At 45.6% G+C, this 1,011,337-nt stretch overlaps 2 protein-coding genes and 2 long non-coding RNA genes across 6 annotated transcripts; 2 read left to right on the plus strand and 2 right to left on the minus strand.

Moving 5' to 3' along the window:
- Nucleotides 1–57,511: 57,511 nt before the first annotated feature.
- Nucleotides 57,512–58,726, minus strand: LOC135058040 (uncharacterized). The gene is made up of 4 exons (XR_010244556.1): nt 58,641–58,726; nt 58,365–58,557; nt 57,943–58,075; nt 57,512–57,653 (listed from the first exon to the last, which is right to left on the minus strand). It is a non-coding gene; the product is annotated as an uncharacterized LOC135058040 (long non-coding RNA).
- A 12,442-nt stretch (nt 58,727–71,168) lies between these two features.
- On the minus strand, nt 71,169–819,080 carry PSD (pleckstrin and Sec7 domain containing). Of its 3 annotated transcripts, none has more exons than XM_063961403.1 (18): nt 818,914–819,080; nt 807,363–807,445; nt 591,798–592,848; nt 591,587–591,689; nt 565,320–565,797; nt 553,302–553,745; nt 498,271–498,465; nt 497,389–497,469; nt 458,858–458,970; nt 437,681–437,739; nt 420,843–420,932; nt 285,163–285,206; nt 138,693–138,871; nt 127,671–127,741; nt 126,542–126,699; nt 117,465–117,609; nt 84,696–84,839; nt 71,169–81,682 (listed from the first exon to the last, which is right to left on the minus strand). In XM_063961403.1, exons 3-18 carry the CDS (start codon nt 592,743–592,745, stop codon nt 81,437–81,439), a joined length of 3,498 nt encoding a protein of 1,165 aa, XP_063817473.1. In that variant the 5' UTR covers nt 592,746–592,848; nt 807,363–807,445; nt 818,914–819,080; the 3' UTR covers nt 71,169–81,436. The 3 variants fall into 3 exon arrangements, with proteins under 3 accessions (XP_063817473.1, XP_063817471.1, XP_063817472.1); XM_063961401.1 differs by having other exon boundaries at nt 498,265–498,465; XM_063961402.1 differs by lacking the exons at nt 807,363–807,445; nt 818,914–819,080 and adding an exon at nt 692,102–692,271 and having other exon boundaries at nt 498,265–498,465.
- LOC135056353 (uncharacterized) lies at nt 774,140–819,241 on the plus strand. Its single transcript, XR_010243959.1, has 4 exons — nt 774,140–774,250; nt 804,133–804,188; nt 805,843–805,998; nt 818,923–819,241. It is a non-coding gene; the product is annotated as an uncharacterized LOC135056353 (long non-coding RNA).
- A 150,926-nt stretch (nt 819,242–970,167) lies between these two features.
- LOC135058041 (uncharacterized) lies at nt 970,168–971,522 on the plus strand. The gene is made up of 2 exons (XM_063963685.1): nt 970,168–970,679; nt 970,762–971,522. The coding sequence occupies exons 1-2, from the start codon at nt 970,278–970,280 to the stop codon at nt 971,335–971,337; spliced, it is 978 nt and encodes a 325-aa protein (XP_063819755.1). The 5' UTR covers nt 970,168–970,277; the 3' UTR covers nt 971,338–971,522.
- The last annotated feature ends 39,815 nt before the right edge of the window (nt 971,523–1,011,337 follow it).

Genomic DNA, 1,011,337 nt, shown 5'->3' on the forward strand with positions numbered 1-1,011,337 from the left:
AGTTTCTCTAAAAAAGACTTTTGTTAGGTTTATTATTTTCAGGGAGCACTGCTGCAACAGGCTCCCTGCTTCGTGGGACTGAGGGGAGAGAAGCAGACCTACTTCTGTGAGTTCAAAGGCTCTGCTTCTTAGGCTACTGGACACCATTAGCTCCAGAGGGTCTGATCACTTGGTGCGCCTAGCTGCTCGTTACCAGAGCCGAGCCGCCGTCCCCCTCACAGAGCCAGAAGAGAGAAGCCGGGTGAGTAGTAGAAGCAAGAAGACTTCAAAGGCGGCAGAAGACTTCAGATCTTCCTGAGTTACCGCGCAGCGGTCGCGCTGCGCGCCATTGTTCCATCACACAAGCGGCTCTATATGGGTGCGGGGGGGAGGGGCGCCCTGGGCGGCAATATATCCTCATTTGAGACTGGCATGAAGGTATACATTGCATAGGCAATGTATACAGACCCCGCCAGTATAAATAAAAGCGGGAACGAAGCGCGCCGGGTAGGAGGCGGGGCTTCCTCCTTCAGCTCTAACCAGCGCCATTTTCTCCACAGCTTGCTGCAGAGACGCTGCTCCTCGCCCTACACTGCTGTACACAAGTAACAGGGTGCACAAAAAGAAGGGGGGGGGCACAAAATTTTGGTGTTGATTATTTGGTATAAAAGCGCTTACAGGTCTGGGGCGTTATTTAATTCTTTCAGACCGGTGAGGCGCTGGGTGTGAGTTGGCAAACTCCTTTTCTGTCTCTCTGAAGGACCTTACTGTGGGTCTGTCCCCTATAGCCCAGTGTGTTTGGGGGTGTCGGTGCACGTGTGTCGACATGTCTGAGGTTGGAGACTCTTCCCAGGAGGAGGCTGGTGTGGGGACTGAACAGAATGTGGGAGTGACTCAGTCGGCACCGCCGCCTGCTGATTGGGTAGATATGTGGAATGTTTTAAATGCAAGTGTGGCTTTATTGCATAAGAGGTTAGACAAATCTGAGTCTCAGAACCAAGCATGGAGACAATGCATGGGAGATGGTTTGTCACAATCTCTGGCCCCCTCAGGGTCGCAGAAACGTTCATTTACCTAGATAGCAGACACTGATACCGACACGGATTCCGACTCCAGTGTCGATTATGATGAGGCCAAGTTACATCCTAAGGTGGCCAAGAGTATTCAGTGCATGATTGTGGCAATTAAAGAGGTGTTACATATCACAGAAGACCCCACTGTCCCTGACACAAGGGTCTGTATGTTTAAGGGAAAGAAACCTGAGGTAATGTTTCCTCCCTCTCATGAACTGAACGCTCTTTTTGAAAAAGCTTGAGAATCCCCTGACAAGAGACTGCAGATTCCCAGGAGGATTGCTATGGCGTATCCTTTTCCCTCGCAGGATAGGTTACGGTGGGAATCCTCACCCACGGTGGACAAAGCTCTGGCGCGTTTGTCCAAAAAGGTGGCGCTACCGTCCCCTGACACGGCGGCCCTAAAGGATCCTGCGGATCGTAAGCAGGAAACGACCTTAAAATCTATTTTTGTTACTACGGGTACGGCTGTGGTGTCGGCATGGGTGAGTAGCGCTATTGAAAGGTGGGCAGATAACTTGTCATCTGACATAGACACCCTGGATAAGGATAACGTACTTTTGATGCTGGGTCATATCAGAGACGCAGCAATATATCTAAGGGAGGCGGCGAGAGATATTGGCCTCTTGGGACCAAGGGCCAATGCCATGGCAGTCTCGGCTAGGAGGGCGTTGTGGACTCATCAGTGGAATGGTGATGCTGACTCTGAAAAGGCTATGGAGGCCCTGCCCTTCAAAGGTGAAGTTTTATTTGGTGAGGGCCTCGCGGACCTGGTTTCTACAGCTACCGCGGGTAAGTCTTCTTTTTTGCCTTTTGTCCCTCCACAGCAAAAGAAAACGCCTCAATACCAGGTGCAGTCCTTTCGGTCTCATAAATTCAGAAAAGGACGTGGATTTTCCTTCCCTCGCGGCCAGATGTAAGGGAAGAGGAAAAAGATCGCCGGCTGTGGCAAGCTTCCAGGAGCAGAAGTCCTCCCCGGCTTCTACCAAATCCACCGCATGACGCTGGGGCTCCTCTGCGGGAGTCCGCAGTGGTGGGGGCACGTCTTAAGCTCTTCGGTCAAGTCTGGGTTCGCTCGGGCCTGGATCCTTGGGTGCTGGAAATTGTGACCCAAGGATACAAACTGGAGTTCCAAGACGTGCCTCCACACCGATTTTTCAAACCGGCCTTATCAGTTTCTCACCCAGAGAGAGAGGTAGTATGTGCTGCGATACAAAAGCTGTGTCACCAACAAGTCATTGTCACGGTTCCCCCGTTACAACAGGGAAAAGGGTTTTATTCAACCCTGTTCGTGGTCCCGAAGCCAGATGGCTCGGTCAGACCGATTCTGAACTTAAAATCCCTCAACCTGTATTTAAAAAGAATTCAAGATGGAATCTCTCCGAGCTGTGATCTCCAGTCTGGAGGGGGGGGGGGGGATTTTATGGTGTCAGTCGACATAAAGGATGCATGTCCCCATATATCCTCCTCATCAGGCGTTCCTGAGGTTCGCTGTTCAGGATTGTCACTACCAATTTTAGACGTTGCCGTTTGGTCTTTCCACGGCTCCGAGGATTTTCACCAAAGTAATGGCGGAAATGATGGTGCTCCTGTGCAAGCAAGGGGTCACAATTATCCCATACTTGGATGATCTCCTGATAAAGGCGAGATCAAGGGAGCAGTTACTAAAAAGCGGTGCGCTCTTCCTGAAGGTGCTGCAACTACATGGCTGGCTTCTAAATTTACCAAAGTCGCAGTTGATTCCGACAACTCGGCTGTCGTTTTTGGGCATGATTCTGGACATGGAACTGCAGAGGATCTTTCTCTCGTTGGAAAAAGCTCAGGAACTCCAGAACATGGTCAAGGAACTTCTGAAACCGCCAAGAGTGTCGATTCATTACTGCACTCGAGTACTGGGGAAAATGGTTGCGGCCTACGAGGCCATTCCGTTTGGCAGATTCCATGCAAGAACTTTTCAGTGGGACCTGCTGAACAAGTGGTCCGGGTCCCATCTGCACATGCAACGGAAGATAAGCCTGTCACCCAGGGCCAGGGTTTCTCTCCTGTGGTGGCTCCAAAGTTCTCACCTTCTAGAGGGTTGCAGGTTTGGGATCCAGGATGGGGTTCTGATGACCACGGATGCAAGCCAGGAAGCTTGTCTGCACATAAACGTGCTGGAGTTAAGGGCCATCTACAACGGCCTTCGGCAAGCGGAACATCTTCTTCGCAACCTGCCCGTCCTGATTCAGTCGGACAACATTACAGCCGTGGCGCACGTAAACCGCCAGGGCGGAACAAAGAGCAGAGCGGCGATGGCGGAGGCCACCAAGATTCTTCGCTGGGCGGAAAAACATGCAAGCGCTCTGTCAGTGGTCTTCATACCCGGAGTGGACAACTGGGAAGCAGACTTCCTCAGCAGACACGATCTCCATCCAGGAGAGTGGGGTCTTCATCAAGAGGTCTTTGCAGAAGTGACAAGTCGTTGGGGACTTCCTCAAATAGACATGATGGCGTCTCGCCTCAACAAGAAGCTTCAGACATATTGTTCCAGGTCGAGGGACACTCAAGCAATAGCAGTGGACGCACTGGTGACACCGTGGGTGTTTCAGTCGGTCTATGTGTTCCCTCCACTTCTACTCATCCCAAAGGTGATAAGGATCATAAGAAGAACAAGGGTCCAGGAGATACTCGTTGTTCCAGATTGGCCACGGAGGGCCTGGTATCCGGATCTTCAGGAATTACTCACAGGAGATCCCTGGCCTCTTCCTCTAAGAGAGGACCTGTTACAGCAAGGACCGTGCGTGTTCCAGGACTTATCGCGGTTTGCGTTTGACGGCATGGCGGTTGAACGCCAAATCCTAGCTAGAAAGGGCATTACCGGGGAAGTCATCCCCACTCTACTTAAAGCTAGAAAGGAGGTAACGGCGAAGCATTATCACCGTGTTTGGAGAAAATATGTGTCTTGGTGCGAATCCAAGAAGGCTCCTACGGAAGAATTTCAGCTGGGTCGTTTTCTCCACTTTTCGCAAGCAGGTGTGGATGCGGGCCTGAAGTTAGGCTCCATTAAAGTGCAGGTTTCGGCCTTATGAATTTTCTTTCAAAGGGAATTGGCCTCACTTCCAGAAGTACAGACTTTTGTGAAGGGTGTGCTGCACATCTAACCTCCCTTTGTGCCCCAAGTGGCACCGTGGGACCTTAACGTGGTGTTACAGTTCCTTACGTCACATTGGTTTGAACCTTTACAAAAGGTTGAGTTGAAATTTCTCACTTGGAAAGTGGTCATGCTATTGGCCTTGGCGTCCGCAAGGCGGGTGTCCGAATTGGCGGCTTTGTCTCACAAAAGCCCCTATCTGATTTTCCATGTGGATAGAGCGGAATTGAGAACTCGTCAACAATTTCTACCTAAGGTGATTTCGTCGTTTCACATGAACCAACCTATTGTGGTGCCTGTGGCTACTGAAGCCTTGGCGGATTCCAAGTCTCTTGATGTGGTCAGAGCTTTGAAAATTTATGTAGCCAGAATGGGTCGTGTTAGGAAAACAGAGGCGCTGTTTGTCCTGTATGCTGCCAACAAGGCTGGCGCTCCTGCTTCTAAGCAGACTATTGCACGCTGGATCTGTAATACGATTCAGCAGGCTCATTCTACGGCTGGATTACTGTTACCGAAATCGGTGAAAGCCCATTCCACTAGGAAGGTGGGCTCATCTTGGGCGGCTGCCGAGGCGTCTCTGCATTACAGCTTTGCTGAGCAGCTACTTGGTCGGGTTCAAACACTTTTGCAAAATTCTACAAGTTTGATACCCTGGCTGATGAGGACCTCATGTTTGCTCAATCAGTGCTGCAGAGTCATCCTCACTCTCCCGCCCGGTCTGGAGCTTTGGTATAAACCCCATGGTCCTTATGGAGTCCCCAGCATCCTCTAGGATGAAGGAGAAAATAGGATTTTATTACCTACCGGTAAATCCTTTTCTCTTAGTCCGTAGAGGATGCTGGGCGCCCGTCCCAGTGCGGACTCTATCTGCAGTAATTGTAAATAGTTATTGCTTATGTTGCACAAAGGATGTGTTTTGCTAAAGGTCAGCCTGTTGCTGATCTCTTTGGTTCACGCTGTTAACTGGTTTTAGTTGTATACCATGTTGTACGGAGTGTTGAGGTGTGAGCTGGTATGTATCTCACCCTTAGTTTAACAAAATCCTTTTCCTCGAAATGTCCGTCTCCTCTGGGCACAGTTCCTATAACTGAGGTCTGGAGGAGGGGCATAGAGGGAGGAGCCAGTTCACGCCCATTAAAGTCTTAAAGTGCCCATGTCTCCTGCGGATCCCGTCTATACCCCATGGTCCTTTTGGAGTCCCCAGCATCCTCTACGGACTAAGAGAAAAGGAATTACCGGTAGGTATTAAAATCCTATTTTTTTTTACTAAGCTTTAGATGGAGATAAAGTGGACGGAGATAAAGTACCAGACAACCAGCTCTTAACTGTCATTTTTAAAACCCATCCTGTGACATGGCAGTTAGGAGCTGATTGGCTGGTACTTTATCTCCATCAAAGGCTTAGTAAATAGACCCCTTAGTTAATACCTCAGTTATTTTATTTAACATCTGTGCACAAGCATGGATTGTCTTAAAACATGGACTATTATGCTGGGTACACACTAGACAATTTTTTTTAACCGTGTGGCCTATTCCAACTGATCGGAACAACACAGTGTTATAATCTTCCAGTGTGTATGCACTATGCCGCTGACGATGCACGGTCCCACGCGTTGTCAGCAACATCGCCATCAAGGGCCCCCCTGCCATAGCTACGGGCATCGGCAAATGTGTATGCACTTGCCGATGCTGGCACCCCCACTGGGTACCGTCGCCGCCAGTGTCGCGCTGGGTACACATCGTCTAATGTGTACCCAGCTTTAGTATACCTTCAGGATTGAGGTTGAGAAACACTGTCTTAACTAGTTAGTCTTCGTTCTGGTCAAATGATATTTAAAGTGTGTTTAACAGGGGTCTGAGCACCTTAATTCATTCAAAATTCATCTCCAGCTAGCCTGTGATATCTCCTTTTTTATAGTGTGTCACGCTAGAACAACCTGCAGGCAATTCCATCGACCCTAGACATAGGGCTGGATGTAATTGCTTGCGAGACAGCCGGAGTTCCGAGATTCCGGCCGAACTCGTACAATTTTTTAAAGCCGAAAACATTTCCAAGGCAAAACCAACCAGATTTTGCATTGTAAATGTTTGCTGCTTTAAAAAAAAGTACAAGTTTGACCGGAGTTTCAGAGCAACGGCCGTCTCGCAAGCCAATACATCCAGCTCTTAGTCTGCATTGTGTTATGATTTATCAAAGATGAAACCGTATTTGATTTTTTTTTTTTTTTGTGCCGGCAAATACAAAAAGCACAGATTATCTTATTTAAAAGGGATTTTTCTTACGTCCTAGAGGATACTGGGGTTTCATTTAGTACCATAGGGTATAGACGGGTTCACTAGGAGCCATAGGCACTTTAAGAATTTGATAGTGTGGGCTGGCTCCTCCCTCTATGCCCCTCCTACCAGACTCAGTTTAGAAGATGTGCCTGGAGGAGCCGGTCACGCTTATGGAAGCTCCTGAAGAGCTTTCTGCATTTATTTTATATGTTTGTTATTTTCAGGTTGGGCTGGATGGCACCAGTCTGCCTGCTTCGTGGGACTTAGGGGGGGTAACGGCCCAACCTCTTGAAGGGTTAATGTTCCCATTCCCCGCTGAAAGGACACTGAGCTCCTGAGGGAACTATTTGCAAGCCCCACCATGGCGAGCATACATTCCCACAGCACGCCGCCACCCCTAACCGAGCCAGAAGAATAAAGAGTGGTAAGTACTGAGCCAGCGTCCCGGTTAGTGGGGCACCAGCCATTATGGTGGCAAGAGGGTATGGAGATGCACAGCTTCTAACCAGGGCGCAATGTGTCTCCAGACACAGTACACAGCTTCGTCTCAGTACACTGTACACAGTACCCACACTGGCAAAAACAAAAACAGCCTTAAAACGTGTTTCTCTCCATTTTAAGCACCAGATTACCTCAGCCAGTATAAGGGGCGGGGCCATCACTATGAGAGGATCCAGCAGCTCACCAGCGCCATTTTCCCTCTGCAGTGGACACAGACACTGACTGACAGGGACGCGCAGCTCCTCCGAAGTGACTCCAATTTACCTCAGCTGTACCAGGGGGTCATAGCACGGGGGGAGCGATTATTAGTATACTAAGTCCCCTATCAGGGTACTTAGTATGTGACACAAGGGTTGGATATCTGCACACTCGATGTATGTAATATTCTAATGCTACGGGTGTAGGGGAATCATCACCCTACAACCCCATAAATAGTCCCCTTTCTTATATCTCAGACAATGCTGATTATGTTCAGGGGGTGCTGTCAATTACAGTATATGTACATCAAAATTGGGAGGAGAAAAGAGAAGGAAACTGTATAGTTGATGTACTAAGGAAAAGTTAATTATTCATAAAATTTAACCTTTATTAATATACTTATACATTAAAATATATTGTGTTTAATCGACCCAAACTACAGTGAAACATAAGAGTTAAAATCAAACAAACTAACATGTATGTGAATCCTAATAGGTTGAGAAGGTGAATAAAGAATTAAAAGGCGTATCCGCGTGTATTTCTTATATTTAGCACTTATAGGGTTACTATGTCTATCCCAGTGCTATCAAAGAATGATCACTTCCGATATTCACAATTAATTAAATATCAGCTATCACAATTGGTACATTAATTCACTATTGTCACTGTAATTCCCTAGAATGTATAATCCTAGATAGGATCACTTGGGATGTAGACTTCTATATGACACAGATATCTTGCATCCACTATCCACATTGATGCACACTTCACAGTGGAAAATGTAATCATGCATGTGGGGGGAAAAACACTAACACTAATACATAGCACCAATCTATATCATCTGTTGAACTACACAGTGGTAATTTCACACCTTGAAAGATTAAGATGCACGGGGGTCATTCTATATTTATAGTGGGATTGCTATTTCCCCAAATTCTCTATATTTTGGGGGGCGTGGCCTGGAGGCTGAACTGAGAGGCAGCAAGTGCTGAGAGCTCCTCAAAAACGGGGGGGAAAATCACCCTAAAACCACATACCTCGCCTCAAGAGACCCCTCCAAACTTGTATCCCTGTCTGAGGGTACATATCTGTACGGAGAGGTAGCGCTGCGGAATCGGGGAGCCGGTATACTGGCTCCCGCGGGTTGCGGCCTACCCTCCACTACGAAGCCGGGGCCTAAATTTCGGCCTCTCTCTTGCGGTGGACCGTCCGGAGCTCCGGTCTCGGGCCCCCTCCTGACGTGCCTCTTCCTGGTCTCCTCCCCCCCCGGGGATCGGTCACCCCCGCCTGCCTTCACTACTGTGACGCTGTACACTGCGCGGGTGAGGAGATACGGCCGAGACGCGGACACCGCCACCCCGACGCCTCAGGGACGGCGGCCATCTTCTGCATCTGGGCCCGTGGTGGAGTGACGGCTGCGGGACCCGGCGACGCACGCTACACACGGAGGTGAGCCGCTTCCCCCCCTTGCTCTCCCCCACCAACGCTCACCTACACCCGCTTCCGTCACATCCGGCGGACGACCGCGGCTTGCTTCCCCTCGGCCGACCGTCAGGTGGTGCACGGCTCCACGGCGGCTCTGTCGGGGGTCTCATCCTGGGGCTGTCTCCCGGTCCCGGCTCGGCTATCATCTGACTCTTGCCAAGGTCGTCGATCATCAGCCCTGCACCCGGCGCGGTGTGGGTGGAACAGCCCGGCGGGATGTGCGGCCTGATGTGACCGGTTCTAAGGCCCTCGACATACGAGCCCCATCTGATTGCTGAGACCCGCTCCCCCTCCCTTCTCGACCCGCAGCATTGGGTCCGCAGAGTACACCTGGGGGACCTGGACTGTGGTCAGTTTGACCCCCACTCATGCTGGCACACCATCTCTCTCCCCTGCATTTGTTCTGAGCCTGACCTAAGGAGGTGCCCCCCGTCCCTTTCTGTGGGATCTCTATTTGCTTGGTCCCCCCTCACTCTCCCCCCAAGTATTGTCTATAACTACATATAGCTGGGGCTACTTGATTTTACTTCACGGCACTGGACTTTTCCTATATCCCAACCTACAGCCCGGGGGCGCCACCCCCCTGGCCAATGCCTGTGACTACACCTACACTATACCCCAGTCCTCTATGATATCACCGAGCAGGGGAATGTCCTGCTGAGTACCTGCGGGTGCGACCCTGGGGGTCTTCCTATGTTTTATCTCTATGCACACTCCGTGATGGATCACTAACTACTTACGTTATAACTCAGCTCTGACCTATGACCCTCACTAGCTTCGGGACTGTTTTACACCATGCCTAAATCTAAATCCAAGTCTAAGAAAGCCACAGCTTCGGCGGAAATTTCGTCCTTTATTTCTAAGATGAAGTCTAGTGCAGCCAAACTACCAGTTGTCCCCCCCTCTGACCTGGTTTCGGAATCTGAGGAAGACTCGTCTACCCCTGAACCCTCCATGAAAGATTGCTTCTCCTCAATTTTAACGGAAATGAAATCGCTGAAGCAGGCTTTCCACTCGGAGATCCACAAAGCCATCTCCGGCCTTAAGGCGGAGATATCTGATCTTGGGGCCCGCACTAATGATGTTGAACAGAAAATCGATGAAGTTATCACTTTCCAGCAGGAGCTGGAGCACTCGGTTCAAGTTATGCAGGAGGATATATACCTACTCCAGGACCACCAGGAGGACGCTGATAACCGCGCGCGACGTAATAACCTGCGCATTAAATATATTCCAGAGTCAGTGGAATCAGCTCAACTGGAGGATTTCCTCCTCCGGTTTTTCCAGCACCTCCTGCCGGATATTCCTTGTGAACAGTTCCTCCTGGACAGGGCCCATCGCTCTCTACGTCAAAAGCCCTCAACTTCGTCTCCTCCGCGAGACGTAGTTTTACGCTGTCATTATTTCAAAACTAAAGAGAGAATTTTGTCGGCTGCCCGGAATAAAGACGTGTGTCTATTCGAATCACATAAACTCTTGGTGTTTCAGGACTTATCCCCTACTACTCTCAAGAGGCGCTTCGATCTGAGGGAATACACCCAAATCCTCAGGGATAATCAAATCCGTTACAGATGGGGCTTTCCTTTTGCTTTAATCGTACAGCTTGATGGGAAGAGACTGTTGGCGCGATCCAAGGAAGAGGCTCACAGGCTTCTTTTGAGACTGAACTTGCCCCCCCCGGAGACCAATAAATCTTCCTCCCCGCGGGATGCACCAGATCTCCGACACTCACCAAAATCACCCCTCCCCCAGCGAGCACCTCGACGTCTTTGGTCGACAGTCCCGGAGAAAACCTCTACAAGTCATGACCCTCCGTGAAAGTTCCTTCACAGATGCGCTGTTGGGTTACTATACGTCAATTGTTACTGTTATGCAAACTAGTTTAGAGGTTTAAGAGTTCCTCTCCGAGCTGAGATTATATAATTATATAATTAAGCATATGCTCCTTCTTTTTAGTTTCCAACAGTAGTCCATTATGGCAGGTTGTTGCAACGACCCCCTCGGTCGCCCCCCCTATGTTTAGTTGGTGGGCGCCTTGGTGGCCGGAGCCGCGCCCTCCACCGAGCCTTTATAGTCAGTTTTGAGCATAGGGGAGTTCTTTTCTCCTTTAAATTCCCCATACGGGTGCTCAAACATACGGACCCGTACGCAGCGTACAATGGGTCGTTGGCTCGGTCAACTCTACACGTTCATTTTACAGTCTTTTAGATATCTTTTTGTGACTCTTTTGATTCTTCTTCTTCTTCCTCCACTTCCCGCTCTCCCTCTCCCCCTTGTTCCCCTTGTTCCCCAGGGAGACCACCTATGGGTCGTTAGGACCACTCATGCTATGCTTATACTTGTAACATTGTGTCTGTCAATGTAATATCCTACAATGTGAAGGGCCTCAATAGTCCCCAAAAGAGGACCAAGTTATTTCTTTTTCTGAAACAGGTGAGGGGAGATCTGGTATTCCTCCAGGAGACGCATTTCAGAGGTACTTCCCACCCTGAACTACGCTCTAGACGCCAACCCGTCGCTATACACGCCTGCGATCGCACCCAAAAGAAAAGAGGGGTCGCCATACTGATCCCCGCTCATTTACATTTGGAATCAGACCGAATCATTAAGGACAAGCGCGGTAGGTTTCTTATTATAGTAGGCAAACTTAATAATGTTCCTATCACCATGGTCAATGTCTACGCTCCCAATGTTAAGCAGGCCTCGTTCTTTGCTTCCTTAGACTCCAAAATCGCCCAATGTAGGAAAGGTGACATCTTAATTGCAGGTGACTTTAACACCATACTACACCATAGTCTTGATCGCTCCCACCCCCTCCCACTGTCCCAGTCCCATATAAGCGCCCGCAACTCCAGAGCCTTGCAGTCGCTGCTCAAAAATCATCTACTATTTGACTCCTGGAGGGTTGTCGATCCCTTAATTAAAGATTACACGTTCTTTTCCCCAGTCCATAATCTATATACTAGAATTGATATGATTATGGTCGGAAGGGATCTAACATCTAGAATCCAGAACTGCTGTATTTATCCAATTACGTGGTCCGATCACGCCCCGATTTCTCTGACTCTGACTGGGCTGGCTCGCACTCCTGGTCCCTTAATGACGCCCTTCTCCAACAACCTGAAGTGTTACAGCAAACTACTCAGGCATTAACTGATTACTTCAATGAGAACCAAAATCCCGGTATATCCGATATGACCCTGTGGGAGGCACACAAAGCGGTCCTCCGGGGCCACTTCTTCCTTTTCTCTTAGTCCGTAGAGGATGCTGGGCGCCTGTCCCAGTGCGGACTCTATCTGCAGTAATTGTAAATAGTTATTGCTTATGTTGCACAAAGGATGTGTTTTGCTAAAGGTCAGCCTGTTGCTGATCTCTTTGGTTCACGCTGTTAACTGGTTTTAGTTGTATACCATGTTGTACGGACTGTTGAGGTGTGAGCTGGTATGTATCTCACCCTTAGTTTAACAAAATCCTTTTCCTCGAAATGTCCGTCTCCTCTGGGCACAGTTCCTATACTGAGGTCTGGAGGAGGGGCATAGAGGGAGAAGCCAGTTCACGCCCATTAAAGTCTTAAAGTGCCCATGTCTCCTGCGGATCCCGTCTATACCCCATGGTCCTTTTGGAGTCCCCAGCATCCTCTACGGACTAAGAGAAAAGGAATTACCGGTAGGTATTAAAATCCTATTTTTTTTTTACTAAGCTTTAGATGGAGATAAAGTGGACGGAGATAAAGTACCAGACAACCAGCTCTTAACTGTCATTTTTAAAACCCATCCTGTGACATGGCAGTTAGGAGCTGATTGGCTGGTACTTTATCTCCATCAAAGGCTTAGTAAATAGACCCCTTAGTTAATACCTCAGTTATTTTATTTAACATCTGTGCACAAGCATGGATTGTCTTAAAACATGGACTATTATGCTGGGTACACACTAGACAAAATTTTTTAACCCTGTGGCCTATTCCAACTGATCGGAACAACACAGTGTTAAAATCTTCCAGTGTGTATGCACTATGCCGCTGACGATGCACGGTCCCACGCGTTGTCAGCAACATCGCCATCAAGGGCCCCCCTGCCATAGCTGCGGGCATCGGCAAATGTGTATGCACTTGCCGATGCTGGCACCCCCACTGGGTACCGTCGCCGCCAGTGTCGCGCTGGGTACACATCGTCTAATGTGTACCCAGCTTTAGTATACCTTCAGGATTGAGGTTGAGAAACACTGTCTTAACTAGTTAGTCTTCGTTCTGGTCAAATGATATTTAAAGTGTGTTTAACAGGGGTCTGAGCACCTTAATTCATTCAAAATTCATCTCCAGCTAGCCTGTGATATCTCCTTTTTTATAGTGTGTCACGCTAGAACAACCTGCAGGCAATTCCATCGACCCTAGACATAGGGCTGGATGTAATGGCTTGCGAGACAGCCGGAGTTCCGAGATTCCGGCCGAACTCGTACAATTTTTTAAAGCCGAAAACATTTCCAAGGCAAAACCAACCAGATTTTGCATTGTAAATGTTTGCTGCTTTAAAAAAAAGTACAAGTTTGACCGGAGTTTCAGAGCAACGGCCGTCTCGCAAGCCAATACATCCAGCTCTTAGTCTGCATTGTGTTATGATTTATCAAAGATGAAACCGTATTTGATTTTTTTTTTTTTGTGCCGGCAAATACAAAAAGCACAGATTATCTTATTTAAAAGGGATTTTTCTTACGTCCTAGAGGATACTGGGGTTTCATTTAGTACCATAGGGTATAGACGGGTTCACTAGGAGCCATAGGCACTTTAAGAATTTGATAGTGTGGGCTGGCTCCTCCCTCTATGCCCATCCTACCAGACTCAGTTTAGAAACTGTGCCTGGAGGAGCCGGTCACGCTTATGGAAGCTCCTGAAGAGCTTTCTGCATTTATTTTATATGTTTGTTATTTTCAGGTTGGGCTGGATGGCACCAGTCTGCCTGCTTCGTGGGACTTAGGGGGGGTAACGGCCCAACCTCTTGAAGGGTTAATGTTCCCATTCCCCGCTGAAAGGACACTGAGCTCCTGAGGGAACTATTTGCAAGCCCCACCATGGCGAGCATACATTCCCACAGCACGCCGCCACCCCTAACAGAGCCAGAAGAATAAAGAGTGGTAAGTACTGAGCCAGCGTCCCGGTTAGTGGGGCGCCAGCCATTATGGTGGCAAGAGGGTATGGAGATGCACAGCTTCTAACCAGGGCGCAATGTGTCTCCAGACACAGTACACAGCTTCGTCTCAGTACACTGTACACAGTACCCACACTGGCAAAAACAAAAACAGCCTTAAAACGTGTTTCTCTCCATTTTAAGCACCAGATTACCTCAGCCAGTATAAGGGGCGGGGCCATCACTATGAGAGGATCCAGCAGCTCACCAGCGCCATTTTCCCTCTGCAGTGGACACAGACACTGACTGACAGGGACGCGCAGCTCCTCCGAAGTGACTCCAATTTACCTCAGCGGTACCAGGGGGTCATAGCAGGGGGGGAGCGATTATTAGTATACTAAGTCCCCTATCAGGGTACTTAGTATGTGACACAAGGGTTGGATATCTGCACACTCGATGTATGTAATATTCTAATGCTACGGGTGTAGGGTAATCATCACCCTACAACCCCATAAATAGTCCCCTTTCTTATATCTCAGACAATGCTGATTATGTTCAGGGGGTGCTGTCAATTACAGTATATGTACATCAAAATTGGGAGGAGAAAAGAGAAGGAAACTGTATAGTTGATGTACTAAGGAAAAAGTTAATTATTCATAAAATTTAACCTTTATTAATATACTTATACATTAAAATATATTGTGTTTAATCGACCCAAACTACAGTGAAACATAAGAGTTAAAATCAAACAAACTAACATGTATGTGAATCCTAATAGGTTGAGAAGGTGAATAAAGAATTAAAAGGCGTATCCGCGTGTATTTCTTATATTTAGCACTTATAGGGTTACTATGTCTATCCCAGTGCTATCAAAGAATGATCACTTCCGATATTCACAATTAATTAAATATCAGCTATCACAATTGGTACATTAATTCACTATTGTCACTGTAATTCCCTAGAATGTATAATCCTAGATAGGATCACTTGGGAAGTAGACTTCTATATGACACAGATATCTTGCATCCACTATCCACATTGATGCACACTTCACAGTGGAAAATGTAATCATGCATGTGGGGGGGAAAACACTAACACTAATACATAGCACCAATCTATATCATCTGTTGAACTACACAATGGTAATTTCACACCTTGAAAGATTAGGATGCACGGGGGTCATTCTATATTTATAGTGGGATTGCTATATCCCCAAATTCTCTATATTTTCTAATGAATTTAACATCAGACAGTAAGATCAATCTGTTTTGATGTATTGAAGTGTACATTCTAGCAGAACGTGATCTTGATCTATACAGACGAACACCATACTACAAGTGGGGTTGGTACACCCCTAAGGGAAATTATATTCTCTATACTCTCAGTCTGTTATAATAGGACCAAGAAAAGGTCTGATATATGTGGGCTGATAGATAATAAAATTAGGATTGCCATATCCTTTAAAAGTCCCACACTAGTACTGTAATGTACATGCTTCCTGGATAAATCCCCCCCCCCCCCCCACACACACACATGCATGATTACATTTTCCACTGTGAAGTGTGCATCAATGTGGATAGTGGATGCAAGATATCTGTGTCATATAGAAGTCTACTTCCCAGGTGATCCTATCTAGGATTATACATTCTAGGGAATTACAGTGGCAATAGTGAATTAATGTACCAATTGTGATAGCTGATATTTAATTAATTGTGAATATCGGAAGTGATCATTCTTTGATAGCACTGGGATAGACATAGTAACCCTATAAGTGCTAAATATAAGAAACACACGCGGTCGCGGATACGCCTTTTAATTCTTTATTCACCTTCTCAACCTATTTTAGTTTGTTTGATTTTAACTCTTATGTTTCACTGTAGTTTGGGTCGATTAAACACAATATATTTTAATGTATACTTAATAAAGGTTACATTTTATGAATAATTAACTTTTCCTTAGTGCGTCAACTATACAGTTTCCGTCTCTTTTCTCCTCCCAATTTTACTTAGTATGTTACCCGGCTAAGCTTGGCATTGGCGATAAGGGCGCAATGGGGGCTGGATCCAAATAACTCTGTGTCTCCCTGAAGGGCTCTTTGTGGGTTAATTGTGCTTAACCTTTTCCTGTGTGTGTGTGCTGTCACATTTACATGTCAGGCAAAGAGTGTGTTTCTTGTACAGCGGAGTGTTCCTCTTCACCAGGGGGTTCACTACTGGGTACTCAGGGCAGTCCACCTTCCCAGAATAGTGGGGCTGAACTGGAGTGGGTTAATTCCATTAAAGGAATGATCTCAAATATTTCTACGAAATTATCCCACAATGAGAAAGAGACGCAATACTTAAGACAGACTGTGGATGAGTTTATGAATAAAGACTCAGGGGTAAATTTACTAAGATGGGAGATCTATTTAAGATGGGATGTTTCTACTTCTCATTTATTTAGAGCCTTCTAGAACATAATACCTGGAATCTGATTGGTTGCTATGGGCAACATCCCATCTTAAATAGAACTCCCATCTTAGTAAATTTACCCATCAGTCCCCAAACCAGCACCTCAATCCCCTCCCATTTGTCCGCAAAAACGATCTCTAGCCCATATCCTGCAGTCTGACTCTGACGCTGAAAGGTCAGACATGGAGGAGGGTGAGGTGGATTTGGAGGGGGGGATGCTACTCTGTCACAGGGAATAGAGGCTCTAATAGAGGCTATCAGAGATGTTCTGCAAATTCCTGATAAGGTCAGAGGAGTGTGAGGAATCTTATTTTAATGTAAAAAAAGAAGTCCTCAGTCATTTTCCCTGTGTCAAAGGAATTGAATACCCTGTTTGAAGAACCGCGGGTTAATCCTGAATCCCTTTTCCTCTGGGGGATAGGAAAAACTGGGAAAATCCACTGATAGTGGACGGATCAGTCCAGGCTGTCACGACAAATTGTATTGCCTGCCCCTGGTGCAGCCTCCCTAAAAGACACAGCTGATCGTAATATTGGTGGTCATTCCGAGTTGTTCGCTCGCTGCTATTTTTAGCAGAATTGCTAATAGGCTAAAATCCGGCAGTTCTGCGCATGCGTATGCACAGCAGGGCGCACGCGCTAAGCAATTTTACACAAAACTATGCTATTTTACTCACGGGCTAACAAAGCTTTTCAATCGCTCTGCTGATCGTAGTGTGACTGACAGGAAGTGGGTGTTTCTGGGCGGAAACTGGCCGTTTCCAGGGAGTGTGCTAAAAAACGCAGGCGTGCCAGCAGGAAAAGCAGGAGTGGCTGGAGAAACGGGGGACTGGCTGGCGTGTTTGTGACGTCAAACCAGGAACTAAACGGACTGAGGTGATCGCAATCTAGGAGTAGGTCTGGAGCTATTCAGAAACTGCAAGGAATTATTTAGTAGAAGAATTGCTAATCTTTCGTTAGCAATTCTGCTATGCTAAGATACACTCCCAGAGGGCGGCTGCTTTGTGTTTGCATTTCTGCTAAAAGTAGCTAGCGAGCGAACAACTCGTAATGAGGGCCATTGAGACTACACTCAAATCATTGTACACAGCTGCTGGGGTGGCCCAGAGACCCACTATTGCATGTGCGTGGATCACAAATGCCATTGCTAAATGGTCAGGTAACCTAATTGAGGGGTTAGATTCCTTGTCTAGGGGGGATGTTGTTTTACTCCTGCAGCATATACAGGACTCTGCAAACTTTATGGTGGAAGCCATAAAAGAGATAGGCTTGCTTAATGCACGCACCACCGTTATGGCAGTGTGAGCACACAGGGGCTTGTGGCTACGCTAGTGGACTGCTGATGAGGACTCCAGGAAAGGCGTGGAAGACCTACCATTCACAGGAGAGACCTTGTTTGGAGATGAACTAGACAAATGGATCTCCAAAGCTACTGTGGATAAGTCTACGTATCTTCCTTCCACAGGTCCCCCAGCCAGGAAAGCTTATTCAGGTTCTACGGCCTCCAGAGGCTTAAGAGGTAAACCGTGCAAACCAGCAACTGCAGGTGCTCAAGAACAGAGCTCAGGCTCTGCTTCCTCAAAGCCTTCAGAATGACGGTGGACCGCGATGCCTGGAAGGCTGTCAGGTGGGGCCCGACTAAAATTCTACAGTCACATCTGGTCAAGTTCGTGTCGGGATCCCTGGGTCACAGATCTTATTTCCCAGGGCTACAGACTGAAGTTCCTAGAGCTCCCACCTCACAGATTCTTCGAATCAGGCTTACCAGTTTCACAAGAGGCAAGTATAACTTTACAGCAGGCCATCCAAAAACTAGGACAGACTCACGTCATTGGGGGTCATTCCGAGCTGTTCGCTCGTTATTTTTTTTTGCAACGGAGCGATTAGTCGCTAATGCGCATGCGCAATGTCCACAGTGCGACTGCGCCAAGTAAATTTGCTATGCAGTTAGGAATTTTACTTACGGCATTACGTGGTTTTTTCTTCGTTCTGGTGATCGGAGTGTGATTGACAGGAAGTGGGTGTTTCTGGGCGGAAACAGGCCTTTTTATGGGTGTGTGCGAAAAAACGCTACCGTTTCTGGGAAAAACGCGGGAGTGGCTGGAGAAACGGAGGAGTGTCTGGGCGAACGCTGTGTGTGTTTGTGACGTCAAACCAGGAACGACAAGCACTGAACTGATCGCAGATGCCGAGTAAGTGTGGAGCTACTCAGAAACTGCTAAGAGGTGTCTATTCGCTATTTTGCTAATCTTTCGTTCGCAATTTTGATAAGCTAAGATTCACTCCCAGTAGGCGGCGGCTTAGCGTGTGCAAAGCTGCTAAAAGCAGCTTGCGAGCGAACAACTCGGAATGACCCCCATTGTTCCAGTTCCACCTCAGCTACAAAACAAGGGGTACTATTCCAACTTGTTTGGGGCATGTATCTGGCACCAAATGGGGCATGTAACTGGCACTGAGTGGGGCCTGGCACTGTGGGGCATGTAACTGGCACCAAATTGGGCATATAGCTGGCACTGAGTGGGGCCTGGCACTGTGGGGCATGTAACTGGCACTGTGGGGCATGTAACTGGCACTGTGGGGCATGTAACTAGCACTGTGGGGCAATGTATCTGGCACTGTGGGGCATGTAACTAGCACTGTGGGGCATATATCTGGCACTGTGGGGCAATGTAACTGGCACTGTGTGGCATGTCTCTGGCACTGTGGGGCAATGTAACTGGCACTGTGGGGCATGTATCTGGCACAGTGGGGCAATGTAACTGGCACTGTGGGGCATGTATCTGGCACAGTGGGGCAATGTAACTGGCACTGTGGGGCAATGTAACTGGCACTGTGGGGCAATGTAACTGGCACTGTGGGGCAATGTAACTGGCACTGTGGGGCATGTATCTGGCACTGTGGGGCAATGTATCTGGCACTGTGGGGCAATGTATCCGGCACTGTGGGGCATGTATCCGGCACTGTGGGGCATGTATCCGGCACTGTGGGGCATTGTAACTGGCACTGTGGGACAATGTAACTGGCACTGTGGGCCATTTTCAGTGGCCACACCCCTTCTGGAGCGTGGTCACACCCCTTCTGGTGTGTGGCCATGCCCATTTTTTCGACGCGCGCGCCTTAGGCGCGCAAATGCTTCTTTTTGTGTGTGTTTTTTTTTGGGGGGGCGCCATTTTCCATCTTGCCCTGGGCTCCGAAAACCCTAGCTACGCCTCTGACTCCATGAGTCTATCAGATGGTGTACCTGTTTCCTCCACTTCCTCTGATCCCAAGAATTCTAAAAAGAATAAAAAGGGAAAAGGTTCAAGCAATACTCATTGCTCCGGACTGGCCAAGAAGAGCCGGGTACGCAGACCTTCTGGAGATGCTCCTCGAAGATCCGTGACCTCTACCTCTTGGCAAGGAGGTAACGTCTAAACATTACCACCGTATTTGGAAGAAATACGTCTCTTGGTGTGAGAGCAGAAATTATTCTGCGTGGAACTTTATCTGGGACGTTTCCTGCTTTCTCTGCAGGCAGGTGTGGATGTGAGCCTACGTCTGGGCTCCATAAAAGTCCAGATTTCGGCCTTGTCCATTTTCTTTAAAAAACAAATGGCTTGTCTCCCTGAGGTCCAGACCTTTTTGAAAAGTGTTCTGCGCATCCAACCTCCCTTTGTGCCTCCCACGGCACCTTGGGATCTCAATTTGGTGCTACAGTTCCTCCAATTGGACTGGTTTGAACCATTGCAGGAGGTTGACGTAAAGTACCTTACATGGAAGACCATCACACTGTTGGCCTTGGCTTCAGCAAGATGTGTGTCAGAACTGGGGGTTTGGTCTCACAAAAGTCCCTATTTAATTTTCCATTAGGACAAAGCTGAACTCAGAACTCGTCCGCAATTTCTTCCTAAAGTGGTGAATGCGTTTCATATCAACCAACCTATTGTGTTTCTGGTTGTCACCGACACCTCTGCTACTTCAAAGTCTTTGGATGTTGTGAGGGCTTTGAAGGTGTTTTGTAAAGAGAACAGCTCGTCACAGAAAATCGGACTCGCTGTTCGTTCTTTGTGATCCCAATAAAACTGGGTGTCCTGCTTCAAAGCAGTCCATTGCACGCAGGATCAGGCTCACTATCCAACATGCTTATTCCACGGCAGGTTTGCCGGATCCAAAATCTGTTCAGGCCCACTCTACTCGGTCGGTGGATTCTTCCTGGGCAGCTGCCCGGGGTGTTCCCACTTTACAGCTCTGACAAGCAGCGACTTGGTTAGGTTCGAACACGTTTGCTAAGTTCTACAAGTTCGATAATTTGGCCTCTGAGGACCTTCAGTTTGGTCAATCAGTTCTGCAGGAACCTCAGCACTCTCCTACCCGGTTTGGGAGCTTTGGTACATCCCCATGGTACTAAATGGATCCACAGTATCCTCTAGGACGTAAGAGAAAATAGGATTTTACTTACCTACCAGTAAATCCTTTTCTCGTAGTCCGTAGAGGATACTGGGCGCCCGCCCGGTGCTTCGTTTTTCCTGCACTGTTACTTGGTTAAATATTGTTGGTTCAGCTGTTGCTGTTCCTGTTTAAAGTTGGGTTAGCATAGCTTTCTTCTGTTTTGTGTGTGCTGGTTCGGAATCTCACCACTATCTTTATCTATCCTTCTCTCAAAGTATGTCTATCTCCTCGGGCACAGTTTCCTAGACTGAGTCTGGTAGGAGGGGCATAGAGGGAGGAGCCAGCCCACAATATCAAATTCTAAAAGTGCCCATGGCTCCTAGTGGACCCGTCTATAACCCATGGTACTCTATGGAACCCGAGTATCCTCTATGGACTGTGAGAAAAGGATTTACTGGTAGGTAATTAAATTTTTGTGCCGGCAAATACAAAAAGCACAGATTATCTTATTTAAAAGGGATTTTTCTTACGTCCTAGAGGATACTGGGGTTTCATTTAGTACCATAGGGTATAGACGGGTTCACTAGGAGCCATAGGCACTTTAAGAATTTGATAGTGTGGGCTGGCTCCTCCCTCTATGCCCATCCTACCAGACTCAGTTTAGAAGATGTGCCTGGAGGAGCCGGTCACGCTTATGGAAGCTCCTGAAGAGCTTTCTGCATTTATTTTATATGTTTGTTATTTTCAGGTTGGGCTGGATGGCACCAGTCTGCCTGCTTCGTGGGACTTAGGGGGGGTAACGGCCCAACCTCTTGAAGGGTTAATGTTCCCATTCCCCGCTGAAAGGACACTGAGCTCCTGAGGGAACTATTTACATTCCCACAGCACGCCGCCACCCCTAACAGAGCCAGAAGAATAAAGAGTGGTAAGTACTGAGCCAGCGTCCCGGTTAGTGGGGCGCCAGCCATTATGGTGGCAAGAGGGTATGGAGATGCACAGCTTCTAACCAGGGCGCAATGTGTCTCCAGACACAGTACACAGCTTCGTCTCAGTACACTGTACACAGTACCCACACTGGCAAAAACAAAAACAGCCTTAAAACGTGTTTCTCTCCATTTTAAGCACCAGATTACCTCAGCCAGTATAAGGGGCGGGGCCATCACTATGAGAGGATCCAGCAGCTCACCAGCGCCATTTTCCCTCTGCAGTGGACACAGACACTGACTGACAGGGACGCGCAGCTCCTCCGAAGTGACTCCAATTTACCTCAGCGGTACCAGGGGGTCATAGCAGGGGGGGAGCGATTATTAGTATACTAAGTCCCCTATCAGGGTACTTAGTATGTGACACAAGGGTTGGATATCTGCACACTCGATGTATGTAATATTCTAATGCTACGGGTGTAGGGGAATCATCACCCTACAACCCCATAAATAGTCCCCTTTCTTATATCTCAGACAATGCTGATTATGTTCAGGGGGTGCTGTCAATTACAGTATATGTACATCAAAATTGGGAGGAGAAAAGAGAAGGAAACTGTATAGTTGATGTACTAAGGAAAAGTTAATTATTCATAAAATTTAACCTTTATTAATATACTTATACATTAAAATATATTGTGTTTAATCGACCCAAACTACAGTGAAACATAAGAGTTAAAATCAAACAAACTAACATGTATGTGAATCCTAATAGGTTGAGAAGGTGAATAAAGAATTAAAAGGCGTATCCGCGTGTGTTTCTTATATTTAGCACTTATAGGGTTACTATGTCTATCCCAGTGCTATCAAAGAATGATCACTTCCGATATTCACAATTAATTAAATATCAGCTATCACAATTGGTACATTAATTCACTATTGTCACTGTAATTCCCTAGAATGTATAATCCTAGATAGGATCACCTGGGATGTAGACTTCTATATGACACAGATATCTTGCATCCACTATCCACATTGATGCACACTTCACAGTGGAAAATGTAATCAAGCATGTGGGGGGAAAAACACTAACACTAATACATAGCACCAATCTATATCATCTGTTGAACTACACAGTGGTAATTTCACACCTTGAAAGATTAAGATGCACGGGGGTCATTCTATATTTATAGTGGGATTGCTATATCCCCAAATTCTCTATATTTTGGGGGGCGTGGCCTGGAGGCTGAACTGAGAGGCAGCAAGTGCTGAGAGCTCCTCAAAAACGGGGGGGGGGGGAAATCGCCCTAAAACCACATCCCTCGCCTCAAGAGACCCCTCCAAACTTGTCTCCCTGTCTGAGGGTACATATCTGTACGGAGAGGTAGCGCTGCGGAATCGGGGAGCCGGTATACTGGCTCCCGCGGGTTGCGGCCTACCCTCCACTACGAAGCCGGGGCCTAAATTTCGGCCTCTCTCTTGCGGTGGACCGTCCGGAGCTCTGGTCTCGGGCCCCCTCCTGACGTGCCTCTTCCTGGTCTCCTCCCCCCCCGGGGATCGGTCCCCCCCGCCTGCCTTCACTACTGTGACGCTGTACACTGCGCGGGTGAGGAGATACGGCCGAGACGCGGACACCGCCACCCCGACGCCTCAGGGACGGCGGCCATCTTCTGCATCTGGGCCCGTGGTGGAGTGACGGCTGCGGGACCCGGCGACGCACGCTACACACGGAGGTGAGCCGCTTCCCCCCCTTGCTCTCCCCCACCAACGCTCACCTACACCAGCTTCCGTCACATCCGGCGGACGACCGCGGCTTGCTTCCCCTCGGCCGACCGTCAGGTGGTGCACGGCTCCACGGCGGCTCTGTCGGGGGTCTCATCCTGGGGCTGTCTCCCGGTCCCGGCTCGGCTATCATCTGACTCTTGCCAAGGTCGTCGATCATCAGCCCTGCACCCGGCGCGGTGTGGGTGGAACAGCCCGGCGGGATGTGCGGCCTGATGTGACCGGTTCTAAGGCCCTCGACATACGAGCCCCATCTGATTGCTGAGACCCGCTCCCCCTCCCTTCTCGACCCGCAGCATTGGGTCCGCAGAGTACACCTGGGGGACCTGGACTGTGGTCAGTTTGACCCCCACTCATGCTGGCACACCATCTCTCTCCCCTGCATTTGTTCTGAGCCTGACCTAAGGAGGTGCCCCCCGTCCCTTTCTGTGGGATCTCTATTTGCTTGGTCCCCCCTCACTCTCCCCCCAAGTATTGTCTATAACTACATATAGCTGGGGCTACTTGATTTTACTCCACGGCACTGGACTTTTCCTATATCCCAACCTACAGCCCGGGGGCGCCACCCCCCTGGCCAATGCCTGTGACTACACCTACACTATACCCCAGTCCTCTATGATATCACCGAGCAGGGGAATGTCCTGCTGAGTACCTGCGGGTGCGACCCTGGGGGTCTTCCTATGTTTTATCTCTATGCACACTCCGTGATGGATCACTAACTACTTACGTTATAACTCAGCTCTGACCTATGACCCTCACTAGCTTCGGGACTGTCTTACACCATGCCTAAATCTAAATCCAAGTCTAAGAAAGCCACAGCTTCGGCGGAAATTTCGTCCTTTATTTCTAAGATGAAGTCTAGTGCAGCCAAACTACCAGTTGTCCCCCCCTCTGACCTGGTTTCGGAATCTGAGGAAGACTCGTCTACCCCTGAACCCTCCATGAAAGATTGCTTCTCCTCAATTTTAACGGAAATGAAATCGCTGAAGCAGGCTTTCCACTCGGAGATCCACAAAGCCATCTCCGGCCTTAAGGCGGAGATATCTGATCTTGGGGCCTGCACTAATGATGTTGAACAGAAAATCGATGAAGTTATCACTTTCCAGCAGGAGCTGGAGCACTCGGTTCAAGTTATGCAGGAGGATATATACCTACTCCAGGACCACCAGGAGGACGCTGATAACCGCGCGCGACGTAATAACCTGCGCATTAAATATATTCCAGAGTCAGTGGAATCAGCTCAACTGGAGGATTTCCTCCTCCGGTTTTTCCAGCACCTCCTGCCGGATATTCCTTGTGAACAGTTCCTCCTGGACAGGGCCCATCGCTCTCTACGTCAAAAGCCCTCAACTTCGTCTCCTCCGCGAGACGTAGTTTTACGCTGTCATTATTTCAAAACTAAAGAGAGAATTTTGTCGGCTGCCCGGAATAAAGACGTGTGTCTATTCGAATCACATAAACTCTTGGTGTTTCAGGACTTATCCCCTACTACTCTCAAGAGGCGCTTCGATCTGAGGGAATACACCCAAATCCTCAGGGATAATCAAATCCGTTACAGATGGGGCTTTCCTTTTGCTTTAATCGTACAGCTTGATGGGAAGAGACTGTTGGCGCGATCCAAGGAAGAGGCTCACAGGCTTCTTTTGAGACTGAACTTGCCCCCCCCGGAGACCAATAAATCTTCCTCCCCGCGGGATGCACCAGATCTCCGACACTCACCAAAATCACCCCTCCCCCAGCGAGCACCTCGACGTCTTTGGTCGACAGTCCCGGAGAAAACCTCTACAAGTCATGACCCTCCGTGAAAGTTCCTTCACAGATGCGCTGTTGGGTTACTATACGTCAATTGTTACTGTTATGCAAACTAGTTTAGAGGTTTAAGAGTTCCTCTCCGAGCTGAGATTATATAATTATATAATTAAGCATATGCTCCTTCTTTTTAGTTTCCAACAGTGGTCCATTATGGCAGGTTGTTGCAACGACCCCCTCGGTCGCCCCCCCTATGTTTAGTTGGTGGGCGCCTTGGTGGCCGGAGCCGCGCCCTCCACCGAGCCTTTATAGTCAGTTTTGAGCATAGGGGAGTTCTTTTCTCCTTTAAATTCCCCATACGGGTGCTCAAACATACGGACCCGTACGCAGCGTACAATGGGTCGTTGGCTCGGTCAACTCTACACGTTCATTTTACAGTCTTTTAGATATCTTTTTGTGACTCTTTTGATTCTTCTTCTTCTTCTTCTTCCTCCACTTCCCGCTCTCCCTCTCCCCCTTGTTCCCCTTGTTCCCCAGGGAGACCACATATGGGTCGTTAGGACCACTCATGCTATGCTTATACTTGTAACATTATGTCTGTCAATGTAATATCCTACAATGTGAAGGGCCTCAATAGTCCCCAAAAGAGGACCAAGTTATTTCTTTTTCTAAAACAGGTGAGGGGAGATCTGGTATGCCTCCAGGAGACGCATTTCAGAGGTACTTCCCACCCTGAACTACGCTCTAGACGCCACCCCGTCGCTATACACGCCTGCGATCGCACCCAAAAGAAAAGAGGGGTCGCCATACTGATCCCCGCTCATTTACATTTGGAATCAGACCGAATCATTAAGGACAAGCGCGGTAGGTTTCTTATTATAGTAGGCAAACTTAATAATGTTCCTATCACCATGGTCAATGTCTACGCTCCCAATGTTAAGCAGGCCTCGTTCTTTGCTTCCTTAGACTCCAAAATCGCCCAATGTAGGAAAGGTGACATCTTAATTGCAGGTGACTTTAACACCATACTACACCATAGTCTTGATCGCTCCCACCCCCTCCCACTGTCCCAGTCCCATATAAGCGCCCGCAACTCCAGAGCCTTGCAGTCGCTGCTCAAAAATCATCTACTATTTGACTCCTGGAGGGTTGTCGATCCCTTAATTAAAGATTACACGTTCTTTTCCCCAGTCCATAATCTATATACTAGAATTGATATGATTATGGTCGGAAGGGATCTAACATCTAGAATCCAGAACTGCTGTATTTATCCAATTACGTGGTCCGATCACGCCCCGATTTCTCTGACTCTGACTGGGCTGGCTCGCACTCCTGGTCCCTTAATGACGCCCTTCTCCAACAACCTGAAGTGTTACAGCAAACTACTCAGGCATTAACTGATTACTTCAATGAGAACCAAAATCCCGGTATATCCGATATGACCCTGTGGGAGGCACACAAAGCGGTCCTCCGGGGCCACTTCATCCTTTTCTCTTAGTCCGTAGAGGATGCTGGGCGCCTGTCCCAGTGGGGACTCTATCTGCAGTAATTGTAAATAGTTATTGCTTATGTTGCACAAAGGATGTGTTTTGCTAAAGGTCAGCCTGTTGCTGATCTCTTTGGTTCACGCTGTTAACTGGTTTTAGTTGTATACCATGTTGTACGGAGTGTTGAGGTGTGAGCTGGTATGTATCTCACCCTTAGTTTAACAAAATCCTTTTCCTCGAAATGTCCGTCTCCTCTGGGCACAGTTCCTATACTGAGGTCTGGAGGAGGGGCATAGAGGGAGAAGCCAGTTCACGCCCATTAAAGTCTTAAAGTGCCCATGTCTCCTGCGGATCCCGTCTATACCCCATGGTCCTTTTGGAGTCCCCAGCATCCTCTACGGACTAAGAGAAAAGGAATTACCGGTAGGTATTAAAATCCTATTTTTTTTTTACTAAGCTTTAGATGGAGATAAAGTGGACGGAGATAAAGTACCAGACAACCAGCTCTTAACTGTCATTTTTAAAACCCATCCTGTGACATGGCAGTTAGGAGCTGATTGGCTGGTACTTTATCTCCATCAAAGGCTTAGTAAATAGACCCCTTAGTTAATACCTCAGTTATTTTATTTAACATCTGTGCACAAGCATGGATTGTCTTAAAACATGGACTATTATGCTGGGTACACACTAGACAAATTTTTTTAACCCTGTGGCCTATTCCAACTGATCGGAACAACACAGTGTTAAAATCTTCCAGTGTGTATGCACTATGCCGCTGACGATGCACGGTCCCACGCGTTGTCAGCAACATCGCCATCAAGGGCCCCCCTGCCATAGCTACGGGCATCAGCAAATGTGTATGCACTTGCCGATGCTGGCACCCCCACTGGGTACCGTCGCCGCCAGTGTCGCGCTGGGTACACATCGTCTAATGTGTACCCAGCTTTAGTATACCTTCAGGATTGAGGTTGAGAAACACTGTTTTATCTAGTTAGTCTTCGTTCTGGTCAAATGATATTTAAAGTGTGTTTAACAGGGGTCTGAGCACCTTAATTCATTCAAAATTCATCTCCAGCTAGCCTGTGATATCTCCTTTTTTATAGTGTGTCACGCTAGAACAACCTGCAGGCAATTCCATCGACCCTAGACATAGGGCTGGATGTAATGGCTTGCGAGACAGCCGGAGTTCCGAGATTCCGGCCGAACTCGTACAATTTTTTAAAGCCGAAAACATTTCCAAGGCAAAACCAACCAGATTTTGCATTGTAAATGTTTGCTGCTTTAAAAAAAAGTACAAGTTTGACCGGAGTTTCAGAGCAACGGCCGTCTCGCAAGCCAATACATCCAGCTCTTAGTCTGCATTGTGTTATGATTTATCAAAGATGAAACCGTATTTGATTTTTTTTTTTTTGTGCCGGCAAATACAAAAAGCACAGATTATCTTATTTAAAAGGGATTTTTCTTACGTCCTAGAGGATACTGGGGTTTCATTTAGTACCATAGGGTATAGACGGGTTCACTAGGAGCCATAGGCACTTTAAGAATTTGATAGTGTGGGCTGGCTCCTCCCTCTATGCCCATCCTACCAGACTCAGTTTAGAAGATGTGCCTGGAGGAGCCGGTCACGCTTATGGAAGCTCCTGAAGAGCTTTCTGCATTTATTTTATATGTTTGTTATTTTCAGGTTGGGCTGGATGGCACCAGTCTGCCTGCTTCGTGGGACTTAGGGGGGGTAACGGCCCAACCTCTTGAAGGGTTAATGTTCCCATTCCCCGCTGAAAGGACACTGAGCTCCTGAGGGAACTATTTGCAAGCCCCACCATGGCGAGCATACATTCCCACAGCACACCGCCACCCCTAACAGAGCCAGAAGAATAAAGAGTGGTAAGTACTGAGCCAGCGTCCCGGTTAGTGGGGCGCCAGCCATTATGGTGGCAAGAGGGTATGGAGATGCACAGCTTCTAACCAGGGCGCAATGTGTCTCCAGACACAGTACACAGCTTCGTCTCAGTACTCTGTACACAGTACCCACACTGGCAAAAACAAAAACAGCCTTAAAACGTGTTTCTCTCCATTTTAAGCACCAGATTACCTCAGCCAGTATAAGGGGCGGGGCCATCACTATGAGAGGATCCAGCAGCTCACCAGCGCCATTTTCCCTCTGCAGTGGACACAGAGACTGACTGACAGGGACGCGCAGCTCCTCCGAAGTGACTCCAATTTACCTCAGCGGTACCAGGGGGTCATAGCAGGGGGGGAGCGATTATTAGTATACTAAGTCCCCTATCAGGGTACTTAGTATGTGACACAAGGGTTGGATATCTGCACACTCGATGTATGTAATATTCTAATGCTACGGGTGTAGGGTAATCATCACCCTACAACCCCATAAATAGTCCCCTTTCTTATATCTCAGACAATGCTGATTATGTTCAGGGGGTGCTGTCAATTACAGTATATGTACATCAAAATTGGGAGGAGAAAAGAGAAGGAAACTGTATAGTTGATGTACTAAGGAAAAGTTAATTATTCATAAAATTTAACCTTTATTAATATACTTATACATTAAAATATATTGTGTTTAATCGACCCAAACTACAGTGAAACATAAGAGTTAAAATCAAACAAACTAACATGTATGTGAATCCTAATAGGTTGAGAAGGTGAATAAAGAATTAAAAGGCGTATCCGCGTGTATTTCTTATATTTAGCACTTATAGGGTTACTATGTCTATCCCAGTGCTATCAAAGAATGATCACTTCCGATATTCACAATTAATTAAATATCAGCTATCACAATTGGTACATTAATTCACTATTGTCACTGTAATTCCCTAGAATGTATAATCCTAGATAGGATCACTTGGGAAGTAGACTTCTATATGACACAGATATCTTGCATCCACTATCCACATTGATGCACACTTCACAGTGGAAAATGTAATCATGCATGTGGGGGAAAAAACACTAACACTAATACATAGCACCAATCTATATCATCTGTTGAACTACACAATGGTAATTTCACACCTTGAAAGATTAGGATGCACGGGGGTCATTCTATATTTATAGTGGGATTGCTATATCCCCAAATTCTCTATATTTTCTAATGAATTTAACATCAGACAGTAAGATCAATCTGTTTTGATGTATTGAAGTGTACATTCTAGCAGAACGTGATCTTGATCTATACAGACGAACACCATACTACAAGTGGGGTTGCTACACCCCTAAGGGAAATTATATTCTCTATACTCTCAGTCTGTTATAATAGGACCAAGAAAAGGTCTGATATATGTGGGCTGATAGATAATAAAATTAGGATTGCCATATCCTTTAAAAGTCCCACACTAGTACTGTAATGTACATGCTTCCTGGATAAATCCCCCCCCCCCCCCCCCCACACACACACACATGCATGATTACATTTTCCACTGTGAAGTGTGCATCAATGTGGATAGTGGATGCAAGATATCTGTGTCATATAGAAGTCTACTTCCCAGGTGATCCTATCTAGGATTATACATTCTAGGGAATTACAGTGGCAATAGTGAATTAATGTACCAATTGTGATAGCTGATATTTAATTAATTGTGAATATCGGAAGTGATCATTCTTTGATAGCACTGGGATAGACATAGTAACCCTATAAGTGCTAAATATAAGAAACACACGCGGTCGCGGATACGCCTTTTAATTCTTTATTCACCTTCTCAACCTATTTTAGTTTGTTTGATTTTAACTCTTATGTTTCACTGTAGTTTGGGTCGATTAAACACAATATATTTTAATGTATACTTAATAAAGGTTACATTTTATGAATAATTAACTTTTCCTTAGTGCGTCAACTATACAGTTTCCTTCTCTTTTCTCCTCCCAATTTTACTTAGTATGTGACCCGGCTAAGCTTGGCATTGGCGATAAGGGCGCAATGGGGGCTGGATCCAAATAACTCTGTGTCTCCCTGAAGGGCTCTTTGTGGGTTAATTGTGCTTAACCTTTTCCTGTGTGTGTGTGCTGTCACATTTACATGTCAGGCAAAGAGTGTGTTTCTTGTACAGCGGAGTGTTCCTCTTCACCAGGGGGTTCACTACTGGGTACTCAGGGCAGTCCACCTTCCCAGAATAGTGGGGCTGAACTGGAGTGGGTTAATTCCATTAAAGGAATGATCTCAAATATTTCTACGAAATTATCCCACAATGAGAAAGAGACGCAATACTTAAGACAGACTGTGGATGAGTTTATGAATAAAGACTCAGGGGTAAATTTACTAAGATGGGAGTTCTATTTAAGATGGGATGTTTCTACTTCTCATTTATTTAGAGCCTTCTAGAACATAATACCTGGAATCTGATTGGTTGCTATGGGCAACATCCCATCTTAAATAGAACTCCCATCTTAGTAAATTTACCCATCAGTCCCCAAACCAGCACCTCAATCCCCTCCCATTTGTCCGCAAAAACGATCTCTAGCCCATATCCTGCAGTCTGACTCTGACGCTGAAAGGTCAGACATGGAGGAGGGTGAGGTGGATTTGGAGGGGGGGATGCTACTCTGTCACAGGGAATAGAGGCTCTAATAGAGGCTATCAGAGATGTTCTGCAAATTCCTGATAAGGTGTCAGAGGAGTGTGAGGAATCTTATTTTAATGTAAAAAAAGAAGTCCTCAGTCATTTTCCCTGTGTCAAAGGAATTGAATACCCTGTTTGAAGAACCGCGGGTTAATCCTGAATCCCTTTTCCTCTGGGGGATAGGAAAAACTGGGAAAATCCACTGATAGTGGACGGATCAGTCCAGGCTGTCACGACAAATTGTATTGCCTGCCCCTGGTGCAGCCTCCCTAAAAGACACAGCTGATCGTAATATTGGTGGTCATTCCGAGTTGTTCGCTCGCTGCTATTTTTAGCAGAATTGCTAATAGGCTAAAATCCGGCAGTTCTGCGCATGCGTATGCACAGCAGGGCGCACGCGCTAAGCAATTTTACACAAAACTATGCTATTTTACTCACGGGCTAACAAAGCTTTTCAATCGCTCTGCTGATCGTAGTGTGACTGACAGGAAGTGGGTGTTTCTGGGCGGAAACTGGCCGTTTCCAGGGAGTGTGCTAAAAAACGCAGGCGTGCCAGCAGGAAAAGCAGGAGTGGCTGGAGAAACGGGGGACTGGCTGGCGTGTTTGTGACGTCAAACCAGGAACTAAACGGACTGAGGTGATCGCAATCTAGGAGTAGGTCTGGAGCTATTCAGAAACTGCAAGGAATTATTTAGTAGCAGAATTGCTAATCTTTCGTTAGCAATTCTGCTATGCTAAGATACACTCCCAGAGGGCGGCTGCTTTGTGTTTGCATTTCTGCTAAAAGTAGCTAGCGAGCGAACAACTCGTAATGAGGGCCATTGAGACTACACTCAAATCATTGTACACAGCTGCTGGGGTGGCCCAGAGACCCACTATTGCATGTGCGTGGATCACAAATGCCATTGCTAAATGGTCAGGTAACCTAATTGAGGGGTTAGATTCCTTGTCTAGGGGGGATGTTGTTTTACTCCTGCAGCATATACAGGACTCTGCAAACTTTATGGTGGAAGCCATAAAAGAGATAGGCTTGCTTAATGCACGCACCACCGTTATGGCAGTGTGAGCACACAGGGGCTTGTGGCTACGCTAGTGGACTGCTGATGAGGACTCCAGGAAAGGCGTGGAAGACCTACCATTCACAGGAGAGACCTTGTTTGGAGATGAACTAGACAAATGGATCTCCAAAGCTACTGTGGATAAGTCTACGTATCTTCCTTCCACAGGTCCCCCAGCCAGGAAAGCTTATTCAGGTTCTACGGCCTCCAGAGGCTTAAGAGGTAAACCGTGCAAACCAGCAACTGCAGGTGCTCAAGAACAGAGCTCAGGCTCTGCTTCCTCAAAGCCTTCAGAATGACGGTGGACCGCGATGCCTGGAAGGCTGTCAGGTGGGGCCCGACTAAAATTCTACAGTCACATCTGGTCAAGTTCGTGTCGGGATCCCTGGGTCACAGATCTTATTTCCCAGGGCTACAGACTGAAGTTCCTAGAGCTCCCACCTCACAGATTCTTCGAATCAGGCTTACCAGTTTCACAAGAGGCAAGTATAACTTTACAGCAGGCCATCCAAAAACTAGGACAGACTCACGTCATTGGGGGTCATTCCGAGCTGTTCGCTCGTTATTTTTTTTTGCAACGGAGCGATTAGTCGCTAATGCGCATGCGCAATGTCCACAGTGCGACTGCGCCAAGTAAATTTGCTATGCAGTTAGGAATTTTACTTACGGCATTACGTGGTTTTTTCTTCGTTCTGGTGATCGGAGTGTGATTGACAGGAAGTGGGTGTTTCTGGGCGGAAACAGGCCTTTTTATGGGTGTGTGCGAAAAAACGCTACCGTTTCTGGGAAAAACGCGGGAGTGGCTGGAGAAACGGAGGAGTGTCTGGGCGAACGCTGTGTGTGTTTGTGACGTCAAACCAGGAACGACAAGCACTGAACTGATCGCAGATGCCGAGTAAGTGTGGAGCTACTCAGAAACTGCTAAGAGGTGTCTATTCGCTATTTTGCTAATCTTTCGTTCGCAATTTTGATAAGCTAAGATTCACTCCCAGTAGGCGGCGGCTTAGCGTGTGCAAAGCTGCTAAAAGCAGCTTGCGAGCGAACAACTCGGAATGACCCCCATTGTTCCAGTTCCACCTCAGCTACAAAACAAGGGGTACTATTCCAACTTGTTTGGGGCATGTATCTGGCACCAAATGGGGCATGTAACTGGCACTGAGTGGGGCCTGGCACTGTGGGGCATGTAACTGGCACCAAATTGGGCATATAGCTGGCACTGAGTGGGGCCTGGCACTGTGGGGCATGTAACTGGCACTGTGGGGCATGTAACTGACACTGTGGGGCATGTAACTAGCACTGTGGGGCAATGTATCTGGCACTGTGGGGCATGTAACTAGCACTGTGGGGCATATATCTGGCACTGTGGGGCAATGTAACTGGCACTGTGTGGCATGTCTCTGGCACTGTGGGGCAATGTAACTGGCACTGTGGGGCATGTATCTGGCACAGTGGGGCAATGTAACTGGCACTGTGGGGCAATGTAACTGGCACTATGGGGCATGTATCTGGCACTGTGGGGCAATGTATCTGGCACTGTGGGGCAATGTAACTGGCACTGTGGGGCAATGTAACTGGCACTGTGGGGCAATGTATCTGGCACTGTGGGGCAATGTATCTGGCACTGTGGGGCAATGTATCTGGCACTGTGGGGCAATGTATCTGGCACTGTGGGGCAATGTATCTGGCACTGTGGGGCAATGTATCCGGCACTGTGGGGCAATGTATCCGGCACTGTGGGGCAATGTATCCGGCACTGTGGGGCATGTATCCGGCACTGTGGGGCATGTATCCGGCACTGTGGGGCATGTATCCGGCACTGTGGGGCATTGTAACTGGCACTGTGGGACAATGTAACTGGCACTGTGGGCCATTTTCAGTGGCCACACCCCTTCTGGAGCGTGGTCACACCCCTTCTGGTGTGTGGCCATGCCCATTTTTTCGACGCGCGCGCCTTAGGCGCGCAAATGCTTCTTTTTGTGTGTGTGTTTTTTTTTTGGGGTGGGGGGGCGCCATTTTCCATCTTGCCCTGGGCTCCGAAAACCCTAGCTACGCCTCTGACTCCATGAGTCTATCAGATGGTGTACCTGTTTCCTCCACTTCCTCTGATCCCAAGAATTCTAACAAGAATAAAAAGGGAAAAGGTTCAAGCAATACTCATTGCTCCGGACTGGCCAAGAAGAGCCGGGTACGCAGACCTTCTGGAGATGCTCCTCGAAGATCCGTGACCTCTACCTCTTGGCAAGGAGGTAACGTCTAAACATTACCACCGTATTTGGAAGAAATACGTCTCTTGGTGTGAGAGCAGAAATTATTCTGCGTGGAACTTTATCTGGGACGTTTCCTGCTTTCTCTGCAGGCAGGTGTGGATGTTAGCCTACGTCTGGGCTCCATAAAAGTCCAGATTTCGGCCTTGTCCATTTTCTTTAAAAAACAAATGGCTTGTCTCCCTGAGGTCCAGACCTTTTTGAAAAGTGTTCTGCGCATCCAACCTCCCTTTGTGCCTCCCACGGCACCTTGGGATCTCAATTTGGTGCTACAGTTCCTCCAATTGGACTGGTTTGAACCATTGCAGGAGGTTGACGTAAAGTACCTTACATGGAAGACCATCACACTGTTGGCCTTGGCTTCAGCAAGATGTGTGTCAGAACTGGGGGTTTGGTCTCACAAAAGTCCCTATTTAATTTTCCATTAGGACAAAGCTGAACTCAGAACTCGTCCGCAATTTCTTCCTAAAGTGGTGAATGCGTTTCATATCAACCAACCTATTGTGTTTCTGGTTGTCACCGACACCTCTGCTACTTCAAAGTCTTTGGATGTTGTGAGGGCTTTGAAGGTGTTTTGTAAAGAGAACAGCTCGTCACAGAAAATCGGACTCGCTGTTCGTTCTTTGTGATCCCAATAAAACTGGGTGTCCTGCTTCAAAGCAGTCCATTGCACGCAGGATCAGGCTCACTATCCAACATGCTTATTCCACGGCAGGTTTGCCGGATCCAAAATCTGTTCAGGCCCACTCTACTCGGTCGGTGGATTCTTCCTGGGCAGCTGCCCGGGGTGTTCCCACTTTACAGCTCTGCCAAGCAGCGACTTGGTTAGGTTCGAACACGTTTGCTAAGTTCTACAAGTTCGATAATTTGGCCTCTGAGGACCTTCAGTTTGGTCAATCAGTTCTGCAGGAACCTCAGCACTCTCCTACCCGGTTTGGGAGCTTTGGTACATCCCCATGGTACTAAATGGATCCACAGTATCCTCTAGGACGTAAGAGAAAATAGGATTTTACTTACCTACCAGTAAATCCTTTTCTCGTAGTCCGTAGAGGATACTGGGCGCCCGCCCGGTGCTTCGTTTTTCCTGCACTGTTACTTGGTTAAATATTGTTGGTTCAGCTGTTGCTGTTCCTGTTTAAAGTTGGGTTAGCATAGCTTTCTTCTGTTTTGTGTGTGCTGGTTCGGAATCTCACCACTATCTTTATCTATCCTTCTCTCAAAGTATGTCTATCTCCTCGGGCACAGTTTCCTAGACTGAGTCTGGTAGGAGGGGCATAGAGGGAGGACCCAGCCCACAATATCAAATTCTAAAAGTGCCCATGGCTCCTAGTGGACCCGTCTATAACCCATGGTACTCTATGGAACCCGAGTATCCTCTATGGACTGCGAGAAAAGGATTTACTGGTAGGTAATTAAAATCCTATTTTTTTCTCTTTTGGCAACCCCTTAATCATTACTCAAACCTGATAACTTGGTTCCTGAGGGCTCATATTTGTTCAAAGCATTCTAATATTGTTCTATGGACACATTTCTATAGAGATACATTGAAGTGTTGGCTTGTTGTGTATTAGTTTGCCCTACCATGTGAAAGTATTATATGTGAACCTGGGCCCTCATTCCGAGTTGTTCGCTCGCAAGGCGATTATAGCAGAGTTACACACGCTAAGCCGCCGCCTACTGGGAGTGAATCTAAACATCTTAAATGTGCGACCGATGTATTCGCAATATTGCGATCAAAACCGAGTTAGCAGTTTCTGAGTAACTCCAGACTTACTCTGCCTGTGCGATCAATTCAGTGCTTTTCGGTCCCGGCTGACGTCATAAACACACCCAGCGTTCGCCCAAGCACTCCCACCGTTTCTCCAGACACGCCTGCGTTTTTTCCGGAAACGGTAGCGTTTCCTGCCACACGCCCCTAAAACGCCGTACATCCGCCCAGTAACACCCATTTCCTGTCAATCACAATGCGTTCTCCGGAGCGACGAAAAAGCCGTGAGTAAAATTACTTTCTTCTTAGTAAAGTTACTTGACGCATGCGCAGTGCGAACATTACGCATGCGCACTAAGAGAATTCTCACTGCGATGCGATGAAAAATACCGAGCGAACAACTCGGAATGACCACCCTGATGTGTACCTTTGATATAAAGTCTTTTCATACCATTATTAACAACGACATAGGAAAACTGCTATTGAATAGTATATGGAAAACTTTCTTGCCATTCATGTTTTCCAGAGGTCTTTCTTGTTGATATACGTGGAGTGTATCCTCAACAGCAATTACAGTATGTTCTATGCAACATTCTTTCCTACAAGCAGCAGGTCTACATACAGCTACGTCTTCAAGGTCGGTTGGGGGAGCACATGCCCCCTTGTTTTTTAATTCACGTCCCTGTTGAACCACAGCTTCTCTAAAGTGAGTAAAAGCAGTCTCTTCTGTGTGGGGAGGTAAGGGAAGAGTAATCACACTGATCATGCCCCCCTCTGGATTTCCACCTGGCTGAGGTGCACGATAGTGTCCCCCAAAATCGCGATCAGTGCCGCAAATATATACGTTATGGTAAGAAATTACCGTTGATAACGGCATTTCTCCTATGTCCACAGGTTTCGACAGGATAACATTGGGATATGATGGAGCGACACAAGCTTTCTGGCCTCCCAGGATGCAACGGGCTCGTCCATATAATCCCGCCCACCGACTCAGTAAAATCAGTTGTTTCCAAAGCATGTAGGCAAAGCACTTAGGCAGGAGCCTATTCAGGCGAGAAGAACACACATGCACACCCTTCCATGCAAGAGGGAAGAGGTTAGTGAGTATAAAGATTCTAAAATCAGGTGCGTCAGCTTGGGATCCCTGTGGACATACCGTTATCAACGGTAAGTTCTTACCATAACGTATATTTCTCAGGCAGGGTCCACAAGTTATCCACAGGATAACATTGGGACTTCCCAAAGCAATTTTAAGTGGTGGGGACGCTCCTGATTAGACAGGAGAACCTTTCGCCCGAATTCAGCGTCATGAGAGGCAAAGGTATCCAAGGCATAATGTCTAATGAATGTGTTAATGGAAGACCATGTGGCTGCCTTACATATCTGTTCTGCTGAAGCACCATGTTGTGCTGCCCATGAAAGACCTACCTTACGTGTAGAGTGAGCAGAGACATTAGCCGGAACAGGGAGATCAGCTCGAGAGTATGCTTCTGAAATCGTCATTCAAAGCCATCTTGCTAGCGTCTATTTAGTAGCAGGCCATCCCCTCTTGTGAAATCCGTAGAGAATGAAGAGAGAATCTGTCTTTCTGATGGCACTGGTATGATCTACGTAGATTCTTAATGCACGGACTAGGTCCAGCGACGCTTCTCCCGCAGATAGTCCCGATACCTGAAAAGCCGGGACTACAATTTCTTCGTTAAGGTGAAACTTAGATACCACCTTAGGAAGATAACCAGACCTAGTTCTGAGAACTGCTTTATCTGGGTAAAAAATCAGAAAAGGAGATTTACATGACAGCGCTCCTAAATCTGATACTCTTCTAGCTGATGTCAGTAGAAAAAGTACTTTAGCTGTCAACCATTTAAGATCCATTTTCTCAAGTGGTTCAAACGGAGCCCCTTGAAGGGCTTTGAGGACCACACTTAAATCCCAAGGTACTGCAGGAGGAACAAAAGGTGGTTGAATGCGCAGCATTCCCTGGAAAAAAGTATGCACATTCTGTAAAGTGGCAATTTTCTTTTGAAACCATACAGTCAATGCTGAAACTTGAACTCTCAAGGAACCCTTGTCTCTCAAACCCTTATCCATTCCTGCCTGAAGGAAATCTAAGATTCTGGATACTCTGAAAGAAATATGAATCCAACATTTTTCAATGAATGTAGGCTTGCCATATTCGGTGATAAATGCGAGCAGAGGAGGGTTTCCTTGCTCTGAGCATTGTTTGAATTACCTGCTGTGAAAAACCTCTTGACTTCAGGATAGAGGTTTCAACAGCCACGCCGTCAAAGACAGCCGATCCAGATGCTTGTGATAACAAGGACCCTGCATTAGTAGATCTGGACGTTGAGGGAGCAGAATTGGAGCATCCATCGACATTCTCTGCAGATCTATGTACCAATGCCTTCTGGGCCAAGCTGGAGCTATTAGAATTACAGCACCCTTTGCTTGCTTTATTTTCCTCACCACCCTGGGTATCAGGGAGATTGGAGGAAACAGATATGACAGATGAAATTCCCATTTCACTGACAGTGCGTCCACAAGGATCTGGGTGGCCCAGCAGCACAGACTATTTCACAGACTATTTCAGGACATGCATGATATGTCAGTGATGACAGGGCTGCAGGTGACATGGCCATTGACATGATGTGAGGAGGGGAATGCAGGTAGCACAAACCCACACACTGAGAGTTATATAGTGGAAGTAGCAAGGTCCCATAGCAGCACAGAGTATATCAGGATATACATAATGTGCTGCACTATATAAGAAACTGTAAAAAAAAAATCGATAATTTCACAGTGGCACTGACATGATTTGAGGAGTGGAATGGAGGCAGCAGGAAGCCACAGACTGAGAGTTGTATAGTGGGAAGAGCAGGGTCCCTTGGGGGACTAAAAGAGGTCCGGCCACTACACAAAGTGCGTCAGGGAAGCAAGATATGCCTATATACTAGATCTTCCACCAACGTAAATTAACAAACAACGATCATTCTCATTTACCATCCTCATCCCGTAGCAAAGCACGGGTATTCAGCTATCTACAATGTTATTTATACTGTGTGTTTAATTTCCATTTATTTTTGTAAACAGACATTCTTAAAATCCTGGGCAGCGCCGGGTACTCCAGCTAGTGTATGTGAATTCTCATTGATGAATCCTGCAAACTACAACTCTTAATCTGAATTCACACTAATATATAATTTAGCAGTGTATGTAAATGTATTTGTAGAATATTAGTACTTTCTTGTAGGTGATATTATTTCTTCTGAAGATGTTCACTGGAGTGTAGTTTATTAGCATACATGGACTGGTGTTTACTTAACACAGGGTCATTTAAGCCCTTTGATTAGCTGTCCAATTGGCTTTAGCTATAGCCACTGTTTTTTAGACTTAGTATATGTTTGCTATCAGTTATGGGGCAGTTGTCTGAGTTAGGAAATATATGAAGTCTGGAAATTACAAAGTTAGGAAATTTTTAATGGACAATTAAACCAACAGTTGAACAAACATTGAAAAACATTGGAAACCAGGTAATTTCACCATTTAACTTGCATTTTCCTTAAGCACTTACCTATCCATACTTTTTTTTTTTTAAACACCATGTTCCACAAACTGTTTTTTTTTAATAGCACTTCATGGTACCCTCTCTAAATTGGCAACATCCTTCACTATTCCTGTTATTCATTGCTCTGTACACATGGCAGCCTCATTAATCCACTCTCCTCTTATTAACACTCATGAGCTTTTAACCTATGTACACTAACTGTAACATCCTCAACCTGTCACCAGAAGAAACTATCACACACCTGCCACAGCTATACCTACCTCTCTCTTCTTCTGCTTCTACTAGCTGGTGACATATCCCCAAATCCAGGTCCCATCCACATACCATGCTCACATTCAGCTGATTCACAACGGAATATAAATCCAACAAACCTTATCAACATCAGATGTCCCCATCTCCCTCCAAGTCACTAAAATGTGCTTTATGGAATGCACGCTCTGTTTGCAACAAATTAACATCTATTCATGACCTTTTCATTGCAAAAAAACTCAATATGCTAGCTATAACAGAAACATGGCTCACACAATCAGACAGTGCCTCCCCTGCAGCACGGTCACATGGTGGCCTCCACTTCACACACACACCCAGGCCTGGTAACATTAAAGGAGGTGGGGTTGAAATATTACTGTCCAAATCTTACACACACATCGTTTTACCACCTGTTCTCTCACTCGCGTTTACATCATTTGAAGTACACTGTATTAGGATTTTCACCCCTTTCTCTCTGTGTGTTGCAGCTATCTATCGCCCACCTGGGCAACCCAAAAAGATTCGGGAAGATTTTTCTCCTTGGCTCCCTCACTTTTTATCCTCTTACATCAACACCATCATTATGGGCAATTTCAATATCTCTATTGACAGTCCACAATCTCCCCATCATGCCTCTAAACTACTCTCTCTAACCTCCTCACTTGGCCTCTCCCAATGAACTGACACCCCTACTCATCAGGAGGGCCACTGCCTTGATCTTGTATTCACCAGACTATGCTCTGTTTCTGAACTTACTAACACTCCTTTCCCTCTCTCAGATCACAACCTTATCACCTGCATGCTCTCCACCATTACTTCAAACTCAATGTCCCTGAAGTCTACCAAGCCACCTCTAACCCGCAGAAATATTAACGCTATTAATTTTCAACAACTATCTACCTCACTGCAACCACTGCTCTCACCAATTTCTACATTCACCTCTCCTGAGACTGCTGCATCACACCTCAACCAAACTGTAGAAACAGCACTTGATGAAGTGGCTCCAGCTACCCATCACACTCCTCGTAGACTTAGATGTCAACCATGGCACTCTAAATACACAAGACACCTATAAAAACTCTCACATAAAGTAGAACGCCAGTGGCGTAAATCTCGTAGTTCAAGTGACTTTCACACATATAAGACCATGTACCACTCTTATCGTGACGCTCTGGACACTGCCAAACAAACATATTTCCAATCTCTCATCTCTGCTTTTTTTTTTTTTTTTAATTCTTTATTTTGCGCGGCAAATTACAATAGGTAAACAAACATTGACAATGGGGACAAGCGGTCAGGAGGACCAACGTCCAACAGAAGCCACAATTTTTAGAATAAACAGTAAAAGTAATCAAAAATAACATATCAGAAATCAAGTATCCAATTTAGGGGGGGAGGGGAAGAGGGGAGAGGGTGGTGGGGGAAAGGGGGGACCACGACATAATAACCCAATCACGGAATATATGCTGAGAATAATGAGTTCAGAACAAAAGATAGAGGAGGAGGGCAAGTGAAAGACGAGAGAAGATAGGAAGGAGGAGAAAAAGAGGAGGAAAGAGAGAGGAGAGGAAAAGGACGAAAAGGAGATGGAGAAAGATCAGTAGGCAATGCCCATGGGTCTACGGGTGGGGCTAGGGACAAGAGGGGGGAGACGGCGGTTGACGTTCAGCGGCGAGCCAGGGGGCCCAAACCTGCTCAAAAACATGACCTCGGTCATGAAGGTAATACGTAATCTTCTCCATTGATGCAATATGCCAAATTTTGGTTTTAAGGGTTAAGAGAGAAGGAGGAGAGGGGTTTTTCCAATTGAGGGCTATCAGTGATTTTGCCGCGGTTAGGATATGTGTAGTCAGTTTACGGGAGAATTTATCAGGCATCGGGGGAGGGTAGCACAGCAGAAAGATCCAGGGATCTCTCAGCACGGGGGAATCTAGAAGAGAGACAAGGAGGGAGTGGACTAAATTCCAAAAGGGAATGATGGACGGGCAGGACCACCATATATGTATCATATCGCCTCTAGATCTGCAGTTTCTCCAGCAAGCAGGGGAAGCAGACGGAAAGAGTTTGTTTAGTCTATCCGGGGTGTAGTACCATCGATAATAAATTTTGTAAGCCGTCTCTTTGAAGGCGGTGGCAATGGAGCATTTAGCAATCCCCAGTCTCATGTCCTCCCAGTCTCCACTCTCCGGAGGGGGCCCAAGATCACGCTCCCATGCGAGCTCGTGGGGCCAAGAGGGGGGAAGGGAAGAATCCAGTAAAAGGGAGTAAAGTTGAGAGATTAAGCCTTTGGAGAGGTGAGAGTGTACGCATAAACTTTCCAAGGGAGTGAGGGCTCGGAGCAGGGCAGAAGAGAGCAGAGAGCCCAAGAAGTGCCGGATTTGTAGGAATTGAAAGGGGTTAAGTGAGTGCGAGGGGGTCTTCTGTTGTAAGTCAGGGAGGGACAGCCACTGACCCCGACCAGCAAAATCAGATGGGAATTTAAAGCCCAGCGTTATCCATGTACGGAATCTCGTAGCCGAGTATCCAGGAGGAAACATAGGGTTCTGCCAGATAGGGGTCAAGGGTGAAGGGGTAGTGGTGAGACCCATCTTCAGATGGTGGGAGTCCCAAATTTTAAGGTTGAATTTGATCGTGGGGAGGAGTTTGGAGGCTGGGGGTCGGGAGGCCGAGGGCAGGCCCCACAGGGGAGTCAGGTCCGATAGGTTGATATAGGCTGCTTCGATATCTAACCAGGATACGGATCCCGGAGGGGCATAAGAGGCGACAACATGGGAGAGGTGAGAGGCCAGGTAGTAGAGTTTGATATTCGGAAGGCCTCTGCCGCCCGCGGAGGTTGGCCGTTTCAGGGTATTGGCAGCAATGCGGGGAGGTCTGTGGTTCCAGATAAAACGCACGAGTGCACGCTGGATAGTACGAAGAAAGGAGGCCGGGACTGCCACAGGGAGGGTCTGGAAAAGGTAGAGCCATTTGGGGATTATGGTCATTTTAACCGCTATGATCCTGCCCAGCCACAAAATAAAAAGACTCTTCCAGGACGTCAGGTCAGCGAGCGTTTTGGTGATGAGGGGTGGGAAGTTTTCCCTAAAGAGAGAGTCGTAGCGGGAGGTCAAGTAGATCCCCAGGTATTTGATCTTTGTAGGCTGCCATTTAAAATTGAAATTAGTGCGAAGGGCTTCAGCTTCACGGGGGGAGACGTGGAGCAGCATGGCCTCGGATTTGGAATAATTGATCTTGTAGCCTGATACAAGGCTATAAGAATGGAGGACTGAAAATAAATTCGGGAGCGAGATAAGGGGCTGGGTCAAGGAAAGTAGAACGTCATCTGCGAAGAGGGAGATTTTGGGATCGGTACGGCCCACTGGTATACCGTGTATACCCTGGTGAGCTCTAATTTGGGAGGCGAGCGGCTCAATAACAAGGGCGAATATCAATGGCGACAGGGGGCAGCCCTGACGTGTATCATTCGATATGCGGACCGGGGCAGATGGGACACCATTGATTAGGACTGTGGCGGAGGGGGTGGAGTATAGTGCCAGAACACCAGTGAGGAAGACACCCGACAGGCCATAGGCCTACAGGGCGGCTCTTAAAAAACTCCAGGAGATCCGGTCGAAAGCTTTTTCAGCATCCAAGGAGAGCATGATAGTGGAGGATCCCCTGGAGTTCGAGATATGTATAAGATCAATAGCGCGTCTGGTGTTATCCCTCGCTTGGCGGCCCGGAATAAACCCCACTTGGTCGTAGTGGACAAGGGAAGGGGAGATACGGGTTAAGGCGGTTAGCTAGGATTTTAGCAAAGATTTTAAGGTCCAGGTTCAGGAGAGATCTAGGGCGGTAGCTAGCGCAGTTGAGGGCGTCCTTGCCATTCTTGGGAATCACCACAATTCTAGCCTCCAGCATCTCAGGAGGAAAGGAGTCGCCATGGATGATCTTATTAAACAGGGATTGAAGGTGGGGGGAAAGGAGATCGGAGAATTGTTTGTAGTAGAGAGCTGTGAACCCATCCGGGCTAGGAGATTTACCGATCTTTTGCGAGAGAATAGTCTGGGCAATTTCTTCCACCGAGATCTCGCTGTTAAGATGGTCCATGGCGTCTGGAGACAATGTAGGCAGGTTAGAGGCTGAAAGAAAGTGAGAGACCAGGTCAGAGTGGGACTGGGAGGGGGGACCAGACTGGGAGGGTGGAAGATTGTATAGGTCATTGTAATAGGATTGGAAAGCCGCCCTAACGGCGGTAGGGTCATGGACTAACCGATTAAGAGGGTCTCTAATAGAAATTATATTAGTTTTGGCTCTAGCGGAGCGGAGTCGTGCCGCCAGGATCTTGTCCGCCTTATCCCCCTTCTCATAAAAAGACTGGCGAAGCCATTTGAGACGTTTAGCCACCCGTCTGGAGAGTAGGAGATCAAGTTCCGCCTTAACGGTACGGAGTTCAGACAAGATGGCCTGGTCAGAGGACGCCTTGAGCTGGGTCTCAAGGGTGTGGAGTTTAATAGAAAGTCTGTTAAACTGGGTGAGGGATAGTTTTTTGGCTTGTGAGGCTAGGCTGATGATGTGCCCTCGAAGGACCGCCTTGTGTGCCAGCCAGAGAGTGGACCTGGAAGTGTCGGGGGAGTCGTTCCGGGTAAAATAGTCAGAAAGCTTATCCCGAAGATGGGAGCGTATCTCCGGGTTGTGAAGGAGGGAGTCGTTAAGGCGCCAGTTCATGGGGCGGGGGCGAGAGAGCAGACCCGAAAGGTCGCAGGAGATAGGGGCATGGTCGGACCAAATCAGTGGGTGTATATAGGCAGCGTGGAGATTCAAGGCAAGTTCGTGGCTGAGCAGGATCATATCGATGCGGTAGTAAGAATTATGAGGAGCAGAATAGAAGGTGTAGTCATGCGCTGAGGGATCTTTTATCCTCCAGGAGTCGTAGAGAAGCTGGGATCGCATGAGACGGAGGAGGGATCTAGAGCGGAGAGAGTCCGACGGGGAGGCAGAGGGCAGAGAGGGAGAGCGGTCTATGTTTGGATTTAACACAGAGTTGAAATCTCCAGCTAGTATAAGGTCGCCCTGTCGGACTTGAGTAAGAAGCGTGTCTAGTTTCGCAAAGAACAACTCTTGTCTCTGGTTAGGGGCATAAATGTTGGCTAGGGTGCATAGTTTGTTATTGAGTTTCCCCACCAACACAAGAAACCGGCCTTCCTTATCAGCGTGGGAGTCGAGGAGTTCAAAGGTGAAGTGACGGGCAAATAGGATCGCGACTCCGCGCTTTTTGGCCGAATGGTCACAGGCATGAAACGCGTCAGAGTACGGTTTACATTGTAGGGTAGGGTGGGCATCATGTAGAAAATGAGTCTCCTGAAGGAAGACCAGGTCACCTCTATGAAGTTTAAGGGTGGCAAAGAGCTTACCTCTCTTTTGAGGGTTATTCAGGCCCTTCACATTAAAAGAAAGTACCCGGAGACCCATGGGCAAGCAGCAAAGAGGTAGGCAAAATAGGGGGAGCGCCGAGTTCCAGAGGTAGGGTGGGAGGGAAAAATAGTAGATGACAGAGAAGCAAAACAGAGGATAGCGTGGTCAGAAAGGAGGGGGGAGGGAAAAGAAACCGGGAGTGGGGGGAGGGTAGGTGGTCGTCTGGCGGTAGAGGCCAGGACCGGTGGTGCTGACAGGGGGAAGGGGTGCTAGGTGTCGGGAGGGCACTTAGGTCAGCAGGAGGGCTCAAAGCCCTTAGGAGGCGCAGCCTGGTATCCAGACGATGCATCACTAACCGCTTAGCAATGACCAAGAGGTAGGCCCCCCCTGGAAGGACCTTCAAGGAAAGGCTGGAGAGAAGACAGGAGTGAAGAACGGGTGGAGCGCCAGCTCCAGAGAGATATTGAAGAAGAGAGAGAAAGAGCAGGAGAAAGAAGAAAAAGGAAAATGAAAACAAGAAACAGAGTATCACACGGTAACAAGAGGTAACATCATAACAATTGAGAACCGACTAAGGGATCTGGGAGTGAGAACATGGTAGACCTAAAGGTAAACAGCTCCCCAAGTAGGGAGTACGACCAGGAAGGCCGCCACAAACATAGGTAAGGTATATCAACTCAGAGAGCTACAAGTCCATCAGGGAACTGGTGGAGGAGCCCGAGAGGCCGAAGATGCTGGAACCGTGAACCACTCCGAACTGGGGGGCGGAGGCGGGATTCGCTGTGTCCGGGGAGGCAGAGAGGATGCAGAGGGGTCCCGTTCGTCGGTGTGGATACCCAGCTTGGAGAGCAGCGATTGAGCCTCGGATAGGTTTCTGGCTGTTAGTAGCTTTCCCTGATGCCAAACCAGGATACGGAACGGGAAACCCCAGCGGTACTTGACATTGTGCTTGGAGAGCAGGGAAGTAATGGGCTTAAAGTCTCTACGTTTGGCCAGGGTGAGGGGGGATAAGTCCTGGAAGATCTGCAGGGAGACATTTTGGAAGGACACAGACCCCAGACGCCATGCTTCTCTCATAACGGACTCTTTCGCGGTGAAGTAGTGCATTCGGGGAATGACGTTTCTAGGCTGGGAAGAGTCTTGGGAGCGGGGCCGGAGGGCTCGGTGTGCTTGGTCCAGGAGAACATGGTCTTCGGGGGTATCAGGTGACAGGAAGGTGAAGAGGCGTTTAAGGTAAAGTTCAAGGTGGGCCGCTTCAACGTCTTCAGGAATACCCCGCATCCTGAGATTATTTCTCCGCGCCCTATTATCCTGGTCCTCATGCTCCTCCCGCAATTGGGCGATATCTTGGCGGAGTTGATGGAAGTCGGTCTCAACCGTTTGCTGGAACGTCACCACCTCTTCCACTCGTCGCTCGAGTTGATCCGTTCTGGAGCCAATTTCGGCGATGTCAGACTTCAGGGAGTGGAGAGCCTGAACAGAGGTCTTGACATCCCGCACCTCTTTGAGGAGGGAGAGGAAGTCCCCTGCGGATGAGGGGTGTGAGATCGTCGTCATCAGGGTCGGAGTCAGAGGGACCCTGGGCGTGTTCAGGAGCATCGGGCCGAGTCTTGGCGGGGGTACCCTTTTTAGTAAGGAATGGTGTGAGTTCAGAGCCCTGTGATTTTTTGCCACCTCTGGGCATCTTGTATGGTTGAGAAGTGGGGTAGACGGCAGGAAGAGGGGGGTAGAGAAGGCGCTCCAGCAGTAAGGCTCAGGCCCAGGGGGGGTAATGCGGGGGTATTAGAGAGATATCATGGCGCAGCCAGCAAGGTAGCGCGGGTGGGACAGGGCCGAAGAGTTCCGGCAGTTAGAAGGGCCCACGTGGTCCCGAAGGGGAGACCGCCAATTAGAAATCGCAGAAGATGGGCTGGTGCAATCCGTATGTTTGCCCGTGTGCAAGGTCTGCGAGGGTGAGGCCTGGACACGGACCAGCCAGTGACCGGGATGATGCCAAATTTCGGTAAACGAGCAGGAATGACAGGCCCCAGCAGTGGAAGATGTCGTCACAGGCGCCGGAAGAAGCAGGGACCCGCAGGGGCTGCAGAAGCCTGGAAGGCCAGAGGTCTGATGGGATGCGGACTCCAAAGTGCCTCAGGAGGGAGGCCAGTGCAGGGGTCCAAGGTTAGGTAAGGTGCGGGCTTTGGGGGGCCACTGCGGGGGGGCTCTCAGCGCGGGGTCCCAGGTCGCTGGGTTGCCGGGGAGACTCAGGCCGCCGGGGGGACGGGGACAGCAGCGCTCCGAGGGCTCACAGAGAAGGGCCAGGGAAGGGGGACAGAGGGGCACAGGCCACGGGCAGGCTGGCGCAGCCCGCAGAGATCCACAGCAGTGCGGGTGCTTGGCCGTCCACAGCTCTCCCCCCAGCCGCACGGCACCCCCGGCTCTCACCTCTGATCGTGCGGCGTCGGGTCCCGGCTTCCGGAAGCGAAGGAGGATGGAGACCTGGTGCGCTGTAGATGCTGCACTCCGAGCGGGTGAAGATGCAGGGGAGGTCCGGGGCAGCCCGGAGGAGCTGGACAGAAGACGGGGATCCGGCCGGCGAGGCACGGACCGCCGCACCGGACCCGGAAGTAGCACGCGTCCCGGCGTCTGTCGGCAGGAGAGGCCCCGGCTTCACCGTGACCCGCAGGCTGCAACCCACACAGACACAGAATGTGTCTGCCGGCTCCGCAGTCCACATAGGTCAGGCCGGGGGGACCCCAGCAGGAAGGATGGCGGGTCATGAGGGGCCGTAGTGGTGCAGGAAGGGCAGGAATTGAAGGCCCGTGTAGGAGCTCCAGCTCCACACGTCCTGCTTGCTCAGAAGACAGGCCACGCCCCCCTCCCCAAGCGACTTTTTAATACATTTAAATTGCTAAAAGAATACAAGGGAATAAACAGAGCAGGACACCTGTCCTTAACTGTTATTCTTCCGGCGCTGATAACAATTAGTAATTAATTACTTAAAGTGCATCAATAGCAGCTGAGTAGGACAACTAGCTAGGTTGCCAATTAATTGAAAAACAAGGAAAAAAATGTATACTCTGCGCTAAATATACACTGTATCGGATTAAACTATAGTGTGCAGTCTGTCATATAGAATAATTGACTCAGTAGAACTGTGAAAGTATAACAATAAATTCTTTATCTAATATTTAAAAAGAGGTGTACATTTCATACAAGATAAGCAGCATGTATTAGGCAACAGTTAATTTATAATCACAATTAGTATAGCATACAATGAGATTAAATATCTTTGTTATATTGCTAGATAAAAATAGAAATACACTGGCGTCCCAGTGTTTAATAATTGTCTCGTAAAAATAATCACAGCCTTATTTAATGATGAACTTTTGTGTATATTGATGTATAATTACCCATGTGCAGATTCCTGAGAATATGAATAAACAGGGTCCGTAAATGTATCTGTGCACATAAAGGGGTATGCAGTTAATTAAGCTGATTGAAGCTGGTTTGGAAAAGGCCGTATATTTATCACGGCTATACTCCGGATAGATAATAGTTCTTAAAAACCTGTGTGAAGATCTCCAAAGAACCCACCTCCTCAAACCGGGTGTTAGACCTCACTGCGGAGGCCAGTAGCAGTCACTCGGTACGGGTGAGCGGAGAACCGGACGTCTGCAGTAATAACAATCTCCTCAAACCGGGTGTTAGACCTCACTGCGGCGGCCAGTAGCAGTCACTCGGTACGGGTAGGCAGAGAACCGGACGTCTGCAGTACGGCACCTAGACGGATGTCAGTGCTCTCGCCGAGAGCCGCTGGCTGGAGCGCCCGGCGTGTATCCAAGCCGTGGTAAGATGTAGCTGTGAAGGTCGTTAGCTGTGAGGCCGTTGGCAAGATCGATCAGCAGGTATTGCCGAGCAGCTGAACTTTGAAAAGTGGGCGTCAACGCGTTTCGTCTCCTTGGCAACCGGAGACTTCCTCAGGACGAATACCTCCCCTCTATTCAGTCACACATTTATACTCTTTCTAATGAGATTACTTGCAACAGCTGGATCTGTTTAATAGGCTGAAATGTTTAAATTATATGCTGCACATAATAGAAAGTTATTCTTTGTAGTTAAAAATTGATCATACAACACAATTAATACTATATTGAACATCTACTGAGTCAATCTAACAATATACCACATACAAAAGGGATCGAATCTGTTAAATATTATTTGGATAAGGATCCCGACTTGAATTCAGGCCGACGTGATTTTGTTCTGGAAGCTATTCTTTATATTTTGACACACAATTATTTTTCAAAGTTCAGCTGCTCGGCAATACCTGCTGATCGATCTTGCCAACGGCCTCACAGCCAACGACCTTCACAGCTACATCTTACCACGGCTTGGATACACGCCGGGCGCTCCAGCCAGCGGCTCTCGGCGAGAGCACTGACATCCGTCTAGGTGCCGTACTGCAGACGTCCGGTTCTCTGCCTACCCGTACCGAGTGACTGCTACTGGCCGCCGCAGTGAGGTCTAACACCCGGTTTGAGGAGATTGTTATTACTGCAGACGTCCGGTTCTCCGCTCACCCGTACCGAGTGACTGCTACTGGCCTCCGCAGTGAGGTCTAACACCCGGTTTGAGGAGGTGGGTTCTTTGGAGATCTTCACACAGGTTTTTAAGAACTATTATCTATCCGGAGTATAGCCGTGATAAATATACGGCCTTTTCCAAACCAGCTTAAATCAGCTTAATTAACTGCATACCCCTTTATGTGCACAGATACATTTACGGACCCTGTTTATTCATATTCTCAGGAATCTGCACATGGGTAATTATACATCAATATACACAAAAGTTCATCATTAAATAAGGCTGTGATTATTTTTACGAGACATTTATTAAACACTGGGACGCCAGTGTATTTCTATTTTTATCTAGCAATATAACAAAGATATTTCATCTCATTGTATGCTATACTAATTGTGATTATAAATTAACTGTTGCCTAATACATGCTGCTTATCTTGTATGAAATGTACACCTCTTTTTAAATATTAGATAAAGAATTTATTGTTCTACTTTCACAGTTCTACTGAGTCAATTATTCTATATGACAGACTGCACACTATAGTTTAATCCGATACAGTGTATATTTAGCGCAGAGTATACATTTTTTTCCACATTTAAATTGCTACTTGTCCCTCCCTCACCCAACTCACCAGCCACTGTCAGTGCGCAAGATCTTGCTTCCTATTTCAAGGACAATATTGATAAGATCCAAAATGAAATGGCATGCTCTTCCACAGCCAATGACCTGCTCAGATCCCTTCCTGAACCCTCTAACACCTTCTCTTCATATGATCCTACAAATGAAGATGAAGTATCTGCGCTCTTTTCATCTGTCTACTCTACTACCTCTCCCCTTGACACTATGCCCTCACAAATTAGTAAAGCTGTCTGCTGTGCTCATCCCAACCTTAATTAAAATCTATAATATTTCTCTGTCTACTGGTATCTTTCCTTCTCTGTACAAGCATGCAGTTATTAGTCCCATTCTGAAAAAAAAACCTCTGACCCTAACTCTCTCTCAAACTACCGTCCCATCTCTCAGCTCCCATGGCCCTCCATGCTACTTGGGAGACATGCCTACACTCGCCTCACACACTTTCTTAACTCACACAGCCTACTGGACTCACTTCAGTCAGGATTTCGTGCCCAACACTCCACAGAGACAGCACTGACTAAGGTAGTGAATGATTTGGTCACTGTTAAATCTAAAGGCCATTACTCACCTCTTATTCATCTTGATCTCTCTGCTGCTTTTGGCACTGTTGACCACTCTCTTCTCATATAAACACTACAATCCCTAGGTATTCAAGACACAGGCCTTTCTTGGTTCTAATCGCTCCTTCTGTGTTCGTTTCTACGATTCCACCTCCTCTTCGCTACCTCTCTCAGTTGGAATACTGCAAGGCTCAGTCTTAGGTCCTCTGCTTTTCTCTAGCTATACCACATCTCTTAAACTAATCAGCTCTTTCGTATTTCAGTGCCATCTGTATGCGGATGATACTCAGATCTACCTATCCTCCCCTGATTTGTCACCATCTGTATTGGGCCGTGTCACTGCATGCCTTTCTGCCATTTCATCTTGGATGACATCTCGCCAAACTCAAACTTAATATTTCCAAAACAGAATTAATTATATTTACACCAGCCAATAGTAGTTACCAACCTGATATCTCTATCACTGTTGATAACTCAGCAATCACCCCTACCCCACAAGCTCGCTGCCTAGGTGTCATTCTTGACTCTGAACTGTCCTTTGTTTCCCATATTCAATCTGTTTGAAGATCATGTTACATACATCTAAGAAACATATCCAAAATACGACCATATCTTACACAAGACACAGCAAAAACTCTAATCCACGCTCTCATTATCTCCCGCATTGATTATTGTAATAGTCTCCTGACCGGTCTTCCCAATCATAGGCTCTCACCACTACAATCCATTTTGAATGCAGCTGCGAGGCTAATCTTCCTTGCTAGACGTTTATCGTCTGCAGATCCACTCTGTCAGTCCCTCCATTGGTTACCGGTATTCTACCGTATTAACTATAAAATACTTTTACTTACATACAAGGCCATTAATCAAACTGCACCAACATACATCTCTTCATTCATCTCAAAATATCTCCCTACCCGACTTCTCCACTCTGCACAAGATCTGCGACTCTCATCCACACGCATTACTTGTTCACGCCCAAAATTACAGGACTTTATCCGGGCTTCACCCACTCTGTGGAATGCCCTCCCATGCACAATAGGGGGTATATGCAATTCTGGCCGAATTGCGTCTTTTTTTCGTCCGTTTTAGGATTCTACCGTACTCGACAGCCGAAAACCCTCCGCCCGGGACCATGAATTCGACATATGCAATACAAAACGCATTCGACACTCCCCTTGTCGAATAACGACGGACCAATCGTCGAGTAGTGGGCGTCCTGGATTCGACTTCCCGCCGTTTTAATCCCTTTATAGGGCTTGTTTGCTGCGTGCTCAGCAGCCATTTTGTGAACCTGCAGAGTGGAGTAGAGGAGCTGCAGAGCTAGCAAATTGGTGTTGTTTGCTGTGGTATCGTTTGGACACCCCGGAGGAGAGTCGTTTTTGGAGCGATTTCTACATTTGTAGGTAAGTACCACATGTGGCCTGGCGCTGCATGTATGTGTTTGGGTAGTGGGGGGGGGGGGGGTGCCATGAGGTGTACATGTGACTTTGCTTTGGGGTGTTTGGGGTATGTATATGTGTGCAGGTATGTGTATATAGCTCCTGCTTGTATTGCTGCATGTTTTTTTGGGAGTTGTTTGTTTGTTGGTAGTTTTTCACGTTTTTTTTTTCATAAAGTGTTTTTTTGGGTCATGCTTTTGCATTGGTGTACCTCCAGCATGTGCAGGGATGCTTTTTGGCTTGTTTGGGGTGATTTTAGAGTGTGTAGGTATCCGACATGTGGTCGACATGTGATGTCGTTTGTCCCCAAAACATGTTTTTTTGCTCATATTTTAGCACTGGTACATGCCTGCACATGCTGGAGGTACTTTTTGGCTTGTTTGGGCTGACTTTGACCGTGTCGGTATCTGCCATGTGGCCGACATGTGGTGTAGTTTGTTTCCAAAACATGTTTTTTGCTCCTTTTGTAGCACTGGTTGACCACCAGCATGTGCAGGGATGCTTTTTGGCTTGTTTGGGGTGATTTTAGAGTGTGTCGGTATCCAACATGTGGTCGACATGTGATGTCGTTTGTTCCCAAAACATGTTTTTTTGCTCATATTTTAGCACTGGTGCATGCCTGCACATGCTGGAGGTACTTTTTGGCTTGTTTGGGCTGACTTTGACCGTGTTGGTATCTGCCATGTGGCCGACATGTTGTGTTGTTTGTTTCCAAAACATGTTTTTTGCTCCTAGTGTAGCACTGGTTTACCTCCAGCATGTGCAGGGATGCTTTTTGGCTTCTTTGGGGTGATTTTAGAGTGTGTCGGTATCCAACATGTGGTCGACATGTGATTTCGTTTGTTCCCAAAACATGTATTTTTGCTCATATTTTAGCACTGGTGCATGCCTGCACATGCTGGAGGTACTTTTTGACTTGTTTGGGCTGACTTTGACCGTGTCGGTATCTGCCATGTGGCCGACATGTGGTGTAGTTTGTTTCCAAAACATGTTTCTTGCTCCTTTTGTAGCACTGGTTGACCACCAGCATGTGCAGGGATGCTTGTACGGGGGTTTTGGCTTGTTTGGCTGTGGTTTTTTTTTCAAATTTTCAATTTTTGTTGTTGTTTGGTCCTGCTTGAGCACTGGGGTCCCAGCAGCATGGCGTGTGGTTGCATGTAATTTTGTAATGTGTGTTAAATTTGTAAAAATATTTTTTTTCTTTTTACAACAGAGATGTCCAGGGACAAGTGGCCCCGATCCCCCCCTTCCCCCCACCCCTCAGAAGAACTTTCCCTGCACAGCAATGAGGAGTGGGAGCCGACCCAGGAGGAGGATACGACCGAACAGGCATCCAGTGACCAGCTGCGGTCGTCAAGGGACCAAAGGGAGAAGCAAAAGAAAAAGAAAAGGCCTAGAAAGGTAAATACTGACAACACCTGCAGACACAAATAGCATCCAACTTGACACACCCTAGTTTGCGCACTGCCATGCACACCTACAGGTATCTTTGCGCACTGCCAGGGATACTGACACTCACAGGTACATACCGATCTTATTAATTGCATGTTTGTTTTTTTTAATCCCTAAAGGCAAGAAGCCAGCCAGAGGATCAGTCGGAGGAGGAAGCCTCTGGGGAAGACGCAGGACAGAAGAAGCCGCGTGGACCCAGATACACTGAGGCGGAAAACTGTGCCCTAGTGGATGGCGTTGACAGGTCCTATGACGTTCTGTATGGACCAAGGGCACAGACCACAGCAGCTAAGACCAAGCGAAACATCTGGGATGCCATCGCGAGACAAGTCACTGCAGTATCTGGGAACCGCCGGAGCACCAGAAACTGCATGAAGCGGTACAGTGATTGCCGCAGACAGACCAAGAAGAAGATGGGGATTCAGCGCCGACATGAGACAGCTACGGGAGGTGGTCCGGCTCTCAATCTGAAGTGGCTACCCTGGGAGGAAGTTATTAAAAGGCGCATGAACCCTGCCATGGTCCAAGGAGTTCGCGGAGGTGTGGACTCTAGCCGTCCTGCTGGCTTTCCCGAGGAGGAAGTACCGCCCAGAAGACGGCGGGAGACAAGCAGTCCAAAAGGAGGCCTGATGGTAAGAATACATTCATATGAGCTGCACTAATCTTTTTTTTTTATTTTTTTTTAAATTTGCCTGTGTGTTTGTTCTTTTTCCCCAGACACGCCTGCCCAGAGGACATCTCCTGCGAGCAGGACATCGCCAGCGCGCGGACCCTCACCTGCGCAGCAGGAATCGGCAGCAGCGTGCGGACCATCACCTGCGCAGCAAGCATCAGCAGCGCGCAGATCACCTCCGTGCCACACTTCGTCAGCGCGCAGAAAGTCACCTGCGCGCCAGACATCGTCAGCACGCAGACCATCACCTGCGCGCCAGACATCAGTGCACAGAACGTCACCTGTGCGCCAGACACCGTCGGCGACCACACCACCAGCTGGGCGCCAAAGTACATCTCCTGCGCGCAGGCCATCACCAGCTCGTCATCTCTCCAGGAGCTCTGGGACTGTGACCGAAGAGCCTCAACAAGACACTACCCTTGTGGACCCATCACCCGAACTGTTTGAGTCTACAGGGTTAACGGACGAGACTTTTCTTGGGTTTGAAGACAGCCGTGCAGAAGTATCCAGCCAGACCCTTGAAAAGTCTCCAGAATTGAGGACAAGTGAAGCTCCTGGAGCAGCGGCACCACCGGATGGAGAAGGTTTTTATTTATTTTTGGGGGGGATGGGAGGGGGGGGGGGGGGGGCAACCTTTTTGTATAGTTTATTAACTTTAATTTTTAGTTTTCTTTTGCAAACAGAGGTGCCACGGACCAGCAGCGGACTTGCGTCGGGGATTGGTTCCTTCTTCAGGCCGGATCTCCTACAGGATTCGTCGGACGACGAGGTGGAAGTGCAGCAGCCCGCTGTTTCTACATCCCTGTGTGAGTAAATATCAAATTGTGAGCCTTCAAACAAATGTATGAATGTGTATACTAATTTCTAATTTTCTTTTCAGCTGCACAAATGCAATTGGTGGCAGACGTACAGGAAGGGCAGGATCCCTCAAATGTTCAGAGAGTACACACCCTGGCAGCAGAGATGACTCCCCGCCAGGATACCTACACGAATGTCGTTGAAACCAGACTGGACGCCATTGAGAAGATAATGGAGAAGATGGCAAACGGTCTGGTTGAAATGCAAAAGGCTCATGCCGACAGCACGGCAGAAATGCAAAAGACCAGACGAGAAGATCACAAGGAGACTATGGACATCCTTCATGTTCTGGCCACATCCATCAACCGGCTGGTGGAGAACACATCATGCCTGGCACACAGCGTTGACAACATGTCGGAGAGCCAACGACATTCGGCATCCAGCCAACAGATCATCGCAACCACACTGCAGATGATGTACGATAAGCTCCCAGAGCCAGCTCATCAACACGCTGGTGAACCACCACTTCCGCCATCACAAGCCACACGGATGCCTCCTTCCCTTCCTCCACCACAATCCTGGTATAGACGGTCACAGCTTTACCAAGGATATACAGGGATGTACCCCACCCACCAGATGCCTCCACCACCAACACCGGCCGCATCATCTACACCCGCACGGCCACCGAGGCCAAGTCAACACATTCACCAGCCGCCCAGGGCATCGACGCCCCATCAGGAGGAAGAAGAGGATACGGACGGACAACCACCATAAGCCCGTTCGTATTGCTTTATTATTTACTCTTATGTTTTTCATGTTTCCCTTTCTCCCCCTCTCATTAGTTTTTTTTTTTTCTTAAAAATGTTATGTTTGTGTTGGGCTCCCCCACTCTCGACCGGATACTACCAAGGAGCTTTATGTCTAGGCATACATGCGCGGGCATGTATGGTAACGGATGAAAGCTCCTTGTGGCTACATGTATGATGGGCCAAAGAGCTAATCTGATACCACTTTTTTTTTTTTTTACCAAAAAACTCCTTTTTGTATTGGTGTACAATAGGCTTTCACTGTTGTGTGAATTTACTATTCACTAGTGTTTATTTTTGGCTTATTCATAGGATTGGGTGGAAAATTGAAGTGGACGGCGTAATTCGTGTTGTGCGTACCAAGGTGAGTAAAGCCATGTTTCAATGTATATATTCAAGAAACTTTGGACCGCCTGCCCTTGTGGAACCACACAGCCCAGCAATGGGTCATGCTGGGCTGTGTGGTTCCACAAGTGCAGGCGTGTCAAAGTGCTGACCACTGACACCACTCTGCCACTTTGGAACGCCTGCCCTTGTGGAACCACACAGCCCAGCAATGGGTCATGCTGGGCTGTGTGGTTCCACAAGTGCAGGCGTGTCAAAGTGCTGACCACTGACACCACTCTGCCACTTTGGAACGCCTGCCCTTGTGGAACCACACAGCCCAGCAATGGGTCATGCTGGGCTGTGTGGTTCCACAAGTGCAGGCGTGTCAAAGTGCTGACCACTGACACCACTATTCCACTTTGGACCGCCTGCCCTTGTGGAACCACACAGCACAGCAATGGGTCATGCTGAGCTGTGTGGTTCCACAAGTCCAGGTGTGTCAAAGTGCTGACCACTGACACCACCATTCCACTTTGGACCGCCTGCCCTTGTGTAACCACACAGCACAGCAATGGGTCATGCTGGACTGTGTGGTTCCACAAGTGCAGGTGTGTCAAAGTGCTGACCACTGACACCACTATTCCACTTTGGACCGCCTGCCCTTGTGGAACCACACAGCCCAGCAATGGGTCATGCTGGATTGTGTGGTTCCACAAATGTTCTTGGGAAAGGAATGAACATGACATCATTAGTGTCTTTACCTTAATATGGATTTTTTCCCCCACAGATATCTACACAAGAAAAGAATGTAAAGAAGAACAAACACTACTTTTTTTGTTTTATTGCATTTTATTTTTTATTCCAAAATAAAATACAAATATATTTCTTCAATAAATTTTTAAAATGAGAAGTTTTGTGTTGTTTTTCTTTAAATTATTAGTAAATAAAATGTAATATATGAGATGCAGTGGTATTGTGTTAGGTCGCCCATGGTACAGCAGGGGAACTGTCGTGTCCCTTTTCATCCATGATGATTCAAGCAACTTGGGAAGGATACTCCGCAAGACCTGTGGAAGAGAATAGTATGAGGTTCCAGGTATTGGTAATAGTGTCACCCTTCTATGGAAAAGAAAAGGTACAAGCAACACTTTGAAACAAGCAGGTTACAGCGGCCTTTGTCCCAAATGCAGCCCTCCGGCACTTGAGTAACTACACATCCAAACATTCCCTGACACAGTGTAGGCATTGGTGTATCAGGGCATGATTGGATGTGCAGTTTTGCAAATGCCGGAGGGCTGCACTTTGGACATGCCGGGGTGACTTGGGCAGGAGGGAGTTTTGGGCAATACATCTCACCTGAGGGGGGTTGTCTGCTACATGGCGGAGGTTCCGGTCCACATCACAAGTAGGTCACCCATGCCATGGTACATCAGTGGAACGGTCGTGTCTCTTCACATCCACACCACTTGGGAAGGATACTCCGCAAGACCTGTGGAAGAGAATAGTATGAGGTTCCAGCTATTGGTAATAGTGTCACCCTTCGATGGAAAAGAAAAGGTACAAGCAACACTTTGACACCAGCAGGTTACAGCGGCCTTTGTCCCAAATGCAGCCCTCCGGCACTTGAGTAACTACACATCCAAACATTCCCTGACACAGTGTAGGCATTGGTGTATCAGGGCATGATTGGATGTGCAGTTTTGCAAATGTCGGAGGGCTGCACTTTGGACATGCCGGGGTGACTTGTACAGGAGGGAGTTTTGGGCAATACATCTCACCTGTGGGGGGTTCTCTGCTACATTGCGGAGTTTCCGGTCCACATCACAAGTAGGTTGCCCATGGTAGAGTTGGATAAACGGGTCCAATATTTGCGGCAACCCAACAACAGGAAAAAACAGGGGGTAACAGGTCGTCAACAGGACGAAACTTTGAAAACAGGCCTGGGAAGGTGCGTCAACAGGACGTAAAACTCTGAAATACATAAATAAAGATTTTTTTTTAGAATATTACAATCTCAGTTTACACGATAATACAAATGTTACAAGTATACTCACAGGCAGTGAAAAAAAAGCTTTGGATCAATGTCCGTCGGGAATCATCTCCTTCGTCCATACCCACCGGTAGAGCAGAAGAACGGTTCCCACGTCGGAAAGCACTACGACGAAGAGTCACAGGCAAACGGTTTGCGACACATATGTTGTGTAAAATACAACATGCATTTACCATGCCGCAAACCTTCGCCGGTGAGTACAAAAGAGCACCACCGGAAGTGTCAAAACATCTAAACCGGCTTTTAAGTACACCAAAGGCACGCTCAATTATTTGCCTCGATGCTTTGTGTGTCTCTTGGTAACGTTTTTCTGCTCTACCAACAGGATTAGACAATGGGGTCAAGAGCCACGATTTGTTGGGATAACCCGCATCGCCTATGGAAATGAAAAAAATGGTGGGTAATATAAAAAATAAAAATAAAAAATAAAATAAAATAAAAACAATTAAAATAAATACCTAACAGCCAGCCACCCGGCATGTTTCCTGTTTTGAAATTGTCAAACAGCGATGACTGACTTAGGATGAAGGAGTCGTGAGACGATCCAGGAAATCCCACAAAAATATAAAAAAATTTCATGTTGACATCACAGACCACCTGTATATTCATGGATTGGAAATGTTTTCGGTTCCGAAAACATTCTTCCGAATTCCGTGGCGGTCTGATCTGCACGTGGGTACAGTCAATCGCGCCCAGAACATTGGGAAAATTGTATTTGGTAAAAAAGTCTAATTTGATCTCACGACATCCGCTGTCCGTATATGGAAATGTGATGAACTGAATCGTCAATTTGCGGAAAGCCCTAATGACATGGGTTATACAGCGCGACAGTGTCGACTGTGAAAAACCGCATGTTTGAGACAAAGTAGGCTGGAATGTGCCTGACGCCAAAAAATGTAACGTAGCGAGCAGTTTCTGGAAACCGCTGACTGCGCGATTGGTCCGTGCCCGAGGTTCCAGGTCGGCCTCCAACAGAGTGTACAGTGAATATATGTCACGAGTCGATAAGCGATAATTTTGAATCACCTCGAACTCGCTGAGATCCTCCAGTTCACGCCTAGTGCGATACTGGCGTGGATGTGGAAATGAAACACGCAATACTGACTCACCCAATGCAGACATTTGCTGACCTTGATCCTGATGTTCAGAAGCCCTTTCTTCCTCCATGCTTGCAGCCAGCATGAACATCACAATCTGTTCAGAAAAAGGCTCCATTATTGTAGTCAGTACAAAAATAGGATATAAATGTGTTAAAACGCAGGGATTGTCCTAAAAAAACAATTCCACAAGAGAGCTGACTGTAATGGCTCCTTCTCCCTGAAGTCTCAAACCCGGGAGTGAGGTTAGAGGAGGGGCTTTGCAGAAGTGTATCCTGGGTAAAACTGTGGAATCATGGGTACATTTCCCTCAGCAGAGTGAAGACAAAAATATTATTTTAAAAAATCAATGAAATAATACTTGTGAGTCAGAAAAAGACAAACCAAATAGATAATCCCTTCAAATATAAATAGATATGCTATTAGCAATCCAAAAAGCAAAAAAAAAAATACATTTAAAATTTTTTTTTTATTAGATCCCGCCAGCAAAGTGAGGCGGAATGAAATTGACGAAATTGCTGTCGAAAAGCACTTTTGTCGAATCGACATTCTTCAATTGAATATACTTTTGTCGAAAAGCCGCATTTTGACCATTGCAGACATGTCGAATTTTGAAAATGTCGATTTGCAAAAAGTCGAATCTGAAACGGCAGGTATTTTGACGAAAAGTACTGTATTGCATTGATGAATTCAATTCGACATGTTTTTTTTTGTCGAAAATGTCCCGTTATTCGACTTTTGCGTCAATTCGACCGCAATTGCATATACCCCTAAACTCACATCTAGTCATTAAACGTTCCCTGAAAACTCACCTCATCAGACAAGCCTATCAAATTCCAGACCCACGCACATAACCTTCAGTGCGTCCCTATCTAATTACATCCTCTCGGTACAGTTCACATAACATCACATATCTTGTCTTTCTTTACTCTCACACCCTCCTGACACTTGGCCAACATTGCTGGGTGATCATATCATAGAACTCATTAAGAGCCTAGCAATCTGGTGGACAATTATACAACAGGTAGCATCTATCCTTGTGTATCAATGCCTATTTCCCTATAGATTGTAAGCTTGAGAGCAGGGCCATCCTACCTCTATGTCTGTCTGTTGTTACCCAGTTTTGTCCTATTACTGTTGTTCCCCAGTTTTGTACTATTACTGTTGTTCTAATTGTAAGGTGCAACGGAATATGCTGCGCTATATAAGAAACTGTTGATAAATAAATAAGTCTTACCTCGTATCAGGGTTGGCCCCAGGCCTACTAGCACCCTGAGCGAGAAAATTTCGAAGGCTCCCCACCGCGCGCGTGCTTCTGGAAAACTGGGCATGGCATCGCAACTTTATATTATCAAACTATAAATAAATATATTTTCACACCCCCTCTACACACACAATTAGCAGCCTTACACATAACAGCCACTGTAGTGTTCCTTACACATTATGGGGTGTATTCAATTATTGTCAGAAACTACAGTCTTGTCAGAAAGACGGCAGTTTCCGACAGGAATAGGTTGGAAGGGGTCCCGACCTGTTCAATTCCGGCTGGTTTTTCTGACAATTCGGGAATTCCCGACTTGTCAGAAACCTGTCGGAAAGCAAACCTGTCGGGTTTGGCCGGCCATTGCATACACACATCGGATCTTTTCCGTCGGAAAGGATCCAACATGATTTGAATATACCCCAATGTCTCCAGTATAGTGCCAGATACACATAATGATCCCAGTAGTGCAGTGCCAGATACACGATATGCCTCCCAACAGTGCCAGATACTCATGATATGTCCCCCAGCAGTGCCAGATACTCATGATATGCCCCCCAGCAGTGACAGATACACATATGCCAACCCAGTAGTGTCAGATGCACATGATATGTCCCCCAGCAGTGACAGATACACATGATATGCCCCCAGCAGTGCAAAACACACATGATATGCCAACCCAGCAGTGCCAGATACACATGATATGCCCCCCAGCAGTGCCAGATGCACATGATATGCCCACAAGGATACATCAGAAGTCTCCCTAACCCCCGCATACTGTACAAATTACACATACACATTGGACACACATACACATTGCACACATGTACATAGCATACCATACACACATAACCATTGCACACACATACATAGCACACTGTGCACACATACACATTGCACACACATATATAGTGCACCATACAAACATACATATTGCATACACATACATACACATTGCACACATATATACACATTGCCAGGGGCAAACGCAGGATTTATTGTGTGTGTGTGTCCCCACGCACACACAGTAAATCCTGCGTTTGCCCCAGGCAATGTGTATGTATGTGTGCAAATTGTATGTATGTGTGTGCATGGTGTGCTATTTATCTGTGTGCAATGTGTATTGTATGCTACAGTATGTATAGGTTTTAATATGGACACCCCCACCCCAGGGTGTCCATATTGAAACTTTTACATACTGCAGTATACAACACACATACACATACATACACAATGCACACACATAAATAGCACACCATACACACATACACTTGCATGCACATACTCAGCACACCATACACACATACACTTGCATGCACATACACACTGCACACCATCGCACGTCACTGGTACACTTGCATGCACATACTGTACATAACATATCATACACACATAGCACATCATACACAAATACATAGTATACTGTACTGCACACCACACATCTTTCACTTAAAAACACATATGTAGGGAGATAGATACAGCTGATACCCCCTTTGACCCCCGCCCCCACAACACCCCCCCCCCCCCACACACACACACACACACACACAAACCACACACTTGCGGCTCTGGTACACAGCGCTGCGGAACCAGTGAGCCACCCAGCGGGAACTGCCAGTAGGAGGAACAGCGCGCTGCCACTGTGCAGCTCTTACATTCAGCCAGCCTGCCTCTGTGTCAGTCAGCCAGCCGCGATATTGACAATGCGCTCCACTCAGCTCCGCTCCATCTCCCACAAGAAAAATGCTGCTTCCACCTGGCGCTGAGCCGGGAGACGGGGAGGAGGAGCGCCACCTGGCAGGGGGAGGAGTAAACTGTTCTGAATCGGAGCCAGGAGATAGACCACAAACCGGCACCACATTAAAAAATGACCCGGTGCCCTTAGTAGCCCGGTGCCCTGTGCGGCCGCTCTATTCGAACGTGCCTGGAGCCGACACTACCTTGTATTCTCCCTCTTATTCACTCATTAATTCCTCTTTCTCTAACGTCCTAGTGGATGCTGGGGACTCCGTCAGGACCATGGGGATTAGCGGGCTCCGCAGGAGACAGGGCACATCTAAAAAAGCTTTTTAGGTCACATGGTGTGTACTGGCTCCTCCCCCTATGACCCTCCTCCAAGCCTCAGTTAGGTTTTTGTGCCCGTCCGAGAGGGTGCAATCTAGGTGGCTCTCTTAAAGAGCTGTTTAGAAAAGTTTTTTTTTAGGTTTCTAATCAGTGATTCCTGCTGGCGACAGGATCACTGCAACGAGGGACTTAGGGGAGAGACTTGCAACTCACCTGCGTGCAGGAGGATTGAAGTTTTAGGCTACTGGACACTGAGCTCCAGAGGGAGTCGGAACACAGGTCAGCCTGGGGTTCGTCCCGGAGCCGCGCCGCCGATCCCCCTTACAGACGATGAAGAACGGCAGAACGGAGGTCCGGAAACAGGCGGCAGAAGACTCCTCAGTCTTCATGAAGGTAGCGCACAGCACTGCAGCTGTGCGCCATTGTTGCTACACGGCTCACTGATCTCGGTCACGGAGGGTGCAGGGCGCTGCTGGGGGCGCCCTGGGCAGCAATATAGATTACCTTAGAGGCAAATAAATACATCACATATAGCCATTAAGGCTATATGTATGTATTTAACCCAGGCCAGTTTTCCTAATAACCGGGAGAAAAGCCCGCCGTGAAAGGGGCGGAGCTTATTCTCCTCAGCACTCAGCGCCATTTTCCTGACCAGCTCCGCTGGTGAGGAAGGCTCCCCTGCACTACAGAAACAGGGTTAAAGAGAAGGGGGCCATAAATTGGCGATATAATTATATATTAAGAGCCCATATATAGAAACAACACCTTCTAGGGTTGTTATATACATTATGGCGCTTTTGGTGTGTGCTGGCAAACTCTCCCTCTGTCTCCCCAAAGGGCTAGTGGGTCCTGTCCTCTATCAGAGCATTCCCTGTATGTGTGTGCTGTAGGTCGGTACGTGTGTGTCGACATGTATGAGGAAAATGTTGGTGAGGAGACGGAGAAAAATTGCCTGTAATGGTGATGTCACTCTCTAGGGAGTCGACACCAGAATGGATGGCTTACTTATGGAATTACGTGATAATGTCAACACGCTGCAAGCCGGTTGACGACATGAGACAGCCGGCGGACAAATTAGTATCGGTCCAGGCGTCTCAGACACCGTCAGGGGCTTGTAAAAACGCCCATTTACCTCAGTCGGTCGACAGACACTGACACGGACACTGACCCCAGTGTCGACGGTGAAGAAACAAACGTATTTTTCCTTTAGGGCCACAAGTTACATGTTAAGGGCAATGAAGGAGGTGTTACGTATTTCTGATACCACAAGTACCACAAATAAGGGTATTTTGTAGGGTGGGAATAAACTACTTGTAGTTTTGCCTGAATCAGATAAATTAAATGAAGTGTGTGATGATACGTGGGGTTCCTCCGACAGAAAGTTATGGGCGGTATACCCTTTTTCCCGCCAGTAGTAAGGGCGAGTTGGAAAACACACCTTAGGGTGGACAAGGCGCTCACACGCTTATAAAAAACATGGCGTTACCGTTTCCAGATACGGCCGCCCTCAAGGAGCCAGCTGATAGGAAGCTGAAAAATATCATAACAGTATATACACACATACTGGTGTTATACTACGACCAGCAATCGCCTCAGCCTGGATGTGCAGCGCTGAGGGGGCTTGGTCGGATTTCCTGACTGAAAATTTTGATACCCTTGACAGGGACAGGATTTTATTGTCTATAGAGCATTTTAAGGATGCATTTCTATATATGTGTGATGCGCAGAGGCATATTTGCATTCTGGCATCAAGAGTAAATGTGATGTACATATCTGCCAGACGAAGACACGACAGTGGTCAGGTGAGGCAGATTCCAGACGGCATATGGAAGTATTGCCGTATAAAGGGGCGGTCCATTGGACCTGGTGGCCATGGCAACAGCTGAAAAATCCACCTTTTGTTACCCCGAGTCACATATTGGCAGAAAAGGACACAGTCTTTTCAGTCTCAGTCCTTTCGTCCCCATACGGGCAGGCGGGCGAAGGCCAGTCATATCTGCCCAGGGGGAGAGGAAAGGGAAGAAGACTGCAGCAAGCAGCTCATTCCCAGGAACAGAAGCTCCTCACGGCTTCTGCCAAGTCCGCAGCATAACGCTGGGGCCGTACAAGCGGACTCAGGTGCGGTAGGGGGTCATCTCAAGAGTTTCAGCAACACTCGCAAGGGAACTCCGGGATCCTACATGTAATATCCCAGGTGTACATTGGAAATTCGAGACGTCTCCCCCTCACACAATTCACAGGCTGTATTCCCAGCAGGTGATAATCAAAGTACCCTTCTTACAACAAGGAAGGGGGTAGTATTCCACACTATATTGTGGTACTGAAGCCAACCGGCTCGGTGAGATCTGAAATATTTGAACACTTACATACAAGCGTTCAAATCAAGATGGAGTCACTCGGAGCAGTGATAGCGAACCAGGAAGAAGGGGACGATATGATGTCACTGGATATCAGGGACGTTTACCTACAGGTCCAAATTTGCCCTTCTCACCAAGGGTACTTCAGGTTCCTGGTACAGAACTGTCACTATCAGTTCAGACGCTGCCGTTTGGATTGTCCACGGCGCCCCGGGTCTTTACCAAGGTAATGGCCGGAATGATGATTTTTCTTAAAAGAAACATGGACGCTTTCCTGATAAGGGCAAGGTCCAGAGAACAGTTGGAGGTCGGAGTAGCACTATCTTAAGTAGTTCTACGACAGCACGAGTGGATTCTAAATATTCCAAAATCGCAGCTTTTTCCGACGACACGTCTACTGTTCCTAGGGAAGATTCTGGACACAGTCCAGAAAAACGTGTTTCTCCCAGTGGAGAAAACCAGGGAGTTATCCGAGCTAATCGGGATCCTCCTAAAACCAGGAAAAGTGTCAGTGCATCATTGCACAAGAGTCCTGGTAAAAATGGTGGCTTATTACGAAGCAATTCCATTCGGCAGATTTCCCGCAAGAACTCTTCAGTGGGATCTGCTGGACAAATGGTCCGGATCGCATCCTCAGATGCATCAGCGGATAACCCTATATCCAAGGAAAAGGGTGTCTCTCCTGTGGTGATTACAGAGTGCTCATCTTCTAGAGGGCCGCAGATTCGGCATTCAGGATTGGATGCCGGTGACCACGGAGGCCAGCCTGAGAGGCTGGGGAACAGTCACACAGGGAAAAAATTTCCAGGGAAGTGTGATTAAGTCTGGAGAATTCTCTCCGCATAAATAAGCTTAGAGCAAATTTATAATGCTCTAAACTTAGCTAGACCTCTGCTTCAAGGTCAGCCGGTATTGATCCAGTGGGATAACATCACGGCAGTCGCCCACGTAAACAGAAGGGCGGCACAAGAAGCAGGAGGGCAGTGAAAACTGCAAGGATTTTTCGCTAGGCGGAAAATCATGTGATAGCACTGTCAGCAGTGTTCTTTCCGGGAGTGGACGACTGGGAAGCAGACTTCCTCAGCAGGCATGACCTCCACCCGGGAGAGTGGAAACTTCATAGGGAGGTTTTTTCAACATGATTGTGGACCGTTGGCAAAGACCAAAGGTGGACATGATGGCGTCCCGCCCGAACAAAAAACGGGACAGGTATTCCGCCAGGTCATGAGACCTTCAGGCGATAGCTGTGGATGTTCTGGTAACACCGTGGGTGTACCAGTCTGTGTATGTGTTCCCTCCTCTGTTTCTCATAACCAGGGTATTGAGAATTATAAGACATAGAGGAGTATGAACTATACTAGTGGCTCCGGATTGGCCAAGAGGGACTTGGTACCCGGAACTTCAAGAAATGCTCACAGAGGACTAAGGGCCTGGGGAGCTAAGAAGGGACTTGATTCAGCAAGTACCATGTCTATTCCAAGACTTACCGCGGCTGCGTTTGACGGCATGGCGGTTGAATGCCGGATCCTGAGGGGAAAAGGCATTCCATAAGAGGTCATACCTACCCTGGTCAAAGCCAGGAAGGAGGTGACCGCACAACGTCATCACCACATGTGGTGAAAATATGTTGCGTGGGTGAGGCCAGGAAGGCTCCACGACGGAAATTCAACTAGGTCGATTTCTACACTTCCTGAAAATAGGAGTGTTTTGGACCTCAAATTGGGGTTCATTAACATTTAAATTTCGGCCCTGTAGATTTTCTTCCAGAAAGAATTGACTTTAGTTCCTGAAGTCCAGATTGTAAAGGATGTATTGCATATACAGCTTTTTTGTGCCCCTAGGGGCACCGTGAGATCTCAACATAGTGTTGGGATTTCTTAAAATCATATTGGTTTGAACCGCTCAAATCTGTGGATTTGAAATATCTCACATGGAAAGTGACCATGCTGTTGACAAATATCTCACATGGGAAGTGACCATGTTGTTAGCCCTGGCCTCGGCCAGGCGATTGTCAGAATGGGCGGCTTTGTCTTACAAAAGCCCATATTAAAATTTTCCATTTGAACAGGACAGAACTGGGACTCGTCTCCAGTTTCTTCATAAAGGGGTGTCAGCGTTTTCACCTGAAACAACCTCTTGTGGTGCCTGCGGCTACTAGGGACTTGGAGGACTCCAAGTTACTAGACGTGGTCAGGGCCCTAAAAATATATATATATATATATATATATAGTTAGGACGGCTGGAGTCAGAAAGTCTGACTTGCTGTTTATACTGTATACACCCAACAAGCTGGGTGCTCATGCTTCTAAGCAGTCTATTGCACGCTGGATTTGTAGTACAATTCAGCTTGCACATTCTGTGGCAGGCCTGCCACAGACGAAATATGTAGATGCCCATTCCACAAGGAAGGTGGGCTCATCCTGGGCGGCTGCCCGAGGAGTCTCGGCATTACAACTTTGCCGAGCAGCTACGTGGTCAGGGGAGAACACGTTTGTAAAATTTTACAAATTTTGATACTCTGGCTAAGGAGGACCTGGAGTTCTCTCATTCGCTGCTGCAGAGTCATCCGCACTCTCCCGCCCGTTTGGGAGCTTTGGTATAATCCCCATGGTCCTGACGGAGTCCCCAGCATCCACTAGGACGTTAGAGAAAATAAGAATTTACTTACCGATAATTCTATTTCTCGTAGTCCGTAGTGGATGCTGGGCGCCCATCCCAAGTGCGGATTGTCTGCAATGCTTGTACATAGTTATTGTTACAAAAATCGGGTTATTACTATTGTTGTGAGCCATCTTTTCGGAGGCTACTTCGTTTTGTTATCATACTGTTAACTGGGTTCAGATCACAAGTTGTACGGTGTGATTGGTGGGGCTGGTATGAGTCTTACCCGGGATTCAAGATCCTTCCTTATTGTGTACGCTCGTCCGGGCACAGTACCTAACTGAGGCTTGGAGGAGGGTCATAGGGGGAGGAGCCAGTACACACCATGTGACCTAAAAAGCTTTTTTAGATGTGCCCTGTCTCCTGCGGAGCCCGCTAATCCCCATGGTCCTGACGGAGTCCCCAGCATCCACTACGGACTACGAGAAATAGAATTATCGGTAAGTAAATTCTTATTATCTTTGAAACAGGCTACAACCTATTTCACCTGTCCCCTGTCAATGATGGAACAATTTCTATAAATATGGTGATAGCTGCATTAAAATGTGCTACGATACACTGCTGTATGTTTCAAAGACAAAACAAAAAAAAAGACCCCATAATCTCTACTTAAATCCCAACCGGACCGAATAATCAAGGTCTAAGATTTGTGTGGGCCACAAGACAAAATGTATTATAAGTAATGCTGGTTGGGGTTAGGCTGCGGAAGGGGATGTTAGAGTTAGGCTCTAGAACAAAAGGTTAGGGTTAGGCACTGGAAGAAAGGGCAGCTAGGGTTAGGCTGCAGAAGGGGAGGTTAGGAGTAGGCATCCAGAGGGATGGTTAGTCTGGGGGAGGTGATTTTAGGGTTAATCTGCTGGAGGGGAGGTTAGGGTTAGGCACCCAGGGGGGCAGTTAGAGGTGGTCATTCCGAGTTGTTCGCTCGTTGCCGATTTTCGCTATATTGCGATTAGTCGCTTAATGCGCATGCGCAAGGTTCGCAGAGCGCATGCGGTTAGTTATTTTACTCAAAAGTTAGGTATTTTACTCACGGCATAACGAGGAATCGTTCTGGTGATCGTACTGTGATTGACAGGAAGTGGGTGTTTCTGGGCGGAAACTGGCCGTTTTCTGGGAGTGTGTGAAAAAACGCTGGCGTTTCTGGGAAAAGCGGGAGTGTCTGAAGAAACGGGGGAGTGTCTGGGCGAACACTGGGTGTGTTTGTGACGTCAAACCAGGAACGAAACTGACTGAACTGATCGCAATGTCTGAGTAAGTCTGGAGCTACTCAGAAACTGCTAAGAAATTTCTATTTGCAATTGTGCTAATCTTTCGTTCGCAATTCTGCTATGCTAAGATACACTCCCAGAGGGCAGCGGCTTAGCGTGTGCAATGCTGCTAAAAGCAGCTAGCGAGCGAACAACTCGGAATGAGGGCCAGAGTTAAGCTAAGGAAAGGGAGGTTAGATCCTTTGGGACCCACTCATTTTTCAAACACTGGGTCCCTCGCTGCCTGTAATGCGTATTTTGCGATCACTGGGAGGAGAAGTGAGGACGAAGGAGGTAAGGTGGAATGAGTAAATGAGGAGAGCTACAGGTGAGAGTAGAGATTATGGGGTCTTTTTTTTTGTTTTGTCTTTGAAACATACAGCAGTGTATCGTAGCACATTTTAATGCAGCTATCACCATATTTATAGAAATTGTTCCTAATGCACTCCTCTGAAGTCAGCCTACAAACCACCATCCCCATTTATTAACTGTACAGTACACAGTAACTGAGACCTCTATTACACCTAGAACACATCTTCTATAAGCAGTACATTCATATAGATTCTTTTCATTTACCACCATCCGATACTAGAAGAATCATCTAACAATAGACCCATAATCGTCATAAATATACTATGGGGGAAATGTTTCAAAACTTGGAGAGAGATTATGACAGGAGCTGATTGGTTGGTAGTTTAACCACTTGCCTGGTACTACCATATGTGATGCGACTGCAGCCAGAAGTGCGTTACCTGGCCAGGCCGCATTATATACGGGCAGCAAGCTCCGCTGTGTCCCCCCTCTGTATGGAAAAGAACTGCACAATGTGCAGAACAGGCTTCCTCCTGCTGCTGCAGACCACAGGAAGTGATTGTGGTCCGTGACTGCCGACATCACTTTTCGAAATTGCGCCCCAGAATGCCTTGCGAGCGGAATTCCAGGGTGCATGCACCAGAATTAAACGTGCTGGGAGGAAAATCTAGTTTCCTACCCCAGCATATCTATGCTGATCACGGCTTGTGCAGAGATCAGCTGCAGTGGGGGGGACTGATGATCATCTCCCCTGTGTACGCACCGCTGTGCTATCTGCAAAAAAGTTGAGGGGCTGGTCTATAACATCGGGAGCGTAATGTGGACTAGGGGGTTAATATGCCCCATAAACATTTTTGGGGGGAGGGGAGGAGGTATATATTAGTAATAATAATAATAATAATAGAAAAGAAAACAAGAAGGGTGGGAACAGAGTTGGGGCCCATTGACACTGGGGGTGGGGGTTCTCCCAGGGGATCTGTTACCACCAGGGGGTGTGGTGGATGTCAATTCAGGGGATCTTATGCCACAAGAGGGAGTGTTTGTCATGGGGGGTAAGACGTAAAATTACAATGGGGGTTTTTGTTCACACGGTTGGTGGCTGCCATGTTACAGGCTGTGTTTGAAAAATGACAGGAGCTTATTGGCTGGTACTTTATCACCATGCAATTTATCACTCTCCAAGGCTTGATAAATCTGTCCCATTGCCTGTAAAATGATGGTTAGGAGCTGATTGACTGGTACTTTATCTCTTTCCACACTATATTTTTCCAAGCTTTGATAAATCTCCCCCACAGTCTGTAAAATGACAGAAACTGATTGGTTGGTACTTTATCTCTCTCAAAGGCTTGAAACATTTCCCCCTATATCCATTCCCGTCTAGTCGGCAGTTCTTACTTTAGTAACATGGTAGTTGTAAACCATACCTTGCTGTGGGAAGTGCGCAAAGAATAATTGCTTGTCAACGGTCTTGTTCGCCACCATGCCACATAAACCTCTAAATGGGCATAAAAGGAAAATAAACACTACAACACATCCATGTGAAAAGTAATTTTAATTTAATAAATGTATGGAAAATAAAACTTAACACAGATCTTTTATGCAGAAAACAGTTTGGCATTTCTCGGGTGCATGACTTGCAATTAACCAGAATTACAGACGGGAAATAGGAAACAATATATTAGGCATTTTCAGAATTAGAGATACATAAAGTATAATTTTAAAGCAAAACAGAAACAGCCAACGGCCTATCTCTAGAAATACTGTATAAGCCAGCTGCTGACAAGGTGACAATAAGTCACTGCAATGCTTAAGGGATAGAGGAAAGAAGAAAGGTGTTTGACCCCCTAGGTACAGTAGGACAGGCCTAGACTGCGAGTGTCTCCCAGTACAAAAAGGAGAGGCCACATCATGCTTATAAATTGCTCACAAAATGCAAAGCACTCAGCTTAAGGTTACAAAAAAAATAATAATAATAATAATAATAATAATAATAATAATAATAATCTGCGATGTGTCACAATATACATGGAAAAGTGTGTTTTCTAATCTGCTTTGTATCGTTATTACCGGTGTGACTGAAGTGCTAAAAGCATGCAGAACTCATGGAGGCTTGTTGCACCTGTAATGCGTCACCCATAAAACAGATGGAGATTATGACCAATTTTCAAGGCAAGAATTATCTGGTAGAAAAAGGACGTTTCTGGCTCATGTTATTCTATAAAATGTTTAATGTCTCACATAGCCTGATCTCAGGAGGGTCCACCATTACATGTATACGGCATTAGGAATGATTAGAATTGAGCACCAGTTCTTAAACTGTTTTAATATGCAAGTAATGTTGCAGAAGAATGTATAAATATGCAGTAGAAAATCCTTGTTTATACAACAATGTATGTGGCAGGGCTTGAAAGAGGCAATCTGTGGGATAACCCATCCCTGTACCTAGCAGGGACGTGCGGTGAGATAAATGGCTGAGGAGGCACTGGCTCTGGTACCTGGTTCCAGAGCCAGATTTATTCACAATATATGAGCCCGAGGGTGCATGTGGGCATTATACACAGGTGCAGCACAGTATATACATGTGGGCATTATACACCGATCCAGCCCAGTATATACATGTGGGCATTATACACAGGTGCAGCCAGGGTTTAAAGTGGTCCTGGAGAGGTGGTGGAACTCATTTAACTCGTCACCTACAGATGGGTCCACCGTTACCTTGACTAGTTTTCTGCGCTAGCCCTATGCACAACATGACTTATTAGCATAAACCCTTCATCTATTGCTTTCAGCTGCAATACAATACAGAGAACAATACAGTAGGGGATTAAGTCATTACAGCAGGGGATTAAGTCCGACTGGCCAGTCTCAGTTAATCCTATTAAAGGTTAAGATAAATGTGGACCCATCTGTACCTCCCCCCACCCATCCTCACATAAAGCGGAACCAGGGCCAGTACTAGTGCTTTTGGAACCCCCCTGCAAACTATAAATTAGTGCCCTATTTCCCTTACTTTATAAAGGGACACTGATCTCACAAAGAAGCAGCGTGGTAACATAATAGTACGCCAATTCAAATTACACCACACAGTAGCACAATCTTATTCACATTACACCGTGTGTAGTGCCCCTGATTCATATTACACCACATAGTAATGCCCCTTATTCAGGTTACGTCACTCAGTGGTGCCCTTTATTCACAATGCACTTGACGATGGTAACCTCTATACATGTTATGCCACACAGTAGTGCCCCTTATATATAATGCCCACAGTAGTGCCCCTTATACACAATTCCCACAGTAGTAGTGCCCCTTACACATAAGACCACAATAGTGCCACTTATACACAAAATGTCCACAGTAGTAGTGCCGCTTATATACAGAATGCCCACAGAAGTAGGGCCTCTTACACATAGTGCCCACAATAGTAGTGCCCTTTACACATACTGGCCACAGTAGTGATGCTTATACACATAATGCCCATCTATTGATACTCAGTTACACCTCATTTCCCCCCACTTTAACCCCTGGGAGCAGCACAGTATATACATGTGGGCATTATACACAGGTGTAGTAGAGTATATACATGTGGGTATTATACACAGGTGTAGCAGTTTATACTGCTTGAAATTTGGTGAGGTTTGATCAGAGATGTGTGGAAAAGATAGACACTCATCTGTCACAGACGTTTTACTCCAGAGTTTTGATGATAAAAATTATTCGAATAATACAAAGAAGATATTTCTAATATATTCTTTGTACTTTTCATATACTTTATAATTTATAGTCAAAACTCTGCCTTATACTGGAGTAAGGCAGGAAAAGCTCTGCCTCACCACACTGCACGTCACTGGTATCTAGGTAACAACACCAGAAACTGTCCATACATAGCCTCTTCCTGTTACATCCACTCTGGTGGGAGAGATAAAGACTCCATAAGACTTAATTATACTGTATTACCCTCTTCTTAAATATAGTTCCTTTCTGTATGCATCCTGCTTTTTATACATAATCATATGCAGTAATGAATTTGGAAACATTTATTTTCTAGACCTCTGCTAAAGCCATTTATTTCACTTCTGAGAATACATTAATATAATTATCTTAAATACATAATAGCTTACTGAAGCAGTAACCTGGAAAATTGAACTGTGGTTCTACATAGCAGTCTTCTCTTTATATAAATGCTGAATATTGCAGTGAGCTGACGATGCTTGGCAACCTGAAAGTTTATGGGTCCAGCTGTATCATGTTCTCCTCCTCCATTGCTGACCATGTAACAATCCATTACAAAAACTTTTACATTTGTCTATAAATCAAGCAAATTATTGTTACTGTACTAAAATACAAGGGTGAAAGGCGGCATTTATCTAATTTTGGAGAGATAAAGTGGAAAAGCAGCACAGAGCAACCAGATTCAAACTGTTGTTCTAGCACAGCCTGTAAAATGACAGTTAAAAGCTGCTTAGTTGCTATGGACAACTTCTCCACTTTCTCTCCAAGACTTGATAAATCTCCCCCTAAAATATTACAGATATGTGCAATATACAAAGAATGATAACTTATTAGTTGGGCATGTTAGTTATACAACAAATCATACATTACAAAAACAGCAAAAAATTAACAGCAGATATGTCCAAGCAGTATGGTAACCCTTTTTTGATATGTAACCAATTGGTCAACACCCAGGCTTGCTCATTCTCAGAGTGGTCAATTACCAAACTTGGGCCCAGATTTATCAAGTCTATAGGGCCCTACACACTGGCCGATTTTCGGAAAGATATGAACGATCTCGTTCATAAATGAACGAGAACTCGTTCATATCTTTCAGTGTGGAGACTCCAGCGATGAACGATGCGCGTCCCCGCGCTCGTTCATCGCTGGTCTCCCGTCGGCTGTGCATGCAGGCCAATATGGACGATCTCGTCCATATTTGCCTGCACTTCAATGCAGCCGCGTGACGGGGGGAGTGAAGAAACTTCACTCCCCCCGTCACTGCCCCCCCGCCGCCGGGTCGCTCGTCGGCCGTATCCGCCGTCGGGCAGCTCGGCGGCGGGTCGGCCAGTGAGTAGGGCCCTTTAGAGAGTGATAAATTGCCCATTGATAAAGTACCAACCAATCAGCTCCTAACTGCCATGTCACAGGCTGTGTTTGAAAAATGACAGTTAGGAGCAGATTGGTTGGTACTTTGTCTCCATGCAATTTTATCACTCTCCAAGGCTTGATAAATCTGGGACAGAATGATATGGGATCAACACCAAAATAGAAGGTGAAAACACCCTTCTACTGTAGGTTATAGGGCGTGATTCAGACCTGATCGCTGCTGTGCGTTTTCGCACAGCGGGCGATCAGGTCCTAACTACGCATGCGTATGCACCGCAATGCGCATGCGCGCCAGACAACAACAACGGGCATCGCCAGGATGGTGCAAAAACTCCAAACGCACGGGCGTTTGCAAGGTGATTCACAGGATGAGGCCGTTTGTGGGTGGCAACTGACCATTTACAAGGAGTGTCCAGAAAAACGCAGGCGTGCCCAAGCGTTTTCAGGGAAGGTGTCCGACATAAGCTCCAGCCCAGATCACCCTCTTCACATCGCAGCTCTGTGTAGTACACATGTGATTGCACACTTGCACGGCAAATTTACACTCTCCCTAGAGGCGGCGACTATCCGAACGCAGGACAGCAAACTTTGCATCCCAGTGATTAGGTCTGAATCAGCCCCATAATGCACTACTTTATTTAAATGTATTATATTTTTGTTTTTTTCGTAATTCTTTAATACAGACATGATTTGGTTAATGTTCACAAAGAATATGTCATTAGTAAATACACTTTTCACCATAAAATACAACTTCTACAGATAAAAATGTATTTATTTTGGTGTCATTTTTCATCAGATTTACACTGCAGAAGAACAATGCAGCCTAGCCTATTAGCATACCCTCAGCTATCATTACACTGTGTATATTTTAGTATACTCCCACATTCTATTTTGCACATAAACGTCAGTGGAGAGGTCATCATAAATTCAGCCCTTTAAGTGCCATAATAAACGAAACACAATTTAACTAAAGCTGACTTTAGGGGCAAATGGGACTGCTTTTACCATAGGACAGAAGACCAATATAATCATACTAAATAAATTTCAGGAAATTATTGGTCACATTATACTCTACGTATTGTATATAAATCAAGTAATTACAGTCATTTGTCATTCTTTATGTCACAATCTCACAGTAATAAAACACTTTTTGCCTTTATTTGAGGTTTTCTTTTTTTTACAGACCACATAGTGTACAAACATGATACTATATATTAATTATATATTTGTAAACCACAAAAAAATAAATAAAAATATTATATTAAAGATCAACCATGAGGTGATTATGTGGATTTTGCGTAATGCTGGTGGCATACTTGGGGTGGTATGTACCTTTCATACATCCCAATATCCTATTATTCTTCCTTAGGTTACTCTATGCCTAGTCAGTAATACACTGGTTAATGAGGGCATTCATCTCCCCTGTATAACCTTCCCTGTGCTAATCTGCTATGTGTACAAGTAGTACACTGCAGACTGTCCTCTGACCACCCTGGTTATAACCACTACCTTGATTTACTATAGTAGCAGACAGAGTGATTTTGTGTACCTGTTGCCCCACAGTTTGAGCAGATGACATTTTGTTTGAAAAAACAAATATGGAGTCTATCGATTTACTACAGGTTAGTCACTGAGGCATGAGTTATGTCATTGGTCCTGATTCAAAGGCGGACGAAATGTCGATGTCGGACTCAGCACAGTGATTTTTTTTGTCACTGCACACTAAATCGAAACTGCACATGCAACAGTATGCACCTTCTAAATCAGGCTCATTGGGGCAGATTTATTAACATGGAGAAGGCATAAGGTAATGTGATAAACCAGTGATAAGTGTAAGTTGATAAAGGAACCAGCCAATCAGATCCTAACTGTTAATTTACATATTGGAGCTGATTGGCTGGTGTCTTTCACCTTGCACTTATCACTGGTTCCTTATGCCTTCCCCAGGTTAATACATCTGCCCCCTTGTCCTTAGTAAATAGATAGGCTGCACTCTAATGAATATTTAGCCCAGACAATGACTGCTTCCTGTGTACATAGGCATCAGGTACTTTAAATACCACTCAGCCTCCACGATCTGCTCTACTGATATAGCACTTTGGCATCATCAACAAAATATTGTTTCACTCATCTAAAAAATTAAAATAATACAAAAAGAGACAAACACAACTTACATTTACCATTAATACTTTGCAGCTCCTATGGGAATTTTTATTTGACAGTGATTTGATATGCATCGCTTGCTGGTTATAAACTGATCACAGCTTTACTTTTATACTTTACAAATTTCACATTAACCACAGAATAATCTCAAAATTATGATACTCAGGCGTGAGCCTAAGACATACTGTAGGACTGGTTAGTCCAAGTGGTCACTTGTGCAAGAATAGTAAAATAACCATTCCCTGCTATGAGAATCATTTGTCATCACTTAGAAAAACGCACTCAGGAAATGGGTTGATTTTTTCCCTTCAAATAGCTATGTAATATAAATGAGACTGAAGGAAATAAATGCTTGTACCTGTACTGTATTGTTCACAAAATCAGCAGTGGTCGTATTGTCACTCATCCCTAACAGCAAGCCCTCACAGAGATCTCACGGTGGGTGGAAGATGCAGGAAGCTTGTTCAGTCACTGGTAGGTGCCTATGATATTACAGCGCATAATGCAAGTAATAGGAATTGCATTGTTTCAAAATCAAACTGGTGAAAATCTAAAATAATATAATGATAGTGCCAGGCATTCACCAGACCTGACCGCTGAATAGAACTTGTCACATGAAAAGTTCATGTGAAATTTCAGCCAATCCAGAGTATCACATTGCTTGATAACCCATACTAAATACAATTGCTGGTGTCCAGGGTATGCATAGCAGCCATAACCAACAAATCACTGATCAGGCAGCAGCTACTAATCCTGATTTTGGAATGTATGCCCAATCTCAGGATTTATATGATTTTGTTCATTAGTGTAACTAATGTTTTCTCTTCCATAAATCTCTTGCTCATACTTTCATTTATATGTCCTACAAGTTTTGCTGAAATCTGTCTTATAAAACATTGATCTATGCTTGAAAGAAGATACTCCCCTACTGTAGGGATTCTAGTATTCCTGTATTAACCTAGGTCCCAATTATTAATGGAGCCCCTTTATAAAGTGATGTACATCTACAGAGCAGGCTCAGGCAATCCATGAATCTCCAACATTTATAGAACCAACTTCCAATATGTCCTACAAGATAGAACACATAAAGATTGTCTATCTATGCTCTAGTCCAGGCATTCCCAACCTCGGTCCTCAAGGCACACTAACAGACTAGGTTTTAGTGATATCCAGGCTTCAGCACAGGTGACTTAATTAGTACCTCAGTTAATTTTATTTAACCATTTGTGCTGAAGCCTGGCTATCACTAAAACCTGCACTGTTAGTGTGCCTTGAGGTGCGAGATTCGGAATGCCTGCTCTAGACTCTAGAGACTTGCTCAATTTATTCCTGATGTTTAGCCCTTAGTTAAACTCTCATACTACTTCCAACAAAACAGAAATCCACTGAGAAACTACTTATAAATAGAGCAGTACAGTATCACACAATAAAATGACTGATCACACAATAGTTCCAAACAAAACAATCATATCTAGTATTTTAAGAAAAAAAACTATACAGGTTGAGTATCCCTTATCCAAAATGCTTGGGACCGGAGGTATTTTGGATATGGGATTTTTCCATATTTTGGAATAATTGCATACCATAATGAGATATCATGGTGATGGGACCTAAATCTAAGCACAGAATGCATTTATGTTTCATATACACCTTATACACACAGCCAGAAGGTAATTTTAGCCAATATTTTTTGTAACTTTGTGCATTGAACATAGTGTATCTACATTCACACAATTCATTTATGTTTCATATACACCTTATACACACAGGCTGGAGGTCATTTAATACAATATTTTGAATAACTTTGTGTATTAAACAAAGTTTGTGGACATTGAGCCATCAAAAAACAAAGGTTTCACTATCTCACTCTCATTCAAAAAAGTCCGTATTTCGGAATATTCTGTATTTCGGAATATTTGGATATGGGATACTCAACCTGTATTCTATTTTGGTACGGGGACACTTGCCAATATTATAAAACACCATATCAACTTCTGTAGCTTTTGCTGTATTTTAAACTACATTCTTATGGCACAATTTTGGCATTAGTTCAAGATTATAAGGGTCAATTTTATTAGTGAATGAAATTTGTGAAATTGACCTCTGTATTTTGGGCAATAATGCTCAATGACAATACATCTCTACATTTACTGTAGATACCCCAATTCACTAACAATGCAGCTAAACAACATAAACATAAAGTATTTACCCAGCAGAACAGTAATATGTTTATAAGTTTAAAAAGAATTATTGTAGATTTCACTTAAATTGGTCAATTTTATTTATCTAGCCTTAATTAAATATTGTGCCCTTTACAGCTGACTACGGGAAATGGAACATCATATGTACTGCGGAAATATTACAAGGCAAAAAAAAATTGTGGTTAACTGATAAATTACAAATTACATAGCACGGTTGAAAAACACAGAGGAATAAGTACATGAAGTTCAACTTTCTTCATTTTAATTGCACTGTAGACCTGCTTCTAACGAATGGCATCACAAAATGAATAGTCTGATTTGCCTGGGGTACTCCGATTCCAATATATCTCTACCGTTAATGAGCAGTTTGCAGATCACCACATTAAATTATGTACTTTGATATCTGCATAAATGCAGCAAAAAGAAAATCTTTTCTGCGGTGGAAAATAGTTCATTTTCTGTAGAGAATAACTGAAATAGTTTTTGGAAAATAAAAATAAAATAATATGCTTACAAACAATAAAAAGAATACACAAATATGGGGACGTTAAAGATACTAAGGAAATAGCCGTGGCTTCCACAAAGGTCTGGGTTGTGTTGGCGGAGGCAGATGATACCCTCTAGATATATAGACAATTGTAACAATCTGTACATTAGGAAGCTTTGTTCACCGAGGTTCTGGTAAGTTCACCCAAATATCGCCCTTTCTAGAGTCACAGAATCTAGCATCCTTGACAACCAAATAGCCCAGAAGATAATCTGGCATGTGTATAAAAGGACATAGTGTCTACTAAATGACATACACATAGGTGCGATCTTATCTGTCTCCAAATCTACTTCAGGTGTTCTAAAAACAGCAATAAAAAGGCCATTGATGTATCAGTAGATGCTGAGGCAATTGGTACTACATACATGCAATGTTACGTACACAAGTTGTATAAACAAATTGTATGTTGAATTTGACACCAACCAAACAAAATACTCTTATGCGGTTTCTTCTGCTAATGATCGGTAATCAGATTGGTATGGAATTTCTGGTGATGCGTGGCTACAGCACTGGCCAGATAGGTCACTAGCTAGTGTTAAGTAGAAAAATGAAGATACAGTAAAGGTTGTGTTTGGCTTCAGTGTGTGGAAGGCTAATGTAAAACAAGTGGCATTCTAGCCCACCTAACAAACTGTTTAGATTGTAAATATGGCTTAAATGCTTGGCATATAATTTTAACTGCATCTGATCATACGATTTTATGTTGTCCCAATTTCCCAGCTATTCTCCCTTGTAACAAAGTCACTCCCAAAAACTGTGATTGACATTTTTTGCTGGTATTCTTCCGGTGCTAGACATCCAAAGTTGTCTGGTCAGGTTCAATGTCTGATGAGAAAGAAGTCACTGACGTTTCTGACACATGCAGAGAATGTTGCGTTGTTGTTGCCTTTTTTTACGTTAAGTGTAAACTTCCCTTAAGAATTTTTCTGAAAATCGACATTCAATTTTGTTTCTTGTTTTTTTTTTTGTTTGTTTTTTTAGCATGAAAGAAAACAATTCCCAGACCTCAAAAGGAGCATTAATACTACAAAATATCAGCATGACAATCAAATTTCGTAAAGTAGTAAAAGTGCAAAAATATGTCACAAAAACGGAGTAGTCCAGTTAAGTAATGGCACCATTCTGCAATGAAGAAGCCATTTTGCCCTCAGAAAATCCAAGTTCCATTTTCGTTTCTGCGTCGTTCCACCCTGCTTACTCCTCTCAATCGCTCGAGTAGCCGAAACATATACAAAACGAGAGTAGAAATTCTGTACATTGCCCTTGTGTGTTTAGAACAGGAGGCTTTCATCTCTTCATTGTCGCCATAAAAAAGGATTGGATTGTAGCAAAGTTTATGTGCTGTACGTGTTTCCATAATGAAGTCCACTTGGGTATGCAAGGAAACTTTTTAGAATTATTTTTTGGTAGTTTCCCCATAACAAAATTTAAAAATATGGTCCCGCTGGATTTGAATGGCTTACATATACAGTACAAGAAAGGTTTAACATCTTTATCCTGACATACAGATACGGACTTCACTCACATGCGGGCCTCTCCTCTGGCACAATCCATGTTGTATCCTACACGGGCAGTGCGTACAGTGATTCTGCAGCTTGTCATCCATGATAGGAATCTCACTGCTGGTTTCAAAAGCCCTTTAAAGGTCTGAGCTCATCAAAGCATGTATCTGCAAAAAGTATTAAATCATGCAATACTTATTGGTACCAGCTTGCAACCCAACACATCAGATACAGAGGAAAGCGGGGTCTCAAATTCTTCTTTCACCGAGATTTGTCCTGGCAGACCGTTCACGATTTCTGCCTGTTGCTGCTGTGCGTTGGTCTGCAGCTGCTTCTTGAAGACACGTGACACTTTGCTTTGGTGGATGCGACCGGTGGATCCAAATTTAGAGAAGGGCTAGAGCGTGATTTTTTAAGTCCATCCTCATCATTTTCTGCCGAGTCGAACAAACTGGTTTCAAAAGCTTCCAAATCTTCTGTACCCGCAGTCAGTTTGGCTCTTAAGAGCATGGCGTATGTGCCATAGCGGGATTTCTGTAAAAGGTAAGAAAAATACGGAATAAATACATTACATTGTCTGTTCTGTATTACATGTGGGTAGTGTATTCTCTATCAGCATAACCACCCTTATAGCCCTGCTGATGTTGAAACCTTCCTTCATACATTCACAATATGGGACTCATAGTCCTCAGTATGGTATGGTGCATAGTATGAAAAGTTTATCTGACAATTACTGGTATGTGTCTTGCCTATATTTACATATACTAATTACAGTAGGTTAAACCCCTTTTAAAAACCCTTTTGTTTAAAGTAAACAACCCTAATTTTTATAACTGCTTTCACTTTATAACCCTTTAATTTTCTTCATTATATGATGGTTTCCGACTTGAGACTTGTATCAAACATTGTAAAGAGCACAGACACTGGCTGGCGCTGTGTGCTGCTACTTAGCATTTTATCAACTAGCATTCCTAAATTCATCTTCATCTCCATATCCCCCAACTGTATTCTATTTAATGTATAAATGGACTTTGTAAAATAAAAAATTAATCTGCAATTTCATGACCCTATTTCTTATATTGTCTAAAATATTTTTGTACTATCCTGCTACATATTAATAACCCTACACAGGCAATGGCATATCTACAATGGGTGCAGGGTGTGTGGTGCACATAGGGGGCCCACACCGCACACATATAATTAGACTTATGTCTCTAGAGTCCTATGCTGGCTGGTGCTGAAAGCATGTGCAGTAGAGAGGTCACTGGGTACAAGGTGCGGGCACTATGTTCCTGTATACCTGAGCATGTGTAGTAGACTCTGACACAAAGCCACTAAGGGCGTTATCCCATTACCCACAGTCATTGACCATGGGTAATTGGTTCGCCAGGAGCTATCCAGTTAGCCATGATAAACTGGTGCGAGACGCGGCTTATCAGGGATTTCGTTTCACCTGCCTCAGGCAGGCAAAAACAGATCCCCGAAAACAGCCACGTTTACATTGGAAAACAGGGTCTGTTTCTAAAAAAAAAACACAAAGATTTCACAGAACCTGTGTTTTTTTGGGAGATTTTTTTTTAATTTTTTTACGGGTGATCTAATTGGATAGCCTGTAAAAAAATATTGGTGAAAGTCTGTTGTGCAGCCAGAGAGGAAGGCCCCGCATAGAACCTGCACATGGGCCCTCTTATCTCTCAAAACCCTGTACACAGAATAGAACTTGAAAAGTTCATGTGAAATTGAAGCCAATCCAGAGTGTCTGATTGCTTGATAACACATACTAAATCCAATTGCTAGTGTTCAGGGTATGCATAGCAGCCACAACCAACAAATCACTGATAATCAGGCAGCAGCTACTAATCCTGATTTTAAAATATATCTCAGAATGTATATGATTTTGTTCATTAGTGTTATTATGGAAAAATGTAGCAAATGTTTTTTCTTCCATAAATCTCTTGGGCATAATTTCATTTATATGTCCTGCACGTTTTGCTGAAATCTGTCTTACAGATCATTGATATACTGTATGCTTGAAGGAAGACACACCCCTACTGTAAAGATTCCTGTATTCCTGTATTGATCTGGGTCCCAGTTACTACTGGAGCCCATGACTTGTGGTGTACGCCTACAGAGTAGGCTCAGGTAATCCATAAATCTCCAACATTTATAGAAGCAACTTCCAATGTGTCATGCAAGCAGAGGCGCTGACAGCTATGCCGGCCCCGGTAATGGGAGGGCCATGGCTAATGGGGGAGGTGTGGCCAGGCCCCCTCCTTACAAACTAAAAGAAAACTATTAATAACCGATGGTCATTATCACAGTATCTAATTAGAGGCCGTTTTCATTGGCGAAAACGGACCCACGATCATGCAATAACATATGGGATCGAGGATAAGTGCCCCATCCCATGTGTTATCGTGGCTCTAGCAACTTGCTTATCGTGGATTATACACCCAGAGCATAATCCCCGATAAGTGTTGGCATCGGGGGGGGAGGAAACGGGACAGGGACTTTGGAAGAGCCCTCTGCATCAGGGCTCATAGGATAGCCCCCTGCAATCCAATTACCCGTGGTCATTGACAGCATATAATTGGATACCCCCCTATAAGGAATATTTGTCAAAGCTTTACGAGAGATAAAGTGGAGAGAGATAAAGTACTAAACTATCAGCTCATTTGCATTCTCTTAATGCTCCATCTATATTTACAGCGTTCTTTTTAATCAGAGTTGTAGTGGCACAGTTAGAGCACCAATACATTTGAAACCGAGAGCTAGAACCCCCAAAGTCACCTCATGCTTCCATTTGGGTGTAAAATGGACACTTTGGTAGGGATTTTGATTAGAAATATCCAGAGGAAGAAAACATATTCCTGTGAATACCCGAAACACTGGGAAATACTGGATCATAGTGAGGAAATGACGGTTCATCAGATAGGTCACAGTTAAAATGAATGAGTTGTTGGAGAACCCAAAGATTATTAATGACTGTATAATAATAAGCAATTCAAGCTTTTCTTGTGATTTTAAACCAAAATAACTTTACGTGGATAAGTACTTGCGGTATTTTAAAAAATCTAAATGTATAAGACAAATAAATGCACTGAGGAAAGAAACATTCCTATAAGTATTTAAAACCTCTGGGAGCGATCATCTAGATTTATTTCTTATATAGGAGTATCATTTCAGTTGATATACTCGTTTTGCCAGTTAACTGTCATAATAAGGGTTACTATAGAACTCAGCTGTAAAAAATGATCAATACAAGCTTCTGCGCCGCTTAGTGGTGTGAATCACTTAATTGGCTTGACCTGGATTTGTCCCTTGCTTGGCTTAAGTATAGGCTATTTAGAAATGATGTAAACGTTCACATTATGTTTCTACAGAAATCTGTGCATATGTATCTTGTCCGCTGTCATGTTTACCTAAAACTATTGTTAATATTTTGGTCACCCTTTAAGAACTCGTACTTCTGTTACTCTTCCTTTCAAGATGATTCTAAGAGAAACTGAAAACTTAAATAAACAAAACCTGACTTCATCAGATATACCTCAAATTCGAGGTAGTCCTCCTTTTGCTTAAATTCATCCACCTCTTTTCCTTTCACCTTCTTATCCGGAGGAGATGTGCGGTGTTCTATTAAGCTTGATGACATGCTCTTGAATTTAGATTCATGTGTTTTCACCTGTTCTTCCTAAATATCAAAATACATTTGTTATTTTTTTTTATTTTTATTTTATTTGGGCCAAATTTTCTTCACCATACATCAAAATGTACTTAAATTCTCTGTTCAGCTGTTTTAAATAAAAACGAATATTCCATTTGTGGCAAAATGAATAAGTACAAATATCTTCTACTTTTACATCAGTGCTGCACACTTAGGGCTTTATTCAGGTTTGTTAGCATTAGCAAAGCAAAAAAAAAAAAAAAACAGACACTAATTGGCAAAACTATGTGCACTGCAGGTGGGCAGATATAACATGTGCAGAGAGAGTTAGATTTGGGTGGGGTGCATTCTAACTGAAATCTAAATTGCAGTGTAAAAATAAATCAGCCAGTATATGCCATGCCCGGAAACAACATAACCCACCCAAATCTAACTCTCTCCCATTAGTGTGCTTTTTGGGTTTGCTAACAAACCTGAGTATCCCCATAGTTCAACACTACTGTAATTATCTAACAGCATGTTATAAGGAATATCCATGTGCTCTAACAGAGGGCAACCAATCACATACCAGCATTTAGCAGCTGAATAGGTACAAGTGAATAAGGAGTCATGGAAGGGCTTGTAACATGAAATTTCCCTGCACTGGCACTACCCCATCCTGCTTCTTACTTTATGCGAAAAGGATGGAGGTAGTACTGGAGGGCACTGTGTGTTACTCCTATCAGACTGCGAGGGTAGTGCTGGCTGGGCTTTGACATCACAGTCCAGAGGCACACTCCCACCCCACACCTGCTGTGCTTATTTGCAGCGCTTGACATTTGCATGGATAATGAGACTATTATTAGACATATAGAGGTACTAGTAGGTATTATTCACTTCTAATTCTCCTGGACCTCTCTGCTGCATTTTACACGTTGACCACTTTCTTCTCATACTACAGGACACTCAGTGGCGGAAGTACCGGAGTCAATGGAGTCAGTTGCCGCTGGGCTCCAGCAGCGAAGGGGGCACCTCCTCTATTGTCTCTGGAGCATTTCCATCACTGTGGGCTCCAGAGTCCAGACACTTGCAGCAGACTATCAGAGCGTTGTGAATGGGGAGGCGGGGGTGTGCCCTCCCCCATGACTCCCCGGCTCCCGCATGCTAACATCAGCAGAGAAGGGGAGATGGAGCAACTGGTGAGTAGAGGGACTGACGGTAGGGAGAGTGCTGAGAAAGGGGCAAAACTTTGTGTGTGTATGAGGTTATGTTTTTTTTATATGTTGCTGTGTGTGTGTGTGTGTGTGTGTGTGTGCGCATATGTGGCTATGTGTGTAAATATATGTGTGTATATGTGGGTATATCTGGTAATGTGTGCATACTGTGGGGGGAATTCAATTGTTATCACGGGACCCCGCACCCACACGCGTCTGCTGGCAACTATTAAAATGTTTCTGCCGGCGGGCATAGACCTTTTTTTTAGCTCGTTTCCCCTGTATGTGTGAATATATGTGTGTATAACAGCTGTAGGTTTTATACCTCAATAATCAGTACACAATCACAAAGCAATGTCTGTAGCTCCCTCGATTGTCACGATGGGCCCTTTATCACTGTCTGTCCCAGGCCCATGTGACACTTAATCCGACCCTGGATGCCGGGGTATTGGTGGTGATAGTAGGGGGGGCACCATCACCTATCTCACCTCCGGGCATATGGTATAAACTTACGCCCCTGTGGACACTGTCCTATCCTGGTTCTCATTAAACCTTTCAAATCTCTCTTTCAGTGTTCATTTCTTTGGATCCATCTCCTCTATACTTACTTTATTAGTAAGACCACTATATTGCTTCTCTGGGAAAACTGAGAAGCTCTTTTGGATTTCAGTTGTCTCTATGTGGATGGTGCTGAAAATTATAACCCCTCTCTGGCAATGGCATATCCAGGGGTTTCCACACCGCACACGTTGCACACACTTCAATACTCACCTCTCTGGATTAAGTGCTGCACAGTCACTGGCAAAATGGCCACAGCGCCTTTTCCCCAGAGAGCTGAGCATGTGCAGTAGACACTGGAAGAGCGGCAGAGTGTACTACACTGCCAGCCAGAGAAGAGGGGGCCCTGATGGAGACTGCACACATGCCTCATTGTCTCTTAATACACCCCTGATCTCTGGATACAACTGCAACTGGATCTGTCTCTACAATTTCATCTTGGATGAAACTATGAAGATTCCCACCAACCAAAATAAAATACCTAATTTGTGCTATCTTTGATTGAAAACCATCCTTTGTCCCCACATCAAATAAGTAATCACATCCTGTTATATGATGAACTTCCATAATAGAACTTCTATAATATAATATAATATATAATATAATATAATAATATAATATAACATAATAGAACTTCCATAATTTGCATGCATCTCACACAAGACAGTGCAAGTACTTATAACTCATGCATGCATAATCTACTCCATTGACTACTGCAATTCCTTCTTTCTTTGTTACTTCTCTACACCTACAATCTATTTTCAATGCAGAGGTTACTGTAGAATGATTTTTCTTGCAAAAAAAGGTTTTCCGCAGGCCATGCATTGGCAGTCTGTATTTTCCTAATCAAATGTAAAATATACTACTTTGAGTTTTTGGAATTAACTGGTGCTTAGAGATATTATCCTTTGTGCTGAGCTGTAATACTGTAAATAGATCCACTTATCTGGGTACACTATGAACACCCCAATACATTATAGAGCAGGCATTCTCAACCTCGCCACAAGGCACACCAACAGTCCAGGTTTTAGTGATAGCCAACCCATGCTTGAGCACAGGTGACTTAATTAGTACCTCAGTTATTTTGACTAACCATCTGTGCTGAAGCCTGGATATCACTATGACCTGCACTGTTAGTGTGCCTTGAGGACCGAGGTTGGGAATGCCTGAAATTGACTGTGACTATTGCAACTCACCCGCAGTTAACGTCAAGACACATTACTGTTATTTACAGGGTACATTTTATTAGACTGAAAGGTGATCTATTGGCGAAAGCCAGACGCTAAGCCAGGCCTGGCCAAACTATGGCTCTCCAGCTGTTGTGAAACTACATATCCCAACATGCCCTGCACCAGTTTTAGTGTTCCCTAATAGCAAACCTGTGGCAGGGCCTGCTGGGACTTGTAGTTTCACAGTAGCTAGAGAGGCACAGGTTAGCCAGGCCTGCTCCAAGCCAACAGACTGGTGGGTTCTATGCAGGGGCGTCAGGACGTTTTTAGGTTGGGGGGGGCAAGATATAATCTCATTTCGGCGTCCCTAAATTGCTGAATCGCTTATGAAATGCATTGAAAAGGCTGAATCCACACTGAATTCCCACACCCAGAAAAGCCGGATACAGGGCCCGATTCAGACCTGATTGCTGTGCTGCAAATTACACTGTCCTGCAATCAGATTGTCTCCGCCCAGGGGGAGTGAAAACTCATCCCGTGCAAGTGTGTGATTGCATGTGTACGCTGTGCGAAAATTCCCCTCAGGCAGCGGACAGCTGCAAATCCGTTCTCATCACACTCACCATCGAATGTTGTTCCCATTTTGTGCAGTGTGTGCAGTCTGTGCATAGCTCAATACTTACTCCTCCAGTGCGAAGGAATCAGGGCGATCGGGTCTGGAGCGTTTTCCCTGACATTCCCAGAAAACGGTCAGTTACCACCCACAAATGCCCTCTTCCTGTCAATCAGCTTGCGAACGCTCGTGCAATTTAAATTTTTGCACTATCCTCTCGCTGTATGGTGATGCGCATGCGCATTGTGGTACATACGCATGCATAGTAGTTTGATAATGATCAGGCCTGAATCGGGCCCACAGTACTTTTTTTTTTTGGGGGGGGGGGGGCGGGCTCATGTACAAATTTAGCCACGCTCATCAGCATGACATGGATGGCGTGACTAGTATTCCTGCATCTATGGCGTGCACATCATAGACTTCAATGGTGCAATCACTAGCTGAATGTCTGATTGTTTGATGTCAAACTAGTTTCCCACCATGTGCCCCACGTAGCAGGGAAACACTTGAATTGGCTACCGGTCACTTTAGATGGGGGCTAATTATCTCAAACTGCCACATGAGGTAGGGTCAGCTAGAGCTAGTGTCACCACCTGCTTCTGCTGGTATGACTGGTGGGGAAAACGAGCGGCACTGAACAACTAAGTTGCCGCACTTTTTTCCTTTCCTGCAGGTGCCATCACAGTATATACATAAACATATATTTATTTTACACTATATTTTTTTTAAAGAACCTTGGCACTCATTACCCTACACATGTAGCCAAGCTCATTGTTGCCATGATGCGTGGTGCGACTAGTGTGCCCACATCTATGGCGCATGTATGCGTACGCACGCACATGCCATTGACTGCTATGGTGTCATCGCTGACTGCACTTAGTCACAGTGCAGTGCATATGCGCACTGCCGCGATGCATACGCCGTGCGTACGCATTGCGGCAACAATGAGCGTGGCTATATCTGTATATCCTTATGGGATGGTAATGATCTCCTGGCGGACAGGATGCCGGCTGTCAATATACTGAAAGCGGCATCCCGGCTGCCAGAACACCGGCAGCGGGGTGAGTGCAAAGAGTCCCCTTGCGGGCTTGCTGTTCTCGTCATGCGCCAGGTTTTATTCACACTCTATGGGTGTTGAGGACATCCACAAGTGGGAATAGCCTTGGCGAGTGCTGTCGGCATTCCTGGCTGTCGAAATCCTGAACGCCGGGATCCCGACAGCCGGAATATTAACTAGATGAAGATGAAATACTTATTTTGATTGTAGTGAGGGAGGTAATGAGGGGGTTAATATATTAATTCAATTAACGGATTAGGGAGGGCTAATGGTTAACCCCCTCATTACCTCCCTCACTACAATCAAAATAAGTATTTCATCTTCTTTAACTCCAATTAAAGCAACAGCTCTTGATCTTAACCCTTTCACCCCCCATAATGACTACCCCCCCATAATAATAATAATAATAATAACCCCCATATATTTATTAACCTTATATTTATTAATTTTTATTATAAGTCCTTTACACACCATTTCAACACACCTGTTTTAACTTGGGGCAGAATGGGACAAAATATCTTCTTTCTGTGGTGCTCCGGCTGCATCCAGAGCACCGCGGGAAATCAGTGCCACTGCCTTGTGAGAAGACCTCAGACCTGGGGGCGGAGCCACCGAGGAAGGGGAGGCGTAGAAGGATGCCCTGTGAAAAGATCCCGGGACTTCCAGGGATGGAGGCGCTGCTCTGGCCAGGGGAGGAGCTTGGGATCTGTCACGTTGATGAGGCTGCCGCTGGCCGCCGGCCGGGACCACCATGGGCTAAGCTGACCAATGCATTATGGACTCCTATGGGCGACTATATTCACTGCATGGAGCGGAGGTGCGGTCTTTCTCCTGACCGCACATTGCTCCACCGCTCCTCCTGTACATAATGTACAGGAAGAGGCACGGTGGAGCAATGTGCGGTCAGGGGAAAGACCGCACCTCCGCTCCGTGCAGTGAATGTAGGCGCCTGCAGGAGCATTGTTCACACCTGATCGGCGCCTCTCTATGTTTGGGGGGGGCGAGCTGCCCCCTTGCCCCCCCAGTTCCGACGCCCCTGGTTCTATGTGCAGCTCTATCTGGATGTTTCCATACACTCTCCCAGAGGAGAGCAGTACTTTGCCCTCTTCTACAGGTGCTGTCTGTAAATTGCATATCATAATTTCTGGGGATACCATTTACAGCATATGTTAATTGGGATTAGAAAGACCATTCTATAATCCTTTGTATTATAAGAACTGAATCTCTCTCCTGTCACTATCGCAAAGACACAATAAAAAAAAAAAACCTCTCATCGAGAATGATAGACCATTAATAAACTATAGATGAGACTGCTATATGGATTACCAATTTATTTATTATTTATTTATTAACAGTTTCTTATATAGCGCAAATTCCGTTGCACTTTACACCTGGACACAATGATAAGACAAAACTAGGTAATAACAAACAGTCAGAGGTAGGAAGGCCCTGCTCGCAAGCTTACAATCTATGGGGAAATAGGCATTGATACACAAGGATATGTGCTATCTATTGCATTGTTGTCCACCAGATTGCAAAGGTTCTTGGTGGGCTGCATGATATCAAAACACAGCAATGATGAGCAGGGGTCAGGAGGAAGGGAAAGTGAAAGAAGAGAAAATATGTGGAGGATATGTGTGGACTGTACAGTGGTGATATAATTGGATAGGAAAGCTTATGAAGGTAATATGAATTTGATAAGCTTGTCTGAATAGGTGAGTTTTCAGGGAACGCTTGAAGGACTGGAGACTAGAGGAGAGTCTTATTGTAGGTGGTAGGGCATTCCACAGAGTGGGTGCAGCCCGGAGAAAGTCCTGCAATCGTGCATGGGAGCACGATTGTGTGGATGACAGACGTAGATCTTGTGAAGAGCGAAGGGGACGGGTTGGGAGATATTTTGAGATAAGAGAAGAGATGTATGTTGGTGTAGTATGGTTAATAGACTTGTGTTTAAGTAAAAGTATTTTATATTGAATACAGTGCATCCGGAAAGTATTCACAGTGCTTCATTTTTTCCACATTTTGTTATGTTACAGCCTTATTGCAAATAAATTCATTTTTCCCTCAAAATTTTACACACAATACCCCATAATGACAATGTGAAAAAAGTGTTTTTGAGATTTTTGCTAATTTATTAAAAATAAAAAAAACTAAGAAATCACATGTGCATAAGTATTCACAGCCTTTGCTCAATACTTTGTTGATGCACCTTTGGCAGCAATTACAGCCTCAAGTCTTTTTGAATATGATGCCACAAGCTTGGCACACCTATCTTTGGGCAGTTTCACCCATTCCTCTTTGCAGCACCTCTCAAGCTCCATCAGGTTGGATGGGAAGCGTCGGTGCACAGCCATTTTCAGATCTCCAGAGATGTGCAATCGTTTTCAAATCTGGGCTCTGGCTAGGCCACTCAAGGAAATTCACAGAGTTGTCCTGAAGCCACTCCTTTGATATCTTTTCTGCGTGCTTAGGGTCGTTGTCCTGCTGAAAGATGAACCATCGCCCCAGTCTGAGGTCAAGAGTGCTCTGGAGCAGGTTTTCATCCAGGATGTCTCTGTACATTGCTGCATTCATCTTTTCTCTATCCTGACTAGTCTCCCAGTTCATGACGCAGAAAAACATTCCCACAGCATGATGCTGCCACCACCATGCTTCACTGTAGGGATGGTATTGGCCTGATGATGAGCGGGTCAGTGGCATAACCAGGGCTCCACAGCCACTGTGGTCGCTTGGAGGCACAGGGCTGCGGGGGTGCAGCCGCCACTGCCGGCAATGATTGCTGCTGTTTTGGGAAGGACACGGAGGGCACAGTGCGCACCTCTCCTGTGTGTCCCACCTGGGACTCCGGCGACAGCGGCGTGTCTGTTAAATGAAGTGCCGGTTCATGAGCTCTGATTGGCTCATGAACCGGCACTTCATTTGACAGACACGCCGAAGGACACAGAAGGGACACACAGGAGAGGTGCGCACTGTGCCTTCTGTGTCCTTCCCAAAACGCACAGCAGTGGGGGAGCCCGGAGACTTGGGAGGGTGTGTACCTGGCACTGGGGGGGCATATTTGGCACTGGGGGGGCATATGTGTACCTGGCACTGGGGGGGGGGGCATATTTGGCACTGGGGGTATATGTGTACGTGGCACTGGGTGACAAATTTGGCACTGGGGGGGTATATGTGTACCTGGCAATGGGGGGGGGGGCATATTTGGCACTGGGGGTATATGTGTACCTGGCACTGGGGGGGGGGGGCATATTTGGCACTGGGGGTATATGTGTACCTGGCACTGGGGGGGCATATATGGCACTGGGGGTAGATGTGTACCTGGCACTGGGGGTATGTGTGTAGCTGGCACTGGGGGGGCATATGAGGCACTGGGGTAATATGTGTATCTGGCACTGTGGGGGAATATCTGGCACTGGGGGCATATGTGGCACTGGGAGCACAGCCCTAGCAACAAGCATTACCCCTTGGTTACAAGCACAACGCCCAGCTCATGAAATCCCTGGCAACAAGCATTACCCCCTAGCAATGAGCATGACACCCAGTGCATGAAACCCCAGGCAACGAATATTACCCCCTGGCAACAAGCTTGAAACCCAGCACATGATACCTCTGGCAATAAGCATAACACCTACCGAATGAAACCCCTGGCAACGAGCATGACACCCTGAGCATGAAAACCCATGGAACCAAGAGCATGAAACCCCTGGCAATGAGCAGGTAATTTAAAAGTAATTAGAAGCCTTACTGTAAGACTTAATGTGTAATAGGCATTGCGGTGTGTCATAATGTGTCACAGGCATTACGGTGTGTGACATAATATATTACGGGCATTGTGGAATGTGGTATAATGTCTCGGGGTATTGCAGTGTGTGGCATAATGTATAACAGGCATTGCGGTGTGTGGCATAGGGTATAACGGGGATTGCGGTATGTGTCCGAGGCATTACGGTGTGTGGTATACTATATCACGGGCATTGTGGTATGTGCGGTGTGTGTCATAATGTGTCACAGGCATTGTATGTGCTATAATGTATCAGGGGCGTTGCAGTGTGTAGCATAATGTATAACCGGCATTGTGATGCGTGTCATAATGTGTCACAGGCATTACGGTGTGTGGCATAATGTGTCGGGGGCATTATAGTGTGTGGCATATTGTGTCATGGGCATTATTGTGTGTGGCATAATTTCTAAGGGCCATTGCAGTATGTGGCATAATGTATACTGGGCATTACTATAAGGAGGAAAAATGACAAATAATGTAAGGGGCATGAATCAGGATTATTTTTTTTCCTGTGGTGGCCAACGTCTGGGACGATTCATCACTTTACTAGTGGCAATTATGGGAGGGGGCGCCAGAGAATGTTTTAGCTTGGGGGAGAAAAGTTTCTAGTTACGCCACTGTGAGCGGTGCCTGGTTTCTTCCAAACATGACGCCCGGCATTCACACCAAAGAGTTTAATCTTTGTCTCGGTTTCTCATGGTCTGAGAATCCTTCAGGTGCATTTTGGCAAACTCCAGGCGGGCTGCCATGTGCTTTTTACTAAGGAGTGGTTTCCTTCTGGCCACTCTACCATACAGGCCTGATTGATGGATTGTTGCAGAGATGGTTGTCCTTGTGGAAGGTTCTCCTCTCTCCACAGAGGAATGCTGTAACTCTGACAGAGTGACCATCGGGTTCTTGGTCACCTCCCTGACTAGGGCCCTTCTCCCCAGATCGCTGAGTTTAGACGGCCGGACAGCTCTATGAAGAATCCTGGTGGTTCTGAACTTCTTCCATTTACGGATGATGGAGGCCACTGTGCTCATTGGGACCTTCAAAGCAGCAGATATGTTTCTGTACCCTTCCCCAGATTTGTGCCTTGATACAATCCTGTGTTGGAGGTCTACAGACAATAACTTTGACTTCATGCTTGGTTTGTGCTCAGACATGCACTGTCAAGTGTGGGACCTTATATAGACAGGTGTGTGCCTTTCCAAATTATGTCCAATCAACTGAATTTACCACTGGTGGACTCCAATTAAGCTGTAGGAATACCTCAAGGATGATCAGTGGATAAAGGATGCGCCTGAGCTCAATTTTGAGCTTCATGGCAAAGGCTGTGAATACTTATGTACATGTGATTTCTTATTTTTTATTTTTAATAAATTTGCAAAAATCTCAAAAACACTTATTTCACGTTGTCATTATGGGGTATTGTGTGTAGAATTTGGAGAGAAAAAGGAATTTATTCCATTTTGGAATAAGGCTCTAACATAAAAAATGTGGAACAAGTGAAGTGCTGTGAATACTTTCTGGATGCACTGTACGTTAGAATACAGGTAACCAATGGAGGGACTGACATAGTGGGTCTGCAGACGATGAACGTCTAGTGATAAAGATTAGCCTTGCAGCTGCATTCAGTATGGATTGTAATGGTGAGAGCCTCTTCTTGTTAAGACCATTAAGAAGACTATTGCAATAATCAAAGCAGGAGATAATGAGAGCATGGATTAGAGTTTTAGGGGGATATCCAATTAACCCCGGTAATTTACCGGGGCTAATTGTCCCGCCGGGGGCTAGCTAATTAGCCCCGATAAGCCGCAGCACGCGCCGGCTTGTCTGGGATTTTGTTTCGCCTGCCAGCTTCCGAAAACGGGGCTGTTTCACATGAAAACACACAGGTTTCACTGAACCTGTGTGTTTTCGGGAGAAGGGTTTTTTTTTTTTTTTTTACAGGCGATTCATCTGGATAGCCTGTAAAAAAAAAATTGGTGAAACATCGATGTTTTACCGGGGATAATTGGATATCCCCCTTAGTAGTGTCTTGTGTAAGGTATGATCATATTTCGGATATGTTTTTTAGATGCACAAAACATGATTTTGACACAGATTGAATGTGGGGAACAAAGGAAAGTTCAGAGTCAAGAATGACACCTAGGCAGCGAGCTTGTGGTGTAGGGTTGATTGCTGAGTTATCAACAGTGATAGAGATATCAGGTTGGTAACTGCTAATGGTCATTGGAAATATAATCAACTCTCTTTTGGAAATATTAAGTTTGAGGTGGCGAGATGACATCCAAGATTAAACAGCAGAGAGGCATTCAGTGACATGGCCCAATACAGATAGAGACAAATCAGGGGAGGATAGATAGAAAAGAGTAGCATCTGCGTACAGATGATACTAAAATCCAAAAGAGCTGAGTAGTTTACCAAGAGATGAGGTATAGACTGAGAAAAGCAGAGGACCCAAGACTGAGCCTTGCGGTACTCCAACTGATAGAGGTAGCGAAGAGGAGGTGGATTCAGAGAAGTGAACACTGAAGGAGCGATTAGATAGGTAGGATAGGAACCAAGAGAGGGCCTTTAGACTTCGCAGTGACCAGATTATTCACTAATTTAATCAGTGCTGTCTCTGTGGAGTGTTGGGAACGAAAGCCTGATTGATGTGGGTCCAATAAGTTGTATGATTTAAGAAAGTGTGGGAGGCAAGTGTAGGCAAGTTTCTCAAGTTGCTTGGAGAGGCAAGGGAGCTGAGACATGGGGCGGTAGTTTGAGAGAGTGTTAGGGTCAGGATTTTGGTTTTTTTCAGAATGGGAGTAATCACTGCATGCTTAAATAGTGAAGGGAAGATACCAGTAGAGAGTGAGAGATTACAGATGTTAGTGAAGGTTGGGAGGAGCACAGGATACCAATGCTGTAGCCCGTCACTCATTTCCAGTTGAAAAGCTTACTCTAAAGATCATAAACCTACCTACTTTAAATTTGACCACAGCTTTAACAGCTACCAAATATTAGACGTAATATGTAAACCTACAGCTGTTGCCCAAAATCCACAGAAAATGTTGGCACTTTACTCTTGCAGAGCCTGAAATGGATGATACTGCAAAGCATATTCTTTACAAATTTTGGGTTGTCTGAAATCTATAAATCAGAAATTTTTGGAGAGATACTTTAGTTCTGATTGCCTAATGCGCAGAGTTGAACATTCAAATATAACTAGGCCCCCTGAGACCGTGTTTATTAAAAGAGCTTTTTCTGTTTATTTACTCCCAGAGGTCCTATTAAACCTACAGCTGCCTGCCGGAGTGGTTCCTTGGAGATTACGATGTGTTTTACACAGGCTGAGACAACGCCAGTGGAGATAGGGTTTAAATTGACACCAGTATGCTTTGAGGTCTATTTACAATACATGTAGTGACAAGGACAACCTAATGACTTTAGTCTTCCCTGCCTGCAATTATTTCTAAACACTCAAGAAAAATAAGAATTTACTCACCGGTAATTCTATTTCTCGTAGTCCGTAGTGGATGCTGGGAACTCCATAAGGACCATGGGGAATAGACGGGCTCCGCAGGAGACTGGGCACTCTAAAAGAAAGATTAGGTACTATCTGGTGTGCACTGGCTCCTCCCTCTATGCCCCTCCTCCAGACCTCAGTTAGGGAAACTGTGCCCGGAAGAGCTGACACAACAGGGAAAGGATTTGGAATCCAGGGTAAGACTCATACCAGCCACACCAATCACACCGTACAACTTGTGATAACCATACCCAGTTAACAGTATGAACAACAACTGAGCCTCATTTAACGGATGGCTCATAACAATAACCCTTTAGTTAAGCAATAACTATATACATGTATTGCAGAGAGTCCGCTCTTGGGACGGGCGCCCAGCATCCACTACGGACTACGAGAAATAGAATTACCGGTGAGTAAATTCTTATTTTCTCTGACGTCCTAGTGGATGCTGGGTACTCCGTAAGGACCATGGGGATTATACCAAAGCTCCCAAACGGACGGGAGAGTGCGGATGACACTGCAGCACCGCATGAGCAAACTGAAGGTCCTCCTCAGCCAGGGTATAAAACTTGTAGAACTTAGCAAACGTGTTTGACCCCGACCAAGTAGCAGCTCGGCAAAGCTGTAAAGCCGAGACCCCTCGGGTAGCCGCCCAAGAAGAGCCCACCTTCCTTGTGGAATGGGCTTTCACCATTTTGGATGCGGCAATCCAGCCGCAGAGTGAACCAGCTGAATCGTGCTATAGATCCAGCGAACAATAGTCTGCTTCGAAGCAGGAGCGCCAACCTTGTTGGCTGCATACAGAATAAACAGCGAGTCAGACTTTCTGACTCCCGCCGTTTTGGAAACATAAATCTTCAAAGCCCGGACTACGTCCAGCAACTTGGAATCCTCCAAGTCCCTAGTAGCCGCAGGCACCACAATAGGCTGGTTCAAATGAAACGATGATACCACCCTAGGAATACATTGGGGACGAGTCCTCAATTCTGCCCTGTCCATATGGAAGATCAGATAAGGGTTTTTACATGACAAAACCGCCAATACTGATACACGCCTAGCCGAAGCTAAGGCCAATAGCATGACCACTTTCCACGTGAGATATTTTAGCTCCATGGTCTTAAGTGGCTCAAACCAGTGGGATTTCAGGAAATCCAACACAACGTTAAGATCCCAAGGTGCCACCGGTGGCACAAAAGGAGGCTGAATATGCAGCACCCCCGACACAACGTCTGAACTTCAGGCAGTGAAGCCAGTTCATTTTTAGAGAAAATGTATAGGGCCGAAATCTTGACCTTTATGGATCCTAATTTTAGGCCCATAGTCACTCCTGACTGTAGGAAGTGCAGGAATCGACCCTGCTGGAATTCCTCTGTAGGGCCTTCCCGGCCTCACACCAAGCAACCTATTTTCGCCATATACAGTGAAAAAGTCTTGCTGTCACGTCTTTCCTAGCCTTTATCAGCGTAGGAATAACTGCATCCGGAATGCCCTTTTCCGCTAGGATCCGGCGTTCAACCGCCATGCCGTCAAATGCAGCCGCGGTAAATTTTGGAACAGACAGGGCCCCTGTTGCAACATGTCCTGTCTGAGAGGCAGAAGCCCTGAGTCCTCTGAGAGCATTTCCTGCAGCTCCGGGTACCGAGTCCTTCTTGGCCAATTCGGAGCAACGAATATTGTTTTCACTCCTCCTTTTATTACAAATCTCAGCCCTTGGGTATGAGAGGAAGAGGAGGGAATACAGAGACCGACTGGAACACCCACGGTGTTACTAGTGCGACCACAGCTATCACCTGAGGGTCCCTTGACCCGGCGTAAAACCTTTGTTAGCTTTTTATTGAGGTGGGACGCCATCTAGTCCACCTTAGGCAGTTCCCATCAATTTGCAAACTGCGTGAAGACTTCCTGATGAAGTCCCCACTTTCCCGGGTGGAAGTCGTGCCTGCTGAGGAAGTCTGCTTCCTAGATGTCCACTCCCGGAACGAACACTGCTGACAGTGCGCTTACTTGATTCTCCGCCCAGCGAAGAATTCTGGTGGCTTCTACCCTCGCCACCCTGCTCCTTGTGCCGCCTTGGCGGTTTACATGAACCCTTGCGGTCTGACTGGATCAGAACCGGTTGGTCGCGAAGCAGGATCTTCGCTTGACTTAGGGCATTGTATATGGCCCTTAGTTCCAGGATATTGATGTGAAAGCAAGTCAATTGACTTGACCACAGACCTTGGAAATTTCTTCCCTGTGTAACTGCCCCCCACCCTCGGAGGCTTGCATCCGTGGTCACCATGATCCAGTCCTGAATGCCGAATCTGCGGCCCTCGAGAAGGTGAGCACTCTGCAGCCACCACAGGAGAGACACCCTGGCCCTGGGGTATAGGGTGATTAACCGATGCATCTGAAGAGGTGATCCAGACCACTTGTCCAGTAAGTCCCATTGGAAGGTCCTCGCATGGAACCTGTCTAAGGGGATGGCCTCGTATGATGCCACCATCCTTCCCAGGACTCGAGTGCAGTGATGCACTGACACCTGTTTTGGTTTTAATAAATTCCTGACCAGTGTCATGAGCTCCTGAGCTCTCTCTATCGGGAGATAACCCTTTTCTGGTCTGTGTCTAGGATCGTGCCTAGGAGAGGCAGATGAGCTGTAGGAACCAACTGCAACTTTGGAATATATAGAATCCAGCCGTGTTGCCGTTACACTTCCAGAGAAAGTGATACGCTGTTCAGCAACTGCTCTCTTGATCTCGCTTTTATGAGGAGATCGTCCAAGTACGTGATAATAGTGACACCTTGCTTCCGCAGGAGCACAATCATATCCGCCATTACCATGGTGAATATTCTCGGGGCCGTGGAGAGACCAAACGGCAACATCTGAAATTGGTAATGACAATCCCGTACCGCAATTCTGAGGTACGCCTAATGAGGTGGATAAATGGGGACCTGAAGGTATGCATCCCTTATGTCCTGATTCACAATAAAGTCTCCCCCTTTTTAGGCTTGCACTGACTGCTCTTAGCGATTCCATCTTGAACTTGAACCTTCTCAGGTATATGTTCAGGGATTTTTAATTCAATATGGGTCTGACCGAACCGTCTGGTTTCGGGATTACAACATGGTCAAATAATAACACCCTCTTGTTGAAGGAGGGGACCCTTGACCACCACCTGTTAAAGATACAATTTGTGAATTGCAGTTAACACTGGCTCCCTCTCTTGGGGGGAAGCCTGCAGGGCCGTCGGTGAGGGGGCATCTTCTCACAGTCCAGCTTGTATCCCTGAGACACAATATCTATTGCCCAGGGATCGAACAGGGAGTGAACCCACTTGTGGCTGAACTTACGAAGGCGTGTCCCCACCGGGCCTAGCTCCGCCTGTGGAGCCCCAGCGACATTGGTGGATTTTTGTAGGGGCCGGGAAGGACTTCTGTTCCTGGGAACTAGCTGCCCGGCTCTGACAAGAAAGGACGCACCTCAGACTTTCTTGTTTCTTTATACGAAAGGCTGCATTTAATAATGTCGTGCTTTCTTAGGCTGTGCAGGAATATAAGGCAAACTAGCAGAATTACCAGCTATAGCTGTGGAGACCAGGCCCGAGAACCCTTCTCCACACAATCCTCAGCCTTCCATATGCCTCTTAAGTCAGCATCATCTGTCCAATGCATATTCTACAGGACACGTCAAGCAGAGGTCGACATAGCTTTGACTCTACGACCCAGTATACTCATGTCTCTTTGGGCATGCTTTATAACTATATATCTATCACTTAAGACAGCATCTTTAATATATTTATATTGCATACTAGGGTCTCATCTCTGCTGATAAGGTACCTGTCCACGCTGCCACAGCGCTATAAACCCATGCCGACACAATCGCCGGTCTGGGTAGTATACTAGAATGTGCACGCTATCTGCAGGATCCCTGAGAATAGCAAGTGCTACCGTCTGTGCAAACAGGACACCCCAGGGGAAGATTCTCAACATATCCTGGCCCTAGTGGGGAAAGGATACAGCCTGAGAATTCTCTTGTGGGAAGCTGCCGTCTCTTGTCTGGAGATTCCCGCTCTTTTTCCTCATGAGAGGAGGGAAATCTACCTCAGCATTCTTCCCCTTAAACATGTGTACTCTCGTGTCAGGGACAGATGAGTCATCAGTGATATGCAAATCATCTTTTATTTCAATAATCATATATTGAATACCTTCTAGCCATCTTGGCTGTAACTTTGCATTATCGTAGTCGACAGTGAAGTTAAACTCCATGTCGATACCAGTGTTTGTTATTATGGATAGTGAGCATTGAGAGACTCTGAAAATCTCTGTGACATAGGGACAGACCTAGGTAGATTTCCTGTCTGTTCCCTAACCTTTTGTGCAATAAATTCACCTTAGCACTTACACATATCCAAACAGGTGTCGGCGTTGTCGACGGGGACACCCTCTCACACACATATCCGCTGTATCACCTCCTTAGAGGAGCTTTTTACCTCAGACATGTCGACACACACGTACCGACACACCACACACACAGGGGATGCTCTATTTGAGGACAGTTCCCCCACAAGGCCCTTTGGAGAGACAGAGAGTATGCCAGCACACACCCCAGCGCTATATAACCCAGGGATTACACTACAACTCAGTGTTTACCCAGTAGCTGCTGTATATACAAATTTTGCGCCTAGATTTATGTGCCCCCCCCCCCCTCTCTTTTCACCCTTTGTGTACCAGGATACTGCCAGGGAGAGCCTGGGGAGCTTCCTTCCAGCGGAGCTGAGAAGAGAAAATGGCGCTGGTGTGCTGAGGACGAAGGCCCGGCCCCCTCAGCGGCAGGCTTCTGTCCTGTTTCTGACTAAAAATGGCGGGGGTTTTACACATATACAGTCACAGACTGTATTATGTGTATTTATTGCCAAAAGGTATTCTTATTGCTGCCCAGGGCGCCCCCCCCCCCAGCGCCCTGCACCCTACAGTGACCGGAGTGTGTGGTGTGCAGTGGGAGCAATGGAGCACAGCTGCAGTGCTGTGCGCTACCTTAATGAAGACCAGAGTCTTCTGCCGCCGATTTTATCTCCTTCTTCTGTGTTCTGGCTCTGCAAGGGGGACGGCGGCGCGGCTCCGGGAACGGACGATCGAGGTCAGGCCCTGTGTTCGAACCCTCTGGAGCTAATGGTGTACAGTAGCCTAAGAAGCACAAGCTAGCTGCACGCAGGTAGGTTTGCTTCTCTCCCCTCAGTCCCACGTAGCAGTGAGTCTGTTGCCAGCAGATCTCACTGAAAATAAAAAACCTAACAAATACTTTCTTTCTAGCAAGCTCAGGAGAGCCCACTAGGTGCATCCAGCTCTGGCCGGGCACAGATTCTAACTGAGGTCTGGAGGAGGGGCATAGAGGGAGGAGCCAGTGCACACCAGATAGTACCTAACCTTTCTTTTAGAGTGCCCAGTCTCCTGCGGAGCCCGTCTATTCCCCATGGTCCTTACGGAGTTCCCAGCATCCACTAGGAAGTCAGAGAAAAACAGCTATTACTTCTAGACAAGAACTTTTCAGCAGAGCACCAAAGAAAAAGACAAAAATGTCACCCCCTTTATTACCACTTTTAGTAATCAAGAGCACCAAATCAGGCAATCCATTAAAAAACATTGGGATCTCCTTCTGCTTGATCCTATCCTTAAAGAAATACTTCCTTCCAGACCAGATATAGTCTTTCGGAAAACAAGTAATTTAAAGGATATTCTGGCTCCTAGTCACTTGCCAACCAAAACCACTAATACAAGAAATACCATTGGAACCTGCAAGGGCTGCTACAAATGCGGCAACTGTAATATTTGCAAATTTCTTCATCCCAATAGAAAAATTTTTTTCAACCATAATAACACAAAATAAGATTTTACTCACCGGTAAATCTATTTCTCGTAGTCCGTAGTGGATGCTGGGAACTCCGTAAGGACCATGGGGAATAGCGGCTCCGCAGGAGACTGGGCACAACTAAGAAAGATTTAGGACTACCTGGTGTGCACTGGCTCCTCCCTCTATGCCCCTCCTCCAGACCTCAGTTAGGATACTGTGCCCAGAAGAGCTGACACAATAAGGAAAGGATTTTGGAATCCCGGGTAAGACTCTTACCAGCCACACCAATCACACCGTATAACTCGTGATACTATACCCAGTTATTAACAGTATGAAAAATAACTGAGCCTCTCAACAGATGGCTCTAAACAATAACCCTTTAGTTAGGCAATAACTATATACAAGTATTGCAGACAATCCGCACTTGGGATGGGCGTCCAGCATCCACTACGGACTACGAGAAATAGATTTACCGGTGAGTAAAATCTTATTTTCTCTGACGTCCTAGTGGATGCTGGGAACTCCGTAAGGACCATGGGGATTATACCAAAGCTCCCAAACGGGCGGGAGAGTGCGGATGACTCTGCAGCACCGAATGAGCAAACTCAAGGTCCTCCTCAGCCAGGGTATCAAACTTGTAGAATCTTCAAAAGTGTTTGAACCCGACCAAGTAGCAGCTCGGCAAAGTTGTAAAGCCGAGACCCCTCGGGCAGCCGCCCAAGAAGAGCCCACTTTCCTCGTGGAATGGGCTTTTACCGATTTAGGATGCGGCAGTCCAGCCGCAGAATGTGCAAGTTGAATCGTGCTACAGATCCAGCGAGCAATAGTCTGCTTAGAAGCAGGAGCACCCAGCTTGTTGGGTGCATACAGGATAAACAGCGAGTCAGTTTTCCTGACTCCAGCCGTCCTGGAAACATATATTTTCAGGGCCCTGACTACGTCCAGCAACTTGGAGTCCTCCAAGTCCCAAGTAGCCGCAGGCACCACAATAGGTTGGTTCACATGAAACGCTGATACCACCTTAGGAAGGAATTGGGAACGAGTCCTCAATTCCGCCCTATCCGTATGAAAAATCAGATAAGGGCTTTTACATGACAAAGCCGCCAATTCTGATACATGCCTGGCCTACGCCAGGGCCAACAGCATGACCACTTTCCACGTGAGGTATTTTAGCTCCACGGTCTTAAGTGGCTCAAACCAATGCGACTTTAGGAAATCCAACACCACGTTGAGATCCCACGGTGCCACTGGAGGCACAAACGGGGGCTGAATATGCAGCACTCCTTTAACAAAAGTCTGAACTTCAGGCAGTGAAGCCAGTTTTTTTTGGAAGAAATTGGACAGAGCCGAAATCTGGACCTTAATGGAGCCCAATTTGAAGTTCCGGGTACCAGGCTCTTCTTGGCCAATCCGGAACCACTAGTATAGTTCTTACTCCTCTTCTTCTTATTATTCTCAGTACCTTGGGTATGAGAGGTAGAGGAGGGAACACATAAACCAACAGTTAGTCTACATAGATCTCACTGAATATGGACTGATCAGCTTTCTATATATCTTTTCATCTCACAGGTATGTTGATTTCTGCCTGCTGATCCCTACACCTCTGCAATAACCCACAGACATCTCCATGCTATATTTTCAAAAGTATGTTGATTTCTGCCTGCTGATCCCTGCGAACTATAACTCTTGATCTCTATTCACACCAATGTATATTTTAGCAGTGTATGTAATTGTATTTGTAGAATATTAGTACTTGCTTATAGCTGATATTCTCTCTTGTATTGATGTTGGTCAGTGGAGTGGAGTTTATTAGCATACATGGCCTGGTGTTTACTTAACACAGGGTAATATAATTCCTTTGATTAGATGTCCAATTAGCTTCAGCTGAAGCCTTTGTAAATTAGAACTAGTATATGTTTGCATTCAGTTATGGGGCAGTTGTCTGCGGGGGCAGTTGTCTGAAGTTTAGAAATATACGAAGTTTGGAAATTACAAAGTTAGGAAATTTTAAAAAGAACAGTTAAACCAACAGTTGAACAAACATTGAAAAGCAGGTAAATCTACCATTTAACTAACAATTTCCATAAGCATTTTCCTATCTATACTTTTCACTTTAAAAATACCATGCTCCACAAACTGATTTTCCTCATAGCACTTCATGGTATCCTCTATAAAATGACATCGTCCTTCACTATTCCTGTTATTTATCGCTCTGTACACATTGCAGCCTCATTAATCCACTCCCCTCTTATTAACACTCATGAGCTTTTAACCTATCTATGTAAACTAACTGTCACATCCTCTACCTGTCACCATAAACTATCACACACCTCCCCCAACTATACCTATCTCTCTCTTCTTCTGCTTCTACTAGCTGGTGATATATCCCCAAATCCAGGTCCCATCCACATACCACGCTCACATTCAGCTGATTCACAACAGAATATAAAATCAACAAACCTTATCAACATCACTTGTCTCCCATCTACCTCCAAGTCACTAAAATGTGCTTTATGGAATGCACGCTCTGTTTGCAACAAATTAACAGCTATTCATGACCTTTTCATAGCAAAAAAATTCAATATGCTCGCTATAACAGAAACCTGGCTCACACAATCAGACACTGCCTCCCCTGCAGCACTATCACGTGGTGGCCTCCACTTCGCACACACCCCCAGGCCTGGTAACCTCAAAGGAGGGGGTGTTGGAATATTACTATCCAAATGTTACACGCACATTGTTTTACCACCTGTTCCCTCACTCACATTTACATCCTTTGAGGTACACTCTATTAGGATTTTCACGCCTTTCTCTCTGCGTGTTGCAGCTATCTATCGCCCACCTGGGCAACCCAAAAAGTTTCTGGAAGAATTTTCTGCATGGCTCCCTCACTTTCTTTCCTCTGACATCTCCACCATCATTATGGGTGATTTCAATCTCTCTATTGACAGTCCACAATCTCCCCATGCCTCTAAACTACTCTCTCTAACCTCCTCTCTTGGCCTCTCCCAATGGACTGACTCCCCTACTCATCAGGAGGGCCACTGCCTTGATCTTGTATTCACCAGACTATGCTCTGTTTCTGAACTCACTAACACTCCTTTCCCTCTCTCAGATCACAACCTTATCACATGCATGCTCTCCTCCATTACTTCAAACTCAATGTCCATAAAGTCTACAAGGACACCTCTTACCCGCAGAAATATTAACGCTATTAATTTTCAACAACTATCTACCTCTCTGCAACCACTGCTTTCACCAATTTCTACATGCACCTCTCCAGAGACCGCTGTGTCACACCTTAACCAAACTCTAGTAACAGCACTTGATGAAGTGGCTCCAGCTACCCATCACACTCCATGTAGACTTAGATGTCAACCGTGGCACTCTAAATACACTAGACACTTACAAAAACTCTCACGAAAAGTTGAACGCCAGTGGCGTAAATCTCGTAGTTCAAGTGACTTTCTCACATATAAGACCACCTACCACTCTTATCGTACTGCTCTGGACACTGCCAAACAAACATATTTTCAATCTCTCATCTCTGCTCAAGCCTCTAACCCCAAGCGACTTTTTAATACATTTAAATTACTTCTTGTCCCTCCCTCACCTAACCCACCAGCCACTGTCAGTGCGCAAGATCTTGCTTCAAGGACAAGATTGACAAGATCCGAAATGAAATGGTATGCTCTTCCACAGCAAGTGACCTGCTCAATTCCCTGCCTGAACCCTCTAACACCTTCTCTTCCTTTGATCCTACAAATGAAGATGAAGTATCTGCACTCTTTTCATCTGCCTACTCTAATACCTCTCCCCTTGACTCTATACCCTCACAAATTAGTAAAGCTCTGTCTACTGTGCTCATCCCAACCTTAACAAAAATCTGTAATCTCTCCCTGTCTACTGGTATCTTTCCTTCTCTATACAAGCATGCAGTGATTACTCCCATTCTGAAAAAACACAACTCTGACCCGAACGCTCTCTCTAACTACCGTCCCATCTCTCAGCTCCCATGCCCCTCCAAGCTACTGGAGAGACTTGCCTACACTCGCCTCACACACTTTCTTAACTCACACAGCCTACTGGACCCACTTCAGTCAGGATTTCGTGCCCAACACTCCACAGAGACAGCACTGACTAAGGTAGTGAATGATTTGGTCACTGCTAAATCTAAAGGACATTTCTCTCTACTTATTCTCCTTGATCTCTCTGCTGCTTTTGACACTGTTGACCACTCTCTTCTCATACAAACACTACAATCCCTAGGTATTCAGGACACAGCCCTTTCTTGGTTCTCATCCTACCTATCTAATCGCTCCTTCAGTGTTCGTTTCTCTGATTCCACCTCTCCTTCGCTACCTCTCTCAGTTGGAGTACCGCAAGGCTCAGTCCTAGGTCCTCTGCTTTTCTCTATCTATACCACATCTCTTGGCAAACTAATCAACTCTTTCGGATTTCAGTACCATCTGTATGCGGATGATACTCAAATCTACCTATCCTCCCCTGATTTGTCACCATCTGTATTGGGCCGTGTCACTGCATGCCTTTCTGCCATTTCATCTTGGATGACATCTCGCCACCTCAAACTTAATATTTCCAAAACAGAATTAATTATATTTCCACCAGCCAATAGTAGTTTCCAACCTGATATCTCTATCACTGTTGAGAACTCTGCAATCACCCCTACCCCACAAGCTCGCTGCCTAGGTGTCATTCTTGACTCTGAACTGTCCTTTGTTACCCACATTCAATCTGTCTCAAGATCATGTTACATACATCTAAGAAACATATCCAAAATACGCCCTTATCTTACACAAGACACAGCAAAAACTCTAATCCATGCTCTCATTATCTCCCGCATTGATTATTGTAATAGTCTCCTGACCGGTCTTCCCAAACATAGGCTCTCACCACTACAATCCATTTTGAATGCAGCTGCGAGACTAATCTTCCTTGCCAGACGTTCATCGTCTGCAGATCCGCTCTGTCAGTCCCTCCATTGGTTACCGGTATTCTACCCTATTAAATATAAAATACTTTTACTCACATACAAGGCTATTAACCAAACTGCACCAACATACATCTCTTCACTCATCTCAAAATATCTCCCTACCCGACCTCTCCGCTCTGCACAAGATCTACGTCTCTCATCCACACGCATTACTTGTTCACACTCAAAATTACAGGACTTTATCCGGGCTTCACCCACTCTGTGGAATGCCCTCCCACGCACAGTAAGACTCGCCTCTAGTCTCCAAACCTTTAAATGTTCCCTGAAAACTCACCTCTTCAGACAAGCCTATCAAATTCCAGACCCACCGACATAACCTTCGGTGCTTCCCTATCTAATTACATCCTCTGTAGAATATTCATAACATCACATATCTTATCTTTCTTTAGTCTCACACCCTCCTGACACTTGGATAACTTTGTGGGGTATCATCATACAACCCATTAAGAACCTAGCAATCTGGTGGACCATTATGCAATAGGTAGCATCTATCCTTGTGTATCTATGCCTATTTCCCTATAGATTGTAAGCTTGCGAGCAGGGCCTTCCTACCTCTGTCTGTCTGTTTTTACCCAGTTTTGTTCTATTACTGTTGTTCTAATTGTAAAGCGCAACGGAATATGCTGCGCTATATAAGAAACTGTTAATAAATAAATAATAAATAAATAAATAAACCGACTGGTACACCCACGGTGTCACTAGAGCGTCCACAGCTATCGCCTGAGGGTCCCTTGACCTGGCGCAATATCTTTTCAACTTTTTGTTGAGGCGGGACGCCATCATGTCCACCTGTGGTCTTTCCCAACGGTTTACCAGCATTTTGAAGACTTCTGGATGAAGTCCCCACTCTCCCGGGTGGAGGTCGTGTCTGCTGAGGAAGTCTGCTTCCCAGTTGTCCACTCCCGGAATGAACACTGCTGACAGTGCTAACACGTGATTTTCCGCCCATCGGAGAATCCTTGTGGCTTCTTACATCGCCATCCTGCTTCTTGTGCCGCCCTGTCGGTTTACATGGGCGACCGCCGTGATGTTGTCTGACTGGATCAGCAGTGGCTGGTGTTGAAGCAGGGGTCTTGCCTGACTTAGGGCATTGTAAATGGCCCTTAGTTCCAGAATATTTATGTGTAGGGAAGTCTCCTGACTTGACCATTGTCCTTGGAAGTTTCTTCCCTGCGTGACTGCCCCCCAACCTCGAAGGCTGGCATCCGTGGTCACCAGGACCCAGTCCTGTATGCCGAATCTGTGGCCCTCTAGAAGATGAGCACTCTGCAGCCACCACAGCAGCGACACCCTGGCCCTTGAAGACAGGGTTATCAGCCGATGTATCTGAAGATGCGATCCTGACCACTTGTCCAACAGATCCCACTGAAAGATCCTTGCATGGAACCTTCCGAATGGAATTGCTTCGTAAGAAGCCACCATTTTTCCCAGGGCTCGCGTGCAGTGGTGCACCGACACCTGTTTTGGTTTTAGGAGGTCTCTGACTAGAGATGACAACTCCTTGGCCTTCTCCTCCGGGAGAAACACTTTTTTCTGTTCTGTGTCGAAAACCATCCCCAGGAACAGTAGACGCGTTGTAGGAACCAGCTGTGACTTCGGAATGTTCAGGATCCAGCCGTGCTGTTGTAGCACTGCCCGAGGCAGTGCTACTCCGATCAACAACTGTTCCCTGGACCTCGCCTTTATAAGGAGATCGTTCAAGTACGGGATAATTATAACTCCCTTTTTTCGAAGGAGTATCATCATCTCTGCCATTACCTTGGTAAATACCCTCGGTGCCGTGGATAGACCAAACGGCAACGTCTGGGATCGGTAATGACAGTCCTGTACCACAAATCTGAGGTACTCCTGGTGAGGGGGGTAAATGGGGACATGCAGGTAAGCATCCTTGATGTCCAGTGATACCATGTAATCCCTTTCATCCAGGCTTGCAATAACCGCCCTGAGCGATTCCATTTTGAACTTGAACCTTCGTATATAAGTGTTCAAGGATTTCAAATTTAGGATGGGTCTCACCGAACCGTCCGGTTTCGGTACCACAACCATTGTGGAATAGTAACCCCGTCCTTGTTGAAGGAGGGGTACCTTGACTATCACCTGCTGCGAATACAGCTTGTGAATTGCCTCCAGCACTGCCTCCCTGTCCGAGGGAGCTGTCGGCAAGGCAGATTTGAGGAAACGGCGAGGGGGAGACGTCTCGAACTCCAGCTTGTACCCCTGAGATACTACCTGTAGAATCCAGGGATCCACCCGTGAGCGAGCCCACTGGTCGCTGAAGTACTTGAGACGGGCCCCCACCGTACCTGGCTCCGCCTGTGGAGCCACAGCGTCATGCGGTGGATTTAGAGGAAGCGGGGGAGGACTTTTGTTCCTGGGAACTGGCTGTATGCTGCAGCTTTTTCCCTCTACCTCTGCCTCTGGGCAGAAAGGACGCGCCTTTAACCCACTTGCCTTTCTGGGACCGAAAGGACTGTACCTGATAATACGGTGCTTTCTTCGGCTGTGAGGGAACATGGGGTAAAAATGTTGATTTCCCAGCTGTAGCTGTGGAAACGAGGTCCAAGAGACCATCCCCAAACAACTCCTCACCCTTGTAAGGCAAAACTTCCATGTGCCTTTTAGAATCAGCATCACCTGTCCACTGCCGAGTCCACAATCCTCTCCTGGCAGAAATGGACATTGCGTTTATTTTAGATGCCAGCCGGCAAATACCACTCTGTGCATCTCTCATGTATAAGACTGCGTCTTTAATATGCTCTATGGTTAGCAATATAGTGTCCCTGTCTAAGGTATCAATGTTATCTGACAGGGAATCTGACCACGCAGCTGCAGCACTGCACATCCATGCTGAAGCAATAGCTGGTCTCAGTATAATACCTGAGTGTGTATATACAGACTTCAGGATAGCCTCCTGCTTTCTATCTGCAGGCTCCTTTAGGGCGGCCGTGTCCGGAGACGGTAGTGCCACCTTTTTTGACAGACGTGTGAGCGCTTTATCCACCCTAGGGGATGTCTCCCAACGTGACCTATCCTCTGGCGGGAAAGGGTACGCCATTAGTAACCTTTTAGAAATTACCAGTTTCTTATCGGGGGAAACCCACGCTTCTTCACACACTTCATTTAATTCATCAGATGGGGGATAAACCACTGGAAGCTTTTTCTCCCCAAACATAATACCCTTTTTTGTGGTACCTGGGGTAATATCTGAAATGTGCAACACATTTTTCATTGCCGTAATCATGTAACGGGTGGCTCTATTGGAATGTACACTAGTCTCATCGTCGTCGACACTGGAGTCAGTATCCGTGTCGACATCTGTGTCTGCCATCTGAGGTAGTGGGCGTTTTAGGGCCCCTGATGGCTTTTGAGACGCCTGGGCAGGCACGGGCTGAGAAGCCGGCTGTCCCACATCTGCTATGTCGTCAAACCTTTTATGTAAGGAGTTGACACTGTCGCGTAATTCCTTCCACATGTCCATCCACTCAGGTGTCGACCCCGCAGGGGGTGACATCACATTTATCGGCATCTGCTCCGCCTCCACATAAGCCTCCTCATCAAACATGTCGACACAGCCGTACCGACACACCGCACACACACAGGGAATGCTCTGACTGAGGATAGGACCCCACAAAGTCCTTTGGGGAGACAGAGAGAGAGTATGCCAGCACACACCAGAGCGCTATATATACAGGGATTCACACTACCCACAGTGATTTTTCCCCTATAGCTGCTGATATTACACAGATTGCGCCTAAATTTAGTGCCCCCCCTCTCTTTTTTACCCTACGTAGTCTGGAAACTGCAGGGGAGAGCCTGGGGAGTGTCCTTCCAGCGGAGCTGTGATTGAAAATGGCGCCAGTGTGCTGAGGGAGATAGCCCCGCCCCTTTTCCGGCGGACTTCTCCCGCTTTTTTATATGTATATCTGGCAGGGGATTTTACACATATATAGTCTTAATGACTATATTATGTGTTTATTTTGCCAGCAAGGTACTATTATTGCAGCCCAGGGCGCCCCCCCCCCCCCCCAGCGCCCTGCACCCATCAGTGACCGGAGTGTGTGGTGTGCATGGGGAGCAATGGCGCACAGCTGCAGTGCTGTGCGCTACCTTGATGAAGACCGAAGTCTTCTGCCGCCGATTTCCAGGAACGTCTTCTTGCTTCTGGCTCTGTAAGGGGGACGGCGGCGCGGCTCCGGGACCGGACGACCAAGGCTGGGCCTGTGTTCGATCCCTCTGGAGCTAATGGTGTCCAGTAGCCTAGAAGCCCAAGCTAGCTGCAAGCAGGTAGGTTCGCTTCTCTCCCCTTAGTCCCTCGTAGCAGTGAGTCTGTTGCCAGCAGATCTCACTGAAAATAAAAAACCTAAATTATACTTTCTTTTCTAGGAGCTCAGGAGAGCCCCTAGTGTGCATCCAGCTCGGCCGGGCACAAAATTCTAACTGAGGTCTGGAGGAGGGGCATAGAGGAAGGAGCCAGTGCACACCAGGTAGTCCTAAATCTTTCTTAGTTGTGCCCAGTCTCCTGCGGAGCCACTATTCCCCATGGTCCTTACGGAGTTCCCAGCATCCACTAGGACGTCAGAGAAAGGAATATTCCATCAAAGATTTCCTTAATTGTAACTCTACAATGATCATATACCTATTGGAATGTACTTGCGGACTAAAATATGTGGGCAAAACTAAGAGGATTCTAAAATTGCGGATACAGGAACACATTAGAAATATCAAAAATAAAGTTGATAATCATACAGTATCCAAACATTTTATAGATAAACACAGATCGAACCCAGAGGAAATCACATTTAAAGCTATTGAATGGGTCAAACTTGGAGACAGAGGAGGAGATATATTGAACAAACTCTCCAAACGTGAAATGTTTTGGATTTATGAGCTCTAAACATTATCACCACAAGGATTAAATGAAGCCTTTGAAATTGCCCCTTTTCTTTAACTAGCGATCTGTATTTTACACTCATTCTTTCACTTATGGTACTGTTTTCTTCTTTTTATGATAATTTATGCTACAAATACGAAAGTTCCTTTCGCCCATTTTTTGTTCTTGTGTGTTCCCATTTCAGCTATTTTCTCCCACCAAAAATGTAAATAAGAATCATCTCTTCAAAAAACGGGATTTTCCGGATATATCTAAGGATATTTGGATGCTTTTATGCGGCACAAAGAGAATTCGTTTTTTAATAATTTTTTAATTATTTCAATCCCCTTCACTCGAGTCCTAAAACTCATCACTATTTATATAAGCGTTCACAACACGTTTTCCACTGCCTCACGTAATTCTAGTTGGATCTCTATATATATTTATTTTAGGTTAGATACATTCACTCTCCATATTCACTAATTTTATGCATCAGTTTATTGAAGCTGTCACTCAATTTAATGGTGGTGCGTTCCACTGCCCGTTTTTCCAAATAGCGATGCGTTCCACAGCATTATGGCGTCACTCGCACTAAAAATAGGAAGCACAAACCACAATCTTCCTTACAATCACCATATGACGTTTTCTTTAACTATTATGTTTTATATTTTTCAATACGCCGTTCCCCGTGGTTATAAGCCGTCCCCCCGCCAGATACGGCGCCCAAAATGGCGGTGCGCTCCATATTTTGGAAGTAACGCACCTAAAATGGCGGTGCGTTCCACCTAGTCATTGCACCAGCGGCGGAAGTGACGCACCTAAGATGGCGGTGCGTTCCACAGGTATTTTGGGCGACGGTGCGTTCCATAATGCGTTCCACCGCCGTCTGCATTGGCGGAAGTGACGTACGTAAGATGGCGGTGCGTTCCACCGGTATTTTAGACGGCGATGCGTTCCACAATGCGCTCCACCGCCGTCTACATCATTTAATCACTTTCCTAATCACTTCTATATTCCTATCACGATTGGCCTGGTAATATTAGTTATCCCACTTCATGTTTCTAACAAATTAGGTATTTTTTAAGTCCTTTTTTTGTCTCTAAATAAATTTGACATCAATAACACAGGAAGTGATGTCACTAAGAACTGACATGTGCAGCTTCCTATTGGATGGTATAAATGGAGCTGTTTGAGCTCACTGTCTTGATCCCCTTGAAGAAGTCCACACCTTGACGGACGAAACGCGTTGGGACTGTTTGCTGCTGAACTCCCCTTGATGGACAGATAAGCGTTTGAACTTTTTTATCCTGTACGCATAATCTTTGGCTATCTTGTGTCCTTGGGATAGTTTGTTGCTGACCTCCCTATTCCTATGATGGACAGATAAGCTTTTATAATTTTAAATCTTGTACGTGTGTTGTCTAGCCGTTTTTATGTTATTGTTCATTAAGTCTGTATTTTATGTTGTGAAGCTACAGATTACATATTGGGAATAAGCAAGTTCCCTAAGTTCCTGCCCTATATTGCGAATGACATCATTTTAATCCATGAACGATACACACTATGTTTGCTGTTTTTTTCTTTTTACATGTTAATCTTAAAATGATGAACATCGGCTGGAAGTTCTCACTTACCAGATAAGTGTCCAAGGCCATAATTTTTACCCACCTGAGTATTTCCGTTATAATTGTTACTACACTCATTAGCGCTTATTTTCTCTACTACCTATTTATACTCATATATACCTAGTTTAGTTTGATGTAATTAACTAACAAGGTTGTTCTACAGCTACATTTAGTTATACAGTATGTGGATCTATATCAGAGGGTGATTTAGACACTTTTATCTGTTAGGGTGTAACTACTCTATATTGCAGAAGCAAATTTGACATACAAACTGAAAGGACATACTACCTGTCGAAGGTATGCCGTTGTATCATGTACAGTATCGTATGCACAATGCAAAGATGCTTCGTTATCGATACTTCTACTATATAAGCTCACATATAAGCAGCTATGATATTCAAGACTGTAAATGTGTGCCCAATGTTACTCAGAATTTTGCATATTCGTGGACAGAAATCTCCATCCTCTTACACATCTCCAACTGCATGTGTGTCATCTACTTCTCAATGTTTCAGTGCTTCCTGTAGCTTAACACAGCCAAGACCAAACTTGTTTATCTACCTTCCTGGGTCTCTCCAGGGGTTCACTATGTTTGACCGATGGCCGGGATACCGGCGGTCACAATACCGACAGTAGCATCCCGATCTTTTAAATCCTGACAGGGGTGAGGTAAGTATGTTACCGTCTCTCCCCTATCTCCTAACCCTCCCTTCTTGCAGCTTAACCCTTACCTCCTCCCTTAGTACCTAACTGAAACCCCCCACCGATAGTGCCTACACCTAACCCCCGCATCCCCGCAGCCTAACACTAACCCTCCCCCCCTTAGTGCCTAAACCTAACCTCCCCCAATGGTGCCCAACCCCCCTCCCCGCAGCCTAACCCTAAACCCCCTCCCCACAGCCTAACCCTAACCCACCTCCCCGCAGCCTAACACTAACCCCCTTGGGTGGTGCCTAAACCTACCCCCTCAGCCCTAACCTGCCACTATACTTACCGTTGGGATGCCGGATGTCGGGATTCCGGTGTCAGTCTCCTGACCCTGCTGAGATTCCGGCGTGGACATCCTGCAGATGTCAGATTCTGGCGTCAACATTCTGATGGCTGTCAGGGTTCCAACAGATGACATCTTAACCACATCCCCTTGTCCAGACCCCCCCCCCCACCTCTATTGAGAACATCATCCTCTTTACTATCCTTCAAGTCTGCTCCCTCTGTGTTATCCTCAACTCCGCTCTCTCCTTAACACCAAACATTAAAGCTATCTCTCAATTTTGCCTCGTCCAGCTCCAGAACATCACCAGAATCCGGCCCTTCCTTAGTCACATTGCTACCAAAATTCTCATTGATGCTCTCATCATTTCCCACTTAGCCTAATGTAACTCCCTTCTTTCTGGTCTATCTCTCGCACTTCTCACCACTTCCATCTATTCGTAAAGCTGCTGCTTTTCTCATTTTTCTCTCCTACCATACAGAATCTGCCTCCCCCCTCTGCAACCTGTTTCATAGGCTTCCTATCCTGCTCAAAATCTAGTTCAAGCTACTCACCCTCACTTACAAAGCCTTAAGCTAGTGCGTGCTTTCCTACAACTCTAACTTCATCCTTAACAAGACATCTCTGGAATCACTAAAGACAAGGATAACAAAAGTAATAGGTGTGATAATCAGGTAGTACATTATCATCATATGCCATATCACCTGCTAACAATCCATAGACGCAGAAAAGGCCAGTCTCTTTAGTCTGTGTCTAATGGCTAACATCCAATGGGTGGTAGCCTCTGAGAGGGAAGGCAGCCACAATAATTTCTTCCATAGAGACCCTGACCAGTTTAACAGCTAGCTTTCACTATAGCAGAGGTACCCTATGATCATGGTCTTGTAATAGTTGTAACCAACCCAAGCTACCTAGAGATGGTTTTGGATGGAGACTTAGAAGGGGCGCCTTGCCCACTCTATTACTTTCTATACAGTACATATTGTGTCTCCTTAAAAGCATAAGCTTTGATCTGGTATAGACATCACATATTTTTTCATAGTACAATGATGTGTACCTCCCCAATCTGTGATAAACAGTGAAATATAATGATAGTCAATGCACTGATGGCAAGTAGATCTCTTAATTATGTTTTTTTCTATATGTTAGTGAACGTCTGTTTTTCTATAAATTGGTGGATGGCTGCTGTGTTTTTAATCCAGCCAGGAGCTCATACAAACAAAGTTGAACATACTACTTTTTGGTTTGCTTGTGGCCAATTGTGGTCAGCGAGATGAATATTCTATTTTTTTAATAGTGCACCATCTCTAAATCATAAGTCTACAAGATTAGTGTTATACTGTGAACAATGCATATTTTCTTTCATTCTTATTTTATAGTGTCAAATTGATTGTTAAAGTATTTATCAAGACAAATACTTATCTTCTAGATGTGTATGCCTATTTTATATCCCTTCTATAGGGTGAGTAATGATCACCTAACAGTCGTGATCCACTAAAGAAGATTACACAAATCTCAGCACTTGGCTAAAAATCATCCAATTTCTCCCTCCCCTTCCCACTCCCACACATGCACTACCTTAACCAACCCAGGGCTAGATTTCACTACAGCAAGAAAAACTTGGTATGGGGTGGTAGTTGAGGATTTGGGGGAGGGCATTTAAATACTTTTTCCAGTGTAGCATCTCTTGGTGAATGGAAGTCTCACTGTCACTCACAGTACTCCAAATCTTCAGGCTATAAACATACTGTATTACAAGGATTCACAAGCCTCGCATGACATATCCTGTGTACTTTTTCATCTGACATGGGTGCAATTCTGTCAAGGTGTTATTTTGAGCAGATAAAGGTTTTACAGGAAATTTTCATTTTATGCGTTTCCTTAGAAATGAATGAAGATGGATTAATGCTTGCTACATCTGCAGATGATATGTAGTAATTCAGGTAACCTCCAATATTGCCACCACTCAATAGACTGCTGACCCATTAAGAGTTTTATTTAATATACTCTCCAGAAGCGAGATGATCTATTTTTTTTCTTCCTGGTTTAGTAAAGTCAAAATAATTAAAACTATCATACTGCCAAGGATACTTGGTAACACTGATGGGTATCTTCTCTGAGTCATCTAAAGCTTATTGGGCTGGTAAGATTATTAACTGACAGCTAAGTATAATAGATATAATATGAAGCTAATAATAATAGAATATCTACCGGTATATCATAGTATATAAATGCAGTGCCACATTCTTGTGTCATGTGTCTTAGAAAACATAACATAATCACCTTTACAATGTTACTAGTGCATTGGTCATACGTGTTTACATATACTTATCTATGATTACAGGACAAATACTGGTTTTTTTTTTCCACATAGACTAGTTCTGTAGGAATAATAATACATACAATTTAATAGGATTACATAACCAACAAATAAGGGGTCATGAAGAACTAATACCTGCGGTAGGCGGGTGATAGCACTTGGGAGAAGAGGTCGACTAAACTTCTTATGAGATCCAATTGCAGCTGGGAATGGAGGAGCAGAAAACATGGCTGCCACTACATTGATGCGAGTAATCCATGAATGCATCTGTTCTGTATTCCTGAGAAAAGGAAAACGTATTATAAAAACAGATTTCATACAAGCCCTACTTCTTCTCCCAATCTAATACAGGTAATGGCATTAGCTTCGCATACAGAAACTCAGTGTTTTTGGTCATGATTACAGTGAGATTTAAATGTTTTAAATGTAACAACAGAAACGGCTAACAGACTCACACACATATACATATGAATAGCATGCAATTGGCTGATATGATATTTATCTCTATATTTATTGAAACACGTCCAAGAAGGTTCTATATAAAGCCAGAGGTTTCCCTTTCACTATGAAAGTGCATATAAAGAAGCTGAGATCTGTGCTGAAAGCCGCAGAAAGGATTTCCCACAGACTGACACCCGCTGAGTACATGCACGTGAGTTGCCTGTGAAATCTGCTGGTGTCTTTAGAGCTGACAAAAGTACTTAGGCAGATGGACATTCTACGTTAGCTGGCCACTTACACGCTACAAAGTAAAGCTTTCTGCATGTTCCTACAAATTGCTGCTGTTACACAATACTGCTAATGTCTGGGTTTCAGCTACAAAGTAGCATAATGACTATAGAGCAGACTCAATAGCCAACTAAACACCTAATTACCGAATAATTTAATATTTCCACCTTACCATATAGAAAAACTACTAAGCACCTTCTGATACAAAATGATACCCCAAAAAAAGGGAAAAAAATAAATATCTTGTGTCAACTTTTTTGTCGACATTTTTACCCTGTCGACCTTTTGTACTTGTCAACCTTTTCTACTGTCTACTTTTTGTATGTCGACCTATTGACCATATGTGGTAGACCTAATGACTATCTAATTACTGTAGATCTTCCATACCACATCCATTTTTTCCCTAGCTCGTAGGCAAACGTGTGTGTGCGCATGCGTGCGTGCGTGCATGTCTGGAAACCTCCCTCAGCCAACACCATGACCAAAATAGCAATACAGGTTGAGTATCCCATATCCAAATATTCAGAAATACGGAATATTCCGAAATACGGAAGTTTTTGAGTGAGAGTGAGATAATGAAACCTTGGTTTTCTGATGGCTCAATGTATACAAACTTTGTTTAATACAATATTTTTTAATAACTTTGTGTATTAAATGACCTTCAGGCTGTGTGTATACGGTGTATATGAAACATACATGAATTGTGTGGATGTATACACACTTCGTTTAATGCACAAAGTTATTAAAAATATTGGCTAAAATAACCTTCAGGCTGTGTGTATAAGGTGTATATGAAACATAAATGAATTGTGTGAATGTAGACACACTTCGTTTAATGCACAAAGTTATTAAAAATATTGGCTAAAATAACCTTCAGGCTGTATATATATAAGGTGTATAATAAGAATTTACTTACCGATAATTCTATTTCTCGGAGTCCGTAGTGGATGCTGGGGTTCCTGAAAGGACCATGGGGAATAGCGGCTCCGCAGGAGACAGGGCACAAAAAAGTAAAGCTTTTACCAGATCAGGTGGTGTGCACTGGCTCCTCCCCCTATGACCCTCCTCCAGACTCCAGTTAGGTACTGTGCCCGGACGAGCGTACACAATAAGGGAGGCAATTTGAATCCCGGGTAAGACTCATACCAGCCACACCAATCACACCGTACAACTTGTGATCTAAACCCAGTTAACAGTATGATAACAGAAAGAGCCTCTTAAAGATGGCTCCTTAACAATATAACCCGAATTTGTTAACAATAACTATGTACAGTATTGCAGATAATCCGCACTTGGGATGGGCGCCCAGCATCCACTACGGACTCCGAGAAATAGAATTATCGGTAAGTAAATTCTTATTTTCTCTATCGTCCTAAGTGGATGCTGGGGTTCCTGAAAGGACCATGGGGATTATACCAAAGCTCCCAAACGGGCGGGAGAGTGCGGATGACTCTGCAGCACCGAATGAGAGAATTCCAAGTCCTCTTTTGCCAGGGTATCAAATTTGTAGAATTTTACAAACGTGTTTTCCCCCGACCACGTAGCTGCTCGGCAGAATTGTAATGCCGAGACCCCTCGGGCAGCCGCCCAAGATGAGCCCACCTTCCTTGTGGAATGGGCCTTAACAGATTTAGGCTGTGGCAGGCCTGCCACAGAATGAGCAAGTTGAATTGTGTTACAAATCCAACGAGCAATCGTCTGCTTAGAAGCAGGGGCACCCAACTTGTTGGGTGCATATAGTATCAACAGCGAGTCAGATTTTCTGACTTCAGCCGTCCTTGAAATGTATATTTTTAAGGCTCTGACAACGTCCAACAACTTGGAGTCCTCCAAGTCGCCAGTGGCCGCAGGCACCACAATAGGTTGGTTCAGGTGAAACGCTGATACCACCTTAGGGAGAAAATGCGGACGAGTCCTCAGTTCTGCCCTATCCGAATGGAAGATTAGATAAGGGCTTTTATAAGATAAAGCCGCCAATTCAGATACTCTCCTGGCGGAAGCCAGGGCCAGTAACATAGTCACTTTCCATGTGAGATATTTAAAATCCACCTTTTTCAATGGTTCAAACCAATGGGATTTGAGGAAATCTAAAACTACATTTAGATCCCACGGTGCCACCGGAGGCACCACAGGAGGCTGTATATGCAGTACTCCTTTAACAAAAGTCTGTACCTCAGGAACTGAGGCCAATTCTTTTTGGAAGAATATTGACAGGGCCGAAATTTGAACCTTAATAGATCTCAATTTGAGACCCCTAGACAATCCTGATTGTAGGAAATGTAGGAAACGACCCAGTTGAAATTCCTCCGTCGGAACACTCCGATCCTCGCACCACGCGACATATTTTCGCCAAATGCGGTGATAATGTTTCGCGGTGACTTCCTTCCTTGCCTTAATCAAGGTAGGAATGACTTCTTCTGGAATGCCTTTCCCTTTTAGGATCTGGCGTTCAACCGCCATGCCGTCAAACGCAGCCGCGGTAAGTCTTGAAAGAGACAGGGACCCTGTTGTAGCAGGTCCCTTCTCAGAAGTAGAGGGCACGGGTCGTCCGTGACCAACTCTTGAAGTTCCGGGTACCAAGTCCTTCTTGGCCAATCCGGAGCCACTAGTATTTCTTACTCCTCCTCACCGTATAATCTTCAATACCTTTGGTATGAGAGGCAGAGGAGGAAACACATATACTGATTTGTACACCCAAGGTGTTACCAGTGCGTCCACAGCTATTGCCTGTGGATCTCTTGACCTGGTGCAATACTTGTCCAGTTTCTTGTTGAGGCGAGACGCCATCATGTCTACCATTGGTCTTTCCCAACAGTTTATTAGCATGTGGAAGACTTCTGGATGAAGACCCCCCTCTCCCGGGTGTATATCGTGTCTGCTGAGGAAGTCTGCTTCCCAGTTGTCCACGCCCGGGAAGAACACTGCTGACAGTGCTATTACGTGATTCTCCGCCCAGCGAAGAATCTTGGCAGCTTCTGCCATTGCACTCCTGCTTCTTGTGCCGCCCTGTCTGTTTACATGGGCGACCGCCGTGATGTTGTCCGACTGAATCAACACCGGTTTTTGCAGGAGTGGTTCCGCCTGGCTTAGAGCATTTTAGATTGCTCTTAGTACCAGAATGTTTATGTGAATAGACTTTTCCAGGTTCGTCCATACCCCCTGGAAGTTTCTTCCTTGTGTGACTGCTCCCCAACCCCTCAGGCTGGCGTCCGTGGTCACCAGGATCAAATCCTGTATGCCGAATCTGCGGCCCTCCAATAGATGAGCCTTTTGCAACCACCACAGAAGATATACCCTTGTCCTTGGCGACAGGGTTATTCGCAGGTGCATCTGAGGATGCGACCCTGACCATTTGTCCAACAGATCCCTTTGGAAAATTCTTGCATGGAATCTGCCGAATGGAATTGCTTCGTAAAAAGCCACCATTTTTCCCAGGACTCTTGTGCATTGATGTACAGACACCTTTCCTGGTTTTAGGAGGTTCCTGACAGGTCGGATAACTCCTTGGCTTTTTCCTCGGGAAGAAAAACCTTTTTCTGAACCGTGTCCAGAATCATCCCTAGGAACAGCAGACGTATCGTCGGAAAACAGCTGCGATTCTTGGAATATTTAGAATCCAGTCGTGCCGTCGAAGAACTACTTTAGATAGTGCTCTTCCGACCTCCAACTGTTCTCTGGAACTTGCCCTTTTTAGGTCGTGCAAGTAAGGGATAATTTAGATGCCTTTTTTCTTTGAAGAAACATCTTTTCGGCCATTACCTTGGTAAAAAGGCCCGGGGTGCCGTGGATAATTCAAACGGCATCGTCTGAAACTGATATTGACAGTTCTGTACCACGAACCAGAGGTACCCTTGATGAGAAGGACAAATTTTGGACATGGAGGTAATCCTTGATGTCCAGGGACACCATATAGTCCCCTTTTTTCCGGTTCGCTATCACTGCTCTGAGTGACTTTATCTCGATTTGAACCTTTTATGTAAGTGTTCAAAACATTTTAGATTTAGACTATGTGTCACCAAGCCGTCTGGCTTCAGTACCACAATATAGTGTGGAAAAATAATACCCTTTTCCTTGTCGTAGGAGGGGTACTTTGATTATCACCTGCTGGATATACAGCTTGTGAATTGTTTCCAATGCTGCCTCCCTGTCGGAGGGAGCCGTTGGTAAAGCAGACTTCAGGAAGCTGCGAGGAGAAGATGTCTCGACTCTCCAATCTTTACCCCTGGGATAATACTCGTACGATCTAGGGGTCAACTTGCGAGTGATCCCACTGCGCCCTGAGACTCTTGAGACTACCCCCCCACCTTGAGTCCGCTTGTACGGCCCCAGCGTCATGCTGAGGACTTGGCAGACGCGGTGGAGGGCTTCTTTTCCTGGGAAAGGGCTGCCTGCTGCAGTCTACTTCCCTTACCTCTATGTCTGGGCAGATATGACTGGCCTTTTGCCTGCATGCCCTCATGGGAAAGGAAAGATTGAGGCTGAAAAGACGGTGTCTTTTTTAGCTGAGATGTAACTTGGGGTAAAAAAGGTTGGATTTCCCAGCTGTTGCTGTGGTCCCCAGGTCCGATGGACCGACCCCCAAATAACTCCTTCCCTTTATACAGCAATACTTCCATCTGCCGTATGGGATCTGTATCACCTGACCACTGTCGTGTCCCTGACATCTTCTGGGAGATATGGACAACGCACTTATCTTGATGCCAGAGAGCAAATATCCCTCTGTGCATCTCACATACATATATATAGAATGCATCCTATTAAATGCTCTACATGAATAAAATATTTTCAGTCAGGGAATCCGACCAAGCCAACCCAGCACTGCATCTCCAGGCTGATGGCGATCGCTGGTCGCAGTATAACCACCGTATGTGTGTATATACTTTTTAGGATATTTTTCCAGCTTCCTATCAGCTGGCTCCTTGAGGGCGGCCGTATCTGGAGACGGTAACGCCACTTGATAAGCGTGTGAGCGCCTTATCACCCTAAGGGGTGTTTCCCAACGTACCCTAATTTCTGGCGGGAAAGGGTATAACGCCAATATTTGCTATCGGGGTAACCCTACGCATCATCACACACTTCATTTTATTTTATCTGATTCAGGAAAAACTACAGGTAGTTTTTTCACTCCCACATAATACCCTTTCTTGTGGTACTTGTAGTATCAGAAACACGTAACACCTCCTTCATTGCCCTTAACGTGTGGCCCTAATGAGAAATACGTTTGTTTATTCACCGTCGACACTGTATTCAGTGTCCGTGTCTGTGTCTGTGTCGACCGACTGAGGTAAATGGGCGTTTTTAAAACCCCTGACGGTGTTTCTGAGACGCCTGGACCGGTCCTAATAGATTGTCGGCCGTCTCATGTCGTCAACCGACCTTGCAGCGTGTTGACATTCTCACGTAATTCTCTAAATAAGCCATCCATTCCGGTGTCGACTCCCTAGAGAGTGACATCACCATTACAGGCAATTTCTCCGCCTCCTCACCAACATCGTCCTCATACATGTCGACACACACGTACCGACACACAGCACACACACCGGGAATGCTCTGACAGAGGACAGGACCCACTAGCCCTTTGGGGAGACAGAGGGAGAGTCTGCCAGCACACACCAAAAACGCTATAATTATATAGGGACAACCTTATATAAGTGTTTCTCCCTTATAGCATCTTTTATATATATACAATATCGCCAAAATCAGTGCCCCCCCTCTCTGTTTTAACCCTGTTTCTGTAGTGCAGTGCAGGGGAGAGCCTGGGAGCCTTCTCTCCAGCTTTTCTGTGAGAGAAAATGGCGCTGTGTGCTGAGGAGATAGGCCCCGCCCCTTTTTCGGCGGCCTCGTCTCCCGCTATTTTTGAAGTTAGGCAGGGGTTAAATATCTCCATATAGCCTCTGTGGGCTATATGTGAGGTATTTTTTGCCTCTAATAAGGTTTTTATTTGCCTCTCAGAGCGCCCCCCCCAGCGCTCTGCACCCTCAGTGACTGTTGTGTGAAGTGTGCTGAGAGGAAAATGGCGCACAGCTGCAGTGCTGTGCGCTACCTTTATGAAGACTCAGGAGTCTTCAGCCGCCGATTTTGGACCTCTTCTCTCTTCAGCGTCTGCAAGGGGGCCGGCGGCGCGGCTCCGGTGACCATCCAGGCTGTACCTGTGATCGTCCCTCTGGAGCTAGTGTCCAGTAGCCAAGCAGCAAATCCACTCTGCACGCAGGTGAGTTCACTACTTCTCCCCTAAGTCCCTCGTTGCAGTGATCCTGTTGCCAGCAGGACTCACTGTAAAGTAAAAAACCTAAGCTAAACTTTCTCTAAGCAGCTCTTTAGGAGAGCCACCTAGATTGCACCCTTCTCGTTCGGGCACAAAATCTAACTGGAGTCTGGAGGAGGGTCATAGGGGGAGGAGCCAGTGCACACCACCTGATCTGGTAAAAGCTTTACTTTTTTGTGCCCTGTCTCCTGCGGAGCCGCTATTCCCCATGGTCCTTTCAGGAACCCCAGCATCCACTTAGGACGATAGAGAAATAAAACATAAATGCATTCTGTGCTTAGATTTACATCCCATCACCATGATATCTCATCATGGTATGCAATTATTCCAAAATACGGAAAAATCCAATATCCAAAATACTTCTGGTCCCAAGCATTTTGGGATAGGGGATACTCAACCTGTAGTATATGATAGAATTTTACTAGATCTGCATATTTGAAAGATCTCCTCAGTATCACAAATTAAATAATTAGCACACCTGTGGCTCTTTTAAAATGTGTCAGCCAGTAATGAATACACCTTAGCACCAACTACGAGATCTTGAAAACATGCGCTGTTAGGGATGCACTGCTATAGGGTTAATTAATGCTGCATACCATACTCTATCCAGTGCATAAGGAGACCAATGTATACATATATGTCTAGGGCAGTGTTACTGTGATCACTGGCCCTGGAAACTGTATGTCAGAATTCTGACATACACTGCACTTTATATGAAGCGTATAATAGCTGGGTAAGTGCTAATTATTGACTGGCTGCACTCTAAAATCAAGCATTTGGAAACCCCCCTCTGGAAATCCTACGTTTGCCTCTGTAGCTGTTGGCACAGCAGCTTATTAAATATCTGAGCCTTGCGGATTTTGAAACTCATTTGTTACTGCAACTAGGTTCTTATGTTGTTTTTTTATTACTATATTGTATGTATATATGAAGCATGGGGTGTAACGTTGCAGCTACAGGAGCTACCATGAAATCAATACCCAGTATTAAAACATAGCACCATTTTGTGGTGGCACACCAGAGTAAGGGGCATCATCGGCTTTCATAGTGATGGGTGGAGGGCCTCTGGGTGAACAGCTAGCACCGCCAGCTTCCACTGCATAAAAAGCAAACAGCTAGTAAATGCTTGGACTTTGACACCAGGGTTTAGGGTCCTCAGTGGAGAGTTTCCTAGAAAAAGCTATAAGTGTGTTCTCCTGTCATCACCCGGCATGGTGTGACCACACTCTTAATCCTGATTTATAAAATACAGGTTGAGTATCCCATATCCAAATATTTTGAAATACGGATTTTTTTGAGTGAGAGTGAGATAGTGAAACCTTAACATAACTGCATTCTGTGTTTAGACTAGGTACCATCGCCATGATAACTCATTATGGTATGCGATTATTCCACAATACGGAAAAATCCGATATCCAAAATACTTTTGGTCCCAAGCATTTTGGATAAGGGATACTCAACCTGTACAAAATTGGAAGGTGTACAAAGGAGATGTAGTTATGTGACCACAGGTTACTATACTGACGCCGGGATCCTGAGCGACTGAAAGCCCAACAGTCCGCATGCCGACTAACAGGGACTAAACCCAACCCGTATAAAGGGTCTACTGATGTGCAACTTTGATATATGCTCCTTCAGATATGAACACAATAAAACTGGCTCTTAGATTTGCCTGGCTAAATCAAATTATAGGGACAGTTCCACGTGCTCCTAATAATCCTGGTCCAATATGTCCTTATTAATATTACCTTCTGCAGCACCATGACAGTAGCAGAAATTCACCATGTAAAAAATCCCATTAGTAATGTTATCAAATCAGTTTGGTAGCGAATGACCTTACAGTCAGCCATGATAAAGTGCCGTACAGGAGCGAAGCAGCTGTAGACTCTCTCTGCAATTCCCCAATGCTGTAACTGCTACATTGTGTGCAAGTTCAGAAGCACACACTTTATGCTTTGATATTATGATGACTGATTTTAAAGCAGGCAAACAGAAAACCAAAAGAAAAGAATTTGGCATCACAGTGTAGAGATTGTAAAGTATATAGTGGCGAAATAAAAAGGCAGGCTTATTAACATTTGAGTTAAACATTTAAAAAAAAAATAAGTCAGTAGCTGCAGTTTGGGGAAAGCACATTCATTGATCTATGAGCAGTAAATTGGAAACATGCATTTAAAGAACTGAACAGACATTTATTGTAAGTGTTATTATGACTCACTGGGCTTGAAAAAGGAATACTCTCCAGTCTGCTGTTCTCAGGTAGAAGACATTTGGCCTTTTGTTATAGTCGGATGCTCTAGTAGCCAAAGAATGATGTATGCTGATTGCGTTTTTCAAGTCTTCTTCAGAAATAGGCTTTCCTGGTTTATATTCCTCCTAAAATGCAGACAGCAGGAATATTACTGTACCCAACGGTCACACAGAAACTAGATGCCATGCTGTGTCAGATTTATGCCTTGAAGCTTTATGCTGAGCTGATATTTTATCTTAGTTGTCAAATGTTAAGTTCACAATGATAAAGGAGGCAATTCATTTGTTACCATGTGCTGCTAAATGTGCCAAAGAGATTGAGGGCAGGAGTGAAGAAATGGAGTAGCCATAGAAAAGGGAAGTGAGGGTACCAACATTGTACACAGTACACGGAGGACTTAGGAACAGATTTGCAATACTTTTATACTGCTGACTCTCACACATTTTGCATGACAGTGAGAAAACTGATTCACTGTCTCTACTTTATAAATGTTATGTACTGACAATGTGAAACTACAATAAAAAAGGTTCAGGAATTATATTTCACAGCTTGTATAGTTGTGACATTGGGGCACATAAAAAAGGGTCAATCCAATTAGCCATGAATAAAGCCACCAACAACACCACAACTCGCCACCCTCGTGGCCTGATTTTACCCCGGACTCGCAAACTGTTGTACAGAACCCTACGGACCATGGTGGTACCATAGGTGCGGCACATAGCCACACTTACTCGCACCATGAGTGAATGCGCAGCCAATTTGACTGAGTCCTAAATACACTATTTCATCTTAATTTGAGTCTCTATTTTAGATATACTATTATTCAACAGGTATTTCTCCTGCTTAATACCTTGTAATGTCTTACTGTTAACTATATATCACTATTAATGCCTCATTCAGCATATTCCTATTTATAGACAGAGACTAACGATGGTCCGAGCAAGAGAAAGTTAGTATGTCATATATGCTGAGTACAGTAACTGACTAGCTCCAATTGGGGAGACCCTACTACATTTGGCAATACTAGCATTCCTACACCTTCATGTAACATTTTTGTAATGGTAGTTTTGCATGAATTACAGAAATCGCTCTTTACCTTTTGTAGGTAGAGAATCATCCCTTTCAATATCCCATGGAAGGTTTTCCAGCCCCTCTTTCCTCTGGGAGCTGTGAGGAAAGAAATGGACACAAATGGAGTCAGCACCCCGACAGTTAAATACAGTACGTTATCTATAACAGTTCATTACTTGAGAACAAGTTTCAACTTCCATAGAAAAGCTATTTTCCCATACTGTAATCTTTTATAACACAAAATATAGAATATTATAAGCAAAATAATTTATTCATATGTACAAATACTACAGGGATTTGTCTGTATGTATATTCAATAACTCTTGACAACGGTTTTTAAAAAAGTAGAAACGGGTCAGGTTCACGTTGCAGAGTCACACAGGAACGTCTATTGGCGGTCACTCGTCTACCTGCTACAGGCTTTTTCCCTTGTGTAGACCTGTGCAAGAACAGAAATGTCCCCACACAAGAATGTCTACTGGCGGTCACCCTTCTGTGAGCTACATGCTCCTTCCCTTGTGTGCAGCCGCATGTGCAAAGACAGAGACACCCACTTCTAGACCTATGCACAGTGTATCCTGCACACCACCATAAGTTGCACTAGTGACAATGCACAGCCCTATGGCAGGTACAATGTATCCATGTGACCACAGCCTCCTATGCCTGAAGCTGGCAATGCAGCTGCTTTCACTGACACTCCCATAATACGCCCATTGAGTAGACCATTGTTCCGTGCACTACTAGCTACCGCAAAGTCATCGCCCAGGAATTCCCATCACTTTTCAGCAGCATTTCAGATATCGTGTGTCCCGGTACAAGACAATGTAGGATAATGTAGACTTCCAGTACAAGACAATGTAGAACAAGTACATAGTATATAAACATTTCTGCATCAGCAGACATGACACTAAAATAAGCATCAGGGAGGTAGAAACTAAGGGTTAGGTGCAGTTGTAGGGAGCATGGCAGGGCTGCACTGGTTACATGGCACTTCTGGCCAATGCCAGAAAGCCTGATAGGCCTATCCAGCATAATGGCTACCAGACATACAGAAAGATGGGGACGTGCGGCTAGTTGGTGCTGATCATGGGGTCAGGCTGCCTCTAGGCATAATATACCCTCCCCCATCACATCACTGCTCTCTTCATTTCAGGGCCAAAACAGGCCCAACCCTTCTACCACTCTTGGACCACAATTTGTTGCCCATTGTCACACTCCCATCAGTTGCAAACTAAAATATTTTTTAAAAAGTCACAATGACTCATCTGTCTGGTGTGCCACCTCCCAGCAAGTGCCGTCCCTAGGCAAGTGCCTACTGGGCAAACCCACCATTTGCCGCTAGGCCACCCCCATGCAAGCCATGACCGGGCCCCTTGTCGTGCAGTGTGAGCACTTTAATGCTGAGGCCGCTTTAGCCTCCAGTCCGTCACTGGAGTATGGAGAAGATTATAGTCTATGTAAGAGAAGGAAAAGCACATGAACGGAGAGGGCCTTGCTTATGAGAGCTTACATTCTAAAGGGAGAATTCCAGACATAGGGGTATATTTACTAAGGTCCCGATTTTGACCGAGATGCCGTTTTTTCTTCAAAGTGTCATCTCGGTAATTTACTAAGCAAAAATCTCGGCAGTGATGAGGGCATTCGTAATATTTTGGAAGTCCTTGGAAAAAATCACGAATCAATACACCATCGGTCAAATACGCCTGCAATTTGGTAGAAATCGGTCATTTACTAAAAAGTGCAAAACACAAACACTGCAGACAATAGCCAAACACTGCCATGCTTAAATACAAATCGTGAAAAAGTGCTAAAAAAAAACAGACCTGCTTTTTTATCCCGTGTTTGTATAGGCATGCACGGATCCATGAGATCCGTGCATGTTTATCAGTGGGAAGGGGTGGGAAATGTTATAATTTTTTTTTTTTTAAATGCGTGGGGTCCCCCCTCCTAAACCAAACCAGCCTCGGGCTCTTTGAGCCGGCCCTGGTTGCAAAAATATGGGAAAAATTTGACAGGGGTTCCCCCATATTTAAGCAACCAGCACCGGGCTCTGCGCCTGGTCCTGGTTCCAAAAATATGGGGGACAAAAAGCGTAGGGGTCCCCCGTATTTTTGAAACCAGCACCGGGCTCCACTAGCTGGACAGATAATGCCACAGCCGGGGGTCACTTTTATACAGTGCCTTGCGGAAGGCATCCAATATCCAACTAGTCACCCCTGGCCGGGGTACCCTGGGGGAGTGGGGACCCCTTCAATCAAGGGGTCCCCCCCCCAGCCACCCAAGGGCCAGGGGTGAAGCCCGAGGCTGTCCCCCCCCCATCCAATGGGCTGCGGATGGGGGGCTGATAGCCGTTGTGAAAAGTGTTTGATATTGTTTTTAGTAGCAGTACTACAAGGCCCAGCAAGCCTCCCCGCAAGCTGGTACTTGGAGAACCACAAGTACCAGCATGCGGCGGAAAAACGGGCCCGCTGGTACCTGTAGTACTACTACTAAAAAAATACCCCAATAAAGACATCACACACACACCTTGAAAGTATAACTTTAATACATACATGCACACCAACATACATACATACTTACCTATGTTCCCACGCAGGTCGGTCCTCTTCTCCAGTAGAATCCATGGTGTACCTGTAGAAAAAATTATACTCACATAATCCATGGTTGAAGGCTCCTCTGCTTGTAATCCTTTTGTAATCCACGTACTTGAAAAAATAAAAAAACGGATACCCAACCACGAACTGAAAGGGGCCCCATGTTTTCACATGGGACCCCTTTCCCCGAATGCCAGAAACCCCCTCTGACTGATGTCTAAGTGGGTTTCTTCAGCCAATCAGGGAGCGCCACGTTGTGGCACCCTCCTGATCGGCTGTGTGCTCCTGTACTGTCTGACAGGCGGCACACGGCAGTGTTACAATGTAGCGCCTATGCGCTCCATTGTAACCAATGGTGGGAACTTTCAGGTCAGCGGTTGACCGAAAGTGACCTCACCGCTGACCTGAAAGTTCCCACCATTGGTTACAATGGAGCGCATAGGCGCTACATTGTAACACTGCCGTGTGCCGCCTGTCAGACAGTACAGGAGTACACAGCCGATCAGGAGGGTGCCACAACGTGGCGCTCCCTGATTGGCTGAAGAAACCCACTTAGACATCAGTCAGAGGGGGTTTCTGGCATTCGGGGAAAGGGGTCCCATGTGAAAACATGGGGCCCCTTTCAGTTCGTGGTCGGGTATCCGTTTTTTTATTTTTTCAAGTACGTGGATTACAAAAGGATTACAAGCAGAGGAGCCTTCAACCATGGATTATGTGAGTATAATTTTTTCTACAGGTACACCATGGATTCTACTGGAGAAGAGGACCGACCTGCGTGGGAACATAGGTAAGTATGTATGTATGTTGGTGTGCATGTATGTATTAAAGTTATACTTTCAAGGTGTGTGTGTGATGTCTTTATTGGGGTATTTTTTTAGTAGTAGTACTACAGGTACCAGCGGGCCCGTTTTTCCGCCGCATGCTGGTACTTGTGGTTCTCCAAGTACCAGCTTGCGGGGGAGGCTTGCTGGGCCTTGTAGTACTGCTACTAAAAACAATATCAAACACTTTTCACAAAGGCTATCAGCCCCCCATCCGCAGCCCATTGGATGGGGGGGGACAGCCTCGGGCTTCACCCCTGGCCCTTGGGTGGCTGGGGGACCCCTTGATTGAAGGGGTCCCCACTCCCCCAGGGTACCCCGGCCAGGGGTGACTAGTTGGATATTTGATGCCACGGCTGCAAGGCACTGTATAAAAGGGACACCCGGCTGTGGCATTATCTGTCCAGCTAGTGGAGCCCGGTGCTGGTTTCAAAAATACGGGGGACCCCTACGCTTTTTGTCCCCCGTATTTTTGGAACCAGGACCAGGCGCAGAGCCCGGTGCTGGTTGCTTAAATATGGGGGATCCCTGTCAATTTTTTCCCCATATTTTTGCAACCAGGGCCGGCTCAAAGAGCCCGAGGCTGGTTTGGCTTAGGAGGGGGGACCCCACGCAATTTTTTTTTTAAGTTTAAACATTTTTTTTTTTTTTTTACAAGGTGCACAATGAAGCCCTGCACGGATCTCTCAGATCCGGCCGAGATTCATTGTATTAAAGTCGGCAGTGTTTTACAAGTCACTCACGTAAAATACTGCCTAAAAAAACGAATGACATCGACATCGGAAAAACCGAAAATGCAGAATACGGCAGCTTAGTAAATTAGTCGTAATCAATTCAAAAAGTTGCAAATTTACACTTTCGATGTCATTCGTGATTGAACTTTGACCTCAAACGGGAAAATACGAATCTTAGTAAATTTACCCCACAGAGTGCACCACAAGCAAAATCTTGGAGATGGGCGTTGGAACATCTGCATTGTGTGCAGCTCAGAATCAGCTTCAAGACCTCTAGCTACTAAAAAAAACTGATTAATGCTAAAACATGCTGCAGGATTGTGAAACATTGCACATTAAGGGGTATCATTATCACAGAGCAGTGTCACAGGGGATAACGGGTACTGACACTGGCAAAGACCTCTTTCCACCTTGTACAATATAGTTATGGCAATAACCCCATTAGTGATAAGTACTGCTGACATTGGCTGGTGACAATGGGGTATATGCAATTGCGGTCGAATTGCTGCAAATGTAAAAAAAAAACGGGACATTTTCGACACAAAAAAAAAAATCGACAATGCAATACGGTACTTTCTGACAAAAAAAACGCCGTTTCAGATTCGACTTTTTGAAATTCTACAGTTGTCAAATTCGACATGTCTGCAATGGTAAAAATGCGGCTTTTCAACAAAAGTATATTCAATTGAAGAATGTCGATTCGACAACAGTGCTTTTCGACAGTCATTTCATCAATTTCAGTCCGCCTCATTTTGCTGGCGGAATCTAATAAAAATTTTTAAAAACATGTTTTTTTGTGGGTTTTTTTGTTGCTAATAGCATATCTATTTATATTAGAAGGGATTATCTACTTGGTTTGTCTATTAGAAGCCACAAGTATTATTTATATATTTTTTTAAAGAATTTTTTTTTTTTTTTTTACTGACTAAAATAATATGGAGAGATCAGAGCATGTTTTTCAGTGGGAAGGGGTGGGAATGGGTTAAAAATCAAGAAAAAAATGCGTGGGGTCCCCCTTCCTAAGCATAACCAGCCTCGGGCTCTTTGAGCCGGTCCTGGTTGTAAAAATACGGGAAGAAAATTGACAGGGGATCCCCCGTATTTTTACAACCAGCACCGGGCTCTGCGTCCGGTCCTGGTGCAAAAAATACGGGGGACAAAAAGCGTAGGGGTCCCCCGTATTTTTAACACCAGCACCGGGCTCCACTAGTCAGAGAGATAATGCCACAGCCGGGGGACACTTTTATATCGGTCCCTGCGGCCGTGGCATTAAATCACTAACTAGTCACCCCTGGCCGGGGTACCCTGGAGGAGTGGGGACCCCTTAAATCAAGGCCCCCCCTCCCCTACAGCCACCCAAGGGCCAGGGGTGAAGCCTGAGGCTGTCCCCCCCATCCAAGGGCTGCAGATGGGGGGGCTGATAGCCTTGTGTCAAATAAAAGACTATTGTTTTTTGTAGCAGAACTACAAGTCCCAGCAAGCCTCCCCTGCAAGCTGGTACTTGGAGAACCACAAGTACCAGCATGCGGGGGGAAACGGGCCCGCTGGTACCTGTAGTTCTACTGCAAAAAAAAATACCCAAATAAAAACAGTACATGCACACCGTGAAAGTAAAACTTTATTACATACATGCATACCGACACATACATACTTACCTATGTTCACACGCCGACTCTGTCCACTTCTCCAAGTAGAATCCACGCTGTACCTGAAAATAAAATTATACTCACCAAAATCCAGTGTAGATCTGTCCTCTTCTTTTTTGTAATCCACGTACTTGGCAAAAAAATAAAACGCATTTACCCAGACCACGCACTGAAAGGGGTCCCATGTTTACACATGGGACCCCTTTCCCCGACTGCTGAGACCCCCCGTAACTCCTGTCACAGAGGGTCCCTTCAGCCAATCAGGCACTCTCCTGATTGGCTGTGCGCGTCTGAGCTGTCAGACGGCACATAGCACTGCCGCTCCATTATCTTCAATGGGTGCGTGGTCCGGGTAAATGCGTTTTATTTTTTTGCCAAGTACGTGATTTAAGGGGTCCCCACTCCTCCAGGGTACCCCGACCAGGGGTGACTAGTTAGTGATTTAATGCCACGGCCGCAGGGACAGATATAAAAGTGTCCCCCGGCTGTGGCATTATCTCTCTGACTAGTGGAGCCCGGTGCTGGTGTTAAAAATATGGGGGACCCCTACGCTTTTTGTCCCCCGTATTTTTTGCACCAGGACCGGACGCAGAGCCCGGTGCTGGTTGTAAAAATACGGGGGATCCCCTGTCAATTTCCCCCCCGTATTTTTACAACCAGGACCGGCTCAAAGAGCCCGAGGCTGGTTATGCTTAGGAGGGGGGACCCCACGCAATTTTTTTCTGGGTTTTTTAAACACTTTTGTGCCGTCCAAAAAGTCGAATCCAGGACGCGCACTATCCGTCAATTGGTCCGTTTTTTGACAGCGGGACTGTCGAATGCGTTTTTTATTGAATATGTCGAATTCGGGTTCCGGCGGGAGGGTATGTGACTGTCGAAATGTGTCGAATTTAAAAACGGTCGAATTCCAGCCGGAATTCGAACGCAATTGCATATACCCCAATGTCTTTGCATGGGGGAGACTACTTATCAAGTATCGTGGTGGTATATTTTCAGGATGACAATAACAAAGAATAACCTACCGATAAATATATTTTGTAATTATTTTTTCCTTTCTTCATTAAAACTGTGGAATTGAAAGCTCCAATTCTAGTTCCATGCATGCCCCTGAACATGCTCAACAGAACAGGGGTCTCCAGAGCAATAAGCAACCAGCTGTAATGAAGGAAGAATGGCTGGCAGACTCAGCAGGCAGTGTTACGCTAAACTACACCGCAGGAGAGCTGGGTTTTCACGCACGCTCTCCAATGAGTGTTAAAATTGCTGCAGTACAACAGTCTGTATTGCTGCAAAATGTAGTAATAATAGACCCTTACGTAGTAAAGGTTACAGCTCCACACGAGATGCTTTCCATACAGATGGGTCCACCTTTATCTTGTTCTTTAATAGGATTAACTAAACCAGGGCAGTCAGACTTAATCCCCTGCTGTATTGTTCTCTGTATTGTATTGCATCTGAGAACAATAGATGAAGGGCTTATGCTAATAAACCATGGTGTGCCTAGGCGCAGCAGAGAGGCCAAGATGAGCATGGACCCATCTGTATTCCTTTAGTGAAAGCTTTCCCATGCGAAGTATGAGGAAATGTATTTATTTAACCAAAAGACTGGAGATAGAGCAGACTAATAATAATAATAATAATAATAATAATAATAAAATGTATTATTCATTTTTTTTTAACAGTTTTTTTTATATATACTTTGAAGCTCATACCAGGATCACACATGTGAACATTCATCAACACTGTCCGGAATACTCTCACCAATGCCAGCCAGTATCACCAGGCGATATTCTGACCATAAATCGCGGTGGGTGCGTGACCTATTACATCCTGAACTATACACTGTTCTAGAAGTCAGTTTATAAAGCAAGCAGTTATTTTCACTATTTGTTATCTCTGTACTATAGGTTAACACAGCAGTACAGAGTCGGAACTACCATTGGTACAGCAGGTGCATTGCACCGGGGCCCCTGAGGACTAAGGGGCCCACTGCTGCCAAGACCAGCAATGAGATATCCCCTGCGCCTCCCCCTCCCCCAAAGGCCCCCGCAGACCATATGAGCAATGTCAGATGAATGGCCCAGTGCAGAGAGCGGGATGGGCACCACTGCCTGAGGGATCTGCCTCTTCCCTTAGGGAGGCATTTAGCTTGTACCCCTGTTATCCAATGAGTCCCCATCACCCTCTGCCTCCCCCTGCCTTATGCTGTCACCCTCTGCCTCTTCCTGTCACCCACTGCCGTGTGGCATATTGTGAACTTAGGTTGGGATGGATGAGGGGGGCCTAAATTATATTTTTGCACCTGGGACCACCACTCACAAGTTCCGCCACTGCAGCAGTAGATGGTGAAATAACAGTGTGCAGTCTGTGTAAGTATAAACCTAATAATTATATATATTTTAGGGAATGCGTGAAGATGCAGAGTAGGGAGACCTAGATAACATTCTGAATACCAGCTCTCTGCTTCGGACATTGAGCAATTTTATCAGCAAAGATTATAACAGACTTGAAACTATGGAGGAATTACATCAGAGATATAGGTTTTATGGTTTGCTTCACAATGTTCCCTTGTACATACAGTATTCTATTTTTTTATCCCCATATAGAAAATTTTTATTATAAGGCCCAATATTACATACAAACATTTTTTATATTCACACACATATTGGGTTTAAGCAGTGTAGCACTTTTATTAAATCCATAACTCCTTCAGTCAATGGGCATGTACACAATGCCAGAAATAGTAAAAACAAATCTAAATGTGACTCTCCAGGCAATAGCTGCAGCTCCAGGTCAGACCTCTGACCAGCATGCTCTAGAGAAAGTCCAGACGGGGCATCCTCAAGTCAGACTTCAGACCAGGAAGCATTCCATTTGGCTGTATGGATTTAATTCAAGTGCCACAAACGGGTTCACTACGATATGCCGGTGGTCGGGCTCCCGGCGACCAGCATACCGGCGCCGGGGACCCGACCGCCGGCTTACCGACAGTGTGGCGAGCGCAAATGAGCCCCTTGTGGGCTCGCTGCGCTCGCCACGCTACGGGCTACGCGCGCCACACTATTTTATTCTCCCTCCAGGGGGGTCGTGGATGCCCACGAGGGAGAATAAGTGTCGGTATGCCGGCTGTCGGGATCCCGGCGCCGGTATACTGTGCGCCGGGATCCCGTCAGTCGGCATACTGAAGACCACCCTCACAAACATATGCTATATAATTATATATATATATATATATATATTTATATTTATTTATATTTATATTTATATATATATACCACATCTACCACTCGTGTGTATATATATATATATATATATATATATATATATATAAAATAGGAAAATGCTCTTATCTTGCACTATTATTCCAATTAGCAGCACCTCTTAATGGACCGCCTGTTAGTTATCCACACTACAGTACCTGCACTAGCCACACTGCAACACCCACTCTAGCCACACAACAACACCAGCACTAGCCACACTACAATACCCACACTAGCCATTATACAACATCTATCCTGCACTAGTCACACTACAACACCCACTCTAGCCACACAACAACACCAGCACTAGCCACACTACAATACCCACACTAGCCATTATACAACATCTATCCTGCACTAGCCACACTACAACACCCACTCTAGCCACATTATAGCAGCTGCACTAGCCGCACTACAACAGCTGCACTAGCCATAATACAACTACAGTATCCACACTACAACACCTACACTAGGCACACTACTACACCCGCTCAATCCACACTACAACACCTACATTAGGCACACTACTACACCCGCTCTACCCACACTACAGCACCTGCACTAGTCACACTACAACACCCACTCTAGCCACACTACAACACCAGCACTAGCCGCACTACAACACCCACACTAGTCATTATACAACATCTATACTGCACTAGCCACACTACAACACCCACTCTATCCACACTACAACAGCTGCACTTGCCGCACTACAACACCTGTCCTGCACTAGCCATACTTGCCCTAGCTCTGCTGATTAGGCTTAGTCCAACACCACAGTCCAGAGGATCTTAAAGGCGGTCTTCAAGGCACCCCAACGGTCCAGGCTCAGCAGATAGTTAAATCAATTGACTGAGGTGCTAATTAAGCACCTGTGGCCAAGCATGAATAAACTCAAAACCTGCACCATTGGGGTGCCTTGAGGACCATGTTTGAGAACCTTTGCCATATCCTTTATCTCCTGTTTTATACTTATCTCACTAAAATAGTATTTTAATAAAGAAGTGATCATAACGTAATGTATTGACAATGATATGCCTAATGGATGAGCATTTCTTGCTTCTTTGTCTCTCTATAGGGGCAGTAGACGTTTCTGTGCAATTAAAGCTTCATGGAAGATTGATTAATGACATAACAGAGTGAACATAATGTGGCAGCAATACACTGCCCATGGGAGTGTTTATAATAATGAGCAGAGAGGAGAGACATTAGTTATGATGCATAGAGTTTTGTATTTTGGGTGGGAGTTTTTTTTACACAAATACTGAAATGCATCTTGATGGTATTACTATGTAACTGTCAAGAAATATCAGGACATTTAAACAGAAACATGACTGCAGTGGATTTTGAGTGGTTTATACTATGTCACATAACAATTGCATTATGGACCCTATTCAGCATCACTCGCAGTTTCTGCAATCTTAGCAGAAACTACGACTGAAACAAATCTCAGCCCAACACAGGGCAAGGAAGCCGAGCGCGAGAAGGTCCAACCTGCCATGAGATAGCAATCTTAACTGCAAACGTGCAGAAATTAGATTGGGATCGCATGAAACTATGGACGACCCCTGCCTGTGCAGCCTAGCTGTGAAGGCAGGTGCACAGCCGCCATTTTGTTTATTGGGGCGGCTGTGTGTGACATCATGCAGCTGCCCCAAAAATGGCGCTGACCCGCCCCCATTTTAACCGCCCCATAATGCCGTGCTGCCACCCCGCGAACGTCTCTGCCTGTCAGCATTGGGCGGCCCACGCTGATCGGGCCCTGTGCATGCGCACTGGATGGAAAACCAGCATAAAACGATCGCATAGCGATTGCGATGCGACCTGAAAGAGGGCCTACACTAACTAAGTGGACCTAAACAAGGATGTAAATAGTGAAAAGCAGAGAGAGAAGAGAATACATGTAGCAGGCTATGTAATGTAATTGTGAGGACAGTAAAATGCAATGGATGTAACCAGTGGGCCAAGCTATCTGCCATTTATACTCACTTTTTTTGCAGTCAGGATCTGCATGGATTTTGCGTACCAGAACTCCATACTTGTATGTAGTGATATTAGGATCTTGGGAGAAGTCAAGGAATGGTTTCCCGCAGCTATTAATACGTTTTATGGATTTAGGGTTAGGGTCCGCGAGTTCTGAAAGCGATCTCCTGAGCTCTTCTTCATCTCTGATGGTAAAAAACCCAAACTCTTAATTACATAATAAAAAAAATACAATTAAAACCCATACAGCAATAGTAACCTTGTGTTCTAGTGGGTTTCAGGTACAAAAAACAATTATATAAATAACTACTTTAAATGGTTAATAACTTGCCACCTCTTAGGTTTTAATTATTTACTCAAATCAGGAAATTCAATGATTAGAATACAAAATGAAAAAATAAACACATTGCAACAAATTATTTATACAGTCTAATAAACTCTAATAACTTCAACTTTTTCCGTAGGAATCAAATAAACTAAGCAAGAGGGAAGGAAAAAAAAAAGAGAGCAGTGAATAGATGCATACAGTACCTTTGTAATATTTGTTAATATATATATATATATATATATATATATATATACACATACATACATGCAGGTATACAGGTTTACACACACACAATGGGCCAAATGTAATAGGGTGAGAGTTTCAGAAATTGAGAGATTTGGTAAGGTTTTGCAGTTTTTCTTAAAGTGGCAATCATTTACACTGCAAGATCAACCTGGTTTTGCAGTGTAAATAATTGATACTTTAAAAAAAACTGAGAAACCTCACCAAATTATCACACTTTCTGAAACTCTCACTCTATTACATTTGGCCCCATATCTCTATGCACTAGTACTGTATATATAAAACTGCAAATTCAGTTCATTGCTATTGTATACATGAAATATAACATGCAATATGACATGAGATTTGAAGATGCTGCTTTTGACTGCTAATGTTTATCACTGGTTGGTGGCAATAAATGAATGCACTTTTTGCTGCTAACACTGCAGTGTGCCCTATTTCTAGGCTGTGTTATGGATGGCCACAGTTGTCATGCTAGGGAATTTTAGGAAGTACCCCACAAGATTGATCTCTTTATAAGAGAGTGCTTATTGCTTTTACAAGGTTTATATATGGAAAACAGCATTGGCCCTCCTATTTATCTTTGCATAACTGTCAGCTTACTGGACTACCAACCCCAAACCATGCAGCCTGTGCTAACAGTGTCTGTTGATTTTCTCAGTAATTAGCTGACAAAAGCGAGCGAGCATGGTTTGCCAAGAAGTATGAAGCATGTAATAACACCATCTGACGAGTTACATGTATAGGAGGAAATCAACAACTCTTAGCAAGCTGATATAGTGGAGAAGATGGTTTAAAGCTACAAATATCACCATAATTACCCAATTACTCAGCTGCTGAATATAGAATATCCCTTGTTACGGTGGGGAATGTGGAGCCAAAATCCACTTTGTTTGCACTGATTTTTTAGCTCTATTGGCAGATTGCTGTACTTTGTCATAGCCACATAAGATAGAATGTTAGACGCACATGTATTCCCCTCAATGAAAGATCCAATCTGTATAACAGCGTGCACGGGTGCTAAAGGCGGGCGTCTTGGTCCTTGTACATGTGGCCACATGGATGTACACAAGGGAATGTACCATATGGACAACTGTCAGTTCACACTGCTGCGTTCGCTTCTGCTGTGTGTGTATATATAGCATGTAGGTACAGAAGAATTTTATCCTCGAAAATAAATATTAATGGCAAACATTCTAGGCCCTATGCATAGAACCTTATACCCCAATATCCTTTCAAAACAGTGCTTACTTGCAGTACAGGATTTTTGTAAACAAATATTCTTGGATTTATTTTTTTCTGTAAGATATCTATTAACCCATTCTCATTACAAAAGAACTGCTAGTGTAATAACAGATTGTGTCCAAACAGGGTTTAATTGAAGCAGTACATCTCTCCGCTCCATATAAAGCTGCGTCTACAGCACAAATGTTAAAGCCAGCCTGGGGGCAATGAAGAAAAGGTAATAAAGCAATGTGTATTAAAAAAACAGAAGCATTTGAGAATTTTATTGTCGCGACCATCGCTTTCTTAATGTACTTTTCTTTCTTTGAATTCAACTTTCAGATAACCACTTGTCAGTACTCAAGTTTAGGAGAGGGTGAGAGTCCCTGTTGCTGTTATGGAGAAGAAACCATAGTGGAGTCTAAGAGCTATGCTACACTGTCCTGCTGTCCGTCACTTGGCTCTATAAGTACAGTTTAGCTGAGCATCTTGTACATGCAGAATAATGTTAAGAAAGGAATGTTACAATGCAAAATACACCAGCGTACATGTTTAATTCATTTATCCACATCTGGATATGTATCAGATATAATCTGCACTGGCAGAAGGATGTCTTGCTTTCCCTGACAGCCCCCAAAGCCTGGTACATTGTTTCTTCCGCCAGCTATAATCAGTTTTGCCCTGGTTTGCTCAGTAATTAAATATTGAAAGCTGCTACAACCTTTGTCCAAAGCAGACAGACGGGAGGGGTCCAAGGCTCGCCAAAGACAGTGCTTATCCCTCTCATGACTTACCAACTGAGACTAAAGGGCCCTACACACTCGGAGATCCGCTGCCAAGCTGCCCGAGGGCAGTTACGGACCACGGGCGACCTGGTAGGTTTTAGGGACTCATTCCTGGAAATGTTTGACCCTGGAAATGAGCCTATTTCTCAATATTTGCTAAATGTACTGCACAATTCCTCTTTCATTTTTTTGTTTATACTATAGTATTCAGCTGTCACCGCCTGTCCTTATTCTCTGCGGTTTGTCAACCAATACTTAGAGGTACCAGTGCAGAAAGAAAATAGAAAAATGATTGCATGTGAAAAGGAACCAAAACAAACACATCTTCATATCTATGTCAGGCACAATAAAAAGGACCACCTGATTGCTTCATAAAACATGTACTGTATATACTGTATTTCTGATCTTTTCTACTGCATTAGACATGTACTAATCTAGCATCAGCGACAAATATATCATAGGGCATAGGTTCTCAAACTTGGTCCTCAGGACCCCAAACAATTAATATTTTCCAGGTCTCACAGAATTACAAGTGCAATAATTATCTCGACCTGTGGATCTTTTAAAATGTGTCAGTGAGTAATAAATACACCTGTGCACCTGCTAGGTGACCTGAAAAATGTGAGCCGTTTGGTGTCCTGAGGACCAAGTTTGAGAACATCTGTCATAGGGAAATAATACATTGGAATAAGCATAGAGAGCCTTATTCAGAGATGAACAAAAAAAAAAAATGTTTCTGAAGAAAAAGTTATTACTGCATAAATAATAATAATAATAATAATAATGACCTCTAAATGTACACGATTTATGCAGCATTTACAAACTGACAGTTTTCCAGGTATTCCTGTTACTCAAGGAGACACTATTGTGCATTAATCATACAGTACTAAACACTTGGAAAGAACATAGGCTTAATTCCTGGAAGGCTTCTCAAAGACTGAACAGTGATCAATTCTTTCTCCCACATAAAAATGTTTAATGAATTTCACAATATTTAAAAAAGACGAATGTGCTCCCCAGGCCAATCTTTTTGCAAAACACTGACCACAGCAATGTTTTTTCTCCAAACTGTGTTTATTAAACTAAAAATATATAAAAAAAGGTTACAGCAGATAGGTCGCAACCAATAACAATCCCCGAAAAGCAACATCCATCTAAAGAGACAAACATAAGTACCTACAGTACAGGGCAAATGTTATCATTAAAAAGGAAGGGGAAGGGGGAACAGTAGCCAGTAGGCGAGGAAGTGTGAGAGAAGTGTCAAAGTCAGAAAAATATCTCTATGCACACTACCATATTTGCACCTCACACAGGTCCGTGCTGCGCATGCGTACGCTCTCCCGTACGTGCGCATACTCACAGTCGCGGGCACCCGCAGGCGCATGGTATGCGTATTTACGGTAGAGTTTATGTGGTTGTAGCATGCGACTCAATCGTAACATATTTTCAGTAATAATGTATTTTGTAGATCATGGTCCCTTTGATAGATTCTGAAAGTTTGGTTAATATAGAATGTTTATGAACAGAGGAATCCCTCTTTGTTTGATACGAAGGGTCAGACAGGAGTAATACAGTGGTGTTTAGTATCCATCGGAAGAATATTTAATTAGAAATATTCCGGTGTTGGTTTGAAGCAGATCAATCGCTCGTGCGAATAGTTATGGACATAAGAAGTTTATGAACATTTACTTTATTTGCACTTTATTACCCATGCGGCGGGAAACCCAGTTTCCCTCCCACCTGAGCAGTTGGAAATAGTCACAGCCCACCTGTATGAATCAACCTATGACCTTTTGTTATAATGCGAAGCCGAATTCCTGTGTCCAATGAACAATGAGATTGTAGGGACCATTGAATTGTATTGTGTGTGGGGCATAAATAGCAGGCCGACCATATCCAACTTCACTCTCTTCAACGGTTCTCATTGCTGATAATCGGGAGCTGGATATCGAGGCGCATGCGATCGTTCCCCTTGTGCGTAAGTTCTCTCCGTAATCATATTGTCTTACTGTGAGCCATTTCTCTCTCTCCCTCTCTTCTCTTTCTCTCGTATTTTTCCTTGATTAGACTTGAATTGTATTGTATTGTATTTCCCGTGTAGTTATCTGGTTAGTTGGTTTATGTTATATTGTAGTGTATGCTTTGTACTGTGATTCCTTTTGCAAGTATAATAGTCATAATACACATAATAGGTTTCGGACCCTAAGCCCAGGTATCTGTGTTTTCTTTATAGTGTTAAGTACTCCCTGAGCATCGGTGACACTCAAGCAGCTTTGTAGTTAATCAGGTTACACAAGGTTGCACTTACACTTTGTCTCTACATTAAGGTTTGCTGTGTATTTCATTGCTAAAGGTATAGATATAAAGGTTTAACGTTGTGAGCGTCTGCATCGCTGGTGATCTCCTCGTGGTCCCGAGCGCTGCTACGCTATAGCGAATCATTACGATAAGTCAACAGCCAATAGTCTGCCTGCCTGCGATCACTTGGCCGTGAGTGAACGTGACGCCTGAGCGTCTCGATCACGGCTAAGCGATCGATACGCAACTTGCGTACCCTTACGGTACTTCTTACGTAGATAGCGTACATTATTCTTAGACCTCATAAAGGGTTATATACACGATAAATATTTAGCTTTATCAATTGGCGGCTCGTCCTGTCCTTCACATATCTGCACTAGGTAGATCAGCAGACATTATCCCTCAGCAAAGGGCGGGAGGTTGTCTCGTAGTGCTGACGGGATAAGCGTCTGCTTCGCTTAGATAAAAGAGTGCTGAAGGAATCCGGGAACCGGAGGTAAGAACAAAACGCTAGTGTCTTTTAAAACTGTTTATTTTTCTGTCTTGCGTACATACGCACGCACACATATATATCTGCATTTCCGTTTCATTTTCGTATATCATTCTCCTGTCTGCCAGTTTTATAGTTGATAAAAAAAAAGTGCCAAAAGAGATTTGCTGTTATTTCAGAGTTTAAGAGTAAAGGTAATATAGTTAAAAGATAGACAAACACACAGTTTTGCCTGGGAGATAAGGCGAAGTCAGTGTGTTGTGTGGTAGATGACCAGGGATCATCTACATTGATAAAAAAATATAAATTGTGTTACGGTGGATCTTTGCTTTGCGTACACGTGTCCCTAACAAAAGACTTGTGTACGCAATCCAAAGGCGGACGCACGCAGCGTACATTACGCAACGGAGCGTCCGGTTACGCCCACGTAGCTCAAGTCACGATAAGTTGATTTTTAACGCAACGCGGTAAGTAACGCAAAGCGGTAAAGAGCGCCACAGGCGATAAATAACGCAAGTCTATTTTTGGAAATCCAAAATTTAAATTAACAGATCCTGCTCCTAATTGGTAACACAGCTGGGCTAAAGAAAAAATTTCTGCGCAGAAATAGAAATAGAAGCAAAAGTGTACATGTGATGAGTGAGTGTTTTTGTATTACATAAGTTTATATAACTTAAAGGTTGAACCACAAGAAAAGTCGAGTACTCGTGAGGTACACGCGTGTAAGTGACGTGCACGGTGGCTAGGGAGGCATCCTTGGTTAAACATAATATTTGAGCATTAGAGTATAGCGGACCAGTATAGAACAAGACCAGGAGGTCAGACCAGGAGGTCGTACAGAACAAGACCAGGAGGTCATAGTAGACCAGCAGGTCCAGGTACAGTAAACAGGGAAGTCCGCTATACAGTTCAGAGGCACAACACCAAGAGAAGGGTTGGTGCAAGACCCATATAGGCCGTACAAGCTCTGGCTGAAGGAATTCGCAGTCGTAAGTTTCGATTCCATTGGTCTTTCCGTACACAAGCTTAGTTGTTTGTGTACTGAACGACTGGACCGCACGTAATTGTGTACAGTAGTTAGTAATCTGACCTAGTACCATTAGAGTAAAGGGGTCACAAACGCTATTTGTACATTCTGACGTGATTTGTGTAATTTTTTATTTTTCAAGAAGGGAAGTTCGCTGGTCACTCAGGAACTATCTGACAAACCTCACCTTTACTGGAAAGAGTAAGTGTTCTGCGGATAACCCTCGCATGTTCCAGTAAACAACGGTTTTTATAGGTGCCCTGGGTCGAGTGCGCCAGCACCATATCGGTGTGATCAGGTCGCATTGGTCGGCGTGGGCGAGTGAGTGGGGTACTCGGTAAACCGCCACCGTCAGCCTATTGTGAACAATCTGGTTTTCTGTAAGGGTTCGCTGAAGACCTTGATATAGAGATCAGAGGTAGAGCAAGCAACGCCTGCAGAGTTATGGGGGCCAGTTGTTCAGGTAGGGGGCGATCAACCTCGGTTCGGGTTGATTCAGTGGTCCGACCAATTGGGTCGGCCAGGTATATCATGTGTGAGAAATATGGAAGTCACACAGAGGTTTTATGTGATGAATGGGAGAGAATGACGGTACAAGACCGGGAGAAATTCCCAAGAATAGGTAGCTTCAGCACAGAGGTGTTACAAAATTTAAGGAGGAGGATATGTCTCATAAAATCAACAAAGAGACGAGTTCAGCATTATGATTATTTACAGTTGTGGCAACAGGAAGGTGAGATACAGAGAGGTTTGGCTCAGGCGGCGGGATCTGGCTCTAACAGAAAACTGATTGCCACGGCCCCGCCGCCACCATATATATCAGGAGAGAAGTTGATTACGGAGAAAGACGCACTAAAGTGTAACACAAAATCACTTAGTAACTGTGTAAATGTTAATGATAATGTTAACCCATTAACCCATGCAAGTATTAACCCGTGCAAGTTGTACCCTGTTTTGAACTTTCCTCAGGAGTGTGATCAAGAGGACGAAGCGACAACGATTTCAGCGCTCTCTCTAGCAGCCACCATAGCAGAGACCACAGTAGGCACAGCAACACCCACGAGATTAGTAAAGGCCCCTAGCGGAGGGATAGGTGAGGTCGTATCAACTGGTAAGTACGGCACCATGCATTATGCTGAGACTATTTCACCACAAGCTGTAGAATCTACACAGAATGAGGTTGTTAGAATTACTCCTGTTAGGGTAATAGCAGTTCCCAATGGGAAAACAGATGTATCAGGAGCCACTCCCATAAGGAACATTGCCATGTACAGCCCATTTTCCCGAATGGAATTAAGGACCATAGTGTCTGAATTCCCTGACCCTAGAAAAGATTTAGTTGCCAGCCAAAAATACATCACAGACTTAGGAAACACTTTAGAGCCCAATAATAAAGATTGGCAGATATTGCTAAAAGCTTGTTTACCCTCCAATGTCGACTCAGCTCAATTTTTAGCTGATTGTGGACTAGATCTGGATGTACCTCTTACAGATGTGTACAACAAAGATAACGTAAGAAGGATAAACTTACAGTTAAAGGAGCATTTCCCAGCAGTTGTTAAATGGAACAAAATATTTTCCATTAAACAAAAAGAGTCAGAAACAGCTGCAGAATATTTTCACCGGGCACTATTAGAAATGGCAAAGTACACTGGTATAGAGGACATTAGGACAAATCCAAACCATCGAGAAGTAGCAGTATCTGTACTAATGGATGGTTTGAAGGAAACATTAAAGGCAAGGGTACAGACCACGCAACCATGTTGGCGAGGTCTGTTAGTGTCCACTTTGAGAGAGGCTGCTATTGATCACGACCGAAACATCACCAGACACAGGGAGTCGCAGAGTGATAAGCTAATGTCAGTAAGTATACAGGCTCTGACCACAAAGCAGCCTGCGTATGTACCATCCAACCCTGTGGGTAAGTCAACTATGATAACATGTTCTTCTTGTCAAAGACAGGGACACTATGCACGAGACTGTAGAGCGAAAAATTCGCAAAGATCATACCAACCCCCTAGACAACGACACGACACACGACATTGGGAGCAAGGTCCGCAGAAACGGAGTTATGAGCCACATACAGGGGAAACAAAAAGATATCCCCCAAACAGAGACTGGCATGCCTTTGGTAGTTCCCAACTATCTCCCTCACAAATAGTTGCTGCCAGCGGGATTCAGGGAGGTCACCATACCCAATAGGGGTGTGGCCATACCTGTAATCTGCAGCCAGTGAAATTGATTGCCAACCTTGAAAGTGAACCCGAGGTCGCAATTAATGTAGCTGGTAAAACTTTAAACTTTCTTGTAGACACAGGGGCGGCCAAGTCAGTGATAAATTCGACAGTGGGCATGAGAACCACTGGTAGGACAATTCCAGCCATGGGAGTAACAGGAGTAGTCCAGCACTACCCTGTTAGCAAACCAGCCGAGATTACAATAGGGCCTTTGCATACCAAGCATTCCTTTTTGCTGGCTGCATCGGCACCAACCAATCTCCTGGGAAGAGACTTACTGTGTAAAATGGGGTGCGTCATTTATTGTACTCCTGAAGGTGTATTCTTGGACATACCTGAGAAACACGCTCAGGAAGTGCGAGACATGTTAGACTCCCCATCAAAATTAATGTCACATACCATTATGACAAATAGGAATCCATCCCAAGTAGAAGAGATGACATCTCAGATACCAGAGTCACTTTGGACAAAAGACGGACAGGACACTGGATTAATGGCAAACGTAGCTCCAGTAGTTGTACAAGTAAAAGATGGTAGGATAGCTCCAAAAATCCCACAGTATCCTCTGAAGCCAGAGGTGGAGTTAGGAGTTTACCCAGTAATAGAGCGCTTGCTACAACAGGGCATTCTGGTAAGAACGTCCAGCACTGCTAATAGTCCCATCTTCCCTGTTAAGAAGAGTGGGGGGAGGGGTTACAGGCTAGTGCAGGATCTAAGGGGGATTAACAAAATAGTTGAGAGTCAGTTCCCCGTAGTGCCAAATCCAGCTGTCATCCTAATGCAAATCCCTCCCACTGCCAAATTTTTCACTGTTATTGACCTCTGCTCCGCTTTCTTTTCGGTACCTCTGCACCCTGACAGCCAATATTTGTTTGCATTCACATACAGAGGAGTCCAATACACGTGGACTCGATTGCCCCAAGGTTTCATAGATAGTCCAAGTATATTTTCTCAGGCTTTGCATGATTGTTTACAGTCTTTCCAACCAGACAGTGGATCAGTATTGATACAGTATGTGGACGATTTATTACTGTGTTCAGATTCACTGGAAGCATCTCTGAAGGATACGAAACAGCTCCTGTTTCATCTTTCAGACACCGGACACAAGGTGTCCAAAGACAAGTTGCAATTATGCCAAACTAAGGTAAAATATTTGGGACACTGTCTAACACAAGGACTGAGACACCTGACCGCTGATAGAATCCAAGCAATTAGAGACATGACCCTGCCACAAACCCAGCAACAGATCAGAACGTTTTTAGGAATGTGTGGGTATTGCCGTAATTGGATCCCAGGGTTTTCCATTTTAGCGTTACCTTTGCAGGAAATGGTCTCCTCGAACAAACCTGATAGGATTTCGCATACAGACGAGTCCGAAACAGCATTTGAGAGACTCAAACAGTGCCTAACGCAGGCACTAGAGATGAGCGGGTTCGGTTTCTTTGAATCCGAACCCGCACGAACTTCACTTTTTTTTGCACGGGTCCGAGCGACTCGGATCTTCCCGCCTTGCTCGGTTAACCCGAGCGCGCCCGAACGTCATCATGACGCTGTCGGATTCTCGCGAGACTCGGATTCTATATAAGGAGCCGCGCGTCGCCGCCATTTTCACACGTGCATTGAGATTGATAGGGAGAGGACGTGGCTGGCGTCCTCTCCATTTAGATTAGATTTAGAAGAGAGAGAGAGAGAGAGATTGCTGTGATACTGTAGATTAGAAGAGAGTGCAGAGTGCAGACAGAGTTTAGTGACTGACGACCACAGTGACCAGTGACCACCAGAGACAGTGCAGTTGTTTGTTTTATTTAATATATCCGTTCTCTGCCTGAAAAAAACGATACACAGTCACACAGTGACTCAGTCTGTGTGCACTGCTCAGCCCAGTGTGCTGCACATCAATGTATTGTATATAAAGCTTATAATTGTGGGGGAGACTGGGGAGCACTGCAGGTTGTTATAGCAGGAGCCAGGAGTACATGATAAATAATATTATATTAAAATTAAACAGTGCACACTTTTGCTGCAGGAGTGCCACTGCCAGTGTGACTAGTGGTGACCAGTGCCTGACCACCAGTATATTAGTAGTATTGTATACTATCTCTTTATCAACCAGTCTATATTAGCAGCAGACACAGTACAGTGCGGTAGTTCACGGCTGTGGCTACCTCTGTGTCGGCACTCGGCAGGCAGTCCGTCCATCCATAATTGTATTATAATATATACCACCTAACCGTGGTTTTTTTTTCGTTCTTTATACCGTCGTCATACTAGTTGTTACGAGTATACTACTATCTCTTTATCAACCAGTGTACAGTGCGGTAGTTCACGGCTGTGGCTACCTCTGTGTCGGAACTCGGCAGGCAGTCCGTCCATCCATAATTGTATTATAATATATACCACCTAACCGTGTTTTTTTTTTCGTTCTTTATACCGTCGTCATACTAGTTGTTACGAGTATACTACTATCTCTTTATCAACCAGTGTACAGTGCGGTAGTTCACGGCTGTGGCTACCTCTGTGTCGGCACTCGGCAGGCAGTCCGTCCAACCATAATTGTATTATATACCACCTAACCGTGGTTTTTTTTTCATTCTTTATACCGTCGTCATACTAGTTGTTACGAGTATACTACTATCTCTTTATCAACCAGTGTACAGTGCGGTAGTTCACGGCTGTGGCTACCTCTGTGTCGGCACTCGGCAGGCAGTCCGTCCAACCATAATTGTATTATATACCACCTAACCGTGGTTTTTTTTTCATTCTTTATACCGTCGTCATACTAGTTGTTACGAGTATACTACTATCTCTTTAATCAACCAGTGTACAGTGCGGTAGTTCACGGCTGTGGCTACCTCTGTGTCGGCACTCGGCAGCCCGTCCATAATTGTATATACCAGTGACCTAACCGTGGTTTTTTTTTCTTTCTTTATACATACATACTAGTTACGAGTATACTATCTCTTTATCAACCAGTCTATATATTAGCAGCAGACACAGTACAGTGCGGTAGTTCACGGCTGTGGCTACCTCTGTGTCGGCACTCGGCAGCCCGTCCATAATTGTATATACCACCTAACCGTGGTTTTTTTTTCTTTCTTTATACATACATACTAGTTACGAGTATACTATCTCTTTATCAACCAGTCTATATATTAGCAGCAGACACAGTACAGTGCGGTAGTTCACGGCTGTGGCTACCTCTGTGTCGGCACTCCGCAGCCCGTCCATAATTGTATATACCAGTGACCTAACCGTGGTTTTTTTTTCTTTCTTTATACATACATACTAGTTACGAGTATACTATCTCTTTATCAACCAGTCTATATATTAGCAGCAGACACAGTACAGTGCGGTAGTTCACGGCTGTGGCTACCTCTGTGTCGGCACTCGGCAGCCCGTCCATAATTGTATATACCAGTGACCTAACCGTGGTTTTTTTTTTCTTTCTTTATACATACATACTAGTTACGAGTATACTATCTCTTTATCAACCAGTCTATATATTAGCAGCAGACACAGTACAGTGCGGTAGTTCACGGCTGTGGCTACCTCTGTGTCGGCACTCGGCAGCCCGTCCATAATTGTATATACCAGTGACCTAACCGTGGTTTTTTTTTCTTTCTTTATACATACATACTAGTTACGAGTATACTATCTCTTTATCAACCAGTCTATATATTAGCAGCAGACACAGTACAGTGCGGTAGTTCACGGCTGTGGCTACCTCTGTGTCGGCACTCGGCAGCCCGTCCATAATTGTATATACCACCTAACCGTGGTTTTTTTTTCTTTCTTTATACATACATACTAGTTACGAGTATACTATCTCTTTATCAACCAGTCTATATATTAGCAGCAGACACAGTACAGTGCGGTAGTTCACGGCTGTGGCTACCTCTGTGTCGGCACTCGGCAGCCCGTCCATAATTGTATATACCAGTGACCTAACCGTGGTTTTTTTTTCTTTCTTTATACATACATACTAGTTACGAGTATACTATCTCTTTATCAACCAGTCTATATATTAGCAGCAGACACAGTACAGTGCGGTAGTTCACGGCTGTGGCTACCTCTGTGTCGGCACTCGGCAGCCCGTCCATAATTGTATACTAGTATCCAATCCATCCATCTGCATTGTTTACCTGAGGTGCCTTTTAGTTGTGCCTATTAAAATATGGAGAACAAAAATGTTGAGGTTCCAAAATTAGGGAAAGATCAAGATCCACTTCCACCTCGTGCTGAAGCTGCTGCCACTAGTCATGGCCGAGACGATGAAATGCCAGCAACGTCGTCTGCCAAGGCCGATGCCCAATGGCATAGTACAGAGCATGTCAAAACCAAAACACCAAATATCAGTAAAAAAAGGACTCCAAAACCTAAAATAAAATTGTCGGAGGAGAAGCGTAAACTTGCCAATATGCCATTTACCACACGGAGTGGCAAGGAACGGCTGAGGCCCTGGCCTATGTTCATGGCTAGTGGTTCAGCTTCACATGAGGATGGAAGCACTCAGCCTCTCGCTAGAAAACTGAAAAGACTCAAGCTGGCAAAAGCACCGCAAAGAACTGTGCGTTCTTTGAAATCCCAAATCCACAAGGAGAGTCCAATTGTGTCGGTTGCGATGCCTGACCTTCCCAACACTGGACGTGAAGAGCATGCGCCTTCCACCATTTGCATGCCCCCTGCAAGTGCTGGAAGGAGCACCCGCAGTCCAGTTCCTGATAGTCAGATTGAAGATGTCAGTGTTGAAGTACACCAGGATGAGGAGGATATGGGTGTTGCTGGCGCTGGGGAGGAAATTGACCAGGAGGATTCTGATGGTGAGGTGGTTTGTTTAAGTCAGGCACCCGGGGAGACACCTGTTGTCCGTGGGAGGAATATGGCCGTTGACATGCCAGGTGAAAATACCAAAAAAATCAGCTCTTCGGTGTGGAGGTATTTCACCAGAAATGCGGACAACAGGTGTCAAGCCGTGTGTTCCCTTTGTCAAGCTGTAATAAGTAGGGGTAAGGACGTTAACCACCTCGGAACATCCTCCCTTATACGTCACCTGCAGCGCATTCATAATAAGTCAGTGACAAGTTCAAAAACTTTGGGTGACAGCGGAAGCAGTCCACTGACCAGTAAATCCCTTCCTCTTGTAACCAAGCTCACGCAAACCACCCCACCAACTCCCTCAGTGTCAATTTCCTCCTTCCCCAGGAATGCCAATAGTCCTGCAGGCCATGTCACTGGCAAGTCTGACGAGTCCTCTCCTGCCTGGGATTCCTCCGATGCATCCTTGCGTGTAACGCCTACTGCTGCTGGCGCTGCTGTTGTTGCCGCTGGGAGTCGATGGTCATCCCAGAGGGGAAGTCGTAAGCCCACTTGTACTACTTCCAGTAAGCAATTGACTGTTCAACAGTCCTTTGCGAGGAAGATGAAATATCACAGCAGTCATCCTACTGCAAAGCGGATAACTGAGTCCTTGACAACTATGTTGGTGTAAGACGTGCGTCCGGTATCCGCCGTTAGTTCACAGGGAACTAGACAATTTATTGAGGCAGTGTGCCCCCGTTACCAAATACCATCTAGGTTCCACTTCTCTAGGCAGGCGATACCGAGAATGTACACGGACGTCAGAAAAAGACTCACCAGTCTCCTAAAAAATGCAGTTGTACCCAATGTCCACTTAACCACGGACATGTGGACAAGTGGAGCAGGGCAGGGTCAGGACTATATGACTGTGACAGCCCACTGGGTAGATGTATGGACTCCCGCCGCAAGAACAGCAGCGGCGGCACCAGTAGCAGCATCTCGCAAACGCCAACTCTTTCCTAGGCAGGCTACGCTTTGTATCACCGCTTTCCAGAATACGCACACAGCTGAAAACCTCTTACGGCAACTGAGGAAGATCATCGCGGAATGGCTTACCCCAATTGGACTCTCCTGTGGATTTGTGGCATCGGACAACGCCAGCAATATTGTGTGTGCATTAAATATGGGCAAATTCCAGCACGTCCCATGTTTTGCACATACCTTGAATTTGGTGGTGCAGAATTTTTTTAAAAACGACAGGGGCGTGCAAGAGATGCTGTCGGTGGCCAGAAAAATTGCGGGACACTTTCGGCGTACAGGCACCACGTACAGAAGACTGGAGCACCACCAAAAACTACTGAACCTGCCCTGCCATCATCTGAAGCAAGAAGTGGTAACGAGGTGGAATTCAACCCTCTATATGCTTCAGAGGTTGGAGGAGCAGCAAAAGGCCATTCAAGCCTATACAATTGAGCACGATATAGGAGATGGAATGCACCTGTCTCAAGTGCAATGGAGAATGATTTCAACGTTGTGCAAGGTTCTGATGCCCTTTGAACTTGCCACACGTGAAGTCAGTTCAGACACTGCCAGCCTGAGTCAGGTCATTCCCCTCATCAGGCTTTTGCAGAAGAAGCTGGAGGCATTGAAGAAGGAGCTAAAAGGGAGCGATTCCGCTAGGCATGTGGGACTTGTGGATGCAGCCCTTAATTCGCTTAACAAGGATTCACGGGTGGTCAATCTGTTGAAATCAGAGCACTACATTTTGGCCACCGTGCTCGATCCTAGATTTAAAGCCTACCTTGGATCTCTCTTTCCGGCAGACACAGGTCTGCTGGGGTTGAAAGACCTGCTGGTGACAAAATTGTCAAGTCAAGCGGAACGCGACCTGTCAACATCTCCTCCTTCACATTCTCCAGCAACTGGGGGTGCGAGGAAAAGGCTCAGAATTCCGAGCCCACCCGCTGGCGGTGATGCAGGGCAGTCTGGAGCGACTGCTGATGCTGACATCTGGTCCGGACTGAAGGACCTGACAACGATTACGGACATGTCGTCTACTGTCACTGCATATGATTCTCTCAACATTGATAGAATGGTGGAGGATTATATGAGTGACCGCATCCAAGTAGGCACGTCACACAGTCCGTACTTATACTGGCAGGAAAAAGAGGCAATTTGGAGGCCCTTGCACAAACTGGCTTTATTCTACCTAAGTTGACCTCCCACAAGTGTGTACTCCGAAAGAGTGTTTAGTGCCGCCGCTCACCTTGTCAGCAATCGGCGTACGAGGTTACATCCAGAAAATGTGGAGAAGATGATGTTCATTAAAATGAATTATAATCAATTCCTCCGCGGAGACATTGACCAGCAGCAATTGCCTCCACAAAGTACACAGGGAGCTGAGATGGTGGATTCCAGTGGGGACGAATTGATAATCTGTGAGGAGGGGGATGTACACGGTGATATATCGGAGGGTGAAGATGAGGTGGACATCTTGCCTCTGTAGAGCCAGTTTGTGCAAGGAGAGATTAATTGCTTCTTTTTTGGGGGGGGTCCAAACCAACCCGTCATATCAGTCACAGTCGTGTGGCAGACCCTGTCACTGAAATGATGGGTTGGTTAAAGTGTGCATGTCCTGTTTTGTTTATACAACATAAGGGTGGGTGGGAGGGCCCAAGGATAATTCCATCTTGCACCTCTTTTTTCTTTTCTTTTTCTTTGCATCATGTGCTGATTGGGGAGGGTTTTTTGGAAGGGACATCCTGCGTGACACTGCAGTGCCACTCCTAAATGGGCCCGGTGTTTGTGTCGGCCACTAGGGTCGCTAATCTTACTCACACAGTCAGCTACCTCATTGCGCCTCTTTTTTTCTTTGCGTCATGTGCTGTTTGGGGAGGGTTTTTTGGAAGGGACATCCTGCGTGACACTGCAGTGCCACTCCTAGATGGGCCCGGTGTTTGTGTCGGCCACTAGGGTCGCTAATCTTACTCACACAGCTACCTCATTGCGCCTCTTTTTTTCTTTGCGTCATGTGCTGTTTGGGGAGGGTTTTTTGGAAGGGACATCCTGCGTGACACTGCAGTGCCACTCCTAGATGGGCCCGGTGTTTGTGTCGGCCACTAGGGTCGCTAATCTTACTCACACAGCTACCTCATTGCGCCTCTTTTTTTCTTTGCGTCATGTGCTGTTTGGGGAGGGTTTTTTAGAAGGGACATCCTGCGTGACACTGCAGTGCCACTCCTAGATGGGCCCGGTGTTTGTGTCGGCCACTAGGGTCGCTAATCTTACTCACACAGTCAGCTACCTCATTGCGCCTCTTTTTTTCTTTGCGTCATGTGCTGTTTGGGGAGGGTTTTTTGGAAGGGCCATCCTGCGTGACACTGCAGTGCCACTCCTAGATGGGCCCGGTGTTTGTGTCGGCCACTAGGGTCGCTAATCTTACTCACACAGTCAGCTACCTCATTGCGCCTCTTTTTTTCTTTGCGTCATGTGCTGTTTGGGGAGGGTTTTTTGGAAGGGACATCCTGCGTGACACTGCAGTGCCACTCCTAGATGGGCCCGGTGTTTGTGTCGGCCACTAGGGTCGCTAATCTTACTCACACAGCTACCTCATTGCGCCTCTTTTTTTCTTTGCGTCATGTGCTGTTTGGGGAGGGTTTTTTGGAAGGGACATCCTGCGTGACACTGCAGTGCCACTCCTAGATGGGCCCGGTGTTTGTGTCGGCCACTAGGGTCGCTTATCTTACTCACACAGCGACCTCGGTGCAAATTTTAGGACTAAAAATAATATTGTGAGGTGTGAGGTATTCAGAATAGACTGAAAATGAGTGTAAATTATGGTTTTTGAGGTTAATAATACTTTGGGATCAAAATGACCCCCAAATTCTATGATTTAAGCTGTTTTTTAGTGTTTTTGGAAAAAAACACCCGAATCCAAAACACACCCGAATCCGACAAAAATAATTCGGTGAGGTTTTGCCAAAACGCGTTCGAACCCAAAACACGGCCGCGGAACCGAACCCAAAACCAAAACACAAAACCCGAAAAATTTCAGGCGCTCATCTCTAGCAGGCACCAGCACTAGGTTGCCTTATTGACAGATGGGAAGGACCATACCAGGTCTTATTGACTAGCACTACAGCATTGAAGGTTGCTGAGAGAGAGACTTGGGTCCATTCATCCCACTGCAAGAAGGTTGCTGATCCAGAGAAGTCCCGTGATAAGGAACAGACGGTAGAGGTTGTATCACTGGAGTGTCTGTTCCAGGAGGACTGAGGCGGCACCTGAGCCTTGAAGACCGAGAGCTGTTGTCGACTCCCCACTCCCTTTTATTGTTTTTTTTCCACTTCCCATCCCCTCTCCCTCAAATGTATTTTTCCTCCTTCTCATTCTTCTTCGTCTCCTCCTCAAAGATGGACTTGCCCCAAGAGACTGTGATCCGGATTTTCCTGTTGACCATGATGTTGACCAGAGCAGTCTGTTCCGGCGAGAGTACCATGGAGGTCGATAGAGGTTCTGGAATGAGTTCTGATGATAAAGATGGAGGCGTAGTTTTCCAAGATCAACCTAACCAACTAGCAAAGGCGAGTATCAGAAAACGATCCGATAGCATTGACCATAGAAGAAATTGTGACGGATTGTTAGCTGAAGAAAATTGTATCTGTAGGCTCTGTAACAATGTCATTGAAGATGGGTGCATTAAGAAATGCCAATCCAGTTTTAATATCCATATGGACCGGCATCCATTGAGTGATTATCACTCCTTAGTGGGTAATGTATTAAACAAAACAGATTGTTGGGTATGCTCTCAAGTACCTCAGGGTCATAGCAAATCAGGGCTAGTACCATTTCCTTTAACGATAGGGGAGGTACTTGAGTTAAATGGTGGGAGACCGGTGGACCGGAGGTTTAATATCTCCAGCCCTCCTAGTTTGAAGCTCCACCAATACCACGTGGATAGGTCCCTATTATGTTTTAACATCTCCAATCCCAGAAAGCCGGGAAATTGGGAAGTATCATGGAGTAACCACACCATGACCTTTTCACATAGAGCAGATAGAATGCCTACAGATACAGAGCTTGTACGCCACATAGCCAGTAGAGGAAAATCTTTCCGGTATAGATACACCTTAGGAAATAGGATTACTAGAGTTGGAGAAGTATCACCAGGATACTGCGCACATATCGTACAACCTGATACGTGCATTAAGCAGATGGAAGAATTAGGGCTAGGAGATTTCACCTGGAAGGTGTGTAATATGGTAATGTCTTTCTCCGTCCCATATGTTCTCCCCGATGATGCATATTTCATATGCGGGAGAAAGGCGTACAAGTGGCTTGCCCCAAACTCTGAAGGATTGTGTTATATTGGAAGAGTATTGCCTGAAGTAATGACTGTAACCCATGATAAAATGAAAGACATACACCGTGGTGCCCAAGCTCCTTATACTCACACTCATTACGAGCACCTCGTTAAAAGACAACTGTCAGAAAGGTTAGAGCATCCGGCCTCTGATCTGATCCATGAATCCACCGGGATTCAGGTTCTGGTGGCGTTAGATTTCACTCGCACCGCTCGAGGAGTGATGAATTATAGATACATTTCCGCACTCGCCAATTTGTTAGATAATATCACTGAAATGTATGATGACACGTTTAGATACACTGGAAGAGAACTTCAAGCTTATAAAACAGAACTGGTACAGCATAGAATGGTTCTTAATTACCTCACAGCAGTGACAGGCGGATATTGTGTTACATTGGCAACACAGTACGGCGTGAAGTGTTGCACGTATATCACAAATAGCACCGAGGATCCGGTAGAGGTCATAGACCAAAAGATGGACGATATTCTCCAATTAAAGTGGGAATTTCGCCGAAAACACAATCTCACTCTTGCTGCTGTAGGTAATGAGCTGACTGGTTGGGTGTCATGGTTGAACCCGCGAAATTGGTTCTCGGGTTTAGGAGACTGGGCTCAAGGAGTCATAATGGATGTTGGGAAGTTTCTACTATGTATCTTAGGTGTCGTTATATCGATTGGATTGATATTTAGATGCGGGCAGGCTTTAATGAGGTGCAAACAAAGTACCAGAGTGATGAGTTTGAGGAGCGAGGAAACTGTAATTAACCTGGATTTGATTTACGACCCAACGATAGAAACAATGATGTGATGAAAATGCGATTTCTACGGTCCGTTTCTTTCACCTGTTTTTCTGTTTTTTCTCCAAGATAACAAGACCCCCTTGGACGAGGAAGTTGATGAGACGCTATACAGACAACGGATAGACCAAAGAAGAAGTTTTGACCACTTGAGATATGGACACTTGATGAACTTTGCCATGGATCCCCAGTTTCCCTAGAATTCTTAAAATTACGCAAGCCCAACATTTTTTGTAAATCTAATGGCATTGACAAAGCTTATTGCTCACGCTTAATGAGCAAAACAGCGCAAAGAAGACGACTTTCAACTGATACCGAACAAAACTTCAACCGACAGATGTACATTAACCCGACATAGAATACCACCGCATTTACCGTAATTATGTCTTTTCTTCATTTCTACAACCCTCAGGTAATGACACACATAGTATAGGGAATACAGGCACAGATATCAGCAATCACATATTCCCCCATTCATGTATCATCAACTAAAATGTGCTCCCCATTTTGTTCAAAATCCGAAAAGAGCTCGGTAAAGTTTGACAGCCCATCCACAGACCTGTACCACGGGGTAAGAAGGAATTCAAATGTATACTTCGCAATACCTCGAAGCTTGATTTACAACACGTACGGCACGATGATACATGACCCCCCCAAACACGGATTCATACACACATGCTTCTGCTATCTCACTAGGTCATACCCTCTTCACACCTACTCCTCTCTCCTCCCTTACCCAACCATGGAAATGAATTAACCCCTAACATATATTTTTCTCCTTTTGAAATGTTTTCAGGAAGTGGCAGTTATTATTGACTGCCAAAGGGTGGACTGTCAAAGTCAGAAAAATATCTCTATGCACACTACCATATTTGCACCTCACACAGGTCCGTGCTGCGCATGCGTACGCTCTCCCGTACGTGCGCATACTCACAGTCGCGGGCACCCGCAGGCACATGGTATGCGTATTTACGGTAGAGTTAATGTGGTTGTAGCATGCGACTCAATCGTAACATATTTTCAGTAATAATGTATTTTGTAGATCATGGTCCCTTTGATAGATTCTGAAAGTTTGGTTAATATAGAATGTTTATGAACAGAGGAATCCCTCTTTGTTTGATACGAAGGGTCAGACAGGAGTAATACAGTGGTGTTTAGTATCCATCGGAAGAATATTTAATTAGAAATATTCCGGTGTTGGTTTGAAGCAGATCAATCGCTCGTGCGAATAGTTATGGACATAAGAAGTTTATGAACATTTACTTTATTTGCACTTTATTACCCATGCGGCGGGAAACCCAGTTTCCCTCCCACCTGAGCAGTTGGAAATAGTCACAGCCCACCTGTATGAATCAACCTATGACCTTTTGTTATAATGCGAAGCCGAATTCCTGTGTCCAATGAACAATGAGATTGTAGGGACCATTGAATTGTATTGTGTGTGGGGCATAAATAGCAGGCCGACCATATCCAACTTCACTCTCTTCAACGGTTCTCATTGCTGATAATCGGGAGCTGGATATCGAGGCGCATGCGATCGTTCCCCTTGTGCGTAAGTTCTCTCCGTAATCATATTGTCTTACTGTGAGCCATTTCTCTCTCTCCCTCTCTTCTCTTTCTCTCGTATTTTTCCTTGATTAGACTTGAATTGTATTGTATTGTATTTCCCGTGTAGTTATCTGGTTAGTTGGTTTATGTTATATTGTAGTGTATGCTTTGTACTGTGATTCCTTTTGCAAGTATAATAGTCATAATACACATAATAGGTTTCGGACCCTAAGCCCAGGTATCTGTGTATTCTTTATAGTGTTAAGTACTCCCTGAGCATCGGTGACACTCAAGCAGCTTTGTAGTTAATCAGGTTACACAAGGTTGCACTTACACTTTGTCTCTACATTAAGGTTTGCTGTGTATTTCATTGCTAAAGGTATAGATATAAAGGTTTAACGTTGTGAGCGTCTGCATCGCTGGTGATCTCCTCGTGGTCCCGAGCGCTGCTACGCTATAGCGAATCATTACGATAAGTCAACAGCCAATAGTCTGCCTGCCTGCGATCACTTGGCCGTGAGTGAACGTGACGCCTGAGCGTCTCGATCACGGCTAAGCGATCGATACGCAACTTGCGTACCCTTACGGTACTTCTTACGTAGATAGCGTACATTATTCTTAGACCTCATAAAGGGTTATATACACGATAAATATTTAGCTTTATCAGAAGGAATGTGCAGAGGGAGTATGTTCCAAACAAAGGCAAGCCAGCTACTGGAGCTTAGTCCAGGGGACCAAAATGAAGGTCACCTTAAAATGTGAGATAATGGAAAGTGCAGAGTCAAACGTTAAGGACAGGCTGGCTATGCCATGAGGGCCAGAGAGCTCATACTTTGTGGAAAGATGTTGATTCGTTTCTCAGGGTGCTTGCAATGTGTGCGAGTTGATGGCAGAGGGAAGTAGGAGCTTCCAAAAGCAGTTATTTTACAGGTTGCTGCACTCACAATTTTCTGTAATGCAAACGCTGAGCAAAGACTTAGCGACACTTTCTTATGGTGCCCATACACTGTTGAGATAATCGGTGCCAACCTTCGATTTCGACCTCATCTGTGAGAGAAGTCGAAAGATTGTATGCACATTTTAGGAACCTTGAGACGCGATGCGCGGGCATGCCGCTCGAATATCGCGTCTCAAGATATTATGTGCTTCACTTAATATCTCTTGCATCGCAGTGCGATCACATGTGGTTTTAGAACCACATGAGATATATCGCACTGCGATGTGCGATGGGCACCCGTCCAACTCGGCGGTGACGTACTGATCACGTGATTACCATGCAATCTATTGCATGATCGCATGGTAATCACTTTGGCAGTTCAGGTGCGATTTCATTGCACCTGAACTGCCGGTGCGGTGCCCCACGATGTCACGTCACGGGGCATCGCACAAGTGTATGGGCAGCATAAGTTGTTAGCACAGTGCCCTAAGTCAAGCCGTTCCTCCAAAGTTGGCCTTAAGTTTAGGCACCACCAGGGGGAGTTAGAGTTAGGCTGTGAGCATGTGGGTTAGGGTTAGGCTGCAGGAAGATGTAGTGGGAGGGGAGGGGGGGTGTAGGTTTGGGCACCACTGGGGGGAGGTTAGGGTCAGGCACTAAGGGGGGAGCAGTCTTACCTCTCCCTGTCAGGATTTTAAGTAGGACTGCTCTGTTCTGCTCATCAGGAGCGTTATCAGCAGGGAATTGTATATGTGTGTTCCCAGCCTAAGGCTGGTTAGGCTGCGCAATTAACCATTTTGTTACCACAAATGGCGTCTTTACATATGATTAGCAGAAGAAAGTATGGAGGTAACTGATCCAGGGTATTTATCAAACTTACTTTTGGAGGCAGAAAAGAATCTTTAGGGTCTATGGGGGTAATTCTGAGTTGATCGCAGCAGCAAGTTTGTTAGCAATTGGGCAAAAAAACCATGTGCACTGCAGGGGTGGCAGATATAACATTTGCAGAGAGAGTTAGATTTGGGTGGGTTATTTTGTTTCTGTGCAGGGTAAATACTGGCTGCTTTATTTTTACACTGCAATTTAGATTTCAGTTTGAACACACCCCACCCAAATCTAACTCTCTCTGCCTACCTGACCCTCTCCATGAGGGAGAAAATGCTCTGTTCCTGGACTTTCCTGGTAATGTATGATTGCCATCACCTGTGGTGAAACACCTTTCTTATCAATTAACTAGCTCACCACAGGTGATGGTAATCATACATTACCAGGAAAGTCCAGGAACAGAGCATTTTCTCCCTCATGGAGAGGGTCAGGTAGGCAAGTATGCTCTGCACATGTTATATCTGCCCCCCTGCAGTGCACATGGTTTTGCCCATTAGCTAACACATTTGCTGCTGCGATCAGATCTGAATTAGGCCCATTATCTCCGTCCACTTTATCTCTCTCCAAAGCTTAGTACATAAGGATCCTAGTTTGAGCTGTTAATGTAATGTGTCACTATCACACGTGACAAACGATGAGTTTTGTTTTGAATCCTGATTAAATCATTTACTGACAGGAATTTTCTTTTTTTCTCTTTATCTTATCATGTATGTACTATTATACTCAATTATGGGTCATACTTGCCCACTCTCCCGGAAAGGACGGGAGGCTCCCGAAATTAGGGTGGCACTCCCGGCCCCCCGGGGAAGGGGGCAAGTCTCCCGCATCCCGCTTGCCCCCCCGCCGCACCACGCTCTCCTCCCGCTGCTCCCCACGCCCCCCACCACTTTCAGCCCGTTAAACAGAAAAAAGGGGCGGGGCGATGATGCGATCGCGCTAATTCGCGTCATCGTAGCCCCAGCCCAGCAAAACCGATATTGTGGGCATTACAGAGGAGGGGCGTGGCTATGATGATGCAAACTCATCACCACGCCCCCCATACCGCCTCCTCCACGCCCCCTCTTGTGTGACCTGGCTGCTCCCTCCCGGAGGGAGCAGCCACAAAGTAGGTAAGTATGTTATGGGTGTAGTAAGGGTTGCCGGCGGTCGGGGTCCCGGCGACCAGCATACCGGCGCCAGAATCCCGACCGCCGGCATACCGACAGCTGGGCGAGCGCAAATGAGCCACTTGCGGGCTCGCTGCACTCGCCATGCTGCGGGCATGGTGGTGCTATCTATTCTCCCTCCAGGGGGGTCGTGGACACCCAAGAGGGAGAAAAGATGTCGGTATGCCGGCGGTCAGGATTCCGGCACCGGTATAAAGACCACCCCTCAATTACATTATCATTTATTTATACAGTATTTCATACAATGCAGAGTACATAAGCAATATTTGTTAACCACAGTGCCCACATATATATATATATATATACACACACATACACACATGAATCATACCTCCCAACATGACCCTCTCCAGGAGGGACAGAATGCTTGACTTCTCTCTTACTGTATGATTGCCATCACCTGTGTTGAACAAGTTAATGGACAAGAAAGGTATTGCAGCACAGGTGATGGCAATCATAAATTAAGAGGGAAGTCCAGGAGCAGATCATTCTGTCCCTCCTGGAGAGGGTCATGTTGGGAGATTATATATATATATATATATATATATATATATATATTAGATCTATCTATCTATCTATCTATCTATCTATCTATCTATCTATCTATCGGTTTCAAATTTCAAATATCTCGGGACCTGTAAATATAGTGGAAATCCTTCGAAGAATGAAAATATTGAGGAGGTATATGGTCTATTTTTCTACCTTATTTATTTTTCCTCACAAACACACTTGAAATGGATGCTTATTAAAAAAGCGCTCAGCATCTGTTCTGTGTCACCATAGCAACAATGAGTAGGGCAGCTGAGCGCATAGATTACATGGTAGTTTCACTAATTCCCTTGAAATAACACAGCAGCTCACAATGGGCCCAATTCAGACCTGATCGTAGAGCAAATTTGTTAGCAGATGGGCAAAACCATGTGCACTGGGGGGGGGGGGGGGGGGGCAGATATAACATGTGCAGAGAGAGTTACATTTGGGCGGGTTATTTTTATTTCTGTGCGGGGTAAATACTGGCTGCTTTATTTTTAAACACCCAAATCTAACTCTCTCTGCACATGTTATATCTGCCCCCCCCCCCCCCTGCAGTGCACATGGGGGGTAATTCCAAGTTGATCGCAGCAGGATATTTTTTAGCAGTTGGGCAAAACCATGTGCACTGCAGGCATACTTGCCTACTTTTGAAAAAGCATTTCAGGGAGATTGTGAAAGTAACACCTATCAGCGCTGACGTGTACTGCTACATCGGAGAGGCGTGTCATGAAAATGACTTAAATGTAAAATGATCCCCAAAGTTTGTAAGATCTACTTGTTGAACAAAAAAATACACCAATATTTTTCAGGACTTGTTTGTGTATTGTGTTTTAGAAGAACTTCCATATACTGTGAGTGGCCAAGAGAATCCTTAAAATGCATGTAGCCATAGCGAACATTGTGCCTTATAACAATGCAGGAAAAGGGCACAGATGAACTCATTTGAATGTATGTAACTCTGATTTAGTTTTTTACCCAAGAATGTAAAGTAAAATCAGGGAGATTGCTGGTCTATTCAGGGAGTGAGGGAGATTGCTACTATTTCAGGGAGTCTCCTGCAGAATGAGGGAGGGTAGGCAACTCTGACTGCAGGGGAGGCAGATATAACATGTGCAGAGAGAGTTAGATTTGGGTGGGCTATTTAATTTCTGTGCAGGGTAAATACTGGCTGCTTTATTTCTCTGACGTCCTAGTGGATGCTGGGAACTCCGTAAGGACCATGGGAATAGACGGGCTCCGCAGGAGACTGGGGACTCTAAGAAAGAATTAGGACTACTGGTGTGCACTGGCTCCTCCCTCTATGCCCCTCCTCCAGACCTCAGTTAGAATCTGTGCCCGGCTCGAGCTGGTTGCACACTAGGGGCTCTCCTGAGCTCCTAGTAAAGAAAGTATTTATTAGGTTTTTTATTTTCAGTGAGATCTGCTGGCAACAGACTCACTGCTACGAGGGACTTAGGGGAGAGAAGCGAACCTACCTGCTTGCAGCTAGCTTGGGCTTCTAGGCTACTGGACACCATTAGCTCCAGAGGGATCGAACACAGGCCCAGCCTCGGTCGTCCGGTCCCGGAGCCGCGCCGCCGTCCCCCTTGCAGAGCCAGAAGCAAGAAGAACGTCCTGGAAATCGGCGGTCTTCATTAAGGTAGCGCACAGCACTGCAGCTGTGCGCCATTGCTCCCCATGCACACCACATACTCCGGTCACTGATGGGTGCAGGGCGCTGGGGGGGGGGGCGCCCTGGGCTGCTATTAGATTACCTTAAAATGGCTAAAAACACATAATATAGTCTAATAAACTATATATGTGTAAAAATCCCCTGCCATAATATTGATATAAAGAGCGGGAGAAGCCTGCCGAAAAAGGGGCGGGCCTATCTCCCTCAGCACACTGGCGCCATTTCCTCTTCACAGCTCCGCTGGAAGGACGCTCCCCAGGCTCTCCCCTGCAGTTTCCAGGCTCAATAGGGTAAAAAAGAGAGGGGGGCACTAAATTTAGGCGCAATACTGTGTATTATAGCTGCTATAGGGAAAATCACTTTGTGTAGTGTAAATCCCTGTTTATATAGCGCTGTGGTGTGTGCTGGCACTCTCTCTCTCTGTCTCCCCAAAGGACTTTGTGGGGTCCTGTCCTCAGTCAGAGCATTCCCTGTGTGTGTGCGGTGTGTCGGTACGGCTGTGTCGACATGTTTGATGAGGAGGCTTATGTGGAGGCGGAGCAGGTGCCGATAAATGTGATGTCACCCCCTGCGGGGTCGACACCAGAGTGGATGGATATGTGGAAGGTATTAACCGACAGTGTCAACTCCTTACATAAAAGGTTCGATGACATAACAGCTGTGGGACAGCCGACTTCTCAGCCAGTGCCTGCCCTGGCGTCTCAAAGGCCATCAGGGGCTCAAAAACGCCCGCTACCTCAGATGGCAGACACAGATGTCGACACGGAGTCTGACTCCAGTGTCGACGACGACGAGACTAATGTACATTCCACTAGGGCTATCCGTTGCATGATTACGGCAATGAAAAATGTGTTGCACATTTCTGACATTAACCCAGGTACCACTAAAAAGGGTATTGTGTTTGGGGAGAAAAAGCAACCAGTGGTTTTTCCCCCTTCAGATGAGTTAAATGAAGTGTGTGAAGAAGCTTGGGCTTCCCCTGATAAAAAACTAGTGATTTCTAAAAAGTTACTAATGGCGTACCCTTTCCCGCCAGAGGACAGGGTACGTTGGGAGACATCCCCGAGGGTGGATAAAGCGCTCACACGCTTGTCAAAAAAAGGTGGCACTACCGTCTCAGGATACGGCCGCCTTAAAGGAGCCTGCGGATAGAAAGCAGGAGGCTATCCTGAAGTCTGTATATACACACTCAGGTACTATACTGAGACCTGCTATTGCTTCAGCATGGATGTGCAGTGCTGCAGCAGCGTGGTCTGATTCCCTGTCTGATAATATTGATTCCCTTGACAGGGACACTATATTGCTAACCATAGAGCATATTAAGGACGTAGTCTTACACACGAGAGATGCACAGAGGGATATTTGCCGGCTGGCATCTATAATAAATGCAATGTCCATTTCTGCCAGGAGAGTATTATGGACTCGGCAGTGGACAGGTGATGCGGATTCTAAAAGGCACATGGAGGTTTTGCCTTACAAGGGTGAGGAATTGTTTGGGAATGGTCTCTCGGACCTCGTTTCCACAGCGACAGCTGGGAAGTCGACATTTTTACCCCAGGTTCACTCACAGCCAAAGAAAGCACCGTATTATCAGGTACAGTCCTTTCGGCCCCAGAAAGGCAAGCGGGTTAAAGGCGCATCCTTTCTGCCCAGAGGCAGGGGTAGAGGGAAAAAGCTGCACCATACAGCCAGTTCCCAAGAACAGAAATCCTCCCCTGCTTCCACTAAATCCACCGCATGACGCTGGGGCTCCACTGGTGGAGCCAGGTGCGGTGGGGGCCCGTCTCCGGAACTTCAGCGACCGGTGCGTTCGCTCACAGGTGGATCCCTGGGTTCTACAAGTGGTATCTCAGGGATACAAGCTGGAATTCGAGACATCTCCCCCTCGCAGTTACCTCAAATCAGCCTTGCCAGCTTCTCCCCCAGACACGGAGGTAGTGCTGGCGGCAATTCACAAGCTGTACCTCCAGCAGGTGATAATAAAAGTTCCCCTCCTTCAACAGGGACGGGGTTACTATTCCACAATGTTTGTGGTACCGAAACCAAACGGTTCGGTGAGACCCATTCTAAATTTGAAATCCTTGAACACTTATATAAGAAGGTTCAAGTTCAAAATGGAATCGCTTATTGCAAGCCTGGAAGAAGGGGATTACATGGTATCACTGGACATCAAGGATGCTTACCTGCATGTCCCCATTTACCCACCTCACCAGGCGTACCTCCGTTTTGTGGTACAAGACTGCCATTACCAATTCCAGACGTTGCCTTTTGGTCTGTCCACGGCACCGAGGGTATTTACCAAGGTAATGGCCGAAATGATGATACTCCTTCGAAAGAAGGGAGTTATAATTATCCCATACTTGGACGATCTCCTTATAAAGGCGAGGTCCAGGGAGCAGTTGTTGGTCGGAGTAGCACTATCTCAGGAAGTGCTACAACAGCACGGCTGGATTCTGAATATTCCAAAGTCGCAGCTGGTTCCCACGACGCGTCTGCTGTTCCTGGGTATGATTCTGGACACAGAACAGAAGAAGGTGTTTCTCCCGGAGGAGAAGGCCAAGGAGTTGTCATCTCTGGTCAGAGACCTCCTGAAACCAAAACAGGTGTCGGTGCATCACTGCACGCGAGTCCTGGGAAAGATGGTAGCTTCTTACGAAGCGGTTCCATGCAAGGATCTTTCAGTGGGATCTGTTAGACAAGTGGTCCGGATCGCATCTTCAGATGCATCGGCTGATCACCCTGTCCCCGAGGGCCAGGGTGTCTCTGCTGTGGTGGCTGCAGAGTGCTCATCTTCTAGAGGGCCGCAGATTCGGCATACAGGACTGGGTCCTGGTGACCACGGATGCAAGCCTCCGAGGTTGGGGGGCAGTCACGCAGGGAAGAAACTTCCAAGGACAATGGTCGAGTCAGGAGGCTTCCCTACACATAAATATTCTGGAACTAAGGGCCATTTACAATGCCCTAAGTCAGGCAAGACCCCTGCTTCAAAACCAGCCGGTGCTGATTCAGTCAGACAACATCACGGCGGTCGCCCATGTAAACCGACAGGGCGGCACAAGAAGCAGGATGGCGATGGCAGAAGCCACAAGGATTCTCCGATGGGCGGAAAATCACGTGTTAGCATTGTCAGCAGTGTTCATTCCGGGAGTGGACAACTGGGAAGCAGACTTCCTCAGCAGGCACGACCTCCACCCGGGAGAGTGGGGACTTCATCAAGAAGTCTTCCAACTGATTGTAAACCGTTGGGAAAGGCCACAGGTGGACATGATGGCGTCCCGCCTAAACAAAAAGCTAAAAAGATATTGCGCCAGGTCAAGGGACCCTCAGGCGATAGGTGTGGACGCTCTAGTGACACCGTGGGTGTACCAGTCGGTTTATGTGTTCCCTCCTCTTCCTCTCATACCAAAGGTGCTGAGGATAATAAGAAAGAGAGGAGTAAGAACTATACTCATCGTTCCGGATTGGCCAAGAAGGACTTGGTACCCGGAACTACAAGAAATGATCTCAGAGGACCCTTGGCCTCTGCCTCTCAGACGGGACCTGCTACAGCAGGGGCCCTGTCTGTTCCAAGACTTACCGCGGCTGCGTTTGATGGCATGGCGGTTGAACGCCGGATCCTGATGGAAAAAGGCATTCCGGTTGAAGTCATTCCTACGCTGATAAAAGCAAGGAAAGATGTGACAGCAAAGCATTATCACCGCATATGGCGAAAATATGTTACTTGGTGTGAGGCTATGAAGGCCCCCACAGAAGAATTTCAGCTGGGTCGATTTCTGCACTTCCTACAGTCAGGAGTGACTATGGGCCTAAAATTGGGATCCATTAAAGTCCAGATTTCGGCCCTGTCTATTTTCTTTCAAAAAGAACTGGCTTCACTGCCTGAAGTTCAGACGTTTATTAAGGGAGTGCTGCATATTCAGCCCCCGTTTGTGCCCCCAGTGGCACCTTGGGATCTCAACGTTGTGTTGGATTTCCTAAAAATCACATTGGTTTGAGCCACTTCAGACCGTGGAATTAAAATATCTCACGTGGAAAGTGGTCATGCTTTTGGCCTTGGCTTTGGCCAGGCGGGTGTCAGAATTGGCGGCTTTGTCCTGTAAAAGCCCCTATCTGATCTTCCATATGGACAGAGCAGAATTGAGGACTCGTCCCCAATTCCTCCCTAAGGTGGTTTCAGCGTTTCATTTGAACCAACCTATTGTGGTGCCTGCGGCTACTCGGGACTTGGAGGCTTCCAAGTTGCTGGACGTAGTCCGGGCCCTGAAAATCTATGTTTCCAGGACGGCTAGAGTCAGAAAGACTGACTCGCTGTTTATCCTGCATGCACCCAACAAGTTGGGTGCTCCTGCTTCTAAGCAGACTATTGCTCGCTGGATCTGCTCCACGATTCAACTTGCACATTCTGCGGCTGGACTGCCGCATCCTAAATCAGTAAAAGCCCATTCCACGAGGAAGGTGGGCTCTTCTTGGGCGGCTGCCCGAGGGGTCTCGGCTTTACAACTTTGCCGAGCTGCTACCTGGTCGGGATCAAACACGTTTGCAAAATTCTACAAGTTTAATACCCTGGCTGAGGAGGACCTTGAGTTTGCTCATTCGGTGCTGCAGAGTCATCCGCACTCTCCCGCCCGTATGGGAGCTTTGGTATAATCCCCATGGTCCTTACGGAGTTCCCAGCATCCACTAGGACATCAGAGAAAATAAGAATTTACCCACCGGTAATTCTATTTCTCGTAGTCCGTAGTGGATGCTGGGCGCCCATCCCAAGTGCGGATTGTCTGCAATACTTGTATATAGTTATTGCCTAACTAAAGGGTTATTGTTATGAGCCATCTGTTCGTGAGGCTCATTTGTTATTCATACTGTTAACTGGGTATAGTATCTAGTGATGAGCGGGTTCGGTTTCTCGGAAACCGAACCCCCCCGAACTTCACGCTTTTTACACGGGTCCGAGGCAGACTCGGATCTTCCCGCCTTGCTCGGCTAACCCGAGCGCGCCCGAACGTCATCATCCCGCTGTCGGATTCTCGCGAGGCTCGTATTCTATCGCGAGACTCGGATTCTATATAAGGAGCCGCGCGTCGCCGCCATTTTCACACGTGCATTGAGATTGATAGGGAGAGGACGTGGCTGGCGTCCTCTCCGTTTAGATAGAGAGTGAGACACTTGATTTACTGGAGCATTAGGAGTACTCAGAGAGTGCAGAGTTTTGCTGATAGTTATACTAGTGACCACCAGTTTTATTTATTATTTAATATAATCCGTTCTCTGCCTGAAAAAAAAAACGATACACAGTCACATACCATATCTGTGCTCAGCCTCAGTGTGCTGCATGATAATATCATCTATGTATATCTGACTGTGCCGAGTAGTGCTCACTGCTCACACAGCTTAATTGTGGGGGAGACTGGGGAGCAGTTATAGCAGGAGTACATATTTAACAGTGCACACTTTTGCTGCCAGAGTGCCAGTGTGACTGACCAGCAGTGACCACCAGTATATTGTCTGCCTGAAAAAGTTAAACACTCGTGTGGTGTTTTTTTTTAAATTCTATAAACGCATTCTGCTGACAGTGTCCAGCAGGTCCGTCATTCATTATATTTCTATCTTCTTCATACTAGTAGTTTAGGAGTCTGCAGTGCTGACAGTGTCCAGCAGGTCCGTCATTATATTATATATACCTGTCCTGCAGTAGTGATATATATATATTTTTTATATCATTATCATCCAGTCTATACTAGCAGACGCAGTACGGTAGTCCACGGCTGTAGCTACCTCTGTGTCGGCAGTCGCTCGTCCATAATTGTATACCTACCTGTGGTGGTTTTTTTTTTTCTATCTTTCTTCATACTAGTAGTTTAGGAGTCTGCAGTGCTGACAGTGTCCAGCAGGTCCGTCATTATATAATATATACCTGTCCTGCAGTAGTGATATATATATATTTTTTATATCATTATCATCCAGTCTATACTAGCAGCAGACGCAGTACGGTAGTCCACGGCTGTAGCTACCTCTGTGTCGGCAGTCGCTCGTCCATAATTGTATACCTACCTGTGGTGGGTTTTTTTTTTTTATCTTCTTCATACTAGTAGTTTAGGAGTCTGCAGTGCTGACAGTGTCCAGCAGGTCCGTCATTATACAATATATACCTGTCCTGCAGTAGTGATATATATATATTTTTTTTTATATCATTATCATCCAGTCTATACTAGCAGACGCAGTACGGTAGTCCATGGCTGTAGCTACCTCTGTGTCGGCAGTCGCTCGTCCATAATTGTATACCTACCTGTGGTGGTTTTTTTTTTCTATCTTCTTCATACTAGTAGTTTAGGAGTCTGCAGTGCTGACAGTGTCCAGCAGGTCCGTCATTATACAATATATACCTGTCCTGCAGTAGTGATATATATATATATATATATATTTTATATAATTATCATCCAGTCTATACTAGCAGACGCAGTACGGTAGTCCACGGCTGTAGCTACCTCTGTGTCGGCAGTCGCTCGTCCATAATTGTATACCTACCTGTGGTGGGTTTTTTTTTTCTATCTTCTTCATACTAGTAGTTTAGGAGTCTGCAGTGCTGACAGTGTCCAGCAGGTCCGTCATTATATAATATATAACTGTCCTGTAGTAGTGATATATATATATTTTTTATATCATTATCATCCAGTCTATACTAGCAGACGCAGTACGGTAGTCCACGGCTGTAGCTACCTCTGTGTCGGCACTGGCAGTCGCTCGTCCATAATTGTATACCTACCTGTGGTGGTTTTTTTTTTCTATCTTCTTCATACTAGTAGTTTAGGAGTCTGCAGTGCTGACAGTGTCCAGCAGGTCCGTCATTATACAATATATACCTGTCCTGCAGTAGTGATATATATATATATTATATCATTATCATCCAGTCTATACTAGCAGACGCAGTACGGTAGTCCACGGCTGTAGCTACCTCTGTGTCGGCAGTCGCTCGTCATCCATAAGTATACTAGTATCCATCCATCTCCATTGTTTACCTGAGGTGCCTTTTAGTTGTGCCTATTAAAATATGGAGAACAAAAATGTTGAGGTTCCAAAAATAGGGAAAGATCAAGATCCACTTCCACCTCGTGCTGAAGCTGCTGCCACTAGTCATGGCCGAGACGATGAAATGCCATCAACGTCGTCTGCCAAGGCCGATGCCCAATGTCATAGTACAGAGCATGTAAAATCCAAAACACCAAATATCAGTAAAAAAAAGGACTCAAAAATCTAAAATAAAATCGTCGGAGGAGAAGCGTAAACTTGCCAATATGCCATTTACCACACGGAGTGGCAAGGAACGGCTGAGGCCCTGGCCTATGTTCATGGCTAGTGGTTCAGCTTCACATGAGGATGGAAGCACTCAGCCTCTCGCTAGAAAAATGAAAAGACTTAAGCTGGCAAAAGCACAGCAAAGAACTGTGCGTTCTTCGAAATCACAAATCCACAAGGATAGTCCAATTGTGTCGGTTGCGATGCCTGACCTTCCCAACACTGGACGTGAAGAGCATGCGCCTTCCACCATTTGCACACCCCCTGCAAGTGCTGGAAGGAGCACCCGCAGTCCAGTTCCTGATAGTCAGATTGAAGATGTCAGTGTTGAAGTACACCAGGATGAGGAGGATATGGGTGTTGCTGGCACTGGGGAGGAAATTGACCAGGAGGATTCTGATGGTGAGGTGGTTTGTTTAAGTCAGGCACCCGGGGAGACACCTGTTGTCCGTGGGAGGAATATGGCCATTGACATGCCTGGTGAAAATACCAAAAAAATCAGCTCTTCAGTGTGGAAGTATTTCAACAGAAATGCGGACAACATTTGTCAAGCCGTGTGTTGCCTTTGTCAAGCTGTAATAAGTAGGGGTAAGGACGTTAACCACCTCGGAACATCCTCCCTTATACGTCACCTGCAGCGCATTCATCATAAGTCAGTGACAAGTTCAAAAACTTTGGGCGACAGCGGAAGCAGTCCACTGACCAGTAAATCCCTTCCTCTTGTAACCAAGCTCACGCAAACCACCCCACCAACTCCCTCAGTGTCAATTTCCTCCTTCCCCAGGAATGCCAATAGTCCTGCAGGCCATGTCACTGGCAATTCTGACGAGTCCTCTCCTGCCTGGGATTCCTCCGATGCATCCTTGCGTGTAACGCCTACTGCTGCTGGCGCTGCTGTTGTTGCTGCTGGGAGTCGATGGTCATCCCAGAGGGGAAGTCGTAAGACCACTTTTACTACTTCCACCAAGCAATTGACTGTCCAACAGTCCTTTGCGAGGAAGATGAAATATCACAGCAGTCATCCTGCTGCAAAGCGGATAACTGAGGCCTTGGCATCCTGGGCGGTGAGAAACGTGGTTCCGGTATCCATCATTACTGCAGAGCCAACTAGAGACTTGTTGGAGGTACTGTGTCCCCGGTACCAAATACCATCTAGGTTCCATTTCTCTAGGCAGGCGATACCGAAAATGTACACAGACCTCAGAAAAAGACTCACCAGTGTCCTAAAAAATGCAGTTGTACCCAATGTCCACTTAACCACGGACATGTGGACAAGTGGAGCAGGGCAGACTCAGGACTATATGACTGTGACAGCCCACTGGGTAGATGTATTGACTCCCGCCGCAAGAACAGCAGCGGCGGCACCAGTAGCAGCATCTCGCAAACGCCAACTCTTTCCTAGGCAGGCTACGCTTTGTATCACCGCTTTCCAGAATACGCACACATCTGAAAACCTCTTACGGCAACTGAGGAAGATCATCGCAGAATGGCTTACCCCAATTGGACTCTCCTGTGGATTTGTGGCATCGGACAACGCCAGCAATATTGTGTGTGCATTAAATCTGGGCAAATTCCAGCACGTCCCATGTTTTGCACATACCTTGAATTTGGTGGTGCAGAATTATTTAAAAAACGAGAGGGGCGTGCAAGAGATGCTGTCGGTGGCCAGAAGAATTGCGGCACACTTTCGGCGTACAGGCACCACGTACAGAAGACTGGAGCACCACCAAAAACGCCTGAACCTGCCCTGCCATCATCTGAAGCAAGAAGTGGTAACGAGGTGGAATTCAACCCTCTATATGCTTCAGAGGTTGGAGGAGCAGCAAAAGGCCATTCAAGCCTATACAACTGAGCACGATATAGGAGGTGGAATGCACCTGTCTCAAGCGCAGTGGAGAATGATTTCAACGTTGTGCAAGGTTCTGCAACCTTTTGAACTTGCCACACGTGAAGTCAGTTCAGACACTGCCAGCCTGAGTCAGGTCATTCCCCTCATCAAGCTTTTGCAGAAGAAGCTGGAGACATTGAAGGAGGAGCTAACACAGAGCGATTCCGCTAGGCATGTGGGACTTGTGGATGGAGCCTGTCACACCCCGCGGGCAGCGGCGGCCGCGCTTGCCTCTGCGGGTGTCCTGGATGGCCTGGCGTCTCTCCCCTCCGGCGGCCTCGGGGGTCCGGCGTCGGGTCGGCGGGTCTCAGTGCGGCAAGTCTTGAACCCGGTCATTTGCAAATTGGAGTTGCCTTCCCACCTTCGAATTCCAAACTCCTTCCACGTCTCTCTCCTCCGCCCCCTCATTCTAAATCGGTTCCACTCAGCATCTCCTAGGCCAACTACTACAGTGTCTGAAGCTGGGACAGAATTTGAAATCAAAGCTATTCTTGACTCTCGTTATTTTCATAAAAAATTACGGTACTTGGTAGAGTGGAAAGGTTATGGTCCTGAAGAGAGAAGTTGGATCAATGCTACTGAGGTAATGGCTCCCCGACTGGTTCGAATCTTCCATTCCAGACATCCAACTAAACCCGGAAAGTGTCCAGGGGCCACTCCTGGAGGAGGGGGTACTGTCACACCCCGCGGGCAGCGGCGGCCGCGCTTGCCTCTGCGGGTGTCCTGGATGGCCTGGCGTCTCTCCCCTCCGGCGGCCTCGGGGGTCCGGCGTCGGGTCGGCGGGTCTCTCCGGCGGCTCCCGGAGCGAGGGCGCCGCCATGCTGCTCTAGATTAGGTAGGCGGAGCGGGGCTGACGTCATCTGTCCGCTCCGCCAATCAGACTAAGGCGGGAGGTTCAAAGCCAGACGCCGAGCAGGGAGCCGGCGCCTGTGTATCATCATTCTGCTTGTCAGAAGCAGTGATCTCCAGAGCTCCCTTGTTCCTGTTTCCGCTGTGCTTTCCAGTATACCAGTGTCTTCAGTGTCTCCAGTGTCTCCAGTGTCCCCAGTGTCTCAGTGTTTCCTCACGCCTCCAAGCGCCCGAGCGCCATCACGCACCTCCGTGCCTCCAAGCGCCCGAGCGCCATCACGCACCTCCGTGCCTCCAAGCGCCCGAGCGCCATCACGCACCTCCGTGCCTCCAAGCGCCCGAGCGCCATCACGCACCTCCGTGCCTCCAAGGTGCCCGAGCGCCATCAAGCACCTCCGTGCCTCCAAGCGCCCGAGCGCCATCACGCACCTCCGTGCCACCAAGGCGCCCGAGCGCCATCAAGCACCTCCGTGCCTCCAAGTGCCCGAGCGCCATCTCGCACCTTCGTGCCTCCAAGCGCCCGAGCGCTATCACGCACCTCCGTGCCACCAAGGCGCCTGAGCGCCATCAGCACCTCAGTGCCTCGGCACCTCAGTACCTCAGTGCCTCAGAACCTCAGCACTCCGGTGCCTCAGCACCACAGAACCTCAGCACCTCGGTGCCTTCGCACCTTAGTACCACAGAACCTCAGCACCTCAGTACCTCGGTGTCTCAGCACCTCAGTGCCTTCAGTACCTCAATAATACCAGCACCTCTGTACCTCAGCACTTAGCACTTTTACTAGTCTTGTTTTTCAGGAGACCTTCATCATTCCTCCGTGCTTCCTGCTTACCGTCTTCATCCTGTATGAGGAAGACCTACATCCGGCCATCTCTATTGCGACCCAGTAGCGGTTCCTCTTCCCAGTCACCGGAAGAAGCCCCGAGTCCACAACACCCTTCGACCAGGTCAGTGATAGTATACACAGGCCTCATGGACCCGGGGAATCGGAACCCAGAAGCAAGTGCCATCCAAGATCTGGTTTCCTGTGTTCAGAGTCAGGAAGCGGCGCAAAACCAGGTGATGCGGTATCTCCAAGAACTATACGGCAGGTTGGATCAAATTCAGGTTTCCCTGGCTTCAGTAGTTCCAGTTCCAGCTCCAGTACCCACTCCGGTAGTCGTTCCTGTTAATGCTCACGCAGTGTCCGGTACCAGGTCACGCCTTCAGCTTCCCACTCCCTCTCGCTACAACGGCAACCCGAAGAATTGCCGTGGTTTTCTTAACCAGTGCGAGGTGCAGTTTGAACTGCACACAATTTTCCCATGGATCGATCCAAAGTAGCATACATTATTTCCTTGCTTGAGGGTTCAGCGTTGGAATGGGTGTCTCCTTTATGGGAGCGATCTGATCCTTTGGTTTCCAACTACACTAATTTCATCTCATCTTTCCGCAGGATCTTTGATGAGCCTGGCAGAACGGCCGCTGCCTCTTCAGATCTTCTCAGAGTTCGACAAGGCTCTCGTTCAGTGGGTCAGTATGTGATTCATTTTCAGACCATAGCTTCCGAATTGCGCTGGGATAATGATGCCTTACGGGCCACTTTCTGGAACGGGCTGTCCGACCGTCTTAAAGACGAATTGATTACAAGAGATTTGCCAGATTCTTTGGAACAGTTGATCTCGCTCTGTGTGAAAGTGGATCTCCGCATGCAGGAACGAGTTGGCGAACGTTCTCGGTCTGATCGGTGCAGATTCCGGGCTCCTCCGTCTAAACCATCGGTTACGACAGCTCCAGACGAACCCATGCAGATTAATCGGTCTCGACTGTCTCCAGAGGAGCGACAGCGTCGGCGTGAGAACAAACTTTGCCTCTACTGTGGAGCCGCGGATCACTTCCTCAAGTCTTGCAAAGCTCGCCCGGGAAACGGGCAATCCTAGCCTGTTCCGGGGAAGTCAAGCTGGGTGTGGTTTCTCAATCTTCTCCAGAAGTGGACTGTTTACTCTCAGTATCTTTGTCTACTAAAACAAGAGTCAAGACCATTATGGCTCTTTTGGATTCAGGTGCTGCGGGGAATTTTATTTCTCTTTCCTGCGCCCAGAGTTTGGGTTTGAAATTACAGTTGGTCGAGCGACCTATTACTATTACAGCCATTAACGGGGTTCAAATTCCTAACGCCTTGATTACGAGTCAGTCTGAGTCAATTCAGCTACAAGTGGGAGCTTTACATCATGAACAACTGAAGTTTCTAGTTATTCAGGAAATGTCTCATGATCTCGTTTTGGGTCTTCCCTGGCTCAGGCTACACAACCCTCATGTCGACTGGGGGTCGACACAAATAATTTCTTGGAGTCCTTTCTGCCGATTGAATTGTCTTACTCCTGTCGTTCCACTCCGTGCATCGGCCAAGTTGGACGTGGAGTTAGTTCCTGAGGCTTATCGAGAGTTTTTGGATGTCTTCTCGGAACAGGCGGCTGATAAATTACCTCCGCATAGGGCTTGGGACTGTCCCATTGAGCTCATTCCTGGGAAAATACCGCCCCGAGGTCGCACTTATCCTTTGTCGGTTCCAGAGACACAAGCTATGTCTGAGTACATCAAGTCGAATTTGCAGAAGGGCTTCATCCGTCCCTCCACTTCTCCAGCGGGAGCTGGCTTCTTCTTTGTAAAGAAAAAAGATGGAGGGCTGAGACCATGCATTGACTATCGTGGTTTAAATGAAGTCACCATTAAAAACAAGTATCCTCTGCCGCTCATCACAGAGCTTTTCGATAGAGTGCGTGGAGCTCGAGTATTTACTAAGCTTGACTTAAGAGGAGCATACAACTTGATACGTATTCGTCAAGGAGATGAGTGGAAGACGGCTTTCAATACGAGAGACGGGCATTATGAGTACCTGGTAATGCCATTTGGCCTCAGCAACGCCCCCGCTGTCTTTCAAGGATTCATTCATGAAGTCTTTCGGGATATGTTGTATCTGAATGTAGTAGTCTATTTGGATGACATTTTGATTTTTTCAAAGAATCTTTCTGAGCACCGACTACAGGTTAAGGAAGTACTCCTTCGGTTGCGCAAGAATCATCTTTATGGCAAGATCTCCAAGTGCACCTTTGAGGTTCCTTCTATTTCATTTTTGGGCTACATTATTTCTGGAACTGAATTGCGTATGGATCCGGAGAAACTTTCGGCCATCCGGGATTGGACTCAACCTCTTTCCTTAAAAGCAGTGCAACGATTTCTAGGATTCGCAAATTATTATCGGAAATTTATAAGAGGTTTCTCTACCATCGTGGCACCTATTACGGCTCTGACTAAAAAAGGGGCTGACCCAAGCAATTGGCCTTCTGAAGCAATAGCAGCGTTCAAACAGTTGAAGACCGCCTTTATATCTGCTCCCGTACTTCAGCAGCCAGATTTCCTAAAACCATTCTTTTTGGAGGTTGATGCTTCCACGGTAGGCATAGGTGCTGTACTCTCGCAGTACGCCTCAGATGGGAAGTTGCATCCGTGTGGGTTTCATTCTCGCAAGTTCTCCCCTGCTGAACTAAATTACACCATCGGAGACAAAGAGCTACTGGCAATTAAATCTGCGTTGGAAGAATGGAGGTATCTTCTGGAGGGTGCTAAACACTTAATTACAATTTTTACGGACCACAAGAATTTACTGTATCTAAAGACGGCCCAATGTTTGAACCCCCGTCAGGCAAGATGGGCGCTCTTCTTTACCAGATTTTCCTTTATCATCAAGTATCGGGCTGGAACTCTAAATACCAAGGCGGATGCCCTATCCCGTTCAGTGATGGCTTCCGATGAGGAGAATACAATGGGGAAGGCATTAATCCTCAGTCCCATCTCTATTTCTGCAGCTCCCACTAGGTTGGGTCCTCCTCCTGGAAGAATGTCGGTACCAGTTAAATTTCGACCGAAACTGTTGTAGTGGGCACACACTTCTAAGTTTTCTGGTCATCCGGGAGTTCAGAAAATGTGGGAATTTCTGCGAAGATCATACTGGTGGGACCCTATGAAAAAAGATGTTCAAGAGTATGTCAATTCGTGTCCTCAATGTGCTCAGCACAAAACTCCACGTCTGCCGCCTGCGGGTTTGTTGCATCCTTTATCCATTCCTAAAAGGCCTTGGACCCATATCTCGATGGACTTTGTTACTGAATTACCGCTCTCTAAGGGTCATAACACCATTTGGGTGATCATTGACCGATTCTCTAAGATGGCACATTTTATTCCGTTGACCGGATTACCCTCCGCTTCCAAGTTGGCCCTGTTATTTATCCAAGAGCATTTCCGCCTGCACGGGTTACCTCTGGAAATAGTCTCAGATCGGGGAGTACAGTTTACAGCGAGATTCTGGAGAGCCCTCTGTTCAACTCTACAAATTAAGCTCAAATTCTCTTCTGCTTACCATCCACAGACTAATGGGCAAACTGAACGCGTCAATCAGGATCTAGAGACTTTTCTCCGTATTTACCTCTCCCCTTCTCAAGATAACTGGGTGGAGTTGTTGCCGTGGGCTGAGTTTGCCCACAACCATCTTTATCATTCTTCTACTGGTGAGTATCCATTCTTTATTAATTATGGATTTCATCCCCAAGTTCCGGAGTTGCCCATTTGTCCTCCAGAAGAAGTTCCTGCTGCAGCCTCAACTCTCCGACATTTCACTCAAATTTGGAGCCGAGTTCATGCCAATCTTAAGAAGGTTTCCGGTCGCTATAAATTCTTTGCGGATAGGAAACGACGAGCAGCTCCTCAATATAAGGTTGGTGACAAGGTATGGCTCTCTACCCGCAATCTTCGTTTGAAAGTACCCACCATGAAATTTGCCCCAAGGTTCATTGGTCCTTTCTCAGTGCGGCAAGTCTTGAACCCGGTCGTTTGCAAATTGGAGTTGCCTTCCCACCTTCGAATTCCAAACTCCTTCCACGTCTCTCTCCTCCGCCCCCTCATTCTAAATCGGTTCCACTCAGCATCTCCTAGGCCAACTACTACAGTGTCTGAAGCTGGGACAGAATTTGAAATCAAAGCTATTCTTGACTCTCGTTATTTTCATAAAAAATTACGGTACTTGGTAGAGTGGAAAGGTTATGGTCCTGAAGAGAGAAGTTGGATCAATGCTACTGAGGTAATGGCTCCCCGACTGGTTCGAATCTTCCATTCCAGACATCCAACTAAACCCGGAAAGTGTCCAGGGGCCACTCCTGGAGGAGGGGGTACTGTCACACCCCGCGGGCAGCGGCGGCCGCGCTTGCCTCTGCGGGTGTCCTGGATGGCCTGGCGTCTCTCCCCTCCGGCGGCCTCGGGGGTCCGGCGTCGGGTCGGCGGGTCTCTCCGGCGGCTCCCGGAGCGAGGGCGCCGCCATGCTGCTCTAGATTAGGTAGGCGGAGCGGGGCTGACGTCATCTGTCCGCTCCGCCAATCAGACTAAGGCGGGAGGTTCAAAGCCAGACGCCGAGCAGGGAGCCGGCGCCTGTGTATCATCATTCTGCTTGTCAGAAGCAGTGATCTCCAGAGCTCCCTTGTTCCTGTTTCCGCTGTGCTTTCCAGTATACCAGTGTCTTCAGTGTCTTCAGTGTCTCCAGTGTCCCCAGTGTCTCAGTGTTTCCTCACGCCTCCAAGCGCCCGAGCGCCATCACGCACCTCCGTGCCTCCAAGCGCCCGAGCGCCATCACGCACCTCCGTGCCTCCAAGCGCCCGAGCGCCATCACGCACCTCCGTGCCTCCAAGCGCCCGAGCGCCATCACGCACCTCCGTGCCTCCAAGGCGCCCGAGCGCCATCAAGCACCTCCGTGCCTCCAAGCGCCCGAGCGCCATCACGCACCTCCGTGCCTCCAAGCGCCCGAGCGCCATCACGCACCTCCGTGCCTCCAAGCGCCCGAGCGCCATCAAGCACCTCCATGCCACCAAGGCGCCCGAGCGCCATCAAGCACCTCCGTGCCTCCAAGCGCCCGAGCGCCATCTCGCACCTTCGTGCCTCCAAGCGCCCGAGCGCTATCACGCACCTCCGTGCCACCAAGGCGCCTGAGCGCCATCAGCACCTCAGTGCCTCAGAACCTCAGCACTCCGGTGCCTCAGCACCACAGAACCTCAGCACCTCGGTGCCTCCGCACCTTAGTACCACAGAACCTCAGCACCTCAGTACCTCGGTGTCTCAGCACCTCAGTGCCTTCAGTACCTCAATAATACCAGCACCTCTGTACCTCAGCACTTAGCACTTTTACTAGTCTTGTTTTTCAGGAGACCTTCATCATTCCTCCGTGCTTCCTGCTTACCGTCTTCATCCTGTATGAAGAAGACCTACATCCGGCCATCTCTATTGCGACCCAGTAGCGGTTCCTCTTCCCAGTCACCGGAAGAAGCCCCGAGTCCACAACACCCTTCGACCAGGTCAGTGATAGAGCCCTTAATTCGCTTAACAAGGATTCACGGGTGGTCAATCTGTTGAAATCAGAGCACTACATTTTGGCCACCGTGCTCGATCCTAGATTTAAAACCTACCTTGGATCTCTCTTTCCGGCAGACACAAGTCTGCTGGGGTTCAAAGAACTGCTGGTGAGAAAATTGTCAAGTCAAGCGGAACGCGACCTGTCAACATCTCCTCCTTCACATTCTCCCGCAACTGGGGGTGCGAGGAAAAGGCTCAGAATTCCGAGCCCACCCGCTGGCGGTGATGCAGGGCAGTCTGGAGCGACTGCTGATGCTGACATCTGGTCCGGACTGAAGGACCTGACAACGATTACGGACATGTCGTCTACTGTCACTGCATATGATTCTCTCCCCATTGAAAGAATGGTGGAGGATTATATGAGTGACCGCATCCAAGTAGGCACGTCAGACAGTCCGTACTTATACTGGCAGGAAAAAGAGGCAATTTGGAGGCCCTTGCACAAACTGGCTTTATTCTACCTAAGTTGCCCTCCCACAAGTGTGTACTCCGAAAGAGTGTTTAGTGCCGCCGCTCACCTTGTCAGCAATCGGCGTACGAGGTTACATCCAGAAAATGTGGAGAAGATGATGTTCATTAAAATTAATTATAATCAATTCCTCCGTGGAGACATTCACCAGCAGCAATTGCCTCCACAAAGTACACAGGGAGCTGAGATGGTGGATTCCAGTGGGGACGAATTGATAATCTGTGAGGAGGGGGATGTACACGGTGATATATCGGAGGATGATGATGAGGTGGACATCTTGCCTCTGTAGAGCCAGTTTGTGCAAGGAGAGATTAATTGCTTCTTTTTTGGTGGGGGTCCAAACCAACCCGTCATTTCAGTCACAGTCCTGTGGCAGACCCTGTCACTGAAATGATGGGTTGGTTAAAGTGTGCATGTCCTGTTTATACAACATAAAGGTGGGTGGGAGGGCCCAAGGACAATTCCATCTTGCACCTCTTTTTTCTTTAATTTTTCTTTGCGTCATGTGCTGTTTGGGGAGTAGTTTTTGGAAGGGCCATCCTGCGTGACACTGCAGTGCCACTCCTAGATGGGCCAGGTGTTTGTGTCGGCCACTTGGGTCGCTTATCTTAGTCACACAGCTACCTCATTGCGCCTCTTTTTTTCTTTGCGTCATGTGCTGTTTGGGGGGTGTTTTTTGGAAGGGCCATCCTGCGTGACACTGCAGTGCCACTCCTAGATGGGCCAGGTGTTTGTGTCGGCCACTAGGGTCGCTTAGCTTACTCACACAGCTACCTCATTGCGCCTCTTTTTTTTCTTCTTTGCGTCATGTGCTGTTTGGGGGGTGTTTTTTGGAAGGGCCATCCTGCGTGACACTGCAGTGCCACTCCTAGATGGGCCAGGTGTTTGTGTCGGCCACTTGGGTCGCTGAGCTTAGTCATCCAGCGACCTCGGTGCAAATTTTAGGACTAAAAATAATATTGTGAGGTGTGAGGTGTTCAGAATAGACTGAAAATGAGTGGAAATTATGGTTATTGAGGTTAATAATACTTTGGGATCAAAATGACCCCCAAATTCTATGATTTAAGCTGTTTTTTAGGGTTTTTTGAAAAAAACACCCGAATCCAAAACACACCCGAATCCGACAAAAAAAATTCGGTGAGGTTTTGCCAAAACGCGTTCGAACCCAAAACACGGCCGCGGAACCGAACCCAAAACCCGAAAAATTTCCGGTGCTCATCACTAATAGTATCACGAGTTGTACGGTGTGATTGGTGTGGCTGGTATGAGTCTTACCCGGGATTCCAAATCCTTTCCTTATTGTGTCAGCTCTTCCGGGCACAGTTTCCCTAACTGAGGTCTGGAGGAGGGGCATAGAGGGAGGAGCCAGTGCACACCAGTAGTCCTAATTCTTTCTTAGAGTGCCCAGTCTCCTGCGGAGCCCGTCTATTCCCATGGTCCTTACGGAGTTCCCAGCATCCACTACGGACTACGAGAAATAGAATTACCGGTGAGTAAATTCTTATTTTTTACACTGCAAATTAGATTGCAGATTGAACACACCACACCCAAATCTACCTCTCTCTGCACATGTTAAATCTGCCTCCGCTGCAGTGCACATGGGGGGTCATTCCGAGTTGTTCGCTTGTTGCCGATTTTCGCTATACTGCGATTAGTCGCTTACTGCGCATGCGCAAGGTTCGCATAGCGCATGCGCTTAGTTATTTTACACAAAAGTTAGGTATTTTACTCACGGCATAACAAAGCTTTTTCGTCGTTCTGGTGATCGGAGTGTGATTGACAGGAAGTGGGTGTTTCTGGGCGGAAACTGGACGTTTTATGGGTGTGTGCGGAAAAACGCTGGCGTTTCTGGGAAAAATGCGGGAGTGTCTGAAGAAACGGGGGAGTGTCTGGACGAACGCTGGGTGTGTTTGTGACGTCAAACCAGGAACGAAACTGACTGAGCTGATCGCAGTGTAGGAGTAAGTGTCGAGCTACTCAGAAACTGCTAAGAAATTTCTATTCGCAATTCTGCTAATCTTTCGTTCGTAATTCTGCTAAGCTAAGATACACTCCCAGTAGGCGGCAGTTTAGCGTGTGCAATGCTGCTAAAAGCAGCTGGTGAGCGAACAACTCGGAATCACCCCCATGGTTTTGCCCAATTGCTATCAAAAATCCTGCTGCGATCAACTTGGAATTACCCCCCTAATTCAGACCTGATCGTAGCTGCAAATTTGTTCACAGATGGGCAAAACCATGGGGGTAATTCCAAGTTGATCGCAGCATGATTTTTGACAGCAATTGGGCAAAACCATGTGCACTGCAGGGGAGGTAGATATAACATGTGCAGAAAGAGTTAGATTTGGGTGGGTTATTTTATTTCTGTGCAGGGTAAATACTGGCTGCTTTATTTTTACACTGCAAATTAGATTGCAGATTGAACACACCACACCCAAATCTAACTCTCTCTGCACAAGTTATATCTGCCTCCCCTGCAGTGCACATGGGCCCTCATTCCGAGTTGTTCGCTCGTTGCCGATTTTCTCTATATTGCGATTAGTCGCTTACTGCGCATGCGCATGGTTCGCAGAGCGCATGCGCTTAGTTATTTTACTCAAAAGTTAGGTATTTTACTCACGGCATTACGAGGATTTTTCTTCGTTCTGGTGATCGGAGTGTGATTGACAGGAAGTGGGTGTTTCTGGGCGGAAACTGGACGTTTTATGGGTGTGTGTGAAAAAACGCTGCCGTTTCTGGGAAAAACGCGGGAGTGGCTGGAGAAACGGGGGAGTGCCTGGGCGAATGCTGGGTGTGTTTGTGACGTCAAACCAGGAACGAAACTGACTGAACTGATCGCAGTGGCAGAGTAAGTGTCGAGCTACTCAGAAACTGCTAAGAAATTTCTATTCGCAATTTTGCGAATCTTTCGTTCGCAATTCTGCTAATCTAAGATACACTCCCAGAAGGCGGCGGCTTAGCGTGTGCAATGCTGCTAAAAGCAGCTAGCGAGCGAACAACTCGGAATGAGGGCCATGGTTTTGCCCAATTGCTAACAAAAATCCTGCTGCGATCAACTTGGAATTACCCCCTAGGCCCAATGATAGTAAGTAAAACAGGGATTGTAGCCATCCTAACTTTTATATATATATATATATATATATATATATATATATATATATATATATATATTAGTGATGTGCACCGGAAATTTTTCGGGTTTTGTGTTTTGGTTTCGGACGCGTTTTGGCAAAACCTCCCTGAAAATTTTTTGTCGGATTCGGGTGTTTTTTTACAAAAACCCTCAAAAACAGCTTAAATCATAGAATTTGGGGGTCATTTTGATCCCATAGTATTATTAACCTCAATAACCATAATTTCCACTCATTTCCAGTCTATTCTGAACACCTCACAATATTATTTTTAGGCCTAAAATTTGCACCGAGGTCGCTGGATGACTAAGCTAAGCGACCCAAGTGGCCGACACAAACACCTGGCCCATCTAGGAGTGGTACTGCAGTGTCAGACAGGATGGCACTTCAAAAAAATAGTCCCCAAACAGCACATGATGCAAAGAAAAAAAGAGGCGCAATGAGGTAGCTGTGTGACTAAGCTAAGTGACCCAAGTGGCTGACACAAACACCTGGCCCATCTAGGAGTGGCACTGCAGTGTCAGACAGGATGGCAGTTTTAAAAAATAGTCCCCAAACAGCACATGATGCAAAGAAAAAAAAAAGAGGTGCACCAAGGTCGCTGGATTGCTAAGCTAAGCGACACAAGTGGCCGACACAAACACCTGGCCCATCTAGGAGTGGCACTGCAGTGTCAGACAGGATGGCAGATTTAAAAAATAGTCCCCAAACAGCACATGATGCAAAGAAAAAAAAGAGGTGCACCAAGGTCGCTGGATGGCTAAGCTAAGCGACACAAGTGGCCGACACAAACACCTGGCCCATCTAGGAGTGTCACTGCAGTGTCAGACAGGATGGCAGATTTAAAAAATAGTCCCCAAACAGCACATGATGCAAAGATAAAAAGAGGTGCACCAAGGTCGCTGGATGGCTAAGCTAAGCGACACAAGTGGCCGACACAAACACCTGGCCCATCTAGGAGTGGCACTGCAGTGTCAGACAGGATGGCACTTCAAAAAAATAGTCCCCAAACAGCACATGATGCAAAGAAAAATGAAAGAAAAAAGAGGTGCAAGATGGAATTGTCCATGGGCCCTCCCACCCACCCTTTTGTTGTATAAACAGGACATGCACACTTTAACAAACCCATCATTTCAGCGACAGGGTCTGCCACACGACTGTGACTGAAATGACAGGTTGGTTTGGGCCCCCACCAAAAAAGAAGCAATCAATCTCTCCTTGCACAAACTGGCTCTACAGCGGCAAGATGCCCACCTCCTCCTCTTCCTCCGATTCCTCACCCCTTTCACTGTGTACATCCCCCTCCTCACAGATTATTAATTCGTCCCCACTGGAATCCACCATCTCAGGTCCCTGTGTACTTTCAGGAGGCAATTGCTGGTGAATGTCTCCACTGAGGAATTGATTATAATTCATTTTGATGAACATCATCTTCTCCACATTTTCTGGAAGTAACCTCGTACGCCGATTGCTGACAAGGTGAGCGGCTGCACTAAACACTCTTTCGGAGTACACACTGGAGGGGGGGCAACTTAGGTAAAATAAAGCCAGTTTGTGCAAGGGCCTCCAAATTGCCTCTTTTTCCTGCCAGTATACGTACGGACTGTCTGACGTGCCTACTTGGATGCGATCACTCATATAATCCTCCACCATTCTTTCAATGGTGACAGAATCATATGCAGTGACAGTAGACGACATGTCAGTAATCGTTGGCAGGTCCTTCAGTCCGGACCAGATGTCAGCACTCGCTCCAGACTGCCCTGCATCACCGCCAGCGGGTGGGCTCGGAATTCTGAGCCTTTTCCTCGCACCCCCAGTTGCGGGAGAATGTGAAGGAGGAGATGTTGACGGGTCACGTTCCGCTTGACTTGACAATTTTCTCACCAGCAGGTCTTTGAACCTCTGCAGACTTGTGTCTGCCGGAAAGAGAGATACAACATAGGTTTTAAATCTAGGATCGAGCACGGTGGCCAAAATGTAGTGCTCTGATTTCAACAGATTGACCACCCATGAATCCTGGTTAAGCGAATTAAGGGCTCCATCCACAAGTCCCACATGCCTAGCGGAATCGCTCTGTTTTAGCTCCTCCTTCAATGTCTCCAGCTTCTTCTGCAAAAGCCTGATGAGGGGAATGACCTGACTCAGGCTGGCAGTGTCTGAACTGACTTCACGTGTGGCAAGTTCAAAGGGTTGCAGAACCTTGCACAACGTTGAAATCATTCTCCACTGCGCTTGAGTCAGGTGCATTCCCCCTCCTTTGCCTACATCGTAGGCAGATGTATAGGCTTGAATGGCCTTTTGCTGCTCCTTCATCCTCTGAAGCATATAGAGGGTTGAATTCCACCTCGTTACCACCTCTTGTTTCAGATGATGGCAGGGCAGGTTCAGGACCGTTTGCTGGTGCTCCAGTCTTCGGCGCACGGTGGCTGAATGCCGAAATGGCCCGCAATTCTTCGGGCCACCGACAGCATCTCTTGCACGCCCTTGTTGTTTTTTAAATAATTCTGCACCACCAAATTCAATGTATGTGCAAAACATGGGACGTGCTGGAATTTGCCCACATGTAATGCACGCACAATATTGGTGGCGTTGTCCGATGTCACAAATCCCCAGGAGAGTCCAATTGGGGTAAGCCATTCTGCGATGATGTTCCTCAGTTTCCGTAAGAGGTTGTCAGCTGTGTGCCTCTCATGGAAAGCGGTGATACAAAGCGTAGCCTGCCTAGGAACGAGTTGGCGTTTGCGAGATGCTGCTACTGGTCCCGTCGCTGCTGTTCTTGCTGCGGGAGGCAATACATCTACCCAGTGGCCTGTCATAGTCATATAGTCCTGAGTCTGCCCTGCTCCACTTGTCCACATGTCCGTGGTTAAGTGGACATTGGGTACAACTGCATTTTTTAGGACACTGGTGACTCTTATTCTGACGTCTGTGTACATTTTCGGTATCGCCTGCCTAGAGAAATGGAACCTAGATGGTATTTGGTACCGGGGACACAGTACCTCAATCAATTCTCTAGTTCTCTGTGAACTAACGGTGGATACCGGAAACACGTTTCTCACCACCCAGGCTGCCAAGGCCTGAGTTATCCGCTTTGCAGCAGGATGACTGCTGTGATATTTAATCTTCCTCGCAAAGGACTGTTGGACAGTCAATTGCTTACTGGAAGTAGTACAAGTGGTCTTCAGACTTCCCCTCTGGGATGACAATCGACTCCCAGCAACAACAACAGCAGCGCCAGCAGCAGTAGGCGTTACACTCAAGGATGCATCAGAGGAATCCCAGGCAGGAGAGGACTCGTCAGACTTGACAGTGACATGGCCTGCAGGACTATTTGCTTTCCTGTCTAAGGATGAAATTGACACTGAGGGAGTTGGTGGTGTGGTTTGCATGAGCTTGGTTACAAGAGGAAGGGATTTAGTGGTCAGTGGACTGCTTCCGCTGTCACCCAAAGTTTTTGAACTTGTCACTGACTTCTGATGAATGCGCTCCAGGTGACATATAAGGGAGGATGTTCCGAGGTGGTTAACGTCCTTACCCCTACTTATTACAGCTTGACAAAGGCAACACACGGCTTGACACCAGTTGTCCACATTTCTGTTGAAATAATTCCACACCGAAGAGGTGATTTTTTTTGTATTTTGACCAGGCATGTCAATGGCCAAATTCGTCCCACGGACAACAGGTGTCTCCCTGGGCGCCTGACTTAAACAAACCACCTCACCATCAGAATCCTCCTTGTCAATTTGAACCCCAGCGCCAGCAACACCCATATCCTCATCCTGGTGTACTTCAACAGTGACATCTTCAATTTGACTATCAGGAACTGGACTGCGGGTGCTCCTTCCAGCACTTGCAGGGTGCGTGCAAATGGTGGAAGGTGCCACCTCTTACCGTCCAGTGTTGGGAAGGTCAGGCATCGCAACCGACACAATTGGACTCTCCTTGGGGATTTGTGATTTTGAAGACCGCACAGTTCTTTGCTGTGCTTTTGCCATCTTAACTCTTTTAAGTTTTCTAGCAGGAGGATGAGTACTTCAATCCTCATGTGAATCTGAACCACTAGCCATGTACATAGGCCAGGCCCTCAGCCGTTCCTTGCCACTCCGTGTCGTAAATGGTACATTGGCAAGTTTACGCTTCTCCTCAGACGATTTTGATTTAGATTTTTGGGTCATTTTACTGAGCTTTATTTTTTTGGATTTTACATGCTCTCTACTATGACATTGGGCATTGGCCTTGGCAAACGACGTTGATGGCATTTCATTGTCTCGGCCATGACTAGTGGCAGCAGGTTCAGCACGAGGTGGAAGTGGATCTTGATCTTTCCCTATTTTAACCTCCACATTTTTGTTCTCCATTTTTTAATGTGTGGAATTATATGCCAGTTATATATCAAAAGCAATGGCCTACTACTATATATACTGCGCACAACTGAAATGCACCACACGTATGCATGGGATAGTATACTTGACGACACAGAGGTAGGTAGAGCAGTGGCCCACTGTACCGTACTGCTATATATTATATACTGGTGGTCAGCAAACTGTGCAAAACTGAAATGCACCACAGGTATGGATGGATAGTATACTTGACGACACAGAGGTAGGTAGAGCAGTGGCCTACTGTACAGTACTGCTATATATTATATACTGGTGGACAGCAAACTGCAAAACTGAAATGCACCACAGGTATGGATGGATAGTATACTTGACGACACAGAGGTAGGTAGAGCAGTGGCCTACTGTACCGTACTGCCATATATTATATACTGGTGGTCAGCAAACTGTGCAAAACTGAAATGCACCACAGGTATGGATGGATAGTATACTTGACGACACAGAGGTAGGTAGAGCAGTGGCCTACTGTACCATAATGCTATATATTATATACTGGTGGTCAGCAAACTGTGCAAAACTGAAATGCACCACAGGTATGGATGGATAGTATACTTGACGACACAGAGGTAGGTAGAGCAGTGGCCTACTGTACCGTACTGCTATATATTATATACTGGTGGTCAGCAAACTGTGCAAAACTGAAATGCACCACAGGTATGGATGGATAGTATACTTGACGACACAGAGGTAGGTAGAGCAGTGGCCTACTGTACCGTACTGCTATATATTATATACTGGTGGTCAGCAAACTGTGCAAAACTGAAATGCACCACAGGTATGGAGGGATAGTATACTTGACGACACAGAGGTAGGTAGAGCAGTGGCCTACTGTACAGTACTGCTATATATTATATACTGGTGGTCAGCAAACTGTGCAAAACTGAAATGCACCACAGGTATGGAGGGATAGTATACTTGACGACACAGAGGTAGGTAGAGCAGTGGCCTACTGTACTGTACTGCTATATATTATATACTGGTGGTCAGCAAACTGTGCAAAACTGAAATGCACCACAGGTATGGATGGATAGTATACTTGACGACACAGAGGTAGGTAGAGCAGTGGCCTACTGTACCGTACTGCTAAATATTAGATACTGGTGGTCAGCTAACTGTGCAAAACTGAAATGCACCACAGGTTTGGATGGATAGTACACTTGATGACACAGAGGTAGGTAGAGCAGTGGCCTACTGTACCGTACTGCTATATATTATATACTGGTGGTCAGCAAACTGTGCAAAACTGAAATGCACCACAGGTTTGGATGGATAGTATACTTGACGACACAGAGGTAGGTAGAGCAGTGGCCTACTGTACCGTACTGCTATATATTATATACTGGTGGTCAGCAAACTGTGCAAAGCTGAAATGCACCACAGGTATGGATGGATAGTATACTTGACGACACAGAGGTAGGTAGAGCAGCGGCCTACTGTACCGTACTGCTATATATTATATACTGGTGGTCAGCTAACTGTGCAAAACTGAAATGCACCACAGGTATGGATGGATAGTATACTTGACGACACAGAGGTAGGTAGAGCAGTGGCCTACTGTACCGTACTGCTATATATTATATACTGGTGGTCAGCAAACTGTGCAAACTGAAATGCACCACAGGTATGGATGGATCGTATACTTGACGACACAGAGGTAGGTAGAGCAGTGGCCTACTGTACCGTACTGCTATATATTATATAATGGTGGTCAGCAAACTGTGCAAAACTGAAATGCACCACAGGTATGGATGGGATAGTATACTTGACGACACAGAGGTAGAGCAGTGGACTACTGTACCGTACTGCTATATATATATAGTTATACTGGTGGTCAGCAAAATGCTGCACTGTCCTTCTACTATATACTACAATGCAGCACAGATATGGAGCGTTTTTCAGGCAGAGAACGTATAATACTGGTGGTCACTGGTCAGCAAAACTCTGCACTGTCCTCCTACTATATAATACTGCTGGTCCCCAGTCCCCACAATAAAGCAATTAGCACACTGAGCACAGATATTTGCAGCACACTGAGCACAGATATGGAGCGTTTTTCAGGCAGAGAATGTAGATATTTGCACTTGCAGCACACTGAGCACAGATATTTGCAGCATACTGAGCAGAGATATTTGCAGCACACTGAACATAGAAACTGAGAGGATGCCAGCCACGTCCTCTCGCGATCATCTCCAATGCACGAGTGAAAAATGGCGGCGACGCGCGGCTCCTTATATAGAATACGAATCTCGCGAGAATCCGACCGCGGGATGATGACGTTCGGGCGCGCTCGGGTTAACCGAGCAAGGCAGGAGGATCCGAGTCTGCTCGGAACCGTGTAAAAAAAGGTGAAGTTCGGGGGGGTTCGGATCCCGACGAACCGAACCCGCTCATCACTAATATATATATATATTTTTTTATTTTTATTTTTTTCAGTATTTGGGCGTTTACATATAGATATTCCATAATACATTTGCAATTCCACCGGAGCAGAATTAACTAAGGGGGTCATTCCAAGTTGATCGCTTCCTGAAAATGTTCGCTGTGCAGCGATGATGCAAAAAAAACCGGCACATCTGCGCATGCGTATGCGGCGCAATGCGCACGCGCGACGTACTTTCACATCGGCCAATGTAGTTTCACAAACGTTCTAGCGATGCTTTTCAGCCGTAATGGCCGCCGCAGAGTGATTGACATGAAGTGGGCGTTTCTGGGTGGCAACTGACCGTTTTCAGGGAGTGTTCGGAAAAACGCAGGCGTGCCAGGAAAAACACAGGTGTGGCTGGGTGAACGTTTGTGACGTCAAATCTGGAACTGAATGGTCTGAAGTGATCGCAAACGCTGAGTAGGTCTGGAGCTACTCTAAAACTGCACAATTTTTTTTTGTAGCCGTTCTGCGATGGAAGCGATCGCACTATTGCAAAGCTAAAATACACTCCCAGAGGGCGGTGGCATAATGTTTGCACGGCAGCAAAAAACTGCTAGCGAGCGACCAACTCGGAATGACCCCCTAAGTGCACATGGGACCTATCCAATATGCTGATACTTCCACAACGATAATCAGATTCTCATCTGAACAGCCGTCATAAGATTGTCTCAGCTTTCAGGAATATTTGTATTCTATAACACACGTTTTCCACAGGATATGGATTGCATGCATGAACGCCGGCTAAATATGGACAGCTTGTGAAAATATCCTAGCGACTCAGACACCATCTTGTGCATAGAGACGCCCACTCCTGGCGTTTCACATCTACCACTTACATCCTGTAAGTGGAAACACTGGCGTACATCAGTCGGACCATCAGACCTCTGGGCAACCCTATGCTGTCTCAGACTGAGCAGCTCTTCTAAGACACCAGGGCCTCTCCAGCTGGAAATTAATATGCAGTGACCGACTGAGCAACACCCAGAAACTGCCCCGAAACTACTGCGATTTTCTAGCCAACTCCCGTTACGTCCCCAAAATGGTCACATACCTGTCACTCACTTTGCAGAGAAATCAGCACTGCGTTCTCCCATCGCTAATCAATTGCCGCACGTGCGCAGTGAGGCTGTGACTTTGCACAGCGGCAAAAAAAACAAAAAACGTTCCACTATGTCCGACACTGCATCCATCTCTACATCACACCCATACATTGCCAGATTAAGGGGGGATGCAGGGCATACTGTACCCCAGGCCCACCTTTGTCAAGGCCCCCCCCTGACCGGTGCACACTGACATCACTAGCTTTCCCTCTTAAGCAGCAGCAGAACCAACAGCCAGAATGCGAGCAGGACAGCATGCAGTGAAGGCAGAGACACAGGAGTATCATGTTTCATGAGCTACCGACAGAGTTTTCCGACTAGAGGAGAGATAGGAAGGTGGAGAGAGCTGTAAGTGACAAAGGGATCCCAGCTTCTTCTCTTCCTTGCTTGGGCGTCTGGGTCTTGTCTAAACTGTTATGCAACTAGACCATTTGGGTCTAGAGATAGAGACACACACAGAGAGTCCTACTGAGTCCAGTCCCAGTGTGTAAGTAGTACAGGGGCTGCTGCTATTCTTACATGTGACAAGATAAATTATTTTATTTTTCTTTGTGTATTTTAAGGTTAAGTTGTCTTTGTTACACTACAAGAAAATTTTCTAAAATAGTTGTCTTTCAATTAGGTGGAGCTATAAACAGTAGCCATTATTAAACTATTAATTTAAAACGGATATACACCATTGGTTTAAATTTAATATACTGTACACAATCCATCCCTCCCACCATGACCCATTCCAGGAGGGACAACATGCTCTCTACCTGGACTTCCTTCTTAATTTATGATTGCAATCATTTGTGTTGAAATTCCTCTCTTATCAATTAAATAGTTCAACACAGGTGACGCCAATCATATATTAAGTGGAAAGTCCAGATAGAGAGCAATTTGTCCCCCCTGGAATGGGACATGTTGGGAGGTATGTACAATCTAATATACACCACCCATCTTCCACCGGGGCCTCCCAGTCTTAAATGCCCCGGGCACCCCCAAGGCTTAATCCGGCCCTGCGCCCATTGCATACATACAGACTGTCCTGCATTCAGCTGGACAGTCCCATTTTCCTAGGACTGTTCCGATGTTCCACCCTGTGTGTGTGTGGACATTAGTTGGGGGTAGCACACACCGCTGTAAGTAGTGGGTGAACAGATGCCATGAATCTAATTACAGTGTAGGTGGAGCATGGGGGCTGCTCAGCATCTTGGAGAGTGCTGGGCACGCCCCCACACAGTGATGGGAACGAGAGTGAAGTGAGTCTCTGCAACTTCTAATTTAATCTAAATTTATTTGGATATTGGTCTTTTAAGGAACACTGAGTCTCCAACTACAGTTGGACAACAAACTAGCCTGTACGATCATAGCTCTGCACCTCAGCAGTTAAGATGAGACCTTATCAAGTAGTCAGTGCTTGGTGATTCAGGTAAACCTTCCCTTATGCACATCCTGCAAACTTTGAATGAGAAATCCACTTATGATTACTCAGCACTGACATGCTACCTTCCCATGCTATGCTTAAACAGTTGGCTGCTATAAAACGCTGCTGTGTACTGTGGTGAGAGGGCTTGTGTCTTTCCATTAGTCCCCACCCCTTTTCAGATGCGCTCAGGGTCCGGCTCCACTGACCACTAATGTTGGGACTCAGGAGATATGCCCATAGTGAGGTGGGGCAGGGTGCTATATATCATATAATATATGATAAAGCACTTGCACTCCAACTCAGGGTTCTCATAGATAAGATTGTGAAAAACAAATACCAGATAAGATTCTGATACAAATATGTGAAAACTGGTTCACTGGAGGATATTCATAACGTGTAATAAGTCTGTCCAGCAAATGCTCAATATACAGAAAATATATTTTCTTAATTAAAGTGCCAATTAATTTAAAGTGATGTTGTGTTTTAGTCATTAACTTGGGGGCTAATTCAGACTTGATCATAGCAGCAAATTTGTTAGAAGATGGGCAAAACCATGTGCACTGCAGGTGTGGCAGATATAACATGTGCAGAGAGAGTTAGATTTGGGTGGGTTATTTTGTTTCTGTGCAGGGCAAATACTGGCTGCTTTATTTTTACACTGTAATTTAGATTTCACTTTGAACACACCCCAGGCAAATCTAACTCTCTCTGCACATGTTACTTCTGTCAAAGTCAGAAAAATATCTCTATGCACGCTACCATATTTGCACCGCACACAGGTCCGTGCTGCGCATGCGTACGCTCTCCCGTACGTGCGCATACTCACAGTCGCGGGCACCCGCAGGCGCATGGTATGCGTATTTACGGTAGAGTTTATGCGATCGTAGCGTGCGACTCAATCATTACATATTTTCACTAATAATGTATTTTGTAGATCATGGTCCCTTTGATAGATTCTGAAAGTTTGGTTAATATAGAATGTTCATGAACAGAGGAATCCCTCTTTGTTTGATACGAAGGGTCAGATAGGAGTAATACAGTGGTGTTTAGTATCCATCGGAAGAATATTTAATTAGAAATATTCCGGTGTTGGTTTGAAGCAGATCAATCGCTCGTGCGAATAGTTATGGACATAAGAAGTTTATGAACATTTACTTTATTTGCACTTTATTACCCATGCGGCGGGAAACTCAGTTTCCCTCCCACCTGAGCAGTTGGAAATAGTCACAGCCCACCTGTATGAATCAACCTATGACCTTTTGTTATAATGCGAAGCCGAATTCCTGTGTCCAATGAACAATGAGATTGTAGGGACCATTGAATTGTATTGTGTGTGGAGCATAAATAGCAGGCCGACCATATCCAACTTCTCTCTCTTCAACGGTTCTCATTGCTGATAATCGGGAGCTGGATATCGAGGCGCATGCGATCGTTCCCCTTGTGCGTAAGTTCTCTCCGTAATCATATTGTCTTACTGTGAGCCATTTCTCTCTCTCTCTCTCCCTCTCTTCTCTTTCTCTCGTATTTTCCCTTGATTAGAATTGAATTGTATTGTATTGTATTTCCTGTGTAGTTATCTGGTTAGTTGGTTTATGTTATACTGTAGTGTATGCTTTGTACTGTGATTCTTTTTGCAAGTAATAGTCATAATACATATAATAGGTTTCGGACCCTAAGCCAGGTATCTGTGTATTCTTTATAGTGTTAAGTATTCTCTGAGCGTCGGTGACGCTCAAGCAGCTTTGTAGGTAATCAGGTTACACAAGGTTGCACTTACACATTGTCTCCACACTAAGGTTTACTGTGTATTTCATTGTTAAGGGTATAGATATAAAGGTTCAACGTTGTGAGCGTCTGCATCGCTGGTGATCTCCTCGTGGTCCCGAGCGCCGCTACGCTATAGCGAATCATTACGATAAGTCAACAGCCAATAGTCTGCCTGCCTGCGATCACTCGGCCGTGAGTGAACGTGACGCCTGAGCGTCTCGATCACGGCTAAGCGATCGATACGCAACTTGCGTACCCTTACGGTACTTCTCACGTAGATAGCGTACAGTGTTCTTAGACCTCATAAAGGGTTATATATACGATAAATATTTAGCTTTATCAATTGGCGGCTCGTCCTGTCCTTCACATATCTGCACTAGGTAGATCAGCAGACATTATCCCTCAGCAAAGGGCGGGAGGTTGTCTCGTAGTGCTGACGGGATAAGCGTCTGCTTCGCTTAGATAAAAGAGTGCTGAAGGAATCCGGGAACCGGAGGTAAGAACAAAACGCTAGTGTCTTTTAAAACTGTATTTTTCTGTCTTGCGTACACACGCACGCACACATATATCTGCATTTCTTTTCTTTTTTCATTTTCGTATATCACTCTCCTGTCTGCCAGTTTTATAGTCGATAGAAGTGCTAAAAAAAGATTTGCCGTTATTTCATAGTTTAAGAGTAAAGGTAATATAGTTAAAAGATAGACAAACACACAGTTTTGCCTGGGAGATAAGGCGAAGTCAGTGTGTTGTGTGGTAGATGACCAGGGATCATCTACATTGATAAAAGTATAAATTGTGTTACGGTGGATCTTTGCTTTGCGTACACGTGTCCCTAACAAAAGACTTGTGTACGCAATCCAAAGGCGGACGCACGCAGCGTACATTACGCAACGGAGCGTCCGGTTACGCCCACGTAGCTCAAGTCACGATAAGTTGATTTTTAACGCAACGCGGTAAGTAACGCAAAGCGGTAAAGAGCGCCACAGGCGATAAATAACGCAAGTCTATTTTTGGAAATCCAAAATTTAAATTAACAGATCCTGCTCCTAATTGGTAACACAGCTGGGCTAAAGAAAAAAATTTCTGCGCAGAAATAGAAATAGAAGCAAAAGTGTACATGTGATGAGTGAGTGTTTTTGTATTACATAAGTTTATATAACTTAAAGGTTGAACCACAAGAAAAGTCGAGTACTCGTGAGGTACACGCGTGTAAGTGACGTGCACGGTGGCTAGGGAGGCATCCTTGGTTAAACATAATATTTGAGCATTAGAGTATAGCGGACCAGTATAGAACAAGACCAGGAGGTCAGACCAGGAGGTCGTACAGAACAAGACCAGGAGGTCATAACAGACCAGGAGGTCCAGGTACAGTAAACAGGGAAGTCCGCTATACAGTTCAGAGGCACAACACCGAGAAGGGTTGGTGCAAGACCCATATAGGCCGTACAAGCTCTGGCTGAAGGAATTCGCAGTCGTAAGTTTCGATTCCATTGGTCTTTCTGTACACAAGCTTAGTTGTTTGTGTACTGAACGACTGGACCGCACGTAATTGTGTACAGTAGTTAGTAATCTGACCTAGTACCATTAGAGTAAAGGGGTCACAAACGCTATTTGTACATTCTGACGTGATTTGTGTAATTTTTTATTTTTCAAGAAGGGAAGTTCGCTGGTCACTCAGGAACTATCTGACAAACCTCACCTTTACTGGAAAGAGTAAGTGTTCTGCGGATAACCCTCACATGTTCCAGTAAACAACGGTTTTTATAGGTGCCCTGGGTCGAGTACGCCAGCACCATATCGGTGTGATCAGGTCGTATTGGTCGGCGTGGGCGAGTGAGTGGGGTACTCGGTAAACCGCCACCGTCGGCCTATTGTGAACAATCTGGTTTTCTGTAAGGGTTCGCTGAAGACCTTGATATAGAGATCAGAGGTAGAGCAAGCAACGCCTGCAGAGTTATGGGGGCCAGTTGTTCAGGTAGGGGGCGATCAACCTCGGTTCGGGTTGATTCAGTGGTCCGACCAATTGGGTCGGCCAGGTATATCATGTGTGAGAAATATGGAAGTCACACAGAGGTTTTATGTGATGAATGGGAGAGAATGACTGTACATGACGGGGAGAAATTCCCAAGAATAGGGAGCTTCAGCTCAGAGGTGTTACAAAATTTAAGGAGGAGGATATGTCTCATAAAATCAACAAAGAGACGAGTTCAGCATTATGATTATTTACAGTTGTGGCAACAGGAAGGTGAGATACAGAGAGGTTTGGCTCAGGCGGCAGGATCTGGCTCTAACAGAAAACTAATTGCCACGGCCCCGCCGCCACCATATATATCAGGAGAGAAGTTGATTACGGAGAAAGATGCACTAAGGTGTAACACAAAATCACTTAGTAACTGTGTAAATGTTAATGATAATGTTAACCCATTAACCCATGCAAGTATTAACCCGTGCAAGTTGTACCCTGTTTTGAACTTTCCTCAGGAGTGTGATCAAGAGGACGAAGCGACAACGATTTCAGCGCTCTCTCTAGCAGCCACCATAGCAGAGACCACAGTAGGCACAGCAACACCCACGAGATTAGTAAAGGCCCCTAGCGGAGGGATAGGTGAGGTCGTATCAACTGGTAAGTACGGCACCATACATTATACTGAGACTATTTCACCACAAGCTGTAGAATCTACACAGAATGAGGTTGTTAGAATTACTCCTGTTAGGGTAATAGCAGTTCCCAATGGGAAAACAGATGTATCAGGAGCCACTCCCATAAAGAACATTGCCATGTACAGCCCATTTTCCCGAATGGAATTAAGGACCATAGTGTCTGAATTCCCTGACCCTAGAAAAGATTTAGTTGCCAGCCAAAAATACATCACAGACTTAGGAAACACTTTAGAGCCCAATAATAAAGATTGGCAGATATTGCTAAAAGCTTGTTTACCCTCCAATGTCGACTCAGCTCAATTTTTAGCTGATTGTGGACTAGATCTGGATGTACCTCTTACTGATGTGTACAACAAAGATAACGTAAGAAGGATAAACTTACAGTTAAAGGAGCAATTCCCAGCAGTTGTTAAATGGAACAAAATATTTTCCATTAAACAAAAAGAGTCAGAGACAGCTGCAGAGTATTTTCACAGAGCATTATCAGAAATGGCAAAATACACAGGTATAGAGGACATTAAAACAGACACAAACCATCGGGAAGTAGCAGTATCGGTACTGATGGATGGTTTAAAAGAGTCATTGAAGACTAGGGTACAGACCACGCAACCATGTTGGCGAGGTCTGTCTGTGGCTACTTTGAGAGAGGCTGCTATTGATCACGACAGAAACATCACCAGACACAGGGAACAACAAGGTGACAAATTAATGTCAGTAAGTATACAGGCTCTGACCACAAAGCAGCCTGCGTATGTACCATCCAACCCTGTGGGTAAGTCAACTATGATAACATGTTATTCTTGTCAAAGACAGGGGCACTATGCACGAGACTGTAGAGCGAAAAATTCGCAAAGATCATACCAACCCCCTAGACAACGACACGACACACGACATTGGGAGCAAGGTCCGCAGAAACGGAGTTATGAGCCACATACAGGGGAAACAAAAAGATATCCCCCAAACAGAGACTGGCATGCCTCTGGTAGTTCCCAACTATCTCCCTCACAAATAGTTGCTGCCAGCGGGATTCAGGGAGGTCACCATACCCAATAGGGGTGTGGCCATACCTGTAATCTGCAGCCAGTGAAATTGATTGCCAACCTTGAAAGTGAACCCGAGGTCGCAATTAATGTAGCTGGTAAAACTTTAAACTTTCTTGTAGACACAGGGGCGGCCAAGTCAGTGATAAATTCGACAGTGGGCATGAGGACCACTGGTAGGACAATTCCAGCCATGGGAGTAACAGGAGTAGTCCAGCACTACCCTGTTAGCAAACCAGCCGAGATTACAATAGGGCCTTTGCATACCAAGCATTCCTTTTTGCTGGCTGCATCGGCACCAACCAATCTCCTGGGAAGAGATTTACTGTGTAAAATGGGGTGCGTCATTTATTGTACTCCTGAAGGTGTATTCTTGGACATACCTGAGAAACACGCTCAGGAAGTGCGAGACATGTTAGACTCCCCATCAAAATTAATGTCACATACCATTATGACAAATAGGAATCCATCCCAGATAGAAGAGATGACATCTCAGATACCAGAGTCACTTTGGACAAAAGACGGACAGGACACTGGATTAATGGCAAACGTAGCTCCAGTAGTTGTACAAGTAAAAGATGGTAGGATAGCTCCAAAAATCCCACAGTATCCTCTGAAGCCAGAGGTGGAGTTAGGAGTTTACCCAGTAATAGAGCGCTTGCTACAACAGGGCATTCTGGTAAGAACGTCCAGCACTGCCAATAGTCCCATCTTCCCTGTTAAGAAGAGTGGGGGGAGGGGTTACAGGCTAGTGCAGGATCTAAGGGGGATTAACAAAATAGTTGAGAGTCAGTTCCCCGTAGTGCCAAATCCAGCTGTCATCCTAATGCAAATCCCTCCCACTGCCAAATTTTTCACTGTTATTGACCTCTGCTCCGCTTTCTTTTCGGTACCTCTGCACCCTGACAGCCAATATTTGTTTGCATTCACATACAGAGGAGTCCAATACACGTGGACTCGATTACCCCAAGGTTTCATAGATAGTCCAAGTATATTTTCTCAGGCTTTGCATGATTGTTTACAGTCTTTTCAACCAGACAGTGGATCAGTATTGATACAGTATGTGGACGATTTATTACTGTGTTCAGATTCACTGGAAGCATCTCTGAAGGATACGAAACAGCTCCTGTTTCATCTTTCAGACACCGGACACAAGGTGTCCAAAGACAAGTTGCAATTATGCCAAACTAAGGTAAAATATTTGGGACACTGTCTAACACAAGGACTGAGACACCTGACCGCTGATAGAATCCAAGCAATTAGAGACATGACCCTACCACAAACCCAGCAACAGATCAGAACGTTTTTAGGAATGTGTGGGTATTGCCGTAATTGGATCCCAGGGTTTTCCATTTTAGCGTTACCTTTGCAGGAAATGGTCTCCTCAAACAAACCTGATAGGATCTCGCATACAGACGAGTCCGAAACAGCATTTGAGAGACTTAAACAGTGCCTAACACAGGCACCAGCACTAGGTATGCCAGACTATGGGAAACCCTTTGAACTATACGGAACAGAAAGTGCTGGTTGCGCGGCAGGCGTACTAACCCAAAAACACGGTGATGCCAGCAGGCCAGTTGCATACTACAGCGCTCAGCTAGACACGGTAGCGCGATCCCTCCCCACATGCTTGCGAAGCGTTGCTGCGATAGCATTGCTAGTGACAAAAAGCGAAGATGTCGTGCTAGGCCACAACCTCACAATCCATACGCCACATGCGGTATCAGCCTTATTGAATTCTGCCCAAACCAGACACGTCTCATCAGCGAGGTTTACAAGATGGGAATTGGCACTAATGGCCCCCGTAAACATCACCATAAGGAGATGCAGTGCATTAAATCCTGCAACATATCTCCCAGGTGTGCCTGGTCAGGCACAAAGGGTGGAAGGTGAGAGTGCTGGGGAAGGAGGATTTAATACAAAGGAAGATACACATGATTGTATGGAATATTTGACCCAAAATTTTACCGCAAGGCCTGACATCAGTGACAACCCACTGGAAGATGCAGAACTCACGTTCTACACGGACGGTAGTTGTCACAGACAGTCAGACTCGGGAGACTTGTGTATTGGATACGCAGTCGTAGATGACCAAGACACCATAGAAGCGGAACCGCTAGGCCCACCTCACTCAGCCCAGGTTGCTGAACTGGTCGCCCTAACCAGAGCATGTGAATTGGCTAAGGGTAAGTCAGCCAATATCTACACCGATTCTAGATACGCATTCGGGGTAGTCCATGATTTCGGAGCCCTATAGCGCCTCAGAAATTTCATGACGGCAGCTGGTACACCGGTAGCGCATGCAGCTCACATAAAAAGGCTTCTAACAGCGATACAGGAACCCGACAGAGTGGCTGTTATCAAATGTAAGGCACACACATATAGCCAAGACCCGGTATCACTTGGTAACAGCCGAGCAGACGAAGCTGCTAAGTTAGCAGCTGCTACCCCCATACAGACAGACACCACACAACTGATGGTATTCAATACCATCAACACACAGAAGTTGTGTAAAATGCAAAATTTGTGTTCCACACAGGAAAAGGCAGTCTGGAAGGCAAAGGGATGTGGCCAAGAGTCCTCAGGACTCTGGACGGATGGACATGGTAAACCAGTGGCCCCCAGAGCATATCTTCCATGTCTGGCTGAAGCAGCTCACGGGCTGACTCATCTAGGCAAGGAGGGAATGTGCAAATTGGTAAGAGCCTATTGGTGCGCCCCAGGATTCTCCTCTCATGCGAGTAAAAGAGCAATGTCATGCCTTACCTGTTTGAGAAAGAATATTGGAAAGGCAATACCTACAGAACCATCCCATATCCCACCTGCCGGTGGCCCTTTCCAGGTAATACAAATGGACTTCATTCAATTACCCCCTTGTCGGAATTTGAAATATGTACTTGTTTGTATAGATGTTTTCTCGAATTGGGTCGAAGCATTTCCTGCAGCTACAAATACCGCTATGTTTACAGCTAAGAAAATTGTGCAGGAATTTGTATGTAGATATGGTATCCCTAGAATAATCGAAAGCGATAGGGGTACCCATTTTACAGGTGATGTCTTTCAAGGAATGTGTAAGTTGATGGGAATTGATAGCAAGCTGCACACTCCGTACCGTCCACAGGCGAGTGCGAAGGTCGAAAGAGTGAACAGCACTATTAAAAATAAATTGAGTAAAGTGATGGCAGAGACAGGATTGACATGGCCAGAAGCTTTACCCATTGTATTGTACAGTATCAGAACCACTCCCAGGTCCCCTCTTAATCTGTCCCCCTTTGAAATCTTATTTGGTCGACAACCGCATGTCATGATTAACCCTCAGGATGATTTGAAATGTAACAATGAAGTAACTGTAAAGTACTTGATTAACATGAGTAAACAGTTAAGGAATCAAAATGATAATCTAAAGTTGGTGATTCCTGATCTACCTGATAGTAGTTGTCATGACATTGAACCTGGGGATTATGTAATGATACGAAATTTTCTACGCTCAGGTTGCCTTATTGACAGATGGGAAGGACCATACCAGGTCTTATTGACTAGCACGACAGCATTGAAGGTTGCTGAGAGAGAGACTTGGGTCCATTCATCCCACTGCAAGAAGGTTGCTGATCCAGAGAAGTCCCGTGATAAGGAACAGACGGTAGAGGTTGTATCACTGGAGTGTCTGTTCCAGGAGGACTGAGGCGGCACCTGAGCCTTGAAGACCGAGAGCTGTTGTCGACTCCCCACTCCCTTTTATTGTTTTTCGCCACTTCCCATCCCCTCTCCCTCAAATGTATTTTTCCTCCTTCTCACTCTTCTTCGTCTCCTCCTCAAAGATGGACTTGCCCCAAGAGACTGTGATCCGGATTTTCCTGTTGACCATGATGTTGACCAGAGCAGTCTGTTCCGGCGAGAGTACCATGGAGGTCGATAGAGGTTCTGGAATGGGTTCTGATGATAAAGATGGAGGCGTAGTTTTCCAAGATCAACCTAACCAACAAGCAAAGGCGAGTATCAGAAAACGATCCGATAGCATTGACCATAGAAGAAATTGTGACGGATTGTTAGCTGAAGAAAACTGTATCTGTAGGCTCTGTAACAATGTCATTGAAGATGGGTGCATTAAGAAATGCCAATCCAGTTTTAATATCCATATGGACCGGCATCCATTGAGTGATTATCACTCCTTAGTGGGTAATGTATTAAACAAAACAGATTGTTGGGTATGCTCTCAAGTACCTCAGGGTCATAGCAAATCAGGGCTAGTACCATTTCCTTTAACGATAGGGGAGGTACTTGAGTTAAATGGTGGGAGACCGGTGGACCGGAGGTTTAATATCTCCAGCCCTCCTAGTTTGAAGCTCCACCAATACCACGTGGATAGGTCCCTATTATGTTTTAACATCTCCAATTCCAGAAAGCCGGGAAATTGGGAAGTATCATGGAGCGACCACACCATGACCTTTTCACACAGAGCAGATAGAATGCCTACAGATACAGAGCTTGTACGCCACATAGCCAGTAGAGGAAAATCTTTCCGGTATAGATACACCTTAGGAAATAGGATTACTAGAGTTGGAGAAGTATCACCAGGATACTGTGCACATATCGTACAACCTGATACGTGCATTAAGCAGATGGAAGAGTTAGGGCTAGGAGATTTCACCTGGAAGGTGTGTAATATGGTAATGTCTTTCTCCGTCCCATATGTTCTCCCCGATGATGCATATTTCATATGCGGGAGAAAGGCGTACAAGTGGCTTGCCCCAAACTCTGAAGGATTGTGTTATATTGGAAGAGTATTGCCTGAAGTAATGACTGTAACTCATGATAAAATGAAAGACATACACCGCGGTGCCCAAGCTCCTTATACTCACACTCATTACGAGCACCTCGTTAAAAGACAACTGTCAGAAAGGTTAGAGCATCCGGCCTCTGATCTGATCCATGAATCCACCGGGATTCAGGTTCTGGTGGCGTTAGATTTCACTCGCACCGCTCGAGGAGTGATGAATTATAGATACATTTCCGCACTCGCCAATTTGTTAGATAATATCACTGAAATGTATGATGACACGTTTAGATATACTGGAAGAGAACTCCAGGCTTATAAAACAGAACTGGTACAGCATAGAATGGTTCTTAATTACCTCACAGCAGTGACAGGCGGATATTGTGTTACATTAGCAACACAGTACGGCGTGAAGTGTTGCACGTATATCACGAATAGCACCGAGGATCCGGTAGAGGTCATAGACCAAAAGATGGACGATATTCTCCAATTAAAGTGGGAATTTCGTAGAAAACACAATCTCACTCTTGCTGCTGTAGGTAATGAGCTGACTGGTTGGGTGTCATGGTTGAACCCGCGAAATTGGTTCTCTGGTTTAGGAGACTGGGCTCAAGGAGTCATAATGGATGTTGGGAAGTTTCTACTATGTATCTTAGGTGTCGTTATATCGATTGGATTGATATTTAGATGCGGGCAGGCTTTAATGAGGTGCAAACAAAGTACCAGAGTGATGAGTTTGAGGAGTGAGGAAACTGTAATTAACCTGGATTTGATTTACGACCCAACGATAGAAACAATGATGTGATGAAAATGCGATTTCTACGGTCCGTTTCTTTCACCTGTTTTTCTGGTTTTTCTCCAAGATAACAAGACCCCCTTGGACGAGGAACTTGATGAGACGCTATACAGACAACGGATAGACCAAAGAAAAAGTTTTGACCACTTGAGATATGGACACTTGATGAACTTTGCCATGGATCCCCAGTTTCCCTAGAATTCTTAAAATTACGCTAGCCCAACATTTTTTTGTAAATCTAATGGCATTGACAAAGCTTATTGCTCACGCTTAATGAGCAAAACAGCGCAAAGAAGACGACTTTCAACTGATACCGAACAAAACTTCAACCGACAGATGTACATTAACCTGACATAGAATACCACCGCATTTACCGTAATTATGTCTTTTCTTCATTTCTACTACCCTCAGGTAATGACACACATAGTATAGGGAATACAGGCACAGATATCAGCAATCACATATTCCCCCATTCATGTATCAACTAAAATGTGCTCCCCATTTTGTTCAAAATCCGAAAAGAGCTCGGTAAAGTTTGACAGCCCATCCACAGACCTGTACCACGGGATAAGAAGGAATTCAAATGTATACTTCGCAATACCTCGAAGCTTGATTTACAACACGTACGGCACGATGATACATGACCCCCCAAACATGGACTCATACACACATGCTTCTGCTATCTCACTAGGTCATACCCTCTTCCCACCTACTCCTCTCTCCTCCTTTACCCAACCATGGAAATGAATTAACCCCTGACATATATTTTTCTCCTTTTGAAATGTTTTCAGGAAGTGGCAGTTATTATTGACTGCCAAAGGGTGGACTGTCAAAGCCAGAAAAATATCTCTATGCACGCTACCATATTTGCACCGCACACAGGTCCGTGCTGCGCATGCGTACGCTCTCCCGTACGTGCGCATACTCACAGTCGCGGGCACCCGCAGGCGCATGGTATGCGTATTTACAGTAGAGTTTATGCGATCGTAGCGTGCGACTCAATCATTACATATTTTCACTAATAATGTATTTTGTAGATCATGGTCCCTTTGATAGATTCTGAAAGTTTGGTTAATATAGAATGTTCATGAACAGAGGAATCCCTCTTTGTTTGATACGAAGGGTCAGATAGGAGTAATACAGTGGTGTTTAGTATCCATCGGAAGAATATTTAATTAGAAATATTCCGGTGTTGGTTTGAAGCAGATCAATCGCTCGTGCGAATAGTTATGGACATAAGAAGTTTATGAACATTTACTTTATTTGCACTTTATTACCCATGCGGCGGGAAACTCAGTTTCCCTCCCACCTGAGCAGTTGGAAATAGTCACAGCCCACCTGTATGAATCAACCTATGACCTTTTGTTATAATGCGAAGCCGAATTCCTGTGTCCAATGAACAATGAGATTGTAGGGACCATTGAATTGTATTGTGTGTGGAGCATAAATAGCAGGCCGACCATATCCAACTTCTCTCTCTTCAACGGTTCTCATTGCTGATAATCGGGAGCTGGATATCGAGGCGCATGCGATCGTTCCCCTTGTGCGTAAGTTCTCTCCGTAATCATATTGTCTTACTGTGAGCCATTTCTCTCTCTCTCTCTCCCTCTCTTCTCTTTCTCTCGTATTTTCCCTTGATTAGAATTGAATTGTATTGTATTGTATTTCCTGTGTAGTTATCTGGTTAGTTGGTTTATGTTATACTGTAGTGTATGCTTTGTACTGTGATTCTTTTTGCAAGTAATAGTCATAATACATATAATAGGTTTCGGACCCTAAGCCAGGTATCTGTGTATTCTTTATAGTGTTAAGTATTCTCTGAGCGTCGGTGACGCTCAAGCAGCTTTGTAGGTAATCAGGTTACACAAGGTTGCACTTACACATTGTCTCCACACTAAGGTTTACTGTGTATTTCATTGTTAAGGGTATAGATATAAAGGTTCAACGTTGTGAGCGTCTGCATCGCTGGTGATCTCCTCGTGGTCCCGAGCGCCGCTACGCTATAGCGAATCATTACGATAAGTCAACAGCCAATAGTCTGCCTGCCTGCGATCACTCGGCCGTGAGTGAACGTGACGCCTGAGCGTCTCGATCACGGCTAAGCGATCGATACGCAACTTGCGTACCCTTACGGTACTTCTCACGTAGATAGCGTACAGTGTTCTTAGACCTCATAAAGGGTTATATATACGATAAATATTTAGCTTTATCACTTCTGCCCACCTGCAGTGCACATGGTTTTTCCCAACTGCTAACAAATTTGCTGCTGCGATCAGGTCTGAATTACCCCCTTGATCCTTAAAGCTAGTCACTATTAAGCTAATTTCTTTTATGGCAAACAGTTTCTGTTTTGCTGCTGTAGCTGAGCTGCTTTAGTCACAGGCTATGAGGATGTAAGTTGCTTTGTGTTGCACAGATAACAGAAGTAATACGATAGAAGACAGGAAATATTTCTTGCATTTGAAAGTGTATTGGAAGTCTTTTCAGGTCAAGTACAGTGCAAGTGCATGTATACAAATAGCAGAGGGAATAAATAATGACAATAATACTAAATAATATTAGCAGATGGGTTTGTGCCTACGGTTACTATGTGTACTATGCTGCTAGTGTCATCCCCGTAAAATTAACATAATGGACCTGCATAGGAGCTTTCCCTGTATAAGGCAAAAGAGAACGTAATATAACCTGATGGAGGCAGTGAGCCTGCCAGGAGCACACTGAGAGCCCATCCTGGCAAGCAGGGAGCTCCTGTAGGATTCACAATGAGGGACACAGAAGGAAAGCAGAGCATTGTAGATACCGCCCCAGATGGATTTCTCAGATGAACAATCCTTCAACCGTTTTTACATGTACTGTACCTTTGTGCCAGAATCAGAGCAGCGTGTCATGGTCTCAATTGTGAAGTGTCTTCTTTCACCTTCAGGGCTTTAGAGCAACATGTATTACATTTTTTTCACACTCTGAGCCTGAGTGACAGTACACAAACCTAACAGTTTGTGTGTTACGCCGGTGTTACAGATCAGTGTATGACTGTATGTGCAGCATATGTACTGGATATGCGCTGTTCTTCTACTGCAACATCACTTGCAGTACGCCAAAGCCGAAGCCTGATTGCCAGCAGCTGTTTGGAGGCTGTCCGGATGGCCAGCGTGTCCCATTTTCTGGGAGTGCCAAGCCAAGGTCAGGGACTGTATATTGCAGTTGCGACAGTCAGTCTGAGTAGCCTCAGGCACACTCAGATGGCCGATGCTTTTGCAGAGTGGGCATCATTCATAGATGGTTCCATCAACGTTTTCTTTACGACTAACGTTCTGTGCATGGATAACTACTTTTAATATATCAACCTGCAGTGATCTAGAACTGTTGCGAGACAGCACTGGTTTTATTAAAGCGATATTATATATATTGTTTTATTAATATACCGGCAATATGTGGTTTATCATTATTTTGTAAAAAATATATATGTTCTGACAACCAGTGCTCTTTTTCTATATCTTGTTTGGCAAATAGGGGTAAGGTGATCCCCCAATTATAAGGTGTAGGCCAGTGGTTCTCAAACTCGGTCCTCAGGACCCCACACAGTGCATGTTTTGCAGGTAACCCAGCAAGTGCACAGGTGTATTAATTACTCACTGACACATTTTAAAAGGTCCACAGGTGGAGCTAATTATTTCACTTGTGATTCTGTGAGGAGACCTGCAAAACATGCACTGTGTGGGGTCCTGAGGACCGAGTTTGAGAACCTGTGGTGTAGGCTATCAGAGTTGCACACACACACACACACACACACACACACACTTATATATATACACACACACACACACACACACACACTGCTCAAAAAAAGTAGAGGGAACACTTAAACAACACAATGTAACTCCAAGTCAATCACACTTCTGTGAAATCAAACTGTCCACTTAGGAAGCAACACTGATTGACAATCAATTTCACATGCTGTTGTGCAAATGGAATAGACAACAGGTGGAAATTATAGGCAATTAGCAAGACACCCCCAATAAAGGAGTTGTTCTGCAGGTGGTGACCACAGACCACTTCTCAGCTCCTATGCTTTCTGGCTGATGTTTTGGTCACTTTTGAAAGCTGGCGGTGCTTTCACTCTAGTGGTAGCATGAGACGGAGTCTACAACCCACACAAGTGGCTCAGGTAGTGCAGCTCATCCAGGATGGCACATCAATGCGAGCTGTGCCAAGAAGGTTTGCTGTGTTTGTCAGCGTAGTGTCCAGAGCATGGAGGCGCTACCATGAGACAGGCCAGTACATCAGGAGACGTGGAGGAGGCCGTAGGAGGGCAACAACCCAGCAGCAGGACCGCTACCTCCGCCTTTGTGCAAGGAGGAACAGGAGGAGCACTGCCAGAACCCTGCAAAATGATCTCCAGCAAGCCGCAAATGTGGCTACTCAAACGATCAGAAACAGACTCCATGAGGGTGGTATGAGGGCCCGACGTCCACAGGTGGGGGTTGTGCTTACAGCCCAACACCGTGCAGGACGTTTGGCATTTGCCAGAGAACACCAAGATTGGCAAATTCGCCACTGGCGCCCTGTGCTCTTTACAGATGAAAGCAGGTTCTCACTGAGCACATGTGACAGACGTGACAGACTCTGGAGACGCCAAGGAGAACGTTCTGCTGCCTGCAACATCCTCCAGCATGACCGGTTTGGCAGTGGGTCAGTAATGGTGTGGGGTGGCATTTCTTTGGGGGGCCGCACAGCCCTCCATGTGCTCGCCAGAGGTAGCCTGACTGCACTTTCCTCACAGCCTAAGAAACGCACTGTATTATCAGGTACAGTCCTTTCGGCTTCAAAAAAGCAGGCGGGTCAAACGAGGGGAGAGGGAAAAAACCAAGCCAAAACCAAAACACGAAAGTGGAATTAGAATCATAACCAAAACACAAAACACGAAAAGTGTCAGCCGCAAATCTCTAGAATTAAGCAATGTTATTCCCGGGTTGAATACCGGGTCAATGGCAGCGTAAACGGGCTCGTTCACTACAACAGGGAGAGGCGGCGCGGAGATGATCTCATCTCCCAGCGCTGCATCCGTCCCCGCTGCCGGCTCCGCCCCCGCTTCTATGGCAACCCGCCCGGTATGTTGCCGGGTCGGGGAAGCCTGCAGCAGCGTACAATGCCGGATCCCACCCGGGAAGGACCCGTTTCCAATTCCCACGTGGGATCCGGCATTGGCGGTGTGAAAGGGGTATAAATGACCAATTATCAAAAATTCTAAGCTAATTACTTGACTCCTTGTTCCAATTTGACAGGTCTAGTTACGAACAGGAGGACAATAACATTTGATGACTTTTCATGTTCATGACATACAGATGTTAATTTGATTTCCTAGCACCATAGTGTGTTCTTTTAGATTGATTAGCATTCCGTTAACTCCTGAGTTGCTGGAAGATGGCAAAACACATCATTGTGGGATAATAATCTATCTGATGGAAACAAATTCTTTCAGGACATATTTTAATATTATTTAATTGGACTTCTTGTCACAGCAAAGTATTTAGAGTCTATCCCAGGCCACTCTATATAATCTGTCATTTTACTGGGGTGGTAGTCATGTGACCGCCGGTCGGCTGACCGACAGTCACATGACCTCCTCCGTGAGCCCGACGGCTCACTATCCCGATGGTCGGCATGCCGACCAACAGGGACTATTTCCACTCGTGGGTGTCCACGACACCCATAGAGTGGGAATAGAACCCGTGGCGACCGCAGGTCACCACCGAGCCCGCAGCGTGGCGAGCACAGCGAGCCCGCAAGGGGCTTGCTGCACTCGACCCTCCCCGCCGGGATCCCGGCGTCGGTATGCTGCCGGGATCCCGGCGTCGGTAAGGTGACCGGCGGTCAGGAGACCGCCGGTCACCCGTACTACACCCATTTTACTGTATCTATTTTCAGTGACTAGGGGTCTATCTCTCTCCAAGCCTTAGTACTTAGAGGGTTATTCAGTACGGTTTGCAAAATCTGCTAAAAAGCAGAATTTGGAATCCGTTCTTTTTCATGCTGTGGGCCGCCCATCGCAGTGCAAGGTCGCCCAGTATGCTAAATGGCAGCCACCAGCTGCGACCGCAATTTACATTGTGGTTGCAGCAATTGTGGATGACCCTCTGCAGCGACAGCTAGGCTGCATATGCAGTCGGTCAGCCGTAATTTTTCCCGTCTGAGAGGCTGCGTATGACATCATGTAGCTGCCCTGATAACACCCCCAACCTGCCCCCGGTTTCCCCACGCCACCCCTATAACTCTCCATTGCTGTCCACCTCCCGCCACGCAAATGCCTCTGCCTGTCAATCAGGCAGAGGCGTTCGCACCTGCTGCAATCTGAATGCATTCGGCTTCCGCACTGCCGCTGAGGACTGGGTTATTGCAATCGCAACATGAATAACCCCCTAAGACCCCTAAATTTGCTCATCTATGCAGCAGAATAGCATAGTTGTATACAATACATGGAATTTACTTGTGTCCGATAGCTACTGTACCGAAATGAGGAACACACTTGTTTTGTGTAATACTCCTTTCTGAGAAATACTCTAGGTGTTCCTGTAACCTGTAATTTGCATTTGAAAGTCACAGACAACACCAAGACTAATTTGGACCAGTACAGTGCATTCAAATGCAGTGTGCTCTAGAGTAGATTATTGCCATGCATAAAATACAATATATGCAACACATGACTTAAAGGGGGAAATGTAATAGGGTGTGAGAATCAGAAGTGAGAGATTTTGGGAGATTTCTCCTGTTTTTTTTTTAAAGTGGCAATCATTTACATGGCAAAATCATCCTGGTTTTGCCATGATTGCCACTTTAAAAAAAACATGAGAAATCTCCCAAAATCTCTCACTCTCTGATTCTCACACCCTATTACACTCACCCCAATTTGTCTATACTTATTTCTCCTTATTCGTAACATACTCTTTCCTTCTTCATTTTATTTTTGTCAACGTTTTTTTAAAGAATGTGTATATTTAAAAAACTAAAAATCTCAGTGTTGTAAGAGATAATGTATTCTGTACTCTTTAGATTGTAAGATATTTGAGATCCCTTTCCAATGTTTTAAGAGCAAATGGTTGATTTATCATTTGTCCCCATACAGGGCCAGATTTTTATTCCAGCCAGCCAATTAGTTGGATGGTTAAACAGATAATCTTAAAGTGTAGGTCAGGGGCTGGCTGGTACATATTAGCATGGGGGACATGGGCAAAGCACTGGCCCATGAGTGGCAGCACATCCTTTAAGTAACAACAACAATCAAGGTGATTCTGGTAACGGGTCTACTATGCCTGGCCGACTGTCAGGATCCCGGTGCCCAGCATATTGGCGCCGGGATACCTACCGGCGGAATGCTGGCAGCGGGGCAAGCGCAAAAGAGCCCCTTGTGGGCACGCTATTTATTCTCCCTCCAGGGGTGTCATGGACACCCCAAGATCGAAAATAGTTGTCGGTATTCCGGCAGCCAGGATATCGAGTGCCACCCTCTGATAACACTGTCCCCAGATATAGTATGTTACCAGAACAGAATAATAAATAAAAAGATTCCTTCTTAAAAAAGCACGTTATGACCAGCACTTCAGACATGCTTGACCACCACCCATCCTATTCTTTACGTTTTCAATAATGCACACCTACTGTATTAATCCTATAAAATATTTAGCTCCCCGGTTTTTAACATACTGTAATTAGCTCTGCTACGCACTAAATGTAACTCACAGGGACGTTGGTAGCAATAACCGTTGCCCCTGTGAGTTACTTTCCCAGCATATCGGAGGAGGCTTCCACATTTGTGAAAGAATCCTCCTGAGAATCTGACACTGCATATGCGCACACTGTCACTTTACGGAACCGGATGGAGGCCTGCAAGAATGCCTCCATAGGTATAAAGCAGTTTACGCCATCATAGTAATGGGGACTGCGGTCTGATGCGGTCTAATGCGGGAATTAGCCTTTTGAAGGAGATCTCTGTAAAAATCTCCTGGTTTAGGCTGTTCTTACACAGTGGTAATGTGTACAGGCTGAGCAAGAAATCCCGACGGTCAGAGTCATCTCGACGCTCAGAATACTGAAAGATCCTGATGAGTATTTTTACACTAACCATCCCCTACTTCAGCCTAACACTAATTGTCCCCTCACAAAACCTTCCCCTAGTGCCTAACCCTAAGCAGCATTGTGAGCATTGGAATACTGACCCCCCAGGATCCCAGCTACATCCCATACATACAATTATTCAGAAACTCTAGTTTCTGCTTAATTTTATTTAAAAAAACTGCTTTGATAAATAGGGGCCCAAATACATTTAAAAAATATACCTAAAAGATTATGGCCAAAGTAGTATTACCTTTATGCCCACCTGGGCAGTGCCTGCCCGGAGACAATGGAAGGCGGTCATCTCTGGGCATCAGCCCTGAAGTGGGCACCCAGACTTCATCCGTTGTTCTAGGTTCTGCTTTATGTACCCCAAAGCAAGAATTAACCTGTGCCTCGGTCCTCCCTCTCACAGGATCCCCACCATGGAGTCCAGCCTCTGCTTAGGGACGGATTTCCAGAAGGCACACAGCACCGATGTACATAAAAGAGGCAAGGCATAGGAGTACATGGCCCATCCCTCCTTTGTTGGCTCTCTACCCTCACTTACTCAGGACCTGCTGTCTTTGTTGTTGCTGTGGGAGCAGCAAATAGCAAGAACAGAAGACCCTAATCAGCAATAAGTAGTGTTTGTATGCTGGGATGTTGGTAATTAATTGGGGGAGAAGCGAGTGCCTTGGTGCTGCTGGAGTACTGGAAGTGAAAGCAGGAAGAGGAGAGTGTCTGATTGCCAGAGGTGAATTAAGGGGGGCACAGGGGGCAAGTGTCAGGGGTGCTACTGGTGTTTTGGTAGAGAATGTGGGTAAGGGGGATGGTGTGTCTGAGTGCTGTTGGGATTTAGGTGAATTGTTAAGGACATTATTGTAAACAGGGCCGGCCAAATTTTTGGTAAGTGAATATATATGCTTTGGCGCCACCTGGAGTACTTTTGCGCGTGCCTGAAAAAAAATAGGGAACTGAGCTGCAGGTGCCATATTTTCTGCATGCTAGTTTGTAGATGTAGGCAGAGGTACACTGTGAAAATGGTTGCAACATGCCTGCATTTTAGCTGCCACTCCCTGTTACCGCCCCCTAACAGTCCCTTCCTGTCAATCACTCTGCAAATAAATCCTCACTGTTAAGGGCTTCGCTAAGGTCCCTTAGCGCTTGCGCAGTGTGGCCGCAGCACATGCGCAGTCTTCAGACAATTGTTTAGTTGCCTGATCATCAGTATTGCGTACAAATCAGAACCAGGCCCTCAATATGCAAGCAGTGAAGAATTACGGACATACAGTATGACACTTGTGGCACGGTAAGTCAGAGACACTTGTGGACAACAGCAGGGTAAGTCAGGGACTGAACTAATGCTGGACCTCATACCACTACAGCTGATATGATTGTAGCCGGTCTGTGGTGAGATTAGAAAACAATGGCATATTCTTTCAATTTAAAATATGTGGACACAAGTAAAAGTTGGCAATATTTAAAGATATAGTGGAACCAGTGGCAGGACTACAAGGGATACAGGCATGGTGTCCACAATATCTTCTGGAGGTAAATTGGGCTTTGGGTTTCATCTCTCTCGTACCCAGGGGTGGATTTAGGGGTAAGGACACCCCTAGGCACAACAGTAACGCGCCCCATCCCTTGCCTAAAATTATTATTTTCATTGATTGGTTATAAGTCTATTTGATGATAGACAATTTTATAGACTAATAAAAAAGCCACTATGAGATTTTTTTCTTTGTAATTACGGTATACAGGTTGAGTATCCCTTATCCAAAATGCTTGGGACCAGAAGTATTTTGGATATCGTATTTTTCCGTATTTTGGAATAATTTCAAACCATAATGAGATATCTTGGCGACGGGACCTAAGTCTAAGCACAGAATGCATTTATGTTTCATATACACCTTATACACACAGCCTGAAGGTCATTTTAGCCAATATGTTTAATTAAAAAAAACAAAAAAAACCACTGCTTTCTCTCCCTCTCTCATCATCATATGCAGCTTATACTTATAGTAATCTGTCATTGATGACCAAATGTATACGTATTCCTCCAGCTTCATTCTTTCACTCCGCCCACCTCGTTCTGCAGTTCCTATCACACCATCACAGGCTTCTATTCTCCAATCCCTTGGCATTTTAAAAAGAAAACACAGGCACATTCGTGGGAAGCGAGCAGGCTGGAAATGTATTTCCCCCGGTAACCACCTAAGTCCTTTGCCCACCTGCTCACCCCCATATTCAAAGAACAATCAAATAGAAGTGATACCCAAAAGACAGCCCTGTGTTTGGAAGGACAGAACTGTCAACTCTCACTTTGTGACCCCCATACCCAGAGCTCCTGCACTTAACAAAGAAAACTGAAGGCCCTCTGGTATGCCCAATCAGGTCAGTCCTTTGTAATGCCAGATCTATAAGAAACAAGACTGCAACAATTGCTGACCTTATTGAATCTGCAGATATAGCCTGTATTACAGAGACCTGGCTAGATGAAAATGCAGCACCTATACTGGAGGCTGCAGTACCAACAAACTACTCTGTCATCCACAACCCAAGACTGGACCGCAGGGGTGGCGGGGTGGCTATCTGCTTCGAAAAAGAACTTAAACTTAGGGTCCACCCTATTGAAATGACTCGCTCATTCGAGTGCATTGCTGCCCGGAGTTCGACAGGATTAGGTTTCAGAGTACTTCTCATTTACCGGCCACCTGGAGATGGAAAGATATTTCTACAAGAAATTGCAGACACTGTTGCTGGCCTGGTTCTGGAACATCAAAGATGGCTCATCCTCGGGGATTTCAATGCATGGGTGGATGATGAGCTCTCACGCCTTGGCCAAGACCTCCTGTGCACAATGAATGGTCTGGGTTTCACACAGGTCATTCCTTCTGCCACACATAAAAGTGGTCACACTCTCGATCTTGTATTTCAGATTGGATTAGAAGTCATCTGGTCAGACCACTACTCCCTTTGGTTCTCAGTTGCAACCCTTCAAATAAGATCTCTGCCTGTGGAGTTGACCAGGTATCGTCCAAGGAGGGGTATGACTCCCCAGGCTCTTGCAGCAAATCTGGATCTCTATGCTATACTGGGTGCCTGCGAAGATCCCTGTTCCCTAGTCCGTTATTATAATAGGGACGTTATGGCTGCAATTGATGTTATCGCCCCTGTGCGTATAAGACCTCGTAAACCACAACGTCAAGCTCCATGGTTCGACAACAGTGTTAGTGAGCTCAAGAAAAGGGGGCGTAGACTGGAAAGACGATGGAGGAAGACTAACCTAGTGGATGACAAAATAAAACTAATAAAGCATAACGAAGAATATCAATCGACAATCACTCGTAAGAAATCACAGTTCCTGTCAAATGAGTATCACAATCCTGACTGTAGTTTTCATATTTGGTGACTTACCCCTGCCATCTGTCCCGGATCCTGTGCCTTTTTGCTCACTGAGTTAAACAGCTTCTCAGCACCATGAGTTTCCTGAGTTCTCTGCCTGAAAGGTAATAGTTAACTAGCTCCACCTGTGGTGATCTCCTGTGTGAGTCTGAATTCAGTAATCTGAAGTTTAGGCCTAAAAGCCAGCATCCTATGTTTTGCAGAAGTTCAGGCTTCAGTGTTCTCTCGGCCTGCTAGGCCTCACTCTACACCACAGCCTAGTCTAGAGTACTCACATGACAGTGACTGTTCACCTGACCCAGAGCTGTCCAATCCTCAGCCAGCCTGAGACTCTCTGCATCACCTAACACTGCTCACCAATCACCAAGGACCAGGAAGTATAAGTCGGGAGACTGAATTGGAACTGGGCCAGTTCCTCGTGTCACACACAGCTCTGTGTGAGCTTTGAAGCTGAGCTCCCTAAAGGTAACCTTTGTACTTTAGTTCCTGTGAAAACTCTGTTCCTTTGTTACCCAGTTTGGTTTACTTTTGTGTTGCCACTGATATTCACTATTTCCACGAGTCTCAACGTAAAGGCACAGCTGCAGTGGTTCATCTTAAAGGCACAGTACAGTATTCCATAGTCTTAACTGAAAACCACAGCTGCCGTGTTTCATCTTTACTGCTGTTGTAGTTGTGATCTCCAGAGCTCCCGTATCCCTGTGGCTTCAGTGCCTCCAAGCACTTCTGCTCCTACAAGCACTTCAGTGCCTCCGAGCACCTCCGTGCCTCCAAGAACCTCCGTGCCTCTGAGCACCTCCGTGCCTCCAAGAACCTCCGTGCCTCCAAGAACCTCCATGCCTCTGAGCACCTCCGTGCCTCCAAGAACCTCCGTGCCTCCAAGCACCTCCGTGCCTCCAAGCACTTCTGCACCTCCAAGCACCTCAGTGCCTCCAAGCACTTCTGCACCTACAAGCACTTCAGTGCCTCCAAGCACTTCTGCACCTCCAAGCACCTCAGTGCCTCCAAGCACTTCTGCACCTCCAAGCACCTCAGTGCCTCCAAGCACCTCAGTGTCTCCAAGCACTTCTGCACCTACAAGCACTTCAGTGCCTCCAAGCACCTCCGTGTCTCCTAGCACTTCTGCACCTCCAAACACCCAGTGCTCACAAGCGTAATTGGTGTCTCCAGCATCCGGTACTCCTTCATTCATTCCTCAGCACCTTTTCAAGTTCTGTCTTTCAGGAGACCTCCAGCATCCATACGTGCCTCCTGTCTGCCGACCAAATCCTGCATGAGGAAAACCTAGATTCGGTCATCTTAGCTGCGGTTCCTCTTCCCGGTCACTGGAAGAAACCCCGAGTCCACAACACTCCCAAACCAGGTCAAAATAGTATTCACATTGTCCTCCAGTCGCCCGCACAGACTTCACTAACACCGGGTCCACAAAACCACAGTCATGACAATGAGATAACAGCAGCAAACAATAGGCCAGCTCAACTTTTCCGCACAGTGGAGATGCTTTGCAAGCCAGCATGCCTGCAGACTGATGAAACTCTCTCCCAGGCAAGATGCAACGAGTTTGCAAACTTCTTTGCAGATAAAATATCCACCATCCGGGCTGGAATCTCCACAGTGCCATCTAAGGAGTGTCAAACTACAAAGCCTGCCAAAATAAGCTACCTGCCTTCATGGACCAGCTTTGACCCAGTGGATGTAAAGGACACTGCTGAAATTGCTCGGATTTTGCGTCCCACCACCTGTGATCTGGACCCGGCCTCAACCAAGCTTCTAATAGGTTGTATGGATATAATTGGTCCTGTCTTTGCAAAAATTGTTCAATGCTCTTTGCAGACATGCATTTTTCCTGTACCCCTAAAGGAAGCAATTGTTAGACCGCTTCTTAAAAAACCTAATTTAGATCCCGACTGCATGACCAACTACAGACCGGTATCAAACCTTCCTTTCCTAGGAAAGGTTATTGAGAAAGTGCTTGCAAATCAACTGGAAACCCGTCTGACAACCCATGATATTTATGATCCATTTCAATCAGGATTCAGGAGAAGACATAGCACTGAAACAGCCCTGGTGTGTGTGTTAAATGATCTTCTGATGGCAAGAGACAGAGGTGACTGTTCAATATTAATCCTTCTGGATCTCTCGGCAGCATTTGATACCGTGGACCATGGGCATCTGATTGAGCGACTGATACATTTCTGTGGTCTGGATGGCACAGTCCTAAGCTGGTTCAAATAATTTCTCACAGGCAGGTCACAGAGAGTATCGTCTGGATTATACTCATCACCACCAGTGCCATTGCCATGTGATGTCCCACAAGGTTCTATACTATCCCCCATGCTTTTTGCAGTATACATGCTCCCATTGGGCAAAATAATCAGGCGCCATGGCCTGGTCTGCCACTGCTATGCAGATGATACACAACTGTACTTGTCCTTTGCTCCGGGCACTGATAACCCAATAGCAACCCTAAATGGCTGTCTAGCTGAGCTACAGGTGTGGATGAGCGCCAGTTGGCTGCGACTGAACCCGGATAAAACAGAGGTCCTTATGATACGACCGCAACATCAAAGGACAAGACTGCAGCATAGTCAACCAACTGGACTTACACTCGGGGATTCAGAATTACAGACCAGTGATCGTGTGCGGAATCTTGGCGTTGTCCTGGATGGTGGCTTGACACTTAAAAATAGCCAGAATCAAGCACTTAATTCCCTCAGATTATATGGCAAAAGTCATACATGCATTTGTATCATCTCGATTAGACTACTGTAATGCCCTCTACCTTAGTCTCCCACCAAAAGAATTGCACCGCTTACAGCTGGTGCAAAACACAGCTGCCAGGCTGTTAACCAACCAGCCCCGTTCTAGCCACATAACACCCATCCTCTACTTCCTTAACTGGCTGCCTGTAAGATGGTGAATCATCTTCAAGATTGGCTTACTGAGTTTCAAAGCATTACAAGACCAGGGCCCAAGGTACCTGAAACAGCTTCTGACCCCATACTGCCCCACTCGATTACTGCGATCTGTAGATGAAGGACTTTTAGCATTACCTAGAATCTACCGTAATTCATCTGGGGGTCGAGCTTTTAGTCATGCGGCTTAGACTCTATGGAACTCACTTCCTCGCACAGTGCGAGAGGCCCCAACTATAGAATCCTTCAAAAGTAGACTCAAGACTTTCCTGTTTACTCAAGCATTTCCATAATGTCCCTTTTAGTATCTTCATGCTTCTGTATTTTATGAAAATGTACTTCATTATTTTCTGTACTATATTATGCAATGTATCTGTTAAGCGCCTTGAGTCCTATTGGAGAAAGAGCGCTATATAAATAAAATTATTATTATTATTATTATTATTATTATAACTTTGTTTATTAAACAAACTGTGTGTACATTCATTCAATTCATTTAGGTTTCATATACACCTTATACACACAGCCTGAAGGTCATTTAGTACAATATTTTCAATAACTTTTTGTATTAACCAAAGTTTGTGTACATTGAGCCATCAGAAAACAAAGGTTTCACTATCTCAGTCTCACTTAAAAAATTCCGTATTTCGGAATATTCCATAATTCAGAATATTTGGATATGGGATACTCAACCTGTATATACATAGTTACTAAGTAGGACAGCTTAGAGGGGCAGTATGTACATGTCCTACCTTTTACACTCAATTCAAGATGGCATATGGTACAGTGGGAATATTTTGCAGTTACTGGTACATTTTCAGCTGACAGTACCAACAAATGCATCCAAGTGCCGCTCCCAAACAAGTGCTACGCTAGGCATGTACCTCACATGCCTAATTGGAAATTTGCCACTGCTCATACCCCTTTCACACCAATAACCTGTGTTCAACTGGGATATTGAACACTGTTTCAAGCCATGTACAGTACAGCTGCTGTAGGCTGGACAGGCTTATTCCCACACATTCTTTTGCTGGTGCTCGGAGGTGACATCTACGCCCCTGCATTTGTTCCAGTTCAGTAGCAGAGGAGAGATCTGCCGGTATGTACAGGCCCAAACCCAGGGCATTCTCATAGAGAAGCTGCAAAAATAGCAATCATTATATTTCTGTGACACTATGCATACCCTCCAACATGACCCATTCCATTAGGTACAAAATGCTCTATTCTTGGACTTCCTTTCCAGTGGCAGTTGCAGAGGTGGGGCTGCAGCACAGTCCACAATTCAGATAGCGGAGCCACACCAACTGCCACCCCAAACTGCCAAACATTGCCTGCCGGGACTTATTGGTTGTTGGTGCGGCTTCCTTATTTGAATTTTGCTCTGTGCTGCAGCCCTACCTCTGCAACTGTCACTGGAAAGGAAATCCAGGAACAGAGCATTTTGTACCTAATGGAATGGGTCATGTTGGAGGGTATGCACTAGAACAGTGGTTCTCAAACTTGGTCCTCAGGACCCCACATGGTTCATGTTTTCCATGTCACCCAGCAGCTGCACTGTGTACCACCAACTGTCACATTTTAAAATCTACAGATGACCTGCAAAACATGAACCGTGTGGGATCCTGAGGACCGAGTTTGAGAACCTGTGTACTAGAATACATCTCTATCGATACAGTTTGTGCCTGTGGCAAATGCTATATTTCATAAAAGCTGGACCTAGCCCATCGGCATATGTTAATATTTATATCGGGCAAGGCCATTCACATTATCGCTAATCATTTATACACTGCTCAAAAAAATAAAGGGAACACTTAAACAACACAATGTAACTCCAAGTCAATCACACTTCTGTGAAATCAAACTGTCCACTTAGGAAGCAACACTGATTGACAATCAATTTCACATGCTGCAAGACACCCCTAATAAAGGAGTTGTTCTGCAGGTGGTGACCACAGACCACTTCTCAGCTCCTATGCGTTCTGGCTGATGTTTTGGTCACTTTTGAAAGCTGGCGGTGCTTTCACTCTAGTGGTAGCATGAGACGGAGTCTACAACCCACACAAGTGGCTCAGGTAGTGCAGCTCATCCAGGATGGCACATCAATGCGAGCTGTGGCAAGAAGGTTTGCTGTGTCTGTCAGCATAGTGTCCAGAGCATGGAGGCGCTACCAGGAGACAGGCCAGTACATCAGGAGACGTGGAGGAGGCCGTAGGAGGGCAACAACCCAGCAGCAGGACCTCTACCTCCGCCTTTGTGCAAGGAGGAACAGGAGGAGCACTGCCAGAGCCCTACAAAATGACCTCCAGCAAGCTACAAATGTGCATGTGTCTACTCAAACGATCAGAAACAGACTCCACGAGGGTGCTATGAGGGCCCGACGTCCACAGGTGGGGGTTGTACTTACAGCCAAACACCGTGCAGGACATTTGGCATTTGCCAGAGAACACCAAGATTGGCAAATTCGCCACTGGCGCCCTGTGCTCTTCACAGATAAAAGCAGGTTCTCACTGAGCACACGTGACAGACGTGACAGAGTCTGGAGATGCCAAGGAGAACGTTCTGCTGCCTGCAACATCCTCCAGCATGACCGGTTTGGCAGTGGGTCAGTAATGGTGTGGGGTGGCATTTCTTTGGGGGGCCGCACAGCCCTCCATGTGCTTGCCAGAGGTAGCCTGACTGCCATTAGGTACCGAGATGAGATCCTCAGACCCCTTGTGAGACCATATGCTGGTGCGGTTGGCCCTGGGTTCCTCCTAATGCAAGACAATGCTAAACCTCATGTAGCTGGAGTGTGTCAGCAGTTCCTGCAAGACGAAGGCATTGATGCTATGGACTGGCCCGCCCATTCCCCAGACCTGAATCCAATTGAGCACATCTGGGACATCATGTCTCGCTCGATCCACCAACGCCACGTTGCACCACAGACTGTCCAGAAGTTGGTGGATGCTTTAGTCCAGGTCTGGGAGGAGATCCCTCAGGAGACCATCCGCCACCTCATCAGGAGCATGCCCAGGCATTGTAGGGAGGTCATACAGGCACGTGGAGGCCACACACACTACTGAGCCTCATTTTGACTTGTTTTAAGGACATCACATCAAAGTTGGATGAGCCTGTAGTGTGTTTTTCCACTTTAATTTTGAGTGTGACTCCAAATCCAGACCTCCATGGGTTAATAAATTTGATTTCCATTGATAATTTTTGTGTGATTTTGTTGTCAGCACATTCAACTATGTAAACAACAAAGTATTTAATAAGAATATTTCATTCATTCAGATCTAGGATGTGTTATTTTAGTGTTCCCTTTATTTTTTTGAGCAGTGTATATATATATATATATATATATATATATATATATATATATATATATATAGAGAGAGAGAGAGAGAGAGAGAGAGATTAGTGCCTGGTTTATATCTATATTTGCTCATTTTAAAAACATAGAAAAAATGTTACAACTTTGGCCAGTATTATTTACACAGGAGATAATATGATCTATTGCAGAGCTATTTAATTGTGCATTACACCCAGTAGCGGATTTTTGCATTGTGGGAGCGGCACATAGACGCTAGGGGTCATAATTGACCTCTAGTGTCTATACTGTACTATGGTAGAGACGTCATGATGTCTCTCCCATAGATCCGAAGAGCGGCGCCAGCGGAGGTCAGCAGCGGTCGGGAATCAGGAGTGGGGATAGTAAGTATTAATTTTTTTTTTTGTTTTTGTATTTTATTTCTGTAAGCGGTGCTACTCTACAGGGGCCACAAATGGGGGCACAACTCTACAGGGGGCACAAATGGGGGCACAACTCTACAGGGGGCGTAACTGACCATGCCCTGTATGAAGCCATGCCCCTATTTTCGCCCGGGGCGCCACAAGGGCTAGAACTGGCCCTGATTGCACCACCCATTATCCTCATTTAGGCTAATATCTGATCAATGATTACAAGTCATGCAGAACATTTTATAAACATGAATATATTTAATCTTTTCCTCTTCAGATTTGTATTAATTTAAGTTTGCCTCATTTTAATGAAGGTTTAACAAGGCTGAGTTCGACATATAGCCATATACTGTATGTATTACCATTTTTTTCTAATGGACCAGGATAACGCCTATGTTGTTTATTTTGGAACCCCTGTGGTTGTCTCGTAATATCATGTTTAGTGTCATTTTCTTCATCACTAGGACACATTTTTTACTGACCTGTTTCCAGGAGATGAATAGTAAATGAAAAATCTGCATTAGAACATTCTACACCAACATTCTTAGTGACATGATTTACCGGTTATGGGTGATGCAGGTAAAAGGCAAACAGTAAGTATACCAGTGGTCTTATCAGAAAATACAAACAGATGTATGGGGGCCTTACTATATAATTGAACATGTCAGCATTGTTCATCTTTAGAGAACTGCAAAATACTCTGACAATAGAGATTAGCAGCGCTGCACACAATAATTTCATGTGAAAGTATGTTTGCTGTGGATCAGGCCACTCCGTAGATGCAATCTTGTCTAGTGCTGATTATTGACGGAATCATGACATGAAACAGAAGGTGAATTTTCCATGTAGCAGATTGGAAAATTATTAGAAACTAGTTACCAGCCCGCCAACATGATGGAACAACAAAACTTATGATTACTCAGCACTGACATGCTACCTTCCCATGCTATGCTTAAATAGTTGGCTGCTATAATGCTGCTGTGTACTGTGGTGAGAGGGCTTGTGTCTTTCCATTAGGCCCCACCCCTTTTTTAGATGCACTCCACTGACCACTAATGTTGGGACTCAGGAGATATGCCCATAGTGAGGTGGGGCGGGGTGCTATATATCATATAATATATGATAAAGCACTTGCACTCCAACTCAGGGTCCTCATATATAAGTTTGGGAAAACAAATACAAGATAAGATTCTGATGCGAATATGTGAAAACTGGTTCACTGGAGGATATTCATAACGTGTAATAAGTCTGTCCAGCAAATGCTCAATATACAGAAGCAGAACAAAAACAGAAATGTCAGAGTCGGCGCCTGAACGGAGCAACACTTGAATTGCTCCGTCAGACGCCCAACACTTGAATTCCTTCCATAGAGGTGAGGAGCACCGTTAGACTTTTATTATATAGGATTAAGTGCCTCAAGGATTTCCTTGGTTCCTAGAGAATACATTGTCACGTTGCACAAATTGGTGCAGGCAACAGATACTGTTTGATCACTTGTCTTCCATTCCCATCTACATGTCTTCCAGTTTGTACATTATTTTTCTCTTGTTCACTTTTATTCTGTCTGCTCATGCTATTTCTCACATAGGGGCCTATTTATCACCATCCGCATCCAGGATGCGGATGACAGGTGATAAAATTGCCCAAACTCGCACTGCGATAATTGTTTACATTGCAGGGATGTATCAATTATCGCATGCAGGAACAGAGCTTGCGGTCATGCTCTGTCCCTGCGATGCCTCTTCCCAGCATCAAATTTTGGCCACATCACATTTCCCATTGTAAGTATGGGGAATGCGATGTGGGTTACTAAAAAAAAGTTAATTAAAAGGTTTGGAGCAGTTTTTCATGAAAACTGCTCCAAATGCCCTTTATTACATTCAGGTGATACTAAAATAATGTGAAAAGCATGTGACTGAAAACACCCTTTTTCACATTATTTTAGTAAAAATAATGTTAATAAATAGGCCCATTAACCACCAAAACACTCCTTAAGACATGTCCGGGTTTCGTTAATATATTATCAGATATTTCTGTAGAGGTAGAGGTAAAGTTTACATAGTTGCAAGTAATTGTAAATGTAATTAATGCAATAACTTTTTGACAGAACTAACTAACTAACTAAATAAATAAATAAATAAATAATAATAATAACAACAGATGATTTCAGGCCATCCTCCTTACAGTACATAAAACACTGGATGCTATGTCGAGACACAAGAAAACAGAATTAGTGTTTCACCGTTGCTAGGCAACAGAGACCCTAGCCTTTCATTTTCCGTAATGCCCAATATAAATGTGATCGAGGATGTTCCTCAAAGCACTTACTGTGCATAATAAAATTAACTAGAGCAAAATCAAAGGCTCTTGGGGAAAGGTTGGTAAACAGGAGCAGAGAGTGAACATAAGGCATCTGCTGCTACCAGAAAAAAAAAACTATTTAAAATCTGGAAGTGACATAGCATTCACATCACAGGCAAATGTAAGGTTCCAGCCTTAATGTGACAAGTGTCATAGTAATGCACAGACTGATCTCAGTTGCTTGAAGCAATACTGGCTCTTTTACGGCTGGTTTACTTTACACATGATGGATAAGAACAGTGCATCTACAATGTGCCAGTTTGAAAAACAAGACAGGAAGTGCATGTACTGTATGACTAGCATATGAAGAGGGAACATCGGGGCAGATGTATTAACCTGGAGGAGGCATAAGGAAGTGATAAACCAGTGATATGTGCAAGGTGTTAAAGGCACCAGCCAATCAGTTCCAATATGTAAATTAACAGTTAGGATCTGATTGGCTGGTGCCTTTAGCACCTTACACATATCACTGGTTTATCACTTCCTTATGCCTTCTCCAGGTTAATACATCTGCCCCATCATCTCTTATATGATACCATGCTGCCTGTAGCTGATGTGAATAACAAAACGAGTTTATTTTTTTCTGCCTATTTGTCTTCTAATATATTGCAAGGTTAATATTCACAAAGCAGTACTTAAGCTTGGTACATGCAGTGGTTCCCAAACTTTGTTGAGTCACGGCACCCAAGAGTATCAGAATTTTTCTCACGGCACCCCTAGGCCAAAATTTTCTTATTGAGAAATTTAGAAAGAAATATTACATTAAATTAATTGTGTTTATGTCATTTTTATGTTCAACTGTGTGGTGAGTACAAATATTTGCTTCTGTTTGTCCACATATTTTATGACTGACAGCCACCAGCACTGGTTTTGCCTATTACCATTGACCATAAATAATTTGAATCGGTCCTGGACCACCAATCCAAGGCACCCCTGCCCCAGGGTGCCACGGCACAGTTTGAGAACCACTGGACTATGTAATAACCAGGCCGGTGAGCAGATTTTCAGCTGCTTCGTGTGTATGCAGCTCCCAGGGCTGATTATAGTCTGAAAAGCAATCGGATCAGATGACTGGAACTGACCTGCTGATTGGGGAGTTTATTACGGGACCTCAGTAGGTTAAAAAAAGAAATCCCTGATAAGTGCCGTCGTTGGGGCTAACTGGATAGCCTCCGGGGGATCAATTAGACGTGGCTTATTGAATTCCCCCCTGTGTATAGCTAACAACTTTCAGGATATCTCTCCATGCAATATATTAAATCAATGATGGCCAACAGCCTGCCATGGGGCCCCCATTTCCTTCCTGCTGTATCATCAGATATATTTGTTATACTGTAACCTTTAAAACTTGTTTAAATGCCTACTGATATGTTATTATGGAGCATATTTATTGACATATATTTGCGAGATACATGTTTTTGGGGGTACACACATACATTAAGTAACCTGTAGATTTATCTACAAAGGGCCTTAGATATGAGATGATATCTATACCTGCAAACTGTCCTATTTTTCTGGGACTGTTCTGCTGTACATAAAGCAGTAGTTCTGACAATATATATATATGGAAACCGCTGTTTCTGCATGTTTCAGTGTAGAATTAAGTAAGGCATTATACACTTTCTGCTGACACTTTAAGGAAAATTACAGACGGTTACAAGTTCCAAACAAGGGAAAAATAATGAGATTGTTGACTCAACTTCAGTTATGGACTCAAGTTGTGTTAAAGGTTTTAAATTTCATGGTTTCTTGTGTTAATTATGTATGCGGTACAACCAGAGCCGGCCTTAGGCATAGGCAAACTAGACAAATGCCTAGGGCATTTGGTATGCCTATGGGCACAAGCAGCTTCTGCTGATTAAAATATGTGGCATGCCTATATTCTGTGTGTGACTGCCGCTGTATCTGCATACAAAATGTTATGTTACAGTGTATTCCTGGAAATCACTGTAACATAGCATTGCGTATGCAGATACAGTCACAGTGGCACACAGAATATAGGCATGCCACATATCATTTTAAACAGCAGAAGCTGCTTGTGCATTCTAACCACATAGTAATGCAAATAAGATGCATTTTCATAAAAAAGCTGCCCAACGTTAGCAGAGCTGCCAGCTGACTCATGCCAGGCATCTCCTGCTGCATTGCATATTGAGACAAGATGTATGAGGACACATCTGTATCCAAGCAGAGGTCACAGTCTTAGTGGCCATATGAGTGATGTGTGCGGGTGGGTTGGTTGCGCAGTAGTGTTCGGCATATGTGTATGGGACATTATGTGTGCGAATAAAGTTGCACTAGTGTGTGGCATAATTTGAATTGGGGGTACTATTGTGTGCCCATGCCCCTTCCCAGCAAGAACACAGCCCTTTTGAGCTGTGCGCCAAATGCGCAATGTTCCTATTTAAAATATAGGGGGTAGGAACACCAAAATGAGGACTGCTATGGGTGAGGGGTGATGGTGCTGGGAAAGGGGTGCAGGGGCAGGGGCAGAACTAGCAGCAGTGCTAGGGGGCACCAGCCAAATCTTGCCTAGGGCATCATATTGGTTAGGGCCGGCTCTGGGTACAACAGTAATAGAACATCAACGTCATTATTTTTTTTCTCCACTATTAAACAGAGTACATTGCTCCACACACAGAATGCATACCTCTTGCAGCAACACTAACACCAGGGCCAAAATTTACAAAAAATCAGAGTTTGTCCGATTTGTGCTTTTTTTTCTAAGTCCCAACACGGGAATTCACGAAGCACAAATGTCGGCAGTGTTTGGACTATTCGTAATGGTTTGAATGACAAAGGTCAGAAATACGAATGAATAGACCATCGGTCAAACGCGGCTGTTATTTCATACAATACGGGTATTCACTATTCATTCGTATTTGGGTGTTAGTCTCTGAGTGCTCAACTGCGGGTGTATTTTTTTGCGATTCGTTAAAAAAAGCAGCAAAAAAATAGACCTGCTTTTTCCAGGGGAGTTTGGATAATCATGCACGGATCAGTGAGATCTGTGCATGTTTATCTATGGGAAAGGGTCTGTTTACTGTAAAAACATGAAAAAAAAATGCGTGGAGTCCCCCTCCTAAGCCAAACCAGCCTCGGGCTCTTTGAGCCGGTCCTGGTTGAAAAAATATGGGGGAAAAATTGACTGGGGTTCCCCCATATTTGATCAACCAGCACCGGGCTCTGCGCCTGGTCCTGGTGCAAAAAATATGGGGGACAAAAAGCGTAGGGGTCCCCCGTATTTTTTGAACCAGCACCGGGCTCCACTAGTCAGAGAGATAATGCCACAGCCGGGGGACACTTTTATATAGGTCCCTGCGGCCCTGGCATTAAATCACTAACTAGTCACCCCTGGCCGGGGTACACTGGAGGAGTGGGGACCCCTTAAATCAAGGGGACCCCCCCTCCAGCCACCCAAGGGCCAGGGGTGAAGCCCGAGGCTGTCCCCCCCCCATCCATGGGCTACCGATGGGGGGCTGATAGCCAAGTGTAAAATAAAAGAATATTGTTTTTTGTACAAGAACTACAAGTCCCTGCAAGCCTCCCACGCAAGCTGGTACTTGGAGAACCACAAGTACCAGCATGCGGGGGGTTAAACGGGCCCACTGGTACCTATAGTTCTTCTGCAAAAAAAATACCCAAATAAAAACAGGACACACACACCTTGAAAGTACAACTTTATTACATACATTCCGACACACACATACTTACCTATGTTCAGATGCCGACTCGGCCCACGTCTCGACGTCGATTCCAGGGTACCTGAAAATAAAATTATACTCGCCTAAATCCAGTGTGTCGTGTCCTTTTTTAATAATCCATGTACTCGGCAAAAAAACAAACCGCATACCCGATCCACGCACTGAAAGGGGTCCCATGTTTACACATGGGACCCCTTTCCCCGTCTGCCGGGACCCCCCCTGACTCCTGTCAAAGAGGGTCCCTTCAGCCAATCAGGGAGCATCACGTCGTGGCACCCTCCTGATTGGCTGTGACCTCCTGTAGTGTCAGTGAGGCTGTGCAGTGAAGATACAATGTAGCGCATAGGCGCACCATTGTATCCAATGATGGGAACTTTGCGGTCAGCAGTTGACCGCGAGTAACCTCAACCGCTGACCGCAAAGTTCCCATCATTGGATACAATGGTGCACCTATGCGCTACATTGTATCTTCACTGCACAGCCTCACTGACACTACAGGAGGTCACAGCCAATCAGGACGGTGCCACGACGTGGCGCTCCCTGATTGGCTGAAGGGACCCTCTTTGACAGGAGTCAGGGGGGATCCCGGCAGATGGGGAAAGGGGTCCCATGTTTCAGTGCGTGGATCGGGTATGCGGTTTGTTTTTTTGGCAAGTACGTGGATTATTACAAAAGGACACGACACACTGGATTTAGGCGAGTATAATTTTATTTTCAGGTACCCTGGAATCGACGTCGAGACGTGGGCCGAGTCGGCATCTGAACATAGGTAAGTATGTGTGTGTCGGAATGTATGTAATAAAGTTGTACTTTCAAGATGTGTGTGTCTTGTTTTTATTTGGGTATTTTTTTTGCAGAAGAACTATAGGTACCAGCGGGCCCGTTTAACCCCGCATGCTGGTACTTGTGGTTCTCCAAGTACCAGCTTGCGGGGGAGGCTTGCAGGGATTTGTAGTTCTTGTGCAAAAAACAATATTCTTTTATTTTACACTTGGCTATCAGCCCCCCATCCGCAGCCCATGGATGGGCGGGACAGCCTCGGGCTTCACCCCTGGCCCTTGGGTGGCTGGAGGGGGGGACCCCTTGATTTAAGGGGTCCCCACTCCTCCAGGGTACCCCGGCCAGGGGTGACTAGTTAGTGATTTAATGCCAGGGCCGCAGGGACCTATATAAAAGTGTCCCCCGGCTGTGGCATTATCTTTCTGACTAGTGGAGCCCGGTGCTGGTTCAAAAAATACGGGGGACCCCTACGCTTATTGTCCCCCGTATTTTTTGCACCAGGACCAGGCGCAGAGCCCGGTGCTGGTTGATCAAATATGGGGGAACCCCTGTCAATTTTCCCTCCATATTTTTTCAACCAGGACCGGCTCAAAGAGCCCGAGGCTGGTTTGGCTTAGGAGGGGGGACCCCACGCAATTTTTTTCAGAATTAAAAACAATTAAAACACCTTTTTAAGGTACACAATGAAGCCCAGCACGGATCTCACAGATCCGGCCGGGATTCCTTGTGTTTTGTCAGGCAGTGTTTTACTCATCACTCCCGTAAAACACTGCCTGACATTACGAATCACATCGACATCGGAAAAAACGAATGTGCAAAACTCGGCAGCTTAGTGAATGATCGTATCAGGATTCAAAAAGTTGCAGTAAAATGCACCCGATACCATTCGAGTTCAAACACCCTTAAAAACGGCAAAAACACGAATATTAGTAAATAAACCCCCAGGTCGTAAGGAACAAAACTTAGACAATCCAACTTGAATGTCTGGAAAAAGGTTTTAAAGTTCATGGTTTCTTGTGTAAATTATGCATGTAGTACACCAGTAATCAAGCATCAACGTGATGATTTTTTTTTTTTGTGGTAGTAATGTATACCCTTTATAAGCACCCCCCAAAAAAATGGGATCCCTAATATCAATTGAACCTAGCGGTTTCAACTATTTTTGAGATACGTGCTCTTTTGCCGTAACACAAAAATTGAGGCAGATAAAGTAATTTGGTTTGGATTTTTGGATTCGGGAGGAAAAGTTACCTTAGGGTTTCAAATATTGTGGTGATTCCTTAATAAACACCCGTGATACTTCAAATAAACTGGATAAAGAAGCCATGATTAGTAAATAGGATTTTGGTTAACTACCGGTAAATCCTTTTCTCGTAGTCCGTAGAGGATGTTGGGGTCCACATTAGTACCATGGGGTATAGACGGGTCCACCAGGAGCCATTGGCACTTTAAGAGCTTGAGAGTGTGGGCTGGCTCCTCCCTCTATGCCCCTCCTACCAGACTCAGTCTAGAAATTGTGCCCGAGGAGACGGACATCTTCGAGAGAAGGATTTAAGACAGATAGTAGTGAGATTCATACCAGGTCACACATACAAGGCACATCAACCTTACATTGCTTGAAACTCTCAGCAACTGCTGAAACATTACTTACCAAGTAACAATGCAGTACTTAACTAAAACGAAGTTGTACTGAACCAAATAACATTTGCAGGAAAATGAAGCGCTGGGCGGGCGCCCAGCATCCTCTACGGACTGCGAGAAAAGGATTTACCAGTAGGTAACCAAAATCCTATTTTCTCTTACGTCCTAGAGGATGCTGGGGTCCACATTAGTACCATGGGGATGTACCAAACCTCCCAGAATGGGAGGGGGAGCGCGGAGGCTCCTGCAGAACTGATTGACTGAATTTCAGATCATCAGAGGCCAAAGTATCGAACAAGTAAAACTTTGCAAACGTGTTCGACCCAGACCAAGTTGCCGCTCGGCAAAGTTGCAATGCCGAGTCACCTCGGGCAGCCGCCCAGGAAGACCCCACCTTACGAGTAGAGTGGGCCTTAACAGATTTTGGACACGGCAGTCCTGCCGTAGAATAAGCGTGCTGGATAGTGAACCTAATCCAGCGAAAAAATAGTCTGCTTAGAAGCAGGACTCCCAATTTTCTTGGGGTCATATAGGACAAACAGAGAGTCCGACTTTCTGTGACGAGAAGTTCCCTTTTTATTTTCAGTGAAAAAGGCCTCCTCAGCCTGCTCAGGTGTGGTATCATTAACATTCAACACATCCCTGATAGCCTCTATCAACAATTGCACCCCCTTTGCAAGAGATGCGGACCCCCGCAACACATTCCCATCACCGTCTGTGGTTTCAGAATCGGTATCCGTGTCGTCTTGTGTGACATGCACAAGCGCACGTTTGTGGGGGTATATAACGGGGCGTCCTGAGGTACCAGCAGGGACGTGCAGTCAGGGGAGGCAGGGGAGGCAGTGCCTCCCCTGTCATTAATTACTAACATAATACAAAGAAGATACATATGACGCATATCCTGTGTCATATGTATCTTCTTTATATTATTCTAATCATTTTAGTGTATTAAACTAGTTTGGGAGGCACTGACAGCAGTGCCTCCCGTAGACAGTGGGAACGGGGTTAAAGCGGGGGGCGGGGCCAAGCACTGGACTGTAAAAGCTCGTTAAAACAAGAGGGGAAAGCGGCACTTCTACAAGTGCCTCGCTGGCAGGGAAAGCACGCCCCTGCCAGCGAGGAACATGTGATTGGACAGCGGATCCAGTGCTGGATCCGCTGGCCCAATCACAAGTACACAGCGGCAGGACAAGGAAGGGACTCTGAAGCTCCCCTTCCTTCATTCCCCCTGACTCCTCTCCTGCCGAAGGGACAGCATCCGCCAGCACCAGCAGTCAGATCCTGGCGCAACACAGTTGCTGAGGTACGGAAAAAGTATTGATTTGTAAGGTGCACCCCCCTCATTGTCCGGTCCCCGTGCTGCCTACGCCCACTCACCCATCCATGTACCGCGGCCGCGCTTCCTCCCCTCCCTCTCACTGCGGAGGTGCCGTCGTGTACCGCTGATCGCAGTGGCTCTCTCCTCCCCCGCAGCAGCCGGCAACCCCTATCTCTCCTCGTGCATTGGCTCTCTCCCCCGGCGGCCAGTAAACCCCGTTATCTCCCCCTGCGGATGCAGTCTTCATCTGCAGCGCCAGCTGCTTTCAACCCCCCAGCCGCCGATGGGTCGTAGTGTCCGCTGGCTGCCTCGGAGCAGGAGGTAGGACTGGGGCACATATGAATAGATCCGGCCTGGTGGAAGGGGGGAGTGCCTCCCCAGTCATTTTTCTCACCGCTCGTCACTGAGAAACCAGCCATACTGCCATAGAGCTCTGTAATACCTGGGTTGCAGATTCATTACTTGCAACCCTGTCAGAAATCTGAGAAATCCAAGATTTGATAGAAGAAAACAACTCAGGGTCCCTTGCTGATATCTGTGTTAAACCAGTGCTACACACACACACACACACACACACACACACACACACACACACACACACACACACACACACACACACACACACACACACACACACACACGTGAGGGCAGACAGAGTTTCCCCCAAGAATGGCAAGAGAGACACAGAGATTGGAGCCAACCCACACACAGAGCTTTTAGCAAAGGGAGACCCCTTGTCAGCGCTGACTGTGCACCTTAATAGGACACACAGTCGTATTACAGCCTCCCATCCCTTCTACAACCCCCTGGTACCATGTACAGATAGCTGGAGTTGCTGTGGAGGAACCTGTTCTTCCTCTTAGCACTGTGCAGGCAGCAATATGGCGCTGAAATGCTGCTGGGTCCGTTCTGAGGAGTAGCTCCGCCCCCTTAATGGCGCTGTCTTCCCGCTCTTCATGGATTATCCTGGCCTGAGGAAATTGTGCTGGCTGAGATCTGAGGATCCCGACAGGCTTCTGGACCAGTGTGGGGGGTAAGCGCTGGCCTAGGGCGCCCCTCACAGCGCCGCACCATGTGCCGCTGAGCCTTCCCAGGAGCACAATTAATACTGCGCTCCCTCCCCATTGCCGCCATCTTCACACCAGACCCCCGCTTGCTAGGGGGGTCGGTATCTCACTCACCACTTCTTCAGCTCTGTAAGGGGTTGGTGTCATGCTGCTGGGGCGAGCGGTCCCCTCTAGCGGAGAACGATCAGACCCCTCTGGAGCTCAGTGTCCAGTCAGCGGAGACAGTGGCTCAGACCCCGCAGGGCGGACACTGCTCCCCACCTTAGTCCCACGCTGCAGGGAGGCTGTTGCCAGCAGCCTCCCTGTAAAATAATAAACTCTAAAAATAAACTTTTCTAGAAAAGCTCTGTAGAGCTCCCCTAGCTGTGAACGGCTCCTCTGGGCACATTTTCTAAACTAAGTCTGGTATAGAGGGAGGAGCCAGCCCACACTCTCAAACTCTTAAAGTGCCAATGGCTCCTGGTGGACCCGTCTATACCCCATGGTACTAATGTGGACCCCAGCTTCCTCTATGACGTAAGAGAAAACTATTTAATACATTGAAAAATCAATATTTAATCAACTAATTGTCAGACAGTCGAGATATTTGGCAGAAATAGATGTTTTTACATCCTCTCTTAACTAAAAAAAAAAATCATAAAAATCTGAGATGGGTGATGGACATTTAATTATTATTATTTTTTTTGGGTGATCTGATGTGGAATGACCCTGTATGTTCCTGTATGACCAGGCCCAAGCCTGAGTATGCTGTGCTACAGTGTCTGATGGTTGGAGTGTGTCAGCACTTCCTACAAGACAAAGGCATTGATGCTATGGACTGGCCCGCCCGTTCCCCAGACCTGAATCCAATTGAGCACATCTGGGACATCATGTCTCGCTCCATCCACCAACGCCACATTGCACCACAGACTGTCCAGGAGTTGGCGGATGCTTTAGTCCAGGTCTGGGAGGAGATCCCTCAGGAGACCATCTGCCACCTCATCAGGAGCATGCCCAGGCGTTGTAAGGAGGTCATACAGGCACGTGGAGGCCACACACACTACTGAGCCTCAATTTGACTTGTTTTAAGGACATTACATCAAAGTTGGATCAGCCTGGAGTGTGTTTTTCCACTTTAATGTGTGACTCCAAATCCAGACCTCCATGGGTTAATAAATTTGATTTCTATTGATAAATTTTGTGTGATTTTGTTGTCAGCACATTCAACTATATAAAGAACAAAGTATTTAATAAGAATATTAATTTTTTTTCAGATCTAGGTTGTGTTATTTTAGTGTTCCCTTTAATTTTTTGAGCAGTATATATATATATATATATATATATATATATATATATATACACACTGCAAAAAAATAATAATATATATATATATAGAAATCCAGAATGGTGTAGGCGGCACTGAGAGACTGATAACCACAGGTAAACGTGAAAAAAGCCCCTTGGGGCCTGCTTTAATGTGACGTTTCGGGGATGCTACCCCTTCTTCAGACAAAGTGCAAGTGAACAGTGAAACAATTTAAATACCTACAGAGGACTTACCCCTCCCCGTCCGTCACGGTGTGTACCGGGTATCCACGGCCGCCTTCTCCCAGCGAGCGCTTCCGGACGCGGCTGCCTCGGACGCACCGGAAGTCGCGTCACTTGTCCGGCGCCGGTAACCATGGCAACTAGCCGCATACGGACGAACAGATTCAGTTAAAGTCCCCACAGTGCTAAACACAAAACACAATCAGAATTAAGAGTGAGACACATCGGCCCCACATTGCAGTGCCAAGTACATTCCGTGATAATCAATATAATACTAAAAACAGAATAGCTAAACTTACATGTGCTCATATAGCATGTTAGACATAGTGATAATCATAAAAAAGTTTTTTGCTCTAAGAGTTTAAAAAAAAAAATTTAAAACAATTTTTAAACATTTTTATAGCAGCAATTAGCCTGCACATTGGTGACCTAATCTGACCCACCTAATGTATTAATTACATGTGCTACCCCCCTAGCGTAGATATCTGTAAAAAATAAGTGAAAAATAAGTAAAAAATAGGTGAAGAAGATAGGTAAAACAGAGGGGGTGGAGCTTTTTAGATTATACCCTCTATTGGCTTATATCTCTATGTAGTGTACCTGCACCTCTCTGATCATGGACCTTATCATTTATGACTCTTTAAGTATTCATGTATTTATCTCGAGAAACAGGGAATGATAAAAGTGAGAATAAAAATGAAAATGAAAACGAATACTCTGAAAAGTGGGCCCGAACTTGACCCTATTTACTAAGACCTGCTCGTTATGCAATCAATTATAAAAAATAATTATAAAAAATAGCTCAAATTCAGGGATTCGTTGAGGCCCTTGGGGGCCACACAGTCTAGACGAAAAATCCATCTGGATTCAAGTTGTAACAGTGCTTTCCCCCTATCGCCCCCTCTTCTGGGGGCTGGCACATGGTCTATTGCTTTATAGCGCAAACTAGATAAATTATGTTTGTGCAAAAGAAAGTGCCGGGCTACCGGTTGGTCACTTTTCCCTGTTGCCAAAGCTGCCCTAATGGCTGACCTATGTTGGGTAAGACGTACCTTTAGTTGGCACTCTGTCTTCCCAACATAGTACAGCCCACACGGGCAAATGATGACATAAATGACGTGTTTACTGGTGCACGTTAATGGCCACTTGATACTAAATCTCTTGTTGGTATGGGGATGAGGAATAGAGTCGCCTGTGACCAAAAAGGAGCATGTGGTGCAACCTAGACATCGGAAACAGCCATTCTTTCTGCTAAGAAAGTGCCCAGGGGTCTCACCCTCCTCAAAGCCGGTGATATCTGTTTTTACCAATAAATCTTTGAGGTTCTTCCCTCGCGTATAGCTAGGTCTAAGACGACTTCTATGGAAGCAGCCCAAGTCTGGGTCTGTGGCCACTATTTGCCACATCTCCTTAGCCTTCTTGGTAGTATGTGTACTTAACGTGTTAAATTCGTTAACCCAGGTAACTGTATTTACTGTACGTTTGGGACTACTACTCCTGTCCTCTTGAAAGCTGGCTAGCGCTCTTGTACGTGCGTGCAACAACTCACTTCTGGGGTATCCTCTTTCCTCAAATTTCTTTATCATAATGTTGAGTTGTTCCTCCCTAATCTCGGGGTTGCTATTATTCCTGCATACACGTACTAACTGTGAGTAGGGCAGCCCCCGGATTGTTGGTTTTGGATGAAAGCTATCAGCATGAAGGACCGTATTCCGGTCTGTGGGCTTGGTATAAAGAGAGGTTTGGATTTGCCCATCCTTTAATTCTATCAAGATATCCAAAAAGCAAATGCGCTGCTTATCATGTGAAATTGTGAATTTAATCGGACTTTCTGACAGATTATGTTGATCTATGATTTCTTGCAATCTGCCAATGTCTTGTTGCCAAAAAATCAGCAGATCGTCTATGTACCTGTAATATAGACCCAGGGCATTGGCAATAGTCCTATCCTCAAAAAAGAGATTTCTCTCCACCTCCCACATGTAACTATTGGCGAACGAGGGTGCGACGGAAGAACCCATCGCACACCCCGTTAGCTGTAAATAATAGCTGCCATTGAACATGAAAAAGTTATGCTCCAGCGTGAAAGTTAATAGCGTAAGAAACAGATCGATGTCCGGACCCTGGTATAAACCATTCCCAGTGATCAGACGTCTCACCGCTTCTACGCCTGCTGTGTGAGGGATGGATGTATACAAACTGGCCACATCTAGTGTGACCAGTGTAGTATCTCCCGTCACCGACTGCAGGGTACGTAGTTTATCAAGAAGTGCACCTGTATCTTTAAGGTGTGTAAATGTATTCTGTATACACGGTTGCAAGAACGTGTCAAGGTACACCGCAATTGGCTCGCACAGCGAGCCCCGGGCAGAGATGATGGGTCTGCCCGGGGGATTCTGTGCGTCCTTGTGCACCTTTGGTAGCGTGTAAAAAATGGGCATGACTGGAAAATTTGTTGTCAATTTTTCCCAAATGGTTTGAGATAGCAGGCCTGCATCTTTGGCCTGTTTAAGAATAGCATCCAATTTAAGTTTACACGCCTGTGTGGGATCACCTTCCAGCTTACGGTATGTGGCTGAGTCACCTAATAACCGGGTGCATTCAGCAACATACTTGTTAGTGTCCTGGATAACTATGGAGCCCCCCTTGTCGGCTGATCTTACAACTATATCATGCCGACTTTTTAATTTGATCAGGGCTTCACGTTCATCCTTGGATAAGTTGTGCCTAATAGGTTTGGGCTTGACGTCCGTGCTTCTCTCTAATAGTCTATGAAATGTTCGCAACGAAGCATTGGATGACTGTGGGTCAAATCTTGATCTTTGGCCCAGTTTTAGGATCCTGGCTGGTGTCTTGTCCACTGTTGCAACTGGATGTTTGAAAAAATGTTCTTCGAGTTTAAGAGAATGATGAAATCTGAATGTGTCGACCTTCCATTTAAAGGGGTCTGGCCAATTGGTCGGTACGAAGGACAGTCCTTTCTGTAGTAGCTGTTCTTCATGTAAATTCAAAGTACATGAAGACAGATTGAAGATGGTACTTAGTTGTTTTTTCTGGACTTTTTGCCTTTGCCTCCACGATTGGCCCCCCCTGCGCGTTGGCCTTTGCCTCGGGCCCCTGCCCGGGTGTTGACCCCTAAAGGGGTGCCTGTGATTGTAGAACTGGCACCTCGTTTACCTTGATCTTCAGACTCGCTTGCTGATGTACTGGAGAATCTCACTCTTTGTGGCTGTCTCCGAGGTTGAACGAATTGCTTATTGCCAGAGAAATTCTTAGTGTGATGTAGCCATTGATAGACCCGATGTTGCGAGTAATCGGCCACTACTTTTTTGTACTTTTCTCTTTTATATTTGAGGAGATCATTCTTATATGTGTCCACTTGAAGCTGGAGCTTAGCAAGCCAATCTGTGGAGGTGTCAGTAGTGAGGGTCGACAAATGTTCCTTTTCAAACACGCTGATATTATGTTTGGTGACGTTCCACTCCCGTGTCAACTCTTCGATCACCAGGAGCATCAGGTCCATGGAACATTTATTTAAAATGGAAATCCATCGTTTACAGAAATTTACATTGTAACGCCCTATTGTAGGGGTGTTATGAATACGGAAGCCCCGCGGGATCTGTTTTGCACGATGATAATCAGAGAGTGTCCTGCTATGATATAGGAAATCCAGTTCCCTTTTCTTGAGCTTATATAACTCTCTGAAAACTTCATCATGTGACTCTGCCGGGATGTCGGTAAAAGCTGAGTCCTTATGCAGTATACTTTCTGCATCTATATCAGAAAAACTCAGAGTTTCATAGTTGTCACACTCGATGAGAAAAGAGGTAAAGTCACCCTCACCCTCGGAGGTGGCCATATGTGTTGTCGGCTCTATTGCAATAGAGGGAAACTTGCAAAATATTGCTGCCAAACAGGTAAGTGCTTGCCAAGAAAAGGCTAATGCTTGCCAAAAAAACAAAAAGTGCTATAAGTGTCCTGATCAATAATGTGAAGCAAAGTGCCAGTGCAGTGAGGAACTGTAGAAGGATAATAGTACCACGTCGGGTGCCTTGAAGTGGTCTCACAACGAACTTACCCACCGCAGCAGAGCGTTGGCCCGTTATAACATAACAACCTTGGAATCTTCCGGCACTCCAGACAAACTGACTTGCTCCGGTGCCCTCCTGTGGGGCTGTGAACCCAAGTATGTAGAAATCACTAGAGATGAGCGCCGGAAATTTTTCGGGTTTTGTGTTTTGGTTTTGGGTTCGGTTCCGCGGCCGTGTTTTGGGTTCGACCGCGTTTTGGCAAAACCTCACCGAATTTTTTTTGTCGGATTCGGGTGTGTTTTGGATTCGGGTGTTTTTTTCAAAAAACCCTAAAAAACAGCTTAAATCATAGAATTTGGGGGTAATTTTGATCCCAAAGTATTATTAACCTCAAAAAACATAATTTACACTCATTTTCAGCCTATTCTGAACACATCACACCTCACAATATTATTTTTAGTCCTAAAATTTGCACCGAGGTCGCTGTGTGAGTAAGATAAGCGACCCTAGTGGCCGACACAAACACCGGGCCCATCTAGGAGTGGCACTGCAGTGTCACGCAGGATGGCCCTTCCAAAAAACCCTCCCCAAACAGCACATGACGCAAAGAAAAAAAGAGGCGCAATGAGGTAGCTGTGTGAGTAAGATTAGCGACCCTAGTGGCCGACACAAACACCGGGCACATCTAGGAGTGGCACTGCAGTGTCACGCAGGATGTCCCTTCCAAAAAACCCTCCCCAAACAGCACATGACGCAAAGAAAAAAAGAGGCGCAATGAGGTAGCTGACTGTGTGAGTAAGATTAGCGACCCTAGTGGCCGACACAAACACCGGGCCCATCTAGGAGTGGCACTGCAGTGTCACGCAGGATGTCCCTTCCAAAAAACCCTCCCCAAACAGCACATGACGCAAAGAAAAAAAGAGGCGCAATGAGGTAGCTGACTGTGTGAGTAAGATTAGCGACCCTAGTGGCCGACACAAACACCGGGCCCATCTAGGAGTGGCACTGCAGTGTCACGCAGGATGTCCCTTCCAAAAAACCCTCCCCAATCAGCACATGATGCAAAGAAAAAGAAAAGAAAAAAGAGGTGCAAGATGGAATTATCCTTGGGCCCTCCCACCCACCCTTATGTTGTATAAACAAAACAGGACATGCACACTTTAACCAACCCATCATTTCAGTGACAGGGTCTGCCACACGACTGTGACTGATATGACGGGTTGGTTTGGACCCCCCCCAAAAAAGAAGCAATTAATCTCTCCTTGCACAAACTGGCTCTACAGAGGCAAGATGTCCACCTCATCTTCACCCTCCGATATATCACCGTGTACATCCCCCTCCTCACAGATTATCAATTCGTCCCCACTGGAATCCACCATCTCAGCTCCCTGTGTACTTTGTGGAGGCAATTGCTGCTGGTCAATGTCTCCGCGGAGGAATTGATTATAATTCATTTTAATGAACATCATCTTCTCCACATTTTCTGGATGTAACCTCGTACGCCGATTGCTGACAAGGTGAGCGGCGGCACTAAACACTCTTTCGGAGTACACACTTGTGGGAGGGCAACTTAGGTAGAATAAAGCCAGTTTGTGCAAGGGCCTCCAAATTGCCTCTTTTTCCTGCCAGTATAAGTACGGACTGTGTGACGTGCCTACTTGGATGCGGTCACTCATATAATCCTCCACCATTCTATCAATGTTGAGAGAATCATATGCAGTGACAGTAGACGACATGTCCGTAATCGTTGTCAGGTCCTTCAGTCCGGACCAGATGTCAGCATCAGCAGTCGCTCCAGACTGCCCTGCATCACCGCCAGCGGGTGGGCTCGGAATTCTGAGCCTTTTCCTCGCACCCCCAGTTGCGGGAGAATGTGAAGGAGGAGATGTTGACAGGTCGCGTTCCGCTTGACTTGACAATTTTGTCACCAGCAGGTCTTTCAACCCCAGCAGACCTGTGTCTGCCGGAAAGAGAGATCCAAGGTAGGCTTTAAATCTAGGATCGAGCACGGTGGCCAAAATGTAGTGCTCTGATTTCAACAGATTGACCACCCGTGAATCCTTGTTAAGCGAATTAAGGGCTGCATCCACAAGTCCCACATGCCTAGCGGAATCGCTCCGTGTTAGCTCCTTCTTCAATGCCTCCAGCTTCTTCTGCAAAAGCCTGATGAGGGGAATGACCTGACTCAGGCTGGCAGTGTCTGAACTGACTTCACGTGTGGCAAGTTCAAAGGGCATCAGAACCTTGCACAACGTTGAAATCATTCTCCACTGCACTTGAGACAGGTGCATTCCATCTCCTATATCGTGCTCAATTGTATAGGCTTGAATGGCCTTTTGCTGCTCCTCCAACCTCTGAAGCATATAGAGGGTTGAATTCCACCTCGTTACCACTTCTTGCTTCAGATGATGGCAGGGCAGGTTCAGTAGTTTTTGGTGGTGCTCCAGTCTTCTGTACGTGGTGCCTGTACGCCGAAAGTGTCCCGCAATTTTTCTGGCCACCGACAGCATCTCTTGCACGCCCCTGTCGTTTTTTAAAAAATTCTGCACCACCAAATTCAAGGTATGTGCAAAACATGGGACGTGCTGGAATTTGCCCATATTTAATGCACACACAATATTGCTGGCGTTGTCCGATGCCACAAATCCACAGGAGAGTCCAATTGGGGTAAGCCATTCCGCGATGATCTTCCTCAGTTGCCGTAAGAGGTTTTCAGCTGTGTGCGTATTCTGGAAAGCGGTGATACAAAGCGTAGCCTGCCTAGGAAAGAGTTGGCGTTTGCGAGATGCTGCTACTGGTGCCGCCGCTGCTGTTCTTGCGGCGGGAGTCCATACATCTACCCAGTGGGCTGTCACAGTCATATAGTCCTGACCCTGCCCTGCTCCACTTGTCCACATGTCCGTGGTTAAGTGGACATTGGGTACAACTGCATTTTTTAGGACACTGGTGAGTCTTTTTCTGACGTCCGTGTACATTCTCGGTATCGCCTGCCTAGAGAAGTGGAACCTAGATGGTATTTGGTAACGGGGGCACACTGCCTCAATAAATTGTCTAGTTCCCTGTGAACTAACGGCGGATACCGGACGCACGTCTAACACCAACATAGTTGTCAAGGACTCAGTTATCCGCTTTGCAGTAGGATGACTGCTGTGATATTTCATCTTCCTCGCAAAGGACTGTTGAACAGTCAATTGCTTACTGGAAGTAGTACAAGTGGGCTTACGACTTCCCCTCTGGGATGACCATCGACTCCCAGCGGCAACAACAGCAGCGCCAGCAGCAGTAGGCGTTACACGCAAGGATGCATCGGAGGAATCCCAGGCAGGAAAGGACTCGTCAGACTTGCCAGTGACATGGCCTGCAGGACTATTGGCATTCCTGGGGAAGGAGGAAATTGACACTGAGGGAGTTGGTGGGGTGGTTTGCGTGAGCTTGGTTACAAGAGGAAGGGATTTACTGGTCAGTGGACTGCTTCCGCTGTCACCCAAAGTTTTTGAACTTGTCACTGACTTATTATGAATGCGCTGCAGGTGACGTATAAGGGAGGATGTTCCGAGGTGGTTAACGTCCTTACCCCTACTTATTACAGCTTGACAAAGGGAACACACGGCTTGACACCTGTTGTCCGCATTTCTGGTGAAATACCTCCACACCGAAGAGCTGATTTTTTTGGTATTTTCACCTGGCATGTCAACGGCCATATTCCTCCCACGGACAACAGGTGTCTCCCCGGGTGCCTGACTTAAACAAACCACCTCACCATCAGAATCCTCCTGGTCAATTTCCTCCCCAGCGCCAGCAACACCCATATCCTCCTCATCCTGGTGTACTTCAACACTGACATCTTCAATCTGACTATCAGGAACTGGACTGCGGGTGCTCCTTCCAGCACTTGCAGGGGGCATGCAAATAGTGGAAGGCGCATGCTCTTCACGTCCAGTGTTGGGAAGGTCAGGCATCGCAAACGACACAATTGGACTCTCCTTGTGGATTTGGGATTTCAAAGAACGCACAGTTCTTTGCGGTGCTTTTGCCAGCTTGAGTCTTTTCAGTTTTCTAGCGAGAGGCTGAGTGCTTCCATCCTCATGTGAAGCTGAACCACTAGCCATGAACATAGGCCAGGGCCTCAGCCGTTCCTTGCCACTCCGTGTGGTAAATGGCATATTGGCAAGTTTACGCTTCTCCTCCGACAATTTTATTTTAGGTTTTGGAGTCCTTTTTTTTCTGATATTTGGTGTTTTGGATTTGACATGCTCTGTACTATGACATTGGGCATCGGCCTTGGCAGACGACGTTGCTGGCATTTCATCGTCTCGGCCATGACTAGTGGCAGCAGCTTCAGCACGAGGTGGAAGTGGATCTTGATCTTTCCCTAATTTTGGAACCTCAACTTTTTTGTTCTCCATATTTTATAGGCAGAACTAAAAGGCACCTCAGGTAAACAATGGAGATGGATGGATTGGATACTAGTATACAATTATGGACGGACTGCCACGGTTAGGTGGTATAAAAAAACCACGGTTAGGTGGTATATATTATAATAATAATACAATTATGGATGGACGGACTGCCTGCCGACTGCCGACACAGAGGTAGCCACAGCCGTGAACTACCGCACTGTACACTGGTTGATAAAGAGATAGTAGTATACTCGTAACAACTAGTATGACACTATGACGACGGTATAAAGAATGGAAAAAAAACCACGGTTAGGTGGTATATATTATAATAATAATACAATTATGGATGGACGGACTGCCTGCCGACTGCCGACACAGAGGTAGCCACAGCCGTGAACTACCGCACTGTACACTGGTTGATAAAGAGATAGTAGTATACTCGTAACAATTAGGATGACACTATGACGGTATAAAGAATGAAAAAAAAAACCACGGTTAGGTGGTAGGTATATAATAATAAATAATACAATTCTGGTCGGACGGACTGCCTGCCGTGTGCCGACACAGAGGTAGCCACAGCCGTGAACTACCGCACTGTACACTGGTTGATAAAGAGATAGTAGTATACTCGTAACAATTAGGATGACACTATGACGGTATAAAGAATGAAAAAAAAAACCACGGTTAGGTGGTAGGTATATAATAATAAATAATACAATTCTGGTCGGACGGACTGCCTGCCGTGTGCCGACACAGAGGTAGCCACAGCCGTGAACTACCGCACTGTACACTGGTTGATAAAGAGATAGTAGTATACTCGTAACAATTAGGATGACACTATGACGGTATAAAGAATGAAAAAAAAAACCACGGTTAGGTGGTAGGTATATAATAATAAATAATACAATTCTGGTCGGACGGACTGCCTGCCGTGTGCCGACACAGAGGTAGCCACAGCCGTGAACTACCGCACTGTACACTGGTTGATAAAGAGATAGTAGTATACTCGTAACAATTAGGATGACACTATGACGGTATAAAGAATGAAAAAAAAAACCACGGTTAGGTGGTAGGTATATAATAATAAATAATACAATTCTGGTCGGACGGACTGCCTGCCGTGTGCCGACACAGAGGTAGCCACAGCCGTGAACTACCGCACTGTACACTGGTTGATAAAGAGATAGTAGTATACTCGTAACAATTAGGATGACACTATGACGGTATAAAGAATGAAAAAAAAACCACGGTTAGGTGGTAGGTATATAATAATAAATAATACAATTCTGGTCGGACGGACTGCCTGCCGTGTGCCGACACAGAGGTAGCCACAGCCGTGAACTACCGCACTGTACACTGGTTGATAAAGAGATAGTAGTATACTCGTAACAATTAGGATGACACTATGACGGTATAAAGAATGAAAAAAAAACCACGGTTAGGTGGTAGGTATATAATAATAAATAATACAATTCTGGTCGGACGGACTGCCTGCCGTGTGCCGACACAGAGGTAGCCACAGCCGTGAACTACCGCACTGTACACTGGTTGATAAAGAGATAGTAGTATACTCGTAACAATTAGGATGACACTATGACGGTATAAAGAATGAAAAAAAAAACCACGGTTAGGTGGTAGGTATATAATAATAAATAATACAATTCTGGTCGGACGGACTGCCTGCCGTGTGCCGACACAGAGGTAGCCACAGCCGTGAACTACCGCACTGTACACTGGTTGATAAAGAGATAGTAGTATACTCGTAACAATTAGGATGACACTATGACGGTATAAAGAATGAAAAAAAAAACCACGGTTAGGTGGTAGGTATATAATAATAAATAATACAATTCTGGTCGGACGGACTGCCTGCCGTGTGCCGACACAGAGGTAGCCACAGCCGTGAACTACCGCACTGTACACTGGTTGATAAAGAGATAGTAGTATACTCGTAACAATTAGGATGACACTATGACGGTATAAAGAATGAAAAAAAAACCACGGTTAGGTGGTAGGTATATAATAATAAATAATACAATTCTGGTCGGACGGACTGCCTGCCGTGTGCCGACACAGAGGTAGCCACAGCCGTGAACTACCGCACTGTACTGTGTCTGCTGCTAATATAGACTGGTTGATATTTAAAGAGATATTAGTAGTATACAACAATACTATACTGGTGGTCAGGCACTGGTCACCACTCCTGCAGCAAAAGTGTGCACTGTTAATTAATATAATTGTACTCCTGGCTCCTGCTAACAACCTGCAGTGCTCCCCAGTCTCCCCCACAATTAATTATAAGCTTTTAAATTTATACATTGATGACTGTGCAGCACACTGGGCTGAGCTGAGTGCACACAGACTGAGTCACACTGTGTGACTGACTGTGCTGTGTATCGTTTTTTTTTTCAGGCAGAGAACGGATATAGCAGAGAGAAGTGAACGGATATATTATATTAAATAAAAGTTAACTAGCAACTGCACTGGTCACTGACTGTGGTAAACTAACCATGTCTGCGACTCTGCACAATCTCTCTCTCTCTATCTAATCTATCTCTATTCTAATGGAGAGGACGCCAGACACGTCCTCTCCCTATCAATCTCAATGCACGAGTGAAAATGGCGGCGACGCGCGGCTCCTTATATAGAATCCGAGTCTCGCGATAGAATCCGAGCCTCGCGAGAATCCGACAGCGTCATGATGACGTTCGGGCGCGCTCGGGTTAACCGAGCAAGGCGGGAAGATCCGAGTCGCTCGGACCCGTGAAAAAAACCATGAAGTTCGGGCGGGTTCGGATTCCGAGGAACCGAACCCGCTCATCTCTAGAAATCACTTTAACTGAATCTGTTCGTCCGTATGCGGCTAGTTGCCATGGTTACCGGCGCCGGACAAGTGACGCGACTTCCGGTGCGTCCGAGGCAGCCGCGTCCGGAAGCGCTCGCTGGGAGAAGGCGGCCGTGGATACCCGGTACACACCGTGACGGACGGGGAGGGGTAAGTCCTCTGTAGGTATTTAAATTGTTTCACTGTTCACTTGCACTTTGTCTGAAGAAGGGGTAGCATCCCCGAAACGTCACATTAAAGCAGGCCCCAAGGGGCTTTTTTCACGTTTACCTGTGGTTATCAGTCTCTGAGTGCCGCCTACACCATTCTGGATTTCTACATACTTGGGTTCACAGCCCCACAGGAGGGCACCGGAGCAAGTCAGTTTGTCTGGAGTGCCGGAAGATTCCAAGGTTGTTATGTTATAACGGGCCAACGCTCTGCTGCGGTGGGTAAGTTCGTTGTGAGACCACTTCAAGGCACCCGACGTGGTACTATTATCCTTCTACAGTTCCTCACTGCACTGGCACTTTGCTTCACATTATTGATCAGGACACTTATAGCACTTTTTGTTTTTTTGGCAAGCATTAGCCTTTTCTTGGCAAGCACTTACCTGTTTGGCAGCAATATTTTGCAAGTTTCCCTCTATTGCAATAGAGCCGACAACACATATGGCCACCTCCGAGGGTGAGGGTGACTTTACCTCTTTTCTCATCGAGTGTGACAACTATGAAACTCTGAGTTTTTCTGATATAGATGCAGAAAGTATACTGCATAAGGACTCAGCTTTTACCGACATCCCGGCAGAGTCACATGATGAAGTTTTCAGAGAGTTATATAAGCTCAAGAAAAGGGAACTGGATTTCCTATATCATAGCAGGACACTCTCTGATTATCATCGTGCAAAACAGATCCCGCGGGGCTTCCGTATTCATAACACCCCTACAATAGGGCGTTACAATGTAAATTTCTGTAAACGATGGATTTCCATTTTAAATAAATGTTCCATGGACCTGATGCTCCTGGTGATCGAAGAGTTGACACGGGAGTGGAACGTCACCAAACATAATATCAGCGTGTTTGAAAAGGAACATTTGTCGACCCTCACTACTGACACCTCCACAGATTGGCTTGCTAAGCTCCAGCTTCAAGTGGACACATATAAGAATGATCTCCTCAAATATAAAAGAGAAAAGTACAAAAAAGTAGTGGCCGATTACTCGCAACATCGGGTCTATCAATGGCTACATCACACTAAGAATTTCTCTGGCAATAAGCAATTCGTTCAACCTCGGAGACAGCCACAAAGAGTGAGATTCTCCAGTACATCAGCAAGCGAGTCTGAAGATCAAGGTAAGCGAGGTGCCAGTTCTACAATCACAGGCACCCCTTTAGGGGTCAACACCCGGGCAGGGGCCCGAGGCAAAGGCCAACGCGCAGGGGGGGCCAATCGTGGAGGCAAAGGCAAAAAGTCCAGAAAAAACAACTAAGTACCATCTTCAATCTGTCTTCATGTACTTTGAATTTACATGAAGAACAGCTACTACAGAAAGGACTGTCCTTCGTACCGACCAATTGGCCAGACCCCTTTAAATGGAAGGTCGACACATTCAGATTTCATCGTTCTCTTAAACTCAAAGAACATTTTTTCAAACATCCAGTTGCAACAGTGGACAAGACACCAGCCAGGATCCTAAAACTGGGCCAAAGATCAAGATTTGACCCACAGTCATCCAATGCTTCGTTGCGAACATTTCATAGACTATTAGAGAGAAGCACGGACGTCAAGCCCAAACCTATTAGGCACAACTTATCCAAGGATGAACGTGAAGCCCTGATCAAATTAAAAAGTCGGCATGATATAGTTGTAAGATCAGCCGACAAGGGGGGCTCCATAGTTATCCAGGACACTAACAAGTATGTTGCTGAATGCACCCGGTTATTAGGTGACTCAGCCACATACCGTAAGCTGGAAGGTGATCCCACACAGGCGTGTAAACTTAAATTGGATGCTATTCTTAAACAGGCCAAAGATGCAGGCCTGCTATCTCAAACCATTTGGGAAAAATTGACAACAAATTTTCCAGTCATGCCCATTTTTTACACGCTACCAAAGGTGCACAAGGACGCACAGAATCCCCCGGGCAGACCCATCATCTCTGCCCGGGGCTCGCTGTGCGAGCCAATTGCGGTGTACCTTGACACGTTCTTGCAACCGTGTATACAGAATACATTTACACACCTTAAAGATACAGGTGCACTTCTTGATAAACTACGTACCCTGCAGTCGGTGACGGGAGATACTACACTGGTCACACTAGATGTGGCCAGTTTGTATACATCCATCCCTCACACAGCAGGCGTAGAAGCGGTGAGACGTCTGATCACTGGGAATGGTTTATACCAGGGTCCGGACATCGATCTGTTTCTTACGCTATTAACTTTCACGCTGGAGCATAACTTTTTCATGTTCAATGGCAGCTATTATTTACAGCTAACGGGGTGTGCGATGGGTTCTTCCGTCGCACCCTCGTTCGCCAATAGTTACATGTGGGAGGTGGAGAGGAATCTCTTTTTTGAGGATAGGACTATTGCCAATGCCCTGGGTCTATATTACAGGTACATAGAAGATCTGCTGATTTTTTGGCAACAAGACATTGGCAGATTGCAAGAAATCATAGATCAACATAATCTGTCAGAAAGTCCGATTAAATTCACAATTTCACATGATAAGCAGCGCATTTGCTTTTTGGATATCTTGATAGAATTAAAGGATGGGCAAATCCAAACCTCTCTTTATACCAAGCCCACAGACCGGAATACGGTCCTTCATGCTGATAGCTTTCATCCAAAACCAACAATCCGGGGGCTGCCCTTCTCACAGTTAGTACGGGTATGCAGGAATAATAGCAACACCGAGATTAGGGAGGAACAACTCAACATTATGATAAAGAAATTTGAGGAAAGAGGATACCCCAGAAGTGAGTTGTTGCACGCACGTACAAGAGCGCTAGCCAGCTTTCAAGAGGACAGGAGTAGTAGTCCCAAACGTACAGTAAATACAGTTACCTGGGTTAACGAATTTAACACGTTAAGTACACATACTACCAAGAAGGCTAAGGAGATGTGGCAAATAGTGGCCACAGACCCAGACTTGGGCTGCTTCCATAGAAGTCGTCTTAGACCTAGCTATACGCGAGGGAAGAACCTCAAAGATTTATTGGTAAAAACAGATATCACCGGCTTTGAGGAGGGTGAGACCCCTGGGCACTTTCTTAGCAGAAAGAATGGCTGTTTCCGATGTCTAGGTTGCACCACATGCTCCTTTTTGGTCACGGGCGACTCTATTCCTCATCCCCATACCAACAAGAGATTTAGTATCAAGTGGCCATTAACGTGCACCAGTAAACACGTCATTTATGTCATCATTTGCCCGTGTGGGCTGTACTATGTTGGGAAGACAGAGTGCCAACTAAAGGTACGTCTTACCCAACATAGGTCAGCCATTAGGGCAGCTTTGGCAACAGGGAAAAGTGACCAACCGGTAGCCCGGCACTTTCTTTTGCACAAACATAATTTATCTAGTTTGCGCTATAAAGCAATAGACCATGTGCCAGCACCCAGAAGAGGGGGCGATAGGGGGAAAGCACTGTTACAACTTGAATCCAGATGGATTTTTCGTCTAGACTGTGTGGCCCCCAAGGGCCTCAACGAATCCCTGAATTTGAGCTATTTTTTTATAATTATTTTTTATAATTGATTGCATAACGAGCAGGTCTTAGTAAATAGGGTCAAGTTCGGGCCCACTTTTCAGAGTATTCGTTTTCATTTTCATTTTTATTCTCACTTTTTTTTTTTTTTTTAATTGTTTATTTTAATTTACAGGTTATAAACTTTACAGGTTACAAACATTACAGCAGCCTCCCCCTATTCTTGGGGTGGGCTGTTCCGTCTAACATTATAGTACCAAAAGCAGAGATATAACCTTAAAATAAGGAACATATGGTTCCCATGATGCACAGATACAGCAAGGAGTTATGCATCGGGGTAAGCAGATACTGTTCAATTGGATGGGAACCAAAAAAACAAGCTCATGATTATATCAATAAGAGGATAAAGACTAAAGAAAGAGAACATGAAGGGCGAGAAGAAGAGACAGGGAAGACTGAGAGGGAATAGAGTAGAGGGGGAGAGGGGACAAGGTTGGAGAGAGGCCGCTGGTACGCCCCCGTGTTGCGCTGGCTACGCACAGGGCGCCAGTACAAGATGGAAAGTGCTATTCGGGGAACACGGAAAGGATATGTTGAGGATATCCCACGGGCTACTTATCAGGTTAGGAGAGTACAGGGATCATAATAGGAGGGCCGTCGAGCTCCCGGAGGGTCGTACTCCATGTGCGGGAGCCTGTGAGTCGAACCATAGTTCCCAGTTTTGAAGGAACTGGAAAGATCTGTTATGGAGGTATGCAGTGATTTTTTTCCATACTTGCGAAGTACCATACTTTGTTGATGATCTGTTGTATAGGGGGGGGCTCCTTCTTTTTCCAATGGAGGGCAATTGCGCATCTAGCCGCGTTCAAGATCTGTGTCAGTAATTTACCCGAGTTCGGAGGTGCATTGGCAATGGGGAGACCTAGCAGGAATGACCAAGGGTCTTTGTATATCCGGGTCTGGAGTACTGTACTCAGCAAGTGTGCGACTGAATCCCAGTATAGCTTAATTTTGGGGCACGTCCACCATATGTGGAGGAAAGAGCCATGTCCTCCGCACCCTCTCCAGCACAAAGGCTGAGAGGAGGGAAACATTTTGTGGAGTCTAGAGGGGACTAGATACCACCTATATAATATTTTATATGCGTTTTCCTTAACTAAGGTTGAGATAGAGGATTTCGCGGCCGCCGTAAAGATATCTGACCAATCATAGTCATCCGGTATCGGGCCAAGGTCCTGTTCCCACTTGAGTATAAAAGCCGGGGTCACCGATTTATCCTCTGCCTGGAGAAGGGAATACAGTAGGGTGATGATTCCTCGAGCAAGCGGTTTGTGATAACAATAGGACTCCAGAGTGGAGAGAGGTTGGAATGGGGATGAGCTCATTAAGGACGAGACAAAATGTTTCACCTGGAGATAGGTAAAAGGATTCGCTTCCGGGAAGTCATGTTTTGATATGATATCCGGTAAGGGTGCACAAGACCCCTCGGACAACACATCTAGAACAAAGCGAATGTTATGTGTCGACCATGGGCGCGAGCGGGTTATGGATTGGCCTGGGACGAAAGCAGGGTTGTCCCATAAGGGGGTAAGCGCCGAGGGGAATGACAGCATGTGGAAATGACGTGTGCAATAGTCCCAGATCTGGCATGTGAATTCCAGAACCGGGTGGAGTTGCAAATGGGGAGATCTAGTTTTAGGAGGGGATAAGAGTATAGATGATAGAGATGGAGTGTGGCTAAGCGTCCTCTCTAACTGAAGCCAACGTATGGGCTGCGTAGGGGCGAACCATGCCACTGCTTGGCTGAGATGGGTAGCCAGATAGTAAAGACGGATGTCTGGGAATCCTCTCCCCCCTTCTTGCACTGGTTTGCGGAGGGTAGAAAACCCTATCCTAGGGGTTTTATTTCTCCACACAAAACGAAGCAACCACGAATGGATTTGTGCCAGTACCGAATCCGGGACTTTCACTGGCAGCGTCTGAAACAAATAGAGGAGACGGGGGATAATATTCATTTTCAGAGCAATAATACGACCCAGCCAAGAGATGATTAGTGATTGCCATTTATGGAGATCGGCCTTAAGGTTTTTAAGCAATGGCGAGAAGTTTTCCTTAAACAAGTCTCCATAGCGACTCGTAATATAGACCCCCAGATATCGAATTTTAGAAGTGCACCAGGAGAATTTAAAGTTGTTTTGCATGTTGGCTATTTGGGAAGGGGAGATGTGGAAGGGAAGAGCTTCTGTCTTGGACCAATTGACTTTGTAGCCCGATATATTTCCGTAATCAGACAGGAGAGTAAAAAGGTTCGGCAGAGAGGTGTGAGGTGAGGAAAGTGATAGGAGGACGTCGTCTGCGAACAAGGAGATCTTGTAAACAGAGTCCCCCACTTCCAGTCCTCCGATATCAGGCGAGGCTCGTATGCGGGCTGCTAATGGCTCTATCACTAAGGCAAAAATCAGGGGTGAGAGTGGGCAGCCCTGTCTGGTACCATTGGAAATGTTCAAAGGGTCTGATTGTACTCCGTTCACAGATACCCTAGCGGAAGGGGTCGAGTATAAAGCTTGTATCCCTGCAAGGAATTCCCCCTGAAAACCCAAATGAGCAAGGGTTTCAAACATAAAGGGCCATCCTATTCTGTCAAATGCTTTCTCCGCGTCCAGAGAAAGCAAGAGAGCAGGAGTGTGTGTAAGGTTGATATAATGAGTCAGGCTAATAACTCGTCTCGTGTTGTCTCGGGCTTGGCGGCCGGGAATAAATCCTACCTGGTCGTTATGGATAAGGTGGGGCAAGACACTATTTAGACGGAGGGCTAATATTTTGGCATAGATCTTGATATCTGAGTTAAGTAGTGATATAGGCCTATAATTAGCGCAATTAGATGTGTCCTTACCCTCCTTAGGAATGACTATAATCTTAGCCTCCAGTGCCGATTTGGAGAAAGAAGCTCCCTGCAAGACAGCATTGAAAAGGGCTGAGAGGTGAGGTGTAAGCTGGGGGAGAAAGGTCTTGTAATATGCGGCCGTAAAGCCGTCTGGGCCAGGGGCTTTGTTAAGTTTTAGGGTTTTGACAACAGTGGCAATTTCTTCGTCGGATATCTCTGAATTCAATTCGGCAGAAACCGATGAGCTCAGACGAGGGAGATGGCAGTGGGATAGGAAGGTACGGATAGCCCCAATAAAGTCTGGTTTCGTCTGAGTGGTCTCATGGGCGTTGTATAGCTTCTCGTAGAAGCGAGAGAAAGTTTCAGTGATACGTTTAGGATCCCTAGTCTTCTCACCAGAGAGAGGCTGGATGGACATAACGTTGTTCCTTGCAAGTTTAGCCCGGAGCCTAGAGGCTAATAGCCGATCGGCTTTATCCCCTTTTTCGTAGAAAGATTGGTTGAGCCACTTCAGGCTGGTCTCCACCTTCGTCGTCAGGAGCATATTTAATTCACCTCTGACCGCAGATAGGGAGGAGAGATCCGTTTCGGACCCTGTTTTTTTGTGTTTCAGTGAGAGGGAACTAAGCATGTCTGAGAGTTCCCGGATGTGTTTAGATCTGGTCTTCTTGTTATAAGAGGAGGCGCTGATCAGGCATCCACGTATAACCGCTTTATAAGCGTCCCATAGTAACATAGGGGGAACAGATGGGGATGCGTTTGTCTCAAAGTAGTGGGAGATTTCGGCGGCTATGTGGGCTTTCGTTTGGGGGTTAAGAAGGAGTCTGTCATTCAATCTCCACACAGGATGGCGAGCGGGTGGATGTGAGCCCTGGACATCTACAGTGACCGGGCCGTGGTCTGACCACGTGTTGGGGTGAATGGAGGTGTCTATGATACATTGCGCAGGCTCCGAACTCAGGAAAATCATGTCCAGTCTTGTGTAAACATCGTATATGGGGGAATAGTATGTGTAATCTTTAGCAGTCGGCTCTTTCACTCTCCATGTATCGAAGAGAAGGTGGCGTGACAGCAGGAGGTTCAAAGCAGCTGTATTACGCGTATGTGAGGGGCGCATAGATCTGGGCAGAGGTTTAGATCTGTCCAGAACGCTGTCCAAAGTCACATTAAAATCCCCCCCTAATACCACACTACCGCATCTGTGTAGGGCTAAGAGGCTATTTAGGGAGTGGAAAAAGGGGGCCTGGTTCTGGTTTGGAGCATAGACATTTAAGAATGTATAGGGGGACCCGTTTAACAACCCCATCAGCAACAGGTATCTACCTTCAGGGTCGCTCAGTATTTCAGAGGGGATGAAATCTAAATGATTAGCAAAGAGTACAGAGACCCCTTTCTTCTTGCGTATGGGGTCGCAAGCATGGAAAGTGAGCGGGAAGTGTTTGGACTTAAGTTCTGGATGAGATTTACCCAAGAAATGAGTCTCCTGTAGGAAAACAATGTCGCCTTTAAGTTGCTTAAGGGATTGGAATAAGAGAGAGCGTTTACGCGGGCTATTCAGACCTTTCGTGTTCAATGTGATTATTCTATGAACCATGGTATGAGAACAGAGCACTCTTCATGTGGGAGCGCACCAGCTGGGCTCCGAAAGAGATAGGGGAAGGGAAAGGAAAGAGGATCAGAGAGAGAAGAAAAGAGAGGGTAGGAGAACAGATGAAGGACAAGCATATATTAGTATCAGTGGCTAGAGGGCGGAGAAAATCCATTCTCGTTAGTCGGACCCAAGGAAGAAGTCGACCCGCAGGTCCAGGTCGTCCGACGTCGACCTTAAAGGTCGAATGGGGGGTGGGTGGACCTAGCTGCTCGGAGAGGAGACCAGGTCCCGTGTGCAATCAGACTAAAATTAAGTGTACATATTGCGAACAATAAACTAGGGGAGCTTAAAGGGGAGGGAGAAGGGGAGGGAGGAGGGGGGGAGGAGGGAGGGAAACAGCATTAATGGAACTGGGGGTAAACATGTCATGTCGACCACATAGCAACAATAATAACATTACAACCTGCATGAGGTAAAGAGAGAAGGTTCGGCCCAGACGGGCCTCCCGGGGCCGGAGCCCCCGCGGCCAGCCACGACGAACCCCGGCCCCGAGGGCCCGGACAGGCCCCCCCACAACAGGATCACCAAGGCAATAAATGGTAAACATTAGCTTAACCAAAGTCTCTACATCCTATGGGGATCTTGGCATAGTGCGGAAAGACCCCCTGCAGTCCGTTAGGGGCTCGTATGCGCATCGAGACCCATCATGGACATCTATACATGGCGATTCATGTGTCTGGGGAGGTGTGGGAAGCAGATCCGACGGTGGTCCAGTTTGAGGCTGGGGCTGTGAGAGAAGGGGAGGTGTTGACTGGAAGAGAGCGTTGAGGAGTGGTCGGGGGGCCGGAGATGTTCAGTTGATGGAGTAGTTGGAGGGCCTCATCTGGGGACCTAGCAGAGAGGGTTTTACCATCCGCTCTGACTTGGAGGGCAAAAGGGAAGCCCCATCTGTATCTGACATTATGATCTCTTAGGGCTTTGGTTATGTCTTTTAGCTCCCTCCTTCTGTTCAGCGTGACCGGCGACAGGTCCTGGAAGATCAAGAGATCGGAGCCCTCGAACGGGATAGTCGACATCCTCCTGGTTTTGGCGTAGACTCGATCTTTGACCGCGAAATAGTGAAAGCGGAGAATTACGTCTCTTGGTGTTTTGGCGTCTTGGGATCTAGGACGTAGAGCCCTGTGGGCCCTATCTAGAAGAAGCATATCATCTGGGACGGAGGGAGCAAGTGAGCGGAAGAGGCGGAGTAGATAATCCGTGAGGTGATTTTGTTCCACCGTCTCGGGAACGTTGCGTATTCTAAGATTGTTCCGACGGCCTCTGTTGTCCAAATCTTCCTGTTTATCCGCTAAGAGCATAACATCCGTACGCATTTGAGATATCTCCTGTTCTGATTCTTGTTGGAAGGCGATAAGCTCTTCTTGTTTTCTTTCGATGGCATCCACCCTGGTGCCCAGGCTATCCACGTCCGATTTTAGACCCGAGATAGCCTTCTGTACTTCTGCACGAATTGATTTTTTGATATTACGCATCTCGGATAGGAGAAGGGCGACATCAGCCTTTGTGGCGGGAGTGGAGGAAGAGTCATCGTCCGAGTCTTTGTCAGAGGTTGCTGAAGTGGGTGGGGGTGAGGTTGCTCTCCGGGCGGAAGATGGAGCCGAATTCTTGAAGTAGCCCACCAGGTTATGGGCATTCGTCTTTTTCCCCCCTTTAGGCATATTGGCGGAAAGAGGTGAGGTAGGTTGGTTGTCAACACCTGGGAAGGACGAGGGAGGCTCCTATATCATTAGGATCACACACGGAACCAGGTGTAGTACATATCGAGGTCACATGCTAGGCACTTTGAAGAAGATGGTCAAAAGGGTCCAGCTGGGCATGCCACGGCATGTAGGTAATGAGTGACGCTTCTAAGCTCCGGCAGGATTGGGATCCTCCGGAGGCCGGGGCTTCTTTTAGAGATACTCAAGGCCCTGCAGGCGTCACGTGTGTGGGTGTCAGGGGGGGGGGGGGGGGGGAGGGCCCTGCAGGGTGCTTAAAGAGTACCGTTGTACCGGTAATAGTGGCCTGAACCCTCTGAGGTGCTATCTGGTCCAGTAGTTCTAGCCCGTAGGAGCACCTATAGGGTGTGATAGGGTGTTCAGGAGGTGAGGGTGAGAGCAGGGTAAGGAATTCTGATGAGGTCACTAAGCGAGGCTCAGAGGGTGAAGTGGAGCCGCAGTGGGCCGGTCTGATGGAGTGTGTTCTGCTCCCAAGATGGCCGCCGGACTTCTTCTAGCTCCGCCGGGCTGCCCCGTTTTCGTCCTGGTCCCTGACCTACGGAGCTGGTAAAAGCAACAGGGAGCCCTCTAGAATGTGCAGCGGCTTACTGAGGGGTCAGGAGCGAGGAGAGAGGCCACATCTCCAGATCTAGGGTGACGATGTGTAGATGTATAGGAAAAATTCAAAAACTGTGAAGCGGATGGGGTATTGTCCAGTGCCGTGCAGCGAAAGGAAGGTGAATTACATATACATCACGGGTGCTTTTTTCAATATGTAAAAGACGGCATAGGTGGGAGTGACAGCCACAGGTGTCTGTTCAGACAGGTGTCCAGACCACGGCTGTAGGGGTGCTTTTAATAGATGCCAGGTGTCCCCAGGATCGGTGCGTATGATAGTGGGTGAGAACTCCGAGTTCCTTCATCCAGGGCTGCCTAAGAATCCAAGATGGCCGCCGTGGTACATGCAGGTCTGGAAAACCTCAGATTAAATGCTGACCCAGTGCCTTTTGGGCGGTGTGTCCCCGTCTGGTAGGTGTCTGAGGGATTGAAGTAGGTTGTGGGGCAACGTGGGGTAAGAGTGGGTACGCTGGGCACCGCTGTGGGTCCCGTTTCAGTCTCCGTCTGGGCCTGGAGCTCGCGGTCGGGGGAAGGCGAAAATCGAGGCCCTGGTCTCTTCTGTCAGCGTAGGCCTCGATTCCGCCTGTGGTGTAAGGGCCTCTCGGGCTAGCCCCGTGCTCGGAGGGGTGTCCGCAGCTGTGTGCAGAGTCGAGTGAGAGGGTAGGAGACCGCAGGGGAGCCGTCAGGCTGTGGAGGGACTCACGTGTATGGAGGCCGCCGGGCGTCCGTCCGGTCCGTTCCCGGCCTTCTATCTCCGGATCCCCGGGCAGCTGGAGCTCTTGGAGCACTTGGCCGGCAGTGGAGGGTCCTTCTTAACTGCTGGCAGCAGTTGATGAGCGTTTTGGGCTCCGGAACGAGTCCGCACCGCGGTCCGCCAGGTCCCGGAGCCGTCGTCGGTGGTGCGTGAAACTTGAGGCCCCGGCTTCGTCTGGTCCGTAGGCCGCAATCCGCAGGAGCAGTTAAAACTGCTCCCCGATTCTGCGGCACCTTTAGGGGCTCGGTAGGGGGACCAGGGGAAACAGTGAGGGTAATTGTGTACCCAGGAAGGCTTGTAAGGGGGGTAAAACTGTGTTTAATCTCCCGTAGTTTGAGGAGCTCTGCAAAGTTGCTTCTGACTCCATTCACAGCCAGGCCACGCCCCCCTTTTATTCTCACTTTTATCATTCCCTGTTTCTCGAGATAAATACATGAATACTTAAAGAGTCATAAATGATAAGGTCCATGATCAGAGAGGTGCAGGTACACTACATAGAGATATAAGCCAATAGAGGGTATAATCTAAAAAGCTCCACCCCCTCTGTTTTACCTATCTTCTTCACCTATTTTTTACTTATTTTTCACTTATTTTTTACAGATATCTACGCTAGGGGGGTAGCACATGTAATTAATACATTAGGTGGGTCAGATTAGGTCACCAATGTGCAGGCTAATTGCTGCTATAAAAATGTTTAAAAATTGTTTTAAATTTTTTTTTTTAAACTCTTAGAGCAAAAAACTTTTTTATGATTATCACTATGTCTAACATGCTATATGAGCACATGTAAGTTTAGCTATTCTGTTTTTAGTATTATATTGATTATCACGGAATGTACTTGGCACTGCAATGTGGGGCCGATGTGTCTCACTCTTAATTCTGATTGTGTTTTGTGTTTAGCACTGTGGGGACTTTAACTGAATCTGTTCGTCCGTATGCGGCTAGTTGCCATGGTTACCGGCGCCGGACAAGTGACGCGACTTCCGGTGCGTCCGAGGCAGCCGCGTCCGGAAGCGCTCGCTGGGAGAAGGCGGCCGTGGATACCCGGTACACACCGTGACGGACGGGGAGGGGTAAGTCCTCTGTAGGTATTTAAATTGTTTCACTGTTCACTTGCACTTTGTCTGAAGAAGGGGTAGCATCCCCGAAACGTCACATTAAAGCAGGCCCCAAGGGGCTTTTTTCACGTTTACCTGTGGTTATCAGTCTCTGAGTGCCGCCTACACCATTCTGGATTTCTACATACTTGGGTTCACAGCCCCACAGGAGGGCACCGGAGCAAGTCAGTTTGTCTGGAGTGCCGGAAGATTCCAAGGTTGTTATATATATATATATATATATATATATATTATATATATATATATATATATATATATATATATATATATTAAAAAAGTGTACTGTATACAATACATAGAACTGCTAGGGCAAAATACTGGAGCGTATCTATTTTATTAGCTACCTCAATCTGTTTCAATAACCTGAAAGAAAATTAAGTATACAGTAGTGATTAAGGCCAAATATACTGCTTAAAAGTTTACATTTTGTATTAAGTAAGCAAAACATTGGAAAAACATTCTAATGATAAAGAATCTGAGTTAGTGGTGGCTTCCTTATTTGTTCAAACTACAGGACACTGACTTCTATATATATTCCATTTCCAACAAAAACAAATAGATACATAAATCCAGTTATAGCAATAAGATCTTAACAGAGGTGTAGCTAGGTGCTATGGTGCCCGGAGCAAGGGTATGTTTTGGCGCCCCCTCCCCTGTACTGAATTGGGTGCATGTTACATTTAAAAAAAAAAAAAAAAAAAGGTTTAAAAATCCTAAATTGGTGACAGGGCTGGTTCTAGACCTTGTGGCCCTCAGGGCGAAAGTTTCCTTTGGGCAACCCCCATGTTTAAAATAGGGGTATGACCACAGAGTAGTAACAATTCAAATAACACCACTCAGTATTGTACATTATTCATGCTATACCACAGGAAAGCCGCTTATACACATTACACCACAGTAGAGCCGCTTATAAACATTACACCATAGTAGAGCCACTAATACATGTTATGCCACAGTAGAGCCACTTATACAAGTTACACCACAGTAGAGCCGCTTATACACGTTACACCACAGTAGAGTCGCTTATACACGATACACCACAGTAGAGTTGCTTATACACGTTACACCACAGTAGTCACTTATACACGTTACACCACAGTAGAGTCACTTATACACGTTACACCACAGTAGAGTCACTTATACACGTTGCACCACAGTAGAGCAGCTTATACACATTACACCACAGTAGAGCTGCTTATACACGTTACGCTACAGTAGAACCGCTTATACACGTTACACCACAGTAGAGCCGCTTATACATGTTACACCACAGTAAAGCTGCTTATACATGTTACACCACAGTAGAGTCACTTATACACGTTACACCACAGTAGAGCCGCTTATACACGTTATGCCACAGTAGAGCCGCTTATACACATTACACCACAGTAGAGCCGCTTATACACATTACACCACAGTAGAGCCGCTTATACACGTTATGCCACAGTAAAGCCGCTTATACATGTTATGCCACAGTAAAGCCGCTTATACATATTACTTTGCAGCTTCTAATGCAGAGAGAGGTGCTGCAACAGCAGCTGGGACAGAGAGAGGTGCTGCAGCATCAATGTAGAGAGAGAGGTGCTGCAGTAGCCGGGGCAGAGGGGGTGCTGCAACAGCCGAAGCAGAGAAAGGTGCTGCAGCAACCAAAGCAGAAAGTGGTGTTGCAGCAGCCGTGGCAGAGAAAGGTGTTGCAGCAGCCAAGGCAGAGAGAGGTGATGCAGCAGCTGGGGCAGAAAGAGGTGCTGCAGCAGCTGAGACAGAGAGAGGTGCTGCAGTAGCTGGGTCAGAGAGAGGTGCGGCAGCAGCCGGAGCAGAAAGAGGTGTGGCAGGACAGAAGTAACCCTGCTGCTGCTCAGCTACAAGCAGACAGTGAGACATAAAGAAGGTGGCTGTCCTGCTGGCTGTCAGTGTCTTCTGCTCACACCTCTGACCTGCCCTGTTCCCTACCTAGTCTCAGAGTCTGAGTCAGTGTGCCCGTACAGCGGCCCGCGGCATAGTGAGTGGAAGAGGGGGGGGGGAGAGGCACCTGGAGATCGCGCTCCACTGGAGCCACTTTCGCTACACCCCTGGATCTTAAGAACAAAATAAATACCCGTATAGGTGTTTGTTATATGCTTTGGGTTTGCTTTCTAAGGGTATTTCTTCCAACTGCAACACGCATGCAGTACAGATACCCTGTGGATCCTCAATGAATGTATTTGAAAACAAAATGAAAAATTCTTTGTATCTTACATGTATAACAAAATCTTTCATATGTCCCATTAATATGGCTGGGCTACGGGGCCAGCTGGTAAACAGTCTGTGAAGAACATACGGATAACCCCAGGTGGCTTGTTTCTGCATTATATGTTTAGAGTGTATGTGTTATTTAGGTAATTTTTCAGTGTCCATTCCTTCCATTTAGAAGATTATTGCAGTAAATAGCAAACAACATGATGTGCCTACAACGCTCACAGCGATCCAATGTGACAACTGCCTACTGGCTGCCAGATGGGACACGTGAAGGTTTAGCGGAGCGCTGTTACACTGAAGTCCGAAGATAGCAAATGTACATAGCAGTCACATATTGCACAGCCTAGAATACACATCAGCCTTAATGAAGCACTACTATCCCAATTATTACATCATGGATACCTTCACAGCCCCTTTGGTAATCACTCTGGAATCATACTGGCAAGTTCCGCTGCAGAATCTCTCCTTATCAATCTAGCAATACACTATAGCCAATATGCAGCAACAGCAGCATTATTGCACCAAACAAAACTTTCAAGCAAAAACCACAGAACATCCGGCTGGCTATCAAAGGCTCTGCATAGTGGCATAGACAGAGCTGGATTAAGGGGGGGGGCCCGGGGGATACGTACCCCGGGCCCCCCTTTCCAAAAGGGCCCCCTGCCACACCGCAGATCGGATCTCTCTTCCGATCCGATCTGCGGTGCTGTGTTCCCCGGCTCCCGTCCTCACTGCAGCAGCAGCTGCGCACAGACAGGACAGCTGAGCTGAGCGACGGCTCAGCTGTCCAATAATGTATCAATGAAACAGCCTGCGTGCCCAGCCAATGACTAAGCGGCAGGCTGCTTTATTCATACTTTATTGGACAGCTGAGCCGTCGCTCAGCTCAGCTGTCGTGTCTGTGCGCAGCTGCTGCTGCAGTGAGGACGGGAGCCGGGGAGCACAGCACCGCAGATCGGATCGGAAGAGAGATCCGATCTGCGGCGTGGCAGGGGGGACGGGAGTGCAGGGCACATACATCCCATAGCGCTCTATCTCCCAACATACCCTACTCCAGTCCCCCAATACAATACACCCCATAACCCTCTACCCCTGCCACACACCCTATTCCCCCACATACACCCCATAATCCTCTACACCCCACAGCCTAGTCCCCGTGTTCACCCCACATACACCCAAATTCTCTAACCCCACCACACATCCTACTCCCACTGTCTCTCACATTCACACCCCAATAAACTCCCTCCTAACCCCCGCACCCGCGAAGGGACCTCCTCTGGGATATACAGTGGAGGGACGGGGACCAAAGGGGTGTCAGGTACAGGAGGCACAGGGGAGTGGGTATGTGAGGCTGACAAGGGGCATGGTATACAGCCGGCTCTAGGCTTGTGTTGTACCCCACTAGTCCCTGCGAGGCCCTGGGTGTGTGTGTGTGTATATATATATATATATATATATATATATATATATACATATATATATATATATATATATATATATATATATATATATATATAACATGTATATTCCTGCACTCGCATTAATGGAACTAACAACGGTGGGGTGCTCCTAGTGGGATTCTCCAGAATTTGGTAGGCCCACAATATTCAGACAAGAGTCCAGCAGTTTGGAGGTGCACTCATCCAGTCAATAAATATCAGCAACTTTTCTTTATTCACAATGACTTTATTGGTAGAAATTACGGCTTATTCAGTGGTCTATATATATGCTTTTATGTTTTTTTGTTTTGAGTCTTTGTAATGTATTGTGTGGATTTTATTTATTTGTTGTTTGTTGTTTTGTAGAAATCAATATATGACGCTTTTAAAGCATTATTTATAACTGGAAGCTTGTCTTGATAAAGATCCTAAAACTGAGGATCGAAACGTCGACTGAATAAGCCGTAATTTCTACCAATAAAGTCATTGTGAATAAAGAAAAGTTGCTGATATTTATTGACTGGTTGAGTGCACCTCCAAACTGCTGGACTCTTGTCTGTCTATGTCTATATATATATATATATATATATATATATATATATATATATATATATATATATATTCTGCCTTCTCTATTAGGGGCCCCACTCTCTTAAGTGCCCCGGGCCCCCCATGGTCTTAATCCGGCTCTGGGCATAGAGAGAGGTCACTGAGACAAAATCAGAGCCAATTCACCTTCATGTTCCCCCTGGAAAAGGTCTGGGCTGTAATACCATGCTTGCCTACTTCTGAAAAAGCATGTCAGGGAGAATGTATAAGCAACATTTATGAGCGTGTTAACAATGCTTAATACTCTGCTTAAGCATTGTTCATCAGTAGGACCTAATTATTGACAAAAACACATTAATACCTTTAAGGGCTTGTTCATGTATTGTGTTCCACTCACAAGTGGTTCCATATAAGGGGCCATGAGTAACCTTTTTTTAAATTGAATGTAGCCATAGGGATCATTTGGCCTTAAAACCAATGCAGGAAAATGGTGCAGATGATATCTTTTGAGTGTATATCTCTCTGATTTCTTTTTTCCCCAAGTACATAACAGCTACATACAGTGGCGTAAGTTCGTCACTGTTGCCTGGAGGCAAAATAAATATTGGTGCCCCCCTATTTCCTATATTAATATAAATGTGTGTGTGTGTGTGTGTGTGTGTGTGTGTGTGTGTGTGTGTGTGTGTGTGTGTATTTATGGAGTGTTCTGAAAAAAAATGTATATACTGTATTTATACATTTAATTGTCTTTTATTTAAAATCACACATTTCTTAGCAGTCATACCCAGGATTAGAACACATGACCTGTTACACTGACAGCAGACACTTTACTGATGGAGTTATTTGCTCCTGTAGAGGAAGCATGAGAATTCAAACTATATGAAGTTATGTGTAATTGTCAGAGAAGTATCTTCATATAGTTAAAATTCTCATTTCCTATACAGGAACAAACAGCTTCATCAGTAAGGTGTCTGCTTCCAGTGTAATAGGTTGTGGTTTCTAATCCTGGGTGTGATACTTGTAAAATGTGTATATTCAGTATAATAAAGAGGGTGTGATTTGTATGGTGCAGGGACCAGTGAGGAAGTCGGCCACTGAAAAGACAGCGGCATCTATCAATTAACTTTATTCAATGGTGTCACAGAGTAGGAGCCCGGCGGCAGATGACTCCGTTGCCTCACAGAGTTCTGCTTCTGGCTACATACTGTAATGTGGGTAAAGTACAATCAGGGAGATTGCTAGACTCATCAAGGAGATTGCTACTATTTCAGGGAGTCTCCCCGACATTCACGGTCAGTTGGCAAGTACAGTATGTGTAATACACACTGGACAATTAAAGCTGTATTGCACAAAGACACCATTGTATAGACATAGCCACCTGCAGAGATACATCCTTTTGCAGATACACAAGTATGTCCAAAGATATTGCTTAATTGCACACTCCCCCATGTGTACAGTCATTACTGTTCACACCACTACTGCTGATAATTCTTTTGCTAATGGTACAGTGCCACTCCTTCCACCTGGAACATCCTTAAATGTGTGGAGGTTCCAAAACCCTGCAGAGCAAAAATCAAAAGAGCACACTAATTAAATGTCATGCTAATGGCCGCTCAACATCATTCTAAAATGTCAGATTTCATGAACAGGGCCTGCCACCCTCTTGTTCCCTCCCTGCACTGTCCTTGTCTCTAGTGCGCTCACAGAAAGCGACTCTGATCCTTCTGTCCGCCCTTTCCCAGGGCACTGGGTCATGCAGTGCTACTGCTAATTACTGTCACTTATACCGCATTCAGACCGCAATTGCCGGATCCTACCCGGTAAGACAAACGTGTACTTACCGGGTGGGATCCGGCATTTGCGCTCCGCTGCTGGCTTTCCGACCCGGCAATATACCGGGTTGGTTGCCATAGCAGCGGAGGGAGCAGCAGCAGCAGGGGCGGGGGTGGAGGCGGCACCGGGAGATGAGCTCATCTCCTGCGCCGCCTCTCCCTATGCTGTGAATGGGAACCGTGTCGCATCGACACGGCTCCCATTCACACCGCACCTGACCCGGTAATCAACCCGGGTAAGACCCTTCTTTTTTACCGGGTTGAATTACCGGGTCAGGCGACCCGCTAAATCGTCAAAGGACCTTTCACATCGCACACTGACCCGGTTCGACACGGCAATATGCCGTGCGATGTGAAAGGGGTATTACTTAGTTTTCTATATAGCTTACTGTTTGATGTTTCCCCTTGTGCTGCCTGTTTGATTATATTAAATTGTTTATATATATATTATTGTAATTTTCCTTGTACAATCCTAGGGCAATAAACACAAATATAATTATATACATTTTCATATGCTAATTCACTTTAATACACAGATTATGAAGTTCCGTGGTATAATATACTGCTGCATTGAAGCCTATAAGTATTTAAATACCACCATCATTTGAAAATGTTTACGATGACATTTGAAGTGGTAGACTGTATTATGTAGATTGGTTTGTACATATGGTGGATTAATAGCTATTTTTTGGATTAAAAGTTTATACAGGTTGAGTATCCCTTATCCAAAATGCTTGGGACCAGAGGTATTTTGGATATCGGATTTTTCCGTATTTTGGAATAATTGCATACTATAATGAGATATCATGGCGATGGGACCTAAGTCTAAGCACAGAATGCATTTATGTTTCATATACACCTTATATACACAGCCTGAAGGTCATTTTAGCCAATATTTTTTATAACTTTGTGCATTAAACAAAGTGTGTCTACATTCACACAATTCATTTATGTTTCATATACACCTTATACACACAGCCTGAAGGTCCTTTAATACAATATTTTTAATAACTTTGTGTATTAAACAAAGTTTGTGTACATTGAGCCATCAAAAAACAAAGGTTTCACTATCACACTCTCACTCAAAAAAGTCCGTATTTCGGAATATTCCGTATTTCGGAATATTTGGATATGGGATACTCAACCTGTATATACACACAAACAACAGAGTAAATATGGGCATTATAGTGCAAATAGCTTGCTCTTCATAAAATGACAAAAATTTCCCCAAAAAAGTTGACAATTGCAATGCAATAGCCTTTTCTCAAACAATAGTTATAGTCTAAATCATTCTCTCTATCTCCCTATCAGGGCCGAAACTAGGATTTTCGTCACCCGGGGCAAGGCAGTAATTTGGCACGCCCACCCCATAAAAATATAAATAAATAAATAAATAAATAAATAAATAAATAGAAATAATAATAAAAAACCCACAAAAAAACAAAACAAACAAGCCCTATCAGACTAAAATAATCAGATTATCTAAAAAAAATGTAAAAAGTGGATACTACTGGACAATATTCCCCTTTGTGCCTCAAATGCCGAATGCGTCACATGCGCCGCCAGCGTGTTCAACTACAGGACACGCTCCTCTGTGTGTCCCCATACATTGCACTATGGGGGTCATTCCGAGTTGTTCGCTCGTTGCCGATTTTCGCTATACTGCAATTAGTCGCTTACTGCGCATGCGCAAGGTTCGCAGAGCGCATGCGCGTAGTTATTTTACACAAAAGTTAGGTATTTTACTTACAGCATAACAAAGCTTTTTCATCGTTCTGGTGATCGGAGTGTGATTGACAGGAAGTGGGTGTTTCTGGGTGGAAACTGGACGTTTTATGGGAGTGTGCGGAAAAACGCTGGCGTTTCTGGGAAAAACTCGGGAGTGTCTGAAGAAACGGGGGAGTGTCTGGGCGAACGCTGGGTGTGTTTATGACGTCAAACCAGGAACAAAACTGACTGAACTGATCGCAGTGTAGGAGTAAGTCTCGAGCTACTCAGAAACTGCTAAGAAATTTCTATTCGCAATTCTGCTAATCTTTCGTTCGCAATTCTGCTAAGCTAAAATACACTCCCAGAGGGCGGCGGCTTAGCGTGTGCAATGCTGCTAAAAGCAGCTAGCGAGCGAACAACTCGGAATCACCCCCTATGTTATAACACTTCATCACTGCACTACTTTCCCCTATCCACTGCCCTACATCACTATACTACATACCCTACATGCTGAACTACATCACTACACCACATGCCCCTATCCACTGCACTACATACCTTATATGCTACATTACGTCCCCTTATATGTTACACCACATCAGTGCACTACATGCCCCTATATACTGCAATACATTACTACACTACATACCCTATATGGTACACTACATCACTGCACTACACCCCATTATAAGCTACACCTATTTCCCCCATCTGGGAAGCAAAGCGGAGGTTGATACTGCCAACTGGGAGCACAGTGCACTTCTATAGTTTGTACGGTGCACCACACGCTAGTCGCAGCACTGCATGGCAAATAAGAGAGTTTAAGACAGTAGCCAACATAGGAGAGATCCTAGGTACTCGAGATCACCCGCACAGTGTTGGAGCCAGCTGCGGGCAGACAGATGGGTCAGATACATTGCCCTGGAAGCTGTCTGCTGTCTCACTGGAGCAGCACAGCACAGCCGGTTTAAAAAAAACAAACCCTTGCTCCTCTAACTCTTTGGCACCCCCTGAAATCCTGCACCCGGGGCGCATGCCCCCTTAGGGCCCCCCCTAGTTACGGCCCTGTCCCTATCAACATTTAAACCAGTATTCAATTAGCCCCTTTAATTCCCCCCCTCCCCAAAAAAATATCGGGCGATGGTCATTATTGGGCTATTCAATAACCGATGGTCACTACCAGGCTATTCAATTAAAGCCCCTTTTATTTTTTCTAGAGAAAAATGTCCAGTTTTCATGCGATACCACATAGGATCCAGGATAAGTATCATTCGGAACCCATGTGTTATCGCCGTCTCTGAGCTCTTCCTATCGGGGATTATGCTTCTGGTGCCTCATTCTGAGAAAAAAAGCACTGATGAGCTCGACAACACAAACATGGACATCCATGGAAGACAACAGTGGTGGATGATTGCAGGATACTTTCCATGGTAAAGAAAAACCTATTCTCAACATCCAGCCAAGTGAAGAACATTCTCTAGGAGGTAGGCATATCATTAATCAAGTCTACCATAAAGCAGAGACTTCACGAGAACAACTGCAGAGGGTTCACCACAAGATTAAAATCATTTATAAGTCTCAAGAATAAGATCAGATTAGACTTCGCCACAAAGCTATGCAATCAATATACCGGCTGTTGGGATCCTGGCGTTCAGGAGACCAACGCTGGAAGCCCGACAGCCGCTGAAATACCGATGCCCCGGAATCCCGACAAACACTGGGTATTCCCACTCGGTTGGTTGGTCCACGCCACCAGCCGAGTAGAACCTGTGGCGAGTGAAGTGAGCCACCAGGCCTGATGCGTGGTAAGCGCAGCAAGCTCATGAGGGGACTCTCTGCTGGAACTCCGGGCAGATGGCATGCCACTGTCGGTATAGTTACAGCCGGAATCTCATCTGCTGGGATATCATATGTATTCCATTAAAAACATCTAAACAGAGCAAGCCCAGTTCTTCAGCAGCAATCTTTGGACATATGAAACTAAGAACAACCTGTACCAGAATGATGGGAAGAAAAAAAGGTTTTGCTGCACTCACTCTGCAGCTTTTTCAAAAGACCTTTGAAAAAGCTGCAGTCTAAGTGCAGCGAAACTAGAGATGAGCGGGTTCGGTTCATCGAGATCCGAACCCCCCGAACTTCACTTGGTTTTCACGGGTCCGAGGCAGCCTCAGTTCTTTCCGCCTTGCTCGGTTAACCCGAACGAGGCCGAACGTCATAATCCCGCTGTCGGATTCTCGCGAGATTCGAATTCCATATAAAGAACCGCGTGTCACCGCCATTTTCACTCGTGCATTGTAGATTGAGCGGAGAGGACGTGGCTACGTTCTCTGCCTGAAAAGCTCAATATCTGTGCTCAGTGTGCTGCATTGTGGTGACCACCAGTATATAGTAGTACAGTACAGTAGGCCATTGCTGTATCTTGCAGCTCCGTGTCAGACTCAGTTCTAGTATCCTGATCAGTGCTGAATATCTGTGCTGCATTGTGGTGACCAGTATATAGTAGTACAGTGCTGCATTGTGGTGACCAGTATATAGTAGTACAGTACAGTAGGCCATATCTGTATCTTGCTGCACCGTGTCACTTCTAGTATCCTGAACAGTGCTTAATATCTGTGCTCAGTGTCAGTGCTGCATTGTGGTGACTAAAAGTCCAGTGTCTTGTGCTGTATCTTGCTGCTGTAGGGTGCTGTGGTAGTGTCCTGTCACTGTGCATAGGTCATCATCATTCCAGTCACAGTGGTATCTGGTATCTATATAGTGGTATCGAATTCCAGACATTACTGCCGTCTAATTCCAGATATATTACTGGCATATAATTCCACACATTAAAAAAATGGAGAACAAAAATGTGGAGGGTAAAATAGGGAAAGATCAAGATCCACTTCCACCTAGTGCTGAAGCTGCCGCCACTAGTCATGGCAGAGACGATGAAATGCCATCAACGTCGTCTGCCAAGGCCGATGCCCAATGTCATAGTAGAGAGCATGTAAAATCCAAAAAGTAAAAGTTCACTAAAATGATGACCCAAAAATCTAAATTAAAATCGTCTGAGGAGAAGCGTAAACTTGCCAATATGCCATTTACGACACGGAGTGGCAAGGAACGGCTGAGGCCCTGGCCTATGTTCATGGCTAGTGGTCCAGCTTCACATGAGGATGGAAGCACTCATCCTCCCGCTAGAAAAATGAAAAGAGTTAAGCTGGCAAAAGCACAGCAAAGAACTGTGCGTTCTTCTAAATCACAAATCCCCAAGGAGAGTCCAATTGTGTCGGTTGCGATGCCTGACCTTCCCAACACTGGAAGGGAAGAGGTGGCTCCTTCCACCATTTGCATGCCCCCTGCAAGTGCTGGAAGGAGCACCCACTGTCCAGTTCCTGATCTTCAAATTGAAGATGTCACTGTTGAAGTACACCAGGATGAGGATATGGGTGTTGCTGGCGCTGAGGAGGAAATTGACAAGGAGGATTCTGATGGTGAGGTGGTTTGTTTAAGTCAGGCACCCAGGGAGACACCTGTTGTCCGTGGGATGAATATGGCCATTGACATGCCTGGTCAAAATACCAAAAAAAAAATCACCTCTTCGGTGTGGAATTATTTCAACAGAAATGCGGACAACAGGTGTCAAGCCGTTAGTTGCCTTTGTCAAGCTGTAATAAGTAGGGGTAAGGACGTTAACCACCTAGGAACATCCTCCCTTATATGTCACCTGGAGCGCATTCATCAGAAGTCATTGACAAGTTCAAAAACTTTGGGTGACAGCGGAAGTAGTCCACTGACAACTAAATCCCTTCTTCCTCTTGTACCCAAGCTCCTGCAAACCACACCACCAACTCCCTCAATGTCAATTTCCTCCTTAGACAGGAACGCCAATAGTCCTGCAGGCCATGTCACTGGCAAGTCTGACAAGTCCTCTCCTAACTGGGATTTCTCCGATGGATCCTTGAGTGTAACGCCTACTGCTGCTGGCGCTGCTGCTGTTGTTGCTGCTGCTGGGAATCGATCGTCATCCCAGAGGGGAAGTCGGAAGACCACTTGTACTACTTCCAGTAAGCAATTGACTGTCCAACAGTCCTTTGCGAGGAAGATGAAATATCACAGCAGTCATTCTGTTGCAAAGCGGATAACTCAGGCCTTGTAAACTATGTTGGTGTTAGACGTGCGTCCGGTATCCGCCGTTAGTTCACAGGGACTTAGAGAATTTCTTGAGGTAGTGTGCCCCCGGTACCAAATACCATCTAGGTTCCACTTCTCTAGGCAGGCGATACCGAGAATGTACACAGACATCAGAAAAAGAGTCACCAGTGTCCTAAAAAATGCAGTTGTACCCCATGTCCACTTAACCACGGACATGTGGACAAGTGGAGCAGGGCAGACTATGGAATATATGACTGTGACAGCCCACTGGGTAGAAGTATTGCCTCCCGCAGCAACAACAGCAGCAGCGGCACCAGTAGCAGCATCTCGCAAACGCCAACTCGTTCCTAGGCAGGCTACGCTTTGTATCACCGCTTTCCATAAGAGGCACACAGCTTACGGAAACTGAGGCACATCATCGCAGAATGGCTTACCCCAATTGGACTCTTCTGGGGATTTGTGACATCGGACAACGCCACCAATATTGTGCCTGCATTACATGTGGACATTCCAGCACGTCCCATGTTTTGCACATACAATGAATTTGGTGGTGCAGAATTTTATAAAAAATTACAGGGGCGTAATGGAGATGCTGTCGGTGGCCCGAAGAATTGCGGGCCACTTTCGGCATTCAGCCACCGCGTGCTGAAGACTGGAGCACCAGCAAACAGTCCTGAACCTGCCCTGCCATCAGCTGAAGCAAGAGGTGGTAACGAGGTGGAATTCAACCCTCTATATGCTTCAGAGGATGGAGGAGCAGCAAAAGGCCATTCAAGCCTATACATCTGCCTACGATATAGGCAAAGGAGGGGAAATGCACCTGACTCAAGCGCAGTGGAGAATGATTTCAACGTTGTGCAAAGTTCTCCAACCCTTTGAACTTGCCACACGTGAAGTCAGTTCAGACACTGCCAGCCTAAGTCAGGTCATTCCCCTCATCAGGCTTTTGCAGAAGCAGCTGGAGAGATTGAAGGAGGAGCTAAAACAGAGCGATTCCGCTAGGCATGTGGGACTTGTGGATGAGCCCTTCATTCGCTTAACCAGGATTCACGGGTGGTCAATCTGTTGAAATCAGAGCACTACATTTTGGCCACCGTGCTCGATCCTAGGTTTAAAGCCTATGTTGTATCTCTCTTTCCGGCAGACACAAGTCTGCAGAGGTTCAAAGACCTGCTGGTGAGAAAATTGTCAAGTCAAGCGGAACGTGACCTGTCAACAGCTCCTCCTTCACATTCTCCCGCAACTGGGGGTGCGAGGAAAAGGCTAAGAATTCCGAGCCCACCCGCTGGCGGTGATGCAGGGCAGTCTGGAGCGAGTGCTGACATCTGGTCCGGACTGAAGGACCTGCCAACGATTACTGACATGTCGTCTACTGTCACCATTTAAAGAATGGTGGAGGATTATATGAGTGACAGCATCACTGTAGGCATGTCAGACAGTCCGTATGTATACTGGCAGGAAAAAGAGGCAATTTGGAGGCCCTTGCACAAACTGGCTTTATTTTACCTAAGTTGCCCTCCCTCCAGTGTGTACTCCGAAAGAGTGTTTAATGCAGCCGGTCACCTTGTCAGCGATCGGCGTAGGAGGTTACTTACAGAAAATGTGGAGAAGATGATGTTCAAAATTAATTATAATACATTCCTCTGTGGAGACATTTAACAGCAATTGCCTCCAGAAATGACACAGGGACCTGTGATGGTGGATTCCAGTGGGGACGAATTAATACTCTGTGAGGAGAGGGATGTACACAGTGAAAGGGGTGAGGAATCGGACGATGAGGAGGAGGTGGACATCTTGCCTCTGTAGAGCCAGTTTGTGCAAGGAGAGATTGATTGCTTCTTTTTTGGTGGGGGCCCAAACCAACCAATAATTTCAGCCACAGTCTTGTGGCAGACCCTGTCGCTGAAATTATGGGTTTGTTAAAGTGTGCATGTCCTGTTTATACAACAACATAAGGGTGGGTGGGAGGGCCCAAGGACAATTCCATCTTGCATCTCTTTTTTATGTATTATTTGCATCATGTACTGTTTGGGGACTATTTTTTTTTTAAGTGGCATCCTGTCTGACACTGCAGTGCCACTCCTAGATGGGCCAGGTGTTTGTGCCGGCCACTTGGGTCGCTTAGCTTAGTCATCCAGCGACCTCGGTGCAAATTTTAGGACTAAAAATAATATTGTGAGGTGTTCAGAATAGATTGGAAATGAGTGGAAATTATGGTTATTGAGGTTAATAATACTATAGGCTCAAAATTGCCCCCAAATTCTATGATTTAAGCTGTTTTTGAGGGTTTAAAAAAAAACAAAACACCCAAATCCAAAACGCACCCGAATCCGACAAAAATTCTTAAGGGAGGTTTTGCCAAAACGCGTCCGAATCCAAAACACGACCGCGGAACCGAATCCAAAACCAAAACCCGAAAAGTGGCCGGTGCACATCTCTAAGCGAAACCGGTCAGTTGCTGTTTACCACATCCTCTGGACACTGGAGCAGAGGAGCCGAACCATCCCCTGGTAACTGTGGTATATACCAAACCTTGGGGGTAATTCAGAGTTGATGGCAGCAGCAAATTTGTTAGCAGGTGGGCAAAACCATGTGCACTGCAGGTGTGGCAGATATAACATTTGCAGAGAGAGAGAGAGTTAGATTTGGGTGGGTTATATTGTTTCTGTGCAGGGTAAATACTGGCTGCTTTATTTTTACACTGCACTTTAGATTTCAGTTTGAACACACCCCACCCAAATCTAACTCTCTCTGCACATGTTATATATGACCCCCCTGCAGTGCACATGGTTTTGCCCAACTGCTAACAAATTTGCTGCTGCGATCGACTCTGAATTACCCCCCTTGAGAGGAATCCAGCCACTATATATATGAGGAGGATTTATCACACCGTAGAGCATGAGGAATTTTCCCAAACGGGACTTGCTCAAGTCACACTTACCTCTAACGGTGAATTGGCCATTACACCTCTCTCTGGACCTCCATCCTCACAAAAAGAACTCTTTTCATTTGGACATTCATCCCAATACAGGGGTAATTATAGGAACGGACTCCTCCAGTGAAAGACTTTACATTTCCTGACCTTGCCAATTGGGTAATGTTCTTTTAATCTCATGTGTATTAATTCATGTTTTTTAATTCTTGTTCTTTGTATGCTTTTATGTTTATATTTTTTATCAAATAAAATTGTAAACATTTACCAGTATACTCACTCTCTAATATTATTCAGTATATTATTACATTAAAGCGCAGCCTTCCCCCTTTGTTGTTTGCATTTGTATATTGTGGGAGTGACTTCCCCCATTTTAAAAGCAGCTGCTCAGTAAAGCACCTCATGCCATAAGTGTCTGGGTATACCTTGGTATATCAATCCTTGCGATCAGACAGTCACTGCCTACAAAGGATTCTTGAAATATTTTTAAAATTAACATTTTATTTATGCTTATGTTAATTTGTCCAATTACATTTGAGCCCCTGAAAATAGGGGACTGTGTATAAAAATGGTCGCAATTTTGAAATGTTTTGTACAATGTTTTTGTTCAACTCTTTGAATTATAATTTGCATCATTTGCATCAGTATGCAGCCAGTGGTGAGACATGATGCAAGTCCCATAATTATTAATCAGGCCCCACAGGCCATTACACAATGTCACATACAGGGTTGGACTGGCCCACAGGGGAACCCCCTGGTGGGCCCCACTGTTTGGGGCCCACCTCCTTCTCTAGGAATCAGGTTCCAGACTGTGTCCTGCTTTCACATTGCAAACCCGGGTCCAACCCAGGATTTTGAACCTGGGTCAGACCCGTTCATGCTGCACTTTCGACTCTAGTTATTTCCGGTTTTGTCCCTTTCATACTAAACCTGGGTCACCCATGTAAACACTATGGATGTCATTTAAAATTTACTTTTTCTGGCTCACAAAGATGAGGCGTCAAAAGGAAACAAAAGGAGAGGGTGGGGCGGCTCACAGAATTGACCTGTTGCTGTGTCCTGTGGAAGCCACAGGATCCAAGCATCTTGGTGATGTTTTTGTACACTATGCCGTCTTTGACAGTACCTGTAATTTTCCTGCATATCTCAGCCTACCTCCTGATCCTCAACAGCTCCCTCACCTCCTCATTACTCCAATTGGTCATGGCAATTAGCCTTCACACTGCTGAACTTCTAAAATGCTGCTCTCCTGATGTCTGCAGTGTGCTGCCTTTGGGTCCAGGGTTGTGACTGTTGACATCCTTAAGGGAGACACATCCAATCTGTGCCTTTTTTTTTTTTTTAAATCTTGGGTTGAATAACCCGGGTCGACTCTTTCACACTGCACATTGACCATTTAATCCTGGGGTTGAAATACCGGTTGCTCGACCTGGGTTATTTCACTTTGGTGCTTTCACACTGCTCCTCGACCCGGGTCGACCAGGCAATAACTCGGGTTATTTTGGCGATGCAACTGGGTGGGGGTGGGGAGTGGCGGGGGCTTGCGCCCCCGGATGCTGTGCGGGTGAGCTCCAGTACCTGGGATCTCTCCTATGCTGTCTACGGTCTTTAACTCTCTTCTTTGGCATGCAGTGCTGCGACTAGCGTGTGGTGCATCATGCAAACTATGGAAGAAAGCTGTTGGTGATGTTTTTTTCAGCAGGCTATGATTCCGGCTGCCTGCCCAACACCAACCGATAACAAGCTGCTGGCTACATTGAGAGGACACCCTGCCCTAGGCTTTTGCTTGTTAACAGGTGCAGTCACCGATGTTACAAAATCAAAGGCTCACTTTGCTAGCTATCTACTTAACAGTGGAAACTAAGAGCCCGGACAACCTCCAAATCTCACCGAGTATCACTACAGCAGCTTTGTGGTGAGTTTAAAACAGACTTTGTTATCGGCACTGTGCTCCCAGTTAGCAATATCAACCTTCACTTTGCCTCCCAGATGGGGGGATTTGGTGTAGCTTATAGGGGGATGTAGTGTAGTGATGTATTGCAAAATATAGGGGCATGTAGTGCACTGATGTGGTGTAGCATATAAGGGGATGTAGTGTAGTGATGTCGTTCAGCATGTAGGGGATGTAGTATAGTGATGTAGTGCAGTGGATAGGGGAATGTAGTGCAGTGATGACGTGTTATGATATAGTGCAGTGATATAGTGCAATGTATGGGGACACACAGGGGGGCATGTAGTGGAACACGCTGCTGGGGAGGCATGTGATGCTTAGGGCATTTGGGGCAAATAGGGTAATATTGTCCAATAATATCCCCTTTTTCGAAAAGTATTTCCATAGGCAGTGTCCAAGATTAATATATATTTTTGTTAGACTGTGCTTTAACAACCCCAAAATAATACACGTATTCTTTGAAACCGTGTCATATGACTGCAGCTTGCACTCCATTGTCAGTGTCTGGCCTGGTTCCTCTCTAGCATGCTGTAAACTTTGTGACAGTGTATATTTGGTCTGACAATAACCTGCTTCTCTCCACTTACATGCAATGTATTCAGCACATTCTTTCTGAATTGCCGGATAAAGTACACGGCCATATGGTGGATTCTTTTACTAGCTACGGCCAGTCTGCTATGCTGCAGTGACCTTATATCTTTTTTTGGAAGGATTTCTACATTTATGTTAAAAATAAATGAAAGCTTGTCGCAAAAGCCGTCCAACGGTTGAGTGCACTGACATTACTGCTGAAAAAGGACACCCATCTCTCCTGGACCTTACTGCAGCTTTGCTTTTTCAGCACTGCTGAAATACACAAACTGCTGCACAGTGATCATTAGAGCGAGGGCCTGCCAAAATGTCATCCTGGATCTCTTCTCTGCTCAGCCAACTGTTAACGTGCTATTTTTATATTGCACATAATGCTGTACATAACTCCATACAGTCTATGCATAATGACTACAGGGGACACATTATATATTAACCACTTGATTGCTATGGGGTTAAGAGGCCAGTGAGCCAGAAAACTGATTACTCCTCAGAATACATCAGAAACATGTCACTCCCAGAAGCATGGGCTGTTATGCAGCATCTTGGTAGTGCTGGGTCATCCTGAATAATTTTTTAAACCACAATATTTTCAAAAAGTGAAAAATGCAGACACTTATTGTGAGGCTAATTAATTAGTACCTAGTTCTGCTGGCTATAGGCTGCACGCTTCTCATCACTTTAAAAAGCAAAGTACACCCAAACTATACCCAGATTCGCCAACCCCACTCACTTTGTCATGAGGCCTTGCTGCTGAGTCCAAGAATCGGGACAAAATACAGACACAATAGGACTGCTGAAAGTATGCAGGTCTTAAGATGAGGTGGTGTGTGTGTGTGTGTGTGTGTGTGTGTGTGGTTGCTGCATAATATATATATATATATATATATATATATATATATATATATATATATATTCATGAATATTAAAATTAGTCAATTTCTAAACGACTGTCTCACCAGGGTCTGTTTATTATCAGTTATTTATACAGCATATACATATGCCGGGTTCACTACGATATGCCGGCGGTCGGGCTCCCGGCGACCAGCATACCGGTGCCGAGAGCCCGACCGCCGGCTTACCGACAGTGTGGCGAGCGCAAATGAGCCCCTTGCGGGCTCGCTGCGCTCGCCATGCTACGGGCACGGTGGCGCGCTACGCGCGCCACGCTATTTTATTCTCCCTCCAGGGGGGTCATAGACCCCCACGAGGGAGAATAAGTGTCGGTATGCCGGCTGTCGGGATCCCGGCGTCGGTACACTGTGCGCCAGGATCCCGTCAGTCGGCATACTGAAGACCACCCCATATGCCACAGAGACTATTTGGCCATTCAAATCAGCCCCTGACCCAGTGGAGCTTACAATCTATAGGGGCAGGTGTATTAAGTACCTGGAGAAAGGATATAGAAGTGATAAAGCAGTGATAAGCGCAAGGTGATAATGCACCAGCCAATCATTACGGATCTGAAAAGTGACAGTTAGGAGCTGACTGGTTGGTGCGTTATCACCTTGCACTTATCACTGGTTTATTACTTCCTTATCCCTTCTCTAGGCTTAATACATCTGCCCAGATGTATTAACCGGTAGAAGGCATAAGGAAGTAATAAACCAGTGATAAGTGCAAGGTGATAAACGCACCAGTCAGCTCCTAACTGTCAATTTGTATATTGGAGCTGACTGGCTGGTACGTTTATCACCTTGCTCTTATCACCGCTTTATCACTTCCTTATGCCTTCTCCAGGTTACTACATCTGCCTAATATTCCCTATCACACGTACACTACACACTAGGCTTTGTGTATTTAGTGGAAGCCAGTTTATGTACCAGTATATGTTTGGGGTGTGGGAGGAAACCGGAGAACCCGGAGCTAACCCACGTAAGCACTGGGAGAATATACAAACGCCACCGAATTTTATGTCCAAGGTGGGAATCAAATCAAAGGCCTCAGTGCTGTGAGGCAGTAATGCTAACCATTACACCATCCGTGCTGTCCATATAAACAATACTTCCTTTTACAAACATGTAAAGTAATGCTGTTCACGTGTACGAAAACATATTTAATTAACTATTATTCCATTATATATTAGTCTACATTCAGTGATGATCTCTCTCAGAACATAATTGTAAATAAACTATGTGCATTCAAGTGTATTTGCAATTCATTCAACCCTAAAATGTGCTATTGCAAATGTACCCTGAGGACGAGAATGAAATTATCATGCTATAGTGCATACATTAGTGTTTAACAGGACATTTCAAATAGCATGTTCCTATTTGCACGCACTGTAAAAGACTGCATGCTCACATTATCATTTCCATTTCACTACAGTTGTATATTAAACTAATGAGCCTTCGGGCATTTTTAATTCTCTCTGATCAACTCTAATTAATAGAGTACGTGCAAAAAAATCTTCCATCTGACCTGTTCATTTTAAAGAGAAATTAGGCAGCAGAGATAGGAGTATAATACAATGGACTGTTTAGGGGCAGCATCCCAGGCTGTCATACAGTCACTAGTGCAGTGGTTCTCAAACTTTTTGGAGTTGCGGCGCCCTAGAGTATCAGAATTTTTTTCACAGCAACCCTAGGCCAAAAGTTTCTTATTGAGAAATGTAGAAAGAAATATTAAATATTTCATTGTGTAGTGACGGACAAGATTTGCTTCTCTTTGTCCACATATTTTATGACTGGCAGCCACCAGCACTGGTTTTGCTTATTACATTGACCATAAATAATTTTAATTGGTCCTGGACCAACAACCCAGGGCACCCCAGGGTGCCACGGCACACAGTTTGAGAACCACTGCACTAGAGGCATTATTGGATTCAAGTGGCCGAAATTCAGCAAATAACAGCACAGACAGCTCAGAGTCTGTAAGGAGCACTTAACAGCTATTAATCAGATTATCTGCGGATTTTCTGGTATAGACCATGTGCTGGATGAATCCTGTTACTTTGTAACCTTCTATATGTCAGAGGAGTATTCAGGGTGACTGAGCTAGTGGTCCCTCTTGTACTGATAGTCATTATTGTGCACCTATTATTGTCTACATATTAGCCACATTAATTAACATCTGTTGCCACCACTATTCGCACAGAGAACATACGGTAATTATTACAGCCCCAGTATACTGTATATCACTGAAGTCATGGAAGGAAAGCGGTTCCAGTACAAGACTCTACCGGGGACGACTTTCCCTGCTTAGTCATACTGAGCATGTGCACAAATCAGGCTTCAAAAATCACTCCCCAGTGAAAAAAAATGTGAGAGTGTAGAGTGTAGGCTACAATGGCAATCAGTAGATAGCGCTAATAAACAGGGCTGAAAACATTTTGGTAAAAACAATATATATTTCTCTTAATAAAAAAAGGGCAAAAAATAAACATTTTACTCCTCATTACTCATTAAAGTAGTTTTGTTAAAACGGAAGGCATATAAATCCAGTTGATTGACTCACAAACCAAACCACACAATCAGTAGTTAGAGGACATGCTGGTTCTTGTAGTGTCATTTGGAGGATCTTGGTGTGCCTCCAGGTGAGTTAGCTCTCAATTTAGAAATCTATAAGTGTACAGTATGTGCTATTATTATTTAGCAGTACACAAATGTATGCCCCGAAGTGGATACTATTATCATGCAGTGTCAGGACCACCATATCAGAGACGCAGTGAAGTGGCTGCTGGCTTAACCATATCTTTGTAAATGTACGTAACTGAGATCTCTGCATTTCTGTTATAATACAGGATGTAATTCTCATTTACTGCTCTATTATAGTGTGCTGGGGGAATTCTGTGTTGTTGTTTTTTCTTAAATCACACACCTTCCAAGTGTAAGTTCTAAATGCCCTTGTCCTTCTTTTCTTTTGATCCTCTTTTGGGTCTATGATATTGATACATTCATTGGTATAGAAATCATAGATGCAGGGTGTGCAGTGCACACAGACCAATTATTCAATGAGGGTTCTATGACTAATGTGCCCACCCAAAGTTCACAGTCGGTCAGCTACCAATTTGTTTTACTGGTCTGGCATGGACTGACCCTGTCCTACAGGGGGCCTCTTCTATGCATTAAAGTCTTAATGGTGTAGGGGATCTATGTTTTAATATAATCACTTTTACAAAAAGCAAGGTGCAAAATATGTATGTACACACAATACATACTGTACATCACCCTTCTCTATGTAGGACAGCCCTGCAGTTTTGAGACTGTTGTCTTCCTCACTGCAGGCAGTGGCTACTGAGCACACCAACCCCTCACGCATACTGCAATGTATGTAGTTGTGTTCCCAGAGGCTAGGACTTTAGAAACACCCATAAACAGACGCATGGGATATGAGACACACCAACGTTATGACACCATTCCTGATTTTTAATACTGTCCCAATGTTTCAATGTTGAGAAGTATGCATACATCGAGGTGGAGGACCTTTGTGCTTATATAGTGCAACTCTGATATAACCAGTACGCAGTTTACAGTGTTATTTCCTTGGCTAGCAGTTGAAACATACAATACCCATTAATTCAAATTCAACAGAGTATGCTAAGCATAGCCTTTTACACATGTAGAGGTCCATATCTGGTGCCAGGTATCCAAAGTTTAGCAAATCTGCTGCTAATTAACACATGCTGAGCCATATCAAGAGTCAACATTAAGTTGAAGGTATCCTTCCCAACAAACGCTGGTAAACATTTACAGTAGCTATAATATTCTACTTAATTACACGTTTCTAGTGGGAAATAGTCAGGATCCCGGCAACTGGGATCCCGGCAGTCGAAATACTGACACTGGAATACTGACATTGCTAGGAATGCCAGCATCCTGACAAGGATCATAATCCCAGCGTCGAAATCTCGACTGCTGGGATCCCTAAAGAAGGGATGGTCGGTGCAGCGGACAGGTAAGCTGCACAGGGTTTAGGTTAGGTTTAGGCTGCGGGGAAGAGGGTTAGGACTAGGCTCCGGGAAATGGGGGTTAGAGTTAGGCTGCAGGGAGGAAAAGGGGGGGTTAGGTTTAGGCACTACCAGGGAGGGTTAGGGTTAGCTTGTAGGGGAAGAGGGAGGGAGGTTAGGTTTAGGCTGCCGATATGGAGGGTTAGGGGAGCTTCGGGAAAGGTATGTATACTTACCTATCCAGTCGGGATTCTAAACATTGAGACACCGCGTTCGGTCTTGTGACCACCAGCATCCCGAGCGCCGGTATTTTATACCTAACCTGTTTCTAGTTATGCCACCAGAGCTAGCTTTCTTTTTTAGCAGACATTGCGATGACTTATTTGGCAAACCTTGGTGAAGTTCAACAGACAGAACTTGTTAAACTTAACTTCTGTACTTTTATGTATCTCACATGGACATGGGTGCATATTTAAAATAGGTGTTTGGTAAAAACCGTGTGTATACACAAGCACATCACAGGGTGGGAAACTATTAATCTCTATTATAAACAACTGCTTTCACTATTATATTTCATTTTTGGTCAGAGAAAGAATTGTGCTCAAGTGAGGGTTTACAGAATGGGTGAGGCAAGGGCGTGTTTGACGAAGAGGGAACAAAAGTGGAAGGGAGAGACAGGCTGAAAAATGGGCAATATGAGACCAGCCATCAGTAGAAAAGGAACAGTGAAGGTGGGAGGGGATTGGGTTAAGGGGGCAGGTAAAGGGAGCAGATGAAGAGAGAATGATGTGGACCTCACCCTTGGTAGTGTGGGGTAGAAGGTATAGTGTAAATACTGGCAGATTAGGGTATTGGTGGATAGGAGGTAACTGGTGGGAGCAGATATTGGGGTGGCTTCCATTTTGGTAGTAAAGTGGATGGTAAAGTCAAGGGCCTATGGGGAGGAGGGAGTTGAATGAAATACATAGCTGTCGCTTCACCTACAAGATTACACAGAGTATATCCATTCAGTTTAGTAGGGTTATGTGCAATATTTAATTTTTGATGGTAGGAGCTTGGCAAATTAATACAGACATTAGGTGAGAGACCTAATGTCTGTATTAACCATTCTCTGCTACCACAGTGTACAGCTATTAACCCCTGCATTACAACTGTGTTCCTGTATTACCTGCTGTTTACCAATAAAACTAGCATCCTGGGTAAGGGCTCTCTTTCACATCCATGTGCTCTTATTGTGACCACTATCCCAATAGGCTATATCACTGTACATAAGATGATTTGCCTGTAGTAGCATTAAGATGTATAGAAAGCGCTAAGTAATATTTAAAGGGCCACTTACACACAGAAAATATACAACAATATTGTGGCTTAACCAATTTGATTAAAATGCCTAATTATTTTATATCTGTCATTCTCATGGATAATGATATAACTGATATATTACAGTAATTTATTAATAACATATTATAGACAACCTTGATCGTTGGATTTATAGTAGGATTTGTAGGATTCTTTATTTCATAGTTGAAACATATATGTACTGATTGTCACAAGCATGAAATAATACTAGCATGCCTTAATTACCCATCCTTAGCTACTGAAGTCATTTTCCCCTCTGAAAAATGCTATGTTAAACTTTACTGAAGCAATTTTACTTCTTACAAAGAACGCTAATCCCAATATTATATTCCTAATAATGTTAATATATTTTTATATTTTATTTTTTACTATTTCAGTCTCCAAAAGGATTCTAATCCAAATGTTACATACAACTAAATAATATAAAATGATTATTGTTATAGGATATTATATGATATGCCAATGATTTAGCTAATTAATGTAATGTGGGTTACAGAGATAAACAGTCAGAGAAGATGCCCTAAATTGTCTTCTCCGTAATCCCTTTATGTTTTCCTAGAGCACTCCTGTCAGTCTTACTGAAGTGTGGTAATCCTCTCTCACAACACTTGGGATAGATGCACCATCGCTTGGAATGTGATAAAATGGAGAGAGAAAAGTACCAGCCAATCAGCTCCTACCTGCCATGTCACAGGCCCTGTTTGAAAAATGACAGTTAGGAGCTGGTTGGCTGGTAGTTTATCACTTTCCATGCGATAATGCATCATATCTTGGGGGGCTATCATAGTGTTAAAGGTTTTGTGGAATCACTGGGATGAGTTTAACACATCTGGGTTTGGCCATATGCAGAAACAATCAAAATAAAGTAGCAAACCCAGATCCTTGAGTTTGCTTCTAAATTGCACAGAGGGTAAAATCTAGAACAACGTCTAATATAAATACATACACAATAGTCACAATTAAACAGAAAGTTTTTTGACAGTCCAGTTACTTATGATGCTTACCAATTTGTAGAATGTTAAAACCACATATTATGTCAATGAGAGAGAACAAGAAACAAAAATGGGCCTGATATAGAGATGTACCCAAACCATACTTGCCTATTCTCCCGGAACTGCTGGGAGGTCCAGAAAAAATGGGTAGTGCTCCTGGTCCACCAGAAGAATGGGCAAGTCTTACGATTCCAGCTGCACCCCCACGATCCGACCGCCCACTTAACAAGTGAAGTGGGCATTATGGGCAGCCGATTACAAGATTCTCGCTGAGTCGCAAAATTATAGCCACGCCGCCTGCTGTATAATGCCGGTAATCTTGTCACTGTATAGTAGGAGGATGATCATGATGACACAACGTGGCTACAACACCCCCGTACCAACTCCTTTGCAGTGCACGCCTGCACCCTGCACCCCGTGATGCGTAACACACCCCAAGGTCTTCCTCCGCTGTGGCTGCCTTCTCTTGGAGGAGTTGGCGACTATGACGCAAACCCAATGGTTTTTACAAAATGGGGTGGTCAGCCATTTTTGTATGTATGCTGAAGCCAGTGTCTGCATCTTTCAGGCACAGATTTCTTGGCCTCTGCTGCGTAATTGCACTGCTCATCCTGAGTAACCTGAGGCTCTCATGGATCTCCAGTGTTCTCACAGATACAATGCTGCAAATTTGGACACAGCAGCAGATCACAGAAGGAGATGTCTTTTTACACAAGACACCTCCTGCAGCATTGGCATATCACAAATTAACTGTGGCCAAAAAAGACGCAAGTAGTGTCTGATCAGTGAGCATCTCTGAATCTGGCCTCATGTACATCTTCTAGAGGATCAGCGCAGAAAGCACTAGCAACCACAGTGGTAAAATGTCAACATTTGCTTTACAAATAGTGCACTTACATTGTCCACTGTAACTTTTCATTCTTAATCGAGCTGTACAGGGCCTTGGAGAAAAAGAAAATACAAATAAATAAATAAATTCAATGTTTCAATGTTTAATTAATATCTTAAACAAGATCTATACAATATGACTTGACTTTCTAAATCTGGCTATAGACTGCACTATAATCGTGCAAACTATCGTAGATGACCAAACAACTGGTTAACGATTATCGCTCAATGTGTGATACTTGTAAAAATGGCTGAAAAACAATCTTTTGTGGCTATTAATCTCCTCAGATCCATGCATACTTCAGGCTGTGAATGGGGATTACCCACCTACATCTTGTAGTGTATGGAGGTCAGGGGCGTATCATGAGAGGAGGGGGCCCATGTACTGTCTCCATCTGGGCCCCCTCCTCTCTAGCTGGCAGCTCTCTGCTGATCAGTGCACTGACAACTAGTAGACTCTAACAGTGTGCCATATTCTACAGCGCATGCGCAGATCTCCGGGAAAATGGCGCGTTGCCATTTTCCCAGTGATTTCCCTCATGCACAAAACACAGGGAAAATGTCCACAGAAGTAATTTTCACAGTGATTTTGCAGTGCTGCGGCTGCCAATGTTGGATTCTAGAAAGCCAAGTATAGAAGAAATGAGTGCGGGGTGTGTGGTGTGGGTGAGTGCAGGGTGTGTGGTGTGGGGCCCACCCGGACCACACATACTGCACCCATTATAGATACGCCAGTGATGGAGGCACTCCGATTATTGGCATATCGCTCTGTTTGTCGTGTGTATTGGTTGCACTACTGTGCAGTCTATGGCCAGCTTTACAAGGGTTACTCATAGGAGAAGCAATGATAATGTAAGTTTGCAGTTAGAGAAATCAGATACAGAGATGGTGCTCCAGCATTTCTTTACTGGTCCTCACATACTACTTACTATCAATAATCCAACCTTAGTAAGATCACTAGGCTCAGTCCTAATCATGGTGCATGTACAGATATCCTTGTATTCCCTTCAAGACTAGAACAGTGCAAGAGACATTGGGGTAAATTTACTAAGCTCCCGATTTTGACCGAGATGCCGTTTTTTCAGCAAAGTGTCATCTCGGTAATTTACTAAACACTAATCACGGCAGAGATGAGGGCATTCGTAATTTTTTGCAAGTCCAAGTAAAAAATTACGAATGAATACACCATCGGTCAAAACGCGGCTGTTTAAGTATGAATCTCGGTCATCTACTAAGAAGTGCAAAGCAAAAAACAAACAAACACTGCCGTGAAAAATTACAACTCGTAAAAAAGTGCTAAAAAAAAAACAGACCTTTTTTTTTTATTCGTGATTGGATAGGCATGCACGGATCCATGAGATCCGTGCATGTATATCAGTGGGAAGGGGTGGGAAAGTGCTTATTTTTTCAAAAAAAATTGCGTGGGGTCCCCCCTCCTAAGCATAACCAGCCTCGGGCTCTTTGAGCCGATCCTGGTTGCAGAAATATGGGGAAAAAAAATGACAGGGGTTCCCCCATATTTAAGCAACCAGCATCGGGCTCTGCGCCTGGTCCTGGTCCCAAAAATACGGGGGACAAAAAGAGTAGGGGTCCCCCGTATTTTTAAAACCAGCACCGGGCTCCACTAGCTGGACAGATAATGCCACAGCCGGGGGTCACTTTTATATAGTGCCCTGCGGCCGTGGCATCAAAAATCCAACTAGTCACTCCTGGCCGGGGTACCCTGGGGGAGTGGGGACCCCTTCAATCAAGGGGTCCCCCCCCCCAGCCACCCAAGGGCCAGGGGTGAAGCCCGAGGCTGTCCCCCCCCATCCAATGGGCTGCGGATGGGGAGGCTGATAGCCTTTGTTGTAAAAGAAAAGATATTGTTTTTAGTAGCAGTACTACAAGGCCCAGCAAGCCTCCCCCGCATGCTGGTACTTGGAGAACCACAAGTACCAGCATGCGGCGGAAAAACGGGCCCGCTGGTACCTGTAGTACTACTACTAAAAAAATACCCAAAAAAAGACAAGACACACACACCGTGAAAGTATAATTTTATTACATACATACACACATACATACATACATACATACTTACCTTAAGTTCCCACGCAGGTCGGTCCTCTTCTCCAGTAGAATCCAAGGGGTACCTGTTGAAGAAATTATACTCACGAGATCCAGGGGTCCAGGCTCCTCGGGAAATCCAGGGGTAATCCACGTACTTGAAAAAAATAACAAAACGGTGTCCCGACCACGAACTGAAAGGGGACCCATGTTTGCACATGGGTCACCTTTCCACGAATGCCAGAAACCCACTTTGACTTCTGTCTAAGTGGGTTTCTTCAGCCAATCAGGGAGCGCCACGTTGTAGCACTCTCCTGATCAGCTGTGTGCTCCTGTCCTCACTGACAGGCAGCACACGGCAGTGTTACAATGTAGCGCCTATGCGCTACATTGTAACCAATGATGGGAACTTTCTGCCCTGCGGTTGACCTAAAGTGACGTCACCGCTGAGCAAGAAAGTTCCCAGCATTGGTTACAATGGAGCGCATAGGCGCTACATTGTAACACTGCCGTGTGCTGCCTGTCAGTTAGGACAGGAGCACACAGCTGATCCATCAGTCAGAGTGGGTTTCTGGCAGTCGGGAAAAGGGGATCCATGTGCAAACATGGGTCCCCTTTTAGTGCGTGGCTCGAGTGTCCGTTTTGTTATTTTTTTCAAGTACGTGGATTACACCTGGATTCCCCGAGGACCCTGGACCCCTGGATCTCGTGAGTATAATTTCTTCAACAGGTACCCCTTGGATTCTACTGGAGAAGAGGACCGACCTGCGTGGGAACATAAGGTAAGTATGTATGTATGTGTGTATGTATGTAATAAAATTATACTTTCACGGTGTGTGTGTCTTGTGTTTTTTTGGGTATTTTTTTAGTAGTAGTACTACAGGTACCAGCGGGCCCGTTTTTCCGCCGCATGCTGGTACTTGTGGTTCTCCAAGTACCAGCATGCGGGGGAGGCTTGCTGGGACTTGTAGTACTGCTACTAAAAACAATATCTTTTCTTTTACAACAAAGGCTATCAGCCCCCCCATCCGCAGCCCATTGGATGGGGGGGGACAGCCTCGGGCTTCACCCCTGGCCCTTGGGTGGCTGGGGGGGGGGACCCCTTGATTGAAGGGGTCCCCACTCCCCCAGGGTACCCCGGCCAGGGGTGACTAGTTGGATTTTTGATGCCACGGCCACAGGGCACTATATAAAAGTGACCCCCGGCTGTGGCATTATCTGTCCAGCTAGTGGAGCCCGGTGCTGGTTTTAAAAATACGGGGGACCCCTACTCTTTTTGTCCCCCGTATTTTTGGAACCAGGACCAGGCGCAGAGCCCGATGCTGGTTGCTTAAATATGGGGGAACCCCTGTCAATTTTTTTCCCATATTTCGGCAACCAGGATCGGCTCAAAGAGCCCGAGGCTGGTTATGCTTAGGAGGGGGGACCCCACGCAATTTTTTAAAAATTTTTTTACAGTGTTTAATTAAAAAATAAAATAAAATAGAACCCCAGCACGGATCACACAGATCCGGCCGAGATTAATTGTAAAAAAGTCGGCAGTGTTTTGCTAATCACTGCCGTAAAAAACACAAAAAAAACACGAATGACATCGACATCGGAAGAAAAGAAAAACCCGAATACGACAGCTTAGTAAATCCATCGTAACAAATTCAAAAAGTTGCAGTTTTACACTTTCGATGTCATTCGTGATTGAACTTTGACCTGAAACGGGAAAATACGAATCTTAGTAAATTTACCCCATTGGGTCTAATTCAGACCTGATCGTAGCCGTGCAAAATTTTGCACGGCTTCGATCAGCCACCCTGACATGCGGGAGCACAGGGCTAGTCCGCCCCACATGTCTGGCCCTCCCCCCACCGCACCGGTACAAAAGCATTGCACGGCGGTGATACTTTTCTACCTGAAGAGTAGCTCCCTGTCAGCACAGCTCCTGCGCGCTGGCAGGGAGGTACCTGTCGCTCTCCAGGTCGCAGCGGCTGCCTGTGACATCACGCAGCCTGCCTCCAAAACGGCGGCCCAATGCCGCGTTGCCCAGACCATGCCCCCAAAATGGCGGACCAACACCGCCAGCCCGCCCCCTCCTGTCCAGCTAACGCCTCTGCCTGTCAATCAGGCAGAGGCGTTCGCTGGGCAGAGATGCCGACCGCAAAACGCACAGCAGCGATTAGGTCTGAATTAGGCCCCTTGATGGGTTAAACTGATTTTTGGAGAGAATATAAGCAAAATCGATTCCTGACTCAGACTGGCACATTTATCAAATCCAAACACAGGAAAGGTTACTATAACCCTAGAAGCCTGCAGATATGTGCTTTCATTTTCCAAATTGTATTAGAAAAAAACTTTATCTGATTGGGTACTGTGGGTTACAGAACATTTTTTTTCCGAGAAACCAGGATTCCAGATAGCTTAGACAGTGCCCAGAGGCTACAGAAGGACAATTAAGCTAGAGAGAGATGAAAGAGGAACAAACTGTTTCCTGGACAGATATAATCCATTGGAACATATAGCTAGCACTTGTATATCTGCCCTTTCATATACAGTATACATTTTTAGTAGCAGGCCCAATTTAATAATAAATATTTCACTGCTTTCAGATAGACATTTCACATTGATATTTGTACTTGTGATTCAATTCTTTTCTTAACGCTTGGTTCTGTTTTCTCCACATATATAACCAGTTCAGTGAAGAATTTGGCTACCTCTGTAAATCTGGGAAGCCCATACATGTAGTCAAATTATAAATGCTGTAGGACCTGTAGCACAGTACTTGGGATAAATGAGAAAATCAGTCCATGCCACTGGCGTATTTATAATGGGTGCAGTGTGTGCGGTGCACACAGGCCCCCGGGGGTCCAGGGGGGGGGTCCAGCAGGGCTCACACCGCACACCCTGCACCCATTAATAGAAATACTTACCCTCCAGAGTAATCACCGAAATCACTGGGAGAATGGCACTACGCCATTTGCACTGTGTTTTGCGCATGCGCAGTAGGTAAATCACTGAGACAATGGCCGCCGAGCCATTTTCCCAGAGATCTGCGCATGCGCTGTAGGCTCTGGGACAGCGCTAGTGCCCAGAGTCCCGACAGCGCTACCGGCTAGAGAGGAGGGGGCCTAGTCTCTCTCAAATCTTTCTCATTGCATTTTACCAGTAGTTCAGTATATTGCAGGTAGATGCATAAACCCCATACCCCCACCCCTCCCCTATGAAATACCATGTGACTAATATGCATCATTGTCATTATGACCAAGACAAAGTGACTCAGAAATGCATCATGTTTAATTCTCAGTGTGTTTCTGCTTGACCTGTATTCATTTGAGAAGAGGTAGGAATAATTTCAGATGCTGTCCAGAAGGACCAGTCATCCCTATGCTTAAGCATTTCCCAAGAAATGTTCATGCAGTTTCCAGCCCGGAAGTGAATCATAAGTAAATTACAATGTGTATCAGCCCATAGAGCGTGTTAATGCTAGGCTTACAAATCAGCGAAGGAGAAGTGAAGGGTAGTGAAAGCAGCCCTGGATACTCTCGCATAAGGAATGTCCCTGTCAAATCTGCTCTCATATTGTCACTATTACTAATGACCTTACACTACACCTATCTGCAGCTACTGTGAACCTGCACAACACTCTGCTTATATTGTTTACAAGAACCATATGTGTACTGTACATCACACCTCATTTCCCCATGTCTTCTAGTAGTTAACCTTGAATATCAGAAACAAGTAAAAGGTAGTAAGTAGCACCTTGCTGTGACTTACGGTATGTTGCTAACATATACAAACTGTACTTGAAATATAATTATGATGTTCAGTAACAATTAGCTAACGACATTTTACCCTCAACAAACACTGCTTTTCTTAATACTGCATAAACAAAGTTTCACTAAGGAGGAGCACAGTCACAACTCAAAAATATCCCTCACTGCATTAGTAAAACCAAAACCAAATAGGATTATGGGTAAACTGTCTGTTTAGTTCTGATTTCATTTTATTTAACAAAAAACAAACAAAACTACAGGTATAATAAAACAGTGACAACTAACATCTTTTTACTAACATGTTTCCTATGTTGAAATATAAAAATATATATACACAACTGTAAATGTAGAGCCACAGACATATTAACAGAGGAGGGGAACCGCGTGGAGTCTCCGTCCGGGCCTCCTTCTCTCTAGCAGGCAATGGCAGTGACTCTGAGAACTAGGTGGCGCGCAAGTCTCAGGGAAAATGGCGCGGTGGCCATTTTCCGTACTATGCATGCTCAAAATGCAGGTAAAATGGCCGCAGCACCATTTTCCCAGAAACATGCTGTCGTGGGACTCCAGAGAGGTAACTATTTAAAAAATGGTGCAGGTTGTGCGGTGTTGGCCTCTCTGGACCCAGGGGCATGTGTGCACTGCATACACTGCAGATATGCAACACCCACCAAATTCCTTGCTGGCCAGTGTATATTACAGTACTCATTGTGCACAAGGAAGAATCATATTGTAACAATTACAAACTGCTACACAAAATTGGAACAGTCATGCACATGCAGCATCACCTCCCACTGCTCAGCATTCTGGTCACCATGCTGTTTCAGCCACAGGAAGGAATCTTGTCCAACTCATATATATCACAGCTGGTTACTATTTAGGCCAACATTCAGTACACATATATATTAATGAATAATAACTGCAGCATACAATAGTGGCTACAGTGATATTGCATGACCATAATGTGTCCTATTATATAGACGTAGACAGAAATGCTATACAATATTGCTTTATTACATTAGTACTTGGTGCTAATTGAACATTTAGGTTTCTTTTTTTGTCTTTAAGTTAATCAAATGTTATTAATTCTACGCTTCTCAAATCAGTTACGTCAGATTTCAGCAGGTCTACTACTGCACATGGGTGGTTCAGTAATAATATCAGACCATCACATTTCTTTACCTCCACACAGAAAATGGTCAGCTTGTAAAGGCTTGTGTGGCTGTTGTAAGGGAAACTATTTCATGATCCAACGTATTCAGGAAAGATACACAGCTAATAATTTCTGTTATTTCCAGAGGCCTGTCATCTTGCACTGACACTCACTGAACAATGAAGAAGTCAGGTCTGTTTGTGTGGCCCACGTGACTAAGACCTACCTGCTGCATTATAATGCAACTCGTGAGAGAAAGTGCTCAGCTTGATGAAACACGAGGTACAAGCAAGGCTCAGTGGGCTCTCATCTACAGCGTCGCTAGGCAACTTCCTCCAATCTGACGCACTACATAATGGACTGATATTTTTATCATTTACTTATAATGCATGTATGCCCACAGCAGCCTTCACAAACAGTCCCACTTTCTCTATATTGCAGGAGTAGGTGAAAAAATACTCCATGAGACCATGCCTACAGTAGAAATGGAATAATGCAGTAACGTTCTAACATGGAATCCAATAGCGCATTGTTGTTTAAAGGTACAATATACAGATGTGGCCTCCCTCAGCTTGGCCATTAGCCGCGACAGTCGACTAGCATGCCTGCAGCCAGCGTGCTGGTGCACTGCGTACGCATCTGCTATCCATAGGATGGATGGGCCGCATGTGAGTGCGGTAAGTTGCAATTGCGATGTGGCCAGACCTGTGACCCGTTTGCAGGATGAATGACCATGGACATAACTAAAAAAAAAAACTAGTGCCAAACTTCCCTGTTTTCAAAGTATATTAAACAATCTCTTGCTATTTTGTATACAGATAGGTCCACGGTTATCTTGACTAGTTTTCTGCGCCTAGGCACAACATGACTTATTAGCATAAACCCTTCATCTATTGTTCTCAGCTGCAATACAATACAGAGAACAATACAGCAGGGGATTAAGTAATTACAGCAGGGGATTAAAGGCCCATATTCACAGGCAGATGTGGGAGAAATGTGTGCTGAGCGAACCGCTCAGCACACATCTCTCCCACCACTCAGCACAGCGCGATGTGTGCTGAGCATGCGGGGGGAGACTGGGGGCCGCTCATTTCACCCAGTCGGTGAAATGAGCGACCTGCTAGATTAGCCTGCATGGCAGGCCAATCTAGCACCAGCGATAGCAATGCGTGGGGCTGCGCATCGCTATCGCTGTGGGGGGTACACACGGAGCGATCATGCTTAAAATCTAAGCAATCTAGTCAGATTGCTTAGATTATCGCTCCGTGAGTACCCCCCTTAAATCCGACTGGCCAGTCTCAGTTAATCCTATTATAGGTCAAGATAAACGTGGACCCATCTGTATTATGGCTCTGCTCAGTACCACTTCTCTTATACTGTCTACAACGCTCAGTAATTATTTTCATTTGATGTGCTATGTAAATGAACATTTATTGTAATACTATAATTATGTAATACATGGCAGAGGCATCACTGGGGTCAGTGACACCCGATTCACAGAAAAGGGGGCGTCACCTCGCGAGAAGAGTCATGGCCTTGTGGGCTGAACCCTGTTTTCATCACGCTGGGGGCATGCCCAGGATTGCCAGAGATGCTAGGCTGCCCCAAGAGACTCCTCTGGCTGCACTGCCAGCACCTACACTGTGACAGGAGCTGAGTGCTGCATATATTGCCATAGTGCAGAACTCGTCTCCTGTCGCAGTGCAGCCAGAGGAGTCTCCTCGGGCAGTCGGCATTTTAGTGTCACCCCCCCCTTCCCCCAGTGACTCCACTGATACATAGCCTTGTGTTGGATAGTGATCTACGGATGTTTGGTACGTTCTCCTCCTCAGGGCGGTTTAAAAGAGGAGAGGGGCCCATGTGCAGACTCCATGCGGGCTCCCTCTTCTCTGCTGCACAGTAGACAGAGTCTATTGTGCATGCACAAATCAATGGCAAACTGGACGCTGCACCATTTTGCTGTAGCACCAACGCAGGACTCCAGAGAGTTAAGTAATAAAATATGGGTATAGAGTGCGTGTCAAACTAATAACGACAGAGAGGTGTATCTTGCCAGACAGAGGGAGGCTAAGAAGGCGATCAGACATGCAAAGGCAGAAGCTGACGAGAAAATGTCCCAGTCAGTAGATAAAGGGGGCACAACATTTTTCAAGTATATAAGTGAAAGGAGAAAATCAAATGCAGGAATAATAAAACTTAAACAGAGAGTGAGAATTTGGTGGAGAGATACAAGGAAATAGCAGATCATCTAAATAATTATTTTTACTCCGTATTCACTACAGGAGAGGGGAAGGGTTACAGTTATGTTGTAAAGACATTCATAAAAATAAGGTACAATAGATAAAGGTCTCAAATGAACTTTCAAAACTGAAAGTGGATAAATCAATTGGAGGAGATGGGATACATTCAAGGATACTAAAAGAGCTAAAGGATGTGCTGGTAGCACGCTTAACAGAATTATTTAACCAGTCACTAGCTAAAAGTGCAAATTCAGAGTACTGAAAAAGAGAAAATGTAATACCACTGCACAAAAGTGGAAACAAGGAAAAAAGAAGCAACTACAGACCAGTAAGCCTTACATTAGTAGTAGGGAAAGTATGGAACACTATTAAAAGCATACAACAAATAATAATTCTAAAAATATATAATTATTGGAATCAGGCGCTCTGTAGTTAAACCAATTAGTATCGAACAATATTACCTGTATGGCTCTAAATGTGATATAATATTATATAGCAACTCCCATAGGAGTAATAGGAGTATTTGCAGTACTCCAATTGGTATAGAAGATAATATAAAATATCAAAAAGGAATGCTCAGATAAAATTAAATTTGCCCAAGGCAATTTATTAATTACATATAAGATACGAATATAAAATGTAATAAACAATGTTTCGGCACTTAAAAATAACCCTGCACAATATCACACAATAATTATCAGCATACAAGAAGCAATATTTCAGTCCACAATGGGTATGAAGTGCATGTAGTGCTCCCCTTGTTTGTTGGCAGCCAATATTGAAAATTCCACTATATATTCCAAAACGTTATTAATAATTAACAGCAGTGGATAGGAGTGCTGTCCTGCTTGGCATAGCCACACAGAGCGTGCGCTATGCTGCCAACTCCCAGACCGCTAAAGATGGATGCTCACCGCTGTATCCGTGTGTCTGGCCAAGACCGGCAATTCATGAGAGCAGCGGTATCAAGACAGTTCGCGGGGAGGGAGGGCGCAGCTCTCGGCTGAAGGCTGTGGCAGATCACGCTTGTTGGAATTTCTCTGGTTAAGAGGAATGCTCACCGCTGGATCTATAGATCTGGTTGAGACCAGCAATAAGTGTGCTGTGTCCGTAATTTGAGAGGGATCAGAGATGTGGGAACAGTGCTCGGAAGGAAAGGGCACAGCTGTCAGCTGATGGCTGGAGCGGGTTGCACTGGCTGGAGTTCTCCAATTTGTGAAGGCTGTTGGTAGGTGTGCAGGGTGGCTGGCAGGCTATAAAATGGGTCCTTTACGCGTTTCTCCATTACCCAAGAACAACGATTTCATCAGAAGGTGATTCAGTGACCGCTAGAAACCATATTTAAATCCAAAGGCAGCCAATGGGTGTGAAGAGGTAATTAATCATCTCGTAATCACAAGTTTTATATACAAAAATGTCTGGTTTCTCAAAATATATTTGTGTTTAAGCATATATAGTAATTATATATATCGATAAATATATAAGACATAATAATGGCAACATTGATATTTTCTTATACACAAGTAGCGAAGGATAGACACATATTAGCAACAATTTGGATACATTTTAATCACACTTAAGAGAGACGTTGGAAATTCTTTGCTCCTCTGCAAGACATGATAAGGAAGATAAAGTTAACAACCCAATAGTGGGAGCTTCGTGGCTTTGGGGGCTAATCCCCTGTACTATAAAATAGGCAGACCCATGTTCAAGTCTCATTGTGGACTTAAATTACTTTTAGTGGTGTTATTACTACTACTATTATTTTGTTTTTTTATTATTATTATTATTATTATTATTATTATTATTATTTTAGTGGTTATAATTGTCAGAGCACCGCTTGATGGGTGTCTCAAAAACAGTCTGACAATATAGGGACAATAATGGTTACATAACCAGTTAGGGAGTATACATCACCATGAGAGAAACACATACTATGCAAGATATCACAGATGGATGTTCAGGTGTTTCTCACGTGGTTTTTAAAGATGAATTGTCATTTGAGCACGCCTGAACATAGGTGTGCCAATTGGTGTATGTAAGCACATTACAATTGTGTGCTTGTTTTTTTTTTGTACATTATAATGTTAATTGTAGATCTTTGTTAAAATAGAGCAATTTGCAACATTATAATAAGGTGTATCTTGAGTTTCTTCTTATGTTAATTCCCCACATATTTATAGCAACTATTATATAACTAGACATTTGAATGCATACCGTACAGCAGATCCCCAATCTGCACAGTTGGGGTATAGGTTTGATCTGAAATAAGTTTCAATTTGGAGAATAATAAAATAATATAGATGGTATTTAGAGGTTCTCATGATACCACATCAATTATAAACTCTACCTACGAATGAAAGATGGAATATATTCATCAAACACTCTTAAGAATGGTCATGAGACATTTAAGTGTTCAAACATTGTTTATTACATTTTATATTCATACTATTAAAAGTATGATTTGTGGAATTTTCTAAATCAAACTATTTACAGGGTCCCAAACAGCATGGATTTACTGGTGGGAGATCATGCCAAACAAATCTTACTGACTTTTTTTTGACTCTGTGTAAAATAATAGATCAAGGAGGGACAGTAAATATAGCATAGTTAGACTTTAGTAAGGCATTTGGCATATTCACACATCATAGACTGCTAAATAAACTCGAAAGCATGGGATTGGATTATTAAACAGTTAAATAGATAAGAACCTGGTTGTAGGATAGGAAACAGACAGTTGTAGTAAAAGGAATGCATTCTATGGAAGGAAATGTTACCAGTGGAGTACCCTAGGGATCTGTACTTAGACCAGTACTCTTTGATACCTCTGTTGGTGACATTGCAAATGGTACTGAAGACAAAGTATGCCTTTCTGCAAATGATACAACGACATGCAAAAGCGTAGACACACTGGTATCCGGACTCCAGGTCGACAACAAAAAGGTCGACACACCCTAGGTCAACACCAATTGGTCGACACACCTTAGGTCGACGTGGACAAAATGTCAACATGGACAAAAGGATCGACAGGAACAAGGTCGACATGGAAAAAGGTCGACATGAGTTTTTCACAATTTTTTTCTTTTTTGGAACCTTTTCATACTTAACGATCCACGTGGACTACGATTGGAACGGTAATCTGTGCCGAGCGAAGCGGAGTGGAGTGAAGGCACCATGCGAGGGGACGCGGTGCACTAATTGGGGTTCCTGGTCACTCTACGAAGAAAACGACACGGAAAAAACATAAAAAACTCATGTCGACCTTTTCCCATGTTGACCTTGTTCCTGTCGACCTTTTGTCCATGTCGACCTTTTGTCCATGTCGACCTAAGGTGTGTCGACCAATTGTCGTCGACCTAAGGTGTGTCGACCTTTTTGTTGTCGACCTGGAGTCCCAGACCTGACACACTGGCAGGGACAAAACAAATGATTGAGGAGCTAGGTAGACTTTAAAAACTGTCAAGAACATGGCAACTACTTTCACGCACTGGCCCCCTAACTCTCCATCCCTGCAGCCTACACCTGATTGATCCCCCCCCCCCCCCCTCCCGCACAGCCTACCCCTAACCCTCTCCGGGGCTGCCTGAATTTAACGCTCCCCCCACTGTGTAAACCTATCCCATGCCCTGTCCAGCAGCCTAAGCCTAACCCAGGGTGCCTAAATCTAACCCACCCCCTGTGTTTTACCTGTCAGAGGTGCCAGCATGTGCTTGTTCGGGATCCTGACTGTCAGCATTTCAATCCCAACACTGTGGGTTCACAGTAACAGCTTTCAAATGCAAATGACACACTTTGATTCAACTCCAGACCTTTTGCCTGCTTAATTGCTAAAAAAACAACAACCCACAAGAATAGCCCAGACCTGTCCATTAAACAGCCTATAAGTCAATTGTCCACTTACTTTTAGGCCCTCTGAAAAGAGGAGGCTACATATTAAACAGCTGTAATTCCTAAACCCTTCATCCAAATTTAATGTGTATCCCCTCAAATTATTGGGCTGGTTTATCAACGAGTTTTATCATATGCAACAAGTTTTAAAACACGTTGTGTATTATAAATGGTGCTCCAGCCAATAAGCTCCTGTCACGTGTTTGAAAAAATGACAGTTGGGAGCTGAATAGCTGGAGTACCAGTTATCAAGGGGGTCATTCCGAGTTGATCGCTAGCTGCAGTTGTTCGCAGCACAGCGATCAGGCAAAAATTCGGCTTTTCTGGCCATGTGTATGGGCCGCCGTGCGCATGCGCGAAGTACTTTCACACAAAACTATGCAGTTTTACACAAGGTCGAGCAACTCATTTCAGTTGCACGGCTGATCTGTGAGTGATTGACAGGAAAGGGGCTTTTCTGGGAGGTAACTGACCGTTTTCCGGGAGTGTGCTAAAAAACGCAGGCGTGTCGGAAGATAACGCAGGCGTGCCTGGGGAAACGGTGGAGTGGCTGGCCGAACGCAGGGCGTGTATGTGACGTTAAAACAGGAACTAAACTGTCTGCAGTGATCGCAAGGTAGGAGTAGGTTTTTTCTTTTGTGGAACTTTTCCATACTTTACGATCCACGTGGACTATGATTGGGAGCGGTATGCGAGGGGACATGGTGCACTAATTGGGGTTACCTGTCACTTTACGCAGAAAATGACACCCAAAAAATTTAAAAAACACATGTCGACCTTTTCATGTGTCAACCGTTTTCATGTGTCCACGTTGACCATGCCAATGCTGACCAATAATGGTCGACCAAATAACTGCAGACCATAACATGGTCAACCATTCATACCAGAACCGGAAGAGTAATCCGCTTTAATGTGTATCTATCCCCACGTTATATACGCAGTTGTGTCTGGTGTTTGTATTGTCTTGTTGTGTATGTGTTGTATACCGGTATTAGGCCAACTAATTTACAATTTTTATATTCACATTTTTTCTTTGTATTGTATAATATAATAAATACCTTCTTTTTATTGATATCTATTGAGCGGTTTGTGGATATTTCCATAAAATACTGGGAAAGACTATAGATTTAGAACTATATTGGTGAAAACCCTATAAATACGTAGACATTACTTATCAAGCAGGTAAGCGCAGTGAGATATCTCTTAACTTCTATCAATATATTCAGAGGGAGTGTGGACCCCCCTCACTGTTTCTTACAGTAGCTATTTGATTTGGTGGTAAAGAGCAGCCCTCAATCAAAAAACCTTTCTCTAACCAATATGATGCCCTAGGCAAGATTTTGGCTGGTGTCCCCTAGCATGGCCGCTAGTTCTGCCTCTGACCCTGCACCTCTTTCCCAGCACCATCACCCTTCACCCATAGCAGTCCTCATTTTGGTGCTCCTACCCCCTATATTTTAAATAGGAACAGTTAGCACATTTGGCGCACAGCCCAAAAAGGGGCGTGTTCTTGCTGGGAAGGGGCATGGCCACACAATAGAACCCCCAATTCAAATTACGCCACACAGTAGTGCAACTTTATTCACATTTTATCATGCGATAGTCTCTCTTATTCATGTTACATCACACAGTAGTACCACTTTACCATATATACGTTACTCCTCACAGTAATGCCCATTATTCACATTGCATCACACTGAAATGCTCCTTATTCACATTACACCACACCATATTGCTCTTTATTCACATTAGACCACACAGTAGTGCCATTTCTATACATTACGCCACACAGTAGAGCACCTTATACACATATGCCCAACATTAGTAATGCATTTATACAAATAATACCACACAGTAATGCCCCGAGCAGACATGACACACATTATTATTATTGTTTTAATAAACATAATGAGCCTTAAACATTATGCCTACATGTATTAATGCCCTTATACACATAATGTCCTTTACACATATGCTGCAAATTATTAATGCCCTTATATACATAATGATACACATAATTTCCCTTTCACATATGCCGCACATTATTAGTGCCCTTATACACATAATGACACACATAATGTCTTTTTCACATATGCCACACATTATGAGTGCCCTTATACACATGACACATATAGTGCCCCTTACACATTTGCCACACATTATTAATGCCCTTATACACATAATGACACACATAGTGCCCCTTACACATATGCCACACATTTCTAATGCATTTATACACATGACACACATAATGCCCCTTACACATATGCCAAAGAATACTGCACAACCAACCCACCCGCACACAGCACTCACATGACCGCTAACACTGTGACCTCATACATCTTCCCTCAATACACCATGCAGCAGAAGATGCCTGGCATGAGTCAGCTGGCAGCTCTGCTAACGCCGGGCACCTTTTTTGACAAAAATGTGTCTTATTTGCATTACTATGTGGCTAGGATGCACAATCAGCTTCTGCTGATTCAAATGATCTGCGGCATGCCTATATTCTGTGTGCGATTGTGGCTTTATCTGCATACGAAATGCTATGTTACAGTGATTTACAGGAATACAATGTAACGTAGCATTTCGTATACAGATACAGCTGCAGTCACACACAAAATATAGGCATGCCGCATATCATTTTAATCAGCAGAAGCTGCTTGTGCCCCTAGGCATATCAAATGCCCTAGGCATTTGTATAGTTTTCCTATGCCTAGGGCTGGCTGTGTAATCACATATATATGTTTTTATATATCAATCCACTTTTTTAATCTAATTTAATTTTACTGACAAATTAAACCAAATCATATTTGTTTTTCAAATGTCTATATTTATATACACAAATAGGACAAATAAGAAGTATTTAATTGTCATATTTATACGCTATATTCCTGAATGTTCATTGAAAGAAATGGTTTATTAATGTCACTCAGAAACTATGCGGCCTATATACCACTGGTTTTTTTTTATAAATAAAAATTATGTAGAAAGAATAGTTTCTGCATAATTTTGTGAATTGCTGCTATGTACTCCTGATAGCCTGGTGCAGGAGATTTCACAGAAATCCCCTACAGAAGGCTCATCACTGCTGCAGATTGTAGTTCCCATTATTATAAAAGCGGACTATGATCTGCACCCTATGTACCAAACTTCAGAAAGCGTAGCTTTCAGAGTTTGGCCCCGTTCTGTTATATCATGTTCGTATGGCGTAAACCACTGTAAGCTATGGAAGCTTTCTCGCAGGAAAAAAATCTGATCACCTCCATCAGGTGGCAGAAACGGACACTGCATGCACAGACTCTGTTTCCCCCGCAGAAGTCTTTCACAATCACAAATATGACAGACTGCTCCAAAATGCCGGGGAAGTAACTCGCAGGGACAGAGCTTATCCCTACCACTGTCCCTGTGGGTTAAATTTAGTACACAGTGTGGATATTTTCATTGAAAATTAAAATATTGATAGTGATACCGATTGATAATAATACCTAGGCCCCTATATCCTTGTTGATGACTACTTCCAATTAACCTGAGCCATGACAGCATGAATGAATCTGCTGCAGCTGTTGCTTGGCAACAGAGAGAACACAGAATGGAAAAAGAATTTGTATTGGCAACCATCATTCAGAAGTTCATTCATAGTATATGCAAGATATGCATATAACTGTATAATCTTTACACAATTACTTGTCTAAACAAAATGCATTGCTTGGCTAATGTACTACCAGGTCATCTTTTGCCCGATAGAGTTTGCATGGACGTGCGCATATATACAAATAGATAAATACAATTAAAAATGGAGCATGGGTTTTCCCAGAAATTATATGGATTATTCATTTCATGGCAAGAGATCCTTTACTGTATATTAATATGCAAATAAGGCAGCACTCTACAATTATATGCGTTAGTAACACAGAGAAAGTTGGGATAGTACAGTCAGCTCTATGGATCTGGGTTTCTATGGATCAGGGACCAAGCAATCCAACAATGGACCAATGTAGTTGATTGCGAGCTTTGCAAAGAGACAAGATTTCCTTGATTTAGCAGTAAGCAGATATTTTTTTTAATTTTTTTATTATTATACCAATCTGGCTTTTCTCTTAAAAAACTTCTGCTATAAATCTTGCTATTAAATCACCCTAATCTTGCTGTCTATTACAGTACATTGGGCTCATTGTCATGTTTGAAAGGTTTCCTAGTGTGGGATGAGAAAATTACTAAGAGGCTTATTTATTAATGTAACATTTATTAATGAAATGGCAATTATCACAATATAAGTATACTGCCTACTTCAAAATAAGCAATCTAACTCTGCAGACCATAATCCCTATTACTCTCATTAGGGACTGTGGTTTGGTCCAATTTACAAAGCTTGGCCACAACAGCTGAAGAAATCTTCAGATGGCATAAGACACACTGCTGTATCTCTATGTTGAGAACGTGACTGGAGAGATTCTTCCACAAACATGTCGTTGCTCCCGATCAGATGATCGCAATATGATACTTTGCATGAGCACCTGGCCTGGCAAGGGTTTTTGTTAAATATGCCCCCTAAAAATGTAGTATTTAATATTCCAATCACCAAAACATGTATTAGGAAATCCTCAAATGGAACCAGTCAGGAATACTTTAGAACTGTAGTTGGGGAGTTTCTTATTGTTGAAAATGGTACTGTAGATGTGACAATATTTTGAGAGGAATGCTAATACATACAGTATGTCAATTGATAATGATTGATAAATACAGTAATGTTGGATGAATAAATCACAGGAAAACTGTGAAAGTTTGCATGAAGTTGGCTTCAAATTCTAAAGACTGTAGTAATGATAGTGGGTTATAGCTCTGAAGAAGTCTTGAAGGCAATTATGGAAAAGGTCAGGAGAACATTGAGATAATTGATGGAGAAGGGATCTGCTATTTTTTTAAGAATGAGGTTACAATATGAGAACATTTCTAGATTACGACTATAATGCTATTGGGGAAGCATGATGTGGTAAAAGCATTTAGAACCGACTGACAGGTAAATATCTACTGAGGGACATGTCAGTTGGCCAGTTATTGAAGTCAAGTTACATTAATTACATAAAAATAAAGAATTCCTAAAACAGAGGACTCAACAGAACTTTGCAAAAAATACAAGAAAGAAAGAAGAGGAAAGCAATACTAAAATATTTCTTTTGATAAGTACTTGATGTGAGAAGGGGATGCCAGCATGGGCTGGATTTCCAATTAGGCGCCCTGTGGGGATGGAGTTTGATAACATGTAAAAGGGCATATGGGGATGTCTAATGGTATATAAGGGGTATGTGGAAAGAGTTTTGTGTGGAGGGGTCCGATGAGGTGTGTGGTGTGTCTGACGGACATGTAAGGGGCATGTGGTGCATGGGTCTGGTGGACATGTAAGGAACATGTGAGGAGATATGATGGCATGTACAGTAATGCTCTTTTGGGGATGTCTGATGGCTTGTGTAGGTGGGTGGGTGGTGTCTGATGGGAATATGGATGCTGATTGCATGTGTAAATATGTGAGAGGCGTGAAAGGGGCATGTGTAAGGTTTGAGTGGCAAGATGGGCATTTGTAGCTTTTTTTCTCCCCAGTTTAATAAATCCCTCCACAGTGGATCCAGTAGCAGCACTAGTAAACATAAAGAGTCTATTGAAGATTATTTGGACACAGCATTGAGGTGAGACCTGTAATGATTATTTTTGTGAACATTTTGACATGTGGTGATATCTGATGAGCCTGTGGTATGATGTGGGGAGGCCTATGGGGCGTATAAGGGCATGTGGGGAAGTATACCCATTTTTATACCCTTTGAGAATAAATATGTTTAGGGTGTGTGTGTGTGTGTGTGTGTGTGTGTGTGTGTGTGTGTGTGTGTGTGTGTATGGCTAGTTTCATCAACAGAGTGGGAGAAATGGAAGTAACCAAAAAGAAGCATTTCCTGTCGAATCTGAGCTCTTAGATATTTTTTTTAGAATAATAATAATAATAATAATAATAATAATAATAATAATAATAATATGGTAATAAAGGCCATACTATTAAATACCCATACACACACAGGGGTAAGGGATACAGGAACACCTGTTATCTTGTGTTGGTTTGCGTAAATAACAGTATATATAGTAATAGTATTGACATTCTAATAAAGCTCAGGTTGAGGAATAATTGCTGTGTCAATGTAAACCTTATAAGATAGTACACCAAAATACAAATAACATTTAGGTCTGTATTATGAGGGTTAGTGAAAGCTTTACTTAATTGTCTGTGAATCTTCCATAAATAACAGATCATGTCTAACAAGAAATTAAGTACAGTATTTAAAATGTATAACTTTGTAAGTAATCCTATTTGCTGCTACATTATCTGAAAAGTCCCCAAAAGCAAATCATAAAGGAGGCCCAACTGCTGTCATAAGCAAGGATGGGTTTAAATGCCTTCAGAGATAGAGAGTCACAGAATCTGTAGAGATAACAATAAATAATGTATCTGCGGTATAGAGAACGTAGCCTATATACAAACAAAGCCAGTGTGCGTGTGCTTGCTTTACATATGCATAAAGCCTTTAGAAATTGGACCATACAAAATGTGATAACATTGTTTACAGCAATTATGCTTTTTTAAACAATTTCACGCTAGAAATGAAAGCATTAGATACACAAGACTACTAGAGAAACCTCTTCAAGGACCACATGGACAAGCAGTGTGTTCATTTCATTGACTTGTTCTACTACAGTAGACTTTTGTGTTACGCACAGTGATGCTTTAACAATGCCTATTGTATTGACATACAAGCAAAATGTCTACGGAGAATGTAGATAACTGTACTACAGTGAGTTCAGTTCTTACTGTACAGAATGCCTTTCACAGATTTTTTAGTCATTATTAAACGGCATCGCAACAACATTAGCAAGATGGGTTTATACATCAGGCAGTTGGTTATATATTTCTCATGCAAATTAGGAAAGAGAGAGGGGAGAGATGGGAAGAGAACACAGTAACATAAAAGGGATAAAGCGAGAGGCAGGCAGGGGAGGAATGCAGATCATTTCTGTCAGGTGGCTGACAAGGAAAAATAATGAATAATAAGGAAACTCTCCGTAAAATCTGCTATGCTATGTACAGTGCCAAATGAACAGGCAGTTCTCAATTCTTCATATGCATGACAATTACCCCAATCCATCCCGAAACCCTGGCATTTACCGTTTTCTTCTTCCTCCTGTTTTGCAGCCGGCTTACCACCAGATCAGTGTATAACACAGGTTTTAGGGTCCTCGAACGCTGGGGCCAGCCATAACACAAGGTCTCCATGCCCCTGTAATTACGGCCATAGCGTACCGAGCACATGGACCGAGAACGCAGACGTCCAGCGCTGCTGTTGATGCTGTTCACCCCAATCATCTTTACGATGGCGATTGCAATCAACGTCTAATGATTCTTAGCCCTTAGCCACAGGAAAATTTACAGAAATAAAGGCAGAGGAAGGAAAAAAAAAATGATGAGAATCTGTTTCCAAAGAGATTCTGTTGCACAAGGGATGGAGATTTACTGTAGAATTCTTGCAGCTGACGTTACACTGAGGTTTCCACCATTAGATGTCAAAGACCAGGATGCTGCCTGTTGAAAATATTCCTTCCACATTGCTAACACACAGCTCACAAGTCATTTGCTTTCAAATAGATTATATTTTTATCCCCCCGTACTTCACTTCCACAGTCAGTCACCAATGACAACAGGAACAAGCTCTTGTATGGATAGAAACTATTTCTCCTCCCCCTCTATCCTACGCTGCTTTCTGCTGCAGATGAAGGCCAGCTGTGATCTCTATAAGGAGTGAGTCAATCTCACAGAGCAGGGCAGACAGAAGGAACAAAATTACACTCACTGCATCCAGCCAATCACAAGGCTGGGCTAGCATCTCAACCGAAAAGACAATTGGTATTCACAGCAGCAGCAGAAGCTTTGTGGGAAAGAATGGGAAAAGTAAACTCTGTAATGCAGCAAAGCAACAGAGAGGAGTAAACAGGAAATAAGTGGAACAAAAATATGAAAGCTTAACACTATTGCTACAAATCACACTGAAGTCTTTTGTAATGCAGACACAAGTCATTTTAAATGTTTACTTCTAAAGAGTTGTCTGCATGGGCAGTACACATTGAGGTCATGGGTTCGTTTCCCACCACGGCCCTATCTGTCTGGAGTTTGTATATTCTCCCCATGCTTGTGTGGGTTTCCTCTAGGTACTTTGGTTTCTTCCCGAAATTCAGAAATAAACTGGTAGGTTAATTGGCTCCTGACAAATTTAGCCTAGTGTGTAAATGGGCAGACTAAATGGGTTAAGTAGTTCTTATTTGCCATCAAATTCTATATTTCTATATTACACCTGTTATCAAAATTCCCCAAATTGCAAATGTCTATAAGCAAACTAAGATGCCCAATTGTGGAAAAGCAGCAAAAAGTACAGAGTGTATGCTAAACAAACAAAAGAAGTCAGATACAAGTGAGCCGCACCATGCATCTTTATGCATAATCTGTGTACAATTCCTTTGCTTCAAAAATACTAATCCTACATACAGCTTTGCTAGGTATAGCACCTTGCTATAGTGGACTCCCGATGTGAATGTATTCCAACATGCCGCGCAGAGCCGTCTTAACAGCAGTGTAGGCCCCTGGGCACAGCAATACACTGGGGCCCCTACCCACCCATCAGTGGTAGGGGTGGGGGGTGCTATCAGCGGAAGCTTTGATGTCCCTCCGGGGGTAGGCGGTGTTCTATCTTTCGCTCAGCATGAAGGACCTGGAGAAATAATTTCTGCTAATTACTCCTTTACTGCACAGATGGGGTGGGAAGGAGAACACTAAACTATAGAAGGGGGCATTGGGCTGAATGAAGGGGCCCGGTACATGACTTCCAGAGTGGTAGGGGGGTGTTTAATACACAGAGGAGGGGTGGTTAGTGGAGTGGGCTTAATATTCATCATTTTCTGAGGGTCAGGGCAGCTTGCTTTACCGCAGATATCTCCAGTTCCTGGAAATAGATTTCTTAGATTTAATTGGATAAAAAAAAAACTAGAGAGTCCAACCTTTCAGGAGGTAATGGGGACACCTATCAGGAGATACTGGGGACTTGGGGATCAGACTTCAGGTACCAGAGCAATCCACCAACAAATATATAAAACTGCATATTAGGCGTGTGGAGCTGGAGCAGGGACTAGCTGCTGGAAGGCTGATATCTCTGGTTCTGGGCATAGTAGAGACAAGCTGTCAGTGTCCACTGAAAGGGGAGAGTCCCAGCTTTTGGAGTATACCCTCATAAAAACGCTAAGTCAGACAGAACTTGGGATATATGGCTGGGAAGAACAATTAACAGGCTTGGATGGGGACCACTGCTTTGAATTCGGATATCTCCGGTTCCCCAGGGCCGATTTTCAAAAATCTGGTACCCCTGGAAGAGGGGACCCTCAGCTATCAGCCTAGGGCCCTTTTACTCCTGGGGCCCTTGGGCAAGAGCCCATTGAGCCCATACGAAAAGACGGCCCTGATGCCGCGTGCATACGCATCACATCCTGCTCCCATAGACTTCAATAGATGGCGGGTGTATGCGCACTCCAGTTCTCATTGAAGTCTATGCAGAGTGGGTGCGTGCGCATAGCATATGCCCTGCTATGCCGCGATCAGAGGCGGATTGGTCATAGGGTCCACAGGGAAGATTCCCGGTGGGCCGACGCACCCATGGGGCCCGTTTTGTTTGAGGACATGTGGTCCTTTTTATAGACATAATAAATAAGATGCAAAATAATTTGCATGTATGAAAATTACTTAGCCTGTGATTGCAGATGATCTAGTGTATGCTCTGTCTGCCTGCTTGGCTGACATATAAGATTGAGTGAATAGTGATTGGGATACAGTTGGTGTAATAAGCAAGAAAATATATCTTTCTAAAGAATTATATAGTTTCCTAAATTCTGAAGGTGTATCATATAATGTGCTCATAATATTTATTTTTATTTATTTTTAACTTCCCCCTTGATGCTGGACATGCCCACTATCTGGAAAGTCTTGGGTGGAAGGGTGCTGCTGCCATGGCCCATGGCTAGACCTTACACCTCTGGTGCTGCCCATGTGGGGCCACTAGTACAAATTTTCCAGGGCCGCTTTTTGTTCCCAATCCGCCCCTGACCGTGATCAGTGTGATGCGATGCATACTGTATAAGGACACATCTGTAAGCACCTAATACATTATAAGCAAAATGCAAATTGACAAAAAATACAGCATGTACAGTAGGGTGGTTAGAAATTTTAATAGCATGGAAAATTTGCCTCTTTGGGCCAATAAAATGTGTAGAAAATTTCAGCTCGATTTGTTAATATCTTCTGTCGGAAGCAGAGGCCTGAATTTTGAATCCCAAAAATTGCAATTGCTGGGACGCTGATGCAATTCAGGCCTGGCTAAAGATGTGTTGGGACCTGTGCTTGTGACTACAGTCAGTCATTCTCCCCAGGAGCCAACTGGCCTTGCGGTGGCTGCAGGTTAGCTGAAATGCAGCCGCACTACACGCCGGGCTAGAGACGTGTGATTGCGACTTGTGTTTGCCACTTGTGACTGCCAGCACATATCTGCATCTTTGTCATTCTCTGTTATGGAATCGTGCTTCAACGATCCTGCGGTAATAGCATTCAGGTGTTCTTCAGGGTAGAGAGGTTTTGTACTGCTCGCTACTGCTTACTGTGTACTCATGTAATTATTGCAAGTAACCATGGCTCTGTCCAAATATTCATTACACCAGACGTTTGATTGCCCCCTTTGAGCAAACCAAAAGATTTAGTGTCCTCTCAGCTTACCACTTATGAGGACATCCTTAGATGGTGTTTCCATGAAAGATGAAGTCTGGGTATTGAGAGTGGTGGAAACAAGGAACGGGGGCGTATCTAGAGAGGAGGGGACCCATGTGCAGTCTCCGGGTGTGGGCCCCCTCTTCTCCTGTCCCGTAGTCGGCTGCAGCGCTGTTAGCTCTCTATCTGAGCGCTAGAGACTCTGGCACAGTGCCAGAGTCTACAGCGCGTGCGCAAGTCTCCGAAAAAAATGGCGTGGTGGCCATTCCAAGTAGGGAGGCCAATCCTGGGATAGAGATCAGCAAGATCCTGGGATTTAGCCTCAAAAAGTCTGGGATTTCAATCCCGGGATTTTAGGATCAATAAAAGTATTTAAGAAAGGGTCAGACTGAAGCCACGACGGTGTGAATTATGGCCAGTCTGGCTGCCTCGGTGGTGATAGTGGCTTTTAAACAAGAATATCACTAGGACAGTGGTTCTCAAACTGTGTGCTGTGGCACCCTGGGGTGCCGCAGGCAACTTGCAGGGGTGCCTCAGGTTGGTGGTCCAGGACCAATTCAAACTATTTATGGTCAATGTAATAGGCAAAACCAGTGCGTGTGGCTTCTAGTCATAAAATATGTGGACAAACAGAAGCAAACCTTGTCTCTAACCACACAACTGACCATAAGGGTGACAAATAATTAATGTTTTTTTGTCTTTGTAATTTTTTTTCTAAATTTCTCAGTAATAAACTTTTGTCATGTCACCCGTAAAAAAAAATTCTTATATTCTAGGGTGCCGTAATTAAAAAAAAGTTTGGAAACCACTGTACTAGGCTCTGGCAATTCCGTGTGCAGAACAGCTCCCCCCCAACAATGGCAACCCTGCAGCACATCCCATCCTTCCGCTTGCCCTCCACTACTGCTTTCTAGCTGCAACAAGTGCACCCCCAGGAGTGGTCACGGGCTGCAGTGTGTTATAACACAGGGAGCCAGCACAAAGAAGTATGCGTCGCTCAGCACAAAGAGACTTCCTTTCCCAGCGTCAGTCCCAATCATAGTGTAGGGACACATCACAGGAGAGCGGCAGGTCACACACTGTTACTGGATGGAAGGGGGGAGGTAGCAGGAGAACCAACCCAGCTCTGTACAGGGGGAACAGAGTAACGACAGTGTACAGTATAACCAGGCTGAGGAGCAGAGCTGCTGTACTGTGTGGGATATGGACAGGATGGTGTCAAAGAGCCTGCCAGCAGCCAGCGCTTTACCTCTGCACATCATAGTCACTATTTCCAAGAGACAAATAAAACCTTAATAAGAAATGTCAGCTTGGGTATCTGGTCTTTAGGTTGACACTCATTAGGTCGACCACTATTGGTCCAGGATCAGACCCTTTCTGACTCTAAGACTCTTATCCACTCACTGGTCATCTCCAGACTGGACTACTGTAATCTCCTCCTGACTGGCATTCCTGACAAATACCTCTCTCCACTCCAGCCTATCCTCAATGCTGCTGCTCGGCTCATTTTCCTCACCAAACGCACTACGTCCACCTCTCCTCTCTTACTAGACCTTCATTGGCTCCCCTTCCCTTTCAGAATCCATTTCAAGCTTCTCACACTTGCTAAGTTCAAGTTCAAGTTCAAATTTATTGTCATCAGCCAAAACAAGTTGACAGACGAAATTACAATTGTACAGGGCATCAAGTAGTAGCAGGCGACAACATAAAACAAACATAAAAATAAATAATTCATTTAACATACGTACAGCAGATGGGATAAAACTAACCCTAAAACGGTTGGTACGAGTTAACAAAGTGCGAAACCTCTTTCGAGATGGAAGTTTGTCAAAAAGCATACTAAAAGGATGCGCACTATCTAATAAAATACACCTGGCTTTCAGTGGCGTGCGGTGAGGTCAGTGGCTGGTGAGGCACTGCAGCCATAATGTCTGCCGAATCCTGCCAATGACCCCTACCGCCGCCGAGCCTATGCCCGCTACTGCCCCTGAGACGATGCCCGCTGCCACCGCCAGTGGCTTACAAACTCGCCCACCATCAACTGACCCAGCCCTCCGCCACTAATTTGCATCTCAGTCCGATGCCGCCAATTCCCGCTGCCTGCCTGCTCATCATACTTGTGATATATTGTACATTTTTATAAAAAAAATAATAATAGTTAGTGTTTGGGACTGGGGAAGGGAGTGGGAAGAGGACATGAATGCAATTTTGTTGTCCAGGGCTTCCATTAACTTAATAGCACCGTGGATGTGGCGCTATTAAGTTAATGGATGTCCTGGACAACAAAATAGCCAGCAGAGGGTGACGCCAGAGAGAGGGTGAAAGCAGTGGGTGACAGGGAGTGGGTGACGCCAGAATGTGACAGGAAGAGCGTGACGCCAGGAAGAGCGTGACGCCAGGGAGAGGGTCACCAGGGAGAGGGTGACAGCAGTGAGTGATGCCTGGGAGAGGGTGGCGGGAAGGGTGATGCCAGGGAGAGGGTGACAGCAGTGGGTGATGCCAGGGAAAAGGTGACAGAATTCTGTCTGGTGTCTGGAAGAAGGAGCAGTAGCTCCGAAACGTTACATCAATAAACATACCAGCATTTTTTCATATGTTCTACCCTGTGAGTGCCGTTCATGCCGTGTTTGGAGAATTATAGATAGATAGATAGATAGATAGATAGATAGATAGATAGATAGATAGATAGACAGATAGAACGGAGAAACAATGGCGGCACTCTGGAGACTCGGTTAAAGATGTGTAGAAATAGTGCTGTTTATTCAACGTTTCGGGGTACAAGCCCCCGTCTTCAGGATACACAACCGTTAGTGTATCCTGAAGACGGGGGCTTGTACCCCGAAACGTTGAATAAACAGCACTATTTCTACACATCTTTAACAGAGTCGCCAGAGTGCCACCATTGTTTCTCCGTTCCATATATGCAGACCGCTGTGTATGTTGAGGAGGGCACTGGAGCAGGAGCTTACAGTAGCTCACTTTGCCCATGGGTGAGTGCCAGACTTGTTTGCCTTCTATATATATATATATATATATTACACATACAGTACATGCACATATTCATACACAAACACATACACATGAATACATACTGTACATACACAATTGCACAAACTCACAGACATACTGTACTACATGCAAACATACAAATACACACAAACATTGGCTTTAAACTTACAGAGTCCATCTCGGGCTGGGAGCAGAAAGGGTGGCAGTGGTGGAGATGCTATAAGCAGAGAGCTCCTAAGCTCTCTCTTGCTGCTGCAGATCCGCGGTCGCGGCTTTTGCTGAGACGGAGACAAAGCTGTCTCCGTCTCTGTGTGCGCCACTGCAGAGTCGTGCAGACTATTCCTCTTTTCAGCTGCAGACCCGGGTCCCGTTCTGTCGGTCCCCGCAGACCCCACTTGATGACGCTCATGGCCGGATGCAGTAACAGTGACAGGGGCATGCTTTCAGATACGCTGAAAGCACGCCCCTGCTGTTCAGCGGCACTTGGACAGGTGCCGCTTCCATTCATTTTTTCAATGGGCTTTTACAGCCCTCTGCTTGTCTTTGCCCCCTGCCCGCCCCCTGCTTCCGGACCATCACAATGGAGAGCAGGAGGCACCGTTCTCGGTGCCGCAAAATACATTTTAACATCAATTCAAACTGTAAAATGATTCACATAATATAAATAAAATACTTATGACACAGAATATGTGTCATAAGTATCTTCTTTGTATTATTTTAATCATGAATGACAGGGGAGGCACTGCCTCCCCTGCCTCCCCTGACTGCACGTCCCTGCTGGCTTTGCTTAAAACCCTACACCTATACAAATCATCAAAACTAGGCAATGGCATACCAATGATTTTACTTGCCGTTTTCCTTATCCTTTCTAATGCCCATCGATCTTTTAAAGTGCAGCCTCCATACCATGCCACGATCCCGTATCTAAGAATGCTCTCTATCGAGCACCTGTAAAAGTTAAACATGGTCTGCGCACCAACACCTGCTGCCCTTAAACGCCGCAGGAAGAAAAGTCGTTGTTGAGCCTTTTTTCCTATCAGTAGCAGGTGCTCAGACCAGGTCAGACTTGACGAAATCTGAATGCCCAAGAAACGGAATGAAGTAACCATTTCCACGTCCTGATCACCAACAAACACTGGTGATTTCAGTGACTGCCTTCTTCTAAAATCAATAATCAGTTCTTTTGTCTTCCCACTATTTAAAAAGAAATGATTTTCATTACTCCAATCGACTAGCTTCACAACTTCCGTCCTATACGCCAGCTCGTCCTCACAACTAATTAACCCAACTATGGCAATATCATCCGCAAATTTAATCAATTTAACTGATGCGTCCGCTGATACACAGTCATAAGTGAACAGTGAATATAAGAAAGGACTAAGAACACAGCCCTGGGGTACACCTGTATTAATTTGTACTTCTCCGGACCTAATACTGCCCATTTTAACCACCTGAGGGCGATTTGTCAAAAATGCTAAAATCCAATTACAAGTAAAACAATCAAGGCCTAATGCAGATAACTTATTTATCAAGGACACTGGAATCACTGTATTAAAAGCTGAACTAAAATCAACAAATAAAATCCTAACATAAACATTCCTCTCTTCCAAGTGAGACAAAGTAAAGTGCAACAGTGAAATAATCGCATCATCAGTGCATCGATTTTGTCTTTAAGCAAATTGGAATGGGTCAAACTCGGCAGAGAAAAAAGATTTAATATGATTCAGTACCAGTTTCTCAAAACATTTCGTTATAAGAGATGTTAACGCTATAGGCCGATAGTCATTTAAACATTTAGCTAACCCTTTCTTGGGGATGGGGACAATACTAGTCATCTTAAGACACCTCGGCACTACACAGTGCATGAGTGATAAATTAAACAAAACTGTCAGAATTCCACACAATTGCTCCGCACAATCATGAAGAACCTTCCCTTGAATGCCATCAGGCCCTGCTGCCTTACCAGGATTTATTTGACGCAAACAATTAGCCACTGTGCCCACATCAAGTAATAGGGGGGTGTCACCCACACTAGGATTCAGCGGTAGCTGAGGTAAATTATTACTCTCCTCAAATCTGCAATAAAATGAGTTTAAATCCTCCACCAGTGCCTTACTAGTCACACCATAGTCATGCTTCTTAACTTTACACCCCGTCACTTCATATATCAGCTGCCACAGACTCCTAGGATTCTTATTCAGGCTACTAAGATCTTCAATCTTTTGTGAGTAGCTCATTTTCGCCTTTTTTATGCCTACCCTAAGTTGTGCCCTAGCAAGTCTTAAAGCAGCCTGATCACCAGCCCTGAAAGCTCTGTCCCTAGTTCTAATCAGAGCACGAACCTCCCCGTTTAACCAAGGTTTCTCATTGGAAAAAGTTTTTATTTCCTTCCTCACCGTAACACTCTCTGTGCATGTGTTAATATAACAGAAAATCAGAGAAGCCAAAAAATCAATCTCAATTGATCCAATGGTAAAACTCTCTTCAATAAGCAATTCCCAATTGGTAAATTCCAACATATCCTGCAACCTCATCATTGCACCATCAGGCCAGATAGTAACAGTTTTAACCACAGGCTTCGCTCTTTTAACCTGTGGTATATAAGTAGGCCGCAGAAATAAGGACAGATGATCAGAATTGCCGATATGAGGGCAAACGAAAGTCTCATATGCTAAACTTAGATTAGAATAAACCTGATCTAATGTGTGCGTACCCCTCGTGGGGACCAACACATACTTATGAAATCTTGGCATAACTTTGTTAAAATCCGCCTGATTAAAATCACCTGCCACAATAAAACATGCTTCAGCATAGCTAGTCTGTAAAGAGCCTACAGTATTAAAAAGAATCTCCAAAGCCTGATTTAACATTTGCGCTAGGGGGTATATAAACAGCAACAATAACTATAGCAGAAATTTCCCTAGGCAAATAAAAAGGTCTACACTTAATCAAATATTCAATATCTACTGAACAGTAAGAATTGATCAAAGTGGCATCAACACACCACGATTTATGCATGAAGACACAAAGCCCACCACCTCTACTTTTCCCAGAAGACAGAGTCCGATCCGCCCTAAATAAAATCCTGTCATCAATCGATACAGCTGAATCCGGAACAGAGTCCTTTAACCAGGTTTCAGTAAAAATGTATAATGAACAATACTTCAAATATTTCTTATTCGCACAATCCACGTGTAAATCGAGCTTACTGGCTAGTGACTGAACATTAGTCAGAAGCAAACTAGGTATAGGAGGCCTCAATGAATACAGACTAAGTCTGACTTTAATGCCGGCACGTTTCCCCCGCTTTTGCTTCCTCTCCCTCCTCTTCTGCCGTGACCAGCCAAACTTGGGGCTCCACAACCGAAAATAATGATTATTCCCTTTACTGGGACGCTTACAAAGCCCTCACCCACTCCTCTCCCATCTACATCTCTGACCTTATCTCCCTTTACACTCCCACACGTCCTCTTCGCTCTGCTAATGCACGCCGACACTCCTGCCTACGGATTACTTCCTCCCACTCCTACCTCCAAGATTTTTCACGTGCTGCACCACTTCTCTGGAATTCCCTACCTCTCCCCCTCAGACTCTCCACCTCTCTACAAAACTTCAAACGGGCTCTCAGCACCCACTTCTTCACCAAACCAAGCCAAATCTCATCCTAATCCTCTGTTCCATGCTCTCTATGTACCCCATCTGTCTCACCCCTGTCTGTCTACCCCTCCCCTTTAGAATGTAAGCTCTCACGAGCAGGGCCCTCTTCCCTCATGTGCTTATCCTTTTCTTACTCTAATAATATTCAACGGCACCAAATTCAGCAGTCTTCTGCCACCTGATACTTATTCCAGTGTCATCTGCTGATGTAGCTATGTTTATTTACCCTGTACTTGTCCTATATTGTCGTCAACTGTAAGTTGCTGTTTTCCTGCTTGATTATTTGTTTATGTACTCTGTAATTGGGCGCTGCGGAACCCTTGTGGCGCCATATAAATAAAGGATAATAATAATAATAATAAAATGCATTAGGTCAACATGGACAAGGTCGACATGAAAAAAGGTCGACATGCGTTTTCCACTTTTTTAGCCTTTGAAATGTTTAATATTTTACGATCCACGTGGACTACAATTGGGAACGGTAACCTGTGCAGAGCGAGGTACCTTGCCTATTCGCTCGCCATGCGAGGGCACACGGTGCACTAATTGGGGTTCCCGGTCACTTTACAAAGAAAACGACACCAAAAAAACCCATGTCGACCTTTTGCCATATCGACCTTGTCCATATCGACCTAATGACCATGTTGACCTATTTCAGGTGTCGACCTAGTCACTGTCGACCAACAGTGGTCGACCCTATGATCCACACCCGTCATCTTGTGTAGGGACTGTGCTGACTGTCTGTCTGTCTGTCTGTCTATCTATCTATTATACCAGAGGTTCTCAAACTCGGTCCTCGGGGGCACACATAGTGCATGTTTTGCAGGTAACCCAGCAGGTGCACAGGTGTATTAATTACTCACTGACACATTTTAAAAGGTCCACAGGTGGAGCTAATTATTTCACTTGCGATTCTGTGAGGAGACCTGCAAAACATGCACTGTGTGTGCCCTCGAGGACCGAGTTTGAGAACCTCTGTATTATACAACACACACACACACACACACACACACACACACACACACACACACACACACACACACACACACACACTATGCAGACAAAAGTGGCTGGACACTAACAGCAGATAGATCAACAAGATTTTTTTGACGCCAGGACTTTGTAAGTCCACCACGTGCAGTGATTACTGCAGACACCCTTCTTGGCAAATTGTCCACAAGTTCCTGGACATAGCAGGCAGTATGTTTTGCCATTCTGCATTAAGTACAGCGACCAACTGTGACACTGAAGAAGGTCGAGACAGCCTAGAATGCACCCGTCATTCCAGTTCGTCCCAGAGGTTCAGTGGGGTTAAGATCTGTACCCTCAGCTGGCCAGTCCATCCGGGTTACCAAATTTTCTGTGTACCAGACCAGCGTCATCCTGGAAACATGACAGATGGCATTGTCGTCCTGAAAAAACATTTGTTGCTTCAGAAGAACTGCCACAATGTAGGGAGCACAGAGTTATCAAGAAAATCTCTATACTTCTCAGAGTTAATGTGACCATGCCTTACAACTAGTGGACCCATACCAAACCAGCTGAAACAGCCCCACAGCATAATGCCACCACCTCCATGCTTTACTGTAGACTGTACAGTCTGGCAATCACCAAACCCAAACACGTTCATCTGATGTGAAAAGTATAAACTGAGATTCATAACTCCATAACACTCGCCGCCATTGTTCCACTATCCAGTTTTTGCACTCGTTACACTATCGTATACGGTGGGCTGCATTCTTCTTTGTGATTAGAGGTTTATGAGCAGCAGCTCGCCCATAATATCCAAGTGATTGGGCCTCCCTACAAAGTGTTCTTGCTGAAACTGGCACAATAATGGCCATTTGGCCATTTGGAACTTGTGTGCAAAGGTATCCATGGGACGACCCCTGTTCTTTTGTTGATCCCTAATTAGCACTCTTCGGTCTCTGGATTGCAGTTTTGGAGGTCTTCCATGGTGAGGTGCATTCCTGCAAAAACACAGTGGATTTAGGAACCTTCCTAACATCCGCAATGCTTCTCACACTTATATCTCCGATTGAGCAGCCTACGATGATTCCCCTTTCAAACTCTGTGAGCTCCTTCCAGCAAGCCATTTTATTAGCAAATTATCCAATCCGAGCCCATCTAACCATTTTATACGATCACGAGCACGTGTCTGCTGCAGTAGCACACTATTTTGTTTGCGCAGGGATGTCCAATCACTTTTTTTCTACCAGGATATAATATGTCACATCATGTAAGGGTTGACAATATTAACTCATTTATTGCCTGGGGTGGTACTGTCCCCTGCATCTAAGGAGCCAGCAGAGCATGAGCCTGGTGACCTTGGAGAAGTCTGTGACAATTAAACCTTGGGAATCCCGGGATTGCAGAAATTAGGTGGGATTGGCTCCCTACAGTTGGTCGCTCACCTGGAACCTTCATGTTTGTGTACAGAGTATAAAGTTTGTACCACATTATGGGTGTCATTCCGAGTTGATTGTATCTGTGCTAAATTTGGCACAGCTACGATCACGTTCCCTGACATGCGGGGGGACGCCCTGCACAGGGCTAGTCCTTCCCCGCATGTCAGTGCCGCCCCCCCCCCCCCTGCAGAAGTGCAAGGGCATCGCTCAGCGGCGATGCCTTTGCACTTCAGGAGTAGCTCCCGGCCAGCGCAGCCGTTTCGCCCCCTCCCATCCATTGATCGCCTCTTCCTGTCAATCAGGCAGAGGCGATCGCTGTCCTGCTACGGCCTTCGGCCGTCCGGCATGCGCAGGCGCTTTACGGCACCGGCGCATGCGCAGCAGGGACCCGTTCGCTCTGCTGCGTTAAAACGCAGCGAGCAAACGGGTCAGAATGACCCCCTATATTGGCCTGTTTAAGATCTTTCAGAAGGCTAACTCAGTGGTCTTCAAATTGGAGTTACTAGCTCCTATAGTGGTGCCTAATGATAATACTGTGGGAACAAATCCAAATTGGCACAAGTGAATTGCCCAAAATGAGTTTGGCTGGATACTTGTGAGCTTTCTTCTCATAAACACACACATCCTTCTCATAAAGACACACAATATAATATTTTATATCCTTAAAGGATTTGTACCTCTAAGAGGAGTTAAATGTCTGCAGAATTTAGCAGCTTTGAAAACAAGATTGCGTTCAGTAGATTGTGGCATCTAATTACTTGTGAGCAGAAAATCAGATACTGCCCTCTACAGCACTCAAGCACTCCTCTTCAAAGTGTTTCCTGGTGAAAACTGACAATTAACAATTGATGAGACACCTGATTTTTATCTGATCACAGAGATAAAAAAAAAAATCTTTTTACAGTATATCTGTAATTTCTGAATAAAATCTCACAAAGGCAATGGACTCAGCAATACTGTCCCAGGGCACTTAGATCTAATTTACTGCTGTGTCGGCCAGTTTTTGCACGCATAGTGGGACCGAAAGCCCGTTCTTGGGCATTAAACAGCACAGGTACTAAAAAAAGAAAATAAAAATAAATGAAAATAAATAACTAAGTATTGTCCATTAGAAAAAATACTTTATTTTAAATGGATAAATTATTTATTGCTTTCTTCTGTGATCATTATCCTGAGGTGACGATAACAGATCAAGGATGGCTGTTTCATACCTCCCAACATGACCCTCTCCAGGAGGGACAGAATGCTCTGCTCCTGGACCTCCCTCTTAATTTATGATTACCATCACTTGTGCTGAAACACCTTTCTTATCAATTCACCTGTTCAGCACAGGTGCCGGCAATCATAAATAAAGACAAAAGTCCAGAAGCAGAGCATTGTGTCCCTCCTGGAGAGGGTCATGTTGGGATGTATGCTGTTGTAATTGCAGTGCTTTGATCTTTGCTAAACAGGTGTCCCCATGCTATAGCAGACTTCATTAGACAAACCCAATTCATTAGATTTCCCATTGCAATTGTAGGCTGCCACCCTATGGAATACATTTTTTGTTATATTTTAAACATATGTTTTAATGTCTTTGGTAAAAAATGCTGGTGGCCGCAGCATCCCGACGAGCAGAATCCTGACAGGGGAAGGTAAGTATACTTACCTTCCCCACATGGCCCCCTAACCCTCCCCCCCAAAGACTAAACATTACCTCCGCCTCCCCCCACCCCCCGCAGCCTAACTCTAACCCTCCATGGTGGCGCCTGAACCTACCCCCCTTCCCATAGCCTAAAACTAACCCTCCTCCCCCTCCCCACAGCCTAACCCTAACCCTCCACCCCCGATACCTAAATCTAACAGTCCGAGGTTGCCTAACCCTAATCCTCCCTCCCCACAGCCTAGACCTAACCCCCTGGGCCGCAGCATAAACCTAACCCTTCCCCTGCAGCCTAAATCTAACCCCCACCCCCATGCGGCTTACCTGTCCAGAGTCCCGGCACTTGTTAATTCAGGATCCCAGTGATCAGGATTCTGGCGCTGGACAGATTACCCTATTCTTAACCAGATCCCATTTTAATAGCTAAATAATAGGAATTTAATACCTACCGGTAATACCTTTTCTCTTAGTCCATAGTGGATACTGAGGTTCTGTACTTTAGTACCATGGAGTATAGATCGGGTCCACTGGAGCCTGGCACTTTAAAACCTTTTAGAGTGTGTATGTGTGTGTTGGCTCCTCCCCTCTATGCCCCTCCTACCAGACTCAGTCTAAGAAAACTGTGCCCGAGGAGACGGACATACAACGAGAGAAGGAATAAAAACAACAGCGGTGAGGCAACAAGCCAACACACAACCATAACCATAAGGAGGGTGCTAACCAGAACAGAAGATAGCAACACCAACCAAACTTGGATAGCACAGCGATCCCGACAACATAACGGGACTGCAATGTCGATCCAACCAATTACTTACACAGGTAAGCAGGATCGAAGCACTGAGGCGGGCGCCCAGTATCTACTATGGACTAGGAAAAAAGGAATTACCGGTAGGTATTAAATTCCTATTTTCTCTTACGTCCTAGTGGATACTGGGGTTCTGTACTTTGGTACCATGGGGAAGTCCCAAAGCACCCAAACGGGTGGGAGAGTGCTGAGACCCCTGTAAAACCGCCTGACCAACTGAATTTCATCCATGGCCAAGGTACTTAACCCATAGAATTTAACAAACGTGTTCAAACCAGACCAAGTTGCAGCTCGGCACAATCGCAGGGCCGATACACCCCTGGCAGCCGCCCAGGAAGATCCCAGCGGGCCTGAATAGATGTCGGCAAGGGCAGAGCTGCCAAAGTATAGGCCTGTTGAATGGTCAACCTGAGCCAGTGAGCAATAGATTGCTTAGAAGTCGGCTGATCAACCTTGGAGGCATCATAAAGGACAAACAGCGAGTCAGATTTCCGATAACGGGCCGTCCATTTGACATAAATCTTCAGAGCCCTGACCACATCCAAGGACTCAGGACTAACGTAAGCGTCAGACAATACTAGAACCACAATAGGCTGATTCACATGAAAAGCTGACACCACTTTCGGCAAAAACTTGAGGACGGGTCCGAAGTTCCTCCCTCTCTTCTTGAAATATCAAATACAGGATAAGGCCCCCAATTCAGAGACACGAAAGGACAGAACCACACTGAGGTTCCACGGAACCGTGGGAGGTACAAAGGGTGGTTGCATATGAAGAACTCCCTTTAGGAAAGTCTGTACTGGCAACAAGGCAAGCTATTTCTGGAAGAAAATAGAGAGCGCAGAAATCTGGACTTTGGCGGAGACTAACTGTAGGCCCATATCCACTCCCGCTTTCAGGAAAAGTAGAAAACGACCAATTCTAAATTCCATGGGAGAAACCTTTCTACCTTCACACCAGTAAAACATACTTTTACCAGATACGATGATAATGATTTGACGTAACCATCTTCCTGGCCTGAACCATGGTAGAAACAACCCGGGAGGGAAGACCCTTTCTTGCTAGAACCTCCCTCTCAACTTCCAAGCCATCAAACGTAGCCGCTGTAAGTCTGAATAGACGAATGGACCTTGTTGAAGAAGATCCTTTTGGAGCGGCAGAGGCCAAGTATACTCCAGAGCTAAGGTTAGTAGGTCCGAGTACCACGCCTGTCGAGGCCAATCTGGGGCAATTAGAATTGCTTGAACGCTTTCCCTTCTTATTCTTTTTAGAACCCTTGGAAATTAGCGGTAAAGGATGGAACAGGTACACAAACTGGAACGTCCAAGGTGTTGTCAGCGCGTCCACTGCTACAGCCTACTGATCCCTCATTCTGGAACAGTAACGGCATAGCTCCTTGTTGAGACGAGAGGCCATCAGATCTATCTGCGGACAGCCCTACTGGTGAATTAACTGTTGAAACACCTGGGGATGTAGGCCCCATTCACCCGGATGGAGGTCGTGCCTGCTGAGGAAGTCTGCTTCCCAGTTATCCACTCCCGGAATGAATATGGCTGAGATGGCCCTTGCGTTGGCCTCCTCCCAGAGGAGGATTTTTGACACCTCTCGCATCGTCGCTCTGCTGCTTGTTCCCCTTTGTCAGTTTATGTATGCCACCGCCGTGGCGTTGTCCAATTGAACCTGGATCGCCCGGCCCATCAGAAGAGGAGAAGCCTGTAGAAGAGCATTGTAAATTGCTGGAGTTCCAGGATGTTTATCGGCAGAGCCGATTCCTGAACTGACCATATCCCCTGGAACTGGGGATCCGTTGTGAGTAGAATCCACGAGTGGATATTGAAATTCCTGCCTTCTACCAGTTGAGGAACTTGTAGCCACCATAATAGAGAAATCCAGGCTTTTGGAGATAAGGTCACTTCCTGATGCATGTGAAGGTGAGACCCCGACCATTTGTGCAGCAGATCCAGCTGAAATGGCCGGGCATGAATTCTGCCATATTGGATTGCCTTGTAAGCAGCAACCATTCTGCCCAGCAAGCGTATGCAAATTTGTATGGACACCTTGCGAGGACGGAGCACTGAGTGGACCATAGCCTGGATAGCCAAGGCCTTGTCCTTCGGAAGAAACACCTTTTGAAACACTGTATCCAATATCATTTCCAGGAACTGAAGACGTTGGGTCGGTTCCAGGTGAAATTTCTGGAAATTCAGGATCCACCCATGATCCGTAAGCAGGCGAGTTGTTAGATCGATGCTGTGCAATAGATGCTTCCTGGACATAGCCTTTATCAGGAGAACGTCCAAGTAGGGGACTATATTGACTTCCATCACGCGCAGTTGCAGCATCATCTCCGCCATGACCTTGGTGAAGACCCCGGAGCTGTGGACAGGCCAAAGGGCAAGGCCTGAAAATAGAAATGGTCATCCAATATGGCGAACCTGAGGTAAACCTGATGAGGGGGCGACATGGGAATGTGTAGGTAAGTATCCTTGACATCTAGGGATACCAGGAATTCCCCCTCCTCCAGACCGGACACCACTGCATGCAGGGATTCCATCTTGAATTTGAACACCAGCAGATACGGGTTTAGAGACTTCAGGTTTAAGATGGGTCGCACCGAACCATCTGGATTTGGAACGACAAAAAGACTGGAGTAAAATCCCCTTTTGTGAAACGGAGGAGGTACCGGAACCACCACCCCCGTCTGCAAAAGTCTTTGAATAGAAAAGTCTTGCAAGGTAACTTTCGCTGCGGGCAAACTGGTAAGCCCGACTTGAAGAACCTGTGAGGAGGGAGTGCTTGAAACTCCAGCCGGCATCCCTGGGAAATGAGATCCCTCACCCAAGGAACATGTGGGCGAAGTGTTGCAGGCGAAAACCTACCTGAAAGTCACCTTGCCGCTGGGGCCAACCGTCACGCGGAGGGCTTATTGGCAGGGGATCCGGTGGTCTGGTCCAGGGATGCAGCAGCTGCAGGTTTACGGGACTTACCATGGGATCCTCTAGGAGTGGTGGAGATGCCCAGGCCCCTGCCTCTGAACCTTGCCACACGAAAGGACTGCAAGGAGGGTCCTGTGTAAGAACGTCTAGCTGTTATGATACCAGTACGTCTGACCAGAGGTGATCTTATGACGGAGGTCAGAGTACTGGAATGGAATGCTGGTTACGGGAGCAGGAAAGCCTAGTAACCCCTGGCGCCCTAACTCCGTTGTCTCGCCCGTGTTATCAGAAATCCCCTGCGAGACTATGGTTGCTTGAGCCCATGGCAGCCGCGTTTGAAGGGCGGATTATGTCTGCCCAACTCCGATGCCCCCTCAGGTCTTAATGGGAGACAAAGGGAAATCCGAGACAGGGTGATAACAAGGGGCCCTCTGACTAAGCAACCAGGCCAGGGGCTACAAGCTAACTAACTTAAACCAGAAGTATGTGCGGACAAACCGCCAGGGAAAAGGACAACCAAAAATCCACGAATCCGTTACTCCTATCCAGCACCGCTGGATACCAGAGTGGATTTGTGGGAGCGGAATCCTCCGCAAAAGCTCCGAAACACAATATAACCAAATAATAAATAGTAAGCGGTCAAGCCGCAACACACGGCTACGCCGCGACTCACGAACACCACAGGATGTTTAAAGGTGCTCGGTCAGGACTCCAGGAAAAGATGACAACTTCCGAGTATTGGACCACTGAGGACAGGAACGACCGGATAGACAGGACTGGAAAACTCTCTGCAACAGACACAGCAAACAGGAAGCTATTACCGGCGTCTGTGAGAAGTCCAGAGAGTGCTTTTAACTGGGAGCTCTCCAATCAGGAGCCAGACAGGGTAATTAACAATCATGCCGTGCAGCTGCATGCTGCACGGCCAGGATACCAATGAGGTGATTAATCTAGACCCAGCAACGGGGAACGCGGTCCGACAGTGACGTCCCCGTTGCTAGGGTCTGAGCGGCTCCGTGCGCCCGGCGTCTAGCGTTGCTAGGGAGCCGGCGGCTGTCCGCATGCGGCGTCCCTAGTTGCTAGGCGCCGGGCCGCACTGACGGGCGGACCCTCGGCGCCTAACACTAGCAGGTGGCACAGCTGACGGCAGATAGGTAGACTTACCCGCCGTTGCTTGAGAGATCCATTTATTTAATTTGTCTCCAAACAAAGCATCACCTGTAAAGTGAAGATTTTCTACACCCTTTTTGGAATCAGCGTCCGCTGACCATTGATGTAACCACAGAGCTCTGTGTGCCGAAAAAGCCATAGCAGTAGTGCGGCCATTTATCTTACACCGTTCCTTTACAGCCTCACTCATAAAATTAGCAGCATCCTGTATGTGTTGCAACAAAGTAATGACCTCATCACGGGGCAGAGAGTCTAAAACATCAATAACAGAATCAGACCACTTAACTAATGCCCTGAAAATCCACCCACAAACAATTGTGGGGCGCTGTGCTACGCCCGCTGCCGTATAAATTGCCTTTAGAGTAGTCTCAATTTTACGGTCAGCAGGTTCTTTAAGGGCTATAGCCCCTGGTACCGACAGCACCAAGGGCGTAGCTACCATAGGGGCAGTTAGTGCAGCTGCTATGGGGCCCAGACCTGAGAAGGGCCCACCTTCCCTGTCAAAATGAAATGTGTTGTACAGTATACTTTTTTCACCATTGATAGATACATAGGGACACTTACAAACTGTTACCTTGGGGGCTACAATATATCTGTTTATATTGGTCCCCTTGACCTGTTTATTGTAATGTGGTATAAAATGAACTGGAGGGAATTATACTGTAACATAATATAAACTAAAGCACTGTAATATGGCACAATATAAAGTGGAGGCACTATAGTGTGGCTTAATATGAACTCTATCATAATGTGAATTGGGGATACTGTGTTGCATAATGTGTACAGGCAGCCCTTCAATGTGACATAATGTGAATTAGAGCACTACTGTGGTTCATAAAATAAACTAGTACAATACTATGTGACATAACATTAACTAAGGTACTACTGTGGTTCAGAAAATGAACTAGGGCACTATTATGGGGCAGAAAATTAACAGGACAAGGGCCCTTCAAAATGTTGCTATGGGGCCCATTAAGTTCTGGCTACGCCCCTGATCAGCACCAATTTCTTAGACAGTCTGGACACAGATGTGTCGACTGACGGGGGGTTTTCCACATACCTTCCTGTCCTCAGCTGGGGAAAAGTAGTTAAAAACCTCTGAGGAATTTTAAATTTTTTATCAGGGTTTAACCAAGACTCCACGGCCAAGGAGTTTAATTCTTTAGACACAGGAAAAGTTGCTGATGTCTTTGGTCGAACATTAAAGTACAACTCCTCATCTGGTTCTGTCTCCTGATCCGGTTTATGAAGGACCTCTCTTACAGCAAAAATGAGAGCCTCCACCCCAGGGGACAGAGAGCTGTCCTCATCCATGTCATCATCATCCACATCAGGCTGATCAGAATCAGACTGGAGAAGCCTTCTTGATATCTGCTGCTTTAGACACACAATCAATAGAGTGCTTTAACACCTGTCTCTCCTTCCTAGCTGCAGCTAATTCTGAATTTACATTCTGAATCATGCTTTTAAAACTATCTAGCCAGTCAGGTGCCTGTGAACTGTATCCCTGTGGAGATAAGGAACATTGCTCACACATGAGTGACCCCGATGAAGATGGGGTAGAGTTACAAGCAGCACACATAACCATGTAAACAGACATCATACACAACTGTAATACAGCGCAGCCCACTGACCAACACCTCCACAGAGACCCCAGAGAGCCCCTGAAGTGACACTGAGGAGCAGATACCAGCACACAGAACACAGCAGCACAATGTGGTGAAGTATGTGTATGACCTAATAGTAGTGCAGCGGCAATACCGCTGGCGTGCTCTCCTCTTTCTATGACCCCCCTGGTACCAGTTTTACAGTCTGTAGTAGCGTGGTTCCTGGAGGAGCAGCGTGCATGCATCCTTGAAGATCTGCAGCAGCAGGAAAGGGACCCTTACTGCCGCTGGCGCCACTCTGGGAAGCCCTGCCCCTTGTAATGGGGCATGGTTTCTATTAGAGATGAGCGGGTTCGGTTTCTCTGAATCCGAACCCGCACGAACTTCATGTTTTTTTTCACGGGTCCGAGTGACTCGGATCTTCCCACCTTGCTCGGTTAACCCGAGCGCGCCCGAACGTCATCATGACGCTGTCGGATTCTCGCGAGACTCGGATTCTATATAAGGAGCCGCGCGTCGCCGCCATTTTCACACGTGCATTGAGATTGATAGGGAGAGGACGTGGCTGGCGTCCTCTCCATTTAGATTAGGAGAGAGAGAGAGAGATTGACCTGAGGCTGATACTGTAGAAGAGAGTGCAGAGTTTAGTGACTGACCACAGTGACCACCAGCAGTGCAGTTGTTTTATTTAATATATCCGTTCTCTGCCTGAAAAAAACGGTACACACAGTGACTCAGTCACATACCATATCTGTGTGCACTGCTCAGCCCAGTGTGCTGCATGCCTGCATCATCTATGTATATATTATATATCTGACTGTGCTCAGCTCACACAGCTTATAATTGTGGGGGAGACTGGGGAGCACTGCAGTGCCAGTTATAGGTTATAGCAGGAGCCAGGAGTACAAGACAGTCACATACCATATCTGTGTGCACTGCTCAGCCCAGTGTGCTGCATCATCTATGTATATATTATATATCTGACTGTGCTCAGCTCACACAGCTTATAATTGTGGGGGAGACTGGGGAGCACTGCAGTGCCAGTTATAGGTTATAGCAGGAGCCAGGAGTACATATTATATTAAAATTAAACAGTGCACACTTTTGCTGCAGGAGTGCCACTGCCAGTGTGACTGACCAGTGACCTGACCACACTGACCACCAGTATAGTTAGTAGTATACTATATTGTGATTGCCTGAAAAAGTTAAACACTCGTCGTGTGACTTCACTTGTGTGGTGTTTTTTTTTTTATTCTATAAAAAACTCATTCTGCTGACAGACAGTGTCCAGCAGGTCCGTCATTATATAATATATATACCTGTCCGGCTGCAGTAGTGATATATATATATTTTTTATATCATTATTTATCATCCAGTCGCAGCAGACAGTACGGTAGTTCACGGCTGTAGCTACCTCTGTGTCGGCACTCGGCAGTCCATCCATAATTGTATACCACCTACCCGTGGTTTTTTTTTCTTTCTTCTTTATACATACATACTACTACATCTCTTTATCAACCAGTCTATATTAGCAGCAGACACAGTACAGTACGGTAGTTCACGGCTGTGGCTACCTCTGTGTCGGCACTCGGCAGTCCGTCCATAATTGTATACCACCTAACCGTGGTTTTTTTTTTCTTTCTTCTTTATACATACATACTACGACATCTCTTTATCAACCAGTCTATATTAGCAGCAGACACAGTACAGTACGGTAGTTCACGGGTGTGGCTACCTCTGTGTCGGCACTCGGCAGTCCGTCCATAATTGTATACCACCTAACCGTGGTTTTTTTTTCTTTCTTCTTCATACATACATACATACTACGACATCTCTTTATCAACCAGTCTATATTAGCAGCAGACACAGTACAGTACGGTAGTTCACGGCTGTGGCTACCTCTGTGTCGGCACTCGGCAGTCCGTCCATAATTGTATACCACCTAACCGTGGTTTTTTTTTCTTTCTTCTTTATACATACATACTACGACATCTCTTTATCAACCAGTCTATATTAGCAGCAGACACAGTACAGTACGGTAGTTCACGGCTGTGGCTACCTCTGTGTCGGCACTCGGCAGTCCGTCCATAATTGTATACCACCTACCCGTGGTTTTTTTTTCTTTCTTCTTTATACATACATACTACTACATCTCTTTATCAACCAGTCTATATTAGCAGCAGACACAGTACAGTACGGTAGTTCACGGCTGTGGCTACCTCTGTGTCGGCACTCGGCAGTCCGTCCATAATTGTATACCACCTACCCGTGGTTTTTTTTTCTTTCTTCTTCATACATACATACTACGACATCTCTTTATCAACCAGTCTATATTAGCAGCAGACACAGTACAGTACGGTAGTTCACGGCTGTGGCTACCTCTGTGTCGGCACTCGGCAGTCCGTCCATAATTGTATACCACCTAACCGTGGTTTTTTTTTCTTTCTTCTTCATACATACATACTACGACATCTCTTTATCAACCAGTCTATATTAGCAGCAGACACAGTACGGTAGTTCACGGCTGTAGCTACCTCTGTGTCGGCACTCGGCAGTCCGTCCATAATTGTATACTAGTATCCATCCATCTCCATTGTTTACCTGAGGTGCCTTTTAGTTGTGCCTATTAAAATATGGAGAACAAAAATGTTGAGGTTCCAAAATTAGGGAAAGATCAAGATCCACTTCCACCTCGTGCTGAAGCTGCTGCCACTAGTCATGGCCGAGACGATGAAATGCCAGCAACGTCGTCTGCCAAGGCCGATGCCCAATGTCATAGTACAGAGCATGTCAAATCCAAAACACCAAATATCAGTAAAAAAAGGACTCCAAAACCTAAAATAAAATTGTCGGAGGAGAAGCGTAAACTTGCCAATATGCCATTTACCACACGGAGTGGCAAGGAACGGCTGAGGCCCTGGCCTATGTACATGGCTAGTGGTTCAGCTTCACATGAGGATGGAGGCACTCAGCCTCTCGCTAGAAAAATGAAAAGACTCAAGCTGGCAAAAGCAGTAGCACCGCAAAGAACTGTGCGTTCTTCGAAATCCCAAATCCACAAGGAGAGTCCAATTGTGTCGGTTGCGATGCCTGACCTTCCCAACACTGGACGTGAAGAGCATGCGCCTTCCACCATTTGCACACCCCCTGCAAGTGCTGGAAGGAGCACCCGCAGTCCAGTTCCTGATAGTCAGATTGAAGATGTCAGTGTTGAAGTACACCAGGATGAGGAGGATATGGGTGTTGCTGGCGCTGGGGAGGAAATTGACCAGGAGGATTCTGATGGTGAGGTGGTTTGTTTAAGTCAGGCACCCGGGGAGACACCTGTTGTCCGTGGGAGGAATATGGCCGTTGACATGCCTGGTGAAAATACCAAAAAAATCAGCTCTTCGGTGTGGAACTATTTCAACAGAAATGCGGACAACAGGTGTCAAGCCGTGTGTTCCCTTTGTCAAGCTGTAATAAGTAGGGGTAAGGACATTAACCACCTCGGAACATCCTCCCTTATACGTCACCTGCAGCGCATTCATAATAAGTCAGTGACAAGTTCAAAAACTTTGGGTGACAGCGGAAGCAGTCCACTGACCAGTAAATCCCTTCCTCTTGTAACCAAGCTCACGCAAACCACCCCACCAACTCCCTCAGTGTCAATTTCCTCCTTCCCCAGGAATGCCAATAGTCCTGCAGGCCATGTCACTGGCAATTCTGACGAGTCCTCTCCTGCCTGGGATTCCTCCGATGCATCCTTGCGTGTAACGCCTACTGCTGCTGGCGCTGCTGTTGTTGCTGCTGGGAGTCGATGGTCATCCCAGAGGGGAAGTCGTAAGACCACTTTTACTACTTCCACCAAGCAATTGACTGTCCAACAGTCCTTTGCGAGGAAGATGAAATATCACAGCAGTCATCCTACTGCAAAGCGGATAACTGAGGCCTTGGCATCCTGGGTGGTGAGAACCGTGGTTCCGGTATCCATCATTACTGCAGAGCCAACTAGAGACTTGTTGGAGGTACTGTGTCCCCGGTACCAAATACCATCTAGGTTCCATTTCTCTAGGCAGGCGATACCGAAAATTTACACAGACCTCAGAAAAAGAGTCACCAGTGTCCTAAAAAATGCAGCTGTACCCAATGTCCACTTAACCACGGACATGTGGACAAGTGGAGCAGGGCAGGGTCAGGACTATATGACTGTGACAGCCCACTGGGTAGATGTATGGACTCCCGCCGAAAGAACAGCAGCGGCGGCACCAGTAGCAGCATCTCGCAAACGCCAACTCTTTCCTAGGCAGGCTACGCTTTGTATCACCGGTTTCCAGAATACGCACACAGCTGAAAACCTCTTACGGCAACTGAGGAAGATCATCGCGGAATGGCTTACCCCAATTGGACTCTCCTGTGGATTTGTGGCATCGGACAACGCCAGCAATATTGTGTGTGCATTAAATATGGGCAAATTCCAGCACGTCCCATGTTTTGCACATACCTTGAATTTGGTGGTGCAGAATTATTTAAAAAACGACAGGGGCGTGCAAGAGATGCTGTCGGTGGCCAGAAAAATTGCGGGACACTTTCGGCGTACAGGCACCACGTACAGAAGACTGGAGCACCACCAAAAACTACTGAACCTGCCCTGCCATCATCTGAAGCAAGAAGTGGTAACGAGGTGGAATTCAACCCTCTATATGCTTCAGAGGTTGGAGGAGCAGCAAAAGGCCATTCAAGCCTATACAATTGAGCACGATATAGGAGGTGGAATGCACCTGTCTCAAGCGCAGTGGAGAATGATTTCAACGTTGTGCAAGGTTCTGATGCCCTTTGAACTTGCCACACGTGAAGTCAGTTCAGACACTGCCAGCCTGAGTCAGGTCATTCCCCTCATCAGGCTTTTGCAGAAGAAGCTGGAGACATTGAAGGAGGAGCTAACACGGAGCGATTCCGCTAGGCATGTGGGACTTGTGGATGGAGCCCTTAATTCGCTTAACAAGGATTTACGGGTGGTCAATCTGTTGAAATCAGAGCACTACATTTTGGCCACCGTGCTCGATCCTAGATTTAAAGCCTACCTTGGATCTCTCTTTCCGGCAGACACAAGTCTGCTGGGGTTGAAAGACCTGCTGGTGAGAAAATTGTCAAGTCAAGCGGAACGCGACCTGTCAACATCTCCTCCTTCACATTCTCCCGCAACTGGGGGTGCGAGGAAAAGGCTCAGAATTCCGAGCCCACCCGCTGGCGGTGATGCAGGGCAGTCTGGAGCGACTGCTGATGCTGACATCTGGTCCGGACTGAAGGACCTGACAACGATTACGGACATGTCGTCTACTGTCACTGCATATGATTCTCTCACCATTGAAAGAATGGTGGAGGATTATATGAGTGACCGCATCCAAGTAGGCACGTCACACAGTCCATACTTATACTGGCAGGAAAAAGAGGCAATTTGGAGGCCATTGCACAAACTGGCTTTATTCTACCTAAGTTGCCCTCCCACAAGTGTGTACTCCGAAAGAGTGTTTAGTGCCGCCGCTCACCTTGTCAGCAATCGGCGTACGAGGTTACATCCAGAAAATGTGGAGAAGATGATGTTCATTAAAATGAATTATAATCAATTCCTCCGCGGAGACATTGACCAGCAGCAATTGCCTCCACAAAGTACACAGGGAGCTGAGATGGTGGATTCCAGTGGGGACGAATTGATAATCTGTGAGGAGGGGGATGTACATGGTGATATATCGGAGGGTGATGATGAGGTGGACATCTTGCCTCTGTAGAGCCAGTTTGTGCAAGGAGAGATTAATTGCTTCTTTTTTGGGGGGGGTCCAAACCAACCCGTCATATCAGTCACAGTCGTGTGGCAGACCCTGTCACTGAAATTATGGGTTGGTTAAAGTGTGCATGTCCTGTTTTGTTTATACAACATAAGGGTGGGTGGGAGGGCCCAAGGACAATTCCATCTTGCACCTCTTTTTTCTTTTATTTTTCTTTGCGTCATGTGCTGTTTGGGGAGGGTTTTTTGGAAGGGACATCCTGCGTGACACTGCAGTGCCACTCCTAAATGGGCCCGGTGTTTGTGTCGGCCACTAGGGTCGCTAATCTTACTCACACAGTCAGCTACCTCATTGCGCCTCTTTTTTTCTTTGCGTCATGTGCTGATTGGGGAGGGTTTTTTGGAAGGGACATCCTGCGTGACACTGCAGTGCCACTCCTAAATGGGCCCGGTGTTTGTGTCGGCCACTAGGGTCGCTAATCTTACTCACACAGTCAGCTACCTCATTGCGCCTCTTTTTTTCTTTGCGTCATGTGCTGATTGGGGAGGGTTTTTTGGAAGGGACATCCTGCGTGACACTGCAGTGCCACTCCTAAATGGGCCCGGTGTTTGTGTCGGCCACTAGGGTCGCTAATCTTACTCACACAGTCAGCTACCTCATTGCGCCTCTTTTTTTCTTTGCGTCATGTGCTGATTGGGGAGGGTTTTTTGGAAGGGACATCCTGCGTGACACTGCAGTGCCACTCCTAAATGGGCCCGGTGTTTGTGTCGGCCACCAGGGTCGCTAATCTTACTCACACAGTCAGCTACCTCATTGCGCCTCTTTTTTTCTTTGCGTCATGTGCTGATTGGGGAGGGTTTTTTGGAAGGGACATCCTGCGTGACACTGCAGTGCCACTCCTAAATGGGCCCGGTGTTTGTGTCGGCCACTAGGGTCGCTAATCTTACTCACACAGTCAGCTACCTCATTGCGCCTCTTTTTTTCTTTGCGTCATGTGCTGATTGGGGAGGGTTTTTTGGAAGGGACATCCTGCGTGACACTGCAGTGCCACTCCTAAATGGGCCCGGTGTTTGTGTCGGCCACTAGGGTCGCTTATCTTACTCACACAGTCAGCTACCTCATTGCGCCTCTTTTTTTCTTTGCGTCATGTGCTGATTGGGGAGGGTTTTTTGGAAGGGACATCCTGCGTGACACGGCAGTGCCACTCCTAGATGGGCCAGGTGTTTGTGTCGGCCACTAGTGTCGCTTAGCTTAGTCATCCAGCGACCTTGGTGCAAATTTTAGGACTAAAAATAATATTGTGAGGTGTGAGGTATTCAGAATAGACTGAAAATGAGTGGAAATTATGGTTTTTGAGGTTAATAATAATATAGGATCAAAATGACCCCCAAATTCTATGATTTAAGCTGTTTTTTAGTGTTTTTTTAAAAAAACACCCGAATCCAAAACACACCCGAATCCGACAAAAAAAATTCGGTGAGGTTTTGCCAAAACGCGGTCGAACCCAAAACACGGCCGCGGAACCGAACCCAAAACCAAAACCCGAAAAATTTCCGGCGCTCATCTCTAGTTTCTATTACAGTTTATACTGGCAACAGCCCAGAGCCAGTTTGTCTGCGGCGGGCACCGCAGCTCTGGGCCCATGACCGCTGCGTGACTTGCCGCCAAAACTGCACCGGGGACCTGCTAACCGGGACCCCGGTGTAACACTCACCGCACCTTGTAACTTCGGCATCTGTTAGAGTGTGGCAGCTAGCTGCTAGCGTGGGCACACATACTAACGATGTGTGATAAGTACCACAGGAGCTCAGTGTCCTGTCAGCTGGGATTATGAACCATTAACCCTCAAGAGGTTGGTTTGGTCCCCCCTCTAAGTCCCACGAAGCAGGTAGCCTGGTTGCCAACCAGAGCTACCTGATAATAATAAACTAAAATAAAAATAAATTTACATCCCTGGAGCTCCAGAGAAATGCATCTGGCTCCATGGGCGCATTTTTCTAAACTGAGTCTGGTAGGCAGGGCATAGAGGGGAGGAGCCAGCACACATATTCACACACTAAAAGGTTTTAAAGTGCCAGGCTCCAGTGGACCCAATCTATACCCCATGGTACTAAAGTACAGAACCCCAGTATCCACTAGGACGTAAAAAAAAAATCTTTAATCCCTTTTTAATTCTTATAGATGTCTCTCTTTGTTTCTATTAGGCTGTAAACATCTCTGTTGTGAAATACTCATAAAGCCAAGTCCTACCACTGTGATATAGACAGGGAGTAATGGATTTTGCTGCCCTGTGTTTGTTACCTTCCTCATATGGCACTGGCTTAATCCTATCAGCAATCCTCCTCATGGGTGCACACCGACAGCTGGGCGAGCACAAATGAGCCCCTAATTTTCTCTAACGTCCTAGTGGATGCTGGGGACTCCGTCAGGACCATGGGGATTAGCGGCTCCGCAGGAGACAGGGCACAAAAATAAAGCTTTAGGATCAGGTGGTGTGCACTGGCTCCTCCCCCTATGACCCTCCTCCAAGCCTCAGTTAGGTTTTTGTGCCCGTCCGAGCAGGGTGCAATCTAGGTGGCTCTCCTAAAGAGCTGCTTAGAAAGATACGGCCGCCCTCAAGGATCCAGCTGATAGGAGGCTGGAAACTACCCTAAAAAGTATATACACACATACTGGTGTTATACTGCGACCAGCCATCGCCTCAGCCTGGATGTGCAGTGCTGGGGTGGTCTGGTCGGATTCCCTGACTGAAAATATTGATACCCTGGATAGGGACAGTATTTTACAGACTTTAGAGCAATTAAAGGATGCTTTTCTTTATATGCGAGATGCTCAGAGGGATATTTGCACTCTGGCATCGAGAGTAAGTGCGATGTCCATATCTGCCAGAAGAAGTTTATGGACACGACAGTGGTCAGGTGATGCGGATTCCAAACGGCATATGGAAGTATTGCCGTATAAAGGGGAGGAATTATTTGGCGTCGGTCTATCGGATTTGGTGGCCACGGCAACTGCCGGGAAATCCACCTTTTTACCTCAGACCCCCTCCCAACAGAAAAAGACACCGTCTTTTCAGCCGCAGTCCTTTCGGTCCTACAAGAACAAGCGGGCAAAAGGACAGTCATATCTGCCCCGAGGCAGAGGAAAGGGTAAGAGAGGGCAGCAAGCAGCTCCTTCCCAGGAACAGAAGCCCTCCGCGGGTTCTGCAAAGCCCTCAGCATGACGCTGGGGCTTTACAAGCGGACTCAGGAGCGGTGGGGGGTCGACTCAAGAATTTCAGCGCGCAGTGGGCTTGCTCACAGGTGGATCCCTGGATCCTGCAGGTAGTATCTCAGGGTTACAGGTTGGAATTCGAGAAGTCTCCCCCTCGCCGGTTCCTAAAGTCTGCTTTGCCAACGTCTCCCTCAGACAGGTCGACGGTATTGGAAGCCATTCACAAGCTGTTTTCTCAGCAGGTGATAGTCAAGGTACCCCTCCTACAACAGGGAAAGGGGTATTACTACACGCTATTTGTGGTACCGAAGCCGGACGGCTCGGTAAGACCTATTCTAAATCTGAAATCTTTGAACCTGTACATACAAAAATTCAAGTTCAAGATGGAATCACTCAGAGCAGTGATAGCGAATCTGGAAGAAGGGGACTTTATGGTGTCCCTGGACATAAAAGATGCTTACCTGCATGTCCCAATTTGCCCTTCACATCAAGGGTACCTCAGGTTCGTGGTCCAAAACTGTCATTATCAGTTTCAGACGCTGCCGTTTGGATTGTCCACGGCACCTCGGGTCTTTACCAAGGTAATGGCCGAAATGATGATTCTTCTGCGAAGAAGAGGCGTATTAATTATCCCTTACTTGGACGATCTCCTGATAAGGGCAAGGTCCAGAGAACAGCTGGAGGACGGAGTAGCACTAACCCAAGTAGTGCTGCAACAACACGGGTGGATTCTGAATTTCCCAAAATCTCAGTTGACCCCGACAACACGTCTGCTGTTCCTGGGAATGATTCTGGACACGGTTCAGAAAAAGGTGTTTCTTCCGGAGGAGAAAGCCAGGGAGTTATCCGAACTTGTCAGGAACCTCCTAAAACCAGGAAAAGTGTCTGTGCATCAATGCACAAGAGTCCTGGGAAAGATGGTGGCTTCTTACGAAGCAATCCCATTCGGCAGATTCCACGCACGAACTTTTCAGTGGGATCTGCTGGACAAATGGTCCGGATCGCATCTGCAGATGCATCAGCGGATAACCTTATCGCCACGGACAAGGGTGTCTCTTCTGTGGTGGTTACAGAGTGCTCATCTGTTAGAAGGACGCAGATTCGGCATACAGGACTGGGTCCTGGTGACCACGGATGCCAGTCTGAGAGGCTGGGGAGCGGTCACACAGGGAAGAAACTTCCAGGGAGTATGGTCAAGCCTGGAGATGTCTCTTCACATAAATATACTGGAGCTAAGAGCGATTTACAATGCTCTAAGCCTGGCAAAACCCCTGCTTCAGGGTCGGCCGGTGTTGATCCAGTCGGACAACATCACGGCAGTCGCCCACGTAAACAGACAGGGCGGCACAAGAAGCAGGAGAGCAATGGCAGAAGCTGCAAGGATTCTTCGCTGGGCGGAAGATCATGTGATAGCACTGTCAGCAGTGTTCATTCCGGGAGTGGACAACTGGGAAGCAGACTTCCTCAGCAGACACGATCTACACCCGGGAGAGTGGGGACTTCATCCAGAAGTCTTCCACATGATTGTGAACCGTTGGGAAAAACCAAAGGTGGATATGATGGCGTCTCGCCTCAACAAAAAACTGGACAGGTATTGCGCCAGGTCAAGAGACCCTCAGGCAATAGCTGTGGACGCTCTGGTAACACCGTGGGTGTTCCAGTCAGTGTATGTGTTTCCTCCTCTGCCTCTCATACCCAAAGTACTGAGAATTATACGGCAAAGGGGAGTAAGAACGATACTCGTGGCTCCGGATTGGCCAAGAAGAACTTGGTACCCGGAACTTCAGGAGATGCTCACGGAAAATCCGTGGCCTCTACCTCTAAGACGGGACCTGATTCAGCAGGGACCGTGTCTATTCCAAGACTTACCGCGGCTGCGTTTGACGGCGTGGCGGTTGAACGCCGAATTCTAAGGGAAAAAGGCATTCCGGAAGAGGTCATCCCTACACTGGTTAAAGCCAGGAAGGAGGTGACTGCACAACATTATCACCGCATTTGGAGAAAATATGTTGCGTGGTGCGAGGCCAGGAAGGCCCCCATGGAGGAATTTCAATTGGGTCGATTCCTACATTTCCTGCAAACAGGATTGTCTATGGGCCTCAAGTTGGGGTCCATTAAGGTTCAAATTTCGTCCCTGTCGATTTTCTTCCAGAAAGAATTGGCTTCAGTTCCTGAAGTCCAGACTTTTGTAAAAGGAGTACTACATATACAGCCCCCGATTGTGCCCCCAGTGGCTCCGTGGGACCTTAATGTAGTTTTGGATTTTCTCAAATCCCATTGGTTTGAGCCACTCAAATCGGCGGATTTGAAATATCTTACATGGAAAGTAACCATGCTACTGGCCCTGGCTTCAGCCAGGAGAGTGTCAGAATTGGCGGCTTTATCGTATAAAAGCCCATATCTGATTTTCCATTCGGACAGGGCAGAACTGCGGACGCGTCCTCATTTTCTGCCTAAGGTGGTGTCAGCGTTTCACCTGAACCAGCCTATTGTGGTGCCTGCGGCTACTAGCGATTTGGAGGATTCCAAGTTGCTGGACGTTGTCAGGGCATTGAAAATATATATTTCAAGGACGGCTGGAGTCAGAAAATCTGACTCGCTGTTTATACTGTATGCACCCAACAAGCTGGGTGCTCCTGCTTCTAAGCAGACGATTGCTCGTTGGATTTGTAGCACAATTCAACTTGCACATTCTGTGGCAGGCCTGCCACAGCCAAAATCTGTCAAGGCCCATTCCACAAGGAAGGTGGGCTCATCCTGGGCGGCTGCCCGAGGGGTCTCGGCATTACAACTCTGCCGAGCAGCTACGTGGTCGGGGGAGAACACGTTTGTAAAATTCTACAAATTTGATACCCTGGCTAAAGAGGACCTGGAGTTCTCTCATTCGGTGCTGCAGAGTCATCCGCACTCTCCCGCCCGTTTGGGAGCTTTGGTATAATCCCCATGGTCCTGACGGAGTCCCCAGCATCCACTAGGACGTTAGAGAAAATAAGATTTTACTTACCGATAAATCTATTTCTCGTAGTCCGTAGTGGATGCTGGGCGCCCATCCCAAGTGCGGATTGTCTGCAATACTTGTACATAGTTATTGTTACAAAAAAATCGGGTTGTTCTTGTTGTGAGCCGTCTGTTCAGAGGCTCCTATGTTGCCATACTGTTAACTGGGTTCAGATCACAAGTTGTACGGTGTGATTGGTGTGGCTGGTATGAGTCTTACCCGGGATTCAAAATCCTTCCTTATTGTGTACGCTCGTCCGGGCACAGTATCCTAACTGAGGCTTGGAGGAGGGTCATAGGGGGAGGAGCCAGTGCACACCACCTGATCCTAAAGCTTTATTTTTGTGCCCTGTCTCCTGCGGAGCCGCTAATCCCCATGGTCCTGACGGAGTCCCCAGCATCCACTACGGACTACGAGAAATAGATTTATCGGTAAGTAAAATCTTATTTTTCTCCCTCCAGGGGGGTCGTGGACCCACAAGAGGGAGAATAGTTGTCGGTATACTGAGCTCTGGGATCCCAACAGCCGGCATACTGAATACTACCCCTCCTCATAATATGTTGTAGAGCCTCAACATTTTAACTGGTATACTTTTTTGCATATAGCACAAAAACATTGGAAAGAGGACATTTTATTTTGCAGAGATATGGCTTGTTTTCCACCTACTTACCACAAATTGGCAGTAAACTCAACATGGTGAGTAATCAGATTCCATTATGTCCCAATTAAGATTTTCAAAGAGAATGAATAAACATATTTTATAACAATACTTAATTAGCTGCTACCCAGATATAAGCCTCAGTTTTCTAATTTAGATGAATGTGAAACCCCAACTGTTCCCTTTTGTCAAAGTCAGAAAAATATCACGCTACACGTTGCCATATTTGCACCTCATGCGTGTCCCTGCTGCGCGTGCATGAGCTCTCCCGTGCGTGCGCATACTCGCTGTTGCGTGCACCCGCGGGCGCACGGTATGCGCATTTACGGTAGAGTTTGTATACGTCTAGCGTGCGACTCAATCGTAACATATTTTAACCATATAATGTATTTTGTAGATTATGGTCCCTTTGATAGAATCTGAAAGTTTAGTTAATGTAGCATGTTCATAGACAAAGAGATCCCTCTTTGTTTGATACGAAGGGTCAGACAGGGGTTATACAGTGGTGTTTAGTATCCATCGGAAGAGTATTTAATTAGCAATATTCCGGTGTTGGTTTGAAGCGGATTAATCGCTCGTGCGAATAGTTATGGACATAAGAAGTTTATGAACATTTACTGTATTTGCACTTTATTACCCATGCGGCGGGAAACCCAGTTTCCCACCCACCTGAGCAGTTAGGAATAGTCACAGCCCACCTGTATGAATCAACCTATGACCTTTTGTTATAATGCGAAGACGAATTCCTGTGTCCAATGAACAATAAGAATATAGGGACCATTGTACTGTATTGTGTGTAGTGTATAAAAGGACAAGCCGATCTGGGCCAGCTCTCTATTCTCTTCAACGGTTCTCATCACTGATAAATCGGGAGCTGGACATCCAGAAGGCGCATGCGATTGTTTCCCTTTATGCGTAAGTTTCTCTGCAATCATATTGTCTTTATTGTTATAAGCCATTCTCTCTCGTTCTCTCTCTCACTCTCTCTCTCTCTCTCCTTCCCCCTTTAAAAGTAATTGTATCTTTATTGTATTTTATGTGTAGTTACTTGGTTAGATATTCTATGTTATTTTGGTAGTGTATGACTTGTACTGTATTATTCTTTTGCGATTGAACGTTCATTCATTTCCTTAAAAGGCGTTAGACCCTTAGACCGGTATTAGTGTTTTATTATACTAAGGGGTTCTCAGAGCGTCACATATGCTCATACAGCTTTTAAACTAACAAGGTTACACTGTGTTGCATTTACACCTTATCACTGCACAAGGGTTTACAGTATAAGTATATTGTTTATGGTATAGTTATAAAGGTTTAACACTGTGAGCGTCAGCGCCGCTTGTGATCTCCTCGTGGTCCCGAGCGTCCGCTACGCTGATAGCGTATCATTACGTTAGTCAGCAGCCTATAGCGTGCTTGCCTGTACGCTCTAAGCCGTGAGCGAACGTGCCGCTCGTGCGTCTCGACCACGGCTAAGCGTTTGATACGCAACATGCGTACTCTTACGGTATTCCATACGTCAATTGCGTACTGTGTTCTTTAACCTTTTAGAGTGTTTTAAATAAGATAAAAATTAGGCTTTATCAATTGGCGGCTCGTCCGTCCTTCACATATCTGCACTAGGTAATTTCAGCAGACATTATCGGTCAGCAAAGGGCGGGAGGTAATATTCCTCGTAGTGCTGACCAGATAAGCGTCTGCTTCGCTTAGTAAAGGGTGCTGAAGGAATCCGGAACCGGAGGTAAGAACAATACGCTAGTGTCTTTTAAAACTGTTTTTTTCTGTTCTGTCTTGCGTACGCACGCACGCACGCATACATCTGCATTTCTTTTCGTCCGTGTATTTTCACATATCACTCTCCTGTTTGCCATTTCACAATTGATAACGTGCTAAGAAAGATTTGTTGCTATTAGTAGTTAAAGAGTAAAAGTAATACATTAAGGGGTAATTTGTAAAGCACGCACACAGCTTTGCCTAAGATACAAGGAGAGACCTGTGTGGTGCTCGGTAGATGAATACAATTAAATATCATCTACATTGATAAACGTGTTAATTGTATTTCTGTGGACATATCTGGCTGGCATACACGTGTTTCTAACAAAAGGGTGAGACTAGTGTACGCAACACAAAGGCCGACGCACGTAGCGTATATTACGCAACGGAGCGTCCGGGTATGCCCACACAATTCAAATCACACGATAGTATTATTTTTAACAGGCGAAAAGGAGGCAACGCGATAAATAGCGCAAGTCAATTTTAGTGTCCAAAATTTTAAGCTAATAGATCCTTCTCCAATTTGCGACTCATCTGGTCTAGATTGTTTACTGAATGAAAGGAATTTCTGCGCAGAAATAAAAATTAAAGTGTACATGTGGTGAGTGTTTGTATATATAAGTTTTTACAATTTTTGGGTTGAACCACAAGAAGTCGAGTTCTCGTGAGGTACATACATGTAAGTGACGTGCATGGTGGCTTGGGAGGCATCCCTTGTTAAACATAAATTTGAGCATTAGAGTATAGCAGACCAGGAGGTCTAGGTACAGCAGACTAAGAAGTCCGCTATAGAGAAAAGTAGCACAACACCAGGAAGGGTTGGTGCGGAACCCATATAGGCCATTAAAGCTCTGGCTGAAGGAATTCACAGCCGAAATTTTCGATTCCACTGGTCGCTCCGCACATAAGATTAGTTGCTTATGTGCAGAACGATTGTACCGCACGTAATTGTGTGCATTAGTTAGTAACCTGACCAGTACCATTTGCGTACGAAAGGGGTCATAAACGCTATTTGTACACTCTAACGTGATTTGTGTAATTTTTTTTATTTTAAGGGAGGTTCGCTGGTCACTCGGGAACTATCCAACAACCGATACTTGCTGGGGACTGGTAGGTCCAACACGCCCCAGTAAGTAAAGGTTCATAGGGGCCCTAGGTTGGGTACAGCAGCTCTGAATCAGTGATTGCAGTACTGGCCAACGTGGGCGAGGAGTGAGTGGAGTACTCGGTAAACTTCGCCGCCGGCCTGCCCCGGACATCTTGGTTTTTGTAAGGGTTCGCTGAAAACCCTGATTTGAAGGTCAGAGGTAGTGAAAGCAACACCTGCAAGTATGGGGGCCAGTTGTTCAGGTAGGGGGCGATCAACCTCGGTTCAGGTTGATTCAGTAAACCGGCCAATCGGGTCGGCAAGGTATGTAATGTGTGAAAAATACGGTTCACACACACAGGTTTTATGTGATGAATGGGAAAGGATGACTGTGCATGACGGGGAAAAGTTTCCCCGGGTAGGTAGTTTTAGCCCAGATGTGTTACAAAATCTAAGGAGAAGGATATGTCTCATTAAATCAACAAAGAGACGGATCAAACATTATGACTGCTTACAGTTATGGCAACAGGAGGGTGAAATACAGAGAGGATTGGCTCAGGCGGCTGGATCTAACCCTATCAGGAAACTGATAGCTACGGCACCACCGCCACCTTACATAACGGGAGAGAAGTTGGTTGCAGAGAATGACGCACTAATGTGTAATAAACAGGCACTTAGTAACTGTATAAATGTTAAGGATAATATGAATAAGATGAGTAATGCAAATATTAACCCGTGCAAGTTGTACCCTGTTTTAAACTTTCCCCAGGAGTGTGATCAAGAGGACGAGTCAACAACACTATCGGCACTCTCTCTAGCAGCCACCATATCAGAAACAGCAGTGGGCACGACCCAACCCGTAAGATTAGTATCCAAGGCCCCTAGCGGAGGGACAGGTGAGGTCGTATCAACGGGTAAGTACGGCACCATACACTATGCTGAAACCATTTCACCACAAGCTGTAGAATCTACTCAGAATGATGTTATTAGACTTAATCCCGTTAGGGTAATAGCAGTGCCAAATGGGAAAACGGATACTTCAGGAGTTACTCCTGTCAGAAACATTGCCATGCACTGCCCATTTTCCCGAATGGAATTAAGAGCAATAGTGTCTGAATTCCCTGATCCTAGGAAGGATCTAGTTGCTAGCCAGAAATACATTAGAGATCTAGGGAATACTGTAGAGCCCAATAACAAAGACTGGCAGATATTGCTGAGGGCATGTTTACCCTCCAATGTCGACTCAGCACAATTCTTAGCTGACTGTAAATTAGATGAAGATGTACCCCTTACGGATGTGTACAACCAAGACAATGTAAAGAGGATAAATTTACAGTTAAGAGTATTTTCCAGCTGTAGTTAAATGGAACAAAATTTTCTCCATTAAACAAAAAGAGTCAGAAACAGCTGCTGAGTATTTTCATAGGGCACTACTGGAAATGGCTAAATACACAGGCATAGAAGACATTAAAACAAATGCCAATCATAGAGAAGTAGCAGTATCTGTGTTAATGGATGGTTTAAAGGAGGTATTGAGGACAAGGGTACAGACCACGCAACCATGTTGGCGAGGTCTGTCGGTGGCTACTTTGAGAGAGGCTGCTATTGATCACGATCGAAATATCACCAGACACAGGGAGTCACAAAGTGATAAGTTAATGGCCGTAAGTATACAGGCCCTGACCACAAGGCAACCTTTGTATAAATCTCCAAACCCTGTGGGTAAGTCAAATGTGGTAACTTGTTATTCCTGTCATAGAGAGGGACATTTTGCACGAGACTGTAGAGTGAAAAACACACAAAAATCATATCAACCCCCTAGACAACGACATGACACACGAAATTGGGATCAGGGACCGCAGAGACGGAGTCATGAGCCACATGCAGGGGAAACAAAAAGGTATCCCCCAAAAAGAGACTGGCAAGTCTCTGGTAGTTCCCATTTACCCCCCTCTCAAGTAGTTGCTGCCAGCGCGATTCAGGGAGGTCACCATACCCAATAGGGGTGTGGCCACACCTGTAATCTGCAGCCAGTGAAATTGATTGCAAGCCTTGGAAGTGAACCCGAGGTCACAATCGATGTAGCTGGTAAATCATTAAACTTCCTTGTAGATACGGGGGCGGCCAAATCAGTGATAAATTCGACAGTGGGCATGAGAACCACTGGTAAGACAACTCCAGCCATGGGAGTAACGGGAGTAGTCCAGCACTACCCTGTTAGCAAACCAGCAGAGATTACAATAGGGCCTTTGCATACCAAGCATTCCTTTTTGCTGGCGGCATCGGCACCGACTAATCTCCTGGGAAGAGATTTATTGTGTAAAATGGGGTGCGTCATTTATTGTACTCCTGAAGGTGTATTCTTAGACATACCTGAGAATCACGCTCAGGAAGTGCGAGACATGCTAGACTCCCCATCAAAATTAATGTCACATACTGTTATGATAAATAGGAATCCATCCCAGGTAGAAGAAATGACATCCCAAATACCAGAGTCACTTTGGACTAAAGATGGACAAGACACTGGATTAATGGCAAACGTAGCTCCAGTAGTTGTGCAAGTAAAAGATGGCAGGATAGCTCCAAAAATCCCACAATACCCTCTGAAGCCAGAGGTGGAGTTAGGAGTATACCCCGTAATAGAGCGCTTGCTACAACAGGGCATTCTGGTAAGAACATCCAGCACTGCCAATAGTCCCATCTTCCCTGTGAAAAAGAGTGGGGGGAGGGGTTACAGGCTAGTACAGGATCTAAGGGGGATTAACAAAATAGTTGAGAGTCAGTTCCCCGTAGTGCCAAATCCAGCTGTCATCCTTATGCAAATCCCTCCCACTGCAAAATTTTTCACTGTTATTGACCTCTGCTCCCGCCTTTTTCTCGGTACCCCTGCATCCTGACAGCCAATATTTGTTTGCATTTACATACAGAGGAGTCCAGTACACATGGACTCGATTACCGCAAGGTTTCATAGACAGTCCAAGTATATTTTCACAGGCTTTGCATGATTGTTTACAGTCTTTCCAACCAGAGAGTGGATCAATATTGATACAGTATGTGGACGATTTACTCTTGTGTTCAGATTCACTGGAAGCGTCCCTGAAAGATACGAAACAGCTCCTGTTTCATCTTTCAGACACAGGACACAAGGTTTCCAAAGACAAGTTACAATTATGCCAGCCTAAAGTAAAATATCTGGGACACTGTCTAACACAAGGACTGAGACACCTGACCGCTGATAGAATTCAAGCAATTAGAGACATGACTGCCACAAACCCAGCAACAGATCAGAACGTTTTTAGGAATGTGTGGGTATTGCCGTAACTGGATCCCAGGGTTTTCCATTCTAGCATTACCGTTGCAGGAGATGGTCTCATCAAACAAACCTGATCGGATTTCGCATACAGACGAATCCGAGATGGCATTTGAAAGACTTAAACAGTGCCTAACGAAGGCACCAGCATTAGGTATGCCAGACTATGGGAAACCCTTTGACCTGTACGGAACAGAAAGTGCTGGTTGCGCGGCAGGCGTCCTAACCCAAAAGCACGGTGATGCCAGCAGGCCGGTAGCATACTACAGCGCTCAGCTAGACACGGTAGCGCGATCCCTCCCCACATGCTTGCGAAGTGTCGCTGCGATAGCATTGCTAGTTACAAAAAGCGAAGATGTAGTGCTAGGACACAACCTCACAATTCATACACCACATGCAGTGTCAGCCTTGCTGAATTCTGCCCAAACCAGGCACGTCACATCAGCCCGGTTTACAAGATGGGAATTGGCATTAATGGCCCCCGTAAACATCACCATAAGGAGATGCAGTGCATTAAATCCTGCAACATATCTCCCAGGTGTGCCTGGACAGGCACAAAGGGTGGAGGATGAGAGTGATGGGGAAGGAGGATTTAATACAAGGCATGACACACATGATTGTATGGAATATTTGACCCAAAATTTCACGGCAAGGCCTGACATCAGTGACAACCCACTGGAAGATGTAGATTTTACTTTCTACACTGACGGTAGTTGTCACAGACAGACGGACTCGGGAGACTTGTGTACTGGATACGCAGTCGTAGATGACCAAGGCACCATAGAAGCAGAACCGCTAGGCCCACCTCACTCAGCCCAGGTTGCTGAACTGGTTGCCCTAACCAGAGCATGTGAATTGGCTAAGGGAAAGTCAGCCAATATCTACACCGATTCTAGATACGCCTTCGGGGTAGTCCATGATTTCGGAGCCCTATGGCGCCTCAGAAATTTCATGACGGCAGCTGGTACACCGATAGCGCATGCAGCTCACATTAAAAGGCTTCTAACAGCGATACAGGAACCCGACAGAGTGGCTGTTATCAAGTGTAAAGCACATACATACAGCCAAGACCCAGTATCACTTGGTAACAGCCGAGCAGACGAAGCTGCTAAGTTAGCAGCTGGTACCCCCAGACAGACAGACACCACACAGTTGATGGTATTCAATACCATCAACACACAGAAGTTGTGTGAAATGCAAAATTTGTGTTCCACACAGGAAAAGGCAGTTTGGAGGTCAAAAGGATATGGCCAGGAGTCCTCAGGACTCTGGACAGATGGACAGGGTAAACCAGTGGCACCCAGAGCATACCTTCCATGTTTAGCTGAAGCAGCACATGGGCTGACTCATCTGGGCAAGGAAGGAATGTGCAAGTTGGTAAGAGCATATTGGTGCGCCCCAGGATTCTCATCCCATGCAGGTAAGAGAGCAATGTCATGCCTTACCTGCTTGAGGAAGAACATCGGAAAGGCAATACCAACAGAACCATCTCATATCCCACCTACAGGCGGCCCTTTTCAGGTAATACAGATTGATTTTATACAATTACCCCCTTGTCGAAATTTGAAATATGTACTTGTTTGTATAGATGTGTTTTCAAATTGGGTCGAAGCATTTCCTGCGGCCACAAGTACCGCTATGTTTACTGCTAAGAAAATTGTGCAGGAATTTGTGTGTAGATACGGTATCCCTAGAATAATTGAAAGTGATAGGGGTACCCATTTTACAGGTGATGTCTTTCAAGGAATGTGTAAGTTGATGGGAATTGATAGTAAACTGCACACTCCGTACCGCCCCCAGGCGAGTGCGAAAGTAGAAAGAGTGAACAGCACTATTAAAAATAAATTGAGCAAAGTTATGGCAGAAACAGGATTAACATGGCCAGAAGCTTTACCCATTGTACTATACAGCATCAGAACCACTCCCAGGTCCCCTCTTAATCTGTCCCCCTTTGAAATTCTGTTTGGTCGACAAACGCATGTTATGATTAACCCTCAGGATGATTTGAAGTGTAACAATGAAGTGACTGTAAAATACCTGGTTAACATGAGTAAACAGCTAAGGAATCAGAATGACAATCTGAAGTTAATGATTCCTGATTTGCCAGATAGTAATTGTCATGACATTGAACCTGGGGATTATGTAATGATACGGAATTTTCTACGCTCAGGTTGCCTTATTGACAGATGGGAAGGACCATACCAAGTCTTATTGATTAGCACGACAGCATTGAAGGTTGCAGAGAGAGAGACTTGGGTTCATTCGTCCCATTGTAAGAAGGTTGCTGATCCAGAGAGGTCCCGTGATAAAGAGCAGACGGTAGAGGAAGTTGTATCACTGGAGTGTCTGTTTCAGGAGGATTGAGACGGCACCTGAGCATTGAAAATAATAAGATCGGAGGCAGTTGTCGATCCCCTGTTCCCTTTTATTGTTTTTCTCCACTTCCCATCCCATCTCCCTCAATTATTTCTTTCCCCCTTCTCATTCTTCTCCATTTCCTCCTATAAGATGGACTTGCCCCAAGAGACTGTGATCCGGATTTTCCTGTTGACCATGATGTTGACCAGAGCAGTCTGTTCCGGCGAGAGTACCATGGAGGTCGAGAGAGGTTCTGGAATGGGTTCTGATGACAAAGATGGAGGCGTATTTTTCCAAGAACAACATAATCAACAAGCAAAGGCGAGTATCAGAAAACGATCCGATAGCATTGACCATAGAAGGAATTGTGAAGGATTGTTAGCTGAAGAAAATTGTATCTGTAGGCATTGTGACAATGTAGTTGAGGATGGGTGCATCAAGAAATGCCAATCCAGTTTTAATATCCATATGGATAGGCATCCATTGAGTGACTATCACTCCTTAGTGGGTAAAGTACTAAATCAGACAGACTGTTGGGTATGCTCTCAAGTACCTCAAGGTCACAGCAAGTCAGGACTAGTACCATTTCCTTTTACGATAGGGGAGGTACTTGAGTTAAGTGGTGGGAGGCCGGTGGACAAGAGGTTTAATATCTCTAGTCCTCCTAGTTTGAAGCTCCACCAATACCATGTGGATAGGTCTTTAGTGTGCTTTAACATTTCCAATCCCCGAAAGCCGGGAAATTGGGAAGTGTCATGGAATAACAAAACCATGACATTCTCACATAGAGCCGACGGATTGCCTACAGATACAGAACTTATACGCCACTTAGCCGGTAGTGGAAGATATTTCCGATATAGGTATACCCTAGGAAGTAGAACCATGAGAGTTGGAGAGGTATCACCAGGATACTGTGCACATATCGTACAAACCGATACGTGTACTAAACAGATGGGAGAATTAGGGTTAGGACATTTCATATGGAAAATGTGTAATATGGTTATGTCCTACTCCGTCCCATATGTTCTCCCCGATGATGCATATTTCATATGCGGGAGGAAGGCGTATAAGTGGCTTGCCCCAAACTCAGAAGGATTGTGTTATATTGGAAAAGTACTGCCTGAAGTAATGACTGTATCACATACTAAAATGAAAGATATTCACCGCGGTGCCCAAGCTCCTTATACTCACACTCATTACGAGCACATCGTTAAACGCCACCTAATAGAAAGAACAGAGCATCCGGCCTCTGACCTGATCCATGAATCCACCGGGATTCAGGTTCTACTCGCGTTAGACATCACTCGCACCGCCAGAGGAGTGTTGAATTATAAATACATATCAGCGCTTGCAAATTTATTAGACAATATCACTGAAATATATGACGACACTTTTAGGTATACCGGAAGGGAGCTCCAAGCTTATAAAACAGAACTGGTTCAGCATAGGATGGTTCTTAATTATCTCACAGCAGTGACAGGCGGATATTGTGTCACACTGGCAACGCAGTACGGCGTAAAATGCTGCACTTATATTACGAATAGCACCGAGGACCCGGTCGAGGTCATAGACCAAAAGATGGACGACATTCTCCAATTAAAGTGGGAATTCCGCAGGAGACACAATCTCACCCTTGCTGCTGTGGGTAATGAGCTGACCGGTTGGGTGTCATGGTTGAACCCACGAAATTGGTTCTCTGGTTTAGGAGAATGGGCTCAAGGAATTATAATGGATGTAGGGAAATTTCTTCTGTGTATCTTGGGTGTTGTCATATCGATTGGTTTGATATTCAGATGCGTTCAGGCTTTAACGAAGTGTAAACGAAGTACTAAGGTGATGAGTTTAAGGAGTGAGGACATTATAATTCCAATGGATTTGATTTATGACCCAACGATAGAGACAATGTTGTGATGAAAATGTGATTCCACGGTCCGTTTCTTTCACCCGTTTCTCCTTTGTTTCTCTCCAAGGTAAAAAGACATCCGCTTGGAAGAAGAATTTGACAACCTTTTACACAGACAACTGATGGACTATGCCATATCCCTAGTACCTTTAATTTTACGCTAGCCCAACACTTTTTGTAAGTCTATGGACATTGATAAAGCTTTGCTTGCGTTTATTGGCAAAAGCACAAAGAGACTACAGTCAACATGTACATCGAGACAAGACAAGACAAGACCTCAATCGGCAAATGTATATTAAACTCACATAGTTTATCACTGCATTTACCATAATTGTTCTTTATCTTCATCTCTACAACCTTCAGGTAATGACACACATAGTCGATAGGGAATACAGGCACAGATATCAGCACCCACATATCCCCCCTACTCATGTATCATCAACTAAAATGTGCTCCCCCATTTTGTTGCAACCAAAAGCCGAAGAGAGCTCGGTAAAGTTTGACAGCCCATCCACAGACCCGTACCACGGGGTAAGAAGGAATTCAAATGTATACTTCGCAATACCTCGAAGCTTGATTTAAAACACGTACGGCACGATGATACATGACCCCCCCAAACATGGATTCATACACACATGCTTCTGCTATCTCACTAGGTCATACCCTTTTCCTACCTTCTCCTCTCCTCCCCTACCCAATCATAGAAATGTATTATACATGACATATATTTTTCTCTTTTTGAAATGTTTTAGAAAGTGGCAGTTATTGGTGACTGCCAAAGGGTGGACTGTCAAAGTCAGAAAAATATCACGCTACACGTTGCCATATTTGCACCTCATGCGTGTCCCCGCTGCGCGTGCATGAGCTCTCCCGTGCGTGCGCATACTCGCTGTTGCGTGCACCCGCGGGCGCACGGTATGCGCATTTACGGTAGAGTTTGTATACGTCTAGCGTGCGACTCAATCGTAACATATTTTAACCATATAATGTATTTTGTAGATTATGGTCCCTTTGATAGAATCTGAAAGTTTAGTTAATGTAGCATGTTCATAGACAAAGAGATCCCTCTTTGTTTGATACGAAGGGTCAGACAGGGGTTATACAGTGGTGTTTAGTATCCATCGGAAGAGTATTTAATTAGCAATATTCCGGTGTTGGTTTGAAGCGGATTAATCGCTAATGCGAATAGTTATGGACATAAGAAGTTTATGAACATTTACTGTATTTGCACTTTATTACCCATGCGGCGGGAAACCCAGTTTCCCACCCACCTGAGCAGTTAGGAATAGTCACAGCCCACCTGTATGAATCAACCTATGACCTTTTGTTATAATGCGAAGACGAATTCCTGTGTCCAATGAACAATAAGAATATAGAGACCATTGTACTGTATTGTGTGTAGTGTATAAAAGGACAAGCCGATCTGGGCCAGCTCTCTATTCTCTTCAACGGTACTCATCACTGATAATCGGGAGCTGGACATCCAGAAGGCGCATGCGATTGTTTCCCTTTATGCGTAAGTTTCTCTGCAATCATATTGTCTTTATTGTTATAAGCCATTCTCTCTCGTTCTCTCTCTCACTCTCTCTCACTCTCTCTCTCTCCTTCCCCCTTTAAAAGTAATTGTATCTTTATTGTATTTTATGTGTAGTTACTTGGTTAGATATTCTATGTTATTTTGGTAGTGTATGACTTGTACTGTATTATTCTTTTGCGATTGAACGTTCATTCATTTCCTTAAAAGGCGTTAGACCCTTAGACCGGTATTAGTGTTTTATTATATTGCTAAGGGGTTCTCAGAGCGTCACATACGCTCATACAGCTTTTAAACTAACAAGGTTACACTGTGTTGCATTTACACCTTATCACTGCACAAGGGTTTACAGTATAAGTATATTGTTTATGGTATAGTTAGAAAGGTTTAACACTGTGAGCGTCAGCGCCGCTTGAGATCTCCTCGTGGTCCCGAGCGTCCGCTACGCTGATAGCGTATCATTACGTTAGTCAGCAGCCTATAGCGTGCTTGCCTGTACGCTCTAAGCCGTGAGCGAACATGCCGCTCGTGCGTCTCGACCACGGCTAAGCGTTTGATACGCAACGTGCGTACTCTTACGGTATTCCATACGTCAATTGCGTACTGTGTTCTTTAACCTTTTAGAGTGTTTTAAATAAGATAAATATTAGGCTTTATCACTTTATATATATTATAATCAGTGCCGGCGCTATCTGCTCAGCAAGATCTGCAAAGCAGGGAGGCGCCGTGGTGGAGAGGCGCTGTCCCCGCTCCGCAACCTTGCTGATGTGATCTGTTGCTGCCAGCTGCTCAGCCTGTCACATTGTGTGACAGCTAGCAGCGGCGCCGGCATCATGAAGCGTGGAGCCCGCCTCCCCAGCTCTCTGCATCCTTTCTGATTAGGTGACATCAAGGGGTGGTCCGGGTATGTACCGGACCACCTGTTACTCATATCTCCATACATTAATCAATGTCCGCCATCGCCGCCCAACTACTGAAATCCAGGAAGACTGCAGTGCACCAGCAGTCAGAGTCCCGTCCCGAGCTCCGTCTCCGCTGTGGCCTGTTTACATCAAAGGGATAGATAGCTGCGGCGCGCAATCACCAAACAGCTGCCTCTCCCTGAAGAAAAGAGGAGGCACTGCTTAAGCATATATTAGGTAAGTGACAGGGGGCTCTCTGCATAGTCTGTATATGAAGTTTGTGAGGAACCCCACACTCAGATTTACTGAACATTTGTTTATTTTTTATTTTTTTTTAATATTACACACATATATATATATAAAGTCTAATTGCTGACGAAACGCGTTGGAACTGCTGTACCTGGACCTCTCTTATGGACAGATAAGCCTTTTTACTATTTATTTCCTGTACGTTTGAATTTTTACCATTTCTCGGATACTTATGGACAACTAGATGTACCCGATTTCCTCTATGGATAGATAAGCTCAATATACTTTTTCATCCTGTACGCTTGCATTTCTTCTATTTGTGTATATGTGTTGTATTAAATTTTTGTGAAAAACCTTTTTAAAAAAAAAACATCCCTGGCTGTGGATTTTTAAAAATGTGGGATTTGCTTACACCCACTAAGGTTTTTTATACAACTGGTTTTATGTTTCCTAATGGTATGAAAATTGCGTGAAAACTGTACACGCTATGGTCTATTGTTCTTATTTTTTTCATGTTCCTTTATTGATCCTATGACCGAAGAAAAGTCTTTAATATACCAGATAAGTAGTGTCCTTTACTCACACTGGGTATACACTATATACTAATTTTATTAGACACTAGAAGGCGCCCTTTTCTTCCCTTACTCAAATTTTACTATTTATGTGTTTTCCAAGCACATATTTTATTGTTTAAGGTTGCGGCCACTCATATTGAGTGTCAATTATTATTACTTTTTACTCTTTGTCACGTGTATTGGTAGTACCGTGTGGTACTTGAGCGCCCCCGCATCTATATTTCTTCATATATATATTTATATACACATAATTTGAAATAGAATTCAGAAGATGTATGTCAGAAGTATGTCTTGCATACACACGCCCTCATGCTCCCTCTAACTCCCCGCCAGCGTCCCTGCCCTTACACTTCACCTTACTCCCCGTCAGCTTCCCTGCCCTCACCCTCTAACTCCCATTCAGCATCAATGCCCTCACGCTCCCTCTAAGTTCCCATCAGCGCCCCTGCCCTCATGCTCCCCCTAATTCCTTGTCAGCATTCCTGTCCTCACCCTCCCTCTAACTCCCCGTCAATGTCCCTGCCCTCACCCTAACTCTCCCTCTACCTCCCGGTCAGCATCCCTGCCCTCAAGCTCCCCCTAACTCCCCATTATCGTCCCTGCCTTCACCCTTCCTCTATCTCCCCCTCAGCATCCCTGTCCTCACCCTCCCTCTAACTCCCCACCATCGTTCTTGCCCTCATGCTCCCTCTTACCCCCTGTCAGTGTCCCTGCCTTCACCCTCCTTCTAACTTCCCGTCAGCATTACTGCCCTCACCCCCCCCCTCTAACTTCCAAACAATATCCATGCCCACACCCTAAATCTCCCTCTAACTCATGGTCAGCATTCCTGCCCTCATGCTCCCTTTAACTCCCCGTCAGTGTTCTTGCCCTCATGCTCCCTGTAACTCCCACTCAGCATCCCTGCCCTCATCTTCCCTCTAACTCCACGTCAGTGTCCCTGCCCTCATGCTCCCCCTAACTCCTCGTTAGCGTCCCTGCCTTCACCCTCCCTCTATCTCCCCCTCAGCATCACTGCCCTCACCCTCCCTCTAACTCCCCACCAGCGTTCCTGCTCTCACGCTCCCTCTTACTCAATGTCAGCGTCCCTACCTTCACCCTCCTTCTATCTTCCCGTCAGCGTCCCTGCCCTCACCCTCCCTCTAACTTCCCATCAGCGTCCCTGGCCTCACCTTCACTCTCCCTCTAACTCCCTATCAGCCTCCCTGCCCTCACACTTCCTATAACTCCCCACAGTGTCCCTTCCCTCACCCCCCCTCACACTCCATGTCAGCGTCACTTCCCTCACCCTCCAACTCCCCTCCAGCATCACTGTCCCTACCCTCTCTCTCCTTCTAACTCCCACTCAGCCTCACTGCAGTCACCCTCCCTCTAACTCCCCGTCAGCATTCCTGCCCTCACGCTCCCTCTAGCGCTGTCTCTTTATGAGTTAAGGGAGGGAGGGCGCAAAATTATGGTTTGCAGGAGGGCGCCGAACACCCTAACACCGGCCCTGATTATGATGATGGCAAGTATTACGCAGGCAAAGTGCTCAAGCAACCTCTGGAGACCTGGTATTGGGCATAAACAGAACTACATTCCCCATTAAATCCAGCGGAACGAGTGGAGGAGATAAAATCCTGCACAGAATGTCCATCTTTCTCTTTTGCCATTGAAGCATACAAAGTAGGACATACATGTTGGGTTCGCGTGACTGGCATTCGGGAGACTGCCGGTCACAATACTGACGCCGAGATCCCGGCTTGTAGATGCGTGGCGAGGGCAAGGGCAACGAAGACCCTTGCGGGCTCGTTGCCACGAGTGGGAATAGTCCCTGTTAGTCGGCATGCCGACTATCAGGATTGTGGGGGGGAGAGATCCCGGCGTTGGTATTGTGACCCTTGGTCTCCTGACCGCCGGTGACTTAACATCCTGTACATACAGATAAGCACACTCAGTGACATGGAGGAGCCTGTGGCATATAAACCAGCAATGAATATTCAACAGTACCAGCAATAAAAGATGACTGCCCCAATAATCCGAAAAACCTCAGAGGACACCTGCAGTCAAAAGCGAGTTCCACAATCCAAGGACCTCGAGAGGCTTTAAAGGGAGACCACCCATGAGGCTCATTTAAGCTGCACTGCAACGGTTGGGATTCTTGCATACGATGACACACAGAGCCCTAGGTCATAAGATCCATAGGGGGCACATATCAAACCTTCTAAAAAGGCCAAGTGGAGAAGTTGCCCATTACAACCAGATTTTAGCTATCATTTATCTAGTACATTCTACATTATCATAGCTATAATCTGATAGATTGCTATAGGCAACTCCTGCACCTGTCCTTTGTAGAAGGTTTGATATTATACATCTCCTCTCAAATGCTCATATTGCAAATGGTTATTGCTTGTTTTAACCATGTGGTTTACTACCTACTGAGGGCAACATAGCAATCACATGACAATATCATACCTCAATTTAGGCCTAGGGAACTGGTCAGTGATGGACCCATCTTGGCTGGTGACTTAAATAAAACCTACAGTACTGTGAAAAAGTTTTAGGCAGGTGTGGAAAAAATGCTACAAAGTAAGAATGCTTTCACAAATTGAAGGGTTAATATAGTTTATTTTGATCAATTAACAAAATACAAGTGATTGAACAGAAAAATCAATATCTGGTGTGACCGCCTCTTTGCCTTCAAACAGCATCATTTCTTCTAAGTACACGTGCACAGTTTTTGAAGCAACTCGCTGGGATGTTGTTTCAAACATCTTGGAGATGTTCTGTGATGTAGATCACAGATCTTCTGTGGATGTAGGCAAATCCTTCTGTCTATTCATGTAATCCCAGACAGACTCGATGATGTTGAGATCAGGGTTCTGTGGGGGCCGTATCCTCACTTCCAGTACTCCTTGTTCTTCTTTACTCTGAAGATAGTTCTCAATGACACTGGCTGTATGTTTGGGGTTGTTGTCTTGCTGCAGAATAATGATGGATAAGTATGTGCCTGTATTTCTCAGCATTGAGGATACCATTAATCCTGTGCAAGGGCCTAATTCAGACCAGATCGTTCCGCTGCAAATTTGCGGTCTGCGATCAGATACAGTAGTTGCCACCCAGACAGAGTGAAAACCTGCCCCATGCAAATGTGCAAATATATGCGTACGCTGTGCAAAAACTTCGCCAGACAAGCGGGCAAATCTGTTCGAAAGTCACTCACCATCAAATTATTTTTCCAGTATTTGCGTAGCCCAGGACTTGCTCCTACAGTGCGATAGATTGAGGCTGTTCGGGGCCGGAGCTGACGTCACACACCCTCCCTGAAAATGCTTGGGCACGCCTGCGTTTTTCCTGACACTCCCAGAAAAGGGACAGTTACCACCCACAAATGCCCGCTTCCTGGGGGCCATTCCGAGTTGTTCGCTCGTTATTTTTTTCCGCAACAGAGCGATTAGTTGCTAATGCGCATGCGCAATGTCCGCAGTGCGACTGCGCCAAGTAAATTTGCTATGCAGTTAGGTATTTTACTCACGGCATTACAAGGTTTTTTCTTCGTTCTGGTGATCGGAGTGTGATTGACAGGAAGTGGGTGTTTCTGGGCGGAAACTGGCCGTTTTATGGGTGTGTGTGAAAAAACGCTACAGTTTCTGGGAAAAACGCGGGAGTGGCTGGAGAAACGGAGGAGTGTCTGGGCGAACGCTGGGTGTGTTTGTGACGTCAAACCAGGAACGACAAGCACTGAACTGATCGCAGATGCCGAGTAAGTCTGGAGCTACTCAGAAATTGCTAAGAAGTGTCTATTCGCAATATTGCGAATCTTTCGTTTGCAATTTTGATAAGCTAAGATTCACTCCCAGTAGGCGGCGGCTTAGCGTGTGCAATGCTGCTAAAAGCAGCTTGCGAGTGAACAACTCGGAATGACCCCCACTGTCAATCACCTTGCGTACACCTAGCGATCAAAATTTTTACACCATACTGTCACTGTTTTGCATCACGTCTGCGCATTGCGGTGCATACGCATTCGCAGTCATTTGATAATCGGCCGCTGTGCGAATTCGCACAACAGCAATCAGGACTGAATAAGGCCCCAAATCGCCAACTTCCTAAACTTGCAAGGAATCTCCACCATGTTTCACTGTTGCCTACAGACACTATTTATTGTACCACTTTCCAGCCAATTGGTGAACAAACTGCCTTCTGTTATATCCAAATATTTAAAATTTTGACTCATCAGTCCAGAGCACCTGATGCCATTTTTCTGTACCTCAGTTACTATGTTTTCATACTTAGTTGAGTCGCTTGGCATTGCTTCCACAACAAATGTATGGCTTTTTGACTGCAATTCTTCTATGAAGACAACTTTTGGCCAGACTTCTCCGAATAGTAGATGGGTGTACCTGTGTCCCACTAATTTTTGCCAGTTTTGAGCTGATGGCACAGTTGGACATCATGTAATACCATCAGGGAGGCGTCTGATTGGCTCAAAATCTATTCTGCAGTAGGCAACTACCCCAAACATATAACCATTCATTAATGTCATTAAGAACTATCTATAGCGTAAAGAAGAATTAGGAGTCCTGGAAGTTATGATATGGCCCCCACAGAACACTGATCTCAACATCAACGAGTCTGTCTGGGATTACATGACAGAAGGATTTGAGCAAAGTCTACATGCACAGATCATCTGTGGTTAGTTCTCCAAGATGTTTGGAACAACTCCCTGCCGAGTTCCTTCAAAAACTGTGCAAGTGTACCTAGAAGAATTGATGCTGTTTTGAGGGAAAAGAGTGGTCACACCAAATATTGATTTCATTTAGATTTCTCTTCTGTTCATTCACTTTGCATTTTGTCAATTGTTAAAAATAAATGGGATGTAGTTATGTGACCGGCGGTCAGGAGACTGCTGGTCACAATACCTGCCCCTACATCCCGCCCCCTGAGAATCCCGACAGTCGGAATGCCGACTTGCCGGGTCTATTCTCATGGGTGTCCATGACACCCATAGAGTGGGAATAGAACATGTGGTGAACGAACCCGCCCCCCCGCGGGCATTCTGCAGCCGGGACACCGGTAGAGGTATGCCGACCGGCTGTCTCCTGACCGCGAGTCACGCATACCCAACCCAAATAAACTATTAACAGTTCTATTTTTGAAAGCATTCTTACTGTACTTTGCAGCATTTTCATACCTCCCAATTGTCCCGATTTTCGCAGGACAGTCCCGCTGTCCCACCCGCGGGCCGCAGTGTCCCATGGTGGTGGTGGTGGTGGTGGTGGGGCACGTTGGGAGGCTCCTGCACTCGCTGCTCTGTGGTGAATAGACGCTGTGCACATGCGCACAGCGTCTATTCAGTGGAGACAGGAGGAGAGGTGGCATGCCAGCCGTTCACAGAGCGCTGGGCATGCCCCCTAGGTGATGAAAAGGGGGCGTGGCTCGCGATCATGGGCCCTCCACAAAGCCACACCCCCTTTTTCATAGACAATGCCCCCTTTTCAGGCGCGAGCGCAGATGTCTCTCCTTACAATACACAAAAGTTGGGAGGTATAGCACTTTTACCACAACTGCCTAAAACTTTTGCACAGTACTGTTTATCCAATACACCATAATAAATTCTAATGACCACAATAATATCTTACAGAATTGAAAATACAGATCAGGAGTACACAAAAGTTTGTTGGTGCAATGCCCACATTGGAAGGTCATACTCATTTAAAGGGGCGGCTTAAAAACTTATCCTGCTTAAAAATGTAAGACAAAAAAGGAAAATCAAACGTAGTTGGACCTCTTTTGTAGTTATCATTGTTAACAGATTCCCATTGGGAGACAAGAGTGTGCATCACTGTGAAAGCAGTATGGTCATATTAAACTGGGGGACGTGCTATGACCCTCTCTCCATGTTACACATGTCCCTTTCCTTGAAATACATTTATCAACCAGTCACAGATATGCCAGATGAACTGATGTAACATGAATTTCCTGTGTGTAAGTAATGAAGGGGTTTAAAGAACTATGCCAGCAGCCTAACCTGTCCATCTGACCTAACCAGGGAACCAGCTGTGTCCCGTGATAATTATTATTTTTTCCCTCTTGGGTAGACTAAATGCATTCCACTAGTATGGGTACATTTCCACAGGGGTTCGCAGATGTATAATTCCTTTGAAGTAAAAAGGTTATACTCACACCTTGCAACTTTTGCTGTAGCTGGTTTGGGACCTGCCGCGCGACTGCAGACAATAAAAGGGTGTGACCGTGGGCGGGGCCTAGTGTGGAGGGGCGTGACCTAGCACAATGACCCCCGTTTTCATCATTTTGGGGGCATGCCCAGCGCTCACTGAGCAGCCCCTGGCTAACACTCTCTGCGCTGAGAGCTGTCGTGCGCATGCACACAGCATCTATTCAGTGATCACCGGCTGCTTTGCAGAGCAGAGCAGCAGTGATCACTGGCTTTCCCAATCTGCCTCCCTGCCCATGGGACACTGAGACTCGCGGGAGGGACAGCGGGACAGTGTCCAATTAACAGGGACTGTCCCACTGTATTCAGGACAGTTGGGAGGTATGAATACTAGCTGTAACATAGCAACATATTGAAGGGGCCCCTCTCCCAGTGATTCTGAGACACACCTCCCTGCAGAAGTTATTCATTTTATGCCCCCATAATATTGCTCTAGTTCATTTTCTGAACCATAGTAGTGCTCTAATTAATATTATGCCCTGATCGCTAGCAAGCAATTTTTGCACTGCTGCGATCAGATAGTCGCCGCCTACAGGGGGAGTGTATTTTATCTGTACAAGTGTGCTAACGCATGTGTAGCAGAGCTGTACAAACAGATCTCGTGCAGTCTCTGCGAAGCCCAGGACTTACTCAGCCGCTGGGATCACATCAGCCTGTCCGGGACCGGAATTGACGTCAGGAACCCTCCCTGCAAACACGCCTGTGTTTTTCCAGACACTCCCTGAAAATGGTCAGTTGACACCCACAAACGCCATCTTCCTGTCAATCTCCTTGCAATCGCCCGTGCGAACGGATCCGTCGCGCAAACCCATCTCTGAGCGGTGATTTGCTTTTTTCCCCGTGTGACGCGCCGGCGCATTGCGGTGCATGCGCAGTTTAGACCTGATTGCCCGCTGTGCGAAAACGCAGCCTAGCGATCAGGTCTGAATTACCCCCTAAGCCTTAGAGAGATAAAGCGGATAGAGATATAAATTACCAGCCAATCAGCTTCTGTTATTTTTCAAATGCGGCTTGTAACATGGCAGTTAGGAGCTGATAGGCTGGTACTTTAGTACATCTTCCCCTTAATTACTTAAATACTTATCCAAGCATATAATAAAATAAGCAGTACTATTAACAGAGTGCAGTATAATGATAAATGACCCTATCTAAGAAACGTCCTCAAGGGAATGGCATATATATTATATTTTCTAATTTGGCATGTCATTGCCAACTCAAGACGCATAATCACATTGTAGACCATGCACTGATTTACAATCTGCACTTAGGATGGAGCTGGTGCAAGCTTCAATGGTGCGACCTATGGTTGTCTCAAAAAATGCCTCTAAAGATCTCAAACTGGGTGTCTCAGTCCTTGCACATGCAGACGCATGGATGTACTTGTAGTGGTGTTTGTGTAAAGTCACAGAAGAAATACTATCAAAAGATGCAAAAACAGATGCTGCAGGCCCATAGCATCATTAACAATGACCAAATCACTTGAATGAGGGGTAATGAAAAATGAGGAGTCAAGGATGAGCTCCAGGAATGAACTTGTGTGACAGCAGAGAGGAAAGTGTTGCCAACAGTAAGACAAAGATGGGAAGGAGGTATGAGGGTGAGACAATAAGCACAGTCTTAGACATGTTGAGTTTATGAAAGCACTGGGACATCCAGGAAAAGATGGAAGAGATGAGAAAGAGAGTGGAAGCGGTGAAGTCAGGGAGTAAAGAAAGATTTAAATATCACCAGCATAAAGGTGGTATTGTAGACTGAAGAAACTGATCTGTCCACCCAGGGATAATGTGTAAAGAAAGAAGATAAAGAGACCAAGGACGGAGCATTGGAGAATACAGACTGGAAAAAGGAAAGAAGGGGAAATAGAGTAAAAGCAGAGACAGAGAAAGAGCAGTTCGAAAGATAGAAGGAAAGCCAAGAAAGGCAGTGTCATGGAGCCCAGGAGAGTGCAAGGTTTGAAGAAGGAGAGGGTGGTGAACTGTGCCAAAGGAGGTTGACAGATCAAGAGTGGAAATTAGAGTGGAAAATACATCCTTAGGGGTAAATTTACTAAGATGGGAGTTCTATTTAAGATGGGATGTTGCCCATAGCAACCAATCAGATTCTACTTCTCATTTATATAACACTTTCTAGAAGATAATACCTGGAATATGATTGGTTGCTATAGGCAACATCCCATCTTAAATAGAACTCCCATCTTAGTAAATTTACCCCTTAGAGTTAGCTATGAGGTCATTAGTGACCTTGGTAATAAGACGGTTTCAGTGGGGTGAAATTCAGATTGAAGTAAGTCAAGGAGAGAGTAGGAGTCACATCAAAAGTTTGGAGTAAAAGGGTAGGAGAGAAATGGGCAGGTAGAGATGACTGAGGGAGGGTTTTAGAGGGAATGAGAGTGACAACGGTATGTTTAAAAGAGGAGGGCACAGTGCTAATTGTAAGAGAAAGGATAAAGAGGTGAGCAAGCATAGAGAGAGTGTGCTTAAGGAGGTGGGAGGGAATGAGGTCCTGGGGACAAGTGAAGGGTATGAGATTAGGGAGCAGACTTCCTCACGAGTAGTGATTGAGATTCCAGGGTCATAACGCAGTTGGGGAAGAAAGGATAAGGAGAACAGGGAAGGCAATTGAAGGCAACAAAGAGGGGGTGACGGTTGTAGGATTGGAAGGGGGCGAGAGGTGTGACTATTTGGAAATAGTAAAAAGAGGAAAGCATAAATTTGAAGTGAAGGAACTTAGAGCAAATTCTGCCATTCCGCAGTGCGGGAACAACTTTGGAGGTATCAAGTCAGTCTAGTCTAGCAGATATGGGGAGAGGATGGTTGTAGATTAAGAGTAAGCACTGGAGCAACACAGTCAAGGAAGACTGGAAGGGATGGAGATTGTGAATATAGTCAAGTGCAATGAGGTTGCATCGAGTGAGGGTAGTCTTGCGAGAGGAGGTCAAGGAATGAGAAAGGGAGAGTTAGACAAGGTGAAGGTTAGAAAGAGGAATGGGGAAGTTGGAGAATTCTGAGATATCACAATAGTGGGACAAGACAAGTTCAAGAATATGGCCACTAGAGTAGGACGGGGAAGAGAGGGAGAGAAGTATAGAAGGCACAAAATAAGATTATCAATAGAGATGTTGCTTGTGTCACCACCCTGCTGATAGCCAAGGCTGGACGTGTTGAAGAAGGAGAGTCCACCAAGAGAAAGGGTAGCATAGGAAATGCATTACATACTGACCTGAAAATGAAGAGAGGAAAAATTGGATCTCTAGAGCACAGGGCAGAGGCAGGGTGAGCAGGGGTAGAAGAAACTGGGGATAGGATGAGCTGTAGAGCACGCATAGGAAGCCAGTCAGTTAGGGATCAAGGTATTAGAGACCCTGTAATTTGCTGAGGTAACGTTTTCACCCTACCAGCTGACTGCTCAGTCTACAGGTCAACAATGCCTCTGGGCTTCCCAGTTAAATAAATTGCTTTGGGAAATAGTGTTAAAGATGTACAGTTTTACTATATATAAACACACAATAATAATAATAAAAAAGTGACAATACCAGGGGGTTCACTGAACTGCAAATTACACACTTCTATACTTCAAGAGCATCTTTGTCCCAATCACTTTGAAGCACAATCTGGTTTGCTGAGTCACACTCATCACACGATTACCCATGTAGTAGGGTCTGATCATGAGGTCGTCCTGCATTTAGTGGCAACACAGTAGGAAAGTCCATGGAGGCTTCATGATCCACTTGTGGACAGACTTTTGCTATTCTGCAACTAGTCCAACTGTAGCTGCAACCACGCATTGAGTGTGCTCCTGACATTCTCATACCCACCAGTTCTGCTCCCATGAGACCAGGACATTTCCCCCTCCGTTGGTTACCTGCAAATGTTTTTTTACCACGTGTTTTTTTTCTCTTCTGTGTGCTATTCCTGTAATGTGCACCTCCACTGTTTGCACACTCTGCCAGTGTGTCCTACGCAGTGCACCCCAGATGGTGTCCTCGGAATGGTCCTTCTACGGGCAGGATGTTATTCATATAGATCTTTCCAAACAGGATATATCATACTACTAACTAACCCATACTACATACTAACCCATACTACACAAGTGTCAGTTTCCCATGTATGCATTGGGCCCTTGTATGGTTCACCTCCCACAGTGTAACCTTCATAGTGCGCCCAACATGGCTGCCTCATCCAGGCACGGACTGGGCCACCAAGGAGCCGGTGAAGTCACTGGTAGGCCCTGCCAAGTATTAGCCACGCCCTCTTTTGTGTGAGGGCGGGGCCTACAAAAGCCAGACTGAGGGGACGGGAGGAAAGCGCATCGTTAAGAAACTAGTACGGTCTGCTACACCAGGTGATCCTGGGTGGCAGTGGTGAGGCAGAGTCGGGCTGAGGGGAGGAGAGGCGCGCTCTGCACTCTCTGCACTCTCCTCCCCATCCCTCAGCCACGGGAGCAGCAGGTGATCCCGGACGGCGACGGTGAGTAACCATTCTAATGTAGACACTCACTCATATATGTTATACCTTTATTTTACATATCCTGTTAATATCGGCAACTTTTCTTACTGTAGGATTTGAGTACACAGGGATCAATGCACATTCACAGCATCCAGATCTGTCACAAATATCATCCCAAGGGAGAAGGGAGGCTGCCTGTCTTTTCTATATCTCCTTTACATGTCAGTGCTAATCCACTAAACAAATCAGGCTAAACAAGAGGAAATCGGCATCATTCCCATATTGAATCACAGTAATTAAAGCTGTTATGAGGTATTATGCATTGCTTCCTGTACAAACTGCATTTCTCATTGTAAGTCAGACGAGTCTTGATGGTTTTTTAGATTAAAAGTTAATTTCACAGCTACAAAACATCCCCTGGTTTGTATTTCTCAGCATTCAAACCACTGGGCTTAGTGATGAAGCACTGCGCATGCGCCCTGCTGTGGTGAGGACTTGGAGCTGCCAAATAGCTGACAGTCAGACTGTGGACAATGCTACATGGTCTGTTTTTCTGATGGCACTGGTATGATCCACGTAGATCCTTAAGGCACAGACTACATCCAAATGCATCTCCCACAGAAAGGTCCGGCCCTTGGAAGGCCAGGACTACAATTTCTTCATTAAGGTGGAATCTAGACACCACCTTGGGAAGATACCCAGATTTGGTTCTGAGAACCGCTGGATGAAAAATCAGAAAAGGAGGGCTACATATTAATGCCCCTAAATCTGAAACTCTTCTAGCTGAAGCAATGGCCAGTAGAAAGAGAACTTTAGCTGTCAGCCATTTAAGATCCACTTGCTTTAGTGGTTCAAATGAGGCAACTTGAAGCGCCTTTAGGACTAAACTTAAGTCCCAAGGCACAGCAGGAGGAACAAAAGGAGGTTGGATGTGAAGCATTCCCTGGAAGAAAGTGTGAACATCCTGTAGGCGAGCAATTTTCTTTTGAAACCATAAAGTCAATGCTGACACCTGCACTCTCAAGGAAGCCACCCATAGACCTTTGTCCATTCCTGCCTGAAGGAATGGTAAGACTCTGGAAACTCTGAAAGTCCTAGGGTCAAATTTTCGGTCACTGCACCATTGAATATAGGCTTGCCATCTTCTGTGATATATGCGAGCTGAGGATGGTTTCCTTGCTCTGAGCATTGTTTGAATTACTTGTAGTGAGAATCCTCTTGCTTTCAGGATGGAAGTCTCAAGAGCCACGCCGTCAAAGACAGTCAATCCAGATGCTTGTAATAGCAAGGACCCTGGAACAGTAGATCTGGACGTTGAGGGAGTAGGAATGGAGCATCCATTGACAGCCTCTACAGATCTGTGTACCAATGTCTTTTGGGCCAAGTCGGAGCTATTTAGTATCATGGCGTCCTTGTTTTACCTTTCGCATCACCCTGGGTAACAGGGCGATCAGTGGAAACACATAGGCCAGATGCTGGGGCATCCACAAAAGTCACTCTGGGATCCTTTGTTCTTGACGCGTATGCGGGAACTATGTTGTTTTGATGGGACGCCATGAGATCTATTGCCGATAACCCCCACTTGTCTACCAGAGTCTGGAAGACCTCGGGGTGTAAAGCCCATTCGTTTGCATGATTGGCGTGTCGACTGAGAAAATTTGCTTCCCAGTTTAGGACTCCTGGAATGAATACAGCGGACAAGGCTGGATGATGAATCTCTGCCCATCTTAACATGCGACTTACCTCCTTCATTGCTTTTTGGTTGCGAGTTCCTCCCTGCTGATTGGGGTACGCAACTGCCGTCGCATTGTCCGAGCGAATTTGGACTGGTTTGTCCTTGAGAATATCCTTTGCCTGAATGAGTGCCATATAAATGTTCCGAAGTTCCAATATATTTATGGCAGGCAACTTTCTTCCTGGGTCCACTGCCTCTGGAAGCAACTTCTTCCTGACACTGCTCCCCAGCCCTGAAGACTGGCATCTATTGTCAGAACTTCCCAATCTGATATCCAAAAGGGTCTCCCTTTGTCCAGATGGGATGCCTGTAGCCACCAGGCTAATGACTTCCTTACTTCCAGAGGAAAGACCATAGTCTGTGTTTTCATTGTCTGATGTAACCCATTCCATCTGGAAAGGATCAGACACTGTAGAGGCCTCGAATAGAATTGAGCATACTCCATCATGTTGAATGTCGACGCCATAGATCCCTTCACACGCATTGCTGCGTGAATGGATACCCTTTGACTGTGTAGCAGCTCCTGGATCCTCGATTGAATTTTGGATATTTTGTTCAGAGGTAAAATTACTCTCTGAAGACTGGAATCCAACACAGCTCCCAAGTGAGTCATCCGTTGTGACGGAACCAGGGACAACTTTGCCCAATTTTTGAGCCAACCATGTGTCTGCAAACAAGCTATTGTCTGTTGCAGATGACACTGAAGCAATTCCTGAGACTGTGCCAGGATTAATAGGTCATCGAAGTATGAAAATATTCTTATCCCCTGCCGACGGAGAAAAGCCGCCATAACCACCATAATGTTGGTGAACACTATGGGAACTATGGCCTATCCAAATGATAGGGCCTGAAACTGAAAGTGTTGCTGGAGAATAGCAAACCTGAGATAGAACTGATGGGACAGTGCTATAGGAACATGCAGGTTAGCATCCTGGATATCCAGGGATACCATAAAATCCTCCGGCTCCATGGCCAAAAGAATGGAACGTGAACTCTCCATATGAAACCGAGGTACCCAAATGTACTTGTTTAGCACCTTGAGATTGAGTATGGGCCAGAACGACCAATTTGGCTTCTGAACCAAAAACAGGTTGGAATAAAAACCTTGTCCTCGTTGCACAGGTGGAACTGGAATTATCACTCCTGATTGAAGCAACTTCTGAACTGCCTCTTGCAAAGCCCTGGCATTTGTTTCCACTGAAGACAGGCTGGTACAAAAAAAACTTTGAGGAGGGTGTTTCTTAAAGGCAAACGCATAACAGTGAGATAACGCTTCTTGCACCCAGGCATCCGTGGTGGCATGCTGCCAGATTTGAGCAAAATGAAGAAGTCGGCCTCCCACACTGGGATCCCCAAAGTGGAGGCCCGCACTATCAGGCTGATGGCTTATCTTCTGACTTGGAAGCTGGTCCTCTGGTAGCCCACTGCTTCTTAGTCTTATCAGACTTGTCAGATTGAGACTGTTTGCCATAACCCTTTCTGTAACGATTTCTAGAGTTCTCTGTGTGTGCGTGCTTGGAAAGATGTCAGCTGAAGCCAGGTGAAAATTAAGTAAAGTTTATTGTGGAAAAAGTGGTGGTAAAAATAAATATAAACTGGATGCTTGATTACATGGAACAAAACACGATAAATGGAATATTTCAGGTTAAACATAGATGCAAAATAAACATGAAGAAATCCGGGTTTTAAATCAAGCAGGGGAAAAATAACATACCAAAAATGAAGAGATCAGGCAGGAATGGAAACAAACTGCAAATAATAGTCCAGAAATGTAGATGTTGAACTGGCAGGGTAAGAAGTCCAGAAGCAAGGCACATGCGTTTTAGCAAACTGCAGGGAAGTCTCCAAGAAGCAAATAAGGCAGAATCTGGACAGGGTTACTGGAGAGAGCCCAGTCTCACTCCATACGGAACCGCAATGATCTGCAACTAAGTGCCTGTGAGCTGGAGTTAAATAGCAGCAGGGTGTTGGGCTCCAGGTGCACACAATCAGGTAATTACCCTGCAGAGGCAGTGTGCAACTGCCATTCAGACCTGAGGCAACAAGTGAGACCCCTAGAGGCAGGAATGAGGTAATGCAAGGCAAAACAAAACACAAATATTCCTAACATTATCCCCCCCTTAAACAGGCGGATTCCAGACGCCTCAAAGTTCACCTTCTCTTCTTTTTTCCTTTTTTCTTTCTGGGTTGCATAACCCTATTTGAAGGTGTCACAAAGACACTATTAGGCAATACAGGTCCATCAAAAACGAGTCTCGGATCATCCAGAAGCTCACTCTCAGAGTCGGAGCCACCACCCAGCGGTAGAACTGACCTCTTATTTTCCTGGATGGAATCAAGAGCGGATGGTAAACTTGTAGATGTTAAACTTGCCGAGCAATCTGCGTGAACACCTAGAGATACCTGCCCACATCTGAAAAACTGAGGGTGCTCCCCAGACTGCAAAGGCAGGTTCTCAGAGGGGCACACCTTAGTAGATTCATCTAGGAGCGTGAGGACAGTTGGTGGACTGAATCTTTCGGTCACAGCCTTGAGGAAACCGGGCAAATCTTGTAACACTGGATCTCCCTTATCTATAAGACCATTTACCCACTTCAAGGCCCTCCCTCTGAATCTCATACATACGTTAGCAATGATATCAATAGGGGACAAGTCATCAAAACTCAGATAATATCTGAAGAGAGCTAAACAGTGAGAGATATTTCCATAAAAGTAAGGCAGATCCTCGGGCAAATCTTGGATCTCGGGCATGGCAGGCACCTCTATCTGGTGTTGGACAGGCGGAACCCCCTCCTGGGGCTGGACAGGCAGAACCCCCTCCTGGGGCTGGGCAGGCGGAACCCCCTCCTGGGGCTGGGCAGGCGGAACCCCCTCCTGGGGCTGGGCAGGCGGAACCCCCTCCTGGGGCTGGGCAGGCGGAACCCCCTCCTGGGGCTGGGCAGGCGGAACCCCCTCCTGGGGCTGGGCAGGCGGAACCCCCTCCTGGGGCTGGGCAGGCGGAACCCCCTCCTGGGGCTGGGCAGGCGGAACCCCCTCCTGGGGCTGGACAGGCGGAACCCCCTCCTGGGGCTGGACAGGCAGAACCCCCTCCTGGGGCTGGACAGGCAGAACCCCCTCCTGGGGCTGGACAGGCAGAGCCCCCTCCTGGGGCTGGACAGGCAGAGCCCCCTCCTGGGGCTGGACAGGCCTTGGCCGGACCTCTGGCAAGGCGGGCACCTCTCGGACCTCTGGCAAGGCGGGCACCTCTCGGACCTCTGGCAAGGCGTGGACCTCTGGCAAGGCGGGCACCTCTCGGACCTCTGGCAAGGCGTGGACCTCTGGCAAGGCGGGCACCTCTCGGACCTCTGGCGAAGCGGGCACCTCTCGGACCTCTGGCGAAGCGGGCACCTCTCGGACCTCTGGCGAAGCGGGCACCTCTCGGACCTCTGGCGAAGCGGGCACCTCTCGGACCTCTGGCGAAGCGGGCACCTCTCGGACCTCTGGCGAAGCGGGCACCTCTCGGACCTCTGGCGAAGCGGGCACCTCTCGGACCTCTGGCGAAGCGGGCACCTCTCGGACCTCTGGCGAAGCGGGCACCTCTCGGACCTCTGGCGAAGCGGGCACCTCTCGGACCTCTGGCGAAGCGGGCACCTCTCGGACCTCTGGCGAAGCGGGCACCTCTCGGACCTCTGGCGAAGCGGGCACCTCTCGGACCTCTGGCGAAGCGGGCAACGGGGACCTCATGCCGTGAGGCAAGGGCAACGGGGACCTCATGCCGTGAGGCAAGGGCAACGGGGACCTCATGCCGTGAGGCAAGGGCAACGGGGACCTCATGCCGTGAGGCAAGGGCAACGGGGACCTCATGCCGTGAGGCAAGGGCAACGGGGACCTCATGCCGTGAGGCAAGGGCAACGGGGACCTCATGCCGTGAGGCAAGGGCAGCGGGGACCTCATGCCGTGAGGCAAGGGCAACAGGGACCTCATGCCGTGAGGCAAGGGCAGCAGGGACCTCATGCCGTGAGGCAAGGGCAGCAGGGACCTCATGCCCGAAGGCAAGGGCAGCAGGGACCTCATGCCCGAAGGCAAGGGCAGCAGGGACCTCATGCCCGAAGGCAAGGGCAGCAGGGACCTCATGCCCGAAGGCAAGGGCAGCAGGGACCTCATGCCCGAAGGCAAGGGCAGCAGGGACCTCATGCCCAAAGGCAAGGGCAGCAGGGACCTCATGCCCAAAGGCAAGGGCAGCAGGGACCTCATGCCCGAAGGCAAGGGCAGCAGGGACCTCATGCCCGAAGGCAAGGGCAGCAGGGACCTCATGCCCGAAGGCAAGGGCAGCAGGGACCTCATGCCCGAAGGCAAGGGCAGCAGGGACCTCATGCCCGAAGGCAAGGGCAGCAGGGACCGACACCCCTCCTGGGGTCTCTGGGCCGGACACCCCTCCTGGGGTCGCTTGGCCGGACACCCCTCCTGGGGTCGCTTGGCCGGACACCCCTCCTGGGGTCGCTTGGCCGGACACCCCTCCTGGGGTCGCTTGGCCGGACACCCCTCCTGGGGTCGCTTGGCCGGACACCCCTCCTGGGGTCGCTTGGCCGGACACCCCTCCTTTCGAAATTTGAGCACCACAGTGGCATAACTGAGCAGAATTTGGCACTATGGCAGAATGAGGAAAGCTCTTTTTATGCTTGCGAGCAGGACATAACTGAATAAAATGTCCCGACCTGCCGCAATAAAAACAGAGCTTCTTATCCCTTCTATGTCTCCTTTCTTCCTCAGAGAGACTGGGTCGTGGAAAACTCCAAAACTTGCCTTTGCTTACGCTAGAAAAACAGCAGCCAGAATTGAGAGTACCAGACTGATCTTTTCCCCTTTTTTCCTGCGTCTCCTTAAAGGGAGCAGGTAACCTTACTGAATCTTCAGGCAGAGCAGACAGTATCTCTGAAGATAGGATTTGAATACCCTCCAGTTTCTCTCTGAAATCCACCAGCAATGCAGAACTCAAAAACGGCAAAAACTTGAGAGGCAGGGAACCTTTCTGAAGTGAAGCCATTTTATGAGATTCAGCTGAATCAAAACAAAACTCCTGCACACGTTTATTTTGGCAGATCATTCTGTAACGATTTCTAGAGTTCTCTGTGTGTGCGTGCTTGGAAAGATGTCAGCTGAAGCCAGGTGAAAATTAAGTAAAGTTTATTGTGGAAAAAGTGGTGGTAAAAATAAATATAAACTGGATGCTTGATTACATGGAACAAAACACGATAAATGGAATATTTCAGGTTAAACATAGATGCAAAATAAACATGAAGAAATCCGGGTTTTAAATCAAGCAGGGGAAAAATAACATACCAAAAATGAAGTGATCAGGCAGGAATGGAAACAAACTGCAAATAATAGTCCAGAAATGTAGATGTTGAACTGGCAGGGTAAGAAGTCCAGAAGCAAGGCACATGCGTTTTAGCAAACTGCAGGGAAGTCTCCAAGAAGCAAATAAGGCAGAATCTGGACAGGGTTACTGGAGAGAGCCCAGTCTCACTCCATACGGAACCGCAATGATCTGCAACTAAGTGCCTGTGAGCTGGAGTTAAATAGCAGCAGGGTGTTGGGCTCCAGGTGCACACAATCAGGTAATTACCCTGCAGAGGCAGTGTGCAACTGCCATTCAGACCTGAGGCAACAAGTGAGACCCCTAGAGGCAGGAATGAGGTAATGCAAGGCAAAACAAAACACAAATATTCCTAACATTATCCCCCCCTTAAACAGGCGGATTCCAGACGCCTCAAAGTTCACCTTCTCTTCTTTTTTCCTTTTTTCTTTCTGGGTTGCCTAACCCTATTTGAAGGTGTCACAAAGACACTATTAGGCAATACAGGTCCATCAAAAACGAGTCTCGGATCATCCAGAAGCTCACTCTCAGAGTCGGAGCCACCACCCAGCGGTAGAACTGACCTCTTATTTTCCTGGATGGAATCAAGAGCGGATGGTAAACTTGTAGATGTTAAACTTGCCGAGCAATCTGCGTGAACACCTAGAGATACCTGCCCACATCTGAAAAACTGAGGGTGCTCCCCAGACTGCAAAGGCAGGTTCTCAGAGGGGCACACCTTAGTAGATTCATCTAGGAGCGTGAGGACAGTTGGTGGACTGAATCTTTCGGTCACAGCCTTGAGGAAACCGGGCAAATCTTGTAACACTGGATCTCCCTTATCTATAAGACCATTTACCCACTTCAAGGCCCTCCCTCTGAATCTCATACATACGTTAGCAATGATATCAATAGGGGACAAGTCATCAAAACTCAGATAATATCTGAAGAGAGCTAAACAGTGAGAGATATTTCCATAAAAGTAAGGCAGATCCTCGGGCAAATCTTGGATCTCGGGCATGGCAGGCACCTCTATCTGGTGTTGGACAGGCGGAACCCCCTCCTGGGGCTGGACAGGCGGAACCCCCTCCTGGGGCTGGACAGGCGGAACCCCCTCCTGGGGCTGGGCAGGCGGAACCCCCTCCTGGGGCTGGGCAGGCGGAACCCCCTCCTGGGGCTGGACAGGCGGAACCCCCTCCTGGGGCTGGACAGGCGGAACCCCCTCCTGGGGCTGGACAGGCGGAACCCCCTCCTGGGGCTGGACAGGCAGAACCCCCTCCTGGGGCTGGACAGGCAGAACCCCCTCCTGGGGCTGGACAGGCAGAACCCCCTCCTGGGGCTGGACAGGCAGAACCCCCTCCTGGGGCTGGACAGGCAGAACCCCCTCCTGGGGCTGGACAGGCCTTGGCCGGACCTCTGACAAGGCGAGCACCTCTCGGACCTCTGGCAAGGCGAGCACCTCTCGGACCTCTGGCAAGGCGAGCACCTCTGGCGAAGCGGGCAAGGCGAGCACCTCTGGCGAAGCGGGCACCTCTCGGACCTCTGGCGAAGCGGGCACCTCTCGGACCTCTGGCGAAGCGGGCACCTCTCGGACCTCTGGCGAAGCGGGCACCTCTCGGACCTCTGGCGAAGCGGGCACCTCTCGGACCTCTGGCGAAGCGGGCACCTCTCGGACCTCTGGCGAAGCGGGCACCTCTCGGACCTCTGGCGAAGCGGGCACCTCTCGGACCTCTGGCGAAGCGGGCACCTCTCGGACCTCATGCCGTGAGGCAAGGGCAACGGGGACCTCATGCCGTGAGGCAAGGGCAACGGGGACCTCATGCCGTGAGGCAAGGGCAGCGGGGACCTCATGCCGTGAGGCAAGGGCAGCAGGGACCTCATGCCGTGAGGCAAGGGCAGCAGGGACCTCATGCCGTGAGGCAAGGGCAGCAGGGACCTCATGCCATGAGGCAAGGGCAGCAGGGACCTCATGCCCGAAGGCAAGGGCAGCAGGGACCTCATGCCCGAAGGCAAGGGCAGCAGGGACCTCATGCCCGAAGGCAAGGGCAGCAGGGACCTCATGCCCGAAGGCAAGGGCAGCAGGGACCTCATGCCCGAAGGCAAGGGCAGCAGGGACCGACACCCCTCCTGGGGTCTCTGGGCCGGACACCCCTCCTGGGGTCGCTTGGCCGGACACCCCTCCTGGGGTCGCTTGGCCGGACACCCCTCCTGGGGTCGCTTGGCCGGACACCCCTCCTGGGGTCGCTTGGCCGGACACCCCTCCTTTCGAAATTTGAGCACCACAGTGGCATAACTGAGCAGAATTTGGCACTATGGCAGAATGAGGAAAGCTCTTTTTATGCTTGCGAGCAGGACATAACTGAATAAAATGTCCCGACCTGCCGCAATAAAAACAGAGCTTCTTATCCCTTCTATGTCTCCTTTCTTCCTCAGAGAGACTGGGTCGTGGAAAACTCCAAAACTTGCCTTTGCTTACGCTAGAAAAACAGCAGCCAGAATTGAGAGTACCAGACTGATCTTTTCCCCTTTTTTCCTGCGTCTCCTTAAAGGGAGCAGGTAACCTTACTGAATCTTCAGGCAGAGCAGACAGTATCTCTGAAGATAGGATTTGAATACCCTCCAGTTTCTCTCTGAAATCCACCAGCAATGCAGAACTCAAAAACGGCAAAAACTTGAGAGGCAGGGAACCTTTCTGAAGTGAAGCCATTTTATGAGATTCAGCTGAATCAAAACAAAACTCCTGCACACGTTTATTTTGGCAGATCATTCTGTAACGATTTCTAGAGTTCTCTGTGTGTGCGTGCTTGGAAAGATGTCAGCTGAAGCCAGGTGAAAATTAAGTAAAGTTTATTGTGGAAAAAGTGGTGGTAAAAATAAATATAAACTGGATGCTTGATTACATGGAACAAAACACGATAAATGGAATATTTCAGGTTAAACATAGATGCAAAATAAACATGAAGAAATCCGGGTTTTAAATCAAGCAGGGGAAAAATAACATACCAAAAATGAAGTGATCAGGCAGGAATGGAAACAAACTGCAAATAATAGTCCAGAAATGTAGATGTTGAACTGGCAGGGTAAGAAGTCCAGAAGCAAGGCACATGCGTTTTAGCAAACTGCAGGGAAGTCTCCAAGAAGCAAATAAGGCAGAATCTGGACAGGGTTACTGGAGAGAGCCCAGTCTCACTCCATACGGAACCGCAATGATCTGCAACTAAGTGCCTGTGAGCTGGAGTTAAATAGCAGCAGGGTGTTGGGCTCCAGGTGCACACAATCAGGTAATTACCCTGCAGAGGCAGTGTGCAACTGCCATTCAGACCTGAGGCAACAAGTGAGACCCCTAGAGGCAGGAATGAGGTAATGCAAGGCAAAACAAAACACAAATATTCCTAACACTTTCCTTTGGCTTTTCCTTGAGTCCGAAAGGGCTGAAAAGCTGGAAATCTAGGCTTAGATTTGTATATGGAAGGAAACTTCACTTTCTGGGAGTTTGCTTCTGATTCCAAAATATTGTTTAATTCTTTACCAAAAAGAATATCTCCAGTAAAAGGCAAAGACTCTAGAACCTTCTTAGATTCTGAGTCAGATTTCCATGTACAGTACGTAGCCAAACTGCTCTGCGAGCTGCTACTGCTGAAGCTGATGCTTGAGAGGCAATTGTATCCATATCCAAGGCTGCTGCTTCCATAAAATAGCCGCCTATTTAATATTTGCAATATGGGATTTTTGCTCTCTAGATGCTAATGAAAGATCATCCTCCAATGCATAAGCCCAAGCTGCCACTGCTTTTGCCATCCAGGCTGAAGCCATGGCTGGTCTTATGATTGCTCCAGACAAGGAGAAAATGGTCTTTAAAAAAACATCTATTTTCCTATCCATTACATCATTTAATTATGTTGAGGGCAGAGATAACGTAGATTTTCGCACCAATTGAATAACATGCGTATCTACTTTGGAAGCCACCTCCCTTTTTAAACAGCCCCCAGCCACAGAGGATAATTGGAATTCCATTTATTTGGAATTCTAAAGTTCTTACTGGGTGTAACCCAAGCCTCTTGCATAATTTCCATCAGCTGATCTAACCCAGGAAACTCAGTCCTAACTATTTTGGGACATTTAAACACAGGTGCCTTAGATTTTAACAAAGGCTCTGCTTCCTCTAAGGATAGCACAGGTATGTCTACTGAGCTGAGGCCTTCATCCTTGTTTCTGTATACAGACACGGAGTGCGATGAGTCCTCATCCTCTGACGAGTCCTAATCTGAAACGTGTAGACTGTGAAGATGTTGTTTCATGTCTATGTTATTTACTTACCACCGGCTTTTCAGCCTGTTTTTTTGAGAAGCTGCAGATTCCTGCACTGGATGTTGTAAACCACATTGGGAATGTTGCATGTAAGGGTTAATAGGGCAACCTATCCCTGGTATAGGAGCTGGCATTATCCGCTCAGCTATACTGGATAATGTCTGTGCAAAAGTAGCCCATGGGGGTTCAACGTGAGCCTGTGCCTGCCGCGGATTATTCAGGAGGCTTTGGTGAAAGCTAAAACAATTTGCACATAATCCATTTTGAACCAGATCCTGAGAGGTTAACCCAGCTTTGTAAAACAAACATGAAATGAGTGTTGGTGCTGCTGTGGAGAGTGTGTCCTCCTCACCCTTGCCTCTTTTAGACATGATAAATAAATCACACACCTGTACAGTGTTAACTACACAAAAGAAAGATTATAGCTGCTAATAACCAGCAACCCACTGACCATGGTCCGGCTCCTGCCGCACCAAACAAAAAACTGAATTGCCTGAGCCAGGAGGCGGGGATATAGGTACTGGCCCGTTGCATTCTGGGAGGCTGAAAGCTTTGATCGTTGGTGCCAATCCGCTGTCGCTAGCTCATATCCCAATGTATATCCTGTGGCTAACCTGTGGACCTTGCAGTAGAAATGACAATCACACTAAAAACCTATTTTTAAGGTCATTGCATCACCCAATATGTTACAGATTTTGATGGGGCAAGCAAAATCTTTTTTATACTTCAATGTCTGTGACCTGGTGGGAAGGTCAATACATAACAATATTGAAGTTCCAAAAACAAAGTACCCAATCTCTGGTATACAAAATGTCTACTGGTTTTCAGGACTTACATTTTATAAAAACATCTCTTTTCCTTAACCCTCAATTATTTTATTCTCAAAACGTTGGTCCCTGTGTGTTGGCTCAAACATATCAAAATATATCCAATAAAGCATAAATCCCATCCACCAAATAACTTAAAACATTATATATATATATATATATATATATATATATATATAATTTACATGACTGTGGGCTCAGGAACCCACCACATGTATGGTGCTAGTCAGAGCCGTAACTAGACTTTTTGGTGCCCTGTGCCACAGAGAAAATTGACGTCCCACCATTTTTTTCAATAGGGACATAGGGGGTCATTCCGAGTTGATCGCTAGCTGAAAATGTTCGCTGCACAGCGATGAAGCAAAAAATCGGCACCTCTGTGCATGCGTATGCGGCGCAATGCGCTCGCGAGACGTACTTTCACAACGGCCCATGCAGTTTTACACAAGGTCTAGTGAAGCTTTTCTGTCGCACTGCTGGCCGCAGAGTGATTGACAGGAAGAGGGCGCTTCTGGGCTTCAACTGACCGTTTTCAGGGAGTGTTCGAAAAAATGCAGGCGTGCCATGAAAAACACAGACGTGGCTGGGCGAACGCAGTGTGTGTTTGTGACGTCAAATACGGAACTGAACAGTCTGAAGTGATCGCAAGCGCTGAGTAGGTCTGGAGCTACTCTGAAACTGCACAATATTTTTTGTAGTCGCTCTGCGATCCTTTTGTTTGCACTTCTGCAAAGCTAAAATACACTCCCAGTGGGCGGCGGCTTAGCGTTTGCATGACTACTAAAAACAGCTAGCGAGCGATCAACTCAGAATGACCCACATAAGGCGCATGCCTCTTGGGGAAGGGGCATGACAAAATTGATCCCAGAGACAACCCATGCTATGATGCCCGTTCCCACATTATATAAATAATACACACACATTTATAGACCACTGCAGGAAAATAGATTTGGACACAAACCTCTTTATATCACATTCATGGACTTAACTTGAGAGCTTGTTGTTATTCAGTTACAATACCCTTTATTTAATAACACATTTCAATATACTGCCATATCCAGGTTTCAAACCTAAAACCTGTTGAATTCAAATCAAACACCCTACTCATTGAGCTATTTGATCCTGCAGAAAAACTATGAACACTATATGAAGCTACTGGTACTTTGTAAAAAATAATAATCAGCATTGCAATTGAGCAGATTTATATAGTGTGCCGTCACTCATCCAATCTCTTGCAGCCATCCTACATAGATCTGCTCAGCCACAATCTGATCATTTTTTCACAAAGTAGAAGGTAAGCTTCAAATAGTTAGAATTCTCTAACTTAAAATGATCTACCTTTCTATGCAAGGGCAGATAGGACAGATTGTCTGACTGCAATGCCACACACAATGGGTCAAATCCCTGGTACAGTATGTCAGTATCTTGAAATGTAATAAAGGTATATAGGTATTAGTGACAGAAGGGGTCAGGGTAGAAGATAGCAGCGGTCAGGAGATGCTGGGCTTCAAAAAGGGGGAAGCTGCAAGTGAAAGTTATTAAAACAGATAATTGACAAGTTCCGCCAACAGCACCTTCCCCCCTGCAGCGCTATGTGCAGTGCACTCTCTGCACACACCTAGTTACGTCCCTGATGCTCATTCCTATGCTCACAGGAATTTTTTTGTTGAAAATTTCTTATGTGATAATTCATTAATTGATTCAGATGTCTGCAGACCTTTGAATCCACCAACACACTTAAAACACCATTTGGTAGCTTATTTTTTAATATAACATAAATTCGGCAGCAGTTTATTATTAAAGGGTATAAATTGGTCAATAAAGTCATCAAGGAAGAAGAGAAAATTAAAGAAGAGATCTGTTGGTCCACACACAAACAACCCCCCTCCCTGCCCCCCCCCCCCCAAAAAAAAGGAGGACTAAAGTAGTTTTAGTTATTTAAAACAGTACATAAAACAAATAGAATGGTTTGTTAGAAAACATTTGAAGTTATTGAACTTACTCTTATAAATAAAATTCAGCAATGACCTATATTTATATACAGAAAAGCAAACAATTTGAAAAATAAATGAGTAAAGAATGCTGTATCAGCTCCCTTGGAAAGGGGTCACATTCAAATGGATAGCTTTTATAGACATGGTATTTGCGTTGCATGTAGGCACTGTAGTAACAGAGATAAGAAAATTCACTGAATTTATAATTACAGTGAGAGGAAACAATATCAGATTAAAGAACTAATTACATGCAATAGCAGCAACTGCATATATTTGCTTGAAAGCAAACGTGACAAGCAATATATATAGGTAGGACTTCTTGTATGTTAAAAGAATGGCAAGCATAGCATATTAAAAAGATTTTATAATTGCATCACAAAATTGTAAGAAAATACATAATTGCTCAGTGGATTACTTTACAAAATGTGTGGTATACATTTATACCCCTTTCACACCACACAAATAACCCGGGATATTGCCGGGTCGACGTGGACTGATGTGTGGTGTGAAAGGGGGTAAGTCCCGAATTCCCGGGTATTTCAACTCGGGAATAAAGCAGGGCTATTATCGGGTTATTACCCGGTCACAGTAGCGTAACTAGGGGTCCGCAGCCACTGCGGTCGCTTGGAGGTGCTCAGGGCTGCGGGGCGCCCTAGCCGCCACCACTGATTTCTGCTGGGAAGGACACGGAGGGCACAGCACGCGCATCTCCTGTGTGTCCCTCCTGGGTCTCCGGCGGCAGTGGCGTGTCTGTTAAATGAAGTGCCCGTTCGTGAGCTCTGATTGGCTCACGAACCGGCACTTAATTTAACAGACACGCTGCTGACGCAGGAGGGACACACAAGAGAGGCGCACGCTGTGCCCTCCGTGTCCTCCTTCCTAAAATGTACAGCAGCGGGGGAGCTGAGGGGGAAAGGTACCTGGCACTGAAGGAGCATATTTGGCACTGGGGGGGGGGGGCATATTTGGCACTGGTGGAGCATATTTGGCACTGGGGGGGCATATTTGGCACTTGGGGGGGGGGGCATATCACGGGCATTGTGGTATGTGGTATAATGTCTCAGGGGCATTGCAGTGTGTGGCATAATGTATAACAGGCATTGCAGTGTGTGGCATAGGGTATAACGGGCATTGCGGTATGTGTCACAGGCATTACGGTGGGTGGTATACTATATCACGGGCATTGTGGTATAATGTCTTAGGGTCATTGCAGTGTGTCGCATAATGTATCATGGACATTGCGGTGTGTGTCATAATGTATCATGGACATTGCGGTGTGTGTCATAATGTGTCACAGGCATTGTATGTGCTATAATGTATCAGGGGCATTGCAGTGTGTAGCATAATGTATAACGGGCATTGCGATTCCTGTCATAATGTGTCACAGGCATTACGGTGTGTGGCATAATGTGTCGGGGGCATTATGGTGTGTGGCATATTGTGTCATGGGCATTATTGTGTGTGGCATAATGTCTAAGGGCCATTGCAGTATGTGGCATAATGTATACTGGGCATTACTATAAGGAGGAAAAATTACAGATAATGTAAGGGGAATGAATCAGGATTATTTTTTTTTTCCTGTGGTGGCCAACGTCTGGGCGTGCAGGTTACAAACTGTGGTATAAGGCAGTCTTTTCCTGCAATGCCACGCCCCTTTATGCAAAGCCACGCCCATTTCAGCAAGGCCATGCCCCTTTTTTTGCGGCGCGCGCAGATTCATCACTTGGGGTGGGGGGGCAGAGAATTTTTTGGCTTGGGGGAGAAAAATTTCTAGTTACGCCACTGCCTGGTCAGGTGCGGTGTGTATGGGTAACCTGGGTCGATGCGATCTCGGACCCGTTCACAGTATGGAGGAGGCGGCATGAGTGGATCTAATCTCCAAGCGCCATCTCCGCACCCGCGCCTAGTGATCCCGATGCCTTCTCCGCTCCCGCCCCCAATGCCAACCCGACTCAACATATTCCCTGGTTCGTGTTGCCAGTCAGAAAGGGGTCTCATGCGAGTCGCACCCTGGAAGGACCCGTGTACAATTCCCGGGTGCGACCTGCGCTTGCGATGTGAAAGTAAATCTGAATAACTCTTCAGTCTCAGTACTTACATTCCAAAGTGCTTGATACAGATGTTAAATTTAGATGTTTTTCAGAATGACCACACTTGTTTGTATTGTTTAAATATATTGCATTAGGTCTGTTTATTATTTATTTATAACACATAGAGTGAGTACAATCTCAAGATTTATTTTATTATCCAATTCACCATAAGCGACAATAGACTTTTTATTCTGTAACTCTTTCTGAGTTTCCTGAGGAACCAGTATAATTTTGCTTTGTAAATGATTGCTTCTTCAAAAAAAATGCCAGAGTTTAGCGGGGAACCCGCACCTCCAGCCAACTCAGACTTCATTACATCTGGCCCTAAGTTTTTGGACTTACATAATGTGCACCATATTTGCTTACCTCTTTTTTTTTAAATAAAATAACCCACACATCTTGAAACTAAAGGTTGAAGAAGCGCTGGAACACCCCCCATTTAATCGCATGACAGATGTGTCCTCATACTTTTAGGGGGAATTTAATTAGCAGAGGGGTTTAGTGTCATGCATCTTTTAGCCAAAAATGGGCATCAGTAGACTGTGTTGATTAAGTTCATATGCAACACTTGTATATCTGTGTGCAATGAAGTCTTTATACAGTAGGAAGTATAACAGAACTTGGAATGGAAAAAAAACATGGCTGCTGCTAGCTCTTTAAAAGCAGATTCAGAGACTCAGTCGCACACAGATATACAAGCGTTGCATATCAAATTAATCAACATGGTCTCCTGGTCACGTCAGGTTGCGACTAATATGCATTTTCAGCAAAAAAGATACGGGATCTGGGGCACAGAGAGGGGTTCATTGGTGCAACTGCAGCAATGATGTATGAGGACACATTTGTATCTTCTAGGAAATTATTGGTCAAGTTCCATATGTTGAAGCTGCATACTCCTAACCTCTGTTGGACCTTGTTTATTGGCGCAAGTTATCTTCACTTCTCCATAAAAACGTAATATAAAAGACACATATATTTAATTGGATAGTGCTGTTTGAAGGATGTCAGCTAATCCTCTTCCACAACCTGTGATGCATAGTTCCACTGAATATCTGATGCTCACTTTTAGATTAGTTGACTCTTATTTCTGTGTACATAAATCGGGTTTCCATGGTTGCCCAATGCTGGCCAGGAGATTGGTGGGAACTCTGCATCAACAAATTGTTGGAATTAAGTGGCTATTTTCTCAAAAACTATCTCCATATGTAATCGAATACACTGTCACCAAGGTGTTCCAAAACTACAGATGAAGTGTCAAATGGTGATCTGTGGTTCTACGTGGATATTTTAGATTTTATTCAATACGAGAGTATTAGATGTTCAACTTGTTCACTATCATTAGTGATCTGTTTATATGGTTATTTAACAGCAGGATATTCATCAAAGTCTGTGTCTTGTCTGGATTCAGTTTAGGACCTGAGGTAGTTATATGGCTGGAAGCCATGTAGTGGAAACCTGAAGGCTAACGGAGAATTCTCCACATAGATGGTTTACGGGACTTATTTATGAAACAGAGGTTACAGGTCACATATAGGGAACAATGAACAGTCCCTGATTACCTGAAAGGCTGGCAAACATAATCAACTCAGAGAGTGCTGGAGAGTGCCAAGCAGAACTAAAAGCAATAGTCTCTGAGGTAAAGTCCAGGAAAACAATAGCCAATGTAGAGTGAGCAGTAGGCTACTTCAGCAGCAGATAGTGTAGTCAGTAGATTGCAGTGATGCTAGGATGAAATCAGGAGTGTCTGAACAGCACCCACCAGTAGAAAGTGCTCTGGAGGTGCGGTACCAACTGCAAACTGAAAGGCTTGATGATTGGCAGAGAACAAAGAACCGCAGGAACACACTGTAGTATAAAGGAGTGAAATGGAAACAGGCTGGATCTGAGGATGTCACTGGTAACACAGTCATCTGTGGAGAGCCCCACATACCAGATAATAGGAAAATTACACTGCAGATATGAAATGCACAGGCTGGGCAGACTGATGAAGATGAACAGAGTTTCACGCATGAGAGAATAGTGCAAGTAAACTGTCTGGCACTCAGGAATATGTGGATTGCGTTTAGCTGTGCTAATTGGATGAAAGTACTGCCAATGTACATGGGGCTGTGTATAGCATTTTACATGGTATAGTATTGCAGCTGGGCAATACCATACAGCTAATATACTAATGCAGCAGGAGGTGTCCAGTATAAATAGATGCCTCCTGCTTGCTTCTGTGATCTGCTGTTGCATCTCAAGACACACCACCGGATCACTCTGCAGGACCATCCGTCATCTGAGTAACATTCAGGTTACTCTGATTTCAGTGTCAGATGCGCATCCAAGTTCAGTAAATCTGTGTTGCCAGATGCAGACACTGACTTTGGCACTCCCACAAAACGGAGGCAACATTTTTACAAAAGAACACAGAATTAATACGAGTTGGACTTACAAAACATATAATAAAAACAGCATCACAACATCCTCTAATGGCACAAACTGCAATGCTTCGTATATCTCACGGAGTCCCACTGTTGGTATGCGTGGTAACAGGCGAAATGCAGGTACAGTAACTGCCACACACACTTCTGATGAAGGATCTTGCTGATCCGAAAACGCGTTTGAGTGTGGTGCTGTTTTCCTCACTTTTGGACATCCCCTGACGCTGAGTGTTATCCTGGAGTAGCGGCTGCAGTTACCAGACCTGCATTTCACCTGTTACCACGCAGACCAACAGTGGGACTCTATGAGATATACAAAGCATTGCTGTTTGTGCCATTAGAGGATGTTGTGATGCTGTTTTTATTATCTGTTTTGTAAGTGCAACTCGTAATAAATCTGTGTTCAATTGTAAAGACTCCTGCACTATTACTTCTCTATTGTGCCTTCCCTGCCACTGCTGAATAAGCCTATGTGAGGGAGGCACTTTTGCTATTGTTTCAGGTTTCTGAGGTTTAATGGATTGGCTACATCCTTATTGTCTCTCATGAGAGCCTGATACAGACGTTGGATAACGATTATATGCGCCAAAGCTCAGTATATACTATTACTATTCAGTGTGCACCTTCCACTGTGATACTAATTGTCACTGTGATTCCACTTGTTTGTGTTACATGTTTCTATGATTAGCGCAGGGTTAGACATTGTCTTTTTTCTACATATAGCTTTTTGAGGTGTTTGGATGAGCATCTATTCTATGTGTTTTCCCAGTTGCTCTCTTTTTAACAGCGCACTATTTTAGAAAAAAAAAAATCCCCTTATTCTAACTTTCAATTCATTCATCTGTGTGTGTTTAAATGAAAGAGGCATGTGTGTGTATTTAAGTGAAAGAGATGTGTGTGTGTTTAAGTGAAAGAGGTGTGTGTGTTTAAGTGAAAGAGGTGGGTGTGTGTTTTTAAGTGAAGGAGGCGTGTGTGTTTTTAAGTGAAGGAGGCATGTGTGTTTAAGTGAAAGAGGCGGGTGTGTGTTTAAGTGAAAGAGGAGTGTGTGTGTGTGTTTAAGTGAAAGAGGCATGTGTTTTTAAGTGAAAGAGGTGTGTGTTTTTAAGTGAAAGGCGTGTGTGTTTTTAAGTGAAAGGCGTGTGTGTGTGTGTTTAAGTGAAAGAGGTGTTTGTGCATGTTTAACTGAAAGAGGCGTGTGTGTTAAGTGAAAGAGGCATGTGTGTGTAAGTGAAAGAGGCATGTGTGTGTGTTTAAGTGAAAGTGGCATGTGTGTGTGTTTTTAAGTGAAAGAGGTGGGTGATTAAGTGAAAGAGGCATTTGTGTGCATTTACAGTAAGTGAAAGAGGTGTTTGTGTGCGTTTAAGTGAAAGAGGTGTGTGTGTTTTTAAGTGAATGGTGGCGTATGTGTGTATTTTGCATGTATCGGCACACCGCTGTGCCAAAGCATCTCCACGAGACCCTCTGGCGGGTGAGGGAGCACTGTAGGTGTACTATAAAGATATGCTGGTGTCTGTTTTATTGTGATGACTAACTTGGAGTGCCGTCCACTTTGCTTGTGTATCTACAGTATATTACTATTGGGAAAGGCACCTGAGCACGCTGCTACTATTCACCCTGAGTGCCGGATAGCTACATATGGTGTGTGTGTGTGTGTGTGTGTATATGTAAGGGGTGCCAACATTTATCATGCCTCCCGGTGACTGAGGCGCACTTACACTACTGTCTGCAGTCACCCACTGTCACTAGGCTATGCTCATTCAGTGATGCCACTCTGGTGTGCAAAGCGTCGACTAAGCAGAATCTTGCCTATGGCATCAAATTGGTTAGGGTCGGTTTGTTTACAAACAGTCTTGGATTTAAATTTTTGGGCACCTAGGCCACTTCTCTTGAGCTGTCTCCTGTTTTGCATCACAGATGAGGAACACGCTCCAACCTCCAATATATCTCATCTGAGAGAAATTAAATAAGTAAAATACATAGTAATATGATGAAATCACAATACTCTACTAACACTAGTCCTGCAATTCTGCTGCTCTAGGTCTGCAATTATTAATTTATACAAATTGAGGACTGCTCCCAAAATCTAGTGTGATTTTAAAGTCAAATGTATCATTTTAACATGATATACTCTAGTATGGAAAGAAAAACTTAATCCTATGGTTTAGGATTATAATTAGTTTAGATCTGTCCACTATACATGCAACAGCACTTTCTCAAACACTGGTCTGGATCATTGGTAGGACTGCCTTATCTACAATCATCAATGACTAGAACAACCTGCAATTTTAAAAGGAAATTAGGAAAAAGTTAATGAAATATAAATAGCCATTTGTAACAGTTACATGAACAGTAAAAAAGTATGCACCGGACTTGTAAATAATATCAGTGAAATACAGGCTTTATTTAACAGTTTTTCATGAGCTCGCATCTGCTTCAGTAAATCCTGCAAGGGCTTAAATTCTATCCATGTGCTTTGCTGCTCAAAGCTGCGATTTTAAATTCTTTTGTCATACAGTGTAGCAGCTACAGATATATTGGCAAAAGTTTATTTATTATGACAAGCTGCAAATTCATTTCTATCCTATTATAAAAAGGACTTATTTGCATTGTATCTTCTATTAATGTATTTAATTATTTTATACTGCTTACTTTATCATAAAATGACAAGTAACAGAATGGTTGTGGAACTTTACCAAGTTTTGAAACAGATGATCTCAAATGTTACATATTGTATATGCCATCTGCCTTTTGCTAACTAGGTGTATACTCCTCTACATGGAAACATGCTCACTGGTGCACTGAGAAGCATGGTATCATCAGTGGTGGATTAACATTACCTGGAACCCTGGATTGTTCATACACTAAAAATAACCATTTATTTCCACCCACTTAAGAGGTGGTCATGGTAATATATGCGGCATCCTCTCGCCAGCTCACGCTACTGCTGCTCCTTTTGGGTAAGATGTCTGTGCCGAGCACCTATAAGCAGAGGTGTGAGGTACTCCATAGTGCAGGGAAGTTTTCAGAGACCACCTAAGGCAATTACTGCGTCCAGTGACAGATGTGAAACTCAAATATCATTCCACTGCTTGTACTATAGGGCTGGAACAGTGGGGTCCACTATTGTGCTAAGCCCAGTGAGGTCATCACTATATGTATTATCTATTTAAAAGTGTTAAGTGTTTATATATATATATATATATATATATATATATATATATATATATATATATATATATATATATATATATATATATAACCTGGTACTACCTTGAATTCTTTTTCTGGACTCTTCCATTTTACCATTTACCCTGATTGTAGTCATTTTGTTTTTTTACCCTGCTCAGACTTATCGCCCAACAGTTTCTCCACTTTTGCATCACCTAATACTCAGCTACCGTCATCATAATTCCATGTAGGCACTATGATCTGGTGGTCCCTCATAGTTCCCCTACAGATACCCTTGGCGAGCACCTACTATCCCTTAGACCTGTTCCTGAGGGATTCTCTTCTTCTTGATGATCCAGTTAATTCGCAAAGAACCCTGGGCATAGAGCACCCAAAATTATTTATGTACTGTTTAAAAAAAAAACAAAATTGTGATACTTGCTAACCATTTTTTCTTTTCAGTCTCTCTAGCTGTATATATCTCAGTGACTGTAGATAGGGCTTCTTCCTACTTAACAATCTCCACAGCCGGCAAAAGCTATTGTCACTGATAGCCCTCATTGGCTGCTAAGAATGGGTACGCCTATTTAAGAAGGATTATAGTCGTACCATTTTTGATGATAAATTATGGCGACAGAAGGTTTTCTTTTGCGGATAGAAAATCTCTTCTAAATAAATAAATAAATAGACACCTAATTGTACAGCTGGTATTCTCGTGCAGTTGTGGATCTAGTAAGTGCAGTCTAATACAGTATCATTGCATGTTTCATATATAGATGTGTCCGATATAGAGGTGTCCTTTCTGTTTTGCACCATACAGCTAGAGACATCTGAGACTTGTCTTATGGGCCCTACACATTTTGGGACATACACGGGCGATATGAATGCTATCGCTCATAAGTGAACAATATATATATTATTTATGTCGGTTAAGGGGGGTACACACGGAGCAATGTTTCGCTAATTTCTAAGCAATCTGACCAGATTGTTTAGAAATTAGCTGAACATCGCTCCGTGTGTAGGGTTGCCGGCGACAGCGATGCGTGGTCCCATACAGGCACAATCAGGTCACTCATTTCGCCGCTGGATGGGATGAGCGGCCCCCCGTCCGTCCCTCGCTCAGCACACATCGCGCTGTGCTGAGCGGGGGGAGAGATGTGTGCTGAGCGGTCTGTGCTAGACCGCTCAGCACACATCTCTGGGGAAATCTCACCGTCAGTACGGCCCTTTAGTGTACAGGCACCAACGATGAACGACGCCCGTCCCTGCGGTAGTTCATTGCTGGTTTTCCCTCGTTTAGCATAGCAAGCCAATTTGGATGATGGTTATTAATCGTTAAAAAGGAACATCGTCCAAATCGGAAACATCGGCAAGTGTGTAGGGCCCATTACTTTCCCTGTAGTGTATGCAGGATTAGCATTTTGCGTGAAAGAATTGGTATATCGCAAAGTCCATGACGCGATAAGGATAGGTGTACATCTGTATCTAGAAAAAAATGCTAAACCTTAGTAGAAAGTATAGAAATGGGCTGACGAAACTGAAGTAGAGAAAATATACATTAGCCAAATATACCTTATACAGACAGCTACAGTTATGTATATACATTGTTACATAAGTAATCACGGCAGCCAGTCAATGTTCCCCCTTAGTTATTACCCTCATCTGCAGCAGAACGTGCCATAACAATAATCCTGCAGGAATTGTGCAGAGCAACCTGGTAATTCTACATTATAGGGAACATACTTCATTCCTATACTGCCCGTATTTTCATCCCTCTGAAGTGCCCAGGCCAAGTAATGCTAAAAAACAATAGTAAAAAATAAAAAAAATTAAATCTTTGACGGGCCAATTTGCAGCATAAATCACCCCTGGATGAAATGTCCTTTCGCACAATATTATAAGACTTTAGATACAGTATCCTGCTGTTACTTAGTTCTAAGCAGCATGTCTCAGTGGGCAGAGCAGTTACACTGTGACCTTTGCACCCATATACTGTAGAAAAAGACACATCACTTGGCTGATTTTCCGGATGGAACAAAAGTTTTTCATAGCTCTGTCTATAGCTGCTTACAATGCTGCTCAAGGCTACTGCATTTTCTTTCATTTTCCATTTTGCATTGTTAAAACAAATACTCACAATGCTGTGAAGGTTTTGTAACACGTCATAAATAAAAGATAATAAAAATAATAAGTGATTTAGAATAGTGATGAAGTAATTGCTGCCCTAATCAAAGTGCTCTCTAATTTATATGTGTTTACAGAACCAGTAAAGTGGGGTGCTATTTTAAAGTGTTTAATTAACGCATGTTCTCAAAGTATACTAAATGTACTATGACACCAGAAGTCTGAAAATAAATGTCTGCAGAATGTGCCACTTTCTGACAAGCGTTCACCATGGCCCTCATTCCGAGTTGTTCGCTCGGTATTTTTCATCGCATCGCAATGAAAATCCGCTTAGTACGCATGCGCAATGTTCGCACTGCGACTGCGCCAAGTAACTTTGCTATGTAGAAAGTAATTTTACTCACGGCTTTTTCTTCGCTCCGGCGATCGTAATGTGATTGACAGGAAATGGGTGTTACTGGGCGGAAACACGGCGTTTCAGGGGCGTGTGGCTGAAAACGCTACCGTTTCCGGAAAAAACGCAGGAGTGGCCGGAGAAACGGTGGGAGTGCCTGGGCGAACGCTGGGTGTGTTTGTGACGTCAACCAGGAACGACAAGCACTGAACTGATCGCACAGGCAGAGTAAGTCTGGAGCTACTCTGAAACTGCTAAGTAGTTAGTAATCGCAATATTGCGAATACATCGGTCGCAATTTTAAGATGCTAAGATTCACTCCCAGTAGGCGGCGGCTTAGCGTGTGTAACTCTGCTAAATTCGCCTTGCGACCGATCAGCTCGGAATGAGGGCCCATGTACCAGTTTCCAAGATGTCTGTGGTTTTGACCACTCTGCATTTTGCAGGGAAGCCTTAAGACACATCTTTAATGCACCACTAAAGTGATTTTAACAATCTTTGTCAACTTTAATTAACATTGTTTTAAACAGCCATGTGTAACTATACACCCTTGAATAGACCATTTTGGAATGGTTTTCCTTATACAAATTTCTGTTCTGAACATTTAATATCATGGATATTTTAATTTCTTCTATTGACTAATTAGGTTTTTTTGTTTACTTATGATCAGTCATTCAAAAAGAACCATCCTGTTATTATATCAAATTTAGAGTCGATATTAAACGCATTTGCAAATTATTGTTCTTATCCTCCCTGCTGCCTTAAAATTATAAATTTAGTTTGAAACAATCAGCAATAGCTTTCATGCAGCCTGGCTTCCATATTCAACCCACAAATAACCAAACACATATTTGTTACTATGCCGCCCCCCATCCCATGGCACATGCTAAGACTGGACACCAAAAATAAGAATTTACTTACCGATAATTCTATTTCTCGGAGTCCGTAGTGGATGCTGGGGTTCCTGAAAGGACCATGGGGAATAGCGGCTCCGCAGGAGACAGGGCACAAAAAGTAAAGCTTTAGGATCAGGTGGTGTGCACTGGCTCCTCCCCCTATGACCCTCCTCCAAGCCTCAGTTAGGTACTGTGCCCGGACGAGCGTACACAATAAGGAAGGATTTATGAATCCCGGGTAAGACTCATACCAGCCACACCAATCACACTGTACAACCTGTGATCTGAACCCAGTTAACAGTATGATAACAGCGGAGCCTCTGAAAAGATGGCTCACAATAATAACCCGATTTTTGTAACTATGTACAAGTAATGCAGATAATCCGCACTTGGGATGGGCGCCCAGCATCCACTACGGACTCCGAGAAATAGAATTATCGGTACGTAAATTCTTATTTTCTCTATCGTCCTAGTGGATGCTGGGGTTCCTGAAAGGACCATGGGGAATATACCAAAGCTCCCAAACGGGCGGGAGAGTGCGGATGACTCTGCAGCACCGAATGAGAGAACTCCAGGTCCTCCTTAGCCAGGGTATCAAATTTGTAGGATTTTACAAACGTGTTTGCCCCTGACTAAATAGCCGCTCGGCAAAGTTGTAAAGCCGAGACCCCTCGGGCAGCCGCCCAAGATGAACCCACCTTCCTTGTGGAATGGGCATTTACATATTTTGGCTGTGGCAGGCCTGCCACAGAATGTGCAAGCTGAATTGTATTACACATCCAACTAGCAAAAGTCTGCTTAAAAGCAAGAGCACCCAGTTTGTTGGGTGCATACAGGATAACAGCAAGTCAGTTTTCCTGACTCCAGCCGTCCTGGAACCTATATTTTCAGGGCCCTGACCACATCTAGCAACTTGGAGTCCTCCAAGTCCCTAGTAGGCGCAAGACACCACAATAAGCTGGTTCAGGTGAAACACTGACACCACCTTAGGGAGAGAACTGGGGACGAGTCCGCAGCTCTGCCCTGTCCGAATGGACAAACAGATATGGGCTTTTTTTGAGAAAAAAAACCACCAATTTGACACTCGCCTGGTCCAGGCCAGGTCCAAGAGCATGTTCACTTTTCATGTGAGATGCTTCAAATCCACAGATTTGACTGGTTTTAAACCAATGTGTTTTGAGGAATCCCAGAACTACGTTGAGATCCCACAGTGCCACTGGAGGCACCAAAGGGGGTTGTATATGCAATACTCCCTTGACAAACTTCTGGACTTCAGGAACTGAAGCCAATTCTTTCTGGAAGAAAAATCGACAGGGCCGAAATTTGAACCTTAATGGACCCCAATTTGAGGCCCATAGACACTCCTGTTTGCAAGAAATGCAGGAATCGACCGAGTTAAAATTTCTTCGTGGGGCCTTCCTGGCCTCACACCACGCAACATATTTTCGCCACATGTGGTGATAATGTTGTGCGGTCACCTCCTTTCTGGCTTTGACCAGGGTAGGAATGACCTCTTCCTGAATGCCTTTTCCCTTAGGATCCGGCGTTCCACCGCCATGCCGTCAAACGCAGCTGCGGTAAGTCTTGGAACAGACATGGTACTTGCTGAAACAAGTCCCTTCTTAGCGGCAGAGGCCATAAGTCCTCTGTGAGCATCTCTTGAAGTTCCGGGTACCAAGTCCTTCTTGGCCAATCCGGAGCCATGAGTATAGTTCTTACTCCTCTACGTCTTATAATTCTCAGTACCTTAGGTATGAAAAGCAGAGGATGGAACACATACACCGACTGGTACACCCACGGTGTTACCAGAACGTCCACAGCTATTGCCTGAGGGTCTCTTAACCTGGCGCAATACCTGTCCCGTTTTTTGTTCAGACGGGACGCCATCATGTCCACCTTTGGTAATTCCCAACGGTTTACAATTATGTGGAAAACTTCCCCATGAAGTTCCCACTCTGCCGGGTGGAGGTCGTGCCTACTGAGGAAGTCTGCTTCCCAGTTTCCATTCCCGGAATGAAACACTGCTGACAGTGCTATCACATGATTTTCCGCCCAGCGAAAAGTCCTTGCAGTTTTTGCCACTGCCCTCCTGCTTCTTGTGCCGCCCTGTCTATTTACGTGGGCGACTGCCGTGATGTTTTATCCCACTGGATCAATACCGGCTGACCTTGAAGCAGAGGTCTTGCTAAGCTTAGAGCATTATAAATTTACCCTTAGCTATATTTATGTGGAGAAAAATCTCCAGACTTGATCACACTCCCTGGAAATTTTTTCCTTGTGTGACTGCTCCCCAGCCTCTCGGGCTGGCCTCCGTGGTCACCAACATCCAAAACTGAATGCCGAATCTGCGGCCCTCTAGAAGATGAGCACTCTGTAACCACCACAGGAGAGACACCCTTGTCCTTGGATATAGGGTTATCCGCTGATGCATCTGAAGATGCGATCCGGACCATTTGTCCAGCAGATCCCACTGAAAAGTTCTTGCATGAAATCTGCCGACTGGAATTGCTTCGAAGGAAGTCACCATTTTTTTTACCATGGCCCTTGTGCAATGATGCACTGATTTTAGGAGGTTCCTGACTAGCTCGGATAACTCCCTGGCTTTCTCTTCCGGGAGAAACACCTTTTTCTGGACTGTGTCCAGAATCATCCCTAAGCACAGGAGACTTGTTGTCGGGATCAGCTGCGATTTTGGAATATTTAGAATCCACCCCTGCTGTTGTAACAGTATCCGAGATAGTGCTACTCCGACCTCCAACTGTTCCCTGGACTTTGCCCTTATCAGGAGATCGTCCAAGTAAGGGATAATTAAGACGCCTTTTCTTCGAAGAAGAACCATCCTTTCGGCCATTACCTTGGTAAAGACCCGGGGTGCCGTAGACAATCCAAACGGCAGCGTCTGAAACTGATAGTGACAGTTCTGTACCACGAACCTGAGGTACCCTTAGTGATAAGGGCAAATTTGGGACATGGAGGTAAGCATCCCTGATGTCTCGGGACACCAGATAGTCCCCTTCTTCCCGGTTCGTTATCACTGCTCTGAGTGACTCCATCTTGATTTGAACCTTTGTAAGTGTTCAAATTTTTTTAGATTTAGAATAGGTCTCACCTAGCCTTCTGGCTTCAGTACCACAATATAGTGTGGAATAATACCCCCTTTTCTTGTTGTAGGAGGGGTAATTTAATTATCACCTGCTGGGAATACAGCTCGTGAATTTTTTTCCCATACTGCCTCCTTGTCGGAGGGAGACCTTGGTAAAGCAGACTTCAGGAGCCTGCGCAGGGGAAACGTCTCGACATTCCAAACTGTACCCCTGGGATACTACTTGTAGGATCCAGGGGTCCTGTACGGTCTCAGCGTCATGCTGAGAGCTTGTCAGAAACGGTGGAACGCTTCTGTTCCTGGGAATGGGCTGCCTGCTGCAGTCTTCTTCCCTTTCCTCTATCCCTGGGCAGATACGACTCTTATAGGGACGAAAGGACTGAAGCTGAAAAGACGGTGTCTTTTTCTGCAGAGATGTGACTTAGGGTAAAAACGGTGGATTTTCCAGCAGTTGCCGTGGCCACCAGGTCCGATGGACCGACCCCAAATAACTCCTCTTCCTTTATACGGCAATACACCTTTGTGCCGTTTGGAATCTGCATCACCTGACCACTGTCGTGTCCATAAACATCTTCTGGCAGATATGGACATCGCACTTACTCTTGATGCCAGAGTGCAAATATCCCTCTGTGCATCTCGCATATATAGAAATACATCCTTTAAATGCTCTATAGTCAATAAAATACTGTCCCTGTCAAGGGTATCAATATTTTTAGTCAGGGAATCCGACCAAGCCACCCCAGCTCTGCACATCCAGGCTGAGGCGATCGCTGGTCGCAGTATAACACCAGTATGTGTGTATATACTTTTTATGATATTTTTCCAGCCTCCTGTCAGCTGGCTCCTTGAGGACGGCCCTATCTATAGACGGTACCGCCACTTGTTCTGATAAGCGTGTGAGCGCCTTATCCACCCTAAGGGGTGTTTCCCAACGCGCCCTAACTTCTGGCGGGAAAGGGTATACCGCCCATATTTTCTATCGGGGGGAACCCACGCATCATCACACACTTCATTTAATTTATCTGATTCAGGAAAAACTACGGTAGTTTTTTCACATCCCACATAATACCCTCTTTTGTGGTACTTGTAGTATCAGAAATATGTAACACCTCCTTCATTGCCCTTAACGTGTGGCCCTAATAAGGAATACGTTTGTTTATTCACCGTCGACACTGGATTCAGTGTCCCTGTCTGTGTCTGTGTCGACCGACTAAAGTAAACGGGCGTTTTAAAACCCCTGACGGTGTTTTTGAGACGTCTGGACCGGTACTAATTGTTTGTCGGCCGTCTCATGTCGTCAACCGACCTTGGCGCGTGTTGACATTATCACGTAATTCCCTAAATAAGCCATCCATTCCGGTGTCGACTCCCTAGAGAGTGACATCACCATTACAGGCAATTGCTCCGCCTCCTCACCAACATCGTCCTCATACATGTCGACACACACGTACCGACACACAGCACACACACACAGGGAATGCTCTGATAGAGGACAGGACCTACTAGCCCTTTGGAGAGACAGAGGGAGAGTTTGCCAGCACACACCAAAAACGCTATAATTATATAGGGACAACCTTATATAAGTGTTTTCCCTTATAGCATCTTTTTTATATATTTCTAACGCCAAATTAGTGCCCCCCCTCTCTGTTTTAACCCTGTTTCTGTAGTGCAGTGCAGGGGAGAGCCTGGGAGCCTTCCCTCCAGCCTTTCTGTGAGGGAAAATGGCGCTGTGTGCTGAGGAGATAGGCCCCGCCCCTTTTTCGGCGGCCTCATCTCCCGCTCTTAACGAATTCTGGCAGGGGTTAAATATCTCCATATAGCCCCCGGAGGCTATATGTGAGGTATTTTTAGCCAAAAAAGGTTTTCATTTGCCTCCCAGGGCGCCCCCCTCCCAGCGCCCTGCACCCTCAGTGACTGCCGTGTGAAGTGTGCTGAGAGGAAAATGGCGCACAGCTGCAGTGCTGTGCGCTACCTTAAGAAGACTGAGGAGTCTTCTGCCGCCGATTCTGGACCTCTTCTCGTTTCAGCATCTGCAAGGGGGCCGGCGGCGAGGCTCCGGTGACCATCCAGGCTGTACCTGTGATCGTCCCTCTGGAGCTAATGTCCAGTAGCCAAGAAGCCAATCCATCCTGCACGCAGGTGAGTTCACTTCTTCTCCCCTAAGTCCCTCGTTGCAGTGATCCTGTTGCCAGCAGGACTCACTGTAAAATAAAAAACCTAAGCTAAACTTTTCTAAGCAGCTCTTTAGGAGAGCCACCTAGATTGCACCCTTCTCGGCCGGGCACAAAAATCTAACTGAGGCTTGGAGGAGGGTCATAGGGGGAGGAGCCAGTGCACACCACCTGATCCTAAAGCTTTACTTTTTGTGCCCTGTCTCCTGCGGAGCCGCTATTCCCCATGGTCCTTTCAGGAACCCCAGCATCCACTAGGACGATAGAGAAATGATTTCTTTAACAGTAATACTAAAAAGAATGTATTCCTGGATTAGTTATTTTGTATTCAAACAAAGCAGGTTGAGCTACAAAAGAAGAAAAATCAAAATAATTTGAAAGACTAGGCAGGTGTGCCAACTACATAAGCTACAAATCTGCGTCTCCTGATCAGACATACTGGGGATGGTGAGGAGCCGCTGCATACGGTAGGTCTTAAAAAATTAAGCTCTGAACAGCCACAATTAAAATGATTGTATTAATGTGGATACACTGAGACAAATCAATATAAGATGTGTCATGCTATGCACAAGTAGCATATGCGCCAGGTTTACGTGGTGAGTACTGTTTGCTTCTTCCCATTTTCTGTACTTTTATCTGGATTTTTACATAACGCCACCATGCCTTTTACTATAGCATCCATAAATGTTCCGGGGACTTAATACCTCCCAGAAACGATCGCATCTATTCAGCACAATCCACAGTCTAAAGGCGGACATTGGGGGTCATTCCGACCCGATCGCACGCTGCACTTCTTCGCATCGGTGTGATCGGGTCGGAACTGCGCACGCGCGTTGTTGCCCAGTGATGGCTGTCGCCGGGCAACGACGCCGGGAACAAGGAAAGCAGTTGCAGCGGCGACCGTAAGAAGAGTGACAGGAGGAAGGCGTGTTGGGGCGTCAATTGACCGTTTCCGGGAGTGGTCCAGCGAACACAGGTGTGTCCAGGCGTTTTGAGGGCGGATGTCCGACGTCAAATCCGAGTCCTGCATTGCTGGATCCATCGCAAATGGTAAGTAGGTCTAGGGCTGGTCTTGTTTTATGTGAAACTTTGCTATGCTAAAATACACTCCCCCATAGGCGGCGTCAGGTTGATTGCACAAGCAGCAAAACGTTGCTACGTGCGATCAACTCGGAATGACCCCCATTGTCTTTTTGCAAAAAAAATTTTTTCCGTGCTGCTGGCTATCCTACCCTGCTCTCCACTGTGCTTTACTTCCCCAGCACAACGGAGTCACAATCTTAATAAGCTGTACAGTACCCTTTGCTCAATGCTCTGTCCATACGGACTTGGCCCGCAATAATGTCTACACATACCAAGTAGACCTAATACAGTCATATTACAACAGACATTTTGACCATGGCCATGTAAATAGTTAGCTCTACAAATCTAATTTGCCCCACATCATTGTTTCTGCGTGTAGTGTACCACATCCCAGCATTGTACAATTTCTGACTTATGCCGGAGCAGCTGCTTTGCCACCCTCTTCCAGTGCAATAAACATAGGCCCCCGTAAATCCAGATGGCAACATAGACAGGACTTTAATTTCAATCAGTCTTACAGCTCAAAAAAATTCAGTATAAAAGTTGCCAGAAATATCATCGTCATCACCTTCATCAGCATACCGTCTCTCTCACTGCCAACACAAAGTGCTCAGTATCCCTTACTTAGGGGTCAAATTCAGATATGGTTCGAGTTGCTATTGCTGCTGCTTACATAGAAGCAGCAGCAATAGCACTGATATAGCAATGCAGCAGGAAGCGTCATGCCTCCTGCTTCATTACTGTTCTGAACTGCATCTTCCCTGGCTTGATTGGTCGGCTGGATGACCCATGGTGTCGTGCAAGCCGGCTGCTGCTCAACACAGCTCCTACACAGAGCCCAGGAAAACTCCATCCTCTGATGGAGATCCTGGCCTCTTCCCTCCCCTGCAGTGGCTGTGACATGCCTCCATTTGGAGAAAGGGAGACTAATGCCTCCCCCTCCCCGCCCCAAGTGGCATCAGACTGTCAATCACTGACAGTCTGATGAAAATCAGCATCTGTTCTCACTGGATCCATTTGCGCGTGCGCAAAGTGCCAATAATTGCTACTTTGCTGCATGTAAAACAGAATTTAGGAGTGATTAACACCCCAGCTCCTGGCGCAAATATTTTAAGTATGTAATTTATTCAGTACACCAGCTGCACACATTAGAGGATTAGCAATATCCTCAGATAAGCACAAGGGAAAAAGGAAAACTAATGTATTGCGCTAGGTGCTCTGATTTTACTTAATAAAAAAATATAATAAAATAATAAATAACACTCTATAGTTGTGTGTCTGTTTTACTTCAAATTAACACACATGGAACTTGCTTACAAAAATAACAAAAGTATTTTAATAACATTTCATATACATAAATGGTATATACCAATATAGGATAGTTTAAAATCAATAAACTAAAACACACTGAGGGAATGCGCTTAAACTGTCTAGAACACAGATTAAATAATAGTGTCCATAGGTTGTAACAAGTGGACGGCTACAATGTATCGTATGAGTGCTACACAAGCGTGTCTCATCAATTTATTGCAGCTGCTGGAGCCTACTAGTTTGTGTATAGTGTCTCAGATCCTCTTGCTACTGGCGTCCCAGTGCAGAGGAATAATTTGCAGTATATTTACCCGGACAGCGGGATTCTCCGCGTATAGCGTATATTACCTAGAGGATATCCTTAAGGCATGCAGCCACTGCGTCCGCCGCTTGCACTATTCTTGGTGCAGTGAGGATCTCTGTCCTGGCAGGCGGATAAGGAACCTTCAGGTGTCAACGGTCAGCAGGTTGATTCAGGTAATACTTCGATTTTGCAGGGAGAAAACCTTAAATGTGAAGCCACAGCGTCTAGCCGCTAGCACTATCCGCGGTACAGGAGAAGTCTCTGTCCTGGCAAAGCGGGTGGGCGCTTATGTGGCCGCTGTTCCGATCAGCAAATTTCTGTAATTATGATTACCTCCACAAGGATGTCCGTATGTACCAAACACAGATTGTGGGCTCCAGTGATTGCACTCCAGTCAGTGTAGCCGTCAGTGTGTAAAACGGGAAGATGACGTCAACGCGTTTCGTCCCGTCACAGCTCGGGACTTCCTCAGGACTATGCTGCATGTAAAGCAACTCCAATGACATCTGAATTACCCCCTTAGTGTGCTTCCAGAGACCAAACACTCCAATGTCTCCAGTAGCCAATCCATTTTTCTTGAGCTAAGGATTGCCAAATCAGTTCACATGTGCGCCAAGATGCTACATTTTATAAACTGTAACTTGGAGAGTATGTCTGGTACTTAAGGTCTAACCCCTGAGATGTGCCTAACTTTCAACCAATTTCAGACTCAATGGGCCTGATCCAGAGTTGGACCAAACTCTTAGTACATATATACCCAAATGGCGACTTTTTGCATACAGTACATGTGCAGAAGTGAATTTATATATTTTTGCATATGTCCATTCTATTCTATTCTGAATCTGGCAGAATTAGCTAGACCTATTTTTCCGTGAAATCAGGCGTCTTAGGGCAGTAACAATGCGATTGCACATAATCACCCTAACTTGTGGGAGAGTCACGGGAGTTTCATGGGAGTGTCGTGGGCATGTATAGAAAGCTCTGAGTTACGTGGACAGTTGAAGAGATTCTCACATTGGCTACCCGCAACTACAGCACTTTGCGAGGAATCAGAATCAGCCCCATTAGCACTAGAGCTCACAGTATTGCATTCACTGGAGGTAATCCATATGACAGCATTCAAGCATCAACACTGCATCATTGTCAAGATCAAATGTGACTTGTTTTCCTAGCAGCTATTTATTAATATTAAGGTAGAAATTCAATTGTTAGTGCTGGCGGCTGTCAGTGCCGGGCAGCCCAACAGAGCAATTCAACTGGGCGCGAATCGTTTCCGGCTCTGGCATTTCTGCCCAGCCCCCCCTTCCACAATCACTTTAGATGGGCGATTGGGCACACATAAACAATTCAATTCCCCATAGGCTGCAGAATGCTCTACAAACTCTGGTCTGGTAATAACCTTGTTAAGTCTAATAGAGGGGATCTTTGCACAAATCAGTGGAAATCAGGGGCGGTAGGAAATAGGAATCCGGATACCTAGAGTCCTTACCAGGCTTAGGGAGCACAATGATTTTGGCCTCAGACATAGCCAGTCTTCCTTTTTTACATACATTGGTATACATTTGTTTCATTTCACTGAAACTCAATTACATTTAGAGAAAAATAATTAGCTAAAAAATGCTACAGGGGCATTCTGTTGTCACTGTTGGGACATTTGCACTAAGGTTTCTTATCTATAGAGGTTCTCTCTCTCATATTATGAAGTATATTTACATTATTAGGGTAGCATACATACAGTGTGTGCATGGTATTATATGTTGTGTATGGTAACTCTTTATTTGGATTGTAAGGTATGGCATTATTGATTTTCAAACTTGTGTCACGGATGGGATAGAAAGTAGACATACCTTCTCACATAGCGAGCAATTTTATACACTCTCTGTGAATGTACAGGTGGGATAAAGTGTATAATTTACCCATTGTGAAGTAAGAACATGGTATCGAATATATTACAAAACCAAGAAGAAAAGTATTAGTTTTATGCAAAATAATGATGTTTTATTTTGTCACGGGAGGGACAAATATGTGTCACAGGTGGGACACAGTGCAAAATAATTCTCAGTAACACCAATTTTATGTATGTAGAACAAATACAGTGCACATCTATAGCTATAAAACCATTTTTTTTGTAATGTATCATGTTTATCTTATTACAAGTATCATTTTCTTAAGTACAGATGTTTTTTTGTTTTTACATTCCACTTTTAAACCTGTTCAAATACATCTACCATAGCAGGAAATTCATAAAAAACTGCCTCTAATTTTTTTTAATAACTGGTGTAGGTAACATTACAAGAATCTGATCAACATTTACAAAATTAATATACATTTTCATTTGTTTTGATTGAACAGTTTTCCATTTTCCCCAACAACCTTCAAAAACATTACTTTCACTGACCCATCATCTTCACAGGAGCTCTGCAATGCCCGTGTATCTGTAGTGAGCAGTATTTCTGGAAGATGTTTCTGGAACTGCCAGTTATTACTAACAAAGCCAAAGGACAGGGAATAGGAGGAGAGGAGGAGAAGACCAGGTGCAAAGAAACCAGCCTCCGAACAGTGGTTGGCAGACCTGGATTTTTATATTTCCCATAGAATAACGCCCTAGCCAGTCAGGGGCGTAAGAGAAGGCGTCCAGTGTTCCCCATGGACTCAGAGAAAAGGATTTTAGAGGTAAGAACAAAAAATTCAATTTTTCTCTTTTTTTTCACAGAGGACACTGGAAACCATGGGACATTCTAAAGCTGTTCCTTTAAGGAAGCGAATGCTCCTGTGCTGTGTGTCAGACCCCTCGCCGAAAACAAGTATCACTAGAGGCAAATGAGTCTAATTGGTAGAGAAGGATTAAGGAACGAATAAAAGACCACATAGAGGTCAGGCAGAGATATTCTGCAGGGAGACCTCGCCCAGCAACTACAGAGGCACCCAGCCATTGAGTGCATTGTTCCGTAGCAAGTCCAGAAGCTACCGGACTCCACTATACAGTAGTTATGTCCCTGATCACCACTTAGTACACCCGAGTTGGGTATAATATGCCAGCGGTCGGGATGCCAGTGGTCAGAATACCGATTGTGGCATCCTGATGATTAGAATCCCTCATTTGTGCAGCCTAAACCTAACCATCTCCGCCAAAACCTAAGCTTAACCCCCCCCCCGGTGTTGCCTAAACCTAACTCCCCCCCAGGCTGGAGAACTTATTTGGAATAATAGTGTCGGGATTCCAGCATTGGTATTCTGACTGCAAGGATCCCCCCCCCCCACTCAGTATACACAGCACCCCCCATAATAATACTCTTAATAAAAATAATAATACTCAGTATACACAGCACCCCCCATAATTAAAAAAGTTCATGCCTGAACGGAGATACAATTAAATTGCTCTATCAGGCGCCATCCAGTGGCCGCTGGTGTGCAAAACACTTGAATTCCCCCATAGAGGTGAGGAGCAGCGTTAGCCTTTTATTATATAGGGTTCTTTCAGTGTTGATGGAACTCTAAAGCTTTGCATTTCATGCTCCAGGGAAAAACTAAATGCACCCCATAGGCATAAATCTCCAAGGGAATGCCAACTGCCCGGATAACCATTGCAACTGCCTCAGTTTAGCCTTGTTAACTACAAACAGACTAATAAATGAGACCCTTAAGAACCACATATTCTGTTACAGCCAACAAAACAGCTGTAGTTGTGTGACAATTCCTAGAACTAAAAATGTTAACACTGCTATGGGTTCCACAAGTTGTTTGTGTTTGTGTCAAATGTACATTTTCAAACTTGCTCCTGTTATTCATCTTAATTATGAAGTCTGCATATCTGCTCTGATTCTAGACCTAACCCCCCCCCCACCCCCCACAGTTGTTGCCACTGATTCCCTGCAAGTCTTTTCTCATATAATTTGTATACCATACCAGTCTGCAGGTAGGCTCATGCTGCCTACAGAACACTGTCCTGTTGCGGACTATCTGTGAATGAATTTGATGTCAGTGCCCCAAACAATAAACATGGCAAGTGTTGGGTTCAGTATAGATTGGTTCCAGTGGTAATAATGAATTATAAATCTATGTTAGGAAGTTAGGATCTTTTTTCTTTAATGGAACAAGAGAGTTACAGAAAAGAAGATATTCCATAGAAGAATTATTATAACAAAATGAAATACATTAAACTAAAATACTGTATCATTCACATCTTATGCCATCAAGGTGAAGATGAGTCAATGAAAATTCATGTATTTTGCATAGATAATTACAATGTAAGTCTTACTGGGTCATTGCTGAACTAATATTGTGATTGAATTAAATACCTACAGTATTACAGTGAATTTACCAAAATAATAAATTAAAAAATGCTAATAACAGGTATTTAAAGACATTGGGAGAAATTTACTAAAGAGCAGCTAGTAGAAACCATCGGTTTTGTGTAATCTTTTTGCCAGTTTTAAATCTAAAGAATTTCTTCAAGCTAAAACTGAAGCAAATTTTTTATGTAAAAAATACAAAGTGCATAATTTTATAAATAATGTACTGTATGTGCTTTGTCTAACCATGAGAAAAAGGACAAAAACCAACCGGAAACTAAATAGGTGTGAGGCGAAATAACTCAACCTACATGCCGTTCTAGCTATAGTTATAAAAAAAGATCAGTATTGGGCCTTTCTACTTATTCATCAGAGATGGGACTTAGTGCCATTAAGATGGCTATTTTATAGTAACCAATCAGGTACATAACCAATCAGGAACATGACAGAAGCTCTTTGAAGCAGGTTGGTTTTTCACTGTAGGAATCTTTTTCCTTGAGGATTACAATTTTGCACGAAAAGAAGAGGATGGTAGGTAACAATTTATTACTCAGCACTACAAAAAAAGGTGACATTCACAAAAGTAACAGAAAAATTAGGGCATAATTGGTACGAACTGAGTACCTGAAACTCTGGGGAGTGGGTGGCAACTGGGGAGTTCCAGTACTCACGAGTGAAGCTGCGGCCAGTAATGAATGACCGCAGCAACGCCTACTTTAACCCCTGACTCTGTTACTCTCTCCAGTGGTCGGTTGGTGCCTGCAGAGCTAGTGGGGTATTCAATTATCCGCAAATTCGCGGCAATTTTTCGCCCGAAATGTTTTTGCGGCAATCGGCCGAAAATTGCCGCGAAAACGCTCCGTTTTTCGACCTATTCAATTCCGACCGGGTTTCACGTGAAAATTCTTGCAGTGAAAAGTGCAGGTGAAAATGGGGAAATCAGCCTGTACCCCAAAAAATGCTAAACTAACATAGGAAATCAGAAGAGAAGTGTATTAGAGATCACATTAGAGAGTTTTTGGGGACTTAAGTTGTGTGAAATGGCTGTTAAAATGCAAAAAAATTATAGAAAGCAAGTTTTTTTGAGCAAAATAAATGCTCTCATTAAATTTGGGGTACATGAAAATGGGTATAAGTATATATTTGGGTCATTTTAGGGTACTTTAAAAAAAAGTGGAAACAGACCGATTACTCCCATCTGCAAGCCTAAAAAACACCTGTCCCACTCATAAAGCACCCCAATATACCTGTCCCATACCTTGAACCCCAATTTCCATCACTTTTTACTTTTTCACCCCAAAAATGACATGTCATTATTGGCCAATTAAAAATAATTAAAAACTTCAACGTGCCTAATTAGTCATTAAGGGGGGTGTCCCAGGAGTTCTGTACCATATCCAAACATTTTTACCTTAAAATAGTGACTTTTACCAACTTTTCACCTGCTTCAGAGAAGGTGAAGTGAAATTAGTGAAAAAATGATCACCGATAAATTTCCCAGGATAATTGAATAGGCTGTAATTGCGTTTCACGTGAAAAGTCAGTTTTTTCACCCGAAAACTGGACTTTTCACGTGAAAAGTCCGTTATCACTGCTAATTGAATATACCCCCTAGTCTTCTACTTTAGCAGCCATGTTTGAATGGGCGAATTAGGTCCGCCCAGACTCCGATGCCCCCAGGTCATACAAAGTAACAAGGCACCAACTGAGACTGCGTGTGAATAAGGGGAAAGCTAACTAAGACTAGCGTGACTACCAATGGGAGAGAATACAGAAAGGACAATGTACAGATCATATGCGGCGCGGCCGCTGAAATCCAAACTTAGGAACCAAGGCGAAGAGTATTAAAAGCTAAGACACAGAATATATGAGTAATTGTGAATACAACAATGCATGAAGATGTTATAAAACAGAAATATAAGCAAGACAGTTCAATAATATTTTAGTTGCATTGATGTAAAGGGTTGGGTATGCATGACCGACGGTCAGGAAACCGGTGGTCAGCATACCTCCACCAGTATCCCGGCAGCGGAATGCCGGCAGGGTGAAAGGAGGGGGGGTGGTGGTGAGCGCAACAAGCACCTTGCGGGCTTGCTGCGCTCGCCACGCTGTGCTCGCCATAGGTTCTATTCCCACTCTATGATTGTCGTGGACACCCACGAGTGGGAATAGTCCCTGCTAGTCGGCATGCCAATTGTCGGGATTCTCAGGGGGCGGGATGTAGGGGGAGGTGTTGTGACCCCGCCGGTCACATAACTACATCCCAATGTGAAGGAGGAAAAGAAAACTCTTTTTTATGGGGCACTCTTACAAATAATCTAAAACTTAACTTTTATTCATAGAAATTGGACTCACATTAACATACTAACATATAACATATATTTACAATTGAAATAATTTGAGGTGTTACTGACTAAGCCTCTAGAGATACTTCCTAACACTGCCTTCTGACTGTATCAATTATTGTGTCCTAATTGTAACAGTAGATGTATAAGTATCTGGTCAATCTCCTGCCAATGGTTAGTTATAAAGGAACCAATCAGATGTCTATTAAACAATTGTCTTTGATGTATTATAGCAATTGATGGTTCCCAAAGTTGCATGTATGGCAATTAAAGTGGCTAACGAGACACACTTCTAAATAACCATGTACAGTAAGGCCGAATTTATCAGCCAATCACAAGTGTGTATTTATTTGACCAAATAAAATATGACACATTATACGTATAGAGAGAAAAATATAGAAAAATGTCAGAAGGAAGATAGGGAGAAATAGGTGACTAGATGCCGGGTTTCTGCTTTTGGGAATCTGCTAAAAAGCATTGAATTTCCAATGAGAGAACCACCAGGAGCATATGCACCAATCCCAAGACCTGTATCTGCTGTTAACTTATACTGCCCAATTAAGGGCAAAGTTAATGAGAGTGCAGGGGAGAGGTCCCTAATCAATATATTGCACCTGTATAGCTTAATTCTTATAGGCCCATTGAAATAATAATAATAATAATAATAATAATAATAATATTAATTATGATAATAACCACAATGTTATAATTGTTATCTCTGTATGACCAATCAGTCACAATTAAAACTATAACATCCAAAGAAAACACTCCAAAATCAGAGGAAACGAAAAAATTCCTCCTATCAAAATTGCGGATACAGATAATAAATATTAATTGATACAATTGACCAGAGGGTCTCTAAGAAATACAGATTTCATATGCAATGACATCCAGGATTTCTACTGTCCTCAATCATATCTATTGACATCGAATTAAAGATGAGAGGATCCTTTGGGTGTTTATGCAAAATGAAAAAAGCGTGCTTCTGCTGTCGGTATCTCAATAAATGAGTTAAGCCGATGAGAGAGCACTGAAGTGAGAAAAAAGAAGAAAATTCATATGACTGGTACAAAATATATCCTTAAGAGTGTGTTCATGGATTGTATAATAACGTAACATGTGACCAAGTGTCTAGCACATTTCCCTCATGTATTCTGTTAATATTTGTAATAAACACAACATTAATTTTCCAAAAGGGTTGGGGTCATTTGAACAGAAAAGACTGTATTAAACTTGGTACATGTGCAGTGGTAATATCAAAATTGCATCATATTTGCAGAAATAAGAGAATTGCATCCTATTTGCAGACAGCGTCTAGTATGCACGTCACCAAAAAAAACTTCCCTAACCTCTATATACTCTATATATCGATATCCATTTTCCATTTTATTGTTAGATCTAAAACTCCATTAAATTATGTGCTATTTACTGCTATTAGAAGTGAAATAAGAAATAATGAAACTTATCTGCTGCAGATTTGCCAGAAATCGGTTTGTCTTCAATTGCACCTGATACGGTACTCCCGGGTTAAATGATAAATGTGCTCCCACAATCCAGCTCCCTTAAAATGGGGTAACGGAGGCTATTTGTCTGCGAGTCTCCCCCTTTACATCAGCCGCTTATGCAGGAGCCGCCGGAGTGAGTTATTAGTCAAGTCTAGTAACCGTGATTCTCCGCTCACGGTCAGTCAGTCAGAGCGGCGTGTGAAGCCGCTACTGACAGCGTGCGGCTCAAAGCTGATTCCCGAGTTCATACTCGGAAACGGCAGTAGCTGGGTCCCGGGTCCGTATTCAGAGGCAGCGGTAGCAGTAAGGGTGACGTGCACATATGCTGTGTGTCCGTGTCCGACGTGCACGTTTCACCTGGGCGGCTTCGTCAGGAATTGTGAATAAGGTAAAAATAACAATGCATTGTTATTTTTAAGCAGTTTACCGCTGTTTTTTTATTAAGACATAACCTTGTCTATAGATGCAATAACGCAATGGTGACCCAGTTGACCCTTCTGAATCCCTGTTGAAGTGCTATGTTCATTTAACTTGCGCTGTAATTGTGTATCATGAATGCAGGTAAACGTGTGCATTCACCTAACCACATCACACAGGCAGATATTCTGAAAGAGACTGACGTACATAATGATGGTTGCTTATACAGAAAACGATAAATGAAAAAAAAAAAACCTAATACTGCTGCACTGCTGGGGAAGACTGACATGCATGGTAACAGAAATGAAAAGGTAAGAACGACTAACACAAAATGTGTTTCTAGAATTGAAGGTTATTTAGTATGCTTGATATGAGAGTTGTAGTTATACTGACAATATGTGTACGCGCACACGGCGTATGACAGGACAATTATGTAGCTTTGAAGTGACAAAACTGTCTAGGATTTGCAGGCGTTAAAAAGCAATCATGTTACCTTTAAAGAGCAAGAAACATGGCTCTAATAGACGTACAAAACAGGCGAGTTGTTGCAGAAGAAAAGAGCAGTTTTAAGTGAGTGGCACCATGCCATTATTTGGTATTACTCAGGCTGTTAATAGAAGCTATTCTCTATCCTGGCCTTTGCAAAGCTTTATGATTGTGGCTCTAAACAGCGAAACACTCATAACATGTTTGCTTAATAACAGAGCCAAAAGAAGATAATCCTCTGACTATACATTTCAGATATATTGGAAACGCAATAAATGTATCTGCCTGTTTAAAGCAGATTTTCAAGTGGAAACAGTGGTTCCTCATCTTGCCTTTTTGTACAAACAGCTTATATTCATTGTATAAGAGAATACTGTACATTGATTGGTCGTTGGGTCGACCCAACCTAGGTCGACAGTCATTAGGTTGACCATGGAAGGTCGACATGCATTAGGTCGACAGGGGTAATATGTCGACATGGTCGTTAGGTCGACATGTACTAGGTCGACGGGTCAAAAGGTCAACATGGGGTTTTGGACTTTTTTGGTGTTGTTTTCTTCGTAAAGTGACGGGGAACCCCAGTTAGTGCACCGTGTACCCTCACATTGGACACCGTTGCGCTCGTCACAGGTTACCGTTCCCAACTGTAGTCCGCATGGAGTATGAAGTCCATTTTTTTAAAACCCATGTCGACCTTTTGACCTGTCGACCTAGTAGATGTCGACCTAATGACCATGTCGACCTAATGCTTATTGACCTTCAGTGGTTGACCTAATGACTGTCGACATAAGCTGTGTCGCCCTAACAACCTATCCCATTGATGCGTATCAGCATGTACGTGCTGAACACTTATGTTGAAGTTAATTTGTGAAAGCACAAAAGAAAAGATACAAGTCCACAAAGCAATGACAATTTATTATATCATGCATCTGTTTTTATTTCAGTATGCCTGTTTCTACAGATGTGCAGAGATACTGTATGTGGTGCAAAGACGGCAGAAACTTGGGGATTGCAACATCTGACATCTTCTACGAGGTGGAGGTTGGACAATGGGTGCATTCCTTGTCAAATGTAGGCTTGGGCACAGCAGTGCAGTCAGGAGAGGTGCAGGGGGAGTAACCTCACACCCTATTGAACAACTCTTGCACATGGTGCCTACTAACTTACCATAGACTGTCTGGACATTTAAAGATGGTACTGAAGGTACAGTGGTCATGGACCTAGGCACTATGGAGGAGAAGCTAATTATAACAATCACCCGCAGCTCCTTATTATAAAGACGTATAATATATTGCTCCACCTCCACTGATCAGTCAACTGTGTTGTATATGGGCTGTAAACTGAAGGTTCAAACAGCGCTGCTTCTTGGGATGAGAGTAGACCTCACTACCAAACAAGAAAGCAGACACAGCTCTTGCAAGGAGGAGACCTGCTGCTGATACCCTTGTGAGGCAAGTGTAGTGCAGGACCTACTGTGCAGCACACCTAGCTTGCTGCCTGCGAGGTGAGAGGTCTGGAAATCAGCAAGGACAGGATAGTGTAAGGTAAACTTGGAATTTAAATCAGTAAAATCAATTATAAAATTATTTATATTTAAAATTATAAACACATTTATATTGATTTATTCAAACAAAAAAAAGTTAAGTCAAATTTAGTTTCTACAAATTATAACTAAGTGACTCTGTGACACTGACCGACTTCCAAACCCCTCTCCTCTCTATGTGGCCTATTCATCACTGGGGGCCAAATGACGATAAGTACAGTATTCAACTTGCAACAAGTTGCGATGGTGGATACTTAACTACCAGAGCAATTCCGTATTACTCCAGTGCGGGGACAGCTGCTCCATAAAGCAGATATAGCAGTATTACCGAAGTAGCAGTATTACTTACCTGTATTCACTTGAATTAGTGATGATGGATAGGCTTCCATATAATGCAACTGAAATCCTGTAATTATCATTCATAATATCCAAGACCAAGTCACTTTTCTTTATATCACCAGATCCAGTAATTATCCCTCTTATCACCCCAAACTCTGTAATTATACATCATATAACCCCAGCCCCTATAATTATAGCTTATATCACCCTAAGACCAGATAATTATCCCTTGTATCACTCCAGACCCATTAATTATCCAGCAACCCAGACTCTATTTAGCAATTACATAATTCACTGGGAGCTCACTGGATCTGGTTTTCACTCACCGTTGTGATATTTCTGATTTCTCCAACTCCCCATTTCCCATCTCTGACCACCACCTGCTCTCCTTTAACTTATTTCTTCTCCAGCTCTACCTCCTATGGCTACCATTAGTAAGTGTAACATTGAGGATATTGACACCACATCCCTATCCTCCCTATTCGACTCACTTTTTTCTTCTATTCTCTCTCATGCCCTGAACAAGCCACTTCCATATACAATGAATCCCTTACTTTTGCTCTTGTCTCTGTCACTCCACCAACCACTATTCACCCTCGCAAATTAACACCTCAACCCTGGCACACCAAATGCACCAGATCTCTGCAAAAATACTTGCGTACTGCCGAGCAACACTGGAGGAAATCACGCTCTAAGGCAGTCTTCCTCCATTTCAAACTTATGCTCTCATCCTTCAGTGCTGCCCTTTCCCTCGCTAAACAGTCATATTCAAGAATTTCATCTTCTCCCAGTCTTGCAACCCCCGGCGCCTCCTTGCCACTGTCAACTCCCTCCTCTGTCCACCCCCTACTCCCCTCCTCACTCTCTGCTTTTGACTTTGCCAATTACTTCACATCCAAAATTTACTCCATACGTCAGGATATCACATCCCACCAGACCATCAGCTGCTAGCCACCTCCTATCCCTTAATACCAATACCATCCCTCTCACCAACTCTGACATCTTTCTCCCATGTATCTGGTGAGGAAGTCATGGCCCTCATCTGTTTCCCCCCCCCACACCTTCCCACTTGATCCTATCCCCCCCACCTTCTCCGCCACCGCTATCCTTCTGTTCCCATTTTGCCCACTTTCTCAAACTCTCCCTCTCATCAGACACTGTCCCCTCTGCACTCATCTCTCTTATTCTTAAAAAATGTACCCTTGATCCAAACACTCTCTACAACTATTGACCCATCTCTCTCCTCCTTTTTGCCGCCAAACTCCTTGAGCGTATTGTCAACAACCTCCTTACTGCCTTTCTTTCCTCACATTCACTGCTTGACTTATTCAGTCTGGCTTCTGTCCTCTCCACTCAACTGAAACTGTCCTCACAAAAGTCTGCAATGACCTCCATAGAATAAGAACCACTTGGTCCATCTAGTCTGCTGCTCCATGCTGCCAAATATAAGGTACACTACTCTCTACTTATTCTTCTTGACCTCTCTGCTGTTTTTGGCACTGTGGACCACCCTTTCCTTCTACAAATCCTTCACTCCATTGGTCTGCATGATACTGCCCTCTCTTTGCTGTCCTCCTACCTTTCTGACCATTCCTTCTCTGTCTCCTCCACCCACCCACCCACCCCACTTCCACTAACTGTAGGTGTCAACCAAGGTTCTGTCCTTGGTCCTCTCCTTTTCTCTTTTTATACGTCCTCTTCAGGATAACTTATTAGTTCTTTTGACTTCCACTATCATCTCTATGCTAATGATAGTCAAATCTACCTTTCCTCCCCAGAACCTCTCCCCTGCTCTCCTATCTCCTCACTCATCTCTCCAACTGTCTCTCTGCTATCTTTTTTGGGATGTCCCAGCGCTTTCTTAAACTTAACATGTCTAACACTGAGCGGATCATCTTCCCACCCTCTGTCTTGGAGAAATCCTTGACTCCTTCCTCTCCTTCAAACCACACATTCAGCACCTCTCACAAACCTGCCATTTTTCATCTCAAAAATATTTCCAGGATCAAACTCTTTCTCACCCAGGATGCTACTAAGATCCTTATCCACTCACTGGTCATCTCCAGACTAGACTACTGTAATCTCCTCCTGACTGGCATCCCTGACAAATGCCTCTCTCCACTCCAATGTATCCTCAATGCTGTAGCCTGGCTCATCTTCCTCATCAAATGCACTACGTCCACCTCCCCTGTTTAGCTTCCCTTCCCTTTCAGAATCCAATTTAAGCTTCTTCCACTCACAAAACCCTCACCCACTCCTCTCCCATTTACATATTTGACTTTATCTCCCTTTACACTCCCACCCGTCTTCTTCGCTCTGCTAATGCACGCCGCCTGTCCTGCCTACTGATTACTTCTGCCCACTCCTACCTCCAAGATTTTTCACGTGATACTCCCTTTCTCTATAACTCTTTACCTCTCCCCCTCAGACTTTCAACCTCTCTACAAAACTTCAAACAGGCTCTCAAGACCCACTTCTTCACCAAACCAAGCCAAATTTTATCCTAACCCTCTGTTCCATGCTCTCTGTCTACCCCATCTGTGTCACCCCTGTCTGTCTGCCACTCCACTTTAGAATGTAAGCTCTCATGAGTAGAGCCCTTTTCCCCCATGTGCTTATCCTTCCCTTACTTAAACCATCTTTGACGGCATCAAATCCAGCAGTTTTCTGCCACCCTGATGCTTATGTCAGTGTCGTCTGCTGCCGTAGCTATGTTTATTTACCCTGTACTTGTCCTATATTGTTTTCAACTGTAAGTTGCTGTTTTCCTGTTTTGATTATTCATTTATGTACTATGTAATTGGGCTGTACGGATCCCTCGTGCCACCAAATATATAAAGAATAATAATAAATGATAACCACTGACATGTTAATTACACCCATATCTCAGACTCAGTAATACCTCATCACATAATGTTAGGTTCCTGGTGCTCAGAACAAGGGAGATGTTATGAAGTGAGTCCAGAGCACCAGGACGTAACGCTGGGAAAGGGGAATGGAAAGGGAATAGCCCCTGGCGCCCTATCTCCGTTGTCTCGCCCGTGCTGTCAGTACACTCTTGCGAGACTATGGTTGCTTGAGCCCATGGCAGCCGCGTTTGAAGGGCGGATTACGTCTGCCCAACTTCGATGCCCCCTCAGGTCTTAATGAGAGACAAAGAGTGTACCGAGACAGGGTGATAACAAGGGGCCCTCTTACTGAAACAACCAAAGCCAGGGGCTACTAACTAGCCTAAAACTAAATGTATGTGCGGCTTGCCGCCAAAGGAAAAGAACAACAAAGGAAATGCTGACCACACGCCGACACAATACTTTTGTGTCCCGGCGGTGACAGCATAAGCAGAACCCTCTGCAAAACACCAGTGACAGAAATAATAACGGAATACAGCGGCCTAGGCCGACGGACGCGGCAGAGCCGCTACTCACGGAACCGGTACGAATACTGGCAAATGGACAGGAACTCCAAATGCTGCTGACACAGACTCTCAGAACTGGAGGAACGGCAGAATCCCAAACGACAGACCGGTGGACACCAAGAAGCCAGAAACTTGACCAGGCACAGGCAAAGCCACTGGACCTCAGGACAGGAACGCCTCACGGCAGGACACGGGATCAGACACAGGAATCGACACAGGGACTGACACAGGAATCGACACAGGAAGCAGTTCGACTGACACTGCTACACAGGAGCTCAGGAACCAAGCTCAGAACTCAAGCACACTGGAAACCTAGAAATATCACCAGCGTCTGTGAATAGCACTGAGCCAGCATATAACAGAGAGGCCTAATTAATAATCTCATGCACCTGCCCTGTTGCATGACTCCAACCTGACAAGATGCAATTAGCAGCCAGGTGAGGCAGAACACATGGGAACAAGCTGCAATTACACAGACTCACCAGCGGCAGCAACCAAGAGTACTCTTAAACAGAGCAACGGGAAATCCTGGCCTGCGAAACAACTTATAAACATAAAATACCTAACTGACATGCAAAACAGGAATGAGCCACAGCCGTGGCTCATAACACATAACTCCAGACCAGTTAACTTTCCCTCATATAACCTCAGATTGGATCATTATCCCTCATATCACCAAGAAATGGTAAATATATTTTATATAGCCATTTGTAAAGCACATTATATGCTGCTAATCCGGTTACTTTTTTATTTTTTATTTAGATAATTTGTTCACTGAATATGCTCCATGGAAATTATTTGTTATTAATTTTTATTGTTATAGCAAGTATAAAAAGAGAAGAATGGTTACCAGCAGTGCTGGATTACCAAATAGGCAGAGTAGGCACCGGCCTATGGGCCCTGCGCCTTTTAAAATAACATATCAAAATAATATTGACTTGATTTTGAAAGAAAATTCCAAACAAGCTTTCTTAAATTCTTTCCAAAAGATAGAAAAAAATTAATCAACTCAAAAAACTAAAACTTTACAGTAAAGACTATATAGAGGAAATATTGTATCAATGCAATGTACCTATTAACAACTTAAAGTACATAATCCATAGACATCAGATTCACATTCTGTTTCCAGATCGTATTAAAAACGTATTAGGAGATAATCTGCGGGGGGGGGGGGGGGGGGGGGCAGAAATATCAACTGCCTGGGGGCATCCACAGGGGCTAATGTGGCACCAGACTGCTCCCCACACACTTTCCTCTCCACTTTTGATGCTCTCACTCCAAGGGTACTGTAGCGGCCCACTCGAACCTTCATACCCTTAAATTAAAGTAAAAAGCACATATTCATGTGAAAGTGACTTCTGTAAATGTTACTTTTACTTTATTGGGGTCTGCCATGATTGTGTCTCTCAGTAGAGGAAACATTGTGGTTTTAAGTACCAAAGGCTAGTTGCACTTATTTGTTGGACATTTGCTAAAGTAATCCAGAACAGTACAAAATAATTAAAATGATGATAATCATATAAATTATGCAACAGCCACCACCTTTATTTATAGTATATGTTTACATTTCAATTTTGTAACACCTGGGCTGAGGTGCTTATTTATTCTCCTTCGCTCATGTCAAAATCTGGCTCTGCCACTGGTAATGCATCCATGAGCCAGGTATCAAATTCACATGCAAATATTAGGCTTGGTGTTGGGGGCTTTATATGTTAGAATCGGATTCAGTGGTTGAGGGGGGAGTATGTATGCAAGATTTACCTAGATTACAGGGGTGTGCAAAGCTTTTTTGTTCTTTCTCCCAAATCACACAATTTTTACATGTCTTCCAAGTGGCAAAGCAGGATTTACAGTGGGGAGTGGTTTCCATATATATGCTTCATAATGGCAATTAAATTGTCAGTGTTCCTCACCATCACTGCTTGCCGCCCCTGGGCTGAGGAGAGCTGAGGAGGCTGAAACTAGACTGCTGAATTGCAGCGGATGCACTTGCACAGCAGCACCCCCTCAGCCATCTCCTTGTATTCGGAGAACAGAGACCTCTGTGAGGCAGCTTAGATTGCAGGCCACAGCCATTGTAGATATGGAGCAAACTGCAGTCTCTATTAAAAAAAGAAATACATCTGGTCTTTGATTTTGGCAGAATGTGGCCAAATCAGGGGCCTGGCTTATTTTGCCACTATTCTGTATGTTTCAGTTGTTTGAGCAATGATGTGGTAAGGACATTCTAAAATGTCCCTATTCTCTATGGATTAATATCATATATATGAGGTCAGAACAAGCAGCATTTTATGAGGAAAAATCAAAGTAACATGATAGCACACAGGCCTTTGAATCGAGGTTTCTCAGTGCGGAGGTGCAGAGTACTTTTCCAGTGACTTTCGTATACTGGACTATGTATCTACGAATGTGCAAAGATGATAAGTAGGCACATTTGAGCTAAATGATATGTATTATGAGGATGCATACATTTCCAGATGTAAAGAAGGCCAATTGAAACAAAGCCTAAAAGCCTATATGATACATTGACATAGTAGTCAACTGAGGTTTTTACTTTTCCTACTCGTTTTTACCTCACAACATTTTAGATCAAAAAATTGGCACAGGAGATACGGCTACATCATTGTGTGAGTGTGTCATGGTAGGGGGGTGCTCATAAAACACCTGAGTGATGTTTAGCCACCTCCCATCTCAACACTCGGTCATTGACGCAGGCTATTAGTCTATGTGGATTATATGCTATTTTTAGCTTTGATTGGTATAATTAAATAACGAGATTTATGGTAAGAACTTACCATTGTTCAATCTCTTTCTGCGAGGTACACTGGGCCCCACAGGGAATAACATCGGGGTGTAGAGTAGGATCTTGATCCGAGGCACTAACAGGCTAAAAGCTTTGACTGTTCCCAGTGTTATAGCGCCGCCTCCTCTGTAACCCCACCTCCGTGCATAGGAGCTCAGTTTTGTTAACCAGCCCAATGCAACAGCAGATAAAAAGAGGCGACAACCGTTAGTAGCCACATACACCACAATCTCACAACAGGAGAAGGTGTCAGCGTCTAATGCCATACAAACCCAAAGAAGCTAAGTGCGTCAGGGTGGGCGCCCTGTGAAGCCCAGTGTACCTCGCAGAAAGAGATTTAACAAAGGTAAGTTCTTACCATAAATCTCGTTTTCTGCTGCGGGGTACACTGGGTTCCACAGGGAATAACATCGGGGATGTCCTAAAGCAGTTCCTCATGGGAGGGGACGCACTGCAGCGGGCACAAGAACCCGGCGTCCAAAGGAAGCATCATGGGAGGCGAATGTGTCAAAGGCATAGAACCTTATGAACGTGTTCACTGAGGACCACGTAGCCACCTTGCACAATTGTTCAAGGGTCGCACCACGGCGGGCTGCCCAAGAAGGTCCAACAGACCGAGTAGAATGGGCTTTGATGGTAGCAGGAGCTGGAAGGCCAGCCTGTACATAAGCATGTGCAATCACCATTCTGAACCATCTGGCCAAGGTCTGCTTGTTAGCAGGCCAACCACGTTTGTGAAAACCAAACAGTACAAAGAGAGAATCAGACTTCCTGATGGTAGCTGTCCTCTTAACATAGATATGTAGAGCCTGTACCACATCCAAAGACCGCTCTTTGGAAGACAATTCAGGAGAGACAAAGGCCGGAACCACATGCTCCTGATTAAGGTGGAAAGAAGACACCACCTTAGGTAGGTTCCCAGGACGTGTCCTAAGAACCACCCGGTCACGGTGAAAAATCAGATAGGGGGACCTACAAGACAAGGAACCCAAATCCAACACCCGTCTAGCAGAGGCAATAGCCAGTAGAAACAAAACCTTAAGGGAAAGCCACTTAATTCCTGCAGATTCAAGAGGTATAAACAGAGACTCCTGTAATGCCTCTAGAACCACAGACAGATCCCAAGGAGCCACAGGCGGGATGTAAGGAGGTTGAATCCATAACAAACCCTGAGTGAATGTATAAACATCAGGCAGAGTGGTAATTTTTCTCTGAAACCAAACCGACAAGGCAGAAATATGAACCTTGATGGAGGCCAGACGAAGGTCCAAGTCCAGGCCCTGTTGTAGAAAGGCAAAAAGTTTGGCCGTACTAAACTTGTAAGCGTCATGATTGTTAGATGCGCACCAAGCAAAGTAAGAATTCCAGACCCTATGGTAAATCCGAGCAGAAGCCGGCTTATGGGCCTTCAACACAGTCTGAATGACCGCCTCAGAAAAACACTTGGCCCTTAGTACAGAAGCTTCAAGAGCCACGCCGTCAAAACCAGACGGGCCAAATCCTGGTAAACACAAGGGCCCTGAACGAGGAGGTCTGGTCGTGGTGGAAGCAGAAGAGGACGCTCTAACGAGAGACCCTGAAGGTCTCAGAACCAATGCCGTCTGGGCCATGCTGGAGCGATCAGAAGTAGGATTCCTCCTTCTTGCTTGAACTTCCTTATTACTCTGGGCAGAAGTGACACCGGAGGGAACACGTATGGCAGCCGAAAGTTCCATGGAATTGCCAGAGTGTCCACGAACACTGCTTGAGGATCCCTTGTCCTTGCTCCGAAGACCGGAACCTTGTGATTGTGTTGAGACATTGTCAGGTCCCCATCTGGGAGGCCCCACTTGTCCACTAGGAGTTGAAATACTTCTGGATGGAGGCTCCACTCTCCGGCGTGTACGTCCTGATGACTGAAGAAGTCCGCCTCCCAGTTTAGGACTCCTGGAATGAACACTGCCGATATGGCTGGCAGATGGCGTTCTGCCCACTGAAGAATTCTGGATACTTCCCTCATTGCCATGCGGCTTCGAGCGCCGCCTTGATGATTTATGTACGCCACCATGGTGGAGTTGTCCGACTGTACTTGAACAGGTCTGTTCTGTATTAAATGCTGGGCCAAGTTCAGGGCATTGAACTCCGCCCGCAATTCCAGATGTTTATCGGAAGGAGAGACTCCTACTTGGTCCACCGACCCTGAAGGAAGTGTTGCTCCAACACCACGCCCCAACCTCTCAGACTTGCATCTGTCGTCAGAAGGACCCAGTTGGAGATCCAGAAGGGACGACCCCTGCATAATCGTTGTTCCTGAAGCCACCAGCTCAGTGACAGACGGACTTCCGGAGACAAGGAGATCATGTGAGACCTGATCCGGTGAAGCAGGCCGTCCCACTTGGCAAGAATCAATTTCTGTAGAGGGTGGGAATGGAATTGAGCGTACTCCACCATGTCGAAAGCCGATACCGTGAGACCTAGCACTTGCATCGCCAAATGTATCAATACTTGCGGATGAGATAGGAAGCATCGAATCCTGTCCTGAAGTTTCCAACAACGCCCCTAGGTGCACCACGCTCTGAGCAGGGACCAGGGTAGATTTCTTCCAGTTGATGAGCCACCCGTGGGCTTGCAGAAACTGGAGCGTCAGATCCATATGGCGTAGGAGAATTTCTGGTGAATTCGCCAGGATCAACAAGTCGTCCATATACGGGAGGATCCTGACCCCTTGACGGCGGAGTACAACCGTCATTACCGCCATGACCTTGGTGAAGACTCACAGAGCTGTGGTCAAGCCAAAAGGTAACGCCCTAAATTGGTAATGGAGATTGCCAACAGTAAACCTCAGGTACTGCTGATGCGACATTGCAATAGGAATATGCAGGTAAGCATCCTGTATGGCCAGGGAGACCATATAATCCCCGGGTTCCAAGGCTAGAACAATAGAGCGAAGAGATTCCATACGAAACTTGGAGATTCTCACATATATGTTCAAGGACTTGAGGTTGAGAATGCGCCGAGAGGACCCGTTCAGATTCGGGACTAGGAATAGCGGTGAATAGTATCCCTTGCCTCTCTTAGCCAGAGGCACCTATACTACCACTCCTGTGTCCAGGAGAGATTGTACCACTGAATGAAGAGTTTTTGCCTTCACCTGATCCGAAGGGACGCCTGTCAGGCAAAATCGATGAGGGGGATGATTCTTGAAGGATACGGCGTAACCTCGAGTGACGACTTCCCGTACGCAGGCATCGAAAGTGCTCTTCAACCATTCCTGGGTAAACCCTAGAAGTCAGCCCCCCACCCTAGGATTCTCCAGAGGGAGGCCCGCCCCGTCATGCAGCAGGCTTGTCAGTTTTGGAAGCAGGCTGACGGGCAGCCCAGGCCCATTTAGGTTAGTACTTAGTGGTTTTGGAAGTGCGATCCTGTTTCGGGTACGCCTGACCTTTTGCTTTAACTGAAGGACGAAAGGAGCGAAAGGAAGTACTCTTAGCCTTCGGTACCGAAGGAGCAGTACTAGGTAGACACGCTGTTTGAGCAGAAGCTAAGTCAGCCACTATCTTGTTGAGGTCCTCTTCAAAAAGAATGTCTCCTTTAAAAGGGAGCACCTCCAGGGTTTTCTTAGAGTCCAGATCCACAGATCAGGACCGTAACCAGAGAATGCGGCGAGCCAAAATGGACGTAGTAGAAGCCTTGGCCGCCAGAATACCATCATCTGAAGCCGCCTCCTTAATATAATGAGATGCTGTGACAATATACGAGAAACATTGTCTAGCATTATCAGAAAAGTTGGATGGCAGCTCTGCTTCCATCTCCTGAGCCCACGCTTCAATAGCCTCTGCAGCCCATGTCGCTGCAATAGTGGGCCGAGGCACAGAACCTGCTAGGGTGTAAATCGCTTTTAAACAACCCTCCACACGCTTGTCAGTCAGTTCTTTCAGAGAGGGTAGTTACAGGCAGAGCTGAGGACACCACCAGCCGCGCCACTTGCGAATTCACTGGCGGGGATGTTTCCCAATTTTTCTTAGCTCCACACGAGGGGATAGCGAGCCAGCATCTTCTTGTGAGGTGTGAATTTCTTTCCTGGATTTTCCCAGGATTCCTGAAGTATTTCAACTAAATGGTCAGAATGAGGTAAAACTTCTGACGTTTAAATCTGTCAGGTTTCTTAGAGGTAGCATCAGGCTCTGGGTCATCAGTAATTTGAAGAATTAGCCTGATAGCCTCCAATAAGTCAGGAACATCCACCTGAGAGACCGATTCCCCATCAGAATTATCTGGATCAGTGTCTGTGGGATCAGTATATACGCCTTCTTCATCAGACGAGGTGTCTGGGACGTGGGTGGATTGTGAGGAAGTAATGGCCCGCTTAGAGGTCCCCTTGGTCTTAGGCGGGCGAGGGTTAGACGTCTGTTTAGTCAGTGAGTGGTTCAATTGCTGCAACTGAGCAGACAGTTGATCTGCCCGTGGCGGATTAACCGCAGGGACCATAAGCGGTTGTACCGGCACAGGAGGTACCATAGGGGGCGTAAGTCTAGTTACCAGCGTACTTAATAACATGGAAAAAGTAGCCCAAGGTGGGTCGTTATGAACCCCCGTTGCTACAATTCCACTGGGGGTAGGGAACCCCCAGAAACTGAACCCTCTACTGCTATATTTTCCTCTAATATGTCTACAGCGTCACCACCACGCAGTGTGGGATCAGGCCCAGCTCCGTCGCCCCTTGTAGCTGACATGTCTGAAAGCTCAATTCACGGGCAACCCAGTACAATATCAGCAGCCTAATGCCTTAACAAGAACCCCCTGTGCAGTGTATGAGCACAAACAGAGAATTCAAGAGGTATATGGTGACTGAAAATCACAGAGAAAAATACACAGTAAGTATATCCTGTGAAACACCTATATTAAACAATAACCCTGATGCACTTAGCCCCCTCGGGGTACAGAATATAGGGATAGCAATCTGAGTGAGATACACGAAATGGAAGTCACGCAGCAGCTATATGCACACACACAGAGTCACATGTACAATGCAGAAATTATGACATGCAATAAAACTGCACTGGACTAGCAACACAAAGCAATACTAAGTACAGCTATATAATCAATAGATATATCAATGCACAGTAAATACTGGATGTATATCACAGGGTACTTGTACTAAATAACCCTGACTAATTGCACTGTTTCTTAACTATCACTGTCAGCAGACATGTAGAATACTTAAGTGTCCTGTAAAATGCACAGCGCTGACATGCAGGCGGCTTTACAGAGGAGGATTTGCCCAAACCCAGGATCAGCTCAGCTTGTGGTAATGGCGCCCAAACGCTGACAGGGAGTGAGGGAGAGAGGGAAATGCAGCTCCAGGGCGGGAACATTTACTCTAAATGGCGCCCTGGGGTGGGGGAGGGGCTACAGGTCAAAGACTTATCCCCTTGCTGGGCTTCACCACCAGGTACTGTGGGCTATGTAACAAACGGTTTTTAGTAAAACCAACCTGTGCCCTTGCCCTGGTGGTCTAGTGGGGTCCCTGTACTACCACAGTGTCCACGCCAGCGCACGCGGCCCGCCTCCCACCAGCCGCACCGGATGGCAGTTTCCAGCGGGTCCCGCCTTGGGGTCCCTCTTACCTCCTCCCAAAGTGCGGCCACGCGATCCTGGAGAGCTGCGGCGGGGTGTGTGACTGGCTGAAACACACCGGAGCTTCCGCTGTAAGTACTCGGCAACCAAGGCGCGGGAGTATACAGCGCCGCTGGAGGAGGTGATGGAGCTGCTGCAGGAGATGTCTGACTGACATCTAACACACACAGTGTCTCTGCTGCAGTCCTTGAAGTCTTCAGACTTCACTTAAAAAAGCTCTTCTGAGGGCTGCTGGAGCAGCCCTACCTGTTGTATGCCTGCACTGCATGGCACCAACTACAAAACTGAGCTCCTGTGCAGGGAGGCGGGGTTATAGAGGAGGCAGCACTATGATTTCTGGGAACAGTCAAAGCTTTGAGCCTGTTGGTGCCTCGGATCAAGATCCTACTCTACACCCCGATGTTATTCCCTGTGGAACCCAGTGTGCCCCGCTGCAGAAATATTATTTTGCACTCTCTATACTAGTAATATTTCCATATTGCTTATATGTACTGTATATATTTGATGTGACAAAACAAGTCACCTTTGGGAGCTGCAAATTATTATTTTATATTGTAATCAATGCAGAGTCTTTTATTAGCTATTTGGTTATCTAATTAAATATTGTGTCCAAATATATATCTCTATAGGGGGATATTGCACTTTCTAGTCAGGATAGGTGCCAGGGGTTCATCACCACATGGTTTGCCTGGTTAGAGTAGAACAAATGCGCTTATTATTGGGCTTGGCTGTAGATGTGGAGTGATCTAGGGTAGACAAGCTGCACTACTTCTATGCCAGCTGACTTACTGAGGCCATGTGAGTGACTTAAGCTATCAAACTTATTTTGAAGAATATATGACCAAGTGTCAACAAGTAATACATTATTTTACCTTTGACTAAAATAAAAAAATCAAACATACAGTATAGTATTTTAGCTTTAATTAGACTTCAAGAGTGAATTACTGGTGTTTAAATTTGTTATTCCCAATTCTCTAAAATGCCCACTGGTACCAATATACACCATTACAGCGAAACAGTATAGACTGACCTTATTAGATATAGAAGTTAAACAATAGAAAGTAGTCAACTATACAGAAAATACAGAGATGGGATTCAATGAGAACGGCATAATGAGTCACTGATCCAGCAGCTGGGAACTCCAACGCAAAAAAAGTCTGATCAATGTTTTTTACTTTCCAAATGACTATTGCTTTTAAGTGGAAATTTTAACTTAGAGCATCTGCGCATCATTCATGTTTTTTTAACTGCAGGGACATACAGTAAGTAGTCAGTAACAACCATTTCTCAAACATATGGATAACTGACTAATGTATATGGGAAGGCTTATTGAGCTACTTGATAGAGGTACAAATCTGTAAGTATATTCCACAAAACAAAGAAAAGAAAATCACTAAAATTAGGGCAAAGTAAATCTGATGACAAATCAATCACAACATTCCCTTTGAATTGACAATACTGTAGTAATAAAAATAACCACAATTATTTCAACTAATTTATATGAGGCGCTGTGACGAGTCTTTACCTTGAGAAGTTCTCTTGGAAAGTCCTTTCCTCCATTTAATCCTTCCAGATTTCCAATGAATTCTGAGCAAGACATCCTTTTACCGATGTTCTGAAAACCAAAAGTATACACGTTCATAACCAAACCTACTGTATTTTAGCTTACTGTCAGATTCAGTGATATTAGAATATTTGCTAAATATTTAGAATGCATGTGTGTTACTAAAAATATTTGATGGAGAATGTGATCTGATCTCAATCTAAATAATTATAGCAGAGAAAGAAAATCAAATTAAACAAATAACACTCAAATATATTTATTTTTAAATAACTAATTACCGGATCGATTTTGTACATTTGTTTTTTTTTATTGCTTTTATTCACTCCATATGTTTTCGAGTATAAATTGTGTTTATTCACGTGTACCTGGCACTATTTCAATGCGGAACTCGATATACGTCACTTCTGGCCATGGTATTGTAGACATCTGTAACTGGGAGTGAGAGACGCAAGGCGGAAATGAAGAGGCGTCACTTCTGGTTGCAGCATCAGCGTTTTTGTTTTTTTTAAATAATGTAAGCAATGTGTTTATGCATCATTTAATGATTGTAATGAGATGGTTGTGTGTATTTAATTGTTAAATGGGGTCTATTTGATGTGTATAAAATGTATCATTTTATTATGGATAATTCTTATAAACATTTTCTGATTGGTGATACTCGGTATAAATACTGTTCAGACTCCTCCTCACCTCAAAAAAGACCATTTTTAGGTTGAAACATGTTGGTGGGGCAGTCGTTTACTGTATGTCAAGCTTGAGAGAGGTCCAAATTTGCTGACGGTTGCTGTAACCGGGTTTAACATCTAACTACCACCATTTCTTTTGATGCATTCATCTCAAACTTGTCTGGTAGGAGTCAATTTTATCTGTTCATTATTGTCCTTTCTTGAGTACTTCAACTGGTGTTATGTGGATGTGTATATATTAAATATGTTATTATACTGTGTGCTTTTCTCCACTATTTTTTGGTGGTTCATGTTGGGAATGAGACCACTCATGAAAGAGGGACTTGCTTTGAGTAAAACCGTTAACGCACACACATATGGGATCTTTACATGCCTATGATATTCTGAGTTTTGTTGTAATTCACAGATGAGTGAAGAAAAGGGAGGAGGACAGACAGGAGAGAGCAGTATCATGCAGCCCGAGGAGTGAATGATTTGCAGGAGCAAAGGGTGGTCCATGGTGTTAAAAGCAGATGTCAAGGACATTCAGCAGAAAATAGTTGCCCTTGGATTTGCCAGTAAAAAGTAATTGCTGACTTTAGTGATGGCAGTTTCTGTGGAGTTGATGATAGCCAGACTGAAATGGATTAAGTAAGGAGTGGGAGGAAAGAAAGGCAATATGGCAGTTGTGGGAACCAGATTAGGGACATGGTTTCATCTCCAGACACTACAGAGAGGGAAGTCAGAGTTGGCAAAATAAATGGATGGGGAAGATGAGGAAGGAAGGGGGATGGGGGGGATTGGATGCAGAGGATCTACTGGGATGTGATGTCCTGAAGGATAGATTCAATTCTAGATGTGAAGCAGGTGGCGAAGTCAAGGGCAGAGAGTGAGTAGGTGTGGCGAGGAGGGGAAGGCAGAGGTGGGAGTCGAAAGTGGCGAAGAGACAACAGAAGTTGGAGGACTAAGAGGTGATAATGGTAATTAAATAAAATTGTTTAGAGATAGGCCAAGAGCATACATTTGAAATAGAGGAAGTCCGTATTGGAACGGAATTTCCTCCACTGTTGCTCTGCGTTGTGTGGCTAACTAGTATTGTGGAGGTATTTCTCTAATACTCGTGTGACACTCTGACATGGATATCCTATTAACTTGGATTTATGGGGATATATGTGGATATATAGGTACCATCACCCATATACTGGAGACAACCTGGGTGAGACACCTAAATTTTCCCCTCACTTCTCACTAGACAGCACAGTGAAGCTGAAAGGGTTAACAGCTTCCCCTTGCTAAGGTTGCTAGGCAACCTAAGCAGAGAGCAATGCTGCGCTAAGGTGATGCTGAGGAGACACACTGTGGAGAGCGGAGCCGCCGCTGAGGAGACCGCTGTGGGAGCCGCCAACCGCTGCAGTGACACCAGCCTGCAAAGTACTGAGAGAAGCTGCCAGGAAAGGTCTCAGGTGATAGATGGGAGTGGGTGAGGCCGCACACCCAGACACTCCAGCTAATACCCTCAGTTAGAAACCCAGATTCACCCAGCTCCGCATACACAGCTGAATAGGGGTCAGATGAGAGAGAGAGAGAGAGAGTGAGAGAGACGCTCTTCCTTTTACTTGGCAGACACAGCTATTAAGGGTACTGGACAAGATCAAATATTGCACATCTCAACAGGGGAGTCCATTTAATGACCAGCACGACCCTTTAAGGACATAATTTACCTCAGGAAAGGCAGGCGCCAGCAGTGCCGTAACTAGACATTTTAGCGCTGTGTGCAAGAAACAGCATTGGCGCCCCCTCCCCCTTAGCGTAAACTGGCGGCAGTGCGCGCAAAAAATATAGGGGCGTGGCTTCACGGGAAAGGGATGTGGCCACAAAATAATACCATTTCATATAATGGTGCACAGTAGTCTCCAGTATTCATATTACGCCGCACAGTAGCGCCACTACATCAGGTAGAGCCCCTTTTTACACATTACGGCAGACAGCATCCTCTTTTTACATATTACGGCAGACAGCGTCCCCTTTTTTACACATTATGGCAGACAGCGTCCCCTTTTTACACATTACGGCAGACAGCGTCCCCCTTTTTACACATTACGGCAGACAGCATCCCCCTTTTTACACATTACGGCAGACAGCATCCCCCTTTTTTACACATTACGGCAGACAGAGTCCCCCTTTTTACACATTACGGCAGACGGAGTCCCTTTTTTACACATTACAGCAGACGGCATCCCCTTTTTTACACATTACGGCAGACAGAGTCCCCTTTTTACACATTACGGCAGACAGCGTCCCCTTTTTTACACATTCATTTACAACAGAGAGTGTCCCCTTTTTACACATTACGGCAGACAGCGTCCCCCTTTTACACATTACGGCAGACAGCATCCCCCTTTTTACACATTACGGCAGACAGCGTCCCCCTTTTTTACACATTACTGCAGACAGAGTCCCCCTTTTTTACACATTACGGCAGACAGAGTCCCCCTTTTTTTACACATTACGGCAGACGGAAACCCCTTTTTACACATTACAGCAGACGGCGTCCCCTTTTTTACACATTACGGCAGACAGAGTCCCCTTTTTACACATTACGGAACAGCGTCCCCTTTTTTACACATTACAACAGAGAGTCCCCTTTTTACACATTACGGCAGACAGCGTTCCCCTTTTACACATTACGGCAGACAGCATCCCCTTTTTACACATTACGGCAGATAGAGTCCCATCTTTACACATTACAGTAGACAGCATCCCCTTTTTTACACATTACGGCAGACAGAGTCCCCTTTTTACACATTACGGCAGACAGCGTCCCCTTTTTACACATTACGACAGAGAGAGTCCCCTTTTTACACATTACGGCAGACAGTCCCCCTTTTTACACATTACGGCAGACAGCGTCCCCTTTTTACACATTACGACAGACAGAGTCCCCTTTTTACACATTACGGCAGACAGCGTCCCCTTTTTACACATTACGACAGAGAGAGTCCCCTTTTAACACATTACGGCAGACAGCGTCCTTTTTTTTACACATTACGGCAGACAGAGTCCCTTTTTTACACATTACGGCAGACAGTGTCCCCCTTTTACACATTACGGCAGACAGCATCCCCTTTTTACACATTACGGTAGACAGTCCCCCTTTTTTTACACATTACGACAGACAGCGACACCCTTATTACACATTACCGCAGACAGTGTCCCCCTTTCACAGTTGGTGATAAATAAATATACATATGTGGCACTGCAGTGCTGCTACTCACAAGTCAGGGGATGGAAAACTGCAGCCTGCCGAGTGAGTTCTCCTCCTCTCAAAGCTACTGCAGGCCAGCTCCTCGCAGTGCTTAGCGGGGCGCAGGGAGACCGAGTAAGCCGGGATAGGCTCCCGAGTTGCGGGGGTGGCGATCCGGCATCCACAGCAGAGAGAGGCGGTTGACTGTGAAGGTAGAGACCCGGGAGCTGGCGGCTGCCGCTGCGCTCACGAGTCCCCTGCAGAGGCGGCGGTGCAGGCAGGAGACAGGTGCCGGCGGAGACCTGACAGAGCGTCGTGCGGGGGGGGGGGGGAGAAGGAGGAGGAGAGGGAGATGTGGCGCTAGTGGACCCGTTCAGAGAGGCGGCGCTGGAGGGACTGCTATCGAATGCTGCCAGTGTGGCTGTGGCCATCCGGGCAGGAGGGGGCGGGGAGGGGGTGTGCTGCCGATGGTGCGCCTTCAGTGCATGTGCGCTGTGGGCAAGGCACCATCGGCACACACCTAGTTACGGCACTGGGCGCCAGGTAGCAAAAGGAACTCTAAACTGCCTCAATGATAACGAACAGTGGAAGTTTTATTCAGGTTTACAACAATTACCCTGTCAGGTTGTGAAAGACAGCGTAACACAGGAATTATATTGTGCCCTCCAATACCACGCAACTCTGCTTCATCCTCTGCCTCTGCTTTCTGTCATAAGGCTATGCATTGCACTACCATGAGGCAATTTTTTTGCTACCAGCTTACTCTTGTATGTCTGCACTGGGCAAATACTCTGAACTAAGGGGGTAATTCCAAGTTGATCGCAGCAGGAAATTTTTTAGCAGTTGGGCAAAACCATGTGCAATGCAGGGGAGGCAGATTTATCATGTGCAGAGAGAGTTAGATTTGGGCGTGGTGAGTTCAATCTGCAATCTAATTTGCAGTGTAACAATAAAGCAGCCAGTATTTACCCTACACAGAAACACTATAACCCACCCAAATCTAACTCTTTCTGCAAATGTTACATCTGCCCCCCCTGCAGTGCACATGATTTTGCCCAACTGCTAAAAAAATTCCTGCTGCGATCAACTTGGAATTACCCCCTAAACTGTGATGTGTGTTTGGTAGTTGCATGCTCATTTTATCAGGGGAAGTGACTGAACTGCTGCCCTATACTGTATAACTGCTGTCGCTACTCTGCATGTGCAAACTGTTCTTACTTCTGCTACCCTACCCTACACACTGTGTTATATATTTCTATTTTGCTATTGACTTTCAATTACTAGCTTTATCGGCTATATTTTGAGACTGCAATTTGCAGGGTGTTCACACTTCAAAAGATTTAAAGGGACTTCTTTGCTACTTAGAGTAGCTCCATTCTGAGTACATACTTTGAGTTAAAAGTATATCCGGGGGACAGCTGAGGTTATGCGCCACCCTGTGCCCAGGTTATGGTATTACAGGGGATTAGCACATTCACAGTATAAGGAGATATTATACTGATACATTGTGACGTTACATTCTGGTTTTGTCAAATTTTTGTATATTCTTAGTTGCACTGTTCTCCCATTTGTGGAATTGTATTTGCCTTTAACCCTTTAATCCCACAGCGGTGACCAGTGGTTCCTGTATAATAAATTATATGTCACCGTCAGTGCCAGATTAAGGTTCACATGGGCCTGGAGCTGAAATTTATGAAGAGCCTGTTGTGTGCCTCTGATGGAGGTGTGACAGTCGCTGCGGTGGTGTGACTAGTGATGTGACCAGTGTGGTGTGGTCTAAATAGAGGGTGTGGCCATCTCCATGAAGATCATAGCTAGTGTTTACCTTTAATCACTTAATAGTTAACTATAGCAATAAAAAGTTTGTGACCACCATATAATACAGAACATCCGTGACCACAATATCAAGAATGGAATATCGCAGTGACCTCCATATAATACAGAGAGCTGTATCAACACGCAAAGAAGGATGAAGGGCAATGATGCGGCAAAACAGAGCAGATGTGGAAAGATTACAAAAGATAGGGGCAATACAGAGCAGACAGGGAACTGAGGGCTCCTGGGACACACTTACCAACACAGACAACAAGTACTGACATAACCCCCCTACTGACACAAACACACTTATATAGACACGTACACATACACCACTGACACATACTGACACACGTTACTGACAAACACCTACTGATACACACATTTATTGATTCAGACACCACTTACTGACAAATACCCAATCCGGACACAGACATCACTTATTGGCACATACTTAATGACAGACACCCCTTACTGACACAGATACAACTTACTGAAACAAACACACCTTACTGACAGATGCCACTTACTTACACAGACACCCCTTAATAAAACAGATTCCACTTACTGACATGGTACACTGATACAGACACACTTACTGGCACATACAGACTAAAGGTGCATACACACGGAGAGATTTTGACTATGAGAGATTTTGACTGAGCGATTTCCCTTGAACTGACAGTAGGAGATTTTGACTAACTTTTCCAGCGATTTTGGCTATGAGCGATTTTGAGTAACTCAAAAGGAGATGCTTTTTCTGTTCCAGCGACCTAGCCAAGATTGACTTCCCTGCACAGTCTATTTTTAGCAGCGATAGCGACCTGGCGGGGACGCGCATCGCTATTGCTGACTGTATACACACAGAGCGATATGCACTAACTTTCTGAGCAAATTTGACTATATAGTCAAAATCGCTTAGCTATATCGCTCCGTGTGTATGGACCTTTACTGACAAACACACTTACTGACAACCAAATTTACTGACACAAACACCCTTTACGGATACCACTTACTAACACAGACACCCTTTACTGACACAGATTCCACCTACTGACAAACATACTGATAGACTTACTGACACTGATACACTGATGCACACACTTATTGACACAGATACCCCTTACTGACAGATACCACTTACTGACACACATACCCCTTACTGACACACATGACAGATACCACTTACTGACACATATACCATTTACTGAGACAGAGACCACTTAATGATCGAATCCGCTTACTGACACACACATACTGACTCAGATACCACTTACTGACACAAAAAATACAGATAAACTTACTGACAAAGACACCACTTGAATATGGGAGAGGAGACCCCCAAGCCTGGTGTGTTCTGCAACTCGCCGAGTTTTGCACGCCAGCTCTGCACTGACATCCATGGAAGCATGGGCGATCCAACGCGCAGTTTTCCATGGACGGTAAACTGCGCATGTGCAGAACAGGTCCTGCGATCGCATCATAGGGATGCTAACGTCTCTGCCTGATTGACAGGCAGATGCACTCAGAGGGAGGGGCAGGGGAGGCCGGCGTTTATGGAAACGGGAGTGGCGAGGCGAAGGGCTGTGTCCCAGACGCAGTTTCCTTGGCCACGCAAGCCGCACAGTGACTGCTAATCTGAGTAAACTCAGGCTTACTAGCCTGCAATCACAGATGGACATCACGACCGATGGTTGCTATGTTCATCCAGAACTGCGATTGCATTACAGTTTAGAGATCGCAAATGCAGGAAGTAGGTGGTATGCACCTCCACCTGCATTTGCATTGCTAAGTTTTGCATTTGCAAAGCCCTATGTTCCCTACCACATGTACACGCACACACTTACACACTAGAGTTAATTTATGTCGGGAACCAATTAACCTGTGGGAGGAAACCAGAGCACCTGGAGGAAACCCACACAAGTATGGGGAGAATATACAAACTCCACACAGAGTCATTGTGGAAATCAAAGCTACAACCTCAGTGCTGTGAATAAATGGAGTCATCTGTAACTTTATTATACATAAATGACCTTTAATATGAGAGAACTCCGCCCCTCTATAATACACTTTCAGATTATCGACACAAGTTCCATTCTGTGACAATACCAAGCACCTCCCACATTAAGTTAGACCCATACCAAAACTCTGACAATACCTGAGGTTAAATACATGAACCAATTTCATTTTTGTGCAATTTCCCTATAAAAAAAATGTATACAGTATTTAATTCTTATATGTCTCCTGCCTTCACTCTTTATATAGGCACGGATTCAGCTTGTGTTAATAGTCTTGCGAAAAATCGCCAAACTAAAACTCCTTTCTCTAGCATGCGAGGGGCCGCCCAGCACAGGGCAAGACAAGGCCCCTTGTTAGCTGCCGGGCCAACATGTTTTGGATTGCAGTGGCTGCAATGAATGTTACGCAGCCACCGCAGCCTGCCCTACAAACGGTCCGGACACACCTCCGTTGCCCGGACTGCACCCCTGCATCACCGAATCCAAAACGTCGGGACTTAGATTGCGTGCGATCTCAGACTTCAAGCATGCCCGCAGCGGTGTGCATGTTCAGAAGTGCGGAAATCGCTCTGCTAACGATACTGAATTGGGCCCATAACATCTCATTAATGTGTGCAACCTGTTCCCTGTTATGTTTAATTAATGTGTACTTTATTTATGTTACGTGCTCTCCCCTTTTTGCACAAATAAATTTTGTAGTTTGATTGCATTGAAAGTCTCCGAGTGCCGCCTCTTACCGAACAATATATATATATATATATATATATATATATATATATATATATATATATATTTAAGTTGTACCCCCGGTCTCCTCTTACATAATCAATTTGTTCCCCTGCCCACCCTTATATATTTATCTTGTGCTTCCAGTTCTCCCTTATATAGTTAACATATGCCACTGTCCCAGCGTTAAATAATATTATGCCACCTGCACCCCCCATTTATATTTAAGTTGTGTCTCCTGTCCCCCCAAAGTTATATTTAACTTGTGCCCATCCTTCCCTTATATATTTCACTTATGCCGCTATCTAATCTTAAATAATAAAATAATGTATGATTTTATTAATTTATGCCACATGCCCCCATACATATTTAATTATATTGTCACTTGTCCCGTGACATATATTTACTTTGTATCCGCATCCCCCCTTTTATATTTAAGTTGCACCTACTGACTGACCCCGTTTATATTAAAACTGTTGCCCTGTTTCTCCTTAAATTTAACTTATGCCCACTAACCCTCCTTTTGTATATTTATATAACTTGAGCTTCCTGTCTCCCCTTTTACAATATCATTATTTAACTTATGCCCCCTGTTCTCTAATATATGTACTGACGTTATGACACCTACCTTGCTCTTCTGCTGTGCTGTAACTGTTGTATTTATTATGTGCAGCCCCACACCATACAGGGTAAACTGAAGAGGCTTACTGTGTGCTGCCGGTGCCATAAGCCACATCGAGTGTGGGGGCGGAGCTCCGGGTGGTCTGGGGGCGGAGCCTTGGATGGGACTGGGGGCGGAGCTTCAGGCAGATATAGGCAGGGGAAGCAGCCCGTTCTGGGCAGGCCCTGGGGTGGTCAGGAATCGGACTTTGGCCAGCCGATCAGGGGTGGAGGTGGGTGAGCTGCTGGCGATGACAGGATTTTTTCTTCTCCTGTCAACACTGGCTGCAGTGGAGGGAGTCTGTGGGCCTTTTTTCAATGGGGGGCCTGGAGCTGCAGCTCCATCCGCCCCATTGTTAATTCGGCCCTGGTCACCATCCTAAGGTGTGGTGACTATTATATTGGGTCCTCCTGGGTTGGGGTTCCTCGTTCCTCTGCCTAGGGTTCCAGCAGTGAGTTTCGGTCCAAGAGGTGGTTCCGGGTGAGCAATCCAGGTACGTCCACCTGCACCTGCACAACACATCCACAGTACTTACCTGTTACACTTGTACTGTAGTGGTCATATCAAGATAGCAATGACATAGAAATGGCATTTAAAAAATGCTCGCTTCTTTGACTAAAGCAATTTTTGAAGAACAAAGGTGGAGAAAAGGTGTGGTAAGAGTACAGAGTTTAAACTAAAGGCCTTATGCTTCCTTCTCTAAGGTAATATACAGCCCATGGTGGGAGAAAGGGGGCTCACCTTCCTTCCTCAAATTTTTCCCTACTCTCCATCTACTTTTAGCCTACTTTGCCCCCTCTGTGTTTGTTAACCGCACACTCTAAATAAATTAATTGCTTCATTTCCTCTCTCTTTACTCTTATGCAGATGTCCTCTTCTTTTCCTGTAGTGCAGTGCAGCATTTGCGATCTGATACATGCGTTTCTGTGGGGCCTGGCAGTAAAGAGATGTGGGCCCTTGAGAACAATCACTTTCCTTGTGTAGCTTGCAGCTCAGTCCTCACAGGCCCAGAAGCAGAGGAGCCACCGCACAGTGACCAAATACTATTTGTCTCATTGCAGGAAAGTGTGACCCTGAGGTCTGATCCAGGGTACGTCATTCGGGTGCTGTGGAGGTGTGTTTCTGAACAACCAAAAAAACCCATAAGTACAAGTAGTTCCTCAGCACATCAATCCCTTAATTTAGAGAGCTTGAGTTGATTATTCCTCAATGTAATATTTCTTCTGTTTCAGCTATTCTGTTCTAGACTTACTTGTGTTTTTATGATTGATGAGGGGCTGCATCACTCATACCTCTAACTTCACTTACAGACAGATACCCTGACATTCTACTGTAGAATAATGTGCTGATCTGCTGTTCTGTCAATTACCGAGGATGGTCTGGACCCACTTGTTGTAAAGCAATAAATAGCCTTGCCCCTGATGCTCATCCTGGTTTTGATTAACAGCTGGAATGAGCATATATAATAAAATGTTTCATGTTCAAATATCATAATATAGTACTTCTTATTTATAATAATAAACTCCACTTTAACCCTACCACAGAATAGTTGCATTTAGGATCACCCAGGTGTCTTTGTGGCGTGCAACTAAATACTTTCTCATTGCATGCCACTTCCTGACGAACACTCTCAATATAATGCTGTTTCCAAGCTCCAGCAGGTAGGAATGGCTCTAAATTTTATCCATTTCTACACTAATTTCCTATACTGTAGTATCAATGGATGTAGGTGGGAAAAGCTTTTAGGTAAGGGATCTGTATTCCTTCCCAGCCAGCTCCATGATTCAAACTAACAGCCACACACACTGAAAAGCAAACTGTGGAGCATAAGCATTTACATTTATTTTTTTAAATGTAACAGGATGTTTTACCCACAGTAAGGGTCATATACCAACAACAAGTACAGTAGTAGAATGTGAATCTAAAACTTTGGTATTTGCCCATGTGTGTTTACTTGTCCCCTAGTGCATCGCAGGTGCACAGCACATCCATTGTATGGTACCCCAGAAAACTAATGTATGGATACATCAAAACATGACCACATGGTAAGATAGACATGTAACCTGCTGATGAGATCAGTATGTTTAGCCAGTGCACAGGATCCCGGTGGTCTTAATACCGACACCGGGATCTCGATGTTTGAAAAGCCAACAGGGGTGAGTAAGGGGTGTTCCCCCTCTCCCCAACCCACTAACCCTAACCCTCCCCACCAGCAGCCTATCCCTAACCTCCCCCCTTGTTGCCTAAATCTAATCCCATGTCCCTACTGCCTAACCCTAACACCCTGGGACGCATCCTAACCCTAGCCCTCCTCCCGCAGCATAAACCTAACCTCTCCTCCCCCCACGCGCGGCTTACCTGACTTTCGGCACAGTGTCTCCTCATTCGGAATCCCAGTTGTTGGTATTCTGGCGCTGGGATGGTGTACCCATTCTGGATGCCGATGTCGGCATTCAGAATAGGGTCAGCATTCCGGCATCGGGATACTGACAGCTTGGATCATGACTGTATCCCCCTATGGACAACTGCAAGAACATACCTTTCATTTTCGTTTCTGTCTTTTTCTTAAACTACTGCTCAGTTTCATCTTTATGTATTAAGCTGAGAGGACATCTGTACTGTCTTTAGCACAGGTGTGATTTTTGTGTATTTAAATATTTATAGCACTTTGGCTATATATTGTGCCATTTAACTAGTCTCTTAAAAAGGCACACTGTTATCAGTTGGGCAAAACCATGTGCACTGCAGGAGGGGTAGATATGATATGTGCAGCGAGAGTTAGATTTGGGTGGGTTATTTTGCTTCTGTGCAGGGTAAATAATTCCTGCTTTACATTTACACTGCAATTTAGATTTCAGTTTGAACACACCCCACCCAAATGTAACTCTCTCTGCACATGTTATATCTGCTCCCCCTGCAGTGCACATGGGTGGTCATTCCGAGTTGTTCGCTCACTAGCTGCTTTTAGCAGCATTGCAAACGCTAGGCCGCCGCCCTCTGGGAGTGTATCTTAGCTTAGCAGAATAGCGAACAAAAGATTAGCAGAACTGCTAATAAATAATTCCTTGCAGTTTCTGAGTAGCTCCAGACCTACTCCTAGATTGCGATCACCTCAGTCCGTTTAGTTCCTGGTTTGACGTCACAAACACGCCCTGCATTCGGCCAGCCACTCCCCCATTTCTCCAGCCACTCCTGCGTTTTTACCTGGCACGCCTGCGTTTTTTAGCACACTCCCTGAAAATGGCCAGTTTCCGCCCAGAAACACCCACTTCCTGTCAATCACACTACGATCACTCGAGCGATGAAAAAACGTTGCTCGAGCTTGTGCAAATCTCCAAAGTTTTGTGTTAAATTAGTGAACGCATGCGCGCTGCGTACCATGCGCATTTTCCACCTAATAGCTGCGTTGCGAAAAACGGCAACGAGCGAACAACTCGGAATGACCACCATGGTTTTTCCCAACTGCTAACAAATTTGCTGTTGTGATCAACTCTGAATTAAGCCCAGTGTGTTTTCTAATAAAGACAGCAAATGATGATGATATGTTCCAAAAAGACATGAGACATGAATTTATTTTTTTTACTCTAAGGGGTCTATTCAATTCAAGTCGGAATTCCCGACTTGTCGGAAAAACGTCAGTTTCTGACATTTTAAGGTAGAATCCAGATTCGACCTATTCAATCAAATTGCCGTTTATCCGACAAGTCAGAAATTCCGACTTGTTGGAAAACACGCAGGTCGGCGGAATAGCCGCCGATCCACGTGTTTTGTCAGATTAGCAGACAAATCTGACAGGTTTTAGCCCCATTTCCGACAATGTCAATCTGACTTTATAAAAAGTCGGATTGGCATTGTCGGAAACGGCCAAAACCTGTTGGATTTGGCCGCAAATTGAATACTGAAATGTCGGATCCTTTCTCGAGGAGACTCGAAAAGAAAAGAAATCAGTATTAAATTACCTGATTGTAGGTGCTGTGAACGTGTTAATCAATAGGTTAACTTAGGTTAATAGGTTCACTTATCCTGGATTCAATGGGTTAACGTGCGTAATCTACTGGCCCAAAAAAATGGGCTGTACTTGAGTAGCTCCGGGTGTTAAAGCCAGAGGCCATTAATCCCCCCCCCCCCCCCCGTGGTAAATTACAGCATGTAATGGAATTCCCCCTTTGTCTTACAGTTGTCTCTATTACTAAGACTTGGATGAAGATCCGTGGGTATATTTACTAAAATTTGATTTTAAAATAATCTTTATGAATCTTCAAGATCTATTGAAATCAATTCTTTTTGATTTTCTAAAAGCCTTAAAAAATTGGTCATTAACTAAAAATCGATTTTGCATTTGATTTTCAGATCGAATTCGATGTGGATTTTGAGTTGAATGATCCCCATTAAAATTGAATGCAAAATCGAACAGAACTTCCTCATTGCTTCCTATTGGTCCAAAAGCTCTCTCATTACACTGTTTTATACATGAAAACCTAACTGATGCTAGCTCTAATCTGCCTTCATGGCGACCTTTCACTTTCTGTGCATGCACAGTTGTTGGTAAAAAAAAAAAAACCCTATGCTTGCTCCCTGTTTATTGCATAATCTGGGGGGAGTGGTTTATTAAGTGCGCTATTGTGCAATAGACGGCAGCAGAGCACAATATAGATAGAACATTTTATTTTTTAAATAAACCAAAGGTGCATTCTGTCATGGTTTGGGTGGCTATATGTGGCTCTTTATGTTTATGCTGACCAGGAGTTTGTGGAATTGACAATGGAGTCAGATGCCAGAAGCAACAGCCATAGCCTAAATAACCTTTTTTTGGTGGAAGGGGGACATATTAGAACAATATAGTAACAATTACTATTAGCTGCTTTATTAGCACATACTAGTATTTTACAGAACAACCATCCTTCTGGCATTTGTCCCAAAATAATTTTTGCAGACAGGTATGAATTGCTGAGGATGTAGGCATCATGGAAGAAACCAGGATAGCCAGTTACAATACTCATAAATGTAAAATTCATTGTATAAAGTACAAATATGTGCACTATTCAACTCATGAAGCTGCTGATGGTGATCTGATTGATCCTCCAGGGTTATCTCAATCAGGTGGTGATTTCCATTGTACAGGTAGGTGCACAACATACCATAACCTTGGACATCCATTATTACTACTTCCACACTGCCCTATATGCTTTTGGGTACTTAAAAAGTCATCACTATCAATTGCCTGCCATTATAATGGTGTTTAGGAGTCAAAATCGAATGTCTAACATCATTCTAAACATTTGGGGATTTGAGGTTCAGTTTTAAATCGATTTTCAAATCCAATTTTTTGTAGATGAGGGGATTCTATGTTGGGCTATGGGGAAACATCAATGTTTTTCAGAATTGTGGTTGAATTTGGCTTTAGAATCGATTTGACATTCGATTTGGTCTCAGTAAATCTCTTCAATCCAAATCGAATGGAAATCGAATGCCAAATCCCTTGAAACTACAGAATCGAATTTTAGTAAATGTACCCCCTGGTGATAGTTTATGGCAGGCTAATGCAGAACATTCCTGAGGCTTTAAAACGTTTTTAAATCACTGTATTGTATTTTCACAATGTTGTGTTCTCCTAAGCTGCACAAATAACTGATAGGTCACTATCTTACTTTGTGGCCTATTGTGAGTTTTGTTTTTCTTTGGGTAGCTTATTGTACAGCACACTTGGTATCAGTACTTAGCTGTAAGTATTGTCTGTTAGCATGAAAGTCCTATAATGGTTAGCATTACTGTCCCACTGAGGTCATGGGTTCAATTCCCACCATGGAACTAACTGTGTTGAGTTTGTATATTCTTCCCGTGGTTGCATAGGTTTCCTCCGGGTACTGCAGTTTCCTCCCACAATCTAAAAGTATACTGGTAGGTTAACTGGCTCCCGACAAAAAATACATTTATAAAAAATGAACACTAGTGTATAAGTGTTAATATGTACATGTGTTTAGGGCAGACTAGATGGGGCAAAGGGGTTCTTATCTGCCGTCAATTTCTATGTTTCTATCTTTTGAAAACTGAGTAGAGTTACATAAATTGTTAGTGTTTTAGATATACTGGATAATGAGTGATGCTTGCTGGATAAATGATAATACAGAATGACTACAAACCGGAGAAGATGTGGAAGCTCACCAGTAATGGTTAGTATAGAAGAGGATACTTACATATGTAGGTAGAGTAGTCAGGTCTTTGGACTTTCTATGGTGATTTTGTGTCTACCCTCCTTCTGCCTTGTTATTAACATTTTGGGCCTAATTCAGACCTGATCGTAGCAGCATATTTGTTAGCAGATGGTCAAAACCATGTGCACTGCAGGGGGGGGGGGGGGGGGGGGGGGCAGATATAACATTTGCAGAGAGAGTTAGATTTGGGTGGGTTATTTTGTTTCTGTGCAGGGTAAATACTGGCTGCTTTATATTTACACTGCAATTTAGATTTCAGTTTGAACACACCACATCCAAATCTAACTTTCTCTGCACATGTTATATCTGCCCCACCCCCACCCCCCTCCTGCAGTGCACATGGTTTTGCCCATCTGCTAATAAATTTGCTGCTACGATCAGGTCTGAATTAGGCCCTTTGTGTACATTTAAACACTGTTACTGAACAGTGATTATGATATTATTGTAATATCAATTCATTTAAAGCATTCTGCACTTCTTGACATCTAGCCTCTAATTCAGCCCCCCTCCCCAATTTAACAAGTAGGGAGTGTCCTCCACCAATAGCCTAAAGCAGTGTAAGAGGGCAACTAAATTACTGAGAAATGCAGTAAGCCACATTTTCATGTGCACCTATATGGGGTGCAAGGGTGCAAATGTGTAATGTCGGTGGCCGTAAAATACTATTAGTACAACTGATTTCTTTGGCACTTGGCGGCCATCACTGCTAACTGAATTACCCCTACAGACTGACTTATTTGAACTGCCTGTTTATTTCTACTGCCAGAATGCTTGAAAACTCAATAGAATAGGGATTCTTAAACCCAAACACATGCCGTGGATCTCCTCAAAGGAGTACATTGGGATTAATCACTGGTTTACTTCTACCTATTCAATATAATTACTTGTGCTCCTGGAAAAAAGCTTCACAAAACAAGCACTGCTGATGGGACCCAAGGACAGGGTGACAAACACTGGACAAGAGCTTGCAGTAACCAGCATAATCAATCAAGAATTGCAGTTTGGAACAATCAGCAATCTGTTACCAAAGTGTTAATTGGGGTGATGGCTTTAACACCTGCTCAACTTTTCCTACAACTAAAAAATCCACTGAAGTAATCAAAACTAAGCAAATTACCTTTTAGGTCTAAACTGTAAAAGCTGCAATTGACGTCACTGCAGTTTGCAAGGAGTCCAGTAAGATATGTTGGGAATTATGTAAGACTCTGAGCACAGCAGCTCCATACATGAACATCATTAGATGATCAGTGAAATATGGAAGAAAAGCAGCTGGGAGATTTAGATTGTTAGAATGTTTTTTTAGTAGGTGGTATGGCAAAAATGTGTTCATATAAGAATACATATACCTGTTTTTTTTAGTTTACGTTTTTCTTCTTAAAATAGCAACATTTTCCTAAGTGTCAGGACAAGAGTACAAAACATAAAATACATTAATACTGACGTTAAAAGCTTACTTACATGTCCATGCAAGTCTGTATTTAACAGCATCAGTGCACATGTCAATGTATGGACACCATCTGAAAGATACAATGAATGAAATTCAGAGGAAGGACACTGCTTTCCTGTCTCTATTATTCATATAGAGAAAAATGAAGGGACAAACGTTTTTATACAATGTGACATATAGCAAAAATCAACAGAGGGGATAGCAAGGAGAATGTCTTAAAGGAAGGGAATAAGTAGTTCAAGAACAGATAATTTTGGGAACAATGGAGATGGGCTGAATTATATAATAAGTGACTGCAGGCAAGAAAAGAATACTACAATATAACCTTTAAGTTGAGGAAAATAAAGGAAGGCAAGAAGAATATAAAGAATAGGTGGTGTGACAAACCTCTAGTAAACGAAAAGAGAAATAATGTCTGGCAGGTGGCCATACACTGGAATGCTAAGTACACCGCCATGGCGCATTCCATACCCCAGGGATACATATACTGGAAATCTAAATACACCACCATGGCGCATTCCATACCCCGGGGATACATACACTGGGATAATAAGTACACTGCCATAGCGTATTCCATACCCTGGGGATAGATACACTGGGATGATAAGTACACTGCCATAGAGCATTCCATACCCCGGGGATACATACACTGGGATAATAAGTACATTGCCATAGCGTATTCCATACCCTGGGGATAGATACACTGGGATGATAAGTACACTGCCATAGAGCATTCCATACCCCGGGGATAGATACACTGGGATGCTAAGTACACTGCTATGGCGCATTCCATACACTGGGGATACATACACTCAGGAAGCTAAGTACACCGCCATGGCGCATTCCATACACCAAGGATACATACGCCCAGGAAGCTAAGTACACGCCATGGCGCATTCCATACACCAAGGATACATACACTGAGAAAGCTAAGTACACAGCCATAGTGCATTCCATACACCAGGGAGACATACACTCAGGAAGCTAAGTACACTGCCATGGCGCATTCCATACACCAAGGATACATACGCCCGGGAAGCTAAGTACACGCCATGGCGCATTCTATACACCAAGGATACATACACTGAGAAAGCTAAGTACACAGCCATAGCGCAGTCCATACACCAGGGATACATACACTCAGGAAGCTAAGTACACAGCCATGGCGCATTCCATGCACCGGAATACATACAATCGGGAAGCTAAGTACACCGCCATGGCGCATTCCATACACCAAGGATACATACACTGAGAAAGCTAAGTACACAGCCATAGTGCATTCCATACACCAGGGATACATACACTCAGGAAGCTAAGTACGTAGCCATGGCGCATTCCATGCACCGGGATACATACACTCGGGAACAGGGCCGGATCTAGGGGGGGGCGAAGGGGGGCAACCGCCCCCCCTAACACAGTCATAGCCACGCCCACTTTTGAGCAGAAGAGAGCTCTCCGGGGAGAGCCTGAGGCAGAACGATGTGCTGCAGCTTATACCACAGCAGCACAGAGGAGCCAGGAGAGCAAGGGTTACAGAGCATTTGCCCCACACTTGCTGGTGTGTGGGTACTAGGGCTAATAAATACAATTACCCCATAGCACAGTCACATGTACATAGAACAATCACAAAGCTCTATCTCAGTCTCAATCAAAAAGTTCAGTCAGAATTGAGAGAGGAGGAGTTAGGATTGCAGATGGGAGGAGTTGGGACTGTAGAGGGAGGAGTCAAGATTAAACAGTAAACCGCCCCCCCTAAAGAAAAGTCTAGATCCGTCCCTGCTCGGGAAGCTAAGTACACCGCCATGGCGCATTCCATACACCAAGGATACATACACTGAGAAAGCTAAGTACACAGCCATAGCACATTCCATACACCAGGGATACATACACTCGTGAAGCTAAGTACATCGCTATGGCGGATTCAATACACCAGGGACACATACACTCGGGAAGCTAAGTACACGCCATGGCGCATTCCATACACCAGGGATACATACAGTGTGGAAGCTAAGTACACCGCCATGGCGCATTCCATACACCAGGGATACATGCACTCGGGAAGCTAAGTAGACCGCCACAGTGCATTCCATACATCGGGGACACATACACTCGGGAAGCTAAGTACACCGCCATGGCGCATTCCATACACCAAGGATACATACGCCCGGGAAGCTAAGTATACGCCATGGCGCATTCCATACACCAAGGATATATACACTGAGAAAGCTAAGTACACAGCCATAGTGCATTCCATACACCGGGTAGACATACTCTCAGGAAGCTAAGTACACAGCCATGGCGCATTCCATGCACCAGGGATACATACAATCGGGAAGCTAAGTACACCGCCATGGCGCATTCCATACACCAAGGATACATACGCCCGGGAAGCTAAGTACACGTCATGGCGCATTCCATACACCAAGGATACATACACTGAGAAAGCTAAGTACACAGCCATAGTGCATTCCATACACCAGGTATACATACACTCAGGAAGCTAAGTACGTAGCCATGGCGTATTCCATGCACCGGGATACATACACTCGGGAAGCTAAGTACACCGCCATGGCGCATTCCATACACCAAGGATACATACACTGAGAAAGCTAAGTACACAGCCATAGCACATTCCATACACCAGGGATACATACACTTGTGAAGCTAAGTACATCGCTATGGTGGATTCAATACACCAGGGACACATACACTCGGGAAGCTAAGTACACTGCCATGGCGCATTCCATACACCAGGGATACATACACTCGGGAAGCTAAGTAGACCGCCACAGTGCATTCCATACATCGGGGACACATACACTCGGGAAGCTAAGTACAACACCATGGCACATTCTATACACCGGTGATACATACACTCTGGAAGCTAAGTACACCGCCATGGCACATTCCATACACTGGGGATATACACTGGGGGAAGCCAAGTACACCGCCATGGCACATTCCATACACCAGGTACACATACATTTGGGAAGCTAAGTACACGCCATGGCGCATTCCATACACCAAGGATACATACACTGAGAAAGCTAAGTACACGGCCATAGCGGATTCCATACACCAGGGATACATACACTCAGGAAGCTAAGTACACAGCCATGGCGCATTCCATGCACCGGGATACATACACTCGGGAAGCTAAGTACACCGCCATGGCGCATTCCATACACCAAGGATACATACACTGAGAAAGCTAAGTACGTAGCCATGGCGCATTCCATGCACCGGGATACGTACACTCGGGAAGCTAAGTACACCGCCATGGCGCATTCCATACACCAAGGATACATACACTGAGAAAGCTAAGTACACAGCCATAGCACATTCCATACACCAGGGATACATACACTCGTGAAGCTAAGTACATCGCTATGGCAGATTCAATACACCAGGGACACAAACACTCGGGAAGCTAAGTACACTGCCATGGCGCATTCCATACACCAGGGATACATACAGTGTGGAAGCTAAGTACACCGCCATGGCGCATTCCATACACCGGGGATAGATACACTCGGGAAGCTAAGTAGACCGCCACAGTGCATTCCATACATCGGGGACACATACACTCGGGAAGCTAAGTACAACACCATGGCACATTCTATACACCGGTGATACATACACTCGGGAAGCTAAGTACACCGCCATGGCACATTCCATACACTGGGGATATACACTGGGGGACGCTAAGTATACCGCCATGGCGCATTCTATACACCAGGGACACATACATTTGGGAAGCAGAGTACAACGTCATAGCGCATTCCATACACCCTAGATACATACAATCGGGAAGCTAATTACACCGCCATGGCGCATTCCATACACTGGTGATACATACACTGCGGAAGCTAAGTACACCGCCATGGCGCATTCCATACAGCAGGGATACATACAATCATGAAGCTAAGTACACTGCCATGGCGCTTTCCATACACCAGTGATACATACACTAGGGAAGCTAAGTACACCACCATGACGCATTCCATACACCAGGGATACATACAATCGGGAAGCTAAGTACACCGCCATGGCGCATTCCATACACTGGTGATACATACACTGGGGAAGCTAAGTACACCGCCATGACGCATTCCATACACCAGGGATACATACAATCATGAAGCTAAGTACACTGCCATGGCGCATTCCATACACCAGTGATACATACACTAGGGAAGCTAAGTACACCACCATGACGCATTCCATACACCAGGGATACATACAATCGGGAAGCTAAGTACACCAGGTGTAGCACTGGGATGCTAAGTACACTGCTATGGCGCATTCCATACACTGGTGATACATACACTGCGGAAGCTAAGTACACCGCCATGGCGCATTCCATACAGCAGGGATACATACAATCATGAAGCTAAGTACACTGCCATGGCGCTTTCCATACACCAGTGATACATACACTAGGGAAGCTAAGTACACCACCATGACGCATTCCATACACCAGGGATACATACAATCGGGAAGCTAAGTACACCGCCATGGCGCATTCCATACACTGGTGATACATACACTGGGGAAGCTAAGTACACCGCCATGGCGCATTCCATACACTGGTGATACATACACTAGGGAAGCTAAGTACACCGCATGGCGCATTCCATACACTGGTGATACATACACTAGGGAAGCTAAGTACACCGCATGGCGCATTCCATACAGCAGGGATACATACAATAGGGAAGCTAAGTACACCGCCATGGCGCATTCCATACACCAGGGATACATACAATCGGGAAGCTAAGTACATCGTCATGGCACATTCTTGGAATATTATTTTGTATTTTATTTCCATTCAGTTTGTAAGTTGGAAGCAAGGCATCTTTTTTAGGGTGGGATGTTTCAAGCATTGGAGAGAGATAGAGTATAAAGTTGCCCAGAGCAATCAATCAGATTCTGTCATTTCAAACACTTTGGGCAACTTCGAAACTATCTCTCTCCAAGGCTTAGTACATCTCTCCCTCTATGTCTCATTATGTATTTAACCTGTCTCTTTTATTTTTTACTATTTTGTGCCCAGTTGTCAAATGCAGTGTAATATGCTTGCACTATATTAATACAGGTTAAAAAAGAAATCATCCGTGATGCAATAATCAGAGAATCTGACAAATGACATTTGCATCAACATACAAAATGATAGGAACAGTACTGTAAAGGTGGTCATTATTGCAAAATTCAGGGAGGTGATGAAATCTCTATAAGATCTGGCACTGCCTGTGGAAATTAAGGACAATAGTCAGCTATGCAAAAGGAAGATGGTACTTATCCTAAATATGAAGAACATGACATATACTGTATAAAGGACAGAGAAGGCTGAAAAAGAACATGGCTAAGAAGGGATGCTAATGAAAATCACAATAAGAAAGAGCCCGTCATAATGAGGATGGGTAGAAGGTGGACAGGATGGGAGACAAAACGTAAGGTGTGGTACGCAGGGGTAAAGTGATGGGTAAGGCAAGTTGTTATATACATAAAATTACTTGGAAAACATATAAATATAAGTTAATACTACTCGCTACAGAAAGCAGTTTTGTCTGCAGTTCAGGCATTTTGTAATTACATTTTCCTACAGAACATTACTTATTCTACATTGCATTGTGTGTCTGATAACAGGTCAGAAAAACTATACCGCATGTGAGGGTCTATTGTATTTCCCAATGACGCACAATAGTAAAAGATTACGGAATGAGTTGCTGACACAACAACTTGGGGAAATTTGACATTTCCTCCTTATCTCATTTTGCTACTGACCCAAGATAAAATAGTGTACAGTCCTGAATAGCAGACAATTGCCTCTGTTTACTTGCAAGACAACAATAGTAGGGATGTTTATATTTGTAGATATGTTTATAGCACAAGTAGATACATTTATATCAAATGTATTGTCATGAAAAAAAAACTTCCAGTAGAAGAAAAAATAACAGTTCTCTAGGTTTTCAGCAGGAACTAGTGATAACATAAAATCAGTGGTAAGGCAATTGTTTGCTCGCTATTGTTAGATGTAACAGTGAAAGAAAATAATAATAATAAACGCATTAAAGTTTAGGACTATCATTTGAAAATGTTGTGGATCACAGAACGCTGGAGAATGAAATTTGCAACACAGGTAATTCAATAAAGATGCCATTGGCCTATGCATATCCGGACAAGGATTGTACCACTAAATGTCCTAGCAATGTAGGTTGTTTAAAAGAAGCTCTATTAATGATTGATAGGAAATTCATTGTACACAGGTTTGTAACTATGGGTGTGCGGTCGGTGCCATCGCTCAGGGTTCAGGGCCCTGGGGGCAGCACCATCGAGGCTCCAAAGCTCCTGCTTGTGGTTAGCAGGGTGCACACAGCCAGTAGAGGAGGACACTCCGAGCAGACACCCTGCAACCTGTGAAGCTATCTGGAGCATCCTTAAGGGGTTATTCAGAGTTGATTGCAGTTTTTGCTATTATAGCAATAACTGCGTCCACTAAAATCACATGCTAGGGTCGCCCAGCACATGGCAAGGCTGCCCAGCATGTGTAGCGCTGGCCAGCGATGCGATCACAATACAATTGCAATCGCATTGCAAAAACCTCAAATAGAGGTTGACCCCTGCCTATGCTGCCTGGCTGCATAGGCAGTCACACCGACGCCATGTTTCCAATCGCAGGAAACGTAGGTAATGTTATCGGCCAGCCCCGAATGTCCATGACACTCCTGCGTTTCCTGGTCCACTCCCCCCCAGCACTGCGTCGCCACCCCTGTCATTCAAAATGCAGTCGTATCCTTCCGGGATGTGGCTGCATAATGAGTGGTACATACCTCCCAATTTTCATCTGTAGTAAAGCGGGACACACGGGCGTGGCCTATTAAAAGGGGGTGTGGCTTCATGGGAGGACCCGCGATCACGAGCCACGCCCCCAATTTCATCACTGAGGTGTCATGCCCAGCGCTCCGTGAGCCGCTGGCATGTCCCCTCTCCTCCTGTCTTCACTGAATAGACGCTGTGTGCATGCGTGCAGCATCTATTCACCGCTGCTCTGCCTAGCAGGAGCCTCCCAACTGCCCCCCCCCCCCCCCCACCGCGGGACACTGCGGCCCGCGGGTGGGACAGTCCCGCGAAAATTGGGACAGTTGGGAGGTGTGGTGGTAGCACACTGAGGCCGCAGCGCGTGAGCAGAATTAAAAAATAGCCCGTTTGTGATTTTTGGATGTCTGTACCTACCTCTGAATATCCCCCTTAGGACAGAAGGCATAGCTCTACTTCATACTTGCCTACTTTTCAAAAAGCATTTCAGGGAGATTGTAAAACAAGGCCTATGAGCGCAGTATTAAAGTGGACATACTATACAACGACTTAAGGGCCCTACACATTTACCGATTACACTGAAAGATATGAACAATCTCGTTCATATCTTTCAGTGTGTATGCACCAACGATGAACGATGCACGGCCCCGCGCTTATTCATCGTTGGTGCCGGCTCGTTTATGCATGCAAGCCAATATGAACAATATCGTCCATATTAGCATGCAGGGCTATGGGGCCGGGTGACGTTAGGGAGTGAAGAAACTTCACTCCCCCCGCCGCCGGGTTGTCCGTCAGACTATCGTCCGCCAAGCTACCGTGGTGGCCAATCGTCCAGTGTATAGGGCCCAATAGGCTGTGTACACACTTGGCGATATGCATCCGATATATAGCGTCCAATCCGGTGGATCGGATGATATATCGTTCTCATCGTCCAGTGTGTATTCACTATATCGTTAACAATGCGCGCTCCTGCGGTCGTTAACGATGTACAATATCTTTCGTTTTCACCTTGAAATGTAAAGCTATTGTACAAGACGACATGCGCCCGGATGAGAGGCAAACGATATCATTTAGCGTGTATGAACAACATTGTTTGCGGGAAAGTGGGGGGGGGGGGGGGAGAGGAGTCTTGCACGATGTCATATCTAATGTGCTATCAGCAAATGTGTACCCAGCCTTAGAGACGGGTCATAAAACTGACTTGCATCCAAATATAAACTAGTTTCCAAGTAGTTATAGTTTAGCACATATTATATATTAGAGATGTGTGTGGAGTCTCATGTTTTGGTCTCACAAAACCACCATCAAGGTGTTTTGGTCTGGAATTAAAATCAGAATCTTGGGTTTTAGAATTCTTGAAAATGAATAACAACAGCTAAAATCATAGGCGCGATGTAATGCGCTGCAATTTTTTACCCACATTCCAACTCGCACCTTCTTGCACTTTGAGACCCCTAAAATTAAGGGGTCCCCCCTCCTCCAGGCACCCAAGGGCCAGGGATGAAGCCCAGGGCTATCCCTGGCATCTGTGGATGGTGCGTGCCAGGCTGATAGCTATAAAATGTTAAAAATAAAGAAAGAAATATTGTCTTTTGCTGTGGAACTACAGGTCCCAGCAAGCTTCCACTGCATGCTGGTACTTGGAGAACCACAAGTACCAGTATGCGGGGCATTAAAGGGCCCGCTGGTACCTGTAATTCCACAACAAAATAAATATTCAAATAAACACACCGTCACAGTAAAATTTTATTAACACACACTTACACACTCATACACACTTACACATACTTACGTACATCCCACTCCGCCGTTCACGTCCCCTTCTCCAGTAGAATCCATTAGGGTACCTGTAAAAAAAAAATTATACTCACCTAATGTCCAGTGTAGATTGGTACTCTTCGTTCCATGTAGGCATCCAGGGCTTAAAAGAAAACAAACCAGAAAAAACCCGAACTACCAGATGTATAAACTGTATACAAAATAGACTGTAAATTTGTAAATAAGGCCTGCTTTTGTCCAAGAGGACTCAAGTCGCATTACATATGCATTACAGACACCATATTACAAAGGCCGTAGTCATCTTGGGTACACTACAGTAGTTACAATGAATGAACGGGTGGTCTTCAGTATGCTGCCGGATGGGATCCCGGCGACCAGCAAACCGGCGCCGGGATCCCGACCACCGGCATGTCGACACATATTCTCCCTCTTGGGGGTCCACGACCCCCCTGGAGGGAGAATAAATAGTATGGTGCCAAGTAGTGCGCCACCGAGTCCGCAAGGGGCTCATTAGCGCTCGCCCAGCTGTCGGTATGCCAGCGGTCGGGATCCCAGCGCCACTCATACTACACCCTGAATGAACACAGCACACCCACAGAAACATCATTTCCATAGATTGTTCATCCCACACATGGAAGCACCAGGCTAGGCAGCCACCTTGGGAACACTACTTAGGTTACATTGTGTGGGAACAGCAATGCATAGAGATATGGTTACACATGGACAGATACATTACATAGTAGAATATATAATATACATGCAACATGAGACCTACAGAATAATTGGTTCCACAATTTGTTCATTCCACACCCAAAAGTAACTGGTAAAGAAGCCAATTTGGGCGCTTATAGGTTACACTGGGTGAGGTAAGCAACATGTGGAGATATGACTACACTTTGGGAAGTTACAGTACAATGAACAAATTGCAATCGACAAATGGCAAGTTGCTCACAGAATCTTTAGTTCCGCACATTATTCCTCCTACCCACAAAATGACCTAGTGAGGCAGCAGTCTCAGGTGCAATGTACAGGTTACTACGGGTAGGATAAACAATACCTGGAATGTGATACATATTAGGGAACTACAAAATACAGAAGCGGAGATACTAGGGGGTATATTTACTCGATTAACAGTCCCTGGTTGTTTTTATTCTGTTGGTATTGGTTATTTAGCTTATGTTTACTAATGTGCAGGTTTTTAGAAGTGGAGAAGTTGCTCCATAGCAACCAATCAGATTCTAGCTATTATCTTCTAATAGGTGCTAGATAAATAAATAGAATCTGATTGGTTGCTATGGGTAACATCTCCACTTCCAAAAACCCGCACTTTAGTAAACATACCCTAAATAACCAATACCAACAGAATTAACACATCCAGGGATTGTTATTCTTGGGAGCACTAAATATTAAATTATGTAGCACAACAGTTGTTACACACATGCAAATTTGCAATGAAATAAAGCATCAGCAATAATTTTTTTAATGGAACACCCAAGTCAAAGTAGTACTGAGCTTAAAACATAAATTGCCAGGGCTTTGAGACAAATTTGCACCCCAGGAGGAGACACCATTTTTTCGGCATTTGAACTGCATTTACTTTGCCTGGAACAACATATTTTTCACTCTACCTATTGTATATACATTTTATTGTTTTTTTTTTAATGAAATACAGGCTTATTTTGGTGCAAAAGTTAAATAAACATCTTTTTTGTGGCTAATGTTATTAATGAACACACGTTCCCTATATCCTTAGGTACCTGATTATGAAGATCTGAATACCATAACTCTGGAAAAATTGGCTGTAGTCATGACCAGCAAAGTTAGGAGTACAAGTACCACCAGAGGCGTCACTTACTTTTAAAACACCCGGGTGGTCATTCCGAGTTGTTCGCTCGGTAAATTTTTTCGCATCGCAGCGATTTTCCGCTTAGTGCGCATGCGCACTGTCCGCAGTGCGACTGCGCCAAGTAAATTTGCTATGCAGTTAGGAATTTTACTCACGGCATTTTCATCGTTCTGGTGATCGTAGTGTGATTGACAGGAAGTGGGTGTTACTGGGCGGAAACTGGCCGTTTTATGGGTGTGTGCGGAAAAACGCTACCGTTTCTGGGAAAAACGCGGGAGTGGCTGGAGAAACGGAGGAGTGTCTGGGTGAACGCTGGGTGTGTTTGTGACGTCAAACCAGGAACGACAAGCACTGAACTGATCGCAGATGCCGGGTAAGTCTGGAGCTACTCAGAAACTGCTAAGAGAGGTGTAATCGCAATATTGCGAATACGTCGTTCGCAATTTTAAGAAGCTAAGATTCACTCCCAGTAGGCGGCGGCTTAGCGTGAGTAAATCTGCTAAAAGCAGCTTGCGAGCGAACAACTCGGAATGAGGGCCCCGGTGCGGTCGCGGGTGAAAAGGGGGTGTGGCTTCGCGGAAGGGGGCGTGGCTTCACATCCCGACCCCGTTTTCGGCACACTGTGGGTCCGGGGGATACGGGCTTCACCCGGAGACTGCTGAATCTTCAGTGCTGGCTTCTGCACTGTGACAGGAGCCGGGTTGCAGCATCCAGCTCCTGCCACTGAGCAGGAGCCGGCACTTTGGTGTCACCCCTCAGAGGGGAACACCCGGGTGCGGGCCGCACCCCCCGCACCCACGTTGTGACGCCACTGAGTACCACCATGGTCCTCCAATCACTATCGCCATCTCAGGACAGCGATAGCAGCATCTGAATTCACTTTTCTTCTATTCATTTATTTCACACTTTTTTTTTATTTAAATTAATTTGTTACTGGAAGCCCAGGAACAGCCTGGGGTGACTGTGGGTCACTTAGTAAATTTTCAAGTGTGTGTGTGTTACCTACAGTAGTTATAGAGCTGCCTGAGGCAGCCAGCAGGTGGCGCTCACAAGAAGACTCTCTATTAGTATGGCACAAGAAGGTCATATACGTAGGATAATGTATCTTACATTAACTATGTGGCATGTTGCAGCAACCCATCGCGGTGTACTGTCCGCATATTGCAACATTATGAAGTATTCAGAATAACATAGATTTTAAATATTTGGTCAAACAAATAGTCTACAGAATGTCCAAAAACACAGCAAAACTACACATGGAAGAATAGTTCAGTAGGATTAAAAGCAACAGTTTAATTATTACGGATGGGGGTTATGGGCCACTTATATCGCAGATCTTATAGCTGGTAACTGTATTATAAAAAAAAAGACAACCAAATCAAAGGGACTGCAATGCGCTCTTCCATGGCACTGAGTTACCTAACCTTTTTTGTTGACAGATGGGAGGAAGAAATGATCTGGAATAACAACCCTCACAAAGAAAATCTCATCATCTGGAAATGTTATATGGATGAGCTTCTGTTTATTTGGAATGGACCCAAGGATAAACTACACAAATATATCAAGCACATGGAAAATAATAACTATGGACTGGAATTCACGTTCCCAATAAGTAAGGAAATGGTGGTATACCTGGACCTTGAAATTTCCATTCTAGATAAATCTATCCACACAAGAACCCATACTAAGGTGGTAAGCAGTAACAGCATGCTAACAACTAAAAGCAACCATCATAAACATTGGACCCAGAATATACCAGGAGGACAATTTAGGCGAATTAAAAGAAATTGTTCGCAACAAAAGAACTTTTTTGAACAAACCAACCAAATCAAGCTACAGTTTCTGGAAAAAGGATACAAAGACCTTGAACTACAACAAGAATTGCACTAATGGAAAGAAAGGAACTAATCCAGTACAAGCAAAAATCAGACACAAATGAACTTCAGATGGCTTTAATCACGCAATATAACAGTCAACACTATTTCTTTGATGCAATTTTACAAAAGCATTGGCACATACTTCATTTGCATGAACATCTACACAAACTGCTCCCAGAAAACCACCAAATCACCTACAGAAAAGCATCTAAATCTAAAACAAGAACTAACAAAGAGTTGCATACCCCCGGAAGTATCAAATACAACAAAGACACCTTACTGTCTCAACTATATAGCTTGTAAATTAATTAAAAATAAATCCACCCAACCACTCATGGAATTTACATCAAGAAAAACTACAAGACAGTATAAAATAAAGGATTCCATTACATGTGACACAGAGGGCATTGTCTACTTACTAGAATGCCCGTGCAAATTACAAAATGTGGGCCAAACAAAAAGGAAGTTAAAAACACGAATTGGGGAACACATATACAATATAACAAAAGGATTACAGACACATGGGGGCAGGGGCGTCAGAACGTTTTTCAGTTGGGGAGGGCAAGATAAAATCTCAATTTGGAGCCCCTAATTAATGGCCACCTTAGACAGGTCAGTTGTACCTGTACGAAACTCTATGGAGTAGCAGTGAGTGAGTGACCCCGTATATACATTATGTCTGGTAGAGCTCCCTTACCCACAATATGCCCGGTAGAGGGCCTAATTCAGAACTGATCGTAGATGTGCTAAATTTAGCACATGTACGATCAGTTTCTCAGACATGCTGGGGACGTCCAGCACAGGGCTAGTCCACCCAGCATGTCTGGCTCTCCCCCTCCCCCCCCCCCCCCGCACGGGTGTGAAAGCATCGCATAGCGGTGATGATTTTGCACCTGGCTAGTATCTCCCTTCCAACGCAGACGCCGCGGCCCGCCCCCGCAACGGACCGGACACACCAGCGTTGTCTGGACCGCACCCAGCCAACGGTGTTCTTACGCCGTTGGCACGTCCTCTCCCGCCCCGCAACCACCTCTTTCTCTCAATCAGGCAGAGGTGATCGCAGCCCAGAGATGCTGTCAGCATTTCACTGGGCTACCAGGGTGCGTGCGCACTCCACAAAGGGATTCAGACTGTGATCACTGTCGCTGCAGCAATCCAGTCTAAATTACCCCCAAAGCCCCTTATATACATTATGTCTGGTAGGGCCTCTTACACACATTATGCCTGACAGAGCCCATTATATACACTGTAGAGCGTCCCCAGTGCCAGTTATACATATATGCCCCCAGTGCCAGATATACATATATGCCCCCAGTGCCAGATATACATATCTCCCCAGTTTCAGATATACATATATACCCCTGAGCCAGATATACATAAGTATATGCCCCCAGAGCCAGTTATACATACATGCCCCAGAGCCAGATATACATATATGCCCACCGCACATCACTGATATATGCCCCCAGAGAGGTAGATAGATATATATATTTTATATATATATATATATATATATATATATATCTACCTCTCTGGGGGCATATATCAGTGATGTGCGGTGGGCATATATGTATATCTGGCTCTGGGGCATGTATGTATAACTGGCTCTGGGGGCATATACTGTATGGATATCCAGCTCAGGGGTATATATGTATATCTGGCACTGGGAACATGTGTATAACTGGCTCTAAGAATATATATATATATATATACACACACACACACACACACACACACACACACACACACACACACACACACACACACATACACTCCTAGAGCCAGTTATACACATGTTCCCAGTGCCAGATACATATATGCCCCATGAGCCAGTTATACATAGGTCCCCAGTGCAAGATATACATATATGCCCCCAAAGACAATTATACATATGTCCCCACAGTGCCAGGGACACATACCCCCACAGAACGTTGGCTGGCCAGGCAGGCGGGCGGGCAATCAGGAGCGGGCGGCCCCCGCATTTTCAGTGACAGTCTCTCCCCTGCGACATCCGTGGCCGGCCCCAGCAAAGCTTGCGCATATGTAATGAGCGGCTTGACGTCATGACGCTCCGCCGCTCATTACATATGCGTGATCAGAGCAATACGGGAGGAGCAGCAGCACTGACTGTCACACAGTGACAGTCAGTGAATCGCGGTCCGCGGCTGAAGCGCCTGTTATGTGTGGCACCTATCTCAGCCGCGTACTGTGGCGGCAGGCGCCTCTCTCATGTTTGGGGGGAGCGAGCTGCCCCCTTGCCCCCTCCATTCTGACGCCTCTGCATGGGGGTATATTCAATTGAAGTCGGATCCATTCCGACATTCATTTGTCGGAATGGATCCGACTTGGGCTATTCAATGTCATCTCAATTCGACTTTTAAAAAAGTCGAATTGAGATGCAGGAGCTAGATGGGGAGAGCCACAGGTAGACTGGGCAGAGCAGCGCTACAGCAGTGGCTATATAGCCGCTGCTGTAGCGCTGCTCTCCCCAGTCTGCCCGCGGCTCTCCCCCGTCTCCCACCCCCCCGTCTCTGCCTCTCCCCCGTCCCTGCATCACAGCCGCCGCTCACGGCAGCGTCCACCCGGCTCCAGCAAGCGAGGTCTCGCTTGCTGGAGCCGGGTGGACGCTGATGTGAGCAGCGGCTGTGACACATCCTCCAGCGCTGCTCACCCCGTCTGCCCGCGGCTCCCCGTCTCCGGTGCTGCCCGTCTCCAGCACTGCCCGCCGGGAGTCTGGCTGCCCGCGGCTCTCCCATCTCCGGCACTGCCCGTCTCCAGCACTGCCCGCCGGGGGTCTGGCTGCCTGCGGCTCTCCCATCTCCGGCGCTGCTCTCCCCCCGTCTCCAGCACTGCCCGCCGGGGGGGGGGGGGGGGATCTGGCTGCCCGCGGCTCCCCCGTCTCCCCACGACTCTCCCCCCCTCTCTCCTCCACTAAGGTCCCTAATCTCAGTCCAACATTTTTTTATGTCAGACTGAGATGGTCGGAAACGGGACCAAATCCTGTCGACTTTGGCCCCGTTTCCCTCAAAAGTACGTGAGTCAGCAGCTATGCCGCCGATTCACGTACTATTCAACAAGTCGAATTCCCAGACTTGTTGAAAAAAAACAGCTGGGATTGAATAGGTCGAATCACGATTCGACCTTAAAAAGTCGAAAACTGACGTCTTTTTGACAGACGGTAGCTTGACACCAATTGAATATACCCCATAGTGTCTCTAAACACTTTTATTACCATCACCATCAAAATCCGACAGGTATAAAATTCTGTAGCATCCAAAAAGTACAGGCAAATTGGAGAGGAGGAAACATTTCTAACTCATTAAAAAAGAAGGAAACAGAATGGATCTTTAAATTGAAAACACTATAACCGTCAGGATTAAACGTGGACATCAAATGAAAGGTCTTTCTTAAATAAAAAATAAGATCTCACATTTTGAAACCTCTTTGATAAATTCATTATTTCCCATAGATATAGATCTAATTTTTATAACTTTTAACCAAACATTTGGTATACAAATATTTTGCGCAACACACATATATCTCAACCTCACATAATCTTCAATTTTTATTTAAGTTTGAGCATAATACCTAAAACAATAGGAGAGCCATGTGCTAACCACCGTTTTTTTTATTTTATTTTTTACAAACTTTGGAAAAGACTTCCGTTTTTTTAACAAAAGGAACAATAAAGTTTTTTTACCTTAAAAGAAAGAAGGCACTGAATCTGCGCCATGCTTGAGAAAGGGCATGCAGCCCAAAACGCTTTGGGGCCCAACTGACATATAACCAGAAGACCAGGTCTCTAACTACAAAGCACGCTGCACAGCCCACGAGAGCGGTGGCTGGAGCAGGGACCCGCCAAGAAAGTAAGCCAGAGTATCGCAAAAGATCAGGTTGGTAGCATAGGGAATGTTAGTTTCCAAACCACTACAAAAAGCATTATTGTGGAGCCCTCCAACTACCTGGACATCATACCTATCCCAGCCAAAGAGCTGTAAACATTAAAGTTTTTTCTTTTACAGGTTTTACGCTCCATGCTGTTTACACTGACATAACACAGCACTGCATTTCCTTAGGAAACAGTATCTGTTCCTTTGGATACAGTTTACATTTTATTATTACTGTAACAAGCACTCTGCAACTGTTTCCATTTACTCTAAATCATGGGGCTAATTCAGACCTGATCGCTAGGCTGCGTTTTCGTACAGCCTGCGATCAGGTCTAAACTGCGCATGCGTATGCACCGCAATGCGCAGGTGCAATGCACGGGTACAAAGTGGATCGCCGCTTAGCGATGGCTTTGTGCAAAGAATGCATTCGCACGGGCGATCGCAAGGCAATTGACAGGAAGAGGGCGTTTGTGGGTGGCAACTGACCAGTTTCAGGGAGTGGTTGGAAAAACTCAGGCATGTCCAAGCGTTTGCAGGGCGGGTGTCTGACGTCAATTCCCGTCCTGGACAGGCTGATGTGGTCGCAGCAGCTGAGTAAGTCCTGGGCTGTGCAGAGACTGCACAAGATCTGTTTGTACAGCTCTGCTACACATGCGTTCGCACACTTGCACAGCTAAAATATACTCCCCCAGTAGGCGGCGACTATCTGATCGCAGCGCTGCAAAAATCGCCTGCTAGCGATCAAGTCTGAATTAGGCCCTCTATTCAGAGCAGCTCATACAAAGCAAAACCCAGCAACAGCGCTGTTTTAAACACATCTAAAGCTATAAAAAAATAAGCAATGAAACTATGCATTGTGAACAGGAGTAATTTTTTTACAGTGAAAAACACATATAAAGGGAGTCAACCACATACAAGTATGTATCATTTTTTTATGAGTTTGCTTCATTATTAAGGTTATGTACAATTAGTATTTTTTTTTTAGTTTAAGGAAGGCTTGCATACGATTATAGAACATAATGCTGAAAAAGGGTAAAATCTTATTATTTTTTCCACGTGTTTTAGTGGTAAGCGACACACTGATTTTACTTGTTAGCTGCAGTCTTTGTTTTTTGGTGTGCTGAAGTCCTTTGTACATTCTTGTCACACTGCATACTCCCTTCTGGAGAGGAGATAAATGAAGTAGTGAAGTACAATTACAACTGTGACAAGACATACAAGCACAGGTACAAACCAGTGATGTGCGGTGGGGTGAGGCAGAGCCTTTCTCTGGCTCTGGTACTAGCCAGTGCCTCCTGAACCATTTACCTCATTGCACGTCCCTAGTACAAACCCATACACGTGGGTGAGAAGACAGCAAGGGATTCAGCATGACAACACTGTCGGGACAAGGGAGATGTATATGAGGCATAAGGGGAGAGGACCCTGCACGTAAGAGTTTACGTTTCTAGAGAACCTACTAAGTCTACAACTAAATGAGGGACAAAAATTTGTAATTATAAAAAAAAAACTCCTTGTACAGTATATTATGAGGTTTCCAAGTTACAATAATGGAGTGAAGATAAAATAGCAAATGTTATGATAAGAACACGCTGCTTTAAGAACCGACTTTGGAGAACATTTACTGCATATCTTACATTTTTTATGGCTGCATTAAATTATCATGACAAATCATTATCTATGTGGCACTACTCTGCTTTGAGCGCAAACAAGATATTAACCCTAATAGGTCTCTTCCCTCTAATACAGAAATGATTACATAAAACGTAACAACAATTGCCAAACTCTAATGGATACACAAAAATTAGTTAAAACAGAAGTGGCAGATGCAGAGCTGAATGTGAATTGCTCCCCAAAACTGACGCATTTTGCATTCATCAAAAAAAGCCCCAATTATGACTATATGCAAAACAGCAGCATAAAAATGAGGGAGGGTAGAAATCACTGAGGTCTCCACCAATTCCTATTCATAGTATCCACTTACTATGGGCCTGATTTATATTTGTGCACTTTGCCGATGTTTTAGCGGAGCTATTCTTTGGTACTGTGTATGCGTGAAACGCAAAGGAAAGTCTCACAGCACATGCACAAACTGTAGTTTGAGATAATTTTGAACATAACTTCTGCACTCATCGGTGGTGAAAAAGGATGGAGTAGTTCTAATATAAAGTTCAAAAATTATCTCTTTGCTGGAGATGGACTAGGATGAGTCAGTTCAGACCAACTTCTTACTTCTATTCTTTAGTTTAGTAGTTGGAGGTAGTGGCAGGCGTACCGTACTCACGTTCAGACGTGACGTTCTCCTCATATAAAGGTATCTTTAGGTTCTTGTATCTGCATGGACTTCCGAGGATCTTCTCATCCGAAGGGTGATATATAAATAACTCTATACATGGCCCCAACTCTGCAGGGTACAGACAACAGGAGTCCCACAGCTTTGATGTCTCCAACCAGGGCGTCAGAGGATGGAGCATGAGCTCACATGGTTTATTGATGCTTCTCTGGCAGAGCTTCTAAATGTAGTTCTCTCCCAATTTGACCCTCTCCAGGAGGGACACAATGCTCTGCTTCTGGAATTTTCTCTTTGAAGAACCTAAAGATACCTTTATATGAGGAGAATGTCACGTCAGAACTTGAGAACGGTACGCCTAACACTACCTCCAACTACTAAATTAAAGAATAGAAGTAAGAAGTTGGTCTGAACTGACTCATCCTAGTCCATTTCCAGCAAAGAGATCATTTTTGAACTTTATTCTAGAACTACTCCATTCTTTTTCACCACCGATGAGCGCAGAAGTATGTTCAAAATTGTTTTGTATTAATGTTTCCTTGGTTGTGGAGTGACAACCATTGAACATTTCCACTGCAGCTCTCTGAGGCGCAGCAGTTCTCTATCCATCCAATTTTTGTAGTCTGAGATAGCCAAAGGTCCTGAGAAGGCCTCTGCAATCCATAGGTATTTCTGGGAGGAGACAGAGAGGTGGTTGAAAGTGATTTTAAAGAGAGGATGGTCCCTGGAAATATTATGGAAGTTCCACGGGAGTGTCTGCAAATGTGGCTATGTTCCTAAATGCAGCACCACAGATTTTGACCATGCGATTTCCCTTGAACTCCCCAGAGCCCAGATAGGACAGATTTTGACTATCTGTACTTTCAATTTTGTCTATGCGAGTTTGAATACGCGCCAATTTTGACTATACTTTGTACTACAGCAGATACAGTAGTACACTAGATAGTGAAGATTGACTTGCCTGCACAGTCTATCTAGCCTTGCGATACCGACTCCACGGGAGTGCGCATCGGGATCGAATCAGTATAGCAAGCTGCCTAACACCTTGAGATATGCACTAACTTTCCTTAAGATTTTGACTACATAGTCAAAATCTTACAGATTTATCTCACCGTGTGTAAACGCCTTCACTCATAGTTGCCTCAATAGTGGGATGGTCTCAATCCCTGGCAGATCTGCACACTACGCAGATAGGAACATTTGCAGAGTCCATCGCAGTTATTTAGGTGGGGAGTCTGTAGGCAGGCATTAGTATATTTTCATACATAAATTGCGAATGCAATCGCAGCTGCAACTATGAATCAACTATTATGCAATTAGTTCTGACACTGTTTTCTAGTCAGATACTAAGCATAAAACAGATAACGTTTAATTTTTAGATAAAGCTAAGACAAACTTACAGATTGAAACAATTTCTCATTTTACAAAACATTTACATGCAAAAGGTACACTCAGGGCCGTTTCTTGGGGCAGGCGAGCAGTACAACCGCACTGGGCGCCCGCCGCGGCACTAACTGTGGATCCCTGCTTCCCCCTACTATTTCTCCCCGAGTAACTCGCTTGGGGGGCGGAGTTTCACGGAATGACGCGGTTGCGTCGTTACGTCACGACGCAACCCCGTCACTCCGCGAAACTTCCCCCCCCAAGCGGAGTACAGAGGGGGATCCAAGTTAGGAAGAGGGAAAGGCCGGCGCGAGGAGCAACTGGTGAGGCGGGCCGAAGAGCGGTAATCGCCTCTGTAAGTATTCTCTCTCTCTCAATGTGTAAAATGGGGACACCTGCCGTAATGTGTGAAATGGGGACTCTTGCCTGCCGTAGTGTGGGGATTAAATGTATCAAGGGCATTGCGGTATGTGGCATAATATGGTGCAGGGGGCATTACTGTGTGGGGCTTAATATGGTAGAATTTTTTTTTTCCTGTGGTGGTCGTGATCTGTTGGAGCAGGGTCAAAAACTGGATTGTGAGGTAGTCTTTTCAGAAGAGGCCACATCCATTTAGATGAGGCCACGCCCCCTTGCTGGGCGCACGTTTTTTTTTTTAAATCTAGGTGTGTGTGGGGGGGGGGGGGGGCACATTTTTTATGTCATGGGGGGCGCATTTTTTTATGTCATGGGGGGGCGCATTTTTAAATCTCGCACTGGGAGCCAAATTGGCTAGAAACAGCCCTGGGTACACTAAATGCAGGATTAAGAGCAAATAATCTTCTGTATATGTTTGAATACAGTATTCTGCCATACTGCATATTGTCTATTGACAGCTGTACATTCACTTGATTTTAAAAGGTATTAAGGATGGTAAGACGTCATTCAGTCGCGGTGGAAAATCTTGCTGCTGGCTACGATCTGTCAGTTTGTCAGATAATAGGGTGACTGCACTAATAGGCCCCATGTCATTGGCCATATTTTGCTTCAGCTCAAAGGATCAAAACAATTTGTTCATCCATGTGGTAAAGCCTCTGTATTTGCAGCTTAATTACATCTTTTAAAGAAATACCTTGATGTGTCGCAGTATCATTCCAAGTAGGTCAGACTCTTCTGTAAAAAAACAAGATCACCCTTGAAATTGTTTCTATCAAATGCCTGAGGAGCCTGTGCTGGGATTTCAGACTTCATAACATACAGTACGGTTTCATTTTCCCAAGTATACTTACTGTGTGATACACAAAGTTTGTAGGATACATACTGACCTTCAGATGATACGCTGTTGGTGTTGCACTGGTGGTATCGCTGTGAGAAATGGGCCAATATTCGTTCTCTTTCTTGCGTTTCACCCATAAGAGCCAATTCTTTCAAAAACATTCTACGATTATAAAAAAACATACATTTTCAAGTAGTCTTAAGCTTCTTATTTTATACCCACAGTATGCAATAAAAATCCATATATTTATATGGTTTCCATATTCTGGTGAAAAATGTCTTCCATATTCTGATGCAGGTTTCCTTATTCAGGTGCAACACTTTTAAAATTGCAGCACCTCTCACAATAAATGTGTCCTGCTCAAACTTAAAAACAACAAAAAAGCTCAGGCACCCGTAGGATGCCTTACGCAGACTAGGGCCACAGAAAAAAAAATGGTACGATTTTTGAAAGAAGCCCATGATCATATTATTTATGGATGTGGAGATCTCATTTAAAAAACAAACACAGTCAGCAGTTTTTCTCATATGGAGCTGCAAAGGCTAAAAAAAGACAAGCCACCCATCCCAGAGCTGAGGAGTAGGGCACAACTAATGAAACACCATGGAGATGACACATTGTCGTCTGTGCACAGAACAAGGGCAGCAGAGTTCTTTGAATGGAAAACCTTAAAAAATCTTAAAAAAACTCCAGATTGAAAATTCTAACTATTAAACCAATTAAAAAAAAAAAAATATTAGTAATGATTACAGACAGGTTTAGTGAGACAGAAAAATACCTTCTGAATTTTAAGTAGAGGTGCGTGGTTTGGATTTACTTAGATCTTAAAAATGACATTTTATTGGCTATCCAGCTGTCACATGTTTTGGATAGCCCATAAGAAAAATTGGGATAAATCTGAACACTAGTTTGGCTTTAAGAACTGGGTAAATGCAAACCTGCACATCTCTAATTTTAAGACAGTAAAGCCTTTATTTAGGTTTTTTTAATCATTTTAAGCATAGATTTATGCAGCTTCTGTGCAGGTTCGACCTATAAATGTAAAGCAACACTAATATAAAGTGCACATGTATGGGAATACTAGGGCAGAGACAGGTACGATATCAATGTAGACAAGAACACCCACATCTGAATTGGGGGAGGGTGTGGGGATGGATTAGAGATACGAGTGCCCAAAGCAATTGTCCTACTTCGCTAATAATAATCCAATCCTGGTTGAACTACTACTGTATGGCTCTCACAATAGCTGCACCCCATTACTGCTGCAGTTTCACCTTTGCTTATAGCTCTAGATGCCGCCTACTACGTGCCTCCCGAATTCTACACCCTCTCATTCTAAACACACACACACACACACACACACACACACACACACACACACACACACACACACACACACACACACACACACACGCTGCAAAAACATATTTTAAGGCTCACATATCACCCAATTCTGGAAAGTTATGAATAGTGCAGCTCAGATTTCATTTTAAAGCTGTCTTGGCTGGGAATCATACATTCACAACTTCAAAAATATCCCTGGATTGCTGCAGGCAATGAATATTGATCTTATACTTTTTTTTATCTAGCTTACGATTTCTTCATAACCACCACAAACCCCTGGTCCTTAGCCTTTTTTTTTATAGAAGAAACAGGGTAAGTTGAACAAAAAGACTGGGGAACCAATGGGGGAAAATGGAGCTATATTTACTCAAACTGTGACATTTTATGTGTTTGCAATTACCTTCTTATACTATTGTGCATCTGCACATATAAACTGGTTTTAAATTTACAGTGCTGTTTGACTGGACTGTCTGTATTACGCATGCAGAATAAATCACACATTTGGTTCATACAGATGCGGTAAACAGTGTTTTTATAACAAAAGCATAATTTCTTGCACTTACATTAAGTGGCAATCATCAATTAAATGATTGTCGCTTTATAAAAAGTACAAGTTCAGCCGGGAACCTGCACCTGCAGCCAACTCAGACTTTATTACATCTGGCCCCTGGTATGCGAACAGGTGTATAAGAAAAACAAGCTGAATAACATGTATCAAGATAAAAGCATTAAGAACTTTGGGCTGTATCCTATCACATGCAGTAATTTACCACACGGTAATAATGGGCTTTTTAGCCCAATAATGCTATTGTTAAAATAATAGTAATAAAATTAAAAATAATAATATAAAAATGCTATCGGGCTATCCAATTACAGCCATTTTTTTACCGTACAGTAAAGCAGTCGTTATTTGCCGATAAAACATGAAATCTGTGATAAAACTGAGGACCCATTTGATACCATCTCATAACGGGTCTCCTTGGGCTGGTTATCGGGGACTCTGCTTTGTGTTCCTGAGGCACATGAAGCATAATTCCTGATGAATTTCTCGTTTGCAGGGCTAATTGGATAGCACTGTGGGAATCCTTTAGCGGCAGTAACTCACCGCAGCTAATAGAATACTGCCCTTTGTATTACAATTATTATTTTTATTATCCTTTATTGATATGACGCACAATGTTCCGCAGCGCCCAATTACAGAGTACATATGCACATAATCATAACAGGAAAACAGTGACTTACAGTTGAAGACAATATAGGACAAGTACAGGGTAACTAAGCATAACTACATCAGTAGACGACACTGAGATTAGTATCAAGGTGGCCGAAAACAGCATGATTTGGGCATTTGAGGATTATGAAAGTAATAAAAGGATAAGCACATGAGGGAAGAGGTCCCTACTCATGAGAGCTTACATCCTAAAGGGAAGGGGCAGACAGACAGGGGTGACACTGATTGGGTAGACCGGGCGTGGGACAGAGGGTTAGGATGTGATTTCTCTGGGTTTGGTGAAGAAGTGGGTCTTAAGAGCCCGTTTGAAGTTCTGTAATTAGGTGGAGAGTCTGAGGGGGAGAGGTAGAGAATTCCAGAGTAAGCGAGCAGCACGTGAAAAATCTTGGAGGTAGGAGTGGGAGGAAGTAATCAGAAGACAGGTGAATCGGCGTACATTAGCAGAGCAAAAAGGACAGGTGGTAGAGTAAAGGGAGATAAGGTCAGAGATGTAAGTGGGAGAGGAGAGGGTGAGTGCTTTGTAAATGAGTGTGAGAATTTGAATTGGATTCTGAAAGGGAAGGGAAGCCAGTGAAGGGCTTGTAGGAGGGGGGAGGTGGATGTAGTGCATTTGGTGAGGAAGATGAGCCGGGCTGTAGCATTGAGGATAGATTGGAGTGGAGAGAGGTAATTGTCAGGGAGGCCAGTTAGGAGATTACAGTAATCCAATCTGGAAATAATCAGTGTGGATAATGATCTTGGTGGCATCCTGGGTGAGAGAGGGTCTGATCCTGGAAATGTTTTTGAGATGAAAATGGCAGTTTTGTGAGAGGTGCTGAATGTGTGGTTTGAATGAGAGGGAGGAGTCAAGGATTACGCCACAACAGCGTACTTGGGGGCTAGAGGAGATAGTCGTGCCATCAATGGATAATGAGAGTTTGAGAGGTGAGGTTGTGCGGGAGGGTTGGAAGATGATCAGCTCAGTCTTGGACATGTTGAGTTTAAGAAATCGCTGGGACATCCAGGAAGAGATAGCAGAGAGACAGTTGGAGATACGAGTGAAGACAGCCGGGTTAGAGATCAGGGAAGGAAAGGTAGAATTGAGTGTCATCAGCATAGAGGTGATATTGGAAGTTAAAAGAACTAAAGAGTTCACCTAAAGAGGATGTATAGAGAGAGAAAAGGAGAGGACCAAGAACAGAACTTGGGGTAGACCAACAGTTAGTGGAAGTGGGGGGGAGATAGCGTCATGAGAGGAGACAGAGAAGGAACGATCAGAGAGGTAGGAGGACAGCCAGGAGAGGGCAGTATCATGCAGACCAAGAGTGAAGGATTTGCAGAAGGAGAGGGTGGTCCACAGTGTCAAAAGCAGCAGAGAGGTCAATAAGAATAAGCATAGAGTAGTGGCCAATAGATTTGGCTGCATGGAGGTCATTGCAGACTTTTGTGAGGGCAGTTTCAGTGGAGTAGAGAGAGCAGAAACCAGACTGGAATGGGTCCAGCAGTGAGTGGGAGGAAAGAAAGGCAGTGAGGCGGTTATAGAAAGTATGCTCAAGGAGTTTAGAGGCAAAAGGGAGGAGGGAGATGGGTTGATAGCTGGAGAGGGTGTTTGGATCAAGGGTAGGTTTTTAATAATAGGGGAGACAAGAGCATGCTTGAAGGCAGTGGGGACAGTGCCTGATGAGAGGGAGAGATTGAGAAGGTGGGCAAGATGGGAACAGGCAGAAGGAGAGAGGTAGCGGAGGAGGTGGGAGGGGATAGGGTCAAGTTGGGAGGTGGTGGGTGGGAAGGAATAGATGAGGGCCATGATTTCCAGATACATGGGAGAAAGATGTCAGAGTTGGTAAGAGGGAAGGGGATGGGTGGCAAGGGATGGGTGGTGGCTGGTTGCTGGTCTGGTGGGATGTGATGTACTGACGTATGTAGTCAATCTTGGATGTAAAATAAGTGGCAAAGTCAAGAGCATACAATGAGGATGGTAGAGGAGGTGGTAGTGGGCAAAGGAGGGAGTTCACAGTGGCTAAGAGGTGCTGGGATTTGGAAGACAAGTAGAGATGAGAATTTTGAAGTATGATTGTTTAGCGAGGAAAAGGGCAGACTTCAGTGCATAAATTTAAAATGGAGGAAGTCTTCCTTAGAGCGTGATTCCCTCCACTGTCGCTCCGCAGTACGTGACCATTTTTGAAGATATCTGGTGCATTTGTTGTGACAGGGTTGAGGTGTTGATCTGCGAGGGTGAATAGTGGTTGGTGGAGTGACAGAGTCAAGAGCAGAAGTAAGAGATGCATTGTATAGGGATGTGACTTGTTCAGGGCATGAGAGAGAGAGAGAGAATAGGAGAGAGAAGTGAGTCGAATAGGGAGGATAGTGATGGTAGCCTTAGGAAGGAGAGAGGGGGAAGCTGAGATAGATAAGTTGAAAGAGAGCAGGTGGTGGTCAGAGAGGGGAAAAGGGGAATTGGAGAAATCAGAAATATCACAGCAGTGAGTGAGTGAAAACCAGATCCAGTGAGCACCCGTTCACATGGGAGGGTGAGGTGGTCCACCTGGAGAGACCAAGTGAAGAGGTGAGGTTAAGGAGTTTAGAGGCAGGTGATTTTGTGGCGTTATCGATAGGGATGTTGAAATCACCTAGGATAATGGAGGGAATGTCAGAAGAGAGGAAGTGAGGCAGCTAGGAAGCAAAGTTGTTGAGGAATATGGTGGACGGTAGAGGACAGCAACTCGAAGATTAGTAGGTTGGTAAAGGTGTATCACATGGACCTCAAATGTAATGAATGTAAGGGATGATTCTGGAGGTATAAGTTGGTATGTGTAGCTGGAGGGTAAAAGGACCCCAACACCACCACCATGGCATCCCCCGGGTCAGGTCAATCACCATGAAGAGAGCTGCAAACAAGGTAAAAAGGAAAACGCTTTGGGCAGTATGTTGAAAACTATCAATTTAAATTTTTTTTTTAGATTTGCCCAGAATGCACTTAAATATTATAGACATAGACCCCAAACCTGTATATAATTTACAGTATGTTATGTTGTGATTATGTAATCTACTATATAATAGCGAAAATCCGTCCTTCTGTCTTTCTATACAAATCCATAGTTCACAAGCAAAGATCATGTAATGTTACATACGAGCGTATTAAAACACGGCGGAGGCAACTAAAACAATTAGAAATCCCTAGCACCCCTAGGGGGGGAGACAGCAGCACAGAGTATATCAGGAGACAGCATAACTCCGGAATTGCTGGAGCAATGTATTCAAAAATTGGTACACATATGCCTTACAATCTGTAAACAAACACTGTGGGGGGAGACACCCCTATCACCCATAGGGGTGAGGTAGCAGCACTGAGTATTTCAGCAGACAGCATAACTCTGCAATGCCTGCAGCAATTTACAACAAACTTGGTACACACATGACTTTCACTGTGGAAACAAACACTGTGGGGGTCAGACACCCATAGCACCCCTAGGGGTGGGACAACAGCACAGAGTATTTCAGGAGACAGCATAACTCCCGAATGCCTGGACCAATTTACAACAAACTTGGAACACATATGACTTAAAAGCTGGGAACAAACACTGTGGGGGTAAGACACCCCTAGAACCCCTAGGGGTGAGGCAGCAGCACAGAGTTTTTCAGCAGACAGCATAACTCTGGAATGCCTGGAGCAATTTACACCAAACTTGCTACACAAATGTTATGCACACCAGTGCCAGCAGGAATGTACTGGTGTCTGAACGGAGAGGGATGCAAAACAAATGAACTCACAGACAGACTGGGGAATATGACATTACATACATAGAAGGTGATAGGGTAACAAAATAAACACAAAGTGAACAGAGAAGCCCAAAGGCTAAGAAACTGGGTGTCTCCCTAGTATTAGGAATGCTCAGATGGAAAGAAGCGAGATGTTGTGATTTAATACGTAGAGAACCCAAAATGCTGTTGCTAAGGGCAACAGCAAACCCCTAAAGGGTTACCAACGGGTGTGGCAGTAAACTCCTTGGTCAGAGATGGAATAATAGACACAAGGAGAGTCTCCACAATCCTAGTCCTCACTTGCAGTGCACTGGTTCAGCTTACTGCCACTAAACTGACACCTGAACACCTTGCACAGTGAGAAAGGATTTTGGCAGGCAAGTCTGAGAATACAGCCGCAAACCTGCTAGGTTCACAGAGTAGCAAAAGAACCCCAGCAGGTTAAACGACTGACTCCAGTCTTACCGCTAGGTCTGGATTGGCAGAGTGTAATACCAAATCCCAAGGCCTATTTGCAGTAAGCAACAAACAAATACAAAGTTTACACAGTACTAGCTAGCTTTCAGGAACTGACTAACCAACAAAGATTCAGCAGCATCTGCCTAACCTGAGAAGAGGGTTTATATAGCAGGTGCTGTCCACGCCCCACTCAGACCTCACAGACTGTGAGCACAAAAACCAGCACCGGATCCCCTGCCGTGCACAGAGCCTGTAACCACTGCACAGCAAAAGACCCGAACCGGAGTATCAGCTACGCTCAGGTTACTCCGCTAGCACTTGTCTCCCGGTTGCCATGACGACGTGGCAGCACAGAGCAGGAGACCCTAACAACAAATGACTTACACTCTGGGAACAAACACTGTGAGGGTAACACACCACTAGCACCCCTAGGGGTGGGCCAGCAGAGCACACTATAGCAGGACATACATGATATGTCAGTGATGACAGGGCTGCATGTGACAGGGCCAGTGACATGATGTGAGGAGGGGAATGGAGGTAGCACAAACCCACACACTGAGAGTTATATAGTGGAAGTAGCACGGTCCCCCAGCAGCACAGAGTATATCAGGATATATATAATGTGCTGTACTATATAAGAAACTGTAAACATTTTTTATAATTTCACAGGAGCACTGACATGATGTGAGGAGGGGAATGGAGGCAGCAGGAAGCCACAGACTGAGAGTTGTATAGTGGGAAGAGCAGGGTCCCTTGGGGACCAAAAAGGGGTCCGACCACTACACAAAGTGCGTCAGGGAAGCAAGATATGCCTATATACTAGATCTCCAACCAATGTAAATTAACAAACAACTATCATTCTATTTTACCATCCTCATCCCATAGCAAAGCACGGGTATTCAGCTATCTACAATGTTATTTATACTCTGTGTTTAATATTTACATTTATTTTTGTAAACAGACATTCTTACAATCCCGGGCAACACCGGGTACTCCAGCTAGTGATATAATAAAGGGAATTTAGTTCATGTTTATGCTCCGGTCAATGAGCTTGAATATTTGCATTAGTGGATTACAAATCAGCCAGCCATGTGTCAGCAGAGATCCTTTACATAAATATTCATTAGGATTATTGAAATATTTATACAGAGTATGTTTCATTTTCAAACAAATCCAGTATGATTGGTGAATTGGAAGATATTCCTAAATAAGTAAAAATGAAGAACTACACAGATTTGAAATTGAGGTCATTTAGTGCAGGTGAATTTATTGTGACCATACTGTACATCAGCAATCACAAAAAAATAATTCTGAGTATTTTTCCAGCTGATTCTCCAATATGTACCCGTACATTCCAGATATTTTACAGTGATTCTCAGATCATTTTCATCTAAAAATCATATCTGTAAATTATGAAAGTGCCCATTTTAATAGAAAAATACTAATAACCGTCCTCAAATTGGCTAATGGTTACCATCCATAAGCAATCCAGATTGGTTGATAAAAGCCAGCATATAGGACAACCAGATTTTCATATTCTGATCACTTTTTGGTCGGAATCGGCAATTGAGGAACCCCATACATTGCCGATTTTTTTTACACAGTAATTTGCGAAACTCAGAATTGCCCCAACTGATTGCTCATCTATGCAGGGTTTAGCCAGAACATTGTAGGCCTCATAGCAACATTCTGAAGAGGCCCCTACCCCCTTGCAGAGAGACACCTCTTTTAACAGTTGTTCATTATATGCCCCATTGCAGTGCCCTAGTGTTAGGGTCTCCTGCCCTGTGCTGCCACGTCGTCATGGCAACCGGGAGACAAGTGCTAGTGGAGTAACCTGAGCGCAGCTGATACTCCGGTTCGGGTCTTTTGCTGTGGTTATAGGCTCTGTGCACGGCAGGGGATCCGGTGCTGGTTTTTGTGCTCACAGTCTGTGAGGTCTGAGTGGGGCGTGGACAGCACCTGCTTTATAAGGCCTCTTTTCAGGGTAAGCAGATGCTGCTGAATCTTTGTTGGTTAGTCAGTTCATGAAAGTTAGCCAGTACTGTGTAGCTTTGTATTTGTTTGTTGCTTACTGCAAATAGGCCTGGGGATTTGGTATTACACTCTGCCAATCCAGACCTAGCAGTAAGACTGGAGTCAGTCGTTTAGCTTGCTGGGGTTCTGTTACTACTCTGTGAACTTAGCAAGTTTGCGGCTGTATTCTAAGACTTGCCTGTCTAATCCTGTCTCACTGTGCTAGGTGTCAGGGGTCAGTTTAGTGGCAGTAAGCTAAAACCTGTGCACTGCAAGTGAGAAATAGGATTGTGGAGACTCTCCTTGTGTCTATCATTCCATCTCTGACCAAGGAGTTTACTGCCACACCCGTTGGTAACCCTTTAGGGTTTTGCTGTTGCCCTTAGCAACAGCATTTCGGGTTCTCTACGTATTAAAACACAACATCTTGCTTTTTCCATCTGTGCAGTTCTAATACAAGGGAGATACCCAGTTCCTTAGCCTCTGGGCTTCTCTGTTCACTTTGTGTGTATTTTGTTACCCTATTACCTTCTGTGTACGTTATGTCATATTCCCCAGTTTGTCTGTGAGTCCATTTATTTTGCATAACAGTTCAAACACCAGTACATTCCTGCAGACACTGGAGTGCATAACAGTTCTGACACCAGTACTTTCCCGCAGGCACTGGTGTGCATAACATATTCAGCAGCCAACATATTCAGCAGACTAATACTCCTGTTGAAATTTTTTGGGAATATGGAGCATACCCCTCAAAATACGTTGCAACAGGTGGTCGATCAGGTGCAGGTCCTGACTCGACAATTTAATGATTTGTCCATTAAAATGCACACCTCCCAGGCTGCTGGCGGAGCTCCCGCAGCAGCAGCACCTGCAGGGGTTAAGGAGCCGAAAGTAAATCTCCCGGATCGTTTTTCTGGAGATCGCTCGCAGTTCTTTTGTTTCAAGGAGAGCTGCAAGCTATACTTCCGGCTTAGGCCTCAGTCTTCTGGGTCGGAGATTCAGCGGGTGGGCATAGTGATTTCCTTGCTACAAGGAGACCCACAGGTCTGGGCATATGGGTTGCAGCCTGACTGTCCGTCGCTTAAAAGTGTTGATGCTTTTTTTACGGCACTGGGCATGTTGTATGATGACCCTGACAAGACGGCCTCAGCCGAGGCTCAGATTTCGATCCTTAAGCAAGGGCGAAGGCCAGTTGAGGTTTACTGTACGGAGTTTCGGAGGTTGGCCCATGATACCCAGTGGAATGACCCAGCCCTGAGACACCAGTACCGAAGAGGTCTTTCTAACCAGATAAAGGACCAACTGGTACAATATCCCTTGCCTGATAGCTTGGATCAGCTCATGCAGTTATCCATCCGGGTGGATAGACGGCTGAGAGAGCGTAGGCTTGAAAGGGAGACTGAGATTTCCTTCCTTCCCAAGGGAACCTCAGACTCTGAGGAATTTTCTGAGGAGCCTATGCAGATTGGGGCTACCCGCCTCTCCTCGCGTGAGAAGACGCGGAGGAGACAGCAGGGGTTGTGTTTGTACTGTGGGAATAAAGGTCATGTGGTAGTATCATGCCCAGAAAAGCCGGAAAACTTCAGGGCCTGAGGGTGATGGGAAATATCCTGTCAGGCCAGAAGTCAGAATTTCCCAAGAAGACTTTTATCATTCCGGTGACCTTGAAGATCCTCGGTCAAACTGTCAAGACTGAGGCCTTTGTGGACAGTGGGGCCGACGGGGTTTTTATGGACCGCCAATTCGCCCTGAAACACTCTGTTCCCTTAGTACCCTTGGCATCGGAAATTGAGATTTGTGGGTTAAACGGGGAACCATTATCCCAAGGTAAAATTACCTCTTGCACTAGCCAGATTTCTTTGTTTATTGGAGCCACACACTCTGAAAAATTGTCCTTTTATGTGACTGTCTGTACTTTTGCCCCATTGGTGTTGGGGTTACCCTGGTTAAGGGCCCACAATCCTCAATTTGACTGGGTCTCTGGGGAGATTCTTAGTTGGGGTACTGATTGTTTCAGGAGTTGCTTGAGCCTTCCAGTCAGGCTCTCGCAGCTAAGTTTGCCAGGATTGCCAGGGTGTTATGCAGATTTTGCGGACGTGTTCTCCAAAAAAGTTGCAGAGGTACTACCTCCCCATCGCCCCTATGACTGTGCCATTGATTTGTTGCCAAATGCTAAGCTTCCCAAGAGCAGGTTGTACTCCCTGTCACGTCCTGAGACTCAGGCTATGGCAGAGTACATTCAGGAGAACTTGGCTAAGGGATTTATCAGACCTTCACAGTCTCCAGTTGGGTCGGGGTTCTTCTTCGTGGGTAAAAAGGACGGTTCGTTGCGACCCTGCATCGACTTCAGGGAATTGAACCGTATCACGATTAAAAACTCATACCCACTGCCTCTCATTTCGGTCTTGTTTGACCAGCTTCGTACTGCCACCATTTTTTCTAAGATTGACCTACGCGGTGCGTACAATCTAATCCGAATAAGAGAGGGGGATGAATGGAAGACTGCCTTTAATACCCACTCAGGGCATTATGAATATTTGGTGATGCCTTTTGGGCTCTGTAATGCCCCGGCAGTCTTCCAGGATTTCATGAATGATGTGCTCAGGGAATATTTGGATAGATTCTTAGTTGTATACTTAGATGACATCCTAATCTTCTCCCATTCCCTGGAGGAACATCGGAAGCATGTACGCTTAGTCCTCCAGAAACTCAGAGACCACCGGCTTTGGGCGAAGCTGGAGAAGTGCGAATTTGAAGTTCAGCAAATCGCATTTCTAGGATATATTATCTCCCCAGAAGGTTTCCAAATGGAGGGTTCCAAGGTACAGGCAGTCCTGGATTGGGTGCAGCCCACTAGTTTGAAGGCGCTTCAGCGTTTCCTGGGCTTTGCGAATTTTTATAGACGATTTATCGCTGGATTTTCGTCTATAGTGGCGCCCTTGGTGGCACTCACTAAGAAAGGGGCGGATGTTGCTCACTGGTCTTGTGAGGCTAAAGCGGCTTTTGCCCGTCTCAAAAGGGCATTTGTTTCGGCCAAGGTGCTGCGACACCCAGATCCAGAGCGTCCTTTTGTGGTGGAGGTGGATGCCTCTGAGATGGGTATTGGGGCAGTGCTTTCTCAGATGGGAGTGTCTGATAATCGCCTTCATCCCTGTGCTTACTTTTCCCGTAAATTTTCGCCTGCCGAGATGAATTATGACGTGGGTAACCGGGAATTGTTGGCTATTAAGGATGCACTCGAGGAGTGGAGACACTGGCTTGAGGGGGCTAAGTTTGTGGTCTCAATTCTCACTGACCATAAGAATCTGGCATATTTAGAGTCAGCGAAGCGTCTCAATGCCAGGCAGGCACGATGGGCTTTGTTTTTTGCTCGCTTTAATTTTTTGATAACATATCGCCCTGGGTCAAAAAACATCAAGGCTGATGCGCTCTCGCGGAGTTTTGCTCCAATCCAGGAGACCACCGAGGAGCCGTTGCCCATTGTTTCCCCATCATGTATTAAAGTGGGCATTACCCAGGACCTCTTATCATTAGTCCTTAGAGCACAGGAGCAGGCTCCTCCAGACCTTCCGGTAGGTCTTTTGTTTGTGCCTCCCAGGTTAAGACAGCGAGTGTTCCTGGAATTCCATGCCAAGAAGTCGGCAGGTCACCCGGGTATTGCCAGAACTCGGGAGTTGCTATCTAGGGCGGTGTGGTGGCCCTCGGTGGCTAAGGATGTGGATCAGTGGGTTCGGGCATGTGACATCTGTGCCCGAAATAAGACTCCTAGAGGGGTTCCTGTTGGCCCATTACATCCACTCTCTATCCCATCTAAGCCATGGACCCACATTTCAATGGATTTTGTGGTGGACTTGCCCAAATCCTCGGGGATGACAGCCATCTGGGTTGTCGTTGACAGGTTTTCGAAGATGGCGCACTTCGTTCCACTGGTTGGGCTGCCATCAGCCAGACGCCTGTCTGAATTATTTATGCTGCATGTTGTGCGTCTCCACGGGTTGCCACTTGATGTGGTCTCTGACCGCGGATCCCAGTTTGTGGCCAAATTCTGGAGGGCATTTTGTTCCGATCTCCAGATTTCTGTCAGCTTGTCGTCAGGCTACCATCCGCAGTCTAATGGGCAGACTGAAAGGGTGAACCAGTCCTTGGAGCAGTTCCTCAGGTGTTATGTCTCCAAGTGTCAGACTGACTGGGTTGCTCATCTGTCCATGGCGGAGTTTGCCTATAACAACGCGGCTCACTCTGCTACAGGGATCTCTCCCTTCCTTTGTGTGTATGGGCATCATCCTAAGGCCAATTCTTTTGACCCCCTGGACTCCACGCCTGGTGGTTCCTCTGTGGTTTCGGTCCTTAGAGGTATTTGGCGGAAAGTGAAGAAAGCCCTTGTGTCTGTGTCATTAGTGACCAAAAGGGTTTTTGATAAGCGGAAAAGACCCTGCAGCTTCAAATTAGAAGACTTCGTCTGGTTGTCTACCAAGAATTTGAAGTTGAGACAGCCATCTCATAAGTTAGGGCCCCGGTTCATCGGCCCTTATAAGATCACCAGGGTTATCAATCCGGTGGCATTTCAGTTAGATCTGCCCCGTTCTTTGGGTATCAATAAAACATTTCATTGTTCCCTTTTAAAACGGGCGATTAGTAATCCTTCTTCCAGTGGAAGACCTTCCCCTCTTCTGATACGTGGCCAGAGGGAGTTTGTTGTTGAAAGGATTCTTGACTCCAAGGTGGTTCGGGGTCGGCTGTCATTTTTGGTGCACTGGAAGGGGTATGGCCCGGAGGAGCGGTCGTGGGTGCGCAGTTGTGATCTTCATGCCCCCAGACTGATACGCTCTTTCTTCTCGCAGTTCCCCGATAAACCCGGTGGTAGGGGTTCTTTGACCCCTCGTCAGAGGGGGGGTACTGTTAGGGTCTCCTGCCCTGTGCTGCCACGTCGTCATGGCAACCGGGAGACAAGTGCTAGTGGAGTAACCTGAGCGCAGCTGATACTCCGGTTCGGGTCTTTTGCTGTGCAGTGGTTATAGGCTCTGTGCACGGCAGGGGATCCGGTGCTGGTTTTTGTGCTCACAGTCTGTGAGGTCTGAGTGGGGCGTGGACAGCACCTGCTTTATAAGGCCTCTTTTCAGGGTAAGCAGATGCTGCTGAATCTTTGTTGGTTAGTCAGTTCATGAAAGTTAGCCAGTACTGTGTAGCTTTGTATTTGTTTGTTGCTTACTGCAAATAGGCCTGGGGATTTGGTATTACACTCTGCCAATCCAGACCTAGCAGTAAGACTGGAGTCAGTCGTTTAGCTTGCTGGGGTTCTGTTACTACTCTGTGAACTTAGCAAGTTTGCGGCTGTATTCTAAGACTTGCCTGTCTAATCCTGTCTCACTGTGCTAGGTGTCAGGGGTCAGTTTAGTGGCAGTAAGCTAAAACCTGTGCACTGCAAGTGAGAAATAGGATTGTGGAGACTCTCCTTGTGTCTATCATTCCATCTCTGACCAAGGAGTTTACTGCCACACCCGTTGGTAACCCTTTAGGGTTTTGCTGTTGCCCTTAGCAACAGCATTTCGGGTTCTCTACGTATTAAAACACAACATCTTGCTTTTTCCATCTGTGCAGTTCTAATACAAGGGAGATACCCAGTTCCTTAGCCTCTGGGCTTCTCTGTTCACTTTGTGTGTATTTTGTTACCCTATTACCTTCTGTGTACGTTATGTCATATTCCCCAGTTTGTCTGTGAGTCCATTTGTTTTGCATAACAGTTCAAACACCAGTACATTCCTGCAGACACTGGAGTGCATAACAGTTCTGACACCAGTACTTTCCCGCAGGCACTGGTGTGCATAACACCTAGTCTATTTTATAAATGATAGTGGTGCCCTAGTTCATGTTATGCCCCACAGTAGTGCTATAGTCCTCATTATACCATACAGTATACCAAGATCATATTATGCCATATTATAGTGCCCCAAGTTAACAAAATGTTACATTGTACTGCCGCCAGTACACATCACACACAGTGCCCACAGGTTACATTATGCCCCACAGTTTATAGTTGCCAATTCCAGGTACCTAGCAGACAACTTTATGACCTGAATGTAGTTGAGTCAGGCTGCAGAGGTGGGCTCTCCAAGTCTCTGGGCCCCACAGCAATGGACTCCGTACACTCACTATAACTATACACGGGAATGCATGACCCCCATTACTTACAGTACCTGCTGCTCTAGAACTTCAGTAAATACAATTTTTTTTAATCTTTCACTATATAGTGCACTCTGAAGGATCTTATGTCCTGCCGTGGAATATTGATAAAAAGTATTTTAATTAGCTAAAAGTTTTATGGAAATCACTAGTCTTCGGATACATGATAGCATAATCTCTCTAAATGTCAAAACCCAGATTGGAATACAATATGTATTTTTTTATATTTCAGCATAGACATTGAATCTTTTTTTATATGATCAATTCCGATGAAGAACAGTGTCATGCAACATATGTACATAAATGTGCTTAAGCTTTGCAACCATAGAAGCAACCATGTAGATAAAAAAAAATAAAAAAAGGCTACAAATAAAGATTGCTAAATAGATTATGATAAAGGTTCAGTCCCGAGGCCAGGGCTGCAGTCTGAGACGTAGATGTATTCCTAGAATGAGGGCAACTATTAGGAGATGTGGTAAGCTCTGACCCCATCCAACATGATGAAACTGGCAAGGTAAGAGTAATATTTTAGACAGGGCCATCATTTTGTATGGGCTCAATGGGCAGTTGCCCAAGGTCCCCAGGGGTATAAAGACCACAGGCTGATAGCTGAGGGTCCCCTTTTTCCAGGGGTACCAGATTTTTAAAAATTAGCCCTGGGGAATCAGAGATCTCCGACTTCAAAGCAGTGATACCCATCTGAGTATGTTAATTGCTCTTCCCAGCCAGATATCTCGGATTCTGATGGTATATTTCAAAAGCTGGGACTCTCCCCTTTTGGGGGACACTGGCAGCTTGTCACAACTATACTCAGAACCAGAGATATCAGCCTTCCAGCAGTTGGTCCCTGCTCCTGCTCCACACGCCTGGTATGCAGTTTCATATATTCATCAGTGGATTGCTCTGGCTCATGAACTCTGATCCCCAAGTCCCCAGTACCTCCTGAAAGGTGCGACTCTCTAGATTTTTTATTCCATTAAAAGCTAAGAAATCTATTTCCAGGAACTAGAGATAACTGCAGTCAAGCAGGCTACCCTCCCACTGGAAAATTATGAATATTAAGCCAACTCGACTATCCACCCCTCTCCTGTGTATTAAACACCCCCCCATGTACCGGAGATCCTTCATTCAGCCCAATCCCACCCCATCCCCCACCATCTGTGCAGTAAAGATTAATTAGCATAAATCACTGCTCCGGGTTCTACATGCTGAGCGGAAGATAGAACACCCCCTACAACTCCCCTTCCCCGGAGGACATTATAATTTTTATTATTATCCTTTATTTATATGGCGCCACAAGGGATCCGCAGCGCCCATTATACAGTACATAATCAAATGAGCAAACAAGAAAACAGCACTTACAGTTCAAGACAATATAGGACAGGTATAGAAAACCCGGGGTTAGGTGCCATCAAAGAGAGTAAGGAGTATTAGATTGCGTAAGTAAGAAAAGGAAAGGCACATGAGGAAAGAAGTCCCTGCTCATGCGAGCTTACAATCTAAAAGGTGAAGGGCTAATAGACCGGAGTGACACAGAAGTGGTAGACAGTGAGCATAGACAAGACGGTTAGGAGGAGAGTTGGCTGGGTTTGGTGAACAAGTGGTTCTTGAGAGCCCGTTTAAAGTTTCGTAGAGAGGTGGAGAGTCAGATGGGGAGAGGTAGAGCATTCCAAAGATAGGGAGCAGCACGTGCAAAATCTTGTACAGTAGTTAGGAGTGGGAGGAGGTAGTCAGTTGGCAGGAGAGACGGCGTGCATTAGCAGAGCGAAGAGGTCAGGTGGGAATGTAAAGAGAGATAAGGTCAGAGATGTAAGTGGGAGAAAAGTGGGTGAGGGCTTTGTAGGTGAGTGTGAGAAGCTTGAATTGGATTCTGAATGGGAAGGGTAGCCAGTGAAGGTCCTGCAAGAGAGGGGATGTGGATGTAGTACGCTTGGTGAGGAAGATGAGACGGGCAGCAGCATTGGGGATAGATTGGAGTGGAGAGAGACATTTTTGAGGGAGGCCAGATAGGAGGAGATTACAGTAGTCCAATCTGGAGATGACCAGTGAGTGGATGAGGGTCATAGAAGTGTCCTGGATGAGAAAGGGTCTGATCCTGGAGATGTTTTTGAGATGGAAATGGCAGGTTAGTGAGAGGTACTGAATGTGTGGTTTGAAGGAGAGGGAGGAGTCAAGGATTACTCCAAGACATTGCACTTGGGGGCTAGAGGAGATAGTCGTGCCATCAATGGATAATGAAATTGTGGGAGGTGAGGTTATGCAGGAGGAGGGAAGATGATCGGATCAGTCTTAGATATGTTAAGCTTAAGAAAGCGCTGGGACATCCAGGAGGAGATAGCAGAGAGACAGTTGGAGAGCAGGGGAGAGGTCAGGGGAGGAAAGGTAGATTTGAGTATCATCAGCATAGAGATGATATTTTAAGTTAAAAGAGCTAATGAGCTCACCTAATGAGGATGTGCAGAGAGAGAAAAGGAGAGGCCCAAGAACAGAACCTTGGGGGACACCTACTGGTAGAGGAAGTGTGTGTGTGTGTGTGTGTGTGGGGGTGGGGGAGGGGGGTGGAGTCATGAGAGGAAACAGAGAAGGAACGGTCAGAAAGGTAGGAGGACAGCCAGGAGAGAGCAGTATCATGCAAACCAAGTGAGTAAAGGATTTGCAGGAGGAGAGAGTGGTCTACAGTGTCAAAAGCAGCAGGGAGGTCAAGGAGAATAAGCAAAGAGTAGTGGCTCTTGGATTTAGCAGCAAGGAGGTCATTGCAGACTTTCGTGAGGGCAGTTTCAGTGGAGTGTTGAGGACAATAGCCAGACTGGAAAGGGTCAAGCAGTGAGTGAGAGGTAAGAAAGGCAGTGAGGCGATTATAGACAATATGCTCAAGGAGTTTGGAGGCAAAAGGGAGAAGAGAGATGGGTCGGTAGTTGGAGAGATTGATTGGATCAAGGGTTGGTTTTTTAAGAATAGGGGAGACAAGGGCATGCTTGAAGGCAGAAGGGACAGTGCCTGATGACAGTGAGAGATTGAGTAGATGGGCAAGATGGGAACAGGCAGAAGAAGAGAGGAAGCGAAGAAGGTGGGAAGGAATAGGGTCAAGTGGGGAGGTGGAGGGGGGTGAGGACTGGATGAGGACCATGACTTCCTCTCCAAATACTGGGAAGAAAGATGTCAGAGTTGGTAGGAGGGAAGGAGAGTGGGGGTCGGGAAATGGAGGAGGGGGGTTGCTCAGGTTCTGGTGGGATGTTATGTCCTGACGAATGGAGTCAATTTTGAATATGAAGTAGGTGCCAAAGTCAAGTGCAGAAAGTGAAGAGGGGAGTTGAGGCGGGGATAGGCAGAGGAGTGAGTTGACAGTGGCAAAGAGGCGCCGGGGGTTTGAGGATTGGGAGGAGATGAGGTTTTTGTAGTAAGATTGTTTAGAGTGGGTAAGGGCAGCAAAGTATGATGAGAGCATAAATTTGAAGCGGAAGAAGTCGGCATTAGAACATGATTTCCTGCACTGTTGCTCAGCGGTACGTGAGCATTTTTGCAGATATCTGGTGTATTTGGTGTGCCAGGGTTGAGGTGTGGATCTGCGTGGATGAATAGTGGTTGGTGGGGTGACAGAGTCAAGAGCAGAGGTAAGGGATGCATTGTATAGGGAAGTAGCTTGTTCAGGGCAGGAAAGAGAGAGAATAGGAGAGAGCAGCGAGTCAAACAGGGAAGATAGGGAAGTGGTGTCAATAGCCTTAATCAAAGCTGCTGCTGATAGCAACCCCTACTGCTGGAGGATGGGTAGGGGCCCCAGTGCATTGCTTTGCCTAGGGGGCCTACACTGCTGTTAAGATAGCCCTGACTTTAGATACATAGTAATCATTCTTTAGATTCCTCAGATGTGATGTAATGATGCCGTAATAAGTATTACACTACTGTCTGAAACGCCAGGTACTGTAAGAAAACTGCACACTACTGTAGCTGGAAGAGAAGAAATGCTGGGAGAGAGTTAGGGTGGGAGTGGGAGGGGTGATGAAACAGATTTAAATAGATTTTGGGGGTCATTCCGAGTTGTTCACTCGTTATTTTTTTCTCGCAACGGAGCGATTAGTCGCTAATGCGCATGCGCAATGTCCGCAGTGCGACTGCGCCAAGTAAATTTGCTATGCAGTTTGAATTTTACTCACGGCATTACAAGGTTTTTTTCTTCGTTCTGGTGATCGTAATGTGATTGACAGGAAGTGGGTGTTTCTGGGCGGAAACTGGCCGTTTTATGGGAGTGTGTGAAAAAACGCTACCGTTTCTGGGAAAAACGCGGGAGTGGCTGGAGAAACGGAGGAGTGTCTGGGCGAACGCTGGGTGTGTTTGTGACGTCAAACCAGGAACGACAAGCACTGAACTGATCGCACTGGAAGAGTAAGTCTCGAGCTACTCAGAAACGGCACAGAGAAGTCTTTTCGCAATATTGCGAATCTTTCGTTCGCAATTTTAATAAGCTAAGATTCACTCCCAGTAGGCGGCGGCTTAGCGTGTGCAAAGCTGCTAAAAGCAGCTTGCGAGCGAACAACTCGGAATGAGGGCCTTTAAACATTCTAGGTTTATCAGTCACAAGAAGAAAACCATTTCCCACAATGCCTCAGTAACACAATACTGTAAGTTAGTTATAACAAGTTTCTTTATTACGATTGGAAGTGTTTTATCTGATACATAACAATTTTAGCATTGTTTAATAAATTACATGTAAAACCCATAGATTGTAAATTTTGCTGGGGCAAGGACTGACATATTCTCTATAAAAAGCTGCAGAATGTGTGTTTTATATAAATATCTGCTAATAAGTACAGTACTTCCAGATGCTGTTTCCTCACTTTTACATCAGCCAAATAGATAATGGTACCAATACTTGGCGGCAGGACAATGGGCTACCTAGGGGTATATTCAATTAGGGTCGAAAACTGACATCTGTCGAAAAGACGTCAGTTTTCGACTTTTTAAGGTCGAATAGTGATTCGACCTATTCAGTCCCATCAGTTTTTATTCGACAAGTCGTGGAATTCGATTTGTCGAATAGTACGTGAATCGGAGGTATAGCTGCCGATTCACATACTTTTGAGTGAAATGGGGCCAAATTCGACAGGATTTGGCCCCGTTTCCGACCATCTCAGTCCGACATAAAAAAATGTCAGACTGAGATGTGGGACCCAGAGGAGGAGAGGGGGGAGAGCAGCGGGCATACAGGGGAGATCAGCGCTATAGCACAGCGCTGCAGCAGAATGTCTCACAGCCGCGCCACTCACGGTAGCATCCACCCAGCTCCAGCAAGTGAGGTCACGCTTGCTGGAGCTGGGTGGACACTGCCGTGAAGTCTGGCGGCTGTGTGACATCCTTCTGCAGCACTGCTGTAGCGCTGCTCTCCTCTGTCTGCCCGCGGCTGTCCCGCGGCTCCATCCCCCCTCTCCTCCTCTGGGTCCCTCATCTCAATTCGACTTTTAAAAGTCGAATTGAGATGAGATTAAAATAAGATTTTAAACCTACCGGTAAATCTTTTTCTCGTAGTCCGTAGAGGATGCTGGGGACTCCGTAAGGACCATGGGGATAGACGGGCTCCGCAGGAGACATGGGCACTTTAAGAAAGACTTTGGATCTGGGTGTGCACTGGCTCCTCCCTGTATGCCCCTCCTCCAGACCTCAGTTAGAGAAACTGTGCCCAGAGGAGACGGACAGAACGAGGAAAGGATTTTAGTTAATCCAAGGGCAAGATTCATACCAGCCACACCAATCACACCGTATAACTTGTAATATATTATCTAGTTAACAGTATGAAAAAACAACATAGTATCGGTCCAAAACCAATGAAACTATAACATAACCCTTATGTAAGCAATAACTATATACAAGTCTTGCAGAAGTAGTCCGCACTTGGGACGGGCGCCCAGCATCCTCTACGGACTACGAGAAAAAGATTTACCAGTAGGTTTAAAATCTTATTTTCTCTAACGTCCTAGAGGATGCTGGGGACTCCGTAAGGACCATGGGGATTATACCAAAGCTCCCAAACGGGCGGGAGAGTGCGGATGACTCTGCAGCACCGATTGAGCAAACAGGAGGTCCTCCTCAGCCAGGGTATCAAACTTATAGAACTTTGCAAAGGTGTTTGACCCCGACCAAGTAGCAGCTCGGCACAGCTGTAGTGCCGAGACCCCTCGGGCAGCCGCCCAAGAAGAGCCCACCTTCCTAGTGGAATGGGCCTTAACCGATTTTGGTAACGGCAATCCTGCCGTAGAATGCGCCTGCTGAATCGTGCTACAGATCCAGAGAGCAATAGTCTGCTTTGAAGCGGGAGCGCCAACCTTGTTGGCTGCATACAGGACAAACAGTGCTTCTGTCTTCCTGACTCTAGCCGTTCTGGCCACGTAAATTTTCAAAGCCCTGACCACATCAAGGGACTCGGAATCCTCCAAATCACGCGTAGCCACAGGCACGACAATAGGTTGGTTCATATGAAAGGATGAGACCACTTTAGGTAGGAATTGAGGACGGGTCCGCAATTCCGCCCTATCCATATGGAAAACCAGATAGGGGCTTTTATGTGATAAAGCCGCTAATTCCGAAACTCGCCTAGCCGAAGCCAAGGCTAACAACATGACCACCTTCCAAGTGAGATATTTCAACTCCACCGTTTTAAGTGGTTCAAACCAATGTGACTTAAGGAAACTTAACACCACGTTAAGGTCCCAAGGCGCCACCGGAGGTACAAAAGGAGGCTGAATATGCAGTAATCCCTTCACAAACGTCTGTACTTCTGGAAGAGAGGCCAATTCCTTTTGAAAGAAAATGGATAAGGCCGAAATCTGAACCTTAATAGAACCTAATTTTAGGCCCAAATTCACTCCAGTTTGTAGGAAGTGAAGAAAGCTGCCCAGATGGAATTCTTCCGTATGAGCATTCCTGGCCTCACACCAAGAAACATATTTTTGCCATATCCTAGCCTTTATTAGTGTAGGAATGACCTCATCCGGAATACCTTTTTCCGCTAGGATCCGGCGTTCAACCGCCATGCCGTCAAACGCAGCCGCGGTAAGTCTTAGAACAGACAGGGCCCCTGTTGCAACAGGTCCTGTCTTAGAAGAAGGGGCCACGGATCTTCTGTGAGCATCTCCTGCAGATCCGGATACCAGGTCCTTCGTGGCCAATCTGGAACAATGAGGATTGTTCTCACTCCTCTTTTTCTTATTATTCTCAACACCTTGGGTATGAGAGGAATAGGAGGAAATACATAGACCGACCGGAACACCCACGGTGTCACTAGGGCGTCCACAGCTACCGCCTGAGGGTCTCTTGACCTGGCGCAATACCTTTGTAGCTTTTTGTTGAGACGGGACGCCATCATGCCTATTTGGGGCAGTCCCCACTGACTTGCAATCTGCGCGAAGACTTCCTGATGAAGTCCCCACTCTCCCGGATGTAGGTCGTGTCTGCTGAGGAAGTCTGCTTCCCAGTTGTCCACTCCCAGAATGAACACTACTGACAGTGCGCTTACATGATTCTCCGCCCAGCGAAGAATTCTGGTGGCTTCCGCCATCGCCACTCTGCTACTTGTGCCGCCTTGGCGGTTTACATGAGCTACTGCGGTGACGTTGTCTGACTGGATCAGAACTGGTTGGTCGTGAAGTAATGCCTCCGCTTGACGTAGGGCGTTGTATATGGCCCTCAGTTCCAGGATGTTGATGTGGAGACAAGTCTCTTGACTTGACCAAAGACCTTGGAAATTTCTTCCCTGTGTGACTGCTCCCCAACCTCGGAGGCTCGTGTCCGTGGTCACCAGGATCCAGTCCTGAATGCCGAACCTGCGGCCCTCTAGGAGGTGAGCACTTTGCAGCCACCACAGGAGAGATACCCTGGCTCTGGGAGACAGGGTGATCTGCTGATGAATTTGTAGATGTGACCCAGACCACTTGTACAGTAGGTCCCATTGGAAAGTCCTCGCACGGAACCTGCCGAAGGGAATGGCTTCGTATGATGCCACCAACTTTCCCAGAACTCGAGTGCAGTGATGCACTGACACCTGTTTTGGCTTCAATAAGTTCCTGACCAGAGTCATGAGTTCTTGAGCTTTATCTGTCGGAAGAAAAACCCTTTTCTGGTCTGTGTCCAGAATCATGCCCAAGAAAGTCAAACGAGACGTAGGATTCAGCTGCGACTTCGGAATATTGAGAATCCAGTCGTGTTGCTGTAACACCTTCAGTGAAAGTGATACGCTTTTCAGCAACTTCTCCCGTGATCTCGCTTTTATGAGGAGATCGTCCAAGTATGGGATAATTGTGACACCCTGCTTGCGCAGGAGCACCATCATTTCCGCCATTACCTTGGTGAAAATCCTCGGGGCCGTGGAAAGCCCAAACGGCAACGTCTGAAATTGGTAATGACAATCCTGTACCGCAAATCTCAGGTACGCCTGATGAGGAGGATATATGGGAACATGCAGGTATGCATCCTTTATGTCCAGAGATACCATAAAATCTCCCCCTTCCAGGCTGGCGATGACCGCTCTGAGCGATTCTATTTTGAACTTGAACCGTTTTAAGTAAAGGTTCAGGGATTTTAAATTCAAAATGGGTCTGACCGAACCGTCCAGTTTCGGGACCACAAACAGAGTTGAGTAGTATCCCTTCCCTCTTTGAAGCAGGGGAACCTCGACCACCACTTGTTGAAGACACAATTTGTGAATCGCATGTAACACTATCTCCCTTTCTAGGGGAGAAGTCGGTAGCTCCGATTTGAAAAACCGGCGAGGGGGCACCTCTTCGAATTCCAGCTTGTATCCCTGAGAAACAATTTCTATTGCCCAGGGATCCACCTGTGAGTGAACCCAGATGTGGCTGAAAAGTCGAAGATGTGCCCCCACTGGAGCGGACTCCCTCAGGGGAGCCCCAGCGTCATGCGGTGGATTTTGCAGAGGCCGGGGAGGACTTCTGTTCCTGGGAACTAGCTGTGTTGTGCAGCTTTTTCCCTCTGCCCTTACCTCTGGCAAGAAAGGACGATCCACGTACTCTTTTGCTTTTATTTGAATGAAAGGACTGCATTTGATAATGAGGCGCTTTCTTAGGTTGTGAGGGAACATAAGGCAAAAAATTTGATTTACCTGCCGTAGCTGTGGAGACCAGGTCCAAGAGGCCTTCTCCAAATAATTCCTCACCCTTGTAAGGTAAAAACTCCATATGCATCTTTGAGTCGGCATCACCTGTCCAGTGTCGGGTCCATAAGACTCGCCTAGCAGAAATAGACATAGCGTTTATTCTGGAACCCAGTAAACTAATGTCTCTTTGAGCATCCCTCATATATAAGACAGCATCTTTTATATGCCCTAGGGTCATTAAAATGGTATCCTTATCTAGGTTCTCAATTTCCACTGATAAGGAATCTGTCCATGCTGCTACAGCACTACAAACCCAGGCCGACGCAATTGCCGGTCTGAGTATCGTACCAGAATGTGTGTAAATGGACTTCAAGGTAACCTCCTGCTTGCGGTCAGCAGGATCCTTGAGGGCAGTGCCAGATTAAGGTCCACATGGGCCTGGAGTTGAGATTTATGAAGGGCCTATTGTTTGTGCCGCAGGAGGAGTGATCAGCATGGTGAGGGTATGAGTACTGATGGGGGGGTATGACCAGTGTTGTGGGTGTGTGGTCTTAACAGGGAGTGTGGTCTACCATCTGTCTTCAACCATTTCAAACTCACACCCCTCTGGCTTATATGAAGCATATATCCTCCTGTTATATTACTGATCATTGCATACCCCCCCCCCCCACCACATACTCACAAATAATGTTTAGAGTGCATTGACAGACATACACCTCAAAATTTATAATTTTCCAATATCTATCTGTAAACATAGTGCAGAAGATGAAAACACAAGAAATACAAAATGAATATTAAATAAAACTAATATGTGACCTGCATTTTATGCAAATGCTACTGCAAAGACCTTCCTTTGTGTACAAGTATGCATCTGAATGTGCAAGGACTAAGACGCCCACTGTCAGTGTCTGTAGATGCTGTAACACTGCTTGGTGCTTCTTTAGACACTATTATTGGTCGCACCGTCGAAACTTGCACAAGCCCTTGGGTAAGTGCAGATTTTCCAATTTGAGTGTGGCCTCCAAGGTTAACGATGAATCGTCTGTGTATGAAACCACTTTAGCATCATGTACGCAACATGCCCATGAGACGGACCATTTTTGTGCCCATTAATAGCCACCTCCCAGTCACTGCCCAGGAATTGGATACACATTGGAGGGAATTCAATTAGCATTGCATGCACGTAACTCCCACTTTAAGTGCCTGGAGCTATAATATCTAGTATTGGTCCTCCTTACACATTATGCCCACAGAATGAGCCAAAATTCACAATATGCCACACAGTGTGAGCCAAAATTCCCACAGAATGAGCCAAAATTGATATTATGCCACACGGAATGAGCCAAAATTCACATTATGCCACATGGAATGACGCAAATTTCACATTATGCCACACGGAATGAGCCAAAATTCACATTATGCCACACGGAATGAGCCAAAATTCACATTATGCCATATAGTATGAGAAATTCACATTATGCCACATGGAATGAGCCAAAATTCACATTATGCCACAAGGAATGAGCCAAAATTCTCCCTGGGAGAGTGACAGCAGGGACATAGAGAGGGACACGGAGAGTGATAGAGGGACAGGGAGAGTGACAGAGGGACATACGGACAGGGAGAGTGACAGAGGGACATAGGGAAAGGGACAGGGAAAGTGACATAGGGACAGGGAGAGTGACAGGGGGAGTGGCAGAGGGACATAGGGACAGGTAGAGTGACATGGAGAGTGAAAGAGGTACATAGGGACAGGGAGAGTGACAGCAGGGACATAGAGAGTTACAGAGGGACAGGAAGAGAGACAGAGGGACATAGGGACAGGGAGAGTGGCAGCAGGGAAAGAGAGAGGTACAGAGGGACAGGGAGAGAGACAGGGACATAGGGACAGGGAGAGTGACAGCAGGGACAGAGAAAGGTACAGAGGGACATGGAGAGAGACAGAGGGACATAGGGACAGGGAGAGTGACAGCAGGGACAGAGAGAGGTACAGAGGGACAGGGAGAGTGACAGCAGGGACATAGAGAGTTACAGAGGGACAGGGAGAGGGACATAGGGACAGGGAGAGTGACAGCAGGGACAGAGAGAGGTACAGAGGGACGGATAGAGACAGAGGGACATAGGGACAGGGAGATTGACAGCAGGGACAGAGAGAGGTACAGAGGGACAGGGAGAGAGACAGAGGGACATAGGGACAGGGAGAGTGACAGCAAGGAGAAACAGTAGGGAGAGAGAAAAACAGCAAGGTTAGATTACCTAATGGGCAGCGGTGAAGAGAAGGAGGCTGTGGTCAGTTGTGGTGCGGAGGAGGCTATGGTCGGCAGCAGTGCAGAGGAGGAGGAGGCTGTGGTCGGTGGCAGCGGTGTGAAGGAGGAGGCTGTGGTTGGCAGTGCGGAGGATGCGGCGGTTGCTGTGGCCTTCAGTGTGGCTCTGGCTGTGAAGCCCCCCTGCATCCAGTCCGCCTATCATTTCAAATCTGTCGCGGACCAGCAGCCAATCGGGAGCGGCTGCGCGGCTGCTCCTCATTAGCTGCCGGCTTGAGAGCTCCAATTGGCGCTTGAATAGCGCCAAATTTAAAATGATGGCGGCGGGGGCCTTCAGCAGTCAGTGCACGAAGTGTTGGTATGCCATAGCGGTATATACCGACCCACATTGAGCACTGTATATACCCTCTTGTGTATACACATAAATACATTATACTGTGACCAATGCACCAGCACACACAAGGCTGCACCAGCACACACAGGGATACACTGCACTGCAACAGCACATACAGGGTTACACCGCACTGCTCCAGCACACACCGTACTGCACCAGCACACAGGGTTACACCATATGGGCAGCACACACAGAGTTACACTGCACTGCACACACCATACAGTGGCAGTACAAAGGGTTTCACCACACTGCTCCAGCACACAAAGGGTTACAACATACAGTGACAGCACACACAGGGCAAATCCATCGAGTGGAAGCACACACTGGGTTACACCCCACTGCACCAGCACACACAGGGTCAATCTGTACAGTGGCAACACACACAGCATTTGCGCAGACCCACAAATGCAAATAATCAGGTATTACGTATATCTCTGAATCAGGCCCTGATGTTCTTAAATCAGCATACAGATGTGTCTTGCTGCAGCCATGCTGCTTTTAGCAGTGTGCTGTAGCGGGACCACAATGCGAACGCAGTGCATTATGCCACGCTTGTTTGCATTGCTGCCGGGTCCCACTGAAGTGAATGGGAGGCGGGTGCATGCACACACCAGCTTCCAATCATATCTATGGCATAGCGGGAATGTGCGATTGTACGCGCCCAGCTATGCCACGGTATGCTTGCTGCGATGCGTACACATTACAGCAAGGACAAAAAGGCACACATCTGTATGCTGCTTTACAGACAACTTCAGGGAATACACCCAAGTAGGGAAAAATCAGCTGTCCCACTCACCAATTCTGGGTTGCAGAGATCCAGTGCTGTAGTTGGTCCAGTAGACTGCACACCAAACCATAGGTTCTTCGGATGGCTGGCGGGGCAGAGCTTAGAGCAATCAGGGGACACCCACACTGGTGACACAATTTCAGGTGACCAGGAGTCGGGTTTATCACGACTGGGGGCGGAGCTAAGTGAGACCAGGGTGGTCCACTCTGGAGACACAGCTGTTCAGATGACCAGGAGCAGAGCTAAGTATGGCCAGGAGGCTCCCAGCCTCCCACACTGTTGGAAAGAATCGCATGGCCGGGGGCAGGGCTTATTGCGCACAGGGGGTGGAGCCTAGTGCGACCAGGAGGCTCTATCACACTGTTAGCACAGCATCGCAAACCGGGGGGGGGGGGGGGGGGGGGGCTTATCGCGCACCAGGGGCGGGGCCTAGAGTGGCCAGGAGGGTCTTACTAGAAGCAAAGCATCGGATGGCTGGGGGAGGGCTGGAGGTCAGCGCTGCTAGGGGGCGGAGCTTATTGCGGACAGAGGGCGGGCCCTATCGCAGCCAGGAGGGTCACACACTGGTGGCAAATCCTCGGTTGACGGGGGGCGGAGCTTAGCATGGCCAGGGGCGGAGCATATGTCTGCTGCGCTCCGGTGATCGGCGGCTAGGAACTGGGGTATGTGTGTACGATGTTTGGGGCAGCCAGGTGATAATGTGCTGGGCTGGTGGTCACAGTAGTGACAGGAAAAACATTTTTTCCTGTCAACACTGCACTGCATTGTATCCTCTGGGCCTATTTTCATGGGAGGCCTGGAGCTGGAGCTCCATCCGCCCCATTGTTAATCCGGCCCTGCTTGAGGGTAGCCGTATCTTGGGATGGCAGCGCTATCTTTTTGATAAGCGTGTCAATGCTTTGTCTACCTTAGGGGAGGATTCCCACCGTATTCTGTCCTTTGGCGGGAAAGGATACGCCATAAGAATCCTTTTGGGAATCTGCAGTTTTTTGTCTGGAGTTTCCCAAGCTTTTTCGCATAATTCGTTCAGCTCATGTGAGGATGGAAAGGTGACCTCAGGCTTCTTTCCTTTATACATGTGTACCCTCGTGTCAGGGACAGGGGGTTCCTCTGTGATATGCAAAACATCTTTTATTGAATAATCATATATCGAATACATTTAGCCACTTTTGGCTGTAATTTTGCATCATCGTAGTAGACACGAGTCTGAATCCGTGTCGGTATCTGTGTCAACTATTTGGGATAGTGTGCGCTTTTGAGACCCCGAAGGTCCCGGCGACATTGGGACAGACATGGTTTGACTCCCTGACTGTTCCCTAGCCTCAGCTTTGTCTAATCTTTTGTGCAATAAATTTACATTAGCACTTAAGACATTCCACATATCCATCCAGTCACGTGTCGGCGCTGCCGACAGAGACCTTACATTCATACACTCCCCCTCCTCCTTAGGTGAGCTTTCAACCTCAGACATGTCGACACATGCGTACCGACACACCACACACACAGGGAAGCTCTTTTCTGAAGACAGGTTCCCCAACAGGCCCTTTGGAGAGACAGAGAGAGAGTATGCCAGCACACACCCCAGCGCTATATGACCCAGGAAAAACACAGAATGTTTACCCAGTAGCGCCTTTATGTATGTATATGCGCCAATTATGTGCCCCCCCCCCCTCTTGAAAACCCTCTGTCACCGTGAGTAAGCAGGGGAGAGTCCGGGGAGCTTCTTCTCAGCGCTGTGCTGTGGAGAAAATGGCGCTGGTGAGTGCTGAGGGAGAAGCCCCGCCGCCTCGGCGGCGGGCTTCTGTCCCGCTCAAAATTCTTAAAAACATGGCGGGGGCTCTTTATATAAATGTACAGTGCCCAGCTGTACATGTATATATGTACTTTTGCCACAGGAGAGGTTTATATTGCTGCCCAGGGCGCCCCCGCTGCGCCCTGCACCCTTACAGTGACAGATGTGTGTGAGGTGAATGGGAGCAATGGCGCACAGCTTCACTGCTGTGCGTTACCTCTATGAAGATCAAGATGTCTTCTGCCGCCTCTGAAGTCTTCTTTTCTTCTCATACTCACCCGACTTCTATCTCCGGCTCTGCGAGGAGGACGGCGGCGCGGCTCTGGGACGGACGGCGAGGGTGAGACCTGCGTACCAATCCCTCTGGAGCTAATGGTGTCCAGTAGCCTAAGAAACAGAGCCTAGAAACTCAGAGAAGTAGGTCTGTTTCTCTCTCCTCAGTCCCTCGATGCAGGGAGTCTGTTGCCAGCAGGCTCCCTGAAAATAAAAAACCTAACTAAAATACTTTCTGACAGGAAACTCAGGAGAGCTCCCTGAAAGCAACCAGTCTCCACTGGGCACAGTATCAAACTGAGGTCTGGAGGAGGGGCATAGAGGGAGGAGCCAGTGCACACCCAGATCCAAAGTCTTTCTTAAAGTGCCCATGTCTCCTGCGGAGTCCGTCTATCCCCATGGTCCTTACGGAGTCCCCAGCATCCTCTAGGACGTTAGAGAAATAGGGGTTGTTGAATCCATTCCGACAAATGCATGTCGGAATGGATCCGGCCCTAATTGAATATACCCCTTAGTGAAAGAGAAGAGCATTGCGGATAGGCCCCCTTTGTTTTACTTCACAATGGCAGCTGGGAAAACTTACCTGGTAATTTAAATAGCATTTACGTCATCTGAGTAGTGCAATGGCAGCTTGGAAGCAGCTGTGGGAGAGTGGCTATATTTATGCCCAGGCAGGTGGACTTGTGCTGCTGTATTGCAGGGTTTGTGGATAAGCAGACAGACACTGGACAGCAGTTGTGCAGAGTGAAGGCTTGACACCTAGCAACAGCTGGTGGTTGGATGAGCAAGCCTCCCGATTATCGCTAAAACACAGTAAAATGAAAAACAAAATAATTGTTTACAGATGGAGACAAGCTCATAGAGCATGGCTGCATCACAGGCGGGGGCAAGTGGCATGCCTAGGTGCGCCTGTGCCTCGGCACGCCACCGAGCGCTCAGAGACGATCACATTCACGTTCGCTCCCGGCGGTCTGCCTGGCCGGGCGTGCCCAGGCACAGATTGAACCACGATTAGCGTGGCTCCGTCTGTAGCTTGTTCTACAGAGGAGGACGGGGCCAATCATCGGCTCTCTGAGCTAAAGGTGCTGTGACCACTTGAGCCTGTCCTCTGGTAGATTTTTATACTGCACAGACATGGAAGGAAGCTGTGTCTGTCCCTCTGCAGAATACTTACAGCTGACCTGCAATAATGTGTTGGGCCGGAAACAGAAATCTTGGGGCCCCATACACTCATATCCCTTGGGCCCCCCCACCCCCCTCAGCCTGTAAATGTCACTGTCACATGCTTGTGTCCAACGCCAGCAGGAGTCTGGGCTGGCTCAGGCATGCTCCTCGGCAGCAAGAGATATGGAAGGGCTGGTGCAGCGTCGTCATCATGGGCAGGACCAAGTGAGGGGGGAGTGGAGAGTGTTGGATTGTGTGTCCAAATTGCTAAATTGTCGGTGGGCAGGTAGTAAGTTGAAAAAGTACTAATAGGAGCTGTGGTCCCGTAATAGGTGTCCATGATCCCCGGCTGGGCCCCTCTAACCCTCGGGGCCTGGTACGGGTGTCCCCTCTGACCCTCCCCTGTCCCTGGGCCTGATAATGTGACAGGAGAGACACTAAGCAGTGCTGGCAGTGATTATTTATCATTTACACTGTTATTTACAAAGTCAGGTGAGCGTAATTTTTTTTTTCTTTCTACCTCAAAATCTGCGTTAAAAGTCACTGCCAAAAGTCACCTCTCTTCTCTCTTCTAAGACAGACACCTGCTGTCATCGATTCTTTATTATTTTAATTAAAAATATAGTTTTATGTTAAGTGGAATACATTTTTTTCTACCTCAGAGTCTGAGGTACAAATCACTGCCAAAAGACACCTCTCCTCCCAGAGACTGCTCAGGCAAAAATTTATCTGTTCCTGAAATTGCCCACAGGTAGCAAAACATGAGGTGCAAAAGTAAATGTGGAGAAAAATTCACACAGGGGTACCTGTTCAGGCAAAATGGATCCTTCCCTTAATTTGCCCGCAGGTGGAAAAGCAACAGTGTCCGCACCAGACAGATTTCTCATGTCCATAGCTGGCACAGTACCTCTGCCCAAAGCTGGCACCATTAGGACACCCATTAAGGGTTCAGGATGGGAGACCAGAAGCTGTAGTTTTTTCTGCACATTACAGTTTCTAGTAGCCTCAAAATATTTGCTGCTCAGGGTCATTATTTAGAGCCACCTTCATTATTGGTGAAGAACTAGCTGAATGACCAGATCTAGACTAATGAGTCTAACCCTGAGGACACTTGACATACCCATTCTGGTAGACACAGACCTATTAGGCCCAGATCTCATAGATTTTATAGGTGAGGTCAGGGTTCACTACAAGGTCCATAGGTCATGTGCAGACATGTGACACCTAAAAATAATTTGTAACAGATGGAGTAATCCCCATTCACTCTAATTTTTAAAATATAAAGGAGTTGCAGCCTTTTGCTAAATAAAGTCTTGTCCTTATCTTGGCAGCAGAGGAAAATAGATTTGGCAGACCCGGTGTCCTAAGTCTGGGCAATTCATTTACCATAGAGGTCAAATGGATCATTCAGACTAGGGCTAAACATACAGGCACTGAATACACACAAGACATAAGGTTCTATCCCTTTTATCTTTTGGTCAGAAATTGGTTTTGCCTCAAAATAGACCTTTCTGAGGTTTTCCATTTGGTCTCAGTTCACAATTGGTAGCTATGCTAGTTTCTAATAATGAAACCAAATGTTTCAGAGGACTATAATGGTATTAGAACTCTCAATAGCACTTTACACCTGCATATGCTTAATGAAAGCAGTGTTTCCATACCACAGTATATGTTATTTTTGGATAGGTAGGGCTGGATGGCCCTTGTGCATAGAGTCCCTTTGGACTGTTTCCGTGCTGCTAGCATATATTAGGATACCAGGCCTCAGTGGATTGAGTACAAGGATGATTGGTTATGCAGCGCTCGGACTTGTATCTACAGTATGTGACTTGCGTTATGGTCGGTGACTCAGTGTTCTATAGATATATATACGCAACAGGTATGTGTGTGACAGGAATTTATTTGGGTGCAATAAAACATCAAAAGTTTACACAGTAACACAAAGTTATATGGTGTGGTAAGCAACGAAAAAATAAAAAATAAAAATAAAAAATGGCAAACAAAAATTTCAAAGTTACAATGTCAGGTTTGGAATTCAGGAGAATGATACTGGTGATAGTTATCTTCCGTGGATTAATAATGGTTATGAGGGTGGGTGGTATTGGTTCTGTGTGGGAGGGCCGGCATCTCGTACCCTCCACTCTTTGCAGAACTTACCCCTCCAAAGCACAAGATGTGTGTTTCATGGATATTAATGGTGTTAGCCGTGATTTGTTATCCTCTGTCCATCAGGCTTCCCCGGTGAGTGTCTCTTCTCACGTGGCTAGATGCCTGGGGGACTGCCGGTCCCTGCACTACTTCTGGAAACTCCAGCTATTGCAAGATCACGCTGGTCCCATGGGCAGTTACTGAGTTACTGGCTGACAAGGAGACTTGTGGGGTTAGTGGTCAGTGGTTGGTGTTGATTGGTGTTGGTTTGTGCTCCAAACGTGTTTGTGCCTTAGCAGGCCTTCCTCAAGGAGTAGTGTGGCTTGCGTTCTGGCAAGTGGGGTTAAGAGGCCATCTTGGTCCGAGTGCTTGTTCTTGATTGGTCGGGATTGTATGTTTCCCATTGGTCAGTTAGGTTGTAAATCTTTGCTAAGTTGCTGTTGCCATGTGTAGGTTTCCCATTGGTCAGTTAGGTTTGACCGACCATAACGCGAGTCAACTAGATACAAGTCTCAGTGCTGCATAACCAATCATCCTTATATTTTATTTTTACCTTTGTCAGAAAGGACTGCATTGCATAATAGACCAGGACATATTAATCAGTCAACAAGGTCTAAATCTGCCTACCCTGGCCAAACATAGATTATTCATAAATGAGCTATTCAAACCCCTTACCAAACATAGAAGATATATCTTCTTTCTATATGATGTCTTTTCCAGAAAAGTGGCCTGTTAATCCTGGTTTATAATCTCTGGCCATCCAGGATATGGTTTCCTCTGATCAGCTAGTTGTGCAAAGGGCCCAAAATTCCTCTGGGACACTACAAAGACTACTTCTATATGTACTGGACAAGTTGCCACTGTACATGTTGATAATGACATTAATGGGCTATTAAAGCTGGGCACACACTAGAATGATGTGTGTCCCAATAACTGAGCGACTTGATGTTAAGTTACATCGCACCGCCGCACACAGTGCATGATTCAGTATATTATGGTGAGATGTATCATTACAACGCCATGATAAACATGTTTTACCATCAAGTTTATTCCTACTCAGTGCTATTAATCCACAGAATTCTAGTACTTGGAATACAGAACCTATTCTAACCTTGGACACAACTTCAGAGAGTGTCATATTAAGGAAATTCATATTATTACTAGCTTTAGTCTTAGTTGCTAGGGATTCTAACCTCAATTTAACCTTAATATATATTACTGATCCAAAATGCTCTCCTTTGCAAATTATGTAGTTAAGTTTGATATAATCTTTGATATCGTACAAATCCAAGTCTTTTTTTGGTAACTCATCTCATCTCATACTTAAAACTTACTGCTCTACTAAAAGGTGATGCTTCACAGTTGCTGTAAATCCCTTTCACCTGCCAAACCCAGTGTGAGTAGTGGCTGAATAGTTACAGCTATGAAACACTATGGCATTCACAGTTCCCAATTTAAGAGACATTGGGGCTAATTCAGACCTGATCGCTGCTGTGCGTTTTCGCACAGCAGTGATCAGGTCTGAACTGCGCATGTGCTGGCACCACAGTGCGCCGGCGTATGACAGACAGCTGACGGCTGTCTTAGCCCTGCGATCGCCTCTGCTTAATTGACAGGCAGAGGCAGTCGCTGGGTAGGAGGAGGTGGGCCGGCGGCATTTGGCCGCCATTTAGGGGGTGTGGTGCGAGCAATGCAGGCATGCCTGTACCGTTGGGGGGGGGGGGGGGGGGGGGGCGGGCCGCGGCGGTTGCGTGATGTCAAATGCAGCCACTGCGACCCTCACAGTGACATGTAGCTCCTGCCAGCGCGTAGGAGCTGCGCTGGTAGGGAGCTACTCTTCTAGTACAAAAGCATCGCCGCTGTGTAATGCTTTTGTACTTGTGCGGGAGGGGATCGGGGGCAGACTAGCCCTGTGCTGGGCGTCCCCCTGCTTGTCTGTGTGACTGATAGCAGATGTGCTAAATTTAGCACATCTACGATCAGGTCTGAATTAGGCCCATTCTTTCTTGGATGCTAACACCTCTTGTATAGCAACAAACGGTATGTTCCTACTTTTCATAATGCATGCCATCATTGACCCTCTGCATATCGGTTTGCCAAGAATTATTGGAGATTAACTGATCTTCTAAACAACCACCGGATATGAGGTAGTCTACCCAACAGCTGTTGCTAAGTGGCAAGCCTTCCGCCAGTAGTTTGCAGGAATCTATGACCTGCAAATTTTCTTTGTTTTAGGGAATAGGATTGCCACCTAGCAACAGCACCCACCCTACTCACCCTGTACCTTGCTAGGTCTGTTTTTTGCTCTGTCCAGAGTTGCATTCTCATGAGTCGGCCAGGGGAGCATGAGATGCCACAGGCATCAATAGCTAGATACATAAAATTATTCTTTCTGTCTTACCATTTAGTTGTCCAGTCTATGGTCAAGTCGATATCTGTTATGTTTTTTATCATAACGTCATTATATTGTCTCAAACTATGTTTTTGTTACCAGTTCATTAAACAGTTTAACTTGGAAAGATAAATTCAGTGTCTTCATTTCTTGCATTTGAAGTTATGTACCTTTCCTTATTATCCAAGTTTAGGCTTGGGATTGCCATCAGACTGGCTTCAGAAAAATCTACATGGGGCAGTCTCATGCGGTCACATGACCTTTAGCTCAGAAAGCAGATGCTTGGCCCTGTCCTCTTCTGTAGAACAAGCTAAGTGAATTTGTTTTTCACATTACCTTGTTCCAGCGATAATTGGGAGGCTTGCTCACCCACCCACCCACCAGCTGTTGGTAGGTGGCAACTCTATTCCTTAGAACAAAGAAAGCTTGCAGGTCATAGAGTCCTGCAAATGACTATTTAAAGAGCTGTACAGAAACAAATTTTCTCTTGCAGAAAGCGCTTACTGAAAAAGGACAAACGGGAAGACAAATAGAACAAGCAGGCCGACCAATGCTTTACTTTACTTGTGCAGTATTTTGGTGTTTGGTGTTTCCATATTTCTCTTCCGAGTAAATTAATAAAAAGTTACACATACACTTTTGTCACATGTAATAAAGTCCCCACATCCCTTTATTATCATGAGTAATTTAAGCGATCATGGAGGATAAACAAATAATTACTTTAGGTTAATTAAGAAAAACAAAACAAAACATTTCTTCAAGTTGCACTATCACCTGCATAAACAGTTTACTAATTGTGTCTCTTCTACTAGCTGGAGACCAACAAGTCACAGGACACTGAAGCTCCTTTAGTTGACCCTGAAACTTTTTGTCTCTAGCATATGCTACAGTGTGATACAGTGCCAGAGCAAAGTTCACCATTGCCCTGTGTCAGCCCTACTCAAAACATGACATCATACAAGGAGTTGGAGAAAGAAAGTGTAGAGCTGCTCCCGACACCTCTAGACACTACAGGATGCATGCCCGGAGTGTCCTTAGGATAGGCATGTTCCAAGGACATGCATGGTGGATCTCCAGCCTGCAGGGGGCCTATCCAGGCATCCTGCAAGCACAATACAGGCATCACCTCGGCAGCAAAAGTGCTGCCTACTCAGCTTTATGTCCGGTCTCTACGTAGTAGCTCCTGAGGCTGCACCATGCAAAACCAACGTGTTTTGTGGTGTATACAGGCTGCGTTTCATAAATAAGCTTCAGTTCATTTGCTGCCATTGCTGTGTTTTCAAGGAGGGAATGTCAGTATCCATTATTACTACTGCAGTTACAGTTAGGGATTTGCTTAATTTTTAGGAGAGGACGCTAACAGTATGATATCAATACTGTGCAGAACTGTGTGGGCCCCATAGCAAATTCTTGAAACCCCCCCCCTGCCCTCCCCTTGTCACTACAATGCCGTTTAGGAGAGCAAGAGAGAGAGTGCGAGGGGAGTGAGAGAGAGACAAAGAGGGTGTCAGGGGGAGAAAGAGATAGAGGAGCAAGAAAGAGAGAGAGAGAGGAGGGTTTCATGGAAAAAATAAATAATGAGAGAAAGAGAGAAGCAAGAGAGAGAGATGTTGCAGGGAGAAAGAAGATGAAGAAACGAATGAGAGGGGATAGACAGGGCATCAGGGAGAGAGAGAGAAAGGGTGTGAGAGAGAAGTGGTAGCAGTAAGAGAGAGAGGGAGGGGAGCATTAGGCCCCGACCCCTAAATACCCATGAATCGCAGCACTGTACTCCCTGCTGATGGCCAGGTAGGGGGCAGGGCGGAGCGGATGGGACAGGCTGGGCAATGTTTGCCGTTGTGTGGGCCCCGCTATATCAACCACATCTGTTCTTTCCTGCGGCCGGGGTTGAAGGCAGAGTGGTTGGCATCGGAGGTATCCAGTGGCAGGGTGCAGGGGCAGCTGTGGGCCCTGGAAGCAGCCAGGACCCCATAGCAGCTGCACCCCCTGCACCCTTGGTAGTTACGCCACTGGTACTGTGTCAGTGAGTCACAGAGAGCCAGCTGAAAGATAGAGAGAAATTAGTTTGTCAGCAGAGATGTGTGCATCAGTATCCCTCAAAGTATTTCTACTGTCTGTTGTGTAAACCGATTCACAATTGTTTTAAGAGCTGAAATAGTCTGCGATGGACATTTCAGCCACAACAACAGAAACATATAAGGAGCAATTAGGACAATTACACAGGATAATAGAAGTGTGCCAGAAGATGGCACTAAAGGGGGAATTTATCAAAGCTGAGAGAAATACAATTGTGAGAGATAATGTACTAGCTAATTAGCTTCTACCTTACATTGGTTGGTTGGTACGTTAACTCTCACAATTTTATCTCTCTCAAAGCTTTGATAAATACCCCCCTAAGTACCAAACCAAGCATACAATAGGGGGCGTTACACCGATAAGACACGTGCAACTCTGAATACGGATGAATCTGCACATTTATTTATTATTTATTTATTACCAGTTGTTTATATAGCGCACACATATTCTGCAGCGCTGTACAGAGAATATTTGCCCATTCACATCATTCCCTGCCCCAGTGGAGCTTACAATCTATATTCCCTATCACATGTACACACAGACACATTCACTCTAGGGTTAATTTTTGTTGGGAGCCAATTAACCTACCTATATATTTTGGATTGTGGGAGGAAACCGGAGTACCCGGAGGAAACCCATGCAAGTACGGGGAGAATATACAAACTCCGCACAGTTAGAGCCACGGCGGGAATCAAACCCATGACCTTAGTGCCGTGAGTCAGTAATGCTCACCATTACACCATCCGTACTGTCGCACATCTATTTCCATGCAAGCAGTGCAGGAACAATTTATAGCACACTTGCATTCAAATTTGTGACATGCTCTCAGTGTGCATACAATGTATGGAATGTTTATTTTTTTTATTTTTTTCAACAATGACATCTGTTCCTTTATTACATTAAGTGAATATCAGAAGTAACATGATAATCCCACAACTGGGCTTGTCAGTCTGCTTTAACATCATATAGGACACAAATGAAAGGATGGAGTAAAAAATGAATATAATCCATCATGTTTAATGGGATTATGTCCCCTTTCCACTTGATGTAGTTGGGAGCACATAATGCAGGTGAACAATGTAGGAACAGACCTAGTCCTTTATAGAAGGGATCAGTAGAGCTCTTCATGCGAAATGGAAATGTTGAGGAGGTAGAAGGGGGTATTCATAAATTAAAAAAGGAAGTTATCAAAATAAAGATAAGCAGCAGACAGACTAACCTCAGCGCTTGATCTAGAGACATTCCCGTAAAGACAAAGAATTTCAGATACTCCTCTGCAACCATCTTGCTGAACTCATTGCTAAAAATCAAAGAGAAAATAAATAACTGGTCATTTGATCATATGGCAAGGCACAACACATATCAGAAGCGTTTATGAAAGTATATGAAGATGACACACCAGAATGAACAGCATTCCAAACACCAAAGACTTAAATAGAAGCACACTAACTTTCATTGTATTTTATCTCAGCATTATCAATGGCCTAGTGCACATAGACACGTGAGGCACAGCACTGAGGACCAAGCCTGCTGGCTGACACAGTGTTTCTTATTCCTTACTATGGCTTTGTAGACTGTACCCATATGGTTTTTGCTTGTGTGATACTTTAAGTGCATACATGTGGTGCTTTTGTATATGCTCTGTATATTCAATCCTGATGGCAATAATTTTGATTGAAAAATGGTTTAAAAAAGAATAGATAGTTTTACAGGTTCTTTGAAAAACAATTAGAGAATAAAGTTATTTTTCTCTTTATAATCTAAATGGTCAATGCACTGTATGTAATACAGTCTTGTGGTGACCCAGGGTTCATTTTTATTAATGCGTCATGTCTTTTCATCATCTACTTTCATAATAAATACTATTTAAAAAGTACCACAAGCTTCGTGTTATTTACAGGGTAATTTCAGAAGTCTGTCTTATGGTGTTTTTGAGAAAACACACGTTTGCATGCAACCAATAAACGTAGACATGAAGTGGTGAAGAACTGTTGAAGTACGACACTGGGGCTGTGCAAGATGAAATCCAAAGGATCACCACATGACAGATACTGGGTAACGAGTCTTTGGTATATATAGTCCTTACAATACCCACACGTACTTCTTCCCCAGGTGCCTCGCCACATCAGCTTTCTTGAACCCATCCAGATTGTACAGTCTCTTTGCTAAGCGTTTCGCAGCTTCCTGATCTGCTTTATGCCCATTGGATAAGGTATCTGTGCTTCCTAGTGCCAGTCGCTCAGTGCTGTCCATCTCCGAATCAAAGTCTGATGCCATATCGCCAAGAGGTGGTTCACTACATAAGAAACAGACAGGACAAAAGTAGATATTTAAGTCTACCGTAATATATACTGGAGTATATGTAATAGCCCAGATTCATATTCAAAACACATTGAATTAAGTTTCATAACAGCAGAAATTATACTTGTATCTACAGTTTGTAATGCGATTTTGTTAGACTCCAAGTTTTTGCTCATTTTCCTGACTTAAATTTCAATGAGTCCACTGATTTTCATTATGCACTGCCTGCTATGTACTATATCACAGTGCAGTACTTCTGAAATATTAGAGTTGCATTACACATTTTTCAGTTCAATATGTTACATTATAAGAGATTAGAAATGCTTATTCCAATCAAGCGTACTGTAATAGAGGTAAACAAAGCCAATACAGTACATACTGATTATTCTTAGTATTTTTGGGTCATTTACAAATCCTTTCATTATCCTTTACTTTCTACAGAATTAGGTGAAAAGTAACTTTTGTAGAAATTAAGCATCGGGGCAATCATTATAAAGGTAAACCATGAGATTACACAGATATCTTCTGCTTACCTTTCATTCCTGATCTGGTCAAGAGTCCCCATACACTAGTATGGGATCCCAAATTCATCAAGCTCTGAAAATACACAATCATGGCTTGGACAGCGGGTACCTATACCATCTTCAGATGGTGTTTGCTTTACAACCCTGCTCCGTCCCCGAAGGGAAGTAGATGTGGGTTGTGAAAAGGGTTCCTTTAAGATCCCTCTGCCCATGTTTGTCTCCTTCTCCACTGGACTCTTTGTGCGTGTTCATCAACCCCAGTTTACCCATGTGCACAAGCACTGCCAAAAGTCAGACTTGGCAGTGCAAAGCTTCACGGTTACAAAAAATGGAAGTGATAGGCATCAAGGGAACATCTCATCTCTGCCCTGTTGAATGTTGAACTGCCAAATGGCATTGCTCAGCAGTGCTTAATGAACCCTTAGTCTTTATATTATTTTAGTTTGAATACTTTACTTTGCTGTTTATTCAGAGTAATGTTAGAGTAAAGTTCAGCTGTTCCCAGCACCATGTTCATAAACAGGCCTAGGGCTACATACGCTTCTGTCTTTGCACTTTAACCCATTGCTTTTTGTGTTATGTGACACGAGTACTGACATATTTTTTTCTTTGTGGAAACCAAATTCTTCTGTAATTATTACTAGTGTATTTTAACACTCCTTACCAAAATTTGCATCACCAGACTAGTTCATTCCAGTTAAGCCAGAGAGATGCTAACCTGCCCCCAGGACAATAGGCATTTTCCTGCCCCAAATTGCCCAAGATTTCCAGGAGTAACTCATCCCATTAAAGTCTATGGAAGCTAGCAATAGTCGGAACATTAGAGGTGGTTAGAGATATTACAAGCTTGAAGGAGATCACTGCTATGTAGCAAATCACATAATAAACAATGAGCTATAAATTGAGCAATTTCTGTTAGCCAACATATTTTTTTTGCTTTCAGACCTGTAGGATTGTCTGTTATTAGCATAACCGTGGAATCGCACACTGCTCTTTAGCTCTCCATTTAAATAAATGAAGCCACCAGGAGAGGAAGAATAGGCAGAACTGTAGAAGAAAGTAAAATAAGGGCGGTAGACGCCAACGTTAGTTATGAAACTAACTTTCATAAAACAACAATGGAAAACGTACAAAAACCCCACGAGCTGGTAAGGAATGTATGCAAAACTGTAGGCAAAACTGTGGACCGATAATAGAGGCACCACATAATTCCTACATGTAAAACAGACTACAGTCTGTAATACTAATTACATGTCATTTAATATCCGTAAATTGAAGATCAGGGGCCAAATGTAATAGAGTGAGAGTTTCAGAAAGTGAGAGATTTGGTAAGGTTTTTTAGGTTTTTTTTAAAGTGGCAATCATTTACACTGCAAAACCAGGTTGATCTTGCTGTGTAAATGATTGCCACTTTAAAAAAGAAAAAACCTGCCAAAATCTCTAATTTTCTGAAACTCTCACTCTATTACATTTGGCCCCTGGAGTGAAAAACCATAGGGTTAACTGCATGTTGGCTAAGAACATTCTCTGTGCTTTATCCTTTGCCTAGTAATGATGAGGAATTACAAGTGGTACATCAGATTAATTTTATGTCGCTGACACAGTGCAGGTTAGCAGTGAATTGGTTAATTAGACTTGTGCATCAGTTTGTATTTTTTCAAAAACTTGCACAGGATATATTGTTGATCTCTCGTTGGAGAAGCTTGGAGAAGCTGATCTCTCCTTGGAAAAGCAATGGTTTGACATTTTACAGTTAATTGAAAACTACGGTTAAAATTAAATTTGTCTGCTAGGCCTTCCAGTTTCCATAGCAGCGGCCGCCTTTATTCCAGCATCATGTTTTCTAGATTCATGTAGATCTGTTCAAATAAAATAGATTTTAGCACAAAACAAAGCACTTTAAACTTTGTTGCTACACAGTTAAGATTTTAAAAAAAATATATAGGTCCAGATTTATCAAACCTTGAAGAGTGATAAATTGCACGGTGATAAAGTGCCAGCCAATCAGCTCCAAACTGTCATGTTACAGGCTGTCTGAAAAATGACAGTTAGGAGCTGATTGGTTGGTACTCTATCACCGTGTAATTTATCACTCTCCAAGGCTTGATAAATCAGGGCCATAATACACTTTTTCACAGATTGATGAATTTTCATTGGTGTACTAGAGAGAATAGATCATTGATTTAGAGTTGTAAAAATAATAAACTCAGCAAAAATAAATAAAAATATAAATTGATAAGAAAAACACATATACTGTACTCAATCCTCTTCAACAAAATTAAACCATGCTATATATTGAAGCACTTGCTTTTTGACCATTGACCACCATTCTTCATTTCTCACCATCATTTTGCATGTACAGTACTTGTAAAATGAAAATGTGTCCCTCTGCACCTGGACCATATAATTACACATGACCTTTAATATTGGTATTCCTGTGTTCCTGGGAGACATATATAAGATAGTTGTGGGTATATTTTTTTGGCTGCACTAAAAGTTGCTGCCATTAGAATGATCAAAATTTACACTTACTATGTTGTCGCTGTCCATTTCCCCAATCAGGAAAATGGTTGAATCTGGCATGATTTAACAAGAGACTTACTGGAACGATATTTCATAATTAAACTCTGTGGTTCAGGTCAAAGTTTGCTTAGGAAAGAAGATAATAATAATAATAATAATAATAATAATAATAATAATAATAATAATAAAGTTTACAAGATTAACAATGTAATTGCTGGATCGTAATGCAATAGATGAACTGAGTTCAATCAGATAAGTTTGAGGCGAGCTAGGGAATGTCCATTGATATATTTATCCATAATAACCCTGACACCAGTTGTAATAACATGGAACTACTGTATAATGCATTAGCTTCCCTTTATTCTCGTAGTGCAGGTGACATTGATTGTGAGCAGAATAAATGCAATCTTAGCAGCCATACAGAATATTGTGCTCTGGAAAATGGCAGTATGACATTGGGTTATAACTAGTTTTAGCTGGCACAATATAATTAAATATTATAAACCCTGGAGTTCACAATGAGTCTAAAAATCACAAAAAAAAGGCCTAAAAACTTAAAAAGTGGTGCATGAGTTGTCCGTTGCAGCAATGAACAATCTTTTGAATGTGGTAGAGTAAAGGTGCATACACATGGGGGATCATTCCGAGTTGTTCGCTCGTTATTTTTTTCCGCAACGGACCGATTAGTCGCTAATGCGCATGCGCAATGTCCGCAGTGCGACTGCGCCAAGTAAATTTGCTATGCAGTTAGGTATTTTACTCACGGCATTACGAGGTTTTTTCTTCGTTCTGGTGATTGTAATGTGATTGACAGGAAGTGGGTGTTTCTGGGCGGAAACAGGCCGTTTTATGGGAGTGTTTGAAAAAACTCTACCATTACTGGGAAAAACGCGGGAGTGGCTGGAGAAACGGAGGAGTGTCTGGGCGAACGCTGGGTGTGTTTGTGACGTCAAACCAGGAACAACAAGCACTGAACTGATCGCACTGGCAGAGTAAGTCTCGAGCTACTCAGAAACTGCACAGAGAAATCTTTTCGCAATATTGCGAATCTTTCGTTTACTATTTTTATAAGCTAAGATTCACTCCCAGTAGGCGGCAGCTTAGCGTGTGCAAAGCTGCTAAAAGCAGCTTGCGAGCGAACAACTCGGAATGAGGGCCATGGGCCCTCATTCCGAGTTGTTCGCTCGCTGCTAATTTTAGCAGAATTGCTAATAGGCTAAAATCCGGCAGTTCTGCGCATGCGCATGCATCTCAGGCAAACAAAGCTTTTCAATCGCTCTGCTGATTGACAGGAAGTGGGTGTTTCTGGGCGGAAACTGGCCGTTTTCAGGGAGTGTGCTAAAAAACGCAGGCGTGCCAGGTAAAAACGCAGGAGTGGCTGGAGAAACGGAGGAGTGGCTGGTCGGACTCTGGGCGTGTTTGTGACATCAAACCAGGAACTAAACGGACTGAGGTGATCGCAATCTAGGAGTAGGTCTGGAGCTACTCAGAAACTGCTAGGAAATTGCTTTCGTTAGCAATTCTGCTAATGGGGGTCATTCCGAGTTTTTCGCTCGTTATAAATTTCTCGCAACGGAGCGATTAGTTGCTAATGCGCATGCGCAATGTCCGCAGTGCAACTGCGCCAAGTAAATTTGCTATGCAGTTAGGTATTTTACTCACGGCATTACGAGGTTTTTTCTTCGTTCTGGTGATCGTAATGTGATTGACAGGAAGTGGGTGTTTCTGGGCGGAAACTGGCCGTTTTATGGGTGTGTGCGAAAAACCGCTACCGTTTCTGGGAAAAACGCGGGAGTGGCTGGAGAAACGGAGGAGTGTCTGGCCGAACGCTGGGAGTGTTTGTGACGTCAAACCAGGAACGAAACTGACTGAACTGATCGCAGTTGCCGAGTAAGTGTGGAGCTACTCAGAAACTGCTAAGAAGTGTCTATTCGCAATTCTGCTAATCTTTCGTTCGCAATTTTACTATGCTAAGATTCACTCCCAGTAGGCGGCGGCTTAGCGTGTGCAAAGCTGCTAAAAGCAGCTTGCGAGCGAACAACTCAGAATGAGGGCCAATATTAGCAGAATTGCTAATCTTTCGTTAGCAATTGCTAATCTTTCGTTAGCAATTCTGCTATGCTAAGATACACTCCCAGAGGGCGGCGGCTTTGTGTTTGCATTTCTGCTAAAAGTAGCTAGCGAGCGAACGACTCGGAATGAGGGCCATGGTGCGATGTTTGCTTACGATTTTGACTATATAGTTAGCACATATCACACCGTGTGTACACAGCTTGCGATACCGATGCACACTCCTGTGGGGTCGGTATCGCAAGAAAAAATAGACTGTGCAGGCAAGGCAATTTTGACTATATTGTGTACAATCTAGTTTCTAGTATTGTGAAAATCGTACATAGTCAAAATGGCAAGTAAAGATAGTCAATATTGGTGGTTCTGGGCTCCGGGGAGTTCAAGGAAAGTTGCAAAGTGAAAATCGGCACTTAGGAGGTAATTCCAAGTTGATCGCAGCAGGATTTTTGATAGCAATTGGGCAAAACCATGTGCACTGCAGGGGAGGCAGATATAACATGTGCAGAGAGAGTTAGATTTAAGTGGGTTATATTGTTTCTGTGCAGGGTAAATACTGGCTGCTTTATTTTTACACTGCAAATTAGATTGCAGATTGAACACACCCCACCCAAATCTAACTCTCTCTGCACATGTTATATCTGCCTCCCCTGCACTGCACATGGTTTTGCCCAATTGCTAACAAAAATCCTGCTGCGATCAACTTGGAATTACCCCCTTAGTCAATATCTCACCGTGTGTATGCACATTAAAGTGCAACTAGCAATAAAGAACGGAGGAAAAAAAGAGATGTAATTTCTGGAACAAATGACAATAATGGCCCGTAAACCACTTTTTATGTCTGGGTCTGAATAAAGACTTCAGGTGACAGATTAACTTCATTATATATAAATTACACACCATTGTCTGTAGGGTGTATATTCTGTGTAGGATTCAATTTACAAAAAAACATTTAAGCCCTGTACACACTGGGCGACACACTAGATGATTTGAACGATAACAATCTTTTTTTTTTAAAGATCTACTGTTCATATTTTCTAGTGTGTATGCCTGAACGATGAACGCTGCACGCACCCTCAGGTTGTTCTCGTTCAGGCATTACTACTGAACATGAAGCTCAACTTTAACTATACCATTGAGCTGCATGTTCGGGAAGTGCGGGGGATGACGTCACTGAACAATATTAGTCATCGATATCGTTCAGTGTGTATGCACTGGCATTCTCCCCTAATTAGCATAGCGCTGATTCCTAACTAGGGGAGGTCGCCCAGTGTGTACCCACTTTAGAGAATTTATTGTATGATGATGCAGAAGTATGTGCGCCACTGGGTATGGACATTCTGCTGGTAGGGAATAATTAGAAGGCTGATTTAAAAAGCAAAATACTCACCTTATTTAAATGATTTTAAATCGGATTTAATATTAAAAACTCAAGGCAATAAAAAAAAAAAAGGATTTTAATTAACAACTGGTAAATCCTTTTCTCGTAGTCCGTATGGGATACTGGGAATCCATTTAGTACCATGGGGTATAGACGGGTTCACTAGGAGCCATGGGCACTACAGAAGTTTGACTAGGTGTGCTGGCTCCTCCCTCTATGCCCCTCCTACCAAACTCAGTCTAGGAAACTGTGCCCGAGGAGACGGACATACTTTGAGAGAAAGATATAGAAAAAGGAAAGTGGTGAGATTTCGAACCAGCACAACCATAACAAGAGGAAAGCCATGCTAACCAAAACTTGTAAACAGGAACAGCAACAGCTGAACCAAACAACATTACTTAACCAAGTAACAGTGCAGGAAGAACGAAGCACCAGGCGGGCGCCCAATATACCCTATGGACTACGAGAAAAGGATTTACCGGTAGGTAATTAAAATCCTATTTTCTCTTACGTAATAGGGGATACTGGGAATCCATTTAGTACCATGCGGAAGTACCAAAGCTCCCAAACCGGGTGGGAGAGTGCTGAGGTTCCTGCAGAACTGATTGACTAAACTGGATGTCCTCAGAGGCCAAAGTATCGAACTTGTAAAACTTTGCAAACGTCTTCGAACCTGACCAAGTAGCTGCTCGGCAGAGCTGTAAAGCCTAGACACCCCGACCAGCCGCCCAAGAAGAACCCACCGACCTAGTAGTGTGGGCCTGTACAGATTTTGGAACCGGCAAGCCCGCCGTGGAATAAACATGCTGGATAGTAAGCCTGATCCAGCGTGCAATTGACTGCTTTGAAGCAGGACACCCAATTTTACTGGGATCATAGAGCACGAACAGCGAGTCCGATTTCCTGTGATGAGCTGTCTTCTTTACATACACCTTCAAAGCCCTCACAATATCCAAGGGCTTTGAAGTAGCAGAGGTGTCCAGAACCGGAACCACAATAGGTTGGTTGATGTGAAATGAGGACACCACCTTAGGAAGAAATTGCTGATGAGTCCTCAGTTCAGTTCTGTCCTCATGGAAAATTAGGTAGAGGCTATTATAAGACAACGCACCCAACTCCGACACACATCTTGCGGAAGTCAAGACCAACAGTGTGACAGCCTTCCACGTAAGGTACTTTACGTCAACCTCCTGTAACGGTTCAAAACAGTCCGATTGGAGGAACTGCAGCACCAAATTGAAATCACAAGGTGCCATGAGAGGCACAAAGGGAGGTTGGATGTGCAGAACACCTTTCAAGAACGTCTGCACCTCAGGAAAAGCAGCCAATTGTTTCTGAAAGAAAATAGATAAGGCCAAAATCTGGACTTTTATGGAGCCCAGACGTAGGCCCACATCCACTCCCGACTGCAGAAAAAGCAGGAAATCTCCCAGAGGGAATTCTACTGCAGAATATTGTCTGCTCTCACACCAAGAAACGTATTTCTTCCAGATACGGTGGTAATGTTTACACGTTCCTTCCTGGCTTCGATCATAGTCGGGATGATCTTATCAGGAATCCCTCTGCTGGCTAGAATCAGCCATTCAGCTTCCATGCCATTAAACAAAGCCACGGTAAGTCTTGAAAGACGAAAGGGCCCTGTTGCAGAAGATCCTTGCGAAGATGTAGAGGCCACGGATCTTCTAGCAGCATCTTGAGGAGATCCACATACCAGGCCCTTCGTGGCCAGTCCAAAGCAATGAGGATTGCTTAAACCTTTTCCCCTTTTTATTCTTTTTAGAATTCTTGGGATCAGAGGAAGTGGAGGAAACATGTACACCAGCTGGTAGACCCACGGAGTTGTCAGAGCATCTACCACCACTGCTTGTGGGTCTCTTGACCTGGAACAATACCGCTTGAGCTTCTTGTTGAGTCGAGAGGCTATCATGTCGATCTGTGGATATCCCCACCGACGATTCAACCACTGGAACACCTCCGGGTGAAGGTCCCACTCTCCCGAGTGCAGGTCGTGTCTGCTGAGGAAGTCTGCTTCCCAGTTGTCTACTCCCGGAATGAAGATGGCCGAGAATGCCACGCCATGTTTTTCCGCCCAGAAGAGTTTTCTTGACACCTCTGACATCGCGGCTCTGCTTTTCATTCCGCCCTGTTGGTTTATGTACGTCACTGCCGTCACATTGTCCGACTGGACCTGAATGGCCTGATTCTGAAGAAGAGATGAGGCCTGCAGAAGGGCGTTGTATATAGCCCTGAGTTCCAGGATGTTTACTGCAAGGATGACTTCCTGACTTGACCATCTTCCCTGAAACTGCACCCCCTGGGTGACTGCTTCCCAACCTCTGAGGCTTGCATCTGTGGTTAGCAGAATCCAACTCTGAATCCCGACCCTCCGACCCTCGACTAGGTGAGAAGTTTGTAGCCACCACAGAAGGGAGATCCTGGCTTTTGGCAACAGATGGATCCTCTGGTGCATGTGAAGATGCGATCTGGACCATTTGTCCAACAGATCTAGCTGGAAGGGCTTCGCATGAAACCTACCATACTGAAGCGCATCGTAAGAGGACACCATTTTCCCCAGAAGGCGAATGCACAGATGCACCGAGATCCGGGTTGGCTTCACGACAGCCCGAACCATTGACTGAATACCATCGCCTTTTCCAAGGGAAGGAACACTTTCTGGGATTCTGTGTCCAGTATCATTCCCAGGAAAGGAAGTCTCTGTGTTGGTTCTAGGTGAGATTTTGGTAGGTTCAGAATCCACCCGGGATCCAAGAGTATTCTGGTCGAGAGGTTAATGCTGTCCAACAACCAGTCCATGGACGTTGCCTTTATCAGAAGATTGTCCAGGTACGGAATTATGTTCATTCCCTGTTTGCGGAGTAGAAACATCATCTCTGCCATCACTTTGGTGAACACCCTCGGTGCCGTGGAAAGACCAAATGGCAGTGCCTGGAACTGGTAGTGGCAGTCCTGCAGTGCAAACCGGTTGCGGTACTACAAACAAGCCGGAATAGTATCCCTTGTTTTGCAAATGAGGTGGAACTGGAACAATGACCTGGGTCTGTATCAGTTTTTGAATGGTGTCCTGTAAAGTTATACTTGTGAAACTGGTAAGCCTGATATGAAGAATCTGTGAAGTGGGAGCTCTTGGAACACCAGTTTGTACCCCTGGGAAATAAGATCTATGACCCAGGGATCCTGGCACGATCTTGTCCAGATGTGACTGAAGATTTTTAGCCGGGCTCCCACCTGCCAGTCTTCCAGGCATCGCGGTCGACCATCATGCTGAAGGTTTTGAGGAAGCAGAGCCTGAGCCCTGTTCCTGTGAACCGGAAGTTGCTGGTTTGCGTGGTTTACCTCTAGGACCTCTGGTGGCGGTAGAAGAACCTCTGGGTTTCCTCTAAACTTGGCAGTCCGAAAGGACTGTAAATTGGGTCCTGAGTAGGTCTTCATAGCTGGGGGAGCTGCAGAAAGAAGGTATGTGGACTTACCCACAGTAGATTTGTCGATCCATTTGTCTAGTTCATCTCCAAATAAGGCCTCTCCTGTGAAAGGTAGGCCTTCCATGCCTTTCCTGGAGTCCGTATCCGCAGTCCACTGGCGTAGCCATAGACCCCTGCGTGCCGACACTGCCATAGCTGTAGTACGTGTATTAAGCAAGCCAATTTCTTTTATGGCTTCCATCATAAAGTTCGCAGAGTCCTGTATATGTTTCAGGAGCAAAACAATCTCCCTTTGAGGTAAGGTATCTTACCCCTAAATTAGGTTACCCGACCATTTAGCAATGACTCGCGTAATCCACCCACATGTTATAGTGGATCTCTGGGCCACCCCCGCAGCTGTATACAAAGATTTGAGCTATGTCTCAATTTTGCGATCAGCCGCGTCTCTTAAGGAGGCTGCACCGGGACAGGCAATACAATTTTCCGTTAGAGCCTGGAAACCGATGCATCCACTATCGGTGGATTCTCCCATTTTTTCCAATCCTTAGGAGGAAAAGTAAAAGTTGATAACAACCTTGTAGCGATTTGAAATTTCTTATCTGGATTAACCCACGGTACTTCAAACAGGGTATTTAGTTACTTTGACACAGGAAAAGTGGCTGAGGATTTCTTCTTTATATTAAAATAAGATTCCTCACTCTCCTCTGTCACCTTATCAGGGATATTCAGAACTTGGCTAAACAAAGAAAGTGTGAAACCGCACTAGACCTGTGGAAAGTGACCACAGACAATTTTAACTCACTAGGAGTTGTATTATGATGTCTGAACCAACATAGAGGCTCTGAGTGAAATACCTATGGCACTGGGTTGGTGGTGCTCCCGGAAATTAGTTCAATAAACTATGAAAAGGATAGACCTACAAGAGAGTAGGGCAAGAAAAGACTAAACAGCCTGACCCGGGGCACGCTTTTGTTCTGTATTATTTTTAAAATTTAACTTTTATTATCACTTAATTAAAACTGTGTATTACACAACAATTACTAGGTAAAGTAGACAATTTAGTACATGAAAAAGAATATAAGGTCAGCAGACCTTTATTCGGGTAAGATCATAGGACCAGTTAAATATATGCAAAAATATGAGGTCAGCTGACCAATATTCAAGATAAAGTCATGCGACCATTCATAAGAGTATAATCCAAGATAAATACATTTTAATAGGGCAGACCTTTATCTGCCATGAGCGAGAATATTTTTCAGTGATAGTACTCTAAATAGTCATGCGGAGAAAAAATATATACATTTCTCATTTTAGTTAAACCAGATATCAATGATATCATATAGAAGTAGGCTGGTTTACCGCATGCACTTATCGAGTACCACAGTCAATTTGTAAACTCCCCCATGGTATATAACCCATTTCCATAATAAAAAGGAGAGTAGGCTTCCCTGGGTGCGACTTCTAACCCTCAGATGTCCAAAATTCCAAACACTTCCATATACAGTTCATATATATACACCATATCATAGATGCAGGTAAGTAAAGAGAAATCTGTATGTTAACACTCCCAATAGCATATGCATAGGACTTAGGTCTCCATTATGAGGGACCCAGCTCCAACTGGATGATACGCACTTTGTTGTTTGTGTAGAATTACTACGTGCCTCACAGCATCATTCACAGAGTCAAAAAATTCAATAAATTCAAAAAATTCCTGTGCATAATATAATCAATTAAAGATAAGGGATTGGAAAATGTCATAAATCATTGATTTCTAAACAAATTTCATACCAATCAATGTCCCTTATATGAAAGCAGGAAGATGATGCAACATATTAATCATGCTTGAATTTTATAACTGTGAAATTTATACATGCTTTGCATCACATCAAAAAAGACTGATTGTCATCCCTGTGTGGAGTTTGTATGTGCTTCAAATCACAAAACTTATTCAAATAAATCCAGAAGTGAGTGTCATCCCAGTGTGGAGTTTGTATGTGCTTCAAACCACAAAAATTGAATATGCAGTCACTAACTCTTGAGAGATGATAATAACCCCTATGGGAGTTAATGCACAATTTTAGATATCCTATATCAATATTCTATGTATAGCATGAAAAATAATTGTCATCTGATCACAGCTGGAAATAAATGACCTGTATCTTTTTCCATAAAGAATCCCTTTACTTAAAAAAATGCATCAATAGAGACCACTTCATAGCTAAATTTCCTTGATTAGGAATGAAAAGATACCGAGGTATAGGAAGGTGCAGACCTTCTGCTGTCTCAAACATCTGCATATAGCATCGAATGTCAGGATGAGAGGGGTCTGCCTCCTTCACCGCGGTATTGAAACAGAAGAAATAGAGGTACCTACTTCTGCTTTTCCAATATTGCTGCTCAGAGCCCTCTGTTACTGAAGCATTGCAGAGTAGCCCGGCTGCTGGAATGAGAGAGTGTGTACATGGAAAGGAAATCACACAGTTATCCAATGGAGATAAAGAAGAGGCTAGTACCAAAGTACTTGAAGGGTTGAACCTTCTGCTTTCCCCATATCTGCTATCAGCATCGAATATTGGGATGAGAGGGGTCCATTCCCTTCACCTTGGTATGAAACAAGACAAAATAGAGGTCTCAATTCTGCTTTTCCAAAATTGCTGCTCTAGGCCCTCTGTTGTTTTGTAACATTGCAGAGTGGCCTGGCTGCTGGAATGAGAGGATGAGTACCTATATAAGTAGGAAGTGGTCAGAAAGCTGTATGTTCAATGTGCACAGATCTCTCTTGTGTTTGGATATAGGAATTAACTATTCAGAACATGTGTGAACTGCTTAATTGATGAAATTGGCATAATTAAATTATAGAATTGATCTAAAGCATTATGGTGCCTGTGGTAAACCGCTCAGAAAATAGCTCTCTGCAGAAAGCCTCCCATGTAATATTGATGATTATCACATCTAGCCTATGCTCAGACTTTGTACATGCATGAAGTCTATTGAATATTAACAGCAGTCAGGAGTATATTGTGCATAGATAATTCTTGAACATTATGGTACCTGTGGTACTCCACTCCGGAAAATAGCTACCTGCTGTAAGCCTCCTTTGAGATGTTAATAGCTATCACATTTAGCCTGTATTCAGATATAGGCCATGCATGTAGTTTGTCTTATATACTTAATTAGCAGCCAGATAGTGATATGCCGCAATACAGTATAATACAACAGATCGTAATCTGTGCTGACTATGTGGTTGACATACAGATTTGTGGTATAACTTATCTGTGCACGAGAGAGCGGGTGAGTCACAGGTAACAGGCATCTGATGGTCCGCGCACGCTGGGAAGCCGCCGGCATGCGGGGTCCGCAACCGGAAGTCGGACCCGGCTAGCCGGAACCGGAAGTAAAGACGTACGTTTCGCTCTTAGAGCTTGGTCACTTGGTCGCCTAGTAGCACTCCTGCAACCAGGGAGTTTTTATTCAGTCCGGCGGCCATTTTGGGTGGGATTAGACTTCTTTGTTAGAGGACATTCTTATCTCCATAATGTGAACTTCTATCATCTTAGCCGTGGCCAGAGATAGTAAATGAAAATGTAAATTGCTGAGTAAGTTTTTCCATATATCACTGTATGTATTCAGAAACACTTTAGTATTAAGGTTAAGGCAATGAATGAAATATATATATATATATATGTGTTTAAATTATTCAAAATTATATCTTGATTCTGAAAGATAAATATAAACAAAATAGAAAAAACTTGTATACGTTAGGATATAAACAGAATTGTATTGAGAGATATATATCCTATAGTAATTAATTATTTGGTGTTGGTGATATTCAATCAACTGGGTTCTTTTTAACCCAATATCATTGAGTGCTGTGTGCGTGGTTACTGGTGAATTGGTGATGTGTAGATAGAAAATTTGACTTAGGTGACCAAATGTGAAAATGAGGGTGTCTGATTATTAGAAATATTTTTTAAATATTTTTTAATTATTTTTTAAAGCTGCACTGGTTAAGAATAAAAGTGAATGGCATGCGCAGGATATAGCAATCCCATGTGTATTCGTGAATCAACAAAAGAATAGTGTCTTAGTGTGATGCAAGGGACAAAGTCGAAAAGAATTGTCCTTTTAAAGTGCACTCCAGTATGTGATGAAGAAGGAGAAAAAGAGAAAGATGAGATTGAATTGAACTTTGTTGAAAGATAAATTATGATTGTGCAGAAAAACCATAATGGTGGTGTTACTGCTCTAGAAAAACACTGTAATTAATATACTCGTTCATTCCATTAGGAGCCAAAGAATTAAGTCTAAATGTCCACTGGCTTTCTTTCTGGAGAAGTATCCTAGTCACATCCCCTCCTCTAATACCTAGTTTGACCTTTTCAAGGCCAAAGATCCTGAAATGTTCAAATGAGCCTTGGTGATGTTTTAGAAAATGTTGTGCAACCGTGGTGATTGGTTTCATCTTCTGAATATCTGTCCGAACATTCCTTATGGATCCAATATGCTCTAATGCTCTGATTTTCAGCATGCGGGTTGTCATCCCCACATATCTTTTCTGACATGGGCATTCTATGCAGTATATAAGATTACTGCTCTTACAATTAACATAATCCTGAATTGTGATTACACTACCATATTTATCTGTAATGGTTTGTACTTGATCGATATATTGGCATATTTTACAATTCCCACAGGGGTAACTTCCTTTAATCTGCGGTTCTTTGGATGGTGATGCTTTAAAGTGGCTCTGTACTAATAGGTCTCTTAAATTGGGGGCCCGACGCCAGCTCATATCAATCTGGGTGTTAAGTTTGCTGGCCAGGTCACTGTCTGATAGAATGACAGGCCAATGTTTCTGTAAAATGGAACGGATGGATCTCCATTCAGTACAGAAATCACCCACGAATCTGATGGTATTGTCCTTCTGTTTTTGTGGTTTCTCCTGAAATATGAGAGATTCTCTGGAAATGTCATTTACCACATTTCTTGCTTTTTTGATGCACCTACGACTATAGCCTCTATCCTTCAAGCGTAGTTCCAATTCTTTACTTCTGAGATTGAAGATTTCGTCAGTAGAACAATTCCGTTTCAATCTCAAAAATTCACCCTTTGGGATATTTTGGATAGTGGGTGGAAAATGGAAGCTGTCATGATGCAAGAGGGTGTTTGTAGATGTGGTTTTACGATAAATTTCCGTTGATAACATATTATTGGCTCCTCGATAAATCCGTAGGTCCAAGAATGAAATACTTTCACTACTCCACTCATATGTGAATCTCAGGTTAAGCTGGTTAGTATTCAGGAATTGCACAAACTCCATTAGTTGTTCGGGTGTGCCGTCCCAAATGACCAAAATGTCATCGATATATCGTGACCATAAGGCTATATGTTGATTATGGCTGTCAGAGTTTTCTTGAAAAACAACCTCCTTCTCCCACCAACCCAGGAAGAGGTTAGCATATGTGGGGGCACATGCCGCCCCCATTGCTGTACCTCTTACCTGGGTGTAGAAGTGATTATCAAATGTGAAGTAGTTTTTACTTAGTACTGTTTCCAGCAGTTGTAATAAGAATGTTTTGAAATCACTCTTATCTCCCATATCAAGGAAGTATTTCACTGCTTTTAAACCTAGATCGTGATTGATGCTTGTGTACAAAGCCTCTACGTCTAGACTGACTAGGATATGGCAATCCTCCAATTGAATGTCATTTTTTTTTTTTTAAATGTCTGTGGTATCTCGTGTGTACGAGGGCAGTTGTAATACATATTCTCTTAAATGAAGGTCCAGAAAGATACTGGCCTTCTCAAGAATACTGCCATTGCCCGACACAATAGGCCTGCCTGGTGGACAGTGTAAGTTTTTGTGCACTTTAGGAAGCATATAGAAAGTCGGTGTGACTGGGTTAGTTACTAATAAGTAATCTTGTTCTGCTTTAGTTATCGTTCCCATATGATATGCTTCATTGATGATCCGCGTATACTGTGCTAAATAGGTTTGTGTCGGGTCAAAGAGACTTTTAGTGTAACATGTTTGATCATTCAAATGTCTTCTAGCTTCTTGTAGATAAAGGTGTTGTGGCCAAATGACCACATTTCCACCCTTATCGGATGGTTTCACCACCACATCGTGCCATAATTTTATTTCCTTAATTGCCTTTTTCTCCTGTAAGGAGAGATTGCCTTTCGGATGAATGTATTTTCTCTTCTTGTACAACCTCTCTAAATCTTGTGAAACAAGATTGATGAACACTCTCACTTCTGGACATATTTGATCATTCGGAAAGAAAGATGATCGTTTTTTGCATTGTGGTCTATGTCCCGTACTTTGAGAAATATTAATTGGAGTTATTAGTTCCTCCAAGGCAGTTAGAGCTTCATTTTCTTGTGTACTAGTCAAATCTAAGTTTTGAATCCCATCCATCTGATCTAAAATTGTTGTGCCAATATCCTTATTAGCATACATTTTGGTTAAAAGAAGTTTTCTACCAAATAGTTGTAAGTTTTTATTCCACTGAAATATATCAAAAATTTTTGTGGGGGAAAAAGTAAGACCTCTTTCAAGTACATTGCGTTGGTAATCAGTGAGGGTGTGGTCTGATAAATTAATAATCTGTAATTTATTGGAATCGGGGCGAGTTATCTGTTCTTCCGAGAGGGATAACGATTGGGGGAGGGAGAACCCCATTTCTCCCGACCTCTTCTTCTTCTTTTTTGCTCTTCTGATTTTCCTTTTTCGGGGCGTCCGTACGCGCCCCTGCTGTAGTCTAAAAAATGAGTCAGAGGTCTTTGATTATTTCTGGGGCCGGGGTATCGTTCCTGCTGCGAGGAATCTTGTTCTTCTGTACCTGATAATTCGGTCTCAGAAGAGGATGGTGTTGTAAATTGTCCCGGTATTTTCTCCCTTCTCACAGGTCCTGTCCACCTAAAGACATTGCCATTGCTAAAGTCCCTTTTATCTCTAGAGAATTCAGAACTTCTCTGATAGCTTCTATGAGAGCCTCTATTCCCTGCGACAGAGTACCCTCCCTCACCTCTGAGTCCACCTCACCCTCCTCCATTTCTGACCCCTTATCATCAGAGTCAGACTGCAAGATATGGGCCAAAGTACATTTTTGCGGAAAAATGGCAGGGGACTGAGACGCTGGTTTGGGTACTGAGTCCTTTTTCATGAACTCAGTCATAGACTGTCTTAAGTATTGCGTCTCTTTCTCATTCTGAGATAACTTAGTAGAAATGGTGAAAATCATTCCCCTAATGGAGTCCAGGCATGCTGGTTCAGCTCAACTAGCCTGGGAAGGGATACTACACTGAGTACACACTAGTGAACCCCCTGGAGAAGAGGAACACTGTGCCTTACATGAAACACAGTCTTTGCCTGACATACTGTAACAATGACAGCACACACACAGGAAAAGGTTAAATGCACAATTAACCCACAAAGAGCCCTTCCAGGGAAACACAGACAGAGTATGGAACAAGCACACGGCGCCCTAATTGCTAATGCCAAGCTTAGCCAGGTCGCAGACTAAGTACCTAGATTGGGGATTTAGTACACTAATAATCGCTCCCCCCCTGCTATGACCCCCTGGTACCGCTGAGGTAATCTGGAGTCTCTCCGGAGGAGCTGCGCGTCCCTGTCTGTCAGCGATTGTGTCAGCTGCAGTAGAGAAATGGCGCCTGTGAGCTGCCGGATCCGCTCATAGTGAAGCCCCGCACCTTCAATGGCGCGCGGTCTTCCCGTTCTTCTTTATACTGGCTGTATGTGTCTATATGCATAAAATGGAGACAGACTCCTTTTATCGCTTTGATGCCAGTCTGGGTACTGTGTCCACTGTGTAGTGTCTGTGTCCGTACACAGTCTGGAGATGCAGTCCGCCCCATTTAGAAGCCATGCGTCTCTGTAACCCCATGCTGCCATAATGGCCGGCGACCCGCTAACCGGGACGCTGGCTTAGTACTCACCACTCTTCATTCTTCTGGCTCTGTTATGGGTGGCGGCGTGCTGCGGGAATGTATGCTCGCCGTGGTGTGGCTTGCGAATAGCTCCCCCAGGAGCTAGCATGCTGTCAGCGGGGAACAGGACCATTAACCCTGAGAGAGGTTGGGCCGTGGGCCGTAACCCATCCTTCCCCCCCCCCCCCTAAGTCCCACGAAGCAGGCAGGCTGGTGCCATCCAGTCCTGCCTGAAAATAACAAATGTAGAAAATAAATGCAGAAAACTCTTCAGGAGCTTTCAGAGACATGACCGGCTCCTCCGGGCACTTTTTCTAAACTGGGTCTGGTAGGAGGGGCATAGAGGGAGGAGCCAGCATACCTAGTCAAACTTCTATAGTGCCCATGGCTCCTAGTGGACCCATCTATACCTCATGGTACTAAATGGATTCCTAGTATCCCCTAGGATGTAGGGAAACAATTAGTAATTATCGGACTAGTATGTAAAGACTGAGCCTAAAAGCTGCGAAATGAGACACAGTTTATATCCACTTAGTCATTTGAGCGCCATTATAAAGGACTCATTTTAAAATGACATAATCCCCCTAAATTACTTCTTGATCATCTTCCATGTGCATTGCCTGCAAACATCAGATTTCACAAGCCAGTGGTCACTGTCATCTGAAGCTATATTTAAAGTCCTGCGTATGTGCCTGCTTTTATAGGAAGCCTGTGTCTATGAGTGAGTGGGTGTATGTGTGAGAGAATGCACACATGCCAGCTGCGCCAGGATCTGGTGGCTTGTGTAACACTATGACACAAGGGACTGAGGTGTCTGACATATGCTGAGTAATGTTTCCAGCTGCTGCTATTTACAAAATAATCCCACAGCTGCCACTATGAACATTCCCTCTGCTCTATGATGTACTCAATTTATATAGATCCTGCAACATCATTGGCTGTATGCTGCCCTTCCTGATGCTGCACAGCAGTTAGATTTAATTACCTTTGCTAAAACAGGAACATGCAACCATTTACAATTGAATATCCTATGGGATGTAAGAAATAAGATAAATGTTTACACTTATAACACCCTAGCAAAAACAAATAAATAAACAAATTATATCAAATGCGCCCTACACATTAGGCGATGTGCCGCCGAGGTGCCCGACGGCCGATACGGCCGACAGGCGACCCGGCGGCGGGGGGGCAGTGACGGGGGGAGTGAAGTTTTTTCACTCCCCCCGTCACCCGGCTCCATAGACGTGCAGGCAAATATGGACGATCTCGTCCATATTGGCCTGCATGCACAGCCGACATGTCACCAGCGATGAACGAGCGCGGGGCCGCGCATCGTTCATCGCTGGTGACTCCACACTGCACGATATGAACGTTACTCGTTCATTAATGAACGAGATCGTTCATATCGTGCAGTAATATCAGCATGTGTGTAGGGCCTATAAGAGAGAGGTCATTTGTGACCAAGGATGCAATCAGATCTCTTAATATTATTGCTTACCATAAACAGGGTTCTAATATACCACATTGGGCAAAACAATAACAGCTAAAGTAAGAAGTGGCCCCCTACTGCAAGAGTGGCAGTCTGCCTGTTGTCCTTATGATGGCAATACGATTATGGGGGAACTACTCCATTGTACAGTATATGTCCTCCCCGCTCTCCCATGGACACATATTCACAGTTTGATTCTATGCTCTCTGCATGATGCTCCTGGGAATAAGGTGATGTGGAGCTGTAAATTCAGGTCTATTACTAGAGACCCCAGTAATACCTCTTTTCCATCTGACGATGTGGGTCGCAGTCGGGAGCCTGACACGGGTGCTACCCGGCTACGACCTGCATCGGCCCCTTTCCCATCAGCAGTCACCATCCCCGCATATTGCCAGGTTGGTGACGTTGCTGGTGACGCGGCATGGGTGGCGCTGGGAGATTACATGATCTCCCAGCGCCGCCCTTCCATACAGTGTAAAAAAAGCTATACCTTCGACGTGGAAAAAAGTCCAAGCAACTTAACTACAGTATACATGAACAACCTCCCTGCTGAGTTCCTTCAAAAACCTATGTGCAAGTGTATCCAGAAGAATTGTTGCTGTTTTTAAGGCAAAGGGTGGTCACACCAAATATTGATTTGATTTAAATTTATTTTCTGTTCATTCACTTTGCATTTTTTTAATTGATAAAAATAAACTATTAACACATCTATTTTTTTAAAGTATTCTTACTTTGCCTAAAACTTTTGCACAGTACTGTACATCAGAGGCAGAGGAGTCATCTGCCGCCAGGCTCCTGTTCTGAAGGGGGTCACCTCTCCTCCCATTCTGTGACACCATTGAATTAAGTTAATTGATAGCTGTTGCTGTCTTTTCTGTGGCCGACTTCCTCACTGGTCCCTGCACCTTACAAATCACACCCTCTCTATTATACTGAATATACACATTTAACAAGTGTCACACCCAGGATTAGAAACCACAACCTATTACACTGGAAGCAGACACCTTACTGATGAAGCTCTTGCTCCTGTATAGGAAATATGAGAATTCTAACTATATGAAGTTACTTCTCTGACAATTACACTTAACTTCATATAGTTAGAATTCTCATGCTTCCTCTACAGGAACAAATAGCTCCATCAGTAAAGTGTCTGCTGTCAGTGTAACAGGTCATGTGTTCTAATCCTGGGTATGACTGCTAAGAAATGTGTGATTTTAAATAAAAGACAATTAAATGTATAAATACAGTATATACATTTTTTTCAGAACACTCCATATACACACACACACACACACACACACACACACACACACACACACACACACACACACACACACACACACACACACACACACACACACATATTTATCTTAATATAGGAAATAGGGGGGCACCAATACAGGGGCAGTAATGCTGTGGAAGGAGGAGGAGTGATAGCAAGGTCTCCTGTGCTAGACTGCACAGAAGTGTCCTCATAAATCCAGCCTCAAAACGCCATGCAGCATGAGATGCCTGGTGTGAGTGAGCCACCAGGTCTCATGCAACTCTGATAGCATTAGATATTTTTTTGGCAAAAATGCATCTTACTCGCACACGCAATGCAACTAGAATGCACCAGGGGACTGTTACAATTAATTTGCTGTGTGACACTTGCATATTGTGTATGACTGAGTCTGTTCAAGGAGAACAACAGAAATTGTTTTGGGAAAAAGCCATGGATGCTACATTGTAGCATGTCATATTGTGCGTCCTAGCTGCATCACATTGTGTTTAAGACGCACTTTTGGCAAAAAAAAGATGCCCACTGCTAGCAGAGTCTCAAGGGACCTGGTGCGCTGAGAGAGGCTGTTTGTCAGAAATGATGCATGAAGACACCTCTGTATATGGGGGTACAGGTAGAAGATGCCGGCTGTATATAGGGATTATAGTGTGCTGGGAGGGGGGGGGGAGCCTGTGGGCAGCACAGCGTCTCTGGGAGTGCTGGGCACACCCCCATCATAATTAGGCCTCACACCCTTCTTAACAAGGCCATGCCCATTTATCTGGCACGGGGCACCAATATGCCTAGTTACGGCTGACACCAGCATCACTATTTAGTCACTTCTGATTGTTAGCTTGTTGGCCTCTCCAACTCTTAGTACTTTGTTCAATAGTATCGTTGCTATATTATGTCAACTTGAGGCCTTCTGTTCTAATTTCTTATTTGTCATTTCCTACTGCAGCAGAGATTAACATTGTATTTATAAAACTAACTGTTTTATGTAGCACGTATACTTTAATGTCCAGAACATACTTTCTTTTTATTGTTGTATTATTTGTTTTATTATTATTTAGAAATAGTTGCACTTGACTGTAAACAGGGACTTGAATTTAAAACTATTATTTTGTATGTACAATAATATGTGCATGACTTGGTATAATATTAATCTTTTATTCTTGAATTTAAAAAAATTATTTAGTATGTACAACAAATACACTATGTTATTTTAAGTTTCTTTGGTGTTAACACGTAGATCAGTGTTTCCCATCTCCAGTCCTCAGGGACCCCTAACAGCGCATGTCTTCCAGATCTCCTCAGTACTGTATCACAAGTGAAATAATTAGCTCCACTTGTGGATCTTTAAAATGTGTCAGCCAGTAATGAATACACCTGTGCACCTGCTAGGAAATCTGTAAAACATGTTCTGCAATATTAGAAGTTACTAAGGTCTCTTGGGAAGCACGGACATAGATTATGCTGTCAAATGTAACATTGAAATTGGACACAAAGGGGGCGTGGCCTGGCTGCTGAAGGAGGCAGCTGTGTTCTGAAAGAGCTCCTGGGACCCACAGCTGTATATTATATATATATACTTATCCTGAGCTCTTCTAATTGCCCCAGTACTTCCTCTGTACCTCCTGCTCCCCCTGCTGTGCCCCCCCGAAGTGCCGCGGAATCGGGGAGCAGTTTTCACTGCTCCTGCGGGTTGCGGCCTACGGGGCTCACGGAAGCCGGGGCCTCAATTTTCTCCTCAAGCCGGACGCGGCTCCGGGACCCACAGTTCGGGCCGCAGACCTCCTCCGGAGCTCTTTCCTGCATACCGCCGCTGGCCGCTGGCCGCTGACCGCGGCCAGGAGAGACTCCCTGCTGCCGGCTGTCCGCTGCACGCTTCTGCACAGCAGGGACCTTGAGACTCGCCGCGCGGGACGGGGCCGACGGGCGCCCGGCGGCCATCTTTATATCCAAGCAGGTACTGTCTGTCTCTCTCCCGCTGGGCCTCTGGACGTAGGTGCGGTCCCCGTGCCTGTGGTCCGTGGTGCCCCAGCGAGGGGAGGGGGAGGGGGGGAATATAAAGCTGGAATATAAAGCTGGGCACTACAGCCTTTTGTTCTTTTTTTTTTTGCCATTTGCCATTTGCCATCCGCAGAAGTGCCCCTCATCCATCCATCCATCCGTCCGTCCATCCACCCATTCAGTTGTTTGCATCAGTGGGTTACCTGCTTAGTGGACTCCACACGGCCCGTCACCCGCTGTCGCCATTTCTCCATAACACTGTGGAGCGGTGTCACGGCCGCATATTCTCTGACGTATAGTGTCCCGTAATTGCACCTCAATTGGACCAAGTCGGACGTCCTGCCACTGTGAGCTGACGTATGGCTCCCTAGCTATGCGCCTGCCTGCCTGATGTTGCCCTAAAGCCACGTGGGGGCTTTTGCACGGCGACGGTCCACATGTTTTATACTGCCGAGGATATGTGAAAGTGTAATACTACATTGCTTTATTTGAAGACCGATCTCATGGTGAGAGGGATAAAGAAAAAAAAGGCCAAGACCAAGCCGGTCGCGATCTCATCCCCTACGAACCGACATTCGTCAGACCTACGTCAGTTCTTAACAACTCCAACCTCATTACCCGCGATTTCTCCAGCTGTCCCGGCCTCCCCGAATCTGCGCGGCCTGGTAGACGACATGACATCCCCGGGGACTCCGCTGCCTCCACGGGGCCCCTCTCTGTCTGCGGAGATAAGCGAGATCTTATCTCATGTAAAATCACTCCCCACGAAACAAGATTTCTCGGCCTTGGAGACTCGCTTGCTTTCCACCATCACTCAGGAAGTGACAGCGCTCCGACAAGATATGTCCCAAATTGCGACCCGTGTCGATGTCTTGGAACGCCATGAATCGTCTAGTTTGGAGTCTCTGACTAAATTTCGGGAGGTTCTATCTCATCAAAGGGACGATATCTCTTTTCTAAAATCACGTATTGAGGATATGGATAATCGCGGCCGGCGAAATAATATCAGAGTCAGGGGCCTACCTGAGAGCGTTCAACAGGCTGACCTGACAGCTGCCTTAACTACAATATTTGGAGAACTTATTGACCTGGATCCGAACAAAGACATTAAATTTGATAGAGCTCATCGAGCCCTCCGTCCTCGCGGCTTGCCCTCTGACAGGCCACGTGACGTGATTTGCAGGCTCCACTATTATGTCCAAAAAGAGGAAATAATGAGGTCGGCCCGTCAGCTGGACAATATTGTCTTTCAAGGGGACAAGATTCAGATATTTCCTGATCTCGCCTGGTCGACCTTACAACAGCGTCGAGCCTTGAAGCCTCTGACAGACTCTCTCAGGAAACTCGAACTGAAATATAGATGGGGCTTCCCTTTCTCCCTCCAGGTTTCTCATGGTGGCAAGATCGCGAGTCTCTCTAGACCTTCGGACTTACAGGCCTTCTTCACGACCTTGGGAATACCTCCGGTACCGTTACCAGATTGGGATGCTTTTCACCACCTACCGGACTTACCTGTTGTGCTCCCTCCAGACGACGCATGGCAACAAGTGCGTTCCCCTCGGACGCGGGGAACTACTCCTAGTTCACGTTCTTCTGAGCCTCCCTGAAGGAGACGTCTCGTCCCATGCGGACGTGAATATTCCTGCTACTCATGTCATACACTAGGTTCTCTCTCTTAAATAGTGCTATATGTTGCTCACACGTGAGATCGGTTTATGTAACATTGTACAGTTGTAATGGTTTCAAAGATGAGTGATGGGGTATCGTCGATATGTTATTTTGTTTTTTGTTTTAACTGCATTTATTATTTCGGTGACGACACTCATATACACAATTGTTCAGCCTCTATGAAACCTGGTTTGATAGTTTAAGGATTACATGTATATCTTTATATACGCTTTCATATTTTATTTTATTTTTATTTTTTTAGTTTTGTTTCACCTGTGCCTTTGTGCACACCTCGGTAAATACCATATATTTGTTTATCTTCTATCTTGTGGACGGTCGCTGTCCTGGGCCCCCCGTAGGACCCCCTCTATGCTGCATCCCCTGTTTCTTTGGACTGGGAGTCGGCAGGATTCCGCTCCTGTCCTTTTTGCAGCAATCCTTTTTCTAGTACTGTCATCTTTGTTTAAAACTAAAGTACTTTGCGGCATGGTTTCCCACGCTGCATCATCTTTTCTCCTTTTCTCTGCTTTCCCTCTCTTTCTATTTCCTTCCCTTGCTGTTCTTCCTTTCCCTCCCCCAGTGTCTGTCGTAGGGAAGACTATCGTGAAGCCCTTAGGTCTGCCGTGACAATGGGGGTGAACGATCTACATGTAACTACCCTTAATGTAAAAGGGCTGAATGTTCCTGAGAAAAGGTCTAAACTCCTTAAATGGCTTAGGGATGAGAGAGTTGACGTCGCTTTTATTCAGGAAACGCATTTTAAGATGGGACATGTGCCGTCCCTAAAAAGTCACTATTATCCTCATGTATTCCTGTCTAATAATTCTGCCGGTAAGACATTGGGCGTAGCTATATTACTGGCTCGCCACTTGCCTGTCCTTGATGTTACCTCCCATAGAATAGCTGAAGGTAGAGGGTTGCTGGTGAAATGCGACATACACGGTCAACGCTTTTCTTTTTTGAACATATATGCGCCCAACGCTAGGCAGCCCTCCTTTTTGTCCTCAGTTCTGGATCGTGCGGAACCTCTCTTGGAGGGGGTGGTGGTGATGGGAGGTGACTTAAATTGGACCTTAGATCCCCGCCAGGACAATTCTAAGCTCTAGGCCGGAGAGGGAGCATAGAGGAGTGAGGCGCGCCCTGCTCGACCACCAGCTGATTGACACATGGAGACTGACACATCCTGCTGAAATAGATTATTCCTTTTTCTCACACCCACATCAGACATATTCTAGAATCGATTACCTGTTTCTGAGCCACCGGCACCTACACCTCCTTTCTGATGCTTCTATAGGACAAATTGTGTGGTCAGATCATGCCCCAGTTAACCTCACTTTACGCTTGCCTCCCAGTGCACATCGCCAATGGTCCTGGCGTTTTAACGACACTTTTTTACAGGACGCGGACTGTCGGTCTCAAATCGACAGCGCCTTAGATTCTTATATCTGTACCAACGACCTAGATGACATTTCTAAAGTCTCAGTCTGGGAAGCACACAAATGTGTCATCAGGGGGGTTTGTGTCCAGATAGGATCTTTCCGTAAAAAGCAGAGGGAGAAACTTCGGGGTGATTTATTGTCTAAAATACAATCTCTCGAGCTTTTACACAAGAAATTCCAAACCCCACAATATTACGCTGATCTTGAAGCTGCTAGGGCAGATCTGAATAAGCTTCTCTCTGACAGAGTCAAATTTTCTTATCGGAAGTGCCGTAGCAGATACTATCAATGGGGTAACAAACCTGGGAAATTACTAGCTAAAGCCCTTAGAGAGCAACGTGCTCTTACTTTTATTCACACAATTAAAAATAGCCACGGTCAGCCCCAACATGAGACACCTCACATCGCTAGGGCCTTTAGGGCATATTATTCCACTCTGTATAACCTTTCTGGTCCGACCCGAAGGACTGACAAGCTGTCCCATCAAACAGCCATAGCTGACTATTTACGGACCTTAGACTTCCCCACGTTATCCACAAAAGAAGTAGAAGATCTAGATGCCCCTTTTTCTACTGAGGAGGTTAGGAAAGTTATAGAATCCTCTCCCAACGGCAAGAGTCCCGGCCCTGATGGATATACCATTGCTTATTATAAAGCTTTCAAAGAGAAATTGGTCCCTCTACTCACGAGAGCCTTTAATACTATATCAGAACAATCACCTTTCTCCCCACAATCTCTCGAAGCCCATATCGCAGTTTTACCCAAAGAGGGTAAAGACCCCAGTCTTTGTTCCAGTTATCGGCCAATTTCACTATTAAATATAGATATAAAACTTTTCGCCAAACTGATTGCAAACCGCCTTAAACTATTATTACCTGGTCTGATACATGGAGATCAAGCTGGATTTGTTTTAGGCCGAGAAGCTAGAGATAACACCTCTAAAGTGCTCAACATGATTCACTATGCCGGCCAGCTTTCGTCCCCATCAATCATACTGTCGACTGATGCCGAAAAAGCATTTGACAGAGTGGACTGGGACTTTTTGTCTGGCATACTGAAGCATCTAGGGCTCGGTAACGCCTGTCTTCACAGAATCCTATCTCTTTATACTTCCCCGTCCGCCAAAATTAGGATTAATGGCTCCCTTTCTGATTCCTTTCCTATTTCCAATGGCACGCGACAGGGCTGCCCACTATCTCCATTGCTCTTTGTCCTTTGCATGGAAACATTAGCTCGAAGCATTAGGGCTAACCCGAATATCTCGGGTTTGCTGGTAAAAGGGACTGAATACAAATTGGCTTTATATGCCGACGATTTACTCGATATAATCTCAAAACCGGTCACTTCTTTACCAAACCTGATGGTAGAATTTGAAAAGTTTGGAGCCCTCTCTAATTTCAAAATAAATTATTCCAAATCTATTGCCATGAATTTAACTACTCCTCCTGATATAGTAGAGGGTCTGAAACATGCCTTCCCCTTTACTTGGCACGATCACAAATTAAAATATTTGGGGGTGTTACTGTCCAACGATTTATCCAAATTATTCTCCCTAAATTTTAACCCCTTGTTGGCAAGGCTTCGTCTAGACTTCCAGAAATGGAGGAAACTAAGACTGTCATGGTTCGACAGGATCAACGTTATCAAAATGAACGCCCTCCCTAGGATATTATTCTTTTTCCAGACCCTTCCAATACACATCCCCCTACTTTGGCTCCGAGACGTCCAGAATCTTATTCGCGCATTTGTTTGGGGATGTAAGAAACCCAGGTTTAAACACGATATTTTATTTAGGAGAAAACATCAAGGGGGGCAACAACTTCCACATATTATTAACTACTACCATGCAGTACATTTGAATAGGATTCTGGAATGGACGCGTGCTAAAGAATGCAAACAATGGGTTCTACTAGAGGAGGGCTGTCTTCCACATTATATCGAAATTGCACCTTGGCTTCCTACCCAACCGAAGGTTACTCACCCCACGGTCTCCCCCACGCTTAAATTATGGGCCACGCTGAGATCTCAGAGCCATATATCCTCCAAATGGTCCCCCCTAACCTCCTTTCTCCATAACTCCGAATTTGCTCCCGGTCTCCACGGGACAGCTTTTGCTCCATGGGTGGAAGCCGGGATTTTTAGGGTCGGTCAGCTGGTGAGCTCGAGTAGGGTGCGCTCCTTTTCAGATGTTCAATCTTCTTGGAACCTACATAGTGCTGAGTTTTGGAGGTTCCTGCAGGTTCATCATTTTATATCATCTTCTAAGAACCTCTCTGACATAACTAGGGATCTCACTGGGTTTGAAAAACTATGCGTTTCTCCTAGTTCCCCCACACATACTATCTCACAAATTTATGCGCTTATCATGGAAGACTTTTTTCCGCAGCCACCTACCTTCATGGCCTCCTGGGAGAAGGAACTATCAGGGCTACCTACGCAGATCAAATGGGATTCCGTATTTAGTAACACCCAAGCGAGCTCTTTATGCTTATCGACATTAGAGACCCTCTATAAACTTATATATAGGTGGTATAGGACTCCTCTTGTTCTCAATAAAATGTTTCCCTCCCTTACGAATCTGTGCTGGAGATGCAAAATTGCCCCAGGGAGTTTTATACATATTTGGTGGGATTGCCCTCTTATAACTCCATTTTGGGCAGAGGTATTTAAGTGTTCCGAACTGATAGTGGGAGATGAGATCCCGAAAGACCCGGGTTTTTGGCTCCTCAATCATACCTCCGCAGAGGCGCACTCCTACAAACATTCCCTGTTGAGACATCTTAGCAACGCAGCAAAAGCGGTTGTTCCAATTCTTTGGAGATCCACCTCACCACCCTCGATTAAATTATGGTTCACAAAGATCGATCACTTTTTAGATATGGAAGACCTTGTCTCCTTCTCATCCGGAAAAACGGTTAACTTCACAGCTATCTGGTTTCCCTGGTACGACTTTAAGGACACACCTGTGTATCGGTCCTACATGGCGACATAACCCCCCTCATATTCATATCCCGATTACGATGCCTTTCTAATATGCCTCAGAGCTTTAATTGGTAAAGATCCCCCCTTTGTCCCCCATACAACCAGTCCTTTCTGCGCAGACACTCACACCTGACTCTACCTGTTTTAATTTTCCCCTTCCTTTCCTTTTTCTTTCTTCTCTTCTCTCTCTTTCTCCTCTTTCCTTTTTTCTTATGCTGTTTTGTTAAAATGTTCCCCCTTTATAAGTTATGATGTTGTAAGCTAAGCAGACAATTTATTTTCATACTTGGGGCGCTTTAAGCGTATTGTACTGACACTTATGATATGTGATGATTTTGTCCCCCTTTTTGGAAAAGTATTGATGTAATGTTTTGCCTGCTGCTTTAATTAATAAAAACAGTTTACACAAAAAAAGAAATTGGACACAAAGACCTTCAGTTCGACTAATCCATACAGATATTTAAGAATAAACCTGCTTGAGTAGAGCTAAGTCATTGTCCATCAACAAGATTGCACGGACAATTCAATCACAATCAGAGAAGACCTGAAACAGTGCACTTCTTTTTATATGTAAAAGATCTGTGACACTATATTCTGTGCAGTGACATATCATATGTAAAAGCTTTGTACACGTTATAGCTATGAAAACATCTGTGAAGTTAAATATTAATGGATAAGACAGAAAGCAGTAACTAATGTAATGGTTAACGGTTTCCAACCATTCATATAGGGTCTCCAGTGCAACATTGTTTCTTTGCACTCATGGCTCCCTCTACTGACAGGTTGTGGATTTGAGCCAATATGAAGAAAATTATTGCAGTGTTTGCTAGATTATTGCATATACATCACAGTTAATTATATTTTAAAATAATAATAATAATAATAATAATAATAATAATAAAAAAAAATAGGGTCCCTAATTTCCAGGGCTAATTTAGTATTTTAAAAATGTATTCATTAAAAAATGTCTGTCCCTCAATATAGATGTGTTCACTTACATCTAGCCTCCCTGAATGTTAAATAGCTCTTCTAGTCATGCTATACTGTGGCGTGACTCTGCAGTGACGAGTGTCATTTTCCATTAAAATGTGTCTTATTCACAAAACGACTGTGGCTCTTTCTGCATACGAAATGGTACATCACAGTGTTTTCCTAGAAAACACTGTAATGTAGCATTTCGTATGCAGATAAAGCTGCAGACGCACAGAGAATACAGCATACTTGCCTACCTGACCCTCTCCATGAGGGAGAAAATGCTCTGTTCCTAGACTTTCCTGGTAATGTATGATTGCCATCACCTGTGGTGAAACACCTTTCTTATCAATTAACTAGCTCACCACAGGTGATGGCAATCATACATTACCAGGAAAGTCCAGGAACAGAGCATTTTCTCCCTCATGGAGAGGGTCAGGTAGGCAAGTATGGAATACAGGCATGCTGCATAACATGTTAATCAGCATAAGTTACTTGTGTGTCCTATTTGCATTGCTTTGCAAACAAGACGCATTTTCGGCAAACAAAGATGTCCAACACTAACGTAGTTCCACGGGACCAGTCAGCTCACTGACGCCAGGCATCTCCTGTTACGTAGCGTGTTGAGGCAAGATGTATGCCCTTGTTTTTCAATACCAACCAGCTGTCCAATAAAATTCTTATTTTTCTTTATGCTGACGGCAATTCTTTCCATCTAATATTATAAATTTAGAATTCCGGAATAGAATTTAAAATGCAAAAGAACAAGTTTCAAATGTTCGCTCAGACAGTATTGTGCGTGGTATAATGGATCTACACAAAATAGACAGTCAATAAGTCGACCCCGTGTAGTCGACATGCAAAAGGTCGACAGGGTCAAAAAAGGTTGACAGTGAAAATGTTGACAAGGTTAAAAGGTTGACATGGAAAAGTTCGACACACAAAAAGGTAGACACAAGTTTTTGGATGTTTCTTGGCTAAAATTTGTCCATATTCACAGTCTGTGACAATGATTAGTGCAAACGTAGACCCTCGTAGGCGTGATTACTCACCGCGCAATGGACAAGGTTACTATTCCCAATCGTAGTCCATGTGGACGGCACTGACGTGCGGTGGGGTGAGGGGGGTGAGGCAGACTTTTTACTGTCATACTAACGTTTGCACCAGATTTTTGACTGTATAAAGTATATAAAAAATACAAAGAATATGTTAGAAATATCTTCTTTGCATTATTCTAATAATTTTTATAGCCAAAACTCTGGAGTAAAAAGTCTGTAGCAGGTGAGGCACTGCCTCACCTACCTATCTTTTCCGCTCATCTCTGATCAAAACTCACCAAATTTCCAGTGGTTTATGCTGCTGCACCGGTGTATAATGCCCAGATGTACGCTTTGGCTCATGGGGCCTCTGGGGCTAGCCAGTGCCTCCTGAGCTATTTAGCTCACCGTACGTCCCTGGTGGATGGTAAATTTAACAAAAACTGGAAAAAAGTTTTTAAAAAATCCTGAAAACTTGCCAAGTGTTAGCTTATCACCAACTCTTTTTTTTTTATATATATATATTTCTTTATTAGGTCGTGTTTACGCACAATTAATATATTGTATAATAGATTTGTCTTGTTTTGTTCTGATGGTATGTGATTTCTATGTCTAATGGCAGTTCATATAAATGGAGAAGATACAAGATGGTAGGGAAATGTGGGGTCTGTTAATGACTGGGTTGGGAGATTCTATAAATGAATATGCTTAGATATGATAAGCTTTAGGGAATGTCACAAAAAAACACTTAATTTGACGTAATTATATATATATATTAATATATCAACACTAATTTGATTGGATATCCTAAGACAGCTATCACTATATGTATATTGGTAAACTGATGGTAAATTGAAAAAGTACTAAAATATATATTATTATATATCGTAGAAGGATTGTATTATATTGAAAATAGGTGTTTAAATGCACTTGCAGAAACCTATAGTTATAGTTAACAAGAGCTAAGATGATTGAATAGAAAATTATATAACTAAAAAACACAAAGAGCATAAAAATGTTTGGGTAAATAGTAAAATTCACAGAGATATGAATTACTGTCACAGATAAATCGATAAGTGAGGTAAGTAAAGGGGTAAAAGGGAGGCTCACAGTTGTGAACAGAACATTTCCAGGGGGTAATTCCAGACTTGTGATAAGAAATAGAATAGCAACACAAGGTGCTGTCAGAATTGTTTTGTTTGCTTTGTCTTGTTTTCTTGTTATATGTAATGTATTTTAAAAATGACCAATAAAAACAGTGAAATTGAAAAAAAAAATCCCCAAAAAACTTGTGTGGGTCATTTGTGTGTCGATCATTGTCATGTCAACATTGTGTACCTGTCGACCATAAACACAGTCAACCTTTTACTTGTTGACCTTTTGACCATGTCGACATTTTTTACTGTATCAACTCATTGGAACCCATTGTGCGTGATGTGCTTAAATGCTCTGGATCAACTATAAAGTGATCCTGGAAATATTTTCAAAAAGTTTACAACCAGATTACCGATGATTGCTAAAATTATTTTGCATCTTTAATATACACTGCTCAAAAAAATAAAGGGAACACTAAAATAACACATCCTAGATCTGAATGAATGAAATATTCTTATTAAATACTTTGTTCTTTACATAGTTGAATGTGCTGACAACAAAATCACACAAAAATTATCACTGGAAATCAAATTTATTAACCCATGGAGGTCTGGATTTGGAGTCACACTCAAAATTAAAGTGGAAAAACACACTACAGGCTGATCCAACTTTTATGTAATGTCCTTAAAACAAGTCAAAATGAGGCTCAGTAGTGTGTGTGGCCTTCACGTGCCTGTATGACCTCCCTACAATGCCTGGGCATGCTCCTGATGAGGTGGCGGATGGTCTCCTGAGGGATCTCCTCCCAGACCTGGACTAAAGCATCCGCCAACTCCTGGACAGTCTGTGGTGCAACGTGGTGTTGGTGGATGGAGCGAGACATGATGTCCCAGATGTGCTCAATTGGATTCAGGTCTGGGGAACGGGCGGGCCAGTCCATAGCATTAATGCCTTCGTCTTGCAGGAACTGCTGACACACTCAAGCCACATGAGGTCTAGCATTGTCTTGCATTAGGAGGGACCCAGGGCCAACCGCACCAGCATATGGTCTCACAAGGGTCTGAGTATCTCATCTCGGTACCTAATGGCAGTCAGGCTACCTCTGGCAAGCACATGGACGGCTGTGCGGCCCCCCAAAGAAATGCCACCCCACACCATTACTGACCCACTGCCAAACCGGTCATGCTGGAGGATGTTGCAGGCAGCAGAACGTTCTCCTTGGCATCTCCAGACTCTGTCACGTCTGTCACGTGTGCTCAGTGAGAACCTGCTTTTATCTGTGAAGAGCACAGGGCGCCAGTGGCGAATTTGCCAATCTTGGTGTTCTCTGGCAAATGCCAAATGTCCTGCACGGTGTTGGGCTGTAAGCACAACCCCCACCTGTGGACGTCGGGCCCTCATACCACCCTCGTGGAGTCTGTTTCTGATCGTTTGAGTAGACACATGCACATTTGTGGCTTGCTGGAGGTCATTTTGTAGGGCTCTGGCAGTGCTCCTCCTGTTCCTCCTTGCACAAAGGCGGAGGTAGAGGTCCTGCTGCTGGGTTGTTGCCCTGCTACGGCCTCCTCCACTTCTCCTGATGTACTGGCCTGTCTCCTGGTAGCGCCTCCATGCTCTGGACACTATGCTGACAGACACAGCAAACCTTCTTGCCACAGCTCGCATTGATGTGCCATCCTGGATGAGCTGCACTACCTGAGCCACTTGTGTGGGTTGTAGACTCCGTCTCATGCTACCACTAGAGTGAAAGCACCGCCAGCTTTCAAAAGTGACCAAAACATCAGCCAGAAAGCATAGGAGCTGAGAAGTGGTCTGTGGTCACCACCTGCAGAACAACTCCTTTATTAGGGGTGTCTTGCAGCATGTGAAATTGATTGTCAATCAGTGTTGCTTCCTAAGTGGACAGTTTGATTTCACAGAAGTGTGATTGACTTGGAGTTACATTGTGTTGTTTAAGTGTTCCCTTTATTTTTTTGAGCAGTGTATAAATGATTAGCGATAATGTGAATGGCCTTGCCCGATATAAATATTAACATATGCTGATGGGCTAGGTCCAGCTTTTATGAAATATAGCATTTGCCACAGGCACAAACTGTATCGATAGAAATGTATTCTAGTGCACAGGTTCTCAAACTCGGTCCTCAGGATCCCACACGGTTCATGTTTTGCAGGTCATCTGTAGATTTTAAAATGTGACAGTTGGTGGTACACAGTGCAGCTGCTGGGTGACATGGAAAACATGAACCATGTAGGGTACTGAGGACCAAGTTTGAGAACCACTGTTCTAGTGCATACCCTCCAACATGACCCATTCCATTAGGTACAAAATCCTCTGTTCCTGGATTTCCTTTCCAGTGACAGTTGCAGAGGTAGGGCTGCAGCACAGAGCAAAATTCAAATAAGGAAGCCGCATCAACAACCAATAAGTCCCGGCAGGCAATGTTTGGCAGTTTGGGGTGGCAGTTGGTGTGGCTCTGCTATCTGAATTGTGGACTGTGCTGCAGCCCCACCTCTGCAACTGCCACTGGAAAGGAAGTCCAAGAATAGAGCATTTTGTACCTAATGGAATGGGTCATGTTGGAGGGTATGCATAGTGTCACAGAAATATAATGATTGCTATTTTTGCAGCTTCTCTATGAGAATGCCCTGGGTTTGGGCCTGTACATACCGGCAGCTCTCTCCTCTGCTACTGAACTGGAACAAATGCAGGGGCGTAGATGTCACCTCCGAGCACCAGCAAAGGAATGTGTGGGAATAAGCCTGTCCAGCCTACAGCAGCTGTACTGTACATGGCTTGAAACAGTGTTCAATATCCCAGTTGAACACAGGTTATTGGTGTGAAAGGGGTATGAGCAGTGGCAAATTTCCCATTAGGCATGTGAGGTACATGCCTAGGGTAGCACTTGTTTGGGAGCGGCACTTGGATGCATTTGTTGGTACTGTCAGCTGAAAATGTACCAGTAACTGCAAAATATTCCCACTGTACCATATGCCATCTTGAATTGAGTGTAAAAGGTAGGACATGTACATACTGCCCCTCTAAGCTGTCCTACTTAGTAACTATGTATATACAGGTTGAGTATCCCATATCCAAATATTCTGAAATATGGAATATTCCGAAATACGGAATTTTTTGAGTGAGACTGAGATAGTGAAACCTTTGTTTTCTGATGGATCAATGTACACAAACTTTGGTTAATACAAAAAGTTATTGAAAATATTGTACTAAATGCAGTGCCGTAACTAGGCATTTTAGCGCTGTGTGCAAGAAACGACATTGGCGCCCCCCCATGTAAGATTGGGGCAGTGCGTGCCGTGGGCGCGTGAAAAATATATAGGGGCGTGGCTTCATGGGGAAGGGGTGTGGCCACAGTAGACAGTAGTCTACATTATTCAAAGTACGCTGCACAGTAGCGCCACTACACCAGGTAGAGCCCCTTTTATACATTACAGCAGACAGCGTCCCCCTTTTTACACATTACAGCAGACAGTCTCCCTTTTAACACATTGCGGCAGCCAGTCCCCCTTTTTACACATTGCGGCAGACAGCGTCCCCTTTTTTTAACATTACGGCAGACAGCGTCCCCTTTTTACACATTACAGCAGACAGCGTCCCCGTTTTTACACATTACGGCAGACGGTGTCCCCCTTTATACACATTGCGGCAGCCAGTCCCCCTTTTTACACATTGCGGCAGCCAGGCCCCCTTTTTACACATTGCGGCAGCCAGTCCTCATTTTTACACATTGTGGCAGCCAGTCCCCATTTTTACACATTGCGGCAGCCAGGCCCCCTTTTTACACATTGCGGCAGCCAGTCCCCCTTTTTACACATTGCGGCAGCGAGGCCCCCTTTTTACACATTGCGGCAGCCAGTCCCCCTTTTTACACATTGCGGCAGCCAGGCCCCCTTTTTACACATTATGGCAGACGGTGTCCCCCTGAGAGAGAGAGAGAGAGAGAGAGAGAGAGAGAGAGAGAGAGAGAAACTTACCATCTCCCCGCTGACAGGCTCCTCGTGCAGCTCCCTCGGTGCAGGCAGGTGAGAAGGAGGAGGAGGGAGGGGGACTGGAGCCGCAGCAGCGCTATTTCATTGGTAGTAAGCGCCGCTGCAGCATCCCCCTCTCCTTCCGTATTGGCTGCCCGGCGCTGCTGTGGATGCTGGGATAGAGGAACCGCATCCCAGCATCCACAGCAGCGCCGGGCAGCCAATACGGAAGGAGAGGGGAATGCTGCAGTGGCGCTTACTACCAATGAAATAGCGCTGCTGCGGCTCCCTGCTCCCCCTTCCTCCTCCTCCTTCTCACCTGCCCGTGCCCGGCGCTGTAGCTCTCCTCCACAGCGCGGCGGCGCACGGCGCAGACTTCAGAGGCATGTAATGAGTCAATTTGACTCATTACATGCCGCTGGCCGTGCGCCCTCAGGGCAACTGCGCTGTGTGCCAAGCCTACTTGGCACACACGTAGTTACGGCCCTGACTAAATGACCTTCAGGCTGTGTGTATAAGGTGTATATGAAACATAAATGAATTGTGTGAATGTACACACACTTTGTTTAATAAACAAAGTTATAATAATAATAATAATAATAATAATAATAATAATTTTATTTATATAGCGCTCTTTCTCCAATAGGACTCAAGGCGCTTCTCAGATACATAGCATAATATAGTACAGAAAATAATGAAGTACATTTTCATAAAATACAGAAGCATGAAGATACTAAAAAGGACATTATGGAAATGCTTGAGTAAACAGGAAAGTCTTGAGTCTACTTTTGAAGGATTCTATAGTTGGGGCCTCTCGCACTGTGCGAGGAAGTGAGTTCCATAGAGTCTGAGCCGCATGACTAAAAGCTCGACCCCCAGATGAATTACGGTAGATTCTAGGTAATGCTAAAAGTCCTTCATCTACAGATCGCAGTAATCGAGTGGGGCAGTATGGGGTCAGAAGCTGTTTCAGGTACCTTGGGCCCTGGTCTTGTAATGCTTTGAAACTCAGTAAGCCAATCTTGAAGATGATTCACCATCTTACAGGCAGCCAGTGAAGGAAGTAGAGGATGGGTGTTATGTGGCTAGAACGGGGCTGGTTGGTTAACAGCCTGGCAGCTGTGTTTTGCACCAGCTGTAAGCGGTGCAATTCTTTTGGTGGGAGACTAAGGTAGAGGGCATTACAGTAGTCTAATCGAGATGATACAAATGCATGTATGACTTTTGCCATATCATCTGAGGGAATTAAGTGCTTGATTCTGGCTATTTTTAAGTGTCAAGCCACCATCCAGGACAACGCCAAGATTCCGCACACGATCACTGGTCTGTAATTCTGAATCCCCGAGTGTAAGTCCAGTTGGTTGGCTATGCTGCAGTCTTGTCCTTTGATGTTGCGGTCGTATCATAAGGACCTCTGTTTTATTCGGGTTCAGTCGCAGCCAACTGGTGCTCATCCACTCCTGTAGCTCAGCTAGACAGCCATTTAGGGTTGCTATTGGGTTATCAGTGCCCGGAGCAAAGGACAAGTACAGTTAGCAGTGGTAGACCAGGCCATGGCGCCTGATTATTTCGCCCAATGGGAGCATGTATACTGCAAAAAGCATGGGGGATAGTATAGAACCTTGTGGGACACCACATGGCAATGGCACTGGTGGTGATGAGTATAATCCAGACGATACTCTCTGTGACCTGCCTGTGAGAAATTATTTGAACCAGTTTAGGACTGTGCCATCCAGACCACAGAAATGTATCAGTCGCTCAATCAGATGCCCATGGTCCACGGTATCAAATGCTGCCGAGAGATCCAGAAGGATTAATATTGAACAGTCACCTCTGTCTCTTGCCATCAGAAGATCATTTAACACACACACCAGGGCCGTTTCAGTGCTATGTCTTCTCCTGAATCCTGATTGAAATGGATCATAAATATCATGGGTTGTCAGACGGGTTTCCACTTCCAGTTGATTTGCAAGCACTTTCTCAATAACCTTTCCTAGGAAAGGAAGGTTTGATACCGGTCTGTAGTTGGTCATGCAGTCGGGATCTAAATTAGGTTTTTTAAGAAGCGGTCTAACAATTGCTTCCTTTAGGGGTACAGGAAAAATGCCTGTCTGCAAAGAGCATTGAACAATTTTTGCAAAGACAGGACCAACTATATCCATACAACCTATTAGAAGCTTGGTTGAGGCCGGGTCCAGATCACAGGTGGTGGGACGCAAAATCCGAGCAATTTCAGCAGTGTCCTTTACATCCACTGGATCAAAGCTGGTCCATGAAGGCAGGTAGCTTATTTTGGCAGGCTTTGTAGTTTGGCACTCCTTTGATGGCACTGTGGAGATTCCAGCCCGGATGGTGGATATTTTATCTGCAAAGAAGTTTGCAAACTCGTTGCATCTTGCCTGGGAGAGAGTTTCATCAGTCTGCAGGCATGCTGGCTTGCAAAGCATCTCCACTGTGCGGAAAAGTTGAGCTGGCCTATTGTTTGCTGCTGTGATCTCATTGTCATGACTGTGGTTTTGTGGACCCGGTGTTAGTGAAGTCTGTGCGGGCGACTGGAGGACAATGTGAATACTATTACTGACCTGGTTTGGGAGTGTTGTGGACTCGGGGTTTCTTCCGGTGACCGGGAAGAGGAACCGCAGCTGAGATGACCGAATCTAGGTTTTCCTCATGCAGGATTTGGTCGGCAGACAGGAGGCACGTATGGATGCTGGAGGTCTCCTGAAAGACAGAACTTGAAAAGGTGCTGAGGAATGAATGAAGGAGTACCGGATGCTGGAGACACCAATTACGCTTGTGAGCACTGGGTGTTTGGAGGTGCAGAAGTGCTTGGAGGCACTGAAGTGCTTGTAGGTGCAGAAGTGCTTGGAGACACTGAGGTGCTTGGAGACACTGAGGTGCTTGGAGGCACTGAGGTGCTTGGAGGTGCAGAAGTGCTTGGAGGCACTGAGGTGCTTGGAGGTGCAGAAGTGCTTGGAGGCACTGAGGTGCTTGTAGGTGCAGAAGTGCTCGGAGGCACAGAGGTGCTTGGAGGCACGGAGGTTCTTGGAGGCACGGAGGTGCTCGGAGGCACGGAGGTGCTCAGAGGCACGGAGGTTCTTGGAGGCACGGAGGTTCTTGGAGGCACGGAGGTGCTCAGAGGCACGGAGGTTCTTGGAGGCACTGAAGTGCTTGTAGGAGCAGAAGTGCTTGGAGGCACTGAAGCCACAGCGATACGGGAGCTCTGGAGATCACAACTACAACAGCAGTAAAGATGAAACACGGCAGCTGTGGTTTTCAGTTAAGACTATGGAATACTGTACTGTGCCTTTAAGATGAACCACTGCAGCTGTGCCTTTACGTTAAGACTCGTGGAAATAGTGAATATCAGTGGCAACACAAAAGTAAACCAAACTGGGTAACAAAGGAACAGAGTTTTCACAGGAACTAAAGTACAAAGGTTACCTTTAGGGAGCTCAGCTTCAAAGCTCACACAGAGCTGTGTGTGACACGAGGAACTGGCCCAGTTTCCAACTCAGTCTCCCGACTTATACTTCCTGGTCCTTGGTGATTGGTGAGCAGTGTAAGGTGATGCAGAGAGTCTCAGGCTGGCAGAGGATTGGACAGCTCTGGGTCAGGTGAACAGTCACTGTCATGTGAGTACTCTAGACTAGGCTGTGACGTAGAGTGAGGCCTAGCAGGCCGAGAGAACACTGAAGCCTGAACTTCTGCAAAACATAGGATGCTGGCTTTTAGGCCTAAACTTCAGATTACTGAATTCAGACTCACACAGGAGATCACCACAGGTGGAGCTAGTTAACTATTACCTTTCAGGCAGAGAACTCAGGAAACTCATGGTGCTGACAAGCTGTTTAACTCAGTGAGCAAAAAGGCACAGGATCTGGGACAGATGGCAGGGGTAAGTCACCAAATATGAAAACTACAGTCAGGATTGTGACACTCATTTGACAGGAACTGTGATTTCTTACGAATGATTGTCGATTGATATTCTTCGTTATGCTTTATTAGTTTTATTTTGTCATCCACTAGGTTAGTCTTCCTCCATCGTCTTTCCAGTCTACGCCCCCTTTTCTTGAGCTCACTAACACTGTTGTCGAACCATGGAGCTTGACATTGTGGTTTACGAGGTCTTATACGCACAGGGGCGATAATATCAATTGCAGCCATAACGTCCCTATTATAATAACGGACTAGGGAACAGGGATCTTCGCAGGCACCCAGTATAGCATAGAGATCCAGATTTGCTGCAAGAGCCTGGGGAGTCATACCCCTCCTTGGACGATACCTGGTCAACTCCACGGGCAGAGATCTTATTTGAAGGGTTGCAACTGAGAACCAAAGGGAGTAGTGGTCTGACCAGATGACTGGGTTTATTTTTAGGTCAGTGACTTCTAATCCAATCTGAAATACAAGATCGAGAGTGTGACCACTTTTATGTGTGGCAGAAGGAATGACCTGTGTGAAGCCCAGACCATTCATTGTGCACAGGAGGTCTTGGCCAAGGCGTGAGAGCTCATCATCCACCCATGCATTGAAATCCCAGAGGATGACCCATCTTTGATGTTCCAGAACCAAGCCAGCAACATTGTCTGCAATTTCTTGTAGAAATATCTTTCCATCTCCAGGTGGCCGGTAAATGAGAAGTACTCTGAAACCTAATCCTGTCGAACTCCGGGCAGCAATGCACTCGAATGAGCGAGTCATTTCAATAGGGTGGACCCTAAGTTTAAGTTCTTTTTCGAAGCAGATAGCCACCCCGCCACCCCTGCGGTCCAGTCTTGGGTTGTGGATGACAGAGTAGTTTGTTGGTACTGCAGCCTACAATATAGGTGCTGCATTTTCATCTAGCCAGGTCTCTGTAATACAGGCTAGATCTGCAGATTCAATAAGGTCAGCAATTGTTGCAGTCTTGTTTCTTATAGATCTGGCATTACAAAGGACTGACCTGATTGGGCATACCAGAGGGCCTTCAGTTTTATTTATGTTAAGTGCAGGAGCTCTGGGTATGGGGGTCACAAAACGAGAGTTGACAGTTCTGTTCTTCCAAACACAGGGCCGTCTTTTGGGTATCACTTCTATTTGATTGTTCTTTGAATATGGGGGTGAGCAGGTGGGCAAAGGACTTAGGTGGTTACTGGGGGAATTAAATTTCCAGCCTGCTCGCTTCCCACGAATGTGCCTGTGTTTTCTTTTTAAAATGCCAAGGGATTGGAGAATAGAAGCCTGTGATGGTGTGATAGGAACTGCAGAACGAGGTGGGCGGAGTGAAAGAATGAAGCTGGAGGAATACGTATACATTTGGTCATCAATGACAGATTACTATAAGTATGAGCTGCATATGATGATGAGAGAGGGAGAGAAAGCAGTGTTTTTTTTTGTTTTTTTTATTAAACATATTGGCTAAAATGACCTTCAGGCTGTGTGTATAAGGTGTATATGAAACATAAATGCATTCTGTGCTTAGACTTAGGTCCCGTCGCCATATCTCATTATGGTATGAAATTATTCCAAAATATGGAAAAATACGATATACAAAATACTTCTGGTCCCAAGCATTTTGGATAAGGGATACTCAACCTGTATACCGTAAGTACAAAGAAAAAAATGTCATAGTGGCTTTTTTATTAGTCTATAAAATTGTCTATCATCAAATAGACTTATAACCAATCAATGAAAATAATAATTTTAGGCAAGGGATGGGGTGCGTTACTGTTGTGCCTAGGGGTGTCCTTACCCCTAAATCCACCCCTGGGTACGAGAGAGATGAAACCCAAAGCCCAATTTACCTCCAGAAGATATTGTGGACACCATGCCTGTATCCCTTGTAGTCCTGCCACTGGTTCCACTATATCTTTAAATATTGCCAACTTTTACTTGTGTCCACATATTTTAAATTCAAAGAATATGCCATTGTTTTCTAATCTCACCACAGACCGGCTACAATCATATCAGCTGTAGTGGTATCAGGTCCAGCATTAGTTCAGTCCCTGACTTACCCTGCTGTTGTCCACAAGTGTCTCTGACTTACCGTGCCACAAGTGTCATACTGTATGTCCGTAATTCTTCACTGCTTGCATACTGAGGGCCTGGTTCTGATTTGTACGCAATACTGATGATCAGGCAACTAAGCAATTGTCTGAAGACTACGCATGTGCTGTGGCCACACTGCGCAAGCGCTAAGGGACCTTAGCGAAGCCCTTAACAGTGAGGATTTATTTGCAGAGTGATTGACAGGAAGGGACTGTTAGGGGGCGGTAACAGGGAGTGGCAGCTAAAATGCAGGCATGTTGCAACCATTTTCACAGTGTACCTCTGCCTACATCTACAAACTAGCATGCAGAAAATATGGCACCTGCAGCTCAGTTCCCTATTTTTTTTCAGGCACGCGCAAAAGTACTCCAGGTGGCGCCAAAGCATATATATTCACTTACCAAAAATTTGGCCGGCCCTGTCTACAATAATGTCCTTAACAATTCACCTAAATCCCAACAGCACTCAGACACACACTCCCCCTTACCCACATTCTCTACCAAAACACCAGTAGCACCCCTGACACTTGCCCCCTGTGCGCCCCCTTAATTCACCTCTGGCAATCAGACACTCTCCTCTTCCTGCTTTCACTTCCAGTACTCCAGCAGCACCAAGGCACTCGCTTCTCCCCCAATTAATTACCAACATCCCAGCATACAAACACTACTTATTGCTGATTAGGGTCTTCTGTTCTTGCTATTTGCTGCTCCCACAGCAACAGCAAAGGCAGCAGGTCCTGAGTAAGTGAGGGTAGAGAGCCAACAAAGGAGGGATGGGCCATGTACTCCTATGCCTTGCCTCTTTTATGTACATCGGTGCTGTGTGCCTTCTGGAAATCCGTCCCTAAGCAGAGGCTGGACTCCATGGTGGGGATCCTGTGAGAGGGAGGACCGAGGCACAGGTTAATTCTTGCTTTGGGGTACATAAAGCAGAACCTAGAACAACGGATGAAGTCTGGGTGCCCACTTCAGGGCTGATGCCCAGAGATGACCGCCTTCCATTGTCTCCAGGCAGGCACTGCCCAGGTGGGCATAAAGGTAATACTACTTTGGCCATAATCTTTTAGGTATATTTTTTAAATGTATTTGGGCCCCTATTTATCAAAGCAGTTTTTTTTAAATAAAATTAAGCAGAAACTAGAGTTTCTGAATAATTGTATGTATGGGATGTAGCTGGGATCCTGGGGGGTCAGTATCCCGACGCTCACAATGCTGCTTAGGGTTAGGCACTAGGGGAAGGTTTTGTGAGGGGACAATTAGTGTTAGGCTGCAGTAGGGGATGGTTAGTGTAAAAATACTCATCAGGATCTTTCAGTATTCTGAGCGTCGAGATGACTCTGACCGTCGGGATTTCTTGCTCAGCCTGTACACATTACCACTGTGTAAGAACAGCCTAAACCAGGAGATTTTTACAGAGATCTCCTTCAAAAGGCTAATTCCCGCATAAGACCGCATCAGACCGCAGTCCCCATTACTATGATGGCGTAAACTGCTTTATACCTATGGAGGCATTCTTGCAGGCCTCCATCCTGTTCCGTAAAGTGACAGTGTGCGCATATGCAGTGTCAGATTCTCAGGAAGAGTCTTTCACAAATGTGGAAGCCTCCTCCGATATGCTGGGAAAGTAACTCACAGGGACAACGGTTATTGCTACCAACGTCCCTGTGAGTTACATTTAGTGCTTAGCAGAGCTAATTACAGTATGTTAAAAACCGGGGAGCTAAATATTTTATAGGATTAATACAGTAGGTGTGCATTATTGAAAACGTAAAGAATAGGATGGGTGGTGGTCAAGCATGTCAGAAGTGCTGGCCATAACGTGCTTTTTTAAGAAGGAATCTTTTTATTTATTATTCTGTCCTGGTAACATACTGTATCTGCGGACAGTGTTATCAGAGGGTGGCACTCGATATCCTGGCTGCCGGGATACCGACAACTATTTTCGATCTTGGGGTGTCCATGACACCCCTGGAGGGAGAATAAATAGCGTGCCCACAAGGGGCTCTTTTGTGCTTGCCCCGCTGCCGGCATTCCGCCGGTAGGTATCCCGGCGCCAATATGCTGGGCACCGGGATCCCGACAGTCGACCAGGCATAGTAGACCCGTTACCAAAATCACCTTGATTGTTGTTGTTACTTAAAGGATGTGCTGCCACTCATGGGCCAGTGCTTTGCCCATGTCCCCCATGCTAATATGTACCAGCCAGCCCCTGACCTACACTTTAAGATTATCTGTTTAACCATCCAACTAATTGGCTGGCTGGAATAAAAATCTGGCCCTGTATGGGGACAAATGATAAATCAACCATTTGCTCTTAAAACATTGGAAAGGGATCTCAAATATCTTTACAATCTAAAGAGTACAGAATACATTATCTCTTACAACACTGAGATTTTTAGTTTTTTAAATATACACGTTCTTTAAAAAAACAATGGAATAAGGGTATATATAGTGCTAAAAAACTGGATATGGAAAAACAATCACAATTTATTATAAAAATTGTTGCAACAAATAGACCTTTTTTATTCATATATATCAAATCATTTTTCATATAAAAATGTGTCAAACAGGGCAGGCACAGCAAGTTTGTTTGGTGTATTAACACACGAGAAAGCCGATGTACATACACCTTGATAAAGCTGTGGATACAGTGAAACACGTTGGTTTTGAGGAGCCGTGCATCACTGAATTTATCATCTATACCCGGAACAAGCCTAGAAGTCCATTAGCAATTGGGAAATTTGCAGAAGTCCACAAAGGCGCAAGAGATCCAGCTTTGAATAGGACTGAATCTGGTCCGGAACCAAGCAAATAAAGGTCTGCCTCTACATTTGGACTTTAATCTGCTAGCATTGAAAACTGCACCCAGGACTGTGGCATAATTCCAGGGATCCTTATCAGTGTATCATGTCCGGCTTCCTCGTGTGGTAATACATCAAACAAACTTGCTGTGCCTGCCCTGTTTGACACATTTTTATATGAAAAATTATTTTATATATATGAATTTAATGGTCTATTTGTTGCAACAATTTTTATAATAAATTGTGATTGTTTTTCCATATCCAGTTTTTTAGCGCTGTGTATACCCTTATTCCATTGTTCTTCCAGGGACTAACTATCCCTTTAAACAGCAGCTTAAAGGTCAAGCATATCCTCTTGACAGCGCCGGGCAAATTACCTAGGTAATTTCGTTTCTTGTTCTTTAAAAAAACGTTGACAAAAATAAAATGAAGAAGGAAAGAGTATGTTACGAATAAGGAGAAATAAGTATAGACAAATTGGGGTGAGTGTAATAGGGTGTGAGAATCAGAAAGTGAGAGATTTTGGGAGATTTCTCATGTTTTTTTTAAAGTGGCAATCATGGCAAAACCAGGATGATTTTGCCATGTAAATGATTGCCACTTTAAAAAAAAACAGGAGAAATCTCCCAAAATCTCTCACTTTCTGATTCTCACACCCTATTACATTTCCCCCTTTAAGTCATGTGTTGCATATACAGGTTGAGTATCCCATATCCAAATATTCAGAAATACGGAATATTCCGAAATACGGACTTTTTTGAGTGAGATAGTGAAACCTTTGTTTTCTGATAGCTCAATGTACTCAAACTTTGTTTAATACTCAAAGTTATTAAAAATATTGTATTAAATGACTTTCAGGCTGTGTGTATAAGGTGTATATGAAACATAAATGAATTGTGTGTATGTACACACACTTTCTTTAATGCACAAAGTTATAAAAAATATTGGCTTAAAATTACCTTCAGGGTGGGTGTATAAGGTATATTTGTAACAAATGCATTCTGTGCTTATATTTAGGTCTCATCACCATGATATCTCAGTATGGTATGCAATTATTCCAAAATACGGAAAAATCCGATATCCAAAATTCCTCTGGTCCCAAGCATTTTGGATAAGGGATACTCAACCTGTATTGTATTTTATGCATGGCAATAATCTACTCTAGAGCACACTGCATTTGAATGCACTGTACTGGTCCAAATTAGTCTTGGTGTTGTCTGTGACTTTCAAATGCAAATTACAGGTTACAGGAACACCTAGAGTATTTCTCAGAAAGGAGTATTACACAAAACAAGTGTGTTCCTCATTTCGGTACAGTAGCTATCGGACACAAGTAAATTCCATGTATTGTATACAACTATGCTATTCTGCTGCATAGATGAGCAAATTTAGGGATCTAAGGGGGTTATTCATGTTGCGATTGCAATAACCCAGTCCTCAGCGGCAGTGCGGAAGCCGAATGCATTCAGATTGCAGCAGGTGCGAACGCCTCTGCCTGATTGACAGGCAGAGGCATTTGCATGGCGGGAGGTGGACAGCAATGGAGAGTTATAGGGGTGGCGTGGGGAAACCGGGGGCAGGTTGGGGGTGTTATCAGGGCAGCTACATGATGTCATACGCAGCCTCTCAGACGGGAAAAATGACGGCTGACCGACTGCATATGCAGCCTAGCTGTCGCTGCAGAGGGTCATCCACAATTGCTGCAACCACAATGTAAATTGCGGTCGCAGCTGGTGGCTGCCATTTAGCATACTGGGCGACCTTGCACTGCGATGGGCGGCCCACAGCATGAGAAAGAACGGATTGCAAATTCTGCTTTTTAGCAGATTTTGCAAACCGTACTGAATAACCCTCTAAGTACTAAGGCTTGGAGAGAGATAGACCCCTAGTCACTGAAAATAGATACAGTAAAATTACAGATTATATAGAGTGGCCTGGGATAGACTCTAAATACTTTGCTGTGACAAGAAGTCCAATTAAATAATATTAAAATATGTTGTGAAAGAATTTGTTTCCATCAGATAGATTATTATCCCTTAATGATGTGTTTTGCCATCTTCCAGCAACTCAGGAGTTAACGGAATGCTAATCAATCTAAAAGAACACACTATGGTGTTAGGAAATCAAATTAACATCTGAATGTCATGAACATGAAGAGTCATCAAATGTTATTGTCCTCCTGTTCCTAACTAGACCTGTCAAATTGGAACAAGGGGTCAAGTAATTAGCTTAGAATTTTTGTTAATTGGTCATTTATACCCCTTTCACACCGCCAATGCCGGATCCCACCTGGGAATTGGAAACGGGTCCTTCCCGGGTGGGATCCGGCATTGTACGCTGCTGCTGGCTTCCCCGACCCGGCAACATACCGGGCGGGTTGCCATAAAAGCGGGGGCGGAGCCGGCAGCGGGGGCGGAGGCAGCGCTGGGAGATGAGCTCTGCGCCGCCTCTCCCTGTTGTAGTGAACGAGCCCGTTTACGCTGCCATTGACCCGGTATTCAACCCGGGAATAACATTGCTTTATTCTAGAGATGTGCGGCTGGCACTTTTCGTGTTTGTGTTTTGGTTATGATTCTAATTCCACTTTCGTGTTTTGGTTTTGGCTTGGTTTTGCCAAAACCACCCTTTCGTGTTTTGGTTTTGGTTTTGGATCTGGCTGATTTTTAAAAAAAAAACATAAAAACAGCTCAAATCATAGAATTTGGGGGTAATTTTGCTCCTACGGTATTATTAACCTCAATAACATTAATTTCCACTCATTTCCAGTCTATTCTGAACACCTCACAATATTGTTTTTAGGCCTAAAAGTTGCACCGAGGTGGCTGTATGACTAAGCTAAGCGATACAAGTGTGCGGCACAAACACCTGGCCCATCTAGGAGTGGCACTGCAGTTGCAGACAAGATGACACTATTCAAAAACTAGTCCCCAAACAGCACATGATGCAAAGAAGAAAAAGAGGTGCAATTAGGTAGCTGGATGGCCAAGCTAAGCGACACAAGTGTGCGGCATAAACACCTGGCCCATCTAGGAGTGGCACTGCAGTTACAGACAGGATGGCACTTAAAAAAACTAGTCCCCAAATAGCACATGATGCAGAGAAGAAAAAGAGGTGCAATTAGGTAGCTGGATGGCTAAGCTAAGCGACACAAGTGTGCAGCACAAACACCTGGCCCATCTAGAAGTGGCACTGCAGTGGCAGACAGGATGGCAGATTTAAAAAATAGGCCTCAAACAGCACATGATGCAAAGAAGAAAAAGAGGTGCACCGAGGTCGCTGGATGACTAAGCTAAGCGATGTGATGGATTGTAACAACTATTGTATAGAGTGTACCCCCAAATTCATGATGATTTGTGTGTTTGCTTCTTCCCATTTGATGTGATACAACGTATGATGTGGTGTAGTTACTTTAAGCATGTAACAATATATTAAGTCTTTTTACAGTAGATCGTACAGTGTGTACGAGGATGCAATATTTCAATACACTGCATTGTCGTGCCGCTGGTCCGGTGGCTTGCTGAGGTGTATACCCATCTTTACCGTAAACATCCACATCACAAACATAGTGAGGGTGTTATTTGTGACAATTGGTGTACACTTGTGAAAACAAAGTACAGTATATAGAGACTTTTCATTTATGTACAGGTGCTCCCTGGCACACATAAATAGAAGAGTGTTTCCAAGATAAATAATACAATTACAGTTCAGGTCTCTGTGTGTTTAACGCTGCCCATTTCAGTTAACATAAATCCAATTAGGACCCATTTTTGAAGTACCAGTTTACATCCTGATCTTGAAAAGGTTTACTGTAGAATAAATACAAACATAATTCCTAATTAGGATATACTTTAACTGTGCTCTAAGGTCATTGCAGTATTTGTAAGGGTACTTCTCTATCTGTAACAACTATTTACTGTATATTAATATACTTATTAGTGTCTTGGCCGTGATATGCCGTTTCCGATATGCGATCAACAACATCAATATTTCTTTTCATCACCCCATAGAGGTGTGCAGGAGAATAAGCAATATTGAGATGGATATGGGATGTTTGGTGGCACGTTGTTACTAATTAACATGGCCCCTTTAATTTTGATGTTCATCACAGCCATGCATTTTATGTAACAGTCCATATCTTGCACTGATGACATGTACAGAAAAATCTCAAAAACCCGGATTTTCACAGGTTTGTGTTCCCGGGAAAAACCCGGGTTACAGTCACTTACCCCCTTTCACACAGCACAAAAAACCCGGTAAATTCCCCGGTCGACCCCTTTCAGACAGAACCCGTGTCAGCCCTGCAATAGACTTGTGGGTCATAAAAAATGGACTGTTTTTATGGCACACAGAGATGAGGTCATGAAAGTGGGTGGTGACTGATCACAGCATTGCATTAGCCATGGCCGACGAGTTACTGCTGAGTAGCCCGAAGTTCCTGGCTTTTTGCTGTTTTTTGCTGTTTCACACAGCAAATGAGAGCCTGATGCAGCTGCTAGCACTGTGCTACCTGGCACAGTCTTATGCCAAGAGGAGAAGGGAGCAATTTCTGGCGGAGAGGGCTAATACTCGACGCCGGTATTTGCGCAGGAGGAGAGCCCTGATTTTGGGCAGCATTACGTCTACCCTGAGATTTACCAGCTCAACTAATCGATCGTTGTGGGCCAGGGACCGCAGGCATGGACAAGCTTTCTGGGCGACCGTGGAAGCTTATCAGCCAAAGCAGTGGATGGCACACTTTCGGATGTCACGTGGTACCTTTTACTACCTGCTGGAACTTCTCACTCCAGCACTCACCAGGGGAAGCACCAACTACCGCAAGACCATCGAGCCGTGCAGGAGACTGTTGATTGTGTTGTGGTGGTATGCAACCCCAGGGGAATACCACACCATCGCCTGCTTGTTCGGTGTTGGCATATCAACGGTGTGTGTGCTAGTGCGGGAAGTGACCCAGGCATTGCTGGATACCCTTTACCACCGCTTCATCTCCTTACCGCAAGGTGCCCGGCTGGATGATACCATCAAAGGTTTCCAGAAACGTAAATATCCCCAGTGTGCTGGAGCCACAGATGGGACCCACATACCCATTATTGCCCCTAGAGACAACCCAGCCGATTACTACAACCGAAAAGGCTGGCACGCCATCATCCTGCAGGCTGTAGTGGACCATAAGTATTGGTAAGTAGTATGGTGTTTTAATGTGATTTATATGCTGGGCCAATGATGTGTATTATTAAACACAGCTAAGACGTATACTATTCATCAGTTTCACAGATGTCTTCATTGGCTGTCCGGGTCGTGCTCACGACTCCCGGTACTTGGCAACTCGGAATTGTTCCAGATTGCAAAGGAGAACCAACATGGCTGGTTGTTCCCTAGAGAGGTAAATATTTATCTTGTGATGGGTAATATTTTTGGAATATGGGTATATATGGGTAATATTACTGCAACAGTGGCAGACAGGGCATGCTGGCATGTCTAGTTCCACAATAGCTGGAGGATCACAAGTTTCGGCTAGGGCAGGCATGTCCAAACTGCGGCCCTCCAGCTGTTGAGAAACTACACATCCTAGCATGCCCTGACACAGCTTTAGCATTCTCAGACAGCAAAACTGTGTCAGGGCATGCTGGGATATGTAGTGTCACAACAGCTGGAGGGCCACAGTTTGGACATGCCTGGGCTAGGGTTAAGCTGTGGAAAGGGAGGGTTAGTCGTTAGGGGAGGGGTGGGAGAGTTTAGGATACTTAGCTCCCCCATGTCAGGATTAGATTGTTGGTATTCATAATTATTCCCTGTACTTTCATGAACATTATGTATGCCACCTATACTATATATTAATTTTTATTTCCCATTACAGAAATCAAAGTTTGTGGATGGTGTGGAGATCCCGGTGCACCTTATTGGAGATGCGGCATACCCTTTGAGGCGATGGCTCATCAAGGGCTTCACACAGCATCTGCCACTCTCTCCGGAACAAATGCATTTCACCCACACTCTCAGCTCGGCCAGGATGTGGTGGAGAACGCCTCCGGCAGACTGAAGGGGCACTGGCGGTGTCTACTAAAGCGCAATGACATTGCCATCACCCTGGTGCCGGATGTGGTTGCTGCTTGCTGTATCTTGCACAACTTTTGCGAGATACAGAAGGAACACTTTTTACATGAGTGGAATGTTGTGGACGCAGAACTGTGCGATACTCCTGTAAAAGCAGCAGGAGCAGCCTACGAGGGGGAGATAAGTAGTGGCAGTGCAGAGGAGATACGCAACACTATCACTGCTAACTTAAGTTATATGACACAGTAGAGGACACAAGGGATATGTTGTAAAAAATCTTTGGTTTTATTTTTTGTTCTTTGAATTCTTTTATTGTTTCAGAAAAGTTCTGTACATGTTACCTCACATGTATGAGTTTCATTATTACTTTGCAGTTTAAACTGCTGAAAAGTGCTGAATACACATAAACATCATTCTTAAAAACATTAAAGAAGAAAAAAAGATTATTTGCCACTGTAGGCACATAAATAGAGGGCATAATGCTTGTACATTTTTCTACACGTACACCCCTATCTGTAGAAGTGGCTGAGGTAATGGCCAGCTATGGGCCGGACACTTGACAGGCCTGTAAAGTGCTGAATACACAGGTACATTTTCAAAAAGAGTAAAGACAAAGAATAAAGATTATTTGCCACTGTAGGCATATAAATAGAGGGCATAATGCTTGTACATTTGGCTAAACGTACACCCCCATCTAAAGAAGTGGCTGAGGTAATGGCCAGCTATGGGCCGGACACTTGACAGGCCTGTAAAGTGCTGAATACACATGAACATTTTCAAAAAGACTAAAGACAAAGAATAAAGATTATTTGCCACTGTAGGCACATAAATAGAGGGCATAATGCTTGTACATTTTGCGACACGTACACCCCTATCTGTAGAAGTGGCTGAGGTAATGGCCAGCTATGGGCCGGACACTTGGCATTATTTACAACTGTCTGTACGAAGTGCTGCCCAGTGGACGGGTGAGAGCTGTGACATCTGGATAATTATTCTCAGTGCCATGTGTAGTATTATGCCCTGTGCCATCTGGACTATTATGCACTCTTTCATGTGGACTGCTATGCATTGTAACTTCAGGACTGGTCTGCTTATTGACATGTGGACTGCTACGCGCTAGGTCGTGTGATAAATTATCTGCTGTGCCATCTAGATAACTATGCACTGCGCCATAGTTAGTAGTATTCACTGTGCCCTCTGGAATATTATGTGGAGTAGCAGTATGTTGATTTGATTGGTTTATTGCCATAAACTGCATGCCTCTGCTATTATGCTGGTAGTTTGCAAAATTGCCCTCAGAATATTGAGGAGGAGTATACACTGGATAAGGGTGTGGAGGGTGCGGACTGTGTAATCTAGACACCAGACCGTTAAGAAAGGAAATGTGTGCCTCTCTGTTCTCCCTAGAAATGCGTTCATGCATACCCACAAGTTGTGTGAGAAATGTAGTTTGTAACTCTTTCTCGTTGTCAAAAAAGCGTTGTAGTCGGGCATCCTCCTGTGCCTGCGTTTCTGCATCGGATTCTCGCAGCTGATTGACTAGGATTCGCGTCATAGCGCGCGTAGCTTGCTCCATCTTTGAAGATTTTTTCTTCCATTCTGGGACATCAAAGACTAGAAATGAAAGGAAAACAACATATTTAGAATAGCAAATAGCAGTGATGTCAGCATATATGTGCTTGAGGCCTTCTTCCTCATGCACACTAGCTTCACACTGCAACATTAAATTTTTTTTGTATTGGTCATGACAAAGATATCATGGAAGTGCGCAAATTGTACAAACACTGCATGCTATGCACGATGTCTCCTTTCTTCAACAACAAACAGCAACAACAACAACAACAACAGCAAACCCACATCATTGTGGAATAAGGCCCATACTATATACTGAATTTTAAATATAAGAAAAATATTAAGTGTGTGTAAAATAAAAGCAAAAAAACTTACTGTTCCTCCGCAACTTTGGCGCTTCAGTCTGCGCAGAAGTCGGTGTCCCAACCGGAGTCACCACGCTGCTTCAACTGGTATCAACCTCGATAGTATCGGTGACTGGGTCCCCCACGGCAGCCGGCGGATTGGTGTCACTGATCTCAGTAATGTCATCAAACAGCATTGGTGGCGTCAGTGGAATGGATTGGCTGCTCTCTGGGGTAATGCTTCGTGAGGACGCACAACTGGATGATGAAATGGCAATGGGATTAACCAGTGCAGAATTGCCAAACACTTCATCGCACTGATCGTAGCAAAGCCACTCCATTCTAGCAGCACCATTTTTCCTCCTGTTGTGGTCGTGAACTTTGTTGTAGTATTTGCGCAGAGCTTTCAATTTGTTCACTACCTGCTGCTGTGTGCGCTCAATGCCCTTTGAGGTAAGTATCTTGGCAATGTTTGTGTACACTGTGGCGTCCTTCACTGTCCCAGTGATCTGCTTCCGGATCTCCTCCTCCCCTCTAACAGAAAGCAGCTCCCTGATTTCTTCCTCCTTCCAATGCGCCATGCTGTCTCCCTCCGTCTCCCCTGGAGCATAAAGATGACCAAAGACGCCAGCGCCAGTGCCACGCCCGCTCAGCCAATCAGAGAGACCCTGCTGCTCAGCCAATCGCCAGTGCCCCGCCAGCTCAGCCAATTAGCGCCGTCAGCCGCGACCCGTTTCTAAAATACCGAGTCGGACCCTTTCAGACAGCCGGCAACCCGTGTAAGAGCCGGGAAAAACCCAGGTAAATTCCTGGGTTGAATTCCCGGGAACTCAGTCCCGTGTTGACCCTTTCAGACAGAAAAAAATCCCGGGTCGACCCTTCAGGAGCCGGGAAATTACCGGGTTCTTTTCTCTATCTGAAAGGGATATTAGTAACACTGAAACATATCTGCTTGCATGTTGATTTTGTGCCTCTGCAACTGTGTTAGGACGGAGTATTGCTTAAAATAATAAATAGGGCTTAAATATGCATAGTTGGTTGCAAGGGCAAATAAGTAATAATATGTAGCTTCCTACAGTGAGCATTACACCTTCATTCCCTGGATCTATGGAATAAGAATTATAAATGATGATGGACAATTGTGCTCACTTCAAGGGCCACATTTGCAGATCTCCATCTTTTAAAATACATTGTTAATTTCAGTAATAAAATTAATGATAATAATCATAATAAACTTCAAAACTTCAGCACAATACTTATCCCACACAGCCCTCCACCCACCATTGCCACAATAATCCATGACATACTGTACATTCAGACCTAGCACTTGCCATAAAATGACATTGCATGGCCTAAGACTCCCTCTTATTCTCAGATCCCACATGTACTGTATTTTATTTACAAACAACCCCACTTACCCATCAGAACTCCCCACATACCCCAGTGGGTGTACGGGGGACCACTAGACCTAATCTTGCAACCTACTGTGCTAATTTTTCTCTCATTAAATTATTAATTTAACTTAACTTATGCAGCCTAAACTTTTCTTATGGGCCCAGGGCTCAGTCTGGAGAACAGACAGGATGGATGGAGAAAAGGTGGTGCATGATACATTGCACAGATGGGCAGTACGGATGTAGTAATGGTTAGCATTACTGCCTTACAGCACTGAGGTCATGGGTTAGATTCCCACCATGGCCCTGTGTGGAGATTGTATATTCTCCCCGTACTTGTGTGGGTTTCCTTCGGGTACTCCGGTTTCCTCCCACAATCCAAAAATTTACTGGTAATTTGGCTCCAAACAAAAGCTCCACCGGGTCAGGGAAAGGTGTGAATGGCCAAATATTCTCTGTACAAAATAACTGGTAATAAATAAATAAAATAAATAATTGCACTCTCTCCTGTCTCCATGTGCTGAGTGACTATGTTGTGCATAGAGGAGGTCACGTGACATGGCAGACTGTAATGCCTCTGTAATAATAAGACTGTAATGCAGAGGAGGAGTCTGTTCCGTGACACAGAGCTGGAGTCCTCTGTTGAAGGCTTGCCAAGCTAATTGCAGCCCGCCTGTTGCCCAGCACTGATAAATTTAATTCAGATATATGACTATAGACAAGATTGTTATGATGAAACTTAAATAATAATTAAATAAAAAATGTGTTATGTTGTACAGTCCTCCTCGGAGGGTGCTATGACATACCTGTGTACAATGGCATCAGCAATGATTAAGCTGTCCTCAGAGGGGGAGGGACTGTGCAATGGGTGGTTGTCAACTGCAGTAGCATTTACCGTGTCGTCCTCTTTCTCACTCCAGGCGGAGTCAGTGGTGGAGCTTGTCCCAGAGTCCAGCTCCAGGTGAGCCAACGGTGCAAAGTTGTCTTCTATAAGCTGAGCATTCTTGCAGATCTGCTTCTGCGTTTCTGAGGTCAGTGTAGGGAGGTCAAAAGTGAAGAAACTGTTCTGGTTTTGTGCAGAGGAAGAGAGAATATCGATGGAATCAAGGCTGGAGTAAGATGTACCCTTGGCTCTGTGAGATTCCATAATGGCCTCAAAATGCTTGCTGAATGAGTCCATGCCATCTTCTGACAGCCGATGGCACAAAAGGAAGGTCAGGGGAGATTGCAGTGGTGTCTGTATAGCCTCCCTAAAAAGAGAAGATAAAAATAATGTGTGCACATACAGTAGCATTACAAAGACTCATTTCTTATATGGATATCTATCTACTTCGTGTTTGCTTTAAGAAGTATTAAATAAATCCACCTTCTAATTTATCACTGAATTACACACTACATATTTGAAGTAGATTTTTAATGGAAATGAACATTAGTAAAACAGTTGTGTAGCAGAAGACATGAAGAGAATTCAGGAAGATGGTGGGACAGATTCGGTATGATATCCCGATGGACGGGATGCCGGCGGTCAGAATACCAACAGCTGCATCCTGACCATCAGAATCCCAAGAGCTCCCCAGAAAGTTCCGTAACACTCCCCTGCCCCCTATCCTAATCTTAACCCTCCCTTGTGGGTGCCTAACCCTAACCCTCCCTTCCCCGCTGCCTAAACCTTACCCTCCCCGATTGGTGCCTAACCCCCCCACCCGGTACCTAAGCATAACCTAACTTGTCCCTGCACCCTAACCCCTCTTCTAATGCCTAAACCTAATCTTCCACCCCCTACGGCAGGATGCGAGAGAGTCCCACTAAAAAAATATTTGGGATTCCAGGTGTCGTTATTTTGACGCCGGGGTCCCGAGTTCTGTTGAGATTTTTATGTCGGCCTTATGACATCATTCGGGATTCTGGCCTTGGTATTTTGACCGCCGGGATCACGTCCAACGGCATTTTAACTACATCCCGGTGTGACACATGCAGCAAATTCATCAGCAACAGACACTTGCACATAATACAGTTTAAACACTTTCAGTAAATAGTTAGTATAATACCCCAAAGACTGAATTATTTTAAAACATTCAACAGTGTTGTGCATTGTACATTCCATTCTCTTTATTTTTTATTTAATAGTTGCAGCTTGCCCAATGAAAAGTAATCTGCTGCATGTACAGCAGCTAGGGTTGTTCACCTCCCAGATCTGACACCCTGTGGTGGGACATACACTGTTCTGCTAGTTGGAAGCAGGTAGGTTTTTGGTACCTTCTGGATTTATCATTTAAAATTCATAATGAGTTGGAAGTCATTTATTTTATTTTGAAATGTCCAGCAGTGACATCATGGAAGTGGAAACTGCATACCTCACAACTGTCACAATTTTCTTTTTACGGGACAGTCCCATTTTTTTTAAATTGTCCCACCTGTGGGCCGCAGTGTCCTGCGGTGAAGGGTGGGTGGGGGGGGTGGGGGGGGGGGGCAGTTGGGAGGCTCCTGTTTCTCACTGCTGCTTGGCAGAGCAATGGTGAATAGACGCTGTGTACAGGCCCGGCGACAAGGGGGTCAAAGGGGACACTTGTATCGGGCCCCAAGATTCGCATGGGCCCCGCTCCCAGTTCCTGTGTCCCCGTTGCCTGTCTGTGCCACTGCAGCAGAGCCGCGGTGAACTGCAGTAGCACAATAAAGTTTATTTTGGGCTGACTAGCGCGCATAACGTCATGATGTCGCACTGGTACAGCACAGCAGAGGAGCCACCCGAGCCGCCCGTCCGTCTGTCCGAGAACTGAATATGAAACAGCAGGAGGTAAGTGTGGGGCTGAAAGAAACTGTGGGGCGGCTGAGAAAAGACTGAGAGACACGAGAAGGTTAGGAGAGGGGATTAGAGACTGAGATACACAATGGGAACCAGTGTAACGGGTATGGGGAATGAGAGACACGGAAGAAGGCTGATATTCACAGGTGGGTAGACGGAGATACACGGGGATGAGGAGGATGTGAGACATGGGGGGGGGGAAGTGTTGCTGAGAGACATAGTGGGGGGGCTGAATGAGAAGTGGGGAGGGGGCTGAGAGAGGCAGGGAGGCTGAGAGAAACGTGTGTGTGTGTGCGGGAGGGTGATGGGGCTGAAAGACATAGGGGGTAATTCTGAGTTGATCGCAGCAGGATTTTTGTTAGTAGTTGGGCAAAACCATGTGCACTGCAGGGGAGGCAGATATAACATTTGCAGAGAGAGTTAGATTTGGGTGGGTTATTTTGTTTCTGTGCAGGGTAAATACTGGCTGCTTTATTTTTACACTGCAATTTAGATTGCAGATTGAACACACCACACCCAAATCTAACTCTCTCTGCACATGTAATATCTGTCTCCCCTGCACTGCACATGGTTTTGCCCAACTGCTAACAAAAATCCTGCTGCGATCAACTCAGAATTACCCCCATACTGTAGGTGAGATGAGTGCTTGGCTGGAGAGACACAGGAAGGGGGGTGAGGCTAGAGACACAGGGATGGTGCTGGGTAGACACAGGTGAAGATGAGACTGGAGCGATACAAGTGAGGTGTGAGGGTGGAGATAGTGGGGTAAGGCTGGAGAGAGATGGGGAATGAGCCAATAGCCGACCCACCTGTATCTAATGGGGAGGGATGGGGCACCCAAAAACATAAGTGTACCGGGCCCCAAGATTTCTGTTGCCGGCCCTGCATGCCACATCGTCTATTCAATGGAGACGGAGGTGTTGGTGGCATGGCCAGCAGCACACAAAGAACTGGACATGCCCCCTCAGTAAAAATACGGTGGCGTGGCTCGCAATCGTGGTGTAAGAACCGGGAACAATGTATTTACTTTGGTCGCTAACATGTGAATGTGTGGAAGCAGTGAACACGTATTTTATTGATTCCCCAGTCTGTGCATCATAACATTATCTAGTGCAAAATGCTAATTCATTAAATGCAACATGTGATAGCCCAAAGAAAACACAGGGATAATATATAGGCAAACTTAGGGCCTTATTCATATTTGCAAGCAAAGGAAAAGCTGTGCAAAACCATGTATATGAACACAGTACCGTAACTAGACATTTTAGTGATGTGTGCAAGAAACAGCACCGGCGCCCCCCCCCCCCCCATATACAAATCAGGGCCAGTGCACGCCGTAGCTGTGTCAGGTCCGGGTGTTTTTGTGAATCCGTTAACCCGGAACCAACCACAGGTGTAGGTGCTGGGCTATGAAGAAAGCAGGGAGGACGAAGAAAGTTCCGATTCATATATTTATTCAAAATAACAATTCAGTAAAGAGTTAACTGACAAGTTGTTAATCATCATATTATACTGAAGTATTGCAGGAATAATATGCAAGAGAAAACTCAAAAATACATAAAAGAAATGTTCATGGAAACATATGCAAAACAAGCTGATGAATAAATGTTGGATTGTCCAAATATAAACGAGCTTTGATGCTGAACTGCAGAATATGATTAACTGGATAATGCAGACATGAAGCGATAACTGTAAGGATTTGCAATGGAGTTTTGAGAGTTAACTGAGAGACTGTGAAGAATTATCCTTGTTATGACAACATAGCAAATATAAACAAGCTTTGATGCTGAACTGCAGAATGTTATTAACTGGATAATGCAGACATGAAGAGATAACTGTAAGGATTTGCAATGGAGTTTTGAGAGTTAACTGAGAGACTGAAGAATTATCCTTGTTATGACAACATAGCAAATATAAACAAGCTTAGATGCTGAACTGCAGATTGTGTTTAACTGGTTAATGCAGACATGGAGAATTAACTGTAAGAATTGGCAATGGAGCTTTGAGAGTTAACTGAGAGACTGTGATGAATTATCCTTGTAATGACAACATAGCAAATAAAAGTACTGAATTGGGTTACTTGCGGGTTCCGGAGATCACTGTGAAACTGTAGTAGAAGACAAGGTGATGAATGGGTTAAATGCAGAGTTGAACAAACGAACAGCTGAGAGAAACGGAATCCTCCAGACTTTGAATGATAGGCAGACTGACAAGGTAACCTCATGCAGGACACTGGGAATCCAACTATTTCCAATAGGAGTGCAATTAACTGACAGCACAGCAGAGAGCCGGTGGATCTTTCAGCAGTGAAGGCTGCAGACGGACCTCTGGGAACGGAGGCGATATCTGGACCACGGGAATCACACAGGAATGCACGGAGAGAGCTCAGAGCTAGAGCACAGCTTTGATACAACAAAGCACTGGCCCAGAGTAACATAATCCCAGCCTACTTAAAGGCAGCACAAGCACGGGATTGGCCTACACCTGCCCACAGGTGCCTTCACAAGTGCTCTGTATTAGCTATTTGGTCTCCAACATGGCCACCTCCTATACAGCAGACACACCGCAGTGCCCTAGGCCATTTGGTCCCCGCACTCACAGTTCCCAGACTCTGCACTACCTGTGCCATTGATCACGCCGTGTCCCCACACGGGCGCACAGCACCGCGAGCAACCGCACTGGCAACGGATGAACCCCAGAACCCGCAGAGGTAAGAGACCGGTTTGTGACAGTACCCCCTCCTCTAAGGGTGGTCTCCGAACACCCCTGAACCTTATCAGGATCCTTGGAGAAGTATCTCTGTACCAGTCTTGGAGCATGAACATCTTCAGAGAAAACCCAGGATCTTTCCTCTGGACCGTAACCCTTCCAGTCGACCAGAAACTGTAAACGTCCATATCGGGAACGTGAGTCCACAATCTCTTTAACTTCAAATTCCTCATTCTGCAAAGAGTGAACTTTAGGAGATTTGGACAGGGTAGTACGGAACTTATTGAGAATCAAAGGCTTCAGTAAAGATGTATGAAAGGCGTTAGGAATTCTCAAAGACGGTGGCAACTTGACTTTGTATGACACAGGGTTGAGTACCTTAACAATGGGAAATGGACCAATAAACTTTGGAGCAAATTTCTTAGAAGGAACTTTGAACTTGAGATTGCGCGTAGAAATCCAAACTTGGTCTCCCACTTTGTAACTCGGTACAGCTTTACGTTTTCTATCTGCAAAAGATTTATAACGAGCGGAAGTTTTGACCAAGGACTTACGTACACAACTCCAGATGCTAGATAGACGTTGAAGCTCTTGATCTGCTGCTGGAACCTCTAGGGCTGGCAATGGATGAAACTCTGGTGGAGAACTTCTTGGACTCTTATGTTGGGCACATTTAGGACATGCTGCTATAAACTCTTGGACATCGGCTTTGAGACGTGGCCACCAATAAGACTGTTGAATAAATTTGAGAGTCTTTAGAACCCCAGGATGACCCATGAAGGAAGAGGAGTGAGCCCAGGTAAGCAGCCGTTTTCGAAGACTTGTGGCGACAAAGGTCTTGCCAGGCGGAGGAACTGGAGAGGTTCGAGTCATTAAGAAGGACGTAGGATTCACAATGGCTTGATTCGTGGTAGCATCATTTAATTCAGAAGAAGCAAAGGACCGGGAAAGGGCATCTGCCTTTTTGTTCTGAGACCCTGGACGATAGGTGAGTTTGAAATCAAATCGTGAGAAGAAAAGCGCCCATCGAGCTTGTCGTGGATTCAAACACTGAGCTGACTGCAGATACAGAAGATTCTTATGCTCAGTATAAACTGTAATGCGATGTTGAGCTCCTTCTAGAAGGTATCTCCACTCCTCAAATGCCAACTTGATGGCAAGTAACTCTTGCTCACCGATTGCATAATTACGTTCTGCCGGGAGGAACTTACGGGAGAAATATCCGCAGGGATGGACCTTTTTATCTTCAAAGACTTGTGACAACACAGCTCCTACTGCTTCTGTAGATGCATGCACCTCTAGTAGAAAGGGACGATTCAAATCAGGCTGTCGAAGAATGGAGGCTGACACAAAGGCTTGCTTTAAATCAGAGAAGGCTTTGATTGCTTCAGAAGACCAGTTCGTAGGATTTGCTCCCTTGCGAGTTAGGGCTGTGATAGGAGCAGCTAACGTAGAATAATTCTTAATGAATCTCCTATAGAAATTAGCAAAGCCAAGAAATCGCTGAATCCCCTTGAGAGTTGTAGGAGTGGACCAATCCCGGATAGCTCGCGTCTCTGGGATGGATAGCGGATGAATTTGTCCCCTAGGAGGGGTCTTGCCCGGAACCAGGACGACTGGGCAGTCCCATTCACGATGAGGAGGTAGAGAGTCTGCTGCTTGCTTACTGGAAACATCCGCAAGGGATTGATACACCGGAGGTAGATCGGAAAGGCTAATTGACCGAAGAGGTACAATTGTAGCTACACAGTCCTTGGTACAAGATTTACCCCATGAAAGGACTTCCATGGTTTGCCAATTAAGTTGAGGATTATGTTTCTGCAGCCAAGGTAAACCAAGTATCACATCTTGAGAGGCTTTGGGAATCACGTAGAAGGAGAGGTATTCGGAATGGAGCTCACCAACTTTCATCTTGAGACATACGGTTCGATGAGTAATTATACCATCTAGAATTCGACTTCCATCCACTGCTGTAACAGCAACTGCTGCTTCCAGGGGCATGGTTTGAACTTTAGACCGTATGACAAAGGCTGAGGAGATGAAGTTCTTGGCTGCCCCGGAATCTAGGAAGGCTGAAACTTTCACTGTAGAACTTGGAACTTCTAATTGAATAGACAAGGTTAGCTCTTTCCCAGAACGTGATTCTAAAGTAACTCCTAGCTTAACCTCTCTTGAATAAGCTAGGAGGCGAGAGTTTCCCGGTCGGAGTTTGCAGAATTTAACTAAATGTTCGGAGGACCCACAGTACATGCAGAGGTTACCCTGTCGACGACGAAGTCGTTCCTCCTCTGTGAGGCGAGAGCGCCCAATCTGCATAGGTTCTTCAGTCATTACTGGAGACTGTGAAGAAGAATCTTGTCGAGGTCTAAGATGATCACGTGGACTGGATCGCTCTGCCCTGGATTTCTCTAAACATCGCTCCCTGTAACGTAGATCAAGTTTGTTACAGAGAGAAATCAATTCATCCAGTTTAATTGGCACATCCCGGATAGTTAAATCATCCTTGATTCTTTCTGAAAGTCCATTCCAAAACGCGGCGATCAGGGCCTCCTCATTCCAGTTTAACTCTGAAGACAACGTGCGAAACTGAATAATATATTGACTGACAGGACGTAAACCTTGACGTAGACGGAGAATCTCCAAGGATGCTGAGGTGGTCCTGCCTGGTTCGTCAAAGATTCTCCGGAAGGAAGATACGAACTCTTTGTAATTAGAGAGGATAGGATCACCTCTCTCCCATAATGGTGATGCCCACTCCAGAGCCTGACCGGAGAGGAGGGCAATAATATATGCAACCTTAGAACGAGCTGATGGGAAACTGGCGGACATCAGTTCGAACTGGATCTCGCATTGATTCAGGAATCCTCTGCAAAGTTTTGGAGTTCCGTCAAACTTATTAGGAGAGGGTAACTGCAAGCGGGACGTAGGCAGCATCACAGGAGAAGCTGTAGTGGTAACTGGGACAACCGGAGTTGGAATCTGGACTTGAGACGTTTTAATAGCTGTATGAAGAGTCTCTAAACGGTCTGCCATAGTTTGCATAAACTGCACTATTTGTGTCTGTATAGACTCCTGGTTTTCCAGACGGGAAAGGATATCTGACGTAGCACCGCCTCCTGCGAATTGGTCACTTGACGGATCCATGTGGCCAGTGCTTACTGTCAGGTCCGGGTGTTTTTGTGAATCCGTTAACCCGGAACCAACCACAGGTGTAGGTGCTGGGCTATGAAGAAAGCAGGGAGGACGAAGAAAGTTCCGATTCATATATTTATTCAAAATAACAATTCAGTAAAGAGTTAACTGACAAGTTGTTAATCATCATATTATACTGAAGTATTGCAGGAATAATATGCAAGAGAAAACTCAAAAATACATAAAAGAAATGTTCATGGAAACATATGCAAAACAAGCTGATGAATAAATGTTGGATTGTCCAAATATAAACGAGCTTTGATGCTGAACTGCAGAATATGATTAACTGGATAATGCAGACATGAAGAGATAACTGTAAGGATTTGCAATGGAGTTTTGAGAGTTAACTGAGAGACTGTGAAGAATTATCCTTGTTATGACAACATAGCAAATATAAACAAGCTTTGATGCTGAACTGCAGAATGTTATTAACTGGATAATGCAGACATGAAGAGATAACTGTAAGGATTTGCAATGGAGTTTTGAGAGTTAACTGAGAGACTGAAGAATTATCCTTGTTATGACAACATAGCAAATATAAACAAGCTTAGATGCTGAACTGCAGATTGTGTTTAACTGGTTAATGCAGACATGGAGAATTAACTGTAAGAATTGGCAATGGAGCTTTGAGAGTTAACTGAGAGACTGTGATGAATTATCCTTGTAATGACAACATAGCAAATAAAAGTACTGAATTGGGTTACTTGCGGGTTCCGGAGATCACTGTGAAACTGTAGTAGAAGACAAGGTGATGAATGGGTTAAATGCAGAGTTGAACAAACGAACAGCTGAGAGAAACGGAATCCTCCAGACTTTGAATGATAGGCAGACTGACAAGGTAACCTCATGCAGGACACTGGGAATCCAACTATTTCCAATAGGAGTGCAATTAACTGACAGCACAGCAGAGAGCCGGTGGATCTTTCAGCAGTGAAGGCTGCAGACGGACCTCTGGGAACGGAGGCGATATCTGGACCACGGGAATCACACAGGAATGCACGGAGAGAGCTCAGAGCTAGAGCACAGCTTTGATACAACAAAGCACTGGCCCAGAGTAACATAATCCCAGCCTACTTAAAGGCAGCACAAGCACGGGATTGGCCTACACCTGCCCACAGGTGCCTTCACAAGTGCTCTGTATTAGCTATTTGGTCTCCAACATGGCCACCTCCTATACAGCAGACACACCGCAGTGCCCTAGGCCATTTGGTCCCCGCACTCACAGTTCCCAGACTCTGCACTACCTGTGCCATTGATCACGCCGTGTCCCCACACGGGCGCACAGCACCGCGAGCAACCGCACTGGCAACGGATGAACCCCAGAACCCGCAGAGGTAAGAGACCGGTTCGTGACAAGCTGCGCTTAAAAAATATAGGGGTGTGGCTTCATGGGGAAGGGTAGTGGCCACAGACCTCCGTTTTGTACATTACAGCAGACAGAGTCCCCCCTTTTACACATTACGGCAGGCAGAGTCCCCACTTTTACACATTAGGCAGGCAGAGTCCCTCCTTTTACACATTAGGCAGGCTGAGTCCCCCTTTTTTACACATTATAGCAGCAGAGCCCCTATTTTTTACACATTAGGCAGTCAGAGTCCCCCTTTTTTACACATTAAGCATGCAGAGTCTCCTTTTTACATATTACAGCAACAGAGCCCCCCTTTTTTTTTTTTTACACATTATGGCAGGCAGTCCCCTTTTTTACACATTATGACAGGCAGTACCCCTTTTTTACACATTATGGCAGGCAGTCCCCCTTCTTTTTACAAAATTATGGCTGGCTGTCCCCCTTTGTTTACACATTACGGCAGGCAGTCCCCCTTTTTTTTTTTTACACATTATGGCAGGCAGTCCCCCATTTTTATAGATTATGACAGGCAGTCCCCCTTTTTTTATAGATTATGACAGGCAGTCCCCCTTTTTTATAGACTATGACAGGCACTCCCCCTTTTTTATATAGTATGATAGACAGTCCCCCTTTTTTTTACAAAATTACGGCAGGCAGTCCCCCTTTTTTTGCACATTATGGCAGGCAGTCCACCATTTTTTTACACATTACGGCAGGCAGTCCACCATTTTTATAGATTATGACAGGCAGTCCCCCTTTTTTTTATAGATTATGACAAGCAGCCCCCTTTTTTATATATTATGACAGGCAGTCCCCCTTTTTTATATAATATGACAGGCAGTCCCTCTTTTTTTTATAGATTATGACAGGAGGGAGGGGAGAGAGAGAGACAGGGGGAGAGAGAGAGTTATACTCACCTGCAATGAGCTAGCATGCGTCTCATCTGTCCTGTACCTGCCCAACGCTATGCTCTGCCGGCTTCTGTTCCCAAATCGAGGCGCCGGGGGGGGGGGGGGGGAAGGGGGCCGCGGCACTGGAAGCACACGCTCTTCTTTCTGCAGGACAGACGTGGATGCGGGGCATGATGAGGGAGTGAGTGGGTTTGGCTTCGGCTGCCCACTCGTCTCACACTAACAAGAGCTACGACCGGAGAGAGGGACCAGGGAGTCCCCCTCCGTGGTCCCCCTCTCCGGCAGTAGCTCTTGTTAGACACTCTGTCCATGCTGCAGGACATGGATGCGGTGGGGAGACTTTCAGCAGCCGGCTTCTGTTCCCCTACTGGAGGCGCCGTGGTGGGTGGTGTGGGGGGCACGGGAAGCACACTCTCTCCATGCAGGAAGGTTGCGGAGCCTGCGGACAGGCAGCGCTTGTGTCATGTAGCGGTAACTACATGATGTGCGCCGTGAAGGAGCTGGGTGAACCTCGCCGCAGGAAGCGCTCAGCTAGCGGCAGAGGGTTTGGAACTTCCTTCCATCTTAGACAGTAGCGGCCCTGCGGGTTGTGCCGGCGGTCCTGCGCCCACAGTGAACATGCGCTGTGTGCCAGGCACCACTGGCACACACCTAGTTACGGCCCTGCATGAACATGTGCAGAGAGAGTTAGATTTGGGTGGGGTGTGTTCAAACTGAAATCTAAATTGCTGTGTATATATAAAGCTGTCTAACATTTGTGGGCTACATGCAAAAGCAGCCATTATATACCCTGTAATTGTGTTAAATTGTGCAGACTCATACACAAGGCCTGATTCAGAAGTGGCTGGTGGAGGCATTTCTGCTGCTTCCTTGGATTTAACAGCAATACACTAATATGGTAATGCAGCAGGAGGCATCTGATATAATACACCATCTACTTGCATTAGTAATCCATGCTGCGTCCTAGGACTTGTAACATCTTCGGCCGGCTGCATGACCCATGGGGTCACACAGCCGGCCACCACAGCTCCTAAAAAGAGAATAGGACATGTGTTTTCTGCTGGAGATCCGTACCACGCCACTCTCTGATCCTGGCCGTGCTCCATTTTGGGAAATTGAGGTCATCTCCACCCCCAAACTGCTGCAGCGGTACTACGTCCTACGCAGTGCCAGATTAAGGTCCACATGGGCCTAGAACTGAAATTGCTGAAGGGCCTATTGTGTGATGTCACAGGGGTGTGACCAGTGCTGCGGCAGAGTGACTAGTGATGTCGGGGTATGACCTGTGCTTTGGGGCGCCATCCAGGTTTGTATGTCAGCATGTGCTCCTCTATATCCACAGGTGCCTATATCTGACTGGAGCATGAAGGGTCCAAAGGGGGAATGTAGTGTACAGTATTAGCAGTAGGGGCTCATGTTTAGGTGTGTGGTCAGTCTCCAGAGGGGGTGTGGCAAGATGCAACAAATGCTTGGTTAACAATTAGAGAGTGCATGGTCTGGGCCCCTTGATAAATATATATAGCAAATACTGCTGGTGCATGCATGATAATGTACCGGATTTATAACAGCAATGCACTGTAGAGAATACACCATAGTCCTGTATAGTATAAGGTAACAAATGTATAATGTATAATTCAGCTACACAATTTGGAACCTGATCCCTAGAGGAAGAGGTGATCCCCTGTACTCCTGCAGGCCAGTCCAACCCTACAAAAAGTAACATATTCTGTGGCTGCCAATGATAATAACCACCATAAGTAACAAGGGGAAAAAACAGTGCAACTAATTTGTGGCAGTCAGAATAGACTGAACTGATATATTTAATTGGTTACTTTAACTATATTGCAGACACACCTCTTACCTTTTGAAATCTCCCATCTTTGTTGATACGAACACTTCATCTTCATCCTCCTCAACATTGTTATCAGACATATTAGTGGGAAAGCCAGCAGTCTCTGGGACAACCGGGGTGTCTTGTGGTTCCTGTTTCTCCGTGCTGGTGTCCGTGATGCTTCTGTTGCTCTCGCTGTCCTTTTGACTGCCAATAGCAGAATCCAAACCTTCATTTTCGGCCAGAATATCATCTATGTTAGTTTCCCGGTAGCACCTTAGTGGCACAGAGTCCAGGTCTGTCTCAGAGTATTTAATAGTTCTGCGGATAATGCCCGTCTCACAGACATGTGGCATCTGATCAGCTGAAGATGTTGTCTCTATTTCAACCTCCACGTGGCAAAGACTATGCTCAGAAACCTCATTTTCCGCAGGGATGTGCCTGTTCCTCAAACTATTACTGCTAACGGGTGAATATGGAGGTGACGAAGTTTCAAATATCTGTAAATCTGAAAATGAAGCACTTTATATAGTTATTAATTTAACTACTATATCTTTGCAATAATGCACAAAACTGCTGTATTTTATTAAATGTTATTCTAATAATATGCAACTCCTAAAGTACAAACAAATGCAATTAATTTAAGCTGTTATTTTTTGCTTTTATTGTTTTGCGTTTAATTGCTTTTAGTGCTTTAGCTAATTCAGACTATTTACCAAATAAAGCTGCAGTATGCAAAAAACAAAAGTATACAATAAAATACAATGATTTAGGCAGTGGCGGTTCTTGCCACGGGCAAGCAGGAGTTTTGCCCGGGGCGCCACCTTCCGGAGGGCGCTGGCGCCATCCGGAGGGCGCCGCACCGTGGCAAGATCCGCCACTGCTGCCCGCTGTGTCCCCCGTCCGCCTCCGCTGCCGTCTCCGTCCTCGGCGCCTCCTGTGAAGGGAACTAGACGCTATGCGTCTAGTTTCCCTTCGTGGAGAGTAACTGCTGAGCGGTGCGCGATGACGTCATCGCGCACCGCACAGCAAAGGTCCTCTCCACGAAGGGAACTAGACGCATAGCGTCTAGTTTCTCTTCGTGGAGAGGACCTTTTGCTGTGCGGTGCGCGATGACGTCATCGCGCACCGCTCAGCATTCAAGCGGCGCTTTCAATGTACAGGGGGCGTGACTCACCACGCCCCCTGTATTAGGCCACGCCCATTTCCTGCCCGGGGCGCTCTGCGCCCTTGAACCGGCCCTGGATTTAGGCAAAGGCAGTTGCTATAATTCAGATAGCATTTATAGGTTTATATTCATTTTAATTAACTTAATTTGTTAAATTTGAGTGCACACAAACGCCTGCTTTTTTAGTCATTTAAACGGGATCGGTATGTGGTACCGCCGCAGGGAATGCCGAATGTCAGTATACCGACAACATCGGCATCCCATGCAGCAGAGTGCCAGCAGGGGGGCGAGCGCAACAAAGCCCCTTGCGGACTCAGTGGCGCGCTTTGCTCGCCACAGGTTCTTTTCTCCCTCTATGGGTGTTGTGGACACCCACAGCGGGGGAATCACCTACCTCGCTGGTATTCCGGCGGTGGTATAGTACCTCCATCGGGATCCTGGCGTGGGCATTTAGACAGCCGGGATCCCGATAGGCGGTATGTTAACCGCATGCTATTTAAACAGTTGAAAAATTCTAAAGCAACTTAAGAAGAAACCAATTTTAATTTTTTTACTCAAATAATTATTGGTAGGAAAATTTAGGTGGTTTCAGAGAGTATGTATTGCCAAATTCCCCACAAAAGACTTTAAATTGCATTTAAAAGTGGTTGAATGCTCAATTTTTTTTTTTACATGCTATCCCAAATATTGAGATGCAGTTGTTGGGAAAATTAATTAGCACATTGATGGGCAAATGGAGGTTGTTGTTATTATTATTATTATTATTTCTAAGTTATTTATATAGTGTTTACATACTAGGCAGCACCTTACATAGACTAGTTATCCACATCAGTCCATGCAGAATGGAGCTTTACGATCTATGGCCTAATTCAGTCTCAGTAGCAGATTCTGCTAAATATCAAAATGCTACTGAAAAATTCTCATGCTGGTGGCCGCTCAGCACAGGGCAAGGCCATCCAGGATCAGCATAGCAATTAGATCGTGATTGCAGCAACTAGGGTCAGCCTGGCTATGAAGGCAGGCGCACCGCCGACATGTTTTTCCCCGCAGCGGCTGCGTGTGAGCTCACACAGCTGCGACTAAAACGGTCACCCTTACGTTGCATGGACACCCCCCACCATTCTGTGTTGCCGTCCCTTCTACACCCACCCCGGTCAATCACAGTGTGATTTCATCCTTCAGGGATGCGATTACCCTGTGAAAGTCCATGCACACGCTTTGCGGCCGCAGCACATGCTCAACAGTTTGAAAATCGCCCGATTTTTTGACTATTGCAACTGATGCTGAATTAGGCCTCTGTATTCCCTATCACATGCCGGAAATCAAGTTGCCTGAAGCAGCTGTACTTGTCCTATACTGTCATCAACTGTAAGTTGCTGTTTTCCTGTTTGATTATTTATGTACTCTGTAATTGGGCGCTGCGGAACCCTTGTGGCGCCATCTGTATAAAGGATAATAATAATAATAATAATAATAATAATAATAATAATGTTTCCATGTGCTAGCAAAATACACATTACACATTACACTACAACCAAACAAACAAATAAATAAAGTCTAGTCAGGTGTGCCCAGCTCCATATATCTCACCAGCTACAATAAAGAACATTATCAAACTTTTTTGACAATATGAATAAAATAAGACACCTGTGACCAAATTGTACACACTGAACATAGATTTGGCAGTAAAATTTTTGGGATTCCGGATGATCGGTCAGCTTATTGATAGGTCAACTTGCATTAGGTCAACATGTACAAAAGCCATTTGTTTTGTTTTGTTTTTTCATCATTTACCATCCACGTGGACTACGATTAGGAACACTAGTCTAGGGGCAGATGTATTAAGCCCTGAGAAGTGGTAAAGCAGTGATAAAGCAGTAATAAGTGGAAGGTGATATCACACCAGCCAATCAGCTCCTGTCAATTTACATATTGGAGCTGATTGGCTGGTGCGTTATCACCTTGCACTTATCACTTCTTCATGCTTTATACATCTGCTGTAGTAACCTTGCCCAAACCATGGGGGTAATTCAGACCTGATCGTAGCAGCAAATTTGTTAGCAGTTGGGCAAAAACATGTGCACTGCAGGTGTGGCAGAGGGAGTTAGATTTGGGTGGGTTATTTTGTTTCTGTGCAGGGTAAATACTGGCTGCTTTATTTTTACACTGCAATTTAGATTTCAGTTTGAACACACCCCACCCAAATCTAACTCTCTCTGCACATGTTAGATCTGACCCCCCTGCAGTGGTTTTGCCCAACTGCTAACAGATTTGGTGCTACGATTAGGTCTGAATTCCCCCCCCCCCCCCCCCCCCATCCACACACACACACACACACTTCATGTCTCGAGGGGATGCAGTACACTAATTGGGGTCATATGTGGTTTAACATAGAAAATGACACCCAAAAAACAAAAAAAAAATGTCAACCTTTTATGTGTTGACCATTTCCATGTTGACATTTTGGCTGTGTCAACCTTTTATACCGGTCAGGCTTTTCAAGTGTCTACCTTTTACATGTCGACCTAGTGCATATCGACCTATTGACTGTTGACCTGATTCTTTTTGACCCAATGTTTGTAACACATCACGTTTTTAGGTTACAGCAGTGTGTTCTTTGTTTTACTTTTTTTTAAATTATTTTACCAATGTCAACTAACTGAAAGCAGGGATAATACTGGGAAACCCTTACATATGATAACAAAATTAATGTTTAGACACATATATATAAATAGTAAAATAATCCCCACAAAGGTGGAAGGCTAAATTTGGAAAATATACTACAGTACTTAGTTATTTTCTGTGCTTATAAGTAACGTGGCCCTATCCTCATACTGTGCCCCACTTCCAGGGCTGTAACTAGGTGTGTGCGGAGGGGGCACTGCAGATAGCGCTGCAGGGTAGGGGGCACTGTTGGCGCACTTGTCAATTATCTGTTTTAATTACTTTCACTTGCAGCTCCCCCCTTTTTGAAGCCCAACATCTCCTGACTGCCCCTGTCTCCTACCCTGACCCCTTCTGCCACTAATACCTATATACAACTTTCATGAACTCAACGTGAGATTTCTCTGTTAATCAGTAACACTGTCTTTTATTACATTTCAAGATACTGACATACCCGGGATTCAAACCCATTGCCTGTGGCATTGAGTCAGACAATCTATTCATTAAGCGATCTGCCCTTGCGTAGAAAGCTAGAGAATTCTAAGTTAGAGAATCTAACTATTTGAAGCTTACCTTGTGCTTTGTGTAAAAAAATATCAGCATTGCAGCTGAGCAGATCTATGCAGTGTGTGGCTGCAAGGGATTGGATGTGTGGCTGCAAACTACAGTACATAGATCTGCTCAATTACAATGCTGATTATTATTATTATTATTATTATTATCATCTCCAATTCTCTCTTTGGCACAGGGCACCAAACAGTCTAACTAAGGCTCTGCCCAATTCATATTATGTAACATTATAATGCCCTGCAGGTCCTTTTATACCATATTACAATGAGCAATACATAAGCAAAGTCATATATTTGTAGGCTCCATGGCAAAAGTTGTAAGGGCCCCTATTTACCATCCAATGTTAAAAATGTGTATAACACATGTAACTGTGACAGGGAAGGTGGGCCCCTCTCAGCTCTGGACCCCATAGCAGTTGCACTATCTGCACCTATGGTAGCTATGCCCTTGCTTGCATATCATAGTAACATGCAAGGATGTTTAAACACAGAAATCCTCTTGTCATTAGCAAGCAAATGCCACTGGAGCAAACTGGATCCTATTTTTTCTGTCTGTTGCTTTGAAAGATTCAAATCCCAAAATAATTTAGCTCACTTAAGTGTGGCTCAGCTGACGCTTGCTCTCAGTTAGACAGGTAGAAGGAATCGGGAGTTCAGACCAGAGGCGGAACTACCGCCAGTGTAACCAGTGTGTTGCACTGGGGCCCGCCACTGTCCAGGGGCCCAAAGCATGTAATGAGTCAAACTGACTCATTACATGCCGCTGTGTGCTGCGGGCAACCGCTGCCCGCAGCACACAGCCGCCCGGACAGGAGAGGAGAGCAGCGCAGGCAGCGGACACGGGGGGGGAGGAGGAGGAGGGAGGTGGAGGAGGGAGCCGCAGCAGCGCTGTGTTATAGGTTGAGGGCCGGCGCTGCTGCTGCTGCCCCTCTCACTGGCGCACGCGTACCCAGAAACCCCCCTGATTAACGTAAACGTTTTTTTTCTGATCGCGGGTCACGATCGTAGCTCTGCCCATTCGCAGCATTAGGCTCCGCCCACTCGTGGCATTTTACCCGCGATTCGCGGGCCTGTGGGGAGGGGATGTCATCATTCCAGGCAGGATCCCTAGTGCTGGAGAGAAGATTCAACGGGTTTCCTAGTCCTGCCAATAGCCATAAAATCAGGTGAATTAATCCATCAAAGCAGCAGTGTACACTTGTGTGTGTGTGTGGGGGTGGGGGTGGGGGTGGGGTGGGGGTGTAAAATAGGTCTGTGCATTATGGTATAGTTCAGTTATACACCCAGAATATGCACATGTGCACAGATGTTCATTATGCTCAAATCTGCCTATTTGTCCTAGAGCTTGTCACATGGGCCCTGAAACGTTGGTTATTTCATGACACCTCAATATACGATCAATTATTTGCAGGGGGCGCATGTTGTGGCTGGGGGGGGGGGGGGGACTGTCTGCCGTAATGTGTAAAAAGGCACGCTGTCTGCCGTAATGTGTATCAAGGGCACGCTGTCAGCCGTTATGTGTAAAAAGGGGACGCTGTCTGCCGTTATGTGTAAAAAAGGGGACGCTGTCTGCCGTTATGTGTAAAAAGGGGGACGCTGTCTGCCGTAATGTGTAAAAAGGCACGCTGTCTGCCGTTATGTGTAAAAAGGCACGCTGTCTGCCGTTATGTGTAAAAAGGGGACGCTGTCTGCCGTTATGTGTAAAAAAGGGGACGCTGTCTGCCGTTATGTGTAAAAAGGGGGACGCTGTCTGCCGTAATGTGTAAAAAGGCACGCTGTCTGCCGTTATGTGTAAATAGGCACTCTGTCTGCCGTTATGTGTAAAAAGGGCACGCTGTCTGCCGTTATGTGTAAAAAGGGGACTCTGTCTGCCGTTATGTGTAAAAAGGGGGACGCTGTCTGCCGTTATGTGTAAAAAGGGCATGCTGTCTGCCGTTATGTGTAAAAAGGGGGATGCTGTCTGCCGTTATGTGTAAAAAGGGGGACGCTGTCTGCCGTAATGTGTAAAAAGGGGAATCTGCCCGCCGTAAGGTGTAAAAGGGTCTCTACCTGGTGTAGTGGTGCTACTGTGCGGTGTAATTTGAATAATGGAGACTACTGTGCACCGTTTTATGAATTGGTATTATTTTGTGGCCACACCCCTTCCCCATGAAGCCACGCCTCTATGTATTTTTGCGCGCGCCTACGGCGCGCACTGCCCCTGTTTTGCATGCAGGGCTGGGGCTCCGATGCTGTTTCTTGCACACGGTGCTAAAATGTCTAGTTATGGCACTGTTGCTAGGTATCCATTTCTCTCTGGCCCTGAGCAGGTCCCCCTCACCAGATCCTCTCCAGGGGTGAGGGGGTGGACTTGGATGGGATGAGAGAGGGGAGGGGGGGCCCAAAGCATTTTGTCGCACCTGGGCCCACCGCTCGCTAGTTCCGCCACTGGTTCAGACCTGTGTGCCACGGGACTCATTGAGGATGGGAGATCTAAGTGATTGGTTCACGCCAGACCATTGTAAAGTCATACTATTCTTGTTACTCTTCATCCCTTGCATTAGACTTACATTGCACATTATACAGTACATATGCGCAGTGGGGCCGAGAGAGGGGGGGATAGGGTACAAATTACCCGGGCCCAGGTCTGATGGAGGGGCCCAGTGAGGGTCCAGTAGGGACCCGGGACCCCTCCCCCTACTCTGCTGTGTACTGGGCTGCAGTGTGGCCATGGAGGTGCTTAAAAAAAAAGTCAGTATTTTTTCCTAAGGGTACATGACCACACCTCCTGTTATTAGGCCACGCCCCTTGAAAAGTACCTGGGCCCAGCCCGGCTCTCGACTGCCCTGAATATGCGGTGCCCAACTTTGATGCTGTGACTTGACTGTAAAAACTGACAAATTGATACATGTGCAATGTTTTTGCTCCAGTTAAAATATTTCACAAAACAAAACACTGCACTCAAACTTGACACTGCAGCTTATTAGCTAAAACTATCTTCTAAAATAAACATTTAGATTTTGTTCAAATGAAGACAAATGATATTGATTAATACTCAGGGATGTACTGGGGCTACTAATTGTCCCTGGCAATTGTGACCGTGCGCGCACGTACACGGCGCATGGGACGTGCCGCGAGTCAGGGGTGTGTGGACTCATGACACGCCTCCACTTTCTTGGAGACACACGCTTCTGGTGGGGACGGCCAAACCAGAGAGCCAGAAACTGTAATGCATGCGGCCTTCCCAGCTCTCTGTGGGACCGGACCACCAAAGAATCAGCCCTTCTGACATAAGCCAAAAGTGCCAGATGGACAGTACGGCCCTGTTAATAGTCCAGCACTGAAAAGTAGTTCCGGGTGATCAAAGAACAAAGCAAAAAAAGATGTGCATTGTGTGATTGCTACCTCAGTGTAGCTTATCAAGAGCCCCTAACATTGATAAATATACACATTAAAAATAGATTGACACCTAGGAAAATAAAAAAACAAAAATCCACACGCAACCCAGCACCAACTGCGGTAAACGTAATTTTTTTTTTAAAAAAGCTTAGAAATCCCCAAAACACATGACATATTAAGGGGGGTCATTCCGAGTTGATCGTAGCTGTGCTAAATTTAGCACAGCTACTATCATCTTCCCTGACATGCGGGGGGACGCCTAGCACAGGGCTAGTCCGCCCCGCATGTCAGTCCGACCCCCCTCGCACAAATACAAAAGCATCGCACAGCGGCGATGCTTTTGTATTTGCGGAGTAACTCCCAGCCAGCGCAGCTCCTACGGCTGCCGGGAGTTAATCGTCGCTGCCCCTGGCCGGAGCGCCACGCAGCCGCCGCGGGCCCGCCCCCCCAATGGTCCGGCCACGCCTGCGTTAGCTGGACCACGCCGCTGACCAGCCCCCTCCCGCCCTGCGCCCGCCTCTGCCTTTCAATCAAGCAGAGGCGATCGCTACTGAACGATGGCCTCGGTGCATGCGCAATTCCGACCCGATTGCTGCTCTGCGATAAACTACAGCGCGGGATCGGGTCGGAATGACCCCCTAAGTTCCTTGCGCAATCCCCTGGGAGTAACTGCTTTTAGTCAATTAAGCCATTATGATTTTTTCTGTAGCAAGCATCGGTTTCTAACTTTCTATCTCCCCTTCTCTTAAGTGTTGGTGGAATATGGCAGAGTGGCATACATTTAAATTCAATCAATTTATGTCCCTTTTCAAAGAAATCTGGTCACTGTTTTTTTAATTAAGGACTGGTGTAGTGCAATCCTCTCTTTTAGCATTCTTACTGTCTTTCCAATGAAAATGGTATAAACAATATAATTTGTTTCACAAGTCATCTGGAATTTCCATTTTTACCATATTTCAAGTCTGCAGATCACGGAAAAGTGTCTCCCACTCCCATCATAGGTGGTCATTCCAAGTTGTTCACTTGTTGCCGATTTTCGCTATATTGCGATTAGTCGCTTACTGCGCATGCGCAAGGTTCGCAGAGCGCATGCGCTTAGTTATTTTACTCAAAAGTTAGGTATTTTACTCACGGCATAACGAGGATTTTTCATCGTTCTGGTGATGGTACTGTGATTGACAGGAAGTGGGTGTTTCTGGGCGGAAACTGTCCGTTTTCTGGGTGTGTGCGAAAAAACGCTGGTGTTTCTGGGAAAAACGCGGGAGTGTCTGAAGAAACGGGGGAGTGTCTGGGCGAACGCTGGGTGTGTTTGTGACGTCAAACCAGGAACGAAACTGACTGAACTGCTCGCAATGGCTGAGTAAGTCTGGAGCTACTCAGAAACTGCTAAGAAATTTCTATTCGCAATTCTGCTAATCTTTCGTTCGCAATTCTGCTATGCTAAGATACACTCCCAGAGGGCGGCGGCTTAGCATGTGCAATGCTGCTAAAAGCAGCTAGCGAGCGAACAACTCGGAATGAGGGCCATAATCTAGATATTTACAATTAGTCTCTATGGGACATTTTCTGCTCCAGGTTTTAATGTAAGACAATGTTTCATTTTTTTAGGACTGATATCTGAATACATAATTATATCTTTGATGTTTGAGATTCACTTGCAAAAACAATAAAGGGACATGTTTGGATAATATACTGATGGCTTAAAAATGTATTTCATGATAAGATTAGATAAAATTAAATAAGTGCTACAATAGAGGATAATGCTGGTAACAGTTTCACGTTCATTAAGCACCATGAGATAATTACTAATTAGTTGCAGACATTTTGTGATGGCTTTATTAACCTCCTGAACATTGCAGCCTCTAGCAATAAACTTACTGCCTACATCCTCCCATTCTGATGGAAGACCAATAAAACCTGATGTTATACGTGCCGCTCTGACCATCTTCTTGGCAGAAGCATGTGATTTTATTTTTTTACAGCTGGACAACCCCCTTTGCACATGTTGAATAACATATTACTGTATGAATAAATGACTGAGCGCACAATAGAAACTGTAGAGGGCAGTAACGGTACATCAAACTCATATGATGTGGAAACCTGTGGAACCTGTGGAAACCTTTAACCTAGTACACAAAAACATGCTCTAGTTTCTAACCATCAGATCAAACACAACATGCTGACAAACTATGACTTGCCAGCCACAATGTGTCATTATAGGTTTAGGGTTTTTGTGTGTTATTCAGATGTGGAAGCAAACTAAGAAAGCATGGAACTGATTAACCATATTGCACTGTAGGTGGGGCAAGGTTGACATGAGCAAGGTCAACATGGGTTTTTATTAGATTTTTTGGTGTCGTTTTCTGCCTAGATTGACCAGGAACCCCAATTAGTGCACTGTTTCTCCTCGCATGGCGAGTGATCGGGCAAGGTGCCTCGCTCCGCTACTGCTGCGCTTGGCACAGCTTACTATTCCCAATCGTAGTCCACATGGATCGTAAAGTATGGGAAAAAAAAAGAATTAAAACTCATGTCGACCTAGTAACTATGTCGACCTAGAAACCATGTTGACCTAATGCATGTCGACCAATAGTGGTCGACCTAATGCATGGCGACCTAAGTGTGGTCGACCTAGAGACCGGATACCGTCCGAAGTGTGCATCTCCATGGAAATGGGGGCGTGCCGCTAGTTCACAACCCCTGACTTGAGGCATGAGGCACGCCCCTGGTCGTTATGCCCGTGCGCCCCCCCCCCCCCCATGATGTGTGTGCGCGGCCTTCACAAATTGCCCGGGCCGATTCGGAGCCTATGTCTGTCCCTAGGCAGATGTAACATGTGCAGAGAGAGTTAGATTTGGGTGGGGTGTGTCCAAACTGAAATTTAAATTGCAGTGTAAAAATTAAGCTGACATTTGTGGGCTGTTCAAAGAAGATGTACGATTCCGCACCAGTCACTGGATTAAAAGTGATCATAAGAGAACCAATATTGACAGTAACAGGAAGCCCCCTGATGCTGTCGGGTTGGTGGTACACCCTGAGTCAGTAGATACAAATGGACTACAAAAGGGGGAAAAATAATAATAGTTTCAAATGGCAAAGATTAAAACACAACTTCTTAGTTATTAATATATATTGGTGGATATAAAAAGGACAAACAGTACATCTAGTAAAAACAGGTAGTCTGTGGTCCCTATGTATCTCTGATACCACTGAGAGCTATTACCTACAATACCTACGTGGGATGCCCATCTATTGACCCAGAATGGGTCTTGAGATATTAAGTATTCATTCCTGTAGGTCCAAGTGATCGTCACAAATATACAATACCCTGTGAGGGTATATCACGTGATATTAAACATACATAGGGACCACAGACTTCCTATTTTTACTAGATGTATTGTTTGTTCTTTTGATGCACCGATATATATTAATAACTAAGAATTAAAAGTTATATTTTAATCTTTGCCATTATAAACTATTTGACATTTGCGGGCTACCTGCAAAAGCAGACTGTATTTACCCTGCAAAAAATATAAATGTATTTGCACCCTTTGCATTGCAAAATGGTTTGTTCCAGATACAAACGTACATGCTTTTTCTGCCTTGCTTCCAAATACAAAATCAGGCCCATTTTGCAGTTAGGGCACAGTAGAAAAACATTATGTCATTGTGATATAATGTCCATTTAAACATTCTGGTGTCCACATTTTGTACCACGCCCTATAACATCACTGGATTTTTCCCCCCCATTAAGTTCATAAGCTGCGCTACCATATGACAGCTACAATCTAATTGGTTGCTATAGGTCAGAGGTTCTCAAACATGGTCCTCAAAGCACCTCAATGGTCCAGGTTTTAAGTTTATCCATGTTTGGCCACAGGTGACTTAATTAGCACCTCTGTCAGTCTGATTTAACCATCTGTGCTGAGCCATGAATATGCCTAAAACCTGGACCACTAGGGTGCCTTGAGGACTCAGTTTGAGAACCTCTGCTTATAGGCATTTCCGAATTGTTCTGTCCAGTAAAGCCGGGTACATGCTAGGCAATTTCAGCCTAAAAAAACCCCAGATAACGACATAAATGTCGTTATCATTTATTTTTAAGCTTATATCGTCCAGTATGTATGGGGTAATATTGGTAAAGGATGAACGATGCGTGCTCTAGCACGTCGTTCAGTGATCACCAATATCGAGCTGACATGCAATGTTAGGCTGAGCTGCATGTCCGGGGATGCCGGCTGTGGTGTATATAGTTCCCATTGCTGTATATGTGTTCTGGTGGAAGTATATAAGTAACAGATTTAACACTGGCGATGAGGATTAAACTGTTCTTCAGCATGGCTCCAGGTATCAGTGGAGCACCAGTGGGCTGACACAGCACAATTGTGGGGTGCAAACAGGAACAACTCATTCAGACGGGTGGTCTTCAGTATGCCGACTGAAAATATCCCGGCGCACAGTATACTGGCGCCGGGATCCCGACAGCCGGCATACCGACACTTATTCTCCCTCGTGGGGGTCCACGACCCCCCTGGAGGGAGAATAAAATAGCGTGGCGTGCGTAGCGCGCCACCGTGCCTGTAGCGTGGTGAGCGCAGCGAGCCCGCAAGGAGCTCATTTGCGCTCGCCACACTGTCGGTAAGCCGGCGGTCAGCCTCCCGGCGCCGGTATGCTGGTCACCGGGAGCCCGACCGCTGGCATACCATAGTGAACCCATTCAGACTGCCAGCAGCACCTAACTTGAATAAAAGGAGCACGTGAGTTATATCTTCATTTTCTAAGGAAGGGAGGACTAAGTATAAAGAAAAGATGTCAGGATATATTGGCACAATAGCTGCATTTGATGGTACTATAGAGGACTGGGCTACATATATTGAGAGAGTGGAGTTGTATTGTGTTGTTAACGCAGTGCAAGGAGACAGGAAGGTTCCAGTATTACTCAGTGTAATGGGTGCCCAAACATACAGTCTGCTGAGGAGTTTAATAGCACCTGAGAAGCCAGCCAACAAGTCCTTTATTGACATTGTGGACATTTTACAAAAGCACTTAAACCCCAAACCATTAGTGATTGCTGAAAGATTCAGGTTTCACAGAAGGAATCAATGTGAAAGTGAAAGCATTTCTAAATACATTGCAGAGCTGAGGAAGTTATCTGAACACTGGCCCTCATTCCGAGTTGATCGGTCGCAAGGCGAATTTAGCAGAGTTACACACGCTAAGCCGCCGCCTACTGGGAGTGAATCTTAGCTTCTTAAAATTTCGACCGATCTATTCGCAATATTGCGATTACTAACTACTTAGCAGTTTCAGAGTAGCTTCAGACTTACTCTGCCTGTGCGATCAGTTCAGTGCTTGTCGTTCCTGGTTGACGTCACAAACACACCCAGCGTTCGCCCAGGCACTCCCACCGTTTCTCCGGCCACTCCTGCGTTTTTTCCGGAAACGGTAGCGTTTTCAGCCACACGCCCCTGAAACGCCGTGTTTCCGCCCAGTAACACCCATTTCCTGTCAATCACATTACGATCGCCGGAGCGATGAAAAAGCCGTGAGTAAAATTACTTTCTACATAGCAAAGTTACTTGGCGCAGTCGCAGTGCGAACATTGCGCATGCGTACTAAGCGGATTTTCATTGCGATGCGATGAAAAATACCGAGCGAACAACTCGGAATGAGGGCCACTGTGCATTTGGAGCAGGGTTATCAGATGGTCTAAGAGACTGTTTAGTTTGTGGGATGAAAAGTGCAAGTACACAAAAGAAATTGCTGGCTGAGCCTGACCTGACCTTAGAGCGAGCACTGGCCATAGCTATTTCACCGGAGACTGCAACCAGGGATGCATCATAATTGCAGCAAAAGGCACCAGAATGTACTCCCAATCCAGTTTATTGGTATCAGAGACAGTCCTGTGTTTGCTGTGGGAAGTCGTCACATGATGCCAGTCAGTGCTGGTTTAAAGGCAAAGTGTAAAGAAAATGTAAGAGAAGAGGCCATATTGAAAGGGTGTGCCAGTCAGGGAAAACACCAAACCGCTCGCAAGTATCCAAAGTTCCCGGGAGAAAATATACAACATCCCAGGTACATAAAGTAGCCGACAATGAATCAGACTCTACTGATAGTACTGGTACAGAAAAAGGGTTATGCAGCCTAAAGATGCACTCTATGACGGCAAAAGAGCGTCAAGTGATTTGGGTCACTTTGGAAGTAGCAGGTATTGACTTAAAAATGGAATTAGACACAGGCTCTGCTCTGTCAGTGCTAAATGCAAGTGATTACAAACGCCTGTTTGCTCCTATTCCTTTAGAGAAAACATCCGTAACACTCCGCACATATACGGGTGAACTGGTGTCCCCATTGGGAAAAATAAAAGTTTATGTGAAACACAAAGGCAATACCCATAAGCTGTATTTGTACATACTTCCACATGGTGGACCGGCATTATTGGGCCGAGAATGGATAAGGAAAATCCAACTTGACTGGCATTCCATTCACAGGCTACAATCTACTGCATCTGATGTATCCAACAATGACGCAGCTATTAAGGAACTTTCTAAATTGTTAGCTGCCGCACAACCCATTTTCCAACCAGGGATAGGCACGTTAAAGGACATTAAGGCCAGTATAGAGTTGGATCCACATGCTGTTCCAAAGTTTTGTAAAGCTCGCACAGTACCTTATGCCATCCGACCAGCGGTTGAGGAGGAACTATGGAAACTGGAAGACTCTGGTATACTCTCCCCAGTGGAATGGAGTGAATGGGCTACGCCCATAGTTCCGATAGTAAAGAAAGACAAAATGGGAAGTATCCGTATTTGCAGAGATTTCAAAATGACAATAAATCCAGTACTACGGACTGTGCAGTATCCTTTGCCTAAAATAGAGGACTTCTTTGCAGCTCTCTCAGGGGGCGACCGCTTCTCCAAAATTGACCTAGCTCAAGCATACTTGCAAATGGCAATTGAGGAGGCATCTAAGAAATATTTAACCATCAATACTCACAAAGGTTTATTACAATATAACCGTCTGGTGTTTGGACTTTCTTCTGCCCCAGCATTATGGCAGAGAGCAATGGATCAAGTCCTACAAGGAATACCAGGTACGCAATGTTACCTGGATGATATAATTGTAACAGGCAAAGATGATTGATGTCACTGATCGTTATCGTTGAACAACAACGTTCAGTGTGTTCACGCTATACAATTGAATGCTATATCGTTCAACGATATAGTCATTCATCGCCAGCATTTCAGCATCGCCTAGTGTGTACCTGGCTTAACTTTCACAAATCCTTCAAATATGTGCCATGAAAATATACTGCAAAGTGCAAACCACTGGTAGCACCAGCTTGCATTGCTGTCGCCTGGCAGGGTGGATTTATAAACTCATTCAGTTTTCATTACAGTATATGATGGTCATTGTTCCCAACTGTAAAGTACAGCGGAATATAAGCAACTGTTAATAATGTAATAAAGCTCGTCACATCAACATAACAGCTGGCTAGGTAATTATTTTCCAAACCTGATGGTTTGTGTACAAATACAATGTTTGGGGATCTGCTGCAGTATTTGGAGGGGTAGAGTGGGGCGGCACCTGGCACTGTTCTTCAAAACAAGGTTGTCACCCCCATTTTGAAGGCACGACAGGTCCAGGGTCTGCGTTGTCTTACTTCCTGGACCCCGGGGTCCGGATCCTACGGCCAGCCTGAGTAAGCTTAAGCCTGCGCAGGCTGGCTGGTGCCTGTAACCAGCGCGATGGTTAGTGTGCATGCTTATGAAATCACTATTCACACTATGCATGTGCAGGTAATGAATGGTCTTCTGCTGACATGGTTGGTTGATGCATCTAAAGCTATTTGTGGACTGTAAAGGACAACTGGAGTACGAGGAAATCACTAAAAATTATCGCATGCAGCCCTCTGGCTGACCAAGGTGGTGCTGTAGCACAATGTACATAAATCAAAGGTTTTACCAGTAAGTTACATGGGGGCTTATTTGACCTCAGAGACAATTTAGTATCCAACTTGCTACAAGTTGCAGCTGTGGATAATGAAATACCACACCAATTCATTATTGCTCCCATAGTGGGACAGCATCTTCAAAAAACAGCTGTTCTGCGATCCCAAACACCAAGTGGTCTATTCATGAAGCAGTAAAAAGTGTGGAGAAGTGAGCCAGTAGAGAAGTTGCCCATGGCAAGCAATCAGCATTGAAGTAACATTTATAATTTGCATACAATGTAATTATATGGAGCAGCTGATTGATTGCCATGGGCAACTTCTCCACAGGCTCACTTCTCCACACTTTTCACTGCTTCATGAATAAAACACTTTCCCGCTAATTACTAGCAGTAAAAGTTTTCACTGCCGAGCAATGTAAGCAAGCATGTGTTGTTAATGGAGTTTATTTATGTGCACTGAGAGCCACTGGAGGCGGAGGGATCTGTTCGCACCCAGATCTACTTGCAATAGGAAGGAGGGCCCTTGGGAACTAACACTATTTGTAGATGAAGTCTTTTCCCTCAAACAAACATGAAAATTGACAATATTTTCAGTTTTTTTAGTTTGAATATTGAGGTGGGAGACACATTTTGCAGGAAGGGGTGTTTTTGCATACTGTATGTAACAGCAGGGCCATTTCTAGACAAATTGACTTCTAGTGCGAATACTGTCTCCCATACCTCCCATATACATATAAAAAAATTAAGCCAGCCAAAATGGGGTGTGGTCTCTCTGTAATGGGCATGGCTTTGCTACGTTTGGGTCTGGCCTTGCAGGTAAAGGCGATTTTTCACCAACAGTGTCCTTTACACCATATTATGCCCTCACTGTAATGCCCCTGACACCATATTATGCCCCCACATGCCTCTGTCACCATATTATGTCCCCAATGTAATGCCCCAGTCACCATATTATACCCCCAATGTAATGCCCCTGACACCATATTATGCCCCCACATGCCTCTGTCACCATATTATGTCCCGAATGTAATGCCCCAGTCACCATATTATACCCCCAATGTAATGCCCCTGACACCATATTATGCCCCCACATGCGCCTGTCACATTATGCCCTCACATGCCCGTCACCATATTATGCCCCTACTGTAATGCCCCATATTATGCCCCCACGTGCCTCTGTCACCATATTATACCCCCACTGTAATGCCCATGACACCATATACGCCCCCGCTGTAATGCCCCCATATGTCCCTATGACCATATTATGCCCCCACTGTAATGCCACAGTGCCTGCTCGTTGTCAAGGGATTTTGCTTGTTATCAGGGGATCCCCCTTGGCCGCTGCTGCTCTGCAGTTCCTAGGCGCTGTTCGCATCTAATTGAAGTTCTAAGTATTCAAAATGTAAATACCTTCTCAAAATGGGCGCCTCCTTCTCTAGTATACTTATAAACTGTTTTCTATGAGGCAGTGGCCATTTTGGGAGGGACATTTTCATAGTATTCCAGATGGAATACTATAATATGCAGTTTTCGCGATGCCCCGTATGATCGCACTGTTCGCCTGGCCCAAGAAACGGCTCTGTGTAAAGAGCCCAAGAGATAATGAGTAGTCCCCATATTCTCAGCAGCACAGCCTTCTGGCAGTCACTTTGATAACTGCAGGTATTTCCCAGGTAATGGTAAATCGGGCACTGGTCATTCCAAGGTTTCCAGGTTCTTTGCGATATTCTCCAGTGTAGTTACTTTATACTGGTTACTCTACCCAACATCGCCCACTGTGAATTTTTAAGGTATACATAACAAAGAAAACACTGTCATGTTATGTCAGAAAGTAAATATAAAGGGAGAAATTTATGAAAAGGAGAGTTATGGTAAAACTTAACTTTGTTAACTCTCTTTCTTCGAGGTCTATGGGATCCACAGGGTTAATTCTTAACCTTGGGTATGATGCTGGTAGAGACCAGGACTGGCACCAAACAATAAGCTTGTGAGCCTTCCAGGATGCACTGGGCTCTTCCCACTTCATACCCCGCCCCCATGCTCAGGCACATCAGTTTTAGTAACAAGCCCAAAGCATGAGCTGGATAGAAGAGAGAAGGAAGGATGGTACACACAAGAAACACACTCACATAAAGAAGAAGGGAACGGCGTCAGGGTGGGCGCCATGTGGATCCCATGGACCTCGAAGAAAGAGAGTTCATTCTTAACCTCGGGAAGTCCCAAAGCGGTTGTAATAGGGAGGGAACATTCATAAGCTGAAAGGTGGACATTGCTGCCAAAGGTTGCATCCTGGGAGTCAAACGTATCAAAAGCATAGAACCTAAGAAACATGTGGGCAGTAGACCACATAGCTGCCATATAGAGTTGTTCAGCACATGTGCTACAGCGGGATGCCCATGAAGGACCCACAGACCGAGTAGTGTGAGCAGAGACTGTACGTGGAACAGGCAGATCCGCTTGTGTATACGCCTGTGATATGGTCATGCGGAGCCAACTGCCAATGTTTGTTAATTGGCTGGCCAGCCCCGCGTCTGGAATCCATAAAAGATGACTATAGAATCATTCTTTCAAAGGGAACTAGTATGGTCCACGTAAATCCTGAGAACATGGACCACATCCAACGATGTATCCTCTTGTGAGAGGCTGGGTTCCTGAAAGGCTGGTACCACAATGGGTTCGTTAATATGGAACTTAGATACTACTTTAGGTAGGTATCACTTTCTCATTCTAAGGATCTCCCTGCAGTGCTTGTGCTTTGCTGGGATCCAGTGAGGGAGTGGTAGGGAAGTACTGTCTGGGAGGATGCCTCAGGAAGGAGAAAGTGTACTCGTGAGAGATCACTTCTTGGACCCAGGTGTCCATTATTATAAGATTCCATGCCTGGGCAAACTGGCAAACTGAAGAAGCCAGCCTCCCACCCTGGGGTCCCCCATGGGAGGCCCGTCCTGTCATGTGGAGGGATTATCCTAAGTTTTGGTAGGAGGACGTCTGGTGGCCAAAACCTGTTTTCAGATGTGAAACTGCATTCCAGGTCATCGACCCATGTTTCAATGGCATTAGCGGCCCACATTGTGGCCGTAGCTGGCCTGGCAGTAGCTCCTGTAAGCGAGTACACTGACTTCAGACAGGCATCCAGTTGTCTATCCGGCAGTTCCTTAACTTAGGACACAGTTGGGAGAGGCAGGATGGAATTTTTGAGTAAGTGTGTCACGTGATTATCCACAATTGGTGGGTTCCCCCACTTTTCACTATCCTCTGTGGGTAATGGGTAAAAGGAGCTGGTACTGTGAATTTCTTAGTAGTTGTTTTCCACACTTCAGTACTAACTTCTGTGAAGTGGTCAGAGTGTGGTAACTCAGCTAGGACTACTTTTTGCTGCTTGCATAGTGGGCCTATAGAAGTAGTGACCGGTTCAGTATCTTCCAGCTAAAGATAGAATTTGATAGCTCTGATTAATGCTGCCACATTAAACTTAGATGGGACCTCCTCATAACCTGAGGGAGGTTCTACATTAGAAACCTCAGCCATGTCAGCAAGTACTGATGATTCCTCAGAATCCAAGTGTGCTGTGGATTGTGAGGAAGGTATAGTATGTTTAGCAACAGTAGGTGCAGGCAGTGTGCGTTTCCCATGTATCATGCTTTGAAAAGCAGCAGATGAAGCAGACAGACTGTGAACTGACGTAGAGAATGAATCCAACCACTGGGAATGAATGGGTGGGGCTGCTATAGCCTGGTAAACAGATTGTATTGCTGTGGAACAGCTATAGGGGTAGCTATAGTAGGCTGCACTGGGTGTGGGCCAGTTTCCTGTGGAGCCAGTTTGGGTTGTACTGGCTGAGGTATACCGATAGGGGTAACCACCGGTGTGGTAGCTATTTGGTCTGCAATTGTAGCCAGTAAGGTTGTAAATGAAGGCCATGGTTGTACAATAACTGGTGGGGCTGAGGTGTTGGGTGGCACAAGGCAGCCCGGGCATAAACAATCCTGTGATAAATCCTGAGTTAAAACCTCAGTGTGTCAGGCATTACATGCTACCAAAGTAGATGCGTCTGCCTGTTTGCCTTGCTTTTATTAGACATGGTAACAGCAAGTAGTGAACACACACAACATAGTATTGAGCAGTTTGTGACAATGAGCGCAAACAAATACAATATTTATTAAAGTGTGGCAGAGTTAACCCAATACACACCAGTATTTAAGGGTCACAGAGAGAAAACAGGTACAGGGAAATCAATTATAATGTACAGTTTGAATAAAGAGAAATCAAACAGCAGAACTAGCATACAGTAAGTCACATACAATTCAGAAAACAAATTTAACTGCAGTGGACACTGGTATCAAGTATCAACTACACAGCATTTTGAGGAGGTGGGTAGGATTCATATTTTTGTATAACCTGCTATGTAGGAGAGGTATACAGGGAGACACAGCCCACCGCCTCTGGAGACCTGCAGAGCTCTGTATGATGGCTACTCAGTGTCTCTCAAGAGGAAGGAGGAGCAGCCCACAGCAGGAAGACCACTGTGGAATGGCACCCTGGGATGGGGGAGGGGCCGCTAGGGAAGCGCTTACCTCCCCTGTGCTAAATATCACCACTGGCTCTCCTGGCCATTAAAGGGTTCCCAGCGCCAGTGCATATTAATGCCCTGGTGGTCTAGTGCGGGAGTACATAATGGACTCGGAGCACATCAGCAGCTGCGGTCTGCCTCCCAAGACCATGGAATATGGACTGCGCAAATCCCGGGTCCTGCAAGTAGAAAGCCACCTTACCTGTCCCCTATGTCTCTGGATGCAGTCCTAGGGTGCCCCTGCTTCTTGCTAGAGAGAAGGTTGCAGTGGGAGTCCCGCCAAAATCACCTACCCACTTGTGGTGTTGCGGCCAGGTGGGGGTGATGGAGAGTTCGCTCTGGCGTCCTCTGGACTGCCAGGAGCTGTCATCCTGTTGTAAAGGACAGAAAACATCAAGAACATTTTTTAAACCTTAGGCTGCAAGCTGCAGCCCCTGTTCAGTGAGTCCAGCTCCGTGCTGGCACCAAAAAAACTGATGTGCCTGAGCATGGGGGTGGGGTGTGAAGGTGTAAGAGCCCAGTGCATCCTGGGAGGCTCACAAGCTTATTGTTCAGTGCCAGTTCTGGTCTCCACCAGCATCACCCACAAGGTTACGAATTAACCCTGTGGAGACCATGGACAGTTCCCTGTGTAGAACAGGTGTTGCCTATAGCAGCCAAACAGAAAAAGAAAGTAAAAGTTCTGAATACAGTATGTGCTACCGGCTATGCCTTATTTTTGCAAGGCTATCTGTAGAACAGTTTTCATATATACAGTTCTGCACCCATTATGTATTGAAAATATTGACCCTAAATACACCATGGTATCCAAATGAAACATGTTAAACATTTTTGGAACCTTTAGTATGTTCATCCTACAAATGTAAAATAACATAATGATAAATGTTTAACAAACTTGACTACTCTCCTGGAACGGCCAGGAGGCTCCTGAAAATCGGGTGGTGCTCCCGGCCACCCTGAAGAGTGGATAAGTCTCCTGTAATGACCCGCTGCCCTCTTACCAGCTGCGCATTTACTGAATAAGTGGTAGAACCTGGCAGCCAATTACTAGATTCACGCTGAATCGTGTCATCGTAGCTACGGCGATCTTAGCATTGTATAGTGGAGGGCATGGCCATGATGATGCAATTGCACAGCCACACCCCCAGTACAGCTTCCTTTGGTATTATCATGCCCATGGGCCACCCCCTATTTCAAGCCACGCCCCCGCACTAATAGATATATATCACCCGTTCCATTGAACAAGCAATTTATCTGTAGTGCATCAGCGGGTGTGTAAACCGATATGTTTGTGAGCGCCGTGAGTCACAGACATATCAGGTCGGCCTTGCAGCACAGTCAATGCCGATATATCCTGCAGATATATCAGCATGTCTGGCTGTGTGTACAGGAGACTGCTCCATATACTGGCTGCAGGGACTGACATCACAGGACACATCGACCATCCAATTGGCAAGTGTGCATGCTTACCAAATTGGCTGCTATGTCGGAGGATCTGCTGACATAGTATGTACCCACCATTCGGGTAGCACACACCTCTATAACCTAGTTGTGCAAAAGCATGACTAAATTAACATACCACCATTTTACCTACAGATGTTTAACTTTACTACTCATCAACTATTTTTATAACGCCTATATTATTTCCTCTATTCAAGGGGGTTATTCAGGTTTGTTAACAAACCAAAAAAGTACACTAATCGGCAAAACCATGCTGCACTGTAGTTGGGACAGATGTAACATGTGCAGAGAGAGAGTTAGATTTTGGGTGGGTTATATTGTTTCTGTGCAGGGTAAATACTGGCTGCTTTATTTTTACATTGCAATTTAGATTTTAGTTTGAACACACCCCACTCAAATCTAACTCTCTCTGCACATGTTATATCTGCCCCCCCATCCCCCCCCCCCACTCGAGTGCACATGGTTTTGCCCATTGTTGTGCTATTCTGCAAACCTGAATTAGGCCCAATATAGTAAAAAAAATTTCACCAACGGTTATTGAATTTTATCTAAAGACCACCATCATGTCCAATTATAATAGGGTCTGAGTTTTTTTGTGCGGGACAAACGTGCACTTTTTCACATATTAGAAGGTGCAAGTTTGTCCCAAAATTTGGTTAATGTAATAGGCTACATGTTTTTAAAGTCAAGGATATTACATTGTGTGCATGTGTGTGAGTTTCTTGTATCAAAACTATCACATTGTAATATGAGCTTCAACTTGTGAGTTTGACAGAAGCATGCACAGATTAGTGAGATCCGTTATAAAGAGTTAAAGTAATGCATAATCAGCCCCGGCTCTTTCAGCCTGTGCTGTCCGAAAAAATACAGGGGGGAAAAAGATTGAGGTCCCCCTGTAGTTTAAAAACCAGCATTGGGCTCTTGGACCAGTCTTGGTTCCAAAAAGAATCTGGTAAAAAAAGACGTAAGGGTCCCCCATATTTTTTAAACCAGCACTGGGCTCTTCTAGCCAGAGGAGTAATGCCACAGCCCAAGGATACACTTATATTGGTCCCCGTGGCTGTAGCATAAACCCCCAAAACTAGTCAGCCCTTGCTAGGTATCCCTTTGGGAGATTGGACCCCCACTCCCCCCCAATAAAGGTGCCCCTCCTTCTTCAGGGCACCCATGGCAAGGGCTGAAGTCCAGAGCTATCACCTCCCCGGCACCCCTTGGTGGTGGGTGCTGAATTGATAGCTTTCTAGTGTAAAAGTTAGAAATAATATTGACTTTACCAGTTGGACTATAGGTCCCAGCAAGCCTCCTCTTCATGCTATTATTTTGAGAACCACAAGTACCAGCATGTGGGGCATTAAAGGGCCTGCTGCTACCTGTAGTACTACTCTAAAAGAAATATTAAAATAAAAGACACACACACCACGAAAGTATAACTTTAATAAAACATACATGCACACTCACACATACATACCTACACTCCTTGTAGCCATTCACTTCCTCTTCTCCAAGTAGAATCCATGGTAGTTATAAAAAAAAAAATCCATACTCACCTGTTCCAGTATAGATTACGTCCTCCTTGTTCCATGTAGGCATTCCATGTGGTTCACCTCTAATAACCTCGCGGTTAACCACATAATATAGTGGTTCCCACTATAGGCTACAATGGAGAATTCTCACTAATCCAGCCAATGGAGGAAATTTTGAGTGACAGTCCAGTCGCACAGAGCCAATCAGCGCGGAGCTCCTATGGAGGCCCACACTGATTGGTTGCCAGATCCCCTAGTGAAAGCAGCCTGCCATTCGCGTAGAGAGGCTGCATGTGGAATCCACCTTGGTATCGGTACCCATTTTTTTTAACCTATGGGATCCCTACATGGAACAAAGAGGACATGATCTATACTGGAGTAGTATGGATTTTTTTTTGTTTACAGCTACCAAGGATTCTAATTTGAAAAGTAGACGAGCATGGCTACAGGAAGTGTTGGTAAGTACTGTATGAGTGAGTGAGTGTACTTGTATGTTTTATTAAAGCTATGCTTGCATCTGTGCATGCTTCTATGAAACTCACTTATAAAAAAAAAGAGTAAAACTCAGACCCTATTACATTGACCGAGTTGCAAGTTTTTCTATGGAATACATCTGGATCAGAGTTTGAACTGTGTAAGTTGCGGGAGGCCAAAAACCATGCAAGTTTTCATGTTTTCGAAGCCTATTACATTGGTTGAGTTTACAAAATGTGCGAGTTTACAGCTAAACTCGCACATTTTGAAAACTCCAACTACTTTACATTTGGCCCCATATTTTGAAGTTACTGATGCACATTGGAAAAATTAATGTCCAATGATTGGCTTTTGTTTACTTAATGTGTTTGTAATTAACATCAGTGCATAAAATTTTTATCTCAACCAAACAGTCTGCACTATTATTGCTCTTTTTTTCAATGGGTATCCATTGTCCACAATCATTTCTACTGATTGGAGAATAATGAGACAGAAATTCAACTGATCCTACACATCAATCCATTTGATTATGTAACAACCAGTAGCAGACATTGGTGCATGATTTTTCAGGTTCATTGCCACCAAAGAAAGGAGAAGCGCATTTTTGCATAGCTATAGAGAACACTATTGTGATGTCTTTTCTCTTTTTGGCTTCAACACTGAAAAATACTGATTGTGGATACTGATTTACAAGTACATTTATTTGGTTATGAACTGGGCAACCAAGTATGCTGGAACACATATGCCCTGTTTGTAGACATTTTAGTGATGCATAGACAGAGCTATAGAGAGCAGTGCCTGGCCCCGGTACTGTAAGGTGCATGGCCAAGCTCCATCCAAAAGAAGATATGAAACATTTTTATAATGGCGCCACTTTCCACTCCTCAGCTATAGGCAGGTCCAAGGGGATCGGGCGTGAGCACTGAGCAGTGTGTTCACACCTTCCCTGGATGGTGGACCAGTCACAGCCCAGACTGGGAAGAGAGACTGCTGACACTAACAGCCAAGAAGGGCAGGGGGCAAGGGGTTTCCGCCGTGCCTCTCCGACAAGCACGGGCTTAGGTAATTAGTACCCGTTCACTCCCACCCCCTCAGCACCCCTTTCCATAGACAAATAGAGGTGTCCACATTGTAAGAATATTTTTGTTGAATTATATTGTCTTCATGTTTTGCAAATTTGCACTACATTTGTTACTGCATTAACTCAAAGTAGTTCTCGATAATGTAGTTGTATTGTAAGAACTTTACTGTTTTAGGGAGTTTGTCTACAACAGTGTAATTTGATAGACTTTACTTTAGAACAAAACAGGATTGTGCTCACGGCATCTAATTGAAACAGAGTGCTGGGACGCTTCAGACATTTCTCGGGCCACCAGCCAAACAGCTAGAAGGACATGATATCAGAGAACCAGAAATTCGGGGCACCCCTCAGTACATGTGCTCTACCTGTCCACCTTAGCTAAGCCACTGCGCAGTGTTTCTGGTCAGCATCGAGCTGTGAGTTGTGAAATTTTATTTTATAAAACTACTCTGTCATGGAATGTTTTGTGAACAAAGGAATCATGGGGGTAATTCCAAGTTGATCGCAGCAGGAATTTTGTTAGCAGTTGGGCAAAACCTTGTGCACTGCAGGGGAGGCAGATATAACATTTGCAGAGAGAGTTAGATTTGGGTGGGTTATTTTGTTTCTGTGCAGGGTAAATACTGGTTGCTTTATTTTTACACTGCAAATTAAATTGCAGTTTGAACACACCACACCCAAATCTAACTCTCTCTGCACATGTTAAATCTGCTTCCCCTGCAGTGCACATGGTTTTGCCCAACTGCTAACAAAATTCCTGCTGCGATCAACTTGGAATTATCCCCCATGAGTGACTGTTCTGGTGCTATTATCCCCAAAAGATGATCTGTCACACAGTCCCCAAATTACAGCATGGTCTACAGTATCTATGGTGGTTTTTGAGTCAACGCAAGTGCCTGTGTAAAATATAGAACTCTATATTCTATATCTAAAATATAGACAATCTATTTACAGAAAATTAAGTGGATAATGTAAAATAAGTTGCAAAAAACTGTCCTTTGGGGGTTTTTTTTCCTCTTTTTTTTTTTTTTTTTACCTGAAGCAAAATCAAATCAAATTAGTATACTTCAGTTATTCTGAATATTTTGGCCTTTTTTTAGCTAGTGTACTTGCTAATTTCTGTTACAAGTCACGTGGGCCTAAAGGAAATTAATAACTGAAAGTAAATGACTTACACTTAGTATTATTACTTTAAATATATTCCCCCCATCTGTTGTAGTTTTTACATTAACAGCAGTCTATAGCGTAGTTTTATGTTGTTTTTCAAGCAGAGGGAAGACATTTAATTGTGTATAGGGCTATTGTTATGGTGCGTATACATACAATAATTTTATATTTTGGCTAAAACTGTCATTAACATAAACATAAATATGTAAAACAGCAACTTCTGTACAACATTAAGCACTAAATACTTTAAACAGAGTTTCTGCAACCTTACATCTAGCGCAGTTCTTACCAGTCCTTTGAGATTCAGGGGAACCGTAGAAGAACTCCCACTTTGCCTTTGCAATCTTCTGTGCATGTAAAGAAGCCTCCTTTGGACAACCCCATTCGTCTACCTGAACCATTTAAAACACAACAGGTAAATAGATTGAAGCAATTTATCCAGTTAATAATGTATGTATGTATGTACATATTAAGACAGGAAAATGAAACCACTAGAGTACCTGCTGGCTAAGATCTAATCTACTTGGACTTCTTGGTGACTGCTCATTAGACCCCTCTTTAATTGGTGATGTCACTTCGTCTGTGCAGAAATTAGTTTGTCCTACAAGCCGTCTGAGCAGGGGGCTTTGAGAAGGACTGGAGGGCATATTATTTACAGATGGCATGATGCTTGGTGCTGGGGTGCTTGTATTAACATATTTAGTAGGAGAGTCACAATGTGAGCGCAGGTGATAGTCTGACCCGGCAATAGAGTAGGGACTCTCTCTGCCTGATTCCCTGTGTGATAGCCTCTGGCATGTTTGTGGACTGTCAGATATCAGCTGCACTCTACCTCCTTGGGGAGAAGAGACAGGCTGTGGAGAGCCAACTCTTTGTTTGATGCTAATACCATTCAAACCCTCAACGTTTTTTCCATGGCATGTTTCCAGATCTGTGGCAGTGTTAGCACAACATTCTCCACCTTGGTCAGTACCTTCCAGTGGCATACCTTGACCAGAGTCACACTCTGTTGTGATCCCATTTAAAGTCTGCACACTGGACTTTTTGACAAATGTAAATGTTACAATAGAGCTATGTCCCGTGGTCTGTGGCAGCACTAAAGGTCTCCTGCTGCCAGGAGAGTATAAAGGACTGCTTCTCAATGGACTGCAAGGAGCAGTTATCCTTCCTGACCTCTGTACCGTTTCAGGAACATTGCAAACCAAAGACCCTGTACTATTATACATTCCTAAGTGAGCACGCCTGGCTTCCGGTGTAAGACTTTTCCTCAGTACTTGTATTCTCCGGGAGTTCAGATTTGGAGAAAAGCAACGCTGGGGGCTGAATACTTCATCAGAGTCCAATGATTGCATCCAAGGCTTCCCTTCAGCTTCTCTGAGAGCCCTTGGAGAGGAAAGTATACAGTCCCCTTCGGGGAGGAAGCGTACAACTCCACTGGTCTGAGCCATCTTTCCACGTCACAGCAGCTCATACATGTAATCCATTCAGGTGCAATATGAAGGGCTTATGAAATACACACTGCTTTACGTATCTGTGCATCTTTGCCGGATTCTGAAAAACAAAATATAAAATTATTGAAAAGGAACCCGCTACTGTATCTCTCTGCCTGAAGATTTTATCAACTAGCAACAATTCTTGGACATTTTAGAGGTACTGTGGCTGATGTAAAGTGGAACAGGACGTGCACATGCAAAATCAGCCCATGAAGACCAGCACATAAGCATACATATACCTGATAGGACGTGTATCTTTAACTATAAAGGCAGATACAAGTACACACTGTTAATGATGGTGACTAGTAGCCAACAAGAAACATAAATTACAGTACCAATGCAGAGCTGTAAGCATCATGAGACACTTACAGCACTGCATAAGTGTGCAGCTTGGTTTTCAATCACTTATTTTTTTTATTCTTTTGAGTAACGTGCCCCGATTTTACTTTCAGCTCTGTATCAGCCTCATTATCTGCCTGGAATAGCTGCTATGCATATCATTTCTCACATCTTTACACCATTTTTTAGGAATCAAAGAGGAGAGCAAAACACTACAATAAAATAGACACTATTCATATGACTTATTCTTTGCAACCCATAGTGTAGACACGGCCTTATGCAGGGGTTAAAGTGTGGTGTAATGGTAGGGGGAACTAGTTCCACCTCCCCCATTGCCCTGCACAGTAATTCCAACAGAAAAGCCATCACCTATATCAATCGATGATGCTGGTGGCGATAGTGTTACTGATGAGCTGCAGCGCCCTCCCCTTCTTCAGGTACTGGTAGCTCTGTGGATCTCTTACATCTACAGCCCACCCTCCTGGTACTCACACACGCTGTGTCTGTTAGACAGCATTCATCACCTTCTCAGGTCCCAGTGGCTTCATTTTCCGGCATGGCGTATGTGATGTCATACTGTCACCGCTGCTAAACTGAAGAAGAGCCATGAAGAGGAGCAGGCTCTGTGCATCTTGCAGACAAGATGAGAGGGGGCTGGAGGGACAAGAGAGGTGGGGAAGCTGCTGGAGGGATACAGGGCATGGAACTGCTGGAGGGACACAGGCAGGAATACGGTCATTAGGTTGACCACACTTAGGTCGACAGTCATTAGGTCAACCACTATTGGTCGACATGCATTAGGTCGACATGAACAAGGTCAACATGGAAAAAGGTCGACATGAGTTTTTCAAAATAAATTTCATTTTTTTGAACTTTTTCATACTTTACGATCCACGTGGACTATGATTTAAAATAGTAACCTGTGCCGAACACTGCAGTAGCGGAGCAAGGCACCTTGCGAGTGCACTAATTGGGGTTCCCCGTCAATTTACGAAGAAAACAACACCAAAAAAAGTAAAGAAAATCAGGTCGACCTTTTTCCATGTCGACCTTGTTCATGTCATCCTAATGACTATGTCGACCTAGTGACCATGTTGACCTAATGCATGTCGACCAATACTGGTCGACCTAATGACTGTTGACCTAAGTGTGGTCGACCTAATGACACAGGCAGTGAGCTGCTGGAGTGACTGAGGCAGAGATGTTATGTGTATAAGCGGCACTACTGTGGTCATTATGTTTAAGGGGCACTATAACTGTGGGCATTATGTGTAAGTGGTACTACTGCTGTGGGAATTGTTTTTAAGGTGCACTACTGTAGATATTGTATATATAAGGCACTACTGTGTGGCATAACGTATATAAAGGGTACCACTGTGTAGTGCAACGTGAATAAAGGACACTACTGAGTGAGGTAACCATTATAAGGGGCATCACTATGTTGTGTAATATGAATCAGGGGCACTAAATGCGGTGTAATGTGGATGAGATGATGCTACTGTGTGGTGTAATTTGAATTGGCGGTACTATTGTGTGACCACTCTGCTTCTTTGTGAGATCAATGTCCCTTTAAAAAGTATGGGAAATAGGGCACTAATTTATAGTTTGCAGGGATGCTGAAAACATTAGTACTGGGAAGAAGCGGGGGGGGGGGGAGGGTTGCAAATACGCGCAGCGAGCACAGCAATATATGGTAACACACGCATTTACACGAACATGCCACAGAGATGGATTCAACACTTATTTCATGCAGTACATAATTATAATAATATCAAGCGCCAGACATCATGATGATTTAAAATTATATAATTAAGTAATGTCATGTATGTGTATTATTTGGACGAAACCAGATACACCTGTCATATTTACTATTAAAGCAACCAGATTAATGTGTAGATTAATTTGATACTTGTTATTAAATTGTAGGACATTGCAACAAATAATTATGATTAAATGTGTAAAAGCCAAAATCACTTTTATTAGAACAATAGATATTTCAAACAGGTAGTGGACAGGAAGCTCAGGCCAGCCCTTTGGATGTCTTCAAGGCTGAACCTGATTAGCATATACAAAGAGACTAGTGACTCATCATGAATGAGTAAGTCCCCTCCCCCAGAAACTAGATAACACATTGCTGATCACACAGGAGTTCAGTTCCTGTTTTGGTCTCAGAGTAAGATGGAATGCAAGCATGATTTTACAGAGAGAGAGAGATAAGCATAAAGGGAATGGTATTGTATTGCTGGCCTGTAACTGTATGTAACTGTAACTGTATGTAACTGTATGTTTTAACTGCTTACTGTGTGAGTGTAACCATGTAACTATAGGTATATTGTACTTTGTAATATATTGACTCCATATCCTTTTAATAACAAATATATACATCAATGAGCTTTGGAACTCAGATAATGTGTGGGTGTATTGTTTTCTCTTATGGGATGCAGTGTTTTGCGATGTACAGCGTACTTTTATCGTATATGGTAATAAGATGCGCCTGGCATCTGCAGTATATATTAGAGTGGGCATTTTAAATATTTGTGAGAAAGCAATTTGGCATTCACAGTATGTATGAACCTTTCCATTACTGCTAAAGCTCCCTGTTGAGAAGGGAACTGGGTTTGTTCATAAAATAATTAAATATGAATAACTATTAATTTAATGTTGGAGTTAGTAGGGGGAGGGAAGCAAAGGAAGTCTATTTCTTAAATGTGATTGCTATTGATTTTATGCCATTGCTGCTTGGGAGGTGGAGGGGGAAGTTTAATGTATCCCCTAACTACTTGCCTTTCTGGGAGGTGAAATGATTGGAACTTATCTCTTTTCAAAACAGTACTCCCAATATTCCTTGGTGCAGCCAATCTGCAACTACTTTATGCTTAAGTCAGCAGTAGCTTGTAGCAAAAAGCAGAAAGAACAGTAAAGAAAATATACGACAGTCTGCCAACTGCCCTGTTTGTTTTGGGACTGTCCCCACTGCACAGAGGTGTGTCCACCTTACCTTTGCTTTCCTTGCGAAAGGGTAACAGTATGGATCTAGTAATGTGCGCAACATAACCGGTGTCCTTGCAGGGAAAAGACTTTGAAGTGTGACTTACACCCCACTGCAGTTACGTCGTGGCACAGGCATGAACAATTTGTCCTGCATAGATCACTAAACGGAAATATTCCAAATTGAGACACTCACGCGGTTAAATCTATTCAAATTTAAATTTTATTTATAAGTTTACTCCATTACTATTAAGGAATAAAAAGCTATATGTGAAAAAGTATTAAAAACTCTTACGACTGCTCACTTGCCTACTATATGTGGTCATTTGTATATTACTGTAGACTCACAAGGGTGCTTGTCTCTCACTGTACACCAGTGGTTGCCAAACTTTTTTGAATCACGGCGCCTTATCAGAATTTTGTCAGAATTTTTTTCACAGCACCCCTAGGCCAAAAGTTTCTTATTGAGAAATTTAGAAAAAAATATTAAATAAAATAAATTATGTTTATATGTCATCCTTAGGTTCAATTATGTGGCGAGGAACAATATTCGCTTCTGTTTGTCCACATATATTCTGATTGGCAGCCACAAGCTCTAGTTTTTTGCCTATTACATTGACAATAAATAGTTTGAGTTGGTACTGGACCACCAACCTGAGGCACCCTTGCAAGTCTTCCATGGGTGCCACTAAACACAGGGTGCCACTAAACACAGTTTGAGAACCACTGCTGTACACTATCCTTGTTTCCAGTGTGCCTTCACTCACTCAGAAACTCTGATCCTCTCTGCTATTCACAGGTCACTAACTGCTATTGTTATTTGCTGTCACCCTGTTGTATAGAATTCGAATTTTCCCCCCTGTCTATGTTCTGTTTCAACTTCTTGTATTGTATGTGTGGTGCAATGGACACTTGGAGACGCCTTATAAATAAAGGACAATAGTAATTATAAAATGTTATTTATTAATTTAGAATATAAAATTTATCATAGATAAGTGACTGATCATGACTGTTTCTTTATTCATGTTTTTAATAGTGGCGTAAATATATAATGCATTTCAATAACATTTAAGTTATTGACACCCACGAGTGCCTGCATTTGGAATACTCTGGTAGATGTACTAAACGTCGATATAGAGGAGAAGTGGTATCAGCGCACTATATGTCCATATTGGTGCTGCTATTTACAAGATAGCATGCCGATGTGGCAGACAATGTATGAATGTTTTAGATTTTGACATCGGGTCTGGGACTCCAGGTCGACAACAAAAAGGTTGACACACCTTAGGTCGATGCCAATTGGTCGACACACCTTAGGTCGACATGGTCAAAAGGTCGACATGGACAACAGGTCGACAGGAACAAGGTCGACATGGAAAAATGTCGGCATGAGTTTTTTATGTTTTTTTGGGTGTCGTTTTTTTCGGAGAGTGACCGGGAACCCCAATTAGTGCACCGCGTCCCCTCGCATGGCTCGCTTCGCTCGCCATGCTTCGGGCATGGTGCCTTCGCTCGGCACAGATTATCGTTACAATCGTAGTCCACGTGGATTGTTAAGTATGAAAAGGTTCCAAAAAGGAAAAAAAAATTGTGAAAAACTCACGTCGACCTTTTTCCATGTCGACCTTGTTCCTGTCGACCTTTTGTCCATGTCGACCTAAGGTGTGTCGACCAATTGACGTCGACCTAAGGTATGTCGACCTTTTTGTTGTCGACTTGGAGTCCGGATACCTTGACATCTCCAGGTGTCATTGTCCATACACCAGAGCAGGGACAGCGCTGCCCTGGCTGTGAGGGTGCCAGCTCCGGGATACATGTGAGATCTCGCAATACTTGAGAGATCTCACGCATGCCCAGTGAGCCGGCGTGTGCTGGCAGGCATAACCAGAGGGGGAAATTTTCACTCCCCCTCCCCGGCAGCCGAGATGTTAATACCGTTATACCGGTAATGCCAGTATCACACATTTACCCCTCGGTCTCCTTTGGCTTCTCTTTTTAATATTTTATTAGTAGAAACTTTCCTATTACAATATGAAGACTATTTGGAAGGGGTCTTTGGCTGTTAACCCTCTGGTGCAGACATTCTTTATATAAGTGTTTGTGAATGGAGTATCTTTCAGAATATTTTCAAGTACCACAATCATTCCCCAATCCTCTCCTAACAAGCACAAGGAAATCCCTTGCTGTACCCAACTGCTGCCATCAGCAAGTGGACACCTCTACACACATACCACAGCATGGCCAACAGCACAGTGAAATTCCCAGTAAAACCATGTGCAACTATGCTGATGTGCAGGATTCTAAACTCCAGTCCTTAAGTACCACCAGCAGGTCAAGTTTTGTGGATTTCGCTAATCATGCACAATCATGTACAGGTAAGTTAATCTATTTCACTGGGTCAGTATTTATCTCACCTGCTTCCACAACAAGAAATCCTCAAAATATACCTCCCAACTGTTCCGATTCCAGTGGACAGTCCCGATATTCAGAGACTGTCCTGCTGTCCCACCTGTGGGCCGCAGTGTCCCGTGGGCGGATGGGGAGGTTGGGGGAGCATTTGATCCCCGCTGCTCTGTAAAACAGTTGGTGATCCCTGAATAGATGTCATGCGCATGGTATCTAAACAGTGCAGGCAGGTGAGCCAGGGGTTGCCCAGCTGCTCAAAAAATACTGGGCACACCCCTAAAATAAGGATTACAGGGTCATGCACAAGGCCACGCCCCATCCCAACTGAGGCCACAAACCTCCCACGCAAGGTCATGCCCCCATTTCGGGTAGTGGTGCCTAAGGTGCCCAAGGGTCTCACCTTTATAACAGTAAAAATTGGGAGGTATGCTCAAAACACGACCTGTTGGTAAATGATTGCCATCATTGACAAGACTTTTTCTGAATATCTGTCAGGGCTTCTGCTGTATTCTTTTCCAAGATTATTTTTGCTCCATACATCTTGTCATCCTAAATCCCCAGAAGAGTGAATTCAAGATATGCACAATACAAATGGTTTGCTGCAGATTTCGCTGTGTAATTATTAAACTGGTTTTGAAATGCAAAAAAAAAAAGTTATCTCGTTTGCTCAGATGATGAGGTCTACCTTGCCACTGAGACTAGTCTGTGCACAGAATGACACAAATGCAACTTCTACTGATCAATCTTTCTTATTTTACCATCTTATATTAGGGTTAGTGTACACCAATGTACACTGAGCCAAGGTGCTCTGTGTTGGAAGTGAAGAAGTACCATATCTAATAATTCTCCCATATCGCTACCTAACCTAAAGGAATTTTATTCACTGGTCAGGCCATAAAAATTATACATAAGAGAAAAAAAAAAAAACCTCTTTGTTGGGATACGCTTGAAAGGATAGATAAAATGTAACTTTTAATGATAATCATTGTAAATGTATGTTATAGAAGCAGAGAGATGAATTTCACAAATATGAGACATAAAAGTGTACAAACATTATTTTAAAAGACACAAAAAATATTTTGGACTTGAATAAGCCAAAGGTGAAAATATTTGGGTTCTCGTGGATGGCATTGCCAGTCCTGATGTAGGGTTTGAAATCCCTATTTGCGGACTGTGTATTGCCATCAGAGTACTTCTAAGGTATAGAAGTTAATTTACCTAGTAGATGGAAAAAACCTGTATGCACATAAGTATTTGACAAATGTCAGAATGTCTTGGGTTAGCACTTTGTTGTTATGGGAACTTCTAATATGTATCTCTTTCGGACTGAAGAGTGTCAAAAATGTACACTTTGTCACAAATGAGTTTCTGAGAAGCTGTGAGTATTCTGAGCAAAATAAAGTTATGACTCCTGTATCAAACTAGGACTTTAGTTGTCTGTACAAATGAGTTCCACATTTTCATACAAAAGAGTAACATCAACTTATGGGGCATCAGACCCATGCATCTGTCAAGTTATGTATGCAGTTATGTATGAATGGCAAGGGACTGCTGAATTTGTACAGAAAGAGAATGTTTTGAAAATCTCTCACATGAGGTGTGGAACCTCTACTTCAGGGGTGGCCAACCAGTCAGAGGCAAAGAGCCAGAAAAGATCTGTAGTCAAGAGCAAGAGCCAGTATCATGCGCGCGCCGAAAGCCTAGTTTTCACAAAGCCACGCCCCATTTTGTGCGCACATCTTTCGTTATGACGTTTGTAGGAGTATGACCTTCTGTCATAACTCTGTTTTTAGTCATGTTGTACAGTGCCACATACATATAATGCTCCAGTACAGTGCCACATACATATAAAAATTTCAAAAAATGGGTGCCTCCATACTCCCAGAAGCATATGTCCCCACAGTGCCACATACACATATGTCCCCACAGTACCAGATACATACATGCCCCACAGTGCCAGATACATATATGCCTCACAGTGCCAGATACACATTTCCCCCCAGTGCCAGATATGCCCCTAGTGCCAGATATATATGTCCCCAAAGTGCCAGCTATGCCCTCAATGCAGTGTCCCCACAGTGCCAGATATGCCCCCGGTGCCAGATATACATACCCCCCCAGTGCCAGATATACATTTCCTCCCAGTGCCAGCTATGTCCCCGTGCCAGATATGCCCCCAGTGCCAGATATATATGTCCCCAAAGTGCCAGCTATGCCCCCAATGCCAGTGTCTCCACAGTGCCAAATATGCCCCCAGTGCCAGATATACATTTCCCCCCAGTGCCAGATATACATTTCCCCCTAGTGCCAGCTATGCCCCCAATGCCAGTGTCCCCACAGTGCCAGATATGCCCCCCAGTGCCAGATATATATGTCTCCCTAGTGCCAGCAATGCCCCCAGTGCCAGTGTCCCCACAGTGCCAGATATGCCCCCCAGTGCCAGATATATATGTTTCCCTAGTGCCAGCAATGCCCCCAGTGCCAGCTATACATGACGACGACCCCCACCCCCTTCCTCCGTGCTGCTCACCGTGTGGCTGCTGTCTGTGAGAGGAGGAGAGCGCAGCGTGCGCCTCTCCTACCCCTCACTCTCCGGCGGCTGTGTCTCTCTTCTAGGTGCCGGTCTGTGAGCCAATCAAAGCTCGCGGACCGGCAGCCTTAGCTGCCGGTCCACAAGCTCTGATTGGCTCACGGACCAGCGCCGGAGAGTGATGGGCAGGAGAGGCGCACGCGCGCTCTCCTCCCCTCACAGACAGCAGCAGCACGGGAGTAGGGGAGGCCAGGGCAGCGGTGGCCAGGAGCCGGCTAAGCCGCATGCGGCGGATGAAAGAGCCGCATGCGGCTCGAGAGCCGCGGGTTGGCCACCCCTGCTCTACTTCGCATACAGTGAACTATAGCAGTACTCTGCTGAATGAGAGAGTGTCTGTTCCACTAAGTGAGAGATAAAGTATGTACTTCTGCTTTTCAAAATTAATGTGCTCACATGTCTTTGTTGCTTTAGTATTGCAGAGACTTAAATTGGCACTTTTGGATGAGAGGGTACATGGAAATTCAGATTTTATTGAGAAGAAAATGAAATATATGTGACAAAGGAAAAAAAAAGATTTGTGCTTGTTCTTTTTTCTCTTTTGTACTTACCACTGACTCTTTGAGTACAATATAACATATAACAGACTGTAATTTACAGAATATTGGATAATTGTCGATTTCAGGACACGCACTCTGTTAAGAGCCTCTGTCCAAAACCTCATTTATTTATTTATTACCCGTTATTTACAGAGAATATTTGGCTTTTCACATCAGTCCCTGCCCCAGTGGAGCTTACAATCTATATTCCCTACCACATGTACACGCACACACACATTCACACTAGGGTTAATTTTGTTGGGAACCAATTTATCTACCAGTATATTTTGGGAATGTGGGAGGGAACCGGAGTATCTTGAGGAAAGCAACACAAGCATGAGGAGAAAATACAAACGCCACACAATTAGGCCCATGGTGGGAATCAAACCCATGACCTCAGTGCTGTGAGGCAGTAATGCTAACCATTACACCATCCGTGCTGCCCAACCTACAGTACATGTACTCTTTATAAATGTAATAATGCCTGCACAGGAAGCACAGTATAGGGGCCCTGTGAATTGCAATAGACCATGCCAGGCCCACATACTTCCACATGCCTAGAAAGTGTATGTCCATGTGAGAGGGCTGGCCACAGCTGTTCCGCCAGCATGCCAACTCTGAAACATAATGATAATGGTTCCAGCTGCTGTTGTGTCTAAAATAAGATATGTATGATTCTGTTCATCGTTAAGGGCCTAATTCAGCAAGGATTACAAATTCTGCTAATAAGCAGAATTTGCAATCCGTTGGAGCGCATTCTGGGGGCCGCCCATCGCTGGACAAGGTCGCCCAGCATGCTGGCCGGCGCCTCCCCCAGTTTCACAAGCAGAAACTAAGGATGGCTCCTGCCGGTGCAGCTTAGCTGCGCCCACAGGAGTCCCGCCATATTGTTCTTGAGCGCAGTGACTGCATGTGACATAACGCAACCGCGGTGATCATGCCCCCATTCGCGCCGCACTGCCCTTGTTCGTCCGGCTCCACACCCGCAATGCTTCGTCTCCTCCCTGAAAATGGAGCGTTGCCCGCCATCCCCCCTGCCCCGTGACCTGATTGAGAGGCAGAGGCGATCGCATTTTCTGCGGACCCCCCACAGAAAATGCAGGCGCATGCGCTGGACGGGTGCTGCGCATGCGCCCGCATATTTTTCTCAATAATTCTAGTTGGATCCAACCTGAATTAGGCTCTAAATCCTATAATATAGTGCATCCTCATAAAAGTTACACCAAAAAGTAATTTGCTTATACTCCTCAGTTTGGTGTACTTTATATAACATGGACTGCAGTGATATCCTGAAAACAACAGATTTCAATTTTCATACCCTTTTTCTTTCCCTTTAAGCCCCATTGACTACACTGCTTGGTTAGACTCAATATAATACAGTCACTGACATGCTATCAGGACCGCAACATGGTCACACCCACTCAACTGCCCTCTTACATTGGCAGAAAAGAGGTCGGAAAAGCATGGTGCTCGGGCTGGGAATATGCTACTCAGCTATTACAGTAGAATTTAATCTTGGGGGGCGTGGCCTAGAAGCCATTCAGAGCGGACGTGTTCTCCTTGGGCTCCTATTTACCAGTGGATATAACCACTCATACTCCCCCCAGGCACGCTCCAAATCCCTGTGTTTTATTCCCCCTTTGCCTCACTTATCAGGGGACAGTGCTCGCGGAGCCGGGAGAGGCTCTAGGCCTCTCTGCGGGTTGTGGCCTGCTCCCCGTGCACGGACCGGGACCTGGAGTTTTTGGTCTGCCCAGCCGACGGGCCGCGGGATACCGCAGGCCCTCCTGATCCCTTCCGATACCCGGCCCGACCCCTGCTACACCTATTACGGCGGGTGTAGTCCTCGCTGCCTCCCGCCTTGGCTCTCAGCGGCTGCCGCAGCTGCTCATCTCCCCGGACCGGGCCGATCCCCGTCATCCTCCGTCGCCCCCTGAGACGGCTTCCGGAGTGGTGCTTCCCTGCCGCGTAGAGACGGAGCGGCGGCTGTGCAGGACGGAGCGCCCGGCATCTCACCTGCCCTCTGCAGCCTGACGGGGGGTCGCGTAGTGGACGGAGACCCGGCGGTGCGAGGTAAGGCTCGCGGACACGCGGCGGTGGCTGGCTGACTTGGTGCACTGCCTTCCGGCCCGCAGTACTCGGCCCTGCAAGTGCCGCTCAGTAGCGGGAGCCGGCGGATGAGAGCGGCCCCCATTGAAAAGTGAACTCCTGCAGAATAATAAAGCAGGGAAGGGGATACATTCTGAGGAGGCTCCTGTAGCTGGGATTCCTAAATCCCTTATTTATCCCCTCTCAACACTCTCTTCCTGTTCCTGCTGGCTCCCTTGTCTCCCTATGTCCCTCTGGGGTGTCCCTGTTAGTGCTGCGGAATCGGGGAGCGGTGCTTAAAGCTCCCGCGGATTGTGGCCTACAGGAATCCCCAAAGCCTGGGCCTCAAGTTACCTTGGCTGACGGAGGTGCCCGGGGCTTCGGAACTGCGCCGCTGGTCTCGCCACCGCCTCCTGGTGCCTGTGCTGCTGCTGACCGCGACGGGACGACATCCCCTGCCGCCCCGTTTGCTTCCTCTTCTCGGAGGTGTCGGGACCCGCGGTGTCCGGACGGAGCCGCGTGGAGCCCGGCGGCCATCTTGGTGGATCTCTGACTCTGACCACGGATTCACATGTAACTATGGGAAGACCCCTAGCTACTCTCTGGAAGATGTGTCTGCTTGCTTGATGTCGCCTTAAAGCCACGTGGGGGGCTACGGCATGGCGGGGGCTACGGCATGGCGACGACCCGCGCATTCTTATATTGCCAGGGCTATGTGAAAGTGTAATACTGCAACACCTTCCTTACAGACCGATCTCATGGTGAGAGGCACGAGGAAGAAAAAGGCCAAAACCAAGCCAGACGAGACTCCAAAATCCGCGACACGTCATTCGTCGGACCTGCGTCAGTTCTTAACTACTCCGACCTCAGGCCCTACCTTCATCTCAGTGGCACCGGATTCCCCGACTCCTCAAACTCCGGAAAGCGGCATGTCGGTCTCCAAAGACACGCATTCCCCGTTGGCCTCCTCTTCGTCTGCAGAAATCAGTGAAATTCTATCTCACGTCAAAACGCTTCCCACCAAACAAGATTTCTCTGCATTGGAGACTCGCTTGCGTTCTACTATTAAACAGGAGGTGGCAGCACTCCAACAGGATATATCTCAAGTAGCGGCTCGTGTTGATATATTGGAACGCCATGAGACGTCTAGCGTAGACACTCTAACTAAAATTCAAGAGGTGCTTACTCATCAGAGGGGTGACATTGCCTTTCTCAGGGCACGTATTGAGGATATGGATAACCGCGGGAGGCGGAATAATATTAGGGTCAGAGGCCTCCCCGAAAGTGTCCAGCAGGCTGACTTAACGACTGCCCTTACTACAATATTTGGAAAGCTTATTGAACTAGACCCGAACGAGGCAATCACGTTTGATAGAGCACACCGAGCCCTCCGTCCTCGTGGTATATCGTCAGACAAGCCGCGGGATGTGATTTGCAGGCTCCACTATTATGCCCAAAAGGAGGAGATAATGAGAAGGGCCCGTCAGCTGAACGACATCGACTTCCAAGGGGAAAAGATTCAGCTATTTCCGGATCTTGCATGGTCAACACTGCAACAACGCCGTGCCCTACGACCTCTCACCGATTCCCTACGGAAACAAGAGCTGAAATACAGATGGGGCTTCCCTTTCTCCCTTCAGGTTTCCCACAATGGCAGAGCAGTTATCCTATCCAGACCTTCGGAGTTACCAGCCATTCCTTACGACTTTAGGTCTTCAGCCGGTATTGCTTCCTGACTGGGACTCTTTTCACTACCAACCTGAAATACCAGCCGTGACCCCTCCGAATGACGTGTGGCAACAGGTGCGATCCCAGCGGCCGCCGGGAACCCACCCTACCAGCGCACAATCTGCTGAGCCTCCATGACTTTAACACCTTGCTCTATGGTGATGTCATTGTTTTTGTTATTGCAGTTGCATAATTTGGTTTCTTTTTCTCCTCTGTGCTGCAATGCGTCATTGATATTTACAATCGGTTCTGTAATGGTTTTGTTTTGTTTTTTTGTTTTGTTTTCTTTTCTCTAAAATAAGCAAAATGTTTTCGCTAGGATGTGTTTCAAATTTCAATTATATTTAGGCCATACTTTTGCTAGAGATGTTAATGCCTTCTTCATTCCTTGGTAATTCTCTCCACATAGAATAGCCTTTCGAACCGCAGGAGGTCGCTGTCCGTGGCCCCCCGTAGGACCCCCATTATGCTGCATCCCCTGTTTCTTCGGGTTGGGAGCTGGCAGGATTCCGCTCCTGTCCCTATTGCAGCGGCCCTTTTTCTAACACTGCGGTTAGTTATGTATGTTATTATGGCAATTTGTGGTGTGGATCCCCACACTACGCTCTCCTTTCTTCTTTTTCTTGGTCACTGTTTGACTTTCTTTCTTACCTCTGCCGTCCTATTTTCTTTTCTTTCTTCTACTACGGTTGGGATGTCTAATATAACTCTGCTGGGCTTAAGCTATAATGGGTCAGGGTGATTTGCATATTACTTCCCTTAATGTGAAGGGCTTAAATATCCCTGAGAAAAGGTCTAAACTCCTCAAATGGCTCAGGGATGAGAATGTAGACGTTGCCTTTATTCAGGAAACTCATTTCAAGATTGGCCATGTACCGTCACTTAAGTGCCATTATTACCCTCATGTCTTTATGACCAATAACCCTTCTGGTAGGACATTGGGTGTGGCTATTCTATTTGCCCGTCACCTACCTGTCCAAAATGTCTCATCTCATAGATTAGTTGAAGGCAGGGGGTTGCTGATTAAATGTGATATCCATAATCAACGTTTTTCTTTTTTGACTGTCTATGCTCCCAATACAAAGCAGCCTGCCTTCCTGACCTCGGTTTTGGAACTCGCCGAGCCTCTTTTGGAGGGGGTGGTGGTGATGGGGGGCGACCTGAACTGGACCCTTGACCCTCTCCATGACACCTCTAAAAGGGTTTCTCTTAAGCCAGAGAAGGAGTATAGAAGGGTGAGGCGCGCTCTGCTTGACCACCAGCTGATCGACACGTGGAGACTGACACACCCCTCGGAGGTAGACTATTCTTTCTTTTCTCATCCCCATCAGACATATTCTAGAATTGATTACTTGTTTTTAAACCACCGACACCTGCACTTAATGTCTGACACTTCCATAGGACAAATTGTATGGTCCGATCATGCCCCTGTTAATCTCACGATACGCCTCCCCTCAAGCCCAAAGCGCCAATGGTCGTGGCGCTTCAACGACACACTTTTACAAGATGTGGTGTGTCGCTCTCAAATAGAATCAGCCATTGGGGTATATGCAATAGCGGGCGAATCGGCAAAAAAGGCGAATTCCGGGCCGTTTTCGCCTCCAAAAATCAATTCGCCTATGCAGTGCAGTCATTTTTCGCAAAAAAACGGCCCGTCAAAATTCGCCTTTTCTCAATTCGCGTTTTTCCGAATTCGCCTTTTCTGCAATGGTACAGATGCTGCAATTCGCCTCCAGCATATTCAATTCAAGTTTGGAAATTCGCCTGCAGTGCTTTTAGACAGCAAATTCGCGATTTTCCATCCGCCACACTTTGGAGGGTGAAAACAAATAAAAAAATTTTAAACATGGTTTTTTTGGTGTTTTTTTTTTTTGGAATAGTAGATCTATTTATATTAGAAGGGATTAGGTTTTTTTTTTTTTTTTTGGGGAGGCACAAATATTATTTATATATTTTTTAAAATATTTTTTTTTTATTTTTATTTTTTAATTGCTGGAACGGTAAAATCAGGAAAAAAAATGGCGTGGGGTCCCCCCTCCAAAGCATAACCAGCCTCGGGCTCATTGAGCTGGTCCTGGTTCTAAAAATGCGGGGGAAAAATTGACAGGGGATCCCCCGTATTTTTAAAACCAGCACCGGGCTCTGCGCCTGATGCTGGTGCCAAAAATACGGGGGACAAAACGAGTAGGGGTCCCCCGTATTTTTAACACCAGCATCGGGCTCCACTAGCTGGACAGATAATGCCACAGCCGGGGGTCACTTTTATGCCGTGCCCTGCGGCCGTGGCATTAAATATCCAACTAGTCACCCCTGGCCGGGGTACCCTGGGGGAGTGGGGACCCCTTCAATCAAGGGGTCCCCCCCCCCCAGCCACCCAAGGGCCAGGGGTGAAGCCCGAGGCTGTCCCCCCCCATCCAATGGGCTGCGGATGGGGGGGCTGATAGCCTTTGTGTAAAAAAAAAAGATATTGTTTTTTCCATTAGTACTACAAGTCCCAGCAAGCCTCCCCCGCAAGCTGGTACTTGGAGAACCACAAGTACCAGCATGCGGGAGAAAAACGGGCCCGCTGGTACCTGTAGTACTACTGGGAAAAAAATACCCAAATAAAAACAGGACACACACACCTTGATAGTAAAACTTTATTTCATACACCGACACACACATACTTACCTGTGTTGACACGCCGACTGCAACGATCTCCGACGATCCGAGGGTACCTGTCAAAAAATTATACTCACCTTCCAGCGTCCGTCCAGAGGTCCAGGTCCAGAGGTAAATCCACGTACTTTTTAAAATTAAAAAACGATCACCGTGCCATACCGGACTAGAAAGGAGTGTAATGTTTTCACATTACACTCCTTTCTCCCGAATGTCGGGACGTCACGTGACTCCCTGTCACTGACGTCCCTTCAGCCAATCAGGAAGCGCTACTGCCGTGGCGCTCAGCTGATTGGCTGGACGCCGTCTGTACACTGACAGCGCCTCGCACAGCTCCCTCCATTACTTTCAATGGTGGGAACTTAGCGGCTAGCGGTGGGGTCACCCGCCGGTCAGCCGCTGACCGGCGGGTGACCTCACCGCTAGCCGCTAAGTTCCCACCATTGAATATAATGGAGGGAGCTGTGCGAGGCGCTGTCACAGCGATCAGCCAATCAGGTGAGTGCAACGAAGTTGCGCTTCCTGATTGGCTTAGAGACCTGTCAGTGACAACTGTCACTGACAGATCTTAATCGTGGAAAGGTGTCCCATGTGTCAGCATGGGACACCTTTCAGTCCGTTATGGAGCGGGTAAATGCGTTTTATTATTTTGCCAAGTACGTGGATTTATCTCTGGAGCCTGGTTAAGGTGAGTATATTGAACTTTGCTTTTCAGGTACCCCGGGATTCTACATGGAGAAGAGGACCGATGTCGGCGTGTGAACACAGGTAAGTATGTGTGTGTCGGCAGTGTGTAATAAAGTTTTACTGTCGACGGTGTCTGTGTCCTGTTTTTATTTGGGTATTTTTTTTCCAGTAGTACTACAGGTACCAGCGGGCCCGTTTTTCTCCCGCATGCTGGTACTTGTGGTTCTCCAAGTACCAGCTTGCGGGGGAGGCTTGCTGGGACTTGTAGTACTAATGGAAAAAACAATATCTTTTTTTTGAACACAAAAAGGCTATCAGCCCCCCCATCCGCAGCCCATTGGATGGGGGGGGACAGCCTCGGGCTTCACCCCTGGCCCTTGGGTGGCTGGGGGGGGGGGACCCCTTGATTGAAGGGGTCCCCACTCCCCCAGGGTACCCCGGCCAGGGGTGACTAGTTGGATATTTAATGCCACGGCCGCAGGGCACGGCATAAAAGTGACCCCCGGCTGTGGCATTATCTGTCCAGCTAGTGGAGCCCGATGCTGGTGTTAAAAATACGGGGGACCCCTACTCGTTTTGTCCCCCGTATTTTTGGCACCAGCATCAGGCGCAGAGCCCGGTGCTGGTTTTAAAAATACGGGGGATCCCCTGTCAATTTTTCCCCCGCATTTTTAGAACCAGGACCAGCTCGATGAGCCCGAGGCTGGTTATGCTTTGGAGGGGGGACCCCACGCCATTTTTTTTTCTGATTTTACCGTTCCTAGCTATTGGGCAGGAAGGCGAATTCAGCACGCCCACTGCTCGCCGATTGGCCGGAATCCGCCTGCGGGAGGGGCGAATCAGTTTCACATTGAATATAGTGAAACCAGGGTCCCGGCGACAGGGCTGCGGCTGGCGATAGCGGGCGAATCACACAGAGGCGGATCTAATGCCGCGATTCGCCCGCTATTGCATATACCCCATTGACTCCTATATTAACACCAATGACTTAGATGATATATCTAAACTTTCGGTATGGGAGGCACACAAATGTGTCTTAAGGGGGGTCTGCATTCAGATAGGCTCTCTTCGCAAAAAACAGAGGGAACAGCTCAGGGATGACATGTTACTTAAGATAAAATCCTTAGAACTTCTACATAAGAAATCCCACACTCCACAACATTATACAGATCTCGAGGCGGCTAGGGCAGACCTGAATAGACTGCTCTCTGATAGAGTCAAGTTCTCCTTTCGGAAGTGTCGGAGCAGGTACTATCAATGGGGCAATAAACCGGGGAAATTATTAGCCAGGGCTCTTCGTGAACAACGAGCTATTACCTTTATCCATTGCATCAAAGATGGTCGGGGGAAACCCCACCACGAGACACCTCACATAGCTAGAGCCTTTCGGGCCTATTATTCAGCCTTGTACAACCTTTCTGGACCGTTGGGGAGGGCGGATAGGATGACACACCAAACGGCCATAGCAGACTACTTAAAGCTCATAGGTTTCCCTAGTTTGTCCAGAGAAGATGCAGAGGGTTTGGATGCCCCCTTCTCCCCGGAGGAGGTTTTGAAAGTTATTGAATCCTCCCCCAATGGCAAAAGTCCGGGCCCCGACGGATATACCATTGCCTACTATAAAGCCTTTAAGGAGAAATTAACCCCTCTTCTTACAAGAGCATTTAACACTATTTCCGAAAAATCACAGTTCTCTTCTCAATCCCTAGAGGCACATGTTACAGTCTTACCTAAGGAGGGTAAAGACCCCAGCCTCTGTTCCAGTTACCGGCCGATCTCGTTGTTAAATATAGATATAAAACTCTTTGCAAAGCTGATTGCAAACCGCCTTAAATTGCTGCTGCCAGATTTGATTCATGGAGACCAGGCGGGTTTTGTCCTTGGTCGGGAAGCCAGGGATAATACTTCCAAGGTGCTTAATATGATTCACTATGCCAACCAGGCAACACCCCCCTCGATTATATTGTCAACTGATGCTGAAAAGGCGTTTGATAGGGTAGACTGGGACTTCCTGTCCGGCGTCCTAAGACACCTGGGGCTGGGCAACGCCTGTCTCCATAGAATTTTATCTCTCTACTCTACCCCGTCCGCTAAAATTAAGATTAATGGTTCCTTATCAGACCCCTTTACCATTTCCAATGGCACACGACAGGGATGTCCATTATCCCCACTACTTTTTGTATTATGTATGGAAGCTCTGGCGAGAAGCATTAGGGCTAACCAAAATATCTCCGGTTTGTTAATGAGAGGAAGTGAATACAAAGTGGCTCTTTATGCCGACGATTTGTTGGCTCTGATTTCAAACCCGGTTACTTCTCTCCCAAATCTGATGCAAGAATTTGATAAGTTTGGAGCCCTTTCTAATTTTAAGATAAACTATTCTAAATCTATCGCAATGAATCTAACTACTTCCCCTGATGTAATAGCGGGTCTGAAGGGTTCCTTCCCTTTTACCTGGCATGCCCATAAAGTTAAATATTTAGGGGTTATGCTATCTAACGATTTATCTAAAATATTTTCCTTAAATTTTAGCCCCTTACTGAAAAAGCTTTGTATAGACTTCCAGAGGTGGAAGAAATTGCGTATATCCTGGTTTGGCAGGATTAATATAGTCAAAATGAACGCTCTCCCCAGGATCTTATTTTTTCTCCAAACTCTCCCCATACACATCCCTCCTTTATGGTTCAGGGACGTTCAGAATCTCATTCGAACGTTTGTCTGGGGCGGTAAAACACCCAGATTTAAACATGACATTCTATTCCGGAGAAAACACCAAGGGGGACAACAGCTCCCACATATTCCCAGCTACTACCATGCTGTACAGTTAAATAGAGTTTTAGAATGGACAAGGGCCAAAGATTGTAAACAGTGGGTGCTTTTGGAGGAGGGTTGTCTCCCACATCATATAGAAATCGCTCCATGGTTACCCACCCTCCCGAAGGTCACCCACCCCACGGTCTCCCCTACGCTTAAATTATGGAACAAGCTCAGGTCGAGGAGCCATATCTCCTCTAAGTGGTCGCCCCTAACCTCTTTTCTTTACAACCCCGAATTTGTTCCAGGACTCCATGGTTTGGCTTTCGCTCCATGGGCCGAAGCTGGGCTTTTTAGGGTCGGTCAGCTGGTGAGTTCAGGTAGGGTGCGGTCATTTTCAGATATTCAATCTCATTGGAATATATCAAGCATTGATTATTGGAAGTTCATTCAGGTCCATCATTTCCTAACTTACTCTAAGAATCTCTCTGACATCACTAGAGATCTCACTAATTTCGAAAAATTATGCGTTTCCACTAGTTCTCCTGCACATACCATCTCCCAAATTTACACACTTATTGTGGAGGATCTATTTTCTCAGCCCCCTGCCTTCATGACTTCCTGGGAGAAAGATATACCTGGGTTAGCTATACAGGCCAATTGGGACACTATATTTCGTAACGCCCAGGCAAGCTCTCTATGTCTCTCAACGAAGGAAACACTATATAAGCTCATATATAGATGGTACAGGACTCCTCGTGTCCTTAATAAAATGTTTCCTACCCTTTCGAATCTCTGCTGGAGATGCAAGGGGGCCTCAGGGAGCTTTTTACACATTTGGTGGGACTGCCCTCTAATAATCCCTTTCTGGAATGACGTTTTTAAATGCTCTGAGTTGATAGTGGGGGATGCGGTACCCAGAGGGCCGGAGTTCTGGCTTTTTAATCTTACCTCAGCAAGTGTGCATTCTTATAAAGGTTCACTTTTGAGGCACCTCAGCAATGCTGCAAGGGCCGTGATACCGGCTCTTTGGAGGTCCACCTCCCCGCCCTCGATCAAACAATGGTTTAATAAGATCACCCACTTCTTAGACATGGAAGACCTTGTCTCCTTCTCGATGGGAAGAACCACTGACTTTACCGCTATTTGGTTCCCCTGGTATGACTTTATGGAGTCTCCGATATATCGGTCCTGTGTAGTAACTTAGTTGTCTTCCCAGTATTCATCCTGAAAATTCCTCAACCCCTCATACACCTCCAGATACGTAACCCATCCCATCTTACTCCTTTAGGACTCTTTTCCTCTTTCTATTTCTCACACTTTTTCCTTTTCTATTCTCTATCTTTTTCTACATTTTTCTTAGCTAATTCTTTATGATGTCTATATTCATAGATATATCTTTGATAGTTGAACAGACAACTTTTTCTATGTTGCCCTACATGCTTAAAACGAAGTTAATAAGAATATAAGACCAGAGATGTTTTATGTTGTTTTTATTTCTGGATATTATTGTCAAAAAATGTTGTACTATTGATATATCTACAGCTTTAATAAAAACAGATTAAATAAAAAAAAAAGAATTTAATCTTGGTTTCGGCGCTCTTATTGTTCTTATGTTCTGCAGCCTGAGGAAGGGAAACTGAAAAGCATTGCAGGGGGAGCCCTATCTGAATTCCAATGCATAGACCCTAGTAAGCACTGTCTGACTTGACTGTTTGGAGTAACCGGGACTATTATACATGCTTGTCTGATTCTTCTCAACCCTATCTGTTATCTGGTAGACATTTAAACCAGCAGGGTCCACATGGAATAACATCTGGGTGTAGAGTAGGATCTTGATCCAAGGCACTAACAGGCTCAAAGCTTTGACTGTTCCCAAGATGCATAGCGCCGCCTCCTCTATAACCCCGCCTCCGTGCACAGGAGCTCCGTTTTTGTTAACCAGTCCAATGCAGCAGCAGGTAAAAGAGACAACAATCGTTAGTAGCCACATACACCACACACTCACGACAGGAGAAGGTGTGAGCGGCTAATGCCATTCCAACCCAAAGAAGCTAAGTGCGTCAGGGTGGGCGCCCTGTGGAGCCCAGTGTACCTCACAGAAAGAGATTTAACAACGGAAAGTTCTTACCATAAATCTCGTTTTCTGCTGCGGGGTACACTGGGCTCCACAGGGAATAACATCGGGGATGTCCTAAACCAGTTCCTTATGGGAGGGGACGCACTGTAGCGGGCACAAGAACCCGGCGTCCAAAGGAAGCATCCAGGGAGGCAGAAGTATCGAAGGCATAGAACCTTATGAATTTGTTCACTGAGGACCACGTAGCCACCTTGCGCAATTGTTCCAGGGTCGCACCACGGCAGTCCGCCCAAGAAGGGCCAACAGACGGAGTAAAATGGGCCTTAATGGTAGCAGGAGCTGGAAGACCAGCCTGTACATAAGCATGTGCAATCACCATTCTAATCCATCTGGCCACGGTCTGCTTATTAGCAGGCCAGCCACGTTTGTGAAAACCAAACAGTACGAAGAGAGATTCAGACTTCCGAATGGAAGCAGTTCTCTTCACATAGATACGGAGAGCCCATACCACATCCAAAGACTTCTCTCCAGAAGACAACTCCGGAGAATAAAAGGTCGGAACCACAATCTCCTGGTTAAGGTGGAAGGAAGACACCACCTTAGGTAAGTAACCAGGGCGTGTTCTAAGAACTGCCCGATCACGGTGAAAAATCAGATAGGGGGACTTACAGGATAAGGCACCCAGGTCTGAAACGCATCTAGCAGAGGCAATGGCTAGCAGAAACAAGACCTTAAGGGAAAGCCACTTAAGATTTGCGGATGCAAGAGGTTCAAATGGAAATTCTTGCAAGGCCTCCAAGACTCCAAGTCTTTGACGACAGATATTACTTGCAGGTGCGGGGCACAGCTATGGGGGCGGCTTGTGCCCCCACCTATGCAAATGTATATCTGGGATGGTGGGAGGAGACTTGCGTTTTTCATGAGATGATGGACAATTATACTCAATACATCTTAATCTGGCTGAGGTATATAGATGACCTGCTGATATTGTGGAATGGTCCCAAGGAGAAGTTTGAAGAGTTTATCAACATACTAAACAACAACAGGCTCAATTTGAAACTTACGTATGAGATCAGTGACTCAGAGGTGACTTTCCTGGATTTAAGAATAAAGAAGAAGGAAGATGGTCGAATCGGCACAGATCTGTATAGAAAACATACAGCGACCAATAGTGTCTTACATAAATCCAGTGCACATTTTCCCCCGGTACTCAAAGGAATCCCCAAAGGGGAATTCCTGAGAATGAGAAGAAACTGTTCTGGAGCAAGTGATTTTGATCAGAGAGCGACGGAACTTAGTGACAGACTTCTCAAAAGGGGATACTCAAAAAGAGCGATTAAAAAAGCAAGATATCAGGCAAAACAGCAGGATAGGAACCAACTCCTATATCCAAATCGAAAAGAGGTTAAAAAACCTGAAGTGATCAGATTTGTGGGAGACTTCTGTTCAGAGTGGGAAGAAATACAGGGAATCCTGAACAAACATTGGCCAATTCTGCAATTGGATCCTGATCTGGCCAAAGAATTAGGACCGAAACCATCTATGAGTTGGAGGAGAGCAAATAATCTTAGAGACAAAGTAGTTCACAGCCACTATAGCTTAAAGAACAGAACCATGAGAAGAGAGAGAGAGCGACTACAGGATCATATAGATGTGGGGAGTGCAAAGCATGCGAATTCATGGTGAAGACAACTGAAGTCAGGGACAAATATGGTAAAGTGCATGCAATTAAAGACTATATAAACTGTAAGACAATGGGGGTAGTATACTGCCTCGCCTGCACTTGTGGTAAAAAGTATGTCGGAATGACGACCAGACCCCTGAAACAGAGAGTGTTGGAACACGTGGGCTCTATTAGAAACTGCCAAAAAGATCATAACAAATTTAAACAACTAACAACAGTGGCCAAGCATTTCCATGACAAACATGCGGGCAATATAACAGACCTAAGAGCCTTTGGAATTGAACGAGTCCAATTGGGGATCAGGGGAGGTAGTTTGACCCAAGAATTGCTCAGAAGAGAAAGTCGGTGGACATTTCTATTGGATGGACTCCAACCGAATGGACTTAACGAACACATAAATTTTTCAGCCTTCCTAGAAGGATAGAATTATTAGTAAGTAAACACAGGTTGATGGATAATGGGCAGAAAGGATGAGACATTTCCTAAAAAAATAGAGTGGTACGGATGATCACTTTAAAATGATCACGGAGTTCAGGTTAAAGGACTGAGTTATACTCACACTTTTATAATGTTTTGGAAATTTTCACTTTTCACTTCTATCATGATTTGTTTTTTATTTTTATTTTATTATCACATTAGTTCACTCCTTTTTTTGAAGTATAATTTGGACACACCAGAGAAAATTGGCATAATGAAATAAGTAACAGTCTCACAAGTATCATCAGGGATATGTCCAGCAATGGAAATAATACCCTCTTTTTTATTTTTTATTTTTATTTTTTATTTTTATATTTATATTTTTATTTTTTATTTGATAAGGGTACACACATAGCACTTATGTTAAGGATACAATTCACTAACAAATCCCACCACTATACTGATTAATTAAGATCTTATAAATGGGAATGTAAGGCTCTCCGAGGGATATATGCCCAACAATAAGCTTACTAATTATAGAATGAGGGGAACAACAAGAGATCTCCAGATAAGAATTAGATGGAAATAGAGATATGATCATAAATATTTCTTGGTCAGAATCAATTCAAAAGGGCATATTTGGGACAAGGGATCTGTGATCATATGTAGAGGAGTAGTGGGGATGCAAGCTATGATCTCTTTGAAGTTTGAGCTACAGTAAACCTTACACTAAATAACATTATCTTTAATAATAAGGGTCTGCATAAAATGAGAAAATATACATAAATGGAGACTAGGATAACCCTCAGCTAAGATGATCAAATTAATACACTCCTAGTCAACTACATTGTACTCTAGATTGTTTGGATTGCCCTTTTGGAATTTTGTTACACCATATTATATTTGCTCTGAGTATATTAGATATATGGTAATATCCAGAACCTTATAACAAAATAATATGGAAGGCTATATCATTAAAATATAGATGGTAGTTACCATATGGGAGAGAAGATCTGCCTGAAGCCATTAGGCTCTAGCAACTCTGGTATTAAAATTAGCAAGCAAAACAAATATAAAAATAAAACCAGAATATAGAGTATTTTACATTAAAAACCATTGATGGGCTACTGGATCTGTCAATCAAAAGGACTGACAAATGAGTGACTGAGACAGGGGATATAGTTCCCTCAAACCCGGAAATCGGGTTTCCTATGATGAAGCAGATGCGAAACGATCGTTAGGAGGGGATCGGACACAACCATTATGTGTCCTTTCCATCAGTTAGCTTAGCCACTTTTTATCCTGCCGGTCTGATAGGGACCTGTGTACTTGTGTCGGTGTGTGGGAATAGGTGCTGCCCTCACCGCAGATCAAGCTGCATGTATACCGCTCTGAGAATAGCCCTCTGATCGCACCGAGTCACGCGGGTGCTCCCACACAGGAGAGCCGCGGTCAGCGGCTTCCTGCTGATATATGCGGCGTTTGGAACGCTGAACGCTGTGACACAATAGGGCTGCTTTTTACAGTCAGAAATTGTGGGGGTCCCACAATTGAGTATACACCCATAAATAAAAAGTGTGTGAACGAATTATAGTGATCGGTACTGTAATGAGTACATATATGATGAATAGAATTGGAATGAGGATGTGTCTCTGCTATAAGTGAGCTTGAATACAGGGTACCACACTATATAAGAAAAAGACAATACATATATTGTTTATTACATTGAACGAATACCCCACTGCTTGTAGCGAATAAAAGCTGTATGGGATATATATGAATGTGTCATAAAACCCCATAATACATCTCACACATGTGCATGTGATTGGTGTGGACATATAAATTAATAAATGTGGATTTTAACCACACTGAATAAGAGCATTGTAATTCTAACAATAAAACAACTGCTCTAATGTCAATAAGTGCACTGAAAAATTTACTTGGAATGTGATACATCTTCCGAATACGTCACATGTGTGTATAACGGGTGTCGATACATGAACCATAAAATAAGGTATACTGCCATATGGAACAGAGCACCCTGAACATTACATGTCTCATATATAGAGAGCAGCAGCACAAGGATAATAATTCTCCTAAGAATAATAAGTCCCTAGCAAATAAAAGTAGACACTCAAAGGATGGGTCACCACTTAAGCATGATTAGTCAGTGATGCGCACACTGCAGACATGGAATAAAACTTTAAATAATGGTGGCGTAATGAAATCATAACAGGAGCCATCCACTTGTAGATACAAAGGTATCACCAGACAAAAGGCAACTAGCATTGCTACAGATATTGCAACATTGTATAGACACTGGAGACAGTGAAGAAACACAAAAATCACAGTGGCTAAGCTTTTTAATTCACTTTATTATTTTTCACAACTTTATTCACATGCACCATATTTCGCTTATGTTTTAAAAGATCCTAATAAAAGTAATATTTTAGAATTTGTGGTCATCTATCATGACAGATATTTGACTTTATGAAAGTATTATAGTCCGAGTGTGCCCAATACAGGGAATCTTCTTGTTTTCTTTTGACCTTCTAAGGCCTCCAAGACCACCGACAAATCCCAAGGGGCCACAGGTGGGACATAAGGAGTCTGAGTGCGCAACACACCATCAGTGAAGGTATGAACATCAGGCAGAGATGCAATTTTTCTCTGAAACCAAACCGACAAGGCAGACATATGAACCTTGAGGGAGGCTAGACGAAGACCTAAGTCCAGGCCTTGCTGTAGAAACTGCACCAAGCAAAGTAAGAATTCCAGACCCTATGGTAAATCCGAGCAGAAGTCGGCTTATGGGCCTTCAACATAGTCTAAATGACCGCCTCCGAAAAACCTTTGGCCTTCAGTACGGAAGCTTAAAGAGCCACGCCATCAAAGCCAGTCGGGCCAAATCCTGGTAGACACAAGGGCCCTGAACAAGAGGTATGGTCATTGTGGAAGTAGAAGGGGACACCCTAGCGAGAGGCCTTGAAGGTCTGAGAACCAATGCCGCCTGGGCCAAGCGGGAGCAATCAGAAGTAGTATGCCTCCTTCTTGTTTGAACTTCCTTATCACTCAGGGCAGTAGAGACATTGGAGGGAACATATATGGCAACCAAAGTTCCATGGGATTGCCAGTGTGTCCACGAATGCTGCTTGAGGATCCCTTGTTCTTGCTCCGAAGACCGGAACCTTGTGGTTGTGTCGAGACGCCATCAGATCTACATCCGGAGTGCCCCACATGTCCACGAGGAGTTGAAATACTTCTGGATGGAGGCTCCACTTCCCGGCGTGCACGTCCTGACGACTGAGAAAGTCCGCTTCCCAGTTGAGGACCCCCGGAATGAACACCGCCCATTGAAGAATCCTTGATACTTTCCTCATTGCCATGCGGCTTCAAGTGCCGCCTTGATGATTTATGTACGCCACTGTGGTGGCGTTGTCCGACTGTACCTGAACAGGTTTGTTCTGAATTAGATGCTGGGCCAGGTTCAGTGCGTTGTACACCGCCCGCAGTTCCAGAATGTTAGATTGCTCCTTGGTCCACCGACCTTGAAGGGAGTGTTGCTCCAACACCGCGCCCCAGCCTCTCAGACTGGCATCCGTCGTCAGAAGGACCCAATTGGAGATCCAAAAGGGTCGACCACCGCGCAAACGTCGTTCCTGCCTCCACCAGGGACAGACGGACCTCCGAAGACAAGGAGATCATGTGAGACCTGATCCGGTGAGGCAGGCCATCTCATTGGCAAGAATCAGTTTCTGCAGAGGGCGTGAATGGAATTGAGCGTACTCCACCATGTCGAAAGCCGACACCATGAGACCTAGTACTTGCATCGCCGAATGTATTGACACTTGCGGACGAGATAGGAAGTATCGAATCTTGTCCAAAAGCTTCAGGACCTTCTCCTGAGACAAGAACAACCACTGGTTGCGGGTGTCCAACAACGCTCCCAGGTGCACCGTGCTCTGCGCAGGGACCAGGGAAGATTTCTTACAGTTGATGAGCGGAAACTGGATAGTCAGATCCAGATGGCGTAGGAGAAGTTCTGGGGAATTTGCCAGGATCAACAAGTCGTCCAGATACGGTAAGATCCTGACCCCTTGACGGCGGAGTACAGCCGTGATTACCTCCATGACCTTGACTCACGGAGCTGTGGTCAAACCAAAAGGAAATGCCCGAAATTGGTAATGGAGGTTGCCCACAGCAAACCTCAGGTACTGCTGATGTGACATTGCAATAGGAATATGCAGGTAAGCATCCTGTATGTCCAGGGAGACCATATAATCCCCAGGTTCCAAGGCCAGAACAATAGAGCGAATGGTTTCCATACGAAACTTGGAAACCTTGACAAATTTGTCCAAGGACTTGAGGTTGAGAATGGGCCGGGAAGACCCATTTGGTTTCGGGACTAGGAACAGCGGTGAATAGTACCCCTTGCCTGTCTGTGCCAGAGGCACTTGTACTACCACTCCTGTGTCCAGGAGGGACTGTACCTCCAAATGAAGAGTGTTTGCCCTCACCTGATCCGAATGGACGTCTGTCAGGCAAAATCGATGAGGGGGACGTATCTTGATGGATACGGCGTAACCTCGAGTGACGACTTCCCGTACCCAGGCATCGGAAGTGGCCTTCAACCATTCCTGGGTAAACCCTAGAAGTCGCCCCCCCACCCGGGATCCCACAGGGGGAGGCTCGCCCCGTCATGCGGCAGGCTTGTCAGGTTTGGAAGCAGGCCCGTTTGGGTTTGGGCTTAGTAGGTTTGGAAGTGCGACCGTGTTTCGGGTACACCTGACTTTTTGCTTTTCCTGGAGGACGAAAGGAACGAGAGGAAGTACTCTTAGCCTTCGTCGCCAAAGGAGCCGTACTAGGCAGACATGCCATTTTAGCAGAAGCTAAGTCAGCCACTATCTTGTTGAGGTCTTCTCCAAAAAGAATGTCTCCCTTAGAAGGGAGCACCTCCAGGGTTTTCTTTGAGTCCAGATCAACGGACCAGAATCGCAACCAAAGAATCCGGCGAGTCAGGATAGATGTAGTAGAAGTCTTGGCCACCAGAATACCGGCATCAGAAGCCGCCTCCTTCATATATGTGAAGCTGTGACAATATACGATAGGCTTTGTCTAGTGTGATCAGAAGCATTGGAAGTCAACTCTGCCTCCAACTCCTGGGCCCACACCTCAAAGGCCTCTGCAGCCCAAGTTGCTGCAATAGTGGGCCTATGCGCAGCACAAGTTAGGGTGTAAATTGCCTTTAAACAACCCTCCACACACTTATCCGTCGGTTCCTTCAGAGATGTGACGGTAGTCACAGGCAGAGCTGAGGATACTTGAGCCGCACCACTTGCGAATCCAATGGCGGGGGTGTTTCCCAATTTTTACTTAGCTCTGCAGCAAGAGGAGAGCGAGCCAGCATCTTCTTGTGAGATGTGAATTTCTTACATGGAGTGTCCCAGAATTCCTGACGTATGTCCACTAAGTGGTCAGAGTGAGGTAAAACTTGCTTAACCACTTTCTTACGTTTGAACTTGCCCAGTCTCTTAGGAACGGCATCAGGCTCTGCGTCATCAGTGATCTGAAGAATCATCCTGATCGCCTTCAACAAGTCAGGAACATCTACCTGCGAACCAGCCTCCCCATCAGAACTATCAGGATCAGAATCTGAGGGGTCAGTATAAACACCATCCTCATCAGATGAGGTGTCTGGGACAGTGGTAGACTGTGAGGAAGTAGTAACCCGTTTAGATGACCCCTTGGTCTTAGGCGGGCGAGAGTCAGATTTCTTTTTAGTTAGTGACTGGTTTAATTGCTGTAACTGACTGGAGATTTGATCTGCCCAGGGCGGATTAACTGCAGGGACCATAATCGGTTGTACCGGCACAGGTGGTCCCATAGGGGGCACAAGTTTAGTTACAAGTGTTAATAATGAGGAAAATGTAACCCAAGGTGGGTCATTTTGAACCCCCATTGCCACTATTCCACTGGGGGGGTAGGGAACCCCCAGAACCTGAACTCTCTGCTGCCAAGTTTTCCTCAAACATGCCTGCAGCGTCACCTCCACACTGTCAGGTCCGGGTGTTTTTGTGAATCCGTTAACCCGGGACCAACCACAGGTGTAGGTGCTGGGGTATGAAGAAAGTAGGGAGGATGAAGAAAGTTCCGTTTCATATATTTATTAAAAATAACAATTCAGTAAAGAGTTAAATGACAAGTTGTTAATCATCATATTATACTGAAGTATTGCAGGAATGGCAGAAATAATATGCAGGATAAAGCTCAAAGATAAATAAAAGAAATGTTCATGGAAACGTATGCAAAACAAGCTGGTGAATAAATGTTGAATTGTCCAAATATAAATAAGCTTTGATGCAAAACTGTAGAATGTGTTTAACTGGATAATGCAGACATGAAGAAATAACTGTAAGGATTTGCAATGAAGTTTTGAGAGTTAACTGAGAGGCTGTGAAGAATTATCTTTGTTATGGCAACATAGAAAATAAAAGTACTGAATTGGGTTACTTGCAGATTCCGGAGATCACTGTGAAACTGTAGCAGATGGCAAGGTGATGAATGGGTTAAATGCTGAGTAGAACAAACGAACAGCTGAGGGTAGTGGAATCCTCCAAACTTTGTATGGTAGGCAGACAAGGTAACCTCATGCAAGACTCTGGGAATCCAACTGCTTCCAGTAGGTGTGCAATTAACTGACAGCACAGCGGGGAGCTGGTGGATCTTTTAGCAGTGAAGGCTGCAGACGGACCTCTTGGAACGGAGGCGATATCTGGACCACGGGAATCACACAGGAATGCACGGAGAGAGCTCAGAGCTAGAGCACAGCGTTGATACAACAAAGCACTGGCCCAGAGTAACATAATCCCAGCCTACTTAAAGGCAGCACAAGCACGGGATTGGCTTACACCTGCCCACAGGTGTTTTCACAAGTGCTCTGTATTACCTATTTGGTCTCCAACATGGCCACCTCCTATACAGCAGACACACCGCAGTGCCTTAGGCCATTTGGTCCCCGCACTCACAGTTCCCAGATTCTGCATTACCTGTGCCACCGATCACGCCACGTCCCCACACGGGCGCACAGGACCGCGAGCAACCGCACTGGCAACGGATGAACCCCAGAACCCGCAAAGGTAAGAGACCGGTTCGTGACAGTACCCCCTCTTCTACGGGTGGTCTCCGAACACCTTTGAACCTTGTCAGGATTTTTGGAGAAGTATTTCTGTACCAGTCTTGGAGCATGAACATCTTCAGAGAAAACCCAAGATCTCTCCTCCGGACCGTAACCCTTCCAGTCGACCAAAAACTGTAAACGTCCATATCGGGAACGTGAGTCCACAATCTCTTTAACTTCAAATTCCTCATTCTGCAAAGAGTGAACTTTAGGAGATTTGGACTGGGTAGTACGGAACTTATTGAGAATCAAAGGCTTCAGTAAAGATGTATGAAAGGCGTTAGGAATTCTCAAAGACGGTGGCAACTTGACTTTGTATGACACAGGGTTGAGTACCTTTACAATGGGAAATGGACCAATAAACTTGGGAGCAAATTTCTTAGAAGGAACTTTGAACCTGAGATTGCGCGTAGAAATCCAAACTTGGTCTCCCACTTTGTAATTCGGTACAGCTTTACGTTTTCTATCTGCAAAAGATTTATAACGAGCGGAAGTTTTGACCAACGACTTACGCACACAACTCCAGATTCTAGATAGACGTTGAAGTTCTTGATCTGCTGCTGGAACCTCTAGGGCTGGCAATGGATGGAACTCTTGCACACGAGGATGAAAGCCGAAGTTAATATAAAAGGGCGTAGATTCACAATGGCTTGATTCGTGGTAGCATCATTTGATTCAGAAGAAGCAAAGGACCGAGAAAGGGCATCTGCCTTTTTGTTCTGAGACCCTGGTCGATAGGTGAGCTTGAAATTGAATCGTGTGAAGAAAAGCGCCCATCGAGCTTGTCGTGGATTCAAACACTGAGCTGACTGCAGATACAGAAGATTCTTATGATCAGTATAAACTGTAATGCGATGTTGTGCTCCTTCTAGAAGGTATCTCCACTCCTCAATTGCCAACTTGATGGCAAGTAACTCTTGCTCACCGATTGCATAATTACGTTCTGCCGGGAGGAACTTACGGGAGAAATATCCGCAGGGATGGACCTTTTTATCTTCAAAGACTTGTGATAACACAGCTCCTACTGCTTCTGTAGATGCATCCACCTCTAGTAGAAAGGGACGATTCAAATCAGGCTGTCGAAGAATGGGGGCTGACCCAAAGGCTTGCTTTAAATCAGAGAAGGCTTTGATTGCTTCAGAAGACCAGTTCGTAGGATTTGCTCCCTTGCGTGTTAGGGCTGTGATGGGAGCAGCTAACGAAGAATAATTCTTAATGAATCTCCTATAGAAATTAGCAAAGCCAAGAAATCGCTGAATCCCCTTGAGAGTTGTAGGAGTGGACCAATCTCGGATAGCTTGTACCTTACCGGGATCCATACATAGCTCTGATCCAGAAATGATGTAACCAAGTAACGGTATGGAAGATACTTCAAAAGTGCACTTCTCTAACTTACAATAGAGTTGATTTTTCCTCAGACGTGTCAGTACCTCTTTAACTTGGTGACGGTGAAACTTTAGATCCGTAGAGAATATTAGGATATCATCCAAGTACACTACTAGACACTTGTAGAGAAGATCACGAAAAAGTTCATTCACATAGCTTTGAAAAACTGCAGTTGCATTACAAAGACCAAAAGGCATTACAAGGTATTCGTAATGCCCATCCGGGGTATTAAAAGCAGTCTTCCACTCGTCCCCTGCCCGGATGCGGATTAAATTGTAGGCCCCTCGGAGATCCAATTTTGTAAACACAGTAGCTCCCTTTACCCGGTCAAATAATTCTGGAATTAAGGGTAATGGGTACTTGTTTTTCACAGTGATCTCATTGAGTCCACGGTAATCTATGCATGGTCGTAACCCACCGTCCTTCTTCTTAACGAAGAAGAATCCAGCTCCTGCAGGTGAAGAAGATGGTCTGATAAATCCTTTGGTTAGATTTTCCTGTATATAATCAGACATAGCTTGCGTCTCTGGGATGGATAGCGGATAAATTCGTCCCCTAGGAGGTGTTTTACCCGGAACCAGGACGATTGGGCAGTCCCATTCGCGATGAGGAGGTAGAGAGTCTGCTGCTTGTTTACTGAAAACATCCGCAAAGGATTGATACACCGGAGGTAGGTCGGGAAGGCTAATTGACCGGAGAGGTACAATTGAGGCTAAACAGTCCTTGATACAAGATTTACCCCACGAATGGACTTCCATGGTTTGCCAATTAAGTTGAGAATTATGCTTCTGCAGCCAAGGTAAACCAAGTATCACATCTTGAGAGGCTTTGGGAATCACGTAGAAGGAGACGTATTCGGAATGGAGCACACCAACTTTCATCTTGAGACATACGGTTCGATGAGTAATTATACCATCTGGAATTCGACTTCCATCCACTGCTGTAACAGCAACTGCTGCTTCCAGAGGCATGGTTTGAACTTTAGACCGTAAGACAAAGGCTGAGGAGATGAAGTTCTCGGCTGCCCCGGAATCTAGGAGAGCTGAAACTTTCACTGTAGAACTTGGAACTTCTAATTGAATAGATAAGGTCGGCTCTTTCCCAGAACGTGATTCTAAAGTAACTCCTAGCTTAACCTCTCTTGAATAAGCTAGGAGCGAGAGTTTCCCGGTCGGAGTTTGCAGAATTTAACTAAATGTTCGGAGGACCCACAGTACATGCAGAGGTTACCCTGTCGATGACGAAGTCGTTCCTCCTCTGTGAGGCGAGAGCGCCCAATCTGCATAGGTTCTTCTGTCGTTACCGGAGACTGTGATGAAGAATCTTGTCGAGGCCTAAGATGATAACGTGGACTGGATCGCTCTGCCCTGGATTTCTCTAAACATTGCTCCCTGTAGCGTAGGTCAAGTTTGTTACAGAGAGAAATCAATTCATCCAGTTTAGTTGGCACATCCCGGATAGTTAAATCATCCTTGATTTTCTCAGAAAGTCCATTCCAGAACGCGGCGATCAGGGCCTCCTCATTCCAGTTTAACTCTGAAGACAACGTGCGAAACTGAATAATATATTGACTGACAGGACGTAAACCTTGACGTAGACGGAGAATCTCCAAAGATGCTGAGGTGGTCCTGCCTGGTTCGTCAAAGATTCTCCGGAAGGATGATATGAACTCCTTGTAATTAGAGAGGATAGGATCACCTCTTTCCCATAATGGTGATGCCCACTCCAGAGCCTGACCGGAAAGGAGGGCAATAATATATGCAACCTTAGAACGAGCTGATGGGAAACTGGAGGACAACAGTTCGAACTGGATCTCGCATTGATTCAGGAATCCTCTGAGAGGGTAACTGCAAGCGGGACGTAGGCCGCGTCACAGGAGAAGTGGTAACTGGGACAACCGGAGTTGGAATCTGGACTTGAGACGTTTTAAAAGCTGTATGAAGAATCTCCAAACGGTCTGCCATAGTTTGCATAAACTGAACTATTTGTGTCTGTATAGACTCCTGGTTTTCCAGACGGGAAAGGATATTTGACGTAGCACCGCCTCCTGCGAATTGGTCACTTGACGGATCCATGTGGCCAGTGCTTACTGTCAGGTCCGGGTGTTTTTGTGAATCCGTTAACCCGGGACCAACCACAGGTGTAGGTGCTGGGGTATGAAGAAAGTAGGGAGGATGAAGAAAGTTCCGTTTCATATATTTATTAAAAATAACAATTCAGTAAAGAGTTAAATGACAAGTTGTTAATCATCATATTATACTGAAGTATTGCAGGAATGGCAGAAATAATATGCAGGATAAAGCTCAAAGATAAATAAAAGAAATGTTCATGGAAACGTATGCAAAACAAGCTGATGAATAAATGTTGAATTGTCCAAATATAAATAAGCTTTGATGCAAAACTGTAGAATGTGTTTAACTGGATAATGCAGACATGAAGAAATAACTGTAAGGATTTGCAATGAAGTTTTGAGAGTTAACTGAGAGGCTGTGAAGAATTATCTTTGTTATGGCAACATAGAAAATAAAAGTACTGAATTGGGTTACTTGCAGATTCCGGAGATCACTGTGAAACTGTAGCAGATGACAAGGTGATGAATGGGTTAAATGCTGAGTAGAACAAACGAACAGCTGAGGGTAGTGGAATCCTCCAAACTTTGTATGGTAGGCAGACAAGGTAACCTCATGCAAGACTCTGGGAATCCAACTGCTTCCAGTAGGTGTGCAATTAACTGACAGCACAGCGGGGAGCTGGTGGATCTTTTAGCAGTGAAGGCTGCAGACGGACCTCTTGGAACGGAGGCGATATCTGGACCACGGGAATCACACAGGAATGCACGGAGAGAGCTCAGAGCTAGAGCACAGCGTTGATACAACAAAGCACTGGCCCAGAGTAACATAATCCCAGCCTACTTAAAGGCAGCACAAGCACGGGATTGGCTTACACCTGCCCACAGGTGTTTTCACAAGTGCTCTGTATTACCTATTTGGTCTCCAACATGGCCACCTCCTATACAGCATACACACCGCAGTGCCTTAGGCCATTTGGTCCCCGCACTCACAGTTCCCAGATTCTGCATTACCTGTGCCACCGATCACGCCGCGTCCCCACACGGGCGCACAGCACCGCGAGCAACCGCACTGGCAACGGATGAACCCCAGAATCCGCAAAGGTAAGAGACCGGTTCGTGACACACACACTGTGGGATCAGCTCCAGCTCTGTTGCCCCCTGTAGCTGACGTAGCCAAAAGCACAATCTCAGGCAACACAGTACAATATCAGCAGCAATATACCTGACAAGCACCCCCTGTGCAGCTTATATATTCTGCAAACAGGGAATTCAAGAGGTATATGGTGACTAAAGAGCACAAAGAAACATACACAATGAGTATATCTTGTGAGACACCTATATCAGATAATAAACCTGACGCACTGAGCCCCCTCAAGTTATAGAATATAGGGATAGCAATCTGAGTGAGATACACGAAATGGAGGTCACACAGCAGCTCCATGCACACACATATAGGGGGTAATTCTGAGTTGATTGCAGCAGCAAGTTTGTTAGCAATTGGACAAAACCATGTGCACTGCAGGGGGGGCAGATATAACATTTGCAGAGAGAGTTAGATTTGGGTGGGTTATTTTGTTTCTGTGCAGGGTAAATACTGGCTGCTTTATTCTTACACTGCAATCTAGATTCCAGTTTGAACACACCCCACCCAAATCTAACTCTCTCTGCACATGTTATATCTGCCCCTCCTGCAGTGCACATGGTTTTGCCCAACTGCTAACAAAATTGCTGCTGCGATCAACTCTGAATGACCACCCTAGTCACAATGGCCCTCATTCCGAGTTGTTCGCTCGCAAGCTGCTTTTAGCAGCATTGCACACGCTAAGCCGCCGCCTACTGGGAGTGAATCTTAGCTTAGCAGAATTGCGAACGAAAGATTCTCAAAATTGCGAATAGAAATTTCTTAGCAGTTTCTGAGTAGCTCGACACTTACTCTGCCACTGCGATCAGTTCAGTCAGTTTCGTTCCTGGTTTGACGTCACAAACACACCCAGCGTTCGCCCAGACACTCCCCCGTTTCTCCAGCCACTCCCGCGTTTTTCCCAGAAATGGCAGCGTTTTTTCACACACACCCATAAAAATGTCAGTTTCCGCCCAGAAACACCCACTTCCTGTCAATCACACTCCGATCACCAGAACGAAGAAAATTCCTCGTAATGCCGTGAGTAAAATAATAATAATAATTTTATTTATATAGCGCTCTTTCTCCAACAGGACTCAAGGCGCTTTACAGACATCAAAAACAATACACATGATACAGAGGATTTGAGTAATACAACAATAGACAAGCAACACAGACATAAAAGAAAAACCTTAAGCCCACAGAAAGCATAACGCAGGATTGGTGTAGGTATTTTGGGTAATAACTTCCAAGGGTTGTGTATTCCACCCTCACAGGTACCAAGTGCAGCAGCCATCTTGGGCGCTCCGCGTAGGATTACCCAGGGTGGAATAGTCTACCCCTAGAAGAGATGACACAAAATGGGGGTGATTTCAGAGTCCTACAGTTTAGAGTAGGGTTCCAACAAAACCACAAGGTCCATGTATTTTTCATCCCATCCACAAGTGTACCATATGGGGCAGCCATGTTGGGTGCACTTTGAAGGTTACACTGTGGTAGGTGAGCCATACAAGGCCAAGTTCATATATTGGAAAACTGATGCTTATGTAGTAGTATGATGTACCCTGCATGTAGGGCACAATGGAAAGGTGTGCAATCAGTGGAGGTAAACATTACAGGAAAAACACATGGTGGGGTGGAAGCGAGCAATGAAGAGGAAAAAAAAAAAAAAACACAATAGCAGGTAACTAGTGGCAGAAGTAGGAGTGGGATAACATTTTGATCAGATACCTAACTGTTGAGTAAAATAACTAAGCGCATACGCTCTGCGAACATTGCGCATGCGCAGTAAGCGACTAATCGCAAAATAGAGAAAATCAGCAACGAGCTAACAACTCGGAATGAGGGCCAATGTACAATGCAGAAATTATGACATGCAATAAAACTGCACTGGACTAGCAATACAAAGTAATACTTAGTATAGCTATATAATTAGTAGATATATCAATGCACAGTAAAGACTGGTGGATGTATATCACAGGGTACTTGTACTATATAACCCTGACCAAATGCACTGTTTCTTAACTAACACTGTCAATAGACATGTAGAATACTTAAGTGTCTTGTAAAATGCACAGCGCTGACATGCAGGCGGCTTTACAAAGGAGGATTTGCCCAAACAGTCCCAGGAACAGTGCTGCTCTGTGTAATGGCACCCAAACACTGACTGGGAGTGAGGGAGAGAGATATATGCAGCTCCAGGGCGGGAACATTACTGTAAATGGCGCCCTGGGGCTTGGGGAGGTGCTACAGGTCCAAGCCTTATCCCCCTGCTGGACCTCACCACTGGTACTATGGGCTGTAATAAAAATGGTTTTTATGAGGGAAAAAATGACGCACTTACCTACTCTCTGAGTGCGGCCACGCAATCCAGGAGAACTGCGGCGAGTGTGTGACTAATGGGGAGCAAACCGGAGCCTCCGCTGTAAGTACCCGGCAACCAGGGCGCGGGAGTATATAGCGCCGCTGGGGAGGTGGTGGAGCTGCAGCAGGAGATGTCAGACTGACATCTATCACTGCTGCAGCCCTTGAAGTCTTCTATCTTCCTTAGAAAAGCTCTATCAATGCTGCTGGAGCAGCCCACCTGTTGTATGCCTGCTTACTGCATGGCACCAACTACAAAACTGAGCTCCTGTGCACGGAGGCGGGGTTATAGAGGAGGGGGCGTTATGTATCTTGGGAGCAGTCAAAGCTTTGAGCCTGTTGGTGCCTCGGATCAAGATCCTACTCTACACCCTGATGTTATTTCCTGTGGAGCCCAGTGTACCCCGCAGCAGAAATAAAACTTTTATTCAGTATTATGCTATGCATATTTTATTTTTTAAGGTACATATTGACTTGGAGCTGTGGAGACCAAACAAAGAAATTGTTTATATGACGAAGTTACTGATTTATGAGGGTGATTATTATGCTGTTTTAACCTCGCTTTTGAGGTAAAACAAAAGGTAACCTCACTGCTAGAGGGGTAGAAATAAAGGTGTGTATTTATTAACACAGCGTATTCTATATGTGCATGCTTAAAGGAATGGATTTTATATTGGTACTTGATGTTTAAACCTCGTCCCTTGAGATATACTGTATTAAAAGGTAACCTCATTACAACGCATTACCCAGCTGTGTTGGATGCTGGTCCCAGTCATTGCCAGGTGACCGGGATGCTGCATCTCATCCGGGTGCCTAGCAACCGGGACACCGGGCACAGATGGCGTTCTCGGTTGCTAGGAAATTTAGACTAACAGCTTTCAGCCAGGATTAGGTGGACGCGCAGCAGTGCTGGTGCACGACTTTAGTAAATTACTGCTCCCTCCTCACTGCCTGCCTACTGATTGGGGTTTGGATACCCTTTATATACCATGCTGGTCACTCCCTCTGTGCTGGTTATAGTTTACCTCTGCCGTGTAAACAGCTGGTCCCTGTTATCTACATTTATCGTTGTCCTGTGGATACTCTGCCAGAATCTCTGCATGTCAGTGTCCTGTATCCTGCTCTGCCTGTTATCACCCAGGCTTGGTGTGGCGTTCTCCATCTGCCGATCCTAGCTCCCTGGCTGGGAACTTGCATACCATCTGCACTGTTGAACACCTGCCTAGACAGAGGTTAATCCAACTTGTGCCTCATACCTTGGGCAGCTTTGTACCTCATTCTCATCAGCTACCCAGTGCACTCAGTGTCCTCAGTCTATTGGGTGAGCTCCTACTGCTGGAGGTATCAAGTTCAGGGGTCCCACTAAGTACCGGTGTGTGCAACTACTTCAAAGTGAACAGCAAAGGGTTGCGATTGGTGAAAACCCTTGAGGGCTCTAGGAGTCTCGCCCCAATCGTACTGAGTTCCCTATAACATCAAGCAAGTCCAAGCATCTGCACACTTATCAAGTCCAATTGTCTTCACGTTTATCAAGTCCAAGTGTTTCCACGCTCATCAAGTCCAAGAACCACAATTATGAGCAAGTCCAAGATTCTCGATGCCAAGCGACTCCAAGGCTCCTAACAAGGGGTGGATACTAAAGGTGTGAGACTTCTCATTTATTTAAATAAAGAAGAGTGTGTCACTTGATGGTGGAACCATCTTTGTTTTAAAAAACATTCTACACTATGAAAAAATAATCTTTCTGAGGAACATAAGAACAATAAGAGTGCTGAAAGAAACCAGGATTTTCTTAATAGAATTTGTATGGTGATATCCTATAAATCTCTTGGTGGCTCCACTATTTGTTTGTTACCTCTGAAAATTACTGTTTTATCATTTGTATCACTGTAGAAGGGAAGATCATCTACTGATGCTCAGATAGCATATGTAGAGCTCAGATATTACAAGGGGAGAGAGAAAGGACATCGGGGAAGATGCATCAAAGCTTCTAAAGAGTGGATAAGTGCTTTGACCAGAAGTGAGACTGTGTACCGTATGAGCTATGGATGGCCATCGACCATCACTAGTTGCCAAACATTGATGGCTAACTACCGATAATTGATGGTTTTGCCATCGAGGGTAGAGAGCCAATGTTTCTATGCCATCGATAGCTGAGTAGAGCTGAATAGTTTTGTTTTGCATCCAGACACGGAGCTTAGCCCCTCTCCCTGGTGGCCCGCTAAGCCCCATGCCCATTTTTGATTGGCCCTTGGCCTGGCCAGCACCTGTCAGCAGTGGCCATAGGAGGAGCAAGTTGAGGTGCCATTGCCATTGACCCACACGGATAATTGAATCAACCTCTACATTTATTTTTTGCTGTGCTCAGTTTTTTGCGGTAGTTTTGTATTAAATATACTTATATCTATTATATAATTTGGCAGAGCATGCATCTAGCACAAGCACACTAGATGTCATGTACACATCTGCAGAAGCCCCTTGTTACTGCCACACATGGGGAAAAGCTGCTGCAGGGAGATACAGTAAAACCTGCTGCCTCACCTCTGGCCTTGCTGTATTGACCCTGCGACTGCCCTCCTGGGTTGCCTACAACAAGGGTCTATAATACAATTTATTTTATTATGACTGAACATTGCATACAGGGGCATGTTTATACTGTACAAGGAGCACACGTTTGCTAAGATAATCATTGATATTGGTGTAGAACTGTAGTTGTAACTCTAGTTTACTATAAATTTGTCACTACTGTGCCCTTTGTACAGTGGAAAAAGGCACAAAAAAGTAAGTAATAAAAAGTAAGACTATAATATATTTTACATAATTTACAAGTAGCAGTGACATAATAACAGGGGAAAAAAAACATTATGGGACCATCATCAACTTAGCCTGGAGGTAGCCTGGATCCATCCCCAGGAATTATGTACCATAATATACTACTACTTCCAGCAATAAAGGTAACTGACAGCGTGGTACAAGCAGTCTCTGCTTGCTACAAACATCTTCTTCCTCCTCTTACCCTTACTCACTATCTACCTCTTTACTACGTCCTTCTGTCCTTCTGTTTCAGTGGGTGTCTGGCAGTCACATATTTCTAAATGGCAATTGGATATTTTAACAAGAAAACCGAATACTATACTACACACAAAGCTTGACATTACAAATCTACAATTTGCATATTAAGCAATTATTACTCACACCCTGGTGGGAAGTTGCAGAAAATACAATACAATGCAAAACAGCTGACGATGTGCACAGCACAGGAAAAGTGACAAAAACTTGTCACTTGCACAGCACAGTATAAGTGACAAAAACAAAGTGACAAGAATGTCAATACTCCTCCAGTGCCTTGAGAACTCTCACCTCACTACCCTACAGCACCCCACATTGAATTGGGACGATCACCTCTGGTCGTACCCCCCTTACCTGAAGCGCTACATTACCTTGGGTTCTTCGTGACGATACTTCCTGATCCCTTGGTTGCTTCACAATAGCATTGTTGTTATCCTCTATTGAAATGTTACGTTGTTTGGAAGTTTAAATGTCTAACTGCTTACATACTCAAAAGTTACTCTCCTGATATGTCTCCATGCAGATACTTGACCCACTCTCTCCCCTCCTCCCCCCCTCCTATTCTCCGCCCCTTGGGGCGGGCGCTCCAGCTATCCTCTCTACCTGCCTTCTCTCCAGCTCTCTCCCTCAGGTACCCCCAGGGGAGGCTTGCCTCCTATCTTTTCCCGAGCGGCTCGTGACTCGCGGTCGGGGCCCCATGCCGCGCCCCCACAGGGCCCCGGGCCCTACCGCTGACCTAGGTGTTCCCCCAACGCCTAGTATTCCCTCCCCTTGTCAGCTTAACCGGTCCTGGCCTCCTCCGCCAGACGACCAACCACCCCCCCACCCCTTCCGGTCCTCTTTCCCTTCCACCCCTCCTCTGACCACACTCTTTCTCACTTCATATATCTTCGATCTGTCTCCCCCTTCTCCACCTCCAACCACTCCCGCCCTTTCAAACCTGCCTACCTCACTGCTGCCTGCCCATGGGTCTCCGGGTACTCTCTCATAATGTGAAGGGCTTGAACAGCCCTCAAAAGAGAGGCAAGCTCTTTGCTTCCCTTAAACACCATAGAGGCGATCTGATTTTCCTACAGGAAACTCACTTCGTGCACGAATCTCACCCTACCCTGCAATGTAAACCATTCCCCGTTTCCTTTCATGCCTGCGATCACCTAGCCAAAAAACGTGGAGTAGCAATCTTAATTGCCCGCCACCTGTCTTTTGAACTCCTAGACTCTCATGCTGACAAAGACGGCCGATTCCTTGTCCTAGTGGGTAAACTCAACAATAATATATGCACTCTGGTTAACGTTTACGCCCCTAACCAGCGACAGGAACGGTTCTTTACAAGGCTAGATAACCTCCTCACTCGAGTCCGACAGGGTGACCTTATACTTGCAGGTGACTTCAACTCCGTTCTCAATCCACAGCTAGACCGCTCTACATCTTCCCCTACTCCTTCCCCGTCGGACTCCCTTCGCTCTAAATCCCTCCTCCGACTCATGCGTTCCCAACTCCTCTACGACTCTTGGAGGATAAAAGACCCCTCTGCCCGCGACTATACCTTCTACTCTGCCCCTCATAACTCCTACTCCCGCATTGATATGGTCCTGCTCAGTCATGATCTTGCTATCAACCTCCGTGATGCCCATATCCACCCACTAATCTGGTCCGACCACGCCCCCATCTCCTGCGACCTGGCAGGCTTGGCTTCCCGTCCTCGCCCTATGACATGGCGCCTCAACGACTCCCTCCTACACAACCCTGAGACAAAGTCCCATCTTCAAGACAAAATCTCTGATTATTTCACCTTAAATGACTCCCCTGACATTTCTAGACCCACCCTCTGGTTAGCGCACAAGGCTGTCCTTCGAGGACACCTTATCAGCCTAGCCTCAAAAGCTAAAAAGCAATCCCTTTCCCAATACAACAGGCTCTCCATTAAACTCCATGCACTTGAGACCCAACATAAGGCGTCGCCCGACCAGGCGGTCTTGTCCGAACTTCGCACCATTAAAGCGGAACTCGATCTTCTTCTTACCACACGGGTGGCCAAGCGTCTTAAGTGGCTTCGCCAGTCTTTTTATGAGAAGGGTGACAAGGCGGACAAGATCCTGGCGGCCCGACTCCGCTCCACAAGAGCCAAAACCAACATTGTCACTATCAGAAACTCTCTCAACCAAATCATTCAGGATCCCACAGCCATTAGAGCCGCCTTCCAATCCTACTACACCGACCTATACAACCTCCCGCCCCCTCCACCAGGCTCTTCCCCCCAACCTCGATCCGACCTTATCTCCCACTTTCTCTCTGCTTCTAAACTACCCAGACTACCCCCGGACGCCTTGGACCTTCTCAACGGTGAGATTACGGTGGAAGAAATCACCCAGACTATACTCATGCAAAAAATAGGCAAATCTCCGGGCCCAGATGGGTTCACCGCTCTCTACTACAAGAAATTCTCTGCCCTTCTCTCCCCCCACCTACACTCTCTCTTCAATGGGATTGTCCAAGGCGACCCTTTCCCCCCTGAGATGCTAGAGGCCAGAATTGTGGTGATCCCCAAGGAAGGCAAGGACCCCCTTAATTGCGCAAGCTATCGCCCCATATCTCTCCTGAACCTAGACCTGAAAATCTTTGCTAAGATCCTGGCCAACCGTCTTAACCCACACCTCCCTTCCCTTGTCCACTACGATCAAGTAGGCTTTATCCCGGGCCGCCAGGCAAGAGACAACACCAGACGTGCCATTGACCTTATACATATCTCTAACTCCAGGAGATGCCCCACTATCATGCTTTCCTTAGATGCCGAAAAAGCATTTGACCGGATCTCCTGGGACTTCTTGAAACCCACCTTGGAGGCCTATGGCCTGTCCGGTGGCTTCCTCACTAGCATCCTAGCATTATATTCCACCCCCTCTGCCACCGTCCTTATCAATGGTACCCCATCCGCCCCGCTTAGCATTTCCAATGGCACACGTCAGGGCTGCCCCCTCTCCCCCCTAATATTTGCCCTTATTATAGAACCCCTTGCCTCACAAATTAGAGCACATCCGGATATACACGGAATAAAGGTAGGCCCCACAGATCCCAAAATCTCCCTCTTTGCAGATGACATCCTACTCTCCCTCACCCAGCCCCTTATTTCACTCCCAAACCTATTTTCGGTCCTACAAGCCTATAGCCTTATTTCAGGCTACAAGATTAACTACTCCAAATCTGAGGCCATGATGCTACATATCCCCCAACACCAGGCTGAGTCCCTTCGCAACAATTTTAAATTCAAATGGCACCCCACAAAGATAAAATACCTAGGGATATACCTAACCCCGCGCTACGACTCCCTCTTCCGGGAAAACTTCCCACCCCTTCTTACCAACACATTAGCCGACCTGACTTCTTGGAACAGTCTCTTCATCTCGTGGCTGGGCAGGATCATAGCAGTTAAAATGACCATAATCCCCAAATGGCTCTACCTTTTCCAGACTCTCCCTGTGGCGGTCCCGGCCCCCTTCCTCCGCAATATCCAACGAGCCCTTATACGCTTTATTTGGAACCACAGACCTCCCCGCATTGCTGCCAACACTCTGAAAAGAGCAACCTCCATGGGAGGCAGAGGACTTCCCGATGTCAAATTATACTACCTCGCCTCCCACTTATCCCACATTGTCACTTCCTACGCTCCTCCAGGATCGGTCTCCTGGTTGGACATCGAAGCAGCCTTCATTGGCATCCCAGATCTGACCCCCCTATGGGGACTCCCCTCCGCCTCTCGACCCCCAACCTCTAAACTTCTTCCCACCATCAAATTCAACCTCAAAACCTGGGACACCCTCTCTCTGAAGTGGGGTCTCACCACTACACCCTCACCCTTAACCCCCATCTGGCAGAACCCCACGTTTCCCTCCGGACTCTCGGCTACGAGATCCCGGACGTGGATAACCCTAGGCCTTAAATTCCCAATTGACTTTGCCGACCGAGGCCAATGGCTGTCCCTCCCGGACCTCCAGCAGAAAGTCCCCTCACAACCTCTCAATCCCTTTCAATTCTTACAAATACGCCACTTTTTAACTTCCCTCCCTCCCACTGCCTTACTCCGTGCCCTTACTCCCTTTGAATCCCTATGTGTCAACTCTCATTCCTCCAAAGGCATAATCTCCCAACTTTACTCTCTCCTACTGGATTTTTCCCTGCCCCTATCTCGGCCCCATGAAGTTGCGTGGGAACGGGACCTCGGGCCCCCACCTGAAACTCAGGATTGGGAGGACATGAGACTAGGGATTGCTAAAAGCTCTATTGCCACTGCCTTTAAGGAAACGGCCTACAAAGTTTATTACCGCTGGTACTATACCCCCGACCGTCTTAACAAAATTTTCCCGTCCTCCTCTTCAGCCTGCTGGAGAAACTGTGGGGATAGAGGTACTATGCTCCACATATGGTGGACCTGTCCGGCTATCGTCCCCTTCTGGGATCTGGTCCGCTCCCTCCTCAACTCACTTCTAGAACCCCCTGTATTGAAGGACCCTTGGGTCTCCTTACTGTGTCTTCCCCCCCCACACCTTAACAAATTCTCCCAAAAGCTAACCTCACACATTCTGGCCGCAGCTAAATCACTGATCGCCCTCAACTGGAAGAACCCCTTACCACCCTCCCTACTATCCCTCAAAGCTAAAATCTGGCACATCGCCTCGATGGAAAGGATAACCTATTACCTCCACGACCGGGGCCACGTCTTCGAGCAGGTCTGGGCTCCTTGGCTCACCGCTGAACGTGGTTAGCCGACTCCCTCCACCCGCTCCCGCCCCTCCCGCAGACCCATGGGCACCCACTCCCTTCTCCCCCTGATATCTCTCCTCATCCCATCTCTTAACCTCCTCAATTATCTCTTCCCCCTATTACCCTCTCTGTCTTCGTCTCTCCTCCGTTCCCCCCCCCCCCCCCTGTTACGATCTTGCTGCTCTTAAAACTTATATTATGTACGGCTACAAATGTGGTTATTCCCCCCCCACCTGTTTCTCTTCCCCCCCCCCCCCCCCCCCGATCCCCATGTTTGAACTTGACTGTTTTTCCCACACCAACTAACCCTGTTACTCATTTGAAAATTGTGGTCCATTTTGGACACTGGCTATGTTGGCCATCTGTCCCTTGTATTCCTAGAATGCCCTCTTTGTGTATCTGACCACGTATAAATAAATAATTTCAAAAAAAGAATGTCAATACGAACTTTGAAAGAATTTTTAAGAAAGCCACTACAAAAATGACAGAATTAAATTTCGAAAAAAGCCCATACCTCCCAACTGTCCCGTTTTTCACTTTTTTTGGGACTGTCCCACCCGCGGGCAGTAGTGTCCCACAGTGGAGGAAGGGGGTAGTTGGGAGGCTCTTGTCACTTAGCAGAGCAGAGGTAAATAGACGCTGCTATTCACAGGAGACAGAGGGAGAGAGGGCATGCCAAAGGTCACAAAGCGCTGGGCATGCCCCCTCAGTGGTGACAATGGGAGGTGTGGCAAGCGGTCGCAGCATTGCCGTAAAGCCACACCCCTTGCCCCAAAGCCACGCCCCCTTTTTGGGTGGGCACTGCTTTGCCGCGCATAAAAGTCGCTCTTTCTATTACAGAAATGTTGGGAGGTATGAAAAGCCTAACATAGAAAGCACACATATACCACCACCCTTATGTGAGTGGTGCTGGCTGGGAGAGTACAGATGCTAGTGGCCATATTCAGCTTGGATCGCTACTGTGATACGCTAGCATTTTGCTGATTTCCATGGCACTGCACACGTGCAGGGCCCGTTCTATGCATGTGCGGCCCAAGAGATGTGATCACAGCAATGCAAACGCTTCTGCCTGATTAACAGGCAAAGGTGTTCGCAGGGAGGTCGGGAGAGCAAATTATGCTTTCAGGGACTTTTACCAATATATACTATAGAGAATAACAGAAGTTGTATAATTTACCATAGTTATTAAGTACAGGATCACAGCTAAGCAGAGTTCAAAGAAGTAAAATATTAATAATGTATTTTATTATGTGAGAATGGCAAAAATCCATAGATTGCTTCAAAAACATAGTGAGGTTGGGGTCGGGTGACCGGCGGTCGGGATCCTGGCAGTCAGCATACCGACGCCGGGATCCCAGCCGCCAGGATTGCGCCGGGGGGGGGAGCGCCACGAAGCCCCTTGCGGGCTCGCTGCACTCGCCAGATAACCCAGCAGGTGCACAGGTGTATTAATTACGCACAGAAACATTTTAATAGGTCCGCAGGTGGAGTTAATTATTTCACTTGTGATTCTGTGAGGAGTCCTGCAAAACATGCACTGTGTGGGGTAATGAGGACCAAGTTTGCAGACCTATGGCCTAGGGCATTTGGAATGTCTAGGGGCATAAGCAGCTTCTGCTGATTAAAATGATATGCAGCATGCCTATAATCTGGGTTCACTACGGCTGGCCGGCGGTCGGGCTCGTCTACATTACTAACTATAAACTTTTTTGAAATAAAATTATATTTGTAATTAAAATTATTCAGGGAATGAGTGCTGCTATAACAAGTTGATTTGCTTTTTCTCTCTCTTTAAATTTGTATATATAAATCAACAAGCAGCACCACCTTAACATAATTGTGCTGAAATATTTGTTTGATCAGCAGAATAGGTTAGATTATAAATAGTCCCTATAAAGTATTATTTATCTATAATCTGGTGCGGGAGTCTCTTTAACTTGAATCTCCTGCTACATGGCATATTGAGGCAAGCTGTATGAGGACACATTTGTATCCAAGCAGAGGTAGAGGTCACAGTGTTAGCAGCTGTGTGAGTGCTGTGTACAGGTGGGTTGGTTGTGCAATAGTATTCGGCATTTGTGTAAGTAAGGGGCATGATGTGTGTCTTGTGTATAAATGCACTAATAATGTGCAGCATATGTGTAAGGGGAACTATGTGTCATTATGTGTATAAGGACATTAATAATTTGCAGCATATGTGTAAGGTACATTATGTGTGTCATTAAGTGTATAAGAGTATTAATAATGCGTGCATATGTGTAAGGGACATTATGTGTATAAGGACATTAATAATGTGCGGCATATGTGTAAGGGACATTATGTGTATAAGGGCACTAATAATGTGTGATATATGTGTAAGTGACATTATGCATATATTAATAATGTTTGGCTTAATGTGTAAGGCACATTATGTTTATAAGGACATTAATAATGTGTGTCATGTGTAAGGGGCATTACTGTGTGGTATTATGTATATAAATGCATTACTAATGTGTGGCATTATGTGTATAAGGTGCTCTACTGTGTGGCGTACCGTATAGAAAGGGCACTACTGTGTGGTCTAATGTGAATAAAGAGCAATATGGTGTGATGTAATGTGAATAAGGAGCAATTCAGTGTGATGTTATGTGAATAAGGGGCACTACTATGAGGAGAAACGTTTATAAGGTAAAGTAGTACTACTGTGTGATGTAACGTGAATAAGAGACACTATCGCAGGATATAATGTGAATAAAGTTGCACTACTGTGTGGTGTAATTTGAATTGGGGGTACTATTGTGTGGCCAAGCCCCTTCCCAGCAAGAACATGCCCCTTTGTGGGCTGTGCACCGAATGTGCGCACTGTTCTATTTAAAATATAGGGGTAGGAGCACCAAAATGAGGGCTGCTATGGGTGAGTGGTGATGGTGCTGGGAAAGAGGTGCAGGGTCAGAGGCGGAACTAGCGGCGGTGCTAGGGGGCACCAGCCAAAATCTTGCCTAGGGCATCATATTGGTTAGGGCTGGCTCTGGCGTTCGCCAGAGGTTCTATTCCCACTCTTTAGGTGTCGTGGACAACCACGACTGGGAATAGCCCTGGGTCCCCTGCCGGCATTCTGGCAGTCAGGATCCCGGCGTCAGTATATGCTGACCGCCAGGATCCTGACTGCCGGTCACCTGACTACATCCCACATAGGGGTATATTTACCAAACAATGGATTTCCAAAACTCACAATTTTTGACGATATTATTATTATTATTATTATACTTTACATAGAGCTACAAGGGTTCCACTGCGCCCAACAAAGTATATAACAAATGAGCAAATAAAAAACCCCAGCAACTTCCAGAACAAGACAATGTAAGACAAATACATGGAATATAAACATTTTTGCATCAGTGGACATGACACTGAACTAAGCATCAGGGAGGCAGAAACTGAGGGTTAGGACCTAACCGTTAGGTGCTATTGTAGGGAGTATGGAGTAGAAGATAGTCTAATACCCCTTTCACACATGCAGCTATATCCCTGACATTTGCATGTGAATGCACATCAACATGGGATTTCTGCATGTGTGAAAGGAAACAACCTTGGACTAAGTCCTGGGTCCACAACCCTGCTCCCAACCAAGGTCATAAAGCTGAGACCTTGGAATTTGATGACTTGCTAGACCTAGCAAATTCCCGGGTCACATGTCTGAGAGCGGCATAAGTAATATCCCTTTCAAACATGCATCAAAATCCTGGGTTGATTAATGTAAACGTGGATCAACCCTGGAAGAGCACATGCATGCCATATTAAGAAAAAATAAAGGGACAATAAATAGTAATTGCAAAATAAAGCCTTGCATTTATTACTGCCAAATCTGGATGATTAAAACCAGGTAAAATGCAGGCTTGAATTTAGCAAGCTACCGAACCTGTGTAAATCATAGGTAGCCTGTATTAAAGGGATATTATGACTAAGCCAAAATAAAGTTAAACAAGATTGCCATACAAGGACTCTGTGGGTTTAATCACGATTTTAGCAATCTGTACCAACACTGGACTCGTCTAGACCCAGGTTTAGGTGGATAATCAGGAGAAATTGGTGAGCAGATTGATTACATAGAAACTTACTTTCTCACATTTACTTTTGCTGTGTGGTTTTAGAGGGATGCAGTTAATATACCGGCTGTCAGGATCCCGGCGTTCAGGATACCGACCCCGGAATCCCAACAGCCGGTGAAATACTGACGGTCGGGAATCCTGACCACCGCTGGGTATTCCCACTCGGTTGGTGGGTACACGCCACCAACCGATTCGGAATATAACCGGGTGTGGCGAAGAGACTTGCTCCCGGGATTTTGATAAACGTGATGTTGCAGACGGTATACTGACAGCCGGCATCCCGTCTGTCGGTATAACATACTGATTCCGTTTTGGATATGTTGTACTCACACAATTATCTCCCAGCTTCTCTCAGCTCTATCCAGCAGCAGCCCCCAGCTCTGTTCACACATCTTGCTTTGAATATCAGTCCAGACTTGCACACTGCCTGCTCCACAGCCCAGAGCCGTAACTAGACTACTTGGTGCACTTTATAGGGACAGAAGGCCCATGCCTCATGGGAAAGGAGACAAGATTGATTCCAGATAAAGCCCATGCAATGATGCCACTTTCCATATTTTATTTATATTTATTTATTACCAGTTATTTATATAGCGCACACATATTCCGCAGCACATTGCAGAAAATATTTTCCCATTCACATCAGTCTCTGCCCCAGTGGAACTTACAATCTATATTCCCTATTACATGTACACACACACACACACACACACACACACACACACACACACACACACGCTAGGGTTAATTTTGTTGGGAGCCAATTAACCTACCAGTATATTTTTGGATTGTGGGAGGAAACCGGAGTAGCCGGGGGAAACCCATGCAAGTACAGGGAGAATATACAGACTCCACACAGTTAGGGCCATGGTGGGAATTGAACCCATGACCTCAGTGCTGTGGGGCAGTAATGCTAACCATTACACCATCCGTACTGCCTCTTTATAGTTTTATATGTCTTTATACCACATTCATGCACTTAACTTGAGAGCTTGTCATTATTAAATTACAATACCCTTTGTTAAATAACACATTTCAATATCTTGCTATACCCTGGATTCAGACCTATAAAATGATGAATTCTAAAACACTCTACTTATTGAGCTATTTGATCCTGCATAAAAACTCTAGAACACTATATGAAGCTACTGGTACTCTGTAAATAAATAATCAGCATTGCAATTGAGCAGAGCTATGTATTGTGCAGCCACCCATCCAATCTCTTGCAGCTACACACTGCATAGATCTGCTCAGCCGCAGTGCTGATAATTTTTTTTACAAAGTACAAGATAATCTTCAAATAGTTAGAATTCTCTAGCTTAGAATTTTCTACCTTTCTATGCAAGGGCAGATAGCTCAATAAATAGATTGTCTGACTGCAATGCCACAGGCAATGGGTTTTTAATCCCGGGTATATCAGCATCTTGAAATGTAATAAAGGACAGTGTGACTGAATAACAAAGAAATCTCAAGTTGAGTTCATGAATGTTGTATAGGTATTAGCGACAAAAGGGGTCAGGGTAGGAGACAGAGGCAGTCAGAAGATGCTGAGCTTCAAAAAGGGAGGAAGCTTCAAGTGAAAGTAATTAAAACAGATAATTGATACGTTCTGCCAACAGTGCCCCCTATGCTGCAGCGCCATGTGCAGTGCCCCCTCCGAACACACCTACTTACAGCCTACAGTCACATGACCACTGCCACTGACTAACTTAAGAGAAACATATAAGCTGTATTATTAACAATGTAAAGATACATAGGAGAAACAGCACCACATGAACTATTACACAAATCAAGAAAAAAAAACCCTATGCAACCTTAAGTTTCTATGGGAATAACACGTGCAGCTGTTGTCTCTCAACAAGACATAAATGTCTGTCTTCCTTGAATTACACAGCTATTAACATAGCTACCACAAAATCTATTTTTCTTTCACGAAAAGGATAAAGAAATGGATACCAGGTGATCGTTTTACCGCCCACCTACCGTAAAGTGATGCAGGACCACAGTCCAACTCACTTTATTTCCACCTCAGGCAGGTTACTGCCTGAAGTGGGTAAAGGAGGCAAAACTTTTTTCTAGGTATATAAGCGAAAGGAGATAAAAGGAGGAATAATAAAACTAAAGACAGAGACTGGGATTCTTGTTGAGGTAGACAATGTAATAGCAGATCATCTTAATTATTATTTTTGCTCAGTATTTACTACTGAAAGAGAGGGGAAGGAGCCACAGTTAAGTTGCAGGGATATTCAGGAAAATGAAACAAGTACATTTACAGAGGAGAAGGTCGTAACAGAACTCTCAAAGCTGAAAGTGGACAAATCTATGGGGCCAGATGGGATACATCCAAGGATAATAAAAGAGCTTAAAGAGGTGCTTGTTGTAGCACAATTAACAGAATTATTCAACCAGTCATTAGCTACAAGAGTAATTCCAGAGGATTGGAAAAGAGCGAACGTAGTCCCACTGCACAAAAGTGGAAGCATGGAAGAGGAAAACATCTACGGACCAGTGAGCCTTACATCAGTAGTATGGAAATTGATGGATACACTCTTAAAAGAAAGAGTTGTACATTATGTGAAATCCAGCAGTTTACATGTACCCAAACAGCATGGATTCACTGGGGGGATATCATGTCAAACAAACCTTATTGACTTTTTTGACTGTTTGACTAAAGTGATGGATAAAGGTAGAGCCTGGATATAGCTTATCTAGACTTTAGTAAGGCTTTTGACACTGTTCCACATCGTAGACTGCTAAATAAACTCGAAAGCTTGGGATTGGATACTAAGATTGTTGAATGGATAAAATCTTGGTTGCAAGACAGAAAACAGACAGTTGTAGTAAATGGAGTGCATTCACAGGAGGGTAATGTTACCAGTGGAGTACCCCAGGAATCTGTACTTGGACCAGTGCTTTTTAATATCTGTATTGGTGACATTGCAAATGGCATTAAAGGGAAAGTATGTCTTTTTGCAGATGACACAAAGGTATGCAACAGGGTAGACCTATCAGTAGGTGTAAAACAATGATTGAGGATCTAGGTAGACTAGAGGAATGGTCTAGAGTGTAGCAATTACAGTTTAATGCCAAAAAATGCAAAATCATGCACTTAGGTCTCAAAAATCCAAAGGCTAAATATAGTATTAATGGCAATACACTGGAAACTACTGAGGAGGAAAGGGATCTAGGAGTGACTATTTCAGGTGACTTGAAGGCAGTTAAGCAATGTAACAAAGCAATGAGGAAGGCTAGTCAGATGATTGGCTGCATTGGGAGATGAATTAGCAGCAGAGAGAAAGATGTAATAATGCCACTGTATGGGTCATTGGTACGGCCTCATCTAGAATACTGTGTTCAATCAGGAGCCCATATCTTCAAAACGATATTAATACATTAGAGACTGTTCAAAGAAGGGCAACAAAAATGGTACATGGCCTACATCACAAAACATACCCAGAAAGACTAAAAAATCTCAATAGCTATAGTGTGGAGCACAGAAGGGAAAGTGGGGACATGATAGAAACTTTCAAATATATCAAGGGTTTAACAAAGTCCAGGAGGGAAACATGCTTCAAATGAAGAGAAGCAATAGTACACGAGGACATGCACTGAGACTGAAGGGAGGTAGGTTTAAGGGAAATTTTTGTTAAAATGACTTCACAGAAAGAGTAGTGGTCAAGTGGAATAGCCTCCCATGAGAGGTGGTAGAGGCTAAGACAGTAGAGCAATTTAAACACGCATGGGATAGACATAAGGATATCCTTACAAAGAAATAAGGATCAAATAAGATTTGAGATAAAAATATGGTAAGAAAAAGGGGCAGACTAGATGAGCCAGGTGGTTTTTATCTGCCGTCAAATTCTATATTTCTATATTTCTATGTTACACAGTACATGCAGGTTTTGTAGGTCAATTTTTACATGCAGTCTTTAAAACAGCAGCACAACATTCCAAGTTCTGGTAAACACAAAGAGTACAGATTCCAGATGGCTCCTAAAGTAATCCCAGACCCCCAACCTATCCCCTGGCCACTTGCTGGCATCAGGAGCCATGACCTACTGAACAAACATATATTTAAAGGTAGCAGACAAGTTGTAGTGATTAGCTCAGCTATGGCTTACAACAGACTCAGCTAAAATCCGGTCTGGATTCTAGCAGACCTATTGCTGCTGCTCCAATACTGCAAAATCCTGCCGTTCCACATTAACCTCATGTGGAATCATGCTGTCCCTGCCACAATATATATATCAGGGACGAGCTGAGGTAAATAGCTCAGGAGGCACTGGATAGTACCAGAGCCAGATTTATACACAATATATGTGCCCAAGGGTTCATATTTCAATGTTTTTGAGTATATTTCTAGTTTTGTTTACAATGAAAATGATGCCATGATGTCAGTGCTCTTTACTAACGTGTATATTGGATGTGGTTGTAAGCATCAATCCAAGATGCATCACTTTATCTCAACATGTCTGTTATACACTTTTTTAGATAAAGACAATCATTTAAGGAAAAAATTCTGCTTTAGTTTAGTAATGTGTGGTAGATTACCTTTTGCATTTAAGAAACACAAGATATGACAGTAAAGGAGTGAGTGCTACTTTAAATACATTCCCATCCGCTGTGACAAACAGAAGATTCTGCCAGAATTCCTGCACCACACAGGACTCTTCTGTGCTCAGCGAGGACCCGCTCCAATTGACTGTGACATAAGACCTCTGAATTATTTCTTAAGGGGTAAAGATCAAACCTATTAAGCTTCGGAAGCAGGATGTTGGAGAAAACAAGGATGCAGAACTAATTGTTAGGACCATCCATTTGATCTATAGGAAGCAAATCATTCCAAAAGAGCCGACAATACAACACAGTCAACATATAAATTATAGAGACTGAATTTAAAGCAGTGTTCAGTTTTATTGGAGTTGAGTGGAGGTTGGGGAACTCTTCATACTAAACAAAACCCCTTACTAAGTATGAACACAATGACAGACTAAACTTGTTTGTAGCATTATATTTAACATACATGTGAATTCTATCCCAGATTGTTAAGGCCTAGAACAACACTTTTTCTTATAATGTAAATGTCTTTTATCTTTCTCAGGGCAAGACCGTGGGTAATGCATCTGTCTCTTAAAAATAAAGTATGATAATGGTGTATTTGACATATACAAGTAGTAGACAAAAATATGAGAAAACTAATATAAAGTCACTTAATAGGATGTTAGGCTGGCACATGCAGCCACTAAGGCATGTATCAGGCAGTGGCGTGCGGGGAGGTCAGTGGCTGGTGAGGTACTATAGCCATAATATCTACTGAGTTCTGCCGATTACCACTGCCGTGCTGATGCATGCTACTGTACCTGACCCTATGCCCGCTACCGCTGCCACCCCTGATGCCCGCTACCCCCTGAAACTAATGGCCGCCAATTGCTTACAAAATTGCTGCCATCAACTGCCCAGTCCCCCTCGCCACTAATTTGCATCTCAGTGTGATACCGTCACCGCCAATGCCCGGAGCCTGCTAGCTCATCAAACTTGTTATGAGTAGGCAGCTAATATATTTTACATTTTTATAAAAAATAAACAATAAATATTAGTGTTTGGGATGGGGAAGGGAGTGGGAGGAGGACATGAATGCAATTTTGTTGTCCATGGCTTCCATTAACTTAATAGCGCCACTTCTGCGACGCTATTAAGTTAATGGGAGTCCTGGACAACAAAATAGCCAGCAGTGGGTGACAGGAAGAGCGCGACGCCAGGTAGAGGGTGACAGTAGTGGGTGACAGGGAGGGTGACGCCAGAGAGAGGGTGACAGCAGTGGGTGACGCAAGGGAGAGGGTGACAGGAAGAGCATGACAACAAGGAGAGGGTGACAGGAAGAGCGTGATGCCAGGGAGAGGGTGACAGTGGTGGATGACAGGGAGAGGGTGACAGCAGTGGGTGACAGGGAGAGGGTGATGCCAGGGAGAGGGTGACAGGAAGAGTGTGATACCAGGGAGAGAGTGACAGGAAGAGCATGATGCCAGGGAGAGGGTGAGAGTAGTAGGTGACAGGGAGAGGGTGATGCCAGAGAGAGGGCAACAGCAGTGAGTGACGCCATGGAGAGGGTGACGACAGAGAGAGGGTGACAGCAGTGGGTGACAGGGAGAGGAAGACGCCAGGGAGAGGGTAACAGCAGTAGCAGAGGGTGAGAATTTGACAGAGAGAAGGAAAGGGTGATAGGAACAGACAGTGAATGATGATTATATTGCATTTTACTTACCTGGTCCTGGGCCTAGAATTGCAGTGCGGCTCCCCCTTTGGTGTTAACTCCAGGGATTATGACGTCAGAGTTAGTGTAGGGACTCGCCAAAAGGGAAGACTGTGAAGTGTTTGCTGAACTTGAAAATTTATTGCAATATTTTGGAAACTAACATTCGCTGATTTTAGAGGATATACAGTTTGCACTGTGTAATTAGCTGAATGCTGAGTATGTATGATTGTTTTATTTAAATGGTGTGGTACCACATTTGGGTGAGTGCCATGTATTAAAAACAATTATATATATTTTTATATATATATATATATATATATATATATATATATATATATACAGACAGCACTCTTAGCTGGTCTCACAGTAAAGGCTTGTGACAATGGCCGGTGGGTCACCAGATATAGCCATCTCAGGGCCGGCTCTAGGCATGTTCGAATAGAGCGGCCGCGCAGGGCGCCACCCTTAATGGGCGCCGCGCGCTGGCGCCGCCATATTCGAAGCGAGCCGGCCCTGTGTGTGTGTGTGCAGCGCGTTGTCCCCGCCGTCCGTGTGTGCGGCGTGCGCTGCGCGGCGCCGGTGTCTAACGTCAGACGCCGGCGCCGCGCATAGCGCACACAAGTGGCCGCCCGCCCACCGGCACTCGGATCCTCACTCTCCCGCCCGCCAGCACTCACGCCAGCACTCCTCCTCCCTCTCTCAGACTCAGCGCCTCAGGTATTTGGTGGGGGGGTCAAACATTTATGGATCGCACTGTGGGGGCATTTATCTGGCACACTGGGGGCATATCTGGCTCTGTGGGGGCATTTCTGGCACTGTGGGGGGCATATCTGGCTCATTGGGGGCATATCTGGCTCACTGGGGGCATATCTGGCACACTGGGGGCATATCTGGCTCTGTGGGGGCATTTATCTGGCCCTGTGTGGGGGCATTTCTGGCAATGTGGGGGCATTTCTGGCACCGTGGGGGCATATCTGGCACACTGGGGGGATTATCTGGCACACTGGGGGGATTATCTGGCACACTGGGGGCATATCTGGCACACTGGGGGCATATCTGGCACACTGGGGGCATATCTGGCTCTGTGGGGGCATTTCTGGCACTGTGGGGGGCATATCTGGCTCATTGGGGGCATATCTGGCACACTGGGGGCATATCTGGCACACTGGGGGCATATCTGGCTCTACTGGGGGCATATCTGGCACACTGGGGGCATATCTGGCACACTGGGGGCATATCTGGCACACTGGGGGCATATCTGGCTCTGTGGGGGCATTTCTGGCACTGTGGGGGGCATATCTGGCTCATTGGGGCATATCTGGCACACTGGGGGCATATCTGGCACACTGGGGGCATATCTGGCTATGTGGGGGCATTTATCTGGCCCTGTGTGGGGGCATTTCTGGCAATGTGGGGGCATTTCTGGCACACGGGGGATTATCTGGCACACTGGGGGGATTATCTGGCACACTGGGGGCATATCTGGCACACTGGGGGCATATCTGGCACACTGGGGGCATATCTGGCACACTGGGGGCATATCTGGCTCTGTGGGGGCATTTATCTGGCCCTGTGTGGGGGCATTTCTGGCACCGTGGGGGCATATCTGGCACACTGGGGGGATTATCTGGCACACTGGGGGGATTATCTGGCACACTGGGGGCATATCTGGCACACTGGGGGCATATCTGGCACACTGGGGGCATATCTGGCACACTGGGGGCATATCTGGCTCTGTGGGGGCATTTATCTGGCCCTGTGTGGGGGCATTTCTGGCAATGTGGGGGCATTTCTGGCAATGTGGGGGCATTTCTGGCACGCTGGGGGGATTATCTGGCACACTGGGGGGATTATCTAGCACACTGGGGGGATTATCTGGCACACTGGGGGGATTATCTGGCACACTGGGGGCATTTCTGGCACACTGGGGGCATATCTGGCACACTGGGGGCATATCTGGCACACTGGGGGCATATCTGGCTCTGTGGGGGCATTTATCTGGCCCTGTGTGGGGGCATATCTGGCACACTGGGGACATATCTGGCACACTGGGGGCATATCTGGCACACTGGGGGCATATCTGGCACACTGGGGGCATATCTGGCACACTGGGGGCATATCTGGCTCTGTGGGGGCATTTATCTGGCCCTGTGTGGGGGCATTTATCTGGCACACTGGGGGCATATCTGGCACTGTGGGGGCATATCTGGCTCTGTGGGGGCATTTATCTGGCCCTGTGTGGGGGCATATCTGGCCCTGTGTGGGGGCATATCTGGCTCTGTGGGGGCATTTATCTGGCCCTGTGTGGGGGCATTTATCTGGCCCTGTGTGGGGGCATTTATCTGGCCCTGTGTGGGGGCATTTATCTGGCCCTGTGTGGGGGCATTTATCTGGCCCTGTGTGGGGGCATTTCTGGGACTGTGGGGGCATTTCTGGCATTTCTGGCACTGTGGGGGCATTTCTGGAACTGTGGGGGCATTTCTGGCACTGTGGGGGCACTTATGCATCTGGCAATGTGGGCATTTATGTATCTGGCACTGGGGGCATATCTAGCCCTGTGGGGGCATATCTGGCTCTGTGGGGGCATTTATCTGGCCCTGTGTGGGGGCATATCTGGCTCTGTGAAGGCATTTATCTGGCCCTGTGTGGGGGCATTTATCTGGCCCTGTGTGGGGGCATTTATCTGGCCCTGTGTGGGGGCATTTATCTGGCCCTGTGTGGGGGCATTTCTGGGACTGTGGGGGCATTTCTGGCAATGTGGGGGCATTTCTGGAACTGTTGGGGCATTTCTGGCACTGTGGGGGGCATATCTGGCACTGTGGGGGCACTTATGCATCTGGCAATGTGGGCATTTATGTATCTGGCACTGGGGGCATATCTAGCCCTGTGGGGGCATATCTGGCACTGTGGGGGCAATTTTATATATGGCACTGTGGGGACATATCTGGCACTGTGTGGGCATTTTTATATCTGGCACTGTGGGGGCACTTATGTATCTGGCACTGTGGGGGCACTTATGTATCTGGCACTGTGGGGGCATTTATGTATCTGGCACTGTGGGGGGCATATCTACACTGTGGAGGCATTTATGTATCTGGCACTTTGGGGGCATTTATGTATCTGAACTGTGGGTGCATATCTGGCACTGTGTGGCCATTTATGTAGCTGGCACTGCTGGGGGGCATGTCACGTGTAGCTGGCACTGCTGGGGGGCATGTCACGTGTAGCTGGCACTGCTGGGGGGCATGTCACGTGTAGCTGGCACTGCTGGGGGGCATGTCATGTAGTGTTCCCGCTAGGCGTCTGTGGCTAGGCAATGTGTCTCAGTGCTCTCCCTGGTGCAATGTGTCTCAGTGCTGTGCCTGACGCAAAGTGTATAGGAGGTTCTACCTGGTGCAGTGTGTATTAGCTGCACTACTGTGTGGTGTAATGCAAATTGCCACTATTATGTGGCCACGTACCTTCCTCACGAAGTAACTCCCCTTAATTTTTGCTGCCCGCCTTCGGCGCGCACTGTCCATTCTTTGGCATATAGGTATGGGAACAACGAGCAGTAAGTACATCATTTTGCCCTCCTAACTTAAAAAAGTGCCCTCCCTGTGATCAGCACCATGCCCTAAAAAGTGAACACTATCATGTGTAGCTGGCACTGCTGGGGGGCATGTCATGTGTAGCTGGCACTGCTGCGGGGCATGTCATGTGTAGCTGGCTAGCTGGCACTGCTGCTGGGCATGTCATGTGTAGCTGGCTAGCTGGCACTGCTGCGGGGCATGTCATGTGTAGCTGGCACTGCTGCGGGGCATGTCATGTCTATCTGGCACTGCACATTATGTGTATCTGGCACTATACTGGAGACATTGTGTGTAAGGAACACTACTGTGGCTATGTGTAAGGCGGCTAATTGTGTGAAAATGTGTTTATAGTTTGATGATATGAAGTTATGAGGCCACGCCCACTTTTCCAGAGGCCACACCCACTTTTCCGAGAGCGCGCGCCTGCGGCGCGCGCATGGGGGGGGGGGGGGGGGGGGGGGCGCTTTTACATTTTCTCGCTCAGGGTGCTAGTAGGCCTGGAGCCGGCCCTGAGCCATCTTCACTGTTGCTTGCTGCATCTCAGGCTGAGCCCTACCCGTTGGGAGCCGTCCTGTCCCCTGTTGCAGGTGTTAGCAGGGCACCTAGGACAGAGCCGATTAAACAGTGATAAAAGTGGAGAAGTGAGCCAGTGGAGAAGTTGCCCATGTCAACCAAACAGCATTGATGTAACATTTCTAATTTGCTTACTATAAAAGTATACAGAGCAGCTGATTGGTTGCCATGGGCAACTTCTCCACTGGCTCACTTCTCCACTTTTATCACTGTTTAGTACATGTCCCCCTAACTCTGCAACAGCAGCGAGTACACCAGAGAGCTCTGTTGGTAAAACAGTGGGCACACTTGAATCCTGCTGTGAACGACAAAGGTGCTGCTGTACATGCAGGTGCCCCTTTAGGGCTTGGAGCCCTGAGGCAGTCATCTCCACTGCCTCTGGGAGTTCCGCCCCTGGCATTACAGTATGCCCTATGGCATTGGGTCTACTACAGTAATATCTGGAACTATGCGGCAGGCATTCAGTACTATTCTTCCAGAAGAAAATGACTCACCCAACTCCATACTTGTCTACTCTCCCAAATTGCGTGTGGTTCTCCCATGATTCTTGGGTGGTTGGAAGTTTAATTTAACCAATTTGTATAAACAACTATTTTTGTCCTTTTTGAGCTGTTTGGGAGCGAACAGCCAATGCTCCCATAAATTATCAGATTATCATTCCAACCAGTCAACTAGTTGGCTGGTTGGAAATATACTCCTTAGGTGTGTGGACAGCCTTGTACAGTAGCTGTTTTATTATTATTCGTCATTACAGAATATTATGTATTGATTAGTTGCAAGACATATATTATTATTATTATTATTATTATTATTATTACTACCAGTAATTTATATAGCGCACACATATTCCGCAGCGCTTTACAGAAAATATTTGATCATTCACATCAGTCCCTGCCCCAGTGGAGCCGTCACTCTATATCAGAGCCGGCCTTAGGCATAGGCAAACTAGGCAAGTGCCTAGGGCATTTGGTATGCTTAGGGGCACAAGCAGCTTCTGATGATTAAAATGATATGCGGCATGCCTATATTCTGTGTGTGACTGCGGCTGTATCTGCATACGAAATGCTACATTGCATTGTATTCCTGGAATACAGCAGCTGCTTGTGCATCCTAGCCACATAGTAATGCAAAAAAGATGCATTTTCATAAACAAAAGGCGCCCGACGTTAGCAGAGCTGCCAGCTGACTCATGCCAGGCATCTCCTGCAGAACTAGTGGCGATGCTAGGGTGCACCAGCCAAAATCTTGCCTAGGGCATCATATTGGTTAGGGCCGGCTCTGCTCTATATTCCCTATCACATGTACACACAGACACATTCACACTATATATTCAGACTAAGTCCATGATACACAAACTTATAAAATAACAAATTCTAAAATTCAAACATGTAAAAATGGTAATAAATGGAATACTTTATATAACCACTGTGTGTGTGCGCACCCCTGTGGCTATTTTGTCCTCTTAAAATTATAATTATGTAATTTGTGCCTATCATAGGGCCTAATTCAGGTTGGATCCCAAATCACAGTCCTCATGATCCTGCGGCTGCTTCATTGTAACGGAGAAACTGCGGTTAGATCGCAAATCGAGATCCAAATGCAGATTCTCCGTTAGCCCCAACTACGCACTCGTAGGTCCCATCCAGCGCATGCGCGCACAGTTAATGATAATGGTTAGCATTAACTGCGAACGTCTCTGCCTGATGGAAAAGAACAAATATTTTTATCAGGACGACAAACCCACCTGTCATGTTTCCAGGGCAAAGCTGTACTGGTATACAAAAAAATTGGTAACAGCTCAGAGTCCAGAGCTTAACCCAATTGAGAACCTCTAGGAAGAAATGGAGCGACAGATGCGTTCTAGGTTGACTCGACCTTTCTCTGTGTCACAGTTGGTCACTGTACTTAAGGCAGAATGGCAAAACATACCACCTGCCGATATCCAGGAACTTGTGGACAGTTTGCCAAGAAGGGTGTCTGGTGAACCTACAAAGTACTGACGTTAATAAAATCTCATTGATCTATTTGCTGTCAGTATCCACTCACTTTTGTCAACATTGCGTATATATATATATATATATATATATATATATATATATTGGCAAATGTCACAAACCAGCGCGAGATCCAATTTTCAAGAAATCCTTGTTAACTCTACTCGATATAGGAAACAACAGGGTTAATTTACAAAACAGCGTGCTTGGTGGTGTTTCAACCTGGTGTCCAACTCAACAATAGGATTTTACCTCCAAACCACCAGATTTTATAAACAGTGGTTTGAATGGTACTTTTAAACTCACAGACGATGGCGAGTTTAAAATGGCCAAACACCATACCACCAGAAAGACGCACTGCAAACATGTTACAAAACCACAGCATCTATGTGGCCAATCAGGTGAGGATTCTAAATATACTGTTAATGAAGGAAATCAATATGTACTGACAAAGGATAAAAATAACATTAATAATTTAATAGTGGCAGTATTATTTTAATGAGTGCAAAAAAGAAAAATATTTATCATGATCAAGAACATGTCCTGTTAGTGGTATGTGAGGATTAGGGTTTGGAACCTCTGAAATAGATTGTTTTTCGAACCCTTATTTTATGTTTTTCAGTGATCAGGAAAAATTGGTATAATATTTGGAAAAATAGAAAACTATGGAAATGTGGAATTGTTCACAGTGGTTTATTATGTTTAATGGTTTGTTCCAGCAGCTGATACTATACATGGCAATAACAATACAAAACTATTATACAGGGGGAAAAAACGCTATACAGAACTAAAATAATACATAATACTGTAGCTGCAAAAAAATGTCTCTCTTTGGACAGCAAGAAAGGGAAAATGTCACTTGAGCATTATAAACTGTTAAGCACACAGCTTGATAGCTACTAAGAACTATACATTTTGCTGTAAAAATCCAAGCCATAATTAAGTGTTGGCATTATTTTAATACACAACTTCTCTGTAACACATAGTACAACTGTGTCAACAAAGCATAATAAAATATGTTAAAGCTTCTTCATTAGAATAAGTTTTCTATTTCAATTGCTACAGTACAAGTCTCTCCTCCCACTGGCAGACGGAGAAAACTGCAGTGAATTTAAGACTAGTTAAGTCCTCTAATCCCTTTTTCTAAAGCCAGATCAAGCAGCCTAAGTACCTCAAGCCTATACAGTAACATCTTATATCCTATATGCAATGGCAGGTAAAGAAGAATCATTTATATGCAAAGTTAAAGGCGTATGAAATAAGTCCACAAAAAGTTTTTGCTAATTTGCATAATGTTAATAGTAGCTTCAGTAAACACTAACACATGTGTATTCATTTAAAGTCATTTTAAATCTTTGGTGCATTCTGCTTACTACCAATATCTGTTTGGACCACCCTTCACACTAGTTCCATTGCAGGGCCTTTTTATTCACATGGGTGGTCATTCCGAGTTGATCGCTAGCTGCAAAAAATGGCACTTCTGCACATGCGTATGCGGCGCATGCGTGATGTTCAAGTACAGCGAACAATGTAGTTTCATACAAGGTCTAGCGATGCATTTCAGTAGCACTGGTTGCCCCAGAGTGATTGACAAGAAGTGGGCGTTTCTGGGTGTCAACTGACCATTTTTAGGGAGTGTTTGAAAAAACGCAGGCGTGCCAGGAAAACGCAGGCGTGGCTGGGCGAACGCAGGGCGTGTTTGTGACGTCAAAACAGGAACTGAACAGTCTGAAGTCATCGCAAGCGCTGAGTAGGTCTGGAGCTACTCTAAAACTGCACAAGAAAACTTTGTAGCCGCTCTGCGATCCTTTCGTTCGCACTTCTGCTAAGCTAAAATATACTCCCAGTGGGAGGCAGCATAGCGTTTGCACGGCTGCTAAAAACTGCTAGCGAGCGAACAACTCGGAATGACCCCCATAGTGCTGAAAACCCACCCGCCAACACTAATGACCTGAGGATTTAGATTTTATTTTGGGTAGACTGTTTTATTCTTCAGAGAAGAGAAGGGGTGGCCAAAGCCCAACACAGCTTCCGGACTAAGGGTTCCATGCAGTGATGTATTTCTAATTAGTACAGTTGGGACTACAGCCTAGGGCCAAGAGCTGAACGGATCCTACTAAGCTTCCCTATTCATCTCTAGTGCTGCAAGCATGAACTGACAGAACACATTTACCACCACACCTTCATATTCCTCCATATGAGGTATTCAAGCAGTGTCTAAACTACTGGGGGACATTACTACAAGGGGGCAAACTACAGGAGGGCATTACTACTGGGGGGCAAGCTACTGATGGGCATCTACTGGGGGGCATTACTACTGGGGGACATTACTACAGAAGGGCATTACTACTGGGGGACAGACTACTGAGGGGCAGTACTACTGGGGGACATTACTACAAGGGGGCAAACTACAGGAGGGCATTACTACTGAGGGGCATCTACTGGGGGGCATTTACTGGGGGACATTACTACTGGGGGGCATTACTACTGGGGGACATTACTATAGGAGGGTATTACTACTGGGGGGCAAACTACAGAGGGGCATCTACTGGGGGCATTACTACTGGGGGCATTACTACTGGGAGACATTACTACTGGGTGCAAACTACAGGGGGCAAACTACAGGAGGGCATTACTACTGGGGGCATAACTACAGTGGCATTACTACTGGGGGCGTAACTACAGGGGTAAAACTACTGGGGGCATTACTACTTGGAGGCATTACTACTGGGGGCTAAACTACAAGGGGGCATAACTACAGGGGCTAAACGACTGGGGGCATTACCATTAAGGGCATTACTACTGGGGGCACTACTAATGAGGGCATTGTAAAGGGGGCACTTCATAAGGGGCATCACTCCTGGGGTCATAAGGGGCACTGCTATTGCGAGCATTGCATAAGGGGCACCACTACTATGGGCTCTATATAAGGGGCGCTACCACTGTGGGCATTGTATAAGAGGCGCTACTGCTGTAGGCATTATGTGTATTATGGGGTGCTACTACTGTGGGCGTTATTACTATTGTGTAACACGCCCCTTTTTTGAGACCACGCCCCCTTTTACAGCGCGCCTACGGCGCGCGCAATACCTTTGTTGAATTGCCACCGTGGGAAGGGGGGTGAGTTCCACCACCTCTCTAGGACCACTTTAAGCACTGGTACTGCCCCTCAGTAGTCTGTCCCCCGGTGTCACGAACCTCGGGCAGCGGCGACCGCGCTTGTCCCTGCGGGTGGCCTGGTCTGCCCGGCGCCTCTCTTCCCCTGACGGTCTCCGGCTTCAGCGGCGGGTCGGCGCTGCTCTCCGGCGGCTTCCCGGAAGCAAGGACGCCGCCATCACAAGCGAGGGCAAGGAGGCGGAGCAGGTCTGACGTCACCTGCCTGCTCCGCCAATCAGGCTAGGGCGGGGAATTTAAAATCAGATACCAGGCAGAGATCCGGTGCCTGAGTATCTTCGTTTCTCCTGCGGAAGCTGTGATTCCAGAGCTCCCTCGTCCCTGCAAGCATCCTGTGCTTCCAAGCATCCTGTGCCTCCAAGCATCCTGTGCCTCCAAGCATCCTGTGCCTCCAGGCATCCTGAGCCTCCAGGCATCCTGAGCCTCCAAGCACCTCCGTGCCTCCAATTATCTCCGTGCCTCCAATTATCTCCGTGCCTCCAATTATCTCTGTGCCTCCAATTATCTCCGTGCCTCCAAGCACCTCTGTGCCTCCAAGCACCTCCGTGCCTCCAAGCACCTCCGTGCCTCCAAGCACCTCCGTGCCTCCAGTTACCTCCAAGCACCTCGTGCCTCCAAGCGCCTCATCCCTCCAAACACCTCGGTGTCTCCAAACACCTCCGTGCCTCCAAGCACCTCCGTGCCTCCAAGCACCTCCGTGCCTCCAAGCACCTCCGTGCCTCCAGTTACCTCCAAGCACCTCGTGCCTCCAAGCACCTCATCCCTCCAAACACCTCGGTGTCTCCAAACACCTCCGTGCCTCTAAGCACCTCCGTGCCTCCAAGCACCTCCGTGCCTCCAAGCACCTCCGTGCCTCCAGTTACCTCCATGTCTCCAAGCACCTCGTGCCTCCAAGCACCTCATCCCTCCAAACACCTCGGTGTCTCCAAACACCTCCGTGCCCCCAAGCACCTCCGTGCCTCCAAGGGCCTCCCTGCACTCCCTGTACTCCCAGCACCTCAGTGCCTCCAATACCACAGTGTCTCCAATATCTCAGTACCCCAGCCTTCAGTATTTCTACAAGTCTTGTCTTACAGGAGACCTTCAAGAATTCCTCTGGGCCTCCCGCCTGCCGTCTTAGTCCTGCATGAGGAAGACCTACATCCGGCCATCTCTACTACGACCCAGTGGCGGTTCCTCTTCCCGGTCATCGGAAGAAGCCCCGAGTCCACAACACTCCCAAACCAGGTCATTGACAGTATACTCAGGCCACATGGACTCGGGGAATCGGAACACGGACTCGAGTGCCATTCAGAACCTGGCTTCTCGAGTGCAAAGTCAGGAAGCAGCGCAAGGCCAGGTGATGCAGTACCTCCAGCAGTTGTCCGGGCGTCTGGATCAGATTCAGGCGTCTCTGGCCTCAGTAATTCCGGCACCTGTTCCAGTAGTCGCACCAGTTGCCGTTGCCAGCAATGTTCAACCATCGGCCGGTGTCACTCCACGCCTTCAGTTGCCTACTCCGTCCCGCTATAATGGGAATCCCAAAAATTGTCGTGGTTTCTTGAACCAATGCGAGGTACATTTCGAGCTACTTGCACACAACTTTCCTACAGACCGGTCCAAGGTAGCATATATTATTTCTCTGTTGGAAGGTTCTGCTTTGGATTGGGTGTCTCCATTATGGGAACGATCTGATCCCATGGTTTCCAACTACACCAACTTCATCTCGTCCTTTCGAAGGATTTTCGACGAGCCCGGCAGAATGACCACTGCTTCTTCCGATTTGCTCCGTGTTCGGCAGGGCGCCCGTTCCGTGGGCCAGTACGTGGTTCATTTCCAGACCATTGCTTCCGAACTACGCTGGAATAATGACGCCCTGAGAGCTGCCTTCTGGAACGGTCTTTCCGACCGGCTGAAAGATGAGCTGGTTACTAGAGATCTGCCGGATCCATTAGAAGATTTGATTTCCCTTTGCGTCAAGGTGGATCTTCGGATGCAGGAGTGTGGAAGAGAACGTAGCCGTTCGGATCGTTCCAGGTTCCGGAATCCTACTCCTAGGCCGGTGGCCTCACCCAGCTCAGATGAGCCCATGCAAATTAACCGTTCCCGACTGTCTCCGGAAGAACGACAGCGTCGTCGTGAGGGTAAACTCTGCCTTTACTGTGGAGCCGCAGATCATTTTCTTAAATCTTGTAAAGCCCGTCCGGGAAACGGGCAGGCCTAGCTTGTTCCGGAGGAGTCAAGCTGGGAGTTACGACAAAAGCTTCTCCAACTTCGGACTGCTTGCTTCCAGTAACTCTAGTCTCCAATTCAGTCTCCAGGTCTTGTGAAGCCCTATTGGATTCCGGAGCTGCAGGGAACTTTGTTTCTTCTTTCTGTGCCCAAAGTTTGGGTTTAAAGTTACGGCCTATTGAGCGGCCAATTTCACTGACGGCTATCAACGGGACTAGAATTTCCAAAGGTCTTATAATGTGGCGCACGGGGCCAGTTAAGCTGCAGGTCGGGGCTCTACATCAGGAAGATTTGGAACTCTTGGTAATCCCAGAAATGCCTCATGATCTGGTTCTTGGAATGCCTTGGCTGAAAAGTCATAATCCCCACATCGACTGGAAGTCGTCACAAATTCTGTCCTGGAGTCCCTTTTGTCACACTAATTGTCTTACTCCTGTTTGTCCGCTCCGTGTTACCTCCAAAACGGATGAAGAGCACATTCCGGAGGCATATCAAGGGTACAAGGACGTATTTTCGGAACAAGCTGCTGACCTGTTACCACCTCACAGGCCTTGGGACTGCCCTATTGACCTTGTCCCAGGGAAGACGCCACCTCGTGGTCGCACATATCCTCTGTCTCTTCCCGAGACTCAAGCCATGTCGGAGTATATTAAGTCCAATATGCTCAAGGGATTCATTCGCCCCTCTTCCTCCCCTGCCGGTGCAGGCTTCTTTTTCGTGAAGAAAAAGGACGGGGGGTTGAGACCATGCATCGACTACCGCGGCCTAAACGACATTACTATTAAGAATAAATACCCCTTGCCACTAATCACAGAGTTATTTGATAGGGTTCGTGGTGCCCGCATTTTTTCAAAACTCGACTTGAGAGGAGCTTACAATCTTATACGCATCCGAGAGGGGGATGAATGGAAGACTGCCTTTAATACCCGAGATGGGCATTACGAATACTTGGTGATGCCGTTTGGTCTTAGTAATGCTCCCGCGGTTTTCCAGGGGTTCGTCAACGAAATCTTTCGTGATATGCTGTATCAGAGCGTTGTGGTATATCTGGACGACATACTGATTTTTTCCAAGAATCTTGTCGAACACAGGACTCAAGTCAAAGAGGTGCTACACCGTTTACGAGAGAATCATCTCTACGCCAAGCTTTCCAAATGTACCTTTGAAGTAACATCTATTCCGTTCCTCGGTTATGTCATCTCGGGGACGGAGCTTCGCATGGATCCGGAAAAGTTGTCGGCCATTCGTGACTGGACTCAGCCTCTTTCCCTGAAAGCAATACAAAGGTTCCTGGGCTTTGCGAACTACTACAGGAAATTCATTAAGGGTTTCTCCACCATTGTTGCGCCCATTACTGCCCTGACGAGGAAGGGTTCTAATCCTAGTTTGTGGCCTCCGGAAGCCATTGTAGCTTTTTCTCGCTTAAAGTTAGCTTTCATGACGGCTCCAGTTCTCCAACAACCAAATTTCGAGGAACCCTTCTTCTTAGAAGTTGATGCATCTTCAGTCGGGGTTGGGGCTGTTCTCTCCCAGTATTCCTCTGATAAAAAATTACATCCGTGTGGCTTCCATTCTCGTAAATTCTCTCCAGCCGAACGAAATTACACTATTGGAGACCAGGAACTCTTGGCAATCAAATCTGCCTTGGAAGAATGGAGATATCTTCTAGAAGGGGCTAAACATGTGTTTACCATCTACACGGATCACAAGAATTTGCTGTACATCAAATCCGCACAATGCTTGAATCCTCGCCAGGCGAGATGGGCACTTTTCTTTTCCCGATTCTCGTTCATTATCAAGTACCGGGCCGGGACTCTCAATATTAAAGCAGATGCGCTTTCTCGTTCACAAGTTCCCACAGACGAGGATGAACCTCCGGAGCGGGGTTTAATTCTGAATCCAGTTTCTGTCTCTGCTGCTTTAACTACTCCAGCTCCTCCTCCTGGAAGAATGTCCGTGCCAGCTAGATTCCGCCCAGGAATACTACTGTGGGCCCATAACTCCAAGTTTTCCGGTCATCCCGGCGCTCAGAAGATGTACAAGTTTCTGCAAAGGTCTTACTGGTGGAACACCATGAGGAAGGATGTACAAGATTGCGTTAATTCGTGTCCCCAATGTACACAACATAAATCTCCTCGTCTGCCTCCTGCAGGGTTACTTCGTCCTCTGCCTATCCCTGTGAGACCCTGGACTCACATTTCCATGGACTTCATCACTGACTTGCCCTGTTCCAAGGGTTGCAACACCGTTTGGGTTATCGTTGACCGTTTTTCGAAGATGGCACACTTTGTGCCCTTGACTGGTCTCCCGACAGCACCGAAACTGGCTCTATTGTTTATCCGAGAACATTTTCGTTTGCATGGGTTGCCACAAGAGATTGTTTCTGACCGTGGAGTACAGTTCACCGCCAGGTTTTGGAAAGCCCTTTGTTCAACTCTACACATTAAACTTAAGTTTTCGTCTGCTTATCATCCCCAAACTAATGGGCAAACGGAACGAGTCAATCAAGATCTAGAGACTTTTCTTCGTTTGTATCTCTCTCCTTCACAGGACAACTGGGTGGAGTTGTTGCCTTGGGCGGAGTTTGCCCATAACCATTTGTTTCATTCTTCCACTGGGGAATCACCATTTTTCGTCAACTACGGGTTCCATCCCCGTGTTCCGGAATTTCCAAGCCTTCCGATAATAGAGGTTCCTGCTGTAGTGTCCACTCTACGACACTTTGGACAAATTTGGAGAAAGGTTCATGCTAATCTTAAGCAGGTTTCTGTTCGGTACAAGTTCTTCGCAGATAAGAAACGGCAAGCCGCACCTCAATATAAAGTTGGGGACAGGGTATGGCTGTCCACACGGAATCTCCGGTTGAAGGTGCCCACCATGAAATTCGCTCCAAGGTTCATCGGTCCTTACGCTGTGCTACAAGTCTTAAATCCTGTGGTCTGTAAACTGGGTTTGCCTGCCCATCTTCGAATACCTAACGCCTTTCATGTTTCTCTACTCCGTCCCCTCATTCTGAATCGGTTCCACTCAGCACTCCCTAGGCCAACGTCCGTAGCGGCAGAAGCTGGAGCGGAGTTTGAAATCAAAACTATTCTTGACTCTCGTTATCTTCATAAAAAATTACAGTACTTGGTGGACTGGAAGGGTTATGGTCCTGAGGAGAGAAGTTGGATTGGGGCTACTGAAGTAACGGCTCCTCGTCTGATTCGGATCTTCCACTCCAGACATCCGACTAAGCCCGGGAAGTGTCCAGGGGCCACTCCTGGAGGAGGGGGTACTGTCACGAACCTCGGGCAGCGGCGACCGCGCTTGTCCCTGCGGGTGGCCTGGTCTGCCCGGCGCCTCTCTTCCCCTGACGGTCTCCGGCTTCAGCGGCGGGTCGGCGCTGCTCTCCGGCGGCTTCCCGGAAGCAAGGACGCCGCCATCACAAGCGAGGGCAAGGAGGCGGAGCAGGTCTGACGTCACCTGCCTGCTCCGCCAATCAGGCTAGGGCGGGGAATTTAAAATCAGATACCAGGCAGAGATCCGGTGCCTGAGTATCTTCGTTTCTCCTGCGGAAGCTGTGATTCCAGAGCTCCCTCGTCCCTGCAAGCATCCTGTGCTTCCAAGCATCCTGTGCCTCCAAGCATCCTGTGCCTCCAAGCATCCTGTGCCTCCAAGCATCCTGAGCCTCCAGGCATCCTGAGCCTCCAAGCACCTCCGTGCCTCCAATTATCTCCGTGCCTCCAATTATCTCCGTGCCTCCAATTATCTCCGTGCCTCCAAGCACCTCCGTGCCTCCAAGCACCTCCGTGCCTCCAAGCACCTCCGTGCCTCCAGTTACCTCCAAGCACCTCGTGCCTCCAAGCGCCTCATCCCTCCAAACACCTCGGTGTCTCCAAACACCTCCGTGCCTCCAAGCACCTCCGTGCCTCCAAGCACCTCCGTGCCTCCAGTTACCTCCAAGCACCTCGTGCCTCCAAGCACCTCATCCCTCCAAACACCTCGGTGTCTCCAAACACCTCCGTGCCTCTAAGCACCTCCGTGCCTCCAAGCACCTCCGTGCCTCCAAGCACCTCCGTGCCTCCAGTTACCTCCGTGTCTCCAAGCACCTCGTGCCTCCAAGCACCTCATCCCTCCAAACACCTCGGTGTCTCCAAACACCTCCGTGCCCCCAAGCACCTCCGTGCCTCCAAGCACCTCCGTGCCTCCAAGGGCCTCCCTGCACTCCCTGTACTCCCAGCACCTCAGTGCCTCCAATACCACAGTGTCTCCAATATCTCAGTACCCCAGCCTTCAGTATTTCTACAAGTCTTGTCTTACAGGAGACCTTCAAGAATTCCTCTGGGCCTCCCGCCTGCCGTCTTAGTCCTGCATGAGGAAGACCTACATCCGGCCATCTCTACTACGACCCAGTGGCGGTTCCTCTTCCCGGTCATCGGAAGAAGCCCCGAGTCCACAACACTCCCAAACCAGGTCAGTGACACCCGGTAGTAATGCCCTTCTGTAGTTTGCCCCCTTGTAGTTTGCCCCCAGTAGTAATGTCCCCCAGTAAATGCCCCCCAGTAGTAATGACCCCAGTAGATGCCCCTCAGTAGTTTGCCCCCCCAGTAATAATGCCCCCGTAGTAATGACCTCTCAGTAGTTTGCCCCCCAGCTGCTACACAAATAAAAAAAATAAAAAAACACAGCACACACCATACTTACCAAGCCCCGCTCCGTGTCCGGCCGCTGCAGTCCTCTCGTCGCCCGCTCCTCTGCACTATGAGAGAGACGTCATGACGTCTCTCCCATAGCGCGCACTGACTGAGCCGGAAGGCGGAGCTCAGTACTGAGCTCCTGCCTCCGGCTGCCGCTGTGCGGGTAGACGGGCGCCCGCTGGTAACACACTCACAGCGGGCGCCCGTCATCTCCCTGCAGCGACGGGGGACACATCGCCGGGTTAGGTGAGCCAGAGGAGGCGGAACTGCGTTCCGTCTCCAAGTGGAACTGACGAAACGCAGTTCCGACCCGTTCCGGCTCACTTTAACCCCTGGTCTAAATTAAGCAGTTAGGAGGAGATCATAAAAATAGAGCGCATAAACAGAAGGACGTGAAAAGAAGAACAACTGCTAGTCTTCTACCATGGCCATTTTAATCTGGCAATTATCCAGAGGTGTTTGAGAAATGTAGTCTGCCTAACCAATGCTTACCCCTACATTAACAATTAATAGTCATAGCCCACAATGGAATCAGCCAGCTGGTCATGTTCATAATAGGAAGCATTCCATTGGCCAGCTGCCATTACGAGGGCAGGAGAGGAACAGTAGAATTTCCCAGGTAAATACTACCAGATGAGGTACGATGGGAGTGAGTAGGAAAAAGTGGTGGTGAGCAGCTTTATGCACAGATCGGTAAAGCATATATAAAAGCAAATGCAGCTCTCACTGTCCCTTTTGCAAGGGGAGGCAACATATCACCTACAGTAGTTAGGCATATTTTCTGCATGTACCTCCATTTAGCACATTTAGGGAATGCTGGAAGAGAGGGATTTGGAAAGGATAAGAGGTGAGTATAGAGACAGCTATGGAAGAGGTGACAGTTGGACTACAGGAGAAAGGTGTGAAAGTGTTAAAGTTTCAGTATCTAACAAATGGACTTCAACTTAGGCAAGGGGTAGTGTGTTTTCTAAAGAGGAGAGAGAGAGCGAGAGAGAGATGAAAAAATTGAAGTACATATTGTTGACTGTCTTCTATCTTCACAGATGGAGATGTCTCCTGCAGCAGTTTAGACAGAAGTTCCTGTAGTGCTTTACCTAATGAAGGGAATTAATCAAGCTTGTTGGGAGAGAGATGTAGTCATTTGGTCAACAATAACAATGTTGACATTCATAATGACGAAACCAGAATGTTGACAGTTATGATGAGAATATTGTTGGCATTCTCAGAATGTCGAAAGGTAAAATGTTGACATTAGGGTCAGGCTGCGGGGAAAGGATAATCCGTTATAAGGTACATTGTGTATTATTTGTTCCTTATCAGTTGTTGACAAACAATTTGGAAGCTGCTCAATCATACCTGGAGATAATTATATATCAGGTGCTGGAAGGGGGAGGGGTCACAGACAAACAAACAAAGAGAAAGGGGGGTGCAAATCCCCACCCCCAAATTCCCTTCCGCACACTGAAAATTACCTGTAACCATCCCTGAATCTATCTGGTAATAAAATTCAGAGAATTCGTCACAAATGTTTGCAAACACATGTTTAGCTGCTGGCCACTTCACGGCTTCTCTGATACAGCATTCCTAACTACTTGATAGCAGTGCCCACATTGGGCCATGTAATTTGTCACAGTACGCCTCATAATAAAGGCTAATACTAAAACAGTTCCAGACTGAGAGCTAACTTACCAGGGAGCCACCCCCAGGATCTCCCATTGGCACTACAAGGAACAGCATGCCTTCCAAATGCTGCTCCCATTCAATGCCTCATGCACACAAGCAGACAAACAATTTGGAAGCTGCTCAATCATACCTGGAGATAATTATATATCAGGTGCTGGAAGGGGGAGGGGTCACAGACAAACAAACAAAGAGGAAGGGGGGTGCAAATCCCCACCCCCAAATTCCCTTCCGCACACTGAAAATTACCTGTAACCATCCCTGAATCTATCTGGTAATAAAATTCAGAGAATTCGTCACAAATGTTTGCAAACACATGTTTAGCTGCTGGCCACTTCACGGCTTCTCTGATACAGCAGTCCTAACTACTTGATAGCAGTGCCCACATTGGGCCATGCAATTTGTCACAGTACGCCTCATAATAAAGGCTATTACTAAAACAGTTCCAGACTGAGAGCTAACTTACCAGGGAGCCACCCCCAGGATCTCCCATTGGCACTACAAGGAACAGCATGCCTTCCAAATGCTGCTCCCATTCAATGCCTCATGCACACAAGCAGACAAACAATTTGGAAGCTGCTCAATCATACCTGGAGATAATTATATATCAGGTGCTGGAAGGGGGAGGGGTCACAGACAAACAAACAAAGAGGAAGGGGGTGCAAATCCCTGGTAAGTTAGCTCTCAGTCTGGAACTGTTTTAGTAATAGCCTTTATTATGAGGCGTACTGTGACAAATTACATGGCCCAATGTGGGCACTGCTATCAAGTAGTTAGGACTGCTGTATCAGAGAAGCCGTGAAGTGGCCAGCAGCTAAACATGTGTTTGCAAACATTTGTGACGAATTCTCTGAATTTTATTACCAGATAGATTCAGGGATGGTTACAGGTAATTTTCAGTGTGCGGAAGGGAATTTGGGGGTGGGGATTTGCACCCCCCTTCCTCTTTGTTTGTTTGTCTGTGACCCCTCCCCCTTCCAGCACCTGATATATAATTATCTCCAGGTATGATTGAGCAGCTTCCAAATTGTTTGTCTGCTTGTGTGCATGAGGCATTGAATGGGAGCAGCATTTGGAAGGCATGCTGTTCCTTGTAGTGCCAATGGGAGATCCTGGGGGTGGCTCCCTGGTAAGTTAGCTCTCAGTCTGGAACTGTTTTAGTAATAGCCTTTATTATGAGGCGTACTGTGACAAATTACATGGCCCAATGTGGGCACTGCTATCAAGTAGTTAGGACTGCTGTATCAGAGAAGCCGTGAAGTGGCCAGCAGCTAAACATGTGTTTGCAAACATTTGTGACGAATTCTCTGAATTTTATTACCAGATAGATTCAGGGATGGTTACAGGTAATTTTCACTGTGCGGAAGGGAATTTGGGGGTGGGGATTTGCACCCCCCTTCCTCTTTGTTTGTTTGTGTGACCCCTCCCCCTTCCAGCACCTGATATATAATTATCTCCAGGTATGATTGAGCAGCTTCCAAATTGTTTGTCTGCTTGTGTGCATGAGGCATTGAATGGGAGCAGCATTTGGAAGGCATGCTGTTCCTTGTAGTGCCAATGGGAGATCCTGGGGGTGGCTCCCTGGTAAGTTAGCTCTCAGTCTGGAACTGTTTTAGTAATAGCCTTTATTATGAGGCGTACTGTGACAAATTACATGGCCCAATGTGGGCACTGCTATCAAGTAGTTAGGACTGCTGTATCAGAGAAGCCGTGAAGTGGCCAGCAGCTAAACATGTGTTTGCAAACATTTGTGACGAATTCTCTGAATTTTATTACCAGATAGATTCAGGGATGGTTACAGGTAATTTTCAGTGTGCGGAAGGGAATTTGGGGGTGGGGATTTGCACCCCCCTTCCTCTTCGTTTGTTTGTCTGTGACCCCTCCCCCTTCCAGCACCTGATATATAATTATCTCCAGGTATGATTGAGCAGCTTCCAAATTGTTTGTCTGCTTGTGTGCATAGGCATTGAGTGGGAGCAGCATTTGGAAGGCATGCTGTTCCTTGTAGTGCCAATGGGAGATCCTGGGGGTGGCTCCCTGGTAAGTTAGCTCTCAGTCTGGAACTGTTTTAGTAATAGCCTTTATTATGAGGCGTACTGTGACAAATTACATGGCCCAATGTGGGCACTGCTATCAAGTAGTTAGGACTGCTGTATCAGAGAAGCCGTGAAGTGGCCAGCAGCTAAACATGTGTTTGCAAACATTTGTGACGAATTCTCTGAATTTTATTACCAGATAGATTCAGGGATGGTTACAGGTAATTTTCAGTGTGCGGAAGGGAATTTGGGGGTGGGGATTTGCACCCCCCTTCCTCTTTGTTTGTTTGTCTGTGACCCCTCCCCCTTCCAGCACCTGATATATAATTATCTCCAGGTATGATTGAGCAGCTTCCAAATTGTTTGTCTGCTTGTGTGCATAGGCATTGAGTGGGAGCAACATTTGGAAGGCATGCTGTTCCTTGTAGTGCCAATGGGAGATCCTGGGGGTGGCTCCCTGGTAAGTTAGCTCTCAGTCTGGAACTGTTTTAGTAATAGCCTTTATTATGAGGCGTACTGTGACAAATTACATGGCCCAATGTGGGCACTGCTATCAAGTAGTTAGGACTGCTGTATCAGAGAAGCCGTGAAGTGGCCAGCAGCTAAACATGTGTTTGCAAACATTTGTGACGAATTCTCTGAATTTTATTACCAGATAGATTCAGGGATGGTTACAGGTAATTTTCAGTGTGCGGAAGGGAATTTGGGGGTGGGGATTTGCACCCCCCTTCCTCTTTGTTTGTTTGTCTGTGACCCCTCCCCCTTCCAGCACCTGATATATAATTATCTCCAGGTATGATTGAGCAGCTTCCAAATTGTTTGTCTGCTTGTGTGCATGAGGCATTGAATGGGAGCAGCATTTGGAAGGCATGCTGTTCCTTGTAGTGCCAATGGGAGATCCTGGGGGTGGCTCCCTGGTAAGTTAGCTCTCAGTCTGAAACTGTTTTAGTAATAGCCTTTATTATGAGGCGTACTGTGACAAATTACATGGCCCAATGTGGGCACTGCTATCAAGTAGTTAGGACTGCTGTATCAGAGAAGCCGTGAAGTGGCCAGCAGCTAAACATGTGTTTGCAAACATTTGTGACGAATTCTCTGAATTTTATTACCAGATAGATTCAGGGATGGTTACAGGTAATTTTCAGTGTGCGGAAGGGAATTTGGGGGTGGGGATTTACACCCCCCTTCCTCTTTGTTTGTTTGTCTGTGACCCCTCCCCCTTCCAGCACCTGATATATAATTATCTCCAGGTATGATTGAGCAGCTTCCAAATTGTTTGTCTGCTTGTGTGCATGAGGCATTGAATGGGAGCAGCATTTGGAAGGCATGCTGTTCCTTGTAGTGCCAATGGGAGATCCTGGGGGTGGCTCCCTGGTAAGTTAGCTCTCAGTCTGGAACTGTTTTAGTAATAGCCTTTATTATGAGGCGTACTGTGACAAATTACATGGCCCAATGTGGGCACTGCTATCAAGTAGTTAGGACTGCTGTATCAGAGAAACCGTGAAGTGGCCAGCAGCTAAACATGTGTTTGCAAACATTTGTGACGAATTCTCTGAATTTTATTACCAGATAGATTCAGGGATGGTTACAGGTAATTTTCAGTGTGCGGAAGGGAATTTGGGGGTGGGGATTTGCACCCCCCTTCCTCTTTATTTGTTTCCTTATCAGTTGTTCCCAAACTTTTTGGGCTACTGTCACCTTGGCTCTATCAATTTATTATCTGCACCCTGACACAACTGAGGAAGAGAATAACAAATATGTAGCTAGACACTTAGAGGACCTGTGCCAAAAAGGGAATTGGAGCCTCCCCATATTTAAAATGGGGACAGTGCGCACTAAAGGTGTGCGTCAAAAAATGTAGAGGTGTGGCATCACTGGGAAGGGGCGTGGCCACAGGACAGTATCAATTTACATTGCACCGCACAGTAGTGTCATTATTCCTATTACACAACACAGTAGTGTCAGTTATTCCTATTCCACCACACAGTAAATGTCCGTTATTCCCTTTTCCACCACAAAGTGTTGTCCGTTGTTCCCATTCCACCACACAGTAGTGTCCGTTATTCACATTCCACGCACACATTCATGTCCATTATTCCCATTACACCGCACAGTAGTATCTGTTATTCCCATTACACCGCACAGAAGTGTCTGTTAGTCACATTCCATCACACAGTTGTGTCCTTTATTCCCATTACACCGCACAGTATTGTCCGTTATTCCCATTACACCACATAGTAGTGTCCATTTATTCCCATTACACCACACAGTGGTGTCCAATATTCCCATTACACCAAATAGTATTGTCCATTTATTCTCATTATACCGCACAGTAGTGTCTATTAGTCACTGGAGGAAGGGCAAAGCACACAGGGGCAGACTCAGGGGTCGTAGCCAGAACTTTGCGGGGCCCCATAGCAACATTTTGAAGGGGCCCCTGTCCCAGTGCATCTACAGAGACACCTCTCCACAGCAGTTATTCATTTTTTGCCCCATAATAGTGACCTACCTGTAGTTCATTTTGTGAACCATAGTAGTGCCTTAGTTAATGTTATGCCGCTTAGTAGTGCCCTAGTTTCTTTTCTGAACCATAATAGTGCCCAAGTTCACATTATGTCCAATTGTAGGGCAGCCAGTACACATTAACACAGTACCCCTTATTCACATTATGACATGCAGGGCCTCTAGCTCATATTATGTCACATTACAGTGCCCCCTGTTCATATTATGCCACACTATAGTGCCTCCACTTCATACTGTGCCACATGACAGTGTCCAAGTTCAAATTATGTCACATTATAATGCCCTCCAAATCATTTTATATCACGTTACAATGAGCAGGTCTAAGGGTATAATATGCCAGAAGGCAAAACCTTATAAGGGCCCCTAAGTACCACCTAATGGTGAAAAACATATACAACATATATAACTGTGACAGGGAAGGTGGCGCCACTTAGCTCTGGACCCCATAGCAGCGGCACTCCCTGCACCTATGGTAGCTACGCCCTTGGGCAGACTCACACACTGTCCAGTGCTGCCCGCTGTAATGTATATTAGCAGTGGTGCACTGTTACTATTATACATTACAGCGGACAGAGCTACAAGTGGCGGCGGCGCATAAACAGGCGGCCTATCAGGATGGATGTGGATGGTGCCCCCACAGGGCAAATGCGCTATGTGCTAAGCACCGTCTGCACCACCCTAGTTACAGTCCTTATAATAACACACAATAATAACAACAAATTATTTACTATTATTCAAAATCAAACCCTTAGGTAAGTGGGTGTGGGATTATCTAAAGGAAGCAGATAGGATTTTGTCTATAAACAATATGGCCATATAAGGCAGTATTTTGTAACCACTGCCTTACTACATGCATACGTAACACCTCTACAAAAGGCATAATTTATGCTTGCCAAATGTATGTCACCAATATTCATATAAAGGCTAATGAAAGTAAAATAGCAAATAAAAAAGTAATAAGCCATCTCTCTTACTGCATGTCACTGGTACTGGCATGCTAGACTAATGATGAGTCCAGAGACCTGTGACATGCAGAAAGAGTGCGATGCAATAGAAACGTAGGTCTGACCAGAATGGCTCGTAAGGGGAAATTTAATTTTTGTACGATGGCTGCAATGCGTGTCAGGAACAATCAGTCAAAAACATTTTGCAACCTGTATCTTTGCAAATTTTTCCTTGCACCCATAATGGTGCACATGAAAATCAATAAGGATTGTCTTCCATAATAGAGGCTAATGTGTTTGGACTGGGTGCAAGTGCAAAAGCAGGTGCATCTTGCTATTTTCCACAGACTGCACAAACGTGAAACATGAGTCTGTGCATGCATTACATGAAATGTCTGCAGGGGAAAGAAGCTTGAGGCTTGGGGATCCCTGTTTCAGGCAGATCTTTTGCACCCAGCAAGGTCTGCTTAAAATATTAGTAAGTTAGAATTGTGTAATTATATTTACTATGGGGGTCATTCCGAGTTGTTCTCTAGCTGCATTCGTTCGCTGTGCAGCGATAAGGCAAAAAAAGTTTCTTCTGCGCATGCGTATGCGGCGCAATGCGGGCGGGCGTCATACTTTTACAATGGGCGATGTAGTTTCACACAGGGTCTAGCGAAGCTTTTCAGTCGCACTGCTGACCGAAGAGTGATTGACATGAAGTGGGCGTTTCTGGGTGTCAACTGACAGTTTTCAGGGAGTGTTCGAAAAAATACAGGCGTGCCAGGAAAAACGCAGGCGTGGCTGGGCGAACGCAGGGCGCGTTCGTGATGTCAAAACAGGAACTGAACAGTCTGAAGTCATTGCAAGCGTTGAGTAGGTATTGAGCTACTCTAAAACTACACAAAAAAATTTTTGTAGTCGCTCTGCGATCCTTTCGTTCGCACTTCTGCTAAGCTAAAATACACTCCCAGTGGGAGGCGGCATAGCGAGCGAGCGATCAACTCGGAATGACCACCAATGTACATTTTGGATGGTCTGCTCACTGGATCTCATTTTCTAGCACTGGATTATGGTGTTGAATTTCAGTAAACCAGGGGTTCACAAACTCGGTCTTCATGACTCCACACAGTTCACGTTTTCCAAGTAACCAAGCAGGTGCACAGGTGCATTTATTACTCACTGGCACATTTTAAAAGGTCCACAGGTGGATCTAATTATTTCACTTGTCACTCTGTGAGGAGACCTGCAAAGCATGCACTGTGTGGGTTTCGGAGGACCAAGTTTGAGAACCTGTGCACCAGGGGTTAAAGTGAGCCGGAACGGGGCGGAACTGCGTTCTGTCAGTTCCACTTGGAGATGGAACGCAGACTTGGATAGAGATGGAGGGCTGGCTCAGAAGGTTGCAGGGGCCAACCCACACACCACTTGCTGCCTACCTGGACTCCCAGTAGGCGGCGGAGCGCTAGGAATGGAAGGAGGCAGTGACTCTAAGAATGGGAGCAGGCACACCTGCGGCACAGCATCTAATGGGTTAGTGATGCTTTGTATACTGAGCATCACCCGCTCTGAGTGTAGCTATAGAGCCGGGAGCCGGCATTTGTGCTACACACCGTCATCCTTTGCTGCCATTGTCCACCAGCAGCACCTGCTCCCAGCCGCATCCCTATAGCGCCCACCTTACTGGGGCACTGCCTGTGTGCTGGATGCAGTGGATCACCAGTGGTGTAACCCCCACCCCAGCTCCTCTCTCCCATAAGGCTGTCTATTCTGCGTGCCAGGGGAAGGTATACTGGGCACATGCACATTGAGGGAGTGAGGTGCAGGGGTATAAGGAGGAAAGATGTAGTGAGGTGCGGGGTATGAGGAGGGAGTGAGGTGCAGGGGTATAAGGAGGAATGATGTAGTGAGGTGCAGGGTTATGAGGAGGAAGTGATGTGCAGGGGTATGGGAAGGAGGTAGTGATGTGCAGGAGTATGAGAAGGAAGGAGGTAGTGAGGTGCAGGGGTATGAGACCAAACCCACAGAACTGGTTACACACCCTGCAGCAGCATACAATAGACCCCTCATATATTTCAGCTCCATGTGGACCTTTTTTCTGGCACTGGCCGCCACACCAAAGGCATTCTTCTCACCACCGCCTCACCGAAGGCCTCCTTCTCACTGTCGCTGCCCATGGGCTCCTCCACCGCCACCGACCACAGTCCCTTCCGCACCTGCGCTACTCATCTCGTCAGGTAATGTTCCCCTGCTTCCCTCTGTCACTCTCCCTGTCCCTGCTGTCACTCTCCCTGTACCTGCTGTCACTGTTGTCACTTTCCCTGTCCCTGCTGTAACTCTCCCTGTCCCTGCTGTCACTCTCCCTGTACTTGCTGTCCCTGCTGTCTCTCTGTGTCCCTGCTGTCACTCTGTTCCTGCTGTCACTCTCTCTCCCTGTCCCTGAATTGTGGATCATACTGTGTGGCATAATGTGAATTTTTGCTCTCACTGTGTGACAAATTGTGAATTTTGTCTCATTCCGTGTGACATATAGTGAATTTTGTCTCATTCCGTGTGATATATAGTGAATTTTGACTCATTCCATGTGGCGTAATGTGAATTTTGGCTCATTCTGTGGGAATTTTGGCTCATTCAATGGGGCATAATGTGAATTTTGGCTCATACTGTGTGACGAATTGTGAATTTTGGCTCATACTGTGTGGCATATTGTGAATTTTGGCTCATTCCGTGTGACATATAGTGAATTTTGACTCATTCCGTGTGACATATAGTGAATTTTGACTCATTCTGTGTGGCGTAATGTGAATATTGGCTCATTCTGTGGGAATTTTGGCTCATTCAGTGTGGCATAATGTGAATTTTAGCTCATGCCATGTAGGAAAATGTGTAAGGGGCACCAGTACTAGATAGTATAAGGGGTCCTAATATTCTGGTGCATAATGTGTATATGGTGTGGTACACTACACTTATGGGCACGCCCCCTTTTGAGTGACCACACCCCTTTTTAAGTGGCCATGCACCTTTTTTCTGCAGCGCGCACATAGTTACAACCTTCACTTTTCCATACCCCCACTTCAAAATTTCCACTTCGCCCACTGCTTCCAGGGTTAAAACACACATTTACCAACATTTAAAAATGAATATAAAAAATTAATATAAAAAATAATTTGCTACTAAATGTGTGTTTTAACCCTATCTATTAAGATCTATCTGAAATTGTTAACTAATTTTTATCCCCCAAGAAACGCTGAGAAATGGTCGGGGGGGGGGTTGACTGAATTAGGTGAAGAACATGAATGTAACCTTATCCAAAATGATTTTAGTTAAAAAAATAAAATAAAATATTTTTTGGGAAAAAACAAACATTGGTCGGAACCATCGGAACATCAGAAACATTATGACCATCGCGACTTTCCTTTTAACAGCGGGGACAGCCACCAGGTACACAGGGGTGCTTGGGTGGGGTTTGATTTACACATCCCCAGCGACTACTATTGTCTGCAGCCTCTGGGTAGGGGGTCCTGCCATGCTGACCTATCAACAATGATCAACAACATAGCAAACACTGGGGGAGGGTGCGTGAAGGCAGAGGAACCTTTCCGTCCCTCTGAGAGCAGCAGTGGAGGGAAATTTTGCTTCCCTGCAGCTGCAAACACTGTTTATTTGGCTGGTCACATCACATCCTTTTGGGTATTGTTCTGAATGGACACAGATGTGAATGTTGCCATTATCCACAAAGTACACTTTGATCAGGGCCGAAACTAGGATTTTTGTCACCCGGGGCAAGGTAGTCATTTGACCCCCCCCCCCGGCAAAAAAAAAAAATTCTTTTACAATAAATAAATAAAAATAATAATAAAAAAAATTAAAATAAATAAATACATGAATAAAAATATTATATATATATTAGAGATGAGCGGGTTCGGTTTCTCTGAATCCGAACCCGCCAGAACTTCATGTTTTTTTTCACGGGTCCGAGCGACTCGGATCTTCCCGCCTTGCTCGGTTAACCCGAGCGCGCCCGAACGTCATCATGACGCTGTTGGATTCTCGCGAGGCTCGGATTCTATCGCGAGACTCGGATTCTATATAAGGAGCCGCGCGTCGCCGCCATTTTCACACGTGCATTGAGATTGATAGGGAGAGGACGTGGCTGGCGTCCTCTCCGTTTAGAATTAGAATAGATTAGAGAGACACTTGATTTACTAATTTTGGGGAGCATTAGGAGTACTCAGTAGTGTACAGTGCAGAGTTTTGCTGATAGTGACCAGTGACCACCACTTTTATTTATAATCCGTTCTCTGCCTGAAAAAAGCGATACACAGCACACAGTGACTCAGTCACATACCATATCTGTGTGCACTGCTCAGGCTCAGGCCAGTGTGCTGCATCATCTATATATACTATATATCTGTCTGACTGCTCAGCTCACACAGCTTATAATTGTGGGGGAGACTGGGGAGCACTACTGCAGTGCCAGTTATAGGTTATAGCAGGAGCCAGGAGTACATAATATTATATTAAAATTAAACAGTGCACACTTTTGCTGCAGGAGTGCCACTGCCAGTGTGACTAGTGACCAGTGACCTGACCACCAGTATATAATATTAGTAGTATACTATCTCTTTATCAACCAGTCTATATTAGCAGCAGACACAGTACAGTGCGGTAGTTCACGGCTGTGGCTACCTCTGTGTCGGCACTCGGCAGCCCGTCCATAATTGTATATACCAGTGACCTAACCGTGGTTTTTTTTTTTTCTTTCTTTATACATACATACTAGTTACGAGTATACTATCTCTTTATCAACCAGTCTATATATTAGCAGCAGACACAGTACAGTGCGGTAGTTCACGGCTGTGGCTACCTCTGTGTCGGCACTCGGCAGCCCGTCCATAATTGTATATACCACCTAACCGTGGTTTTTTTTTCTTTCTTTATACATACATACTAGTTACGAGTATACTATCTCTTTATCAACCAGTCTATATATTAGCAGCAGACACAGTACAGTGCGGTAGTTCACGGCTGTGGCTACCTCTGTGTCGGCACTCGGCAGCCCGTCCATAATTGTATATACCACCTAACCGTGGTTTTTTTTTCTTTCTTTATACATACATACTAGTTACGAGTATACTATCTCTTTATCAACCAGTCTATATATTAGCAGCAGACACAGTACAGTGCGGTAGTTCACGGCTGTGGCTACCTCTGTGTCGGCACTCGGCAGCCCGTCCATAATTGTATATACCACCTAACCGTGGTTTTTTTTTCTTTCTTTATACATACATACTAGTTACGAGTATACTATCTCTTTATCAACCAGTCTATATATTAGCAGCAGACACAGTACAGTGCGGTAGTTCACGGCTGTGGCTACCTCTGTGTCGGCACTCGGCAGCCCGTCCATAATTGTATATACCAGTGACCTAACCGTGGTTTTTTTTTCTTTCTTTATACATACATACTAGTTACGAGTATACTATCTCTTTATCAACCAGTCTATATATTAGCAGCAGACACAGTACAGTGCGGTAGTTCACGGCTGTGGCTACCTCTGTGTCGGCACTCGGCAGCCCGTCCATAATTGTATATACCACCTAACCGTGGTTTTTTTTTCTTTCTTTATACATACATACTAGTTACGAGTATACTATCTCTTTATCAACCAGTCTATATATTAGCAGCAGACACAGTACAGTGCGGTAGTTCACGGCTGTGGCTACCTCTGTGTCGGCACTCGGCAGCCCGTCCATAATTGTATATACCAGTGACCTAACCGTGGTTTTTTTTTCTTTCTTTATACATACATACTAGTTACGAGTATACTATCTCTTTATCAACCAGTCTATATATTAGCAGCAGACACAGTACAGTGCGGTAGTTCACGGCTGTGGCTACCTCTGTGTCGGCACTCGGCAGCCCGTCCATAATTGTATATACCACCTAACCGTGGTTTTTTTTTTCTTTCTTTATACATACATACTAGTTACGAGTATACTATCTCTTTATCAACCAGTCTATATATTAGCAGCAGACACAGTACAGTGCGGTAGTTCACGGCTGTGGCTACCTCTGTGTCGGCACTCGGCAGCCCGTCCATAATTGTATATACCACCTAACCGTGGTTTTTTTTTCTTTCTTTATACATACATACTAGTTACGAGTATACTATCTCTTTATCAACCAGTCTATATATTAGCAGCAGACACAGTACAGTGCGGTAGTTCACGGCTGTGGCTACCTCTGTGTCGGCACTCGGCAGCCCGTCCATAATTGTATACTAGTATCCAATCCATCCATCTCCATTGTTTACCTGAGGTGCCTTTTAGTTGTGCCTATTAAAATATGGAGAACAAAAATGTTGAGGTTCCAAAATTAGGGAAAGATCAAGATCCACTTCCACCTCGTGCTGAAGCTGCTGCCACTAGTCATGGCCGAGACGATGAAATGCCAGCAACGTCGTCTGCCAAGGCCGATGCCCAATGGCATAGTACAGAGCATGTCAAAACCAAAACACCAAATATCAGTAAAAAAAGGACTCCAAAACCTAAAATAAAATTGTCGGAGGAGAAGCGTAAACTTGCCAATATGCCATTTACCACACGGAGTGGCAAGGAACAGCTGAGGCCCTGGCCTATGTTCATGGCTAGTGGTTCAGCTTCACATGAGGATGGAAGCACTCAGCCTCTCGCTAGAAAACTGAAAAGACTCAAGCTGGCAAAAGCACCGCAAAGAACTGTGCGTTCTTTGAAATCCCAAATCCACAAGGAGAGTCCAATTGTGTCGGTTGCGATGCCTGACCTTCCCAACACTGGACGTGAAGAGCATGCGCCTTCCACCATTTGCACGCCCCCTGCAAGTGCTGGAAGGAGCACCCGCAGTCGAGTTCCTGATAGTCAGATTGAAGATGTCAGTGTTGAAGTACACCAGGATGAGGAGGATATGGGTGTTGCTGGCGCTGGGGAGGAAATTGACCAGGAGGATTCTGATGGTGAGGTGGTTTGTTTAAGTCAGGCACCCGGGGAGACACCTGTTGTCCGTGGGAGGAATATGGCCGTTGACATGCCAGGTGAAAATACCAAAAAAATCAGCTCTTCGGTGTGGAGGTATTTCACCAGAAATGCGGACAACAGGTGTCAAGCCGTGTGTTCCCTTTGTCAAGCTGTAATAAGTAGGGGTAAGGACGTTAACCACTTCGGAACATCCTCCCTTATACGTCACCTGCAGCGCATTCATAATAAGTCAGTGACAAGTTCAAAAACTTTGGGTGACAGCGGAAGCAGTCCACTGACCAGTAAATCCCTTCCTCTTGTAACCAAGCTCACGCAAACCACCCCACCAACTCCCTCAGTGTCAATTTCCTCCTTCCCCAGGAATGCCAATAGTCCTGCAGGCCATGTCACTGGCAAGTCTGACGAGTCCTCTCCTGCCTGGGATTCCTCCGATGCATCCTTGCGTGTAACGCCTACTGCTGCTGGCGCTGCTGTTGTTGCCGCTGGGAGTCGATGGTCATCCCAGAGGGGAAGTCGTAAGCCCACTTGTACTACTTCCAGTAAGCAATTGACTGTTCAACAGTCCTTTGCGAGGAAGATGAAATATCACAGCAGTCATCCTACTGCAAAGCGGATAACTGAGTCCTTGACAACTATGTTGGTGTTAGACGTGCGTCCGGTATCCGCCGTTAGTTCACAGGGAACTAGACAATTTATTGAGGCAGTGTGCCCCCGTTACCAAATACCATCTAGGTTCCACTTCTCTAGGCAGGCGATACCGAGAATGTACACGGACGTCAGAAAAAGACTCACCAGTCTCCTAAAAAATGCAGTTGTACCCAATGTCCACTTAACCACGGACATGTGGACAAGTGGAGCAGGGCAGGGTCAGGACTATATGACTGTGACAGCCCACTGGGTAGATGTATGGACTCCCGCCGCAAGAACAGCAGCGGCGGCACCAGTAGCAGCATCTCGCAAACGCCAACTCTTTCCTAGGCAGGCTACGCATTGTATCACCGCTTTCCAGAATACGCACACAGCTGAAAACCTCTTACGGCAACTGAGGAAGATCATCGCGGAATGGCTTACCCCAATTGGACTCTCCTGTGGATTTGTGGCATCGGACAACGCCAGCAATATTGTGTGTGCATTAAATATGGGCAAATTCCAGCACGTCCCATGTTTTGCACATACCTTGAATTTGGTGGTGCAGAATTTTTTAAAAAACGACAGGGGCGTGCAAGAGATGCTGTCGGTGGCCAGAAAAATTGCGGGACACTTTCGGCGTACAGGCACCACGTACAGAAGACTGGAGCACCACCAAAAACTACTGAACCTGCCCTGCCATCATCTGAAGCAAGAAGTGGTAACGAGGTGGAATTCAACCCTCTATATGCTTCAGAGGTTGGAGGAGCAGCAAAAGGCCATTCAAGCCTATACAATTGAGCACGATATAGGAGATGGAATGCACCTGTCTCAAGTGCAGTGGAGAATGATTTCAACGTTGTGCAAGGTTCTGATGCCCTTTGAACTTGCCACACGTGAAGTCAGTTCAGACACTGCCAGCCTGAGTCAGGTCATTCCCCTCATCAGGCTTTTGCAGAAGAAGCTGGAGGCATTGAAGAAGGAGCTAAAAGGGAGCGATTCCGCTAGGCATGTGGGACTTGTGGATGCAGCCCTTAATTCGCTTAACAAGGATTCACGGGTGGTCAATCTGTTGAAATCAGAGCACTACATTTTGGCCACCGTGCTCGATCCTAGATTTAAAGCCTACCTTGGATCTCTCTTTCCGGCAGACACAGGTCTGCTGGGGTTGAAAGACCCGCTGGTGACAAAATTGTCAAGTCAAGCGGAACGCGACCTGTCAACATCTCCTCCTTCACATTCTCCCGCAACTGGGGGTGCGAGGAAAAGGCTCAGAATTCCGAGCCCACCCGCTGGCGGTGATGCAGGGCAGTCTGGAGCGACTGCTGATGCTGACATCTGGTCCGGACTGAAGGACCTGACAACGATTACGGACATGTCGTCTACTGTCACTGCATATGATTCTCTCAACATTGATAGAATGGTGGAGGATTATATGAGTGACCGCATCCAAGTAGGCACGTCACACAGTCCGTACTTATACTGGCAGGAAAAAGAGGCAATTTGGAGGCCCTTGCACAAACTGGCTTTATTCTACCTAAGTTGCCCTCCCACAAGTGTGTACTCCGAAAGAGTGTTTAGTGCCGCCGCTCACCTTGTCAGCAATCGGCGTACGAGGTTACATCCAGAAAATGTGGAGAAGATGATGTTCATTAAAATGAATTATAATCAATTCCTCCGCGGAGACATTGACCAGCAGCAATTGCCTCCACAAAGTACACAGGGAGCTGAGATGGTGGATTCCAATGGGGACGAATTGATAATCTGTGAGGAGGGGGATGTACACGGTGATATATCGGAGGGTGAAGATGAGGTGGACATCTTGCCTCTGTAGAGCCAGTTTGTGCAAGGAGAGATTAATTGCTTCTTTTTTGGGGGGGGTCCAAACCAACCCGTCATATCAGTCACAGTCGTGTGGCAGACCCTGTCACTGAAATGATGGGTTGGTTAAAGTGTGCATGTCCTGTTTTGTTTATACAACATAAGGGTGGGTGGGAGGGCCCAAGGACAATTCCATCTTGCACCTCTTTTTTCTTTTCTTTTTCTTTGCATCATGTGCTGATTGGGGAGGGTTTTTTTGGAAGGGACATCCTGCGTGACACTGCAGTGCCACTCCTAGATGGGCCCGGTGTTTGTGACGGCCACTAGGGTCGCTAATCTTACTCACACAGTCAGCTACCTCATTGCGCCTCTTTTTTTCTTTGCGTCATGTGCTGTTTGGGGAGGGTTTTTTGGAAGGGACATCCTGCGTGACACTGCAGTGCCACTCCTAGATGGGCCCGGTGTTTGTGTCGGCCACTAGGGTCGCTAATCTTACTCACACAGCTACCTCATTGCGCCTCTTTTTTTCTTTGCGTCATGTGCTGTTTGGGGAGGGTTTTTTGGAAGGGACATCCTGCGTGACACTGCAGTGCCACTCCTAGATGGGCCCGGTGTTTGTGTCGGCCACTAGGGTCGCTTATCTTACTCACACAGCGACCTCGGTGCAAATTTTAGGACTAAAAATAATATTGTGAGGTGTGAGGTATTCAGAATAGACTGAAAATGAGTGTAAATTATGGTTTTTGAGGTTAATAATACTTTGGGATCAAAATGACCCCCAAATTCTATGATTTAAGCTGTTTTTTAGTGTTTTTGGAAAAAAACACCCGAATCCAAAACACACCCGAATCCGACAAAAAAAATTCGGTGAGGTTTTGCCAAAACGCGTTTGAACCCAAAACACGGCCGCGGAACCGAACCCAAAACCAAAACACAAAACCCGAAAAATTTCAGGCGCTCATCTCTAATATATATCTCTTTCAGAACTTTTTGACCTGAAAAATTGCCTTTTCTAACATGAATTTCATATCCAGGAAAAAGTGTCCCCATTTTACACAGTACGACAGGCAAGTGTCCCCATTCCCCATTTTACACATTGCGGCAGACAGGTGACCCCATTTTACACATTGCGGCAGACAGGTGTCCCCATTTTACACATTGCGGCAGGAAAAAGTGTCCCCATTTTACACATTGCGGCAGACAGGTGACCCCATTTTACACATTGCGGCAGACAGGTGTCCCCATTTTACACATTGCGGCAGGAAAAAGTGTCCCCATTTTACACATTGCGGCAGGCACGTGTCCCCATTTTACACAGTACGCTGGCAAGTGTCCCCATTTTACACATTGCGGCAGGAAAAAGTGTCCCCATTTGACACATTGCGGCAGGCACGTGTCCCCATTTTACACAGTACGCTGGCAAGTGTCCCCATTTTACACATTGCGGCAGGAAAGTGTCCCCATTTTACACATTGCGGCAGGAAAAAGTGTCACCATTTTACACATTGCGGCAGGAAAAAGTGTCCCCATTTGACACATTGCGGCAGGCACGTGTCCCCATTTTACACAGTACGCTGGCAAGTGTCCCCATTTTACACATTGCGGCAGGAAAGTGTCCCCATTTTACACATTGCGGCAGGAAAAAGTGTCACCATTTTACACATTGCGGCAGGAAAAAGTGTCCCCATTTTACACATTGCGGCAGGCACAGGTCCCCATTTTACACATTGCGGCAGGAAAAAGTGTCCCCATTTTACACATTGCGGCAGGCACAGGTCCCCATTTTACACATTGCGGCAGGAAAAAGTGTCCCCATTTTACACATTGCGGCAGGCACTGGTCCCCATTTTACACATTGCGGCAGGCACAGGTCCCCATTTTACACAGTACGCTGGCAAGTGTCCCCATTTTACACATTGCGGCAGGCACAGGTCCCCATTTTACACAGTACGCTGGCAAGTGTCCCCATTTTACACATTGCGGCAGGCACAGGTCCCCATTTCACACAGTACGCTGGCAAGTGTCCCCATTTTACACATTGCGGCAGGCACAGGTCCCCATTTTACACATTGCGGCAGGCACAGGTCCCCATTTTACACAGTACGCTGGCAAGTGTCCCCATTTTACACATTGAGGGAGGCACAGGTCCCCATTTTACACAGTACGCTGGCAAGTGTCCCCATTTTACACATTGTGGCAGGAAAAAGTGTCCCCATTTTACACATTGAGGCAGGCACAGGTCCCCATTTTACACATTGCGGCAGGCACAGGTCCCCATTTTACACATTGCGGCAGGACGGTGGTGGAGGGAGAGAGAGAGAGAGGAAGGGAGAGGGGCTGACTTACATTTGAAGCGGTTCTCGCCGCTCTTCAGCCGCCTCTCCCTCCTCGTCCGGTCTGCGCGGCTCCCCCTTCTCCCTCCTCCGGCGGGGTTTCGTGGAATGACGCGTTTGCGCCGTGACGTCACGACGCAATCGCGTCATTCCGCGAAACCCCGCCCCCCGAGCTGGGCACTCGGGAGAAGGGGGTTTCAACGTTATAAAAGTGCCGCGGCGGGTGTTAGGGGGTCTCGGCGCCCCCTCCAATCCGGCGCCCAGGTCGCCTGCCCCCCTAGCCCCCCCCTAGTTTCGGCCCTGCTTTGATCTGCATTAATCACTTCACATTAAAGTGAGTGCATATTATTATTTTCTAGACTAAGAACCACTCCCTTTCTTCATCCAAGGGCGCTGGGACTGACAGAATACAGGAGGTATATTTGTTAGTTATGTTTAAGTAAATGTCTCTAGGTTTTAAAATATAAATAATGCCAATAGTTGTATTCTGTTACATAATAAGATATCTCAAAAATGTTTCTGTCCAAGTGAGACTAGCAGTGTCGGACTGGGGCATGTAGGGCCCACCGGGGGAATGCAGTGGTAGTGGCTCATGTTAAGGGTGTGGCCAGTCTGCTGATGGGGGTGGCCTGCCACCTCATTGGTTTGACTAACCATTAGGGAGTGCAACGTCTGGGCCCCTTCATAAATATATACAGTAAATTCAGCTGCTGCATGCATGATAATGTGCCAGATTAATAACAGCAATGTAGAAAATACACCATAGTCCAGTATAAGGTAACGTGTATAATGTATAATTCAAGTGCACAGTCTGGAACCTGATCCTTAGAGCAGGAGGTGGGGCCCCAGGCATTGGGGCCTACCGGTGGTTTCCCCTGTACTCCTGTGGGACAGTCCAAGCCTGGAGACTAGTAAAAAATGATGCAGCTTTTTCAACAAAAAATGCATTGAAGTATATTTCTTTTCATGAAACTGAATGACATTTGCCTAATATTAATCTTAGTAAGTGTTCTCCATGTTGAGCAATTTCTTGTTTTCCATTAAAGATGAATTTGTTAAGCAGAAGGCATACACATCAGTCTTGAAGTCTGCGGTAACATGTAAGGAATACACAATGATTGGATCATTTCATAGTGCTGTGACTATGGACTGCAAATATGAAGATGAAATCTGATTTTCTGCATGCCTCCCAGTACTTTGAGTTACACCTCTTCCACTTGCTATATAGCAGCATTATGTTCTGTGCACGCCAATATTCTGTTTTATTTAATTGTATGTACTGCTGGGTACTTCATCATTTAGCATAATGTTCTACAAAAAGGCTGCTGGATTACACTGGTTTACATGTTGCATGCTAACATCTGAGGGGTTCTGGAGAATTCAACTCATCAGCATTCCCAGTGTATGAGTAAGGGAGGCAGGTATGCAGTCGTCAGAAGCACGTCTCAACGACTGAAGGCATAGGTAAAATGTGTACAAAATAAGAGAAAAGAAACCTATTGAGGAAGCAATATGTTATCTACTATGGATATAACCGGCTATGTACCAAACAGATCATGTATCCATCAATGTATTGTGGTACTGTATATCTCTTTTGCATTTCATTCAAAATTATTTTTGTGCATACTGTATGAATGTTATTGATAAGGGACCAAGAAGGTTCTATGCTGCCTAGATACAGGGTCGGTTATCAATCACATGTTAGCAGACTGGAGCATGCTATATACACACCATGGAAATGCACAAGTGTCCAAAAGGGTCTTTAGAATAGTGCAGTCCTGTATCATTATTTTATTTTATTATATGATAACAATGTCCACAATGTACAGTCATAAACATGGCAGAAATACAAATGATGCAATGTAACTGCATGCTTTTCCATGGCTTTCATTTATTGCTTCATGGGGGAGAAAAATATACAGGGGGTTATTCAGAGATGCAGCATATTTTACTCTTGCAGCAAAATTTCCGACCATATACTCATATGCTGGAGGCCGCCCAGCACAGAGCAAGACTGTCCAGCATGTGTGGCGGTGCCCCGCGATGCGATCGCAAATCAACTGCGATCACATTGAACAGAGGTTAACCCCTGCCTACCCAGCCTGGCTGCATAGGCAGGGGACCGCCGCCATGTTTCCACACTCAGGAAACACAGGCAACATCATCAACTGGTCCCGACAAGATCTCCTCTCCCCCAATGCCATGTCAATGCCCCTGGATGCCTGTCAGTCACCATGCGATTGCATCCTTCGGGATGTGATTGCATGGTGAAGGGTCATGCCCTATGGCCAGTGCACGTGTGCAGGCCCTCTAAATGCGGCGCAGCAGCTGCATTCAACTCTGAATGAGGGCCACAGTGTGGGGAAAATTTATAATAGAAATGGCAAACAAAGCAAACGAGGGGCAACAAAGGAAGGATAGGACTGTTTCACCTATTTTCTTACTAAGAATTTTAAAAAGAGCTTATTTGAATATGAGCAGGGTCGGACTGGCTCACAGGGGTACAGGGGAAACCACCGGTGGGCCCCACTGCCTGGGGCCCCACTCCTTCCTCTAGGGATCAGGTTCCAGACTGTGCACTTGTATTATACATGGTATGATATGTTGCATTACACTGCACAAGTCTGTTGTGTATTTCAAGCCTCTGTGGGGGTTGGTCACACCCCTTTTGTAGGTTGACCACACCCCTAAGTATGAACCCCTATCATTGCATTCCCCCGGTGGGCCCTTCATGCCCCAGTCCGACACTGAATATGAGTATTGGACAAGTTATAGGCCATAAAGAGCCTTAAGAATTATTTTTAAAAGTCACTTTATTCAATAAAACCGTATACAGCAGTTCTGTCCTGGCAGAGGCGGAACTACCGCCAGTGCAACCAGTGCGTTGCACTGGGGCCCGCCTCTGTTCAGGGGCCCAAAGCATGTAATGAGTCAAACTGACTCATTACATGCCGCTGTGCGCTGCTCGCAGCGCACAGCCGCCCGGAGAGAGGAGAGGAGCAGCGGTACGGGGGAGAAGGAGGAGGAGGGAGGTGGAGGAGGGAGCCGCAGCAGCGCTTTACTACTGGTGGAGGCGCTGCTGCTGCTGCCCCTCTGCTTCACTATAGGCTGTCTTCCGGGAACAGCCTATAGAGAAGCAGAGGGGCAGCAGCAGCAGCGCCTCCACCAATAACACAGCGCTGCTGCGGCTCCCTCCTCCACCTCCCTCCTCCTCCTTCTCTCCAGCCCGGGAATCGTCTGACGCTGCACCAAGGAGCCTGAGCCAGCAGAGAGGGTAAGTATAATTCTTCTTTCTTTCTGTCTCTTTCTTTCTTTTCTTCTTTGTTGGGACTGCCTGCCGCAATGTGTAAAAATGGGGGACTGCCTGCCGCAATGTGTAAAAAGGGGGAATCTGCCTGCCGCTATGTGTAAAAATTGGGAATCTGCCTGCCGCAATGTGTAAAAATGGGGGACTGCCTGCCGCAAAGTGTAAAAATGGGGAATCTGCCTGCCGCAATGTGTAAAAAGGGGGGACTGCCTGCCGCTATGTGTAAAAATGGGGAATCTGCCTGCCGCTATGTGTAAAAAGGGGGAATCTGCCTGCCGTAATGTGTAAAAAGGGGGACGCTGTCTGCCGTAATGTGTAACAAGGGCACACTGTCTGCCGTAATGTGTAAAAAGGGGACGCTGTCTGCCGTAATGTGTAAAAAGTGCACGCTGTCTGCCGTAATGTGTAAAAAGTGCACGCTGTCTGCCGTAATGTGTAAAAAGTGTACGCTGTCTGCCGCTATGTTTAACAAGGGCACGCTGTCTGCCGTCATGTGTAAAAAGTGTACGCTGTCTGCCGCTATGTGTAACAAGGGCACGCTGTCTGCCGTTATGTGTAAAAAGGGGACACTGTCTGCCGTTATGTGTAAAAAGTGCACGCTGTCTGCCGTAATGTGTAAAAAGGGGGACGCTGTCTGCCGTAATGTGTAAAATGGGGACGCTGTCTGCCGTAATGTGTAAAAAGAGGAATCTGTCCGCTGTAAGGTGTAAAAGGGTCTCTTCCTGGTGTAGTGGTGCAACTGTGCGGCGTAATTTGAAGAATGGAGACTACTGTGCACCGTTTTATGAATTGGTATTATTTTGTGGCCACACCCCTTCCCCACGAAGCCACGCCACTATGTATTTTTGCGCGTGCATACGGCGCGCACTGCCCCTGTTTTGCATGCAGGGTTCGGGCTCCGATGCCGTTTCTTGCACACAGTGCTAAAATGTCTAGTTACGGCACTGTTGCTAGGTATCCATTTCTCTGGCCCTGAGCAGGTCCCCCTCACCAGATCCTCTCCAGGGGAGAGGGGGTGGACTTGGATGGGATGTGGGGGGGGGGGGGGGGGGGCAAAGCATTTTGTCGCACCTGGGCCCACCGCTCGCTAGGTCCGCCACTGTGTCCTGGAGTTATATGGAAACCATGATTCTACAATCTGACTTTATCTCCTTTTCCATGTAGATCATAGGTAATCATTACTATTGATACTATTAAACAAATAATATTTCTAATGGCATGAAGAGGAGGTGGTAACAATGAATTCCAATATTTTGCCAACAAATATTTTGCTGCATGTAAAACAAGAAAATCTATTTTGTCGAAACCTCTGAGATAAGAGATAGGTATAAATAGGTGACTTAACCAGGGACTCAAACAGGTATATCCTGTAATCTATACTATAGCACAATTTAGATATACCCTTCTTCTACCCATGGCAGACTGGCCACCAAATAAGATATAAATCCACTCTTTGGTCTTCTTGCAACCACAAAGGGAAAGTAGATGACTTAATCTTATTTATATCTAACAGTTCCATATCCATATCACCTTGCATTTTCATTAACTGTAGTGAATATAGAAGATACTTAACCACCCTCTGTCTAATTTACAACCAAAAGTCTTTCTCTGGGCGGGCGTGGACGGTGCCCTGGTCTCTCCCTGAATCAGTCTCATACTGTATTTCATTACAGGCTACAGTTTAACACATCATTCATAATATATTATATCGAATAGATTGATTTTTTGTTTTTCAGAAGGGAGTAACAAATAATCCTCTCAATAGGGAGTATGAGGTCATAACAGCAGGTCTAGAAGCATAGAATTTGATGGCAGATAAGAACCACTTGGCCCATTTAGTCTACCCATGTACATATACACACTTACACGCTAGGGTCAATTTTGTTGGGAGCCAATTAACCTGCCAGTATATTTTTGGATTGTTGGAGAAAACCGGACAGCCAGGAGGAAATCCTCGCAAGCACAGGGAGAATATACAAACTCCACACAGTTACAGCCATGCTGGGAATCGAATCCTTGACCTCATTGCTGAGAGGCATTAATGCTAACCATTACACCATTTGTATTGCATAATTTTAAATATGCAAAGAGTTTGGGGTGAGAGATATCAGAAAATGCTGCAGAGTTCTTGTAGGGATGAGCAGAAGAGAAACCAATAAGTAAACTTGGATTATTCCAGGATGGATTCAAAAGATCCAAAATAAGAATCAAGAAAGCCATACTTGTACTATCTATTCCAGTCTATACACAGCACAAAGTCCAGATCTAGTCACATAACCTTATGGGGTTACTGCTGACCCGAGGAACCTCAACTATTCTATATCAAACCAGCAAAATTCTATATATGGGACTAATTTAGAAGTGAACGCACAGTCGTGATTGCGCAATTGGACAATGTTTTTGCTACTGTGCATGTGCAAGCATCAGAGCCACACAGTCATGTGCCACGATGCTCCTAGTGTGGATTAGGATGCAAAGTGATAAGTAGTGACAGTTTATGGGAGGTAATGGGGGTGTGGCACATTGCAACTGTTTTGGGCATATTACAGCCAGTGACTGTTTACTTATGCAGTGGTTCTGACGTCTTACCTGTTAAAGGCATTATGAGCATACAGTTGCTCAGAGATCTAATGGTGTGACCGATGATCATCTGATGGTACCTCTTTGTACGCAAGCAGCGGATCTGAGAAGCTGGCTGTGGTCGTCTCTGCACAAAAGAGTGCGACGGTGACATTTGCATATCTTCTCAGATCCACTGCATACAGAGACACAGCAGCGATGCGATTAATGTTCACATTCCCAGGATACCCGGTATAGGGTTGAAGATTTGAAAATCAAAATCTTCAGTGCCCCCCCCTCCTTTCAGGACCCACAGAACTACTCATCATCCTCTGGGAGTTCGGGCGGGTTAACTTGCTGCAGGCGCTGGGCGGCGAGGTGCTGTCCAGGCAGCGCAGCATGACCTCTGACTTCATGTCACACTGCTCTGTGCGCACAACCGGGGCAGGGGGAGCCGGGAGGACGGAGCTGGGCAGCGTATGATCCTCCTGAGGATGCGCAACGCTGCCTGGCATTGAAGGGCCTTTCTATTCCCGAAATCCACAGGATTGGAAGCTCCAATTCCAGCCAATTTTAGGCCTAAATCCCGGGATCCCGCCGATCCCAATACTGGGATTGACCACCCTATCTCTGTCCTATTCTGCCCAGCTTGTTTCTCCCATATCATCGTTAGATTGTAAACTCATTAGAGCAGGGCTCTCAACCCTTTGTATTTCCTACATACTGTAATTATAACTGCACACTGTAATTATGTATTCATGTGAAACTTGTTTGTACTCATGTAACATATTGTCAGATGTATTACTCCTGTTTGGTGCTATGGAACCCTTGTGGTGCCTCATAAATAAACAACAATAATATTAAGTCATTTCATAAAATTGCCATGAAAATAAAATAGAACTTGAATATTTTTACCCTAGGAAATAAAAATAACATAGAAAAATTTGAAAAGATTAGTTGGTTTCTTTGCCAATAATCAAAGCCAATTTTCTAGCCATCAGCTGCTAAAATGTTATAATTGTTTCTATAATAAGCTCCGGATGGCATCTGCCATAAAGTGGAAGTGCCAAGAACCTTATTAGAAGCATTAATATGCCAATTAAAAAAAATTACCAAAATAACAAAATCAAATATGACACTTTCACTAATTTTTTTTATAGTATTTGAATTAAAAATTATTGTAAAAAAAAAAAAAAATTAGGAAAATTATTGTCATGCTAATTTTATTTTGTTTCCTACAGTTAGTTAAAAATAAAACTCTCAGAAATGCCTTAAACAAACTGTTTAGAGGGAAAAAGTTTTGGCGAAGAAAAAGTAAATACAATGTATTTAGCATAAAGATGGCACTTCTATATGCAAACTTCAGCAAAGACACACGGCAAACCTAAACATGTTATTAATGGTTAACCTTTACATTTTATCTGGGGTTTACTTATTTATTTATTACCAGTTATTTATATAGCACACACATATTCCGCAGCACTTTACAGAGAATATTTGCTTATTCACATCAGTCCCTGCCCCAGTGGAGCTTACAATCTATTTTCCCTACCACATGTACACGCACACACATTCACGCTAGGGTTCATTTTGTTGGGATCCAATTAACCTACCAGTATATTTTTGAATTGTGGGAGGAAACTGGAGCACCAGGAGAAAACCTACACAAGTACAGGGAGAATATACAAACTCCACACAGTTAGAGCCATGGTGGGAATCGAACCTAAGACCTCAGTGCCATGAGTCAGTAATGCTAACCATTACACCACCCACACTCCTAATCAATAATGATCATGCAGTTGCAAATATTACATAAGGTAATCCGTTGATTCATAATAAAATGCATTATAAGAGACCTAGGGTTCAATTTGATTAGAGCGTGTAAGTGCAGTTATATGTTGCACTTACAATACCTCTGAACTCATGGCTTTTTGTTCGCAGTCTCATACTGTAGGGCTGCATACATAAAAATTTGAGTCTGGGCAATATCAGGTGGCGTTTATACGCCGCTGCAATGGCAACCTGCTCCCATTGCTGCTAACTCAATAACTCTATAGTTATCTTTCTTTGTAAAAGAGAATAGATCCTGTCCTTTGCAATTAAATATAATACAATTAATAATTAATTATGGTTGAATCTGAACGGGAGAAATATATTGGCACAAAACTACAACATTCTAGAACAGTGGTAGGCAATCCTCCCAGTGCATGCATTCCTGCAACAGTGAACTGTACCAAAAGAAATGCTCGAGTGACAAAGCAAAACAATATGTTTAAATGCTTGATCACTAGCTGATAGCCTGATAGTATCACCAATTGCACATTTGTGTCTGTCAGAACCTCCAACTGGTGAAAAAAACCATCATAAAAGCTGCTAAACACGCTCAAAGTAACATCTTAGTTGCTAAGCCAGCTTAGTATATGGTATCATATGCTATAGTTTAGCAGTTTTTACATCCGTATTGCCAGACCACAAGAATACCATGAACATGGGTATTCTTCTTCTAATATGTCACTCAAGCACACATGTAGCATTATTGCCTGGCATCCTAGACTTTCAGTCTTGAATACTGTATTAGCATACAGAACTATTAGAATCCCCATATACTGAAGCTATGTTTTTGTTTAAGTCTATTAGTATTATAAATCCTTTGCTCACTCACATATGTTCCATGCTTTTCTTCTATGCTATATTATAAACACATAACACATACATATTTCTTTAAATGATATCCATCTATAAGATGCTGATAATGTGTACAAATCTTAGGAACACATATAAAATAATTTCAAGAAGAAAATGAGTTTATTTACATATTTAACCCTATTGATTTACAATGTTTATCAGGGCCTTACAGACGTGAAAAGGTTCATTAACAAACTGCAGGCAATCATCCAACCCAATATACAACACCAGTAATCTTGGTTCTAGTACAAGATTTCTCAGTCATATTTCCACTGTCACCTTCTCTCCTACTGTATATAGCAGGGAATAAAGAGAAGCTAATTAAGCTAGCTGGTTGCATAGCTCATTACTCACCCATGGTGCCCTGAATATTCCATTTTCTTGCATTCTTTTTTCCCCATATCAGCAAGACAAGAAAGACATCTGCCGCTGATTGCAGAGACTGGACATACAAACTGTATTCATTCTATCGGTTCAGCAGTTATATTGCTGTTAGAGTTTAGCAACAGCCTTTTACCGCAGGATTAATCCCAATCTTTCTTCACTCCCTCATCCATTGTCATTCAAAGCCAGAATGCTTGGAACAGCCAATCAGCTCCTGCTTATACTGAGGGCCTGCCTTGTCAGTTAAGACTCTAGGTGGCAGATGGAAGGAAGAAGTGCTTTTGTCCTGGTGGCTGATGGCAAGGTCACAAGCAAGTCACCATCAACTCTCTATTGCAAATGTAATGAACAACACCCAATTGCTGATCAGCTGCTGCAGATAATGCACTTTCATGTCAATACAGAAAAACAATAGCCTTCCCCAAGATACGCTCTCTCGATTTTGAAAATAGGCATTTATTGTCGTGGGAATACTAAATAAAAGGCTGAATGCCAAATAAGTAAAATAAAAAATGCACATACATAATATACAATATAAATAATATACATGTATGAGATACATTTCTATTTCAAACACTGTGATTGAAAGTTTTGTATTATTTATTTATTATTTATTAGCAGTTTCTTATATAGCGCAGCATATTCCGTTGCGCTTTACAATTAGAACAACAGTTATAGAACAAAACAGGGCAAAGACAGACATAGCGGTAGGAAGGCCCTGCTCGCAAGCTTACAATCTATAGGGAAATAGGTATTGATACACAAGGATAGATGCAACCTGTTACATAATGGTTCCCCAGATTGCTAGGTTCTTAGTGGGTTGTATGATATGATCACCCAGCAATGTTGGAAGACAAAATGTGAGGTTATAGGGACTGTGCAGAGGGGATGTAACTGGATAGGGAAGCATTGAAGTTTATGTGTGTGGGTCAGGAATTTGGTAGGCTTGTCTGAAGAGATGAGTTTTCAGGGAACGTTTAAAGGTTTTGGAGTCTAGTGGAGAGTCATATTGTGCGTGGGAGGGCATTCCACAGAGGGGGTGTAGCCCGGATAAAGTCCTGTAATTTTGAGTGGGAACAGGTAATACATCTGGATGAGAGACGCAGATCTTGTGCAGAGCGGAGGGGTCTGGTAGGGAGATATTTTGAGATGAGTGAGGAGATGTATGATGGTGCAGTTTGGTTAATAGCCTTGTATGTAAGTAAAAGTATTTCTCTAACGTCCTAGTAGATGCTGGGGACTCCGTAAGGACCATGGGGAATAGACGGGCTCCGCAGGAGACATGGGCACTTTAACAAAGAATTTAGATTCTGGTGTGCTCTGGCTCCTCCCTCTATGTCCCTCCTCCAGACCTCAGTTTGAATCTGTGCCCGGACGAGCTGGGTGCTGTTCAGTGAGCTCTCCTGAGCTTGCTGTAAGAAAGTATTTTGTTAGGTTTTTTATTTTCAGGGAGCTCTGCTGGCAACAGACTCCCTGCATCGTGGGACTGAGGGGAGAGAAGCAGCCCTACTCTCTGCAGATAGGTCCTGCTTCTTAGGCTACTGGACACCATTAGCTCCAGAGGGATCGTACACAGGATCTCACCCTCGTCGTCCGATCCCAGAGCCGCGCCGCCGTCCCCCTCGCAGAGCCGGAAGACAGAAGCCGGGTGAAAGAAGCAAGAAGACTTCAAAATCTGCGGCAGAAGACTCCAGTCTTCACTGAGGTAGCGCACAGCACTGCAGCTGTGCGCCATTGCTCCCACACACACCCACATACTCCGGTCACTGTAAAAGTGCAGGGCGCAGGCGGGTGGGGGGGGGGGGGGGCGCCCTGGGCAGCAATTTAAGACCTCTTTGGCAAAAGTTTGCATATATACAGTTGGGCACTGTATATATGTATGAGCCCCCGCCAAAAAATTGTATATTAAAGCGGGTCAGAAGCCCGCCACTGAGGGGGCGGGGCTTCTTCCCCAGCACTCACCAGCGCCATTTTTTCTCCACAGCTCCGCTGAGAGGAAGCTCCCCAGGCTCTCCCCTGCAGATACACGGTAGAAGAGGGTAAAAAGAGAGAGGGGGCACATAATTTGGCGCAAAAAGCAATATAACAGCGGCTGCTGGGTTAACATTAAGTTACTGTGTTATTCCTGGGTTATATAGCGCTGGGGTGTGTGCTGGCATACTCTCTCTCTGTCTCTCCAAAGGGCCTTGTGGGGGAACTGTCTTCAAAAAGAGCAAACCCTGTGTGTGTGGTGTGTCGGTACGCTAGTGTCGACATGTTTGACGAGGAAGGCTATGTGGAAACAGAGCGGGAGCAAATGAAAGTGGTGTCTCCGCCGACGGCGCCGACACCTGATTGGATGGATATGTGGAAGGTTTTAAATGATAATGTTAATTCCTTGCATAAAAGGTTGGATAAAGCAGAAGCCTTAGGACAGTCAGGGTCTCAGCCCGTGCCTGATCCTACGTCGCAGAGGCCGTCAGGGTCTCAGAAGCGCCCACTATCCCAAATTGTTGACACTGATACCGACATGGATTCTGACTCCAGTGTCGATTATGATGATGCCTAAATTGGCTAAATCCATCCGTTATATGATTATAGCAATTAAGGATGTGTTGCGCATCACAGAGGAAACCCCAGTCCCTGACAAGAGGGTTCATATGTATGGGGAAAAAAGGCAGGAGGTGACCTTCCCCCCTTCACACGAGCTAAATGAGTTATGTGAAAAGGCTTGGGAATCTCCAGATAAAAAACTGCAGATTTCCAAACGGATGCTTATGGCGTATCCTTTCCCGCCAACGGACAGGTTACGCTGGGAATCCTCTCCTAGGGTGGACAAAGCTTTAACACGCTTATCAAAGAGGGTAGCCCTGCCGTCACAGGATACGGCCACCCTGAAAGATGCTGCGGATAGAAAGCAAGAGGGTACCCTGAAGTCCATTTATACACATTCAGGTACCTTACTAAGGCTGGCAATTGCGTCGGCCTGGGTGTGTAGTGCTGTAGCAGCATGGACGGATACCTTATCTGAGGAACTGGACACCTTAGACAAGGAAACTATATTAATGACCCTGGGGCATATAAAAGACGCTGTCCTATATATGAGAGATGCTCAAAGAGACATTAGTCTACTGGGCTCTAGAATAAATGCTATGTCGATTTCTGCCAGAAGGGTCCTGTGGACTCGGCAATGGACAGGTGATGCCGACTCAAAAAGGCACATGGAGTTTTACCTTACAAGGGTGAGGGATTGTTTGGGGAGGGTCTCTCGGACCTGGTCTCCACAGCTACTGCTGGAAAGTCAAATTTTTTCCAATATGTTTCCTCACAACCTAAGAAAGCACCGTATTACCAAATGCAGTCCTTTTGATCACAAAAAGGCAAGAAAGTCCGAGGTGCGTCCTTTCTTGCCAGAGGCAGGGGCAGAGGAAGGAAGCTGCGCAACGCAGCTAGTTCCCAGGAACAGAAGTCCTCCCCGGCTTCCACTAAATCCACCGCATGACGCTGGGGCTCCACAGGCGGAGCTAGGCCCGGTGGGGGCGCGTCTCCGAAATTTCAGCCACAAGTGGGTTCACTCCCAGTTGGATCCCTGGGCAATAGAGATTGTGTCTCAGGGATACAAGCTGGAATTCGAAGAGATGCCCCCTCACCGTTACCTCAAATCGGCCCTGCCAGCTTCCCCCTTGGTACTCCTGCGGAAGCAAGGGGTCTCAATTATCCCATACTTGGACGATCTCCTCATAAAAGCGAGGTCAAGAGAGCAGTTGCTGATCAGCGTAACATGCACTCTGGAAGTGTTACAACAACACTGCTGGATTCTGAATATTCCAAAGTCGCAGTTGATTCCTACGACTCGTCTGCCTTTCCTGGGCATGATTCTGGACACAGACCAGAAGAGGGTTTATCTCCCGATGGAGAAGGCTCAGGAACTCATGACACTGGTCAGAGACCCATTAAAACCAAAACAGGTGTCGGTGCATCACTGCACGCGAGTCCTGGGAAAGATGGTGGCATCATACAAGGCCATTCCTTCGGCAGGTTCCATGCGAGGACCTTTCAATGGGATCTACTGGACAAGTGGTCCAGATCACATCTTCAGATGCATCGGTTAATCACCCTATCCCCCAGGGCCAGGGTGTCTCTCCTGTGGTGGCTGCAGAGTGCTCACCTTCTCGAAGGTCGCAGATTCGGCATTCAGGACTGGGTCCTGGTGACCACGGATGCAAGCCTCCGAGGGTGGGGGGCAGTCACACAGGGAAGAAATTTCCAAGGTCTGTGGTCAAGTCAGGAGACTTGCCTTCACATCAACATCCTGGAACTAAGGGCCATATACAACGCCCTACGTCAAGCGGAGTCCCTACTTCGCGACCAACCGGTTCTGATTCAGTCAGACAACATCACCGCAGTGGCTCATGTGAACCGCCAAGGCGGCACAAGGAGCAAGGTGGCAATGGTAGAAGCCACCAGAATTCTTCGCTGGGCGGAGAATCACGTAAGCGCACTGTCAGCAGTGTTCATTCCGGGAGTGGACAACTGGGAAGCAGACTTCCTCAGCAGGCACGACCTCCACCCGGGAGAGTGGGGACTTCATCAAGAAGTCTTCACGCAGGTTGTAAGTCGGTGGGAACTGCCACAGGTGGACATGATGGCTTCCCGCCTCAACAAAAAGCTAAAGAGGTATTGCGCCAGGTCAAGAGACCCTCAGGCGATAGCTGTAGACGCCCTGGTGACACCGTGGGTGGTCTAGTCGGTCTATGTATTTCCTCCTCTTCCTCTCATACACAAGGTGCTGAGAATCATAAGAAAAAGAGTGAGAACAATAGTCATTGTTCCGGATTGGCCAAGAAGGACTTGGTATCCAGATCTGCAAGTAATGCTCACAGAGGACCCGTGGCCTCTACCTCTAAGACAGGACTTGTTGCAACAGGGGCCCTGTCTGTTCCAAGACTTACCGCGGCTGTGTTTGATGGCATGGCGGTTGAACGCCGGATCCTAGCAGAAAAAGGCATTCCGGATGAGGTTATTCCTACGCTGATAAAGGCTAGGAAGGACGTGACGGCTCAACATTATCACCGTATATGGCGAAAATATGTGGCTTGGTGTGAGGCCAGGAATGCCCCTACGGAGGAATTCCAGCTGGGCCGTTTCCTTCACTTCCTACAGTCGGGAGTGACTTTGGGCCTAAAATTGGGTTCCATTAAGGTCCAGATTTCAGCCCTATCCATTTTCTTTCAAAAAGAACTGGCTTCTCTGCCTGAAGTTCAGACGTTTGTAAAGGGAGTACTGCATATTCAGCCCCCTTTTGTGCCTCCAGTGGCACCTTGGGATCTTAACGTGGTGTTGAGTTTCCTGAAATCACACTGGTTTGAACCACTCAAAACGGTGGAATTGAAATATCTCACGTGGAAGGTGGTCATGCTACTAGCCTTGGCTTTGGCTAGGCGTGTGTCAGAATTGGCGGCTTTGTCACATAAAAGTTTGTCCATGCTTTTCCATGGTTTTCCATGCGGATAGAGCAGAATTGCAGACCCGACCACAATTTCTGCTGAAAGTGGTTTCATCCTTTCTTATAAACCAACCTATTGTGGTGCCTGTGGCTACTACTGACTTGGAGGATTCCGAGTTACTTGATGTGGTCAGGGCTTTGAAGGTTTATGTAGCCAGAACGGCTAGGGTCAGGAAAACAGAATCTTTGTTTATCCTGTATGCTTCCAACAAGCTTGGGGCGCCTGCTTCAAAGCAAACTATTGCTCGCTGGATCTGTAACACGATTCAGCAGGCTCATTCTGCGGCTGGGTTGCTGCTGCCTAAATCAGTTAAGGCCCATTCCACAAGGAAGGTGGGCTCTTCTTGGGCGGCTGCCCGAGGGGTCTTGGCATTACAGCTTTGCCGAGCGGCTACTTGGTCAGGTTCAAACACCTTTGCAAAGTTCTACAAGTTTGATACCCTGGCTGAGGAGGACCTTGTGTTTGCTCAATCGGTGCTGCAGAGTCATCCGCACTCTCCCGCCCGTTTGGGAGCTTTGGTATAATCCCCATGGTCCTTACGGAGTCCCCAGCATCCACTAGGACGTTAGAGAAAATAAGATTTTACTTACCGGTAAATCTATTTCTCGTAGTCCGTAGTCGATGCTGGGCGCCCGTCCCAAGTGCGGACTTCTTCTGCAATGCTTGTATATAGTTATTGCTTAAATAAGGGTTATGTTATAGTTGCATCAGGGTTGAACTGATGCTCTGTTGTTGTTCATATTGTTAACTGGGTAAGTTTATCACAAGTTATATGGTGTGATTGGTGTGGCTGGTATGAGTCTTGCCCTGGATTTCCAAAATCCTTTCCTTGTACTGTCAGCTCTTCCGGGCACAGTTTCTCTAACTGAGGTCTGGAGGAGGGACATAGAGGGAGGAGCCAGAGCACACCAGAATCTAAATTCTTTCTTAAAGTGCCCATGTCTCCTGCGGAGCCCGTCTATTCCCCATAATCCTTACGGAGTCCCCAGCATCCACTACGGACTACGAGAAATAGATTTACCGGTAAGTAAAATCTTATTTTTATATTTGACACGGTAGAATACCGGTAACCAATGGAGGGACTGACAGAGCGGATCAGCAGACGAAGAACGTCTGGCGAGGAAAATTAGCTTCGCAGCTGCATTTAAAATGGATTGAAGTGGTGAGAGCCTATGTTTGGGAAGACCAGAAAGGAGACTAAGGAGACAGTGTCTTGTGTAAGATAAGGGCGTATTTTGGATATGTTTTTAAGGTGCATGTAACATGATTTAGAGACAGATTGAATGTGTGGAACAAACGACATTTCAGAGTCAAGGATGACACCTAGGCAGCGAGCTTGTGGGGTAGGGTGGATAGTTGCATTGTCAACAGTTATGGCAATATCAGGTTGGTAACTACCCTTAGCTGGTGGGAAAATAATTAATTTTGTTTTGGAAATGTTGAGTTTGAGATGGCGAGATGACATCCAAGATGAAATGGCAGACAGACAGTTATTGAAATATATATATTTTTTTATCAGTGTCTCTCTACAGGGCTGGATCACCTGGTGATGGGCAATACTCAGTCCTACTGCAGTGTGTGGCGCTCCGAACCCTGATCTGTGGCCACCAGCTCCTTACTGCATTATTGGCACATGTTTGTTATATAAACAAATAACAAGTGGCGCTTGACGATCAGAAAGTTGAAAACATTTATTTGTGTAAAATATATCTAAAAAAGTTACAACAACCTCCCGGGGGTAAGAAACAATATTAAAATATCACAATAATATAAATATGTACTGTATTGTAGCTCCTTATTCAAATTGTAATAAAAACATCAGTAGTGAATATTCTTATTTGCATACGATTAATTATTAATTATTATTAACACCTGGAAGGTCATTAAGCGTACTGGGTTCAATATGTGCACAAAAATATAAGAAACTGATAAATAATTATTCTAAACAAGGATCACTCACGGCTGTGTGCTATTTAGAGTTGCGTATGTCACAAATTCATGGCAGTGAGCGGCTGGTGTAGAAAATTTAATTTTTATGCACAATTGCCGCTGGGCAGGAGCTTCTTCGGTCCCTGCTCCCTGGTGCCGTCTCGTTGACTGGACAGAGACACACACCAGAGCCTCAGCGGGTGCAATTGATGCCGCGCCGTGCGGGGAGTCCTGATGAGCCGTCCCCACCAATCCACACCACCTCCGGTACCTCCGTGCTTTCAAACGGAGGCTGTAAGCTGGCAATTCCGGGGTTGCTGAGAAGATAGGCTCTGATGTACCTGGCCAGCAAACTGCCCGTCTTAGGTATAACAGACACCCGGTGTGAACTTCGTGCACCGGTCTGCGCCGGGCCAGGGGGGAACGGCACCTGTGACTACTACCGCCTCAACTTGAAGTAGACGGCTGGGGCTGTAGTGGTAATGGTTGCAGTGCAAATGTTCCTGACTGCAGTGGTTGAAACCGGGCTCCCATCCCAGGTATCTGCCTTTCGAAAAAGACACTCTGCTGGTGTTGAAACGCATTAAGGATACAGGCTTTGCATCTCAAGGATCAACACCGCTGTTTGCTTTTTATTCACATACAACCGTGCATGGGAGCCCGGTTTCAACCACTGCAGTCAGGAACATTTGCACTGCAACCATTACCACTACAGCCCCAGCCGTCTACTTCAAGTTGAGGCGGTAGTAGTCACAGGTGCCGTTCCCCCCTGGCCCGGCGCAGACCGGTGCACGAAGTTCACACCGGGTGTCTGTTATACCTAAGACGGGCAGTTTGCTGGCCGGGTACATCAGAGCCTATCTTCTCAGCAACCCCGGAATTGCCAGCTTACAGCCTCCGTTTGAAAGCACGGAGGTACCGGAGGTGGTGTGGATTGGTGGGGACGGCTCATCAGGACTCCCCGCGCGGCGCGGCATCAATTGCACCCGCTGAGGCTCTGGTGTGTGTCTCTGTCCAGTCAACGAGACGGCACCAGGGAGCAGGGACCGAAGAAGCTCCTGCCCAGCGGCAATTGTGCATAAAAATTCAATTTTCTACACCAGCCGCTCACTGCCATGAATTTGTGACATACGCAACTCTAAATAGCACACAGCCGTGAGTGATCCTTGTTTAGAATAATTATTTATCAGTTTCTTATATTTTTGTGCACATATTGAACCCAGTACGCTTAATGACCTTCCAGGTGTTAATAATAATTAATAATTAATCGTATGCAAATAAGAATATTCACTACTGATGTTTTTATTACAATTTGAATACGGAGCTACAATACAGTACATATTTATATTATTGTGATATTTTAATATTGTTTCTTACCCCCGGGAGGTTGTTGTAACTTTTTTATATATATTTTACACAAATAAATGTTTTCAACTTTCTGATCGTCAAGCGCCACTTGTTATTTGTTTATATAGTTTTGTTTTAAGGGACTGGCAATTCCCTTCTTCAAGAGGCTGCTGACAATCCTAGTGCAGTGCTACTCACCTGAGCGCATAGCTTTTTCTCTTTTTTACATGTTTGTTATAGCTTGTAACACTTGGTAAAATGCCTGCTCATGTTATTACAGGCAGATGTTTCTTCAATTAATGTATTATTTTAATTTCTTACTGAGATTAATGGTAATGTGCAGAATCTTTGAGAGTTATAGGGCCCAATAGCCTGGGGAGCCTTCCAGTCTGTACTTTTGTTTATATTATTTGTTAAGAGACACATTTGTTCTGAGTGGCTGAATTTACCCCAAGACGTTGGGGTAAATTTGATAACCTGAAGTGTCTACTTTAATTGCAAAGAATCGGTTTTGATGGTCATTTTAAACCTCACTTGATGCCCATCATTTTTAACTTCTTATCTTGTATACAAACCGGTAATAATCTGCCTTAAAACCACTGCAGTTTTCAAGCACAGCACATATCCCTCAGACCTGAGCATGTTTTTCTGTAAAAACAAAACAGTGTGTTGGTCCCCCCAAATTCATATCCTCACCTGATAGTGAAAAGATTAGCATAGCATACCCCAATTCCTCACTAAACGGTAATTGGCTGAACCAGCCAGGGTTGATGACACCATAGCAGGGAGAAATGCAGCATGCGGTCACCCTGCCATAATGTCAACAAGCCCCAGATTGGTCATCTCATCTCCCACATCTAACTATCTCCCATGATTATGTCTTCTTCACCACACTCTCCCATCTGTTCCTACTTACCCTCTTCTTCTACTACTTTAGAATGCATATGAAACTACAGTAAAGGATGCTGTATATGATGTATTAATGAATTAGGGTTATGAGCTGTTTCATTGTGTAGACTAAGGGGGATATTTAATAAACATAATTATCTAAAAAAAGAGAGATAAATCTCTCTTTTCCAGTGGCAGTTGCAGAGCAGTCCAAAATTCAAATACGGAAGCCACACCAACTGCCATCCCAAGCATTGACAAAACATCACCAGCCAAGACTCACTGGCAGTTGTTGTGGCTCCCCTATTTGAATTTTGGACTGTGCTGCAACTGCTAACTAGTCGGCAGTTATCCAAGTTCCCACATCTGGGGATCACCTTGTAAAAGATATATGACTATCCCCACTAACTTTTGTTCTGAGCCCGAAGAGAAGAATCTTAAATGAAGATATAGTTTACAGTACCACTCTATAACGGAAAAACAGTTTACGAATTCCTGAAAAATGTCATTTGTAAATCCTATGTCACCTCCTCTTGGGCATCTGCTTGCTGAGTGTTTGCTGCCTGCTATGACCTTGAAATGTTTAAACTTTATTCTGCTTGTTTCCAGCCCTTGACCTAGGCATTTACTATTGGATCTGATTGATTATTACCTGCATGGGGACTTAAAAGTCTAGTACTATATGCTATCTGTACTCATTTATTATTGGTGGAGATTTTCAATATTATTATATGTAGCTAGATTTCACCAACGGTGTGTTTTCTAATATAGAGGCTTAAGGATAATATCTGAGTACTTCCACCGACATTTAAGCTCAAGTAAGAAAACTGTACCATATATGGAACATGGTCAGCAGCAGTGTTAAGGGAATGCTAGCAGGACAACCGTCCGGGGCGCTGCGGCCTGTGGGTGCGGCCACAGTCAACCTGCCGGCATCCGCCCTTGCTGCCATATTTTCTAACCTCTACAAGTACAAACATTGCCAAAAGTCGCCTCCTTAGCTGCTGCCCTTGAGAGCTGTCTAGACGCCTGTAAACAGCATGCCTCCAGCAATTACATTGGCTTTCATTACAACTGTACTGCAATACCAATGTCACTCAAAGCCATTACTTTTTTCCGCTTCTTGAATGCGCTGGCCAGCTGCAGGTAGCTGCTTTCAGCATCTGGCAACAAGCGTACCGGTTCACTGGCTCTGCCTGTGAATATACCGCACACAACCTGACAGCTGGCTTGGGAAACCAGCTGTACATACTGGAATTCGCAGGTTCTTCTGCTACACAAGAACTTCGGGCAGTGACAGAGAATAGGCAAGCTGTCGATCCACGGAGTGCAGTCTTGGTTAGTAAGTGCTGCAGCACTACTTCATACTAATATACTTTGCTCCAGTGGGTATAGGCAAATGGCACCTCCCTCCCTCTCCCCCTGTAAAATGTTTCCACCCTCCCTACGGAGGGTGCGGTAATTGCGGGGCTGCTGCAATACACAGCAGCCCCACAATTATTTTCTTAATATCTTCTTTATTTTTTTATGATGTCCCCCAATCAGGCCCCCTCCCCACGTTTCCTTTGGTGCCCTGAGTGCCACAAAGTCTAAAACCAGCCCTGGTCAGCAGCAACAAGGAGGACAGGTTACTATACTGAAGCAGGAACTATCACCATTATACTGTAGGTGAACCATGAAGCACCAGGAAAGCTATTAAAACTTGCCTGTGCCAACAGATTGAGCAAAGTCCTTCCTACCGGGAAGAGAGAGGTAGACCTGATAAGAGGGAAAACCATGACAACCAACGCTATGGCGGAACAGAAAATTATATCAGTGTGTAAAGTCCTGGAGTATATTAAGGGTCTGCTGCTATAGTGCGAGACCCAATGCTCTTTCTATCACAGTGAAATACTGACTATGTGACTCACTCATTTTTTTTTATAAAAACCTTAAGACATCACTGCATTTTTGAAGAATATGTCCGCATTTCTATTTTCTATTAATTTTGTATTGTTATGTATACATAAAGATCCTGCAACAGTTATTTTCTTTGGCCTGCTTGTAGCAAGTGGTTGCAATGCTTTCTTACTTAACATTCTCTGCTTGTAGCACTTGTCTATTCTCCTCAGCCGGCGATCAAACGGGTTGCAGTTATGTGACCGGTGGTCAGGAGACCGCCGGTCACAATACTGGACCCTACATCCTGCCCGCTCACAATCCCAATGGTCGGCATGCCATAGAGTGGGAATAGAACCTGTGGCGAGTGCAGCGAGCCACCGAGCCCACTGCGTGGCAGCCCCATTTTCTAGGTATTGCTAGGCTATGTTTCCCCGCTTAAAATATTAAAATGTTTATGATGGGTCAACTGTATGATATTATGGGGCAAATGTATGAAGCAGTGATAAGAGTGGAGAAGTGAGCCAGTGGAGAAGTTGGCTTGGCAACGAATATATAAATACTAGGTGATTCATTGCGCCCTACGGGTGCTCTTCACACAGTCGCAAGGGGCTACGCCCCCTTAACCCTTACACGCCCTTGGGGGCGTAGGCCCTTGCGATGGCGTGAACAGCGCATGCAGGGCACGATGAATCACCTAGTAGGTGCTGTGGTTGGGGGAGTGGCGGGTGCGAGGGAGACGTGGAGGGGGAGGGGGACCGGAGGTCCCATGGGTGGGGGAGGGGAGGTTGCAGGAGTGCACGCGGGGGGGGGGGGGGGCGTGTGTGGTGGTGCCGGGGGGAGGTGTTGGGGTGGTGGGGGAAGGGGGTCCTGAGCCACTGCGGGTGGGGGAGGGGCGGTTTCCTGTGAGCTGCAGATGGGGAGGGGAGGTTGTGGGGTTGCCGCGGGTGGGGGAGGGGTGGTTGTGGGGGTGCCATGGGTGGGGGAAGTGCGGTTGGCGGGGTGCCACGGGTGAGGAAGGTGGTCCGGATCCACCGTGGGTGGGGGAGGGGCAGTTGCAAGGGTGTTGCGAGTTTTGGAGGGGCGGGTGCGGTGGTGCTGCAGGTGGTGGAGGGGCGGGTGTGGGGGTTCCATATGCAGTATATAAGTATGTATATCGTGGGAGAGACTCTGTATATGCTGCGGCCTGAGGGGTGGGGGTTGGGAGGTGTTGTGCTTGGGGGATTTGTGGTTGCAGTGGACAGGGGGATAGGGAGGGTGACTAGAGGTGCCATGGGTGTGGGAGGGCCAGATCAAGTGGTTGGGTGGATGGGGGAGGGTTTTGGGAGGTGATGTGTGCACGGTAGGGGCGGTGGGGGGGTCATGGGGCAGTTATGGTGCTCTCTTGGTCGGTGTCAGGCCTCTGGTTTTGTCTGTCCTCGGAGGGGGCACTAGTGGGTCAGTGTTGGTGCGATGTACAAAGCGTGGAGGCAATATAAAAGTCCTGCGCTTATGCGCTGATGTTTATTAGCACAGAGGTCACAGAGCAAATTATATAACAGTGAATAATAACTTAGAACCGGCAATGAAGCAAATTATGATTGATAACTGAATCCAAGAAATAACTGAAAGTCTTTAGCAACAGAATATAAAGTAACTTGGTAATTGAATGCAAATTAATTGGTAAACAGAACTCCGGTAATACTTGAGAAGCACACAGTCTCTGTATGACACAATACGGAATAAGCTGGTAACTGAATGCAAATGGATTTGTAAACAGAACTTCGGTATTATTTGGAAATACACAGTCTCTGTATAACACAAGCAGGGCCGGTTCAAGGGCGCAGAGCGCCCCGGGCAGGAAAGGGGCGTGGCCTAATACAGGGGGCGTGGTGAGTCACGCCCCCTGTACATTGAAAGCGCCGCTTGAATGCTGAGCGGTGCGCGATGACGTCATCGCGCACCGCACAGCAAAAGGTCCTCTCCACGAAGAGAAACTAGACGCTATGCGTCTAGTTCCCTTCGTGGAGAGGACCTTTGCTGTGCGGTGCGCGATGATGTCATCGCGCACCGCTCAGCAGTTACTCTCCATGAAGGGAAACTAGACGCATAGCGTCTAGTTCCCTTCACAGGAGGCGCCGGGGACGGCAGCGGGCAGCGGAGGCGGACGGGGGACACAGCGGGCAGCAGTGGCGGATCTTGCCACGGTGCGGCGCCCTCCGGATGGCGCCAGCGCCCTCCGGAAGGCGGCGCCCCGGGCAAAAGTCCTGCTTGCCCGTGGCAAGAACCGCCACTGAACACAAGCCCTTATGGCCACGCAAGGCCCAAGCAGGAGACAGTCCCAATACAACAAGTTTCGTTTAACTGTTGAAATGCACAGGTTGATATATAGATAACGAAGTGCACAGGTAAAGCAATGAAGTGAACACCTGAGGAGAGTCTCTTACTGCTGATGAGCTGTGGCAGGCTTTGGCTGAAATTCGGAGTAAGCAGGAGAACTGCAGCGTGATGAATGGAACGATGAAAGTAACCACGGTGAATCGCTGGAAACAGGAACACAGGAACCAGGAGAACTAGACACACCATGGCCCCCATTCCGAGTTGTTCGCTCGCTAGCTGCTTTTAGCAGCAGTGCAAACGCTAAGCCGCCACCCTCTGGGAGTGTATCTTAGATTAGCAGAAGTGCGAACGAAAGGATCGCAGCGCTGCTACAAAAAAAATTGTGCAGTTTCAGAGTAGCTGCAGACCTACTCCTATCTTGCGATCACTTCAGACTATTTGGTTCCTGTTTTGATGTCACAAACACGCCCTGCGTTCGGCCAGCCACTCCCCCGTTTTTTCTCCAGCCACTCCTGCGTTTTTATCTGGCACGCCTGCGTTTTTACACACACTCGCCAAAAACGGTCAGTTACTTACCACCCAGAAACACCCACTTCCTGTCAATCACTCAACGATCAGCAGTGCGACTGAAAAGCGTCGCTAGACCTTGTGTAAAACTGCATCGGCTTTTGTGAAAGTACGTCACGCGTGCGCAGTGCGCACCATACGCATGCGCAGAAGTGCCGATTTTTAGCCTGATCGCTGCGCTGCGAACGAAAGCAGCTAGCGATCAACTCGGAATGAGGGCCCATATGTGACTCGTTGTCCGAGGCGATGTTACTGAGCCACGGACTGAAACTTATACCCCTTGCTCTGCGGTGATTGGTCCCTGAACTCTGTCTGGAAGCACAGCGCTGGATTGAATGCCTGGGTCAGCTGAGTGTAGGTGTCATGGCAGCGCCCATACAGGCCGGACGCCGGCACACAGCAAGACACACACGGGACCAGACTCAGGGGTACTCAGCGACACTGCAGATGACACTCGCGGTCAGCGCATCCATGCAGCCGTGACTGGGGCCATGACCTCCGGAGGCCTGCACACCAGCGCGCTGGTAAGTGAGACGCAGCTGAACGCCGATTCCTGACAGTACCCCCTCCTTTATGGGTGGGCACCGAACACCCTCGAGGCTTGGCAGGGAAGAGTCTATGGAAAGCTTGCACCAACCGTGGAGCGTGAACATCTGTGGCGTTGATCCAACTCCTCTCCTCAGGACCATATCCGGACCAGTCAATCAGATATTGCAAACGACCATAACGATGCCGAGAGTCCAGGATCTTTTCCACCTCGTATTCCACCTTTGGAGCTGTACCTTTGGAGCTGCTGGAAGAACTCTCTGGAAACGATTAAGAATGAATGGTCTGAGGACAGAAACTGGGAACTTTCAAATAAGAAGGCAGTTTCAACTTATAAGCCACCGGATTGATAACACTCTCTACTGGAAACGGCCCAATAAACCATGGAGCAAATTTCATTGAAGGAACTCTAAGACTGAGATTTCGAGTAGATAGCCAGACTTTGCCACCCAGCTTTAAACTAGGGACTGCTCGTCTTTTTCGGTCGGCAAAAACTTTATACCGTTGAGAAACCTTCTTGAGAGATAAATTAATCTTTCTCCAAATCTGAGAAAACTGTTGAAGGGCTGAGGCAGCCGCAGGCACATCTATCATGGGTAAATCTTGAAAATCCGGTACTCTAAGATGTTGACCATAAACTGCAAAAAAAGGAGTAGTATCTGTAGAGGTATGATAACGGAAACTATGAGCAAACTCCGCCCAAGGCAATAAATCTACCCAGTCATCTTGCGAGGAAGAAATATAGGGGGTAATTCCAAGTTGATCGCAGCAGGATTTTTGTTAGCAATTGGGCAAAACCATGTGCACTGCAGGGGAGGCAGATATAACATGTGCAGAGAGAGTTAGATTTGGATGGGGTGTGTTCAATCTGCAATCTAATTTGCAGTGTAAAAATAAAGCAGCCAGTATTTACCCTGCACAGAAATAAAATAACCCACCCAAATCTAACTCTTTCTGCACATGTTATATCTGCCTCCCCTGCAGTGCACATGGTTTTGCCCAATTGCTATCAAAAATCCTGCTGCGATCAACTTGGAATTACCCCCATAAAGTCTTAAGTAGGTCTCAAGCTCTTGATTTACCCTCTCTGTCTGACGATTTGTTTGAGGATGATAGGCCGTGGAGAATTTAAGTTTAACTTGCAGCGCAGAACACAGAGCCCTCCAAAACTTTGCCACAAACTGTACACCTCGATCAGATATTATTTCTGTTGGAAGTCCATGTGACCTAAAGATTTCATGAAGAAATAACTGTGCCTACTTTGGAGCAGAGGGCAACGCCATGAGTGGAACAAAGTGCGCCATTTTTGAGAATCTGTCGACCACTACGCAGATGGTATCATACCCTCTGGAGGGAGGAAGATCCGAAATAAAGTCCATCGACAGATGAGACCAGGGACGCCTTGGGATAGAATTTGGTAGCAACTGGGCCGCGGGAGCCTGACAAAGAACTTTGTGTTGAGCACATTTAGGACAAGAAGCAATAAATTCTTGGATATCTGCTTTCATGTAAGGCCACCAATAAGTTTGAGATAGGAACTTGAAAGTCTTTAAGACTCCAGGGTGACCGGTAAATTTGGACGTATGAGCCCTGGACAGAAGATTTGGACGAAGCTCCGGAGAAACAAACATATTGCCTGGAGGTGGAACTTGAGACACACCCGTAGCAGCAAATTCCACGGGATTGAGTACTGGTCGAGATGTTTGTTCTGACGAAACCTCACTTGAGCTCATAGAGCGAGATAATGCATCTGCCTTAACATTTTGTGAGCCAGGTCTAAACATTAACTTAAAGTCAAATCGAGAGAAAAATAGGGCCCACCTTGCTTGCCGAGGATTCAGACACTGCGCTGCCTTTAAGTAGAGGAGGTTCTTGTGATCCGTGCAGATGGTAATAGGGAATCTCGCACCTTCCAGCAAATACCTCAATTCTTCAAGAGCCAATTTGATTGCTAACAGCTCCTGGTCACCGATGGCATAGTTCATTTCAGCGGGCAAGAATCTGCGCGAGAAAAACCCACAAGGGTGAGTCTTTCCATCAACGCCCACCTGGGACAGGATTGCGCCCACACCAACCGTCGAGGCATCTACTTCCAGAATGAAGGCCTTGTTGACATCTGGCTGTTGTAACACAGGAGCTGAAATAAAAGCCTGTTTAATTTTATGAAAAGCAGACAGTGCTTCGTCAGACCATTGGGAAGGGTTTCCCCCTTTCCGAGTAAGGCAGGTAATAGGAGCTATTAATGTGGAAAAGCCTTTAATAAACTTTCTGTAGTAATTAGCAAAGCCAATAAAACGTTGAACTGACTTGAGTGTTGTTGGAAGAGACCAGTTCTCTATTGCTTCTAATTTAGCTGGATCCATTTGAAGGTCTGTTCCGGAAATAATATATCCCAAAAAAGATATTGAGGGAGCTTCAAACGTACATTTAGTTAATTTGCCGTACAGGTGATTCTGCCGAAGACGTCAAAGGACCTCTTTTACCTGTTGGCATTGAGAAACGAAGTCACGGGAAAATATCAAGATGTCATCAAGGTAAACTACCACACACTTATAAAGGAGATCTCTAAACACTTTGTTGACAAAGTTCTGAAACACAGCCGGGGCATTACTCAAACCGAAGGGCATCACTAGATATTCGTAGTGGCCATCACGAGTATTGAAGGCGGTTTTCCACTCGTCACCACTTTGGATCCTGATGAGATTATAGGCCCCGCAAAGATCTAATTTCGTGAAGATGCAGGCACCTCTGACTCTGTCGAACAACTCTGTAAAAAGGGGTAACGGGTAGCTGTTTTTAATCATGATGTCATTTAAACCCCGATAATTGATACAGGGGCGTAATCCTCCATCTTTCTTTTTAACGAAAAGAATCCCGCACCGGCTGGGGAAGAGGATGGACGGATAAACACCTTCTGTTGATTCTCCTTTATATATTCACTCATTGCTTGGGTCTCAGGAACTGAGAGAGAGTATGTGCGCCCTCTAGGTGGCTTGCTCCCTGGAACTAAATCGATGGGACAATCCCATTCTCGATGGGGAGGCAAGATATCAGCAGCTTTCTCAATGAAGACGTCAGTGAATTCCTGATAGGCCTCTGGAAGGCCAGACTGAGGTTTTACACTTGAAGATCTTATTGGATGTACTTGGGCTAGACATGAATGTAGACAGGAAGAACTCCATGCTGTTAGCTGTAATGTAGACCAGTCGAATTGTGGATTGTGAAATTGGAGCCAGGGCATACCCAGTACAATCTCATAGGTAGCGTTTGGTATGACCAGGAATTCGATGAGCTCGGAATGCAGGAAGCCCACTCCCAGAACTACCGGTTTGGTTTGCTGAGTGATGGAACCTTCAGCGATACAGCTTCCATCCACGGCAGTAAGGTAAAATGAATGAGACAGCTTTGACACTGGGAGATGGAATCTATCCACTGCAGCTTGTGTGATAAAGTTCCCAGCAGCACCACAATCCACTAAAGCAGACAGAGACTGGAGACCATTTTGGATTTCCAAAGTAACAGGCAATATAAGATCTTGGGATGAAGGAGCTTTATTTAAGGTCCCTAACTTGACTCCTCCTTTACAAGTTAGGACCTGGCATTTCCCGACCGAGCAGGACAGGAACCAATCAGATGACCAGCAGCAGCACAATAGAGACACAGTCTTTCCCTTAACCTTCTGGACCGCTCCTCAGGTGTTAAACGAAACTTGTTTACCTGCATTGGTTCATCAGCAGTAGTAGGCAAAGACTGTACAGGAGGCATAACTCGGTTATTGCGAAGATCACCCCAGGAGCGTTCACTGGCTCGCTCGCGTAAATGCAAGTCCAACTTGACACATAAGGAAATTAGGGCTTCCAGTTGCTCTGGGAGATCTCGAGTAGTGAACTCATCCTTTATGCGGTCGGAAAGACCATGCCAGAAGGCGGCAACCAATGCCTGGTTGTTCCACTTCACCTCTGATGCCAATGTCTGGAACTGGATAACATACTGACCCACAGTACGTGTTCCCTGGCGGATTTGAAGGAGGTCTGAAGAAGCAGAGGTCGTACGTCCAGGTTCGTCAAAGATGCGTCGGAATGCGGCAACAAACTCTGTGTAGTTACTCAGCAGTGCATCTGCTCGCTCCCATAACAGAGAGACCCAGTTCAGGGCAGAGCCAGATAAAAGAGAAACAATATATGCAACCTTTGCTCTGGGTGTTGGAAAGTTCTGTGGCAACAATTCAAAGTGGACTTCACATTGATTCAGGAATCCACGACACATCTTAGGGTTACCATCAAATTTGCTTGGTGTAGGAAGATGAATGCGAGACATTGAACCAGAAGCAACTGGAGGGCTGGAGACTGAGGAACTAGGAACTGGAACAGAAACTGAGGATGACACTGGAGGAACTGAAGTTGAAAAGGACTGTTGCAGAGTGTCCAAACGGGAAGACATTTCTTGTAAAAATTGTATAATCTTCTGCTATGCAGCCTCTTGACCATCCAGTCGTGAAACCAAACTTTGGAGTGCCCCTGACCCCACACTCTGACCACCGTCTGGGTCCATGGGCCTCGGACAAACTGTCAGGTCTCTGGTTTTGTCTGTCCCCGGAGGGGGCACTAGTGGGTCAGTGTTGGTGCGATGTACAAAGCGTAGAGGCAATATAAAAGTCCTGCGCGTATGTGCTGATGTTTATTAGCACAGAGGTCACAGAGCAAAAGATATAACTGTGAATAATAACTTAGAACCGGCAATGAAGCAAATAATGATTGATAACTGAATCCAAGAAATAACTGAAAGTCTTTAGCAACAGAATATAAAGTAACTTGGTAATTGAATGCAAATGAATTGGTAAACAGAACTCCGGTAATACTTGAGAAGCACACAGTCTCTGTATGACACAATACGGAATAAGCTGGTAACTGAATGCAAATGGATTTGTAAACAGAACTCCGGTATTATTTGGAAATACACAGTCTCTGTATAACACAAGTCCTTATGGCCACGCAAGGCCCAAGCAGGAGACAGTCCCAATACAACAAGTTTCGTTTAACTGCTGAAATGCATAGGTTGATATATAGATAACGAAGTGCACAGGTAAAGCAATGTAGTGAACACCTGAGGAGAGTCTCTTACTGCTGATGAGCTGTGGCAGGCTTTGGCTGAAATCCGGAGTAAGCAGGAGAACTGCAGAGTGATGAATGGAACGATGAAAGTAACCACGGTGAATCGTTGGAAACAGGAACACAGGAACCAGGAGAACTAGAAACAGCATATGTGACTCGTTGTCCGAGGCGATGTGACTGAGCCACGGACTGAAACTTATACCCCTTGCTCTGCGGTGATTGGTCACTGAACTCTGGCTGGAAGCACAGCGCTGGATTGGATGCCTGGGTCAGCTGAGTTGAGGTGTCATGGCAGCGCCCATACAGGCCGGACGCAGGCACACAGTAAGACACACACGGGACCAGACTCAGGGGTACTCAGCGACATTGAAGATGACGCTCGCGGTCAGCGCATCCATGCAGCCGCGACTGGGGCCATGACCTCCGGAGGCCTGCACACAAGCGCGCTGGTGAGACGCAGCTGAACGCCGATTCCTGACAGTTGGTATAGGGGCTTGTGAGGTAAATCGGGTGTTGAATGGGCAGGTGCGCTGTTGTGGCGTGTGGTGGGATAGGGGGTCCGGAGGAGCTGTGGGTGTGGCGGGATGCACTAAGCTGTTGTGCTATGGAAATACAGCGTTCTGCGTCTCTTACTGACCGGCTCTGTCCCTCGCTCCCAGTCCCTGTATTGTTCTTATCTACCATTGCGTCTCCCCCACCGCGCGGCCACTGTGATCTGTGCGTTGTCTCTTGTGCATGCTCGGGGTCTGACCTGGAAAAAACAGGTAGCAAGCCTGTTATGAAACACTGTGATTTACTATGGGGGTTATTCAGAGATGAACGCAGATAGCTGTGTACACAGCCAGATATTCGTTCATCACTGAACATGCCGAGGGCCACCCAGCACAGAGCAATGCCGCCCAGCATGAGTAAGGCCGCCTCCTGATGTGTCCACAATCTAATTGTGGATGCATCGGATCTATAGTTGACCCCTGGCCAGACGGTCAGCGGCCATTTTTTTTATTGGAGTGGTCCCTGAAAACGGTCCCAGCCCACTGCGCTGTGGGCCGCAATGACCCCCTAAGTACTGTGCATATGCCTGTGTTTGTGGTAAGGGCATTAGTTCCTGCTATTGTGAGAGAGGAACTTTATGATGTTTAGTTAGTGCCCAGATGGGTAGGATTTATTTATATGTTTAGTTTTGTACTGCACAATAAAACTAGCAACAGCTAGATTGAACAAAAACCCTGGATTGTTGTGCTGTTGTCCCAGGAGAGAGCTCCCCTATCCTGATCTCCTCACAATGCTTACAAAAAATAACATAAAATCCTTTTCAAAATTAATAAAATTAGGGATGAAAGCAACATCATCTGCTTAACTAATGCTCATAAATAAGTGATTTCCTGAATTGTTCTTTCAATATTTTATTTTACTAAACTACATCCTAGTAAAATATCTACCTTTGTACTTAAACAAACTTAAATAGAAAAATAGGAAAGACTATATATTTGTTGAGCAGAGCTCAGGTAAGCAGATGGGCAAATGAAATATACAGTACTTTTAATCTTCTGAGAGAGAGAATGGTAATATAGCAGTAATTTACAACCATCCTCCAACACTAGAGGGGAAATGATGATGCCAAATAAGGCTGATCATACAGCTAATGGTAACACTAGAAATGCTTATCTTGCAGGGAGCACTTTTCTTGCTGGCATAATCAGTTTGACCATGGAAAATAAAATAAGAATGTTCAAAAACTTCAAAAAGTTATTAAAAGACCAGCAAGAAATCTGTACCTGCACAATAAAAAAAGAACATCTACATGCTGGACAGCCATATAAATATATCAGTAAGCTCCAAACACCTACACAGAAACAAATTCTGCTATGTGCTGTCGTTAGTCCAAATAATCCAATTATAATGTCTCTATGAGATAAATGCTATGCAACCTGGGCTTGAAATCAACGTGGGAGGCTTATTGTTTATAATATTTTATTGTAATGGTCTGAAGCTTCAGAAAAAAGCCAAAGACAATCAAGCTGTTTAATGCACTGTAGGAGAAAGGGGAATTAAATGCATAACTGCAATTAATGCATCTGTATACCAGCTAAAATATTGTAAAAGTTTAGTTATACATTTAAACTATAACATGTTTACCTGTTGATATAAGTATAAGATCATTGGTTAAACTATTTTGGACTCAGATATTCTGGATTAATTTAACTAGTGATATCTGACCTTGTATTGGAATTGCAACAGATTGTGAAAGTTGAAGCGTGAAACCGTATACAATACTACTAGGCAGTGTCATGGTGGACAGCAGCTGCTCCACTGCGCATAATATAGTACCAGCAGTAGTTCAACAGAGTACAGCAATCAAGATAATAGCCAAGCAATATTGGAATAAAAATAATAATCGTCCTCAAAGGCAGAATAGACAGTAAAATATACATAATGGAAAATAGAGCTACACACATGAAGAACACAACAGCCTGTCCCTGACATGTAAGCCAGTTTGTTAATACCCAGTCACCAAAGAACATAGCATATTATATTCTGAGATTATTTTTTTTGTTTTGTATACTGTAGCATATGAATAACTCATGTCACATAGCTAAAGAATGTCTTTGCCTGTGGTTCACAAATCTGAGAACTTTAAAAAACAAAAATACTTTGTGACCAAGATGATACATTATGGTTTTGTATTTCGAGCTTGAAAAAGTCCATGGTAGTGTACAAAACTGGTCACTGCTCCTTTCCTTAACTACACACCTGAAGTAGGTACTACCTGAAGGAACACCTGACAATACCATTGTTTCAGATGGGTCCTCCACCAAGCTACATCTGGTGGGAATCAAACCCAAGACCTCAGGTCTGTGAGGCAGTAATGCTAACCAATACACAACTGCACTGCCCCAAGTTGACTACATACAGATACTGAAGTAGACTGCAGTTTAATACATCAGTAATACTGTACATGTAGAAATCAGACACTACATTTTATTTAAGGATAAAATATTAAGCAACTGGATCCATCCATGTGAAATAGCCCAATGGGAACTATTTGATATGTGACAAAAGACACAATAAAGTGGCCCCTCAAGCTAGTTGACAATTAATAATTAATACGTATGTTTATGCTATACCGTTTCCAAAGGATCAATCAAACGAGTAATCAAAGAAATCTGCAAGCAGCTCACTGTAAATAGGGGGACTTCTCTACCCCCTCAGTACAATATGCTCAAAAAAAAGAAAAAACAGACAGCGCTAATAGATTTCTTTAATAAAATGCTTTTATTCATTAATTTTATCTAGATTTTTCTTTAGCTAAAATAGCCCTTTTCCCCTACCTATAAATCTAGTTCCACATATCACTTGTATATATTTTATTAAAATTCAAGCCAATAAAACAATAATACATCAATAATATATATAATATAATACAATATCTCTGCTCTGTATACTTGATTTTTCAAAACACCACTGAGACAATTGGATACAAATGCAACAAACTGTTTCCTTCCAATGCTGTAGAGGTCTCCAGCCTCTAAATTGATATTAGATTGCTCATTCAGCTTAAGGTGGAAGCTTTTTTTTAGATTGTTGCTATATTCAAAAACAGCTGTTACAATTCCTTATTTATTGGTCAGGGTGTATAATTAAGTTCCCAGATCCACACTCTACTGACCACAACACTTAGAACTTCCAGATGAATTGGTATATGATTTTGATAGCTGCTCCTTTTTATTTAGAAAGTGTCGCTGATTTAATACACATCAGTAGTGGGTTAGTTGTTCATAAATTGATCTACAGGGAAATAAACATGCTTTCCTCAAGGCAATAGTAAGAAGTTCATGCAGCTCAGCTGATATTCAGAACTGGTTCAGTATATGGCAGCAGCCAATTAATTGCTTATAGATTGACATGCAAAGATATATGCAATTGCTTTTGCTTATAGCGATGATAAAAGTTCAGCTGATATTTTAAAACATGGCCATGTTATATATTACCACTTTCCTCCTGGGTCAAAATTCTTTACTCACTCCCGGCTCTGGTGCTCGAATACCTTTTCATGAGCCTTATCCGGAGATCCTTTAGAATTCTTCCCAGCGTGTTGAGGTAGACTCGTGGTATGCTGATCATAGGTGGGTAAAACAATGAGACGCGTTTCTCCGCCTGTAAACGCTCGGCGGCTTCCTCAGTCAGATATTTTAAACTCTGCCGCCCTGCTCCTTTTTATCTCCGGCATCTCTCTAGTGCGTCTGCGCGCACTCATTGCGCTCCAAGCCTCGCCTTCCGTATATCGGCTATTAGCAATCAATCAGAGCTAACACTATGTGTCTGATTGTGCTTCAAGCCTCATTTTCCGTGTATCGGCTGTTAATCATTTAGCAAGGCTGTCACTATGCAGTTAATTGCGCTCCAAGTTCTATTGCTGTACATACATTCATCAACTGTTGATAGAATTTATTCATCTATTTGTACTCAATTCAACCCATAGCTCTTGAGATTGGGCTTTTACTTATATCAGACTTGTGGTATTCGTAAAACTCACATCAAGTAGTGTGTGTACACCATTAACATGCCGGAATATGAGCCAGAGCAGAGTAATAAAATATGTTTAAATAAATTAAACTCAAATAAATTCGCTATCTAAACACTTATATATCTAGACTTATAACAAGGTAAAATTATTATTCCTTATGGAAACGTGCAGCACATACCATTCCAATATCATTTATCACCTCTTCAAAATATCTCAATATATATATTTTATCCATAATTATCATAATCTTAAATGTATCTTTAGGGCACTCAATGCAACATAATTAACATCTATATTTACATATTATGTTTTTCATACACTACTGTAGAACCTTATATCATAATGTATACATACATACACATACATAATATATATATATATGCATATATACATGCACATCTTGTAAGCACATCCAGAATAAAACCTATTTTCTTTTATTTATTTATCAGGGATAACCCTCATCCATACAGATCCCCACAATATGTTATACTAGAACCACTATATTGGCTTGTATATATGGGATAGCCACACGCAGATAATGTGTGTGCTATACTAAATGTTCTTTCCTCTTTACTCTTTCATCTATCCCCTCCTATTTCCAAGATAACCCCACCATGCAACTAATATTCTCCGACCCCCCATTAGTCAGAGCCTATACATATACATGGTGTAATGATCATACCCCCATGGTCTAGCTGATATGGTTCAGTTCCACCGTATCATTTAGGCCAACAGGGGCCAAGGTGGCCAATCTAAATATCCAGTAGGCCTCTCTACGACACAAGGTATTAAACCTATCTCCCCCGCGTGCAGTGCTTTTAATTTGCTCAATGCCCAATACCTTAATATTACCAGGTGTATAGAGATCACACTGTGCAATGTGGTTGGACAGAGGGTGTGTTCGCACATTTTTGTTTATATTTCTCCAATGCTCCATAAACCTAGTATGGAGCATCCTAGTTGTGCGCCCCACATATTGTTTGCCACAACCACACTGCACAGTGTAAATGACAAACTTAGACCTACAGTTCAAAAAACCTTTTATTTGAAATTTCTCCCCACTATGATTAGAGACAAACTCAGTTGTTTTTCTGTCCGTATGTAGACACGTATTGCATGTGGAACTCCCACACTTATGAAAACCTGGTGGTCTCATGGGTATCCAAGTATTCCCTACCTGTGTATGCTCAACCTTCTTTTGTTTAAAATGACTCGTAGTTAATCTATGTTTCAGATTGTCCGACTTTCTAAAAATTACTCTCCCATCAAGATTAACTGTTTTTCTAAGTACTGTATCCAGCTTCAAAAGTTCAGAATTTTTCTTTATAATTCTCTTAATGTCATAGGAATAATTATTAAACTTGGTTATAAATAGGGATGATCTATCTTCCTTATTCCCCTTATCCACATCTAATTCTTTATATATGGGTTCTTTATTAGTATTATTCTTCATATTTAGCAATGTACCTCTTTCCATATCTTCCACTTCCCTTAGAGCCCTATGTAAAATTTCCTTGGGATAACCTTGTGCCAAAAATGAATCAAACAGTTGATCTGCCTGTTTTTTAAATAATTCTAACGTTGAGCAATTCCGTCTGATTCTGATAAATTGCCCCTTCGGAATATTTACTTTCCATGTTTTTGCATGAGAGCTTTTAAAATTTAAATATCTGCTTCGGTCCACCGGCTTGATAAAGGTTTCTGTTACAATTTCTCTACCCTCTACTGAAAGTGCAATATCCAAAAAACTAATTTTGGTCTTACTTTGACTACATATAAACTTTAGACCATACTGATTTTGATTTAAACTGTGAAAAAATGTGTTTATTGATTGTGAATCCCCATCCCAAATAATAAATAAATCATCAATAAATCTGCCATATAGGACGAGGTTCGCGCCGAACCAGCCCCCCACACATGTTCCTCCTCAAACCTCCCCATGTACAGGTTGGCGTAGCTCGGCGCGAATCTCGTCCCCATCGCAGTCCCCCGTGTCTGCAGATAAACTTTAGTGTCAAACAAAAAACAATTATGCTTCAAAATAAAGTCAATAGAATCTAATACAAAGCCACACAGGGAATTAGACATCTCCAAATCTCCATCTAAATAATATTTCACCGCCTCTATTCCCTGTTCATGTGGAATATTGGAATAGAGGGCCTCTACATCACATGTTATAAATGAATAACCCTCTTTCCATTCAACACTTCTAATTAAATTCAAAAAGTGCTTAGTATCTTTAATGTAGGACTTCAACTTCCCTACGTGGCCTTGTAAATAATTATCCACAAAAAAGGATAAATTATTAGTGAGTGACCCAACACCAGAAATTATGGGACGACCCGGGGGTGAGGTAAGTGACTTATGGATTTTGGGTAAATAATAAAAAGTGGGTGTGACAGGATGTGCATTTATTTGAGTTTAATTTATTTAAACATATTTTATTACTCTGCTCTGGCTCATATTCCGGCATGTTAATGGTGTACACACACTACTTGATGTGAGTTTTACAAATACCACAAATCTGATATAAGTAAAAGCCCAATCTCAAGAGCTATGGGTTGAATTGAGTACAAATAGATGAATAAATTCTATCAAAAGTTGATGAATGTATGTACAGCAATAGAACTTGGAGCGCAATTAACTGCATAGTGACAGCCTTGCTAAATGATTAACAGCCGATACACGGAAAATGAGGCTTGAAGCACAATCAGACACATACTGTTAGCTCTGATTGATTGCTAATAGCCGATATACGGAAGGCGAGGCTTGGAGCGCAATGAGTGCGCGCAGACGCACTAGAGAGATGCCGGAGATAAAAAGGAGCAGGGCGGCAGAGTTTAAAATATCTGACTGAGGAAGCCGCCGAGCGTTTACAGGCGGAGAAACGCGTCTCATTGTTTTACCCACCTATGATCAGCATACCACGAGTCTACCTCAACACGCTGGGAAGAATTCTAAAGGATCTCCGGATAAGGCTCATGAAAAGGTATTCGAGCACCAGAGCCGGGAGTGAGTAAAGAATTTTGACCCAGGAGGAAAGTGGTAATATATAACATGGCCATGTTTTAAAATATCAGCTGAACTTTTATCATCGCTATAAGCAAAAGCAATTGCATATATCTTTGCATGTCAATCTATAAGCAATTAATTGGCTGCTGCAATATACTGAACCAGTTCTGAATATCAGCTGAGCTGCATGAACTTCTTACTATTGCCTTGAGGAAAGCATGTTTATTTCCCTGTAGATCAATTTATGAACAACTAACCCACTACTGATGTGTATTAAATCAGCGACACTTTCTAAATAAAAAGGAGCAGCTATCAAAATCATATACCAATTCATCTGGAAGTTCTAAGTGTTGTGGTCAGTAGAGTGTGGATCTGGGAACTTAATTATACACCCTGACCAATAAATAAGGAATTGTAACAGCTGTTTTTGAATATAGCAACAATCTAAAAAAAAGCTTCCACCTTAAGCTGAATGAGCAATCTAATATCAATTTAGAGGCTGGAGACCTCTACAGCATTGGAAGGAAACAGTTTGTTGCATTTGTATCCAATTGTCTCAGTGGTGTTTTGAAAAATCAAGTATACAGAGCAGAGATATTGTATTATATTATATATATTATTGATGTATTATTGTTTTATTGGCTTGAATTTTAATAAAATATATACAAGTGATATGTGGAACTAGATTTATAGGTAGGGGAAAAGGGCTATTTTAGCTAAAGAAAAATCTAGATAAAATTAATGAATAAAAGCATTTTATTAAAGAAATCTATTAGCGCGGTCTGTTTTTTCTTTTTTTTTAGCTATTTGATATGTGCATGACTGATATGTGTGAGGATGAAACCAAAACTGCCCCTGTACACAAACCCTTTTGAATACAGGTTGAGTATCCCTTATCCAATATTCAAAATCCCACATTTTTGGGTCCCCTACTGAGATAATGACATATATATTATATATTATGTGTATGTATAGATATATTATATAGATATAGATATATAATATAATGTATAAATATATGTGTCATTATCTCAGATGGGGAACAAAACATGTGGGCTTTTGAATTTTGGATAAGGGATACTCAACCTGTATATAACACAGCTGAAAAAGGAAATTTTAGTTGCCAAGGATATTTGAACAAATTTAGCATATTTAGTGGTTCTTGACTTCAAAAACGAAAGTAGTGTTTTTAAATTGGCTCTAGTTATTGAGATAATGGGGGTCGAGCTTTTAGTCATGCGGCTCAGACTCTATGGAACTCACTTCCACGCACAGTGCGAGAGGCCCCAACTATAGAATCCTTAAAAAGTAGACTCAAGACTTTCCTATTTACTCAAGCATTTCCATAATGTCCCTTTTAGTATCTTCATGCTTCTGTATTTTATGAAAATGTACTTCATTATTTTCTGTACTATATTATGCTATGTATCTGTTAAGCGCCTTGAGTCCTATTGGAGAAAGAGCACTATATAAATAATAAGATTTTAAACCTACCGGTAAATCTTTTTCTCCTACTCCGTAAAGGATGCTGGGGACTCCGTAAGGACCATGGGGTATAGATGGGCTCCGCAGGAGACATGGGCACTACAAGGAACTTTAGATGGGTGTGCACTGGCTCCTCCCTCTATGCCCCTCCTGCAGACCTCAGTTAGGGAAACTGTGCCCAGAGAAGATGGACAGTACGAGGAAAGGATTTTTGTTAATCCTTGGGCAAGATTCATAACCAGCCCACATCATCCACACCGTATAACCTGGAATATACGCAACCAGTTAACAGTATGAACAAAACAGTATCAGCCAACAACTGATCTTAACTGTAACATAACCCTTATGTAAGCCACAACTATATACAAGTCAGGCAGAAATATGTCCGCACTGGGACGGGCGCCCAGCATCCTCTACGGACTAGGAGAAATAGATTTACCGGTAGGTTTAAAATCTTATTTTCTCTTACGTCCTAGAGGATGCTGGGGACTCCGTAAGGACCATGGGGATTATACCAAAGCTCCCAACCGGGCGGGAGAGTGCGGATGACTCTGCAGCACCGACTGAGCAAACATGAGGTCCTCATCAGCCAGGGTATCAAACTTGTAGAATTTTGCAAAAGTGTTTGAACCCGACCAAGTAGCCGCTCGGCAAAGCTTTAAAGCCGAGACGCCACGGGCAGCCGCCCAAGAAGAGCCCACCTTCCTAGTGGAATGGGCCCTTACCGAATTTGGTAACGGCAATGCAGCCGTAGAATGAGCCTGCTGAATCGTGTTACAGATCCAGCGAGCAATAGTCTGCTTAGAAGCAGGAGCGCCAACCTTGTTGGTTGCATACAGGACAAACAGTGCCTCTGTTTTCCTAATACGAGCCGTCCTGGCTACGTAAATTTTTAAGGCCCTGACTACATCAAGGGACTTGGAATCCTCCAAGTCTTCCGTAGCCACAGGCACCACAATAGGTTGGTTCATATGAAACGATGACACCACCTTAGGCAAAAATTGAGGAAGAGTTCTCAACTCAGCTCTATTCACATGAAAAATGAGATAGGGGCTCTTATGAGACAAAGCCGCCAATTCGGACACCCGCCTTGCAGATGCCAAGGCCAACAACATGACCACCTTCCAAGTGAGAAATTTTAATTCAACTGTTTGAAGAGGTTCAAACCAGTGAGATTTCAGGAACTGTAACACCACGTTAAGGTCCCATGGTGCCACTGGGGGCACAAAAGGAGGCTGGATGTGTAGCACTCCCTTTACAAAGTACATACTATTTCTCCTGAGGAAGCCGCTGAGTCTTTAGGCGGAGAAACGCGTTGAGAAAGAGGTCCAAAGCACACGGACCTGGTCGTATTTGCATCTGGGACACATCTACCTAAATGGGTATGAGGTGAGGCGCAATGTAAGGGAGGAGTCGGCAGCAGAGACTTTGTTACAACAGGCAATCAGCTGGTCGGTGAGAACCCCTGATAAACAAAGCCCGCTCAGTAACCAGTGCCCAGGATAGAATATGAGAGCCTCAATCAGAGGACCGTTTATTAATATGGTTGTATGTCCATGTTAATTTTGGAGGACTGCAGTGACTTACTAATGAACATCTAACCTGATCTAAATTACGGACATTGCTGGCTCTACTAACCAATTAACCTGTTATTTGGATATTAACACATTCAGCATCCCATTGGCCTATACGGACACAATTGTGATTGAACACTGGATGTTACACGCTGCTAATCAGTTTAGGGTTGAATCCTAGTTATCAGGGGCCCCTCAGCGTAATTATATATATGTTATCAGTTGACTAACATACCAGTGATGCATCATTGATAGGCCATGTTTTAGAGAGTATGATGTGAGATTTACATTTATGGAATGATAAGTTTTATTATAAATTAATTTTATTACCGGCCGGGTCTATATATATATGTGTGTTATATGTTTGTCAATTAATTGTCTGAAAAATGTGTTATTAAAAAGCACAAAATGATTTCCGGTATGCAGCGCTTTATTTGTTAATTAGTTGTCAGTTTTGGTACTTTTTTTGGGGAGAATCAGTGATCTCCTGGATAGAGCTGCAGCATATCCGGACATCTAGTGGTTTTATTTAGGAGATTCCTTGCTAAGTCAGCGCCGAGATATATACTTTTTTCCTCCCTTTACAAAGGTCTGGACTTCTGGGAGAGAAGCCAATTCCTTCTGGAAGAATATAGATAGGGCCGAAATCTGTACCTTAATGGAGCCTAACTTTAGGCCCATATCCACTCCTGTCTGTAGAAAGTGAAGAAAACGGCCCAAGTGGAAATCTTCCATAGGAGCATTCTTAGCTTCACACCAAGATACATACTTCCTCCAGATACGGTGATAATGTTTCGCCGTCACCTCCTTCCTAGCCTTTATCAAAGTAGGGATGACCTCCTCCGGAATACCTTTCCCAGCTAGGATTCGGTGTTCAACCGCCATGCCGTCAAACGTAACCGCGGTAAGTCTTGGAACACGCAGGGCCCCTGTTGCAACAGGTCCTCTCTGAGAGGAAGAGGCCACGGATCATCTGTGAGCATTTCCTGAAGATCCAAATACCAGGCCCTTCGAGGCCAATCTGGAACAATGAGTATTGTCTGCACTCTTGTTCGTCTTATGATTCTCAATATTTTTGAGATGAGCGGAAGAGGAGGGAACACATAGACCGACTGAAACACCCACGGTGTCACCAGGGCGTCCACCGCTACTGCCTGAGGGTCCCTTGAACTGGCACAATACCTCCGAAGCTACTTGTTGAGGCGTGACACCATCATGGCCGTGTGGAGAGTGCCAGAGCTCCCTAAGGGCTCAGTACAAAAGTGCAAAATGAAAAGGGGGTGTGCTCTCTCTACAATGGCGCTGGTCTCTCTTACGGTCACCTATGTATGTGGATAATACCCAGGTGTGAAAGTGTATGTTGAAACACACTGGTATGGTAAATAAAATGGAATTTAATACAATACTAACATGCAATGTCTAAAAACAAGCAATACATAAAAAAAACAAGTGGACTGGGAACAGGCCATGGGGGGAATGTGATCCTACCGATGCAGGTGGAGGAGCCGCAGGTGTCAAATAAAGGCAGAGTACCCCGGGAAATACCCTGCAGGTGGCTCCTCTGATCGAATTCCCTTCCAGGCAATCAGGAAAACAGTCTGCCAAATGTCCAGGGGGTGGGCAGCGCCACAAGGTATCGCCAACGCGTTTTGGGAAAGCCTGGTCCCTTCTTCCCAGTCCACCAAAATTATATATCTACAGACAGTGAACACCATCAGAACTGGCTCCAAGGGATACCAAAGAGTCAATTCATCCGTATAAGAAGGAATTGCAGTGAACAAATGGAATGTGAAAACACAAATTGATCATCTGAAGAACATCTTCCTGAAGAAAGGATACCATTCCGAAAAGATTGAAAAAACGGCTCAAGAAATCAAATCCAGTGAAAGAGAACCGCTCATTCAAGACCAGAAGAAGACCAAAAAGGAATCCACATCAGAAAGTCAATGCGCCTTTCTCACAGGCTTCAACTCAGATTACAAATATTTTGAAAGAATCATTCACAAACATTGGCACATCCTCCAAGGAGACCTGATATTAAGAAACATTCTTCCCAGCAAACCTAAGTTCATATACCGTAAGGCGGCCAATCTAAAGAGCAAACTGGTACGAAGTGCCCTACCTGTGAAAAACACCAATCCGATAAGAACTGCTGTCTTTCACAGATGCGGTCTATGTGTGGGGTGCAGAAGCATCAAAACGGAGAAAACCAAATACACAGAAGTCATCATTAATGGTAATAAATTGAAGATTCATGACTTCATCACATGCAATACTTCCAGTGTCATCTACCTCATCATGTGCAAATGCGGTAAATCCTATGTGGGTAGAACTTCAAGGGCCTTGAAAATGAAAACACGCATAGGGGAACATTTGCGCAACATCCGTACAGGCTTTGCCACCCACCATCTCTCAGACCACTTCCGGAAGGAACATCAGTGTTCCACCAATTCAATTGCCTACTTTGTAGGTCTCTGGAATATCAGGTCCACATGGAAAGATAGGAATCTAGAAGCCAACCTAGCAAAAGCAGAAATGAGGATGATATTCAATTTACAAATGCTTTCCCCCAATGGTCTTAATCAAGACTTTGAAATCAAATGGTGTCTTTAACATCATACCAGCCACATCATCTATCCATCACCACTTAGTCATGCTTAATGGCTCTCCTTTTTCAGGTGTATACCTTACTTAGAATCATTTGTTACTATTATTTATTTATTGTTGTATTTCCTTTTTTTCTTGTCAATGGGGAACTACATTGTTTCTACATGAGAATGCCATTCAACGACCACTACGAAAGAACTGTGATCCATCCTTTTCACCGGACATCTATATAAGTTCACCTCTCCTTCAAGCTAATAAAGTGCATCATGGGACATATTTGAATATTAATTCCGGTTATAATTTCTGTTTATTTGTATTGGAAACAATCAAAATGCTGTCTAATGACCATCAAAAACGATTGTCCACCACTTTTCCCACTCATAGAAGTTGATATCTTCTCAGGAGAGAGCAATGGACACTGTGGAACGCATTTCTCATGTCATTTCCGGTCAAAACATACCTTGAATGGACCGCAAACGTCACTTCCGGTATGGACAGGAAGTGACCCTTTCCGCCATTTTCGTCCATTTTTCACTGGCTAAAAGACATTTAAAAGGATCTCCATCAAGCCACAAAAGTATCTTGCCTTGAAGAAGGGACCAGGCTGTCCCAAAACGCGTTGGCGATACCTTGTGGCGCTGCCCACCCCCTGGACGTTTGGCAGACTGTTTTCCTGATTGCCTGGAAGGGAATTCGATCAGAGGAGCCACCAGCAGGGTATTTCCCGGGGTACCCTGCCTTTATTTGACACCTGCGGCTCCTCCACCTGCATCGGTAGGATCACATTCCCCCCATGGCCTGTTCCCAGTCCACTTGTTTTTTAATGTATTGCTTGTTTTTAGACATTGCATGTTAGTATTGTATTAAATTCCATTTTATTTACCATACCAGTGTGTTTCAACATACACTTTCACACCTGGGTATTATCCACATACATAGGTAACCATAAGAGAGACCAGCGCCATTGTAGAGAGAGCACACCCCCTTTTTCATTGTGACACCATCATGTCTATTTGAGGAAGCCCCCACTGACTTGTTATCTCTGCAAAAACTTCTTGATGAAGTCCCCACTCTCCTGGATGGAGCTCGTGTCTGCTGAGGAAGTCTGCTTCCCAGTTGTCCACTCCCGGAATGAATACCGCCGACAGAGCGCTTACGTGATTTTCTGCCCAGCGCAGAATCCTGGTGGCTTCCGCCATTGCCACTCTGCTCCTTGTCCCGCCTTGGCGGTTTACATGAGCCATGGCTGTGACGTTGTCTGATTGAATCAGAACCGGTAGGTCGTGAAGAAGATTCTCCGCTTGTCGTAGGCCGTTGTATATGGCCCTTAATTCCAGTATGTTGATGTGTAGACAAGCCTCCTGGCTTGACCATAGTCCCTGAAAATTCCTTCCTTGTGTGACTGCTCCCCATCCTCGGAAGCTCGCGTCCGTGGTCACCAAAACCCAGTCTTGAATGCCGAACCTGCGACCCTCTAGAAGGTGAGCACTCTGGAGCCACCACAGGAGAGACACCCTGGCCCTGGGGGACAGGGTTATTTTCTGATGTATTTGAAGATGGGACCCAGACCACTTGCCCAGAAGGTCCCACTGAAAAGTCCTCGCATGAAACGTGCCGAAGGGGATGGCCTCGTAGGTCGCCACCATTTTCCCCAGTAATCGAGGGCATTAATGGACTAACACTCTTTTTGGTTTTAGCAGGTCTTTGACCATATTCTGGAGTTCCTGGGCTTTTTCCATTGGGAGAAAAACCCTCTTATGTTCCGTGTCCAGAATCATGCCTAAGAAAGATAGTCGAGTCGTTGGAATCAACTGTGACTTTGGTAGATTTAGAATCCAACCATGCTGCTGCAGCACTTTCAGGGAGAGCGACACGCTTTTCTGCAACTGTTCCTTTGATCTCGCTTTTATCAGGAGATCGTCCAAGTACGGGATAATTGTGACTTCTTGCCTGCGCAGGAGCACAATCATTTCCGCCATTACCTTGGTGAAAACCCTCGGAGCCGTGGAAGGCCCAAACGGCAACGTCTGAAGCTGGTAACGACAGTCCTGTACAGCGAATCTCAGGTATGCCTGATGAGGAGGATATATAGGGACGTGAAGATATGCATCCTTTATGTCTAGTGACACCATAAAATCCCCCCCTTCCAGGCTGGAGATAACTGCCCTGAGCAATTCCATCTTGAACCTTTTTAAGTACAGGTTTAGGGATTTTAAATTTAGAATGGGTCTGACCGAGCCATCCGGTTTCGGGACCACAAACAGGGTTGAATAATACCCTTTTCCCTGTTGTATTAGGGGAACCTTGATAATCACTTGCTGTTGACAAGCTTTTGAATTGCAGCTAAAACTATCTCCCTCTCTGGGGGAGAAGCTGGTAAAGCCGATTTGAAGAATCGGCGAGGAGGCACGTCTTCAAATTCCAGCTTGTAGCCTTGGGATACAATTTCCATCGACCAAGGATCCACGTCCGACTGAACCCAGACGTGGCTGAAGAGTCGAAGACGTGCCCCCACCGGTGCGGACTCCCTCAGTGGAGCCCCAGCGTCATGCGGTGGATTTAGTAGAAGCTGGGGAGGACTTCTGCTCCTGGGAACTAGCCGTAGCAGGCATTCTTTTCCCTCTACCCTTACTTCTGGCGAGGAAGGAAGAGCCTCGACCTCTTCTGGACTTATGCGACCGAAAGGACTGCATCTGATACTGTGGTGTTTTCTTTTGCTGTGGGGGAACATAAGGCAAAAAAGTAGATTTACCCCAGGTAGCTGTGGAAACCAAGTCCGCGAGACCTTCCCCAAATAAAACCTCACCTTTGTAAGGCAAAACTTCCATATGCCTCTTTGAGTCGGCATCACCCGAACATTGGCGGGTGCACAGTGCTCGCCTAGCAGAAATCGCCATGGCGTTGGCCCTCGAACCTAGTAGCCCAACGTCTCTCTGAGCGTCTCTCATATATGTCACACGCCATAGGAGGCGTTCACCGCGCTTACCCCTGCGTACCTGCTGGTCTGTGTTGCGGCCTCCGCCTTCGGTGGTCCACGGGCTCCAGCGCCTGGCTGGCGCGGCCCCCGGCGGTTCCCCGGGGCAGGGGCGCCGCCATGACACCCGGCATCACGTGTGTGGGGAGCAGGTGACGTCATCAGACTGTTCCGCCAATCCAACGGAGGCGGGAGATTCAAAGGCAGACGCCGGGCAGCGCCTCGGCGCCTGAGTATCGTCTTTTCCCCTGAAGTGGATGCCAGTGCTTCTGTCCTCGGCGGATCTCTCTGCAGCATACCCCAGTGTCTCCGGCATTTCCAGGTGTCAGTTGTTGCACAGCTTCCAGCGTTCCCAGCCGCTGCTGGGTTCCACTGCGCTCTAGTCACCAGTGCTTCTTGGAGTCAGCGTGGGCTGCAGGTTAAACATCGCTCTCAAGTTATACAAGTCCTCAGTGTCTTTAACCCTCGCTCTCAAGTTATACAAGTCCTCAGTGTTTTTAACCCTCGCTCTCAAGTTATACAAGTCCTCAGTGTCTTTGACCCTCGCTCTCAAGTTACACAAGTCCTCAGTGACTTTAACCACCGCTCTTAAGTTCATCAAATCATCAGTGTCTTTAACCACCGCTCTCAAGTTCTAATAATCATCAGTGTCTTTAACCACCGCTCTCAAGTTCTTCAAATCATCAGTGTCTTTAACCACCGCTCTCAAGTTCTTCAAATCATCAGTGTCTTTAATCATCACTCTCAAGTTCTTCAAATCATCAGTGTCTTTAACCACCACTCTCAAGTTCTTCAAATCATCAGTGTCTTTAACCACCGCTCTCAAGTTCTTCAAATCATCAGTGTCTTTAACCACCGCTCTCAAGTTCTTCAAATTATCAGAGTCTTAACCACCGCTCTCAAGTTCTTCAAATCATCAGTGTCTTTTAACCACCGCTCTCAAGTTCTTCAGTAACCAGTGTCTTTTGCCATCACTCACAAGTACTTCCTGGACATTTCTCCATACGCTCCTTCTCAGTTATGTGACATTGTGTTGCTCTCTTCCTACAATAAAGTCCTTTAATATTTTCACCAAGCTTTACTGTCAGAGTCCTGTATGAGGAAGACCTATATAAAGCCATCCCTGTTCCGACCCAACTGTGGTTCCTCTCCCCTACCATCGGGAGAACCCCCGAGTTCACAACACCGCCAACCTAGGTCAGTGACAATATATAAGACTGCATCTTTGATGTGACCTAAGGTCAATAAAATGGTATCCCGATCAAGGGTATCAATATCAGCTGACAAGGTATCTGTCCAAGCTGCTACCGCACTACAAACCCAAGCCGATGCTATCGCCGGTCTGAGCAAAGCACCTGTATGTGTATAAATTGATTTTAAAGTCGTTTCCTGTCTGCGATCAGCAGAATCCTCGAGGGCTGCCGTGTCTGGAGATGGTAGCGCCACCTTCTTGGATAAGCACGTTAAAGCTTTGTCCACCCTGGGCGAGGATTCCCACCGTACCCTGTCCTGTGCAGGGAAAGGGTATGCCATAAGAATTCTCTTGGGAATCTGCAGTTTCTTGTCTGGAGTTTCCCAAGCCTTTTCAAATAATGCGTTCAGCTCATGAGATGGGGGAAACGTTACCTCAGGTTTCTTTTCCTTAAACATGTGTACCCTTGTGTCAGGGACAGAGGGGTCATCTGTGATATGTAAAACATCTTTTATTGCAATAATCATATAATGAATACTTTTGGCCACCCTTGGGTGTAACCTTGCATCATCATAGTCGACACTGGAGTCAGAATCCGTGTCGGTATCAGTGTCTGCTATTTGGGATAGGGGACGTTTTTGAGACCCTGAAGGGCCCTGTGACACTGTCAAAGCCATTGATTGACTCTCTGTATTATCCCTGGACTTTGCTTTGTCCAATCTCTTATGTAATAAAGTCACATTTGCATTTAAAACATTCCACATATCCAACCAATCAGGTATCAGCGTTGCCGACGGAGACACCACAATCATCTGCTCCACCTCCTCCTTAGATGAGGCTTCCGCTTCAGACATGCCGACACACGCGTACCGACACCCCCACACACACAGGGATATATTTATATGGAGACAGTTCCCCAATAAGGCCCTTTGGAGAGACAGAGAGAGAGTATGCCAGCACACACCCAGCGCCAACTGACACTGGAAATCAAATTCCCATACAAACAGCGCTTTTATATATCAATATACACTCACTGCGCCAATTATAAGTGCCCCCCCCCTCTCTTTTTGTCCTCTGACACCGTGTTCAGCAGGGGAGAGTCCGGGGAGCCAGCTTCTCTGCAGTGTGCTGTGGAGAAAATGGCGCTGGTTAGTGCTGTGGGATCAAGCTCCGCCCCCTCAGCGGTGGGTTTCGGTCCCGGTCAAATTTTCAACACTGGCGGGGGATTGTATAATCTACTGCCTCCGCAGCCTATATAACTATATTAGGCAGTCCTAGAGGTTTATTATTGCTGCCCAGGGCGCCCCCCCTGCGCCCTGCACCAATCAGTGCCTGCAGTGTGTGTTGTGTGTGGGAGCAATGGCGCGCAGCGTTACCACTGCGCGTTACCTCAGAGAAGAACTGAAGTCTTCTGCCGCTTTTGAAGTCATCTTTCTTCTAATACTCACCCGGCTTCTATCTTCCGGCTCTGTGAGGAGGATGGCGGCACGGCTCCGGGACGAACGGCGAGGGTGAGACCTGCGTTCCGACCCTCTGGAGCTAATGGTGTCCAGTAACCTAAGAAGCAGAGCCTATCATTTAAGTAGGTCTGCTTCTCTCTCCTCAGTCCCACGATAAAGGGAGCCTGTTGCCAGCAGTGCTCTCTGAAAATAAAAAACCTAACAAAATTCTTTTTCAGAGAAACTCAGGAGAGCTCTCCTGTAATGCACCCAGTCTCCTCTGGGCACAGGATCTAACTGAGGTCTGGAGGAGGGGCATAGAGAGTGGAGCCAGTGCACACCCATCTAAAGTTCTTTGTAGTGCCCATGTCTCCTGCGGATCCCGTCTATACCCCATGGTCCTGACGGAGTCCCCAGCATCCTCTAGGACGTAAGAGAAAAAAATATTATTATTATTATTATTATATCCTCAATTTATAGGGAACTTAGCCATAATAAGTGCATATGGGAATTTACCAGAACATTCTACTGTATAAAGTGATAGAATATTCTAGGTGTTCTCTCTGTAATCATTCTAGAATATTCCCCTTCTGTATATACTGTAAGTGATTGACAACCATCAGTTGTCAATTGAGTGGTATGTGTTGACTATTGTGTTTTTCTTGTAAAACTGATGTCATATTCGGAATCAGCACCACAAAGTTACTCCAAAATCTCTGTAATAGAATTTGGAAATAAACTGAGTGTTGATCAGTGTGATCACAGATTGCTAACATCTCAGGAGAGGAACTGCTGGAGAAAATGGAGTCAGTTGCTGCCGGGCTCCAGCCCTGAAGGGGGCACCTGTACTCCGTTGTACCAGCTAGCTTCCAGCCCAGCATCATTTATCTGATGGCTGCGGCTCTTATTAGCAGCAGCCGTCCATCCGTTACTACCTCAGCAAATACCCCCCCCCCCCTTCCCCGGCTGCCAGTGTTCCTCACTTTGACTGACTCTTGTCAGCCAGCGCAGCTCCGCCTCCTCCATCTTGACTTCACACTTCCCCTCCGAGCAGGTAGAAGTTCTGCCTCCCAGATGAGGAGGGGGCATCTGATTGCAGTAAGAATGTGGGCTTACAGTACAGGGGCCTCTGTGGGCATGTGTCTCGGGCACCCCTCCTTCAAGGGGTCATCCTGACTGATATCAGAAGAGGGGAAAGGAGAAGACAGCACTGTCCCAGCAGGAACTATCTTGCTTCCGAGTGACTGGGATGAAGTTACACCATTGTAATCTCTGCCAATGTAATGATGGATGTAACTGGAACTGAGTGGGAAATGATAACCACAGAATCATATGGAACCAGTCTGGTAGAAATGCAATGGAATTTGGCTGTACACACTACCATGCTAATGGACAGGGTTGATGACCTCACGTTGGTGAGGGAAAGGACCACATGATTTTCCATCTGACAATATGAAATAAAAAGCAACTGGATATACATTTTGTAGTATGAAGTAGCTCCAAAAGGGAGTGGAGTATATGTCATTTTGAGGAGAACTTGATGTTATTGAAAGTATAAGAGCATATAGAGACTATAAATTTTGAGTATATGTTACCGTAAGCATGGAATACAGTGGCTTGAAAAGGTGTTTAACTCCTATTGCAAACAGTGTTTTACTGCAAAAGAGGCTCGACCCCGCCTCACTGACAGCGGCACATACCCGCTTCACCGACAGCGGCACATCCCCGCCTCACTGACAGCAGCACATCCCTGCCTCACTGACAGCAGCACATCCCTGCCTCACTGACAACAGCACATCCCACCTCTCTGACAGCAGTACATCCCTGCCTCACCGACAGCAGCACATCCCTGCCTCACCGACAGCAGCAAATCCCTGCCTCACTGACAGCAGCACATCCCACCTCTCTGACAGCAGCACATCCCTGCCTCACCGACAGCAGCACATCCCTGCCTCACTGACAGCAGCACATCCCTGCCTCACTGACAGCAGCACATCCCACCTCTCTGACAGCAGCACATCCCTGCCTCACCGATAGCAGCACATCCCTGCCTCACTGACAGCAGCACATCCCACCTCTCTGACAGCAGCACATCCCTGACTCACCGACAGCAGCACATCCCTGCCTCACCGACAGCAGCACATCCCTGCCTCACCGACAGCAGCACATCCCTGCCTCACCGACAGCAGCACATCCCTGCCTCGCTGACAGCAGCACATCCCACCTCTCTGACAGCAGCACATCCCAGCCTCACTGACAGCAGCACATCCCTGCCTCACTGACGGCAGCACATCCCTACCTCACTGATGGCAACACATCCCTGCCTCACTGACAGCAGCACATCCCTGCCTCACTGACGGCAACATATCCCTGCCTCACTGACAGCAGCACATACCTACCTCACTGATGGCAACACATCCCTGCCTCACTTATGGCAACATATCCCTGCCTCACTGACAGCAGCACATCCCTGCCTCACTGACAGCAGCACATCCCTACCTCACTGATGGCAACACACCCCTGCCTCACTGACGGCAACACATCCCTGCCTCACTAACGGCAGCACATCCCTGCCTTACTGACAGCAGCACATCCCTGCCTCACTGACGGCAACACATCCCTGCCTCACTAACGGCAGCACATCCCTGCCTCACTGACAGCAGCACATCCCTACCTCACTGATGGCAACACATCCCTGCCTCACTGACGGCAGCACATCCCTGCCTCACTGACGGCAGCACATCTCTGCCTCCCTGACAGCAGGACATCTGTCTCCCTGACAGCAGCACATCCCCGCCTCACTGACAGCAGCACATCCCCGCCTCACTGACAGCAGCACATCCCCGCTTCACTGACAGCAGCACATCCCTGCCTCATTGACGGCAGCACATCCCTGCCTCACTCACAGCAGCACATCCTTGCCTCACTGACAGCAGCACATCCCCACCTAACTGACAACAGCACATCCACACCTCACTGACAGCAGCCATCAGCGCATCACTGCCTCACTGACAGCACCACATCTCGGCTTTACTGACAGCAGCAAGATAGATTATCATTATCCTTTACTTATATGGCACCACAAGGGTTCCGCAGCGCCCAATTACAAAGTACATAAACATATTAAACCACTGTTGGGTGTGCGGTTGCACTCTGATATATATGCACTCCTCAGGTGGTTAAAAGCACCAAGGTATGTGTATACCACTCAACAGTGGTATATCTCAATAACATTTCCACTAATTTCCAGTATATTCTGAACACCACACACCTCACAATATTGTATTTAGGCCAAACGGTTGCACCGAGGTAGCTGGATGGCTAAGTTAAGCGACACAAGTGTGCGGCACAAACACCTGGCCCATCCAGGAGTGGCATTGCAGTGGCAGACAGGATGGCACTTTTAAAAAGCAGGCCCCAAACAGCACATCATGCAAAGAAGAAAAAGACGTGCAATGAGGTAGCTGGATGGCTAAGCTAAGCGACACAACTGTGCTGCACAAACACCTGGCCCATCTAGGAGTGGCACTGCAGTGGCAGACAGGATGGCACTTTTAAAAAGTAGGCCCCAAACAGCACATCATGTAAAGTAGAAAAAGAGGTGCAAAGATGTAGCTGGATGGCTAAGCTAAGCGACAAAATATGCAGCACAAACACCTGGCCCATCTAGGAGTGGCACTGCAGTGGCAGACAGGATGGCAGATTTAAAAAATAGGCCCCAAACAGCACATCATGCAACGAAGAAAAAGAGGTGCAATGAGGTAGCTGGATGGCTATGCTACTCGACACAAGTGTGCGGCACAAACACCTGGCCCATCTAGGAGTGGCACTGCAGTGGCAGATAGGATGGAACTTTTAAAAACTAGGCCTCAAACGCTGTAACTATAGCGGTGGGACGGAGAGAGGCAGACCAGCGGCTATGACGTTGTCGGCGTCCGGAGTCTTACCGGTACGCTGGGGCCGCGGGGCTGACTTTTCAGGCGGCATGCGGGCAGCGGCGTAGGTGGGCTGCTGCGCCAGGTCCGAGAGCAGCAGTAGCGGCAGTGAGGGGGTCCGCTCGTGGCGGCAGGACGCGGCTGCAGCAGGTTGCTCTTGCTGAGCCGTTGCTAGGAGACCAGGGGCAGTGAGCTGTGTGGCTATGCAGAAAGGTCTGCATTACTGTGTGCCGCCATGTTGGAGACCAAGTTTGAGGCATAGTTCCTGTTTCCTGCTTTTTCCAGCCAATCCAGGGGAAGTTCTCCCTATAAAAGGAGGATGGTTTAGGACAGGGACGCCAGTGCTTCAAGTTACAACCCTGTTGTAGGTGCTTTAGCCTGTGCTCCCAGGATTCTTGCAGTATTCTGGTTACTCCTGACCCTGCTTGGTCGGTTCTCTGTTGCTGCTGCAGCCCTGTCGTTCCTAGCCTGCTGATGCCTGTGGAAGCGCTCCTGGAAAACCCGGTCCAGTAAGACTCTTTGGACATGGTCGGTCCTGGGTCTTCTGCCTCGTCTTTCATGCCACACTCCACAGATCTTCATCTCCAGCCACGTCTTTAACCACCATCCACAGTTCCGTAGTTCATAATCTACAGTCTCGTCTTTCAAGCCACAGTCCACAGTCCTTTGTCTCCAGCCACGTCTTTAACCACCATCCACAGTACCGCAGTTCATAATCTACAGTCTCGTCTTTCAAATCACAGTCCACAGTTCTTTGCCTCCAGCCACGTCTATAACCACTATTCACAGTTCCGCAGTTCATTATTCACAACCTTGTCTTTCAAGCCACAACCCGCAGTTCTTTGTCTACAACTACGTCTTTAAGTCATCGTTCACCAGCCACAGTTCTCTACCTCAGACCTGTCCATAAGAACTACAATCCACTGACTCTTAGCTCCGTCTACATTCTTCATTGCCCCTTGTCCCATGAGAAGGAACTATATCGAACCCCTCGTCTCGTTCATCCACAGCCAACTACCTCCTTGGGCAAGTCTCAGCTGCCAGATCCTCAAACCTTGCTAGACGTGACAGTAAGCACTGGCCCAATGGATTCGTCGGGGGATCAGGCCTCAGGAGGTGATTCAACTGCAGATACCTGGTCTCGCTTAAGTAAGCAGGAGGCCACACAATCCTAAATCGTGCAGTTCATGCAAAATATGTCAGAACGTCTCGATTCTCTCTGTGTTGCCATGACGGCCCCTCAAGTATCTACAGCTGCTCCCACATTAGCACCTCTGGTCCCGCTTCCTCCTGTACCATTACCACTTCCAGGGTTGCATTTGCCACCTCCCAGTAAGTTTGATGGAAATCCAAAACAATGCCGCAGGTTTCTTAACCAGTGCGAAATCCAGTTCGAACTACAGTCAGCCAACTTCCCATCAGCACGAACCAAAGTAGCCTATATAATTTCTTTACTTACTGGGCAAGCGTTGGAATGGGCTTCACCTTTATGGGAGAGGACGGATCCCATCCTGTCTAACTATTCAGAATTCGTGGCCACTTTTCTGAGAATCTTCGACAAATCGGGCAGGACTTCTGCCGCCTCACTGGAGTCAGGGCACGTGTACGGTCAGTAAGTACATGATCCAGTTTCGTACTCTCTCCTCAGAACTGAACTGGAATAAGGAGGCTCTAATTGCAGCTTTCTGGAGCGGTCTCTCCAGAAAGATCAAAGATGACCTTGCAACTCAGGACGTACCTGATAAGTTGGATAAATTAATTTCCTTATGCAATAAATTAGACCTGAGGTACAGAGAACGCTGTATGGAGAGATCGCGGTCAGATCGTCCTAAGCCTAGAGTTGTTCTTCCACCAACACCATCATCACCAACTATTGAAGAACCCATGCAGATCAACCGTTCCCGCTTCTCCAACGAAGAACGTCAGAGACGGTGACAAGGGAACCTCTGCTTGTATTGTGGTGCATCCGATCACTTTGTTAAATCTTGCAATCTACGTCCGGGAAACGCCCGCTCCTAGCTTGTGCTGGAGAGGTCAAGCTAGGAGAATTCTCAGAATTACATACCAAGAAAGAGTCTGTCTTGTTAACCTACCTGGAGCTCCCTTCTTCCTCTCTTCTCATCCCTGCACTACTCGATTCCGGAGCCGCCGAAAGCTTCATTAAATCAGCTCTGGTCAAACGATCTGGAATACAAACGGTCCGTTTGGATCGTACCATTTCTATTACTGCGGTGGATGGAAGTCACATTCCTGAGGGTATTATTTCCTTTCGTACTATTCCTCTCAAGATGAAGGTCGGAGTTCTTCATTCAGAAAAAATCTTTCCTTGTAATTCCTAAAGCCTCTCATGAACTGATCCTAGGATTTCCATGGTTATTAAGACACAATCCCCACATAGACTGGCAAACTATGGATGATCTCTCTTGGGAACGAGACTGCTTCCAGAACTGTTTGCCTTCAGTAAGACCCCTCTGTTCTTCCAGCCCTTCCAGCCTTCCTGTGGAATTCCAGGCCTTTCAAGATGTTTTCAGTAAACATGGGGCGGACACCTTGCCTCCGCAGCGCACTTGGGATTGCCCCATTGATCTGGTACCAGGCAAGACTCCTCCCTGAGGTCGAATCGATCCTCTCTCACTCCCTGAGACACAGGCCATGTCGGAGTATATCCAGGGGGAACTTGGATAAGGGGTTCATCAGGTCTTCCACCTCTCCGGCCGGGGCAAGGTTTTTCTTCGTCAAAAAGAAGGATGGGGGTCTGCGGCCCTATATTGACTATAGAGGTCTCAATGACATAACAATTATGAACAGATATCCGTTACCTCTAATTCCAGAACTGTTCGACCGTGTTAAAGGAGCTACTGTATTCACTAAGCTGGACTTACGGGGGGCCTACAATCTTATACGTATTCGCCCAGGTGACGAATGGAAGACAGCATTTAATACCCGCGATGGCCATTACGAATACCTGGTAATGCCTTTTGGCCTATGTAACGCCCCAGCTGTCTTTCAAGAATTCGTTAATGAAATCTTCAGGGACCTCCTCTATGACTGCTTGGTGGTGTATTTGGATGACATCCTTATCTTTTCCAGGGATCTGAAGACCCATCAAGAACAAGTCAAAGAAGTTCTAACTCGTTTACAGAGGAATCAATTATTCTGTAAGTTAGAGAAGTGCACCTTCAAAGTACCCACGATTCCATTCCTTGGTTACATCCTCTCAGGGCAGAAGTTACAGATGGACTCTGCTAAAGTCCAGGCGATTCAGGATTGGTCACTTCCAGCTACCCTCAAGGGAGTTCAACATTTCCTGGGGTTGGCTAACTTCTACCGAAGATTTATTCAGAACTATTCTTCTGTCATAGCTCCCATAACCGCAGTAACTAGGAAAGGAGCCGATCCTGCCAAGTGGTCTCCGGAGACTTTGGAAGCCTTTTCGTCTTTAAAGGAGGCTTTCATGACCGCTCCTGTTCTTCGTCAACCCGATCTCAGCCGCCCATTCCTGGTGGAGGTTGACACCTCTACTGTAGGAGTAGGAGCAGTATTATCCCAGCTCTTCGAGGACAAGAAAGTCCATCCTTGTGCGTTCTTCTCGCGAAGATTCTCCCCCGCTGAACAAAATTACGCTATTGGGGAACAAGAATTACTGGCAATTAAGTTAGCCTTTGAGGAGTGGAGGTATTTGTTGGAGGGAGCTCAGCATCCAATCTCTGTAACCACGGATCACAAGAACCTCCTGTATCTACAGTCAGCTCGATGTCTGAACCCACGCCAAGCAAGATGGGCACTCTTCTTTACCCGTTTCAACTTTAAACTTAGTTACCGACCAGGTTCCCTCAACAAAAAGGCAGATGCATTATCCCGTTCCCTAAGTTCTGAGGAACCCTCTGACCGTTCAAAGGAACAATTCATCCTGGAATCCAACTCTTTTTCAGCAACTAATACCTCTCCACTTCCTCCTCCGGGAAAAATCTTCGTTGCACCAAATCTTCGCAAGAAACTGTTTAGATGGGCTCACTCCTCCTCCTTCATGGGCCATGCGGGTGGTCATAAAATGCTCAAATTCATTCAGCGCTCCTATTGGTGGCCTCATCTCAGGACTGACGTTGAGGAATTCTTGGCTGCCTGTCCAAAGTGTGCCCAGCATAAAAGTCCCAAAGGTCCTCCACCCGGGTTACTCCATCCGTTACCTGTGCCGCAAAGACCATGGATGCATATTTCTATGGACTTTATTACTGATTTGCCTGCGTCTGGCGGACGGAATGCCATATGGGTCATAGTTGACCGGTTATCTAAAATGGCACACTTCGTTCCTCTGGCTGGTCTTCCATCAGCATCCCAGTTGGCAAATTATTCATAGCAGAGATCTTTCGACTCCATGGTCTACCGCAAGAAATCGTGTCTGATAGACGTCCTCAGTTTGTGGCCAAGTTTTGGAGATCCCTATGTTCTGCTCTCTGTGTGAAATTGAATTTCTCCTCGGATGGTCAAACAGAGAGAGTGAACCAGGACCTGGAGACATTTCTGCGTTTATTCATGTCCTCCTCTCAGGACGACTGGCTGGACTTCCATTCGCAGAATTTGCCAATAACAATCTCTATAACTGTTATGATTCCAGTACTTCTGACCAGAGGAGATCTTATGACAAAGGCCAGAGTACTGGAAGGGAATGCTGGTTACGGGAGCAGGAAAGCCTAGTAACCCCTGGCGCCCTAACTCCGTTGTCTCGCCCGTGTTATCAGAAATCCCCTGCGAGACTATGGTTGCTTGAGCCCATGGCAGCCGCGTTTGAAGGGCGGATTATGTCTGCCCAACTCCGATGCCCCCTCAGGTCTTAATGGGAGACAAAGGGAAATCCGAGACAGGGTGATAACAAGGGGCCCTCTGACTAAACAACCAGGCCAGGGGCTACAAGCTAACTAAACTTAAACCAGAAGTATGTGCGGACAAACCGCCAGGGAAAAGGACAACCAAAATCCACTAATCCGTTACTCCTACCCAGCACCGCTGGATACCAGAGTGGATTTGTGGGAGCGGAATCCTCCGCAAAAGCTCCGAGACTCAATATAACAAATAATAAATAGTAAGCGGTCAAGCCGCAACACACGGCTACGCCGCGACTCACGAACACCACAGGATGTTAAAGGTGCTCGGTAAGGACTCCAGGAACAGATGACAACTTCCGAGTACTGGACCACTGAGGACAGGAACGACCGGATAGAGCAGGACTGGAAACACTCTCTGCAACAGATACAGCAAACAGGAAGCTATTACCGGCGTCTGTGAGAAGTCCTGAGAGTGCCTTTAAATGGAAGCCCTCCAATCAGGTGCCAGACAGGGCTCATTACAAACATGCCGTGCAGCTGCCATACTGCACGGCCAGGAAACAAGTGTGGTAATTAACTTTGGACCCAGCAACGGGGAACGCGGTCCGACAGTGGCGTCCCCGTTGCTAGGGTCTGTGCGGCTCCGTGCGCCCGGCGTCCAGCGTTGCCAGGGAGCCGGCGGCTGTCCGCATACGGCGTCCCTGGTTGCTAGGCGCCGGGCCGCACTGACGAGCGGACCCTCGGCGCCTAACAGTACCCCCCCCTTGAGGAGGGGTCAAGGAACCCCTAAAGCCAGGTTTCCGAGGAAATTCTCGAAAAAATGCCCTCTTGAGCCTCGGGGCATGGAGATCCTTATCCAGGACCCAAGACCTTTCTTCTGGACCATAACCTCTCCAGTGTACCAGAAAATAAAGCCGACCCCGGGACAACTTGGAATCAAGAACCTTCTCCACCAAGAACTCCTGATGACCCTGTACATCTACTGGTGATTTCCTCTGAGAGATCTTTCGAGGAAATCTACTGGAAGAAACGTATGGTTTCAACAAAGAGCAATGGAACGTATTTCCGATCCGGAGAGCTCTTGGTAAACGTAACCGGAAAGCAACTGGATTGATTTTTTTAATAATATGAAATGGTCCAATAAATTTGGGACCCAATCTGGCTGAGGTTTGTCGAATTTTAATGTTGCGAGTCGACAACCATACCCTATCTCCTACTTTAAAAGTGCAAGGCCGCCGGAGCCTGTCAGAAAATTTTTTCTCCCGAAATGCCGCTTTTCTGAGAGCAAGGTGCACTTTTCTCCAAATGAGTCTGAGATGAGAGGTTAAGGTTATCGAGGAGACAGAGGAATGTTGAAAAAAGGAATTAGCTCTGGGGTGAAAACCAAAAACTGTAAAGAATGGAGACACATTGGTGGAGGAATGACAGGAATTGTTGTAAGCAAACTCCGCCAAAGGAAGAAACTCGGACCAATCATTTTGGAGTTTGGCTGAGTACAAACGCAAATACTGTTTTAATGATTGATTAACTCGCTCAGTCTGCCCGTTGGATTGGGGATGGTAGCCAGACGTTAAAGACAATTTCATCTTTAATGAGGCACAAAAAGACTTCCAAAATTGTGCAATGAATTGTGGACCCCGATCAGAAACAATATCAGTAGGTAACCCATGGAGTCTGAAAACATGACGGAGGAACAAAACTGCCAATCCCTGGGCAGATGGCAGTCGGGGAAGAGCAATGAAATGGGCCATCTTGCTAAAACGGTCCACTACTACCCATATGACTCGGCATCCGGCTGACAGAGGGAGGTCTACCACAAAATCCATGGAAATATGAGACCATGGCCTGAGAGGAACATTCAAGGGCATAAGTTGCCCGATAGGCAAGGAACGGGGAACTTTATGCTGTGCACAGACCTGACAAGAAAAAACAAACTCCTTAATGTCTTTAGAAAGACCAGGCCACCATACTGAGCGGGAGACTAATTCCAAAGTCTTAGAGATCCCCGGATGCCCGGCAACTTTGCTATCATGAAACTCAGTCAAAACAGTTGCTCTCAAAAACTCAGGGACATAAAGACGACCAGCAGGAGTATTTCCAGGAGCTTGATGTTGAAGCTGCTTTAACTGGGTAAATAAATCTTGTGTGAGGCCTGCCCGAATGACTGAAGACGGAAGTATGGGAGTAACAGGACTGTTATCATGAACTGGAAGAAAACTGCGTGATAGGGCATCCGCCTTGGTATTCTTGGAACCTGGCCTGAAGGTGATAATGAACTTGAAACGAGTAAAAAATAAAGCCCAACGAGCCTGCCGGGCATTCAGCCGTTTAGCTGATTCGATGTACTGAAGATTTTTGTGATCAGTCAAAACTGAAATGGTATGTGTTGCTCCCTCAAGCCAATGCCTCCACTCCTCGAAAGCCCATTTAATAGCCAGTAATTCCCGGTTACCAACATCGTAGTTGGATTCAGCAGATGAGAATTTCCTGGACATAAAGGCACAAGGATGTCATTCTAGAGAATCCGGATCCTTCTGAGACAGGATAGCCCCTACTCCAACCTCCGAGGCATCAACCTCAACAATGAAAGGCAATTCTGGGTTGGGATGTCTGAGAACTGGGGCTGAGACGAAGGCTTGTTTCAAGGCCTGAAAAGATAACTCAGCTTCACGAGACCAGCTGGTTGGATCCGCTCCCTTCTTAGTAAGTGCCACAATGGGAGCAACCAGGTCGGAAAAAGAATGAATAAATCTTCTATAATAATTCGCAAACCCTAAAAAGCGCTGAATTGCTTTTAAGTTGGTGGGTTGCGCCCAACTAAGGATGGCTTGGAGCTTCTTTGGTTCCATACAGAATCCCCGAGGGGAAATAATGTACCCCAAAAAGGATACCTCTGTGACATGAAATTCACACTTCTCCAGCTTGGCATATAGGTGATTTTCACGTAATTTTTGAAGAACCTGACGCACCTGGGTAACATGTTGTTCAATAGAGTCAGAATAGATCAAGATATCGTCTAAGTAAACGACCACGAATCTTCCAAGAAAATCACGGAGCACGTCGTTAATGAGATCCTGGAAAACTGCAGGAGCGTTAGACAGGCTGAATGGCATAACCAGATACTCGTAGTGACCCGACTGAGTACTGAATGCCGTTTTCCACTCATCTCCTGACTTGATTCGGATGAGGTTATATGCTCCTCTCAGGTCAATCTTAGAAAAAATCAAAGCCGAACGTAGCTGATCAAAGAGGACAGAAATCAGCGGCAAAGGGTAAGTATTTTTTACTGAGATCTTATTCAAGGCTCTAAAGTCAATGCAAGGTCTGAGTGATCCATCTTTCTTCTCCACAAAGAAGAAGCCTGCACTTAACGGGGATTTAGATGGCCTGATAAATCCTTTCCCTAGGCTCTCTTTAACATACTCATTCATGGCCACAGTTTCTGGTCCGGACAATGCATATAACCTTCCCTTTGGCAAAGTGGCACCAGGAATTAGCTCAATAGCACAATCATAAGGCCGATGGGGAGGCAGAATGTCTGCATTGCCCTTGGAAAATACATCAACAAAATCCTGGTATTCCACAGGAATGGGTTCGGGAATGGCAGCAGCTATTCTGATGGGAAACGTAATACATTCCTTATTACAGATGGTACCCCATTGTGAGATCTCCCCCGACTGCCAATCAATGATGGGATTATGAAAGGCCAGCCAAGGGTGACCCAGAACCACTGGAACTGCAGGGCAATGGGTAAGGAAAAATTCAATCTTTTCGGAATGAAGAGCTCCTACCGAAAGTAGAACAGGGGGTGTACAGAGGGAAATAACCCCATTGGACAAGGGACTCCCATCTAAACCATGCATGGTGATACGCCTACCCAAGGTTAACTGAGGAATACCTAAGGCCTTGGCCCACGTTAAGTCCATAAAGTTCCCTGCAGCTCCACTGTCAACAAAAGCCGACACCGAAGAACAGAGGCTGCCAAAGGAAACTTTAGCTGGGACTAACAGGGAATTATTCGAGGAGATAAGCTGCAGACCAAAGTGAACCCCCTCACAATTCACTTGGTCGAGGCGTTTCCCGACTTGTTCGGACAATTACGGGCAAAATGTCCCTTACCCCCACAGTACAAACAAAGACCAGAATTTTGCCTTCTGGTTCTTTCTTCAGGAGACAGCTTGGAGAGACCCATCTGCATGGGCTCCTCCAAGTCCACAGGAATGGAAAAAACACAAGGAGAAGACCCGACAGGTGCTCCTTTTTCAGCCCTCCGCTCTCTGAGACGACGATCAATCTTAATAGAAAGCTCCATGAGTTTATCGAGAGTCTCAGGAGCGGGATACTGAAGGAGACTGTCTTTTATAGACTCAGATAAGCCGAGGCGAAACTGACTGCGCAGGGCTGGGTCATTCCAGCCACAGTCGTTCGACCAACGGCGAAACTCCGTACAATAAATCTCTGCGGGATTCCTACCCTGTCTGAGAGCACGCAACTGACTCTCGGCGGATGCCTCTCTATCAGGGTCATCATACAAAAGCCCTAAAGACCCCAGAAAGGCGTCTACAGACAACAATGCCGGATCCTCTGTTCTTAAACCAAAAGCCCAGGTCTGGGGATCCCCCTGAAGTAAAGAAATAATAATTCCGACCCGCTGAGATTCCGTACCTGAGGAGATTGGTCTTAAGCGAAAATAAAGTTTACAAGACTCTTTAAAATTAAAAAACTGCTTCCTATCACCAGAAAAACGGTCAGGCAAATGCATTTTCGGTTCAGGGACGACCCTCGGGGAAGTCCGTAAAAGATCTTCCTGCGACTTCACCCGAAGGGAAAGATCCTGAACCATCTGAGTAAGTTCTTGAATCTGGCTAACTAGAAGCTGGCCAGGATTTGGCCCTAAACCAGTGGGATTCATGAGGCCGACAAATCTTCCAAACTGAAATAAGGGAAAAAATCAAACCTTGTTTAATTTTAAGTTTTGGTGTGGCCGGTAATAATGTTATGATTCCAGTACTTCTGACCAGAGGAGATCTTATGACAAAGGCCAGAGTACTGGAAGGGAATGCTGGTTACGGGAGCAGGAAAGCCTAGTAACCCCTGGCGCCCTAACTCCGTTGTCTCGCCCGTGTTATCAGAAATCCCCTGCGAGACTATGGTTGCTTGAGCCCATGGCAGCCGCGTTTGAAGGGCGGATTATGTCTGCCCAACTCCGATGCCCCCTCAGGTCTTAATGGGAGACAAAGGGAAATCCGAGACAAGGTGATAACAAGGGGCCCTCTGACTAAACAACCAGGCCAGGGGCTACAAGCTAACTAAACTTAAACCAGAAGCATGTGCGGACAAACCGCCAGGGAAAAGGACAACCAAAATCCACTAATCCGTTACTCCTACCCAGCACCGCTGGATACCAGAGTGGATTTGTGGGAGCGGAATCCTCCGCAAAAGCTCCGAGACTCAATATAACAAATAATAAATAGTAAGCGGTCAAGCCGCAACACACGGCTACGCCGCGACTCACGAACACCACAGGATGTTAAAGGTGCTCGGTAAGGACTCCAGGAACAGATGACAACTTCCGAGTACTGGACCACTGAGGACAGGAACGACCGGATAGAGCAGGACTGGAAACACTCTCTGCAACAGATACAGCAAACAGGAAGCTATTACCGGCGTCTGTGAGAAGTCCTGAGAGTGCCTTTAAATGGAAGCCCTCCAATCAGGTGCCAGACAGGGCTCATTACAAACATGCCGTGCAGCTGCCATACTGCACGGCCAGGAAACAAGTGTGGTAATTAACTTTGGACCCAGCAACGGGGAACGCGGTCCGACAGTGGCGTCCCCGTTGCTAGGGTCTGTGCGGCTCCGTGCGCCCGGCGTTGCCAGGGAGCCGGCGGCTGTCCGCATACGGCGTCCCTGGTTGCTAGGCACCGGGCCGCACTGACGAGCGGACCCTCGGCGCCTAACAATAACTCTGCCACAAAATCTTCTCCATTTTTCATTAATTATGGTTATCATCCGAAAGTTCCTGACTTCCAACTTCTGCCTATGCTAGAGGTCCCTGCCGCAGAATCAGCACTCCAATAATTTACTAAAACCTGGAGACAAATTCACAAGGCCTTGCTCAAGACATCCAAGAAGTGTAAGACCTACGCAGATCTGAAGCAAAAAGCTGTACCAAGTCTTAAAGTGGGAGATCGGGTTTGGGTTTCCACACATAACCTAAGATTGATGGTTCCTACTAAAAAGTTTGCTCCCAGATTTATTGGGCCCTACCTAATCGAAAAAGTTTTAAATCCTGTGGCCTACAAAGTGAAGTTACCTCCGCATTTAAGAATCCCTAATGCTTTTCATATTTCTCTCTTAAAACCGTTGGTACTTAATTGATTCAGAGCTGCTCTGCCTAAATCACCCAAGATCCAATCAGCACAAGGAGACGAATTTGAGATTCACAAGATCCTCGACTCCCGCAGACGATATGGTCACCTCCAGTACCTTGTTGATTGGAAGGGATATGGACCAGAGGAAAGGTCTTGGGTAGAAGTAAAAGATGTCCATGCTCCAAGACTTCTTCGGACATTTCATGCCAAGTTTCCAACTAAACCATATAGGTGCCCGGAGTCCACCCGCAAAGGGGGGGGGGGTACTGTCAGCGTCCGGAGTCTTACCGGTACCCTGGGGACATGGGGTTGGCTTCTCAGGCGGCGTGCTGGCAGCGGCGGAGGTGGGCTGCTGTGCCGGGTCCGAGGGCAGCAGTAGCGGCAGTGAGGGGGTCCGCTCGTGGTGGCGGGACGCCGCTGCAGCGGGTCGCTCTTGCTGAGCCGTTGCTAGGAGACCAGGGGCAGTGAGCTGTGTGGCTATGCAGAAAAATCTGCATTACTGGGCGCCGCCATGTTGGAGACCAAGTTTGAGGCATAGTTCCTGTTTCCCGTTTCTTCCAGCCAATCCAGGGGAAGTTCTCCCTATAAAAGGGGGCTGGTTTAGTACAGGGACGCCAGTGCTTCAAGTTACAACCCTGTTGTAGGTGCTTTAGCCTGTGCTCCCAGGATTCTTGCTGTATTCTGGTTACTCCTGACCCTGCTTGGCCGATTCTCTGTTGTTGCTGCTGCAGCCCTGTCGTTCCTAGCCAGCTGCTGCCTGTGGAAGCGCTCCTGGAAAACCCGGTCCAGTAAGACTATTTGGACATGGTTGGTCCCGGGTCTTCTGCCTCGTCTTTCAAGCCACACTCCACAAATCTTCATCTCCAGCCACGTCTTTAACCACCATCCACAGTTCTGCAGTTCGTAATCTACAGACTCGTCTTTCAAGCCACAGTCCACAGTCCTTTGTCTCCAGCCACGTCTTTAACCACCATCCACAGTACCGCAGTTCATAATCTACAGTCTCGTCTTTCAAATCACAGTCGACAGTTCTTTGCCTCCAGCCACGTCTATAACCACTATTCACAGTTCCGCAGTTCATTATTCACAACCTCGTCTTTCAAGCCACAACCCGCAGTTCTTTGTCTACAACTACGTCTTTAAGTCATCGTTCACCAGCCACAGTTCTCTACCTCAGCCCTGTCCATAAGAACTACAATCCACTGACTCTTAGCTCCGTCTACGTTTTTCATTGCCCCTTGTCCCATGAGAAGGAACCATATCCAACCCCCTCGTCTCCTTCATCCACAGCCAACTACCTCCTTGGGCAAGTCTCAGCTGCCGGATCCTCAAACCTCGCTAGACGTGACAGACGTAACGTGAGGTGGAAGTGACGCGCAAGAGGGAGCGCGCAGGAGCCGGGGAACGCACCAAGGGTGCGTGCGGGAAGCCGGGGAGCGCACAGAGCATCGGAGCATGCCGGGCACCGGGGTGATCACCAGGGGGTGGTGGTGAGCAGCGGAGCAAGGTGCCAGGAGTGATATCAGCGGGGGTCTTACTGAACCTAGAGAAGGGCTGCAGGAAAGTGCCAACACAGGAGAAGAAGGTACCAGTGAGTAGGTGCTGCTGCAGGCGGTCGTGACTCCCCCCGGACACGCAAGTATAATTTTTATTATTGTATTGACTGTTTTATTGACTGTTTTCCATTGACACATTTTTATACATTTTTATCAATTCCTTTACTGTGTTGAAAATAGTTTCTTTCCACAGCTAGGCTACTGTATCGTATTGTACTGGATAGTCTGTATTGTTTGTATTGTATTGCATTGTTTTCCTGAAGGTAACAGGGAGTTACAGGTTTTTGTTTTTTTTTGTGATTCAAAATGGGTGGGGCCGTGATTGAGAATTTCACTCAGTGCATGTCGTGCAAGATGTATGCACACCTGGAGCAACCGTCCCAGTGTGAATACATCTGCGCGAGGTGTGTGCGAACGGTTGCCCTGGAAGCCCAGGTAACTGATCTAGAGCAAACTGTTACGTGACTGAGAGATATTCACAATCTCGAGCATAGCTTAGATAAAATAATGGAGGAGTTGCAGGGGGGGACACCGGTAGAAGAGGATGAGGACAATCAGGTAGCTAGCTGGGTCGCTGTTAGAAGAAAGAAGAAGAGGAGGGGGAGACAGGACATCTCCGATCTACCAAACCTCAAAAAATTCACCCGATTGGACGAAGATTCTGGGGATGGCAGTGAGGAAATGACGGAGCTGGAGGATACCTTTCCCTCTAGTAACCGTAGGAGTGGTCCCTCCAGGACAAAGGGAACAAGAGAAAGCAAGGTACCTAGTCAGATTGTGGTGGTAGGGGATTCTATCATCAGGAACACAGACGGGGGCAATCTGCTAATGGGACCGTGATTGCCGTACAGTCTGTTGTCTCCCAGGTGCTCGGGTATGGCACACAGCGGACCGGGTAGAAAGATTGTTGGGAGGGGCCGGGAATGACACGGTGGTCTTGGTGCACGTTGGCACAAACGACAAAGTTAGTGGTAGGTGGGATGTCCTTTAGAAAGATTATAGGGACCTAAGCCAAAAACTAAAGGCAAGGACATCTAAGGTAATATTCTCCAAAATATTACCTGTGCCACGCGCTAGTCCAGGGAGGCAGAGGGAGATTAGGGAGGTATATGTGTAGCTCAGAGACTGGTGTAGGAAAGAAGGGTTTGTGTTCCTGGAACACTGTGCGGACTACTCAGTCAAGCGCCATCTTTTTTTGTTGCTATGGATTGCACCTGAATGAGGAGGGGCAGCGGTGCTGGGGGGAAGGATGGTTAGAAGGTTGGAGGAGATGTTAAACTAGGTGCCTGGGGGGAGGGATTAGTAAGACCCAGAGGGACATCTAGAGAGCGAAGAAAAGAGGGATGTATAAATATATAATGGGGGTGGAGAGGGGGAAGAAGAAAATAGTCAGCGATGGTAATTTAAGGAATACTGAAGTTCCTAAGGAAACGTTATCTACAACAAAACTTGCAGATCAGGGAATTACTAAGCTTAAGTGTATGATTGATAATGCAAGCCTAACAAGTAAAATGGAGGAATTAGAAACAATTGCACTTAAAGACCAATATGATATAATAGGCATTACAGAGACATGGTGGGACGATTCTCATGACTGGGCAGCAAACACGGAAGGGTACACCCTCTTCAGGAGCGATAGGACTAATAAAAAGGGAGGAGATGTTTGTCTTTATGTTAAACCATTCTTAAAACCATAGTTAAAGGAGGGACATGTTATAAACTGCCAGATATTAGTGTTTGTGACGAATTACAACTCTTGCAGCAAATCGAAAAGCTGCAGGAATGGGGAATGTCATTATTGTGGGGGACTTTAATTATCCAGGCATAAATTGGAACACCGAAACAGTAAATATAGCTAGGGGCAACAGGTTCTTAAACATGCTAAAAGATCATTACTTGTCCCAGGTAATCAAGGAACCAACTAGGTATAGGACTATACTGGACCTAGTGCTAACTAATAATGAGGAAATAATATCAAACACTAATGTAGGGGTGACCTTAGGAAATAGCAATCATAACATAATAACATTCGATATCAGCTTCCAAAAACATCAATATAAGAGTCTAACTAAGACTTTTAACTTTAGAAAAGCTAATTTCATATTGCTGAAACAAACAATGAAGGACATAAATTGGGAAAATGTATTTCATGGTAAGAATACGGCTGAAATGTGGGATGTTTTTACAACTGCGCTCAATAAATTCACTAAATTGTATCAAGGTCAACAAAAACAGGAGTAGTAAGTTCAAACCAATGTGGCTTAATAAGAAGGTCAAGGAACAAATGGATAAAAAAAGGTGTGCTTTCAAAGCATTTAAGTCTGGCGGGACGGTGGAATCATTCCAGTTCTACAAGGAATGTAACAAAAAATGCAAAAAATAAATCAGAGCAGCTAAAATAGAAAACGAAAAACAAATCGCAAAGGAGAGTAAAACAAACCCCCAAAACTTCTTTAAGTATATACATGGTAAAAGGTTAATAAAGGAGACTATTGGGCCTTTAATGGGAGAGTTGGATGTCTTGATTAATGATGATAGGGAAAAAGTGGATTTATTGAATACATTTTTTGCATCAGTATTCACAAGAGAGGACAGGTTGACAAGAGTAGAGCACAACATAAGCTATAATAATGACCTGTTGCTAGGTACTTGGTTCAATGAGGAAGTAGTCCGGGAGAGACTAAGTAAAATTAAGATAAATAAATCTCCTGGCCCGGATGGACTTCACCCCAGGGTTCTTATGGAACTTAACGCAGAGATATCGAGACCCCTGTATCTGATTTCCAGAGAGTCAATTACATCAGGAATGATACTGAAGGACTGGCGTATAGCAGAGGTAGTCCCAATATTTAAAAAGGGTATTAAAATTCATCCCGGTAATTATAGACCGGTAAGTTTGACATCTATAGTGGGGAAAATACTGGAAGGTATATTAAGGGATACCATACTAGAGTACTTGGATACCTCCAAGGTTATTACAAGGACTCAGCATGGTTTTGTGAAGGACAGGTCATGTCAAACTAACTTAATAAGCTTCTACGAGAAAGTGAGCTATAATATTGATCAGGGTAAAGCAGTGGATGTGGTCTTTCTGGACTTCGCTAAGGCCTTTGACAAAGTCCCACATACAGTAAGAGACTAATTTTCAAATTAAGAGAGCTTGCGGTAGGAAACATTACTTGTACAGGTTGAGTATCCCATATCCAAATTGCTTGGGACCAGAAGTATTTTGGATATCGGATTTTTCCATATTTTGGAATAATTGCATACCATAATGAGATATCATGGGGAGGGGACCCAAGTCTAAGCACAGAATGCATTTATGTTTTATATGCACCTTATACACACAGCCTGAAAGTAATTTTAGCCAATATTTTTTATAATTTTGTGCATTAAACAAAGTTTGTGCACATGCACACAATTCATTTATGGTTCTTATACACCTTATACACACAGCCTGATGGTCATTTAATACAATATTTTTAATAACTGTGTGTATTAAACAAAGTTTGTGTATATTGAGCCATCAGAAAACATAGGTTTCACTATTTCAGTCTCACTCAAAGAAGTCCGTATTTCGGAATATTCCATATTTCGGAATATTTGGATATGGGATACTCAACCTGTACTTGGGTGAGTAATTGGCTGTACAACAGGGAACAGCGAGTGGGGATTAATGGGATGTTCTCTGAATGGGCCCCAGTACTCAGTGGAATACCGCAGGGATCAGTACTTGGGCCATTGCTGTTTAACATATTCATTAATGACCTAGGAGAGGGACTAGAAAGCACAGTGTCAATTTTCGCAGACGATACTTAACTATGTAGAGTAATTAATTCAGACAAGGATGTTGAATCTCTACAGAATTGCTTATCTAGACTTGAGGTCTGGGCGGATAAATGGAGAATGAGGTTCAATATAGACAAATGTAAAGTTATGCACTTTGGGACTAAAAACAATCAGGCAACATATAAACTAAATGGGGAAAATGTAGGGATAACGGTAGTTGAAAAAGATTTGGGGCTGCTCATCGATAATAAACTTAGTAGCAGTACGCAATGTCAAGATGCAGCAACAAAAGCAAATAAGGTGTTAGCATGCATAAAACGGGGAATGGAGACAAGGGATGAGAGTGTAATCCTGCCACTGTATAAATCATTGGTGCAGCCACACCTGGAATATTGTGTACAGTTCTGGGCACCACACTATAAAAAAGATATCTTTGAACTCAAAAAGGTTCAGAGGCGAGCCACCAAACTGGTTAAGGGGTTAGAGGCACTGAATTATGAGGAAAGACTTAAAAGGTTAGATATGTTTACACTGGAAAAGAGGCGATTGAGAGGGGACATTATCAATATTATTTATAAATACATAAAGGAACAATACAAGGATTTATCAAACGATTTGTTTATCAAAAAATCGCTACATAGGACACGAGGACACCACCTGAGGTTAGAAGAAAAAAATTTCATACACAACGGAGAAAAGGATTCTTCACAGTAAAAGCAGTAAGGATTTGGAATTCTCTGCCAGAGAAGGTAGTATTGGTGGATTCAATCAATAAGTTTAAAAATGGATTAGATAGATTCCAGGCTGAAAAATATATCCAAGGACACAGCATTTAATTATTATAAAATTATAATACAGGTTGAACTCGATGGACATTTGTCTTTTTTCAACCTCAACAACTATGTTATTATGTTACTATGACACAAGTGTGTGGCACAAACACCTGGCCCATCTAAGAGTGGCACTGCAGTGGCAGACAGGATCACAGATTTAAAAAATTTGCCCCAAACAGCACATCATGCAGAGAAAAAAAAAGAGGTGCAATGAGGTAGCTGTATGACTAAGCTAAGAGACAAGTGTGCGCCACAAACACCTGGCCCATCTAGGAGTGGCACACAGTGGCTGAATGTTGAAAGTGGCCCGTAATTTTTCGGCCCACCGACAGCATCTCCTGCATGTCCCTGTCATTTCTCAAAAAATTCTGCACCACCAAATTAATTGTATGTGCAAAACATGGGATGTGCTGTAATTTGCCCAGATGTAATACACGTACAATATTGGTGGCACAAGAGAGCATACCCCTAAACCACACACACGGCAAAGCCTGTAAAAATAATTTGGATAATAATAACAACCCTTTTATTTGGAGTTATTATAATAATATGCACCACAGGCGAGCATACCCCTACACCACACAGGGCAAAGCCTGTAAAAATAATTTGGATAATAATAGCCCTATTATTTGGAGTTATTATAATAATATGCAGCACCGGTGAGCGTACCCCTACACCACACAGGGAAAACCCTGTAAAAATTATGTGGATAATAATATAACTATATAACCCTTTTATTTGGAGTAAATAATATATAGCTCTGCTTCACTGACAACGGGTTAATATTCAAAACATTGGATTAATAAAATCATTTTAACTTATGCACAAGTCACAGCAGAATCTGCACAGTAGCTCCCTCGGCGGCCATGTTTCCCTAGTCTTTATGGAGCTTCTGCGCGTGCACGGAAGCTCTCAGTTAACGCACCCGGATCAGAGCTGAGCTCCGATTGTGGGAGCAGCCGCCTGGTGGTGGGTGATGAGTGGCCGCTGAGGGGACAACGGGACCGGCCAACCAGGATTTGGTTCGGTGTCCCGGCAGACCAATCCGCCCCTGCTTATTTGTATGGCTTTGCTTCCAACTCAGAGTCAGCCCCATAGTGTTTGGAATAGATGCCAAAGAGCTCCATTTCTGTCTCATCTGACCACAAAATCTGATGCCACGTTTTAGCTTGGTCACAAAACTCCAGATGTGCTCTGACGTGATCAGGGTCGGACTGGCCCACAGGGGAACAGGGAAAACCACCGGTGGGCCCCACTGCCTGTGGGCCCTCCTCCTCCTCTAGGGATCAGGTTCCAGACTCTATCCTAGTGCACTTAAATTATGCATTATACTTATGTTACATTTTACTTCACAAGAATATGGTTTATTATATATTTACCATGGGGAACAGAACATATACTCTGTAATAGTTAGCCAAACCTCTGTGGTGGCTGGTTATGACCCACTGGAGCCTGGCCACATCCGTAAACATGGGTCCCTACAACAGCATCCCCCCGATGGGCCCTTCATGCTCCAGTCCGACACTGGATGTGATTCTTCTTCAGTAATGGCTTCTTTTTAACCACCCTCCCATACAGGTCAGTTGTACTAAGCAGAGCTCTTGATATAAGTGACTGGTGCACTGTCACACTACTCTGAGCCACTGAACTCTGTAGCTCGTTCAAAGTAATAGTTGGTCTCCCTGTGACTTCCCTAACAAGTGTCTTTGCTCTTATGCTGAGTTTTGAGGGAAGGCGTTGTCTAGGCAATGCCTGGGTGGTAAAGTGCAGTTTCCATTCCCTGACAATTAATCCAACAGCTCTCACTGGGATATCCAAGTACACTGATAGTGTTCCTGCTAGGCTTCTTTTGCAGGGTGCCGCACACAGCCCGATTTATAATGGTAAAAGGCACCTTGCCCTCAATTGCGGTGCCACTGAAGTCGGCTGAACTCACTGTGCTCCTGCTGCTGCACTGACCTCTGGGTGATCCCCCTCTCCATGCTCCTGTCATCAGCTACCGCAGCTGAATTCTTCCCACTCTCTGCAGCGCACTGACGTGCTGAGCTCTGCAGAAAGGAAGAGGTGACCTCCGGAATCCAGAGACAGTTGTGATTGGATTAGGCTTTCTTTCTTTTTCTTTTTTGGTGCCTCCTACTCTACTATTCGGTGAGAGAAAGGTGACTGAGTTTGCCCCTTCCCACAGATAGCAAAGGATGCAGCAGTGCAGCAGGGTCAGCAGAGTCCCTGTTGGCTGATTGGAAGGCATATCCTCTTAATCAGTTACACCAATACCTCTAGAAGAACATTACCTGAAGGGCAATGAAGGGGAATGTGAAGTAGTTTGGTGGGCATCGCAGGTACATGTGGGGTGGTCTGATTTCAGGTGGGGAGCTCTGAGGGGCATTGACAAAGTCTGTGGGGGCTTTATAGGAAAGATAAATATTACACATCAGTGCCCACAAATCATCAAACAGCTGTAGTGACACATTATGATCATTTGCCCATCAAAAAGAAAATGTGCCCTCCTCTGTGGTTAGCACCCTTCCTGAAAATTTACTAGAGTGAACACTACTGGATATTATTTTGTAGCCTTTTTCATTTATTACATGTCTATAGCTTGATCTTTAATTTTGTAAGAATGCTCTTTGGTCTTCATTTTCTCAGCCTTCCTTTAGATTACTGTACGTATGACTAATGTTAATACAATTAGGGGCATTTTATCCATGAAAGCTGATGTTTTTAAATAATTCAAAAGTAGAAGCTCCACAAGACAAGATCTGAATATTTATGAAAGTAGCATTTTCATTTGTTTTTAAATCTGTAGACTAATATAAAGGAATCAGTTTAAAACTTACTTTAATATTCTATGGGTTTGCAATAAAAATGCAACCTGTGTGTAATTTGTAATTCTGACAAAGTTGTTGACTTTTGGGGGTTGAATACTTTTACAAGACACTGTGCAATACTGGTACAATTGTTATATAATCTGGGACAGCAGTCATATTGTACTAGCTGCAAACTGTATTGGCCCAAGGATTAAGGATGTATTGCTAAAAAGGAGTCTTTACGATACTGTCTAAAAGGAATCTTATTGCAATAATATTGCTGCAATAAATAGTAATACTGAGTTCACGCTGCTAATGCAGGAACTGTAATGGAGTACGCATTACACACATAAACAAGGGAAGTACACATTAATAAAACAGATAAAAAGTTCATAGAAAAGGAAACCTCACACTGTATTATACCATGTATGCTAAACTGTTTTATAATATGTGTAAAACTTATTGATGATTGTAAGGGGGAAGCGGCTAAAATACCACTAGTCGGGCTTACTGGCAGTCACAATGGCGATGCCAGAATCCCGACTAGCGGTGAAATGCCGCAGCCAGAATACCGGCGCCACAGGCTATTCTCCCTCTGTGGGTGTCCACGATACCCATAGAAGGAGAATATAACCCGTGGTGAGCGCAGGGAACCACTGTACCAGCATTGTGGCGAGAGCAGCGACCCCGCAAGGGGCTTTCTAGTGCTCGCCTCGTGGCCAGCATACTGGTGGCCGGGATGCCGCTGTCTGTATACTGAACCCTTGTAAGGTGCTGATGTACTGTATAATGATCCACATTTTCCCCCCAATATGTATAATTTATTATTGCCACATATCCTCACAATAAGAAACTATTTATTGGTGTTATTTATTAATAATGTCTTGCAGGTGCACAAGAAGTGATAAGAGCCCATGCCTTCGTAGAGTTACCACTATCACTTTACTTCTGGGTTCAGACCCAGCTTTCTCAATGCGCATTCAGTTACCGCTACATTAATAAAATTGCAAAAATTGATCATATAGGCAATGATGGTTAATGCTGGCCATGGGTGGCAATAGGTATTGGCGGCAAAACAAAACAAAACAAAGCTTTTCAGAATTAGACAATTTTGCATTCCCATAGTATCCTATGGGGACTGAATTTGCAATCATAAAAAGCGGGACATTGAGGGGATACTATAATTTATGCGGACATCCTCAGAAAATGGTTATTTGTGGTGGATTTTATGAAAAAAGTTTAATACATATGCCCCTTGAAGTTTAGCATAGTTAAATAGTTACACTTTTAAATTATGCTAGACATCTGCATGCATTCTCTCCTGATGTAAGTATCATTGTCCCTGTGATGTGTTATATGTATATAAACATATAAGAAAGTATATATAAAAGTTTTGAATAGAGGATTGTCATTCGTTCCGACAAATCAATTTGAAGGATTTGAAGGGAAGATAGACCAGGCACACCTCAATAGACAACTGAAACTCTGCGATTTCTTTAAAGATACACCTAAAGAATTAGCTATGAGAGATCTGGAAAAACAGAAATTTAAAAACAAATCTAAATTTGAACCTCCGTCTCATAACACTTCGATCTCCAGCTTTATAAAAACTTTGGACTCAAGAGTCATTGCACAAGTGGAGAAGGAAGTAAAAACCTTCCCGAATTTAACACAAGAGGAATTCAGGGCTTTGAAGTCTTTGAGGAATGATGACAACATCATGATTTTACCAGCTGATAGAGATGGAGGCATTGTTTTTTGGGGCATTGATGATTACAAAAATGAAATGTATTCACAACTTTCTAATGAAGCAGTGTACAGAAAATTAACTATGGATCCAAAGCCTATCTACAAAAGGGAACTGGAAACCATCATCAAAAAGGCTGTTGAGGACTGCATCTTCTCTCAGGATGTGGCAGATTATCTTCTTATTCAACATCCTAGAGTACCACTCTTATATTGTCTTCCCAAAATTCATAAGGATTTGAAAAAACCTCTGGGTATGCCGATAATCCCGGCGCACTATTCATTATACAGCAACATTTCATAATTTTTACAATATTATCTTTAACCATGTGTTAAAGCTGAATCTACATATCTACAAGATACAACGTCATTGCTCAACAAATTGGATGATCTGGGTACTATTCCATCTAACACATGGTTATGCTCGATGGACATCAAAAGTTTATACACCAGTATCCCACATTTGGATGGGTAACAAGCAACTGGAGATTTAATAGAAGATAATGTAAGATATTCAAGCCCTACAATTGAACTGTTTATGAAATTGCTGTAGCTCACATTGTCAAGAAATGTACTTTTATTTAATGGACAGTTCTATCTTCAACTTACCGGATGTGCCATGGGGTCCCACGTGGTCCCGGCATTTGCCAATTCATATATGTTTGCTATTGAGAAAAGAATGTTCTTTATGTCACCTATGGCCTCTAAGATAATATTTTACACCAGGTTCATAGATGATGTACTTTTACTATGGACTGGCAATCAAGAAGAATTCTCCACATTCGTGAATGCCATCAATTTACAGGACTGTCCCATCAAATTTACATACTCAATGCACCAAACATCTGTACATTACCTGGATGTACTTATATCAATGGAAAACAATAAATTACAAACCGCTATATATTCAAAACCCACATATCGGAACACACTGCTAGAAGAACAGAGTCACCATCCGCCAGCATTGAAACGAGGATGACCGTTTTCCCAATTTCTCAGAGTAAAGAGGATAACGAGTGATCCTGAGGAATTGAGGCTTAAGATGAACCAAATTGAGAATAAATTTAGAGCAAGGGGCTACTCCTCATCCGTTCTGACACAGGCAAGGAATCGTGTGGATAATATTCCAAAGAAGCAACCCTCAGAAATAATTTTTTGGTCCAGAAAAAAAGAGGAAGATAGCCTACATTGGGTTCACAGATTTAATACAGCGGATCATGTAATTAAGCAAACCACCCATTCATTATGGCCTATTATCCAGCAGGATAAAAAATTAAGAAACTTGAAACATACTAATATAATGTCCTGCTGTAATAGTGGACGGAATATACGCGATTGGGTGGTGCGCACTGATATTTCAAAAAGGACATCCAGGTATACACAGAAGAGAACTAATGGCTGTTATAACTGCGTGGGCTGCACGACGTGCAGTTTTATGATAGTTGCCAAATATATCTTACACCCACATTCTGGTCAAAAGTTTCAAATACGACATCCACTGACATGCTTGAGCACGTACGTAATTTATGCCATCAAATGTCCCTGTGGCCTATATTATATAGGCAAGACTATTAGGACTTTCAGGGAAAGGATCACTCAGCACCACTCGGCTATTAGAGCTGCCCTAGCTGGGAAAGACAATGATCAGCCAGTAGTGAGGCACTTCGCTCAAGAGAAACACAATCTTTCTACGTTGAGATATGTGATTATCGATCATGTTCCCGATGATCTTCGAGGGGTAGATAGAGGGAAGAGACTCCTACGTTTAGAAGCACAGTGGATCTTTAGACTGGACACTGTAAGGCCAGAAGGCCTTAATGAACAATTGACATATAGTACATTCGTCTAGTTCCTTTTGAATAGTGATCATTAGGTTGATATCCTTTAGCTATCACCGATTACTATCACCGCTGCTTCCTGTTGGGCCGGTTGCCATGCCAACGCCACGAGTGCATTGCTGATCGGAGGCGCAGGCGGCTCCAGCCCTGGATGTGTGATGTGGAAAGTATATTCTTAACTTTGACACAGCGTCCTGGATACTGGTTGCTATGCCAACGCCCCGGAAATGATGACACGGAGGGACGTCATTGGAAACAGGAAATGTCACTGACCTGAAGTGCGGGTGGCACCAGCTCCGGGAACGGCGGCATATGAGAGGGAGGATTCACTTCATGGGGGTATTTAGGTAAGCACTGACGCTATCTCTGTTTGTATGTATATTGCCTGACAAAGGAGTAAAATCCGAAATGTTGCATTCATCTGCAAACTGCAGTTTTTGTGTCAAATCCGTTGGAGTGCCACTTATCTGTTAATATATATATATATATATATATATATATATCAAGAAATACCCTATTTAGTTGCGCTCGGATAAATAAGGCTGCAACCTAAAAGAGATCACCTGCTAGTGGAGATCAAGCAATAACAATCACAATAAATTCCTTAGGTGCGCCAATATACTCAGGATATATTTTAAAATTATCCTCTATGGACCTAATGTCCCTTTTCTTACAACACCAATGTCGATATATTTTATATTTTTAAAATTTATTCAAATGTACATATAAAACATTTACATAAACCCCAAACAGCATAATACAATGAATAATATCAACAAGACCTGTCTATTAATACAGAGGCTGGATGTTCATGCACTTTGCCCTTACGGGAGTGTGCTCACAAAAAAAGAGATCCACTGTATATTTTCAGGTCGTTTAAATCACCCAACACGTTTCATCCTTTAGGTTGGACTTCTTCAGGGGTATATTTTAAGATATAGAAGACAGAAAATTAGACACACTGAGAAAGATCATTGCAGTTTGGACAATGGTTCTGATTCATATTTCTTTGCAAACCCAATGTTACATGTACAAATATGATGTTTGGGGTGGGGCATGCCATCGCTGTTTTGAAGACGTGACAGGTCCAGGATCTGTGTCTTCAGACTCAGACTTCCTGGACCTCGGTGTCCGGATTCTATGGTCAGCCTGAGTAAGCTTCAGCTTAAGCATGCTGGCCGATACCTGTAACTATCGCGAATCGCAACCGATGGTTGCAACGGTGATATGAGTCTGTGTCTTGGATCCTCGCAAATGCTAAAAGAATCTCCTACAGGTGACTCCTGTTACATTGGAATTTGAAATAGATGGAATTGCACAGCCACGTCCTTGCGGCTGTGCAATGCCATGCAAACATGAATCGTGCCCTATATGCTGAATTTTTATAGCTATAACTAATCAATTCTTACTTGAGTTCCTGTTCCAAAACCCAGTACATGCTACCCTCATCCAGTGTTCCCAAGGATTTGTTTGGCTTTATTTACCGACTTGCATCAATGCTTTTGACTTTTATCTTTGACTTTTTAACTGCTATTCATTAATGATGATTGTCAACAGTCAAGTTATTTTGGGATGTGTCCCACTGTGATGCATTAAATCCTGTTCCAGATATTCAACTGAGTCCAATGTAAAGCATGACACAGTGGTAATTAACCTAGCAGGATCTGCATTTGGCATTAAGATCTGTTAGAATGAGAGATTATATGAAAAGCGTTAGCATCAAATTGCACTTTGGGAAGAAATCAACATAATGTAGACAAACTGCAGCTTTTGCAAAATGCAAACTTGTTAAAACAGATATTGGTATGCAACAGCCTCAAAAAATATATATCAGTATATATATCAATGATGGAGAGATACTAATACAGTGGCAGAATGGTAGCTATCATTAAATGTAACAAATATTCCATACTTTCAGTGTGTGCGTATTATAAACAGCAGGCCAAGACCTATTCCTATTGTTTCTCATTCTTATGCAACAGCTTGAAACCTGTTTTGGTTCTGGAACAGATGTAATTTATGCTGCAGTGCCTCCTGTGTCTCAAAAATCATTGGCACACTTGCAGTTGCACCTGTATATAAAAAGGCTGCACTGAAATGATTAGCTTGTACAAGCTGATATAAGATGTTCGCAGATCTTGGGATACATTTTATTTATATCTAGCTTGCTAGCCTTTGGTATTTAAGCTCTTCATTTATTTTAATAACAATGGGGTTGTCCAAGGCTCAAAAATCTGCAATTCTTATCATAGAAACATAGAATTTGACATCAGATAAGAACCACTTGCCCCATATAGTCTGCCCTTTTTTTAAATTCTTTAGGCAATCTCAAACCCCTTTAAACCTTAGTTATTTGTAAGGATATTCATATACCTATCCCAAGCAAGTTTAAATTGCTGTACTGACTTAGTCTCTACCACCTCTGATGGAAGGCTATTGCACTTATCCAATACCCTTTCTGTGAATTAATTTTTCCTTAAATTTCCCGAGCCTGCCTCCCTCCATATTCTATGTATGTCCTCAAGTTCTAATACTTCTCTTCCTATGAAGAAAGTTTCCCTCCTGTACTTTGCTAAAACCCTTCATATATTTGAAAGTTTCTATCATGTCCCCCCTTGATGTAGGCTATACACCATTTTAGTTGTCCTTCCTTGTAAGCTCTCTCATGTATTTATGTCCTTCTGGAGATATGGTCTCCAGAACTGGACACAATATTCCAGATGGGCCATACCAATGACCTATACAGTGGCATTATTACTTCTTTGTTTCTGCAGCTGATTCCTCTCCCAATGCAGCCAAGCATCTGACTTGCCTTCCTCATTGCTTTGTTACATTGCTTACCTGCCTTTAAGTCACCTGAAATAGTGACTCCTAGATCTCTTTCCTCCTCAGTAGTTTCCAGTAGAGTGCCATTGTTACTAAATTTAGCCTTTGGGTTTTTGAGACCCAAGTGCATGATTTTGCATTTTTTAGCATTAAATTGTAGTTGCCATGTTCTTGAGCATTTCTCAAGTCTACCTACATTATCAATCATTTGTTTTTCCCCTCCCAGTGTGTCTACCCTGTTGCATATCTTTGTGTCATCTGCAAACAGAAATTCAATACCATTTGTAATGTCACCAACAAAGATATTAAAGAGCGCTGGTCCAAGTTCAGATCCCTGCGGTACTCCACTGGTAACATTTCCCTCCATAGAATACACTCCATTTTACTACAACTGTCGGTTTCCTATCCTGAAACCAGGTTCTTATCCATTTAACTGTTTTATAATCCAGTCCCACGCTTTTGAGTTTATTTAGCAAAATTTTCTCATTCATTCACTTGAGTTCAATTACTACCTGTTTACAAAAACATCTTTTATATTTTTCTATACCAAACTCCACAGGATCACATATTTCTGATGGTGCAGTTTGTAGGTTCCACCTGTATTTCTAGAGTTTCCTTGTGGTTCTCTGGATTCCTCCCTCCGCCATTACAGTCCAGGGCTTAAGGATATCAATGCTTGAGTCCTTGCTCAAGCATGAATATCCTTAAATCCAGGACTCTGCCCTTGTCTAAAGTAGGTTAAATGGCTACCTGGTATATTTAGATATTGTAGGCCTTTTTAGAGCAGCTGTCCCAGCACTCGAATGATACTGAATTTATTTTGCACATTGTTATGTAAGTGTTCTGCTCCAAAGAGATTTCTGCTGTTATTCAAAGGGTATATAATGAATCTTGCTACTTCTTACCCTGCTTTTGCTAATCAATGAGTTAAAGCCAAACAGATTACTTCTACAAAATAATGATCAGGGTGATAGAAAGTCAAGAGGAAGGAGACCTTGCAAGGACACCCCCCACCCCCATCCCCACCCCCTCTTAGGGTGATGTCTCATGGGCCCTTTTCATGCTAGCACTTTTATCAGCTTTAAGTACTAATGCAAAACATATTTTGTTGCAGCTGAGGAAATGGAACACTTAAATCTCACTATTTATAAACAATTATACATTTACACTTAAAACGCTCTGTGGGGGTCATTCGGTTGCTGCTGTTCTTTCTACTCCTGTTGCAATGATCTGTCGTATGCAATTGCGATTGTATGCTAAAATGGGCAGAGGCTCACCTGTGCAAAAGGACACCCACTGCGATCGCATCTTTTGCGTACGGTGCAACATGATTGCAAAATCTTGCTAACAAAGTCACACAATGGGTCACCACGCTGAGCCTGAGTGCCTCTGAAGATGAGCAGGCTGAGATGCTCTCCCAGGATGTACAAGCCTCTCCAGTAGCAAGTGTGATCGCAGATGTTAATATATGCACGCCCACAAAACACCGTCTGAACGGCCCTGTCACGCCTGCGTTCGTATGACCCATTACCCCAATTGCCCCATTACCACCCCCAAATGTTGACTTCTTGTCACTCACTTTACAATTAAAATCTTGCTGCGACCGCACTCATGAATCATACTCTGTACGTGCACACTGCGGCTCATATGCATGCAAAGTGTGAAACATAGATCGATATGCATACAATAGCCGCTGTCACAAAACTGAGGTTTACAGCGCTTCCCATTCGCACTCGACCTACCTGCGGCGCAGTCCAAAGCGCTGTCCGCCATTCGCTGGTCCATCCGGCGTCCCGCGCTGTCAGTTACAGCATCGATTTCAGGATAGTTAGGCTTCTGCTCCTTCCCGGCCTGCTAGGCCTCAGTCCACTCTGAAGCCTAGTCTGGAGTACTGCATGTTACTTCCTGATCAGGTAGTGTTTCCCTGACATGTGATGCCTTTAGCCTATCACCAGAGAGCAAGGGGTATATATTCCAGGTCCAAGCACTGGGAAGCTGACAGTGCTTTGTTGTCCTCAAACCTGCAGAGAGCTCCTGCAATCTCCTGCTTAAAGAGACAGTGGATTACTAACTTCAGCACTTGCTGACTCCTATCTCCAGGATATCTGTAACCCTGCACCACTGGTGATCCTATCTCCAGGATATCTGCAACCTTGCACTGCTGGTTATATCATCTCCAGTATATCTGCAAACCTGCACCGCTGGTTATCTCATCTTCAGGATATCTGCAAACCTGCACCGCTGGTTATCCTATCTCCGGTATACCTGTAAACGTGCATCACTGGTCAATACAATCTCCAGTATATCTACAAGCCTGCATAACTGAGTATCCTATCCAGCTATCCTGAACTGCTGGTTCAATCCCAGCATCCAGCTATCCTGTACTGCTGGTTCAATCCCAGCTTCCAGCTATCCTGTACTGCTGATTCAGTCCCAGTTACCAGCTATCCTGTACTGCTGGTTCAATCCCAGCATCCAGCTATCCTGTACTGCTGGTTCAATCCCAGCTTCCAGCTATCCTGTACTGCTGGTTCAGTCCCAGTTACCAGCTATCCTGTACTGCTGGTTCAATCCCAGCTACCAGCTATCCAGTACTGCTGGTTCAATCCCAGCTACCAGCATCCAGCTATCCTGTACTGCTGATTCAATCCCAGCTACCAGCTATCTAGCTATCCTGTACTGCTGGCTAAATCCCAGCTTCCAGCTATCCAGAAGTGCTGGTTCAATCCCAGCTTCCAGCTATCTTGTACTGCTGCTCCAATCCCAGCTTCCAGCTATCCAGCTACCCTGTACTGCTGGCTCAATCCCAGCTTCCAGCTATCCAGCTTCCAGTTCACCGCTGCGCAAGGTAGTGCACCATAGTGTCCGGAAAACCTGCCACTGCTGACTATAACATTGCAGTACTCATTGTGCAAAACCAACGCATCACCGCTACTGAGAAACCAGCAGTGCCGACACTGCACTGCACAGCATTTGGAATCCCCATTGCGCTACCTCAGCTGCCCAGCATCTGGAAACCCATGTTGTTGACATCCTCAGCTTCAGTTACAAGTATTGCCGACATCCTCTGCTTCATCTACAATTATTGCTGATATCCTCAGCTTCGTCTACAAGCATTGCTGACGCCCTCAGCTTCGTCTACAAGTATTGTCGACCATCTCAGCCCCGTCTACAAGTATTGCTGATGACCTCAACTTCCTCTACGGTAATTGCTGATGTCCTCAGGTACATCTACAGTCATTGTTGTTCTCAGCCTCATCGACAGCTATCACACTGGTTCCAGACAGTGATCTGTGATTCTCCTGCATTGCTGATCCCCCCAGCATTCCGTCAACTCACCAGTCCTCACGTAACTCTCCAGTAGGTGACAACAGTGTTCCAGTACCCATAGCTGGTCACTTTTCCTCTTAGCAAATACTGCCTGACTGCCACGTCTGGATGAGCAGATCATTCATTAAGTCAGCCCGATTCTGTCCACTGCACTCAAGACCGAACCCAGTGTCCAGTACTAGTCCAGGTTCACAAACAATCTCAGCAGTGACAGCCGCTTTGCAGGCACTCATATGTCATCCTCGTCGCTTTCCTCATAGAAATTAATATGTTCAAATTAACGAATAGACTTTTCACTTTAAATGTTGCACCTCCCAAACAATGAAAATGTATTCATAAATATATTTGTGTGTCAGTGAATTTACTAACATATATTTAAGGGTCTTACCTCTGGACCTTCTCATCTACTTGTCTTCAGCTAGTTACTCACCACTGCTCTGTAGCCACTGTGGTGTTATGAATGGCCTAACTCCTCATCCCTTGGACAGTTTGGCCAACTGTTACTGTGCCACTATGCTGCTATCCTCAAAGCAAGAAGAGAGAGAGAAGGAGGGAGTGGACACATGTATGATGAACAGAGTCAATGGAGGCATTAATGTGGTGATCTTATCAGGCTTAGAAAATGGAAGGCATGCCAGCCCCACCCTGTGTACCTTGTCGGCCTTGTGATCACACCTTCAATTAAGATTTGGTTTGCCCCGTATACTTAATTCAAGCCAAGTTGGGGGGTAAGTCAGACCTGATCGAAGCAGCAAATTTGTTAGCAGTTGGGCAAAACCATGGTGGTCATTCCGAGTTGTTCGCTCGGTAATTTTCTTCGCATCGCAGCGATTTTCCGCTTAATGCGCATGCGCAATGTTCGCACTGCGACTGCGCCAAGTAAATTTGCTATGCAGTTAGGAATATTACTAACGGTTTTTTCATCGTTCTGTTGATCGTAATGTGATTGACAGGAAGTGGGTGTTTCTGGGCGGAAACAGGCCGTTTTAGGGGCGTGTGGGAAAAAACGCTACCGTTTCTGGGAAAAACGCGGGAGTGGCTGGAGAAACGGAGGAGTGTCTGGGCGAACGCTGGGTGTGTTTGTGACGTCAAACCAGGAACAACGAGCACTATACACTGTAACAATATTACCTTCCTGGATATTGCTCTGAATATTGAGAATGGTAAAATCCTGACCTCTACTTATAAGAGGTAGATTGTAATAGCTATCTAAATTTTCAAAGCTGCCATTACAAACCTTGGCTAGATAACATTCCTAAGAGCCAATATTTGAGACTCCTAAGAAATTGTTCAGAATTTGAGAAGTGTACACAACAAGCTGAAGAGCTCATGTGTGCTTTTTCCGAGCAGAGTTATCCGGAGCACATCTGGATGAGGTTGGCTCAAAAGACAGAAAAACCATTCTTAGTAAAATAACCTCAAGCATAGAAGTATATGAGTATACAGTATATGAACATAATCTGACTTTTATTTCTAAATACAATTCTTATTCTAAAGACATCAAAAGGGTCATCAAAAAGAATTTTGCTATTTTAAAATCAGATAAGATACTATCTACGTGTTTGGCTGATGGACCCAAAGTAGTTTTCAAAAAGAATAGAAATCATCAGAGCTATCTGGCTCCTAGCCACTTTAAAGTGGAATCTACAGAAAGTTTCTGAAGTCCCTCCTGGTTAAATAAACTTTTGAATGTTAAAGGCTGCTTTAAATGTGGCAGATTTAGCTGCATTATTTGCAAATTCCTACTGAATAAAAGTACACAAGTTTGTTCCACCGCCGTGAGCTTAATGTTTGAGATTACTAGCCACATCAATTGTAACTCTACCTTTGTCATTTATCTCATCTCATGTAACTGTGGGATGCAATATGTTGGGAGGACCACCCATCCCATGATCGTCAGGTTCTTGGAACATAGACGTAACATACTTAGAGGATCCACTCTACACAGTCTGTCTCGACATATAAAATCAAGACACAGAGGTGATACACAGTGGCGTAAGTTTGTCCCAGTTGCCCGGGGGCAAGAAAATTATTGGTGACCCCCCATATATATATACTATCTATCTATCTATCTATCTATCTATCTATCTATCTATCTATCTATCTATCTGTCTATCTATCTTTATTTGCACCTGCATAGCAAGCCTGCAGATTCTAACTATATGAAGATACTACAAAACCGTTGCAACTAGGCAGATCTATGTAGGGGTCCAACCACACACTACATGGATCTGCTCAGTCACTCACAATGCTGATTATTTCTCTGACAATTAATTTGCAAGTGTCATATCCAAGATTAGAACCCACAACCTATTACACTGGAAGCATGCACCTTACTGATGGAGATATTTGCTCTTGCATAGGAAGTATGAGAATTCTAACTATATGAAGTTATTTGTAATTGTCAGAGAAATAACTTCATATAGTTAGAATTCTCATGTTTCCTTTATAGGAGCAAATAGATTCATCAGTAAGGTGTCTGCTTCCAGTGTATCTATAATAAAGAGGGTGTGATTTGTAAGGTGCAGGGACTAGTGGGGAAATCGGCTGCGGAAGAGATACCGGCTGCTGTCAATTAACTTAATTGATTAATGTCGCTGAACACACAGAACCGGAGGTGAAGTGCCCCCCTTCAAAGCAGGAGCCCGGCGGCAGTTGACTCCGTTGCCTCCCAGAGTTCTGCCTCTAGTGATACAGATGTTCTCAAACTACAAGGTATTGAGAAGATTAAGGTCACCCCAAGAGGAGGTGGCCGATTTAGTCTTCTCTGCAGAAGGGAAGCCTATTGGATTATTTCCAGGGGGGAGTGGGGGGGGGGGCTCAATGAGTCCATCAATCTCAATAACATTTTATTAGTATTTACTCTAATGCCCGCTTCACCCTTCATGTATTCTCCTCTCCTTCCGTTTCTCTTGCTTATTCCCCCTTTACCCTATATTTCCCCTACCTATCCTTCCCTCGCCCTCCCCTCCCCTCCCCCTTATTTTTCTGCTTGGAGTACATTTCTTGTTGTTCATCTGTCAATCTCATTATGACAGATGACATTATGACATATATTCACCCATCAGTATATGTATGGATGATTGTTGTCCTCTTATTCTGGCCCTTTCTATTTATTATTGATGTAAATTGTTCCTGCTACCTTCACTCTATTTAATGTGTCAATCTATAGATATATCTATACGTATAAGATAAATTCCGGTATATCTATTATATCAATTTGATGAAATCTATTAGTCATGTTTTTGGTGCTACCATTTATAAAGATGTGGCTCATACCAGTGCTCCATATTGCCTGAGGTATATATAATAGCCTCTATATATTTTTTCTTTATATTCTGTAGTACTAGTTTTCTTGTCCGCTTTGCGAATACAAGTATAAATATTTATATAATTATTTCTCTCTATACTAGTACTATGAAGTAAGTAAGAACAATATTTTAAATTATTATTAAACAATAAAGAAATAAATAAATAGAAATCATCTAGGTGACACTAGGATTGTACCCAGGTCCCTCTATACCACAGATCTCTGCATTAGTCTGTTGACTAATTTCAAATATTTATACTTGGTAATACAAAGGCAAATTTGTGAAATTATGCCACTCCTACAGCATGCTTGTTTGTTACTAAGCACTCGATTTTATCTTAATCTATTTAAGCGATGTTTTATGTATTCTCTGTTCACTATGTATAAATAATATGTGTCCTTAATACGATTTATAACTGTTAAAACAACTTGTGTTTTGCTTGCTTGGGATTTACGATAGCACCTGTATCAATTGATGCTTTACACCTGCAATCACTAATTACCAGTCCATGTGGATACCTTCTGATGAAACCGCTAGCCTAACATAGCGGAGAAACGCCTTAAGGGGCTTCAACTGCATACCTGAACGGACCTATCCTGGTGCTGCTTATGCTACACTGTTAGTGCAACCCAGGGACGTGCAGTCAGGGGAGGCAGGGGAGGCAGTGCCTCCCCTGTGATTAATTATTAAAATCATACAAAGAAGATACTTTTGACACATAGTCTGTGTCATAAGTATCTTCTTTATTTAATTCTAATAATTTGATGCATTTAAATGAGTTTGGGAGGCACTGATAGCAGTGCCTCCCGTGGATAATGGGAATGGGGCAGAGCGGGGGGCGGGGCCAAACACTGGGCTGTAAAAGCCCATTGAAACAAAGCAGGAAAGCGGCACTGAAACAAGTGCCTCGCTGACAGGGACACCACCCCCATGTCAGCGAGGCACCTGTGATTGGGCAGCGGATCCAGTGCTGGATCCGCTGTCCAATCACCAACACGACGCTGGAGGGGGAAGAGGCGGCGGGACCCGGCGGCTGTGACTGGCGTTGGAGCGACGAGCCTGAAGCAGGAGTGAGGGGTGAGTTCTATGGGGGTCATTCCGAGTTGTTCGCTCGTTATTTTTTTCTCGCAACGGAGCGAATAGTCGCTAATGCGCATGCGCAATGTCCGCAGTGCGACTGCGCCAAGTAAATTTGCTATGCAGTTAGGAATTTTACTCACGGCATTACGAGTTTTTTTCTTCGTTCTGGTGATCGTAATGTGATTGACAGGAAGTGGGTGTTTCTGGGCGGAAACTGGCCGTTTTATGGGAGTGTGTGAAAAAACGCTACCGTTTCTGGGAAAAACGCTGGAGTGGCTGGAGAAACGGAGGAGTGTCTGGGCGAACGCTGGGTGTGTTTGTGACGTCAAACCAGGAACGACAAGCACTGAACTGATCGCAGATGCCGAGTAAGTCTGGAGCTACTCAGAAACTGCTAAGAAGTGTCTATTCGCAATTCTGCTAATCTTTCGTTCGCAATTTTGATAAGCTAAGATTCACTCCCAGTAGGCGGCGGCTTAGCGTGTGCAATGCTGCTAAAAGCAGCTTGCGAGCGAACAACTCGGAATGACCCCCTATGTTTGTATGTTTGTGTTGTCTTGTCCCCGTAGTGCTCACCTCTCCTCCTGGCCCTCCGCCTCCAGCCGCTGCCGCCTCCTTCCTGCCTGCGGCACTGTGACTTGTGTTGCCAGGCGCGTCCCGTTGCTAAGCAACGGGCCGTGAGCTGTCTGTGAGTGAGAGTGAGCCCGGGACACTCTCTCTCTCTCTCTCTTGTAAGTATTTATTTCTATTCTTGTTCCAGGTGCCTGGTTCCAATATGGATTCTACTGGACAAGTGGACGTGACCGGCGTGGGATGTAGGTAAGTAATCTCTCTCTTATTTTTACAGGAACCACCTATTGGATTCTACTGGACAAGTGGACGTGACCGGCGTGGGATGTAGGTAAGTATGTGTGAGTGTGTAAGTGTGTTTTTAATAAACTTTTACTGTCACGGTGTGCGAGTTGTGTTTTTATTTGGGTATTTTTGTTGTTGTAGAACTACAGGTACCAGCGGGCCCGTTATTTCCCCGCATGCTGGTACTTGAGGTTCTCCAAGTACCAGCAAGCGGGGGAGGCTTGCTGGGCCTTGCAGTTCCACAACAAAAAACAATACTCTTTTTTTTACACACTTATGGCACCCACCGCCTAGGGGTGCTGGGGACAGCCTCCGGCTTTACCCCTGGCCCTTGGGTGCCTGGAGGGGGGGACCCCTTCATTTAAGGGGTCCCCACACCTCCAGGGAACCCCGGCCAGGGGTGACTAGTTGGGGGGGTAATGCCACGGCCGCAGGGACCTACGTAAATGTGTCCCCCGGCTGTGGCATTATGTCCCTGGCTAGTGGAGCCCGGTGCTGGTTTCAAAAATACGGGGACCCCTACGTCTTCTGTCCCCCGTATTTTTTGGAACCAGGACCGGACTAAGAGCCCGGTGCTGGTTGTCTAAATACGGGGAACCCCTGTTCAATTTTTCCCCAGTATTTAAACAACCAGGACCGGCTCAAAGAGCCCGAGGCTGGTTACACTTAGGAAGGGGGACCTCACGCATTTTTTTTTTAACCCATACAGACCCTTTTCCATTAAGTTAATGGAAGCCCTGGACAACAAAATTGCATTCATGTCCTCCTCCCACTCCCTTCCCAGTCCCAAACACTATTTTTTTTTCTATAAAAATTTACAATATATCACAAGTATGATGAGCAGGCAGGCAGCGGGCATTGGCGGCATCGGACTGAGATGCAAATTAGTGGCGGAGGGCTGGGTCAGTTGATGGTGGGTGAGTTTGTAAGCCATTGGCGGTGGCACAGGGCATCGACTCAGGGTCAGTAGCGGGCATTTACTCGGCGGCGGTAGGGGTCATCGGCAGATTCGGTGGACATTATGGCTGTAGTGCCTCACCAGCCACTGACCTCACCGCACGCCACTGTACTGAACCCCTACCAGCGGTGAGCATTATCCTCTAACCAGGGAAGGATATCAATTTATATTGACTTACGATTTTAGTTCCATCAAATTGCCCTAGCAGCTGTGGGTTAATTACAGAGGAATGTCCATCAATGCACTTTAATATATATCTATAAATCCACCAGATATATCATGGACTGTTTCATATGGTCTCTACAGGAGCTTACTAAAGCAATTCACTATTTGCTGTTATGTTTTTTTCATGACATATTTTATCATGTATTTTTGTTGTTTATAGTAATAAATTCTTTTAAACTGCTAAACTTGATTATCTTTGCTTCTCTTTTGTCCTTAAATCTAGCCAGTGGTCAGAAATGCATTGGGGAATGCACTGCTCTGGACCGATGGCCAACAGCCGGGCCACCTCAGTGGATGCATGGCTCTCTGCAAAGGTGGAACACAATTCAGCAGCTGAGTGCTGGGTCTGAGGAGGTAAGACAGTATTGGACCAGGAGCAGTATAGGTGGTGCATGGAGCTATAGTGCCCGGACAAGTGCATGCTATGGTGCTCCCTCCACTTCCATTTTTAGTAATTACCCTTGGTGGCTCTGTGTATATATATATAATATATATATATATATATATATAATGACCCTATTTTTATACCCACTTTAATTCCCCTCACTCACCATTACACTTTGACCCAGTATCTCACCCAATGTAATTCCCTTCACTCACTATAACTCCCCTAAGCACACTAATAAGCCTCCTGCACATCAACATGATCCCCCTGCATAACACCCTACTTTTCCTGCAAGCCAACATTTTCCTCCTGCACACCAAAATGCGACTCGTCACACCAACATGCTTCCCCCGGCACACCAAACTGATTTCCAGCACACCAATATTCTCCCTGCAGCACCTCAACATACTCCATCCTGTGCACCGGCATACTCCGTCTGGAGACAAACATGATCCCCTGCACACCATCATACTGCCCACGCACACCATCATCATCCCCCCCACACAAACATGACCCCCTGCACACCAGCATACTCCATCTCGACACCAACATAATCCATTGCACACCAACATGACCCCCTGCACACCAACATACTCCTCCTTTACACCAACATGCTCCCTTGCACAGCAACATTCTCCCCCAGTGCACCAACAAACTCCTTCCAGACACCAGCATACTCTGCCCGGAAACTAACATTTCCCCCTGCTTACCAGCATGCTCCGCTAAACACCAGATTGGTACCCATATTGCACCTTTTACTTACCTTGTTTACTACAGTGCTATGAGCTACCCAGAGCCTGGAACCGCAGCAGCCCTCCAGGCAGTGTTTTTATTCTCCTCTCCAGGAGAAGCCCAGAGAGAAGATGCAAGTGACCATTCTGCGGGTGGGTGCAGGTTCTTCAATCATTCTCATTGAATCTTATCATATTTGCCCCACCCGGTGGCCCTACGGACCTGTGGTTTCCTATATTATTCTACCCATTCTGCCCAATTCTCTAGGAAGTGGGTGGCACTCACTATTCATGGGGTCTGGGGGACTACCCAAAAAAATCAGGAGACTCCAAGACCATCCAGTAAAGTAGTTAAGTATGTAGTCATGTCTCAGCAGTAGCAGGGACTAGCCCGTACTAGCACCTGGAGAGGAGGAAGAAGGGGTGAGAGAAAAAGCTAAAAACAAAGGCAGCACTGGGGCCAAATGCTAGTATAATTATAAGCAAAATAGTTAAAATATAATTCTGATTATGAATCAAACGGTATCTCAGTATGAAAGAATAAACATTAAACTTCACGCATGATGTGACTGTGACAGCATTATCTACTGTGGCTTATCAATAATTGGTGCAAGGTGTGAGGAACACATGGGTCTATGGGTCAACAGAACAGATACTGTGCTACGGCAAGCAGCAGCCCCACTATTGCCTTCTGCTAGCGGCGCCATCTATCTAGCCATGTATATGCCATAGATTTTGCTATCTTTTTCTCATGAGCCATCTTTCCAAATACATTGCTGCAAGACGGCATTATCGTCAGAAGATATGGGGGTTCAATGGAGGGAAGAAAGAATTGGTCACTGACACAGGCCAAATTCCTCTTCAAACGCCTATTTAGGCAATTCACAGATATAATTTTATTTTATTCTGTCATGGATATATATATATATATATATATATATATAATTATATCACTCTGGATGACATTACTATGTTCTATACATCAAGTCAGGTAAACTATCATCAGCAAAATATATTTTTCAAATGTGTCTTGGAATATGTTGAAACCGTTACGTTACCTCATATACAGATTTTGTGTACTGTGTATTTACGTTCACACATTGCGTACATACTTTGGTGGTTGCAACTTATTCATAAACACTTCAAAACATGCTAAAAATTAAATGAGAACTTTGTCAGGTTGTTTGAAACAAGGATTTGGTTTATATTTAAAGTCGGTAGTGAAACTACTAACCATTGAATCTGTCTGTTTGAAACAAGGGATTAATTTAGAATGTTAGTTCACAATTTGTCAATATTTGTGAAATAACATGATAAATTCATCACACATGTCAAACAGGAATAACAGAAAAATGGCAAAGAAAGATAAGAAATGACCCAGACATTGCTGGGCACTTCAGCTAGTTACATAGATAAGAAATATACAGGGTTTAGTTCAGGCTTGCCTACCCTCCCGCATTCAGCGGGAGGCTCCCGATTTTTAAAGGAGCCTCCCGCTGCCCCGCAAACCTTGCCAGCCCTCCCGGATTCTAGCATTACCTCCATGAAAATGCTGGGGGCGGGGCCTGCACAGGAGACGTGGTAGCCGTTCTGCTGTGCGGTGGAGCCGGGTAGTCTGAGCGGAGGTAGTGCCGGGGGAATACCCAGCGGTGCAGCCCGTACAGTGAAGCACAATGAGCCGGCATACAGGGCTCTGCTTCACTGTGGCTGGCCCCGCCCACCACACTCTGAGTGCACAGCATGTAACGGCCCAGCCCCAGCCTCCCTCTTCCTGATCCTAGATGGATGTGGCTGCCCTGACCTGCCTTCCCACACTGTCCCTGGGCAACAAAGCTACAGTAAGTGGGGGTGTGTGTGTACTGGGGTTAAAACAGGGGAGGGGGGCTTTGTATTAAGTACTTTAATGTGGTGATGTGTATCAAATGGCAGGGGGGGTTATAATCAATATGTGTGTGTGTAATATGGTGCAGTGTGTACTAGGTATAATATGAGGGGAAGAGTGGTAGTGTATAATACAACATATATTGTTGTGTGTACTGGATATATTATGGGGGAGGGGGGGCATGTGTTATGTAATATGGTGCTGGGTGCACTGGGTATAATATAAGAGGGGGTTGTGTATAATACAGTATATATGGTGCTATGTGTACTGCGTCTGTTATGGGGGAGGGGGGCTGTATGTGGTAGTGTGCACTGGGTAGAATGTACTCTACAAGGCTAATGCTGCATACTGCCGTCCGCTACCCGGGACCATACACCGTGCCGCCAGCTGTGGATAACACGTTGGGGCGTGGACTGCCAGACGCTCTATTCTCCATTTGAATTGTTCATTCCAAAAGGCCCCGTGGCGCGGTGTCCTGACGGGTCACGGCTGTTATCCACAGCCGGCGGCGCGGTGTATGGTCCCGGACGGCGGTATGCAGCATTAGCCTTGTGGAGTACATACTACCATGTAGTAACCAGCCCACAGTGTGGATGATCAGGGTACGAGTCTTAATATCATTGTCTGACCTGTCCTGTGATATTGTTTTACTTAATAAAAATTGATCTGCACTATGAGCGCAATTTCTCTTCATCCTTGTTTTTAGAAATATAAATATATATATATATATATATATATATATATATAATATAAATTTACAGAGTCCTGCACTAGTGTACAGTACAGTGTCCGTCTCTTCTCACAAATGTTTTTTTCTTCCACGTATAGTACTATAGTTTTCACCTGCCATTGCAGGACACACCCCTGAGCAGAGGTGAAAGTATGGCGGTACGGGCCGTTAAGAGATTGGCAGCTGGTATGCCATACCGCCCGTCCCGCAGCTGCTGTGAAAGCTTTTGTATTAAAGTACCCATGTCATAACAGGACGCTGGTTGGCTGAGAATGGCTGTCTCTCAGCCAACCAGCGGCCTGTTACCATGGTAACGGCCGCTAACGTGGTTGGCTGAGAATGGCTGTCTCTCAGCCAACCAGCGGCCTGTTACCATGGTAACGGCCGCTAACGAGGTGAGGAAGCAGTGCTGTTCCTAGCTTTGTCTGTCCTACACGCTCGGCGTGCTCTCTCCTTCCCTTGCTGCATGTGCTATGGTTCCCGGCTCTCTGTGGTGATGGCACGGCTCGGTCTACTAGCTCCCCTGGTGTGAGCCTTCCGGCTCCGGAGCTCTGGGGATTTGTCTGCGGGGATGGTGCTGCTGCTGCTGCTTCCCACGGTGCACGCCCAGTGTTGAAGGTGAGTGCCTGCACCTGGTCCCACGCTCCCCTCTGTGGCCCCACTCTCCCCTTGTGGACTCACTCTCCCCACTGTGTCCCCCACTCTTCCCCCTGTGGCCTTCCTCCCCACTGTGTCCCCTACTCTCCCCACTGTGGCTTCACTTTCCCTACTGTGTCCCCTACTCTTCTCGCTGTTTCCCCCACACTCCCCCTTGTGGCCTCACTCTTCCCCCCTGTGCCCCCCACTCTGCTCCCTGTGTCCCCCACTCCCCCCTGCTTCCCACGGTGCACGCCCAGTGTTGAAGGTGAGTGCCTGCACATGGTCCCACGCTCCCCTCTGTGGCCCCACTCTCCCCTTGTGGACTCACACTCCCCACTGTGTCCCCTACTCTTCCCCCTGTGGCCCCACTCTCCCTACTATGTCCCTTACTCTACCGTCTGTGGTCCCACTCTGCTCCCTGTGTCCACTACTCTTCCCCCTGTGTCCCCTACTCTACCCCCTGTGACTCTACTCTCCCCACTGTGGCCTCACTCTCCCCCCTCATGTTCACACACTCCAGTTTTCCGTAGTCACGCCCCTTGCGCGCACACTATACCACCAAGAGTTGTTTTCTGCTTGCACCACTGCCTGATGGCAATAAATACGCTCAAAGGTGGCGCTAGACACGCTCTTTGGGCAGAGCGTGGCACACCCTCAACAGCGCACCGCGCAAAGCATTCTGGTACCACCTGAAATCTCCCTGAAACAAGTTTTCAAAAGTAGGCAAGTATGGTTTAGTTACATGAATAGATCTCCTACATTTGACCCTAAACACAGGCATCATTTTAAAACTGTGTTCTAATTAAGGGTGTCAGGAAAAGGAGGTGGCATACGGTCTCTGCTGCTGGCAGAACATACGTGGGTGTAGCCTGCTCATTCTTAGCAGTACACTTACAGATGAAATGTTACATGAACTGTACACTGGATTCTGGATGAAAACAAAACAGGATACTATTATCTAGAACTTTTAGTGATTGCAAACGCAGTGGTTCCCATACTGGGTGCCATGGCACCCTGGGGTGCCTCAGGTCACATGCAGGGTTGCCTTGGGTAGGTGGTCCAGAACCAATTCAAATTATTTATGATCAATGTAATAACCAGTGCTGGTGACTGTCAATCATAAAATTTGTGGACAAACAGAAGCAAATCCTGTCCCTCACAATACAGTATAACTAAAATAATAACACAATTTACTTAGTTTTATATTTTTTCTGAATTTCTTAATCAGAAACTTTTGGCCAAACGGTGCTGTGAAGAAAATTCTCATAATGTAGCGTGTCGTGATTACAAAACATTTTGGAACCTCTAGCATAACCTAAGCAAAATTATAAGGGAACAATGACTGATCAAATCATAAGCAACTACATATTACATGTAAAAGCCTGAATGCGAGTTGAGTACATACCAGTATATGAAGGGAAAGCTGGAAACATGTTCTTATGACACCAATGCACATTGCCTTTACTGTAATAGATATAGCACTTCCTGAAATCCAAACATACAGAATACTTACCTACTCTCCCAGAACATCCGGGAGATTCCCGAATTTGCAGGGAGTCCATCTGATCCCTGGAAGAGTACATGGGGAGTAATTCAGACCTGATCGCTCGCTAGCATTTTTTGCAGCGCTGCGATCAGGCCAGAATTGCGCATGTTTATGCACTGTAATGCGCAGGTGCATCGCACAAGTACAAAGCGGATCGCCGCTCAGTGATGGGTTTGCGAATCTTTTCGCACGTGCGATCGCAAGGAGATTGACAGGAAGAAGCTATTTGTGGGTGGTAACTGACCGTTTTCTGGGAGTGGTTGGAAAAACGCAGGTGTGTCCATGCGTTTGCAGGGAGGATTCCTGACGTCAATTCCGGTCCCGGACAGGCTGAAGTGTTCGCAGCGGCTAAGTAAGTCCTGGGCTACTCAGAAACTGCACAAGATCTGTTCGTACAGCTCTGCTACACATGCGTTCGCACACTTGCAAAGCGAAAATACACTCCCCTATGGGCGGTGACTATGCGAACACAGGACTGCAAAAAACCCCTAGTGAGCGAACAGGTCTGAATTAGGCCCATGGTTCTCTTGCATTCTGCTCACTCCATAGAGTGATCCATGGGTAAGGGCCTACAGTATATGACTCGTAAAGACACATAGCGCATTATTCCCCTTTGGGCTTCTCTTAGAAAGGAAAAATTAAAAGTACGTAAATATGAAATAAAGCCATTTTAGGACCAACCACCATGAAGATGCAATGCATCCAGAAAGTCTTCACAGCGCTACACTTTTTCCACATTTTTTTGTTATGTTACAGCTTTATTCCAAAATGTAATACATTAATTTTTCCCTCAAAATTCTACATACAATACCCCATAATGACAACGTGAAAAATGTTTTTTGAGATTTTTGCAAATTTATTAAAAATAAAAAACTAAGAAATCACATGTACATAAGTATTCACAGCCTTTGCTCAATACTTTGTTGATGCACCTTTGGCAGCAATTACAGCCTCAAGTCTTTTTGAATATGATGCCACAAGCTTGGCACACCTATCTTTGGACATTTTCGACCATTCCTCTTTGCAGCAGCTCTCAAGCTCCATCAGGTTGGATGGGAAGTGTCGGTGCACAGCCATTTTCAGATCTCTCCAGAGATGTTCAATCATATTCAAGTCTGGGCTCTGGCTGGGCCACTCAAGGACATTTACAGAGTTGTCCTGAAGCCACTCCACTCTTGTCCTGCTTATAGATGAACCGTCACCCCAGGCTGATATCTTGGCTGTGTGCTTAGGGTCGTTGTCCTGCTGAAAGATGAACCGTCACCCCAGTCTGAGGTCAAGAGCGCTTTGGAGCAGGTTTTCATCCAGGATGTCTCTGTACATTGCTGCATTCATCTTTCCCTCTATCCTGACTAATCTCCCAGTTCCTGCTGCTGAAAAATATCTCTACAGCATGATGCTGCCACCACCATGTTTCACTGAAGGGATGGTATTGGCCTGGTGATGAGCGGTGCCTGGTTTCCTCCAAAGATGATACCTGGCATTCACGCCAAAGAGTTCAATCTTTGTCTCATCAGACCAGAGAATTTTGTTTCTCATGGTATGAGAGTTCTTTAGGTGCATTTTGGCAAACTCCAGACGGGCTGCCATGTGCTTTTTACTAAGGAATGGCTTCCATCTCGCCACTCTACCATACAGGCCTGATTGATGGATTGCTGCAGAAATGGTTGTCCTTCTGGAAGGTTCTCTTCTCTCCACAGAGGAAAACTGTAGCATTGACAGAGTGACCATTGGATTCTTGGTCACCTCCCTGACTAGGGCCCTTCTCCCCCAATCCCTCACTTTAGATGGCCAGCGAGCTCTAGGAAGAGTCCTGGTGGTTCCGAACTTTTTCCATTTATGGATGATGGAGGCCACTGTGTTCATTGGGACCTCCAAAGCAGCAGATATTTTTCTGTACCCTTCCCCAGATTTGTGCCTCAAAACAATCCTGTCTTGGAGATCTACAGACAATTCCTTTGACTTCATGCTTGGTTTGTGCTCAGACATGCACTGTCAAGTGTGGGACCTTATATAGACAGGTGTGTGCCTTTTCAAATCATGTCCAATCAACTGAATTTACAATAAGTGGACTCCAATTAAGCTGTAGGAACATTTCAAGTATGTTTAGTGGAAACAAGTTTGCACCTGAGCTCAATATGGAGCTTCACGGCAAAGGCTGTGAATACTTATGTACATGTGATTTCTTCGTTTTTTATTTTTAATAAATTTGCAAAAATCTCAAAAAAACTTTTTTTCACATTGTCATTATGGGGGGGTGGTCTTCTGTTTGCCGGCGGTCGGGCTCCCGGCGCTCAGTATACCGGCGCCGGGAGCCCGACAGCCGGCATACCGACACTTATTTTCCCTTGTGGGGGTCCACGACCCCCATAGAGGGAGAATAAAATAGTGTGGCGCGCGTAGCGTGCCACCGTGCCCGTAGCGTGGCGAGCGCAGCGAGCCCGCAAGGGGCTCATTTGCGCTCGCCAAGCTGTCGGTAAGCCGGCGGTCGGGCTCCCGGCGCCGGGATGCTGGTCGCCGGGAGCCCGACCGCCGGCCAGCCGTAGTGAACCCATTATGAGGTATTGTGTGTAGAATTCGGAGGGGGAAAAAATAGTTTATTCCATTTTGGAATAAGGCTGTAACATATCAAAATGTAGAAAAAGTGAAGCGCTGTGAATACTTTCCGGATGCACTGTAGTGATAGGCGGATACATAATTTCCTGACTGTAACAAAACCACAAAAGTAAATGTGGATTAAAAACCTACAGGTGTTGCTTCACAAGCTATTTGCTTAAAATGTTCCCCTCTGGGAGAGTGTATGCAGCATTATGCTGCAAGAGATCATAAAGCCTAATGTTAAAAAGAGACTAGTCCCACACTGTCATTGCTTGTTGTCACAAATTACAGATCTGTGAAGATTCTGAGTGGCCAAGAGAACATGATTCTAAGAGAATCGTATCATCATGACCACTGTTCTGCACATTTTACTAGGAAGTCAGCAAGATGCAAGTGGGAGTTATTCTGGCAGTCCACAGGGCTCTTCAGAATTATGCCTATTACATACTTGCCTACTTTTGAAAACTTGTTTCAGGGAGATTATAGTTGGCAATAAAATGTGGAGCGTGAATCCAGCTCCACCTATGGGCATATTTATTGTCACTCAGGGGTGTGTCCTACAGTGACAGGTAAAAAACTCAAATACTAAGTTAAGCATGTTGCCACATACAGGCAAATTTAATAAACGTGTTTGGTAAATAAGATCTACACCACTCCACTACTAGGGGTTCTCAGCCACATGCAGATTAAGTGTAGTCCACGGCCCCTTCAAATGAAATATGGGTAATAGGAGTTCTCTAGAGCACAGAAAGACAGGAATGGAAGACAAATCCCACATGGTCAATACCAAATAATTTTTCTGGCAATATAAATTTTATGTACTGTACAATCAATTATATAAATATTGTGTTAATAAATGAAAACTTTGAAAACTACTTAACTCTGGACCATATGTGACATTAGCATTCTTAAATAAGAGGACATTTTGTGTTTATCATCCCGGTCTTTCCGTGCCCCAGAGAACTCCTATTACCCAGACAAATAGGCTCATGTATCCAGGAGTGATACATTTCACTGTGAGTGATAAATTGCACCAGCCAATCAGCTCCTAACTGTCATTTGTCAAACACAGCCTGTGACATGGAAGTTAGGAGCTGATTGGCTGGTACTTTATCACCGTGAAATTTATCACTCTTTGATAAATGAGCCTATTAAACTCTTAACTCTAGCCACAAAACTATATATAGAGCATCCCAGTCACCCCCATACAGTTCAAAGAGCATCAACATCACCACCATACAAGCCTGAGTACAGCAGACCCATAGGGGAGGCCGCAAGGGTAGAAAGTCTTTGGTCTGGGACAATTATTATTAATATATTTTATTTATATAACTTCTTGATAGTTCTGCATGAACATTCATAGGATTTAGACGTAAATAGTAGAGATGAGTGCCTGAAATTTTTCGGGTTTTGGTTTTGGGTTCGGTTCAGCGGCCGTGTTTTGGGTTCGACCGCGTTTTGGCAAAACCTCACCGAATTTTTTTTGTCGGATTCGGGTGTGTTTTGGATTCGGGTGTTTTTTTCAAAAAACCCTAAAAAACAGCTTAAATCATAGAATTTGGGGGTCATTTTGATCCCAAAGTATTATTAACCTCAAAAACCATAATTTCCACTCATTTTCAGTCTATTCTGAATACCTCACACCTCACAATATTATTTTTAGTCCTAAAATTTGCACCGAGGTCGCTGTGTGAGTAAGATAAGCGACCCTAGTGGCCGACACAAACACCGGGCCCATCTAGGAGTGGCACTGCAGTGTCACGCAGGATGTCCCTTCCAAAAAACCCTCCCCAAACAGCACATGACGCAAAGAAAAAAAGAGGCGCAATGAGGTAGCTGTGTGAGTAAGATTAGCGACCCTAGTGGCCGACACAAACACCGGGCCCATCTAGGAGTGGCACTGCAGTGTCACGCAGGATGTCCCTTCCAAAAAACCCTCCCCAAACAGCACATGACGCAAAGAAAAAAAGAGGCGCAATGAGGTAGCTGACTGTGTGAGTAAGATAAGCGACCCTAGTGGCCGACACAAACACCGGGCCCATCTAGGAGTGGCACTGCAGTGTCACGCAGGATGGCCCTTCCAAAAAACCCTCCCCAAACAGCACATGACGCAAAGAAAAAAAGAGGCGCAATGAGGTAGCTGACTGTGTGAGTAAGATAAGCGACCCTAGTGGCCGACACAAACACCGAGCCCATCTAGGAGTGGCACTGCAGTGTCACGCAGGATGGCCCTTCCAAAAAACCCTCCCCAAACAGCACATGACGCAAAGAAAAATAAAAGAAAAAAGAGGTGCAAGATGGAATTGTCCTTGGGCCCTCCCACCCACCCTTATGTTGTATAAACAGGACATGCACACTTTAACCAACCCATCATTTCAGTGACAGGGTCTGCCACACGACTGTGACTGATATGACAGGTTGGTTTGGACCCCCCCAAAAAAAGAAGCAATTAATCTCTCCTTGCACAAACTGGCTCTACAGAGGCAAGATGTCCACCTCATCATCATCCTCCGATATATCACCGTGTACATCCCCCTCCTCACAGATTATCAATTCGTCCCCACTGGAATCCACCATCTCAGCTCCCTGTGTACTTTGTGGAGGCAATTGCTGCTGGTCAATGTCTCCGCGGAGGAATTGATTATAATTCATTTTAATGAACATCATCTTCTCCACATTTTCTGGATGTAACCTCGTACGCCGATTGCTGACAAGGTGAGCGGCGGCACTAAACACTCTTTCGGAGTACACACTTGTGGGAGGGCAACTTAGGTAGAATAAAGCCAGTTTGTGCAAGGGCCTCCAAATTGCCTCTTTTTCCTGCCAGTATAAGTACGGACTGTGTGACGTGCCTACTTGGATGCGGTCACTCATATAATCCTCCACCATTCTTTCAATGTTGAGAGAATCATATGCAGTGACAGTAGACGACATGTCCGTAATCGTTGTCAGGTCCTTCAGTCCGGACCAGATGTCAGCATCAGCAGTCGCTCCAGACTGCCCTGCATCACCGCCAGCGGGTGGGCTCGGAATTCTGAGCCTTTTCCTCGCACCCCCAGTTGCGGGAGAATGTGAAGGAGGAGATGTTGACAGGTCGCGTTCCGCTTGACTTGACAATTTTCTCACCAGCAGGTCTTTCAACCCCAGCAGACTTGTGTCTGCCGGAAAGAGAGATCCAAGGTAGGCTTTAAATCTAGGATCGAGCACGGTGGCCAAAATGTAGTGCTCTGATTTCAACAGATTGACCACCCGTGAATCCTTGTTAAGCGAATTAAGGGCTCCATCCACAAGTCCCACATGCCTAGCGGAATCGCTCCGTGTTAGCTCCTCCTTCAATGTCTCCAGCTTCTTCTGCAAAAGCCTGATGAGGGGAATGACCTGACTCAGGCTGGCAGTGTCTGAACTGACTTCACGTGTGGCAAGTTCAAAGGGCATCAGAACCTTGCACAACGTTGAAATCATTCTCCACTGCGCTTGAGACAGGTGCATTCCACCTCCTATATCGTGCTCAATTGTATAGGCTTGAATGGCCTTTTGCTGCTCCTCCAACCTCTGAAGCATATAGAGGGTTGAATTCCACCTCGTTACCACTTCTTGCTTCAGATGATGGCAGGGCAGGTTCAGTAGTTTTTGGTGGTGCTCCAGTCTTCTGTACGTGGTGCCTGTACTCCGAAAGTGTCCCGCAATTCTTCTGGCCACCGACAGCATCTCTTGCACGCCCCTGTCGTTTTTTAAAAAATTCTGCACCACCAAATTCAAGGTATGTGCAAAACATGGGACGTGCTGGAATTTGCCCATATTTAATGCACACACAATATTGCTGGCGTTGTCCGATGCCACAAATCCACAGGAGAGTCCAATTGGGGTAAGCCATTCCGCGATGATCTTCCTCAGTTGCCGTAAGAGGTTTTCAGCTGTGTGCGTATTCTGGAAAGCGGTGATACAAAGCGTAGCCTGCCTAGGAAAGAGTTGGCGTTTGCGAGATGCTGCTACTGGTGCCGCCGCTGCTGTTCTTGCGGCGGGAGTCCATACATCTACCCAGTGGGCTGTCACAGTCATATAGTCCTGACCCTGCCCTGCTCCACTTGTCCACATGTCCGTGGTTAAGTGGACATTGGGTCCAGCTGCATTTTTTAGGACACTGGTGAGTCTTTTTCTGAGGTCCGTGTACATTTTCGGTATCGCCTGCCTAGAGAAGTGGAACCTAGATGGTATTTGGTAACGGGGGCACACTGCCTCAATAAATTGTCTAGTTCCCTGTGAACTAACGGCGGATACCGGACGCACGTCTAACACCAACATAGTTGTCAAGGCCTCAGTTATCCGCTTTGCAGCAGGATGACTGCTGTGATATTTCATCTTCCTCGCAAAGGACTGTTGAACAGTCAATTGCTTACTGGAAGTAGTACAAGTGGGCTTACGACTTCCCCTCTGGGATGACCATCGACTCCCAGCAGCAACAACAGCAGCGCCAGCAGCAGTAGGCGTTACACGCAAGGATGCATCGGAGGAATCCCAGGCAGGAGAGGACTCGTCAGAATTGCCAGTGACATGGCCTGCAGGACTATTGGCATTCCTGGGTAAGGAGGAAATTGACACTGAGGGAGTTGGTGGGGTGGTTTGCGTGAGCTTGGTTACAAGAGGAAGGGATTTACTGGTCAGTGGACTGCTTCCGCTGTCACCCAAAGTTTTTGAACTTGTCACTGACTTATTATGAATGCGCTGCAGGTGACGTATAAGGGAGGATGTTCCGAGGTGGTTAACGTCCTTACCCCTACTTATTACAGCTTGACAAAGGGAACACACGGCTTGACACCTGTTGTCCGCATTTCTGTTGAAATAGTTCCACACCGAAGAGTTGATTTTTTTGGTATTTTCACCAGGCATGTCAACGGCCATATTCCTCCCACGGACAACAGGTGTCTCCCCGGGTGCCTGACTTAAACAAACCACCTCACCATCAGAATCCTCCTGGTCAATTTCCTCCCCAGCGCCAGCAACACCCATATCCTCCTCATCCTGGTGTACTTCAACACTGACATCTTCAATCTGACTATCAGGAACTGGACTGCGGGTGCTCCTTCCAGCACTTGCAGGGGGCGTGCAAATGGTGGAAGGCGCATGCTCTTCACGTCCAGTGTTGGGAAGGTCAGGCATCGCAACCGACACAATTGGACTCTCCTTGTGGATTTGGGATTTCGAAGAACGCACAGTTCTTTGCGGTGCTACTGCTTTTGCCAGCTTGAGTCTTTTCATTTTTCTAGCGAGAGGCTGAGTGCCTCCATCCTCATGTGAAGCTGAACCACTAGCCATGAACATAGGCCAGGGCCTCAGCCGTTCCTTGCCACTCCGTGTGGTAAATGGCATATTGGCAAGTTTACGCTTCTCCTCCGACAATTTTATTTTAGGTTTTGGAGTCCTTTTTTTACTGATATTTGGTGTTTTGGATTTGACATGCTCTGTACTATGACATTGGGCATCGGCCTTGGCAGACGACGTTGCTGGCATTTCATCGTCTCGGCCATGACTAGTGGCAGCAGCTTCAGCACGAGGTGGAAGTGGATCTTGATCTTTCCCTAATTTTGGAACCTCAACATTTTTGTTCTCCATATTTTAATAGGCACAACTAAAAGGCACCTCAGGTAAACAATGGAGATGGATGGATACTAGTATACAATTATGAATGGACTGCCGAGTGCCGACACAGAGGTAGCTACAGCCGTGGACTACCGTACTGTACTGTGTCTGCTGCTAATATAGACTGGATGATAATGAGATGTAGTATGTATGTATAAAGAAGAAAGAAAAAAAAACCACGGGTAGGTGGTATACAATTATGGACGGACTGCCGAGTGCCGACACAGAGGTAGCTACAGCCGTGGACTACCGTACTGTACTGTGTCTGCTGCTAATATAGACTGGTTGATAATGAGATGTAGTATGTATAAAGAAGAAAGAAAAAACCATGGGTAGGTGGTATACAATTATGGATGGACTGCCGAGTGCCGACACAGAGGTAGCTACAGCCGTGGACTACCGTACTGTACTGTGTCTGCTGCTAATATAGACTGGATGATAATGAGATGTAGTATGTATAAAGAAGAAAGAAAAAAAAACCACGGGTAGGTGGTATACAATTATGGATGGACTGCCGAGTGCCGACACAGAGGTAGCTACAGCCGTGGACTACCGTACTGTACTGTGTCTGCTGCTAATATAGACTGGATGATAATGAGATGTAGTATGTATGTATAAAGAAGAAAGAAAAAAAAACCACGGGTAGGTGGTATACAATTATGGATGGACTGCCGAGTGCCGACACAGAGGTAGCTACAGCCGTGGACTACCATACTGTACTGTGTCTGCTGCTAATATAGACTGGTTGATAATGAGATGTAGTATGTATGTATAAAGAAGAAAGAAAAAAAAACCACGGGTAGGTGGTATACAATTATGGACGGACTGCCGAGTGCCGACACAGAGGTAGCTACAGCCGTGGACTACCGTACTGTACTGTGTCTGCTGCTAATATAGACTGGATGATAATGAGATGTAGTATGTATAAAGAAGAAAGAAAAAAAAAACCACGGGTAGGTGGTATACAATTATGGATGGACTGCCGAGTGCCGACACAGAGGTAGCTACAGCCGTGGACTACCGTACTGTACTGTGTCTGCTGCTAATATAGACTGGATGATAATGAGATGTAGTATGTATAAAGAAGAAAGAAGAAAAAAAACCACGGGTAGGTGGTATACAATTATGGATGGACTGCCGAGTGCCGACACAGAGGTAGCTACAGCCGTGGACTACCGTACTGTACTGTGTCTGCTGCTAATATAGACTGGATGATAATGAGATGTAGTATGTATGTATAAAGAAGAAAGAAAAAAAAACACGGGTAGGTGGTATACAATTATGGATGGACTGCCGAGTGCCGACACAGAGGTAGCTACAGCCGTGGACTACCGTACTGTACTGTGTCTGCTGCTAATATAGACTGGTTGATAATGAGATGTAGTATGTATGTATAAAGAAGAAAGAAAAAAAAACCACGGGTAGGTGGTATACAATTATGGACGGACTGCCGAGTGCCGACACAGAGGTAGCTACAGCCGTGGACTACCGTACTGTACTGTGTCTACTGCTAATATAGACTGGATGATAATGAGATGTAGTATGTATAAAGAAGAAAGAAAAAAAAAACCACGGGTAGGTGGTATACAATTATGGATGGACTGCCGAGTGCCGACACAGAGGTAGCTACAGCCGTGGACTACCGTACTGTACTGTGTCTGCTGCTAATATAGACTGGATGATAATGAGATGTAGTATGTATAAAGAAGAAAAAAAAAACCACGGGTAGGTGGTATACAATTATGGATGGACTGCCGAGTGCCGACACAGAGGTAGCTACAGCCGTGAACTACCGTACTGTGTCTGCTGCGACTGGATGATAAATAATGATATAAAAAATATATATATATCACTACTGCAGCCGGACAGGTATATATTATATAATGACGGACCTGCTGGACACTGTCTGTCAGCAGAATGAGTTTTTTATAGAATAAAAAAAAAAACACCACACAAGTCACACGACGAGTGTTTAACTTTTTCAGGCAATCACAATATAGTATACTATACTGGTGGTCAGTGTGGTCAGGTCACTGGTCAGTCACACTGGCAGTGGCACTCCTGCCTGCAGCAAAAGTGTGCACTGTTTAATTTTAATAATATGTATGTACTCCTGGCTCCTGCTATAACCTATAACTGCTCCCCAGTCTCCCCCACAATTAAGCTGTGTGAGCACAGTCAGATATTATACATAGATGATGCAGCACACTGGGCTGAGCACAGATATGGTATGTGACTGAGTCACTGTGTATCGTTTTTTTCAGGCAGAGAACGGATTATATTAAATAAAACTGCACTGGTGGTCACTGGTCAGTGGTCAGTCACTAGTAAACTCTGCACTCTCTAGTACTCCTAAGCTCCAGTAAATCAAGTGTCTCTGTCTCAATCTCACTCTCTCTCTTCTAATCTAAATGGAGAGGACGCCAGCCACGTCCTCTCCCTATCAATCTCAATGCACGTGTGAAAATGGCGGCGACGCGCGGCTCCTTATATAGAATCAGAGTCTCGCGATAGAATCCGAGCCTCGCGAGAATCCGACAGCGTCATGATCACGTTCGGGCGCGCTCGGGTTAACCGAGCAAGGCGGGAAGATCCGAGTCGCTCGGACCCGTGTAAAAAAACATGAAGTTCGGGCGGGTTCGGATTCCGAGGAACCGAACCCGCTCATCTCTAGTAAATAGATGGTGATGAAGGAGAGAAGCATAAAAGATGGCATTAATCCTCGAACTGAACAATGGATAGCACATAGTTGGACAAATACCACTGTCCATTGATACTTGATCAGACCAGTTAAATGGCGTAATGACCAGAATGCGGAGATCAGCTTACGGATGACTTGTATACAATGCAAGCATTTACTTATATATGTGTGCTCAAGCTGGTATACTGTACATTGAGGATACTGGTAGATACATATATACTTGTGTTGTTATACTCTGGAGATTGGCATGTGAGGCACTGTAACAGGTATACTGTGAAGGCAAGTGGTTCATATTGTAGCTAATGGCACAGGGTGGTACGTACAGTCACTGGATTTAGAAATCTTAAGGGGCATTGGTTGCCATATGAGGTGGCTGGGGCAATGGTATACGGTGGGGGAAAGACAAGTTTACTGTGTAGACCAGGCATGTCCAAACTGTGGCCCTCCAGCTGTTGAGAAACTACACATCCCAGCATGCCCTGACACAGCTTTAGCATTCTCTGACAGCAAAACTGTGTCAGGGCATGCTGGGATATGTAGTTTCACAACAGCTGGAGGGCCACAGTTTGGACATGCCTGGTGTAGACCCTAGCTAGCATGTTGTGATACTTGCACTGCTATTCTCACATAGAACAAAGGGGCCATGTGACTGTATTTGTAATTTCTTGTGTAAAACCGATGGCTATATTCACCCTCCCCAGAGATAGAAGAGCTTTTTTTCCACTTCTGTACATTGAATAGTATAACACTGGGGCATTTCTCATCAGGGATATAAGAGGAGTTGGCATTATTCATCTACCTCCTTTCAACAATAGAGTACTGTTCATTTGTACCACTAATAGCTCAGAGCAGTGGTTCCCAGACTGTCTGCCTAGGCACCTTGGGGTGTCGTAAAGCTCTTGCAGGGGTGCCTCGGGTTGGTGGTCCAGGAACAAATAAAATTATTTATGGTCAAAGTGATAGGCAAATCCAGTGCTAGTGGCTGCCAACATGGCTGCCATCAGAAATGATGGTGCCCAGGACTGACAAACTTGTAAGGCCCCCCCCCCGACCTGTAGCTCCCCCAAAGCTTACCAGAGGGGTCCCGGGTGGCAGCAATGAGGATCGCGGGGACAAGCCAGCTGCCTGCGCAGTGCGTACCGGCAGGGCAGGCAGCCACGGAGGCACAGAGGGCAGCAGTGTGTATTCTTTCTATTGAGCCGGCGGCAAGCCAATCGGAGCTCACGTACCGGCAACCAATCAGGAGCTGCCAGCTACTGATTGGCTGCCGGTCTGTGAGCTCCGATTGGCTCACGGCCGGCTGAATAGAAAGAAACACACTGCTGCTCTGTATGCCTCCGTGGCTACCTGTCCTGCCGGTGCGCACTGCGCAGGCAGCTGGCCTGTCCCCACGATCCTCATTGCTGCCACCCGGGCCCCCTCTCAGCCAGGGCCCGGGACTGGAGTCCCCACCGTTCCCCCTTGATGGCGGGCCTGGCTGCCAATCATAACACATGTGAACAATCAGAATCAATGTAGCACGGCTGTACAACACCACAGAACTGACCCTAAGGATGACAGGTAGGCACAGTTTGCTTACTTTAATATTTTTTCCAAATTAATCAATAAAAAACGTTTTTCCTAGGAGTGTCCTAAAAAATGCTGATAATCTAGGGCGCCGTGATTCAAGAAAGTTTGGGAACCTTTGGCTCAGAGTATTGAGGCTATTCCCACGTATCTGAATCCTTGCTTGATGTGTCACCAGAAAAAGCAGGCTCGTCAACAAGGAAGCCCACAACAGCCTACAACGGGATATTGCTACAGGTCTCACATCCCATAGCAGGAATTACAGAGCCGGCAGCAGAATATAACATGGAGCCCCTTTTCTTGCAGTGAAGGTCCATCTAACACCCCAATGCTTGCTACACAGCACTGCCCCTGGGTCACTCTGACAGTGTCTCTGCTTCCTTCTTCCATATACAGCGACGTTGTGGCTGCCTTGTATCGGGAGTTATCAAACTTAGATATGGGGGCAGAGCCAAATGTCAAAATCTTCCTGTGAAGAGCCCTGGCCAATCTGCACCTGGACATCAGTTTATCTGTGTCCCACCACCGTAACTGTTGCACTGGGACAGTAAGGAATCTTGAACGACTGGGTAACGTTCGCAACTCATCCCCATCACATTTGGAGAAGCACAGGTGCTGTCTGGATTTGTGATAGGGCAGTGAGGAATCCAGGAGTTTTGTGTAGCTCAGAGGTCCCCAAACGCAGTCCTCAAGGCACCTCAATAGTCCAGGTTTTAGGTATATCCATGGCTCAGCACAGATGGTTAAATAAAATTGACTGAGGTGCTAAATAAGTCATCTGTGGCCAAGCATGGATACATTTAAAAACAGGACCATTGGGGTGCCTTAAGGACCGCGTTTGGCAACCTCTGGTGTAGCTTTTTGGAGCAGTGGGAGACTTTGCAGAGGGGTAGGACACTAGGGTCACATGTTATGCTTCATGTTGAGAAAATAATAGAAATATCACAAAGAATGAACAATAATACTGAGTGACTAACTTACGTAAGATATATAGATAGATAGATAGATAGATGATAGATAGATAGATAGATAGATAGATAGATAGATAGATAGATAGATAGATAGATAGATAGATAGATAGAAAAAATATATATATAAAAAAGTACAGAAAAGAAAAAAGTAGCAGTGGCACTCCGGTACACGTAAAAAGCAACTTTAGTAATGGTGCAAAAAAGTGGTCACATATGGCCAACGTTTTGGGGCCCATAGCCCCTTTGTCAAGGCTTGAACCTTGTTTACATACATATACAGTGAATTGGTCTCTACATGGGAAGAGGTTATTGAGTGAACAGGTTTAACCCAATGGCTGCCACAGGACTCTGCATTTTCCATTTGCAGGTCTCATTCATGCAGGGAGCAAGGGGCAGTCTGCAAAGTTCTTGACATTATACAGGTATATTCAACAGTGTTTGAGCACACTTGTTGAAAGTAGTTTGTAGACTGGCTCTATATAACAGGGTGACATCTGCAAATGTAGAAATCAGATTACTAACTAAACTGAAATAAGGAGCCAGAGGTCAGTGATCATCCACCCAAGCAGCTGGCCAGCGGAGGCTGCTGATAAGTTTACAGCACTGTCAGTGTCATGACCTATTGTAACAGCCAAACCAGTTTACTTCATCCTGTGTGTAATAGGCTGCTATAATACTGCATCCTCACAGCAGCACCAGCTGCTCCCAGTCCCAGTGCTGCTGCTGTGTAATCACTCCGCTCCCCTTATGGCAGGCTCTTGTGTTATAGGAAGGCAGGGCGTGCTGTAAGTAGTCTGAAAGTAAGGAGGCGGAGCTGCTGTTCTGCTCTGCCTCCGAGCACGCTGGAGATTTACTGTAAGGTAAATAAGAAAAAAAAAACACACCAAGTCCTCCCATATTTTCAGACCGAATAATGAAAAGCCGGGTAGACCCAGAAGATATGCGGGGCAGCGGGAGGCTTAATTAAAAATCGGGAGCCTCCCACTGAATGCGGGAGGGTAGGCAACTCTGGCCTATTATAACAAATATGACCTATGCACGTGTTCTGCCCGTTTCCTTCACCATTGGTTTAAAATTTTGCTTATGGCAATTAACGGTTGTACGAGATCAAAAACTGGAATTTTAATTTATATTCAAATTGATATGCTGAGTACAGTAAGATAAGTTCATATCAAGAAATGCTATTTGTTTACTGATATACATGTTAACTTCTTAGACAATGAGGGTGGGATGTAGTAATGGGAAAATGCAGTAAAACATTTTTTTTTTTCAGTTTTACCCCATTTCCCGTATGTACTAAGCCACGGACGCAAGGGTAATGTTTATAGACGCCTATGGGCTTCTTTAGACATCACTGCTGTCAGAGAATCCAATCGGATCCTTCCCAGCATCCCTCTGCGCATGCGCAAATGGACTCTCATGTAATAAACCCAGAACTACAAGGACCTCTGCCCATAGCAAAGGGCATCTCTTATCAGGAGAGCTGCCCTTTGTGATACTAATCACATATGTTAATACCTATGCGATTAGTATTGGTGCAGTAAGTGCTGAGATGTACCATGCAAGGTTGGTACATTCCACCATGAAACGTGAAATTGACAGTTTAGATCAGTGGTTCCCAAACTCGGACTAAAGAAGCACTTATGCTGGGTACACACTAGGACGAGGCACTGTATGTTCGGTTAATCCGTCAACCTATCATATCTGATGATGGGTAAGTGCGTACACACTTACCAATGGTTGGCCCGATGTTCTGTGCCTGAATCACAACTGTGTGGGCATTTTGTGGGACTGTGTGGGCAGTTATGATGTCAATCACTGGCGGCCTCTGCAGCAAGTGTATGGCCGGTTGGCTGACCCCCGTACACACAGCACCATGTGCCAATATATCTGCAGATATAGTGTCCAGTGGCTGTGCTGCACAGCCGATGCGATATGTCTGTGAACGACGTCGTTCACAGACATATTATTGGTACACACCCACCAACGCAGCTGATACATCGGCCAGGGGGTGGAATTCAATTGTTTGAAAAGTCGGTTGGGTGTCTGTTTTTACCTGTCTATTAGATAGGAAACAACAGACTCCCAACTGACTTTTCAAACAATTGAATACCCCCCAGTGTGTACCCAGCTTAACAGTTCCTGTTTTTTAGGTCACCTGTGGGGTGACCTTGAAAACATGGATTCTTAGGGTGGAATTCAATTGTTTGAAAAGTCGGTTGGGTGTCTGTTTTTTCCTATCTAATAGACAGGAAAGAACAGACACCCAACTGACTTTTCAAACAATTGAATATCCCCCTTAGTGCTCCTTGAGGCCTGAGTTTGGGAACCACTGATTTAGATGTACTGTCTTTTTCAAAATCCATGCCATAGAGGTTTTCCTAGTGTTCTACTATGTCATCAATGACATGAAGAACTTCATCCACTCACAGCCTAGGTCCATGAAGATAAGATGTGAAAACTGTAAACTGAACAACCAGCAGAATTATGTAAATCTGCTACAGAACAACATGTAACATTTTGAGAAATAAACAATTGGCATGAATGATGTTTTATTTGTAGGATATTGTAGGATTGAAGGATATTGTAGAGTAATTAATAATAATAATAATAATAATAATAATAATAACAATAATAATAAATGGACAGAAAGAAGCAACAACAAAATCTGCCATTATGTTTTGTTGTACTTGAAACTGAGCATGTAGTGAAGTATAATGGTGCATTAACGAACAGTGTATTCCAATCCCCTCACTCTTGTATCTCCAATAAGATCAGACAGCGCCTCATAATCTGCATAACAGCACTTTTGGCAATACTGGAAATTAATTTGCAGGTGACTGCACAAATGAACAAGAAAGGTCCCTAAAGAGTATAATAAACAGTTGGAATACATACTCTTCTCCCCAATTCAACATCCAGTTGCTTACTCTTTCTCTGAGAATGGAAGCTCTTTTTCCTCATGTCTAACCCTTAGCACTACCCATGCCACCGGTGCTCCTTGTTTCTTGTCTCGTATAATAGATCTAGCGCATTCCGCCATGCGGTCCGACCGGGACCCCGACCTCCCTAAAGTCTGGCCACGTTCCAACTGGACTACCTTGCATTGGTTTCATCCCAACTGGTGCTGGAGTGTCCGAATGCATTACCAGACACTCAAACAGACCAATGAATTTTATATATAAAATGTGACATTAATGGAAATATGACTGCATGGCTGATATGACAGGATCACTATCTGTGCATTGTGCTCTTCCATCAGTAGGCAAACCAGTCCATGTGTCACTAAACATGTAATCATGCCGTGAAATCAAGCATGCCTTAGCAGGAGTGCTACTGTGATCGGGCTTAGCACTACTGTGATGGGGTTTTATACAATGGTTGTGGCAATTCATTTATAGTGTGGCAAATAACTGGCTTGCAGTCGGTGCTAAGTTCTATAGCAGGAGCAGTCACAAAGATTGTTACTATGTAACATTTAGGGAAATATGATGGTATAGGTGACATGAGAGGATCAGTATTGGTGATTGTGCAGTGCTTTCCCTTAGAAGGCAACCTGTGGCAGTCCAGCCCCTGTGGAACTATACATTCCAGCATGCCCTACCACAGGAGCATGAGTACCAAAGGTTGCTTACCCCTGTTCAACACATATCTTGATACGGCAATTAGGCCCATAAGACAATATTGGTGATATCACAGGATCAGTGTTGTGCATGTCCAGAGCTTACTTTTTTGAACATTTGACATTTTCCACATGGTCCAAATGTCAACATTCAAAACCATGCACATAAAGCACTTTAATCAGGTGTGATACAGAAAGCCGGTGGTCGGGATTCCAACCGTCAAATGACCAACACTGGCATCCCAACAATTAGAATGCCAAAAGGGGATGGGGTATTATTTTAAGATAGCAGGTGTGGCGGCTATGGCTAAGTCACAGGGGGTGATGGTTAGCCAGGGCCAAGACTAGGGGGGGCAGCTGCTGCTATGACTAACACCCCATCTAGTGCCTCCTCCTCCCCCATACTTACCTTCGAGATGTCGGCGGTCGGTGTTATGGCGCCAAAATTCCGTGTGGTGCCGGAATTCCGGTATCGGTACGTCGGGATGCTGTCCACTCTCGTTTAGTCTGCAGTCAAAATACAGGCATGTTGACATTTTGATTGTCAACATTTTGATCATATCAAAATGGAGACATAGTCAAGATGTTCATATTGAAAATATAGATCTGCCTATATACTGGCTTTTGGACAAAATGTCATCATTCAAAATATATGCAGGTCTATATTTTGATGGTTGACATTCTGGGTGGTATTCAATTCTTTTCACCCCCTTCCCACCCATTCTGTTTCTGCTGACATGTGTGATATAATAATTTCAGCTCGCTACCCCAAGAGTAGCAAAGGCACCCAACCCTTTACGCAGCTAAACCTGATTACTATGGGCGCTATATGAGCGATAACGGGGACTTTAGATAGGAGATTGGGTGTGATATTCATTTAAATACCGCCCTTTGAGTTCAATATGTCAACAATCAAAATGTTGATATTTAAATTACACTATAAGTAACTGCACATATTTAGTTTAACCTGCAGTGAAACTATGGGCAGGTTAACATATTTTGCTAGTCATTTATTTTTCTCAACTATAGTTGTGTCCTTGTGCATCCAGCCTCAATACGCCATGCAGCGCGATGATGCCTGGCATGAGTGAGCTGTTACCAAATAGAGCAAAACCATGTTTCACTGCAGGTGGGGCAGATGTAACTTGTGCAGAGGGATTTAGATTTGGGTGGGTTATATTGTTTCTATGCAGGGTAAATACTGTCTGCTTAATTTCTACACTGCAATTTAGATTTCAGTTTGAACACACTCCACCCAAATGTAATCTATCTGCACATATTACATTTGCCCCACCTGCAGTGCAACATAGTTTTGCCCCAATGCTAACTTTTTTGGTTTGCTAACAACTCTGAATTACCCGCTGAGTCTGCATACCGAGCAGAACAGATCTTGTATTGGAAAAAAACTGTGGCTGCTAAACCTTGGAGAGCAATAAAGTGGAGAGAGTTAAAGTACCAGCCAATCAGCTCCTATCTGCCATGTTACAGGCTGTGTTTGAAAATTACAGTTAGGAGCCGGCTGGTTGCTACATTATCTTTAACCACTCTATCTCTCTCCAACGCTTAGTACACAGGCCCCTATGTCATCAAGAACTACAATACATCTCTCATGGCCCAAGTCTATAGCCTAGTACACACGGGGAGATTTGATCAGAGATGTGTGCTGAGTGATCTAGCACAGACCGCTCAGCAAACATCTTTCCCCCGCGCCCAGCACACGGAGCGATGTGTTCTTGATTTATAAGCAATCTAGTCAGATTGCTTAGAAATTAAGTGGACATCGCTCCGTGTGTACTCCCCTTATGATGTGGAGAGATACTGTATGGGATTTCAGATCTGCTATTATGTGGAGACTGTACATAAGCATTGTAAACTGTGTGGTAAGGCATTCAGTGGAAAATAGGAGTAATTGCAAAAATGTTTAGGTGTACGTGATATTTTTTCAAAATGTAATCATTAAGAGAAATAACTTTACATCATCTTTACATCATGAAAAATAGCATTTTGTTTTTAATTCTGCAGTAATGTATTAATTAACGGACAGATATTAAGCAGTGGGCCATTATTCTGCAGTGGCTTCTGATCCTCAAAATTCAGTTGGGACAAACTAGTTTGAAAAGTAGCCTTACCTTCTTCTGTAAATGATCTCCGAAATGTATTTGTTACTTGTTGGAGCTTTACAAATGAAAGATAACAAACAATACCAGGAAGGAATATTAAGTTATCCATTGTCATGGTCTGAATAAAATAGGTCACACATCCTGCAATAGTCACCTATACCTGCCTTTCATTATGACGGCAAGTAGATGCATCGTCTAGCCCTGGTATAGAAATCCCTGCTCTGGTTTGTTTTCCCACTTACTACAGTTACATGTATTAATTTATCTAATTGCTGCATAAATGTGTTTAACATAAATTCATTCAGAGGATACTGAAAATGGACAATACATGGGAATAACATGAGCAGACAACTGTGTAGAGTGTAAAATGGGTTATGCTGGAAAACACTTTTTTCTTTTCTTCAGATACGAAGCAAATAGTCCCATAAAGAGCATTATTCCCCGGAGAGATGAGGAAACAAGATTATGCCAGCACCTGCTACAGAGACTAAGCTGCCTGTTTATCCTACTAATGATCTCTGTCCTCAGCCAACATGCTTTGTGACACAGAAAATCTATGGTGCCAATAAATATGATTTCTCGCCATCTCTGTCATGTACAAAGAAGATGATGGGAGGGAAAAGAAGATGATGGGAGGGAAAAATAGCCAGTACGACTAAAATGTGCTGAAGAAAAGTCAGAATGAAACATGGGGCCAAATATATCAGCCTCTTAGGCAAAGCCAAGTTACTTTTGCTATTATAAATGATTGCCACTTTATTCTGTAAACTGTACAGTATATGCTGCTTTAGTCGGAACATCAGCAATTTTTGCAAACATTTTGCCCATGGTCTGTGGAGTAGACAGGAAAGCAAGTAAACACCCAATACATGGATAGAGTGAGACACAGCCAGCAGTGTATAGGGAACAGGCTTGTACTGGCCCACAGGGGACAGGGTACAGGGGAAACCACCAGTGTGCCCCACTGCCTGGGGGCCCACCTTCTGCTCTAAGGATCAGGTTCCAGACTGTGCACTTGAATTATACATTATACATATGTTACCTTATACTGGACTATGGTGTATTTTCTACAGTACATTGCTGTTATTAATCTGGGCCCTCATTCCGAGTTGATCGCTCGCAAGGCGAATTTAGCAGAGTTGCTCACGCTAAGCCTACGCCTCCTGGGAGTGTATCTTAGCTTCTTAAAATTGCGACCGATGTATTCGCAATATTGCGATTACAAACTACTTAGCAGTTTCAGAGTAGCTTCAGACTTACTCGGCATCTGCGTTCAGTTCAGTGCTTGTCGTTCCTGGTTTGACGTCATAAACACACCCAGCGTTCGCCCAGACACTCCCCCGTTTCTCCGGCCACTCCTGCGTTTTTTCCGGAAACGGTAGCGTTTTTATCCACACGCCCCGAAAACGCCGTGTTTCCGCCCAGTAACACCCATTTCCTGTCAATCACACTACGTTCGCCAGAGCGAAGAAAAAGCCGTGAGTAAAAATACTATCTTCATTGTAAAATTACTTGGCGCAGTCGCAGTGCGAATATTGCGCATGCGTACTAAGCGGAATTTCACTGCGATGCGAAGAAAATTACAGAGCGAACGACTCGGAATGAGGGCCCTGGTACATTATCATGCATGCAGCAGCTGAATTTACTGTATAAATTTATGAAGGGCCCAGACGCTGCACTCTCTAATGGTTAGTCAAACCAATTAGGTGGCAGGCCACACCCCTCTGCAGACTGGTCACACCCCAAACATGGGCCCCTACCACTGCATTTCCCTGGTGGGCCCTACATGCCCCAGTCCGACATTGATAGGGAAACACTGGTGATGAGTGTGGTAGAAATGATCTGAAGCAGAAAGGCAAAAAGGAGAAACTGAACAAAGCAACAAATGTCATGTGAACATGGCCAATGAGAAGAAATCCCAGATAAAATGCTAGTACTGACATTGACATTCCCCTGAAATGTTGATGTAGTAAATATTCATTCCAGAGTAACATTAGTAATGCAGGTATGTTTCATCAGGTTTTTATCATACTCCTTTCAGACATACAGAGAAACCCGTGACTTTGCACAGCAAAACTACCCAGGTCAAACGTATGTCTAAAAGGGTCCAACCCGGGTTGACAGTGTCCATGCCTCTTCAATCGACCAGGGTTATTCCAGGAACTAATCAATTCCAAAACACCAGTGTGCTCCCTCCTACTTCTCTAGTTCTGCTAGAAGCTCCTGTCTCACTACTAATCAGCCAGCTGCATTCTTTCCCCTGGGACAAGCATTCCTTCTGTGGACATCCTGATATCCTACATGCAGTTAATCCTTGATATTCCTGCAAGCAAGTTGAAACGCGTTGGTGTTGACTGCTGCCCAGGACCTGGTGAAGGTACAGCTTAATAGGGGGAGCTTTATAATTACCCCTATATGTGTGCAACTGTGCCTTCCTCTGAAGGTCACCTTGGGTACGCGTGCTAATCTTGTAAAAATAAAATTTGTGTACGTCTGCACTATGTTTCTCCATCATTTGTCTTCCATGTGAATGATTTGAGGACACTGCCAGAGAACTGATAAAAAGTGAGACGACTGGTTACAAGTTTATCATCATTGGCCACCTGCACTGTTTGGAAGATTTTTATGACTTTTATGAAACCAGTGATATTTTATTTATATACTTGACTGCTACCCCAATTGATTCCATTGGGATCGTTTCATCTTTCTGATTGAGATACATCAGTATTTGGGTTCTAAATATCTAGAGACACCTAGAGTGTCAGATACCCTTTCTGTTCAGTGTGTAGGAACTATTTCCTTGTTTGTATTTGTCATCTAGTGATTGGTGAGTCACTTTTTAGTTCCAGCAGCCGGTCTACAAGCAAGGCGCGCAGGTGGTTGAATTATTTTTGTTCTTCTACTGTATGTGCCGGCTTTCTATTTATTTTTGTGTTACAAAAAAACACATTGCAAACTTTTCTTAGGGCAGATTCAGAAAGCGACCTAAAGGAAGCATATATTGTGAAAGCGCATAAAAGCATCAGATTTTCTGCTGAATCTGCCTTAATATAGTACATAGATCCCTGAGCCATAGTGCACAAAATAATTAAGAGTATATGAACTGGACTAAATCCATAATTACCTACTTTGAAAAACTCTTCTCCGGGAGATGACCAGTGAGGAGAAGGAGGTGGGCGGCGATGGGAGCAGGGCGGGGCTAATTGTGCCATTAGGTACTGCCCATCACAGGGGAAATCACCGCGATTGGTTCATATTTCCATACAGGGTGGGGCCAATGATGCAATTGCACGAAACCAAGTTATTAAGCCCTGCCCTCTCCTCAGAATACCATTCTGCCAACTTCTCTAGGAAGTGGGTGGAATGTGAGAGAAGAGCCAACTTTTCCAGGGCTCAGAGGACCACCCAAAAAAATCAAGTGTCTTCCTAAGGAATCTGGACAGTAAGCAATTATGACTGTATCTTTTTGGTGGCTAACAAATTCTGAAAAAAAAAATGGTTATCTGATGGGGGTGGGCACTTAACTGTGTTAGGCCACACACCCTAAACACCAGCGAATAATGGCACCACACTGCTCTGCTGCGGGAAGTCAGTCAGTCTGCACCAGTGTTTGCTGCAGTGTGGGGTGGGGGAAGCTGTTACATCCTGCAGCCATGGAGGGGGGGGGGGAGAGGCACAGGGCATGCTATAAGTGGTGCCCAGGGATGAAGGGGGAGCTGTGGGCTTTGGAGGCAGCCCGTAGCTGGGTGCAGGGGGAGCTGCGGGCACTGGAAATAGCACAGGCCCTATAGCGGCTTCACCCCCTTGCACCTATGGTAGTTACGCCACTGCATAAAAGGTAAAATAGCATATCTTGGTATAGGGAGATAGAGGGTGGATATTTCTGAAGACAATACTGTACTGAAAATGACTGCATTCTGTGCATAGTACTCTACATGACACCTTGGGGTTCTGAAATCACTAGAAAAAAAAATCACAGCAGTTTCTAGGCCGCTATGATGAAAATATCTCATTGATTTTTCACATCACAGTGATGGAATAACACAAGACTCTGGTACATTCTTACACATAAAAGAAACAGGACTGCACGGATACAAACCACATACAGTAGCTAGGGCTCAGTTGTCAGTTGAGGCCATTAGACTTGACAGTAATTACTGTATGTGTGCAGAGGGAAATAACAGCACAGTGTGACTGATTAGACATTATTACTCTCTGATTGTCAAGTGGTCTTTGTATCCGAATGGAAGTAAAAAAAGATTATCTTGCTTCTAGTTTATACTTTATAGGTTGATGTCACATGATATTTTATCTCTACACCACAGAAAGGGATCTGCATTACTGTATCCTGCTAGGCAAGGTTCACACGGAAAGAGAAGAGTCATTTAACTAGCAAGCCAGGACGGTGACAGGACCTCTGTGCAGCTGTCTCGGCCACCTAAGGCTGGATTGCTATTATAAAATGGATGTAATGAGTCACTGAGAATTCACAATAGGTGTGATACAGGATCCTGGCGGTCAGGATGCCGACTGTCACATGACCAACACCGGCATCCCAACAATTAGAATGCTGATAAGGGACAGGGTAATTATTTTACCCCTCCCCTGTCCCCTACCCTTACCCACCTGGGGTGGCGACTAGGGCTAAGACACCGGGGATGGCGGCTAGGGCTAAGACTCGCGGGTATGACTACAGCTAACCCCCTCTAGTGCCTAACCTTAACCCAGACTACAAGTGGTGTCGGGATTCCGGCGTCGGTCTGCCAGGATGCTAACCGTAACCCTTCACAATGTATATGTTTTTTTGTTGCAGTTGCAAGCTGATGTACACCGCTATAAATAGAAAAATTAGTTTAGGCAAGTACAACAATAAATAATAATGTTACTACAATCAACATGGACTGTTGAAGTAACCTGTGAATATGGTGTTATGACACTGATACAGTAGCAATGTTAAACACTTATTTATAAGCCAAATTGCTTTCACTGCTACAAGAAAATGTATTTAATGTGCACCAGCTTTTCCTCAGCACCAGAGATGATAAAGCTCATGACACTTGTGAGACTAAGTTATGTTCACACTAGAAGAAAAAGTAATCCCATTACAGCACAAATATAGCTGAAAGTTAGATAATTAAAACAGTAGGGACCTATTTATCATTGGCAGCAGTTATAGCCAGGTATTTCAAATCTGGTATTGCTGCTATTTGCAGCGATAACACTTGAATTAACAAAGAGATTTAACAATATAGGAATGCTGGGACATTGCTGCCCCAACGATGACTGTGCACCATTAAGAGTTCCTTTGCTTCTTGCTCATTGCGTTGTTGAAGGAATGAAAGTCTTGGTTCAGACCTGCTGACTTTATTTCGCATATGTTACCACTGAATTGTGCTTGTGAACAGTTCTGTCTGCCTGCGAGTTCTCCAAAGATTCATGTCTGGTGATACTGTAGTCTAAACTTCTGGTATCGCCAGTGTTCAACTATTGGTAAAAACTCTTAACAACAGGAATGAATAGAAGGACAGCTAAATACACTGACTATCAAATGCATGCTTAAGTGGTACTTAAATTGATATTTAAATTAATTAAAATCACAGGATTTGTCCCATCTATTAGATGAGTGGCACCTGTTTAATGGTGTAAATAGAGTGGAGTGTCTAATTTGCATTACTCTAGAATGGTCAGGGAAAGGAGACAGCAAAGCCTAAAGTGTCACATGTTTAATGATGGAAATGCTCTTGTCATACAGTGACATAAGGCATAATTAGTAACGTCTGCAGAAGGATATGGAGCACTAGCTGGCATCTTATGCTCTGCCATTTGACCTCTGTGTGGCTTATATCACCATCATTTTTGCTAGAAGCAATATACTGTTATTTAACTATATGAATATCCTGATGATGAGAATTTATTCAGTATGACTAATTAGACTGATATTAAACAAGACATATCTCATTAGAATACCTTTCTAGGTAACACATGCCAAACTCGAGTAGATTACTAATCACACGAGCTCCAATACCCTTTCACATTCGCTGAACCGAGTCGCACACGGGAATGTGTACACGGGTGCTTCCCGTGTGCGTCCTGGCTTGAGACCCCCTTCAGACTTGCGGCCTGACCCGGCATACTTCCGGGTTGTGATGTCACTGCCAACGCTACCAGAGGCGGCGCTTGGAGATGATCATCTCCAAGCGCCGCCTCCTCCTATGCAGAGAACGGCTGCTGCATTGCCTTCACCTGGCTCACCTGTTCACAATGCACCAAATCCCGGGTCGATTCCGACTTCAATCCAGGTCGACACATAGGATGAAATGCCGGGATGCTCGATCCGGGATATTCTTTCAGGACCCTTTCAGACTAAGCAAAATCCCGGGGTTGATGCGCATTCACGTGCAATAACCCGGGAAATATATGCTAGTCTGAAAGGGGTATTTGCTAACCGGGGACTGGACAAGTATGAGACTGTTGGAGAACTATAGAATCTGTCAAAATTCCTGTTTGGACACTTTACTGAAGAATCATATATATACTGTAAAAAAAACATATACCGCTAAATTTTCGATAAGAAGTCCCAATCCTATTGATAAACATCCCTCTGTATCTTCCGGGATGTAGTTGGCATCTCAACGGTGGCTATGATGATGGTCTCAATCTCGTAATTGGAATCCCGACAGAACTCACTATACCACCTGCGGAATCCTGACGTTCACAATCCTGACGGTAAGTATTAGGATTAGGCAGTAGGGGAGTGTTAGGGTTAGGCTGCTGGGTGGGAGTTAGGGCTAGTATGTGGGAGAGCAGAGTTAGGGTTAGGCGGAGGGTAAGGGTTAGAGTACTTACCAAGATGTGTCGGAATCCTGTACCCAACCCGTATTTTCAAACAAGAGCATTTTCTTTAAATGTCAAAAATGCAGCACATTGAACCCTGTAATTTAGGGCACTGCTTTTTTCATCTATTTCCAGATAGATCATTTTGAACAAAGCAAAATATTAATGGCAATACTGAGTTTTGTATTTCTATTCTTAAATGCCCATATGGTCATTTTCTTTTGTCAAATCCAAACAGGCATTTACGATTTCATTCAACTTAAAATGACTATTTCCTGTGCTGCTATACTCGTGGTAAGAGCAATGTTATGATTCGAGTCCAATTATGTTACATTTTCTTGACAACCTGCCCTTTATGGGATTTCTGGACTTACTGGAAACCGTTTACTGCCTCAACGTGAAACTTTTAGCATTTCACTATCCATCTCTGCAACCTGAGGGCATAAATAGCAAATTCTTAGTCAGAAACTTCTTGGACGAATGTTAACTATATCCTCATGCATAATACATTTTCTGTCAATCCACTTTTCTGACTGCATGCTCTTTGGTATAGTTCAGTGAAAATGTTTTACTGCATAGAACATTCTGTTTATCACATTTAATAATATCTAGTAGAATACTGTCTGTTATTATTTGTGAATGTTAGCAATGTTGGTATTCTATCTCATGTCTGTAGATAGTTACAACATATTGATTTAGCACAGTATCTAGAATAACAGTTGGTCACTATTCCATCAGTTTGTTGACAGTAGGTGTGTCCTCAAAGTGGGTGACCTAAGTATTTTGGTTCAGCATTATGCAGTATAGTATTTTTGGTACAGTGTATACTATTATGCATTTCAAGTTTTCAATTCGTGCTTAAAATGTCTTTCAGGTCAGTGACAATGACTTATCCTGAGCCAGCGTATGTCTGTCAAACTCGGTGGGAAAGTAAGAATTGTAGCCACTGGTTCCACATTGGTTTTATATGTGATTACTATACATTGCCCTACATTTATTTATTTTTTATTTATTTATTATTATTCTTTATTTATAGGGAAACATAAAGGGCCAGTAACATATTACACAGTATACACAAAAGTACAGTATAAACATAACAGGACAAAGTGCATAAAAAGTGCAGAGAAAACATAGCGGGAAAAGAAAACAATATGTACTTGGTAGGCAGGCAGTAACCACATAACTGAGCCTGCACCCCAACTGATGAGTGCTCCAATCTATGAAGGTGTGAGACAATTCACCAAAGTGAAGTAATCCACATTTATGACAGTAAAGCACTGGATGTCAATTAATGCAAACTAGCCGTACATAACTACAGTATGTGCATGATTCAGAGATGGACGTAAAACACCCAGCAGCTGCTGTGAAAATTCTGCAGGAGGCATTGTGTATTAATAGATACCTCCCGCAAGTGTCTGTGATCCACCGCTGCTTCCTGATCACTCTGTGAAAACATTGGCCATCTAAGTAACCCACAGGATATGCAGGATTGCCTGTGTTCTCACTCTGCTTGAGACAGGAAATCTGCAGTGGAAGCTGCAGATCCTGGCATGCCTATAAAATGGGGGCAACACCCCACTCCCCCATTTTGTAGAATTATCCTCGTTGCTGCACCTGCTCTCCCGCCAAATAGACACAGCATGTCAATCAGCTTGGAAGCACTATGAGCGACAATGCAGGGACTGTTCTGCTCATGTGCAGTGGCGTACTACTCTGCACCAGCCCCCATTGTTGGATGATCTAGCGTTGTGTGTGCAACTTTTCCTACTTCTGCCATGAAACACCTGTTTTTGCCAGTGTACATAATAAGCATGTATTACCTATACTTACTCAAGTAACACTGTTATCAGTCTTTTATTATTGTTTCAGAACATTGTAGCAAATAAAAAGTTTAAAGAAGATTTCCACTCAAACCTAAAAATGTAACTCTGGGTGGCTTACACTAATGTAAGACAAAATAAAAAGTTTGCTTACCTTCTGTGTGGTGTAACCACAAAGTTCTGGACCCCCCGATCAATGAGCAAAATATTTGTAACTGTTTCTACTGTACATATTGTTCTCATTCTGCATTTGGCTGCAAAATTAGTTTCACCAGCAGAACCTAGGGGTCTATGTAATAAGATTTGGAGAGAGATAAAGTAGACAGAGATAAAGTACCAGCCAACCAGCTCCTGTCATTTTTCAAACACAGCCTGTAACATGGCAATTAGGAGCTGATTGGCTGGTACTTTATCTCCATACACTTTATCTCTCTCCAAGCCTTAGTACATAGGTCCCTTGGTCTTACTTTTATGCAGTATTTGCCATATCATTTTTGTTCCACATACTGTGTAATTCCCCTTATCACGAAACACTGCTGTTAGGTTGAAACTACAGTAGAGGATCACCGTACTTGACCATCATATGATTGGGCTAAAACACCCCACCAAATATAAGCAAATTTATATTTTTTTTCTACCGAGCACCTTCACCCAACAACTGCTCTTTAAACTTTGGGTGGATATAGATTTCCTTTTTGGCAGGGTGATTTTCATTATAAAAATGGCGTAATCACAAAAGCCCATTTCCCCACTTCAACCCCCAGGAAAACAGAGGACTCTCGATTTAGAAAAGTGAATACAACGTCATTTGTGATATTGACAGCCAATCTGGATTTTGCACAAACAACAGGCAAAGTGAACATCTGAGAACTACTGTACTGTAATGCCTTTGACACTCAGAAATCACAGTGTCATATACTGTAAGTAAAAGAGTCCAGCAAATATACATATTATATAAATATCAATATATAACAGGAAAAGATTACCACGCCTCTACAGTTTTTAAACTAGAGTCTATATAAGAGTTACTGGTATTTAATAATCATAAAATGAAGAGGCAAGTGGATGAAGGAGATATGTTCTGCTTAGAAAAAACTGAGATATTTAGGGGTATATTAACTAAAGGTCGATTTTAATTGATTTTTAAATCAATGAGACTCACTCTAAATTGAAGTTGTATTTCAGGGGCCAAGACACACATTTACTAACATCTACTGTAAAACTCAGTATAACAAAATGTCTGTTAGTAAATGTGTGTTACAGCCCCTGAAACACAAGATCAATTTAGAATCGATTAAAATCGACATTTAGTAAATATACCTCTAAGAGATAAAGATAAATTACTTGAATTTAAGAATTGGACATAGCACTTTTACCCACAAAATATATAAGTAACTAGACTACCAACATGTAATACAGGTTGAGTATCCCTTATCCAAAATGCTTGGAACCAGAGGTATTTTGGATATTGGATTTTTCCGTATTTTGGAAAAATTGCATACCATAATGAGATATCATGGTGATGGGACCTAAATCTAAGCACAGAATGCATCTATGTTTCATATACATCTAATTCATACAGCCTGAAGGTCATTTTAGCCAATATTTTTTATAACTTTGTACATTAAACAAAGTGTGTGTACATTCACACAATTCATTTATGTTTCATATACACCTTATACACACAGCCTGAAGGTCATTTAATACATTATTTTTTATAACTTTGTGTATTAAACAAAGTTTGTGTACATTGAGTCATCAAAAAACAAAGGTTTCACTATCTCACTCTCACTCAAAAAAGTCCGTATTTCGGAATATTCCGTATTTTGGAATATTTGGATATGGGATACTCAACCTGTATAACATTGTTACTATGATACCTATGTCATAAAAACTTTCATCCATACTGTAGCATCTTCATTCACTTTATCCTCTTCAATTGTTACACCTTGTACTCAACCGAGTCTGGATGACATGTGAATGTGTGAGGTTTAATCAAAACCAAACCACTTGTCCTGTCTAAAATTATTAAAATCTCCCCACACTTCTTCTTGCCATCACTAAGACAATGTTCCCAAAACCTAAAATTTGGCTGGACGGCCTTCAGATTGCCCACACTTTTCTCTACTTACATAATCAGATCTATTCTTCCTAACAATATCTGCCTTAAAATAAGAGTTACCAAAATAACCAAGCAATCTAAATTATTTAAAAACACAACAATCACTCAAAAATACAGATGTATTAGGAAGGAAAACACTCAAGAAAAAAAAGTTTCACTTACCCGTTCTTTTAAATTTCATAATTTTACTGATGGAAATTCCTTCAAAATGTTATTCTGAACCTGGTTTACTGTCAGCTTCTCAACTAGAACAAAAAACAATGTTTTCATTTTCTTATTATTTATTTGAAGAAAATTATAAAATATAAACCTTAGGGTGCTACTATGTTGCCAGCATCAAGAAATTCCCAAATTACTTTTTGGTCACTCTGATTCTTGAAGAACTTTTACAACTTCCACTGGAGGAAAGGGACTACAGTGGTGCAATCACACAATGCATTAAGATACAGGCTTCACTTATTTTGCAAATGTAAGTGTTCTACTGAGAGCAAGAGATTACATTCAGCTAAGAGTCAAAGGGACATACTATTTTAAAAAGCTGTTATGATATTGGAAATGCTAGCTAACTATTAGTGATTGTCGCAAGTTAACTTTGCTATTGTTTACTGCCTACATTTTATAGCTAACACATCCATATGTGTGTTTGTGAATCATGGCCCTCATTCCGAGTTGATCGCTCGCAAGGCGATTTTAGCAGAGTTACACACGCTAAGCCGCCGCCTACTGGGAGTGAATCTTAGCTTCTTAAAATTGCGAACGATGTAATCGCAATATTGCGATTACAAACTACTTAGCAGTTTCAGAGTAGCTTCAGACTTACTCGGCATCTGCGATCAGTTCAGTGCTTGTCGTTCCTGGTTTGACGTCACAAACACACCCAGCGTTCGCCCAGACACTCCCCCGTTTCTCCGGCCACTCCTGCGTTTTTTCCGGAAACGGTAGCGTTTTTATCCACACGCCCATAAAACGCCGTGTTTCCGCCCAGTAACACCCATTTCCAGTCAATCACACTACGATCGCCGGAGCGAAGAAAAAGCCGTGAGTAAAAATACTATCTTCATTGTTAAATTACTCGGCGCAGTCGCAGTGCGAATATTGCGCATGCGTACTAAGCGGAATTTCACTGCGATGCGATGAAAATTACCGAGCGAACGACTCGGAATGAGGGCCCATGTGCATATTTCTGGACACTTCATAGCAAAGTAATACAGGGGATGACAAGTAATGTGATGTATCGTGGGAATGTATCTGTCTACTCTACCATCTTACAGACAAAACCAGTCAAAGATTCATATACTCAAAGTACCATTACTTACCAGTTATTATAGAAATCATATTTTGAAAGCGTAATAAGTGGGTTATAAATAATATGGCTTTGACACACAAAGTTAAACTTGCCAAACAGTGCTACCAGTGCAGTCTTTTAAGAATGTATGCATCAGTCATTTCCCCTATAAATTGCATGGAATAAATTATCTTTGGTCAATTTCTGTAATTTACCTAGAAGAGCAATGTTTATTCCTGATTACGAATGGAGGTGTTATGCTAAAAATAAATGCAAATTGGAACAAGCAGAACAGTGAAGCCAGCACAGGCTGTCCTGGTCTCAAAAGACAGCTCTTTTCTCCATGTTCACAACACAATTGTGTCAAGGAAAAGACCGCATTCAATGCAGTTTATCATCTTGATTCAGAGCACATATTTCCTCTTCTTAAATGACTCCGAACCTGACAGATTTGCTGTGAGAAATATAAGTCTGCCTAGTGCATTGCAGCCCATGCAGAGTGGTACTATTTAGGTTGCTTAGCAACCATGGGAAGGCATGTCAGAGAGCACAGAGAGATGGTGAAATAAGAACGCATTACACAGTGTTCTACAGCCCACTGCATGTGTCCCAATAACCCACTCCAGCAGTCAGGATCAGGACTGCCTTGCGGGAATAGTTGGTATATAGGATGCCTAAAAGCGGGTTCACTACGATATGCCGGCGGTCGGGCTCCCGGCGACCAGCATACCGGCGCCGGGAGCCCGACCGCCGGCTTACCGACAGTGTGGCGAGCGCAAATGAGCCCCTTGCGGGCTCGCTGCGCTCGCCACGCTACGGGCACGGTGGTGCGCTACGCATGCCACACTATTTTATTCTCCCTCCAGGGGGGTCGTGGACCCCCACGAGGGAGAATAAGTGTCGGCATGCCGGCTGTCAGGCTCCCGGCGCCGGTATGCTGGTCGCCGGGAGCCCGACCGCCGGCATACTGAAGACCACCCCTAAAAGCTTCACATAAAGTTAATATATGATTTACCTGAAATGTATTTTACCTATGATTTTTTTTTTTGTCTACGTAAGTAACACTAATGTATTCAATGTGGTTAGTATCTGACTGGTATATATTATTATTCCAGACCAGGGGTTTCCAACCACGGTCTTCAAGGCACACTAACAGTTCAGGTTTTAAGGATAGCTATACTTGAGCACAGGTGACAATTAGTACCTCAGTTATTTTGATATAACCAAAGGCGCTCAAGCATGTATATCCCTAAAACCTGGACGGTTAATGTGCCTTGAGAACCGAGGTTGGGAAACATTGTTCTAGAGAATATGCAGTGATGTCACAAAATAACAAATATAAACAATATAACCACTGAGGTATCACAAGAATGTGTATAGATATTCACAGTGTGTGGACAGTTCCCTTTTTGTTGAACCCAAAATATATGTTTATTTTCCCATTTTTCTAAATATTAAATCAGGAGGAAAGATTGGAGGCTGGCATTACATAATCCCCGATAAGCAGTGCCTTGTGCCAACTTTTCGGGGACAATAGGATAGCCTGGGGCAAATCCATTAGCAGGGTTAATAACCATGGCTAAGTCTATTAAAATAATAAACATAGTATACAGTAAATCAATAGGTTTATGACTAAACCAATGACCATATTTTTGGTATTGAAGAGAAAGATATAGTTGAAGAATGAAACAAAATCAATATTATGTTATTCTCTCCCACACTGAAGCAAAATATTTTATTTTATTTTATTAGCTAATATATTCAGCCTTATCCTACCATAGCACAACATGACTCATTCATTAGCAGGTCTGTACTATAGCAAGTCCTTTAAGTTATAGTTCCACCTCACAGAATATAAAACATAGACAATGATGGCAGATAAGAACTATTTAACCTATCTAGTCAGCCCATGAAACTCTTAGTAGGGTACTCTATCAACTGTACCTCATTATTTAATTCATCATACAGATAGTATAATGGGTTATTTTCCATTTTCCATTGTAAAATACATTTTGCTAGCTATTTAGGCATAGCTCTAAAATTGCCTAAAGAGGTGATTTGCCACATGTTAAAATTTCATTCTAATGATATTTTAACATCCGACAAACCACCTCTTTGGTCAGTGGTGGATTTTACCCAAAGCTGCAGCCCCCCTTGTAATATCTGACATCCCAGTAACAGGCTCCCTGGCAGTAACTTCCCATTGGAAGCACTTCCTACTAACCACAGCCGGAGAGGTAGTCCCAAGGGGAGGTCAGTTCTCCCTCTGGGACTGCCAGTCCAGACTGCAATTAGCAGTGATAGTGCTTCCAATGTGAAGTCACTCCCCTGCTATAATAAAACCCTATCTGGCTCCTATGTGCTTCAAGCCAATACAGACCCTAGAAGCCTGGGCTACTTGTTTATCTGTGCGCAAGTATGGGTTTGTGATCCTGCACAAACTGCACATTTCAGACTGGCAGAGTAAACCCCCAGGGAACGAAAGGTATGATTACATTATTATTAAAGTTATAGGTTTGCGCACCATACTGTTAAGGCATCTGTGCAACAAGATCTTTAGCATTATCTCTGCAGCATTACTGCAACACTTCATGAATATGTTTTGGGCTTTTGCAATTTTGCTCAAGAGTGGTGACATCATAAGAGGCTGTCGTAGAAGTAGGCAAAAAAGTTGGCCAACATTTAAAAAATGCCTGAAATTAGACAAATCACTTTACAGACTATTTTTTTTTTAAATAAAAATGTAAAGTTGAACACAAACTTCTCTATAGTCAGTTTCCATCATCTTTTCCTATTTAGTAAATAGGACTTAAAATAGTAAATACCACTTAAAATGTCACAATTCATTCCACTTTGGGTTGACTTTTGTTTTGCTTGTTATAATTTATGCAGCTCTAATGCCAGATTACTGCAATATGTGCAGATTTTTTAGCATTTCACTTCTGTTATTAACTACACAACCAAATAATTAGCAGTGACAGTCACAAAGGCATTTTTTCTTTTCTATATAAATAAAACCTTATTAGTATACAGACAACTTAAAAAGACTGTTTTATATATATGGTAAATAAGTGTCTGACATCTAGTAAGTGCTCTCTAACCTAATGATAAAATATTAAGCCAGTGACCTTTATAAGTCTAAACAAACTATACTTTAGTTTAGATGCTGCAAAGTGTGCACTGATCAACAGTGCCCTTGTGTATTACTTAAGTTACTACCCCACCACTTTTTTTTTACCCAAAAAAGAGGAATCAATATCTATAATGATTTATGGGTTTAGAATCCTACAACTACACTCAGCAACGGGAATTCAGCGCCTTACAGAGAGAAACAAAACATGTTTAAGGATTTTACCATTTTGAAATGAAAAACTGATAACCACAGAATATGAAGTTTGTGCATGTCATCAAATCTAACCCACCATTTAGTGGATATTAAATAATGTATAGGTGTTAAAAGGACCTATTTTTGTTTTCATTTGTGTCCCTGGGAAATATGAATTAGAGAAAGATCTGCATTGTAACCTAAAGATTTTGGAGCTGATGTAGAGTAGAATGTACAGTAAGCCTGTTTATGGAGCATACAGTATTTAAATACACATGCTCCAGAACCAAACATATGCAGTTACGGGTTATGTACTCTCATACACATCGCAGTTGTAGTTGTGGAAAGACATACTAATTGCATCATATGTTCACTAATATACATTCCTTTCCTTTCTCAATTCATTCTTCTGTGACCATATAAAAATGAGGCATACGAGTCATACCACACAGGACCTAAATAAATTACACACAAAAATATATAATATATAATATAAATACATTGCAAATTGTAATTTCAAATTAAGGAGGAGGTTTATCAAAACTTGGAGAGAGAGACAGGGGAGATAGATAAAGTACTAACCAATCACCTTCTGTCATTTTACAGGCTGTGTTTGGAAAATGACAGTTAAGACCTGATTAGTTAGTACTTTATGCCTCCCAAGCTTTGATAGATCTCCCCCCAAATTACAATTGTTCTTTTCTGGAATGAGGAAATAATTATTTTGTTAATAAAAAATAAGATTTTACTCACCGGTAAATCTATTTCTCGTAGTCCGTAGTGGATGCTGGGAACTCCGTAAGGACCATGGGGAATAGATGGGCTCCGCAGGAGACTGGGCACTCTAAAAGAAAGATTAGGTACTATCTGGTGTGCACTGGCTCCTCCCACTATGACCCTCCTCCAGACCTCAGTTAGGATACTGTGCCCGGAAGAGCTGACACAATAAGGAAGGATTTTGAATCCCGGGTAAGACTCATACCAGCCACACCAATCACACCGTATAACCCGTGATACTACACCCAGTTAACAGTATGAAATATAACTGAGCCTCTCAACAGATGGCTCAACAATAACCCTTAGTTAGGCAATAACTACATACAAGTATTGCAGACAATCCGCACTTGGGATGGGCGCCCAGCATCCACTACGGACTACGAGAAATAGATTTACCGGTGAGTAAAATCTTATTTTCTCTGACGTCCTAGTGGATGCTGGGAACTCCGTAAGGACCATGGGGATTATACCAAAGCTCCCAAACGGGCGGGAGAGTGCGGATGACTCTGCAGCACCGAATGAGAGAACTCAAGGTCCTCCTCAGCCAGGGTATCAATTTTGTAGAATTTAGCAAACGTGTTTTCCCCTGACCAAGTTGCAGCTCGGCAAAATTGTAAAGCCGAGACCCCTCGGGCAGCCGCCCAAGATGAGCCCACTTTCCTCGTGGAATGGGCTTTTACTGATTTAGGACGCGGCAATCCAGCCGCAGAATGCTCCAGCTGAATTGTGCTACAAATCCAGCGAGCAATAGTCTGCTTAGAAGCAGGAGCACCTATTTTGTTGGGTGCCTACAGGATAAAAAGCGAGTCAGTTTTCCTGACTCCAGCCGTCCTGGAAATATAAATTTTTAAGGCCCTGACTACGTCCAGTAACTTGGAATCTTCCAAGTCCCTAGTAGCCGCAGGCACTACAATAGGTTGGTTCAAGTGAAAAGCTGATACCACCTTAGGGAGAAACTGGGGACGAGTCCTCAATTCTGCCCTATCCATATGGAAAATCAGATAAGGGCTTTTACATGACAAAGCCGCCAATTCTGACACACGCCTTGCCGAAGCCAAGGCCAATAACATGACCACTTTCCACTTGAGATATTTCAAATCCACAGTTTTAAGTGTCTCAAACCAATGTGATTTTAAGAAACGCAACACCACGTTGAGATCCCAAGGTGCCACAGGAGGCACAAAAGGGGGCTGAATATGTAGCACTCCCTTTACAAATGTCTGAACTCCAGGCAGTGAAGCCAGTTCTTTCTGGAAGAAAATCGATAGAGCCGAAATCTGGACCTTAATGGAACCCAATTTTAGGCCCATAGTCACCCCTGACTGTAGGAAGTGCAGAAAACGACCCAGCTGAAATTCCTCTATTGGGGCCTTCCTGGCCTCACACCACGCAACATATTTTCGCCAAATACGGTGATAATGGTTTGCGGTTACATCTTTCCTGGCTTTTATCAGCGTAGGAATGACTTCTTCCGGAATGCCCTTTTCCTTTAGGATCCGGAATTCAACCGCCATGCCGTCAAACGCAGCCACGGTAAGTCTTGGAACAGACAGGGCCCCTGCTGTAGCAGATCCTGTCTGAGCGGTAGAGGCCATGTGTCCTCTGATATCATTTCTTGAAGTTCTGGGTACCAAGCTCTTCTTGGCCCATCCGGAACCACGAGTATCGTTCTTACTCCTCGTTTTCTTATTATTCTCAGTACCTTTGGTATGAGAGGCAGAGGAGGGAATACATAAACCGACTGGTACACCCACGGTGTCACTAGAGCGTCCACAGCTATTGCCTGAGGGTCCCTTGATCTGGCGCAATATCTAGTTTTTTGTTTAGGCGGGACGCCATCATGTCCACCTGTGGCCTTTCCCAACGGTTTACCAACAGTTGGAAGACTTCTGGATGAAGTCCCCACTCTCCCGGGTGTAGGTCGTGTCTGCTGAGGAAGTCTGCTTCCCAGTTGTCCACTCCCGGAATGAACACTGCTGACAGTGCTAAGACGTGATTTTCCGCCATCGGAGAATCCTTGTGGCTTCTGCCATCGCCATCCTGCTTCTTGTGCCGCCCTGTCGGTTTACATGGGCGACTGCCGTGATGTTGTCTGATTGGATCAGTACCGGCTGGTTTTGAAGCAGAGGCCTTGCCAGACTTAGGGCATTGTAAATGTCCCTCAGTTCCAGAATATTTATGTGTAGGGACAACTCCTGACTTGACCAAAGTCCTTGGAAATTTCTTCCCTGTGTGACTGCCCCCCAGCCTCGAAGGCTGGCATCCGTGGTTACCAGGACCCAGTCCTATATGCCGAATCTGCGGCCCTCTTGAAGATGAGCACTCTGCAGCCACCACAGTAGAGATACCCTGGTCCTTGGAGACAGGGTTATCAGCCGATGCATCTGAAGATGCGATCCCGACCACTTGTCCAAGAGGTCCCACTGAAAAGTTCTTGCATGGAACCTGCCGAATGGAATTTTGCTTCGTAAGAAGCTACCATTTTTCCCAGGACTCATGTGCAGTGATGCACCGATACCTGTTTTGGTTTCAGGAGGTCTCTGACTAGAGATGACAGCTCCTTGGCTTTCTCCTGCGGGAGAAACACTTTTTTCTGTTCTGTGTCCAGAACCATCCCCAGGAACAGTAGGCGTGTGGTAGGAACCAGCTGTGACTTTGGAATGTATAGAATCCATCCGTGCTGTTGTAGCACTTCCCGAGATAGTTCTACTCCGACCAACAACTGCTCCTTGGACCTCGCCTTTATAAGGAGATCGTCCAAGTACGGGATAATTAAAACTCCCTTTTTTCGAAGGAGTATCATCATTTCTGCCATTACCTTGGTAAAGACCCTCGGTGCCGTGGACAGTCCAAACGGCAGTGTTTGGAATTGGTAATGGCAATCCTGTACCACAAATCTGAGGTACTCCTGGTGAGGATGGTAAATGGGGACATGTAGGTAAGCATCCTTGATGTCCAGGGATACCATGTAATCCCCCTCCTCCAGGCTTGCAATAACCGCCCTGAGCGATTCCATCTTGAACTTGAATTTTTTTATGTATGTGTTCAAAGATTTCAAATTTAAAATGGGTCTCACCGAACCGTCTGGTTTCGGTACCACAAACAGTGTGGAATAGTAACCCCGTCCTTGTTGAAGTAGGGGCACCTTGACTATCACCTGCTGGGAATACAGCTTGTGAATTGCCTCTAGCACAGCCTCCCTGCCTGAGGGAGTTGTCGGCAAGGCAGATTTGAGGAAACGGCGGGGGGGAGACGCCTCGAATTCCAGCTTGTACCCCTGAGATACTACTTGAAGGATCCAGGGATCCACCTGTGAGCGAGCCCACTGATCGCTGAAATTTTTGAGGCGGCCCCCCATCGTACCTGGCTACGCCTGTGGAGCCCCCGCGTCATGCGGTGGACTCAGAGGAAGCGGGGGAAGAATTTTGATTCTGGGAACTGGCTGACTGGTGCAGCTTTTTCCCTCTTCCCTCGTCTCTGTGCAGAAAGGAAGCGCCTTTGACCCGCTTGCTTTTCTGAAGCCGAAAGGACTGTACCTGATAATACAGTGCTTTCTTAGGCTGTGAGGAAACCTGAGGTAAAAAATTTCTTCCCAGCTGTTGCTGTGGATACGAGGTCCCAGAGACCATCCCCAAACAATTCCTCACCCTTATAAGGCTCTATGTGCCTTTTAAAGTCAGCATCACCTGTCCAGTGTCGGGTCTCTAATACCCTCCTGACAGAATGGACATTGCATTAATTCTGGATGCCAGCCGGCAAAATATCCCTCTGTGCATCCCTCATATATAAGACGACGTCTTATGTTCGCAAAATAGTATCCCTGTTTGACAGGGTTACAGACCACGCTGCAGCAGCACTATCTGCAGGTCTCAGTCTAGTACCTGAGTGTGTAAATACAGACTTCAGGATAGCCTCCTGCTTTTTATCAGCAGGTACCTTCAAAGTGGCCGTATCCTAAGACGGCAGTGCCACCTTTTTTGACAAACGTGTGAGCGCCTTATCCACCCTAGGTGATATCTCCCAGCGTAACTTATCCTCTGGCGGGAAAGGGTACGCCATCAGTAACTTTTTAGAAATTACCAGTTTCTTATCGGGGGAACCCACGCTTTTTCACACTTCATTCACTCATTTGATGGGGGAACAAAACACTGCCTGCTTTTTCTCCCCAAACATAAAACCCTTTTTTAGTGGTACTTGGGTTAATGTCAGAAATGTGTAACACATTTTTTATTGCCGGGATCATGTAACGGATGTTCCTAGTGGATTGTGTATATGTCTCAACCTCGTCGACACTGGAGTCAGACTCCGTGTCGACATCTGTGTCTGCCATCTGAGGGAGCGGGCGTTTTTGAGCCCCTGATGGCCTTTGAGACGCCTGGGCAGGCGCGGGCTGAGAAGCCGGCTGTCCCATAGCTGTTACGTCATCCAGCCTTTTATGTAAGGAGTTGACACTGTCGGTTTATACCTTCCACCTATCCATCCACTCTGGTGTCGGCCCCACAGGGGGCGACATGACATTTATCGGCATCTGCTCTGCCATCACATAAGCCTCCTCATCAAACGTGTCGACACAGCCGTACCGACACACCGCACACACACACACACAGGGAATGCTCTGACTGAGGACAGGACCCCACACAGCCCTTTGGGGAGACAGAGAGAGAGTATGCCAGCACACACCAGAGCGCTATATAATTTTGGGATTAACACTATATTGAGTGAATTTTTCCCAATAGCTGCTTGCATATACAATATTGCGCCTAAATTTAGTGCCCCCCCTCTCTTTTTAACCCTTTGAGCCTGAAAACTACAGGGGAGAGCCTGGGGAGCTGTCTTCCAGCTGCACTGTGAAGAGAAAATGGCGCCAGTGTGTCTGAGGGAGAAGCCCCGCCCCTTTTTCAACTGACTTTCTCCCGCTTTTTCTGGAATACTGGCAGGGGTAATTTTACATCTATATAGCCTCTAGGACTATATATGATGTAGATTTGCCAGCCAAGGTGTCATATATTGCCCTCAGGGCGCCCCCCCCCAGCGCCCTGCACCCTCAGTGACCGGAGTGTGAAGTGTGCATGAGGAGCAATGGCGCACAGCTGCAGTGCTGTGCGCTACCTTGGTGAAGACCGAAGTCTTCTGCCGCCGATTTTCCGGACCTCTTCTTGCTTCTGGCTCTGTAAGGGGGACGGCGGCGCGGCTCCGGGAACGAACACCAAGGCCAGTTCCATGCGGTCGATCCCTCTGGAGCTAATGGTGTCCAGTAGCCTAAGAAGCCCAAGCTAGCTGCAAGCAGGTAGGTTCGCTTCTTCTCCCCTTAGTCCCTCGATGCAGTGAGCCTGTTGCCAGCAGTGTAAAATAAAAAACCTAAAATAAACTTTCTTTCTAGGAGCTCAGGAGAGCCCCTAGTGTGCATCCAGCTCGGCCGGGCACAGAAATCTAACTGAGGTCTGGAGGAGGGTCATAGTGGGAGGAGCCAGTGCACACCAGATAGTACCTAATCTTTCTTTTAGAGTGCCCAGTCTCCTGCGGAGCCCGTCTATTCCCCATGGTCCTTACGGAGTTCCCAGCATCCACTAGGACGTCAGAGAAATAAAAACAGATGTCTGAACTTGGCCCTACGTACAGTTACTTATAGTAATGGCACAACACAAAATCAGGTGAATCCATATTATAAATATTTAAAGGAAATACAGAATTCACTACTGTAGAATTCTATCTGCAGTGTCTGATTTGAGCTGCAGCTTCCGAAGCCAGTTATGACTTCATGTCCAGTGGTACTGTATACAGTAGTTATTTTTTGTGTACTCCGATTTTGGATGCTGATGACTGCAATGTAAGTATGAGCAGTATTATACTTTAGCAGACAAAGGATTACGTTGGATAAATAATGAGCTATATTATATACTGGCAGCAGACAATAACCTGTATCAAATCTTAACTCTGCAGCAACTTTTTGAACATGTAGCCAGATATCCTTAGACGAAGGCAAACGCATAGCAAAACATTGTATTTATAATGAGAAATAAATATGTTGTTATGGTAACCAGAGTAATACCATGGTGTACAAATCTGTTTTCCGTTTCTACGGACTGCAATCAGTAACCGACATACTGTACCTGTTTCATTAATGTGTGCACTGCACACTGAGATGAGATCACAATAAACTAGATAGGCTGTGTACAGCCTGCAATGTAGCATCTATCTCAAGGTGTCCTCTAGCTGGCTGCAGGGAAGACCTCATATCAAGCAAACCCACCCTGTTAGGTCTATTCTAGCTCACCAGTAATGCAGATAAATAATACAAATACAATAATGTATACTGCTTTCCTCACCTACACAAGCAGTGACAGCAGTTCCTGAGGGGATCCAGGATGGAGAGAACAGTACTCCGGTGGCTTAGACTCTCATGGTGCTGAAAGGACAGCTCTAAGATAACGTATAGGGAACAACTGAGCATGCTCACAACTGCAGAATAGACTGTCCCACTAGGGAGGCTCCAGCCCTGACTGAACAAAGGGTAGACAACAATAAATCAGTATCGACAGGCAGCTGGAGATGTACATCTGGGAATTGAGATCCAACACATGACTTAAAGGAAATGTGAGGACAAGTATACATGATTGCCAAGCATTGTAGCGTTAGTAGAATGTCTCATTTGTAAGATCCCTCATGTAAGTCATAAAATGTATCTTCCCATTCATGTGTGGTAAAATATTTTCATACTGAAAAAGGTTAAAAAAAACTGCAGAAACATGGAAGCATTTTTAACTTACTACTTACATAAATTATTAATTATTATTATTATTATCTTTTATTTATATGGGGCCACAAGAGATCTGCAGCGCCCAATTACAGAGTACATAAACAAATAATCAAAACAGGAAAACAGCAACACAGCAACTTACAGTTGAAGACAATATAGGACAAGTACAGGTTAAATAAATATAGCTACATCATGTCCTTCTAGTACGTCTTTAAATAGCTGGATTATAGGGATTGCAAAAATAGCTGAGTTCTAACTTAATTAAAATATTAAACATTTTCTTTTCAGTGTTTATTATTTTTATACATTACCTAATCTGCTGGTGCAATTAGATCGACATTTATAATGTAGAATAACCATCTGCTCCTTCTGGGTGGTCTTCAGTATGCCGAATGTCGGGATCCCGGCGCACAGTATACCGGCGCCGGAATCCCGATACCCGGCATACCGACAGCTATTCTCCCTCGTGGAGGGAGAATAAAATAGTGTGGCGCGCATAGTGCACCACCGTGCCTGCAGCGTGGCGAGCACAGCGAGCCCGCAAGGGGCTCCTTTGCGCTCGCCCCGCTGTCGGTATGCGGGCGGGCTCCCGGCGCCGGTATGCTGGTCGCTGGGAGCCCGAGCGCCGGCATACCGTACTACACCCGCTCCTTCTGTCTACCAGTCTCTACCGCTCCCTAGGCATTTCTTCTTGTATATCTTATGTATTATTCACAAAATGGTTACTGTACTGGACTTGTGTAAAATATATGATAGTATTATATTCTGTACTGCATTGCAGGCTGGCCTTAGTGTCAGCTTGTGTGCTGGGATTTTGCTACACATGGAAAACTTTGGTAACAGATCCCCAGTTATAGTGCTTAGGGAGTTATTCAGAGATGAACACAGGTGGCTGCAGCCAGAACTGCGTTTATCTCTGCACATGCATGTGTGGGTCTGCCTCCCGATGCGTCCGCAATTTAATTGCCAATACATCGGATCTAGGGTTTGTCACGGTCCATGCAGTTTCTCCTCCATGCCTGGGGTGGCGCTCTCTGCTCTGGTGCTCAGCACTCTCTGCTCTGTATCTGCAGCTTGGTAATTAGCTGTTACCACAGCTGTGAGCAGCACCTGAACTCACTATATAGGCCAGCCACACAGGCTGCCAGTTCATCGTGTCAAGGTTGTCTCAGTTCCTGGTCCTGGTTATGCTGGTCTCTACTGCTAAATCATCCATAGAACTGCCAGGTTCTACCACAGTGCTATCCTCTGATCCAGCTACAGTGCAATCCTGTCATCCTGCTACGTTGCATACTCTACCACAGTGCTATCCTGTGATCCTGCTACAGTACAATCCTGTTATCCTGGTATGTTGCACACTCTACCACAGTGCTATCCTGTGATCCAGCTACAGTGCAATCCTGTTATTCTGCTACGTTGCATACTCTATGTCAAAGTCGAAAAATATCGTAATGCATATGCATTGTACAAACCCCATGCACATGCCCGCTGCTCGTGCACTCAGTCCTCCGTTCGTGCACATATCCGCAATTTGTGTAGGATCGCTCCGGCGATCATGCGCGTGATATGGGTATTTACGGCGGAGTTTGTGAGCGCGTAGAGGGTTATTAGAACATTACATATTTAACCCAAATAGTGCACATTGTACACATAGCCCCCTGCATCACATCAGAAAGAAATAGCTGTTTAAAATGATAACAGAACAAAGGGATTCACCTTTACAGGATAGGAGGGGACAGAACAAGGTTACAAGGTGGTGTTTGGTATCCAGCTGTAGGGTATTTTAAGGGAAACATTCTGGTGTTGGTTTGAGGAAAATCGCATGTTCCTGAGGATAGTTAGATGCAGAAGCAGAATATAGGTTTAAACTTTATTTACTGTATATTATGTATGCGGGGGGAATCCAGAGGAGACCACCCACAAGAGCAGTTGAGAAAGACATAGCCCACCTGTTCAAATCAACCTATGACCTCTCCCGTAATGAAAAGTTACATCTCTGTGTCCAATAGACAAAGGGATTACAGTGACCATTGTATTGTTTTGGATGAAGTGAATAAAGAGAGCTTGCAGCAGGCTTGGACACACAAGACTCTGAACGCTATCTGTATGACCAGCGGAGGACCGGCTCGGGTTGCGCTTGCGAAACATTCTCACGTATGTACATTCTCTGTAGCCATTATTCTGTTTAGATTTACTTGTTAGCCTGTAGTGTATGATTTGTATTGCTTTACCTTTTTTGGAATCAATCCACTGTGGCCTTAGAACCCTGTGGTTTCAACTACAAATCGGTGTGGTGTCTTCACTTTCCTGCAAGGGGGTTTAAATTAGATTTATCTGTATAAGGTGTATTGGTATTGATAAGGTGTACGCACTGCGGATACTTTGTACCGTCAGCGCTACTTAAGGTTAAAGGTATTACATCATTACAGCACTTCGCTGTTAAAGGGTTTAAAGTGTAAGCATATCATTACATTGTATCATAAATAAGGTTTAAAGGTTATCAATTGTGTGTGCGCACGCTGTGTGTACTCCGTACACTCAGCGCGGTGTGTGTACGCCAAGTGCGTACCACGTGCAGGACTCTGTACGCAAATAGCGTACAAAGTGCGTAGCACGTGCATTTAGTCTAGCAGCCATAGCGGCTCCACGGTAATAGTGTATTTAGAGGTATAGCTTTGCGGTCTAAGATAATATCGACATTATCATCTACCACAGTGCTATCCTGTGATCCTGCTACAGTGCAATCCTGTTATCCTGCTACGTTGCATACTCTACCACAGTGCTATCCTCTGATCCTGCTACAGTGCAATCCTGTTATCCTGCTACGTTGCATACTCTACCACAGTGCTATCCTGTGATCCTGCTACAGTACAATCCTGTTATCCTGGTATGTTGCACACTCTACCACAGTGCTATCCTGTGATCCAGCTACAGTGCAACCCTGTTATTCTGCTACATTGCATACTCTACCACAGTGCTATCCTGTGATCCTGCTACAGTGCAATCCTGTTATCCTGCTATGTTGCATACTCTACCACAGTGCTATCCTGTGATCCTGCTACAGTGCAATCCTGTTATCCTGCTATGTTGCATACTCTACCACAGTGCTATCCTGTGATCCTGCTACAGTGCAATCCTGTTATCCTGCTACGTTGCATGCTCTACCACAGTGCTATCCTGCGATCCTGCTACAGTGCAATCCTGTTATCCTGCTACGTTGCATACTCTACCACAGTGCTATCCTGTGATCCTGCTACAGTGCCTTCACAGTCCACAGTGTCTTAAGTGTTTCCACAGTCTACACCGTTTTCATGTACTCACAGTCTCCTGGCATCCCGTGTATTCACAGTCTCCTGGCATCTCCCTCAGTTCTCCCTTTCATTTTGTGTTCTCTAATTATTCCTGGTTTATACTTATTGTTTACAGTTGTACACTGCTTTAATAAACTTGCTATTGTACCGTGAACATCAGTCCCTGCGAATATGTTCTCACAAAGGGAAATCCAAACGGATTCTGACAGGGTTGACCCCTGGCAGCGCGTCAGCGGCCATTGTTCTTCCAGAGAGGGTGCATGTGACTTCACGCAGTCCCCCCGAAAATGGTCCCCAAAACACCTCCGTTGGGTATGCCCCCCCAATGCCGTGACAAGGCCCCTCCGATGGCTGCCTCTCTCAATCACACTGCGGCCACATCCCTCTTTGATGCGGCCGCAATGTGTAAGGTTGTGCATGCACACTGCAGCCAGTGTGCATGCGCAGATGAGAAGGATGTGGACGCAGCAAGCGAGTGCGTGGCTGCGTCTATCTCTCACTAACCCCCATAGTGTTTAAAAGCAAATAAATAGCTCAATAAATAAAATTCCATTGCGCTTATAAAAAAAATTATATTTTTTAAAGCAACAAAGAAGGTCCAGAAATAGAGAAGGGACAGGGTAAAGGGATATACAAAACCCACAGAAGATCAAAGCATACATGAGTAACATACAAACATAGAATTTAGCGGCAGATAAGAACCACTTGGCCCATCTGGTCTTCTTTTAACATTTTGGTAACTCAACTCTATTTGATCCTTAGTTCTTTGTAAGGATATTCTTAGAACAAATTTCAGTTGGCCCTCCCATCTGCCCATAAAAGTGGGTAAATCTCCAAGAGCGCCAATAGCTGTCCCAGGGCCAGTTAATGGGAGGGGGCATGGACAATGCAGATAGAAATATAAAAAAAAAGGTATTGGCAGCCGCTTCGCACTGAAGGGGGCACCGGCATGGAGGCAGGTGGGCATGAATCGGACGGGTAAGCGATCACCCTCTATCCCCACCCCACACATCACGCAGTGATACAGGGAGAGAGGAGTGTGTGTGCTGGGGAAATAGGCTGCTGCTGCAGCAGTCACTCCGCTCTCTCCCCACTCCAAGTGCCGGCGCGGTCTTCAACAAGGAAGGAGGGGCAGCGGGAACCAGGCTCTTAGCATTGTATAGCAGGGAGCATGACCACAATGATGCGATACAGCCTCCTATGACTTGCCATGGCACCACCCACTATGATGTCACGCCCCCCACTGCTCCTTGCTTTGCTGACCTGGCTGTCGTCTTCCAGAGTGGGCAGCCAGAATGTCGGCAACTGTGGCTTATAACAGGGCTTGACAAATCCCAGGGCCAGGCCGCCATGGCCCCTAGATTTTGCTACCTGGCTGCAGGGGAAGGGGAGAGGGAGCAGGCCTTGTCAACCCAAACGGAGACTCTTGACCAAGCCTGTATTACTCGACCAATTCAGGCATAGGAGTGCATGTGCTTAGTGCCTGTCCATCCCAGCTTGCGCTGCCATTCCTGTTTGCCCCAGCCTGCGATGACTGCCTTGCCTGTCCATCCCAGCCTGCGCTGACTGCCATGCCAGTCCATCCAAGCCTGCGCTGACAGCCGTGCCTGTCCATCCCAGCCTGCCCGGATTACTGTCTCCTAACTACTGCATACAGCTCTCCAGTAAGAGGGTCTATGCGTGGCCGGCGATTGTGGCTTTGGAGGGGGAAGTGATGTGGGGGAGTTGCTGTTTGCCCGGGGGCAGCTGCACATGAATGTAGCCACGGAGGGCTGGTTGCCACTGGGTACCCCCTTAGTTGTGTGGGGGTTGGTTTGTCCGGGGAGTGGGGGGAAACTGCTCGGTAACGTGGCTTCGGGCATGGGAGGGGGGCGGGCAATGGTCTGGCCCCTACACTATCATCCTTGCTCCCAGATTTTAGAAAAATTTGTCAAGCCCTGCCTTATAATATGTATAAGCTACCACATAACAGAGAACTTCATAGCCTGTAACCAGTGGCGGACCTACATTTTTGGGGCCCTGAAAGTTGAACTGTTATGAGGGCCCCTTCACAACCAGCAACAATAGGGCAACATCCAACAAAGTTCAAAGGGCCTTGCAAGGACCTCAAGGTCCAAATGGTAGAGAATGGGGTGGAGTCCTTGAAAATGGGACACACAGTGAGCCCCTTCCCACCAGTCTGTGTCTGTGGGGAAAAGCCAGGTATTTGGTACGGTGAGAGAGCATTAGATGGCAAATGTGGTGGGTGAAGGGATGAGAGAATCTGTGGGGCAGATGTGGTGGTTGACAGGTTGACAGTCTGTGAGGCAGGTCTGGTTACAGCACTCCCGGACCCTTTAATGCAGGGGTGTCCAAACTTTTTACAAATAGGGCCAGATTTGGTGTGGTGAAAAAGGGTGGGGGCCGGCCATTCAGCCTGACATTATTTGAACCATTAATCACCTCAGAAGACTAAACAAATAACTTGCCTTACCTTGCTCTAATGTGACGGATGATACTGAGATCTCGACTGCAATAAATAGGCCAGGTCTGGCTCAAAGACAGTGGTTTTGAAGCGCAAGATGTCACGCAGGTGAGAGTCAATTAGGCTTGTCCTCATGAGGTTTTTGTTATGGTTCATAACCGAGAACGTCTTCTCGCAGAAGTATGTCGAGCCAAACAAGCTCAGTATTTTCTTTGCAAATGTTCGAGTCTCTTGGAACCTGCCTTTTTTCAGCTGGTAGAAAAAGTTGACAAGATGGAGCTGTTGGTTCCGACTGCTGTTAGTACCGAAAGTAGAGCTGTGAAGCCACTGGGTGGCAGTAATGTATCAGAAGAAGACAACAGTTTACTGCAGCAATGGGCTTCCAGGCTCAGATAATGGCAAAAAGAGTCATATATAACACATGCAACCCTGAGCAGAGTGACAAGACAGGGAAAAACACTAGCCCGCAGGATGTCATCCGGTGCCCGGTTATTATAGTCAGAGTGCCAGGATGGCACAGCTGTGCTGCGGATCCCGAGCTAAGGTGGAGGGGAAGGCCGCAGCCCGCAGGTGTTTATACACTCCTCAGCTCCGCTGCTCAGTCCCCTCCGGTCTCAATATCGGGTGAGTGGGTTTAGCGTGGAGAAGATGTCTGTTTTAGCTGTTTATGGGTATCCCTTGTAGCTCCCTCCCATTGCTCAGCAGAGACACAACTCTGTAGCCTTCAGATGCCAGGCAACGCCCCTAAAATAGCTTTCACAGAGGCTGCGGGCCGGTGAAAATTTGAGCACGGGCCGCAAATGGCCCCTGGGCCAGACTTTGGACATGCCTGCTTTAATGTATACCTCTCACAGCACTCCCCTAATCAATAATCACTTAACAGCACTCTCCTTCCGTAATCACCTCACAGGTAACCCCCTTTTAATAATCACCTCACAGAACTCCCACTTCATTAATCACCTCACAGCACTACACCCTCCCCTACCACTTCCCCAAGAAACACCTGACAGCACACACCGCTCAGTGGTTTTGGAGCCTTTGTGGCAAATCCATGCTGATCCATTTAAACAATGGAGAGGAGGCAGAGGCAAAGTAAGGACACCCAACTGTCTCCATCTCAAAGCTTCTGTGAATTTTTGATTTGACCACAGAAACTATAGTTGTAAACATTGTCCCATAACTGTAATAAATTGGCTTTCAACAACTATGGTTAAGCACCTACTGTATCTGGAATGGCTGAAATGTGTGCTATATCACTTACGTATCCAGTTATGCCAACAGAACTTGGATTGTGATGCCAAATTTTAAGTTGCTTATATTGTGTTAAGCACATTCTGTGGATAAGCTTGACAAACATCTCTGAGTAGTTAATGCACATGGAAATTCAAATATTCTGCACCAATCACATTCCTCCAGGGTCAGATGGAGATTATTTTACCAATTTATTTGTGCTAGGAGTTTACCATGTTCCCAAAGATTAGCTCGTACTACCTCATGATACCGCATTTTTGATGGAAGGAGGTAAGCTTAGTCAAGATGAGGGGAATAGAGACAAACTCCTGGGTGAAACTTGAGGGAGTGAAGAGACCCAATGCCAGATTTGCAGAAATGTATGGAAATCACTAAATGGAAGATGGTGCCATTTTTGGATTGTGAGAATGACATACAGTACTGTAAATTAATTTCTCAGGAATATATCCCAATGGTGGTCAAGCCACTAAAGTTTGTTAAAATGCTGCGGCTTGTTTGTGACACCACTAACAAAATCTGATTCTGGCAGGTTGCCTAGCAAGCAACTGGGATGCTCTGAAATTAGCTACACCTGTACTCTTGTGTGTTCACCCTCTCATTGGATCAGGTTGGGATTAAGAGGCTATGGCTGACTCAGCTTCAGTTGTACTTCCCTGCTCCATGATGATCATATTATTCAGATGTATTTCTGACCACTAATAGTTTTTTTTAGGTAACTGTATTTAGCTTTATGGGAAAGGTGGCTGTTCTTGGTAAAATCAAAGGTTCTGACACTGATAATTTCCAGTGATTGTATGAGTTATAAGATTATCACCAGCCTGAAAACCCATATTAAGATAACAAAATGTTGCCATGTCACCTTCTCAAGTTTTGGCCAATCAGATACAGGTCCTTTTTCAAGCAGTGCAGGCTTTATCTCAGAGAGCAACTACTAAACTGAAAATGCCAACATTAATATTTAATCCTGTTACTGAACCCAAATGTTTATATAGCGTTCTTTCTCCAACAGGACTCAAGGCACTTTACAGATATCAAAAACAATACTAAAGAAGATTTAGTTAATACAGCAATAGACAAACCACACAGACATAAAAAAGAAAACCTTGAGCACACAGTAAGCATAATGCAGGATTGGTGTAGGCATTTTGGGTAATAACTTCAAAGGGTTGTTTAATTCACCCTCACAAGGTACCAGGTGAGGCAGACATTTTAAACGCACTGAGTAGGATTACCCTGGGTAGAATAGTCTACCCCTACAATACTGTAGATGACACAAAATGGGAATATTGTGTCATCTATCATTCAGAGTAGGGTCCCAACAAATCCAACAGGTCCATGTATTTTTCATTCCATCCACAAGCGTACCATATGAGGCAGCCATGTTGGGCGCACAACGAAGGTTACACTGTGGGAGGTGAGCCATACAAGGGTCCAGTGCATATATGGGAAAACTAAAACTTGTGTAGTAGTAGTATGATCCACATGAAGAACATCCTGCCCGCAGAGGAACCATCCAAGGACACCAACTGGGGTGCACTGCATAGGTCACACTGGCAGGGTGTGCAATAAGTGGAGGCGCACATTACAGAATAGCACACAGTGGGGAGGAAGAGAAAAAAATAAACACATATGGTCAGAAAACATTTTGGGTAACCAATAACATTATTTTGAATATCAATGTACTGGTCTCATGAGAGCAGTACGGGTGGGTATGAGAATGTTGGGAGGACACTCAAGTCCAATGGAATTGTCCCTGCTGAACCTGGTCCTGGTGCTCCCCCTACCCAGCTCCCTGCTCACCTTGAGGGTTAGGCCTGGTTGCAGACATGATGTTCTTTGCCAGAGGGGTGGTAAGCCTGGTCCTGAAGTTCTTATGGCAGATTTGTAGAGGCCACATAATGAGGTTTGTGAATTGTAAAGGAATCCTTCTGTAGTGTTGTTGGTTTGTTGTTTGTTTGACTTCTGCTTTCCTTTGATTCAATGCAGGTATAACGCTGCTATTGATTTTAAGCTGGCACTTTATAATGGGCACTTCATATACTAGGCACTCTGGCAGCCTAAAGGACAGGTGTCTTGACCTATACTGTATACTATGGGGTATATGCAATTGCGGTTGAATTGCCGCAAATGTCGAAAAACGGGGCATTTTCGACACAAAAAAATGATTCGACAATGCAATACAGTACTTTTCGACAAAAAAACGGACTTTTGAGATTTGACTTTTTGAAAATCGACAGGTGACAAATTCGACATGTCTGCAATGAGTGCTTTTCGACAAAAGTATATTCAATTGAAAAATGTCGATTCGACAACAGTGCTTTTCGACAGTAAATTAGTCTATTTCATTCCGCCTCACTTTGCTGGCGGAATCTAATAAAAAAAAATGAAAACATGTTTTTTTGTGTGTGTTTTTTTTATTGCTAATAGCATATCTATTTATATTAGAAGGGATTAGGTACTTGGTTTGTCTATTAGGAGACACAACTATTATTTATATATTTTTTTAAATAATATTTTTTTTTTTAACTGACTAAAATTGAGAGAGCATGGTTTTCAGTGGGAAGGGGCGGGAATGGGTTAAAATTCTGAAGAAAAAAAATGCGTGGGGTCCCCCCTCCTAAGCATAACCAGCCTCGGGCTCTTTGAGCCGGTCCTGGATGTAATACTATGGGGGAAAATTGACTGGGGATCCCCTGTATTTTTAGAACCAGCACTGGGCTCTGCGTCCGGTCCTGGTGCAAAAAATATGGGGGACAAAAAGCGTAGGGGTCCCCCGTATTTTTTAAACCAGCACTGGGCTCCACTTGCTGGGGAGATAATGCCACAGCCGGGGGACACTTTTATACCGGTCCCTGCGGCCGTGGTATTAAATACCCAACTAGTCACCCCTGGCCGGGGTACCCTGGAGGAGTGGGGACCCCTTAAATCAAGGGGTCCCCCCCTCCAGCCACCCAAGGGCCAGGGGTGAAGCCCAAGGCTGTCCCTCCCATCCAAGGGCTGCGGATGGGGGGCTGATAGCCATGTGTAAAAATAAAAGAATATTGTTTTTTGCAGAAGAACTACAAGTCCCAGCAAGCCTCCCCCGCAAGCTGGTACTTGGAAAACAACAAGTACCAGAATGCGGGGGGGGGGAACGGGCCCGCTGGTATCTGTAGTTCTTCTGCAAAAAAAATACCCAAATAAAAACAGGACACGCACACCTTGAAAGTAAAACTTTATTGCATACATGCCGACACACACACATACTTACCTATGTTGACACGCCGACTCTGGCCACGTCTCCGTCTGTCGACGTCTCCAAGTAGAATCCGGGGTACCTGAAAATAAAATTATACTCACCTGAATCCAGTGTCCTGTTATTATTTGTAATCCACGTACTTGGCAAAAAAAACAAACCGCATACCCGGACCACGGACTGAAAGGGGTCCCATGTTTACACATGGGACCCCTTTCCCCGAATTTTATTTTCAGGTACCCCGGATTCCGAGACGTCGACAGATGGAGACGTGGACACAATTTTTTTCTGTGTTTTTTAACCATTTTTGCGCCGTCGGAAAAGTCAAATTCAGGACGCACTTATCCGTCAATTGGTCCGTTTTTCGACAGCGGGACTGTCGAATACGTTTTTTATTGAATATGTCGAATTCCGGCAACCGCCGGCCGGAATTCGACGGTCGAATTGTGTCGAATTAAAAAACGGACGAAAAAAAGCCGCAATTCGCCCGGAATTGCATATACCCCTATAAGTTCTTAACATAGGGGGTCATTCCGAGTTGTTCGCTCGCTAGCAGATTTTAGCAGCATTGCACACACTAGGCCGCCGCCCTCTGGGAGTGTATCTTAGCATAGCAGAATTGCAAACAAAAGATTAGCAGAATTGCGAATAGAAAATTCTTAGCAGTTTCTGAGTAGCTCGAGACTTACTCCTACACTGCGATCAGCTCAGCCCGTTTCGTTCCTGGTTTGACGTCACAAACACGCCCTGCGTTCGGCCAGCCACTCCCCCGTTTCTCCAGACACTCCCGCGTTTTATCCTGGCACGCCTGCGTTTTTCCGCACACTCCCTGAAAAAGGTCAGTTTCCGCCCAGAAACACCCACTTCCTGTCAATCACACTCCGATCACTTCAACGATGGAAATTCTTAGTTCGGACGTGAGTAAATCTACCAAGTTTTGAGCTAAAATACTTAGCGCATGCGCACTGCGTACCATGCGCATGCGCATTTTCGCCTTAATCGCTCTGTTGCGAAAATCGGCAACGAACGAACAACTCGGAATGACCCCCATAGTACAGTTATATATCCACATATAACAGCTTTCTAGATTTTTAACTGTGCAATGTAATTACTGCTATGTTATAAAAACACAGATCACTAAAATTCAATGAAAGTACTAGTTGATCAGCTACCTAGTAATTAGGGAGGCCAATCCCGGGATCGGGATCGGCGGGATCACGGGATTTAGGCCCAAAAACGTCCGGGATTCAATCCCGGGATTGGAAGCTCCAATCCCGGGGATTGAGGGATCAGCGTTGAGCGTCCTCAGGACGCTCAGACGCTGCCCGGCTCCCTCCTCCTGTCTCCCCCTGTGCAGCGTGATCTGTGACTGTGAGGTCACGCTGCGCTTTCTGCAGCCGCCGAGCCGGAAAGTACGGTGGTCTTCACCCGCCGCCTCCTCCCGGCTCACCCTGCACTCACCCGTTGCCTCCTCCCGGCTCCCCTACACTCACCCGCCGGCTCCTCCTCACCCGCTACCTGGCTGTGCAGGTGTGTACGGGTTTTCTTATGTCTGCAGGGCGGGAAGGGCGGGGGGGGGGGGGGCGGCCGGACACAGTCTAAAGCCATTCCCGGGTATCCCGGGAATCCCGGGATTGACCACTTTTCAATCCCAATACCCGGGATTGAAAAAATGGCCCGGGATTGGCTTCCCTACTAGTAATACTTCATTAAAGGCAGTTGAAATACTCTGAAATGTGATCTGACTAGGTTTACCTAGTAATACTTCAGAAAAGGCCGTTGAAATACTCTGCAATGATGATCTGAATAGGGTTACGTAGTAATACTTCAGTAAAAGCAGTTGAAATACTCTACAATAGTGACCTGAATAGATTTACCTGTTGATGAGAAGGAGAGAGGAGTCAATTCACAATCAATATCAGATGAAAATGTAACTGACATACAGGTATAACGCTGCTATTGATTTTAAGATGGCACTTTATAATAGGAACTTCATATACTAGGCACTCTGACGTCCTAACCTATGTTCTATAATCATATAATTGTGGGTCTTTGGTTTAGATTTAACATCTATAGTTCTAAAAAAATTGAATGATTTCTTCACTACCATGGCAGTGTTGTTTGATGGCACTTCTACGGAGGCCTTGGCTGAGGCACATTTAAGAGCATTACAACAATTTCCGGAAACTGTGGGGGAATATTGTACCAGATTTTGTAGACGGACAACTGACACTGAGTGGTAGGACCCCCTGCTCTAAAACATTAGTTTAGAATTGTATTATCACCACAGATTAAAGACACTCATTAATATCCTGCTCTGGGTACATTAAAAGGTCTCATGCAACCAACCATTAGGATAGATAAACAAATTAAGAGATCTGAGGCAACAAAAAGGAACAGCAGTGACTCCAAGAATTACTAAAGGAATGAATGAATCAATGTATGGATTGCTGATTTGGATTTCCAAATTATACTTAGAAACATTGCTGTTTCTTTGTTGATGGGTCGTCTTAATTTCAAACTCAAGCCATTTTATGGGATAATTTATCTTGATCATTCAGTGATTTTGGGATAACCATAGTTGTAAAAATATGGCACTGTCTCAAAAACACTAAAAATAGGATTTAATTACCTACCAGTAAATCCTTTTCTCGTAGTCCGTAGGGGATACACGGAATCAATTTAGTATCATGGGGTATAGATGGGTCCACTAGGAGCCATGGGCACTATAGAAGTTGATTAGGTGTGCTGGCTCTATGCACCTCCTACCAGACTCAGTCTAGGAAACTGTGCCCGAGGAGATGGACAAACTTTAAGAGAAGGATATAGAAAAGGAAAGTGGTGAAATCTCGAACCAGTACAACCATAACAAGAGGAAAGCCACGCTAACCAAAACTTGTTAACAGGAATAGCAGCAGCTGAACCAAACAACATTACTTAACCAAGTAACACTGCAGGAATAACGAAGCACCGGGCGGGCGCCCAGTATCCCCAATGGACTATGAGATGGTAGGTAATTAAAATCCTATTTTCTCTTACGTCCTAGGGGATACTAGGGGATACTGGGAATCCATTTAGTACCATGGGGAAGTACCAAAGCTCCCAAACCAGGTGGGAGAGTGCTGAGGTGCCTGCAGAACTGATTGACCAAACTGAAGGTCCTCAGAGGCCAAAGTATCGAACTTGTAAAACTTAGCAAACGTGTTCAAACCTGACCAAGTAGCTGCTCGGCAGAGCTGTAAAGCTGAGACACTCCGGGCAGCCGCCCAAAAGAACCCACCGACCTAGTAGAGTGGGCCTGTACAGATTTTGGAACCGGCATGCCTGCCGTGGAATAAGCATTCTGGATAGTGAGCCTGATACAGCATGCAGTTGACTGCTTTTAAGCAGGACACCCAATCTTATTGGCATCATATAAAATGAACAGCGAGTCCGATTTCTTGCGACGAGCTGTTCTCTTTACATACACCTTCAAAGCCCTCACAACATCCAAAGACTTTGAAGTAGCAGAGGTGTCCGTAACTACCGGAACCACAATAGGTTGGTTGATGTGAAACGCCGACACCACCTTAGGAAGAAATTGCTGACAAGTCCTGAGATCAGCTCTGTCCTCATGGAAAATTAGATAGGGGCTCATGTAAGACAAAGACCCCAACTACGACACACGTCTTGCTGAAGCTAAGGCCAACAGTGTGACAGTCTTCCATGTAAGGTACTTTATGTCTACCGCCTGTAACGGTTCAAACCAGTCCGATTGGAGGAACTGCAACACCAAATTGAGATCCCAAGGTGTCGTCGGACGCATGAAAGGAGATTGGATGTGCAGAACACCTTTCAAGAATGTCTGGACCTCAGGGAGAGAAGCCAATTGTTTCTGAATAAAAATAGACAAGGACGAAATCTGGACTTTAATGGAGCCTAGACGTAGGCCCACATCCACTCCCAACTGCAGAAAAAGCAGGAAACATCCCAGATGAAATTCCACCGCAGAATATTGTCTGCTCTCACACCAAGAGACATATTTCTTCCATATACGGTGGTAATGTTTAGACGTTACCCCCTTTCTGGCTTGGATCATAGTCAGGATGACCTTGTCAGGAATCCCACTCCTGGCTAGAATCAGTGCGGTTAAACGTAGCCGCGGTAAGTCTTGATAAACTAATGGGCCCTGTTGCAGAAGATCCTCATGAAGAGGCAGAGGCCCCGGATCTCGAGAAGATCCGCGTACTAGGCCCTTCATGGCCAGTCTGGAGCAATGAGGATTGATTGAACCTTTTTCATTTTTACTCTTTTTAGAATTCTTGGGATCAGAGGAAGAGGAGGAAACACGTACACCAGCTGGTAGACCCACAGAGTTGTCAGAGTGTCTACCGCCACTGCCTGTGGGTCTCTCGACCGGCAACAATACCGTTTGAGCTTCTTGTTGAGTCGAGAGGCCATTATGTCGATGTGTGGATATCCCCACTGACGTGTCAACCACTGGAACACCTCCAGGTGAAAACCCCACTGCCCTGGGTGGAGGTCGTGTCTGCTGAGGAAGTCTGCTTCCCAGTTGTCTATTCCTGGAATGAAGACCGCTGACAACGTCACGGCATGTCTTTCCACCCAGAGGAGAATTATTGACACCTCTGACATTGCGGTTCTGCTTTTCGTTCCACCCTGTCGGTTTATGTACGTTACCGCCGTCACATTGTCCAACTGGACTTGAATGGTCTGAAGCAGAGATGAGGCCTGCAGAAGGGCATTGTAGATAGCCCTGAGTTCCAGGATGTTTATTGGAAGGATGATTTCCTGACTTGACCATCTTCCCTGAAACTGCACCACCTGGGTGACTGTGCCCCAACCTCTGAGGCTTGCGTCCATGGTTAGCAAAATCCAATTCTGAATCCTGAACCTCTGACCCTTGACTAGGTGAGAAGTCTGTAGCCACCACAGAAGGGAGATGCTGGCTTTTGGTGACAGACGAATCCTCTGGTGCATGTGAAGATGCGATCCGGACCATTTGTCCAACAGATCCAGCTGGAAGGGCCTCACATGAAACCTTCCGTACTGAATTGATTTGTAAGAAGCCACCATATTCCCCAGAAGGCGAATGTAGAGATGAAACGAGATCCTGGTCGGCTTCAGGACAGCCCGAACCATCAAGTGGATTACCATTGCCTTTTCCAAGGGAAGGAACACTTTCTGAGACTCTGTGTCCAGAATCATTCCCAGGGAAAGGAAGCCTCTGTGTTGGATTTAGGTGAGATTTTGGTAGGTTCAGAATCCACTGTGAGCCAGGAATAGTCTGGTTGAGAGGTCAATGCTGTCCAACAACCGCTCCCTGGACAGTGACTTTATCAGAAGATCATCCAGGTATGGAATTATGTTCACTCCTTGTTTGCGGAGTAGAAACATCATCTCTGCCATCACTTTGGTGAACACCCTCTGTGCTGTGGAGAGACCAAATGGCAGGGCCTGAAACTAGTAGTGGCAGTCCTGCAGTGCCAATCGCAGGTAAGCCTGATGAGGCGGCCAGATCGGAATATGAGGGTACGCATCCTTGATATCCAGAGACACTAGGAATTCCCCCTCTTCCAGACCTGAGATCACCGCACTCATCAAGACTCCATCTTGAAATTAAACACTCGTAAGTACGGGTTCAAAATCGTTCTTACCGAACCGTCCAGTTTCGGTACTACAAATAAGCTGGAATAGTACCCCTAGTTTTGTTGATGAGGTGGAACTGGAAAAATTACCTGGGTCTGTACCTTTTTTTGAATGGTGTCCTGTAAAGTTATACTTGCCTCTTGTGAAACTGGTAAGCCTGATTTTAATAATCTGTGAGGTGGGAGCTCCTGGAACTCCAATCTTTAGTTCTGGGATATAAGATCTGATACCAGATGTGACTGAAGACTTTTAGCCGGGCTCCCACCTGCCAGTCTTCCAGGCATCGCTGTCCACCGTCATGCGAAAGGCTTCGAGGAAGCAGATCCTGAGCCCTGTTCCTGTGAACCAGCAGTTGCTGGTTTGAGTGGTTTACCTCTAGCACCCCTGGTGGCGGTAGAAGAACCTCTGGCCTTGCCCCTAAACTTGGCAGTCCGAAAGGACTGTAAATTTAGCCCTGAGTAGGCCTTCCTAGTTGGGGAAGCTGCAGAAGGAAGGTATGTGGACTTTCCCGCAGTAGCTTTGGAGATCCATTTGTCTAGTTCATCTCCAAATAAGGCCTCAACTGTGAAAGGTAGGCCTTCCACGTATTTCCTGGAGTCCACATCCGCAGTCCACTGGCGTAGCCATAGACCCCTGCATGCAGACACTGCCATAGCTGTAATGCGTGCATTAAGAAAGCTTATTTCTTTTATGGCTTCCACCATAAAGTTCGCAGAATCCTGTATATGTTGCAGGAGCAAAACAATATCCCCTTGAGGTAAGGTATCTAACCCCTCAATTAGGTTACCCGACCATTTAGCAATGGTTCGCGTAATCCACCCACATATGAGTGGGTCTCTGGGCCACTGCCGCAGCTGTATACAAAGATTTTAGCGTGGTCTCAATTTTGTGAACTGACGCGTTTTTTAGGGAGGCTGCACCCGGGACAGGCAATACAATTTTCCGTGAGGGCCTGGAAACTGATGCGTCCACTACTGGTGGATTTTTCCATTTTTTCCTATCCTCAGGAGGAAAAGGAAAAGATGATAACAACCGTTTAGGGATTTGAAATGTCTTATCTGGATTAACCCACTGTTCTTCAAACAGGGCATTCAGTTCCTTTGACAAAGGAAAGGTGGCTGATGATTTCTTTTTTATATTAAAATAAAAGATTCCTCACTCTCTGTCACCTTATCAGGGATATTCAGAACTTCTCTGATGGCTTCTATGAGAACCTAGATCCGCTGCGACAGAGTACCCTCCCCCACTTCTGAGTCCACCTCACCCTCTTCCATTTCTGACCCCTCATCATCAGAGTTAGACTGCAGGATATGGACCAAAGTACGTCTTTGCGGAAGAATGGCAGGGGACTGAGACGCTGGTTTGGGTACTGAGTCCTTTTTCAAAAACTCAGCCATAGACTTAAGTATTGCGTCTCTTTCTCATTCCGAGATAACTTAGTAGAAATGGTGGAAATCATTCCCCTAATGGAGTCCAGCCATACTGGTTCTGCCCTGCTAGCCTGGGAAGGGATACTACACCGAGTACACACTAGTGGACCCTTGGAGAAGAGGAACACTGTGCCTTAAATGAAACACACTCTTTGTCTGACATACTGTAACAGTGACAGCACACACACAGGAAAAGGTTAAATGCACAATCAACCCACAAAGAGCCCTTCCAGGGAGACACAGAGACGGTATGGAAACAGCACATGGCGCCCTTATCTCTAATGCCAAGCTTTGCCGGGTCGCAGACTAAGTACCTAGATGAGAGACTTAGGTGGTCATTTCCGAGTTGTTCGCTCGTTGCCGTTTTTCACAACGCAGTGATTAGGTGGAAAATGTGCATGCGCATGGTACACAGCGCGCATTCGCTAAGTAATTTAACACAAAACTTTGGAGATTTACACAAGCTCGAGCGACGTTTTTTCAACGCTCGAGTGTTCGTAGTGTGATTGACAGGAAGTGGGTGTTTCTGGGCGGCAACTCAGAGTTTTCAGGGAGTGTGCTAAAAAACGCAGGCGTGCCAGGTAAAAATGCAGTGGCTGGAGAAACGGGGAAGTGGCTGGCCGAACGCAGGGCGTGTTTGTGATGTCAAACCAGGAACTAAACGGACTGAGGTGATCCAATCTAGGAGTAGGTCTGGAGCTACTCAGAAACTGCAAGGAATTATTTAGTAGCAGTTCTGCTAATCTTTCGTTCGCTATTCTGCTAAGCTAAGATACACTCCCAGAGGGCGGCAGCCTAGCGTTTGCAATGCTACTAAAAGCAGCTAGCGAGCGAACAACTCGGAATGAGGGCCTTAGTACACTGATAATCGTTCCCCCCCTGGTACCGCTGAGGTAATTTGGAGTCTCTCCGGAGGAGCTGCGCGTCCCTTTTGGTCAGCGTCTGTGTCAGCTGCAGTAGGGAAATGGCGCCTGTGAGCTGCTGGATCCGCTCATAGTGAAGCCCCGCCCCTTCAATGGCGCACAGTCTTCCCACTCTTTTTTATACTGGCTGTATGTGTCTTTATGCATAAAATGGAGACAGACTCCTTTTATGGCTTTGTTGCCAGTTTGGGTACTGTGTCTGCTGTTCAGCGTCTGTATCCGTACACAGTCGGGAAATGCAGCCCACCCCGTTTAGAAGTGTGCATCTCCGTACCCTCATGCCACCATAATGGCCGGCGACACGCTAGCTGGGACGCTGGCTTAGTACTCAGCACTCTTCATTCTTCTGGCTCTGTTAGGGGTGGCAGTGTGCCGTGGGAATGTACGCTCACTGTGCTGGGGCTTGCGAATAGGTCCCTCAGGAGCTAGCGTCCTGTCAGCGGGGAACAGGACCATTAACCCTGAGGGAGGTTGGGTCGTTACTCCCCCAAAGTCCCACAAAGCAGGCAGGCTGGTGCCATCCAGTCCTGCCTGAAAATAACAAACTTTAGAAAATAAACTCAGAAAACTCTTCAGTAGCTTCCAGAAACGTGACCGGCTCATTTTCTAAAATGAGTCTGGTAGGAGGGGCATAAAGGGAGGAGCCAGCACACCTAATCAAACTTCTATAGTGCCCATGGCTCCTAGTGGACCCGTCTATTCCCCATGGTACTAATTGGATTCCCAGTATCCCCTAGGACGTAAGAGAAATATCAAGATCATTTGATTTTAAGTCAAAATCAAAGTATTTATCATCTTTTTCTTCTTAAAATACTTTATCCTTTGTGCAAATCACTTTAGGTGTTTTACTGACCAGATACCATTGAAATCAAGCGAAGTACAAATCTAGATGGTCATTTCAGGGGCGGTTTAGGAGAGGTGCGGGCCACTTCCTCTCTGTGGTATACTAGACTCTGACATTGTGCCAGACTCTACTGCGCTTGTTCACGAAGCCTTCTCTACTGCACATGCCCAAATCTCAGGGAAAATGTCCGCTGCACCATTTTCCTAGTGTGCTGAGATAAGTATTATAACGTGGGTGGAGGTTGTGCATTTGTCCCCCCACCTCGCATCCACTGACCACCCGGGACTCAGCATTAGGCTTCACATATCCTCTCTCTATAAACCCAACCTCAGACCCCCATTGGCAAGTTTAACAGGAATCTGGGGCGGGCTAATAGAAGGAAAGGTGAAACTGAATACTGAATCCCAAATGCAGTGGCGGCTGTGATCTACAGCACTGCAGATCCCCGAGATAAGTCAGCCAGCACATATATTACATGCAGTGTGTGGTTGGAGCTGCAGTCCAATGGATCATTTTAATTAGAAGTAAATTGCAAGTAATGCCATCGCATTGGAACACTGTCAACGGCATGCTAAATTGCACTAATTTCACCCCAAGTTGTGCATTTTTGTTCACAGATGAAAGATCCTGTGTGACCGAAACCCGCTGACTTGAGCCAGTGTCTGCAGCAAATACTCTTACCAAAACATGACGATTACAGACAGATGTTCAGGAAACAAAGTGCTGGCTATCATGCTCATAATTCATAATAATGAATTATGGCCCTCATTCCGAGTTGATCGGTCGCAAGGCGAATTTAGCAGAGTTACACACGCTAAGCCGCCGCCTACTGGGAGTGAATCTTAGCTTCTTAAAATTGCGACCGATGTATTCGCAATAATGCGATTACTAACTACTTAGCAGTTTCAGAGTAGCTCCAGACTTACTCTGCCTGTGCGATCATTTCAGTGCTTGTCGTTCCTGGTTGACGTCACAAACACACCCAGCGTTCGCCCAGGCACTCCCACCGTTTCTCCGGCCACTCCTGCGTTTTTTCCGGAAACGGTAGCGTTTTCAGCCACACGCCCCTGAAACGCCGTGTTTCCGCCCAGTAACACCCATTTCCTGTCAATCACATTACGATCGCCGGAGCGAAGAAAAAGCCGTGAGTAAAAATACTTTCTTCATAGTAAAGTTACTTGGCGCAGTCGCAGTGCGAACATTGCGCATGCGTACTAAGCGGATTTTCACTGCGATGCGATGAAAAATACCGAGCGAACAACTCGGAATGAGGGCCTATGTTCATGTTTAGATTTTTTGGGAACTTTCATTATAAAATTATATGAAAAGGAAAATTTGATGAAAAGAAGAGAAGCCTAGGATGACAAAGTCACAAGCAGTGAAGACTTCCAAGCCAAGTTCGTTTTTAACCACTTGCCTGGCAGTGCTTTATCTGACCCGGTCGCACAGGATGCGACTAGTCAGATAGTGTATTAGCTGCGGCAGGGAAGATAAACTTCCCTCCGCTGCTGCTGTCAGAGGGACCAGAAGGACCCTCTGCCTCCCTGCACTCTCCCCCTGTGTCTGCCGTGCTGCTGATCGGTCAGCACGGCAGGACACCCCCCCCCCCCCCCCTCCATCTGCAGACAATGGCAGCCGCTGGGGAGTGTAAAGTAACCCTCCCAAGCCACCCCCTGACCCCCCCCCCCCCCCCCTGCATACCTGCAGGCTGTCCCGGCTTTCAAATTGAAAGCCGCAATAGTCGTGATGTTCCCGATGGTCACAATATTCCCGATCGATGTTTCGATGTTTGGGGGGAAATTAACAATAAAAAAAAATATTTTTCCCTTTTTTTTTTAACTAAAATCATTTGGGATGGGGCTAAAGTCATGTTCTTCACTTAATTCACTCATAAAAAAACCTGACAATTTTGGAGTGGTTTTCGGCGAAATAAATCGTCAGTAAAGTGGTTAACCAGGGCAGGACTGGGACTAAAAATAGGCCCTGGCATTTTTGAAGCACACAGGCCCACCTCGGTGTCAGCATTTGATTCCTCCCCTTATTATTCCTGACTCCTCCTACTTCTTAGTCTATACTCTTACAAATATAATTAATATTATAATAAAATACAAGTGTACATCATTCTCTATTAAAATACACACAACCAGTGGTTGAAGTGGAAATGTTGAAGTGGGGGTATGGAAAAGTAAAGGCTGTAACTAAGTGCGCGCCGAAGGCGCCCCCCCCCCCCCCCTGGGAAAGGGGCGTGGCCACTCAAAAGGGGGCAGGTCCTTTAGTGTAGTTTACCACACCATATACCCCTTATACACATTATGCACCACAATAGTAGGACCCCTTATACTATCTAGTACTGATGCCCCTTTCACATTATAGCACACGGAATGAGCCGAAATTCACATTATAGCACACGGAATGAGCCGAAATTCACATTATAGTACACGGAATGAGCCAAAATTCACATTATAGCACACGGTATGAGCCAAAATTCACATTATAGCACACGGTATGAGCCGAAATTCACATTATAGCACACGGAGACTGAGGGCAGCACCGATACAGAGGAAGAGGAGGCAGACGGCGGCAGCGGTGCAACGGAGGAGGATGTGGTCGGCGGCACTGCAGTGCGGCCCCTATGACTGCGGTGCTACTATTTCAAATCTGCCACAGACCAGCAGCCAATCAGGAGCGGCCGCGCAGACAAGAGAGAGAGAGGGGTGAAGACGAGAGAGAGAGAGAAGGGATGAGGACAAAAAGAGAGAGAGAGAAAAGGATGAGGACAAAAAGAGAGAGAGGGGATGAGGAGAGAGAGAGAGAGAGAGAGAGAGAGAGAGAGAGAGAGTGAGAGTGTGAGAGTCAACCAGGGCATGTATACAACCACACTCACCCTGGCCAGGGGGGCAGCCACAGCACTCTCCTTGCTGATGCTGCAGCTGTCTGTTTGCTGTACTGCTGCAGGGGCCGGGATCCAGGGACAGGGGCTCAGGCAGGCGGGCGGGCTCGAGCGGCCGTATGTAGGTGGGTAGCCGCGTGCCACCATGATGGGGCTGCTGCTGCTTGTTCTTGTCCTCGCTCCTTCTTGCTCCTCACTACCGCGGCCGCTCCCAGAATGGTGTGCGGGCGACCGCGATGACGTCGCGCTCACACTTGCATTCTGGGAAGGTGAGAGGGAAGAGGAGAGCAGCGGCCAGACGTAGGCGCCGGGAGTTTTGAAAGGGGTGCGGGGCTACTCGTTCAGGCAAGCAGTCAGACCGGCCCACCTGGTCATCGGCCCTTCTGGCATTTGCCAGAAGTGCCAGATGGCCAGTCCGGCCCTGTGGTTAACTAAGGGGTAAATTTATCAAAGCTTGGAGATAAAGTAGAGAGAAATAAAGTACTAACCAATCAACATTTGTTATGTTACAGGAGCTAATTGATTGATACTTAATCCCTCTGCAAGCTTTGATAAATCTCCCTCTAAGTTTGTAAAACACTTGATCTCACCATTATCCGGTGAGTATAAGAACTAAAGGAACTTTTATCAATGATATATATACTGTATATATATATATATATATATATATATATATATATTTAAGTATAAAAAGGGTACAATACTTTTAACTTTGCCTTGAGATTATTACATGGTATTGTTGATTTTTTTTTTTTTTTTGTTATATGTGACAGTGCCATTTTTCACTGTCAGTTTTTCTCTTGTACAGTAAATATTTATTTGGGGGATTTGGAATACCTTTACTTTTATAAAAGGCAGTAATTAAGTCTTGCTGGGTCTAATTCCCACTGCTAATGACCAACTAACCCCTAAGCCCCTGCAAATCATATCCTGGAATGTAGGTGGCTTAAATGCACCTATAAACCGAAAGAGAGTACTGACTCAAGTGGTTTAATCCAGATGTGGTGTTTCTTCAGGAGACCCATTGGATCTCTACTTACAAAAACTCATGGAGTCCACATAGATTTGCTCCTGTATTTCTGTTCCCTATTGCAGGAAAGCTAGAGGGGTAGCTAAACTTTTCCACAAAGACCTACAGTACCAGTGTCTGTATTCTTCAAGAATATTGATCCCGGCAGACGATATATTATTCTAGATGTTGAGTTATATTATACCAAATATACATTGGTTAATTTATATGCCCCCAATATTAATACTCATCTTTACATCCAATATCTAGGTCATATTCTTCAGGGCAGAGTCAACCATCCCCTCATTTGAGGAGGTGATTTTAATATGGTGGAAGATCCTTTAATTGATAAATCACAACCTGACCTGCGGTCTTTCAATCACCAAGATCAATTTTTACATATATAATGAGAGCAAGATTAAATAGTAGTTGGGGGTTAATCTGAAGAGACTGAGTATAATCTATATTTTTAGATAATAAGCATGCATGCGGCTTGGTTAAAAAATAACAACAAATCATTTGATCAGTAAATAAATAAGATTTTACTCACCGGTAAATCTATTTCTCATAGTCCGTAGTGGATGCTGGGACTCCGTAAGGACCATGGGGAATAGCGGCTCCGCAGGAGACTGGGCACAACTAAAGAAAGCTTTAGGACTACCTGGTGTGCACTGGCTCCTCCCTCTATGACCCTCCTCCAGACCTCAGTTAGGATACTGTGCCCGGAAGAGCTGACACAATAAGGAAGGATTTTGAATCCCGGGTAAGACTCATACCAGCCACACCAATCACACCGTACAACTCGTGATACTATACCCAGTTAACAGTATGAATAACAACTGAGCCTCTTCAACAGATGGCTCAACAATAACCCTTTTGTTAAACAATAACTATATACAAGTATTGCAGACAATCCGCACTTGGGATGGGCGCCCAGCATCCACTACGGACTACGAGAAATAGATTTACCGGTGAGTAAAATCTTATTTTCTCTGACGTCCTAGTGGATGCTGGGACTCCGTAAGGACCATGGGGATTAAACCAAAGCTCCCAAACGGGCGGGAGAGTGCGGATGACTCTGCAGCACCGACTGAGCAAACTCAAGGTCCTCCTCAGCCAGGGTATCAAATTTGTAAAATTTAGCAAAAGTGTTAGACCCTGACCAAGTAGCAGCTCGGCAAAGTTGTAAGACCCCTCGGGCAGCCGCCCAAGAAGAGCCCACCTTCCTCGTGGAATGGGCTTTTACAGATTTAGGATGCGGCAGTCCAGCCGCAGAATGCGCAAGCTGAATTGTGCTACAGATCCAGCGAGCAATAGTCTGCTTCGAAGCAGGAGCACCCATCTTGTTGGGTGCATACAGGATAAATAGCGAGTCAGTTTTCCTGACTCCAGTCGTCCTGGAAACATATATTTTCAAGGCCCTGACTACGTCCAGTAACTTGGAATCCTCCAAGTCCCTAGTAGCCGTAGGCACCACAATAGGTTGGTTCAAATGAAAAGCTGATACCACCTTAGGGAGAAACTGGGGACGAGTCCTCAATTCTGCCCTATCCATATGGAAAATCAGATAAGGGCTTTTACATGACAAAGCCGCCAATTCTGACACACACCTGGCCGAAGCCAAGGCCAACAGCATGACCACCTTCCACGTGAGATATTTCAAATCCACGGTTTTAAGTGGCTCAAACCAATGTGACTTTAGGAAACCCAACACCACGTTGAGATCCCAAGGTGCCACTGGAGGCACAAAAGGGGGCTGAATATGCAGCACTCCCTTAACAAATGTCTGAACTTCAGGCAGTGAAGCCAGTTCTTTCTGGAAGAAAATCGACAGAACCGAAATCTGGACCTTAATGAAACCCAATTTTAGGCCCATAGTCACTCCTGACTGTAGGAAGTGCAGAAATCAACCCAGCTGAAATTCCTCCATTGGGGCCTTCCTGGCCTCACACCACGCAACATATTTCCGCCATATGCGGTGATAATGATTTGCGGTTACATCTTTCCTGGCTTTAATCAGCGTAGGAATGACTTCCTCCGGAATGCCCTTTTCTTTTAGGATCCGGTGTTCAACCGCCATGCCGTCAAACGCAGCCGCGGAAAGTCTTGGAACAGACAGGGCCCCTGCTGCAGCAGGTCCTGTCTGAGCGGCAGAGGCCATGGGTCCTCTGAGACCATTTCTTGAAGTTCTGGGTACCAAGCTCTTCTTGGCCAATCCGGAACCACGAGTATAGTTCTTACTCCTCTCCTTCGTATTATTCTCAGTACCTTGGGTATGAGAGGCAGAGGAGGGAACACATAAACCGACTGGTACACCCACGGTGTCACTAGAGCGTCCACAGCTATCGCCTGAGGGTCCCTTGACCTGGCGCAATATCTTTTTAGCTTTTTGTTGAGGCGGGACGCCATCATGTCCACCTGTGGCCTTTCCCAACGGTTTACAATCATTTGGAAGACTTCTGGATGAAGTCCCCACTCTCCCGGGTGGAGGTCGTGCCTGCTGAGGAAGTCTGCTTCCCAGTTGTCCACTCCCGGAATGAACACTGCTGACAGTGCTAACACGTGATTTTCCGCCCATCGGAGAATCCTTGTGGCTTCTGCCATCGCCATCCTGCTTCTTGTGCCGCCCTGTCGGTTTACATGGGCGACCGCCGTGATGTTGTCTGACTGAATCAGTACCGGCTGGTTTTGAAGCAGGGGTCTTGCTTGACTTAGGGCATTGTAAATGGCCCTCAGTTCCAGAATATTTATGTGTAGGGAAATCTCCTGGTTTGACCATAGTCCCTGGAAGTTTCTTCCCTGTGTGACTGCCCCCCAACCTCGAAGGCTGGCATCCGTGGTTACCAGGACCCAGTCCTGTATGCCGAATCTGCGGCCCTCTTGAAGATGAGCACTCTGCAGCCACCACAGCAGAGACACCCTGGTCCTTGGAGACAGGGTTATCAGCCGATGCATCTGAAGATGCGATCCGGACCACTTGTCCAACAGGTCCCACTGAAAGGTTCTTGCATGGAACCTGCCGAATGGAATTGCTTCGTAGGAAGCTACCATCTTTCCCAGGACTCGCGTGCAGTGATGCACCGACACCTGTTTTGGTTTCAGGAGGCCTCTGACTAGAGATGACAGCTCCTTGGCTTTCTCCTCCTGGAGAAACACTTTTTTCTGGACTGTGTCCAGAACCATCCCCAGGAACAGTAGACGTGTTGTAGGGACCAGCTGTGAGTTTGGAATATTTAGAATCCAACAGTGCTGTTGTAGCACCTCCTGAGATAGTGCTACCCCGACCAACAACTGCTCCCTGGACCTCGCCTTTATCAGGAGATCGTCCAAGTACGGGATAATTAAAACTCCCTTTTTTCGAAGGAGTATCATCATTTCGGCCATTACCTTGGTAAATACCCTTGATGCCGTGGACAAGCCGAACGGCAACGTCTGGAATTGGTAATGACAATCCTGTACCACAAATCTGAGGTACTCCTGGTGAGGATGGGAAATGGGGACATGCAGGTAAGCATCCTTGATGTCCAGTGATACCATGTAATCCCCCTCGTCCAGGCTTGCAATAACCGCCCTGAGCGATTCCATCTTGAACTTAAATTTTTTTATATATGTGTTCAAGGATTTCAAATTTAAAATGGGTCTCACCGAACCGTCCGGTTTCGGTACCACAAATATTGTGGAATAGTAACCCCATCCTTGTTGAAGGAGGGGTACCTTGACTATCACCTGCTGGGAATACAGCTTGTGTATTGCCTCTAACACTGCCTCCCTGCCTGAGGGAGTTGTAGGCAAGGCAGATTTGAGGAAACGGCGGGGGGGGGGAGACGTCTCGAATTCCAGCTTGTACCCCTGAGATACTACTTGAAGGATCCAGGGATCCACCCGTGAGCGAGCCCACTGATTGCTGATGTTTTTGAGACGGGCCCCCACCGTACCTGGCTCCGCCTGTGGAGCCCCAGCGTCATGCGGCGGACTTGGAGGAAGCGGGGGAGGACTTTTGCTCCTGGGAACTGGCTGTATGCTGCAGCTTTTGCCCTCTACCTCTGCCTCTGGGCAGAAAGGACGCGCCTTTAACCCGCTTGCCCTTATGGGGCCGAAAGGACTGTACCTGATAATACGGTGCTTTCTTTGGCTGTGAGGGAACATGGGGTAAAAATGCTGACTTCCCAGCTGTTGCTGTGGAAACGAGGTCCGAGAGACCATCCCCGAACAACTCCTCACCCTTATAAGGCAAAACTTCCATGTGCCTTTTAGAATCTGCATCACCTGTCCACTGCCGAGTCCATAACCCTCTCCTGGCAGAAATGGACATTGCACTTATTTTAGATGCCAGCCGGCAAATATCCCTCTGTGCATCTCTCATGTATAAGACTGCGTCTTTAATATGCTCTACGGTTAGCAATATAGTGTCCCTGTCTAGGGTATCAATATTTCCCGACAGGGAATCTGACCACGCAGCTGCAGCACTGCACATCCATGCTGAAGCAATAGCTGGTCTCAGTATAATACCTGTGTGTGTATATACAGACTTCAGGATAGCCTCCTGCTTCCTATCAGCAGGCTCCTTTAGGTCTCAGTATAATACCTGTGTGTGTATATACAGACTTCAGGATAGCCTCCTGCTTCCTATCAGCAGGCTCCTTTAGGGCGGCCGTATCCGGAGACGGTAGTGCCACCTTCTTTGACAAGCGTGTGAGCGCTTTATCCACCCTAGGGGATGTTTCCTAACGTGACCTATCCTCTGGCGGGAAAGGGTACGTCATTAGTAACCTTTTAGAAATTACCAGTTTCTTATCGGGGGAAGCCCACGCTTCTTCACACACTTCATTTAATTCCTCAGATGGGGGAAAAACTACTGGTAGTTTTTTCTCCCCAAACATAATACCCTTTTTTGTGGTTCCTGGGGTAACATCAGAAATGTGCAATACATTTTTCATTGCCTCAATCATGTTACGTGTGGCCCTATTGGAAGATACATTAGTCTCATCGTCGTCGACACTGGAGTCAGTATCCGTTAGAGATGAGCGGGTTCGGTTTCTCTGAATCCGAACCCGCCAGAACTTCATGTTTTTTTTCACGGGTCCGAGCGACTCGGATCTTCCCGCCTTGCTCGGTTAACCCGAGCGCGCCCGAACGTCATCATGACGCTGTCGGATTCTCGCGAGACTCGGATTCTATATAAGGAGCCGCGCGTCGCCGCCATTTTCACACGTGCATTGAGATTGATAGGGAGAGGACGTGGCTGGCGTCCTCTCCGTTTAGAATAGATTAGAGAGACACTTGATTTACTAATTTTGGGGAGCATTAGGAGTACTCAGTACAGTGCAGAGTTTTGCTGATAGTGACCAGTGACCACCAGTTTTATTTATAATCCGTTCTCTGCCTGAAAAAAGCGATACACAGCACACAGTGACTCAGTCACATACCATATCTGTGTGCACTGCTCAGGCTCAGGCCAGTGTGCTGCATCATCTATTATCTATATATAATATTATATATATCTGTCTGACTGCTCAGCTCACACAGCTTATAATTGTGGGGGAGACTGGGGAGCACTACTGCAGTGCCAGTTATAGGTTATAGCAGGAGCCAGGAGTACATAATATATTATATAGTGAGTGACCACCAGACACACAGTGCAGTTTATTTAATATATCCGTTCTCTGCCTGAAAAAAGCGATACACACAGTGACTCAGTCAGTCACATACCATATCTGTGTGCACTGCTCAGGCTCAGGCCAGTGTGCTGCATCATCTATATATATTATATATCTGTCTGACTGCTCAGCTCACACAGCTTATAATTGTGGGGGAGACTGGGGAGCACTACTGCAGTGCCAGTTATAGGTTATAGCAGGAGCCAGGAGTACATAATATATTATATAGTGAGTGACCACCAGACACACAGTGCAGTTTATTTAATATATCCGTTCTCTGCCTGAAAAAAGCGATACACACAGTGACTCAGTCAGTCACATACCATATCTGTGTGCACTGCTCAGGCTCAGGCCAGTGTGCTGCATCATCTATATATATTATATATCTGTCTGACTGCTCAGCTCACACAGCTTATAATTGTGGGGGAGACTGGGGAGCACTACTGCAGTGCCAGTTATAGGTTATAGCAGGAGCCAGGAGTACATAATATTATATTAAAATTAAACAGTGCACACTTTTGCTGCAGGAGTGCCACTGCCAGTGTGACTAGTGACCAGTGACCTGACCACCAGTATATATAATATTAGTAGTATACTATCTCTTTATCAACCAGTCTATATTAGCAGCAGACACAGTACAGTGCGGTAGTTCACGGCTGTGGCTACCTCTGTGTCGGCACTCGGCAGCCCGTCCATAATTGTATATACCACCTAACCGTGGTTTTTTTTTTCTTTCTTTATACATACATACTAGTTACGAGTATACTATCTCTTTATCAACCAGTCTATATATTAGCAGCAGACACAGTACAGTGCGGTAGTTCACGGCTGTGGCTACCTCTGTGTCGGCACTCGGCAGCCCGTCCATAATTGTATATACCACCTAACCGTGGTTTTTTTTTCTTTCTTTATACATACATACTAGTTACGAGTATACTATCTCTTTATCAACCAGTCTATATATTAGCAGCAGACACAGTACAGTGCGGTAGTTCACGGCTGTGGCTACCTCTGTGTCGGCACTCGGCAGCCCGTCCATAATTGTATATACCACCTAACCGTGGTTTTTTTTTCTTTCTTTATACATACATACTAGTTACGAGTATACTATCTCTTTATCAACCAGTCTATATATTAGCAGCAGACACAGTACAGTGCGGTAGTTCACGGCTGTGGCTACCTCTGTGTCGGCACTCGGCAGCCCGTCCATAATTGTATATACCACCTAACCGTGGTTTTTTTTTTCTTTCTTTATACATACATACTAGTTACGAGTATACTATCTCTTTATCAACCAGTCTATATATTAGCAGCAGACACAGTACAGTGCGGTAGTTCACGGCTGTGGCTACCTCTGTGTCGGCACTCGGCAGCCCGTCCATAATTGTATATACCACCTAACCGTGGTTTTTTTTTCTTTCTTTATACATACATACTAGTTACGAGTATACTATCTCTTTATCAACCAGTCTATATTAGCAGCAGACACAGTACAGTGCGGTAGTTCACGGCTGTGGCTACCTCTGTGTCGGCACTCGGCAGCCCGTCCATAATTGTATATACCACCTAGCCGTGGTTTTTTTTTCTTTCTTTATACATACATACTAGTTACGAGTATACTATCTCTTTATCAACCAGTCTATATATTAGCAGCAGACACAGTACAGTGCGGTAGTTCACGGCTGTGGCTACCTCTGTGTCGGCACTCGGCAGCCCGTCCATAATTGTATATACCACCTAACCGTGGTTTTTTTTTCTTTCTTTATACATACATACTAGTTACGAGTATACTATCTCTTTATCAACCAGTCTATATATTAGCAGCAGACACAGTACAGTGCGGTAGTTCACGGCTGTGGCTGTGTCGGCACTCGGCAGCCCGTCCATAATTGTATATACCACCTAACCGTGTTTTTTTTTTCTTTCTTTATACATACATACTAGTTACGAGTATACTATCTCTTTATCAACCAGTCTATATTAGCAGCAGACACAGTACAGTGCGGTAGTTCACGGCTGTGGCTACCTCTGTGTCGGCACTCGGCAGCCCGTCCATAATTGTATATACCACCTAACCGTGGTTTTTTTTTCTTTCTTTATACATACATACTAGTTACGAGTATACTATCTCTTTATCAACCAGTCTATATATTAGCAGCAGACACAGTACAGTGCGGTAGTTCACGGCTGTGGCTACCTCTGTGTCGGCACTCGGCAGCCCGTCCATAATTGTATATACCACCTAACCGTGGTTTTTTTTTCTTTCTTTATACATACATACTAGTTACGAGTATACTATCTCTTTATCAACCAGTCTATATATTAGCAGCAGACACAGTACAGTGCGGTAGTTCACGGCTGTGGCTACCTCTGTGTCGGCACTCGGCAGCCCGTCCATAATTGTATACTAGTATCCAATCCATCCATCTCCATTGTTTACCTGAGGTGCCTTTTAGTTGTGCCTATTAAAATATGGAGAACAAAAATGTTGAGGTTCCAAAATTAGGGAAAGATCAAGATCCACTTCCACCTCGTGCTGAAGCTGCTGCCACTAGTCATGGCCGAGACGATGAAATGCCAGCAACGTCGTCTGCCAAGGCCGATGCCCAATGTCATAGTACAGAGCATGTCAAATCCAAAACACCAAATATCAGTAAAAAAAGGACTCCAAAACCTAAAATAAAATTGTCGGAGGAGAAGCGTAAACTTGCCAATATGCCATTTACCACACGGAGTGGCAAGGAACGGCTGAGGCCCTGGCCTATGTTCATGGCTAGTGGTTCAGCTTCACATGAGGATGGAAGCACTCAGCCTCTCGCTAGAAAAATGAAAAGACTCAAGCTGGCAAAAGCAGCACAGCAAAGAACTGTGCATTCTTCGAAATCCCAAATCCACAAGGAGAGTCCAATTGTGTCGGTTGCGATGCCTGACCTTCCCAACACTGGACGTGAAGAGCATGCGCCTTCCACCATTTGCACGCCCCCTGCAAGTGCTGGAAGGAGCACCCGCAGTCCAGTTCCTGATAGTCAGATTGAAGATGTCAGTGTTGAAGTACACCAGGATGAGGAGGATATGGGTGTTGCTGGCGCTGGGGAGGAAATTGACCAGGAGGATTCTGATGGTGAGGTGGTTTGTTTAAGTCAGGCACCCGGGGAGACACCTGTTGTCCGTGGGAGGAATATGGCCGTTGACATGCCAGGTGAAAATACCAAAAAAATCAGCTCTTCGGTGTGGAGGTATTTCACCAGAAATGCGGACAACAGGTGTCAAGCCGTGTGTTCCCTTTGTCAAGCTGTAATAAGTAGGGGTAAGGACGTTAACCACCTCGGAACATCCTCCCTTATACGTCACCTGCAGCGCATTCATAATAAGTCAGTGACAAGTTCAAAAACTTTGGGTGACAGCGGAAGCAGTCCACTGACCAGTAAATCCCTTCCTCTTGTAACCAAGCTCACGCAAACCACCCCACCAACTCCCTCAGTGTCAATTTCCTCCTTCCCCAGGAATGCCAATAGTCCTGCAGGCCATGTCACTGGCAATTCTGACGAGTCCTCTCCTGCCTGGGATTCCTCCGATGCATCCTTGCGTGTAACGCCTACTGCTGCTGGCGCTGCTGTTGTTGCCGCTGGGAGTCGATGGTCATCCCAGAGGGGAAGTCGTAAGCCCACTTGTACTACTTCCAATAAGCAATTGACTGTTCAACAGTCCTTTGCGAGGAAGATGAAATATCACAGCAGTCATCCTACTGCAAAGCGGATAACTGAGTCCTTGACAACTATGTTGGTGTTAGACGTGCGTCCGGTATCCGCCGTTAGTTCACAGGGAACTAGACAATTTATTGAGGCAGTGTGCCCCCGTTACCAAATACCATCTAGGTTCCACTTCTCTAGGCAGGCGATACCGAGAATGTACACGGACGTCAGAAAAAGACTCACCAGTGTCCTAAAAAATGCAGTTGTACCCAATGTCCACTTAACCACGGACATGTGGACAAGTGGAGCAGGGCAGGGTCAGGACTATATGACTGTGACAGCCCACTGGGTAGATGTATGGACTCCCGCCGCAAGAACAGCAGCGGCGGCACCAGTAGCAGCATCTCGCAAACGCCAACTCTTTCCTAGGCAGGCTACGCTTTGTATCACCGCTTTCCAGAATACGCACACAGCTGAAAACCTCTTACGGCAACTGAGGAAGATCATCGCGGAATGGCTTACCCCAATTGGACTCTCCTGTGGATTTGTGGCATCGGACAACGCCAGCAATATTGTGTGTGCATTAAATATGGGCAAATTCCAGCACGTCCCATGTTTTGCACATACCTTGAATTTGGTGGTGCAGAATTTTTTAAAAAACGACAGGGGCGTGCAAGAGATGCTGTCGGTGGCCAGAAAAATTGCGGGACACTTTCGGCGTACAGGCACCACGTACAGAAGACTGGAGCACCACCAAAAACTACTGAACCTGCCCTGCCATCATCTGAAGCAAGAAGTGGTAACGAGGTGGAATTCAACCCTCTATATGCTTCAGAGGTTGGAGGAGCAGCAAAAGGCCATTCAAGCCTATACAATTGAGCACGATATAGTAGGTGGAATGCACCTGTCTCAAGTGCAGTGGAGAATGATTTCAACGTTGTGCAAGGTTCTGATGCCCTTTGAACTTGCCACACGTGAAGTCAGTTCAGACACTGCCAGCCTGAGTCAGGTCATTCCCCTCATCAGGCTTTTGCAGAAGAAGCTGGAGGCATTGAAGAAGGAGCTAAAAGGGAGCGATTCCGCTAGGCATGTGGGACTTGTGGATGCAGCCCTTAATTCGCTTAACAAGGATTCACGGGTGGTCAATCTGTTGAAATCAGAGCACTACATTTTGGCCACCGTGCTCGATCCTAGATTTAAAGCCTACCTTGGATCTCTCTTTCCGGCAGACACAGGTCTGCTGGGGTTGAAAGACCTGCTGGTGACAAAATTGTCAAGTCAAGCGGAACGCGACCTGTCAACATCTCCTCCTTCACATTCTCCCGCAACTGGGGGTGCGAGGAAAAGGCTCAGAATTCCGAGCCCACCCGCTGGCGGTGATGCAGGGCAGTCTGGAGCGACTGCTGATGCTGACATCTGGTCCGGACTGAAGGACCTGACAACGATTACGGACATGTCGTCTACTGTCACTGCATATGATTCTCTCAACATTGATAGAATGGTGGAGGATTATATGAGTGACCGCATCCAAGTAGGCACGTCACACAGTCCGTACTTATACTGGCAGCAAAAAGAGGCAATTTGGAGGCCCTTGCACAAACTGGCTTTATTCTACCTAAGTTGCCCTCCCACAAGTGTGTACTCCGAAAGAGTGTTTAGTGCCGCCGCTCACCTTGTCAGCAATCGGCGTACGAGGTTACATCCAGAAAATGTGGAGAAGATGATGTTCATTAAAATGAATTATAATCAATTCCTCCGCGGAGACATTGACCAGCAGCAATTGCCTCCACAAAGTACACAGGGAGCTGAGATGGTGGATTCCAGTGGGGACGAATTGATAATCTGTGAGGAGGGGGATGTACACGGTGATATATCGGAGGGTGAAGATGAGGTGGACATCTTGCCTCTGTAGAGCCAGTTTGTGCAAGGAGAGATTAATTGCTTCTTTTTTGGGGGGGGTCCAAACCAACCCGTCATATCAGTCACAGTCGTGTGGCAGACCCTGTCACTGAAATGATGGGTTGGTTAAAGTGTGCATGTCCTGTTTTGTTTATACAACATAAGGGTGGGTGGGAGGGCCCAAGGACAATTCCATCTTGCACCTCTTTTTTCTTTTCTTTTTCTTTGCATCATGTGCTGATTGGGGAGGGTTTTTTGGAAGGGACATCCTGCGTGACACTGCAGTGCCACTCCTAGATGGGCCCGGTGTTTGTGTCGGCCACTAGGGTCGCTAATCTTACTCACACAGTCAGCTACCTCATTGCGCCTCTTTTTTTCTTTGCGTCATGTGCTGTTTGGGGAGGGTTTTTTGGAAGGGACATCCTGCGTGACACTGCAGTGCCACTCCTAGATGGGCCCGGTGTTTGTGTCGGCCACTAGGGTCGCTAATCTTACTCACACAGCTACCTCATTGCGCCTCTTTTTTTCTTTGCGTCATGTGCTGTTTGGGGAGGGTTTTTTGGAAGGGACATCCTGCGTGACACTGCAGTGCCACTCCTAGATGGGCCCGGTGTTTGTGTCGGCCACTAGGGTCGCTAATCTTACTCACACAGCTACCTCATTGCGCCTCTTTTTTTCTTTGCGTCATGTGCTGTTTGGGGAGGGTTTTTTGGAAGGGCCATCCTGCGTGACACTGCAGTGCCACTCCTAGATGGGCCCGGTGTTTGTGTCGGCCACTAGGGTCGCTAATCTTACTCACACAGCTACCTCATTGCGCCTCTTTTTTTCTTTGCGTCATGTGCTGTTTGGGGAGGGTTTTTTGGAAGGGACATCCTGCGTGACACTGCAGTGCCACTCCTAGATGGGCCCGGTGTTTGTGTCGGCCACTAGGGTCGCTTATCTTACTCACACAGCGACCTCGGTGCAAATTTTAGGACTAAAAAAAATATTGTGAGGTGTGAGGTATTCAGAATAGACTGAAAATGAGTGTAAATTATGGTTTTTGAGGTTAATAATACTTTGGGATCAAAATGACCCCCAAATTCTATGATTTAAGCTGTTTTTTAGTGTTTTTTGAAAAAAACACCCGAATCCAAAACACACCCGAATCCGACAAAAAAAATTCGGTGAGGTTTTGCCAAAACGCGTTCGAACCCAAAACACGGCCGCGGAACCGAACCCAAAACCAAAACCCGAAAAATTTCAGGCGCTCATCTCTAGTATCCGTGTCGACATCTGTGTCTGCCATCTGAGGTACCGGGCATTTTAGAGCCCCTGATGGCTTTTGAGACGCCTGGGCAGGCACAGGCTGAGAAGCCGGCTGTCCCATATTTGGTATGTCGTCAAACCTTTTATGTAAGGAGTTGACACTTTCACGTAATTCCTTCCACAAGTCCATCCACTCAGGTGTCGGCCCCGCAGGGGGTGACATCACATTTATCGGCATCTGCTCCGCCTCCACATAAGCCTCCTCATCAAACATGTCGACACAGCCGTACCGACACACCGCACACACACAGGGAATGCTCTGACAGAGGACAGGACCCCACAAAGCCCTTTGGGGAGACAGAGAGAGAGTATGCCAGCACACACCAGAGCGCTATATAACACAGGGATGAACACTATAACAGAGTGATTTTCCCTTATAGCTGCTTATATATATACTGCTGCGCCTAAATTTAGTGCCCCCCCCTCTCTTTTTTACCCTTTGTAGTCTTGAAACTGCAGGGGAGAGTCTGGGAGCGATCCTTCCAGCGGAGCTGTGAGGGAAAAATGGCGCCAGTGTGCTGAGGGAGATAGCCCCGCCCCTTTTTCGGCGGACTTCTCCCGCTTTTTTATGGATCTCTGGCAGGGGTATTTTTCACATATATAGCCTCTAGGACTATATATTGTGATTTTTTTGCCAGCCAAGGTGTTAAAATTGCTGCTCAGGCCCCCCCCCCCCCCCCCAGCGCCCTGCACCCATCAGTGACCGGAGTGTGAGGTGTGCATGAGGAGCAATGGCGCACAGCTGCAGTGCTGTGCGCTACCTTGTTGAAGACCGAAGTCTTCTGCCGCCGATTTTCAGGACCATCTTCTTGCTTCTGGCTCTGTAAGGGGGACGGCGGCGCGGCTCCGGGACCGGACGATCGAGGTCGGGCCCTGTGTTCGATCCCTCTGGAGCTAATGGTGTCCAGTAGCCTAAGAAGCCCAAGCTAGCTGCAAGCAGGTAGGTTCGCTTCTTCTCCCCTTAGTCCCTCGTAGCAGTGAGTCTGTTGCCAGCAGATCTCACTGAAAATAAAAAACCTAAAATTATACTTTCTTTTCTAGGAGCTCAGGAGAGCCCCTAGTGTGCATCCAGCTCAGCCGGGCACAAGATTCCAACTGAGGTCTGGAGGAGGGTCATAGAGGGAGGAGCCAGTGCACACCAGGTAGTCCTAAAGCTTTCTTTAGTTGTGCCCAGTCTCCTGCGGAGCCGCTATTCCCCATGGTCCTTACGGAGTCCCAGCATCCACTTAGGACGTCAGAGAAATATTAGTACAGATTAAAATACAAGAAAAGACACAATTTATATAGTTAACAATTAGCGCTAAGTGTCCATAGACTGGTATATTAAAAAATAAGATTTTACTCACCGGTAAATCTATTTCTCGCAGTCCGTAGTGGATGCTGGGGACTCCGTAAGGACCATGGGGAATAGACGGGCTCCGCAGGAGACTGGGCACTCTAAGAAAGATTTAGTACTACTGGTGTGCACTGGCTCCTCCCTCTATGCCCCTCCTCCAGACCTCAGTTAAGGAAACTGTGCCCGGAAGAGCTGACATTACAAGGAAAGGATTTTGGAATCCAGGGTAAGACTCATACCAGCCACACCAATCACACCGTATAACTTGTGATAAACTTACCCAGTCAACAGTATGAACAACAACAGAGCATCAACAATGGATGCCAACATAACGTAACCCTTTATTAAGCAATAACTATATACACGTATTGCAGAAAGTCCGCACTTGGGACGGGCGCCCAGCATCCACTACGGACTACGAGAAATAGATTTACCGGTGAGTAAAATTTTATTTTCTCTAACGTCCTAGTGGATGCTGGGGACTCCGTAAGGACCATGGGGATTATACCAAAGCTCCCAAACGGGCGGGAGAGTGCGGATGACTCTGCAGCACCGAATGGGCAAACACAAGGTCCTCCTCAGCCAGGGTATCAAACTTGTAGAACTTAGCAAATGTTTTTGAACCCGACCAAGTAGCTGCTCGGCAAAGCTGTTATGCCGAGACCCCTCGGGCAGCCGCCCAAGAAGAGCCCACTTTCCTTGTGGAATGGGCTTTCACTGATTTTGGATGCGGCAATCCAGCCGCAGAATGAGCCTGCTGAATCGTGCTACAGATCCAGCGAGCAATAGTTTGCTTTGAAGCAGGAGCACCCAGCTTGTTGGATGCATACAGGATAAACAGCGAGTCAGTCTTCCTGACTCCAGCCGTCCTGGCTACATAGATCTTCAAAGCCCTGACGACATCAAGCAACTTGGAATCCTCCAAGTCACGAGTAGCCGCAGGCACCACAATAGGTTGGTTCAAATGAAAAGATGACACCACCTTCGGCAGAAATTGCGGACGAGTCCGTAATTCTGCCCTGTTCATATGGAAAACCAGATAGGGGCTTTTACATGACAAAGCCGCCAATTCTGACACACGCCTAGCCGAAGCTAAGGCCAATAGCATGACGTCCTTCCACGTGAGATACTTTAGCTCAACGGTCTTAAGTGGCTCAAACCAGTGGGATTTCAGGAAACCTAACACCACGTTGAGATCCCAAGGTGCCACTGGTGGCACAAAAGGGGGCTGAACATGCAGCACTCCCTTAACAAACGTCTGAACTTCAGGAAGAGAAGCCAGTTCCTTTTGAAAGAAAATGGATAGGGCCGAAATCTGGACCTTTATGGACCCCAACTTCAGGCTCATAGTCACTCCAGACTGTAGGAAGTGCAGGAACCGGCCCAGCTGGAATTCCTCTGTAGGGGCCTTCCTGGCCTCACACCAGGCAACATATTTTCGCCATATACGGTGATAGTGTTTTGCTGTCACGTCCTTCCTAGCCTTTATCAGCGTAGGAATAACTTCATCCGGAATGCCTTTTTCCGCTAGGATCCTGCGTTCAACCGCCATGCCGTCAAACGCAGCCGCGGTAAGTCTTGGAACAGACAGGGCCCCTGTTGCAACAGGTCCTGTCTGAGAGGCAGAGGCCATGGGTCCTCTGTGAGCATTTCTTGCAGTTCCGGGTACCAAGTCCTTCTTGGCCAATCCGGAACAATGAGTATTGTTCTCAGTCCTCTTTTCCTTATGATTCTCAGCACCTTGGGTAAGAGAGGAACAGGAGGAAACACATAAACCGACTGGAACATCCACGGTGTCACCAGTGCATCTACAGCTATCGCCTGAGAGTCTCTTGACCTGGCGCAATACCTCTGTAGCTTTTTGTTGAGGCGGTATGCCATCATGTCCACCTGTGGCAGTTCCCACCGACCTACAATCTGCGCGAAGACTTCTTGATGAAGTCCCCACTCTCCCGGGTGGAAGTCGTGCCTGTTGAGGAAGTCTGCTTCCCAGTTGTCCACTCCCGGAATGAACACTGCTGACAGTGCTCTTACGTGATTCTCCGCCCAGCGAAGAATTCTGGTGGCTTCTACCCTCGCCACCCTGCTCCTTGTGCCGCCTTGGCGGTTTACATGAGCCACTGCTGTGATATTGTCTGACTGAATCAGAAACGGTTGGTCGCGAAGCAGGGTCTCCGCTTGACTTAGGGCGTTGTATATGGCCCTCAGTTCCAGGATAATGATGTGAAGGCAAGTCTCCTGCCTTGACCACAGCCCTTGGAAATTTCTTCCCTGTGTGACTGCCCCCCACCCTCGGAGGCTTGCATCCGTGGTCACCAGGACCCAGTCCTGAATGCCGGATCTGCGACCTTCGAGAAGGTGAGCACTCTGCAGCCACCACAGGAGAGACACCCTGGCTCTGGGGGATAGGGTGATTAACCGATGCATCTGAAGATGTGATCCGGACCACTTGTCCTGTAAGTCCCATTGGAAGGTCCTCGTATGGAACCTGCCGAAGGGAATGGCCTCGTATGATGCCACCCTCCTTCCCAGGACTCGAGTGCAGTGATGCACTGACCTCTGTTTTGGTTTTAATAGATTCCTGACCAGTGTCACGAGCTCCTGAGCTCTCTCTATCGGGAGATAAACCCTTTTCTGGTCTGTGTCTAGGATCATGCCTAGGAGAGGCAGATGAGCTGTAAGAAACAACTGCGACTTAGGAATATATAGAATCCAGCCGTGTTGCCGTTACACTTCCAGAGAAAGTGATACGCTGTTCAGCAACTGCTTTCTTGATCTCGCTTTTATGAGGAGATCGTCCAAGTACGTGATAATAGTGACACCGTGCTTCCGCAGGAGCACCATCATTTCCGCCATTACCTTGGTGAATATTCTCAAGGCCGTGGAGAGACCAAACGGCAACGTCTGAAATTGGTAATGACAATCCCGTACCGCAATTCTGAGGTACGCCTGATGAGGTGGATAAATGGGGACACGAAGGTATGCATCCTTCATGTCCCGAGTCACCATAAAATTTCCCCCTTTCAGGCTTGCAATGACCGCTCTAAGCGATTCCATCTTGAACTTGAACCTTTTCAGGTAAATGTTCAGGGATCTTAAATTCAATATGGGTCCGACCGAACCGTCTGGTTTCGGGACTACAACATGGGCGAATAATAACCCCCTCCTTGTTGAAGGAGGGGAACCTTGACCACCACCTTTTGAAGATACAATTTGTGAATTGCAGTTAACACTGTTTCCCTCTCGTGGGGGGAAGCCGGCAGGGCCGTCGGTGAGGGGGCATCTGTCACAACTGAGGGTTTAAGCTGACGGGAGGAAGCCTCAGTTGTAGGGGCTGGAATGAAGTTAAACTTAGATGGTTTAATCAGACCCCTGGACATGTAAGTGTGGAAGGAAACCCGAAGGTGTGACCATGACAAGCAGGTTAAAAGTCAAATGAAAGTTTATTAAACAGACTCCGTATAATCACAACAGTGTTCACAGTCAGTATTAGCAGTGGCAGATAATACAGTTCCTGGATCACTAAACCATAGAAGGTATAACAGGGCACTGGTAGGTTGCAGAACAGATGTTATAGTCCTTGGGTAGAATAACCTTACCAGGCCAGGCTGTAGTAGTGGAGACAACCGAGGAACACGCCAGTAGGTGTATAAGATGATGCTGGTAACTGGAATGCACTGAAGGAGTCACTGGACGGAACCAGCCAGATGGTGGAGATACGGAGTTAAAACTGAAAGATGCTAGGTTGCGTGGAAACAGATGAAATGAAGAGTGGTTACCGGTGGTAGTGGATACTGCTGGTAAGTAGAAATCCGCTGGGAGAACACCGGCTCTTTAAGGAGGTTGAATTCTGTTGGAAGCAGGTTGCTGGAAACAGATGGGTTAATAGCTGAAAGCTTGGAAGCTGGAAGCAAACGAAGTAATAGCTGAAAGCTGGAGCAGTCACAGAGGATTGCAGAGTCAGGCTGCACCGCAGGATGGAAAGCAGGAGCGGGTCTCTTTGTGGATGCTGGAGACAGGAGCTGGAACCTGGAGAAACAAACCACAGGAGAGAGAGACTGGAACAAGGTATGACATTCAAAGCACTGACATCTATCTGGCCCAGACCCAGGATACTTATACCTGCTGCTATGCAGGCATTGGCTGGGCAATTATGCAGATTCCAGAGATGGTGGATTGGAGGAATTGGAGCATGTGATCAAATCCAACATGGCTGCGCCCATGCTGGAACCTGGAGGGAAAACCTGGTTTGGAATGAAATGTGCAAACACAGTGACAATGGCGGCGCCGGCCGCGGAGGACAGGAGACGCCAGACGACAGCCACCCGCTGAGACACCTGGAGGGCAGCAGAGACCGCGGCAGGCATGATACATGATTCTGAGAACCTGCAGCAATAACACAGTAACGGCGGCGGAGGACGGGAGACGCCATGTTGGATTCAAACATGGCGCCGCTGTGGTAGTGTCTCAGAATGACAGGAGGGATGTGCAGAGTGTTGACACAGATGAGATCCGGATTTGGAACGCTGGGCCAGTCTCAGAAAACACCTAAACGGCAGGTAATGGCGTCCAGATACCCGGATCGTGACAACACCCCCCCCTTTAGGAGTGGCCCCAGGACACTTCTTAGGCTTTAAAGGAAACTTTGAGTGGAAATTTCGGACCAAGGCAGGAGCATGGACGTCTGAGGCATTGGTCCAAGAGCGTTCTTCAGGACCATAGCCCTTCCAGTCAATGAGATACTGTAACTGACCGTAACGGAAACGTGAGTCCAAAATCTTGGCCACCTCGTACTCGACTCCCCGTTGAGTCTGAACTTTGGGAGCTGGAGGAAGTGCGGAATGAAACCGATTTAGGATCAGCGGTTTCAACAAGGAAACATGAAATGTCCTGGGTATTTTCAAGAAGGGTGGTAACTGTAATCTGTAGGCAACAGGATTGATGACTTGTTCAATCTTGAAGGGACCGATGTAGCGAGGTGCAAATTTCATGCTGGGAACTCTCAACCTCAAATTCTTCGTGGACAACCACACACGATCACCCACCTTGAGAGCAGGAACCGCTCTACGCTTCCTATCGGCAAACTTCTTATACCTGGATGAGGCTTTAAACAGGGCTGCGCGGACGTTCCTCCAGTTATTTGAAAACTGACGCAAGGTGACATCCACTGCTGGAACAGAAGTTGCGGGAAGCGGTTGGAATTCTGGGACTTTAGGGTGGAATCCATAATTAATGAAGAATGGTGTAGAAGAAGATGAGGAATGGTATTGATTGTTGTGGCTGAACTCGGCCCAAGGAAGGAGTTGAACCCAGTCATCTTGAGAGGAAGACACATATATACGGAGGAAGGCCTCCAAGTCCTGATTCACCCTCTCGGTTTGACCATTGGTCTGAGGATGGTAAGCCGTGGAAAACTTTAACTTGACTTGGAGGGCTTGACACAAACTTCGCCAAAATTTGGCTACAAATTGTACTCCACGATCCGAGATGATCTCTTCAGGAAGACCGTGAAGTCGGAAGATCTCTTGTATAAATACTTGAGCCAACTTGGAAGCTGACGGAAGACCGGTGAGAGGGATGAAATGTGCCATCTTGGTGAACCGATCAACTACCACCCAGATGGTATTAAACTTGTTGCAGATAGGTAGATCGGAAACAAAGTCCATCGACAAATGGGTCCATGGTCGACGGGGAACAGATAATGGAACCAGTTGCCCCGCAGGCGACTGGCGGGAGACTTTGTGTTGGGCACACTTTGGGCAGGAGGCAATAAATTCCATAACGTCCTTCTTCAGAGTTGGCCACCAGTAGGACCTAGAAATAAATTCAAGGGTTTTCTGAATGCCTGTATGTCCAGCAAAACGGAAAGCATGGGCCCAATGCATGAGCTTCTTCCTTAGAACTGGCTTAACAAAACTTTTCCCTGGTGGAGGCGTAGAGTCCATCCCTACCGTGGAGAATGCCAACGGATTAATAATAGGATGCTTGTCTGCAGACTCGGACTCATTTTCTTGCTCCCATGAGCGGGAAAGGGCATCGGCCTTACGATTCTGAGAACCCGGACAGAACTGGAGTTTAAAGTCAAACCTAGAGAAGAAAAGTGCCCATCTGGCCTGACGAGGATTCAGACATTGTGCGCCTTTGAGATATAAAAGATTTTTGTGGTCGGTAAGTATGGTGATTGAGTGGGAAGCTCCCTCCAACAGGTATCTCCACTCCTCCAGAGCGAGCTTGATGGCCAGCAACTCCTGATCGCCAATGGCATAGTTGCGCTCAGCTGGGGAGAACTTCCGGGAGAAGAAACTGCAAGGATGTAGATGTCCATCTTTGGCCCTCTGGGACAACACTGCTCCTACTCCAACAGAGGAGGCATCTACCTCTAAGATAAAAGGAGAGTCGGTGTCGGGCTGTTTCAGAACTGGTGCAGAGATGAACCGTTGCTTCAGAAGGTGAAAGGCCTGCGTAGCTTCCTCGGACCACTTGGACGGATTAGCACCTTTCTTGGTTAATGCAGTGATAGGCGCCACAATGGTGGAAAAGTCTCGTATAAATTTTCTATAATAATTGGCGAACCCTAAGAACCTCTGGACCCCTTTGAGGGTTAAGGGTATAGGCCAATTCTGGATTGCTTGGAGTTTCTCAGGATCCATCTCTAGTCCGGAACCGGACACAATGTAACCTAGAAACGGAATGGTTTTAACTTCAAACACACACTTCTCCAATTTACAATAGAGGTGATTGACACGGAGACGGGAAAGAACCTATTTTACCCAGAAACGATGATCTTCGAGATTATTAGCAAAGATGAGGATGTCATCTAGATAAACCACGACATGGCGGTACAAGATGTCCCTGAAGATCTCATTCACGAAGTGCTGGAAGACTGCTGGAGCGTTGCTCAATCCGAAGGGCATGACGAGGTACTCATAATGTCCGTCACGGGTGTTAAAGGCGGTCTTCCACTCGTCACCCTCACGGATTCGGATGATATTGTAGGCACCCCTCAAGTCCAGCTTTGTGAAAATGGTTGCACCACTAACTCTATCAAAGAGCTCGGTTTTCAGGGGTAAAGGGTATCGGTTCTTGACGGTAATGTCGTTCAGACCTCTGTAGTCGATGCACGGACGCAGACCACCGTCTTTCTTCTTAACGAAGAAGAAGCCTGCGCCGGCTGGAGAAGAAGATGGTCGGATGAAACCCTTCGCCAGGTTCTCTTTGATGTACTCTTCCATGGAGTGTGTCTCAGGCAGAGACAACGGATAAGTTCGGCCTCGCGGTGGAACTTTCCCTGGAATGAGGTCGATTGGGCAGTCCCATTCTCTATGAGGAGGAAGGATATCAGCAGAGGCTTTACTGAAGACGTCCGTGAAGTCTTGATATGGAGGAGGCGGAACATCAGATGACCTGGGGAAGGAAGAACAAACAGGAAGAACTTTGGCTAAACAAGTCTCAGCACAGGAGGGACCCCATGCCAGTATTTGCGTAGTCGTCCAGTCAATCGATGGATTGTGGAGACGGAGCCATGGAAGGCCTAAAACCACTGGATGTGTGGCTCTTGGAATCACTAGAAAAGAAATATACTCAGAATGAAGAACTCCCACTCTCAGACGAACTGGAAGAGTCCTCAAGGAAATGACTGCGTCAGAAATCTTGCTGCCATCCACGGCAGTCAAAGAGATGGACGAGGACAGTCTGTCGGTGGGTAGGGACCACCGTTTAACATAAGCTTCGGTTATAAAATTCCCAGCTGCTCCGGAATCAAGGAGGGCAATGACGTTCCTGTAACGTTGAGCAATTTGGAGCGACACTGGGAGGTTACAATCATGAGGAGATGGAGAGGAGATCATTACTCCTAGCCGGCCCTCTCCTTGGCGAGCTAGGATCTGGAGTCCCGAACGTTTGGGACAGGCGTTGATAGTGTGCGACGGAGCTGCACAGTAGAGACATAGAGACTTGGAGAGGCGTCTCCGGCGCTCAGCGGGAGATAGACGGGAACGACCAATTTGCATAGGCTCATCTTTGGATGGAGATGGTTGACGAGGAGGAGAAGCAGAAGATTTAGGAACGGATGATCTTCCTCGCTCGGTTGCTCTCTCTCTGAACCGTAGATCAACCTTCGTGCATAGTGAAATTAGCTCATCCAACTTAGAAGGCAAGTCTCTGGTAGCTAACTCATCTTTAATGCGTTCTGACAAGCCATGCCAGAATGCAGCATACAGGGCCTCGTCGTTCCAGGCCAGTTCAGATGCCAGGATTTTGAACTGTATAAGATACTGTCCCACAGTACGTGTTCCCTGGCGTAGACGGAGAATCTCAGATGAAGCAGAGGAATCCCGGCCCGGCTCGTCGAAGATGCGCCTGAATGATGCTACAAAGTCAGAATAGGAGGACAGCAGGGGATCAGACTTCTCCCATAACGGTGATGCCCAATCAAGGGCTGAGCCACTGAGGAGAGAAATAATATAAGCAACTTTGGTACGGTCACTGGGGAAGTTGCCAGATTGAAGCTCAAAATGGATTTCGCATTGGTTGAGAAATCCCCTGCAGAACCTTGGAGATCCGTCAAATTTTGCTGGCGTTGGAAGATGAAGACGTGGTATGGAAATGGGCAAGGTGGGTGGGGTTATAGCTGGAGTCACTGTGGTGGACGCACCAGACGTGCCAGGTCCACGGAGGGTCGTCTGAATCCCATCCAGCCAAGTAGAGAGATCCTGGAGACAGCGGATGATGTGACCTTGTGCAGCCTCCTGATGTTCGAGTCTGGCTGCCAGTTCTTGCATAGGTCTAGCCGCTTGATCCTGGTCTCCGGCTGGATTCATATGGTCAGTGCTTACTGTCACAACTGAGGGTTTAAGCTGACGGGAGGAACCCTTAGTTGTAGGGGCTGGAATGAAGTTAAACTTAGATGGTTTAATCAGACCCCTGGACATGTAAGTGTGGAAGGAAACCCGAAGGTGTGACCATGACAAGCAGGTTAAAAGTCAAATGAAAGTTTATTAAACAGACTCCGTATAATCACAACAGTGTTCACAGTCAGTATTAGCAGTGGCAGATAATACAGTTCCTGGATCACTAAACCATAGAAGGTATAACAGGGCACTGGTAGGTTGCAGAACAGATGTTATAGTCCTTGGGTAGAATAACCTTACCAGGCTAGGCTGTAGTAGTGGAGACAACCGAGGAACACGCCAGTAGGTGTATAAGATGATGCTGGTAACTGGAATGCACTGAAGGAGTCACTGGACGGAACCAGCCAGATGGTGGAGATACGGAGTTAAAACTGAAAGATGCTAGGGTGCGTGGAAACAGATGAAATGAAGAGTGGTTACCGGTGGTAGTGGATACTGCTGGTAAGTAGAAATCCGCTGGGAGAACACCGGCTCTTTAAGGAGGTTGAATTCTGTTGGAAGCAGGTTGCTGGAAACAGATGGGTTAATAGCTGAAAGCTTGGAAGCTGGAAGCAAACGAAGTAATAGCTGAAAGCTGGAGCAGTCACAGAGGATTGCAGAGTCAGGCTGCACCGCAGGATGGAAAGCAGGTGCGGGTCTCTTTGTGGATGCTGGAGACAGGAGCTGGAACCTGGAGAAACAAACCACAGGAGAGAGAGACTGGAACAAGGTATGACATTCAAAGCACTGACATCTATCTGGCCCAGACCCAGGATACTTATACCTGCTGCTATGCAGGCATTGGCTGGGCAATTATGCAGATTCCAGAGATGGTGGATTGGAGGAATTAGAGCATGTGATCAAATCCAACATGGCTGCGCCCATGCTGGAACCTGGAGGGAAAACCTGGTTTGGAATGAAATGTGCAAACACAGTGACAATGGCGGCGCCGGCCGCGGAGGACAGGAGACGCCAGACGACAGCCACCCGCTGAGACACCTGGAGGGCAGCAGAGACCGCGGCAGGCATGATACATGATTCTGAGAACCTGCAGCAATAACACAGTAACGGCGGCGGAGGCCGCGGAGGACGGGAGACGCCATGTTGGATTCAAACATGGCGCCGCTGTGGTAGTGTCTCAGAATGACAGGAGGGATGTGCAGAGTGTTGACACAGATGAGATCCGGATTTGGAACGCTGGGCCAGTCTCAGAAGACACCTAAACGGCAGGTAATGGCGTCCAGATACCCGGATCGTGACAGCATCTTCTCAAAGTCCAGCTTGTATCCCTGAGACACAATATCTATTGCCCAGGGATCTAACAGGGAGTGAACCCACTTGTGGCTGAACTTACAAAGGCGTGCCCCCACCGGGCCCAGCTCCGCCTGTGGAGCCCCAGCGACATGCGGTGGATTTTTGTAGAGGCCGGGGAGGACTTCTGTTCCTGGGAACTAGCTGTGTTGTACAGCTTCTTTCCTCTGTCCCCGCCTCTGGCAAGAAAGGACGCACCTCGGACTTTCTTGTTTCTTTATTCGAAAGGCTGCATTTGATAATGTCGTGCTTTCCTAGGCTGTGCAGGAATATAAGGCAAAATATCAGAATTACCAGCTATAGCCAGGTCCGAGAACCCTTCTCCACACAATCCTCAGCCTTCCACATGCCTCTTAAATCGGCATCATCTGTCCATTGCATATTCTACAGGACACGTCATGCAGAAATCGACATAGCTTTGACTCTAGGACCCAGTATACTCATGTCTCTTTGGGCATGTTTTATATATACATATCTCTTAAGACAGCATCTTTTTAATATATATATATATATATCTCTATATATACATATATATATCTATATGCATACTAGGGTCTCAATCTCTGCTGATAAGGTACCTGTCCACGCTGCCACAGCGCTATAAACCCATGCCGACACAATCGCCGGTCTGAGTAGTGTACCAGAATGTGCACGCTATCTGCAGGATCCCTGAGAATAGCTAGTGCTACCTTCTGTGCAAACGTGACACCCTAGGGGAAGATTCCCATCACATCCTGGCCCTAGTGGGGAAAGGATACTGCCTGAGAATTCTTTGTGGGAAACTGCAGTCTCTTGTCTGGAGATTCCAGCTCTTTTTCCTCATGAGAGGAGGGAAATTTACCTCAGCTTTCTTCCCCTTAACATGTGTACCCTTGTGTCAGGGACAAATGAGTCATCAGTGATATGCAAATCATCTTTTATTACAATAATCATATATTGAATACCTTTCTGCCATTTTGGCTGTAACTTTGCATTATCGTAGTCGACACTGGAGTCAAACTCCGTGTCGATATCAGTGTTTATTATTTTGGATAGTGAGCATTGTGAGACTCTGAAGGTCTCTGTGACATAGGGACAGACATAGGTAGATTTCCTGTCTGTACTCTAATCTTTTGTGCAATAAATTCACCTTAGCACTTACACATATCCAAACAGGTGTCGGCGTTGTCGATGGAGACACCCTCTCACACACATATTTGCTCTATCCCCTCCTTAGGGGAGCCTTTTACCTCAGACATGTCGACACACACGTACCGACACACCACACACACAGGGGATGCTCTATTTGAAGACAGTTCCCCCACAAGGCCCTTTGGAGAGACAGAGAGAGAGTATGCCAGCACACACCCCAGCGCTATATGACCCAGGAATCACACAGTAACTTAGTGCCAAATTTATGTGCCCCCCCTCTCTTTTTCACCCTCTCTATCGTCTGCAGGGGAGAGCCTGGGGAGCTTCCTCTAAGCGGAGCTGTGGAGAGAAAATGGCGCTGGTGAGTGCTGAGGAAGAAGGCCCCGCCCCCTCAGCGGCGGGCTTCTGTCCCGCGATTTTGTGTAAAAATAATGGCGGGGGCTCATGCATATAACAGTGTCCAACTGTATATATGCTGCTTTTGCCAGGAGGTACTTAATTGCTGCCCAGGGCGCCCCCCCCTGCGCCCTGCACCCTACAGTGACCGGAGTGTGTGGGTTAGTGTGGGCGCAATGGCGCACAGCTGCAGTGCTGTGCGCTACCTCATATGAAGACAGGAGTCATCTGCCGCCGATTTTGACGTCTTCTTGCTTCAACCCGCCGGCTTCTGTCTTCTGGCTCTGCGAGGGGTACAGCGGCGCGGCTCCGGGAACGGACGACCAAGGTTAGGTTCCTGTGTTCGATCCCTCTGGAGCTAATGGTGTCCAGTAGCCTAAGAAGCGCAACCTAGCCGCAGTTAGTAGGTTTGCTTCTCTCCCCTCAGTCCCACGTAGCAGAGAGTCTGTTGCCAGCAGAAGCGCTCTGAAAATAAAAAACCTAACTAAAATACTTTCCTATTAGCAAGCTCAGGAGAGCTCACTAAAATGCACCCAGCTCTGTCCGGGCACAGATTCTAACTGAGGTCTGGAGGAGGGGCATAGAGGGAGGAGCCAGTGCACACCAGTAGTACTAAATCTTTCTTAGAGTGCCCAGTCTCCTGCGGAGCCCGTCTATTCCCCATGGTCCTTACGGAGTCCCCAGCATCCACTAGGACGTTAGAGAAAGCACACCAAGAAGATGTTGGCAGTTTAATAGCGCACTAGAGATAGAGATCACATATCTCCTTTAATAGAATCTTGGGCCACAGGGCCCTATTAAGCACGGGTTGGAGATGTGCTGCAATCGCATACTCCCGATCTGTGCTGTACAATGCGCATGCTGTCATATTGCGAGTAGATTGACAGCTGAGGACATTGGGTGGGTGGGGTCTAGACATTGGGGAGGAGTATTCTGTGAAAAATGTTGGCGTGCTTGGAGTGTTATCGGGGCGGCTGTCACACACAGCCACCCTAATAAAAAAAATTCCGGCGCTGCACCTGTCTTTGCAGCCTGGCTGCGGAGGTAGTGGTGGGACTTCCACAAATCCACAATGCAATCACAATTGCATTGTGATCGCATTGCTGACGGGTATTTGCATGCTGCATGGCCCCCAGCATGCGATCGCAGCCAGCTGAAGCTGAATAAGGTCCACAGTCACTACATGGAGCAAAAGTATGTCCAACAATCCGGTATATTGCCCAGAAAAATAGAGTGTATGGTGTTATATTACCCAATCTATGTATGCCGTATTTTGCCTGCTGGATGGTGGGTTTAGCTTCTACTATGCAGGTACAGTGGTGGATCTGGGATGATGAAGTGATCCTTTCTATAATGAAGCTGGTCCGGATGGAAATGTCCATTTGATATGTGTTTAAAAGAAAGCTCAACGCGTTTTAATTGGAAGTGCTCACATTTTCCTCAGGAGTAGATGATTTAGGTTGGATCCTTTAGACTTACATTGGGTTTGATAGAATGCACACACATCTTTCTATGGTCCATGGGTCCCTCTGCACATTGATAATATTCTATTATACTGATGAGTTGATGACCAACACCTGTCAGATGGACATAAATGAGGAAAAGAAATGTACATTAATAGTAGCGCTCTCCAGTAACCATGTTAGATATCACCCATGTGAAAATGATATATAAAAGGTTGATTCACCATAAAAAGAAACTGAGATGTCCTTTATGCTCCTTATAGGATGCAATCACAAATGGTCACACAAGGATTCTTCCTTCTCAGGGAAAATCAGCAGTGATCATTTGTGCCATGGCCAACCCAGAATCTAAAAGAATGAATATAAGTGCCTCCTAATCCTCTTGCAAGGACAATAGCTGGAGACACTTATAAGAAAACACAAATATAGTGTAGCAAGCCTTTAAAATGAGACACATTTAATTTTTACAGGTTGCACGTACAGAAAAACAATTTAAAAACAGCATATCATGATCTCCATATGACACATCACCATCGCTGAGATCTTTCTTGGGGATGAGCTCCGGATGCCCACCGCCACACCATTAGACAGTTCACCCTTACAGCAGGTAGATGAGTGCAGGAGTCCAGGTAAATAACACAGCCACGCTTAACACGTTTCGGACGGGATTCATCCTTCGTCAGAAGCATGGCTGTGGGGTCTAAAGCATGACTATTTAAACCCTTTTAACGAGGGGTAGCAGCTGAAAACACTTGCGGCAAAGATCTGCTCCCGCCCCGGGGAGCGTCGCCGCCGGAAGCGGAAGTTCGTCATGCGGTTCATCAATTTCCGGAAGTTTCTGTATTTGCGTTCCAGATGCGGCTAAAGGGCAGCCGGAAGTCACTGTATTTGCGTTCCAGCAACGGACTTCACCGAAAATATCTTAATTGGGAGTATTACCATCAATAATACCAGTAGAAGGGTCCATGAAACAAATAGCAGCATTGTCCCAGAGTTTTTAGTCCACATAGTGTCCATCATTATGACCATAAAAGATATAATAAAAACAAAATTACCATATGAAAATATTTATAATTCCGTGGATCACAAATACCCTTTCCACATAAAAAATCAAAACAATAAATACAAGAGATAGTGAAAAAGAAGTAAATGAGAGGAATTTATGTCAGGAAACATTTTAATTCAAATTCACCGTTTAAACTCCTCGGTGTAAGGGTATTCAAGCGGTGAATCCATCTGTTTTCTACTTGTGACAACCTTTTCTGCACATCTCTAGTTCGCCATTTTGGGAGAATCATCTGAATTCCACAGAATGATTTCAAAAATCATTCTTTTGACTCGTCTACTTTTTTAAAGTGAGATGAAACTGACTGGGTATCCAAACCCTTGTGAATATTATAGATGTGCTCGGCCCATCTAACCCTAACACATCTCCTCGTTTTCCCAACATAAAAAAGTCCACATGCACACTCCAAAATGTATACAAGGGGCGTGGCCACTCAAAAGGGGGCGGGTCCTTTAGTGTCGTTTACCACACCATATACACATTATGCACCACAATAGTAGGACCCCTTATACTATCTAGTACTGGTGCCCCTTTCACATTATAGCACACGGAATGAGCCGAAATTCACATTATAGCACACGGAATGAGCCAAAATTCACATTATAGTACACGGAATGAGACAAAATTCACATTATAGCACACGATATGAGCCAAAATTCACATTATAGCACACGGTATGAGCCAAAATTCACATTATAGCACACGATATGAGCCGAAATTCGCATTATAGCACACGGTATGAGCCGAAATTCACATTATAGCACACGGAGACTGAGGGCAGCACCGATACAGAGGAAGAGGAGGCAGACAGCGGCAGCGGTGCAACGGAGGAGGATGTGGTCAGCGGCACTGCAGTGCGGCCCCTATGACCGCGGTGCTACTATTTCAAATCTGCCACAGACCAGCAGCCAATCAGGAGCGGCCGCGCAAACAAGAGAGACGTCGCGCTCACACTTGCATTCTGGGAAGGTGAGAGGGAAGAGGAGAGCAGCGGCCAGACGTAGGCGCCGGGAGTTTTGAAAGGGGTGCGGGGCTACTCGTTCAGGCAAGCAGTCAGACCGGCCCACCTGGTCATCGGCCCTTCTGGCATTTGCCAGAAGTGCCAGATGGCGAGTCCGGCCCTGTGGTTAAGTAAGGGGTAAATTTATCAAAGCTTGGAGATAAAGTAGAGAGAAATAAAGTACTAACCAATCAACATTTGTTATGTTACAGGAGCTAATTGATTGATACTTAATCCCTCTGCAAGCTTTGATAAATCTCCCTCTAAGTTTGTAAAACACTTGATCTCACCATTATCCGGTGAGTATAAGAACTAAAGGAACTTTTATCAATGATATATATATTTCTCTATCGTCCTAGTGGATGCTGGGGTTCCTGAAAGGACCATGGGGAATAGCGGCTCCGCAGGAGACAGGGCACAAAAAGTAAAGCTTTAGGATCAGGTGGTGTGCCCTGGCTCCTCCCCCTATGACCCTCCTCCAAGCCTCAGTTAGGTTTTTGTGCCCGGCCGAGAAGGGTGCAGTCTAGGTGGCTCTCCTAAAGAGCTGCTTAGAAAAGTTTAGCTTAGGTTTTTTATTTTACAGTGAGTCCTGCTGGCAACAGGATCACTGCATCGAGGGACTTAGGGGAGAAGAAGTGAACTCACCTGCGTGCAGGATGGATTGGCTTCTTTGGCTACTGGACATTAGCTCCAGAGGGACGATCACAGGTACAGCCTGGATGGTCACCGGAGCCTCGCCGCCGGCCCCCTTGCAGATGCTGAAAAGAGAAGAAGGTCCAGAATCGGCGGCAGAAGACTCCTCAGTCTTCTTAAGGTAGCGCACAGCACTGCAGCTGTGCGCCATTGCTCTCAGCACACTTCACACGGCAGTCACTGAGGGTGCAGGGCGCTGGGGGGGGGCGCCTTGGGCAGCAATGAAAATCCTTTTTTTGGCAAAAAATACCTCACATATAGCCTCCGGGGCTATATGGAGATATTTAACCCCTGCCAGAATCCATTTTTAAGCGGGAGACGAGCCCGCCGAAAAGGGGGCGGGGCCTATCTCCTCAGCACACAGCGCCATTTCCTCACACAGTTCCGCTGGTCAGGAAGGCTCCCAGGCTCTCCCCTGCACTGCACTACAGAAACAGGGTTAAATCAAGAGAGGGGGGGCAAAATTTGGCGAAATTGTGATTTTATAAAAGCAGCTATAAGGGAGCACTTATTATAAGGCTATCCCTGTAAAATATAGCGCTTTGGTGTGTGCTGGCAAACTCTCCCTCTGTCTCCCCAAGGGGCTAGTGGGGTCCTGTCCTCTATCAGAGCATTCCCTGTGTGTGTGTGCTATATGTCGGTACGTGTGTGTCGACATGTATGAGGACGATGTTGGTGAGGAGGCGGAGCAAATTGCCTGTAATGGTGATGTCACTCTCTAGGGAGTCGACACCGGAATGGATGGCTTATTTATGGAATTACGTGATAATGTCAACACGCGGCAAGGTCGGTTGGCGACATGAGACGGCTGGCAAACAAATTAGTACCTGTCCAGGCGTCTCAAACACCGTCAGGGGCGTTAAAACGTCCTTTTACCTCAGTCGGTCGACAGACACAGACACGGACACTGATTTCACTGTCGACGGTGAAGAAACAAACGTATTTCCCTTTAGGGCCACACGTTACATGTTAAGGGCAATGAAGGAGGTGTTACATATTTCTGATACTACAAGTACCACAAAAGAGGGTATTATGTGGGATGTGAAAAAACTACCTGTAGTTTTTCCTGAATCAGATAAATTAAAGGAAGTGTGTGATGATGCGTGGGTTCCCCCCGATAGAAAATTATTGGCGGTATACCCTTTCCCGCCAGAAGTTAGGGCGCGTTGGGAAACACCCCTTAGGGTGGATAAGGCGCTCACACGCTTATCAAAACAAGTGGCGGTACCGTCTATAGATAGGGCCGTCCTCAAGGAGCCAGCTGACAGGAGGCTGGAAAATATCATAAAAAGTATATACACACATACTGGTGTTATACTGCGACCAGCGATCGCCTCAGCCTGGATGTGCAGAGCTGGGGTGGCTTGGTCGGATTCCCTGACTAAAAATATTGATACCCTTGACAGGGACAGTATTTTATTGACTATAGAGCATTTAAAGGATGCATTTCTATATATACGAGATGCACAGAGGGATATTTGCACTCTGGCATCAAGAGTAAGTGCGATGTCCATATCTGCCACAAGATGTTTATGGACACGACAGTGGTCAGGTGATGCAGATTCCAAACGGCACAAAGGTGTATTGCCGTATAAAGGAAGAGGAGTTATTTGGGGTCGGTCCATCGGACCTGGTGGCCACGGCAACTGCTGGAAAATCCACCGTTTTTACCCTAAGTCACATCTCTGCAGAAAAAGACACCGTCTTTTCAGCCTCAGTCCTTTCGTCCCTATAAGAGTCATATCTGCCCAGGGATAGAGGAAAGGGAAGAAGACTGCAGCAGGCAGCCCATTCCCAGGAACAGAAGCGTTCCACCGCTTCTGACAAGCTCTCAGCATGACGCTGAGACCGTACAGGACCCCTGGATCCTACAAGTAGTATCCCAGGGGTACAGATTGGAATGTCGAGACGTTTCCCCCTCGCAGGCTCCTGAAGTCTGCTTTACCAAGGTCTCCCTCCGACAAGGAGGCAGTATGGGAAACAATTCACAAGCTGTATTCCCAGCAGGTGATAATCAAATTACCCCTCCTACAACAAGGAAAGGGATATTATTCCACACTATATTGTGGTACTGAAGCCAGAAGGCTAGGTGAGACCTATTCTAAATCTAAAAAAATTTGAACACTTACAAACTTACAATATTTCTATTATATGTAGGTTTTCAAGTCATGTTACCCATATAGTTTGGTGTGCTGGGGGACACCAGGGGTTAATCCCCATCCTGTCTCTTGCTTAGAATTACCCCTCCCTTTCAAGCACCTGAAGTATATTGTCAAATTGATATGAGCAACTTGCATTCTGTTTTGCTAGTATGAGAGGCATAGATGGGACCAGTGTTTGGAGGGCATGCTGGTTCCTACAGTGCCATATGGAGATCCCAGGGGTGGCTCCAGGTAAGTTAGCTCTCAATTTGGGTATATCTGTTAGGTGCCATTATCATGTGGCACTATATTTAGTATGACCCAGAAGGGCTATTATTATTATTATTATTATTATTAGTACTGGAAATGGGTCTGGGGTGCGGTTCCCCCTGATTGGAGTGGCTGGGCTGCTGTGGGGTAGCACACTATTATATTTATTTAGCACCCCCCTTAACACTGTTATTAATCCTTTAGGTCTTTTAATTACACCGTCACTTGTGTATCACTTTTTGTATACAGATTTTGCGTTCCCTTTAATTAACACATACTAACACTTTACCTTCTCACATGTGTGCTGCCCTGGGGTGGCTGGCCTATGCCGGTTTGTGGGGTTCTGCACCCCAGGCCCAGATATAGTATTAGGTTTAGGACCACCAGCATCAGAGGAGCCTTGTCGAGGCCTGGTGGCTTTGCCATATTTCTGCAGATATATGTAACGAAGACCTCTGGATTTCTATTATATGTAGGTTTTCAAGTCATGTTACCCATATAGTTTGGTGTGCTGGGGGACACCAGGGGTTAATCCCCATCCTGTCTCTTGCTTAGAATTACCCCTCCCTTTCAAGCACCTGAAGTATATTGTCAAATTGATATGAGCAACTTGCATTCTGTTTTGCTAGTATGAGAGGCATAGATGGGACCAGTGTTTGGAGGGCATGCTGGTTCCTACAGTGCCATATGGAGATCCCAGGGGTGGCTCCAGGTAAGTTAGCTCTCAATTTGGGTATATCTGTTAGGTGCCATTATCATGTGGCACTATATTTAGTATGACCCAGAAGGGCTATTATTATTATTATTATTATTATTATTATTAGTACTGGAAATGGGTCTGGGGTGCGGTTCCCCCTGATTGGAGTGGCTGGGCTGCTGTGGGGTAGCACACTATTATATTTATTTAGCACCCCCCTTAACACTGTTATTAATCCTTTAGGTCTTTTAATTACACCGTCACTTGTGTATCACTTTTTGTATACAGATTTTGCGTTCCCTTTAATTAACACATACTAACACTTTACCTTCTCACATGTGTGCTGCCCTGGGGTGGCTGGCCTATGCCGGTTTGTGGGGTTCTGCACCCCAGGCCCAGATATAGTATTAGGTTTAGGACCACCAGCATCAGAGGAGCCTTGTCGAGGCCTGGTGGCTTTGCCATATTTCTGCAGATATATGTAACGAAGACCTCTGGATTTCTATTATATGTAGGTTTTCAAGTCATGTTACCCATATAGTTTGGTGTGCTGGGGGACACCAGGGGTTAATCCCCATCCTGTCTCTTGCTTAGAATTACCCCTCCCTTTCAAGCACCTGAAGTATATTGTCAAATTGATATGAGCAACTTGCATTCTGTTTTGCTAGTATGAGAGGCATAGATGGGACCAGTGTTTGGAGGGCATGCTGGTTCCTACAGTGCCATATGGAGATCCCAGGGGTGGCTCCAGGTAAGTTAGCTCTCAATTTGGGTATATCTGTTAGGTGCCATTATCATGTGGCACTATATTTAGTATGACCCAGAAGGGCTATTATTATTATTATTATTATTATTATTATTATTATTAGTACTGGAAATGGGTCTGGGGTGCGGTTCCCCCTGATTGGAGTGGCTGGGCTGCTGTGGGGTAGCACACTATTATATTTATTTAGCACCCCCCTTAACACTGTTATTAATCCTTTAGGTCTTTTAATTACACCGTCACTTGTGTATCACTTTTTGTATACAGATTTTGCGTTCCCTTTAATTAACACATACTAACACTTTACCTTCTCACATGTGTGCTGCCCTGGGGTGGCTGGCCTATGCCGGTTTGTGGGGTTCTGCACCCCAGGCCCAGATATAGTATTAGGTTTAGGACCACCAGCATCAGAGGAGCCTTGTCGAGGCCTGGTGGCTTTGCCATATTTCTGCAGATATATGTAACGAAGACCTCTGGATTTCTATTATATGTAGGTTTTCAAGTCATGTTACCCATATAGTTTGGTGTGCTGGGGGACACCAGGGGTTAATCCCCATCCTGTCTCTTGCTTAGAATTACCCCTCCCTTTCAAGCACCTGAAGTATATTGTCAAATTGATATGAGCAACTTGCATTCTGTTTTGCTAGTATGAGAGGCATAGATGGGACCAGTGTTTGGAGGGCATGCTGGTTCCTACAGTGCCATATGGAGATCCCAGGGGTGGCTCCAGGTAAGTTAGCTCTCAATTTGGGTATATCTGTTAGGTGCCATTATCATGTGGCACTATATTTAGTATGACCCAGAAGGGCTATTATTATTATTATTATTATTATTATTATTAGTACTGGAAATGGGTCTGGGGTGCGGTTCCCCCTGATTGGAGTGGCTGGGCTGCTGTGGGGTAGCACACTATTATATTTATTTAGCACCCCCCTTAACACTGTTATTAATCCTTTAGGTCTTTTAATTACACCGTCACTTGTGTATCACTTTTTGTATACAGATTTTGCGTTCCCTTTAATTAACACATACTAACACTTTACCTTCTCACATGTGTGCTGCCCTGGGGTGGCTGGCCTATGCCGGTTTGTGGGGTTCTGCACCCCAGGCCCAGATATAGTATTAGGTTTAGGACCACCAGCATCAGAGGAGCCTTGTCGAGGCCTGGTGGCTTTGCCATATTTCTGCAGATATATGTAACGAAGACCTCTGGATTTCTATTATATGTAGGTTTTCAAGTCATGTTACCCATATAGTTTGGTGTGCTGGGGGACACCAGGGGTTAATCCCCATCCTGTCTCTTGCTTAGAATTACCCCTCCCTTTCAAGCACCTGAAGTATATTGTCAAATTGATATGAGCAACTTGCATTCTGTTTTGCTAGTATGAGAGGCATAGATGGGACCAGTGTTTGGAGGGCATGCTGGTTCCTACAGTGCCATATGGAGATCCCAGGGGTGGCTCCAGGTAAGTTAGCTCTCAATTTGGGTATATCTGTTAGGTGCCATTATCATGTGGCACTATATTTAGTATGACCCAGAAGGGCTATTATTATTATTATTATTATTATTATTATTATTATTATTAGTACTGGAAATGGGTCTGGGGTGCGGTTCCCCCTGATTGGAGTGGCTGGGCTGCTGTGGGGTAGCACACTATTATATTTATTTAGCACCCCCCTTAACACTGTTATTAATCCTTTAGGTCTTTTAATTACACCGTCACTTGTGTATCACTTTTTGTATACAGATTTTGCGTTCCCTTTAATTAACACATACTAACACTTTACCTTCTCACATGTGTGCTGCCCTGGGGTGGCTGGCCTATGCCGGTTTGTGGGGTTCTGCACCCCAGGCCCAGATATAGTATTAGGTTTAGGACCACCAGCATCAGAGGAGCCTTGTCGAGGCCTGGTGGCTTTGCCATATTTCTGCAGATATATGTAACGAAGACCTCTGGATTTCTATTATATGTAGGTTTTCAAGTCATGTTACCCATATAGTTTGGTGTGCTGGGGGACACCAGGGGTTAATCCCCATCCTGTCTCTTGCTTAGAATTACCCCTCCCTTTCAAGCACCTGAAGTATATTGTCAAATTGATATGAGCAACTTGCATTCTGTTTTACACTTACAAAGGTTCAAATCAAGATGGAGTCACTCAGAGCAGTGATAACGAACCAGGAAGAAGGGGACTATATAGTGTCCCGGGACATCAGGGATGCTTACCTCCATGTCCCAAATTTGCCCTTCTCACTAAGGGTACTTCAGGTTCGTGGTACAGAACTGTCACTATCAGTTTCAGACGCTGCCGTTTGGATTGTCCACGGCACCCCGGGTCTTTACCAAGGTAATGGCCGAAATGATGATTCTTCTTCAAAGAAAAGGCGTCTTAATTATCCCTTACTTGGACGATCTCCTGATAAGGGCAAAGTCCAGGGAACAGTTGGAGGTCGGAGTAGCACTATCTCGGATACTGCTACAACAGCACGGGTGGATTCTAAATATTCCAAAATCGCAGCTGTTCCCGACGACACGTCTGCTGTGCCTAGGGATGATTCTGGACACAGTCCAGAAAAAGGTGTTTCTCCCGGAAGAGAAAGCCAGGGAGTTATCCGAGCTAGTCAGGAACCTCCTAAAACCAGGAAAAGAGGCTTCCTACGAAGCAATTCCATTCGGCAGATTTCACGCAAGAACTTTTCAGTGGGATCTGCTGGACAAATGGTCCGGATCGCATCTTCAGATGCATCAGCGGATAACCCTATATCCAAGGACAAGGGTGTCTCTCCTGTGGTGGTTACAGAGTGCTCATCTTCTAGAGGGCCGCAGATTCGGCATTCAGGATTGGATGCTGGTGACCACGGAGGCCAGCCCGAGAGGCTGGGGAGCAGTCACACAAGGAAAAAATTTCCAGGGAGTGTGATCAAGTCTGGAGATTTTTCTCCACATAAATATACTGGAGCTAAGGGTAATTTTATAATGCTCTAAGCTTAGCAAGACCTCTGCTTCAAGGTCAGCCGGTATTGATCCAGTGGGAAAAACATCACGGCAGTCGCCCACGTAAACAGACAGGGTGGCACAAGAAGCAGGAGGGCAATGGCAAAAACTGCAAGGACTTTTCGCTGGGCGGAAAATCATGTGATAGCACTGTCAGCAGTGTTTCATTCCGGGAATGGAAACTGGGAAGCAGACTTCCTCAGCAGGCACGACCTCCACCCGGGAGAGTGGAAACTTCATCGGGAAGTTTTTCCACATGATTGTGAACCGTTGGGAAATACCAAAGGTGGACATGATGGCGTCCCGTCTGAACAAAAAACGGGACAGGTATTGCGCCAGGTCAAGAGACCCTCAGGCAATAGCTGTGGACGTTCTGGTAACACCGTGGGTGTACCAGTCGGTGTATGTGTTCCCTCCTCTGCTTCTCATACCTAAGGTACTGAGAATTATAAGACGTAGAGGAGTAAGAACTATACTCATGGCTCCGGATTGGCCAAGAAGGACTTGGTACCCGGAACTTCAAGAGATGCTCACAGAGGACTTATGGCCTCTGCCGCTAAGAAGGGACTTGCTTCAGCAAGTACCATGTCTGTTCCAAGACTTACCGCAGCTGCGTTTGACGGCATGGCGGTGGAACGCCGGATCCTAAGGGAAAAAGGCATTCCGGAAGAGGTCATTCCTACCCTGGTCAAAGCCAGGAAGGAGGTGACCGCACAACATTATCACCACATGGGGCGAAAATATGTTGCGTGGTGTGAGGCCAGGAAGGCCCCACGAAGAAATTTCAACTCGGTCGATTCCTGCATGTCCTGCAAACAGGAGTGTCTATGGGCCTCAAATTGGGGTCCATTAAGGTTCAAATTTCGGCCCTGTCGATTTTCTTCCAGAAAGAATTGGCTTCAGTTCCTGAAGTCCAGAAGTTTGTCAAGGGAGTATTGCATATACAACCCCCTTTTGTGCCTCCAGTGGCACTGTGGGATCTCAACGTAGTTCTGGGATTCCTCAAATCACATTGGTTTAAAACCAGTCAAATCTGTGGATTTGAAGCATCTCACATGAAAAGTGACCATGCTCTTGGCCCTGGCCTGGGCCAGGCGAGTGTCAAATTGGTGGTTTTTTTCTCAAAAAAGCCCATATCTGTTTGTCCATTCGGACAGGGCAGAGCTGCGGACTCGTCCCCAGTTCTCTCCCTAAGGTGGTGTCAGTGTTTCACCTGAACCAGCTTATTGTGGTGCCTTGCGCCTACTAAGGACTTGGAGGATTCCAAGTTGCTAGATGTTGTCAGGGCCCTGAAAATATAGGTTCCAGGACGGCTGGAGTCAGGAAAACTAACTTGCTGTTATCCTGTATGCACCCAACAAACTGGGTGCTCTTGCTTCTAAGCAGACTATTGCTAGTTGGATGTGTAATACAATTCAGCTTGCACATTCTGTGGCAGGCCTGCCACAGCCAAAATATGTAAATGCCCATTCCACAAGGAAGGTGGGCTCATCTTGGGCGGCTGCCCGAGGGGTCTCGGCTTTACAACTTTGCCGAGCGGCTACTTAGTCAGGGGCAAACACGTTTGTAAAATCCTACAAATTTGATACCCTGGCTAAGGAGGACCTGGAGTTCTCTCATTCGGTGCTGCAGAGTCATCCGCACTCTCCCGCCCGTTTGGGAGCTTTGGTATAATCCCCATGGTCCTTTCAGGAACCCCAGCATCCACTAGGACGATAGAGAAAATAAGAATTTACTTACCGATAATTCTATTTCTCGGAGTCCGTAGTGGATGCTGGGCGCCCATCCCAAGTGCGGATTATCTGCAATACTTGTACATAGTTACAAAAATCGGGTTATTATTGTTGTGAGCCATCTTTTCAGAGGCTCCGCTGTTATCATACTGTTAACTGGGTTCAGATCACAGGTTGTACAGTGTGATTGGTGTGGCTGGTATGAGTCTTACCCGGGATTCAAAATCCTTCCTTATTGTGTACGCTCGTCCGGGCACAGTATCCTAACTGAGGCTTGGAGGAGGGTCATAGGGGGAGGAGCCAGGGCACACCACCTGATCCTAAAGCTTTACTTTTTGTGCCCTGTCTCCTGCGGAGCCGCTATTCCCCATGGTCCTTTCAGGAACCCCAGCATCCACTACGGACTCCGAGAAATAGAATTATCGGTAAGTAAATTCTTATTATATATATATATATATATATATATATATATATATATATATATATATATATATATATATATATATATATATATATATATATATATATATATATAGGGAATGCTGCTGTCCCGGCACTCACTCACCCACAAAGCACTTGCTGCGGTGCCTTCCTAGAGGACCAAGGCTGATCCTCAATAAATACTGTAGAAGGCGGCGGCACTCAAGCAGGCTCACAACTTGTATTGAAAAAGAGCGGTAAGTTTTATTCCGACATGTTTCGGGGAACTCCCCGTCCTCAGGGCTTAACAAGCAAAACTAAACCACTGAACATCATTATATACCCACCAAACATCAAATAACATTAACATACAAGACTATACTCACCTGTGTCCCGGCGCCAAACGTCCGCACTGGCAACCCGCCGCACGCCAGAGTCCCCGGCCTGTGACATCATCAGAGCGCGTCACGTCACCAAGGCAACTAGACTACTGTTGTTTTTAACTGTTTTTTGTTTTTACGTCGCTCAGATGTGCATACACACAGTATCTGTTTTGTTTATATTTCTTTGTTTGCACACTTAGGTTGTCATGGATACTCCCCTGTGTTTCGGACCAATCGGGCTGCGCTGAGCCCGGTGACGCGAGGGATGACTTCCGGCCGGGATGGATGGTGAGCGTCTAGTTGCCTTGGTGACGTGACGCGCTCTGATGATGTCACAGGCCGGGGACTCTGGCGTGCGGCGGGTTGCCAGTGCGGACGTTTGGCGCCGGGACACAGGTGAGTATAGTCTTGTATGTTAATGTTATTTGATGTTTGGTGGGTATATAATGATGTTCAGTGGTTTAGTTTTGCTTGTTAAGCCCTGAGGACGGGGAGTTCCCCGAAACATGTCGGAATAAAACTTACCGCTCTTTTTCAATACAAGTTGTGAGCCTGCTTGAGTGCCGCCGCCTTCTACAGTATTTATTGAGGATCAGCCTTGGTCCTCTAGGAAGGCACCGCAGCAAGAGCTTTGTGGGTGAGTGAGTGCCGGGACAGCAGCATTCCCCGTATGGAAGATTTGGGACACGGCTTTTGTCAGAGTTACCCTGTCTTCATCCAAGGCACCTTCCCTTTGTACTTATCCAGTGACATTTCCTACAGGACTAAATTTTTTCTCCAGTTTATTTACCATTTGCATCCATCATCAAACTTAAGGCTGGTTACCTTAGGGTGATCTTTTGATCTTCAAACAAGCCTATACCCATTACGACGGCTACCGGTGACGCTGATGATGACAGACAACAACTCTGAGGTCGATAGTGCCCTGGACTTGATCCAGCGTGATGCAAGTGAACGTCTGAGTTTTTCGGATGTGGAGGCCAGAGCCATCTTGGTGGATAGGCGACTCGCTGATGACACAGTGAAAAACACCAATGATGAGCTTTATAGAAAATGGCTAAGAATGAAACAAAAAGAATGTGACTTCATGTACCATGGAATAAGCCTGTCTGATTACTATAGGAGTAACATGATCCCACGCGGGTTTAGGATTCGCAACACACCCACCATAGGCCGGTTTAACACCTCATTTTGCCGTAGATGGGTGGCAATCCTTAACAAATGCTCGATGGACCTCATATTGCTAGTAGTGGAGGAATCCACCAGAGAGCTCAACAACATCAGGGAGCAGCTCCTAGCATTTGAGGGCGAGCATAAACCTACACTCCAACTTGACACCCAAACTGATTGGATGACCAGACTTAACAATCAAGTCGATCAATACAGACAAGATCTTGTGCGCTTCAAAAAAGAGAAGCTCACCACAGTTCAGAGGGACTACCAACAGCGACAGGTATATCCCTGGTTGAATGGAACGCGCACCACACATGACTCCCGAGTTCCGAACCGACGCCAAACATCACGTAGATGGCGAGAACCACGGGGTGGAACTAGCACTTCGGCCAGTGATTCGGAGACAGCGTCCGGCAGGATCAGCACATCAGAGGGGCAATTCCCTTTAGGACAGCATCCTCGGGGGATACAAGGACAGGCCACCCGCACACCAGGCACAGGGCGCGGGCGAGGACGCGGAGGGCGGGGCAGAACCAAAGATACTTACGCTCCCAAGCCCCCAAGAAATTAAAAGAGACTGTGTTCAATTTGTCTACAACACCCTTGACTGATATTGAGTATCGGACTTTATCTAAAGGTCTTTCCTTTGTTCCCACCACTTTCCCAGATGCCCTGGAAAGTAAGGTGGAAGTCCAAAGGATGGGTAGAACCCTTCGGAGACGGGAATACTTCAATAACAAAGGGGTACAAGAAGAGACTAGTATTAGTCAGGGCATTCCGCCACAACTTCAAAAAATAACCCCTCGGTCACAATTTGACCCTCCAAGTCTTAATCCCACGATCCGTACGTTTACTAGGATGTTGGAGACCGAGGTTCAATCTTGTCCCGGGAGAGACTTTTCCTCTAATTTGTCTAAACTTGAATCTGAGGCCTTACATGGACTCTCTTTACGTACAGACATAGTGATTCGTAAAGCTGACAAGGGGGGGTCCATAGTGATACAGGACCTTACTGATTATGTCCTTGAGTGTGAGCGACAACTTGGCGACTCTAACACCTACATGCGTCTAACTATGGACCCTACCCGAAGTTACAAGTTAGATCTTGATTCTTTTCTTAAAGTCTCTTTGGATCAGGGTTTGATTACTAAACAGGTTTGTCAAAGTTTACAGGTTGAGCACCCGCGGGTACCATTGTTCTACACAGTACCAAAGGTTCACAAAAGTTTAGTGAACCCCCCTGGCCGCCCTATTGTGTCGGCCAGGGGGTCCTTATATCATCCTGTATCAGTTTATTTAGATTCTTTTCTCAACCCCTGTGTACAGGCCCTACCCTCATATTTGAGGGATACCACTGACTTGTTACTCCAAATGCGACAATTGGGTACAGTGCCGGACGGCACCCTACTTTGCAGTGCTGATGTAACCAGCCTCTACACCTGCATCCCACATGATGCAGGAGTGGAGGCGGTTCGTCTGTTGATTCAGGGTAATGAGGCCTATAAAGGCCCAGATGTGTCCTTTTTCTTATCATTATTGAATCGCATCCTCAGATGCAACTACTTCATATTCAATGGTAAGATTTGGTTACAGACCGCTGGTTGTGCGATGGGGTCCGCCGTGGCCCCATCGTACGCAAATGCGTTCATGTACCAGGTGGAATTGAAGATGTTCTCGTTGGACCCCGCCATAGCACCGGCGGTCGTCTTGTACCGACGTTACATAGATGACCTGCTGGTGTTATGGCGGGGCCCAAGGGATCAATTAAGCTCTCTGTGGGAGGTACACAATGCCACACAGCATGTGGTACAGTTTACCTATGTAATTGATGATAAATCAATCAATTACTTAGATGTCACCATCACGTTGAGCGATGGACAATTGGTCACTTCCCTTTATGTTAAAAGCACAGACCGCAACACACTGATGAGTTATCAGAGCCACCACCCGCCCGCTTTACGTAGGGGTTTGCCCTTCTCGCAGTTCATGCGTGTACGCCGAATTACAACAGACCCAGTTGAAACAGACAAAGCCATGGAAGTCATGCTTATAAAATTTGCTGAGAGGGGTTATCCAATCAAAGCTCTACAGCAGGCACGTCAGCGAGCTATGGATATCCCTCGGGAAACAGCTTTATGCCCTAGGCCTAGGGTGCAGACTTCCCCCAGATGTAGGTTGCCATGGGTTAATAAATACACAGTTATATCAGATGTTAGGACCAAACGAGCAAAACAGCTGTGGCCAATGGTCCAGAGTGATCCTGCACTTTCTTCTTTAGCCCACACTTCCTTGATGCCTAGTTACACAAGGGGCAGGAATATTGCTGACCATGTGGTCAAATTAGATGTGACCAATCTTACTAAGCAACAGGAAAAACATTTCCTTAGGTCTAAAACGGGCTGCTTTAGATGTTTAGGATGTGCTACCTGTAACACATTAATTACAGGTACATCATTCAATCATCCTTTGACAGGCAGGAAATTTAATATAAAACATTGACTCACGTGCACCTCCACACACGTGGTCTATTTATTAACCTGTCCATGTGGTCTTGCTTATGTCGGCAAGACCATAAGACAGTTTCGCGAACGCATGGCCCTCCATAGAAGTGCCATCAAGAAGGCACATGAAAAAGGGAATAGTGAACAACCCTTCGCGCGCCATTGTTTAGTTGCAAAACATGGAGTGGCGAGCATCAGAGCTATATTAATTGACCATGTGCCGGTTTCGCTCAGGGGGGGTGACAGAGGTAGGACCCTACTACAAAGGGAGGCCCGCTGGATCCATTCCTTAGGCACACTGTCTCCAGGAGGTCTCAATGAGAATTTGGGACTACAGTGTTACCTATAGGATCCCTACTCTCTTCGACCAAGTAGCACTATTTATCATTTGCTGCCTGCATATTTAATACAGCCTTATGTGATCGTGGATGCAAGGGATTAATATCCCAGACAACTGTTGTTTTTAACTGTTTTTCTCTAACGTCCTAGTGGATGCTGGGGACTCCGTCAGGACCATGGGGAATAGCGGGCTCCGCAGGAGACAGGGCATATCTAAAAAACTTTTTAGGTCACATGGTGTGTACTGGCTCCTCCCCCTATGACCCTCCTCCAAGCCTCAGTTAGGTTTTTGTGCCCGTCCGAGAAGGGTGCAAACTGGATGGCTCTCTTAAGGAGCTATTTAGTAAAGGTTTTTTTTAGGTTTCTAATCAGTGATTCCTGCTGGCGACAGGATCACTGCAACGAGGGACTTAGGGGAGAGACTGGCAACTCACCTGCGTGCAGGAGGATTGAAGTCTTAGGCTACTGGACACTGAGCTCCAGAGGGAGTCGGAACACAGGTCAGCCTGGGGTTCGTCCCGGAGCCGCGCCGCCGATCCCCCTTACAGACGCTGAAGAAAGACGGCGGAACGGAGGTCCGGAAACAGGCGGCAGAAGACTTCACAGTCTTCAGAGAGGTAGCGCACAGCACTGCAGCTGTGCGCCATTGTTGTCACACGGCTCACTGACACGGTCACGGAGGGTGCAGGGCGCTGCTGGGGGCGCCCTGGGCAGCAATATAAATACCTATTTGGCAAATAAATACATCACATATAGCCATTAAGGCTATATGTATGTATTTTAACCCAGGCCAGTTATTAAAAAACCGGGAGGAAAAGCCCGCCGAAAAGGGGGCGGAGCTTATTCTCCTCAGCACTCAGCGCCATTTTCCTGATCAGCTCCGCTGGTGAGGAAGGCTCCCACTCTCCCCTGCACTGCACTACAGAAACAGGGTTAAAAGAGAAGGGGGGCATAAATTGGCGATATAATGATATATTAAGAGCGCATATATAGAAACAACACCTTCTAGGGTTGTTATATACATTATAGCGCTTTTGGTGTGTGCTGGCAAACTCTCCCTCTGTCTCCCCAAAGGGCTAGTGGGTCCTGTCCTCTATCAGAGCATTCCCTGTGTGTGTGCTGTATGTCGGTACGTGTGTGTCGACATGTATGAGGAAAATGTTGGTGAGGAGGCGGAGCAAATTGCCTGTAATGTTGATGTCACTCTCTAGGGAGTCGACACCGGAATGGATGGTCTACTTATGGAATTACGTGATAATGTCAACACGCTGCAAGACGGTTGACGACATGAGATGGCCGGCGGACAAATTAGTACCGGTCCAGGCGTCTCAGACACCGTCAGGGGCTTGTAAAAACGCCCATTTACCTCAGTCGGTCGACAGACACAGACATGGACACTGACCCCAGTGTCGACGGTGAAGAAACATACGTAATTTTCCTTTAGGGCCACGAGTTACATGTTAAGGGCAATGAAGGAGCTGTTACATATTTCTGATACTACAAGTACCACAAATAAGGGTATTTTGTAGGGTGTGAATAAACTACTTGTAGTTTTGCCTGAATCAGATAAATTAAATGAAGTGTGTGATGATACGTGGGGTTCCTCCGATAGAAAGTTATGGGCGGTATACCCTTTCCCGCCAGAAGTAAGGGCGAGTTGGGAAACACACCTTAGGGTGGATAAGGCGCTCACACGCTTATAAAAACATGGCGTTACCGTCTTTAGATACGGCCGCCCTCAAGAAGCCAGCTGATAGGAAGCTGAAAAATATCATGACAGTATATACACACATACTGGTGTTATACTACGACCAGCAATCGCCTCAGCCTGGATGTGCAGCGCTGAGGGGGCTTGGTCGGATTTCCTGACTGAAAATTTTGATACCCTTGACAGGGACAAGATTTTATTGACTATAGAGCATTTTAAGGATGCATTTCTATATATGCGTGATGCGCAGAGGGATATTTGCATTCTGGCATCAAGAGTAAATGTGATTTACATATCTGCCAGACGAAGACACGACAGTGGTCAGGTGAGGCAGATTCCAGACGGCATGTGGAAGTATTGCCGTATAAAGGGGCGGTCCATCGGACCTGGTGGCCATGGCAACAGCTGAAAAATCCACTTTTTGTTACCCCGAATCACATATCGGCAAAAAAAAAAAAGGACACAGTCTTTTCAGTCTCAGTCCTTTCGTCCCCATAGGGGCAGGCGGGAAAAGGCCAGTCATATCTGCCCAGGGGTAGAGGAAAGGGAAGAAGACTGCAGCAAGCAGCCCATTCCCAGGAACAGAAGCCCCTCACAGCTTCTGCCAAGTCCGCAGCATAACGCTGGGGCCGTACAAGCGGACTCAGGTGCGGTAGGGGGTCATCTCAAGAGTTTCAGTACGCAGGGGGCTCACTCGCAAAGGAACTCCGGGATCCTACATGTAGTATCCCAGGTGTACATTGGAAATTCGAGACATCTCCCCCTCACACAATTCACAGGCTGTATTCCCAGCAGGTGATAATCAAAGTACCCCTCTTACAACATGGAAGGGGGTAGTATCCCACACTATATTGTGGTACTGAAGCCAACCGGCTCGGTGAGATCTGAAATATTTGAACACTTACATACAAGCGTTCAAATCAAGATGGAGTCACTCAGAGCAGTGATAGCGAACCAGGAAGAAGGGGACGATATGGTGTCACTGGATATCAGGGACGCTTACCTACAGGTCCAAATTTGCCCTTCTCACCAAGGGTACTTCAGGTTCCTGGTACAGAACTGTCACTATCAGTTCAGACGCTGCCGTTTGGGTTGTCCACGGCGCCCCGGGTCTTTACCAAGGTAATGGCCGGAATGATGATTTTTCTTAAAAGGAAACATGGACGCTTTCCTGATAAGGGCAAGGTCCAGAGAACAGTTGGAGGTCGGAGTAGCACTATCTTAAGTAGTTCTACGTCAGCACGAGTGGATTCTAAATATTCCAAAATCGCAGCTTTTTCCGATGACACGTCTACTGTTCATAGGGATGATTCTGGACACAGTCCAGAAAAACGTGTTTCTCCCAGTGGAGAAAGCCAGGGAGTTCTCCGAGCTAATCGGGATCCTCCTAAAACCAGGAAAAGTGTCAGTGCATCATTGCACAAGAGTCCTGGTAAAAATGGTGGCTTATTACGAAGCAATTCCATTCGGCAGATTTCCCGCAAGAACTCTTCGGTGGGATCTGCTGGACAAATGGTCCGGATCGCATCCTCAGATGCATCAGCGGATAACCCTATATCCAAGGACAAGGGTGTCTCTCCTGTGGTGATTACAGAGTGCTCATCTTCTAGAGGGCCGCAGATTTGGCATTCAGGATTGGATGCCGGTGACCACGGAGGCCAGCCTGAGAGGCTGGAGAACAGTCACACAGGGAAAAAATTTCCAGGGAAGTGTGATTAAGTCTGGAGAATTCTCTCTGCATAAATAAGCTTAGAGCAAATTTATAAGGCTCTAAACTTAGCAAGACCTCTGCTTCAAGGTCAGCCGGTATTGATCCAGTGGGATAACATCACGGCAGTCGCCCACGTAAACAGAAAGGGCGGCACAAGAAGCAGGAGGGCAGTGACAAAACTGCAAGGATTTTTCGCTAGGCGGAAAATCATGTGATAGCACTGTCAGCAGTGTTCTTTCCGGGAGTGGACGACTGGGAAGCAGACTTCCTCAGCAGGCATGACCTCCACCCGGGAGAGTGGAAACTTCATAGGGAAGTTTTTCAGCATGATTGTGGACCGTTGGCAAAGACCAAAGGTGGACATGATAGCGTCCCGCCCGAAAAACGGGACAGGTATTCCGCCAGGTCATGAGACCTTCAGGCGATAGCTGTGGATGTTCTGGTAACACCGTGGGTGTACCAGTCAGTGTATGGGTTCCCTCCTCTGTTTCTCATAACCAAGGTATTGAGAATTATAAGACATAGAGGAGTATGAACTATACTAGTGGCTCCGGATGGGCCAAGAGGGACTTGGTACCCGGAGCTTCAAGAGATGCTCACAGAGGACTAAGGGCCTGGGGAGCTAAGAAGGGACTTGCTTCAGCAAGTACCATGTCTTTTCCAAGAATTACCGCGGCTGCGTTTGACGGCATGGCGGTTGAATACCGGATTCTGAAGGGAAAAAGGCATTCCATAAGAGGTCATACCTACCTTGGTCAAAGCCAGGAAGGAGGTGACCGCACAACGTCATCACCACATGTGGTGAAAATATGTTGCGTGGGTAAGGCCAGGAAGGCTCCACGAAGGAAATTCAACTAGGTCGATTCTGCACTTCCTGAAAACAGGAGTGTTTTGAGTCTCAAATTGGGGTTCATTAAGATTTAAATTTCGGCCCTGTAGATTTTCTTCCAGAAAAAATTGACTTCAGTTCCTGAAGTCCAGATTGTAAAGGGTGTATTCCATATACAGTTCTTTTGTGCCTCTAGGGGCACCGTGAGATCTCAACATAGTGTTGGGATTCCTTAAAATCATATTGGTTTGAACCGCTCAAATCTGTGGATTTGAAATATCTCACATGGAAAGTGACCATGCTGTTGACCAATATCTCACATGGAAAGTGACCATGTTGTTAGTCCTGGCCTCGGCCAGGCGATTGTCAAAAAGAATGGGCGGTTTTGTTTTACAAAAGCCCATATTAGAATTTTCCATTTGAACAGGGCAGAACTGGGACTCGTCTCCAGTTTCTTCCTAAAGGGGTGTCAGCGTTGTCACCTGAAACAACCTATTGTGGTGCCTGCGGCTACTGGGGACTTGGAGGACTCCAAGTTACTAGACGTTGTCAGGGCCCTAAAAAATATATATATATATATATATATATATATATATATATATATATATATATATATATATATATATATATATATATATATATATATATATATATATATATATAGTTAGGACGGCTGGAGTCAGAAAGTCTGACTTGCTGTTTATATTGTATGCACCCAACAAGCTGGGTGCTCCTGCTTCTAAGCAGTCTATTGCACGCTAGATTTGTAGTACAATTCAGCTTGCACATTCTGTGGCAGGCCTGCCACAGCCGAAATATGTAGATGCCCATTCCACAAGGAAGGTGGCCTCATCCTGGGCGGCTGCCCGAGGAGTCTCGGCATTATAACTTTGCCGAGCAGCTACGTGGTCAGGGGAGAACACGTTTGTAAAATTTTACAAATTTGATACTCTGGCTAAAGAGGACCTGGAGTTCTCTCATTCGGTGCTGCAGAGTCATCCGCACTCTCCCGCCCGTTTGGGAGCTTTGGTATAATCCCCATGGTCCTGACGGAGTCCCCAGCATCCACTAGGACGTTAGAGAAAATAAGAATTTACTTACCGATAATTCTATTTCTCGTAGTCCGTAGTGGATGCTGGGCGCCCATCCCAAGTGCGGATTGTCTGCAATGCTTGTACATAGTTATTGTTACAAAAATCGGGTTATTACTATTGTTGTGAGCCATTTTTTCAGAGGCTACTTCGTTTTGTTATCATACTGTTAACTGGGTTCAGATCACAAGTTGTACGGTGTGATTGGTGTGGCTGGTATGAGTCTTACCCGGGATTCAAGATCCTTCCTTATTGTGTACGCTCGTCCGGGCACAGTACCTAACTGAGGCTTGGAGGAGGGTCATAGGGGGAGGAGCCAGTACACACCATGTGACCTAAAAAGTTTTTTAGATGTGCCCTGTCTCCTGCGGAGCCCGCTATTCCCCATGGTCCTGACGGAGTCCCCAGCATCCACTACGGACTACGAGAAATAGAATTATCGGTAAGTAAATTCTTATTTTTGTTTTTACGTCGCTCAGATGTGCATACACACAGTATCTGTTTTGTTTATATTTCTTTGTTTGCACACTTAGGTTGTCATGGATACTCCCCTGTGTTCCGGACCAATCGGGCTGCGCTGAGCCCGGTGACGCGAGGGATGACTTTCGGCCGGGATGGATGGTGAGCGTCTAGTTGCCTTGGTGACGTGACGCGCTCTGATGATGTCACAGGCCGGGGACTCTGGCGTGCGGCGGGTTGCCAGTGCGGACGTTTGGCGCCGGGACACAGGTGAGTATAGTCTTGTATGTTAATGTTATTTGATGTTTGGTGGGTATATAATGATGTTCAGTGGTTTAGTTTTGCTTGTTAAGCCCTGAGGACGGGGAGTTCCCCGAAACATGTCGGAATAAAACTTACCGCTCTTTTTCAATACAAGTCGTGAGCCTGCTTGAGTGCCGCCGCCTTCTACAGTGTATATATATATATATATATATATATATATATATATATATATATATATATATTTATTTATTTATTTTTTTTAATTAGAAAAAGGGTACAATACTTTTAACTTTGCCTTGAGATTATTACATGGTATTGTTGATTTTTTATTTTTTTTGTTATATGTGACAGTGCCATTTTTCACTGTCAGTTTTTCTCTTGTACAGTAAATATTTATTTGGGGGATTTGGGATACCTTTACTTTTATAAAAGGCAGTAATTAAGTCTTGCTGGGTCTAATTCCCACTGTTAATGACCAACTAACCCCTAAGCCCCTGCAAATCATATCCTGGAATGTAGGTGGCTTAAATGCACCTAGAAACCGAAAGAGAGTACTAACTCAAGTGGTTTAATCCAGATGTGGTGTTTCTTCAGGAGACCCATTGGATCTCTACTTACAAAAACTCATGGAGTCCACATAGATTTGCTCCTGTATTTCTGTTCCCTATTGCAGGAAAGCTAGAGGGGTAGCTATACTTTTCCACAAAGACCTACAGTACCAGTGTCTGTATTCTTCAAGAATATTGATCCCGGCAGACGATATATTATTCTAGATGTTGAGTTATATTATACCAAATATACATTGGTTAATTTATATGCCCCCAATATTAATACTCATCTTTACATCCAATATCTAGGTCATATTCTTCAGGGCAGAGTCAACCATCCCCTCATTTGAGGAGGTGATTTTAATATGGCGGAAGATCCTTTAATTGATAAATCACAACCAGACTTGCGGTCTTTCAATCGCCAAGATCAATTTTTACATATATAATGAGAGCAAGATTAAATAGTAGTTGGGGGTTAATCTGAAGAGACTGAGTATAATCTATATTTTTAGATAATAAGCATGCATGTGGCTTGGTTAAAAAATAACAACAAATCATTTGATCAGTAAATAATATTAGTACAGATTAAAATACAAGAAAAGACACAATTCATATAGTTAACAATTAGCGCTAAGTGTCAATAGACTGGTATATTAAAAAGCACACCAAGAGGATGTTGGCAGTTTAATAGCGCACTAGAGATAGAGATCACATATCTCCTTTAAGAGAATCTTGGGCCACATGGCCCTATTAAGCACGGGTTGGAGATGTGCTGCAATCGCATACTCCCGATCTGTGCTGTACAATGCGCATGCTGTCATATTGCGAGTAGATTGACAGCTGAGGACATTGGGTGGGTGGGGTCAAGACATTGGGGAGGAGTATTCTGTGAAAAATGTTGGCGTGCCTGGAGTGTTATCGGGGCGGCTGTCACACACAGCCGCCCTAATAAAAAAAATTCCGGCGCTGCACCTGTCTTTGCAGCCTGGCTGCGGAGGTAGTGGTGGGACTTCCACAAATCCACAATGCAATCACAATTGCATTGTGATCGCATTGCTGATGGGTATTTGCATGCTGCGTGGCCCCCAGCATGCGATCGCAGCCAGCTGAATAAGGTCCACAGTCACTTCATGGAGCAAAAGTACAGACAAAAAGGAAATTGACACAATTCTCCACATGCGCTCACATATATGAACAATCTAAATTCCTTATACTTAGATGGATAGGGAGTTCATCCACATCGGTCACAGTTAGTCCAAGAACTTCCGTTGAAACTTCCTCTGGCCCGTTGATCAAAAGAAGAACAAAAAGAAAAACAATATGGTGTAGTATGTTCAAGAAAAAGTCTTATCAGCGGGTTATGAATAATGGAGGCGTAATGCTTCACAATAGTTATTCTTCCACCAGAAATTATTCGTACCGTACTCACACCCAAGTGCAATAGGAACCACTCATAAAGGTATCTTTATCTTCCTCCACCTTCTATAACTTCTTTCTATTCAGTCAAATAAGAGGTAATAGCGTACCTTACTTACAGTGAGTAAGGATAACACTTGCACATAAAGGTTTCTTTATCTGTATGTGTTTCTTCCTCTATTATCGGCACTCAAGTTGTTCTTTCTGGCACTCCAACCGATCAGTCATGCATGGAGGTGAATATATCCCAAATCACGACCCAAAAAAAGACAGGGGAGCAATATAGTGTAGTATGTTTCTAAATATATACAGTTCTTATATATGAACAGTGGGTGGATAATGTATTTTATCCAATATTCCTCCACCAAAGGTTCTATAAAAATCGTACCGTACTCACACCCAAGTGTGGTAAAAACCACTCGTAAAGGTATCTTTTATCCTCCTCCACCTTGAATCATCACCTTCTATCCCTTTAGTCCCTTAATACCACACCTAAGTGCTTAGTGGTATGTATGTATATCTCACCAGACTTACGGTAGGTCTGGTTGTTGTAGGCACATAAAGGTATCTTTATCTGTGGCTTTCTTCCTCTAACGTTGCCGCCCAGTAATTCCTCCTGGTGCTCAAACCAAGTCACAATAATATGGGTAATTAGACCCCAATAATTAAACTTGAGGTATTAATAAAAAACTGATTTATTGTAAAAAATTGTGTTTAAAAAATTCATAAAATAGTCCAAATAAATTCGACATACACAGCTCAATATCACATCTTGGTGTAAAGCATAAGTTGGAAAAAGACTTTAAACACCTGACCTGTGGGGTGAGGTCCGGACCAAACCCAGATGGTAAATGGAATCTTTAGATGTGCATATAGAGCCGTGTAGTCCTCTCTCCACCAACGCGTTTCGACTAATGTCTTCCTCAGGGACACCAATGCTTTACACCAAGATGTGATATTGAGCTGTGTATGTCGAATTTATTTGGACTATTTTATGAATTTTTTAAACACAATTTTTTACAATAAATCAGTTTTTTATTAATACCTTAAGTTTAAATATTGGGGTCTAATTACCCATATTATTGTGACTTGGTTTGAGCACCAGGAGGAATTACTGGGCGGCAACGTTAGAGGAAGAAAGCCACAGATAAAGATACCTTTATGTGCCTACAACAACCAGACCTACCGTAAGTCTGGTGAGATATACATACATACCACTAAGCACTTAGGTGTGGTATTAAGGGACTAAAGGGATAGAAGGTGATGATTCAAGGTGGAGGAGGATAAAAGATACCTTTACGAGTGGTTTTTACCACACTTGGGTGTGAGTACGGTACGATTTTTATAGAACCTTTGGTGGAGGAATATTGGACAAAACACATTATCCACCCACTGTTCATATATAAGAACTGTATATATTTAGAAACATACTACACTATATTGCTCCCCTGTCTTTTTTTGGGTCGTGATTTGGGATATATTCACCTCCATGCATGACTGATCGGTTGGAGTGCCAGAAAGAACAACTTGAGTGCCGATAATAGAGGAAGAAACACATACAGATAAAGAAACCTTTATGTGCAAGTGTTATCCTTACTCACTGTAAGTAAGGTACGCTATTACCTCTTATTTGACTGAATAGAAAGAAGTTATAGAAGGTGGAGGAAGATAAAGATACCTTTATGAGTGGTTCCTATTGCACTTGGGTGTGAGTACGGTACGAATAATTTCTGGCGGAAGAATAACTATTGTGAAGCATTACGCCTCCATTATTCATAACCCGCTGATAAGACTTTTTCTTGAACATACTACACCATATTGTTTTTCTTTTTGTTCTTCTTTTGATCAACGGGCCAGAGGAAGTTTCAACGGAAGTTCTTGGACTAACTGTGACCGATGTGGATGAACTCCCTATCCATCTAAGTATAAGGAATTTAGATTGTTCATATATGTGAGCGCATGTGGAGAATTGTGTCAATTTCCTTTTTGTCTATTAGTTTCTTAGCACGTTAGGTGAACGTGTCTACATAATTTACCATTTTGCAGCTCCTGAGTGCGCAGTAGGAAGATATCTATTTGTTTTTTCTGTGTATGGAGCAAAAGTATGTCCAACAATCCGGTATATTGCCCAGAAAAATAGAGTGTATGGTGTTATATTACCCAATCTATGTATGCCGTATTTTGCCTGCTGGATGGTGGGTTTGCAGGTACAGTGGTGGATCTGGGATGCAGGAACAGTGGTGGATCTGGGATGCAGGTACAGTGGTGGATCTGGGATGATGAAGTGATCCTTTCTATAATGAAGCTGGTCCGGATGGAAATGTCCACTTGATATGTGTTTAAAAGAAAGCTCAACGCGTTTTAATTGGAAGTGCTCACATTTTCCTCAGGAGTAGATGATTTAGGTTGGATCCTTTAGACTTACATTGGGTTTGATAGAATGCACACAAATCTTTCTATGGTCCATGGGTCCCTCTGCACATTGATAATATTCTATTATACTGATGAGTTGATGACCAACACCTGTCAGATGGACATAAATGAGGAAAAGAAATGTACATTAATAGTAGCGCTCTCCAGTAACCATGTTAGATATCACCCATGTGAAAATGATATATAAAAGGTTGATTCACCATAAAAAGAAACTGAGATGTCCTTTATGCTCCTTATAGGATGCAATCACAAACAAATGGTCACACAAGGATTCTTCCTTCTCAGGGAAAATCAGCAGTGATCATTTGTGCCATGGCCAACACAGAATCTAAAAGAATGAATATAAGTGCCTCCTAATCCTCTTGCAAGGACAATAGCTGGAGACACTTATAAGAAAACACAAATATAGTGTAGCAAGCCTTTAAAATGAGACACATTTAATTTTTACAGGTTGCACGTACAGAAAAACAATTTAAAAACAGCATATCATGATCTCCATATGACACATCACCATCGCTGAGATCTTTCTTGGGGATGAGCTCCGGATGCCCACCGCCACACCATTAGACAGTTCACCCTTACAGCAGGTAGATAAGTGCAGGAGTCCAGGTAAATAACACAGCCACGCTTAACACGTTTCGGACGGGATTCATCCTTCGTCAGAAGCTTGGCTGTGGGGTCTAAAGCATGACTATTTAAACCCTCTTAACGAGGGGTAGCAGCTGAAAACACTTGCAGCAAAGATCTGCTCCCGCCCCGGGGAGCGTTGCCGCAGGAAGCGGAAGTTCGTCATGCGGTTCATCAATTTCCGGAAGTTTCTGTATTTGCGTTCCAGATGCGTCTCAAGGGCGGCCAGAAGTCACTGTATTTGCGTTCCAGCGACGGACTTCACCGAAAATATATTAATTGGGAGTATTACCATCAATAATACCAGTAGAAGGGTCCATGAAACAAATAGCAGCATTGTCCCAGAGTTTTTAGTCCACATAGTGTCCATCATTATGACCATAAAATATATAATAAAAACAAAATTACCATATGAAAATATTTATAATTCCGTGGATCACAAATACACTTTCCACATAAAAAATCAAAACAATAAATACAAGAGATAGTGAAAAAGAAGTAAATGTGAGGAATTTATGTCAGGAAACATTTTAATTCAAATTCACCGTTTAAACTCCTCGGTGTAAGGGTATTCAAGCGGTGAATCCATCTGTTTTCTACTTGTGACAACCTTTTCTGCACATCTCTAATTCGCCATTTTGGGAGAATCATCTGAATTCCACAGAATGATTTCAAAAATCATTCTTTTGACTCGTCTACTTTTTTAAAGTGAGATGAAACTGTATGGGTATCCAAACCCTTGTGAATATTATAGATGTGCTCGGCCCATCTAACCCTAACACATCTCCCCGTTTTCCCAACATAAAAAAGTCCACATGCACACTCCAAAATGTATACAACATTTTTGGAGTGGCATGTTATGAACTCCCTTATTGGATAGGATTGACCATTCACTGTAAATTCTGTTACTTTTCGTAGAGATGAATTTACAGTCCTACACATCAAACAATCACCGCAGCGATGGAAACCTTTAGTTCTGATACTTTGTCTAGGGTTATTTTCCATGCTGCTTCTTACTAGCTGATTTTTAAGTGACGGAGCTCTCCTATAAATGAAAAGTGGTTTCACAGGCAGCATCGGGCCCAAAACTGAATCCTGTTTCAATATATTCCAATTACCCCTAAACACTCGCTCTATACTTTTGAAGGATTTATTATATTAGCTAATGAACGCCCACTTAAATCGCTCATCCAGGGGTTTAGGATTGTTATTGATTTATAATAACATATCTCTCTCTCTATTCTAGCCACTTTGGATCGTGCCTTATCCAAAAGATTGTCAGAATACCCTTTCTTTGAGAAAAGTGTAGATATTTCATCCAATTGTTGATCACATATCTGTATGTCCATGCAATTTCTTTTTATCCTTGCAAACTGGCTGAACGGAATCCCATCCAACCAGTTTGCATGGTGCTGACTCATTCTCTCAATGAAGCTACTAGAGTCGGTAGCCTTTCTATAGGTTTTAGTATTAACCTGGCCATCAGAGATATACACACTCAAATCCAAGAAGGAAACTTCCTTCTGACTCTTATTAAATAATAATTGAATTGCCATATCATTGTGATTCAAACCTTCACAAAAAGCATCAAGTGACTCTTCATCACCCCGCCATATGAACAAAATGTCATCTATATAGCGCTGCCAGGACACCAGGCCCGCCACCAGCTCGCCATCATGCCATACCTGATGTTCTTCCCAGTATGCCATGAACAAATTTGCGTAGCTGGGGGTGAACCTGGTGCCCATGGCAGTGCCCACCCTCTGTAGATAGAAGGTACCATCAAAGAAAAAATAATTGTTCAACAAAATAAATGTTATACTATCTAAAATAAAACCCTTCATTGGAGTACTAAGGGTACTGGCATTCAAAAAATAGGAAACTGCAGTCAGTCCCTTCTCAAGGTCAATTATTGTATACAACGTACACACATCTGCTGTGCACAGAAAATCACCTTCTTCCCATTTATATTGACTAATCCTCCTCAACGTATCTCCAGTATCTTTCCTAAAAGCCCTTGTTCTCTGTACCAAAGGTTGTAGATGGTAATCAACCATGGCAGATAAATTGCTCGTTAGGCTATTGCAGCCCGAAACAATTGGCCTGCCTGATGGGTGGAGGGGGTCCTTATGAATCTTAGGGAGAGCATACATAGTAGGAATAGATGGCTCAGATATGTTTAAATAGTCAAATTCCTTCTTTGTTATGACTTTAATTTCCAAAGCTTTCATGCCCATATCTTGTAAAGCCTTAGCAATCCTATTGGTGGGTTCAGTCTTTAGTTTCAAATACGTTTTCCCATCATTGAGCTGCCTATGTATTTCCTGCATGTACATTTCCCTTCTCATAAGGACCACCCCTCCACCCTTGTCCGCAGGTTTGATGACCAATTCCGTATCATTCTTTAGAGTCTGAACAGCTTCATACTCTTTTTGGGTTAAATTTAATTTCACTTTCTTATTTTTAGTGTCCTTCACAATAATCCTCTCTATCTCATCACACACTACTTTGTTGAAAACATCCAAACAATTTCCCCTGGCATGTGTGGGATAGAAAGTAGAGGGAGGTTTAAAGTGTGAAATTTCAGTTTCACCTTCACCACTTTCTTGGGGACATTCATTACTCTTTTCCTCTTTAATCTGGAAAAAACGTTTGATCGTTAATTTCCGAACAAATTTTTGAACATCTAAAAAGATGTCAAATGAATTGACTCTGCTTGAAGGAGAAAATTTCAAACCCTTTCGCAATACACTTACTTCGTGTACATCATGGGTTCTATCCGAAAGATTGAAAATTCTTCCTTCTGTAGAGTCGCTATCCCCAAAAGGGCCTGTTTCTGCAGTGACTTTATTTTGATGTGGAAGGTGATTTGTCTTAAATTTCCTATTTTTCCCTGCCCTTTTCCCTCTTCTTGTAACTTTATTCCTTTTTTGACTAGTGGGCGTAACTACCGAAAGTGCCCCGGTGTTCCAGGACCCCACTCTAAAAAAGATTTGTCATGATCTTTATCAGACAATGGTTGAAATCTGTTGGAAATGTTAGTGGAAGAGGGTCTTCTATCAAGAACAGACTGTTTGGGATTGTACCTATTTCTTACCCACCCCTCACGGTTCCTATTCCTAAAGGGGGAATCTTGTTGTTTCCAGGATCTATTACGGGGAGTTTCCCATTTTCTATAGTTATATGATACATGATTACTTTGAAAAGGCCTATGGCTGGCATTTTTCCTCCAAGATTGTGATTCACCATTGGATGGAAGTCTCCCATGATGGTTTTTGGAAGAGAATTTAACATTAGGAGTCTTGTATCGGCCCTTTCTAGAATTGCCATATGTGGCCTTAGTCCTTGCTTTTCTGCCGGAAAAAGGTATTTCTGTCACAATATTAACCTCAAGTGGTTCCAAAACTCCACCCGACCCTGTTGTCTCAATTTCATTAGAATCTCTTTTGAATTTTTTGAGTTTCCTCTCTCTTAACTCCTTTGTGTTTTATTCATTTTTTGTAGGAGGGATTTCTCTAAGGACTTAAATTCCTCTGACTCTTTATAGGGATGTACCAGAGTTTGAAAAGTATTTATCTCATCATTTAATTTCATGAGATTGCTTTTCCTCTCCTTAATAATTAGTTCCATTAATGCTGAGGAACAAGAATTAAGGATGGTATCCCATTCATTTCTAAAATCTGAGTCCAATGAATTAAACAAAGGAGTTTTAACCATTTTTAAACCTTTAGGTATGAGGTTGGCCGATTGGTAATGTTCAATGGTTACAACTTCCCACCACATCCTATTCTCTTTCTGCATCACTGCTTCCAATTTTTGGAAGACTGATGCTAAATCTTCATCCATTAATTCGACTTTTATTAGCATCCTTAAAAGTACTCTGAATTAAATCATTCCTACTTTCTCTGAATTTAAACATGGTTGCAGCACTAACAATGAAGTGAGGATGAAAAGACACAGAATGGGGAGAAAACTTCAAAATACAGTGTGCAATCAAACAGTAGTGCAGCTACACAATATACACAAGTGTGCATCCAATAACACACTTACAGATATACGTGAGGAAAAGAAAATACGATTTTAAACCTACCGGTAAATCTTTTTCTCCTAGTCCGTAGAGGATGCTGGGGACTCCGTAAGGACCATGGGGAATAGACGGGCTCCGCAGGAGACATGGGCACTAAAAAAGAACTTTAGGTATGGGTGTGCACTGGCTCCTCCCTCTATGCCCCTCCTCCAGACCTCAGTTAGAGAAACCGTGCCCAGAGGAGACGGACAGTACGAGGAAAGGATTTTTGTTAATCTAAGGGCAAGATTCATACCAGCCCACACCATATAACTTGGAATATACGAACCAGTTAACAGTATGAAACAAAACAGCATCAGCCCGAGACTGATCAAAACTGTAACATAACCCTTATGTAAGCAAAAACTATATACAGGTCTTGCAGATGTAGTCCGCACTGGGACGGGCGCCCAGCATTCTCTACGGACTAGGAGAAAAAGTTTTACCGGTAGGTTTAAAATCTTATTTTCTCTTACGTCCTAGAGGATGCTGGAGACTCAGTAAGGACCATGGGGATTATACCAAAGCTCCCAAACGGGCGGGAGAGTGCGGATGACTCTGCAGCACCGATTTGAGCAAACATGAGGTCCTCCTCAGCCAGGGTATCAAACTTGTAGAACTTTGAAATGGTGTTTGAACCCGACCAAGTAGCACCTCGGCACAGCTGTAATGCCGAGACCCCTCAGGCAGCCGCCAAAGAAGGGCCCACCTTCCTAGTGGAGTGGGCCTTTATTGATTTTGGTAACGGCAATCCAGCCGTAGAATGGGCCTGCTGAATCGTGCTACAGATCCAGCGAGCAATAGTCTGCTTCGAAGCAGGAGCGCCAACCTTGTCGGCTGCATACAGGGCAAACAGTGCCTCTATTTTTCTAACCCGAGCCGTTCTGGCCACATAAATTTTCAATGCCCTGACCACATCAAGGGACTCGGGATCCTCCAAGTCTTGCGTAGCTACAGGCACCATACTAGGTTGGTTCATATGAAAAGATGAAACCACCTTGGGCAAGAATTGAGGACGAGTCCGCAATTCTGCTTTATTCTGCTCTATCCACATGGAAAACCAGATAGGGGCTTTTGTGAAACAAAGCCGCCAACTCCGACACTCGCCTAGCCGATGCCAAGGCTAACAACATGACCACTTTCCAAGTGAGATATTTTAATTCCACCGTTCTATGTGGTTCAAACCAGAGAGACTTAAGGAACCGCAACACCACATTAAGGTCCCAAGGTGCCACTGGAGGTACAAAAGGAGGCTGAATATGCAGCACTCCCTTGACAAAAGTCTGTACTTCTGGGAGAGAAGCCAATTCCTTCTGAAAGAAAATGGACAGGCCGAAATCTGAACCTTAATGGAGCCTAACCTTAGGCCCAAATTCACTCCAGTCTGTAGGAAGTGAAGGAAACGGCCCAGATGGAATTCTTCCGGAGGAGCATTCTTGGACTCACACCAAGAAACATACTTCCGCCATATACGGTGATAATGTTTAGCTGTCACGTCCTTCCTAGCCTTTATCAGAGTAGGAATGACCTCATCCGGAATGCCCTTTTCCGCTAGGATCCGGCATTCAACCGCCATGCCGTCAAACGCAGCCGCGGTAAGTCTTGGAACAGACAGTGCCCCTGTTGTAACAGGTCCTGTCTTAGAGGAAGAGGTCACGGATCTTCTGTGAGCATTTCCTGCAGATCCGGATACCAGGCCCTTCGCGGCCAATCTGGAACAATGAGAATTGTCTGTACTCTTCTTCTTCTTATGATTCTCAATACCTTGTGGATGAGAGGAAGAGGAGGAAACACATAGACCGACTGGAACACCCACGGTGTCACCAGGGCGTCCACTGCCAGCACCTGAGGGTCTCTTGACCTGGCGCAATACCTCTGCAGTTTCTTGTTGAGACGGGACGCCATCATCTCTATCTGGGGCAGGCCCCACTGAATTGCAATCTGTGCGAAGACTTCCTGATGAAGTCCCCACTCTCCTGGATGTAGATCGTGTCTGCTGAGGAAGTCTGCTTCCCAGTTGTCCACTCCCGGAATGAACACTGCTGTCAGTGCGCTTACGTGATTTTCCGCCCAGCGAAGAATCCTGGTGGCTTCCACCATTGCCACTCTGCTCTTTGTTCCGCCTTGGCGGTTTACATGAGCCACTGTGGTGATGTTGCCTGACTGAATCAGAACTGCTAGGTCGCGAATCAACTTCTCCGCTTGACGAAGGGCGTTGTATATGGCCCTCATCTCCAGGACATTGATGTGAAGACAAGCCTCCTGGCTTGACCAGAGACCTTGGAAATTTCTTCCCTGTGTGACTGCTCCCCAACCTCGGAGGCTCGCGTCCGTGGTTACCAGAATCCAGTCCTGAATGCCGAACCTGCGACCCTCTAGAAGGTGAGCACTCTGCAGCCACCACGGGAGAGACACCCTGGCCCTGGGGGACAGGATGATCATCTGATGAATCTGTAGATGTGACCCGGACCACTTGTCCAGTAGGTCCCATTGGAAAGTCCTCGCATGGAACCTTGCGAAGGGAATGGTCTCGTAAGACGCCACCATCTTCCCCAGGACTCGAATGCAGTGATGCACTGACACCCTTTTCGGCTTCAATAGGTCCCTGACCAGAGTCATGGGTTCCTGGGCCTTTTCTATTGGAAGATAAACCCTTTTCCGGTCCGTTTCCAGAATCATGCCTAAGAAGGCCAAACGAGTCGTAGTAACCAACTGTGACTTCGGGATGTTGAGAATCCAGCCGTGTTGTTTTAACACCTTCAGCGAGAGTGATAGGCTGTTCAGCAACTGCTCTCTTGATCTCGCTTTTATCAGGAGATCATCCAAGTACGGGATAATTGTGACAGCCTGCCTGCACAGGAGCACCATCATTTCCGCCATTACTTTGGTGAAAATTCTCGGGGCCGTGGAAAGCCCAAACGGCAACGTCTGAAATTGGTAATGACAATGCTGTACCGCAAATCTCAGGTATGCCTGATGAGGTGGAAATATGGGAACATGAAGGTATGCATCCTTTATGTCCAGGGACACCATATAATCCCCCCCTTCCAGGCTGGCGATGACCGCTCTGAGCGATTCCTTCTTGAATTTGAACCTTTTTAAGTATAGGTTTAAGGATTTTAAATTTAAAATGGGTCTGACCGAACCGTCCGGTTTCGGGACTACAAACAGAGTTGAGTAATACCCCATCCCTTGTTGAAGCAGGGGAACTTTGACCACCACTTGTTGCAGACACAATTTTTGAATTGCATTTAAAACTATCTCCCTCTCTGGGGGAGAAGCTGGTAGGGCCGACTTGAAAAAGCGACGAGGAGGCACCTCTTCGAATTCCAGCTTGTAACCCTGGGAAACAATTTCTGTTGCCCAGGGATCCACCTGTGAGTGAACCCAGATGTGGCTGAAAAGTCGAAGACGTGCCCCCACTGGGGCGGACTCCCTCAGCGGAGCCCCAGCATCATGCGGTGGATTTTGTAGAGGCCGGGGAGGACTTCTGCTCCTGGGAACTAGCTGTGGTTGGCAGCTTTTTCCCCCTGCCTTACCTCTGGCCAGAAAGGACGATCCCTGTACTCTCTTGTTTTTATGCGACCGAAACACCTGCATCTGATAATGTGGCGCTTTCTTAGGCTGTGAGGAAACATAAGGCAAAAAAGTTGATTTACCTGCCGTGGCTGTGGAAACTAGGTCCGAGAGACTTTCCCAAACAATTCCTCACCCTTGTAAGGTAAAACTTCCATATGCCTCTTCGAGTCGGCATCACCCGTCCATTGTCTGGTCCATAGGACTCGTCTAGCAGAAATCGCCATAGCGTTGACTCTAGAACCCAGTAGGCCAATGTCCCTTTTAGCATCTCTCATATATAAGACAGCATCTCTAATATGACCCAGGGTCAATAAAATGGTATCCTTATCCAGGGTATCAAGTTCCGCCGATAAGGTATCTGTCCACACTATCACAGCGCTACAAACCCAAGCCGACGCTATCGCCGGTCTGAGTAAGGTACCCGAATGTGTGTAAATGGACTTCAAGGTAGCCTCCTGCTTGCGATCAGCAAGATCTCTGAGGGTAGCCGTATCTTGGGATGGCAGCGCTACCTTTTTGGATAAGCGTGTCAATGCTTTGTCCACCCTTGGGGAGGATTCCCACCGTATCCTGTCCTTATTCGGGAAAGGATGTGCCATAAGAATCCTTTTGGGAATCTGCAGTTTTTTGTCTGGAGACTCCCAAGCCTTTTCAAATAACTCGTTCAGCTCATGCGACGGGGAAAAGGTTACCTCAGGTTTCTTTTCCTTATACATGTGTACCCTCGTGTCGGGGACAGGGGGGTCCTCTGTGATATGCAAAACATCTTTTATTGCAATAATCATATATTGAATACTTTTAGCTAATTTTGGCTGTAACTTTGCATCATCGTAGTCGACACTGGAGTCAGAATCCGTGTCAGTATCAGTGTCTACTATTTGGGATAGTGGGCGCTTTTGAGACCCCGAGGGTCCCTGTGACACAGGGGCAGGCAGGGCTTGACACTCTGTACATTCCCTGGACTCAGCTTTGTCCAACCTTTTGTGCAATAAATTCCCATAAGCACTTAAAACATTCCACATATCCAACCAGTCAGGTGTCTGCGTTACCGACGGAGACACCATAGTCATTTGCTCCACCTCCTCCCTAGGAGAGCCTTCTACCTCAGACATGCCGACACACGCGTACCGACACACCACACACTCAGGGAATCCTCTTATCTGAAGACAGTTCCCCCTTAAGGCCCTTTGGAGAGACAGAGAGAGAGTATGCCAGCACCAGAGCCGGCCCTAACCAATATGATGCCCTAGGCAAGATTTTGGCTGGTGCCCCCTAGCACCACCGCAGGTTCTGCCTCTGACCTTGCACCTCTTTCCCAGCACCATAACCCCTCACCCATAGCAGTCCTTGTACCCCCTATATTTTAAATAGGAACAGTTCGCAAATTTGACGCACAGCCCAAAAAGGGGCATCTTCTTGCTGGGAAGGGGCATGGCCACACAATAGTAACCCTAATTCCAATTACGCCACACAGTACTGCAACTTTATTCACATTTTATCTTGCGATAGTGTCCATAATTCATATTATATCCCAGAGTAGTATCACTTTACCTTATAAACGTTACTCCTCACAGTAGAGCCCCTTATTCACATTACATCACACTGAATTGCTCCTTATTCACATTACACCACACCTTATTGCTCTTTATTCACATTAGACGACACAGTAGTGCCCTTTCTATACGCAACGCCACATAGTAGAGCACCTTATACACATAATGCCACACATTAGTAATGCATTTATACACAATTCCACACAGTAATGCCACTTACACATATGAGACACATTAATGTCCTTATAAACATAATGCACCTTACACATTATGACAACCTTTATTAATGCCCTTTTACACATAATGTCCCTTACACATATGCCGCACATGAATGCCCTTATACACATAATGACACACATAGTGCCCCCTACACATTTGCTGCACATTATTAGTGCCCCTATACACATAATGACACAATACAGTAGTACCCTGTTACACATATGCTGCACATTATTAATGCCCTTATACACATAATGACACACATACAGTAGTGGCCCTTTACACATATGTTGCACATTATTAATGCATTTTTACATGACACACATAATGCTCCTTACACATATTCCGAACACTACTGCACAACCAACCCACTCACATGCACACAGCACTCACACTTCCACTAACACTGTGACCTCTGCCTCTGCTTGGATACAGATGTGTCCTCACAAATCTTGCATCAATGCTAACGTCTGGCACCTTTTTTTTATGAAAATGCATCTTATTTGCATTGCTATGTGGCTAGGATGCACAAGCAGCTTCTGCTGATTAAAATGATATGCAGCATGCCTATATACTGTGTGAGACTGTGGTTGTATCTGCATATGAAATGCTACATACAGAATATAGGCATGCCGCATATAATTTTAATCAGCAGAAGCTGATGATGCCCCTAGGCATATCAAATGCCCTAGGCAATTGCCTAGTTTGCCTATGCCTATGGCCGTCTCTGGCCAGCACACACCCAGCGCTAATGACCCAGGAAAAAAAACACAATATGTTTACCCAGATAGCGCTGTTTTACTTATCTGCGCTAAATTATGTGCCACCCCCTTCTTTAAACCCTCTTTCACCGTGTAAGCAGAGGAGAGCCCGGGGAGCTTCCTCCCAGCGGTGTGCTGTGGAGAAAATGGCGCCGGTGAGTGCTGAGGAACAAGCTCCGCCCCCTCAGCGGCGGGCTTCGATCCCGCTGATAATTTTCAAAAACTGGCGGGGGATCTCTTATATACAGTGCCCAGCCTGTATATATCCTTTTAAGTCAGATATGGAGGTTCTTATTGCTGCCCAGTGCGCCCCCCCTGCGCCCTGCACCCTTACAGTGCCTGCCGTGTGTGTATGGGAGCAATGGCGCGCAGCGTTACTGCTGCGCGTTACCTCAATGAAGATCTGAAGTCTTCTGCCGCCTCTGAAGTCTTCTTTCTTCACATACTCACCCGGCTTCTATCTTCCGGCTCTGCGAGGAGGACGGCGGCGCGGCTCCGGGACGAACGGCAAGGGTGAGACCTGCGTTCCGTTCCCTCAGGAGCTAATGGTGTCCAGTAGCCTAAGAAACAGAGCCCAACGTTAAAGTAGGTCTGTTTTTCTCCCCTCAGTCCCACGATGCAGGGAGTCTGTTGCCAGCAGGCTCCCTGAAAATAAAAACCTAACAAAATACTTTCTTTTCAGGAAACTCAGGGAAGCTGGAATTGGAATTTGGTTTTATTGTCATTAAATATTCAACGCATGAACAATCAATTAAATTTTCATGTAAGCAAAAGAACAGACACCACGAAATATATATAGCACAAAGAACAATACCATAAGATACTTTAAAATAAGCCGTAAGGACATGATAACACATAGGCAGCTGCAACAATCCTATCTACATTTAGAACCATTAAGCATTGTTATAGCCCTAGGAAAAAAGCTATCTTTCAGCCGGCTGGTCTTACACAATATCGATCTATAGCGAGAGTTTGAGGGGAGTAAAGTAAACATCCCATAATTAGGATGAGTCGCATCACCCAGTATACTCCCAGCCTTCGTAAGGAGCCTCTTCTCATAAACAGACTGAATACTAGGCAACAGACTGAATACTAGGCACTAAGCTCCCTGTAATGCACCCAGTCTCCTCTGGGCACAGTATTAAACTGAGGTCTGGAGGAGGGACATAGAGGCAGAAGCCAGTGCACACCCATACCTAAAGTTATTTTTTAGTGCCCATGTCTCCTGTGGAGCCCGTCTATTCCCCATGGTCCTTACGGAGTCCCCAGCATCCTCTAGGACGTAAGAGAAATGTACATTAGTAGTAGCGCTCTCCAGTAACCATGTTAGATATCACCCATGTGAAAATGATATATAAAAGGTTGATTCACCATAAAAAGAAACTGAGATGTCCTTTATGCTCATTATAGGATGCAATCACAAACAAATGGTCACACAAGGATTCTTCCTTCTCAGGGAAAATCAGCAGTGATCATTTGTGCCATGGCCAACACAGAATCTAAAAGAATGAATATAAGTGCCTCCTAATCCTTTTGCAAGGACAATAGCTGGAGACACTTATAAGAAAACACAAATATAGTGTAGCAAGCCTTTAAAATAAGACACATTTAATTTTTACAGGTTGCACGTACAGAAAAACAATTTAAAAACAGCATATCATGATCTCCATATGACACATCACCATCGCTGAGATCTTTCTTGGGGAAACAAATGGCACCAGATGTCCGGTGAAAGGGTAAATGAGCTCCGGATGCCCACCGCCACACCATTAGACAGTTCACCCTTACAGCAGGTAGATGAGTGCAGGAGTCCAGGTAAATAACACAGCCACGCTTAACGCGTTTCGGACGGGATTCGTCCTTTGTCAGAAGCATGGCTGTGGGGTCTAAAGCATGAGTATTTAAACCCTCTTAACGAGGGGTAGCAGCTGAAAACACTTGCAACAAAGAACTGCTCCCGCCCCGGGGAGCGTCGCCGCCGGAAGCGGAATTTCATCATGCGGTTCACTAATTTCTGGAAGTTCCTGTATTTGCGTTCCAGATGCGGCTCAAGGGCGGCCGGAAGTCGCTGTATTTGCGTTCCAGCGACGGACTTCACCGAAAACATCTTAATTGGGAGTATTACCATCAATAATACCAGTAGAAGGGTCCATGAAACAAATAGCAGCATTGTCCCAGAGTTTTTAGTCCACACAGTGTCCATCATTATGAGCATAAAAGATATAATAAAAACAAAATTACCATATAAAAATATTTATAATTCCGTGGATCACAAATACACTTTCCACATAAAAAATCAAAACAATAAATACAAGAGATAGTGAAAAAGAAGTAAAGGCCCATACACACTTGACGATAAAATGAGCGACGTCGTTCATTTCAGCCCTCATCAACGACGTCGCTCATTATATCGTCAAGTGTGTATGCATCCGACGACCACCGATGCGCGGCCCCGCGGGACGTTAACGACCCTCGCTTATCTGTGGAGCATGTATGCTCAATTTCCACTATGGTCGTTACCGACCAGAGACGTCGTTGAATGTGTATGGTGTGAACGACCAACGACCAAGCCACTGTTCACCAGCCCTGTTCCCAGCTCATTATTTTAATAAACTGTTCAGCTTGGATGCTTCAACGATGAATGGTCTTTGGTCGTTGGTAGTGTGTATGCTCATGCCGTTTGCTCAGCTGTTCAAGGGAAGTTCAAGGGAAGTCGTTAACGATGGTCGTTAACGACGTGTGCATAGTCAAGTGTGTATGGGCCTTAAATGAGAGGAATTTATGTCAGGAAACATTTTAATTTAAGAGAAGGGAAATGTACATGCAGGAAATACATAGGCAGCTCAATGATGGGAAAACGTACTTGAAACTAAAGACTGATCCCACCAATAGGATTGCTAAGGCTTTACAAGATATGAGCATGAAAGCTTTGGAAATTAAAGTCATAACAAAGAAGGAATTTGACTATTTAAACATATCTGAGCCATCTATTCCTACTATGTATGTTCTCCCTAAGATTCATAAGGACCCCCTCCACCCACCAGGCAGGCCAATTGTTTCGGGCTGCAATAGCCTAATGAGCAATTTATCTGTCATGGTTGATTACCATCTACAACCTTTGGTACAGAAAACAAGGGCTTTTCTGAAAGATACTGGAGATACGTTGAGGAGGATTAGTCAATATAAATGGGAAGAAGGTGATTTTCTGTGCACAGCAGATGTGTGTATGTTGTATACAATAATTGACCTTGAGAAGGGACTGACTGGAGTTTCCTATTTTTTGAATGCCAGTACCCTTAGTACTCCAATGAAGGGTTTTATTTTAGATAGTATAAAATTTATTTTGTTGAACAAATATTTTTTCTTTGATGGTACCTTCTATCTACAGAGGGTGGGCACTGCCATGGGCACCAGGTTCGCCCCCAGCTACGCGAATTTGTTCATGGCATACTGGGAAGAACATCAGGTATGGCATGATGGCGAGCTGGTGGCGGGCCTGGTGTCCTGGCAGCGCTATATAGATGACATTTTGTTCATATGGCGGGGTGATGAAGAGTCACTCGATGCTTTTTGTGAAGGTTTGAATCACAATGATATGGCAATTCAATTATTATTTAATAAGAGTCAGAAGGAAGTTTCCTTCTTGGATTTGAGTGTGTATATCTCTGATGGCCAGGTTAATACTAAAACCTATAGAAAGGATACCGACTCTAATAGCTTCATTGAGAGAATGAGTCAGCACCATGCAAACTGGTTGGATGGGATTCCGTTCAGCCAGTTTGCAAGGATAAAAAGAAATTGCATGGACATACAGATATGTGATCAACAATTGGATGAAATGTCTACACTTTTCTCAAAGAAAGGGTATTCTGACAATCTTTTGGATAAGGCACGATCCAAAGTGGCTAGAATAGAGAGAGAGATACGTTATTAAAAATCAATAACAATCCTAAACCCCCGGATGAGCGATTTAAGTGGGCGTTCATTAGCCAATATAATAAATCCTTCAAAAGTATAGAGCGAGTGTTTAGGGGTAATTGGAATATATTGAAACAGGATTCAGTTTTGGGCCCGATGCTGCCTGAGAAACCACTTTTCATTTATAGGAGAGCTCCGTCACTTAAAAATCAGCTAGTAAGAAGCAGCATGGAAAATAACCCTAGACAAAGTATCAGAACGAAAGGTTTACAACACTGCGGTGATTGTTTGATGTGTAGGACTGTAAATTCATCTCTACGAAAAGTAACAGAATTTACAGTGAATGGTCAATCCTATCCAATAAGGGAGTTCATAACATGCCACTCCAAAAATGTTGTATACATTTTGGAGTGTGCATGTGGACTTTTTTATGTTGGGAAAACAGGGAGATGTGTTAGGGTTAGATGGGCCGAGCACATCTATAATATTCACAAGGGTTTGGATACCCATACAGTTTCATCTCACTTTAAAAAAGTAGACGAGTCAAAAGAATGATTTTTGAAATCATTCTGTGGAATTCAGATGATTCTCCCAAAATGGCGAATTAGAGATGTGCAGAAAAGGTTGTCACAAGTAGAAAACAGATGGATTCACCACTTGAATACTCTTACACCGAGGGGTTTAAACGGTGAATTTGAATTACAATGTTTCCTGACATAAATTCCTCTCATTTACTTATTTTTCACTATCTCTTTTATTTATTGTTTTGATTTTTTATGTGGAAAGTGTATTTGTGATCCCCGGAATTATAAATATTTTTATATGTTAATTTTGTTTTTATTATATCTTTTATGGTCATAATGATGGACACTGTGTGGACTAAAAACTCTGGGACAATGCTGCTATTTGTTTCATGGACCCTTCTACTGGTATTATTGATGGTAATACTCCCAATTAAGATGTTTTCGATGAAGTCCGTTGCTGGAACGCAAATACAGCGACTTCCGGCCGCCCTTTAGCCGCATCTGGAACGCAAATACAGGAACTTCCAGAAATTAGTGAACCGCATGATGAACTTCCGCTTCCGGCGGCGACGCTCCCCGGGGCGGGAGCAGTTCTTTGCCGCAAGTGTTTTCAGCTGCTACCCCTCGTTAAGAGGGTTTAAATACTCATGCTTTAGACCCCACAGCCATGCTTCTGACAAAGGACGAATCCCGTCCGAAACGCATTAAGCGTGGCTGTTTTATTTACCTGGACTCCTGCACTCATCTACCTGCTGTAAGGGTGAACTGTCTAATGGTGTGGCGGTGGGCATCTGGAGCTCATTTACCCTTTCACCGGACATCTGATGCCATTTGATTCCCCAAGAAAGATCTCAGCGATGGTGATGTGTCATATGGAGATCATGATATGCTGTTTTTAAATTGTTTTTCTGTACGTGCAACCTGTAAAAATTAAATGTGTCTCATTTTAAAGGCTTGCTACACTAGGGAGGTCATTCCGAGTTGTTCGCTCGCAAGGCGATTTTAGCAGAGTTGCTCACGCTAAGCCGCCGCCTACTGGGAGTGAATCTTAGCATCTTAAAATTGCGAACGACGTATTCGCAATTTTGCGATTACAAACTTCTTAGCAGTTTCAGAGTAGCTTCAGACTTACTCGGCATCTGCGATCAGTTCAGTGCTTGTCGTTCCTGGTTTGACGTCACAAACACACCCAGCGTTCGCCCAGACACTCCCCCGTTTCTCCAGCCACTCCTGCGTTTTTTCCGGAAACGGTAGCGTTTTTTCCCACACGCCCATAAAACGGCCTGTTTCCGCCCAGTAACACCCATTTCCTGTCAATCACATTACGATCGCCTGAGCGAAGAAAAAGCCGTGAGTAAAAATCCTAACTTCATAGCAAATTTACTTGGCGCAGTCGCAGTGCGGACATTGCGCATGCGCACTAAGCGGAAAATCGCTGCGATGCGATGAAATTTACCGAGCGAACAACTCGGAATGAGGGCCTATATTTGTGTTTTCTTATAAGTGTCTCCAGCTATTGTCCTTGCAAGAGGATTAGGAGGCATTTATATTCATTCTTTTAGATTCTGTGTTGGCCATGGCACAAATGATCACTGCTGATTTTCCCTGAGAAGGAAGAATCCTTGTGTGACCATTTGTTTGTGATTGCATCCTATAAGGAGCATAAAGGACATCTCAGTTTCTTTTTATGGTGAATCAACCTTTTATATATAATTTTCACATGGGTGATATCTAACATGGTTACTGGAGAGCGCTACTACTAATGTACATTTCTTTTCCTCATGTATATCTGTAAGTGTGTTATTGGATGCACACTTGTGTATATGGGGGGTAATTCCAAGTTGATCACAGCAGGAATTTTGTTAGCAGTTGGGCAAAACCATGTGCACTGCAGGGGAGGCAGATTTAACATGTGCAGAGAGAGTTAGATTTGGGTGTGGTGTGTTCAATCTGCAATCTAATTTGCAGTGTCAAATAAAGCAGCCAGTATTTACCCTGCACAGAAACAAAATAACCCACCCAAATCTAACTCTCTCTGCACATGTTAAATCTGCCTCCCCTGCAGTGCACATGGTTTTGCCCAACTGCTAACAAAATTCCTGCTGCGATCAACTTGGAATTACCCCCATTGTGTAGCTGCACTACTGTTTGATTGCGCACTGTATTTTGAAGTTTTCTCCCCAGATGGACATAAATTACATTATATTGTCGGACCATCCTCACGTCTTGATAGCCCTGACTCTACATATGTGCCAGACAGATCGTATTTGGTGATTCTCTCATTAATTGGCTCATTCGAAAGATTTCAAGTCATATCTCATTTATCATTAGACAAACTATTTTGACAATAACTTAAGAGTATTGGGATCATCCTATTTTTTGGGATGCCTCTAAGGCAGTTATGAGAGGCCATATTGAGAGTTTACTCCAGTGATTTTCAACCTTTTTTTTACTTGCGGCACACCGAACAATATTTTAAAATTGCCAAGGCACACCATCAGTTCCCCACAGAAAAAAAACAAAACACACACATTGGCCCTCACAGTAAAAAAAATCCACACATACATTGGCCTATACAGAAAAAACAATCACATTGCACCCCACATAAATCCTGTTGCTCCCCACATGAATTATTCACATTGTTCACCCCCATAAATCCATAAATTCTTATTCTCCCCACATAAATCCTATTGTTCCCCACAGGAGAAATAAAATAAATATTATTATCAGCTGTCCTCCTCCCTGTCCCTCAGTGGCGGGGATTGTTCATTGTGGAGTTCTGTGAATACTGAGCAGCTGGCGGTCGGGCAGGTGTGGATGTGGGTTGGCAAGGAAAGCTGTGTATGCATGTGGGAACTGGAAGATGTGTATGCAGGCAGGTGGGCTGGTGGGTGGTGAGACGCAGCGGCCGTGACCTCTGATATCACACCATTTTCAAGGCATAGGTCACGGCCGGAACACGACTGATCCTCTAAGAGCCCGGGCCAACAATTCACTCTGAAGGTGCAGGAAGCTTCTCTGGCTCAGCGGCACACCTTGCAACTAGTCGCGGCACACTAGTGTGCCACGGCACACTGGTTGAAAAAGCCTGGTTTAGTCTCTCGCAGAGAAAAAGAGGCTAAAGCAAAATATAATACACTAAAAAAAAAGAGGCAGTAATTAACTAGGAATGCTCCAAAACATCTTTTATATTTTGACATGGATGGCTGTGTCTGCGTAATTCCTTAATGTGAAGTTAAGTGGAAGCTATACAGAACTGGGTGGCAAGCATTGCAGATATTTTTGGGATTTTCCAATTATTACAGGTGATGCATGCAGTTTTCTTTATTAAAGTAGCATCTCTCACAGTCAAAATAAAAAGGTAATGGATGTCATTAAATGGTATGTTGAAGCAATAGATGCTTTAGCCAAGTTAAATCATTTCAGTTCCGATTTTGTGTCTCCTGATCTTGGTTTTGCATTTATTGTAAGTAGAAGTGGAAGCATCCAAAGTGTCTGCAGAAAACATCCAGTCCCTGGTTAATGGTAAAGACAACAAATTATATCCCTCTGCATTCTTCTCACAAACATTTTTGATGCTGAAATTGATTACTATGTGGGAAACAGGGTATTTGTGTTATTAAAAGGGCTTTTTAGGAATGGTGGCATTGTTTGTAGAGTTCTAAACAATGCATCACAGTACAGGTTGAGTCTCCCATATCCAAAATGTTTGGGAAGATAAGTATTTTGGATACTGCATTTTTCCCAAGTCTAAGTACGAAATGCATTTATGCTTCATATACACCTAATACGCACAGCCTGAAGGTAATGTTATACAATATTTTTATCCATTTTGTGCATCGTTCAAAGTTTGTGTACATTGAATTATCAGAAAGTAAAGGTGTCACTATTTCATTTGCAATTAAAAAAAAATCTGTATTTTGTAATTTTGGATCTGGGAGACCCATAACATCATAATCATAAAGATCTATTGCATATTGAAATTGCCAAAAGACTCAAAAATAGACAAGCCCAGTGGGCATCGTATCTCTTAACAAAATTAACTTGGCCCTCACTTATCTGTATTATTGAAGAATGCATCTTCTAACAAACCTGAAGAGCAACCGTGTTGTAAGAAATACATGAGGGGATGACCTCAGATCATTCTGGTATCCGGAAATCTGTTAAGCCGTTTGAGAGTTGTAAAAACATGTCATGTGTGCTCAATGTAAGAGTAGTTGGAGTCAATCTGAGGGCCTCACTATATAGGTCGTGGTAGACAGGTAAACCAAGAGGGTCCATTTTATTCATTTGCCAGGCATTCCCACAGCAAATGATTAGCATCATTATTTCCTCTCCCAAGTACACGCTTTTTTAACTGGCCTTGGAATCTATTTCCATTAAAGGTTGGTGGCACCAACTCCACTGTGCCACCTTCCCTTTCCCTCCACTTTGGCATAGTGGCCAAAGTGGTCATTTTAATGGACAACTTGCTGTTGCCCACTAAACTTCTCCTTCTCTTCACCTTTCCACCTTTAGGGATGTTTCCCTTATCGGGCTCTGATTTACTGGCTACTAAGGAAGTCGCTTTATTCTTTTCTGGGTGTTTGTGACACCTGACATTAACCAACTCTGGACTGGGGAAGGTTTTTAAGTTCACTCTGGGCCTAGTAGTCACCCTGGCCCTCACTGGTCTTGGCCTATATGGACAATTCCACCTTTTATGACCAAGCTCTTGGCACCGGTAACACCTAGTCTCTGCCCTGACTTTAATTGTTCTGAGGTCATTGTCCAACTTTGCCCCCACCCTTTCCCTCAGAATGAGGCACTGGTCCCGAGTCTCAGAAAGTCCTTTCATTTGTTGAACTTTTAGTGCTTCCTTCAGTCTTTGCAGCTTTAGTAACATTTCCTTCATTAACGTGACTGCTTCGTCCTCCGATCTCCCATCTTTGACCCTAGTCACCGACTCATGCCGTTCTATGACTGGCACATAACCCATTTTGAGTCTCTTGACCAGGTCTCTTATTCGACTCTGTAGTTTAGGAATCTCCGTCACCTTTTCTTTTAGCTGCCTGTTACTTAGGGCCAGCTTTTGGAACTCTCCCCTTAAATCTTCCAGCTCTCGTGTCTCATATAGAGAACTCTCCCTGGGTAGAGCAACCTCAGAAGTGGGACTCTGCACCGATTCCTCTGAGACAGGTTCTTGCTCCTTACTTAGTGTGTCCTTTAAGAACTGTCCCAGTTCAGCAATTGGATCTTGAGCCTCCTGTGGTGGATCATGATGGGGTGCAACAACCCCAAGATCGAAATCTTGCACCTTATCGTCCACATACACAAGTGGAACTCCTTCAGAAGCAGGTTCCCGGATGATTTCGAAAGTAGACTCCTGTATTGCAACTAGCTTAGCCATGACTAGCTCACGTTGGTGAGACACCTCCAAAGGTACGGTCTTTGTCTGTGATTCGTCAGAGAAAGTCTCACATGTGCACTGGATGTCCAGATCCTGGGTTTCCAAGACCTCAACAGAAGCAATCTCCAGCTCAGATCTTCCTGTTCCCTTGAGTAGTCATCAAATTGCCATCTGTCCAGGTAGATTCCTGGGGTTCATCATTCTGACAGAGATCCAGCAGATTAGAGGATTCTTGTTTTGGAGGTGGATGATCACTTGACATCAAGTAAACCTCTCCCAGCTCCATTAACACTTCCTCCTCACTCCCTGTCAACTGAGGAGCAGCCGGGCATCCCACATCCTCATCTCGTGTCTCCATAAACACATCTTCTGTGAGCTCCTGTGGCTGCCATGCTCCATCTTGAACAGATTCTACTGAACTCAGGGCTTTGTTCCACTCTTCACCCAAGCTACTACGACATTCTTTTTCCGGAGAATGAGGTGGTGCTGCTTCGGAGGAACTTCTCACTGCCATCCTAGGGGTTAACAACAAAACACTGCCATCTGATGTGGCTCTCTCTTGCTGCTTGCAAAATTCCCGTGGATTTTCTGTGTGCTGCGCAATAATGGCTGCAGCTTCCTCCATGCTCTGGAATGGCAATACCAACTGAATGGACATTAGTGCCTGTAAATGCTCTACCTCTGAGGAAGGGCCCTCATTTCCACTTTCCAGGCAGATGGCCTTACTAGTGGCATAGCAGGGAGCCTTCCGGGCCTTAGGCACTGGCAGCTCTGGCTCAAAATTCCTGTTCCTTCTGGCTGGAACAGGGAATCCAGTATAGCCGGGTTCCAATACAGTATGGTACCATTCTTCCGCAGCCTGCACCCCAGTTGGCATCATTTCACCCGATGATGGCATCTCCACTTCGGCTGATAATGTCTCTGACCCAACCTTCGGCATAATGTCTTCAGCAATTGGTGTAGCTACGCCTGTGTCTGAACTGAAACTAGGCATAGCCAATGGTTTTAGCTTAGAAACCTCCTCCTGAAGCTCCGCCAAGTCTTGCAACAGAGCCTTATTGGCCAGCACCAAACTCCCATATCGTGTCTGGTCACAGGAGATTTCCTCTAATCGTCCTTGGCTATGTACTACATAGTTTTCAGATCTGGGTTTAACCTTTGCCAAGGTTTTCTGCAACTCTGACACCTGGCCTGAGAGCTTGGCAATCTCTTCTCTACTCCTTCCCAATTTGGCCAGAGAGTCAGACAAAAGAGATTCCTTCTCCTCCAGCTTTTGTGTTAAGGTGTTCACCTGCTCTTGAAGGAAATCACATTTTTCCTTAAGCTCTTCTAGCTCCTGGTCCTTTAACTGGTCATTGCTTTCAAGGTCACTTATCGTGTGACACCAAAAAAAAGGTTCCATGCTAAAATCTTTCCCAAGATCTGGATTACTCCCCAATAAGCTCTCCACTTCACTCTCCAGCTGTGGAGCTTTAATAGGGTCACATAAGTTCCTGACCTGAGGTGTTAGAGCTGTCACCCCCTTTTTTTATCATGAATTGTCTTTTTGTTACCCATTTGAAGAGACAATTCAGAATATGCTGTATATCTGAAAATCTTTATTCACTCTGTTACCTTTGAAAACTGTAAGTGAAAGGGAAAATAAAAATTCCTTTTTTCTTTTAGCACAGATTAAGCTTTTAACAAAGCACTGAAATGTAGCATGTACATAGTGGTTCCAAATACCTTACACTAGTAGTGCAAATAAACAACTTCTCCCTTCAGGCTCTTAAAACTAAAACTCAGGGATTGCTGGGACACATAGTGCCACAAAATTTCTCTATTTAAATAGAACCACATTTATAAAAGGTTTCAACTTTGCTTGATTGGTCTTAATGAGCTAATTAACAGAGACACCAGACTCCCATTACCAGATTTTGCAGGCACAGGTAAAAATAAGCTTGGAAAAGAAATTCAGTCATAAATTATCAGCTGCTTGCAACCCCTTAGAGCAAATCAACACAGCTACTTTCAATGAATGGTGCAAAGCAGATAAGACAGAACAGGCCATGTACCCTGTTTAACCTCTTTGCTGCCAATGCAAACCCCTGCACCACAAACAAACACATTCAGTTTAAACAAAACATATAATTATTTTTACCCTGTGGGGTTGGTTTTTACTTTTAACCACTACTCACAACACCCTTGGTCTGGTACTGATGCCCATGAGTTCAGCTTGGTCTGGAGTTCGCTGGTATGTGTGCTGCTACCTTGCGGCTGTTGGGTCCTCTGCCACGTGTGACACGACTAGCAGAAGGGCCCCATGTTCAGGCGCCATTTGTAACAGGAGACTTGCTAGAATGTGCTCTGCTACAAAAATCCACCAACGACCGACTCCAGGCTTGTGCAAAAACAACAAATACCTTTTATTCAGGTAGCTCAAAAACAAAGATATACATAAAACAAATATCACTGTCTTCAGTATAAACTACCAGGGAGGTTAGGCCCTGTCTCACTCCCACTTACTTAATAAGGAACCCTTCAGGTCCCGGCATCCTGACACTAGCGGCCCAGCCCTCCGGATCCCACTGTCCCTAGCAGGCCTATCACCTGGACACTAACTGCCTTCAGGAGCCCTGACTCATGGGAGAGACTCTGCTTTAAACCCAGCACCCAGGTGCTGGCTGATGAAGCAGCTTCTTTGGCTAAGAAGCCTATAAGACCTGCTCTGGGCCAAATGGATGGGAAGCCATTCCATCCACACTTCCCATCCACCCCAGTACCCTGTGTGTAGCTCACAGGTGGCAAAGTACCTCTCCTGTCACAATATAGACACACACACAGCCCCATATAGAAACACACACAACCCCATATACTGTATATACACACATAAAGCCCCATATACACACACAGCCCCATATACACACACAAACACCCACACACACAACCCCATGTATATATACATACACACACAGCCCCTTGTGTATATACACACACAGCCCCATATATATATATATATATATATATATATATATATATATATATATATAAAATAGCAGAAACCTAGGCGCTTCAGTACAGATGTGCAGTGTTAAATTGTTGTGAGTAACACTCCTTAGCTCTTTTAAGAGTAGCTGCTCATAATACAGAATAAATGTAAGGTGTACACTTAAAAACAAAGATAAGTAGTGGAGAAAATAAGCGCTTGGGAGTGCAATAACGAGTTTTAAAAGGGGAAACAAAATCAGGTGGGTATAGTTAAAACCAAGAGCACTTATCTGGTTTTATAAGAATTTCCAACGATTGTTGATCATTTGAGATTCACATGTAAAGAAAAAACATAGCAAAGCATAGTGTGTACTGTTTTCACAAATAAATGTCATTTAGCAGTAAATGGCAGTGAATTAGGGAACCCTGCTTATTCCCAATTATATCAATTTGATAGCCCAGACATTTTTAAAGGTAAACATAATAACAATTTAATATAAAAGACATACAAATGGCTACACTAAAAACGTACAAGATAAAAAGGTATATTGAGGCTTATCTGTCCATCTAAAAAGGACTCAGCAGCAGACTGTCCCGATACATATAAAATAGCCAGAATACATGCGTACAGGAGTTTAAAAGTTCAAATGGATGGGAAGCCATTCCATCCACACTTCCCATCCACCCCAGTACCCTGTGTGTAGCTTACAGGTGGCAAAGTACCTCTCCTGCCACAATATACACACACACACACACACAGCCCCATAAACACACACACAGCCCCATGTATATACACACACAGCCCCATATAGAAACACACACAACCCCATATACTGTATATACACACATAAAGCCCCATATACACACACAGCCCCATATACACACACAAACACCCACACACACAACCCCATGTATATATACATACACACAGACCCTTGTGTATATACACACACACAGCCCAATGTATATATATATATATACAAACACACACACACACACACACACACACACACACACACACACAGTCCCATATAGACACACACACAACCCCATGTATATACACACATACAACCCCCTGTATATACACACACACAGCTCCATATAGGACACACACACACCCATGTATATATATACACACACACAGCCCCATAGAGACACACACAGCTCATGTTCCTAACACCACAGCCAATGATGCTGCTCCTCACCAATAGAAGAGGCATCTTCTGACAGCAGCTCCCGAGTCCCGACTTCAAGCTGAGCCTCTGAGGCAGGGGTGGGGATAGAGCTGGCAGGAGACGAGCGAGCAGGGCTGTGAGGAGGCGGGCGCATTGCCTGACACACTGCTGGCAAACCCCGCCTTCCCCTACTGAAATTATGGAGTGCGTTGCTATACACTGTGGTGCTGATCAGAGTCCTCTTGCACTGCGCACAGAGGCTGGAGCTCAGCAGAGGCAATGGAATTGGTCTGGCCGGGTGCCCTCTTCAGAGCTGGAGCCCGGCGGCGACTGACTCCATTGCCTCCTGAACTTACGCCACTGCCCTCGGAGCTGTAGACAGGCCAAAGGGTAACGCCTGGAACTGGTAGTGATCATTCAGCAGGGTGAACCTCAGATATGTAGGCCTGATGAGGAGGCCAAATTGGGATATGGAGGTAGACTGCCTTGATATCCAGGGACACTAGGAATTCCAGATGTTCCAGGCCTGCGATCACTGCTCTCAAAGATTCCTTCTTGAATTTGAAAATCTTTAGGTATGGATTCAAGGACATCAGATTCAAAACTGGCCTCACAGACCTGTCTGGTTTTGGCACAACGAACAGACTGGAGCAGTAACCTTGTCCTTGCTGTTGCAGGGGTACTGGAACAATGACTTGGGACCGGACCAACTTTGTGATGGCCTGTAGTATTATAACACGCATATTTTCCAAAGCTGGTAAGCTTGATTTGAAAAATCGTTGGGGAGGAGCACCGTCGAACTCCAGCTTTTAACCATGAGAAATAAGGTCCCTTACCCAGGCGTCCTGGCAGGAACTTTCCCAGATGTGACTGAAGTGACGTAACCAGGCTCCCACCTCGAGATCCTCCCGGGGTGGGCGGCCACCATCATGCTGAGAGTTTTGCGGAAGCTGAAGTGGTGCTCTGTTCTTGAGATCCGGCAATGGATGGTTTCTTAGGTTTACCCCTGGTGCCTCTAGCTGCATTTGATGCACCTCTGGTCCTAGATCAAAATCTGGTGGACCGAAAGGACTGAGTAGACGGTCCCGGGTAGGTACATCTAGCAGATGGAGTCCCCAAGGGAAGAAACGCGGATTTCCCAGCAGTAACTTTGGAGATCCATGCCTTTCACCTGTAAAGGGCAGAGATTCCACATTGCATTTGGAGTCAGCGTCTGCAATCCACTGACGCAACCATATGGCTCTGTGTGCTGACTCAGCCATAGCAGTGGTCCTAGCATTAATATTGCCAATCTCTTTTAGGGAGTCACAGAGGACTGCCGTGTCCTGAATGTGTTTTAGGAAATTACCGTAGTAACCAGGGTCATGTCACCCGAGAGACCCTCCTGAATTTGAGTAGCCCAGGAGTGAATTGCATGTGTCATCCAGCAACCTGCAACGACCAGTCTTTGAGATACCCCTGCAGCAATGTAGATAGATTTCAGTGTGGTCTCAATTTTTCTATCCCCCGGGTCCTTTACTGTAAAGGAGCCCGGAGCTGGGAGCACCGCTTTCTTAGAGAGGCGAGAGACTGAAACGTCTACAGCCGGAGATTCTTCCCAGAACTTTCTGCCCTCAGGGGCAAAGGGGAATGTATGCAAAAAACATTTTGACACCTACAGATGGGTCCACGGTTATCTTGGCTAGTTTGCTGCACCTAGGCACAACATGGTTTATTAACATAAACCCATCATCTATTGTTCTCAGCTGCAATACAATACAGAGAACAATACAGCAGGGGATTAAATCCGACTGCCCAGTCTCAGTTAATCCTATTAAAGGTCAAGATAAACATGGACCCATCTGTAATATTTCTTATCTGGATTTTTCCAGGCTATCTTAAATAAATCATCTAATTCTTTAGAATCAGGAAATGTGACAGTCAGTTTGTCTTGAGCGAAGAAAAACGACTGCTGATTTGCAGCGTCCTCTAGGGGGAGCTTTAGCACATCCCCTATAGCTAAAATGAGGGGTTCAATACCCTGTGTAGGAGTGGAATCCCCACCTATGGGATCCACATCATTCCCATCATCAGTATCTGATAGAAGTGCAGGGAAAGCACATTTATGTGGACCTGCAGTAGAGAAGGGGGAATGGGGAACATCAGCTCTGGCACCCAGATCTGCTACTGCTTGTTGCAGTTCTTGTGTTTTGTGGGCATTTGCAGTGAGCTGAGATGACATATCAGACATCATAGTTTTGATTGCACCCAGCCAGGATGGTTCGTGACCCTCCCCCACATTCTCCTCAACATTTTTGTGAGGACTGACTACACTGTTCACATGAAATGGAACCAGATGAGAGTGGGGAGAACCTGGTGTTACAGACACTGCATAACTTGTGTTTTACCATGGTGAAAAGTAACACACAATACACATACAACACAGACAATTACAATGCAAGCCTGACCTACTGTATGTGAGAGGAGACACAGATGAAGAGAAGGCACCAGCACACCCACACCAGAGAGCCCCAGTGAGGCTGCCAGCGTTTAATTCAGTGAAACACTGTTTATTTTAAAAACCCAATTTTCCTTTAGAAATGTGTAATGTGCACAATTTTAGCGGCTCTCTCCCAAGCTACACCCTGTACCAGTGATCCAGCGTGTGTCAGCGTCTGGAGGAGCTGTGTGAGACGCATTTAAAATGCGTTCCACCAAGGTTATTAGTGCCAGTATTCACTGTTACACATCTTTTTGGTAAAAGGTGAAAATATAAGCCACATTTATGTTATGAATAAGGGGTTAATGTTTAGATTAGAGGCGATTTGCCTCAATATATCACTTTCACAACAAAACTTTATAATTTATTTGCTAATTGGTAGGGAGGAAAAAAGTCACCTACACTGGGGTTTATATTCCCCACACTTTTCACCCACCTCATTCTGCTAATGAACTTTGACAGACACACATAAGGCTATTGTAAGTACCTAGTGGTTGTAGTTGTTTTTATTGCTCCCATATATAGTATTTGTGTTTTATATATATATATATATATATATATATATATATATATATATATATATATATATATATATATATATACATATATACATATACACTGGTCAAAAAAATAAAGGGAACATTTAAACAACACATCCTAGATCTGAATTAATGAAATATTCTTATTAAATACTTTGTTCTTTACATAGTTGAATGTGCTGACAACAAAATCACACAAAAATGATCAATGGAAATCAAATTTATTAACCCATGGAGTCACACTCAAAATTAAAGTGGAAAAACACACTACAGGCTGATCCAACTTTGATGTAATGTCCTTAAAATAAGTCAAAATGAGGCTCAGTAGTGTGTGTGGCCTCCACGTGCCTGTATGACCTCCCTACAACGCCTGGGCATGCTCCTGATGAGGTGGCGGATGGTCTCCTGAGGGATCTTCTCCCAGACCTGTACTAACGCATCCGCCAACTCCTGGACAGTCTGTGGTGCAACGTGGCATTGATGGATGGAGCGAGACATGATGTCCCAGATGTGCTCAATTGGATTCAGGTCTGGGGAACGGGCGGGCCAGTCCATAGCATCAATGCCTTCGTCTTGCAGGAACTGCTGACACACTCCACCACATGAGGTCTAGCATTGTCTTGCATTAGGAGGAACCCAGGGCCAACCGCATCAGCATATGGTCTCAGAAGGGGTCTGAGGATCTCATCTCGGTACCTAATGGTAGTCAGGCTACCTCTGGCAAGCACATGGAGGGCTGTGCGGCCCCCCAAAGAAATGCCACCCCACACCATTACTGACCCACTGCCAAGCCGGTCATGCTGGAGGATGTTGCAGGCAGCAGAACGTTCTCCTTGGCGTCTCCAGACTCTGTCACGTCTGTCACATGTGCTCAGTGAGAACCTGCTTTCATCTGTGAAGAGCACAGGGCGCCAGTGGCAAATTTGCCAATCTTGGTGTTCTCTGGCAAATGCCAAACGTCCTGCACGGTGTTGGGCTGTAAGCACAACCCCCACCTGTGGACGTCGGGCCCTCATACCACCCTCATGGAGTCTGTTTCTGATCATTTGAGTAGACACATGCACATTTGTGGCTTGCAGGAGGTCATTTTTCAGGGCTCTGGCAGTGCTCCTCCTGTTCCTCCTTGCACAAAGGCGGAGGTAGCGGTCCTGCTGCTGGGTTGTTGCCCTCCTACGGCCTCCTCCACGTCTCCTGATGTACTGGCCTGTCTCCTGGTAGTGCCTCCATGCTCTGGACACTACGCTGACAGACACAGCAAACCTTCTTGCCACAGCTCACATTGATGTGCCATCAGAACATCCACCTACAGAACAACTCCTTTATTGGGGGTGTCTTGCTAATTGCCTATAATTTCCACCTGTTGTCTATTCCATTTGCACAACAGCATGTGAAATTGATTGTCAATCAGTGTTGCTTCCTAAGTGGACAGTTTGATTTCACAGAAGTGTGATTGACTTGGAGTTATATTGTGTTGTTTAAGTGTTCCCTTTATTTTTTTGAGCAGTGTATATGTCCCTCCAATGCCCGGCATGAGTGTATGTATATATATATATATATATATATATATATATATATATATATATATATATATATATATATGTACACACATTGTTACACGCACCTTACCTATATCAAATATGGGTTGCGCCAGTCCCTTACTTTGCCAGGGGTGCTCGGACCCCTAGATACACCCCTGAGTACCGGGTAAGGTTCCCAGGAGATGCATGGATATGAAGGCAAGGTATGTCCAAAATTCTGCCAACACATTTTGAGTTCTCATAGACTCTTCTTCAGGGCTGTACGGGACAGAAAAATCATGGAGTCGAGGGATGGGGAAAAATTTCTCCTAACCTGGATTCCAAAAATTTAAGGTCCGTACACATTAGACGATGTCGCTCTGTGAGCGACGTCGTCTAATGTTTCCCCTCCTGGGCCGGCCGGTCGGCGGATGCCTGTACACACAGGGGGTAATTCTGAGTTGATCGCAGCAGCAAGTTTGTCAGCAATTGGGCAAAACCATGTGCACTGCAGGGGGGGCAGATATAACATTTGCAGAGAGAGTTAGATTTGGGTGGGTTATATTGTTTCTGTGCAGGGTAAATACAGGCTGCTTTATTTTTACACTGCAATTTAGATTTCAGATTGAACACACCACACCCAAATCTAACTCTCTCTGCACATGTTATGTCTGCCCCTCCTGCAGTGCACATGGGCCCTCATTCCGAGTTGTTCGCTCGCTAGCTGCTTTTAGCAGCATTGCACACGCTAAGCCGCCGCCTACTGGGAGTGAATCTTAGCTTAGCAGAATTGCGAACGAAAGATTCTCAAAATTGCGAATAGAAATTTCTAAGCAGTTTCTGAGTAGCTAGACACTTACTCTGCCACTGCGATCAGTTCAGTCAGTTTCGTTCCTGGTTTGACGTCACAAACACACCCAGCGTTCGCCCAGACACTCCCCCGTTTCTTCAGCCACTCCCGCGTTTTTCACAGAAACGGCAGCGTTTTTTCATACACTCCCATAAAACGGCCAGTTTCCGCCCAGAAACACCCACTTCCTGTCAATCACACTACGATCACCAGAACGAAGAAAAAACCTTGTAATGCCGTGAGTAAAATACCAAACTTCTTAGCAAATTTACTTGGCGCAGTCGCAGTGCGAACATTGCACATGCGCAATTAGCGGAAAATCGCTGCGATGCAAAGAAAATTACCGAGCGAACAACTCGGAATGAGGGCCATGGTTTTGCCCAACTGCTAAAAAATTTGCTGCTGCGATCAACTCGGAATTACCCCCACTGAGCGATATGACCGCTCATATCGCTCAGTGACATCACGCCTCCACCAGCCCTGCATGCAGGTCGTGGACAACAGTCCAGATCCTGCATGCATGCACTGGCGACAGCGACTATCATTGCCGACCCACGGTGCCGCGCATCGGTCGTCGTTGGCGGCATACACACTTGCCAATAAAATGAGCGCCGCCGCTCAGGGAGGGGGAAAATGAGCAACGTTGCTCATTTTATCGACAAGTGTATATGGGCCTTAAGTAGCATCCAAATTAGAAAGAGGGTGGACGATAGGACACTTTACTACTTATTATTTTGGTGATCAGCAGACAATATCACCAGTCAATATGATATGACCACTTAGAAGTTATTTTCTGGTGATCACCAGACAATATTACTATGCGCTACAGAAAAAAAACTTTTCAATGTAAGGACAGAAGGATGCTACATGCCCCTGCACTCTATATTTTTACATATACATGTGTGGGCATTCACATTAGAAAACTAGGAGCCCCCTCTTCCAAGTGATGTAACTCCTTAGCAGCTATTGTCGGTTGATCACCAGACTATATCACCCTCTGGTGCGTAAAAATAATATTTTTCATAGAAGAGAGGTGGGCACATTTTACCCTGTTACCTACGTAATGAGGCAGTACGGATGGTGTAATGGTTAGCATTACTGCCTCACAGCACTGAGGTCATGGTTTCGATTCCCACCATGGCATTCACTGTGTGGAGTTTGTATATTCTCCCCGTACTTGCGTGGGTTTCCTCCCACAATCAAAAAAAAAATGGTAGGCTAATTGGCTCCCAACAAAATTAACCATAGCATGAATGTCTGCGGGTACATGTGATAGGGAATATAGATTGTAAGCTCCACTGGCGCAGGGACTGATGGGAATGGGCAAATATTCTCTGTAAAGCTCTGCGGAATATGTCTGCGCTATATAAATAACTGGTAATAAATAATACTGAGTCAAACACACCCTTTTTAGATGTTGGTTACATTTTATTTGATGTGTTAGAGTAAACGTACGATTAACAGAATTTTCTGAAAATAGTCTCCTGAAAAAAAGAAGCTTTCACTTGTTGGAATATGACGACCGCAAATGTTGAAAAATGGCCTCAGGCCAGGGGTGAGGAAATCCTCAGTGGCAAGGACAATATCAGCCTGATTCAGAGCTTACTGCAATTCTGTCTGCATACAGATGCTGTGATTTTAGCATACTGCTTGACCTTGAAGGAAAATAGAGTTTATGAAGAGTTGATAAATGGATGGGTAGGGAAAAGATATAGCTGTGACAAAATGAATTTTTAGCAATTTATTAGAAACTGTGATCCCATAGATGCTTATAACATGTAGCCAAAATACCAGGTTGTCTTTTATCATGGAGACTTCAGCATATATATAGTATTCAGAATATACTGGGTTCTGAGCACAAAACGGATAATATATTTTACCCATGGAGTTAGAATGCCCGAGACTTCGAGTCACCTCTCTAAGCTCAAGCCTTGTGCTGGCCATATTCCACGCATCAGAATGTATATCTTACATGTGCCTTTATTTATCAATGAGTGATAAATTTCACTGTGAGTGATAATTTGCACCAGCCAATCCGCTCTTGTTATTTTTCAAACCCATCCTGTGATATGGAAATTAGAAGCTGATTCGCTGGTGCAATTTATCACTCACAGTGAAATTTTTCACTCATTGATAAATAAGGGCAATGGTGTGATGTGATTTGTTCATTCAGTTAATCTGCATTTTATGATGATTTTATAGAATGTATATGTAAACAAGATTGGGAGTCAGTTGTTCATTCTTGAACTGCTGCATGATGTCTCGATTGGAAAGCTTTCACTAAAATACATTAGTTTTGCACTTCAAACATAATTTTGTGACCCTGTTACTGGAATGAGAATTCCTTATCACTGCTCGTGTCAGTGCCTGCTTACACAACTTAGGACTGCTACACACTAGAACGATCCGACGGGACTCTGCATCGGCAAGTGCATACACACTTGCACGATGCAGGGGGTAATGTTGTGATGTAGGATGGCGTACATGATATCTTCTGGTTGGCCGGGCAGTACGGAAGATATTACATGTAACCGTGGAAGTGTGCAAATCGGGCATACACACTGAACGATTTGTTGTTACGATTTGGCTGGAAATTACATATCGTTAGAGCATGTAAGAGGCAATTCAGAGTCATACGGATCTCATTCAGATCTCCACTTGCAACTAAGCGGGTGTTCCTGGGTGGCAATGGGTAGTTTACAACTGGTATAAGTGTGCTGTGGGCATGTCTTGTGACTCTGCATAGACTCATCTCTCTGAACCGGCTGCTTTCAGTTGGATCTCTTGCACCAAGGATGAAACTGGTACAAATGCATACTGATGACGACGACAAAAGTTTCTGCAGGTGGATGGATGGAGCAGGGTTTTTGCATAGATGCATCTAACTCTTAATATAGGTGGAAATCCGCATTTATTTTCTGAACAAATATAATGGAAACTTTATTTGCAAATTCTGAACCATTGGCCTAATTCAGACCTGATCGTAGATGTGCTAAATTTAGCACATCTACGATCAGTCTTCAGACATGCGGGGGATCACCCAGCACAGAGCTAGTCCGCCCCGCATGTCAGGCCCGACTCCCCCCCCCCCCCACACACAAGCAGGGCCGTCTTTTCGTATGGGCTCAATGGGCTCTTGCCCAAGGGCCCCAGGAGTAAAAGGGCCCTAGGCTGATAGCTGAGGGTCCCCTCTTTCCAGGGGTACCAGATTTTTGAAAATCGGCCCTGGGGAACCGGAGATATCCGACTTCAAAGCAGTGGTCCCCATCCAAGCCTGTTAATTGTTCTTCCCAGACAGATATCTCGGGTTCTGTCTGACTTAGAGTTTTTCTGAGGATAGACTCCAAAAGCTGAGACTCTCCCCTTTCAGTCGACACTGGCAGCTTGTCACTATGTCCAGAACCAGAGATATCAGCCTTCAAGCAGCTGGTCCATGCTGCAATTCCACACGCCTAATATGTAGTTTTATATTTTTGTTGGTGGATTGCTCTGGCTCCTAAACTCTGATCCCCAAGTCCCCAGAACCTCCTGAAAGGTGGGACTCTCTAGTTTTTTTTTATCCCATTAAAGCTAAGAAATCTATTTCCAGGAACTGGAGATATCTGCATTAAAGCAAGCTGCCTTGACCCCCGGAAAATGATGAATATTAAGCCCACACCCCTCTCCTGCGTATTAAACACCCCCTACCACCCTGGAAGTCATGTACCTTAGCCCCTTCATTCAGCACAATGTCCCCTTCTACAGTTTAGTGTTCTCCTTCCCGCCCCATCTGTGCAATAAAGAAGTAATTAGCAGAAATTATTTATCCAGGTCCTACATGCTGAGCAAAAATAAGAATTTACTCACCGGTAATTCTATTTCTCGTAGTCCGTAGTGGATGCTGGGGACTCCGTAAGGACCATGGGGAATAGACGGGCTCCGCAGGAGACTGGGCACTCTATAAAAAGATTTAGGACTATCTGGTGTGCACTGGCTCCTCCCCCTATGACCCTCCTCCAAGCCTCAGTTAGGAACGGTGCCCGGAAGAGCTGACACAATAAGGAAGGATTTTTGAATCCCGGGTAAGACTCATACCAGCCACACCAATCACACCATGTAACACGTGATAGGAACCCCGGTTAACAGTATGATAACAAATGGAGCCTCTGAAGAGATGGCTCACAACAAAACCCGATATTTGTAACAATAACTATGTACAGGTATTGCAGACAATCCGCACTTGGGATGGGCGCCCAGCATCCACTACGGACTACGAGAAATAGAATTACCGGTGAGTAAATTCTTATTTTCTCTGACGTCCTAGTGGATGCTGGGGACTCCGTAAGGACCATGGGGATTATACCAAAGTTCCCAAACGGGCGGGAGAGTGCGGATGACTCTGCAGCACCAAATTAGAGAATTCCAGGTCCTCCTCAGCCAGGGTATCAAATTTGTAGAATTTTGAAAACGTGTTTGCCCCCGACCAAGTAGCTGCTCGGCAAAGTTGTAAAGCCGAGACCCCTCGGGCAGCCGCCCAAGATGAGCCCACCTTCCGTGTGGAATGGGCTTTTACAGATTTTGGCTGCGGTAAGCCTACCGCAGAATGCGCCAGCTGAATAGTGCTACAAATCCAGCGCGCAATAGACTGCTTAGAAGCAGGAGCACCCAGCTTGGTGGGTGCATACAGGATAAACAGCGAGTCAGTCTTTCTGACTCCAGCCGTCCTGGAAATATAAATTTTTAGGGCCCTGACTACGTCCAGCAACTTGGAATCCTCCAAGTCCCTAGTAGCCGCAGGCACCACAATAGGTTGGTTCAAGTGAAAAGCTGAGACCACCTTTGGGAGAAACTGAGGACGAGTCCTCAATTTTGCCCTATCCATATGGAAAATCAGATAAGGGCTTTTACAAGACAAAGCCGCCAATTCTGAAACCCGCCTGGCCAACGCCAGGGCCAACAACATGACCACTTTCCACGTGAGATATTTTAAATCCACAGTCTTAAGTGGTTCGAACCAATGTGATTTCAGGAATGCCAAAACCACATTGAGATCCCAAGGTGCCACTGGGGGCACAAAAGGAGGCTGAATATGCAGTACTCCTTTGACAAAAGTCTGAACTTCAGGCAGTGAAGCCAGTTCTTTTTGGAAGAAAATCGACAGAGCCGAAATCTGGACCTTTATGGACCCCAATTTGAGGCCCAACGTCACCCCTGCTTGCAGGAAGTGCAGGGATCGACCCAGTTGAAATTCCTCCGTCGGGCCTTCATGGCCTCACACCAAGCAACATATTTTCGCCAAATGCGGTGATAATGTCTTGCGGTGACATCCTTCCTGGCTTTGATCAGGGTAGGGATGACTTCCTCCGGAATACCCTTTTCCTTCAGGATCCGGTGTTCAACCGCCATGCCGTCAAACGCAGCCGCGGAGCCGCGGTAAGTCTTGGAACAGACAGGGTCCCTGCTGCAGCAGGTCTTGTCTGAGCGGCAGAGGCCAAGGGTCCTCTGTAAGCATCTCTTGAAGTTCCGGGTACCAAGCTCTTCTTGGCCAATCCGGAACCACGAGTATGGTTTTCACTCCTCGCCTTCTTATTATTCTCAGTACCTTGGGTATGAGAGGTAGAGGAGGAAACACATAAACCGACTGGTACACCCATGGTGTCACTAGAGCGTCCACCGCTATCGCCTGAGGGTCTCTTGACCGGGCGCAATATCTTTTCAACTTCTTGTTGAGGCGGGACGCCATCATGTCTACCTGTGGTTTTTCCCACCGGTTGACCAGCATTTGGAAGACTTCTGGATGAAGTCCCCATTCTCCCGGGTGGAGGTCGTGCCTGCTGAGGAAGTCTGCTTCCCAGTTGTCCACTCCCGGAATGAACACTGCCGTCAGTGCTAACACATGATTCTCTGCCCATCTGAGAATCCTTGTGGCTTCTGCCATCGCCATCCTGCTTCTCGTGCCGCCCTGTCTGTTTACATGGGCGACCGCCGTGATGTTGTCTGACTGGATCATTACCGGCTGGTTTTGAAGCAGGGGTCTTGCCTGGCTTAGGGCATTGTAAATGGCCCTTAGCTCCAGGATATTTATGTGAAGAGAAATCTCCTGATTTGACCACAGTCCTTGGAAATTTCTTCCCTTTGTGACTGCCCCCCCAGCCCCGAAGGCTGGCATCCGTGGTCACCAGGACCCAGTCCTGTATTCCGAATCTGCGGCCCTCTAGTAGATGAGCCCTCTGCAGCCACCACAGCAGCGACACCCTGGTTCTGGCCGATAGGGTTATCTGCTGTTGCATCTGGAGATGGGACCCGGACCATTTGTCCAACAGGTCCCACTGAAACGTCCTTGCGTGGAACCTTCCGAATGGAATTGCTTCGTACGAAGCTACCATTTTTCCCAGGACTCGTGTGCATTGATGTACCGACACTTTTCCTGGTTTTAGGATGTCTCTGACCAGAGATGACAATTCCTCTGCTTTTTCCAGTGGAAGAAACACTCTTTTCTGGTCTGTGTCCAGAATCATTCCCAGGAACAGAAGACATGTCGTCGGGACCAGCTGTGACTTTGGAATGTTTAGAATCCAGCCGTGCTGTTGTAGCACTTCCTGAGAAAGTGCCACCCCCACTATCAACTGTTCTATGGACCTCGCCTTTATCAGGAGATCGTCCAAGTACGGGATAATTAAAACTCCCTTCTTGCGAAGGAGTATCATCATTTCGGCCATTACCTTGGTAAAGACCCTCGGTGCCGTGGATAACCCAAACGGCAGTGTCTGGAACTGATAGTGACAGTCCTGTACCACAAATCTGAGGTACTCCTGGTGCGGAGGGTAAATGGGGACATGCAGGTACGCATCCTTGATGTCCAGGGATACCATGTAATCCCCCTCCTCCAGGCTCGCAATAACCGCCCTGAGCGATTCCATCTTGAACTTGAACCTTTTGATATAAGTGTTCAAGGCTTTTAAATTTAAGATGGGTCTCACCGAACCGTCCGGTTTCGGTACCACAAACATTGTGGAGTAGTAACCCTTTCCTTGCTGAAGGAGGGGTACCTTGACAATCACTTTCTGTGAATACAGTTTTTGAATAGCCACCAACACTGCCTCCCTGGCAGAGGGAGTTGCCGGCAAGGCAGATTTTAGGAAACGACGGGGGGGGGGGACGTCTCGAATTCCAGCCTGTACCCCTGAGATACTACTTGAAGGACCCAGGGATCCACTTGTGAGAGAGCCCACTGTGTGCTGAAAAACCTGAGACGTGCCCCCACCGTTCCCGATTCCGCCTGAGCAGCCCCAGCGTCATGCTGTGGACTTACCGGACGCAGGGGAGGACTTCTGCTCCTGGGAACTAGCTGTGTGCTGCAGCTTTTTCCCCCTTCCTCTGCCCCTCAGCAGAAAGGATGAGCCTCTAGGCCGCTTATTTTTCTGGGGCCGAAAGGACTGTACTTGATAATACGGTGCTTTCTTTTGCTGTGGGGTAGCCTGTGGCAAAAAGGTCGATTTCCCAGCAGTAGCTGTGGAAACGAGGTCTGAAAGACCTTCCCCAAAAAGTTCCACCCCTTTATAGGGTAAAACTTCCATGTGCCGCTTGGAGTCGGCATCACCTGACCATTGCCTAGTCCATAACCCCCGTCTGGCGGCAATGGACATAGCGCTTATTTTTGATGCCAGCCGGCAAATATCCCTCTGTGCATCACGCATGTATAAGACCGCGTCTTTTATATGGTCAATCGTTAGCAAAATATTGATGCAATAGCGGGTCTCAATATAATGCCAGTGTGTGTGTGTATATAGCTTTTAGGGTACTTTCCTGCTTTCTATCAGCAGGTTCTTTTAGGGCGGCCGTATCCGGAGACAGTAGTGCCACCTTCTTTGATAAGCGTGTCAGCGCTTTATCTACCCTAAGGGGTGTTTCCCAGCGTGACCTATCCTCTGGCGGGAAAGGGTACGCAGCCATTAACCGTTTAGAAATGATCAATTTCTTATCTGGGGAAGTCCACGCTTCCTCACACACCTCATTTAGTTCGTCAGATGCAGGAAAAACTACTGGTAGTTTTTTCTCACCAAACATAATACCCTTTTTTGTGGTACCTGGGGTATCATCAGAAAATAAGAATTTACTTACCGATAATTCTATTTCTCGGAGTCCGTAGTGGATGCTGGGGTTCCTGAAAGGACCATGGGGAATAGCGGCTCCGCAGGAGACAGGGCACAAAAAGTAAAGCTTTAGGATCAGGTGGTGTGCACTGGCTCCTCCCCCTATGACCCTCCTCCAAGCCTCAGTTAGGTACTGTGCCCGGACGAGCGTACACAATAAGGAAGGATTTATGAATCCCGGGTAAGACTCATACCAGCCACACCAATCACACTGTACAACCTGTGATCTGAACCCAGTTAACAGTATGATAACAGCGGAGCCTTTGAAAGGATGGCTCACAACAATAATAACCCGATTTTTGTAACTATGTACAAGTAATGCAGATAATCCGCACTTGGGATGGGCGCCCAGCATCCACTACGGACTCCGAGAAATAGAATTATCGGTAAGTAAATTCTTATTTTCTCTATCGTCCTAGTGGATGCTGGGGTTCCTGAAAGGACCATGGGGATTATACCAAAGCTCCCAAACGGGCGGGAGAGTGCGGATGACTCTGCAGCACCGAATGAGAGAACTCCAGGTCCTCCTTAGCCAGGGTATCAAATTTGTAGGATTTTACAAACGTGTTTGCCCCTGACTAAATAGCCGCTCGGCAAGAAAAAAAGCAATTGTTTCCCCAGCACACTGAATGGATAACAGTAACCAGATATAAATCCCACATGATAATAGAATTCAGAGATCTTCGTTACACATATTTGCGCAAATGTGTGGTTAAGCCCCAAAGCCGCATCAAGGCCTCTCTGTATATTTGGGGTCCCTAGCGCTATATCTAGGTGCAGGGTGTGGCACCCCAAAACACCAGAATGAGCCAGAAAGCACAGCGTGACATACCAGTGTAAAAAACTATAGTGTTAATAAATTAGTATTTAGGAAGCCGAAGCTATAGAGGGGGTGATACAAACATGAAATGTAATTAAAATAGAGAAATAGTGTTAGAAAATTAATAAGTGAAAAGTGTTAATAGAATGTAAAGGTATGCCACACTAAAGCCATCCAGCTCAGCCAGTCCAGAGGCACCACACCTCACACCTCCATTACCCCAATCTGGGTCTAATATTAACCAGCAAGGAGTCACATGATAATGGCTCCTTACTAAAATATGTCTAAGCTAAGAGCTACTTACCTTGGAGCAACCCCATAATGCTCCATGTGGCATGTCAGGGCCTGCACCTCCTCCTAATGCAGAAACCTCTCTGCCTCTCACAACATACATATAGATTGGTAAATGCTCAATTAGCTTAGTGATATCATTCAGGTGCTCGAAAGGAAGGGGTATTTCTGAGCAAGAAAAAAAGCAATTGTTTCCCCAGCACACTGAATGGATAACAGTAACCAGATATAAATCCCACATGATAATAGAATTCAGAGATCTTCGTTACACATATTTGCGCAAATGTGTGGTTAAGCCCCAAAGCCGCATCAAGGCCTCTCTGTATATTTGGGGTCCCTAGCGCTATATCTAGGTGCAGGGTGTGGCACCCCAAAACACCAGAATGAGCCAGAAAGCACAGCGTGACATACCAGTGTAAAAAACTATAGTGTTAATAAATTAGTATTTAGGAAGCCGAAGCTATAGAGGGGGTGATACAAACATGAAATGTAATTAAAATAGAGAAATAGTGTTAGAAAATTAATAAGTGAAAAGTGTTAATAGAATGTAAAGGTATGCCACACTAAAGCCATCCAGCTCAGCCAGTCCAGAGGCACCACACCTCACACCTCCATTACCCCAATCTGGGTCTAATATTAACCAGCAAGGAGTCACATGATAATGGCTCCTTACTAAAATATGTCTAAGCTAAGAGCTACTTACCTTGGAGCAACCCCATAATGCTCCATGTGGCATGTCAGGGCCTGCACCTCCTCCTAATGCAGAAACCTCTCTGCCTCTCACAACATACATATAGATTGGTAAATGCTCAATTAGCTTAGTGATATCATTCAGGTGCTCGAAAGGAAGGGGTATTTCTGAGCAAGAAAAAAAGCAATTGTTTCCCCAGCACACTGAATGGATAACAGTAACCAGATATAAATCCCACATGATAATAGAATTCAGAGATCTTCGTTACACATATTTGCGCAAATGTGTGGTTAAGCCCCAAAGCCGCATCAAGGCCTCTCTGTATATTTGGGGTCCCTAGCGCTATATCTAGGTGCAGGGTGTGGCACCCCAAAACACCAGAATGAGCCAGAAAGCACAGCGTGACATACCAGTGTAAAAAACTATAGTGTTAATAAATTAGTATTTAGGAAGCCGAAGCTATAGAGGGGGTGATACAAACATGAAATGTAATTAAAATAGAGAAATAGTGTTAGAAAATTAATAAGTGAAAAGTGTTAATAGAATGTAAAGGTATGCCACACTAAAGCCATCCAGCTCAGCCAGTCCAGAGGCACCACACCTCACACCTCCATTACCCCAATCTGGGTCTAATATTAACCAGCAAGGAGTCACATGATAATGGCTCCTTACTAAAATATGTCTAAGCTAAGAGCTACTTACCTTGGAGCAACCCCATAATGCTCCATGTGGCATGTCAGGGCCTGCACCTCCTCCTAATGCAGAAACCTCTCTGCCTCTCACAACATACATATAGATTGGTAAATGCTCAATTAGCTTAGTGATATCATTCAGGTGCTCGAAAGGAAGGGGTATTTCTGAGCAAGAAAAAAAGCAATTGTTTCCCCAGCACACTGAATGGATAACAGTAACCAGATATAAATCCCACATGATAATAGAATTCAGAGATCTTCGTTACACATATTTGCGCAAATGTGTGGTTAAGCCCCAAAGCCGCATCAAGGCCTCTCTGTATATTTGGGGTCCCTAGCGCTATATCTAGGTGCAGGGTGTGGCACCCCAAAACACCAGAATGAGCCAGAAAGCACAGCGTGACATACCAGTGTAAAAAACTATAGTGTTAATAAATAGCCGCTCGGCAAAGTTGTAAAGCCGAGACCCCTCGGGCAGCCGCCCAAGATGAGCCCACCTTCCTTGTGGAATGGGCTTTTACAGATTTTGGCTGTGGCAGGCCTGCCACAGAATGTGCAAGCTGAATTGTATTACACATCCAACTAGCAAAAGTCTGCTTAAAAGCAAGAGCACCCAGTTTGTTGGGTGCATACAGGATAACAGCAAGTCAGTTTTCCTGACTCCAGCCGTCCTGGAACCTATATTTGCAGGGCCCTGACCACATCTAGCAACTTGGAGTCCTCCAAGTCCCTAGTAGGCGCAAGACACCACAATAAGCTGGTTCAGGTGAAACACTGACACCACCTTAGGGAGAGAACTGGGGACGAGTCCGCAGCTCTGCCCTGTCCGAATGGACAAACAGATATGGGCTTTTTTTGAGAAAAAAAACACCAATTTGACACTCGCCTGGTCCAGGCCAGGTCCAAGAGCATGTTCACTTTTCATGTGAGATGCTTCAAATCCACAGATTTGACTGGTTTTAAACCAATGTGTTTTGAGGAATCCCAGAACTACGTTGAGATCCCACAGTGCCACTGGAGGCACAAAAGGGGGTTGTATATGCAATACTCCCTTGACAAACTTCTGGACTTCAGGAACTGAAGACAATTCTTTCTGGAAGAAAAATCGACAGGGCCGAAATTTGAACCTTAATGGACCCCAATTTGAGGCCCATAGACACTCCTGTTTGCAAGAAATGCAGGAATCGACCGAGTTGAAATTTCTTCGTGGGGCCTTCCTGGCCTCACACCACGCAACATATTTTCGCCACATGTGGTGATAATGTTGTGCGGTCACCTCCTTTCTGGCTTTGACCAGGGTAGGAATGACCTCTTCCTGAATGCCTTTTCCCTTAGGATCCGGCGTTCCACCGCCATGCCGTCAAACGCAGTTGCGGTAAGTCTTGGAACAGACATGGTACTTGCTGAAACAAGTCCCTTCTTAGCGGCAGAGGCCATAAGTCCTCTGTGAGCATCTCTTGAAGTTCCGGGTACCAAGTCCTTCTTGGCCAATCCGGAGCCATGAGTATAGTTCTTACTCCTCTACGTCTTATAATTCTCAGTACCTTAGGTATGAAAAGCAGAGGATGGAACACATACACCGACTGGTACACCCACGGTGTTACCAGAACGTCCACAGCTATTGCCTGAGGGTCTCTTAACCTGGCGCAATACCTGTCCCGTTTTTTGTTCAGACGGGACGCCATTATGTCCACCTTTGGTAATTCCCAACGGTTTACAATTATGTGGAAAACTTCCCCATGAAGTTCCCACTCTGCCGGGTGGAGGTCGTGCCTACTGAGGAAGTCTGCTTCCCAGTTTCCATTCCCAGAATGAAACACTGCTGACAGTGCTATCACATGATTTTCCGCCCAGCGAAAAGTCCTTGCAGTTTTTGCCACTGCCCTCCTGCTTCTTGTGCCGCCCTGTCTATTTACGTGGGCGACTGCCGTGATGTTTTATCCCACTGGATCAATACCGGCTGACCTTGAAGCAGAGGTCTTGCTAAGCTTAGAGCATTATAAATTTACCCTTAGCTATATCTATGTGGAGAAAAATCTCCAGACTTGATCACACTCCCTGGAAATTTTTTCCTTGTGTGACTGCTCCCCAGCCTCTCGGGCTGGCCTCCGTGGTCACCAACATCCAAAACTGAATGCCGAATCTGCGGCCCTCTAGAAGATGAGCACTCTGTAACCACCACAGGAGAGACACCCTTGTCCTTGGATATAGGGTTATCCGCTGATGCATCTGAAGATGCGATCCGGACCATTTGTCCAGCAGATCCCACTGAAAAGTTCTTGCATGAAATCTGCCGACTGGAATTGCTTCGAAGGAAGTCACCATTTTTTTACCATGGCCCTTGTGCAATGATGCACTGATTTTAGGAGGTTCCTGACTAGCTCGGATAACTCCCTGGCTTTCTCTTCCGGGAGAAACACCTTTTTCTGGACTGTGTCCAGAATCATCCCTAAGCACAGGAGACTTGTTGTCGGGATCAGCTGCGATTTTGGAATATTTAGAATCCACCCCTGCTGTTGTAACAGTATCCGAGATAGTGCTACTCCGACCTCCAACTGTTCCCTGGACTTTGCCCTTATCAGGAGATCGTCCAAGTAAGGGATAATTAAGACGCCTTTTCTTCGAAGAAGAACCATCATTTCGGCCATTACCTTGGTAAAGACCCGGGGTGCCGTAGACAATCCAAACGGCAGCGTCTGAAACTGATAGTGACAGTTCTGTACCACGAACCTGAGGTACCCTTAGTGATAAGGGCAAATTTGGGACATGGAGGTAAGCATCCCTGATGTCTCGGGACACCAGATAGTCCCCTTCTTCCCGGTTCGTTATCACTGCTCTGAGTGACTCCATCTTGATTTGAACCTTTGTAAGTGTTCAAAATTTTTTTAGATTTAGAATAGGTCTCACCTAGCCTTCTGGCTTCAGTACCACAATATAGTGTGGAATAATACCCCTTTTCTTGTTGTAGGAGGGGTAATTTAATTATCACCTGCTGGGAATACAGCTCGTGAATTTTTTTCCCATACTGCCTCCTTGTCGGAGGGAGACCTTGGTAAAGCAGACTTCAGGAGCCTGCGCAGGGGAAACGTCTCGACATTCCAAACTGTACCCCTGGGATACTACTTGTAGGATCCAGGGGTCCTGTACGGTCTCAGCGTCATGCTGAGAGCTTGTCAGAAGCGGTGGAACGCTTCTGTTCCTGGGAATGGGCTGCCTGCTGCAGTCTTCTTCCCTTTCCTCTATCCCTGGGCAGATATGACTCTTATAGGGACGAAAGGACTGAAGCTGAAAAGACGGTGTCTTTTTCTGCAGAGATGTGACTTAGGGTAAAAACGGTGGATTTTCCAGCAGTTGCCGTGGCCACCAGGTCCGATGGACCGACCCCAAATAACTCCTCTTCCTTTATACGGCAATACACCTTTGTGCCGTTTGGAATCTGCATCACCTGACCACTGTCGTGTCCATAAACATCTTCTGGCAGATATGGACATCGCACTTACTCTTTATGCCAGAGTGCAAAAATATCCCTCTGTGCATCTCGCATATATAGAAATACATCCTTTAAATGCTCTATAGTCAATAAAATACTGTCCCTGTCAAGGGTATCAATATTTTTAGTCAGGGAATCCGACCAAGCCACCCCAGCTCTGCACATCCAGGCTGAGGCGATCGCTGGTCGCAGTATAACACCAGTATGTGTGTATATACTTTTTATGATATTTTTCCAGCCTCCTGTCAGCTGGCTCCTTGAGGACGGCCCTATCTATAGACGGTACCGCCACTTGTTCTGATAAGCGTGTGAGCGCCTTATCCACCCTAAGGGGTGTTTCCCAACGCGCCCTAACTTCTGGCGGGAAAGGGTATACCGCCCATATTTTCTATCGGGGGGAACCCACGCATCATCACACACTTCATTTAATTTATCTGATTCAGGAAAAACTACGGTAGTTTTTTCACATCCCACATAATACCCTCTTTTGTGGTACTTGTAGTATCAGAAATATGTAACACCTCCTTCATTGCCCTTAACGTGTGGCCCTAATAAGGAATACGTTTGTTTATTCACCGTCGACACTGGATTCAGTGTCCCTGTCTGTGTCTGTGTCGACCGACTAAAGTAAACGGGCGTTTTAAAACCCCTGACGGTGTTTTTGAGACGTCTGGACCGGTACTAATTGTTTGTCGGCCGTCTCATGTCGTCAACCGACCTTGCAGCGTGTTGACATTATCACGTAATTCCCTAAATAAGCCATCCATTCCGGTGTCGACTCCCTAGAGAGTGACATCACCATTACAGGCAATTGCTCCGCCTCCTCACCAACATCGTCCTCATACATGTCGACACACACGTACCGACACACAGCACACACACAGGGAATGCTCTGATAGAGGACAGGACCTACTAGCCCTTTGGAGAGACAGAGGGAGAGTTTGCCAGCACACACCAAAAACGCTATAATTATATAGGGACAACCTTATATAAGTGTTTTCCCTTATAGCATCTTTTTTATATATTTCTAACGCCAAATTAGTGCCCCCCCTCTCTGTTTTAACCCTGTTTCTGTAGTGCAGTGCAGGGGAGAGCCTGGGAGCCTTCCCTCCAGCCTTTCTGTGAGGGAAAATGGCGCTGTGTGCTGAGGAGATAGGCCCCGCCCCTTTTTCGGCGGCCTCGTCTCCCGCTCTTAACGGATTCTGGCAGGGGTTAAATATCTCCATATAGCCCCCGGAGGCTATATGTGAGGTATTTTTAGCCAAAAAAGGTTTTCATTTGCCTCCCAGGGCGCCCCCCTCCCAGCGCCCTGCACCCTCAGTGACTGCCGTGTGAAGTGTGCTGAGAGGAAAATGGCGCACAGCTGCAGTGCTGTGCGCTACCTTAAGAAGACTGAGGAGTCTTCTGCCGCCGATTCTGGACCTCTTCTCGTTTCAGCATCTGCAAGGGGGCCGGCGGCGAGGCTCCGGTGACCATCCAGGCTGTACCTGTGATCGTCCCTCTGGAGCTAATGTCCAGTAGCCAAGAAGCCAATCCATCCTGCACGCAGGTGAGTTCACTTCTTCTCCCCTAAGTCCCTCGTTGCAGTGATCCTGTTGCCAGCAGGACTCACTGTAAAATAAAAAACCTAAGCTAAACTTTTCTAAGCAGCTCTTTAGGAGAGCCACCTAGATTGCACCCTTCTCGGCCGGGCACAAAAATCTAACTGAGGCTTGGAGGAGGGTCATAGGGGGAGGAGCCAGTGCACACCACCTGATCCTAAAGCTTTACTTTTTGTGCCCTGTCTCCTGCGGAGCCGCTATTCCCCATGGTCCTTTCAGGAACCCCAGCATCCACTAGGACGATAGAGAAATGTGTAATACATTTTTCATAGCCTCAATCATATAACGGGTGGATCTATTGGAGGGTACACTCGTCTCATCATCGTCGACACTGGAGTCGGTATCCGTGTCGACATCTGTATCTGTCATCTGAGGTAGCGGGCGTTTTACAGCCCCTGATGACATTTGAGACGCTTGGACAGGCACAAGCTGAGTAGCCGGCTGTCCTATGTCGTCAAACCTTTTATGTAAGGAGCTGACACTGTCACGTAATTCCTTCCATAAGTCCATCCACACTGGTGTCGACCCCGCAGGGGGTGACATCACATTCACAGGCATTTGCTCCGCCTCCACATCATTATCCTCATCATACATGTCGACACAGCAGTACCGACACACAGCAGACACACAGGGAATGCTCTTACAGAGGACAGGACCCCACAAAGCCCTTTGGGGAGACAGAGGGAGAGTATGCCAGCACACACCAGGGCGCTATATAACACAGGGATATCACTATACAGAGTGTTTTCCCCTATAGCTGCCTATAATATATATATATATATACTGCGCCTAATTGTGCCCCCCCTCTCTTTTTTACCCTTTCTGTAGTGCAGGACTGCAGGGGAGAGCCAGGGAGCTTCCTTCCAGCGAAGCTGTGAGGGAATAATGGCGCCAGTGTGCTGAGGGAGTTGGCTCCGCCCCTTTTTCGGCGGGCTTTCTCCCGCTATTTTATCGTTTCTGGCAGGGGTTAATATACACCTATATAGCCTCTGGGGCTATATATGGTGTTAGTTTTGCCAGCCAAGGTGTTATTATTGCTGCTCAGGGCGCCCCCCCCCCAGCGCCCTGCACCCATCAGCGACCGCAGTGTGTGGTGTGCATGAGGAGCAATGGCGCACAGCTGCAGTGCTGTGCGCTACCTTGGAGAAGACAGAAGTCTTCAGCCGCCGATTTTCCGGACCACCTTCTTGTTTCTGGCTCTGTAAGGGGGACGGCGGCGCGGCTCCGGGAACGGACGACGAGGTCGGGTCCTGTGTTCGATCCCTCTGGAGCTAATGGTGTCCAGTAGCCTAAGAAGCCCAAGCTACCACCACTTAGGTAGGTTCGCTTCTTCTCCCCTTAGTCCCTCGTTGCAGTGAGCCTGTTGCCAGCAGGTCTCACTGAAAATAAAAAACCTAAACTATACTTTCTTCTAGGAGCTCAGGAGAGCCCCTAGTGTGCATCCAGCTCAGCCGGGCACAGAAATCTAACTGAGGCTTGGAGGAGGGTCATAGGGGGAGGAGCCAGTGCACACCAGATAGTCCTAAATCTTTCTATAGAGTGCCCAGTCTCCTGCGGAGCCCGTCTATTCCCCATGGTCCTTACGGAGTCCCCAGCATCCACTAGGACGTCAGAGAAAGATAGAACCCCCCCGTGGGACATCAAAGCTGCCGCTGATAGCACCCCCCACCCCTACCGCTGATAGGTGGGTAGGGGCCCCAGTGCATTGCTGTGCCCAGGGGCCTACACTGCTGTTAAGACGGCTCTGCCACAAGTACAAAAGCATCGCACAGCGGTGATGCTTTTGTACTGGAAGAGTAGCTACCAGCCAGCGCAGCTCCTGTGCGCTGGCAGGGAGCTACTCGCCACTGCCCGGGTCGCAGCGGCTGCGTGTGACGTCACGCAGCCACCGCAGCCCGCCCCCTCAATGGTCCGGGTACGCTTGCTTTGCCTGGACCACGCCCCTTAAACGGTGGCCAAACGCCGCCGGCCCGCCCCTGCCTATCAATCAGGCAGAGGCGATCGCTGGGCTGAAACAGCTGTCGGTCGGCTGTCTGGCATGCGCCGGTGCACTGTGGCGCCGGCACGGTTCAGACCTGATCGCTGCTGTGCGAAAACACACAGCAGTGATCAGGTCTGAATTAGCCCCATGCCGTCTGCGGAGGTGACAGCTTTTAGGCCTCTGGACCTAAATCATTGAGAGTTATTGTTCAAAGTAGTGGATGAAAACAAAAACTTTATGCATATTCTAGTGTTTTCCTTTTTTCTTTGAATCCAGCAGCATACACTCATTTGTTCCAGTAGACCTAGTATTACATACTGTACTATTATTACTATAATAATATTATTATAATAATAGGAGAATCAGGGGCGGATCCAGAAGAAAATTAAAGGGGGGGCACCATGATAGGGGAACGGTAATAGTTATATTTACATGCACCTAAGGCACGCGTGCTCCCAGATAAAAGGTGTGGTATCACAGGGGGCGTGGCCATCAGGTAATGATTGGCTGTAGGAGCACATCCTGGTTTATTGCCAATGTTTCACCCTGATGAACAGGTTGATTGGGCCTTGAAATGTTGGTCACCTGTTCCATTAGTTATAGGAGCCTGGAAGGCACCCCAGCACAATATAATTATTATAGTTTTTAGTTGGTGGTGGCAGGAGCAGCATACCTTGTTTTGGGCACTGCAGTGAGACTCAGACTGCAGGACACGAACTCCCCATCTTTGATTAGCAGAAGCAGCCAGCTGGATCTCCAACAAGCAGCATAAGACATCTGCAGGACAGCCCTGTCACACGGGACGCCTTCTCAAAGGTGAGGCTGAGTGTGACTGCACCTAGCATGGTGGTAAAGGAAGTGGAGGAGGAAGCGCTGGGAAACTGTGCGGTGCAGTGAGGGTTAATGAAGCCTTCTGCGCCGTCATAAGTAACAGTCTTACTCGATGCTGGCATTTGAACCCCGCACCTGGGCTGGACTCTGGCTGGCTGGCAGGATGACATAATCAAATTAAACTCCTCGAGCACAATGGCATTGCAAGATGATATACTGTAAAACAAAGTGTGTTTGACATGGAAACCTGGGAATTTCTGTTCCTGGAGAGAATCAGGTTGTTTAACGCTGATCTAGAATATTTAGCACATGTTAGTCTACAGCAATATTTCAAGTTTCGGAAAGCCTCACATGAAAATAAGAATTTACTTACCGATAATTCTATTTCTCGGAGTCCGTAGTGGATGCTGGGGTTCCTGAAAGGACCATGGGGAATAGCGGCTCCGCAGGAGACAGGGCACAAAAAAGTAAAGCTTTACTAGGTCAGGTGGTGTGCACTGGCTCCTCCCCCTATGACCCTCCTCCAGACTCCAGTTAGGTACTGTGCCCGGACGAGCATACACAATAAGGGAGGCATTTTGAATCCCGGGTAAGACTCATACCAGCCACACCAATCACACCGTACAACTTGTGATCTAAACCCAGTTAACAGTATGACAACAGAAAGGGCCTCTTAAAGATGGCTCCTTAACAATAACCCGAATTAGTTAACAATAACTATGTACAAGTATTGCAGATAATCCGCACTTGGGATGGGCGCCCAGCATCCACTACGGACTCCGAGAAATAGAATTATCGGTAAGTAAATTCTTATTTTCTCTATCGTCCTAAGTGGATGCTGGGGTTCCTGAAAGGACCATGGGGATTATACCAAAGCTCCCAAACGGGCGGGAGAGTGCGGATGACTCTGCAGCACCGAATGAGAGAACTCCAGGTCCTCCTTTGCCAGGGTATCAAATTTGTAAAATTTTACAAACGTGTTCTCCCCCGACCACGTAGCTGCTCGGCAGAGTTGTAATGCCGAGACCCCTCGGGCAGCCGCCCAAGATGAGCCCACCTTCCTTGTGGAGTGGGCTTTTACAGTTTTAGGCTGTGGCAGGCCTGCCACAGAATGTGCAAGTTGAATTGTGTTACAAATCCAACGAGCAATCGACTGCTTAGAAGCAGGTGCGCCCAACTTGTTGGGTGCATACAATATAAACAGCGAGTCAGATTTTCTGACTCCAGCCGTCCTTGCAATGTATATTTTTAAGGCTCTGACAACGTCCAACAACTTGGAGTCCTCCAAGTCGCTAGTGGCCGCAGGCACCACAATAGGTTGGTTCAGATGAAATGCTGATACCACTTTAGGGAGAAAATGCGGACGAGTCCGCAGTTCTGCCCTATCCGAATGGAAGATTAGATAAGGACTTTTATAAGATAAAGCCGCCAATTCAGATACTCTCCTGGCAGAGGCCAGGGCTAGTAACATAGTCACTTTCAATGTGAGATATTTCAAATCCACCTTTTTCAATGGTTCAACCAATGGGATTTGAGGAAATCTAAAACTACATTTAGATCCCACGGTGCCACCGGAGGCACCACAGGAGGCTGTATATGCAGTACTCCCTTGACAAAAGTCTGGACCTCAGGGACAGAGGCCAATTCTTTTTGGAAGAATATTGACAGGGCCGAAATTTGAACCTTAATGGATCCCAATTTGAGACCCATAGATAATCCTGATTGCAGGAAATGTAGGAAACGACCCAGTTGGAATTCCTCCGTCGGAACCCTCCGATCCTCGCACCACGCTACATATTTTCGCCAAATGCGGTGATAATGTTTCACGGTGACTTCCTTCCGTGCCTTAATCAAGGTAGGAATGACTTCTTCTGGAATGCCTTTCCCTTTTAGGATCTGGCGTTCAACCGCCATGCCGTCAAACGCAGCCGCGGTAAGTCTTGAAAAAGACAGGGACCCTGCTGTAGCAGGTCCCTTCTCAGAGGTAGAGGCCACGGTTCGTCCGTGAGCATCTCTTGAAGTTCCGGATACCAAGTCCTTCTCGGCCAATCCGGAACCACTAGTATTGTTCTTACTCTTCTTTGCCGTATGATCTTCAATACCTTTGGTATGAGCGGCAGAGGAGGAAACACATACACTGACTGGTACACCCAAGGAGTTACCAGTGCGTCCACAGCTATTGCCTGTGGATCTCTTGACCTGGCGCAATATTTGTCCAGTTTCTTGTTGAGGCGAGACGCCATCATGTCTACAATTGGTCTTTCCCAACGGTCTATTAACATGTTGAAGACTTCTGGATGTAGACCCCACTCTCCCGGATGAAGATCGTGTCTGCTGAGGAAGTCTGCTTCCCAGTTGTCCACGCCCGGGATGAACACTGCTGACAGTGCTATCACGTGATTCTCCGCCCAGCGAAGAATCTTGGCAGCTTCTGCCATTGCACTCCTGCTTCTTGTGCCGCCCTTCCTGTTTACATGGGCGACCGCCGTGATGTTGTCCGACTGAATCAACACCGGCTTTCCTTGCAGGAGAAGTTCCGCCTGGCTTAGAGCATTGTAGATTGCTCTTAGTTCCAGAATGTTTATGTGAAGAGACTTTTCCAGACTCGTCCATACTCCCTGGAAGTTTCTTCCTTGTGTGACTGCTCCCCAGCCTCTCAGGCTGGCGTCCGTGGTCACCAGGATCCAATCCTGAATGCCGAATCTGCGGCCTTCTAATAGGTGAGCCTTCTGCAACCACCACAGAAGTGACACCCTTGTCTTTGGTGACAGGGTTATTCGCAGGTGCATCTGCAGATGCGACCCTGACCATTTGTCCAACAGATCCCTTTGGAATATTCTTGCATGGAATCTGCCGAATGGAATTGCTTCGTAAGAAGCCACCATTTTTCCCAGGACTCTTGTGCATTGATGTACTGACACTTTTCCTGGTTTTAGGAGGTTCCTGACCAGATCGGATAACTCCTTGGCTTTTTCCTCTGGAAGGAAAACCTTTTTCTGAACCGTGTCCAGAATCATTCCTAGGAACAGCAGACGAGTTGTCGGGATTAAATGGGATTTTGGAATATTCAGAATCCACCCGTGTTGTCTTAGCACCTCTTGAGATAGTGCTAAAGCTGTCTCCAGCTGTTCTCTGGACCTTGCCCTTATTAGGAGATCGTCCAAGTATGGGATAACTAATACGCCTTTTCTTCGAAGAAGAATCATCATCTCGGCCATTACCTTGGTAAAGACCCGAGGCGCCGTGGACAATCCGAACGGCAGCGTCTGAAACTGATAGTGACAGTTTTGAACAATGAACCTGAGGTACCCCTGGTGTGCGGGGTAAATCGGAACGTGTAGATACGCATCCTTGATGTCCAAGGATACCATAAAGTCCCCTTCTTCCAGGTTCGCTATCACTGCTCTGAGTGACTCCATCTTGAACTTGAACTTTTTTATGTAGAGGTTCAAGGACTTCAGATTTAGAATAGGCCTTACCGAGCCATCCGGCTTCGGTACCACAAATAGAGTGGAATAATACCCCTTTCCTTGTTGTAATAGGGGTACTTTGACTATCACCTGCTGAGCGTACAGCTTGTGAATGGCTTCCAACACCCTCTCCCTTTCGGAAGAGACGGTTGGTAAGGCAGACTTCAGGAAACGATGAGGAGGATCCGTCTCTAATTCCAACCTGTACCCCTGAGATATTATCTGCAGGATCCAGGGGTCTACCTGCGAGTGAGCCCACTGCGCGCTGTAATTTTTGAGACGGCCCCCCACTGTCCCCGAGTCCGCTTGAGAGGCCCCAGCGTCATGCTGAGGTTTTTGCAGGAGCCGGGGAGGGCTTCTGTTCCTGGGAAGGAGCTGCCTGTTGGTGTCTCTTCCCTCTTCCTCTGCCTCGTGGCAGGTACGACAAGCCCTTTGCTCTCTTATTTTTGTAGGAGCGAAAAGGCTGCGGTTGAAAGGTCGGTGCCTTTCTCTGTTGGGGAGTGACTTGAGGTAAAAAAGTGGATTTCCCGGCAGTAGCCGTGGCCACCAAGTCTGATAGACCAACTCCAAATAACTCCTCCCCTTTATACGGCAAAACCTCCATGTGACGTTTTGAATCCGCATCGCCTGTCCACTGTCGTGTCCATAAGGCTCTTCTGGCTGAAATGGACATAGCACTCACCCGAGATGCCAGTGTGCAAATATCTCTCTGTGCATCACGCATATAGATAAATGCATCCTTTATTTGTTCTAACGACAGTAAAACATTGTCCCTATCTAGGGTATCAATATTTTCAATCAGGGATTCTGACCAAACTACTCCAGCACTGCACATCCAGGCAGTTGCTATAGCTGGTCGTAGTATAACACCTGCATGTGTGTATATATTCTTTTGAATAACTTCCATCTTTCTATCTGATGGATCCTTAAGTGCGGCCGTCTCAGGAGAGGGTAACGCCACTTGTTTGGATAAGCGTGTGAGCGCCTTGTCCACCTTAGGGGGTGTTTCCCAGCGCGCCCTAACCTCTGGCGGGAAAGGGTATAATGCCAATAACTTTTTTGAAATTATCAACTTTTTATCAGGAGCAACCCACGCTTCATCACACACGTCATTTAATTCTTCTGATTCAGGAAAAACTGTTTGTAGTTTTTTCACACCATACATAATACCCTGTTTTACGGTATCTGTAGTATCAGCTAAATGTAACGTCTCCTTCATTGCCAAAATCATATAACGTGTGGCCCTACTGGAAAATACGTTTGAATTTCTACCGTCGTCACTGGAATCAGTGCCCGTGTCTGGGTCTGTGTCGACCGACTGAGGCAAAGGGCGTTTTACAGCCCCTGACGGTGTTTGAGGCGCCTGGACAGGCATTAATTGATTGTCCGGCCGCCTCATGTCCTCAACTGACTGTTTAAGGGAAGATAAACCATCACGTAATTCCACAAATAAAGGCATCCATTCTGGTGTCGACCCCCTGGGGGGTGACATCTGCATATTTGGCAATTGCTCCGCCTCCACACCAATATCGTCCTCATACATGTCGACACCACGTACCGACACACACCGCAAACTCACAGGGAATGCTCTAATGAAGACAGGACCCACTAGCCCTTTTGGGGAGACAGAGGGAGAGTCTGCCAGCACACACCACAAAGCGCTATATATACAAGGGATATCCTTATATTAAGTGCTCCCTTATAGCTGCTTTAATATATATATATATAGCCATTAATGTGCCCCCCCTCTCTGTTTTACCCTGTTTCTGTAGTGCAGTGCAGGGGAGAGACCTGGGAGCCGTTCTGACCAGCGGAGCTGTGACAGAAAATGGCGCCGTGTGCTGAGGAGATAGGCCCCGCCCCTTTTTCGGCGGGTTCTTCTCCCGCTATTTTTCCAGTCAGGCAGGGGTTAAATATCTCCATATAGCCCCTATGGGCTATATGTGAGGTATTTTTAGCCTTGTATAAGGTTTATATTTGCCTCTCAGAGCGCCCCCCCCCAGCGCTCTGCACCCTCAGTGACTGCCCAGTGAAGTGTGCTGAGAGGAAAATGGCGCACAGCTGCAGTGCTGTGCGCTACCTTATGAAGACTGTCTTCAGCCGCCGGTTTCCGGACCTCTTCACGCTTCAGCATCTGCAAGGGGGTCGGCGGCGCGGCTCCGGGACCGGACTCCACGGCTGGGCCTGTGTTCGATCCCTCTGGAGCTAATGGTGTCCAGTAGCCAAGCAGCAAATCCACTCTGCATGCAGGTGAGTTTACTACTTTCCCCCTAAGTCCCACGTTGCAGTGATCCTGTTGCCAGCAGGACTCACTGTAAAGAAAAAAACCTAAACTAAACTTTCTCTAAGCAGCTCTTTAGGAGAGCCACCTAGATTGCACCCTTCTCGTTCGGGCACAAAATCTAACTGGAGTCTGGAGGAGGGTCATAGGGGGAGGAGCCAGTGCACACCACCTGACCTAGTAAAGCTTTACTTTTTTGTGCCCTGTCTCCTGCGGAGCCGCTATTCCCCATGGTCCTTTCAGGAACCCCAGCATCCACTTAGGACGATAGAGAAAATATATGTGAGGGGTCCATTACATAGGATTTTAAAATCATGATATCACATTTAAAGTGTACTGCCATTTCCATAGAAGATAGTTAAGCCAGTAAAAACGGTGAGGCTATTTGCTAATTTGACTAACATAAAACCTTTTTAATCCCTATCATGCTAAACTGAAAATCTCATTTGCCCTGGAGCTGCTTTCAGATTACAACAGCAATGTCTATATAAACATTTCTGTTAGTGCTGTCCAGGTTTTACATGCTGAGAGTGGCACATACTGTATATTATAAATGACTAGCTGGAGTACCCAGCGTTGCCCGGAATTTTAAGAATGTTTGTTTAGAAAAATCAATGTAAGGATTAAACACACAGGTCACGGCTAACATTGTATTCCTTGTGGAATTGTTTTTATTTCCACCATTTGTAGCTGTTTTCTTTGGTGGCATTTTATTTTACTTCAAAACAATAGAACATTTGGTAAATCATCACTGACATATCATGCATGTCCTGAAATAGTCTGTGCTGCTGGGCCACTCCTAGGGGTGCTAGTGGTGTGTTACCCCCACAGTGTTTGTTCCCAGAGTGTAAATCATATTTGTAGCAAGTTTAGTGTAAATTGCTCCAGGCATTGCCGAGTTATGCTGTCTGCTAAAAAACTGTGCTGCTGCCCCACCCCTAGGCATGCGAGGGGTATGTTACCCTCACAGTGTTTGTTCCCAGATTGTAATACATATGTGTAGCAAGTTTGTTTAAATTGGTCTAGGCATTCGTGAGTTATGCTGTATCCTGAAATACTATGTGCTGCAGGTCCACCCCTAGGGGTGCTAGGGGTGTCTAACCCCCACAGAGTTTGTTCCCAGAGTGTAAGTCATATGTGTACCAAGTTTGTTGTAAATTGCTGCTTTTGGTGTAAATTGCTCGAGGCATTCTATTGTTATGCTGTCAGCTGAAAAACTGTGCTGCTGCCTTACCCCTAGGCAGGCTTACCTACTTTGCTGCCTCCTCCTCCGGGAGGAGGCAGCGTTGTAGGTGAATGGGGGGGCGTGGCCGGCAGCAGGACGGATGGTTCGGGGGCGTGGCCGGCAGCAGGATGGGCGGTCCGGGGGCGTGTCACCAGGGTCGCATCATCGTGACTCCACCCCCCGCTGTGCTGTGCCGAGAAACGAGGCGCTGCATAGCGGGGGGCGGAGCTACGATGACGCGATTCAGCGCGAATCGCGTCATCGGACCCCCTCGGCCCGCCTACTTGTTCACTGCTGCGGGCGGCCGAGGGGGAAAGCGGGAGGCTTGCCCACCTTTCCGGTGGGCCGGGAGGGTCACCCGATTTTCGGGAGCCTCCCGGCCATTCCGGGAGGGTAGGCAAGTATGCCCCTAGGGATGTTTTACCCTGACAGTGTTTGTTTCCAGATTGTAATTCATATGTGTACCAAGTTTGTTTTACACTGGTCCAGGCATTCGGGAGTTATGCTGTCTGCTGAAATACTCGGTGCTGCTGCCTCACCACTAGGGGTTTTAGGGGTGTTTTCCCCCCACAGTGTTTGTTCCCAGATTGTAAGGCATATGTGTACCAATTTGTGAGGACATGGCTCCAGCAATTCCGGAGTTATGCTATCTCCTGATACACTCTGTGCTGCTGTCTCCCCCCCTAGGGGTGCTAGGGATTTCTATTTTTTATTTGGTTGCCGCCGCGGTTTTTTAATACGCTTGTATGTCAAATTTCACGATCTTCGCTTGCAAACTGTGGATTTGTATAGCAAGACAGAGAGACAAATTTTCACTTTTATATAGTAGATGAAAAGACCAGTGTGAAACTTGTATTTAAAGAGTTACAGCTAGCATAAATGGCTGTTTCTGACTGTTTAGGTGAAATTGTGCCCCTTTCTATTGTTTGTGTAGGATCAGAGCACAATGTCAGGTCATACCCTCCCCGCACATGCTGCTGGCACGCCCCCTTCCGCCTCTGCCTGTCAATCAGGCAGAGGCGAGTGCATCAGTGAGATGCTTTTGCATCTCACTGGGTGCGCACTCCACAAATGGCTTCAAAGTGCAATCGCTGTTGTAGCAGCGTTTGGCTCTGAATTAGGCCCTTTGTCCCTATGCCTGCTAATATCCAGCTGTTTTATAATTAAAAAACCTTAAGAGGTGCAAAAGACCAAGGGGGTAATTCCAAGTTGATCGCAGTAGGAACTTTGTTAGCAGTTGGACAAAACCATGGCCCTCATTCCGAGTTGTTCGCTCGCAAGCTGCTTTTAGCAGCTTTGCACACGCTAAGCCGCCGCCTACTGGGAGTGAATCTTAGCTTATCAAAATTGCGAACGAAAGATTCGCAATATTGCGAGAAGACTTCTCTGTGCAGTTTCTGAGTAGCTCGATACTTACTCTTCCAGTGCGATCAGTTCAGTGCTTGTCGTTCCTGGTTTGACGTCACAAACACACCCAGCGTTCGCCCAGACACTCCTGCGTTTCTTCAGCCACTCCCGCGTTTTTCCCAGAAACTGTAGCGTTTTTTCAAACACTCCCATAAAACGGCCTGTTTCCGCCCAGAAACACCCACTTCCTGTCAATCACATTACGATCACCAGAACGAAGAAAAAACCTCGTAATGCTGTGAGTAAAATTCCTAACTGCATAGCAAATTTACTTGGCGCAGTCGCAGTGCGAACATTGCGCATGCGCAGTTAGCGGAAAATCGCTGCGATGCGAAGAAAATTACAGAGCGAACAACTCGGAATGACCACCCATGTGCACTGCAGGGGAAGCAGATTTAACATGTGCAGAGAGAGTTAGATTTGGGTGTGGTGTGTTCAATCTGCAATCTAAATTGCAATGTAAAAATAAGATTTTAAACCTACCGGTAAATCTTTTTCTCCTAGTCCGTAGAGGATGCTGGGGACTCCATAAGGATCATGGGATATAGACGGGCTCCGCAGGAGACATGGGCACCTATAAAGAACTTTTAGTATGGGTGTGCACTGGCTCATCCCTCTATGCCCCTCCTCCAGACCTCAGTTAGAGAACTGTGCCCAGAGGAGATGGACAACACGAGGAAAGGATTTTGTTAATCTAAGGGCAAGATTCATACCAGCCCACACCAATCATACCATATAACCTGGAATACCCAAAACCAGTTAACAGTATGAACAAACAACAGCATCGGTCCAAGACCGATTCCAACTGTAACATAACCAATAACTATATACAAGTCTTGCAGATTTTCCGCACTGGGACGGGCGCCCAGCATCCTCTACGGACTAGGAGAAAAAGATTTACCGGTAGGTTTAAAATCTTATTTTCTCTTACGGCCTAGAGGATGCTGGGGACTCCGTAAAGACCATGGGGTTTATACCAAAGCTCCCAATCGGGCGGGAGAGTGCGGATGACTCTGTAGCACCGACTGAGCAAATGCGAGGTCCTTATCAGCCGGGGTATCAAACTTGTAGAATTTAGCAAAAGTGTTTGAACCCGACTAAGTCGCCGCTCGGCAAAGCTGAAATGCTGAGACGCCTCGGGCATCCGCCCAAGAAGAGCCCACCTTCCTAGTGGAATGGGCCTTTACTGAATGTGGTAACGGCAATCCAGCCGTAACATAAGCCTGCTGAATCGTGTTACAGATCCAGCGAGCAATAGTCTGCTTTGAAGCAGGCGCGCCAATCTTGTTGGCTGCATACAGGACAAACAGAGCCTCTGTTTTCCTAATTCTAGCCGTCCTGGCTACATAAATCTTTAAGGCCCTGACTACATCCAGGGACATGGAATCCTCCAAGTCACTCGTAGCCACAGGCACCACGATAGGTTGGTTCATATGAAATGAAGACACCACCCTAGGTAAAAATTGAGGACGAGTCCTCAATTCTGCTCTATCCACATAAAAAATCAAGTAGGGGCTCTTGTGAGACAATGCCGCCAATTCAGACACCCGCCTTGCCGAAGCTAAGGCCAATAACATGACCACCTTCCAGGTGAGAAATTTCAACTCAACCGTTTTAAGGGGTTCAAACCAGTGTGATTTAAGGAACTGTAACACCACGTTCAGGTCCCATGGCGCCACTGGGGCCACAAAAGGAGGCTGGATGTGTAGCACTCCCTTCACAAAAGTCTGGACTTCTGGAAGAGAAGCCAATTCCTTCTGAAAGAATATCGATAAGGCTGAAATCTGTACCTTAACAGAGCCTAACTTAAGGCCCATATCCACTCCTGTCTGTAGAAAGAGGAGAAAACGGCCCAGGTGGAAATCTTCCGTAGGAGCATTCTTGGCTTCACACCAAGATACATACTTCCTCCAGATACGGTGATGTTTCGCCGTCACCTCCTTCCTAGCCTTTATTAGAGTAGGTATGACCTCCTCTGGAATACCCTTCTCAGCTAGAATCCGGCGTTCAACCGCCATGCCGTCAAACGTAACCGCGGTAAGTCTTGGAACGTGCAGGGTCCCTGCTGTAACAGGTCCTCCCTTAGCGGAAGAGGCCAAGGATCTTCTGCGAGCATCTCCTGAAGATCCGAGTACCAGGCCTTTCGAGGCCAGTCTGGAACAATGAGTATTGTCTGTACTCTTTTCCGTCTTATGATCCTCAACACCTTTGTGATGAGAGGCAGTGGAGGAAACACATAGACCGACTGGAACACTCATGGCGTTACCAGAGCGTCTACTGCTATTGCCTGAGGGTCCCGGGACCTGGCACAGTACCTCCGAAGCTTCTTGTTGAGGCGTGACGCCATCATGTCTATTTGAGAAACTCCCCAGAGACCCGTTATCTCTGCAAAGACTTCTTGATGAAGTCCCCACTCTCCTGGATGGAGATCGTGTCTGCTGAGGAAGTCTGCTTCTCAGTTGTCCACTCCCGGAATGAAGACAGCTGACAGAACGCTTGCGTGATTTTCCGCCCAGCGAAGAATCCTGGTGGCTTCCGCCATCGCGACTCTGCTCCTTGTCCCGCCTTGGCGGTTCACATGAGCCACGGCTGTGACATTGTCTGATTGAATCAGAACCGGTAGGTTGCGAAGAAGACCCTCCGCTTGTCGAAGGCCGTCGTATATGGCCCTTAATTCCAGCACGTTGATGTGCAGACAGGACTCCTGGCTTGACCATAGTCCTTGAAAGTTTCTTCCTTGGGTGACTGCTCCCCATCCTCGGAGGCTCGCGTCCGTGTTTACCAGAACCCAGTCCTGAATGCCGAACCTGCGACCCTCTAGAAGGTAAGCACTTTGCAGCCACCATAGGAGAGACACCCTGGCCCTGGGGGACAGTGTTATTTTCTGATGTATTTGTAGATGCGACCCGGACCACTTGTCCAGAAGGTCCCATTGAAACGTCCTCGCATGGAACCTGCCGAAGGGAATGGCCTTGTAGGCTGCCACCATTTTCCCCAGAACTCGAGTGCATTGATGAACTGACACTCTTTTTGTCTTTAGCAGGTCTCTGACCATGTTCTGAAGGTCCTGGGCTTTATCCAACGGGAGAAAAACCTTCTTTCGTTCCGTGTCTAGTATCATGCCTAGGAACGATAGTCGAGTTGTTGGAACCAACTGTGACTTTGGCAGATTGAGAATCCAACCGTGTTGCTGGAGCACTCTCAGAGAGAGTGACACGTTCTTCAGTAATCGATCTTTTGATTTCGCCTTTATCAGGAGATCGTCCAAGTATGGGATAATTGTGACTCCTTGCCTGCGCAGGATCACCATCATTTCCGCCATTATCTTGGTGAAAATCCTCGGGGCCGTTGAAAGCCCAAACGGCAACGTCTGAAACTGGAAATGACAATCCTGTACCGCGAATCTTAGGTACTCCTGATGAGCGGGATATATAGGGACATGAAGGTATGCATCCTTTATGTCCAGTGACACCAGAAAATCACACCCTTCCAGGCTGGCTATTAAGCTTGGAGTGATTCCATCTTGAATTTGAAACGTTTCAAGTACAGATTTAGGGATTTTAGATTTAAAATGGGCCTGACCGAACCATCCGGCTTCGGGACCACAAAGAGGGTCGAATAGTACCCTTTTCCCTGTTGGCTCAGGGGAACCCCTATAATCACTTGCTGTTGACACAGCGTTTGAATTGCAGCTAACACTACTTCCCGCTCTGGGGTAGAAGCTGGTAAGGCCGACTTGAAAAATCGGCGTGGGGGCACTTCTTCGAATTCCAGCTTGTAGCATTGGGAAACTATCTCCATCGCCCAAGGATCTACGTCTGACCAAACCCAGGCCTGGCTGAAGAGTCGAAGGCGTGCCCCCACCGGCGCGGACTCCCGCAGGGGAGCCCCAGCGTCATGCGGTGGATTTTGTAGAAGCCGGGGAGGACTTCTGTTCCTGGGAACCCGCCGCGGCAGGTGTTCTTTTCCCTCTACCCTTACCTCTGGCAAGGAAGGAGGAGCCCCGACCTCTTCTGGGCTTTTGCGACCGAAAGGACTGCATCTGATACTGTGGAGTTTTCTTTTGCTGTTGGGGAACAAGAGGTAAAAAGGTGGATTTACCTGCGGTAGCTGTGGAAGCCAGGTCCGCGAGCCCATCCCCAAACAACACATCACCCTTATAGGGTAAAACCTCCATATGCTTTTTTGAATCCGCATCACCCGTCCATTGGCGGGTCCATAAGGATCGTCTCGCTGAAATAGCCATGGCATTGGCTCTGGCACCCAACAATCCAATGTCTCTTTGAGCGTCTCTCATATATAAGACTGCGTCTTTAATATGTGCTAAAGTTAGCAAAATAGTATCCCTATCTAGGGTATCAAGGTCAGCTGACAGGGTATCTGTCCAAGCTGCAACTGCACTACATACCCATGCCGACGCAATTGGCGGTCTAAGTAAAGTACCAGTATGTGTATAAATAGACTTTAATGTAGTCTCCTGCCTGCGATCCGCAGGGTCCTTGAGGGCCTCTGTATCTGGAGACGGCAGCGCCACCTTCTTGGACAGGCGTGTTAGAGCCTTGTCCACTATGGGAGAGGATTCCCAACGTGCCCTGTCCTGTGTACGCCATAAGAACCCTTTTGGGAATCTGCAGTCTCTTATGTGGAGATTCCCAAGCTTTTTCAAATAACTCATTAAGTTCATGAGATGGAGGAAAGTTTACCACAGGTTTCTTTTCCTTATACATGCGCACCCTCGTGTCGGGAACAGAGGGGACGTCTGTGATATGCAAAACATCTTTTATTGCAATAATCATATACTGAATAGTTTTTGCCACCCTAGGGTGCAATCTAGCATCATCATAGTCGACACTGGAATCAGAGTCCATGTCGGTATCTGTGTCCACAATTTGTGACAAGGGACGCTTTTGAGACCCTGACGGGCCCTGTGAGTCGGTCCAATCCGTTGATTGACCCCCTGATGTCTCTTTGTCTAGCCTCTTATGCAATGATGCTACACTTGCATTTAACATATGCCACATATCCATCAATTCCTGAGTCGGCACTACTGACGGGGACACACCACTCATCTCCTCTACCTCCTCCTTTGATAAGTCTTCCGCTTAAGACATGCCGACACGCACGTACCGACCCCCCACACACACAGGGATATAACTAAACGGGGACAATTCCCCAACCAGGCCCTTTGGAGAGACAGAGAGAGAGTATGCCAGCACACACCCAGCGCCAAACTGACACTGGAAAACGCAGATAGCGCTTTTATATATAATGCCAATGCTATTCCCACTCACTGCGCTTGAAATGTGCCCCCCTCCTCTTTTTCCAGCCCTCTGATGCGTTCAGCAGGGGAGAGTCCGGGGAGCCAGCGTTCTCTGCAGCTTCTGTGGAGAAAATGGCGCTGGTTAGTGCTGAGGGATCAAGCTCCACCCCCTCCATCGGCGGGCTTCGGTCCCGCTTCAATTTCATAAAAATGGCGGGGGATCGTCTATTTGCTGCCCCCGCAGCCTAATATATATATTTGTGCCAAAAACGAGGTTTATTGCTGCCCAGGGCGCCCCCCCCTGCGCCCTGCACCCATCTGTGCCTGTGTGTGTTGTGTGGGAGCAATGGCGCGCAGCGTTACCGCTGTGCGCTTACCTCATGAAGATCTGAAGTCTTCTGCCGCCTTGAAGTCTTTTTTTCTTCTCATACTCACCCGGCTTCTATCTTCCAGCTCTGCGAGGAGGACGGCGGCGCGGCTCCGGGACGAACCCCAGGGTGAGACCTGTGTTCCGACTCCCTCTGGAGCTAATGGTGTCCAGTAGCCTAAGAAGCAGAGCCTATCATTTAAGTAGGTCTGCTTCTCTCTCCTCAGTCCCACGATGCAGGGAGCCTGTTGCCAGCAGTGCTCCCTGAAAATAAAAAACCTAACAAAATTCTTTTATACAGAAAACTCAGGAGAGCTCCCTGTAATGCACCCTATCTCCTCTGGGCACAAGATCTAACTTAGGTCTGGAGGAGGGGCATAGAGGGAGGAGCCAGTGCACACCCATACTAAAAGTTCTTTATAGGTGCCCATGTCTCCTGCGGAGCCCGTCTATACCCCATGGTCCTTACGGAGTCCCCAGCATCCTCTAGGACGTAACAGAAAATAAAGCAGCCAGTATTTAGACTGCACAGAAACAAAATAACCCACCCAAATCTAACTCTTTCTGCACATGTTATATCTGCCTCCCCTGCAGTGCACATGGTTTTGCCCAACTGCTAACAAAATTCCTGCTGCGATCAACTTGGAATTACCCTCCAAAACCAAAAAAGCAAAAACAAAAAGCTACAAATGTAGGGAAGCTTTGCACAATAGTGGGTGATTGAATATTTCTTAAGACAGATATACATTCATGCAAATACAAGCAGCCGCTACATAAAATGATGACCCCATAAGTAGAGTTTGCACATAGGAGGACAATACTGTACTGTAGTGTACTACAGTACTGTGGAGTCTATTTATTATAGGTAGAAGATTCCTAACTCCACTGAAAATAGTTATTTTTGTGCTGTACGCACGCAAAAGTACGTTGCGTGTGCGTACTGCGGCCCGTACCCATGCGCAGGTTTGCCATTTTTTTTACCTGATCGCTGCGCTGCGAAAATCGGCAGCGAGCGATCAACTCGGAATGAGGGCCAATACTGGCAAGGAAATTGTCATAGAGTTTAAGATCAGTGTTAAGTACAGGGATTGGCCAGATAGGTATTTGGATTAGTGCTGGATTTATAATGCGACTCAAGAACCTGCGGCATGCCAGTCAGCTGCACTGGCTTGGTCAACCTCAGCTTCTTGACAGAGAAGGATAGGTAGATGAGGTGTCCCTTAACTACAGTCTTGTGGGCATCCCATAGCATCAAGGGATAAATATCTGTTGTATCATTTAGGTTAAAATAGTCATATAACAGGGTTTTGCTGCCATGAAGCAGAGACTCATTGAGTATAAAGATTGGTCTAGGGGTCCTGAAGCTATTGAAACAAGGTCTGAGGAAAATTGAGCTTGGTCAGACCAAGTCATTGGGTGGATTTTAAAATTCGTAAAATTCAGGATTAGATCATGGCTGAGGAACATGTTGATCCTAGAATAGGAATTATGGCCAATAAAGCAAGAGTAATCCTGGACTAAAATAACAGTGATTCATCATTGAAGTAAAAAGAAATCTTTCAGGGTTTTAAAGTGTAAGTACTCTCTCCTGTCAGGTGAGGGGATGGGGAAGCAGATGTATCTATGATATAGCAGAGAACCGGACTGAAGTCACTTCCTAAAATTTCTACACCTTCTTAGATCTAGGAGCGTAAGGAACCTACTGTACTTTTTTTTTTTTAAATGTATGTTGATCAGTATTCAGAGATTAAACATATACAGGTGTGCAGGGATTCTTGGTTCCTATCCTATCTATCTAATCGCTCCTTCAGTGTTCACTTCTCTGAATCCACCTCCTCTTCGCTATCTCTTTCAGTTGGAGTACAGCAAGGCTCAGTCTTGGGTCCTCTGCTTTTCTCTATCTGTACCTCATCTCTTGGTAAACTACTCAGCTCTTTTGGATTTCAGTATCATCTGTACGCAGATGATGCTCAAATCTACCTATCCTCCCCTGACTTGTCCCTATCTGTACTGGGCAATGTCACTGAATGCCTTTCTGCCATTTCATCCTGGATGACATCTTGCCACCTCAAACTTAATATTTCAAAGACAGAGTTAATTATATTTCCACAGGCCAATAGTAGGTACCAACCTGATATCTCTATCACTGTTGAAAACTTGACTATTTACCCTACCCCACAAACTCGCTGCCTAGGTGTCATCTTTGACTCTGATCTGTCCTTTGTTCCCCACATTCAATCTGTCTCAAGATCATGTCACATGCATCTAAAAAACATATCCAAAATACGACCATACCTTACACAAGACACTGCTAAAACTCTAATCCACGCTCTCATTATCTCCCGCATTGATTATTGCAATAGTCTCCTAACTGGTCTTCCCAAAACGAGACTCTCACCACTACAATCCATTCTGAATGCAGCGGCGAGGCTAATCTTCCTCGCTAGACGTTCATCGTCTGCAGATCCACTCTGTCAGTCCCTCAATTGGTTATCTGTATTCTACCGTATTCAATATAAAAATAAGAATTTACTTACCGATAATTCTATTTCTCGTAGTCCGTAGTGGATGCTGGGGACTCCGTAAGGACCATGGGGAATAGCGGCTCCGCAGGAGACTGGGCACAAAAGTAAAGCTTTAGAACTACCTGGTGTGCACTGGCTCCTCCCCCTATGACCCTCCTCCAAGCCTCAGTTAGGATACTGTGCCCGGACGAGCGTACACAGTAAGGAAGGATTTTGAATCCCGGGTAAGACTCATACCAGCCACACCAATCACACCATATAACTTGTGATCTAAACCCAGTTAACAGCATGATAACAGAGGAGCCTCTAGAAAAGATGGCTCACTACAGCAATAACCCGATTTTTTTGGTAACAATAACTATGTACCAGTATTGCAGACAATCCGCACTTGGGATGGGCGCCCAGCATCCACTACGGACTACGAGAAATAGAATTATCGGTAAGTAAATTCTTATTTTCTCTAACGTCCTAAGTGGATGCTGGGGACTCCGTAAGGACCATGGGGATTATACCAAAGCTCCCAAACGGGCGGGAGAGTGCGGATGACTCTGCAGCACCAAATGAGAGAACTCCAGGTCCTCCTCAGCCAGGGTATCAAATTTGTAGAATTTTACAAACGTATTTGCTCCTGACCAAGTAGCTGCTCGGCAAAGTTGTAAAGCCGAGACCCCTCGGGCAGCCGCCCAAGATGAGCCCACCTTCCTTGTGGAATGGGCTTTTACAGATTTTGGCTGTGGCAGGCCTGTCACAGAATGTGCAAGCTGAATTGTACTACAAATCCAACGAGCAATAGTCTGCTTAGAAGCAGGAGCACCCAGCTTGTTGGGTGCATACAGAATAAACAACGAGTCAGATTTTCTGACTCCAGCCGTCCTGGAAACCTATATTTCCAGGGCTCTGACAACGTCTAGCAACTTGGAGTCCTCCAAGTCCCTAGTAGCCGCAGGCACCACAATAGGTTGATTCAGGTGAAACGCTGAAAACCACCTTAGGGAGAAACTGAGGACAAGTCCTCAATTCCGCCCTGTCTGAATGGAAAATCAGATGAGGGCTTTTACAGGATAAAGCCGCCAATTCTGACACGCACCTGGCCCAGGCCAGGGCCAACAGCATGACCACTTTCCATGTGAGATATTTTAACTCCACATATTTAAGTGGTTCAAACCAATGTGACTTTTGGAACCCAAAAACTACATTTAGATCCCAAGGTGCCATTGGAGGCACAAAAGGAGGCTGTTGTCAAAGTCAAAAATATTACATAGAGAGACCATATAAACTGCACACATATAAGTCGCTATACTTGCAAATATGCGCAGCGAGCACAGCAATATATGGAAACACACGCATTTGCTCGGACATGGCACAGAGATGGATTCGGCACTTGTTTCATACAGTACATGGTTATAATAATGAACAGCACCAGACATCATGGAGATTTAGAATTGGCTAATGAATTAATGTCATGGATGTGTATCATTCGAACCGAACCAGATAAACACATCATGTTTGGTATTGAAGCAAGCAGAATCAGGTGTGGGTTAGTTTGAGGCCTGTTGTGTTGTTGTGGGACATTGCAGCGGATAGATATGATTATATGTATAAAAGCTAAGATCATATTGTTAGAACAATATGATGCTCAAGACAACCTTTTACTAAGTTTTCAGGGCTGAACCTGATTAGCATATACAAAGAGAATGGTGACTCAATACAAAGGAGAAAGAAAGACCCCTCCCCCAGGTACTGGTCAAACAGGAAGGTAGTGGTCAGGTGTGGCCTCAGAGAACAGATGTAATGTAGCTACACTCACAGACACACACACAGCTACCTGGCACCAAGCAGCATGGCGGCTGAATCCCCAGGACATCTTCCAAACTAAAGGCTAAGTATTGAACTTCACATGGCTAGATAAGGAAACAGACAGATTGCTTTCTAGTTTAAATAGGATATTGTAACTTGGTTGTGTGATTGTTGGGTGTTTGTGGATACTCTGTGAAGTCTGTGATAAATTGGAACAGTATACAATCTGTAGCATAATATTTGTGGTATTTGTTTGCCAATGGAGATTTAAAATAGATTGTGCTGGTTAGTTATAATATATATCCTGTTAATCATAAATACCACCATGCAGTTACGTTTGTGTTAATTACATTGTGATCTGGTCTTGTGATGAATATGCTCTGGTTATTGAGATACTGAAGTTGTTTGGGATGTGAAATTATGAGATGGTTCTAGGAAGTTGGATTACATTGTGAAAGGTGTTTTAGATGGTTTGGAATTGTAAAATCAGAACATATGCATTGTTTTGAGGCTTGGACATTTTGGAAGAAAATGGAGTCTTGTGTTTTCTGCTATGTGATTGTGGTTTAGTATAGAGTGCCATGTGTTTGGACCTGCAAATCTAAAATGGCTGCTGCTGGATGTCTTCCCCTCCCCCTTTCAGCCATGTGGTGTGGTCTTTGGAATCAAGTGGAGGTTTCTCAAAATGGAGTCTAGCTTCCATCCCATGCTGTATTCAGCATTGACTAACTGCGCAGCGATTGTCTCTCACATGTGTAGTTTTATCTGCAACCATGTTGTCTCTTATTTAATGTTATCATGAGCCATTTCTCTCTATCTCTCTCTTCTTCTCTTCCCCTTCCATTTTCCCATAAATAGTAATTGTATTGTATTGTATTTCTTGTGTAGTTATCTGGTTAGGTAGTCTCTGTTATATTGTAGTGTATCATTTGTACTGTTATCCCCTTTTACAAGTATATTAGATATAATACAGTTAATAGGCTTTGGAACCTAAACCAGTATCTGTGTATTTTCTATAGTGTTAAGTGTTCACTTGAGCGTCGGTGACGCTCAAGCAGCTTTGTAGTTAGTCAGGTTACACGGGGTTGCATTTACACCCTGTACTCACATTAAGGTATTCAGTGTATTTCATTGGTATAAGGTTTTAACATAAAGGTATAGCGTTGTGAGCGTCTGCGCCGCTGGTGACCTCCTCGTGGTCTCGAGCGTATGCTACGCCATAGCGAATCATTCCCCTAGACATAGCCAATAACGTGTCCTGTGATCACTGGGCCGTGAGCGAACGTGACGCTTGAGCGTCTCGCCTACGGCTGAGCGATCGCTACGCCAATAGCGTACCATTACGGTACTTCTTGAGCAAACAGCGTACAGTGTTCTTAGCTTCATAAAGGGTTGTTTATACGACAAGGAATTTAGCATTGTCAATTGCGGGCTCGTCCTATACTTCTCATATCTGCACTAGGTAGATCAGCAGACATTATCCCTCCAGCAAAGGGTGGGAGGTTGTCTCACAGTGCTGACGGGATAAGCGTCTGCTTCGCTTAGATAAAGAGTGCTGAAGGAACCCGGTAACCGGAGGTAAGAACAGTACGCTATTGTCTTTGAAAATCTGGTTTTTATTTCAATTTGGTGCCAACTACACACTCAGGCCTAGAATAACTTTAGGAGTTTTGAATGATGACTTTCTTTGTGACAAGAGGCCGCATGGTCTGTCCACCATTTTGTGTGACCCTCATGGAGGTGGAAGGGGGAGGAGCAGCGGCCATTTTGGGAAGGTCAAAAAAAAAATTTTTTTTTTCTGAGCGGCTGGTTTTCAGTTGACTCAGGAAACAATCAGCCATCCACTGTCAAAAAGAAATCATCATTTAATGAGGTTTTTTTTTTATGCATTTATTTAATCTATATCATAGTCAATCATAAGTAATAGTGATTGGTACTTATATGTAATTTCATATGCGTGTGCTTACATCAATGTATGTTATTAGATTAAATTTAGAATTGCATTTTCATCTGTGTAAGTTTCACATCTCACATTCCTGTTTGCCAATTTTATAGTTGATAGAAAGTGCTAAAAAGAGATTTGCTGTTATTTAATAGTAGAGGTAATAGTTAAAGTATAGAACAACACACGATTTGTCTAGGAGATAAGGCAGTCAGTGTGGATTGCGGTAGATGATCAGGGATCATTTACATTGATAAAAGTATATATTGTGTTACGGTGGATCCTTTGCATTGCGTACACGTGTCGCTAACAAAGACTAGCGTACGCAATCCAAAAGGCAGACGCACGCAGCGTTCATTACGCAACGTAGCGTCCGGTTACGCCCACGTAGCTCAAGTTGTGATAAAGTGAAGTAACGCAAAGGCGATAAGTAACGCACAGCGGTAGATAACGCGAAGCGGTAAATAACGCAAATCTATTTTTAGAAAATCTGAAATTTAGTTTAACAGATCCTGCTCCTAATTGGTAACACTGTTGGGCTAAAGACAAATTTCTGCGCAGAAATAGATATAGAAACAAAAGTGTACATGTGTTGAGTGAGTGTGTTTTGTATACAAAAGTTTATATAACTTTAAGGTGGAACCAAAAGGAAAGCCGGGTACTCGTCAAGGGACATACGTGTAAGTGACATATACGGTGGCCAGGGAGGCATCCCTGGTTAAATAATATTTGAGCATTAGAGTATAGCGGACCATAAGGTAACAAGACCAGGAGGTCATAAGGTAGCAAGACCAGGAGGTCGTAAGGTAAAAGGTCCGCTATAAAAGTCCAGTGGCACAACGCCTGGGGTGTTGGTGCAGAACCCATATAGGCCATACAAGCTCTGGCTGAAGGAATCGCAGCCGGAAACATAGATTCCATTGATCTTTCAGTACATGACAAGTAGTGCTCGTATACTGAACGATTGGACCGCACGTTATTGTGTGCAGTAGTTAGTAATCTGACCTAATACCATTAGAGTAAAGTGGTCACAAACGCTATCTGTACATTCTGACGTGATTTGTGTAATTTTTTATTTTTGGAAGGGAAGTTCGCTGGTCACTCAGGAACTATCTAACAACCCCAACTTTACTGGAAAGAGTAAGTGTCCTGCGGGTAACCCTCATATGTTCCAGTAAACTAAAGGTTCACAGGGGCCCTAGGTTGGGTCCAGCAGCTCTGGCTACAGTGATTGCAGCACAGGCCAACGTGGGCGAGAAGTAAGTGGGGTACTTGATAAACCACCACCGCCGGCCTGCCCAAGGACATCTTGGTTTGTTTGTAAGGGTTCGCTGAAAGCCTTGATATTCAAGGAGGAATAGGCAACGCCTGCAGATTATGGGGGCCATTTGTTCAGGTAGGGGGCGATCAACCTCGGTTCGGGTTGATTCAGAGAACCGATCCATCGGGTCGGCACGATATGTGATGTGTAAGAAATATGGAAATCACGCTGAAGTTTTATGTGATGAATGGGAGAGAATGACTGTACAAGACAGGGACAAATTCCCAAGAATAGGTAGCTTCAGTCCAGTAGTGTTACAAAATTTAAGGAGGAGGATAAGTCTCATTGAACCAACGAAGAGACAAAATAAACATTATGAATATTTAAGGGGGGTACACACGGAGAGATCTGTGCTTAAAATCTAAGCAATCTGACTAGATTGCTTAGAAATTAAGCATACATATCTCAGTGTGTATGCCATAAAGCGATAGCGATGCGCAGCCCCGCGCATCGCTATCGCTGATTGTAGATTGGCCTGCATGCAGGCAAAATCTAGTACAGTCGCTTAGCACATCGCTCGTGTGTACAGAATGAGCGACGTGCTACAGCGATGTACGTCACTCTCCTCTGCCACTCCGTCCTCTGCCGGGTCCAACCTCCGCCTCCTGCCTCTCCTGGTCCCGCCTTCGTCTTCTTCCTCTGCTGGTCCCGCCTCCGTCTCCGTCTCCGTCTCCTGCTTCACCACCACAGACTAGAGTCACACCAGCTACAGCCAGCCAGCGCAACGCACGTCAGCAGCAGCAGCAGCAAAACGGTAAGTGCCAACGGGTGCGCTGTGGGCAGCATAAACGGCATTGATGGGTGCCGGGGGGGGGGGGGGGGGGGGTGTTTGCGTGCGGTGCGCTGAGCCCCTTGTTATCGACCGGGCTGTATTAACAGCCGTGAGGGGACACACACACACACACACACACCATTTTCATGCATGTATTTATAGGGGGGAGTGTGTGTGTGTGACACTGTTATTATTAATATACTGCCGGGGGGGGGGGGGGGTGTGTGACACTGTTATTATTAATGTACTGCCGTGGTGGGGGGGGGGTGGGGGGGGGGGGGGGGGCTGGGTGTGACACTGTTATTATTAATATACTACCAGCGGGGGAGGGGGGGAGGGGCGGGGCACCGTTATTGATGTTAACTGGGCTGTATGTATTTACAGCCGGGGGGTGGGGTGACACCATTATTATTAATGTACTACTAGCCGGTGGGGGGGGGGGGGGAGACCATTATTATTGATGTTAACTGGGCACTTGTGTGGGTTGTATTAACAGCCGTGTGGGGGGGGTTCACTACGATCTGCCGGCGACCAGCATACCGGCGCCGGGAGGCCGGCCGCCGGCTTACCGACAGTGTGGCGAGCGCAAATGAGCCCCTTGCGGGCTCGCTGCGCTCACCACGCTACGGGCACGGTGGCGCACCACACTATTTTATTCTCCCTCCAGGGGGGTCGAATAAGTGTCGGTATGCCGGCTGTCGGGCTCCCGGCGCCGGTATGCTGGTCGCCGGCAGATCGTAGTGAACCCCCCCCACACGGCTGTTAATACAACCCACACAAGTGCCCAGTTAACATCAATAATAATGGTCTCTCCCCCCCCCCCCCCACCGGCTAGTAGTACATTAATAATAATGGTGTCACCCCACCCCCCGGCTGTAAATACATACAGCCCAGTTAACATCAATAACGGTGCCCCCGCCCCTCCCCCCTCCCCCGCTGGTAGTATATTAATAATAACAGTGTCACACCCAGCCCCCCCCCCCCCCACCCCGGCAGTACATTAATAATAACTGCCTCTTCCGGCGCGGCGCATGTGTGCGGTGGCTGGGTAGGAATTTCCCCTTCCCCCTCGTTCCTCCCCCGGCTCCGTCCTCCCAGCCAGTAGCAGCACTCCCCCCTGTCTGTGCTAACGTCCTCCCACATCAGTGATTGCATAATATTCATTAATTTCTCTCTATTTCTCTCTCTCTATCTCTCTCCTCCTGTGGATTACTTCGTTTGTCAGTGTAATTTTAATTTTTACAGGTGCCCCTATTGGATTCTACTGGACAAGTGGACGTGACCGGCGTGGGATGTAGGTAAGTAATCTGTCTCTCATTGTTACAGGTACCCCTATTGGATTCTACTGGACAAGTGGACGTGACCGGCGTGGGATGTAGGTAAGTATGTGTGAGTGTGTAAGTGTGTATTTAATAAATTTTTACTTTCACGGTGTGTGTGTTGTGTTTTTATTTGGGTATTTTTTTTGTTGTAGAACTACAGGTACCAGCGGGCCCGTTATTTCCCCGCATGCTGGTACTTGAGGTTCTCCAAGTACCAGCAAGCGGGGGAGGCTTGCTGGGCCTTGTAGTTCCACAACAAAAAACAATATTCTTTTTTTTTACATACTCATGGCTATCAGCCCGGCACCCACCGCCCAGGGGTGCTGGGGACAGCCTCGGGCTTCACCCCTGGCCCTTGGGTGCCTGAAGGGGGGGACCCCTTGATTTAAGGGGTCCCCACTCCTCCAGGGAACCCCGGCCAGGTGTGACTAGTTGGGGGGGTAATGCCACGGCCGCAGGGACCTACATAAATGTGTCCCCCGGCTGTGGCATTATGTCCCTGGCTAGTGGAGCCCGGTGCTGGTTTTAAAAATACGGGGGACCCCTACATCTTTTGTCCCCCGTATTTTTGGAACCAGGACCGGACTAAGAGCCCGGTGCTGGTTGTCTAAATACGGGGAACCCCTGTCCAATTTTTCCCCCAGTATTTAAACAACCAGGCCCGGCTCAAAGAGCCCGAGGCTGGTTATACTTAGGAGGGGGGACCTCACGCATTTTTTTTATTTTTTAACCCATTCAGACCCTTCTCCATTAATGGGGAATGTCCACTAAGTAATGTCCACTAATGGGGGGGCCATTACGTGTAACAACGCTACTAATGGGGGGGCCATTACGTGTAACAATGCTACTACTAGGGGGGTCATTACGTATAAGGAAGATACTACTACTTGGGGGGAGCATTATGTATAGGATGCTACTATTACTTGGGGGGCATTAGATATAACAATAATACTACTACTTGGGGGGCCTTACGTATAAGGACGCTACTACTACTGGGGGTGCACTATGTATAAGGATGCTACTACTACTTGTGGGGCATTACGTATATGATGAATAAGATTGTGCTACATTGTGGCGTAATTTTGAATGGGGGTACTATTGTGTGGCTATGCCCCTTACTTGTGAGACCACACCCCTTTTCCCGGTGCGCGCCAAAGGAATATGGGAGGGCGCAAATTTATAGTTTGCAGGGGGGGCGCCGAACACCCTAGCACCGGCCCTGGGTGGAGGGCTGGGTAAGTTGATGGTGGGCGAGTTTGTAAGCCATTGGCGGTGGCAGCGGGCATCGGCACAGGGGCAGTAGCGGGCATTGGCTCGGCGGCAGTAGGGGGTCATCGGCAGGATTCGGCGAACATTATGGCTGTAGTGCCTCACCAGCCACTGACCTCGCCACACGCCACTGGAGTGTGGGCTGTATTAACAGCCGGGTGGGGGGGGGGGGGGGGGTTGTTATTAATTATGTTTTTATGAGGCTGTCCTGTGTATCGAGCGATACATATATGGGGGAGTGTGATGCGGCTGGTGATAGCGGTCTAGGAGAAGATGGATGTATCCGTATGATTAGACAGGCTGCTTAATGTGCTTTGAAGCTGTATTAGCAGGCGGGGGGGGGGGATAGGGGGTGTTACTATATGTTTGTGGTGCTTAAGTGGCTTTACCTGGTTGCAATGTGTGTATAAGCGGCTTTACCTGGCGCAGCGTGTGTATAAGCACCATTTCCTGGTGCAACACGTGTATAAGCGGCATGGTTTTTTTAATGCGAGGGTCAACATATTTTATTAAAGTTTTTCCTTGCTTGTTATTTAAATAGTGTTGTTTTATTTTTCTCACAGCAATGGCTTCTTACATGGACCGGGAGTTCACAACTGGATTCATTGATGTGTATCGGGCCAGCGAATGTCTGTGGAAGGTCCGTAGCAAGGATTTTTCAAACAGACAGAAGAAGGATCAGGCCTACAGACAATTGGTGGAGTACAGCAAAGCCCATAACAGTGATGCTGATCTACTTTGGGCGAAGAAGAAGATAGCAAACTTGCGGACGGTGTTCAAGAAGGAACACACACGCGTGATCGAGTCTCAACGTTCAGGAGCCGGAACTGATGATGTTTACCAGCCGACGCTATGGTATTATGAACAGATGAAGTTCCTTTTGGAGAGAGAGGCGAAATTACATGGACAGGGTAGCCTGGATAAAGAGTCTCCTAAGACGCCAGAGGAAGAGGGGACCCTTAATCCGGTAAGTTAAAACACTTTAAAATGTTCAACTTTATCATTGTTTAATCAACGCCCTAATGTTTTATTTTCTTTTTTTTTTACAGGAATCTACCCCGGAGGTAATGAACACTTCCGCAACAGAGGCAACAGAACTGGAGCTCAGTGGTGAGGAGTCAGCACCATCTCGGTCGACAGCACCACCAAGGCGGAGACAAAAGAATTCATCATTGAGTTCCGATTCTGCATCCTCCAGCACGGTTCAATTTATCCAACGGGCAGAGGAAATGCTTAATAGGCCACCAGACTTCTATCGTCAATTTTCAAACACGATAGAATCTCAGATACGTGTAATGCCCGAAACTGTTTTTAGAACTTTCAGGCGCATAGTATTTGATGTATTGAGAAGGGCCGAGGATAATGACCTATCCGATGACCTGGATCTAATGTCAAATCCTGTGCGGCGCGCACGAAATGCCCCACAGTCCCAGTATCCTTATCCCCAACCATACTATTATCCGCCGGGTAATCCTCCGCCACAGCGCCCTTTTTTTTCGCCGGGACCCCCACCTACACCCACTCTGCCCACTCCTCCCACCAGCACTTTGTCCACTGGATTGTACTCAGCAATGCTGAGTACACAGCTCCCCCCAGAGGACGAGGCTACTTTTTTCAATTATTAAATTATAATTTTTTTTATTAGTTTTTTAGTTTCCGTTGGACAAATTGTTCCATGTTTCCTCGACTCTTTTATGTTGTTCATAGTTACCATAGTGTCGGTTTTTTGTCCTGGACTTTTGAACGTTGGGATATTGGTCATTCTTATCGATGAATCCAGTTGCATAAGTGTTAAAAATTAATATATTTTTATAAGTAAATTATTTTCAAAACAAAAAAGAAGTGTTGTGTATTTTTTATGGTTTATCATTATATTTTTAATTTTTGGGGGAGTTATGATAGGAATGCTGTTGTACCAAATTTGTCCTCACTTATCCCCCCTTAAAAAAATTTTTTTTTAAGGGGAGATAAGTGAGGACAATCCTACCTTCAAGGTACTGTTAAAGGGGACATTTATTACAGAGGGATGCGGTTAAGATCTCTGCGTCGGGTTCCCAATAGCCACAATCCTGACATATTCTCCCCCTGTGGGTGTCCATGACACCCATAGAGGGAGACTAAAAATTTGGCAAGCAAAGCGAGCCACAAGGGGCTTCTTTGCGCTCGAGCCGCTGCCGGCATTCCGGTGGCCGCCATCCCGACGTTGGGATTATGACTGTCGGGATGCCTGCTGCCGGGATATCATACTGATTCCCAGGGCCAGTGCTATGGTGTCCGGCGCCCTCCTGCAAACTGTAAATTTGCGCCCCCTCAGACACAGAGGTGATACAGTGACTGGGACGGAACACAGGGGTGATGGCACACACAGGTATGCCTGACTTGGTTCACACTGTTGGATCCCATTAGTCCTCACTTATCCCCCACAAAAAACGACGCAGTCGTGAAGTGTCCTGGGTATACCTGACCCCAGAGTTCCTCATGGCTACGTTGTTTTTTAATATACATGCAAAACACACACAGGTACATACTCTGACAACAGAAGTTTAAAACAAGATACATTTTTATTTTGGAAATAAATAAAAAAAATACAATAAAATATAAAACCAATCAAGCATATGTAATGTCTATCAAACATAAAAGCAGTTAAATGTAGGAGTCTTGCCAATCCACTGCACCTACTCCATTAAAAAAGGTCAGGTAGTCGTCCCTGACCTTTCTAGCCTTTAAAGTGGGATTAGGTGTGGACTGTGGCCTTTCAAGTCCAGGCAACCTAGCAGAGTCCACATCAGAGTTGTCGGCCTGAGCAGGCAACCTGGCAGAGTCCACATCAGAGTTGTCGGCCTGAGCAGGCAACCTGGCAAAGTCCACATCAGAGTTGTCGGCCTGAGCAGGCAGCCTGGCAGAGTCCACATCAGGGTTGTTAGCCGGAGTAGTAGATGGGGGGCATTTTGGGCCAGTCTTACGCCTTAGATAATTGTGTAGAACACAGCAGGCCAACACAACCCAGTCTATTTTATCCACCCTTAGGCCAATAGCAGAGTGGAAAATTCTGAACCTACTACTCAAGATCCCAAATGCGTTTTCAACTATGCGGCGGGCCCTTGAGAGCCGATAATTAAAAATGCGTTTCTCCTTGGATAAGTTCCTTTGTGGGTAGGGTTTCATGATGTGCTCGTGCAGAGCAAAGGCTTCATCTGCCACAAACACATAATTCAAGCCATGCATGCAGTCCTCAGCTTTCGGTAGGTCTAATTGGTTGCAAAGCAGCCTCTCATAAAACACAGTATCTTTGATTGATCCGCCATCGGATGCTCTTCCATTTTTCCCCACATCCACAAATATGAACTCATAGTTGGCATTAACTATAGCCATCAAGACTATGCTAAAATAACCTTTATAGTTATAATATAGAGATCCACTTTTTGTAGGAGGAGAGATGCGGACACAACAGAAAAAGACACACCCTCCCCTCCCCAGTGGCGTAAGTTCGTCCCAGTCGCCCGGAGGCATGATACATTTTGGTGCCCCCCTACACATACACACACATACCATATGTAGCTATCCCGCACCCATGGTGAACAGTAGAAGGGTGCTCAGGTACCTTTCCCAATAGTAATATAGATACACATAGAAAGTGGACGCATTCCAAGTCAGTCATTACAATAAAACAGACACCAGCATACCATTATAGTACACCTACAGTGCTCCCTCACCCACCAGGTCTCCATGGAGATGCTTTGGCGCAGCGGTGTGCCAATATAATTAGTGTTCACTGTAGTATTTTTTTTTTAGGGCAGGGTGCTGATCACGGGGAGGGCACATTTTTCATTCGTGAGGGTAAATTTTTAAGTTAAATGGGCAAACTTAGGTACATACTATAATGCTTGGTGCTCCCATTCCTATGGGCAAAACATGGACAGTGCGCACCGAAGGTGCGCAGCAAAAATCTAGGGGCGTTGTTTCGTGGGGAAGGGGCGTGGCCACATAATAGTGTCAATTCACATTACACCACACGGTAGTGCCCCTAATACACATTGCACCAGTTAGAACCTCCTATACACACTGCGCCAGGTAGAGGCTAGAGCACGTTATACATATTGCGCCAGATAGAGCACATTATACACATTGCGCCAGATAGAGCACATTATACACATTGCGCCAGATAAAGCACATTATACACATTGCGTCAGGTAGGGAGCACTGAGGCACATTGCACCAGGTAGAGAGCACTGAGGCACACTGCACCAGGTAGAGAGCACTGAGGCACACTGCACCAGGTAGAGAGCACTGAGGCACACTGCACCAGGTAGAGAGCACTGAGGCACACTGCACCAGGTAGAGAGCACTGAGGCACACTGCACCAGGTAGAGAGCACTGAGGCACACTGCACCAGGTAGAGAGCACTGAGGCACACTGCACCAGGTAGAGAGCACTGAGGCACACTGCACCAGGTAGAGAGCACTCAGGCACACTGCACCAGGTAGGGAGCACTCAGGCACACTGCACCAGGTAGGGAGCACTCAGGCACACTGCACCAGGTAGGGAGCACTAATGGCACACTGCACCAGGTAGGGAGCACTAATGGCACACTGCACCAGGTAGGGAGCACTGAGGCACACTGCACCAGGTAGAGCACTGAGGCACACTGCACCAGGTAGAGAGCACTGAGGCACACTGCACCAGGTAGAAAGCACTGAGATTAATGTTTACAGCTGCAAAATACTTACAAGGTTAATTTAGCCCAGGGGGACTCTCATGTACGTACCGGGTCCGGCGGCGCACGGCTGGATCCGGCGACGTGGCGGGGTCCGGCAGGCAGCAAACGGCGGGGCGGCAGGGCGCACAAAAATGGGCAGGGCGGGATTCAGCTGTCTAAAAAAGGGGCAGACACCTAGCGTGAACACTAGATATATATTAAAAAAAAGACAAACGCCTCATTCACTTAAACACACGTCTCACTTAAACACACACGCCTCTCACTTACATACACCTCTCACACACACCTCTCACACACGTGCCTCTCACTTACACACACCTCTCACATACACATGCCTCTCACATACACATGCCTCTCACATACACATGCCTCTCACTTACATACACATGCCTCTCACTTATAGGCCCTACACACATAGCGATTTCACTGCACGATATGAACGATCTTGTTCATTAATGAACGAGATATCGTTCATATCGTGCAGTGTGGAGTCCCCAGCGATGAACGATGCGCGACCCCGCGCTCGTTCATCGCTGGGGCCATGTCGGCTGTGCATGCCGGCCAATATGGACGAGATCGTCCATATTTGCCTACAAGTCTACGGAGCCGGGTGACGGGGGGAGTGAAGAAACTTCACTCCCCCCGTCACTGCCCCCCCGCCGCTGGGTCGCTCGTCGGCCACCTCGGCGGCGCATCGCCGAGTGTGTAGGGCCCCTTACATACACATGCCTCTCACACACACACACATGCCTCTCACTTACATACACATGCCTCCCACTTACATACACATGCCTCTCTCACACACACACACACACACACACATGCCTCTCACTTACATACACATGCCTCCCACTTACATACACATACATGCCTCTCACACACATGCCACTCACACACATCACACACACACATGCCTCTTTTACTTGAATGTACAACTTTCCTTAAAAACACACACACCTCACTTAAAAACAAGCACACACAAAACACAGTACTTCCCCCCAAATACACCTCTCCCCCACCCCCCACACAGTGCCTACCTTTGGCTATCATCCAGAGCATGGAGGAGCAGAGAGTTCTGAGCTTCCCTCGGGTGGCTTACTAAGGGCCCGGGAGGAGCTGTGCTCTGGATCTCCCCCTAGCTGCAGCCAGTGCCATCTCTCTCTACAGGAGGCAGCTTCCGTGTCATTGACACAGCTCCTCCATCTGCAATAGCAGCGCAGTCCTCAGGCTGCGGGAGACAGTGGAGGAGATGCGCCCCCTTGTGGCCAGGAGCCCGGCGGCAGCCGACTCCACTGCCTCCCACAGTTCCGCCCCTGCCCCTCCCCTATAATACCAACCCACTATTTAAAAAGGTCTTTTTTTTGTTTAGAAAAAGACACACTCTCCCCACCCCCCTCACTATAATACCAACCCACTATTTAAATAGTTTTTTTTTTTGTTTAGCACAGATTGCTCAGCACAGATTGCTCAGCACAGATTGCTCAACACAGATCTCACGTGTGTATGGGAGATCTAGACACCGGGATGTTCAAGGGACATCTCCCGTGATAAATTGCTCAGAACACATCTCTTGCAGAAATCTCTCTGTGAGTATGGGCCTTTACAGTTATGGCAACAGGAAAGTGAATTACAAAAAGAGTCTATTGACTTTTCTGACTCTTATCTTGAGAGGAGAGATATGGCAGCAGGAGAGGAGTTGATTGCGGAGAGAAAAGCACAAAGGTGGAACAATAAAAACGCTCTTAGCAACTGTAATATAGATTATAAGAATAAGTGTAATAAATGTAACAATGATTATTGTAATACTGTTGAATGTACAACTATTAACCTGTGCAAGCTGCACCCCATGTCAAACCTCCCTCAGGAATACAAACAAGAAAGTGAGCCCAGAACGATGTCGGCGCCTCTTCCAGAAGCCATCCTACAAGACATCCAGGTGGACACGACCAAATTGGTAAAGGCAATAATCAAACCCCCTAACGGAGGGTCAGGTGAGGTCGTGTCCACAGGTACGTACAATGTTTTATATCACGCACAAACAAATGTACCCCATATTGTAAGACCAAAACAAGGTGATGTGATTGAGTTTAGTCCTGTCAGGGTGATCACAGTCCCCAATGGGAAGACTGATGATCAGGGAACCATTCCCGTCAAGGACAGTGCAATGCGCCATCCCTGGTCCCGGACAGAATTGAGATCAATCATGTCTGATTACCCAGATCCTAGGAAAGATCTAACTGTATGATCAAAGATTCACAGAAGGCATATCAACTCCCTAGACAACGACATAATCATGGTATCCAAGGAATCAGGTAGGTACAGGGAAAGCGGTTGATGGTGATGAGCATCCAAGCGTTTGAGGAGGCATCAAATCAACCAAAACCCCAGGCCATTGGCACATGGAGGAACTTCAAAAGTTATGACACACCATTATAATCAAGGATCACATAGGCAGGAAAGGTGATTATTAGGAATGGAGGCAAGCCTGAGGTAACGGTTAATAAATTGGGAGGTCATTCACTGAAGACACAGGAATGACCAGGTTAAACGTTGTAAATGTATTTGTGAAAAATGTTTTTTCTTTCTCTCTCTATCCCCATCTCTGACGATTATTGGTAAGAATTCAAACATTGCATATTCGCTTGGTCCTTGCAGAAGTCTACCAAACCCCAGCATGACCTATCCACCACAATGTATTCTGGCCAGATACAGACAGTGGAATAATGCAAGTGCTGGTGGGGAGGGACTGCTCAAGGAAACCATTAGACACGTAGATACGACAGCCTAATAGTCTGACAATGTTTTCTTAATGTTGACAATGTTTAAAAATGCTTTGTTTCTCTTCTCTTATTGATGGTTATTGTCGAGTTAGGTAATGTATATATGCACATGAATTGTTCTCTATCTCTTTTGTTTTTTTTGTTGTCTCTCTCTTCCCACTCATGTTTCCATGGTTTAAAGATGCTATGTCACCCCTCAGTTGGACCAATGGTAATGCCAGATTTTTGCTCCTTACAGAAAGATCGCCGGTTAGGAAGGAATATTGCATCACCAGAATGTTCGTTTGGAAGACTGAGAGACAGCACCTTTGAGAGGACAGCAGAACAAGAAGAACAACAAGACGAGAGAACTTATTATCGTAACAAGTTCTCTCCCCCTCAAACTGATTTCTTATACCCCCTTTACAAATTTCTTCTTTTCTCATCCTGTAAGATGGACTTGCCCCAAGAGACTGTGATATGGATTTTCCTGTTGACCATGATGTTGACCAGAACAGTCTGTTTCGGTGAGAGTACCAGTGAGGTCGAGAAAGGATCCAGAAAGGTCCTGATGACTGAGACGGAGGTGTAAATTTCCAATAGCAACCCAATCACCAAGCAAAGGCGAGTACCGGGCACGATCTAACAACCATGTTATTTGTAAACAATTGTGAAGGATTGTTAGTTCAAAAAGAAAATTGTATCTGTAGGCTCTGTGACAATCTGGTAGAGGATGGATGCATAAAGAAATGCCAATCCAGTTTTAATATCCATATGGACCGGCATCCATTGAGTGACTATCACTCCTTAGTGGGTAACGTGTTAAACCAAACAGATTGTTGGGTATGCTCTCAAGTACCTCAGGGTCATAGCAAATCAGGGCTAGTACCATTTCCTTTAACGGTAGGGGAGGTACTTGAGCTAAAGGGTGGGAGACCGGTGGACCGGAGGTTTAACATCTCCAGCCCTCCTAGTTTGAAGCTCCACCAATACCATGTGGATAGGTCCCTCTTATGTTTTAACATCTCCAATCCCAGAAAACCGGGAAATTGGGAAGTGTCATGGAGCAACCTTACCATGACCTTTTCACGCAGAGCAGATAGAATGCCTACAGATACAGAGCTCGTACGCCACATAGCCAGTAGAGGAAAATCTTTCCGGTATCGATATACCTTAGGAAATAGGATTACTAGAGTTGGAGAGGTATCACCAGGATACTGTGCACATATCGTACAAACCGATACGTGCATTAAGCAGTTGGAAGAATTAGGGTCAGGAGATTTCACCTGGAAGGTTTGTAACATGGTCATGTCCTTCTCCGTCCCTTATGTTCTCCCCGATGATGCATATTTCATATGCGGGAGAAAGGCGTACAAGTGGCTTGCCCCAAACTCTGAAGGATTGTGTTATATTGGAAAAGTATTGCCTGAAGTGATGACTGTTACACATGACAAAATGAAGGACATACACCGTGGTGCCCAAGCTCCTTATACTCACACTCACTACGAGCACCGGGTTAAAAGACAACTGTCAGAAAGGTTAGAGCATCCGGCCTCTGATCTTATCCATGAATCCACCGGGATTCAGGTTCTGGTAGCGTTAGATTTCACTCGTACCGCTCGGGGAGTGATGAATTATAAATACATTTCCGCACTCGCCAATTTGTTAGATAATATCACTGAAATGTATGATGACACGTTTAGATACACTGGAAGAGAACTTCAAGCTTACAAAACAGAACTAGTTCAGCATAGGATGGTTCTTAATTATCTTACAGCAGTAACAGGCGGATATTGTGTTACATTGGCAACACAGTACGGCATAAAGTGTTGCACGTATATCACAAATAGCACCGAGGATCCGGTAGAGGTCATAGACCAAAAGATGGACGATATTCTCCAACTAAAGTGGGAATTTCGTCAAAAACACAATCTCACCCTTGCTGCTGTAGGTAATGAGCTGACTGGTTGGGTGTCATGGTTGAACCCGCGAAATTGGTTCTCCGGTTTAGGAGACTGGGCTCAAGGAGTCATAATGGATGTTGGAAAGTTTCTACTATGTATCTTGGGTGTCGTTATATCGATTGGATTGATATTTAGATGCGGGCAGGCTTTAATGAGGTGCAAACAAAGTACAAAAGTGATGAGCTTGAGGAGTAAGGAAACCGTAATCAACCTGGATTTGATCTATGACCCAATGATAGAAACCAGAATGTGATGAAAAATGCGATTATGCGGTCCGTTTCTTTCACCTGTTTTTCTGCTTTTCTCCAAGATACAAAGACCCCCTTGGACGAGGAAGCTGACGAGACGAGATGTATACAGACAACGGATTGACCAAAGAAGAAGATTTGACAACTTTAAATATGGACACTTGATGAACTTTGCCATGGATCCCCAGTTTCCCTAGTATCTTTAAACTCACGCTAGCCCAACATTTTTGTAAATCTGATGGCTCAGACAAAGCTATTTGCTCATGCCTAAGGAGCAATACAGCGCAAAGAAGACGACTCTCAACAGATACCGAACACAACCTCAACGACAGATGTACATTTCCCTGACATAGAATATCATTGCATTCTCCATAAGTGTTCTTTATCTTCATCTCTACAACCCTCAGGTAATAACACACATAGTCGACAGGGAATACAGGCACAGATATCAGCAACCACATACCTCCCCCATTCATGTATCATCAACTAAAATGTGCTCCCCCATTTTGTTACAACCACAGCCGAAATGAGCTCGGTAAAGTTTGACAGCCCATCCACAGACCCTTAGTACGGGATAAGAAGGAATTCAAATGTATACTTCGCAATACCTCGAAGCTTGATGTACAACACGTACGGCACGATGATACATGACCCCCCCCAAACATGGATTCATACACACATGCTTCTGCTTTCTCACTAGGTCATACCCTCTTCACACCTTCTCCTCTCTCCTCCCTTACCCAACCATGGAAATGTATTAACCCCTGACATATATTTTTCTCTTTTTGAAATGTTTTAGGAAGTGGCAGTTATTGGTGACTGCCAAAGGGTGGACTGTCAAAGTCAAAAATATTACATAGAGAGACCATATAAACTGCACACATATAAGTCGCTATACTTGCAAATATGCGCAGCGAGCACAGCAATATATGGAAACACACGCATTTGCTCGGACATGGCACAGAGATGGATTCGGCACTTGTTTCATACAGTACATGGTTATAATAATGAACAGCACCAGACATCATGGAGATTTAGAATTGGCTAATGAATTAATGTCATGGATGTGTATCATTCGAACCGAACCAGATAAACACATCATGTTTGGTATTGAAGCAAGCAGAATCAGGTGTGGGTTAGTTTGAGGCCTGTTGTGTTGTTGTGGGACATTGCAGCGGATAGATATGATTATATGTATAAAAGCTAAGATCATATTGTTAGAACAATATGATGCTCAAGACAACCTTTTACTAAGTTTTCAGGGCTGAACCTGATTAGCATATACAAAGAGAATGGTGACTCAATACAAAGGAGAAAGAAAGACCCCTCCCCCAGGTACTGGTCAAACAGGAAGGTAGTGGTCAGGTGTGGCCTCAGAGAACAGATGTAATGTAGCTACACTCACAGACACACACACAGCTACCTGGCACCAAGCAGCATGGCGGCTGAATCCCCAGGACATCTTCCAAACTAAAGGCTAAGTATTGAACTTCACATGGCTAGATAAGGAAACAGACAGATTGCTTTCTAGTTTAAATAGGATATTGTAACTTGGTTGTGTGATTGTTGGGTGTTTGTGGATACTCTGTGAAGTCTGTGATAAATTGGAACAGTATACAATCTGTAGCATAATATTTGTGGTATTTGTTTGCCAATGGAGATTTAAAATAGATTGTGCTGGTTAGTTATAATATATATCCTGTTAATCATAAATACCACCATGCAGTTACGTTTGTGTTAATTACATTGTGATCTGGTCTTGTGATGAATATGCTCTGGTTATTGAGATACTGAAGTTGTTTGGGATGTGAAATTATGAGATGGTTCTAGGAAGTTGGATTACATTGTGAAAGGTGTTTTAGATGGTTTGGAATTGTAAAATCAGAACATATGCATTGTTTTGAGGCTTGGACATTTTGGAAGAAAATGGAGTCTTGTGTTTTCTGCTATGTGATTGTGGTTTAGTATAGAGTGCCATGTGTTTGGACCTGCAAATCTAAAATGGCTGCTGCTGGATGTCTTCCCCTCCCCCTTTCAGCCATGTGGTGTGGTCTTTGGAATCAAGTGGAGGTTTCTCAAAATGGAGTCTAGCTTCCATCCCATGCTGTATTCAGCATTGACTAACTGCGCAGCGATTGTCTCTCACATGTGTAGTTTTATCTGCAACCATGTTGTCTCTTATTTAATGTTATCATGAGCCATTTCTCTCTATCTCTCTCTTCTTCTCTTCCCCTTCCATTTTCCCATAAATAGTAATTGTATTGTATTGTATTTCTTGTGTAGTTATCTGGTTAGGTAGTCTCTGTTATATTGTAGTGTATCATTTGTACTGTTATCCCCTTTTACAAGTATATTAGATATAATACAGTTAATAGGCTTTGGAACCTAAACCAGTATCTGTGTATTTTCTATAGTGTTAAGTGTTCACTTGAGCGTCGGTGACGCTCAAGCAGCTTTGTAGTTAGTCAGGTTACACGGGGTTGCATTTACACCCTGTACTCACATTAAGGTATTCAGTGTATTTCATTGGTATAAGGTTTTAACATAAAGGTATAGCGTTGTGAGCGTCTGCGCCGCTGGTGACCTCCTCGTGGTCTCGAGCGTATGCTACGCCATAGCGAATCATTCCCCTAGACATAGCCAATAACGTGTCCTGTGATCACTGGGCCGTGAGCGAACGTGACGCTTGAGCGTCTCGCCTACGGCTGAGCGATCGCTACGCCAATAGCGTACCATTACGGTACTTCTTGAGCAAACAGCGTACAGTGTTCTTAGCTTCATAAAGGGTTGTTTATACGACAAGGAATTTAGCATTGTCACTGTATATACAGTACCCCTTTCACAAACGTCTGAACTTCAGGGACTGAAGCTAGTTCTTTTTGGAAGAAAATTGACAGGGCCGAAATTTGAACCTTAATGGACCCCCATTTCAGGCCCATAGACACTCCTGTTTGCAGGAAATGTAGGAATCGACCTAGTTGAAAATTCCTCCGTCGGGGCCTTACTGGCCTCGCACCACGCAACATATTTTCGCCAAATGCGGTGATAATGTTTTGCGGTTATATCTTTCCTGGCTTTGATCAGGATAGGGATGACTTCATCCGGAATGCCTTTTTCCTTCAGGATCCGGCGTTCAACCGCCCTGCCGTTAAACGCAGCCGCGGTAAGTCTTGGAACAGACAGGGTCCTTGCTGGAGCAGGTCCCTTCTTAGAGGTAGAGGCCACGGATCCTCCGTGAGCATCTCTTGAAGTTCCGGTTACCAAGTCCTTCTTGGCCAATCCGGAGCCACGAATATAGTGCTTACTCCTCTCCATCTTATAATTCTCAGTACCTTGGTTATGAGAGGCAGAGGAGGGAACACATACACTGACTGGTACACCCACTGTGTTACCAGAGCGTCTACAGCTATTGCCTGAGGGTCCCTTGACCTGGCGCAATACTTGTCGAGTTTTATAAACATTTGGAAGACTTCTGGGTGAAGTCCCCACTCTCCCGGGTGGAGGTCGTGTCTGCTGAGGAAGTCTGCTTCCCAGTTGTCCACTCCCGGAATGAATACTGCTGACAGTGCTATCACATGATTTTCCGCCCAGCGAAGAATCCTTGCAGCTTCTGCCATTGCCCTTCTGCTTCTTGTGTCACCCTGTCTGTTTACGTGGGTGACTGCCGTGATGTTGTCCGAATGGATCAACTCCAGGTGACCTTGAAGCAGAGGTCTTGCTGAGCTTAGAGCATTATAAATGGCCCTTAGCTTCAGGATATTTATGTGAAGTGATGTCTCCAGGCTTGACCATAAGCTCTGGAAATTCCTTCCCTGTGTGACTGCTCCCCAGCCTCGCAGGCTGGCATCCGTGGTCACCAGGACCCAGTCCTGAATGTGCGGCCCTCTAGAAGATGAGCACTCTGCAACCACCAAAGGAGAGACACCCTTGTGCTTGGTGACAGGGTTATCCGCTGATGCATCTGAAGATGCGACCCAGACCATTTGTCCAGCAGGTCCCACTGGAAAGTTCTTGCGTGGAATCTGCCGCATGGGATTGCTTCATAGGAAGCCACCATTTTTCCCAGAACCATCTCATTGATGTACTGAGACTTGGCTCGGTTATAGGAGGTTCCCGACTAGCTCGGATAACTCCCTGACTTTCTCCTCCGGGAGAAACACCTTTTTCTGAACTGTGTCCAGGATCATCCCTAAGAACAGAAGACGAGTCGTCAGAATCAGCTGCGATTTTGGAATATTGAGAATCCAATCGTGCTGCCGCAACACTACCTGAGATAGTGCTACACCGACCTCCAACTGTTCCCTGGATCTTACCCTTATCAGGGAATCGTCCAAGTAAGGGATAACTAAAATTCCCTTCCTTCGAAGGAGTATCATCATTTCGGCCATTACCTTGGTAAAGACCCGGGGTGCCGTGGACCATCCATACGGCAGCGTCTGAAACTGATAGTGACCGTTCTGTACCATAAACCTGAGGTACCCTTGGTGAGAAGGGTAAATTGGGACATGAAGGTAAGCATCCTTGATGTCCCGAGACATCATGTAGTCCTCTTCTTCCAGGTTCGCAATCACTGCTCTGAGTGACTCAATCTTGAATTTGAACCTCTGTATGTAAGTGTTCAAAGATTTTAGATTTAGAATCGGTCTCACCGAGCCGTCCGGCTTCGGTACCACAACAGTGTGGAATAATACCCCGTTCCCTGTTGCAGGAGGGGTACCTTGATTATCACCTGCTGGGAATACAGCTTGTGAATGGCTTCCAAAACTGTCTCCCTGTCAGAAGGAGACATCGTAAAGCCGACTTTAGGAAACGGCGAGGGGGAGACGTCTCGAATTCCAATTTGTACCCCTGAGATATCACCTGAAGGATCCAGGGGTCTACTTGCGAGTGAGCCCACTGCGCGCTGAAATTCATTGAGACGGGCCCCCACCGTGCCTGATTCTGCTTGTAAAGCCCCAGCGTCATACTGAGGGCTTGGCAGAGGCGGGAGAGGGTTTCTGTTCCTGGGAACTGGCTGATTTCTGCAGCCTTTTTCCTCTCCCTCTGTCACGGGGCAGAAATGAGGAACCTTTTGCCCGCTTGCCCACGAAAAGACTGCGCCTGATAATACGGCGTCTTCTCATGTTGAGAGGCGACCTGGGGTACAAACGTGGATTTCCCAGCTGTTGCCGTGGCCACCAGGTCTGAAAGACCGACCCCAAATAACTCCTCCCCTTAATAAGGCAATACTTCCAAATGCCGTTTGGAATCCGCATCACCTGACCACTGTCGTGTCCATAACCCTCTACTGGTAGAAATGGACAACGCACTTAGACTTGATGCCAGTCGGCAAATATTCCGTTGTGCATCACGCATATATAGAAATGCATCTTTTAAATGCTCTATAGGCAATAATATACTGTCCCTATCTAGGGTATCAATATTTTCAGTCAGGGAATCCGACCACGCCAACCCAGCACTGCACATCCAGGCTGAGGCGATTGCTGGTCGCAGTATAACACCAGTATGTGTGTAAATACCTTTTAGGATGCCCTCCTGCTTTCTATCAGCAGGATCCTTAAGGGCGGCCATCTCAGGAGAGGGTAGAGCCCTTGTTCTTACAAGCGTGTGAGCGCTTTATCCACCCTAGGGGGTGTTTCCCAACGCACCCTAACCTCTGGCGGGAAAGGATATAATGCCAATAACATTTTTGAAATTATCAGTTGTTATCGGGAGAAAACCACGCATCATCACACACCTCATTTAATTTCTCAGATTCAGGAAAACTACAGGTAGTTTTTCCTCACCGAACATAATACCCCTTTTTGGTGGTACTCGTATTATCAGAAATGTGTAAAACATTTTTCATTGCCTCAATCATGTAACGTGTGGCCCTACTGGAAGTCACATTTGTCTCTTCACCGTCGACACTGGAGTCAGTATCCGTGTCGGCGTCTATATCTGCCATCTGAGGTAACGGGCGCTTTAGAGCCCCTGACGGCCTATGAGACGTCTGGACAGACACAAGCTGAGTAGCCGGCTGTCTCATGTCAACCACTGTCTTTTATACAGAGCTGACACTGTTACGTAATTCCTTCCAACAGTTCATCCACTCAGGTGTCGACCCCCTAGGGGGTGACATCACTATTACAGGCAATCTGCTCCGTCTCCACATAATTTTTCTCCTCATACATGTCGACACAAACGTACCGACATACAGCACACACACAGGGAATGCTCTGATAGAGGACAGGACCCCACTAGCCCTTTGGGGAGACAGAGGGAGAGTTTGCCAGCACACACCAGAGCGCTATATATATACAGGGATAACCTTATATAAGTGTTTTTCCCCTTATAGCTGCTGCATCTTTAATACTGCGCGTAATTAGTGCCCCCCCTCTCTTTTTTAACCCTTTCTGTAGTGTAGTGACTGCAGGGGAGAGCCAGGGAGCTTCCCTCCAACGGAGCTGTGAGGGAAAATGGCGCCAGTGTGCTGAGGAGATAGGCTCCGCCCCCTTATCGGCGGCCTTATCTCCCGTTTTTCTATGTATTCTGGCAGGGGTTAAATTCATCCATATAGCCCAGGAGCTATATGTGATGCATTTTTTGCCATCCAAGGTGTTTTTATTGCGTCTCAGGGCGCCCCCCCCCAGCGCCCTGCACCCTCAGTGACCGGAGTGTGAAGTGTGCTGAGAGCAATGGCGCACAGCTGCAGTGCTGTGCGCTACCTTGTTGAAGACAGGACGTCTTCTGCCGCCGATTTTCCGGACCTCTTCTGTCTTCTGGCTCTGTAAGGGGGCCGGCGGCGCGGCTCTGGGACCCATCCATGGCTGGGCCTGTGATCGTCCCTCTGGAGCTAATGTCCAGTAGCCTAAGAAGCCCAATCCACTCTGCACGCAGGTGAGTTCGCTTCTTCTCCCCTTAGTCCCTCGATGCAGTGAGCCTGTTGCCAGCAGGTCTCACTGAAAATAAAAAACCTAAAACTAAACTTTTCACTAAGCAGCTCAGGAGAGCCACCTAGTGTGCACCCTTCTCGTTCGGGCACAAAAATCTAACTGAGGCTTGGAGGAGGGTCATAGGGGGAGGAGCCAGTGCACACCAGGTAGTTCTAAAGCTTTACTTTTGTGCCCAGTCTCCTGCGGAGCCGCTATTCCCCATGGTCCTTACGGAGTCCCCAGCATCCACTTAGGACGTTAGAGAAATACTTTTACTCACACACAAGGCCATTAACCAAACTACACCAACGTACATCACTTCGCTTATCTCAAAATATCTCCCAACCCCTTCGCTCTTCACAAGACCTGCGTCTCTCATCCACACTCATTACTCGCTCCCACTCATGATTGCAGGACTTTCATCAGGCTGCACCCACTCTGTGGAATGCCCTACCACGCACAATAAGACTCTACTCTAGTCTCCAAACCTTCAAGCGTTCCCTGAAAACTCACCTCTTTAGGCAAGCATATCAAATTCCAGAACCACCACATAACTTTCATAAACCTTCCGATGAAATTGCATCCACTCTGCACAGTCCACACATATCCTCACATCTTCTCATTCTTCACTTTCCCTTCCTCTCGAACCCGGTTCATCATTGCAGTATGACCATATCATACAGCCCACCAAGAACCTTTGCAATCTGCGAACAACTATACGATAGCACCTTTCCTTGTATATACATGCCTATTTCCCAATAGATTGTAAGATTGCGAGCAGGGCCTTCCTACCTCTATGACTGTTTGTTATTACCCAGTTTTGTTATATCAATGCTATTTCCAATTGTAAAGCGCAACGGAAATCGCTGCGCTATATAAGAAACTGTTAATAAATAATTAAATAAATAATGATTATTGAATGTGCAAGTGAGAATAAACAAAATCTTCCATCCTTGTCCTTATGGGAGGCTTGAAGATCAAAGGTAGATTGTGGGAAAAAATGATTGCCACTTTGTATCTTTTCCTAGTGTGATCACAGGCAGGGAAGGTATGGGGAAATTGTATGACTTTAAGTACTGCGTGAAATTAAATATAGTGGGGTATCTAGTAGATGCACCGGAAATCTTGTTCTAATTGGTGGCGCATTAGAATAAAGGGCCCTACACACTGGCAGATAAAATGCACGATATGAACATTCTCGTTCATTAATGAACGAGAACTCGTTCATATCATGCAGTGTGTAGGCACCAACTATTAACGATGCACGACTCCGCGCTCGTTAATCGTTGGTGCCCCGTCGCATATGCATGCATGCCAATATGGACGAGATTGTCCATATTAGCATGCATTGCTATGGAGCTGGGTGACAGGGGGATTGAAGAAACTTCACTCCCCCCGTCACCTCCCTCCCGCCGCCGGGTCGCCTGTCGGCCGTATCCGCTGTCGTGCAGCTTGGCAGCGGATCGGTAGGTGTCTAGGGCCCATAACTCTGAAGTGTGGGTTTTGAAGGGAGACTACAGATTTTGGAGGACTGTACCACGATTAGGAGGTTTGTTGTGATTTATGGAGAGTTGGGAGGTATTACACTGCTTTATGCTGCTGAGACAAGTCACGTGCAGCATAAAACCTGGCAGTTTTCTGAAACCCCATGTTCCTGTGACACTTTAGAGACTTCTACTCTTAGGAAGCATGCATTACAGGAATATACTCTAGTCACAACGGCATTATTTTTCTTACCATAATGACCAATAAGTTTTTTACTATGATGTACAGTATTGCTTGTATGTGGCCCTGTTAATACGCATGGTTCCATTGTGTAACATATAAGCTGCAAAAGTGTCACACAATGGGGTAAATTTACTAAGGTGGTAGTTTTTTTTTATTTTTACAACTGGTGATGTTGCCCATAGCAACCAATCATATTCTATTATCTTCTAAAAGCAGCTAGATAAATGTTAAGTAGAATCTAATTGGTTGCTTTCGGCAACATAACCAGTTCTAAAAAAAAAACTGCTCATAGCAACCAGATTTTATCTATTATCTTCTAGAAGCTACTAGATAAATGTTAAGTAGAATCTGATTGGTTGCTGTGAGCAACATTACCAATTCTAAAAAATTCCCACCTTAGTAAATTTACCCCAATTAGTTCAGCTCACAGTATAATGATACTAACAAGTACTGCTGCTATGATTAGTTATAGCGCTATGATTGTGTCCATTTCACAATGGCAATAGTAATTGGGACACAAAAGAAAATATGCTTTATTATTAAAATAAAGCATTTTGTCTTTATAAAAATACATTAAAATAATATACACTTTTCAGTGTAAATGTATTTCTATTCTTTATTGTTTGCTGAAGCTGTTACTGGAGACCAGACAATGCTGGCTCAGGCGGCAGTAGAAGATTTTCTATCGCCGCAACAGTGCAGCTATAATAGTTCCTGTTCCACCTAATAACCGCGGCGAAGCAGGAAGGGACTTCCACAAGATTTATGTCTGCCGAATCAGGGGAGTGAAAAGTCCCCCTCTGACGATGCCCGTCTGCGCACACAGCAAATCAGTCTAGTCCTGATGCACTGTGCCTCCCTGTCCGCCCAGCTCCACTGCGCATGCGCGAGATCTTGCTACATGCGCGAGATCACACATTCAGCCCGGAACCGGAACTGCCACAGCCAGGGACAGCTCTGTCCCTGCTGTGGAGCTAGGGCATTGCCACCTGCAGCTGTCGTAACGGTCAGTGCTGCTAACTGTTCATACATTGGCTACAATATCGGCATGTCATCTTTTAGATAGCAGCGCCGATATGCGCCCCTGTCACTGAGCCCACACCGCCGCTTTAATACATGGGGGAGAAGCGGTATCAGTGCACATAACGTACACTGATACCACTTCTCCCCCATAACGAAAAGTACAGTAATAAAGTCATCCCAATGTCTGGTTTTTTTTTCTGTGGGGGTCAATGTGTATGTTTTTCTTCCCCATGCCGAACAATTTGTGTGCTCTTATTAATAGTGGTCTTGGACAGTGTCTCCATGTTCATTTAGGTCTTTAGACTATCTATAATTAACAGCAATCAGCAGACATGACGTGTATTGTACTGTAGCAGGCTCCTACACATGCTGACCAAAATTAATTGTGCATTATACTTCAATTTAGCTATTCTGGACTGTGCGTGCACGGCAGCGCAACTGGCAGCTCTACAGATGTCCCTTTTATGTGCTCTGTCTGGCAGATAACAGCATGCATGTTGGAGTTGGTATGCAAATACCTAAAAAACGTGAATGTGAGGGGGAGCTATGGAAAAACACATATCTTATGTTCCAAGCCCGCCTCTAAATTATTCTTATGCCAGTTGTCAAGTCAATCAACATACAGTATATATGTATGTAAAGTGACTGACATCATCAACAAGTGGAGAAGTGTGCCAGTAGAGAAGTTGCCCATGGCAACCAATCAGCTGCTACATATAATTTTATAAACTGCACTTTAGAAATGTTATCTCAACACTGATTGGTTGCCACGGCTCACTGCTACACTCTATTCACTGCTTTATGAATATTCCCCAGTGTTTCCTTGACCTTATTTTACAGGATTTACTTTGTAAATCCAGATTGCCACCTCTTCAAGCGCAAGAGGATGGAAATATCAGGGAGGTGCAGTCAGGGTAGGCAGGGCCTCACCTGTCATACTCCACTGAGAAGAACAGATTTTCCCACTAATCTATATTACATTAACAGTAGTGTAAATAGTCTGTGTTATAAATTATACACACCTGCTTTTTTCCATTAGAGTATGACAGGGAGAGGAGATGTGAGCAGCGACAGATATGCCTCCCCTCTCGATCAAAAACTGCCTGGAGCTGCTGGGGGCGGGGCCATGCCACAGTTAACAATACTGCATTGAGTACAGCAGAGTTTGAGGCATGCCTCAATGTGGGGGATGTGCCTACAGGAAGGTAGCAAATAAGGCAGCGGCGGCGGGTGAAAGACAGTTTCCCAGCCAGACCCGGAAGCTACACCTGATTTAGCGCTGCAGCGTCTCCCGTCCCTGCCTCATACAGCCGAGCCTCTGCATGTCGTGTTCATCCGTTGAGGTAAGCAGCACCATCGTTCAGACCCCCTTCATCCCCGTTATATACACACTACTGTTGACAGTTGGAGAGCGGGGGGCGCGGGACGGGAGCCGGCAGATAACTGCCTTTGCATCTAGCCGGGTGGCCGGCTACAGCAGCGGTGGCCCTGTCAGCAGTGAGTGCAGCTCTCCCCTCTCCTTCCTTCTCCGCCGATTCCGTCCTCCCAGCCAGCAGCAGCATCATAATAAGCAGGTCTCTCTCTCTCTCTTTTTCCCCTCCCGTGGAACGAAGTTTGTAAGTATAATTTTCATTTTTACAGGTACCCCTATTGGATTCTACTGGACAAGTGGACGTGATCGGCGTGGGATGTAGGTAAGTATGTGTGAGTGTGTAAGTGTGTTTGAATCAATTTTTACTTTCACGGTGTGTGTGTTGTGTTTTTATTTGGGTATTTTTGTTGTTCTAGAACTACAGGTACCAGCAGGCCCGTTATTTCCACGCATGCTGGTACTTGAGGTTCTCCAAGTACCAGCAAGCGGGGTAGGCTTGCTGGGTCTTGTAGTTCCACAACAACAAAAACAATATTCTTTTTTTTACACACTTATGGCTATCAGCCCGGCACCCACGGCCCAGGGATGCTGGGGACAGCCTCGGGCTTCACCCCTGACCCTTGGGTGTCTGGGGGGGGGGGGTACCTCTTGCTTTAAGGGGTCCCCACTCCTCCAGGGAACCCCGGCCAGGGGTGACTAGTTGGGGGGGGGGGGGGTTGGGGTAACGCCACGGCTGCAGGGACCTACATAAATGTGTCCCCTGGCTGTGGCATTATGTTACTGGCTAGTGGAGCCTGGTGCTGGTTTTAAAAATACGGGGGACCCCTACATCTTTTGTCCCCCGTATCTTTGGAACCAGGACCAGACTAAAGGCCCATACACACTTGACGATAAAATGGGCGACGTTGCTCATTTTCCCCCTCCCTGAGCGACATCGCTCATTTTATCGGCAAGTGTGTATGCCGCCAGCGATGACCGATGCGCGGCCCCGCAGGTCACCAACGATCGCGCTGTCGGTAGGGCATGCATGCTGGTTCTGGACTATCGTCCACGACCTGCATGCAGGGCTGGCGGAGGCGTGACGTCACTGAGCGATATGAGCGGTCATATCGCTCAGTGTGTAGAGTCGGTCGCCGACCGGCCCGGGAGGAGGTAACATTAGACGACGTCGCTCACAGAGCGACGTCGTCTAATGTGTACGGACCTTAAGAGCCCGGTGCTAGTTGTCTAAATACGGGGAACCCCTGTCCAATTTTCCCCCCAGTATTTAAACAACCAGGACCGGCTCAAAGAGCCAGAGACTGGTTATACTTGGGAGGGGGAACCTCACTCATGTTTTTAACCCATTCAGACCCTTCTCCATTAAGTTAATGAAAGCCCTGGACAACAAAATTGCATTCATGACTTCCTCCCACTCCCTGCCCGGTCCCAAGCACTAATTATTTTTTTTCTTCTATAAAAATGTACAATATATCACAAGTATGATGAGCAGGCAGGCAGTGGGCATTGGCAGCACAGGACTGAGATGCAAATTAGTGGCGGAGGGCTGGGTTAGTTGATGGTGGGCGAGTTTGTAAGCCATTGGTGGTGGCAGCGGGCATCGGCTCAGAGGCAGTAGCGGGCATTGGCTCGGCTGCGGTAGGGTTCATCGGCAGGATTCGCCGGACATTATGGCTGTAGTGCCTCACCAGCCACTGACCTCACCGCACGCCACTGGAAAATATAAGATACTCTGAAGTTCAAAATACAAGTTGTGAGCAATCAGTGCAGAAAATCTTTTAAAGCCACAACTATATGTGGCAGCAATAGAGATACATGTATATCAGAGTGTAGTGTTACCTAGAGCGATTCTTGCTCCTTCTGAAAGTAAAAACCTGGAGCAAGTACAGTACATACCAATGTGCATACACCTGGTGAGCACAACCTATTCAGTATTTCATTCTTGGCCCGGACTTCGGGGGTCATTCCGAGTTGTTCGCTCGTTGACGATTTTCGCTATACTGCGATTAGTCGCTTACTGCGCATGCGCAAGGTTCGCAGAGCGCATGCGCTTAGTTATTTTACACAAAAGTTAGGTATTTTACTCACGGCATAACGAAGCTTTTTCATCGTTCTGGTGATCGTAGTGTGACTGACAGGAAGTGGGTGTTTCTGGGCGGAAACTGGCCGTTTTCTGGGAGTGTGCGAAAAAACGCTGGCGTTTCTGGGAAAAACGCGGGAGTGTCTGGGCGAAAGCTGGGTGTGTTTGTGACGTCAAACCAGGAACGAAACTGACTGAACTGATCGCAATGTCTGAGTACGTCTGGAGCTACTCAGAAACTGCTAAGAAATTTCTATTCGCAATTCTGCTATGCTAAGATACACTCCCAGAGGGCGGCAGCTTAGCGTGTGTAATGCTGCTAAAAGCAGCTAGCGAGCGAATAACTCGGAATGAGGGCCTTCATCATGACAGGAATCAGCTTTTACCTCAGTTCCCTGTGTTACACAGACCCCCGCCAATACCGCACTCACTGCACATACTACTTAGCGGTTGTCTTTCCTATCACTTGCATGACAAAATGCAGAACACGATGTAGGTTAGTTGCAGTGGCGTAAGTTCATCCCAGTCGCCCGTAGGCATGATAAATGTTGGTGCCCCCCTACATATACACACACACACACACACACACACACACACACACACACACACACACACACACACACACACACACACACACACACACACACCATACGTAGCTATCCGGCATTCAGGGTAAACAGTAGCAGCGTGCTCAGGTGCTTTTCCCAATAGTAATATAGATACACAAGGAAAGTGGACGGCACTCCAAGTCAGTCATCATTATAAAATAGACATCAGCATACCTTTATAGCAAAACCACAGTACTCCCTCACCCACCAGCGGGTCCCTATGGAGATGCTTTGGTGCAGTGGTATGCCAGCACGGCACTCCAGGATTTAATTCAAAGCTTTTTTTATAGAAAATTAATAAATGGTACAAGCATAATATATTTGTTATGTAGCTCACAGTCTTTGTGGAATCCTCAACAATGGACTAGCTCTCTCTCCTCAGCCCTGATGACGGGGTCCGCAGGGGCCCGGAAACGTTGGCATTAATGAAGATTCCACAAAGACTGTGACCTACATAACAAATATATTATGCTTGTACCATTTATTCATTTTCTATAAAAAAGCTATGAATGAAATCCTGGAGTGCCGTGCTTTCAGCCAGCTCATGCAGCTGCCTGTACTGGATCTATACAATTACAGTAAAGGCACCCAGGTAGAAGTCATTCTATATCTCAGAGTGCCGGATTTCTTGGACATATATATATATATATATATATATATATATATATATATATAACACACAAACGCCTTTAACTTAAAACCACACACACGCCTCTCTCTCACACAAACGCCTCTTTCACTTAAAAACACATAAACGCCTATTTCAATTAAAAACACACACTTCTTTAACTTAAAAACACACGCCTCTTTCATTTAAAAACACAAAAACGCCTATTTCATTTAAAAGCACACACTTCTTTCACTTAAAATTCACACGCCTATTTAAATTAAAAACACAAACACCTCTTTCACTTAAACTAGTGATGTGCACCGGACATTTTTCGGGTTTTGTGTTTTGGATTCGGTTCCGCGGCCGTGTTTTGGATTCGGACGCGTTTTGGCAAAATCTCACCGAAATTTTTTTGTCGGATTCGGGTGTGTTTTGGATTCGGGTGTTTTTTTCAAAAAACCCTAAAAAACAGCTTAAATCATAGAATTTGGGGGTCATTTTGATCCCATAGTATTATTAACCTCAATTACCATAATTTCCACTCATTTCCAGTTTATTCTGAACACCTCACAATATTATTTTTAGTCCTACAATTTGCACCGAGGTCGCTGGATGGCTAAGCTAAGCGACACAAGTGGCCGACACAAACACATGGCCCATCTAGGAGTGGCACTGCAGTGTCAGGCAGGATGGCACTTCCAAAAAATTGTCCCCAAACAGCACATGATGCAAAGAAAAAAAGAGGCGCACCAAGGTCGCTGGATGGCTAAGCTAAGCGACACAAGTGGCCGACACAAACACCTGGCCCATCTAGGAGTGGCACTGCAGTGTCAGTCAGGATGGCACTTCAAAAAAATTGTCCCCAAACAGCACATGATGCAAAGAAAAAAAGAGGCGCACCAAGGTCGCTGGATGGCTAAGCTAAGCGACACAAGTGGCTGACACAAACACCTGGCCCATCTAGGAGTGGCACTGCAGTGTCAGGCAGGATGGCACTTCCAAAAAATTGTCCCCAAACAGCACATGATGCAAAGAAAAAAAGAGGCGCACCAAGGTCGCTGGATGGCTAAGCTAAGCGACACAAGTGGCCGACACAAACACCTGGCCCATCTAGGAGTGGCACTGCAGTGTCAGGCAGGATGGCACTTCCAAAAAATTGTCCCCAAACAGCACATGATGCAAAGAAAAAAAGAGGCGCACCAAGGTCGCTGGATGGCTAAGCTAAGCGACACAAGTGGCCGACACAAACACCTGGCCCATCTAGGAGTGGCACTGCAGTGTCAGGCAGGATGGCACTTCCAAAAAATTGTCCCCAAACAGCACGTGATGCAAAGAAAAAAAGAGGCGCACCAAGGTCTCTGTGTGACTAAGCTAAGCGACACAAGTGGCCGACACAAACACCTGGCCCATCTAGGAGTGGCACTGAGGTGCAAGATGGAATTGTCCTTGGGCCCTCCCACCCACCCTTATGTTGTATAAACAGGACATGCACACCTTAACGAACCCATCATTTCAGCGACAGGGTCTGCCACACGACTGTGACTGAAATGACTGGTTGGTTTGGGCCCCCACTAAAAAAGAAGCAATCAATCTCTCCTTGCACAAACTGGCTCTACAGAGGCAAGATGTCCACCTCATCATCATCCTCCGATTCCTCACCCCTTTCACTGTGTACATCCCCCTCCTCACAGATTATTAATTCGTCCCCACTGGAATCCACCATCTCAGGTCCCCGTGTACTTTCTGGGGGCAATTGCTGCTGGTGAATGTCTCCACAGAGGAATTGATTATAATTCATTTTGATGAACATCATCTTCTCCACATTTTCTGGAAGTAACCTCGTACGCCGATTGCTGACAAGGTGAGCGGCTGCACTAAACACTCTTTCGGAGTACACACTGGAGGGAGGGCAACTTAGGTAGAATAAAGCCAGTTTGTGCAATGGCCTCCAAATTGCCTCTTTTTTCTGCCAGTATACGTACGGACTGTCTGACGTGCCTACTTGGATGCGGTCACTCATATAATCCTCCACCATTCTTTCAATGGTGAGAGAATCATATGCAGTGACAGTAGACGACATGTCAGTAATCGTTGGCAGGTCCTTCAGTCCGGACCAGATGTCAGCACTCGCTCCAGACTGCCCTGCATCACCGCCAGCGGGTGGGCTCGGAATTCTTAGCCTTTTCCTCGCACCCCCAGTTGCGGGAGAATGTGAAGGAGGAGCTGTTGACGGGTCACGTTCCGCTTGACTTGACAATTTTCTCACCAGCAGGTCTTTGAACCTCTGCAGACTTGTGTCTGCCGGAAAGAGAGATACAACGTAGGTTTTAAATCTAGGATCGAGCACGGTGGCCAAAATGTAGTGCTCTGATTTCAACAGATTGACCACCCGTGAATCCTGGTTAAGCGAATTAAGGGCTCCATCCACAAATCCCACATGCCTAGCGGAATCGCTCTGTTTTAGCTCCTCCTTCAATGTCTCCAGCTTCTTCTGCAAAAGCCTGAGGGGAATGACCTGACTCAGGCTGGCAGTGTCTGAACTGACTTCACGTGTGGCAAGTTCAAAGGGTTGCAGAACCTTGCACAACGTTGAAATCATTCTCCACTGCGCTTGAGTCAGGTGCATTCCCCCTCCTTTGCCTATATCGTGGGCAGATGTATAGGCTTGAATGGCCTTTTGCTGCTCCTCCATCCTCTGAAGCATATAGAGGGTTGAATTCCACCTCGTTACCACCTCTTGCTTCAGATGATGGCAGGGCAGGTTCAGGAATGTTTGGTGGTGCTCCAGTCTTCTGTACGCGGTGCCTGAATGCCGAAAGTGGCCCGCAATTCTTCGGGCCACCGACAGCATCTCTTGCACGCCCCTGTCGTTTTTTAAATAATTCTGCACCACCAAATTCAATGTATGTGCAAAACATGGGACGTGCTGGAGTTTGCCCAGATGTAATGCACGCACAATATTGCTGGCGTTGTCCGATGTCACAAATCCCCAGGAGAGTCCAATTGGGGTAAGCCATTCTGCGATGATCTTCCTCAGTTCCCGTAAGAGGTTGTCAGCTGTGTGCCTCTTATGGAAAGCGGTGATACAAAGCGTAGCCTGCCTAGGAACGAGTTGGCGTTTGCGAGATGCTGCTACTGGTGCCGCCGCTGCTGTTCTTGCTGCGGGAGGCAATACATCTACCCAGTGGGCTGTCACAGTCATATAGTCCTGAGTCTGCCCTGCTCCACTTGTCCACATGTCCGTGGTTAAGTGGACATTGGGTACAACTGCATTTTTTAGGACACTGGTGAGTCTTTTTCTGAGGTCTGTGTACATTTTCGGTATCGCCTGCCTAGAGAAATGGAACCTAGATGGTATTTGGTACCGGGGACACAGTACCTCAATCAAGTCTATAGTTGCCTCTGAATTAACGATGGATACCGGAACCACGTTTCTCACCGCCCAGGCTGCCAAGGCCTGAGTTATCTGCTTTGCAGCAGGATGACTGCTGTGATATTTCATCTTCCTCGCAAAGGACTGTTGGACAGTCAATTGCTTACTGGAAGTAGTACAAGTGGTCTTCCGACTTCCCCTCTGGGATGACCATCGACTCCCAGCAGCAACAACAGCAGCGCCAGCAGCAGTAGGCGTTACACTCAAGGATGCATCGGAGGAATCCCAGGCAGGAGAGGACTCGTCAGACTTGACAGTGACATGGCCTGCAGGACTATTGGCTTTCCTGGGTAAGGAGGAAATTGACACTGAGGGAGTTGGTGGTGTTGTTTGCAGGAGCTTGGTTACAAGAGGAAGGGATTTAGTGGTCAGTGGACTGCTTCCGCTGTCACCCAAAGTTTTTGAACTTGTCACTGACTTATGATGAATGCGCTGCAGGTGACGTATAAGGGAGGATGTTCCGAGGTGGTTAACGTCCTTACCCCTACTTATTACAGCTTGACAAAGGCAACACACGGCTTGACACCTGTTGTCCGCATTTATGTTGAAATAATTCCACACCGAAGAGCTGATTTTTTTTGTATTTTGACCAGGCATGTCAATGGCCATATTCGTCCCACGGACAACAGGTGTCTACCCGGGTGCCTGACTTAAACAAACCACCTCACCATCAGAATCCTCCTTGTCAATTTCCTCCCCAGCGCCAGCAACACCCATATCCTCATCCTGGTGTACTTCAACAGTGACATCTTCAATTTGACTATCAGGAACTGGACTGCGGGTGCTCCTTCCAGCACTTGCAGGGGGCGTGCAAATGGTGGAAGGCGCAAGCTCTTCCCGTCCAGTGTTGGGAAGGTCAGGCATCGCAACCGACACAATTGGACTCTTCTTGGGTATTTGTGATTTAGAAGAACGCACAGTTCTTTGCTGTGCTTTTGCCAGCTTAAGTCTTTTCATTTTTCTAGCGAGAGGATGAGTGCTTCCATCCTCATGTGAAGCTGAACCACTAGGCATGAACATAGGCCAGGGCCTCAGCCGTTCCTTGCCACTCCGTGTCGTAAATGGCATATTGGCAAGTTTACGCTTCTCCTCAGACGATTTTAATTTTGATTTTTGGGTCATTTTACTGAACTTTTGCTTTTTGGATTTTACATGCTCTCTACTATGACATTGGGCATCGGCCTTGGCAGACGACGTTGATGGCATTTCATTGTCTCGGCCATGACTAGTGGCAGCAGCTTCAGCACGAGGTGGAAGTGGATCTTGATCTTTCCCTATTTTAACCTCCACATTTTTGTTCTCCATTTTTTAATGTGTGGAATAATATGCCAGTATCAATAGCAATGGCCTACTACTATATTTACTGCGCACAACTGAAATGCACCACAGGTATGGATGGATAGTATACTTGACGACACAGAGGTAGGTACAGCAGTGGCCTTCCGTACTGCTATATATAGTATACTGGTGGTCACTGTGTCAGCAAACTGCAAAACTAAAATGCACCACAGGTATAGAATGTAGATGGATAATAAGAATTTACTTACCGATAATTCTATTTCTCGTAGTCCGTAGTGGATGCTGGGGACTCCGTCAGGACCATGGGGAATAGCGGCTCCGCAGGAGACAGGGCACAAAAATAAAGCTTTAGGATCAGGTGGTGTGTACTGGCTCCTCCCCCTATGACCCTCCTCCAAGCCTCAGTTAGGATACTGTGCCCGGACGAGCGTACACAATAAGGAAGGATATTGAACCCCGGGTAAGACTCATACCAGCCACACCAATCACACCGTATAACTTGTGATCTGAACCCAGGTAACAGTATGACAAACGTAGGAGCCTCTGAACAGACGGCTCACAACAAATAACAACCCGATTTTTTTGTAACAATAACTATGTACAAGTATTGCAGACAATCTGCACTTGGGATGGGCGCCCAGCATCCACTACGGACTACGAGAAATAGAATTATCGGTAAGTAAATTCTTATTTTCTCTAACGTCCTAAGTGGATGCTGGGGACTCCGTCAGGACCATGGGGATTATACCAAAGCTCCCAAACGGGCGGGAGAGTGCGGATGACTCTGCAGCACCGAATGAGAGAACTCAAGGTCCTCCTCAGCCAGGGTATCAAATTTGTAGAATTTTGCAAACGTGTTTGCCCCTGACCAAGTAGCAGCTCGGCAGAGTTGTAATGCCGAGACTCCCCGGGCAGCCGCCCAGGATGAGCCCACTTTCCTTGTGGAATGGGCCTTGACAGATTTAGGTTGTGGCAAGCCTGCCACAGAATGTGCAAGTTGAATTGTGCTACAAATCCAACGAGCAATCGTCTGCTTAGAAGCAGGAGCACCCATCTTGTTGGGTGCATACAATATAATCAGTGAGTCAGACTTTCTGACTCCCGCCGTTCTTGAAATATATATTTTCAATGCCCGGACCACGTCCAACAACTTGGAATCCTCCAACTCGTTAGTAGCCGCAGGCACCACAATAGGCTGGTTCAGGTGAAACGCTGACACCACCTTAGGCAGAAAATGAGGACGCGTCCGCAGTTCTGCCCTGTCCGTATGGAAAATCAGATATGGGCTCTTATATGATAAAGCCGCCAATTCTGATACTCTCCTGGCTGAAGCCAGGGCCAGTAGCATGGTTACTTTCCATGTAAGATACTTCAGCTCCACCGATTTGAGCGGCTCAAACCAATGGGATTTGAGAAAATCCAAGACTACATTAAGATCCCACGGTGCCACTGGGGGCACAACCGGGGGCTGTATATGTAGTACTCCTTTTACAAAAGTCTGGACTTCAGGAACTGAAGCCAATTCTTTTTGGAAGAAAATCGACAGGGCCGAAATTTGAACCTTAATGGACCCCAATTTGAGGCCCATAGACAATCCTGTTTGCAGGAAATGTAGGAATCGACCCAGTTGAAATTCCTCCGTGGGGGCCTTCCTGGCCTCACACCACGCAACATATTTTCTCCAAATGCGGTGATAATGTTGTGCAGTCACCTCCTTCCTGGCTTTTACCAGTGTAGGAATGACCTCTTCCGGAATGCCTTTTTCCTTTAGAATTCGGCGTTCAACCGCCATGCCGTCAAACGCAGCCGCGGTAAGTCTTGGAATAGACACGGTCCCTGCTGAAGCAGGTCCCGTCTTAGAGGTAGAGGCCACGGATCCTCCGTGAGCATCTCTTGAAGTTCCGGGTACCAAGTTCTTCTTGGCCAATCCGGAGCCACTAGTATCGTTCTTACTCCCTTTTGCCGTATAATTCTCAGTACTTTTGGTATGAGAGGCAGAGGAGGGAACACATACACTGACTGGAACACCCACGGTGTTACCAGAGCGTCCACAGCTATTGCCTGAGGATCTCTTGACCTGGCGCAATACCTGTCCAGTTTTTTGTTGAGGCGGGACGCCATCATATCCACCATTGGTTTTTCCCAACGGTTCACAATCATGTGGAAGACTTCTGGATGAAGTCCCCACTCTCCCGGGTGTAGATCGTGTCTGCTGAGGAAGTCTGCTTCCCAGTTGTCCACTCCCGGAATGAATACTGCTGACAGTGCTATCACATGATCTTCCGCCCAGCGAAGAATCCTTGCAGCTTCTGCCATTGCTGTCCTGCTTCTTGTGCCGCCCTGTCTGTTTACGTGGGCGACTGCCGTGATGTTGTCCGACTGGATCAACACCGGCTGACCCTGAAGCAGGGGTTTTGCCAGACTTAGAGCATTGTAAATCGCTCTTAGCTCCAGTATATTTATGTGAAGAGACATCTCCAGGCTTGACCATACTCCCTGGAAGTTTCTTCCTTGTGTGACCGCTCCCCAGCCTCTCAGACTGGCATCCGTGGTCACCAGGACCCAGTCCTGTATGCCGAATCTGCGGCCCTCTAACAGATGAGCACTCTGCAACCACCACAGAAGAGACACCCTTGTCCGTGGCGATAAGGTTATCCGCTGATGCATCTGCAGATGCGATCCGGACCATTTGTCCAGCAGATCCCACTGAAAAGTTCGTGCGTGGAATCTGCCGAATGGAATCGCTTCGTAAGAAGCCACCATCTTTCCCAGGACTCTTGTGCATTGATGCACAGACACTGTCCCTGGTTTTAGGAGGTTCCTGACAAGTTCGGATAACTCCCTGGCTTTCTCCTCCGGAAGAAACACCTTTTTCTGAACCGTGTCCAGAATCATTCCCAGGAACAGCAGACGTGTCGTCGGGGTCAACTGAGATTTTGGAAAATTCAGAATCCACCCGTGTTGTTGCAGCACTAGTTGGGTTAGTGCTACTCCGTCTTCCAGCTGTTCTCTGGACCTTGCCCTTATCAGGAGATCGTCCAAGTAAGGGATAATTAATACGCCTCTTCTTCGTAGAAGGATCATCATTTCGGCCATTACCTTGGTAAAGACCCGAGGTGCCGTGGACAATCCAAACGGCAGCGTCTGAAACTGATAATGACAGTTTTGCACCACGAACCTGAGGTACCCTTGATGTGAAGGGCAAATTGGGACATGCAGGTAAGCATCCTTTATGTCCAGGGACACCATAAAGTCCCCTTCTTCCAGATTCGCTATCACTGCTCTGAGTGACTCCATCTTGAACTTGAATTTTTGTATGTACAGGTTCAAAGATTTCAGATTTAGAATAGGTCTTACCGAGCCGTCCGGCTTCGGTACCACAAATAGCGTGGAGTAATACCCCTTTCCCTGTTGTAGGAGGGGTACCTTGACTATCACCTGCTGAGAAAACAGCTTGTGAATGGCTTCCAATACCGTCGCCCTGTCTGAGGGAGACGTTGGCAAAGCAGACTTTAGGAACCGGCGAGGGGGAGACTTCTCGAATTCCAACCTGTAACCCTGAGATACTACCTGCAGAATCCAGGGGTCCACCTGTGAGCAAGCCCACTGTGCGCTGAAATTCTTGAGTCGACCCCCCACCGCTCCTGAGTCCGCTTGTAAGGCCCCAGCGTCATGCTGAGGGCTTTGCAGAACCCTGGGAGGGCTTCTGTTCCTGGGCAGGGCTGCTTGCTGCCCTCTCTTACCCCTTCCTCTGCCCCGAGGCAGATATGACTGTCCTTTTGTCCGCTTGTTCTTATAGGACCGAAAGGACTGCGGCTGAAAAGACGGTGTCTTTTTCTGTTGGGAGGGGGTCTGAGGTAAAAAAGTGGATTTTCCGGCAGTTGCCGTGGCCACCAGATCCGAAAGACCGACGCCAAATAATTCCTCCCCTTTATACGGCAATACTTCCATATGTCGTTTAGAATCCGCATCACCTGACCACTGTCGCGTCCGTAAACTCCTTCTGGCAGATATGGACATCGCATTTACTCTCGATGCCAGAGTGCAAATATCTCTCTGCGCATCTCGCATATAAAGGAAAGCATCCTTTAATTGCTCTATAGTCAATAAAAATAGGATTTTGGTACTTACCAGGTAAATCCTTTTCTTTGAATCCATAGGGGGCACTGGAGTACTCTTGGATATGGACGGTGCGTAGCAAAGGAAGGCACATTTAAATATTTAAATGAGCAACCCTCCACTTCCCTCCTCCATACTCCCCGGACCTTCAGTGTTTTTTACTGAGCCGAATAGGAGCGACAGAGAAGTGAACAATGGAGAATTACTTACATTATAAACTAACTGACAACAATAAAGTTGACACATAACGTTACTGACAACTAAACAGTTGACACTATAACCGATAGAACTTGAAAGTTTAAACCAGTCGGTGAGAATGTGTTACCATAAGATCCCCTGAACTTACCACAAACCAGGTAAAAACTGCTCTGGGTGGGCGTCCAGTGCCCCCTATGGATTCAAAGAAAAGGATTTACCTGGTAAGTACCAAAATCCTATTTTCTTTTTCATCCACTAGGGGTCACTGGAGTACTCTTGGGACGTACCAAAGCTTCCCCCGCGGGCGGGAGAGCTGTTTGGCACCTGTAACACTAGGCGGCCAAAGCTATAAGCTGATGCCGCAACGTATCAAACTTGTAAAAGCGCACCAACGTGTGCACTGCTGGCCATGTAGGCGGCGGGCGCACGGCAAAACTGCATCGTAGAAGTCCCACGATCAGCTGCCCATGACGTTCCCACAGAACGTATGGAATGAACCGTTACTAATGGAAACAGCTGTAACCTAGCATGAAGGTAAGCTTGACGTATGGTCAGTTTAATCTATATGAATAAGATCTGCTTAGAAGCTGGCCAACCCAGCTTGGCCGCATCAACGTATTCGTCTTACGAAATGTAGACGTTCGGGATACATAAACGCATAATGCGCGTACCACAACCAAAGTTTCATTATTTCCTGTTAACACAGGACCTACTATTGGTTGATTGAACTACTATTGGTTAATTGATGTGAAAAAATTACACTATTTTTGGCAAGAAAGCGGGATTGGTCCGAAGATCCGCTCTGTTCATGAACATTAAATACGGTGACTTGCATGACAAGGCACCCAAAGTTGAAACCCGACTTGCCGAAGCTAGGGCTAGAAGAAAAATAGTTTTCCAAGTGAAAACTTAATATTCACTTGTTGTAAGGGTTCAAAATATGAAAACTGTAAGAAATCTAAAGCCAGCGTAAAGCCCCATGGCGCTGTAGGTGGAATGAATGGAGGCTGTACTTTGAGGACACCTTGCAGAAAACGGTGTACAGACGGCAATAGAGCCAAACGTTTTTGAAATTAAATTGACAAAGCAGATACCTGCACCTTTAGTGTAGATAAACGCAGTCCTCCATCTAACCCCGTCTGTAGAAACAACAAAAGACGGAATAACTTGAAAGATGATGTCGGAACTTTCCGAACTTCCCACCAACCTATATAGGCAAGCCATATTCTGTAATAATGAACTGCCCTAACCGGCTTCCTAGCTCGTAACATGGTTGTATAAATTTTCCTAAGAGTGCGGTCTCAATAGCCGCCCCGTTAAACGCCGCCGCGCTAACTCGGGGAGCGGACAAACACCTCGGGCGGCAGCGGAAGCTGGCCGCCCCGCTCACATACCTGCAAGTAGTAGCTGCTGGCCCTGGTATGATTAAGTTGTTTGGTCCTGAATTGGACGCATGGATTGCTGAGGCTACGGGAGGAAAGTCTGTTTTCTTACCATTGCCTCTACCGGTAGCAAGAAGGAAGTACACTGGACCTGCGAGTAGTCTGCGAAGATCCGAGTACCAAGCTCTCAGAGACCAATGAGGCGCTACTAGTATGACTGTGGCGGACTTTCTTGTGATCCGTTTTAGCAACCAAGTGGAGGAGACGAAACGGTGGAAATAGATACACGAGGCTGTACAGCCACGCGATTGTGAGCATCCGCCGCCACTGCCGTAGGATCCTGCGTTCTGGACACATACTGGGCGTTTGGTGATTGTGGCGAGATGCCATCAGGTCCACTTGAGGGTAACCCCACCTCTGGACCAACATGTGAAACCCCTTTGGATTTAATGACCATTCTCCTGGATGAAAACCCGACGGCTGAGATAATCGGCCTCCCAGTTGCCCACTGCCGGAATAAACACTGCCGACAATATCACTTGGTGATGCTCGGCTCCCAATGAGGATTCGAACTACTTTCCGCATTGCTATGCCGCTTCTCGTTTCTCCTTGTTTGTTGTACGCGATAGTCGTCGCGTTGTCTGACTGCAGCTGGACAGACTGAGACCGAAGTATGTGCACTGCTTGTCGGAGCGCATTGTAAATTGCCCGTAGTTTCAGGACATTTATCGACAGCAATCTTTCGTGATCTACCCAGAGACTTTGGAGCTGATAATTTTGAACTACAGCTCCCCAACCTCTGAGTCTAGAGTCCGTCATTAGAACTATCCAATTACCGGCGCTGAATTGTTTTCCTGCGGTTAGCTTGTGTACTTTGAGCCACCAGATTAGAGATACTCTGGCCCGTGGCGACAACCTCACCCTGTGGTGAATCTGCAGACGCGAGCCCAACCACTGTGCGAGCACCTCCAGTTGAAAAGTACATGAGTGAAATCTTCCGAACTGAATAGCTTCGAAAGCCGTCACCCTTGTGCCTAAAAGGCGAATGTACAAATGTAACGAGACTGTGCGTGGCTTGAGCCCGAATTGTAATAGATGACGAATACTCTGTACTTTATGTTTTGGTAGGTAATTTATTTGATCTACCGGATCGAGAATCATTCCTAGGAATTGAAATGATTGAAACGAATTCAGAAACGATATCTTGAATTTGACAATTTCACCGTTGAACTAGGCCATTGTATTATTATTTGTTGAGCGAGAGCTGTGATGAGAAGGTTATCTAAGCACAGAACCATTATCACCAGCCGGGATCTGAGAATAACTTATCCCAGACATCCCCCTGTGACACCCCGAGCTGATGAGAAACCAAACAGGAGAGTTTGAATGATGGACTGCCAACGTCTAAGTATGCCAGATGTAGTGGCAAAATTTTGAACATGCAAAAACGCATTTTTGACTTCTAAGGAGAATATGATTTCAATGGTTGTAAACCTGCAATCACTGACCGCATGAATTCCACTGATTGAGCCACTTTGGTATATAACAGTCGGGCGGATGCGGTACTACTTTTTAAAACAAAATTGTACTAAGCTTGCATCTAGGAGACACTGAATTGCGGTCTACAAAACTGCTTTTTTGTATTCTGACACAGGCCGGCTAGTTTTGGATCTAGCCTTGACAAACCACAGCAAAGGTGGTAGACACTGGAACTGTATGTGTGATTGAACACTACTTATGTAACCGCCGATCTGTAACCGCAGATCTGTGGATTCCAGTAATAATGTTGAATGAGACATCCGTTCTCGACCACGTGTCGTGTGTTGTAGAACAACTGGAAAAGACTGAGGTTTAAAAGATTTGAACCCTGGTGCAGTTTTATTTGTAAGAACTGGTGTGGCAATGGCTGTAAATAGACTCTCACACCGGAGCGTGAGAACTGAAACGTTCTAATTTAGGAGTAAATAACACATATTCGTGTAAGGCCACGCAAAGCGTCTGTCAACCACAAAGAGTGATGATGGACTACGAAAACTAACATGGCTGACAGCTATAGCAGACATGCGTAAATTCTCAGGCGATATACCCATGTGAGTAACAAGTTGTCCAAACTGTTTTGAGGCCAGAACTGGCTATTAACTACGTCTGCGACTATAATGTCGGTAACCGAAACCCCAACGACAGCATAAACATTGTCTTTAGCATAGGTGGAATGTCCACACTGACTAGTTATTAAGTGTAGGTGCAGGCGGGACCTGGACAGTTTTGACACCAAGAAATGCCGTCATAGACTCTGGTATATTGAATGGCTTAATAATAGAATTAGAACTATGAACACACACACACCCCCGCACAGGCGCTCGCTGCGTTCTATCCTATAGGAATGCTTGTATCTGAACTAGGTTCATTAGTGGCATAAAAAATCAGAACCTTGCGTCTGGCATTGAATATTTTTGTACCACACAACAGATGTTAGCATGCGCCCTTACTGTTTACTTATTATATATTATCAGTTATTTATGTAGTGCACACCTATTCCGCAGCGCTCTCACAGAGAATACATAACCCTCCAGATGAGCATGTGACTACGTTATAAACAGTTAGATATAGCCGCTCAAATAGGATTAGGATATATATCCGGATGCGTAATGGTATTCCCACTGTGCACGTGGAACCTTAAATAAGTAACGTGCACATAAACTAGACAAGTATTGCTGCAAACTTTCTTGTGACAGAAAATTCCTAACACCACCCCTGCTCCTCTAGTGGGGAAGTGTTGTAGGACAGCAGATAAAAACTCCTGGACAAAGAACCAGGAAATGGAGTTAAAATGGTGTCCAGCCATGTGCTTAGTGCCATGTGCTTTCACCATATCTTAAGCATAAGAAAAAGTAAATAAAAATCATTTTCCAATTTACTTTAGTATTAGTTACCCCAGATCAGGCATACATTACATATGACCGCCTATATACATATGTAGTATACTTACTATACTACAATATCCGTATTGCTCTAACTTAATATGCATATTATTTTTATAACATATGCAGTGAATATAATTATCAGCCCCTTGTGTCCCGCGATCTCCCCCTGTGCAGCCGTAGTGCTGCCCCCTCTCACACCGCAATAGCTAGCAGAGGGGTGCCGGGGAGCCGGAGAGCAGCGGGGGACGGATGTAGGAGCCCAGCGGCGGCAGCCTGTCTGTCCGCGGCTGGGCTGAATAGCGGGCAGCGGGAGTGCACTGTGATCAGTGTGCTCCCGCCGAGAATAACATGCGGCCAGAGCGCCCGGTGTCAGTGAGGCACGGGCGTCTGTGTAACGGCGGCCAGCGGGGAGCACGGAGCGGCCGCAAGCAGCGGAAGACCACGCTCCCAGCACCTGCTGTGTGTCTGGGAGCGCATCGGCGGCCAGGAACCGGCGGGCAGCGGGGTCTGTAGCGGCGGCCAGCGGGAAGCATGGAGCGGGCGGCCAGCGGCGGAAGACCACGCTCCCAGCACCTGCTGTGTGTCTGGGAGCGCATCGGTGTCTGGGAGCGCATTGGGGACTAGGTAGCAGCGGCCAATGGGGAACCTGGAGCGGGCGGCCAGCGGCAGAAGACCACGCTCCCAGCACCTGCTGTGTGTCTGGGAGCGTGCAGTACTGGGGGAATGCACTAACCTTGCGGAAGCTGTGGAAGCTAACCGCACGATCTCCTCCCTGCAGTCTCCTTTTTGTGGCAGCAGCGCTGAAAGCGCTTGTTAGAAAAAATTAAAACTCCTCTGAAATCTCCTCCACCCAGCTGGAGGAGATGGCCGCTCAATCCTGGACCCTCACTTCTCTGTAAGTGGGGAAAGGACCGCATGCTGCCTGGCTGACACGGCCGTGCTTCTCCTGCAAGCGCCCACGTGTCAGCAGCGGCTGGAGGCAGTACAATTCCGGACCCACACTTCTTAGTAAGTGGGGAAGGTATTGTCTGTAAAATCATCCAAAATGATAAAAAATAAAATCAATCAAAAATGATAAATAGTAAAATCAAACGTGAGCTTTCAGCTCATGATGTGCTTCCTTGAGGCACATAAAAACACTGAAGGTCCGGGGAGTATGGAGGAGGGAAGTGGAGGGTTGCTCATTTAAATATGCCTTCCTTTGCTACGCACCGTCCATATCCAAGAGTACTCCAGTGACCCCTAGTGGATGAAAAAGAAATACTGTCCCTATCCAGGGTATCAATATTTTCAGTCAGGGAATCCAACCAGACGACTCCAGCACTGCACATCCAGGCTGAGGCGATGGCTGGTCGCAGTATAACACCAGTATGTGTGTATATACTTTTTAGGGTAGTTTCCAGTCTCCTATCCGCTGGATCCTTGAGGGCGGCCGTATCAGGAGACGGTAACGCCACTTGTTTTGATAAGCGTGTGAGCGCCTTATCCACCCTAGGGGGTGTTTCCCAGCGCGCCCTAACCTCTGGCGGGAAAGGGTATAATGCTAATAACTTTTTTGAAATTAGCATTTTTCTATCTGGGTTAACCCACGCTTCATCACATACATCATTTAATTCCTCTGATTCAGGAAAAACTACAGGTAGTTTTTTTCACCCCCCACATAATACCCCTTTTTGTGGTACTTGCAGTATCAGAGATATGCAAAGCCTCCTTCATTGCCGTGATCATATAACGTGTGGCCCTACTTGAAAATACGTTTGTTTCATCACCGTCGACACTAGATTCAGTGTCTGTGTCTGGGTCTGTGTCGACCGACTGAGGTAAAGGGCGCTTTACAGCCCCTGACGGTGTCTGAGACGCCTGGGCAGGTACTAACTGGTTTGCCGGCCGTCTCATGTCGTCCACTGATTTTTGTAATGTGCTGACATTATCACGTAATTCCATAAACAAAGCCATCCATTCCGGTGTCGACTCCCTGGGGGGTGACATCACCATTATCGGCAATTGCTCTGCCTCCACGCCAACATCGTCCTCATACATGTCGACACACACGTACCGACACACAGCAGACACACAGGGAATGCTCTTATCGAAGACAGGACCCCACTAGCCCTTTGGGGAGACAGAGGGAGAGTTTGCCAGCACACACCCAAGCGCTATAATATATATGGGAACAACCTTATATAAGTGTTGTTCCTTATAGCAGCTTAAATATATCCAATATATCGCCAAAAACTGCCCCCCCTCTCTGTTTTACCCTGTTTCTGTAGTGCAGTGCAGGGGAGAGTCCTGGGAGCCTTCCTCACAGCGGAGCTGAGCAGGAAAATGGCGCTGTGTGCTGAGGAGAATAAGCCCCACCCCCTATTTCGGCGGGCTTTCCTCCCGTAGTTTTAGATAACTGGCATGGGTTAAATACATACATATAGCCTTAATGGCTATATGTGATGTATTCTTTTGCCATAAGGTATTAAAATATTGCTGCCCAGGGCGCCCCCAGCAGCGCCCTGCACCCTCCGTGACCGCTTGGTGTGAAGTGTGTGACAACAATGGCGCACAGCTGCAGTGCTGTGCGCTACCTTCATGAAGACTGAAGAGCCTTCTGCCGCCTGTTTCCGGACCTTCAATCTTCAGCATCTGTAAGGGGGGTCGGCGGCGCGGCTCCGGGACGAACCCCAGGGTGAGACCTGTGTTCCGACTCCCTCTGGAGCTAATGGTGTCCAGTAGCCTAAGAATCCAATCCATCCTGCACGCAGGTGAGTTGAAATTCTCTCCCCTAAGTCCCTCGATGCAGTGAGCCTGTTGCCAGCAGGACTCACTGAAAATAAAAAACCTAAAAAACTTTTTCTAAGCAGCTCTTTAAGAGAGCCACCTAGATTGCACCCTGCTCGGACGGGCACAAAAACCTAACTGAGGCTTGGAGGAGGGTCATAGGGGGAGGAGCCAGTACACACCACCTGATCCTAAAGCTTTATTTTTGTGCCCTGTCTCCTGCGGAGCCGCTATTCCCCATGGTCCTGACGGAGTCCCCAGCATCCACTTAGGACGTTAGAGAAAGTATACTTAATGAATGACGACACAGAGGTAGGTACAGCAGTGGCCTCTATATATAGTATACTGGTGGTCACTGTGTCAGCAAACTGCAAAACTAAAATGCACCACAGGTATAGAATGTAGATGGATAGTATACTTAATGAATGACGACACAGAGGTAGGTACAGCAATGGCCTACCGTACTGCTATATATAGTATACTGGTGGTCACTGTGTCAGCAAACTGCAAAACTAAAATGCACCACAGGTATAGAATGTAGATGGATAGTATACTTAATGGATGACGACACAGAGGTAGGTACAGCAGTGGCCTACCGTACTGCTATATATAGTATACTGGTGGTCACTGTGTCAGCAAACTGCAAAACTAAAATGCACCACAGGTATAGAATGTAGATGAATAGTATACTTAATGGATGACGACACAGAGGTAGGTACAGCAGTGGCCTACCGTACTGCTATATATAGTATACTGGTGGTCACTGGTCAGCAAAACTCTGCACTGTACTCCTCCTATATAATATTAATTATACTGGTGGTCCCCAGTCCCCACAATAAAGCAGCACACTGAGCACAGATATGGAGTGTTTTTCAGGCAGACAACGTATACTGGTGGTCACTGTCAGCAAAACTCTGCACTGTACTCCTGCTATATAATACAGCTGCTCCCCAGTCCCCACAATTAAGCAGTGTGAGCACAGATATATTATGCAGCACACTGAGCACAGATATGGTATGGAGCGTTTTTTTCAGGCAGAGAACGGATACAAAAATAAGAATTTACTCACCGGTAATTCTATTTCTCGTAGTCCGTAGTGGATGCTGGGAACTCCGTAAGGACCATGGGGAATAGACGGGCTCCGCAGGAGACTGGGCACTCTAAAAGAAAGATTAGGTACTATCTGGTGTGCACTGGCTCCTCCCTCTATGCCCCTCCTCCAGACCTCAGTTAAGGAAACTGTGCCCGGAAGAGCTGACACAACAAGGAAAGGATTTGGAATCCAGGGTAAGACTCATACCAGCCACACCAATCACACCGTACAACTTGTGATAACCATACCCAGTTAACAGTATGAACAACAACTGAGCCTCAGTAACAGATGGCTCATAACAATAACCCTTTAGTTAAGCAATAACTATATACATGTATTGCAGAGAGTCCGCACTTGGGACGGGCGCCCAGCATCCACTACGGAC

This window comes from Pseudophryne corroboree, chromosome 3 (genome assembly GCF_028390025.1).
Source record: "Pseudophryne corroboree isolate aPseCor3 chromosome 3, aPseCor3.hap2, whole genome shotgun sequence".
NCBI classification, from domain to species: domain Eukaryota; kingdom Metazoa; phylum Chordata; class Amphibia; order Anura; family Myobatrachidae; genus Pseudophryne; species Pseudophryne corroboree.

Coding starts and splice junctions, on each gene's coding strand:
- PSD (XM_063961401.1), bottom strand. CDS start 592,745: ATGGCTCAGACCAGTGGAGTTGTACGCTTCCTCCCCGAAGGGGACTGT. Junction 565,798..591,586: donor CCCTGAATCTCAAAGGACTG/GTAAGAACTGCG, acceptor CTTCATTTTCAG/ATTTACAGATATTTGAAACT. Junction 84,840..117,464: donor CTATCACCCGCCTACCGCAG/GTATTAGTTCTT, acceptor TTTGATATTTAG/GAAGAACAGGTGAAAACACA.
- LOC135058041 (XM_063963685.1), top strand. CDS start 970,278: ATGGCTTCTTACATGGACCGGGAGTTCACAACTGGATTCATTGATGTG. Junction 970,680..970,761: donor AAGAGGGGACCCTTAATCCG/GTAAGTTAAAAC, acceptor TTTTTTTTACAG/GAATCTACCCCGGAGGTAAT.